We start from the raw sequence: 984,030 nt of genomic DNA on the forward strand, positions 1-984,030 counted from the left end.
AGGCACAGACAGAACAGAATAGACAGGTGATTCAAGCACCATTATTCGCACAACACTCGTGGTAGATGAAGCTGTGATGTGTGTTCTGCAGATGTTTCACTGGCTATGACACAGTAGAAACATTCATAAGTTTATTAACTGAACCTTTAAAGTCAGAAATTCATGTTAATCATACAGGAATTTCAAACATTGATGGTTTTGGTCCAAAAAGCTAGGAAATCATCTTTCAAAACATTACTCAGCTTTGCTGGCCACCTCAGAACCTTTTCCTAAATCTTGCATGAATTAATTTCATTTAGATGTCCATAAACTACAAGACAGATAAAAAAAGAAAAAAATACTAGGTATTTGTAAAGCAGAAACTCCCCATCCTGCATTAGACCATAACTAGGGAAACGAGCCTTTTCAGCTAAATTTAGAATCACAGTGAAAATAGAGAATGCGCCAAAGTCTAATACCGGTTCAGACACTGTAGTCATGCTGAACAATATTTCTGTGTCCTGCTCTTCTTTTCTGAGCAAATAGTCACTTCTCCCTACATTATATCAACATTTATAAAATCTGATGAGCCTTAAAACATGCATAAAAGAGATTAAATGAATTTAGCAAAGATCTGAGGAGTAGTTTGCATTTTGTACGGAATTAATTTTCCCTCTGTGTTTAGTGTCTCTCACTCATTACAAATCCATGGAGTGTCTACCAAAATTAGTAAATCTCTTTCATTTACTTACTGAGAAAAAAAATGTTTAATAGATGCCACATGAATTTTGAAAATTGCTTTCATTCTGATGATGATTAATAGAAAACCATGTAAAATGTATAAATAATTTCTAGTCTTAAATTAGTGTTCTCTCATACTTTAATCTAGGGGATAGATGGAGGCTTAGGATATTTTTTCATACCTGGTTGAGTTATATTTATTTTGTAACTGAGCTTCATATTAGAACTGAAATAGAAATATATTAAAGGATGGAGATGAAAGTATCACTGTCATTATCTGTAAAGGAAAAAAAACCAAGAGTGTAAGTCTGAAAGAGCACTTGGTCAGTCTCAAGTTGCCTTAATTAAAGAAAAGCCTAAGAAATGCTTATCCTGCACAGTTATAGGCTAAACAACTAAAATCAGAAGTGATGGGAGACAATCCAACAAATTTAGTGTTAAGTAGTGTACCTCCTAAGTCTGAGTGAGGGCTGATGTGCTAATTATTTTCTACTGTCAGCTAGAATTTAAGTTAAAGTATTTAAATAGTGTTCCCTTAAGATTTTATTTATCTTTAAAAGTAACTGAAATATTTTTGGGAGCAGTTGCTTTTTCTGTTAATGGTGATTGTGAGTATTTATTTGAGTCATTTACTGCAATCATATTGATGCTGGGGGCAGCATTTACTGAAGCTTAATTGAGAGGTAGGATTTCTCACTAGCGACTATCTGATTCAAATACAGCCTAGACCTGTACATACTCAGGAATTTCATCTCACATTGACTCTTTAACTGAAACAAAACTGGGAACTGCAGGTGAAATATTTTCATGGCATAAAAGCTAAGATTGTAATCGACATCAAATCATCCATTTGCTGGTAGACTTAGCAAATAAGTGAAATCCTAATTCAAACCACGTAATTGTAGTGAATTTTTGTACTATGAAGGGACTAAAATATGTCAATACTTTAGACATCTATCTCACACCACTGAAGTTCCTTGAAACAATCTGGATCCTATTGTATTTAGGAGCCCAGGAGTAACAGTTTCTTGAACTGATTGAATAAGAAAGTTTGATAGGAGAACTGTAGGTTTGCCTAGTCTTCCTCATTACCACCCATTAAACCTCACTCTATTATTCAGCAAACAGTGCTTAATTATCTGCAAAAAAAAGATGTGTAAAGCTTTCACAGGCATATGGAGTTTCAGAAAATAGGTTTCTCAAATTGAAGAGCTGAGCTACAATTTCCATTGTACAGCAATGTCAGTGAGACTCCCTGTGTACTTCCACTGTGTTTAGGCAACATCAACAAATGCACAGCCACCTTTTCTCTTTTACTCCTAGCAGAACTTTATTTAGGGTGACTGTCACATATTTACAATTAAAAATATTTATACAATTAATTTGGCAAAGGCAAAACAAAATGTCTTCATCTTTTAATTTGGTCCCAGAAGTTTGGACATCAGGAAAACCACTCAAAGGTCTATTTGTGAAATCTGAAATCTAATTTATTTTTCTGTCACTTCCAGTTACTTACATGTGTCTTTGTATTCTGCCCTAAATTATAATTAAAAATCAGCCTTTTTGCTACAAAGACTTTCCTGCCAGATAATGAAAAAAAGCCGTTGGAAAGTTATCTTGCTGTCGATTATGGAATTCCTATTTATTTATTTTCATTCTTTATTATTTGCTACAGAGCAAAGGATTATTCTGAGCCAGAAATTAATTCAAGCGTGTTAGTTCCTATTCTCTTCTTGCATTATTCACATGTACTCCCTTATCAGTGATTTATGTTCACAAAGTACCTGAGCTTGCACTGATTTTGATAGCCACTAGCTAGATAAACTGATTGGTCCTTCTTTTTAGATGTTATCAGTCATCCAAGTAGATGGTAGCCCAATTTCTGAATGTGAAAATAATTAGTGCAAATAAAATTATATGGGATGAATTTCATCCTCAAGCTTTATCCTTCTCTCTTTTAAAGTTAGTAGCAATATTTTTTTCATTTAACTGTGTAATATATGTTAGTGGATACGTTTTGTTATGGCAATATTAAATTTATTTTTCGCTATTTTAATTCTTGGAAATCTATGCACTTTGCTGGCTAACATATTACTGACCATAAGGTGCTAATCTGACCTTTGAGTTAGTCCTCTTGCATGGTTTATGCTCTCGGTTTATGCTCAATGCATTATATTTGGTCTCAATAGATCCAAAATTTGGAGTTTGAAAACAAACAGTTAAAAAGATATTAATTACGAGCTTCAGATGATACAACGAACTACAAAGGGTTTTGAAATCTTTATGTCTGTGTATCTTTATAGTTTGTCTAACCTAGTCTTAGGATTCCTTTCGTTTTGCTTCCTTTCCAGTCTGTGGAGGGAGACTTGTGTAATTCCCATGGAGCTATTCACATTCAAGTGTAGATTCTTCTCTTTTGCATGTAGATATAGCACAGATCACATCCCTGCTCACTAGGTGATTCAGTTAGGCACTGAAAGTTAAATGGGGTTAACCTATGCCTGAATAATATTCTGTATGCTAACTGGTTTCCAAGCACAGGTTGTTGAATACTGAGCCACATTACGTAAGTATTCTAAGTATGCATCTCTGACTGCTAGGTCTATGTCTATTTAAAAATATTTTGATAAAGTCTGACACCCAAAGAACTGGTGTCTAATTGCGTAACTTGATTGTACTATGTTGCATCAGTTCTGAGTTGTGCTTGGACTAAGGTAGCAGCTCCATGATTGCACAAATCCAACCTTTCCAAACTGTGCTATGTCTAACATTTAAGACTAGCAATTCCTACAAAAATCTGCATTTCTAAGTTATGCTTTTAACTTCATGCCACCTTGCCAACTGCTATAGTTTAATAGCTACCAATTTACTCTACCTGTGAACTTATAAAAAATTACAACCAAAACCCAATAAATCTCAGCAACCCCTGAGATTCTGATGATTCCAGGTTCATTTGAAAGCCCACCATCAGTTCTAGACCTTGCAAATGTCAGCATAAACACAAGGCAGCCCCCTTTTCTTCAGCCTTTTCAAGTGAAGAGAGAAGCTCAAATCTTTCTTATGTTTCTCTTTTGATTTTTTTTTCTCAATAGTCTTCATTGTGAAGATGTCATATTTTAAACATCGCCATCATATTCTGTGAACCTTCTACCTCTCCTGCCTCTGCTATCTCTGTACCTACCTATAAACTGGCATTCTGTTCATAAAAATCATTCAAGTAGATTAAATCTGTGACCTCTAGATTAGCACCCCTCTGATGTAGTAACACTTCTAGCTCTTTTTACTCTTTGTTTTGGTTCTTAACCTTTAGCACTTACAAGGTAATACTTTACTTCTTTCCTTGTTCTGAAAGCAAAGGGAAAAGGATAAGTGTTATTTTGTACACTGAAGTTTAAAATAGAAATAATTTTATCTCAGGTGAGAAAACACTTCCTTTCTTCTTTTTCTCTCTTAGTTTAAAGCCTGAGGAATGTATTAGCCCTTATCATCTTTCATAAAAGGGTTTGGTGTTGCTGCTGCTTAAAAAGAAACCACTTAAGCATAGTTTCTATTTGGAGACTAAGTGGAACTTATTATTCTTTAATTTATTTGCGGACTTTTTGCTCTTGCTAAATGTTTTTGGTTGAGTGTTCAGGTACTAAATGGTTAACAAAGGTACTCAGTAAGTGCTGCAGGAACAAATGACCTGTTGAGGTAATTTGAATGCTATTTTAAAGTACTCTTTAGTTGTGTGGAGGAGCAGGGACTAAGCTGGGGGATTTAGGAGATTTACCCGCTCCTGAAAGTGTTACTGTATGGTTTTAGGTAATTTATTTGAGATAACATTTTCTAATTTACATATCTAAATCAAGGCATCTAAAAAAGGGCTTTGTTTTTTAAGAGTTCAAAGGCTGCTGCTCTTATTTTAGTTAAAAAATAAGTAATAATGAAGCAAATGTCTGACATTGAATAGAAGAGACCAGTGGTGCAATTCATGTGCCTCTGTGCATGTTTATAGCATATAATGGCTGTGTACTAAATGCAGTAACACTTTCATAAAACCCTAAAACCTAGAAGACATGCTACACTCTGCTTATAAACATGTCCAATGCTGAAAACGTTTCCATCACTTAAAATTCAATGTGGAATTCATCCAAAGTTTTTCTATTTTGAAAACTGAGGTAGAGCTGTTTTCCCCTGTTGTTTTTCCCTCTGAGGTGTAATTGTGTTTATGATTCTTGAAGATGTTCTTAGACATCAAACAGGAGGATTGTTCCCCATGAATTTTTTTTCCCAGTAGTACTGAAAAGATAATTCTGTTGTGGTATCCGTGCCCAAGGGATTTACATTAGAATAAACAAACATTGTAGTTTGAGAAGGTATCCATGCTAAACTTAAAATGTGTTGCAGATTCAGCTGGCAAATTTAAAAGTAACCCAAACTGTTTTCATCCTTGTCTTTCTGGCATGTGCAGCCTGCTCTGCTTGTTTTCCCAGACAACAAAAATTCCATTATGCTATGATTTTCACAACTCTGAACCCTTCAAAGTTATCTAAATAACATCAATCTCAGAAGCAAAACCACTCCTATATGAAGTGTGAAATACATTTTAGGTACAGAAACTTTTTAGATTTAGATTTAGATTTAGGTAGGGAAACTTAATCCTCTAGGTAGGTAAATGGGCCGCTGAGGTTCTTAGAGTTGTAACAGGAATGTGTCAGCACTATTATTATTTCTATTCCAGCCCCTAAAATAGTCTAGGAATTGGTTGGATGAATTGTTAGGCTCATTGAGTGGAAAATAGAGGAACTGAAATAATAAGAGGTGTCTCAGAGTTTCAGGAAATAGCATGAATAGAGGCCCCCAGGGTGCTAGACCAGTGTATTTACTGTACAGCCGTAAGCTCACTCATTAAAAGGCCATTAGGCAAATTACAAAGTGGGCAACCACTCCTCACAGCCTGTTGTTTATTTGCAGGTCAACATAGGCTAATAGAGCTTTTTGTTCTTCACAAACACTTCTCATGACATTAACAGATTCCAGTAAAAATCTAGTTCACTTATTACCATTTCAGGCTCCTTGGAAGAGATAAATAGGACATTAAACATGTACAGAAGTTTAAATTGGCAAAATCCCATCTGTTCTCATTCTTCCTCTAGAAATGCAGGAGCCTCCAATTCATCAGTCTTGCGGCACCAGCCAAGTAATTAACGCCGCTGACATAGTCCTTTCAGAGGGACACGTTTCTGGTGAATGCAAAGTAAATTTCTGTATGCAGTGCACATTTTATGGAAGGGGGACAAAATGACATAGGCTATTTTCAGTCCTTTTCCACCTCAACAGAGCATTGTAACAGCAGTTATGAAGCTAGGACAATAGTTTGCCTTGCCTCAAAATCCAGAGTTGCCTATTTTTAAACCTGACCCTAACTCTATTGCAACAATAAATAGTTTTCAATGTAATTGTGGGGCAAAGTAGTAAATATTCCTGACATTACAAACAAAACACAAAAATTGTCGTGTGACTGAAAACCACGTGGCAAATAATCATGTGTGAAGGAGGATTCAGGACTTAACAGCTACAAGAGTCATTTCAAGATGGGCTATGACCAGTGATTTACTGTAAACCCAGCAGTCCTCTGTGGGATTGTGAAAGATTTGAGCATGCAGTTAAATCTCAAGAAAATCAACCATGTCCACAGTTGGAGATTCTTGCTGGCCTAGTTTTTCTGACAGCTGGGAACTGGGATTAACAATCAGTACTTTACCAGCATATAAGACCACCTCAGGAGCTGAACTTGAACAACTCAAGTGCTAATATATTTAATTCCAGTCAGTGCATGAGTAATGTCACATAGAATTATGATTTCTCAATTTAGGAACCTATATTTAGCTTTCTGTAAAAAAATTGTCTTACTCAATTAAATCATCTTTTTCTAAGAATGGGATTTTGGAATACTACTCCTAATGTATCTTTGCTAAGTAATAAATAATATCGGGATGATCTGTTTTGCATAGATTTGATCTAGACATTTTGGTTGCTTTTTTCTTTTGAGGGAGGACTTAAAAACTAGCAGGTCACCTCCATCAGAGACTTGCCTGTAGTTCTCAGATGATGAATTGTCAAACTTAGTTAAATTATATGTCTTTAGCTAGAAATGTACATAAAACATTGTTATACTCCAGAAGAGGGAGATGAGGGATTGTGGGTTAAGAACTCAGTGTCAGAACAAAAGAAAAGATAGCCTGCAGGCAGGGAACAAGATACAGGGGACAGGACAGAAGAGGATTGATGAAGAGAAAAATTCTGGAGAAGTAAGATGGGCCTGGTGTATCTTGTAGTAAAATGGAATTATAGCAGCATTCCATCAGTGAATGTAGAAAGTAACAGTTCTTTTGGTTCCAGGAAAGAATGATTTTGCTGGGGAGTGAAGTACTTCAAGATTGCTGCAGTATTTGGAATAGCTGAAAAGGATTAAGCTTTTCATAGTCACTTATTTTCTTTGTTAGTATGTTTTTGCTTATGACAACAAATTTTATAGTAGTTCTAATGTAAAAGAATGTCAAGGACAATGGTCAAGTATTCAATAGTCATGGAGCACCTGGAACAGTAGTAGCAGTTCTGTAAAAACAAGTTTCTTTTCTGAATCTGTATTATAAATTCTTCAGTAGTTTAGTACTGATCCTGATTCAGTCTCTCCATTGTTTTCTAGTATAGAATGAATGTGGGGAACAGAAGAACCTCTGACTTTTTCCAGACCTTTTCCCATACTAGCATGTAAAAATGGTAATTCTACTGTTAGGATCTTTTCTCCTTCAGATGACCCCACTATTTTACAGTTTAGCAAAGAGGAAAACAGTTCTTATTTATAACCCACTGAGAGAAATATCAGACTCTCATTGGTCAGGACTACTTTGGGCCATATTTGTTTCACCTTTGAATTTGGTGACCAAAACAGCAAAACAGGAAAGTAATGAGTAAATCAGACTGTCTGCTACTTAATTTCAGCTCACTGTAGAGGGGAAGGAATAAATGGGATAAAATGGTAAGCATGTTACATAAACAATTCAAGAACAACAGTAATTTTGCCAACTTGACCTCATAGCTAATACTAAAATAATAATCGTCCTTATTAGGTGATCCATTTAACATAGAAGTTTCAAGCAATTTTCCTTCTTTCTTAGCTTGAAGTGAAATTGCCATCACTGTGAGAATGGGGAGATATGAATATTTCAGTCACGCCCTGACATTAGATGTCATGATACCTCTGGTGAGTAAGAAGATGGAATACATCTGAAGAGTTATTGAAAGCTGTCTACATCTGAACAAAGCACCATAAGCTGCCATTATTGCCATTGAAAAGCCAGGATTTAAATCAGCTGAGTAAGCCCTAGCATTTAGCAATATCTGAAATGCTTTAATGTACCTGAGACATCAGACTGATAGCACAGCAGACCTTTGGGAGACACAAGCTTTTCTGGACTGCAAATGAGCTCCAAAAGCAGTGTGCTAGCACATCTCCAATAGTACCATGTGCTTTTATTTAGCTACCATAATTATTTTGTAGTTGACAGAATCGATATATTTTAGTATGTAATTCAAGTCCTCCCTATGTAGTTACATGCACACTGAATGAGAGGAATTGTACCCTAAAATCCTGCCATAATGCTGACTCAATGTCCTCCACCTACAACAAAACATCAGTTAGTTTGGTTTTGTGTAGAATCTTACTCTGTAGGCATCTGAATTTTCTGTAGATGGATCCTGTTTACACTGAATTCAGGCAGTTTGAACATGTTGTTCTGAACAACGGTCAAAAGGAAAGCTCATCTCTAACACCATCATCCTGGCTCTGACTTGCTTATATTGGACTCCTTTGGTTTTGCTATTGCTTGTTATCCTTGGGGGCTGTCATATGATTAATATGGAAAAGTGTAACCACTGCTGTGATTGACTTATCCAATTCTAGGGATTTGGCTCAACAGTAGTACCTTTTCTGCCAGACCCACGCAAATATTATAAAAGATGTGCTGGAAATGATACTGTATCCCATAAAATACTGGGCTTCGCACATCTGAATTGAAAATATTGGTCTTCTAAGACAGACAGTGTATTTCTTCTTTCTACCTTGCCACAAGCAGGCTCAGAGAGATAATGACCTTGGCCTTAGAAGGCCACATTATTCACCCTGAACAGTAACAAGTAACGCTGTTTCAGTGTGATAACTATACTGCTTTTGAGGCCTAAATTACCTAGCAAACACAGATGGATGAGCAAATGGGCCTCAGTGTGAACTGATTCTCCCTCTCAGAGCTTTGCATGCTTGTGTCTGTGTGCATCTGTATCTTCCTCCTTCCTACAGATTACTGGAAAGAAAGCCTTTTTTCCTCCTTATAATAGCACAGTTCAGCAATGAACTGAAAAATGAATACCTAATATAAGATAAATTCAATGCTGAAGGGAAAAGCTTTCTGATTATTTTGTCAAAAAAAGAGGGGAATGATTGAGCATGTCAGAGTTCTTCTTTTATTCACTAAAGAGGCATCCACATTCATTGCATCGACACTCATTGCATCATTTGAATACATATTTTGAGTCATTTTATTGTGTTCCCACGTACTCACAAACCCCAGAACAAGCTTTAACATGGAGTTACCTTAAACAGTGTTGAAGAGCAAATCTGGAAAGGAATGCGGACACAAGGAGGTCCACAGATTGTGAACACCCTCCATTCCAATGAGTCAAGCACATAGACTATTCTTTGGAAGAGCTGAAGTCAGGGAAAATGCTGGAGGACCGGTAGTCATGCACAAAGGAAACTGTCAAGGTACTGAATGCTGAGACAACTGAGGAGCTCATTTAGAAAAGGTTGGATGGAATACAGTATAAGTGGCACTCATCTCAGAAGTAGTCTTAGCTCCATTCTTACCTAGTACAGATGAGTGGTCCCTCTGGTCAGGTTCTGGTATATTCTTTCTTCCTGCCAATACATTATCTACTTGCTAATCAGAAATATCCTACTGATGTGTCTCTCATTTCCTTACAATACTGACTAATTCTGACTGAGATTTGAATGCAAGTTTCACATTTTGGATGCTTCCCACAAGTAATGAAATTTCCTCAAGACCTAATTCAGTGTCACATAAAAAGTTAGACTCTTACAATCCTTTCTCAGGTTTTCCATTCATAAGCAGGATACGACAACGTAGTCATAACATCATAGAACTATCATGGAGCAGTTCCAATTGAAAGAAATATCCGGAGGTTTGTAATGTAACCTGCTCAAAGCAGGACTCTCTTGAACACTATATCGGGTTGCTTTTCAAATGAGTTTTCAAAATCTTCAAGGGTGCTGCAGCTGTCACCAAAGTTTGGCTTTCCTTAATCTAGCTCAGTCTTAGCTGGTGCTAATATGTTCCTTTCTCAGAATGGCCTATCTTCCATCTCATACCCATTTCATTTTTGTGTTTCATGTTCTGTCGAGTTACTCACTCAGCTTTCTGCTATTCCAGTCAGTTTTCCCTCACACTGGTTTGGACAACTTCTACATTTTTAAGAGGTTGTCCTAAGAGAACAACCAGCTCAGTTGGACTCTTTAATCCCTCAGGGCAGCCTCCTGTAAGGTAATGCACACAGGCCTTCTGTCTCCCTCCTCATAGAGAACGCGAGAGCTTTCCTGCTGCTCTGTCCCATGCAATCTGCCCATCCCAGTTTCCTACTTAGTCAGGACTAAGTGCCTCTCAACAGATACCTATGCATAATCCTGCTTCTTTAACAGAGTGCACTTCCCTATAAAACTCCCTCTTCCATAGTTCTTGGAATTGGATAAAAAAGCAGACTGGGTACTACCCAAAACAATGCCATAAACGATCTCACATACTGAAGCACAGAGTGTATATGATTCTTCCTTTTCAACACTCCCCTCCCCTCTATAGTTTAATGTGACTTCTTTGTCTTTGATTCTACATTTCAATGTTTCTACTTACAGTGAGGTGGTATATACAATATATTCTCATCTGGTTTTCTCTTCCAAATAAGTAACTTTTTGCGGTCCATAAACAAATAGAGAGGTAAGTGTTTGAAGTTTCTCAAAAGAGAATCTTGAGGTATTTATTTTCTCCCCCATACAGCTCTTCATTGTCTTCAGACAGTGTCACCTGAAAAATGGAGTGTGGAATTGTCCTCATAACTTTGGAATGCATTGTTCTTCTGAGATGGGAGCAGCTAAGTGAACAGTGATACCCAGTGATATCTGTGGCTACTGCAGTATGTTAACCTTTCAGTCCACAAGAGCTCTAGATACTTTAGTAGTAGACTTTGTAACTGTGTTCCCACCATCCTAGAAGATTAATTTCCAAAACGATCATCAGTCTTGTGAGCTCAGCCTTGTAACCCTGCTTCCAGTATGCATGTACATCCAATAGGCACGGTTAGGTTTAAAACAGTAGAGTCAGCTATTTACTTTTCTTCTTCTTAAATGTAAATATATAAAGAAATATCTTCCATGATAACACATTTTTGGCAGCTGGCCAGGAAGCTCTAAGATGGCAAGGCAAGGTCTGCATACTGTGAAAGCAGAATTGTGCATGCCAGCACTGTCAATCCTCTTAAACTACTCATAATTCCTAGCAATTATGCTCAACTTCTCACCCAGTTGTCTCTTGGCAATTATCTGCTGCAGCATTACTTAAATGCCCAGCCTATTCAGAGGTCGGTTTCACTGTTATATCCCAATGGACTTTTCATCACATTTATTGCAATTGTCTCCTTTGGTTTTTCTCTAAAATAATGAGGGTAAAATTGAAAATACAGTGAGAGCTCTAGTTATCAGAACATCCCTCTTATCTAAGCGCTCTGGGATCAGTTATGTGACTACAAAATCTAACATGTGTTGAAAAATCAGTGCATTTATTTATAACTATGGGTTCCCATACAAATCCCTTGGCTCCAATAATGTTCAGATAAACAGCCTCAGGCTGCATTATTTTATTTTTAAAGACATGGCTTGATGTTAAAACACAGCCAGCAAACCAAGTATTTGCTGCTTAATTTTCCTCCTTAAACTGCAGGGAACCTTTTAGCAGGGGTCATATTTTGATTACATTGACTATTAGTTTGCATTAACAGGGGCAGAAAGAAAGGAGAAGGCTAGAGAGCAGTCTGGGTGCATATTTGTTCTGGTTGAGCTAAAGCAGAATCAGTTTTCAAACTTTTCAGCTAAGCCTCAGCTAAGTAACTTCATTTTTGGAAAGTTAACTGCGTTTTTTTTCAGACAATGTTTCTCTCAAGAAGCGATAACACAAGACATTGGTATGCAGAAAGGTCATTGTTTATAATTGTTTCTATAGAAACCAAGGGCATCTTTGAGCTGGTTGAATGCCAGAAGTGAAAGGGGTTAAAAAGGGTCGCATCTGCGGGGACGAGCGGACAGAACAGGTGACCCCAAATTGACCAGCAGAGTATTCCTTCTCATATTATGTCATGCTCAGTACAAAACTGAGGAATCAAGAGGGTCAAGCTTTCTTCTTTGATGGCAGGTGTCCAATATGTACCTCATCTGTCTTTTTACGCCCTAATCCTGGATACATGCATTCCTGAATCCTGTTACTGAGTCCAGTTCTCTCCTACCACTGAGTCCAGCCTTGGGCTTTTCCCCATGCCTGCTCTGCAGCATCAGTGGTGATGCAGTCATCGATGAGGAGTGCGTGTGCTTCCATACATTTATATCTATTTATTATATATTATTATTTTCTTATTAATAGCATTTTCCTTAGCATATTGTTTCCTTAAAGCTGTTCCAGCTTTAGTTTGCCACCCACAAGCCTCTTTCTCTCATTTCCCTTTCCCCTTTCCAAGGAGGAGGATGGGAACTGGATTACAAAATTGTTTGCATTTAGCTGCCAACCAGGCCATACCAGGGCTAAAACATGACAACATTGAAAAGATTTAGGTGAAATGTCTTTACTTTCTTACTTTATGTAGAAAAGCAAAGGAGCCCAGCCTATGTTGCATTAATCTTCTTGTGTTAATGATTGAACCTTCTGCTCCTTGTATGGTAGAGAAACATCTTTTGTGTGCTAGGCCTAAGCTGAAGTCAGCTAAATTAAAGAAAAAACTTTGCTGATTCGCAGGGACTTTAGATGAAGAGAATGTGTGTTCCTGTCTCAGTGCCTGTATCTATATTCCTTGAAAGAACAGCCTCATAGGAAGTTTTAAATACTCTTAATGTGCCACATTTCTTGCCACATCCTGCTAACAAGGCAGCTGCTTGCTCAGGTGTCATGTTGACGATCTGCAGCTTGACACAATCCAAAGAGATGCTCCAATGGTGTCTGTGATTTCAGGCTTTCTACAGGAGAGGTGACTTTCCAAATGAGCACATGTAAGATGTGGCAGAAACACAGTAACAAGAAACATGAATTAATGAAGACTCACAAAGAACAGCCAAATGTTAGCTGGGATTCCTTACACAGTCATTATGTGGAGTCCTGCTTCTGTGCTTAGTATTTTCAATGTGTTGTAGTTCACACTGCTCTAGCACTAACAACAGTCACAAAACAGGACTTTTTCTCCAGAATTTCAGTGTGGCAAAGTTTTATTTCTTAAAAGATGAAAAAAAAATAGCATGCTTTACCCCATGAGATAAAAATTACAGTTTATCTTCATCTGTGTTTTATTAGTGTAAAATGTATTTGATTCAGTAGTTTCTGCACAACAGAAAGAACAACATACAAAGGTAACATTAAGATATACATTTAAAGGGAAATTGTGAGGGATGTTTTTGCTTTACTGAAAAGAAAATATTTTGACTTTCTCAAAACTAAAAGATCAAGTGGTGATGGTTCATTTTATCATATTCACATTAAAAATGCCACTGAAACAGGCTACATTACTTCAAAAAGTATAGATTAACTTGCACTTTCTCCTGAAAAATTGTTGTGTTGATATTATTTGTGGATTCTTGGTTTTTACCTAAATGTGTAAGCTTCCCAAGCCATGCTTTCCACATAAAGCTATCCAGACTTGAGTTATGGATTTCAGTGGAAAACAAGCAGAGTTTCTAGTGCTGTTACTTTCATAATAACACAGGTTCAATGGCATGATGTGAGAAAAGATTTGCACAGTGGTCAGGTCATTCTCATTAAATGGTAACACAGGCCAGCTATACCAGCTAAAATTCCTAATTTCCACTCTCCAGACATGGACCAGGAGCTCTGTCTCAAAGTAATGTGTAAACAACGCTGTTGTTACCAATCTCTTCAACTATATTTGGAGTATGGTCCGGTTTCAGACAAATTTAACAGAGAGGCAGAAGTCAGAAACACTATATTCATCAATACTTTATGAAAATAGGCAGCCTAATGGAAGAAAGAGATGTGTTAATGCCTCTGCTTAGAAAGAAATTTCTGCACAAACTGAAATCTTCATGGATATCAAGGGGTCCCATCAGGTCCGTAAGTCCAGAAAAAACCTTTGGAATTTTATTGATTTATGAACCATTTACCAAAAAGCTAAGTGACTAAAAGTCAAACCAGTTCCGCAGATCTTTCTATTTGTTCAGAAGACCAACTAGCTAATCCTGAGATTTAAGAATAGCATATTTGCCATTCCATAGTCGCATAAGACTATAATTAAAATTGAACTACAATTTTTTTTAAAAAAAATGTACGCCTAAAACTGTCTGCAAATGCTTGATATTGAAAAACAACACTTGTAAGTCCAGTTAGGAAGGCTAAGCAAGCCTCATGGGTGTCAAGTAATCTCCAGGACATTTCCAATATTTACTGCTCTTCCAGACTCAACAAGATGCCAGTTCATCTAATGAAATGTTGCCACGAACAGCACATCTCTGTGTGCATGGTAGGCCAGATGCATCCTCACCATGATGGCCTGAAGGTGGATAAGAAAATCAACAACTTTGTCCAGGCAAACAGGGTGAACTGTGTCGATAAAAAAATCACACTAATGGAAACTTGAGGGGTAGAAAAATATAGTGAATTCTGAGACCATTTATATGCCTAAATAAGACTATGACATTACAAGAATAACAGAAGTACAGAATGTTTTGGGTAGGAATAGACTTTGAAAGGTGATCTAGCCCAACACGTGCACTGAAGGTACATGACATGAACCAGAAAAAAATGAAGACTGATGGGGTAAAGGATGCTGTAAGTGAGAAATATTGGGCTATGAGAACTAATGCATTTTGACCCCAAAAGGTAGGTTATAGAGCTTAACAGAACATTTTTAGATTTCCTGGAGTACTCAGAGAATGATGAGGAATGACACTAAGACACAAGAGAAAGTATGACATAAAAGACTAATTCTAAATGCATTTAATGCACTGTAGCCTTATGGATACTCACTGAAATACCCGTTGCAGAATTTGCAATGGCAAAAAATCAGCAGACTTTCCTGCATGTAGTGGAACACAATTCTCTTTGGATTTTCTGTGCAAGTCTGTACCTAACTTTGGCATAAATTCTTAAGTGATCAGGCAGTAAACTTGAAATAAAAGGATTTTACACAGTTTTACATAAGACAAATAATTTACACAGTGTTATACCAAATGCACAATTCAGTCATGGAATACATCACCAGAGGCTGTTATGGAAGCCAAATGTACACATAGACTCAAAAAGGGTTAGGACAAACTTAAAAAGAACAGGTATCTGTGATTCAGATGCAATCATAGAATCACAGAATCACTAGGTTGGAAAGGACCCACTGGATCATCTAGTCCAACCCTTCCTTTCAATCACTAAACCATGCCCCTCAGCACGTCATCCACCCATCTTTTTAAACACCTCTAGGGAAGGTGAATCCACCACCTCCCTGGGCAGCCTGTTCCAGTGACCAATGACCCTTTCCATGAATTTTTTTCCCGATGTCCAGCCTGAACCTCCCCTGGTGGGACTTGAGGCCATTTCCTCTTGTCCTGTCACCTGTTACTTGGGAGAAGAGGCCAGTTCCCTGCTGTCCACAATCTCCTTTCCGGTAGTTGTAGAGATCAATGAGGTCTCCCCTCAGCCTCCTCTTCTCCAGGCTAAACAACCCCAGCTCTCTCAGCCGCTCCTCGTAAGACCTGCTCTCCAGCCCCTTCACCAGCTTTGTTGCTCTTCTCTGGACTCGTTCCAGAGCCTCAACATCCTTCTTGTGGTGAGGGGCCCAGAACTGAACACAGTATTTGAGGTGCGATCTCACCAGGTCTAAATTGACATTATATATAGGCTAATATTAATCTTTACTTGCCTTGTTTCTGATACTATTTCTGTCAACATCTATTATATTCTCCTTTCAGAGACTGAGTTCTGGACAAAAGGGACCGTTGACTGATCCAACTGAGCAGCTCTCATGCAGTTTTATTTGCAAATGCAGTGCTTGGAAATATGAGGAAGAAAGAATTTTATGAACAGAGGGAGCATGACTGCTCTACATCTAACTGCAAAATGTTTTCCACTAAAAAGCTGAAAATTAAGAGCTCTGTTGTTTGCTTTCTAGTGACTAAATGTTCACATTTCAGTTGGTAGCTAATTAAAACCAAAAAAATTCAATGAAATGAACTGGTAAAACAGTTGTTTTCCCAAAAGCATACATTGTTGCAAAATAAGTATTTTTTCACTGCATAGAAAAACCAAACCAAATCAAAGGAACTACCATATACATTTTTTTCAGGGGAATACCTGAATCAAATAGTAACAAATGCACTTTTCACGATCCACCTTAAATAAATATTGAGAAAATATGCGAAAATTAAATGATCATTATTTCCAGAACAGAGGGAGGTGATTAGAGACAGCCACCGTGGCTGCCTAAAGGACAAATTGTGCTTGTGACTGTGTTGATGAATAACAGAAGTACCACCCATTTCATCTACCTTGACTTCTGTAAGGCATTTGACACAGTCCAACCCAACTATCATCATTAAACTGGAGAGAGATTGATTTGATGGATAGACTATTCGATAGCTAGGGAACTGGCTGGACAGCTACATCCAGCTGCAACAGCTGTCCTACAAAGAACAGTTGAGAGAATTGGTCTTGTAGCTTGATGGAGAGCAGGCTCCAGGAAGAACTTATTGCTGGCTTTCAGTATGGATAGAGGATTTATAAGACAGAGATTTTTTTATCAGGACATCTAGCGACAGGACAAGAGGTAACAGTTCTAAACTAAAAGAGGATGGATTTAGAATAGATATTAGGAGAAATTTTGTGTGATGAGGGTGATGAGGCACTGCAACAGGTTTCCCAGAGAAGTTGTGGATGCTCCAACTCTGGAAGTGTCAATGTCATGTTGCACAGAGCTTTAGATGGCAAGAGGGGTTGGAATGAGAGAATCATTGAGAGTCCGTTCCAACCCAAATCATTCTATGGCTCTAGCACACATTTGGAAGGGCCTTTGTATTTGTGAGGGAGGCAACATGAATGTATTGACTGATAATCGTCATAGATGAAATCCTGTTGGTGGTGATGAAATCCTATTGGTGGTCTGTAGCTACACGTCAGTCATTGTTGATGAAGTCTCCTAAAAGATGACAGAGACATCAGTTAAAATGTCCCAAAGGGAAAGCTCTTCAAACCCATCATTAAGTCCTCTATATTTCTTAATTCCTAGTTAATATTTCTATATTACATAACTCAACAGTAATTGAAAACCTGGCCTTCAGGCCTCACTTGACCCTTGCATTTTAAAAATCAGTGAAGAAATGAAAGAAGCAGTAATAAGAAAAGCTGTAGTGATTATGAAAATTAATAAAAATGTCTATAATAAAAAAAGAAGAGAGATGTGCATAATTTCAGTGATTAAACAAACCAATTTCCACCTTTGGCAGTCAGAGGAGACACTAATAAAGGCAGTCATTGGCTCTACTTGGGAAAAATCCCTTTCATAGAATCATAGAATAACCAGGTTGGAAGAGACCCACCGGATCATTGAGTCCAACCATTCCTATCAAACACTAAACCATGCCCCTCAGCACCTCGTCCATCCGTGCCTTAAACACCTCCAGGGAAGGTGACTCAACCACCTCCCTGGACAGCCTGTTCCAGCGCCCAATGACCCTTTCTGTGAAAAAGGTCCTAATGTCCAGCCTAAACCTCCCCTGGTGGAGCTTGAGGCCATTCCCTCTCGTCCTGTCCCCTGTCACTTGGGAGAAGAGGCCAGCACCCTCCTCTCTACAACGTCCTTTCAGGTAGTTGTAGAGAGCAATGAGGTCTCCCCTCAGCCTCCTCTTCTCCAGGCTAAACAACCCCAGCTCTCTTAGCCGCTCCTCATAAGGCCTGTTCTCCAGCCCCTTCACCAGCTTTGTTGCTCTTCCCTGGACTCGCTCCAGAGCCTCAACATCCTTCTTGTGGTAAGGGGCCCAGAACTGAACACAGGATTCGAGGAGCGGTCTCACCAGTGCCGAGTACAGAGGGAGAATAACCTCCCTGGACCTGCTGGTCACGCCATTTCTGATACAAGCCAAGATGCCATTGGCCTTCTTGGCCACCTGGGCACACTGCTGGCTCATATTCAGTCGGCTGTCAACCAACACCCCCAGGTCCCTCTCCTCCAGGCAGCTTTCTAGACAGACTTCTCCTAGTCTGTAGCACTGCATAGGGTTGTTGTGCCCCAAGTGCAGGACCCGGCATTTGGCCTTGTTAAACCTCATGCCATGGGTCTATGCCCAGCGGTCCAGCCTGTTCAGATCCCTTTGCAGAGCCTCCCTACACTCCAGCAGATCGACACTTCCACCCAGCTTAGTGTCGTCCGCAAACTTGCTAAGGGTGCACTCGATGCCTTCATCCAGGTCATTGATAAAGACATTGAACAGGGCTGGACCCAGCACTGAGCCCTGGGGAACCCCACTGGTCACTGGCCTCCAGCTGGATTTCACACCATTTACCACCACTCTCTGGGCCTGGCCACCCAACCAGTTTTCCACCCAGGAGAGTGTGCGCCTGTCCAGGCCAGAGGCTGACAGTTTCCTAAGCAGAATGCTGTGTCCTGGATCCTCCCTGCGACCCTTCTTGTAGATGGGCCCAACATCAGCCAGCCTTCAGTCCAGTGGGACTTTCCCAGTCTTCCAGGACTGTTGGAAGATGATGGAAAGGGGTTTGGCCAGCACATACTCCAGCTCCTTCAACACCTTTGGATGAATCCCATCCAGCCCCATAGACTTGTGGGGGTCTAGTTGGGCTAGGAAGGCTCTGACCACCTCCAACGTTTATGGGCTCTGGAAGAGGGGACAGGTCTCTTGGGTGGACTACAGGAGGGAAGTGAGATTGTGTAGAGAAAAAATCAGAAGGGCTAAGGCTCAACTAGAAATCAGATTGGCAAAGTCTGTGAAATATTACAAAAAATCCTTCTATAAATATATAAATAATAATAGGAAGACTAGGGAGACCATACAGTCTCTATTGGACGCAGAAGGAACAACAGTGACAGGGGATGAGGAAAAGGCTGAGGTACTTAATGCCTTCTTTGCCTCAGTCTTTAATTGTAAAGAAAGTCTTTCTGTCTGTGTACAAACCCAGGAGCTAGAGGAGCATAATGAGGCTCCTGTGATCCAAGAGGAGGTGGTCAGAGCCTTGCTAGCCCGACTAGACCCCCACAAGTCTATGGGGCCAGATGGGATTCATCCAAGGGTATTGAAGGTGCTGGCGGATGTGCTGGCCAAACCCCTTTCCATCATCTTCCAACAGTCCTGGAAGACTGGGGAAGTCCCACTGGACTGGAGGCTGGCTGATGTTGTGCCCATCTTCAGGAAGGGTTGCAGGGAGGATCCAGGGAACTACAGGCCTGTCAGTCTGACCTCAGTGCCAGGGAAAGTCATGGAGCAGGTGATCTTGAGTGCTATCATGAAGAACATGCAAGAGAATGATTCTATGATTCTATGATTCTTCTTCTTGATACCACTCAAGATCTCTCTGTTCAACCAAGATGTTTTTTTCTCCTGCCGGCTTTTTTTCCAGAACATGGAGATGGCTTTCTCCTGAGCTGCTAGGATTTCCTTCTTGAAGAGCTCCCAGCCCTCATGGGCTCCCTTGCCCTTAAGGACTGTCTCCCATGAGACTTTGCCAACCAGCCTTCTGAAGGTTTCAAAGTCTGCCCTCTGGAAATTTAATGCTAATGTCCTACTAACCACCCTCTTCACTTCACCTAGAACAGAAAACCCTATCATCTCATGATCGCTTTGTCCTATGTGTCCACCTACTGCCACATCCCCCACAAGGCCTTCTCTGTTCACAAACAGCAGGTCCATGAGGGCACCCTCCCTTGGTTCATTCACCAGCTGTGCAAGGAAGTTGTCTTCCACGCGCTTCAGGAACCTCCTGGACTGCTTCCTTTCTGCTCTATTGTACTTCCAGCAGATATCAGGAAGATTGAAGTCTCCCACAAAAATGAGAGGCATTGATCTAGAGATTAACCCCAGCTGTTTATAGAAGAGCTCATCAGCTGCTTCTCCTTGGCTGGGTGGTCTGTAACAGACTCCAACCTACCTTCTGGTGGGCTCCTCTGCTTTTAACCCACAGGCACTCAATCTCCTCATCACCACAATCCATCTCAACAGTGTCCAAGTCCTCCCTTACAAAGAGGGCTAACCCACATCCTCTCCTACCCTTTCTATCCCGCCTGAAGAGTTTGTACTGCAAATACTCTAAGCAGGGAAACTCGATTCTAACAAACAACAAATAATGGGAAAGGGTATTAAGACACAAGACTCAGGCTGATGAGATGATCTATAGCACTACAGTGTGATTTGCAATGGTGTAATTTGTAGAGTTTGTGTGTTGGCTTATGAGACCTCCAAGGGCAGCCTATTGGATTTTCGCACTTTCTCCAGCGTCAGACATCACTCTGTCTCCACAGATTGTGGGGTTGGTCAGGACAGTGGCTGGTTTTGCTCTGCCAGGGGAAGGAGGACATCAGGAACACCTGAAAGTCATCCAGTGAGCTATCATGTATGTGTTCTGTACATTCTCCACATTAAGTGCTGGTTCATTTGGCCTATACTTTATGCTTTATATGCATGATGTTGTTTAGTGGACAACTTGAAGCTGTTGTCCAGTAGTAAAGCTTTTGAAATGTGCCTCTTCCTCCCACTGACAGCACAATATGCTCCTATGACAACATCCAATCGTTCAGTCCTTGTCAGTATGCATCCAGGAGAGGATTCTCCCAGACTTGAGTATTGCATACTTCCATTCCAACACACTCCTTCTCTTAAGGGAGTCTGGCACATTAGCACACCTTTTCTTTACAAGTAAGCTGTGCATCAGATGAATTCTCTAGAGGGCTCCAGGAGATGCTAGAACTTTTTTTTATGTCAATTCTTTATTTTTTGGTGGTCTTTGGGATACCTCAGAACTCTCATTTGGTTCCCAAATAGAGTTAAAGAAATGGACGGAGTTCAGAACAAATTTTATGCTACTGACTCGGCAAATGAGCCACTAATGACCTCAGCTACTGTTTTAGATTTGTGTATTTACTTTAAGTAGTATAGACTTTCTCCAGTTAAAAGGAATTCATATTATTTGGGATGACAGGAAGAGAGTAAGCATTTTAATTGCAAACACTAGAAACCTTAAAAAAAGATTGAGATATTTATTTTTCAGAATATTGGAAGGAAATAGTTGTTAAGAAAGAATAACTTTTTAACCTGTTATTACATTTTTAAGCTCTTTTAAACTTTTCCAAAACTAGTACAAAGAATCCATCCTAGTGACTATTCAGGCTCAAATGTCAAAGGCATCCATTTCAGTATTTAGTGAATGTCATGGTTTGGGACTTTGTCCAGGACTTTGTATTTAATGCTGCATAAGGAAAGAAGAACAAGAAGCATAACCGTGCTGGAGTCTTGCTGGGATGGAGCTTTACAGTGAGTGTGAGAGGGATAAGATTAAGAGTGACAGTGCTGAGTCTGAGAGGTCTCAGAGGCCGTATCAATCAGAAGTATCCAACCACCCCAGCTTGGTAATCAGTATCCTAAGTCTTTCAATGCTCTACACAGTCATGATTAAGTTAATTCTGCAAGAAGGACAGTAGGAAATGGGTTTTTTTATACTCTTATCTTACACTGCCCTCTCTTACTGGTCCTCACTCTGCCATCTTTCCCACGACGATATTCATCTTTAATTTGTCCTTCATGATTTAATGTGCCTCAGTGTCCCAATTCCTTGAAAACATTTTTTGAAGAGAGGCAACTCTTACATCTCAAAGCATTTCAAAACCTGAAACTGTGCCTCTCTGCACAATGCCATCTTCACTCCAATATGAATTAATGTTATTTATATACATGAGCAAATGTGGAAAATGTGCATAAACAGGCTATGCCTAGAGCAGTGAAGCTGTTGAAGCCCATTTTCTACTTGATTTGGGTGCTAGATTCTTGGTTATCTAATAAAGCATAAAGGCTGATTAAATCTTGTTCTGATGCTTGAGATGTTTATGAAGTGCCTTCCCTATATGGATTCTCTATTTAAGAATGACCAGATAGTGCATCTTTCTATGAACGGAAGCATCAATAAGATCTTCTCGCTTGTCACATTTTCCCTTGATTTTTGATGGATTTATCTTTGATATTGGCTCCTCTCTCAAATATGTCTGGTCAATGGTGATGACTGTGGAAGAAAATCACTCAGGAACACTGAAAGATCAGAACTAAGGGTGCTTCACTAGCCTTGTTGGAATTTCCTGATTTGAGGAGAGCTGTCTTTGAAAAACTGTTTCTTTTTTGAGTAGATACATAAGCTGATGCATGACATCCAGCAAGAGTAAGACATGGAAGAAGAAAGCTAAGAGAGCTGGATTCCTTAGGTGATCAACTATCATGGTTCCATTAAAATCAATGGTCTATGAAACCTAACCACTAACTCCCACATGCTTAACCATCTGACAAACCTAGGGAACAATCTTTCTGTAAGATTTGGATGCATTCCCATCACACTTCAGGAAATAAAGTATGATGTCTAAGTTGGTCATGATCCCTGCCAGGCATATCTGGTGTACAATTCAGATCAGCTGGGCTAAAACACCTGCTGGAAATGCTCATCTTTCTCTTCTCAGTATTTTGGAAACCTAGCTAAAAAATTTAGGCTAAGCAAACAAAAATTAGTTGTCCAAAGTTAGGTGAGTTAGGTTTGCACTCAATTCTCCCTCCTGAAGTAGTCTGTGGCCTATTAATAGAACAACCCACCTTGTAATATGCACAGGAATGCAAATCCTTCAGGGCAAGAAGTTCAAAATCGATGCTAAGAACAACAATTTATCAGCCTGTTATCTGTGACTTAGAAGGAGTGCTCATTACTATTTGTGTCAGAGTTCCCTTGAAGAAAAAATGTAAAAGTAATTTATTTCGTACCGGGAGTAGTGTCCTGACACAGCTAGAGGGGATGACACGGATTGCAATATATAAATAATACAATCTATAAAGGTGAAATATTTAGAGGTATTAAAATGCAATAAAGGTCCTGAAATAGCCATTTTATTGGCATAAGAAGGGAATTTTGCATTCACCTTTTTTATATGCATAGATCAAATATGAACCCTGGATTCACCACTCACTTACTGTGTTTTTAGCCTCCTGTTGAGTGAAGTCCTTAAGTATGTGATGAACTTCAAGAACAAGTGTGATGCCACTGATTGAAAGACACTCTTGTGCTTTTTTACTGAATGTAACCTTGCAGTAAGGCAGGCCTGAAGGGAAGTCCAAGAAGTCATATATGCCAGCAATGTTCATCCTATGGGCTGTGGCTTCTGTGAATTTTGTTAATTGGGAGATGATTTGAAAAGCAAACACAAGCCAGTTAAATGCTAGTGCACATGTTACTGTATGCAAAGAAGCAAGCAGAATGACAGCAAAAGGGTTTAAAGGCAACAAATAAACTCTCAGTTATAAACTTACCCTTATTTGATTGGACTGATAGACAACTTTGGCAACACAGCATAAGGAAAAAACTCCTTTTCACTCCCCCCAAAAAAATTCTTCATTAGCATCACTGAACTGTTCCACCACTTGAAATTATGTCATTCATTGCTAAACAATGTGTAGATGACCAGCTTATCAATATCACTATGGTCAAGATTCTACCACCTTACAGGCAGTCTTCCCTGGTACTTAACAATCCTCACCAACTGAAAGTTATTATTTAGATCCAAGTTAATTTTTGTTTTCAAGTCTTTACTCTCAATTCTCCCTATTCTTAGCAAATTTAATTCCAGTTCTTTTAATGTTCCCTTAAAGGCCATGTGTTGCAGACCTGTCATCACTTCTGGTGCTGTCTTCTGGAACCTCTCCAGTTAATTTACATTTTTATTGAAATTCAGTGCCTGGAAATGAATGCAGATGTTCAACTTACAGCTTTCCAGTCCTAAGCAGAATAGAAGGACTAGCACTGACGTCCTCCTTTCCTCGTGACAGCATGACACTCTGATTCCTGTTAAGCCCTTGATCCACTCTAATTCCCAAATCCTTCTCTGACAAACTGCTACCCAGAGTGTCACTTCTTTGCTTACATTCCCTAAGTTACAAACCAAAAAATCTTTACTCTATCTATCATTGTCATCACTAGCGTAGCTTTTAGTCCAATGTAACACACTTATTGGTCTTAGTGGTCACCCCGGAAAGAGCTAACTATCTCAGTGTCCTATTCCTTCCCATGACGGGTGTCTTAAATGGGAAGATGGATTGACTTTCTTGAGGGATCAGTATTCATAAGTTGTAAGGGATCCAGACAACCAAATTGAACTAGAGTCTTAATGCTTTGGTGTTTCAGATAAAGTCTCTTGTGCTTGCTGAATCACCTTCTCGCACTTGTTCATCAGGGTGATTTTGAATTCTAATGTTGGCTTCCAAAGCATTTCTAGTCTGGCATTGCCCATGAGCTTCTTAAGTATGCGTCATTTTTAACTAGCCAATAGAAAAAATACACAATGACAACTGACAGAGCCAGCAGAGGGCTGCAGCATACAGCTTTTCATTTTAACAAAGACTCATTGCTAGCACTTTCCTCCCAGCAGCAGTTTCATCAAGGGTTCTGAAGGGAGGAGGATATTTCTTTGAGCTGATGACACAAGAAACAAAGGTAGACTGCCTAAGGTTTACCCTAGAAATGCCTTTGTTCATTCTTCTCTTTGTCTCATTGCAAGTGACTGTTGTTGTGGAAGGGAGGGCAGATATCATAAGTATAATGTCGTGGATTTAAGCACTTCATAAACAATGATATTCCTTTAATGGGGAAAATAATAACTTTGACACTGTCAAACATATGTATTTTAAAGCAGCTTTACAAAAATAAATCTCATGTTAGTAGTACAGAGGTGTTCTACTGCAATACTTAGTCATGGCTTCCATGGCAGCTCTGCCATCAGAAGGGCTGTAGAATTGGGTCCATCAATGGCAGTCACAGGTTGGTGTTGTTCTATTATTCATTTTTAGATAGCCAGTAAATTACACAGAAGAGACGAATGCTCAATTTTATGAGGCAGTAATAGCCAGGGGGTTAGCAGAGAACAAGTAACCTTGCCTGGATTTCAGACAATGTATCAAACTATGCTCAGCTGTTATTTAAAATATTTTATATTGTTATAATTTATATTTTTATTTCATAATATTTTGTTTGCACTTTATAATTTTTATTTTTATATTTTTATATTTTATGGATATTGACAGATAATTAAAAACTGTGATTAATGTAGTGCATTTCAAAACCTCTCTGTTGTGCCCAAGCAAATTAGTAAGGGTCACTTCAAGTAGGGAAAGTTGTATGAGAGATGTCCATCCACCATTTCTTCTTTCTAAGGGAGTAGAATTATGAAAGATAAACAAATTTGGTTGCATGTTTCTTCTTCAGAGATGCATGAACCAACAACCTTGAAAAAGATGGGAATTATCATGAAGGGACTGGACAGGCACTTACCAGAAGTTGTGGTAAATGAACTTAATTTTATTTGACTTTGCTAAGCTATTTCTGCTCTGAAGGTAAAATTCAATGGAATGCTTTCAGTGGCACATAGAAGTCTTCATCTTTTCTTTAGATTTCCTCAGATCTCTTTGCAATTGGCACTATTCCAGTTATTCTCTTCTAGTTAAACTTTCTATTGAGGAGAGAAATAGAAAATTCATCCCAAAGTCCAAACACACTCACGCACAGAGTGAAAATATACTTGTAGAAAACATGGGCTGTCAATTTTGCTCCAGGTGACAAAAATACCTGGCTGAGAACAACCATGGATGAGGGAAGAACAGCCCCTACTTTACTTCTTGAAACTTGCAGATCTAGAGTAAATTTTAGCAAGCTGGAACCTGGTACTTCTTCTGTCAAAATGTTCAGAGGTTTCTGCTTGGATATATTTTATATTCAGACATTTATCTGACTCAAAATGCAATCATTATAGTCAGCCAGTAATTCCATTCTTTTCCCTCTGTTCTTCATGCATCCTGATTCATAAATCATAATAGGGAATTGTTTGAATTAAAAATTAATGTTTTCCCATGTAAATGCAATATTTCCTTAGCTTACTTTTTTTATGGTCTCTCTATGGTGATAGCAAAGTGGAAAAGAAGTCAAGTAGGACATGAGAATAGATTCAAGTGCACCCTGCTGCATGGGTCTTCCTTATTATGCTCAGTGCAAGTATCAGTTCAAATATATAACTTGAACAATTTGAAAAGTTTCACACTATTTCTATTCCAGTTTTGGAGAATAACTAAACAAGGCAATCTCAATGCACTGTTCTGCAACAGGGAATGTGGTTCCTCCTTGGCCAATGCTGTAAAAAGTCTTAGCTGGATAGCAAATGATGATTTTCCTCTTGTTGTTTGCAATATCCTGGAAAATAAACCCTTGTGATACAGGATGCTCAGGAAAACTCTAGAAAATCCAATCTGGTTTCAAGAGCATTGCAGTCACTTGACCATTTAAGCTGAATAAAGAGATAACACAATCCTGCTTCTAGTACACGAGGCAATTTGTTTAGAACCACTGCCACAATTAATGTGAACTAGACCAAGTGTCTGTCTCATATGATACATCCTCAATACAAGTTCAGAAATATTATAGCAGAGGGTTACAAAATGTAGGATTTTTTTGTAAGATAGATATATATGTATTTGTTTTATATTGTGTATAATTATATATGTGTGTCTTATATGTAAGAATACATTTTTATTTTATATAATTTTAGAGTATGAATTGGTATTTTAAATAATTATATATAATCTATCATATTATATACAAACACTTCATATTTGTGTGTATATCTTATATATATATTAATTTAAAGAATCATGGCATCTATTTATTGGTTTCTTGCCTATTAGATTCTGAACAGTTTTCCTTGGGCCATTTTATTATTTTGTTTGTTTAGGCATATATAAATAATGCTATCATTGATCTTAACTTCCAGCATGCATTTTTCCTCTAAGTAGGCTAAACACAGTCATCAGTGCAGTGAAGCCCATGGCACCAAATTCTGAAAACAGATTCTAAGCCTTTAGCAAGGGTAATTACAGTTAGTTGTTCCACATTTGCTGGCTAATAGCTTAATTGAGTGCTTGGAACATATGATACTTACAGAAAGAATTCATCATTCTTGTCATTGACTTTTCTGGCTGATTCCTCCTGGCATTTTATGTGCTTTCATGGGCATAGAAGTTACTGGTTTGTCTGTTTGGGGTTTTTTTTCTTTTTCTTATAGAAATCTATACCACATTCGGGCAACAATTAAAAATTCTGTTTCTATTGCAATGGTGTACGTGCCAATACTATTGCATCATTCAGAGAATTATTGATATTAAATAAGATCACTAATCTATGCTTACTGAGAGAGTAGAATAAAACTGCTGTGAGAAGGTCTGATTACCTGGCACTTCTTAGAGTCATGGAATGGTTTGGGTTGGGAGGGACCTTAAAGGTCATCCAGTTCCACTCCCCCTGCCATCGACTGGGACACCTTGTGCTGGATCAGGTTGCCCAAAGCCTCATCCAACCTGGCCTTGAACACTTCCAGGAATGGGGATCCCATGTGAGATAAGAAACATTGTCTCTACACTTCAAATGACTTTATGACTATCTCTTTTCAACTATAAAAAGGAATAGAGTGTAACTTGTTTAAAAGGTGATGCCCACACAGAAAACACCCACATTAAGCCCTACCTTCAAGCTCTCTTTGCAGTCTTTGAGAAGAGACAGACACCTTGCCTGAAACTGGAATGAGCTGCCATCTGGAAATAGTCATCTTTATCTGCACTGACTGCATCTTGAGTCTAGAAACTTTCTTAGACTGCATAAACAACTCTAAAGGGAGAGAAATAACGCTTCATCAGCAAAAATACAATTATTTAGTATCGGCTCTTCCTTTCCAAGCCTGTTAGAAGGGTCCATGTCTTTAGGCTAGATCAAATCATAGTAAAAACAGTAAGGCAGTTCATCAGACAAGTGACTATTAACATCTTAGATGTATAGGTAATTTGAGAAGATATCTAATCTTTTTCTTTACTAAATAAATGTTCCTAACATTTATTTGTTTTCTGGCATCATTTAAATTGAGCAATTATTAAGCATCCAAAGACGTTACATAATAAGTGACAATGCATAGTTCTGATTAAGGGGATATCAATTGAGATAGAGGGATTTTCCTAACAATTCACAGAATATTAAACATTTTATGGACAAATGTGAATGTTGTTACATAGTTGTTAGGTCTTTGGGTGATTTTAAAGGTCTTTTTGTGCAGCTGAACTGTCCTGTCCAAAGAGAAGGAAAATCTTTCAAAAAGTAGCAGTATTTAATTTGGAAGATGTTGAATGGTTTAAACTGGGCACATCTGATATCTAGTTGGGATTGGAAGGGAATTAAAGATCGTACAGTTCATACACTCCTGCCATGGGTAGGGACACTTTCCACTGGATCATGTTACTCAAAACCTCATCCAACCTGGCCTTGAACACCTACAGGGATAGGGCATTCACAACATCTCTGGACAACCTCTGCCAGTTCCTCACCACCCTCAGAGGAAAATATTTCTTCCTAATATCTAACCTAAACCTCCTTTCTTTCGGTTTAAAACCATTACACCTCATCCTGTCCCAGCTGTCCCTGATAAAGAACCCCTCTCCAGATTTCCTGTAATTCCTTTAAGTACTGGAAGGCTGCTAGAAGGTGTCTCTTGAGCTGTTGGCTGCATTGCTTTCTTCTACTTGAATGGGAATTATGCAGCACTGGAACAGGCTGCCCAGGGAGGTGGTTGAGTCACCATCCATGGAGGTGTTTAAAAAACAGGTAGATGAGGTGCTTGGGGACATGATTTCGTAGTACACAGATACAGTCAGAGCTGACAATCTCTAAGGTCTTTTCCAACCTATGATTCTATGTCTATCCCCCTCACTTGAATAGAAAGAGGGAAATACCCAGCAATGTCCTGTCTTCTCCTTGATTGTTACTATATCAACAGCTCTTTGCATAGTTTCATTATCTAAACACACTCCTCTCTTTCTCAAGAACTTTTACTTATTTTCTGAACATCCATTGCTGGTCCCAGAGATCTCAGTTCTGTATTATGAGTCAAAGTTTTTTGGCTTGTAGTCATCTGCATTCATCTAGTTCAAGAATACTGCTGACAAAAGATGAAGGGCAAAAATAAGGCATAATCACAATCCATCTTAGCCAACATGATTCAGAGCAGTTAAACTTGTAATCTAAAAGCGGGAGATGTGATGTTGCACCATAAGATGCTTGTAGAGTATTGACATTTATTATGCATTGACAGGAGGGAAGGGCTGAATTATTTGTCAGATCTAAATTTGGGAAACATTTTTCTGTGCAGAACATGATAGAGATCACAGATTAGTTTCTTTGCAATTTCACAGAGATCTGAACACAGATCCTTTCAGAAACAGGTAGATTTAATCCATACCTTCTGTTTTCTATAACCCACTTCATAGGCACTGGATGACTCCTACTACGTACCAACTTCTACTCCTTTCTGGTTTTGTTTTGGGTAGGAGAAAAAAGAAAGCTCTAGTCCGATTCAATTTTCTCAGGATAAAGGGCACTGAAATACTCCCAATCTAAATGAATAGGAGGGGATAAATTACCTGATTTCTTGCAAACATAATATTTTATAGCCTCTAAAATCTAAGCATACACATTTTTTGCTGTTGAAATCTACTGCTTGATTTGTGGTCACAGATGTCCAAACTTTGTGTTTATGAAATAAGGGACTGTGAAAAATAGTGAATATTCTGTTTCTTTCTTTAGCTTGCAGAGCTCCTTTGTTGATTAGGAAACAATACTCTCTGCTCATCAGGCACGGAGGCCAAACATGAGCTTATAGATTCTTAATTTTCTTATTGATAAATAGAAGTTTTATAAGCATTAATTTACTCCTTTTATATCTGTGCTGTTCAGATTGTACAGGGAAAAGAAAGGGAACAATGTATCTGATACAGTGCAGATCTGTAAGGGGCATAGAACCCATTTGTATCTTGCCACACAACATACTCTCAGAAAAAGCCATATGTCCACATGTACTGTACCAGCTCTTGTCTCCAGCTTCACTATTTCACTCTTCTTCTAGAAAATTATTTGAACTATAGCCAAGGTACACACGAGAGACAGCCAAGGAGAGGTGGAATAATTCATACTTGGGCAACTTTCACAATTGGATAGTAAAAAATTTCTTCACTGCTTTTGAAGTCACTTTGATTGATGGTCTCCACCAGCCAATTGTAGTACTCCACCAGCCAATATCTACATCAAAAAGTCCTCAAAGTTATAAATAAATCTGAGAAGAGTGGAACATTAAGTTCTTCCAAGAATTTCTACAACATGCACTACTACTTTGACTTCATAACACAGACTCACCTCTCCAAATCATTGCCCTAAACACAAATTTCAGAGTATATTTTCAGCAGCAGGCACATGATATTCTTCATTTCATATGCTTTTCCATTCTTGATTCAAATTTGTCAGAGGTTTCTTCTGTTCAACAGGATACTAAATCAATGAATCAACATATTTCAGGGAATCATAGAATCATAGAATGGTTTGCATTGGAAGCGACTTTAAAGATCACCCAGTTCCAGCACCCATCACATGGTCTGGGACACCTTCCACTGGATCAGGTTGCTCAAAGCAACATCCAACCTGGCCCCAAACATCTCCAGGGATGGGGTATCCACAGCTCCTCTGGACAGCCTGTTCCTGTCACTCACCACCCCTCAACATTCCTGTAGGCCCCCTTTAAGTACTGGAAAGTTGCTCTAAGGTCTTTCTAGATCCTTCTCTTCTCTAAGTTTGCCTTTGTACGGGAGGAGCTGCATCCCTCTGATCATCAGGCATATTGAATTTGAGATTAATAATTACCACACTGTGAGCCTCCTGTTTTTTATCTCATCAGCTTATGTAAATCACTAGGGATTTTGTAGATTTTCCTAAATATCTAGATATTCGAGTTTCTTTTTCAGGTTCCCCAAGAAAATAAGTTTTTCCTCTCTTTAGTGTGAACTACGTTAGGACTCTTAGTAAAAAAGTTCAATAAAGGTCTACTAAGATGACAATTTCAGCAATGTAATAATATTAATGCATTAAGTTTATGTAATGTTGATCCTCCATGTGCTGCATATTTTATTTTTTTTTTCTCAGTTCAAACCAAAATGGGGTTTATGCACCTTAGAAATTCACCTTCAAAGAGTTAACCAGCTATATTTATTGAAAATATAGTGATATCTGTATACCTCATTGATTTCTAGCAGTTGTCCCAGAGTAACTTATTTATTTTTCTAGTAATTTCCTTCAAATCTAATTATAAGATTTAATTTATAGAAGTTCTGGAGCTCATATGATATTATTTGAAAAAAAAAGTCTGGCTGGCTGACTGCTTCTACTATAATGACAGATGAACTTGTTAGTTATTTCTTACTTATAAGAAGAAAAACCCTGATAATTTTTGGAATATTAACTAAATATTTTTTGATGAGTACAGTCCTTACTCCACATTGAAAGAAAGACACCTGAAAAGAAACTACTGAAGGCTGAATGGGAGATTAATTCTCAGAAATGAAAACCGTTAGACATTTTGTTGCATATCCAAAGGAATTTCCATTGCTTAGAGAATTTCAGGCAATGTGGGAAGTCCTTTGGGAATGCATTCCTCAGCCCTGCTTCAGTAATGGAGCATATGTCTCTGTATCTACTCACCACTGTGATAGCTAAGTAGCTGACAAAATCAGGGAGTGTTGCTCTTCGCAGAGAAGAGGAGACGTATGCTTTCTGCAGCAGTTGCTGAGTTTCATGGCAGTTTTCTGAAAGGGTGCTGTGAGTTTTCCAAGAAAGCTGCTATTCAAGTGATTAAATCTATGACCTGCTGTCCATCATGTAAGGACACAAAAACACATAAGGGTACATCATTACTCAAGTTAAGGTTTAACTTCAATCAAACACCAAATCATCCTTGGGGTCTAAGAACAGGTCCATGTTGTGAGGTGTAGAGCCTTGAGGATGGGTTTGACAATACTGTGCTGCATGCCCTGTGATCTCTGCCTTGCTGTCTTTATTGCTGTTTCTCTTACTGCCTGTACTGCAGGAGAAAAGAATCCACGCTGTGTTTTGGAAGAGATGAACTTGGCATATCTCAGTATAGCTGTGTGGTTATACTGTTCCCTCCTGTTGTTTTTCTTAACCACATGATGGACCTGAGCTAAAAAATCATGTTCATCTTCTACAACCAGTTCTGGAAGCTTGGTAGAAGTAATTACTGGATGTAGAGTTGCAGTGTGGGAGAGGGAGGAAAAACTAAGCTTAAAAGAAAGTCTTCCCTGGTCACTGTAAAAATCCTAAAATATTGAAATAAAATATTGATATACGTTTCTGAATTTTCACACCTATAAAGATACTGAAAGGTGGTATCTGTTCTCTTTGCAGTTTAGGATTAGTTTTATGTGGATTTCTGTGTTTTCTTCTTGCAATTTTTTTCATGATGCTATACAATTAGGAACTGTTATGACAAAGATGGGGGTTTAAAGTCTATTAGTAGAAGCTTCTGTCTTAACATTTAAACAAAGCCCACTCATTAGGACTAGAATATTACTGTGTAGTCTCCAGGCTCTGGAAGGAGGCAAAATCAACACACTGAGCATACAGTTAAATGGCAAAACATGTCCTATAATCCATCTCATAGGAAAGTTTTGTGTATTTTTTTAAAAAAATGTATATATGAAGAAGGAGAAAGAACATTATCAAATGACTTTCTGAACCCAAACTGAGCACAGCTCTTTTAGACAACCACAAAAGTACTTCTTTATTCTAGTGCTCTCTTGTGACAAGCCAGTAAGTAATACATCATCAGAGGTCTGTGTTTTCAGCAGCACATCTATTAGACCAGATCGCTTTGAAGGAGCAGTATAGAAGAATGGGCCACAGTCACCAATTACAACTGCTAGAACTATGTCAACAGGTTCACATCTGAGATTCCTTGCTAGCCTTGGAAAGTAAGAGTTGAAAAGCTCTACCAGCTCCAACTTCGGTGAATTATATGCATCAGGAGAATTTAGATTTTTCCCAAACTTTCTTGATCAAGGCTAGTATTAATTATGCAATGGAATGCACTTATTGCTTTTAATCAGCCTAAATATAAATTTAAGATGTGTTCTTTTAATGATTTCATGAAAAGTGGATCTGGTTTTCCCTAGAAATTTGATGTGTTTTGGCATAATTCTTCACCTCCCTAAGGCTCCATGAAATTAGTATTGTTATTTATGTTGCAGGGCCTCAAGTAAAACAACATTTTAGTAGACATAGCACATAACCTGGGAAGACAGTGGGAAAATGTGGGAATTGTGAAGGGGAATTTGATCCGAAGCCAGCTGAAGGCAGTGGAATGACAACAATCACCTCTAAGGAAAAAATTCTTCACAGAAAGGGTCATTGGGAACTGGAACAGGCTACCCAGGGAGGTGGTTGAGTCACCTTCCCTGGAGGTGTTTAAGGCACGGGTGGACGAGGTGCTAAGGGGCATGGTTTAGTGTTTGATAGGAATGGTTGGACTCGATGATCCGGTGGGTCTCTTCCAACCTGGTTATTCTATGATTCTATGATTCTATAAGTTTAAGGCGATCTCTGTGACCACTTCAGACCTTCACACATTTTTGTGCCTCCCAGCCCAAAGGCTGACAAGAGGAAAGTCTGTGACAGTACCAACAAGATGACATTCAAGTCCTAGATGAATAAAATTTTCTTCTTCTGAAGCTGGATCTTCCTCAGTCTTCTCTAACTGCAATGAAACTTCATCTGTTTGCCTAGTGAAAAAGAAAGAAAAGCTAAAACATCTTTCCTTCACATCTCATCTTCCCAGGCCCAAGGTCCTCCCTCCAGTCCTGACTCCTCTCCCACTGAGGGGTGCAGAGATGGGAATGGGGGTTGGGGTCTGCCCATTGCAGCCTCCCTTGGTTGCTCCTTCTTCCTCACAACTCTTTCTTCTCCAGTGTAGGCCCTTCCCTGGGCTGCAGTCCCTCAGGAACAACCTGCTTCTGCAGGAAATATCTTCTCACTGTGACCTGGGTCCCTTCCCAGGCTCCAGGGTTGTCTCTACTCCAGCAGGGTCTCTCCAGGGATGCAGGGGATCCCTTCTCTGGGTCTGCAGGACCTCCTGCCCTTCCCTTTCCTCAGACTGGATCTTCCACTACTGCTGCTCCCTCCTTGGCTTCCCCCTCCTTTAGCTGAGCTACCTTTGGCCCTTCCAGAAACCTGTTTCCCCCCTGGTGCCCTAAGCTTGGATGAGGGGCTGGGACCAGTTGTGTCTAGCTTGGGGCAGCTCTGACCTCTCCACGCAGAGGCTGCCCAGCAGTCCCCACTGCTGTCACCTAGGCTTGGACACTGAGTACATCAGTCTTTGTATCTGCAGAGATGTGAGTAAAAGCTCATAATAAATCCTTAGCATATACATAATTGGATTTTGTGAGTGATGGAAGAGCCACTCAGAAGTTCTTTGTAACGAGATGCGTGATAGGTAAGATTTTGCAGCCAGACAAAGCTCAAAAAAACTTGCATGTTCTTCTATCGTATATATGAGCCTTTCTTCCAATCTGAGCACCGAGACTGATCACTGCATGAAATAAAAGCCATGTGCTCCAATTGTTTTAAATGGCACCTACTCAGAGGATCAGAAAGTCAGGAATTTCCACTTTTGTTTAACCAGCAGGACTTTCTGAAATGAGCTTTTAAGCTTAGCTGGAGTGCATTTACAGAAAGATTTTCATTTTATTCTGAATAGCCAAGGTATCTGTGCTTCAAATGTTATTCCCTTCCCAGTGCAGTTTTCAGAGTCCTTGACTTATTGAAGGATCACTGCTTCCCTTATGCACTGAAATGCTGATTGAGATGACCTTACATATCTGCAGCCCATCAGCCTTTTCTCCTTTCTCATGGGAAGGAGACTTGTTTATGAAATTATGTTTCAATAACAGTAGCAGGCAGAATCCTGATTAGGCTAGCAGTTTGCCCCTTGGAAAAGGAACAAGAATAACACAGGAGCCAAAGTTTTAATTACATTGGCAGGTTTTCCCATTCATAAAAGTTTGTGGAAAAAGAAAGATTCAGGACAGGGTCATATGCAAGTGTTCCATGCATATGCAGAGCTGTTGTGTACTCCATTGTTTAACAGACTATTGCAGTGTACTGTTTGCTTTTTTGATGTGCATTTGTATTAATACAGAAAGAATCCCTGTGGGCAGGTCACAGACTAACAGCTTCCTTTCCAACATATGGCTCATAATGCTGGCCATCATTGTTCTTCAATGTATTCTGCAAAAGCATGGGTGTCAGCTGCTCTGAAAATCCAACTTGTACGTTGTATTGTATGGCTATGTCCTGTTTCAGGATGTTGTGCCTATCAGAGCAACTATGCTAAAAGCATCATAAAAACTATGGAGAATGTTGAGAAAGGAAGTGATTGTTATCCTATTCTGAAAAGAACTGAAAAACCTAATTCCTTCTGAAAGAAGATCAAATATCAAATATCAGAAGGGATTTGGGCATCCTGAGCTCACGTGTCTGCTAATCTCATTACTACCTGGCAGCCTTGTTGGGTCTCCAGACCAGTGGATTCCATCTCAGACAAGGACAAATAAGTTTATTCTTAAAGCTGGATGGCAGACCTACCTACTCTGTCAATAAGGAGCTGAAATGTATTGCGAGGAGGCTGTGAATCTCTCTGCATAGAGCTGTCTTCTGTGCCTGGACACTGGCAACAGAAAAGAGAGAGTGATCAAAAAGATGAGAATGGGCATATATTTACTGGCAATGTTGGCATCATCCTTGAGGTGAAGGCAGAACTCTCAGATAGACTGCATCAGGTATCTCCCATGAAATCATTATGAACCAGTGAATTACTGCTGCAGCCACTGTTATTAACGAAACATCAACAAGCAAGCATCATTAGATAAGGACTGGAAACATGAAAATGCCAGTTATTTACAATATATTTAAGATTCCAACATGGGACCTAATGCAATTAGTCAAAATAATTTTGAAAATATCTAAGAATCCCTAGGATGTCTCAACAGGCAAAAAGAAATCCAAGTAGACTTAAAAAGTCACTATTAATGACCCTGCTGTGATGGAATAAAATAGAAGCTGCAGCTCCTTGCTAAATGAATAAAACCGAAGAGACATTACTTATCCCTGCTATTACTTCCATGCTCTTAACTCCTAACAGAACTTTCCTTTGCCATAAATAAATTTTCCTCCAATAATTTGATTTACATCTTGAACAAAGCGTCAGTTCTGTGCTACTTATAGTTTTCTCTAAAATTTAGGCAGACATTTAATATATTCCACATGATATGTTTTCTTCTATGCTTTGGAAAACAAGGACTTACTTTTTCTTTTATAAATTTGTGTAATTGAAACTTAAATATGTACTGAGGTGTGTTTATTTGAGAAATCAATGGCTGTATGCTAGGCACATTTGAGAGAAGCTTAATGGATTAGTTTATAGGAAACACGTGCTTAAGGTCATTCAGTACATCACAAGATGTATTCTTGTAAGGTTTCTGTCCTTAGTGTAAGGTTTAGTTTTCGTTTTGGTTTTTCTTTCCCTGGTCTCTGCCTCAAGATGATATATTTTGTCCAGTCAACTTTGTCTGGCTGGTTTTCATGTTTTCATTTAGGACTACAATAACAGTTTCCAACAAGGAGGTTAGGGGAAAACACATTATTTTGCCGTCATTAAAAAATATATATATATGTTTGCTTCAATGTTAATGTTAATGTATTCTTGCAATCTGTGTAGGGGCTTGGAAGCTGGCAGGAGTTTAACTGCTGTTTCAGATGTGACTTTTGCTTGAAAGTCCTGTGAAAATTATGTATGCTCATACAAGTTCTTAGATCACTATGACCAGAGCTGCCAGGTACTCCATTTCCACGAAGTAGTTGGTAAGTCCCAAAATCCCTATATGAACACCAATGAGATTGCAGGTGTCTTTCTTTTCCATATAATTCCTGCAAGCCAGAAAAGCCTGTTCCAGTGCCCAATAACCCTTTCTGTGAAAAATTTTTTTATGATGTCAAGCCTGAACCTCCCCTGGCAGAGCTTGAGGCCATTTTCCCTTGTCCTGTCCCCTGCCACTTGGGAGAAGAGGCCAGCTCCGTCCTCTCCACAACCTCCTTTCAGATAATTGTAGAGAGCAATAAGGTCTCCCCTCAGCCTTCTCTTCTCTAGGCTAAAAAACCCCAGTTCCCTCAGCCCCTCAGCCGCTCCTAGTGAGACTTGTTCTCCAGCCCCTTCACCAGCTTTGTCGCTCTTCTCTGGACATGCTCCAGGGACCCTTAGACAAGTTTGTTCCCTGATTTGTTTCCCTTAGCTTGCCCTTTTGTATTCTCATGCACACGGTTCAACAGCTTTGGAGCCTGTCATCCTAGAGCCTGCACCTGTTGAAGAACTGATGTTTTAAAACCCTGATGGCATGGATCTATTCTGAAGAAATATCTCCTTTTAATCCTCCCATTATTGTACCAAAATCTCCATTCCGAAACCATTAACCTGATAATATGGAAGGGAATATTCAGAGACAAAACCAAACACACACAAACAAAATGTTCCTAAAAGAGCTTTCAAATTTATCATCCCAGGTCTCTGACTGGGAGCCTGTATTGACTGTATATATTCTGACAAGATAACAATGCAACAGAAATAATGCAAGTACAGTCATATGTATTTCTGTGATGATACCCATGATGTATATTGGCTTTTTGCTGCTTTCTGCTCCTTGTAAAATTATTGCATGAGCTACATGCAAGTAGCTATTTCAAAAGATACCCCAAAATAACAGATTAAAGGAAGCTAGAGAGACCAGGCAAAGTATTTTCTAAAGAAATGTGCATAATTCCATCTGTATTAAAACTAGGAAAGGTTCAGAGTAGAGCAACAAGATGATAAAATCTCAGGAACAACTTGGATGTGGGGAGCAATTGAGCAGACTCAGTGTCTTCAGTCTGGAAAAGAAGTAACTGAAAGGAAAAATAATATTAGTATGCAGACATATGAATGGCACAAAAAGGTAAAGGATATGAGTGCAGACTGGAGATTGCTCTGTTTCTTAAAGTCAGAGGAAAAATGAGTCCTCTGGAATATTTGTTACCCTTATTTTTGCCTCATCTAGGTTTGTGATTAAAGAGAGGTCGTAATGCTTGTGAGAGGGTTTTCATAAGATACTGACTACATCTTATTGATTTCAGAACCAGATGGAGGAGTCATTTACTGAAATGTAGATATTTGCAGTGTAGGTGTCTACATCTGAACTATGTCCCCCCCAGGCTTTCTTTATAGTCAATGAAGAGTGAGTCAATCAACTTAGTGAAGTCTAAGACATGATTCAACTCATCCTAAAATAGATGTATAGAACAGATCAGACAGGTTGCACCCTCAGCTGGCCTGCTTTGTTCCGTGGTCTGTACAGGAGAGACCAAGGTTCCAGTGTAGAAATGTACACTGTAATTAAAAGCAGTGAGATTAACCTTTGCATTGTGTCTGACAGCCCTGGGAATGGATTTCAGTGGCTTCACTACCTGCATGGCTTCAGCTGTCCTAGCAATTAGGCACATAGAATAGGAGCTATGAAGACATCTAAAACTTTAAATGTCCCATTCACTTTCAGACAGCCAGCTTCAAGTCAAGACACAGGATAGTAAATGTTGCATGCTGGGTGGTGTGTCTCAGCCAGAAGGTAGACTATGTTTAGTCATATTTTTCTGACTGAGCCTGGTTAAGAGGTTGCATCCCTCCTTCAATACTACTTTCTTCATACCGTCTTTCTTAATATCATGCTCCTCTGCTAGAAAGCATTGCACCTTCAGCTCTCTCTGTGTAATTTTCCACAGTGTCACTCTCTGACCAGTTCTGGCCCAGGTCAGAAAACCTAACAATTGAAATAATTCAGGCACCGTTAGCTGGTGTTAACCACACATATAACTTCAGTTTGAGCATGGTAGCATCTCTGATCTTTGAGTAACTTCTCTGTTTTGTGTGTCTTTTTAATGTATGTGTGAGCGTAGCCGAAAAACTTAGTCAAAAGAATTATCAGCACCAGAGGGAAGTGACCATCTGCTGTCTTTAGAGAAAAATCTGTCTTAACAAATATTATAGAAAGTGTTTTCTTTTTCATATTCGTGCTGTATGACCTAAAAAAACCACAGAAACCCAATGTTCTTGAGTACATATTCCTGGCAGGTAAGAAGTATACTGTATTACTCAGATGATAAATGAATGTTTCAAAAACCTGACATGTATATAATTGCACACACAGACAAAACAATCAGCTGCATATTAGTTCAGGGTGATGCTGTAGACAGTGAAACTTGAAAAGCTGCTGCAGTATATACTCATGGATTTACTTATATACAATGAGATCTTTATAACTTTATTCTTTCAAACACTTGCAAACATGAATTGCAGCAGCCTTCCATTATAAGTCTGTTTAAATTGATATTCCCCTCCAAATCAAGTGCTAACTTCATAGCCTGGACCTTACTTTCCAGGATGGGAAAGATGAAGCTAAGCACAGAATGATCATATCTTGTAAGAAAATAATGCTATAATTTGCACTAAGGAATAATTTCTGAACTCTCTTGGATCTGCAGCCCACTCCAGAGCAGGAATTTTAGGCAGAAAATTAGGTAAATTGTGGTTCACCCTAACCTCCAAAAAACTCATTCTATCTTAACCTACTCACTCCCTTTTTAAAATCAACATCTGTTACATGCAGGTGACATAACATGTAGTTTCCTTTGCCTTCATGGGTGAATTGCAACCCAAGAGCCAAAGTTCAAATGCTGCAGAAGGAAAAAATCATTAACCAAAGTAATAGGAAGGAAATTTGAGATTCTTTTTTTAATCAACATAAGGAATAAAACTTGATCCACACAAGCCTGAATACAAGTATAAGAACTTAGGAAAAGTACAGTGTTAACATTCCAGCCTTATCAATAATGGAAGGCATCTCTGAACCACTCTTCTTTCCAGTAAAACCTTATTGAAGCCCTTCAGTATATAACGGGGGCTTATAAGAAAGTCAGAGAGATACTTTTTACCAAAGTCTGTAGTAGAAGGACAAAGGGAAATGGTTTTAAACTGAAAGAGGGTAGGTTTATACTGGAGGTAAAGAATAATTTTTTTATGAGTCTGGTGAAACACTGGAACAGGTTGCCGAGACAAGTATGGATGCTCCATTATTGGCAGTGGTTAAGATCAGTTAAATGGTTGGTAAGGTCAAGGCTTTGAGGAACTTGATCTGGTGAAAGATATCCCTGCTTGTATCAGGGGGGATGGACTAGATGATCTTTGAAGACCCTTTCTAACTCAAACCGTTCTGTGATGCTATGACTTTCTCAAAGGGATGGCAGATCTGCTGAAGAGAGGATATCCAAGATACTGAGTAATAACTGTGAAGTGTCAGCAGGGTTGCTGCATCTAATATCAGGATAGCTTAACTTTACAATAGGATTCAGTTCTGAGAAATGCTTTCTGGCTCTTTACAGGGTTTTTCAATAGCATTGAGTTCTCAGTTCTTGATCAGATCAGGACCTTAATTAAATAGGAGTTAGTAAAATCTCGACTTTTCTGTTCCAGAGAAGGCATGATCTGTTTTTAGTGAATGTATCTGCTAATGGTTTCTTACCTTTGTATGTTGTCTCTTATGCTGTGACCAGAGAAAAAGAATAGATTGTAAGTATCTAACTTTTCATTCATTTAATAGACATCACTACTTCTTAATTTTAGTGAATGAAGCATTCAAGTTCCACAATACCTGAAAGCATCCCTCATGCTGTGTTAGAATAATTTTGGGATTCAAATATTACAGCACTAGAAATCAATGATGTATTGCACATACTGTTCCCTATAAGAGATTCTAATGATGGATCTCCAATAAATTGTTCATTTAATTAATCCTATTTTGAGGAGGAGGAATCATATACTATAAGGCACTTCTAAAAATAAACTTCCAATATGCTGAAGCTTTAGTGCCTGTCCAAACTTTGTAGCTAGTGAAACCATGAGCAAAATATAGGCATTCATATCTACTCTATAAGTCTCTTCCTGCCTAAAATTAGTCAATAAATGCAGATCGTCAGATAAAATCACTACCTGTTCTTACTGACACAGCTATGAAACAGAACCTTCCAACTTGCCAATTTGTGTTAATGAATCAGAAGTGGAATCACTGGGTCAGAGTTGTAGCTGGTTGAAGTTTCAGTCATGCTTGACTGATTTACACTTACTGAATTTTCTTCTTCATACCAAAGATGGGTTGCAAACTTTTCTGAACATGCCTGATCATTACTATTAACACCTTCTCACATTACGAAGTGTATCTCTGCCCCTCATAGATGGTGGTTGTGCCTGACAGTATCCAGGGAACACATAAAAACAGCATTTCTGGTCTTTTGGCATCTTCATTCTCAGCAAGTGATATCCCAGTGTGTCATAATCACTGAATTGGCTTTTTTCTTCTTCTTCTTCTTTAGGTTTCTTTCCACTGACCCACCTTTCCGCACAGTGGGGACTTTCCCCATCCAGATACAAGAATTTTATCTCTTATCACCTGGTGTGATCTGGATTGTGTTCTGTTTCAGCATACATTTTCATGAATTTTCAGCTGGGTTTGGATTCTGCAAAGGTGATAGCAGTTTATAATAGTTTAAGACCATATGTATCTGTAAAATGGAAGAATAAGATACAACCTAGCATAAAATTGTGCTGCATGGTGTGCAGCCTGAAAATAAAAACTGATATAGCTCCATTTTCTATAGAATTTGCATATGAATGATGAATTAACAACACAAGGAACATGATTCCAAAGAGTCTGATTTATAACCATAATCACCTTCATAGATATCTCAAAGAGTCAAGTTGCCAACTGCTAATTAGCATCCCCAAGTAAATACAGACATTTAATCATTGATTGTTAAATGTAACTGGCCTAATGGTCACAACATGGGGAGCAGTTTTCCTGAGGAAAGAGGAGTAATGGAAAATTAAGCCTTGTGACACCCACATAGAACTTCATCTTCCTGAAGTAGAGAGACACCATTTTTGGCCTGGAATCTGTCAGATGCATTGCTAAAGATAACACTAAGTGAAGTCTGATTTCTGCTCTTTGAAGGTCAGAAGTGGGACTTTTCAGAAGTTAAGATAACGTTTTAATGTCATTCCTCCATATTTCACCTCTGTTCTCACTCAGCTGCAGCACTACGTTCTGATTGTGCAATGTATTTTTAACTAATCATGATTCTGACTGAAAACCCTGAGATATAATTATGAATCACTCTGTAGATTTTAATGGACTTTGGGCCACACCATTTTTATAGTGAATAAATGTGTAGGCAAATTGTTATTAACATTTAAAACAAATCTGGCATCTTTTAATAAGTCTAAAAAATCACTAAAGTGTTTGCAGCTACTCCTGCTGTCCTTCTATTTGATTTAGAGTCTATGATTCAATCAGGCATGAATCTTTTCTCATGTGTCTTGTTCTTGTTCTGCTCTTATAAATTATATGTTCTTCCTCTGCTGCTCTTTCGCCCATTTAACAAGCCTGGAAATAGTTAGGTTGCCTAGAAAATTCAGTATCGTTTCACACATTACCCTCTGTAGAGTCGAATCTATTTTTTTCTGTGGCTGTATCATTAACAGTAAAATATTTCATATTTCTCCCTATATATACAGTATAGATATGCTCACCAGCTCTCTGCAGAGTTATAAAAAGCCTTCACTTACCCCTTGTGACCTTGTCACCACAAATTGCTTTTAGATTCCGTGCCATTTGAACAAACACAGCAATTCACTTTCATGTTCCTGCAAATGCTAAGGGGAAAAGAAAAAGGAAAAAAAAAAAAGTGCTACTTTATGCATTAGATGCCCAGGAACATTCTCACTTTGACACACACTTTTCCTCACATCCCTCAGAGGCTAAAGTTTTGGGAATTCTTGCTACTGACATGCAGCTGTTTCTGTTCAACCATACCCGCTTGGAAACACCAATTCTGCTTGGAGTCAGAGGATCATCTGAGCTGTGCTTGGAGGAGTGGAATGTGGATGGATTTGCTCCTTAGTGAAGTTATCTCAGTGAACTGGTAAATTACAGGACAATGAACTGAGCAGTTACAACATCAAACTGAAAGCAAGCCCATCAGTGTTTTAGCTGTATGTCCAGATATCCCCTTAGACATATTTGTAAATTACAAACAGCAAATTTGATCCATGCCAAGATACCAAATGAGTTCCTTCTTCAGATGATGACTGAGCCTAAACTGAGGCTAAATCAGCCTTTTAGCAAGGTCCTAAGGATTTTCAGGGTTGACTGCAGAAATGGCCCAAAGTTGGCAAGCTTGGGCCAATATTTATGTGACTGACTCAGACTGTTCTCTCTCTATTGGTGTGGACCGGTCTAAGGACTCACAAGCTGCTAAGTAACATGGTAGGTGGAGAGCTGAACATGAGTTACTGGTGTGCTCCTATGGTGATGGGTGGCAAATAACATCTGGGGCATCATTTTCACAAGATTAAACAGTTGATGCAGGAAAGCAGTTAGTCACTTTTACTCATCACTTGTGAGGCCAAATAACAAGTAATAGGATGAGAGCAAATGCACATGATTTGCACCACAGGAGGTTTAGATCAGATATTAGGAAAAAATTCTTTACCTAAATAGTGGTCAGTCATTGGAATGGAGTCTCCATCCCTGGAGGTTTTTAAAAAACGTGCAGACATGGCACTTTGTGACATGATTTAGTCAGCATGGCGGTGTTGGACTGATAGTTTGACTCAACAACCTTAGAGTTCTTTTCCAACCTCAGTGATTCTATAATCCCATGATTGTATGGTTCTATGGAATAGTATGTCTGGTTTGGGGTCCCACAATAAAAAAGAAATACCAGCAAACAACAGTGACTCCAGCAGCAAGTAACCAAAATGGTTAGAAGCTGGGATACATGAAAGGAGCTGAGACAACTACATTAACTACGTTTAGTCCTTCCGGGGACAAGAAGACAGTGGGCTGATCTAATTGCTCTCTTCAGCTGTCTATGTGTTGTTATAGACAGAATGGAGCCAGATTTCTTAGAGGTACTACAAAAAGACAGGAGGTAATGGACAGAAATGATCACAGGAGAAATATCTGTTCAGTGTATAGGAAAAATTCTTTACCAAATACAAAGTTAAACATTGGAACAGGAGCCCAGCAGGCTGTGATCTCTCTTTCCTTGGAGATTTTAAAAACAGAGCTGATGAGGCCCTAGGATATCTGATGTAAGAACTTAAGCTCTTCAGCAGACATCTGGTCCGCTAACTTCCAGAGGTCACTTGCAACTGAAATTATTTTATAATGTTGTATATTGGGAGAAATTAAGACCTTTATTGAAAAGCACTGGCTATTGGGCAAAGTGGAATTCTTGACCTGCAAAAGAGGGAGTAATATCATATATATTTGAAGCTGAAATGACCATTGAAGGAAATATTTCTGTCCCTATTGCATTTCACAGATAGATGCATTCAGTGGATAGAGTTGCCTTAGTTTCACGGGGCTTTTCGTGAGTGACTAGGTAAAGACTGAGAAATGAGCATCACTTTATACACATCTCGGATTCTTCTGTGTTTTCTACCTGTTCTTTGAATTTCCTTTGACACACGATATAATCAGTCTGATCTTTTGTAGCTTACAGGTTTTATGTAGACTTTCCTTTTACTGATCTATTGCAGTCATATTTCAGAATTCATAAAAATCATGTTCCAAACCTCCTTTTTTTCTGCTAAGCAAAATTTGTGGGAACAATACTGTTTAAAACACTGTGTTAAAAAAGTATTAACTAAAAACTCATTTTGAAATGGTGCTTTTGTAGCCCATGATTTCAAAAATTCTTACAGGCACGTAATATCTAAGTTAGGAAGAGAGAAAAATCAACATTTTGAATTTACACAGAAAGGTGTAAAGACCTGCAGCTGCCATATATCCACACTTTTAGATACAGTTGCCAGGTCCCTTATGTATTTGCTTACAATGCTGAAATACATAGTCCATTCAAACATGAGAATTTACTGACGCCAGAAATTTTATTTTATTTTACATTAAAAAAATTAGATGAAAGTGAGGAAAGAAAAGCTTGGTATCACAAACAAAATGTGATTTCCTTTCTCTTACCATTACCAGATCTGGACAGAGTACAAACAAAATCAGCTGTGGGGAAAGTCGACATGGAAATTTACTTCTGGCAGTGGAGTCATGTGTCCGTGGTATGTCTTCCTTTCACAACTCTGCTCTACATTGAATTGGACATATTTTTGGTTTTCCTTCTTTTTTTAGGACTGTCTCTCTACTGGTTGAAGATCTGTAGTGTAGAAGCCCTTACATTAGCAGGGTCTATTTCAGCGCCATGACTGACTGCAATTAGTGCATTAATTAGTCTTCTAGAAAGGAACAATTTAACAGCAAAAATGCGTCTCTGTGCTTGTGCAGCCTGACTGGTATCCATGTGAACTTCCCTGCTGTTTGTGGACTTGGAAGAGTGGAGCTGGCTCAGGGATCAACTGTCTGCCACTGTCTAGTGGAGACAAACTATTACTATCTCATCTAGAAAAAAAACATGATGATGTTTTCATTCCTTTTGCCTGTGTTTCTGGCTAGATCAATTCTTCTTATTTGTGCTCAAAGAGACCCACATCAGCGACTGGTTCTTTCCCATTTTCTATCACAACTTAAAATACCTGTGGTTTCCCCCTGTGATTATACCTTCCTGACTCAGGCTAAATTCCCAGTCTTTTGAGTTTCTTGCCCTGTAGCACTCAAGGAGTGTCTAAAAGGATGAAGTTCAACCCAGATTTTTTGACTGAGAGGCACAGCTACATGTGCTTTACTGATGCAATGCCAATGCAGATGAACCCAGGAGCTGTGAACCAAGGCTCACATCAATAGCCTGTCTAGCCCCATATTCTCTGTGACAGGGGCAATAGGAGATGATGTCTAGGAAAAACACATATCTCTGGCTACTTTTTGTCCTTCATTCCCCTTGTGTTCTCTGAGCATGATGTATTAGAGATGCTAGAAATTCTGTCTCAGCCTAATCTTTTTAGTATCCATTTATAGACCTGCTGTCCATCAAGTTGTTTAATTTAATTTCAAACTTCTGATCCTGTCTTTTTCTATTTTGTTAAAACAAACTACAGTCATTCACTAGCAGTTGTATAAAAAATACTTTCTTTTACCTAGTTTATTTTGCCTTACTAGGTGTTCTCCACTCCAGCATTGCTACATTCAGCTTATTTGCCATCTATGATTTTGTAAAACTGAATAATTTCCCTTCTATGCCTTGTCCATTCAAAACTAAAGGGTCCTAGTCTTTTTAGTCTCTCTTTTTTTTTTTTATTTTTAAGGCATTTGTCCTTGTAAGGCTCCACTCCCTTTATCATTTTATCTACCATTCTTTATAATTTCCTTAAACACACTGAGATATTCAGAAAAGAAACACATACTACTCAAGATGAGAGCACACCAAGTTTTTATAGAGTGGCAAAAGAATATCCTTTGGCTTGCATGATGCCTGAATTTTGGGGATTTTTGATTGTACTGCAGCCGAAGCTTATAATTTGAGAGGTAGTTAACCGTAACTTCACAGTCTTTTTCCTAACAGCTGGTTCTTCAGTTCAGCATTTTATAAAAATGCTTTAGATTATTTTTTTCCTAGATATATTTATCTTCATTGAATTAGGTTGATATTGCATGGTTTTGGTAGCAGAGGAGCTGCAGGGGTGGTCTCTGTGAGAAGAAACCAGGAGTTGTTCTTATGCTGTAGAGAGCAAGTTCCAACAGGCTCTAAAAAGGACCTGCAGCTGGTCAGTGCTGAGCCCATCAGTGACTGCGGTGTCACCTCTGGGAAAACATAGTTAAGAAAAGATAAGAGGGAAGGACCTATGTTGAAGAAGTTCATGAAGGAATATATCCCCTGGGAGGGACCCCATGCAGGAGAAAGGGAAGAGCATGAGGAGAAAATAATTGCAGAGATGAATTGATTGCAGTCCCCCATTCCTCATTACCTGATGCTGCTCAGAGGTAGAAGAGGTGGAAGAGTCTGTCCCACAGAGAAGTGGGAGTGAGAGAGCGGCTTGGTGGTTGCCTGGCAGCCAACCAAGCTTAACACATACCATAAACCAGATCTCATTTGAATCCACCGAAATCAACCTTTCCATAGATGTGTCTGATCTTGAGTGTGTTCATGTAGCAGACTGATTACATTAGGCTTTGCACTAGTGACAGGAGGTCATAGTCATAAGGAGGTGATACATGAACAACACAAAGGCTCAGTATTTTCATAAGTCTATCCCAAGTATCATAGGAAAAGACCAAAATGCTATGAAAATCAGGATTATTTGAAATCTCTACCGTGTTTTTAATTCCACAGCCAAACAAATACAGGATTCTATGTTCTGGGCACTTGAAGATCCTAAAGGTTGATACTTCTAAGTAATAATACTGGGGAAAATCAGACTTTAATGTCAGACAAGCAGTGGGCAATGGAATTCATATACCATGCGTATTGAGAGAGAATCAGCCATTATCCACAGACATTATCTTTCTCCTGAGGCTTACCACTAGCTCTAAGTCCATTTTTTATTGTAGAACACAAATATATTTTATTGCAACTTGAGCTCATTAAATAGGTCAGAGAAAATAATTGACGATAAGAATTCTACCCCCTCCAACCTGTAAAAAGAATGCAGTTCATTTGCCTCTTATAAAAAACTGCTTTACACCAAAGGATTGTTCTAGCTTTAATTCTGATAGTTAAGAGAAAGACTAATCTGGGAGCCTTGATGCGAGAGTTATTCATGTTATTTAACTAAAACCCACTAAACTTAGCATTAACCTTTGACTTTATTAACATAATTAATTGAAATATGAACGCATGGATAAATATCTATGGAATAATACTTTTTAAAAATTAATTTCAAATGAAGATATTTAACCTTCTCTAATACACCAAGGAAACATCTAGATGATGTTGCCTCTAAATGATCTCCGAATTGCTTAGCAGCAAGGAATTAGTTAATGGTTGGTTGTGATGGCAAAGGAAAGAACGGTCAGTCTGTGCTGGACCAGATGCCACACATTACACTGCATTCCTGTGGATATTTTCATAAAACACAGGAAAGCACAGACTATCTGCCCTCTCCAGTCTGAGCTACACTTGTGTATGAAGGAAAAAAATACAACGAAATAAGCAAGAATTTCTTAAAATAAGTTTTTGGATTAAAACAGTTACTCTAAATGATGTTAAAAAATGATTGCATTGGAAAATGGCCTAGGAAAGTTTGCTAGAGAAGGATATGTCTGCAGATGCCCTATGCTTATATTAACTTTCTGAACCTCAGCAGGTAGCTGTACCTGGAGATTAGACTGGGTGCACCATCAGTCTTCCCAGAATTCCTAGTATTACTGTAGCATTAGAATAGTTTGTGCCCTTTGACTGTCCTAGGAGCGTGTCAGACGCAGAGGTGTGAACAGCCTCTCCAGAATACAAAACCCATATGGGAAAGGGACTGCTCCATAGTCTTGTCTCAGATGTCCATATGAAAAATGTTCAAAACTGTTGAGTCGAAGGAGAAGTCTGAGGCAGTGTTTAGAGGTAATTCCCCAGTTGTTAAGATCTGGAGGGGTCTGGCAAGGCACTAGTATGGCTCCTTTTTAGCCTTTGACTTTCCTTCTAATGAGAAGCAAAAATACTATGTGTTGGAGGACGGGAACTAAAAATCTCCCTGGAGTTTATAATCCACCCTTAAGGTAAACACATTCCTCACTCCTCTATGGAGGACAAAAAGGTACTACAAAATCACATTACAAAGTTTCTCTCTGTAGATGCTCTTAGATGCCTGCCCTGCTTCTGGAAATATTTTACAGAGGGTTTATGGAGTGTTGTGACAAATATTTTTATTCTCTCTCTGCCTGTAATATCAGCTCCCCTTCCAGCCTTGAAAGCTGTTCACAATTCCAGGAAAGAAAAAATTTCAACCAATAACTTTTAGAAAATACTAAAAAGTATGTATCCTTGTTCCCCTTGTTGCATCTCTAAACAACCCTCAAACAAACCAAGTAGCTATAGAAATGGGGGCTGCCGAATCTGTTTTTCTGTAATTCCTTTCAAATTCTTTCAATCAGTACTCATCCTGTTTCTTGCTTGGTTTTTTACAGTCTCATTCTTTCCTTTTTAACTTTGACATTATATTCATCAGCCTTGTAAGCAACTTTAGGGTAATATTTGTCCACAAATAATTGCACAGATTACGACATTTTTGTATGCTTTTGGTGTGCACAGAATTTCATTATATACATTACACACACAACTTTACATATAATTTTAAATTCAAGGCCCAACCCAATCTTTTTGTCATTTATGATCTCTTCTGAAATCAAAGTGAAGTCTGATTGAAAACGACAAGAGACACAAAACTTTTATCAAAGTGGTTTCTTTATTATTCTTTTACTCATCAGAGAATAAAGGTTTAAATAATTTACATCTTCCAGCCAAAAGCAGTGGGTTTTTTTCCTCTGTGTGATGGCTACTTTCATGTATTATCCTTGACTCTCTCCTTTCACTGTCCAAGCCCTCAGGCTAGTTCTTGGCAGGAACACAAACCCTGGATGCATCTTGCTTAAAGGTATTCACAAATAATCAGGGATTCAAAGCCAGAGCTTATATCAGAGTAAAGGAAAAGTAAGCTGGAAAAAAAAAAAAAAAATGACAGGAGTTTCTGGTGGTTCTGTGCGCACTTATGAAGCAGGGAAAATTAGGAAAATCAGGAAAGTGGGACATGCTTAACCTCAAACTCTTAGATGGTGGGAAAATAGGCCTGACTATTAAGATATCAGGCAGGTCCTCAAGGGAGGGGTTGTCTCCAGCCAGTTCAAGGAATTTGTGAATATCTTCAGAGAAATGTCTTTGTCTGTTTTATGACTAAATTTCCTGAGTGTGAAGTTGAGTTAATAACAGTAATTTTTTTTTTTTAATTTCATCTGACTATGTTTGTTTGGGTATCTTTAATTACTAAATTGTTGTTAGCATGCAGCACAATAAGATTGTATTTTATCTGCAAAGGAGCAACAGGGTTCTTTTGTGTTGCTACTATGCTGTCTGTAATAATGAGTTATCCTAGGTAAGCGCTGAAGATACAATAAATTGGATCTCCAACTGGAGGACTTTTTACCAAAGCCTGCAGTGTCAGGACAAGAGGCAATTGTTTTAAACTGAAAGAGGGTAGGTTTAGACTAGACGTAAAGAAGTTTTTTACACTGATATTTGACAAGACCAGAACAGGTTGCCCAGAGAAGTTTTAGATGCTCCATCATTAGAAGTGGTCAAAGTCATGTTAGATGGGGCCGTGAGCAACCTGAGCAGAGGGATCGGATTACATGGTCTTTAAAGGTCACTTCCAACCCAAACCATTCTCTGATTCTATGATTCTCTGTTTCTATGACTTCTATGTCATGTTTATTTTCTAGAAAAATGAAACAAAGTCTGCAGCAATGTCGCGACTCCTTCTCTGCCTTAATTTCTGGCACAAATCTCAGACTGTTATTGAGGCAGGATTTCTCTTTCTGTCTTTTCAGTCCTTTCTTTCTTTTATCCTTCAAACCTTATAACCTCACAGAGCAATTTCTGTATTGTTGCAGGGGTGGAAGAGGATTTTGGGGATGTAGGAGCAGCCATGAAGATGTGAAGACACTTTTTCTGTGACCAAATCCTGCCTCTTTTTAAGTCACCTTGGTGCCTGCCTGGGAAATAGGGCAGATTTTTAACATGTGGAGGTAAGTTAGTGGATATTATGGCTTGCCATTCACAGAAACCCAAAATTAGACACATAATAGGGAGGCGAGAGAAATTAATGTATACCCAAATGTACACCCAAGCTGAGATGTCTTTTGTAATGGTGTTGTAGACAGAAGTCTGTGTACTGAGGAAGGTAATCATATTTACTAACCCCAAATCCTAGGGTCCAATGCATGTGAAGCTCTAGGAACAAGTTCTCAATTGCAGTCCTCATGTTGAGCCAGCGTATACATAGAAAAGCCATTTCTAAGGGGATAGTTAAAAAACTAGCTGATTGAAGTATGCATAGTTTCAATGAAATCCAGAGAGTCAGAAAATTTAGAGTGAGAATGCAGCCTTAGCACTCTCTAAGAAAAAAAAATATATATATAGCCATACAATGTTAAAATGAGCTTCTTTTGCTTTTGGCAGTAACTGAAAATGCTTGGATGTGTCTTCATATCATAAGGTACCCATTGGACCCATTCTGGTTTTCAGAGTGAGCATAACCTGCAGGAGCAGAGGAAACAGAATTAGGTGGGGAGTAGAGACAGAGCCCTATATCTAGAAGGCAGTTTGGGGCATCACTTCTTGGGACTGCAGAGGATGAGAGTAAGGGGAAAGCCAGTTTCACACTACATCTGCCTAATAAACAGGCTTTTTGTGAGGGAAAAGGGAATGGAAGTGCTGTCCTCTTCCCCTACAATATTCAAATTATCTGTAGCTGAGCACAGAAAGGACCTCTCTCAGCATCTCTACCGTGTCAGAATTGTGAGGACAAAATTCCACTTTTAAGGATGTCAGTTAAGTTGTTAAAATTTCTTACAGAATGAATTTGCTTTTAATATCTTTCAGGTGTCATTGCAGTTCCTAATTCCTGAATTTCAAGGAATATCTATTATAGTATTAAACATAATGTTCAGATGTCTGGAACATATGATTTTCCATACCAGGTCAAGTCATGATGTCACTCTACTCCATAGCCTGTCTGATGGCACAGCCATTATCTCTTACTTCAGAGGGGACAGCAACCAGGCAATCAGTTTAAATGCTGAATTCCCAAATTCACTTCATGCTTGAAAATAGCATGGACTTAGTTCTGTGACTCCAAAAACTGAAAAATGCCATTGTTATTTTTCCTTGCCACTGCTTTTGAATTTTTGCTGTAATGAATCTTACACTTCAGAGTGCAAAATTAGAAGCTTATTATATTGCATGGTCTATATATAAATCTCAGATAACTCTCATTTTGATGCTTCAATAACCTTCTTTTTTTTTTTACAATAGTTTATATATTGGCCTTTGGGCTCTGAATATTTTAAATTGCCATAAATATATAATAATTCATAGTAAGATATGAATGTGTGCATGCTTATAGGTGCATAGATTCTCACCACAAAATTTCATGTTGTGTTTCCCAGTTTTAAAGCCACTATGGAGTATCCTAGATAAAATATATCTCTTTGTAAAGTAAGACAAGAGCCTTTGCACTTCCAGCCATGGTCTTTGAAGGATGTAAGCATTTGCTTACAAGCTGTGGGGCTTGAACAAAAAGATAAGCAAACATTTAAGTGCTCTGTCAAGTAAGTTGGGAAACTGATTCAATGTCTCAAATATAATTAAGTTTCTAGGCATTTGCCGTAATCCTTTTCTCTATTTCAAAAGACTTGATCAGCAAATGAAGGAAAAAAGCCCCAATACCCCTTTGCCTGTGATAATCATTCACACAGCATGAAGAGCAAGCACTGGGAGCAGACAGTATGAAATAGGTAAAAGTCCCCCTGGGAGCACCGCGACCTGGAGCACGGCGAAGAGGAGCGTGGCAAAGAGGTGCGGGGCAGTTTGAGCGGCAGTTCCAGTGGGCAGGGCGAGAAAGCAGGGCGCAGAGAGGACCTAGAGACTAGACAGAAGACACCAAGGACCATGGTGGCCACCCGGCAGAAGATTAAAGCTGCTCTGTGTGCTGCAGCAGGCAGGGTGGATGCCGCCACCCAGACAGAGCCACAGTGAGTGCAGCAGCTCCCCAGACCCTGGGCTGCAGGCAGTGCCCCCCTCCCACACCGGCTCGTGCCTCTGTTACTGGCTCCACTTGTGAAAGCTCCCCTCGAGTGGGGGAACTCCTTCACATGGTGGAGGAGTTAAGGGAGGAGGTAAAGAGGTTGAGGACCATCAGGGAGTGTGAGAGGGAGATAGAACAGTGGAGTAGTGCCCTCTCACTAACTCAGCAGGCTGCTGGAGCTGGTGTGTCCAAACACCATCCACCTGCAAACTGCAAGGTTGGGGGAACAAGAGATGGGGAATGGCAGCAGGTTCCTGCCAGACGAAAGAAACCTGCTCCCCTCACCCAGACACCAAAACCCCAGATCCCCCTGGTGAACAAGTACCAGGTGCTGCAGGTGGGATCCAACCCTGAGGATGAGGATGATGGTTCCCACAGCCTAGAATCCTTCCCTAGGCCGCACCATCCTCAGAAAAAGATAAAAACATCCTCCATTAAGAAGAAGAGGAGGGTGATTGTTGTAGGGGACTCCCTCCTAAAAGGAATGGAGGGACCCATTTGCAGACCGGACCCACTCCACAGAGAGGTCTGCTGCTTACCGGGGGCATCAGTGGAGGAGGTAGCTAGAAAACTTCCTTCCCTGGTCCACAAGAAAGACTACTACCCTCTGATAGCAGTCCAAACTGGTAATGATGATCTAGTAAACAAAAAGGCCAAAACCATCAAGAATGACTTCAGGGCCATTGGGAAAATGATGGCGGGCTCTGGGGCACAAGTAGTATTCTGCTCCATCCCAAGGCTAAATAGAGAGGAGCGGGAAGCCAGGAAGAAGAATTCGATTAATGCCTGGCTCCGAGCCTGGTGCGAGGAGAGGGGCTTTGTCTTCTTTGATCATGGGGTGGCTCACACACCCCCAGGCTTTCTCGCTAAGGATGGGACACGTGTGTCTCCTAGGGGGACTAAAGCCCTTGCTAGAAACCCAGCTAAGCTCATAAATCGAGCTTTAAACTAGATGTGAAGGGGGAGGGGGTTGAGCCCAGGCTAGACAGGAACGAGCCTGGATGTGGGGCACTGGTGATTCAGAGAGGGTGTGCTGGTGAGGACCAGCAGTACCTCACCACACAGAAAGTGGGGGAGAACACACCACAGGGTGCTAAGGGAGATACGGGCACTCTGGAGCTAGCTACTCCAGTTACCAGGCAATTGGGAACGATCTCTGTTCCCTCTAAGAGGGCTGAAGGCTCAGCAGCTCAGCTGAAGTGCATTTACACCAATGCACGCAGCATGGGGAATAAGAAGGAAGAGCTGGAAGCTGTCGTCAAGGAAACGTGGTGGGACGACTCATGTAACTGGAGTAGAGCTATGGTGGGGTACAAACTCTTCAGGCGGGATAGGAAGGGTAGGAGAGGAGGTGGGGTAGCCCTCTTTGTAAGGGAGGACTTGGACTCCGTTGAGATGGATTGTGGTGATGAGGAGATTGAGTGCCTGTGGGTTAAAATCAGAGGAGCCCACCAGAAGGTAGATTTTGTGATGGGAGTCTGTTACAGACCACCCAGCCAAGGAGAAGCAGCTGATGAGCTCTTCTATAAACAGCTGGGGTTAATCTCTAGATCAATGCCTCTCATTTTTGTGGGAGACTTCAATCTTCCTGATATCTGCTGGAAGTACAATAGAGCAGAAAGGAAGCAGTCCAGGAGGTTCCTGAAGCGCGTGGAAGACAACTTCCTTGCACAGCTGGTGAATGAACCAACAAGGGAAGGTGCCCTCCTAGACCTGCTGTTTGTGAACAGAGAAGGCCTTGTGGGGGATGTGGCAGTAGGTGGACACATAGGACAAAGCGATCATGAGATGATAGGGTTTTCTGTTCTAGGTGAAGTGAAGAGGGTGGTTAGTAGGACAGTAGCATTAAATTTCCAGAGGGCAGACTTTGAAACCTTCAGAAGGCTGGTTGGCAAAGTCTCATGGGAGACAGTCCTTAAGGGCAAGGGAGCCCACGAGGGCTGGGAGTTCTTCAAAAAGGAAATCCTAGCAGCTCAGGAGAAAGCCATCCCCATGTTCCGGAAAAAAAGCCGGCAGGAGAGAAAACCAGCTTGTTTGAACAGAAAAATCTTGAGTGATATCAAGAAGAAGAGAAACGTTTATGGGCTCTGGAAGAGGTGACAGGTCTCTTGGGTGGACTACAGGAGGGAAGTGAGATTGTGTAGAGAAAAAATCAGAAGGGCTAAGGCTCAACTAGAAATCAGATTGGCAAAGTCTGTGAAATATTACAAAAAATCCTTCTATAAATATATAAATAATAATAGGAAGACTAGGGAGACCATACAGTCCCTATTGGATGAAGAAGGAACAACAGTGACAGGGGATGAGGAAAAGGCTGAGGTACTTAATGCCTTCTTTGCCTCAGTCTTTAATTGTAAAGAAAGTTGTTCCGTCTGTGTACAAACCCAGGAGCTAGAGGACCAAAATGAGGCTCTCATGACCCAAGAGGAGGTGGTCAGAGCCTTGCTAGCCCGACTAGACCCCCACAAGTCTATGGGGCCGGATGGGATTCATCCAAGGGTATTGAAGGAGCTGGCGGATGTGCTGGCCAAACCCCTTTCCATCATCTTCCAACAGTCCTGGAAGACTGGGGAAGTCCCACTGGACTGGAGGCTGGCTGATGTTGTGCCCATCTACAGGAAGGGTCGCAGGGAGGATCCAGGGAACTACAGGCCTGTCAGTCTGACCTCAATGCCAGGGAAAGTCATGGAACAGGTGATCTTGAGTGCTATCATGAAGCACATGCAAGAGAACCGGGTGATCAGGCCCAGTCAACATGGGTTCACAAAAGGCAGGTCTTGCCAAACTAACTTGATCGCCTTCTATGACAAAGTGACTTGGCTGCTGGATGAGGGAAAGGCTGTGGATGTATCTTCCAGGACTTCAGTAAAGCCTTTGACACAGTTTCTCACAGCATTCTGCTTGGGAAACTGTCACCTCTGGGCTGGACAGGCGCACACTCTCCTGGGTGGAAAACTGGTTGGATGGCCGGGCCCAGAGAGTGGTGGGAAATGGTGTGAAATCCAGCTGGAGGCCAGTGACAAGTGGGGTTCCCCAGGGCTCAGTGCTGGGTCCAGCCCTGTTCAATGTCTTTATCAATGACCTGGATGAAGGCATCGAGTGCACCCTTAGCAAGTTTGTGGACAACACTAAACTGGGTTGAAGTGTCGATCTGCTGGAGGGTCGGGAGGCTCTGCAAAGGGATCTGAACAGGCTGGACCGCTGGGCTGAGTCCAATGGCATGAGGTTTAACAAGGCTAAATGCCGGGTCCTGCACTTGGGGCACAACAACCCTATGCAGTACTACAGACTAGGAGAAGTCTGTCTAGAAAGCTGCCTGGAGGAGAGGGACCTGGGGGTGTTGGTTGACAGCCGACTGAACATGAGCCAGCAGTGTGCCCAGGTGGCCAAGAAGGCCAATGGCATCTTGGCTTGGATCAGAAACGGCGTGACCAGCAGGTCCAGGGAGGTTATCCTCCCTCTGTCCTCGGCACTGGTGAGACCGCTCCTTGAATCCTGTGTTCAGTTCTGGGCCCCTCACCACGAGAAGGTTGTTGAGGCTCTGGAGCGAGTCCAGAGAAGAGCAACAAAGCTGGTGAAAGGGCTGGAGAGCTGGTCTTACGAGGAGCGGCTGAGAGAGCTGGGCTTGTTTAGCCTGGAGAAGAGGAGGCTGAGGGGAGACCTCATTGCTCTCTATAACTACCTGAAAGGAGGTTGTAGAGAGGAAGGTGCTGGCCTTTTCTCCCAATTGACAAGGGACAGGACGAGAGGGAATGGCCTCAAGCACCACCAGGGGAGCTTTAGGCTGGACATTAGGAAAAAATTCTTCATAGAAAGGGTCATTGGGAACTGGAACAGGCTGCCCAGGGATGTGGTTGATTCACCTTCCCTGGAGGTGTTTAAAACACGGGTGGACGAGGTGCTAAGGGACATGGTTTAGTGTTTGATAGGAATGGTTGTATTCGACGATCCGGTGGGTCTCTTCCAACCTGGTTATTCTATGATTCTATGATTCCAAGTTCTATTGCAAAGACGATTGCAGGAATGTTCCTATCTACCACCAATGTACAAGTCACTCCTGCATAGTGTTGTTTGGCCTAGATATATCACAGTTTTGGTGGATTAAACAGTCAGAAGTTGTCACCTTCACTGTGGTAACTTTCCACATACATGTTCCAGCAAACATGAAATAAAGTACATTCATTTGTGTCCCAGTGAGAGAATCAGCATAAAATGAGTCATCACGCTTTTTACAAGGAACAAGCAGTGTGCTAAATCAATTATCCAGCCTCAACTAACAATCAGAAACCTGTTAAGCTGTGGTTCCTCATTTGAAACATTATTACAATTCAAATGCAAGTGCTGCATGATTAAGGAAAAAAAGGTGAGAATCTAAGAAGAAATCTTTTTTTTTTTATAATGAGGACAATCAAGTAGTGGAACAAAGAGACTGTGCAATTTCTGTTGGATGTTAGTAAGATGAGATTGTTTACAGCCCTTATCAAACTGGTCTGATCTTAAAACTGATCATGGTTTGAGCAGGACATTAGACTGGAGACCCTCAATGGCTCCTTTCAACCATTATCTTGAAGGTTCTATGATGATCCTATGAAACTGAAGAAAGAAGGTCACCTTCAAAATCTCACTCTAACTTTGGGAAATAAACAGACCACAAATCTTATACTGTAGAAAATTCTTCTATTTTATGTTTAAGCAGGTGAGTGAGAAAAGTAGCAGAGAGTGATCTTCTTCCAATGAGGCAATAAAATCGGTTAAAATGTTCTATAAGGGCTTCAAAAGATATTTTCTGACTCTGTTTAGTGTCTAAAAAAAGTAGGGTAGGTTTTCAGGTAGTTAATGGAATAAAAATATAGAATATAGGGCATTTCTCTGAAACAAAGTCCAGCACTGTTATTGTCAGATTTCAAATCTCAGCTTCAATGCATAGAATGAGCAGAGATTCTTGAAGAATCCATCTCTGGTATTGTGGACTGTGAGAAAAACACGTTGCTATGGTCTTACTCTGTGATGATTCTAAACCATTTTATCTCAAATTCTCAGAAACATCCACTGTAAATCAGATGTCTGAGCAGAACATCTTGGTGCCAGGATAGAATTAAGCCCACTCTTACTAGTAGGTAAAACTTCAATAGACAGTCTAAATTATTCCCCTAAAATCCCTGTAGACTTGACAGAGGGGCAAGGGCAGTAATAAGCACTGGAAAGTAAGTCCAGATTGATGTGAAGAGGCACTTATATTTGGACAGGCTACCATCAAAGTCCTTCTCATGTCCTGGTATTTCATGCAGCAGTGAGTTGTCCCATTTTATCTTTAATATTTTTATCAATCACCAATCAAGATTTGAATGTACACTAAGTTTGCAAACAACACAGAATTAGTAAGGGCTGTTGATTCCCTTGAGGACAGAGAAGCTCTACTGGAAAATCTCAGTAGATTAGAACACTGGACAATCGCCAACCTCACAAAATTCAACAAGGACAAATGCTGAATCTGGCACCTGGAATAGTGTAGACCTAGATGTAGATAAAGATTGGGAGTTAAAAGGCTGAAAAACAGCCCTGCAGAAACGGATCTTGAAGATCTGATTCACAGTGATCTCATATTGAGCTAACAGTTTCCCTGGCAGCCAAAATGACCAATGATGTCCTGGGGTGCATCAGGCACAGCACAGACAACTGGTCAAAAGAAGTGATTATCCCACTATACTCAGCATTGGTAGAGTCCTACTGTAAGTCTGAGTGTAGTTTTGGCCTCCACAGTATTAGAAGAATATCAATATATTAGAATATCAGTATATTAGAATGTGTACAAAGAAGGGCAATAAAGATGGTGAAAGGTCTAGAGGGCATGACCAGCTGATAATACTGTGTTTGTTCAGCTTAGTGAAAAGGAGACTAAGGGTGACCTCATTGATGTCTAAAACTTCCTCTTGAGGGGAAAATGAGAGGGAGGTTCTGATCTTTTCACTCTGGTGTCCAATGATAAGATGAGAGAGAATGGCTGAAAGCTGCATCAGGGGAAGTTCAGATTGGATATTAGGAAAAATTTCTGAACAGCAAGGATGATCAAGCAATGGAATAATCCCCCCAGAGTAACGATCATGGTTCCAGGCCTGTTAGAGTTCAAGAACTGTTCGGACAATTTTCTTAAAGATAAAGTTTAACTTTTACATTGCCCTCTACAATGTCAAGAGTTTGACTTGATGACCCTTGCCATTCCTTTTCAACTCAAGTTATTCTATTATTCTACCATCTGTGATTCTATAGTTTTGGCTTAAGAAAAAATTAAATATTTAATCTTTTATTTCAAGCAGCACTGCCTTATCTCTTATTAATGACACACATTAAAAAGCAATGGAGTGATTTCCCTTCACCCCATTTTTTGTTGACTTCCACATGTTCTTTTTTCAGTTGCTCTTCTTGCTGCTATTCAGCTTTTCTTCACATGAAAACTGCTCAGGGCTCTAAACTGCTCTCTAGCTCTTATTTAGCTAGCTCTCCTCTCTTTATGGTAGACCTTATGCTAAACTTGGATTTATAGAGGTGAGCATTGTGTTCTAGATGAGAACGCAGTAGTGCTTAAAAACAGGTATCATCATGTTCTTAGAATATTCCCCCCACCCCTACCGTTCACTTACAGAGGTATTTTTGTTGTTATGATCATTAGGTTCGATCCCTGTGATGCACTGAGAAAGGTACCAATAGAAATGGTAAAAATATATACATATACACTAAAGTCAGTAGAGGTAAAAAAACTGCATGAACTGAAACTCTTCTCCTTTAATGTTATTTTCATATGTAGTTAAGACCTTTTCTGCATGAATATCGTGTTGATATGTTTTTAATTCTCTTTTGAGAAACAAAATTAACCAGATGTTTTTATACATAAATAAAATGTTCAGCTTCTGTCAATATCATTCATTGAAAATCTTATGGATATTTGAAGCTACTATCCTCCTTTTTAAATGATGTAATTTAAAAAGAATTAAATTTTGGAAGTCCTTAGCTCAAGAAGAAAACCTTAATGCACAAGATATTTATTCTATCAAACTTTGCTCTCAACTAAAGCTACAACACAGAAGAAGTGGCTAGATCTATTTTGGAAATTTCTTCCCTGATGTAGCTGACCTTTGTTGCAATTCTGTTTAAATCACATGAAGTAACTCTTGACTGTTTAGAACACCAATAGCCAGAAGTTGGTATTAATGATACATGATGGTGCAGCACTGTAAAGCATCTTGCTGTGCAAAAGTGATAGAATTACTAATTTGCCTGTATTTTGTTAAGTTCTGCTCCTAATCCCCCTGCAGTTGGAGATTGCTCTGTTTCATTTGAAAACAGCCTTCATCTTCACTTCTGATACAGGCTTACACAATTCTTCTTTCCTTAAACACTCTCCTTATTTTGAATTGACAATTAAAAAGCCAGTGCCTCCTGTGCTCAAAAGCTGCACAGCGACTTCCACTGTTCTGCTTGTTGTATTCCCCTATTGACTTTACAATTATATGCCCAGATTCTTCTTGCCAGATGCATAGTGACACACTTGGCTAAGTCCTATCAACTGCCAGCTTCTATGCAAAGGTCTCCGATAGCCTCCTCTCTTTCTCACTCTCTCGCTTATTGTTTTCCTGTCCTTTTCTTTTTGTGAATATTACAATACCCTACACTGTACATCTTCACACCTCTACTACTTCTTTGACTCACAACTCCTTAACATTTTGTGTTTCTACTGTAACATCTCCCAGCTGCTTGGAGAAGTAACATATTTTCCTCAAACTCTGTTTCTCCAAGTAGCTGGGGTATCACTTAATTAATAGGCTTTCACTTTCCAAGAAGAATCTCTTTCTCCCCTTTAGGTGATGTGAAAGTCCTTGACTACTCTGTTTTCCCAAGATGTACAAAAGCAAGAAAGGCTTGTTCTGGTGAGTGGTTATTTCAGAATATCAGACTGGTTGTTTGAGAAATCCAGCAGGTCCTCAAAAAACAATATTAATAGATTAATTTGTTTACACTCTCCCATCTGTGCCAAAAGTGCCAGTATCCAGGAAGGAGATGGGATATATTATTACGTGAAGCTCGTGGGACTCCTTTAGCATGAAAATTGCAATACAAATATATTATTATCTCAAAATACACTGAAATCATCAGTCCCACACTCATCACCATGGTATCTGAACACCTCTGGGATGATATAATTATATAATTGGTTTAAAAGAAGTTGTGTAATTACACCACTGCTGCAATATTTCACACATAGAGGCTATTTATAACGAATACTCTTTTACTTACTTTTTGAAAAAATCTGTTTTCTTCAATGAGAGACAGTGGGGTAATTTATAGACAGGAAAGCTCTTCAGTTGGGGAAAGTATTTGACTTTAAATGAGAAGTTCACTGTTTGCATTTGAGCAATTGATTGACTCCTGGTGCCTCAGGGCTCCTAAATAAGAAAAAATAACAAGCATTTCATTTACTTTTGGTTTTTAGAACAAGAGGAAATGGCCTCAAGTTGCACCAGGGGAAGTTTAAAGTAGATATTAGGAAATATTACTTCATTGAAAGGGTTGTTAATTGTTGAAACAGGCTGCCCAGGGAAGAGGTTGAGTCACAATCCCTTGAGGTATTTAAAGCCCTGTAGGTGTGGTGCTTAGACACATGTTTTAGTGGTGGATGTGGCAGTGTTATGTTTGTGGTTGGACTTGATGATGTTGAAGGTCTTTTCCAAACTAAATAATTCTATTATCATTCTGATGAGTCTTCTCTGCCTGGATGCTCAAGACTCAAAGAAATATACGCTCTGAGGACTCTAATCCAAATCTGTCATCTAAAATGTAAGCTTCTAGTACAAGATAGTCATCCTACCCCCTTCTTTAATCAATGGGGAGCAAATGAAACCACCAGAAAGAATAACCAATCTCATACCAAGAAGGGTGCCTGATGGGTGGGACAACTGACCATTACAAATCTTCCAAAACAGATGAAAACTAAGTAACCAATTTAGACTGATCCCTGAATGAATGGAAGCACTTCATTACCTTTGTGAAGTTGACAGCAGTGCATTAGGGCATGGATTTTCTCTTCTACACTGCATTTTCTCTTGCTGTATGTGAAGCCTCCAAAAGATAAGAATTCCTCAGAGCCTGAAGTCACAGTTTTACACAGTATATTTCTTTATATATGCACACACATATGTACACATACGCATATACAAATATAAATGTTACAGTCTTTAATTATAAACAATAGGGTGATCCTATGGTGCACATACTAGTCTAGCACTGCAGTGCTGAAAGGAAAACAAAAAACTTTGCATCTAAAGCAGCAGAAACAAAAGAGCATGAATTCCTTAACACATAAATATGTGCCTTTTTCTGCTGCTTGGCTGAGAAATGTTTTCCAAAAGGAGGGAAAGAAATCTTCAGTACAAGCATAAATCCTTGTTCAGGGAATTATTTAATAGAGGATTATTTTATGCATGTATTTTAGTCTTATTGCCTTCAGGAGGACTGAGAAACAGGCCAAAGTTAAGTAAATGTCATCATGGTAAAATAATGCATCTGTCTAAATAGGGAAAAAAGAAATGATGACTACAATTGATTGGACTGCTCTCAAAGGTCAAATGCTGCCAAGCTTTGGTATTTGTGTTTTTTTGATTGTTTCTTCAATTCACTTTCCTTTATGTAACACAAATGTTAAATGTCTTTGCAACATTTTGATTCACAAATTTAATTATAGTTCAAACACCTGCATACAGTTATTAAAAATTCCCTTTAAACAGATTGTCTTATATTTTATGATTTTTACCCACACACACGCGTGCACACACACACTCCTAATTGAATTTTGTTTGTCTTTATGCCTAATTTGCAATTTTAAGCTTTCACTTTCCTCATTAATTAGATAAGGAAAAAAAAGCCATAAGGTTTTAATTACTCAAGATATGAGTGAACATAGCTTCATTTTCAATTAAAGGTGAGATAGGATGTTTGAAGAGAAATTAACTAACAGTAATTTTTCTTCTATTATCCTGGCAGAAAACATATATATCATGAGATGCTATCAGCAGGCCTGTTTGCGCTTCTTCGGAATCTCTTGAGTATGTCTTAAATTGAAAGAAATTCAATTATAGGAGGATGAAATAAAGGCCTAAATCTTCCACAAGACCTGTGAATGATTGTAGAATTTCTGACTTTCTTTAGCAACTTCATTCCCAGTTAGATATAGTCGAATTTCACTAGTGGATTTTACTGGCATAATCTGACATGTGGTATACCCTCCAGTGAAGAAAATACTACTTTCAGTGAGCTCAAAGTCAGATTTAACACATATTGGTAGTTCATCATCCTAATTTTATGAGGAAAATATGGATATGAATACATATGAATTGCTCATAAAAGATCTTCCTGAAGGGAAAGAAAAGTCAATGGAATAGTAAATGCCAATGAGTGGAGAATAAATATACTGGGAAAGACCATAGGCGAAATCCGTAATTGCTCGCTGCTCATGCCCAGTATTAAGGAAATGAATGAACTAGGTGGGCATCTAACACACCATTGTTGAGACACAGCTACCTAAACCTCCAAGGCACAAGCTGTACAGTCGTACTTCTCACCTTTGGGTTGTGAAGAACTGGTAAGCACCACATCATGACAGTCTGACGAGTCGTACAATGATTTGTCTGAATTATTTGGGTTTAGGGAACAGCAATGCCTCTGCCTTGTCTTCTTGTCCTCCTTTTTTTACTCTGCACCATACAAAACCCACCAAACTTGTCATTTGTTCTCTCTTCTGAATAACGTAAAAAAGGATATCTACATCAAAGATGTTAGAATCATTCAGAGATAAAACATAGCATAAAGGAAACAATCTATCTGTGCCATGGATTAATAAACCTGGGTTTAGGGAAATGTAGTTATACCCATTACATTATTTATTTTACTTCCTTATTAATTATGTAAAGAAGATAGCATCAATTTTAATGGTACTATCTCTTCTAAATGATGTAAATTCAAATCATCAACACTGATCACATCCCATAGGTCAAATAGGCTGATTTTCCTGGTATGTTTTGGTTTTGTTGTTTGTTTGTTTTTATTTTATTGTTCTGTTGTTGTTAGATCAGAGAGCTTTTAAGATTATGAAATCCATCCTGGCTTTAGATTTGTAAACTCACAAGAGTAAAGAAAAATCATGCATACTGTCATTTCAGCATATTGCAGCATTGGACTGTTAATCTGCTTAAAAATTAAATAGGTTAAAGCAGAAGCAATAGTCATAGTTATGAAACCTGTCATGGCTTTGAGTAATTAAACTACATCTTCTGTATAAAGTAACCATGTACTTAGGACTATGAAAAGTTCCCCAATCCTTCTGAAATGGAGTTGAACCTTAGAATTGATCTTGATTCTGTTTTTTTAGCTAAAGGCAGTATAGTTACATAGGCTGCGCACAAAGATATTCTAAAATGTGGAGCAGTCAAGACATGCAAATTTATGGCCAGTAATATGGTTCTTGGCTTCCTGTTGTCACTCTAGTCTAAAAAGGATTACAGATTTAGGAAGTCTTAGATATAAAACTGATCTGGATGCAAATGCCATGTAAATTTAAGTGTTTGGCACAGACCCAAGAAGTGAAGTATATCATTGACACTATTAAACTATATGAACGGTCCTAGACAACCTTTAGGTCTCATCTATCTTAGAGGCTTCTAAAAATGGCAAGGCAGAACTCAAGAATTATCCAACTCCAGGACTAATGGTTAGATTAGAGATGGCCATCATTTTGAAGACCTGGAGGGTTTAATAGTGCGCTTATAGTAAGGCTATTTGAGTGGATATTAAGGCTGGAGGACAAGCCTTGGAGAGTCCTTAGTTGAGATGCAACTAAGGGGATGATGAAGATCTCATTTTGATCTGCCTTGAACACTTGCCTTGGATGGACAAGTATTCAAGATCCTCTCCTTTAAAGATTTCTTTGAACTGTCAGCTGATAGTAGAGCCTAGAAGGTTTGCTCTGACTTGACACTTATTTTCAAGGCTAAGGATGAAGAACACAAGTAATATCTTGTGTATGATTCCTTGGGTCATCTTCCATAAATCCTTCAGATTTTGCATTGTTCCTTTTCCCCAGTTAAATAAAAGAGATAATACCTTGCAGACTTTGAAAATGTCTGGGATAAAATGGTTTTAAAAGGAAGCTTTGCTATGACTGTCATTGATTCTTTTAATGATTTTTTTTTTAAAGCCCACAATCCTCATAAAGACAATTAAAGCCTTTTCTGACCTTGTTCATTTGTTCTGTTCTTACCAGTCCTAAAGACGACTTTTTCATTGAGGAGAGTATTTTGCCAAAATTTCCTTCACTGCATCCTACATTTGATGCATCCTTCATTTGATTTATCCTGTGCTGCATCAGAAAAAATGTGACAAGCAGATTGTGGGAACTGATACTTGCCCTGTACTCTGCTCGCGTGAGAACTCCCTGGATTCTTGCATTCTGATCTGGAGTGCTTGGCCCAGGAAGGACATGGATCTGTTAGAGCATGTCCATAGGAAAGCTGCATAGATGATCAGATTGTTGGAGCACAGGCTGGGAGAGTTGAGGTTGTTCAGACTAGAGAAGAGAAAGCTGCAAAGACTTTCATTCCTTAACTTTTCATTCCTTAAAAGGTACCTACAAGAAAGCTGGGGAGAGGCTCTTTATCAGGGAGTGCAGGCACAGGATGAGGGGTAATTTTTTTAAGCTGAAAGAAGGGAGATTTGGGTTAGATATTAGGAAGAAATTTTTGACAGTGAGGGTGGTGAGGCATTGACACATGTCGCCCAGAAAACTCATTGATGACCCATCTGTGGAGGTGTCCGAGGCCAGGCTGGATGAGGCTTTAAGAAACCTGATCCATGCGAGACATCCTTGCCCATGGCAGGGGAGTTGGAACTGGCTGATCTTCAAGGTTCCTTCTAACCCAAACCATCTGAGTGGTTTTGAAATCTATATGTAATCACCTAAACCAAGAAGCCTGATTTTCAAAGGGCCATGAGTGCTCTTTAACTGAACTTCTGAATCCTATTTGTCATGGGAAATAAGAGTATTTTTTGAAAGGATTTACATTGACTGTTAAGTAGCAATGAAGCCAGCATTTCTGAAAGCCCATTTCTGAGATGGAGAATTCAGACAAAGTCATGACTAAAGATTTTTATTTTCCCAAGACGTACCATGCAGTAGCCCTATGAAAATAAGATCTTTTTAAGGTGTTTCAAGTTAAACATGCAAATTGTAAAGGCACACTTGAAAATCACTGAAGATACCCACAGGCAATTATAGCATACAGTATTCTTCAGTTTTAATTAGCAGAGAATGAATCATTCCATAGAGAGTGAGTTAAAAAAAAGATAAAGAAATATAGGGTAAGAGCGAGTGAGGGAAATCAAACTAGATTTCAGTAATAGATGAACACTAGTTCAAGTTCATGAAATATAATTATTTGAAATCAGACCCAAAATGAATGACAGGAACATAATGGAACATAGTTTTCTATAATGCTTTTCAAGCTTAAGGTAATCATAAGTCTTTTGGCATTTTTTTCAGCAAAGTAAATACATGAACTGCATACGTAACAATCACTGAATGTTGTAAGAAATACTTATGGATTTATTTGGCAGTTAACAACATGGCCTATAGCAATTAATATTTTTATTTACAGAACTCGGTGTGGATAATGGACAACTAATAGGCATACTTAATTGGCTTTTAACTACTGGTATCTTGTTACAGTATTTTCCTCTTTGCCCAATGGCTGCAACATTTCTGAGATTTCGATGTGAGTTTAATACATTGCTGATTTTTAATTACATTTTTATTGCTTATGCAAATGCATGCTCATTTGTGTGGCAAGCCAGGGGTCAGTAACAAGGACATTTCTGGCATGTTTCTCTATTCAGAGCCTACGCTTAACAGCATTATATCTTCTTCCTGTTCATTTTTCTTCAACATGGAAGAACTGGCCCTTTCTCCAACTCCTTGCAGAAGTGACCCAAACAGCAGAAGAATTCATATCAGGAATGCAGACATCCTGACTGGTGGATGGTGATGCAAACTTTGATTGAATTATGACAGTAAAAATTGTTCTTCTTGCAGGCAGCAGCCATAAAGCAAGGTGGCACCACCTTGAGTTACCAGCTTGTGCTGGTAGCTGACCTCACTGTTGCTGGCAGATGAAAAAATGTTGGCCAGGCAGAGGCAGAAATTGCCATTGAGACTATATATTTCTGTCATCACAGCTGAAGGAACTGGCACTATTGACTTATGGTCTGTTTCCCTCTCTTCTTTACCTGCTTTCTTGCAAATAAATATGTCGCCTGCGAGGACAAAATCAAACTAAACAACTGTATAGAGTACTGGTTTGGCTATAATTGCAAAAGTATTCCCCATTTTAAGTCAGTAGCTAGTGGAGGCTGAAATAAGCCTCTAGAGAACTTTGAAACAAATGAAAAACTTGCACATAGAGTCAGAAGGGAGAAAGAATGAAAGTTTAGCATGAAACAGGATGGATGTTTGAGAAGCTGAGTCAGGAATCTCCATGGCCAAGAAAAAATTCAGGGGGAGCAATCATCTTGTCCCAGTAGAATCCCACTCCTTGAGGAATGTAGTCTGTTCTGGAGAACTAGATGGTCAAAAAGTCCTCGGAGTGGTCCCTCAATGCTTTGTTTGTCCTAATTGAAGGAGAAGATGACTTTTTCTTATGTCAGTAGATGGCACTGTTTCTATGAACTACTGACATGCACATCCAGAAACGCAGCTGTATGTCCTTCTTGTATTCCAGACAGGGAGAAAACAGAACAAAACAAAACTAATGAACCAAAAATAAAGAACAACACCCCCCCATCCAACAACAAAATATACTCCACAATAGTAAAAGAACACTTTTAAATTTATAAAATTAGTACCCCAATGTTTGAAATTGCCTTTATTAATCAAAGATTGCTTATCACACTTTCTTGTGGATGCCCTATCCCTGGAAGTGTCCAAGGCCTGGTTGGATGGTGCTTTGAGCAGCCTGACCTAGTGGGAGGTGTCCCTGCCCATCACAGGGGGGCAGGAATTAGTTGATCTCTAAGGTCCTTTCAAACTCGAACCATTCTATGATTCTATGATCTTACCTGGCACTCTGTAAGCAGTATGATACAGTCTTCATTTATATGTTCACATTTTCCATTCACAAAGGACTGCTGCCTCAGTTGATGCAATGAATAGAGCTGATTTATGGATAAGACAACAAAGATCCCTGCTTGTCCATAAAAACCCTCTGGGCAAAATTTCTGTGCAGGAAAAAAAAAAAAATTAAGGAACACGTCTTGATTGCATGGGTATTCCTAACAGCATCACCCAACAGGTTTCATCTCATTAAGACATCTACGATATGCCTGAAAGGGTTACTTTTTTATAGCCATTTAATGTATTTTTAAGATATGATTTCCTAATTTGTTTTTTTTAGGCAGATTCAGAAATATGATCAAACACATGGAGCTCCTATATGCACCTCCCTGATCCACCATGTACTGATGGCAGGGGCAATGCATCTGACTCTTCCTCTTGTACTAACAGAGGGACAGAGATAATTGTCAGCCATGAGGAAGAAGCACACAAGGGAAGTAAGGTACTTTCACAAAACTGGCCAGAGAGAAAAGCATGACACTGGCCTCTTTGAGGTCCCTTCTTAATCCACAGCTCTTAAGGGTTACAAATTCTAGCTGACCCCTACTCCCTGGCTAGTTTTCTTGTCTCTCTCATACTTCCCTGCTAAATCAAATCAACCGTTTCGATATCAATATCTAATCTGTCCCTCTGTTCATTCTGTTTTCTTCCTTTCCATCCAATTTTTTTATCTTTTTTCCATTCCCCTATTTCCCTAGCATCCCTCACCCTTTTATCTAGCAGTCTTAACCCCTTCTGTCCTACCAGACACTATTTCACCCTCATACTATAGCTCCTATGGACTTTTTATTTGCATAAGCAATTATGTCATAAATACATGAACAGTTATTTAAAAATTTTCTAGGAATATTGGAGGCAAAAGTGTTGCAAGAGGGATGTTTGCCAAATGAGAAAGACAAAGTCACCAACAGCATAAAATAAAACTTAAAATGCAACAAAGCATGATTCATTATTATAGACAGAATTATAATTTCTCATGGGAAATTATAATTTCCTGTACTTTAACAGTCTTCACAATTTCTTATAAGAATTTGATGTGGAAAGGAAAGTATCAAAATGAAGGTGCTGCAAGGACAGATAGAAGGATGCTCTCCTGCCCTTCCCAGAAACAGTTCTCATTCTGCCTCCTGTAAGGAGCAAAGTTACTTCAGTCTAAAGATTTCAACCTCTAAGGTGTCTCATCAGAAACACCTCGTTGCTTTAACCTGCATGATGATAAGAAGCTGGAAAGAAATGAGTCACTTCACCTGGTGGTTTCCAACTCTGACATTCAGTGCTTCTCAGGGACAACATTTTTCTAAAAAATATATCTGCCATCAGCATCCACTTTCTATTTTCTAGACTTGCTTTAAGGTGCTAGCAGCGGCTCCAGGAGGTGTTTCTCTGTAGAACCACTAGCACTAGTCTGGAGTGATCCAAGCAGTTCTTTGCATTTCAGCAGCTGAGAGATCACATTTGTAGCAGCTTAAAAGCTGTCACGCTTCTCTGCTGTTGGCCTTTGTCTGACTAATTCAATGAAATCATTATCAGGAAAAAGAAGGAAAAAGCAAGAACAAAAATACTTATCAACAAAACAGGAGAACAATAGTGACACCACACAGGTTTGCATTATCTGTACTAAGAAAGGATGCCTTCAGGCTCAGCAGACCCCTGGGAGACCCTCAATCCCATCTGGTTAACATGTTTAGAAGACACCACAGAAAACACTTGACTGCAGTTATCATCTTGATGAAGTTTACTGGAAACAGAGCAGTTTTTTTCTGTTGTAGAGATTGAGTACAATATGGAGAAATTATGTTTACCTGCTTTCACATGAGGGTCCAGCTCTGGTTTCCTCCACTAAACTCTAGAGAAATCATTGTTTATACCTAGATAAATGGTATGTGATTAATATGTGCTCCAAGGGTTTACTGAAAGCCAGTGGTGACCTTTATTTATCCGAGGAAAAATACTGCTTGCAAAACTCCTGAATCTCAATATTTTGTACACATGATGCAAAAAATAAGTGGCAAAATTTGCTTCCATAACATCTTACTTCCATTACTGCCAAAAAGTATTCTGGGGTTTAAGTAAGTCCTCCATTTGTAATGTAACCAAAAAAATTTGGGGTAACTGTACTTGAATATTACAGTGGCCTTTTTTATATATTTTAATGACAGACTGAAAGAAGGAAATGCACTGTTCTTTCTTCCTTACAAACCACTTCCTTACAATCCATGAATTTACGGAGCTATTGCAGAGCTGAGTATTACTATTATCACTGTTGATTGCCACCAGGGAAGATATTGTGGAACTGATCTTTTTTTAATGATGTTGTAATCAATTACTACCTATTCTAGTCTTTCTCCTTGCTGTGCTTCTATTTATGTATGTTTTTTAAAAGAAGGTAAGGGTCTAGAAAAGGGAGAGGCATTTTTCCTGGTAAATCAATTAACTTCTCCAATCCAGCAAACTGTGGAAAAATACAATAACTCTCCTTAAATGTTCCATTAGGGCCCAGTAACAGCTCATTAGATTATACAAGGTATGTGTAATTGCCCAGAAAAGATGCACTACCTTCCTGCAATGCTTAATTTAATCTCCACTCTTCACATACAACTATAACCACCCACTAAACAAGATTCATGGCCTCATGCCTAATGGTATGTGTGTATGAGTGTGTTTTAAACACAAGAATGTGTTTAAAAGTCAAAACTGGCATGGTTTTACATCCAGTTGTTTGCAGCAATCTTACACAAAGCTGTGGAGGGCAGGCATTGTCAAAGCAAAACTTTTTCAAGTTGATTGGAAATCTCTCAGTATATTTTGTCTTTATTGCATAAAGGTTTTTTCAGCCAGGTCTCCAGCCCCAGATATGATCATGTGAGGTCTTGAAGACATCAGGCTGAACTTGTGAAGCATATATGGAGGATAAATCTATGAAAATAAGATACCTGTTGTATGCATAAATCTACTGTTATATTTATATGTACTAGAGGTTATTTTTTTCCCTCAGCTGCCACAGAAGAGGATGTGAAGATTTTGACTTTGAATTTTCTTACAAATCCTTGGCTTTTGCCCTTGCTGTGTGCTTCCATTAATATTAAAACATTAAATACTAAATAGCCTTTCCCTCCCCAGCAGCACAGAAATGCTCCCCATGACCAGCTCTGCTTCTGTTCACCACTGCAGCCTTCAGAGCTATGTTTTTGATCACCCTGGAATCTTTAGCACCAGGGCAGTTCACTTCCATGCTTGATAGTTACAATGCTTCCTAAACCCTGATTTAAGCTGAGAAGGATCATTGCAATAAATTCATGGTTCTCCCATATTAAGAAATCTCCGATAATCTTCTGGTGAATCAGGATAACAGTCAGTATTTTCTTTTGTTTCTTTTTTTTTTTTATTGTTTTATTTTCACTTTCATGGAATCAGAGAAACATAGAATGGTTTTGGTTGGAAAGGACATTGAAGATCATCCAGTTCAAATCCCACTGCCATGAGTAGGGACATCTTCCACTAGATCAGGTTGCTCATAACCTCATCCAACATGGTCTTCAGCACCAGCAGAGATGGGCATCCACAACTTTTCTGGAGAACCTCCAAATATTTCTGACAAACATCGTATGGAAAAAAGAAAAAAAGAGGTGAAATACTGAAGATGAGCACTAGATTGATGTTCAAGAATGGACAAAACATTATATACCAGAGAAAATCTCGGATACAGCTTGCTTCTGGAACTGTGTGCATCTACAACATCCAAATGCTGTACGATGTATATGCTCAGGATTATCTGGCCTGGAGTTCAACCTGCACAACTGACACAAGCACTCACTGCATTATTAAAGCCTTCTGTGCTTTTGAAGGAGAATCAATATCTATAATACACAGTCCATCAACACAACAGAGTGTTTTTATGGACAAGCAGGGATCTTTGGCAAATTAACCCAATATCACAAAACCTACCTTGTCTATGGTTAGGTAAGAGTCCTCTTCTTAGAAATCTCACAGGAAAGTGTGTTTTCCTATAACTGATCTGATAAGAAAAGAGGAAACAGCTGAAGATATGGAATCTCTTCCTGCAATAGATAGACATTGAAGTAATTTTATTTATTTTTTAAAGAAGCATACATTTTTTACTAAAAAAGATAATTTCCCTCCATGCCTTTTTTTTTTTCCTGTATTTTCTCATAGCTAGGAAAAAGTAATTTTTCCATAAAATCTCACTGGCAAAATTTTGAATGGCTGGATCTCCAAGCCATTGCAACACATGGTAGGGAGATAACCTTATGATTCCAGTCCCAGTTCTCTGAAAGCGTCTCCTCTGTTGCTGTATTTCCTTCCATGTTTTCCTCTTACTGATACAAGACTATTCGTCTTTTTGTGCCAAACTGCACCGCGTATCAATCCATATTTGTAGCTTTCATGGTTTCCAGACTATTGATGTATAACAAACAAATAGATGTTTCAAGTTCTCCCTGATGCAGAGTCTGTTGGGCAGTCATGGATTTTGCTGGAATTCAGAATGTTAAAAGGGCACTGGGGCAGAAAATACAGTACTTTCTGAAGTGACATGGTGGGCATGAATCAGCCATACAAATGGAGAAGGGAAATTTAAACAGTCCAGGGAGTATTGTTTTACTCTCTACTGAAATGATTCTATAGAAACTTAAAGTCTTCCTACAATCTATCATGTAGTGATGGAGATACCGTGAAGTGTTTCTTCTAGATGGCTGAGATTCACTGAAATAAAGCCAGGTACCTGGACAGTAGTACACACTGCAGTCGTATTAAGGGAAAAAGGAGTCATCTTGCACCTGGAGTAAAAATAAAATTTCCCAGCTGTGAATATTTTCACATATCACTGACATTTTAATTTACTGACTCTATATAGAGAGCTAAGACATAAGAAGACTGACTTACAGACCCTTCTTAGTCTGTTTGAGAACCTCAAATATTTCACTTAGTTCAGTGAGTACAGATGTTTTTTATTCCCCAGTTAAGTTGAAAATACAGGAAAAGGGGGAACTGCATAGAAATAGGCCCATGAATGAAAAGGCTTTGCTGTTATATAGTCCAACAAAATGAGCTTTTTTTTCTGGTTTCAAATAGAAGCATCTGGGTTTAGTGTTGCTTTAGAATTGATAAGTCTTTAAGTAAATTTTGGAATGAAAAATCAATTCAGAAGTAAATTACTGAAGAACTTCATTATGAAAGTTCTTTCCTTCCTGCCTTCCTGTCTTCTTCACTTCCTTCTCCTCCCCCTCCTCCCCCTCCTCCCTTTGATTTTATTCTTCTTGTTAATTTCTCTTTAACTTTCTCTCTCTTTCCTTTGCTTTTTTACTTAATTACTATAGATTTGTAAGATCAGCACAGAGCTTTACATCCAAACTAATACACAACAAAAAATCCTCTGTAGTATTATGTGGAAGATAACATACAAGCTCACATGCAAAAGTGAAAAAAAAAAACCAGGACTTGTTAAAATTTCATAGGATCATAGAATTGTATAATAACCTGATTTGGAAGGGACCCACAAGGGTCATTGAGTCCAAGTCCTGTCCCTGCACAGGGCAACCCCAAAATTTACACCATGTGTCTGATGGCATTTTCCAACTGTTCCTTGAATACTGTCAGGCTTGGTGCTGTGATTACTTCCATCTGGAGCTCGTTCCAGTGCTCCACCACCCTCTGGGTGAAGAACCTTTTCCTAATTTCCAACCTAACCCTCCCCTGGCACAGCTTCCTGCCATTCCCTCAGGTTCTATCACCAGAGAGAAGAGATCAGTGCCTGCTTCTTATGCCCTTGTGAGGAAGCTGTAAATCATGATGAGATCTCCCCTTGGTCTCCTCTTCTCCAGGCTGAGCAGACCTGCACAGGAAAAAGCAGAGAAGCTCAGTTCTTCACTGTTCTAGATGCATATTTCCCTGTTTTTCTTTTCACCTTTTTTATATAAAACAACAACAGCACTGAGACCAGCAAACGTAATTTCAGGGGAGTAATTTTGGACTTCAGTCTCTACATTTCTTTTTAGCTATACTCCGTAAGAGTGCACAAGATGAGATAGATGTTAGTCACGTGGAAAGGTCTTCTCTAATTTTTTACTACAACACTTTTTGAGATTTATTTGTGCCTAGGAATTCATCACACATGTCACCCCACAAAGCCATCAGAGAATTTCTGTTGGATGACCACTGCTCTCCTGTGATGAACCATCCATAAATACGTGTGCTACAAAATGTAGGTTTATATAGAGACTTTGCCCAGTAGCGTTTGAAAATTCTGGTAATATATGTAGTGAGATACATGAGGAGGCATATGTGATGGCTTTACAGGAATTTCTAAAGAAATGTAGCATCCATAAAGGGTGTGGATCATGTTTCCATCCCTTACATTCTTGGCCCTGGAGATAGCAAAGTAGAATCAACTCTGATTTTTTTGAGGGTAGGAGATATAAATTGATTCAGAAAAGCGTCTTTCTATCAGTTTACATTTGAACACGTTCCTTAAAGCAAGCAGAAGAAGACAAATGCCTAATTGGTAATTTCTTGAATGAATGCCATGACAAATTACAATATTGTATTGTTTTTTCTTATAACTGAGTTATTATTAATTAATACAGTAACATAAGTCTCTCTATTAAAGTGTAGATAGGTATGACTCTAGTAGTATAAACAGATCTAATTCCCGCATGACCTCTTTGAAAGGCCAAGGATACTCTGCCAAGGTGAAGTAGCTCTTGGCAGTTTGATACTGGTTCCCCAAATCACTGTTAAGTTAACTCACGATCCTGGACAAATATAAATCTTGCATCCAGCAACAGATGTTAGTGGTGTTGCTTCACTCCATCCCAAGTCTCATCAGAAGTACTCAAGCACAACAAAGGACAGATTATTCTCTGTAAGACAAGTGACAAGCAATCTCTGAACCCAACTTGTATTTCTATGCTTGGTATAAAAACATAATGATGAAAAAAATAATAAATGTTGGGACCATAGTGGTAGAAAATTGAATAGCATTAGGAATTAAATGGTGGTGAGAAATGGGAACTGACACAATTGGAATTAAACTTTAAATTGGTATATATTTACTGCAGGAGGTTTTTGGACCTTAATCACTTCTCTCATCTTTGCTGACATCCCCTTCCCTCTGAAAATGTTTGAGTGTGTTAGTTTCCAACTCTATGGAAATGTAAAAATGCAAAGGTATGGAGAAAGTTTAACATGTTTGTTTTGCTAAAATCTTCTATAATACCTCAGCATCTTTATTATTCTTGGCAGAAAACAAAGCCCCAAACCTGCTGATGACTTGGAACATTATGTGACCTAGGATGAATGGGCAGATGAACAAAGTATCTTAAGGGAGCAGTTTTAACAATTACTAAAACTTGTAACATTTTTTACATAACAAGCCCTATCATCTACTACTAATAATACTAATACAAGCACTTATGGTAATAATAACCCAAATTTAATAACAAGGCAGCAGCAGTAGTTTCTCTGTGTATGTGTTCAAACCACTTTACATACATTATAAAGTCATGGATCATTTGAGAGTGCCTCAGGGAAAATAATGTGGTAAATGTTGTATAAGTATTATCTCCAAGTGTTGAACCCGTTCACTATGAGCTGATGACGCTTTCAGCTTAACTGGTAGAAAATACAAGAACAAGGAATTTTAAGTGGGACTTGCATTACTTTGATCGGGTAAGCATTTGCAATTCACACAGGTAATTAGGGAGCAGAAATGCCACAAGTGACCCTGGTGTAATCAGAAATTCAGATTTCACGATGTTGAATGTGAAACCATTGCAGTATTACTCTTCCATGAGACAAGTACAGTACTACAGATCTTACTGAAGTACATTGTTCCAAATGTAGAATACCTTTGAGACTACTAAATCACCTTTTGTGATGAGAAGGAAGCAAAAAATATCTTAGCATCAAATAAAGCATTTGAACTGGGACTTCTTTACTTGTTTGGTGTACGTAACCCATTACACTGGTGGAGGAACTCAAGTGGGACACAGAAGATAGCAGTGTTTCCAGGGACATGGTTATGTGACAGACCTAAAGGACAGTCTGTTGAGGACCTCCTGAGAAACAGAAAATTCTCTTTTTAGCATCTGTGGAGAGCAGGGAGTTAAGTCTCTAAGTAGTTTCAAGAATGCATCCCAGTCCTCCCAGCCCTGTGCTCAATACATCAATCACAAGAACTAGATACTTAAGTCAGTCTAATTATTTCCATTGATAACCTTGAGCTTGATTAAAATCTGAGTAATGACTTTACATATTGCATAGTTAGTGGGAGAGCATTTACACAATCAAGATTGGGCTAGGAGAGCAAATAGATGTTATGAGAGAGGAGACTAGTTTGCAGAGCCTAAGGAGTGGTCTTGCCACTAGGCTACAACAGTGAGTTTATAGTACCTTGATTACTGAGTACGGTGCAAACTCCTCCGTAGAGACAGGGATTCACAGGGAAGAAAACACAGCATTTCCAACTCTGGCTGTTAACTGCCCTTCTGGAGTGGATGATGTGGGTTTCAAGTCCATGCGGTAACAAGAGAGCTCAGTTACGAGGGTAGCACAAAAGCTAGTCTAGCATCTTTTATTTTTCTTTTGAATGTGTTTTTAAAATAAAACAGTCATCACTAAATTTGGCAAAGGACCTGTTCTTACTGTGTCTTGACTGCACTCTGAGAAATTTCTGAGTTATGTATGTCCCACTTTGCATCTGACTGTTTCCTTGCAACACATCTCCATGGGTAACATTTCCTCTCTCTACTAAACTGAAAAGGGTAACAGTATTCCACTTTTTGTGATGGTTCTACCTTAAGTATGGGCACACTGAAATGAACCTTCTTACCCAAGATGTCAGTCCACAGCCTTATCTGCTGTAAGCTGATGGATCTTTAGAGACTGTTTTAATGACCTCAAAGGCCATCAGGACACAGAGGACCAGCTTGCTCTGTAGTGTAGATGAGACCATGGAAAGCATGGCTGCTACATGATCATGGCCTTTGCTTTTTCATCAAGTAGGAAATTCGCTACTAAGCAATTAAATACTCATGTATTGTGTTAAAATAATGTCCTGCTTTTAGTCCTGATTTCAGATGCGATAGACCTAATTTGCTTTTCAGTAACTGGGACACTGCTGTGTTTTGGATTTAGTATAAGAATAATGTGGATAACAAATTGATGCTTTTAGTTGCTGTTAAGTAGTTCTTATATTAAGTCAAGGACTTTTCATCTTCCCGTGCTTTCTTCGTAAACAGCCACGCAAGAAGCTGAGAGAGAGCACAACAAGGACATTTGACCCAAACTGGACAAAGGGATATTCCATTTCTTATCAAATCTTACTCAGTATGTTAACTGAGGGGAATTGGCTGGTGGCAGGGAGAGGGGCTGGGATCTCTGCACTGTGCATCACTTTTTGTATACTCTATCACTGTTATATATATTATTATTTTCTCTTCCTTTGCTGTCCAATTTAACTGTCTTTATCTCAACCCACAAATTATACCTTTTTTTTCCCTGATTCTTCTCCCCATCCCACCAAGAGGTGAGGAGGAAGGAGAGAGTAGCTGAATAGTGCTTAGTTACTGAGGTTAAAATGTGACAGAAGCTAGCAATGAAAACAGGACTGCAGAGGGTTGTTGTAAAGAAGCGTGTTAATTGGAGAGGGTTCTCCCATAGGATTTATTTGTTCATTTGTTTGTTTGCTGCTGCAGAAACCTTTTGCGAGAAAAAGCAAAAACAGCTAGAAATGAAGAGCAGGACTGGGGTGAGTTGTCTTGGAAATGCCACAACCACTTAGAATGACAAGGTCAGTACTCCTTTTGTTCTGTTTGTGCTCTGATCTAATCAGTTAAATCTAGGCAAGGGGAAGCAAAATATCCCTGCCACAAACACTCAATCTGTAAACTCCTCCTTTTTCTCTCAGCCAGCGGGGAATGCAATATGAACTTATAGGGACAGTTCCAGATGCCAAGATGCATATTGTCATTACAAGGCCTTAGGTTTCTTTGGTCCCATGTGATGAGGGAGGGAGAAGAATGGGGCAGTATGAGTGGAAATATGTTGCAGATAAGGAACACCCTGTGGGAGTCCACAGTACCTAACTACAATTTTGCTTTACTGAGATTCAAAACATTTTGAGGTTTCTTTGGTAGGAACGGTTGGACTCGGTGATCCGGTGGGTCTCTTCCAACCTGGTTATTCTGTGATTCTGTGATTCTGTGATTCTATTCAGGTCATGGTAAAATGGATCTTACTTCTCTGTTCACACCTGTAAAGTAGAGTTCACAGAAGAGTCTCAAGTTTAGCCATTAGAAGTAGCTTAGACTCGTATTGTTTCAAGGCCTGGTTCATGGAAACTTTTATCCCACCAACGGGTAGTGGAATTTTCTTATTTTCCGTTCTATGTCCAGAAGAAGGGAGTTTGCACTGTTTTCCTGAAAAGACCATTATGAACTCCCAAACTGAAACTTACTGTCTTGGCCTAATCATAACTGGTGGACTCGATGATCCGGTGGGTCTCTTCCAACCTGGTTATTCTATGATTCTATGATTCTATGATTCTATGATTCTATGAAAATAAATGTATTCTGGTTTGAACATGTCATCAGAGTTCATTTGAATATGAGTCCATAGGTAAATAGGAGATGAAGTCTCTGATGTATTATTCTTCCTTCAGGCAAACATTAGTTCTATCAACTCACATCCTTTAATACCTCAGCATGCATCTGGCATACCCCACCATTAATACCCCATCGCTGGCACATTCATTTTGTGTATTGGGGGAGGAAATCTTATTTTTTGATTAACAATTTTCATAAAACTGAGGATACACCCATGCATTCATTGTTCCCACAGAGGTCTTGGTCCCTTCACACTGCCTCTATGAAAGTTTGCTCCTGGGTTACTCTTTGCAGTAAAGAAGCTTGTTTCCCCCCAAAGAGCCTACACAACTTGTGGGAATAGACAGCTCTGGAGACAATTTCTTATAGGTAGTGCAGTCAAGGCTGAACCTGTTGTACTGGTTGTACAACTCCTACTGCCTTACACAACCCTCCAAAGTTTCAGCTACCTGTTGGCCATCCAAATGCCCTATTCTAGCACAAGTACTCTTTGTGTCATACTACAGTAATGTCTCTCTGATGGATTGTGTCTTATCTTATGCTTTTTAAGGCACTTCAAACAGGAGAAACATGAACATTGTTTATTTAGCATTAGTGCCAGAGGGATGAAACTGCTTGAGCCTCAGAGGAGATGCAGTCTGCATGTCTCGGACTTACTGCATTAAGTAAAAATCAAAGCCTGGTATGGTATGGTGCATTGTGATTGAAAGCTACATTTTACCAAGCTTCACTATTGAGCTCATATAAAGAGGATAAACTGAGAGAAACTACTACTGCTATCCTTGTGAGCATCTATCTAGGAGAGTCCTCTGGCATACTATGAGTACTGCTTGTGCTGCAGTAACGAATGAGTCCACAGGAACTTTGTGATTACAATGGCAGGCACAGAAACAACCTCATGAATAAGAGAGTTGAATGCCCCAAGAAGATCCAGAAACACTGACTCTGTACACTGGGCTACTATCTAGTGAACAAGGGAGCTCACGTTTATTTTGTGTTGGTGTATAACTCAGCAGAAGAGAAAACAAGGTGCACATCAGCTTATGTATTTTAATTCTGTGCTGGTTGCCATGCTTATGCTAACTTTTTGCAAGATGTAAATATTCAAGAAGAAGAAATTGTTTTCATGATCATTCTTCTGGATATTAGAATACCTTAAAGAAATCCTCTGTACTTGCTCTACAGAAAATATTCAGAAACATTAGCTACACTAATGATAGCTGGTGGCAATGAGGTCCAAAGTTAAACAGAGAGATGTTGGAAGAAAACGGGTACTAATGTATAAAACTTAAAAATAGAGTTTGTTGGAAGAAAAGGTACCTTTCTGCTCATGAAGAATTCCTCTGTAACTCTGTAATTTCCCAAGAAATTCTAATGTATGTTTCGTTTTTTCCTTTTTTGTCCTTACCTTAGAGAAAGAGTTTTGTGGGAAAGGCCCTCTGGAGGTGAACTGGCGTAACATCTTCTCAAAGTATGAGCAACTTTGAAGATACATTACATCGATCTGGATTTATCTAGTCAATCTTTTAAAAATTGAGTTTGTGTCTCAAGAAGAAATACATATAGATAATGACATCCTGATTATGGGTTCTTGTCAGCAGGGCTTTCCACCTAGCACAGGGAAGCCTGCAGTTTATGGTGAGGAGGTCTGCAGAGTTAATCATTGAGAGCAAAGCTGTGAAATAGTGATAGAGAATTGTTTTATAGGGTCTCTTCCTTACAATTAATTTATGAATACCTTGTCCTCTCATAGACAAACACCTTAATGAAAGGTGACACCATTGCACGTAAACCACTGGAGCAAGAGGAGGGCAGATGGTAAGTTTGGAAACAAGTAGAAGTTGAGTAGCAGAAGAATGAGCTTTACAGCATATTTCAAAGCATGAGAATGTGAGAAAGTTTGATGCAGGAAAAGGAGGCTCAGCTGCTGTATGAGGTAAATAATATCAGAAATTATCAAGATGGTGACGAAAGAACTCTAGTACAAGCAGGAATGGGATTCATCTCTTACTTCAGGCGTGAGGTTTATCTGATTTAATGAAGGCTCTGATGGCAGAAACCTGAATAGGTCACCTCAGGTTCCCTTTATAGTCAAAAAGACTGCAATTATTAGAGTAAATGGAGTTTAGGACAAAGTTTGTCACCTTATAGACACATCTACACTTGATCTGTTGCAATGAAGTTTAAATAACACAGGTTCTACCACTGAGATGAGTACTGGACAGCTCAGAGACAGAAACCTACGCTGTGAACAACTAAAATATTTGACTAGATGATTTGTGCTATCAATGAATAGAGTATCAAGAAATTTCTTGATCTGTATATAAGCTGTGAACCCTTTCTGCACATAAAATTTCCAGATCCACATATTGTAAGATAGATTTACTTGTCTCTTGCCAGTCTTCCTTCCTTGTATAAGACCTTTTTGAACAACTGGTGAAAACTTCCACCTTGTTCATTGACCATATTTCACTGAATCTTAAGATGGTTTTTGACATTTTCACTGGTTTCATCTTAACCTCCCAAACTTTTTACAGCTCTGCTTATCTCATCCTTCTCTCAGTTTGTCTTATACCCTCTTCCCATTAGCTATTTTGTATGTTTTGATCAAGTTATGTCAACCTTTCCCCTTTTTCTTGTGCTCCTCCATCATCCTGAATGACTTCTTCTCTTTTTGACATCATGCCAACATTTGTAGTCCTGAGCTCTTTCTCTGTCAAAAGACTCATCTGATGGATTTTCACTATATCAACTTGCTTATAATACCATTGACCAGGGCAACTAAATATGACACAGGATTTTCTATTAGCCATTCTAAGTCATCATAAATATATTAGTTTTATTCATAGTTTTAACATCTTCATGGACTTGTTGTCCAGATGATTAATAGGATAAACAGAATTATATTTTAAGTTCCATGAAACTGTAAAGAAACTGAAATCTAATTAGAAGACGATGAGATATCAGCAATATGGACTGATGCTAGCAACATAAGGCATCATCAAGATGGTTTTGATTGACCTCATAAAGAAGAGAGGATCTGTTTTATATGTATTAAGGAAATGCTTCCAGTAAAGATGAGAAGGACTAACAAGAGTGACTTACCCACTCAACTTGTGAGTTAAGTTTAGTGGAGCAAAGTGGAAAACAATGGCATTTCCCATGTCATTTATGTATTTTATGTATTTTCAACTCTCCTCCACCATACTTAAGTTTTCTGCCTGAATAAATCATTTTTTGGAAGTACCAACAGCAGGAGATTTGTGAATGGATAGGCAGAATTTGAGTGAAAATGAACTAATCTCCCCAACACATTAGAATAATAATTCTTTGTCAGGCCTAACATTCAATGAGAAATTACTCTTGCTAACACATTAGTCTAGAAAGGAAGTTTTGATAATACAGTCGTGTAAAGCTAAGACATTCATCTTTGAATCAAAAGAAAGTGACAGGATTGGAGGATGACTTAGAGTAATTCAGATGCAATTAAATACAGTTCGTGGCAAGATCTAACACAATAGCCCCAATCAAATATGATTTAGGCACAATTACAAGTAGTAGCCTAATTACCGGCAATTGATTTAACTGAAGAGTTTCCTGCAACTCTTTTACAGAGTGAAAAAGAGAATTTTTTTTAAATTTTTTTTTTACAATGACAACCATGCTTTTCCAATGGTTTCTTGGTGCCAAGGAAGTGAGCTAGCAGTTTGATTGGGAAGCTTTCAAGGAAAAAAATCAATTACTTTTTGCCATCAGTAAACCATCGGGCACAGAAATGTGTTTCCTAGAAAATAGCTTAGGACTGCATGTGAACAAGTGTGTCCTCCACTGCCAAATCGGTGTTATGAAGAGGAAGATAAATGGGGTACCCTGATTGTTTTTAGGCACTTCAGAGCTCTTTTTCATGAAACCAGGTTAGGTGTTGTTACAGCTTCTGAGAGGCTAAATGATTTGAGTGGGGAGTTTGTCACCGCTGACACAAAGTGCCCTGAATTGAAGGAATTCCTTCAGGAAATATAAAATATCTGCAGGGGGACCGGCAAGAAGACTAGATGCTTAATTGTCCCATTGTGTATATAGTTTAAACTAACATGTCTTCCTTGATTTATGGGAGCTGGGTTGATACTACTCCATGTCCTCACTGTGAACAAAACAGTGAGTCTTTCAGGAAAGGATCAGTTAGCAAAGAAATGTGAAACTTTCAACTCTATCCCATAGCACCTACATACCCAGCATTGTGGATGCCTACAGACAAATTATGCCCTTTGCAATCTTGAGTTTAGATGCATTCAGTCTTCAGAACACTAAGCAATCTGTTGAAGTAACTTTTATTTTTACCCCTAGACCTGGAAGCAGGTGATCTAAATAATCTCAAAGCACTGTGGCTAGAAGCAAGAGTTTTGAATACTTGTAGCATTAGTTGAAACAACTCAGTACTGAGTTTCCCAGATTAAATGACCTGGGAGATTTGTGCATGTTTACAGTATAAGAAAAAGCACTTATGTATTTTGAGAGACACTGAATACTCCATTCCAACACTGCCTTGGATAGCAAAGCCTGTTAGTCTCTTCTCAAATGATAAGCCATCAGTGAGACTTGAAAGTAATTAAGTGGTTTAATGACAATGTAGTGAAGGAATGATGACACACAGTGCTCATTCTTGTAAAACATTATTGACGAACAGCAGAACAATTAAGAAACCTGTGAAGTAAGCTAAAAGAACACAATGGTTCTCTCACCTAGGTATAAAAAGGTGAGAGGATATGTTATGTGCACATCAGATCATGGTGTTAACAACATAGTCTTCGGGAAGCGTCTCCCTGAACTCAGTTTTCATCATTATTGCAAGCTCTTTGAGTTTTGCTGATTTTGTCCTTGGGAATGCCATTTAGCATCATCATCCTTCACTCAAGATCAGCCAAGTTTTCTGTCATTGGAAGAAGTTACAGCCAATCTGCTTTCAAACAGTCATTTTATCAAAGGTACCCTTCCAAATAATTTGAGTGCCAGAAGCCACATACAAATGGCACCATTTTGAGGTTTAGATTAACCTTAAGTGTTTCCTTTTAAATAAGCAGGAAGGTAGCTAGAAAAGGTGGGCACCTTTACTTTGAACACAAGATGAAGTAAAGATCAAGGTAATTTCTAAATTGTTCTAATCTCATGCCTCAGTGCTTTAAAGGAGCCTTTTAGAGTGAATTTACTCTTTGACCATTGACTAAAATCTAATAACTTTGGCAGTAAATGAGGTGTGAAATGCTGTCAAAAGCATTTCAACAATACCTTGTGTGGTACCAATCATTTTCTTCTCTGTGGTAAGAGTCTGTAGAAAAACCCACAATTTATCTGTTGATGGATTTAGAAATGAGCATGCTGATTTACAGTGAGTTATTTGCATTGTCAGCTATGCTTTAGGTTCAAATAGAAGAAACATTCTACAAAATGACAAACATAATGATGGACTGTTATCAATATTTAATTTTTTTCCTTTCAGAATAATAGATGCAGTCTGTAAGAAACAGTTAACAACACTTTGTAAACATAGTCTCCTGTTTACCTTAGGACTTCCAGAGAAATTTTAAGTTGATATTAATATTTTAAAGATTTTGCTTTATTTTTCATCCCAAATAAATGTTTAAATGCCTTTTTTTTTTTTTTTTCTCCCAAATGAGATACCAAGTAGCAAAATACAAGACAGCTTCCTGGTTTTGGTCCATAGCTAGAATTACCTCTAAGGGATGCAGCAAACAATATATGCGTCAGCTTGCATGTAACACAGATTGAAGATCAATTTTTGTACTCAGGAGTCCCACATTGTTTGTTCAGCTTTTCCCTTATTTTTAATACGTGACTTAGCACATTCTCTGACTCCTTCAGATTTCAAAATATCTGAAACCTGAAGAGTAGCGCTGTCTGTCTGGCAATGCTGCTTTGTGAATAAATTGAGTGATGTGTATAAATACAGATGGTTAAAGGCTTTCAGCCAGGTAGTGACACAAAATTAAAATTTTCATTTAAGTCCTGCAGGTTTAAATATTTTTTCATTAAAAAATGAAATTACAGCTTTTATTTTCTTTTCCTGTGAACTTCTTTGTGAAGAACCAAAATAAAAGAAGGTTGGAAATTTATTTCTTTTTCCTCTCTTCTTTTCATTTTATATTTCCCCTTCTTTTACATAGGTCATTAGTACTTCATACCTCTTTCTGAATTTCTATCAGAACTTTGAATGCAAGACACAATGTAAGCATGAAGTACTAGCTCATGTATATTACAATTATAGTAGCAGACAGAACTCAATAAGGAGAGGGCATATCTGATAATGCCTCATATTTTGTCAGAACAAGGAAAAAGTACACAGTAAAAATGCTTAGAGGTGACCCATAGGGAAAGTAATAACTTCTAACAAATCTGGCATGTATTCCCGCTGAAAAAATAATGATGTAAAGAGAAAAGTGAAGAGAAATTAGACAAAAAGTTGTGTCCTGTAAAATATTTTGAGAGACAGGTTCAATTTATATCGAAGATAGGAGAATTTAATGGGGCCAGAATTTACTCAGTCTTTGTTGTCTACTCAAACAGCAGGAATTACAGAATAAAAAGAAACTGTATTTCTCCCCTTTTGTCAGTAAAGGTAACACAAATTTTGCCACTGAGCTTGATATATAGCTGTTTGGGTTTTTTTCTCCACTTTAGTTCCCCTCTATATTTGAACAAATATATGTGGTTGTTTTTAAACAAGACTGAACAGTGCATTGCTTTTTACACCAAACATGAGCAAATGTGTCTATTCTGTATTCCTACAGCATGAAGAAGATTGAATTCCCCTGTGTAGTTCATGTGTCTTAACTGCATCCAAAGATTACAAGGCGATGGACCATAGGTTCTCATAAAAGCTTACAAAACTGTCAGCAACATTTGCTGGTGGATAAAACCAAAATCTCCTATCAGAATTCTTCCAAGAATACTCTAAACATCAAGTACCCCAAAAGAGAAGCTGGCATACCTGGGTTCAGAAGGTGGTACACATCACAAACTGAGAGGGACCATGAAGTCTTGAAGAAATAACAAAATCAGGTCTCCATCTTCTCTCAGCAATAAAGTTCATGGATTTTTTTTCAGTTACAAAGACCTTTGTGGAGTGTGAACAGATTCATCGCAGTGGTGCAGGAAGAACCAACCTGCTCTGCAACACTTGTGAGACAATGACAAGAAGGTAGTCAAATATCGATATCTCTCTTCCTGAGTCCTTCTGCACTTCCTGCTTATTCTGATTTTACATCTGTGCTGATTTAGTGAGTGATTCAGTGCATATGAACACAGAGAATAAGGACTACAATAACTTCCAAGGGTTCATCCAAACTCCAATGACCATTACACCTTACCATACTTTATGTTCTATCAAAGATCAGTCTAAGTTACAAAGGTATAAAGTGGGGTGAGCAGAACTGACTGAAAGTCTGCAAAAGCTTTTATAGGATGAATAACTAAGTGGACTGATGCTTTTCAGCCAGAAAAAGAGTTTATTGAAGGAACAGATGAAAAAAAAAGTCTACGCAGATACTAGCATCATGTAGGAGGTAATTGGAAAATATGTACTTTCTGTAGAACACAATGGAATCAGATAAAATAAGGAGATAGTAAACAAAACACTTTGTTTTTCATACAGAGTAAACACAAGCTATGGAATTTGTTACTACAGGATGCTGTGCATTTTAAGACTTTTTCTATATATTTTAAAAGGGTGGACAGATCAGTGCAGGAAAATTAATTCTGTCTATAAAATCAGAAGATACAAGTGTCCTAGGACATCCAGTCTGCAACATACTGGAGGGAAGGAAGATGTTCTTGGAATGCTTCTACTGCTTTCTTGTTTTCTCCTCGATACTCACACTAGGCATGTTGGAAATGATATTCAGTGCTGGATGGATCTGTGTCCAAGCTGGTCCAATCATTCTCTTGTTCTTAATTTCTTCCCCTTCTGTCAGGATATCTCTGGTTCTCATGCTATGTATTTATTTCCAGATTTAATAGGAAACAGTCTTCCTGGGTGCAAGAACATGCTGATCTACTGTCTTTCCATAGGCAGTATGTTTCTTTTTTGCTTTAAGTACACCTAAACTTTTGCTAATCAAGGGTGGTCTCTTGTTCTGCCTTCTTTCTTTCCCTCAGTAGGTGATGGACCATTCTTGTGCTTCAAGGAGGCTGTTCTTGAATAACTCCCAGCATTCACAACTTCCATTGCCTTCCATGAATGCTTTGTATGAAATTCCTCATAGCTGGGCTCTGGACTTATTGAAGCTGGTTCTTCTGTCATCCAGGCTCCAGACTGCAGTCTTTACAGCTTTTGACCTGGACAGCAGCTACCCTGATAGCAAGCTCTGAGTGGCTGCCTCTGCTACCCCAGGCAAGCCTCTGTGGTGGCAGTTTTCTGTCTTCTGCAGAGCACAGCCTTTGGCTGGTCTCTTCCATCATGCTTCTGACAACCTCAAAGCACCCAAAACCTGCCCTAGTCACTCCACATTCACGTCACAAATCTCACTTCTGTCAGCATTGCTGCTCTTGGTGTTACTGATGCTGTTGGTGTTACTGCTGCTGCTGGTGTCCTGCAGTTGGAGCTCAATTTCTGAAATAATAAAGTCAAAGTCAAATTTGTCTGTAAAGCAGAAAGATGGTTATGCTCCACTACAAACTGCCTTGTCCAACCAAGACAGTGTTCTGTTCAGTGCAAAGATAGCTCAGGCTGCCTTGAGGAACAGAAGTGGCATAATTGGGTGAAACACCCTGTTAAACTTTACAGTTATTATTATTGTTATTATTATTGTTATTATGGAGAAAGCTATACTGAGCTAAGCAGACTCTCATGCTGATGTTTCTAATATTCCTTTCTGTACCCACAGCAGCACAGAAGATGACTGTAACACTGCTGTGCAGGCCAACTACTCATTTTATTGTCTGTATTTCAGTTCATGAAGCTGGCTCCTGGCATTCATCGTTTTGCCATTCCTACTCGTATCACCTTGAAATGCAGTTTCAGCATTTTTCCATCCCTGTTATAAGAGTATTTTGAGATTGATTCAGCTCATGCTTTGCCTTTGAGAAGCTTGTTAGTCAATTAGATAGAGCCCTGGTTGTACTAGATGGAAAAGACCCTTGAGGTCAGACTGCTTCTTTCCTATCACCTCTTTGTTGCTCCCTGGAGCAGGTCCTCCTCTGTTTAAGTTTCCCAAGCAGTAGCACTACCACTGCTTCTCCAGTGAAAATGCTTTATAGTCTGTCAGATCTTACCAGCTGGGAACAATTTCCAAAATTTAGATGACATTTTCCCTATTATAAATTCATTCAGTTGTTCAAGATTCCCATTTCTAATGTATGATTTTTTTTTCTAATGCAGACAAAATCGTTATATCTGCCCCTGGTATATTTCCCATTCAATGGAGTCCTTTTGAATGATTAATCCATTACACATATTCATATCACGATCCTGCTAAACATTATTTACATATGAGAACATGAATAGTTGCCAAATCTGGAAATGTGGATACAGTTTCTTTAAAGCCAACATTAAAATATTTTTCAAGGTAAGGGCTATTCATTTCATCTTTTGTCAAAAGACAATCTTATTTTTCTTCTTTTCTTGCATCTTTTATTTTTCTTTAAAATTCCTTTCTTGGAGGATTTATTTTTTGTACATAGAGATTCTTACCTAACCAAGAAACTGTTTCTTTTCTCTTGCAATCTGTTAAAAATTTCATAAAGTGTAATTTTCTATGTTAGACTAAAATTAAAGTCTGAACAATAAAATTAAAATATCATGCGATCTCACGCTAATGATGGAATTAGGATTTACTAACATTATCTGACTATTGAATGACTCATTTTTGTTGCTATGCTGGGGGCCAATAAAGTCCCACATGTACTGTTTACTTTCCTTTCTTAACCTTTGGAATTCTTTGATGGTACATCTGTCTTGATGAAAACTCCGTGTTCACCTCCTGTATATTCATTGATCCACAAAACTATACTGTTTGCTCTTCTTTCTCTTCCTCACAAAACAAAACAGAAAACGAATAAAAAAGAAATAACAGAAATTTCTGCACAGTTCAAAAAATGCCTCCTCATAATCTGATACACTGGATACCTGCCAGTGTGAATATATTTTTGAATTTAAGGTGATAGTGAGACACTATTAAGCATGAAATATGACTGCTTATCATACTTCTCTCACGCATGAACATATGCCCAGACAATCTTTGAATAATTCAGGCCTATTTCGAATAGACATTTAGTCATCCAGCCATGCATTACATGCTACCATTCACATTTGTGATGTGACGGTTGGTTTCTTTCTGAAGGTCTCCTCAAGAAAACAACCATTCATCGCAGTCCCTTACTTTATTAAGTTCCTATTCTTGCTTTACCTGCATGCACTACTCTGAGTTTGCTTCAGAAAGATGTGCTGAAAATAAGACGTTCTGTAGCCTACTGGGTGACTGATCCCATTTTTCTACTATTGCTGTACTTTTGTAAACCTGTCCACCTCATCAGAGCGTGTGGTGAGGAGCTGTAATGGACTTTAGTTCCAGGGAAAGGTAATTGCTCTGTCCTAATGATTTCTCCAGACAGAGCTACCTCTTCTCCTCTGAAATTAAGTCTTGAAATAGAGATGTCTACAGTTACAGGGTGAGATTAATTGATTCCAGAGTCATTGACACTGTTCCAGAGGAGCAGTGGAAGGGTTAGCGTGGTGTCAGGAAAAGAGGTGGAAGATAAGAGTGCATGCCTTAACAATTTTGATTATATCCCTGCTAGTTTAATTAACTTAATTTCCTTTTATCACAAGGTCAGCCATCTAGTCAACCCAGGGAAGACAGTAGATATGGCTGGGTTTTAGTTTGGGGTTTTCTTTTCTTAATTATATTTTATTTTATTTTAGGAAATATTTTGGTAATGTCTCTCAGATAATCCTTCTGGACAAAATGTCCAGCACACAGCTAGACAAATTCATAATACACTGGGTGAGCAATTAGCTTATGGTTTGGTCTTAAGGAGTTTTAGTTAACAGGGTTACATCAGGCTGGCAGCCAGTCACCAGTCCTCAGGGCTTGATCTTAGGGACAGCACTCCTTAATTTTATTTTTTTTTAATAAATTATCTGGATAGAGGAATCGAATGTACATTAAGTAAGTTTGCTGATGATACTAAACTAGGAGGGTCTGTAGAGTCCCTCAAGTTCAGAGAGGCCTTAAAGAAAGATCTGGACAGACTAGAGACCTGGATAATCACCAATCATATGAAATTGAACAACAGCAGGTGCAGAATTCTGCATCTGGGATGGAGTAATCATGGTTTCATGTACAAATTGGGAGACTGGAAAGCAGTCCTAAGTGATCTGGGTGTTTGGGTTAATGGCAAGATGAATGTGAGTCAACAGTGTGCCCTGGCAGGCAAAAGCCAAAATATAAGAAGGCCATCAAACTATTCAAGTGTGTCCAGTGGAGGATGACCACGATGATGAAAGGTCTGGAGGGCATAATTTGATAAGAGAGGCTGGGGTCACTTGGTTTAATCAGCTTGGAAAAGAGAAGGCTGAAGGATGACCTTATCATAGTCTGTTCTGACTTCAATGATCTAAATTGCTGTCTTGCCATGGGAATAAAGACAAGAGGAACCATTTCTAAAGAGGCAATGGGAGTAGGACGCAAGCATTTTTGCTTTGCTAGCAATACTCATTTTCAACAAATGCTTTAAGAAAAGAAGTTTATTTGAAATTAAAGAAAAATTAAAAGAAAATGCCACAAAGTTTTATTTAATTTCCAACATTGCAAAGAAAAAAAAGAACAATGAACAGTCAAAATTATGCTAGTTCCATCAAATTCAGTAGTAATAATCAAGCCCTGCATATTTTGCCACCAGAAAGTGGTGCATATACATCTACCCTGAATATGCAATCAGGCACATCTTCATTTCCTGAGCTAAGAACTGGCACTGCCTATACATGTTGAATGACAAACAGCAGTAGGACATAAAATTATTTTGAATAGTTTTGCTTGCAAAGTACCTTGAAACTTCCTTTATCGAATATGTTTTGTAAACATGCCATAATCTTTTCACTCGGAATAAATGGTTAAGTAATAAATGTTTATATTTGCTATATTCATTTTTTAATGTGCAAAATTAATGCTATTTTTTTTCTTCTGTAGATAAAAACATTTGCTTACAATTTTCAGGCTTTATATTCCAGCAGCTTTTGAGTGCATACGCCCAAGTGGCCAGGAAATCTATTTGATACAGTTGTGTTTGCATCAAATGTCAGTCATATTCTCTCCATCCAGCTAAATTGTTGTATGAATAGGGAATGGGAGATTAAGTTGTTGACACAGTGGAGCAAAGAAGGAGAAGGCATTAAATACTTAATGCACTGGCAGAAGGGCTTTGGTAACATTTCCTCATTGAACAAACTTGTTTTCTCAGCTTATATGTAATCTAACATGCAATAATTTCTGAAAAATTAGTTGCAAAATTCTGATTAGCTGCATAGTTCTTGGAAAGAACTACTGGGGAGGCCTTAGGCTAGAAGTGTCCAGCTTCATTCTCATACCCAGCAAAACCCCCTGGGTTCACGAAGATCATGATCAGAGACACTTCTAAAAGGCCATAGTCTAACTTAGATGAAATCACATTTGGCCTTCAGATTTCCGCTGGTCACTCTAGGGGTACTGAAGGACAGAGTTCAATATGAATTCAGTCCTTCTGAGACTCCATACAGCCTGAGGAATGCTGAGTTTGTTCAAGGCTCAAGTAGCTTGCTTAACACAACATTGTTCAAGACCTGTGGCAGCAAGTGTCCATTGAATTTAGAAGCAAAATAGTGAATTGTTAGTTCAATCTAGTACATAGGCCCAAATGGATAACACAGTGGTCTCTCTATGGAAAACGCACAAAAATTCTCTTTAATCATAGAATGGTTTGGGTAGGAAGAGACTTTAAAGATCATCCAGTTCTTATTCTGTGCCTTGGGCAGGAACACCTTCCACTGGATCAGGTTACTCAAAGCCTCAATCCACCTGACTTTAAACACCTCCAGGGACAGCCACAGCTTCTCTGAGCAACCTGTTACAGTGCCTCACCACACTTGCAGGAAAAAAATATTCCTAATATCTAATCTAAATCTCCTCTTTTTCAGCTTAAAACCATTAACACTTGTCCTGTCACTACACCGTCTGTTCAAGATCCCCTCCTCAGCTCTCCTGTAGCCCTCTTTAAGTACCAGAAGGCTGTTATGAGGTCTCCTCTCAACCTTTCTTCTCCAGGCTAAATGAGCCCAACTCCTTCAGTCTGTCTGTAGATGTCAGGTGCTCCAGCCCTTGGATCAACTTCATGGCCCTCTTCTGGACTCATTATAATAGATCCATGTCCAAAATCTTGGCTTTAAAGAAATGATACTTAGCCTCTTGGGAATTGTAAAATATCTGCTTCATGTTATCGCTCTCCTGTGTATTCATTGATCCAGCCAGGCTGCATATTCTGTAATATTCTAAAATTTCTTCATGCAGTATTTTGTAGGATCTAAAAGCTGTTCTGCACACAGCAAGTTTTGTTGGCAAGCTTTAGGTAGCTTCCAGAAAGATGCCAGTTTCCATGGTTGTCTGAGCACCTGTGTTGAGACCTTGTGAGTTTTGCCAGGTTAGATTTTCTTTTCTTTCTTTACTTGTTGTTATTCAGTGAGTATGCACGTGTTCAGACAGCTCACAACCTCTTAGCTTTATAATTTTCCTGTAAGTATACATTACTTCCCACTTCTGGAAAAAAGGAACCCTGGGCTGCATTACTATTTCATCTAGTACATATGCAGTTCCATTTCTGAAGTTTCGTAAAGTTGATATACACATCTCTCTTCAGAGATGATGAGGTCAGATTATTATCATGGCTTAGGTGTTGTATCACCTCCGGAACTATTCCTACACCAATAGGTAATGAAAAGAGAATGTTTTGTTTTGTATAGGCTTTCTTTGCACTGACTTGTGTTCATTTATTTGTAAGAGATAGGGGACAAAGAGATGCTTCTTTTATTTGTAGCAAAATACTGTGATTTTCATGTGTGTTTGCTATAACCACTGTGCAGCCCTAAAGAAACAAACCGTGATTTTTGATTTCCCACAGAGTTGGATCTCAGGGATAGAGTATGAATAAATAGGTCCTCATCTTTAAGAAGAGTTGTACTAGTTCTGAGCATGACAGTCTTTGATGATACCAAAGAAAAAGTAAGTGATGTCATGTAATTAGATCAAAAAAGCTTGAGTTACTATACTTGGGTAAGCATTTCATATGTTGAATTTCAATGAAGGTATTTAATAATGTCCTCACTACTGTTTTAAGTTCTAGTATAGATATCCATCCATGATCAATCTTGGCTAAGTATTTTTGGAAACCAATGAAGGTTATGAATGAGGATGCGTCAAACACTATGGGAATGTGCATGGATGAAAAGATAGCCAAAGATCTATCAGTCTCTTAACCAGTGATGAGAGGGTCAACTCTGGGAGTGAGAGTCCCAAAGTTAAATAATTTAGCTATAAAACAGATATAAGACATTTATACAATTTAAATTAACATTTGAGCTTAGCTAATGTTCTGAGTAAGCCTTCTGGAGGAACTAATCTTTCTCCATTAAATATTTAGGGGCATGAGACTCCTATCCAACACACCTAAGTTGGGCACACAAGACTAGACAGGCTACTCTACTATATGAAAATCAAAATCCCTAATTCCAGATCACAAAATTATGTAAATGCTTTCATTTTGAAGTTGTAGTCATTCTTTATTTTTCATTTCTCTTTGAACTCTCCTAAATGACACAAACCAAGCTGAAAAAAGAAAGAGATTTTCATAGCAGAGTAAAAGTAGTTATCACCATAATTATTCTGCTTTCCTTTAAAAACAAGGACTGAAAGGGAAAATGAAATGTCCAAAACACAGAGAAAAATTATCAGCCATAGAATTGTGAGCACTAATGCTCTTTCTCATTGCAAGTGGGTGAAAGTGCTGCTCTAAACAATAGCAGTGGGTAGGCCTCAGAATAATTTGTATTCAAATGTTTCTCTATTCAAAGATTTCATGTGTAGAGGATTATGCAAAATAGATCTGTGCCTATTCTTCACTGACTAAACAGATTTTATAAAATCTCCAGAAGGAGACAGCACAGAAACATTCTTTTCCTCTCCTGCTAGCTAAACATGGGGAAGAAAGCCCCAGCTATTTGCAATGCTTCACTAGGTCACTAAGAGAATTTGACATTTCCTGCTCTCTACCTTTTACGTTAGAGGTTAGAACTGGAACAAATATTTCTGCACAAAACTTCACAATGCATTGATCTGATGGCTTGGCATATCAATCTTGGATTGAAACAAAATTTCAGAAAGTTTGGAAGCTAATCTGTAATTCTGAAATTGAAAACGGAAACCCGCCTCTGTCGATCATACCCTGTTTAAGACCCCAATCCTGGACAGCAATAACAGTGTCCTGTGATGGACCTTCCTTTGTTTTGTGACATTTTGGTCTTCCGTTAATCACTTCACTGGGCAATGAAATACTTAATATTTTTACACTGAATGTCTCACTATCGGTCATCAATTCAGTGCCACTGAGGAGATACAGAGCATTTTTATTTTCTGGATAGTATTCCAGACACTCCCTAAACACATATTTTTGTACACTGGGTACCCACTGGTCAGGTTTTCAAACCATGCTTTGCAGTCACAATGATAAGAACTGATTTAGTTTTCAAATTACAGCTGAGAAGTTTTCAGGGAAGTATTGGGCTGATCTGTTAAACTGGCTAGCTTGGTAAAAGAGATGAGGAGTGCAGGAAAGCTTTAGATACTCGATTGAAGTGGCCACAGTGCAGTGGGTACAGACTGATGTTCCTCTTCCAGACCAAGTCTGAGACACTCTTGTGCTAGGAACTATGGGCATAGATCAGCACACAAATACAAGTGCAAGGAGGAGCCTAGTATTTGGAGCACAATAAGTAAATGACTTCAGATTAAGTTTCTTCAAGCATCTAGAAGTATAAACCCTGGTGTTTCATCGTATGCTAAGCACTGCTGCAGGAGGACAGGAAAGCTAACAGAAAAGCATTAAACCAGAAATTATCTGACAAAACACTGGATTTCTGGGCTGTGGCTGCAGCTCCTGGCCCTGCCACAGACAATCCAGAGGACCTTGGGCAAGTCACTCTGTACTCTTCACATCTTACTGCTGCAGATTAAAATGAGAGCACTGAAACCTTATTTCCTTGCTGTTTATCTTTCCCTCTACAGAACAGCATGATCTTTTATGATTCTGCTTCACAATGTCTAATAAGGAGATTAAGGTCTTTCATGGAGTTGCCTGTCTGTTGCAAACCATAAATAATAAATACACGATTCCATTATATGAAAGAATAAGCTTTATCTTCCTTAATGTGTTGCTGTTTAAAAATTCTGACAGGTATTTCAACGTGAAAAATCAAGCAACAGTTTTCAACCAGTATTGTGGGAGGTATGTTTTTTGCGTTCTAAAAATGAGTCTCTATGTCTCACATAGTCTCTATGTGAGACCATGGGTCTACCTGGATGTTCTGATTACTAAGCGACATGAGATATGCATAGACACTCTTCAAAACACTTTTCTACCTCCAAGGTTAACTAGGCGCAGGAAGGGTGCAGATGAGAGGCTTAGATGAATCCACTGCATTTCCAGATTAATGGCAGTGTTCATCTCACTTTCATTCCCAGTGCCAACAGTACTTTTATTTCTAATTACTGGAGTGTTTTTGCTGCTGAACAACTGATGTCAAGTGACCGTTAAAATAAGAACATTGCGAATGAGGAAGGTTTAATTGTCTATTTCTCCCCACACACACCCCTTCCACCACCAGGACTATCATAATGAATGGGATATCACAATTAAAGAACTGTGAATTCACTCCCAGAATTTTTCTGTCTGGAAGAGATGACAGCAAGATCCACAGCTTTCACTTTAAGATCATAGCTCTGCAATTGTAGACTTGGATTCCTCTCTATCCTCCACCCTCTACACACATGGCACCAGCTCCTGCTCCCCTCCACACTCCCTCCTCCCCACCTCTGTAATTTAAAGAGTTAGAAGTTTTAACTGAAAGCTGCCACAAACCCTTTAACTGCTCAAACTATCAATTAGAATTTGTTCAGACTTGAGTCTAGACAGTGGTGTTTGGAAGCACAGAGCTGTGCCAGGTTGTAATTCTGTTACACTCAGAATTGAGCACAGCAGGAAAGCAAAGAAGCCATCCACTCTAACTTTGGCCGTATCAAGTTCACTGAAGGATTATGTATTTGGTGTGCCTTACCTAGCAGCTCGCAGGCCTAGTTCCTTTGTACATGCTTTATAACAAATTCCCCAGTAATTTCCATGGTTACATTAGATGAATATCATACTGAATTCAGTAGCTGCCTCTGCTTGACTTTGTTTTAAACAGATGCAGACTTATCCCAATACTTCCCACTGTTGTTACCTGTCCCTAGACATCCATGGATCAGCATAGGATAAGGTGAAGATGGAGTGTTTCCATGATGTATTTAGAAGGAACTGGGTAGTGCTCTTAGCTCTATGACTGATATTTGGGATAATTTTCAGTAAATCTATGTGGGTAGAGTAAAAAATATTTTATATTACATGTGTAATTTCACATTACATTTCATTTATGGATAATTTTTAACTGTGTAATTGTAAAATATTCTAATATTTTTCACATTAGTACCTAAGCACTGGTGTCTTAGTACATCTGAAGTACTCTAGGGTAGAGGCTTCCAGTTCCAGTTTCAGTTCCAAAACCAAGTGTACTTCCTATAGAACCTTTGTCATATCTGCCAAATCTATGTAAATGTTTCAAGTACCTTGGGGCATCTCAAGTCACTCTGGATGCATCCATTTAGGCAACTGAATTGAGCTCTGCATCTCTGTTTTCCCTACTATTTTATCTTGATCAGCATAATGCTGAGAACTGCAAAACACTGTTACAATGCACATAATAAGGAAAGGATGATCTAAATGACTTCAGAAAAATAGAAAAAGCTGTATGCATCAAGCTATCAAATCAGTCTTGTCTCTATACATCTTGGATTAATTATTCTCATTTGTGTACTTGTCAATGTTGTATACAGGATTATTTTCCTTTAAAATGGGAGCACAGTACTGTCTTACCTCATCTCTTCTACTCTCAATAAAAGCCTTCCTATTCCCTAAAACAGCACACAAAATTAATGTCACAACATCTGGATTCTATGGGTAGGATGACAATACGCTCCACACAATCAGTCACTCCCTGACAGTGCAAAAGTTTCAGGGTTTCCACAGAAATCGGGCAGTTACTCTGAATGTGAAGCAAAATGCACTCATGCAAGAGCGAAGTCACCCAAACAACTATCCTTTTCCTGAGAAAGGATGCCGTCGGACCATTGGAAGCATCATTTCTTTCCAAAATGAAATAAAAACAGAAGCAAAGCCAAAGCTGCCAGAAAAAAATGGAATCTTGGACTTGTATTTTGGTATCCACTAATGGAGTCAAACACAGGAGTGTGTATGTTTTTGTCACATTTTGTACATTTTAGAGAGAAGAAAAGTCAACTTTTCCACATGTCTGATATTTCCCATGAAAAGTTCTGCAAAACTACAGAAGTTTGGGGTTTTTTTCCCCACCAATGTCATATCCAACAAAAGCAAAACGAGGATTTTTTTTGTGAACGGATCCATTTCAACGACTTTCTACCAAAAAGAGATCAAATTTTGTAAGAATCTTAGAGAAGACTTACATTTTAGAAAGAGATCTTGGAGGTCCAGTGATTCCCATAAGGGAAGTTTGAAACAAGAAATTCAAGAAATACTGGCTTTAGATGAAGTTCTTGTGTCTTACAGAGGTATTACTTCATCCTAGGGTCTTTTGGGTTTGGACATACCTTGACCTAAACATTTTAGGAGATCTCCTGATTGTCCTTCAAATTTAGCGTATTACCTGTCTCACTTAGTGAAACAAATTTTTATTCCGTTGTTTTTCATGAAACTATTGGGTAGAGTGAGAGAAGATTCTTTATTTATATATTTATCTGCTTATCTGTCTACCTATTTATGTATTTATTTGTGCAAGGTAATGTAAGGTAACTAGAAGAATTTCTTCCAGTTAAGGATTCATATTATTTTTAAAATAGGAAGATGAAGCCTTCTTGGAAAAATGAAATGTGTCTCATAAGACTAACATTTCTCTTGAAAAACACCCACCAGGTGCGAATAAGCTGAAGCGTGTTGGCTGTACAGATCCTAAATGCAGCTGTGGGAGTCATGCAGCATCATAAAGATGATGCAGGAAGGGGTATTTCAAACTATAGGTTCTTCTGTGTCATTTTACAGCTCTGGATGGGAGGAAAACATTTGGGTATGAATGAGTGGGAACACACTAGTGAATCCACCCACTCCTGTACAGCAGACAACATCTCTGGATGACTCACAGCATGCGTCTCGCAGCACCTCAGATCTTTACATCTACTTAAATCATGTAAAATAAAATATATACTGTTATTTCCCTGGGTTTCACATTACCCACATAATTATATGACAGTCTTGAAACTCATTATTTCCTTATTGGGAGTTAAATTCAAGAAGTATCTAAACCTGGTACTAAAACAGGGGTTTGTGTTGCAACAGGGCTTGTGTTTCACAAGGTGTTGGCGAATCTTCCATAGATCTTGATGTAGGAGATCTGGGATTTCACAGTTAAAGTACTGTGAAACCAGATAGTCTACATTGCAATTCCTACTCGTCATTTCTGTTTTCCAGTAAGGAGTCATTAGAAGCAAAATTACTCACCAGAGGAAATAACTTAAGTCATAAATTAGTAAGAACCTTAGGACCACTAAGTGCTTCCTAGTAATTCTTTTATCTGTCTTCCGAGTTTAAGTAGCTTATGATCTTCCAGTTTGTTCTCATGTGGTCAGGATTTCTGCATCTTTTATTGAGAAACTAGGACTTTTGCAATGTACAGTACCTCTACACTGTACAGCACCTCTACACTGTACAGCACCTCTATAATGTACAGCAGGTTGTAGTGGGGTAGGTGTTGGTCTCTTCAATCAAGTAACAAGTGATAGGATGAGACAATGAGTTGTGCTAGGGGAGGTTTAGATTAGATATTAGGAAAAAATTCTTTACCAAAAGAGTGGTGAAGCCTTGGAACAGACTGCCTGGGGAAGTGGTGGAGTCTCCATCCCTGAATGTGTTAAAAAGACATGTAGATGTAGCACTTAGGGACATTGTTTAGTAGGCATGGTGGTGTTGGGCTGACAGTTGGACTGGATGATCTTTGTAGTCTTTTCCAACCTTAACAATTCTATAATTCTGTGATTCTAACTATTGTAAATATTATGAATTGTAGTTGAAAATCACTTTTGAAAAGAGTCTTAATATGTCTTTCTCATAGAAGACAAGATGTTTCAGACAGAAAATTTGGGTTGTTCCTATGTGTCTTATGTTCCTATCTGCTACACGTTTTTTTCCTTTATATCCAGTGGGTTTCTGCAAATGGTTAGTTGCCTGACCTCTACAGAAAAGCAAAAGTTACTTCTGCTTCCAAGAAAGGCTAATATGCAAATTATTGAGAGGAGAGAGGAAATCAGCAAGATTCTGACTTAGAGATAGATCATCCGGATCAATTTCAATTAGCAGGATCAATTTCCTGAGTGTTTCTAGTGATAGTTTGTCTCCTAACCTAATATCACTGTGCTCTTTGTCCATTTGATAAACAAAACATTTGCCATGGTGGAGCTAGCAGGAGTAGCTTATTAATCATAGAATCATTAGGTTGGAAAATATCTTAGAGATCATCAGTATTAACTGTGCCTGTCTGCTGCTAAATCATGTCCCCAAGAACCTCATCTACTCATCTTTTAAACACCCCCGGGAATGGTGACTCAACCACCTCCCTGGGCAGCTTGTTCCAATGCTTGATAACCCTTTCTGTGAAGAAATTTTTCCTAATGTCCAATCTAAACTTCCCCTGACACAGCTTGACACCATTCCCTCTTGTCTTATCACCTATCACTTGGGAGAAGAGACCGACATGCATCTCTCTGCCACCTCCTTTCAGGTAGTTGTAGAGAGCAAGAAGGTCTCAGCCTCCTCTTCTCCAGGCTAAACAACTCCAGTTCCCTCAGCTGGTCTTCATAAGACTTGTTTTCCAGACCCATTAAAGCACTGAATTTCTCTCAGCAGAGCTGGAACCAAACCTTTGATACTGTTTACTTGATGACCATATGTGGCATAGGGACTGGAGCCCAGGTTTCTCTAAGCTGTGAGAATAATTGCCGAAATATTACAAAAAGGCAGAGAAACTATATCACTGCCTTTTTCAGGGTTACATTGCATAATGTCCCTTAAGTTGTTTAATCAGAAGAGTACCTAGATGTTGAGAACTAAAACCCACAGATATAGAGGAATGATTAGCCTTGAAAAAACTAATGAAAATTAAATGCCTACAGCATTCAGGTAGTTCTGCACCTGCACAGACACTGCAGGCCCATAGACTGTCTCTGGAGGAACCTGTAACCTGAGTGAAACCTACTTCTTTTGCCTAATTTCAGACAACTCAGACAAACTTGTATTGAGTCTCTGGGTAACAAAAGGATTATTTTCATTAAGAAATTCTAGACAAGACTCTTCATCATACAAAGTTTGAAATAAATCAAATGAATCACAGTCTAAATATATGTGCCTCTCCATTGATTAGAAAAATAATTTGGGCAAACAACTCAGATGCAAACTTCTTGCTCAATACACCTCTTAAAAAATTATGTCCTGCTCCTCATAGTTTTGAAAGCTTTAAAAGCTTCATGGTTGCTCAGCGGCAAATCACAACTTATGAGACTCTTAATTCCACTTTCAGGTATGTAAAATGGCAGTTTGGAAGCAGGTATCCTCCCAGGTCTTTTTATGTACTTAGCTATTAGTCTTTCAGGTCTCAAGTCTTCACTAATAGAATAAAAATAATTATACTATACATGCCCTTAAAAATCTGTGAAGATAATGACATTAAAAATTGCAAGGTGATACAACACTTCATAAATGGAAAAATGCCTTGCATGCTTTAGGCCATCAGTAAATAATCCGTTAATAAAAAATATGTATACAGTGTCCTAGAAAACCCTTAAAGACATCTAAAATTTGACATTATTTCTTTTACTTTGGTTCTCTATCTTTTTCATAGACCACATATATCCTGGTTTTCCATTACTCAGCCAGCCAGCTCCATCATGGTGCCAGTCCATTTCTCATCCCAACTCCCTTAATTATTTTTTGTAAACTGGGATTAACAACTGGAAATACTGTATTGAATCAGACCATACAGCCGTGTCTTTTGCTTTTAATATGGTATGTCTGATAGGAAGAAAAGAGAGAAATTTTGGGGGAGACCTAGGGGAAAAGAAAGGAGAGGAAAAGAAAAACATTCATATTGCATCTGGTTGGTTTTGTGATACTGCAAATGAAAATAAATTAAAATGGCTTTTACTGATAAAGTAGGGAATGGGAGAGAGAGGTTATGTAGTGTGTCATAAAATTCTGCTCGTCATTAGCACTGTGTTAATTTCTTTTCTCTCTTTTCCCTCTGCTTTAGCTATTTGCTAGTCCCTCAACTCTGCAGATTATCGCAGTGGATGATGGACATGTATCACATTTAATCATGAAATACCTATCCTTATCTCCCATTATATTAATATTTTCAGGCCATCTTAAAGCAAAATAATAGCCATCCACTGCTTTTACACATTTTCACTTATTTTTCTCCCCTGTCAAGACATCAAATTAACGTTGTAAAGGAGAAACTTAATGTCCATGCTATGTTTAGACAGAGAAACACAGAAAGAATGTCTAATCAGTCCTAGTGTGAGTAATTTCATTAATTCTTATTCTGGCATTCCCAGATATTTGATGGCATCAATAATTTCTTTTCCTTTCAGTTAAAAAAATACTTCAACATCACTGGGCATTTTTTTAACCTGTTCCAGGAAATTTGAAGCCTCCTAATTACCATTTTTCTCAAAAAACAACCCCCAAAACCACAAAAAGACCCAGGTGAAATGATTAATTTAATTTCTGGTTGAATGCATCCCTCACGATTTCTAGAACTTCTTCCAGATGGAACGCTCATTAGTGAATGAAAACCAATGCCCGTGGATAGCCAAAGCTAATTGATCACTGCGTAGTTACCTTGGTATTTATAGGTAACTAACACTGATGGAGACTTACAGTCCTGTGGCACAACTTGGTCAAAGCAATTTAGGAAATTCTGGCTGCTCAGAATTGCCTGGGAAGGCATTGGTCCTGTATTTTAATAAGGTTTTGGAAGATGAAACCCAAAGCACAAGACTGTCTTTCCTCATTCATAAACAATATCTGAAATAATCTGCTGAATGGTCCAAAATCTGTTATTTATACTGTCTCAAGGTAATAAATTCTTTGCGGAGCCAGTTGGATTTTTTTTTTTTTACACATGTTGGTTTTTTAGTTGTCCTTTTCTTCCCTTCAGTCATTTCTTCATGTTCCCCATTATTTCCAAGGTCATCTGAAGGTTCTAATATAAGGAACGAGTTCACTTTGCTTTATTTGTTCCCTCAGAATAGGGAGACCAAAACTACTAATTCCAGAAATGAAGTCCCCTCTTCCTTTATTAAGACTGAGAAGCAGACTCACTCAACATATAGCTTCAATTTATGCCTATCATTCTTAGTGTAAGGCAGTTGTCAGTGTAGGAGAATATGATATAATACAGCTCTGTGTGCTCTGTTTCCTGAGCTCCAGGGGCCTTTTTGTGGTGCTATCAACCTTTGCAGAGTGTTGCTGTTGTCTTCACTGAATTTTACATATTTAAACTGACTCAGAAGATGTGTGTGTATTTCAAACAATAAATGACTTCAATCATTCTGATTCTTTCATCCAGTGAGATATATTCTCTCCTGCTCTGAAGGCTACTAGATTTTTTTGCTGAAACAGTTGAAGATCTATCCTGGTTTTACTATCTGGCAGATGTAAGTTGCTATAAGTAATTGGAAATACCTATTATTTCAGTATATTTTTTTAAAATAAAAAGAACACTACCCCGTATAAAGTTACATTGACTCAATGCACAAGTAGTTGGCCAATACTTATAGCTTATATTCTGAAATTTATCTAAGTAGTAGAGGTTCATAAAAATAAATACCTGATCCATAAATATTTTCTTTTTTCTAGGATTAGGTAAAATAAAAAATAAATACAGGAAAAGAAATGCTGATCAAACATCTTGAAAGAAAGAACATCCTTAAAATGACAAACTACTGAATGCCAGAATAAACTTAATCAGTAATGCAGCCAACTCAGAGAAAATTCCTCCAAGATTCAGCCAATAAGCACTATCTAGCATCAGTCTGTACCAATACAGTAACTTTAAGGATCTGAATATAAACACAGATAAACATACATAAAAATAATAAAATAAAGCTAAATTACCTAAGTAAATTCACTAGAACATTAAATGATCTTTAAGGTCGTTTCTAACCCAAACCATTCTAAATAAACAAAAAATAACCACAATGTCTGGTTATCATTTCTGGAAAGAAATTTCCTAGTCTAGGTAAAACATGAGGCAGTTATCCCCAGATCTTGGATGTGTTTCTACAAAGTCTGTTGTGTTCTTTGGTGTCAGATCAGTGCTCAGCCAAATAATGAACGCAACAGATATGTAATGGCTTTGGGAAGGTTTTTATCTGGAGCGGGAATGTGGCTGAATTAACCTTTCGGAATGAAGAAGGGCTTATGTGTCTGATTCCCTTACAGCTATGTGGAAATTATAACATCCCAAACCATTTACAAGGCATGAACTGGACAAATGAAACAACTCAAAAATGCCTAGAGACGAACAGAACATTTTCCCTTGTTTCTTCAATTTTTTTTAACAGTTAAATGTTTGGGTGCTCAGATGTGAACCATTAAATGACCAAACAAGCATAAGCATTTAGAGTATATGTTTTTTTCCAGTGCGAGCAAGACTTCAGGTTTGTCTGTGCCATTAACTATAATAAGCTTATTCAAAATGTACTAACGCAAATGTTTTCATGTTTCATAACAGGTAGCTTTGGTCACAGTAGAACAGTCACCTTCCCAAAAATTTATCAGAATATTCACCTTCAGCTATCATTATTTCTGGAGAAGAAAGGGGGCAAAGATATTGCAAGGAAAAATGACTGTTCTGAACCTTCCTACATCAGGTACGATAGTGGTCTTTTTGTAGCTGTGAATAGAGGTGAGTTAAGGTTGGTAGAAATAGAAAATAACTTTTATGACATCCTTGCGAAAAAACCCACAGGTGCTTTTAAGCTCCTTTCTTCAGATCTCAGATAGCAGCAGCAGCCTTCAAGATAAAATCCAATTTGAAAACGGTAGTTCTGAATTTCACCTGGCCTTTCATTTCTCAGTGTCTCTGAGGCTTTTCTTTATAATTGTATGTACAACATACCTGGGGAAACATATGGTGCTCAGTAGTCTTTCCTCTGTAAAACATTTGGGGTGAAGATATATTAATATTTCTCTTTTAAGACCCAGGGCAAATGTCTTGATGTTTCAGTCCTTGGATCTTTCTCTTTAGTTTTCTCTGTTTACTACAATTCTGAAAACACATCTTTCTTTACTTCCCATTTCCAGTGTGTTTATGTTTCCATCAGAGCAGAATCATCTCACAGACCAAGCAGAAAGAATGGGACTTCAGGGTACAAGTCTTCTTAAGTGTCTGGTTTGGGATGAGTCACGTTTGATGGGTCTTATTTTTCTTCATTTATTGTAGAGGGAGTTCACATACAGGTGTCGAGATGGAAAAAAATATAACTACTATACTACTCTACTTAGGAGATCACCCATCCCTTCACATTTGTTTGTACCATATTTGTTCAGTGATCCCACACTAGAGGATTCAAGGAGTCACTGTGTTCTTGCTTCACTTTCAGGAGATAATAAGACTTCTGTTGTTTTGCCGATTTTATTTGTTGCTGTGGAAAAAAAGTTAGATTTTATTTCACTGTTGACTTAAAATAAGCATCCAGGAAGCTTGCTAATGGGAGGTAGTGGCAGACCCCATTCAAAACATGTCATAATGAATTCTGTGCTACTAGTAATCTTCAGAGCTCTTTTCCTAGAACGTTATGTGGATCATCTTTGCCCTACTGTCAACAACAGTGACATAGCTGAAGGAGTTGTCAAGATGCCATTCAAAAATATTTCCTTTCTCTGTCTTTTTCATATCATAGGTGTTTCTCCATGACTAGATCATTATTTGTCCCTTGTTGCCATGGCATAATTCTGTAGCTGTCAGAGATTAGATGGGCTCCAATGCAGTGCAGATTATTAAATTTGTAATTAGAAAGAGACTATTATGAGTACAACTTTGGTCAACAATCAGGTCAAGTTTCAGAGCCCTCCAGGATGAGCCACAATAGCAGGAACAGCAGGATTGCTGCCGAGTAACTTGTATATCTCTTACCTTCATCCCCAAGCTTTTATTCCATTAAGAGTGTGTGATAATGATACTCCTCAGCTTTGTATCAGCCTGTTTGTGAGCTCTGTAGGAAATGTTTGGCTATTGGGGCAACATTTGCTGATTAAACCTTTCTTTCAGTCTTTCTTGAGGAAAGGGGAGTGGAGCGCATGGGAACATCTACTTGGTTGCATTTAGTCTATATTTTAATTATTGCCCACTCTCCCTTCTCCTCCCCGAACAGTACTGATACAGCATCCTCTAGACAAAGCCCACAAAATTTTGTTCAGCAGTTTTTGTACTAAAATCAGGAGCCTGGAATTCAGCTACTGTTTATCTTTAGAACAAAAAACAAGTAACACCACCAAATCCCTCAGCCCCAAATTTATACAGTTCAAGTGACAAAGAAAAATTCCTTGTTTCATCAGTTCTTCTTGCTAACTTACTTTCACTATTAACTTCCCAAACATACAAAAAAACCCCAGAATTAAAAGAAATAATTTTCAGCTTGAATTTTGCTGGCTCTGGCTCCCTACAGCCCAGTTTTGTAAAATAGTTGTCTGCTTGGTTAAAGGGCCCTGTGGCACCATTTCAGAGAATATCTTTCCTACGTTCAGGATTTGCTGTAAATCTTCTAGAACTGCACACAGCAATGACATGCTTCATCTCAGATTTTAGCAGCCCACAATCTTGATGTTATGCTTTAATTGAACTGAAATTACATTTATTCAGAGCTTGAAATTTCTGATTTGCTCTGATGCCATTGTTTTCACACATAAAGCTCTTTATCTGTGTTTTTTTCCCCTTCACCCTTTCCCCCTTGAATTATTTAGCATTTAGAAAGCTGAGCTTTGCCACTTTTATTTCTATCCCCAGTTTTATTGCTATCTAAGTGATTTACAAACCAAGCCTTGTATCTAATGGCACTATGTATTTCCATTTCCAGTGCTCTTCTTTACTGTCGACTCTTGTTGAATGGGGCAACCTCAGACACAAATAACTGAAATTAATGTCAAATTGCATCATATGCAGCTTGAATTTCAATTATGAGATCTGAGTAAAAATGTAAGATTTCAACAAATGACAATAATACAGTGAATTGCCTGGCCCCAGAGCACACATTACTAGAAAGCATCCTACTTAATGCAAAGATGCAAGATTTCAAAATTAAAGCAAATCTCTTTGGCATTTAGTTAAGTCAAATAAGCTGAGAAAATGAGTAGTCGTTCAAGCCTTCAATTTTTGTATCCCCTGCCCCTGTCTGTAGCTGCTTAAAGTCTGAAATTCAACTGTTTTCTTCCTGAATAACAGAAAATTTGCAGGGATGAATCTGCTGCCCAAAGCCCTAATGCAGTCTAAATCCATGGAAGTTTGCATCCAGGGCTTGTGGCTTATCCTATCTCAGATTCTATATTCACTGAAAAGGCCAGTAGAAGCCTGTATGTGTGGAGACACAATGGGAAGATGCATTTCTCCTATCCTTATTTGTGGTTCGCCTGGTGATACAAAGAAACCAAACTTTATCTAGTCTTCTATTATAGACAGTGGAAAGAGTTAGGTTCTTCGAAGGCATTTTATCTTCATGCAGATGTCTAAATGGGTCAAAGGGACCACATTCTCTCATGCCTTTTCCTCTCCACTGTCTTGAAAGGTTATTGAGCTACAAGGTTATATTTAGAGTCTACAAAGTGCAGTGCCCCATCACTGCTGAAATTTATGTGGTTTCAAAAGCTTCAGCCAACTGAATGACCTACATATCCCCTCCAAACAGAGATATTGCAATGCAGTTAAATATTTTGCCTCTTCAAGTACCTGAAGAAAAAAAGTCCCTTCCATCAGAGATCAATTTCTTGTATATTTTATTCAGGAAAAAAAAACCAAAAAGAAAACAAAAAAAAACAACCAAGCCATCAACTTGCACACCCACTGCTCTGCAAGCACTGCCCTCAAAGATAAAATTGCTTTCTATTAGCATAAAATGAATGCTACACACTCATGTGAAGGTAACAAAAGATGTCTGTCACTTTAAAAAGTCAGCTAGATCATATTTAACTTATGCATACAGCATTTAGAACCTGACGTTGCTGTTAAAATGATGGCCACTTGGAGTACTGGAAAACTGCTTTTTTAAAACGTGCTGCACATCTTGCTCTCACAATCAGCTCTAAACAGATACTGAAGAGCTATCCAGCACGCTGGTATTTAAAAGTGAACTTTAAAGGTGCTATTACTTTAAAACACAAAGAAATTGTAAAAAGACTTTTAATGGGGACTGGGATGGGGGTTTGTGTTAGACTCTCAGTGATTAAGTCTTCCCTTTAGCTGCATATGAGGAAGAAAAAAGTCATATTTCTATAATTTTTCCTCTGAAAATGTATTTCAGGCACAGGGGAGAGGCAGCAAGTCACCTTTCATTGTATTCGTGAGCTCGCAGCTTAAAATATTTTGTTTGTCCAGCCAGACACTCAGATCAGAAGTGAGGCCACTAACTCCATTTGTATGCCCCATACAACTTAATACAACTTACACAACTTAATTGTCACTTGGGGCTGTACAATGAGAAAGGACAAGCCATGCATAGTCTCTCTCTCCCTGTAGGCACTGTATCATATTGTCCCTTCTTTTCACATGCCCTAATACTTCTGTGCACATTATGGTTTCCCAAATGTAAAATGACTGCACCCCCATCTCCTTGCAGAGCACTGAATTTGCTTTGAATGAAGTTGGGTAAGTTGCAGCTGTTACTGTTAGTGCTGTGTCAGGGAAGGGAATTTTCTCATTTATTGTATCTGCCTAAGAGTAATGTGCCTAGTCTAAGTCAGTGAGCTAGCATCCCTTGGCAGCTGCTAGACTGACAGATTCAGTACTAGAAGGTGCTTCATCCCATTCTGAGACAGAGATGAAATGTCTCTAATAAATACACAAAAAGTTTAGACAACTGGCTCAGATTAAGTATTCAGCTTTTAGAGAGTAAAGTTAGGTGAAAGCAAATTCAGCTTCAATATCAGCCTGAGAATTGCTGACAACCAAGATTAGGGACGTTAAAATCAAAACATGCAATGTCAGCAGAAAAGAGTTTATTCTGGAAGTTTTCGTGCAGAATAAAGAGCCCTACAAGATGTAGTCATTTACAGGAGAAGGTAGAAGGGGCAAAGTAATAGGTAAGAGCTCTTTTCCATGGCCAAATAAAAAGCAAGGGCAAAACAAGTCATCTATATTTCTGCCAGGTTCCCTGGTTTATGACAGGGCAAGAGCTTCTGAAAGTCAGTAGAAAGTTCACTAGCAGGATGGGCATTTTATTAAAAATATTTTGACTGAGTTTTATTACCAACTGTAAGTGAAAACCAATTAGATAATAATATTAAATGTAGGCAAAGGAATGGCATTAACACTCCCATAATGTAATGAACATTTCAGAGTATTGTCCAGTTACTTTCCTTTATATAGGGGGAGAAAATCAATTATGTTTCACCTTTTAAATTCCTTTTAAAGCCTTGCAAAATTGATTTCATACAACATCAAATATATAGTAATAAAACAGGAGGGACTGTAAAGCAAAGAGTGGATAATAGACAAAGAATGATGTACAGTATCTATAAATGCTGGTCTGAAAAAAGGAAGCTGCTTTTTTTTTGCTTGGGAAAATGGGAAAAATTAGTAGTGCTCCATTATGACCATACAATATCAAGTTCTTGCAGTAGTGCCTTGTATCTACGGGTTAAGCGGTATGATTTCTACAGCATGGTCTCCCTGTGGAAGGTTTAGCCTTTGATCTTGCTAAATGTGTGTTCAAGGCCAGGTAGGACAAAGCTTTGGGCAACCTGATCCAGTGAAAGTTGTCCCTGCACATGGCAGGGGGTGTTTGAACTAGATGACCTTTAAATTCCCTTCTGATCCAAACAACTCAATGATTCTATGATTCTAAATACAGTTCTCCAACAAAAAGCAGTGAGCATCTTCAATTCACCACCATGTGAAACCATCTCACAGCAGTCAGTATAGATCATGAGGCTGTGATATTCATGCAACCATTGTGTACCTCGGGTCGATCGTCTGGGTACCGACCTTGTCTCCTGTCCTTTGTGAAGCTGTACATATTAAGGACAGCAAAATTCAGTGGGACTCAGGACCCAGGAGATTCCTCCTCTTCTAGCAGGACAGCTGTGAGGCAGTCATGATTCTTTGTCCACAAGTCCAGCCAGCAGAACAGTCAAAAATATATTCTCAATAACTACACATGTACAAGCATACACACACAATATCATAGAATCATAGAATCATAGAATAACCAGGTTGGAAGAGACCCACTGGATCATCGAGTCCAACCATTCCTATCAAACACTAAACCATGCCCCTTAGCACCTCATCCACCCATGCCTTAAACACCTCCAGGGAAGGTGAATCAACCACCTCCCTGGGCAGCCTGTTCCAGTTCCCAATGACCCTTTCTGTGAAAATTTTTTTCCTAAAGTCCAGCCTAAATCTCCCCTGGAGGAGCTTGAGGCTATTCCCTCTTTTCCTGTCCCCTGTCACTTGGGAGAAGAGGCCAGATCATTCCTCTCTACAACGTCCTTTCAGGTAGTTATAGAGAGCAAGGAGGTCTCCTCTCAGCCTCCTCTTCTCCAGGCTAAACAACCCCAGCTCTTTCAGCCATTCCTCATAAGGCCTGTTCTCCAGCCTCTTCACCAGCTTCGTTGCTCATACATATGAGCAGCCACAAAGATGACCACAGATAGAAAACAGTACCTTTACCAGCACCACGCATTGCACACAGAGTGCTCACATAAACATTAGCAACACAGACAACTCCATCATCATCCTCCTCCCCTTGTTGGGCAGGACTGAAGTTGTTACTGAAAGGTATGCTCAAAGTATAGATTTCTCCAGCAGCTGGGCTTACACAGTTTGTCCAACAGCTTGTCCCTAGATTGCGGTCCTTCCCCGAGACTTGTATCAGGACTCTCAAACTCCTGAGGCTGGTGGCCCCCAACTAAGAGCTGGCACCAGACTTCCTAGCCTGCTCACAGCCAGCCGGGCTTTCAGCTCATCATGTTTATATACTGTCTCAGAATAGCAAGTTCAATAACGCGGGACATAGCAATAGGATTCAGGAAGAAGATAAGATAGATTATGGTGACCTAGTGAAGGATTTAGCCAGAAAAATGTTCTGACCTGTGGCCTGTTTACCCATAAACCTTTTCCCTTATTTTCCCACTCATTTTTACCCCCTTGATCCATTTTGATACCTATCTTACTTTGCCTTTGGCCCTTCTGCTAAGCATCCCATCAGTAGTCTCATACATTCCCACAACCTCCTCAAAACCTCCTGTAAAAACTTTTAAACAAATGCCAAATCCTTTCCCTCTCTGCATCCCATAATAAGTCCTAACCTCCTTCAAGCAATAAGCCCTCCAATCTGCAGGGCATTCCTGGGAAGGTGTTTCTTTGGCTGACTCATACACTGTGAGCAGATTCAGTGATTAGGTTACAAGAATTTGTCAGCCTTAAAGGGTCTTTGTGTTCAGAGAGATCAGCCCTTAATCATGTAACCTAGCAAAAAGAACAAGACATTTCTTTCAGGTCTTTTTCTGTACTGTAATTTTTTTCTTTTCTCTTGCCTTTTGTATTGTCCTCCCTTGTCTGCCAAATAAGCAATTTATGCATCAGGAAGAAAGTTTCCATACTGGTTAGCCTACACAAGGAAATTTCCCCATGTGCTGTGGGTCATTGCAACATCCAATTTGGTCTCTTCAGCCCATGAAGTAATGACATTAACCCATTTATATGACAAGTTATTATGTTCTAGTGGGTCAGCTCATAGTTCTCATAAGCAGTATCAGAAATGAGTCTTCAAAAGATTACAGACTCTCTCAAAACATAATATTTAGTAGAGAAAGTCATTTTCCTAGAGTAGTCCTATAGACCTGCAGGGAGGTGGACAACTTGTCCTGTTTTACATTTGCACATCACATGACGGTACCTAAATTTTCCCAAACTGAATATATTCTTATGCAAGTGTAAAACCATACAAATGTGCACCAATACATTCACTCAGGTACATTAATACTCCTTTATAACTATTGCACATAAGTGTCCACATTTCATTACAGAAATATTTATCAAACTGTTTCTACAGTATTGTGATTTTTGGACTAATTATTTAGAAAGGTTTTTTTCAAGTTTGCAGCACTTAGTTTTTTTTCTTTCCCTCCCCTTTAATTCTATATAGTTTTCATATGTACTCAATTATATTAACCCACAGGGCTTTTTACTTTCTGCAGCTGAAATAGGTTGTTTTGTAGTGTAGTTGTTTGGTCAATGTATTAGAAGGGGGATGTTTAGTGAGATTCACTTCAGAGTCTAGTTTAAGGGCTTTGGAGTTTCATGACTCAGAGACAGCAAGAAATAAAAGTTATCTTGAAATAGTATAATCTCATCCCATAATCTTTTAAAACACAGAGTGATTTTTGTTGCACACTGTTAACACCAAAGTACAATTTGCTGTGGCTTGGTAACCAAAGGAAGTATGTTCTGGCTATGGAATTATTTCCAACAACAGTACCTCGTTTAGCTGAGGACACATACTAATGAAACTCTGAAATTGGAGAGAACTTTGTGAAATGCCAGTCTAGATTGTATGGATCAATGAGATTCTTTTGGACCCTAAGCTCTGTCCTTTTGAACCGCTAACATATCAGCAAGGCAGCTTGACTAGTCAAGACCCCAATTGCACTTCCAGCTCTTCCTGAATTACAGGAAGGGTAAGGAAAATGTCAATCTCTACTTTGTTGTGATTTGGAGTCTGGCCTGGTCTCCAGACTAAGATAATCCATACGACTTTATTAAATGAAATGGAACATCCATTCCATCTCCAATAATACACACCATCTCTACTAACAGAAATACAAAACTGGTTAAACAGGAAGATTTTTATCTCTATCTGAAGTCGAATTCTTACACAAGCTTGCTGTTGGGGCCAGAGGAAGCAAACTGAAATGTGGAATCTATTCATTTTCACACTCCTTTTTACCTCTTCCCAGTGCTTATTAATGTGTGTGTAATGTGTGTGCAAATATTTTAACTATAACATCATATTCTTAATGGCAGAGAAAAATGTGTGGCATAGTGCCAGTAGTGCTTTAAATCACAGAAGTTCTGTTTAAACAAATGTCCATCTTTTACCACAAAAGTATCCTTCATTATATGTATGATACAAAGGTCAAAGGCAAATCTTTTAAACTCATCTAGAAAACAGGTTCAAAGTCAGTGCAACCATGTTCCTTTCTCATGATCTGTTACTTACGTTATAGTGGACATGACAGATACAATTATTATTTGGATTATAGGGGACATGAGGGATACGGGCCATCTCCAGTTCAAGAGATTCATATTGCATCAGATTCCCTTTTAAACCATCCATATGTGTAGAGTTATTTAATTTCGCCAAGAAACCCTGTAAAATTGCTGAAAGTCACAATGTCCTTCCACATTTAAAGATTCTCTGTGCCATCCTTTACATCCCATCCTTCTTTCCCACTTTTCCTGTATAGCACTCACCAACATTTCCCATGTGTTTCTCCTGAATGCTCATCCTTAAATGGTAAAAAATCAAATCACTGCTATTGTCTTCAGTGTACAGTAACTTCACTGCTGCTGTTAGACTTCATCTTTTATTATTGTAAAAACTTAGCTTAGAAACATCACTCTTTTTCTTTCTCATACTATTAGATGCTAACTGCATTTAGCATCCTCAGGGGCAATTAAAATATAAATGCTGAATATTTCCATGCATCCACTTTTATTTTCCTGGAGACAGTAAAACATAGCTACAGCCCAAAGCCCAAAAAGAATTCATTACTGTGTATGTTGTTATCTGCAATGTCATAATAAATTAGTTGGAAGTCTTTCCTCCCAAGCTAAAGATCAAAAAGATCTTGTGAGGTTAAAGTTTTGTTACAGCAAGAAGATAACCTCAAAGCATCCTCCTTTCTGAAACTACAGACTTGGAAATATCCATACCTTGAAGGTCCCCGTTTTAAGCCACGCACATTTCCCCTGGCAGTGGTGAAAATCAGTGATATTGAAGTTATACTTTCTCACCTTCTTTCAAAGTCTGTTCTTATTGATCAGAATTTGGAGAATTTACCTTCTTCCTTCCATGTCAATTACTCATCCATTATAATTTTTATAATAATTTAATAACTCTAATCATAAGATATTATAAAGTATATTTTATTACACAATGACCAATAATTGCAGTCACTTTCTGTTTCAGATCCCTTGCATTATCTCATTCACTCAATGTTATTCAGAATTTTTATTGTGTTACAACACAGATCTGCTCAAGAAAGGGAGTTTCATTGCAATACCTACTGTGATCTAACGCACGGTAATAGGAAAACCTTTCTCACAAAGACAAGTAATCTAAAAAGATGGAGGTTGGAAAAGGGCAAGATGAGCAATTCCAAGAGCAAGGGACCATGGAAAACTCACAGCTAACCTGGTGCTATTTGAAGCAACCTAACATATCCCAGCTGACCTGCAGCCACTGCTCCAAAAAGGAGTAGCTCTCATGGACCCATTGTCATATTTACTAGCCCTATGGAGGCATCATGGACAGCTTGCTGTCAAAAATAACACTGGACTCCTACGATTAGGAAGAGGAATTGAGGTCCTATGATGGGTTGCAATTCCATTTTAAGACATCTAAATGTAGGTGTATATGTGAAGACACTTCCATCTATGTGTGGTGTCCAACCTCCCCTTGCAGCAGATGGAGATCTCATCAGTACAGTGAATGTAACCTACAGACTAAGTGAGCCGAAAAAACAGCAAGTATTTATTTAATGGTAAGTGCAATTTTCTTTAGTCTTTATTGACTATTATTATTATTGGCTTAAATCCAGCACATGAGTACCTAGCAATATGTGATACCATGTGATACCCTTTGGGATATCTTGCCTGACCTCCAGCCCTGCTCAAAATGGATATTCATTAATTCTTGTTCCTTTGTCATATCTGCCAGACTCATGATGAATTCTCAGATACTCTGTAATGGTTTTAGACACATACGTGTGAACTATTGCACTGAACCTTAAATCACCATGGACTTCGATAGCACAGGCATGCACAGGCAAACTGAACCTAGCAGAGAAACCAACTCAGTTCCTGTCTTCTGGGCACTGTGCTCTAACTATGAAACTTCTTTTTCAAACTTGAGCAACATCTCTTGTAAGTTCGATTAGAGATTGGTCTATTCACTTTCTCTGTTGTTCAGAGTAGTCAATAATACATACCCATAAAAAAATGTGAGGATAACAGAAATAAATGGTGGTACTATCCAGAACAATCTCTCAATCACCTACAGCTTAACTGCTAGTGATTCAGAACTGGTATTTTTGTATTTAATGACTTTATCAGAAGTAATTTGTTCCACACAGGTTTTTGACATAATGGAATTTTGGTGCTAATTTCCGTAACAATTTTATCTAATTACTTTGTTTTTTTTGTTTTCCAGACCATTGCTGTACTTAAATAAGTCTATGTCTCAAATCTCTCTTGGTAAATGGGCAAGTTTAAACCTATTGTTTCAGTTGTACTGTCTAGTGTATCTTCCGGGTAATTATGACACCCCCAAAAAATGCTGAGTAATTCTGTAGGGGTTTAAAAAACTCTGTAGTCACAGAATACTTCTTTGCCAAAAGTAGTGATCTATCAACTGAGTATGTGAAGGTCATACCAAGGATTTTCGGAGGACTGCTGATTTGTCACACTTCTGATTTTCTTTACCTTTTTTTTTAATGTGTAATGTAAAACAACTTAGAGAGGTCTGATTTTCAGAAAAAGTGTGAAATCCATCCATCTTGTCAATTTGGGTACCAGCATTATTGTTTTTCTGGTGTCTTTGATGGACTGAAAATGTTCCTCATGTTTCCTGTTGACTGAGGAAGTACAGCATTCAGTCATTCTGAAGAGTGTTTCTATTGCAATTTAAGGTCTTTTGCCTAGAACTTCAGATAATATCTCCAACTGAAGATAATTTCTTTTCCAAGAAAATGCCTTCAGGATTACAGTGTCATACCAATAAATAATGATGAGAATAATGTACTGAAAAAACAAAGACGAGTTTTCTGTAGCTATATGCATCATGTAGACAAGTAACTTTGCTAGATTCTGATACTTGGGAATCAGTTAGGTTTGTTTGGTTGCATAAGGCTATGTTACAAACCTTGGGGGTTTTCTGTGCTTCCAGTTGGAGATGAGAAAGTGGGTACTATGCCTTGAACCTGGAAAAAAATTGTTCTTGTGATGGGAAAATGTAAGGTTTGGGGTTTTTTTTTGTTTTTTTTTGGTTTGTTTTTTTTTCTTTCTGTTGTTCCTGTCAGTATTAGTAGGTTTTTTTCCTCCAAAGTTTTGAGAAATACAATATATAGAATCATAGACTAATAAAATGGTTTGGTTTGGAATAGAACCCTGCCATGGGCAGGGACACCTCCCTCTGGATCAGGTTCCACAAAGTCTCATCCAACCTGGCCTGAATCACCTCTATGGGGTGGGGCATCTATGATTACTCTGGGCAACCTGTGCCAATGTCTCAACACCTCGCAGTGAAAAATTTCTTCCTCATATCTAATCTAAATCTCCCTCTTTCAGCTTAAAACCAATACCCCTCATTCTATTACTACACCTCTTGATAAAGAGCCACTCTCATCTTTCATGTAGGCCCCTTTTAAGTACTGGAAGGCTGCTACAAGATCTCCCTGGAGCCTCCTTTTCTTTAGGCTGAACAACCCCAATTCTCTTAGCCTGTCCTCATCTGGGATGTGCTCCAGCTCTCTGATTATCTTTGTGGCCTCCTCTGGACTTGCTGTAACAGACCCATGTGCTTCCTGTGCTGAGGATTCCAGAAGTGAATGCAGGGCTCCACATGAGGTCTTGCAAGAGCAGCATCAACTTCTAAAGCTGTAATTTATATCTTTATTTTCCTTTAGCTGACTGAGATACTGATAAGCTAAGTAGCAAGTACAATTAGCTCACAGGTGCTTCTAGGAATAACTGTTATTGTTCTATGACATCACACATCTTATATATGTGACATATACAAAAAAGTCATAAAGGAGAATATTATTAATTTTTAACTGGAAAAAACAGGCAGATCTTTGTCATGGTTATTCTGCTCTTCACCACACTTGTGATTAAATTAAGTTATTTTCTTATCATGATTAATCTCAGTTTACATTAACTATCTGTTATTATTTTCTGATAACTGAATCCACAAAGGAACTAGTTCCACATTACTTTCAAAATTTTCACCTAAATGAAAGGGGTTAGTCTATTATTTTTATCCTCTAAATCTTTGCTGTTGAGATAAGTGAGTTTTCTTTAATTTGTAGGCATTTTTTATTAACTATTATTATAATGTAAACTCTCATTGCAATTATTTACTTTAGTATCATGTATTTAAATACTTTTTACCACTTTCAATTCCACTTTCAAGCATCAGAAGCATTACTATTAAGGTGTCTAGCTGCTGCTGATCAGTTCAGATGTTTTTGTAATATTAGAAAGAAATTACCAGGAGTATTTCTATCTACTTTTCCTACCTCAGCCCTTTCACCCTGATATTGTATTTGATTAAACACCAAGACCTTTGGGGGAAACAAGGGATTCAATATGGCTCAGAAGCCTCATACGAAAAACTTCATGCTTCTAATTTTTCTAGAATGTTCTGCTCTATAAAGTGTTTCAACTGAGCAGCTGCCGGATGTCTGAAATTATTATTGCCATGTATGTAAAGTAATTCAACAAAGTTCTCCATAAAGAAAACCTATGTGTAAAGTCACTAGGATTGGGGGAGGGGGAGTCTGCTTAAATACAGCTTCGTATTTCTGAGCTACAAGACTAGATTTATTTTTTTTTCCCAGAATTAAAGGAATCAACAGAAAGAAACAGTCATTTCTCGGATGTGATATATCTGACGAAAGTAGACATCTAAAATAGATCAGATGTGCTGTGTCTGTTCCCATCCTCCGGCTCCATAAAAGGAACAGAAGCTGACTGTTCAGATATAGACTTCTGCACTGCAGAATTTATTTCAACTAATTTTAGCAGCTTAATCCATTTTGGAATGAAGACATCTATATATCTGTGAGTCTATTAGGGGTCTACAGTAGCATATCATGGTCAAGTTGAATGTGTGGCATAAGGAAAACTATTTTATTAAAACATCAAATAACGAAAAGACAAGACTTTCTACATGTTTCCTTTTTTTAGGCTTGAAGAAGAGGCAGCAAACTTCAGGCTAAAGAATAAATTGTTGTGACAACTTAATTCTGTAAATCAATTAGACAATTCAAGAGAAAAAGGTGATTACTGAAAGCTGACAATGTGTTGCCTGCAGAGGAGAACATAAAAGCAAACAAACAATCATGCTTGCCAATTTAGCCTGGAGGGAACACTCACATTCTCTTCTGACCCCAAATCTAAATAGTAGTTGAACTTTGAGCACAACAGCAATTCACATCAACCAGCTGTTTTCAATTCCACACAGGATTTCACTGTCCAGCCTAGAGTGTCTACCTTGAAAGATGTGAGGATGTGCTTCCAGCAGCCATTCATCAATTTTTCTGCTCTACCAAAAGGATGCACAAAATGCTGGATGTGTGCTATTTTATTTATCTTTTTAATACCATACCTACCTAAAATGCTGAGAATGAGTAAGCTTTGTTCAGCATCCAGCCTGTCAACGCACTAACATGGTCTTTTTGAGGGTGAGAGAGGGTTATAGAATAACACATTTTGGCTGCTGTTTACCAACTAATAGAAGCCATCACAGAAAGAGGAAATTCCGAGTGGCACTTTCCTGACAGCTAATCTCTGGCAAGCTGTCAGGTGTGAATTGTGTGGAGTGATTCCCCAGCATGTGGGTAGACCCTACCGACAGTTCAATGAGCCATTCAAAGCACATTGCTCTGCAAAAGTCTGACCTGCAGGGCAGTCTCCTATTGACTGTTCTGATGTGTACTAATTGTGTATCAAAAATATTAAATTAGCAAGGCAATTGTCTTCCATTTCCTTTTCTCCTTCTGTCTCTCTGTTTCCTAATTTGGTTGAATCATGCACTCAAAAGGAATTTTTAGACTAGGAAGCTTGTTAACAAAAATATACTTCCCCATCCACTTGATTTCATCTGCCAAAAGCCTCAAGCAAAAGTGCAAGTAAGGACAGATAAAAGGGTAGTAATTAGAGCATATCTTGATTTTATTTTTAAATCATTTATGTGATAACGGATGTGGTTTTATTGCTATTTATCTTTCCTTTTGGAAATCAGAAAGGCATGATTCCATAATTTCTTACCTCAACAGTATGAAGACTGGAGATTCTTCTCCTTGGGGGATGGCTCCATGAGATGTTAATGAAATAATTTTACTGTTGACTATTCGTCAGCTTGTTCTGCTTCCATTAGTGTAACATGAGACTTATGGAGTAGTCAGAGATTTGGAGCCTGTTCCACATTCTCCTGAATATATCAGATCTGCAGTGAAGTCAACAGAGACACACCAGTGTTACATAACAGTATGGAAGCAACACAGTTTGCATATATGATATATCATAAGTTTGCATATATATGTGGTTTCCAATGACTTTCCTCATTTTGTTTTCTTTCTTAGTTTAAATACCATATAGATATAGATTATTCCAAAGGTAAACAAAACACACTGGAACAAGGATGTGTGTGAATAGGGCTTCTCACACCCACTGATTCACAGTGTTTATATCTGTGGGAAAAGAATAATGCATAAATACCATATATTTTTTAGAAAATATAATTTTCTATATATTTTAGTTTAGAAAAGTATAAGAAAGCAAATTAGAAAAGTCAGAAGGAAAGAATCATTTTATTGATATTCTAGATGTTTTGTCTATCAAAGATTTGATGAGACATTTGAAGTAAACAGACATGGGAATACTTTAAGCAAAAAGGCTTTCATTTCTATAGAAAACAGCTGTGAAACACAGGCAGCTGTCTGAATGGGAAGAACCTTGCTTAAAAAACTGGCATGCTGCTCTGCCTTCAAAGAGGGATTTCAAAGAGGGATTTTTCATTCATACAGCCATCTGATAAAAAGGCACCGTAGCACTGTGCGAACAGTGCAGGGAGTTTCTAGATGGTGTTGCTCAGAGTTTATTAATACTAATGCCAGAGAGGCTAACCAGGGTTAATGCTGTCTTCTAGCTGCTGCTTACAAGTGGGTAAGAACTGATGGCAAATGTGGGCACAACAAGTGAAGATGAGATGATTGAGTTGATGTAGTGGAAGGCTGAGAAGGCAAGCAGAAGAGCTACAAATGGATTTAAGAAAGCAGATTACAATTTGCTTAGGGAATTCCTGGACAGAATTCCCTAAAGCCCCTCAATAAGGGAAAAAAACAGTAGAGTTAGCTGATTGCCAAAGCAAACTGAGGAACAAATATGTCATTGCACAGGAAGTTTGGAATTTCAACAGAAGACAACTGTGGCGAAGCAAAACATTTCTTTATTACCCTAAACACAGAGAGACAATACGGAAGTAAAAACAAGAACAGAAGGTAAAGAAGAAATGTCAAAGCAGAGTTTAGAACTTTAAAAACTATGTGGGAAGGTCAAAGGCTAGATGAAGTTTTGGAAGGAGTCACCAGTGTTAAGCAACAGTTTAGAAACTACACTGAGAAACTGGATGCATCCAGGTCCGTGGGGCTGGATGGAATAGACCCAAGAGTGCTAAAAATATTGTTATTGTGATTATGAGGCTATTGTCTGTAATTTATGGGAAACTGCTGTTACTGGAACAAGTTCTTGACCACTGGAGAAAAGCTACAGTGCACCGATCTTTGAGGGAGCAAAGACGGAGGAATCATAGAACCTGGTCTTACCTCCATAACTGGAAATGTGATAAAGCAAATGCTCTCTGAATCCACATCAAGCACATGAAGGAGAAATGCTAACCAGGAGCAGTGAAAAATGGGCTTGCTGTGGAGAGATCATTCTCAAGTACAAACACATGGAGGGACATGACTGGCTGAGTAGCAGCTGTACTGAGAAGGACCTCATAGACATGAGGTGAACTGTAAGTGAACAATCTTGTTTTCATTCTAAGCAAAACAAACTGCATAGATGGCTCCATTAAGAGGATTGAACCAGTAGATTGATGGAGAAACTTACTTCCCCTCTGGTTGGCACTAGGATGTCACAGATCACACACACAGAATCAAACAGAATCACCAAGTTGGAAAAGACCCACTGGATCATTGAGTCCAACCATTCCTAACAATCACTAAACCATGCCCCTCAGTGCCTTGTCCACCCATGCCTTAAACACCTCCAGGGAAGGTGACTCAACCACCTCCCTGGGCAGCCTGGTCCAGTGTCCAATGACCCTTTCTGTGAAGAATTTTTTCCTAATGTCCAGCCTAAACCTCCCCTGGTGGAGCTTGAGGCCATTCCCTCTTGTCCTGTCCCCTGTCATTTGGGAGAAGAGGCCAGCACCCTCCTCTCTACAATGTCCTTTCAGGTAGTTATAGAGAGCAATGAGGTCTCCCCTCAGCCTCCTCTTCTCCAGGCTAAACACCCCCAGCTCTCTCAGCCGCTCCTCATAAGACCTGTTCTCCAGCCCCTTCACCACCTTTGTTGCTCTTCTCTGGACTCTCTCCAGAGCCTCAACATCCTTCTTGTGGTGAGGGGCCCAGAACTGAACACAGGATTCAAGGAGCGGTCTCACCAGTGCTGAGTACAGAGGGAGAATAACCTCCCTGGACCTGCTGGTCACGCCGTTTCTGATACAAGCCAAGATGCCATTGGCCTTCTTGGCCACCTGGGCACACTGCTGGCTCATGTTCAGTCGGTTGTCAACCAACACTCCCAGGTCCCTCTCCTCCAGGCAGCTTTCTAGACAGACTTCTCCTAGTCTGTAGCACTGCATAGGGTTGTTGTGCCCCAAGTGCAGGACCCGGCATTTGGCTTTGTTAAACCTCATGCCATTGGACTCAGCCCAGCGGTCCAGCCTGTTCAGATCCCTTTGCAGAGTCTCCCTACCCTCCAGCAAATCCACACTTCCACCCAGATGCAATATATCCACCCAGATGGAATATATCCCTGAGTTTTTACTCCTCTGTCAAAAATATGTTAAAAGCGTGAGGAGTGACAGAGGGCTGCTGCAATGGTCAAGGGCCTGGGACTTATTTCCTATGAGGAGAAGTGGAAAAGAGATCATAAAGCGGTAATGTAATTACATCCTTCAGCTGGAGGGACAGTTAAAGTGGTAATGTCACTCTTGTTAGTGGCATAAGGTACATTAAGGGACAATAACTCCCAATTACAGATTGTGATGTCCAGAATAGACATTAGAAACAAACTTCTTTGTCCAGAAGGACAGTGATCCTGGAGCAAGGCATATGAAAAGGACATGGAAAATCCATCTCTGAAGGTTTTCAAGGCTTGGCTTGATAAAATCACTTCTGTCTTTACCTAGTGCTAGCAATATTCCCACTTGAAGTGAGCTGTTAGACTAGCAATCTCTACAGGTCCACTGCTAGAAATTTCTAAGGAAAAAGAATCATAGAATAAGTTATGTGTGAAAGGACTCTTAAGATCATTGGATTCAACTGTAAACCTAACACTTGCAAGTCCACCATTAAACCATGTCCCTAAGTACCATATCTACACATCTCTTAAATATCTCCAGGAACAATGACTCAACTACTTCCCTGGGCAGCCTGTTTGAGTGCTTGACCACTCTTTCTGTGATGAATTATTTCTTAATATCCAACCTAAAGCTCCACTGACACAACTCAAGTTTGTTCCCTCTCATCTTGTCAATTGTTACCTGGGAAAAGAGACTGACACTCACCTTGCTGCATCCTCCTTTCAGGTAGTTGTAAAGAGCCTTAAGATCTCCCCTCAGACATCTTTTCTCCAAACAACCCTACTTCACTCAGCCACTCATAACATTTGTGCTCCAGACCCTTCCCCAGGTTCATTGCCTTCCTCTGGACACAGCCCAGCACCTCAATGTCTTTCCTGTAGTGAGAGGCCCAAAACTGAACATGTTGTTCAAGATACAGTCTCACCAGTGCCAAATACAAATAAGAGATGCTTTTAGGGTGCTGCTGGTTTTAATGACAGCACCAATTTCATAAGGAAAAGCAGAAAGGCATCCATTAACTATAGATTTTATTGCTATGCTTCTATAGGAACACTAGACTGATAGCTGTGTGTCTTTATATCTAAGAAAAATATATATGTGAATATTTCAGTTGCATAAAAGTAAATATCTGTCGTTTCCCTGCTTCCTTTTCAGTAAATTGTCCTGTAGCCAAGTATAAGGTAAACCTGAATACCCAGGGCACATGTCAGGTCGTAGTGGGTTCAGTCAAGTTTCTCTTCTATCTGCATAACAAAGATTGTCATTGTACCTGGAATACTGGTTGCTATTTCAGCAGACAATTATTTGGTTCACTGAACGCTTGTTAGCTTAGACATCAGGAAAAAAACCTCTAAACGTGCAAGGGTAGTTACCCACTGCACCATGCATGCTTTTGTAAGCGTGAAATCTCCTTCTGCCCTCACTGCAGGTTTTAAGAATGGGACAGTCAATCATATGTCAAGAATGATTTAGATAAAGTTTGACCCTGCCTTAGGTCAGAAATATGGAAGAGATGGTCTTTCGAGTTGTCTTCCAGAGAGCTGCATCTATGAATCTAAATTCATAGTATTGGATTTCTATGATTTTCTATGAATATTAAACTGCCATCTAGGTCCAAGGCATATTGAGATAAAAAATTACATTCCTGGAGGGGGATTCTGTCCATCCTAAACCAAGGTGAGCATTATACAAAAGGAAGTGGGTGAGAATGAATAGATCTGAAAAAGATGCCCCAGAAAATTGATTTCTCAGTTCATCCTCTAGGCAAGAATCCATGAAGATGGATGGAATCATTGGGATAAGTTATTTGTTTTTCTATCACAACTTTTTGATGTACTTGAGATAACAAAGATGCTTTGTAACGAAGAAACTTTTCCCAAAACAGTGAATTCTCAGAAAGGACAGAGGATAGGAGCACTGCAAAGAGAAACCAGTGTCTGTCATTTTCAAAATTATGCAATAGTAAGTTTATGAAGTTGAAATTACATATTAGCTTGGATTTCTCAGAAAAAAAATGTTCTTTCTTAAGAAAGAACTTATTAAGCCTTAACAATTTTCCCAGTAGATGTCAATAGTAATTCTACATCAAAGATAGCTCTTCACCCAAGAATTCTTCTTTTTAAGCTTTTTTTTAATCTCATAAATAATTCAAGCCATCTAAAAAATATTAATAGGTGAGAAAAGGTCTGTGACACACATATGTCCAGTTGCATGCCACTGTGGATTTTAGTTTTGATTTTATTTTTTTTTACAGTGAAAAGGAAAGTCACATTTTGACACCATAAAAGAAAGGTTATATGACTTTTACAAAGGCATGTAGTGATAGCACTAGGGGCAATGGCGTTAAGTTGGAGTGGGGCAGATTTAGACTAAACATAAGGAGGAATTTCTTCACAAGGAGGGTGGTGAGGCACTGGAACAGGTTGCCCAGGGCAGATGTGGATGCCCCATTGCTGGAAGTGTTCAAGGCCAGGTTGGACAGAATCCTGGGCAGCCTGATCTAGGGGGAGGTGTCACTACCCATGGCAGCAGGTTTGGAACTAGATGATCTTTAAGGTCCCTTCTGACCCAAATCTTTCAATGATTCTATGATTCTGTCTTTCTATGATTCTATGTTAAAGTAGGAAATGTACAATTAGTGTCTTGATTGCATCAAATATTATTAATATTCCTGCAAAAATTTCTACTCTCTTCAGCAATGGAAGTGGAAGATTTGCATTGTTTTAAAAAGCATAATGTTCTCAGAAGACAAGAGGCTTACCAAATCTGCCACAAACAGCCAACCCTGATTTTCTGTTTCTACCTACCTGCTGAAGTGCCACACTGCCTAGTCACTCAGTTGGGCTAGTACACACAACAGACCTTGGTACAAGATGAGTCTTTCTTGGTTTTGTGCTTTGCAACTCTCAGGACAGGTTGTTTGAGGTGCACAGAACTAATCTGAAGAGCAATTTCTCTCACTGGTCATGTAAAAAGAACTGTAACTTGTGACAAGTTTATAAAAATCTGGTAAGAGTCTTTGTCTGCAGATCCAGGTACTGCCAATCCAAGTGCCATAAACATGCATTATGTGGTGCTGAGCCCAAGCAAATAATTCTGTCTGGAAGACAAAGTAATGATAAGTAAATTCCGGTACCACATTAACCATCTGATCATGCAGGCTTGTGTCTAATTGGACCGATGTATTGCCAGCAAATGTGCATGATTTTTGTTTTCTGTGCTATCAAATGCTTTGCCAGCCAGTTAGCTCTAACTGGTCAGAAAAGATGAAGGGTTTTACCTAAGGAAAATATGTAAATTATGCATTGGAGCTGGTAGACTGAAAAGCAGTGATTCTAAGTAATTCTAACTAATTCACCTCACTAAAATACAATACCTCGTACTGTGTAATTACATGAAACCTATCTCCCATGCAATGCTTTGACAGAAAGGACCATGCTTCCTCAATATACGTCTACCCACTTATGACCTCCCACCTCCATTCCCTAAGGTCTCTTGTCACCAGCCAATACCACAGCAATCTGGAACCAGAAAAGGGAAGTTTATGCCATCTGAGCATACAACACAACAGCAGGACTATAAAGTCTAGTTCAGAATCTGAGCTACTGAAGGACATAAGATGATTAAATCATAGACCAGACAAAAAGAAAGTCCCTCAAAAAGAATTAAAGAATAAATACTTAGAAACTGAAAGTGAAAATCTGATAAAATGGAATCCCCCACTGGTAAAAGGGAGGGCATTCAGTCATTGAAATAATGTCGTGCAATAACAAAAGACCTTAACTGCTTAAATGTCTTCAAATGAGGACCAAACTGCATACTTTCTAAACTCATCAACCCTCATATTAACAAAGCTGATTTTCATAGAAACATAGACGCACAGAATGGTTTCTAAAGGACCGTTCAGTTCCTACCCCTGTGCCATGGGCAGGGACACATTTCACCAGATCAGGTTGCTCAAAGCCTCATCCAATCTGGCCTTGAACACCTCTAGGCATCTACAAATTCTCTGGGTAACCGGTTCTAATGCCTCATCATCCTTACAGTAAAGCATTTCTTCCTAACATCTCGTCCGAATCTCCCCTTTTTCAGCTTAAAATTGTTATCCCTTGTCCTATGACTGCATTCCCTGATAAAGACCTCCTCCTCATCTTTCCTGTAGCCCCCTGTAAGTACTGGAAGGCTGCTATAAGGTCTCTCCACAACCTTCTATTCTCTTGGCTGAATAGGCCCAACTCTCTTGTTCTGTCCTCATCTGGAGGTGTTGCAGCCCTGATATTACCCATTTTGAAGGGTAACATTTTTGCTGTCATGGAGGAGGCTAAAATATAGTTGCAATAATTTGTTGCATATCAAAAATCTCTGAATAGTTTTTAATGAATGCTGACTCCAAAAGAGGAGCATTTTTCACCAGGTGCAGCTATCTAAACGTCACTGTTTGGTCTATGATAACAGTGTCAGACTCTTCCTGTAGTCACAAGCAGACACAAAGGTACCTCCAGAACTTGAGTATTTCATTCTCCAGAAAGCTCCTAATAGAAGTATGATGAGGAACTGGATCGTAATACATGGCAAGGTAATTTAGAGGAACTTCAGCTTTATCTTCAGTTCCACCTAGACTGTGCCTACTGAGGACCAGGTGAAACAGGGAGAAGTTGGATGTGAATATGTGCAGATAGAGATGTTCCATCTCGGCATTAACATCAGGCTTCTCGTGCTCTGGGACTTGTAAACATGCTGAAAATAAATTCCTGACTTAGACACTAATCCGTGGCATTATTTTCCTTGTATTTTCTTGTCAGTAGTGTAAAACTCAATCCTTGATTTCTTTCTTCCCACTTTGAGAACATCATTAATGCTAATTGTGAACTTGGCTGTGGTTATGTATTGGTTAGTTTGATGCTAATGGATTTGAATAGTAATTTGTACTTTATTGAATTAGTATCATATCTCAGAGACCATGGAGAATTGAACCCTGAAGCTTTCATTATCTTTTTCTTCTTTTTTTACCAGATAGACCTTGTAGCTTTTCTGCTGTTTGTACTAACAGTCTGCTTACTGCCCAGATAAGATGAGATCATTACCACTGACAAGAACACTGTAATATCTTATCACCAGCTAAATATAGATTCCTTGTTTTAAAATGAAAATGGGTTTAGTGCTGTTCAGAATATGTTCATGTATTAATTATTATGAAATTTTGTTAAACAAAATCCTGTTAAATTACTATATATTCTGGAAAATGCATGCTTACCCACAAAAGTCTGACTGTTGTGCAGTATCAAAGAGGCAAGTTCATTAAGGTCACAGACCAGAAGAATATTAGCCTCTTGTATTTTAGATCATATATAGAAATTAAACACATCCCACGTCCTCTACAAAAACAAAATTAAATTGTATAACATAAGAACAATATCTTGTTATATAATATATATAATATACATATATATACACACACATATACATATATATACAATATATATATACACATATATAATATAATATATATTATTTTTTATATATATATATATAATATATATATACACACAATATCTTGTATAACATAAGAACAATATCATTCCTCCATTCCAGTGGAGGAATGAGAATTTTAGGCACCTATCAGTATTAAATAAAATTATGTTCTTGGACAAGAATCTTTAGAACCAGATGGAAAATAAATAAGTGATTTGAGAAATTAAAGCATTTACTCTTTTTCTTTTAAACTTCACTAGGTTACTGAGAAAAAATGGTCAGTCAGACACCAGTGAACTTCCACACATTTAGATGGAGAATGAATAACTCTCAAAGATGAAAATATACAGAAATTATATTGGAATTCAGAAAGAATTTTTTAAAAAAGCATAAGATTTCAATATATTCTTCAAGTCTTTGGCAACAGAAAACCTAAGCAAGAAAATGCAAGCAACGACAGCTGTCAGACTTCTAAGAAAGTAGAGTTAATTATTTGCAAGTATGTCCATATGATCACCACTGTTTTAATTGTTAGAAGATCTCATGTTTGAGCCATGGTAAAAACTGAATATATACTTAAATTTTGCAAAAGTAAACCAAAATGGGGCTGTAATTAAAAAAAATCTAAAAAAAAAATTGAAAGATTTTGTGGGTTTTTTTACTTTCTTATCTTAATTAACGAAATAATGTATTTGACATTCATTTACAATATGTTAAACAAATCATATAAAAACATTTTATCTTCCTGCATAATATTTTAAAAAATAATGAAGTGAAAATAATATAATTTTAAATGATACTTCACAACTCTTCAAAATAAATTTTATTTTCTTCTTTTCCAAGCAAAATGGGTAGGATAAAGCAGCCTCAAAAAACTGCATTTTTAACTGTGACTGTTTGGAATATTAAGTGCAAACATTTAACTTGCTTCTTTCTTTCTAAATGTTTTCAAAAATTCCCAAGAAATACAACTGTTTCCCTGGATCTGGAAGAAATGTTTTAAGAATAGGGAGAAACCCTTCCTTAAAACTCTGATTTGGGGGATGCTTTTGTCTTTTGGTCATATTGGAGATTGTTCTCATCTTCATTACCTTTGCATTCAGGGGTATGGATACTTTTCAGTCCATCCTTACTGTGGTCTCAGAGCTATGTGACATTTTATGCATGTGTATTCTAAGCTATTCTGATATTTTCTGTGATTAAGAAAAATAAAAAAATATATTTGGACACTTTTTTTGGCTGTAAATAGAATAAATGAATTTAATGAGCGGGTTAATGCTATTGATGTTTCACAAATATGTGTGTGTGTAGAATTGCATATGATTTTCTCTACTGATTAGAAAATAAGGAAATCTGTAGGCATTGGGTAGATCCATGCCCATTCCTTTCTAAAAATGCGATTTATTCCAGAATCAGTTTATTTTAAGCTATGGCAGTGTTAAAAGTTTTCATCTTTTCTCCTTGGATGCAATTTGTCAGCTTAATTTGCCTAACATCATATTCACTTTGATATGCATTCTGCATTCCCCCACAATACCTCCCCTACCTGATTCTTTGTTTTATGACCTTGCACTAGTCTAAATAATCCTCTGAGACACTCATCACTGCTTCATGATTGTTCCAATAGAAGAAGAAACAATAGATAAATGTAAAGATTAAACAAAAAAAGTAATCTATGCAATATTTCTTTCAAGTCTGACTCCTAGCTTCAGGCTCTAAGATGCTCCTCTGATTGGTTTGAGAATATTTTTTTGTTTGAAAAATTTCCAACGAAATTTAGGGCTTTAAACTAGATATGAAGGGGGAGGGGGATAACATCAAGCCCTCCTGTAACATGTGGTAGGAAGATGGGTGTCAGGGGTCAGGTCTTAGGGAGAATACTTCTCTAAAACACCTTGTAGGTAATAAAGGGTCCACTGGGAAGGTGATGCAACCAGCAGCCCAACTGTAGTGACTTTACACTAGCACATGGAGCTCGGGTAACAAACAGGAGGAGCTGGAAACTACCATCCTACTAGAGAGATATGATCTAGTTGTCACCACAGAAACATGGTGGGTTGAATCCCATGACTACAGTGTGGCTATCGATGGCTACAGGCTGTTCAGAAGGGAGAGACTGGAAAGAAGGGGTGGAGGTGTTGCCCTCTATCTCAGGAAAGGGATAGAATGTGAAAAGCTGTCCTTGAAGAGTAGCCAAGAACAGGTTGAGAGCTTGTGGGTCAAAATTAAGGACAGAAGAACCAATAGGAACATTGTGGTTGGTTTATACTACAGGCCACCCGATCAAGGAGAAACAACGCATGCCATCTACAGGAGGCTTCACGCTCACAAGCTCTCATCCTACTCAGGGACTTCAACCACCCCGACATATGCTGGAAGCAGCGTGGCAAGCTGTAGGCAGTTCAGGAGACTCCTGGAGTGCATTGAAGATAACTTCTTAGTGCAGCTGATAGTCTTATTATAAATATTCTAATGTAATATCTGTTACCTAATTAAATGTCTTTCAAGGATTAGGGTCCATTTTTTCCTTTGCTTGTATCTCTGTTCTGTCTTTCTAAAAGTGGATAACAGTATTGCCCTATTTCACTGGATTGTCATGACAATTCCTAACTTAAAGTGTGTGAAGACTTAATTTAACATGTCATAGATGTGTTTAGGACAAGCGCTACTACAGGATTAGGAAAATTAACCTGAGGTACAGAGCACATCTGCTTTGCCCTGATCTTCACTAGGCTATTTACCACAGTTCCTGAAGTCAGACTGCAATACAGTGATAAATATAATCACTGAAGATATCACACAGCAAACAGCTATTAATGACACAAAGATAATGCGTGGCATCAGTGAAAATACTTCTAAAATCCACCCTGCCAAGAACCAAACCAACAAACAAAAAAACCCCCAACAAACAAATTAAGTTCTGGAAGGGCTTAGAAAACAGTAATTCAGCTTCTTTAGAGTGTGAAATTCATTGAACATGTTGAAAAGGAGATTGGCAAATAACTTGATTAAGGCTTATAAGTATGTGTTATGATTTCTGTCCTGGTAGGAAAAAAAGATTACTGACAGATGATGGCTTGGTATCCTACAGAATGCAAGTTCCAGTGAAACAGTCAAATGCAAGAGCTGCAATTCAAAACAAGAAAAATTCAGATTATAAATAGAAAAAACTATTTGATTGTGAAAATAATTAACCACATGCAGAGATGCCATCGAATCACTCGCAGTTACATTAAGAAGAGATCAGTAATGCACACTCTTGGGAACAGAAATGACTGAATGTAACTATTATGGCTTGTGTTATACAAGAAAAAAATCTTAGATCAAAATGATCCTGTATGACTTGAAAACAGATATGTACTACCTATCAATCTATAATTTGAAGGTTTCTCACATATATCTGTCAAGATTGTGAACAAGCTGTGGATAAATTTCAGTAGCATAACCATTTATTAACAGAGAATTTCTCAGAAACCCTATTGAGAATTGAGGTCCTTTTCTGCTAAGCAAGCAGCAAACTCATGGAAATGTTCCTGCCACCAAGTTACATACATTTTGAGTAATATCTTTAATCCTAAATGGCATTTCTTCTGCTGCAGATCTTCTGCATGTGATAGCACAAAGTTCTTCTCTGATACTTTTGAGATTGAAACATGAAATTAATCTTAGCTGAGTTTATGTCTGCAGGCATATTTCAGCAGTTTGACTGTATATGCCTTTTGTCAAATACATTTGTCATAAAATGATATTTTCCACAAACCTTCAAGAATAAACAAAATATTTTGTTTACCAAAATAGCCTTGGGTTTAAAGTGGAAAAAATACCCTGATACTTTCTGTTTTCAATACATTTTTAACAAAGAACATTTTAAAAATACTGGAATTTTCTGTTTCTATAAAAACCAGTATTTTTAAGACCAATAAGTGTCAAAGAGACCCTGTTAACTATGCTTGAAGTTATAACATTTAATAAATATGTAGAAATCCAAGCCATGAAGAACTGTTACTTCTTCATTCACATCTCAGTTACCACTAAAATGTTAAATCTGTCCAAGAACAGATTAAAAACCTTAAGCTCTTCTATATAATGAAATGAATAATAAGCTTTATTAAAAGATATAAAATATATATATTGTTAAATATATTTAAAGAAGTGCAAAATAAGAGAATGGGATACATGTGTGAAAATAGATTTTTCAGAATCAAGGTCAACATTTCAGCAATGTCTAAGTGGCCACTAAACTGTCATTTTCAAAGCCAAGCAAGTGGCATGTTTCAGAATCTGTTTCAGATTCCCAAGGTGACACTTAGAGATGTAAAAACAATGGCTCATGTTAGATGAAAAGCTTGAACTTCTGTTTCTGCATTTCAACTGAGATGTCTTGAGACTTCTTCAGACATATCCTCTACTTTCAACATATTTCAATATGTTAATATCACATAGAAGACTCCAGTCCTTGCATTCCTTTATCACATGCCCATACTCATTGATCCACTTGTCATTGTGCACATAAGGTGCAAGAAAAGTACTAACAGTTTCCAACTAAAATTAAAGGCATTTTTTACACTTTTTACCCCTGGGTTACATGGTCAGGCATGGAAGCACCATGTACTCTCAACTACAAAACTATAGATAACATCATTTTTCCATGAGTGTATAACAATAATTAAATTGTTCCTTAAAACTTATGGTTCGGATACATCAGTATGTGGCTATCATATATAATTACTGAAATGAATGTGGAATGTTGTGCCTGTTCAATAAATGTCCAGGATTTCAGACATTCATTCCTGTTCTGTGGACTTTATTATGATAGTAAATCATTTATCAACAACAATATAGAAATCACTCTCAAGTAGACTCCAAGGCTGGGCATTCACTAGCAAAATACAGCTCATAAATCAGCTTAAAAATATTACTATTTCTTCATGAAATAATTTCTTTTCCAGACGTATCCAGGGAACTTGCTGACTTTCTTATGCAGAGTTGCTAAAGAAATATTGCACACTTCTTTGTCAGAGTGAGAGGTTTAATTGAAATAAGTTTCATGGGAGAGACTTAAAGCCACAATGGTGATTTGTTTCTGATTAAAGATATCTGGACCACAGAAGATATTCCTCCAACTCAGCATCCTATCCAGTAATGATAAAGGCTTCAGGGAGAGTGATAGAATTCATACTGTGGATGATTATGGAATGAAATGTATAAACTTAACAGAAGCGGAAAGAACCCTGAGGGAAAGCGAACTCTGTGACTATGTGAAACTTAAAGGTCAGATGACAAATCAGTGGCAAACTGAAAATAAGACCCAAATTTTCTGGGTCTTGAGACCGTATCTTTTCCATTAGTATTTATTTCTAGTATATTGTCACTACAAATATTCCACCATTAATATCAATCTCCATTGCTTTCTTGAATGCATTTATAGTTTTTTAGCTTCTACATTGAATAGAGATTCCAGGAACTAAAAACGTAGCGAACATCAGGACTCTAGCTAGTGCGTTGGTTTAAATAATCGCTGAACAGAGAAAACCAAATACATTAAAAGCTATAACATAATGTGCTGTTTCATTCTCTAAGGGCAACGGTTACTTATTCTTTTAACCTTCACACATTCTACCAGTGACACATCAACTGGTCCATAAGCCTCTTCTTGAGTGCTCACATCCAAAAGGTATCTGAGCCCTTTTCCACTGGGGAAAAAATATTTCACATTTGACCTAGATTTAGGGTTTGCAGGCAGACAAGCACCACAAGAGTGCTAACAAGTAATGACTAGCATTCTCAGCAAGCATCAGAGTCTAAAATTCTTCGAACATACTAGAAAAGACACAAAAGAAACTCTAGAATACCAAACATTTTGGTTTTCCAAGTGCCTTTGGCAAGGTAATACACAAAGGGCTACTGGAAAAATCTTATAGTCATTATCACAGAAACATTGAGGTTGGCAGGCAACCATGGAGATTGCCTAGTCCAACCCCTCTGCTCAAATCAGGGTCAGCTAGAGCAGGTTGCCCAGAACCACATCCAGTTGGTTTTTGATTGTCTCCCAGGATGAAGACTCCTCTGTGCACTTCAGCACTTCCAGAAGTTGGTTGGCAAAAGTAATATAGGTTTCTGTTGATCACTAGCTCTACCTTGCTTGTAACAGGAGCTATGAGACTTATCTTAGATGAAGGCTACTAATGGTGATCGAAAGGCAATACTCCATTTAGGGAGTAAAGAAGTCAAACAGGACATAATTAGCCACAAGGAGTCGAATACTCAGTGATGCCTTAAAGCAAATCGGTAGTGCCCTGAGACAGGCCTTTTGGGTGGTAAAATTGAGTTGAAGACAGAAACTGTATGAAGAGATGGGGCTATATTAAATCAGTGGGAGTGATTACAGGACTGTAGAAGCACTTGCATACTACAAGTATGGAAAGAATAAAATGTCACAATAAAAAAAAAAAAGGCTGAATGCAGTAGAAATACAGGAAATACAGGCTTCCAGAAGGCAGATGTGAAGTTCTCTTATCTTCATCACAGACTGAAAATATGTAGCAGAGTGAAATAACACTTTTTTTTTCTCAGATGTTCCTAGAAGTTAAGGCCCTTCAGTGTCTGCTTCTACTGTGGGCTTTTTTGCTACAGTAACTTTTCAGGGAAAGAAAGTTACCAGGATTAGACATGCAATTGTAATTTGCAAAACAAATAGGGTGAGCTAATTGATGGTACAAACTCTCAACTGCCGTAGCCCTAAAGCTCAGGCGGTGGTATTTTTCCTGATGGATTTGTATTTTTCCTACACTAGATTCACTCTGCTTGGTGCTGTTATATTGCTGAGGAGACAAGGTTTGGGTTCTTGTTTGTGAAATCCCCTTACCAATAAATTTAATGATAACCAATAAGAAGTATTCCAGCATTCTTTAACCATGATTTTCTTAGTGCTGGTTTCTGCACTGGCATAAGTAACTATCTTATTCTGACCTATTTTCTATGGTTTAGAAAGAGTTTTGGCCACCTTTGTCCAAAAATACACAGTACAAGTCAAAATAACATCATAATGAGTTTCATGGTTTATTAGTTTCTCTTTTCAACAATCCCTGGAACAAGCTGGTGAAACTACTCAATACTGTTTAAAGCTCCTCTTCCTTATCTCCACTTCACCTCGTTGTTTTCTTCTATCTTTAGCTGTCTCTCCTCTTACTGCACTGTACATTGGCCACTGGGTTTTTTAAACTCTGTGTTTGAGTTCCATATGCAATTCAGACAATGTAATAAAAAGTATTTCTTCTTCTCTATTTACACGAAACTGCTTCTTGCTATGAGTCAAATAGAAGACTATCCCAGATGTCCTAGGGGAAAGTTATGAAGGGGGAGGAAAATTGAATTCCTGTCTCTTTTCTCCCTGTGTTCTGTATGTCACAGTGCAAAGAAGTCCCAACTGACAGAACCTGCTGTAGAGAAGATCTACATTCAGCCACTACATTTCCATATCCAAAATCAATGAGGATAATTAGCTGATGAAAGATCTGCTGGACACAGGGTTTTGGTACTGTTTTTTTTTCTGTCAGTTGGTAAGGAATCAACGAAGTATTCTCATTCATCTCATTGCAGCAAATTTCTTTCCGTTAGAGGCTGTAACTCAGCTTGACTAATCAAAAAAATGTTTGGTTTTTTGGGATGTTTGTGTCTATATCCTAGGTTAAACCACATGATATAAAATATCTGGAACAACAGGACAGATTCCTGGGTATAAATGTCCAGTTTTCCATTCATATCAGACCAAGGGTCTGACCCAAGATGCACTACTCCCAAGCACATCCAGATGTCTTGAAACTGGATACAATACAAATTGTACAAACTGAACAGTGCCCTTCTTTATTCAGTCGTACCTCAATCCAGATTGGATCTATAAAAGACTCACTTTGAATTCACTGCAAGTTATTTAAGAGAAGAATCCTTTCATTTATGTTCCAAAAAAATAGATATTCACTAATCCCCTTCCCCAAAAATAGTGAATGGGAATGACTACAGGATGCAGAAAAAAATGGTTTGGCTGGGCTGTGGAGGAAGCTTATCAATAACAGAGAGATACAACTAAAGAAACTTAGGTAGCCAGCTGATAATCTGTATCAGTGACAGGGAGAGGTAAAGGAGCTGGAGATCTCAATATGGGATGAACCGGCATTTGATGTCTTCAAGTGGGGAAACTCAAGGATGTGACAGTTACTGGGTGAACAGGGACACTCTCCTCTTCCCTGCTCAGCCTGGCCTGGTGATCAGCTGCAGGAGAACTACTTCTATTTGTGACTAGTTTGCCCCTTTTCCTCTTCCCTTCCCTTCCCTTGCCTTCCCAGTCCTCTCACTTCCCTGGCACCTGTGTTTAGATAGGCACTTTAACTTCTGTGAATCCAACCACTCTGTGTTTCCAGCCATAAAACTATGTTTGGAAACACACCTACTCAACTGAATTTAAGTAAGTTTTATGCCCTTTTATGCATACAACTCCATTTGAAGAATTGCTCTACTAGCTAACTGTAAGAGAAAAGATCATCTCTTCCTGTACCAGTGCTTTAAATGACCAGGTTCGATTGTATTGACCATGGAAGACTTAACCTTTTAGAGTCGTCATAATTAAAACAATGGAGTTTTATTTTCACAGTTAATCTTGCTCTTTGCAAATTGGTTTCTTGGATGTTTAATCTCTCTTTTCCCTAAGGCAACCATAAACACACTAATAAATATACGTGCTTATTAAAATGTTAACAAAACCAGATTTTTTAAAAGATCAGTTTTCCAGTTCACCCACAAGTTTTAGAGAAGGTGACAGGAAACATGACTTACTATTATTTATTTATTTATTTTCATCCTATCTTATTGTTTTTGCCAAGAAAGCAAGGAGCTTAATTGCAATTGTCATCATTATGAGCAGCAAAATTAAACATGCATATGTAATGTATTTAAATTTACATAAATTAATATTAAAAGAAATGGGAAGTCTAAGTGGGCACATCTTAGTTAAAAGTAAGCCCTGTCCTTCTCTTCTTTAGCAAGGACTTTTCAAATAACCATGAACCACTATTTATAACAAGTTTGGGTGCACAATTCATCTTCATCTCTTTGCTGAGGCTTAAAGGCAGAGGATGCTTCCTGGTCAGCACAATATTTTTCCTTAGTTAAAAGTGGGGGAAGGTGGCCATGGCCCTCTCTCCTTCTGACTCGACTCTTCTCTAGACAGTCAGTGTCTCTCTAGTGACCTTTGTGCAAGAAACGCTCTCTTCTCTTCTCTTCTCTTCTCTTCTCTTCTCTTCTCTTCTCTTCTCTTCTCTTCTCTTCTCTTCTCTTCTCTTCTCTTCTCTTCTCTTCTCTTCTCTTCTCTTCTCTTCTCTTCTCTTCTCTTCTCTTCTCTTCCCTTCCCTTCCCTTCCTTCCCTTCCCTTCCCTTCCTTCCCTTCCCTTCCCTTCCCTTCCCTTCCCTTCCCTTCCCTTCCCTTCCCTTCCCTTCCCTTCCCTTCCCTTCCCTTCCCTTCCCTTCCCTTCCCTTCCCTTCCCTTCCCTTCCCTTCCCTTCCCTTCCCTTCCCTTCCCTTCCCTTCCCTTCCCTTCCCTTCCCTTCCCTTCCCTTCCCTTCCCTTCCCTTCCCTTCCCTTCCCTTCCCTTCCCTTCCCTTCCCTTCCCTTCCCTTCCCTTCCCTTCCCTTCCCTTCCCTTCCCTTCCCTTCCCTTCCCTTCCCTTCCCTTCCCTTCCCTTCCCTTCCCTTCCCTTCCCTTCCCTTCCCTTCCCTTCCCTTCCCTTCCCTTCCCTTCCCTTCCCTTCCCTTCCCTTCCCTTCCCTTCCCTTCCCTTCCCTTCCCTTCCCTTCCCTTCCCTTCCCTTCTCTTCTCGTGTTTTGGTGGGACGAAGAGTATAAACTGGCTAGCTTATTCTTGTCATCCATTGTACCAGACAACTCCAGGTCTCCACTAGAAGCTCTTAAAACTTCTAGCAGGTCATCAACCTCATGTATTTGCACCGCAACACACTCTGTGGATATGAGGATCCTGAGCACCTGTTTACCAAAGAGGAATTCTGGCGTTTTCCATGATTATTTTTACACAATCCAGTTTGGTTGCGTTACTTATCTGGTTTCTCATTCAAGCTTGGACAGATTTGATCATAATAAGCCACTAAGGCAAACAAGTTTCAGTCTGTTTAAATTTTTTCCTTCCCTCATCTCTGAGAAACTGTGTCTTGTATCCCAGAACAGGTAAGAAGGGACAGGTAAAGTTGGATGAAGAGGGACTGCAATGCTGATTATATTAAAGAATCTTCAAATGGGTTCCTTCCATTGAGGCTTTGGCAGTAGATGTACCCCTGAACACTCCTAATTATGTTTCTAGTTATAAAAATAATAATATTTCCTACCTGAAGATCATTGGTACATTAGATCAGGAGAACAACAGAGGTCTCAGGCCTTCAAAACACTCATTATGGCACATAAGAGATATTCCTATGAATTTCCGCACAAAGCTTACTATCATGCAGGAAAACAACTGACCTCAAGGCCGTTTGTTTAATACAGGAACTTCTTTCACCTCTCTAATGCCACGTGGTGTGTTCTGTGGAAGGGGCCATGAAAGAAAAAGCAAAAAGCATGGGAATCTGCAAAACGACCTTTTTTTTGGGGTGATGACAATCACACAGTAGAGCTTGACACAGTTTTGTCATGATGCAGAAGAGGAAACAATCAAGGGCAAATAGATGATACATATTTAGTAAAACTGGAAAAGGTCAAGGAAATGGCAACAGAGCTGGCAAACCCAGGTGATCAGATAATCTAATGCTGCCATCTTAACAGCAGCAGATGTTAGAAAGTGTTATTTATGTACCCGTGGTTGTACTGGAATAAGTTTATTAGTAGACAGAGAAACCCAAGAGAATTACTGTCCCTGTACAGCATTGGTCAAAGCAACAAATTAAATGATAGCATATAAAAAGAACAGAACAGAACAGAACAGAACAGAACAGATAGATTTACCTAACAACATTATGGTGAGATTTGTCCCCCACCTACTCCCCCCAGGACTTGATCTGAAGATTTTATTTTAAATTCTAGTCACCCGCTTTTAAAAAAGAACTTGATAAATAAAATACATCACAAACAATGGAATTGCATGCAGATACTGAAAAAAACAGGGATGCTTTATCATAGTGGGTGGATTAATCAAAACAAAGTCAAAACTTTACTGGTTTATCAGCAGCAAAACTGGCTGAAGCATTAGCAATAAATGTCTCTTCAGGACAATCTTCCGTATAACTAGTAACTGAAGAGTTTCTGTCTCTCCTACTAAGATGTCTTACACAGGGAAGCAGTTGAGGTAGAAGCCAGGCTCAATCTGTTGTGAATCCATTGGGGCAGCTACAAGGCCCTTATGTAAAATAAAAAGTTATTTTACATTACAAAAATGGTGATGATTATTGAAATAAATTTATTGCCTTTTAATCAAGGTGTAATCTGATATGAGTCTTGCATAGTTCTCTAAATCTTCTTTAAAAAAAATGTAATTTAGAATGCAAAAAGTGATTTCTCAACTCTAAATTAAGCACTTATTAAAGATACTTCATTTATTATCGGTTATGGATTTTTTTTCTTTTTCCCTGCTCGATTTTACCATCTGACTGGGAAAATGAGCTCTGCTTTTTCATTAAAAGTTTGACTGAGTGGGAGACAGTATGCACTTCTGCTGAATTTTATGAATCCCAAAGTGGATCTGACAAGGTGCTCTTAATGCAGGGAGCTAAACTGTACTAAACTGAGCCTTTGACATTAACTCCAGTGGAGACTAATAGCTAGAAAAGTGGTTTCTGTAAAATTAAATTTTGATTGGAAAATTCAGCGTATTAGATCAATCTGAGTGTTTTTACTCAAGGCAGATCAAGGAACCTTGATCTTCTCAGCCTTGACAATTCAGTACTGTAGTGTTCAGGTTTGAAGACCAGAAAGTGAAACTGCCCACAAAGCAAAACCAAAATCAACCAAATTGTGTTTTCATTCATACTCCAGTTTGAGAGAAATGCAGTGTGGAAATGAGAAAATCAAATGGGAGAAAAATAATTCAAATTATCAAACTATTTCTTTTCTAAGAGCTCCAGTATTTTTTGAACTGCCTTGTTGGCAACAAAATTGTACAACTTACACATAGATGTAGAGCAGAAAGGAAATCCTGTTCTAATAATTGAATGAAACCTGCTTAGATTTGCTTGTCTGCTTTCAGCTGCTATCACCCTTTACAAATACAGACAAGTTTGTCTCCATTTTCCTACCATCAGTGCAGGTTGCCAAAACTTTCTTTCATGCTGTAGTGCTTGGCAATTTCTTTGCAAATGTACCCATTCAGCTGCTTTCTGTTTCCCTCCCTTTATTCCTTCCCCTTCCACATTTATCTCAAGAACTCAAAAATCTTTCTTTGTGGCTGTCAGTCATTATTCTAAAAAAAAAAACAAAACAGCTTGTTCTCATACTTGTAGTAACTTGCTAAGTAGAGAGGACAAAAAGTTGTCAGAGAAGCCAGCAATGTTTCACCTGAAACAATTCAGGCACCACTCATGATCTGCAAACGTTATCCAAGCTGCACTGAACACTGTCTACCTATAAGGGAAATATCTGGAGACCTAGCAAACGTCTGTATGTGGCTCTGAGAAAACACTGTCCTAAGATAATATTGATGCTACCCAAGAGGTCCAAAAAGATTCAGTGATAGGTCTGTGCAGGTTGTCAGATAGTATTTTTGTGGCTTGCTTGCCTTTTACAAGCAATATACTTATTCTTACAACAGACACTCCCCCAGAATCCTCTTTGAGCCTCTGGGCTTTCTGCTGATAAGTGCAGCACAAAGGAGAAAAGGAAAAAAGAAAGGCGACAGCTTGGTCCCCTAAGAGTGTTCAATGCAAATAAACAGACACAGATGACAGACGAGGCAACAATGAAACTGTGACTCACCCCAGCTCACGCAGGCTGATCAGCAGTAGAGCTGAAAACATACCTGCAGTTTCCAAAGCATCATTTCATTGTCCCACCCTGAGGACACCAGGGCTTTTCCTGCACCTCCACCTAGCCTAGTCCACTGATATCTCAGCCCTCCTACTGCTGATGGACTCAGCTTGACTTCTAACACGGGAGTGTTAGAAGTATAAGTGGTTAGCACTAATTGCATTTTATTTGTGTGAATCAGCGGTGACTATGCTGTCTTGCTACTTCTCAACCACTGATGAGAGCAGACGTCCCATAGCATTAAGGTACAGCTGCTGCCAATGTACTGTGTTTGTTCTGTGGGTAAAAAAAAAAGAGTCCTTTCTCTGGAGCTGACAATGGAGTGCTTCTCAGTAGCTGTGAGTCATTTTTTTATATATATATAAAGAAACTACAAAATACCTGAGAGATCTGCAGCATTTTCAACATCAGATCCTATATTCAGATGAGGTTTGCTTTAGTAGCCCTTGTCTATATCTGCAGGTACAAATCAACATTCCTCTTATGAGAGGAACAATTGCTCCAGTGACTGCCGGAAATTTTCAGCTATTTTGGGTTTAGTAAGCAAGAGAGGAAACTTCTCTGATTTCTAATTCCCTCCTGGCTGCATCAGGGAAAGGGAAGGGAAAGGAACTCGTTGGACTCGATGATCCGGTGGGTCTCTTCCAACCTGGTTATTCTGTGATTCTGTGATTCTGTGAAGGTGAAAGGAAGGTGAAAGGAAGAGAAGGGAATGAGGAGAGGAGAGGAGAGGAGAGGAGAGGAGAGGAGAGGAGAGGAGAGGAGAGGAGAGGAGAGGAGAGGAGAGGAGAAATAGAAGAAAGGCAATCCTTATCCCAGACAGTGGGTTCCATTTATAGTAACATCATCTCAAGCTGTGATTACCATCAAACTTCGGATAGGACTATTTTTGAATTATTCAGGGCAATTTGTACTATAATCATATGCTTGTTAATATGGCTGCTTGGAACTTTAATTCAAAAGAGGTTTGCTTCTCTGCCCTGGAGCTGTTGCCATCAAGGTTAGAGATAGTCTCTGTGAAGCAATCTGTTTCTCAGCATTGTGCAGAAAACAGCAAGATGCTCTGTAACGTGCTGTTCAGAAAAAGATCATGGGACCATGTAACAAGAAATGGCCAAATGTCAGAAGGTTCTTCTCCCTTGTTCAGTAATGTTGGGGCATTTGCCGTATTGGATCATTATGAATTTTAATTTGAAGGAATCAAACAGCCTGCAGTACAGCTTGGCTTAATGTCTACCACATTGGCAAGGATGAAGATTATACTCTTAGCTTTATCATTCGCTGAAACGTAACCCCCTCCATTATGCCCTCTCAAAACACATCATACTTTTCCCCTCTGTAGAGTCAAGTAGAAGTTTCTCAAAAGCAGGAGTCCAAGCTCAATTCTGCCTTCATCCTTATTACTTGTCTATCTTCAGGACAAGAACTGAGGTGAATTTCACCAGGAAAATTATCAGTCTTTTCCTATTGTTTAGAAAGCATTTGCCAATTATGTGAGAAGCCCTTCTGTGTCAGTCCATCCAGATCATCATCCTCACAAAATCCATAGGACTCGTAGAGGAAGCCTCATAAAGATTATAATTTAATGCTGTTCACTAGAAAATTGACAAAATATAGGGCCTTACAGCAACGTTTTAGTCATTTAGTTTACCTCATATTTTCCCGAGATACAACCAAAAGTTGACACAGCCGAGCTTTTAAAGCCCTGCATGATATTTTGCAAGTCTAAATTTTTGAGCTACACAGGAGTAAGCCTCCCATTGAAATGTCAGCACATTGAAATTACAGTTTCAATGGGTAGCTTTCCAGCAGCAGCTTTCACATTTCAGTTGTGTCTCACAGCAATAAGAGACAGCGAGAGCAATAATAATAAAAATTTAAGAAAATTAGTGTCCCTTTGAGAGGAAGCTCACTAGCAGGTGACCCTGAGTGAGGTCTCTTAATCAAGTTTGATTCTCAGGCACTGTAGTTGTTATTATTACTCATACTATTTTACTATTTTTGTCACTGAAGTGGTTAAAGGGAAATTAGGGACATATTTTTTTCTGGGGATAGTACAAATTCTTAACAAATCAGCTCTGATCCCAAGAATTTACAACCTAAAGTAGATTAAGAAAGAAGTAGAAGCAGAGAAGGTGAAGTGATATCTCCCAAGTCACTGTATGACTCCAAGATAAGAACAGTGCAGCTAATGGGTTTTCTGTATTGGTGGCCAAAACGGGAAAAAAAACACCGAATAGCATCAACCCTTCACACTCCTCCCATGCATACAAAGAAAAATAAATTATTTTGGGTTCAATTGTTCATATTTGACTCATGTTTCATGATGGCACAAATCAATACAATGAAAAATAACAGAAGTGTTTATTTTTTTCACTCTATCCAGTGTGACCCCCATAACTTCCACATTACAAAGCACATGTCTTCTGTGTTTCCAAATATTTTTTTAGTCCTTTTTGATCTCTTTGGAACTCTGATGGCCTTTAATGGAAATTGCCATAGAAAACTGTTTCAATAATTGACTTTTATCTAACGCCTCAGAAATCCCTTAAAAAAAAGCAGAAATCCCTTAAAAAAAAGCATAGCCTTTGTAAAACTTCCACAGCAAAAATAACAAATAAAGAAACCTGTCATTGTTTCAGGAGAGCAAAATCAGGCTGTGTGTTTTATAATGACTGTAAATGTACAAATTTATAAAAGAGTTTTGAACCGGCTCAGACGTATAGTCTCTAAATATATTAGAAACTTTGCAAAGCACTGTTCTGCATTTGAAGACACTCTGAGCTATTAAATTAACTGGTTTTTTTTTGTTCTGGCATCAACAGATGATCCTGGTTTATATTAAATATTGAATACTTTCTTATAGGTACTTACACTGTGGCTGATATTAAAGGTGTTTTGCAAGCCTGGGCAGAGCATGAAAACCGCTCACAAAGGAAGTAGTGGAGGAAGGGAAGGTCTACCAGGCTGGGTTTTTTTCTATCTTTTGGCAATCTGATGGTATATATTTTGTTTCTCCCTCCATCTTTATCAAGATGTAGATGACTCTTTTTGTCCATGAGTGCCACAATAAATGAATGAATAAATAAAAACCCAAACTTTCTCCCTTCTTAGTGAAGAATTTATGGATCCTGCACAAAAGGGGGTTAAAACTCAAACTAGTGTAATAATGAATAAAAATACTTTTATTCTCATTGAGAAACTGAGCCTTCTTTTTTTTATTATTGTCTTCCTTGAAAAAAGAAATAGGCAAATAAAAAAACCAAACCCATCCCATCACCTTCTCACTACCTTCCACCAAAAAAACTTTGAAAAATCTGCGGCATTCCAGAAATCAAAGAGGAAGAGGGAACAAGAAATTACTGAATTATACGTGACAAGGTAAAAGGCAGGGGAAGAACCTCTCTCTGAGTGCAGCAGTCATTTACCGGATGAGGCACTGAAAGAAGTTGGTGCTGCTTAATATCTTCATCAATGACATAGATATTGAGATCAAGTGCACCCTCAGCAAGTATGCAGATGACACCAAGCTGAGTGGCGCAGTTGCCACACCAGAAGGACAGGATGTCATCCAGAGGGACCTGGACAAGCTGGAGAAGTAGGCCTGTGCGAACCTCATGAGGTTCAACAAGGCCAAGTGAAAGGTCCTACACCGGAGTCAGGGCAATCAGCGGTTTCAATACAGGATGGGGGATGGAATGATTGAGAGCAGCCTTGCAGAGAAGGACATGTGGGTTATGGTCGATGATTAGCTCGACATGAGCCAGCAATGCACTCTCATCCCAGAAGGACAACCATATCCTGGGCTGCATCAAAAGATCATGGTCAGCAGATCAAGGGAGCTAATTCTGCCCCTCTGTTCCTCTCCTGTGAGAGCTTATTTGGAGCACTGTGTGCAGTTCTGGAATCCTCAGCATAAGAAGGATATGGAACTGTTGCAACAGGTCCAGATGAAGGCTACAAAGGGTGATCCAAGGGCTGGAGCACCTCCCATATGAAGACAGGCAGAGAGAGTTTGGATTGTTCAACATGGAGAAGAGAAGGCTCCAAGGCGACCTTACAATGACGGTCCCTTCTAACTCAAACTATTCTATGATTCTGATTCTATAAGAGTCCCACATACCAAGTACCTTTTGAATTTGTGGGTCTGTTCCCTGAGAAAGGGGTAACCAAGGTTTATGTATGTAGGTAGTAAAACATACAAAAAAGAAGTTGTGAATCACTGAATGCCTGCTGAAAGTTTAGGAGACTTTAGTCATCCCTTCAGTAACTCATCAAATACCCAGAACAATTGCCAATTCAGTCTGGTAAGGATGAACCAGGCCTTAGGATGCTACAGCTTCCTCCACAGCTTTATTTTGATCCATGCATAATTTTCTGGTCCTTAGACTACAAGAGAGGAGCCTGGGTGTTACTTTAAACTGGCTGTTTTGCACCAGTCCCTAAGTAACTGCATGGCAAACAGAGTACAAGATATTTTTTCTCATGATAAAAACAGGACAGGTGGAAAAAATTTACCCCTTCTAAACAAGCAATGATACCTCTAACTAAAGGAATAAATCATATTGAAAGTGAGAGGCTGCATTTTTTAGCACATTGCCCAATCAAAAATATCATTTGGGGGGGAGGAGGGGGGTGGTGGTTCTCAGCCATTTGTCAAAGACTGGTTCTCAATGTTCTACCTCTGACAAAACTCCTCGACTTGAAGATGAGACACCATTTGCTGTGCTTGTTCTTTTAGTCATCATGAGGACATGACTATGCTTTGTCTAAACTTGTAACTCCCTAGCTCATCCCTGTGCTTTATTCTGTCTATTAGCAGTAGAGCTATGCCTGTAATCAATATGAAAAATACTATTTTTTTTCATTATTTCAAGGCCAACCTTCAACATTATTTCCCCAATAGCATAACTCTCAAACAAAGGATCTTTTAAATCAAAATAAATATTTAATTTTCAAGGGCACATTTCTTATTCTTTCTGTTTCTTACTTTTATTATATTCAGCAAACTTTGGGAAGAAAACTCACTAGGAAATAGAAATCTGATTTTTTTTTCTCCTAGCAATAACAAAACAAAATGTTTCAGCTTCTCCAGATTTCCAGTTTTATTCTACTTTTTTCTGTTCCAGTGAAATAATGTGATCAGAAATCAAATGAATAAGCTTTCAAGGGTTGGGAACACTGCAAAAATATTTTCAAAACAAGGTCCAGATCCATAGAAATATTCAGTAACTGTATGTATAAATCTGATTGTTGTTAACTCTCATTAGTTTTAATAGCATATGCATTTTCAGCTTAAATGTGTTTGAAAGTCTCTGCCTTTGAACTTTGGCCCACAGGTCAGATATACTCGTCTTACATGTGATAAGGATTGTCTGCTACTGCTCTCAGCAGAACAAGGTCATCCAGATCCTTTTTTCTGCTTTCTAAGTAGTGATGTGTAACAGGGATCTTTCTCTGAAAGGTAGCTGGGAGAAATGCATGCAGACAGCAAAGCATGTTTTATTCATGGCACTCCCCAACATTATCTTGTATTCTAGCTGCCTTTTAAGCCATTCCTACAGGCAGCAGAGTGAATTGCATTTTCCCGTGCTCAGACCATCAGTTACCTTAAAAGCAAAAGGGAAGAGCAAGTGCCTGAGATTTACCACCAGGACTTTTAGGCTCAGGTATTTCACCTGATGAATCTTGTCAGTGTCAAAAGGACACGAAGTGCCATCTGTGACAAGAGAATCTGGTGCGACTGCAGTGACAGATCTTGGTGTCTATTCTTGTACATTTACATTGGTTTAATATTAATTTTGTAGTTCAAGGCTTTTCCTGTTAGGTAATTTCTTCAACTCTTGTTAACTAAGCATGAGTCATCTTTCCCTATGCTACCACATTATTATTGCCATTCAGATCTCTCTGAAGGCTGAAGAATGTCTCTTGATACTTGAAAGACAGAGTCTGCAATTAGTATGGGACTTAAGTGTGTTTCCTCACCAGGATGGCAGCTAATTCTAAACTCAGGAAGAAGGTTGTGCTGGGTACTGGAGTAAATGATGCTGGAAGGACTGTGCAGCAATGAAAAGCTTTGTTCCCCAGGTCAGTTATGACTTGCCAGGTATCCCAGATCTGATGCTGGGATGTGCTACCATAGTCTGTGACTGAATGTGCATTTTTTCCAAAGTAATAGAAGATATTGATTCCAAGTGAAGTTGTAGCATTGATAGAGTTATATACTTGGGTGTCCTGTCACTTTAGGTCTGTCTCAGATCAAGTAACTGGAGGTCTAGTAGAGGAAGTCCAAAACCTGAAATTCAAGTTCTCACTTGACTTTCTGAGATGGGGTGATTTCTTCTGCAAGAAAAAGACCAGGGACTTGAACCTACTTGTAGAACCAAGCAAGATTTTTTTTCTAGACACAGCTGTGTTCGGGGTTTTTTTTTCAGTTAAAAGAAACAGGATGGTATTTAGCACCTACAAATGATGCTGGATGTAAGACCACTGTCCTCTGACCATCTCTGTGCTCATTCTTTGAAGGCAGTTCAAAACCCATGGTTTGGAGAGGTTGATGCTCAGAACAACCTCCCTGGATTCTCTGCTGTTCTTTGTGTCCTTTGCAACAATTGGATATGAGCTACGACTTTTGTTGGAAACCCTGTCATTAGCGATTAGACATAAACATGTCTGATTGATTAGATATTCACAGTTGACTCTTCTTTCTCTCCCTCAGCCAAAGAGACAGCAGAAGAAATTTTTGAATCCCAAACGATTATTCAGTAACATCCTTAAGTCTTTTATTTTGTTTTGATTGGTAGCAGAATCTCTGTATATATAAAGGCTTCATAGCCATCCTATTTCTGTCATCATCATCATCATTATTTTATTATTATTTTGTTGTTGTTTTTATTTTCCCTTTCCTTTTCTGTCCTATTAAACTTTCTTTATAACAACCGATGAATTTTACATCTTTTTTTCAGTTCTCTTCTCTATCCCACTAAGTGAGGGTAGAATGAACAGTTGTGTGGTATTCAGCTGCCTGCTGGGTTAAACCACTGTAACTCAGTATCAAGGGTGATGTCCACATATCCAAAGAGATTAATTTTTCAGTAAGGCTTACTAATCGATGGTTCTTCTTTTGTTTTGTCACATGCACATATTTATATATATCTGATACTCAAATAGGTAACCTTTCCTTCCAAAAATATTTCTACTTGCTAGAATCACATCTTCAGTAGTCTAGGAAGGGCAAAAATTTTCTTCCTTGGACAATAAACCTACAAGGTTGCATAATGTTATCTGAAGTTAAAAGATATTTCTCTTCATCTTTGCACTAAAATACATCATATTCCTTCTCTTTCCCTCTAGCAAATTTTCTTTTCCCATGTCAGTTTAACCCCAGCGTGTGGCTGAGCACCAGCCAGCTGCTTCTTCACTGCTTCCAGAGGGATGAGGAAGAGAATCAGGACGGTTGAGATAAAGACAGATCAATAAGCAAAACAAAAGCTACACAAAAGTAAAGCAAAATAATTTATTTATTCACTACTTCCTATTGGCAGGCAGGTGTTCAGCCACATTCAGGAAAGCAAGGTTCCATCACACATAATACTTACTTGGGAAGACAAACACCATCACTCTGAATGTTCCCCCTTATTTCTTCTTCCTCCAGCTTTTATTGCTGAGCATGATGTCATATGATCTGGAATATCCCTTTGTTCAGCTGGGGTCAACTGTCATAGCTGTGTTGCATCTCAGCTTCTCCATCCCCAACCAACTTGCTGGTGGAGTGATACGATAAGCAGAAAAGGCCTTGATGTTGTGTATGCACTGCTCAGCAATAACTAAACATTACTGAATTATCAACACTGCATCACAAACCCAAAACATACAAGCATACATAATCCCATACAAGCAACAATGAAGAAGTTTAATAGTATCCTGGCCAAAACCAATACACCCCATCATCATGCTTGATTAATGCCCAGGTTTGTCCAATATTACTTCCTAATATACACTTCAGGAAAGGCTATTTGTCTGTATAGGACAGGAATGGCAAAAGCATGTGAATTTCCCAGGTTGGTGATTTTCCAGCAAAACCAGATTACATTTTAAGAATTGCATGATATTAGTGCAACCAAATATTAATCTGGTTGGAATAGAAAGGGTATTTAGGGACTCCAGTGTCTGACAAATAAGAATTTGGGTACTTTCAGATAGTTTTGTGCATGTCATAAACTTGCTGCACAAAACAAAGCAAAGGGGTTACAGAGACAAAGAGGAAGAAAAGAATGAAACATTGACAATTCCAGCGACAGTAATTAATGTGATCCTTTTCCAATTTGTGGCACTTGAACTCCTGAAGGCTGAAAATAGTTCTTATGGAAACAAGCTACAACAGAAAGCACAGCCTAAAGGCCAATCGCAGTGATAGCAAACTAAAATCAGGAGACCTGAGGGTCACAGAATAGGTTCTCTGTAAATAACTCAAGCCAAGAAGTTGTCAAATACAACTTAGATATATTTCATTGCACTTTTCATCATGCTTCCTATTGCTGAAGTTTGTTTCCAGGAGCTTTGTGTTTCTGGCTTTTCCCTCTGGTTTAGGCGTTAGCTTTCAAAGATCCAGAAAGAACCATTTCCCTTCCCACTCCTCTCTGCATGCTCATACACATTTTTTTAACAGAGGTACAATGACAAGCCACCTTTCTATGCTGAGCAATTAGCTGGTTTTAAGTCAAAGCAGTTTGAGATGATGCTCAGTGGGACAATCTGGCCTTGGAATTTCTCCTGACTCGGCTTCTCTGCTGCTAAAGGACACTGAATGCCTTTGAGAGAGTTGAGCCTGATGTGACTGCACTGTCAGCTCCTGGTAAATTCATATATGTTTAAGCACATTAAACATCTGCTGAATTAGTTCTGGGAGGACTGTTCTGTTAAGCAAACTCTCCTGCCCTTGAGAAGCATATCACAAGACAGCTTACACTGTGCTCTGACATTGCATGCAACCAGAGGCAACGTTGGCCTCCTGAAAAAGGATGGAGGAGACCTGACACTATGATACAAATTGCTGACATTATATGTCCTAGGCAGTACAATGAAGCCCTAACCTTGCAACATTTCTTCCCTAGTCCGTATCCAATTAGACTCAGCCATGCCCTCCATTCTGTAAAGAGTATTCCCAAGCTGAACACTTCTTGTTGCCCCAAACTCTAGGTGGAAGAGAACTACAGAGGATATTTGCAAGGTATTTCACTGCCCTGGAGAACCTAAATGGCACTAGGTATATATTCAATGCTCCAGGCTTTGTAAACCTACAAAGTTTCTATGTGGACTGCCAGGATATCACTCTTAATTGCTGGCTTGAGGCTCCTGGAAAGCTAAAAAGTGATACAGAATGGACTTTTTCAAGTTTTTACATGCTTGTTTCTATGGTTCATAAGAAACCTCATTTGCCTTGGAAATACTGTCCACAAATATGCTAGAGCTACAGCTAGCAGAGAATTGGTACTTAGGAAAGACTGGCCAGGCAGGGTGGAGGTTGGGCAAAGTAGGTTACACTGTAGGTATTTCAGGGAACATGACAATCATAAGCAGTTATGTTGTGTCTGTATCTCACAGCAGCAAAAGTATAAGTTGTGCAAGATGCAAAATTAACAGGTGTTTGAGTTTCCTGTACACACTAGGGTAGTAACTTGCCAGCTGCTTCCAACATCTGCACATTCTTCAACAGCTGGCAATTCAAAAACTTTTTTTTTCCTAAACTGAACATTTAAGTGGAAAAGCTAATCCTCTTTTTTTCATCAAAAGAGCTAATTTTGGGCTCCAAATTATGCCTGCAAGTGCACATGAATATTCATGTTGGTGCTGCTAGGTAGTGAACTTGAAAAGTTCATATATGCTTAGCTTGACTACTGGCTGGACTTGGGGGCCCCTTTCAGGCTACTGAATTTCACAACACCCTAAAACATATTTAGAAGGCTTCCCAGATTTTCTCTAAAAGATTGTGTAGTCACATTATTGGTCTGTCTCAAATTAATCAGTGCATTTTACCTGTCCTATCTTCAGTCTTATGCTATCTGTCCTAAAAGAGAAAGCTCAAACCAACTCAGTAGTTGAGATAAGTTTTAACAGTGTTCAACAAGCCAGGAAGTCATTCTTTTGGAAGTTCTGGTTCTTTTCACATATAACAGTAAAATGATTATCATTTGTTGACAGAGTATGAATTTTTTTTCCTTGTATTTGGCCTTTGATCTTCTATAATCCCTAGATTCTTTGAAAGAAAAAGAAAAGATCTACTTTGCCAAGTGTTCTCAAGTGTTCTCCAGCTTGCATTTTGACAATCAGTTTTATCAAAAATGAAGATTTATACTGATCCAGAATAATAAGTAGCCATATTTTTTCCAGATAATTTCTCACATTTGTCAGGACTTAATACTGTGTCCTGCAACATGTTACTAGCCCTTCCCACATTTGTAGTTAAAACCAGTAATCTCAGTTCCAACATTCAGGACATTAATAGCAGTGCTGAGCTCTACCCAGCACAGATGTCACAAGAACCTTATTTGATACAAACATCCACTTGTCAGTACAACTTTGTCATTTACTCAGCACAGAAGTTTTACTCAGCTTTGCCTTCCCTTAGAGTAATTTTGTTCAGCTCACATTTCTCTGTCTTACTTATGGGATTGTCATGTCATACAGTCACAAAGCTCCACTGAAGAAAAGTACTGAAGGATTTTCCCTCCTTTCACAATGCTCCACAATGTTTCTTATCTTGCCATACAAGGGAAATACACAGGTTTCGTCTTGACAAATCCATCTTCTGTATACTTAGACATTGTTTGCTCAATTTTCTTCCTTTTTTTGATAGGAAATGAATCTTTCTCCTCCTTCCCACCCCACTCACATTTATAAAGAGAAGCTTTGTGCTCTTTTCTTTTCCAGTCTCCCTTTCTTCCACGAAGACTTGAAGAGCTGAGATAATATCAGCCAGGGAAATAAATTACATAGAATAAAGTTCAATACCTCTAGCTGACCTGAAAAAAGTTTAACTTTCTTGACTAGTCGTTGATGCTTTTTTCCCATCATAATCTGAGAGTTTGGTTTATCATGTTGGTATTTATTAAACTAGTCACTGCTCACAGATGACTTTTTTAATGAAGACTGATAACATAAGGAAGGTACACTTTAACTTTTCTGACATTATCTGCTGACAATTTATCCATCCCACAGCATTATTTAAGCACACTGAGCACTTCCCTTATTTTTGCTGTTACTAATGGTGCATTCACAGAAGGTTTCTTTTTTCCCCATGATGTCTTTTGATAAATGAGTTCATTTTATCTATGTGCTTTTCACATTTTACTCACTGTATACTCAAGTTATAAGGAGTTAGATTGCCAGAGTGGTCTCAAAATACTTTTTCTCTATATTATTTGTGTTTCATGAGCCTTTTCACCAAACTAGGTTGTGTCTTTGCTGTTCTTTCTGTTGTGCCTAGTAATGTATCCCTAGACGTGTGGCTGGCTCCCTTAGTGTCATCATGTTACTTATAATTATTGATTTAGTCATCCAGTATTAGAACAGCAGAATTAGCTGTGGAAATCTTTTTTTTTTTTTAACTGACAATTTCTGTTCCTATACTAGAAATTGTATATTGAGATACACAGACTGACAATACTTTTTCAGTTGTACTTAGCTTGAAAAATAGTTAGGGATCCTTGTAAAGACTGACACATTTCAAGAGCATTAAATTGACTCAGTGATGCTATCGTCCACGTGGACCATGTAGGTATGAACCCGTCACCAAATAGGAACACATAAATATTTCTTTTGTCTGTGTTTGTGCTGGAATTGATTAAATTCATGGAGTGGATTGATGGAAAGAAAAGTTTCTTCAGAGTTGAATTGATAGGAAGATGGGGTGTGATTTGTCTAATCACCTCCCTCAAGAATGAATTTCACTTAGGAGTGAATTCATTATCAAGCATTAGCAGCAGAATATAGATGCTTTTATTATCTGAGAGACTTGCTGTTCAAAACTTAGATATTGAATCATGATATGACCCTTCAAAGTACTACCCATCTCTACCTTTGTCTTAAGTTACGGGGAAGAAAAAACAGTACCTGAGAACTTATATTTTGGAAAGATCTTCCCAGGAGAGTACAGTACTTGTGATGCTCTTCCTTTTAGTATTCACAATTTGTACAGCAAATAAAACTGTAAAATCCTAGGCCACGGCCAGAGATTTGAGGTGCTATAATGATAAAATAAAACCAGTGAAGCCAGCTGTCACACAATCTGTAAGCTAGGCTTGATAAGATACTACAAGCAATGAGATTTAAAAGCATACAGAACATAAAACCAGCCAGATCAAGTCAGACCAAATAATAATCTAATTTGGATGCTTAGAGGATGGCAAGTATGCTATATTTTCCTCAAAAACCTCTCCCAAACTCCAGCAATTTGCAGCTCATGGACTTCTTGAGCCAGTGTTTATTAGTCCTTGGTGAATTATGATTATTACAATAATTTGAGACATTTGTATTGTTCTACATTGTTGTGCTATTATTAATAATAAATGTTAAATCTTCCTGACCCAACAAAAGAGGATCTGTAAGACTGTACAAATGACTATGTATTATGAAAAATGATGTCCATATAATCATTGCCACTTTATTTCGTTTCTTAGCAGGACTTGGATTAAATCCATCATTCCACAGAGAAAGGTGTTCAGAGAGAGTGATATGATTCCAACTGATCTTTTTAGCATCTTACTGTGGCACTCAGTACAATAACATCCAATTCAGATTTTGTGATACTATTGTGATAATAAACCATGGCTTACATCCCTTTCACTCTATCAGGGACTCTTGCAAAAACCAATCGCAAAAGTATATCAGAAAGCTGCCTTTATTCCTCCCACCCCTGTAATCATTTGACAAAAGAGAACATTTTGTATTGATTCAAAATTGTTCTTAGAATCTATGTTTGTCTGAGGAGAACCTGATGTATTTTCGCATTAAATTGATTCTCTCCCTAAGAAAAATGAAAAGTCAATCATTTTTCACGTGGAAAACGTTTACTATTTTCAACATTTCCATACATGCCTGAGTTTATATGGGAAGGGAAAGGATTTCCACTTTCTCTCTTGTCATTGCACAGGGCCTGAAGAACCTAGACTTTCATGTCCTTCCCTGAAACACTGCAAGATTGGAAGGGATGAAATATCCCCAAACACACAATGTATCACACAAGCACACTGTAAACATTATGTACAGTAAGCACAGCAAAAGAATTAATTTTATTTCAACAGAACTACCCACTATCAAAAAGGTCTAAGAGCCCAAGGAAAGCTCTCCTGAACCCCACTAGTGATTCTGAATGTAGAAAATCCCATAGCTCATTCATCTCCAATACTGTCACAATACCAGCTCATCTTGTAGTATTCACCCTCCTGGCTTAGGCTTTTTACATTTCATATTCACTAATTTATAGGATTTCAGCCCAATGTTTTGCTCTGGCTTTGACCTCTGGATATTTTCTGTTTTTAAAATGTTTTGAAGACACTGTGCTCCAGTAGCTAATCCCAAAGGAATGTATTCCTGAGGCAGTTTTGATCAGCTGTAATGCTTCAGAAGTCAGGCTTAGAGCATGGTATTCATGCTTTAATATCTCAAAGACTTATGTATCTTCTGCTTAATTTTTTACTCGTTTCCCTCAGTTCATGGAAAAATGATATGTTGTCATTTTCAGCAGTGGGCAGACAAGCAAGAATAAGAGGGGACTGGATTCAGAAACCTAAAGAAGAGCAGAAAAAGAAGGAATTAAATAGGACTCGGTGACAAGCTGTGAGTAAGCATCAGACAGGATTCAACCAAGATGGAGCAGTTGTTACTGAGATTGCAGTCTGTCTTCTTAGACAAGGGGGTGTCACTCCTCATTCAAAGAAAGGGCTGAAGGCGCCCACCACAAACCATGATTTTCAGCCTTATAGTCAGTATGAGAAGAAACTTGAAGATGGAAGGAGGGCGCCTTTACTTCTATTATTGAAACAGCTTAGCACTACTCATTTTTTCAGGGAATGCCCTCTTTCCCATATGGTGCTTCTGCTTCACTCTAACATTGCTAGGCTGGGGAGGGAAGGAATTCTGCCTATTTAGGCAGAGGTGCCTTAGAACTTGAAATAGGCACTTGTGTGCCAGACATTGCTTTATCCATCTCACTAGTCAGAGCATTACCCTGCTCAGCCAGGTGAGCCTGAAGGTACAGTTCATTTGGGTGGGGGAGAGCTCAATGCCTAAGTAAAATCATGTAATGGGTGGCTGAGAGCCTTTCCAGCGTGTCCATGTCCTCTTTCTTGGAAGAAGATGGGGCTGCTCCTTGCTGGACACAGAGGGTTCTAGCTGGTCCCATACAGCTCCAGCGGACACACTGCAAGACACTGCTGAGACCTTCAGCCAAGCTGGTGGTGCCTCGAGTAAAATGTATTTTAAGACATGGGAAAACCAGTGCATGGTAGTATGAGGACTGAGGAAAACAGTTGCGAGAAAGAACCTTGTGAACATCAAGGTCAGAGGAGAAGAAAGATCTGCTGGAGTGCAGGGGGAGGTTTAATCTACCTTCACAACCACCAGCTGTCAGTTGCACACCTAGCTGTTCAGTTACTCTCCCTCCTCAACTGGTCAAGGGTGAAAATAAGATGAGAAACTGCTTGAGTGGAGACAAAGGCAGGGAGATCACTTGCCAGTTACCATTACAGGTAAAGCAGACTAGACTTCTGAAAAATTAATTTATTTCCATTTTGGACAGGTTTGGATAGTAAGAAACAAAACCAAAAACTAAACCACTTTGCCCTTATGCTCCATCTACCCATTCCCAGCTTCACAACTTCTCTCACAATTCCTTTCCCTCTGAGGAGTGTGGGAGTGAAGATGGGGTTTGGGGTCAGTCCACCACAGCCACTCTCAACCACTCTTCTCTCCTCACACCGCTTCCTGTTCCAGCGAGGACCCTTACCCAGGTTGCAGTCCTTCAGGGAGAACCTAATCCCTCCTGGGCTCTCCATGGCTGCAGCTCCTGCAGGAAATATCCCCCTGCTGCAGGCTGGGTCTCCGCTCTAGCGGGGTCTCTCCAGGCTTGCAGCACCTCCTGCCCTCTTCCTCCTCTGGCCTAGGGTTCCCTCTGCTGCTGCTCCCTCGTTGGCTTCCTCCTCCTCTGCCTATTCTGCCTTTAGCTCTTTTAAAAACCTGTTTTTGCCCCAGCACACCCAGCTTGGTTGAAGGGCTCAGCTGTGTCCTGCGGTGGAGCCATTGGAGCCAGCTCGGACCACTGGGACTGGCTGTGTCCAGCACAGGGCAGCCATGGCGTCTCCACGAAGAGGACCTTCTGCACACCCTGCTGCCAATGCCTGGGCAAGGACACTAGTACAAGTTGTCAAAACAGACAATTCACAAGCCTTGCAATAAGAGCAGCCACAGTGGTCTCTCACTGATGTTTCACTGGGAGAGCATTGAGCTAGGAAAAGCTAAAACCCGTATGTTGCTCCCCACATTTGGATTAGAGTCATAGAATCATAGAATCGTTTGAGTTGGAAGGGACCTTCAAGATCACCCAGTTCCTATCCCTCTCCCAAGGGCAGGTACACCTTCCACTGGATCAGGTTGCTCAAAGCCCCATGCAATCTGGTCTTCAACACATTCAAGGAAGAGGTATCCACTGCTTCTCTGGGCAACCCCTTCCAGTGCCTCACTACCCTCATGCGAAAAAAAATTATTCATAATATCTAATCTAAATCCTCCCTTTTTCAGCTTATAGCTGTTACCCCATGTCCCATCACTGCACTCCCTGCTAAGGAACCCCTCCTCAGCTTTTCTCTAGGCTCTCTTTAAGAACTGGAAAGCTGCTATAAGGTCACCCTGCAGCCTTCTCTTCTCTAGGATGAACAACCCCAACTCTCTCAGCCTATTCCCATCTGTAAGATGAGAATAATCCTCTGATAATCTTCACAACTCTCCTCTGCACTTGCTCAAACTGATCTATGTCCTTCCTGTGCTGATGACTCTAGAACCAAATGCAGTATTCCAGGTGAGGTCTCATGAGGGAAGAGTAGAGGAGAAGAATCACCTTCATCGACCTTTAAGTGACACTTATGATGCAGTTCATGATGCATTGACTTTTTGGGCTACAATTGCACACTGCTAGATCACCTTGAGCTTCTCATTCACCAGCACTCCCAAGTCCTCTCCAGTATAGCTCTAGTGTGCAAGCAGAATCTGAGCTATCCACATTCCTACCTCTAAGCTAGAAAATGCAAACTGGAACGTACTGTCAAAACTAGGAAATGTCAAGAAAAAGGACATGAATAAACACTCAATTTCTGTACCATAGCAAGTATGAGAGTGGTAGCTGGTGAAAGAAGAATAACGGAGACTAAACTCTGTCTTGTGGATCACTATTGACTGTGACATGTATTTTAAGAATTAGGCTGGATTTCCATTGTCACACATTTGTCTGGGTGTTAAGGGTTACATTCCTTGAACAACATGGTTATGTGGTGGTACCAACTTCCAAATAAAAGGCTTACCTGTACTGTCGAGTTATGCAATTACCATAACAAGGTACATTTACTCCAGTGGTTCAAAGCACAGTTCATTTGCATAGCTTCCTCTTCTTCTTAGAGCTCTTTGTCAGTGCATCACACTCTTAAGAGTAGTCTCTTAAGTGCTGACATTATCAAAGGTGTGGGCTTTTGAAGCAGGTGGAATTCACTTTCAATTGGAGCTGCAGTTTGAGCTGACCTCATCTCCTCCCTCCTCAGGCAATTCATACACTCTCCACTACCTCCACTTCATGAGAACATCCAATTAATTATACATGGAGAGCTGAGGCCTTTAAACTCCATTGATTTCTTGGGTCTGGCTCTTGATTGCATCTGGTAAACTCATTCCTGTTTAATGGCATTAAGTATTTTTAATAATTAATATGGTAATTTATCCCAGGCTGAGGAGTAAATGTTACCTTCTGCTGGGAGGAGTGTTGGAAGGGGAATACTCTTCAGGGCACTCTTCCCAGTTCCTTTAATGTCAACATGGTACTTAAAGTAAGTGGCTGCCTGACAATTATTTGCTTCTGTGAGCACAATTGGGAGAACGAGCACTACGTGCACAACCATTTATTCTTACAGTATGCTTTTAATGAACTGCAAAACAATCGAACTATCAAAGTGACATCAAATATAAGGGAAAAACAAATCAATTATGATCTTTTTAAATCAATGAAAATTTTTATTGTAAGTTCTTCAGGAGCAGAACTGAACCCAAGGATCCAAACCCTGCTAAGAACACTATTAATATTTTACAGTGTATTCTTGGAAGTTTAATCCATTTTGGATTTAACAGATTTAATAATGACTTCTAGGTCTTCTTGTCCAACACAAAGGAAAGTAATCCCTTCCCTAAAATATATCAACATTGAGACATATTTGATGTTTCTCATTATTTCCATTATAATACATCTTAATGATCAGAACCATTCATCACTTATGGTTGTGCTTTCTCTGTATCCCATTAAATTCTTTTCTAGATTGGTATTTTTACCCATTAGATACTCATGTCAGAATCCCCAGATCCTGAAGTCATCAGTAAACCAAACTGTTACACAAACTAATCAAACACCTTAAACCAAAACTACTCTTCCTTTGATTTGCCCCTGGATGTGAAAAGTATTTTTTGCCTTGTGAAGTTATGCCAATACTAAGCATTCAGACACTGGAATAAAAGTCATAAGGGCAAAGATGAACTATTAAATCACTTTTCATTAGAAAGATGTGTTAAAGAATCAAGTTGCCTCCTAAACAACAGACTCAAATAACCAGTGGTGTTTATATACAAAAAGCAAACTTAACTTCAAAATATTTTCCATTGTTTGTTGACTTCCTTTTGCAGGTTTGGCTTCTGCCAGAGGTTTTTTATTTTGTCAAAATTGATCTCATCTTCTCTTCATTTATTTTTATTGACCCTTGAGTCTATTTCTGACCTATTTTCTTAAGGACTGTGTATGGGGTTTGAGAGCAGAAATAAGAACTGAAGAGACCATTTATTCTTGCAAAACTACAGAGATGGAAGTGATTTAATCTTCCCTTACTATTGGATATGTTCTTCCAGACAAGATTTGAGCCATATTATTCCTGAGTTTTGACAGCAATACCTCATGTTCAGCTACAAGGCTTTGATGTCTTTCAGTGCCTATAGAGTAGTTTCAGCCCCACGGCGTGGCTTCAGTGCAGCTAGATCTGAAGTATAAGATTCAGCTAAATGGTCATCTTGTTGACCTGGAGCTAGTTGTGGATTGCAGATTATATTTATCTTTGCTTGATTGTTAAAATCTTACTGTCTTCCAGCTCATGCAGACCTCTACTCTGTCACTACTTCTATCACCTCCAGGAGCAGAGGGGTATAGTCAGTGACGAAAAGTCATAGCAGGTTTAGGCAGATCTGAAGGCATCTGTGTCTCCACATATCTTCCAGCATTGTTTCTTTTCTACAGGTTGCCCAGTTTCCTAGGATGCCCATTTCAGAGATGGATTCTGTTGCATAAGCAGTTGAACTGTGAGGACATAGTCATTTATTACCTAAAATATCCTGAGGCTCCTATTAGAAGGTAATAATCCTGAAAGACATTTATCAGGCAGTTTGTCCACAATCCAAAGCATTTAATACCTAGTGCTATCTAAAATAATTCATCAGTATTTGATATGCCTAACACCTCTGTTCAGTGTGCCATAAATGAGGTTAAATGAGATTCCTGCTGATTTCTTGTACTTTTGTTGTTTTAAACTCCAAGATATATGTGTTTTACCACCTATGAAAACAGCATCAGGGAACAAATGCCTTTCAGTCAGTGAAATGAGTGAGAGGCATTTTCTTCTCTCTGCAACAGTCAAGATAGTCTTTCCTCTTTAACCTTACACGTTTCTTTGAATTACAGCCCGTGAATTTCTACGAGGAACTGGTCCTTAAGGACCAAGCTGTGAGGGTCAGCTCAATGTCTTCAAAATTCAGCTTAAAAGAGAGCTTTCAGTAGTACATGATTCTATGTATGCATATTGTTCTGCTGCTAAGCAGTTAAATAAAATTGATATCTTAAATTATGAGGAAAAATTAGAAAACTGAAATTCAAATAAAAGTAAATGACTGACTGACTGCCTTCATTTAAACAGCATCTGTCCCACTGGATACCCAGGGTATGTGTAAATGAATATCTAAACATTGACCACATATGTTGCAAATATTTCAGCCTGTAGTCTGTAGCTGTCCAGAAGGAGCATAATAACTTTGCAGAGAGGCTGCGAAACATTTCCTGTCTCTTAACCTATTCCCCTCCTCACTGTCCTTAGAGCTTTCTTAATACAGAACATGATTTCGCACAGGAAATTTTTTAGCCCAGCATCTTGCTTCCGATTTCACATGTTGCTTGCAATTAAATCTGACTACAGAAGGAAAAAGAAGACATCCTTGGCAAGGTTCACTAGGAAGAATGAGAAGCACAGTGTATGAGATAATAATGAATAATACATACTGGAAAGGACCTTTGTAGGTCCTCTTACTGAAAGGTTAAAATATGCAGTCTACCCACTTCCTTCTAAGGATCCATCACTTGGTAACTCAACATCTAAGCTGGGGTGTGTCTCTCACACATGAATCTACCACCACCTCCAACACCAGATTGAGGAATCAGGCACTCACTCCCTGCATTGTGAGACTTCAGCCACTGCATTCTCCATCCAGAGCTCTGGCTAAAGCCAGGGAAGAACTTGCCAGGAGGAAAAGGCTGAACCAGTTGTTCCATCTGGTGCCAGAGACCATATCTGTGTCGACTCCTTCAAACCCACACTACCTTAATAAGCAATTCAAGGCTAACTGCAACACTGTCTGCCAAAATATCTGCTAGCCAATCCTGAGAACTGTGCTTCTGCTTAGCAGTTATGTATATGCTTTCCAGCAGCACCTGGATAAGAACCCTGATACTATCTAATGAGGAATTATCTCAAGCTAAAAGAGTGGGCAATCCTTAATCAGAAAACAGTCAAGGGGAAAACATCTAGTGTAATCTATTAGCAGCATTGAATTCTATATGCAGCTCCGTAAGCCGCAATTAAACTTCATCTACCAGAAGAAAACAACTGCTGTGTTACGTGCTGCAGTCCTTCTTAGCTGGTCTTGTTCACCATACTCTGTCTAATAAGATGCAGAAGACAATCTGTAAGAGCAGCTCCTGTGCCATTGGCTATTGAAAGACAACCTTCAAGTTCCACTGTAAATATCAAGATACATATGCCTTTGGTGTATTTTTACATTATGTAATGTGAGGTTGATACTGTTCCTAGTATTTACAACACCTAAATTACTCTCCTCTCAAAGTGTACTCCATAAAATTTCCCACATACTAGTACCCCATACTGTCTGTGATGCGTTAAGGTATCAGAAACATCAGCACAAGATGACATTCAATAAAACAGGACTTAAAGATACCTGGAAACCTCTGATGCAAGAGTGAGGAACCAGATAGAAAACCTAGATTTAATTGTCTTATCATGGCACTGAATATCATTCCATTTAAAGTTACAGTATTGTTCCTTATTGCTTTCCTTATTGAGAAGTCATAGAATCATAGAATTATAGAACCATAGAATGGTCTGGGTTGGAAGGAACCTTAAAGATCGTCCAGTTCCACCTCCTGTGCCACAGGCAAGGGCATCTTCCACTGGATCAGGTTGCTCAAAGCCCCATCCAACCTGACCTTAAACACTTCCAGGGATGGGGCATCCACAACTTCTCTAGGCAACCTGTTTCAGTGCCTCACCACCATCACAGTAACAGATTTCTTGCTAATATCTTATCTGACTCTCCCCTCTTTCAGCTTAAAATCCGGTAGAGAGACTGTAAGCTACAGAGATCTGACTTTTAGGAACCCTGTTACGTGTTGTTTTGGGAAAGAAAAGTCAACTTACATTGGAAAAGAACTGCTTTTACAGACAAGCTGTCATAGTTTCACTACGTAGTTCCATCATGCTTTGTTTTATAACTGAATTACAAATATTTAGGTATGTGTGTTTGTGGCAATTTAGGGAATCTGTCTATATATCATTAAATGAGTGTAATAAACACAAGAAAGCTCTGTATCATAGAAATATGGGTATCTTCATTACAGTTTTCTGAGTACTATATCTACTTCTCATATATATATATAAGGCATCTATGTTTCTTTTCTATAACATGTGAGTTACACAAGAAAGAGCAGTTGACTTTTTAAGAAAAACAGGTTAGGCAAGTTTCTTATGGGTATATTTAAAGTGAAACAATTGTCGAGAATACAGCCAAAAACCTTGGGTATTAGCATGTGTCACCATGTGAAGAAAACATTCAGCAAACATAAATACGTTTTTTCCTAATGTGATTATAGTCAAAATAGTGAAGTTAAAAAGTGAGACAGGCTGTGACTACACAAAAGCCTCAATAGCATTCTGGAATTAACTGTACAATAAGTTATACCAGTTTTATAGTAAAACAGGAAAATACTTACAGTCTTTGGAGAGCTAAAATAATTCTATGTGCAGGAACCAAGACATAGAGAAGAGACAAACATTCACTTATTTCTGCATTCAAAAATTGAAAAAAAATTACTCTTGATTTTGCTCTAATGGTAACATTTGCTTGGTGCTTCTTCTATGAAAATCCAGTGAGGTGAGTGATTTGGTTTTTACTATTATCAGACAAAATTTTTATTTTAATATTTATTATTATCTGAACAAAAGTTTAATTTGCTGAAGCCTGACTACACTACTTTCAGTAAAAGTTGCCAAGGGCAGGGGTGGAATATAAGAAGTAATTTCATCCACATTTTACAGGTAATAAAACTGAGGATATGAGAGAGTAAGTAATTTATTCATAACAACATAGAAAATCTGAGATGGGACTGAAATAAGACCTCTTGAATTCCCATTCACTGCCACAGTGATTAAAAGACAAATAAATAATAAATTAACTAATAAATTAACAAATAAATAAAGTCTTTTTCAGGAAGTAATTTTGTTGAAGCTAGTTTAGCACTGAGACCAACAAAATAATTTTATTTTTAAATGCTAATAAGAATATGATTGAAATCTCAGTAGTATTCATTTCAGTCTTTTTAAACATGAATTTATAAAAATATTTTTAAAAGACAGAATTTCTTTGACTAGTACCTATCCATGCAGCATTTTCATGTCTTTTAAAAATAATTTTACTCAAAAATATGTTTACCACTAACATTTAAATTAGATGTAAACCAGTATTTATGATCCCTTGTAAATAAAGTGAAATCTTGAGTTCTTTTGCTACTGTGCTGGTATAAACAGGCTAATTTATACTCCTTGAAAAAGCAATTTTTTAGCAAAATGCTGATCCTAACACTGTATTTGCAAAAACTCGACTGTTTATCTGCTTCGCCCACAGACACCATACGGGGCATATGTAGGACACATTGAGTGGCTGGAATTAGCAGAGCTATTTGTGTACTGCATATAAATGTATCATTTGCACATAATTCTCTATGATAATATCTAAATTAGAGAAGGTGATAGCACCATCATTTTTTTTCAACTCGGTGTTTATGGAAATGATTACCTTATCTAGTTCTTGTACTTCTTAGAGCAGAAATGAATTCAGAACCAAGCCATCTTAGGACATAATAGAAATAAATTGTGTCAAGCTATAAAATTCATTGTATGTTAGAGTTATAGGAAGTTTATTTTCTTCGAGAACCTGAAGGAATACTTTGCTTGCAACCACTCCAGTTTACAATCTTGATTAAGCAGTTCCTTAACCTTAGGGATGTTAGTGGATCTAAGCGCTTGCTGATCTGTTACCACATAAGCTCTTCCTTAACCTCAAATGCATTGATGTGGCTTGGTGCATGCTAAAATGTTATCCTATCTTTGCTTTACGTCATTGGAGTCTCAATGCAATGAGAACCTTGCCCAAGGAGGCGAGACAGACTCAGTGCAGGGAAACCAGTAGGATAAAAGCTTGACGTGCCAGCTCAAAGAACATCTGTTACTGCATTTCAAAGAGAACTGAGCAATTTTAAAGGCAGCAAAACACTTTGTCAGCTTCTTGCTTAGTCCATAATTGATCTGTAAAGGTTTTTTCAGAATGCCACCAGAGGAAAGAGACAAATGGGTTCAGAATTTTTATGGTGCTCTGAGTCTTGTTAAAATTCAGCTAAAAGTGTTTTTTCAGAAACAGGAACAACAACACTGAAGGATTGGCATTTTTCAGACCAAGGGGAAAATATAGCAGCAGCACTGCCTCTTCCTCCTCATGCCACATCTTAGGTAATGACCAGAGAGTTCAAAGGGAACATGAAACATCAGATACAGAAGTCAACACATACTCAGTTTATGGAATCATAGAATCATTAAGGTTGGAAAAGACCTGTCAGCTCATCAAGTCCAACCATCAACACAATACAAAGGAGTCTACTAAACTACATTGCAAAGCGCCATATTTACATATTTTATGCATGCCTCCAGGGATGGTGAATCCAGCACTTTCCTGGGCAGCCAGTTCCAATACTTCTCCACTCTTTCAATGAAGAATATTCCTACTATCCAATCTAAACGTCGACTGGCACAATTTGAGGACATTTCCTCTCATTTCTCCAGGAACAAAGTGTAAGAGAGGAGCAAGTATACGCTGTGATTATTGTCTGAAAAATTTTATGCCACTTTTACTTTCTGGCAGCAGCTCAGTTCCTTGTGGGACTGAATGAGTGTCAACACTTGCAGAAAACAATTATAATTGCTTCTCTTCCTGAGTCCTGAAGAAAACGAGCTGCTGCACACAGATGAACCAAAAGAGGTTTGTACTTCCAAACTTTTGAGAAGCACTGTCATAGTGTTAATCACTGTCATCTGCTAGTAGAAACAATCACCTGAGTGCAATCACTTCTTGATAGCTAAAGACATGTTCCTTTGCCTGGGCTCGTACAGTTTGCTTTTTTTCTGCATATATATCTGTTGCAGCTGCCACTGAGAACAACTACTGACAGCAGAAGCAGACAGGTATTTGTGATATTTGGTATTTCTGTTTACAAACTTAAGCCCAGGAAGCCAGCAAAAAAAATGTGTTTAACATTGGATATAGTCTCATATATGCGTATATCCCCAAATGTTTCATGTATGTAGACATTCATATCTATATATTAATATATTTCTCCTCTGCTTGGACCTATGCTACCTTGGGAAGACTAACTACTGCTCACAAAAGAACTGTCTTCATCTTACCCAAAGAATACATCATTATAGTTTCCAGCCTTTCAGCAGATGTCTGTAGCAGAGGTAGGGCTGCAAACGAGGTAAACAGCCTCTGAAATGAGGCTTCTTCTTTCTGCTGTATTTCATTCAGTCGTGACTGCTGAAGCAGTTCTGCACTGTGGGCAAGTAATGTCTTTATGGGATGTTTTATCATGAATCTTCACTGGCATCTCTTAATCTTAAAAGATACTTTTATCAAGTGTGTATTCTTTTATTCCCTTTGGGCTCTGTGATATTAATATCATGCCTGTCATGAGCAATGACAAACCACATCTTCTCGATTGCTGAAAATAAAGATACCTGAGAAGAACCGACTGAGAAGGAATTCAAAGAGATAACACTTGATCTAAGAATAACAGTGAAAATGTCCAGCAAAAAAGCATTTTGTTGTCAAGCCCACGTAGATATCTCTGTGATAAAAAAAGAGTAGTGCAAATATGTTATGCTGCCCTGAGAGACTGTAGATGCCACATCTCTGGAAATATTCAAGGTCAGGTTGGATGGGGCTCTGCACAAATAGATCTAGTTGAAGGTGCCCCTGCTCATTGCAGGAGGGGTTGGACTGGATGACCTTTAGGGGTCCCTTCTAACCCAAACCCTTCTATGATTCTATGAACATGGTCAAACAGCTGAATAAGAATCAACTATTTGTAAAATTACGTCTCCACAGCCAGACAATATTCCTCATTTGTACATGATAACTCATCAAATGTGTACTTCACTGCATGCCAACATGGAACAAAATATTTGCTTCCCTGAACATTCTAATGGTTTATTTTAGACTTTAAAGGACTAAAGAAACACATATGAAATTGTTTCATCTCCGAGACGCTTGCCCCTCAGCTGCAAGAAATCATCACTTGCACCTAACATTCAATAAATAACAACTGAGAAACTGATTGCTTCCAGTGATAAGAAAGGACAAGGAGTTCGACCTGGCTGTCAGTGAGTCCCCAAAATGACCTACAAAATTAGGTGTCCCACTGCCCCCTTTATCTGAGATGCAAAACCAATAACTGGTGCAATAGGCAGAATGAGTTTATTCCTCACATGATATTTCTGTCATATTAGTCAAACAAGAGTGTGACTCAAGAAGGTTTATTTTCCTTTCCAGAAGTTTAATCTGGGGTATGCCCTGGAGAGCATTTATTGAGAAATAAATTATGTTCATCTTTTTCTCTATTGGTTAAAGAAACGAAAAACTATGATGTGCAGTCTCATCTCTCAAATTAGAAAAGGACCATAGCACAAAATCAGAGAATGAATATTATTGAATATCAGTAAACCAATGGTGATGGATATTACCCTTTATGGGAAGATGTAATCATGTAACAACAACTGAAGAAGCAGGATTTGAAGGCAGATGGGTGAAAATGAGACACAAAAATGCTGGCAACATCACTGGCATGAATAAAGGAGTTATGAAGAGAGTATTAAAAGTATCTCTACACTTTTTGCCCTCTTTCCTTTATCTTTTGGAAATAAGCTTGGAATATCATAAGTACATGTTTGCATGTCTCACCCAAAAACTTTTTAACCTTTAGTCAATTAAAAAAAAAAAAAAAGACAAAATTTGGAGGCATTCTGAATAACTAAAATTATAACCTATTAAAAATAGATAGCACAAAGAACTGAGAACTTAGTAGTGCACCACCAAGGGAAAAATAATGTGAGTGCATACCTTCTAAGAGATCAGAGAGCCTGTATAAGGAGAGCTATATGTAGTTTTATTACCATTTGGAATATAAATATTTATTATTCATAGAATCATAGAAAAGTTTGGGTTGGAAGGAACATCCAAAGACCATCTAGTCCAATACCCCTGCAATGGGCAGGGACATTTTCAAGTAGATCAGATTGTTCAGAACACAAGCCAATAGGAAAACAAGCTTCATGAGCTCCAGTGTTTACAGAATAATTTGTGCATCTAATCCATTCTTATGAGCAAGACTTTAAAAAGAAGACTCTCTTCCTGCCTCTTTCTTTAAAAGATCACCTCACACTTCCTTGACCTCTTTACTCTTGTGAGCTTTGTTACTTAATCAAAGACAACTTTCTTACCTAACATTTTCAACCTGCTCTTCTTTTTTTCTCTCAGGGATGAGTCCGAATTCTTGATCTCATAGACTTTTTCAGCACCTTCCATTCCATTTGAATTCTAATGAAGGAAATTGCTTCTGAAAAATTGACTGCAAAAAAAAATAAAAAAATAGATCCCCAGAAACCTTCTGTTTAGATTCACCATGCAACAAATAGAAGATGGATGGTATTCCTGATCACATCCATTATATCTTCATTATGATGACAACACATGAAGCTCTGACAGTTCTGGACTGAAGTTTCTACATTAATCAAATGCTATCTTCCTTGTTTCTCTGGCACTTTTTCATTAAAACAGTTGCAGTTGAGCTTTAGCTAGTTTAGCTAAACTAGCTCCTTTTCAACTACAAATGAACCCTGAAGTAACCTTGTATTTGCAGGCATCTGTAGATTTCAAAGCAGAGAGGGGGGAAGATAAAAGTAATTATACCTATGTTTAAAAGAAAAACTGTTACAGAGGATGATATCTAGTGTATCTGACCATGGTTGGTGTTTCTTACTGTAATTTCTCTAATATATGTATAAGCACTCTTTTACCATTGTCTCACATCCTTTTATAGATTCACCCTCACAAAAGAACAGGTTTTACAGAAGTGCTGAACACTTTTACTAGAGGGGAACCAAGGCACTGAAGGAATGGCTTCTACAAAAGACAAAACAAGAAATACATCTAGGATTGAATCTTAATTCTTCTCATCTATTAAACTGATCTTTCAAAGAATGGGGAGACTCCTTCCCAAAGTGTAACAAGGTAGTCAAGAAATATCCTAGATCAAATAATATTATCATGTTCATTTGCATTACTGAAAAACTCAGATTTTACAGAAACATTTATTAATTCAAGTTTGCTACATCTGAAGACATCTGCACAGGATCAGGTTGGCACTTTATCTCCTTGAATAACCTATAGGTTAGGAAATAAGTGGACAAGTAAAGCAGAGTAAGAACTAGACAAGCATATTGCACAGTACTAGAATAATTCAGTTTGGAGGAGACCTCTGGAAGTCTCTGGTCCAAAATTCTACGCATAGTAGCCCTGACTTCTTAGACAGATCAGGTTTTCCATCCAAGAATGGATGTGCTTTACTCTGGCTTCTTTATCCTTATAACCTATAGGAATCTTTCTGGCCATGCAGTATGTGTGCTGCTTCATGTCACAGAATCACAGAATCACAGAATATCCAGGTTGGAAGAGACCCACCGGATCACCGAGTCCAACCGTTCCTACCAAACACTAAACCATATCCCTCAGCACCTCGTCCACCCGTGCCTTAAACACCTCCAGGGAAGGTGACTCAACCACCTCCCTGGGCAGCCTGTTCCAGTGCCCAATGACCCTTTCTGTAAAGAATTTTTTCCTAACGTCTAGCCTAAAGCTCCCCTGGCGGAGCTTGAGGCCATTCCCTCTTGTCCTGTCCCCTGTCACTTGGGAGAAGAGGCCAGCACCCTCCTCTCTACAATGTCCTTTCAGGTAGTTGTAGAGAGCAATGAGGTCACCCCTCAGCCTCCTCTTCTCCAGGCTAAACAACCCCAGCTCTCTCAGCTGTTCCTCATAAGGCCTGTTCTCCAGCCCTTTCACCAGCTTTGTTGCTCTTCTCTGGACTCTCTCCAGAGCCTCAACATCCTTCTTGTGGTGAGGGGCCCAGAACTGAACACAGTATTCGAGGAGCGGTCTCACCAGTGCCGAGTACAGAGGGAGGATAACCTCCCTGGACCTGCTGGTCACGCCGTTTCTGATACAAGCCAAGATGCCATTGGCCTTCTTGGCCACCTGGGCACACTGCTGGCTCATATTCAGTCGGTTCTCTTGCATGTGCTTCGTGATAGCACTCAAGTTCACCTCTTCCATGACTTTCCCCAGCACTGAGGTCAGACTGACAGGCTTGTAGTTTCCTGTTCAACTGCAACAAAATGTGTAATTGGAGATCAATGTGTCTGCACTAATTCTAGACCTGTTATATGACCTGTTACACAGAAGGAGGAAATCACTGTCTCATTTGCTACAATTTGCTTTGGAAATAATAAAAGCAATATACAGATAAAATGAAAAATTAAAAAAAAATAAGTGTTTTTTGTTAGATTCCCAGGAAATAACAGTTCAAGAAAGGCCACAATGATTATTAGTAAGCATGTCCTGATAGGAAAATGAAAATGAGCTATACAAGGATTAAAATTTGTAGACACGGAAATATACATGTATACAACTGGAAGGAAGAAAGTGTTATAACAATATGATTTAGAAGCTAGAAAATTGAAAAATGGTAAAAGAAACAAAATACAAAAGAAAATACATAATTAGAAGAATTATAGGCTAAGTATGAGCCATTCTTCTTACATATAGTAGAAAACAAAATAAATTTAAGCAGTGTTAATGTACCCCTTAAGAAGGAAAGTGGGAAAATTGACTGTAAAAATCAATAAAGATCTGGAAAATAACTAAATAATGTAGATATCAGTTAAGCATGTGAAAAGACTCCCTGTTTTATTCCAGCAGTGGCTGAAGTGAGTGCTCACTGGCTACTGTGACCCTGACAAGTCCTAAGATTCCCTTAGAAAGTTTTGAGAGATGCGTTTGAGAAGTCTGCTAAAAAGCTACTGTTTGTTTTCAACAAACCCTGAGGAAACAAGCTGACCAGTATTGTTAGTGACAATGGTCTAGGGGATCTAAGAGGCTGTTTAGCCCTTGTGCCACCATATGGTTTAATAAAAGGTTGATGCTGTTGTAGTTTAACCCTGGTAGGCAGCTAAGCACTGCACAGACATTCACACAGCCCTCAGCCCAGTGCCAGAACCAAATTCTTCTCAGAAGTCTACAGTGAAAGGACTGAAAGGACTGAACAGGCTGGACCACTGGGCTGAGTCCAATGGCATGAGGTTCAGCAAGGCCAAATGCCGGGTCCTGCACTTGGGGCACAACAACCCTATGCAGTGGTACAGACTGGGAGAAGTCTGTCTAGAAAGCTGCCTGGAGGAGAGGGACCTGGGGGTGTTGGTTGACAGCGACTGAACATGAGCCAGCAGTGTGCCCAGGTGGCCAAGAAGGCCAATGGCATCTTGGCTTGGATCAGAAACGGTGTGACCAGCAGGTCCAGGGAGGTTATTCTCCCTCTGTACTCGGCACTGGTGAGACCGCTCCTCGAATACTGTGTTCAGTTCTGGGCCCCTCGCTACAAGAAGGATGTTGAAACTCTGAGGTGAGTTCAGAGAAGAGCGACGAAGATGGTGAAGGGGCTGGGGAACAAGTCTTGTGAGGAGTGGCTGAGGGAACTGGAGGGAACTCTACAAAGGTGGTTGTAGAGAAGAGGGCGCTGGCCTCTTCTCCCAGGGGACAGGGGACAGAACGAGGGGCAATGGCCTCAAGCTGCACCAGGGGAGGTTCAGGCTGGACATCTGAAAAAAAAAATTCACCAAAAGTGTCATTTGGCACTGAAACAGGCTGCCCAGGGATGTGGTTGAGTCATCATCCCTGGAGGTATTTAAAAGACAGGTGGATGAGGTGCTGAGGGGCATGGTTTTGTGGTTGATTGATAGAAATGATTGGACTCAATGATCCTGGAGGTCTTTTCCAGCCTAGTGATTCTGTGATTCTATGGTCAAATTATGGCCCAGAAACAAAACCTGGCCATAGATCTAACTTTGGAGGATGCAGGTTGGTCAGTGAGCTGGGCGTATTGCATATGTTGTTTTGTGCTACATGGCATGTAGCAGTGCTTTATTAGGTCAGATGCAGCACCATGCAATGATGGTATCACTGTACTTTGCACAGATTTGTCCACCAAATACCTTTAAAATCAAATCTCTAATAGCAGAAAGAAATGGTCATTTCTGGTGCAGATTACTTAAAACATACACAGGGAGACTAAGTGTTTAACAGGACAAAAACATAGCTAAAACCTTAACAAAGCAACATCACTGAATACAGAAAAGAATTTCAGAACTAGGAGCTCTTCAATTTTATTTTTTTTATATATTTTGTTTTTATTTGAAGAGTAGTATTATCATACAAATGAAATTTACAGTGTGACAGTTCAATTCAGTGAAGAGAAAAAAAGAGATATCATTTAATTTTCCTAACAAAAAATCAGTTATATAAAGGCTGCTGTATCTTCTTTTAAATAGTGAATTTCTCATCTGAGTTCCTCCAGAGACCATAGAGAAATGTATTTGTGAAGGAAAACAAATATACTGGAGAAGCAACAGTATTCCATGAACAACCAATAAACAAAAAAGTAATTATTGATCAAAAAAATGTTCTTCACAGCATTAATTTGAGAGGATCTGTGAGTCTGATTTTGACATAAACATTATATAGGAAAAAATATAATGTTGTTCAGAAACACAGCAAATGAGATATTGAAGCAGAACATCCAGTCCTTTAGCTCCCTAAAGCGGCTTGTAGCTCATATCTAGAGGCTAAAAAAAAACCCATTACAATATTGATTGCACTTTGTTATTCTACTTTAGTGATTAAATACATCAGCCACACCATCAAAGCATTAAGTCCTGATTAATCATTCTCAGAACCTCAGGAGTAATACACAGAGAATTTATTTAAAGTGTAGGTAGAAAGACCAGTTCAGGATTTATTCTTAGGCCAATTGGAAGTTGTCATTTGATTTTCCTTGGGCTTCAATTTTTTTTGCTTCAGTTTCTCCCTGTTCCTTACAATTCTTGCAACTGACAGCAAATAAACTACCTTGGGGCCAGAATCTGCAGTTTCAGAATTGTGAATATCATAGAGTCATAGAATCATTAAGGTTGGAAAAGAACTTTAAGATCACAAGTCCAACTGTCACCCCGACGTCACCATGCCTACTAAACCATATCCCAAAGTTCCACATCTACATGTTTTTTGAACCCTCTCCAGGGATGGTGACCCCACCACTTCCCTGGGCAGCCTGTTTCAATGCTTAAGAACCCTTTTAGTGAGTAATTTTTCTTCCTAATGTCTAATTTGAACCTCCCCTGGTGCAATTTGAGTCCATGTCCTCTCGTCTTGTCACTTATTTCTTGGGAAAAGAGACCAACACCCACCTCACTACAATCTTCTCTCAGGTAGTTCTAGAAACCAATGAGGTCTCCCCTCAGCCTCCTCTCCTCCAGACTGAACAACTGCAGTTGCCTCAGCTGCTCTTCGTAAGACTTGAATGCATTGGAAGCTGAGGTGCGATGCTGGGGTGGTGGATTAACCTTGGCTAGCTGTTCTTCCCACTCCTTCCTACTCCTTCCTAATCCTTCCCACTCTTCAGTGGGTCATTAAAGAAAACAAGGTGAGAAAGCTCATGGGAGAAGATAGAGAGCCCAGTTACCAAATTTTATCACAGGCAAAAATATACTACACATCTATTTATTCCTGGTTCAAATAGTTTTGGATACTGAGAAATGAAAACACAACACCTTTGATAGTCAATTCCCTTTTTATCCCATTCCCACCTTCACCCCTTCTCTCCTGATTCCTCTTCCCCTGAGGGGCACAGGGATGGGGATGGGGGTTGGGGTCAGTCCATCACTGCTCCTCCCTCCTCACACCCCTCCTTCCCTGAGTGGCAATCCTAAAAGGACAATCTGCTCCTGCCTGGGCTCTCCACAACCCCAGCTCCTGCAGGAAATTCCCCACTGCTGTGGCCTGGGTCCCTCCTTTGGCTGCAGGGTGGTCTCTGCTCCAGAGGGGTCTCTCCAGGGCTGCGGGGGATGCCTGCTCTGTGACTGCAGCACCTCCTGCCCTTCTTCTCCAGCCCAGGGCTCCCTCTGCTGCTGCTCCCTCCTTGGCTTCTTCCTCATCTGCCTCTGTCATGTTTTACACCTTTTGCATTTTCCCACTAACTTCAGTACCCTGTTTAGATGGAGAAAACCTGTATGGAAACTGGTGTGCTGAAGCACACATCTCCATACTGCATTTAATTCACAACACAACTGCTCTAGTTCTCATATTTTAAATCTTTGAGAAGAGTTCATCTCTCCCCAGATCTTCTCTTTCCCTGGGCATCAGTCACAGAGACTTTTGGGAACAAAGGGGTCTCCTTTATAGCAGCTTGCTGCTGCTTCTTCTTCCCCTATCCCAGCTTCTATATGTCTATTTACTCCTAAGTTATGCATGCCTCCAATGCCTTAATGAAATCTATTTTGGTTGATTGTTGAGCAAAACTAAAAATCTACTATTACTGTTATTTTTCTTGCAGCGTTTTTAAAAAAATATCCTTGAAATATTTTAGATTGCTAACAGAAAGTCACAAGAGAACATTTGGTTATAATCTAGAATGGCAATATTGAATAAACTGATTCAAATAGAAAAGTAGATGATGCAAGAAAAAATCATACAGGCATTTGCAAAAACATCTGAGCTGTTTTGTTTTATTCTCCAGGCCACTAAGATATAAACAAGCTCCAAGCTGTTGAAATAGATTATCATAATGCAGTGCTCAAACTGGTAAACCCAGCTTCCAATAGAAGTTATAACCTTCAGTCCATTGTTTCATTAATGCAAATATAGGCTCAATATCTGATTAAGGTGAAGTCAGCTATAATCAAAGGAAGCCTGAAGTTCAGGCTTTTCTGAAAGAAACCTTGTAAAGATCCCATAACACACAGGAAAAGATCGTACTGATTTACGTATAAGTTGTACAGAAATAGGATGTTGCATTAGGAATTTTTTGCTGGTCTCACTGTTTTTAAACCTCACTTCTTAACCCCCACTTGAAAAAGAGTTAAGGAATAAAACGGAAATAAGAGAAGCTATTCCTTGCCAGTGTACGATTAAAATACAACAAGGAGAAAGAAATGTTTTTCTCTGTCTAGGAGTGTTACAGAGGAACCAACAGCCAAGGTTTACATTCCTGCCTCTGAGCAAAATCTTTGCCTGGGGGGATAGTCTTTGTTTTGGAGGAAATGAGCACAATCCAAGCTGTAAAAAACAAAGTAAGATGGGAGGAAAATTCAAGCAGATTCTCCAGATGAGTGAGATTGTAACAAATCCAGAGCCACTAAGGACTTTCAGGTTGTCCTTATTCCACAGTGTCTATCATTTTCACAATGATCCTAGCAATGCTCTCTCTGGCAGAGTTCATATTTTCTTCTCCATTGGTCTTTTGTTATGTGTTTTTCAAGAAAAAATAAATAACCTGTGAGTTATTCTAAGCTTGCTACTTTAGAGGTGATCATAGAATGTTTTGGGTCAGAAGGGACCTTAAGGTTCCTTCAGTTACAACCCACCTGCCATGGGCAGGGACACCTTCCACTATTCAGGTTAATCACACTCATCCAGCCTGGCCTTCAACGCCTCCAGGGATGGTGCATCCACAACTTCCCTGGGCAACCTGTGCCAATTCCTCACTATCTTAACAGTAAAAAATTTCTTTCTAATATCTGTTCTTAATCTCCCCTATTTCAGCTTAAAATCATTACTTCTCGCCCAACCACTAAACTCCCCAATAAAGAGTCCCTGCCCAGCTTTCCTTTTGGCTCTTTTTAAGTACTGGAAGGCTGCTATAAGGTTTCCCCAGAGCCTTCTCTAGGCTGAACATGCCCAACTCCTTCAGCCTGTCCTCATATGGAAGATCTTCCAACACTTATCATCTTCATGCCCCTCTTCTGGACTCTCCCCAACAGATCCATGTCCTTCCTGTGCTGAGGACTTTAGAACTGAATGCAGGACTTGCAGTGAGATCTCATGGGAGCTGAGTAGAGGGGCAAAATCACCTACCTCAGCCTGCTGGTGACACTTCTTTGATGCATTCCAGGATACAGCTGGCTTTCTGGGCTGCAAGTGCACAATGCTGGGTCATGTTGAGCCAATAATAATAGTATCCACAAGATAATTGCACATGACTACGTTTTAATTTTTGCACTCAAGATTTCCAAGACTATTTTTGCACAATACAAGGAAGTCTTTCAGATCACAAAACAGCTGTGCCTCTCCAGTTTATACGGAAGAAAGGACTAGTATGCACACACAGAGAAAGATTGATCTGTATAGGCAGATGGGTATGTTGGAGAGTTCACGTGAAGATCTGCACTTGGTTAGCTATACACACTACATCATGCAAAAATTGCTTGCAGTGAAAAGTGCATAAATAAATACAATATTAGAAGTAGTAATGAGGTTCTATATACTGTGTCATTCTCCTCCTGGTACAAGCTAGTTTCTTGTGTCATGTACTCCCTGTTGTTAATATTCACCTTCAATTTGCATTTCTTCAATGCTGAGCCAAGTCTCATGCTGCACAGGCATCCCAAATAGATCCTGTGGTTAGGATTGCTTCCTGTGACACGTTTTATTCTGATGAGCTTTGATATCATCACCACAGAAAATTCTGCATAGTTGTATTATTTACCTGGTATAAGAAAATGATGTGTCATATTCTTGAAACTATGCACAAGAGCTATAGGAGACCAAGTTTTTAAATTCCTATAGCTGTGATGCATTTTTAAAGGTATAGCTTAGGTAGCTTCCAGTTTTGCATGCTGCCTTCTTCTGATATGATTTTTGGAGTTTAAATACACCTCTGTGGCATAGGGGAGCCTCAGCCCCTCCAAAACAATGAACATCTCTATGTAGGAAGGTGTATAGAGTTTTTTCCTACAATTCCAAGTTGCTATTGCAGTTGCATCTGTATTTATCTATATATTAGGTAGGAGAAATGGAAATAGTTAGTTTCTTTGGGTTTTTTAGCACTTAAATCAATCATATTTAGAGATTAAAACAGGTAGAAATTATCAGACCTTGAATAGGTTTCATTTCAAATCAATTAAGAAGAAATAAATCATTCTTAGCATGGAATAACAAATTATTTGATAATTCTACATTTTAATGGAAACATAATAGAAATATAAATAATGTCCCTATGAATAGCAGATGTTTTTTCCATGATGGCTGTCATTAAAACAAATGATGGGAACACTTCTGCAAACAAATAGACATTAATTAAATCTTTATTACAATATAGGTCTGCAGAAAAACATATTACACGTCTGATTTGTTAAAAAATGCTTTTCCTCTCAATTAATACTGTATTAAATGCTAATCTTATTATTTTTGTTAGTGTAGCTAACTTAGAAAAATAATCTCCTGAATGTAGATCATTTCTTCATTAGCCTCTGGAGAAAATTGTTCTCTCCCTGGGGATGAGTAATCTATATTCCTTCCGTTCTTCTGTAACTAGATTGTGTTTGCAAATACAATTGCATTAATAAGACTCCCACTTTCACAGAGTCTTAGATAAGTTTAAATATAGCATTTTGGTAGTGTTCTTATGATGAATGTATCTATTGCTATAGGCACTCCAAGACCAATTTTTCAGAGCTATCTACATACAGTTATCAGGAAAAATGTATTCACTATGTCCTGGGAGAGCTTAATGCATAATGAGTGCCATTCTCTTTTCAAATTAGGTAAATATCTGTGCAAAGCAAGTTAGAACTGCAGCTAGCCATTTCTCTAAGCAATGTTTTCCTGTCTTTACACAGTAATAATCGCATGTGTAACTCAGAGGTGTAATTACACCTGCATGAGTTCTCTGTAATATATGGAATAAAATCTGTTGTCCCAGAGTATTTTGATCCATCAGGATAAGCACAGATGACCGCATTGGTGGTTCTTGCACTTGTAGATCATGTGCTTTACAGTCTTTTGCCCCAAAGGATCATGTGGTATATCAAATGATTGAGAACAGCAGTAAAATATCCTGGGAAATGGAAGTGAATCTGTAAACAGAGTTTCTTCAGGTAGCAATGTTGTCCCAAGGAATGTTTAGCATCACAAAAGCAACCAGAAGGAACAAAATTTAAAATGTGGGAAAAGAAAGGCTTAGAGTCATAGGATTTTGTAGTGAGCTTGTAGCCTTTGTATTAAGGGGTTCAATTTTGTTTTTTCTTTGTAGAGTGGAAAGGAGCTAAGGAGTGACCAAAGCAGAGAAAGGGGAAACAGACTATATAAAACTGAATGTGATTAATTTAAGGACTAACTCCAATAGGGTCAATTTGCATTTCTTACTATGTGTTATTTGTCAAAGGAAAGAAAAGAAAGTCAAGACACATTGAGACTAACTCTCTTACAGTAACTGCCTTTGTACCAGTTCACAGGATAAGGTGGTAAGCAAAGACATGCAATCTCTTTGCATTTTCACAGAATCACAGAATAACCAGGTTGGAAGAGACCCACCGGATCATCGAGTCCAACTGTTCCTATCAAACACTAAACCATATCCCTCAGCACCTCATCCACCCGTGCCTTAAACACCTCCAGGGAAGGTGACTCAACCACCTCCCTGGGCAGCCTGTTCCAGTGACCAATGACCCTTTCTGTAAAGAATTTTTTCCTAATGTCTAGCCTAAACCTCCCCTGGCGGAGCTTGAGGCCATTCCCTCTTGTCCTGTCCCCTGTCACTTGGGAGAAGAGGCCAGCACCCTCCTCTCTACAACGTCTTTCAGGTAGTTGTAGAGAGCAATGAGGTCTCCCCTCAGCCTCCTCTTCTCCAGGCTAAACAACCCCAGCTCTCTCAGCTGCTCCTCATAAGGCCTGTTCTCCATCCCCCTCACCAGCTTTGTTGCTCTTCTCTGGACTCTCTCCAGAGCCTCAACATCCTTCCTGTGGTGAGGGGCCCAGAACTGAACACAGTACTCGAGGAGCGGTCTCACCAGTGCTGAGTACAGAGGGAGAAGAACCTCCCTGGACCTGCTGGTCACACCATTTCTGATACAAGCCAAGATGCCATTGGCCTTCTTGGCCACCTGGGCACACTGCTGGCTCATATTCAGTCGGTTGTCAACCAACGACCCAGGTCCCTCTCCTCCAGGCAGCTTTCTAGACAGACTTCTCCTAGTCTGTAGCACTGCACAGGGTTGTTGTGCCCCAAGTGCAGGACCCGGCATTTGGCCTTGTTAAACCTCATGCCATTGGAGTCTGCCCAGCAATTCAGCCTGTCCAGATCCCTTTGCAGAGCTTCTCTACCCTCTACCCTGTTTTTTTATGGCAAAACAGTACATTCTGAATCTTGAGGGGCTCTTAATTTACACAAATTCTTCTTTAACCTTGAATGAAAGGGGCATATTTATAGGTTCACCATACAATATTAAAATTTCATTCAATAGCTTTCTGTCACTGAGATCTCAATGCACTGCACTGTTAAGCATTTTCAGCACAGAACTATGATCTCCCCTTTCGCCCTGTCATTTTTAGCAAAATATGTCTAACACACTACGTAGGGAGCAGGAATACACCCCTTCATTCCCAGAATCCTAATGAAGTTTTAAAAATGGGGAATAAGTGTTTTCTTTGTAACTACTACAAATGGGTGTGCAGCTGGCTATAATGATGTTGAGGAATTTAGTGGCAAATTTAAGTAGCAACTATTGCTAGATTTTATATATTCAGTATTTTCTCTAGAAATGGTATAGGAAAAGCTCTTCAGGCATTGGAAATAAAAAGGTAATTAAAAGACTTCAAAAGATAGGATTAAACATAAAAATGATCTTGAGAAATGAATGTATGGGGCTGACATTGATCGAGTGATTCTCTTACAGCAAAATGAAAAGCCATTTGTCTATATTTAATACAACCCAACACAGAGCTTTGGCACTGAAGAAACTGGAAAAGCAGTGCAATAGGAGTGAAAGACCTGGCGTATGATGGAGCACAAAGTATTAGTTCCACTTATATTTCTGTCAAAATATAGAAAATATTGGTTGCATTAGTCAAATATCACACATGGAACACAGCAAAGAGATACCTGGTGGTGTGTAGCTGAATGGAAGATGTATCCCTTTTATCAAAATGAGATTATGGAGATTCAGTTTTTCCCTTATTTTTCCATGTATTTCCACCAGTGTTAGAATAAGGGAGTTTATGACTTTTGGAACATTGAACTGTCTTTTTTCTTTTCTTTAAATCCTGCCCCTAGCCCACGCAAAATCCCTTTCCAGCTATTTTTTTCCCTTTTTACCATTTTTTTTCCCAATGACTTGAGGAAAAGAAAGCTGAAAGAATATACCTGAGAAGATGTGTATATTCTACTATATGGTTTGTTCTTCACTACTGACATGGTCCCAAGTACTCTGATAGGGCTTATGACTGATTTGTTATGCTCTCTCCCATCTACAACATCTGAGAGTTTTCATCCAGCACTTAATCAGTATAAGTAGAGATCAGATGGAGAATGTAACCATGCCCATAGTCTTTATCACAAGACCACGGTAGCTATGACAATGCATGTGTTGGCCCACCAGTAGTAGAAGAAAGGCTGGTCTGTGGCCTCTTGCAAGGTCTTGACCCTCATAAATCTATGGATCTGGATGGACTTCATCCCAAGATATTGAGAGCAATGGCTGACATCATTATTGCAAGATCACAGTCTACTGTCTTTAAAAAGTCATGGAGATGCCCCTTACAACTGGAAGAGGGCAAAAGTCATACAGGTCTACAAGAAGAAGCCAAGAGAGAACCCAAGAAACTACAGAACCATTAGTCTTACTTCAATGCTTGGGAAAGTAAAGGTATGACTTCCTAGAAACTACTACAAACCTGATGAATCTGGTGACTGGGAAAAAACAACACAGATTTACTAAAAGTTAATCAGACTTGATTAACCTGATCTTCCTCAACAAAAGAACATCATCCCTTGACATGAGAGAGACTAGTAGAATCATAGAATAGTTAGGATTGGAAGGGACCTTAAAGATCATCTAGTTCCAACCCCCCTGCCATGAGCAGGGACATTCCACTACATCAGGTTACCCAAGGCCCCACCAACCTGGCCTTAAACACCTCCAGGAGTGGGGCATCCGCAACTTCCCTTGGCAACCTGTTCCAGTGTCTTACCACTCTCATGGCGAGTAGTAGTGTTTATCTGAATTTCAGCAAAGTGTTTCCCACAGTGTTCTCCTAGACAATGTTACAAGATACAGACTGAATAGGAGGTCTGTGAGATGGCTAGGAAGTTTGCTGACTGGAGGTTTTCAAGATGCAATTGGATGCAGTATTAGGTGATATTATTTAGTCCTCCTTTCCCATTTAAAGTTGGACCAGATGGTATTTTGAAGTCCCTTCTGACTTAAGCTGTTCTGTGAGTATTTGAACTAATACCTGTCCTATGCTATTTCTTCTTTCACCTACTTCATATCCAGAGTGAGATCTGGGAGCAAGGTGGCCCATATGTTTTTGTGAGATCTTTTTTTCTCCTCAATGTGCTTATCTCTGTATATTTCTGTTAGAAAGGACAGGTTTTGTGTGTGTGTGTGTGTGTGTGTGAGACATGTAAATTAAATTTGCTATGACCCTTTATACATCAAGCTATCTGTCTCGCAACTAAGTTCCTTACCTATTGTTGTCAGTTTTTCTCTTAATATCCATAGCAACAGTATTGTCTTGTCGACTGAATACTTCACAGACTTTGAGGCCTGGAAGGTTTATGAAAACATCTTCTATGACTTTGTGACGAATACAAGCCCAAGAAATTTGCTGTTTCTGCTGTGATGAATCCAAAATGTGTATTTGTGAAACATGCCTTCCAGGAAAAACATCTGTGTATTGGCTGTAAAGCTCAGGAGGATGGAACATTCACCAAGACCATTGGCAGTTTTAGTCTATGTTAATTTTTTTCATATATTTAAGAATTCGTGTCTTGTTTCTAATTTGAATGTATATGTTTTTTGCTTCTGGGCTCTGTTTCTTCTTATGTCTTTCTCCACTAAATTAAAGATCCCTTTACTACCTGCTATTTCTCCCTGTGGAGATATTTAGACTGTAATAGAGTCACCTCTTGATTGTCCTTTTTTAAGATAAACAGCTTGAGTTCTTTATGTCTGATTAAATAAGTCTTTCAGCACACTCACACACACACACACAAAAACCCTAACAACTGAAAACGAAAAAAAATCTCCCTCTGTCTTCTTCAAACATCAAAAAAATTACATGCTACTCGAAAGGGAGTACTTATAAGGAAATGTAATAATCTATACAACAGTAACTAGTTATACTCCAAAGACCTAAGATATCCCAGTATGGGTGATTCTTTATAAGACAGCTGAGAGGACAGATATAATATAAGATGAAAATTTGGGGTATAGATTTCTGATAATTAAGGAGAGGTTGAACAGTCTTTGTTCAGAGATAAGGTTGTAGTCATTGCCTAAAGAGTTGCTATAGAAAGGCCCAAGCATCACTTATAGTCAAGTAGTCACTGTAAGTGGAACAAAGCATGCTGCGCAAAACTGGGGAGATTTAACCAACAAGGGCTTGAATATAACATTAAAAGAAATATCATAAGTAAACAATCATTCTGGGATTAGAAGTTATTGTCAATAAAGGTTGTGGAATTGTCATCAAAGGAGTTATTCTATCCCTATTATGAGCTTTCAGGATAATACAATGTGTTAGAAAACTACAGGGAATGATTGGAAAACATGTAATGTCCCTTTTGAAGCCAGAAATCCATGATTAGCTATTTTAGGGCACATCAAGCAAGCTTCCTATATTTGGTATAAATAGAGTGGTAATGTTGTAACAGCTAATCAGTGTCAGTAGTCACACTAGAAGTCAGTGTTCCAAATGATCTGAAAGAACTTTTTGCAGTTGTCGTTAAATTAAAACCCAGAAAATCAGCATCAGACTTGGACTCATGGTGTATACACTTTTCAGCAGAGAATCCCACCACAATGGTCTCCCACAGTTCAGAATTGAGCATTTAGTTAGATAATGGACATGATAGGTCTCCTCTCATGTTCTTGAATCAAGCCAAGGCACTAGAGGGTTCAGGCCTGTTCTCCTTTAAGTGATAAAAGTTATATTTGGACAACTTAGGGTCATAAATTTATCCAGCTATGAATGTCTTTGTTACCAGGAATGGAGCTATTTCGATGTTGTCAGGGCCAGGGGATTCTGCAACTTAGAGGCAAATATTTTCTTTAAAATATGTAGATGTCAACTCAAAAGTTCAACTAATTTGATTGCGGTACACTTAAAGAAATTGTTGTGGCTTTAATTATAGAGTGCAGAGTGGTACCTAAATATTACTTTTTCCAGGACATGAACCCATTGCAGAGCTGCTAAAAACAACAATTACATGAGATACGAAAAAATAACCAACCAAACAACCAAACCTTTGTTTCCCTACTGTCCGTTATGCGGGAGTCCTTTTTTATCTAAGGAAGAGCAGTAGGACACAGAGTAGTGATTAGGAAGCAATCTCTTCACTGTTGAATGAAATTCACAGTTTTACATGTGGATTTTAAACACCAGTGGAGGAGGGTAGGATGCTACAAGGTGAACTGGAGAAGCTTTCATGGGAACTATGTTTGATCTTATAGATTTTGGTACAGGAGCAGTAAACACCAGCAGAGTGAGACACAAACCACAAAAGGTACAATGTATTTTTAGATGCGCTCATTTATAATGAGTGGGGTCTCACATGGGAACTGCAGGATACCCATAGTAATCCAGAGTGGTATCCATGCAGGTGGGATCTGAACTGCTTTGGGGAGCCTGCTTCAAGGGGGGTGGGGTGGGTGTAAAACTGCAAGTGGGGCTTAGGATCTAAGTCATCCATGGTATTTTTATAGAGAAATACAGGGGATTTTTCTCATCTGTATTTCCCCTTTTAAGAGAAGACACATAATATCATGTACTGCTGGGCAAATCAATGCTTTTAATACTATGACACAGATATATCAACCAATTCAGAAAGAAATGCATGGGACATCCAAGGAGGGACTGATTCTCAAAATGGAATATTTTTAGTATTTGCTGAAACTTAATTATTTGGGGCACTCCTGGACTGTCCTATATATGTGAAGTATTGTAAAAAAAACCAAACAACCAAACAAACAAAAAAAAACCAGAAAACCAAACCAAAAAATCAACAAGAATATAAGAAGGAACAAAGAAGGTGTAGGATATGCTTAAAATACTATGTTCTTGCATAACCGATGAGTAAAACGTTTCCAACACCACATGTCATTTTCAAATACTCGAGGGTGAGCTGAACAGATGAAGGCCTCTATAACTATTTGTTTTATGTATCAGAACTGAATTCCCTATTAATTCACCACCTTTGTCTATATCTTGCCAATCCTCCTCAGCCACACTTCACTCTGAAGGAGAGAGTCACAGCAGGCTTGACTGGATGTTGTCTTAAGTGCTACCTGAGCATGTCTGCTTTCTTTATACTTGAGACTGAAAAGCATTTGCTAGTTCTTTACCTCCTGCTACATCCTTTTCAAATCTTACATCTAAATCAAATTTATAACAGAAAATGAAAGAGAGAATACTACTATTAATAACATTTTTTGCTTTTGTTATTGCAGAACCATATTGGTTAGGAATTTTTTTCAAAAGAACCATATAGAACCCTATCTAAATTCAACATCATCTCTAATCTCACCAGTGCTTTTACTGGAGGTAAATAATTTGCCTGAAAAGAGAAGGAATAAAACAGTTTAAAATCCCAGAAAATGGATGATTTTTAGTGCTCCATAAAGACAGCAGATTCTACCTCTCTGACTTATACACCTCAGCAGTTAAACCCACCATAAGTGACCCTGTGCATGGCTTGTTCTCTCTTTATTATTAACAGGACTCATTCCATATTCTACATGCCTGAAATTTGCCATATTTAGTGAAAAAATCATTTTCCTACCTAGGAAACATCAAGAAAAAATATTGTGGTTGCATGTATGTTGGGGTTGTTAAATAAGGAGAAGCTGTCAAAATGTTATGAAATAAATTAGGACAGTTTTTTGGTTGTTATCTTTTAGGTAGTTAATAGGTCTCAGTTGTCTGCAGCAGTAGTTGCAGCAATTAGTTCAGCTTAGTGCCAGTATCTAATTTCATACATCAATAAATGTTGGATCAAGGCACGGTCACTATCAAGCATAGTCATTGTTTACAGCATATTCCTCTTTATAAGTGCTTGACTATAAACAGTATATCATTCCATTGAGGTTTGCCTAAAAATATCTATCAGTATGCCTTAGAAATGCTGGGAAATACTGGGGAAGAAAAAGCAATGGATCTTCTACAGAAATGAAAAACAAAATGTCAATGTAAGACATTTGTTCTCCTCTGCTGCTTAGGTACCTACACCAAATAGCAACTCTATAGTGCTAAGTCCTGTACATGTAGTGTGAGAAACATTTTCCTCCCAGAGAAGGTGCTGTTTGGAAATGCAAGATACAAAGTAGAGGTGTGTGGAGACTGAGGAGGCACTGTGAGAGACAAGAATTGCACAGGAATTTAGTGGCAAATAACAGAAAGAAAACCAGGTGTTTACCTACAAAGCATTAAGAGGCAGGTAATTTGATCTCATATCTTACAGGAGAGGTGTGAGGGAGGAAGAAATCTAAGGTAACTGTCCCTAGTGGAAGATGTTTTGCTGTCTGTGTCCTCTACTGTGATGAGATACTGACTCCACCAGTCTTTTCTATGAAGAAGCAATGAGGATAAACCTACTTACTAATGAGAGGAGCTCACCCTGCAGGTAATGAAATGCCATGCAAATCCATCAGATTCTGTAATGAGATTTGCTGTTGGCTCCTCAATAGTGGTAGCACAAACAGAGCACACTCAAGGAAGAACATTGTACTGTGAGCATACATCACTCAGTGGGAATGCTGCTACAGATTACACTGATAGTATTTATTTATTTTTTTGTTACACCACATAGATTAAGAATAAGTTTTAAAATGAGCAGGAATCATCCAGATGTTTGTTTTTATTGGACAGGAAGAATAGCCAGTGATTAAGGAAGCAGTTGTGAACAATAAATAAGACTTAGAGTACATTTCTTTTACTGGCTAGTACAGCAGAACTGGGAGAACAGCAGAACAACCACAGTTTGTTTCTAACCCCCCCCCCCCAGGTTGGAGTAGCAAATTGAAGACAGCCAGCTGTTCAGCTTCATTTTGCAATTTTTTAACATGCCTAAAGTGTCCCAACAACTATGTGAGACACATTTGGAGATAAATAGACATCTATCTTCCCCTGAGTTATTATAATTAAGCAACAAAGCACAATGGATATTTTGAGAAGTCCCTACTCCATGTGTCTGTATGAGGAAAGTTACTAATTTCTGAAGAGGCATTAGAAGAGAGGAAACAGAAAACACTTGTGAACACATAGTTTCCTCTCTCTACACCCCAAATTAAGAAAAAACTGTTAAGATGATATTTGTTATAATTTATTATGGCAGGTGAACTAGGCAAAGAGTTAATTAATATCTGAGAGTTAATTAATGAGATCCACTGCACATTAAAGATCATTACTCCATCTGAAAAGAGCAATTAGAGAGCAATTTCTGTGTCTTTTATTCTCCTGTGTATTTTGCTGACATGCCACATAAGTCATTCAACGTTAAGCAAATAGTCCACTGATCTCTGTATTTACAGTGATTATTATGTAAGTACGGCAAGTTAAGCCATAGCAGGGAGATTCCTCTTTCTAATAGATTTCCTACAAATTACCTATTCATCTGTCTCTTAATCATGGAATCATAGAATGGTTTGGTTTAGAAGGGACCTTAAAGAAAAGCTAGTTCCAACCCCCATGCCATGGGCAGGGACACCTCCCACTCGATCATGTTGCTCGATATCCCATCCAACCTGGTCTTGAACACTTCAAGGGAAGGGGCATCCACAGCTTCTCTGGTCAACCTGTTCCAGTGCCTCATCATCCTCATAGTGAAGAATTTCTTCCTAGTGTCTAATCTAAATCTTCTCCTTTCCAAATTAAAACCATTAACCTAGTCCTATCACTGCATGCCCTTGTAAACAGTCCCTCCCCAGCTCTCCTGTAGCCCCCTTCAGGTACTGGAAGGCCACTACAAAGTCTCCCCAGAGTGTTCTCCAGTCTGAACAACCTCAACTCTCTCAGCTTGTCCTCATAGCAGAGGTGCTTCAGTGCTCTGATCATCTTCACGGCTGCCTTCTGGACCTGTTCCAACAGTTCCATATCCTTCCTATGCTGAGGATTCCAGAAAAGGACACATTACTCTAGGTGGGTCTCACATGAGCAGAATAGAGGGGGAGAATCATCTTCCTCGACCTCCTGGCCATGCTTCTTTTGATGCAGCCCAGGATACAGTTCACCTTTATGATTATAGTTTCCAAAAGACTTTTTTTTTTTTTTTAAATCACCTCTTATAACAGAGCTTGACACTCAAGAAATCTGTCTTACTGTGCTAGTGTCACTATTGTGTTGTGTGATCATGGGCAAAGTCAGCTTCCATCAGTTCCCAACTGGCTGTCGTTTGAGACTATAAACTTCTGCGACAAGAGCTGTCTGATGGTCGGGATGTCAATCAGGAGCCACAATAACCCCTGACAGGGATAATGAAAGAAACAGCTAGTACTCCATTCTCTAAGGTAATTTTCAGTCTTGAGTCAGCATTGATTTCAAATTGTACTGCTGACATATGCACAGTGCATTGACATTTTCCTCTCTGGTTGTACTAACTCATCCCAGATTTTGTTAGGAAAGCCTTTGAGAAAGCAGTTTATGTTTGCCTTCACACACTGGCAAATCAAAGGTGCTTGTAGGAACCCGCAGCTCACTTTCAGTTTCATTACATTTTGCCTGATTGTTTATTTGTGGAAGAACACTGTTGCTTCAGTTTAAGCTTGACATTTTATGTCCTGCCATCATTGTCTGAGAGCACTCTTCCTCTTCCTCCATATAGGAACCCTTGAAAAGCTTGAATTCCACAAACACGTTTTTCTACATCTGTACTCAATCTCTTTACCCCATCCAGATTTCCCTCTTCTCTGTCTTGCTAGTGTTGGGGCTTCTGCTATGAATGGGATAGGTGTTTCTTGCAAGTCTTTTTCCTTCATCTAAAGATCTCTCTAGCCATCAAACCAATATCTCTCCAACTTAGTGACAAGGATGTTGCATGGGATTGTGTCAAAGACCTTACAGAAGTCTAGGTAGATTATATCAGTTTTTCTTCTCTTATCTACCAACACAGTTATTCCATTGTAGAAAGTCACCAGGTTAGGCACACCTTGCCTTTTGTGAATCCAGTTTGACTGTCTCTAATCATCTCCCAGCCATTAATATACCTCTTATCATATCTTCCAATACGATCTGTTGTGTGATCTTACCTGGCACAGAGGTGAGCCTGTCAGTTGTTCTCCGGGTCCTCCTTTTTAACCTTTTTAAATATTTATGTGATGTTTCTCTTTTTCCAGTCACTAAGGACTTCACCCTGTTGTCATGACTTTTCAGTTATAATGGAGAGAATCTTAGCAACTACATCTTCCAGTTCCCTAAGGACTCTGGGATGCATCTTACTGAGTCCCATGGGCCTGTGTATGTTCAGGCTCCTCAGATGGAGGCTCCAGTCATTTTGATGGTGTGGGTTGGCACTGGAACAGGCTTCCCAGAGAGACGGTTGAGTCACCTTCCCTGGAGGTGTTTAAAGGACAGGTGGATGAAGTGCTGAGGGACATGGTTTAGTGATTGATAGGAACGGTTGGACTTGATGATCCAGTGAGTATTTTCCAACCTAATGATTCTATGATTCTATGGTCTCAGGCTTCTCAGATGGACTCAGACTCGTGACAATCTTCTCCTTCAACGAATGGTCTTCATTCCTCCATTCCCTACTTTGAAATTCAGGGGCTCAAGACATGTAGGAATAAAAATTGCCAGATAAAACTGAGGTAAATAGTTGAGAACCTTAGCCTTCTCCGTGTCAGTTGCCAGCAGATTCCCTGTCTCATTTATCAGAGAGGTACATTTTTGATAATCTTCCTCTTCTGACTAACATTCCTGTAGAAATATATATCTTCACATACCTTGCTAAGTTTAGCTCCAGCTGAGCCCTAGCTTTCCTGAAGCCATGCGTATACTCCCAGGCAACATCCCCATACCATTCTCAAGATGCGTGTTCTCACCTATGCATTTCCTCGTGTTTCAGTATGATCACAGAATCACAGAATCACAGAACTGTTGGGGTTGGAAGAAACCTCTGGAGATCACCCAGTCCAACCCTCGTGCTAAAGCAGGGTCACCTAGAGCAGGCTGCAGGGGAACACATGCAAACATGTTTTTAATATCTCCAAAGAAGCATATTCTACCTCACTGGGCAGCCTATTACAGTGCAAATAATAGAAATTTTTATTAAGAGTTCTGGCCCAGAACGCCAACTGTATCCTCGGTTGTATCAAAGGTTGTCCCTTTACTCCACTCTCATGAGAACTTACTCAGAGAATTGCCTTCAATTCTGGAGCCCTCAGCACAGGAAGGACATGGATCTATTGGAGTAAGCCCAGAAGAGGGCCACGAAGATGATAAGAGGTCTGGAGTACCTCTGCTATAAGGACAGGCTCAGAGACTTGGGATTGTTCAGCCTGGAGAAAAGAAAGCTCCAGGGAGACCTTTTAGCAGCCTTCAGTACTTTCTATTTTTAACCCTTACACCTCTTAGCATGGAAATTTCTGATTGATACAAAGCACCTTCTAAATCATGAGCTGCTCACAAGTCATCATTTATAAAATATGCCAATGCTTTATTTGCAATGTAATCTATTTGTCTTCCTAATGTACGTGCTTCTTTTCTATTTTCTTCTCTTTTCCTGTCTTACTTCTTTTCTTTATAACTCATGGATCGCTCAAAGCATGAATTAGTTATAATCTTCTCATCTCTCACATCTTTACTTATCAAATGGAGGCACAGCTCTTCCCAAGTGCAATGGTTTGTAAACAGTGCCAATTAGACTTGTGTTCTGCTCCAAGCCTGGGACAGAGAGGGGAGAGAGAGAGAGATGTGCTGCATTACAAATGGGACTTTCTAAATTACGCGCGCCAAGACTCTATAAAAGCCTTATCAAACAAAGTCAGTGAAGGGAAAGAAAGAGAGCTAATTATCAGGCAGCACCAGTAAATCAAAAGTAGCAGCCAAATGTATTTTAAAGTCAGATAATTAAGCTATGGTGTAGTAACAGGAAGATTTCTGCCTGCATGTCCAACAGTATTTTAACTTGAGCTTAAATGCAAAAAACACTTTCATGTGTAAGTTACCTTTATTATTTCATCCTCTGGTGAAGAAAAAAAATCAAAGTGAAAATGCTTGAGCGCTTCATGAGAAAAAGACAAACAGATCACACAGGGCAACTTGGCATCTTGATTGAATGACATAAGTGATCTGTTCTGGCAAGCGTGCTCTGAGAGTTAGACAAAATGTTTTCTTCTTCTTTCATCTGAGACAGAATTTGTAATGCAGGAGAGTTTAAAAAAAACCAAAACCCACAAAAAAATATGTGTATCACACAATCACAGAATCATTGAATGGTTTGGGTTGGAAGGGACATTAAATATTCAATGATTCTGTGATTGTGTGATACACATATTGTTTTGTGGGCAGGGACACCTCCCACTGAATCAGGCTGCTCAAAGCCTCATCCAACCTGGTCTTGAACACCTCCAGAGATGAAGCATTCATGACTTCCCTGGGAAACCTGTTCCAGTGCCACAACACTCCAACAGTAAAAAATTTCTTCCTTCTGTCCAATCTAAACCTCCCCTCTTTCACTTTAAAATCACTGTCTCTCATCCTATCTCTGCACTCCCTGATAGAGTCTCTCCCCAGCTTTCCTGTAGGTCCCCATTAAGTACTGGGAGGCAAAGTAAATCTGCTGTCAAGGTGAATCTGCTCCTAAATCACTTGAACATTTGAAAATATTCCCTACTAAGCATCACTAGCTGTAAAAGGCTATGTGGGAATGCAGATATTTTCAGTCCACCTTTTCACTCTGGATCATAAATCCTGTACATGGTGTGTGTAGCTTTCAACATTGGTTTTAAAATTGTCCAAGAATATTTAGCAAGAAGCTTTTCCATGTGAAAAAATCAATACTGGCAGGAGGCATGCAAGTTACTAGATACTGGTTAGAGGATCTCTAGAGCAGTGTTAAGTAAGCAGTTTAGCATCAAATTTCATTTATTTTTCCCTTCTATAGGGTATACTCATGCATAGCTAGGCATATTTATAAATGTGTTTGCATTGTAATATGTGGAATAAAACAAGCCAGAACTCCCTTAGAGTTGTGACACAGAGTCATACTAATGACTTCCAAAATAGTGCAAAATGCGGAAGACAACCTGTGATATGAATAAGAATGCAAATACTATTTTGTTTTCACAGTAACTGCATCAGATCTCTAGACATGCTGAAAATGAGCAGCAGTCATAAGGGTGATTTTAACATCTGCTTTGTATGAAATCGAATTACAATGATATCCCTTGTAATCTCAAGAAAACAGTGTAAAATGAAAGTGATTAGGGATTTTCTATGGCTGGGATGGGGCATTGCTCATGGTAAGAGAAGTCCTCATACATCATTACACACGGAAAACTGGCTATAATAAAAGTAATTTTATATTTTTAACACTAATAACTAAATTTCATCCTCATCTATGCTAGCTTCAGGATTTCACTATATAAATGAAGCAAAAAGAAATAAACAAAATTTAGGAAAAAAAATATTATAGCTGTATACTCATTAGGACATCCGCTTCTCCCCAAAACCAGCTTTCTGCAGCTAAAGATCTCTGTAATCTGTTAAGCATCTATGTGGACAATTGAACGTAGAATTCCAATGTTACCCACTCTCTTTCACAGATTTATTGTCAGCTTTATAGGAAAGCACTTAACTGAACAAAAGACAAGGAGGAGATACCCAGATAAAGTTGTAGCCTGCCAATGTAAAACCTCTGTCATTTCAAGTTGACGTTAGATGAGAGAGTGAAGAATTGGCTCCAAGCATGACAGATCTGCCCAGTATGCAAAGTGGTGTCTTTTACATTTGGCATTACAATTTTCTGTTGCTTTGAGATCAAAGAGTGACTTTTGTCAACAATGAAAAATGCCAAGATGAAGAATCTACATCTACTTTTCAACCACTCATATAATCTTTTCTTTTTTATTTTTTTAAATGTTTTAATGAAATTTTATGTTTTTCACTTTGTGCCCATGGTCCTAGGTGAGAGGAAGCTACCTCAAGTTCTGCCAGGGGAGGTTTAGGTTAGATATTAGGAAAAGATTCATCACCAGAAGGTTTGTCAAGCATTGGAACAAGCTACCCAATTAATTTGTTGAGTCATCATCTCTGGAAGTATTTAAAAGATAAGTAGACGTGGCACTTAGGGATACGGTTTAGTGGTGGAGTTGGCAGCTAGTGGTGTACTTGATGATTTTAAAGGTCTTTTCCAACTTAAATAATTCTGTGTCTGTATGGTACTATAACTCAGTGATTCTTGTCCTGTCACTTCAAATAACATTTGAAGAATGAATTTTGAGATTTACCTCCTAGAATAGCTCTGATTGCATGTAAAATAAGATAAGTATTCCATATTGAAGATTGCAATGAACTTCTGGCAGTCTGGACTGCCACTTTGATAAAAGATCCCTTTATTGGACTTTCTCTTTATTTTATGAGTTTTTTCTTTTTATTTTTTTTTTCATGTGCAGGTCATACAGGGAACGTATAGACTTTCTCTGATCCCTGTATTTCTTAACTCAAAGCAAAAGCTTGAATATGTCCTGAGTTTAAAGGAACTAAATAGTCTTAAATATAAAAGATATTACTTCAGCCAAGACAATTCTGGCTGTGTATAACCCTACAAGAAAGACTGTAATTGTGTCTATAACTGTGAGATTTGTGCTTACAGGCTTTGTATCCAGATTTTGCATAATGAAACTATTTCCATGGCGCAAGAATTTCCGATATTAATAATCTGTATCTTCCTCCTCTGTTCTCCTCCTCCCTCCCCACTTCTATCTCCACATCAAGCTGTTGAGGAGTCTATGTGACACTCTTCTGAAGGTGTTGCTGATGAACTCTACACCAACAGTGCACAAATTTTCAAGGAGATAAAAAGAAGGGGGTTAGAGGAGACACAAAAAGAGCCCTCTGTTTAGCTGCTATATGTGGGTTCAAAAGTGGTGAAATTACCATTCTAATCATATTTAGTTGTTATCTTTACTGTAAATATAGCTATGGTGGGGAAAGGAGGGAAAAACAAGAGCAATGTGTGTTTTCCCTGTGTAGGCTTTAGTTCTAGAAAGAGAGGTAGAGGGCAAAAGTTTAACCCATTGTCAGGGAAATATAACACTTCCCATTGACCCAATGGCTTCCTAAAATCTCCCAGAAAGAAGATATTCAGCAGAAATTCTAGTGTGAAGCACAGCTTCAGAACACACACTAGGCTTTCATGACATAGTGTTACGTACAAGTAGTTTAATTCACTGATCGCTAGGAAAAAATGACCCATAAAGAAATTAAAAAAATAAAAGAGCTGAGAAACATTTACTACAGAGCAAAGGTTACTTGCCTGATTGATTTTCATATAAATACAGCCAGAAAAAAAAATCCTGCTTAAACCTTAAATCTTGACTGGTTTTAGTACTACTTCAGGTGACACATCTCCGGTCTTAACTGCTGCCCCTGTGTTCCTGGAGGGTGAGATCTCATACATTTGGTTCAGGAGACACAAGTGCTAAGCATTTTTAAAGTTCAAGAATGGGCTGAAGTGCCCATCTTGTCTTCATCTCAGAGAAAAACCTTATGCTGCAAATGATTGCTTTCACAGCTCCAGTTAAAGCAGAAAGGTTTTGTAACAGAACGCAACAAGGTCTGTTATCAGCTTCAGTAGGAATTCAGCTTCTGCTCTATGTGCACGCCCACAGCATCTTCTCAGAGGGATTCACAGTTAAAAGAATTTATCGCTGAGATGGACTATTTTGCTCCATGTGATAACACAATACCTATGAGATGGAGCCATCAGCTATATGAAGGCATAGAAGACTCCAATTCAAAGTGTAAATAACAATTCAGAGCTACAAGAAACAAAGGAGCTACATGCGGGAAAGTAATATTCAAAGTGCTAGCATAAAAATAATGAACCCAGAGAAAATGAAATTAGAAGCTAAAGGAAAGCCAGAGGGAAATACAGCAAGGAGCTATAAAAAGGACAGGAGATCACAGTAAAAATAGAATAGAGAGTAACTTAAACATAATTTAAAGCTCCTAGGAAGTTGTGGGAGAAAAAAGTGATAACATGAAGTGGGAGCTGTGGACATAAAATTAATGTATTAGAAGTAATTATATGTTTACACACTACATAGAAAGAAGGCCCATTTCACAAGTGATAACACACACTTTGAGAATTTTTCCCTGTAGTATCTCTGCCAAGGTCTTGAACCGAAAACTGCGCTCTGCATCTAATTGTAAGTGGGATAATGGAGTTGCAAGGCATTGTTTAAAACTCCCCCACCCACCTCCTATGGAGGTGTCCTAGAGCACAGTGCCTACCTTACTGCATAGTGTTTAGCAGAATTCTTAATGTTTAGTAATGATTGATTTTACTTGGTAGAAATAGTAGGTGAGAGTAAGTTTGAATAACCTAATGGATGCAGCACCCATCTGGGATGAGGGATTTCTAGCAACTGGTCTGAAACATCCAGTTCTACATTTAAAGGTAAATGGTCATTGTGATAATTATTGTGCAATTTACCCCCAGCATATGGTCGCTATCCATACCTCTGATCAGATTTTAGAAGTCAAAAGCTGAGGCAGTTGGGCTTGTTTAGCCTAGAGAACAGAAGGCTCTTGGGAGGCCTTATAGCCGCCTTCCAGTATTTAAAGGGGACCTAGGGGAATGATGGGAAGGGTCGTTGTTATTTTTTATCAGAAAGTTCAAGGATAGCATGAGGGGGAAATGCTGTAAAGCACTGGCGCAGGTTGCCCAGAGAAGTCGTGGGTGCTCACTCCCTGGAAGTGTACAAGACCAGGCTTGATGAGGCTTTGTCATCCAGTGGGAGGTGGCCCTGCTCATGGCAGGTGGTTGGAACTGGATGATCTTTAAGGTCCTTTCCAACCCAAACCATGCTATGATTCTAAAACAGCCCATGCTCCGGTTTGAACAAAGACACTGACAATTCCATAACTGTTCTCCTAATAGCACTAAGTAATACACTTAAAAAGCAGAGAGCTGAAGAACTGAAAACACATATATCTATGTTTTCCTTTCCTGTTTTCAGTTTTCCTTGCTGCAGATGTTCTTTTTTGTCCCACATTTGCAAGTAACGATATGCATGTTTATCCAGGAGAGCTCAGATATCTCCCATGGGATATGCAGGGAAACTAGTTTGGCAAGATCCTGCTTCTCAAAAGAGAAGCAGCACTGTCCATTTAATACTTGTAAAGACTAAATACTAAATACTAAGTATTTAGTCCTCAGAAATGTAAAAGTCCTGATTGAAGCATTGGTCCTATGTCTCTGGAAGGCAGGAGCTCAAGAGATACATTCGAATTTCAAGAGAGCAGAGACTCTCCTGTGTGTTGTGAAGGTACTTTCATGCTCCTTTCTGAGTTCAGGAGCAGGTAACACTTCTGTGGTAACTTCCATAGCAGATGCCTTTACATTTACTGCAATTTAGGAAAGCTCTATTTGAAATAAGATGACAAAGTAACATAAATTGATTCTGTGACATATTTGACAAGCAATGACAAAGCAGTTGCTGTAAAGAGTATGAGGAAATCAGGGAAGATGGCTAGGTCGATTGAACTGTTTTTCCTTAAGAATGCTTCAGGGTCAAAGAATGCTAAGGAATGGAGAATATATAATTTATGCCACAGATTTATGATGGCCTTCCTTGCCATAAACAATAATCTAAATAAACTTCATCATCATAGTCTTCCAAGCTCATAATCTTATTGGACACCATTGACAGTCAACAACCAAAAATGAAATGATTGCTAATTGGCTAGAGATGTGGACAACATGGAAAATATAATTTGTTAAAAAAAATGACTGTTCAGACTGATAAGAAAGAGTCAGAAACCTGTCAAACATAAAAAAACTCAAACTCAACATTCTCAAATTAATCTTTTCCAGTGATCACTGCATGATAGTTTCTACAACCATGACTCTCTACCACAGGAGTCATGTCGCTTTAAATGCTGTCTGCATCTTCCTTGCCTTTGTCACTTTGACAACAATTTAAATTAGATTAAGCATGAATTAATATATAAAAAGTATAGGATATTAGATATGAAATGTTTCTGGCATACAGGATTAATTTCAAGAGCAGCAGTGTATGTGCCAATATAACAAACAAAGTAATGCCATGATGCCAGTTAGTACCTTTCTCAAGTGAGAATTTTATGCCGCTGCATTTTAGTGTGGAAAAACTAATTTACTACGTGTCTGCGACAAGCAACAATAAAGCTCATGCTTGTTTACCAATAAATCTTCCAAGGAAATTAAATGCTTGGAAATTGCAGGTAATGCCCTTCCATTGTTGAGTGCACATTCAGGGTTGTGATTTGGAGATTAACATGGCCTTGCAAAAATAACACTCAGCATGGAGCAAGAGTTAATCAGCTACAACAGTAATTGAGCATCAGGTCTGCAGCAGGACTTGAGATAGCAGAGGACTGTTAGAAGGTACTGAATGGTCATCACTGCATAGTAGTCATAAGTGATGGCCCACAACAGGGTTCAGGAGGCAATGATGGAAATATAGAGCAAAACTTAGTTGCATAAGCTTCTGAGATTCTGTGAATTTCTCATGTAGGCAAACATCCATTTCACTTTGCAAAAAAAGTCCTCCCTAAAATAGGAGGATAGCAAAACCTTCCAAATAAAATGCAGCAGAGAGAATCTGTATTCCCTGAAACCTTAGAGACCTTCTTTTCTCAATATTGGAGCAAAACTGCACCCTGTGGTACATTACAAGCTTCTCCAAAAGCACTCCTGCAGGGAGATCATAGAATCATAGAAAGGTTAGGGTTGGAAGGGACCTTAAAGACCATCTAGTTCCAATCCCCCTGCCATGGGTAAGGACATCCCACTAGACCAGGCTGCCCAAGGCCCCACCCAACCTGGCCTTGGACACCACCAGGGATGAGGCATCCACAACTTCCCTGGGCAACTTGTTCCAATGTTTCACCACTCTCATGGGGAAGAAATTCTTCCTGATGTCTAGTCTAAATCTGCCCTTCTCTAGTTTATATCCATTCCCCTCATAGTATCGCAACAAATCTTTGTGAATAGTCTCTCTCCAGCTTTCTTGTAGACCCCTTTCAGGTACTGGAAGGTGGCCATAGGATCTCCTTGGAGCCTTCTCTTCTCCAGGCTTCTTATGTTGAGGATTCAAGAACTGGACACAGCACTCCAGATGAGGATTCACAAGAGACAATTGGAAGAGCAGAATCACCTCCCTCAACCTGTTGGCTACACTTCTTTTGGTGCAGCCCAGGATACGATTGGCCTTCTGGGCTGTGAGTGGACATTGTCGGCTCATGTCGAGCTTCTCATCGACCAGCACCACCAAGTCCTTCTCTGCAGGGCAGCTCTCAATCATGTCTTCCCCCATTGTGTACTGAAATTTGGGATTGCTACAACCCAGGTGTAGGACCTTGCACTTGGCCTCCTTTAACATCATAAGGTTTGCCCAGGCCCACTTTTCCATCCATCCTTCTGATGTGGCAACTACAGCACTCAGCTTGGTGTCATCAGCAAACTTGTTAAGGGTGCAGTCAATCTCACTGTCAATATCATTGATGAAGACATTTAACAGCACCAATCCCAGCATGGACCCCTGAGGGATACCGCTTATCATGAATCTCCATCTGGGCTTTCAGCCATTGACCACTACTCTCTGAATATGACCCTCTAACCAGTTTCTTATGCACCAAACAGTTCACCCATCAAATCCATATCTCTCCAATGTAGAGAGAAGGATGTTGTGGGGGACCATGTGAAAGGCTTTACAGAATCTATATAGATCACATCCATCGGTTTACCCGTGTCCACTGCTGTGGTTACCCCATCATAGAAAGCCACTATGCTCATTATACAGGATTGCTCCTGGTGAAGCCATGCTGGCTGCCCTTTATGACCTCCATGTCCTCCATGTGCTTTAGCATATCTTTCTATTCTTTTGGAAAACTGAGCTCCTTTTTAGGACAGCCGGTTTTGATGCTACTTCTTATTTCTTTGCTGGGGACCATTTATTTATATCACATTCAGCAACTACTGCTTCTTCGGCAGCATCTAGCAGCAGGACGGTGAGTTCTGTGGTGGGGTGGACTTTTTGAGGCGGTGGGAGCTTCCCGGAGCCGGGAAAATCCCAGAAAAAATAAAAAACCCAGGCGGGGGTCCTGACAGCCCCACACGCCGGTCCCGCGCGGTGCCTGACGGGAGGGGGCGGTCCCGGCAGCTACCGCGGGAGATTTAAACTGCGCCCCTGGGAGCACCGCGACCTGGAGCATGGCGAAGAGGTGCGGGGCAGTTTGAGCGGCAGTTCCAGTGGGCAGGGCGAGAAAGCAGGGCGCAGAGAGGACCTAGAGACTAGAGAGAAGACACCGAAGACCATGGTGGCCACCCGTCAGAAGGCTAAAGCTGCTCCGTGTGCTGCAGCAGGCAGGGTGGATGCTGCCACCCAGACAGAGCCACAGTGGGTGCATGCAGCTACCCAGACCCTGGGCTGCAGGCAGTGCCCCCCTCCCACACCGGCTCGTGCCTCTGGTCCTGGCCCCACTTGTGAAAGCTGCGCTCGAGTGGGGGAACTCCTTCACATGGTGAAGGAGCTAAGAGAGGAGGTGAAGAGACTGAGGACCATCAGGGAGTGTGAGAGGGAGATTGACCAGTGGAGCAGGGCCCTCTCACTAACTCAGCAGCCTGCTGGGGCTGGAGTGTCCGAACATCATCCACCTGCAAGCTGTAAGGTTGGGGTTACAAGAGATGGGGAATGGCAGCAAGTTCCTGCCAGAGGAAGGAAACCTACTCCCCTCACCCATACAGCAAAGCCCCAGATCCCCCTGGTGAACAAGTACCAGGTGCTGCAGGTGGAATCCAGCCCTGAGGATGAGGATGGTGGCTCCCACAGCCTAGAATCCTTCCCTAGGCTGCACCATTCTCAGAAAAAGATAAAAACATCCTCCATCAAGAAGAAGAGGAGGGTGATTGTTGTAGGGGACTCCCTCCTAAAAGGAACGGAGGGACCCATCTGCAGACCGGACCCGCTCCACAGAGAGGTCTGCTGCTTGCCAGGTGCATCAGGGAAGGAGGTAGCTAGAAAACTTCCTTCCCTGGTTCACGAGACGGACTACTATCCTTTGATAGTAGTCCAAACTGGTAATGATGACCTAACAAACAAAAAGGCCAAAGCCATCAAGAATGGCTTCAGGGCAATTGGGAAAGTGATGGAGGGCTCTGGGGCACAAGTAGTATTCTGCTCCATCCCAATGCTAAATAGAGAGGAGGGGGAAGCCAGGAGGAAGAATTCGATTAATACCTGGCTCCGAGCCTGGTGCGAGGAGAGGGGCTTTGGTTTTTTTGATCATGGGGGGGCTCATGCACCCCCAGGCTTTCTTGCTAAGGGCGGGACACATGGGTCTCCTAGGGGGGCTAAAGCCCTTGCCAGAAACCTAGCCAAGCTCATAAATCGAGCTTTAAACTAGATGTGAAGGGGGAGGGGGTTGAGCCCAGGCTAGACAGGAATGAGCCTGGATGTGGGGAATTGGGGAAGGGTGCGTGGGCGAGGACCACCAGTACCTCACCGCACAAAAAGTGGGGGAGAACACACCTCGGGGTGTTAAGGGAGATGCAGGCACTCTGGTGTCAACTGATGCAGTTACCAGGCAGTTGGGAACGAACCTTGTTCCCTCTAGGAGGGCTGAAGGCTCGGCAGCTCAGCTGAAGTGCATTTACACCAATGCACGCAGCATGGGAAATAAGAAGGAAGAGCTGGAAGCTGTCGTAGGGCAAGGGGCCTATGATGTTGTTGCCATCACGGAAACGTGGTGGGACGACTCATATAACTGGAGTACGACTATGGTGGGGTATAAGCTTTTCAGGCGGGACAGGAAGGGTAGGAGAGGAGGTGGGGTAGCCCTCTTTGTAAGGGAGGACTTGGACATCACTGAGATGGATTGTGGAGATGAGGAGGTTGAGTGCCTGTGGGTCAAAATCAGAGGAGCCCACCAGAAGGTAGATTTTGTGATGGGAGTCTGTTACAGACCACCCAACCAAGGAGAAGCAGCTGATGAGCTCTTCTATAAACAGCTGGGGTTAATCTCTAGATCGATGCCTCTCGTTCTGGTGGGAGACTTCAATCTGCCTGATATCTGCTGGGTGTACAACACAGCAGAAAGGAAGCAGTCTAGGAGGTTCCTGGAGTGCGTGGGAGATAACTTCCTTGCACAGTTGGTGAATGAACCAACCAGGGAAGGTGCCCTCCTGGACCTCCTGTTGGTGAACAGAGAAGGCCTTGTAGGGGATGTGGCGGTAGGTGGACGCCTAGGACTAAGCGACCATGAGATTATAAAATTTTCTGTTCTAGGTGAAGTGAAGAGAGTGGTTAGCAAGACGGTAACATTAAATTTCCAGAGGGCAGACTTTGATCTCTTCAGCAGGCTGGTTGGTGAAGTCTCATGGGAGACAGTACTCAAGGGCAAGGGAGCCCAGGAGGGCTGGGAGCTCTTCAAAGGGGTGGTCCTAGCAGCTCAGGAGAAAGCCATCCCCGTGGTCCGGAAAAAAAGCCGGCAGGGGAGAAAGCCAGCTTGGTTGAATAGAGAGATCTTGAGGGATATCAAGAAGAAAAGAAATGTTTATGGCCTCTGGAAGAAGGAACAGGCCTCTTGGGTGGACTACAGGAGGGAAGTGAGATTGTGTAGGGAAAAAATCAGAAGGGCTAAGGCTCAGCTAGAAATTGGATTGGCCAAGTCAGTGAAAGATAACAAAAAATCTTTCTACAAATATATAAATAATAAAAGGCGGACTAGGGAGACCATACAGTCCCTATTGGACACAGAAGGAACAACAGTAACAGGGGATGAGGAAAAGGCTGAGGTACTTAATGCCTTCTTTGCCTCAGTCTTTAGTTGTAAGGAGGGTCGTTCCGCCTGTGTACAAACCCAGGAGCTAGAGGAGCAAAATGAGGCTCCCATGATCCAAGAGGAGGTGGTCAGAGCCTTGCTAGCCCGACTGGACAGTCACAAGTCTATGGGGCCGGATGGGATTCACCCTAGGGTACTGAAGGAGCTGGCGGATGTGCTGGCCAAACCCCTTTCCATCATCTTCCAACAGTCCTGGAAGACTGGGGAAGTCCCACTGGACTGGAGGCTGGCTGATGTTGTGCCCATCTACAAAAAGGGCCGCAGGGAGGACCCAGGAAACTACAGGCCTGTCAGTCTGACCTCAGTGCCAGGGAAAGTCATGGAACAGGTGATCTTGAGTGCTATCATGAAGCACATGCAAGAGAACCGGGTGATCAGGCCCAGTCAACATGGGTTCACAAAAGGCAGGTCTTGCCAGACTAACCTGATCGCCTTCTATGACAAAGTGACCCGGCTACTGGATGAGGGAAAGGCTGTGGATGTGGTCTTCCTGGACTTCAGCAAAGCCTTTGACACAGTTTCTCACAGCGTTCTGCTTGAGAAACTGTCAGCCTCTGGCCTGGACAGGCGCACACTCTCCTGGGTGGAAAACTGGTTGGATGGCCGGGCCCAGAGAGTGGTGGTAAATGGTGTGAAATCCAGCTGGAGGCCAGTGACAAGTGGGGTTCCCCAGGGCTCAGTGCTGGGTCCAGCCCTGTTCAATGTCTTCATCAATGACCTGGATGAAGGCATCGAATGCACCCTTAGCAAGTTTGCGGATGACACTAAGCTGGGTGGAAGTGTCGATCTGCTGGAGGGTCGGGAGGCTCTGCAAAGGGATCTGAACAGGCTGGACCGCTGGGCAGAGTCCAATGGCATGAGGTTTAACAAGGCCAAATGCCGGGTCCTGCACTTGGGGCACAACAACCCTATGCAGTGCTACAGACTGGGAGAAGTCTGTCTAGAAAGCTGCCTGGAGGAGAGGGACCTGGGGGTGTTGGTTGACAGCCGACTGAATATGAGCCAGCAGTGTGCCCAGGTGGCCAAGAAGGCCAATGGCATCTTGGCTTGTATCAGAAACAGCGTGACCAGCAGGTCCAGGGAGGTTATCCTCCCTCTGTACTCGGCACTGGTGAGACCGCTCCTCGAATACTGTGTTCAGTTCTGGGCCCCTCACCACAAGAAGGATGTTGAGGCTCTGGAGAGAGTACAGAGAAGAGCAACAAAGCTGGTGAAAGGGCTGGAGAACAGGCCTTATGAGGAGCGGCTGAGAGAGCTGGGGTTGTTTAGCCTGGAGAAGAGGAGGCTGAGGGGTGACCTCATTGCTCTCTACAACTACCTGAAAGGACGTTGTAGAGAGGAGGGTGCTGGCCTCTTCTCCCAAGTGACAGGGGACAGGACAAGAGGGAATGGCCTCAAGCTCCGACAGGGGAGGTTTAGGCTAGACGTTAGGAAAAAATTCTTTACAGAAAGGGTCATTGGTCACTGGAACAGGCTGCCCAGGGAGGTGGTTGAGTCACCTTCCCTGGAGGTGTTTAAGGCACGGGTGGACGAGGTGCTGAGGGATATGGTTTAGTGTTTGGTAGGAACGGTTGGACTCGGTGATCCGGTGGGTCTCTTCCAACCTGGTTATTCTGTGATTCTGTGATACTGAGAAAAAAAAAAAAAAAAGCAAGGAAGACAACTTAAGTAGGGCCCAGGATGTAGCATTCCCCTCTAGAAGAGTTGTGGCCATTTACAGAGAAAAGTTACAGTTCTGTTTGGAGTTTTTGTCCTTGTCCCTCTCATGCAAACAAATTTTTATTTCTTTACTGCACCAAGAAGAATTTTTTTTCAAGTGCAGATTAGCAAACTCTCTTGGATAAGACTCTTATCTCTCCATTAGTGCATCAACCTTTAGAACACATTATAAGGAGCAGATTTTTCTGTGTGTGTGTATTAAATGGATGAGAACCACAAATGTACTACACAAAATGTCCCATCTTGTCACCTGTCAAACATGATTTCAGAATGCACAAATGAAAACCTTAAATGGAAAAAAACTTCTTCCAAGGATGCAGTTTTGTCCAGGTGTTCAAACTGGTGTATGTACACCTGAAGAAATCTTAGAAAATCAACCAAAATTCCTTCTGTGATGTTACTACAAGTAACATCCTAAAAAATGCAGCCAAAAAAAAATCCCAGGTTCACAGCTATGTTATATTGTCTTGTCTTAATAGAATCTTTCATCTAAAAATAAAATATACAGCCTAATCTTTTTGTCCTTTCATCTTTACTCTGTGATTTTAATCACAGGCTCCCATCTTCAAGAGATTGTAGGAGCTGTTCTCCCCTCCCTTGCTTTTTGCATTTCATGCAACCAATTGCTCCCCAGTTTATACAGAATCTCATAGATTTTGTTGCCAGGATCTGCTGCTTACTCTATTTTCCTGGCAATGCCAATACCTCAGTACTCTAGTGGATTTATGGAACAGGCTGCATATAGCAAGGTTCCCTTCCCGTTGAGTGGGCCGAGTTCACTTCCATGCCCTCAAGTCTGTGCTATTAATCCACAGGATGGTTACAGCTACCTTAAGCTTAAAAAGACAAGCAGGTATTTTAGGACCTTTGAACATATTTGGTTTAACACTTTTCTCATAAGTTTCAAAGGCTATTTCAACCATAGGAAAGCAATGTTTAAGATAAAGCTCTGTTACTTATTTATTTTTCAAATGAAAACCTGAAAGGAAACTTCTGCTTCCAGTTGGTAAAGGTCTACTGAACTGTGATTAAAATCAATAGAGAATTTTTTCTTGTACTTGGATTAGCTTGACCAGAAGATATCTTAGGGACTTATCATCACAGCATCTGATGACTTCAAACTGTTTAATGTCTTTATTCTCACAGCAGCCATCTGAAGTAGAATAGAATTTTTATCCCTGTTTAACACTTACGATTGCACTTTCATGCATATAAAGGCAACACGGAAACATTAATGAGGAGGAGACCTTCATTATTATTCCTTCTAGTACTTAAAGGGGGGGGCTACAGGAAAGCTGGGGAGAAGCTGTTTATCAGGGAGTACAGGGACAGGATGAGGGGGAACAGTTTTAAGCTGAAAGAGGGAGATTCATATTAGGTATTACGAATAATGTTTTTACTGCGAGAGTGGTGAGGCACTGGACCAGGTTGCCCAAAGAAATCATGGAAGCCCCATCCCAGCAGGTGTTGAAGGCCGGGATAGCTGAGGCTTTGAACAGCCTGATCCAGTGGAAGATGCTCCTGCCCATGGCAGGGATGTAGGAACTGGACTGACTTTAAGGTCCTTTCCAACCCAAACAATTCTATAGTCCCATGATGACAAAGATGAACATGGAGCCATTAGGTTGCTATACTTCAGACTGAACTCAAACATTTGTGTTAAAAGCATATGCAAGGAAAGCATAGGAAAAGGTGAGTGTCCCAACCCAGATTCTCAGACCTGACTTTCTGAGACTTGAGCTGCCAGAAGGAAACCCTGAAAACAGGGAGATGTACGATTTAAATCCTGCTCATCTCTGGACCACTTTATTCCAACATATATAAGATGTAGCCCAAATCTCTCTCTTAAAAGACAACCTTACTCTTACTTTAAATAAATACATTTATACACACACTTCTGTCTCCAAAAATCCTATGGTGACATATGATTTGTTCACCTGATTGATGTGATTCACACAATCAATATGTTGGGAAAGGTCTGGAGCACAAGTCGTATAAGGAGCTGTTGAAGGAACTGGATATACTTAGTTTGCTGAATAAGAAGGCTGAGAGGAGAGCTTATGGCTCTCTACAGCTACCTGAAATGAAGAAGAAGAGAAGAGACCTTTGAAGAAAGGACCAACACTTGCCTCACTTTCAGGTAACAAGAAACAAGTGACTGGGTGATAGGAAACAGCCTCATTCTTACCTGAGCCTGTAGTGTTGTATGGGGTTGTTGTGACCCAAGTGCAGGGCCCAACACTGAGCCTTGTTGAACCCCATACCATTTGCCCTCAGCCCATCAGTTCAGCCTGTCCAGATCCCTCTGTAGTGCCTTCCTTCCCTCAAGCAGATCAACACTCCCACACAACTTGGTATTGTCTGCAAACTGGCTGAGAGAGCACTTGGCCCCCTCTTCAATATAATTCATAAAAATATTAAACATTTGTGTTTAATGTCCCAGCTGTGTCCCCTCCCAAGTTCTTGTGCACTTCCAGCCTATATGCTGGTGCAGTGGTGTGAGGAGCAGAAAAGGTCTTGACTGCTTAAACACTGCTCAGCAGTAATAAAAATACCTCTGTATTATGAACACTGTTTCCAACACAAAACATATCCTCATGCAATCTGCTATGGAAAAAATTAACTCTATCCCAGCCAAAACCAGCACAGAGGAAAACATTATACTCTTTTATGGAAAAACCTAGAATCCATTTTGCATTCCCATAACTGTATACCTTCAAGTCCAGACCTCAGAAAACCTAATTTCTGAGCTCACATTAAGCTTATTTTATTTGGAAATGTTTCCAGATGCTATAACTCAACATCCACATGAAAAAAATTAGTACAACAATCATTAAAAGACTTCTGGGGCTGTCCAGATAACACTCCTCCAAGAACCGTATGAATACTACAATACCATTTTGAAGGGTAGTATAATGTAATTGTCCATGCCCAAGTGACTTTGGTTTGAGTGCCAGACAATGATCTCAAAAAAAGTCCATTTACTTTACCAAAATAAATGAATGTGAACTGAAAACAGATCTAAGCTTAAACTTCCAGTGAACTTAGCTGCTTTTTTGTAGCATTAAGGTTCAAATAAAAACTTAAATTTCGTAGGCTCTGTTAATGCCTAAAAATGACATAAAAAATACTGTGGTGACTAAAAGTACAGTGGGATAAATTAGATAAATTAATTACAGATTCCAGCTATAGGAATCATTTCTTGGAGAAGATGTAGATTTTGTATGGGGGAGTCTCTACAAGGAGGAACAAACCCTTTTGTTAGTGTTTGCTACCTATTCGTATCACTGCACTCGTTGAGTGCTTTCAGTTGTGGTCCTTCAAGGTTCTGCTGCCTTCTGCCACTCAGTTACTAACCCAGAGTGGATAAAGTTGCTGCTGTTTCTGCTGCTGGAAGACGGGTTAGAATAGTGTTGAACCAGAGCATCTGGTTTCTATGATTCAGTGATTTCAGTGCAGAAGAGATTATAGCAGGCCCTGAAGCACTTCAGTCTTCATTTGGATGTTTTTTACAGATCCAAAGAGCAAAACCAAATGTTCCACAGAGCTGAAGTTCCTCACTTCATCATTTTCTTCACCTTTATGGTAACATGGACAGAAACATAGTGTGTAATTATGCTAGGAGAAGCTGTTCAGAGGCTGCCAAAAAATTAAAATTGCAGTAAAATTAAAAGTTTTGAGCTTCCTTACTCTTAGGTAGGAGAAGATCTGCCAAGCAGTGATTGACACTGTCTATGACACTAAGGTTTAAACTCCCAGGACAGTTCCTAGGTGCCTATGCCTAGATTTAAACATATCCATGTTGTTAAACACTTTCAAGTTTCAAAACAGATACCATAATAAAATACAGACATAGAGATTTAACAATATCATAATACAGACATAGAAATTCAGTGCTTAAGAACATAACATAGTGTTATTTAATGTAATACTACAGATGTAGCCATTTTTTTCTGCGACCAAGTAAAGTGCCTATTCAACAACCTTTCCTCCTCATGTCATGTTTGGATAGATTTTTGTAACACAGATGAGGCAAATACAACTGCATAGCTCTCAGTAAAGTTGGACTGAAGTTTTTAAATGATTAAAATATGTAAAATAAACCTTTTAGACTATCAAATATGTATATTGACAAACATGAATGCAAAAAGATGATATATTTTTTGCCTAGCATATAAAGATGTCTTCAAGGTCACCCTGTACAGTGATCACTTACTTACGTGATGGTGCAGGCATAAGGTGTTTGATGATAAGAATAATATTTTAATACAAACAACATACCTGTCCAATATGATTCTGGTCTTATACAGACATAACTGTCTTGAATAGCTGAGTTTCTAAAGCAAGTAGCACCTACTATTGCCAGAAAAAATGAATGTAAGGGATTCCTTGCAGTTATATCAATTATTTACAATTCTTAATTACTCTTATTGCAACCATTGTTTCTTGTCACAACACCACAGGTGTACACGGCACACACAAAAAAACAGATTTTAAGCTATTTCTAAGACATTGATGATATAAAACACTACGCTGTCTTCGGAGATGCTGATCAGATTTATTCTTCATATCCTCACCATATTGCTGTGAAAGTTGTCACTGTCTCCCTCCTTAGGAACATTGCCATGAAGCAAGGTCATTAAGGGGTCCTTACAAATAAGGAATAGACTTTAGTATACACATGGAGTCAACAGCATTCTGTTTTGTGTTCTGCATTTATTACTGTTCCAGTAATTGTGCATTGAGGGTTACTTAAGCCCACCTATAATGTTCAGATGATTAAATTAACAATTGTCTAGTCATATTGAATGAGGAGTGATGATCCGTGAAATCAGTGTTCAGATGAGGCACACCTCAAATGTGTGTCATGCTCATGGCACTGTTTCTGCTTGCAATGAATATATTCTTCCTTTGACATCTGTGGTCTCACAGAAGGCTTGCGGAGGAACGTAGGAGTTCGTGCAAAAGGAGTTCACAAAAGTGCTCCTATCTGATATTTTGCAGATAGTTTATCCCATGTCATGAACCCCTTGGAGGCACCTTGCTGCTTGCAAACTCTACTTCTTAATTTATCTTCAATACTTCCTAAATCGATAGTAATGAGCTTAAGAAGTTGTCAGGAAAAGAAACAAGCAAGCTCTGTGTTTCTGTATCAGTGCCAAGACAAAATGGTGATGTGCATGTTAAGATAAGAAAAATTGAGGCAGATATATAGAAGGAATGAAACACATAATTTAAGAGAAAATATTCTTGGAGAAAAAATGCACTGAGTGCTTGTTATTTCTAGTTCATTAAAATGTAATTGTTACATTTTACTCTTCTTATAGTTGACAATTTTAAAGCATTCTGCAAACATTAGCAAATTAACTTTCCCAGCATCCCAGGCAGAAAGTTAAGGCTTATTATCTGAGCTTTGTACACACAGAAAGACACTGTAGACTCTTGGAACTTATTTGTACAAGTAGCCCCATATGTGTCCAAATAAGTCATTATATATAGACTCATGGAATCACAGAATTGTTAAGGTTGAAAAAGACCCTTAAGATCATCAAGTCCAACCCTTAACCTAATACTATTAAATGCACTGATAATCCATATCCCTAAGCACCACATCTACACTTCTCTACATACCTCCAGGGATGATGACTCAACCACTTCCCTGGGAAGCCTGTTCCAATGCTCGACAACCCTTTCAGTGAAGTAATTTTTCCTAATATCCAATCTAAACCTCCCCTGGCACAGCTTGAGGCCACCTCCTCTTTTCCTATCACTTGTTACTTGGGAGAAGAGAACAACACCTTCCTCACTGCAACCTCCTTTCAGGTGGTTGTAAAGAGCAATGAGGTCTCCCCTCAGCCTCGTTTTCTCCAGGCTAAACAGACCTAGTTCCCTAATCCACTCCTCATAAGAATTGTGCTCCAGATCCTTCACCAGAGTTGACTTACTATAGTGAAAACTTGTATTTTATTGAAATTTAAATTTTCTGCCAAATTTCAGGCATATAATAGTTAATTAGCTCTGTTGAGGACAGAGGTCAGTCTTGGCCCAGGTATAGGCTGCACACAACTTCACTGAGCAGCAATGAGACCTTGTGTAGTAATTACTCTGCAGAGGGAAGAGATGACTTTTTTTAAACTTGTCATATTATACTTTTAAATGCAGAATCAATTTTTCACATGTTGAAGTGAAGATAATCTGAAAAAAAAAAAAAAGAAGGAATTCCTGCTTCTACCCTCCAGCTCAGAGCAGCAGGAGGGATGTTTGCTCATCTTCAGCATGCCTTTAAGTACAAGATTAAATAAGAAATAAATAAGATGTTCTGTGAGGCTAACCTGGACACATTTTTTTTACAGTACTTATTATTAACCAAACAGATCTGCAACTGGTGAAGATACTTTCTATGAATAATTAAAGGTACCCTTTTGTATTCAATTTCTAGATGCCTTGTGATTAAATTGAGGTTGTTCATGAAATAATAGTAAAAAACCGCTTACGCTGTAAATCAACCAGAACCAATCTTCTGCTTTCCCAGGCATTACTGTAAAAAAATTAATTCTCTGCATCCAGGAACAAGCCCTCTATCTCAAAATAAATTGATAAACAGTGTTTCAACTCCTGTATAATTAGGAATAATGCTTCCCATTCTTTTGAGCAAGTGTTAGAAGTAGGATTGATGAGTTATCATTGTCTGTTGCCAAAATATGTAACTTGTGTGATGCCTGGCTTCTTTGCCATATCAGCTCTCAAAAAGTAGATCAGCATCTTTTGCCTGGCATATTTTGAGGGCTCTTGACCTTCGTCAATGTCTGCAACTGCCTTGGCTGTGACACAAAGGAAAGTGCTGTGCTTCACTTCACAAAAGAGACCTTCTGTCTTGGATGTCAAGACATGGTTAGAAGGCATGACGCCAGAGAAAAAACAAGGAGTTTCTCCCTGCTGTGAAACCCCTGTGCAAAGATGTTTTGGAGGTGCAAATTAAAGCATTTGTTAACCTGTAATCTTTCCCCTACATTTATAGGACAGGAGAAGGAATATGGGAGGATGCTGCAAATGTATAAATCCTGGCTTATGTGTGATGGAAAAGTGAGTGCTGTGTTCAGTGTTGGTGGTCTGAGAAATTTATGCTACTTTTGATACTGGTACACATGAATATTGAGGCAGGTGCTGAGCGATCAAGTTTACCTGTATCTCCTCTTCAGCATTATCCCCACCACAAAGTTTGCAGCCCATATGATGTGGAACACTGACCAAAGGAACCTGGCTGATTCGTCAGGTGAAGTTTCACCAGCCTCTGTGGCACATGCTTGCTTCATCCTTCTCATCTAAAAATTCAGACAAAGCAGTCAGGTTTTCATAGTATCATAGAATCATTAGGGTTGAAAAAGATCTCTAAGATCACCAAGTACAACTGTCAGCCCAGTGTCACCATGCTGACTAAACCATGTCTTGAAGTGCCATCTCTGCACTTTTTTTTAACACTTTCAGGGATGTTAAACCCCACAACTTCCCCAGGCACTCTGTTCCAATGCTTCATCACTCTTTCTGTAAAGAACTTTTTCCTAATGTCAAACTAAACCTCCTCTGATGCAACAATTTTGCACAATACAATCCTTTCTTTACAAATCCAGGCAGCTTTCTCTCCCTACTTACGCACCAAAGTCTGCAAAAAGTGCTTGCAAACCACTGCTAATTGACTGAGTAATTCTTCATTGAAAACAGTTGGATATTTCTGGTTTTATTCTTGGGTTTATATGTGATTAAGAAAAAGAACATGTCATTACAAGTCTACTACAGACTAATTTTTCTTACAGTTGTATAAACAAATGTTAAAAAAAATATCTTTCAAACCAATTTGTATGTGGACTGAAATAGTATAAGATCTCTGTGTTTTGTGAGACTCACCAAGCTACAGATTGTGCAGAAGAGATTGTGCCATTATACTCAGCATCGGTGCAGCCTCACCTCAAGTATTGAGTGCAGGTTTTGTCAGCACAATATAAGAAACACAGGCAATAAATATGGTGAAAGTACTAGATGGCATGGCTTAGGAGGACAGGCTCAAGATACTAAGTATGTTCATCTTAATGAAGAGGAGACTGAGGGGTGAACTCATTGCTATCTACAGCTTTCTCATGAGAGGCAGCAGAGTGGGAGGTGCTGATCTCTTCAGTGATAGGATGTGAGGGAATGGCTTAAAGCTGCATTAGGGGAAGTACAGATTGAATATTAGGGGAAAGATTTTCACAGAATGCTTAGTCAAGCACTGAAAAAGCTCCCCAGGAAGGTGGCCATGACCTCAAGCCTTTCAGTGTTCAAGAAGCATTTGGGCAACACTTAGATATACGGTTTAACTTTCAGGTTGTCCTGTTTGGTGTCAGGAGTTGGACTCGATGATCCTCATGGGTCTCTTCCAACTCAGGATAGTCTACAAAAAATTGTATGAAAACTTCATCCTAAGTGGCTATACAAGTTTCTGTTGTGAAACCATGGTTCTAGTACGTTCTTTGAAACCTTTGGCATTTTGTCACCCAAGTTATCAGTTGGACTGAGCTCTCCTGTGAGTCAGGCTATTAGTAGGTGTGCACAACAATTTCCTGTCAAACTTTCCTATTCACTCAAGAAAATGTTGTAGAATCTCAGCTGTAATTCTGCCCAATGTTGGCATCAAAATAAGCAAAGCCAGTAGCAGATTGGAGCTGAGAGATAACTGAGAACAGCTTTTTAAATGCATCTGTGCTGTAATTTGTCTCACTTTCCATTTGAAGTTGAATCAGCCCTGTCTCTGACCTTAGCATCTCCATCTGGGGATTTAGATCACGGACAGATGAGATGGTTGCACAGAGCTGGGGCTCTAACAGCTTGAACAGAAAATATGACAGGTATTAGACCTGGGTTTTCTACTCAACATAACCTCAAAACACACTAGCTGAGGCCAATTATCTAATAAGACTGCCAGGTCTCTGGGAGCCAAATGCTTCCAAAAAGGGCACTAAGATCTGGGATTTGACTTTCACTTATGGTCTAAGCAGCAAAGATACTCAGTTGTGGAATGAAACAAAACTCCTGAGAGTTACTGTTTTGAGTTGAAGAAGTTTGCCATCACTATTTCTTAGGCTGTGATAAATACAAGCCCATTAGGTTTCTCCTGGTGTCTAGGAGAGGTTGACTGATGTTGTAAAGCATAATGGAAAGCTGGCTAATCAATACTGTGCTCTTTTTCAATTTAACTATATTAATTGTGCACACTGTTTTCATTTGTGTCTGAAAGAGAAACAAACAGGTGTGAACATCGATTCCTGCTAAATAGCAACATTATGAAAGAAAATTATTTAGGCATGTCTCAGTTCCTTGCTATTGTTCTAGAAAGTCAGCATTATGTAGAAGCCTTCTTTGCTCATTTCCCATGAAAATGAGAGTTTGCTAGCATGATGTCCATCATGTTCTGATGGCAGTATATCTATATATCTAAGATGACTGAGTGATTGGACAGGTGGGAGATTGAAAAATTACGCCATACCTCAGTGGGTCATTGGTTCTTGGATGTAGGCACAGAGAAAGAACCCATCCCTTCCAGCCCATGGAAAATGATCCAGCAACTTAAAAGCAACGCTCTCCGTGCCTCCAGAAGGCAGCATGTTGTAGTGGTTAGAGTAGTAACTGTTGATAGACTCCTACCAGCCCCTTCTTAGTGTCTGTTGAGGAGTGTACAGCAAGTCATTGTTTGCAAACACATTCCCACCCTGCCCCTAAACCATTATTTACAAGTCAGAGACAAAAGAAGGTACCCCAACTCATACTCATGGGCAGAGAAAACTCCTAAAAATAAGCTTTTGGCCAAAGTCGTTTGATGAGACAAACCCCATGCTTCTAGTGAGAAATTTGTGTAGCTGAACTCAACATCAACCACCAATGTAATATGAGCTTTTGCGTCACTATATCCTCTCTGACAGTTGCTCAATCACAAGAGAGTTCCAGTTTGCTGCCACTTTCCTATGTACCAGATGGGTCCCAGTCGTTATCCCCAGCATGGTACTGCCTCACTGTCAGTCAAAGATACACAATAGATCCATTATATTATGGCTTTTAGGATAGGAATTAATGATGTGTCTTGAAAATGTCATTTAAGCTTCATCATATTTCCATTTTGCCTTCTTAAGGGCATAATGTGAATTTCCAAAGCCATTTATGCAAGGAGGATTCATAATGTCTAAGGAAATAAGCCTGATAATAAATAATAGCAATAACAGTAAATTACAAACTAACAGTATAGTGATAATGATAAATAATGTCTAATAAGATGTTAATCTTACGTGCATTGCTGTTGTTCTGTTGACTTCGGTAGAGGTGCACCATTTTACAGAGGATTTTGGCCCACAAATTCTATGAAGGGTGGTAGAAGAGGAAAGTAACATTGTAGTCAGGCAGTACCAAAGGCAAAGATGCAAAGTATATTTTGCAAAACGGAATTCTTCTGCCTTTAAAAGCAGTGGTGAGAATCCTTGACCTAGTGATGCATTAAAGGCTTCCCATGTCAAACACCTACCTGTATGTTTTCTTGCACTAGAAAAATTAAGAAAAAATGAGTTTGTGGATCCATTGACTTCATGTAAATACCACAGAGGAAAGAGGAAACATAGTAGAAACTATCATATGAGATAGGAATAAGAAATTTTCATGGTCTCCACATGCCAACAGCCGGAACAGAGAAAAATATATGACAAGACATACCAGGACATGAAGAGGTTGAGGGATGCATAAGGTGACTAAATTGTCTTCCTTCTGACAGGCAGACCATAATGTTGAACTGCTGGTCAGTGTTTTACAAACAAGATTACTGTAGAAATTTGTAGTCTTACATCCAAGCCTAGACCATAGATATATAATTGAAGGAGGGGACAGAGAAAGCCGCAAACTGCACTGGAAGCATCAATGACCCCAAGCAACTCACTGGGAATAGGTCATCTGACAGGTTTCTCAGGAAGAGTTTTCAGGCTCCTCCAGGTACTGAGCAACTTTTACAGCAAAGAAAATACTGAAATTATTAGCATAATTCACATATATTCTGCCAGCCTTCCTTTCTTTGACATTAACACAAAGAGTCAGACCATATGCAGCTCTCCATCTTTGATCAAGTCATAATTTATGCAACACCTTGCTGTAACATCAAGTGTTGCTGTAGAACCCCAGAATGCTTTGGATGGTTTTGGAAGGTTCAACACATTGCTATCCCGGGCAGGGATTGTATCTCCTACCATTTGAAGCCTCTTGTGACTGGAAATATTCAGATTGACAGAAGAGCTAATTAGTCTGAGACACATTGGGAGCCTTTATGCTGAATTCAGAAAGCCTTGGGATCAATCAGCCGGGCTTTGTGCTGCCAGGAAGGAGAGGTACTTGCCCTGGGCTGCTGCTAATGACCATTTCAGTATTGTGTCTGAGTCACAGCATTAAATTTCCTCTCCTGTTCAATGTCATACAGGTTCATTTGACAGCCATTTCTCATTGTTCTTCTGCATCAAATGCTTTGGCAGGCTCTTCTGAGGAGACAGGTGTCCAAAATACATATTTTAAATCCAAGCTCCATGAAATCCTCAAATATTAATAGTTGGCTCCCACCTAAAAAATTAAGCTCACATTTCCTGAGGCCCCTCAAACTTTATAGCCAAGACCAGCAATCCTCCCACTCCTTCTCAAATGGCAGTTTCAAGTCACATTAATTAATTAATTTCCTTGGTATCCCAGGACAGAAATAAGTCACAGATCATTATTATCCCTAAATGTGTAAACTGAGGCATAGCAACATCACATGCACTGCTTAACAAGGTTAAGATTAATTAGCTAACTGCTAGACCAGCATATCGTCAAGGGAACAAGATAAATGTAATGTCTGCAGGCAAATCTGATCAAATATCTGAACCCTTCAGACCCTTTGTAGGATGTGATATGGATCCACATCACTTATATCGTGGTTAGCATTTGTACAAAGAGAATACGAAAAATAATTTGGAGAAAACTTTTGATTGTTTATTCTTAGAAGGAGAATATGAGGAGTCAATTGTCTCAGGAACTGTACAAAATCAACCTCTAGAGAAACTGATTGAAACTGAAAAGATGAGATCATAGTAACTTGAGAAGAAAATGTGAAGAGCCAAGAGCAGATCCCAGGAATCTTTAATCTTCCCTTGAGCACAAACGACCGCCTGGAGCACAGAACCTCTCATTTTAAAATTAAGGTAATAATAATCTATAGCAGCAATTAAATTGCTATTTCTGCACTGGTGTCATCTTCAGGAGCAGCACTACCTTGGGAGTGCTGGAGTCAAGGATAAGAGTAATTGACTGAAAGTGATGTTTGCCTTAATCACAAAGGTTGAATCTTAATGCTGTGATCTGTGATTTTATACTATGGCATGTCCAGAGAGCCTTTTCACCTGATAATACATGTCAAGATGTAGATCAGCTCATCCCTTATCCTTGTATGGGGGTTTCTAGACCACCTAATTGAAGGTTTAGGTGATTTAGGGCTGGTGTGCCTGTTTATAAACCATACAACATAGGTCTACAGCCAAAAAAACCAGACACAGGAGCTAAGAAGCACTAGCAGTTCTGATGTTTAATAGCGATCTATGCACTGCCTTTGACCAGTAATATTTAAAGGCTGAGGTGCTCTGAGATACTCAGCCAACTTCTTACTAGTCAGCCTTTCTTCCTCCTTTCCTTTTTACTTTTTCTGAAAGATGCAGGCAAGTGAGAGGAATTCTTTTCAAAGGACAGCCATCAATAAGTAAAAGACCAACAGAGCATGAACAAGATAGCAAGACATCAAAATACAGTAAGACCAAAGAATAGAAAGTGTCAGGCATATGACCTTTATTGCGAGCGTGAATCCAGTAAACTCCTTTTCCAATGTTGTTATTGTCTGCTTAAGATGTGTAAGCTTAGGGTGAGTTACATTTCCGTATTTGCTAGTCTTGTCACAAAGTCCATTTTAATGGTTGATGGAGAAAAAGAGATTTTTTCCTCGCTGGACACATTCGGACATTCCAATATTAACTGTTTTGTAGAGCTGTCCTGCAGAGCTGTTTTTCCAGCTGCTTTTAATCTAATGCCACGGTCTCCATTGCTGAAATGTGTGATCCTTCATAATCAAGGATTATTTTATTTTTATGAGTCACATGACATGGTTTAACTTGCATTTTATAGAAAAGGTTTGATTAGCTAGAGATAGATCATAGATAAATCACTGACATGTAAACTGAAACCTGGATCTCTATTGCACATTTTGCAAAGGAAACCTCAATTTCCCCTGAAAGAGAGGAAAAACCCAAAAAGTTAAAGTTACTCCAAGGATGCATTACTGAATACCTAAGTAATTACATTATCTCTGCTATTGCAATGCAAAAATTAAGTGTTCCAGACTGATGAAGACTGCTGACACCATGGCAAAATGGGGGCCTGAAGGTCTTGTTGGATGCAGGGAAAGACAATTATTCCCTTGTGTATGCAATTACGGCTTATTTGCCTAAATATGAAGTTTAGATGCCTTACTGGTGGAACAGCTTAAGACATTCCAAAAAGCAGAAAAATGGTTTACTTCCCAAAGCATCCAGTCTTCAAAAGAAGACAAGATACAAAGTATGGTTATATAGCACTGGACTTATTCAGAATCTGGACTGCAGGAAAAAGGGAAGATTGGAAAACTCTACACCTGAAGAACTCCATCAGATGTGCTAAAAGCACCTGTCCTTTTGCAGCTCTTCTAATCAGCTCTTATCTCAAAACTTGGCCTCTGGGTGGTTGTTAAAATTCAAAGGAAATTATAGTGTTTTGCATGAAGGTGACAGGTTTTAAACTTTCAGACACATAAGTGATAAGGTCGCAGCAAAAGAGAATTTGTGGTAATATCTGAAGGGAAGTAAGATATGTTTCTGGCTCTTTATCAGAAAATCCTCCAAAGAGTTAATGTTAGGTAGAGAAGAAGTACAAACAGTCTGATTTCAAAACTTAGGCATCAAAGGTAAGACATGTTATTACCTTAGTAGCTCAGAAACGGGACAGGAACAAAATCTTTAAGGTATCACAATAAACAAGAACTACACTGTAATTAAGCCCTCACTCAGCATATGGGTAGATATTGTCCCCTGAAACTATCTATTTTCTGGATGGAATTATTGACAGTCCGCAGGGATAAGAGAGAAGAACAGAGTGGGCAAATATTTAAGGATGCTTTCCATGAAGTGCAAGAGTGCTCAGTCCCCAAATGTAGGAAATCAGGCAGGAAAGGGAAGAGACCCGTGTGGCTGAGTCAAGAGCTGCTGACCAAACTCAAGAATAAGAGCGAACTGCACAGGCAGTGCAAGCAGGGATGGGTAACCTGGGAAGTGTATAGGGACACGGCCTGGTTGTGTAGGGATGAGGTCAGGAAGGCCAAGGGGCAGCTGAAGGTAAAATTGGCAAGGGAAGTGAAGACTGACAACAAGGGCTTCTACAGGCACATCAGTCAGAAAAGGAAGGTTAAAGAGAACATACCCCTGCTGATGGTTGGAATTGGTGACCTCATATCAAAAGACGAGTAGAAGGCTGAAGCGCTTAAAATTTTTGCCTCAGTCTTCACTGACAACCATTCCCCTCACCCCTCCTGGGTCATGAGACAACAAGATGGTGACCAGGGAGGTAAATCCCCTCCCACAGCAGAGGAGGATCAGATTCATGACCACCTGAGGAACCTGAACATATGTAAGTCTATGGGACCTGATGAGATGAATCCAAAAGTGCGGAGAGAATTGGCAGATGTGGTTGCCAAGCCACTCTCCATAATATTTGAAAAGTCATGGCAATCAGGAGAAGTCCCTCGTGAATGGAAGAAGGGTAACGTACCCATTTCTAAAAAGGGTAGAAAAGATGACCCTGGGAACTATTGACCTGTCAGCATCACCTCTGTGCCTGAGAAGATCGTGGAATAGATCCTCCTAGAAGCTATGTTAAAGAGCATGGAAGACATAGAGGTGATTAACAGCAGCCAGCATGGCTTCATCAGGGGCAAATCCTGTATAATGAACATAGTGGCTTTCTATGATGGGGTAACCATAGCAGTGGACATGGGTAAACCGACGGATGTGATCTATCTGGACTCCTGTAAAGCCTTTGACACGGTTCCCCACAATATTCTTCTCTTTTAATTGGACAGATATGGATTTGATGGGTAGACTGATGGATAAGAAACTGGTTGGATGGTCGTATTCAGAGAGTAGCGTCAATGATTTCAAGTCCAGATGGAGATCCTTGACAAGTGGTGTCCCTCAGGGGTCTGTACTGGGACTGGTGCTGTTTAATACCTACATCAATGACGTTTACAGTAAGAATGAGAGCACCCTCAGCAAGTCTTCAGTTGACACCAAGCTGAATGGTACAGTTGACACACTAGAAGGATGGAATGTCATCCAGAAGAACAGGCTGGAGAAGTAGGCTTTGAGAAATTCACAAGGTTCAACAAGACCAAAGGCAAGGTCCTACACCTGGGTCAGCACAATCCCCGATTTCACTACACAACGGGGGATGACGTGATTGAGAGCTGCCTTACAGAGAAGGACTTGAGGGTGCTGGTCGATGAGAAGCTTGACATGAGCTGGCAATGTGCACTCATAGTCCAGAAGGCCAACCGTATCCTGGGCTGAATCAAAAGAAGTGTGGCCAGCAGGTCAAGGGAGGTGATTCTGTCCCTCTACTCCTCTCTTGTGAGACCTCATCTGGAGTACTGTGTCCAGTTCTGGAATCCTCAACATAAGAAGGATGTGGAACTGTTGGAATGGGTCCAGAGAAAGGCCAAAATGATTATCAGAGGGCTGGAGCACCTCCTACAAGGACAGGCTGAGAGAGTTGGAGTTGTTCAGCCTGGAGAAGAGAAGGCTCTGAGGAGCTCTTATAGCAACCTTCCAGTACCTGAAGCAGGCCTGCAGGAAAGCTGGGGAGGGACTTTGTAAAAAGGCCTGTACTGATAGGACTAGGGGCAATTGGTATAAACTGGAGAGAGGCAGATTTAGACTAGACAAAAGAAAGAATTTCTTTGCTATGGAGTTGGTGAGGCACTGGAACAAGTTGTCCAGGGAAGTTGTGGATGCCCCATCTCTGGAGGTGCTCAAGGCTGGGTTGGATGGGGCCTTGGGCAGCCTTATCTAGTGGGTTTTTTTATTAGAAAGTTCAAGGATAGCATGAAGGGGGAATGCTGTAAAGCACTGGCACAGGTTTCCCAGAGAAGTCGTGGGTGCTCATTCCCTGGAAGTGTACAAGACCAGGCTTGATGAGGCTTTGAGCATTGTCATCCAGTAGGAGACGTCCCTGCTCACGGCAGGTGGTTGGAATTAGATGATCTTTAGGATCCTTTCGTAAACAAACTATTCTATGATTCTATGATCTGCTCCAGTACAAAGTCACTGTCTAGATTACATCTTCTATAAACAAATGGAATGAGCTTCTGCATAGACTTTTACACCATGCTACTTATCTGGGACAAATACTTTAGGATTGACGAATCACCCTTTCCCCTTTGACATACAGACTATCATGCTTAGTTTCAAATTTGACTTGACTTTTGGATGACTAACTAACTTAAATAAATCAGTTATACCTTTGAGTGGGTTGGGGTTCAATTCTATGCTTTGTCACATATTTTATAGTTTCTCAAGAAACCTGCTTATTCTTTTAGGCCCTCTTCTTTCGGACAGGGATATTTTGTCTTGTCTATTCAGCTTTAAAGCTCTATTTCCTTTTTGGACATTCAGAAAGAACTTTTCTTGATAACATTAGTGTGGTTCCACTCAGAAATCCCGTGTCTTATCATGTGTAATGTGCATGTGTATTAACTGTCAAAAATTAGTAAATGTCCTTAAAACACTGTGGTGGAAGCTATTTTCTTCTCCAGCCTCCCATTTTCCCTTAAAAACATTTTTGGCATCTTTTCCCTTTGTCAATTCCTGGGCCACAGAAAAATCTGAAGGGAGGAAAAGTACAGCATTTGTGGGCCGAAATAAATTAGCTCAGAAAGTATTTGCCTCAGGTTTCTTAATGGTCATTCCCCCAGAGTAAAGATTTATTATTCAAATTTTTTTTTTCAAAAAAAAAAGGCAAAAAGCATGAAGTTGCACTTTCCTAGATTTGCATATTGGTTTTCTTGGAGGAAGATTCACAACAGGCAACCAAGACTGAATAAATCATTAGGTACAGACAGAGGAATGCTTTAAAAGAAGTGATTTGTAACAGATAATACTGTAAAACATTACCCACGGCAAATGTTGGATCAGCATTATATATAGAGCTGCCACTTACGAGTTTTATGGTCTTCTTGGGAGGTTGCTTACGAATAGTTGTACGGTCTCTCCAGCACAGGGCTACGAATCAGGAGATCTGGATTCTATTTTCAGCTAAGTCAATGCCCTTACAATGTCAGCTAAATAAATTACACAATTCTGTTTGCCCTTGTTAAAATAAAGGTGAGCTACTCACTCACATGAATTTTGAATCTTATTTAGGAATATACTTCGAGATCTTCAGTGGAAGTTGTTATACAAATGCAAAATACAGTTTTTACTACAGATTTTGAATTATTTTTGAGGCAGAAGGATTTGGAAAGGTTTTAGGATCGTGGGTATTATATGGCAAGATTCAGTCTAATTTTACTGGGCACAAAATGACAATTTTTTGTGGTGGAACAGTTTATCACAGTATATAAAACCCATGGATTGGTTTGCAAGCAGATTATGTAGATAACAAATATTGCTTAGGTTAATTTTTCTCTTTATTTATAAGGAAACCAGCAGAAAGAAATTTATTCCAGAATGACATTTTTCTTCCCATTTCTACTTTATTTTACTTTCAACATAGTCTTTGGGTTGGTGGGGGGAGAAATCTGAGGGCATTTCAGACCTCAACTGTCTGTAATTTCAAATCCGCCTAAACTGGAACTATGGAAAAAACTGTAACATACATATACTGAAGCTCTGAGGGATTTGTTTTAGGAATAATAGTAAATTGGACATTGGTTTTATGAGATTGGTTTTATTTTGGTAGCAGGTGTCTCCAAGATGTCTGTAGTAGTACTAAAAGTGATTGGAATCTCTTTTCGGCTTGGGAGCATGTTATTACTTGATACATTTTACCACTTAAGTATGTAAGTTAGGTCAGATATTTCTCTTAGCTTGAAAACTGAATTTAGCTCAGAAACATGCTTCTGCCTCTGACCAGGAACCATCATTAAATGATTTTATTAATGATAAGATTTTGAAAGAAGTCATTTTATTTCATGAATATGAGGCTGCTTTGCTCCTTAATTAACCTTTAGCTTTATTGTCCATAACTCTTAATCAAAGTTTATGGGACAAAAGACTGTCCCAGCTAACATTTAATTGCTTTCTACATTTAATAGTTTGTACATTTTTCATATTATGTTTTCCTAAATCAGTGAATCATAGTGTAAGACAGAAACGTGAATGTCTTCTGCTGCACATATCCCCAACGGTTTCTCCCAGAAGGGTTTATTAGCTCTATCTCAATACCTTGTAAACAGTGACCTATATTGAGAGATGGCTTACATTATGTTAGTGTAGAGAGCAGGTAGAGCAAGCCTCTTTGGGTTGCAAAATACCATGTAGACTCACCTTTCAGTGCTGAAAGCTGACATGCTGATTTGTCTTCAAGAGGGAAGATCGTATCCTTAAGGGACGATTGCCGATTGTCTCCATCAATAGTCTGAGGCGGTGTGGCCACAGGGCCAAAAAAAGGGTAGAAAGGGGCGATCTGAATGCACCATCTTACAATCTGAGAAGACTAAAATCAACTCTCACACTGACTGTAAGCAGTCTGCAGGATTGTATGCATGGTCATTAATAGAGTGGGGGACTATCTAATTCCCCAAATGCTGTCAAATTATTAGAAGATCAAAGACAAGCCCAGTGCTCCTGGGCTTTTCTTTATACAAAATGTACAAATGAGGCATATAGGCCTCGAGATGGTTCGAGTACAGCACTACGAAGTCAGGAGAGGTTTCTGTAGGAGAAGTTTGAGTATCTCCTTTATGCCAACTGCACACCTGAATGCTGTCATCACAATGAAAAAGTCTCTTGTACTTCCATATGTCCAAGTACTAAAGCATGCCCTTGCGCCTTATGTTCTTATGTAGGTCAAATCGTTGCCTTGCCTTCAATGACAACACTTCTTTAAATCAAAGATGAATGGTCTCTTTGTGACCAGTGTTATTACAATGAATTTCTGGAGAAATTATAATAATGAAGCACTTAAAAGTAAAGAGCTAGCACTTGAGCTAGCTAGCTATTAATTATAAATGCCAATCTCTATCAGGAATTCTTTTTTATGTTAAAGCTATCTATTCTGAGTACTATTTTGGTCTTAATTAGAGAGAAGCAAAGATGAGGTGTTATCCAATGATGAGCATAAGGTCTGCTGACCCCTTGTGTTTACTCTTGGAGGTGCACTGGTAGAGCATCTGGTATTAGCAAGGGCATTTAAAATACTGACATTTTGGGTTTGTCCCAAGTAACTATAATGATGACACAGAAGCTTCAAGTTCCCATAAGGATGTCTGTAAGTGTTTAGTTGCAGCACATAAAAAATGTGCTTCTGAAAGAATAAGATCTACACTTTAAGTAAATGTAGAGGAAAAAAACCCAAAATGTTTATTGAAGTCTGAGAAGGTAAAAAATTAAAGACACTGTCCAAGGTTTTACAATGTTTTGACAGTACATCCATGAGCCAGGAAACAGGAAAATAGTTTGAACATATTGAACAATCTCTCTTGCCAGAGAAGATGACTGTGGCATAGAATTTCACAGATGCCAGCTTCTATTCTGTCGCCGACTGTCCAGTCTGTGGAGTCTCTCATTACTTTTTCTCATCAAGAGAGCCCTACCAATGCTATAGAGACTGTGGGTCAAGCTATAGCATAAACTCACAGTCCTTCCCAGTGCAGTCCTGGGAAGGCTGTTTTTCAGTCTTACAGGTGTGAAGGGGGATGCACTACAAAACTTTCTGATGGCTTTATAAACTTGTAGAGGATCACACTGGTTTGATCATCTCTTGTACTCATTCCAAACATTGGTCAGATGTATTCAGGTAGAATAAAAAGGATGAATTTTAGAACCAAATTCATCTTTGGAATAGAAATAAAACAGACCGTAACTTTTATTTTGTTGAAAATATACATTAATAAAAAGCATCAGAACCCTAAGACTGAACCAGATGAATTGCTCATTTAGTGCAGGAACCTTTATTGATCTAGTGGCACATAGTTAGCATGAAGGTGTAAAATGATATCTAAAAGTGTCCTAATTACCATAATTACCATATTGCCTACAATAAAGGCTTTTTAAGTTCCCATGACTTGTACATCCAACCTTTTCCAGAATTTTTCTTCTCTTCTTTACAAGTGCAATCAGATAATCTTATTAACTACAGGAAAGTGAGTATTTACTTAAAAAATGTTGTCTACAACTAGAGTCATCAAGATTGGGATATAGCCTTCTCTAGCTCCTGAATTTTCCTGAGTGTCCCTTTAATTTTGTCATGTATAAGAACAAGCCGCATTTCTCTGCTGACTGCTGCCCTTATGCCTCCTTTTCTGCCATTAGTGAACTAAATGTTTGGAGAACGTAATTGTAAAAATCACTCTTTAATGTAAAAGGCTCTAGAGACAAATGCCAGATTTTATTTCCGCTGCAGACAATAATGGTACTTGATGGAACAATTTATAATTTCTTAAGAGGGAGAAATAATACTCTTTAACTGATTTATTCATATAAAGCCATTTACTCTTCCCCTGTATGCAGTAGATCAAACTGAGTTATGTTTCTTAATTGGCTATTGATATGTGGGGGGCAATTCTAACGATGCCCACCAACTTCTTCTTTTATAATCAGCGATCATCAGAACAGGCCTGAGACCTTGGATAAACCAGCTGGAGACCTGCTGATATCTACTGTCATTCCCCAACCTCTTAAAATAAAGTCATTCTGTACAAAAGAGCTATAAAACATACAGGGGATTTTAAGGCATTGCTTCTTTCCATCCTACTGGGATATGTTCTGCTTTGGAGGACTGAGGGTTTTCAAAATCCACTGGGTGCTGACCTCTTGATTGCTGGTTCACCCTCACTAATGAAACTACTGCCTTGATTGTCCTGAGTCAGAAGACCTTTGCCAGGCAAAATAACCCAATGCCTACATGTTTGAAAGGAGTGAAGAGGTATGCTTTGACATCTTTACTTTATAAATAAGCACAAAGCATGGCAGGGAGGCTTTAAAAATAGCTTTCCTCCAAGAGAAGGGAAGATGAGTGCTGAAGATGAAATTTTACCCCTGTTGAAGTCAATGGAAATTTTCCAACTGATTTCAGTTTGACCAAGGTTTCATCTAAAGTACTGATCCATTGTGATGGGCTTACAATAGTTACACAAAGATGGAGAGGGTCTTTGAAAGTGTATTCAGTGCCCCAAGGAGGTTGGGAAATCACAAAGTCTAGATATCAGGGAAAATGTCACAACAGTATCTGTTATTTCAGCACATGCAGAATTGTTAAGGGAAGCATCCAAACCACATATGCTAATTCCTGCTTTATCTTATCACCCTAAACAATAACAGACATTTTGTGTAGACTTGTATATATATTTACGTCCCTATAATTTTATGGTGCTTTTCTTTTTTGGGTGCAGTCCGAGTTTTTCTGCTGTGTTTTACCAATAACTCAACTGATAAACCTAAGAGAGATTTTTCTTCACCCTAAGCTGTTTATAAAACATGCCACCATCCTCAAAATTTGTAATTGTTGTGGATTTCTTGGAATAGCACTCTCAACAGTTAAGACAATGTCATTGCCTGCTGAAAAGGATAATCAGAGTAAATGTGAAAACTAAATATTTTGTTAAGGTAAGGTAGATACTCCTGCTGAGTATAGTTATAAATTTAACTTGAATGAGCATATGCTGATTTATAATACCTGATGATATTACTATTGTAATATAACCTTGTTTTTCAAAATGTTAAAATGCTTTCATTACTTGCTTTACTGTTTCACTTCATGCGTATAACTGCCATGAATGTAAGACACAATTCTTTGCACCTGAGGAGCTATTCCCATATATCCCTGTAGTTCATACATACTCGTTTCTTCAAATGGCTCTATTCTCTGTGTTTTATGGGGAAATATTGCCCTTCTCTGACTTTCTGTATAGCCCACTGATTCTTTCTCCTTAAACTAAGTGATTCGCAGACAGGGTTTGCACTAGTATAATATTTAACTTTAATGGAAATTCAGCAACAAAATCCCAGAAGGATCTTTGAAAATTCATCCTTTGGCATCATAATTGCTTTCTACTGTTCATTCTCCCCCTAGATGTTTTGTTTAAAGTTCTTCCTGAAGTCCAACACTGTACAGTCTCTGTGTATACTGCTCGCTTGTGCTTCGTTTTGCCAGTTATTATTCCTATCTTTCCTCCAAAAGGTTGCAAATCTGGAAAGAAAAAATACTTTTTCATTGGTCACCACCATTTTTGATGCTTTGAAATAAGAAATAAATTTTTTTGAAAATGCAGGAATCAAGTGACAGGGAAGGGGAAAGGAAATTTTATTGGCAGAGAGAATTCAATTAGAAATTAAATTTTTATTAATATAGGAACATCTCTTTGCACACAAATCTATATTCATATATTTATCTTCTTTGCCAAACTCTCCTGATTTAATAACCCACTGTTCATACTACAACTCACATATGCTCTGCCTATATTCCTGAGGAAGAGATTATGCATGTTATTAATGATGTTGTGTCAGACAAGGCTGGATATTTGCACATTTTACATTTCTGGTTTCCACTTGCAAGACTGCAATTATTTTTAGCAACTAATTACATACCCTGTACCCATGACAGGGGAAGATTACAGCTGTAGTTTCCACAATATCACTAAATCTTTCATAAACAAATTTCAGCCTGGTCATTACCATACTTCCGAGCATGTTTGTAGGCTGTGGTTTGGCTGGAGAGGTCCTTCCACCTGAAATCCAGCTAGCCCCCAAATGTGTGATGAGCATCACAAAATCATATTGTTATTTCATCTTTCACTGCATCCTAACTATATTTATTTGAACCTGTAGAAATAGGAGAACTGGTAGTTGTGGAAATTATACATCAGACATGTTCTCAGAAGCACTTGAGATTAATCCCATCTCTGTGTCCCAGCCAATATTTCCTCTATGTGACTTTGTATGTTCACTTGATTCATTTTGTGCCTTGTCTCTGTTTTACAGATAAGGAATTTCCATTTCTCTCATGCAGTGGATTGCTGAGATTCTGGGGATTGTTTTAGCATGAATAAGAAGTCAGGCACTACAGCCTCCACCACGAGAAAAGGTTAAGGGATTTGGGGTTGTTTAGCCTAGAGAAGAGAAAACTCCAGGGAGACATTATAATGCCCTTCCAGCACTTAAAAGGACTCTACAGAAAGGCTGGGTAGGGACTCTTTATCATGAAGTACAGTAACTGAAGAAGGGAGATTTAGATCGGATATTAGGAAGAAATTCTTTACTTTGAGGGTGATGAGGCACTAGAACAGGTTGTCCACAGAAGGCATGGATTCCAAAATGACCTATTGTCATGGTTTAATCCTGGCCCAGCCCATTTTGACAGCTAAAACCAAGCAGTTGGACTCCCAGTTCCCTTCCCCAACAGCTCCATTGGAAGAGGAAAAGGGAATGAAAGGAAAATACTTGTGGGTTGGAAATTACCTAAAACCGTTTTAGTAAAATAGTTTTAATAATAATAACAAAGAAAATAATAAAAAAATAACAAAATATATGCCAAGATACGAAATCGCACCCTCACGTTCCCCCTCGATGGCTACACATTGCCACAAATGCTGTAGAGCAGGTACAGGGAGGCTGAACTCAGGAACTGGATTCAGGAATGCATGGATGCAGGATCCAGTGCTAACAGGCAGAGGTGGTCCTCACTAGACATCAGCCATTGAAGAAGAGAAATTGACCTTCACAATCCTTTATGTGTTGTAAGGGTCGGTCAAAGGATCGATTTCTGCCTCAACATTTTCTCAACAGGTGCTAAGCCTCAGAATGTGACTGTAAACACGGATGCAGACAAGGAACGTTTTGTAAATGACCGAAATTGGTACAAACTAGCAAGGAATGTTTTGTACCTATCTAACTACCTCCTTATCTCAAAAACATTTCATTCCTGTCTCCAAGCTTCCCTGCTCCCTACCATTATGAAAGATCCATGAAGAACCTCCACCAAGGAGAAGAAGACAGGAAAATTGATGACAGGACTTATCACAGACCCAAAACCCAATAGAGCATGCGTGAAGAACAGTTCAACCTGAGTTCAAGGTGATGATAACTCCTGGCCTTCATCAGGAGACCCCAGGTCGACCACCACTACCAGAAGGAGCACATGCACAAGGGGAGGAGGCCTGTAGACACTCCTCTCTTGGCATGCATGGCCTGCTAGGTGGAGATTGGCACATCTCCACTGACAAAGGCGGGTTGCAAGGTGGGTTGCAGGTGTATTGACTAGCTTAAAAGACAGCTCTGAGGCAGCTGCATTTAGCTTCCCCACCATAAGGTCATCTCAATCAAAGACAGAGGCAGTGAAACACCTTCCGGACAGGGACCCCTAGAGACTCTGGACACCTGTGGACCCGTGGTGGTAGCTACACACTCCATTTCTTCCCTCTTCTCCTCACCTTTTTCCTTATTCTCTCTCTTTCTATCACAAGCTGCTTTACAGGCACAATTAATAAAGTTCCAGTTTGAATTGAAATTTAACTCCCTTGATTTGTTTAATTATTGCTTTTTCCTTTGCACTTTGAGATCATAAATGAAATGAAACATTACGCGTCTACTTATGAGGGGACCGTGACAGGTGTATACTGAGCATGACGTATATGGGAGAATACTCTGCTGGTCAGTTCGTTACCTCTCCTGTCTGCCCCTCCCTGCAGGTGAGACCCTTTTTTGTCTTGGACTTAGGGCATTCTATCAACTCAGGGATGCCCTTGGTTTCTATAGGCATAAGTATAAGCAATGGCCTTTCTGTGTACAATCCACTGTTATCACTTTTAGAGAGAAACACTGTCCAAAAATACAGTTAAATGTCAGAAAATGAAGTTACTTAGATAAGACAGCTGAAGTTAGAAAAATTATTCTACTTTAGCTCAAACCAAACACCAATGAAGTGTTGCTTCTCAAGACTGCTTACTATTAGCAACTGGGAGGTCGACACAACTCATAGTGACTTCTATGGCTCAGAATAATCCCTATTTGTTTATTTAAAAGATGAAATGATAAATAATAGGCCTATAGACATTGAAACACTTGAGTTGCTTCTGATAATTTCCCCAGATAAAAAAAATCTATTATGTAAGGGATTAGTGACTTAAAAAAAAAGAAAGATAATTACTTTATAAGTAATTTCTAAAGAAGGAGAAATGTGAAAGAAATACTTAAGACTTTCATCTACTAGACTTCTGCTAAACTCTGTACAGCCAATCATTTCTTAAATTAATTCAGCATAAACTTTTCTGAGTTTCTGATAAGAACATAAATATAAGCAAAAAATAAATACAACACTCTGAAATTCATGAATAGGTTATATCTTGTTGTTCTGAAATGCAAGGTCAAGTCAAGTTTGGAAAAGGGAATTTTTTAAATTCTGAAGGTAAATAGAATAGAAAATAAATTGCATAGCATCTTTTGTTTGAAGAAAGAAATAAAAAACTACCATGGATGCATTTGTAAATTAAATTTGAGAGAAAGCAGTAGAAAAAAAAAAAAACAGAAATAATCATAGTTAGAAATCATAGTTTTCAAATCTTTTGTGTATCATGAATTTCATGACAGGGTAGTTAGGCTGAAAGCTGAAGTAACTGCAAGTTTCTTAGTGGATATTTTTGAGAACATATGAAATGCAAATGAGTTCCTAGACAACCATCAGAAGCAAATCTGAATATTTCTCTTTAAAAGTGAGAAAGAAGAGAAATCCCAAGGAACTCTGGACCAGTCAGCTTCACTTCAGTTCCTGGAATAATACGGGAACAAATAATCAATTAAACTATCTGTAAGCACTTAGAAGACAGCAACAGGATGATGTTCACCCATCTAAAATTATTCCAAGACAGTGTAAAAACCTTGCAGATATGGAAGAGCAATAGGCATCATCTGTATTCAATTTAGGAAGGCATTTGGCATTATTTGTTATGGTAACTTGGGAGAATGTGATCTAAACATAACTACTGTAATGTAGTCGCATAACTGGTTGAAATACCATCTTTGTAATATAATTATTAATAGATCACCGTCATAGGAATCCCCCCATGAACTGTCATGGACTAACTAGTCTTCAGAGTATAATGAGTTAGAACATAAAGTAGAAGAAATGTTTATCTGATTTATAGATGTCACTACGCTGGGAGGACGTGATTTGATTAGCATGAACTTGACAAAATTATCAACACTGGACTGGCAGTCTCAAAAAGATTACGTTGCATTTCAGTAAAGCTAAATGCATATTTTTATCCTTTAGTGTGAATAACCAGGAGGGTTAAGTACAAATAAAAAATGGTAGACTGGGTAGTTATTCTGTAGCAAATGTTCTAGACTATTGATTAAAAATCTCAATATGAGTTTTGAGTCATATAGTAGAAAAAAGGACAAATATTTCAAGGAGCATGATATGCCTTGCTAGATATGTGAAACAGTTCTTCAGTTTTTGGCCACAACTAACAGAAAGAAGTAAGTTTCTTGTATGAGACACTTTGTCTGATAGTAAGACACTTAAATGCTGGCCTTAGGCTTCTTCACATTCAATTAGTTTCTAGGTCGATTCTGTTCAAAAGACAACTAGGCCAAATGTCAGTGAGAACAGTGAGAGCACATCGTGTCATCCTAAGGTAGGTCCTTACTTTCTAATCAGCTGAAGGACATTCTAGGATACCTCAGCCATTTAAGCTGGATCTCTAATGACTATATTGGAAGCCATGGGTATTGTTCGTACAGGTTCGTGTTTCCAGTCCTCAAAACAATCAAGAGCTGCATCCACGTTAGCTGTGGATAGATCAAGGTGGCTCAAACAGTGGCAAGGGAAGCTTCGGTTAGAAATTAGGATTACAGCTCAGTGAAACTTGTAAGGTATTTGAGGCTCATACCATTAGAGATTCCTTGTGGTGTTTTGTCTGGCCTCCACCAATTTCAGAAGGATGTGAGCCTTGTGTGTCTTTTATATCATATGCATCAACCCATGTGGACATCTTAGACACCTCAGGGTATTTCAAATAGTGCTAATTGCCTTTCCTTCAGTAACTGAAGCTCAGTAACTAAGCTGACATCCTCAGAAAGTAAAGTTGTAGTAAGCCCTAAGGAAAAAACGAAATCTCATACAGAAGATAAAGGTGCATGGAAGAAGATTTCACAGACATCACGTAGGGATTTCATTGCTAAGTATTCCTAGCGAAAAGGTTGGGCAGGTATCTGGTTACAAATGAATGTAGCAGGGTTTATGCTGCCTTGTGGCAGAAAGAAGTGCTGGTTGACATTTGAGGTTTCTTCCAGCCTTTCCCTCTGTGCTGCTGTGTATGTTACTGAAGATGAATGTTGTTTACTCTGACGTTTTGAGAGCAGCCCGGCAGAGATGGACTTGTGGTTGCTGACTGATGAGAAGCTCGACATGAGCCAGCAATGTGCACTTACAGCCCAGAAAGCCAACCATATTCTGGGCTGCATCAAAAGAAGCATGGCCAGCAGGTCAAAGGAGTAGATGCTGCCCCTCTATTCCTCTCTTGTGAGACCTCATCTGGAGTTCTGCATCCAGTTCTGGAATCCTCAACATAAGAAGGATATGGGACTGTCGGAGTAGATCCAGAGGAGGGCTACAAAAAGATGATTAGAGGTCTGGAGCACCTCACATATGAAAACAGTCTGAAAGAGTTTGGCTTGTTCGTCCTGGAGAAGAGAAGGCTCTTATAGCGACCTTCCAGTACCTAGAGGAGCCTACAAGAAAGCTGGGAAGGGACTTTTACAAAGACATGTGGTGATAGGACTAGGGTCAATGGGTATAAATTGGAGAGGGGCAGATTTAAACTAGACATAAGGAGGAATTTCTTCACAATGAGGGTGGTGAGGCACTAGAACAGGTTGCACAGGGAAGTTGTGGATGTCACATCCTTGGAGGTGTTCAAGGCCAGGTTGGATGGAGCCTTGGTCAGCCTGATCTAATTCAAACCATTCTATGAATCTGATTCTAAGAAATGAGCTGTAGATCATCTGATTGCTCACTTACCAGATGAAATGTAGTGTAAACTGAATGATTGCAAAATCTGTGCACTGCCATTCATACCCTTTTTTTGATTTTCTTTATTTCTTTTTTCTTTATTTTTGCCTTGGTAGTGTCTCATTGTGCTAGTCTCTGTTTGGGTTGTCTGACTATGTGTGAACTGTTCTTTTAAAATTTTAGAAGGCAATGAATTGTTAAGAGAAACTGCATACGCTTTGTCATCTGCATACTTCCCTGCATACCTGCCTATTGCTTGCCAGCTCTGTGGCTGTTATCCTATCTACATGCCTCCATACAGAGCTTTAATTTATTATAGTGCCATGAAAACCCAAAATGTCTTCTACAGTTGTTTATAGTCTCATCCTTCACGACTCCTGACATGATCTATAATTGACTCCTGTCACAGCAAAACTTCAGTTTCTTCTATAAATGATGGGAAACCTTTGGTTTCTACAATAGTTGCAACTTCCAGATGCCCAATAAGGCAGTTTCTTTGCTGTGATTGAGGAGCTCTGGCCATGGGGAGGATCAAAAAAAATATTTTAACAAGCTTTAGCTAGAGCTGAAATTATAAAGCAAATTGGAAGCATGCAAAAAAATGCAATCTTTGAAAACCTTTCTCATTTGAGTACTTACCTGTCATTTTTAAGATACTGATGCTACATTGGAAAAGGAAAGCTAAATGAATGAAAAAATCCCAACCAACTAGAAAGATGACAAAAATACTTCGCAGATAATGTGTCAATGCTTCAAACAGGTATGTGAAACAGCTGCTGAGTCATCAAAATTCTTCTGACACACCATTAAAAGATTCTATGTAACAAACTAAAAAAATCATTATTATTTTACCTTATTTTATTGTAATTAATTTAGTTTATTTTAATATTGCACACAAACGTTTTGCGAGTACACAGAGTTTCTGTCATTTAATTATTAAAATGAATTCGAGACATGCTGAAAAATTTGCAATTATAAATTTTCTCAATCAAACCTTACACCAAAGTGAAGTGACTTGGCTGGAAAAAATCCCTTTTTCATATAATAAAGCAAAAGAATCAGTAACTTTCATTTACTGGAATTCTTCTTATAAAAAAATTACTTTATATCTAGAACTATTTTTTTCTCAAATTTTTAAATTTACTAGAAAATAAATTTAAAAAAATACTATATACAGTTCACAGCCATGTGGTAGCAATTTTCTCATTATCATTGCATATAGGAAGTAAATACAGAAATATCTTCCTATTTTTACTGAAAGAACAAAAGTGTGACATCACCTTCTAATATTTCCTGTGATCGCAGTACCTTCTCCTTTTTCTGTATCTATTCCAGTGAGTACTGAAAAAAATAAAACCATAATCCCTCTGTATTAAGACCCTGTGACAATAACAATAAAGAGAATAAGAGAACATTTTCTTTTTTCTTTTTTTTTTTTCTGAAGCTTTGTATCAGTGTTGGCTACATTATTGCCATCTCGCTAGAGTGATGTGACAGCTGGATGCTAAATCCACCATGGCCATATGTCTATCTGCTTTCCAACACAATGCTGATGTTAGTTTCTACGAGCCACATCATAGTTTCATTCACACGGTATCTGCTCTTCCAGTACTCTTTTTGATTGACTTTCCTCCTCACACTGAGCTCCTGGGCATAATCAGCTGGACTGAGTAAGAGTTTTTCGTTCATCAGTACCTGAAAGGCGCTACAAGTAAGGTGGGGAGGGACTTTTTACAAAGGCATGAAGTGATAGGACTAGGGGCAATGGGTATAAACTGGAGAGGGGCAGATTTAGACTAGACATAAGAGGAACTTATTCACAGTGAGAGTGGTGAGGCACTGGAACAGGTTGCCCAGGGAAGTTGCAGCTGCCCCATCCCTGGAAGTGTTCAAGGCCAGGTTGGATGGGGCCTTGGTCAGCCTGATCTAGTGGGAGGTGTCTCTGCCCATGGCAGGGGGCTTGGAACTAGGTGATCTTTCCAGCCCAAATTATGCTATGATTCTACGGTTCTATGATGCGGAGCACAAATAGATCAGGGAAAGCCATACACACAACTGAAGGAGCAGAGATTGGGATAGACATGTTTATCTTTTCCTGAGTTCTTCCCTGAGAGATGTAGCAGGATCCTTCACTATCAGGCCCAGCTACCAAGTATCTTCATCAGACATACTGAGCATCATCCCATATATTAAAATTCCTCCTGGTGTGACTACAGAGCTCAGCAGCTCCATCTACAAATACCACTGTTCCTCCCAGGAAGTCTGGATATGTCGATGAAGATTTTGATTTTGCAGTCTGCTTGATGTCTCTGCTCTCAAAGAAACATTCATCGCATTTCTCTAACATGTGCCAAATGAGCAGGTTAATATATTTAATCCTATTTGTACATACATCAAAAAACCCAGGGCAGGTCTGTGAGCAAAATTTAGCTTAGGGCGTGAGCACTGACAGAAGATAAAGGAGCTAAATTTGGAAGACAAAGGTCCTGGGAGTTATAGATGAATTGTTGTTTTCTGTGCTGTTATTTTCCTCTTGACTGTACTCCAGATGATGTACGAGATAAGAAATTATGTGTATGAAACCTTGGCTGAATCTTCAGGTAACTGCATCAGACAAAGTGAGGGCTGTTGGAGACAGGTTACAGTTAAGTCCCTGGATGCCTGGTTTCATAGATCAAAGCATCAGTGTTTACAAAGTTATAGTTGCTTTTCTATCTGATGTGCTAAGAGTGCCGCTGGTGCATTAGCCAATAGTATAGAAAATTTAAAAGTTCATTTCTCAACAATTAGTGATTTCTTAATCCCTTAAATGTAAAAAAAAAAATGTTAATAATAACGATGCGGACTGCAAGCAGTGAAGGACATCTCTCTCCCCAGTTGAGATGCTATACTATTGGCTAAATAAAATTCCCTCATCACACCATCATGTTTCACCAGTAAGGTAAAATAGACAGTTTCAGTTCAAAAAGCCCTCTCTGCTATCTTTTCTTCCTTTATAGTAAATGCATTGTTCATGAAAAATTCATGCCTGTTGAAATCTAAGTTGTTTCTTTTTTTGTCAGGAAACACAGAGGTGGTAGCAGATTAAGTGTCGTTCCTCCTCTCCACAGTGTCCTCCAGTCTCCTAGCCCAACTTACTTTCTTCAGTAAGGAGAGAAGTCATAACTACAGTTATAGGATGAATCCTATCAGAAAAGAAGCCAAGATCCACATCACGCAAGAAATAATAACTAAACAAAACACGAGAGGATCAAACTTCCCCCTTCAAAGATCGAACAGGTTTGGTCCTGACCTCCTTTGTACCCTTCAAGTGGCAATCTAGTTCATTTGGCAGCAGATCAGGTCCCATTGAAACTCTTAAGTCTGGTACGTGTCTGATGAACTGTCAAAAAAAGACAGAAGCACAGAAAATTTTAATCAACTATGAGCCAAATTCTGCGTCTCTTGTGCCTCCCTCAGCACTTGGCCCAAGAAGCTTAACTGTTGGAATCATAAAATTAATTATTACTTAAGAATTTCAGTGTAATACTCCAATTTTAATATTGAACAAAAGTCTTTAGTAGTTTGAATGCATATTTAAAACAGCAAAACATAAATTTTTAAAGTAATATCCACAACAGCTGACAAATACATCTTGTTGTTGTAATAACTTCACATCTCTAAATTAAGGATTGTGGTTTGAAGTAATAATAATATTTCACATACAGAGAGGCCTTTCATCTACAAGGAAATAAAGTCCTCTTTCAAGGCACAGGCTTATACACGCAGGTGTAATTGCAAATACTGAGTTTTGATGCAGTGGTCATTCAAGTAAATTGAGGTTATTGGTTCTTCTGCAATACTGACAATTTAAAGTCCCCAGCCAGCAAGCTGCTCTAGGAGCTCCATGCATGAATGAATACAAGAAATACAGGCTGTTCAGAAGCGACAGGCAAGGAAGAAGGGGTGAAAGTATTACCCTCTGCATCCAGAAATGGATGGAGTGTGAAGAACTGTCTCTGAAGAATAGTTATAAACAGGTTTAAAGCCTATGAGTCAGTATCAGCAACCAAGCCAACAAAGGGAACGTTGTCGCTGCCTCATCAAGGGGATCTTATTGATGAAGGCTTCTTACTCCAGCCACAGGGTGCATTGCACTCGCAGGCTCTCATCCTTCTGGAGGAATTCAAGCACCCTGACATCTGCTGGAAAAGTAGAATGGAGAGCTGTGGGCAAACTAGGACACCCTTGGAATGCTTTAAGGGTAACTTCTTAAGCACTACACAGCTTAAGTAATAGACAGCCCTTTCAGAGGGGACATGGTGCTGGCCCTGATTGTCACCAGCACACGTGAGCTGATGGGTAATGTCAATGTTGGGCTACAGAGAGACCTTACTGTGGCCTTTCAGTACATAAAGAGGGCTTATAAGAAAGATGGACACAAACTTTTAGCAGGGCTTGTGATAGAACAAGGCATATTGGTTTTAATCTAAAACAAGGTCGATTTAGACAGGGTATAAGGAAGATTGCTATTTTAAAATGAGGGTGGTGAAACGTTGGAACAGGTGGCCCAGAGGAGCTGTAGATAGCCATCTCTGTAAATGTTCAAGGTCAGATTGGATGGAGCTTTGATCAACCAGATCTAGTTGAAGATGTCCCTGCTTATTGAAGGAGCCTTTAAAGGTTCCTTAAAACCCAAAGATGGAGAAGGAGAGGAATAGAAGAAAACTGTCCTTGTCTAATGTATTGATAGCAGAGGCTTTGAGGTATTTTATGACAATCTGGAGTCACAGACATAAATAAAGAATTTTTACTGGCATTTCATGTCTACTTACTGATAGGACTTGAGAAATACATATGTATGTTCAAGCCAGAGAATATGAGACGTATGTCATGAACCATTCATGCTGGAATGCTTTGCAGACTAAATATTATTGAAGTCCTGCCTGATGTCTTCTTTCTTGTGCAGTCAATATCAGACTCAGCTATGTTTTGGGACTTCATCGGATTTAGATGTCTTAGTCAGTGGTTCCTAAACAGCAATTCTGCAGCTTAGAGTAAAGGAATTCTCTGACCCGCACAGCAATGGTCCTTTACCATATAATTTACATGGGCGTTGTTCATGTCAATAATTGGCCATTGGCTTCTCATTCCAAACTAAATATTCAGCCGTCAATCAAAAATCCCTTTCTCTTTCTATAGCTTTATTAGAGTAACTGTAAGAAAAATCTGACATTAAATGTCTAACAGACTCTATAGGATATCATTTTTTATTACCAGATATACTTAACTTCTAGTCATCCCTAAACTCAGTTACCTCTCCTGTTCTTCTGCAGTATCAAGCCAGCATTGATGAAGAGGTATTGATTCGCATGTAAAAAATACCATAAACTCTGGAAAGTTTATTGGATGAGCATGATACAAGACCTCTAACATATCGGGGTATATAAAGCTGTTATTTGTAGCCCCTTGATTTGTCAATGTGAGACTTAGATATTTCAAAAAGGAAAATTTGTATAGTGTATTTTCACCAGGGACAATTTCACATCCTAGTCCATGGTATGACAAGCTAAGCGGTAATAGTGCCATAAAGTAATTTTGCTGCCTTTTCAGAGAGACTTTAATGCTGATGCTCTGGTTGTAATATACTGAGGGTAAAATTATTTGGATGTAGAGCATCACACCTACCCAAGCAGATCCTATATTGTGATGGAGTGTGAGAAAAGAAGGCATGGCTGCTCAAGAAATCATGCTAAAAACACCTTAAAAGCATGGCTGCATAAACAAATTTTTCCTCCTAGCTCCATGTAGCCTACAGTAGGGTTTCAGGTAAAGACAGGCACAGAAGTCTTTAAACAACAGCAGCATGCCCCAGATGGTCTGAAAAGAAAAGAAGTAAAAGCTAAAATGCCACAGCTGACATGTTGAACACCATTTATGTTCTGTAATAAAAGGTAGCTATTTTCTCCAGGGCTCTTCGATCACCCCCAAATTTGAGCCAAACATGCACACAGCAGCTGTGTCGGGTTTGTATCCTCAAACAAAAGATTGATAACAATGACGAATTCACTTTGCCTAACTCCAGATATCAACAATGAAGTGTCTGCATCAGAGTTTGTTCTCCAGGCTCTTGTTATAGTCAATGAAGAGCTGGTCAACAGAATTTTTATTCAACCAAATGTAGGCGCCTATTTAAGTAGATGAATTGCATCCTGAAGTCATTGATTACACAAAAGAGCTCTGTATTATCTACGACAGTAAAAGACTGAGATTTTCTTGGATGTACATGCTAGGTACTAACTCCTGAAAATCCTGATTTAGTGTATTTTAGTCATACTGATATTTTTCATTTAAGCTCTTTCTTCCACTCTAAGCAGTTACAGGACATAACCAGGTTTCAGGTGCTAGTTCACAGCCACTCCATGCACAAGTCATTAATGGATAATTACAATTCAGTAGATATAGGTTGGAGAAGCCAATGTACTTGTATCCATTTATGCTGTACCAGGCAAAATATCTTGTGTCCAACATTTTCATCCAGTATACACATTCTGTTGCCAGTGCAGCCATCAGTCCTACAGGATTGCCTTGTAAAGCAGTTATGTTAAAAAAGGCCTGATTCAAATCCCTCATGAAGTCAGTAATAACATGACAGAGTCACAACAGTGTAAAATTTATAGGAGGATGAAAGTTGCAAGAATAAACTTATTTCATGTTTTATAAGTTGAATGTCCTGTTTGTTTTAGTGAAAAGAAAAGGAATATAAATAGACTGATGAGAAAAGGAGTGAATAAAAGGAATCTGATTTTATGCTGTCCTGCAGTTTATCAAGTCTAGTGAAAACTGAAAGCAACTCTAACTGCATAAAATATTTTGAGGTTCTTGCATAACTTGGGCACATGCGGCAAATCAAAACCACATATATTTGCTCTGTAGAACAAATTTATACTAGTTACAACAGAGCTTTGCCAAGCAACATCTCATTGTGATTAAGGTAGCATTTATAAACATAAAATCTATTTTTGTTATCTTCACTTACATTTGAAATTAACTTTGCATTAATTAGCTAACAGAATGCCTATGATCATTAATATGTAGCTTGTACATATGATATTATAATGTACTTCTGAGGAATGTAAGATGTTAAATGGGAGTAGGAAAGACTATTTGTTCCATTTCAGTCCATGAACTGTTCTCCAAAAGTAGTGCCTCCCCACTTACCTCCTCTCCAAAGTGGGAATATTAACATACTTTAACATTTTCTTGGTCCATTTTTATCCAGTGGTCTTCTGACAAATACATTGAACCTTTGGGTGAGACTATGAGCAAGCTGATCTAGTGGAAGGTGTCCCTGCCCATGGCAGAGGGATTGAAACTAGGTGATGTATGAGGAGTGTCATACCTTCTTTACACAGTAGGTGGGATATTAAGTCCTGGAAAAGACAGTGCTGTAATTGAAAAGAAAGATGAAAAAAAGATTAATAAATTGAAGGAACATTAAGTGATATATAAGCTAGAAATTACAGCTGGCTCATATCCCAGAATGTGTGTCATTACATGAGTTTTCAAGTCTACGCCAGACTTTCATTGTTAAAAGTAACAAAAACCAGGTAAAAATTGAAAAAATACCAAAAGAATAAACTCCTGCATGAAACAAGGAAAGTCATGGGTTACTGCGTGTAGCAAGAAAACAACTGAATTTCTGCTGAAACCATGAAACACAAAACATTCAATCTCCACCATTGGTCATTGACTAAGTAAACGATGTCTGCATAACAGAGCAACATAATGTGAAAGTGTAAGAAGAGTCAGAGATGGTGAGAACTAGGCTCCACCTTGCTCACTGTCCTGTTTTCAACATTACCACCTTCCTATAAAAAGGGAATAAACAAGGTATTTATGTAATGAACTTTCTGCCTACAATTTCACAGGAGTGTCTTTAGTAACTTAGCTCATTCCGGGTAGGATATAATTCAAGATTTAGATGCTGAAGTGCACATACCAATACTTGAGCAGGTTCTGCACGATAACCAGAAAGGTTATACTCACTACAATAAAAAAGACTAGAAAGAATTTAGCTGGAACAGCCAGTCACTATCTGGTTTAGGATGAGCTGTTTAGCTTTCTCAGGTCTTTTAAGCACATGGACCAGCTCTTTTTTGAGTATCATAGGAGTTTTGACATCTTATGCACATGTAGACACCTGCAAGCAAATCTCTACATTTAGGTGTCCTCACCTTCAGCCCACTCCCGCATTAGTTGGTGCCTTTGGACTTTGTCTAGCTATATGGTCATTAATGACTTACAGGGTTCAAGTTCTTCTGATAGGATAGTTTACCACTGGTGATGTTTATACCTATTATCCCCAGAGCTTCCTTGAGTTCAGAGGTCTAGGTTCATCCTGGGAAAGCTGTAGTCTGGAAATAACCTTCTGTACGTGTCTTTGGCTAGCAGGTGGTAAGCATAAAGTAGTTACTTATTACTTTTTGTAAGGACTCAGTACTGGGTGGAACATTCCATAGAGTTGGACTTCTGCTTAGGGACATTAGAACATAGTTCCTTATCAGGCATCATTCTTTTTGTATGCTTCTCCCAGAAAACTTCCTGGCCAGGAGAGTTGGTTACTCCTGGAAAGTAGGACAGCTTTCAGTCTGTGATGCACAATTCACGTAACCAAATCTGGGCCATGTGAATATTTGCTGTCTAGTCTAAACCAATTGTTGAGTTTCCCACACAATTGAAAGAGAGAAGTGCCAGCAGCATGAGATTCATCACTGCGTTAGAGACCTATTTTGGGATGAGATACAGGAAATACAAGCTCGCACATACTTTGTTTTTCTCAACTCAGCCTGTCTGTTTATCCTAGGACTATCATTATGGTCTCCGCTTTATTACATTAACTCAGCAAAAGCACACATATGTCAAGTGCTTCAGTGAATAGACTTAAGTACATTATTAACTTTAAGAGTGTGCTTAAGTACTTCGCTAAATCAGGGCTTCTGTGTTTTACCCTCTCAGTACATCTGGTTGATTGGAATATATTTTCCATATAAAGAAGTTCATATTCAAAGCAAAATGAAACTATTTCCATGCTTGCGTATTGAATGGTACTGCTGCTGAAGCTAACTTAAGCAATTTTCTTTCAGTCCCTCTCCCGTGTCCCACATGTCTTCAGCTGCTTGTTCCAACTGCAAGTGTTAGGCTGGGAGGATTTTATGAGCAGCCATTTGGTGAACTGGATTAAGGCAATTTTTAAACTGAAGAATAAGTATAGTTTTGGTGAGTTGTTTTACTCTGGATTAGTTTATGATATGCTATGCAACCTGGTTGCACAAAGTGTTGACGAAAGAGATATAGGAACACATGATCAGATTTAGAATTTGATTAAACTGGCATCACCCGAGAAAAAAAAATGCACATAAAGTCATTGCTTTGCAATGTTTTCTGCTATGATAGATTCAGAAGGCATTGCATTACATGATCTTTGCAGAACAAGATTTTTTGTATTAAAAAAGTTCCATTTTGGTGTTTCAAAAAAAAAAAAAAAAGCAGAAATCCATAAGTTCATTTTCAGCTATGTCTATAAATTAAAAAGCAAATGAAGTATCATGCAGAGCATCTTATTATTGTGATTATAAGCAATTGAGTGAAGCCCTGAGGAGAAGGACTTGGCAGTGCCAGTGGATGAAAAGCTGGACATAAGCCAGAAATGTGCACTCATGACCCAGAAACCAGCCATATTCTGGCTACATCAAAAGAAGTGTGGACAGTAGGTCAAAAGAGGTGGTTCTGCTCTTTCTCTCCACTCTGCTGAGACCCCATCTGGAACTTGTGTCCAGCTTTGGAGTCCTCAGCAAAGAAAAGACATGGAACTGTTTGACTGGGTCCAGAGGAAGGCCAAAAAAAAAATCAGAGGGTTGAAGCACCTCTCCTATGAAAGAAGGCTGAGAGAATTGGGATTCTCCAGCCTGGAGGAGTAAAGGCACCAGGGAAACCATATTGTAGCCTTTCAGCAATTAAAGGGGACCTAAAAGAATGATGGACACAATGTTTCAGCAGGTCTTGTAATGGTAGGACAAGGGGTAATGGCTTTAAGTAAAAAGAGGGGAGATTTGCACACACTGAAGGTGCTGAAACACTGGAACAGGTTGCCCAGAGAGATGCCTCATCTGTGGAAACCTTCAAGGTCAGGTTATATGGGGCTCTGAGCAACCTGATCCAGTTGAACACATTCCTGCATTTTGCAGTGGTGTTGGACTACATAGCCTTTAAAGGTCCCTTACAACCCAAAATGTTCTATGATTATATGCTATATATTTAGCTGACTTTGTGGCTTATTTTTTCACATTTCGAGAAGATATTTGGGTTAAGAGTGTTAAACCCCAAGATTTTATTTTTTATTGCACAAAAATTTCAGGTTTTCAGTTTCAGCCTTCTAAAGGAAGTATGCTGTCTCTCAGAAGTTCTGAGTGACTCTATCTCCCCCACAAACATGACATAACTTTTAGTTACTGTCAAGGATAACAGGGCTTTGTACATGATTAATGGATTACAGTAAGTAAAACCTGGGAATATTCCCGTCTTCTTATAATTGCTCTCAGCTGAATGGGATGCAGATATTTTTAGCTGTCATTTTTATTCTTATTCTTTATCAATCAGTTATGTGTATTATAATATAGTCCAGACAGACTAGTCTGCATTTTTAGTTCTTTTGGACCTAACACCATAGGAAGACTAACACAAAATAACTACATTCACAGCTCAGAGTCTAAGAAGAAATTATGTGTGAAAAAAGGAGGCAGATTGATTATACAATATATTCTTTCTGTGTGGTTTCCAAGCAAGATAATAAGCAGATAATGGACAAAGTAGTTTAAGCGTTAATTACCGTCTACAAACCCATTTTAGACAAAGCTTACCGAAGAAAATCTTGTAAGGTTTTCCTGCTCTTTTCTTCACACAACACTTTTATAGCCCGTGATGCAGAAAAAGTGGAATTGATTTGAACAGAAATAGTTTTGCTTCTTTATCTGATAATGTGGTCCAGTGGAACGGTTGTTGTCACAATATTAACATTTACAAACCACTACCTACAATGACATAGGGTAATCTAGGTGGTTTTCCTACTTTGTAGATATAAACAACTACCTTGGTTTATCAGTTACTGTAGTTTGTTACTTATGGGCAACCATTGCTCACACCTGAAATCTCAGGTAAAATAAATTACAAAGACAGCTGAATAACATCCCTATTATTGTACCTTATGATAAGATTAAGCTCACAGTATTATTGACTGAATCTCCTTGGATTTTTCAGTTTTGTTTGCATAGCACGCAGAATTTATTCCCTTTTGCTGATCTAATTATCTGTTGTTGTATTTACACTGACATTATTATGAGATGACAGAATAATTAAGAGTAGTGTCAATTACTTTCAAAGACAATGTAGTTAATCTACGTGGATAATAGAAAAGGTGACTGAAAGACGTATTGTTCAAGAAAACAATTAGCATGGGCACCTAAACTGCAAAATGGGTTATCTTTTGTAAATCCTTGAGTCACAGTAAACAAACTGAGTTAACACATCATTATTTACTTCACCTCAATTAGGCTCCAAAGCAACTGCTAAGAACAGGCTTTACATGAAACAACATGCAATGCAAGATGATATTAACTTCCAACACTGCATCTCACTGTAAGCACTGAAAGAATTAGAAGGTCACTTATGTACTGTGGAAAGGGAGGCAAAAATGCCTACTGCTGAGTCTGTATGTAACAGTTGAGTAGAGTTGTGTTCAGTCTTGGTGTCCTCAACAGAACAAAGACATAGATCTGTCGGAGTGAGTCCAGAAGAGGGCCATGAAGATGATCGGAGGGCTGGAGCACCTCCCTTATGAGGACAGGCTGAGAGAGTTTAGCCTGAAGAAAGGAAGGCTGTGGGGAGACCTTATAGCAGCCTTCCAGTATTTAAAGGAGGGCTAGAGGAAAGCTGAGGAGCCCCTCTTTATTAGGGAGTGCAGTGATAGGGCAAAGGGTAATGGTTTTAACCTGAAATATTTAGATGAGATATTAGGAAGTTTTACAGTGATGGTGGTGAGACACTGGCACAAGTTGCCTGAAGAATTCATGGATGCCCTATCACTGGAGGTGTCCAAGACAAAGCTGTATGAGGCTTTGAGCAACTTGATCCAGGGAAAGGTCTCCCTGACTATCGCCCCTCCCAACACAAATTGATCTACAATTCTGTGTTTCTATAATTCTATGATTCTATGAATCATTCCTCTTATAGAGCAGTGCTCCTTCGAGTTTCTCTGGAACTTCAGATGGCAGTAAAGTCATACAAAATACTACAGTATGAGCTACTATGTGCAGCAATCGTGCTTTTTCTGTGGTAGTAAAACCTGACTGTAGATTTGCTCATATTTGAGATTCCTCTTTGAAACAGCATTCATTCCAGTCTCGATGTTCTTCTCAAACAATCTAGAATGTCAATACTCATGAATATCTGACCACTGGGTCAGGGAAGATGGGGTTCTGCAGGATGACCCTGAGCTTCCAGGAGAAGTTACAGCGACAGTCAACTTCTCAGCATGCCAACTGCACTAATTAAGCAATATCTTTGGATCTTTCAGAAGATAATCTCTGATTTGCCCAGAGTCAAATTTATCCCTTTGATAAACTGGATCAATTCTTTTTCTTAGGAAGGACCCCAAACATAAGAGACTTAAAATCACAGGGAAGTGAGAAAAAGCATTTGTATATAGAAGGAAAATTCTGCATGCAGAAAGGAAAGAATATACATCCTTTTGCAGCCATTATCGCTGTCATTATTAATTGTTTTGTACTTTATCAGCAAATTTAGAAAGAAAAGTCACCAAAACAAAACTTTGACCTAAAATGTACTTAAACTCTGGTGGCTATTTTTGTCAATTATTTTGTCTTCCTGTGTTGTTAATGATGAGAGAGAGATGCTCCTCTGGAAGACACAATCTCCAGACCTATACCAAGAGTATGAACTAGAGGGTGCATCCTTGCCTTGTGAGGAGCGGCTGAGAGACCTGGGGTTGTTTAACCTGGAGAAGAGAAGGCTGAGGGGAGACCGCATTGCTCTCTACAACTACCTAAAAGGAAGTTGTGGAGAGGAGGGGGCTGGCCTCTTCTCCCAAGTGACAGGGGACAGGACAAGAGGGAATGGCCTCAAGCTCCACCCAGGGAGGTTTCAGCTGAACATAAGGAAAAAAATTTTCACAAAAGAATCATTGGGCACTGGAACAGGCTGTCCAGGGAGGTGGTTGAGTCACCTTCGCTGGAGGTGTTTAAGGGATGGATGGATGAGGCTCTGAGGGGCATGGTTTAGTATTTGATAGGAATGGTTGGACTCATTGGTCTTTTCCAACCTGGTGATTCTATGATTCTATGATTCTATGATGATGGCATTATAAGTATTTGAGCAGCCTTACAGCGAGCTACATCTGGAGTATTATGCCCAGTTCTGGGCTCCCCAGCTCAAGAAAAGACAAGGGAGGGTCCAGCAGAGGACCACAAAGACGATTAAGGTACTGTAATATCTTTCTTACAAGGTTGATACAAGTTGAGATACTTGGGTCTGTTTAGCCTGGAGAAGCCAAGACTGAGAGGAGACTTTATCAACACTTATTAATATCTAAGGGGCATAACTCAAGAGGATGGCACTACGCTATTCTCAACAGTGCCCAGCAACAGGACTGGGGGCAATGAGTGCAAACTAGAACACAGGAAGTCCCCCCTGAACATGAGGAAAATCTTCTTTACTGTGAAGGTGACAGAGAACAGGAACAGGCTGCCCACGGAGGTTGTGGAGGCTTCTTCTCTGGAGATATTCAAAACCCACCTGGATGTGTTCCTGTGCAGCCTCATGTAGGTGACCCTGCTTTAGCAGGGAGCTGGACTGGATGATCTCCAGAGGTCCCTTCCAGTCTTGACCATTCTGTGATTCTGTGATTAATTTTGGAAGCTAACAATTTTGCAAGGCATTATTCAGTTCATTAGGGACTTACACTTTCACTTAAACATCTTTACACCCTATCTCTTAATTACCTTGTAATTTTTGAGACGCTTGCCCTTACTTTTTGGAAGCTTCATCTGTTGAGATCTAGATTCAGTATTTCCTCCAGGAAAGATTGTACTTGATCACCTTATACTATGACTGTTTTGCGACTGTTTCACAACTCTTATATGAAAACAAGTATTATGACGTGTTCACCATCACATATTTAGAAACTTGTGAGTGCATCTGGTTAGTGCAAGAAATATCTCCTTGCAGAAATGTTGCCTTCACTCCTTCTCTTCCACAGAAGCGTGTCTAGAAGATGAGATGCCAAAGGAGATATCATGTAGGTGAATACTGATGCCAAGATTTGAGTCCCACAGAATGTTTTAGAGGTGTTAAATCTCCTGAAGTCCCATAAGGAAAGTAGATTCATAATTACCACTTGCACACTACTGCAGCTGTGTAGTCAGTTAATTCAACATGTGATCCACAGATGCTAAATTTAAAAGGACTAGGTTTGATGAACAAACCTAACACCCAGTATAGTGCAAAATACAGATCTTTACAAGATCTCTTCCAAATTAGAAGCGGAAATACTGACAGAGTTTCAGCAGAAGTGAGGTAAACATCTGTATACACAAACTCAGTCTCTATCGCTTCTGCAGCTTAGCCACAAAATCAAGCCAGGACTTAGTTACATTAAAAGAGATTGCCATAAATTTTATGCCAAGCATTAAGATTATTTTACACTTGAGATTTTAAATAGCATATTAAAAAGTACTGAAATCACTCATATCAGTAGGCTATGGTATAATTGAGCTCTATAAAGATTATTGAAATACTTTTGCAACTATAAGAAATAGTATAAAAAAAAGGTGAAATAAATCTTTCAATTTCACACACTTGAAGAAACAAACTTTTTAGTGTTTGCCTCTGCATTTTTGATGGCCAAAAATATTAGTGTAAAGTGACAAATTGTTGTCTTAATCTGTCTACAGACCATAAGAGATATTTTTGTGAGAAAGGTAACATTTTTTCCACATTTGCACCTTCAAAATTCCCAGCTTCTTACTCATTCCTTGATAGAATTTGTTCCTTTGCATTTTCTCTTCAGAAGGATTTCCATGTATGAATAGTATTGCACTCAATTACTATATAAGAAAGGGATTTCTTTCTTTTTCTGGTGTTTTTACTTGTGTTTGTTTGGGTTCTGTGTGATGCCTTTGGTGTTATCTAAAAAGATGATGATTCATATTTACACCCGAAGAGTGCTTCATGTGTCTAACTATACACCAGCCAATGTCTTTCTTGTGAGGCTGATAAGGCTGTACTAGTGACCATGGGCTTGGGAGGAGACTGCTCACTTTCTGAGAGACAGACTCATCCTTTCACTTCAATGATGGCAAGGGCACTCAGTGACCTGCCATACTGTGGTGCCAATATATTTCCTTAAATGACCCAGGTATCACCCCTGTAAAGCAATTATACTAGACACACACACACACAATAACAGAGATTCTTTACACCCACAAATAAAATGTTGTAGTGGCCCTGAGAATTCAATACACCTCCTAATATGCTCCTGCAATCCAATATATTTCATTTATAAGCCAATATATTACCCAATTTATAACCAATCTGTCAGGCACGTGAATCAATACAAATCATGAAAACACACATACATAACACACTTCACATAATTGAATTTTATGCTCCCTAGCCTCTCATTACCCTGCCACAGACTGCTTGAAATAAATACCTCTTATTCCTTTCAAGGTACAAACACCGTCAGGGACACTAGGCCAATGCTACACAACTTTCAAGCACATATATAATCCAAGATCAACTTTCAGAAACACCATGAAACCTGGGAAAGCTAACTGCAATTGCAAACTATATAAGGTATTTCTCCATGTGTCCTGGTGTATAATTTATTTTCCATGGTGAAAATGAACAAATATAGATCATTTAGACTGAAATAGTCTCCAGCCCTCAAGGTCTAGAAGAACACAGGGACTTGCACAATTGAACTTCATGTCACCACAAGCCACACCTATCAAATTCATGTGAATGTGATCAGTACCTTTTAGTACTTGTTGTATGTAAATTTATAATATTATTCCTATCAGGTTATCTGTGTAGATCTTCATTGGGAAGGAAGTAGATGCATGAGTCTTCTCACAACTGTTGCTGCAATCAAGTTCTGTATTGTCACTTCAACACACTCTAAGGCTTAAGTATGCCAGTGCTTCACTCTCTAAAATCTGATACCACTTCTGCTGCAAGTTGAAGATGGGTATAGATTTTACTTCTCATCTTCTTTCATACATGCAGGACAGGTTTAGGATAATTGAAAGATACTTCTCTCCTCTTTGAGGATATATTGTGCACTCAGACATGCCATCTAAGAAGAACATCTCATCTCTGAAGCATAATGTATATGGTAGTAATTGAGAATTAAGCTGCTGTTATCTTCTGTGGTATTTCTGGAAGAACCTAGCTACTATATACACATGACAGACATTTCCCAGCATCTTGTATATTCATCCTTTCTACCAAGTCTTATTGAAGTTTTTCTCTTAATTACAGTTTCAGCAGTTTGTTCTGTTGTATTTATTTATTGCATTCAAAAAAAATGCAAGGTGTGCTTAAAAATCAGAGATATCAGAGATATCAAAGCTCCTTCTGACAGGTTTCTATGTAACATCTTTCAAAAAATGATTATGCTGCATTTATGTGTATGTGGTTAGAAGCTTGTGAACAACACTGGGTTGACAAGTGTGGAAATTGAATTTCTCTATCTAAAAACAGATACAGAGCACGCAGCAACAGAGTAAGCTTCTTTCACATTGCTTAGCCTATGTGCTATCCATATGATGGTTTTTGGGACTGCAACATGACATTTTTGAGCTCAGCACACATTTTGTCCTCAGTCCTTGCACTTCTTCAGGGTCATCTTTGGGTACCTTCCATTTCTTTGGTTTTGAAGGTTTTTCTGTTCCACAGCAGGAGATAGCAAAATGGATCAGACCTATTCATCTTAATTTAATTTTCTCCCTTTACTTTATCCTTGCAAATGCACTCTTGGTGGGCTTGAGGAATAAAATCTTGCCTCATTCCTGTGAGTGTCATTGCTCCAGCTTATCACTGTGACTATTATTTGTCAAGCCTACTCTGACTCCCTGTTCTCTATATATAAGAGATAGTGGCTTCTTATCTCCTACTTTAAAAGGCCCCCAAATGCTATTCCCAGAATTTTTGATATTGTAGGATACAATTTCAGCCTTTCTTAGCAGACTTGGATATTTCATGTGGTCGGTTGAGTTGTCTCATGTTTTGGGGGAGGGATCCATGAAAGCCTGTCCAAAGCAACTTCCTTATTTATCTTCAGATCTTAGTTTTGTTTAATATACCATGATGACTATTCAGGAAGAAAACAAAATTTAGAAATTATCCCTAACTGCATTTCAGTAATGGTCCAATAATACCAATAGCAACATCAGAATAAAGTGAAGAGATGAAAATTCTGTTTGGTGTAGTCATTTTATTCATTCACATCCTTGCCGTAGCATCCTTCTAAAATATTTTAGCAGATTTACTGGTATTTGAAGGAAAACTTCTCTTTTGCAAATATTGGTATAGCCCCCCCACCTTTAAGCTGCTGAAGAGGGCTGCTGCTTTGCTGAGCCACAAGGTGGAGAGGAGCAAGATGAAAGTCTGGTGTCCACTTCACATCAGCAGTCACATCAAAGCCCACATGTGCAGCAAGTATGAGTAGGGGAGGATGAGCTCGCCATTATGTCTCTGCAACTCATTCGCCTACCAGGATGACCAAACTGGCCCCTGGTCACGCCCTCCCACATATCAACACAGGTATGCAGAGTTACACCATAGACACAGAACAAAGAATCAGAGATGATCATGAAAACAGAAGTATTAATAAGATTTAAGGATACAAACTAATATATTTTGTACTTGGATGACTTATGAATATGGAAACGGTGAGTTTTTTGTCTTGGAAATGGCTTGATGTATGACCCTGGAGTTTTTCAGATCCTTAAATGCTGGTGGAGGTTGCACTGGCAGGTGGGGCAAAGCAACAACTATGTCCCTTGCCAGTGGTGCCACTGGCCAAAGGTAAAGAAGATAAGGAGCTGGGCTGACTGATACCCCAGATGTTATCACTCCAGAAGGGACTATATGAGCATGAGAGGAGTGGGTCATAATTGGAGCTCCCTCTCAGCTGGTCTGAGACACCCAACAACATCGACATAACATCATGGATCCAACCCTTCCAAGCACCGGAACATCTGCAAACTTCACTTGCAGCAACCTCGTGAAAAAATCTAAAAAGGCTTTATCACTGAACCCCAGACATGTTGTATAGTCCCTCACAAACCCTTACAGGATGCTAATATTGGTCTAGACTTTAACAAGGCCAAATGCCGGGTCCTGCACTTGGGCCACAACAACCCTGTGCAGTGCTACAGACTAGGAGAAGTCTGGCTGGAAAGCTGCCTGGAGGAGAAAGCCCTGGAGGTGCTGGTTGACAACGACTGAACATGAGCCAGCAGTGTGTCCAGGTGGCCACAAAGGCCAATGGCATCTTGTCTTGTATCAGAAATGGTGTGGCCTGCATGTCCAGAGAGGTTATTCTCCCTCTATAGTCAGCACTGGTGAGACTGCACCTCAAATACTCTGTTCATTTCTGGGCCCCTCACCACAAGAAGGATGTTGAGGCTCTGGAGTGAGTCCAGAGAAGAGTAACAAAGCTGGTGAAGGAGCTGGAGAACAATCTTATGATGAGCGGTTGAGAGAGCTGGGGCATGGTTTAGTGGTTGATAGGAATGGTTGGACTCGATGATCCAGTGTTTTTTTTCCAAGCTAGTGATTCTGTGATTCAAATATCATGGAGAATGGCTTGGAAATCACATCTGCCAGTTCTCTCAGGACTCTGGGATGCATCTCATCATGTCCCATAGACTTATATATGTTCATGTTCCTCAGGTGATCACAAACCATATCCTCCTCTACATTGGGAGGGAGTTTACCCACTAAATAACCATCTCACTGTCGCATGACCCAGGAGGCGTGAGGAGAGCTGTTGTAAGTGAAGACTGAGGCAAAAAAGTTGTTAAGTACCTCAGCCTTCTCCTTTTCTTTTGATATGAGGTCAACATTTTCATCCATTAGTGTGTTATATTTTCTTTGACCTTCCTCTTTTGATTGATGTACCCATAGAACCCCTTCTTGTTAGTCTTCACTTCCCTTGACAAATTCAGCTCCAGCTGCGCCTTGGCCTTCTTAACCTCATCCCTGCACAACCAGGTAGCGTTCCTATACACATCCCAGGTTACTTGTCCCTGCTTGCACTGCCTATGCAGTTCCCTCCTGTTCTTGAGTTTGACCAGCAGGTCTTGACTCAGCTATGTTGGTTTCTTCCCTCCCCTAACTGATTTCCTATTTCTGGGAACTGAGCACTCTTGTGAGTTATGGAAAGCATCTTGAAATATTTGCCCACTCTGTTCTCCTCCCTTGTCCCTAGGGATCACATCTAAGGGTTCCTACTGACTAACTCCTGGAAGACCTGGTAGTCTGCTTTCCTGAAATGTAGGGTCATGACTATACTCCTTTCTAGCCCCAAATCCCTTGAACTCCACCAGTGTGTGATCACTGCGACCCCGGCTGCCTCCAACCTTGACGTCACTGATGATTTCACTTGTATCAATGATCATCAGGTCCAGCATTTCATCTTCTTGGGTGGCAGTGTCTATTAGTTGGGTTGAGAGCTTATGTTCAGTGCACTCTAGGAGTCTCCTGGATTGCCTACAGGTTGCTGTACTACTTTTCCAGCATATGTCAGGGTGGTTGAAGTCCCCCAGCAAGATGAGAGCTTGTGAGCATGAAGCTTCCTGTAGCTGGAGGAAGAAGGCTTCATCATATGATTCTCCTTGATCAGGTGGTCTGTAGTGTACACCAACCACAAGGTTCCTGTTGGTTCCTCGGTCTTTTATTCTGACCCACAAGCTTTCAACCTGTTCATGGCTACTTTTCAAAGACAGTTCTTCACATTCTATCCATTTCCTGCCATAGGGGGCAACACCTCCACCACTCCTTTCTGGTCTGTCCCTTCTGAACAGCCTGTAACTATTGACATCCACACTCCAGTCATGGGATTCATCCCACAAAGTTTCAATGCTACATCATAGCAGGAGCCTTCTAATCATCTCCATACGAATTCAACTGTGCCACAGCATCCCCAGCATCACCCCGGGCAGCAGGTGGAGGGCCCACACCAGCACCTCATCCCTCCAACCATTGTCTGTCCTCTCACTGCTTGTCATAGGCAAGCCTGATATTATCCCCCTCACCCTTCACATCTAGTTTAAAGACCTATCAATGAACCTTGGAAGCTCCTGAGCAAAGATCCTCCTCCCCTTTGAGAAAGGTGACCCCTATTCAATACCTGTAAAAACCTGGTGCTGTGTAGGCCATCCCTACTTTATGACCATTTCTTCCTTTGTAAAGTACATGAGCCGTTAGTTATATTTATTTTTCATTGCTCCACCTTTTCATATTGTACATAAATGAAAGATGTATGCTTTGGTGCTGTAAAAATCTGAAGCAAGTTTACAACATAAAAACTCATATTAATCCTTTATATGGACAATGTAAAATGGAATAACTTTTTACCACCAGTCTAAAAATTTAACGTCAAAATCTGAGTCGCTGTTTTATTGCAGGAAAATGTAAACATTTGGGAGAAGTTCTTAGCTCTGCTGGTGACCTTAAACAAGTCAATTAGTCTCTGCATTTCAATTACTCACCTATAAAAGAAAGCTAGCACCTCAGCAGAATAATGTTGAACTGAGTCCACTAATACCTGTAAATTGTTGAGATGTAATGAGATTGACAAATATAGACAAAAATGTGAAAGGTTCTTTCCTGACAATATCGTTCAATATTACTTTTTGTTAAAGGTTGATGAGAGAAAACCTATTTAGGAATTCATCTAAGGCTAATGCAAGAAAAATAAATTAAAAAGGCAACAAAAAAATTAAATTTGCTTAGTACTGAGCCCACCTTGACCTCAAGTGTATAAAACCATCTTTCTAACATTCTAAATGGAGTTTTCCGCTCCTGGATAAAGTATACTCTTGTGAAAACCATTTTCAAGATTTTAGCCAAGTTATATGGCTGAGATAGTTATGTGAGATCAGAAACAGGCAAATAAGAAGTAAATTATGAATGTAAAAGTAAATTATTAATTATTAAAAAAAATAGGAGATGTGCTAAAGAGTGTTCTGGTGCCAAAGCTTGAGACAATTTCTGGTTTTTTTATACAAGAGAGAATTGTGTTAACATGCAAATGCTTTCATTGTTTTTACTACCTACACAAGGAGTCAAGGTTCCTGGCAGGAGCCATAGTCAAAGTGAAGAGTTTAATATCTGATGTGATTTACAGCTTAAAAACTGACAATAAAGGAGCTGCAACCCTTCTAAAATTGATTGTATATCTGGGAGAGGAAGTAGCACCTCATTTGTCCTTGTTCATTTCAATAAAATCAGAATTAGGCACACAATTTAGCCTTAAATTTCAATGTGTTCACTCATCATGGTTATGGCAGTAGTGGTTTTAGGGCATATAGAAACATATCTGATCACATTACTCTGAAGTTTTCATTATAACCCTGTGAAATTCATTTTGCTTAGCTTCTTAACCCCTTTGCTTACTGCAGCAAGCAGAGGAGAGCAGAGGGAGTTTTAATGCAGTAACATGGACTGAGTGAATCAGAATAGGATAAAGTGTTTCTTAGGATTCAGGAGGGGTTTTTCATGTGTTTCTGACCTTGATGGACCTAGGAGGACTCACAATGGAACTGTGTTTGGATGAGAATCTTTGTAGGCAGATCCTGAGGTAAGAGGTAGTTTTACAGATTAGGAAGTTAATCAACTCAGGTTTCTGACTGAGGGCAATGCAGAATTGCATGACTAAGATTTTTCGGGTCAGGATACATAAATCATAGAATCATAGAATGTTTTGGATTGGAAGGGAACTTAAATATCATCCACTTCCAACCCCAATGCCATGGGCAGAGACACCTTCCACTGGATCAGGTTGCTCAAAGCCTCATTCAACTTGGCCTTGAACACCTCCAGAGATGGGGCATCCACAACTTCTCAGGGGAACCTTTTCCAGTGCTGCACCATGCTCACAGTAAAAAAACTCCCTCCTAATATCTAATCTAAATCTCCCCTCTTTCAGCTTAAAAACATTACTTCTTGTCCTATTGCTGCACTCACGGAAAAAGAGTCCCTCTCCAGCTTTCCTGTAGGGTCCCCTTTCAGTACTGGAAGGCTGCTATAAGGTCTCGCTGGAGTCTTCTCTTCTCTAGGCTGAACAAGCCCAACTCTCTCAGTCTATATGTAAGGTGCTCCAGCCCTCTGATCCTCTTCATAGTGCTCTTCTAGACTCACTTTAGATTAGAATTATTTCTCTTCCCCCCACTCCTCCCCCCCAAAAAAAAAATCTTCTCATCTCAAAAATAAATCTTATGTTACTTGAAAGGTTTGTAGGAAATGTAATGAATAACTGCGAATTGCTTTAAAAGCCTCAAATCAAAACTCAGCAAATAATACTTATTATTAATATTACTAACAAACCTGAGGAAAGAAGTCCATCTTTCACCTTGTCTAGAACTATAAAAGGTAAAATAGGACAGGACATTTTCAGAAGTGCTATTTAGCTGGATGAGGCTGAGAGCAGCACAAAATATTTTATCCAACAGTAATCTAAGCACAGTCTGAGTGCACTAAAAGAGTAAATAGGAGTGATAACAAGGTGACAGTCTATGAGAGTCACTGTACTGTATTAAGACTGATACCAAACATGGACAAGGTAAGGGGTAATATGAATAGAAATATGATCTAGTGTGCCAAAGCTTCCATGTATTTTAGTTTTTAGTCCTATAAATATTCATCAGCCAGCACTGTGCCTGATCTTAGGAAAAGTAAGAAGCATGGGTTTTTCTGCATTATTCCTGAGGACATTATGTAACTTAATTTTCTTTTCTGAGTCACTTTGATAAAAGTCAGTAGCTAACCAAAGTGACTTTGGTAGTTGTTTTCTTATTTCTACTAACAAATTACCCTTATCACAGATTCTCAAGCAAGAAATTAGAAATAATTTGTAAATTCAGCTTTCTGTGCTTGAAGCAGTGTCTCTATGTGCAAAATCCAGCAGCAATGCACACCTGGCACAACAGTGAAAATAAACCCCAAGAGCCATGCCTTCCTGTGTTCTCAGAACTCTTAACCCATAAAGAGGGGTGTAATGCTTATTAGAGCAAAGAATACAACTCAGAAAGTTAGGATATAAAACCTGTTAGTCGCAATATTAAATTATAAATTGACACAACTGTTATTGAATTCGAAAAGAAAAAAAGAAAAAATCTTGTGGAGACAGTTCTTTCAGGGAATTTGAGATGATTGTCTTTCAGTTAGTATTTTCCCTTGAGTTTTGGTGAAGAGAGGGATAACTCTGGAGGATAATCCCAATTTTAGAGTGTACATCCAGTTGCTGTGTCATCATGTTTCCAAAAACTAGAAGGAAAGAATACGATAATTAGGTTCCCATTTGAGTTTTCTTCATTATGTATCTAAAGATAGACTGACCTTTAAAAATAACAAACAAATTTACTGCACTAATACAAAATAAGACATCTAGTCTTTCAAGCACATATCATTTAAAAATAAGTTTGCTTCTTGGTTTATGTAGACTGAAGAAATGGTTATTAATACCTACCTTTTTTTTTTTCACCTTAACTCTTTCTAATGCTGTCAGTACTGAGAAATCTTTTTCTTAAGTCATGTAAAATTGTGGAATCAAGCCTGATCATATAACAATGAATTTCTCACGTAAAACTATTTCAGTTGTCTTCATCATGTGCCCTTCCTGGCACTCGGCATTAATTAGGAGTACAAGGCTGGAGAAATTTCCAGTGTCATCAAAACCATATCCAAATATTGCAGACAACTACCTCATATGACTCTACTGACAAGTCTTCACATCACGTCTCGAGGCAGTCAGATCTTTTCTGCCATGCCTCTGATCTGAAGCTATCGTAGCATTTAGAAACTTTCCCTGAATTTCCAGCTTATGTTTGTTCTCAGACCGATGTTCCTAGGTCTGCTCTATCCTGTAACTAGAGGACTGTGTTCCTCTCCAATGTGAATTAGAAGGGCTAGTCAGCTGAGGGTCAGAACAGCTGGAGTTGAATTGATATGGGTGGTGTTACACATGAGCTGGGCACAGCAAGGTCCCTCCTGAAATACAGTTCTGATCATTTGTTTATGGTTTTTACTATTCCCTTCCTGTCTGTCATGGCAGAATCATACCCCAATGTTTCAAAAATCCTGAGGAATAAGTGACCAGGTGTTTCCAATGCCCTTTCCACAGTAATTTTCAAGCACTCCACAAAAACCAGCAGACATCAATTTTGATGTGTCACCTGCTGGAAGACATTGAACCAGAAATTTTAAATAAACATGGTCCAGACTTTATTAAGGACAAATACTATTAGTCACTCTTCCATATGGTGAGAGAGGTGGTGTTAAAATAAAAAGTATCTTCCATCAAGTCAAGCTGGGTCCCCTCCAGGAGTACCTGCTACCCTCTCCTACCTCTGTCTGGAGCTCCAGGTAGCAACAGTAAAGAAGAGAAGGGATACTTGAAACCAAGCAGCTAAGAGAATAAAAGAACGAAATATAGCTAGAAAATGAGGTATTTGTACCTCTGACAAGAACAGCAAGGGATTTCCTTTGTGTCCATTCCTTTCTGTGGTATGTAAATGGTTAAATATGTACCATATTCCTTAATTTAGAGGGTTCCCTGAGTCAAGTTTACAGGAACTGGAGCTATCAATTATGTTATTCCTTTGTTTAATAACCTTGTGTAGGCTTGCATATGGTGATTTATTGCAGCAAGAGGAATCTGGGGAATGTGAGATGGGTCTGAATAGCAGGAGCGATGGAAAACGAATAAAACAAGATGTCATATCAAAGCAACAAAATTTTGAATTTTGCTGATTGTTTTTAGAAACAGAAAACAGACATATTTTAAGTCTTGCTTGGTTCAATGCCCATGCGGTGATTGCACTGGAATAGTAGTATTTAGTAATAGGCATGTTGAGGATTTTGTTTCAGTTCTACCTGTTTTTTTGTGGAACGAGAAAATCTAAATAATATTTTTTAGATTTGCAGTGTCAAGCACAGACAGTGTTGTTTCTCAAGCATCATGAGATCACATTTCATTATGTGAAAAATTCTCAGCTTGCTCTGGGGATGTGGCAGGATCATGTTAGGAGGACCCTGTGCCTCTGGGATTCACTGCGGCCTTTGAGGGAGGTAAAGTTTATCAGGAAAGGAACCATAAGAAATCAGAGAATGGTTTTGTCTCCAAGACAAGTTGTGTTTGCTTTTTATTTTTTTTCTGGACAGGTTCTGGTTCACATGTGGTCATGAAAAGTTGCTTATAACAGTTTCTTCTTCTGTGATACCTGTTTCTTATATGTTCTTCATTTTATTCCTTCTGTGTTGTTCATTTGGACATGGCACTTCATGACATGGTTTAGTAGGCACAGTGGTATTGATCTGACAGTTGGACTGGATGATCTTAGAGGTCTTTTCCAACTTTAATGATTCCATGATTCTATGATTCTGCGATTTTATGGGTGCTGAATTTCAAAATCCTGAGTTGTGCATGAAACCCACGGTTAAATGACAACGGCTCAGAACATCATTGAGTTGTGCTTTAGTTCTGATCCATTCTCCTATTCTGAAGGCTGTATGGACAGATGAACCTAAAAAAAATTGAAATAGCAAATTATCTCATAGGTGTGAAACTGGAAATCAGAACAAATCTAGAACTCCTTACCAAATTTCTAAGTGGGTACTAATGGATCAAGACTACCATAATGAAAAATATATTTGTCTGCTTCAGATTACAATTTTCACTCTCCACCTCACCAGAAACAGTATGGAATAGCCACTTATTTAATTCATTTCATTTATCTCTTCATTTTAACCAGAAAACTCTTTCAGAAGAAGGGGAAAAAAAAGACATTTTTATAAAAACTTCAGGATTGGAGAAACTGTACTTGAAAAAACAAATGGATAGATAATTTTGGAGAAGGTTTACATGTGACATTTTTGTAAATAGATTACAAACGTACTATAGAGGATTTGACATTATTAACAGTAAAAATATTATGAGACTCTAATCCTGCAAGACTGAGTCTATGGGAACATGCAGTATTTGGCAGCTCTCAGGAAGCTCTCAATGACTCTTAGATTCAGACCTAAAGTGCTATGATCCTGAGTTGCCTATTAAAGATGCGCTAAATGCTTCCACTAAGGGAAGTCCCAATTATGTGGTTTTATATAGAAAAAGGGAAAGTTAATAAATGGAAATGTAACAGCTCTGACACTGCTGAAGCACTGAGCTGTCATCCTCATAACTTTCCCGGAGAGATAAATATGCTCTTTCCAGCTTCTCAGAAGTTGTTATTGCATCTGATTTACAGGTAGAATAAAAATAGGGGGAAAATCTAGCAACAACTTTTTGAGGTTTTTCATAATGAAAATTTTAAAGCTCTTTTTTAATTTTTTTTTAAATGAGCAGTAGGGAAATACTATATTTTTATTAAAGAAGAAAAAATGTATTATAAATTGTATAAAATAGTCACGTTGGCTACCATGCCAGCATACCATGTTAGAAAAGCCCTGAATTCAAGAGCATTCTTAATTTCAGCTCAGACATTGTAGGTTCACAGATGACCTGTAGACTCTGAATCCACAGAGTTTGCAGCCCTTCCACTTGGAAAAGTGACCAAGACACACTGGAGCAGGATAAGATTACAGGCAGAACTTTAGGTAAATTCCTACTGGAGCATGTGCAGTTTGTACCCTGTTTTAGTTATCTGTATTACAGTGAAAAGTTTCATCTTCAGAAGGTTCCAGTCTGTTTCAGTTGTCTACTGAAGAACACATTCAGGTTAGAAATCCAACATTTATACTATTAGAGTGTATTAGGTTAAGGTTACTTATCCTGTCTGTTGTTTCCTCCATCTGTCTCTCTGCTTGTTTCCCTATATTTTCATATTCCTGGCAGCAGATACTTAAGGTCTCTCCTGTTTCCTTCTGCAGCTTTTTGCTATTACAATGATAGCACCTGGCACTGAAATCAGAGCTCTGTTATTGCTATAGGTTGCAGTTGCACTTTTTAAAAGGTAACTTCAAACCAAAGAACTGTTCTGTGCAAACGCCGCAAGGAAGGATGGATGCAAAAGAAACCATGGGAGGGCAGGTGAATATGATATAATCCTTAGCCCATCTACACTGAGAATCAAACCCAAGTTTCTTGCTGTCAAGCCCTGCATGCAGCCTAGTAAACCTTTACGTGTGCATTCCCTGGTTTTGGTGTTATTATAAAGAGTGTCAGTAGTGATGGGGATGAATGCAAAGCCCCAGTGAGGTACAAGAGGCAATTCATTTGGCCCGAGGCAGATAAATTCTGCACCCATGAAAGCCAGTAAATCCTCAATGTTTTCTTTAAACATAGGTGTCTGCGGTGTAGTTTTATCCCATCCCAAGTGTATATGTCAGACTGGTCTCTCTGACACACATGGAGAGGGAGCCCATGTAGACAGTGGGTGAACTTTGACCAGTGCTGTTTAATATAGTCATCAAAGATACAGACAGAGTGATCAGGTGCACCCTGAGTAAGTTTGCAGATGACACCAAGCTGAGTGGTGCAGTTGCAACACTGGAAGGATGGGAAGTCATCCAGAGAGACCTGGACAAGCTGGAGAAGTGGGCCTGTGTGAATCTCATGAAGTTTAACAAGGCCAAGTACAAAGTCCTACACCTGGGTTTGGGAAATCCATGGTTTCAATACAGCATGGAGGGTGATGTGATTGAGAGCAGCCCTGCAGAGAAGGACTTGGCGGTGCTGGTTGATGAGAAGCTTGACATGAGCATGACATGAGCATGCAATGCAATGCATGCTCAGAAGGCCAACTGTGTCCTTGGTTGCATCAAAAGAAGTGTGGCCAGCAGGTCAAGGGAAGTGATTCTGCCCCTCTGTTCCTCCCTTGTGAGACCTGATCTAGAGTCCTGTGTCCAGTTCTGGAATCCCCAGCATCAGAAGGATATGGAACTGCTGTAATGGGCCCAGAAGAGGGCTACAAAGATGATCCAAGGGCTGCAGCACCTCTTATACGAGAACAGGAGAGAAGAAGGCTCCGAGTAGACTTTATGTTTACCTTCCAGTACCTGAAGGGGGCCTACAAGAAAGCTGGGGAGAGATTTTTTTAAACAGGCATCTAGTGATAGGATGATGGGGAGTGGCTTTAGATTGGAGATGGGAAGATTTAGACTAGACATAAGGAGTAAATTCTTCACAATGAGGGTGGTGAGACACTGGAGAAGGTTGCCCAGGGAAGTGGTGGATACCCTATTCCTGGCAGTATTCAAGTCCTGATGGGGCCTTGAGCAGCCTGATCTAGGGAGAGGTGTCCCTGCTTATGGAAGGGAAGTTAGAATTAGCTGATCTTTAAGGTATCTTTCAATTCAAACCATTTTATGATTCTATGATTCTGTGAACTTCATCTCATCTTAAAAGAAGATGTTCGTTTGTTGAGTTGAGACACATCATTATTTCCATTGACTGTACTGACCTTAGAATCTATTGTGTGTTATCAATAATAAGAACCTAAATACTGAGCTTAAAGAGAATTGTGCACCTCCAAAACAACAGAAGAACTACCTTTTACTTCCTTTATGTGGGACAAAGCTGGAATCTATAGTAGATCCTAGCACTTTCATCCATATGAGCTTCAGTGGCTTCATTGTATGTGTTCAGCTGTTTTGTTGGTTTTATGGAGAAACATAGTGATTTCACCTTCTTCATTTAAAAATTTCCTCCCCACATGAAGTTATCAGGTCACCTGGTAGCTGACAATTTTATGGCCTTTTACTTTCTCTGGAGGAGTAGCAGGCGGAGAGTGGAGATAATAAAAAAAGATACATAAGAAAAGGAGGTTGGTTTGTCTCATACTTTGCAGAGTCCCCAGATAAGAAAATGAAAGTGTTCAGCTTTTACCATCTAGAACTCCTGAAATATTATAACTGCCTTCTGCAGAGTGACTTTTTTGCAACACATTGTTTCTGCAGACCCAGCAGCAGAAACGGAGCAAAAAGTTGGGAAATGAAACTGCACAGCTATTCACTGTCTTTTACATTTCCAATGATCACATTTTAGGCTTCCAGTGTTGTCAAATAAAGGAAGAAACAATTACCAATACCTAAAGAAATCAAGCGTTCAGCATCCTAGTGTTCTGTGAGGAGAAAAGCCAGCATGCTTGGCAGGGAAATATGTTTATAGATCAGATTGTGCTCTTGAAGCACATAATATATCTCTCACACCATCACTGTTTGAAGTCTGTCTGTGACAAAGAGATCAAAAAGAGACCACAAAGGAAATATTGATGAAAGAGGATATATGTGAATGGTTTTCCGTAGGAAAGAAACAACATGTCTGCTTGTTGCTGTACACGGTAGAGACCTTACAGATAAAACAGCACAGATCAAAAGGGGGAAAAGCCCCAGAATGACAACTACACTACACCACGAGGCAATCTGCTTTAGAATTCCTCTGGTTTTGTCCTCCATTCATATCCTCTGTTAAAAGGTAGCTGGTGATGATGTTAATCTGCATTGTGCCTTGAATCCTAACAGGTAGAGTGGGATAAGTGACTGCAATTTCAGGTTTATGTTTTTCCTTCCAAGCTTAAAATTTCCCACATTCCCTGAAATGCCTTGGCTTGCAGCTCGCTCTGGAAAGCACCAGCAATTACAGAAAACCCAGAAACCAAGCAAATAATGTTAGATATATGAAAAGACTTATTGTTTACACTGAGACTTTTTACTAAAAATGCTAATTCAAACAGAAAATGGCTATACACTGGAGAAACTGGTAGTTTTTATAACAGATGGGTTAACGCTTTGACCTTGGACATGCAGTGAAATGAGTGCATAGCAATTTACTTCAGGGAAAGCAACAAGACTCCTGTAAAAGGACTAACAAAAGCATGTAACCTTATACCACATTCTTGTGTTCCTTTGATTATTTTTTATAAGAACGTGAAGATGTTTTCACATCAAATACTTCTGAATGTGAGAAATCAAGATATGCTTTCAGATATTTTCAAACAAGTTTTCACAGTATGATGTCCATGGATAAAAAGTTATTACTGTTTAATGGTAATTGAAGTATCCAGCAAACAAGCATAGTTTAAAAAAAAGTAAATTGTGTAGTTAAAAATCTTATAAATAAAACCACAGACAAAATATAGATATTCGAGATTAAATAGAGAGAAGAAGTTTTTTTCCTGAGGGAAAACACTCTGACATTTGTCCTTGGTCTTTTTTCTACTGTACTTGAAAGTGATTGTGGTTAGAACAGCTAAAGCCTTGTCATCCATAAGGAACTTCAATAGTGCTTATTAATTTTATAACCTACTATTTCTTTTAGTGTATGAAAATAAAATATTTCCTAAAAGAGCTTTAATAGTCTGTGTGACTGTTTAAAAAGTATGGAATTACTTCAGAAGAAAATATTTACCTTCCTTACCTTTATCTCTACCAAACGTTTACCGCTTCATAGTAATTATTTATTTCCCATTATTTGGTTGTTTAATGACCTTTTCACCATCAATACATTCATCATCTACAATCTGTAGCAAGTTAAAGGAATGATCCTAGTCTTAAAGAAAGGGGAACTGAGGTAAAGAAAATTTAAGTGTCTTTCATGACATTTAGGAATTACATCAGCTCTCTATGGTTCTCACCCTCTGTTTAAACTGCAAATCTAACCTTCAAGTTGGAGCTGGATTTGACCGTTTAGGTGAATCTCCTCATCTGCTGTTAATGTACTTTTAATGGGCACAAATCTAATGCATATATTTAAGAAACCATAGAATAGATTATTACCACATTCAACACATCTAAAAAATCAATAAATATCATAGGAAAACTGACTATTTCAGGTTTTACAATGTATTACTTCAGATTTCACAGGGAAATATCCTTACACATTCATCATCCAAACAATGTGCCTTGAGCATATTACTGAATATACAATAAAAAAAGAGCAATGTTTTATATTTCTTTCAAGTGAAATAAATAAATAAATAAAATTGTTTGCTCTGCAAATAAAAAGATCCACCCTTGGGGATACAGTGTGGTTTTCACATAATTATGGCATTAGCTTGAAGGCAAAATGCTCAAACGTGGAAGATTTCGCCTCACATGAGTTGTTTTACAGCACAAACACAGTTTCAAAGAGGTCCAGCCAACCATGTGATCTGAGACTTAATTACTGAAACAGCAATGAAGTCCCAACTACTCAATTAAATATCTGTTTTCTGTGGCCCAAAGAGAGCTTCCATCTAAATTCGAAGGAGTCTGCATAGGCATTTCTGAAACAGCAGTGGATGTATATACCTTTAAGGAAAGAGAAGGTATCGTGGGAATACAGTGTAGTAAGTAATAGCTCTTAACAGGGTGGAACTAAGACATTAACTGTTAATTCCAATTTTGTGTTACACCGCAGAGACCCAGATGCTAAATCATATGGGAAGACATATGTTTTCTCTGAGGAATTTGGTCTGCTCTCTAAAAGAAATAAACTCTGTTTTCTAACACTGTATTAAAGATGCTAATGTATCTTGCACAACAATGTGAAGTCATCTGCTTTGGAAAGAATCTCACCACGTACTTTCTTGTTTCCCAACACTGTTATTCAGTTCTTCATAATTGGCTTGATTTATTGTTTGTTACTAAAGATTTTTCCATCAAAAACCTCCAGACTCCACTGGAGGTAAGTGCTATCTAACTGATTGATTTGAGGATATTAAATTAAAGTAAGGAGAATATACCGAAGCCCAAATTAACTTTTCTATACTTGTCTAGTGGTTGACATGTGGAACTTCAGTTCTTCAGATGGGTCTCCAAGAGTGGAACTGTATTGAAATAGTTCCTTATAGACAAAAGGTGTTATTGAACAACAAAAGTGGAGCTAGGATTAGACAGTTTCTCCTCACAGCCCATTTTGAGATTCACCCGCTCTTAGTTCTGACAAACCCTTTTTTCCTTATTTCCATAGACGTTCAAAATTAGATGATGCTGCTTTGTTTGGTGCATCCAGGGCATTGTACCCTTCAAATCCACATTACGTGCACATACATAATAATAAGCCAAAACATGAGAAATAAAATTAACTGGTTCTTGAGAGAGTGCTGTATATCCCATCTTTCCCAGTCATTGATGACAGCCACAAAGAGCTGTGAAGTCTGTGTTGGTGTATAGCTAAGAGGACTGTACCAACTCAAAAATACTTTTTAGGCTCTATGACTATAGGTTATTTCACCCACTAGAAATTGTGCTGACTTCATACATGAGTAGATGAGAATAGAACTGGGAATCCAGTCTTATTCAGAGAACCATTCATCAAAATTTCCATGACCAACTGAACTTGTCTTAGAGTATGTTTGCAGTGTAAGGCTGTTGTTCAGGATCTTAGCATTGATACGTTTCACACCTGTTTCAGGATGGCTTGTAGGTAAGCAGCAGTTTCCCACTTGCTCTAATTTTCATGCAAGGAAAGCCAAAAAAAGTAAAGCGTAGGAAAGCCTCTGAATATGGTAAAATATTTTGCAAGCAGCATGTCTTACAGCCCAGCATTGGCTGTTACAGTGGCTGGTTGGCAGTGGGAGGAGAAATGCAAGAAACATGGAATAGAGGGCCAGCTTTACCAAAGATTTCTGTGTGAGTTTGAGGAATTTGAATTTTATCAGATAGAGACAACTGCATGAATACAGGTCCCATCTTGTCCTGTACTTTTCTGGCAAATTCTTCAGGCTGGCATTTCTGTTTTACTGTGAGCTTGTGCTGGTCCTGAACTGTGGGCTGGATGCAATGGCCATACATAGTATGTGGCATGGCTCTGAAGTCAGTTCTGTTATTGCATGTATCCCCTTCAGAAGTTTGATGAACTTTTGTTGTAAGGCAGAAGATACTGTTAAAATGTTTATCTTATCTGCTTCAAGTGATGTACAAATTAGTCTGAGCAATTTGTCAAAGTTTCCCATCTATATGATGGAGAGAGATAGATAGCCAAAGAAGTTTTTCAGAAAAGAGGCAGGCAAAGAAGGTTATTAGAGTTTTATTAGTAGTGGTGGGAGCATTTTGGGAAAGAAGGGGAGTATATTTGGAGAAATGATCTTTTTCCCTCTTTTTCCCTGAGCTGTGTATAGTTTTCTCCATCTATGCTCAAATACAGCAGTTGGATCCACACAGAGGTTTATTTAGCTGGTGACTAAATTAAGCAGTTATATTTTAGAGGTGGAAGGGAAATATGTAGTGGATAATTGGGTCCTTTAAGAGTCAAACTTTTTATCCTAATAATCATCTTATATTTTGAATAATCTAGAGATCCAGGGATAGGACTAAGTATATTAACACAGTAACAATGTGGACCTGTTTCTTTCTCTTGCATTTCAGTTTCAGAAGTTTACTGAGGTACAACCATACAGACATCCTCTCAAAGCTTTCAGCAAGAGAGATGTGAGATTGGATAGTGTCATGGGGCATCTCAAACCTTTCAACTGCAAATTGATTATTTCTGCCTGCTGGGTAGAATGACATGGGTTTGAGTACTTATGTGACCTTGGGTACAGATACCTTCAGCAATACCCCACCCCACACCTAATTTTAAATTAATACTGAATTGAAGAGAGACTGTGTTGAAGCAAGAAAGTCTTCATGCATGTGTCTCTTGGACAATGTCATTGGCTTACTGAACTCTCTTTCAGGCTCACAGAAAGAACGCATTGCTCAGGACTATTTATTTAATTGTGAAGTTCCCATCATATGACATTAAACTGCTGAAAGCATCACTGGAAATTCCTATACATATGTGTCTCCATTACAAGCAGTTCTCAGAACTGTTTTCTGCTTCTCCATCTCATGGTTAAAAATCTTTTTGACAAATCTGTCAGTCTCAGTCTTGTCAGAGGGATCAGTCCTGGAGCCATATTTAGTGCAAAGCAGGAGGGAGGGGAAGAAAATATCTTTTCTCACTTACTGTAAGATATTGTGGAATGTGAGGATATATGGGGGACAGGGGGAGTGGGGTGTTGATAGGTGTCAGAGGACTGCAGTGCCATAGAACAAACTTCACAAGGATCCAGAGGATCATTCAGTCAGTCCCTCACAGGGTCAGCCAGAAACACATCTTTCTGACACAGGTTAATCACTGTTTGCTACTCTTGAAATCACCCAAGGATAGGGGCAGTCATTACACTCCTGAGGGTAGACCATGTCTTCCAGAGTCTCACTATCCTTTCTATCGTAAAGTTTCTGGAATGTAAAATCAGGTGCAAAAGTCCCTTCCTGGAAAATGTGTGCATTGTTTTCTACCTAGAGTGGAAAATGAATAGTTTACTCTCTTTCCCTCTATGGTATTTTTTGCAAATTTGAAGACTCTTTAACTATCTTTGACTAATTACAAAGCCCAGATTATTAATGAATTTTTAATTCTAGAAAGACCTTTGATTTTTACTCCGCTAAGCACACACAGAGCTAGTCCGTGATACTCTGTAATCCTACTGTGGGTACATTCATCCTTCCTGAGATAGTCTTTTCTACTTTCTTACAACCATTTTTCACACCTCAATTTGCCATGGCAGAACACAGTGGGGGGTCTGTGAATGCTTTTTCACTTACGACAAAATGCTTGGCTTGTCCCTTTTATGGTTTACTTACAGATCTGAGCTCCAAACACAGTCCTGCCCATCAGTTCTTCTGTACTCAGCAGAAATTACTGATTCTCTTGCATAGTCAGTGTCTGGACCCAGATGTGAACCCTGACTTCATTCAAGTGAGATAGAAGCTTGAAGATAGTGTTTAGGTATTCTCAGTGAGAAACATTGGAAGTAAGTAATGATTTAATCTCTTTTTCATTGAATCACAGAATAGTTTGGGTTGGAACTGACCTTAAAGATCATCTAGTTCCAACTCCCATGCCATGGGCAGGGACACTTCCCCACTGGACTGTGCTGCCCAAGGCCACAGCTTCTCTGGACAAACTGTTCCAGTGCCTCACCACTCCCATGGGGAAGAAATTTTTCCTCATGTCTAGTCTAACTCTGCTCCTCTCCAGTTTGTACCCATTCCACCTCATCGTATCACTACAAGACTTTGTAAAAAGTCCCTCTCCAGCTTCCTTGTAGGCCCCTTTCATGTACTGGAAGGTTGCTATAAGGTCTCCTCAGAGCCTTCTCTTCTCCAGGCTGAACAAATCTAACTCTCTCAACCCACCCTTATACAGGAGGTACTCCAGCCCTCTGATCATCTTTGTAGCCTCCTCTGGACCCATTCTAACAGTTCCATCTCCTTCTTATGTTGAGGATTCCAGAACTAGACACAATAGTTCACATGAGGTCTCACAAGAGCGAAATAGAGGGGCAGAATCACCTTCCTCAATCTGCTGGCCACGCTTCTTTTGATGCAGCCCAAGGTACTGTTGGTTTTCTGGGCTGTGAGTGAACACTGCTGGCTCATGTTGAGCTTCTCATCGACCAGCATCCCCACGTCCTTCTGTGCAGGGCAGCTCTCAATCATGTTATTCCCCATCGCGTACTGAAATCGGTGATTGCTCTGATATGTGCTGCTTTATCACACAGGTTGAAGATACAGAGAGCTTCTACATCTTGATGCAATCTGTGCCACCAGGAAGATATTTGCAGCCAGTCTGCTCTTAGGATTGTTGTGGCTACTATCTTCTTGTCCAAAGAAAGTGGAGAGGATGAAAGGAGATGGTTACTTGGATATAGTCTCCTTGTTATTTTTTAGAATTGATTAAAATATCGTACTGTTCACAGACCTGACAGTTTTTTTTGTCATTGTTTTTAAACAATCTTTGATGGAGGCATCTTTCTGTTTTGTCCTGTTGAAGCTAATTTTTTCACCGTTATGACACTTGAAACTTTCAGTCTGATCAAATGTTCATTCTATTTTTTTTTAAATTATCTGATGATAAATATTATGCATTAATTTTCTCTTTAGACATAGTCATGGAACCTGGGAATACCAGTGCACTTAGTGATCCAATTTTATATACTGATATGCATTATACAAATCTTTTCCTGTAAGAAACTAAACACTCACAATTTTCTTGGTAGAAATAAATGTAAATAAATAATGGAATGGAAGATTTTCAAGTCCTGTAAGGATACAAGTGTTTGGTTTGGTTGGTTGTTGTTTGGATGTGGGTTTTTTTGCATTGAATTGAGTTGCCATTCAGAATTAAACTCAACTAGAGGTTAAGAAAAGGACAGCCAGGTGTCCTTTATGATGAATAAAGTTACAAGAAGTAATAAATAAAACATGGCATCACTAACCACTAGAGACATCTGGGGCTTTTATCTGCACTGTAATGAAAGACTCAACTAGCGAACATATGTGATATTTGAAAAAGTGACCTTTGCTAAGCAACAGGATTTTTGTTCTTCTTCTTCTGGAAAAAAAAAAAAAAGAATGCCGTATGGAATCCTACAATGTTTGTGGTCTTATTAAAGCTTTTTTTCTGGTTTTGTTTTTTTTTTCTTATAATCGATAGTGATGAAATAAATAAGAGTGGCAGCCCCAGGGACTGATGTCTCTGTTTGCCTTCATTGCCATTAAAATACCTCCATTTCACTGGAAACACTGACATGCTTTAGCTGTGTCCTGCAGGACTTTCCTCCAGTGAAAAGAGACTCGCTCAATCTACATTGTTTGTAGTTTTCTGTCTCCCTGAAGAAAGCCCCAGCCCTAACACCAACAGGGTATTTTGATGAATGTCCACTCATACTTGGATTAAATCCACCAAGTGCATTTTATTTAGTGGAGCCAGCAGATATATAATGAAGTTTGAATACCAGCAAACCAAGACAAAAGAGAAGAGATGACTTAGACTTGGAAAGTTATATAACTCATCAATAGCCCCTTAGTACCAGCTAGGGCCACAATCTACCAGTTGTCCTCACTACAAAATGACTTTAGCAGAATAAGAACATTGTGTGTTGAAGATGAGGGACAATAAAGAGTGGCAGCAGCATACTAGAAAGCAGTAACAGTTAATGGAAATACCTTTAACCTATCACTAGGTGCTGAAAGTTATGGGTTACCAATTGTTAAGGCTCTACTCTGTACACTGTCGGCTGTGTCCCAAGAAACCAATGAAGTTGTCCAATACTGCTGCAGAGATTTCCACAGGATTTAAAAAAACCCATAATCTTGAAGTTTATTAAAGATGGGAAATGGTGTTTCAGGATGAGTTCTGAGGACTGACAATTATCTCTTTTGTCCAAAAGGCGTATTTTCAAAGTACCAATGAATGCTGTAACCAAAACTAGTAGACTCTCTATCTTCATATCCATTCAGGTTGCCTTGGTGTGCTTATCTGCACTGCTTGTTTAAGGGAAATCTTGCAGTGAGAAATTATGTGAAGGTCTCTCATTTTGGAGCTTTCTCTGCTGCTTTTGCATCTGTTGTCACATTCTGTAATGATCTTGGTGATTGTTTCTACCTTACCCTATCTTTTCTTTGCCAGGCCTTTGTCCTCCATGAAAAGTGTAGCTCTTGAGGATACACGGTTTCATTTCCCTTCTTTCTTTTCATATCAGCTGTGAAATAGTACAAAATGTCAACAGTACATCAAGGTATTGATGTAAATACATCCATAGTCAATCAACAACTCCTTGAAGTAAATGGGACAGTTTATTTTGTTTAAGTTATCTATGACTCTGCAGACTCTGGGATTCTTTCCTTGGTTTGGGGATCTTGGACTAGATGACGATGAAGATGACAAGTCTAGAGTGACAAGTTCACCCTACAATAACTCTTCTGATTCAATTAATCATCCAGCACCTTAGAAGTCTCGAGGTTTATGTCTCAGTCTTCATCTTTTTTCTCCCTAGAGGGTGCCTTCTTTTCCTCATAAATCTCTAGTTCTCTTAAAGGAGGCGTGATACTGACCTCAGGCAACAATGATTACCTAAATATATATGCCTCTACCCTGCAATAGAAATATGACAAATGAGTATCTGTTGAAATCATAACCCCAGCCTCCCCTGAGATATACCAGCTTTCTTAATGAGAGAAACAATAAGCATTGTAGTCCTGGGAGAGTTGAAGATAAACGACTGTCTGCTGCTAATATTTTGATGTATAGGACAAATATGGTGTTTCTATTGAGAGTTTATATAAAGCCAGCTGAAACCCATAGGCTGTGTTCTTAAAGGATAAATCCACTTGATTTCACTAGTAGAGAAAAGCAGAAATATGTTTTCAAATCACTACTTTCCCCAAGCCCAAGAATGACATTTTTTTCTTCTTTTTCTTTTTTCTTGTCTTTTTTTTTTCCTTTTCCCCCCTATCTATTTTCTTTAAATAAAGGACTACCTAATGAGTGAAACAATACTTGGAAAGTCAGGCTATATTCACAGCTTTCTCTTAAACAGTCTGTTTGACAGTCAAATACAAAGGCTCTGAAGGCTACGGACATTCTTTAAGGTGAAGATAATAATACAGTAGGGAGAAAAAAAAGACATATGAGACATATTCTAATGGATCTCCGGGATAGAATTACAGTAATATTTCCCAGTGTTTCCAGTAATATTGCCATTTTTTCCTTTAGCTTTCAGACTGTATTGTCATACCCTGTGATGTAATATCATTATACCATACAGTGATTGTACATCATACTTACTGTAATTAACCAAGACAACTCATTCTGATAGAAAGTTTCTTTGTGGCTAGGATACTGTCAAAAAAAAGAGGATTCTTATCTTGAACAGATCATCATGACATTAATGATACACTTCTCTCATGATTTAACCCCAGCCAGCAAGTGAAGAGCTGTTTACTCGCTCCCTCCTGGTGGGACGGGGACAGAATTAGGAGGGTAAAAGTGACAGAATTCATGGGCTGAGAGCAAGACATTTTAATTGGTAAAGGGAGAGCTACACACTCAAGCATGGAAAAATAAAGAATCAGTTCACTACTTCCCATAAGCATTGAGGTGTTAAGCCATCTCCAGGAAAGCAAGGTTCCATCACGTCTAATGGTTGCTTGGGAACACCAAAAGCCATAATTCTGAATGTCTCCCCTTTTTCCTTCCCGTAGTTTTTTACTGCTGAGCATAATGTTGTACGGTATAGAATCCCTCTAGTCAGTTGGGGTCAGCTGTCCCACCTGTATCTCCTCCCAGTTTCTTGTGCACCCCCAGCTGACTCACTGCCTGTGAGAAGCAGAAGACACCTTGGCTCTATATAAGCACTGCTGAGCAGTAGCTAAAACGTCCCTGTATTATCCACACTGTTTTCAGCACAAATCCAAAACATTTCCCCATACAAGCTACTATTGAAAAAATTAACTCCATCCCAGTCAAAATTAGCACAACTTCAAAATCTGACCTACTTTTCATTGTAATCCCTCCAAAGATGTATGCTGAGTCACTCCGGTTCACAACATGCAGACTTTATCTGGCACCATCTAAACGTATGCAACCAAGGATAACCAGGAAAATCATTAGGATGCCTGGCAAGGAGGCAGACATTGGAAAAAAATTATGAAGAAAAGTCCATCCAACCCTAAACAAAACTAGACCCTGTAGATCAGTAAGCCAATGGAGGCTGAGATAGTAATCCAGGGTGCTATTTTTTCTGCTTGCCTCTCTCTTACAAATCTTCCATGCACATACACTGGTGGGCACTGTTGGACGCACAATATTAGGTGGAGATTTCTCTGTCTCAATGTAATTGTTCTTATACTCTTGTCTTTACGTTCACATGGGGCTTCCTCTATGTCTTTTACTTTCCCACCTCAAAGATAAGCAGACATTTAAAAAAGTTTCTGAGTACCAAAAATGACAATTTTTCTAAGCAAAGATTTAATTGGGACTTAGTTCATCCCTGGTATCTGAGTTCCTCCTAGGTACCTAATGTGATTGATTAGGAAATAGTGAACATATCTTCTACAAAGGACAATTCCTTATCTCCTGTCTGCCTTTTGAACCTGCTGATTTGGACTAAAAGGAAAGGCTACAAGAAGGCTGGGGAGGGACTACTTACAAAGGCTTGAAGCGACAACACCAGGGGCAATGGCTATAAACTGGAAAGGGGCAGATTTAGACTAGACATAAGGAAAGACTTCTTCACAATGAGTGGTGAGGCACTTGAACAGGTTGCCCAAGGAAGCTTTGGATGGCCCCTCTCTGGAAGAGTTCAAGGCCAGGTTGGATGGGGCCTTGAGCAGCTTGATCTAGTGGGAGGTGTCCCTGCCCATGGCAGGGAGGGCAGAACTAGATGATCTTTAAGGTCCCTTCCAACCCTAACTATTCTATGATTCTATGATTGTGCAACATCAGCTGTCAACTGTAGAAGTAGTGTATTTGCCTTATAAAAATCAGTATGTTTTTTTCTATGAAGTGCTACATCTCATGGTGAACACAGCTGATATGTCTTCTTACCATCAAAAATATACTGAAAGCATGTGGATACTGGGAACAACGTGTCTGGATTACAATATATGAATCTTCAAACATCTTCTTACCAATCCACAGCCTTTTGTGTTTTCTGTTTATTACTCATATCTTTGATATATCTTTTTGACCTAAAAAACAAGTCAAAGGGCTTCGGTGCTAGAAAGCAGTGCTTACGAACAAGGATTGAAGAGATTGTCTCTGCCCAGCTTATGGAAGATTTGACCACTTTTCTGTTGTCTTTAGGGAACAGAAGCATGACAATAAAACTACCATCAGACTAGGCATACTGCTGGCAGCTGAAGCAGTCCAGCTTTCATTAGGATTTTTTTAAGTAAAGGAATATAGCCTCTGTAATAATTTAACATGTTGGATTAGCTATTTTCAGAGACTTTAAAATCCAGGTTAGTATCAGTGAGAGCACACCGGGACACAGCCTGCTGAGAAGCAGCACACCTTTTTTCAAGCCCTGAGAAAACCTACAGGATAAAGAAAGCAAGTTCAGTCTCTTCGTTACACTGCCTGAATTCTCAGAAACAGGAAGCTACAATAAACCAATCACCATGTAGGAGGCATGTCATTTTGGGACCCTGAAACTGGCCTTTCACTGACTGCATTGCATACCCCAGCAAACAGATTTAAAGGGCCAAAGCAAAGGAGAAGAGACATCACATTTTCACAGTAGCGCACAACATTTTTTTCTTGTGAACTGCATATTTAGTGCCTTCCTATCCCATTTCATTTCTCACTCTCCCTCCCCAAATAGTTGATCCTTGGCTCACTTGGGGTCAATTTATCCTGTAGGGTTCTGTCTCCAATGTATGAACTGTATAACATTTTTCTTTCCAGATTTTCTCTCTATGAAGCTCAGAAGTCAAGGTTTGTTAAGCAGCAAAATTGGCAATGACTTTAACAGTTGTGCTCAGTTTTGTGGTAGGTCTCATCTCAGGGATTTTATAAATGTCCATTAAACTCAAAGTAAAAAAATACTAAGAGTAAGAGAAATGTTCTTTACAAAACTTTATTTTATAAAACTACTGCAGCACATTAATTACATATCATGCAAAAAAAAGGTGAGCTTAATCCAGTGATGTTGTTTATAGGGTAAATTAGGTCTTCATTATACACAAGCAATAACTGTGTAGTCAAGGAAGAAAAACTAAAGGACTTTCACCCATACTGCTGAGACTTCTGTGTTTTACTAAATAAATTACCTCTCTTTCTCATAATCTCATGACCCATTCCAGGGGTTTACCTCACCGGCAGACATCCCTACAGACCTGCTGACATACCCCATCTGGTTGCCCTGGTTTATATGTTTTTATGTTATACTTATTGGCTGTGATAGAGACCAAAAAAAGATCATTTTCCCACCCCCAACCTCCTGCCTCCATGTAACATAATTAGGTTTTGGTTGGGGGATATTAACTCTCCAAAGGTGTATGGAAATGTTTTCTCTGACTGGTCATCTGGGAGATTTTATTGCCATGATTACCATCTTGCTTTTCTATTCTTAGCTCCATTTCTGGATTTTAATGCCTGACATATCTCAAGAGGTTTTTCACAGACAGAAGTAATTTTCTGGAGAGCAATGTGAAAGTCTCCATTTGATACAAAGTATGAACAGGGAGCATAGCCAAGCGAATAACAAATCAGGCTATGAATCAAAGATTGTTAAAACAAAAACATTATTATTAACTGAAGGGACTTTGAGTTCTTGAGGGCAGTCTATATCTTGTAATGCCACTGCTTAGTGCAGGGGAAGCAAAAATGTAAAAATAACACTGATTTTTGAGAACTGTTTTTAATAGTGTGTGGGAGGGATCACTGAGAGAATGACAGTAGTGTATTTCTCAGTTCTTCTCTAACATGATTTGGCCATCCAGTTATACAAAGATTTATTGGGAGACTGACCACAGTCACAAAGTCCTTTAGTATCAGCATGGCCTGAGTCTAAACCAAACAATCCACAAATCAGTGGCAAGACTTTATTCCTGATCAAGTCAGGAATTACTGGTATCAGAAGCCGGTATCAGAATTGCTTCTCTTGGCCACATGCAGTGAGAAAGGTTTGCTCCCAAAAAGAGCATCTGTGTTCTCTACTGGTCACATCAAATCAGTAATTATACTACTATAAGCTTGGGAATAAACTGTTGGAGAGTATGAAGAGGAATAACATTTCAGTGCTGTGGACAGAGTAGTTGAAGGGAGAAAAATTGAGTCTTGAATAACTTCTCTAGAGAGATGAATTTTCAAAACTTACAAAATCTCCTCAGCCCAAGTCTCACTGAGTCGTCTTTCAAACTCTTTTCTTTTCCCTTTGTCCCCCCTCTGCATTTTCACCTGTATTTCTTGGAGGCTGGTCACCATCTCCACATTCTCTCTCTGGCACTCCACCAGCTCTTATACACACATGTGGTGCCTTTAAAGCCTGGAATTGAAAACAGGGATCCCGGAAGGTAACTCAGAATCATAGAATCATCACATGGTTTGGGTGGGAAGGGAAATGTATGGGTGGGGGTGGGAAATGTATGATTAAGATCATACATTTCCAACCCCTCTGCCATGGGCAGGGACACCTCCCACTGGATCAGGTTGCTCAAAGCCTCATGCAACCTGACCTTCAACACCTCCAGAGATGGGGCATCCATGACTTCTCTGGGCAACCTATTCCAATCATTCAAGTATTCTGGCTTTTGGGATCAACTCACAGTAATATTTTGCCACAGCTGAGAGAAAAATGTTCCTTCTAATTAAGTTACAAACCTTTCATTTCCCCATACCAGTAAATTTGAGGAAAAAGAGAATGCTCACCAATGAAGCAGGCAATAGCAAACTAGTTTGTAGCCAATGATTCACCAGTTGTGAACAGTAGCAGCATACAGGTACAGTGAGGCATTTCAGAGCTTCAATGCTGTCTTTCAGTCTTTGGAAACTGCCCTTGCCCTTCAGGTTTAGAAGTGCAGCTAGAATAAAGGCAGAAAAGTTTACCTCAGATGAGAAGCCTTTCCCCATGTTTGTACTTCAGCTTCTAACACAAGAGAAATCTTAAAGAAGAATTTTTGCTTGGGGATATTACAAACCTTTTGACGAGTGGTTATTGACAGGCAGGGGAGTATGATACGCTTCACTCATGTTTTAAATCACAGGCAGGCTGATGACAATTGCTGTCATTCTTAGTAAGATCAAGGATGAGGAACTGACCTCTATTCATGTGGTGCCAAACTTGGCCCTGCTTACCCCTGGGACCTAACTCGCCTGGAAGATCCACACCCCCCCCCCAAAGAATTAACAGCAGTTTCCATCCCAACCTCCCTTTTATGCGGCTCCAAATATGGAAAAAAAAACACACAAAAAAACCCCCCACAAACAAAAAAAAACCGAAAAACCCCCTGTGTGTCTTTCCAGATATTGATATCCCAGTTCTCCTGAGCCAATATTCAAATTTGTTCACATAGTCGTAGCTGCCATCTCAGAGTTGTCCCAGTAAGACTTTTCATGTTGTCATTTGCAACTGTATCTCATGAATACTGTTTACTGCAAAGCCCTTTATAACAAAATTTTCTTATTTTGAGTAATACATGAAGCCATTTATAAATCCTTTCATTTCTTCGAGGAATGGAGAGTGACTTTTCTGCAGTCTTTGTGTTGTTCTTGCATTTTCTCCTTTGGAAACTGTAAATATTGTGAGAATCTGGAAGCATTTACAAAGGTTGCCGCCTTCTGCCTTGCCTGGCTACTTCTGTGGAGTATTTTATTTGCTCTTACGTCAAATGCAGGCTCAGAAGTTTAGTAACACTTAAAAGACTAGGAAAGATCAATATGGGATTGGCAAAAGTGGAAGAAACAGCCCTGATGAAACATTATAGCCCACCAGGGAGTGGTTTTCCATTGGAGCATTGTGAAGCGAAACTCAGCCTAGACTCACCCCTTCTAACTGAGGATCTAAATTTTGAACATAGCAACCCCTGGGAAACATAAGCATCTCTAGAGGGTAGTACAGCCTATCCCAAGATTTCATTCCACTAGCTGTAAAAGAAGTTGAAAGTGACTGTACTCCTTTTTAGTCACTTAAAGTAAGATGAGGCAACTCTGGGCTCAGCAGTGAATTAAACTTGCCTGTAAAGAAAACAAGCTCTAAAACCATCTTGTAGATTGAAGAATTGCTGAGTCTGTCATCTGAATGCACAGGACTAGAGGACCCTGACAGGGCTTCCCAGCACTTAGCACTGCATGTCAGTAACACCCCAGTGGAGACATAAGGCAAGGAAAGAAAAGGCAAAGGACAATGGAATCACAGACTTGTCTGATGTTTTTCTACCTGCTGCTGTCAGAAGTGTCGGTCAACACTGCAGGTTTTTGTGTTTTGCTAACTGCCTGTATACCATGCATTACAATAGCTCTTCCAGTATGTCAGTGTGCTCCACGGGGTACTTTTTAATGTTGTTTCTTTATCTAGTGTGACAGTGAGCTGGCTACTAAGCATTTCGAAACTTGAAACATTCAAGGTCAGGTTGGATGTGGCCCTGAGTAATGTGATCTGGTTGAAGATGTCCCTGCTTATTGCAGGGCATTGGACTAGATGGTCTTTAAGGTCCATTCCAACCCAAATAAGTTTATGATCCTATGATAAATCAGTACCACAGACAGACAGACTATTGCAGTAATCACTTGGAATCATAGAATCATAGAATAACCAGGTTGGAAGAGACCAACCGGATCATCGAGTCCAACTATTCCTATCAAACACTAAACCATGCCCCTTAGCACCTCGTCCACCTGTGCCTTAAACACCACCAGGGAAGGTGACTCAACCACATCCCTGGGCAGCCTGTTCCAGTGCCCAATGACCCTTTCTGTGAAATATTTTTTCCTAATGTTCAGCCTAAATCTCCTCTGGCGGAGCTTGAGGCCATTCCATCTTGTCCTGTCCCCTGTCACTTGGGAGAAGAGGCCGGCACCCTCCTCTCTACAACCTCCTTTCAGGTAGTTATAGAGAGCAATGAGGTCTCCCTTCAGCCTCCTCTTCTCCAGGCTAAACAACCCCAGCTCTCTCAGTCGTTCCTCATAAGACTTGTTCTCCAGCCCCTCACCAGCTTTGTTGCTCTTCTCTGGACTCGCTCCAGAGCCTCAACATCCTTCTTGTGGTGAGGGGCCCAGAACTGAACACAGTATTCGAGGAGCGGTCTCACCAGTGCCGAGTACAGAGGGAGAAGAACCTCCCTGGACCTGCTGGTCATGCCATTTCTGATACAAGCCAAGATGCCACTTCTGGGGTCCTTTTCTCAGCAAATGTCTTTCATGATCTCACATACATGAATTACCTCCAACCACCTTCAGCCAGACCAGACAGTCTCCTATGTTTGCCAGCTTGTCCCTATGCGCGCTTCCTTCCTCCTCGAGGGCTGATGTTTTGCAGAGATGTTATTACACACAGCATGAAACCAGCTTATGCAACTATACAACCACATTCAAACTCTGTATAGTGTGTAAGCCATGCCTCAAGCACAGTTCCCACCTATTCCCTCAGAATAGTGCTTAAATAGTTACTTTTTGGGTAAAAATGTGATGACCTTAAGTATGCATCGGCCCAACAGGTTTCTCTTAGGTCCTTTCTTGGGCAAAATTTTTCTTTGCTCTCTCATGCCTGCTTCTTTCTCTTCAAAGAAATTTCTCACGGCTCCTCTGTGACAACTCTGCATATTATCTTGCCCATTTAATTATTCTCAATATAAATCTCTTCTTCGTCTTGTAGCAACGTCTCATATAATGCCCAAGTTTATCCAGTGGATGTCTACTACAAGTTCTTTCATGCATGTCTACAAGCCCTGTAAAAAAGGAGGGGAAAAGAAGGCCTCACCTTTGCGGGTCATAAACTCTTTTTTTTTTTATCCTGGAAAGAAAGAGATCCAGCCCAGGGACCTGTATAGTCTACTGTACTGGTGATATTCCTGAGAGGACAGAGATTATGACAGGCTGTCAAAGGGAGCAAAGCAGCCAGGCAGAAGTTGCAATAAGAGAAAATGGAAGAAATACATTTTCAAAAGTGACTTCAACTGGGGTGTTGAGGAATTTCCTCAGGGATTTCGTGAGGCTCCTTCAATGGACGTGCTTAGAAGAAAAATTCTTCTTAATATGTCGACAAGCTAGATGAGAGGAACTCTACAATTTGTTTGGCATTAAGGTGATGGCAATGATTTCCCACGTCCCTAAGCTCCATTAAATCAATCAAATCCTATAAAAATCTTCAGTGGAAAAAGTTGTTTTTCCAAGATCTGCAATGTCTTAAATGCAAATGGTAATGATCTTATTGGCATAGCCAAAAAGATAGAAATGCATGTTCTCAAGGTGTAGAGCCTGCCATTCAGAATACCCAGTTCTGACTGATTTCAAATAGCAGCTCCTCTGAATTGGAAAGGATGACTCAGTTCCATGTGTTGTGTTTATATTGTGCACGACCATGTAAGTAACTGAAGTCTTAATCCCATCATGCATGTTTCATAGCCTGTCCGAAGAGACCCTCATTGTTGCATAAAGGCTGTTGCAGCTGAAAGGTTGTATACTGGGATAGAGTGAGGTGAAGAGACCTTTGGAAGTCCGGACAGGAGGTGGAGGCAGGACTGGGACCTAGAACACCAGATCATCAATCACATACTCCAACAGTCCTGTGGTTTCACTTTCAGCTTGGAAGCATCATTTTTTCATAAGAAAACAAAGAGAATAGATGGCATTTCTGGGAACATTTACTTTATCAAGGCAAGTTTGCAACATATTTTAAGAAGTCACATTCCCTACACCTCTAAAAGCACCATTCATATTTATATGTGTTTTACTATGTTTTACTTTAGACACCGTGAGAAGTCCAGAGAAAAGAGCAAGGAATGCTTCTTCTCTGATCCTTATAGTGCTATGACATCTAAACGTCAGTGGTGTTACAGCCTAAATAAGGGAAATTAGGGAGGACTTAATTTTAGCCTGGCATCCATCTTCTGTTTGAAAGAGTTAGATCCTGATACCATATAGTAAAAGGTATTTATTTTCAGTAGTGTCTAGTTTTGGTTCTTCAACTATTACCCTTCAGCAGCAAAAGAATGTCACCATTAACTTTTACAAGGGAAGGGAAGGGGAGGGGAGGCAAGAGAAGGGAAGGGGAGAGAAGGGGAGGGAAAGGAAAGGGAGGGGAGGGGACGGGGGAAGGGGGAAAGGGGGAGGGGGGGAGAAAAAGAATCTTTAATGAAATAAGTAGAGTAAGTCTTTTAAATATTCATTTTCCTACACGTTTTCCACATCAGCCTGAAAGGCTAACATGGTGACTTTAGTGACAGGTCTTTATTTAATTTGTACATTTGCCTATAGTTGCTAGCTGAGATTGTTAGGGATTTTGGCATTGGTCATAACTGTTTCACTGGAACAAAGGTTACAAAGCAGCAATAATCTACCTTCTTTCGTAAATGCATCTGATACTCTTAAAATTGACATTCCAGTTATTGGCACTATCCAAGGATCAGGAATCCCTGACTTTTACTGCAAAATTCACCAATTTCTGCCATTGCTATGTGAAAACATCAATTGATTTACCACTCATCATCATACATTCTATTCATCTGCTTTCCATGGCAAGGTGAGGTGGAGTTGGTGCACAGTCCAAAGTAAATGATAAAGTAATACAAAGAAGAAGGCAATTAAACTACCTTATTGCATTCTACTAAGCTGCTCCAGACCAATTATAGCCATATTTCTTTGTGGTCTAATTAGGTTCAACTGAGTTCCACAGTGTGAAAGCCTATAATTAGTGAATACATGAGAAACACACTTCAGATTCCATGTGAGGGATCATTAATATGCTCTGGGCTGCTGCTTTGGAAGAGGCTGCACCTAATTATGTGGGTTAACGCACTTAAACTAAATAGATGAATTGCAACCATTTTCAGTGTTTCAAAGGCTCCTTAGACCGACAGAACTGTAGATTAATAAGTTGTTAGAGAGTGATCTGTTGACCTGCCCCATCATTCTTCACTTTCACTCCACATGCTCTTAGAGGCATGAAATTCTGAAGTGGAGAAATGTGCCAATCATTGGCATTTAAATTTTGCTTTCTCTGGCACTTGCCTAAGAAACTATCAGAACTAGTGAACAGCAAAATACAATGAATCATGGAATCACAGAATGGTTTGTATTGGAGGGGACCTTAAATTTCATCAAGTTCCAACCCCAACTAGGTGGGATACCTCCCACTAGATCAGGCTGCTCAAGCATCCATCCAGTGCTGAATACTTCCAATAACTTCAGCTGATATTGGATCAAAATGTGTCATGCACAGGAGACAACAGGTGCCTTGCTAGCACAAAATAGCTTCGATAAAAGACTAAACTCCTTTCAGCTAGCTGTGACTGTTTAAAAGTCAGGCATATAGTCTAAGGCTATCATTTTGGATACCTCTTTAGCCAACTGAAAGAGTAAGCCATGTAGACTAGGCAAGTTTCCCAAATATAAAAGAAAAAGCCAAGTTATCTGAGGTTACTCATGCCTGAAAAGGGGCAACTTAGGGGATATATAACAGAGGCTGTAAAATCACAGTGGGATGGAAAGGGTCTATTGAAACAGATTGTCAACCATCTTTTTTGATGGAAGGAAAAAGGGGATATCAAATTCCATCAGTAGAAGCCACATTCTGTGCAGAAAAACAGGTTTCAGGTTTTAGTTTTATTTTTCTTTCTCAGTTGATAGTAAACCTTCGAAACTCCTTTGCAAGACACACCATCATTAGGAAATCCCCTAATGGAAAAATTAAGAATGAAGCCTGTGATCTTACTAAGGAGGAAGGACCATCGGTGCATTTTCTGTCCCCTAGCTTCATTTTTATGGTCAGTGCTGGAGACAGAACACCAAGTGATTTCTATCCATTGAGATAAAGAATGCTCCTCAGCATTTCCTTCTGGTTAGTTCAAGCAGACATCTTCCAAGCACAGCAGATTTATATACCCTGTAAAAGTTTTCACATGTATCCTAAAAGGGGCCAAAATTAAAAAAAAACAGTTGAACAGTAGATGGTACATAGAACACTATCAGTTTTTGAACCTCTATATCCTTTTGTATGCCTAACTTTGGGGAACAGACTCCATTTGTAAAGACCTAAGATCTAAAAATTTCACTGGGTCTGAATGGCTTTATAAGTAACAGCAAGAGATATGCCAAATAATAGGTTTATTTTCTCATGTTCACACTTGTACCTAAGGCACTAGATATAAAAACTGCTTCTTATTCCACTCCTGAGTAAAAGGACCTGACAACTTAATAATTGAATTAGGTACTTAGCTCACTATTTTTCTGATGTGCTTCTTTTTATTTTTTTTTTCAGAACCTTTTTAGCTTTTCTTCCACTGTTGCCAGAATGCTATAGTTCCTCATAAAGCCCATGAAAAAAAAGGCTTTATTAGAATTTTCCCCTGTTATATCCTGTTCTCATACTAACCCTCTACCCCAAGGTGTCTTGAAGTATCTGTCCAAACTGAATTGGCTGCTGTTGGAAAGATTTGAGCTCCATGTCTCTGCCTGTGATATTGCAAAGAACAAAAAGCACGCCAGTATTTTCATCCAAAGCGTCAGTAAACTGCTGTTTAATGGCATTGTTAGATATACTTACCATGAGGAAGGAGAAGGAAAATATATCTGTGAAGTGCATAAATCAATCGAAAATATGTCATCAGTTGCAGGCAGTTGCAGGAGTTACTATCAATGTCTGATTGTCCAAATGGAGATTAGTAACAACTGGTGTCCCTCAGGCGTCCATCCTGGGCCTGGAACTGTTCAATATATTTATCAATGACAGACAGTGGGATCGAGTCCACCCTTCAGTAAGTTTGTGGATGACACAAAGCTGAGTGGTGCCAATAACACACTAGAGGGAAAGGATACCATCCAAAAGGACCTTGACAGGCTTGAGGTACGGGTCAATGTCAATCCCATAACGTTCAACAAAGCCAAGGACAAGATCCTGTTTGTGGGTCAGGATATTCACCAGTATCAGTAAAGACTGGGTGACAAATAGATTGAGAACAGACCTGTGGAAGACTTAGAGGTGCTGGTGAACAAATAAAAGTGGACATGAGCTGGCAGTGTGCACTTGCTGCATGGAAAGCCAATTGCATCCTGGCCTTCATCCAAAGAAGCATGGCCAGCAAGTCGAGGGAAGTGATTCTGACTTTCTGCTCTTGTGATACTGTACTTGGAGCACTGCATTCAACTCTGGGGTCCCCGGGGGCGGGGGTGGGGCACAAAAATGATCAGAGGGCTGGAACACGTCTCCAGAGAGGAAAGGCTGAGAGAGTTGGGGTTATTCAGCCTGGAGAAGAGAAGGCTCCGGGGAGATATTATGTTGTCCTTTCAATATATGAAGGGAGCTTGTAAGAAAGACAGGGAGAGACTTCTTACCAGGGCTTGTAGCAACAGGACAAGAGTTTGAAACTTAAAGAAGAGTAGATTGTGATTAAATATAAGGAAGGAATTTTTTACTGTGAGAGTGTGCTCTCTATAACTACCTGAAAGGAGGTTGTAGAGAGGAGGAAGCTGGCCTCTTCTCCCAAGTGACAGGGGACAGGACAAGAGGGAATGGCCTCAAGCTCCGCCAGGGGAGGTTCAGGCTTGATATTAGGAAAAAAAATTTCACAGAAAGGGTCACTGGGCACTGGAACAGGCTGCCCAGGGAGGTGGTTGAGTCACCTTCCCTGGAGGTGTTTAAGGCATGGGTGGACAAGGTGCTAAGGGGCATGGTTTAGTGGTTGATAGGAATGGTTGGACTCGATGATCTGGTTGGTCTCTTCCAACCTGGTTATTCTATGATTCTATGATGAGGCCCCAGAAGAGCTTACCTAAAGAACCTATTCGTGTTCCATCCCTGGAAGTATTCAAGGTCATGTTGGAGGAAGCTTTGAACAACCTGACCTAGAGTGAAAGATACCCTTGCCCATGACTGGGAGGAGCTGGAACTAGATGATCCTTGAAGGTTCCTTCCAACCCAAACCATTCTATGATTCTGTGATATTTGAAGGTCCCTTTCCATAGAAACCATTTTCTGATTCCATGATTTAGTATGAATATACTGTTTCATAGAAACATCATGGAATAGGGTGGGTTTTTTAAATAGCATTTTTCATTATACACAACAGGGAGGAGTACGCCTGTGCTGCCACTTGGAAATTTCATGCTTACTCTAAGCCAGGTAGCCTCTATAGTTTCAGTAGAGAAATACTTCACCAGGGTCAGTGGTGCCAAATGCATCTGCTGTGTAAACTGACTCATTGAAAACTCCATCAGTTTCTCTCTGCTCTCCATCATACTAATGAAGTAATCACTGAGCTTCTGAAGAATGGGATTAGCGAACAGGCAAGGATTGTTTGTTCTGGATATCTTGTTCAGATGCAGCTCAAGGCTCTCAAAATATTTGCTTGCAATCAGCTACAAGCTGGGTTTGTTTCAGCTCTTACTAACCGGATGCAAATCATTTTTATCACTGTAGGATTTGCCAGATTTACTGATAGAGGCAGACAGCATTTTGTAGTGGATGTGAGTAGGCAGGTCTGTTTCAGAAGTAAACTATAGAATCATAGAATCACTAGGTTGGAAAGGACCCACGGGAACATCGAGTCCAACCGTTCCCATCTATCACTAAACCATGCCCCTCAGCACCTCATCCATCCGGCTTTTAAACACCTCCAGGGATGGTGACTCAACCACATCCCTCGGCAGCCTGTTCCAGTGCCCAATGACTCTTTCCATGATTTTTTTTTTCCTAATGTCAAGCCTGAACCTCCCCTGGTGGAGCTCGAGGCCATTCCTTCCTATCCTGTCCCCTGTCACTTGGGAGAAGAGGCCAGCTCCCTGCTCTCCACAACCTCCTTTTACGCAGTTGTAGAGAGCAATAAGGTCTCCCTTCAGCCTCCTCTTCTCAAGGCTAAACAACCCCAGCTCTCTCAGCTGCTCCTCATAAGGCCTGTTCTCCAGCCCCTTCATCAGTTTCATTGCTCTTCTCTGGACTCGCTCCAGAGCCTCAACATCCTTCTTGTGGTGAGGGGCCCAGAACTGAACACAGTATTCAAGGTTTGGTCTCACCAGTGCCGAGTACAGAGGGAGAATAACCTCCCTGGACCTGCTGGTCATGCCGTTTCTGATACAAGCCAAGATGCCATTGGCCTTCTTGGCCCCCTGGGCACACTGCTGGCTCATGTTCAGTCGGCTGTCAACCAACACCCCCAGGTCCCTCTCCTCCAGGCAGCTTTCTAGACAGACTTCTCCTAGTCTGTAGCACTGCACAGGGTTGTGCCCCAAGTGCAGGACCCGGCATTTGGCCTTTTTAAACCTCACACCATTGATCTCAGGAGGAAGGAAGGAAAAGCCGTAGGTATCATAATTTCTAACTTCATGCCAGTGCAAAGATCTATTGGAAAAAAATAAAAGTGTATCTTCTATTAATTAGCTTTTCTTAATAGCAACTTTTCTCTACTTAATATTTTATAAAATAATCCAGTTAGGTAGATTTTGTAGGCTAAATCTAGCAACAGAAAATCTGACTTAGTCTCTTCACCAAAACTAACTGCATTGATTTACGAAGCTTTACAGTTTTGACCCTGAATGAGGGTAAGCATCTGCAGGATTTCTCTGTGCATTTTCTGTGCTCAACCTTTACTGAGGAAAGACTGTGTCAGCTTTTTGTAAAGGAAGCATGTAATAGAAATCAGTGCAGGTGAAAATCGAGTTTAATATTTGTTATTCTTTTTCAAAACTTCATAGTAACCAAAAATACATAACATACATAGCTAGATGAATTTTTTCTCGTGAGAAATATTTTTGTCCAAAGATGTTACTTTTCATGAAGAGCAAAAAACATATATTTTTGTGCAATTCTTTTCAATACTTCCTATGACATTTTAATTAAAACCATTTTTGAAATGCTTTCTTTATTAGAGGAAAACTGCCTTTATATTACAGGACACATTTAAAGAAGAATTTAAATGGTATTTTCAATCATATTTTCAGCAGAAAATACTGTGGGTGAAAATGGAACAAAATCACAAATACTGTTTGTGTTAAGACCTGTGAAATGAAATCTTGTTTGACTTTTTTAACAGATTAAAGGTCTTTTACTTTTTAAAAAAATCATAACAATATGTCTTAATGTTTATTTATCCTGCTCTTTCACTAGTGTTTTTCATAAATAAATGTCATGTTGTGTGCATACAATGGGATCAAATAAGCATTTAATTGATGTGTTTGTAAATGGCACATATAATTGTGAAATTGCTTAGCTCGGATCTGGCAGAGCAAATTCTAAAGCAGCAGTGCACAGCATGAGGATCTGACCCAGGTTATTTTTAAAATGTACAAAAACAACGGCAACAAAAAAAATCAAACAAAACATATCGAGTTTCATGGTTTTAAATGAACAGAACTAGAGATCAGAAACATGTTAAAAACATGAACAATAAAGAAGAATTAACAACTATGTATCTTACAACACCCTGTATACCATACCTACAGACAAAGATATAGGATTCCTCAGGAATACAGGGGACATAATTAAAATTTGTAACATAAGGTAAAACATGTCTGCAATGAAGGGCAAAAAAAACAAGAAACAAAGAAATATTCACAGTTATACTAACATATAATATAAAACTTAGCTCTTCTTTCATACAATTACTCTTTGTTGGTTATAGCAGTTTTAATACTATGTGATCAGTAAAGCAAACATCTTGTAGGGACTGAACATGAAATACTTTGAGAGTCCATTCCTCTTCACAGGGTGATCACAGGCTCTGCAAAAGCAAGAAGAACTGGTAAGTATTCACAGGATTCAACAAGACTTGATGAAGTGAAGTTGTTACTGATGGAAGGGTATCTATTCAAGATGGTCCCAATATACATAGTCAGGAATGAAGTAGACATGTTCTTAGAAAAGTGCATTTTCACTGCTTCCAGTTTAAGGTAATTGTGGAAGGGGAAGGGGTGGGAAGGCTGAGAATACAGACCAAACATATTCATTAAAAAAATACAAAGTGTAGCCTGCTGTAGCAAGGAAAACAGTAGGTACAGTGTTCTCTTTAATGCCAGCAGTTCCCATACCTTTTTTAGTTTTAAAAATAAGTTTTCCTGCAGAGTGGGCTAAGCATAGAAGCCAGACTGTGACACTGGTGCACTTCACAGGATAGCATATATCTTAGAAATACTAGTCAGTTTTCCATTTTTCCATGCAATGAAACCATTAGACATTTACCCTTGATAGGAAGGACTCACTATACCATGTGCACATCTCTAATACAAAAGATGTGGACAGTACATGGAAATAAAAAGGCAATTTTTTGTGAAAGTGAATGTTTTTTCTCCAATAGGAGAAACCTCTCAGGAAAGACATCAGCAAGGTAACACATTCAGCATAGACATCAGCACTACAGACTTCTAAGGTCAGAGAAATTGTATTTTTGCACCCACCAACCCATAAAGCAGCCCAACGTGTTTGTAGTAGACATCACTATGAAAAATATAAGCAGGCTTTTGTAGTGTTTGTGTTTATTCTGCCTCTAATTCCATATTAAATGCTACTTGTATATTCATGCCGGGTAAGAAAATGTAGTAAAACTTGGTATCCAGGGAAAGGAAAGGGATGGAAAAATAGTCTGTTATTTTATTGGATCCATAACTGAGAACAACTTTTTTCTTTTCTTTCTTTATGTTCATACAGATAAAATCCCAAGAAACTCCTTCTTTTAATTATGCTTTTCTGTAAACCAATGTTTCAAAATAGACCAGAGATCAGACACCTCCCTCCCTCACAGCAGCAAAATACAAAGCCATGCACATATTCTTATTTATATCAGTTATTAAAATTGTTCACAATACAATATCGTTTAGATAACCTTTTAAAATCAGATGTCCATGTGTTCTGTGCTGCGTATACAAAACAGAAGACAGTTCCTACCTCACATTCACATACGCACGAAGAGAAATGCTCTTTAATGAGAAAGGGTATCCTTTTGAAGATGACACTCATTTCAGATAATTTAAGGTGTAAGTATCTCCATCTGAGAATAATGGCTCCGAGGCTCCAGGCTCTTATTACAGTAATTACAGATCTAATCAATACAGCCAATGGATTTTTAGGGTGGGGGGTCATTTGAATAAAGGCATCAACTTTAAAATGACCTAAATTTCACTGGCTCTTATTGACCGGTATTAACTACAAAGAGATTTACAGGATGACTTTCTCAGATGCAGAAATGTACACTCCGGACACCTAAATTTAGCTCCGCAAATTCATCAGTAAAAAGGATTTTCTAGAATTACTCAGATAAGTGCAAAGGGCATGCACAGTCCTCATCGTATAACCTTTCCATCCACTTTGTAACCATTCTCACGTTCCTGCTCACTTAATATTTCTCAATCTCTCTTTCAAAGAGAAAAGGCTATAAGCAGAGCAAAAAGAAAACTACTTGAAAAGGAACATTTCTACAGGTGCCAATCAACAATACGTTCACTGCCTCTGCAAGTGACACAGTTTCAGAATGGATGAAATGGGAAGTGACTTTTGGAGATCTAGTCCAACCACCAATTCAGATCATACACAGACGAAGCAGAGTGACAGGCCTGTGTCCAGCTGGATTTTGAATAGCTCCAAGGCTGGAAATTCTACAGCTTCTCTAGGAAACCTGTTTCCCTGTTTAAACACGAAGTAAAAATAAATAAATAAATAAATAAAAAAGTGGTCCCTTGTGTTGAAACAAATTTTCATTTGTTTGCAAGTCCAGAGGAGGCCATGAAGATGATCAGAGGGCTAGAGCACCTTCCATATGAGGACAGGCGGAGAGAGTTGGGATTGTTCAGCCTGGAGAAGAGAAAGCTCCAGGATGACCTTATAGCAACCTTCCAGTACCTGTAGGGGGCCTGCAGGAATGCTGGGGAGGGACTCCGTCAGGGAGTGCAGGGATAGGATGAGGGATAATGGTTTTAAACTGAAAGAGGGAAGATTTAGATTAGGAAATTTTTTGACTGTGAGAGTGGTGAGACATTGGAACAGGTTGCCCAGAGAAGTCACGGATGCCCCATTCCACGGCCAGGCTGGATGAGGCTTTGAGCAACCTGATCCAGTGGAAGGTGTCCCTGCTCATGGCAAGGGGGTGGAACTAGATAATTTTTAAGGTCCCTTCCAAACCAAACAATTCTATGATTCTACGATTCATATATTTCAGGTAGTGTGCATTGCCTTTTGTCCTATCAGTGGAAATGACTGAGAAGAGCCTGATTCCATCTTCTTTATATCCTCCAGCAAGTATTTAATATAGATGGATAAGATCCTCCTGAGCCTTCACTTCTCATGCTGTTGTTCTTGCTCTCTCAGCCTCTCCTCATATGTCACATTCCTCTGTGCCTTAATAATCTTTGTGACACATTTCTGGACTCACTCCAGAATGTCCATGTCTCTGTTATGTCCAGAGCTCAGCACTGGGCGCAGCACTCTAGATTTTTCTCACCAGAGCTGAGAACAGCCTGCATTTCTTAGCATTGTCCTCAGTGCAGTCTCACTCATGCCAAAGCAATCAACGATGCAGTGTCACAAATGCAAACGATCAGTGAACAACAAATTCAAGTCAATCACTAATAAATGACTGCCTTAATTAAGTTGGACATGCTCCTTTACAATTAGCGCATGGACGTGTGCATGTATGCGTGTGCATACACATAATTATCATAGAGTCATAGAGTCATAGAATCATAGAATCATCAGGCTGGAAGAGTGTGTGTGTGAGGCTGAGAGCTTATATGTGGGCACACAAATGCCTGCATACAGGAGAGAAAGAATGGAGTTTGATCAGGTCCTGTGGACCTTGGACGAGCATTTTCTCTGAGGACTAGGATGAAGGGCACAATATGTTTGACATGAAAGCAAATCCTCCTACCAGCATAAGCCATTATTTTTGGCAAGCTCTGCAGCTACTGGGGATTATGAATCTTGATTTGCAGACAGCAAAAATACTCAAAATTACAAAAGCTGTTTAAATTAGAAATAGAGAATATACAGTCTTGTCTCTTGAGTGTAACAAGAGATTCTCCAGACCCAATCTAAATACAAAATATATCAGAACAATGAACCAAAAGACTTAATCTATATTTCTGGTCTATATATCCTCTGAGTTGGGTTACAGAAAAAGTGTTTGAGTTTGTTCATACTCTCAGGTTTTGAATAAAGATCTTTTTACTGTTTGCTGCAGTAAGTTATGCTGAGTTAGCCATTGACAGTCAATGTTAGATAAAATACAAACAGAGAACTAACTTACAATCCCTAGGGGGGAAAAAATTACAATGGGGTAAATATTTGAGGGGTTTTTATATCTGGGGAAATTTACCAGTAGAAACCTGATAATATTCAAGAAGCATTTGGACAACACCCTCAGACACATGGTGTGCGTGTTGGAGTTGCCCTGTGCAGGATCAGGAGTTGGACTTGACAATCTCATGGGTCCCTTTCAACTCAGGACGTTTTACAATTCAATGAAACCTGGGTGACCTGTTAGTTAGTCCATATTTCAGTGAACAGTTTCTATTATCTTCATAGTCAATGAAATTAAATGGGGATATTCATCTTTTTTATTTCATGCACAAACAGAGAAGGCAACAAAGGAAAGAGCAACTGAAAAAAAGACCCTGCTGCCATGATGCTGCTGAGGTTACGTTCCTGTGCACGTTAACAGCCTTCTTTACCGTGAACTGCAAAAGCAGTCTGTAAAGAGTTGCTCCAGGTTTGTGGTAGCTTTAAGCTACAAATGAGATATGAGCTGTGGATCCATCCTACAGCCCTCGTTGTTTGCAGACAAACATCTTTCACCCCTTTGGGGTTTATAGTGCAGACTCTGCTCATTTTTTTTGGTCTAGCCTGTTCTGCTTGTGAATTAAAAAGCTACTCTCGTGGGAAGATACATTTTCCAGAATAATAAACCAATTTGATCCTACCTGCTATTGTTTTGAACCAAGTGAGTTCTCTGTCTTTCCTCTTAAGTAAATGTGATGACACATCACACTGTGTAAGTAAGTTACTTCTGGCTTTTGCAAATTTATATATATTTAAGGCTTTTTCATAGTCATTAACCTCAATGATTCTCTGTTGGAGAAGGCTCGTCCAGATGAATTACAGTCCATTACTAACAGTAGCTGGCCATTATATATGCAGAGATTTTTTTTGCAAGTGTTGAACCTCCAACAACCTCATGAGGTCCAACAAGGCCAAATACAAGGTCCTACACCTGGATTGGGGCAATCCATGGTTTCAAAACAGGATGGGGGAATGACATGATTGAAAGTAGACCTGAAGAGAAGGACATGGGGCAGCTCATTGATGAGAAGCTCGACATGAGTCAACCATATCCTGAGCTGCATCAAAAGAAGCGTGGTGAGACCCCCACCTGGAGTCCTGTGTTCGGTTATGGAATCCCCAACATAAGAAGGATATTGAACTGTTGGAACAGGTCCAGAGGTTGGCTAAAAAGGTGATCAGAGGGCTGAGAGAGTTGGGTCTATTCACCCTGGAGAAGAGAAAGCTCTGAGGAGACCTTGTAGTGGCATTGCTATACCTAAAGGGGGCCTACAAGAAAGCTAATGAGGGACTTTTTACAAAGTCATGTAGTGATAGAACCAGGGGAAATGACTCTAAATTGGAGAGGGGAAGATTTAGACTAGACATTAGGAGGAATTTCTTCATGATGAGGTTGGTGAGGCACAGGAACAGGTTGCTCAGGGAAGCTGTGGATACCCCCTCCCTGGGAGTGTTCAAGGCCAGGTTGGTTGTGGCCTTGGGTAACCTGATCTAGTGGGATGTCCCTGCCCATGGCAGGGGGGTTGAAATAAATGATCTTTAAGGTCCCTTCCAATCCTAACTATTCTATGATTCTATGATTATAAGCTGACTGAGATGACTAAAGGAGGTCTACAAAATTATCAAGTAAGTCCAGACCACTGAAAGTGGAGAGCTGATACAAAGCTCACTAAAATCAGTGCAAATGCCTTCACTGGCTATCCAGCTTTGCATCAGGCCCATATGAAAGTTCTTACAGTTGCTTTGCAAGGTCACAGTCTGTAAACCCTCATTGTTGAAGTAAGTCTGACAGGTTTTCCAAAGGATGGAGGACTAGACGGAATAAACAGCTAGATTTTGGTACTGACTACTAAAAACATGGACATGGAAACAGCTCTTCAGCACTATTCATTGCCACCTTCTAAATATGTCAAACTCATGCAGGGAGTGATTATATGTCAGAGCTGGACCCTCATCTCAAGTTATCCTAAACTGCAGACCATGGGAAGGGAATGCTAGGTTCACATCTTGATATTGCCATATTTGTTTAACTTGGGTTTTGAGGGGGGTTGAGGTTTTAGGTTTGGTTTTCTTTTAATTGTTATTCTAGTTGATGATCTGAAAAACCTGCTTTCAATGGACAAAATGTCTTTGGATGTTTTCAGCCTGAACACTTCACATATGCAAATCTATACTGATTAAGCCCCTGTCCTGTCTCAATATACTGTATTTATCTGCTTTCCTCTGAAATTGTTGTATGATCTTTTCCAGTTTCAGATGCAATTTGTAAAGTAGCTTCCAAATATGACAGACCTGAAATCCTGCAATAGCATTTCATTCATGATAGAGAACCTACACTTATCTGTAAAGGTGATAGTGGAGACAGCATCTTGTAACATGAGGATCTAAGTGTTCTGTTTCTGAAAATCCTCAAGGGAATTTTGAAGATAAATCAGGAAACTTCTGGTTGTTTACATTTTTCTGCCCCTAGTCACTTGCAGCTGATAATATTGCTTTTCTACTGACATACCAGAGAACGAAGTGTTTAGAGCATGGTAGTTATGAGAGGTATAGAAATCCCTCAGATTTTCCAGACATAGTAAATATCCTTCGCTCATATGTTCAGGATTCACCTGATCAACAGCTTTGGGCAGCAACATCAAGTTTACCCCTACATCAGACAACCTTTCTCTGCAGTTGTGGTGTAATTCATGACTTAACTCATTTGTACATAATCTCTTCCACTTGTCATGGTCGGAAATGGTCTCTGTGTTTCCTTTCTAGCCACCTTGACAAAGGCTTCAACTTGGGCTTGATACAATTATTTTATTATACACATAAATTCCTAATGATGCATTTTCAAGACAGGGAGAAAAGAACCAACCCAAGGAAAAAAAAGCCAGAAGTCATAAAACTAAGAAAACCTGTGGTGTTTCCAGCCTCTTTGAAGCTGAAGCTAATCAGACATCAGATTAGTCTGAGGATTGTATTACTGACATTGTGAATCTTCTAGACCTAAGTCTTGATCTGGGCCTTTATTCAGAGGTACTTTATGATGATGAGATTTTTCCCTTCAGAAAAGGCAGGGTTTTTTAACAGTTAAAGTTATTTCTTTTTACATAGTCTTTCCCACTAATTTTCTAGGGAGTAAATGATACTCACTTTTCATTATAGAAATCTTAGACATTTCTCTAGTGCACAACTGCCCACAGCACAAAAGCTGCTGTTCTATTCAGTCACACTGGCCATTTGGGCTTACACTGTAATTTAAAAACAGCTTCTTAAAATAAGACAGACCTAACAACCCAAGAGCCTTCTGTCAGAAAAAATGTGATAGCAGGGTGATGATATACTCCATGCAATATTGCTTCATATTCACTTAGTCGTTTATTTCTCTTGTGTATTCTCTTAACTGCATCATTGAGGCCCAGCAACTACTTTTGATTCAGTTTCACTGAAATATTTTTTTTTTAGCTTAAAAATATGCCTCCTAGAAATCCCAATCCTTTGGAAGTTCAGAGGACTTCTGGCCCTCACACCAATGGCTTCAATTTGGCAATCACAGTTTATTGGTAATACAGGAGTTTGAGAGGCAAATGTTAACTAACTACATGAGGAGCTTTCTGGGACTCCCACAAGTTTAAGACAAGTTTAATGATGGCTCTCATGGTGCTGAAGTTCCTCCTTATGTCTAGTCCAAATCTGCCCCTCTCCAGTTTATAGCCATTGCCCCTAGTCCTATCACTACAAGCCTTTCTAAAAAGTCCCTCCCCAGTTTTCCTGTAGGCCCCTTTCAGGTATTGGAGGTACTTCACCAAAGACTGAGTGACATTTTACTAACTTTCTCTCTGGCCAGTTGTTCTAAGACATCTTATGGACGTCTTAGATGTCTTATGTATCTTAGGGATAGTACAGGTTAATCCTAAAGGAAAACTAAATCAAGCAATGAGATTATATTGGGAATAAAATAGAAACAACTCCCCTCAAAATCCCACTACAGCCACGTTTTCATGATCCTAGAAATATGTTGTCTCTGTAAGCCAGCTCCTTGGAATTCACTACATTAAAAGACATCCCAACACCTCTCCAACCTCAAGTAAAAACTTTGCAGATTCCTGGTAAGAATCTACCCTCATGAACTTCTATGTCTCAGCTGTAAAGGTTTGTCTTAGCAATGCACATTTCTTATCAGTGCTGCAGTATGTGGCAAAGCTTTAGAAAAATTGAACAGATAAGGTCATGTAGACCTATAATAAAGGTCTGTAGCAGTGTCAGAATCTGCACCTAGGAGCCAAAACTGCAGAGTATGACATAATTATAGCAAGAAATATAATAGTTGATATCCCATTTCAGAGCTGAATATTGCTAACTAATTCTTGGGGATCATGAGAAAATATTTCACAAATGTGGAATGTCCAGCACTTGGGAGGTAACACATAATGAATGAGATGGGAAGAGGCACAGGGAAGCAGCAATTTTGCTCAAACACTTAAAAAAGCAAGGACAGCTGTAGGTGTAAGTTATTTGATGTTGAATATGTGCAACAAAAGATAACATCTCAAGCTCTACTCTGATTAAATGACAAGTGAATAGGAAATCTCAGCAGCATTTTCTTACCACAATAAAACAAGGGGAAAATCCTCTATTTATGAATTAACTGACCTAATTTCTTCTCCCTTTATGGCACACTGTGCATGGCAGGGTCCTGTACGATTGCAAAGTCACTACACTGTTCTTTAACATCACAATGCTTAAGTTAAGATACCTTTCCTTTTCAATCTCCAATACTTTCTTATTATTTGAGTTCTATAGTCGTCATAAGTCCTGAATGCATTATTTTCAGTTGTGTGAAGTATGAAAACTGGATCAAGTTTTTCCAGTAAGTTCTTTCAGGAAACCCTAATACAAACCTGAAACACAAACTTATAAGCTAGTGTAATTCACCAAAATTACTAGCTTTCTCTCTGCCCAGTTGTTCTGGCCCCTATAGCTTCAACATCTCCAACTATTTTTCTATTTTTCCTGCTTTTGTCCATTGACAATTAATACTGACCTTCCTGCAGATGCTTCACCACCTTATGTATAGGTTATCCCCATATGTTTTGCTGCAGCCTGGGGTCTACCAAGACACTCACAGAGTGCTATGGATTTTGAACAAAAGGCAAGGTAGGAGAAATGAAGATGTGTCCAAAGTTGACATACAGAAATAGATAAACAAGCAATCCCATTCTCTGAACAAGGTAAGCTTAAAGGAAGAGCTCCTTCATGCCTATACTAAACCAAGTCAGGAGAGAGAAAGAATCAAAACCACATAAAAATAAGACCTTGCTTCTTCTCACAGAAGGTGCTTCCTCCAAAATATGTATACTCATTTTCTCTTCATGCTATTTTTCTTTCAGAAGCATTGTGATCCTACTTCTGAAAAAAAACACCCTTCTCTGTTATTTGAGATTTCGTTCATAACATTCCAATAACAAACTAAACAAACTTATCTGGAACCATCTTCTTCCAAGGAATGAAATGCAGAAGAGTGAGGCTCAAGGTGCAGAAAGTCACAACGTCATTTTGTTGCTTTGGAAGAAAAGTTTAAAATTGCCAGAAATGGATGATCTAAATCTCAGTGTTGTTAAACAGGTGGTGCTGAATGACCAAGAAAATAGCATTAGTCTTTCTCTATCCACAAGCTCATTTTGCACTTTAAGCTGCATTAACTTTGCTCAGCTACAAGATGCAGCCTTTTTCTCACATCTATCTACCTATCTATTTTTAAAAAGCATTTGGAGAGCTTCTGGAGTGGAGACATTGTTATATTAATAGTGAGAAATCCTGGTTCTCATCAGGAGGATGAAAAGGAGAACATAGCACAGCAATGCTAGATTTACCAGTGTTTCAGGACAAGATGTTTCTTCCTGTTAAGGTGAATAATTTTGTTCACCCTTTTTGCAAGTGGCATGGTGGTCAGGCAAAAACTGCTAGCAGAGAACAGCAGGGACAGTGCTCCCACTGCACCTCTTTAATCAGGCTTCTACAGTAATGGGGGCAATTTGAAGATGTTACCTTAAGAGATAGAGGCAGAACCTCTTACATGGCCTATTTTCCTCCCTCTTACCTCACCTTCAGAATACAAACAGTCATGGTTTTTTTTCTGTTTTTCTAAATATGCTTTTAACCCCTTTGTCCTCAGATGCAAGTTATCATTTCAGCCAGGTAGCACCCATGTCCATTCCGCGAAGTTTATGGACAAATAACTAGCGTCTCACTTGTTTCCTCTCCACATCTCTTTTGGTTTGTGCAGTCACCACCTATCCTTCTTTAGAAAGAAAGGGCTCTCAAACTCACATTTGGCAAGTCCTGTTGTGTAGAGGGAGGAAGGAGAGAGTAAATCAACCTTACGAATATGCTGAATTATTCTGGGATGCACTCAGGATAACACCAATATGAAAGACGTAAAACACTGGCCGGATAAGACATCATGTGCTGGAGAATAATAGACATTAGACAGCAGACCTGACGAATCATCAGTTTGCACCAGCTTGGCAAATCTTATGTTCCTTTGGAAACATGCAGAATTACTTGCATTTGACTTTCAGCTTGGATTAACTATCAGGAAAAAAATGCTGACTCAGATTAATATATGTCTGGTCGCAGAAAAAGACAGTTTCAAGGAGATTGATGCTTGAACACTAGAGGATGTAGCCAAGGCTGCCTAGCGTGCAAATCACTCAGTACCTATTCAGCGTATCATTACTAATTTAACCATCCCTGAGAATCTGCTAAGAGCCAGGGGGAAACACCAGACTTTCACCTTGCAGCAGCATTTAACTACAGAGCCAGCAAACCAGAGCTGTAAAAGGTGACAGAAACCCTTAAATTCTCATTCATGTGTTAGTAGAAATAGAGCTGATGAACCCTAAAAAAGCCCACAGAAGACACACAACACGATTAGCATTAAACTCCAGCTATTCTGGCTAGGGGAGCAGCAACTATATGCTCCATGTTTTGCTTGAAGGAACTAGTGGAAGTACAACACGATTTATGCAGAACTAGAGAAAATGAGAGTTGAAAAGCTCACCTATCACAGAAGACAAAACGTAAGGAGACTATGTAGATTGCATAGCAGTGTTGCTGCCTTACACACTAAGGGATATTTCAGTGCAGCAGCTCTGTATATTTCAATGCAACAAATTGCATTTCTTCTATCAGATTTCTTTTTTTTATAAAAAAAGATTTTTTAACTATGGAGGCAACAGAAATTACTTTAGTCAATGAGGACAGAGATGTAATGGACACAACTCCTAGTAACAGAATTAGAAAATTAAAACTGCAGCTTTTAATGTTTTCATTAAGAACAGTATTGGAAATAAATTGCTGCATAGAGAACTAATTAAAACCAGAAATAATAAATTTCATAGCTGTAAATATGATGCATTTTTTTATCCATCTGAGTACTAGCTGTTATTAGCTCGTGGTGATGCTGGTTTCACATTTATATGTTGCTGTTATAAAGATGTTGGGCTGAAGAACACTTCACATGGTTGCTTCTCTTACACATTAGCAATAAGTACTAGATTAATGCAAAACCTAATCCCATCAGAAAGGAGATATTTTAGTAGACACCAAGGAGACTAAGGCAGTTAGTACCCACACCTCCCCTATTAGAAGAGGCTAAGGGAGATAGGGTTGTTCAGCCTACAGAAGAGAAAGCTCAGCAGAGACCTTAGAGCAGAATTCCTGTATTAAAGGGGGCCTACAAGAAAGTTGGAGAGTACTCTCTACCAGGGAATGTGGTGAAAGGATAAGAGGGTTCAGTTTTAAGCTTAAAGAGGGTAGATTTAGATTAGATATTAGGAAGAGATTTTTTTTTTACTGTGAGGGTGGCGAGGCACTGGCACAGGTTGCCCAGAGAAGCCATGGATGCCCTATCCCTCAAGGTGTTAAAGGCCAGGTTGGGTGAGGCTTTGAGCAACCTACTCCAGTGGAAGGTGTCCCTGCCCATGGCATCGGGATTGGAACTGGATGGGCTTTAAGGTCCTTTCCAACAAAAACACTATGATTCTATGATTCTGTGATTCTATGATTCTATGATTCTATGATTCTATGATTGGATCCTCCTCATTTGGTCCAGCTGGCAGCTCATAAATGAAGGTAAGAAGAACTAAGCTGAGTTTCTCTTTGATCTCACCCACCATCCTTCTAGAGTAGGTGAGTGAAATACTCTAGCCCCCTTGCAGGCTTGCCCCCTTTTTCTACTGCTGCAGATGAAGTACGAAGCACTATGAACAAGATTTTTTTCATCCAAAAATAAATGTTCCAAATCAATACAAGTCACCCTCTTTTCCCTTTAGAGCCTGGAAAGATGTAGGACTTCTGAAAAACAGTTCACCTCACCTTTAACTAATCTATTCAACAGGTCAGAAAAATTGCCATTTAACATGTCTCTACATTAGCCTGAAAGAGAGCATCAGGTGACTAGTTGAAGTTTAGCTGTCTAAACTTCAGTTATATTAATCCCACCTTGATTGTTCTATATTTTACTTCTTTAGTAATTATTTTTGTATTATTTTATTCTGTTCACAAGTTTTAATGATTTGCCTTGTATATTTTCTCTATAAATAAATTTTCAGTTATCAGACACCCTAGTGTGGCAACCACCAATGTATGGAAAAAGACTTATCTTTATGGAAATGAGCCTTGGAAATGACAGTGTCTTCTTTCTTTCTTTCTTTCTTTCTTTCTTTCTTTCTTTCTTTCTTTCTTTCTTTCTTTCTTTCTTTCTTATGTACACACAAAGTGTTCTCATTTTCATATGGAGACCAGATTACCTTGATTTTATTGGGCAGTATTACTGGAAAACTCACATAAATATTAGCTCTCATGCTAGATCATACTGACAGCCATCAGACGAAAAACTCATAAACTGTTGAGTTACTACGTGGATATGGCTTCCATCTCATCTTCCCCATGATGTTCTCTATATACAGAATAAAAAATCCCCTCCTCTAATATATATGTTCTCTTGCAATCCCCACCAAAAGTGAAAAAACCAAAATAAAATCCACATATTGAAGGGAAGAATAGAAATGTGTTTCAAAGAGAAATCTGAGTTACTAAGCAAACAATGGTGTCAGGAGTTCCTGAGCAGGAAATAATCAGACTTGGACATTGCCTGATGGAATATCCCATCAGATGTTACTACTTTTCTTGGGTGACTGCTTATGGGTGCTTCTGGGGGCAGAAAATGAGTGAAACATTCCTTTTGTACTGGCAAGAATGGGTGTACTTATATTCTCAAAATCAGCTCTGTCAGGTTTATCAGGGTGCTGCATCTATTTGACTTCTCTCTGTTTATTATTCCTACTGTGAAAAGCATCTCTAAAGGGATTATCTAGAGTTCCAGAAGGATCTTCATTTTCTTTTGAAAGGAAACAGAAGTTTGTTGGGGAGGGAAGATAATCATGAGTAGTCACTGAAGAGCTAGTTATATATTATATATTCTGCATTGTGCCTCTGGTTCCATTTATGTGAACAGATATGATTAAGATTTTACTTACTCTTTAGCATGTAATGCTATAAGGGATTAACAGATAAAAAAGGCGAGATGAAGTATTTAAGGGCTCCAGGAGACACAGAGAGAACTTTTGGGTACCAAAGAAGCCTTTTTACAGCTAAAATCTGTTAAATATAAGGCAGAGGAATAAAATAAGGATATTCATGTAGGCATTTTTAACAGATATTGGATACTACAGTGACTGAGGTCTTTGACACGCTTAAAATAAAAGAGAAAAACTAGTCTAGACAAATTATAAGAGAGTAAACTGCAGGGAATCCCTATGAATCCATGGAATAGAAAGAGGTTTTTATATATTTTTTTGTTTTATCTCTATGTCTCTGGAGTTACCTGAAAAGCAGAATAATTGTGGTAGGTACTGCACATCTTCTCCATTTGGCACAACTGAGAACCCCCAGACAATAAAAATTAGCAATGAGTTATGGCACTGTTCACTGCTTTTTTTAAGAGGGATATTACCGGACAACACATTTAGTGTGACTAAGCAGAAGCCTACACATCCTGACATGTACCAAACTCGAGGACATCCTCTGTCCTCCAGTGCTGAAGTTCACCCTTGACAAGAACGGCAGCAGCATTGAAAAACCCAACAAACAAATAAAGAAGTAACAAATCTGTAATATTTATTGTCAGTTCTCTGATCTGTTCTTGACCTGCAGTTGGGACAAGCAGAATAATCTCAAATAACACTTTGCCAAGGCTCTCTTTAGGGGTCTTTTGTCATCACTGCTCTGGATTTCCAGTTTGGTATTCCTTGTTGTAGATTTCTCCAGCATGACACCCCCAGGCCATCACTTTAAATGACACCTAAAAGAACACAATTCTACTAGCTGTGGGTCATATCTGTGTGTGTCTATGTGTGTATATTGCTGTATTACAGCTGCACCTTGAAATAAACAGCTTCCTCGTCTCTAACAGATGATGCTGTGGAACCCATAGTGTGAGCGTATCTGTAGCAGCAGTAATGAAGTAGGAAAGTCAGGCAGACTGGGGGGAGGGATCACCCACACTCAAGAGACCACTTTGCCTGTTATTCCCGACGGTGGAGGTGAAGGAGATGCAAATCATTATGAGAAAGATGGGAATACTCACTGATATACGTCAGGCTGTATTTTAGACCAGCTTTATCTTCTTTTCTCTTTGGTGAGGAACAGTAAATATTTAAGAGGAAACTGTGGTGCTACTTCAAAAGCACTTACCTAATTAAACATCAAATGTAGAAATCTCTATTCAGTGATGCACTCTGCTCACCACCTAAGGCAATACCTCAGCCATATGGCACTTTAATAGATACTAGAGGAAGGAACCTTTTTTATATTTTAACAGATGGGTGCATGCTAGATACTGCGGTTGGAGCAGAGGGGAGAATGAAAGAAAAAGTAAGGAAAGAGAATCAAGAAAGACAGACAAGGTTCAAAGGTTGGATGAAATCTTACTGAACTCTGTCATTTCTGTTCAACACAGCTGGAGGTTTTGTTTCTTTCTTAGAAAGAACTTCTGTTTTTTCCAAACCCTTTAGGCTCATACTCACTGATAACAAACTTTTTCACAGCAGAGTTGCTCTGTAAGTGGTTGTCCTTACAGCAAAAATAACACTACTGATATTTTAGAGTTTTCTGGCCCAACCAGTAGTTGCATGAGTTTAGGATTCAAGTTTTTATAGTGATTTTTACTGCTGCAACTTCCCCTCTAGGTTCATACTCGTGGTGTGTATTACATTTCAACAAGTTTGAGCTGTGTCAAAAAATGGCTAGAAGACCTCACAAAAGACAGTCAGTCTCACAGCATGTTGGAGAGAAAACAAGGTAAATATAGACTCTAAGCAAAGAGTCAGAAAAGAGAGGCTTATCTGAAAATAAGCCATTCACTGGATTGTCAAGATTTCAGATAGGTTCTGATAAGTAAGATTGCAGTATTATCGGCAAGTATTGCATTCTCAGAATAAAACTAACAGCAAGAGGGACCTCAGGGTGAAATTAATATGGTTCCATTTACATGACATCATTAAAAGTTTGCCAGATCTGGTTGGATAGCTGCTGTTCCTTCTTCTGGGCCAAAGACCAAGGTTCTAAGAGGATTTTGGCTTTCGTGTCTGAGCCAAAATCATCCATGGTACCTATGACCCCTTCCTATCTTTGTCTTACGATGCTTCTATAAATACCATCCCTTTCATTAGGTACTTGTTTCCTGCTTCTCAGTGAAAGTTCCATTTGTCTCAAAAGACCTGTGGGAACTTGGTGGCAAACTTTTGTCCTCTGAGGGTTGACAGGGACCTCTTTCTAAGCCACTGTGAAAGCACAGTGTGCAAAGCCACAGGGTATTGCATTGAATGGAGGACATTTTGGAGTAGTGCCAATGTGGCTGCACCATCCAGTAGTGCTAATTTGCTCTGCCAACATTACTGTACCAATTCAGGGACTGTATCACTCAGTGTTAGGCATCTACAGCAGCTCAGATATCCTTGCTGCAAGAATACACGCCATGTAACATGCTGTATGTGCTCTTGATAAAATACAGCATGTATTAGCTTATTCTATAGAAAACGAAAACATGAGATATATTAAATATTTGCTTAATTAGTGATTTTTCTACTATTCATTATAACATCTGAAGTTCATCTGTGCACCATAAAAAAAAGCAGTGTACTGTGAATGTAATTTCAGAACATTAATTCCCTTATTGAAAAAAATCTTGTTATTTTAATACTTTATCTTAATTCCTTAACAAGAAAATTATAATTAACATAGAGGGTTTTTTTTAACATTGTTCATTGTTCTTTGCAAAAGTTCAGTCTTTTTAAAAGACAAAGCTTTTTCAAACAAAGCAGAAATTTCATATTGGATTCTACTGAATTTTAACTCCAAGAAATAATAAATAGAAATGTATTAGGTTTGTTTCAGATAATCTGTTTATTTTAGATTTCAGTACGCAACCTATTTGTGGTTCTATGTCAGATTTGAATGCCTGTGTTGACAAATCAGGTCTACTCATGGCTGCCACCTTTCAAATCTTTTAAAGGCCATGTAGGTAATGCTATAAAACCTTATTAAATTATATCCTTGAGCACATTCCACTGGATCAGGTTACTGAAAACCTCATCCAACCTGTTCTTTAAGACCACTGAGGATAGGGCATCCACAACTTCTCTAGACAACCTATTCCACTGCCTCACCACCTTCACAGTAAAAAATTTTATAATATCTCACCTAAATCTCCCCTCTTTCAGTTTAAAAACCATTATCTCTCATCCTGTCTATTCTGTAAGCCCCCTTTAAATACCAGAAGGCTGATATAAGGTCTTCCTGGAGTCTTCTCTTCTTCAGGCTGAACAACCTCAACTCTCTCAGTCTGTTTTAATATGGGAGGTGCTCCAGCCATCTGATCATCTCCATGGCCCTCCTCTGGACTTGCTTTAACAGATCCAAGTCCTGCCTGTGCTGAGGATTCCAGAACTGGACACGGGACGCCAGGTGAGGTCTCACGAGGGTCGAGTGGAGTGGCAGAATCACCTCCCTTGACCTGCTGGTCACCCTTCATGTGATGCAGCCCAGAACACAGTTGGCAATATATCACACATGACTATTGTTTTCTGCCTTCCTTCATCTAACCCTGTAACCATTACTGCACCTGAGATAAGATGGCTAACAGCTAGAAAAATCATTGCATTCCCCAGATAAAAGGAAATACTGAAATATAACATGCTATTCACTACTTCCAGAATTTTCTGAATAATTGATAATATAAAGCCAGAGGTTAAGATGTGGATTTGCTGAATGACACAAGGTGCCACAAGGTTGAGTCACCTTCCCTGAAGGTGTTTAAAGGATGAGTGGATGGGGTGCTGAGGGGCATGGTTTAGTGATTGATAGGAATGGTTGGACTCGATGATCCAGTGGGTCTTTTCCAAACTAGTGATTCTGTGATTCTAAGGTGCATTCTCAGCCATTTCCATGCTTTTCTGTTCCCACATATTGAAAGCAATGGCAGAGATGCAAGTTCCTGAATGGCCTACCTGGAGAGTCCTGTTTTGATTAGGTTGCATTCAATAATTAGTAGAATCATAGATTCATACAATGGTTTGAATTGGAAGGGACCTTAAAGATCATCTAGTTCTAAGCCCTCTGCCATGGGCAGGGACACCTCTCCTCCCACTGGACCAGGCTGCCTAAGGCCTCATCCAGCCTGGCCTTGAACATCTCCAGGGATGGGGCATCCACAACTTCCCTGGGCAACCTGTGCCAGTGCCTTTTGCTGGCTTTCACTATTTTTCTTTTACTTCCTCTTAATTTTCCTCCTTTTTTTTCTTTTTTTTTCCCTTTCTTTTCCTCCTCCTTGTTGTTCCTACCAAGGGTTTGCTACACCAACACTTTTCCAATTTACAAGATTTTTGCCTGTGAGAACAGATATCTTTTAAATTAATTGTTGGTGTCATTTTTCACCTTAATGAGTCTGGGGGAGTCCCTAATGGGGACCAAGGACTCACCCTTCACGTCCAAGACTGGGTGCAACATTGATGCAGCAAATAAAACAGTTTCAGCAATACATTTGGGGGTTTGCCTTGGAAAATAATTTTTAGTGTTTTTTGTTGTGTTTGTTTTTTTTTTTTAAGGATGCTTTTAACTTAACAACAAAAGCAAGTATAATTGTGGGAGTGTACCATCTTTGTGAAGTTGACTGTGATACTGCTGTAAATACAGAAGGTTTGGTTCTCATGCTAGAAACATTTTATGCTTAATGTAATTCAATTTATGGCCACAATGTGCTGTAGAAGTGGTGTAAAATGGCCTTAAAGTTAATGAGAATCAGGACAAGGGATTCTAATATTTTCTTTCTACTGTGTTTGAAATCACTTCTGTTGTTTTATAGCAATGTTTAAAAGTCAGTGCAGAGATATTATAAATAAAAAGTCCTGTGTGGTATTCATCCATCCAACAGAGATGCAATGCAGCGGTTGTTACAGAATCTAAGCCTTGACTGAAGTAGGAGTAATTTGGCCTTTTAAATTTATATGTTGATACAGTACTTTCTCTAACACCATGTCTTTCAACTATTTCAAATAAGCAACATTTCATTCAAAGGCAGAAGTTTTCATAAGCCTCATTTTACATTACTTCTGTGAGTAAAATATGAATTGAGGATAACAATGATAAACCTAAATAATGTACTGTGAATTGGTTTCAAAATGCTGACAGGAAATATTTGCCCTTGCATGGAATAAATCCTTGGGAATAAACAGAAGCAGAGATTTCCTTTGCCTTCAACTGTAACAACCTTTTTAATGACTTGTGAGCCATCTGATTGTTTGTGATGAAAACTCCCTGGTTTTGCTTATGTAAGGATTTTATTTATTATTATGGTCATATTTGGATTTCTTTCTCAAAAATTGGTTGGAGCCCAAAGGAAAGTATTAAAAAAGAAATCCCAGACTTCAGATAGTTCATCATTTCAACTGTTAGACTATAACAAATATCCAGATCTCCCAGGTACTCTCTGAACTGTATTTTGCAGAAGCGTTATACTTCTATAAGGCTGGAGAGAAATATAACAGAAATCAAATAATAAAAATTTATTGAGACCATCCTGCTCTTTGGAGCATTGAAAGCCTGTCTGACTACAAAAGACTAGATGTAACATGTACAGATATTATTTGCATTTATCGTTGCATTTTCATATTAAAAATTAAAATTTTTACACAGACCAAAATAAAAAAAAAGAGAAAAAACATCAATTATATTTACTACCACACATGTTTTGAAGGAAAAGGGCAGTAAATAATTTTTCAGTTAATCAGGGTGTTTGGAATCATAGGATCATAGAATGGTTTGGGTTGGAAGGGACCTTAAAGATCATATTGTTCTGACTCCCCTGCAGGGACACCTCCCATTGGATCAGGTTGCTCAAAGCCTCATCCAGTCTGGCCGTGAACACCTCCAGGGATGGGACTTCCACAATTTCTCTGAGCAACTTGTTACTGTGCCTCACCACCCTCACAGTAAAAAAATTTCTTCTTCATCTAAATCTCCCCTCTTTCAGCTTAAAACCATACCCCCTCATACTATCTCTGCACTCTCTGATAAAGAGCACCTCCCCAGCTTTCCTGTAGGCCCTCTTTAAATACCTGAAAGTTGCTCTAATGTCTCTGCTGAGCCTTCTCTTCTCAAGGCTGAACAGGCCCAACTCTCTCAGCCTGTTTATAGAAGGTTCTCAAACCCTGTGAAAATCTTTGTGGCCTCCTCTGGATCTGCTCCAAATATATTTATTGAAATATTTATTGAAAAATGTGTTCAAAGTTTAGTGCTATCTGCCCTGAAAACCATATAAGAAGACAGAGTAAAGTTCAAATGACATGATGAAGGAGATGTAGTAGCCTTTACATATACTTTCTTACTTTTTGTAAATTTAATAGATTTTTATGGTTGGTGACTCCATGGCATAAAACTCCTGTTGAAGCAAATTTTCATAAAATGAAATACTAATTTGGGATTATTGTGAAATGTATAGAATACATATTCCATCAGAGTCTTTGCACAGCTCTGTGACAAAATTATGTGCTTCAGGCTTGACACATCTTCAATATAGTGGAAGAAGCATAAATAGAAATCCAAACAGAGAAGAAAAGACAATATTCAAAATATTGGCTGACTACCAAAATACATTTGAGAAAAAAAAAACAAAAAACCCACATACAACATAAGCCCTTATATAAAACTGGAATACATCTTATGGAAACCCAAGCAATTATGTTTCACTATTAGAATCATAGAATAGTTAGGGTTGGGAGGGACCTTAAAGATCATCTAGTTCTAACCCCCCTGCCCTGGGCAGGGACACTTCCCCACTAGATCGGGTTAGCAAGGCCCCATCCAAGCTGGCCTTGAACACCTCCAGGGATGGGGCATCCACAACTTCCCTTGGCCACCGCCTCACCACTCTCATGGGGAAGAAATTATTCCTAATGTCTAGTCTAAATCCGCCCTTCTCCAGTTTATATCCACTCTCCCTCATCCTATCACCACAAACCTTTATGAATAGTCCCTCTCCAGCTTTCTTGTAGGCCACTTTCAGGTACTGGGAAGTTGGTATAATATCTTCTAGGATCCTTCTCTTCTCCAGGCTAAACAACCCCAACTCTCTCAGCCTGTCCTCATAGGCAGGTCATTCAGCCCTTGGATCATCTTTGTAGCCCTTCTCTTGACCCATTCCAACAGCTCCACATCCTTCTTGAGGATTCCAGAACTACAGATTACTACAGATGAGGTCTCACAAGGGAGGAGTAGAGGGGCAGAATCACCTCCCTTGACCTGCTAGACATGCTTCTTTTGATGCAGCCCAGGACACGGTTGGCCTTCTGGACTATGGGTGCACATTGCCAGCTCATGTCAAGCTTCTCATCGACCAGCACCCTCAAGTCCTTCTCTGTAAGGCAGCTCACAATCATGTCATCCCCCATCATATATTGAAAAGAGGGATTGCCCCAACCCAGGTGTAGGACCTTACACTTCGCCTTGTTGAAACTCATGAGTTCTCACAGGACCACTTCTCCAGCCTGTCCAGGTCTCTCTGGATGACATCCCATGTGGCAAGTACACCACTCAGCTCGGTGTCATTTGCTAACTTGCTAAGGTTGCTCTCAATCTCACTGTCAATATTATTGATGAAGATATTAAACACCACTGGTCTCAGTATGGACTCCTGAGGGACACCACTTGTCACGGATCTCCATCTGGACTTCAAGCCATCGACTACTACTCTTTGAATACGACCATCAAATCCATATCTCTCCAATTTAGAGAGGAGAATGTTGTGGAAGACCGCGTCAAAGGCTTTACAGAAGTCTAGATAGATCACATCAGTTGGTTTACTCAGGTCGACTGCTGCAGTTACCCCATCATAGAAAACTACTAAGTTGGTTATAGAGGATTTGCCCCGGTGAAGCTGTGCTGGCTGCCATTAATCACCTCCATGTCCTCCATGTGCTTTAGCAGAGCTTCTAGGAGGATCTGTCCCATGATCTTCCCAGGCACAGAGATGAGGCTGACAGGTTGGTAGTTCCCAGGGTCGTCTTTTCTACCCTTTTTAAAAATGGGCACAATGTTACCCTTCTTCCAGTCAACAGGGACTTTTCCCAATTGACATTACTTTTCAAATGTCATGGAGAGTGGCTTGGAAACCACATCAGCCAATTCCCTCAGGACTCCAGGATGCATCTCATCAAGTCCCATAGGCTTATATATGTCCAGGTTCCTCAGGTGGTCACAAACCTGATCCTCCTCTACAGTGGGAGGGGGTTTACCCCCCTGGTCACCATCTTGCTGTCCCATTACCCAGGAGGGGTGAGGAGAGCAGGTATCACTGAAGACTGAGGAAAAAAGTTTGTTAAGTACCTCAGCCTTCTCCTCATCTGTTGATATGTGATCACCATTTCCAACCACCAGTGGGGGTACATTCTCTTTGACCTTCCTCTTTTGATTGATATACCTGTAGCAGCCCTTCTTGTTAGTCTTTACTTACCTTGATAAGTTTATCTCAAGCTGTGCCTTGGTCTTCCTGACTTCATCCCTACATAACCGGGCAGTGTCCCTATACATGTCCCAGGTTACCCATCCCTGCTTGAACTGCCCGTGCAGTTCCATCTTGTTGTTTAGTTTAACCAGCAGGTCTGAACTCAGCCATATCGGTCTCTTCCCTTCCCTGCCTGATTTTCTACATACAGGGACTGAGCTATCCTTAGCTTTTTGGAAAGCATCCTTGAATATTTTCCAGCTCTGTTCTGCTCCTTTGTCTCAGAGGGCGATGTCCCAGGGGATCCTACCGAGTAATTCCTTGAAGAGCTGAAAGTCTGCTTTCCTGAAATTTAGTGTCCTGACTATACTCCTCAGCTGTCCTATATCCCTCTGGACCTTGAACTCCATCAGTGCACGATCACTGCAGCCCAGGCTGCCTCCAATTCTAATAGCATTGATGAGTCTGCTTGTATTGGTGGGGGTCTCTATCAGCTGGACTAAGAAGTTATCTTCAATGCACTCCAGGAGTCTCCTGGATATGTTGGGATGGTTGAAGTCCCCGAGTAGGATGAAAGCTTGTGAGCATGAAGCCTCCTATAGAAGGAGGAAGAAGACTTCGTCAGTTGTTTCTCCTTGATTGGGTGGCCCGTAGTATAAACCAACCACAAGGTTCCCATTGGTTCTCCTGTCTTTAATTTTTACCCACAAGCTCTCAGCCTGTTCGTGGCTACTCTTCAACGACAGCTCTTCACGTTCTATCCCTTTCCTGAGATAGAGAGCAATACCTCCAACCCTCCTTCCCAGCCTGTCCCTTCTGAACAGCCTGTAGCCACCGATAGCCACACTCCAGTCATGGGATTCATCCCGCCACGTTTCTGTGATGGCAACCAGATCATAGCTTTCTAGTAGCATGGTAGCTTCCACTCCTCCTGTTTGTTACCCAAGCTCCATGTGTTAGTGTAAAGGCACTTCAGCTGGGTTGCCTGTTGCATCACCATCCCAGTGGACCCTTTATTACCTACAAGGTGTTTTAGAGAAGTATTCTTCCTAACACCTGACTGCTTACACCCGTCTTCCCACCACTTGTTACAGGCTAGCTTGATGTTATCCCTTTCCCCCTTCATATCTAGTTTAAAGCCCTACCTACAAGCCCTGAAAGCTCCTGGGCAAAGACCCTCCTCCCACTCTGGGAAAGGTGGCTCCCATCTGAAGCCTGAAGTCCTGGTGCCGTGTAGGCCATCCCATTATCAAAAAGCCTAAAGTTATTGTGGTGACACCAGTCATGGAGCCATGTATTAATTGTCTGGATCTGTCTGAGCTGTGCTATGTCAACACCTGTAACTGTAAGGAGGGAAGAAAAAATCACCTGGACCCCAGATTCCCTCAGTATCTGTCCCAAGGCCCTAAAAACTCTTTTAAACCCCTTGGTGTTCGAACTGCTGCTTCATCCCCTCCCACACAGAGCAGTAGTAATGGGTAATAGTCTGTAGATCTCACCAGGTTGGGAAGTTTCCTGGCCACATCCCTTATCTGGGAAGTCTTCCTTTTCTTCCACTCTCTGGGTATCAATATAGCTGAAATTCTTCCCTGATGCTAATGAGCTCTTAATGTCTTGAAACACAAAGGTTGACAATTACAACTTCTATTTAGAAGTTAGTATAATTTACTCCCCTACAATATATGCTAATCAGCTCTGGAAATGCATAACAAGCGTGTGTAACTTGATGGCTTGTCATTTTTCAAATGTCACAATCAGGAGGACAGAAATTCCTAGTAATGCTATACTTTTGCCTGATATTTTTCTCTTCTTTTAAAGCACTGACAGTGGAAGAAATACATTTCCTTTGCACAGCCTGTTTGTAAACCAAATAGACTGATTTCCAATCCCTGAAAAAACACATTTCTTAAAAAAGAAAAAAATAAAAAAAAATATGACAGTTTACTGAAGGAAATTATTCCTTGAAGAATTCACAGCTACATGGGCTACCCTCACTGACATTACCAGAATATCATACTTTGACATGCGTATGATACGTTAAATAATATAAAAGCTAAATATTCCTTCACTAGCGCATCCATCTCCTTCTGCCATGTGCCATTTCCCTCCACATATTTGCATTTGAAAACCTTCTACTGTATTGCTCTCATATCAGATTTGAGTAAGAGACTTCAGTAGAGACAATTTGAAAGAGAAACATCTGTCACGCGCTCTGGTGTAACCTGCTAGAAGTGGCTTTGTGTAGCTGAGTTTTTATTTGGAGTTGACAGACACATTTTTACTACTTCCACTTGCATTTTTGCAGTGCTCATGCTGTGCCACAAAGCCTTGACACTCCATGTATTTTATAGCCCATGAACATTAAACATGTTGTGCCATTTATATGAGCCATGTCTGAACGTAAATGAAAACACATTGGTCTAATTGGTTGGAGGGAAGACTGGCTGTTACCTTATCTCTGAAGAATATAACTGCCTATCTGCTTCTCTTGTTTTAGGGATGGTATGGGTTACCAAATGCACTGTCTAGATTCAGAAGGACCGCATGGACCATGGGGTGACAGACTTGAACCTGGAGTGTTCAGGTCTCACCTAAGTGTTTTACAATAGGGAATATTTACAGTGATAAAAAAGCTTTAGTGATGTTCTGCCAAGAGTTACTCCCCAAAAATTGATTTAGGTGAAACAGTGCATAACATTGTAGTCATTTCCAGCTAATAATTTAAGCTAAGTATGAGAAGATACTGAGCTGAAGACAGTAATGCCAAATCAATATCGGGGCAGAAATTTCCAGATGAAAAGTGAGGGTGTACAGCTGGAGTAATTACTTCTTAAACATTTTGAAATAGATCCTCAAGCACCCATCCCTCAATGCCTTATTCCTGGGATGTAATTGCCTGAAAACCTCTCTTATACATCCTTCCAGCACATTTCTCTTGGACGAAGATGGGTCTCCTTGACAGTGTTTATGCTTTTAAAGTAAGTGCAAATTGTGTGAAGCTTTCCTCTTCATAAAATATTTGAAAGAAGGAGAGAATATTGTGTCTACTATATCTTTTCTTTTAGCAGTGTCTTGTTACAAATAAAGTCATTAAGAATGAATAAGTTACAATGTCGAACATTTTAATAATATAATTGGAAACCTGAGAAGCTATAGGGAATGTAAAATCTTTATAATTTAAGTCCCAAATCATAGGGTTCAGCTGCTGTAATTGCCTCGTGTAGCTTCATCACAGCAGAATGCATGGTCTGCATGACCTCTACTTTGGCACAGAGTGGCCAAACATAACCTTGAATTCCACCCCATTTGTGAGAATAAACGAAAACTCATTGGTTTTTAACATTAAATCCCACTGATACTGAGCTGGATTTGGATTTGGTTTGTGTCCAGTTCAGAGAAGGAAGCCCTGTTTTTCAAAATGACAAATAAGAAAAACAAAACAAAAAACACTAATCACAGCTTGAAATGAAACTGGGATAACTCATTCAAATTTCCTTTTGACAACTGAGTCAGTAACTTGTAAAAGTGTGGAAAATGTTGATTTAGAAAATGAATATCTTTTTTTTATTCCTATTTTATTACCTGATGGTATGGTGATCAGCCTTAGGCAACTACAGGACAGGCATCTGTGGTTTGTTTAAAGTCTTTTAAAAGAACCATAGAAATTTGTCTGCAGCATCACTCAGTCCTGGTGCTAAACTCCAACTACTCAAAAAGTGGTTACATCAAGCCCAAGCTGAAACTAGTCAGCAATGGCACTTTTTCTTTTTTACAGAAAAAAAAAAAAAGCCACAAAACCAACCAAACATCGATGGGAATTTAGAGGAGTGAATATTTCATCGCCTAGTTTACTCCTCCACTTTGAACACAAAATGTTGCTTAAGCAGGACTAGAAGGCAGCCAGCCACCTACAGAACTTCATCAGGCAGAAATCATATGTATTTTTTGAAGTTAAACAGAAATAAGACAGTGACATTTTTTCCCATTTTGTTCCCTTAATTGCCAGACAAAGTGCAATTTTCTGTTCTGTTCTATCAAACAGATGCCCTTGTCATCCACCATCTTACTACAGTAATGGAATTTGACGTCCTCTTTGTTGTTTCTCACTGCATTTGTGTGACTCACTGTGCAAAATAAAAATGTACTAAGAATAGCAGAGGTTGTGCTAATGGCAAAGCTATGAAATTCCCTTCATCTAATTGCTTTCAGATTTTTTTTTTCAGTGCTAAAGCTTTTGAAGTTGTCTCAATCAGCTATGAGCATTCAGCCATGAAGCTATGTACCAGCCAAGACATCAATGTCAGTAGAAATCTTGCTAAGGTAAAGTTTTCAAAGGTACTTTAGCACCTAAAGGAGCGAGTACAGACCTATGCAAACTTCCCAGAGGTATGAAGGCTATAGAATTGCTTTTGAATACTTTACACAGTTGAAAAGCTGTCCAGAAATGACAAATGGCCACAAATTACTCTGAGGCAGTACAAATCACCTGAAGTTGTGGTCCTAACCACTTGAGGCACTGGAGCATAGCAAAAGGTGAAAAGGATAGGAAGTAACTCGGCTACTGGTTACCGTAGTTGAAGCTAAGCTACACAGGTAAGTGTAAGTAGGAGAAATGCCTTTCATTTGTTTAGAATTAAGAAAGAAAATCAGCCATTCCATGCCTGCTTTAAAATTCGACATCGGTATAAAGCTCTAAACAACATTTATTTGAGAGGACAGTCCAAGGCTGAGAGAGTGATTTTACTTCTTAAGATATGACATAGGGGAAGGGGAAGGGGAAGGGGAAGGGGAAGGGGAAGGGGGAGGGGGGAGGGGGAGGGGGAGGGGGAGGGGGAGGGGGAGGAGAGGAGAGGAGAGGAGAGGAGAGGAGAGGAGAGGAGAGGAGAGGAGAGGAGAGGAGAGGAGAGGAGAGGAGAGGAGAGGAGAGGAGAGGAGAGGAGAGGAGAGGAGAGGAGAGGAGAGGAGAGGAGAGGAGAGGAGAGGAGAGGAGAGGAGAGGAGAGGAGAGGAGAGGAGAGGAGAGGAGAGGAGAGGAGAGGAGAGGAGAGGAGAGGAGAGGAGAGGAGAGGAGAGGAGAGGAGAGGAGAGGAGAGGAGAGGAGAGGAGAGGAGAGGAGAGGAGAGGAGAGGAGAGGAGAGGAGAGGAGAGGAGAGGAGAGGAGAGGAGAGGAGAGGAGAGGAGAGGAGAGGAGAGGAGAGGAGAGGAGAGGAGACCTGCACTGATACATTTCCTCTTTTAAAGTTCAGATTAATTTTCCTCTTTACACCAAATTAGGAGCACAAATGCCAAAACAAGGATGAAAAATACCGGTGTAAGACTGAGGCATTGACCTGTGAGAAAAAAAACAAAAACGAAAAAAGTGATGTTTTTAATTTTCCCAATGTGGTAAGAATTTTTAGCGTCACAAAAATGTAAAATGAGAGGTAGCAGGTTGATCATTTACAGTAAAAACTAGAATAAGAACAAGATATGTGGGGTGACAGAAAAACTGGTAAGAAGAAAATACACTCCTACGTAAGAGAAGAAGATGGGAAGGTTTGTAATATAAATTAAATAACATGGTAATGCAGTTGAAAACATAAAATAATCACATTTTTCCAAATTTAATTTATAACTCAGAATTAAATCCAAATTGTATAAAAATACAGAGTCAGAATAAATTTGATTATGCTGAAAAGCTATATTTAAAATGACTGATGAATCCCACATCATATACCTATATCTGGACTGTGAAACCCACAGCTTTATAATGCCATTCAGGTCTTAGCAGAGCACTTGGCTAGAGGTATAGATAATATTATCTATATTAACATAGAAAAAGTCAAAATAAATTTGAAAGACTATCACACCTTCAATGTTAATGGTTTTAAAACTAGACTTTGGGAATTAGAGATTGGTATAAAATGATAATTTGGTCAGGCTGGGGGGATGGGGGGAGGAGGGGAAGTATTCATTTTATATTTCGAGTAGCCTGTATAGATGAATATCTGCATCACAGCTAAGTGATGGTCTTCTGTGCTTCCAGTAGAATTTGAGCCAAGAAGCGTATAAGCTGAAGACTAAGAATAGAAGTTGACATGCAAATCAATGATGTTCTAGAAGAGGGGAGAGGTGAATATTCTGCAGCAAGATGCATTCATAACAAAAACTAGACACTGTAACAAAACACTTTAGAAAAGCACCTCAGTCAGACAGGAGCTTCTTTCTACATCATCATGCAGAATGACTGCACTGTGGCAGCGTGATGGCCTTATAGAACATTTTTCACCTTCATGTCTTGTAAAGTTTGTATATATTCACATCTAAAAGGATTTTTTTTCTCAACATTTACCCTTACATGTTCTCATAAGATTTTATATGGGCCTGAGTGAGTCAGACATTGCATAACCTTTTCTACTCTGAAATGGTGCACAACCCAGAATGGGAGTCACAGCGTAAGAAAGAGGTACAAATTCAGTTATTTTCACAGTCAAAGGAGTTTGCACAGAAAAGGCAAATTTCTTATATGCAGAAATGACAGCTTCTGTTTCAACAGAGTTCAGAAGGTCTCCTCTACTCTCCTGTTGCCACAGTCAATGGATGGATGATTCCAAGTACAGTGAGGTTTTCAAAAAAACTTTGCTTGAGCTAAGGAATGTCATATTCAGCCTTTCATCCCATGGGAATTTTGCTGCATTAAGCCATGAGAAGTTCAAACTTCTCATGAAGAGCTGCGCATCAAGTTGATAACAGAATTAGATTTTTATCACAGAAGTGGCTAATATAAAACTCAAAATTCTGTTACAGCAGATGTTGAAGACAGTGACCCATATATTTTAGGACCGTTTGTTTTGCACATGTTTATTTTATAATTAGGCAGTATAATGTTCCCACCTTTTATGCTGAAGTTGTCTACATTTATTTTAAGCTTGAGTTTCTGCTCCCCAAGGATTTATCTCTGTTGTCACACAGTTTATCGCAAAAGTTCGATCACTGGTTATCTCTGAACAGCAGGAGGAATGAATTGGCTTTGTCAAAATCTTGGCATTTTTTGCATTCTTTTTTTCTGTTTTGCTGACATGACTTTTTTTTCTCCTTTCTTCTCACAGGTTTGTCACGCTAGTGTATCTGTTGTTCTAAATAACCTTAGCTTTAATAGCCTCATTGATGATGCCATAAGGGGGCACATAACCATTTGAATGAGTTTACCCAGAATTACTAGCTGCCAGAAAGACTTGAAACATCATGTGTATCATTACTGCCCTTTCAATGAGGGTCATTCTTTGCTTCTTCATTACCATGGATCACCTTATTGAGATGCAAACTCAGTAAAATGATGATTTTTTTTTTCCAGTATTAAAATATTCTTTAAATGCTGAGAAACTGTAATGTAATGATTTTTCAAACAGGGAACACTGATTGTGGCAATGGTATCAAGAATACGGCTTTTGTCTTTGTCATTCATCTGAAGGTTCTGGGGAGACCTTAGAGCATCCTTCCAGAGGGGCCTGCATGAAAGCTGGAGAGGGGTTCTTTACCAAGCAGTGCCATGATAGGACAAGGGCTAATGATTTTAAGCTGAAAAAGAAGAGATTTAGATAATGTTTTAGATGAGATTAGAAGAAATTTTTTACTGTGATGCTGGTGAGGCACTGGTACAGGTTGCCCAGAGAAGTCATAGATTCCCCATCCCTGGAGGCATTCAAGGCCAGGTTCGATGAGGCTTTGATCAACCTAATCCAGTTGAAGGCATCCCTGCCCCTGGCAGGGAATTTAGAACTGGATGATCTTTAAAGTCCCTTCCAATCACCCTACGACTGTATGGTTCTAAGATGCAATGCTATGTTTGCCTGTGCTCACTGGAACCATAATAAGGTGTACGTGTAAATTTTTCAGGAATTCTTTAGAAATGTCACATGATCCATCTAGAAGTTCCTGTCTTCATCCCACAAACTCACAGGAAATTTAGGCAAAGGAATGGTGGTTCCATGCTTCCATTTACTGGGTAAGCAACCATCCAAGCTTCTGGGTTTCTCCAAAGCTTCTGGGCACACACATCTGTTACTCTGTTCTGAACATACAATCATCTAGCTTAGTTCCCAGGAGAAAAAAAAAAAAAAAGAACAGGCCATAAGCCTACATAATTTGGCATCCAAGTGCCAGCAATCACTGTTGAAAATAACAGCTCTACACTTCAAATATTCATTCATAAAATCCAAGCAAAATTTCTTCCAACATAAAAGGGATGTTGCGAGGATAAACTCAGACATACTGTGTTTAAGTGAGACATGGAAGCTCACAATGAAGGAATTAACTTTCCAATCAGAGCGGGATTTGAGTTGTGTGCAGTAAATAAGACCTTTGTCCATACGTTAATGAAGATGAGAAGAAGAAATAATTGTTTACTGATCACACACCATCCTGTGCACACATTCCCATGTATGAGATCATACCAAAATATATGCACAAGAAAAATGAAATAAACCATGTAAGGTATATTAATTTTGGTGTTTTCTTAGCATTGAATAGTTTGGTTTTTTTAACCTTATATTTATTTAAAATTTCTGTATCTTTACATGTACAGATTACACCTACTTCACATAAAACTTATAGAACAATAGAATGGTTTGGGTTGGAAGGGACCTTAAAGATCATCCAGTTCCAACCCCCTGCCATGGATAGGGATACTTTTAACTGGATAAGGTTGATCAAAGTCCTATCTAAACTGGTCTTGAACACTCCCAGGGATGGGGCATCCATGACTTCTCTGGCCAACCTGCTCCAGTGCCTCACCACCCTCACAGGAAAAAATTTCTTCCTAATAGCAAACCTAAATCTTCCCTCTTTCAGCTTAAAACCTTTACCCCTTATCCTACCATCACACTTCCTACACTGTACATCCCTGCGTTGTTACTGAATCACGATTATTTTTTTTTCTCAAGAGATAAAATGAAAGTTATATATACATATATGGAAAAGTGGTAGCTTTCATGTCAGGTATTATTTCCTTTGAAAGTATCACATTAAAAGTCAAACTGTGAACACAAAATCCTTTGTTCAGATGTGACAGCTCATTTTGCCTTGTTTTTTAGGTGCTTTACACCACGCTACTAATTTTGGGAACAGCCTATTTGAAGAAAAATGTCAAAGAGCTCCTCTTTGGTAGATTCCAACTTGGGAAAGGATTAGCTCTAACTACACAGCTGGCTGTTCTTCCACTATGAGGCTCATCTTGTTTTGCAGGCTACTGCTTGCTGAAGGCTCATTGATTCTCGCAGTATGTTAGATATAACACGATAGGATGTGCCTTTAGGGGGTTCTTGTGCTTCGTGTTGGTGGAATTAGTTGCCATTGGAGGTTAGAGATTACAATATATTAGTTTTGTCAAGGCTGCTGTAAAAATAAACCAATCCGTCTCTTTCCATGAAGAAGCTGAGATACCTTTCACATTAGGGGCAACTTTCTTTTGACTTATGCAGAAGGTTTCCTGTGGTTTTAGTATCACTGTTCATATTTCGTTTAAACTAATTGCTTTAAGTAGGACTTGTTGGCCTGATGTGTCCCTGTTGCAATCTTGACCTTTGCTGCCCTAGTGCTGCTAAGCATTGACAACAGGAGTGTCTTAAGGAGTAGACGCTCATAGGGTCAATGATTGAAATCAGTGGGATTTTTTCATCTTATGTGTATATCTCGTATAGTTACACTGATGAGGCTGGTCTCAGCAAACATCCTTTCTCGCTGTATGCTGCAGACTATCTACAGACAGGACAAGTCTCTAGGTGAAGTCAGAGGTAGAGTCATACAAAAGATGGTTATGGTGATTTCCATAGCACAGGAGAAAGAGGAAGAAAGTCTAGAAGAAAGTGGTGTAACGCCCACACAGAAAACAGAAGCATCCACATCACCGGAACGAAGGTAGAAGGTGGGTTGGGAGTATGGCATGGCTCTTGTGTTCTCTTGGGTTGAGTCTTTCTGGTCTAAACTTTCCAGTCAGGCACAATAACTTTCCTCAGGTGACAGTTTGCACTCACACTGAAATGACAGCAGATTCTAAGCTAACTTTAAAAGAGAGCTCCATAGCACTCACCACACGACTCAAACCACTTGACTGTGAAAGGTTCAGGATTGTTACAAACAGGCAGCACGGACAAGGCCACCTTGCTTTAGGGAGAGCGAATAAGTTTAGCTCCAGGAACCCAAGCCATGCAATGCCATTTATCTTGAAGGTCCAAGGATATTTCCTGCCAGGTATATCTCCTCTAATGGCAAGAGCCTAAGAACAAAACCCAGAAAATAATTTATAAGGTGTAAGGGATCTGTAATGTGACTTTTCTATGTCATTTGGTTCTCTGTCTCAGAATGCATTTTCTCTTCACTGTACAAGGTGATAACAGAGCCCACAGAAGTACCAAAGCTTCTGGTGATACCCAAACTGTCACACTGGGGAAGCACTGTGGCGGGGATGCCTCCACCATGAAGGCTGTGATTACAAGACTTAAATTAGGGCCACTCCCATATGAGATGTAAGAGATGCATGCCTTGGTTGACATCAGGGGAAAAAAAATTGTACCTAAAAACCAAACACATCATTTTGTGACCTTCTGAAAACGTATCTTTGTGATGCCAGAGATAGGGAACTCCACAATACCACTTAATAAAGTCCTTTCCCAGGATATGTTCAAACAGCATCTGAGATAGTGTACCATTCCAACAAATATCACAAAGGGTTGCGGGAGAAGGGCTTAGTAGGTGTACTGACCCTTTGGAACAGAATACAAGACTGACATGGTCATTTGCCTCCCTCACTCTCCAGGATGTGGACCTACCAGCATCTTCAAGGGGGGGCCACTAAGTGGAAAGCCAATGGGGATAGGACCACACATACCCTATTGTCAGACCTTATCCATTACAGCTCTAGCTACAAGAACATCTCATGCCAGGAGGAACAGCATGAAAAATACAAGTGAAAGTTAATCCATTTTGGACCACAGCAGCTAGATCCTGCCACAGGCATGAGGGCCCACTAGCTAACAATAGCCTTCAAATGTGTCTTCACAAAGAGAAGTTTCTTTCATCTGCCTCCTGCCAGGTAGTCAAGCGAGCAGAAATTTAGCAGCACTTCTTCTAAAGATGCTCAACAGAAGTCTCACTGCAGAGATTTAGATGAAAGCAATACCACCCCCTCAATGCTGGAAAGTTCAATTTGGTGGCAGTCACTTTGCAGCCTCTTCGAAGCAAGTCAGTGGTCTCATCATTGTCCCGGGGAGGCCTTGACAGTTAAAGCCACCAATGACACTGACCGTGCTGTTAATATTGTCTGGAGAGATGCCAAGCTCTAAATCCTTTCTGTATCTCAAAGATTTTAGTACCTGACTTTGAGAGGCAGCACAGACTCTTGCATGACCTTTGGTGAGATACTTAATCACCTCACAAGTTTCCTGAGCTTTGATAATACTTTCTTCTTCACAGAGGAAATAGGTGCACTTTTACATACATATAGGCATTTTTATCTGCCTTATATAAAATAGCAGTTCAAATTCAGGATGTGAAATGGGGAGGATATGAATGAGGATGTGAAGTAAGTCCTCTTGAAGGACACAGTGTTTGTACTACATCAGTGACTACATGAGTGGACGAGCTATGGATATTTTCTGTCTGGACCGTCCCCCACAACATCCTTATCTCTAAATTGGAGAGATAATTATTTGATGGATGTTTGGTGGGCAAAGAATTAGTTGGATGGTTGTATCAACATCTCCATATCCAGATGGAGTTTGGTAAAAAACGGTTCCCCTCAGGGGTCAATATCAGCATGAGTAGTGTTTACTATCTTCATCAATGACACAGACAGTGGAATGATTGCACCTTCAGCAAATTTGCAGATGACACTAAGCTGAGTGGTGTGGTTGACACAACTGGGAGATTAGTTGCCATGCAGAGGAACCTGGCCAAGCTTTAAAAGTGGGCCCATGTTAAACTTATAAAGTTCAAAAAGGGCAAGATCCTGCAAGTGTTTCAGGGAACGCCTTGGTATCAATAGAGGTTGGGGGATGAAGACATGAGCTAGCAATGTGCACTCACAGCCCAAAAGCCCAACCTTATCCTGAGATGCATCAAAAACAGTCTGGCCAGCAGGTCAAGGGAAGTGATTCCACCCCTCTTTTCCACCCTACTGAGACCTCCCCTTTGGAGTACTGTGTTCAGGAGATTTATAAGAGAGATGGGGACAAATGTTTTAATAGGGCCTGTTGTGATAGGATAAGGGATAAATGTTTTAAACTAAAAGAGGAGAGATTTAAACTGGAAATAAGGAAGATATTTTTTAGAATGGGGTTGGTGAAACATGGAACAGGCTGCCCAGACAGATGCTATATACCCCACCCCTGAAAATATTCAAGATCAAGCTGGATGGGGCTCTGAGCAACCTGATTTATTTGAAGATGTCCCTGTTTATGGCAGGAGGTTCAACTAGATGACCTTTACAAGTCCCTTCCAACTCAAACTCTGTTTGGACTTTACTATATTATCATCAACATAGCCAGGGCTTTTGGGTTTTTTTAGACAGCAATGCTTTTTCTCTGCAGTTCTTCCCAGAAGCTCTCACATTAATCTACACGAAATCCTTAAGTGCTTTGTAGTCATTAAATGTGAAATTTTATTATGTTAAATTTTACAGGTTATATAGTTTTATTTTTCCTTGTGTTTTCCCTTGCGCTACCTAGCTGCAGAAGTATAAAATGTTTCAAGAGAAAATGTTTATGTCCTAGCATTTGAAATAAACAAGAAGGAATACCTAGATGTTATCATTGGGCTTGAGAGGTATAAAACAAATAAATCAAAAATTGTTAATAAGAGCAAAAAATACAAGAGGATTTAGCAAAAATTAAATTAATACTATATTAAAAGAAGCAGAAGGATAAACATCTATGATTAAATGTTTTCAGAAGCAAATAGAAGAAACTGGAAAATTAATTGACTTTATTTCCATTGCAAATTTCAATGTTAAGAAATTGAAGAAATTAAAACTAAACTGAAGAATTTAGCTTGACTTCAATTGTTAAATTATGCTGTTGTTACTTCATAATACTTTTGAAAATCATTGTTTTGGCCTCATATATATGGCTTGATATATTTTTTTCTGTTTGTTTAGATATATTTGACAGTAAAAATGTACATTACTTGCATATATGTTGGAATAATAACTGATATGAATAAGAGTTTTAAAGAATGGGATCAGTAGGATCCCATATCAGGAAAAAAAAACCTTTTCTAGCGAGGTTGAGCAAATGAAGGAAATAAGCTATGAAAAAAACACTCTAGGGTTGTTCAGCCTGGAGAAAAGAACACTCCAAGGAGACCTTATAGTGACCTTCCAGTACCTGAAGGGGGCCTACAAAAAGGCTGGGGAGGGACTGTTCACAAAGGCATGGAGTGATAGGACTAGGGGCAGTGGGTATAAACTGGAAAGGGGCAGATTTAGACTAGACATAAGGAGGAATTACTTCACAGTGAGGATGGTGAGGCCCTGGAACAAGTTGCCAAGGGGAACTGTGGCTGCCCCAGGCCTGGAGGTGTTCAAGGCCAGGTTGGACGGGGCCTTGGGCACCTTGATCTAGTGGGATGTGTCCCTGCCCGTGGCAGGGGTGTTGGAACTAGATGATCTCTAAGGTCTCTTCCAACCCAACTGATTCTATGATTCTATGATTCCATGATTCTTTTTAGCTTTCATCACCACAATTTGTCTGTGGTACAGATCCCTCCAGGTGCTAAAAATCCATCAGAATTTAAGCCATTTAAAACCAGTCAACATATAAACATGGTAACCCTTTACATAGTCTAATGGTGTGATTCCCCCTCCACCCCAACCTGACCTCGTCTCTTAATTCTGATCAAGAGACCGTTGTGATGGATGCATCTGGTCTAGTGGATGCATCTGGCTCAAGGTGGATTTGAGGGTGACAGATAACAATACAGTACCCAAGGCCTAATCTTAGGTAATGTATCCACCTGGACACAGTGCTGGTCAGTGCTCACCTCATGCCAGATTTGGAAGAAAATTTATATGCCAACCTGTGGCATTATGAGTCAAACATCTTACTCCATAAATTGTGAGTAGCCTAAGAGCCCTTTGAGCTCTCCTAAAACAACCGCAGGCTGGGATCTCTCCTTGAGCAGGGACAACTCTCAAGGTTACTCCTTAAACCTGAGAGATTCCTTGCTCCTAAGATACTCAGTAAGTGAGTTAGGAATAACTGCACTGAAACTTTAAATTCTTACCTAAGTGATATAAAGGATTGATTGCACATATATTTTAGACATAAACTGTTGACCAAATCTGGGATTAGGATTGGACCCAGCCATACCTAGACTCCTCTCTGAGAGAGAGGAGTTTAGAATGCAATTGTGTCTTTTCTGAACCTTGTGACTCAACGGGAGGTTCTCCCTGACAGTTTTGTCTGACCCTGTCTTCTCTGTAGCAAATAATCCAGTGCACCTTGCTATTGAATCTTCTCAAACCACAGTTGCACTTACTATCAAACTTTGTTAAAGTGCTATTTTATATCAATAAACATATTACTGCTTCTATCCCATGAATGAAGTGCACCACTATCACTCCATCTGTGACAACAGTGAAGTTCAAAAATGTGATATATTTCTAGTGATAGTAGTGAGTATTTTCTTGGGAATCAACCTGTGAATGATACACAGAATTAAATTCAGCGCAGGACAACATTTGCCTGCATCAGAAGAAGTGTGACCAGCAGCTCAAGGGAGAGGTTTCTCTCCCCCTACTCTGCTCTTGTAAGACCACACCTGGAGTCCTCAGCACAGGAAGGACAAGGACCCACTAGAGTAAGTCTAGAGGAGGGCCATAAAGATGATCCAAGGGCTGGAGCACCTCCTGTACCAGGACAGGCTGAGAGACCTGGGCTTATTCATAGTGGATAGGAGAAGGCTCGGGGGAGAATTTATAGCAGCCTTCCAGTATTTAAAGGGGGCCTACATGAAAGATGGGAAGGGGATCTTTCTCAGGAAGTGTAATGATAGAATAAGGGATATGGTTTTAAGATGAAAGAGGGGAGATTTAGATTAGATATTAGGAAGAAATATTTTACTGTGAGGGTGGTGAGGCACTGGTACAGGTTGCCCAGGGAAGTCATGGATGCCCTATTCTTGGAGTTGTTCAAGGTCAATTTGGATGAGGCTTTGAGCAACCTGACCTAGTGGACTGTGGCACAGTGGTTGGAAATGGGTGATTTTTAAGGTGTCTTCCAATCAAAATCATTCTATGATTCTATGGGTTTTTTTAGCTGTAATCTCTATTACTTATTTCCACACTTACTGGAATTGCTGTAGACAGATGTATTTTTTCCTGTACATGGGTGTGATTCTGTTGTTTGATGTGTCAGCTCCAATGTTACCAAGAAGAACTTAAAGTATTTGCTACAGAAGTCCTGTTGACACCTTCCAAGCTGCTCCAGCTGTCCTACAAACTATCTTCACTACATAATTAAAAAAGCTGACTCCTTTTCTATACAGCATCCTGCTTTCAACATTAGTGCACTATTTTCATAACTTATTTTACCCTTCTCCAGTGAAAATACGATAAATTTTGCCATTTATTTCCATGTTCACAGGACCTGGAGGCCTGACAATGCAGATTTCATTCTGGGTGATACATGATCCATGTTCTAACACAGCAACAAGTTATACTGCCCTAAAATTAAGGTATTTCTGGGAAGTCATCATTTTCAGACTCATTTCCAAAGAGTTTCTCCTCTAAGACTTATATCCTTAAACACAGCCTCTGTCACAACTAGTTCCACTGGACACACAGCATCAAGGATTCCAGGTCAAGGGCTGGGGCTAGAGAGCAACATGATTCCCAAGTGCTTTAAAGCTTCACTGTTCCCTGGGCATTTCTCAGTAAGTTATGCATTGAATGTTTTCCTTCCTGAGATAAGCCCAGAATGTTAGGCATTTTGTTTTTAATCTCTAGATAACAGAGGGTTTGGGGTTTTTTTCCCCTCTTCTTTGCATAGGAGATTATCTAGCATAGGTAAGAGCAATGGAACTGTCTTCTAACTGCTTCATAGCTAGCCCTCAGCTTAGACATGAATGATGTTGGATAAAGGTGAAATGCTTCTCTTGTCCCCATAGATGCTCCAAATCCTAGTTGTTTCCAAGAAGAGAGCAAAACGTTGTTCAGTTGATGGCAACTATGATAGTGGCATTAGATATTTGGAGGAAGACTTTGAAAGGTATGAAACACAACCTCCTTTTTACTGAAAGCCAATAGTATATAGCACTTTGTACCTGCTTTGGACCTACAAAGGGCTCTTCTTTCGCTTTTTAAAAAACTGTCTTCCTGCTGACTTGCTCAGTACAGATCTCTTACTTGATTAAGCCCTAAAGCTCTGTAGAAATCCATACAGATAGTTTTCATGATTATGCATCTGCCAAAATAACTGAGACTCTAGGTGTTATCTTGAGACCACCAGCAGATGTCAAACAGCATCTAGGCAAACATGTCAAATAAGACTTAGAAGGAAAAAGACTTTCCGGCACCTTTTGAACTGGGGGGTTTTGGGCTGCAATACCCTTCCAGATTTCCATTTCCTCCATTCCAGCCTGAGGTATTTTTGAATTTAAGCCAGCTTTGCAGGTAGCACAGCAGTAATAACCAATGATGGAAAGTTACAACATTATGTGAAGAGAGCACTTGCACGAAACATAATCCTGGAGAAATAAGACTTCCTCTATACCACTTAACAAACTTTCAGAATTCATGCTTTTGGGGTGTTTTTTTTTTTCTTCCAATGCATAAAGAAGATGCACATTCTGTATTGGACATTCATTAGTTGGTACTCTTCCCCGAGTTCCTAAAGAGTGTGCTTAAAGTGAGAAAGATACTGCATGAGTGGAGTGCTGGCATTTTTCCCAGCAAGGATCTGAGTACTGACAGTTTTCCAGAGCTAAGAGGGACGTTTCTACTTTGTCCATTTCTGCATCACTTGAAGAAGGATGAAAAAATGTGCAATAATCATCTACAAGAAGGGCCGCAGGGAGGACCCAGGGAACTACAGGCCTGTCAGTCTGACCTCAGTGCCAGGGAAAGTCATGGAACAGGTGATCTTGAGTGCTATCATTAAGCACATGCAAGAGAACCAGGTGATCAGGCCCAGTCAACATGGGTTCACAAAAGGCAGGTCTTGCCAGACTAACCTGATCGCCTTCTATGACAAAGTGACTCGGCTGCTGGATGAGGGAAAGGCTGTGGATGTGGTCTTCCTGGACTTCAGCAAAGCCTTTGACACAGTTTCTCACAGCGTTCTGCTTGAGAAACTGTCAGCCTCTGGCCTGGACAGGCACACACTCTCCTGGGTGGAAAACTGGTTGGATGGCCGGGCCCAGAGAGTGGTGGGAAATGGTGTGAAATCCAGCTGGAGGCCAGTGACAAGTGGGGTTCCCCAGGGCTCAGTGCTGGGTCCAGCCCTGTTCAATGTCTTCATCAATGATCTGGATGAAGGCATCGAGTGCACCCTGAGCAAGTTTGGGGACGACACTAAGCTGAGTGGAAGTGTCGATCTGCTGGAGGGTCGGGAGGCTCTGCAAAGGGATCTGAACAGGCTGGACCGCTGGGCTGAGTCCAATGGCATGAGGTTTAACAAGGCCAAATGCCGGGTCCTGCACTTGGGGCACAACAACCCTATGCAGTGCTACAGACTGGGAGAAGTCTGTCTAGAAAGCTGCCTGGAGGAGAGGGACCTGGGGGTGTTGGTTGACAACCGACTGAATATGAGCCAGCAGTGTGCCCAGGTGGCCAAGAAGGCCAATGGCGTCTTGGCTTGTATCAGAAACGGCGTGACCAGCAGGTCCAGGGAGGTTATCCTCCCTCCGTACTCGGCACTGGTGAGACCGCTCCTCGAATCCTGTGTTCAGTTCTGGGCCCCTCACCACAAGAAGGATGTTGAGGCTCTGGAGCGAGTCCAGAGAAGAGCAACAAAGCTGGTGAAAGGGCTGGAGAACAGGCCTTATGAGGAGCGGCTGAGAGAGCTGGGGTTGTTTAGCCTGGAGAAGAGGAGGCTGAGGGGAGACCTCATTGCTCTCTACAACTACCTGAAAGGACGTTGTAGAGAGGAGGGAGCTGGCCTCTTCTCCCAAGTGACAGGGGACAGGACAAGAGGGAATGGCCTCAAGCTCCGCCAGGGGAGGTTTAGGCTAGACGTTAGGAAAAAATTCTTTACAGAAAGGGTCATTGGGCACTGGAACAGGCTGCCCAGGGAGGTGGTTGAGTCACCTTCCCTGGAGGTGTTTAAGGCACGGGTGGATGAGGTGCTGAGGGATATGGTTTAGTGTTTGATGGGAACGGTTGGACTCGATGATCCAGTGGGTCTCTTCCAACCTGGTTATTCTGTGATTCTGTGATTCTGTGAATCAAGAAAGCAACTAATCCTGCAGTTAATTCTACTCCAGAGTCCTATTGTTTTACTCAAATACATGGTAGAGCATTCAAGCTACTCTCTCATTTCCCTGGCAGTCTCTGGATAAAGCATGTATATATTGTAAGCCAGATAGTAAGCATGAAACGCAGCTGTGCCCAGGCTTGACTCTGAGTAAGACACTTTGTCATCAAAATGTTTTGCATGGGAATCATTCCTTATCTGTGATCAGATTCCTTTCCTTTATTTATACTTTGTTTGATGTTGCTATAACTTTCAGAGGCAGAGCAATTACACAGGCATACAGCTTTCTGTACGAATTCATATTCTGAATTTACAGGCTGGCTTTATAATGTTTTCTGGTTAGCTGTCAAGTAATTTTCTAATAATTCCAATCATCATACTTGACCTTTTGGCTGCCACTGAGCACTGAGATGGCAGTTTTAGGTGGTGACTTTCCTAAGCAGGAATAGCTAATTTGAATTCTCACAATGAGTGCATATGCTTGTAATAGATGTTTCCTATGCACCTGGATTTACTTTTGTCAACAGAGAATTTTATTCTTCATTGAAATCCTTTGGAGACTCCTTAGTTATAAATAACTGGAATAGTTCTCCATCAGCAATAATTTTACCAGATCATTACCTCACGCCCTGCAAGAGTACTATACAGAGCATAGCTAAGGCTCCAGCCCTTAACTTCCTTCATCATGAAAATTAAACTTGTTTCTTATTTATTTTGTTTCTCATCTTTTTACTCATCATTACTTATCATTTTCTCTCTTACAGTGTGGCAATTTCTTTAATGTAGGTGTGAAAGCATTTATTTGATGCAAGGCACTGTAGGAATCAAAATACCCTGTAATGACCATTTGTTCTTGCTTGTGTATTTTGGGCCCTTATTCTCTGTATCTGACCTTCTGCTCCGTTTCTTAAAAGCTACTCTTACTGTACTTCACTTATCTGGTACTGCTGAGGATCCCTTTGAGACATTATCCTGCAGGATCGTCATTTAAGGTTTGTAACACTAAAATTATGCCAGTCAGACTCACAAAAGGAGAACAGAGGCAGACAGAATAAGAGCAATTCAGAGGATATGACAAAACCCCAGATAATGAATAGCATATGGAATTGCAGACTTGTGTTGAAATACAGACAGATAAATAGGTTAGGATGCATTTTCAGGAAAGCTCCAAGGATGTCATCTCCAGTTCTGTAGGCCATTCTGCTTACACATGCCGCCAGTCACAGCTATCTAAAAAATACATTCTTTTGTTCATCCACATCTTGTTTTAAAACATCTGATGTTTTTTATAACATCAAGTTGAGTTTATTTTTTTGCTGGGCATGAGCATCTTCTAGAGTCTAACAAACTGACTTATGGGGACTGACTGGGTCAGGGACATAGTCTCATTTTCTCAATACTATATGAAACAAGAAATTCATTAGAGAAGCATGGTAATCAATGTAGGACTCATCCTTTAAAAGATGAGTCACTGAGAATTAAGATCTGCACTGCTCCATTCCTAACAACATTTAATTTCAGTTCCAAAATATACTAATTTGAATTTTCATGAGTACAGGGTTACTATTTACTGCTGAAGGTTTAGTACTGTAAATAAAGAGTACAAAAAAATTCATAGTGTTATCTCCCCTGTTATTCATAATTTGGGTCTGGTTTGTGTGCCGAGTTAAACAAACATTAATGTGTCTTGATGTTTCCTAGTGTTCGAAATTTAGTCTTACTAAAAATAAAGGTAATAATCATTTTCAGAGGCAGCCATCAACTTCAGAGGTTCAGGTTTTCTGAAGAGGCATTTTTTCCTTGACCTAGCATGAACAAATCTTTATGTGGAAGGCATGCATAAGAATAGCTAAAAACTCGAATAGGATGTCTGAACTCTGTTTGATAACAAACACACAATAATTACCTGCACCTATAGCTCTTTGCTTTTTTAGTATTTTTACTAGACCCATGGGACTTTTGTGGAAATGGAAAAGTACATGATCAATCTTACAAATCTGTCACATTTACTGGTGTGTTCAGTTATTTTGTTCAAAACCATGAAAATTATATGATCGATGATACTCAGAAGAGGCTGCTATGAAAGTAATTGTATATGAAATTATTTGGAAGTCTGAAGTTGAGTAATTATAATGCCTCAAAATTAATATTATTGGTACAAGTCTAAATTAGGAATGAGAAATCACCTCCCACGTGTCACCAGAATCACAAAATCATAGAACAGCCCAAGCTGGAAGGAACCTCAAAATATCACCTGATCCAAACTTTCAGGGGAAACTGAGCTTAGGTGAGATCATCTAGCAGTGGGTCTGATGGTAGTTTGAAAACCTCCAATGATGGGAACTCTACCACATCCTTGGGGAGGTGGTTCTAGTGATGAATTATTCTCACCATAAAAACTTTCCTTCTTATATCAAGATGAAACCTCTACTGGTTCTACTTGTGCCCATTGCCCTTTGTCTTCTCCATGTGGCTCCTTGTGAAGAGAGAGCCTCTGTCCTCTTTGTAGCCACCCCTTATGTACTGGAACACTGTGAAGACATCCTCTCTGAGCCTTCTCCTCTCCAGGAAGAGAAGACATAACTCCTTCAGCCTTTCTTTGTTGTTTTCCTCATTACTATTTTTTCCACTTTTATTACAGCACTAATAAAAGCAAGTCTATATTTGATATTATGCTGCTCCTATTGGCAACACTGTAAATCTTACATCACTATTGTTGAGTTATAATTGCAGTCTATCTTGCTCTTTTTTTATCCAGAGATGACCACAGTATCCATCCTGATACAAAGGCTTGTAGTGATAGGACTAGGGGCAGTGCTATAAACTGGAGAGCGGCAGATTAGGCATAAGGAGGAATTCCTTCACTGTGAGGGTGGTGAGGCACTGGAGCAGGTTGCCCAGGGAAGTTGTTAAAGCCCCATCCCTGGAGGTGTTCAAGACCAGGTTGGATGGGGCCTTGGGCAGCCTGATCTAGTGGGATGTCCCTGCCCATGGCAGAGGGGTTAGAACTAGATGATCTTTGAAGTCCCTTCCAACCCAAACTATTCTGAGATTATGCGATCTTGAAAAGCTGCTGTTAATTGACTAGTTTCTCACACTACGTGTATCCCTTCCTCAATTTACAGGGCTAACTTACAATGAAACTCTCCTTCCAGACACATCCAGCCCCACCTCCTAAGCAAAATGTGAAAATAAGGATGCTTTAGGGAGAGTTTTTTCAGTTTGTATCCTTTGAAACCTCTTTTTTTTTTCAATGGATGTTAAATTTATGCTAATTAAAGCAGAAAAAAAATTCTACTGCTGCAATTGAGTGTTTGCAGGCTGCTTTTTCTACTGTTGTCATTTTTTTTGAGTCAGAAAGTACTAAGGTTTACTAGAGGGAGAAGTGGAAGTCTTGCTGAAAGGGCCCCATCAAGGGTACTATGGGTGTTTCTTGAATTCCTTGCTGAACCAGCCTAGCTGAATGTCATTACATCATCATACTCCAACCCCACTAAATCGGAATCAATATTACTTAGGACAACATTTCATTAGAATTTTATGCTCCTAATTATAATATATACTGCAGCAATTGGACTGCCTGTTCTTTGCTTGTCAATTCAAGCACCCTTGCCAAGGTAACCTGTAAACTGCATTATATAGGATTTATTACATCATTTCCTTAGTGAATATAAGGTGATTATCACCTTCATTACTAGTCATAGATGTATGCACTATTGTATTTTAAATGTATTAGTGCCTTCCATGTGGCACATAGTAATTTACAATTACAATCGCTTCCTCTTAATCGTTATGCTACAGTCTATTAGAAAATCACATTTCCTAAGCCTAGAAACATTTTGGTTTGTTTTTTGATTCTTTAAATTATCCTTGAAACACAGGGGTTTGGATTTTTTAATGTTTTATTGTTGTTTCACTTTACACCAACCCCTATTTTTTTTCTAGCCTGCTATTATTATTGAAATCAGTGTTCTGAAGGTAGTAACCCAGAAATTCCCATGTTATTTTCCTTTGCTAGAAAACACAAAAATACCAGCATCAAGGACCTAGAATCACACTAAAAAAATACCAAAATTAAATCAAATTGCCCCTTATCTTACTCTTTCAAATCTAATATTTTGATTCTGTGCAGACTGCATCTCAACTGCACAGCAACTTCTAAGCTAGACCTAGATGTGGGAGAAGCTGGTACTTCAATGCCCTCAAGTATTTTTCTCACTGTTTAAAACCCCAGTGCTATCAACCAATCATGACAGTTATCTAAGTGACATCCTCTGTACAGAATGTCACTGTGCTCATTGCTACAACACAAGCCCTTTCATAGTGGAATAGAGAGCACATTTAGGAGAATAAAGAAAAGTATTTCATTATCTGCTAGTATATTTATTCTCCTTTAACTTCATCTTCAGTGCTCTTCCCATATAAAAGTTGTCTCAGATATTTTTTATACTTCTCTATGCACATGCACTGCTTACATTTTAATTTAGCAGCCCAGATTTGAATTGTCTGCAGATTTTCTATTACTCAGGGGCTTGGATCATATCACAGCAGTTAAAAGAAATTTTTAAAAAGCTCTGAATGGAAATAAAGAAAATATAAATATGATATAGCTATCTGTCCTCAAATTTGATCCTTGGGAAAATGCACTGGGATCTCCTGATGACTAACAGTTTGGCAACTCAATCTACAACACCCACGTTTCCTGAGAATATTCTGTTAATATTGCTTTGGAAGGTAAAAGACCATAGAATCAAAAACTCTTGCATCCATTCTAGTGGGATGTGTCCCTGCCAACAGCCGTAGGGTTGGAACTAGACAATCTTTAAGGTCACTTCCAACCCAAACGATTCTATGATCCTCTTCAAGGACTTTTGGCCAACAACAGCAAGAAGAAAAAGACCTAACCTGAGGCAGCATTAACTCCACTGTATAAACACAGGTGCATGCTTGAACCTAAGAAACCATCCTCTGAATCTTTCTGCATGACAGTGAGTAGACCTTAGCTCACGAGGATGGCTTGGAAAGTTATGGCGAAGCTGAACAACCTGTGAATTCTGTATTCAGAGCTGTTTCTCCAGCAGAAATGTTCTGACTGAGTGAAGTTGAACAAATGAGCCCTGAACAGAGATTCTGGTTCACTTATCTCCCCGCTGTGTCTCCACTTAGCTCAATAGCAGATTTTCTAATCTCTCTTTCTCTAGCATTAATGGCAAGGAATGATGGAACACTCAGTCAAGATTGCAAGGCAGATTCTTCCTTTCTCTCTCTTTGACATTTAGACATTTAATCCTTCTAAATCTGTGTGTGTCTCACTGTCCATTATAAGGTGGCTTAACCCTTTCCTAGTCTCATTCACCATTTCTGAAACAGGACTGAAAAGAAGCAAAAAACCAAAAAGACAGTTACAGAGTCTGGTGAACACAGAGCCCAATTCATGGACTGTCTAATGGTCTGTAGGAAGCATATGAAATGGAAAGGAGGAGAAATTATTTACAAAGGAGAACTTGCATTTGGGCCAGTGTAATAATTTATTCACAGTTCTAGGAACTGAATCTGCAAATCCTTCTCATCTGGAACCTCCCTTGGAAAGAAATTAATATTCTTGGTGGATTACAGAATCACAGAATCATTAGGTTGGAAAAGACCCACTGGATCATCGAGTCCAACCATTCCTATCAATCACTAAACCATGCCCCTCAGCACCTCATCCACCCGTCCCTTAAACATGTCCAGGGAAGGTTAATCAACCACCGCCCTGGGCAGCCTGTTCCAGTGCCCAATGACCCTTTCCCTGAAAAATTTTTTCCTAATGTTCAGCCTGAACCTCCTCTGGTGAGCTTAAGGCCATTCCTTCTTTTCTTGTCCTCTGTCACTTGGGAGAAGCGGCCAGCCCCCTCCTCTCCACAACCTCCTTTCAGGCAATTGTAGAGAACACAGAGAGAAGTTGTATTCATTTTCAGATTCCCTTTTGGAAAATGAAAGATTCCCATGAACAGCAGTGACCCCGTGGTGCTGTGTCCCATGTCCACAACTGCATCCCAAAGCCCATACCTATGTCCTCTGTCCCCATGCCCGCGTCCTCGTGTCCTCATGCCCCCATCCTCATCCCCATCCCCATCCACAGCTTCCCTGAAGGTGTTTCAGGGACGGGTGAACGAGGCGCTGAGGGACATGGTTTAGTGTTGTATAGGAATGGTTGGACTCGATGATCTGATGGGTCTTTTCCAACATGGCGATTCTAAGTGTTTGGTTGGGTTTTTTGTCACATTTCTTTGCACAAAGGAACATAGAAGTATTGAAATACAGGATGCAGTCATTTGGGAAAACCATTGAGACTGATTTACATTATCTCTAAGTCACATCCAGAGCCCCAGCCCAGGAATGAAATTTATCACTCACCATGTTCAAGCTGAGCTAACTCTAGAGTTCCACCTGCACTCTAGCAAGAACCTCATCAGTCTCCTTCTGTAAGACAAGATGTCCACTATCTTAACCCTCTTAGTAATCTGTTTCTACCTGGGCTTCACCTTCCCATCTTGAGTTTATTCATATTAACCATAAATACATGATGCGTTCCAGAAGAAAATTCTGTCTTTGTCCGGGCAATGTCACTATTGCTTGTGTATCTCAACTGAAAATGGATTAGTGGATAAACCTCTAACGAGTACACCTCACTAGTGCCTCGTATCTGCCCTCCCATCAGCTGAGACACTGGATAATGGAAGAAGGAATGATATCATTGTTCTGTGTGTCTTTTCATTTTACTGGTAAAAATAAGCTTCCTTCCTCTAAGTAACACTATAAAGAAAATAAGATGGATTCTAGTCTGCCTCCTATGTAATGTGCTATATATTTTGTCTGAGTACCTATGACAGGATGTACTATTAGTAATGATATGCGATTCAGAAAGAATAGGTGGATTTTCATATACCAGGCATGATCTGGTCTGTATAGAATAACAAAACTTTCAACTGACAGGCAGAAATGTCAGTTCATTTTGTAGGAGTAATTTTTGTTTCTCTTTCCAGTGAAGATTTGCTGTCTTCAGATTTCACTGAAACGTGAGGTTAAACTTATAGCACTGAAGAAGCAACTGTTCTTGTGAGTAGGAATGGAAAGTGAAAATGCTAAATGACTGTTAATCTTGATGTTCTGATCAATTTTTAATTAAGAGGAATATTTTTATTTTCTCTATCCTAAGTAATCCCCTTTAAAACTTAAATAATAAAGTAGGATTGAGAGAGACAGTAAAACCCTGTTCCAGCAGCATGCCCAGACTTTATGTGAAGAGGGTGAGATTGATAAGTATTTGTAAGGGCAGGGGAGATAAAAGGCACTACAGAATGTGTATGTCGCACAGTTGCAACTATTTTAGACCACTATGGAAGCAAATGATTGCCTGAGAGCTCAAAACTAAGAGGGAAGATCTTAACAAAGTGTAAATCCATTCTTTTACCTTCCAAGAAATAGCATCAAGACCTCGGGAAATTCAAAGCAAGTCAGAAACTGGTGTAATTCTTCACGATAATACTAGAGATATTTATGAAGCTCCTAGTAAAAAGGTACTACTGAGTTTTTCTGGCCAATCATAAAGAAAAAAAATCTGTTGTGAATGTGATCAAAATTGATCTTTCATGTTCCACAAACAAAATCTGTAGCTTCTTCCACAGGGGAAGGCAGCCTTGTGCCGACTACTCTCTTTGACAGAATACAAGGATAAAAAGTTAAGACCAGATAATATATGTGGATAAATGCTAAATACTTAGTGATACAGGACCAAGGAATTATCTCTTAACATAAATAGTGCAACTCTCTTCGTTTTGTTCCTATAAAGCTGGACTAAATAGATAGTAAAAGTAACCTCATATATTAAAGTATAATGGAGCAGATGTTCTTTTTCACCTTGCATGCCTTTTCAACACCAGTTTGTGTAAAGATAGCTTGTAAGTCATGGAACATATAGTACAGTGCAAATATCTTATACAGAAATGCATTTTTACGAAGAGCAACACAGTATATAGTAGGATTATATCAGTATTTAAGTTTACATAGTTATCTGTTTCTTATTAAAAAATACAATGGCACATTTTTGAAACACATAAAAGACTTCACCTTCATCCCTTACCAAACCAAATTTTTATCCCTTTAGAGTTTTATTTCCTACCCCTACATTCCTATTTCTTTGATAACCCTGTTTAAGAGATTCATTTCTTGGCGTACTAAAAATTAATGACTGAATTTAAAAGCATTCCTGATTTACACATATATATAACTGAGAAGTGTATCTTCCCAGCATTTGTGCTGGTGTGACTCCCTCACTCCCAAACTACTGATTCTTCTTTCAAGCTATGCAAAATATCCCAAATCCAAAAGTTCACAAAAAGAAACAAAATCCAAGATAATAAGAATTGGTGGAAGTTGTAGAGTTATCTGAAAGAGATGGCTGACTTCTAAGGAGTTACTGGAGAGGAAAAGGCGATTACAGCAAATCTGAGCTCTTTGAGCCAACAGATGCTGCTGGGCAAGAGGAGTGAGGTAGGATCATTTTTGTGCATTCATGAATTTATTTAGATTATGTGGGCTGAAGGGCATTGAAAATGCTGTCCTGATTTCCTGTTGGCTGGCAGAAACATCCCAACACAATTAACTCCACAATCCATTTAATAAAATCACAAATCATGTTTAAAAGCAGCAGTAGGCCTCCCAGATAACTGTGGCACCAAATACAAAGCACAAAAGCCAAACACAGATGAGGGAGTTTGGTAAGGGAAGTTCATGTCACTTAGTATCTACTTGCTAAAGGAATTTGTGAGAAGCTACAAACTTGATCACACTGTTGTTCAAGGATGTTTGTTTTTTCTAGGCAACGAGTCCAGTTTTCTCCTTCTAATTATCAATATTTAGAATCGCATAATTATGGGATGTTTGCGGTTGAAGGAACCTCTGCAGGTCAGACTGGAGAGGGCTTTGGGCAGCTTGATAAAGTGAAGGATGCCTTTGCCCATGGCAGGGGTGTTGGACTAGATGGCCTTTACAGGTTCCTGACAACCCAAACCATTCTATGATGTCATCTCGTCCACCACCCTGCTCAAACCTATAGCTGGCTGCTCAGGATCACGTTCAGATGTCTTTTGTTTATTTCCAACAACAGAGACTGCACCATCTCCCTGGGCAACCTATGCCAGTGCTTCATCACCCTCACAGTAAAAAAGTGTTTCCTGATGCTCAGAGGGAGCCTCTTGTGTTCCAGTTTGTGCCCATTGCTTCTGGTCCTGTCAACAGGCACCACTGAAAAAATGTCTGGCTCCATCTCCTTTGCTCCCTAACTTCAGGTCTTGATATACATTAATAAGATCCTCCTTCAACCTGAAGGCTGAACTATTCTAGCTGTCTCAGCCCTTCCTCACAGGATAAATTCTTCAGCTTCAGAATCTTAAGCATCTTTGTGGCCCTTTTCTGGACTCTCTCCAGTATGTCTACATCTGTCTTGTACTTAGAAGCCCATAGCTGACAGTTTTTGGAGGGACAACACAGTAGGACACAAGCAATCTAGGGGGTTCCTGGAGTGCATTATGATAACTTCCTTCTCCAAGTGAAAGAAAAGCCAACAAGCAGCGATATTATGCTGGACTTTGTTCTCACCAACAAAGAAGGGCCAGTCAGAAATGTGAAGCCCAAGTGAAGCTTTGGCTGTAGTGACCGTGGAATGATGGAGTTCAAGTTCCAAAGGGCAGCAGGAGGGTGTACAGCAAACTCACTACCTTGAACTTCAGGAGACCAGACTTTGGCCTCTTCAGGGATCTGCTGTGTAGAACGTCATAGGATAAAGCCATGGAGGGAGAGGGTCTCAAGAAAGTTGGTTAATTTTCAAGGATCGGATCATGTCCTCCAAGCTCAGCAGCGATGCATCCCAACAAAGATAAATTCAAGCAAAAATGCCAGGAGGCTTACATGAATGAACAAGGAACTCCAGAGCGTCCAGGTGTGGTTTCACCAGTGTTGAGCAGAGGGGAAGGATCACCTCCCTTGATGTGCTGTCAATGCTTTGCCAAGTGCAGCCCAGGATATCATTCACCGACTTTGTGGCAAGGGCACATTGCTGGCTTGTGTTTAACTTGAAGTCCACCAGGACCCCCAAGCCCTCTTCTGCCAAGCTGCTTTCCAGGTAGCTTTTTCATTCATAAGGAGACGAACCAGGTTTTCATGAAAGGGTCAAGATTTCCCTTAGGGGCATCCAGAGTTTGGTTAAAAAATAGGAATGATATAATAATTGAATTCCAGATAGGAAAAGGGCAGTAAGACAGCCAAAGTGTGCAACCACGTGAAGATGTCAAGCTGTGTGGAATTAATCTTATGGGTCTTAAACCAAGGTGAAACACTCAACAGGATAGTTGCTTTATGGACATGGATCATTACCAACCCATAAATTCAACATATATTCATCACTTGTCTATCTCCAGCAGTGTATGTACAATTTTGATTTACCAATTAAGGAAAACGAATTTGAGTAAGAATACTAAAACTTCTTGCACTCGTAGTGGAAAATAATATTGTCCCTGAGATTATTGTTACAGAGACACCATTAGTATTATATAAACTTTGATTAATTTTAAACTATTACTTTGTAGCCACAAATTCAAGGGCTCATTAGTGTGCATGAGCTCTCCCCACAAACAACATTAAACTGATAAAAATTTCTTTTTAACTCAAGTAGTGAGATCTATACTCAAAATTACATTGGTCCTGGTTTTATGTAGTGGCTGCATTACCACACAGGAGACAGCAAGTCTATCTGGTGGATAAGGTGCTCAGTCATTTGATGAAGATTATTAAACTATTTAACAATTACTGATAATATGATTTACCATGCTATTTTGCTCCTCGATATTATAAATATTATCAGTATTTATGTAGCTCCTAGAAGTTTGAATCATGGGGAATGGATCCGCTAAGCTGAACTTTACCTGAAAACACAATCTTTTCCTCCAATTTGTTTCCCAAGCCTCCTGGGACCACAGGTGCTTCAGCAGAACACAGTAGGCTTTCTCAGTTTGTAGAACTATTCCTAGCACAATTTTATCCTAGGTCAGCTAGCACTGCCTAGAATAACTCATAGCTATGGCTGAATGGTAGCAAGGACCAGAGGCAATGGACAATTCCCCACATGGATATAGGAACTCCATGACAGTTGAGCCTTGACATTGATTGCTAGAATGGATGCCATAGAAAAGTTTTGGCCTTCCCAATCCAGGAGACAAAAGCAGGAGAACATGTGCGAGTTAAGAGATCTATTTATATCATTGACTTCACAGCATAGCTATGTGTCAGATTCTGCTGATGGAAAACAGATATAAGTGATGTGTCTCAGGAAATGCAACCCTGGCTTAAAAAAATATCAGTCCTAATAGTAGTTGTAATGCTGAAAAAAGAAACAAATATGTATGCTTGCATTAGGAGTAGTATCCCTACTATCCATTATTTTACTTTTCCTTCCACGGTCATAAATTCCAGATGATTTTTCAACCTTGGACTACTAAGCAGGACTCAGCTGAATTCACCTGAGTTGGTGCAGGTCACTCGTTTTGCAAGCTGTCTGGTCACAGTGAACCCATTGTGAATGGCCCCTCAAGAGCTCCAGGGACACTTCAAAGGAAACACATTGAGATGAGAGGGAGGATGGGAAGGAATTTGCATTTTAAATATGATACCTCCATGAATGAATAATAAGGGATTTGTAAGGCTGGCTACCAAGAATTAGAATTAAAAAAATAACTTTTCATTGGTTCTACAGCTAATTCTTTGGGACTGTTTTTCAGTGATACTAACACATAGTTTGTTGCTGCAGAGGCTTTGTACAACCAAAATGAATAAAGAGGTCCCTCAGTTAAAAACCAAGCTATTCTAGGGAAGGTGGAACCAAGAACTTAATCTTATGACACTTGAAAGCTGCCAAGGTAGGTAGCATGGGAGGTCTTCAGGTTTTCTTAGGAATGGACTGTACAGGCTAATAGTAGGAAAACTGGGCTCTCAATGAACGTGATGCAATTTTCACAATACCCCTTTAAAACAGAAGTGCTGAGGAGCTTTGGTTTGGGTTTTTTTCCTCTGAAGTTTCAATGCTCAGTGTGCAGCATGTTAGAATACTCATGAGGAGTGACTGAGTAGCATCTCCTCTGCGCTTGAGTCCTACAATGCTGTGAGAGAAATGAGAGGGTAGAGTGGTACACTGTGGAGTTGGGTACCCTTCAGTAGTATCAGCTTCACTATTGTAAGCATTTTAATGAGATGTAGGAGACACGATCACTTTACATAGACCATTTACAACCCCTCAAATCTCCCTTTATCAGAGAGCGCAGTGATAGGATGAGGAGTAATGGTTTTAAGCTGAAAAAGGGGAGAATTAGATGAGATAATAGGAAGAAATTTTTTAATGTAATGGTGGTGAGGCAGTGGAACAGGTTGCCCAGAGAAGCCGTGGATGCCCCTTCCCTGGAGGTGTTCAAGGCCAGGCTGGATGGGGCTTTGAGTAACCTGATCTAGTGGAAGCTGCTTCTGCCCATGGCAGGGGAGTTGGAACTGGATGACCTTTAAGGACCCTTCCAACCCAAACCATTCTATGTTTTTATAAGACAGAATCATATAATTGTAGAAGGATAGAATCACTATGGTTGGAAAACATCTCTAGGATCATCAAGTCCAAATACTCTCTGGCCTTCTAGCAGCAACTCTTCTATGGACACCATGTGCTGAGATATAAAAGAGATGAGCATAGCACAGGAACCTGATCAGAAATGAAATGAAACTTCTTGTTCCATTGAGTCTCATCCCTGAGTCTCAAACAGCTCCTCCCTCAGTGGCATCCTAAAACAATGTTCAGTTTGAAAGAGAAAAGAATCCTTCTCTCCTGTCATCATGGTAACACTCGGAGATGGTTTCATCATTAAATCACACCTAACCAGGTGCAACTGGATGCACAAAATTCAGCTAACATAGGATGGAAATGGTGGAGAGGTTGCAGAAGAGCTAACCACCTTGGAATAAAACAGGTGGCGATGTGGTCCTGTGTGTAGCTCTTATGTGGTGTTTCATTGCAATACTGGGAAAATCATTTGACTACGTGCTCTTGTTGCTTCAGTCACTAAAGCATAGCTAATACCAAGTGCTTTCAAAAGCATTTGGAGATCTCTGGATGATAAATTGTGCTACAGAGGGAGACAGAATGCTCCTTCTGTTGCTTATAATTATTATAGGGAAAAAAAAGGACAGAACAAGGGTTGCTTCCTCCTCTGCAGATTCCAGTACCTTTTAGAAAGGAAAATAGATAGGTATTTCTGGAACCATGCAAGGCATAAAATAAACAGCATAACTCGCATCTCCCATGTTTATCAGAATTATTTTGAAGTTTAGAGAAAAAAGAAAGAATTATCAGAAAACACAAACTCTGCATCCAGCAGCTTAAAATGAGTTATATATGATGTAGTTTGAACTGCATTTTAAAGGTAAAGTTCAAAGAAACAGGACTAAAGGTAAATAAGAATTTACTTTCAGACATCTTATTTTAATATTTGCCTTATTTTTGTATTTCTAGTATAATGGAGGATGTAAAACCCATTTTCTGCAGAGGTACCACTTGCTTCTTGTGAAGGTGGACTCCTGGTCATTATATTGAGCACATTGTTTGTAGCTGTGATTCATATTACAGTGAAAGAGGTAGCAGTCCTAGTTTTGAGTACAAAACTCCCAAGTATAGACCTGGATTCTGCAAAATATTTAAGCATTTAGTTAATACAACTTGAAGCCAGTTTAGTAGGTACTACAGTGTTGTTTCTACTCGATGGTGTTTCAGCAACACGAGAAAGAAATGAACACAAAGTATTGGAAAAGTTGGAACAAAGCATACCACAAATCTGAAATTCCCACTGTTAGTGGTATTTAAGGGCTACTTTAAAGAAATTATTAATTTTTTATTTACCTGCTATCCTGACTAACAGAAGGCAAATGAGGAATAGGAAGGAAAAGACCAACAGTTTGCAAATATCAATAAAATAGATAGTCCTTTTTTTTTTTCTATACCGAACCATTCTCCATGGTTCAACAGCCCTGACCAGTTCGACCTGCTCTCTACTTTGTCCTCAGTTTTATCAGTGGGCTATTCCAAAACACCTGAGAGAAGCTGTGATGTCTTCAAGCCCATCACCATCCTCACTGTCTTGTTAAGTCAGTTAGTGGTAGTAAACACAAAAAGCTGAATTAAGTCCCAGGGTTCAGGAGGATCTTTTTGCAGACCTTCTAGTACTCTAATTTAGAGCTGCTCTAAATGGCTCATACACGTTTTTTTCTCATCTATTTTCTTTAACATCCCTAAATAGATCCTCCCAAGAATCAAGGTGGTAGACTGGATGAGTTTCTGCCTTCCCTTTCTCTTTCCACTTCCCCTCTTTCTCCTCCTCTTTTCTCAGTTTTCTGTGGAACAGTTATCCAGGCTTATGTACAGGCAGTAGAAAGGAGCAAGAAGCTCCTAAACACATTTCATCCTCTAAAACAATATTAAGAAAGGAAGGACTGACTAGAGGGGAGTTGTGAGAGCTCACTTAGGCTGAAAATCTAACTTCTAGATGGATGAGTCAAAGAAGATTAACTTGTCTTTCTTTATATGACTTCAGCCTCCTTCTTCTTTGGGAATTCTTATAGCTGTCTTACACGCAGATTTTTTCACATGAAATAAGGTATAAGGAAGAAAATCTGTTGATATTAAACATCAGCACCTTCCTCACTCACAGGTAAGCCGCAATAAATTTTTGACCCAGACACAATAGTGAAATTACTATCAAAGAATGTTGTTGGGGTGATCTATTTTCACCTGAAATTCCTTAGACAGTGAAAAAATATAATGGAGTGGAAAATAACGGAATGGTACTAAAACCAAAAGAGATTATCAGCATCAAGACAGACAACCTACTGTAATCCAATACAATCAATTACACGGCAGCCCCAATAGTTTTGATCAGTGTTCTTTAAACACACACAGCTGAGTTCCTGGTATCTACCAAGAAATTAGCAGATCAAATTAATCCTTAAAGCACTTCTACTGAAATTGTCAGAAATACGCCACAGATATTTTTCCTTCATTTATCTAAACACATACTTTGAAGAGAGTATGGTGCAAATAAAATCTCTTTGAGCTTGAAAGGTGAGTGCTCAGGAGCAACTGATACAGTTGTGCTCCTTTAATAGTCTCCAGCAAGCTACTTAACATCTTTATATCTCAGATTTTCTGCCTTTAAAACAAGGGTATTGATAACTCTGCACCTCAAAGGGGTGCTCAGAGTGGTGACTTGAGACCTGCTGGATGAAAGGCGTTCAGGGCTTTTATTAACACCTCTATTATAACACTTTCAGTTCAGCGCGCTGTTTTACAGTCCATTATGAAAGGAATGTGAGGCATATAGCAGTGTTTAGCATTAAATGCTTCAATCTCTGTTCATACTAACGAGAACGGTACCTTAGTTCATGTTGAGCTGACAAGCTGGGTTCACTTAACACAACTCTCTGTAATATCCTTTTATATATCCATTCTTTTAATTATTTTTTTTTACACTTGGCTACATGCAATTCTACTGTCTATTGCTTGAGATTCAAGCTCCCGGCCTAAGTCACTGTAAAACCTGATAGCGTATTTCTCATTATGTCCGTAGTAATTTTAATTATTTTCCTCTGTCTAAGACTTCCGTTACGCTTTGATGCCTGTGGACATTTTAAGTAACTACCTTTTTATTAGCTGACTAAACACATGACAGAAGATTATTCTGTCCAGTTCTCCTCCTAAGGTACTTTGTCAGCCAAAGTCCTAATACGACCTTTCTTAATGTTACCATAGTATCTGTGGGCATGGAAGCATTTAGTGTATTTGCTCTCAAAACACACCTTTGGGTGAGAGAAAATTTCCATGCTTTTTTAGCAGAAGAATTGACCCAAGTAATGCATCACTGAAATAGACAATTACTGCAAACACCATTGTCCAAGTCTGGGGAAGGGAACCTAATGCAAAAACAGACTGAGGGTTTTCCCATGTGAAAAGATGTGTCAAAACCAAGAACTAAGCTGAGATGGTCACTGCTCCATCCAGTTCCTTATCAGTCATCAAATTAGTGCTTCAGTACAAAGACTGAAAATAAAATTCATTTTCATGCATTCTAGAACATTCTAGAACCTCAGCTTGGGACATTATTCTTTGAGAAACATGTTCCCTTTTGCCAGTGCCTGTGTCTCACACCGGAATAGCCAGCAATAAATAAAAAATTAAAAAAAAATAGCTGGCTGCCCTCCATCATATCAAAGTGCTTGGATTACCAAATGTGTTACCTGAAGGTTTCCTTGGGATAGAACTGACATCCTCAGGCAGAACCTACCACTTTCCTTCCACTGAATAGTCTTCCTAGACTGATGTTCAATGCCCCAAGCCTGTCAGTATTTAAGAGGCACTTGAGAAATGCCCTTAATAACATGGTTTAACTTTTGGTCAGCCTTGAATTGGTCAGGCAGTTGGACTAAATGCTCATTATAGGCCCCTTCCAACTGAAATATCCTATCCCATCCTATCCCACCATATCCCTGTGCTGAACATCACCACTGCCAGCATGCCTTTGAGAAACTTTACCAGAAATACAGAACTACTTGCTGTCTCTTTGTGGATGACTCAAACACACAGGAGTTCTAGGCAGATTCTGCCACATATATGCCAAAAGGTTTAGTGACTGAAGCCAAAAAAAGCTGTACTTTTTTTAGCAAGTCCTACAACACACATTAGCTCAAGTTCCATTCTTCCTTAGCAGAGTGTAATAATGTGAGTACTCGTGTTTTAGGACCACAAGAGAGACATAAGACCAAGAGGAGTCCCAGAGTCAAGTGACATAACATGATACTCTGCACTACAGGACTGTAAACAATGCTTATGCATCATGGACTTGTAATTTAGCCTTGAAGCTAGAGAAAATCACTTGATATTTTTAAAAGAAGCTATGCACTCGAGGCACCTGGAGGTCATGCAAGAACTAGAGCAAGAGCTGTGGATAGAACATGAGTACTTAGATTCAAGCATACTTTAGTCTGCTTTTCACTTGCGTGGCTAGATGGTTTTCCTTTCTGTGCCACTATCACACTGTGCTTTCATCTTGTTTTTCCTCAAGAAAAGAAATGGCAAACAAAGCTTGTATCTGAAGGAAAATCCTCATCAATATTCTGAAACAAGTGGGGTATAATGTGACATTTCCAGATATTCTTTCTCCTTTTCTCCAGGAATTCAAGTCAAAACATACTGAAAGAAACATAAACTCTGATGAGTGGCTTTTCCTTCAAAACAAAAAGGAGAAAAATGAAAATACACTTAAAATTTGCCCAAAATCCCTTGAAAAATGAAGCTGTTAGTTCCTTCTGAAATAACATCCTCACCTGAAAAATGGGCTCAGTGTTAGGATTGTTTCCACTGTCTCAGGTTCTGGGTACTACGAGTTAAATAAATATATATATACATGCTGAAACTAATATTAAGTTCAGAACAAGACTTAGTAATCTCACTAAATGCTAATAGAGTTTTAATGCTGTTTTCATTAACTTTGTGCCCTTTCATATAAAGCTGGAGGGCTACTCCGTGATAAGAAAACCCAACTGATATAGTCATATGAATGGATGCTAAATGCAAATTCTAGAAGCACTGGGCAATGCTCACAGCAGGGCTTTGACAGGATAAAGATTTTATGGAGTGTCATATCAGAACTTGTTGAGTAGGCTGAATGTCAAGAGTAAAATCAACAGCAGGAAAAAAATGAGAGCAAGAAGATCTCTGAAGTGATGGGGTGGTTTTTTGTTGGAAACTGCAATTAAAAAATAACTTTATAAGTAGCTAAAAACCTAATAGAAAGCTTATCTAAAGGAGATTAAAAAAATAAAAATCTGACAGAGAGCAAAACCCTGCCTTTCTCTGGAAAGTCAGGGACAGCCTGACAAAATATTTCTGTCAGGCCTAAACTTTTCCAACACATTTCAGCAGGGGATTTGGTTAACTGAGTTGCAGCATCAAGCCTGATAACATTTGCTGTTTTTTGGGGGGGCGAGTTGGTTGTGAATTACTTGCCAGCAGGCTAGGGTGAAGAAGAACTCTCTTGAACAAGATAGTCTGACAAAAAACAAAGTATCTCCCCACATGAAAGTGCATATAAGAGAATAAGAGCGTAGGTTTTATTCCCACTTCACTCACATGGTTTTGATTCACCAAAGTCCCTGCAGTGAAATGTGGACCTGAAACTGAGACTATTCACCAGCTTCTTCAAGACAAGAAGGTTACACATGCTAAACATTAAGCATGTGCTCAAAGTTCTGCTTAAGCTGGCCCCCAGATAAATGCCTTTTTCCTTACCTGTGAATACGGGAGGGTCTTTATTATCATTTCTGTATGTATTGTCTAACAACATATAAAAGAGTCTCACCACAAACGTAAAAGCCAGCATTACTCTCACTGATCTCAGATATTGTCTCTCTATAGAGAACACAGGTTATTTGTCTCTCCAGAACACAAGTTACCAAAACTTTATGTGAGTGTTAAAGACAGACAGGGTGAATTAACTTGAGTCTATGATTAATTTTCACTGATGAGAGAGAGAAGATTGCCATGACCTGCTTGACTGAAATAAATTTTTTTTTAAGTATGGCTAAAGTGAAGTAACATCCTATTTTGCCGTGTTTTGTAGTAACTGTACACTAAATTGGGGTTCACTGCTCAGATTCTTTGCAGTGAGGAACTATGAGAAATCACAATGGCTTCTTTGTTCTTTTTGGGACAGGATTTTCCTTGGACACCTGATGTGCCTCGAATAGGAGCCAGACCACTTGCTGAATCAGCATAACTCATGGTAAAGTTCTGAGCAAGTCAATCCAATGAGATAACTCAACAGCAAGGAAACACTGAACACAGGTTCAGCCACATTCATTGTTGCAGCTCAGTAGGTAAATTATACTCATCATAAGCAGTTTATATTTACTACTATCCTATCTATGCAAATAAAAAGTCCTACATTATTACAGGAATTACCTTAGGCTACTCAGTTTGGAGCTGCTCCTCAACCAATTCAGACAGGTTGTATGAACTTATTTGGCTATGCAAATATTTCTTATTTACTAGAAAGTAGGAGAGATTCTTTCCTATCTTTCCTAAGAAAGTCAGGAGGGTTATTGACAGGAAATAGTGGGGCAAATTCAGATGCCTGGAAACTCAAGACTTGTCAAGGATTCTGGAAAAGAATAAATATCCTAGGGTTGGCCATGTGAAGAAGTTGCATGAATTAAAGCCAAGAAAATTATGAGAATTAAGCTAGCAGCACCTCCTTTCCACATTACTGTTGGCTGTTGTTGGCATCAGCATCTTCCTATCTTCCTTCTCACAACTGCCCTGTTAAGGGAAGCAAGGACAAATGAAATTCTGGCTGCACAGAAGCAAGATGCGAGGAAGGCAAAATCCAGCTAGGGATCTGGAGACATATAAGATGTACAAGCAATTTTCAAACAGAACTCTGCTAGCACATGGGCTTTTGCGTAATCTTAATTTCCAACTCTGTAAGGAGGCAAACTAAACTATCAGCTCTTGGATGAACCATTAGTTTGTAGTCCTGAAGGGCTTGTGTGTCACTTGTCTCACAGTTCCTAGGCCCACAGAGAACTCTTGTATATACTAGCAGGTTTCAAATGGCATGAGAAGCTTGTCTGGAGGCAATTGAATTGAGGCCTTGAGGTCTACAGTGGAGAAATTAGCTATGTAGGCTTCAAAGACAATGCACTCTGTATATATGGTATATATGGTGTATGTGTTTTTCTGTTCATATGTGCATCAGCACCTCTGTTGAAAACAACCTCATTTTGCTATGAAATATCTTGGAAATTTGATATTATTGTTTTCAATTGCTTATTAAAAACCAAAGGGCTTTAAGATTACTTTCTATTGTTGTGATTAATCCTTGAATGCATTCCCATTTCATTGGAAACATTTTTATAAGTCAAAGAAACAGCCATTGCTTTTGTTTGTGTTATTTGTAATGAGTGGACATGAGGGCTGCTTTTGTCTAAACACCCAGGAAGTTAATGAGCTTACTTCCAAGGGGAACAGAAAAATCTCTCTGTGAGTCTATATAATCCTTTTTGTGCTGGTAAAATATTAGTGCACACAGACACAGTAGAGAAAAGCTCCTCAGTAGCCAGGAAAGCAGAATTCCATCTTCCAGGTTGCTCTACCACTGTTCTTCTCTCGTTCTCTGTGAAACTGAAATTCAAGAGTAAGACAGGTATTTTGGTGTTGATGCACCTCCATGAAAGTGAATTATACTGAACTCCCTTTAAAGCCAGTGGCAATCTGGACAATGAAGCCTGAAGTGGGCAATTTATCTGCCCACTTTGAAAGGATCAATGCACTTGTCCACACACATATGTCTATTGTCATTTGAGTTTCCTCTAATCCCACAAGAAGGGAGGAAAATAGTTTACCACTCCTCATACTATTCCTACAAGCATTAGTCTTATATGGTTAGATGGGAATTCAAACCCAGATCTTGCCCTAAAACCAGATTAAGGATTTGAACCAAGGATTTCTGCCAGGGTATGAGACATGCAGAGAAGGCTACCATTTAATCTGTTTTGTAGTTGCTTTACTGTTTCAATTGTCTAAATGACTGCCGAGACAGGCATTAAACAAGCACAGTTTCATCACATGATAGCAAAGATAGAGGAATGACAGGCAGTATGCCGGTTTTCTCATTAATAAATAATTAAGTATTCATTGACAGAGGAAAAAAACATAAGGAAAGGAAATTGATAGATTCCTCCCTGTGCCCCATGTCTGAGCTGAAGTGGGTGTTCTCTTAGTTACTGAGTTTATCAGTTTTTCTCTGAGATAATTTGGTTAGATTTAAGGTAAAGTTGCTTTTAAGTTTCTTCTCACATCAAAAGTAAGAATGCATCAGAGACAGAGATTGGTCCCCGCGATCTGCTGGAAACCCTGAGCAATGAAAAATCTGACTATCTGTGGCAATGCAGTCCCTATCAAGACCACATTTGCCATGCATAAGCTAGGTACCCTCTGGCTCAGTGAGATACTGGGAAAAGGCCAGGAGAAAACGCAGCAATATAACAGCTCATTACAAACAGCAACAAAAGGATATATAGCTGAAATCCAGCCTGGAAAACTGGCTCTCCAGCTGGTGAGTTTAACTGTATGTTAAACTACCGTGTTAGGCTTTTGATTACATTAAAAAAATATACTATACGTTAAGAATTCTAGAACTCATTTTGAAGAATTTTACTAATATGATTATGCTGTCAATAAAAATAAAAATAAAATAAAAAGCACAAACTAAAAATTAAACTATCCATTTTCCTTTTTATTCTCAGGGTACAATTTTTTTATGTGTAAATCAAACCTATTCTGAGCTTTAAGACACTCACAGAGTCAAGTTACTGAATAGTTTGATCACATGGACACACTAAGAGAAATTTCTGTCCATAAAGCAAGGTGGACTTCCAGTGTGCTGTAAAAAGAGATCAGAGATCATACTAAGTAGCCCTTTTGACCCAGAAAAGGCCTATGCAACTGAATAGGTGTCTGACTGAAGATTAGCATCTGCAACTACCCAGCAAAACTCTTGATTAAAATCCATCACTAAATAGTCCACAGTAAACACAGCAGCAAATTATCTAGGACCAAAGAGGAAATTCAGAAAATATTGTTAGCAGTAGATGGCAGAGAAACATAAAATACACAGGCAAAAAGGGATATTAAGATATATTTTATATTTATAAAATTAGCCTTAATGAACTATAAAATAAATAAGCCTTAATGAACTATAGCAGCCACTTATAATTATTTCTCTACTAATAAGCTTGGAGAATATATTTGCCATACACTGATCATTAACAAGATATTCTTTAGAACATATAATTTAATAAAAGAGAAGTAGCTACAAATTAAAGGGATTCCAGTAAGTTTTTGTGTCTGTCACCCCACAGCAATATTTGAGTGACAAATGAGAAAATTTCCTAGGCCAATAAATACCCAAATTTGTTCATACAAGCTGAAATGTAGTTTTTATAGCTTCTTTCTTGCATTAAATTTCTCCTCTATAGTCTTTCTAATGCTTTGTTCTGGAAAAAAATGTAAATAAATATTGGTCATTGGGATCTGCCTTGTACAGAATATTTAATAGGAATCCTTAATTGTATGTTGTAAACATAATACAAATGGTAGTTGTAAAACTAAGAACAATTTTGTTAAAATAGTCAACAAGAATGCCTCTTCGTGTAGCAAACTCTTTTACAAGCCACAGTGCTAGATGTAAAAAAAACCCCCACAATTCTTGTTGAAACAGAAATAGAGGAAATCCCTGTTTGCATAAGAAAGAAACTATCTATCACTACTAGAGTGGTCAAATATTGCAGTAGGTTGCTCAGAGAATTTCTGGATGCTCCATCGTCAGTGGTGCTCAAGATGTGACCAGACACAGCCCTGAGCATCTGCTCTAGGTGACTCTGCTTGCATCAGTTGACCGCTGGAGCTGACCACTGCCAACCTCCACAATTCTGTGGCTTTGTAAGGTGCTTGCTTGCATTTTAGAAGTTTGGAGATATGCAACCAACAAGCAAAATGCAATGCAGACAGTTATCATCAGACACTGAATTTGAGTAGGCTTTCTTCTACCTCCTTTCAAAAACCCCTCAGATTCAAAGCTGTGCAAAGCATGCTCAAGATACTGATGTTGCCTGCCTCTACTTCTGTAAACACTCTAGAACTCTTAAACTTTAAGAAGAAAAAGCAGATGCCATCAAAATATTCCACATATGATATGTTTGGTTTTTTTTATCTAGAAACTAGGCAGATAATCAAAAGGGATCAAATCACTGCTTCTTAATGTGTAACTGCTTGTCAGCTGAGAGGCAGCAATGGATGGGATATTTTTCTTAGCTGTTTTGATGACAAGACATCAAAACTAAAGCATTTTACCCTGCACTCTCAGGAGGCTGTACATGGACAGCTTTAACAGTTCAGCTAACAAGAGGCAATTCGATCAACCACAGTAATGTGAAAATTGAAATGATCTACCTCCACTCCACCCTGTTCATCATCTCAGTGGCAAGAAACTTTGCTCGCCTTTGGATAAGATTCATTTGAGATGCACAGTTGTAAATACAGTGTCTCTTTGTACAAGCTTTCAACACAATAATTCCCGATGTCCTACTTGTGAGAGAAATTAAATGGTTTATGCACTATATAGCAAAGTCATTCAGCACTGTAATGTAAAAAGCCCATTTTGGTGTTAAAATACGGCTATTAATTGGAGAATTAATAATCTGTCAAAGCTTAAGCAACTTCTTTACTAAATGCAGAAGCAAAAAAGTGACTTCTCTAGCAGTTTTTAGGAAATAAAGAAAGTTATTTCTTTAATGACTAATAAAGTCAAAAGGCTACGTTTCCAGATACATCTAAAAGCCTATTTTGAGAGCTGAAACATATTCAGTAAATGAAATGCTGTTGTGAAGCAGATTCCAACTCCTATTAAAGCCTAATGAAACTACATGGGATATTTCAGAAAATTCACTGACTACAATGGGATTATAATTCTCTTTTTAAAGATGGTTTGAGAATCTTACATCAGAGAAATAAAGGCAATTAGGAGTTTATTATTTATATATTGAACAGACCATATATTACCAAAATGTGGATATTTCTAAGATCTACCCAAGGAGGTGGGTAGCGGGTAGCTAATAAAGACATCATAGCCACTACATTATAAGTCAGGTCTGAATTTATGTGGAATTTTCAGCTTTTTAAAATGTTCATGCTAATGAAGGCCTGGGAAGCAAAAGAGCCCACAGAAACAGCCTTGAATATGTCATCTATCCTTTGTCTGATGTCACTTTCCGGTTTAAAGAATACTTCCCAGATCATTACAGTTTCTTGGAGAAAGTAACTTGACTGCAAAGGAAAACACAACAAGCTCATCATGGGTTGAGGCTATCTTCCAACTAGGTTGACCATCCCTAGGACATAAGCAGAGGTTGCTGTGTTAAAGCAAAGCACTTCAGTAAGTGCATTTTATTACTTATAATGATTTTCCTATGCTAACCAATACTAACCAATGCTAAGCAACCTGTTGAATATCAGTTTGTTTAGGTTGCAATTCTCCAAGACAGAACTTGAGTTATTGGCACTGAACAGACAGAGCAATCTTCCCTTTTACATCACTGCTCGTGACCCCTCTGAGAGGCACAGCTAGCACGCTGACACCAAACACACTGTCCCCTCGAGTAGAAATGAGGCACTGGAAGGGGTTGCCTAGAGAAGTTGTGGCTGCCCAATCCCTGGAGGTTTTCAAGGCCAGGTTGGATGGGGCTTTGAGCAACCTGATCCAGTGGGAGATACCCTGCCCATGCCAGGGGGCTTGGAACTGGATGATCTTTAAGGTCCCTTCCAACCCAAACAATTTCATGATCCTGTGATTCTCTAAATGCATCTTGCTTCATGAACGGTGATGAACACAAATTTACTATTCAAGATTCTTTCCTGCTAGGATGCTAGTTTCTCTAGCTACACTCCCAAAACATTTCTTCTGTAATACATAATACACTGTACCAAAGAACTGTGCTGGTTTTTAGGTTTTATTCCAGACAACACTGATCCAGAATTACTTTACTTTGACACCACCACTGAGTGTCACATGACACTTCCAAGCAGCTTGTATATCAATGGGAATTACGTCCAGTGACTTAATGAATGGCACTGATAAACTATATGCTGTTTTATTCACAAGAAAACCTATGATACTCTCTGTCTTAATAGATAATTATTTTGCATTTATGTCTCAAGAACATAGATAGGGGAATACCTAAATGTATCAAAATCTGATGTCTTCAGAGGCTTTATAAAATGCCACCATGTCCAGGTTCATAGAAGGGGAAAAGCAGCATATAAATGCTGTCTTTTTTACTAGTTTTGGACATACAACATTGCCATAATTATAGTAGCTGTGTTGTTTCAGCAGAAAAACAAATTTGTTAAGACTGAAAAGGCAAAGAACGATAACAGCATTTTAATATGAGTAGTGAAAGTGATGATCTGTCTGTTGTTTTCCAACATCAGAGACCTCTTTCTCAAACTTTCTCTTTTGCATACAGCTTTAAAGCTTTAAAATCTTCACAGAACAATTTGAGACATACAGATCATTGTTGAATCAACATATTCTAGCATAGAACTGGTCACTGAGGACCTGCTTGTGCCCCACACATTAAGGTCTGCACTCAGCAGTAGCAACCTTGCTCATTTCCTCATCATTCCCAGGTCAAAAGGAATTACTCTTCAGAGAAGAACAGACTATTTTTACTTTGTCAAAAAGCACCATACATCCTCCCTAAACTGACTTCATTGAAAGTCCACTTACTTCAGAGCCAAGGAGCATCAGGATGAACAATCCTCTCCCCTGGATTGTTCTTCTTGTCCTTCTCACAACACCAAGATCTTACTGATTTTAGGGGCTTGATGAGACAGATAATTCAAGCATTGCCAACTGAAAATGTCAGGTGGAGTGACATGAAAGCAGTTTGTAAATCTGTGTCACTCTTAGGAAGAGCCTAATCCTCTCTTTTCCCACCGCCTACTGATTTATGCCTCAAAGAGCCTTTCTGAGCCACTCACTTTAGTCCAAACATCAACTCCTCCCTCCAACAGACAAAACTGCTCCTGAGCAAAAAAGACTGCTGTCCTGAGATTGTCCATAAAGAAGAGGACACTTACCTCTGAGTCATTCAATAAGATTTTAGACATACACTATGATAAACTTTTCCAACTTGGAAGCTAAATTTTAGGCCACTATCATGATTCCAGCTGAAATTTCTTCTTCTTTTCACATGGTCTTTTCTTAAGTACCTGTGAATGACACGGTATAAGAGGCCAGAGAGCCCATTGCTCTGAATCACTATGGCCACTCTTGTCTTGTTTCTAGTAGTTCAAACTGAATGCACTGAAGAATTTCCTCTTCTGTCAGGTCCTTAGAGGTGTGTCATCATGGCTAAATCTTAATGGAATTGCAAAGCATAACTAATTAAAGTTTGCAGACTGCTTTGGGAAGCTCAGATCAAAGCCTTGACCTCCATTTGAAGGGTCAACACTGTGTAGAGCCATTCAGTAGGAGTACTTATCTACCCATTGCAAAGAAACACTGTAGAAACCTGAGAGGGGATGAAGGAAGTTGCTGACTACTCAGAAATCCTACTGACTTTGGATTCCAATCAATGAAATCAAGTTACTATATGTTAATTGAGCTGCAGGAACTGTCTACATGTGGATTTTCAAACTAAGGCAAAGGCAACATAATACATCCTCCCTTAGCTCTCTTTCACAGTAGAATTAATGACCTGGCATTATGTGATACTTGTAAAGACCAAATAACATGCAGATGGACAACAATCAAGGTCGGCCTGAAATGCATTCAACCACAGCAACCTTACTATGTGATGTCCCATCAAGATAGTCATCTGTCTAAGGGTTTTGGAGGACCTGTGTACACTGATGAAAACGCAGAGAGCTTTTTATAATTTATCTACCCATTTAATGGCCCTTCTGCCTTTCTTGCCTTGTTACATTGAAGAATCTTTTCACAGAATGTAGACTTTCATGTCTTAAAATTTCATTTTCTACTGGCAATCATTCCTATCTTCTACTTAACTTGTATCTCAGATTTTATATGGCAGTTGGGAAAATAATTTAGCTAAGAAGACGAGTGCAGACAAGGCCATTGTAATCAGAAAAATCTTCAGGAATATAAATGTCAGCTTAATTTAAGAAATTGGGCCAAATCTGAAAACCAGGTCCATTATATATTAATCAGTAAAAATACAGATCTCATTTTTGACTCGTTTAAATTTGAAATACAAAAGTTACTGCAGAATCACGATATACCTTTGCCTTCTTGCCAGAGCAAAAATTGAGCAAGGATGCCAGGATCAAATTAATTAATTACAGACTAAAAGACAAGAATTTCAATGACAATAATTGACACTTGACTATAAAAGCAGGAAGCTTTTCAAACTACTAGGACACAGGGAAAAAAAAATACATATATAGTAGAGTTATTGATTCCTGATTGTGCTGCAGAACAAACATGGTAGTAATGCCACAGTCAGAGCAGAGTAGTGAAATATTTTAGAATTTGATTGACAGCTGTCAAAAATATTACGACCCTTACAGGGCTTGAGAGACTGAAACAATCTTGAAAATGGAGCCACTCACCCAGTTATTAAGCCGTATATATAAATGCATGGTAAAACCAGAGAAATTAAGTAAAGTCAGCCCCACGATATCAATTTAAAAGGTAAAAGCAATACACTGAAAAAAACCTGTCAGTGTTTTGCCCTTATTTGCAAAGTTCATCAGGTTGGATTATTGTTCTGTTCAACATGAATAGGAGATGCTGTGCTCTTAAAGCCTGAAATTGCCAGGCAATAGATGCACTGGGCAAATGTCAAAATTTCTATTGCAAGTGTCAGAAGAAGGTGCTCAGACTTGTCTACTGGCAAAGAACAACAGAACTGTAAATGCCAAGTATCAGAATGCCACTTGTCAATCTCTCCCCTTCTGCCACCTACGGCCCTTCTGACCCTAACAGACTGGGGCTCTGATTGCATTTGTTGGTGGCTTATTGATGTGCCCTGCCTTGGAAGAACTTCCTCTTGGTTCCATGTGGTACTTTCTGCCCTACCTGGATGTCTGATGCTATGAAGGAAAGGTGAGGCATTAATGACATCAAAAGGGGCTAAGGATTTCCTAGCCATTTTGCAGAAAGATGTTCTGCTGTCCTGGTTTCAAATTCTGCGATTTAAAGCTCTAAGATGAAGATGCTCTTTACTTCTCTAGGCCACATTCCTCTGCTCCTCCAAATATGAACAGTGACTACAAGTGCAGGTTTTGTCATTCCTACTGCATTACAAGGGACCAGAGGTACAGCACAGAGGGATACTGTATTGCATGAGGTACAAAAAAAACCCCAACAAACCAAACCAAACCTAACCCAAAAAAACCTTAAGGTCCAAAAGTAAGGGGAAAAAAACAACACCAAAGATGGACTGTATAAAATCAGCTCTCTGAACCTCATCCTCATTAATCGGGTTACAAAAAACATTTAACCACATAATAAACCCATAAATGAGTTACACAAGGAAAGATATGATTGCAAGGGAGGGGAAAAAACAACATAAATTAAAATAATATTTTCTATTTTTCTATAATAATTAATTCAATTTAAATTCAAAATAAGATAGCTGCATGTTCAGGAAACAGATACCTGGAGCCTGATTATTGCATTTCCACATGGACTATGGCCCTGCTTTGGGGCCAAGACGGATATTTAGCTGTGCTTTCATAGAATCACTGAATCACAGAATGATTTGGGTTAGAAGGATCTGTGGTAATCATCTAGTTCAACTTCCCTGCAAAAGCAAGTTCACCTAGAGCAGGTTACATAGGAACATGTCCAGGCATTAGAGATTACATTTTGATTGTAATTAGAGTACAACTTCTTGCTCAGGATATTTCACATTTAAAAAGTTTATGATGGTACTAAATACAGCTGGTCAAATTAACAAGAAAGGAATGCATTAATTGCTGTTAAAGGTTAAATAACAACTTCCTGGATCATTAGAGCTTTTGAGCTTCAAGTCACTGAAGGTTGGAAGGATATTCTGTTGAATGCTCACTTGTGCACACACTTGTTCTGCTCTTCCATTTCTTAGCATCACTGTCAATCATTGCATCAGCTACCAAGAAGGTAAGACTGGAAAGAACAGTAAGTCCATAGGGTTTAAGGAATCTATATAACAAAGTCCATGTACTCAGTCCAGTAACCTTTTTCTGACTGGTGTGTCTTGCAAGCAGAGGAGGCACCGTCTGCTGCAATGACTTCTCCCAAGAAAAGGGCACAGAGAAGTCAAGTCATCTTTCCATCTCTCTTTTTTGGCTAAATAGATCAAAATTATTAAGTCGTTGTTGGAAAGCGTATTTTCCAACCGCTAAGTACATGTAGCATCTTCCTCAAAGTTCATCAACTTCTTTTCCCTCTAAAGAATTAAGATCCCAAGGGTCTTGATTGTCACTTTGTATAATTGTGCACTCATCCAAATGAGTCAAAAAGAGGATGCAGAAGGTCCATATAGGCTAAGAAACCTTCACATTATACAAAGACATAGTTAACAGAGGGACTTTTTTCAGACTGCTGCTCTGATACTGTACTTTTAAATGGTTTCTAATATTGTACTATAACAGCAAAAAGAGCAGCTGCAGTGTTACTACAATATAAGCAATGTGGCCCAAAAGTTCCTGGGCTATTTTCCTGAGGTGTCAGCAAACAAACACACAGACATAAGTCCCCAGGAGTTTCTCCATGTCCTCTGTAGATGCTCTACTCTTCCTCTGCTAGACAAATCTGCCCCAAGGGAGCAGTGACATACTTACAGCAGGGGCCTCGACAGACAGAAGTCAGGGCTCAGAGCTCTCCTGAACAGCTGGTCTCTTTGCACGCACTGAGCCAGCAGCCGATGATGCCACAACTGCTTGAGAAACTCATGGGAAAAAGTACTTTCATTTTTCAAGATTCATAAATTGATCTTTCCTATGGAAGGAATGGGCTTGTCTGCCAAAGTCATGTCTGATTGGTGCTATTATTTCTTTCCTTTAACTCACTAATTAGTGGCCTTCAGACTTCTTAACATGACTGCACATGCGAAAGTTAAAGGCTACTTTGAATATCATGTAAATAGGACTTGAACTACTTAAGCAGGGTGGCCGGTGCTGTTTCTTTTGGCTGCTCACTGATCCAGGACAGAACAAACTCTTTGATAATGTATTAAATGGAAGTTCTGGCCAGCTATTACTAAACTCAGCATTTTATTCAGTTATGTGACTTGTGCCAAACAGAGTATTTTATAACTAGTTCCAAAATTGCTTTTTTCCCTTTATTTTCTCTGAACAGTCATGTAGAGCTGTTATACGTTAAACCCAGCTGTTCTTCATCTCCCTGAAGTATGTGAGACAGTTTTATATGAAACAGTTTGTTGAGGTAGTTGAAACTTTTAATCCACTGATATTTTAAAATCCATTTGTGCTTCAATTCAGAATAGAAAAAAAAATCACTATGGACATGGAAATTCCGAAAACGTTCTGTTTCAGATATCTTTAAAACATAAATGTGAAATCTGCTTCGCAGAATTTGAGGTCAATGCAGATTAAGAATACTTTATAATGATCAGAAAGCATACTTGTTCTAACACAACTCAATGCAGGCTTTGCCTACATTTGTACTGTTGGAGAGTAACTAATGTTTTAGAACCTTAATAATTAATTTCACAACTGATGATGAAAAGTAGAGCATTATATTTTTCCTAGGGCTTTCATTAGTGTCTCTAGGTTCACTTCCCTCAAGACATAGATCTCTTAACAGAAGATTAACTCTAGTTTTCCAATGGACTTTTATTGTAAGAATATTTAGGTTCTCCGAGTTTCTCCACTTAAGGGATTTAAAATGTGTCTAGATTTAGTCAATTGTTGATAAGATTTGTGATTTCTAGTAGACAGGAATATTTAACTACATATAAAAGAGATTTCATTATATTATAGTTTATCATGATAGATCACAATTTCACATCTGAGTAATACAGAGTAAAACCAGAGTAATGCAACTAAAATTGTTGTAGTTGCTCTAGATTTAAATCAGCAGGACAGATCACTATCTACAACCAGAAGAAGAGTCTGTTATGTAAAAGAGGGATAAAAATTTAGAGAGAAGTAATATCTATCACTCTATACACATATATATGACACAAGAACATCCATATTCAGTCAGCCTAAAGGTCCATGTCACTGATATCCTCACTTCAGTGCTGGCCAAACACCTAATTAAGCATGCAAGTATAATCAACCATTCTATGATTTACATCTCTTTTCCTAGTAATAATATAGAGCTTATGATCATCCTCATCCAAAATCAGTAGGATGGTGCTTGACATCCTTCAAGAGATTTTTTTCTTGCCTGCATTTGTACAATCCTTCTTGTACACAAATTTTGGCATCCACAGTATCATGCCAGAAGGAGTTCCAAAGTACAGCTTGTGTGAAGAACAGTTTTTCTGTGACTGTTTTGAACCAATTCTTGCTAGTTTCAATTCAGAGCATGATGCAGAAAGAAGGCACATTAAAGGGCAATGACTTCAGCCTCAGGTGGGAATACAGCATTTATGAGAAAGACTGAACTCTTGAGGAACAAAACAATAAACAAAATCTACCAAACCTTTGTGCTTTCTCTAGGGTAGTTCCAGAGTATAGTACAGACTAAGAAATCTCTGCTTAAATTATTGTTGAAGGTCCCAGTGAGCTTCAGTATAATGTGCTATCTACAAAGTACAGGAGTTATAGCACATACACTTTATGCAAATCTCGGGGGACACGAGAGGTCTCTAAATCAAAAGTTGTCCCAAAGCTCCATTGCCTTGGCTTCAGGGCTCCTATTTGATGGAAAAGTCCTACTGATGCTCTTGCATTCTGGCTTTACCAGTCCAGAGCCCTGCTGTGGCAGAGGGCACACAGACTTGGAATACCAGAGCCCTTTGGACAGTAGAAATTGTGTAAATCTGATACTCCCTTCTTGAATAACGGCTTATTGACCTTCTAAAGAAACAGACATACAGAAACGCTTTGTATGAGACAGAGATTCTGGAAATAACTTCTAAGTCTTTCCCTCCAAGTAATGAGTTGAAAAAAAACAAAAGAGGAAAAGGAAAATTTTTTTTGGTCCTGTGCTTTACATTTAAGCACATTTCTTACAAATAAAACATACTATAGCTTGAACTTCACAAGTGGCTTTGATGTCTCAACTACCTTGATAAGGTTACAGCCGAGTCTCTCAACTATGAACTCATATTCCTTTTAGAGGTAGATCCAGAGCAAAGATCATCAGAAACCCATTCTTATTTTTGTCCGTAATACATTCTCTAGCTGTTTGTCTTCCTGCTTCTCAGAAGATCTTCTCTCCAAGGTCTTTTTGGAAAAACTCAGAAGGTAGGTGCACTTTGGAAAAACTCAGAAGGTAGGTGCACTTTGGAACATCTCATCACATCTGTGGTTTGATGGATTGACCTCAACTCTGCTTCAGTCTGAGGTCTTTAGCACCACTTCTGCATCTCTAATACATGTGGATTTAGGATTCCTAATTAAAATTATTATGAGATCGATATAAAATGAAATACAACACAAACAGCAGAGAAAAAGATATTTTGTTTGAATACTGCCTTGGCTGACATTTAGGATCCCCTAAGGATGCTATTTCTGAGCTCAGATACCTCTTAAAGGAAATTATTGTCATAGGCAAGACCTGAATATGCAAGACAAGATACATTTTTCTTACCATTACCAGCTTCCTAAACTGTCTCCCAACCGTACTTCAGAGTATGAGAAAAGACTTAGTTAAAGGATTTTACCTGTGGAAACCATAGCCAGATCAGTGCTTGACAGAGACTGCAATGATTATGACAATGAACAGCAGAACAGCTAACGCAACAGAGAGAAGGTAGCACTTCATCTTCCTGGCTCGTAGCTAAAAGAAGAGAAAGACAAAGAAATGAATGCATGGAGATTTAATAGGACTATGGAGGAAAATTTGCTATTTTTTACATTCTATTTGAAACAAGTCAACAAAACATGGAAAATTTGTCTCTTTTTTTTCAGATTGACTCATCCATCTGCATGATCCAGATTCTTCCTTTTCTGTGAACAGCCCCCTTAAATACAATTACCTTCTCTACAGTACTGTCTTCCTGTTTAATCATCGTTTATGTCACAATAAATTTCTAGACTGAGTTTGGAGGGCTGCAATTGGGTGAGGCTACTCAGTTCAGTTTTTGGTCTGTCGGTGTGTGAAATTTGCTTTCTGGCTGCCAGGAGAAAAATGTCTCCTGTAAGATAAGTCTCTCTCCACCCTGATGTGCAATGAAATCCAGCTAAGCAATAAGGCAGGTTGTTTACAGGGTAAGCAAACTTACCTCCAACATCATGCACCTTGATTTCACTCAAATTAACATGTGGTAAAAAAGATTCTACAGGGTTTTAATTTTTATGTCTGTTTCTACTTAAACCCACAAGATTTCCCAGTAACCTCCACAGACATAATGTTTCTTGTTTCCATCTAAAATCTTTTGCAGATAGTTTAATTCCTCTTCCTCCAGTTTGGATGGATGTTTCCATGATCCCACAGTGTCAGTAATCCTCATAGCTGACACGTTAAAAAAGTAACTTCATTGAGATACAGAGTCCACTCAGACATTGTCTTCAAGACCAGATCAGCCAGTCCTCCAGCCACACAGCTAGATAACATTATCCTGATACAATAAACCAATTGCTTTTGTCCAGAGCTCTTTACCTTTCTTACAACTGAAGGAGCACTTTCACAGAAGAAATGGTGTTAATATCACTGCTGTTATCTAGTTTCCCTTCCTTTCTTCCCCTAATTGCTGTAATAAGCGCTCCCAGTCTGCCTCAGATCCTTCCCTAACTGTTTCACACCACTCTGCACCACACTGCGTTTCCCATAGAGCCGTATTTCCTCAGCTATTTTGTTCTACAGATGCTTTGGCCTCTTACACTGAAAATGACAGAAGAACACTTTCTCCATTGGGCTCTAAAGCCCGGTGCTTCATTCCCTCACAACCATCCCAAAGACCATATATTTTGCTGTACAGAACTGGAGATGCGTTATGATGCATGACCTGTCCTTCCCTCCAGAATCAATTACCAGCCAAACTAGTGGGTTTTATCAAAATGTGGATTTCCAGATTATTATTTTTTAATAAATTCAAATGTGTTTTCCTACCTCCATAGCAGATAATCAACAATTCACCTTGATTCTTCCTTTCCTTTTCAATTACTTACACAGAAATGTTTCCTTTGGGTTTGCAAAAGTAGGTTCTTTACATATGTCATTCTATGTGCATGTGTTAAGCAGGGTTTTTGTTTTTGTCATGTATGCTAGGAAGAAATGTGTTTGTGTGTGATACTATTATCCCTCTCCCCTAGAACTCTGTTTGGGGTCACCTATTTGCTAACACTTTTCAATCATTTTACTGTGACTCTTGGAAGAGAATACAGATGGACTAGAGCTATGTCTCTCTTCAATGAATTATTTCACCTGCAGAATGAATCTCCTTCACAGTGGCTTTGCACTTGCAGCCTTCATATCTGGAGGGGTTACCCAAATGCATCATGAAAGCTGACTGCGTAATACAACAGCTATAGCATTCTTGTTTCTTTTAACCTCATTTAACTCCAAGTCAGACCAGGAAACCTCTCCTTAAAACTGCAGACTTAAAGCACCTAGATGTCCTTGTCCACTTCTAAAATGCCGGACCCTTTGTGTGGTCAGCAGAGGATGCTAATGGGTTATTTAGCTTCAAGCAGCATTTGCAAGTATTTTTAAGAGTTTCAAAGGCTGCACAGTTATCACTTCAGATGGCTTTTCCATCAAATGCTTTGCAGAGATTCCCTTGTTTTGCTTTTTCTAGCACTGCAAAGCCCTATCCACTCTTTTGCTCTTTATGTAGTCTTTTTCCAGCCACTCTTCTTTTTTATTTTTAACCAACATAAGACAAGACAATGGGTAGGAGAGGTGCAGGTATCTGGTTTACACTTTATGACCTTGTCTTGAGTGGTAAGTCAGGATAATGATTCCTGCTGTGTTTACAACACCACTGATTCGATTAAGTATTACTGTCCTTCACAGCCATGTAATCTGTTGCAGGACTCTCCTGTTCATTCCTAGTTCTTTCTTTGCTTTATATTTCAATGAGGAAAATGTTCAGTTCTTCAAGTCCCATTAGTCTCCAGTCATAAATTTGCACATGCTGGGGCAGCAGTAGAAACATATATTCTGAGCCCTGCCTGATCACAGCACCTTTTCTAAATAAACTGAGGAAGAGTGTCCATAAATCTTCTTTTTGTCACCTAGGCTGATATATCAGCAGAAGGTAGCAGTTAACCCCAGGCTACACACTCACATGTTGCTTCAGGAAGGGCTATGCTAACATCTCTTCATATATGACTTGACACCCCATGGAGTCCACCAGCCTGCGGACAAGCTTGTGTTTTGGTGAACTCTTGGGACCCATTCCAGAGAAATGTGAGCAGAGAGCAGTTTGGACAGGTTTCCTGTTCACCAGACAGGAACTGCAGACCATGGTATGGGAACCTTCACCTGAATATTACATAAATACACAGTAATAAACAGCATACACAATAACATTACATATCATGAACTCCAGTTATTATCCCTAGTTTAGGTTAACAGAATCTGATCGCCAAACTCAGATTATAAATGGTGCCATCACTGTCATTCATGGTTGGACTCGATGATCCGGTGGGTCTCTTCCAACCTGGTTATTCTGTGATTCTACAATTCTTGAGGGAAGCTGGGAGACAAAACCAAACACATCACAGAATCACAGAATCACAGAATAACCAGGTTGGAAGCGACCCACCGGATCATCGAGTCCAACCATTCCTATCAAACACTAAACCATGTCCATACATCTCTGTAGTGTTAATAACCCTAAGGCACCAACGCACACTGGAAGCACATCAACTTCAGAAAAGTAAACACATAAAAGCTAGTAAACGCTGGAGTTCACGTATCCCATGTGTGTATATATATATAGGTATTATTTTTTCCTGCTCCCTCGCAAGTAGGCTCTCTGCCTTATTCAGTAAATTCTGCTATGTACATCAATTTAGTTTACAAACTTATTTACTAAAGTGGGTTTTGGGACATCCATCTAAAGCCATGTTCACATGAGACCACGCAAATGTTTCACTGAAGATCAAAATCCTAGTTTCTCCATGGAAGTTCCATGACAGCAGAATCACATAATTAATACTTTCCATCCTAAGTGTCAATGCAGTGATGGGTCTATGCCCATTTTAAGGAAGGAAATGTACACCCATGTCATAGGGTGGAAGTATAGCGATGTCAAGCGAATTCCAGTTCTCCAAAAGAAATAAAGGAATAAGGAAAAGATACGACTCACGATGCCTTCCCTTGAATCAGGGTTAGTCTATACTTACATGGAAATGGTAATCCATTTCCAAACCTGTAACAGGAAGGTAAGGTAAGGTAAGTTCCTTACTGCCCTGAGATGGATACGACTAAGTTTCTGCCTCAAAATTAGTAGTCTCAGAACAGCGGGCCCACATCTGCAGAAAGTTTAAGGAGAAAAAAAAAACCCAAAACCACAAAAAAGAAACTACCTGTAAAATGAATCATTTATTTTACAGCATAATTCTTCAGGGAGCTTTGCATTTTTATAACATTTCCCACGCATCCAGCTAATCCACAGTTGATTTCACTCATCTTTTTCCAGCTCTTTCTCCTCTCAGCTGCTGAAGGCCTTTATTTCACAGTGTACATTAATGTTGTTCCTTATTGTCCTTGACTTTCCTGGGCTTCAGTACAGGAAACTGAGGTAACGTGACCTCCTTTCCATTCTTGCAACCTACCCCCATGACTGCTTGCAGGAGTAATTGGAAGACAATTTTGTCCAGCATCTTCCACTTGCTCCTGAACCATAAGCAGCTACTTACAAAAGAAGAGACATACCTAGGACTATTGGCACAGCAGAAGCAGAGAGTTGAAGGTTTCACCAAACACTCCTAGATGTATGACTGCTTTCTCAATTTTTTTTTTCCTGCTAAATTACAAGATTCTGTGCACACATAGGAGGCACTAGAATTTAACAAAACCTTCTAAAACACATGCTTCTCTTAGGGAAAAACTTCTCCTAAAACTCTGTTTTGGAAAACATTGACTGCCTTTAACTCTCACTTTAAATTAGTATCTACAGCTACAGAAATCAAGACAACAAACATAATTCAGGCTGAATTTGGGAACAGTTTAAAGCTACCAGAAAGTATTATTTTCTCCTAGAAACTATATGAGAAATAATTATAAGCAGTATGATCTGATTTTATTTTAATTATATTGGCTTATTGTGAACCCTGAATGGTACACTGCTGCACTGCTCTGGTTTTATAGCTCTGTCCCAACCTGTTGTAAGCCCATTTCCCACAACACCTAGAATTTGTTGATTAAATTTGAGCTAATCTATTTTCATTGTACACATTTTCCTAAGATGAAAAGAATGCAGTGTGCGACAAAAAAAACTCTAATCCATAAGATGTAATGGCTTTTTACAGTTATTTTTGCTAGGCTCTTGGGGTTTTTCAGTAAAAAGGAATAGGTAAGATATATTTTAATCCTGACAGAGGCTCTTTAAACACACATGTGAAATAGGAGTGAAAAGCAGCAAAGGAATGAGCAAGGCTATTTAGGGACACAGCTGAGAAGAAGCACTTTATATTGACAGGCAAACTGGATGTGACTAAGCCTGAAAGAAGCCTTTCCCTCATTGTTTTCTAAAAATAAGCTGCAAGTCATATTTTACAGCCTAGAAGATATTTATTTCTTGGGGGTGAAATGTGAAAGGTTGAAAGACATTTTAATTATGTCACAACAGATAGTTAAGTAATTAGATACCATTAAAGCCCATTACAGCCCCAGGCCCAGTAAAGCAAGTTTCATCCTGGAAATTCCTAACTGCAATTACAAGGAGGAAAGAAATGTTTCCTTGCTAAGGATTCAAAAGCCAGCAGGAACAACGCATACATAACAGGAGAGGTCAGAGGAAACTATTTTTCCTGTATTTATATAGAACAGAAAAAAATGAGTCAAACCAGTAAACATTGATTCATGTATGGAAAACCAGCATCATGCTGCCCTACCCTCTATAGATTGGTTACACCACCCACTGAAAGGCAGGAAGGTTAAGATTTCACAGCCAGCTCTGCTAAGGAGCGGCAAAGCCCTAGAAATGGGCATTTTAGCTCAGACTTGGACCTGTACTGAAACAGCTGCTCTGTTTTGGGAACCTCAGGGCATATGACACTGCTTCAGAGCAGAGACACACTTGACGACTCCACGGTTCTGGCATTTTCTAGGTCTTCCACAAATCCAGCCAGCAAATATACCTACAAAATGACTGAATTTAGAAACCACACAGTAACAGCCTCCAGTTATCAAGTCAGGTCCTTTTCAAGGCCTCTCTTGGGCAATGAAAACCCACCTTGATTAATTTTCAAGTACTGTTTCCCTCATTGTAAGATTAACAAATCTGTTAGACATAAAATGGTACACTTTATATGCAAATCTCTGTAGAGAGAGTTTTGTGACATTAAAGAGGTTCATATAATTTTGTTCACCCTGCCCTTAGAGGTCACTTGGAATTGCACAAAAGCATTTGTCTATGCCCTTAATATGCATTTTGAAAGCTAATTTGAGGTTTGCTGGATTTAGAGCCCAGGTCTTTAATTATGTTTGGACGTGTTTATACAGAGAAGATATTATGAATCTGAAACTACTGTCATTCCAATATACACTGGCAGAAACTCTGCTGAAGGCTCTGGAGTTCTCATGAGGGCGGAAAAGGAAATATTGGAGTAACATAGAAGAAAATCAGACTTTGTAGATACGTGTTTCCCTCCAAGCATTATGTAAACATATAGAGGGAAAAACTCCCTTTCCACTTGCACTAGTGTTTTTATCATTATTGTTTTTGTTTTATATTTCAATTGCATTAATAAGATCCCTCAGCTAAGTCATACACAATCACCTCTGATAAGAGAGTAAATACACTGTGTTATTGCAATAGAAGTGAAGAATATGACCTTTAACGTGTGTACAAATTAAAATGCATTGACCAAATTTGGTGACCTTTATGGTAAAGCTTCCTTATAGAGTACCAATGAATTTGCTATTAAATATCACTGCTTCTGCAGACAGCCTAGAAAAGGCCAGTGAGATTATTAAGCACTTTCAGTGTTTTTAAATGAGAACAAGGCAGACAAGTTACATATGAGTAAAACATACACGATATGAGAGCAACAGGAAAAAGCCAGCCTGTACCAGCAAGGAACTATGACTTTGCTTTGACACATTGTTTTTGTGCCTTTACTTCCACATCATTAGTACCGGTGTCAAATTTTCCTTTATGGTGCTGTGTTTACTTATTTGCCACTTTCCACAATTTCTGAGGTGTCTTCCCATTCGCCATTAGTCGCTTCATGATTCCCTTTCTACTCATTTATCTTCTTTGCATATAATACAGGTGAAGCCAACTGACATCAGCAGGTATGGTTCCCCAGCATACCCTACTGTAAGACTATTTTCTGCCACATATATATTTAGCCAGTGATAACTATTGAAGATTAAATTTTTCATACCTGTAATCTACCTCAAGCTGTTTTGTTTAAATGAAATTATTGCAACCAAATCAAAGAAAACAATTGAAAATTGTCCAAGTATCATACCCTGAAAAAGATAATGCAAATAAGGGGATTGAGTGAACCCTTAGTACACTTGCAGATGACACCAAACTGGGCAAGAAAGTCGATCTGCTGGAGGGCAGGAAGGCTCTGCAGAGAGATCTGGACAGGCTGGATTGATGGGTACAGGTAAACTGTGCACACTTTAACCAGACCAAGTGCCAGGTCCTGTATTTCAGTCACAATGACCCCACAATGCTACAGGCTTGGTGATAAATGGCTGGAAAGCTTTCTGGTGGAAAATGATTGGTGGGGTGCTGGTTAATAGCCAGATGAACATGAGACAGCAGTATGCCCACGCGGTCAAAAAAGCCAACAGCATCCTGGCTTGTATCACAAATAATGTGGCCAGCAGGACTAGGAAAGTTATTGTCTTCCTGAACCCGGCATTGGTGAGGCCACACCTTGAATCCTGAGTTCAGTTTTGGGCCCCTCACTATGAGAAGGACGTTGAGGTGCTGGAGTGTGTCCAGAGAAGGTCAACAAAGCTGGTGAAACATCATCTGGAGCACAAGTCCTACGACCAGCAGCTGAGGGAACTAGGGTAGTTTATCCTGGAGAAAAAGAGGCTGAAAGGAGATCTTACCACTCCCTACAACTTCCTGAAAGGAAGAAGAGACCAACACCTACCGAACTACAACTTAGTGAGGTAGGTGTTGGTCTCTTCTCCAAAGTAACAAACGATAGGATGAGAGGAAATGGCCTCAGGTTGGACCAGGGGAGGTTTAGTTTGGATATTAGGAAAAAATCCTTTACTGAAAGAGTGGTGAAGCATCGGAACAGGCTTCCCAGGGAAGTGGTGGAGTCACCATTCCTAGAGGGGTTCAAAAACATGTAGATGTGGTGCTTCGGGACATGAATTAGTAGGTAAGGTGATGCTGGGGTGACTATTGAACTTGAGGATCTCAGAGGTCTTTTCCAACCTTAAAGATTCTATGATTCTAAATTTTTCTCTAGTGTCTCCATGCTTTGGAGAAAGATGGAGAATGTGAGGAGGAATAGGGAGAGAGTAGCTTGTCTAATCAGTGAGGGTTTAGTGTTTCTAGTATATTTGGCTCAGGTTGAGAAAGGTATGTCTCTCAGTACTCCACCCTGTACTGCTCCTGTACTCGGCACTGGTGAGACTGCACCGCGAATACTGTGTTGAGTTCTGGGCCCCTCACCACAAGAAGGATGTTGAGGCTCTGGAGCGAGTCCAGAGAAGAGCAACAAAGCTGGTGAAGGGGCTGGAGAACAAGTCTTATGAGGAGCAGCTAAGGGAGCTGGGGTTGTTTAGCCTTGAGAAGAGGAGGCTGAGGGGAGACCTCATTGCTCTCTCTAACTACCTGAAAGGAGGTTGTAGAGAGGAGGGTGCTGGCCTCTTCTCCCAAGTGACAGAGGACAGGACAAGAGGGAACGGCCTCAAGCTCTGCCAGGGGAGGTTCAGGCTGGACATCAGAAAAAAAAATTAATGGAAAGGGTCATTGGGTACTGGAACAGGCTGCCCAGGGAGGTGTTTGAGTCACCATCCCTGGAGGTATTTAAAAGATGGTTAGACGAGGTGCTCAGGGACATGATTTAGTGACAGATAGTAACAGTTGGACTCAATGATCCAAGAGGTCCCTTCCAATCTGGTGATTCTATGATTCTAAAAATCTAATTCTTGTACACTTTTGACTAGTTCAATATCTGAGATAATTTTCACAATCTGCAACAGCCTTCTATCTGGATGAGGATAGGAGCACAACATTTCCTTTGTTGGTTTGCCTAAAAGCAAGCAGGAGTTGACGTTAAGCCTGTACACATAGATTTAATTGCTGCATTTTCTAACTTCTGAACGCTTGAATTAGCAGTCTTAATATTCCCTTAATATACTTGTTTTTTTAATGGCTGAGACATCATTTGTAATAACACATGATAATGGCTTACATTTCTATCAAGTCTTTCAAGGCAGCAGGCCTCCAATGTGATTTACAAATTCACTATAAAGAGGATTATTTCTTTCCCAGCACTGGAATGAAGCCACCTACCTCTGGCAGCTGTTTAAATTCTACAGAGCAAACCTAGCCGGCAGTTTAAAGCAGGTAATGACTATTGTGTGTACCCGAAACACCAGAGAGCCTGCCTTTTCCCCAAACAGAATTTGCCCAAGGTAGCAAAGCAAATGCCCTTATACTTTTGAAGAAAACACCCTGAGATGCTTAACAGCTCCACACGGGCAGACTCACAGAGACTTTAAATCCCTCAACAATTTAAACCCAGAAACACAGTTGCAAGTGAGCAGAGAGAGAAGGATTCGGCCACATTAAAACAGTGCTGTACTCAGAGAAAGCGTTCTTACTGAGCTGTGCTTATTAGTTAGCTTAACACTGTCATACGAATAGGACTGCTTGGCTGCATTGGTAACGTCAGTCTTTGGGTCACTGTGTTTCTGACCTCAACCCTTTGAGCCTAGCAGTTCGTCCAGCTTTCAACTCACCTCACTTATCTAGTCTCTATGTCATCATTTTTCCTATGAGGGAGTTATGGTGCAGAAAGCCTTAGTTGTAGAAGCAGCTGAGGAAAGATTTAGCTCATTTTCTGTCCTGAAAAATGTCTAGATTTCCCAAATTGGCTCCTTTTACCAATAACAAATAGATCAAAAGCACAAACTTATAAAGACCATAGCCAAAGAAGGTGTATAGTCTGGTTAAACTCTACTGAAGTTAATGGAATTACTTTGTTAAACCTTATGAAATTCTGATGCAAAGATGATAATAATTTTTCCTCAGTACCATACGTGGAGCTATACGAAAAGTTTTAATTTGAAAATTCTGATAAAAAGATCTTCAGATCCTCAAACAAATGCAAGTTCCAGATAAAGAAAACAAAGGTACTTTTAGGGGTAGAGGAAAAAAAATCATATAACAATATTGTTCACACTGGGACTGAAAGAAACGATTTTCTGTCTTCAAAGCATATTGTTCTTGAACTAAGACTTGCTTTCAAATCTCAGCAGTAATTAAGACAAATTACCTTCAGTGTAAGTCTTCAGGCATTAAAGAACAAACTGAAGGTTTTAGCTGGTCTGATTCTATCACCAGAAGGCAGCTGTATGCGTAAACACCAGTCAGTACATTACAGTAACTGATCCATGAAAAAGCTCCTCCTAGTGCTATGAATCATAAGTAAAACCAAATTTTGGAACAGGTTCCAGGAAATACTGTGCTATCAACACCTCAGAAAGTCAGCAGTAGGAGCTGATGAATCTCCACAGTGAAAATGACAAGGAATCGTAGTAGGTAATTTATGTTTTTATTTTCATTAGACCAATTGATATGACTGGGGGGAAAAAAAACACCCAAAAAGCAGAAAATACTCACGTTACTTGTTTCGAAGCCTGTTTGTGTTTAATTTACTGTTTCACTTATTTAATAAAGATCATTACTTTTTACAAACTTTGCTCACCATCATTCCTAGACCATCATTAGCATGACTCCTATACCAGTAGTATCTCTACTATTGCTAAAACACTACCAGCATTAGGATGTCAAGCAGTGGTTGACAGGCAGAAACTATCACGCATTACTTCATAGCATTGTAGAAAAGGGCTGAATTCTGCTGCACTGAATTTTAAATAGATCTCTAAACACAGTAAATAGGATTTTTCTCAAGTCCAGAGAGTGAAGATTAAAAATTGTTCCAATATTAAGATTAAGAGAATGTTCTCTTAAAAAGAAACCTCAAGAGAACCACTAGGTTTTGCAACCAGATATACTATTGAAGGTCAAGACTGATTTTTCCTCCCAGGCATCCTAATTTTTCACCAGTTTACAAGCATCCACCATGTCACTGCTGCTCCTTTGCAGTATGCGACTACTTGGGAGCAAAGTGCTAAGTAACAGTAAGTAAATTAAATTGAGACCAGGCATGAAAATTTTACTTGTGAAAAGTGACAAATTGTGTGCTAAGAACTCAAGGACTGCACACCTCCACACTTTGCCTAACACAGCAGATATACAGACAGACTAAAAGCTATTTTACAGCTTCTTAACCCCCACATAGACGTGTATGTGGTCTTCACCTACTCAAAGCAGTTCTCATGGAGGCAAGATAAGAGTCTTAAATAATTGCCAAATGAGCATCATTGAGGGACAGAAGGATATTTCATTTCTACTACTTACTAATGTCTGTCACAAGAAGAAGTGGATAAATTGACATTGAGTGTAACACCTGTGCAATTAAGAGGAAATAGCAGTGTCTCCATAACATTTGATTGGGTGGGATAGAATTAAATTTGAGGCAGCATGATTTTCTGTAGAAGCCACGGAATATTGGTCAGGCTATCAAAATTCCTGATCTAAGCCTGTTTTTCAACCCAAACAAGCTCTTCAAGACTTGAATAGTATTTTTACTCTGTTATTTTTTCATTTTCGCATTGGCCTATGAGCTTTCAGTTTTCTGATGGATTAAAAGCACAAATGACAGGAGGTAACCTGTGTTGATACTGTACTTCTACTGCTACGAGAAAGCACAAATATCATAAAATGTTGTGTGAGATAGTATTCGCCTAAGGTTTTCTGCTCAGTTTTGCACACCGAGATCAAGGGAATGTCAGACAAAGAGCAGCGTTCAGGACTTGTAAGAAAGGAATTCAACTATATAGACAAAAATAAATAAATCTCAGAATAGCTAGCAATGTGGAGAACTCTATAGGCAGATTTAGAACCTATGTCTCCTTTTCTCATTAATTTGTTACATGATCCTTCATAAGTCATGTAACTTCTTCATTCCTTAATTTCCCTTTTTATGAGATTAGGGATGTTACTTCAATACATAGAGCAAATGTCTGGGTGTTTGTGATGATGGATCTCATTATTTGCTAAGATCAACACACAGCTCTGTGTTTATTTTAATATTCAGTTTGTATGTGGATGGACTTTTCTTTGTTTTTATTTAAGCTAAACTGATTTATCAGTTTCTAAGATTAGAAGCTTTAGCATCTTCCTGGATGATAGCACTTCTCTTTAATTATGCAGTCAGACAACAGAGTTATGGGTATGGCATTAAAGCTCATATTGCAGTGGAATAAAATGTAGTCCATTCTTTCTTCTTTCAAACATCTATTTGAAGCTTTCTGCAGTGATATCCTTAAATACATGTCATAAACTGTATTTTACTCTGAACTAAGCTAAGATGAACAACGTCTAATATAAAAGCTGAAGACGATCACAGCCCCAAATATTTTACTGCTCATCACTTCCTGGCAAAAAGACAGTATTCAGAAACATGCTGCACTATTCAGTGTCATCAGAAGTGTGTGCTTCCCGCATCCGTGTCAAAATCTTTGTGTCCTTACAAATTGTAATGGATTCTGAATAAGAGAGATATTTGTTAGAAACAATGGCATATCAGCATCGCTTTACAAACAGCCTTGGAGACTGCCCCTGTTGGTCAAAATGGTAACCCCAGGTCTAGGGGCACTCTAGTCAGCACTGCCAACAAGAGGAATTTTTGTGATGTGTGTAGTAATAATTTGACTGTGAGAGACAACATAATAGAGCTCTGCGAATGTCACAAAGCACAGTGCCAACAGTTTCCCCTACACAGCGTATCCTGTACTAGCAGCAGTGAGACAACGATTTGCACGAGAAATAATTCAATGAAATTGTGAATCTTTAAGGGCAAAACTGAAAATAGCTTTCATATTTGAGTTTTATCTCATTGCAAGGATGGAAGGGGCATAAAGCAAAGAAATTTATTCAATCAATTATAGCTTTGTGTATGGGTGTATGATTTCTGTCATGGTGCCAGTTTGTAGCCAGTTTGCAAGATTCACATTAAAAAGCAAGTCTACTGCACCCATTTATGCTGTGTAAGTTAAAAACAATCTGTAAACATTTCTTCCAATGAACAAGTCAGTAGAGAGATGTAATTCTCCAGGGGCATTTAGCCAAAAAACGTCACCTAACTATAACTAACTTTTAGCCAAGAAAAAGAAATTTCAGTTACACAGCATCAAAATAAATTTTTGTAGAGATGCATAGCCAATAAATTAATAAACAGCCAACTAGGCTACGTTTAAAACATTATTATGTAATTCAGTTTGTTGTGACATGCTTTTCTTAAAAATATCCTGGACGGTTCTTTAGGCTGCTGAGAAGATGAGGACAGTGAGGGTCCTGGATAAAGTTTATGTTCAATTTTCCCAGATTTCTGAAGAAGGATCAGAATGAGTGGCTCAAAGCTCAGAGAAAGTTTTAAAAGTAGTTCTCATACTTCAATCTAAACTGAAACCTCCATGGGAGATTATACACTGGTGCTATTTGTAGAACAATTCAGACACAGATATCTCCAGAGAGGTCCCACTTTTGGAATTTTTTTGAGGTTGGTATTCAAGAAACCAGATATTTTTGAAGGCCCTGGAGAAGTGAAGGGAACCTCTGAACTTGTTAAGTGTCCTAGCTCTTTTTTACATGCAGCTGATCAAAGCTTTTAACTCTCCATTCCTTTTCTCTTGGTATCTATGACAAGAGCTTAAATAGTTGAGCTCCACATGGGAAAAAAACCCATACAGATATCTGTATGGGTGCGTGTATGTTTTCCCCTTTCTGCTTGTCAAAGTCTCTGTACTTAACATATTAATTTACTGAGTTTAACTTTTTAATGCTAGCTCCTTTAAGTCATTAGAGCTCCTTTATAATCCTCTTATTTGTTAATCAGTCTGAGTCTGCCTGTATTTTTTAAGAATATTTTAAAGTTTCTCATGGAGATCAAGGGAAGTTTTCTCTTGATCTACTTCACAAACTCCAACTTACTATTATTAGTCAGTCGTTTGGCGTGACACAGGCCTGCAGGCGTTTTGTTGCACTTCTCTGTTTCTTGTATTCCCCTTTATGAGTAGAGGTGTTACTTTTCTTTTAAGTGCATTGTTGCTGTTGAAAGTTGACCAGCAGAGAGATAGAGGAATTAAAATGAATATGGCAAAAATCATAATAGCAACTGCAAAGTGCTTCAACTGCAAGAACCACCAACAGACCATTTTTCTTTAGTGAGTCATGCCTAAAACTGGCCATAATGCATTTCTTAACACTCTAATTATTTCAAATGCAAGACTTTCTTTGCACAAGAGATCTGAGAACATGAACTAATCTCAAGACACCAGGCAGATATTACAACATATGCAACAAATTTCCAGTCACCTCTGACTCAAGCTTCTATTTCTAAAGAAAAATAAATCTACCCTTCACCATTACCAGCCTTCCTGCTGTTCACTATATATACTTTAAAAGGCAGAGAAATCATTAATGCATAGCAACATCATATCTCAGTTTGAACGCACCAAAGAAAAGTCCTCATAATCCTTTTGCATCTCAGCTATGGGGCGCAGTAAAACTCACTGAAGCAATAGGCAACAACAGACTCTTAACAGAAGTTTAACAGCTCTGCTATTCCCTCTGTGATCTTTCAAACCTATTTAAAGTTAGAACTTCATTTATCCACTTAAGCAAAAAGCTGTAGACAGCAAGCTGCTTACTCTTCTTTCTCAAATCTAATGTTCAGTGGCGAAGAGAAAAAAAAAAGGAAAAAAGAGAAAAAGGAAAAAAGGAAAAAAAGGAAAAAAAGGAAAAAAAGGAAAAAAGGAAAAAAAGTCAGCATAACGGGAAGCCCCACATCAACTAATTTCTGCAGCAAATTAATTAAACAATTATATTAGCCAAGCCTTCACTTCTGACATGGCACAGCTGACATTAATTGGGCCACAATCAAGATAGTAATTCAGGTTAATTGGATTTCCACTGTCAGCAGCTATCAGCTTGTTTCAATATGCTGCTGTCATTTAAGAATAATTAATCATGGATGACTTTATTGGATGGCACTGGTTGACAGCTGATGGCATGGTGATGCTTGAAGAAGCTGGTGATTGCTGTAGCCCTCCTGGACAGAAAAGCTGGTTTCCATTGTAGACATTATTGTACTGCTACTGCCTGTTGAGACCCAAAATTTCCTCTGTGAAGTGTTGAAACAGTGATATTTGCTGACTCCTGCATGCACGCAGAGAGAAAAAGAGTGGAGAGTCTGCTGGAGAAAGAAACAGTCATTTCCACTGAAATAGTGCTGCAAAAGGTCAGAGGGATGTGCATGTTCTACCACAGCCTTCAGGCACATAGTTATTGTTTGGCAATTGCTACAGCAACAAAGGATTCAATAATACAATAGTTCACATGTTGCAAGAGCTGAAATGCCAAGCTTGATCTAGTGTTATTTGCTTTTCTCCATTTATAATGGGCCATTACTTTAGTTAACATCTGATAAAATAATTTATTCAATCTCTTGCAGGAATATCTCCAAAAATGTCAAGAATTTATGAAGCCAAGTCTTTACTTATTAATAACTTGGAAAAAAGGTGATGAAACTGTTGTGGGAAAATGGGCAGAAAAAGCTAAAAATTAAAGTATCAAGTAAAAATATTTTAGAGTGTTCCATAAGGGGTAGTAGGAATACATAATGTTTTGAGGGGGAAAAAAAAAGCAATTTAAACTTCAGGAAATAAAAAGCCTTAACACCAAGTTCTATTAGACTATGTAATTATTCACCAAGGGGGAAAATATACATGTGTATATATATAATTAAAGTACAATTTTAGATTTTTCATGACAGAGTGCTAAAACACCATATCAGAAGTGGCAACACTACTTTGATGGCTGGATGGAGAAATTTTTGATTAATTTATTGTGTAGATACCAGAAACCAGTACTACATAGATGGAGTACATGGAATAAAATTTCTAAAGGAAAATCAGATGCCATGGATGATGAATTTTGCTCCCTCTTTTTTAGGAAAATACTGGACAGAAGACTGGTACGTGCACTGCTCAAACATCAGAGCACAAATTCCCACCTTAAAAATATTTTCTTGATGTCAAGTCAGAGAAGCCTTATTAGGCAGAAGCATCCATTCAGCATCAAAAATTGGAGGGACAAAGCTGTTTATTACTTCTCATCAGAGCAGGTCTGATGGTGCTGTAGATACAGATGAACAACACACATTAAATTCATACCTTGTAGGGGTTTCAATTATGTGAAAATCTCCAGCATTTTACCTTCAGTTGCAGCCAACTCCTTTGTCTTTTTTTTCTTGGGGAATTCTTTGAACATACTTCTTTGTTAGAAAGCAAGTATAGCAATCTGTTTGAAACTAGAATGATCCTTGCTGGAATCCAACCTGATCTGAGTGATAGGTGAAAAAATCTAAATGCATGGTTTTTCTATGTTTTATGAGGCTCTGGAGCGTGTCCAGAGAAGAGCAACAAAGCTGGTGAAGAGGCTGGAGAACAAGTCTTATGAGGAGCGGCTGAGGGAACTGGGGAAGAGAATTCTGAGGGGAGACCTTATTGCTCTCTACAACTACCTGAAAGGAGGTTGTAGAGAGGAGGGTGCTGGCCTCTTCTCCCAAGTGACAGGGGACAGGACAAGAGGGAATGGCCTCAAGCTCCACCAGGGGAGGTTCAGGCTGGACATCAGGAAAAAAAAGCATCACGGAAATGGTCACTGGGCACTGGAACAGGCTGCCCAGGGAGGTGGTTGAGTCACCATCCCTGGAGGTATTTAAAAGGCAGGTGGATGAGGTGCTGAGGGGCATGGTTTAGTGGTTGATAGGAATGGTTAGAATCGAGGATCCTGTGGGTCTTTCCCAACCTAGTGATTCTGTGATTCTGTGATGTTTCTTTTTGAATAAACTGAGCACAATCATGCAGTAAGTGGGTGCTATTTAAAAGCGGACTGGTTGGGAAAGTCAGTGAACTGGTTTGTTGTGTTTTGTTTACTGGGTGTATTTTTTAATCCACAATCCCGCTAAATTTTATTATATACTTTATTAAGTTGTGGATGTAAATTAGTTCTGTAACCAGGAAGTCCCCAAATAAATAGCCAAGATGCTGCTCTACAAATGCACTTTACAAAAAGTTTATACTTATCACATTATCTCTGTGATCATCGCTGAATTGAATCTGGAACTACATGTTTTTTAAATTTTGTTTTTCCTTCTAAAACATATATTCTTCAAGTAGGATTGATGTGCCCTGTCATTAGCCCTGTAATTTGCAAGAAAGTGTGTATTCTCTTTGTTAGTCCCTTTTCTTGCTCCAAAGAGCTCATGGCTCCTTTGCCAAATTCAGTCACATCTAAGAGAGGAACAGGAGACTCTAAAGCACTTATTTTCTTACAATACTCAATGTCTCGTAGAGAAGACACCCAATTCTTTGATTAGGCAGCAGTTAAATGGTCAAACAGCAAATAGCGCAGTTTCTGGAAACACTATGTTTTTTTTTTATTTTATGTATGGTTTAAGCAAAGGGGAGAGACATAAGAAAAGAATTTCAGAGCGACAATGGCCACAGCTGACAGCTAATTAGATATTATTAATTCTGCTGCTTGCAGAAAGACTTGGGTATCAGTCCAAGAATTTTAGAAAGTGCTTCTGTGATGCAATGAAATGACATTGCCCATGACAAACTACTGTCTGGTCAAAAGGCTCGATAGATTGCAAAGACAATATTTGAGGAAGAGTCTGCAGAAGGGAGTGGTGATATGATAGAATAGAAACTCCTATTCCATTCCTCTTTTCTCTTTGTAAAGCAAAGGTCCCTTTTGGAGCTGATCTAATCACTTCCTTAACTAGGACATACATGACAAAGCTGAAAACATAAGGCATGCCTCTCAAACAAGCAGATAAAACACTATATCATGCATTGGTTCAACAACGAATACTGCTACCAGCCTTTTAGCAGTAAGGAGGCTGAAGGCTAAACTCATCATGAATATTAGACTATCCTCCCAACTCCAGACAATGCAAAGAAGAAAGACAATACAAACAAAGGTTGGCTTCACAGGTTATTATTTCTGCATTGAATTTTGCTCTTCTTCTCCTGAGTCCCAGTCCCACTATCCATCAGAACCTCTTAAGTTAGTAATGCATTTGAAAAATAGGAAGAAAATATTAACTCCAGTACCAGAAGGGGGACTACAAGAAAGCTGGGGAGGGACTTTTTACTAAAGGTTGTAATGATAGAACTTGGGGCAATGGCTATAAACTGGAGAGGGGCAGATTTAGACTAGACATTAGGAGGAACTTCTTCATGATGAGAGTGGTGAGGCACTGGAACAGGTTGCCCAAGGAAGTTGTGGATGCCCCATCCCTGGAGGTGTTCAAGGCCAGGTTGGATGGGGCCTTGGGCAGCCTGATCTAGTGGGACATGTCCATGGCAGGGGCGTTTGAACTAAATGAGGTGCTGATGAGGTGCTGAGGAGCACAGTTTAGTGATTGTTAGGAGTGGTTGGACTCGATGACCTAGTGGGTTTTTTCCAACCTGGTGATTCTATGATTCTATGATCTTTAAGGTCCCTTCTCATCCAAACTATTCTATGGTTCTATGATTCTATGATTAAGTGAACAGGTGAGTTAAATTGCGCTTAGGTTAGCCACAGGAGTCTGTTCCAGCAATAGCAGAGCAAAGCTAATGGTGAGCGGACATAAAGCATGCTCTATGAAACCGTAAAGTTTTGGACTACCATTGCCTTTCAACTGTCCAGTAACATCTGATCTCTCGTGGTTCAAGGAACTTGTAGGCCATGCCAATATTACAAAGGGTTACCATCTTTAAAAACTGTCAGTGGCACTGGTGCCAAGAGGTGAGAAAAATGAATACCCAGTGAAGCTGAAGCTGTAACTCCAATGCTGTTCTGGGCATTAATCCATATATCTTGATCCTTGTGGAATATTGTTGTATTTTTTCTCATTGTTTTCATGCAAAGATATTGGAATTGTTTTCATTTTTTGTTTAAATAAGGCTCAGAAGACAATCCAGATGGCAGGCAGTGAATGTAGTGTTATTTTTTCATCTTGGAAAGACACACAGATGATATTTCCAAGAAGGAAAAAATATCCATACCTTTTACTCCACCTGTTCAATGTAACAGAAATTATATTAACAGATTGTCAGAAGGGGGAGTGGATTTTCATTATGTGTTTGTTTCACACTGCTAAACACCACAAGAGTGGAATATTTAATTTTTTTATAGTTGTCTTCACTTGTAGCCTAATCCTCCAGAGCACATTAGCATTAATAACAAATCACAAAGACCTCAAAGCTTTGAGGATGACAACAACAGAAAAAAACCAAGGTGCTTCTCGACTGCTTATGTAGAAATACTACCTGATGTAGCTTATTCTTTTTAAAAAATGTTTATATATCTCTCAGATTTATAGGCAACTTGTGCCTGGGTGCTACTGTATACTGAATAGGCAGAGTGACGCTCATCCTTTTAAACCTCCTGGTGGAACAGCAGCTTACAAGAAGGAGAGGTGGGTAGGGATCTAGTACCTAGCATTTTCTGAGTTGAGCAAGAATGTCTGGAGCTTCTCTGAAATTCACAGCCTACATGCTTAGCCTGTAAAATCCCTGCAACTCGAGCCTTTTTGTATACATCAGTCTATGATGTTCAAGCCAATGGAACTGAAATAATTACTGTCTTTCTGTAATTAGTTCTGTTGATCTAATTAGCTGGGCTCAGGTGTTGATCTGTTGATTGTCATCTTGTAACTACCATGAATCAATAAATGAGCGTGTAGTTGTGGTGGTAAAAGAGAAGGGAGAAATTACATATTTTTTAAAGAAAGTTTCTCTTTTTCTCAGACTGCTTTTTTTTTTTTTTTGTTTACTTCTTCTTGCAGACTTGATTCAAGTCTTCAGATATTTTTTTTTCCCCAAAAGAACAGAAATTATAGGTAAGCAGGCTCCAAAAATCCAAGTCTTCCAGAGAGGGAAAAAAAACCCCATAATGCAGGCAACAGCATTTCCACTTGCTTGAGGTGGCATTGTAAGAGAATTACACATCTAAGGAGAGATGCTAGTAGCCTGCTTAATCTCTACCAGGACAGTCAATGAAGACGTTCATACTCTTGTTAACCAGATTTTTCTGATTAAGGAACTGGTTTGACCTCTTGTTTCTGTCTAGCTTTTCCCCAGCAGCTCAGCTAAGATGACTTAAGACGTAATAGCTATAAGGCAGTATTGAATTCTTAAGTGCATGTCAAGAGGTGACACAGAATCCTGCCAATGAAAGGCCAGAGATGTGTCAGAAGTCTAATAGTAGAACAAACACATCCTGTTGTGTGTTTGTTATGAACGTACAGACATTTCTGCTACAGGGACTTATGGTACTGCAGTCTGGCAGATGATGAGCTTTTTCTCTGGAAAGGGAAGGGGAAGCCTACGAGGAGAGAAGGGCAATGGATTTAATCTCTGCCTGGCATTTGGGGATTTGGCATTTGGATCCCCATTTGGGGATTTTTACCCCTCAGCTTTCCCAGAATGTCAGTACTTGGCCTCACAGACGTCCCTTGGTTTCATTACAGAATCACAGAATCACAGAATATCCAGGTTGGAAGAGACCCACCGGATCATCGAGTCCAACCGTTCCCATCAAACACTAAACCATATCCCTCAGCACCTCATCCACCCGTGCCTTAAACACCTCCAGGGAAGGTGACTCAACCACCTCCCTGGGCAGCCTGTTCCAGTGCCCAATGACCCTTTCTGTAAAGAATTCTTTCCTAACGTCTAGCCTAAACCTCCCCTGGCGGAGCTTGAGGCCATTCCCTCTTGTCCTGTCCCCTGTCACTTGGGAGAAGAGGCCAGCACCCTCCTCTCTACAACCTCCTTTCAGGTAGTTGTAGAGAGCAATGAGGTCACCCCTCAGCCTCCTCTTCTCCAGGCTAAACAACCCCAGCTCTCTCAGCTGTTCCTCATAAGGCCTGTTCTCCAGCCCCTTCACCAGCTTTGTTGCTCTTCTCTGGACTCTCTCCAGAGCCTCAACATCCTTCTTGTGGTGAGGGGCCCAGAACTGAACACAGGATTCGAGGAGCGGTCTCACCAGTGCCGAGTACAGAGGGAGGATAACCTCCCTGGACCTGCTGGTCACACCGTTTCTGATCCAAGCCAAGATGCCATTGGCCTTCTTGGCCACCTGGGCACACTGCTGGCTCATATTCAGTCGGCTGTCAACCAACACCCCCAGGTCCCTCTCCTCCAGGCAGCTTTCTAGACAGACTTCTCCTAGTCTGTAGCACTGCATAGGGTTGTTGTGCCCCAAGTGCAGGACCCGGCACTTGGCCTTGTTAAACCTCATGCCATTGGACTCTGCCCAGCAGTCCAGCCTGTTCAGATCCCTTTGCAGAGCCTCCCGACCCTCCAGCAGATCGACACTTCCACCCAGCTTAGTGTCATCCGCAAACTTGCTAAGGGTGTACTCAATGCCTTCATCCAGGTCATTGATGAAGACATTGAACAGGGCTGGACCCAGCACTGAGCCCTGGGGAACCCCACTTGTCACTGGCCTCCAGCTGGATTTCACACCATTTCCCACCACTCTCTGGGCCCGGCCATCCAACCAGTTTTCCACCCAGGAGAGTGTGCGCCTGTCCAGGCCAGAGGCTGACAGTTTCTCAAGCAGAATGCTGTGAGAAACTGTGTCAAAGGCTTTGCTGAAGTCCAGGAAGACCACATCCACAGCCTTTCCCTCATCCAGCAGCCAAGTCACTTTGTCATAGAAGGCGATCAGGTTAGTCTGGCAAGACCTGCCTTTTGTGAACCCATGTTGACTGGGCCTGATCACCCGGTTCTCATTGCAGCATTGTTCTTACTTGTAAGACACATGCAGAGGACAACTAATCTTTTCTGTTTGAAAGCTGTCTGGCCTGCAAGGAGAGAACCCATAAAAGGCAGAAGTGCTGTAAAGCTTAACTCTACAGTACTTAACTGATCAACCCAACAGGACAGAATGCTTTCGACTTGCTTGTGTGCTTCTACTGGAAGTCCAGAAAACAAGCAAAAGAAACTGGAAATACTTACAGATGAAAACGTAGAATCATAGAATAGTTAATGTTGGAAGGGACTTTAAGGATCATCCAGTTCCAACCCCCAAACATGTACCTGAGTGAATTTATGAACAAGTCACTTCTGAGACTAAGTACTTTCTTATTTAAAAATGCCCAAGAAGGTAAGAGATGGAGAGGGGGACAAGAACACTTTGTCAAAGGCACTGTTCCTTATTAAAGAATTATTAATAATTCAGAATTGCAGAATTATTTCTGAGCCATTATTACAGAATAATTCATAATTTTGAATATGCAGTGTTAATAAGTAAAACCCAGGAGCAGACAGAGTGGTATGGATTTGTTATAACTATCAAAAGAAAACAGAGAAAATGAAGTTACTCCTTAAGCACCTGCCTGTTGATGAGTGAAGATAAAAAAATTAAAAACGGAATCTATTCTGTGAAGGGAAATTTCAGTTCTTGATGAATATGATTAAGGTTGCATGGAGCCGCTAATAATGCATAAAAATTGCAGCTGCTGCTTTTTATATCTGCTTAGTGTAGCCAAGACAAAATTACTTGGTAGCACCTGATTGTGAAGGATATAGATGAATTACTTACTGGATTGGGAATCTGTAGTTTCCAAGGGATGAGTGATCATGATTTGATTACATTCAATATGAAAATAAGAATAAGTTCTCAATTAGCAACTCCTCATGTATATAATTGGTGCCTCGAAAGGGCAAATCTCCCCAAACTGAGAAAGTTCTGAGAAAAAATCACAGCAGAGAACAGGTAAATAGAAAAATGAGAAGGAAAATTGAGAGAACTCAACACCCAAATAACCAGCGAGCACACCTTGATCTCACAGTCAAGAAATGGGCAGATATAGTTAAAACTTCATCCCTATTCAGTGATAAATTGTGGGCAGAAATTGAAGGAGTTGTACTGTGAATGGGAGATGAATGCCCTCTGCAATCCTTGAGCTTTAGATCCAGCAGACTTTATATGTTGCTGCATTGGTAACCATAGATCTTACAATAACACCGATGCTGTATCCATAAGACTGAAACCCTCTAAGGGACACCCAAACCCCACATTAGTTTGCACTATCCCTAAACCTCAGTGATGATAGATGCTGACAGATTGATTAAATATATCTCATTTACTCAAGAGATAGTACTTAAAAGTATAAATGTAATATAAATAGATAGAATATAATGGCAGCTACACATTATAGAGCAAAACTAAAGGCTCCAGTAGAAACAATTCCTACCCCGATTTAAGCAACAAATTTGGGGGATTTTAGGAGGGAAGAAAGAAAACAAATCCTAGCAATGTCACAGACCACTTAGAGTGGAGAGACAAAACTGGTTTTAGGGACACAAAAGTACAAACCCGTTCAATAAACACTTCTTTTGCATATTTGGGTAATGAAGGACATTGTGCTTATACACCTTGATGGATTATATTAGATTTACAGAAGAATACTTAACAACTTCTGCAATCCTTCATCAGCAAGTCTGGACAGCCTGTTCCCAAAGGCTCTGAAAGAGACAGCCAAGTAGGTCCATCAAATTGGTGTGTTAATTGTTAATAAATCCTAGGATACAGGGGAAATTTGAAAATGCCTTAAGAATATTTATGTTATATCTCTATTCAAATAAATGCAGCGGGAGCAAGACACGCCTGCAACATGCTTTGCTTGACCTCAAAAGAATACAGTAACACAGTACTCAAGTGAGAATAAATTAAAGTATGAGTCTGGACCCAATATCAGCCAATTTATTTATTTTAAACATAAAGCATTTGAATGAATTGGATTTCATTCTGAGAAGAAATTGCTGAAAGTGACCAGGAAGAGCTAGTAGATGAGTATAAGGTTTTCATAGGCCATGACACTCTGACTGAAATTATAGCGCTGAGAAATTTCCATAAAACACATTTCAAACGAAGAAGCTTCCATATTTCCATTGTAGATACCTCTAAGGAATCAGCCTCAGGAGAGGAAAGGGAAGTCTGAGTCCATTGATAACCCCTCATAATCCATTTCCTGGGACAAGGTCATATTTATAAAGCTTTTCAATTCTGTCTGCTGTCGCTGAGATGCACATTGAATGGAACAAGTTCTAACCTGGTCCTCAGGAAGAGCCACTGGATCTGACATTCTTCATCTTTGCAATAGTGCTCAAAAAAGTGTGACAATGAACACAAGGCAGTAGATATGAGAAAAGAAATCCATCCAAACAAATGATTGCATTTCAATGTAGATAAATGCAAACCCAAACATCTGAGAATGGCAAATATGTACACTGGAAGTGGGAAATAGTATTTTAATAGGTAGAGAATGCAGAGGACTTAAGAATAACAGATAAGCTCAAGATGAGCTATTGGTACAATCATGTTCACAGACCTAAGGCAAACCCTGGACATACACTGGGGCAACCAGGAGTGGGAGGAGATTTCATGACTAAGACATTGAGGAGATTGGTATTAAAATGTTGAGTCCATTGCCAGTACTCACGGTTTAAAATGGATGCTAAGTAACACAATATAGATATAAATGAAGAATGATTTAAGGGCTGGAAAACTGACTTTCAATGAAAGAAAATTATAATTGGTAAATATTTGCAGGGATAGAAAAAAAAAAAAGAAGACATCTATTAAGAGGCTCTTTAACCTGATGGAAAAAGACTTGAAAAGAGTGTGTAGTTGGAAGCAGACATCAGTTACATTCTAATTAGAAAAAAGGTACAGTGCTTCTGAGGTTGGTTAACCACTGGAACAAATGGTATAATTTCTGAGTCTGGCCTGATAGTTAAGCCTGGACACATTAGTGTAATAGATGCTTTTAAAAAAGCATCTATTATACTCAATGGACAATTAATTTAGTTGATATATAAGCAATCAGATATATCATCTAATTATTTATTAAAAAGAACACATTACCAATATGATATATAAAATTCTGTGAAGTTTCAGAGCACAGATATCATCACTTTAACTCAAAGAAGGGGAAAAAAAGACCATTTGAGGCAACAGGTTTGTGCAAAATCAATCTGTACTGTCTGGACATTGCACTTGTCCTGAACTGTAAGCTGCTGTAATTAAAGTTAATTTTCCCCAAGTTGAGTTTGTTTTCCCCATGACAGTAACTGGACAGTGATCTCCCTGTCTTTACCTCAACCTAGAATATTTTTCATCTGATTTTGTTTCCATGTCTTGTTGAGGAGGAGGAGTGAGAGAGCAACTGGATGCACTTCTGGCAGCTGCCCAATGTCAAGCCTTTACAGCCTTCCAGCACTCACAGTTAAAAAAGCATCTGAAGATGATGGAACTGCTGAGCACACAATACTTACAAGTAGTTGAGAGTGCTCTGACAGTGAAGTGCATGTTTTTCATTAGGGGCTGTGAGATCTTCCATGCCCACAAAGATGTTGGAAAGTGATGTTCGTAAAAGGTGGAGAAGAGAATGTACAGACAGGATCCATAAGGAAAGCTCTACCAAAACAAGATTCACTATAAAATGTACAGTCATGTTCCCTGAATTAGAAAAATTTCTGATAAGGTTTTTGTTCTAAGATTGACAATGAGCAGGCAAAAAAGCAAGCAGAACTCAGTTCATTTCACTGAGGAGACATAGGTGTGTAACACTAGCCAAAGAACATTCCACAAAGACTCACCACTACTACACCTAGGGGCCAGGCTGATCCAGCCCAGAAATTGTCAGTAGATACTCTCCTGCTTTTATCACATTGTGAGAGAACTAAAAAAGATGGATGGGGAAATCAGCAATAGCAACTTGCAAACAACTTGATGAACAAACAAGCAATCTGAATTCCTCTTCTTGTGAAGGCATGTCAGGAAATGAAAGGTCATTGTTTGGCCTCCGAAAAGCTGTTGTAATGTCAGCCCATGGGAATGTTTTTCAGTTGCTATTCCATTCCCTGCTCTGAGAAAGAATAGTGTGATTTCTTTTTCACTCATTTTAGTGTCACCTACAGCAAATCAAGTCAGATGTAAGGAGAAAAAAAAAAACCCTGCTTACCTTGTCCCCCCTGCTATTTTTCAGTAATCACTTGGAGCCAAGAAGGCATCTGTTTGCTCCAGAGCTGGCTGCAAACTCTCAACAGTGATCTGCTCTCCAGATTGCTCCTAGCACCAAAGTGGGAACCCTTATTGCCCTGAAAGGCAGCTGGAGTCTGCTTGCAACTGTGTTATCAGAAAATTCCATCTGCTCACATAGACAGCTCTGCATGACGGCAAGACTACTTGTTGTGAAAGCATGGCTTTTTGAAGCACTGCCTGCAACATAAATAATTGAGGAGGGGGCCCATGCAAACCTCATTAACTTCAAAAGGGCTGCAAGTTCAAGGTTCTGCACATGGGTCCAGCTAATCCCTGATATCAATACAGAGTGGGGGATGGATGACTGAGAGCAGCCCTGCAGAGAAGAATTTGGGGGTACTGGTGAACGAAAAGCTGGACACGAGACAGCAATGTGTGCTTGGAGCCCAGAAAGCCAACCGTTCCCTGGGCTGCATCTAAAGAAGCATGGCCAGCAGGTTGAGGGAGGGGATTCTCCCTCTCTACGCTTGTGAGAATGCAACTTTGGGGATTGCATCCAGCTGTGGGGTACAAGAAAGTACAAGAAAGACACAGACAAGTTAGAGTGGGTCCACACGAGGGCCACAAAATTGATCAGAGGGCTGGAACCCCTCTCCTGTGAAGAAAGACTGAGAGAGTGAGGTTGTTCAGTCTGGAGAAGAGAACAATCCAGGGAGGTCTAATTGCAGCCTTTCAGTACCTAAATGGGGCTTGCAAGAAAGATAAGGAAGACTTTTTATCAGGCCCTGTAGTGACACAACAAGGGGCAACAGTTTTCTAGTAAAACAGGTTAGATTCAGATTGGATGTAAAGAAGAAATTTTTTTGCAATGAGGGTGGTGAGACACTGGACCAAGTCTCCTTGAGAAGTTGTTGATGTCTTATGTCAAGTGTTCAAGGTAAGGATTGACGGGGCTTGGAGCAACCTGATCTAGTGAAGGATGCCCCTGCCCATGGCAAGGGGGTTGGGCTAGATAACCTTCAAAGGTCCCTTCCAACCCAAACCATCCATGATAGTCACAGAATCACTTTAATAATTCAATGACTATTTCAGACAGGCTTATGATGCATCTGTTCCATCTCTGGTGGCATTTATTATTCAGTACTAAGCCAGTGCAAAGAAAGTTGACTTCAGCATACCTGGCAATATTGGACCCACAATTCAATAGCCAATTTCAGTCTGCTCTAGAAAGGATGGCTGAACACTTCTAAAGAGAGGAATTACGCAGTTCTACTCCGTTAGCCATTTTCAGTTATTGCCGTCTTACGAAAAAAATAAGACAATAATACTCATCTTGTGGAGTTAATGGACACATTTCATCACTAAATCCACAACTCAGAGACTTAAGCATTCCATGTTGCAAAGCAAAAAACCAAACTGTTGAGAGGAAGAAAAATCCTGAAGTCTCTACTACCTTGGGCAGGGAAGAAGTGCTGACAAGTTCTGTATTTTGTTTGAAAACAACTGAAGTCCATAATAGTGCAAGCGAAAGGAGCTAAAGGGAGGAACAGTTTGGTGTCTGAGAAATCTCATCCTATTCACTTGCCTTCATGCCTCCAGAATTATTAGGTAGGAGAAGGAACAGGTACTGACTGCTCCTTTCCCAAAATGGTAACGTCCCTCTGTTTAGATGGAGCCTGTGCCACTGACGGTATTACTACATCATTTTCCACTCTGCTATTCTGGAGCAGCAAGAGTAATCAATCATTTACTTATCACAGGAGCAAAACAGACTTTTCTTGCAGGGAGTGTAAAAAGTGCTACAATAAAGTAATTTTGCCAATTTGAGTGTTCCACTTGACAACTATTTGCATAATAAGGTTTTGCCAAGATAAGAAGATTGGTAATTTTCAGCAGCATGGAGGGGATTGAAGTTTTAAAGCTTTTTTGCCCACTATCTACACACTCACAGACCTCCACTCTTGATGTATGGTTCTTTTTAAAGTCTTCCATCTGTCTCCATTGTGTAATGAATTCTGTCACTCTCAATTGTTCTCCTGAGCAGTGAGCAGTGGAAGGGAGTTTGCATTTTGATTATAAAAAGGTACCGTCAGCTCTTATTACAATGGAAAACCTATCTTCATGTGAAATTTTAAGGCACTTATAAGCTTAGTCTCCCTTTCAGAAGCCGCCTGTAGATCACGCTGTCACCGTTTGATAGGGTGTGCAGGAGAGCAGAGGGCTGGGCTGCACTGCGAGAGTTCAGAGAAATGGAAGGAAATCCAGTTTCCTCCTTAAGAAGCTCATGGGAGGGATAAAGTACTGCAAAAACTGTCATGTAAAAGTTGTTCCACACACAGCTTATATTGGAACTCTGAAGGGCTGTCTGGAGGAAAAGGATGGCAGGAGAAGATCAAGGCTGTCAGCTTAAGTCTCTTTCCTTCTCCTCACCCTCACGAGCCAGTTTATCTCATCCTGAGACTTGTCAGCAATTTTCTATTTGGGACGGTGGGAGGGCAGGAGGAAGATAAGCAGAGCTTTTACAGGTTAAGTATTAACATACTTTTAGGGGCTTTGGTAGCAAAATGCTCTAGAAGGATTAGAATGTTAGAGAAAATGTAGAACAAGTCTACACTGTGCCATGGAAAGCACTGCAGAGATCCTGGGCTGGTGAGAATAAGCCTGCTCAATGCAGTGCTGTGTCATCTTACTCTGGGAGTTATACTGTCACTCCTGCAGAGTGCGATTCTCCAGCTAGCGGTCCCAGCAAAGACAACTGCAATGAATATGTTTTGCCTAAACATCCTGGAAGAAGACTTTCAGATTTTAAGTGTCCAGTGTCCAGACACCTTGATGGGCAACGTTTAGCACAATCTTAGCTGTAAGTGCAATGCAGGTGGGCTTAGGTGGGTAAAGCAGACAGGTGATAATCAATGGTAATCTTGGTTGTAGTGAACATGAACTAGTGTAATTCACAAGCTGGAGAAGATGAATAGGAAGAGTAGCCTTGTGCAGACCCCAGATTTTGAGAGCAAGCTTTGACCTCTTAAGGGAACCAGTCAGTCTATCCCATGTTGAGGACACTCTGAAGGGCAAAGGAGTTCAGAAAATTAAGGACAGCATCCTCCAAGAAAAAAATTGTGAGAATTCTCAGAAAAACAACTAGATATATCAGAAAACAAGCTTAGCTATGCAGAAGACTCAATGCAAAAAGGCAGTAATCAGGAGGTGGAAGCAGGAGGGTTTGAGCAGGAGGCTGAATCAGAGACCAGCTAAGGTCCATTCCAGCCTGAATTATGATATGAACTTATCTCATTTCCTGGGCAATCATCACTGTGTACGTTAACCACCAAGCACATATTAAGAGCTAAACAATGTTGAAAATGGCGACACTCCTATTTACTGTTCAGATTTTATGTATCCCTGGTCTACAGTCCTGCACCTTGTAAGAAATAACCCCATGCACCTGTATGGGTCAGGGGATGACTGACTGCAACACAGCTTCATAGAAAAGGACATTCTGATAGGAATGGTTGGACTTGATGATCCCATGGGTCTTTTCCAACCTAGTGATTCTCTGACGTTGAGGTCCTGTTTGGGCACCCTATAATTGCACATAGGCCAGCAACTTCACTTGCAGCAAAGAAGACCAATAACACCCTGGGCTAACTTAAATTCAGAAGCACTGGCAGCAAGTCATAAGAGATGATCCTTCCTTCCTCTATATTCAGGTCCAGCGGAACACATCTGGAGTGCTGTGTCCGTACTGGGCTCCCCAGGACAAGATGGACATGGACTTACCAGAAGAGGTCCAGCACAAGGCCACCAACTTCATTAAGGAAGTGGACTATCTCATACAAGCAGAGTCTGAGAGAGCTGGGATTGCTCAGCCAAGAGCAGGGAAGACACAGGGATATCTTACTCATGTATAAATACCTGATGGGAGGAAGTAAAGAAGACAAAGCCAGGCTTTTCTCCGTGGTGCCCAGTGACAGAACAGGAGACAATGAGCACAAATCAAAATACAGGAAATTCCATTTAAACACAAGAATTAGCTTTGTTGTTGTTGTTCTCTTGTGAAGGGGCTCAAATTGGAGAACAGAGAGGTTGTAGAGTCTCCATCCTTGAAGATATTCAAACACCAGCTGAACACAACCCTGGGCAACCTGCTCTAGCTGACCCTACTTTGAGCAGAGGGTTGGATTATGCAATATCCAGAGATACCACAACCAATTAGTCTGTGATTCTGTCAGTAAAATCTGCTGATGTGTATCCCTACCCAGCTCCCAGACAGATATGGACTTCATAGTCTAGACCCAACAAGGGGTTTATCTTTGTCATCCATCTGTCTTATTGCAGTGGCACAGAGAGAACTAATTGCAGAGGAGCAGTGTGTAGAGTGCTGCACAGATAAAGACTAGTTATACCCAACAAGCAGAGGGTGCAAAATCAGAACAGATGTGGCAAAACACCAGCTGGAGGCTGCAAAAGTTGCTGTTCACTATTCTCCAGTCTGGGCTACTAGCTGCCATATCAAGGTAGGAACTGGCACGCTCACAGAGCTAAAACTCTCTGTTGAAACTCTATCTCTGCCTCTTAACCATTCCTCTACTCCTTCCCTTTTAAATCCCTTTGTAAAACCCTCTTTATGGGTGACAGCCTCTTATACACTTAGCAATAAAGAGGTTTAAAAGCAATAATCACAATAACTAACTAATAAACATTCTTCATTATTTCCAAGATGATAATAATCCCTAACACTTGCATTGCACTTTACATATCCAAGCACTTTATAATCATTAACTAATTAGTCCTTGCAAAGCTCATCTAAATATTATTATCCTGTTAATACAGAAAGAGAAGCTTTAAGAGAGAAGGTAGAGAATTTACCTAAGGGCATACATCAAGCCATTTGCAGAGACAAGATTGGAATTCAGCTCTTCAGCACCCTAATCCTTGGCTCATATTCCTCTTGCTGTCTCTGACAATATGGGCTAAATTATATGATAGTAGGATCATTTTCTTTAATATTGATCCCCAAATGCATGACATTGAATATTACATTTCGTCTCTTTGTTGTCCTCAGGATCATTTATTTCTTTCTCCCTCCCCTTCTGCACTGATATTACCTCCTGCCTTTATATCATGAGCAAACATCAGTAGCAATTAGGGTCTAACTGAAACTCACGCACTTACGCAACAGCACAGGGATAATCAGCTGGGCTATCTTATGCAATAAGTACACAGTGCAAACTTCAGACATGCACCTTTAGGCAAAGGGTAGGAAACTGTGTCTTAAGAGGACATCTTTATCAACGGTCCACAGAGAGAAACTCCATCCCACACAACCCTTTATTATTCTTCTTCTGATGCCTCAGCTTCAGAAGGAGGAGTGCAGGCTGATTTACCCCAATACTGTCTATACCTCCAAGTCTGCATGTGGAACAGCTCCCTTCCATGTTCTTTATAGACATGAATGTTGGGTTTGTTTTGTTGGGATTTTGGGTATTTTTTTTCCCATCTGTATCACCAATAAAAGAAAGACAGATCATCACATGAAAGTATCACATGGGGATTCTAAAATAGAAGAAAGAACTATTTTTTTTTTCCCTGTCACATGAATCTGGAGTGTGGAAATCATTACCACAGGAAAAAGTGGGTACTAAATGTCTATATGCATCCAAAATGTGAGTATAAAAATAATGGAATAAAAATGTGTATGCATATATCCTTCAACAGCATTAAGCACACGGGTAATGTCTTTGATTAAGTCTGACCTAGTTAGCACTAAACAATGGGTAAGTGGTGTTAGGGATGAATTATAACATGCCTGTCCTTGTTATGCTCCAATGATAATAAAACTATATGAATAAAATCAAGTCTTCAAATCTATACATAATAAATGCCTATGCAGAAACCCTACACAAATCAACCAAATTTGAGATAGTTCTCAATCTTCTGCTTTACTTTCTTAGTATGTTCTCATTTCTGTTTTATTTCCTGCAGTTGTCATCCTGATTCCCCAGTCATTTTGGTTAATTGAAAAGGAATGATAGTCTTTGAAGGTACTCCTCCTAGTGAGGTAAATAATGTTCTTCTATTTACCTTAATGTGCAGTTGCGTTTTGTTAAAAGCATGTAATTAATTTTAATTATTTACCATTTTACACTAAAAAAAAAAAAAAGAAGAAGCAATGAATGAAGTGATTATTTTCCTTACCTGTAGGGACAATTGTCCCAAAGAAATTTAGGATTTAAGGCTCAGCAGCTGCCAGCAGGATGGTAGAGTTTGATATAATGATGTTGAACTGTGCTTGTGACTGCTCTTCATTCCATGCACACCTGCAGTAATGTTCTCTTCAGCCTTCCAGTGCAGCCAATTTGACGATGAAGGAAAGATCAAACTATGATCCTGCAGTCCTCAAGACTATATCTGAACTAGTGGATCACTACCTAGTGATCAAGTTTGAAAGTGCCATCATGTTTCTCTTGAATTATTCAATGAAACAGACCTCATGCTATCTTCATGTGGCATCCACTTTAGAAGAAACTTAAAATAACAGAGCTTTACAACTCTTTGGACACATATTTTGCTATGGCAAAGTTACTTCAGCCAATTTTTGAACTAATTTTAACAAGATGAATGCTTTTAGACAATCAGTACACTGCACTGCATTGACACAGCTTTTTAATTTAACATTAATTGTTCAAAACACAAATTTAGTTTAGCATTAGTAGTTCAAAGCACAGATTTTTAGAATCACAGCCTGAGCTTTTCTATAAGTTACTGTGAATCTTTGAAGCTCACGTGCATCCATTTTACTTCCAATGACTCATTACAAATAATGACAGTAGTCGCTAATTCCCAGGTAACTTTCCCACAGTACAGTATTTACATGGTGTAGATGCACATCTAGAGTGTACCCAACAGAGCTAGTCCGGTATTCTCCATCAATTTTCTATGAATCAGTGCCTTCAAATGTCTCAGCTACCCTGAGAGTATCCATTTGTGGTTAGATACCTTCTTTTCATAGAAACCAATGACTTTATTGTTCCTTGGGTTATACTTGGTGCCTCCTCAGCTAAAATGCTGTCCTTGTTACTCCACATGCTGGAACGAATTGAGAACACTAACATGTTCATTTATAGGACCTCATCTGAAAAGTGTTAATTGGAAGCGGAGGTATGGTAGCTTTTTCAGCTGCTCTAACCTAACTGCAAAACTATATTAAACTCAAATTCCCTGTAGCGACAGAGAACTTTTGAACTACGCAGTGGATAGGACTCGAAACTCCTGCAATGACTGATAAAACTCAAGGTCATACCAGTCAGTTCCAAGCAGAGTACGGAAAATGGATTTATGTTGAGGAAGAGTAGGTAAATTAGCAAAATAACATTATTTTGGGTTTGGTGCCCATGCTTCCTGTAATAATGAGATTGTAATATTTAAATGCATTATCTCAACTAAAATCCATATCACTTTGGAGAAAGTTTCCATCTCAGTTCTGTCTCATGCACCCTTTATTTGCAGTTGTGCTTCATGGTGATATTCATACCACAACAGAACCTTTACATAACCAACACCAGAGAAATTACTAACACATGCAAGCCAGAAGGGCTTCTGACTGTAAATGGAACAACTTTTTTTCTGAGACATTTACGAGACAGAGAATCATAGAATAGTTTGGGTTGGAAGGGACTTTAAAGATCATCTAGTTCCAACCCCTCTGCCATGGGCAGGGACACCTCCCACTAGATCAGGCTGCCCAAGGCCCCATCCAACCTGGCCTTGAACACCTCCAGGGATGGGGCAGCCATACCTTCCCTTGGAAACCTGTTCCAGTGTCTCACCACTCTCATGGTGAAAAAATTCTTCCTTACATCAAGCCTAAGTCTGCCCCTCTCCAATTTATACCCATTCCTCCTCATCCCATTACCACAAGCCTTTATGAATAGTCCCTCCCCAGCTTTTTTGTAGGCCCCTTTCAGGTACTGGAAGGTCACTATAAGATGTCCTCAGAGCCTTCTTTTCTCCAGGCTGAACAACACGAACTCTCTCAGCCCCCGGATCATCTTTGTAGCCCTCCTCTGGACCCATTCCAATAGCTCCATATCCTTCTTAAGTTGAGGATTCCAGAACTGCACACAGTACTCCAGATGAGGTCTCACAAGAGAGGAATAAAGGGTAAATTCACCTCCTTCGATCTACTGGCCACCCTTCGTTTGATGCAGTCGAGGATACTGTTCGCCTTCTGGGTATGCTGCTGACTCATGTCAAGCTTCTCATCGACCAGCATCCCCAAATCCTTCTCTGCAGGGCAGCTCTCAATCACGTCATCATCATTGGTACTGAAATTGGGGATTGCCCCGACCCAGGTGTAGGGCCTTGCACTTGGCTTTCTTGAACCTCATGAGTTCTCACAGGCCCAATTCTCCAGTCTGTCCAGGTCTCCCTGGATGACATCCCATACTTCCGGTGTGGCAACTTCACCATTCAGCTTGGTGTCATCTGCAAACTTGCTGAGGGTGCACTCAATCTCGCTGTCAATATCATTGATGAAGACATTAAACAGCATTGGTCACAGTATGGACCCCTGAGGAACACCACTTGTCAAGGATCTCCATCTGGACTTTGAGATATTGACCACTACTCTTTGAATATGACAATCCAAGCTGTTTCTTATCCACTGAACCATCCACCCATCAAATCCGTATCTCTCCAATTCAGAGAGGAGGATGTTGTGGAGGACCGTGTCAAAGGCTTTACAGAGGATAGATCACATCCATCGGTTTTCCCATGTCCACTGCTGCGGTTACCCCATCACAGAAAGCCACTAAGTTGGTCACACAGGATTTGCCCCCGGTGAAGCCATGCTGGCTGCCATTAATCACCTCCATCTCCTTCATGTGCTTTAGCATAGCTTCTAGGAGGATTTGTTCCATGATCTTCCCAGGCACAGAGGTGAGGCTGACAGGTCAGTTTTCTAAGCACAGGCTGCTTGAATTTAAACACGGCTATTTTTCCAAGTGGGCTCATTACAGATCAGCTCTTTAATTACACCTACTAAAGAAGTAATGCATAGTGGTATCCTGAATTTGTCCCTAATTAAAAATACTGTACTTAGAGCTTGTGTGATTCCCTTCTGCTGAAATCTTTAATCAGGAGATGAATAAGGCTCTGGAGCCTTGATTAATAATAGGACCAAGTGCTCTGTGACTGAAAATGCCAGGGTATTAAATTTCCTTAAGTCACCTGGTGCCTCCATCTAATAGAGATCCTGGCAATGTTACTTATGCAATAGTGCAGAATAATCGAGGCATGAAGTTACAGGTCTCGAATAAGACAAATGACACTAATTCTCCTGAAGACAAGTCTGAGGTGGATCTGGGAACTAATTTAATAAACAAGATACTTTTGTAATTACGTTATTAAATAAAAAAATGTCTTTCCTGTAAGTATTACCCATGAAATCTAATGTACAGGTAAGATGTACTGAAATCCCAATGACTCAAAGCACATAGGAGCTTGGGAAAGCACATAGAGATAACTATATAAACAAAAACCACGCAGATATGACAGTCTTGAAATCAAGATGAATTTTGAAAGTAAAACATTATGCAAAGAAGAAAAAAGGTGTCAGATTCTTGTACAAAAAGTACTGGCTTTTTATCACAAAGAAACAAACCAAACATGATCCAAAGCTCATGGATATGAGACACATTTTCCTTAAGCTCGGTTAAGAACAGTTGGTGGCAGAACAGATTTACTGTTCTCAGAAGATGTGAACAATTCATACTAGAATGTCAGGAAGAAAGTATCATCCTAAATATTCAGGTACAATCAACTTGAAAAGAACTGTGTTGCGGAATCATATCTTCTTGACTATTTTACTGTGCTTAACATAATGAGACTTTGTTACTTCAATAGTGTAAAGGATGAAAGTGATAAGAAATAATTCCAAAACAGATCCCAAGTACCACTAAAACAACATTGGGATCAGTGTCACAGCAACAGCATAGAGCCCAGCAGAATTAAGAGCTGGAGAGTGGAGGCTGAGATACTTTTGGTTTTTTTTTTTGAACTGAGTTTGTTACTACAATTTATTTAGGAATGCATACTGAAAGGGATATCTTCATTGGTGACCAGCCCCCTGCTATTGCCAGCTTGCCAGCTGATCATGCTCCACCTAAACCCTAGTCAGATGGTCTCCCTTGAACAATCCTAATCCTGTTTTAGTAGAAATTTATTCATGGGCATGTTATAACTGATTGTTCTTACAATATTATTGTCTTAGGGATAAACTGTTCCTCTCAATCTTTATTTTGCTATGCTGTTGTGCAATAAAGAGATGTTATTGGCTATCAGTGACTCTGATAAAGTGCCAGGCACAGCAGCTCTGTTTTGGCATTTTACTCTCAAAAGTAAACAGGTGAATTTCCATGATAGAACTTTACCTGTGCACTGTCAGTATTTCCATTATCTAAGATAGCCCATAAAAAGCTACCTAGCACGTTTCAGTGCTAAGCTGCAGATTGCAGCACATATAAATGCCTGCCTTCTCTCCTCTCCCTATCATGTCAGGGACTCTGTTAAGCTCTGCTCTTACCTGAACTCACTTTCCTGTACAGAAAGATATACAGTGCTCTGAGGTCTACACAGTATCTCATACAAGGACAGCAGCCCTTTGTTAGCACCAGATATATCTTGCCTATCACACGCTGTGGCCACATGCATGTTTTCATTATCTTGTATATTAATAAGTTACACTCGTCCTAGTGTGAACAAGCATTTTTCTTTCTCACTTTTAGTCATTTTACAGTGGAAATTACTAATCCCTAAGTGAATAACCTGGTACGTTATGTTAGGAGATATATTTGCTGCTTCACCAAGGTGGATAAAACTATTCTTCCTCAGTGATGTCCGTTTCTTCCACTAAACTCCCAATACTTCCTGACTATGCACCATGGCAAAAGAATATACTATGAAAGTGCCAAATAAGATTATTCCTAGTTTGTACTGCTAACTCAAATCCAGCAGCTACCAATCCCCTTAAATCAGTTCCGTACTCACTTTTAAATGTCTTCTGTAATCTCTAGCTGTTTCAAGTTAAGTATTCACTTTCCACGCGATAATATATCAAAGAGCTTACTGATTTTTACATGCATCCCGTCAGCTTAATTTCCTTATCTAAAAACTCTTTAATGTTATCATAAAAATAAATATTTTTTGTAGCTGACTTAGCAATTGGATGTCGGTCTCTAAAAGTAGATTACATAGAAAAAGACAGATATACCAGCACATAATTTTGACCTACAGTTTGCAGAGATAATTCCAAGATGGAATGGTATGTGAATTAAAAGCTTCTCATTTCCACACCAGAAATGGCTGCATATAATTGGCAAGGGGTTCAGTCCTTACACATACAATCTGAATATGATCCTTGAGAAGAGAGATGAGTGGAAAATTATAGTGAAAGTAGTTGTAGCCAAATAAAATGATCCTCTGTGACTCCATCTGCAGAAAATAAGTGTTATTGAAAAATAAAATTCTTTTTTTGTTGGTGGTGGTGGTATTGCAGTGTAATAATTCTCATGTTGTTTTGGCTTAGGTGGAATTTTATTTGAGATGCATGTTTTAAAGACCATGGATTTGTAGAAGCCTCATAAAATGCATAATATAATGTGCACTTATAATAAATATTGTTAATCACGCTTATGGTAGTATTTACAGGCCAGGAAAAAGGGGTCTGGGAATAGCAGGTGCTGTGAAAATACTGCCAGTCCTTTACTAAAGAATAGTTGCTGGAGTGTTTGTGATGAAATAAGTGAAATGAGCAGAGTGGGAAAGGTCAGCCTGGTGCATAGAGCAACAAAGTGGACCATCATTTCCTTTCCTAGTATTGCTGGACATCATAACACCACATTAGAGAATAAACCAAGCACTGAGGATCCCTTTGCCACAGTCTGCATAATGCCAGGCAGATCTCAGACCCGAGGTGGGTCGTGTGGACCTACCTCTCATAACATGCCCACACTTTTTCTGCCATCCCTCACTGGTAGGCTGCTAAGGCTCTGGCAGTCACTTATGAGCTGTCCTGTCTACCCAGGCAAGAAAACAAAGAGGAACTTCAAAAATGTTTTTCCCAGACCTTGCTAATAATTTTTAACAAGACGTGATTTTTTTATGTAAGCAAATTCTTTTGTGTTTCTTCACTTATGTTTTCATTGTGAAGCTTAAATCAATGCCAGATTAAAGGCTGAAAATATTCCATTTAAGTTATTACATTTATTCTTTCTCTTTTTTGATGCTGTCAGCTTATATACATAGATCAGTGAGGAATTTGGCTAGATTTTAAGACATTAAAGTGCATGGAAAGTGAGGGAATACTGCAAATGGATATGACAAAAAATTAACAGCAGAAGCACTCTTGGAAAAAAAAACATACTTCAAACCAAAAACTAAAATCCAAAACAGACTAGATTGACTTGTGAGGAAAAGAAATTCTCTCAAAACAATCTCTGATCTTCATCTCAAAAAAAAAGATGCGCCCCCACTTAGAAGCAAGATCTCCTTAATTATGATAGTCTGGGCTAAATTCTTCATTTTAGGCAGGAAAAATAAGCATTGATGGCTTCAGACAGAGCACTGCTTAATTAGGAACTAAATCTAGGTATGAAGATGTGAATCTACAACAGTATGAGCCATAGACAAGCAAGGAATGAGAAGAACTAGAGAGAGGTTTTCTCCACCACCGCCAGTATTTAGGTTGAGATTGGTTAGTTTATCTTATAGATGCTTCTGTTTCTGAGTCTGGTTTTGTCCTTTGATTCAGCCAGACCTTATTGACTGAACTATGTTGGCCCTGAATGGTATTTCTATTCTTAAATCATCAGGGTTATTTCTTCAGAGAAGAGTGGTGTGAGGAAGGAATACAAAGATGAGTGAGCTTTCCTTGCACCAGAGAAAATGCTGTGCTGCTTCTCTTAGCCAAATTTGCTCGAGTACCTCTGCATAGCAGCATATTGTAGGATGCAGATGTTTCCTTAGCAGGATTACTAAAGTTACTTAAACCTCCTTATATTCAAAACTGTAGCTCCCGAATCCCCAAAAAAACTCACGAACATGTATGTCCCTTTAAGACAAGGCTTTGTCATCACTCAGACAATATTTCACATCTTTCTTACTTCCAGTTTACAACATTGCCTTTATCTTTTGTTTTCACAGTATATGCCAGGTCTCAGGACATCAAGGGAGCAAGCACTTAGCTTAGCCATGGATTTCAGTCAAAAGGCAAATAGTCAGTGGACCATCATCCTTCAAAGGAGCTAGGATGAAGTGTGGTTGGCTAAAACTTTTCCCAGTAGCAAAGCAGGATTGCATTTTGTCTAACTTAGATCTGATCATATTTTACTGTAAGATTCCTGAGATCTCATTAGACCAAAACAAACATCAATTAAAATACCATTACTAATGTTATTCTGCTTCCAAAAAAAAAAAAAAACCAAAAGGAGAAATCACTCAGATTTTGTTTGATTTTAGCTTTGTATGTCAACTAAGTCTAAACAGAATTCTCTATATTTTTTTCTATATAATGTGTTGTCTTGTCACACGTCCCCCAAAGAGATCACAGTGTAATCAAAGAACAAACACGATGAACCAGAGAAGATGTATCTTCACCTCGCACAGAAATATTCAGACAGACAGAGGGAAAGAACATTTCCTAAGATCCACTGGACATATGTGGTGTCTTTTAGACACTGAAAATGAATTTCTAGTGTACAAATATCCAACTGTGCCTCCAAAGAAATATTGTATATATTCTGGAAGAACAGAAAAATTCTTCTTTCCTTCAGGAAGAACAGAATTTGAACATTCCAAGATCTGACAGAGATAAGATAGAATATGACATTTGTAATGCAAAATCTGTCTATTTTAATGTAATTTTATATCAATCATTAAAAAAAAAATCTTTCCATAATGGAATTTTCTATAAAGAATACGCACATATTGGAGAAACTAATCAATTTATTTCTAGTCTTAAAATCCCCAATGCATTAATTCCCTCTGATTATTTTTTTCCCTCTCCATTTTGTAATATTGAACTTAGTCCTGTCAGGAATGTTTTAACGCTCTGCTTAGTTGCTTCCCTGACTATTGGATGAGAACTTCACAAAACTCTTCACTTATAAATTCCTTGTCTTCCCTGAAGATACAGTGCAGATAATGTCAACAAAAGACTCTCCATGTGTTCAGTGAACTAGAATGCAAGCTTTCATACCTTGAAAATACTCTTATTGGAGCATAAACTCCTACTAGATGACTACAGAAGGTTGAGTAAATTGAGAGAGACTGTCAGTTCTTCGGGGGAATTTGCTTTCAGTACTTCTGAGTTTTACTGGAAACACAGGGTTGTGATTAGCAGACCACAACAACACCTTTAAAGTTAGAAGATTTCCTTTGAATTTTAGCCACTCTGAAAGAGCAGAAAACAGTTGAAAGCCACACAAATGAGGTTCTTCTGTGCTTTGCATTTTGGCATGAAATCCTGTATCTGGGGTAAAAAATGGCAGCAGCTAAAGTTACACTGCATAATGTCTGTCCTCCCTGCCTTCCTTCCTCCCTTCCTTCCTCCCTTCCTTCCTTCCTGACCTGAGCATAATTTATACTCAAAGGCAAGCTAGTGAACACTGGAATTCAGGTTATGAACCTTCTGATCCAACCACAGATGCTTGTATTTTGTTAGATAACCTCCATCTGAAATGTCAGTGACTTTAATAAGAACTTAAACACCATACAGGTACCAAGTAGGGACACCGTAAACACCTAAAATTAGGTGAGTTATGTCCCATTCACAATGATTTTTCTGAAGACTGATGCAGCATATGGTAGGTGAGAGCTGTCCTGACAAAAGCCATTTTTGTGACCCTTCTAGACTGTGGACATCTTCCTGTGGATGGAAAAGCACTTATGTTATCCTGCCCTGCAATCATTCAACTCCTGCCCCGCGTAACTCCTAAAAAGCAGTGAGGAAGAGTAAATGTGCGTTACGTACCCTGGAGACCATGAAAGCAGCATCCTTCCATGCAAGGCAGAGTAAGATTCTGCCAACTGCCTGATATCAAATGGTTATTGAATAGTGGAAAGAAGTTATGAATATGTGACAAAGAGTGGCTGCTCTCCTCACAGAGTAATCTGAAATGTGCAACTTTGCTTGCAAAATGTTGTGTTTCCATCCCCGCTTGCCAATTACTGAGTTAAGTGGTGCATGGAGCCTTTTAAAGACTAGAATTATTTTCTAAAGAGTAAGAGAATGTGAATCAAAACTGCTCATTACATATTCTCCTAACTTGGATGGTGTCCTCCACAGTAGGCTGCAGCTACTAGTTATTACACTTTGTTAGCAACAAGAATGAAAGGCTTTGAGCCAAAATCTGGAAATATCCAACAAGCAATTATAAAACCCCATTAGGAAATGGCTGCTAGTTGATTCTGCTTATTATAGCAACTTGTAATAACAACAATGTACTTCTAAAGTCAATTTGGGCACCTTGCACTGGATGATGATATTTAAAAACACATTTTGGAATTTTCCAGGATGCTTTTCTTTCTTGGATGTGGACATAGAAAATCATCTTGAATTAAGATCCTTTCGTTCACTTTATCTCTATTATAGATCCATGGAGAGACTTAATTCTACCAAAATAGAATCTATCTATCTATCTGTCTGTCTGTCTGTCTGTCTGTCTGTCTGTCTATCTATTCCAATAATATATATCAAGAAGAAGTAGGGAAAAAAAAATCCTGCATTAGAGAGATAGGATTTTGGGAAAAACGCAGTTTCACTTACACTGAATAGTGGAGTTGGTGATTTATTATTGATCATGACATAGAGAGAAGAAGTATAACACAGTAGTTCTGCTATAGACTGCTTATTGACTTACTGGCTTAAAGCTGCAGTATTAAAACAAGCCTGCTAACATACAGTCCTAAAAAGAATTAAATTATCTGATACAAATTCCAAGCTAGAGGAAACAGGCAATACCTCCCACAGACTTCAAAGGCTGCTTTGCCTTCCTGCATTAGACATACTTTTTTATCTCTGTGATATGTATTTAATCCTGTCTCATCTCCTCTGTAGCTTCAGTCAAGATCCAACAACAGAAAATGAGCATATTAAATGCATGTCAGTTATTCTGAGTATTCCTGAGACACATTTGAGGTAGAGTAGTAGACACGTTCTCCTTGAAGATGAGAAATATGAAAGGATAATGAAGTATTTCTCTGTCCATTAGGCCTCCCTCTCCCTTCTTCTTAATAGCCAGCCAAGGATGAAGCTACTCTATTGAGCTGTTTCTAGTCCTTAAGGGACAAGAATCTATGGCAAAAGACAAACATATGTGTTTGTACATAAATGTTTGATAGGATTTTGAGAAGTTCTTATGGGGAGTAGAAGGAAGAAACAGCACAGCAAAGGTCAGTTTGCAGTGATGGGCCTGATGAAAAGAAATGGAGAAATTAAAATAGACATGGCCACCACTTTCTGTTCTGTTAGTTTGGGGTTTTGTAGTTGTTGTTGTCTTTTCCCCAACAGGTTTAACCAGGATGCCCCTAAGGAGACATGGGACTCACGGCTTCATTATGTACTTTGTCTACAGCACCTGATACATGTTCAACTAAAAATACCAGCATAGCCCGCAGATAAAATCAGCCTATCTCCCCAGAAGCAGAACCTCAACATTTGTGTTGATTTGTGATTTCCCTCAAAGAGTGTTTCCCTTTAAGACTTTTCTTCCCTGTGGGTCTAAAATAGCAGACACTTTCAAGGAACAAACAAGACTAAGTTGAGTACTGTCTGGGGTAAAAATATGACAGCTTGAGTCATGATCCCAGTTCATGTAAAACTCCTAGTAAAATCCTGTGAAGTGTTGCCTCAAATGTCGAGTGCCTTGGCACATTGGCTTCACATTCAGTTGTTAAAGCTGTGGCTTTATAGGCTGCTGGATTTAAATTTGATCCCATGTCTCATTAGCTTCAAGTTAATGAGCATAATTGAAGGTCTTGGAAAACTTATTTACACTGCATTACTTGTAATTGGTCATAAATCCCTTGAAAAGAGACATCTGTTCCATATGCCCAGTGGGAATCAGAAAGAAACATACTTTATATGTAGGTAAATCACAGTATATTAATAGATCTCGAGAAAGAACTAGCTGTTGAGGGATGGAGTTGAAGGAAAGAGTAGGCTGGTGAGATACAATGAGATCTTAACCGAGAAAGCTTAGAAGTCATCGCTAATTACTGCTTCATGTGCTCAGTGCTGCACAGAGATCTCCCTCTCCTGCACCCTTTAAGATCTGTCATATGCATGACTGGGCAGCTCTGGGATGGAAGACATGCTGACTGCAGTCCCCGACAAGTACCTTATAATCCAGGCAGTGCAAATAAAGGGCTGGTTTTGCAGGACAACTGGGTTGAGGTTGGAGTTATGCCTGAGAAGTAGGGAAAGATACATTTGCATTGTCATTTTCCCTCTGGCATGAACTGCAGATCCCATGGGTCTGGTCCTGTCTACAGGATAACTTGTAGAATCATAGGATCATAAAATCGTGGAATGATCTCTGGTTTGGAAAGGTCCTTAAAGATCATCTAGTTCCAAACCCCCTGCCATGGGCAGTAGCACATTCTACTGGATCAGGTTGCTCAAAGCCTCATCCAGCCTGACCTTGAAGACCTCCAGGGATGTGACATCCATGACTTCTTGGAACAACCTTTTCCAGTGCCTCACCATTCTCACAGAGAAAAATATCCTCCTAAATCTCCCCTCCTACAGCTTAAAACCATTACCCCTCATCCTATCATTGTTCTCCCTGATAAAGAGCTACTCCCGAGATTTCCTGTAGGCCCCCTTTAAGTATTGGTTGTACAGATATTCCATGTATTGAAAGCATATAGTTTTTTTGAGAGGAACAGATAAGAGGATTTAAATCCATACCAGCATGATCAAACTAAACGGCTCTCCCCAAGAGGCCCAGACCTTTCCCCTCTCCAATGCCAAAAGTCTTTTGGCACTATCTGACACCTGGGGACTAGAAACGTCCCACATCCCATGTTGCTGTGAAAACCAGAGACTGTTCCACAGTTAAGTATCTACCTTCAAGCTATGGAAACTATTCTTACTACAAATTTTAATATTTTCATACTCTCACTGCTCCAAGACCCATCCAATTAGCCACATGAGTCCACCACCATCACTTCCCATCATTATCCCGCGTCCTCCTTTGCCAGAAAAATCCTCTTTTCCACCGAGGAATGGAGGTCTCCTCTGTTAGACTTAGACAAACAGCTTGTTGAAACACCTCCATTCAAGATTTAGTGCTTAGCGTAGCAAATGCAATTTTGGTTCTTGTTTTATTATGTTGTTTTGATTGGATTTTAAATTTTCTTAAATATGTATTTTCAGGCCCTTCAATCTCTAAATTGTCTATAAGGGCATCCACCACCCAGAATGATAAGAATAAATGATCATTATACCAACATCTTTCTGGAGCCATTTACCATCGTCAGGGAAACATGCTTCAGTATGAGAAAAACCAACAATGAGCTTTTACTGTCTTGCTCTGTGGCAATCAATCCTTTTACACTCTGAAATATATATATATATGAAGGTTTAATATTCTCCATCTGTTAACACTCCAGAGCTGGAGCAGAAGGCCTCTATACTTCATACTGAAACAGTAACAAACCGTCTTCTTGTAAGCCACACAAAAAAAAAAGTACCAAAAAAATGCAAAAAAACCCCCACCCCCCCAAAATACCAAGAAATGAAAAAAACCCAAAAAAACCAAAAAAATCAACCCTCAGCACCTAAAAAAACCCCCACATCACCCAAAGGGTATCCTGTGACTAAATGTGTGTTATACTCATGAAAGCCAAAGGCAAAGGACTATTAGTGTACACTTGAGATCACTTAGAGAAGCCCACAGGGAAATGCTCTAGTATTACTGCCAAAGTAAGAGACAAAGAAACTGTGTCTCTGAATACCTTGAAGGGTTGAAAAAATGTTTAATAAATGAGTTCTTTCCAGGGGTCAAATATTAACGATTTGTGTGTGTGCTTTCTGTTGAAATTTCATTTTCTCTGTTCCAGTGTGGACAGGGAAAAATATCAAGAGGCGAAACTTTGATTAAAATAAATGAATCAACACAGAGCTGCGTGCCCGGGAAAAGCTAACGCATGAGATTATACAGTGAGACAGCTGCAATATTAATAAGGTAAAGAGGAGAAAAATAAGTGATAGAAACTTCACAGGCTGATCTTATTTGGCTTGACTGTTTCTGCATTATCTCTAACAAAGAAGCCAGGAGAACCGGGCAGGGGATGATCTGTATTGTTTTGGATATTCCTATTTGCTGTTTCTCTGGTATGATTCAGCAGAGATAGAGTGGGGGAAAAAAAAAAATCAAAGAAGAACTAAGAGTAAAAGTGAGGTCGTGCAGAAAAAGTTGAAGGCAGGGAGGTGGAGGTATTCTGGATGACAGGAAGGTTGTAGAAAAGGAGAGAGAGAGATATTGCCTTTCATAGAACCAAAGAATCATAGAATGGTTTGGGTTGGAAGGGACAAATTTCCATTCATAGATCCATTTCCAATGCCCCTGCCATATGCAGGGACACATTCCTCTGGATCAGGTTGCTTATAGCCTCATCCAACCTGGCCTTCGACACCTCCAGCAACAGGGCATCCACGACTTCTCTGGGCAAACTCTGCCAGTGCCTCCACCCTCACTGGACAAAAAAAATTGTTCCTAATATATGGTATGAATTTCCCCTCCTTCGGCTTAAAACCATCACCCCTCATCCTATCACTGCATTTGCTGATAAAGAGCCCCTCCTTAGCTTTCTTGTAGGCCCCCTTTAAGTACTGGAAGGCTGCTGGAAGATCTCCCCAGAGTCTTCTCTTCTGTAGGCTGAAAAATCCCAGCTTTCTCAGCCTGTCCTCGTACAGAAGGTACTCAAGACCTCTGCTTATCTTCATGTTCTCCTCTGGAATAATGCTAACAGATCCATGTTGTTCCAGTGCTGAGGACTCCAGAGATGGATGCAGGACTCTGAGCAGACTTTGCACAGCTCTTCTCAAGGAATCCTTGCCCTTTGTGGTGCCAGTTATGTCTATTCTAAGTTGTGATTGCAAGATTTGCGGCCACAGAGAGCTGACTGGCAAGGTCTCCTCATACACTTGACGCTGCTCAGCAGTTTGTAATAATGAAATTCATTAGCACTATATGGTCTGCTGGAAATACTTCCAAAGGTTTAATCGGAGCTGCACAAATGACTATTTACTTAGGTAGCACTTCATTAGCTGCTCCTGCCCTGCTGTGTAATATGTTACAATTTACTAGCTGCTGTGGCCAGCATCCCACTCATACTGGCTGTCTTGTTCATTGTACCACACTGCTACTGATCAGCTAAAGGGGATCCTGTTTCAAAGCTGAAAAAAATACCACACCTGTCTAAAAAAAAAATCCTAAAAGTATGCAACTTTTCATTTTCCAGACACAAAATGGCTGCCTAAATATTAATATATTTAATGTTATAATTATAATATATACAAATATACACATATACATATATATACCTATATACATATATAAATATTAGCACTCTTCTTTTTTTGTCCATTTTCTTCATGGAGTTTCCTCTTGACAGCACCAAGATCTCAGATGATGAGAGCAAAGGGAAACAACAGGTCAAGCAAAATGCTCTTAATAGGAGCCTGAGACCCAGATCTTGGTCTGGTGCTGTTAGGGGGATGTGGGACCCAGATGTGTTCAATGGTTGGGATAATCTGCCTAGGTCACAACATTCCAGTGTTTCTCTATGTTCTTCTAACTCACAGTAGCTCAGCTTTGAACGATGCCAGTTTCAGCCATCACAGCTGCAATCACACTGCAGTCACTCTACAATACACATCAAGCTGCTTTTTACCAACGCGTTATCAATGAATGTCAAACCATACATGTTTTACTTCTCTGTTGAAATGCAGTTGCTGCTGGGGGAGGGTGTGCGTGTGTGAAGCTAACATTGCATGGCCCCAGTCTTAGAAGCACAGCATGTTTCTTGTCATATGAATTTCAAGGCAAAGGGTAGGAACATGAGGCCTCTACATGAAGATTTGGGTCAAGACAAGTAGAAACTCCAAATCTTGCAAATTGTTTTCTGTGGGATTTCTAATACCTAAAAATACTAATACCTAAAACTACTGACATATGAAGAAACAATCATAGCCTTTGTTATGAATTAAACCTATGAACTACATGTGAAAATTTTTAGCTAATGACCGTGTAACATAGTGGTCTTCCTTGCCTTCAGTCCAGAGGCAGATTCATCCTGTAGTGACAGAGTTCTGGTGGATAGAGAGGCACTAGACCTGGATTCCTCATAGGCTGCCTTGTCAGGAGGGCCCATGGGTAAAGTCTACTTGCTCCAGCAATTCATAGAGCCATTAACCTTTACATGAGGGCAGGCTGAAGGAGGGCTGTGAAATCCTGTTGTGTATTGAGTGATTTTCCCCACAGCAGCAGCTAATCACCCCAGCTTCAGACATAACTACTCAAGCATACAACTCAAACATTTCCTGAGGGTCTTCCTTCCCAAAAGCAATTCTGCTTTACGCTCATTAGCTGGATGAGACGAGACCACTGGACAGCCGCAACCCATCACAAAACTCTTCAGGCTGCTTTGCTTAGTTTTCAAGACCTGTCTTTCTTTACTAATTACACAGTACCTTTCACACTGCCTCTGAGTGTAGCATAGACACTGACATTCCACACAGAATCATAGAATGGTTTGGGCTGGAAGGGACCTTAAAGATCACCCATTTCCAACTCCCCTGCCATATGCAGGGACACCTCCCACGAGATCAGGTTGCTCAAAGCCCTGTCCAACCTGGCCTTGAACACCTCCAGGGATGGAGTATCCACAGCTTCCCTGGGCAGACTGTTCCAGCGCGTCTCTACCCTCATAGTGAAAAAATTCTTCCTAATATCTAATATAAATCTTCCTTCTTTCAGCTTAAAACTGTTACCCTTCATCCTATCCCTGCAATCCATGATAAAGAGCTTCTCCACAGCTTTCCAATAGGCTTCTTTTAAGTACTGGAAGGCTGCTCTAAGATCTCCCTGGAGCCTTCTTTTCTCCAGGCAGAATTAGCCTAACTCTGTCAGTCTTTTTTCATAGGAGAGCCTGTCCTTGTATGGGAGGTGTTCCAGCCCTCTAAATATTTTTGTGTCCATCCTCTGTACTCACTTTTAACAGACCCACATCCTTCCTGTGCTGAGGACTGAAGAGCAGGATGCAGGACTCTAAGTAAGGACTCACAAGAGCAGAGTAGAGGGTCAGAATCACTTCTCTCACCCTGCTAATCACACTTATTCTGTTGCAGCCCAGGATATGGTTGGCTTTCTGGGCTGCAAGAGCTCATTGCCAGCTCGTGTTGAGCTTCTCATCCAACAACTCCCACAAGTCCTGCTCTTCAGAGCTACTCTCAAAACTGTCATAGAAACCTAAACCCTACCCTGAAAGACTCAGGGAACTGGGAAGATCCGGAGTGGTACATTCAAAACCCCAAAGTAGGAAAGTGGTCAAGTATTTTTAAAAGCTGTAGGAAGATTGTTTTTATTAGTATCTTTTAAATTCATACTCCATTGTTCTCAAAGTTTAGCACCATGGAAGATGATGCTTTCAAGCAGAAGTAATCAAAACATAAAGCAATATTATTTAAAAAAAAAAAAGATACAGTAGTCAAAAATGATGCAACTATGGCTGAGATGAAGAGAATCAGGGAAGTCTGTCAGCATTATTTTGTACAGCCCTGTTCAATGTCTTTATCAATGACCTGGATGAAGGCATTGAGTGCACCCTTAGCAAGTTTGCGGATGACACTAAGTTGGGTGGAAGTGTTGATCTGCTGGAGGAGAGACAGGCTCTGGAAAGGGATCTGAACAGGCTGGACCGCTGGGCTGAGTCCAATGGCATGAGGTTTAACAAGGCCAAATGCCGGGTCCTGCACTTGGGGCACAACAACCCTATGCAGTGCTACAGACTAGGAGAAGTCTGTCTAGAAAGCTGCCTGGAGGAGAAGGATCTGGGGTGTTGATTGACAGCTGACTGAACATGAGCCAGCAGTGTGCCCAGGTGGCCAAGAAGGCCAATGGCATCTTGGCTTGGATCAGAAACGGCGTGACCAGCAGGTCCAGGGAGGTTATTCTCCCTCTGTACTCAGAACTGGTGAGACCGCTCCTCGAATCCTGTGTTCAGTTCTGGGCCCCTCACCACAAGAAGGATGTTGAGGCTCTGGAGAGAGTCCAGAGAAGAGCGACAAAGCTGCTGAAGGGGCTGGAGAACAAGTCTTAAGAGGAGAGGCTGAGGGAACTGGGATTGTTTAGCCTTGAGAAGAGGAGGCTGAGGGGAGACCTCATTGCTCTCTACAACTACCTGAAAGGAGGTTGTAGAGAGGAGGGAGCTGGCCTCTTCTCCCAAGTGACAGGGGACAGGACAAGAGGGAATGGGCTCAAACTCCACCAGAGGAGGTTCAAGCTGGACATCAGAAAAAAAACCCATTCACAGAAAGGGTCATTGGGCACTGGAACAGGCTGCCCAGGGAGGTGTTTGAGTCACCATCCCTGGAGGTATTTAAAAGATGGGTGGATGAGGTGCTCGGGGACATGGTTTAGTGTTTGATAGGAATGGTTGGACTCGATGATCCCGGAGGTCTTTTCTGACCTAGTGATTCTGTGATTTTCCATGTCTGTGATGTAAAATTCCAGAAAATCCTAAATGGCCACTGCATCATGCCATAAAGTTATGCCACCAACCTAGATTACCCCTGTGCACAATAAAGCAGCATACTCCCAGTTCAGGCTACTGACTTAAGCAATACTGAACCACATCAGAGAGAAATCTGGGATGCAGACACAGAATATATGCAGTGCATGCGAAATGCGTGTAACCAACTACAGAATTTCTCTCCACCTGTTTCCAGACCAGTACAATCCTAGGCAGGAAAAGCAGTGGTTACCAGTTTCAGCCCAGAGAATCACTGAAGCTGTCACAGATCATATACCAACTCTCATTGGATTCACAGGGATCTTTATAGCTCGTGTCTGCCTCAAAACTGCAAAATATCAAAGGGTTAAGCAATATAACAAAACAGGATATCCCACTCCTTGAAAGCATTCCTACGTCTGATAAGTCATGTTCTTGTCCCCCCCTCTTTTATCATCTTACAAATGTATTTCCCAAGATTCCTCACTCAGCACTGCTACATGCACAGTCTTTTATGCAAATTATTTTGTTTATTTTTATGATGTATGCAAATGAAGTCTTTACTTTGAACATTCTTTATGATGCTATAAATATAAGAATAGATCTTGAATTAGCCCTTTTCATTGTCAGAGTGGCACTAAAACCAGCTGAGGGATTCAGAGGCTTAAATGTGTAAGCAGTTGGGTATAAAACAACTTTTATATCTTGTAAAAATTATAAGGGTCTGAGCTGAGGTATTTGTGCATTAAAACAAGATCTCTCCGAAGTTAGAAAAAATGCATGTTTTTCAGAGCTAAATAAAGATTAAGACAAGAAATCAGTGAGTGAAGCAACCTGTGGTTTAACTACCTCTTTCTAGTGTTGCATTTTCTATATTAACTGGGAACTTCCAATGGCAGGTAAAGATGGCAATTACCTATTTCAGCAGGAACTGGATAAGCTGGCTGTTGTTGCACCATTTTTGTTCTGCCTTATGCACTCCATTTGCTGTATTTTCATATGCTTAGCTTGTACCAAATAGCCCACACTGCTCTAAAAATAGTTACTTGGCAAATACATGATCAGATACCCTCCATTTTTATATAATGGGAACAAAAAGAGGTGCTAAGGTAGAGAGGAAACAGAAATAGGGAAGAAGGAGATGAAATAGGAGCATATGAGGTAGGATCAGAGGCCAAGGAGTGCCTGGGAAGGGGAGCTCTGGGGTAAACACATGCTTGACTTTGCCTTTAATAAGTGTAACTCAGGCTGCTACTGAAACGCATTCCCTACCCTCCACTTAATCTGACTGTCCTCTTCATGGAAAGATGGTAATTAAACCCCAGCCTTATCCTGCAGAGAAGGATATAAATTCCTACAACTGGGATAGTGGAGTACAAAGACAGAAATGCTGATGAGAAAACTTCCAAGTCACAGTATCAGATGAATAAGCCACATTTTCTTTTCAGCAGATATAGACTTCACAAGAAATTTTTAGATGAATGGAGTAAAAGGGTGAAGGAGATGCTAGCAGTTTCACAGTGACATTTTCCATGGTTAAAAAGAAAAATCTTTAAATGTATTAGATACAGAGAACTATTTCCTTTAACTATACTGATTTACAGTTGAACGTAGAAATGTAAAGATTATTTCATTCAAAATTTCCTTGTCATTCATGGACTCGTAAAAGCAATGTTGATGTATATTTTCATAATATAAGCATTCTTAAATGCACTAGAAACAAGAAATGTAACTGCTCTGTCTTTGAGTTAGCACAAGTCTACTACATTTTTCTATCATCACTGATGTTTTTCATGAGCACAATATAAAAAAATACCCTAACATATGTAGCAAGGAATATGAAGGATGAAGGGAGCCTTAATATAAACTTTATTCTCAAACTGTTTTAAGTAGCCAGGAAAGTTCTGTGAAGACAAACTTGATTGGCTGTGCTTCGGCTTTAATTGTATATACCAGCTGGGATAAAACTGATACTAGAACTGGAAAGCTTCTTGCTGTGGGAACAGGTTTAACACACAGTAAGAGAGAAAGTGTAGAGCAGGCTTGACAAGAGAAATGACTTTAAGAGCTGTGTGAAAATGTCCGTGTTGACACGATGCCACAGTGTCTCCCTATGTCACTTTCAAGGAATAAATATAAACCAAATCTCCTCTGAGGAGACTCAATTTCCCTGCCAGATGTGCAGTTGGCAGAAATTTGCCTTTACATGTTGATAAAGTCAATCTGAATACAGTGCTGTAGGTCTCAAGTTTCTAAAAAAATCTCCAATATGTCCATATTTTCATCTGTTTCCACTGGACCACAGCATTGCAATTTCCTGGAAAACTTGTTTTTCTTTTAGGCAACCCAAGCCATGCTGCCTACAGCCTCACACAGCAGAACTCAGCATGCTCATGCTGATCTTCCCAAATAACATCCTTTTCCCACTGGCTGTCATTAGAAACTCATTAAGATTAATTTAGACTTGACTGTGTAACCAGTTCCTGCCTCTTAACTTCCCTAAACCAGAAGAGTTTAACATACCTTTGCTCAAACAGCAGTCGCTTCTGAGGCCAGCCCTAGAGAAGGTCCCCTGGGTAATGTCCTGTCCATGTTCACACTGCTGTCCTAAAAGCTGTGCTCACATGCTCATGTCACATCTACACTGTACATCCCAAATCATCCTACCACACAGGAGAGAAATGAAGGGATCAAAGATCTGCTCGGAAGAATCTCATACCATGACATCCTAGGGGGAAGAGGGCCTCAAGAAAGCTGTTTAATACTCAAGGAACACCTCCTCCAAGCTCAAGAGAGCTTTACCCCAGTGAATAAGAAGTTAGGTTATAAAATATTGTTTTATTGATGGAGAATAAAGATATAGTGAAGCAAAGCATCCTATTCAATATCTTTCTGTGCCAGTAAGTGACCTGAACTCAGATCCAGATTATATCTGTACCAATGAGGAATCTTTCTTCCCTAGACCTCCAAACCCTCTCTAATGAAAAACAAACTGAATCAACACAAAAGTATTCAACCTACAATTTCTGTACAGCTAGACAACCATTCTACCAATATTACCACAGAAAATAAGAGTGAAGAATTTGCCTGCTGAACTACATCTCTGAGCCTGCAGTACAGCTGCCTGCAGTAACCCCTTTGATACTCTCCAGTTCTTCTATCCAGAGTTCAAATGTGGACATTTCCATGAATGTATCTTCCATATCCACAATGGCATTTGCAAAAAAAAAAAAAGAAAATCATATTGTATGGAAAGTATGGAACTGAGAGAAATGCCTAAAGTAGCACAGTGTCATTATATCATTTAACAAGATACCCTCACCTTGAATATTCTGTTCAAGTTTGGCTGTATTGCCCCAAAAATGAAATTAAATGTAGTGGAATGAAATAAAATACAGTAGGTAGAAGGGGAGGAGGAAGCATGAACAGGCAAAGAAAATGATCAGAAGCCTGGGAGGACTTGTGAACAAGGTAAAAGGGAAGAACAAGCTATTTCATATTGAGCAAGAGCACAACAGAATTGTGACTGGGCTAAGGAAAGTCATGCAAAAAAGAGAAAAGCGGAAGAAGAGGGGTAAAGGAAGCTGGGAGAGCTAAGACACCACAGCACTGTGAGAGGAGGAAGTGGGAAAGAAAAGGAGATGAGCATTTTGTACCATAGACTAATGAGTAGATTACCTAAATTACAGATTATGCTTTTGTTTTGTGAAGGTTTGATGACTTCTTGTCTCTCTGCATCTTAAGTAAGCAGATGAGACAGATGGAAGGTGTTTTACAAGTGTGAATTCTTATTGCAAGAAAAGCCAAATGAAATTAATGAAATGAAATTAATGGTAAAGAAGAGAAGCATCTGTCTCATGTACATGGCCACATTGATCATATCCATCAACAGCTGAAATAAAGTTTTATTAGAAATAATCATATAGCATCATGAGACACACAATTAACTTCAGGCCACATGGTATCCCAGATTTCCTACTAGGTTTTTGTAAGTACCACAAAAAAAGCTGTCCTTCTAGGCCATCCAGCAAAGTTTTATCTCTTGCTGGTGCAGCCTGTTACAATATTTCAAGAGTTTAAGGAAAGACCTCACACAGTACAGATCACCACATCACAGAACACCCCCTAAAGCCTTTAATGTCTTCAGCCAAGATCTACAGCAAGCTGCTGGCTACAGAGAGATAGGAAAAGTCAATGCATCACAGAGCAGTTTGGGGAGACTGAAATGATTTCTAGCCATTGCAGAAGACCATCTAATCACAGTTTAAAGCTTTGCCTTTAATGCATACAGGATAATAAATCCTTGGGTCTGAGAGCATATATATAATGTTGAAAAACATAACCAAATCTTTGTGACAGGCTCCTTTTTTAATCCGCTATTTCATGTTCCCACTGCTCCAGTCACTTCTGCTAATCACCATGTTCTGCTCTTTAACATGCTGTGGTTGTATGGGCTGAGGGCATGTCTGACACTTCAGCCCAAGGATTTGGGCTTGTTTCTGTTATATGACCCGCACAACACTCATCCATTGATTAATAAACCTGGACCTGTGCAAATGTCATAATCAAAAGTCAATTTTTCAGCTTTAGAAGTAATCAGTTATGCACAAGTTAGAGTCTTCCAAATGTGCTTTGATGCTTTTTACTTCTGTTGTATATTATCAGATGTCATCAGTGTGACTGGCTTTCTCCTAAAGAGCAAATTCTGCCTGTTGGTGGCAGTTTAGGCTTTTCATGTTGTGATCGCCCCCTGGGAAGATGTTAGACTTACATTTTCCCTTTTTTACCCTTTCTGCAAGTTCTGCTTAGTGTCAAGAAAGCTGAAGGTGGGAGAAGAACATTGGAAGTTTAATAAACTTTTCTGCCGCAAGACTTCTATGATTGTATTTTCACTGCTAAAAAAAAATGTCTACTCTGAGATTTTGACTACATGGTACAGAGTATCTGTATCAACCCTTTCCTGGACTAGCTTCTCTGAAATGGGTCAGCAGAGTCCATGGGTCATAGCATGTGGCTTTGGATGTACTAAGGTGCCTCTGTAGCTCTAAAATACAGATTATATCCTCGACATTGGAGGCTGACAGCGCAAGTCTAGTGGAGTGTTGAAGGGCTTTGGACGGTTCAAGGAGATAAACCTGGTGTGGTTTTGTTCAGTCAGAGGTGATTCATTCCACAAATATGCAGGGTTCATTTTAGAGTGGACTAGTTGATTCCCTCAAAAAAGAAATGACTAGTTGATTCACTCAAAGGAAAATTGTGGGGGGGGGAGAGGGGAAGGAGAAGAGAATTAATATTTATGCAATGTGGTTGATCAGGACCAAGATGTGGGAGTTATTTGACAATGTAAATGTAGTTTCTGTGGTTGCCTTTGTTTATTCCTCCATCCTTTATCTCATACAGATATTTACAATGCAAGCTTTCTGAAGCAGGAACAACTTCTCCCCATGGATTTCAGTAATGCCTAGTATGAGAGGTCTGTGATCTCAGCTAAAAGTTACTGTCATATCAATATCAACACTCCATCTTATATATGGAAGAATCTCACAAAGCATTATAATTTTAAGTGATTTACATAGATTTGGATTGTTCTGTCTATTCCTGAAATGCCGCAGTCTCTGAAGGAGAAAGTACTGGCCTATAAAGTGTATACAGACACTGCATGAGGGAATTGGAATTAAGTAGCGATCTCTCTCTCTCTCTCTCTCTCTCTCAGAAACTTGTTCCTCAACTGCCTGCACTTAACGGAATTTAAAATGCAGACCATAAAATAGATGCTAAGTAAGAAAACCAGCAGTCTGCAGAATAGGTTGCACACACTCCACAAAAAGCTATTGAGGGAGAAATATTGTCATAAATTGTGTTAAGTACAGTGTGTTGAGTCAGAAGCACAGTTTTGATGAAAATTACAATAGCAGTTTGAAGGCAAGTCATTTTTTGTCTTGTACAATGTCAAGCAGTTCACACAAGGCCTACTTGATGGACTTGGCAACAGCAATTAGTGGTGATTTTCCTCTCCCACAACCATTCCCATTCGCCTGCTGGAAGAAATTTGGCCCAGATTGAACAAAGTGGATGTTAAAACCATACCCACTTATAACAAAGAATCATTCCCCTGACCTTGCTCAAGTTTTGACCCAAAACTTCTTGCTTCTGACCATGCCCCTCTTTGTTCCATTTATGGGAACCTACTTCTTGGCTGCCTGGTTTTGGGTTACCAGCAACAGAGCATCTGGCAGGAATGCCAGCATCCAGCCCTCCCCATGAGTACAGCAGATGTCATAAACGCTCACCAGCTGGTTGGCCTTGGACCTTTCTGGGCTGGACTGTTCTTCATGGCAATCAAAGCAGGGCTTCCATGGTTTTCAAGAGAGGCAAGGTTTTTGCAAAATATGTAGAAATAAATGAATAAATCAGCTGGCTTAAACTGGCCTGAAAATATACCAGCTCAGCCTCAAACTGGATTTGCTTCCCTATGCTGTATTGATGATAAGGGAAAAAAATATTTAGAGCAATTTGCAGTTAAAAGGTAGGGAGCTTAGCAAGCTCAGAGCTTCTTGAATACAGAGAGAATTGATTTTTCCCAAAAATAGCTGATGGGGAATTTCTCTGCCATTTATACAACTCTCGTGCCAGATGACTGCCTCTAGCTTGACGTAGAAATTCTGCTAAGGAAAGGAACTAATAGAGGTGTGACAAAATACAGTTCTGATGTGCTGTTTCCATGGAGTCAGCATCTCAATATAAGTGAGCAGCAACTACAACTTTAGGGTTCATCCCCATGTTTCCATCCTCCTATTGCCGATACTGCTGGGTTCACTCTCAGACCAAAGGTAACTCGTCCCTTCCTGCAGAGACACTGGTGAGCTTCAAGATGATCACAGAATTATAGAATAGTTTGGGATGGAAGGGCCTTAAAGATCATCCAGTTCAAACCCCCTGGCATGGGCAGGAACAACTTCCACTAGATGAGGCTGCTCAAAGCCTCATCCACCCTTGCCTTGAACACATCTGGGGATGAGTCATTGAGGACTTCTCTGGGCAAACCGTTCCAGTGCCTCACCACCATCACAGTAAAACATTTCTTCCTAATACCTGATCTAAATCTCCTCTCTTTCAGCTGAAAACTGTTCCCCCTCATTCTATCACTGCATTCCCTGATAAAGAGACCCTCGTCTTTCCTGTAGACCCCCTTTAAGTACTGGAGGGCTGCTCTAAGGTCTCCCCAGAGTTTTCTATTCTCCAGGCTGAACAACCCTAAATATCTCAGCTAGTCCTCATATGGGAGGTGTCCTAGCCCTCTGATCATCTTTGTGATCATGGATCATTTCATGGATCATTTGAACTTGTCTGCTTTGTATAGACAGTAAGGATGTGAATCACAACGGGGGATGCTTCCTAAAGCAGGTCAGAAAAAGGGACATCAAAATGTTTTTCGGAGGCTCTGATATCAAAGAAAGGTCATGTTGACTCAGGAGCTCCGAGCAGATTCCTGAATGTGACCTTCCTTCAATACTGAGAACATTATGGATTCAGCATACTATTTTTGAAAGCCAAGAGCAAAACATGCAAGTGGATTTTTCTTTTCATTCTGATTCAACAGTAGTGAGTGACTGATTTTTCTTCATGAGGTAACCACTGGGGATGCTAGCACGTTTTCTAGCTTTTTGGTGGGCAGAAGCTTTTATTCCAAAGTAATGCCCAAACACATTTAGCACTGGGCCACAATCTGCATTCAGGTCTTCTTGTTTTTCCTTAAACTGACAAATCAATATAGAGAATTCAGAAGCGGATAAAAAAAATATATATATAAAAGGGCAAGCAGGTTTCTGAATCATAATGCATAAAACATGTGTTTGCCCCCTGAGCAGCAGACAGTGTGGATATAATTGGCAGATCTTTTTCTTCTTCATGAACTCTAACTTTGCCAACAGCAAGCTGACAGGAAAGCTGAGAGAACAGAGACAATTTCTCAGGCTTCAGAGCAAAGGATGGCCTGCAGTTTAGCCCTAGCTTACACATAGTACATAAATGTAATGTTAGTCTTATTAGGAAGGCCAAACTGGTCCAGAATACCACCTACCTTGGGCTGCTGGAATGAATGAAATGTGTATGCAACCTTCTCTTTGAACCACGGATGCACAAATTTGAGACTGTGGGAGAATGAATTGAATTGAAGGGACGATTTCACTAGCTGCTGAGCAGTCCTTGGGAAATGCAGGGCCAGTATGATCTAGCTGTAGCCCAGATGATTTAGGGATTAGGGATTAGCTGTGTAGTTTTTGTATTGCAATTCCCCAACACAGGAGTCAACACTGTTACAATGGAGGACAGGACAACAGTGGAAGACAACAGTGGAAAACTGCACCATCACATTCTTTTATCAGCTGTGCCAAGTCCTAAATTCTCCTAACATACCCATAAGCTAGAAGGAAGGAGCCAGATCCTGTGTGACATCCTGTTGTAGGTTTAAGCTTGTGAAACCAATCATATAGTTTGCTAAATTTTTTACAGATTAATTGTATTTTCTGCAGAGGAACTGGATCAGTTTGTACTGGCATCAGGAGAAGACATTCAAATGAACTCTTTAAAAGTCACTACTGTTAATGAAGGCCTGAAAGGAACAATATCACTGTCTGAAAGCAGAACTGTGAATTCTTAAAAGTGATATATTGCTTGAGAGCTTTCGACTGTGGTGTTTGTCCCATCAAAAATTCTGCATCTCTAATACTGTGTTAAGTTTTGGGCCCCTCACTACAAGAAAGACATCGAAGGGCTGGAGCATATCCAAAGAAAGGCAAAGAAGCTGGTAAAGGGTTTGAAGCACAAGGTCTATGAGGTGCAACTGAAGGAACTAGGGTTCTTTAATATGGATAAGGAGGCTCAAGGGAGACTTTGTCACTCACTACAACTGTCTGAAAGGGGATTGTAGCAAGGTGGGTATTGGTCTCTTCTTCCAAGTAACAATGATGAGAGAATAGGATGATACAAAATGGCCTCAAGTAGAACTATGGTTGAATTACAGTGGATATTAAGAAAAATTCCTCCATGGAAACAGCTATGAAGCATTGGAACAGGCTGCCTAGGGAATTAGCTGAGTTACTAGCCCTGGACATGTAGAGATGACACTTAGGGTCCAAGTAGTGGACTTGGTAGTGTTAGGTTAATGATTGGAGTTGATGATCTTAAAGGTCTTTTTAGTCCAAAATGGTTCTATGATTCTACATAAAACAAGTTTAAATCCCATGAGATTTTTTTTGAAGATGGCATGTTTCGTTTTTGGTGCATGCATATACGATCAGTGGCTGGCTTAGACTACCAGAATGAAGGCTGAGAAAGGGTATGACAAATTTCTATAAATAAAGAAGGAAAGTAAACAGCAGATAGGGAGACAAGCTAGTTAAACTAACTGAAAAAGTTGTTACAAGGACAAACACTTATAAACTGGTCATAAAGATGTACAGTCTGGAAATGAGAAGAAGGCTGTCAACATAAGAGTTCTGAAGCTCTAGAACAGCCAGAATGGGAAGTGGTGTGGGAAGGAACAAACTGATGGGCGCGAAGATAGAAAATGATGCATTTATGTTCCTAAATAATGAATAAATAATGCTGACTGTACGGACTGAGTACCAATCAGCTCTCCTCTCCTTGCTAGCACGCAAACTTCAGGGACATAAACACAGTTCCATTTTTTAAACTTGCTTATTTTCAATAGTTTTTCTCCTCTGGAGAATCAATAAATAAGTACCTACATAAATAATTAATAACAGGTGGAGAAAAACAATAAAAATTAAAGCATCTAAAAAATCAGAGAATGAACCATCCTCTAACCCCAGAAGAAGCAGGAACTCCAACGAAAGAAAAGCCACCATGCAGAAGGACAGCAAGTCCCTGAAGCCCTGACTGTGAATTTTTCATCTTTCCTTACAACTAGAAACAAACTACATTTAAAAAACAGCATAGTGTGCACACACACATGACAAACATAAGAGAAATATATGGTTCATCTAGGAAAACTGGTAAAACTGGAAAAACAAGTGGTGTCCCTCAGGGGTCCATACTGGGACCAGTGCTGTTTAATATTTTCATCAATGATATTGACAGCAAGATTGAGTGCACCCTCAGCAAGTTTGCAGATGACACCAAGCTGAGTGGTGTAGTTGCCACACTGGAAGGACAGGATGTCATCCAGAGGGATCTGGACAGGCTGCAGAAGTGGGCCTCTGAGAACGTCATGAGGTTCAACAATGCCAGGTGCTTGATCTAGTGGGATGTCCCTACCCATGGCAGGGGGGTTGGAGCTAGATGATCTTTAAGGTCCCTTCCAACCCAAACTATTCTACTATTCTATGATTCTATGTTTCTGTGATTCTATGATTCTATGTGAGATACTTCATTGCTTTAAATAGCAACAACCTGATCCTGCCTGCAGCAGCAACTTGAGGCTGACTGTATATCGACCACATTCATCATCCTTTATAAAGACATTGATGCCAACCATGCTTGCTACCATATTTGCTCTTTGGAGCATAAACAAAGCAAGACTATTGAGTGATCCAATATATGGAGAACTGTCCAACATTACTGTGGCACAAACTGGCTTTTCTCTTCTTCCGGTAATGAAAGTGGAGAGCACTCTATTATTAATTTCAGTGGAGGTTATTACACTTCCCTCCTACGATTTACTTAGAAACATAGAATGCTGTGGGTTGGAAGGGAATTTTACAGATCATCCAGCCCAACCCCCTGCAGGAACAGGGACATTTTTAACCAGATCAGGTTGCTCAGAGCTCCATCCAACCTGACCTTGAATGTGTCTACGGATGGGACCTCCACTACCTCCCCGGGCAACCTGTTCCAGTATTTCACCACCCTCATTGTAAAAAATTTCTTCCTTATATCCAGTCTAAATCTACTGTACCTTAGTTTCAAACTATTCTTCCACTGGTGGCAAGCATAGGGCAAAGTCCCTGTTTCAAGGCAAACTTGGAAGTGTTTCTTTTCACAGTAAGTGCAGCTTTACAGCCACTGATATCCAGAGATAGTGGTGAAGTGGGAAGAAAATGGTTTTAAAGTTCCTACTCAAGGATGGGTCAGTAGAAGTCAGGGCTTCCAGATCCCATCCCTTGCTCCCTACTGATTCTTTCTGTGGCTGAGAAAACATCTGGGGCAAAACTGGTGTCTAAATGCAAAAAAATCTTCCTTCAAAGTTCCTTCCTCCACCAAAAGGGAAGATGAATACTCTTTAGTTTTCACCTTTCACATCTTTGTTTCAGTGCTAAAATTGTTACTGATTTGTAGAGGAAACCCCCTTGTTTCAGTGTCATAAGACATTGTACACAAGACAACAGTGAAAAAAAAATAAAAAAAGCAAGTGGAAGCTATAAGAAACTCTGCCACATTTATTGCCATTTCATGGGATACTAACCAAAGAAGAGACTTCACAAAGCTATTAATTTGCTCAATTATGGCTGATAGATGTTAGCTCTTTCATTCTCGAGAATCTATCTCTTGCCTTAAAACTTGTCAACGAGTCCCTGAGTGACACTACAGCCTTCACCAGCGACAGTTCTCAAGGCTTCATTATGTAAGATTTTTATATTGTTTAGTGATTTGTGTGTGTCAGTAGGTGCAATAGGCTTGCAAATCTACGTGCACAGAGAAGACAAACAAAGACAACGAGACAGGTTGGTTTCTTAGCATTTTCTCTAGTGGAATAAAACAAACGTCTTCTTCAATCTTCATAAAAAGAGAGGATTGGTAACAGTCTGTTTTCAGTGTCTCAGACCAACAAGATTTAAAGTGCTTGCTAGTTACTGTACTGCATCACAAACTGTGTACCTACTAAAATACCTTAGGCAGAACCTTTCATACCAATCAGACCCATGAAATGGTCTAGAGTTAAATAACATGGTTTTAGCTAAATAATAACAGAGCAAAGGCAAAATTAACAGGCAGAAGCTAGGGAGAGATGAGCTGTTTTCAACTCACATTTGAAATGATTCAGAACAAATGGGGCACACGGATAAAGTCAAAGCTGTAGGGAAGACTCACCAACAGCAGAAATAATCTGGGGAAAGACTGCTAATAATGGAAGAGAGAGAAGAAAATTGTGGCAAATGTTGGTCTCCCTTTATGGTGGGTTTTATAACCCAGAAGGGTAATTTTAAACTACATGGTGTAATGAATGAGGGAGTTAAGAGGAAATGTTTAAGGCTGAAGAGAGGGTGGGTTTTGTCTTTTGAATATGTAGAAAGTAGCAATAGCATCTGTACTTATGCCTGATGAACTGGAAAAGCAAAAGATAGCAATAGCAGTAATAAAGACCAGAGGCGAACTAATTAAATTCAATTTATTATTATTACTCTATATTGCCATGTTCCACACTGATTCTTACATATCTATTTCATAACCATACTCTTCCTGCCGTGCTGCTCCTTACCTCACTATGCTGCACTGAAATGAATTTTTGCCTGCGTTTGGAGTTTCCAGGATGAGCCAGGTAAAGCTATTTTGTTTGGGGCAAATTTCAGTTTTGAATTTGAATGATAATTTCTGCAAACAGATTTTTGTGAGTTGACCCACAGGGACCAATTCCTCAATTATCCTGGAAATCAGAAGAAACCAAGGTTTAAGAACTCTATGTGGGGCATGCAACTAAGGATAAAAATGAGTTTGTATTGCAGAGGTGATGGAGGATATTTTACATGTGATCTCACATTGCTAGAGACTGCACAATGCCTGTGGTTCCTTAGAGATCCCAGCAATTCTCCACCAGTCCTGACCAGCAGAAGTTAATGATGTGTTGGAGTATTACACAGCAAACAGCCAGGGTCAGGAGCAGGAGCTGCCTGCTGCTGGGGAAGGGCTCCTAATATAGACAGTAATAGTGAAGTTGGAAGTAAAACATCATGAACCAAAAACTCATGTGGAAAGATAATGGCTAGAATATGCCATAACAATTCACAGGCATACTTAGCTTTTGAATTTGTTTTTTTGGTTTTTTTTAACATACTATTAATCAAAATTCTTATATGAAGGAAAAAGACTCCAATGGAATCAATAAAACTCCTCCAATTTATCCAACCTAAGGTCTGAGCTGACTTTCTGCAGTGACCTACCATTATCTTTCTACTTCACTACCCTTTATTACTTGATTCATTCCCTGTAGGCACTGAGACAGAAACAGTTCTTAAAGAAGGAGGTGAATGTGATCTATGTAGTGAGTTGATGTATTAGCTCACAGGAGCAGTGGGATTAATTTAATCTCACTTTAAGGACCTGATACAGGTGTCTCACCTGAGTTTCTTGTCTAGTCTCCCTTTTCAGACACTGGAGATATAGTAGATGTAGTCAATGGTGTTCAGAGTGTGAGTCATCTGACCAAATGTGGATGCTTATTTTAGGATGTGAAATCATGCCCTGAGCTCCATTGACTCTGCTGACTCATTCTCCATTGACAATGAACAGAGTCTAGGGCAAATTGCCTAGATGCAGACACCCACGTTGCAGATAATCACAGTTAAACAGGTGAGTCCCACTAAATGTGCTCCGAGTGAAGAACACCTGCAAGACATCAGGTGAAAGGGAGAAGAGAGTTGTGGAACAGAGGGACAAGGGTGGTCCTTCTACGGGGAGCAGGATATAGGATAGGGAGAAGCTTTCTGTTGGTTTGAGGGTGGAAAGGAGGGGACAGGAAAGATTTAGCCGTTAAACATTTTCTCAGCACACTGATCATTAAGAGTGTGGTTTTCAGAAATGCTGAGCAGCTATGACGCCCACTGAAGACAATGGGAGCTCAGCACTTCCAAAAATCAGACACCTGCTTCTTAGCACTGAAAGTAAATCTTTAATATTCAAAGGAATAAAATGACCTGGGGGATGGGCATGGAGACAAGTGAATGAACTTCCTCCTCAGATGGTTTGCATAGTCCTTTTTTATCATTATTATTACTGCCTCCAAACAATATGTACGAGGGAATACTATGGCTGGAGCATTATGTGGAAATGGAGATTGCAGAAGGTTAGGCAAACTCTGCTGTATCCCCAGGGCTCATGCTAAGACTAGTAAAGTCTAAAAGAGGACACACGCTGGAGTGACAGTCAGAAGATTGGGTTTATGTGTCTGTAAAGCCACTGTAAGAGGCTTCCAGTGGTCCACATCCGCCAACTGACTGCAGGTCACTGTCCCCTCAGGGTGAAGCTGTGTGACTTGGTTGAATTGTTGTAAAAAGGCATCACTTGAGAGAGGTGTCTTGCTCCTCTGCCCTTGTCTTACCCGCCTTACCCAACCAGTTGTGTGTCAGTTCTAGTGCTGGATTGACTTTTTCTGGAGCTAGTTGAATTCACTTGTGCTGAAAAACTGCAACTCCATTCTTGCTTTTTGAGTTCTTTCTCTGCGAGGATAATTAGCTGCACTGGCTCACTACAGTGCTTGGGAAACACCACAACCGTGCAAAGCAAGATGAAGTATGAGATTTGGGAAAAAGGATAGTGTGTCCTCTACCTTTTCCAGGTGGTAACATAGTTATGTCATCTTGAAGCATCTCACGACACGTAGCTTCAGAAAGAATCTATGAATTTATTCAAGGGCAGTGGATGAAATGTTTTTTTTTAGTGTTTCTTTTCTTTCTTTGTTTAAAGCTACCTGGATTATTTGATATAGTTTGCGGTGTGATTTAAGAGCAGTTACAACAGTAGAACAATAGGGATGATGCTGCTTTGCCACTGCATTGCTTATTGCAATGAATAACAGAGCAGTCCTACAAAAGAGCTTCAGCAAAGCCCACCGTATTCCAAAGAGAAAGAGGAGAGGCAGTGATTCTTACAGCCCAGTTTTACCATCAGGAGGAACGGAATGGTTTTATAAATCAGAAATAAAATACTGAGAAAGGATAATTAAAGATGTAGACAGGGCTAAAATATCCCAGAGGTGTTTTGCTTGCCTTGGCAGAGAAGGCAACCTGTGACTAGATGCTGACAGAGTTTATCTTAACACAGGAGATGAGATTGGGGTTGAGTCACAGGAAGAATGGGTTTGAAGTATTCTGTGGTGGCAGAGATGTTTGAGACAGTTGGATCTTGAAGATTTTGCAGGAAACTAGATAAAGAAAACTGAGTCATTAGTGATTATCTTCAAGAGTTTGTGGAGGATGCAGAAGTACCAGAAGACTGAAGAGGGACAAATATAGAACCCGCCTATGAAAAACAGAGTCAACGGCTGAGAAATTACAGACTGGTAAGCCTAACTTCAACTTGTGGGCAGATGCTAGAAGAAATTATTAAGCAAGCATTTGCAACTTCCCAGAAGATAATGGCCTTATTAAAAAGAAAATTAAATGTAATATAGGAATTCCACATAACTTAATATCTGACATAGTTTGATGCCAGGTGACGAATAAGGTAAAATGAGATGCTATATGATGCTAAAAAATGGGTTTTAACAGAAAGATTAGAAAGATCTAATTGTAGTGAAATAGGACTGTTTCGTAAATCCCTTTTGAAGGGCAATTGTTAGAGGCTTTTTAGCATCAGAGTGCATGGAGATATTAAAAGAGATATTTATTAGGCCTGGTTCAATTCAAAATACAAGCACTGATATGTTTTAATAAAAAATATACCTAAATGCTTGTGAATGACAGCAGGCTTGAGTAAACCTACAAGCACTTGTGAGAACAAAAGTGATATCTAAAGTGATCATGAAGAAAAATGGGGAGATGTGAAATTACAAGTAGGGAATTTAATGTACAGTCATGCAGTACACTATGCCAGGGATGAAGAAGTTAAACCCACAAATACAGAAACTGTCAGGCTAAACACTGAGATATTAGGCAAAAGTCTGGTGCTGAAAGAGGACCTCAAACTCCATACAAACTCATGTTGTAATGTTATGCAAGAAAAATTAATCTCATTTTGGAATGTTTTGATGTATGATCAGTAAGGAAGAGCAGATTTTTCAAGTGAACTCAGTGCTGGCAAGGTAAAGTACTATAGCCAGTTTTGGGTACTGCACCTTACAAATTACACATATAAACAGATAATAGTCCTGGTAGAGCAACAAGAATGAAAGAAGGGTTTGAACATTCGATATGTCAGAAGAGGCTGGATAAATAACATTCCTCTTCTGTCTTTACTAGTGCAACTACTTCCCCATCTCTCAGACAGTTCTCTGATTCCCTGAGGCAAAGCAATGCTCCGATCACAGCCTCGATGTTTTGACCATCCCAGCTTTTTCCTTTCCTCAGACTACCTGAGAAAAAACCCTTCTTGTTTTTTTGGGGGGGTTTGGTTTGTTTTTGTTTGTTGTTTGGTTGGTTTTTTTTTCTAAAAAGGTCTTCCTTCACTGCCTCTCCACACTCACTTGCCAGCGCTTCATCCACTTTGTTTTGCTCCATATGGTTTATACAGGACAAGAGTCCTTTGAGACTATAGTAAGGAGTGAATCGCACCTCTTACCTTAAGGAATCAAACACAAACATAATTAGACCTACATTTACCAAGACTTCCATTCAGTCAAATGAAGAGAATAATTACTGCAGTAGATGACTTGTTACTACAATGGTTTGAACCCTAATTTGAGTATCTTAACTAAAGGCATAAAGTCAAATGCTGCATCTTCACCCTAAAACGCCCTTACTTAGGTCATCCACAATGGCCTTTTGCCTTCAGTAAAACCGTCAGAAAGGTTCATTTTTCGAAAAGATGCTTGCAAGAAGTCTAGAAGACGACATGACACAAATAAGCACATTTCCAACTCCTGTAGCAAGAGTGACTTTCCTGTCCTGGCCTCAACAGCCTTTCCATTTAAATAATAGGGGCATCTCAAGACAGGGAGATCTAGAAAACTGGCATCTCAGAAGCATTGTAGAAATATATAATAAGCAATAAATTTCAGAAATTCCAGTTTCTCCTTTATTTGCAGGATTCTTGTCCACGTTACATAAACTGTATTCTGTTTCCATTTTTCCTCCCTATAAAAGCTTATTTTCCTTCACAAACACAGAACAGAGGTGATCAATATATACTTCTAACACACTTAGAAACACCACTCTGAATTACTGTAAACTCAAAGTATTTACCTAACCCTTGTTTACGTACTTCTCTAATTCAATGACTCCTCAAAAGCAACACATACTTATATTTAAATAAACATGTTTTCTACTGAAACCTTTTGCTAAATACAGTAGAAAGCCATTAACTGTGTCTAAACACCTTTTCACCTGTAATCTTTTCATCCTTAGCAAGAAATGTAGCCTTCTGGACATGGAGAAGTCAGTTTTCCACCCAAACTCTGCAAAGGATTTACTGTACAGTCACTTGGATAATTACGTTATAGTCTACATTTATTTCATTCTGTGTAAATCAGAAGAGATATGAACTTAAAAATCTCATCAAAGTTCTCCATAGGAGTGTAATTATTATTTCCACATTGGCACTACCCCTATCTAGTTTTGCATTTAAACTACAGGTGTCTGGATCTGAATTAGATACCAGTTCGGAGTTCACTAGAATTAATGATAATTCTTCCCTGAGCCTTACATCAGTAAATTCAGGACTGGAATGTAAAAATATGATTCTAAAATCAAATTTTTGCACTATAAGAAATGTAAAAGTTCTGAAAAGAAACAGACAGCACTACCTAAGCATGTATCCTAGATTTTCCTAAACAGTTTTTTTTCTTGAATGTAGGAACACAAATTGTCAATAAATTGTATTTTATACCAAATTGTTATTTGGAATCCTTCTTATAAAAGGTCTTTTTTTCCAGGTCTGTCTTTTCTATAGGGTTTGATCAGTAAAAATCCTCAAGTATTTTGAAAATAGGAATAAAAAGAAGAATGTGAGATAAATCAGAGGATAGGAACTGAAAAATAATCCATCAGGTGAACTACAAGGCACACAGCAAAAAAAACCCAAACAAACTGTGCCTGGAAATAGCAGGAACAATAAAGAAGACTTTTCTAGGTATGATAAAAGAAAAATGCATGCTAAACTGGAATCCATTATTGCAGGCAAAATGAAAGAGTACCAATAATAAAACTGGTGAAAAGAAAAAAAAATAATATATTCCATGAAATTTTTGTCCACTATTTGAGAAGAAGCCAGATGATAGAGTCAGATGATATTTCTTTTACTTTACATGCCTGACACGCTAGCATTGATCTTAGTCAAAATAATGGAGCAACTGATATAGGACTCTCTACTAATAAAGAATTCAAGAAAATTACTATAAATCAGTGTAAAACATTGCTGGCTTCTGGAGACCAGATCTCATGAACTGAATGTCATGTCCCTTTTGCTGAGGATACAGTGTTTGTTTGTGTGATTAAGATAACTATGTAAAATGTGTGATGAAACTAATTATGTCTGGACTGGTGCAACACATCCACATGACAAATGTGATATGAATCAAAGCAAGGCAAAGAACTCTGGTCTCTGGCTATTCCAGTGACTAGGAAGATCATCCACATGAGAGTGTTTTTCTGGTTTTCCTACAAACTGCCATTACTAATATAACAAACCTGTCACACTAGAGTTAATCCTTGTGGGATGCTTATTGTAGAAGGATCAAGAGTCCTCTAAAAGATGAAAGCAATCAACAGGTCCAAATGTAAATCCAAACACAGACAAACACAGAATTCAGGCTGTACTGATAGGATATGTTGTGATGAGGATTGTTGCCTGGGTGACTTTAGGCCTGGAGAATAGGATGAGTGATTAGATTAGCAGCAGCTGCCAGAAAGAATGTGGGACTCCTAAGCAAGAGTGGGAAGAGTTGGTTTTCAGCACTCGTTACTGAAGTGCTGAAAACCATGGCTGAGATCCACAAGCCATGAAAGACTTTGGAAAACAGGAAAAAAAACATTCAAAAAATCAATAACTGAAAGACTGAAGTAAAACAAAGAAACAACATCCCATAAAAAACAAAGCAAAAAACCCCAAAGCCACACACTCAGACTTCCAGGGGAAGAGATTGGGGGTCTGGAAGTTGCATCATCCATCCTTATCAAAGAGAATTTGAAGTCTCTTATGGTCATAGGACATAGAAGCTTAGAGGACATGACTTTGTTAATGGGGCCTTTGATCTAGTATGTAAGAGAACAGCAAAATCCCATGGTTGGACCCTTAACATGAGCAAAATCATTTTGGAAATCCAGTGTATATTTTAAGGTCTGAAGGGAATTGACCTTGGAAAAGCAAGATGAAATTTGTGGCTGGCCGCCTCATTTTTCAAAACAGAAAACTGTGATTCCTCTCTCTACCTCTTCTTTTGTCTCTGATGTAAATTAGTTTGAGCGAAACCTAATTTTGGGAAAATTCACTGGCTAATGGTCAGTTTATGCTACCACAGCAGCTCCTCCTGCTTTCATCACTTATGATACTATGATTGAATCTAGTCAGTGATAAAAGCTTCCCAGCTACTTCAATATGTTTGCTCCCCTTGCAATGTGCTTGCGTAGTATGACATCTCTCGGCTGGGTGCACAATACAGTATTCTGGCTACTAAAAAGTAAAATTAAGGGAGGCAGAAAAGCAGACCTTCCCAGGCTGCATTTGCCTCATACTGATGTGCGTTTTTCATCCCATAAATTTGTTATGGCTCCAGCTCCCAAGCCTGAGAGAACATTCATCTTTCTTCCTTTACATATATACCCAAACAAAGCTGAGCTGTGGGCTGGCAGTAAAGAAATGAGACTCACGTTATTGGCTTTGCATTAGGTTTGTTTATAAAAGACAAGGCATATTAATCATAGATACCTACAGTGGGAGAAGCATGCTGCAATGCTGGAAATGTATTCATTACAAAAAGGATGTCAAGCAGACTAGGAGGTGCTATGGATTGATGCACTGGCTTCTTATAAAGCAAGCTAAACAAGATTTTGCTCTAGTCTAGACAGAAAGCACGAATTAACCCTGTCCATTTCTGGGTCCCCAAGGAGTATTATAAAGCAGTTCTGTTTTTTTTTTCCTTTGAGTTGCCAACTAGTTGAGGCTTTGCAGTGGTGTGACAGCTGGTAGGTGATGTTTGAACAAGGAGTTTCTCCAAAACACGATCCCTATTATGGTCCCAGAGAACACGCCTTACTTGTGTGGATGAGGTAGTAGAGAACTGAAAGGACAGGCTTTTGAGTCCTTTTGCTTCAAGTTTGGTTACTTTAAATTTGAGGGTTAGTTCATAGAATCATAGAATCATAGAATCATAGAATCATAGAATCACAGAATCATAGAATGGTTTGAGTTGGAAAAGACCTTAAAGATCATCCAGTTCCAGGCCCTCGCTACAGGCAGGGGCATCTTCCACTAGATCATGTTGCTCACAGCCTCATCCAGCCTTGTCTTGAACACTGCCAGGGTGTTCTGCCATGGCTTTTTAATTCCATGCAAAGTTTTGGTAATATTTCACAGGGGAGTAAATGCAGAGCAGCAGGAAATTTGTCCTTAAGATGAGGTGGAAATTTTTCATAAAACTACAAGTAAGGAAACATTGTCCTCCTCCGCATACAAATACTCAGAGAAAGTCACTGGGTAAAAATATTTTGATAAAGGTCCACAATTATAAATTCACTGCTATTAAATTATTAAATTAATTGCAGCTGCAAATTGAAGGCAAGAAAAGGACTCTGTCTCAAGGCATTTAGTGTTTAAATAAATCTGCCACTGAGGGCAAGTTCAGTTTGTAAGAGGAGCTTCAGAAGAGTTATGCAATAAATGGGGAGTGGCTGAGATGGTGAAGGGCTCTTTATCAGGGAGTGTAGTAACAAGATGAGAGGTAGCAGTTTTAGGCTGAAAGAAGGGAGATTTAGATTAGATATTAGAAAGAAAGTTTTTACAGTGAGGGTGGTGAGGCACTGGACCAGGTTGCTCAGAGAATTTGTGGAGGTGCTCAAGGCCAGGCTGGATGAGGCTTTGAGCAACCTGATCCAATGGAAGGTGACCCTACCCAGGTCAGGAACTTGATGATCTTTAAGGTCCTTTCCAATCCAAACCATTCTATGATTATATGATTTTACGATTTTGTGAAATCTGGATATATAGTCTCAAACAAAAGAAATTTGATCGAGGGCAGTTTACCACAACTTGATCCCATATTTCTTCCCCTCAAGTTTCTGCCTAGAAATGTGACTGAACACTTTTGGAAGCTATCACCTAGTTGCAAAGATACCTTTTGATGAATGCATATGCTATCAAAGGTTGTTTAAAAGTCATGGAATATTGTCACAGTTGCTATATTAAAATAGGACACTTATTCAAAAGGCCATTGTCCTACCACATAGTAGTGTGGCATGCTGATACACCATAAACTCTGGTTATGTTTAGCATTACATGGCTGAGAAAAATAGAATTGACAAAAACCCAGGGGAAAACTGAGCTCAATTTGATTTTATGTGTTCAGGTATGTTCAGTGACCCTGGAGTTGTTAAGAAACAGCTGTTGATAGAGAAAATACTTAAAACAGAATTTGACTGTCTTGCATAGAGGTGATCTTGCAAAGTCAGCTACAGGGTATCTTTGCAACGTTAAGGAGAATGCCACAGGCAGACAAAATCAATTTGCAGAGGCAGGGGATTCAAAATAGATCAAGACACCTAGGATATTCCAACTAGAAAAGATGAAAAAGCATTTTTAGAAAGGGAAATTAACCACCCTACACAGAGAAAGTAGTAGAGACCACCATATTTTTCTCTCTGCATAATAATAGTTAAAAAGTCCAAGAAGCAGATTTCCAGCTGAGTGTGGCTCTCCAAAGCTGGCAGATGCCAAGAAGAAATGCTTTTGGTGGAGAAGTGAGCTGGTGAGAAATGAATGAACAATGTACTTTCTTCTTCAGACACCAAACTTGTACAGTATAAATGGGAATCAATGACTAGGACCATGTGAATATCAGATTTTATTTATCTATTTATTTATTTCAGATCAGGGTCTTCATCTTATCATGCCTCCAAAGTTTTCTGGAGGATGTTTCTCTTTACAAAACCAGCTATACTCACAGAAGATGGAGACTTCAACTGGTCAGGTAGCCTTGAATGACATAGACAGTCAAAGACTATTTTCTAGGGCAGGACAGAATCAAAAATGTGTGCAGAAGCAAATAAACTTAACCTTCAAAGGTAAGACGTATTGTCCTGTAGAAAACCACAACATGCCCTCCATTTTGCTTATATTAAGCTTTCTTGGGAGAGCACTGTATGACAATTCGACCTAGCAACCACTAACAACCAAATTCGACTAACAACCACTTTTCTGTCAAATAACCAAAGCAGAAGAGACAGTCCATAGGACAAAAAAATACAAAGATCCTCCCCATTGACAGACATACTCAACAACACACAGAAGGGTTGCTGTTGGAAGGGACCATTGGAAGTCATCTCCGCCAATTTCCTTAGCAGGCAGGGCTACCTAAAGCCACTTGCACAACAGGTCCATGGCAATACATCATTTGAGTATCTCCAAGGAAGGAGACTTCACGACCTCTCTGGGAAACCTGTGCCAGTACTCAATCACCCTCACAGTAAAAAAAAAGTGTTTCCTGATGTTCAGAGGAAACATCTTGCATTTCAGTTAGTGCCCATTATCTCTTGTCCTGTCACTGGGCATCACTGAAAGGAGGGGGTCTATGTCCTCTTTTCACCCTCCTTGGCAATTTGACTTCTCATATACAGCAGCAATGCCATAGATGCTTCCTTAAATGCCATAACATTCAACCTCCAACTATACTCATACCCTGTCCCTGTCCAAGTTGAGTAGGAGTGATGCTCCTTCTAAACAACATCCTGGTCTCTGCCTCCAGCAGTCTAGGATTTTCTTACTGAGAACCCAAGTGAAAAGCCATCACACCAAACACGGTCTAAAAGCCACCCCAGCCAAAGAAGAGGGTGGTGGAACAATCAGAAGAATGAGTCACACCCTTTCTCCTTCCAACACCATATAGTCAGCAGCAGCTGCAGCTCAATTCAGCTCAACAGTTCACAGGTGTCTTCAGGAACAACTGTCATAAAAAGCTTTCAGACGTGCACTATTTTTTACTTAGTTATTTTTTTTCTTTTATGCCTTTCTTTAAATTTTGTACAGCAACAGTTACCCAATGAAAGCAGGAATTAATGGAAATGAAAGGAAATGAGAGATACTGAAGGAAAAACAAACATAATCAGCTCCAGCTGCAGCTCAATTAAACAACTGTTCAGAGAAAACAACTCATTCACAATTTACTCACAGAAATCCACTTTCTTACATTCTCTTCAGGATTTTGGAGCCACAGAAGCACAATGCATTTCAAGGCTCCTTACAAAGTAATTTAATGCACTTCAAAGTGAAAAGGCAAATGGCAGCTACTTCACTGGACGCTCTTGAAGAAGATGGTGGGAGGCAAGGACAAGAAGTGATGTCCCACCTGTACCTGAAGGTAGAAGTTCATATTCTGCATACAGGGCAGAAATAAACCTGAGTTTCTTCTATTCACAGGTTCCTGGGTCTGCTTGTATCCTCCTCTTCGTGGTTTGTTTGTTTTTTCCAGGAGTGTGCACCTAACACTTTTTCTTTACCTTCATATCCTACTTGTGTGAGATTGTCATGATGTCTTCAGCTTGCACCAGAATTGTCCTATGAGTCCAGTACAGCCACAATAAATCTAAGTATGCTTATTTGGTATCAAATGACCTAGGAACACAACTTAAGGTTTAAATACTTTTCCTCCAGCCTTCGACGTTCAAGTATTCATACTCTCAATGCTCTTCCCAAGAGATACGGACCTGCTGTTCATGTATTTGTCACATCCCAGGAGAAATCAGCTTTTATTTCAGCATTAGCACAAATGAGCTACGCAAGTGGCAGCCTTGAGATCTGCCAAATCGGAGAAGGGTTCAGGTACAACATTGCTCCTTCTAATTTTAAATCCGCTGTGGGAACATAACTGAACCAGTGTGACAGAAGAAGACCATTGGATTCTTTCCTTGCAGCTTTCAAGGGAGTTTTTTTTAATGCAAAACCATAAATTCAGAACTGCATGGATATAAACGAAGTTCCTCCAAATATTATTCAAGCATAAGTAGGGTTTACCACAATTTTGGATTAAAATATCACAAGATAAATAGGATAGATGTATAATATAGAGAGGGAAAGAGAAAAATTATCTTGTCTAGAATCTGCCTGTGAGTGAAATAACTGTCTAGACTCGCTATACAATCTCTGTGTTTGGAGAAGGAGGAGAAGGTGATTATTCCCTTCTAGTCTGCTCTTGTGAGACTCCACTTGCATCCAGCAAGGTCCCTCAACATAAGGACCTGGTACTGTTGGAGTGAGCCCAGAGGACAGTCACAAAGATGATCAAAGGGATGGAACACATCTCCTCTGAAGACAGGCTGAGAGAGTTGGGATTGTTCAGCCCAGAGAAGAGAAGGTTCCAGGGAAACCTTATAGCAGTCTCCCAGTACTTAAAGAGGGTCTACAAGAAAGATGAGGAAGGACTTTTCACAAGGACATGTAGTGAAAGGATAAGAGGTAAAGGCTTTAAACTGAAGAAAGGTAGATTTAGATTACCTTTAAGGAAGAATTTCTTCACCATGAAGGTGGTGAGGCACTGGAACAGGCTGCCTAGAGAAGTTATAGACACACCATCCCTGGAAGAGATTCAAGGCTAGGCTGGCTGAGGCTTTGAGCAACCTGCTGTAGTGGAAGGTGTCCCTTCCCACGGCACACGAGATGGAACTGGATGATCTTTAATGCCCTTTCCAATCCAGTCTATTCTATGATTTGATTCTATGATGTCACTAGACCACTGACCAGATCATACGATGCAGCCAAGGAAGACCAAGACTGACTGATATTTCCAAGGTGGCACCTATCTATCACGCCTTTATTTCCAATGTATGGACACTTAATACTAATAGTACATTCTTTCAGCGTATGATACCATAATTTCCTCAGCCAAGCACAATGGCACTGACTTGAATTTCCTCCTGTTTCTCATAGACTTCAAATAATGAGATTCTATTCCTATATTCTTAGCAGGCAGAAGCAAAACCTCTAGTCACTTACAATGGTATAGGAATAAAGCATTTATAGAGGGTTAAAACAAGACATTCACTGCATAATGAACATAATTGCCAGTATTTGGAACCTCAGTTATGAAAACATACTTGTGCTGTTTTCAATGTCTGAAAACCAGTGGGGCTTGAACCATGCTCTTTTTCCAGAATCACTCCCTTATTGGAATGGTCTATATGCTGAATCACATACTTTCTTCACGATTGAGTACAATTCTCTCAAAGTAGGATGTGGAAGCAAATATTCTGTGCAGTTTCCTTATTAATTAATCGTGTAGAGGCACAGTCACAGATTGACTCTAGACATGGGCCAATGAAGGGGACCTTTCTCAGGTTGACCTCCCAAAATATACCACCATGCTCTAGACATTTTCTTTTGCAAATATGGCTTCTATCACCCCTCTTCATCCTCATTCAGTAAATACCCACCATTAGATTTAATATCCTCTTGAAGTCTCTAAAACTACCCAGTCTCTGGTGAATTGCTCCATGGCTCAAGAACTTGGTTGATATCCAACATCATGTGCTAACAGAGACTGTTGAAGAATATGCTGTAACTGAGGAATATGCAGTCCAGATCTTGAACTGATGGCTCCCCATAAATTTCTTACCAGCAGCCTTGCAGCTATTCTGGGAGAGCTTTGTCGTCCTCTTTGACACTTTGTAGCAGTGTAGCACTCAGGCTATGGGAGATTCTGTCTATCATCAATGAATGTTTAATTCTGTACCAAAAGCTCTCCCTGATGTAACCAGCGGCTCTGTTGACTAGGCTCTTCCCTTGAGATTTACAGGAATGAGATCTGGTGACTAGCCCCTGGATCACCTGCAAACATCTAATATTGTCCTAGACATGAGCCTTTTGGGCATTTTGAAGTTGAGAAATGTGGGTTTTTTTCAAAATAGATTCATTACAGGAAAACAAAAATCAAATCCATAAATATTTTAGATTTGCTCCAAAGCAATAATAAATTAGATCTTGGAAAGTTTCTGAGGGAAAAAATTCAAACCAAAACAGAACAGAAAAAAATACTACCCAGTTCTAATTCAGAGGTTTCTGTCCTGCATTTACCTCTACATCATTATTTTATTTTATTTTATTTTATTTTATTTTATTTTATTTTATTTTATTTTATTTTATTTTATTTTATTTTATTTTATTTTATTTTATTTTATTTTATTTTTCTAGATTAATATTCTTTTGCTCAGGGTCTGAGATCTAGTATTGTCTTCCCATAACTTCAGGCACATTTCTTCCACTTCCACTTTAAAAGCCCCCAGAGGCTAAACAGGACATCCTTAACAGAAAGATCCATGGGATTGTTTTAAGACATTTCTCTGACTACAGTGTTTCTTTGTCCTGTACCAATTCATAGAATCATAGAATCATAGAATGGTTTGGGTTGGAAGGGACTTAAAGATCATCCAGTTCCAACCTCCTTCCCATGGGCAAGGACAACTTCCACAGAATCAGGCTGCTCAAAGTCTCATCCAATCTGCTCTTGAACACCTCCAGGGATGGGGCACCCACAATTTCTCTGGGCAACCTGCTCCAGGGCCTGCTCACCCTCACAATAAAAACATTTCTTCCTAATATCTAAGCTAAATCTACCCTGTTTCTGCTTAAAACTATCGCCCCTCATCCTAACCCTACATTCCCTGATAAAGTGCCCCTCCCAAGCTTTCCCCTACAAGTATTGGAAGGCTGCTAGAAGGTCTCCATGGAATCTTCTCTTCTCTAGGATGAACGACCCCAACTCTCGCAGCCTGTCATTGTATGGGAGATGCTCCAGCCCTCTGATCATCTCAGTTGCCCTCCTTTGGACTCACTCTAGCAAATTCATGTCCTTCCTAAGTTGAGAAGGACAAAACAACTACAGTCCTTGGGAAAGCCGCTGTGTTGTCTGGTATGCTGACCAACAGGGAAGTGCTGTGCACAGCTTTTGGAGCTCTGCAAATGATAGATAAATATTAATAATAATGCAACTTAACAGGTGTTTTTTATCTTTACCTACCCTGCTTCCATGCAATAAATTGCAAGACCATAAAAATGATTGGAATGAAGAGAAAATTTAAAGAGGTATTGTTGATTAATATTTTGGAATGAAAAGCTGAGTAATTATTGGCAAAACATCTTACTGAATTTATTCAATTTAAATTGCATTCTATGCTACTAAAAGGTGACCAGCTGACAGCACAGGAGATGTGAATTATGAGGGGCCTATCTTCTCTAGAAAAATAGTATGCACCTAAGGTGTCTTATCAACCTGAGGTGAAAGAGAAGGTATGGAAGCTTTCAGATTTTAGACTGTCTAGAAGGCCATAATAAGCCTAAGATTGCCCTTTAATCGCTAACCCAAACTCACAGCTGACAATTCTGATAAGGCACTTTTTTTTGTGGTTGAATGAAGTATTTGCTCCTTTTAATAAGAAAGCAATTAATGGAAGTAGGCACAGAACTAGCAGAGTGGGCAGGGGCAGCACAAGCTCCTCCAAACATACTTTCCATAACACACCTACAGTGTCAAACAGAGGGATGACATCCAAGGGTAAAATGACAGTTTGTTATTTGTTATTGTCGAGGAAAACCATTAAGAGTAATGGGTTTTTATCAACATGGATCTCTGCTTTCAGGCACGTGTTTTCGTCCCCCTGTTTCCAGAAGACATTGGAACTGGTGAGCAATCAAGCTCTAGCTAGCTCAGCTCAGCCCAGGAAGGCACATAAAGGACCCCAATCAGTAGTTTATATTGATAGGGGGTGGCCTCCACACCATCTCTGTATTAAACACAAGTATCCTTCAGGTTTTTTGAGTAAGCTGCACCATGTAATGTGCTTTCATTCCTTGCCGTTCTGCCTCATGCCAGTAATATCAGATGTACATATTGCTCCATTTGTTCCTAAAAGAAGCATAACCCACATCAAGAAACCTCACATTGTCTCTGATTAAGAAGACATCCTCAGGCACTCCACCCTAGAGCCTTCACACAAGCTGAAGCAGAAGTTGGTACAAAAGTTGCTCTTTTCTTGACAGAGCAGGTATTGTAGTAGCCACAAGTGCTTGACACTTTCCAGAAACTCACTAGTGATCTGGCCTTTCTCTATGGACCACACAGTTCAGGGTAGAATGTTTCCATCATGTGCAATTGAAAACTGCAATAATCCCTTCTACAGAAGCGTGGAGTCCTTAAACCAGTTCAGGTATCATGTAAACTCTTATATTTCTGTACACTGTTGTATTGAATCATAGGAGCATTTCCCTTATGACGTACTGATAAATTGGCGAGAATAGTAGATCACAGACCTTAAAAACAACTCCTTTAAAGGCAATCAGGGTTTATGAAGTTGCTTCAAAACTACCTTTTGTAAAGATAACATCCAGAAGTATGAGAGGAAAAAAGGCAGAGACCGCTGTCTGTCTGATCCCATCCAAGTAACAGTTCAGCTGAGCAGTCCCTGCACAAACATTGTCAAATATTGCACATGGAAAAGAAAAACACAGTTTGGGAGCATGAATGAATGGTAATGGAAATTACAGACTGCTTTGCAAAATATGTGGAAAACAATGGAGTGAAGTATAAGTAGAGAAAGACAGAGAGAGCAAGCACAGAGCTAATGATAAAAAAAAACTTTTCCAGATGTGAAAATCAATTTTATTCTAAAACTTCCCAGCCTTTTCATTTAGAAAGCAATAAAATTCTATTTGTCCCCTGTTCATTTTCTACATAAAATGCCACTAAGCTTCTAGCTCTCGGCAACCACACAAAGCATAATAGGTTAGGACTGCAGCCCTAAAATATGTTAGGGTTTTTTAATGAAACCAATTTATATCAGTTTGTGCCAGTGAAAGGGCTGAAGCAACTTAATTTAGTTTCATTTTCCACACATTTGTGGCCAAAGCTAGGATTCACTTCTTCCTAATTCAGCTCTGCTTCCATATGCCTGCCTAAGTCATTTCTAACTGATTTAGCTGGTGACCTCTATTAAATAGCCAGGTGTTTGGTTCTTTTAAATAGATAATCTCTTGGTATCTACACAACACTGCTACACCCACATCCTCATTTGTACAGTTTGGATTTCCATGTGTCCACAATTGGAGAGCTGGGGACTTTTGCAAGTGAAGGGAAAAAAATTATAGCCACAAAACTGACTACTCTCATAGCTAAAACCTGGCTGTCTCTCAATGCTGTGTGCAACATCATCATAAGCTGATATTCAGGGCGTGATTCTGACTTAACTAAATAACTTTTCTTCTTTTTTTCTTTTTTTTTGTTTTGTTTGTTTTGTTCTCCTTTCTGGACACTGGTTCTTCACTTCACCTTTCTCCTAATTTAGATCAGCGTGACATGAGTCAAACAAGCTTTGTGGGAAGAGGATGGAAATAGCTGAGGGAGCAGGGAGAAAGCTTTCAGACACACAAACCATCCTTCAGGCCACTCCAGGGTCTGTGCTCCTAAAAGTCTCTGTTTTGTTTCTAGATAAATAGGTCAGGCTAATAAAAGATATGACCTTCACCACAAATCCTGTTTGGCTTTTATCTCAGAGCATCACAACCACAACAACACATCCAGTGAAGAATCAGGTGTGCATAGTCAGTCCATTTGTTTTATGCTCTCTGCTGTAGTAACACTGGCTCGTTTTGAAGCTTACTTCAAACATTAGTAACTCAGAGAGCACCAACACAATCAAAGCTGGTTTTCACAAGCCTTCTGTTGTGTGGGTTATTTCATGTCTAAAAGGGAATGAACTTGCCTTGCAGCCTTTCCCTTGGGGGAAGCATTAATAGTATTTCTCTTCTACCTGAGTACAGGTTTGTGCAGCAAAAATATAAAACTGAAAATTTCTATTTTGGCCATTTGGATAGAATGACCCAAATGGTTGCAAGTTTTTACAGTGCAGACAGGACATGCAGATGGTAGACCTGTAAATGGCTTGAGTATAAAAGCAACATGTCCGTAAACAAGGTCCAAAGGAGAAGAAGGGGAGTTTAAAAGAAAGAGAACCACCCTTATTTGAGATATTCAAATCCAAAAGGCAAACTAGTTGTAATCAGAGAGAGAACTTTCTGTCTTCACCTATTTGAATCACTATCCTGGCTACAGGCATTAAGAGATCCCTACCCAATGGTTTCTGAGGACCTGTGAAGGGAGTTTCATTTCATATTGAATGGAAAATAGGCAAATGAATTCCTGTGGTCATTTCTTAAAGAATTGATGAAAGGCTGAAGTTCCTTTCACCTCTCTGAGGATGTTTTCCTTGCCCATATTCCTTAGAGAACTACATCGAGACAACATAGTTAACTGTTATACAGGTATAACACCCTGCCTACAGTGTCCAATAAATGAAAAGCCTTGCAAAAATCTTGATTTTGCCAACACTTGAGAGCATTAGATATGTGAACAATCAACACTTCCCTTGTAGATTTGTCCTTTTCTTTCTTTTATCCCCTCACTCAGAAGTTAATATTCTGTAGTCTGGGTCTATGAATTTGAGATCAAACTTGATGTTAGAGTCAAGGATTAATTCATATCTTATTTTTTTACACTGAGACAAATGTGATGATTATTCTCTTTTCTCTTCTACAAAATGGCAATACTCTAGTGGACAACTTAAGGTTCCTGCTACACAGACTAAACCATGGTCACTGTTGAGTGATTCATTCCATATCTGATCAATTCAAGTGCCTGATCAGTGTGTTTGGGAAAACAATATATAGAATATTCATCTCTGCTTAGACTGATTTCCTGCACAGGTTGCTGTGCCATCAGAGAAGTGACTATGAATTTAATGATTTTACTTTCCACATTTCTTTCTTCATGTAGGCCAAATTCTGTCACTGTATATGGCAAAAGATTTTTTTCAAAGAGTCAGTGTTAAAAACTTCACTAAGGATTTCATTATCTAGTTGTCCGTCCTTTCTCCTTTGTGTATCCTCATCAGTCATAGAGATTATAAAAAGTATTAAATGACAGTGTTGTCACAAGGCAGAATACTACAGCATTGACTTTGCTGCAGTGTAGCTTCATCACAGTCTGACAAGCTAAAAGGAGTGAGAAGAAAACTAATGTGTTTCAGTAAAATCAATCTGAGTCAACGTCACAAAGGAGAAGCCCATCAAGCAGTGGAAGCTGATGTAGTGCCATAGGCTGAGTGTCAATTTCTACAGCTGAAAACCCAGTCCAAGGGGAGGAACGTGCAGATATGGAATTAAATACTGCTTTATCTTACAGAGTCTAACGACACTTCATTAAATCTGGAGGGACAGTAGCAAGGATGTCAAATCTGACATGCTTCTTCATTTGCTTAAATCTATTTGAACAGCTGAAAGCCTTAGACTTACTTTTCTTTGAAAATAAAAGTTATCTTGTAAGACTCTCCCATCGTTTCTAGCGTTACAGGTAAAATACACATCTCAGCTCTAGGAACTCTGGTTTGGTTTCCCTTCCTACTCATTTGATCTTGCTTGTTAGCCTTTCTCCTCACAGTACAGTAACTCACTTCAATTAAAGCTTCATTAAAACAACATTGCCATAATCACCATATGTTACCTCTGTATTTTTAAAGCATAACTGTTTTCAAATGATCAAAATACAAGAAGGCATTTTATATGTCTATATTATATAGTGCACATGTACTATTTATGGAATAGTTACATTTTCACATCTCTCAGCATGGACCAGAAGGAATCACTGAAGTCATTTCTACATCCTGTTCACAGTTCTATCCATTTGTGGTTTCTGAGCTTTGCAGTATCTGTGTTGCAGCTACAAGTTTCAGAAGGGTTCAGATAAACAGCAGCTGAGAAGGGGAAAGGCTGGCAAGGAGAAAAAAACTACAACTTTCTAAGTAAAAGAAAAGAAATCCTTTGATCTCAAAATACCAGGAGGCAGAAGACTACTGGCCAGCAGCACTAGCTCCTGTTTACCTATGCCTTTTTCAGAAAGCAATCTGTATAGATTTATTATCCTCAGGGCTCAGTACAGCAGCAAGTTCTGTTCAATATCTTTATCAGTGATCTGGACAAAGAGATTGAGTGTGTGCTCAGCAAGTCTGCATATGACACCAGGTTGGTTGGGAGTGTTGATCTCTGTGAGGGAAGGAAAGTACCTCTGTACAACTCCCTGAAAGGAGATGTAGCTAAGCAGGTATTGGTCACTTGTCCCAAGTAACAAGCAGTAAGATGAGAGAAAATGGCCTCAAGTTATGGTAGGGGAGGTTTACACTGGATATTAGGAAAAAATTCTTCACCAAAAGGGTTGTAAGGAACTGGAACAGGCTGCTCAGGGAACTGGTGAAACAACCAACGCTGGAAATATTTAAAAGACATGTGGAAGTTAGGAACATTGTTTAGTGGTGGGGTTAGTAGAGGTAGGTTTATGGTTGGACTGAATGATCTTAAGGGTCTTTTTCAACCTAAATGACTCTATGACTCATAGTCATTAGTTCTCAAAAGCAGTGTGTGCTAGTGATAATGGCATCCACTATCCATGACCCTGACTTCTCTTACACATCTCAGGTCTTTAACCATCTCTCCTATTTTCCTGCCATCAATATCATGCAATCCAAAGGACAAGACAGGCAGAGGAACTTGTACCCAGGTAGGGTCTGCAGGACGAGCAGGCTATCAGGGAAAGGAGGAGCTCCAGCAGTTGCAACAACCACGTCACAGCTCCACAATCCATTTTTACTGGCAAGCGCAAGCTGGATTTTTTGACACCAGTCCAACAGCTATTTTGATAGCCATACAAAATCATTCTTACAGCTATGGAGTCCAAATGAAGAGGAGTTGGTGGAAATGACTGGGAATTTCTTGGCACAGCTCTCTAAACAGACTGTAGTTGTGTGCAGATGGACCAGCTGATCGAGTCATACATTTTGTATGATGTAAAAGACAATGACATACAATAGAGATGTTTTCAATCCTCAATGTTTGTATCTGCATTTATTTTTTATTTTCCTGGAGTCTGACTGAATTTGAATCAAGAATATGACGCTCATAAATGACAGATTTTTCTCAGATCTGAAGCTCCCCAAGGTGTGATGATTCCTTGGATCAAAGAACTTTTTTTTGATGAGGTTTCATTCCCAAAGCTAAAAGAAGCTCATTGCTGGTTTGGGTATTCAATAAGGACACACAAAAAACCTTATCTTCCTTTTCCTTTTTTCCATAAAGAGTAACATAAATGTTATAGTGCTACGAAAATGTCACTTGTATTTGCCTTTAGAAGCCATCTTTTCCAGTTCAAGTGTACTGACAATCTGGGTTCAGAAACAGTTAATACCAAAGAAATATACTTTTTTTTCTTTCTTGATGAAGGTCATATAATACAGTCCTGACTGTGCCCTGATGGTCTTCCAAAGATTCAGTAAATGACACATATGAATTATTCTGCTGCTAAGAAGAGTAGATAAGGATTGTTTGGTTTTTTTTTAGAACCCGATAACTTGCTCTTCCTCCTGCTGAAAACTGGTATTACGTGCTCTATCTGGATTTCCTGCTGGTATATGGAAAGACACATTTTATTCAAAGCAGTGATTTCCAAATATTTCTGGGGCAGCCAAAGAGAACACACACACGTATATATATGTGAGGAGACAGACAAAGTAAAAACAAAAGCAAAAAAGCCAGGAGAGAATAACAAATACATAAAATCTGGGAAAAGTAGTCTTTGATTTATTAGCTGTAATTGCATTTAGGCACACATTATTAGTACTTACTGTTTGTGTTCCAAAGAAAATACCAACAGATAATTTAACACTTTTTGTACCTTCAAGAAGTGTATGAAATGGACAAACAAGGTACTTTTTAAGGCAGCAAAGCTAATCAAAACTGTTTTCCAGATTATCTTTACAAAGTCTAATGGTATCATTTTTCTTTTGCATCGTGCTTCATACTTTTATTGCTGCAGAGCACCCTGCAATGTTTCACTCATGCAGGAGCCATCCATAAGAGCACAGAATAATTCAGGCTGGAAGAGACCTCAGGCGGTTTCTAGTTTGTAGTCCAACCTCCTGATGAAAGTAAGATCATCCAGGAGGTCAGATTAGGTTATCTGGGGCTTCCTCCATTTAGGTCTTGAAACTCTCTAAGGATGGACACTGCACAAGCTCTCTGGGAAGCCTCTGTCAATATCTGACTGTCTTTACAGGGAAAAGCTTTTCCTTAGATGCAGTCTGAACATGTCTTCTTTCAGTTAATGTCTTTTGCCTCTCATCCTTCCACCATGCACCAATGTGAAGAACCTGGCTTGGTCTTCTTAATAATCTTCCCCATAGGTATAGAGCTGCTATGAGTTCCCTCCAAAGCCGTCCTTCCTCCAGGCTGAACAAGCCTCATATTGCATCAGGTGACAAGGAAGCACTCCAGGCCTGAGCATCTCAATGTCCTCTCCTGAACTTGCTTTGTTTGATCAATGCCTTGTACTAAGAGTCCCAGACCTGCATGGACTATTCCTCCAGCCTGTCCAGCTTCCTTCTGGATAGCAACTCTGTCCTTGAGTGTACCTGGTCCTCCCCCAGTTTTAAGTTATTGGTAGCATGCTCCATCACCTCTATAATGTTATTGACAATGATGGTAAACAGAACAGGCCTTACGACAGCCTTCTGAAGCACTCTGCTTCTTACAGGTCTCCAGATACTCTGACCCATTAACCGGTACCCTGAGAGTCCAATCATCCAGCCAGTTTTTACCCATCAAGTTGTCTACATATCCAGAATTTAACATCCTAACCTGGATACAGAAGTACTGTATCCATGAAAGTCTTGCTAGACTTTAGGGAAAATACATCCACTGCTCTCCTCTCACCTCCAAATCCAGTTATTTTATCATAGCAGGCAACCAAGTTGATCAGGTATGATTTACCCTCTGTAAATCCATGCTAACTGTTACCAATCATGTGCAAAGTGCCCATTGCTGAAGTGGAATATAAAAGTGCTTACTACCCATCCTCCCCTTGAAATAAAACATGACAGTTTTACAACACATACAGGAGCAAATGCTTCTTTATAGCAGCACTAATACATCTAGAATATGAGATCTGCAGATCTTTGCCTTTGCCTACACAATAACCCAAAGCATGTCAAGTAAGGCATGCACAGTTTTTTGCTCATCTCTCTCATCCCACAGCCTCTAAATGCAAACAGTTTGTTAGCAGATGTTAATATGCCTTTAAAAGAAACAAACTGTAGTTAAATATCAGGTGGGAGTTTTTTCTTTATTTGAACAGGAGAAGGATCAGATACCTGTCACAATCAACTGCTTAATCCACAGTTGTAGTCAGTGTGATAGGAATAAAAGCCATTTGCAACCAAAGCACAACACTGAGTTCATCATTCAAAAGGGTTCACAGAATGACAACAAAGGGAATAATCCATGTAAATCTGACCCTACACTTGAAGACGGGCTTTCGTCCGAAGGCTATCAGAAGTCAGATGGAAAACACAGTTAAAGAAGATTTCCACAAAAATCAATGCAGAGTGACTGAGGAAAAGATCTTAAACTGGATTAATCCATCTTCTCTTTCTCCTATTGAGAAACTATGATAGCAATTTAAACCAAGACTTCAAAAGTTATTTAGGTGTCAAGTGAAGAAAATTAAGTATCAAGAAAAGTATGATGGGTACAGGGAACACAACCCAAAACCTCAGGAATGTACACAAGAAAGGAACTGTCTATGCCGTTGAAAAATGTGGCACCACAGCATCAGGACATGGTGTTTTCTTAGCAAGATATCGAAAAAGTGGAGAGGAACAGCATGCATCCAAGCAGTAGCCCCACAGGCAGGAGAAAGAAAATAGAGCAGAGTTTGAATTTTGGGGCTCAGTTCAGATATCTAGATGTCTAGTGCCATTTGAAAGACTTCAGGGCATCCCACCTTGCCTCCAGCTGTTGATCCAAAAGGGCACAAGTCTCTCTTAGGTTCTGAATTTCATCTGACAGAGACAGAAATGAATTGGGGTATCTTGAAACCACTGAAATGTCTCAAATAGCACTAAAATTTTTGTTCGGGAACTGAATTAATCTTCAGCGATCTATGTCTTGGGCTGCTCTAATACTGATAAGACATCATGATTAGCATTAGATGCCACTATCTCCTTTGTCATCCTCAGTTTTCCAAATAAACTAGGAAAAGAAAAGAAAAAGGAAACATATCACTCCCAAAACAAACTAAAAAAAAAAAAAAGCCCATCATAATGAATCACAAATGAATCACAAAAACATCATTCTGTATCAAAATCATAGGAAGCTTTCCATGCATTATCACTCCAGCAATCTTTAGCACTCCAACAGCTAAGCAAATTCATCTTGCAATCCCCAAAAATCTGAGAAACTACCCATACAAAACAAACTTCTATCCACCATTGTGCTCCTCCATTTTGCTCCAACAAAAATCAACATTTCATCTTTGCTTCTTATACCTCAGGAATTGGAATTCTCTTGGAAATCCTATAAAGACTTCAAAGGCCTTGCGGGATCACTTAGAATCATAGAATCATAGTCACAGAATAGTTTGGGTTGGAAGGGGCCTTGAAGATCATCTAGTTCCAACCCCCTTACCAGGGGCAGGGGCACCTCCCACTAGACCAGGCTGCTCAAGGCCCCATCCAACCTGGCTTTGAACACTTCCAGAGATGGGGCATCCACAATTTACCTGGGCAACCTGTGCCAGTGTCCCACCATCCTCATCATGAAGAATTTCTTCTTATTATCTATTCTAAATCTTCCTCTCTCCAATTTCAAGCCACTCCCTCTTGTCCTGTCACTAGATGCCTTTGTTAAAAGTCCCTCCCCAGCTTTCTTATAGGTCCCCTTCAGGTACTGGAAGGCTGCTATAAGGTCTCCCCACAGCTTTCTCTTCTCCAGGCTGAACAGCCCCAACACTCTCAGGCTGTCCTTATAGCAGAAGTGCTCCAACCCTCTGATCATCTTTGTGGCCCTCCTCTGGACCCGTTCCAATAGTTCCATATCCTTCCTGTACTGAAGATTCCAGATCTGGACACAATACTCTAGGTGAGGTCTCACAAGAACAGAGTAGAGGGGCAGATTTCAGCTGATCTCTATATTGCCATGTACGAGCCCAAACTCTACAACAAAACATTTCCAAGAGCAGCCAGAGCTCTCATCTCACCTTGAACTTAACTGGCTAAAAGCCAGCCATGAAGCTTTTTGGGTATGGTAGGATGTATTTATTTTATGTTAAGTAATACATCTAATCGCATTTTAAACCTTGCTGAATATGAGAATCTTTACATTATTGCTGGCAGTATTTACAATGGATCTTTTAATGATCTTCTCCATTGAAAAAAAAAAAAAAAGGAAAAAAAATAACAGTTTTAGCTGAATAAGGCAATTCTTAATGGTTGTACAGGACCTAGAAGCACTATAGCTAATTGATCTTACTCTTCATAGACTGAACACACAAAGGTTAAGTTGTCTTAACAACTTGTATGCTGTCAAGCTGTATTATTCTTAAATACATACATCAGTCCTTTCCATCCCAGGCAGTAATGATTGAAGTCTACCAAGATCCCACAACCCTTCTTAAGAGCCAATATTTTCTTATGCTTTAGTAAAATACTATAGATAAATAAAGGCAGGAAGCAAATGACAAGTCCACCTCAACTACCATGTAAGAGCTATGATTGCGCAAAGAGAATTAGGCACACTGTTTTTTGTTACTAATTTTTTTAAAGGGGTTATTTTTTGGCATTAATTCCCACAGATTGGTGATAAGAAGGGACAATTAGGTCATCTTAATTAATCTAGGCAGACACCTTCACGTCACATGCTTTCTATGCATCAGGTATAAATCACTTCCTTGGAGAAAGCTATCACTGAGTAAGGCAACCACCTTGGACTGAATACAATACAAGATTAAAAACCTACTGTTCTTCTGGCAAATTCCACTAGTTTTTCACTACCCCTGCTCTTAGAAATGATGAAGTAAATGCCTTCCCTCCACCTTGAAAGTGTTTTGCTCCAGCTTCTAGGCATTGATTCTTGCTATGTTTTTTCTCTGCTACATCTGAGAACCCTGAATGCTCAATATTTTCCTGCCAGGGCAGTACAAGTAGAGTGTCATAAATTTTTCTCTGACTCTTCTTTCTGATAATCTATATATGCTTCTGGTTTCTTCATATAGGATATTGTTTCCAACCTGGAATTTATCCATGTCCATTTTAAAATAGAGTGGAAATAGATGCCTATTGTTGGACATTCCAATGCAGAATCAAAGCCTTCTCCTGCATCCAAAGGAGTACTCACCTGTCCTATGTTTCTCCTGGGTGGAACCAGTCAACCTAGGCTTATTTTTTGATCAGTGGCAAGAGTCAGGCACTAGGATAAATGCTGAAAATAGATGGGAACTAATGAATGGGACAAATTGTGTCCTAAGAGTGCCAGTTTCTGTGCATTGACTATAACAAAAGCACTGATGATACAAAGAAGGCATCTAAATTTCATGAGATAAATTGCATCCACTTGACAGTAGTCAAGTGAGTATATCCAGCCATAAGATTCAATAAGAAAGTTAGGCACTGTTGGGAAAACTGCTTCTTCCCTTTTACTACAGCACAGATGTGAAGAGATCTGTCCCTTGAACTAGTTCACTAAACGAGATGCTTTAGCTGAGAAGTGATTAATCCTCATAGATCATAATCAACATTTTAGAGTCATCAAAGAATGGTTTGGGTTGGAAGGGACCTTAAAGATCATCCACTTCCTTGCCCCCTGCCACGGGCAGAGTACTAGACCAAGTTGCTCAAAGATTCATCTCACCTGGCCTTGAACACCTCCAGGGATTGGGCATCCACAATTTCTCTGGACAACCTGTGCCAGTGCCTCTCATCCTCATTGTGAAGTATTTCTTCCCAATGTCTAATCTAAATCTACCTTCTTTCAGCTTAAAACAGTTACCCCTCATTCTATTCCTGTACTCCTGATAGAGAGACCCCTCTCCATCTTTCCTGTAGGCCCCCTTTAAAGAACAGAAGGTAACATTCAGGATCATGACATATCACTGGCAATCAACAGCATTTATTCCACTCATGTTTAAGCCACAGTTTATCCAGAGCTCCCTTCTGAGGCCCAAAGTCCATTCTGAAGCATTTGGAACACTTCAGCCAGAACGACCTGGTACCTCAGTCTCTGCACTTGCAATTGCTAAGTTGATTATCTTCCCTCGCAGGGCTGGAAAGGCATTATTTAGCCTTCTTCAAAATTTAACTCCTTCAAATTGTATGAGAACCTGCCCCTTTCTTGAGCTATTTCTCTTCCAGCCTGACAGGAGCAGTATCTAAAGGGCAGATCTATTGATTAAATATCCTTATTTTTCCCCTGTAACAGCCTAAGGCATTTAATCAATATGGCAATGCCCCATATCATGGACCAAAGGCCCAATATCCAGTGATCATAAACTGCCTTGAAGAAGTGGTGTAAAGTGATTTTATGACCTTGCACCTGCTGAAATGTCCATTTGCAGTGGAATAGATACATATGTTTCCTTTTGCAAGCCAGTTATATAATGGGAACTAAACATCTCGGAGAGCAACTGTATAGTTTCAGCTTGACAGGAAAGTCACCTGTGATATTATGATTTCACATACATCAAAAGGACACAGATTTTGCAAAAGCACATCTATACAACATGTCATATATTTCCTGAAGGTGATGTACAAACACATCCCATGAGAAGAAGAACATAGCAGTCTATCTTACAAACCTATATGGATCCTGCTCCCATAACACCTGAACTGCTCACAAGCTTATTATTTTTTCGATATAATTCTCCTCACAGAATTTTTTGGGGTTTGGGTAGCGTATTTGCCATTAGGAAGGTAGATATGATCTGTGTGGAAATAGTTTTTCATCAAAGTAATGCTACTGATGATTATTTTTCTTGGGACTATGTAGTGGTGAAAGTCTAAGTACATACATATCTGTATCAAAACAAACAAACGAAATAATAACACTAATCACTTCAAAAACTACAAGATACAGAAAGTACATGATCTGTGGCTATGAGTTATATTTCATCAAGGAAATAGAACCGCATATTCCTCCACATATTAATTTCATAGAATCATCATAGAATGGTTTGGGTTTGAAGGGACCTTAAAGATCGTCAGGTTCCAACCACCTCAGCATGGGCAGGGACACGTTCCACTGGATTAGGTTGCTCCAAGCCCCATCCAAGCTGACCTCTAACATTTCCAGGGATGGGGCATCCTTGACTTCTTTGGGCAACCTGTGCCAGTGACTTACCACACTTAGAGGAAAAATATTCTTCCTAATAGCTAATATAAATCTCCCCTCTTTGACCTCAAAACTACATCTTTCCTGTGTTGCGGCCTTCAGAAATGAATGTAGTATATTAAGAGAGGTTTGAAAGATGTAAAAATGGAAATTTCTGTGGGTAAAGTACCAGAGCAAAGATTAGAGGAAAAATTACAGAAAGAGCATACATGGATAAGCAAGGATACAACGGTAAATAGCCAGAGTGATAAAGACCAATGAATGTGAACACCAAAAAAGACTTTCTGAAGATTATTTTGTAGAGTAGTATGAGACATAGAAGGGACTTGAGGTAGTGCTATTTATCCTGTCTAACACAAGTCATCCTGGCCAGAATACTTGACGCACACATCTTGTTGATTATGGTATTATGGTCATATGGATTATGATATGTGGGTGTGGGAGTGTTAGCAAAATCTATGAGATAATGCGTATGAGTGAGAGTGTGTCACTGAGATTAACTTTGTTTAAAATAAATGTCCCTTCCATGTTTTGTTGCACTGGTTTCCTAGAAATTGTGCTGTGAATGTGCCTGTTTCTGCCCCTTGATTACAAAACAAGACTGGTTTCCCATTTCAGATGGAGATACCTACTTAAGTGTGTCTGCTTTGGCCAAGCTAATACCACTCTTCCCTACAGAAAAATAAGCTCAGGAGAACCCCTCCTTTGTATGCCAGTTTTCTGACACTGTGGTAGGAGAAAAAGTATTTTATTTTCTCCCATTCTTAGGCTTAAAGCCACCAATACATTGCCGTGCTCTGATACTTTGTTACATGGCCCACCACAGTGCCTTTAATAAGTGAGTAAACCTATTTCCCTAAAGCTGTTCATGGCTTTAGAAAGCATTACCCATTCTGTATAAAGAGAAGCTATTGATACCTAAGTACAGGATGAATGGGAAACAAAGAGACTATGACTTTCTTGAGATTATTTCATACTTATGCAGTTATAAGGAGTGCTTAAAGAAATATATCTATACCTATATATGTAATTGCCAGTCTGGTGTGATATAAAGTTGAAAGATGTCATATAATACGTCTATGTTTTACTTGAAATGATGTCTTTTTCCTTTTAACATATTGCAATAGCTCAAACACTCCCTTTCAATCCTAGCCTTATAATTACTTTGAAAGAACATATTAGTTTAATTTTTTGTTCAACATAATTTTCCTACTTTGCATTAATGTTAGCATATAATAGAAATATCCATCTACTGTATGGGAGACAGGGGGGACAAAAGCACATAGATTTAAAAAGACCTGACAGAAAACAAGAATTTTGCTTCTAAAAGAGGAAAAAAAAATCAATGATTGAATTTACAATTCTTAGAAGTACAGCAGGGATGGTACGAAAGTACAAATTTATAGAAAACTGATCAACTGAATGACATTTGCAAGCATAGTGCCTTCAGGGGAGTTCTGAGTTGTTAAAGCTCATTGTAGGTTATAATGAAATACAGTTCCCTATAATTTAATCTGGTGCACCTGAAAATTGAAAGTGTAAGCACTTTTGGGGAGTGGTTGTTGCTAAGCTCAGTAGGTGAAGTTCTACTTTCACTGACCTGAAGATACATTAGCAGCAAGCACTGATTTCAACACTAGCTCCAGCTTTACAGTGGACTAACCTGGAGCCAGTTTGGCTTAGTCACCTCTTCAATTAAAGAGAAGGAAAACATTTCATAATGTATCTTTTCTGCACCTCATTGCACCTCTGCTACAAGGACAGGCTGCGAGAGTTGGGGTTGTTCAGCCTGAAGGAGAGAAGGCTCCAAGGAGACCTTATAGTGACTTTCCAGTACCAGAAGGGGGGTTACAAGAAAGCTGGGGAGGGACTTTTTACAAAGGCATGATAGGATAAGGGGGAATGGCTATAAATTGGATAGGGAAAGATTTAGACTAGGTAATAGGAAGAAACTCTTCATGATGAGGGTGTTAAAACACTGGAACAGGTTGCCCAGGGAAGCTGTGGATTCCCCATCCCTGGAAGTGTTAAAGGCCAGGTTGGATGGGGCCTTGAGCAACCTGGTCCAGTGGGAGGTGTCCTGCCCATGGAACTGGTTGATCTTTAAGATCCCTTCCAACCCAAACCATTCTATGATTCTGTGACCGCTCTTTGTCAAGAGGTGAACTCTGCTGGAACTAGTCAGACTTTAAGTTTTAGATAAAATTCTAAATGCAAATAAGTACAAGAAGATATAAATATGGAATTTGTGTGAGGAAAGAAAGGAGCTGCTGCATAAAAAAGAAAGGAGAAATTCTTTTAATCCTATTAGGAGCCTGATTAATGCAATTAAAGGAACTTACATTTCGATTAGGCTCTATTTCAAGTTGCTTTATGCAGAGGCACTTCTCCCTGTGGTACCACCCTTTAGCATACTAGATATGTCATCGAATTTTGCACTGGGAATGCCAAAATGGGCTTGTACTTGGTCTGCCAAAAAACCAGTTTTGTTTTCCTTTTTGTGAAGAGAAGGGTTGTGTGTCCCTCACCCCAGAAAAAGGAAGGAGGATATGCTGAGGTTCAAAAGCCAGCTTTGATAAGCCAAACTCCTGCCAGTGAATCATGGCTGTGACAATGATTGGTGGTGGTGGGCTGAAGGGTCAGTGGGTGCCTGGCTGAAAAAAAGAGGAGGCAGCTGCCTGTTTTGCTCAGTGAAACACTAAGGAAGGTGTCCTGGGAAAATGTAGATTACTACCCTGCATTATTTGCAAAGCTCATTACCAAACAATGAAGAAATAAAGCAAATATACAAGGAGAGGGAATAATTCTACGTAGCTTGATCGTTTGTTCACTAAGACCCAGAAAATGTCCCACATCTACAGGAAGCACCTCTCCTGTTTCTAATCCAAGCTGGCACTGTGGACATTGCTTGGTAAAGGATGTCCTTAATTTTTCATGACTGTATGGAGGAGCGGACACTCCTGAGCTTCACTTCCCTCTCAAATTAAAAATTGGATTTTAAAGGTGAAACATGTTGACTCTCACATTTTTACCCTTGAACTCTCCCTGAATATGGGGTAAACATCTGAAGAACTTCACTAAAGAAAGAACAGGAAATCTTGATTGTGAATGTGAGCAAAAAAGCTTAAGTGCTGAAATGATATCAAGGAACTTGCTTCTTCCTGAGTGCTTCAAAAAGACACATTTTGCTATTGATTCATCATGTTCATTCTTTGGTTTGAGGTAGTTTTGAGATGAAAACCACAGCAGAAAGGCAACTTTTCACCCTGAAAAGCAACTTTCTGTTTTTCTGAGGAAAAGAATGAAGAAGGAAAACAAGGGAGGGAGCCAAGGAGGAAGGGAAGATGGAAGGGAGGAAGAAAGGGAGGAAGGGAGGAAGAAAGGGAGGAAGGGAGGGAGGAGAGAGGGAGGGAGGAGAGAGGGAGGGAGAAAGGAAGAAAGAGAACGAAGGGAGGGAGGGAGGAAGGAAGAAAGAGAACGGAGGGAGGGAGGGAGGAAGGAAGAAAGAGAACGAAGAGAGGGAGGAAGGAAGGAAGGGAGGGAGGGAGGAAGGGAGGAAGGAAGGAAGGAAGGAAGGAAGGAAGGAAGGAAGGAAGGAAGGAAGGAAGGAAGGAAGGAAGGAAGGAAGGAAGGAAGGAAGGAAGGAAGGAAAAGAAAGAGGTGAACAGTGAAGCAAGCAAGGAGGAGAGAATAGAAAAGGGGAAAGAAAGAAGTAAAGGAAGAAAGAAAGGAGGAAAAATGTAAGAAATAAAGCCATGTATGTGTTCAGCCCAAGAGACCTCACAGAACTGGGAATGAAAAAAAACTAAGGAATCAGTCATGTACTGTGTGATGAATAATGCTACGGAAGAGAGAAAAATAAAGGAAAACAAACAAAAAGGAGTGAGCTTCAGTGGAAGACTGGCTTATTGTCAAGAGCAGCATCTGCTGCTGTGCATGCAGAACAAGAATTACAAGGGTTAGCTCATACTCGATTCTTCAGGTTACTCACCAGCTGTGGGCATGAAGGCACCTTCCCCACAGGGAATGCTCTAGTCATGGATGTGTACGTGTGAATCTCACTGGATTTTTAGTCCTTTGTTAAAAAAAAAAAAAAAAAAAAAAAAAAAGAGCATTCCACAAAGGAATTGAATATAGTTATTCATTCTAGGCAACTTAAAACTGTTGATAGCTGAACAGGGGCAAGAGTCTGCTCAAACAAAGGAAGAACTACTAGTATCAGTCATCATCTCTTCCCCTGGCCTGGGGATGACTGGGATGGCTAAACATTTTAGGAAACAGCTCTTGACTTACAAGCAGCACTAGCAATGAAAGAAACACAACATAATTCAACATTTGTGAGGTGCAGTGTTTTAGGATTTGAGGTAGATTATCCACCACGCTGCTTTAATCTGCCCATGTCTGTGCATTGGCATGTAAATCCTGTTTCCTCAACAGTGGTCTTCAAGTAATTTCTGAACAGACCCTCCAAATTTCTACTATGGTGCATGTGTCCCATGGCACCATGCTGTTCTTTCTGCATCTGCTCCCCTCATACAAAGCTGGCATGATGGACTTGCTTCCTTCTTCAGCTTTCTTTTTGAACACCAAAGGGTCACAGAATGACTTGCTTTGTGTGTAAACAAACAAATTTGGAAGGGAACATCCACACTTATAAGAAGGCTTGGTAAACAAGATCTACTACAGATGGAAGACACAGGAAAAGACTAGAAGAAAATATGGCCTAGGGAGACAGGTTAATTGACTATAAATACGAAAAATGTCCATAAAAAACAGACACATTTGCTTTATTATTTAGTGAAGTCAAACCAACTAGTATTAGAATAACACCATGGCAGGCAATATTTAACGCTTCACAAAAAAAAACCAAAAAACCCCCAAACATCCCAAAAAGCCATTCAAGCAATTGATCAGGCTGCCAGAGAAGAATGAAGAATAACTTTCATGGGGAGCATATAAAATTCTCATCTGTTTCTCTGAAGCACAGAGAATATCATATTAAACTAGCTAAAATAGAAAGCAAATGATACCAACAAATATACTTGAGTAATGTTGAACTATCCCAGCTTGAGGTTACCTAGGGCACTCCCAGATGTTGCTGGATTTACAACACAATCCTCCTCAATTGGCTGCAAAAACAAACAAAGCATACATGCATATTTATGAGATGTGGCTAATGTCTTAACCTGTCTTGAATCCTAAGGGCATAAGGTGGTCCTATGCTTCTTCTGAGCTTTAATCCTAAAGTGACATGTGTTAAGAAAACTACATATTTTCTGAATGCCTTTTGAATGCATCTAGAAAACAAATCCAAATCTCCTGTTTTGGTTTTCATCCCAAGAAACAATCTCTCAGGAAATTTTAAATATAATTTTTTCAGTGACTAAAAGGAAACTCAGACAAATGCGACTCAAGTAAGTTTTGGTTTAGGAAGAATGTACTGTGTCTTGGCTGTCAGTCATGCCCAGGATGGACAATTCATAGCAATGCAGGAGCAGTATGAACTTCCCACCATCTGCTGTCTTTGAGGCACAAACATCTATTCCTCCATTTCCTCCTACTGACTCTGGTCTGCCAGCAGCCACTGCCAGAAGGGATATCTGCACCAGGAACAGTCATGTGTTACACTGCCACAGACAGATTAACCACAGTTTATCAATCTTCAGCTTTTACCAAGATGATATCGAATCATAGAATCATAGAATGGTTTGGGTTGGAAGGGACCATCTAGTTCCACCCCCCTGTCATGGGCAGGGACACATCCCACTAGACCAGGCTGCCCAAGACCCCATCCAACCTGGCCTTGAACACCCAGGGATGGGGCATCCACAACTTCCCTCAGCAACCTGTGCTAGGGCCTCACCTAATGTCTAATTTAAATCTTCCCCCTCCTAGTTTCAAGCCATTCCCCCTCATCCTGTTATTACCTAGAAAACGGGCACTACCTGCCCTTGGAAAAATTCCCTCCCCACCTTTCTTGTAGGCCCCCTTCAGATACTGAAAGGCCACTAAAAGATCTCCCTGGAGCATTTTCTTCTCCAGCCCAAACTCTCTCAGCCTGCCTTTGTATGGGATGTGCTCCAGCCCTCTAATCATCTTTGTGGCCCTCACTTCCATTTCCTTCTTATGTTGAGGATTCCAGAACTGGACACAATACTCCATGTGGGGTCTCACAAGAGAAGAGCAGAGGAGCAGAATCACCTCCCTCAGCCTGCTGGCCACACTTCTTTTGATGCAGCCCAGGACACAGTTGGCCTCCTGGGCTATGAGCGTGCATTGCCGGCTCATATCGAGCTTCTCATCAATCAGCACCCCCAAGTCCATAGAGCTCCATAGAGCTGCTCTCAATCACGTCATCCCCCCGTACTCTGTTGAAACTGCAGATTGCCCCGATCCAGGTGTAGGAACTTGCATTTGGCCCTTCAAGTGCTAGTGTACTGGCACATTTTACAAGCAATTGTCGAGACAGAGCCAGTTCAACTGCAGCAGGGTGCAACTTAGTGCATGCAAATTTACTTATTGTATGGGGAAACTTAATGAACCTGCAAAAAGCACTGTTCCACAGAGGTTAGTGTGCTTTGAATATTTGTGCTGAAGCAATTCTACATCGTGTTGTTCTCTCTTATGTATTTGTAGCTTAGGTTACCCAGATTTTGCAGGCTATACAGCTACTCAGGTAATTTCCTGACGCTGCGCTAATGCTGACATATCCTTCCCCCTAGTTCATCTTGCTCCTGGGAGCTTCAACCAAGAGATTGGTCATGACAAGGAATCTATGGGTATCTTGGCATTCAGTAGGATGAATCCAGGCTCAGGCACAAATGATGATTCAAGGATTTTATTGCTCTGCCTCTCCTTCTACGTTGGCGTAAGAGAGGAAGCGACATGATTGTAGCATATATTAGAAAATCTGTGTCTACAATGTCCAGATGCCAATCAATCCATTATGGGGAAATGAGCATTCCAAAGGGAAAGAAGATTGGTTACATTATCAAAACAGTAGAGAAGAGAGAGGATGAGAAGCTTGAGGAAGAGAGAGGACAAGAGCATAGACTCAAAAATATATCTATCCCTCCACCTTCTGGAGATGAGTTCTTATTTTATTTCTCTCCAGAGGTAAATATGAAATGATCTCTTTTAAATTTTGCCTTCTCAATGTATTACGCAGAAAGGCTGCTGATCCCTTAGTAGGTCTTTAGGCATTGGATCTGTACTTAGAAGATGGACCAGAAAAAAACCAGTCATGAGACAAAGCCATCTGTGGACGGCTACATGGTGGTCAGAATTTTATCCACTTCTGCAAACAAAGCATATTCATTGGAATTCTTTGATCTGTTTAAGAACAGTCATTCAACAACCTCTTTCCATTGTTCAATCCTAATCAGTTTTGGATGCTAAAATGCAAGGGAGGACAGAATAAAGCAATAAAACAATAGCCACACCGCCCATCACTGAAAGCAATGCTGCTGAAGAAGGCTGAGGGTCCACGCTGCAGAAGTAATCTAATTCCTGGTAGATACTGGATGTATATGGTAATGGTTATTGATGCTGCAGGCTGCTGTGCCACAGCCAGCCAGCACTGCAGGCATTTCACTACGGCTTTGTTCAGCAAGGTAACAGCTTGGGGGATGAGAGAGGAGAAAGCATCCCTCATCTGGTTCATAGTAGGACTATCAGAGGGAGGGACATATTCTGCTCTTCTTATACTGGATTATTTCTGGCCTAATATAATGATGATACTCCAGATTCATGACAATGACACCAAGAACAGAATCTGACTATGTGGCTCTTTCACTGCATGATAGAAAGTACCCCAAGTAATTAAAGGGAAATGTGAATTAAAACATTTAGGCTCTCTTTCACTAGACTTTGCCTCTCGCCTCCTTCTGCTGCTTCGTATTGCTCTGTAGTCTCATTTCCTACTGCACACATCAATCTGCTGCTTGGTCTAGGGCATGGTGCTCTCATTGCCAAATCCTTGTACCTTCCAGGTCTTACTTTATTGCATGCTGCTGATCCTCTGCTATGTTTAAACCCTCTCTAAGTGCAATTCCCAGGATTTAATGTCCTCCCTGCCAACACAATTTGGCTTTATGCAAGCTGTACCTATATTCAGCATTCTTTTTCTCTCTAAAATCCATTTGCAGGTAGATACACAAATATGTCATCCCTCCCTCCCTCTGTCCTCCAGCATAACTGTTCCAAAAAACCGTGAAATCCAGTTTCCATTTCTAGGGGCTTACAGCCAATTAATGACCATCACCTTTATGATTATGGTGGAGAAGATTTGTTTCCATGTGTTATTTGGGATTAGCCTCTATCAGAGCCTAAGGGTGCGAGTAGTGCCTAAGCCACCTCTTCATGCTGACTCTGTTATCTCTTTTAGCACTGAAAAAAAGCCCCTGTCTTATCAAATCAAGAATTCCTTTAAGCCTATACAAAAGTAACACTAGTAGTAAAACAACTATGCAGTATCCTTACTGACCACACGTCAAGTACTTCAAAATCTATGGGTCAAAAAATGTTCCTTAAGTTTACAAATACATCCCAAAAAAACAAACCAGAAAAAGAAAATGCACTAAATCAAACAAGAATGCAAGAAGCGCACAAAGTTTATCTCTGAATGGGCCATCATAATAAAAAGTAGGTATATTGTGACTCATAGCACAACTGCCAGAGCTGGTGAACTGCAGTGATATATTTGCATCCCTGTGAACACTGGGCCCAGCTTTATTAAAAATCATTCCAAGTGCTAATGAAGTTTACACATTGCTAGGAGATTTCTTTGTTTTATTAGGAACCCTTAAATTGTCAGAGAGCTGCAAAAGCAAGCAAACCAGGAGAGAGAGTTACAGCAAAGTGAATTAAGGCAGCACCCTCACCAGGAGAGTCTAAGCCCCACAGCACCTGAACAAAAGCAGCAGAGAAGGTCTGGAGACAATAATTAAGGTCAGTCAAAGGGCCAGTATCCTCCAGCCACATCTGCAGAAATAAGGCAGGTTCAAGGCCAAGACAAAAAGCCACATCAGTGTTCAGGATTAGCATGGTACATGGCCAAACAGGGCAGAACAGCTCAGGCAGGGAACAAGAACAAGGGACAGAGGCTTATTGCATCACTCAGGCAAAGAAGTGCTGCTCCTGTGCAGGTATCTCAAGGTCTTTCTCATAGTAGTGTGATCTAAGGATACAGAGTAGTATGTATCAGAGATGGTCCAAATCATGGTCAGCCGGACCTCTGGGGAGAGGGAAAGACAGGTAGATACTGTCAGTGCACTCAGGACCCTGCACAAACTTTCTGACAAAGCTGCTACCTCTGTACTCATAACTTGAAGGACAAGACAGGGGCACATAGCTGGGGTTCCTTCAGCTATGCATGATTTTTGATGCAGCTTTGTCCTCTTCTCCAAAAGAATGATCCAGGTCAAGCACAACCCATGCCAATGACCATTCCCAATTGAAAGTTTAGATGCTGTCACCTTCTTTCTGCATGGCAGATAATTTAACCACGAGGAAATGACCAGGGCTTGGATCCACAGGATAGCCACTACTGTTACTTTTTCCAGCTGTATAGATGCATTCCCTCCTGAGTTCTACCAGCACATTAATTTTCCCTCTTTCTGCTTATTGCCATCCCAATGCTAATAAAATATAACCAAGACTTAGAAAAAGAGCAGCTTGTTAAAATGAAATGTAATGATTATCTGTTAGTCTTGAAGGAGAATGTAATGCCAGCCCACCATACCTCATCTTCAACTTTTGTGTGGCTCAACTGCCTCATCCAAAGCATTACCAAGGACACAGACTACAGTTTTATTGACTTCCTTTTTGTGGAAATAAGTTGCAGAATAAATGGTGATTGAAAAACAAGTCCAGGACACCTGAAAGCCAGGTAGAAAATATTTGGATAAAGCAAGGTGATTTATGGGATTTGTATCCAACAGCTGCTCTAAACAAACTTGACAGAAAATGCTGAGTCTCATCACCCCTGTCAAACTAAATCAGTGATTCTGGTCGCTAAATGAGGTGCCTAACAGGTACAGAGTTTTTTTTTGAGGGGATGAGGACATGATGAGAATGAGAATCAAGGAATGATTCATGGTTGCAACAATTTCTGATTAGATAATGATTGTTTGTGATACAATATGAACATGTCCTGTTTACACTGCACCTTGCAGCAGCATCTGACAGGCAAGAGTATATGCAATTATACAAACACCATTCCTGAAATGTGTTTCACTAGATACTGTTAGAGATATCCAGTGCTGGAGACTCTAAAATCTCCCCAGAAAGTGTTTCAATCTCCTTATCATTAGACAGCTTTTCTTAATATCCACCCTGATTCTTTCTTTCTGCAGTTTAAGTTCATTATTTCTTGTTCTTCCCATCTGTAATAAACAAAAAAGCAATGATTATACTTTTCCTCTTTGCAGCAGACTTTTATGTACCAAGAGACTGTTATCTTCACCTCTATCTTCACTTTTTTCAGCTTAACCAAATCTTTTTGTAGTCTCTTCCCTGAAGCCAGGCTTGCATGCTCAGATCATCTACAAGAAGGCCCAGAAAGAGGCCAGGGGACTACAGTCCTCTCAATCTGATCTGATCTGAGTGCCAGGGAAGGTTATGGAGCAGACCATCTAAAGAGCCTTCACATGGCACGTACAGGATAACCAGGTGATCAGGCCTAGTCAGCATGGGTTTAGAAAAGTCAGGTCCTGCCTGACTAACCTGATACCCCTCAATGACAAGGAGACACACTTAGTAGATGAGGGGAAAGCTGTGGATGTTGTGTATATAGACTTTAGTAAAGCCTTTGACACCATTTCCCACAGCATTCTCCTGGAAAAACTGGCTGCTCATGGTTTCGATAGAAATAATCTTCACTGGGCAAATAACTAGCTGGATGGCCAGGCCCAAGGAGTTTGAATGAATGGAGTTAAATTCAGTTGGTGGCTGATCACAAGTGGTGTTCCCTGGGGCTCAGCATCAGGAGCAGTAATATTTAATATCTTTATCAATTCTCTGGAAGGAATTGAAATCATGGTCAGAAAGTAGCACCTGGAAGCCTGTGTTCAGTTTTGGGCCTCGAAGTACAAGAAGAACGTTGAGGTGCTGGAGCATGCCCAGAGAAGGGCAACAGATCTGGTGAAAGGTCTTATGAGGAGCACCCAGGAGAACTGGGGTTGTTTAATCTGGAGAAAAAGAGGCTGAGGGGAGACCTTATCGCTCTCTACAACTACATGAAAGGAGGCTGAAACAAGGTGAGTGTTGGCTTCTTCTCCCATGCATCAGGCAGCAGGACAACAGTAGTGGAGTCTTGGACTGAAACTATCTTCTTCCACAAGGGCCAGGAACCCACTAGCCTCCCTAGTGTCTTTTCAAGGGACTCTGCATTATTTGCTGGCCTTTTCTGTTCCAGTGAGTCCTTAACAATGGGCTTCTGTTGGACCAAGGAGAGCACTCATGTTGGTACCAGGAGAATATGAGAGTGCTGAGCGGGCAGTGGGCATCTAGCACCTTCTTCTCAAATTTGGAGACATCACACTTGAATTGCTGGGTAGTATGGTATGATCATTTCTTAAAGACTGAGTATATGAGGAGGAAGGGAGGAAGAAGATAAAACTCATCTATGGAACCTCTAGCTCTTAACACTTCCATCTCAGCTGGCACAGACATCACAATTGTGTTCAAAGGCATTCATATGCAACAAGGCACTTTCTTCCCCTTGCCCAGCGGGGGATCACAGTACCAGAACACGAATTCTCTATGCTTTAGCAACATAACATGAAGCTCTTGGCAGCAGAGCACTCAAGAAGTGCTTTCTATATCACTCTACTTGCAAACTCAGGAAAAGCAATTGGGAGCTTTGTTTCTCCGTGGGATTTTTGTGGATACAAACATCTCTTAATGTTTTATACTATACACTAGAGGGGTTTCTTTGCCTTTGGAGAACCTACATCAATTGACATGCTCTGGTGATAAAATCCTGGAGCTTAAAAACTTCTTATCTGTATAAGATTATCTTTTTCTTTGTAGAACCAATGCTTTTAAAGTAACTTGGAGAATCCATCCTTGCCTCATAGGACATCCTGAAATAGACCAGGAATTGATTGTGTTGTATGCTATGTATACTAATTATACTATTGCCAGATTGTGAATGGTCAGCCATAAAGCTGTCATTAGCAGTCTAATATTGCATTGGATTGTTGTCCAAATGTTGTCTCCTTTAAAGATGACTTTATTAAGTCAGGACCTCTCCTTCTTTATGGCCTTTGCTTGTCTGCTAATGTGTAGAATGGTTGATTTGGATTGTTATGGGTCTTTACCTGAGCCAGAGACCTAAGAAGCAGCTGGAGCATCATTCTGAGCAATGACATCCACTGTCTTCCATTACTATCAGTAGGACATCAAACTCTTTAGTAGCCTACTCCTGTCCAGCCAAAGGAATTCTCAATCTGCTTCTGCACATTATCATCTACTGATCTCCCTAGCAAGCAAATTTCTCTATCATAGAAACATAGAAACATAGAAACATAGAAACATAGAAACATAGAAACATAGAAACATAGAAACATAGAAACATAGAAACATAGAAACATAGAAACATAGAAACATAGAAACATAGAAACATAGAAACATAGAAACATAGAAACATAGAAACATAGAATAGTTAGGGTCGGAAGGGACCTTAAAGATCATCTAGTTTCAACTCCCCTGCCACAGGCAGGGACATCCCACTAGATCAGGTTACCCAAGGCCCCATCCAACCTGGCCTTAAAAACCTTCAGGGATGGGGCATCCACAATCTTCCTTGGCAACCTGTTCCAGTGTCTCACCACTCTCATGGTGAAGAAATTCTTCCTAATGTCTAATCTAAATTTGCCCCTCTCCAGTTTATACCCATTCCCCCTTGTCCTATCACCACAGAAAACTGCACACATTTATACTACCTGAGCATCAGTTTTAGAGGCTAAAATAAGCCCAGGGTTAGATTTTCTTCTTACAGCAAAACTATTCAAATAGAAACCAAAAGACTCATACTGCTGGAATTCTGAGCAGCACCAAGCAAAGTGTACTTTTCAGGTTGTTTTTCCCATGCTCCTAAGGAACCCAGAACTTACTGGCAGAAGTTTTTCATTTGAGTGAATGTCTAAAAGAAGCTTCTCCTCATTTAACAAGAATGATGATGAGACTTCTAAGTGCAACCTCAATCTCCTACATTTTTAGATTAGTTTAATTGCACTGAGATCACCCATGTAATTTTTCATTACATCAGTGTTAATTGTAATGTAGGAATTAAACCTGCAGAACTTATTGGTCAGTGATTTGTCTATCAAGATATACAAACAACAGTACTGATAAAGAAACTTCTGGAATGCTACTATGACAGAATTGATATCTGGCCTACTTGGCAGGAATGCCTGCATTCATGGCTGCCTAACAGTAAACAAGCAGGTACAACTCTCACAAAAGTACTACGATCTAATGAATATGTAGGACCTGTGTCTCATCTGGCCATGTATGTTTCTGGTTCTTCATAGGTTTCATAGCCGGAATCAGTGGACTTGACATACATTCCTCTCTTAGCCTGAACATAGTGCAAAGAAGGAAGTAACTGCACCAAAATAACTTACTTTCCTACAAAAGTACAAATGTTTTCCAAGTCATCTTGATCTCTTTCTGCAGTTGCCAGACTCTTGTTGATCAGAGGGTCCATAGGGATTCTACAACTCAAACTTTGCTTATCTATTAGATGGCAAAAATCTACAGCAAGGTGCCTCTATGTCAGATATCAGATATCTGTGTCCAAAACACATGTTTTATGATAAAGAAGATTACCAATGCATCTAAGTCACTGATTTTTCGTTTAAGTTATGACCCAACTTTTAAAAGGCCAATTTTAAGATACTTACTTTATCTCACTAGTAGGTAAAATGTGTTGGATTATGATAAATAGCTAAGAGGCAAAAATTAGTTCTCTTAATGCTTTCTAACTATCAAACATAGCAAAAAAATGGCTTGCTTGATATTAGAGTCCAATAAAAATATGATGAATAATACTTAGCACTTTTTTTCAAACTTCTGTACAACTATTAACAGATAAGTATATATTTGATGCCTGTTTCCAGGTGTTGGAAGAAGAGGCCTCTGTGGGAAAAGATGCCTGTGTTCAGTAACTGAATTGTACCACCCAACTCCATCAAATACAAAGGGAATTAGATACTCAAATCAGATGTTGGTCCCTATAGAGCAGATAGATGAAACCTAGTGTCTTTAATTCAAACTAAACTCCAACTAAGCTTACTCCTTCAGCTGCTTAGGGAAGCATTGATATATGCCATGTTATTGTAGACCAGGTATAGATATTGAAAACACATTTTCTGCAGCCCACACCCATTCACATTGTGCTGTCTGATCCTAAAAGCCAGTGAGAGCTGTGCTTAGTCACTGTATTTCGTGTGAGGAAATGTGTGAGGGGGAAGCCTGTGATCCCCAAGCTGTTGCAGGTATGCACACGTGTCAGTCCTGAAGGGAATATAGGAATGATTAAATACTGTCAAAGGCAGGGCTGACCTGCCTAGCCTGAAGTCATAGCAGTCTGTGATGCAGAAGGAGCTGAAGAATCATCAGATCTGACCATACAAGAATGAGTTATGGCCTAGCAGCATCATATATTTTCCTACAAATCTTCTAAATAAGGATAAGCCTTACATGATATAATTGTAGAAAATGTTTCTCTGAAGACCAGGAAATCAAGTCTTCCTCATCGCCTTTGTCTAAGGAAATCCTTTATCCTCACAAAGACATGCAATTACTTTTTCAAAGTAAAATGAAATCCCATATTTTTCTAATTCTCCACTGGACTCCATGCTTTTAATTCTTCACTTGAAAATGTCTTCAAGAGTTTTGTATCATGCTGAATTCAGATTTAGCGAGGCTGTAATTCACTTTCTTTCCTCCTCTAAAACATAAGTTGTACTTAACAATTCCTGTTCTCCAATTCTGACAATTCTGACAGTGCCAGGCCATGACCTAGCTGTAATACAGATAATTCCTACCAGACCTGTGATTTCTTTCAGGAATATGGAAAAGACCTTTGATTAAAATGCTTCTTTTTTTTTTTTTTTTTTTTTCCGAAATGGATATAAAAGCAATTTCATTTTCTGTAACTACTTTCTTCTTACATATCATTTTCCCTTCATGATCAATATAGTTATTAAAACACAACAAGGGAATAAGCATTTACTTTCTCAGCTACTTCTGACCATTTGAGATGCTCTAGGTTCTCTGTAACATTTAAACAGAGCTGGCTGAGGTGATGTGAATCTGGGGGGATAAACAGGCTTCCATGGTGGAAGGCAGAAACACAGCGGTATTCTCTACTCAGCACAAAAGGATACTAAATATTTATTCTTAAGCAAAGAAATCAAACTCTAGCTGCCTAGTAGTTAAGTGCTTTTTTGACAGTACTTGCTTATCAGCATGAAGGTAAGGTATTCACCTCTATGACACTATTCATAACAGACTAAGGTACGATATCCAAGAGAAGCAGGATGAACTGCCTTCAAGAGATTTGTGCAAAGGAAGCTTGGCTAATCTTTTACTAGCTGCCTAAATTTTAAGTACCAAGTCAGATGAGAGAACATTATACTGCCTATAGGTCCCTATGCCGACCCTATGAAAAAAATGATCTGTTAAAGTCATGCTTATGAGAAACAAGTTACACATCAAGGCACAGGAATCAAAATGCAAATCCCCATACTGGAATTCATCTATTAATTTTGCTATGGTTTTGAAAACCTATGTGGCATCTTTACTGACACTATCAAAACTTGATTAAATAACTCAGGAAAGGTGGCACTGTTTGGATGGTATCCCTGTGCCATAATGGAATCACTCAGAAAGTGAATACAAAAACACTGCTGCCGGCATGTGAAGATTTTCAGCAGAAGTTCCAGTATGAGCACTGACCAAGTTTGACCATTTTGCTGTTTGATGAGATCTGACAAGCTCACAGCCCAGTGTAATACTGCTCCAGGCTATACAGCTGGGACTCCAACCGGCATACTTACTTTCTGCTCCTGGTTTTCACTGGATCCAGGTTAGGCATACATCTCCAGTGTTAATATTCCTAATTTCCTGATATCCATAGCCCATTTAGACTCAAGTTTAATACCATTTCTCAATGTTTTGACCTTTGGGCAATGCAATTGATTATATGTGCTGCCACTGGGCACAAGGATGACTCTAAGTGTGGTTTTCCAAGGATTCCCATTCACTCTGCTGTTAAATGAGGCCATTATGAGAAATGTAACTCGTTAGTTTATGCTGCTGTCAGTGAGGGAAAATGGCTTTTTAATCTCTGACCCCTCAAAATGAAATTGTGCCCTGGAAAGAGATTTTGTTAAACAAATGAATTAGAAAACAAAAGACAGTATGTGATTTCCTCTGTCTTCTCTGAATTGTCACAAATCAGACTTGCTCAAATTTCATAAACAAAACCCTTACCTTTGTAAGACTGAATCCAGACTACTGTGCATAACATAATGGGTATTCTTAAATCATGACTTGATACAGTCCCAGTGCTTTGTACCACCAAAGTGAATGATCAGTAAAGACTAGAGCTACCCACTCATCCTCTCACCAGCCAAAGCAGCTGCAGCAGCAATGACTCACCGCTAAACTTGCTCTCAACCTTTCTGTCATATCCTTCCTTTCTCCACTCTTACCCTTTCCATTTCCTCCTTGAGAAAGGAGTGATTTTGGCTTAAACAAAAAGTGAGCTCACGATAGATAATTTTTAACTTTTTTCTTTCTTCCAAAAATCCTGCTAGCCATGGTTTATAATAAAAGAAAGATTAAGCTATCACCTTGCTGAGTCAACTTTCTCTTTTTTGATGTTACAAATGAAGGGATATTCAGCTATGGTTACAAATGGCCTGAAAGATTTTTACCTTCACTTGCAACAGCACCCAACTGCATGACATCCAGAAGCTCTAAACAACCCTTTCCCAATAAATATTTGATCACACAGATCCATTATTTACAGAAAAAAAAAATAGGTTTAAATAAATGTTATGGCTCAGACTTCAATGAAGTTGCTGCATTCACGCAGCTCATTTATCACTTGGACTGCCGCTGACTTTAACACCATTTCCTATGGTAAGCAGCTGTTTTGTAAATGGGCTGAATTAAAGTACAGTTAAAAACACATACAGATAGAGGTTGGTTCAAAATAAAACACTCTTAAAACAGTCTGTCTTTCATAGTGAGCTAGTGGAGCAAGGAAAAAAAGAAAGCACAAGTTTTATCCCAACGACCTTCTTCTATTTGTGGAGGAAAATAAAGTGCAAAAGAATTTAATTCTTCAAAAACCTGCCCTGGCAGGGCCATAGCCCACTGCCAAGACAACAGCACCCTGAAAACGGAGTGAAGCATGGAGCAATGTGTTGCTTTAAGGCTCTGTAGCAATACAGACCATCTAGTGGCACATCTGATGATACAGGCAAACATGGCAGGTTATAAGCAATCTCAGAAAGTAAATTAGCAACATCATTATAAAAGAACAGAGTGTTGGAGGTAGCAGTCTTGCTGGCAACCATGTCCACAGGGGTGGACTGAGAGACTGGAACTGAGAGTGGAAATTAAAAGGCACAGCTTAATAGGAGAGGGAAGAAGAAGGAAAACAAGTGCAATGGAGGAGAAATTGCTTTGAATGTTGAAGTTCTGAAGGGGAGGCCCAGGCAGAGGATTCTGAACTGAGCTCGCGTGAGTCTGTTGCTGTGGACTGAGAAACAGAAAGTAGAAAGAGACAGCAAGCTGGTTGGTTTTTGACAGACTCATCCAATTTGGGGAGAGCTTCTTTTACTAACTGATGATCACAGCATGGAATTGTGAGGACTCGGATGGCAGCAAAATTTCCTTCTGCTGCTGAAGAGAGGGATTAAAGCTCAGTCATGTAATTACACACTCATATCAGTAATGGCTTTTGCTTGGAGTCCTTACAGAGCTCTGAGTTCCTATTGCAGCTTTAATTCAGTTCCCACCACTTTCACAGGCAGAAACTACCAGAAGAAAGTATAGTTTCTTAATCCTCTGAATAAAACTTCCAAGTGCTAATTACCCAAAGAGGAAGCAAACTCAGCCACGCTTACACTGATGATAGACCCAGCTAAGCAACAGCAACATGAGGTTGATTTTATATGCTGTATCTTATAGTCAGCGGTAGATTGTCATTACATGTCAGTTCCAAATCTGCCTTAGAAGCATCTAGCTTCTTCTTGTCCCAAGACATTAAGTAGCTATGAAGCTACATTTGCATTGAGATACCAATTGGATGCCAGTCCACTGTGGCTTCACAGTGCAATCCCATCATATTGTGGTGCTAACTGTCTACACACGAGTTTCAAAACTATTAGCTTTAAAGCAATTTATGGAGAGTGTAAGTCTCGATATCAGGGCACACCCATAGGGAAAAGGAGAAGACAATCTTTACTATCACAGTAATTCTAAGTAGCAAGTGTTTTAAGAGGCTAGTGTGCCAGAAAACAACAAAGAATATGAGAAGGCGCTTTCTGAAACTCAGATTTTATGTTTTTAACATATTAATGAGTTATTTGTGCAAAAGTTGAAGCCAGCCCTTCATTGGTGGTCACCAGGCAATAAGATCTCTCTGCAAACGTCACAGATTTATGAGGCATTTTTCCTTAAAACTCCAGCCTTCAAAATGCCCCTCTGTGTATCCATGAAAGCCAGACCCAGGAACTGTTTCTTTACGGTAAAAAACCTCATTGTTCTTAGACTACACAAGTGGGTCACTGAACTGTTGCTTGCGTTTGCGATGGCAGTGAATCCAAATTAGCTTGACTTCCACAGAGGATATAGGGAAAGAAAGTAACCAGCATTAATTAGAGTAACAGAAGCAGCTCTTCCAAAACAAATTAGCTTCAACTGCTGGCACACAGAGTCGTTCAGTCAGTGTGGTCACGCTGTACTTCTTAGGCAAAACTTTGCATCAAAAAGAGTAACTGGTTTAATATGTATGCACGGAGTCTGCATTTGTTTCTTTTTCTTCCCCTCAATCCATCTGCAGGAAGCTGTGAACAAACTGAGCAAAGTAAAACTGCTGATGTAATCAATGCCAGCCCCTCCATTTGATGTTAATTCCACCTAAGCTAGTATCAAACACAGGTACTGAGACCATCGGATGTCTAGATACTCCCTTTTTTTTTTGAAAAAGAAATAGGTGATGCACATGGGAATTGTTTTCCTTTGAAATGTCAGTAATGTAATTACTATCATCTACTCTTTTGAGACAAAGGAGGAAATAGGCTTCTCCAGAGAGGCAGTTATCAGATCTATGTTAGACACTCCTGCAGGATGAGGCAAGCCATGTGCTGGAAGCAATTCCTCCTCCCTGCCAGTGTAGAAGGAATCCAAACACCTTATTTAGGCATACATGTCTCCACCATCCGTGTTTGCTCCAATAAATCCCTACCTTCCAGAAAGCAATCTGATCCATGTTAAAATTGGTGTTTTAAGATACGTAGGAGGAATCATTTTCTTTAGGGGGATGAACAGTGACATTTCAGGAGACTAATCTGGGCCATTGGTATTAAATGCCAGGGGTTGTAATTTCTGCTTTAAGTCCAAGAGATCACCTTAACAGAAAAGAAAGGCATTGAACCAAGTCTGCAGGAGATTACTTCTGGCTTCTCCCCATGAGTCTTGTTTGCCTCTCAGTTGTTTTTTTAAACTTCAATTTTTTAGTGAAAAGTATGACAACAAAGTAAAGTCAAGTTTCTGTGACCAAGAAGGTTTCCACATGGAAACAGGCCTCTGTTCCACTACCCTGGTATCAATATCCAACTTCTATGTTTTTATCTGCATTTTGACCCTGCGCGATAATGCAGTGGCCCAGCTTAGCTGTTATGTGTAAAAATAAGTTTCAACACAAACAATTATTCTGTAAAGATAATAATTTAAAATGGAGGAAAAAAAACCTGCTAATAATTAAAAAGTAATGCATTTCCTCCAAAGCTCTGACAGCTCCTGCTAAGCCTTTTATACATGTGGGATGTAATATCTTTTTCGCTCATGATTAATTACAAGTTCATCTACCACATACTCTATTGCAGCACAGATATAGCAAGACTCTTTCACTCAATATAAACCAAGCACTGCTGAAATCAGAACTTGTATAGTGATTTACATTGGCAGGGGAAAAATAGGGAAAATAAAATAAGATAAACTTTTCCTACATCATGGACAGGCATTATAAATATTGCTATTTTTCTGTAGGTTCTATAGAGTGTCTGTGGTTTCTCGACCATCAAGACTCCTCAGTGAATTACTCGGCAAAGCAAGGAAGTGTAACTATCAGCGAGAGAAGCATTTAGCTGAGAAGAGGAACTATAGGTCATGATGTGGCTGCCAATTACAGTACACAGCATGGACTCAGGGACCTCCTGTGGCATCTAAAATCAAAAGTGCAATGATAAATGGAGACCATCTAGGTTCCTGTGCTGTATGATCCTGCCTCTTATAATACCAGTGCCCAATCCTTTTGCTGAGACCAGCTGCCATATGTCCCACGTCAACACACAGGGTAGCGACCATACCTCACTGGTGACCAGTGAAGAGTTACATCTAACTCATGATGCAGACTGTATGTGCGTGTCCATTGAAAAAGGAAAAGTTGTGCAGTCCCATGGGATAGGAGGTGGTAGGGAACGGAGAAGAGGAAAACAGAAGCATTAGCACAAGCCACTTAATGCTTCCTTCCCTAGGCTGCACTGAGCCACCCCACTGCCTTGTCCAGCTAGAAAGTTGGCCAGCACTACCTTACTTACCATGTATTTAACTCATATATTCTCTACTATTGTCTTATCTTTTTGTGGGATCTTATTTGTTTGTGGTTTTTGCAGGTAGGCAGAGAGTTTAGATGGAGGATATAAGACTTCATAGAAAGTAATAAACCACTACCATTAGCATACGCCATCTCAAGATGAAGGAGCACCTTTCAGAACTGAAAATGCAGACAAAGGAGCTCAGTAGGTAGGTAGTTATATTTGTTTAAAAATTTCTTTTATTGCAGGGAACCCAAATTCCTTGTTTGTAGGAGCTAAAGGAAAGTTGTTTACTGATCTTTTGTTATGTTAATGTACAGGTTGGGATTGGTGCTCCAAGTTCTATTGTTGAAGTAAGTGCACTGCATTATCTGTAAACATTATGCTAAATAACCAGTCACTTAGTCTTTATTCCTGACAGAAATCCATTCATTAAGGTCTGCAGTAGGTCTTAAGCTATTTCTGATTTCTCAGTTTACATTTGTCGATATAAGAATACTATAGACACTTTGCATTCATATGCAAATGTACATATAAACAGGGATAAGTAACAAATGTATGTAAGCCAGTCTGCGTTTACAGGAAAATCACACTATACATGAGGCTGTAGGTAATGGCCAAATACATAAATAAATGGCAGTTTAATAAAAGAAGGAAAACTATTCAGTAAGATTTAAAAGCCAGTATGCTTTTGATCTCTGAGCAGCACAGAAGAGTGTACAGAGAATTTGAAGTGTGTAAAACTATGGTAGCTGCCTTGAAAGCAGTTCACCCCCAAAGCCATCTGGCTGATCTCCTCCCCAAATCCATCCAAGATATTTCTAAAGCAGCCCCAATCACACACACAATCTGGAGGATGGCCTATATCACACTGCATTATCCATACACTTGCAACTGTCACCAACCCAGCTTCTTACGAAAGCCCTTGAGGGCTGTGTGCCCAGGACACTTCTTGTCACATTATAGGGACAATGTTCTTTTGGATGTCAGATGAGCAGATATCACAGCACACAACAGAGAAGGCATCATATGCCATTTGACAAACTCCAGACAGCAGGGCAGCAATCGATGTCACAAAAACTTCATCTCATTTTTTGTCCATATCTCAGGGAACTTCAGGAAAAAGGTGACAGCAAACTAGGGTTGCACACATCTGTCTAATGGTCCTCATCCAGCAAGGTACAGTATAGCTACCTGTCCTCTACTGGGTTGCACATTTCCGTTGGCAGCAGTATTTATCTAAGCAATATTTGTCTTGCTTCAGGGCTTGTACAGGATTGTTTCAAGGACAAGGGAGAATTAGAAGTGTTTTCCAGTCATTACACATTTATGTCCATAGCAGCAGTTGACTTGCTAAAAGTGGCAAAATCTTCATTTTGATCAACATATTTCAGGAATAAAGGACCTCCTAGCTGGCCAGGCTATGTCAGCAGCTCCTGCTGGCTAGAAAAAGCAGATCCTTTACACTACGCTGTGTTCATTTTCTGCCTGACTACTCTTTGACCTTCTTAGCCAAAATTGTTATTAACTCATTTGCAGCTTTGCGATCGGCTCTACTGTCAAGTATTAAATTTATTCTTGTCTCATTTTAGTCTTCATGCAGTAAAAACTCAACAGGCTATTTTCAAGGCAAATGTAGGATTAAACGCAGGGTGACACGCATTATCTTGAATATATATGCCTGTAAAACCAAAACCTATCTGAAGACCACACTTAGTTTCTGCAGTATCAAAGTTCTACAGAAGTTGTTCTTATTACCCAAAATTGTCAAAGTATGCTTCACTAGAAAATGAGCTGTAGATAGTTTTAAAATCATATTGCTACTTTCTGTGGAGTAAAATACCCGTGTCTCCTTCTGTCTAGAGGTTTGCCCCAGACCTTCAGAACTCATTGTGTCCAAGGATCAACAAGGAGGGACTATGTACTCACACAGACCCAAGCTAAATTTTGTACAAGACTTCAGACACATAAAACTCACTTTGGACTACAATAATCCAATTTATGACTGAGGGAAAAAAGAAACTAACAGCTTTTGTTTGTCAATTCAATACAAGCAGGAGCAATTTTTTATTTGCTTGCTTCCCCCCTCCCTTGCCTTCATCCCAAGAAAGCACTAACTATAAACACTGAATAGTTCTTTCTGGTCAAGCTGTTTTCAAAAGGATTAATGGGTATTTCTGTATATATGTGTGTCTTATTCTTTCTCTAATGAAGATACATAAAAGAAACACCAACACACTACCCTCAAACTGCCTTTAAAAAGTGCTGAACATCATTCCCATAGCTATTATTCACCAATCACATCATGCCTTTTACCGACTCAGTTGTTTTGAAAAGCAGTGTTGCCTGATTATACGGAAACACTCCAATAAGAATCACATGTACACTTAAACGATGCACTTTTTATGACATCTTTCCAAGAACAACAGTAGCTAATTATTGAGTTTCCTGCTGGGAAATGTCTCTTTAATATACGGATCTCTTAATGACTACTCTAATGTAAATTGTCAATGCTACAGTGATTTAATCATATATACAACAAAAAAGTTTAGCTCTTACTTAGAGTATTCTTTATCATCTTTCCAGGTAGCATAAATCCAATGCAGCCCACGTGCCATGTGGTTCACAGATGCCAAGTTTTCTCTTTACTTTAAATGCTATTACTGAATGTATCCATAGGTTTTTTTAGTCCCACTTACTTGGTGTTGACTGGCTTTTGCCAACTGCTCATTGGCTGATTCTACATTAGAAGATGCAGTCTCAATGTTGGCTTCAATACTATCTGCAAGTAAAGATAACAGAAGATAATTACAGGGTACAAACCTAACCCAAGGAATTTATAGCAACAGCAATTCAGCAATTTACTCATAAAAATAAAGAGATGAGCAGCTTCTTGTCTGCAAGCTGTAGTGCTACAGATAAATAGGAATGCCACCCATTTTGATGAATACAATGCATCAGTCAGAGGCAGTGTAACTGATGTGTTCCTAGAAGGAGGTTAACAGCTCATCCCATTCCCATTGAAATCAATGGAAAGACTGACAGGGAATTCAAAGTACATGAGCTCAAGGCTGGTAAATTTACCAGATTAGAGTTAAATTACAGGAAGGACATGGCAGATTGTATCTGAAATTATCTCATTATTAGAGCTGAGGGATGAAAATCATCTGAGTACATATGGGTTAATGACCATCCCCAGGTGTCTGTACTGCAAGTCACCCTGGGCACTATCAAAGTCAACAGAGACCAAGTCCGTACTGAGCAATTTATCGCATTCTATATCTGCTGTGTGTCACTGATAGATCAGACTAATCACAACCTAAACTCCTGGGTCACATTTCCAAGCTGCAAGGGAGGTCTTTGCAGATGTCTCAGACTGAGACACATTGCTGGTACCTAAACTTAAGGGAGAAGCATCTCACCCTAGATTGTTAGGTCTGATATTGGGGAAAGCAGAAGGAACAATAAGGAATCAAAACAAGACTAGAAAAAAAGATTATCAGCTACACATTACAGCTCGCAGCTTCCCACTTTCATGAAAGACAAATATTAACTTTGACTCCAGAGCTGCACTTGGAAAGTAAGACATCTATGGTATAAAACCTGCAAACAACGCTTTGTTTTTTAAGCAGAACTCTTAGAAATCTTGACCAGCTTGTCCCCTAATCAGTGTGCAGCCAACAACTTTTGGCAACAATGGGAAAATAAGTACACTTGAGCTGGGTTTGTGGGTTTAGAGCAAATATTACACCATGGAGTATACGAAAAAGGTCAGGAAGAATTCAACCACAGGTGGAAAGTTGAGAACCAGGTTCCAGGGATTTATCTTACAGTACCTGAAGGGGATGTACAAGAAAGCTGGGCATGTACTGATAGGACGAAGAGGAATGGTTTTAAATTGGAGTGGGGAGGGGGGGAAGATTTAGGCTAGACATTAGGTAGAAATTCTTCAGGATGAGGATGATGAGGCACTGGCACAGGTTGCCCAGTGAAAGAAGGAATAAATCATTAAGAATAATAAGAATAATAAGAATAGTAAGAATAATAAGAATAATAAGAATAATAAGAATAAAATCTGGCCAGATTGTAGTAAGCAAGAATTTGTTTGTAACAGGAGTTTAGCTTGTTTACTAGTTTAAAAAAAGTCCCCCAGCAGGAACAAAGGACAGCCCTGAGCTTACCAAGAGGACACAGTGAGGAAGGAGGTAAGATAAAAAGCATCAGAGGATTCTGAAAACACAAACAAACTGTGATGTACATTCGAGAGTGGGCGATAAGATATGATAATGAGTTCTATGTATGTTTAACCAATATTTCCAGAATACATAACCAGTGTTTCTCGGAATGAATATGAATATGTATGTTTAACCAGTATAAAAGTCCTGTAGCCAGCCTCAATGGACACACATTAGGCAATATGATTCTCTGTGTGTCTGGCGTCGTTATTTATTAAAGCAATACCTGCTTAATAATCAAATTGGCATTGACTATTGAGTTTGGCCCTTTTTCACAGCATCACCAGATAAGTCATAGATAGCCCCTCCCTGGAAGTGTTCAAGGTCAGGTTGGATGGGATCTTCAGCAGCCTGGTCGAGTGGAGGTGTCCCTGCCCATGGCAGGGGGGCTGGAACTGGGTGATCTTTAAGGTACCTTCCAAACCATTCTGTGATTCTGTGATCTAACTCTTAATAAAATGAATAACAATTCTTCAAATGGTGGTCTTAGAAATTGGATTAACATGTGCCTATTAACATGTAACTTCTTCTTTTATATTTGAAGGAAAGTGCATTAATCAGACTGGCAACATTTGTGAGGGGTAAGGAAATGCGGGTTTGCAAATAAACTATGGACAACAGTTGTGCTCATATTTTGACATTTTAAAATGAAACAGTGTTGCAAGTCTGCTAATGTAATTATTCTTTTCTGATAACTCATAGACAAAACAAGAGAAAAAGAAAACAAACAAACAAACAAACAAAGTAAAGAGCAAAGAAACCACAACCAACAGAACCATGGAAAAAATAAACTTCAGCTTAACGCTTGGAAACCTGTTAAAAGACTTGTATTACACCAGGGAGAAAAAGTTTCCATTCCTTTGATTTTAGGTTATGCAAGCTGGACTACACATGAAAAAGCTACATTGCTGCCACTTTACAGATCAATATACCATAATTTCACTGGCCATATCCAATGCTTCTCAAACCATTTTTAATGAGACTTTAGTGCTCTGGATCTTGGTGGCATTTGCCCAAACATTTTCCTTGCATTCAGGACTCAGCAGGAAGAGATCAAAAGGCTTTTAGGGAACTCAGCCTCTGTCTGTGAAGAAATATCAAATCTGCTTCTACAGAAAATTTACTTCCACGCACATACACACATCAGTGGGACAGCACTGAAGAGTTTACTTCCATTTTTTTCTTTTCAGTAGCAGTAGAAGACAATGGTGCAGAATTATCACAAATGATGAACCAAAACATGAATGGCACACAGTAGTGGGGAGTGGTTTTGCCACGGGAGTGGATCTACCCAGGGTCTACTTTAAAGGAGGTGTCTGAGAAACAACATGGAAATTAGACAAGTTTACAAGGAAAACCCTGCTATCACATCTCCACTGGTACTTTCACCATCAATTGGTATCACATTCCTGTTTAAAAGTAGAGATGTCGCAACTCCGGGGCTGGCCCTGACGGCTTTCCAGTTAAACATTGAGGCTAACTCATAAATCAGTGGCTGGTTATTCTACATATTTTAGAGGAGTAGTAGTAGAGGGATATTTCATGTTTTCTGGTTAGAATCGAGAAATAGCTCAAAAGTGGTAGATCTGTGGTCTAGACCAGCTGTGTAGAAAAGGGTTTCTTGTTTTGCATATTAGGACAGTGCTGCTTAGTTGGCAGTTACAAGCCCCAATCCAATTTCCAGCACTGTGCATATAAGTCTCTTTGGATATGGGAACAACAGGGCAAAAGGCAGAGAAACCAAAAGTTAATGTGTCATTAACACAGATAAGATGCATCAGTCAGAATAACTTGTTCCTCACCCAAGGTGACGAATTCTTAGTTATCTAGTTGGTGACAAGTATTCTATTGTTAAGCATGACTATATGATGCAAAGTTAACCGAAACTAAGACTATATCCTGTTGCAATCACTGTTAATTTTAGAAGCCTGACCATGTTTATAGGTTACAAAATACAACTTCACATAGGAAAGCAGCTCCATATATTAAGCTACTTTGTGATGGGACTTGAAGTGACGGGGAGAAGGTGTGGAGGGAGTGTGCTGAACACCTTGACAGTTGCCTAAGCAAAGTAACACTACTTGCTTATACATCTGACATTTACAAGGATTTTAATACAGACACACTTCATTACTCAATGCCTCTTTAAGGCTGATTGTCTTCAAAAAAGAAATTATTTAGGCATGGAAGAGCTACAGAGGAGAAATTGATGAAAGACGTCCTACTAAAACAAGAGTAATCTCTCCATGCTCCTCTTGGGGCAGAAAGAAATCGTAGCAGGAGTTTAATTTAGCTTCTTTAAATGGCCCTTCAGAGGAAGCTAGCACTTTCCGCTGCCTGCAGGGGAGACTAAGGAGATTTGCCTTCGCTAGATAAAATTAAACACTGTGAACACCCCCCTTAGCACTGCATGGAATGGGCTAATCATATGTTATGCAGAGTGTTTTGCAAACATCATCTATGTTTTTCCCTGCACAGGCTTTCACAAGAAGAATGTCTCACTCACAACTATTTCAGTGTATCTTTGCTGAATGCCAGGGATGGTTCAAAGCTTTACCTTGCTCACTTTCAAGCTCCTTGCCAGGTGCCTTGTTTGAAGAGGGAGAAGCACTTATTTCCAGATGAGTGTTAGGATCCTAGGTAGACTGAAAAAAACTGACAGAGAATCCTGCCTTTCCTTTCTCCTTTGGTTTTAGTACAGAGCAGTGACTTTGCTCCCAAATAGGTGAGATAATACAGCTCCAGCTCTGGGATTTTCCAAAGAGCTTGAATCCCACAACAATTTTCTGTCCTCAGTCCATGATGACGAATTTACGTTACAGTTTGAAAACAAACATAAAACTTAAGGTGATTTGATAGCAATTTTATTAAACAGGGCTGCACTGAAGCAGATGACGGTTGCAAGCAATTGCAACAAGGAACTAGTAATGAAGATTTCTAATTTTCCCACTAAAAAATCACCTTTCAGTAGGAGTAGTGAGGGCGAGAGAGCTAACCAGCTTTTAGATGTAATTTGATATGATTTTGTAACACATCTGTCACAGACAAAGAAACCACAGTCACCCCAAGGGGTATCTTTCAACCCTATCTATTTACCCGTCTTCTGAGATCAAGCCCTGCTAATGACCAGCAGGACTCTTATATGTGAAACTACTGAAGTGACAGTGGCTGGAGTGGAGTTTTTATCCTAATGTATCAAGGAATCACCTGTACGATCTGCGTCTTTATAGCAGCAACAATGGACTGGTTTCACAAGGTAGCATTTTCAGTAAAATCACTTGAAAGACAAGAAAGTGAGCTTGTGAATGAGAATTCAAAACGATCCCACTTGGCAGTAACCAAAATGGGCCCCCTTAGGTTTCACAGTAAGCTTTTATTTTTAGCACTTTAATAAGCTTAACTCTCTTTTATAACTATAAGTTCTGACTAAAAATAATCAATACAACATACTGAGGAGCATTAAAAAAAGAGTTTTTTGGCAATGGATAAAGATTTATTTCCTAATTAAGAGCCAAATTTTGTGAAATTGCTTTCAGCATAGAAAATAATTTTTCCCATTCTGGTTGCTGTGTACTGGAAGAGTTTTAAGTCACTCTCATTCCATGAACAGAAGACCCTCAGGATCTCTATAGGCACAACTGTGGGTGTTAAGAGGAAGGAAAACTATGCCAGTTCTTTCTGAGTGGAGTTTAAAATGGCTTAGGGTTGGTCAATTTTCAAACTTCAATGTAAATGTCAAGTTATGAATTCCACACACGTGAGGATCTGTAAAATTATCTTGCCCACATGCTAAACTAAGGCTAAATGGGCCATGCTGGGTTAGACTGGTGCAATGAAACAGAATTTGCAGTTCCACGAGTCATCAAGAGCTGTGGTTATTGGTTCCAACAAAAGGTAGATAGCACCAAGCTTTCTATTTGATTTTAGCAGAGCTCTAATTCTTCCAGATGGTAACACATCGTGACCCTCAGAGGTAAGGATGGAGGCACTGAACAACCACTCACTATAATTTTTTAGGCAGGCCTGGAAAGTTTATTTAAACTACCCCAAAATGTCATAACCAGCTCTTCCTACTGATCTTCTTCAGCCAACAGCCCTAAGTTCTAGTCAGAATGAATAAAAGTGGCTACAAGGCAATGGTGAACACCAGCATAAATTTACAACACTTTAGCTCTGGAATGATTTATACTGTCCTTGAAATGCATCTTGGAAATGTCAAATATCTGCTACATATGTATGTGCTGCAAAATGGCATCACCCTGCCAGGGGTTTACCATGCCTGCCAGGGTACATCTTTCCAGCGATTTAAAATTCAAGTATTGGCCTACGTATATCTATTGGAAAATAGCATATTCTACCAGAAAATAAGGTACCTCATATCATCTGCTCTGTGCTAAATGGCAGAGTGTAGATATACTGGCACTTTAGCAGATGAATAGCAATTTACATTCTTTCTTACAGAGGAAAGTGGTCTCAAAAAGTTGTGGTCCTCAGGGCTTCATATAGGGACTGGTGGTGTTTAACGTCTTCACTGAAGACATGGACAGGTGGACTGAAGGCATCCTCAGCATGTTTGCTGATGACCCCAAGCTGTGTGGTGCAGTCAACACACTGGAGGGAAGAAATGGCATCCAGAGGGACCTAGACATACTTGAGAAGCAGGCCTCTGCAAACCTCATCAAGTTCAACACGTTTAAGTGCAAGATCCTACACCTAGGTCAGTGCAATTCCAAGCAAAAATACAGGCTGGGTGGGGAATGAATTAAGAGTATCCGTGAAGAGAAGGACTTAGGTGTACTAGTTGATGGGAAGTTCAACATGAGCTGGCAATGTGCCCTTGCAGCTGAGAAAGCCAACCTTATCCTAGGCTGCTTCAAAAGTGTAACCAGCAGGTCAAGGGAGGGGATTTTGCCCCTCTGCTCTCATGAGACCTCACCTGAAGTCCTGCATTCAGTTCTGGAGTCATCAACACATAAAGGATATGGACCCATTACAGTGAGACCAGAGGAGGGCCACAGAGATGATCAAGGGGGATGGAGCACCTCTGCTATGACGACAGGCTGAGAGAGGTGGGGTTGTTCAGCCTGGAGAAGAGAAGGCTCTGGGGAGACCTTCTAGTAGCCTTCCAGTACTTTAACAGGGCCTACGGGAAGGCTACTGAGAAGGGCTTTTTATTAGAGAGTGTAGCGACAAGATATGTTGTAACAGTTTTAAGCTGAAGGAGAGTAGATTTAGGTTAGATATTAGAAGAAACTTTTTTTCCTGTGAGGGTGGTAGATGCCCTGTCCCTGGAGGTGTTCAACACCAGGCTGGATGAGGCTTTGAGCAACCTAATCCAGTGGAAGGTGGTCCTAGCCATCACAGGCAAATGGAACCTGATGATCTTTAAGGTCCCTTCCAACCCAACCCATTATATGATTATTATATTAATCTTATGATTCATATGATATATGAAATCACTGATATTTACCAGAGGAGAGTCGGCATATGAAGAGTTTCCTGATGCATGGTATGGCCACTGCCCTCTTTGGCACGTGTAGACTTTCAGCTGCCTGAGGTGTCCACAGTTCCCATATGATCACAGAATCACTAGGTTGGAAAAGACCCACAGGCTTATTGAGTCCAACCATTCCTATCGTGGCCCTATGATGGTCTCATATGGCTTTGGGTAATCCAAGGTTCTAGTTTTAATCCCAAAAAATTTGCATATGAGAGGATATTATATCATGGCAATATACCAAATTTACTTTGGGGGTTTTTGTGTTTTTTGTTTTGGGTTTGGTTTTTTTCTTTTTTGCATTTCCTTCTTTTTTTCTGATGAAAAAGGAATTTCAACAAGACTTTTTTAGGCAAGTCAGATTTTCTTTTTTCTCCAAAATAAACTATAAATGTAACATAAAAAGCAAAACAAGCTTTGAATGGGGAATTCCAGCTACTCATCTGTAGCACACTTTTACTTTTTCCATGTGATGTAAACTCAACAGTTTTTTTCTTTAATTCCATGTTTAACATCCAAGTCAAAGAAAAAAATACTTTGAATTGAAATTAAGTAAGTTTCTTTAAAATGAAGAAAAAGAAAGAAAATATCAAAATAATTGCATTTGTTTTTCCAAATACATCTAATGCATTGCCACACTTTGGAAAAATACCTTCGTGTTCCTTCCATGGTGCATTTTTTGGAAGTCCACTTTTATCTACAATTAACACAACACTTGCCTTCTATCACAGCAGATAACAAAAGCTATTGAGTTCTATAGCTTGGTCAACTGATGAAAAAATTGTCAGTCTGAGTTTCTGACAGGAATATATAAGGACAATCGGGATGCTGATTCATAGAAATAAAAACACTTTATTTCTGCTTGTACAAAGATCATATATTTTACCTAGTAAATAAAGTCACTGATATTTACAGCTTGCTTGACCTCTTTTGCTTTACATGGCTCATTTGATTTACTTAACCTATTCAAGCTATGGCCTCTCAAACACAGTTTGTGGCAGCTTATAACACCTCCCAGCAGAAATAAGCAACCACCTGGGCAGCTCCAGCTTTTATGACATTTACTGCTCAATTGCAGCATCACTAGAAATTGAGAGCACAGCAGTTCCACCTTCCCACAAATGACTTCAGATAAATTGGTGTGAGAAGAATCCTACTGGTGACAATAAAACTCACGAAAAGAAGAGCCTTGTTTCTTATACAAAATTAGTTGGCTCATTAACTGCTAGTATACCAGCCCAATCACAGTATGAGGGTCAAACACAGAACAGCAGACAAATCGTCAGGCATTAGTAAATTTGCAAGTGTTAAGAGTCACCCATTATTCTTTTTCTTACAAACAAGCATCTGCTGTCTTACTAGCACTTTGAGCACTAGAGTTAAATGCAAAAGTCCACATACAACAAAGGAAGACACAATACCTCACTGTCACAGAGAGCAGAAACAGAAAAGAAGAACTAAAGTTTATACATTTTATTGTGTTGCCTATTATCTCCAGTAACATGAGTTGGCCAGAGATCATGGTAGCCTATACCCAAATCCAACAATACATACAAGTCAGAGGATGAGAGGGGATTGGTTTTAAATTGGAGCGGGGGAGATTCAGATTAGACATTACAAAGAAATTCTTCACACTGAGGATGGTGAAGCACTGGAAGAGGTGGCACAAGGATGTTGTGGATGCCTCCTCTGTGATATGAGACATCATCTGGAGTACTGTGTCCGGTTCTGGAGTTCTCAACATAAGAAGGATATGGAGCTGTTGGAACGGGTCCAGAGGAGGGCTACAAAGATGATCTGAGGGCTGGAGCATCTCCCATATGAGGACAGGCTGAAAGAGTTGGGCTTGCTCAGTCTGCAGAAGAGAAGGCTCTGAGGAAATCTTCTAGTGACTTTCCAGTACCTGAAAGGGGCCTACAAGAAAGCTGGAGAGGGACCATTCATAAAGGCTTGTGGTGATAGGATGAGGGGGAATGCATATAAACTCATTAGGGGCAGATTTAGATTAGACATTAGGAAGAATTTCTTCACCATGACAGTGGTGAGACGCTTGAACAGGTTACCAAGGGAGGTTGTGGTTGCCCCATCCCTGGAGGTGTTTAAGGCCAAGTTGGATGGGGCCTTGGGTAACCTAATGTAGTGAGATGTCCCTGCCCATGTCAGGGGGATTGGAACTAGATGGTGATGCATTACCAAAGACTGGGTAATTCATCACCTAAACCTGGGTTGGGGTAATTCATGGTTTCAATAAAGGATAGGGGATGATATGATTGAGAGCACCCAGCCCTGCAGAGAAGGACTTCAGGGTGCTGATTGATGAGAAGCTTGACATGAGCCGGCAATGTGTGCTCGCAGCCCAGCAGACCAACTGTATCCTGGGCTGCATCAAAAGAAGCGTGGCCAGCAGGCTGAGGGAGGTGATTCTGCCCCTCTATTCCTCTCTTGTGAGACCTCACCTGGAGTATTGTGTCCAGTCCTGGAATCCTCAATATAAGAAGGATATCGAGCTGTTGGAACGGGAGGAGGGCTACAAAGGGCTACAAAGATGATCAGAGGGCTGGAGCACCTCCCATATTAGGACAGCCTGAGAGAGCTGGGTTTGTTCAGTCTGGAGAAGAGAAGGCTCTGAGAAGACCCTATAGCATCCTTCCAGTACCTGAAGGGGGCCTACAAGAAAGCTGGAGAGGGACTTTTTCCAAGGGCATGTAGTGATAAGACAAGGGTCAATGGCTATAAACTGCAAAAGGGCAGATTTGTACTAGACATAAAGTGGAATTTCTTCACCACGAGGATGGTGAGGCCCTGTCACAGGTTGCTGAGGGAAGTTGCGGATGCCCCATCCCTGGAAACGTTCAAGACCAGGTCTCAGGCAGCCTGATCTATTGAAAGGTGTCCCTGCCTACCACAGGGGGTTGGAACTGGATGATCTTTAAGGTCCTTTCCAACCCTAACTATTCTATGATTTAATGATTCAATGATTCTATGAAAGTGTTCAAGGTCAGACTGGATGGGGCCTTGAGCAGCCTAGTGTAGTGGGAGGTGTCCCTGCCCATGGCAGGGAGGTTGGAACTGAATGAGTTTCAGGGTCGCTTCCAAACCAAACCATTCTTTTATTCTATGAATCGTATCAGCAGTCTTCAACCTTTGCCTAACCAAGCATCTTACAGGCTCTTCAATGTCATCCCAAGCCAAGAAAATGTGAAAAGTGGCAGTGGAAGGCCACCACTGCTTCAGTCCAGTGAGAATGAGGCTAGTAGTTTAGAAAACAATGTGGTCTTAAAATTGTTGCCTACAAGGCAATTAAGGGAATTAATACCATGCAATTTCAGCAGTCGGGGTGGTTTACAATAGAGTTTAATTAGACTTAGAACAACAAACTGCTGACAGGATATAGACCTAAGATGCATTAAAAAAATTGGGAAGTTTCTTGGCAAGTGGAATAGATTGTCACCAATTCAGAAATATCCTGGCATAGCCTTCCTGCATGGGCTGTGCTCTGTACTGACATATAACTCCATGTCTCAACAAGTAGCTCAAAGCAAGAGAGCTGACAGAAGATTTCCCAATTCATCAGGAACCAATAAGAACATAAATGTACCCATTCACATAATAGCCTCCTCTGAGATCACTTAGGAAACTTAACCGAATGAGCAAGTTTCTAAACCACATTCAACTGAATGTAGATATTAAAGCTGTTACATTCAGGTATTCGGGGACTATTTTCAAGATGTGTTCATTTTCTGCAGATGTCCCAACTGAGACACGTAACTCTGGAGAGTTTAGTTAAGGATCCAGTTGAATGATTTCCCAGCTCGGTTTGCATTAGCACATTTGACAACAGACTCTTGGCTACGCCATTCAGGCAGTCAGACTGGAGGAGGACATGTGTGGAAGAGTGCTGATGGGTCCTCATGACTCTTGACAGTGTCTACATGTTAAAACAGCCTTCGGGTCATAAAGACAACAATGACAAAACAGTCAACAAAGCTGAGCTGATATCACAACAAAAAAAAACCAACAAAAAATATCCAGACCTAAAGCAAAACCTCTGCACGTTCAAAAGCTTGTAAAATAAGTGACACATTTGCATTGATGCAAGTATATTTTACTTTGAAGGAAGGTTATTATTATTAACATCAGGGAATAGGTGACTATGTGGTATGTCAGCAAATACCAGACTTACTTGGGGACTGAATATATTGACCCCATCAGGAAGTTCTTCTGAGAATGAAGGAAAGCACCAGCTGGCACGTCTATATTTATATGTGGGCTCTAGCTTGACAGATAACATGCAGTTATGTCTTTAAAGGGATGCAACATCCATTTTAAAACACATTATGAAGTATCTCTTCCCTTTTATTTTCATGTATAAAATGCCTAGACTTCAAGAGTGAAGTGAAGGGTTAGTGGCACCCAGATCTAAGCCTGGATGTGTAATGGAAGGAAAAGGAAGTCTGGGTTAGTCTTTTATTCGACACGGTAGGGTCTTCTTTCAGATAGTGGGATTTGCTGTGTAAAGATAGATTTGTATATATTTAATCTGGACAAAGAGGTAGAGGGCTGTGTCTCTGCTCCTGTATTCTTAAAATAGATGACAGGTGTGTGATCTTGGGATCTCTTCCCATTTTACGAACCTGGAGAGGTTGCAGATACATTGACAAAAGTTCAGTTACAAAACTGTCCAACAGAGGACAAAATATGACTTTTTAAAAAGTATAATGTTTTCAGGATAAAGTGGGTGTTCCCTCGTGGTTATCAGAAGTGTACTGGAGTTGCAAACAGTGATATGAGTGGTCCAAGTTGCATTAGAGCAGTTTATTAAGGTATGTAGACATTGCAAGTTATTTTGGCATAAGTGGTAAGGCTACATACACAGGTAAGATGGAAAAACAGCTCTCCTAAAACAGAAATAGAACATCATTTTCTTTTGCCATGGGAGGGGGAAGTAGTAACTGTACTATTCAAGTCATCTTTATTCTCTTCTACAAGACAAAAAGAAGCCTACAGACAAATATGCATTTGCCTTCATCAAGTACTGATACAAATACTGGCAGGTGTGTTGTTGACACATACTTCAGAGGAACTGGGGATTTAAGGATTCTCTTTTCCCTAACACAAGTTATAAAACTGATTTCATGGAGCTGTAACTATTTATCCCAGTACAGTCAACAAAAGAACTAGCTTGCACATGTGAAAAGGCGATGTTCAGTATGCCCCATCCCTGGTAGTGTTCAAGCCCAGGTTGGATGGTGGGCAGTCTGATCTAGTGAGGGGTGTTCCTGCCCATCACAGGGGGTTCAGAATTAGATGATCTTTAAGGTCCCCTCCAACTCAAACCATTTTATGTTTCTGCGATTCAATGAAACACTGGGAAAGTTTCAAACTGTTTAGGCACTTTTAATTCAGTTGAATGGCTATCTGTGAGCATGGAAAAGAGTGACTGTTGCTCTAGCAATTGCCTCCAATGTAATTTACCTCTCACAGTGCCAAGTCCTTAATCCTTGCCCTGGATGCTTTGGCTTAGGAACACTTCTGCTACAACAGGAATAAAGTTCAGCAGTGGAGATAGCTGTCTTCAAGCCATCTTGAGAACTTGCCATTTGTACATTAGATCCCCAAAGTTATCATCAAAGCACTCCAGAACCTCCTGGATTTTTTATATCCTGCTGTGTTGTCCCTACAGCATATATTGGGGTGGTTTCCATCCCTGATGAGGACCAGAGCATGCGACGTGAGGTTGTTCCTGTCTATTTGTAGAGGGCCTCATCCACTTTGTGGGTGTTCTTTTTAACTCTAACCCATAAACTCCCCATCAGCTCCTCATCCATCCCTACACAGAGTTCCGTGTGCTCTAGCTGTTCTCTTATGCAAAAGGCAACTCCGCCTCATCATCTTCTTCTCCTGTCCTTCCTAAAGAGCTTGTATCCTTCCAGTGCAACACTACAGTTATAGGAGCCATCCCACCATGTCTCCATGATCTCAATAAAATCAAAGACCTGCAACTTCACACAGACCTCTAACTCTTCATGTTTCTCCCCCGCAGAGTGTACATTAGGATTTGGGATATTTGACGACAATGGTGCCCTTCAGGCATCTCACTGCCTACATGTACGTGTTGAAGTTGACCTGACCCAAGCTCCATTGTGATGACTTTGTGAATCCTTCCACGCCCTGTATGCAGTAGTCCTGTCCATTTCTTCCTCACAGGGCTGCAGATCTCCCTGTGACTCCCGCATCATTCCTAGTTTAAAGCCTTCCATATGACATCAGCCATCTCATTGTCAAAAACAGTTCTGCCCTTCCTAGTAAGTTGGATCCCATCTCTTCCCAAGCAGATGCTGATCTGCAAACAGGGTCTCATGGTTATCAAAACCAAAGCCATATTGCCAACACCAATTCCACAGACAGTTATTGATTTCTCCTACTAGTGTTCTCCTCCTCCCACACTTTCCCCCCAGCAGCACCTTCTGATGAAGCTGCATAAGGATGCTTTTGCCAAGAACTCTTGTAAGTCTGCATTAAAAAGACTATTTTTGTTAATTCAAAGGCAATCTAGTCTACTGGCTTGTTTTGGCTTCAAGGGCTTGGACTCACTGACATGTAATGCTCAGTTAATGCTTAAGAGATGCCACGACTAGGAACAAAGTTATGGGACTTATTTGCAGCAGACAAAAAATAGCAGAAATATGTTGCCCCGAGTCTACATTTCCCCTCATCTATTTCCTCCTTGCATGACAGAAATTTCTCTCTACCCTAGGGAGCGTTGTGGATGTGTTCATTAAGAAACTGGACCATGAGCTAGTAAAACTACTTTTGGGGTTTTGTAAGAAGTATGGCTTACTCTGCCTTCACCATGCATAGACCAGACGTGTTCTTCCTATTAATGATCTCCAACTCAGAAGCACAGACAAAGCTTTTTTTTTTTAATGCATGTAAGAGAAATGCATTAAAAAAAAAAAATGAAACAAGTGCCAAGAGAACTGTCTCTTATTATCATTGCTTTTGATTTTTCACTGTGGAGATTTCAACACCCTTTGCCTCCTGATTCTTAATCTCACTTATTTCTGTGTAGCGCAAATGTCAAAAGATAAACAATGGGACCTTTCAGCAATTGATTGGTAAGATACTTTTACTGTGTGCTAGGCTGAAAAGAAACTCTTAGAAATCATCTGCAGTGAAACAGGAAGAAGAAAGAATGTGTCAGATATAAAAGCAACAAAAAAATTACATTGGCTCAAAGGTAAAACATCCTACTTAGTCTGTTTCTCACAGGAAAGTTATACTGGGGTCACTTCTACACATGGGCAACATCTTAAAATAATAAATATTGCCTTAAGAAAAAGAGTTACAAGGATCTTGAAGCTAGCTGATGTATGTTGTCATGTTCCTCAAGGCATTAACATCTGATGTGCTTTTAGGACATGAATCAGGCTCCCAAGTTATCCATGTCCAAAAATAAGCTTCCAAACAAGTACAGAAAATAAAAAAGAAATAATAAAAAGTTGAGTTTAGTTATCATATTGATTTTTTTTTCTGTACTTGTGAACCTGAATGGTGTTTCTCAGCAGTGTGCAACTAGCTCACTTCAGTGTGAAAGGAGATATCTTATGCTAATGGAAACCTGAAAGGGATGAGCTTGGCAAAGAAATCCAGAGTGATTAATAAACAACAGAGAAGACTTCCTTATTTTATGACCTACATATGGCTGTCGTAGGACTTGATCCAACTCTCAGGAGCTCCAGTGAGAACTCTGGCTGAGTGCTGCAGGTTAGAAATATCTCTACAAATCTTGCTTCTCTGGAGTTTACGTCTTTTAACATGGCTTTAGGATGGTTAGCTCTCAAATTTGGAAATAGACAGTTGCTACTGAAGCACTGCACAGTATCATTATGTGTACACAAAGTGAGATACAGAAAAAAGAACTCTGATGGTTCTTAACTCCATCAGAAAGCAGCCATGACAAAGACAAGGGTCAGAGGAAGTTTAAAAGAAGCAGATCTACTGTGTCTTATCCCTCTGTTCACAGAGAGTGATGACTGCTCTTAAAAATGATACTAGGGGTTACTCAAACCTTTTCTCAGGTATTCTCCTCCACACTCCTAACCACTGTTAGCTGGAAAGCAAGAGGGGGACAACTAATGGACAGAAGCTTCAAACTATGCATGTGAGCACATCATTATGTTAAAACACACCCTGCAATGTGGAAAGAAAATTCTACTTAGAAGAAGCAAGCTGCCTAATGTTCTTCACCATCATCAGTAATCATAATAATTGTTACTACTATTTTTGTTTTTATTTACAGTTCCAGGTAGAAATGAAGAACTCTATTCCTTTCCAGCTTCCTTTTTACAGTCAAAGGGAATGGATTAATCTCACTGTAAATTCTAATTTCTGCCAAATGCACCAGCTAACTATCATTAATATAAGAACCCTATTACATAGGTCAGTTTGTCCTATCAAAACATTATTGGATGAACAAAAAGGCCAGAACAGAGGAAAAATGGTCACAGCATCCACAAACATTTGTTCATAAGGGAACACACAGCATCATATTGGATTTGTACAGGAGAGTAGCAAAGCCCATACTATAAATGCGATACCTACCTATTGTGTCTCCTTGCTCATGCACCATGGAGGCCAAGTCTTTAATGATCTGGTTCACATCCAACATGTCACTCTGAAAAGACAGAAAGCCTAACATTAATGATGAATGGGTAATATTCAGCCATAAAAGGCATGTTCCACAGCCAAGCTTTACAAAGAAAAAACAAAAACAGAAAAACTCATCTATGTAGAATTAAAAGAAAAAGTTATAATGATCCCATAGCCAAAAAAAACCAAAACACCTTAAATGAAGCCATGACTCAGTGGATCCAAGTCAGCCAGCTGACTTGGAGCTTTCTATAAGAAACAAGTAGGATGAACGGATTTCATTATTGCTTTAGAGTTGTGGAGAATGAAGAAAACAAAAACAACAGCAGAAAACTCATCTCTTTCTATAGCAGTTCTTTTTTATCTTGGCTATTCAATCCATAGTGTGGATTCATAGGCAGAAAAGGTCCATCTTTCAGCATAGCATCCATCTTATAAAATACTACTCATAAACTGATGGAGATACAATCAAAAACTCACTGAATTTGAAATCTCCTTATTGGTAAAGGCAATAAGAAAAGATGTGTTTGATGAATGGACTCATTCTTTTCTATCCTATTTATATGTTTTCTAGTGTAAAACAAAAACAAAAAAAAAAAAACAAAAAACCAAAACTAATTCAGCAGTGAAATTTTCTCAGTTAAAAACCAGCAAACTGCAAGTTAGTTTCGTTTGTTCATTTCTGAAGACTTACCATGTACAAGAGCAAATGTGAGCATATGTTGACTTTGTATGACCAGTGGCTCTTAGAAATATAATTAATCTAGCAATAATAAATATAATAGTAGAAATAGTACTATAATGCATTACTAGTAAGGCAATATAAGCAGAGAAGCAGCTCACCATGAGCTGGCAATGTGTGCTTGCAGTCCAGAAAGCCAGAAGTACTCTGGAGTGCTTTAAAAGAATAGTGACCAGCAGGTCAAGGGAGGGGATTCTTCCCCTCTTCTCTGCTGTCATGAGAAATGACCTCAAGTTCTACATTCAGTTCTGGGGCCCCCAAGATAAGAAGGACATGGATATGTTGGAGTGAGTCCAGACCAGGCCACAAAACAATCAGAGGGCTAGGGCACCTCCCATATGATGACAGGTTGACAGAGTTGGGGTTGTTCAGTCTGGAGAAGAGAAGTCTCCAGGGAGACATCGTAGCAGCTTTCCAGTACTTAAAGGGGATCTGCAGGAGAGAGTAGGAGGGACTCTTTATCAGGGAGTGCAGGGATACAATGAGGCATAACAGTTTTAAGCTGAAAGAGGAGAGATTTAGGTTAGATATTAGGAAGAAACTTTTTCCTGTGAGGGTGATGAGGCAGTGGAAAAGGTTGCCCAGAGAAGCTGTGGATATCCCATCCCTGGAGGTGTTCAAGGCCAGGCTAGATGAGGCTTTGAGCAACCTGATCCAGTGGAAGGTGTCCCTGCCCATGGCAGGGAGGTTTGGAACTTGATGGGCTTTGAGGTCTCTTCCAACCCAAACCATTCAACGATTCTAAGAAAAAAAAAAAGACACATATACAGGATGCATTTTGTTAAGTTGTGCATAACTCAGAATCACAGAAACATTGAGGGTGGCAGGAACCTCTGGAAATCATTTAGTTTGACACCCCTGAACAACTCAGTCAGTTAAAGTAGGTTGCTTGGGGCCATGTCCACTTGGTTTTGTGTATCTTCACAGACAGACTCCACGGGCTGTCAGGTCAACAGCATGTCCATGTAACCTTTGTGCTGGGAATCCCAGCACTGGATGCTTTCTGAAGCATAGAAAATATTTCCCAAGAATCTGATTCTCCTGAGGCTAATTGCACAATAATTAATTTAATTAATTCTTGGGTCTTGTTGCGACTTTAGTCAATCATTCCAAAAGGTCCAATTGCTTCCACCCCACTTCAAAAGAAACCAGCTTTCCTATTGGCAAATTTAGAAAATGTTGAAAAACGAATCCACGCCCCTCATATGAGAATATAATTAGCACAATATTATATCATAGAACGTAAAGGAAGCACATTAATTTGCAATGAAGCCTGGGCGTCACACTGTGAATTCTAAAATATCATAGAATCATAGAATCACTAGGTTGGAAAAGACCTTAGAGACCATCAACTCCAACCGTACTTATCTACTACTAAATCATGTCCCAAGCACTTCATCCACCTGCCTTTTAAACACCTCCAGGGATGGAGACTCAACAACCTCCCTGGGCAGCCTGTTCCAATGTTTGATAAAATATACCAGGTTGCTGAATGACTGAAGAAGTAGGAGAAAAAAGTTTAAAACTCTGTGAGAAAACATATTGAAACAAATAAACAAACAGCACAAAAAAAAAAAACAAAAACCCCAACTAAAGACTGAGTACTGCATCACCTAAACCTGGGTTGGGGTAATTTGTGGTTTCAATAAAGGATGGGGGATGATATGATTGAGAGCAGCCCTGCAGAGAAGGACTTGGAGGTGTTGATTCACGATTAGCTCGACATGAGCCAGCAATGTGCGCTCGCAGCCCAGCAGACCAACTGTATCCTGGGCTGCATCAAAAGAAGCGTGGCCAGCATGTTGAGGGAGGTGATTCTGCCCCTCTATTCCTCTCTTGTGAGACCTCACCTGGAGTACTATGTCCCGTTCTGGAATCCTCAACATAAGATGGATATGAAGCTGTTGGAATGTGTCCAGAGGAGGGCTACGGAGATGATCAGAGGGCTGGAGCACCTCCCATATGAGGACAGGCTGAGAGGGCCGGGTTTGTTCAGTCCGGAGAAGAGAACACTCTGAGAAGACCCTATAGCGTCCTTCCAGTACCTGAAGGGGGCCTACAAGAAAGCCGGGGGGGGGGGACTTTTTTCAAGGGCATGGAGTGGTAGAACAAGGGGTGATGGCTATAAACTGGAAAAGGGCAGATTTGTACTAGACATAAAGAGGAATTACTTTACCATGAGGATGGTGAGGCACTGGCACAGGTTGCTGAGGGAAGTTGTGGATGCCTCATCCCTGGAAGTGTTCAAGACCAGGTTGGATGAGGTCTTGGGCAGCCTGATCTAGGGGAACGTGTCCCTGCCTACCACAAGGGGGTTGGAACTGGATGATCTTTAAGGTTCCTTCCAACCTAAACTATTCTATGATTCTATGATCACAAAATGCACTTCATTCATTTACTTGTCAAATACAATGAAGCTTTAATTATGTATGATATTATTCATAACTTGTAAATACTGCAGAATATTTTATAAAAGCAATGAAGTTTAAGTAATTTGAGATTACACTTGAGCACTGCAGTAGCAAATCATTACCAGGAAATAAGGAGAAATGAGTTGTGATTTTGGGGGGTGAGGGAGTTGTTTGAATTTTTTCATAAAAAATTATTGAAAAGAGAAAGCTAAAATTTAGCAAAATGTAAAGAATTGAGAATTAACTTTAATGTGTTATTGTTCTCTCATTCAACTGCTTAGTAAAAGATGATTACAGCAAAATTAAACAAACAAATAATAATACTGAAAAAAAGCCCAGCATGCCCACTTGTCTCTATTGTCTAAATTGCTACTGACATCACTCTTTGGTTTCTGTTACTTTCAACATAAAAAAAAAATAAATTCTTTCTACCCTTCAGTCAGTCTACTTTGTTCTGTTCTTCTTTTACAGCAGTTAAGTGAACGTAGCTTAAAACCCATGAATAAATTTTTGCATGTATATTTGGTTAGATAGAGGTTATCGCAATATATTTAATTACAAATGCCTCTCATGGGAAGGGACAACTCTGTAGGACAAAATGAAATTTAGGAGAGCACTGCAGGTGGAGATGCCTTTTCTGTCCTGCCTCTTCATCCCTGGGCTAGGAGGGCAGGAGACTGTGGGGCTGTTTAAATCGCTGTATTGCAGGAGAAGGCCATTTATTTATTTATTTTTTTAAGCAGGGATAATTGCACACTAACCTCTGTTCCTTCCTTCCCATCCCAACCTCCCAGACCCAGCAGCCTTTGGCACTCTGTGACCTGTTCACTCCATCCCTTCTCCTTGCACATCCTTTCCCCCCCGGTGTTTGTTTGATGGGATAGGATGTGATTTATGTTCACTGCCAGCATCTCCAGCTTCTCCAGGCAGCGCATCCTTCTAGGATTAGGTGAAGTCTGGCTGGAAAGCTGCCCAGAGGAGAGGGACCTGGGGGTGTTGGTTGAATATGAGCCAGGAGTGGCCCAGGTGGCCAAGAAGGCCAATGGCATCTTGGCTTGTATCAGAAACGGTGTGGCCAGCAGGGCCAGGGAGGTTCTTCTCCCTCTGGACTCGGCACTGGTGAGACCGCTCCTCGAATCCTGTGTTCAGTTCTGGGCCCTCATCACAAGAAGGATGTTGAGGCTCTGGAGCGAGTCCAGAGAAGAGCAACGGAGCTGGTGAGGGGGCTGGAGAACAAGGATTCCAAGGAGCGACTGAGAGAGCTGCGGGTATTTAGCCTGGAGTAGAGGAGGCTGAGGGGAGACCTCATTGCTCTCTACAGCTACCTGAAAGGAGGTTGTAGAGAGGAGGGAGCTGGGCTCTTCTCCCAAGGGCCAGGGGATAGCACGAGAGGGAATGGCCTCAAGCTTCACCGGGGGAGGTTCAGGCTGAACATTAGGAAAAAAATTTTCAGGGAAAGGGTCATTGGGCACTGGCAGAGGCTGCCCAGGGAGGGGGTTGAGTCACCTTCCCTGGAGGGGTTTAAGGGACGGGTGTATGAGGTGCTGAGGGACATGGTTTAGTGATGGATGTGAATGGTTGGACTCAATGATCCGATGGGTCTCTTCCAACCTGGTTATTCTATGATTTTATGATTCTATGATTCTAAGACAACTCACCATGAGGAGCCATTAGAGTTATGGTTATATCTAGGATTAAGCTTAGATTTATGCTTAGGGTTAGGGTCAATTTTAGGGTTAGAGTTGTCTCTGTGGAGAGTTGTTGCTGCAGAGAGCCGGGTATGCAGAGTTGTCCTAGATCCTGCCTCCGACTCCCCCCTCTAAATATTTCCATTTGAATAAAACAAGCAGCTATTCAGTCTAAGAAAGATCAGATGATATATTGAGTTTTCATGATGTCCTCCTGAGCTAATTTAACTGGAAGGAATTAGGCTGTCTGTCTACTGATCCCCAGATATTATGATGAAAAGAGAAAAACGAGAAAGGATATTCAATGCTGTGTATGAAGAGCACTGCTTCATATTTGCCATTTATATCTTAGTACATGGAACGAAATAGCCACCTCCTGCTTCAGCGTAGAGATCCTTTTCATATCATTGTAACAACACTTAAAATTATTGTTCAGCAAATATGCAATATTTACAGGCAGCCATTGAGTTGTTTGGAAGGAAAAAAAAATGTGACTACAGTATTTAAGGAAAAACAAACAGGGTAAGATGTAAAGCACAGAACACAGAGCAATCTGACCTGAAGCAAGCAATCTGTTGAATAATTTAACCTGGCAATGTGAAGTTTCAAAGCTCCTGATATATGTAGGCAAAACAAAGGAAAAAATAGAAAGGAGGAAAATAGCGAGAAATAAAGAATATACCTAGGAGCTATGTTCCTATTCCTTCTTGCCAGGTTTGTTCTGTCATGAAGTACCTCTGAACTTGCCAGGCATCAGAGTTTGTTAGCAAAATCAGATTGCCTTTGGTTGCCCACATTTGCACACACTACGCAGAATTCACAGTGAAACACAGCTTCTTAGAAATCCCTTTGGCTCCACAGAAATGACAAATACAACTGCTAGACATTGTTCCAAAGATGCTGTTTCCCTGTCAGCAAAATAGGCTGGGGTTTCTTGGGTTTTATCAATGGCAGCCTTTCTTGTCTGGTGACAATTCACTCCCTACATTCACAAGCAAGAGGCAGACAGATTTAAATAATTTCATCTAAATTCAGCCTGACAAAAAGAAGAGAGACCTTATAGCAGCCTCCCAGTACTTAAAGAGGGGCTATAGGAAAGCTGGTAAGGGTCTTTGGGACCCTAAAGATCTGAAGGATTCTGTAGAAAAAGTTAGTTTGGAAGCTTCTGAAAAGAAAGTACTATGCTAAAATGCCTTGATCATTTGGGTAATATAACTTGACTTGGTAAGTGAATAATGACACTCTAAAGTAGTGAGAATCTGGAAAAAAAATCCAAAATTTCAACTCGGTCACGGAAACTGTTGGAAATATGACTTTGCAAATAAACTAGAAATATAAATTTTCCCTTTTTTACCAAGATGACCACAATTTCAACATTTATAAAATTAACCAGGAAGCATGTCAAGTTGTAAATCCTAGACATTGTTACCAAGATGGGAACAACCTAACCATAAGCCCCAGCAGATCACTCCTCCATGGGGTCAATATTACTAAGGCAATTCCTCTCTGGTGATCAGTGATAGAGCCTAAGGTAATGACAGAAAGGTATGCCAGGGGAGGTTTAGATTGGATGTCAGGAAAAGGTTCTTCACTCAGAGGGTGGTGGAGCACTGGAACAGGCTCCCCAGAGAAGCAGTAACAGCTAGAAGCCTGACAATATTCAAGAAGCATTTGGACAATGCCCGCAGTCACATGGTGTGAAAGTTGGGGTTGCCATATGCAGGGGAAGAAGTTAAACTCAGTGTTTCTTGTGGGTCCCTTCTAACTCAGGACGTTCAGTGATTCCATGATTTGTCAAGGCAGCAAATAGTAAAATCCCTCTTATTTCCACTCACACTTAGTGGTGTGAAGATTAGTCCATATTGAAAACTTCTAACATACACGTGACCTTAGTGATATTCTAAGGACCTTTTCTGTATTCCAGCCATGGGAACAGTGTCAAATAAACCAGAGACAGGAAACATGTTCTCTTCAAAAGGACCCCACAACGTCCTCATTGCTCTCTACAACTACCTGAAAGGACGTTGTAGAGAGGAGGGTGCTGGCCTCTTCTCCCAAGTGACAGGGGACAGGACAAGAGGGAATGGCCTCAAGCTCCGTCAGGGGAGGTTTAGGCTAGACGTTAGGAAAAAATTCTTTACAGAAAGGGTCATTGGGCACTGGAACAGGCTGCCCAGGGGGGTGGTTGAGTCACCTTCCCTGAAGGTGTTTAAGGCACGGGTGGACGAGGTGCTGAGGGATATGGTTTAGTGTTTGGTAGGAACGGTTGGACTCGGTGATCCGGTGGGTCTCTTCCAACCTGGTTATTCTGTGATTCTGTGATTCTGTGACCCAGAACAAGCATGTGCCATCAATAATCTCTGTGTCACATTTAGCCAGATTCTAGCATCCTTTAGCAAGGTCAACTCAGGTCCTCAGTGGAAGAATCACATTTATTTCTAAGAATATTTGCCTTAGATTTGTATAAAAAATGGAATCACAAAGATCAGTGGTCTGTCTTATTTAGCACATGTGCTTTTGTCTGTACTCACAAACCATTAATCCACTTTTTAAAGGACTATAAGTTAGCATCTAAATTAAGCACTGACTCAGTGTTCAGGAGATGGTAAATTCTACAAATAGTTAAATTCTACATTTCTGCCCCACGATCCACTCTGCAACAAGCAGTCAGGGAAGTTATAAAATAAACCTGAAGGAGATTCTGAAAGAAATAACAACTATGTGTGTATTTCTTTATACAGAAGCAATCGAAAACAAAATAAAGCAAACAAAAAAAATGAGTGCTTGTTATCTTTCGGGGGAGGGGTGGGAAAGCCCCAAACATAACCAAAAAAACCCCAATGAAAAAGTGTCTTGAATGTTTTACCAAAGAGATGCTGGTATGGTTCTCAGGCATTGTCTCACCTGCAACACCCTTGGGGCATCTCCTACTCTGTGGTCCAGCATGTGTGAACAACAGATCCAGAGCACACAGAAAGACTAATAAAAGCATGGTATCACCTCTCCCCATTCTCTTCTGTGAAATGGGGAAGAAAAGGAAACTGAAAAAATCATATCAATTGTGCGCAAGCGCCTCTGATGGTAGATGGGCAAAACCTAAATCTTGCTGCAACAGCCTTTCAACAAATATTTTTCTCTTGTCTGTGGCTGGGGAGAAAAAAAATGACAGTCTATAAATCAAACTGATTCAGCCTAAGCAACAACAGACCAGTAGAAAATTGTTTTGAGGGCAGAAGCTATCCAGAACAGCAATTACAAACTGAGTTAGATCTCCTTTGGGACTGCACAACAGGCAGTGTGGGGAGTTTCTCTCTCCCTCTTGCTCACTTGTGCGTGCTTCCTCTCTATTTTGCTGTCTTAGTGGTTGATATCATCTTAGGAAGTGTAGCACTGCACTGCATAATTTAAATAGTTGTGACGAGCTTCAGCATGTTAATCCAGCATCTACCTGGGGACAGTGGGCTGAAGAAACATAGTATTCCTGTCCATCAAAAGCCAAACAGAGAGGCTATGGAAAGTGAGATGCTTTGAGCTCATCAGGCAGAGGAGAGTCCATTGCAGAGGGCACCTCAACAGGGATGAATAATGAGAGATCCTGTAACCAGCCAGCTCGCAATACTACTCATTGTGCCCTAAGTGAGAAATAACCCAATGACATGTTCAACCTACCACGCTATCTTCGGTGCAAATTTCCGTATAATGAAAAGGGCAATGCTGGTGGGTGGAAAGACCTAATTGCTCTACATATCTGAGGAAGAGGCAGAAACAACTTCTGCGGCAGGACTGTCAAGAGTGGAAAAGGTAGTCACATATTTACTGCACCTCACTTGCCCTCATCCACTCTAACAGAGATCTCAAAGATCAAATGCACTTGGTTACTGTTTATTCTAATTATCTGCTTGAATGAATTGGATGCAAGACCTCTACCTCACCTTCTCTACCATCCTCAATATGTGTCTTCCCACCAGCAGCAATATGAGCATGAGTGGGTACGACAGGTGGTTCCCTTGGAAAAATCCTCTCTTCTTAGCCATCAAACCACGTCTGAAGACACATCTTGACAGATTACGTTTATGGTATACATCATTATCTCTGATACTATTTAAAATGTGTGAGAGGCATGCAGGGGGTCAACAGCACATTACTGTAAGTTGCGTTATTATCTTCACAACCATACATCTGGATCAGATAACCTGAAAACGTGCATTGCTATCATTGTCTCCTATGTACTCTACATTCCTCAGTGTCTGCTTTTTCAGACACTGCAAACAGTTTAAGGCAGATATTTTCATTCACGGGAACTCTATCAGTTCCAGATCTATGCTGAAGGCTGTAATGGGACTGTAGTGTCAGAGAAATAGAATAATATAAATAACAGGAAGAGATAATTTACTCTTTTAAAACCCTTCTGGTCTAGAAATAGGAGATGTGGTAATGGAGAAGGTCATCAATAGTTCTGTTTTTAAGCAATTACCCTCACTTTATATTGGGGAAAATGTGTTGTTCAATAAAGGATCAAAGTATCATGGCCTTTGGATCAAGTAGAATGTTCTGCTATGAAACATTATTTTGAATTTCAAATTAATTCACATCCAAAATTTCTTTAAATTAAACAGTTTGTAAAGGTATATGACTTGACATATGCACATATCTGTGCTTATTTATACAGGCACATATAACATATGTATTCTTGTGTACCATAAACACACCTACCTGTATAAATAGTAACTGTATATATAGACAGACTAATAATTTTAGGATCTAACTTGCTCCCAACATACACCAGGTGTTAAATGAGCATTTGAGGCTTAGCAGATTGCAGAGATGCAAACACAGCCTATTTCTGTCTGCAGAAAACAGCCCTTGAAACTCAGACAGGTTTGGTTTGTTTTTTTTCATAGCTGGTGAAGGGGCTGGAGAACAGGCCTTATGAGGAACGGCTGAGAGAGCTGGGGTTGTTTAGCTTGGAGAAGAGGAGGCTGAGGGGAGACCTCATTGCTCTCTACAACTACCTGAAAGGAGGTTGTAGAGAGGAGGGTGATGGCCTCTTCTCCCAAGTGACAGGGGACAGGACAAGAGGGAATGGCCTCAAGCTCCGCCAGGGGAGGTTTCGGCTGGACATTAGGAAAAAAAGTTTCACAGAAAGGGTCATTGGGCACTGGAACAGGCTGCCCAGGGAGGTGGTTGAGTCACCTTCCCTGGAGGTGTTTAAGGCACGGGTGGACGAGGTGCTGAGGGATATGGTTTAGTGTTTGATAGGAATGGTTGGACTCGATGATCCAGTGGGTCTCTTCCAACCTGGTTATTCTATGATTCTATGATTCTAGTGTAAGATAAGCATAAACATGGATATGCTCTGATAACAGGCAAGCAAACAAAAAAATAAAATAAAAATTGGTTTGCCTTGCTTCATTTTGACAAAACAAACAAACAAAAAAAAAAGGGTTGATTCACTTTTGTTCTCAACCTAATGCTGCTATAGTTTGGTATTGGGCAGAGCAAGGGCAAGAATGGCTCTCAGCAGACAATCAAGAGGCAATATTCGTAAGGGGAACAAAGGAATTATGCAACAAAGTCAAAGTGCAGAGCAAACAGAGAAATGTTTCAAAAGTCATCCATGATGGAGCAGGGCACGTTCTGCCATGGACCACCCTTCCTTCATCCCCAACACTCTCCTACATGTTTATAGAGACCCTGATAGCAAGATGAACGCAAAGAGGGAAAGGTGAAGGGAGATCCATAAACCAAGTAAATGAAGAGGGAAGAGGTGTCATTACTTTCCCTAGTGCGAAGGAGAACATCGGCTCTGCTTTCCAAAAGTGGGCATGCCACAGTTTTATTTCTTTTTACTTGGTGTCTCACTTTACTGCAGCTCATTAACATAGTTGGTGCAAGTCTGTTGGATGCTATAATGTACATGTACAAGCAATAACACCAATAGTGCATTAGACAGGTCACACCTAATATTTGTTCTTTACACTTCTTAGGTTATGCATTCATTTGTTCCATGTTACAGAAGAACGTATCTGCACCCACAGTACAAATCCAAACTTTTCCTCTTCTACAACCAAGTTTCCAGCTACTTTACTACTGAAAAAAGATCAATATCCTTGTGCTTCCTACAAACCCTTGGGCCACATATGAAAGAGGCTTGCAGGCTAGAAATATTGCTCCTGTTTTCTCCTAAGCTAGAAAGGTTTTTGTGTAGATTTTGGCCAATTCATTTGTCACAGCTTCCTGGAGTTGAATTAAGGAATCCTTTCCAAAGTGAATTCACTTACGTCCATAGGGTAACCAGACGGTACCACAATAAATGTACAACAGACTCAAGAATAATAAATACACAAATAATAAATAATAAATAATAAATAATAAATAATAAATAATAAATAAATAATTCTCTGTTATCCCAACAGAAAATATCCATTAGTATTTAGAATACAGGATACAGCTTAGGGTTTCGTGAAATATGCTGGCCTGACACCAGAGAATGAAAAAGAAATATAACACAAAATGTAAAAATAAAAGCCATGCAAAGCAGAGAAGAAATGTCCACCCACAATTATCCATAGCCTTGCCTAAGAAAAGGCTTTTATGAGCCACAGGTTACTTGGTTCTTTCTGCAAGATCTGGACAATAAACACACCCATTAGATGCAATTGCCATGGCCCGGTTCATCATGTGGATACCTGTCCACCAGGAACTATTAGTCTATATTACACATTTATTTTGTATCACCTTCCAAACCACACGGTGAGCCATGGGTCTCTTCAGCAACAGACTGCAATAAGCAAGATATATGGATTCCTGCAGCAACCTATGAAAAACTTCCTGGTTTCTTTGGGTTTGTTTTTTTTTTTTTTTTTTAACATACAACAGGGATAGTTGTTTGAGACATTGCATCTTAAAAAATAAAAAATAAAACAAAATGCATTTAGTATTTACAGTTACACTCTTTTTTTTCTAGCTGTTCAGAGGGCAGTCTCCTGAGTATTACATCACCAAAGATATGGAAATCCACAAGCAAGCTCCAAACTCAGTACCTTACACATTGACTTTTCCTTTAGCATCTCCCGCTTTCTGCCTTAGGCTGCAATGCATAAACCAATACGAGTAGTGAGGGAAGAAGTTGTAATCTATCACACTGACTGATACCAGCCCCAGGAAAGGTAGTTTATTGCAGGTGGTATGTTATCTTCAAAAATAGAAGCTGTGCAGTGATTATGACAAAAACTTCAACACTTTCTACACTTTGTTTGCAGAACTACTAATTCTTCACTTTGGATTTATTTCCATGAGAGTCATGTAGCCTGAAAAATAGAATGGAGGAATTAATTTTCTTTTAGGAGTGTTCTGGGAAACTGAGCAATTAGAGCGATCTTAAGCTGTCATGTATTATCAATTGCCACTCAATTATTTTACTTAAATAAAACACTGATTGCAGGGTCTGATCTGTAGCAATCAACTCAGTGATTCACCTAGCTGCACTGTTTATTCTTGAGAAATTAGCAAAGAATAATTAATTTTAAATGAAAGGGAAAAGACAAAGAGACAAGGTAGAAGGGAAAATTGGAAATATGTAGCATCTTTCTACGATTCTTTGCTATGCTGCCAATCCACAGATAAGAAATACCTGAAACCACTGCATTCTGTAGAGTCTGGTGGTAAGTCAGTCCTCATTACAAGTGGAGTCCATGGTGAAGAGAGAAAGTTTAATCTCTTTAAGAGGTCATTGCAGTTTTGAAGGACTTGTCCTCTGTCTTCAGGAGACTGATGGGTTGCAGCCAAAAGATGCGATACGGCTGTCCAGGTCTCCGAGAGCTGCAGATAGCACCAGCTCCTTGAGTAACTACATACCAGGACGGTGAGTTCTGTGGTGGGGGGGGGAACTTTTTGAGGCGGTGGGAGCTTCCCGGAGCCAGGAAAATCCCAGGAAAACCCAGGCGGGGGTCCTGACAGCCCCACACGCCGGTCCCGCGCGGGGCCTGACGGGAGGGGGCGGTCCCAGCAGCCACCGCGGGAGATTTAAACAGTGCCCTGGGAGCACCGCGACCTGGAGCACGGGGAAGAGGAGTGGGGCAGTTCGAGAAGGCAGGGCGAGAAGGCCTAGAGACTAGGCAGAAGACACCGAGGACCATGGTGGCCACCCGGCAGAAGGTTAAAACTGCTCCGTGTGCTGCAGCAGGCAGGGCGGATGCTGCCACCCAGCCAGAGCCACAGTGGGTGCAGCAGCTCCCCAGACCCTGGGCTGCAGGCAGGGCCCCCTCCCACACCGGCTCGTGCCTCTGGTCCTGGCTCCACTTGTGAAAGCTCTGCTCCAGTGGGGGAACTCCTTCACATGGTGGAGGAGTTAAGGGAGGAGGCAATGGTTTAGTGGAATGGTTTAGTGTTTGATAGGAATGGTTGGACTCGCTGATCCGGTGGGTCTCTTCCAACCTGGTTATTCTATGATTCTATGATATCCTACACCTACTCAATGTTCATGCGCTCCTCAGCGGTACAGACTATACAAAATGCTACATGTGTCTTCCAACTGAAGACATAAGCTCCATGCAAGAAAAAAAAAAACAACAAAAAAACAAAAAAAAAACCAAAAAAAACCAAACAAAACCCCAAACATGGCTCTGTTCTGCATTTCCTTGTGTGTTTCAAAACCAAATACTATGGTCTTTGTAGACAATTCCAGATTTTGGATCTGTGGATTGCAGACTATGCTGTTGACACTTACCTTATGTATTTTCAGTCATTAAAGCACAGTGTCTAAAAGGCACAAATGCTGAGTAAAGGTATCAGTGGGACAATTAATTAAAACAACAGCTAAAAGACTTATAGAAGTGTGATGGCTACCACCTCCAGTAAAAAATCAGACTTGCTGGTGCTGACTATAACAACCCTCACATGGGTTTTGTCTCCATTCTTTGCATGAGACACCATGTTTTGTAGAAGTATCCATTACATTCAAAATGATTAATCTCATTGTTCAAGGATTTTTCCATAATGTTTAATTTATACCTTTCTGTCCTTTGTAACTACTTGATAATTTGTTACTGCCTTCACGCTTAATATTTTAAATTATTCTACCCTTTTTTTTAATGCTATTACACATCAAATATTTCTACATAGTCACCATGGCTCAACTAATCACTGCTGCACTTTCCAAGTCTGCAGTTGGTAAATTCCTGTAATCTCTCTTCATAAATTATACTTAATACTTCTTCATCATTTCTTTCCTTCTGGATCACCTCCAAATTTCTAACAGAAAAAGCAGGCCAAAACCCTCTCATTTCTTAAACACCTTCCTATCAGATGGAAGGCTCCAACGCCTAAGGCAGACACTAAAGACTGTATGACAATTCCTTTTACTTGCCAGATGCCTGCATTTACTTTCTTGATGAAAATTTTCAGTTTCTGGTTAAAACTACAGTAGTGTTCACACTGAGTCTTGGTCTTTCTATGTCTCAGAGGTAACAGCAATTCCTTAGTGGGTCTGAATGGTCTACAAAAGTTGTTCTGCATTGACTTTTGCAATAGACTTTGAAATTCTCACGGCAAGATTTTGATGCGTGTCTCTGTAAGGAGATTAGAAAGCTGTAACCCCTTAGATCCCAGTCTCTGAGTCACCCAGAAGAAAATTCTCTAGGTTTTCTCAATAAGCGTAAGAGGGAGGCAGGCATATTCAGGAAGAAGTTCACATCTTTGTTATTTAAACAGAAGTGGGATGAGTCAGAGACATTGTAGGTGGCACTTCAGAGGGAGAAGGAGTACTCTGAGGCCTTTCTCTCAGAGTGAAAAATGTGGTTATGAAAATGCAGTTTGTTCATACAACCCTATAGATAACATAGCTGCATTTCCACACATGAGCATAACTGTATTGGGCTGGATATCATGAGCTGGATTATGATCCTGTGTAAGTATAAAATGACATTAAACTGATTCCAGTTTTTGATTAAGAAATGCCTTAATAATTGTAATATCCTGCCCTGCCCAAGATGTCATTTACTTTCTTTATCTCAACCAGTTCCTGAACATCATTATCAATCTTCCTTAAATCAGTCTTTCAGAAGAGCTTGCACAGTCTGGAGAAGAGGGCAATCTCACAAAGTTCAAAAAAGAAAAATGGTAAGTCCTGCACAAGGCAAGGAATAGCCCCATGTACAGGGTGAGGAATGATCAGCTAGAACGAAGTTCAGCAGAGAAGAACATCGATACCCTGGTGGTGAAGCAGTTGCATATAAAGTCACAGAATCACTAGGTTGGAAAAGATCTCCAGGATCATTGAGTCCAACCATTCCTATCAAACACTAAACTATGCCCTTCAGCACCTCATCCACCCATCTTTCAAATACCTCCAGGGATGGTGACTCGAACACCTCCCTGGGCAGCCTGGTCCAGTGCCAAATGACCCATTCCATGAACAATTTTTTATTGATGTCCAGCCTGAACCTCCCCTGGCACAGCTTGAGACCATTCCCTCTTGTCCTGTCCCCTGTCACTTGGGAGAAGAGGCCAGTTCCCTGCTGTCCACAACCTCCTTTCAGGTAGTTGTAGAGAGCAATGAGGTCTCCCCTCAGCCTCCTCTTCTCCAGGCTAAACAACCCTAGTTCTCTCAGCCGCTCCTCGTAAGACTTGTTCTCCAGACCCCTCACCAGCTTCGTTGCTCTTCTCCAGACACGCTCCAGAGCCTCAACATCCTTCTTGTGGTGAGGGGCCCAGAACTGAACACAGGATTCAAGAAGCGGTCTCACCAGTGCCGAGTACAGAGGGAGAAGAACCTCTCTGGATCTGCTGGTCACGCCGTTTCTGATACAAGCCAAGATGCCATTGGCCTTCTTCGTCACCTGGGCACACTGCTGGCTCATGTTCAGTCGGTTGTCAACCAACACCCGTGGGTCCTTCTCCTCCAGGCAGTTTTCTAGACACTCTTTCCCTATTCTGTAGCACTGCATAGGGTTGTTGTGCCCCAAGTGCAGGACCCGGCATTTGGCCTTGTTAAACCTCATCCCATTGGACTCAGCCCAGCAGTTCAGCCTGTTCAGATCCCTTTGCAGAGCCTCCTGACCCTCCAGCAGATCGACACTTCCACCCAGCTTAGTGTCATCTGCAAACTTACTTAGGGTGCATTCAATCCCCTCGTCCAGGTCATTGATAAAGACATTGAATAGGGCTTGACCCAGCACTGAGTCCTGGTGAACCCCATTTGTAACTGGCCTCCAGCTGGAGTTATCTCTATTTACCACCAGTCTTTGGGCCCGGCCATCCAACCAGTTTTCCACCCAGGAGAGTGTTCACTTGTCCAGGCCAGAGGCTGACAGTTTCCTAAGCAGAATGCTGTGAGAAACTGTGTCAGTCTTTACTGAAGTCCAAATGAGCTAGCAGTATGGCAAAGAAGGTCAAAAGCCTCCTAGATTCATTAGAGTGTAGCCAACAAGAATAGTAGGTGGTCCCTCTCCTCTCTTTGGCATTTGCGAGACCACATCCAGAGTACTGTCCAGTTTGGGGCTTCCAAGGACAAGACAGACATTGTCTAGAATGGATTAATTCAGCCAGAGCACCACCATCATATTCAGGGATCTGGAGTACATGACATATTTCAGGAGGAGGAGAAAATCTGGGGTTCTTCAGCCTGGAGAAAAGAAGGCTTGGAGGGACCTTGCTTCTGTGTATAACACCAACAGAAGGGCAAGGCTGGAGCCAGTTTCTTCTCAGTGGTGTACAGTAAAACGATAGGCAGCCATGGGCACAAGTTGGAACACAAGTAATTCCAGCTAAATACAAGGAAAAAGATATTGCCATGAGGGTGTCCAAACACAGGAATAAAGACCCAATGCATTTCCCCTCCAAAACAGCTTGAGTTATTATTTAATAAATACAAGGAAAAAGATATTGCCATGAGGGTGTCCAAACACAGGAATAAAGACCCAATGCATTTCCCCTCCAAAACAGCTTGAGTTATTATTTAATACTAACTTGGGTCTTTTTTTGTTTGAAGATTTCATGACATCGACTCCTTCTACAAGTGCAGAGGAAAATATTCACTCCATTCTTACTGTTACATATCCATATCTTGCCCAATTATCTCTTGTAACTTAGATCACAAAGATCTCAAGAACCATATTGTAATAGCCTGCCCCATTTTCCAGAATTGTGACCTGGAAACTATCAACAGTTGTAGATAAAAGCAAGTATCTGACCTACAAAAGCAAGGAGAGCCTCCAAGGGTTAAAGTGATGTTGATGGTCCATGCAGTGATAGTGCTGGCCTTGGAGAAACAAAACATCTGATCTCAATTATGTGTAAATTCTGCATCATCAGTCTTAGCTGGGGCACAGTCAGGAGCTGTTCAAAGTTCCACAGACCAGGCTCTGGAACTTTACAGCATGGCTACTCCCAAGTGAATCTATAACTCCAAAACATTCCTAGGAAAAGAAACATAATACAGCTACTTTTTGCTTTCTAGGCACTAAGACAGCTCCCAAAGCCATACCACAAAGTTAAGAAAAATAAATATGCATTGTATTTTCTAGAAAAGCAAAGGGAACAATGTTTATAGACTTCTGAGTGCTACTTCTCGTGATATAGACAGAAAAAGTATCTATAATACACACATTGCTTTAGACAATGAGAATCCTCATGTGCTGTACCTGAAGTCTAGGGTAATGACAGAGGTAAGTCAAACAATGATAAGTTGACCACACTGTTTCATCTATAAGTTCCTGGAGTGGGGCTTGTCTCTGGTACTGTGAAGTCTCAGAGACCTTTTCTGTCAGACCATTCAATGCCACACATGACAATGTTTCGATCTATGTTGTAACTATGGGAACTATAAGGGCAGATCACTTTGCACTTTTTAATGCAGGATATCATAGCATTTGACCAGCAGGTAGAGGGAGGTTATTCTCTCCCTCTACTCTACTCCTGCGAGATCTCTCTGGGAGTAATGTATTCAATTCTTCAGCACAGGAAGGACATAGATCTGTTAGAGTCCAGAGGAGAGTGACAAAGATGATCAGAGGGCTGGAGCACCTCCCATACGAGAACAGGCTGAGAAAGTTAGGGTTGTTCAGCCTGGAGAAGAGAAGGCTCTAGGGAGACCTCAGAACAGCCTTCCAGTACTTAATGGGGGCTACAGGAAAGATGGGGCAGTGCTTTTTATCAAGGAGTGCAGTGATAGGACGAGAAGTGACAGTTTCAAGCTGAAGAGGGTAGATTTAGGTTAGATATTAGGAAGAACTCTTTTTTCCTGTGAGGGTGGTGTAGCAGTGGAAGAGGGTACCCAGAAAAGTCATGGATGCCCTATTGTATGATTCTGATTTCAAATATCCCAGAAGAAGGCATGTTTGAAAGCCAATGGCTTTAGCTGCTTTTAAGTTCTTATAGGGGCAATGTTCATTTGCCTGCTGAAGATCTGGGAAAAAATACAAGAAAAAATAAGGATATAGACCAATATGATCATTTGTTCCTGTGTCAGTAGTACAGTCATGCTAGATGCATCTCTTCACGCAAGATAAATCCTAGAGCTAATGCTGTTTCTTCTAGCCCATGCTGACCATGGGAAAAACCTCTAGAGAAAAGAGCAAGCCCTTGCAGTTTATTTATAGTGGGAGGCAAAAAGCCCAAATTTTTCTTAGTTTTCTTCAACAATGACTCCACTTCATTCAGCTCTTCATAGCCACCTTTCTTTCAGTCTCCACAGTTTTTCCCCACTAGTTCTTCTTCATATTACATTAGTTAGGCTGATAACAGACAATAGTATCCAATGTTTTGCCATTCACACTCCAAAGACAGCTCGATCTCTCCATTGCCTTTGTTCAATACCACTATAATTTAAAGATGTTAGAGGAATTTTCTAGTAAAAGCTGAGGAAAAGCAATACAAAGAAGTCAAGCCACATCTATGGGAAGCAAGGGGACGATCACTTTAAGCCCAGGTTTTGCTTTGTTTGGAGCACAATTCAAGAATCACTGTGAAGCAGCATTTTTTTTTCCAAACGACCATATGGAAAATAATTTTTCTGGAGAAGGAGCCCAAAATCTGGGACAACTGGAACACAAACATTTTTCATCCATAGATGCATGATTCTTTCTAAAAAGCAAAACTAGATTGTACACAAACTGATACATAGATAAATTCCCATAACAGCTCTTATGCATATTACCATTACAATATTAGATGGTGTCTGACATCCCAAATCCAGAAAACTTATATTCATCTCAGATCAGTGCAATGAATTACAATACTACCCAGCAATTAAAATGACAGTTATGAACAACAAGCAGCTTGCTCTCTGACCAAAGCAGCTTTCATTCAAACAATTAATCGTTCATTTTACTTTGTCAGTTTTGCTTATGTGTCATTGGCAGATGGGGGAGATGCTCTCACATAAAAAAAAAAAAAAAAGTGTAGCTCATTTAAATCTCTAAAGGAAAGAGCTACTATTTATGGAGCAGGGTTGGTGGAGTAGATGTTTATGTCTGATACACCTATATTTACTGCTTAGCAAATTGCCCTGGACCCCCTTCAGAGCCAATGGAGAGACAACAGTGGGCTTGAGGAGTTTAGATTAAGGGTTAGATATTGTCAGACTGTCAGGAACTCAAAAATACCAACCCAATTTTTTTAGAGAAACAGGTGAAACAACCTCAGAGCTATTACCTCTGAAAATTTGTTTGGAATAAGTTGAATATTTGAAAGACCAGAAAAGAGTATACAGTCTGAACAGAGCAAAATCCTGGGAATCAGAGGTTAATCAGTTTAATGTCAGCCCCACACAACTCCCAGTAGCAGAGACAATGGGACAAATAACTAAATGATTTACAATTGCACAAAATTCAGTGAGAGAATGAGCATCAACAATTACGCAATTTTCAAAAATATCTAGTATCTTTCTAGGGCAGGGCAACACACCTGAGAAAGAGAAGAAGCAGAAGATGACAAATAAGCAAGTAGAGCAAACACAGCCTAAATGAAAGAACTGTAAAATTGGCTGGGATATCTTATTTAAAACCCAATTCTCCCTTGGCGAATCTCAGGTACTAGACTGGAAGGATGCACTGAGAGGAGTTGTGTCATAAAGTTCAACAAGGCCAAGAACAAGGTCCTGCACCTGGACTGTGGCAATCGCCAGCATCAGTACAGACAGGGGAATGGATTGAGAGAAAGACTTGGGAAAACTGGTAGATGAAAAAATGGACATAAGCCAGCAAGGTGCACTTACAGCCCAGAAGCCAACTTTATCCTGGGCTACATAAAAAGAAGCGCACTCTGAAAGTCAAGAGAGGCAACTCTCCCTCTCTACTCTGCTCTCATGAAACTCCACCTGGAGTCCTGCATCCAGCTCTGTGGTCCCAGCATAAGAAAGATGTGGACCTGTTGGAGAAGGTCCAGAGTAGTACAACAAAAATGATCAGAGGATTGAAACACCTCTCCTGTGAGGAAAGGGTGAGAGCTGGGGTTGTTTGGCCTGGAGAAGACTCATAGGAAAACTTATTGAAGCCTGGGAGTTTTTAGAAAAGATGGAGGTGGACTTTATTGAGGTCTGTAGTGACAGGACAAAGGATGAGTCTTCATATAAAAGAGAACATATTTAAGCTGGACACAAGCAAGACAATTTTTTTTTTTTTTACTGTGAGAGTGGTGAGACACTGGAACAGGGCACCCAGAGAAGTTGTGAATATCCCATCATTAGAAGTGCTCCGGGTCAGTTTGGATGGGTCTTTGAGCAACCTGACCCAGAGGACGGTGTCTCTGACCATAGCAGGAGGATGGGATGGGGGTGAAAAAGTTGATCTTTGAAGGCCCCCTTTGTACCCAAACCATTCTATGAATCCATGAGTACTTCATGGATTTGTCCTGTATCAAGTACTAACCAATATTTTTCAGTTATTGTTTGCATGATGGAGTAGAAAGGATGTTTACAAAATATGAAGGTTCAGTGAATCACAGAAATATTTTGAGGCTGTCAGATGATAACAATCATATTTCAAAGTGCTATTGGGGAAACACTACAAGAAAAAAGGCTATAGTCAAATAATGAAAATGCAAAATTCTGCAGTTAGACATAAAGAACAGGAAGTAACTTTCCAGAAATCCTTAAAAAAACACAAACAACAAACAAACCAATCGAAAACCAGTGAGGTTTGCTAGGAGCAAAGCGGGCACTTATGACATTAGGTATTGTCTCAAATTTTGGGCAATGGTCAGGAAGACAACTCAGGGAAAGTTCATAGAAAAGCATGAGAATGATCAAAGGTTTCAGAAACACATCCTGAAACACAGTAGTGTGTTTCCCAGTGTAGAAGAGGGTGGACGTGGGGGTAACACAGATGATAATGGCGTTTAAATGAGAGAAACTTTCAAACAGGAAGGGAATAAGCTGTTCTCCATATCCATCATCCATAGAACAGAAATCCCAGGGCTTTAATTGTAACAGAAGACATTCATACAAGAAGTTAATGATTTGGGTAGTTGATCTTGTCTTAGGACTAAAAGATGAGTTTGATGATGCTTAAAGATTGGTCTTAACTCTGCTTGTCTAACATTCAATACAATCGATACAAACCCTGCAAATCAGAGAGACGTGAGCATTCCAGACAGCAGCCACAAACTTTCTATCAACTCAAGCCACTAAACTGATTAAAGCATGTACCTCTCCCTCAGCTCTTATGCGTTAAGACAAATTCAGTAAATCTCTGCTCTGCTAAACATTCCCGTCCACAAAAATAAAAGGCCAAACTCAATAAGTTTTAACAAACTTATCAATAGCAATGAAAACATTTTATGTCATTAATCACAGAATCACTAGGTTGGAAAACACCTCCAGGATCATTGAGTCTAAAAACGGCAACAGATAACAATCAGACAGCTGCATCTCACCTCCTTAGCGTGGAACAACTGCATCTGCAGGAAGAGAATCCTTACAACAGCGTTCCATCTATCATCTGTGTGGAAAAACAAACTACAACCATCCCCTGTGTTTAGAAAACACCAAGCACATTTGCAGTGACAGAGCCCTTACTCCTGTGCTTATAAAGCCACTATTTATTCAGCAGAGAAGTTATCCTGCCTTTGTTCCCATCTATGTTGGCCCCCAAAGGAAATGTTAATTTAGAGAATCTGGATTAATCTCTCCTGTTTATAGTGAAGTTTGAAGCATTTATATTCAATCATGCTCAGCTTGTGCTTTCTGAATTTAGATCAGCTTTCAATGACTGTTTTAAATTTATTTTCATTTGCAAATGAGGCAGGTGAGGGTCTACAGGTGAATGGGGAATGGTTCAGTTCATTCCCAGGAACACACAGGTGCCTCTTGCTCAAAGAGTGAAGCACTGGGAAAGCTGGATGGATCTAGGGGTATGGGATAGGAAGTGGAGGGACTGGGGAGCTGCTGTCAGACTGAAGGCATCTTGAAAAGGCTACTGTTAAAACTGCAGCTATTCTTATTTTTCTTCACCATTCAAGGTAAATTGGAAAAATTAATTATTTTCCAGCACAGAGGACTTCAAGCTCTATACCTATCAGAGCATATATTAAGGTGTATCACAGACTGTGCTATATATACATATATATTTGACTTTTTATTAATACTAAGTAATACTGACGTCGTTCATCAGGCCTCGGCGGACAAAGTTGAAGAGCCACAGAAGTAGTTCAAACACTTCTGAAGAGGAGGTGAAACAAAGTAATTGGATATAGACTAGACATTAGGAAGGTTTTCTTCACCAGGAGAGTGGTGAGACACTGGAACAGCTTGCCAAGGCAAGTTGTGGATGCTCCATCCCTGGAGGTGTTTAAGGCCAGGTTGGATGGGGCCTTGGGTAACCTGATCCAGTGGGATGTCCCTGCCCATGGGATCTTTATGATCTAGATGATCTTTAAGGTCCCTTCCAATCCTAATTATTCTATGATTCTATGATTCTATGATGGGGTTTCACCTGGTAAGACCCACTAATCTCTCTGTTTGATGACTGTTTGGCATAACAGATGGATTGAGGTCTCTATCCAGTCCTTACCAATCAACGGTCATTTGTCAGCAGGACGAGTGGGGTATACGAACAGTCCAACACAACCGCAGCATTTCCTGACTTGACAAGAGACAATTTAGAACAAAACGAGAGCAAAGCCTTCATTTCTTTAAGTAAGACAAAGATCTATAGAGTGCATTTGTTTGTTGTTACCTGGATAGTTATAGATACTGACAGCAGACTCATTTATCTGATGAAATCTCTTAGAGATCCTTGTCCTGCAAGACCCAAACCATGATTTTCTCAGGGCATAGTTGCCCATTCATTGCTTTCCACCAGCAGGCTGGATAAGCCCTCAGCTGTTGCTGAACGCTGATCAACACATCTGGGATGTCCCCCACATATCAGGGATACATTTCTCTATGTTTCTGTAGCTGACCTGACCTCTGAAAACACCAGTGATGTACTCTGCTTCACTTCTTTTGCCCTTCAGCCCTGAAGCATTCCTCATCTGAATCTGGCTGAGCTTTGCTCACTTACACCTGTACCAGGTTTATCCATTTACATGGGGATGAGAAGGTTTTGGAGAAATCTTGCCCATTGCAGCTCATCCTCTCCATGTTCCAGAGGCCATGAAAGCACTCAGAAACCATTATTAGTGGATGCATGTTGCCAATGGCACATAGAGTCCTTCAGCTCCTCACCAGAGCCCAAAGAACACTTTAAATTTGAGTTGCCTCCATGAGCAGCTACTGTTCAGCCAGCCTCAGCTCACAGAAGATCAAACTAACATCCCTTTGCATATTTTGCCTCTGAAAGACCCCCAACTTATGCCTGTAGAGTGGCTCCTGCCTTGGCAAAGTGTACACCATCAAGAGGCAGCCCCCCTTTCTCAGCATCATTACGCACTGCCACATTTTGATTTATAAGACTCTCAGAATGTTTTATTACAAGAGAGTCTTTCTGTCCTGATTCTCACCCTTTTGTGTGCACTGAACCCTCACGTCTGTCTGAAGCCTCCTTGGGTTTAGTTTTGTAGATTTTAGCTGCATTATTTTTTTTAAACTGAAAATAGATTGCCATAAATTTTGCCCTTTCAAGTGTTTAGTGACAGAATGGAGTTGCCCTCAGTCACATCTGTTTATCCTGGTAAGCACATTTATAAAGTGATTTCCCATCCTCATTATTCTGTCAATGGCATTTCACACTGTAGCTACTTTAATGTAGCATTTTATCACTTGTCCTGAGGGCTACTGACAGCTGCCAATTCCAAGGCTTCCTTCTAATCCTAATTTTCTCCTTTTTATTTTACTTTTTTGCCCACCTCCCCTTTTCCTTTATTTCTAAGGGCTGTTGGGCTTTGGGAAGAAAGGGGAGTTAGACAAGTGCAACAAAAAATGACGATTTCCTCTTACATTTAACACAGAGACATTATAATCCCATAAGGTGAAGCTGAGTTCCCAAGGAAAAGTTAAACTTCAGGAAAATGTAGCTGCATTTCAGTTGCCTATTAGATTTCTCACTGTCTCCTGATAAATTCTCCATTAATGCTACTGGGTTTAAATTTCCCTGCTCCCTCGCCGTGTAGAAATTGGATTGTTCATCTCCCAGGGAAGGTACTTTGCATTCTTGCTTGCTGTGATCCTCCCACCATCCAGAATTACCTAAATCAAACCAGAATAGGCTACAATCTGGCTCAGGCCATAGGAGAGCAGAAACATTACCCGAGGAATTATACATAAGTGGTAGCCCATCTTGAGCCTGTTCCCTTCTTGCGACAAAAAATTATATTTCCATCCAAGAAAAACACAGCCAACACGGGCAAAGAAGAATTGAACAATTTGTTTTCACTAGAAGAACAGGAACATAAACCTAGTCCTATTGAAGCTGATAGTCACATTTTGGTTACTTCCAGAAAGTTTTGCCCCACGACTTCTCTCCCCCAAAACAGACATGTCCAGACACAAGCTTGTTTTCCAGTGGCCAGAAAGACTTCACTCACTGTTACAGCAGTAATGTTTTGTAGTCTTCAAAGCAGCAAAAAAAAGCTATAGCATGAAAGAAGTCATATGGTTAAAATTTTCATTGGGTCTAAATAGATTTTGGGTTTGACAGACACTGAGCTTTACTCATTCCTAAATGATAACTTCTCGTTGCTTAATGGCCTAGCAAAGAGACTTCTAAGTAGAAAGATACCATCACCACTGGGAGCATTTGTAAGCCTTAGAAGACTATAAAAACTTCATCCCCCGGGAAGATTTGACTAGAGCATGCATCCGAGACTGGGGTTAATGTGCAGCGCACTATGATTCTCAGAAGCTGCACTTCAAACAATGTAGTGGGCATTATTAGAATCAGAATCATCATGGTTGAAAAAGGCCTCTAAGACCATCAAGTCCAACCATTGACACAACACCACTGTGCTTACTAAACAATGTCCCAAAGTGCCACAACTACACATTTTTTAATACTTCCAGGGATGGTGACTCAACCACTTCCCTGGGAAGCCTCTTCCAATACTTGACCATTCTTTCAGTGAAGAATTTTTTCTTAATATCCAATCTAAACCTCCCCTGAAGCAACTTGAGGCCACTTTCCTCTTATCCTATCACTTGTTACTTGGAAGAAGAGACCAACACCCACCTTGCTACAACCTCCTTTTAGGTAGTTGTAAAGAGGAATAAGGTCGCCACTCACCCTCCTCTTCTCCAGGCTAAAAAATCATAGTTCCTTCTCAGTCCTCATAAGATTCGTGCTCCAGACCTTTCTCCTGCCTCATTGACTTCCTCTGGACAGACTCCAGCAGCTCAGTGTCTTTCTTGCACTGAGAGGCCCAAACCAGAACACAGTATTCAAGGTGCAGCCTCGCCAACACTGAATACAGGGGTGTGATCACTTCCCTGCTTCTGCTGGCCACACCATTCATACAAACTGGCTTGCAGGCACTGGCCCACAACAGTTCTGCCAAAGCTAAGTGCAAAGGCAGACCTGCAATTGCCACTTTTATATATGTTTCCCTCCGTGACACCCCACTTGGAAATTATATACAGCTCTCTCCTGTGTATCTCCCAAATTTTTGATACACATAACTCTTCAGATGTGTAAGTAGACAGATTGTTTTATTTGCAGAACTATGAAGTCTTTAGTTTGCAAGACTTTTCTAGATATCAAAGACACACCGGGAATATATATTTTGTTAGCTCTAGAAATCTTAGCCTGATTCGAGATGCTGTCACTAGTTCACAAAGCCATACCAAAGGATGTGTTGCATCATTCTCCAACAGAGAACAAGTTTTGAATTTCAACCTGAGATGGGCCAACCATTCTGTTACTCACATTTTCACTTTACTCTCCTAATTTGTAAAACTAAATTTCTTCTTCTGATCTGCAGTTAGCAGTAAATTCAATTATTGAGTTTTTTTGTTTGTTGGTTTGTTTTTTTTTTTCTGTAGAATTGATTTTTTCTCCCATTTTATTGCTGGAACATACTGTCATGCTGGTGAAAGGGCAACTTGCCAGAATATTACTTAGATACCTCTGACATGCCTAAATGAAAAGCTTTTCACTTGTTCAATTAAAAGTAAGCATCAAAATCAGGACATCATTTTTCTTTAATTTCATTATCACAGACTGACAGCTTATAAAGGTATTTACTCACACAGTAATCAGTCTGTGATTGTCAAGACAATACTTTGCCTCTTCTCTCTACTTGCAGAAGATCTACGACAAGCAAACCAAGGGGGTAAATCAAACAATGCTGTTATTAAAATATTATGCCTCACTCTGAAGAGTAAGCAGAAAACCATAGAATAATAGAATGGTTTGGGTTGGAAGGGACCTTAAAGATCATCCAGTTCCAATCCCCCTGCTACAGGCAGGGAAGCCTCCCACTGGACCAGGCTGCTCAAGGCCCCATCCGACCTGGCCTTGAACATCTTCAGGGAGAGGGCATCCACAACTTCCCTGGGCAACCTATTCCAGTGTCTCACCACCCTCATCACAAAGAATTTCTTCCTAATGTCTAATCTAGATCTTTGCCCTTCTAATTTAAAGTCATTCCCCCTCGTCCTCTCACTACAGTGAAAATAAAAAGGTTAAGATTGATCTCTGAAAAACAAATGCCTAAAGATGCAAGACCAGATTACAAAAGACTCCAGTGACAAAAGCTTCTTAAGCTACACTCAGAGAAGGTGGCGTAGGAGATGTGGATGACAGAAGCAGGGATGCAGCACTGCTATTCAAAAAGAAAAGAAAATGTCCTCTAAACTAGTGTTTTGTTCAGTTTTATCAGTATTTATCTAAAAAAACCCATAGATAATGGGTGATTGTGGATGTATGTCTGAGCTTGTGAATTAAATAACGCTCCTAGTAAATGAAGAGAAACAGGCTGATGGTAGAACAGATGTTTATAATCACATTGGATGAACTGTGTTCTAAAAGTGTCTTGTCATTGATTACTCTGTGATCATAAAGTCAGTTGGGGATGTCTATATCCTGGAAACCTGTGGCTAGGGAAGACATACCTTGCTCTAGATGACAAGATGTCCTAATGACCTGCAGTATCCAACAGGCGACTTGCTAACAGGAACATCTAATCTCTATTTAAGAACAACTGCTGTTACAGATTGCTGGTTACAAATAACTGAGCTTTACAAAAAGTCTTGGCTGTTTGAATGATGAATAGAGTAATAAAACCTTACACATCATGGTAAAATGGCTAGAATAGAACAAAACAACAAAACACATTCAGGGCTGTGATAGCCTTGCCCTGTAAGGAAAATCACAACTCACTTATTCCTTGCAATTCTTTAAATGAGTCAATAACTCAGTGGAAATGAAAAAGAAACTGTAAAACAGTTGTTTTAATTCTTTTTCAGATTGTAAAGGTCTGTGATGTTGTCACTCCTGAGGTGACTACAGATGGTAACTACTACGGAGTGAAGTACAAAACAATGTCAAGTGCAAAAGCAGTTCAGGAAAAAAGACGTTAAAAAACCGAAAACAACTCAAACCAAAAAGTAGGTCAGTTTTCATCATGACAAAAGGTTAACAGTCAGGCTTTTTTCTGGATGCTATGTTATTAACTATATTTATTATTGCTCCAGGAAGGGGAATCAGAGGTGGAGGTGGGGAGACAAAATCCTAAAAAACAAGACCAAAAAAAATCTCCATCTGTCATCACAAAAATCCTGCAACTTCTTTGTTAATATGAAAGTTCTGTTCAGGTGCAGAATCTTTGGTTATCCCCCTTGGGGCAGAAATCTGATATGGAACTATCAACAAACCCAGGACCCCTTAAAAAGGCTCATCTGGAGGGTACATAGGTGGAGTAGGAAAAGTTATCCAAGCAGACATGGGCACATGCACAGAAGTCAAGCCACTGACCATCCTGAACCCTCTGTCAAAATCTTCAGGCAAGTATTGTGACTGGAGGATGGAAAAATCTGTTGAGAAATGTAAACATGGATCTGAGTCATGGAGCTGTCTAGTGAGAAGCAAGATGTCTCCAGACCCTGGGAAAAACCTGTTAAATCATAACCAGGTTTTGAAATACCCTAAGAATTGGCCAGGTCCAGTAAGATTGAATTTGACTAGCTCACTATGAGCCTTGTGGGACAGGCCAGATGGAGACTGCACCCAAAGTACAGGACAGAGAAGGGACAGTTGTCTTAAAAAGATGGAATAATGAATAGACCTGGCATGCAAAATATATAAAGTCAACCACTGGGGACAATGTGCAGGGCAGAAACAGGCTGTACTTCTGTAGTGAGGCCTGCCAAGACTGGAAAGGGTTGTTACTAATATCAGAGACATGTAAGCACTTTCAATAATACGACAGTGAATGATGTTCAACACCAACGAATGCAGGTGTAAGAGGGAAAATTAAAATGGCTTATCCAGCTCACGTGATTCTACATTTGGCATGGGAGTTCAGCAGAAAGACTCAACAATCCTGAGGAAAGCCACTGTTTAATGCATTGATGCTTTCCAAAATAGCAAACAAGATATTTAGGAAGCACAATGAACCACGCAATAAATAACACAAGGTTGCCAGTCTGGCATCTCTTACAAGCTCCAGACCTACTTAGAAGGAAAGGACTAATTTATCTCTGTGCTAATGCAATATGGTCAGCAAGTGCAAGTGCCTTTGTTGTAGACAGGAACAACGTGGCAGAGGCAGGTGGCACTTCAGTGGCTCTCCTGCCCCCAGATCTCAGAGGATGGGGTCCTGCCTCACCTTGCTTGAAGGTCACCAAGCATCAGAAAGCCTGCAGTACAAAGCCATCTGCTCAGCCACCCCCACAGCTCAACCTGCCACAATGTGGTGCCGTCCTGACACCCACAGAGAAAACCCACCTGTGAAACAAAGTACTGGCTTCTCACAGCTCTTCCAAGTTATTGTGGCAGTCCTTTTCATAGCACACAACAATAGATGCTCTAACTCCACAGTCATCAGGAAGACAAGATTAGCAAGGGGTATTAACATATTAGTATTTAACCCAAACCTCACTGTGCCAACCCAGAGTTATGCAAAATTAATTAATACCACTGGTTTTGGGAAATGGTAGGATGAAGAAAAAAAGAGAAAGCTCAGACAGAGCTATATTTGAAGACTGTTTCCCATCCCCACTGTAGGGATGTGCTGGTGCTCTGCGGATATCATAACGGTTAAAATCCATGATATGGCACTGCCCTCAGCTAGGAGATGGCAATGTTACTGTGACACTGGAGATATCCATCTTGTCCCTCAGCCTGGCTGAGACATCCTCTGCCTTGCACAGCTTCCATCTCCCAAATCCTTCTGGATTGCTTTCTGCTTGCAGCAAGGACTGTGATCCCATGAGGTCTTCCCAGACTCAGCACACAGCAGGAAGGAACCAGGAAGATGCTCCATGTGACTGCTACCCAGCAGAGGTCCAAGGGTAAAGCCACAGACACAGGACAGGGACAAGAATGAAAGACCTCTGCATCCTGATATTGGGGAATAACATTGCACCTTGTGGGAGGGACAAGAGACAAATGTTGAAAGATGCTCTAGCATAGCAGGATCTGTTTGAGTGTGGCTGTAAAACACCTTATGCTTCAAAAACACCCAGGGGAGAGGAAAGCTGTGCATGAAAGAAACACCGTTCATGCTTTTCTTTGGAGGTGTTTTAAAGTCATTCAAAATGAGAGACTAGTTCATTTACAGCTCATAGAAATCAGCATTGAAGTCACTTGATTGACAGCACTTTCCAATAGCTGGGTATCTATCCTATAAGCAAACTGGCTTACTCATCAAATTCCTGTAGTGTGTTTGAGGGAAGATATATTTAAAAGCCACTGATTTATAACAGACCTTCCTTGGGTCTCTTCCCTATGAGGTGACATCTCAGAAGAAGTGGTAACCTTTCTACTGTGATCCACATAAAAGGGAGGAAGTTCCTCTAAATCTTAACAGGTGAGTTGTAAAAAGTTGTGACATTCAGCAGTACCTGAAGTCAAATGAGAAGTCTCAAGACTAAAAGATGCAGAGTCCTTTAATCCTTAGATACGGAGACAGGTGACTTGTAGAGAAATGCACAGCTAGTTCCCTGTTTGCATTTGAAGCTCTTTATTCACTGGCTCAGCAATTCTGCTCTGGCATTTATTTTTAATGGTTTATTTTTGCAGTTTGACTTTCTAATGGCAACACCTGAAGTCACCTTCTTTAACCCTTCAGAGTGATATAAAGAAAGAACAATAGAGGAAACTGAAGAAACATAGTTTATCCCTGACAGACCTCAGAGGAGATGATTAAACAATCAGCATTCACGTGCAAAGGTGCGGCATTTCTTTTTATTTCCTCCAGGCATATCCAGGGTGGGAGGAACTAATCCCAAAAGTCCGTGCATCCCAATGCTCTGACTCATGTTTGTAAGTGGGAGCCAACATCAGTAAGGCACATAAGTCATGGGATTTGCTCCTAGCTTCTACTCCCCTTTTATATTGCTCACCTGCAGGAATGAAGAGGAAGGAGAGAAACATCTCCTGTATCAACAAGAATGCTCCAACGGATTAATGTTTAGGACTATTTTAGAGGTTAAAGCCAGAAAAAAGGAATGATGTTAATGGAGTGACTTTTGTGTCCTGGCTTGTGGCAGCACGTGCTAATCAAGTCACACTGAAGAGCTGAAATTTGCATGGCAGTATGTCCACAGAGACTGTCAGAATGAGACTAAATATGACGTTCTGCTGAATCATTGCAGATCCAGACATTCTTCACTTTGCCTCCTTACTAGTGGCCCACTCTCCCTTCAACTTCAATCCCCACTGCCCCCATCCCAGGCAAAAAATACCGAGAATAAAGGGGTATTTCTGCTCTCATCTGAGTTTTGCCAAGAAAGACCTGGATTCCTGAAAATGACTGGGGTGGACATTCTCCAGGCACAGTTCTTATGTATACTTTGGTCAATAGGGTGAGCACACAGGTTACTTCATACAATCTCCTTCTGCTGCAATGATTTGGTCCAGCCAATTTCTTGGAGATCAAGTCACCAAACTAATTTCATGCCTGAGAAGTTGAAGCTTTCCAAAGACACTTAGGTTCACCAGAGACCTGGTCAGCCCAGAGGACAGAGAGGCTGAAAACATTAGTAATTCCTCTAAACCTCTGAAGTTATGGCCAACCTCTAAAATCAGCCAGGCAAACAGACAGTATCTGCTGGCAGGAGGATGTGCCAGGGGAGGTTTAGGTTGGATGCAAGGAAAAGATTCTTCACCCAGAGGATGGTGGAGCACTGGAACAGGCTTCCCAGGGAAGCAGTCATGGCACCAAGCCTAACAATATTCGAGAAGCATTTGGTCAACACCCTCAGGCACATGGTGTGAATGTTGGGGTTGTCCTGTGCAGAGACAGAAGTTGGACTCGATGATCCTTGTGGGTCCCTTCCAATTCAGGTCATTCAGTGATTCTGTGATTCTGCTTTCCTCAAAAACTCACCTTGCACACTAAGATGAGCTTTTCTCTAACATGAGAAAAAGCAGTTTTCTTCCTAAAGAGAGTGCAAGAGCTCTCAGTGCTGTGTGAGAATTTGAGCTTTTCCTCATTGCCAGATATTTAGCATGGCCAGCATGTCGAGCAAAGTGATTCTGACCTTCTAATCTCTCTTGTGAGACCTCATCTGGGGTACTGTGTCCAGTTCTGGAGTTCTCAACATAAGAAGGATATGGAGCTGTTGGAACGGGTCCAGAGGAGGGCTACAAGGATGATCTGAAGGCTGGAGCACATTCCATATGAGGACAGGCTGAGAGAGATGGGCTTGTTCAGCCTGAAGAAGAGAAGGCTACGAGGTGATCTTATTGTGACCTTCCCGTACCTGAAAGGAGCCCAGAAGAAAGCTGAGGAGGGACTATTCATAAAGGCTTGTGGTGATAGGATGAGGGGTAATGGGTATAAACTGAAGAGGGGCAGATTTAGATGAGACATTAGGAAGAATTTCTTCACCATGAGAGTGGTGAGACACTGGAACAGGTTACCAAGGGAAGTTGTGGATGTTCCATCCCTGGAGGCTTTTGAGGCCAGGTTGGATGGGGCGTTGGGTAATCTGATCTAGTGGGATGTCCCTGCCCATGGCAGGGGGCTGGAACTAGATGATCTTTAAGGGTCCTTCCAACCCTAACTATTCTATGATTCTATGATATCTGGGCCCTCCTCCTTTCCAGGGGACGTAGGTGGGTGCCGAGAAGCCTGACACAAGCAAATGACCCTGTACATAGGAGTGCTTTCAACACAGACCCCCTTTGTGAATGCAACCAGCAGCAAACCATCATTCACAAAATGAGCATATGCTGATTGAAGTCTCCAGCACTCAGCTCTGAGCCCCGTGCTTGTATTCCCCGTGGAAATCTGTCTGTCAGTCCCACAGCACCCAGGAGATTACTCATCTTTTAAAAGCTTAACAGCACATTGTCTGACATAGCCGACAGTCCTGTGAGTTTTCCCCAGGTTTGTTTTATGCGTGTAAGTATTGGAGCAGCTCTTTTCATCCCTGCTCTCCCTTGTATAGCCTCATCTTCATATCTCAAGATTTTTCAGAGGGCAAGAAGTTATCTCTCCCTCTGACAGTGCAATCTGCTATGAACCCTCAGAAAGATGGGCTGCTTTTTAGCTTCCCTTGATAAAATCATGATATCATGGGTGAAACATCAGAGCAAAGCAAGCTCCCTCTGTAGGGGAGATCTGCCTTCAGTTACAAATGATGATTAACATTTTTCTTGAGCTTCATCCAAGCTGGATAGATGACAGTGTATTTTGTGAACAGGAGCACATTCCATCTGCCTACAAATTCAAATAAGGGGAGAAAAATTAAAAGCTAAATACGCCAGATCTTGTATCTGGAACTCTCATTGCAGCATGCTCTGAAGGGAATTCTGTGCGGAAGTACAGAACAAGCAGCATTTTAATCCTGGCAATGATCTTAGGCAAGGCATTTACATTTCTATGGAGCTCCACTGGCAGAGAAACAATCCATAATGTCTCAGTTTCCCCAGCTGTGAAATGGGGAGAGGAGCACAGTTAAGAAATCCACAGCAGCTTTCATGCCTCGTGTGCTGCGTGGGCAGGAATTGACAAGGAAAGATAGGTCTTGGGGCCTTTTGCTCCAAAAATCACCAGCAGGTGCTTGTATGGCTAATATATTTTCAGGAAGGGAAGGAATATTTAAAAGTTATTGCATTTTGGTGTCTGACATTTAACAGTCCAGGCTAAGACATGGGCTTCTACAAGTTTTATGAAACTAGCAACACCCTACTGAGCACTAGAAATGTTTTTGTGGGATGTTGACTTACTCAGGTTTCTCAGTCAACTTTTATTCTAGCCATTCTTTGCTTCTTTTCTCTGCTTGACTAATGAATTAATAAACACAGTAAGAAAGCAGTGATTCCAACACGTTCTGTTGGCATCTATTTCTCAAAAGGAACAGTGCTCAGAAAAGAAAAAAACAAAAAATATCGAAGTGCTCAAAAAGGATACATCTATTTGGGCTAATCCAGCAAGTCAGTCGTAGCACCATATTAGCACACTGTTATAGTTAATGTATTTTTTCAGTTAGTAAGGGTTCATGCTGCTAATAGTGACTTTTGGAGAGTTTCTTGTATGAAAGCATGATTTTGTGTCAGCTGCGAGTATAAACAGAGCAAGTTCATGCTGGTCTGTGAAGGACTCACTAGAGATGCTTGCAGGACCCCGGGGAAGAAGGCTGCACAAGAGGGACAGAGTCAATTACCACTGAGAGTGGGTAAAAGAGGCAAAAATGTTAATATACTTAACACTTGAGGAATGAAGGACTGTGGCAGAGTGTTTCAGTGTACAAGTACACAGAGATCCACAACCAACAAACATCACCTTAGAAATAAAACATCTTCTGGTCTTGTTTTCAGGACATTCACAGAGCCTAATCTAACCCTATTTCTATTCACTTCTAATCCCTGTTTCCCTTCCATGATTATAAACAGACTCTAAGCAATACTTTATGCAGAGATGCCTACTCTTAAGATATCTGCATCTGGTCAGGTGGATGCCACCATAGGGTGCCCACTGTTTTCTCTCCAGAGCCACTTTCAGATATTTCTTTAATTAAATATAGATCAGACAGCTCTGTTTCCATGACTAAAAAAAGGCACCTGTGACAGCTACTCAGACAATCACTGTTGCTATCCACACTCATAGAAAACACATCAGTGCAAACTCAGGACCAGACAGAGCGTATGGACATGTGGTCCATGCGATGCCTACAGAGTAATCCCCGTCAGTGAGACACAGATTCGTTGGGTGCAGGGCCACCTCAGGACTTGGACACCTCAAAGATGCAGATGCAGATGCAGGCATGGACACTGTCTCTTAAGCCAGCCTTTGCTGACATCTACCCATCCACATGACGGAGAAAAGCATGCTGACATCCTAATATTCTGACTGTTTTCCAAAATAAATTACAAATGTGGTGCGAAAACTGAAGAAAAGCATGAACCCCTGCATGCAGTGGCAATAAATGGAAGAGGATGGAGAATAAGAATGATTTAGGCCGTCACACAGGCAGGGAAATAGAGATGTCTTGGGTTTACATTGAAGCAAGATTAACACACGAACTTTTGGTAGCCCTCAGTGGGGCAGTCAGAGGAGATGGAGGCATAATGGGATCACAGGATCACAGGATAATTCAGGTTTGAAGGGGCCACAGGAGAGCCCTAGTCCAGACTCTCACTCATGGCAGGATCGGCTATAACGCCAGACCAGGCTGCTCAGAGGTCTAGCTAAAATAAAAAAAAAAAACAAAAACATTAAAATATTTACATTGTAATTTACATTTCTCTATAACAACTAGGTGAGTCTTAACAGTCTTTCTGCCTCAAGGGTGCTGTCTGGTAGTCTCAATACAAAGAGGAATAGGAAAATTCAATGCAGAGAAAGCAATGACAACCAGAGGAGACAGACTGGACAGATAGATAGATGGTGAGCAGAGTGGTGGGGAAATACAGTTCTATAACATCCTCTTTTATAATCTTTTGTGAAGCAGTAATTAAAAGTATTAAAGAATACCCAAGGAAGATGAGCCTGCATAGTGCAGAGAGCATAATCTAATACTGTCTTTGGCATTAGACTGTAAAATTTGACATCCACTGTTAATACTGTTAACATCGTGATTTTCAGTCTAATTTCTGTGAGGATAGGTGAGAATATTACTGTCAAGGCTAATTTATAAAGAACTAGGCACCTTTTGGTGGATAACAGTGAACATGAACTGGTCTTGCTGTGAAACATAGATTTCAATCACCTTCTCGGTGATCTCTTCACTTAATATCTCTTTTAGGTCTCTTCTTTACAATTGGTTCGTCCTCCTCTCTTGTGAGACATTTTATGTAATAAGGCTGGTGAAACACTGGCACAGGTTCCCCAGAGAGGTGGTAGAAGCCCCATCCCTGGAAACATTCAAGGTCAGGTTGCTCTGTGTAATCAGATCTTGGTGAAGATGTTGTTCCTACTCCTTGCAGGGGACTAGATGACCTTTACAGGACCCTTCCAACTTAAACTATTCTATAATTCTAAGACATCTCCCTGAAATGAGGCCAAAGCCCTCTTACTATAGCATTAGGTGACCTGAAGCAATTTGCTGCTGCAAAAAGCAGATTTCCCTATTTAAAAAAAACAAACAAACAAAAAAAAAAAACCAGAAAAAGAAAGCATAGCACTCCATCCAAGAAGGCAGGAAGTCAAACCTGCAATAACAGCTCTTGAGAGCACTGCTAGGGATCTTGGCTAGTTGATGAACTATTGATCTACATTGTTATTAATTAGCAGCAGAGAACTAGAGAGTGAACTGCTCTAACGTAAGTAATAGTGAGACCAGTAATTCCCCTTTGGGGCAGAAAATACCATCTACGAAATAGCTGTATCGATGAGGCATATGATGTTTGTACTGTTTGTGCTAACAGAAATAGAAGCAAGATATTACCTTTATTGAGACAGCCATCCCCTGGCAACAAAAAAAGGAGGCAAAGTGCAGTAAATGGAGGAGTAAAGTAACACATCCTTTTAACATAGGAAATATATACACATAAGAGAGAGGATTTTCAGAAACTAAGCACTATTTCATTGCAAGCACAAGAGATCTCTTGCCAGGTCTCCACCTTATCAATGTACATTGACAGTCAATATACAAGTCTTTAACTCAGCTCCGTTTCTGTGGATATATGTGCAGATGCTCCTGCCTAAAATTCAGATTATTAGCAAATAATGCACATGTCAGCTCAATTTTCTCCTTCTGCAGAGCAAATTCTTCACTTTTAGTAGGTGTTAAAGTCCATTCCTATTCAGCAAAGCCCTTAAGACACGAGCAAGTGATTTGCTGATTCAAGGCTTTCATTACTACCTTCTTCATGCAAACTCACTGAAAGCAAGAATGTATGAAGAAAAAGGTTTAGGGCAAGGCTCCCTGATACTCAGAGTCTTTAGATAAGGCACTGGTAAAATTATCTCTAGCACACAGTGGAAACCTCTCCAATGTAGTTAAAAGCACTTCACTACACACAGTACTGTCATAAGGTTACATGTAAGACATAAGAAATATCTAGGGCTAAAAATAAATGTTATATATCCCTGAATCCTCTCTATCTTGCAAAGTAAGATCCTAGGTCAAACACATATCCCCACTGAAATACTGATTCCAAAAATATACAAGCTCTAACCATTTCTGTGAAGAAAGGAAAAACAAGAGTTTTAGCCAGCCAATAAGAATAAGTTTGGACTTTTGCAAGTAATCCTAGTAAAATTGATTTGCAAGCAGAAAGGAGATGATGAGAGAATAGGTTTTGGCCTTATTCTAGATAAAATGTTAGATGTAGAGATGGCCTAGATATCCTTACAGTAAAATGTGGAATTCCTACTTGGGTTTTGTTGGATGATATGAGTCATGACTTATTACAGTATCTGTGGTTTTCTTAGCACTGTGAGGTTTTGGTATGAATGAGGAAAGCAATATGGGGATTTCAGTTAACTGTTAAACAAAATTAGTGTGGAAAAAACACATGGTACTCTAAAGATTAACAGCAGTATTAGCTTTTCAAACAGATTTTCTGTTCCTCATCAATGAAATGCTGCACTGTGGGGCAGGCAGCTAGATAGTTCAATACTACAAGTGTGAACTTTGGTTTTAAAGGGCCTAAAGGAATGAGTATGTTCCAAAAATCATGTCCTTAAGGTGACTGTATCTACACAGAGGTGCGTACAGAGGTGATCCTGGAGGATTCTGAGTGTCACATCTGTTTCTCTAGTACAGATCTACGTGGGAGTTTACAGTTGCTCCTCAGCATTTACTATCAAGCAAAATAGTGTTTGATGGGAACGGTTGGTTTAGTGTTTGATGGGAACGGTTGGACTCGATGATCCGGTGGGTCTCTTCCAACCTGGTTGTTCTGTGATTCTGTGAATTTTCACAATGTGTTACCTGGTGGTATTTCATCTCTTGCTTCTGGATGTACTGGATTTATGGGCCAGAAGGATATATACCAATATACTTATAACAGAATATAATAAAAAGGGGAAATGGAAAGAGAAGGAAATAGAGCAAGATCTCTCTGCGGGCACATGTGATTTTTGTGTTTTATTTTTTAACATGCAACTGCCATCCTATACCATTCTCCAGGTTGTTACTGAGTTGTCATACCTCATGGGGCTGCAGCAGAGAAAGGATCCTTACTCCTCAGCCACTTCGTATGGACAGTTTGAGTACCATACTACAAGAGACCAGAAGAGCTAACTAGCTAGTGCAGAGCACTTCACTTGGTTTTCCTCTGGGTCCATATGATGCCACTTTAGCACTGAAATGTAATCTTATATTTGTTTTCTCTGTGCAAAGTGGTAGGTATCATGACAGACAGAATCATTGAAAGGATTCATAGAATCCCTTGGGTTGGAAAAGACATCTAAGAACATGTCCAAATGCCAGCCCAACACCACCATGCCTGCTAAACCATGTCCTGAAGTGGCATGTCTACATGTTTTTTGAACACCTCCAGGGATGGTGACTTCACAACTTCCCTGGGAAGCCTGTTTCAATGCTTCACCACTCATTCAGTGAAGATTTTTTTCCTAATATCCAATCTAAACCTCCCCGGCACAACTTGAGGCCATTTCCCCTCATCCTATTGCTAGTCACATTGCTAGAAGAAGTGCATCACATCTTGTTGGAGCATTTTTCTTCCAGCATGACAGTGAAACTCCTCTAGCATGATGATGTTCTGGGCTCAAGGACATGATAAAATAATACATGGTACTTTCAAGCAGCACTGGGAACTTTTTGGATGGAGAAAGCATAACTCAAGGTAATATTTAATCACACTGGCTTGCTAGAGAAGCTCAAGAAGCAGATTATCTCTCAGTAATTTGCTCTGTCCTTTCCTTAACTAAGGTTGTACCTGCACTGGCAAATATGCAGAGCAGCAGGCCCAGATGAGCAGCTGATGCTGGAGACCCAATATCCAAAATATCCACAAAATTTTATTTCAGACTAGCTCCAGACTGTTACTATGGACTGAATGGATCCTCTTGCTATGACCCCATAAGGTGGATGTTTGCAAAACATCTTTTAATGGAATTTCTTCCCATATTAATTTAGTTTGCGAGATCTGAGAATTCCCTGAGAACCGAACTAAAACACAAGATGTAAGCACAACTGCATGCTTCCTACCAAAATATGAGCCAGCAGTGTGCCCAGGTGGCCAAGAAGGCCAACAACATCCTGGCTTATATGAGGACTAGGAAAGTGATTGTCCCCCTGCACTTGGCACGGATAAGGTGGCATCTCAAATACTTTATTCAGTTTTGTGCACCTCAGGACAAAAAAAGACAATAAGGATCCAGAGCATGTGCGAAAAACAGCAATGAAGCTGGTGAAGGGTCTGGAGCACAAGACTTACAACAAACATTTGAGGGAATTGAGTTTGTTTAGTTGGGAGAAAAGGAGGCTGAGAGGAGACCTTATTGCTCTCTACAACTCCCAGAAAGGAGGCTGTAGCCAGGTAGCTGTCTGTCCCTTTGCTTAGGTAACAAGCAACAGGACAAGAAGAAATGGCCTCAAGTTGTACCAGCAAAGGCTGGGATTGGATATTAGGAAATACTACTTCACCAAGCACTGGAACAGGCTGCCCAGGGAAGTGGTTGAGTTACCACTCCTGAAGGTATTTAAAAGACACTTAGAGACATGGCTTAGTGGTGGACTTCATAGTGCTAGGCTAACGGTTGGACCCAATAATGTTAAAGGTTTTTCCCAACCTAAATGATTCTATGATTCTATCCTATAATTCTAAAACTGCCTTTCTTATAGAAGCCAAAACAGTTGAATAGACACACCTGAAGCAGACTTGCTCCATAAAGAAGCTTGGAAGTTAATTAGCATAAGTTCATGCTTGAGAAAGCATCATCTGGAGCGAAACGGTGTGAGTCAAAATTACACTGAAACCGCCAAAACAGCACTAGCTCTTTCAGGGCAAAGCCTCTGAAACAGCATTTAATAAAACTTGTCAGTGCTGACTGGCACAACACTGGCAGCTTGGAGGCAACATGCTAGGGATGTGGAGATAGTCTACAAGGTGTTTTGATGTAATGGCAAATAATTTTGGTGTTCAGTTCTGGGCCTCTTGCTACAAGAAGGATGTTGAGGCTCTGGAGAGAGTCCAGAGAAGAACAACAAAGCTGGTGAAGGGCCTGGAGAACAGGACTTATGAGGAACGGCTGAGAGAGCTGGGGTTGTTTAGCCTGGAGAAGAGGAGGCTGAGGGGAGACTTTATTGCTCTCTATAACCACCTGAAAGGAGGTTGTAGAGAGGAGGGTGCTGGCCTCTTCTCCCAAGTGACAGGGGACAGGACAAGAGGGAATGGCCTCAAACTCTGCCAGGGGCGGTTTAGGCTGGACATTAGGAAAAATTCTTCACAGAAAGGGTCATTGGGCACTGGAACAGGCTGCCCAGGGAGGTGGTTGAGTCACCTTCCCTGAAGGTGTTTAAGGCACGGGTGGACGAGGTGCTAAGGGGGATGGTTTAGTGATTGATAGGAATGGTTGGACTCGATGACCCAGTGGGTCTCTTCCAACCTGGTTATTCTATGATGCTATGATAAGTGCACAAGGGGGCAGAGAGGGGAGACATAGGGATATCAGTATGCAATGAAAATGGTCACTGCATGAGTCTGCTGGGATAAACTGCTTTTTGTTCTCAATATATGCTAAGGCTTCTCCACATTTTCAAAGAGGCCAGCTGTTATTTTCACATATTCCTTATTTTGCCCTCAGGCTTGCACAGTTTCACACAGAATTTACCCTTAATTCACCTTACTCCTTCTCTTTCCTAAGTGTCAATAAAGTCTTAAAAAAATTTTGGTGATCAAATCATCACATCAATAAGGCTGCAGCTGTAGAAGGACACAGAAGATGCCTGTTCTTAGGCACTGAAGCTGCAAGTATGCACTTTATTGCATCCACATCATTAAGTCCTCTTACCCCCTTAACAGGGTGGCTGCATCAGAACTGCTTATGAAGGATACGTGAACCCTCCAACTGTGTCAATATTTGGTCAAGTACTGGTTAATCTTGTTCAAAATTGTGTCAGGATATCCTCTAACAGTTTAGGAGTGCAATGAGTCAGCTCTAGTGTCCTTGGTATTGTCTAATTTACTAACGTAGAAATTATCTAGATTTTTTTCCATTGGTGCTTGTATCCTCTGAACAGGATCCATGGGTGTTTTTACACATTTCTTCTGTTCAGCTTTGTTACAACACCAAGATTCTATGTATGGTCTGCTGCTGTAGGAGAAAGGAAATAACAAATGGGAAATAATTGAGAACAGAGCACTGAAGTGATTGAAAAGCAAGAGAGAATGACTTGTGAAGAGGAGGACAACTGTTAGCATTAGAGGAGTTTAAAAGCCAAAGGGGAAAAAGAATAATTTGCAGGGTCCAGCACAGTTTTACTAGGTGTGAAGAGCTGAGAATAAGAAAGGCATCTTTAGCAAGAACAGAGGGAAGCATTTTTCAACACTGAAGTCTGCTGGACCGTGAAATAGTCTCCCAAAATAAATGGTAGCAGTCCTACAGGTCGGGTCATTTTAAATTAGACTAGCCAAAATACTTAAGTGAATCCTTTAGGGAACAGCTCAATCCTGAGGCCCAGGGATGGCCACGTCAACCTCACAGGCTGGTCTGCTGCTTCTGATAATTGGGCTTCACCATTCTGCCATGGAAAGGGTGCATTTGAGTGCTGCTTGGCATTCATGTGTCGTCAGATCTTTCACTTATAGTGTTTGTCATGGCATCATGTTATTTATACATTATTCTCAGTCTAAAAGTCTCTGTGAAGAGGCAGGCAGGGCCCTCATAAGTCAAAGCCCTGGACTGTTGAAGCTGATGGAAGATATAAAATAGCTTGCATTAAACCTTCTGAACTGCTAGCATCAGTGAGAGATTTTACTGAAAATACCCCTCAGCAAGCAATGACACGTAGTAATGAGTGAGCAAGGAACATGTTTGAACTAACAAACACACTCTGACAGACTCTGTGGGACTTTTTTTAATTTTTATTGTATTTCATCTTCTTTCTGCTTACGAATGCTTGACTGACAGGTGTGGAGGCTGGCATCTATCATTTCTCTTCAAAATAGATAGGGAATGAACATCAACATTTTGCAAGACCAACCCAGAGGGAACAACCTTTCCTAAAAATAAAAGCATTTCCTTCACACCTCTTGCCACAGTCTATCCAATTCTCTCTTTTGCCAAGAGAAGTATCAATTAAAATGAAGCTCTGCTGATGTGTTTTGCTTCCTTCAGGATATCCTCAACTGATAATTAGAAACTAGATGGAGGTATTCTCACCATATACTTGCCAAAATTTAGCAAAGCATCACCAGACAGCATTGGCTTTTATGCACTTATGACCATGTATTACTGCAGAAAATTGTCCACCTCCAAAAATCAGCCAAGTTAATGCCTGAGTTCTCTGTGTCTTCAGACTGAAATGAGGAAGGATCATGCTAAACAACTTATGGTCCCAATTCCCTCTGAGATTATGCTTAGTATGATCACTGATCAAGTGACCTAAAGGGTCGATGGCAGAGTTGACACTTGTAATAATTTCTCCAAATGCTTTCTTACCACTTTTCCACTGGCATACTCTCCATGGTTGCGTAGACATCTGCAACTGATGGTCTCCAGTTTGCAGTGTCTGTCCAGTCAGTAGTGATTCATTATTAAACTGTTTTACATCTAGTCATAACTTGCATTCATTCATTCTGAATGACTAACTTTCTTGACTGCTAAGAAATTTGGTAGCTGCAGTTATCCGTACAAACTGACTGGCAGCTGACAATTTTCAGGGCTGAGCGGTGATGTGGTTAGTCCTGGTAATGTCAGATTTGGTAGCTAACAAAACGTACATCTGCCTACCTCCATGGACTGAGTTCTTATTGCTGCTGCACCTCCTGGGGGGAAAAAAAGGCGTAGAGAAACCAGGATAAATGAATTTAAGGGACAATTATTTCCAATACCAGAAGTCAGCTCTGCTCTCCAAATCTGCCATTTCTCTGGTATACTTCTGTCTCAGCTGTTCCCCACTCTTCATGGGGGAAGAATGCCCACTGCTGTGTTAGCATCCTGGGAAGCACAGAAGTGGGATAGGAGATGGCTTTAAAAAAAGGAAAGAGGAATGTGAAGGAGGTGGGATGACCTAGTGGTGACTCCAAAGAAATAGTGGTAGGGTCCATGAGAGGTTCAATTCATCTTCCTTCCTCACCACCTCTCGGGAAGCTGTCTGCATAGGGAGGACCACTGGACATTTTTGGAATCAGTATGGTATTCAGCATCTTTTTTATAGTCACCAGCTGAAATTATGAAGTTCCCTATTCAATGGTTACCCATTTTTTCTCCAAGTTTTATCTCCTCCCATTTTTCACATGACCAAAGGTGCCAATAAAAGGCATGGGATGCTAAATTATATATATTTGCCATGACAGAGCTTATGCCAGCACTGACAATGCACATTACAGTTCAGCTCATGTATTTCTGATGGCACATTTTACAGTGCTATATATAAAGTTGTTATGGCATCTATTATTCACTGCCAATACAGTTCAAGTTAAAATAGTTTTTATATAACAGTTCAAAGTAATATTTTAAGAAATAACACTTGTGTCAAGACTGCTGTGTCCTACCAGATTTTGACATTTCCAAGCAATAAAGATCTTTATCCAAAATGTATGGTTTTGGTGAGACATCTCCCTTGCAGACTTCTCTATTTTTAATCTGCAAGCAATAGCAAAGAAGGACATTTAAATAAAATGAACAGCCAGGTGAACTTTTGACACAGCTGTTATCTTTCTAGGTGGAAACTGTGAACACTGTAAAGTGCCTCAAGGGATGTTCATGATAGAGAACACTGTCCCATTAACCCGAACCTCTGAAGAGATTCTGGAGATGTAGAAAACGCACAAGTGGAAAAGAGTCATTGAAACATTAAGATGATGTCTATTATGGGCACAATTTTATATCTGTTTTTCAGGACAAAAAATAGGAAGAGAATTTATTTCCTCATTTATTTAGCGATGAAAAAGGTTTTATAATTCTTCTTGGAAAAAGGGCAAATTCAATGTCTCTTAAAAAAAGACAGGGTCCAGGACTGGTACCAGCACCATTAACTTCTCTAAAGTTTCATGCTAATGGGTGTGACCTAGAAGATATGATGTTCTAGCAATCAGATTCACACAATCATTTGAATTGGAAAAGACCTTTAAGATCGTAAAGTCCAAATGTAAAGAGTGCTCTTTGACCTCTTTTGTGTTGTTTAAGATCTATGGGTTTCTGATGCTAAATATGAAGAAACACAAAAATCCTAGCAAGACCAATCTACTTGCATAAGATGTTTTGCACAGCTCTGCTTTTTGTTCCAGTCCCCAAAGAGCAAAGGAGAACAAATGCTATACATCAATTTGGCAAGGAATTTAGTTTATTAGCTGTGTTTGACAGTTAGCAATAATATTCTCTTTTAACCTTCTTGGTTACTTACTGGTTTTGATAAAAGGTAGGAAAGAAATTGTAAGGGTGACTATAAGCTCAGTCTCTTTGTATAACCACAACTTCTGATGAAATCAGGGAAGTTTGAACCTGCAAGATGAGTCCTTTCACAAGAAACACATTCATGCAGGTCAACAAACAGAAAAACAAAACCCAGTGGCAATGATTTAAAAACACCATCTGCTTATTGAAATAGAGCTGGGGAGCGGTATGACACAGTTCAAAAATCCATTCCATTTTTATAGATACAAGTTTTAAACAGCAAACCTAAGGATCACTCTAAGGAGACATGACTTCACCTCTTGATTTTCCAAAGTTGCTGAACTTGAGACTAGCTCAGGGTTTGTCATCCTCCACTGCTTAAGGAGAAAATACTAATTCTGTGTTTGTTTGTTTGTTTGTTTTTCTGTGGAGGACAGGGGGGTAACATGAAGAGCACAGATCGTAAAATCAGAGTCATTTGGTTGGAAAAGATCTTTGAGATCACTGAGTCAAATTGTACCTGTCCACTAATAAACCATATCCCTGAGCACCTTGTCTACCTTTTAAATACCTCCAGGGATGGTGACTCGATTTCTTCCCTGGGAAGCTTGTTCCAGTGCCTGAGAACCCTTTCAGTGAAGAAATTTTTCCTGATATCTAATCTGAATCTCCCCTGGTATAACTTGTGGCCATCTCCTCTCATCCTATCACTAGTTACTTGGGAGAAGAGACCAACACTGACCTCACTACAACCTCCTTCCAGGTAGCTGTAGACAGTCTCCCTAAACTATTCCAGTTCCCTCAATCACTCTAGAACGCTTATACTCCAGCCCCTTTACCAGCTTCATTGACCTTCTCTGGACACATTCCAGCACCTCAATGTGCTTCTTGTAGTGAGGGACCCAAAACTGAACACCAGACTCAAGGTGTGGCCTCACCAATGCTGAGTACAAGGGCACAATCACTCCCATGCTCCTGCTGGCCGCATCGTTTCTGGTAAAGTCCAGAATGCCAGTGGTCTCCTTGTCTACCTGGGAACACTGCCATGTATTCAGCCATCTGTCAACCAACACCCCCAGGTCCTTCTCTGTCAGACAGCTTTCCAGCCACTGTTCCCCAAGCCTGTAGCATTGCATGGGGTTGTTGTGTCCCAAGTGCAGGACCCAGCACTTGGCCTTGTTGAACCTCATACTGTTGGTCACAGCCCAACAATCCAGTCTGTTAAGATCCCTCCGTAGAGCCTCCTTACCCTCAAGCAGATTGATACCTCTTCCCACTTTAGTGTCATCTGCAAATTTACTGAGAGTACACCAAATCTTTTCATCCAGAACACAGGACAAAAAAAGGCAATGGTTATACTCAAAAAGGAAAGGATCACAACAATATCCTTTGTTTCCACAACACCATTTCAGAAATGCCTTTGTATTCATCCTTCTTGAGCATCAAAGTTCAGGAATATCCCAAAACTAACATTTTCTTGTAACAAAGTTCCCCAGAGTTTTCCCTGGTGTATGCAAGGAAATTCCGCAAGTATGAAAGGACAATTCATATGAAAGGATTCCTGGTGAGAATATTCTTTAACAATTTCATCCCTAGTAATGTAAAGAAGCCTATTCTGTTCAGCTAACTGTAAAAGAAATTGGACATACACTAACCCCGATGCACTCCTATAAAACTATCAAAATCTCTTACTTAGTGTTGAATCACACATAGCTATCGCTGCACCAGCTGAGGTCAATGCCTCAAACATCAGCCTACAGTAGGAACACTTGCCCCTTTTTTGCGCTGTTAACTTGATCACAACCAAAATCTATTCTGATAAAATTAGCTCAATCCAATTAAAGGACACAGTATAGTCTTTAATTAAATGTTCTCATTATTCTGAAGCAGTCTTTTTTTTGGTTCATCTTGAGTTTAGACCTGTAAAAGCATACAAATTAGAAAGATGTTCTGGTTTTACTAATTTATTGCTTAAATATGAGTAAAAAGATTTTCCTGAAAGCATAAAAAGAGGAGTATAAAAAGAAAAATGTGGGATGTTTAACTTATTCAGACCTCTTTTTGTTCATTTTTCATTTCTTATTTATAGCAGTTCTAAAAAAATATTAAAAATAGTGTGTCTTTTAACTACATTAAGAATATCCAAATGCTTTGATAAGGCAAAAATACCAAATTATTTGAAAAACTTAACAAGTTCTTTCCTCTCATCTACTTATTATTCTTGCTAATAGTAAAGCTGAATATTTTCTGTCTGTGGCAAGTTCCAGTTTTGAGTTTCCATGAAACAGGTAGGTTGTTTTGCTGCAGAACCACATGCAATTAAACTACCTGGCTAGAGACTGTTCAAGAAATCCACTGGAAAAAAAAAATAGTAGCCCATGAATACTTGCTGTTTTCATTACAGTTCTTATGGATTTCTAATTCTTCCTTCTGCCACCACTTTCCACTTATAGAAACACTTGATAATCTCTCCCATATTTAGTGATGCTGTACAGACAGGCACATAAATCAGCATTTTGTTCATCACATTGAGCAATGTGTAACACAAAGAATCTGCACTTCCAGCTCACAAGCCTGTGATGGGCGAAGGTTACTGACCTCAATCTGCTGAATGGCCTCTTCCCGCTGACGGATGGCCTCCAGATCCTCTTCTGTGATTTCCGAGAGCAACGCTTGATCCTGGTTCTGGTTCTGCCATGCACCATCTCCTCCATTGAAGATCTTCTCATCATCAGGTAGGTCAGAGAAGGGGGTCTTAGGGCTCTGCTGATATTAGAGAATGGGAAGAAAGCAAAGGAAGTGCAAATGTTGTTCAGTTTTACATAGTCTTCTTATGGGAAAAGAAAGCAGTAATTTAATAGATTGTTTAAAACATAAACCATAAAAGTAAGTTACATAAGAAAACATATCAAGTCTTGAAGGAAGCCTTATGGCATTGAGGCACATCTCTTGAGCTATGTGTGATCCCCAGAAACTAGCTTCTCTTTTCCAATAGTTCTAATATAACAAAACATTCATGTGCATCTGAAAAATCACATTTACCTCGCTGATTTTCCCGCAAATTCTTCTGGAATTAGATACTTTCTCAGACAGACATAAGACTGGACTAAGAGAATGAACTTACACATGGTTGGTATGGGCAATCAGGAGGCTGGGCTCAAGATCTAAGCTAATAGGCACTGCTGAAGACTCCAGTCCTACAATTGCATGAGTATTTCACATGAAAAAATGTATCTAGTCTTTTAAACCGGCCTTAAGCTGAGTTTTAATGCCTAATCAAATCACAATAAAGACATAATCCAAGAGCTTCTGATGCTCTCAAGTTGATAGAAGAAATATCAGTTGCTAGAGCACATTCTTGAACTGAACATGCCTAAAGTCCAAAAGCTACAGGAGAAAACAAGCACAAGTATTCAGAGGGATGTTCAGTTCTCTGAATCTGGTCTTATTTGAAGCACGGAGACTGGGACTTTTCAACAAGTTGTGCCTGAAGAGCAAAGGCCTTTTCTGCCTCGCTGCAGCAAAGTTTTCAAAGCAAGCCCACTGGATGGATTACCAGAAGGGCAAAGAAGGACTGGAGAACTGGAAGAAGTGGAGGACTGGACTGGATGTTGCACCAGAAACAATGCCAAATCACCACAGCAAGAATGAGAAGCCTAACAAAGCATTCATGAGGGAGGTAAGGAAATGAGAAATACAGTGTGACTTATATAGTGTTCTTGCTTGTTTGCCTAGAGCTCTGCCTTGAAGGAACTATGAAGGACGCGTGGAACTGGGAATATTTAACTCACAGTCACATTTAGGCATATTGCCTGGCTAGATTTTGAATAATATCAGGCATCTGGAAGCTCATATTTAATTCTTTAATTTGAATTCTTTAAAAGTGTATAATTTCTGCAGTTAGAAACTAAAGAACTTTTGAAGTTGCCTAAATCTAGACTTTGCCTAATGAAAGGAATTAATTTATTACTATTGTTATCATTTAGTTGCAGACAAAGAAAATTATACAATGTGATGAAGGAAGTAGGGTGGTGGAAGAAGTAAACAGTCAAGTACCCTTCAAAAACGTAAACAGAAGATAAAATCTTTGACATTAATGACTTTGTTTCACTTCATGCATCCCTGGGATCTGTTATCTACAGAGAAAGGGTGTGTTACAGGAAGGAAATCATCATTTAAAATTAAGTTAGAATGTCATTTACACTTTAAAAGACACATTTTAATAGGATTAAGATACTCTAGGGGGGTTTTATTCACTAATTAACATGTGCCTTGGACACTAACTTACCTTATAGAATGTTTTACTGCCAATAGAATATATTAATGGACTCAAGAAAAGAGAAAAACCAAACCCATGGGATATTCCAATGGTTCATTTATTGTGACAGAGGTGTCTTTTCATCTTCACCAGTGGGCTAACAAGCACATGCAGAGGCAGTTACACTGCACAACGCCAAGTAGGCTGGAAGAGACCAAGAATTTGCCCTCTGAAGACACAGGAAGCAGTAATATAATGGAACTCTTGTACTATGGTCACAGCGAGGATGCTGTGCCATGGACTTAAATTCACATGGATAGGCACTTAAAGCCGTATGTTCCCACGCAGATACACATTTCATTGGAAGATAATAAACAGGCTGCCCAGGGAGGTGGTTGAGTCCCCTTCCCTGGAGGTGTTTAAGGCACGGGTGGATGAGGTGCTGAGGGGCATGGTTTAGTGTCTGATAGGAATGGTTGGACTCAATGATCCGGTGGGTCTCTTCCAACCTGGTTATTCTATGATTCTATGATTGTATGAAATTCACAAGTCATTAAATGGTTCCTGATCTGTTCTGATGTGGGAGCATAGGATTAACAGGAGAGCAAGCAATACAGCAATCAGCTCTTCATACTACATTAGCCCATGTAATAGCAGAGTTGTATAACGAACATGCTTGATCTTGGCCTGTGTCAACTCTATTAGTCATCCCTACTTGTTGGTCCTGGAATCTGTAAATAACACGCCCCTTACAAATAATCCAGATAATGCAATGCAAGTGATGCTTCTCAGTCATCTCTTACAAAAGCTGGCTATTCATGTGTTTAAATAGATAATGGTCTAGACACAGATGTTTTTCCTCTAAACAAAGTAGTGGCTTAAGTTAATTTCAGAGCTGCTGAAGGCAATTATGTGAGTTTGTATCTTTAATATCTTTTGAGAAAACCCAACTGCAGCTGCTGAATGAGTGAGTAAATCAGGAAATAACAGGATGTAGAGGGGGGCTGAAATTTCTTCCTAGACATAGAAATGACTCCATAGTTACTTTAAAGATTGGGGTATGTATGATGGCTGGATATGCTAAAAAATTAAAAGTGAGTTTGCGTCTGTTGATTGTACAGTGCCCCTCATCTCTGTGACAAAGTGAAGAAATGCTGAATTCTGAAGTGTGAAGAAATCTAATGACTTTTGAAAATACTAATAGAAAACTGCATATAGCTTGGCTTATCAGTGGTTTTCGTTCCCTTTTGAGTCATGCTCATTGCCGTATCTAACACAATATTCTATTTATAGCAAGGAAAGATATAATGGGAGCAGTCATGGAGTCTCCACAGATAAAGTTTCACTTGACAATGCATTGGAAGGGACCATAACTCACTATACAGGCATTTCTGCGCTAAACTTGATTTAGTGCAAAATTTTATGCCCTGTGAATGTCTGTGTAATTTTCTGTTAGATTTCCTTTCATAAATTGTTAATTGAATGTGTTTGAAGTTGTTCTTTTGTTGAAATTTGCCTGTGGCAGATTTTTGTCAAGATGTATCTATAAACCAAACTCTGCCTGTGGGAAAAAATGATAGGAGATAAAAAGTTGAGTATATCTGATATGCTCAGTAGTTCTTTTAAAACTAAATTCTTTGGACTGCGGGTCATACAGTGCTGTTCTCCATCATATCTGAAAAATTATCCCAGGCATAACATTTTTTCTGTTGGATAAAATCTTTTCACTAGGATAAAATTGTTCCTGCTTACAACTACATTTTTTTATCAGATTTATTCTACTGATGAGGAGATGCTATATGCAGCTGCTGATAAAGAAAAGAGAAAAATGAAACATGATAAAAAGGTTTTATCTGAATAGTGACAACTTCTACCAGTATCTGTACTTTACCAACAGTAAAATCTTTGCATCAGAATTTGGATGTCTGAGACCCCTCAAAGGATAACCCTTCCTAGCCCTGTGCCTGCCTCATTCCCCATTTGCATATCAGAAGGGACAGAAGAGGACTGTTAACACACACAATCTCTTCTCCTTGTAAACAGCAATACCACAAGTTTTACAACCCATGTCACAAAATCACCAAGTGAGGGACTGAAATGACCTCTGTTCCACTTCCCATGTGGTCTTTACTCCATCCAGAAGCAGAAATCTAACAGAAACTCCACCTAATATAACATCAACCAGCATTCACAGTTCATCTTCAGAGAGTTGGGGAAACTTCTTTAGGAGTAAGATGTGTGCTGGTATTGCCAAGTCCTGTAGCTCCTTTTTATATTTCTGATTGTTCATTACAAATTGTTCCCTTATCAGAAATTTAGGATGCAAAATGTTGATTGGACATGAATGAGAAATGGGTCTTACTGCCAGTGAAATGTTTAGTGATTTCAAAGCAAAATTTCTTTGCCCCTCCCTCATCAAAACCTGCAGATACAGAAAAAAATTATAAGATAGAAGGACAGACAGACACACATACACTCCCTCCAGCTCAGGTTAACTTCAAGTCAGATAATTACAGTGCCCAATGTCAGCTGCAAAGAGATGGTTCTCTCATAGTTACTCCAAAACCAAGCTGATATATAATTAAGAATTATTTGAGCTGGATTTACACACTCTGTCCTTCAGATGAGCGGCACACTAGAGGGACAGGAGGATGAAGGGCTGAAGAAGACATTCATATACTTCTACCTTCAACTTTGGCATGAAGATGGTTGAAAAGAAGACTTAACTGAGCTCAGTGGCTGAAATTAGACAAAGCGAACCCATTTCTACATCACCTCCATCCACTCCGACTTCAGCCAGTTGTTTCCTGGAAAGCAGGGTTTTATTTCTGACTGTGTGCAAACATGGAATGGGGATGGTAATGGAGTATCTTAGGACAGAGGTGACAGTTCTGTCGGTACCATCAAAGTGAGGAAGGTGGGTCTCCAAACTAGATGGAAAACACAGGGAATGAGAAGGAACACAAGCAAATTTTTCTGATCTGGTTGCAAGACACTCGAGACTGAAAGCTGCCTCCTTTATTCTAGATCAGCCTGCAAGATCTGCTAACTGGCTGTGTTACATAGCATCATTTTTCTTTGCTCAAAATCAGCCCAAACCAGAAAATAACCTGCCTTTGATATGCACAGCACAGATAACAAATCCACTAATTTCCTCCAAGTTTATATGAGCACAGGTAAAAGAAGCCTCGCTCACATAAGCTAATTTTGTACCACATACTGCAGGTTGTTCCAAGGAAATCTTTTGCAACCATGAAAATAGAGTATTTTAGGGGTCTTACATGACTCAGATAGTAACCAAGGAAAGGTGTTCTGCCTTCTCCAATTTCAAGAAGCCTCCTGCACCTCTAGCAGGGATATGGCCAGCTCAAGGAGTAATCAACGCACCTCCCATACCTCTTGCAAACTATCACATCTCCTTGGGTAACATTTCAGCTCTGGCTTTCACACAAAATGCAAATGCAGAGATGTTTATCCCCTGCTTTATAGTATGTGTAGAGATATAAACAGCCAGGCTACACTTTACGAGGATCCTATTCTTACTAGCATCCAGGCTTAGAGATTCTCGTTTTATTGCATGTAGAATAATGAGGCCAGAGTGCCTGCATTAAAGATCAATAAAATACTTTACATGGAGGGCCACTGTGCATAATACTGCCATAGTTTCGCTGCCTGCCAGTGCCCAACACAATCTTAATAACACATGGGCACTGCAAGCTGTCTGAGACAAAACCAGCATGGAGCACTCCTTTTGGCCTGCCTATTTACAATGTACAGCTAGGTTAAGAAGACAGATAAATCGGATTAGATGATCTTTCTCAAACCATCCTTCCAAAACAACTAACCTTGCAGACTCAATGAGATTTAGAGCTGTATCTTGCCAAGCAAAAGCCCAAAGCAATTACAGGTAGAAAGGCCTCAGGCAGGCACAGAACAAGCAGCCTGGGACTTCTAAATCTTTTAGAGGAGTGAAATAGTGATATTACAACTTTGCATTACCTTTCACACAGAAGATCGCGGCAGTGATTGGTAATCTGAGCTCTGTTACCTTACAAGAGGAGCTTCCCACATAGACAGTGGAAGAAATGCAATCACAAATTAACCATTGCTTACTCTTTCCTTTCACAGAAACATGGGCACATTAAAAACTACCATAACCAGTACAACTTTGAAGTGGGATATTTTCAATCCTTCCTGCATGCATCACTAACACAGGCAAATACAGAAATACATTCAGCATTTTCTTCAAGTTATGTAAATTTGATTACTCTGCACCAATGTAGCATGAGAGAAAACAGCATGGGGAAATTAGCATAAAGGGAAGAGCTGAAGTGCATTTTTATTTAAATTAACTGGAACCTCTCATGTGTTTCTGTCTTCACTCTTGACCAAGTTGTTTACTTTTGAACGATGTCAAGCTGAAATTGAGCAAGAAAATCACCATTTCTACTGGCTTCCTGCTATGGAATCTGCAAGAAATTACTAGTTTTAGGGAAAATGTAATAGCAGAAAGTATTTTGCTAGTTCACTCTTGAGCACTTACAAATTTAATTGTTCAAGTCTCTGTGATCATGGAGACTAAGAAAATCCATTTAGTTTCCTGGAACTAGAGGAGACTTAGTAACAGTGTACCTGGTTCATACCTCCTACTGTTTTCTTCTTCTTTATTTTTCCTTCAAGACTTTATTACTTGACCAAATTCATTCCAAGCAATCCTGACCTCATCACCTAGGGCTGCTCTACTTCACAGTCGATCTTACTGTACTCAGGGTGAGAGAATTAAATGACGTCTCTGTGGTAGATGAAGAAACAGAAAATAACCCGGGGGCCTCAGATTTAGCTCTCTGACAACCATTGAGCTTTTAAGAAGCACAGCATAATTTCACCCCAAGGTGAAGACCAAATCTAGGAGGAATGCCCTTCCCACCGGGCTTAGATTGCGGAACTGACACTAGTATTTTTCTCATGGAGACCATCAGGTTCAAGGGCAAACTTCACTTGAACATGAGGGCTGCATTTTTTCATGTATTTTCACCCTGAATAATTCTTACAGACTATCCATAAGGGAAGGAAGAGGCAGTTTTCCTGCTTTTATTTCCAGTCCTTCTTTTCTTTTGATTCGGCAACTTTATTTACCATGCAAATAGATGGTCCCATGGTGATGTGAGTGAAACAAATCAGCAACAGTGAAGAGAGGTGTGAATTTCCCCTCTGTAATCTAACATCCTTTTCTTTTCAAACTCATTTAATTGAATGACTTATGTCTGATCACAGATGTCTAAACCCATCCTTCTCAAAACCAATTGACTGTGCTATCACCAGCTTCAGGTGCCATCTCTACGCATGCAAAGCAAGTGGATAAACGCTCCTTAAGATTGTCACAAAGGAGAGCATTTGCTGGTATTTTTACAGCATTGAATCACATTCTAAAAGCTGTTCCTGCCCTTTCCTGGCTGTCTGAATTATATTCTATAATTCTCTGTCTCTCCACAACTCTGCGGCTGGCACTGTGCTCTGGCTGGCACTGCTGGCTGAGATCTGTACTGTACATCGTCCCTGGATCTCGATGCTAGGCAGAAAGCTCTCCTGCTTGCAGCTCACTCGCTGAACATCTGAAGCTTTCAGCATTTGTGTAAATGGACCACACTTGCAAGAGCTCACAGACACATCAAGACTGTCTAGAGAGAACTGCATTTTCTCTGCTTCCTGATATATGTGCTGCACGGCTGGTGAGCAGGTCCTTGCTAGAAAGGCAAACAAGAAGAATGCATCACTGGCTCACTTGTTAACACCCATCTACTGCAAAAAAAAAGTGAGAAGTCTTCTTCCTGGGTTCACATGGAAGCAAGAGACAAATTCAGCCTGATTTCCTACAGCAGGGGCAACCCCTAGCACGGGCACAGTGCCACTCTGTAGTGTGGAGCAATAGAAAAGTAGGAAGATGCTGGAAATAAAAAGTATGTGGTTTTTTCTTTCAAGAAATCGACTTTTGTATAACTAACCTGGAAGGTATGAAAATAGACAGATTTACTGAATCTTAGTAGCTGCTTTGCAGAATAGAGCATTTGAATTTGCACGTTAGTGGCAAAACCAGAGCATATATTTATGCCATGCACTTTGGAGGTGATTCATTCCTGTTAATTCTCATGTTCTCCTCAGTGTTTTTTGAGTGCTCAGACACTTACTTGTTTTCAGAAACAAGTTTGACTACCACAAAACCTCTTTGGCAGCAATCTTTTAATCTCATGTTGTTATCAGCCTTTGTCAGGTTTTAAGTGAACTGCTCAATGTCCAAACAACTGTTCACAGCCTGTTATTGAGGAACACTCTCACTTAGTGACTCCTAGACAAAGCATCTGCCTGTTTCAGAGCCTCTGCACTGTCTGTGTTCACAATACTTCAGCTTATGCTCAAAAGCTTGATCCCAAATGTGGACAAAAATCAGGGAGATTTTCACCATGCATCTGGAAGACCATCATTGAGCATTTGTCAGGGTACAGGGTCAGCTGATGGGGATGAGCCTGCCTTATTGTGAGACTGGGGTCAACTTTTGTGGGAGAGGATGAAGAAAGTCAGGGGTAACTTCAGAGTGGCAAGATGGGAACATGCCTGTTCATCCCACCATGGCTTCTAGCACCACCCATGGAGCCCCAGCTCAAATAATGCCAGCAGTGTGCTGAGAAAGCAGCAAGATGCTGCAGCACAGAAATGACTGTTGTTGTACTGGGACAACAGCAATGCTTCTGCAGGCAAACATAACCTATTTTCACTTGCAGGCTTTTCTCAGCAGCTTTTTACCATCCAGTGGATTTCACCATAGGGGATGAAGACAGAAATGATCTGTCTTCTATTGCAAAGGATGCTCCTTTGGTCCAGTTCGCAGCAAATGTTTTTCAGCACTAACACATAAGAAAATAGTGGGCTATCACAAGCTGGTAACCTTAAAACTTAAAATCAAAGCAATTTACTCAACATGGTCTAGCAAAAGAGTCAGAGCCAGGCAGAGTCCATCTGAGTAATTGATGATTCCCATGTGACATCTCCACCTGAGAAAAAAACCCCGGGATAGACAGAAAATCAAGCTATGGAGTCTAGAGCAAGATTTGTCCTGTCTGAAACAGCCACTCCAAGCAAATGTGAAGTCAGCAACACACACTGCACGCCATGGTATCAGCAGAAAAACAAATAGATCAAACCTAGAATTTGGAAAGTTCAGAAGGAAACTGTCTTTAACAGGCTCTTCTTACATGCACAGCAGTGATGGGAGAAAAGGGAACAAAAGTTCATACTTCCTCAATGCCATGTAAACCCTCTTTTTTTTTTTTAATTTACCTGTAAATTTGCTACAATAAAGCCTATTGATCCAAATCTGATTGCAAGCAGCTGCTTGTTAGGTATTACGCTAATACTACACGAAAAGCCTTAATTGTTTTTCTTCAGGACATTTTTTTGTTTTAATTAAAAAACAAACAAAGGTAATAGAAATGTTAAGAAGATACAAAATGACAGACACCTGCAGTGAAACAAGAGACTCCAACTGAATCAAAATGAAAATATTACAAACCTAATTTAGGAGTATCCAGCAGCACTGCTATACGACAGGCTGTCAAGAATCAATGACATTATCTGTGGTCACCCTCTGGTGACTCCATTCACAACAGCCAGATGGCATGGAAAGGGTTTGCCCTGGTTTCACTTTCAACAGGTTTGATGAAAACTTTCTGTCTCTAGGGAGATCTAATTAGATGGAGCTTTTTGACCAAAACAGACCAGAACTGAAGCCGTCACGAGCATCTCAAATGAAATGAGATTTCAGAAACCAAAACCACCATGAAGATGACGGAGGAAATAATTGTTAACAAAGACTTGATAATTATGTGGGGTTACTTCCCAACACAGTGCTGAAGATTTGCCTGCTTTTTTTCTAGGGTCCTTTTTTTTCAGTATATACAACAAAGGATAAATCCAGGAGAGTGATCTTGGCACACAGTTTGCCCCTTATCCCTCATCAGGTACACATAGATGACCTTAAAAATAGGTGGATAGTTCTCCACTGGTTTTACTAGAGAAGGGCTTGGGAGAAAACACAAACTTCATCCTGTTAGGAAATCCATGAAGATAATCCCAACACAGCTTGAATGGGTTGTTTTCAGCCAGCTCAGCAGGATCAGGAAGAGCACATCTACCTATGCTTATTATATACTTTCTACTGTTCCTCTCCAGGCAAGAAAATAACTAAGACCAGGAAAGCATGGTCTTTATGGCCTTTTCCTTAAACTTAGAAAACAAAATAGGGTTTAGCAAGAGTAATCAGCTTTTCTCCCCACAATGTTACTTGATGTTTCTGTGTGCTGCAATCAAGAATTCCTTAGGGAGCAAGTTGCTTGGTCTCTTTTAAGTGACATATCTGCTCAAGCTAACAAGGGCTTGTGCTGAAAGTGTATAACTTAACAAACAGAAATTCCTTTTGTTGTCTCTTCATGTGACAATTTGCTAACAGCAAACTTTTTGGTTTTGCTTTCCATCTAAACATGATATATTCCACACTATGGGACACAATCATCCAATTGGTAATGCTGGGAGGTAGGGTAAGTACTTGGAAACTATTATTTGATTCTAGTAGTTATATTCTTAAGTGTTTAACTGCATAGCTCTGCACATCAGAGCATATGTAGGCAGGGACTTTTGCATTTAAAACATCTGTGGCATTTGTTCCTAAAGAAACACAATGAGTGAAATAGAGATCACGTTTTCAACTAAATTGGTGAAATGGTTGCTATCTTTCTGTGAATGCTCCCTTTACCTACCCAGAAACATGTGGACATTTCCAGTGGCCATTTCTCCTACCTGTCCTAGATGCATCATGCAGGAAGAGATGACCGGCTGACTTATTTAACCACTGACAGTACTTGTCTAACATAGTCTAACCTCCCAAACTGTAAATAACCTTAAAGAAAAAACATAAGTTCAACTGAAGGGAATTAAATACTTGCCCTGATTTTTGTGTGATGTGACAGCAAGAAGCAATGGGGATCTGAGGACACTGTTTTATTGCAAATATTCAAAACCTGGTTGAATTTATTTGGAGGATGTGAGCTTCAATATCAAGAAAAAATGAAGAGCGACAACTTAAATTTCAAGTCAAATGAAGTCAGGTTATTTACTAGTTTAAAGAAAAACACAAGAACAGCAGCAGGAAAATTATATTCTTTCTCAAGAATAGTGATATAGTTATTACAGATCTAGACAATTTCTCAAGAAGGAGGAAGTAAAGATATCCAGTAAATTTAGTCACAGATAAATATTTGTCATCCAAATGCCTGCAAAGTGAAATAATGAAAATGGGAAGCATAAACATTGTTAAAGGGAACAAAGCCTTATTTCTGAAATATGTGGTCCTGAGAGAATGAAATAGGAAGAATTCTGCAGTTTGTTAATTTATCCTGTATGAGTTCTTTTTAGGGCAAGAAGTGAATTTAACCTTCCAAAGAGTGACAAGCATAGGAAGTGCCAGCAAAGGAAAGCAACGCAGACCAGCTTTATTATCCTCATGTGCTCCATGCTGCCTCTATGATATACGTTTGCAGAGATGCTAACCTTTCTTTAGCTCAAGTGTTTGGTCCCATGCCTCATGATTAGCATACCAGCTTGGTGAAGGCTTTCATGAGGATTGAAAAGCTACCTAAAATTTTTGCAAAATAAAACATTCAGGGAAAGGGTTAAGATAAAACATGCTGAAAGCTTTTCAGCTCAGCACCTCCAAAATGTCACATGTAATAAAATTGTCCAAAATCAGTGCATTTTTCCAGTGAACATCAGGACAATGTCTTAATTGTGACAGAGGCAGGAGAGGCTGCAGATAAATATCCAGATAATGTCTGCCACACATTTTTATTGGACCGTTATTATTATTTATTTTACTTATGTTTTAACTGTGCCATTGACTTTCCAAACTGATGGGACATTAACCATCCACACAACTGTTCTTTATTAGCTTTAGCACTTAACCTACATGCTTCTTTCTTAACATCAGGCCATTCTGACTTCTATCATTTAACTTGGTGAATAATTCACCTGATCTTCATTTATATTTTCACCTTGAAAGTATTTATAGACTGTAATCATGTCTCTATTGATACATTTTTCTAGACTTCTTAATTTAGCTCCCTCATTTTCTCATCTGATGTTTATAGACTGTACCTCATTATTTCACTTGCCCTGTTTGTAGCCTTTTTTTATTCTCTCTTTACATACCAATACCCTTCCCAAGCCATTAACTCCAAGACTTCATTGCTTATGCCATAAAAATACATTTCTGTTGGAAACTTTCACCCAAGCACAGGAGAAAATTTGTCACATGTTAAAGTCTATTCTGAAAACTGCTGTATGCGGCTGTGGTAGGTTGATTGATTGGTTACCACTTGGTAATTTTCCTAACTCTTCAGCCTAGTCTCAAAGGGCTCAAATCTAGATACTTTCCCTTCCAACAGTAATAAAGGAGAATTGAACAGATTCTGTGAGGCTAGGATACACTCACTGAATTAAAATCATATTTCACTGCCCCAAATAGACCTCTGGCTCCAAATCAACACTGGAATAGGATCCTCTCAGTGGAAACACAACCGCTTTCTGCTACTTCTTTGAATGCTAGATTTCACCTCAAGCTTCATAATGCCTTATGAGATAATTACTTATTCCTCAAAATAGCTCTTTTTTTTTTTTTTCTTACTCCTTTTATAAATCAGGACCTATGGCCTCAGGAATGAGCTGCTCCAGGTCAGACAGCACATGTGCATGCAGCAGTGCCCAGTATTTCCTAGTATATAACATATTGTTCCCTAGTGCTCCTGTGAGTGTGTGAAGATGAGCTTTTTATTGCCCAACCTAAGACTCTGCACTGCACAAGGCGCTCTTCAGTTACACATGTGAGCGTGTGCATGGGTGCAGGAACACACCAATTAGCACTGTCCCCTCTCTCTGTCCAAGGAACCATGAGTGTTTAGGGGAGAAAACGATCACAGTGAATAACAGGAAGGGTGTTCGGACTGTTCAGCCTGAAGAAGAGAAGACTAAGGGAAGAACTTGTGGCAGTCTACTGCTTCCTAACAAGGAGGGGAGGAGGAGGAGCAGGCACTGATCTCTCTGGTGACCCATTATAGGACCTGAGAGAATGGTAGGAAGATGTGCCAGAGGAGATTTATGTTGAATATAAGGAAAATGTTCTTCACTCAGAGGGCAGTGGAGCACTGGAACAAGCTCCCCAGGGAAGTAGTCATGGTGCTAAGCCTGAAAATATTCAAGAAATATTTAGACAATGCCTCCAGACACATGGTGTTAATGCTGTGGTTGTCCTATGCAGGGACAGGAATTGGACTTGATCTTCATGAGTCCTTTCCAAGTCAGGACAGTCTATGATTCCATTCTATGATTCTAAGGAACTTATTTCCTTCTGTTCTCTGTCTATTCAAAATAAATAAGAGAAGAGTTTCTCCAGTGGGTCATCCAATCCAACAAAGTTCCTTCATGTTTTTTTGCCTTTTCTCTACTGACTTTCTAAGGAGCTATACATTGCTAATAGAGACCCAGGGAGCTGGGAACAGAGTTACCTAAATTTAGATGCCAGTTTGTCCTATCGGATATCAGATATCAAGTGTCCCATTCAGTGCACTGTGAGAAAGAGGGATGGATTTGGCAGATACTGGTTCAGGACTGGAGGTACAGACATATATATGAGATACCTCTCACATCCTTTGAGATGTTTGCACAGTAGATATCTTCGTTTGAATTCATCAGACAAATTAAACTGCCAGAAATCCACCTTGCCAAGCTTTACATATCCACACTGAAAGTAGTGACCTCCAAGCCACTTATTAAGACTGCCATTATATTCAGTGGAGACACAGTCAATAATGTCAATGGAGATAAGAGCCATATTTTCCAGACTATAAAGATTGACAGCTATTTAACATAAGATAGTGTCATGAACTAAAAAGGGAGCCTTGAATGTCAGGTTCCGAAGTAGAGAACTACAATTCAGATGCCAAGGTGTGGCCAAGGGAGATTATTGAAAAAAAAAGAACAAGCAAAACAATGCAAAAAAGCCTCCACTCCAGCCCCATCTAGACTATGTATATATGAGTATATACATGTTTCTTTTTTCACAGAAAAAGAAATCATCCTACTTAGCTCACATGACTACACTAACATGTATCTCTCTCAACTGACTGCAGAAAAAGTCATGTTGCCTTCAGAGGTTGAAATCTGCACTGTGTAATAGAAATTCCTTTAGCATGCATGGCTTGAGATCCCACTAGATTTATCCAGTACCAGATGCAGACAGTGAAGCAAGACAGATATGGGGTGGTACCCTAGAACTTGTCTAGATTCTCTCTTCATGGAGAAATACTGTCTTCCTATATGGTACATTTAAGAGTAGAAAACATACTTGCAATTATCCAGTAAGCATAACCAAGAAGTGGAAAAAAAAACAAAAAACAAAACCAAAAACCGAAACACTGCTTTACTGACATGTGGTTTGTTTATTCATGATTCACGTAGAATGACCTTCTATCTCACCACACAGAGGATGAACAATATGCAATGCTGAATTTCTTTTGACAAGTTTCCTCCAGCTGGAGGATGTGGAGGCAACAAGCATCTACCCCACAGACCAGATCCTTAATAAATTTAATAATACTGTGAAGACATGAAGTGATCTAAGCTTTATATTCATACTGTATGAGATCACACTGCATCAAAACTTTGATAGATGCCTCTGCTATTTGCTCATCCTTAAGGGGCAATGACCTGAACATTAGCATGTCTAGTAAATTGTTCTAATGTGTGGTGAAAGGGGACTAATGGATACAGTAATTGATTGTTTGATGGATAGCTGGGAAGCCCTTTGATTATGAGTTTTTGCTACGGTCCAAGACATTTTCATTCTCCAGTTAACCCAGAGCTGATTGCTCGCATGAATTATCTACTTCTCTGCTTTCAAATATCATTCTCTTAATAAATATTTCATTAGAAACAAACCAGTGGTGGGAGAGAGGAGAAAGCAGATGCTCAACACTGACTTTGGAAGACATTATGGAGTTCACAGAACAGACTCAGAGATTATCCATAAAATATACTCAGGTCAGACAACAGATCTTTGTTTCTCCAGGATTTAGTACTCAGAACAACAATGCTAGAGGCAGGAGGAAACCTGAAGGTGACTTTAAATCCATCAAGGGAGGCCAGATATAGACCAGGAAGGATGTATTGCAGTAGGAAAACAGAAATCATACAATCATAGAATAGTTAAGGTTGGAAGGAACCTTAAAGATCATCTAGTTCCAACTCCCCTGCCATGGGCAGGGACATCCCACTAGATCAGGCTGCCCAAGGCCCAATCCAACGTAGCCTTGAACACCTCCAGGGATGGGGCAGCCACAACTTCCCTTGGCAACCTGTTCCAGTGTCTCACCACTCTCATGATAAAGAAATTCTTCCTAATGTCTAGTCTAAATCTGCCCTTCTCCAGTTTATATCTGTTTTCCCTTGTCCTATCACCATAAGCCTTTATGAATAGTCCCTCTCCAGCTTTCTCGTAGGCCTTTCTTTCACCTTTCAGGTACTGGAAATATCTCCTCAGAGCCTTCTCTTCTCCAGGCAATACTAAGGTTGTCTTCCTCTCACAGTCCACCTTTGTCTTTCCTAAGCTCCAGGCTGAGCTTTCATATAACAACGAGGAGGCCCTGATCAAGAAAAATAATATCAGCAACAAAATAGAGTTATAATTCTTGGGATTCAGATGCTGAGGGCTGGATTTTGTTGCTAATGAAGGTCATGGTAAAATTGTCATGAATATTAATAGTGTCATTTTTGATTCTGTATCTTCCCATGATGACTCCTCAGAAACTATTTACCACCTCTATTTAGCTCTATGACATTTAACTATTTATTCAAAACACCTAGATTGAACCTGTATGTTTCAGTTCAGCTGCTGCTTTTCAGCATGACATAATTTTGAGTTACAAAGGTGGCACTCTTCTCTCCAAAAATTTTACCCCGTTCTTCTAAAGGACAGTGTAGAAACCAGGCAGAAGAAGAATCAAAGGAGAATAGTCTATCTGGTCATTCAGACTTCCAGTCCTTGATCAAACCTGTTCACATCCCACAAAATTTTCAAATATGAGGAGAGCAATATTTGCAGAAAGCATTTTGGACCTCCACAGGCTCCATTGAGGACAGGAACTTTATAAACTAAGTTTGAATCAGAAGTAGTTTACTACAACACAGAAAGGGGTACTACACAAGCTAAATCCAATTCATTTCAGCACCACGCACTTAATATGCTGAGAACCGCTGCCGTTTTTACATCCTCTTTTATTAAAAAATTGTTGATGAGCAAAATACATAACATCCCCTACTACTCTCCACCCTATATATGTCTCCTGGGCATTAAGACACTCTTATCTTGTTTTCCTAGCTGTTCCTCAAGCATATTTATATTGTTAGTCTCACAATAGCTATCATTATGTCAATAAGTCCAATTTAAACATTAATAATGTGGTTATAGGCAGAAATGCAACTGATAATATCACAAGCTATAAAAGGCATATGCATGTCAAGGAAAGGGCTTCAGTGCTCTTTGCTCTCAATTCTTTGTCAAAACTTCTATAGGGGGGAAAGGCGTGAGCAGAAGATAAAGGAGAAGGAGAGATACAGAGGACAGGAGACTACTAATCAAAAAGAGAGCATGAACTATTAAGAATGAATGAAGGACAAGGAAGATGCTTGGAAAGGGGAACAGTGGGACAAAGAGGAAAGAAAGCATGAAAGCAAATTGAAAGGAAGCCAATGGCAGGTCCACGATGCTTCCAAAACACACAGATTTTCCAGTCAGGCAAGATAAGGTCTGAGATATGATCACTTGCAGACGTTCTTCACGGGGAATGAAACCCTCAGTAATTCTAACATATTTCAGAAGCAAGAATGGGACAAGGAAGGCAGCAAATCTTTCCAAAACCAGTATAGACGATGGGGAAGCCTATGCATTACTGGGTTTGCTCCTTTGTTACCACGTGTAAGCCAACTATTTGGGACTAATATCCACAGTGGTTAAGCTGCAAATCCCATTTATGGACAGAAATCTCTGCCATCTCCTGGAGAAGTATTTGCCACTAATTTCAGAAGATAAACCAACATCCTGCCCACCTTCTGGAAAGGAAACTTGCTTGCCACAGGCTACTTCTAGGAATAGGGATAAAATATGACTCCCTTTCCAGAGAAATACTAAACTCTCTACTGATCTGAGATTAGACTGAGTGAAGAAATTTTTGGCACAGTTATTGTTGGACATATATTTTCCACACGAAATTGTGGAAGCTGACTGAGTCCATAATAACACGGCATATTTTATCATAATCATCAGGCTGCACACTGACTTTCTCCATGGAAAGCATTCCACGTACCACTGATACTGCCTGCCAAGGGAGGTGACACATTCCATCAGTAAAGGAGAATCGATCTGGCTCAGCATTTTAAAGTCCTTGATGGGTTTATATTACCTTTCTGCTGAAGTCTTTCTATTTGCTTCCACCATCCATGATTTTACCCCTGCTGCTGCTTAGCTCAAACACAGCTGGTAGAATATGTCAAAGTCGTGTATCTAATCCATACCTTTTTCATCTGTTTTAGGATCTCATTTGGCAAACAGATGGCAGTGAGACCAGTCTGACCATAACTAAGAGATAAGCTCATGAGGTATGTCCTGGGTCAGTCTCCCAAGGTTATAGACATACTCTTAAATTTTTTAGGAAACTACATTTGGTTTAGTTTTACAAAAGGCTTTGAGCATTGTGTGCCACCTGACAACCCAAGAATGTTAGTGCAGTTGTCCAGCATGCGTGTTGTCCTTGGTAACTCCATCCAGCTATCCCAAACATGTCTATTGGGTTGTAGAGACAATGGTGGCATTCTTCTCCTCCAGTCTCACCCTGTCATGCAGTGGCAGGGCCCTGTCCAATCTCCTCAGAAATCACTTTCTGAGAAACAAATCTGAGCCCTTCCATGCTTACTTATTCTAAGTATGCCTGGTAGTTCTCATGAGTAATGTACCTACACAAAGAGATCTCAGAAGATGTACAGATTTGTGCAGGAACATAAATTTTGACTGAACAAGTGATGAGTAAAATGCAGAGCAACATCCTCAGATATTGGGCGAAGAATATATAATCATTCAGTGGTGTTTGCGCAACATGTCAGGCTCTGTCAGGAAGAAGGGTTATAAATAAATGTGAGGTAGATACCTTAATAATGCTATTTCATATACATGCAATAATGAACTTTAATTATTTCTTTGGGTTTCTTTTTTCTTTTGCTGTAGCAGATGAGTCAAGCCCAGATATGTAATGAAACTGATACAGGCATCACAGTATTTTCTTTAGAGGTAGCTGAAAGAGCTCTACAGATCAGCTGCCAATAATTCCTTCTCCTGTGGGGTTTCCTTCATGCTTCTCACCCAGAATTTATTTCCCCTACATATGGCATGAGTGAATCACAGCGCAAGGAACTTTCCTGATAGAAAATATTTTGCAGACAAGTGGTCTTCTCGTGTTGCTTGTCCTGAAAAAGAAGTTGAAGTCATCTTCATCAAACTCAGTAGTACAATACTGCCTAGAGGAACCAGTTGCCATGGTATGTAGAAAGTTCATGTATTACTTTGCATTCGGAAACTATGAAACTTAATTTAGAGCTTATCGGTAACCTTATCACCAAATATTTGCTTCAGGGAACAAGGAGATTGATTTGTTTCCTGCTGTGATGTTGGGAATTAACAGAGGATATCAAAAGGAAAGCTCAGAGATGCTAAAAGTAATGATGTTGGATAAATATGAAATACCTCACTCACTCCTTGGCTCTTTACTAGAAACTCAGGGAAATGAACAAGAGCAATGTGGCAACATCACGCCTTCTGAAAAATGCCTTCTTGTCAATGTCTACAATGACTACATGATTTTCATGAAGAATAAATCACATGGTATGAATTTCACAAAAATACTTCTGTTCTCCCTTCCATCTTTCTTGCTTTGTAAGCAAGACCAATGGCAACACAACCATACTGAAACCAACGGGATATGTTCCTCAAACCACCACACCATGAAGATACCATGACCCAGTTCCTTTTCTCTCGTAGACAGGAGCTTTCACTCACTGAAGGGCTATCCAAAAGTATCTGACAACTTCTCATGTCTACTCCCAGTCCCATACCTAATACTCCAATGTTAAACAGCAGATAAACAAGCCCAAGAGTAAATGCTACAGTCTCTTTGCATGTCAGAAGTCTTTGCATTTGAACCTACTTAACCTATTTCTCTTTGTACGCATCTCTAGACCTACCAAACTCCATTTCCTCCTACACATCAGGAAAAACAAAACAAAATCAACAATCCCCCACAACATAACAAAGCAGATAACTCATTGCATGGGTTACTCTGGGAAAAAAATGCTTTATATTTACAACAATGACAAATGCAAATATGCTGAGTTCAGCATAACTCAGCACAAGCTACAGTCTCCACCCTGCCTCTGTCTTTTCTATAAAATCAGGATGGGCTCCTCTCCCTATGGGTTCTTTTCCCTGCTGAGTTGAAATATCTTAATTTGCAAAGTTTTTAAGATCTGTAGGGACATCTACTAAAATTCAGCATTGAAGAGGTTCCCAATGAATCTCTATTTCATATCAAGTCTTATATGCAACCATCTGTTCATAAACAAAGAAGTTTAATAAAGCATTTCAAAAAAAACGCCAAAAACCAAACAACAAACTTCCTAACTAACTTGTCCTTTTCTTTAGATGGCCAATTTACATTCTGTAATGTTTTCCATGCTCTAACAGCTGAAAAGAAGAAGCACCACTGGTCAGACATAAGATTAAAAGGGCAGAAGGGGAGAGTCAAGAAGGCAAAATGGTGATTAAAGGGATTTTGTGTGAACTCAGATCTCTACGGAGGGACAATGTCCGTAGGCTTGGAAGTAACAAGTAGCACTAGGAGGAGAAAAAGGTTTTAAAATGTTGGATATAATCAAGTTTTCATCTCAAAATAAGCAGGATTGGTGTCAGACAAGAACATTATTAACATCCCATACCCACAGGATGCACCTTTGTATGAGGGACAAAACATACAAAATCAAAAGACAAAAAATTGAGATGCCAAACTCAGCATTTTTAAACAAAAAAATATAGTTGTCTATAACAAAAAAGTCCTTTTGTTCTTCTACTTTTCCTCCCTTATATCCTACTTTTTCCCAACACGAGGCTGCCTGGTGGCTCAGATCAGGTAGGCAGGTTTCCAACATGTGAACATAACTTGGTATTACCATTACATATACTTACATAGGTGAGCTGAGGTTTCTTATTAATATCAATAATTTTGAACCCATTAAACTCACAGATAGCAGATCAACACTACTTCATGCTCTACCTAGTGATATGTCACCACACCTCCTTTTCCTATGTACTAGATACATACTCATGGCCACACCAGACCCTACTGGGACCTAAACAAGGTGCACTTTTGGGCAAGGTCTACTCCCACCTTTGGGGTACCCAAATGATGTGAACTGGGTAGAAGGAGGACTAGCATAGCCCTCTAGACTCCACTACAAATGAGCAACAAACTAAAACCTGGCTAACTCCCTGATGCTTCCCAGCAGATGTGACCTAAAGCTTAAATTTCTCCTCCTTAGGAGTCTAAAAAAATACAAGTGTATACATACAAAGGCATTGATATTCTATTTATTTCAACTCTGTTGAGTAGGTACATTCTACTTGGTACAGAGGACATGTAGCAAGTGTTTTCTTATAGCCTTCTTTCTCCGTTTAGTAAGCAGGGAAGCATAAAACCTCTTATTCCACCTGAACTCTGTACAGATCTTATCCATGTTTCACTGATTCCATTTACAACAAGCATCGACAGCTCATCAAACCTTCTCTGCCGCTGTTCTCATCTGATCACTATAAAACAAGACTCCAGTATCTGATTAAGTGAGTCCTATGCCAGCAGATGGCACTCCAAAGTGTGCAGCATCCACCGCTTCCCTCACCCCATTGCCAGCAACTGCTGGAAAACGTTTTTTTTTCCTCTGCCTGGCTCTTTAGTGGTGCTTTTAATCATGTTTGAAAACAGGGGTCAATGAAGTAGCTCCACAATAGGGCCAATAAACTTCTCACTCCTCAGCTCCCAGAAGAGGTCAGTGTGTCCTGCTGCACACAAAAGCCATACTCCCACTCTCTTTACTTAAATCACCTAACCAGTTAAAAACTGCTGGGCACAAAAAGGGAGAAAACACCTTTCCCACTCACCAGAAATTAGTTGTGCTTGCAAACAGATGTTTTGATTGCCTATTTTTGTTTGCTGAGTGTTTTGGGTTGTTTTTTTTTGAAGCAATCATCTGTGTTTATCAGCATGCCACGAGTAAGCTCTTCATGCAAACAGAATCCCACATGGGAAAAAAAATGGAGGAGAGGAGAGGAGAGGAGAGGAGAGGAGAGGAGAGGAGAGGAGAGGAGAGGAGAGGAGAGGAGAGGAGAGGAGAGGAGAGGAGAGGAGAGGAGAGGAGAGGAGAGGAGAGGAGAGGAGAGGAGAGGAGAGGAGAGGAGAGGAGAGGAGAGGAGAGGAGAGGAGAGGAGAGGAGAGGAGAGGAGAGGAGAGGAGAGGAGAGGAGAGGAGAGGAGAGGAGAGGAGAGGAGAGGAGAGGAGAGGAGAGGAGAGGAGAGGAGAGGAGAGGAGAGGAGAGGAGAGGAGAGGAGAGGAGAGGAGAGGAGAGGAGAGGAGAGGAGAGGAGAGGAGCAGTGGAAAGTGCTGCATGAGATACACTGGGAAGGGAACCACAGAATAACTAGGTTGGAAAAGACCCACTGGATCATCGAGTCCAACCATTCCTATCAACCACTAAACCATGTCCCTCAATACCTCATCCACCCATCTTTTACATACCTCCATACATCCAATCACCTCCCTGGACAACTTGTTCCAGTGACCAATGACCCTTTCCATGAAAATATTTTTTTCTGATGTCCAGCCTGAACCTCCCCTGGCGCAGCTTGAGGCCATCTCCCCGTGTCCTGTCCCCTGTTACTTGCGAGAAGAGGCCAACTCCCTCCTCTCTACAACCTACTTTCAGGTAGTTGTAGAGAGCAATAAAGTCTCCCCTCAGCCTCCTCTTCTCCAGGCTAAACAACCCCAGTTCCCTCAGCCGATCCTTGTAAGACTCGTTCTCCAGCCCCTTCACCAGCTTCGTTGCTCTTCTCTGTACTCTCTCCAGAGCCTCAACATCCTTCTTGTGGTGAGGGGCCCAGAACTGAACACAGGATTCTAGAAGCGGTCTCACCAGTGCCGAGTACAGAGGGAGAAGAACCTCCCTGGACCTTTCTGATACAAGCCAAGATGCCATTGGCCTTCTTGGCCACCTGGGCACATTGCTGGCTCATGTTCAGTCACTGTCAACCAACACCCCCAGGTCCCTCTCCTCCAGGCAGCTTTCTAGACAAACTTCTCCTAGTCTGTAGCACTGCACAGGGTTGTTGTGCCCCAAGTGCAGGACCCGGCACCTGGCCTTGTTAAACTTCAGACCATTGGTCTCAGCCCAGCGGTCCAGCCTGTTCAGATCCCTTTGCAGAGCCTCCCTACCCTCCAGCAGATCAACACTTCCACCCAGCTTAGTGTCATCTGCAAACTTACTTAGGGTGCATTCAATCCTCTCATCCAGGTCATTGATAAAGACATTGAACAGGGCTGGACCCAGCACTGAGCCCTGGGGAACCCCACTTGTCACTGGCCTCCAGCTGGATTTCACACCATTTCCCACCACTCTCTGGGCCCGGCCATCCAACCAGTTTTCCACCCAGGAGAGTGTGCGCCTGTCCAGTCCAGAGGCTGACAGTTTTCTAAGCAGAATGCTTTGAGAAAGGGCATGGGTAAGGTCCGTCTCAAAGCAAGGAAATCTGTAGATCTGCATATTCTGCCATATCAAGTGTAATATTGAGTTAGGAACTGTCTTGCCAAATTTATTTCATGGAGGAGCTTCCAGGCTGCGTGAAGGCAGAAAACAATACTGAAGCTTTTAATTTTAACCGGGATCCAGGGCTCGCACAAATTGGAAGCAGGATCTCCAGCTTTGCCCCATGCAAAACCGGCTTTAGGGAAATAAGCCTCTTCTGTCCTGTATATCCATCCAGTTTCTCCATGTCTTTGTCTCCATGACAAGGAGGACCTTGGTGGTGGGAATTTTGCTCTACGAATTTTTACAAAACCAGGGTCACAAGATCAGCTTTCCTTGGCTCAATGGCCCTTGGCAACGCTGACTGACCACTGTCTGTTTTCACAAGGCTCTGACCCATCACATGAAAATAAATAAATAAATACATCAATCAATTAATCAATCAATGTTATAATAATGTATTTGTCTTTTATCATGGGAACTACTGCATGTGGGAAAATTATCCATGAGGGAAAAACCTTTGCTCTACCATTCTCAGCTCCTTTCCAGCATCTGGAGAAGTCAAGTACTCAGGCTGAGCATAGAGAAACAAGAGATGAGATTGAGACTTTACCTGATGCAGGGAGCAGTGTGAAAGTCCTTTTGCACAAATCCTATTTCATGCTAGGCTCAATGGAATGACTAACTGCCTAATGCTCATCCCAGTGTACTGCTTGGTAAAGCAACTTTAATTAAGCTGGGATTTATGAAGAGGATTCTGCAAAGTGTTACTCTCTTTTATTGCAGGGGAAGGCACATTCTCCTGAATGAGAAATTGATTGTTTGGGCACCTGTAAGAGGGAAATACCCATGATAGCCCGGCTGCATCACTGCCTCCCTTCCCCATAGGATTCATCCAGAGTTTACAGGCATGGGTGATGAAAATCATGTACCAGCCATGCAACATTGATTTTCTCCTGACATTTGCAGTGATGACCAACACTCATGGCTCAGTCTTTTCATTCATAGAAATCATAAAATTGAAGGGACCTTTAAGGATCATTGAGTCCAACTCCCATGATTTCCATCTATGCACCTGGGAACATGTCCTGGCAATTTCTGACAGGGTTTGCCCATGGCACATGTTGTGAATTGCCACTTCCTTTCAGCTGGACGTAACTGAATAAGTCTCAAACTTAAGGGAATTACTTGCTACACAGGTGCCTTCTCAAACTGATAAGTTTGTGAGAGTTATAAGGGAGAGACATCATCTCTGCTTCACTGAACAAACATTAATTTTATTTATCACATAGACTATTGCTATCATCTTAAAAATAACTACTTGAAACATCATCTACAGCATATAACTTATCTTACAGATACTGGTGTAGTTTATAAAGAAACCGTATATACATTACCACTCTGATACACGTACAGCTTTACAATTTAACTCCAAAGCTATTTGAGCATCCTGGGTTAACATTAAAAGTGAAGATTAAACTCCATAACAAGCCAAAATATGAGTGGAAGATTAATTTGGCAAAATAAATTGGATTACAGTTTTCAGCTGAGCACCAGAACTAAGTAACAGAACAAAGAATCCAAATTATAAGCCTGGTCCTGTGTCTCCTTTCATTTGTAGTAAATCAGGAACAGTGGTGAACAACTGAAAGAGGCTGAGACATCAAGTCTGTTTCACTATGCCAGACTGATGTGGGGGATGGAATGTGCAACTGCTGGAGGATCACACCGCGTTTCACAGATGAAATAGAGCATAGGGATGATGACAACATTGCCCTCTAGATGGACGTGAAAGGGGTCAAATATCTTTGAATTATGATGGATATAACACTGATTATTGAGACCCTGAAAATAAATCAGATGGAGGCCTAGAAATATCACTAAATATTATTTTTGTCTTCACCATTGCGAAGCAAGGGTTAACCTATTTCCAGATACTTTTTTTTTTTTTTTCTTGTGGGAAAATACCCTTGCAGTTCAAATTTAATCATGTGATAAATACAGCCATCAAAGTAGGTTTTGAAGAATACAGTTTCCTTCCTTTCAATAATCCACCTCCGCAGGGGGGTTTAAATGTATTAAATAACACTGCATTCACTTTGGAGCAAGGTGACACACTCAATCAGGTTTCACATTTGTTTCTCCAGTTACTGTGTGATCTTTGCCAGGGCAAAAGTCAACTTAGACTCTTGCAATGCACCTTCTGAAGGGTGGGGTTGAAGGACGGGAGGTGGATGAGGTCGTACAAGCATCCACATCATACTAGCAGGAACTGAAGATATAGAGAAGAGAAGCCACTGACCTAGAGTGAACAAAATCCAAGTTTGCAGACTGATGAAGAGGTTTATTTTTTATAATTATACTACTGCCATCACAGCCACATGTCCTACAGACCCAGCCTATGTTTCATCAGCTCTGGGATCGTGGCCTGCGTTGGCTCTCCTCTTACACAGCTGTCAGCATAGATCTGACAGTGCTGCCAAAGGTAACCCTCATTGCCCAGAAAAGCCACGTGTAAGGACAAAGCTCTCTGACCAAGGTGAGTAACCATCTAACTGGCCACACCTATCACTATATTTATTTACATTTAGATTAAGACCTAGAATTAGACTTAGATTTATGACTAGATTTAAATTTATATCTAGATTTATATTTATATATATTTAAATATAGACATGCAAATCTACATCTCTATCTACAGATACACATATCCATGTCAGAAATGCTGACCAGGACAGTGCAGCAATGTGCTTCCCACACTCACTGTGCAAAACCCAGTATTAATGAGAAAGCAGGAGCCAGCACTCATTGAAACTGTGGTCACATCTGATGCATCAGAGGTTTTTTCCATCTTTACAGGCACAGAGATTCCCTCCATGAATGATCCTGGTTTGGCATGAAAACATGGGTATTTGCAATATTCTTTAAATTTAGCAGCAGGGAGGAGAAAAGAGCCCTCCAACTATCCAGGCAGGCACTATAAACACTGGTAAAAAATATCTCCAGAGCTGTCGGCTGGCTATGGAAGAATAATAATGTGGGTACCAGTTGAGTTATGTTATCTGTCCAAGCCTCTGGGCACAAATATAGACCCGGTCTCTCCAAAAGAGCTCTCTCCTATTAAGAATGCACATTCATGCCAGCGTTTCATCCCATGACCTCAAACGCCTCCACACAACCCCGGTGTCACCATTTCCCATGCACAGCTGTCCTGATGGGGTCCTCACCAGCGCAGGGTGAGGGAAAATGGCCCCAGGATTTGTCAATATAAAAGCAAGTGGTTGCAGAGCTGGGCAGTGAGGCTGGCTCATTGCAGACAAAACAGCCCTTTGGTTTGCAAGACGGCTCCGGCAATGACTCAGAGCTGGGGTAGAGGAGAGCAGCATCAGCAGGGTGTGCGAAGCTGGTGAGCTGCTGTGGAGGAGGCTTCATACAAAAGAAATCCTTCTCCTGCCATCTTCCTCTGCCCACATAAAAACCTCTGTTCTTTCTCACTCAAACAAAAGAAAAAATAATATATTAAAAAAAACCAAACAACCAAACAAAAACAAACAGAAAAAACCACAAACAAACAAAAAAATCCAACCGACCAGAAAAGCCAGTTAATGAATATAAAATCCTTTGCTCGGGTGCTGATACAGGCAGCTGCAGTTTTGAGCTACATCAGCAAACATGGGCAAGCAAAGCAGGCTTATCCCATGACAAACGCTTGATGGGGGATTGCTAAGGAAAACCCGTGATGCTAAGTTGTTTGGACAACTTAGGAAATAACAAGTTCCCTTTAAACCTGGTTATACAGAATTGGTCTTTACATAGATTTAGTCTTTCCTTATTTTTCTCCTTTTGTAGAATAAGAGGCTATATGTTATTGAAGCTCACTTCTCCAGTCCTTGCAAATTACTTATATATGTCTAAAAAGCCCACTGGGATTTTTTTGCAAGATCATGGGCATGAGCAGAAAAGACCTTCCCCTCCTAACCCCACTGGAAGCACCACAACAACAGTACTTTGGGCCATTCAGAATAAATTTCACCTCCTTAGGGAACAGAAGGAGCAAATAAAGAAAATCAAGGTTGAATTTACTTCCATCCACTTATGAAATCCCTGTATCACAATTTATTTTCTTACCCCCAAACAGGCAGGAAAAAAAAAAAATGTCTTAGAAAGATTGCTTTAATGACTGACTTAGAAAAAAAAGAAAAAACACAAAACAAACAAAAGCCCACACTTAAATAAAATCAAGAAAAAATAGCCGCATGATTTAAATGCTCCATATTGACAGCCCTAACAACAGAAGAGTGGGTTGATTAGAATATGGCTTTTAATGGATGCACAGTCATTTAAAACAAAGTTGACATTATTGAAATAACACCTTTTATAGAAGTAGCTGCATACCAAATGACCTTGAAAAGACATAGCAATTACTACTGCACATGCAGGATACATTATCGCCAAAGCTAAGGCTTGATTTCCTAAGATATACCATCCAGACTGGAACATTAGGAACCAGAATGACTTCTAAGATAAGATGTTAGTGTCAATAAGATAAGTGTATAAATAAAAAAGCTCCATTTGGTGGGGAAAAAGCTATATTTTCATTGTGAGAAATTCAAATATTCATTACAGAAAACTAAACTCCACAACCTTTTGCAAATGTTGATGCCAGTTTGAAACTGAGCTTTGGAATTCCAGCATGAAGAGTACCTACTGCATTAAAACTCATCGTTAATTATAGTTCAAAATAGCCTGTTGGCATTTGCTTAGCCTGCTAGATCCTCAGGGTGGCACAATCTAATAGCTGTGCTTATACAGCATCTACCATGATAAGGACCCTGTAAAAACAGAATCCCAAGTAACTACAGTCATTACACACACATATATATGCAGTTTATGCAGATATTATTGCCAAAAAATTATTCTCCCATAAAGACAAGGATTGGATCTTGCTGCCCCAAAATGAGAATTTTACTCTAATCATATAAAAAGAACAACTTCATAAACACAGGAAGAAAGAGAGAAATGATGCTTCCTGTAAGAAGGAAGTCCATTTAAAGCACAAATATATTGATGTAGTCAGGAGAAAAAAGGTTGTATATGCAAATAGAGGTTTATTACCCTTTTTTTGCTCCTTAGAAACATAATTTACTGGCCTTTGAAAGAAGGGTCAAGTAGGCTTACAGAATAAGTAACAAAGGCATCTCTTTTGGCAACTGCCATGTTCCAGAGCAGTAATTATGCTTCCCTCTCCCCGTGAGCAGCAGGAAATGAAGAGGAGTGGCATTACTCTATGACAATTACTGTAATTTTAATTTCTAAAAATTCCCAGAAAAGTTTCCTCTTGTTAAAAAAAAAAAAAAAGACTGTTGAAATTTTTGGTGTACTTTTAGTTTAAACTCCTTCCTCAGCTAAAAGAAAGCTGTGCTTCCCCTTCCCACACTCCTTCTGGGGAACCACCCACAAAGTCTACATGCTGAGAAAGCCCACTTTCCTTCTCATTAGTTGAGTAGGTAAATGGCTAAGTGTTGTCAGTGAGGACCCAGGAAAGACAGAGGTAGCCTGAAGGCATCTCACAAATGTAATAAGGATGCACAAACTGTGCTGTCCCTGCTAGTCACTGCCAGGGACAGATCCTCAGGAGCTCTCAGTTTATCGGCCCAGTCTGTTGTTGGGTTTATCACTCAAACTTGTTCAGTCCTGGGACCAATTCTTCTTTCCATGGGAATCAGGTGATGTGCTTCTCCCAAGTAAAAAGCAATTTTAAGGTTCTCAACCACTCTCTACCACTACCTGAAAGAAGGTTGTAACAAGATGAGTGTCAGTCTCTTCTCCCAATTAGCAAGTGATAGGACAAGAAGAAATGGCCTCTAACTGAGCTAGGAGAGGTTTAGATTGAATACTAGGAAAGATTTCCTTACTGAAAGGGTGGTCAAGAATTGGAACAGGCTGCCTGGGGCAGTTGTGGAGTCACCATCCCTGGAGGTTTTTAAAAAAATGTGTAGATGTGGCATTTTGGGACATGGTTTAATAGGCATATTGGTGTTGTGTTGATGGTTGGATCTGATGATCTTAGAGGTCTTTTCCAACTTTAACAATTCTGTGACTCTATGAATAGATGAACAATAATTAAAAAGAATTTAGAAGAAGGATTCTTTTAATCTCCTCTGCTCAGAGGGATCATTGGCTATTTTGTGGATGTTCTGCAGACTATCATTTATTACTTTAAAATTATGGTTAATCTATTCGGTGCATTTAGAATATCACCATTTTATTATACCCAACTGTTGCAATATGGGATGAACTTAGCCCAAGAGGACAGGTCTACTCAGCTGTCCAATCCCCCCGACCACCAACCACACTGTCCCAGGCTCTAGGTCACTGCTATGATGCACACCTGAGATGCTCTCTCTTCTACAGTGGACACTACCTGGAAGTAGGAACATCTGCTTTGCACCCAGATGTGTCTGTGCTGGGGCAGAAGGTGGAATCTGGAGGATTTTTGCCCCATACATAAGCAGGAAACTGAGGAAACCATGTCACCAACTACATTACTGTCTCTGCTGTATGCTGCAACAGCATTTCTCATAAATGGAAATCTGCTTTCCAGGATTCCCCTGCGAACTCCCTTAATGATACTTCTGAGGTCTCATTTTGGCCACTGGCTGAATACTTCAAATTGCTTTCACAAATCCAAGGGAAAGGGCTTTATCAAATAGTTGCCACAACTCATGTTCAGCAATGATAATTTAACATAGTAAAAATTTGTGTCTTTCAATATATGCAGTAACACACCTATAGAACTACATCGATTTGTCTATACACAAATACATTCCTACAAACACATATTTCATTAAGAATTTATATAACTTCAGGCTCCAAGGAATTTTGGATCAATGCCTTCATTTTGCTTTTATAAATAAATAAACTCAATTAAACAGTACTTACAGCAAACCACGACGGGCAGAATAATTTTCCTGAAGCTTTACTTTCCAATTTTTATCTGTTACGTGGGTCTAGGGAATCAATTACTCCCTAAAGGAACTGAGAGTTTGTGTTACCAAACATCTTACCTTTCCTACCCATCAATGGAGGACACGAACTATAGGGACAAGTACATAGAAAAACTAGCATTCTTCAAAGCTCTTGCAATTTGCTGTTATAAATTAAAGCATAAATAAAATAAAACAAAGCCCTGTAGGCAAGCAGCATTTGACTTGGGACTGGAACTGCACCAAGTGAAGAAGTTCACTATGCAGTCTCACAGGGCCCATAAATCAGCTCCTCTGAACATATCTTGTATTTTGCATTACTGTGTTAACTTTAATGCCTTAGTATATGCACATAGTGGTCAGGTTACGGTTACTGTGGGAACTATAATATTGCATGTCCTGATGAATCCGAAGCTGGAAAAATAATAATGAGTAAAAAACAATCACATCTCAGCACTGCCTTCAGTAGATTTTATACATTTCATTTCTCCTTTTGTATTTGAATGAAGGAGAAGAAATGTGAAGCTGCAAACATACAGGAAAGCTGAGAGAGAAATGAATTAACTTTTATCCTTTTAAAACAGTTTGAACGAAACCTCATGTGTTCCCAGCTCAAGTAAGTGTCATGGCACAAAACGTATCTGGTCTTGGGTGTGATCAAGCCTATTTCTGAGTCAGATGCATCTCACCAAGGACGTAATACAACCCCCTTCTTTTCATAATGCACCAAAGCCAGCCACCAGCTTTCACTTGCAAGTGACAGCTACAAGGAGAAACAATCTGCAGCTGATTCAGCTTAACACAATTTCTGCTGATGCTGGCTGACCCACACCGAATTGTTGCTGCTACAGCCTCATAATGGTTGGATTCTTACTTGTTTTAAAGCAGAGGGGTTTATTTCTGTCCTGCTCTTCCTCCAGCCTGCCTTTACCTTCAATGCCATTATCACTCGCCTCCAAGATCCGAGTACTTTTATCTGACAGCTTGGGGTTCTCCCCTATTAAAATTCTGCTCCCTTCCAGAGAAGATAGTTTTTGGAGTCATCAACCATTTTCAATATACCAAAAAAGTTGATTGCATCCAGGTTCACTTCAGGTACAGGGATGCACAGCAGCTATGCAATAATTAGCCCTCTTCATACTGTTAACATTGGTTAATGACCAGCAATGTCCCTCATCATGTGGAACAGCCATGGCCCTGCAGCCATGTAGTAGTTCATCAAAACCAGAGACGTTCCCACCTCTGCAATGAACTCCACTGACAGTAATCTAACAAAGTTGGTTAAAAGCATGACTGATATAACACAGGTGACATGAAAACAAACCACAGATAATTGGAACAAAATAAATTCCCTGTCTATGAGCTCAATCATCAAAATCAATAAATGTCAGACATTCAGTGTATTCTATCACCATTCAAGAACATGTTATTTGTGACAATGCACAATAGCCATGTTCAAAACAGATCATCAGTTGGTGCACAAAAATAAGCCATGTCTTTTCTCTAAATGCATAACTGAAAAGCAACATCTGTGGACAATCACTCCAAAAGTGGCAGTGGAATTTTGAATAAGGGTAAAGGACTACATTAGTCCTTTGGCATACAAAGCTTTAGTTTCACTGGCACTACCACTTAAATCCAACTAAAGGACAAGAAGGTCTAATACAGAATCTAATTTTTTGAAAACTACCTAATGTTAGAGCTCTGGTCCGCTGATTTGCTGTAATGGTAGGATCTTTGGTGTCACCATTCCACCCTGCTTTATCAAGAAGAATTAATGTTACAAAGAACAAGTATTTCTTACATATACGCTATGGAGGATCTAGAAAAATGAGTGTCACAACAAGACAGAGAATGAAGATTCATTAGGAAAGTAGAAAATATGCTAATTTTCCCTTAAAAGAAAAGATAGGAGTATCAAAAATATCAGAAATAATCACTGAATTGAGGCCTAGGGTTCTGCTTCTTGGCAGCATGATATCAGTTGCAGATTCCTAAAAACAGTACTTGAAAGGCCAGCCTAATATCTGCTGGACTCATACTGCAGTTAAGTGGTCTCCTGGCATCAAAGCTGACATTGAGATCTGTGGAGGTTTCCTACACACACACACATATCACATATATAGCATTTTGCATTACTATTTACATATACAGTTTTTTGCATTACTGTTGCTGAAAGACTACACATATATATACACGCATTTATACATGTTTACCTACCTTTACACTCTTAATCAAATTACATATGTGCACAGGCACACATACATTTAATTATATTTTATAGGTACACCCACATGTATCTTCATATGAAACTAAATATATGCACGAAACTCTTAATGTATATATTCCAATTACATATAGTATTTATTCATTGACAAAGTTCCTAATATGGGCAAAAAGAGAAAAAAAAGCTCTATTTGTGTATGTATATAATAGTTAACTGCAGTGCAATGTAGCTGTAGAACAAAGAATACATAATCCCTCTAAAAACTGAGGATAGAGGTTTGATTAAAACTCCTCTCACTCCCTTCTATAAAATAGCACTTGGGAGTGTGATTTCCCTTACCCTGCCCAGCTCCCATGGAAAGGAGTACAGGACTGCTCTTTGATATAACAAAAACTCTAATAAAAAATGGAAAAAACAGCCCTGTGAGAACAGAAAAGCAGAGAATAATTAAACAAGTTTCACATATGTCTTTTTTTCCTAGGTCCTGTATCTTCCACCTCCCAAGATGTTGTGCATCTCTAATTAGAATCCACCTCACTGGCTTCAGTGTAGGCAGTAGGGGAGCGCCAGGCTTTTCAGCATCATTAGTGGGGTTAGAAAACAGCCCTTTTTTAGGAATGTACTTACTGTCAAACACAGATACACACATTAACTTACCTGTTTGATACTTCTCTGCCCAGTAGGAAGCAAAGCTTTGGATTTCTCTGCTATTTTCTGTAAAAAAGGGAGAAAAAAGAAGGAAAATGTCTGAGAAAACAAAGTCCAAATATTTCGGGAAGGAATTGTATGAAGCCATTTCTTCTGCTCTTTAAAGAAAAGGACATAGGTAGTACTCTTATTGCTTGGAAAAAGAAAGGGAGTATAACTGCATTGAAAAGTTTGGTCTTGCAGGAATTAAAAGTCTTCAAAGCTTCCAGAATGACAAGGTTATCAAAACTGAAACATACATTTAAGGAATGACAGCTAGGACGTGGATAAGTAGCAATTTACCACTCAGATTGGTTTCCTGACGCAACCGGGCATTCACAAACTGCAGTGGCTAATTTTGGCACTTCTGAATTGATGACAGGTTGTTTTTTTTTTTTAAACAAAACCCTCCATGTATAGTTCAGAAGGAATGCACTGTTGAACATTTAAAAAAAAAAAAAGCAAAAAAAGATGTATATATATGGGGGTGGACCCCTCTACCTGAAGCCTTCCAACTTCTCTTTTAATGGGATAAAGTAATTTCATAAAACCCCCACACTGAGGGTTTTGAATAGGACAGAGCAATAATTAAAAATACGAGATGGTGCTAGCGATAATGCGAAGCTGTTACATAAAATACATGCTGCTGAAGTGCAATTTTATGTCCTTTTATTTATTCCTTTCTTTTTAAACCACAGACAGCAACTGTTGTGAAATCAATCAGTGCACAGTGTTTCTAATAGAGATACATTATTAAGTGCATGCTGCCTGCCAAATTGCATTACACCTGTATAATTACAATATATTCTTCCCATGCGTTGCAGACATGGGTCAAACTCACTGAAGTAGTATAAGAAAGCAACCTCAGTTTGTCCAGGTTGTATTTGTGTAGGATTCAATTAATCCAGGTATATATTCAGAATTGTTACTGCAGGCAAGAGAACAGTTCCAGGATGGTAAATTCAAAACATCACCACAGTGTTTAAAAGCAAAGCAAATCGTCTCATCAGTAGAGTCTCCCCAGGGTAAAGTGGGAGAGCAAGAAGCAAATGAAAGAGCTGCAGTTCAGGTTTTGTTTGTTTTATTAAACAGCTTGATCTTGATGACAGGTCCAAACCACAACACATATTTGAAAACCTTCTGTCAAAGCCAAGTAACACAGCAGAGCCATAAGGTGGGTTAACATTTAAATTAGCAATATTACCCACACATTTTCTTTAAGCAGAAAAGGTGAAAGGGGCACTGTGTAATCACTTCTCTTTGTCCCCTGAAAGGGGAGGCACACCAAAAATAATGTCATGGGTAAGCCAGGAAAATCACTGAAGATCCTATCAGATACACAACTGGCAAAGTGCACTTTTTGTTCTTTTCCACTGCTGCTGAATTGTTTTGCAGTCGCATGCATGTGTATATTCCAGTGTAATGATAACACAGCTTGACTAATGTAAGTAAGAAAGAGAGAGGAAACAATATGCAAGCAGCTCCGTGGCAATGTTCCACGCTCCTGGGAGAGACGCTTGTTGCCACGTAACATGTTCCCAAATTCACACAGGGAAGAATGAGAGCAGGAGAGATCCTCACCTTCTGCACAGCTCCATATCGCTGGATGGCATCAGACAGCTGGTTCTTCAGCCTGTCCAGCTGAAGTCGTTCTTGCTGTTTTGGAAAAACAGAGGCATGGTTAGCAGATCTGCAAAGAGAAATCAAATGGCAGACTCTGTCTGTGACCACAGGAACAGTCCTGGTGGTGGGAGACACCAAGTAAACAACGCGGGCACAGATAGTATTCTAAAAATTCAATTCCACTGGGGCTGCCAGGATGCCACCAGGTTTTATTTTAGGGAGGGAGCACAAGATGCCTTGATCTTTCAGGCCAAAGCAATTAGAAAAATGTCACCTTGCATATTGAAGATAGTACTCAGGTCACAATTAATGCATGGTCTGCTATCTGAGCCAGACACATTCTGTGGCAGGGATGTATTGTCGGGTATTTTACTGTCCTGCTGACTGCATGAAGGGGGTCTCACTCCAATACCAGTTCTTAAAGGTTGTGAAACATAATCAAATCCATACCTTACTGCCATCAAAAGAACAGAATGGTTGTAGCATGATATCCTGCTTCTACTTACTAAAATGCAGCTTCAGATTATCTACTGGAAATGATAATTTCCAAGGGATTCCCCTATAAAAAGTTCTTTATTTGGGTGATACTCCATGATGGAGTTTATCAACTCACTTCATGGCAATGGGTGATTTACTGGATTTGAGAGGTTCATTAGCCACAATAGCATTCCTTTTGCCTGGCCTAGGGCCTCATTTTCAGAAACCAGTTTTTCTCCGTGCTTTACAAACCATGTACTCAAACGTCACTGCCTTTCTTTCTGGAACTTGCCCCAGCAAGATACTGATCTATATTTTAAACAAAAGCGTTCTCAGAAGGGAGACCCTAGTTCAGCCTAATATGACTATCCAACATGCCGCAGAATGGCTGTGCTCAGAGTGACCAAACCCAAACAGCAAAGTGTGTCAGGCTAATCCCTAACTCTTCTGGAACTTTCCACACCCTGGACCTCAGACTTCAAGTATGCAGGAGCTTACATGTCCAGGCTTTACAGAGTGAAGAGAGCTGCAAGGATGTGGGACATCACCTTAAAAAACATACAGTAAACAACACCAAATCTACACTTAAGCTTCTAAGTAGAAATGTTCGTTTTACAGTAATTTCACCTTTTTCAGACAAGTGGTTAAGAACACAAAAGTAATTTTTATCAAGGACACAAATAAGAATATCCTAGTCTCACTGTTCTTCATCCAAAGATTTAACATCAATTTTAGAACAGAGTTAAGAACACAGAAGTGGTTAAGAACACAGAAGTAATTTTTATCAAGGACACAAATAAGAATATCCTAGTCTTACTGTTCTTCATCCAAAGATTTAACACCAATTTTAGAACAGAGCAAGTATCGTTATTCCCACTGCAGAGTTAAAGGTCTATAAACCTTATGTTTGTTACATATGCAAAGTAAGATAACATTGCCACCCCGGAGAGTTGATCTAATGGTCCAGCACTCATCCTACAAAAACCTGGAATTCGAGGTAGGCATCTCACTTTAAGTCCTTTGAGGTTAGTTTGAAAGGAAGCCCTAAAATAACCATATGCTATTTTACATCAGGCTCCTGCCCTGTATCACGCTGATCCACTTACATTAGTATCTTTGCTCCTGCAATAATATGTTTGCTCAGTTGGGCATCCTAATTCCAATAGCTCCAGCAGCATCTGGAGATTCAAGGGAAGTCAGAAAAACTCCCCCAGTGCACCTTCTTGGCGGTGCATTACTGCTGGAAAATAAGGAAGAAAGAAAAAAACCCAACAACTGTGTCCGTATGTGCATGCAAAGCAATACACAGAATAATGGATTGGAAAGGACTGACTATAAAGGTCTAAATTAATGGAAGGCTTTTCATGCTGTGGGAAATTTTATGGGAGGAAGGTTTGCAATGCTCCTCAGTCTCCCAAAAGGGACTTACCAACCAGCAAACAATACCCACCAGAACTATTTATTCTATATAAAGGAGGAGGGCTACAGGCTTTATATAAAAATATGTAGCTTTAATTACTTAAACTGCACACTGTTAGAAAAGAAGAGTTAAAAAAATAAAATCTGTTAAATTAATTGACCAGGGAACATAAAAACCTATTATGTGATGCCAATAGAGAGTGGCAAGTTTCTTCCTCATATTACCATAATTGTTTGTGTGTCTATTTTCTACAGCCCTTAAATATTCTCCCTTTAACTCAGCAATTTTTCTCCCCATGATAGTAAAAGCTGTTCTGCTGAGAGTTCCCAGTTGACAGTACATGGGCTTCAAGAGCAAATAATGACATTCTTATGTGGCACTATAATTGGGTTTAATGTGACTTTGCCTGATTTCCCTTTGGACCCAATGTATATCACAAAAGGGAGCAAGGAGATCAGCACAAAATAAACCAGATCCCCATATCTCCATTTAAGTAACTTTGGTTTCATCAAACATTGATGTAAATATTTTCAGAGCATGGAACAAAAAAGGAAAAATGAAAATAGTCATTGTAGTTCACCACTGATCAAAGCAACGTTATCACAGATCAAATTATTAAGGTTTATGCCTGCATAAAGTTGATGTCTGCATATGCAGAACAGTCATTCCAGGCTTCCCTCCACATCCTCAGCAGTAGATCATCACCCATTCATATTTTCAGGTAGTTTGAATTGCACACAGTTCTCCACCAATTACAAAGGTGATTCAGCTCTTATACCCTTATCTCAGATGCCTGTTCACAAGTGACATAAATCCAGGCTGTAAAAAACATTTGGATAGAGATGGTTTGTGTGTTTGGAGCACTTTCTAGGTGGAAAAAAAACAAACCCAAAACTAACACAACTTTCCAGGTGGAAGGACAGTGAGAATAGAGTTGAAGTAACACAGGACTTTGGAAAATTACAGGAAGTGAGTGAAGGTAAAACATCAGTCCAGGTAAGTTCCTGACCCAGAAACTATATGGATGCTGGAAGTAAGAACATAACAGAAAACTGCTAGGAAGAATCAATTAGAAAAGAGATGTCCTTATTCTCATTTCTGTGCTGATTCATCTGTTACATGGGTGAAAATTCTTCTGGACTCTCACACCAGCTGGAGTTTGCTCCTCACAGTAAGTTTTTGTTCTTCCCCAAGATGTATACCAAAAGCCAAAGTCAGCATGAATACATGGGATATAAAGCTTTTTAGGGGAAAAGTCATAAACTTTCTGTCTGTCTAATCGTGACACTGGGAACCAATGGGGAAGGGTATCATTCATACCCCTGTGACAATGCTGTTCATGTGAGTCAAACCTATTGATGACAGAAGACCAGTCTGTCCATACACAGATGGGGTTGCTGTGGGACAAATTGTAATTCAAAGTCCTGCTCTGATCTAGCCATAGTCTGGAGTTATCTATCCTCACTGCTGCCTTCGTACTAGCATTCAGCACTGAATGAATGTCATATCCAGACATATTCCACTGCTTTGCCCTTTGCAGACATTTCAATACACTTCCAAATTTACCTGCCCCAAGTGCTCCAACTGCACAACCGAGGCTTTAACAAATGACAAACTCATGTGGAGCCAGGTGATTCTTGTAGTACTGTCACACAAACTGAGTGAGAACCTGAGACAAGTGTGAGCTAGTGCAGTCTTTGTTGCAGAGTTCCAGATTTCTAATTCCACATGATCCAGTTTTATGGGAAGAAGTGGCTTCTGCAGCTCTTTTCCGATTGGAAATTCATAAGTACAAGCTATGCTTGTAACGGGAAAGGAAGTTATAGCAAGACGTGGAGCTCAATAGCTTTGAAGCACCCACTACCACTTTTTTTTTCATTATTCCTCCCTCCATAAACCCCAGTACTTTTCCCCAACAGCATCCTCAATGACACGTACCCTGGATGAGCCTCTGACAACCTCAGACAGCTGCTTGATGGCTTTGGTGCTAGTCGTGATGGTTTTATTAGTCTCCTGCTGGGTTGCATGCCTGCAGAATAGAAGAGATGATGGGAATTGCTATTGAAATTAACGGCATAATGAGATGCTTACAGAACTTTTTCAAGCTGCAGAGTAATTGAGACAACACAACACACAGCACATGGAGCCACAGTAGGACTGCGCAAGTCCAGGGCCTTCACCAGCAACGACAGCTAGAAGGCTGTAAGAAATAGTAGTAAAGAGCTGCCTCAAATGTTCCGCCTGTCATCAGCACAAATATAACAGCTGTAGACCTGCAAAGTCAATGGGGGAAGATAAGGTGAAAATAAGGGGTAAGCAAGTAATGAGGTCAACACAGATGGTTGATATTGCAACTAAAATTGTTGAAAGAAGGGCTGCATAGAAAAAAAGAGATGTGACTTGGGAGCTACCTGATGGTTGGCCAGCATAAGTTCGTACTAGAAAAGGAATTTGAAGAGACAGAAATTGTGCAGGACAAATTTACTTACTGTGATCATCTACCTGCTAATGACATAGTATCTCCAGAAAAGCACTGTGAACGTGAAGGTGCAGTGATGCTTCATGAGCACTTACTTATAAAAGAAGTCAGGGAGTCAAAACAGTCCACTCTGCAGTCATGGTTGTCCCTCTCCTTTACACCCTAAATTCCAGTGCCATTACTTCTTGTGAGCTCTGGTTGCTTGCTTCAGTGTTCAGGACCAAACAAAGTAGGGGGAAGAGACATAAATGCTACACAAAGATATTTATTAGCTCAATCCAGTAGTTCTCAAACTTTAAAATGTCAAGAGGGCATTTTCAGCCTCTAAGCTTCCCCAGAGAGCACTTAATATCTTTTTAGTCAGAAAGGGGTGGGTTTCCATAATGCTTCAGTAAAAAACTCTGGGAAGACTCAAGGAGGGTCTAGAGAAAATTGTCTTTTTTTCTCCCTTAGAAGATGCATTTGAGCTATGATTGTATTGAAAAAACTCACATTTTCAGGGTGGTGTCTTGTGGAGGGAATGGAAATTCTTTGACTAAAATATGTTGAGATGAGTATGATTCCTCTGTCCTGAAGACCCATGGCCTGTCCTGGCTCTTCATCTCCTTCATACATTTCTGTTAGTACTGATGGAGTTCAACCCTTTCAAGACATAGGTCAACTCTTTCCACCCCTCCTTTGAGGAACAAGGCCACCCCACCCACCCACCCCCCAATCTTTACGAAACAGAACCTTAAAACCAATAAATTGAGACCCCTCAGCAAGCACTCCCCTGACTGTCATTTCCATCTAGTCAGGGAAGATGGCCAGATGCACCACAACCTGCAATATTCACCCCCATAGAAAAATTTGGCAATTTTTTCCCACATAAGTAAGAGAAAAGAGAAAAAAGAGAAAGAGAGAGAAAGCTGTCTAGGATAAAAGTATACTTAATTTTCTGCATCATACCTGCCAGGTATAAAAGTAAATCTTAGTGTACCACAAAGATAATATCTCTTAGCTGCAAAGCAGAAATTCAGATGTACTTGAAAGACTGAGCAAGCTCACAGAAGGCATAGACTCCTTTGGCACCACATATGAAATAGAAATAATCTCACACGAAGACAAGACTGGATCCAATAACTAGTTATTCTCAGCTACCCTTAGTTAAATTAAGATACCATTTCCATATTCATTCATCAAAATGCATTTCATTTATTTATGATCCCAGGACCCACTGCACCAGCTGACTAATTTTTTCACTTTTAATTTGAGATGAAGGAGGTCATCTCTACCACAGACAAGTATTCCACACTGTCATCACAAGAGAGGGATCAGGGAATTGAATCATGTCACATCGCCTACCTTGAGGAGTACGCAGTAAGCCTGAGACCCAGTCTTCAATCAAGAAAATCTTTCCACCAAATGCATGAAATCCATAAGCAGCAGTTTCAAAACCGAGACTTCCACAACTAATTCCTCTTAATGCCATATAAGGCACTGGACTTCACGTCCAGTCATTTTGCAAATTTCATTAAATAATCTGTCCACAGAATGAGCCAGGGATTTACATACCAGCAATTCCCCATCCCCAGTATAAAACAGTGTTCTGGCTTGAGTTAAAGCAGGATTAGTTTTCTAACTTTTCACCTAAGCTTCATCTACGTAACTTCATTTTCTTTCAGACAGTGTTTGTGTCTAGAAGTGATAATGCTTAGAATTTATGATTATCACGGAAGTAACAGGGCATCGGCATGCAGAAAGGCCATTGATTATACTCATTCCTATAGAGACCAAGGTTACCCTCAAGCTGGTGGAATGCTGTAAGTCAAAGAGGTGGAAAAGGGTCACACCTGCAGGGAGAAGCAGACAGGACAGTTGATCCTAAACTGACCAACAGAGCATTCCATCCCATATGCATTATACTCGGTATAAATTGAGGGATCATGGGCGTCAGGCCCTCTTCTTCTATGGCTGGTGTCTAATAAAGCCCTTGTCTGTCCTTTTGCCCTCTGATCCCAACTCCATATGTTGATGAATCCAGTTCCCATATGGCACTGAGTTCAGTTTAGAACCTTTCGCCATGCCTGTTCTGCAGCTTCAGTGGTGAAGTACAAACATCAGCCAAGGGATTGATTTTTGTGTATATGTATATATTTCATTATTTTCTCATTATTTTCTTTTTTATTATTATTATTTCATTAAAACTGTTCTAGTTTTAGTTTCTAACTCACAAGCCTCTCTCTCACTTCCCTTTTCCCTTTCCCTGTTTATTTATAGGGGGGGATTGGGATCACAATAGCTCATATTTAGGTTCTGACCAAACTGGAAGGAGGACTAAGCCATGAAAAATGGCTTATTAGGCTCATGAATCTGATCCTTCCCAATCTCTAAAGTTAAACAAAGTCTCCTTCATTTGCATTCTAATGCAAATTTTATGTTAGATATCTTATGTAATAAATCTACATTTCGCACAAGCTTTGCATTGAATTGCTGCAAAATAACTGGGAGCAAGAGCACAAAAAACCAGAAGTTCTGCTTTCTACCTCTTAATTCAAAAAGCACTTTAACCAAGGTGCTGGTACTTGATGTTGGCATCTCCCACTATGTCGTCAGCACAACTAACTTCATATTCTTCAGCCTCAGAGATATGCTCAGGAATCAGACAGTGATTATATTTAATTTACATTAAATCCTATTAAGATCTTCATTAAAAAAGAGGCCTTGAAACTCCACTCCCCACAGCATTTTATTTTCATATGTAATGGTAAAAAGATATGTCACTATTATTATTATTTATTATTATTATTATCATCATCATCATCATCGTAATCTTTCTTTATACTTCTCTCCCCATGGAAGTGTGGAATTTAATTAAATGTGTGTCTCTGATGAATAAAATTTGCTTCTGAAAAAGTGTTCCACACAATAGTAAATGAAATAATACTCTCTCTGTGGAGATACTGAGTACCTAAAATAGACTTACCTGTCTGTCTACAGCGCTACTCTGAAAATAAGCTCTCTAAGAGTAAAAACAAAAAGGGCATCTCTTAGGGAGAATAACAACTCTTGCTGTGCATTTCTGTATGCACAAAGATTGCAAAGACAATGCACTGAATTATACACGAGATGCTACACTGCTGCCCGAGAGCTTCCTATGGCCGCTGTTTTCTTTACCAGAGAAGTACGGTCCACTGAATCCACAATCCCCAGTGCACAGCTCCTCACAGTTTGTTCTTTGAACGATCATATCTTTAATTTATTTATCCAGTTTTAAAATTAGCACAGAAACGTTGTGGATACAATGATGTCCCTTCTCTGCAGGGACAGAAGGAAGGACCTTAAGTACTGTTTGTGCTGCTTCTCTGAGACATCAGATGAATGATCAAGTCGACAAAAAGTAATCAGACCCAAAATGCAGCAGTGAAGACTGACAAAGGAAAGACCTGTCTGTCTCGCCATGCCTGATGCCACTCAATAATCCCAAAGAGCTTTGTTTTCTAGTTCCAGCAGGAGAAAGACATTTATGTTTATAATACAAGATATGACTTATTTTCCTTTCATATGATCCCTAATATAAGAGCAATAATAAGTTTTTCAGGTACAGGTCAAGAATATCTGATACTGGCTTAAACTTCATCAGATGCAACTGCCTAGCAATGAAGCAGCTTTATGCATTTAGAAGCTTGGGTGGTCAAGTAAGTTTGGCTACAGTTAAGCCAGGTAGAGCAGCATAACTCAAACCATGTACTTGCATTTTGCACAACAGCTGAAGTGCTTACCACTTATTGCAGTTTTCTTGTACACAAACAGGTGAAAGTTATAGTACACAGAGCAGAGCACTGAGCTGTATGATCTGTAGCTTAAGCAGAAATAGCTTGAGTTTCTGCATTTACACATATTCCATTGTTGTTGGAGACATAAATATGTAAGGATGCATCAAGCATGCATAAAAAAATCATTCACACCATAAGGCTTTAACCAATCTCTTCCCTGTCTGAGAGCTGGATTTTGTGAAGGAGTGATGTCTATGGAAGTTGATGATAGGCCTCAGCAAACTACAAATACATGTGTATAAAACTTTATGCACAGGCATAGCCACGGAATAGCAAGGGTTACTTAATCCCTGAGGTTCCTGTTCCCTTTCTCCACCTAATCAAGGTTCTTAACTTCAGAGAAAAGCAAATGGAGATCCTTCATGCTCTGTGGAGAAGGGCACCTCCAAAGGGGCTGTAGAGAAGTCAATTCTTGAGCAGTAACCCATCACTTTTAGTTGTCTCCTACACAGCCAGGATGATCCTACAACAGGGTTAAGGATGTTTCCAGAAATGGATGATTCAGGGTGATTCATTTAGCAGTTATGTTAGTAAACACTTATCTACAGGACGGAAACTTGTGCTGCAATATGCCGCTATCATTTACTGCCCCCAAACCACCCCTGTGCCTACTCCTATAGGGCTGATTCCACATTCAGGGAGCAATGAATGCAGCGGGCACCTCTCACCTAGAAGTATTTTCTTGCAGATGTAAACAAAGCAGCAAGATGAGCTAGGAGGAATGGTTGTTTCACCAAGCCCTAAAGTATCTTTACTGCATTGTTACAGTCAGTGAAGAAATAAAGGCAAAATCTACTCATTCTGGCTCCAAATTAACATTCACGACTCCTTTTTTTTTTTTTTTCCCCCTCCCTTCTACTTTAGGACCTGATTGTGCATGTTGAAAAAATCATTTACCACACGGCTAAATAAGAGCTCTAATTCAAGGCTCACAGCAAACCCCATTGCATAGGTGTAAATCACCAAACAGAGTAAGAGTCAGGAGAAAAACGAACTGTTACTTCCAAGTATCAAGCCGCACAATATTCTATAATAAAAGCATCATAGATTTCCAATTTGCCTGTCACTTGAAAGTATCAGGAGATGTGGCACTATTTTTCTTTAGGGAGCTTAGGGGATGGTCAGCAGTTGTGTGGGAAGAGAAGGGGAGGTATTTCAAATCCACCTGGCACAGATGCTGTGTCATCTCTAGAGATGAATATGACTATACGCTAGCAGCTACAATATTCAGCAGTTCTGGATTAAAATGTATGAATTATAGTGAGATAGCAGTCCCCACATATTTCCTCACAAAAATGCAACCAGGGCAATATACAACAATGCAAACCCTAGGAAAATTTTCCACCTCTTTTTTTGCATTGCTTCTTGAAAATAAGCAATTGAAAAATAAAGAAGCAGTTATTACTAAATTAAAGAGAATGTTTCCTCCCCTGCAGAATTTGACCAGTCTTTGCAAGCAGCTAGTTGCTCACTGACCTACCACCAGAAATTCAGGTTTGTGTTTTTTCAACTGAATTATCTCCAGGACAGTATATAAGACCCCCTCTTAACCTCACATCATCTACAGATTAGTTCAGCACTGCCTCAGACTCCATCTGTCAAGTCATTACTGACAGCTCGGAGAGCACTCAAAACAGGACCCCATGGGAAGCAGCTTAACAATGTCACTGTCATTAGTCACCTCTCAAGTTATTTTTCCTTCTCCCTCCCATACTATTCCCAAATTTTAATTTTACAAGTTTCACTTTATTTCCTAATAAAAAGAGCCCCTTGGATCCTACACAAACTAGCTAGCACTGAGCTATATTACACCTCCCTCTCTCTCATTACCCAGTAAGCTTCTTAGCTTATCAGAGACAGAAATTAATTTAATTCACTATAATTTCATTTTTATGAACCCTGGTGCCTATTGATCATGATAGTAATTTTTTTCCCTCCAGGTGCTGATAAACTACTTACTTCTTTTTAACTATTCTTGCAACTTAAGTTGCACTGAAGTAGACCAACTTCCTGCACCACATTCCTGCAAAAAAGCAAGCAGTCCCCTCTCTTTCCAGCCTGAGGACCTCAGTTGCCCTCCATGAGCTGTTCACATTCACCAGCATTGCCCTGATAAGCCTTTTAATGCTCTAAGATAAATGGCAACAAACCGTGACTATTCTAATTGCTTTGCCTGTGCTTCCTAATTCTGTTGTGCCTTTTGCATTTCTGCATTAACGAGTGGACCACAGCTTAACATCTGTCACGGAAAGGTTACTGGGATGTATCCTGTAGCAGTCTCAGCAGCATAGCCAGAGGTGCCAGTAACAACACCAGAAAGCAACTAAGCAACATATAACCTACATATAGCGTTATCAATGTCTTTCTTCCAATAATTTACTGTAGTTTTTTTTCTGAAGCGTGGATCAGAGCCGTCTTTCCAGAGGTTTCAAAAGCATTATGCCCATCTAAGGCTCAGGGCTGATGCATTTAGGACCCTGCAGTCAGAGTTAATGGAGCCAGTAAACTTGCAAGGAGTGACAGGGAATACAATATGCTTTCTGTGTCTTACATGTAGTCCACACAAAACATTTTATATATCATGAATAGAGTGTTAGAAACTGGTCCCTGCCCTGAAATTTGCAGAGACATGGACATTGTATTATGTTTCTAAATTCTAAATCCTTTTCTGGAAAATATGTATGTGAACTCCAGCATAGGTTGACAGGGAATGGCCTCAAACTGTGCCAGGGGAGGTTCAGATTGGCAATCAGGAAAAATTTCTTCACCAAAAGGGTTATTGGGCACTGAAAAAGGCTTCCCAGGGAGGTGGTTGAGTCTCCATCCCTAGAGGTATTTAAAAGACAGGTAGATGAAGTGCTTAGGGATATGACTTAGTAGTGGACAGGTATAGTTGGGCTTGATCTCAAAGGTCTTTTCTAACCCAGTGATTCTATGAAAAATTCCTCTTGTAATTTGCTTGTTGCAGAATACAGGATGGAAGGTACAGACATAAAATGTAATAAACAATATACTGAATCCCAAGAACTTCGTGCAGACGAAAAAGCCAACCGATGTATCTGCTTAAATATTTTTTTCATTATATATATTCCTGTACACATTAGCTCCTGTATTTAAGAGTAGCATCAGAAACAAAAGAAGTCTGTTATCTCCTTATTTAGGAATTTCCCAGCCATAAACCCCTCTATGTCAAATGCTTACTGAATGTGGGTCTGAGCAAGGGGCACACACACAGGCTCTGCACGTCACTGTAAAAGATCACAGCCCTATCTATTTTATTTTAACATTAATCACAGCGGCTGCATTCCCACATCTAGCTACCAGACCTGTATAGTTTTAGGGTCATAAGTGTGTTAAAAGCTCAACTTAACAGGTTTCCTGTCATTGTTGGATGTTTTTTTTGCATAATATTACATGCTGCCATGTTATCAGTTATAGGACAATACATCACCCTCCTTTTGTGCCCCATTCCTAATCAATTGAGCAATCTGGACAGACTTGATGAGTGAGGGTGGGTGCATAAGCGTGCATGAAAGTGTCCTATACACATACACATATATAGAAAAGACAGGGACAAATGAACAGGAGACAAATTGCACCGCAGATTAATTTAGCCTATTAACCTCCCCACACTTGCTCTCTTGGTTTTAGCATTTAACGTGGGTTAATACTCAGTATCACACTGTGAAAAGTAAAGATGAAGGGCACTTTACTGATGTGAATGAGTGATTGATTGCTTTAGCTCTCATTGAGAAACTACACTGAAAGCAACATTAATAAAAGAGCTAGTACTTCATACCTTGGAGTAGGAAAAGTTTTGGTGAACAGAGATGTAGATCTTCTGAGGCTTTATTCTGATTTTAAAAGTTGCTTTTGCTGTTTCATGTATTTTTCTTCCACCAGATTTTTCGGTGGTGAGAAAAACCAGAGCAAACATGCAAAAAGGAATAAATCACACAAATTTCTCAGACATAGGCATTTTCACCCCAGAAGATGCATGTTTCATTAAAAAAACAAAAAGCCAACTTTGCTTAAAACCAGGCAATTTTAATTGAAAAATGAATCCATTTCACTCAAACGACTGCAAGGCGTTTTGTTATTTTGTGAAGTGAGTAAGAAATCAAAGGCAAACAAGAAGCTTGAGACACCTTTCAGCTTGCTGTTATTATTTATGTAGTTTTAGTTAGGGGTATTAAAGCAAAAAGGCTCCTATGTGTATACTTAAATTAAGCGACGTGCCTAAACCCAGTTCCTCAATCAGGATTTAAGTGAGAAAGAAAAGGCATTAGCAGTGATTGTACCACTGAAATTGTCAATGTGAGCAAACAAGCTGTCTTATAAACCTATGAAAAATGTCCACCTTTTGACTAGCAAGTAATCTAAAAAGAAATGCAATGACCAAGCAATTCTTCCGCAGTCTAAGGTACAAAAAGTTGGGGTTTATAATGTCCAAGAAGCTCAGCTTTAAGAACTAACAGACAAACATCTGGGAAGCATTTCATGTTCAACCATGGCAGGAATCAAGTGCTATGGATTTCAGAAGGAAGCAGGTCAATAAAGGCAACACATCTGATAAAGTCACAGTGACCTTTTGACTCTGTCCCAGATAGCAAATAAAGGAAACATAACCATAACGCTCATAGACTAGCTTGGAGGAAGGTTTGATATACACTGATTTTCTTAAAGAATAATGTGAAGACACTATTTCAAAAGAAATGCTTCAAAAGCTGGTGAGACAACAGGTTTGTTAGAAATCCACCTTCTGGGCATTGAAGAAAGCCTACATAAACCTTCATACTCTAGTTAATAAAAGTTGCGCTGTAAATACCAATTAGTTAAGCTGTCTGGACAATGCAAATGGACTGGCATTTACAACAGATGTTGAAGACAGATGAAAAAAACACTAACTGTAAAATACCACACAAGGGCACTGAGCATTTAGCAAACTCCTGATCTATTTAGTTTGTTCCAGAACCATCATTGGCAGAGGAAGCAGTAGAGGCAGTGTCATAGGCTTTGACTGCCAAGACAGACATGTATGGATCCCAATAACCCGTGTTCCTCTTAACATCTCTTTCTTTTCCACCCGGAAACTCCATTCAGATGGGACATAACAATACTGGGTTTACTCACCTGGGATTTAAGCACCTCTTTCCAGGTAAGTCTACTTCTAACATAGCTGATCTGTGGAGTCCGTGTGTAGTGAGATTATATACCTCTAAACAGAAAAACCTCTTCTGGACCTCTCATATGTCACACAGTACACACACCCACCCCTTTCTGTCCACAAAACCCATGACCTTATTATAGTTCTTTTGTGTGCTCGGACATGCTCTTTTTCCCAAAAGAGACTCTATAGCACCTATCCCACTGTCCCACATCTCACCTCTCTGATCTCAACCATTACTTCCACATGTCCTACAGAGAAGGAACTATATTTCCTCTCCCTATCATTTACACACTTCCAATAATACTGACTTCACAAAAAACAAACACTATCCCCACATTCTCTAATTCCTAAAACAAACAAAAAAAAACTTCATACCAACTTTTTACTATTTTACTTCTACTCTAGATCCATGTCACTAAACATGACCCCAGTCACATCCGTCTGCTTCCCGTACCATGCTTTGGGAATCTCTGCTCTAACCAGTGACATTTCTGTTGATACTGGACATGTTGTAACTTTGTGACCAGCTCCATTAACTCACCAGCAAGAACAAACACAGAGGCATTTAGTGCTGTACAATTTGATCTGGTTTTCTCTCTCACCTCCTTCTCTTCCCCTGCTAGAAGGGATTTTGGAGTGCAGTGGTATGCAGATAAGGAAGCCAGCTGGAGGAAAGAGGCATTTTAAAGTACAAAGTGAAGTGTAGAAGCTGAAGTTGGTAACAGTGCTCACACTTTCTGAACACACTCCCCTGGGACACTCATGCCAAGATCTATTTCTCTTGATATTTTTTTTTTCTGAGTGAGAGACAGGAGAAAAGAGAAAAACTGAAAATAATATGGAGTAGAAAACAGCTTTAAAATATGTTTGCTTGAGAGTAAGTCTCTTTGTTGCAGTTTTATTTGTTTTCATATTGCACTTTGTTCTGAAAAAGCATGGAGATGACTAAAAGGAATTGTGCTGGGAAGAGAAATGTATCTCAGCAGCGTACTTACCACCTATTGCTCCATCCCATATACTTCATGTGCCTCTTTAAATCTGACATCTCTGCAACTTTCTGAACATAAGGGCAAGCTGTGAAGTGCAAGGGAAATTAATATATTTACCCTGCACAGAGTGCAATACACTCAAAATACAGAGTTCTTGCTTTCTAAATACTTTTCTTCCTATCTCCTCGCTTGTCCTTTCCATTCAACTCTGCCTTGCATCACCTTTCCAGCAACACTTTAATTTAGCAGGCAGAAAAATGTCTCTCTATTTTTTTATGAATGATTAAGTTTCCAAAAAAGAGACAAAAATCTTAAAAGAAATGCTACTGATGAGGATCCTCTGCTCCTCAGATCCACATTTCATCAATTTAAAGATCCTTCAAATTCTCAGGTGACAATAATGCTTAATTTCCAATGTATCACAAGTCGCTCTTCCCCACCACCCTCCAACTGACATCAGATCATAAAGCAGCCTAGCAGTTAGATTACAAAAACACAAGGCACTTTATTGTCCAATAAAACACCTGCAAGAGCGGCCATGTGAATGAAGACCCCATTTTGTGGGGCAATAAATTTTGCACTAGCACCCAAAAGGCATTGCTATTACAGGAATTGTGCAAATCACCATCTATGGTCCATGACAAAACATCTTAGGCTGTGGCCAGAAGGATGAGTACCTCCAGAGGGAGAGCAACACTTAAAATGCACTGCTGGTGGTCCAAAAAATTTAACTTCAAAGAGATATTTCCCTAATAAGAGTAGGGCACAAATATAAAATGGAAGGATAAACAAACAAAATAAAAGAACTGAGGAAGTTCATTATAAATCAACAGGCTCTGAGATTTGTTTCATGTAAGGAAAGACTACTTTTTTTCTGCTGGCAGAAGGCAATGGACCAAGCATATAATGAACCCAGATATAGCAACTTTCTGTTTACAGTTAGGGACTGGAAATATCCAATTGTTCCAAACCATTTACATGTGAAACTGTTAGTCCCGTTATCAGAAACCTCTGCTGCTGATAGCAAATTTGTTCTCTAGGGGGAAAATAGATTCAGCTTAAGAACTGTTGTTGAGTCCAATGCAGGTACTTGAAAGAAGAAAATTACCTGATGAAAGATCAATAATATTTCTCCTCTCCCTGAACTGAGGCTTATGTGCAGAATAAAATATTCCAGGGACTGTTTCTCTGTTGCCTTGCTTCAATGCAAGCTATTGTAAATGTAACTAACATAGGAAATAATATATTTACAATCCTGTCATGAAACTTATATTGTGTTTGTGCAGGTAGGGACACAGGAAGAAATGAAAAAAGAGAAAGTCACACTCATTGCACCTCAAAAGCAGATAAATCAGCCCAAACATTTTCATAAAAGATGGTTAAGTGAGCTAGATTTATGCAACAGCTGCCAAAAGGTTGTGCACGTGGATCCAGCTGACAAGTTACTTAAATACAGTGGAATATCCATTAAAGCCCCAAGGCACCACAGGAGAGGTGTTACTCAAGCATGCGACTGACTTTTTCTTTTAAAATAAATGGATCGTGCATCAAAACAGGGTCAGATTGAAATGCAAGAAGCTAAGGGGAAGAGATTCTACATATAATTTTTTTTCCTTTCCTTTCCTAAGTGGACAGAAGAGTTTGTTCAGCTGAACACTGACTTTTGGAGTACAATGAAAATCTGGAGAACTTCAGTGACACATGGTCTTGGGTAAATTGTGATTGCTTGGCTCATAAGGAGCAGAAAGAGATTTTTCCCTCCTACTTGTTTGCCAGCTAACTCAAATCTGTCAAGTGGTTTGCACTGTGGTAGTACCAGGAGGCACACTGCCAACTCCAACTTCTGGACTGCTTTTGAATGATCTGAATTAATAATCCCATGGCTGTATAAATAAGACCATTAAAATTAAAAGGTGAGGTTAACACATTAGATTAGGAAGCAGACTCACTCATGCTGCCAAAACATGTCTCCCATCCTTGTACTTTTAATCCTGGATTAGCTATCAGATGGCACTACCACATTCAACTCCCTTGGCTTTTGGGGACTGACCACCTGTGACACACTGACTTTGAGGTCATTTTGATGTTATGCCAAATAGGACCCCTTACCACCCAGTGTTAATTCTTTTACTGACATCAGATCAGCTGAATATCCCAAAATAGCTCTTGAGTCTATTTTCAGGGCTTTCTCTAACTGACCAATATACAAATGCAAAATGAGATTCCAGCTATCAATGTATGTGACATCCATGCCAGTTGTCTAATCACCTATCATCCAGAACTGCATCAGCTTTTAGGTGCCAAAATACAATCTGTGGTTCTCTCTTTACATAAGGGCCTGTAGGAACTTACTGTCTGTTCCATTCACAGGTTTTGAAATACCTGCTCAATGGAGACAGGCAGATCTCCTGCTCTTAAATCTCTCCTGAAACCCAGGATTGTAGAATCATAGAATGGTTTGGGACAGAAGGGGCCTTAAGGGGCATCTTGTTCAAACTCCCCTGCCATGGGCAAGGACACATTCCACCGGATCTGTTTATTCAAAGCTTCATCCAACCTGGTTTTGAATACCTCCAGGGATGGGGCATCCATGACATCCCTGGGCAGCTTGTTCCACTGCCTTTCTACTTTAACGGTAAAAATTTCTTCTTAATATTTAATCTAAATCTCCCCTCTTTCAGCTTAAAACTGTTAAACCTCATCCTATCCCTACACTACCTGAGCCCCTCTTCATTTTTTCTGTAGGCATTCTTTAAGTAGTGGAAGGCTGCTCTAAGGTGTCCCTGGAGCCTTCTGTTCTCTAGGCTGAACAACCTCAACTTTCCTAGCCTGTCCTCAAAGCAGAGGCACTCCAGGCCTCTGATTGTCTTTGTAGCCTCCTCTGGAATTGCTCTGACAGGTCCACATCCTTCCTGTGCTGAGGACTCCAGAACTGAATAGGGCTCCAGCTGAGGTTTCATGAGAGCAGAGTAGAGAGGCAGAATCACCTTCCTTACCCTGTTGGTCACGCCTCTTGTGATGCAGCCCAGGATATGGTTTGCTTTCAATATGAACACACACTGCCAGCTGCAAAACATTACCAGACCCAAATCTTTATTCCCACCTCACAGACCTACAGTGACTGTAGCCCATGGTGGTCTGAACGCAGCTGCAGCCTTTACAATCCAGCATATTACTGTGACTTCACTATCACATGAAATCTCAGTTTCGTCTCAGTAAGATTTTGGCACCTTGGTAAGATATAGTTTTCTGTTGTAAAAGTGCCTTATAGTCCATGCTTCTACTTGTTACCCAGATGGGTCCTTATCACCTGCTTCTCATCCAAGCAGATGACACAGTGCAGCACGATGCTGTACCTCCTCTTCCTCTTTTCTCCAGCAATGAGGACACCTTTTCTGTTGAAGACGGCACTTAGCCAACAGCTCAAAGGAGCTTCATGTAACCAGTGTGATCTCACGCACAGTATGATGGCTAGATGCACCTCTCTGACACATCTCTGTCACACTGTCAGGATCACATTTTTGGTTCTAAATACATTCCCTACCAAGCAGACTTAAAGAAAGACATACATTTACTGTCTCTTAAAGATGACAGATTTTTTATCTGTCAGTGAAGAATCTCATCTACGCTTAAAACTTATATAAAAGAAACTTGCTGAATCAGATGGATTTGTTTCATTACTCCATATCAAATTCTTAAATGAATGTATTAAATTAATGTCACTTTGGAAGTTTGCTTTATTATTTTGGAGGCAGAAAGATGTCAGAGACAACTACAAAGAAAGGTCTTTGGGACTGTATCCCAGAAAAAAAACACAAAATAAGACCAGCATTCACAACAGCATCTTTTGAGCAATGATACACAATCAACTTCTTAAATTTCTGGATGCATAGCAGGGAACCTGATGGGGAAGGAGATTCCATCTCAACTTCTCAAACGGTCATTATGTCATTTTAGGGATTTTTTTTCTTAATGAAGAGAAAAATATTGCAGAAATATTCCTCTTCCCTTTTGCCTCCCCTCCCTGGAAAGCTGCCTATTTAACACTTTCAGTGTCAGTGTTGTAGCTCTCCAAATGTGAAGTGGTTGAAAAATAGCAAATGAAATTACTTGTAAAGAAAAAAGATCAATTAATCTATCAGTCAAATTGCCTACTCTCTCTCTTTTTAGACCAAGTAAAATCAATCTTTAAACCAGACCATCCAGTGTTTTATTAATTCCCCTATTAATATCAAAGGCAGCATGTCCTCAGCTACCTTTGGCTCACAAGTCCAGCTCCATTACCTGGCAAAGCAAGATGAGACCTGCCCACATTTTCATCTGTTCAGTTACACCTATTATTCCCCACCATAAGGCTTTAGTCCAAGCTGTAAGAGTTGCTACCTTTATGTAGCTGGGAATTAGCCATCAAGACACAGTCACACAGTGCTAAGGGAAGTGCATAGTTTTATTATTAAATCAGACTGAAATGTCACATTATGTTTCCTGTGTCCCATTTTAAGTCCTAACAGCCTTTTAAGTCAAACCAACTCCTTTACTACTCCCCAACCAGCCCGGTACTGTTCAGGACAGTAAATTAGAGATTATAAAAAGCTGACTGGAGTTTAGGCAACAGTCAGTCTCTGTTAAGGAGAGCCCAGCAGCTCAGTAGCAGCTGTTGTGGACTCTTGAGAAAATCCATTTACAGATGGGATGGTTGGGGGAAATTCAAGGTATTTCAGCTCATTGTTGAAAGCCCATAGCATTTTAGTGTCCCTATGAAACCACACAGATGTTAAGAAATAATAATAATAAAAAAGGGACAAAACTGTGGGTTCAGGAGAAAGGACTGACCATAACAAAACTCTTTCATAGATGTTAGCTTTTTCCATGTTGCCTATTCAGCAAAATCAGTTTCTTACATTAAAGAAAATACCTATTCCTTTCCTGCAGGACAAGATGAAAATTAACACTGTGATTGTACTAGCTAATATAAGTATTCCTTCAGATGTTGATTGGAGGAACATTTTGAAAAAGCGTGAGGAAATAACCTTAAAAAAGAGATGTGGCCTGCATTTTCTGCTGGTCTCTTCTTTATATAACAATAAAAAGATTCAGGTCACCAAAACCTGCTACTTTCCAGCCACATATCCAACTGTTTTGTATCAGATGCGCCTTTATACACTCCTTTTTCTGTTTTGTATTTCATAATTGACTCCAAGGACAAGCTTCCCTCCACACTGATATTAGTGCCCAGGTGCACACTGCTCCCACAGACAGTAAGATATTTGCGTTTCCTTTAAAAATACTATTTAAAAAAATACATAAATCAGCCAGGTTGCTTCTGTATTATCATTCTGGCTTCTCTTCCTCAGTTCCTCCTTCTGTTACACACAGAAAAATATCCTCCTTCTTTTTTCTTATTTTATGTACCATGTCTATTGAGATTAGAGGTTCCCGGGAGCATCACCCACTGCAGCAAAACGATGCTCTCATTTGGGCTTTCACTAAAATACAAATACCAGCAAACAATATTGAAATCTTATTTCAGGACCAAGACATAATTGGGTCTGAATTTACCTCCTGTCTTACAGTGACGTAATTCCATTAGCTTTAATGAAATTACTCTCAATTTGCACTGGTGTCTTGAACTAAGATTTTGCTTTTCAGGATTTATATATTTTGTTTTCCTACCATTAAAAGAAGAAGCCAGCCAAAGCCATTTCCAAGTCATTTTTTTCTCCAATAAATCCAAGCATTATTTTAGTTTATCTGTGTGACCTCCACTTGCTCTTGTACATCAGCCATCTAATTATTCACGGTTCCTGCAGGACGCCACATTCCATTATCTTCTATTTATAATCCAAGATGTCTGAGAACAAAAGGGACAGGGTTCTCCAGTATATGCCTTTCTGGCTTTGTTACAATTTTTCTTACTCGTTTCCAGGTGCTTTCTGCATATATTCTCTCCTTTCACCTTCTGAAATTTGTGTTCTAGCTTTTAATTATAGCTTCCCCTGACCCACCTTGTGGCTATTAAAAGGAAGATTCAAAGAGGCACCACAGAAAATTTGTAGCTTAGCAGCAACACACAATCTTTTTTACATCATCCAGTTTAGTTCAGTCTAGGTGGGAAACCATGACTGGTGATCTGATGGGTGATCAGAGAGCAAGAGGTGGGAGATGGGATTCTAACTGCGTACACTACCGCAAACCATTATCTAATCCACACTCTGTAAATGGTACTAAATTATGTACTTCTTGGCAATATTGTGCTAGATTAATTTTTTAAATTAAAAAGGAAAGGGCAGAGATAAAATATAGGACTGAACATGTCTGGATACAGTCACCAAATGGGAATAATCCAATCAAACACAGGCAACTATATGACATAGAAGTGTCTGTTTCTCTTGGTTGACTAAAGAGCATTTATGTGTGACCAGCTCAGTGAAAACACTTCTGCTGAAACGTATAAATCTCTCACGGTCGGAAGGGAGACCTGCTCACCTCCAGCATCTGCACATATTCGCAGGCTTGGAACATTTCCTTCTGTTCTGCAAAGATCTCCTTGGAAAAAAAGTAGTTCATAAGACTTTCAGATACCTGCTCAATCTCTCTTCCATTTCATAAGTGGAGTCAAATCTAGCATTCCAAAGCCTTGGTATATAGTTTCCCTTCTTCAACAAACTTGAACCTATTTTTTTTAATTGCCTTTTTTTCCTTTTATTTTTTTCTAGCGTTGGCTAGTTATCATCTAATCATTCATTTATCTACTAGATTTAAGAACTCTCTCTGTGCCACTACTTTCCCCTCTTGAAGGTGCTTCTACTCTGTAGCCAAGTCACTTCTCAGCCTCATTCTGGATAAACAAAACAGTGTGGTTCACTGAGAAACTCCTTTTCTTTTTTCTAGATCTCAATTATTTCTTCTGTTTCCTTCAGATCCTTTTCTTCAGTTTTGCCACAATCCCTTAAAATTACAAGCACTGAAATATCCCACTGTGTCCCAGTGCAGAATTCCTTAGTCGTACAGAAAGATAAAAAGAAAACTCATCTTCCTGCTCCAATCTCAGTATTTAGATGTTCGCACACCCGTGAATGCCATCCCTGGGAATTCCTGTAGAGTTTCTTGACCCACTTTAGGTCACTGCTTTGCAACATGTTCTGTAAGCATGGTTCATATTGCTCCTCCAGTTTCCTCAGTAGCTTCACTGATCTTTGTGTCAGCTCTGGATTTTAGTAGAAATATTTTTGCAGGCACTTAGTGCTGACTAGTGAAATCATAGAAATCATAGAATAACCAGGTTGGAAGAGACCCACCGGATCATCGAGTCCAACCATTCCTATCAAACACTAAACCATGCCCCTTAGCACCTCGTCCACCCGTGTCTTAAACACCTCCAGGGAAGGTGACTCAACCACCTCCCTGGGTAGCCTGTTCCAGTGCCCAATGACCCTTTCTGTGAAAAATGTTTTCCTAATGTCCAGCCTAAACCTCCCCTGGTGCAGCCTGAGGCCGTTCCCTCTTGTCCTGTCCCCTGTCACTTGGGAGAAGAGGCCAGCACCCTCCTCTCTACAAACTCCTTTCAGGTAGTTGGAGAGAGCAATGAGGTCTCCCCTCAGCCTTCTCTTCTCCAGGCTAAACACCCTCAGCTCTCTCAACTGTTCCTCATAAGGCCTGTTCTCCAGCCCCTTCACCAGCTTTGTTGCTCTTCTCTGGACTCACTCCAGAGCTTCAACATCCTTCTTGTGGTGAGGGGCCCAGAACTGAACACAGGATTCTAGAAGCGGTCTCACCAGTGCCGAGTACAGAGGGAGGATAACCTCCCTGGACCTGCTGGTCACACCGTTTCTGATACAAGCCAAGATGCCATTGGCCTTCTTGGCCACCTGGGCACACTGCTGGCTCATATTCAGTCGGTTGTCAACCAACACCCCCAGGTCCCTCTCCTCCAGGCAGCTTTCTAGACAGACTTCTCCTAGTCTGTACCACTGCACAGGGTTGTTGTGCCCCAAGTGCAGGACCCGGCATTTGGCCTTGTTAAACCTCATCCCATTGGACTCAGCCCAGCGGTCCAGCCTGTTCAGATCCCTTTGCAGAGCCTCCTGACCCTCCAGCAGATCAACACTTCCACCCAGCTTAGTGTCGTCCGCAAACTTGCTAAGGGTGCACTCGATGCCTTCATCCAGATCATTGATGAAGACATTGAACAGGGCTAGACCCAGCACTGAGCCCTGGGAACCCCACTTGTCACTGGCCTCCAGCTGGATTTCACCCCATTTCCCACCACTCTCTGGGCCCGGCCATCCAACCAGTTTTCCACCCAGGAGAGTGTGCGCCTGTCCAGGCCAGAGGCTGACAGTTTCTCAAGCAGAACGCTGTGAGAAACTGTGTCAAAGGTTTTACTGAAGTCCAAGAAGATACATCCACAGCCTTTCCCTCATCCAGCAGCCGAGTCACTTTGTCATAGAAGGCGAATATGTAACCAGACGGACCTCCAGTCAGCCTCACAGTGTTGTCTGTCAATGAGGGTCATCTGGGCTTCCCAGCAGGGCATAATGAGGGAAAGTTGTGAAGTTAGGATAGAGGAAGAGAAATGCAGAAGTAGCTCTTTTGCTGGCAGGTTTCAGTACACAGTCACGTACCTGCCAGTACTCAAAGGAATGGTCAGTGCAAACCTTTCCTAGCTGCTCTCTGAAAGGGGAAACCCTTGATTCATCTTGATTAAAATAAAAATCGTAACAAAATAAAAACAAAACAAAAACAACCCAACAAAAAACAACACAGCAACTTTCCTAAATTTCAGCTGTGAACAACATACTCACTTACAAATTACTTACTTCTAATTACGAACAAGTACCATGAAATTCACTTAATACATAAATCTCTCTGAATGTGAGAGGAATACATCAGCACACTACACTTGCTGTACAAGCCATGTTGGACTGCTGATGCATGTTCACAATAAGTTTGCACCATGAGAGCCAAATGCCGTCACAGCCCCTAAATGATTCTTGCTGTGTGTGTGATTGACTGAGTATCCTCCACCAGGGCTCAGCTTCATAGAAATCATCTTCTGCCGCCAACAGTGTTAGGGACTCAACACTTTGGTAGTACGTCTTTACCTGAAGCAGGCAGAGAGGAACATATGGCACTTTGTCCCCTCCATACACAATTATCATTCCAGGTACTAATGAGATAAGTGGAAGTGTCTGCTGTTGGCAGCATTGGAAAATCAGAAAACAACTCATCCCATTGTGCACAACATTGTTAAAAATAACTGTTATTATGGACCACCAGCCTGATCCACAAATACAGCTTAATTAGAGGAATTTAAGAGTCTTAATTAACATCACTCAAAACCTGAGGCATTAAATCCATTTGCAGAACAACAAGGGGTGAAAATTCTTTATTTATTCCATGTTTCTTGTTAAGTGTTTCTGAGCTCAGCTTCCTTGTTAGCTGACAGCATCGATCCTTGCCAACTTTGCTATGTTTCTTCACCATCTTCACAGAATCACAGAATCACAGAATAACCAGGTTGGAAGAGACCCACCGGATCACCGAGTCCAACCGTTCCTACCAAACACTAAACCATATCCCTCAGCACCTCGTCCACCCGTGCCTTAAACACCTCCAGGGAAGGTGACTCAACCACCTCCCTGGGCAGCCTGTTCCAGTGCCCAATGACCCTTTCTGTAAAGAATTTTTTCCTAATGTCTAGCCTAAACCTCCCCTGGCGGAGCTTGAGGCCATTCCCTCTTGTCCTGTCCCCTGTCACTTGGGAGAAGAGGCCAGCACCCTCCTCTCTACAACGTCCTTTCAGGTAGTTGTAGAGAGCAATGAGGTCACCCCTCAGCCTCCTCTTCTCCAGGCTAAACAACCCCAGCTCTCTCAGCCGCTCCTCATAAGGCCTGTTCTCCAGCCCGTTCACCAGCTTTGTTGCTCTTCTCTGGACTCTCTCCAGAGCCTCAACATCCTTCTTGTGGTGAGGGGCCCAGAACTGAACACAGTATTCGAGGAGCGGTCTCACCAGTGCCTAAGCTGGAGTGAGTTGCCAAAACAAAAGATCCTTCAATGTGTTTTGTGTGAGGTTTTCCTCATTCTTGTTTTAAGAGGTGGTATGCTGCTGATTCAATCTTAGTTTTTTTTAGAAAGAACATGCACAAAGACCTGTTCCTTTAGTGCATTAAAATGAGAAAATAACCATTAAACCAGTCATCATTTCTTTTCAAGCTGCCTCTCTGGCAAGCTCTTTGGCCCAAAGCCTCCTGTCCATCTGAGTGCTTCCACAGCCACCCCTCCAGTTGCTTTTCTATTGCATTCTGCAGGGTGAGAGCTTTTATCATTTACATAATGGAGCTTAACCATTCCTTCTGGTTAGCCTGAAGAAGTTAGCCTGCATACCCGTCAGCTTTGGGAAAGGGGAGTTATCTCTAAGCACTTGCACTTATGGGAGCCAGCCAGCAGCTTTCTAAATATGTTAGAAAATAAAGAGTATTACCCCTGAAACCTTTGCTGGTTCTTTGTTGCTGCAATTGCTGACTGCAGAAACAAAGATGCTGCTAACACTGAGGTAAAGTGTGACTCCACTTCTCATTGACTTCACATTTCTGCGTTGTCTTGTATTTTTATATTCTCCCTTATGCAAGACCTTGAGTATTTATTTTGACAGCTTACGCTATTCAGCAAGCAATTAAACTTTCAAATGTATTGTGTTCTCACAGCTTAAAATAGCTTTGGCAACATCAGAAGGGTTTCTCAATCCCCCACAGAATGAAGATAAAGAACATCTATGCTGGATATTTTATTTTTTTTTGCAGGTTGCTTTCTTTAAGCAAATACAGTATTTTAGAGAGTCTTCATGTTTTGATGTCCTTACACAAACCAAGCAAATACTACCCGTGGAATCTCTCAAAAAGTTAAAACAGCAGCAGGTGAACAGAATATGAAACAGGATAATGGAAGGAAACAGGAGGAGCCTGATGAACAAATTAGATTGACCAACTCCTTATGCTCATCTTGCTTATGGGCCTACCTGTCCCCTGCACAATCCTATGGAAGGTGACTGGTAGTGGGAGACAGAAAAAATATCTCCAGGATTCAGTTAAAAGACAGAACTAAAAGAATTGTGTCCAAGCTAAAAAGCTGTGTGGTGAACTGCAACAATGGTAAAAACATTTTCCTGTGCCAGGTTTGGTCCCAGTATGAGACAAAGGAGGGACAGGACAGTGATGTCTCCAGGCACCATGGCTGGTTGGAAGTGAATACAGAATAGGGCCCTGAACATCTTCTGAGTTGTCCGTAATCAACCCCATGAAACTTCTGTTTGAAGAAGTTCTTTCAAGAACACAAAGAAATGCAAGCTACCAAAAAAAAAAAATCCTTCCAGTTCCCGCACATTTCCAAAGGCAATTTCAATGCTGTTTTTCCTTCAGGCACTGCCTCCCTAAACCTCCAAGTTTTGCTAACTGTGAAACAAGCTCTTGTGTCATCCACTCTTCTTTTATGGTGGCAATGAGGAGAGGAGAGGAGAGGAGAGGAGGGGAGGGGAGGGGAGGGGAGGGGAGGGGAGGGGAGGGGAGGGGAGGGGAGGGGAGAGGAGGGGAGGGGAGGGGAGGGGAGGGGAGAGGAGAGGAGAGGAGAGGAGAGGAGAGGAGAGGAGAGGAGAGGAGAGGAGAGGAGAGGAGAGGAGAGGAGAGGAGAGGAGAGGAGAGGAGAGGAGAGGAGAGGAGAGGAGAGGAGAGGAGAGGAGAGGAGAGGAGAGGAGAGGAGAGGAGAGGAGAGGAGAGGAGAGGAGAGGAGAGGAGAGGAGAGGAGAGGAGAGGAGAGGAGAGGAGAGGAGAGGAGAGGAGAGGAGAGGAGAGGAGAGGAGAGGAGAGGAGAGGAGAGGAGAGGAGAGGAGAGGAGAGGAGAGGAGAGGAGAGGAGAGGAGAGGAGAGGAGAGGAGAGGAGAGGAGAGGAGAGGAGAGGAGGCTGAATGAGATTCACTGATGACATCCTATGGTTACCTACTATTTCTTTCACTGTTTAATATCCTGGTGACGTTAGACTGAGGGACTCATACCTGGGAGTGTGCTAAAACTGGTTATTATACTTGTCACCACTTCCTATAAACATGCCTTAGCTACCTCTACTCAGTAGAGCAAGGATTAGCTGTTATTTTTTCCCTCTGCCATTTAATATGAGACAATCACCTGTCCTCCCTCAGATAATCTGTGTCCCCCAGGAACTTACTGTCCTACTCCTCCTCCCAGCTTCAACCACCTAGTTGCAGAGAAGAGAGGCACAAAATACTTCAGCTGACATGCTCATAGCTTTAAAATCTGAAACACACCTTAGATTTTCTATCCCGTAAGTTACGTTTCATGTGAAGGATGTACTTAGAATCACAGAATGGCTTGTGTTGGAAAGAATCTTAAGTACCATCCAGTTCCAGCCATCCTGCCATGGACAGGTACACCTTCCACTATACCGGGTTGCTCAAATCCCCACCCAGCCTGGTCTAGAACACTTCTAGGGATGGGTCATCCACAACTTCAGCCTTTGGATCATCTTATGGACTCACTCAAACAGATCCTTGACCTTCCTATTTTGAGGATTCCAGAACCGAATGCAGTACTCCAGGTGAGATCTCACAAAAGCAGAGTATAATCACCTCTCTTGACCTGCTGGCCACAATTCCTTTGATGTAGCCCAAGATACCGTTGGCTTTCTGGACTGCAAGTGCACATTGTTGGCTCATGTTAAGCTTTTCATCCACTTGAGGTTCTCACAATGCCACCTCTCCAGACTCTCAGGGTTCCTCTGGATGGCATCCCTTCCATCCAGTGGATCAACTGTGCCACACAAATTGGTGCCATTGGCAGACTTGGTGAGAGTGCATTCAACCTGACCATCCATGTCACAGACAAAAATGTTAATGGTGCCAGTCCCAGTATCACGCCCTGAGGAACGCCACTTATCACCAGTCTCCTCTTGGACACTGAGCACTTGATGATAACTCCTTGAGTGTGATCATCCAGCCAATTCCTTATCCACTAAGTGGTCCATCTGTAAAATCCACTTTTTTCCGATTTAAAGATAAGGATGCTGTGTGCGACAGCGTTGAATGCTTTGCACAAGTCCAGGTAGATGATGTTGGTTGTTCTTCCTTTATCTACCAATGCTGTAGCCCTTTCATGGAGTGAGGTTTTTTGCAGAGCACTTAGAAAGCAGAAGTTTCTCAAAGTGATCTTCTGCAGCCCCAGTGGCACTGCAGTACAGTCCCACCCAGGAAATACAACAGCCTCAACCATTTGCAGAAAAAAAGAGGATTTTTTCCTAGAACAACCTGAAAAATCTCCCTCCTTTATCAAGGTAACCAGTAATAATTTGCTGTAGTTGTGATGGTCTGAGTACATATGTAAGACAACATTTTTAAGCAGAGGTAGTATCTTTTATCAAAACAAGTTGTAGAGTTGGAATAAGCTTTAGGCCTACAAGACAAGCCTTGCACATCTGAAGAAAGCTCATCTATTTTCTCAACTCTAATATCTGGGCTAAGAAAAGATATTAAGTCTACCTACAAGCCCAATAAGAACAACACAAGCTTTTTAATATCCAGTTTGAGCTAGACTAGGTCCTTCTGAACAGCACAGTACTGAAATAATACTTGCCTTTACAAGGTGAAGCATAAGCTTGATCTGCTGCCGCGGTCTTTCTCCTCCTTACTTTATACCCCCATGTGCTCAGGACCAAGCACTACTTTTCTGAGTCACTTTGTAAATCCAGCATTAAGGCTGCTAACACACGCAGCATCACAGCTACTATTTCCCTTCTTGTTAATATAATAAAATGAACATAACAAGAAAAGCTACCTCTAATTTGAGGCTCTCTAGAGGAAATAATTTTGAACCAATTAAACTCACAGATAGCAGATTAACACTACTTCACACTCTACCTAGTGATATGTCACCACACCTCCTTTTCCTATGTACTAGATACATACTCATGGCCACACCAGACCCTACTGGGTCCACAGGGACTAGTTGGGTTGCAAAAGTGTCCCTCTTCCCTCTCTCCAGAGATCAATGCCACCCTATTTTTTATTCTTCTCTGAATGCACATCAGGGCTCTCACTCCAGCATTGCATTAGCTCACACTTTACCCCTGGAGAGAAAAGGGCCTTGTTCTCCCATATGCCTCAAAGACTTGATCATGGAGGTCAGTCATCACAGATGTGTTTGCATCCCAAAGTCTTTGAATGCCACCAGACCATCCTCAGATGAGTAATGAGCTGCAAGCATTAGTCTAATGTATGTGATAGAGAAAGCCTAATGAACAAATTATAGTTTTATATGAAATTTAAGATTCTGTGTGTGTATATGATTATATGGAATTTAAATACCACCCTGCCAGGCAGATAAAGACAAAATGGTTTAACTCCCATTAGTTTAATAACTTCCTAATACTTTAGTTCAGTGTCAGGGCAGTCAGAAGTCCCAGGGAGGGACACTGAAGGATCTTTAGAGAATTGAAAGAAGCATCAAAACATGAAGATAACTCCCAAAGAGTCCCAGAAGGTAAGAACAAAAACCAAGCCCTCCTTAAAGAAGCATTGGCCGATACCTCACCAGTGACTCCAGTGCTTCATCTCCCCAGTAACCTGCACCCTCAGAGAGCACTTAGCAGTTGCAAGGCTCAATACTCCACAAACCACTGCATGAGCATAGCTGGGAAAACTGTCCATTCTGATCGCACATACCACGGTGGAAAGGCCACTTCTAATACAAAAAGCTGTGGAATTTTTTCCAGCAGCCTGAGAGGATGGGAAAACCACTCTCCAGGCCACGAGCATCAGCTGGTGGTGACAGCAAAGAGGCCAGGGACAGTCTCTTCTTTTTCTTCTGGGGGAAGTTGTAACAGTTTGGCCCCACCTGGCTAAATTTCAGCAGCTAAAATCATGCAGTTAAACTCCCAAATCCCTTCTGCCCCCACTGCCCGGGTAAAGGGGAGAGGGAAATGAGAGGAAAAAGTCTTCCAGGCTGGAAACTAAAAGTACAGCTTTAATAGAGTGATAATGATGATGATGATGATAATGAAAATAATTAGAAATTGATAAAATATTTACAAATATATGAGATTGTGCCAATCGTGCCTCGACACCAGCCCTCGAGGACTATTTGTCACCACAAATGCTGCAGAGAAGACATGAAGAATGGGTCCACAGCTAGGAGGGAGCTGGACTCAGGAACTGGATTCAGGAACACACGGATCTGGGGCAACCAGACAGGCAAGGTAGAAGAGAGACACCTTTGTGACCTCTCAGTTTTATACTGAGTATGACATATAGAGAATGGAATACTCTCTTAGTCGTTTTAGGGTCACCTACCCTATTTGCCCCTCCTCTCAGTTGTGGCCTCTTTTCCACCAGCTTGAGGACGGCTTTGATTAATTGATTAAGTATAAGCATTGGCCTTTTTGCATACCAATGCCCTGTGTTGTCACTTTTAGAGAGGAACACTATATCAAAACCATGCAGTTAACTTTCAGAGAATGAAATTACTTAGAACAACTGAGTTCCTTAGGAGTCAGAACTAACTCTAATCTAACTCAAACCACATCAGAAGTAAAGGAGTCAGATGCTGAATTAAAACAAGGATGAATGATTGGCTGTGTGTGAAACAAAGATGCAGTCCGTTGCCCAGATGCCAAACATCCCAAGAATCTTCTGTCCACTTACCATTTGCAAAAGAAAAGGCAAAACAGACTGCTCAGGGAAGTGATTGAGTCATCATTCCTGGAGGTACTTAAAAGACAAGTAGATTTGGTGCTTAGGAACCTGGTTTAGTAGTGGACTTGGCACTGTTAGGTTTACTTGATAATCTTAGGCTTTTCTAACCTAAAAGATTCTGTGATTCTATGATTCTGTGATAGTTGTACATGTGTACGGGCAACAGAGACCTTATAGAAAAATACCAGTATTTGATACTTGCTCCTAGAATCATGAAATAATTTATGATGGATGTGACCACTGGTAGTCATTTGGTCAAACTTGATTTAACATCAGCTTCAAATACACACAAGGTTCTTCATGGCTTTGGAACTCGCTATGCATCATGCACAAGAGCAGATGCGGCTGGCTGCAACTGCAAGCAACAATGAATTATGCTGGTCTAACACATTCATGAAGACCTGGCTGTCCTGCAGGAAAATCAGCACACAGCATCCAGCTGTTGCCCTCCCTTTTCCCTCCCCACCTCCTTCCCCCTTTTTGCCTTCAAACCACCTTCTAAACATACTGTTTAAAGGATCTAACTATAAACAGAACACAGAGAAGTAAAGCTCAAGCTAGGCTTTGTAACCACAAGAATACGCTGAGGTTTATATCCCATCATTCCTACTTCCTTCCTGGATCCAGCTAATTTAGAGAAAAAAGGAGAACAGATAGTATGAGGGGAATCCTGGGATGGAAAAACTAAAGAGCTAAAATTTTCTGTTTCCTTTTGATATATTTCTTTTTCATGGGAATAGTTTGAAATTTAACAGTCATACAAAAATAGTGGGCATTGCCTTCACCCCAAAGAAAAAACAAATCCAGCCTTAATTAAAAAATTCAAGTCCTCCACATTTTTTCTCTAGTGCACCTCCTTCTTTGTGTTCAGGGATACATACATGTGCCAATATTCCCCCAAGTTGAAGAAGAAGAGATTTTGACAATAAAGACAGCTATAAAAGATTTCTTGGTTGCTTGTGCCGCGTATTGAATACAAAGTACCATCTATTTCTTGCCCTTAGATTTAATGAATAACCCTGGAAAAAGAGGCTACACTCCTGGTGTGTCAACAGGGTTACATCTTGAATAACTATAATGCCTGATTCTCAGAAGGCGTATCCCTAAGAAGATGTATCCCTAATTAAGGATACATCAGTCAGAGTTGTTCATTCCCTATTTGAAAAACAGCTCCCAGATCTAGAAGGACTGCACGTAACAGTGTAATTTATTATACTGACCTTAACTCTTAACACAGTCTCAAAGTTAGCCTCAATCCTGTTTTCTGGGATAATCTTGGTTATTGCAATTTGCCTGCAAGCTGTGAACAAATAGGTCACTTTTTTTTTTGTTTTGCTTTTGTTTTTTTCTTAGTTACAACAACATTTGCTGTTTCTTCTTACTGGTCTGACTAGAAAGTTAGTCAGGGAACATGATTTTGTCATTATTTTGTAAAAAGCCACAGGCTTTGACCTGACCTGACAGTGCAAGGTCTCAAGGACTTGTCTGAGTTTGTCTTCACCTGAGCTCATCTAAGCTTGCTTTAGCTTCAATAACAATTCTCTAGACAACTGCATACATCCAAATTTGTTCTAGTTTAGCATCAGTTTATAGTAGTCATACAATCATAAAATGTTTTGGGATGGAAGCAACCTTAAAGACCACCAAATTCCAAACCCCTGCCATCAGTAGAGACACCTTCCACTAGATCAGGTTGCTCAAAGCTTCAGCCAACCTGGCCTTTAACACCTCCAGGGATGGGGCATCCATGATTTCTCTGGGCAACCTGTTCAACCTCATCACCCTCACCACAAAGAATTTCTTCTAATATCTAATCTAAGTCTCCGCTTTTTCAGATTAAAACTGTTACCACTTGTCCTATCACTGCACTCCCTGATAAAGAGCCCCTGCCCAGCTTTTCTACTGTCCCCCTTTTAAGTACTGGAAGGCTGCTATAAAGTCTCCCCGGAGCCTTCTCTTCTCTAGGATAAACATCCCCGACTCTCTCAGCCTGTCCTCACATAGGAGGTGCTCCAGCTCCTGTTCACTGTTGTGACCCTCCTCTGGGCTCACTTGAACTGATCCATGTCCTTTCTGTGCTGTAATAAAAAGTAGCTATTCTGTCTATGACTCTAAGTAAAATGAGATATGGAGGAGTGCAAACATAAGCTGGTACCAGATATCCTACTCTCTAAATACAACTCATCATGGTTATCAGCAGTCATGACAGCAGTGCTACCTTATGAACCAGGTAAAACCAACTTCAGAGAGACAAAAGAGATCAGTAAAACCAACTTCAGAGAGACAAAAGAGATCAGAAAAACTGAAGAACTGGGAACAAACAAGATAAAAATACCAGCAGCAGCCATTGTAACTGTAATGTTAATTAAACTTCCTGAGGTATTTAGGCAGCTTGGACAATCAGCCTTTTAAGTGAGTTGGGGTTGTTCAGCCTGGAGAAGGCTCCAGGGTGACCTCATGGCCTCCTTCCAGTATCTGAAGACGACTACAGGAAAGATGGGGAGGGACTTTTTCCAAGGGCATGCCGTGACATGATGAGGGGAGTGACTTTAAATTGGAAGGGGGATGATTTAGATTAGACATTAGGAAGAGATTCTTGCCTATGAGGGTGGTGAAGCACCAGAACAGGTTACCCAGGGAAGTTGTGGATGCCCCATCCCTGGAAGTGTCCTGATCCGAGAGACACCGCCCTGTTTTGAGACTGAAATTCTGAGAGCAACTAAAATACCTCCCTGCAATCTTTCTCATTCTTTTCACTATTGCAACTGCCTCTAGCAGAGCCACTGCCCCAATGAAGTTAACACTGTGGCGATTTTACATGCCTTATTTTGATAGTCAAAGGACTGCTGACTAAAACTGTAATAAATACCAGGAGCCTGGACACCACCACAATGAATGCTGGACAGAGATAAATTCAGGTATGTGCCAAACCCAAGTGCTTAGGCCACAATGAGTTATTTTAGGCTTGGAACTTCACTTGCAGTATTTCACCCAGAAACACTGGTTTTAGCCAAGGACTGAAGTCAAAGACAAAATTTAAGCCTAGCTCCTTCACCAGGCTGAAGGGTAGTCCCAATCCACTTTTTATAGACCATTTGCTGCCATGTTATTATAAATTTTACCTCAATTAAAGTGTTCTTTGTTGGCTTTCTTTCCTTTTTTTTAATACATATTTATACAACAAACTATTTGTCAATAACAGATTTTTTTTACCTGACAACTGCCAGAGAACCGTGATGGGGCAGGGACACCCTAGGGAGACTGCAGCCATGCAGGCTTTTTTGCTGTGCACATTTTTAAACTAGTCAGGTTATTTATCACAGCAAACAAATACATGAAGTCCTAGATAAAAACAAGTGAATAATTGACAGCAGGACTTTTGTAGTGTGTTTAAATCAGGCATCCCCTAATTACCCCATTAAGGAGTGCTGCACACCCACCATGCACATCACTGCTGGAGTGTATAGCAACACAAACCAAACTCCCTCCTGTGGCATCTCCACCCATGCAAAGTCTGGCAGAGCAGGACAAAAGGCTCTTCTTAGCTAATTTGCAATAACATTACTGAAAGCACAATAGCACTTTCAGGTCAAAAGATGAAGAGCTCCAATCTGGTGGCTGGGAATGAGCAGAAGGAGGGACATTGGGTTTTACGTGTCCTTCTTTACCCATACATTCTTGTTTCCCCCTTTATAACGATCCTCGGAGAGTTAATGGCTAAAATAATGTGGACTGCTTTACCTGCATCTTTAAAAAGAGATTTCAGCATCATCTAGAAGCTTAAAGCATGAATTGGTGTCAGTGTCATGGGCTTTGTAAGGGGCATGGGGTAGTCAAGGTCTTGTGCTTCTCTACTTGAAAACTCAAGAGCAAGAGGGAAGGTGGTGACACACCAAATTACTCATTTTGCACTGCAGCATTTTTAAGACATTCCTACAAATTGTTTAATAATACAATAATTTTGGAAATTACACAAAAATGCCATAAAACAGAAGGTTAAAAGATTATAGAGAAGGATTGCTTTAGTACATTCCAGTACCATAGAGGTACAGAACATTTCTTTTTTGTTCTTCCTAATACCTCTGCCCTGAATAAAATGGAGGTTGAGGTGGCCTTGAGGCTGGTCTGTGGGCTTCATAGGTAAACAGAAAATATTACATATTTGTTTGTTCTTATTCTCACCCATCTAGATTTCAAAAGTCAGAGTGAAATGTTCTACAACACACATAGCCCAGGCTCTGCTCATGCATTAACAGAACAAAACTAAAGAAAGGAAAATGATTTTAAAAGGATTAAAAATAATGTTTGTGATAAATAAATTATGTTAAAAAATTACCCTAGTCCTAAAAAAAAAAAGCTCACTATAAATACTGTACATGTTTCCCAAGTCCTCTGGCATTTGTAGACTGAGCAGCATCCCCTTAAATACAGAACAACCTTACTAATGGCCACATAGAAACCCCAGATGAACTCCAGGTGAGTAGGTACCAACCTGCATGCAAGATGAGGCTATGAGCAATCTGACCTAGTGGAAAGTGTGGGGGGATGGAACTTAGTGATCTTTAAGGTGCCTTCCAACCCAAACCATTCTATGATTCTATACACTTTGATCAGATCTTAAAGCTTTAGTTAAGTGAACCATTTATTAAACTAGTCATACTGGTGACAGGGAACTAACGTACCTATGAAATAGACATTTAATTAAGAGATCTGCAAGATGCGACTACATTGAATCAGAAAACAATCAAAAAGGGTGCACAAGAAAATAAAGCAAATTCACAACTTTAATAAATAACAAAGCACAGGATATGAATTATAAGGCAGGTAGATCAGAGCACAGATGTGCTACTGCATCTACCAAGGTGGAACGGCTTGGGCTGCAAAAGCTATGCAGTTGTATTTGCACAAAGCAAGAAAGTTCATGAAGAAAGGGAGCAATTTTTGTGAAGCTAATTGATGAGGGAGAGAAGAAGGACAAGAAAAAGGCAAACATGACTGCTTGGGTACATATGAAAGAATGGAGGCAGCTCTCTGTATTTTATTCAACTCTGTATGTGTAGCATTCTTTTGAAGTCAGTCCTGTTCTTTGTTTCACCCAGGAATTATTCAGAGTTTGTGTTTTCTAGGCATCTTTGCAAGTTTACAATCATCTTACACTGTGCCAAGGGTTGTTTAAAATGTAATATGAGATTCTTTATTTACGTTATTTATTTTTCCTGGTTGCTGTGAACAGTCTTTTGTTCTTGCTTAGGCAAACTTTGATTTCAGCTAGAAACTCTATTCCTCCACAAAAACAGGAGGCAATGGGGAAAACAGCGAGCCGTTCACACGCTCGTCATAAATCTCTCCTCTCTCACAATAAACAGTCCATCATGTTCCAGCTCCCCCTCATGCTGATGATTTTCCCACTCTACAAATGCCAGATTTAATGCCTCTTTCAGCTCCTACTCCCTTCTTTGTGCCTCCATCTGCACCATCATTTATGAATAAAATGCTGCCTGTATCATCATTTATTAAGCTACCACGTTTTCTTGATAGGTCCAACAGCTCATACTAATGTTAATAAGACACTGTCTGTACAGAGAAACCTCAGAGAGGAATGCCACATCTATGGAATTTCTCAGGAGAGACTCAAATGAAGTCTCCTTTCTAGGGCAATATTCACTTATAAGGCCCCATGAAGCTGGTAAGCTTGCCTGCTTATACTCCTTCTCTTCCCATTTTCGTTTTTTCAGGAGGTGAGCTGAGCAAGTTGCTGTATCCTACCGCAATAAGGGCATATTCTGGCTCCCACTGAGATCCAACTGACTCGATCAGTACTCCGACTTAGGTGTTAATCGACATGCAAAAAGAAGCAGATCAGACCATGACCCTGTAAGGATCACTTCTGGTGAACTGCTCAGAGCAACCTATATTATACAAGAGGAACCAGCTCTTTGGGCCACATCTTTATTTTCATTGTCTTTTTTTCTTTAACTCTAATTGTCACTGAAGAATTTCTTAATGTTTTAGAAAAAAAGTAAGTTAGGGATGAGCCAACAAAGTTTTACATCTTAATCTCAACCATTCCCCCAAAATATAGGAAAAAGATCAATTTGAACACAGTCTAAGACAAAATTCCCCATGAGCCGCAAAGCTCTAAACAATAGAAACACACTCACTACTCCATGCAATTACACAGAAATAAATTACTTTGCTTGGGGTACTTGTCATTCGCCTAGAGTCCTGCAAAATACCAAGGGAAGAGATTAGAGAGGCAGGCCACCAAGGTGCACTTTTCAGTAACACTACCCATCTGCACAGGAATAATCTCCTTTTGCTGAGCAGGCACAGCAGCTCATGCATAAACATCTTCACAGCACTCTCTGTCTCACAGCCCCTGCTGAATGTAGTGAGAGAAGCAGGTGCATATATGGGTTTATGTATATTATTTGAATGTGTAAATTGGGAAAATTACTCAGACCAGTCTGGGGAAAATTTACTTTCTCTAAAAATGAAATCTGGACAACAGCAGTAGGAGATGCTCTGGATTTCTAGATGCTGTGCAATCAGCCTGTGATCTAGCAGCTGAATCAAGGATTATCTTCACAAGCAAATATAATGTGTTTTGCTTTTAGCAGAATATAAGCATCACTGACAAGGATGAGCATCTCTTTTCTCCTTTTTGTCTATCGTCTTGCCAGTTGACAAGTGTGACACGAGTGCTGTACATACTCATTTCATTTCTAAATATCAAAGGAAAAGAAAAGAGGGTCTACAGACTTGAACGAGAGAACATCCCAGTACTAAAATATTAATTGTTCAATGAATTTTACACATTTGAAAGGGAGGTGTATAACTCTATGACTGTATATCCTGGTTATCCACATAAAGTGATCTCTGCTCTTATTCTTATGTATGTTACCATTATCTTGCTAGAAGGAGCAGGAGCAAACCTCAGTGGCAGCAGAAACTACCGCAGCAGGATCAGGCACAGTAACTGCTCCATTGGCCACAAAACTGTGTTCCTTAAATGACAGCTGCTGAATGGGCGTTTAGATAAATGAAAATCCTGAATCTCTGGGTTTTTTTTCATTTCATCTCCTTCCATGCCTCAATTCATATGTCTGTCTGGCAGGCAGACACTGCTCATGCCGACACACAAGCCATTTGGAAACACAACAAAAATCATTATATATATCTAATAAAATGTTTTACATATTTATGTAAGAGTTTCTACAGAGTGTACATAGACATACATATATATACACGCTTATATACTCTAAATGCTAAAATAATGCTTATTGGTTTCACTGCTTGAACAGAAAGAAAATGAGCCCCCGTGGCTTCATAAAAATTAAGGTGAAATACAGCTGACATTTCATTTGTTGTGACTCATAAGCACTAAGAAGCATATATGACATGTGCTTGCAGCACTTGTCTCTAAGGCAATGGCCATGGCTTTATGAGTATGGCTGGCATCACTTGGTGGCAACGTCATACCCCATCTCCCAGATTCTCCTGGCTCAGTGTGCAAGTAAGATTAGATTTCAGAAGATACAAGATCCAGAAGCCCACAGCTGCCTATATAGAAGAAACCCTCGTGGGAAGAGCTGTACCATAGGAAAAAAGCGGGTTTGGCCATGACTCTTTCTTAGAGTCAGTTGTCAAAGCTCAGATCGGTTCCTGGCACTAAGCTGTCTCATGTGCCAGACATCCAACCAAAGCAAGTTGAATACATGAAAATATGTGATAAATACTGCCCTGCACCTTTTGTTTTCTCTGTCCTCCTGTAGCAATGAAACATGTGACATTTCCTACAAGGTAGGATAGGGAGAAGCCTCAGTCCTGAAGTCCATCCCCTCCACCCAGAGGATCCATCCAGAGGCAGAATGGGCAGAAGCCTCCATACTCTCTTCACAGGCTGTAAGCCTGTTGCGGGAACCTTGTTGGGTGACACATACCCAGTCTACCTCCCAGAAGTGTTTCCAGTGCTGCAACCCAACCGCTCACCCCAAGAGCATCAGCAGTAAGCTGCAGAGACCACTTTCCCATCAGCCCTGTTGTCAAACCATTTCTGAACAATTTGGCTATTTAAGTAAAGCCAGGCAGACACATAGGTGACAGCTTTTAGAAGAACTTCTAAGTTTTCTTCTTATTTTTTGTTTCCTTATGACCCCATTTTCCCTCCCACATCTTCCTCCCCTGTGTAGAAAAACACTACGGCAAGTGAAATGCCAGAGGCAGCAGTGCTCTTGCTCCAAAAACAGATGCTTTTTTAATTGTCCATCTCTCAGGCATAATTGGTTGAACGAAGACACACATAAAATAGATCACAGCACATGTGTCAAGGGAGGGAGCAAGAGGAAAAAAAAACCTCTCCCTCTACCAGCCTGAGAAATGCAATAATTTATCCAGATCCACTTAAATTCACTTTTTAGTGCCATAATCAGTGTGTTCTGGTCATCTGGTGTAGTAACCTTTACCCTGTGAACCAGCTTTCTCTTTTTATGGCTTGTTAGCAACACGGTCATTCAGGCATATCCAAGAAAATGAAGAGATATTTAGGGAGCTAGGGGATAGCTACCATCCATGGTAAGGCTGCAGCTTCGTAAAATGCACAGACATCTAGTCACCTACTTAAAACTAACATTTTTTTTCCCATTGCAGCCATATCTATACAGGTGAAAAAGGTTGTTCCTTTTTCTGATCATTCCCTCATTGCCAGAAATCTTTTCTTTTGTCATCCCAGTCAATTCTAGATTTAACCAGGGTACAAAGGCCCTGTGCTCCCCACTCGATGTGAAATCAGATTCAATAAAGAAGATTAACAACCAGAATGTTGGTAAAAAGAGCTAAGGGGAAAAAAAAAAAAAAAGAGAGAGAGAGAAAGAAAAAAAATGTGACTGCTTTTTAATTAAACTTGGTTTGTTATTTGACTGAACCTTTCATACAAGATTGCTTCCCGACTTTGTGATTAATTCACTGGAAAACCTTAAAAATTCACAGGGCTTGTTCTGTCCATCTGCAAAATGGAGAAATAAAACTAGATTTTCAGCATTTCAACCAAGGCTTTTAAAATGTCTGTTGCTATAGTACTGTGAAATCTTTTTACAAATGAGCTTGAAATACTATCAGCATTGCAAGAGGTAATTACAAAAGAAAAAAAATAATGAAATCACTATTTTCTCCTGTGTCCCTTACAACCTTTAAACCTAGATTTGTAATTGAAGTGAAAACTGACCTTTCTAAGCTGTACAGCATCACTAAAATACATTATTCTACAGGGCTTGGGGGAATTTGCCATGCTCAGCAATTCAATAATCTCACTTTCTTTCATTTATGATCTTCAGACAATGTGACATAGCTGGATTTTCCCTCTACTCCAGAGACAAATCAAGCAGGAGAGGTTGAGGGGCTTTATCAACACTATAATCTAAATCTCCTGTCAACTTGCTGCTGTAACTTGCTTTTTCGCAAATAACTCAGCTGTTTTGCCCACCTCAAACATCTCAGCAGCTAATACTAACCCATATTAAATCCCATTTGCAATCTGCTAGCTCAGACGTTTAAATGGTCCACGTACAGAAATTATCTACCATCACCAGTTGAATCATCTGAGACAATTTTATCTCTAACCTTGCCATATAATAACATAACTGCAATCATGTGCAGAACCATAAACACACAACAAAAATATCATGCATCAGATTTTGTTACTGGGTAATTACACAGAAAGGAAACAAGTGCACTTAGAGCTTCACATGGAAAAAGCACTGCAATCCTGCACGTAAGCCGGAAGCCTTCAAAGTATCAATTTCATGAACCTCTTTCAGTTCTTGGGAAACTATCCACAGACAATAGTTTTTAACGGTGTCCAAGGAGTGCACCGCTCGGCCAACACAACCCCAACTTTTCCTAGTTCAGCAGAGCTTGCAGTGTCGTAGAAGCAATCATAGAATCATTTAGGTTGGAGAAGAGCCTTCAGATTATCAAGTCTAACTGCCAAACTGATATTATGATGTCCGCCACTAAGCCATGTTCCTGAGCAACACATCAGCAAGTCTTTTAAATACTTCTGGGGATGATGACTGAATCACTTCCCTGGGAAGCCTGTTCCAGTGCTTGATAAACTTTTTGAGGAATATTTTTTTCCTAATATCCAAATTAAATATCCCCTGGCACAACTGGGGGACATTTCTTCCTGCCCTATCACTTGTTATTTGGGAAACTGACAACAACAACCTCCCCACAACCTCCTTTCAGGTAATTGTAGAGAGTGATAAGGTGTCCCTTCAGCTTTCTTTACTCCAGGCTAATCAACCAGTTCCCTCAGTCATTCCTCATAAAGCTTGTGCTCTAGACCCTTCACCAGTTTTGCTGGTCTTCTTTCAATGCATTCCAGCACCTCAATGTCTTTCTTGTAGTGAAGGGCCTAAAACTGAACACAGTATTGAAGACAGGAATCTACATCTGCACCTGTATCTGCAATGCAAGGCTGCTTTTTTGGCGTCAATCCCTTCCTTCCAGCTGGGACAGGTTCACCTGAATGATTGACATTAATTTACCTCTATGCATCTCACAGGCAGCAATGTTTGTGTTGATCAAACTTACATCAATCTGTACTATCCTGTTCCTTTTACATCTTTGGTTATTCATCTCAATTAACTTCTTATTACGTCCTGCTTAAAGTCATGCTCAAAAAGGCATCTAGAAGTCACATTTTGGCTCAAGGGTGGTACAAGCTTACTAGACAGCATTGATTAGCTGCATGCTATTTTTGGCAAAACCTAAGAGTTTTCAGGTTGCATCTCTTGGGAGTCAGCACCAGCAACAAAAGCTGCTGCTCCTTCTTCTCCTGCTATGTTTGCACATCTCCTACACTCCAGGTTTAGACTCCAAGAAGTAAGACTGGACTCCAGCCACAATCACCTCCTCTCAAGAGATTTCCTGACTTTTCACACAAAAGGGAAGAGGTTGTAATTTTAACACTGCCTAAAAGGGTGTTAGACAATATGTTTTCATGCAGGGTTGCAATTTCCTGCAGCTTAAAAGAATGAAAAGGAGGAATACAATTGAAACAAAACATTCATTCACTGCTGTACCCTTTTGAATCCTTTAACAAGTTTGCTTGCTTTGTCTGCACCTTTCACAATGTGGTTGTTTCCATGGGACCAAGTGCACAGTATTCCTGGTACTCAAACACTCAAACTGTATTGAACTGTTTACTGTCAAAAAGTGCAGGGGATCATGTATATAACCTTAACTAACTGGTGTTATTTTCTCTATTAATATTAAAAAAGTAACTTTTAAAGGAGGGTGAAACTTCATTCTCAGCAGTTTAACCCCTAAGGATTGGAAAATAGGATATTTTTCCTCATTATCTAAAAATCTAGAAAGAAAATTCCCGTTCTTTGACATTGCAATCTAGGAAAGAGGCATGATGTTACTTGTTCATTATTCTGCAAGACTGAATGTATGAAGATCATGGGATGAGAACAGGCAAGCACTCCATGTACAAATTGCATCTGTATTTTGTGAAAACTCGGAGAGAGAATATAAGGAGACAGCAATATAAAATGTTCTGGTAAACACATCTAATCCCCTTGAGGCTTGACTTTCTTCAAAATAAAACACACGTGTTTCTCGAACACTTGACCTTCAGCTTGGTTATTCAAGAGGAGGTCACGGACCTATGGCTGATCACAAACATTTCCTGGAATAAATCTGCTAAGTCACACACTAAATTCCAAAAGCTGTGACATTACTAACGAATAGCCCCTTCTGTATTAAAATTGCCATTCCCTTAAAGCCGCCTTGGTTAATCTTTTGTTTTCTTTGTAGTTTTTTATCTGGTATTATTCACTTTTCTTCCTCCATGATATTTTCCCAAAGAGCATTCTCACCTGGCTTATCTAGTTCCATTTCAAGCAACTTAAGGAAAGGGGTTTACACCCTACGGGATTTCCTCTGGATCTCCCATTACTGCTCTGTGGAAGTGTTACTTCCTGAAAAATATCTCTTTACTCATTTAAAACTTCCGATACCTATACACATTGCCTAAAGATCTGATTAATTCATCTCCTGTGGTGGGAAAATGAATGCCTTTGCACAGAGGGTTTACTGTGGCCCTAATTGAGCACAGTGCAAAAGGACTCATCCATTAGGGCACTGCAGTGAAAAAACACAGTGATATTAGCAAGCCAGAGTAACTTCTCCAGCAAGCAATGGCTCAGCAGATTCTCCTACTCTTCTCTGAGATAGGATTCTATCTTTTTCTTTCTTTTCTCCCCCTCAAACCCAGCAGATTTGCCAGAGGATGCTAATTGCTTCCACAAATAGCCTGCAAAACATGACTGAATGGATCAGCTGAAGCCACAACAAACATGATTCTCTTTGATGGGACTGCTGCTCCTGGTTTTATGGCTAGCATAAGACTCGGGGAATAAACGAGACCTTCCACAAAGCCAATAGAAGCATTCCAATAAACATTAGCATGTTTGCATTAGTGTGAAGGACTTTACGACAGAACGGATGCTCAGTCCTGACAACCGCGCACTCCATGCCTGCATACATGAATTGCTAAACAATCTCTATCCCACAGGTCTCTCCAGCCAATCAATAGGAACAGCATCACTGAACGTATAATTATAGACATAAAAACTTACTGGAAACACACAGTTGTCCTGTACCCCCTTCAGGAATTTTCTTTGGTTTCTGAAAGTTTACAAAACTTGTGCTTATAAATTTAGAGGCAAGTCACTCCAATCAGGATCTAAAATCATTAGGATAAAATTCCTGCCTGTAGATATTTCAACATAAATAAAAAATTATTTGCCCTCTGCAGGCTATGCTAACAGAATGTGAACTCATCTCTTACCATCTCTAACTTTGCTGGAGGCAAGAGGAAAAATATTTGAAGTTGGTTTGTTTCTTGAGGTGAGGGAGAGCATGAGTTTTGCTCTGTTGACTCAAAATGCCAATCTTTAACCTAGTCAAATACCATGTTTCAGTTCCAATATATTAAAATGGCAAAAGCAGCTCAAATTTTAAAAGCTAGTATTTTGACTAATAAGACGATGGGAGATCTGTATATGTTTCATTGATTAAGCTCAGAAAGGCTTCTGAAAAATTGATAGTACTGCCATTATTACGGTGGTCCAAGAGTTGGAAAGGAAGACAACAGTTTATTCTATTCATTTATTCCTCCTGCTGTCACCCACAAACTAATAAATAAAATAACGTCAGTGTGAGTGTAGCATTTCCCAGACAAACAACTTAGAATAAGCTTATGAAAAGACTAAGCACGACTGTATTTTCACACATGGAAGTATCCCGCTACAGTTCTGCTAGTGAAAAACTTTCTTCCTACAGATAGAGCACTTGCTTGAGGATACAGTTGGCTTCCAAAATGGGAGTGTACAGTTTTCACCTGAGGCACCAAATCAAAAGGGATGTAGTAGGCATGGAGGTCTTGTGTTGATGGTTGGACTTGATATTAGACGTCTTTTCCAACTTTTACAATTCTACGATATCATGATTCTAACAGTCATCTCTGTTTACACAGATCTGTGCTCTGAATGTCGTAAAGACATTACTGCAGACCTTGTTCCTTGGAGTAGGTGTGCAAGGACCTGTGGTAATCAAGTTTTCATGTTCTTCAACTCCTCCCAAAAGATGTTACAGTCAAAGTGGTTTACCAGCTGGACTTAAAGCTGAAGACCAAACCTGCAAACCAGAGATGGGAACAAAGATGTGTGGGAAGGCTTGGGCTCCCATGCAACCCAGCTTTCACCTGCAGAGACACCAGCAGGGAGTGGATTCCAATGTCTTGTTTCCATGACTCACGATGACAGCGAGGAGAGAAGCCATGAACTGAGATATGAAAGCATGATAAAATGACATAAGAAGTACCGGCAGTAAGAGACCTTCTAGAAAATATAGATAATTATCCCCCAGATGCCATCTTTCCTTGTCCTCATGCTTTCATCTCCTGGATCATCCATCACTTGCCACGAATAACTAACCGTTGCTCCATCACTTCATAGCTTAAAATTCACAGACTAATTCAAAAGGCTATCTTGATGCTATTGCTTTGGCCAAGGTTTCCGGCCACCTCAGACCTCTGGCAAGGGCAATTTGAGAGGAAAACACTGAAAAGAAAAACTTCTCTGACAGATTGATTTGTAGTGACCATTAGAAATTGTTCAGGCATGTGAAGGGATACTCCAAGGACCTCTCTAAGCAGGGAAGGTGCTCAAAAGCAGATGAATTTATCATCATTGGAGAGTTCTGCAGTTCATCACCAGCTTTTGTAATTTATCACAGATGTCATATATATGGAGCTCTGGGATTCTTAAGGGCAAGATCTGTCACATAAATACAGTTATTAAGGCAGCAAGTGTATTATACAGTTAAATGCAAATGTTGCAATCTGGCAACCCATTTTTACAGTCAAACCTAGAAAGTTTTTCATGTCAGAAATTGATGTCAGAAGCGATAAATGGAGGATAGATAAAGTTAATCCGACTGCTTTGAGTTGAACAAGGAAGGTATTACTTTGAAGGGTTTAACATATTAACGGAGTCAAAATGACATTTCAAAATATTTATGGAAATCTTTTTTTTTAAGCCGATACAAGCAGTATAACAAAACCATATAAAATACTATTAAATCCTACCCTTAATTAAACATGCTGACACTTAAAAGCTTCTGTCTGATTTACTCTAAAAAATCTTCTTTCAGTAAATTATGACTTTAAAATACCTTTCTGCTCTATGTTGAATCTGCATTCCAGAAGAATTAAAACCTTTTTATCAGAAGCTTTAAAAAAAATAAAAGAATACTTTTTTTCCCCTAAGGCACTACCTCCAACTTATCAAACGTAAGGGTAATATAGGAAAGGAAAATGGAAATAATATGCATAAATGATAAAATGAACTGTGAAAAAAAAACCAAAACTTTATTGTTTTACAGCAATTCAGAGAAGCTGAGGGGTGTGGATTCATCCACCTCCTCAGCAAGTTGGTGAGGCTCCTAGCCATCCGGACAAATATTCAGAATCCATAGAGCACATGCAGAGGAAGCCGGCCATGTCCAAAGGCCATTTCAGTCCAGCTAAGATACAAAGACCCCATAACTAGCAAAAAAAGGGTTACTCTGCCTCTTTGGTAGTAAGAAACTGAGTTGTCTTAACCATTCAGCCTGTCAGTGAACTACCAATGATATTTTTCCCATATTATTCAGGTGGACACCTAGTGAACCTAGGACCTGAGATGTCCTAGGGTGCCACCAGCCCTACAGCTGTTGTTTCACAAGTGGAGGAACAGCAAGTCCTGTGCCAATACTTCCAGGCCCATGTTTGTCTCAGACACTTTGAGGCATCCCAATAGCCTCAAGAGTGATCAATCTTATCAGAATGATCTGAAGGTTGACAAACACCATTGACTGAGCTGAAGTAGACACCTACCTGTAGGTATTTTATCCATGACAAAAGTGATCTGAACAACCTGTGTCAAGCAAGCACCATGGCTGGGTCCAATCAGTCATGGACATGATGATGATGATGATGATGATGTCCTTAATGCCAACGTGTTTCAAAAGTCCTTCTGCCATTCCAGTAAACAACCTTATGGACTAAAGTACTCATTCTTAAGTTTTCATCCTTAAGTTGACTTTTGCTGTTCAGAGAGATTTCAAGCTTGGACAAGGGATGCTTCTTTTCCAAAAAGCACACCAAATGGAGCACCCTGTATAAGTTGCATTGGTGGTGGTTCACCATAGGTATCACTTGATTTCAGTGTTGTGTGATGACAAAATAAATGGATGATGTGATTTTATTCACCCTTCAGAAAGACTTCTGGTGATGTGGTAAATTGCTTGGGGGAGGGCAAGGAAGACAGATTTCCTTCTAATCCCAGCAAAGAGTATGGGAAACCATATATGTATTTTGGTACAATTCACATGCTCAGGGAAGACAGGCGCCCTGTGAGGTTAATGTTTGGCCAAAAGGCAAGTCTGAGCAGCAACTTAAAAGCCTCATTTTTGGCCTCTACCAGTACCGTTGTCTCACCTCCAAGCAGTTCAGAACTCAAACTGAGCTTTCTGTTCAGAAAACACTTTGAAACTCCTTTGCACCATTATCAGTTCTGCAACATAGCCCATAGAAAATTATACATCAAAAAGCATGCACTTTGTCAGTGTTCTACAGATAGTCAGCATTTCATGGGTACAAATTCACTAATACTGCTCAGATGGGGCACACATGCTGTGGCCATAGGACATCGCTGCTGTGCACTGTCTTAACCAGGGCTGCCATACCAATTCAATCAGAAAATTAAGTTTATTTTCACACACTGTGCAGATGTAGAGCTGAGTTCTCTCTCAGCTGCAGAAAAAAAAAAACAAACCAAAAAACCCAAAACAAAACAAAAAAAACCCCACCACAACTATGTATTTTAATAATGTTCACATTTAAAAAAAATGAATGCCAATGGAAGAAGCGAGGTGGAGGCTAAATTTTGGCTTTTCTTCAAATCTGGAGAAATCAAAACATTCTGCAATATGGATGCACTAAAAAAAATCTCATCGGTGCTAAAAGCCCTGAAAATATTCTTCTTACAACTCCTTCCTAAACAAGCAAATTTTCCTGCTAGTGACTACTAAGGATCAAAAAATGCCACAGAGTCAAGACTCATGGACTACATCCCATACACATTTAGAAAGTGTAGTAAGCTATGGCTATAACTCAAGGCAATATTGTTCTTGTCCTTATGCATGCAATGGGCTAGGGCCAGATGTCCAGTAAGGAGGTATAATCCCTGAGGCAAATAATGCAGGAAGCCTGGTTTAGAGAGCATGGATCATCGCTCTGGTCAATAAGCCTCCACCAAGAGGGCATCAAGCATCCTTCATGCCGCTAAAAGCTCAGGCTCATGGCTACCAGGTAGCTACCAAATGCTGCTTGCCAGGGGAAAAAAAAAAAAAAATCTGCTGGTACACAAGAAAGCTTTATCCTCAGTGTAACATCAAAAGGGGATGGCCCTGAACTCATGCCTGTGTTCAGCTGGACAAATGCATTTGTCACTCTTGATGTGCTGGGTCAGTAATGAACAGACGTGGGCAAGAATGATACAGTGGAGTGTGTCATACTTCTCGGAGAGCATTGCACAGGTGACAAGGGTCATTTCTAGTCTCTTTTTGAGGGCATTGGAGACAAACCAGACATACAAACACACAAGTATAGAGACTGGTTTTCGCCATCTCTTGGAAACAGTGATTTATCTGGGCATTTAATTTTATTTGCCTAAATTAAAAGATAGTTACCTTCAATGCCTAAAGTTGGAGAGACCACTCATTCCAAATCCTCTGGCTAAGGAGTCAGATAAATTCCTTGGGAGCTTGGACTATTAAACTAAAGGTCAGGGAAAAAATCAGTCAATTTTTCTTGCAACATATCAGTACTTTAACAAGCTGTTCTTAGCCAAGCTTCACTGGAGAAAGCTGTCAGCATTGCTTACTGGTCCTAGCTCCTTATCCCAGTTCCATGCATCATTTTTTTTTCCTTTTAGTCCCATTCCCTTCCCAATCAATCCAGGGTCAACTGCATTCAGCCAACTCCATCTAGAGCTTTCTACGGGCATTCACATTTTGCTTGCCAGGCCTTCCAGCTCCGAGCATGTAACACACAAGTGTTTGTGCTGGCTCTGGGAAGAGTTTTGATCAAGATTATTCACTGTGGGGCCTCAAACATACCCTACTTACACATATGCAGCCAAGTCTACCTTGCTGACTAGACCTTTCACTTTCTTTCAGATGAACTCTCCCAAATTCACTTGCCACTGATACAGTTCTTATTCTGAATGACTCAGCTATCAAAAGGAGGGAAATCATTTCAGAAAAGGGAATAGCCCAGTTTGACAGTAAGAATCTGCCCTCATTCAATGCTCTTATAAATCCTGTGCATAAGAGGCAGAGAATCTGCATAAATTTTGAAAGAAGTGCAGCAAATTTGTTTGCTTGGGGTTTTTGTCCGTTTTAGCAGAACCTTGCATCTATGTAAGCAAATACTTCTTTCACTACACAGACTATGCTGGCTAAATGTCCTACATGGCAGGACTGCTATTCACCATGAATCCCTATACTCAAAGGAGCCACCAACCCCCTTGCCTACCTAACAGTGTCATTTTAGGCAGAGTGGCATTCACCTAGCTAGTGTGGAGGTAAAATTGTGGCAATTCTACTATTCATATATCCACAAGCAGTATCATTTCTCTAATAGCCAAGGCTATAACCTACCAAATGTTCACTTGCTGTCCCCTAGTCATCTCCCTAGTTAGAGGATTTTCAAGGAGAAACGTGCATCAACCTTTGAAGGAAAGAGGTGAAGGGGCAAAAAAGGAAGATTAAGCGATGATTTGCAGTTGGGAAAGCAGAAAACACTGCTGCAGAGGTCTCACCTGAAGAGCTGACCCTCTGCTTGTTCCTGAATATAGAGATATATGCAGTGCTGCCAGCTCTTGTGATTCATGGCATACTGCTGTTTGCTGGTGCAGCTCCAATGAGACACAGGCAGAGGTGCTTGTAGAGCATTCAAGGTTGCTCGCATGCATCTAGCGATGAAATAGGGGGCAAGGTGAAGGATACACCAATGATGTTCAGTGTTAGGACAGGATGACAAAATGGGAGGACTGAGGGGACATCAGCTGCTGGTCCTCTGCTGGACACCCTGGAACTGTTTGGTCTGGAGACAGAATGAGCCAAAAATCAGGATGGGACCTCCTGATAGAGAGGATGAACAGGAGCGTGGAAGGAGACAGCTAGAGGAATTCTAGAGCTGACGACAGGGGCAGGGGAGCACAAATAAAATAAAAATAAGCTGCATTTAGCTATATGGACAATTAAAGATAATTCCGAGATCAAAAATAATTATTGCAATTAGTGCAATATGCATCTATTTATGTAACTGCTCAGGAAAGAAGAAAATTATCTAGCCATGTTTTTTTAAGTGCTCTGAAGAATCAAGGAATTTATTCTTAAATTAAAAAAGAAAAAAACCAAAAAAAGCAGTTTAGGAATGCAAGCACAATTAGTTGCTCTGCATGATCGAAAGGCTTTCCTGGGTTAAGGATCTTCAGAAGTTACTAAGGTGGTTTAAACTAGAAATAATTCAGTATATGCAAACATCTTTCCAGATCACATCAGTCTCCACAGACTTTTTATTCTTATATCCTCTCCAGTCTCCTAAACTGAGTTCCAGATTTTCTGACTATTATTATTATTACTACTAATTCTAATCCTCAGGTTTGCAAAACAGAATATATGTGACCCAGGGCAGATCCGATGCACTGATGAAAGCAATGGGTTGGAGAGAGAAGGAGAGAAACTGCAAACCAGTCTGAGAGTTTATAGTGCGTTGTCAAGGTCAGTCAAGTCCATCAGGTAAATTACAACGTATAAAGCCAATATAACGGAAGAGAAACCCAATTTTCCTCTTTGTTCACAGCCAAATCTCAGTAGAAACAGCATTCACATACACAAAATCAGAGCTATATCCTAAGTACTTGATTTTTGTATGCAAACTGCATTAAGGGAAGTAGCTTTAATAAATTATGCTACATTTGGAAAAGCCATTTTAATTATCTAATTAGCATGCGTACAATGAAAACTAACTGTGCGTGTTTGTGTATACACGTATCTAGAAGAGAGTTTAATGAACTGGATCTATTGCAACTGAAACTGAAGTTTCATTTTCTTAGTTTTGTGCCATGTGATGCAGGTTTTGACATTACAACACACTTTTCATCCTATAAAATACCTTTTTGCTACTTTCCACTTTTTATTTTTTCTTAGATTCATGGTCTTTGGCAAATACAGGAGGCAGGAAAAAAATAAGGAAAGGAAAAAGCTTCACAAGCATCCTAGTCTGACATTAAATATAAATTAAAAAATGAAGAATAAAAACCAAGCAACACCAAAAACTAACGTGTATACAACCACAGAAAACCATCTTTCACTGTGGGCCATCATTTTCTGCTATCTACCTACCATTCTCTGCCACCTGAAACCAGCACAGGCCAAGCTTCATATGGTCAATACGTGTCCTAACACCATTAATCACCAACACAAGAGAACAAAATGAAGCAAGACTGACAAAAAAGTGTCCAGCTCTAAAAAAAGGACAGAGGAAAGGGTGAAGATAGATACAGAACAAAATTAAAAATCTGGGATAAAGGGAGACCTGCAGATATTCAAACCCAACTCACAGTCCATCCTGCAGCTCTTGAGTATCATTTGAGGTCCCCAGAGATCGAAGGCTTCTTTCCAGAGAGGTCACTGTCAACAGCAGAGAAAAAAAAATAAAGAAAGAGTATACTTTTCCAGAGGAGAAAAAAATAAGATTTTTTTTCTCATTTGCTTGTCTTGTAGTTTATTTTCTTTCAAAATAACACAATGAAATAGTGTTTGGGTAGGTATCTCATTAGACAAAGGAGGCAACATCCAGCAATGCCTGTTATCCCAAAATTGATAAATTGAGCCCCTTGGATGCACCATTTATGCATCCACATGTCATGGTCCATGACATGATGGGACATGACCATTTTTAACAGCAAGAAAATATCCATCCCATGGACCTTGCCCAGATCTCTGACTCTGCCAGCCTCAAACTTTCTAACTCTTCATGTTACAGCAACTGCATGAAATTTCCAGGGCTGGAGGCAGTTATGCTTTCTGCCAGGAAATCAGGCCAGCACTTTTGGGAGTGGGAAACCACTGCTTATCCTTCTCAAGAGTTTTATACATTGAAGCCCCACAGAACTGTATATGGAGCATCTCCAGCTGGACGTGTGCCATCAATGCAGAGGCAAGAAATTGCATAATATTTATTAATTGTTCTGAATATTTATTAAGAGGTAGAACATTGTTGTCCATCATGATATCTCCTACCTCAGTGCTCCAGATTTTAGTGATTTTAATACTCAAATTACTTTCTATGTTTTGGCTCACATAAAATGGGGTATTTCACTGTGATCATAGAATCATAGAATCATAGAATCATAGAACCATAGAATCATAGAATCATAGAATGGCTTGGGTTGGAAGGGATCTTAAAGATCATTCAGTTCCAAGCCCTCTGCCATGGGCAGGGACACCTCCCACTGGATCAGATTGCTCAAAGCCTCATCTAGTCTGGCCCTGAACACTTCCAGCAATGGGACATCCATGATTTCTCTGGGCACCAACATTTCTTTTCTTTGAGCAAGAGAGCTTCTTGGGTGCTTCTATCAAGGGAGGAGGATATTCTAAAGGCAGCTGAAAGCTGGAAACACAGTTTGTTTTGTAAATAGTAACTTCAGATTTAAGAAATATACCTGTGTTTGTATGTGTGTATAAAAAAATTGACAGAAATCAAGTAGTACTGTTGCCTTTTTACACTCTTGAATGTTCACTGTCTCAAATTCACTCTTAAATTAACAGCAGGTCACTACTTTTGGACTTAGCATATCAAGTATGCAAAGTACTTCAAGCTCTTGCACAACGGATGATGCTGATTAAATGGCATACTTAATATTTATATGTGGGATTTTCTCAGGACACTTCCAGTTGTTAAAACTCATAACCCATTATTAGTCACACTTTGATTAAGGAGGGGAAAAAGGAACAGACTACAAAGACGGCTCAATTATTTCCATAGAAATTTAAGAAATCCTCTGTTTTAATGACTCTGCAGATTGGACTCGGCCTGTAATTTTGAATAAGTAACTTTAATACTTTTCCACTAACAGACAAAATCCCCTCCTCTGTTCTGAGCTTCACTGTTGACATTAAAAGTCACTAAACAGCATAAAAAGTAACTAATATGCCTGGACAACATGGATATTCAAAACAAGCTCAAATACCCCTACATATTTTCTCCCTGCTTGCTAGATCTCAATAACAGATTTTAGTATGGTGTTTGGCAAGTCAGTAAGATAAAGCCTCAAAACATTGTCTATTACTGAGCTAATAATTATTGTCCTTTGCTGGAAGCACAATGTTTTACAGAATAAATTGACAGTTTTCACTAATAAACATTTGTTCCTCTTGGGGAACATCATTGATGCTGCAGAGATCTTGTAGACGTTGTAATTCCCTCTCTTCCCAGCTCCATAATCCTAACAAATCACTCTCCCATGCAATCTATACACCGTAGATTTCACTGACAAAATTTTGCATCATCTAAAAATACTTCTGGGCCCATCAAACCTTCAGGACAAAGCACACTGTGATCCTTGGAGAACAGACAGCAAATCAAGGTAGAGAAAGCATTTATGCAGGCATTGAATTTCTAAGAATGTGTTAATGTCATGTGGGCAACACCAGAAGGGAAAACAGCAGCTACAGCATCCAGGCACCTTTCTCACCTTAGCCGCGAATTCAGGACAATTTAAAGTGAAAGTGCCATCATCTTCCTACAAATGAAGATGAACTTGATGTAAGACAGGTCTGATACACAGGCAATTCTCTGCAAAAGCAGTGCAGACCTTTGCTACTGCCTGCTTTGGAGAAAAACGGAGTAGGACGTAGTTTTCCTATTGCACAAAAATCTTTCAAGACTTCACATAAACACCATTTCACATCAATGCAAATTCAGGAGCTTTCACATTTGCTAAATATTTTTTAAAAAAGAAATATACACAAAAGAACCTTAGATGGGAATGCAAGAAAAGAGCAAAACACTTCTCAGTCAGGTGAGAGAATGACTCAGATTTAAGTTTTTATCCTGAAATTTTATCAAATATTTTAATTGGAGAATAATATTTACACACTTACATAAAGATCAGTTATCCAAAAAGGACAATATGCACTCTGAACGAGCCAAAGGCCGGCATTTGATATGGCTTTTAACTGGAAAATAGAACTAAGACTCAAACTTGGGTCTCTGAGGTCTTTAGATAACTGAGCTATTTTGGGATAGATCTAATCTGATTTGGCCAAGAAATGCTCTATCAAAATCTATGTACTTCCTGTGCTGGGTATGGAAAAAAAAACTCAATCTACCTGTTCTGACCATGTGAGCAGTAGCTCTACCAAAGATGCAAAACATCAAGCTGTGCTGGAGAGAGGCCGTGAAGCCAGTGTTAAAACAGATATCTTACTTTAAAAGACTTGTACAACTAATTTTTGAAAGGCAGATGCGGTATCTTTTGAATAGATCACTGCTGTTGGAGCTGCAGTGGTTTACATTAACTGAGAGTTTGGCACCAGTTTTCTATGCTGTTGCAATCCTTAAAATCAATGAGGAATAAGAAAGCATCCTGAGATGACAATGGAGACTTTATCACACATGGGGGATGCTGAAAAACCCTTTGCTCAGCCTCTCAGATCAAGGTAATGACATCCTGCATGGCACCAACCTGTCACCGTGAATCATTAATGACCAAATAAAAGGAATTAGAAATGGAAGAGGCCCATTAGAGTGCTCAGCTTCTCCATCTAGCCAGATTTGTCCAGTATGTTCTCCACCAATCAGCCCTCCAGACATGATGCACCAAACCAACTCATTTTATGAGAGTGTTATTTATTTTAGTTATTTATAAGGTATTTACTGAGAGGAGGCTAAAAGCTGTACAGTAAAAGAAATGCAAGAACCTTCATAAAAATGAGTAGAAAAAAAAAAGCCATCAATAAGACAAACTCAGCCAGTACTTGAGCTTCAATTTGTGGGGTTCTTTTGTCCTTTGAAAGGAAAAACTAACTAAACAAAAACGCCATAAAAATTGCATAAGTCAAATCACTATCAGACAAACTTCCTTATGTTCAACAGTGACAGCCCTTAAAGGCAGAAAGAAAGCAGATGCTAGGGATGGGGAAAAGCTCTCTCTACCCCTTGACCATTCTAGGGATGGGTGGGATTCAAAAAAGAGTTTGTAAACTCATCACCTGGCTAGAAAGTGATCCAGTAGTGCATAAACAGAACCAGCTGTCCAGGCTATGATTTTTTATTCAACACATGAGGAAGATTTCCATTTTCATAGTAGGAAAAGGGAACAGGAGGCATTTACATGTGAGATCAGCCAAGATCAGCTCAGAGCTGCAAAGATCTCTCTTACTCAGGAGGCAAGTCCTGAACTGCCCAAGAAGAATTTTAATCACCACAAAGGCTCAGAATTCTGAAAAGAAAAAAAAGTGTAAGGATAGCAAAAAGATTCAAAGTATGCAGTGTTTATTACTTCTGTAGTGTTAATAAAAGTCAACGGTGGCTTAAAATCCCAATACAAACTTGACTTCTTGTTTCATTGAAAACAGAAGTTTCTCAAAGACAGAAAAAATATAGCCAAGACTCCTCACAACTTGGCACTGTGGGAACCTAAACTACAGAGACATAAGATGTGTAGCTTGTGACATCTTTAGCATCCCAAGAGGGGAAAGAGCATTTCAGCTGTATGGTTTGGTCTCTGAACACAATGGGGAACTTGGGAAATCTGCAAGACGCTGAAGTAAGACAGGGAAAGAAGAAAAAAAAAGGAGCTGGATTTATACATACACTGGGTATATTCATACATGGGATTTATGTAACCCTGAAGGATGTTCAACACACCATGCCCAGTGCAAGAGGGGTGCAAACCATCATCTGGTGAACATCTGCAATGCAGCTACTCATTTCATGTTCAGCTGCTTTCATGGTGGTACACAAACAACAGCACTGACTTCCGCTACATGATCTGAGATGGACCTTGCTGTGTTTCCTGAAGAGACCAGATGGCACAGTTGTACAGGGTAGAAGGGATCATCAACATCCTTTCCCATTTCATAACCCTGTTAAAGTTCTCTACCCTACATGGATTAGCTCTGCCAAATCTTAGCAGTACACTCAGCATCCCTTTACCGAAAAGCTGTACTTACTTCTGGGGAAAAGGCTATGAAGAGGCCACACTCAAACTGAATGAAACTGACTGTAGCAGACAAAAAATAATATGGGTAATAATATAAGCATCAACAGTAAAGTAACTTATGGGCATTTCCTCAACCTAAAATCACCTTAAAAAGCATTATAAATTCATAGATTAATAGATTTTTAAAGACCACAGAGAGCAATTCTGATTATACAATCTGATTTCCTACCATAAAATTGTGTCCCATCACTCCTACATCAAGACAGCAGACTGTAGCTGGACTAAGGCATATCTTATAAAAAGACATTTGAATCTTGATTTAAAGGTTTGAAGTAATGCTAAATCTATCACGTCTCCTCAATAACCAGTTCTAATGGCTAGTTATCCTCATAGAGAAAGATTGAATTTGTCTAGCTTTGACTCCTATCTTCTGATCTCATTATGTGCAAGAAAGTTAGATTAATGAGCCCTATGCTATCTATTTGATGTCTTTTGTCCCAGGGAGGTACTTACACACCATGATCAAGTCCTCTTAGATGTCTCAAACAGAAGTTCAGGTAGCAAGCATTTTAAAGTCTGATTTGCAGACTTCAAACAGTTGTCATAGTTCTTCTTTGTACCCTCTCCAATTTTGCAAAATAGTCTTAAGTACAGGCACTGTCATTACCTGCTTCACAGAGCACTCAATACAGACAACTCTTAACAAAAAGCACATCATCACTCACTCTATACCATCTAAAGAGGAGAAACAAAGACCACCAAAAATTGCTAAAAACCTAATTGAATGGATCAATATAGTTCAACAAACAATAAAAGTAGAAATTGGATTGTGGCATTTCAAAAAAGGATAAGCCACTCATCTTAAGGATTCCTCAGGGTATCACGTCAGCCCTAACCTGGCTTGTTTGGATATTAATAGCACGCAGATTTATGAGCAGGTCGCAAAACTTCAAACTGAGCTCTTGGTTTGATAGCAGAAGTGCTACTTCCATTGGCAAGGTAAAACTGTGCTGGAGCAACCAGGAGGGATGCTATAATGTGGTTATACACATTACGCAATAAAGTACCAGTGATCACAGCTGAGAGGTTCAAGTTGCCACTTCAAGCCCAGATCATAGCAATGGAGTTTTCTGAAGGAAAAGCTCAAAATAAAGAGCCTGACGGTTCTGGTGGACAGCAAGGTAATCATGAATCAGCAGTGTGCCCTTACTATAAAGAAGGTGAATGGTATCGCGAGCTGCATTAGGCAAAACATCACCAGCAGGTTAAGAGAGGTGATACCTCCCATCTCCTCAGCACTGGTGAGGCGGCACCTGGAGTTCTGTATCCAGTTCTGGGGTTCTCAGTACAAGAGAGACAAGGAACTACTGGAGAAAGTCCAGCAAAGGGTCACAAAGATAATGAAGGGTTTGGAGCATCTCTCCAATGAGGAAAGGCTGAGAGAGCAGGGACTGTTCAGTCTGCAGAAGAGAAGGCTGAGGGTGGTTCTTGTTAATGCCCATAAATACCTGAAAAGAGAAAGCAAAAAAGGTGCAGTCAGGTTCTTTTCAGTGGTGCCCAGTGACAGCACCAGAGGAAATGGGCATAAACTGAAATGCAAGGGGTTCCCTCTGAACATCAGGAAACACTTTTTTTACCAGCAGAGTGACTAAGCACTGGCACAAGTCACCAGGGAAGGTTGTAGTGTCTTCATCCTTGCACACGTTCAAACGCTGTATGGACATGGTCTTGGGCAACCAGCTCGAAGAGGCTGGAAAAAGGGGATGGACAAGACGACTTCCAGAGATCCCTTCCAACTTCAACTATTCTCTGATTCTATGAATTTCTCCACCTTCTGCAGTGCATGACTGTTCTTCACCTCAAGCACCATCAGTCCCACCACTGCTCTTCCAGTATCCCAGTGGAGAAGTATGACTGGCAACCCAAAGGTGACTTTCAATGGCTGAATTTCCAGGATTCTGTTCTGTGAATAAAAGCTGTCAAACTTGTGCTATCCAAACAGATTATCAAAAAACTATGAAAAACAAGTGTTTTAAATTACAGTTTGTGTAATGCATTTATCAGTCACTCCTCTGAAAAATAACAAAGAAATAAACAAACATGAAGTGTGCATTTCCCATTTGCTTTTGACTCATTCAGAATCATCTTCTATGTACAGTAACTGAGGTTCTGACAAACTACTAAAGAATCATAGACTCAAGCAGTTTAGAAGGGATCTCTGGAGGTCTCTAGTCCAACCTTCTGCTCAGAGAAGGTCCACTTAAAAGTGAGCTGGTCAGGGTCTTGTCCAGCTATGAAGATCTTGAAGGATGGAGATCTCACAGATTCTCTGGGCTCTTGTTAAACTGGTTGACCACCCTGATGGTCAGAACTTTTTCCTTCATATTGAGTTGGAACATCCTATGCTTCAGATTTGTGTCGCCTTTTATTCTTCCACCGTGTACATGAGAGATTATGGGTCCATCTACTCTACAGTCTCCCATTAAGTGATTACAGACAACAATATGATTTCTATTAACTCATGTTCGACTTGTGGTTGTCTAGTACCCACAGGTTTTTTTCTTCAGAGTAGCTCTACAGCCAGCCAGCAGCCATCCCGTCCTGTTTCATAGGGTTATTCAATCCCAAGGCACAACGGAAAGTGTGAATTAGTTTCTTTCTGATTTTACAGCAAGCTAGGCACTTGAATAACATCATGGAGCCTATCCAAAACCAACACTGGTTTCAGGCCTTCACCTTCTGCACTACTGGAGAGCAGCAACAATGCTCACAGTTCTTGGGATGAGCTGCATCCATGTTGCAGGAGGTCCTGAAGTAAACTCAAATCTACCAGTCCCTTGTAGTCAAAGAAAAATCGTTGCTTGAGTTTTCCTGGCCGATGGAGCATACACGATTTCTCTAAAGAAGAGATGACTACGCTTTAGAAGTTTTATTTCCCATTCTTCTTCCATCAAGGATTCCTTTCTACAAGAATTGTGGGCTTAACTTTGGGATATGTGGGGAATGATTACAGAAATAAGGAGGCACTGAGATCCTTTCTTTAAATCTAGGCCAGCCCACTGTGTCTACGAGGACTGGCCAACAGAGAACATCCCAGACAGAGAAGATATCCAGGTGATTCAGAAGCAATTTCAAGGTCCACCTTAAAATCAGCACCCCACAATTTTAGATCCTTGTCTGACGCTAGTGTACTTTAGAACTGGCATACCATGACATTAACAAGCATTCAGCAATATTAGGGCCTATCTATATGCAAAATACATCCCTCCAGCCCAACCCAACAAAACTAATGAGCCAGAGCACGTCTCCAAAGTAGACAAGCACTCTGTATCTCCAGGGTCCAGAGAGAAATGGGGAGGAATAGCATCCATGCTAAACATAGAGAGTGAAGAAGAATAGAAGAGTTTTGGTGTTGGTGTTTTTTATAGGGGAGATAGTGTTTTGCAAGTCCATATGACAGGCTGTGAACACAGTAGTGCTGCAGCACATTCAAAAAAAGAGTCTGGCTTGTTCACCTTTCTTCGCTCTAACTCCCTATTGTAACAGATGACACAAAAATAGAAAAGGATGTGGTCTCAGCAAGGATTGGAATGTATCTGTGCCTGTTTAATGGAACATATGGTGGAATATTTTTACATCTTTAAAGAACTGTGTATTGGACATGTGCTGGTGTTCGTGAGATACAGCAGCAGAAAAACTGCATTAATATTTGCTCCTTGACAATAGGAGATGTCATACACTGCGTACGTGCATACAAGTCATCAGCAGGACAGCACAAATGACTAGGAAACCTTTCATTATACGCACCATTGGAGTTAATTCGGAAGACATTGGCTGAAGTCTCCTGAAAAAGTTCCTGTAGTTCGCTGGGATCAATCTGGGTTGCTGTGAAGACAAAAAGTGAGATGATATATTAACAATGGACAACATTGAAAGGGGCTCATCTCCCTACTGAAGGGGGTGGAAGGTTCCTCCTCACTCTGAAAATTTAGCCCAAGTAGGTAGTCCAGCACTGTCAGGGCAATAAAAAATGCCACAGCAATTTGACGGATACAGCCCACACGGACAGTGACAGTGTTTGTAGGATTTACTAACAATTAGAATACAAATTATTTCTACTCATTCGTTCAGTGGGAATATCAGAACTATAAATGAATGAGAAACCACAAGCACAACAGCATGGTTAAGTGCTACTTTCCAGAGCAGGAGGTGATGTGAGCAGTCTTGCCTTTAGAAAAGGGGAGGAAGGAGTGAGCAGAACACAACTGCTCCATGGGCTCAAAGCTTTTGGGGAAGGAGGGAGATTGAAGCCCAGATGGGTCCTCCACACATGCATCTTTCAGCCCTCAGGACAGACTCCTCTTCTCCCTTTTTCTTCCTGATACCTCCAACTGCAAGGGTCAATGAGTCAGTGCCAGGAACTGCTATTGCCACTGCCAAGATGACTTCTATCAGCTTCGTTCCCAAGGTCCCATTTTGGCCAAGGTACCCACATCTGCCCTATAAGGAGGAAAATGAAGTAAGGTTTTGACTTCTTGGGTTTTGGTTTAGGTTTAGTTGTTGTTGTACCTTCATTTTCCAACATTGAACCATACAAACCTATCCTGAGCTGCTTCACAACTTCATCATCCCCAGAGAAGGAGAGATATGAGGCTGGACTTGGCTATATTACCAAGAAAGGATACAACATTTAAATAGGTTTTAAACAGGTGTTGGGTTCTGATTGGTAATAGTCACTGGAGAAAGACTCATTTATACCTGTCTTTGGCACCAGCTTTCTGGAGGCAGCTTTGCAACAGATATTTTCATGATTTAGCTCCATTCTGCCTCCCACCTTGGACAGCTTTTGCAGGTTTCTCAGAAACTGCTCTACCTGAAACTCTGGCCAAGTCCCAAAGCACCACATGGCTTCTACACTCAACACGCGATTCAATTTCTACTTTCAAGCAACTATGACAATTCTGCATCCCTGAACCAGATTTCCCTAAGCTGCTGAAGTACCATGTGCCTAAGCACCATTTGAAAAAGCAGAAAGTCATTGATGGAGCAAGGTGAAAACAAAGATTATTGAACAAAACAAGAAGCCCACTTGATGCACTGCACAGGTTGGTCCTGAGGATGCATGCCCTGAAGCGTAAGGTCAAGCTCCACATGCAAACAGTCCAGCTGGGGGATTTGCCACTGTTTTTCATGTATCTCAACCACAGCAACACTCATGTGAGATGATTCAGCCCTGTACCAGCCATAAATAAAGTCCTGGATCAGTCTGTCAGGTTGACACAAACCCACAGCATTAAATGATTTTTAATCCAAATGCACAGGAGCTCATTGCTAGAGATTTTCCCACTCTTCTGTTCTAGACACTCCTTTCCTTTTCTTATATATGAAGCTATATAACACAATAAATTAGTTTGGGCTTACCCATCCCCAGTGAATTTCGCTTGTTACTGACGAGATCTTGCTTTCATTAAAATGACAAAAGAGCAGCACAGAATAAGATTTTTAGTTCTTTACAGACTTAGTCCAGTTTCAGAAAGTTTTTCATGGATTTTCAGTCTGCCAACACGCTCTAGGTTAATAATACAGGAGGATAGATGGCCAGGACATGGCTTCAGCTTGGCTAAATTTCTAATTACAAATGCCAAGAGGACTGGTCCACACATTGTGTGAAAAACTGAATTTGCATCAACAGATGTTTAGCTTGGCCCAGTGATGCATTTATGAATGAAGCCTCAGATGAACCACGATGCAACCAAACCAGGGTTGGATATTCCTTGAAGTCCTCAATTATAAATACCCAGCTAGGAAGAGCATTGCATTAAACCCTTTATATAATATGGGCTCTAGATTTCAATGTATTCTCATGTGGGAATGCTCCTGCAGATTCAGGATTTAAAATACCAAAACCACCCCAAAAGCAAAAGTGAAATATGCCAAATGCTAGAAAAGGCTGAAGAAGCACCAAGTTCATTGTATGAACACACATGCCTGTGTTTCAGAGTCTCCACAAAATCATGACAAATAAACAATAAACACTATGCATCCAGAGTTGGACTATAAGGTTCTTTTTACACAGAAACTCAAGTGCTAATTTGGGAGAGTGGAATTTATCCAGACTCTCCTGGGTGGACATGGGGAGACCTATGCGCTCACCCTGTATCACATTTCCCTTATGGAAAAGAAGCAAAACACAGCAGGACAAAGTGTGAGAATCACATTATGAAGACATAGAAATATTTAACTTTTTAAGCCTTGGCATACTTATTTAGACAAATGCAATAGAAGTGTGTGAAGATTAACTCCCTCTTGAAGACTTTTGAAGGCTTCAGATCTCAATTCATAAATATCTAACACAGAGTGCCACAACCTCACACCTCAAAAAAGTGCAAATTAAACAAAAAAACAAAGGCAGATGCAACCTTTGGCCAGAATTTTCAAATAATTACTTAGAAAATGCAATGCTTGGATAGCACTTTACCTGGAAAACTGTACTGAACCTGCCTTGCAATTTCATAGAATCATAGAATAGTTTTCTTTGGAAGGGACCATGAAGGTCACCTAGTCCCACATCACTGCAGTCAGCAGTGACAACTTCAACTAGATCAGATTGCTCAGAGCCCCATCCAGCCTGATCTTGAATGTTGCCAAGAACAGGGCATCTACCAGATCTCGGGGCAACCTGTTCCAGTGTTGCATTACTCTAATTTCTTCCTAGTATCTTGTCTAAAATTCTGCTTTTTTTCATTTAAAACCATTACCCCTTGTCCTGTTGCTACAGGCCCTGCTAAAAAGTTTTTCACCATCTTTCTTATAAGCCCCCTTTAAGTACTGAAAGTGCACGACAAGGTCTCTTCAGTGTCTTCTCTTCTCCAAGCAGAACCCCAACTCTCCAGCCTCTCTTCATAGGGGAGATGTTCCAGGATGCTGATCATTTTTGTGGCCCTCTCTGGACCTGCTCCAACAGGTCCACGTCCCTCCTGAGCTGAGGACTCCAGAACTGGATGCGATATTCCAAGTGCAATCTCACCAGAACAGAGTAGAGGGATAGAACCACCTCCCTCAACCGTCTACTTTTGATGCAGCTCAGGATAGAGTTGGCCTTCCAGGCTGCAAGTGCTCTTTTCCTGCCCCTGGACTTTTATTTCACCTTACATTATGCTGTCATTTCTCATTTTATTTTGGTTTTCTTATAGAAAAGAAAATAGTTACAAGGAGGTTGCTTTAACTGCTCCAACTTCATGCTTGCACACATCAAGTAGAGTTGTTGTAACTATTCATGGAGGATTCAGCAGTTCAAGTAGACAAGCAAAATGACATAAAAACAGCAGCAGAAAGGAAAGCAAAAATGCATCTGTATTGCCAAGCTAAGTGGAGACCTACCAGGACTGCGAAAGAATGTGAATGCATAGTACATTTGTGTCTAATAAAAAATTAAATGTCTTTGACTACATAAAGTGAGTGCTAAAATCCCCGAGAAGGAGTTGCTGATTTCCAGTAAATACTTTGCATGCCCTAATGCTAAGTGTTCAGGGCCACCACTGGGAAAAGGTGACTTTTACTTACATTGCGGGTCCTGAAAGCTGTCTTTTAAATACCTCATGTGATGGTGACTCAACCACCTCTCTAGGCAGCCTGTTCCAGTGCCCAATGACCCTTTCCATGAAAAACTTTTTCTTAATGTCAAGTCTGAACCTCCCCTCATGGAGCTTGAGGCCATTCCCTCTTGTCCTGTCCCCTGTCACTTGGGAGAAGAGGCCAGCTCCCTCCTCTCTACAACCTCCCTTCAGATAGTTGTAGAGAGCAATAAGGTCCCCCCTTAGCCTCCTCTTCTCCATGCTAAACAATCCCAGCTCTCTCAGCTGCTCCTCGTAAGATTTGTTCTCCAGCCCCTTCACCAGCTTTGTTGCTCTTCTCTGGACTCTCTCCAGAGCCTCAACATCCTTCTTGTGGTGAGGGGCCCAGAACTGAACACAGGATTCGAGGTGCAGATTGTCCTATCAAATGCTAATTGGGAGAAAAGAGTAACACTTGCCTTGTTACAACCTCTTTTCAGGTAATTGTAGAAAGTTGTTGAGGATCTTAATAATTCATATAGGTTTGCATATGATGTTAGAAGCTGTTATTTCAGTGGAAACTCAGAGTACGTTGTTTTCCACTGCAATTATGATTCAGCACACCTCTGATTCATCACACCTCTGTCTATGGGAAACATTCGGGATGAAGACTGGCCGGTGGAGGGTTGCAGTGTCAGTGTTTGAAGCAAATCATAACCTAGGAACCCGTGGTTTGCTTCCCCTGATCCTGCTCATGGGGGAGAAAATACTGCTGATGCACGTTGGCATCTGAGGTTCTCAAGCACCGTGACAATCAGTCATTAGCTCCAACCATGACCAACAGCACTTGTGGCCAGGGAAGAAGAGACCTGAGCAAGCTGGCAATCAGAAATGTCTTTTCATTCCTCTTCAAGATAAGTCAAATGTGAAGTCTGAGCAAGCTTATAGGGTCTTGTCTCTAGTGATCTGTATTTAATTAGCGTCCAAAGGGAATAGCTAAAGGTCCAGGACAACACACATGGTAAAGGTATCTACAGGAACATCCTTTCACTTAATGTTAATGAAAACTGCCAGTGTTCCCCACGTTAATCTTCTTTGCCTATTAATCATTTCACACTAATTTGAAGCTCCTAATGGCTTTTCTGCAGCCAGGTGAAGTCAATTGCCTCTCTGAACTCAATTTTGTAGCAAATCCAACATAACTCAAAAGTTGCAGAAAGAAGAGGCAATAATTACAGTAACTCCAATAAAAAGGGAAAAGAGACAAAACAGAAAAAAGCATTCAACCTTTCTGATTACAATACTTAACACGGCTGTAGGAAAACAGCTCAGCACTTCAAAATTCTAATGCGTTTATCCCCAACGCACAACAAAGAGCTATGTCCGTGTTCTTTAAAAGACAGTCATAGATTTCCTGCATCTGTGTCTTTGCTCCTTTGAAAGCTTTAATTGAAGTTATAACATCATCTTTTGCTGAAGAAACATGAAATAGAAAGTTACTTGGTACCCAAACTCCTCTTTTGTACTACGAAACTCCTGCAAAGAGAAAAATGCTGGTGGGGAACAAACCTGCTTACTTGATTTCAAACCATCCACCCCAAATTCTTAGTTTACCTCTGCCAATAAAGATTAAGCATAACTGCAGCTAGCCCTGTGACTTCACCCTTTCACTATGGAGATGAATTGACAAGTCTCACCCATTAAGCACCTTGTTCCTTCTCCAGGACCAGTGGAAACATTGCAAGGCTTCTTTCCCCCCTTGAAGACTTTCCATAGCAATGACCCACGTTATCCAAGAGAGTGATACTTTATTGAAGATTATGATCCACAACGACAGCCATGTGCCTCTGGAACTGGGAAACGAACTCAAGGGAGAGAAGAAGATTGATTTCTGGCTGCTGGCCCAAGAGTAAGGGATTATTGCTGGATCAAAAATGCTAAATTCATGTCTTTGTTTTAGCTTTTCCACAGCAAATGACATAAAATTGAAAAGGTAGAAGAAGATGAAGGAGGCAAAGGAAGGCAAAGAAAGTGTGAAGAAAAAGAAACAGTTTTCATGGGAAAAAGAAAATGCTAGAGAAAACAGACAAGGAAGAACTGGTGGATACACAGCCACCTACGCTCACTCCAGACAAGTTCTCTAGCCAATAGTCAAGATCTTCTCAGGGTGCTCCTCTCTGTGGACTCTCTGGTGTCTGATCCCATGCTTCATACCAGCCCTTGGTCTCTTCCACAGCAAGAACACTGTATTGGACTTAAGTTGCATTTCCATTTCATGTATATCAGAGGAACCTCATTTACCCTCAAGCCCTCTGCTCTTCCATTGAAACAGGTCAAAAAATGTTCAAGAAATACTAGCATAGAAAGGATTGGCCAAGATCATGTTTGGTCAAGGCTCCTTTCCACAAGGAAAAGAGCTTGAAATAGAAAAAGAAATTGAAGAGAATGAAAGAAGCAGCATCATGTCTAATGTTGCAAAGTTGTTTCTGGCATGCAAGCTTAGAAGATTTTTATTTCCTTCTGTTGAAGTTGGAGTGAAATAAGTGATAAAGGGAAATGTAAGCAAAAATTGCACTCATCAGGCAACACGCTTTCATTAGCATTAGAAAACGTGATGCTGTTTCACGTGCCAATGCTTTGAAGCTCTTTGCTATGGATTTGTACAGTGCCTTGCAAAAGGCCTGGGTCTCCTCGGCATGGCCAGAGCACAGAGAAGGGGCACTGAGAGGATTACAAATTCAGCTCATGGGACAAAGCTGGCATTGGCATCAATCCTCTTCCAAGCTCCATTCTCACATAGTGAGGTTGGTGTATTCAAGAACTCAATTACCTATGGATTTACTTTGGATCTTTATTGCATTAAAACTCATAAACTCCTGGTCATTTTTCTGAAATTGCCTTCCTGGGTTGGTCAAGTTCTCCTGAACATAAAAAATGAAATGTTTCAGGTTTTAGAGATGAAAACTTAGGTGAAGGTATATCAGCTGGAAGAATCCATTTCATCCAACCCCTCTGAAAGGGAGATGCATTTAGGCAGAGGAGTATCTGCCACTTTCTCTTCTCCCAAAAGGAAAACTGAGAAGCCAGGAGATATCTCACCCTGCAGCTTTTCCCTGAAGAGGTACCTTATTCCCACCTTACTTCCCCACCAGCTACACTACCAGAAAAAAATACAGAGAAAATGAAAGAAAAAAACCCACACCCAATTTAACAGAATAGATTGTTTTACCTTTGAAAGACTTACTGCAGCTCTATCAAGTTGACCATAGGAGACAGAGATTTTATAATTTCTAAACCAAGCTGAGTGCAGGGCCCAAAATCAACGAGTGTAGAATCCCAAGGAGGTAAAGCAGGAAGAGAGAATTATTTCAGGTTGGAAAAGATCCCACCTAGGCATGCATTTTTTCTTGTACTCTCTGGAGCACAGTTTCAATACGTTAACCTCTGTAATGATTCTGAGATTTGTGCTTTAGTTAACATGCCCTCAGACAAGTAACTGCAACATAGGGTGTCTCCAGCACAAGTGTTTCTGGTATAGCTAGTAAGTTTTGGCTGGAGCTCAGCACAACTCTTTCTTGGAAGATGGTAGGGAAACAAAAAGATAAAGCTATAAATATGTACACAATACATATGTCTGAAAGGAATGAAACACATAGCCGATACCAAGGAAAGCCTAATGAGCCAAGGACAGAGGCTATTCAGACAAAAGGTTCCCATGTAGGTGAGGTTAGGGTAGTGGGACCAAACTTTGTAGCTTGACAACTGTCTGCGCTCTGGTGGCTCAGGAGGCATTGCAGGGAACAGCCCAGGCATGAAGAATCATCCCTTCCAAAAAGCAAGGAATGGTAAAGGGTGACCACTAACTTGCAGTGAAACTCAGCCTCAGAAATTAAAGAAGATACAGAATGAAGACCTTATCTGCTCCACTACTTAAACAAGGAACGGGGCTGTATGCAATCTGTGTGCTCCCATTGTAAATCAGCCAAGAGAGTTTTTTTCCTAAGCCAACGGATGGAGAATTATACCCTGGGAAGCTCTGCCGTATGCCCATCCTCCTTGCCCCTGTCATGAGGGAAACCGCCCCCTGCAACTCCAAAGACAACTCCAAGTCCTCAGCCACCAAAATGCATACCTGCATACCCCCGAGATGCAGAGAAAATGAAACACTAGTGCAGTTAAAATTCAATCAAATTTGCTTTACATTATTTCTAGCCAAGATGTTTTTACTCTCTTTTGTTTCCTTCTTTTGGTATATATGCTAATAAGCAACTGTTGAAGAAAAAAGCAGTGAGACACCCTAGGTGCACAGATAGTGCTGGTATCTTCTCAGCCTTGCAGTTTGTCCTAGGTGTCCAGGAGAGCAAACAATGTCAGTGTTATCAAGCCATGTACAGGGAGCCTAACCAAGGAGATTTGCAGCAATGCCAACACAAAATTGTTCAGCTTTGCTGAACCATTTCATATCCATGTCCCAGAGAGTACATCTCCACCAACTGCATTACAGTTGTCAAGTAAAAAAAAAAATCCCAAACCCACCCACCCAATGATAAGGCCAACAAGAGAGATATCCACGAAGTCCATCAAGAGAAGAAGTTGTATCTAGGAACAATCCCAAGATACACACATTCATTCTATCCCCACCAGGCACAGACTCTTGGCCAAGTGGAGAAGTGTCCTTCTTCACAACCACCACAACATTCCTTGCAGCCAGACGCGAGCAATAAGCAGACCTGCCCAAATTTGCTCCAGCTCTGAAGGTCTAGTTCATGACTGAATGGTAAAGCTACAGCCAAAAGCCTGGCAAGATTGCACACAAAACCTCAACAAGGAGCAAAGACATCCCAAACAACATCAGAAACAGTTTTAGGGAAAGTTGCTGCATTAAATATCACCCAGAAGATTGGGTGCACCACGTAGTAAAACAAAAGGGGTGACATGAAGCAGAGATGATGGATAGAATCTGCGTTTCCAGATGGAAGTTCCCAACAAAATCCAACAATAAAGTCCGAACCAACATGTTTTATTACATTGTAACCCTAACAATTTATTTTAATTTATTATTAACAGGTTCCCTGCTTCTGCAAGGACAAGAGAAATATATCAGGTCTTTCCAGTAGCACATTAGCTTGTGGCATTCAGTGTTTTATGTTCAAGCTTGTTAAAGATGCTAGAAAGTGAACAGTGATTTGCAGTATCAAACCTGGTATTCTGTATATCTGCATTAAACCATATTGCTGCTAGAAAAATCTGTTCTCATCCAATACTCATTTTTAGGCAGCAGCGAAAAAAAAAAACAACAGCTAAGCAAAAAACTCACCCCACACTGCCTTCTAATTTCTACAACAAGCAAACAGCAGCTCTTGTTGATTTAGTAGAAGGAAATGTCAGACTCACAAGATTGTTACTAGAATAAAAAGCCCATCACTTTGTGGCAGCAACATGATGGCTAAGAGTGATTTGAAGGTCACGCAAGCTTGGCAGCCCATGGGAAATGAGTTGGTGGGATTCTCAGTCCTGTTTCACCTGCTCAAATTAAAGGAATTCAGGGAACAGTGGAGACTCTCACCACAGAAATACTAGTTTGCAGAGGTGCTTTTGTCAAGACAGGAGAATTAGGGAGAAAGTTTATTTTCCATGATGGTTAACTTGGAAGTAGACTTGAAATTTTAAGTAAAATTTTATGAATAATAAGTGCAGAGTGGCACTGCAATGGATTAAGAAGCTGTTAATTCTGTCAGAGTGTGGAACTTTGGCTTTGGTTGGACAGTTTTACAGTTAAGAGTTTTTCTCCATTTTCAAGCAAAGGAGAGGAAAAATTTAAAAGGTTTTGCATAATTCTGATGTGTTTTCAAGATGCAGTTAAGAAGCTTTTAAATAAAACAAAGTACTTTGATTTACTTTCTTTTTTTTCTGGCAGTGGATTAGGAGAGAGTTAAAAAACCAATTCCTTTTTGATTGAAATAAATCAATGCACTGGAAAATACCAATTCATTTGCAAAATTTCCCTATCAAATGCCATTGCTTCCTGCTTTCCAAGATGGAAAGTCTAATCATGCCCCCTTCTTCATGCTCCAAAGGAGCAGAAGCAAGCACCAAGGCAGTGCATGCCTGCATTTTTAAAAGGATACCCAAGTTGTTTTATTTAAAAAAGGCAGTTTAAGGTGTTTGACAGTTTTGTTTTGCTTGTTCTTTTTAATGATGATGTGATATGAGTATATAAATAAAACCTGAGTGAAAGCAGGTTTTTGTTTGCACTGCTATATGCCCAGAATGGTCCACAGTGCTGTGCTAATACAAACACAGGCAGCAGCACCAACAGTATGTGAAAATGCAAAGGAATTGACTGAAAAACAAAGTGGGAAGGATTAATCTTGTACTCACTGCCCGAGCTGTTAGAAATCTAATGTGAAAACAGCCAACAAAATAGATGAAGAATCCAAATATTTTTGAAGCGTGGTTATTTAAGGATTCATTGGTTTTATAAATTACAAAATAGTGTTTTTATTTTTAAACTAGCTCTTAATCAGTCTCTCTTCTGGCCTTATTAATACACTCAGCACTAATTGCCTTAGAAAATATCTTTTAAAATATCCAGGCTATTAATGACAAAATGGAGATGATTTTTTTTTTTCCCTCTGATTAAGTCCATGAGATGCAAGGAAATGTTATCAGAAAAATAAGCCATATGAATGAAAGATAGAAATCTTTACAAATATTACCTTACCACAGTTTTCCAGATGAAAACATCCAGGTAAGTAGGTATTTCTTCCAGGCCTTGCAAATTATGGATTCTATAAACAGAATCCTGAAATGTAAACTCTATTACCAAAAAGACCCTCAAAACATACTGGATAAAAGGTTAGTAATAAAAATGTTCATGAATGTGTTATACAAGAAGTTAATATGTATAATTAATGAGATCCTTACTACCACTGTACCAGAGGTGTCCCAGGGTTGGGCTGAGTCACTAATCTAACAGGAACAAAGACAGAGATGAGACTTAGTGCATTAATAGTGGTGACACTCAGATGGAGATGAAGAGTAGGGTTGGAGAAGGCAGTGCTCTGCCCCCTGCTCTGGCCACTGGCAGACAATTAAGTCAATTGGTCTCTCCCCAGCCCCTTTGCATTTGCACAGAGAAGAGTTGGAGGAGGACAAAAAAAAAAAAAAAAAAAAAAATTCCTAAATATAGATGAAAAAGTGTGTTACACTTGTTACAGTCCTTGCCATTTATTGACAGACTTTATCTATATGTTTAAATAAGAAAACCATACTGATAATTAACACATGAAAATTTATGCGCTTTCCCAACATCTACTGAATGGGAGAAAAATTACTTTTGTTTGTCTAAGATTAACCATAATAGAAACCATCTGGCCCAACAACTATATTTTTTTTGAACAAATCATACAAGGTTTTATAATCCATCCATGCAAAGCTCATACACCATTCAGGAAAGAAGATGAAATACTATCTAACATAATTTGTGGAAGTCTCCTGGATTTGGTTCTGTGGGACGTTGTATGCGCTAGTGGGTAAATATTACAAAACTGGTCATTCATTTTTCATATCCAGAGGTGCCCACACACTCAGCAACAGCCCTCCCTCGTCTACTAAGACAGAAGTAGAAGGGGAAATCATCTTACTTTTATTTGTTGATTGGAAAAAAAATACTTCCTTTTTCAAAGACAATTTCAGGCATAATCTCATTGACCCGTTAACCTATAAGGCAACCTCCAACTCACGTAGAAAAACACAGCCCATGGCAGCACTAAAAAGTAAAATAAAAATGAAAGAGAAGTTCTTTAGAATCTGTAGATGTAAAGCTAGAAAGAAGCGTAGTTACTCTAGTGGTAATTTGATTAGGACAATGAACTTCTTTATACCAATTCTTGCACAAAAAAAAAGAAGAAAAAAGAGAAAAAAAAGGATTGCATGGGTGTTAACATGTATTAGGGATTATTATATTGCCCTCAGCACCTTTGTAAAAGCAAGAATATCCCTTCCCAATGGGTAAAACAGCAGCATGTGTAACGCACTGGGGCTCAACCCTAATGTGCAGGACGACTGATCCATCCTTGGGCCCGTCAGTGGATTCAGTTGTGAGACAAAAACTGGCCCTTTGCTGTTTAATTGAGCAGAAGTTGACTCTTATTCCCAGCATGACTCATTAAATATCTGCAGACCAGATTTTGCTCTTTATCTTAATCGAAAAGACTCTATTATGTACTTGAACACAGACTTTTTCCCTTTCTTCCAAAATAAAACTCAGACGTGGGTTGAAGTATTTGCCTAAAAAATAAATCCACAGCACTGTGCTTCTGATGAGTATGAGAAAGTGGAAGTGGCAGGAAACTGATGCAGAAAGGGCTGAATTGCATTTTTTAAGACAACTGGTTTATTAGCTAAAACATTTTCGTTTAAGTCAACAAATACAGATGACAAACTCAGTAAACTGGTTTCAGCTGAAAGTTTGGTTTCTTCCTCCCTTTACCATAGTTGAAGCAGATCATTGCAAGCTTTCAGGAGGAAACGTTTTGACAGCTTGAACAAAAATACTGTTTTGCCTTTAAATCTGCCCACATTTAAACACCAAAAAGAATAAGAAAACTAGGGAAAAGAGGTTTTTTCCCCAAACATTCCAGTCAGTGCAACTCTTCTTTCTTTTTTCCACTTTAAAAAAAACAAACTAAACATATTTATCAGCCACAAGGCAGAAAAACTTAAAATATTTACATGATCCCACTGAGTAGAAGCACCACGGCTCATGCAGAGGGAAATGCATATCCAGAACATGGTGAAGTGGTGAAAAATGAAATACACCTGAAAATACATCTTAATACATCATAAAATGTGTAGATGTGGCAATTTGGGACATGGTTTAGTTGGTACAGTGGTGTTGGACTTGATGATCTTAGAGGTCTTTTCCAACCTTAATGATTCTATGATTCTGTGATTAAAGATTTCGGTTCCAATGGTAAAAGTGCTTGAGATGCACACCCTCCACAGGAACTGATTCTTTTTCTCTTTGGAAATAGGGAATCCAAAAGCAGACATTCATTTTAGGGATGTAGCAGTCATTCTGTTAGTAAATCCAAGAAATACCAATTTATAGAATCATGCTTTGAAGACTGGCTTCTCCGCTGATGGTTATCATTGCATGAATGAAGTCCAGAAAAGCATGGAAAAGACCACATTGGGCATGCAAAAACCCACACTGGGCATGCAAAAATCACAGTAGCCAATTCTTCCTGAAAACATAAAATATTTCCAGTTGTATAGAAAGAAAAGAAGTCTTGAAGATCTTGAAGGCATGTCTAGAAGGTAGAGATCAGCCCCTAGGTACCTATTTAGTTCCAATGAGTTCACGGTCTGTTTGGAAAGTTCATCATCGGTAACATCCCTCAAAGCAGGCAGAAATCAGAATCTGGCAGTCTCACTCCTGCCCCATTCCCTGCACTGTGCTAATTCTGCACTTGAGATGGTTTAACATCCCCCAGAGATCTGAGGAGGAGGTCAATTGGCACTTCTCTTGCAGTTCATTGTAACAAGCAGCCCAAGCAGTTAACATCAGTTCGTTTAAGTGAATTGATTTTATCTGTAATTCCTGCTGCCACCTTCATGCATGTGCACACATCGTTGCAGCTTCTATAATTAGAGCACACCAAGAGAGAAGCAATTTGTAAGGAGAATGACATCTCTAAAATGCATCTTTCTCAGAAAGGTGTTGTGTGCATGTCTAGGGGGAAAAGCTCACATATTCAGGAGGAAAGCCTCTATAATGATGCCAGTAGGCATTAATAACAAACCTAATTGGTTTTGTCTTATGTCTAACATTCACAAATTGTAAAAAGAAAAGAAAAAACACAAATGCATACGCAGGTGCACACATGCACACACCCCTTCACCACCTGTGCTTAATTAAAGACAAGATTGGTGTAAAATAACAAAAATATTAGCAAGTGTGCTAAACATAATCTCTTTAGACATTGTGGATCTGTTTACAGTGCAAAAGCATGAGAACTGTGGAAACAAGCCTGGGGTAAACTTATAAAGGCTGAGATTTCCTAACAGCATTCCTTTATGCCCGTAGTGATGTTGTTCCAGAAAGAGAGCATTTTTGTCTATCAAATCCCAAATCTCTTCTATTCCCAAATATTTAAAAGCGGTAAGATGTGCTTGCTAGGGAGTTGCATCCTCCAAAATTCTTCCACCTACACCCCTCCCAAGCCTGCTTGATTGTTGAGTTTGATGCAGATAAAACACATGTGCAAGGACCCAGCTGGGGCCTCACTTTTGCGTCCCCTTCCCTCCTCCCAGACATGCCAGATACCCATGGTAACATGAAGAAGAACTAGTCTGGTCTCTGTGCCACCATACACAGGATTTGGGATTATTTTTGTAAGCAGGAAGAGCACAAGACCTCACAAGACTGTGGGCCATACTCTGCACAAGCTGCAGGCAAGAACAAGGTGATGGTCCCAGTCCTGGTCTTGGCCCTGCATGACCTGCAAAAACAGGAGCTCTTCTCCCCACTTCAGTGAGTCACATTTTCTGTTTGCATTGAGGTGGAGGGGTAAAAGTACTTCTTATCTTAACAGAGTGTGGGGAATAATAGATTTGGGTCCTAGCTGCCCCAGCTAAAAATGGGACGAGGCACTTCCCATCCATTTTGTAGATAAATCCAGACGACCTCCTGATGCGAGAATCTGAATGTACATCAAATAATACTGCAGTAAGTTCTTAGCATACAGGTGATCTGAAAAACTGACAAAATAATCTCATGATCCCTTCTAGTTCTAAAATCCATGCCTGTGAGAGCTGGAAAACATGCCAGAAAAAAATATAATGCTACTTACTGTTAATGCTAAGACTAGACATAGTCAAGATCATGGCTAAGTAGCAGAATTTGAAAACTCCCAGTAAACTTTTGTGCCTACAAACTGGCTGACTAGATAGAAAACAAAACTTTCAAAGGTGCATCTTCCAGCAGGAAGCATAGAATGATGGAATCTTATAACTGTTTTGATTAGAAGGGAGATTAAAGATCATCCCGTTCCATTCCCCCTGCCATGGGCAGGGACACCTTCCACTAAATCAGGTTGCTCAAAGCCTCATTCAACCTGGTCTTGAACACCTCCAGGGATGGGGCATCCATGACTTCTCTGGGCAACATGGGCCACTGCCTCACCAGCTTCACTGTAAAAATTTCTTCCTAATAGCCCATCTAAATCTCCCCTCATAAAACCTTTCCACTCATCCAGTCACTGCACTCCCTTCCCAGCTTTCCTGTAGCCACTTATAAAGACTGGAAGGCTGTTAGCAGGGCTCTCCAGAGCCTTTTCTTCTTCAGGCTGAACAACCCCAAATCTCTCAAACTCTCCTCAAGCAGGAGGTGATCCAGCCCTCTGATTACCTCCGCTGCTTCCTCTGAACTCTCTTTAACAGATCCATGTCCTTCCTGTGCTGAGGTCTCCAGAATTTAACACAGGACTCCAGGTGAGGTCTCAGGAGAGCAGATAAGAGGAGAACCACCTCCCTCACCCTGATTACACTGCTTTTGATGCAGCCCAGGATAAAGATGACTTTCTGGAAGGAAAGCACACATTGACAGCTCATTGAAATCAGGCTCTGTCTAAACAAGCTGGGATTATGTCTGGGGAATTCCATGCCATTGTCTTAAAACATAATAAATGAATGAATGAATAAATAAATAAACAAATAAATAAATAAGGCTTTGCTGAGAAGGTAGGTTAACAGCCCTGTGCATCTATTAAAAAGGTTTAGGCTTACATTTCTCAAATATGTTTTGAATTGTTTTAAAAATGAAATCTATCCATGCACCGGCATCTGAATACCTTGCCCCCATGCACTTTTTTAAGCTCGTTAATTCAATCAGAGCTCTATTAAAGTTGTTCTGTCCTCACACAGGAATTGACTGCTTAATGATCAAGCTCAATGGCCATAAGCAAGATTCATCTGACTGCTATAGGGTAATATTTTGCACACAATACTTAAAGCGTGGATATTTAGTGTTGCACTATAAGCCATGGCTTGAGGAAAGGCGAAATCTTATTTCTTTCTGAATGCTGAGCTCCTGTCATGCCATTTCTAATGATACTTTGCAGAGCAATGATTATTCTCAAAAGGTTTTATGTGTTTCCCCACTATACAGCAATGAGTGGAACCATCAAAAATCTCTCTTTTCAAAGGAAAGAAGTTCACAGACCCAGAGGACCCCAGCAGCCCATAGCATCACACTAGCAGAGGACCAGATTACACTGGTAGCCTTAAAATCGAGCCCTTTGGATATGGCATCTGTATTGAAGATGCTCCAGAAAACCCCAAAGGATGCTCTTGCCCTGGAACCTGATTACCCAGCATCAATTTTTACAGCTAGAGCACAACTCCCTTTTTCTTGCATTCATGCTAAATCTTAGGACATGGACTAAGAATATCGTGGAACAGATTCTCTCAGAATCTCTGCTAAAGCACATGGAGGACAGGGAGGTGATTAATAGCATCCAGCAGGGCTTCACCAGGGGCAAGTCCTGTGTGACCAACTTAGTGGCTTTCTGTGATGGGCTAACCACTGCAGTGGACACAGGAAAACCAATGGATGTGATCTATCTGGAATTCTGTAAAGCCTTTGACACAGTCCCCCATATCCTTCAATCTAAATTGGAGAGATATGGATTTGATGGGTGCACGATATGGTGGATAAACTGGTTGGATGGATGTGTTCAGAGAGTAGTGGTCAATGTCTCAAAGACCAGATGGAGATCCATGACAAGTGGTGTCCTTCAGGTGTCCGTACTGTGACCAGTGCTGTTTAATATCTTCATCAATTATATTGACCGCGAGATTGAGTGCACCCTCAGCAAGTTTGCAGATGACACCAAGCTGAGTGGTGCAGTTGACACACTGGAAGGACAGGATGTCATCCAGAGGGATCTGGACAGGCTGGAGAAGTGGGGCTGTGAGAACCTCATGAGGTTCAACACGGCCAAGTGCAAGGTCCTATACTTGGGCCGAGACAATCCCCGATTTCAATACACGATGGAGGATGATGTGATTGAGAGCTGCCCTGTGGAGAATGACTTGGGGATGCTAGTTGATGAGAAGTTCAACATGAGCCAGCAATGTGTGCTCGTAGTCCAGAAGGACAACTGTATCCTGGGCTGCATCAGCAGAAGGTTGAGGGAAGTGATTCTGCCCCTCTATTTCTGTCTTGTGAGACCTCATCTGGAGTACTGTGTCTAGTTCTGGAATCCTCAACATAAGAAGGATATGGAACTGTTAGAATGGGTCCAGAGGAGGCTACAAATATGATCACAAGGCTGAAGCACCTTCCATACAAGGACAGGCTGAGAGAGTTGGGCTTTTTCAGCCTGGAGATGAGAAGGCTGAGGAGACCTTATGGCAACCCTCCAATACTTGAAGGGGGCCTGCAAGAAAGATGGGGAGGGACTATTTACAAAGGCTTGCCTACCTACAAAGGTAGGACTAGGGGCAATTTGTATAAACTGAAGAGGGGCAGATTTAGTCTAGACATTAGGAGGAACTTCTTCAATATGAGAGTGGTGAGACACTAGAACAGGTTGCCCAGGGAAGTTGTGGATGCTCCATTCCTGGAGGTGTTCAAGGCCAGATTAGATGGGGCCTTAGGTAGCCTGATCTAGTGGAAGGTGTCCCTGCCCATGGCAGGGGTTGGGAGCTAGGCAATCTTTAAAGTCCCTTGCAAACCAAATGATTCTATGATTCTATGATTCTATGATTCTATGACTAGGGGTGGGATGTGGACATCATACTATTCCCAAAACTGTCTGCACCTGTATTCTAAACAGTGAAAAGTACAAACAGCAGCTACAGCAAAGATCATTTGTAGTCATAATGAGTATATGCCGCTGAGGCACCTCCTGGAAAATAGCTTATTAAAATGAAGCAATACCAAACAACAACTATGTTTGCTGCATGTGTGAAGAAGCCACAGTCTCACCTTTCTTGGGTGCATTATGGTATTGCTGGGAAACAACTCCTGGCAGCTAATGAGCTCCAAGATACATGGTGAGACAGAAGAGCTCTCTAACCCCTGTCTGGCATCTGAGCCCAAGTAGAATGATATTAATGTCAAGGCTGAGCTACCGAATGTGCAGTGATGTGGTACAACCCAGGTTCCATCTCTATCAAATGTTGGTCTGTTTAGAGAAAATCCATAAGGATCACCAAAAAAATCTTGCAAAGATTTCCTGTCCTTTGCTAGCTATCATCCCATTGCACTTCCTCTTCACCCACCTCATGGAGAGCAATTTTCTTGAAGAAACCATCCCACTTCAGATTCTATCTGAGGATGAAAGACACAGCTGAGCTGCAGAGAGCAGCATCACACATACATGAGGCAAATCTCCCCGAGTTGGGATGCCCACATCATGGCGATGGGCAGAAATATGGTAAAGGGTCTGGAAGTCCTCCAAGTGAACAGAGCTTCAGCTTGGTACGGACACCCTTTTCCCTAGCACTGAGGGTCAAGATCTACCCCATTTCTCCACCCAGCCAGAGCTGGCAGCACCACAGTGAGCAGCATTCAATTAGGAAAACAGCCTGCAAGTTGAAAGAGAACTGAAACACAAAGGGAGGAAGGAGATGGCTCAAATAAATGGATAATTGCCATTTAATTCCCATGTATTAGATTTGGCAATACTTGCATTACAGTTAAGTCAATAAAGCAACTTTGACTCAAGCTTGATTTGACTATGGGACAGACTAATCAGTTTGTCTGATATGCAGCTTCCCAGTCCTGTCAGGGAGACCTTGGGGTGGGAGTAGAGGAAAGGCCACTGCCTGTCTGCCCTGTGTTGAGGGAAATGGTCCTTTATGTGCCAAAAGGAGTAATAAGTAAAGATTCTATACATGCTTGTCCTAGATTAAGCATCCTCGTTTGTGGATAAATGCAGCCCCTTATTGCAATGGCTCAGTTATGTTCTGTAGCAACAAGAAGCCGTCTTGTTGGAAAGATCTTGGTGTGCCAAGCACATCTGCTCATCATGTTCATACGAACACAACCTAGGAGGCAAGCCCATGTAGGAGATTCACTGTCAGGCAATCAGTTCAAGAGAGCAAGCTAATAAAAGCTGCAGCAGAGAGATGAAAACTTCCCCGTGCTGACTGTCTCACAGCTTGTCACTCCAACCTGGATGCACATTGGTAAGGAGAAGCCATGCTGGAGAGGATGTCCATGCAGCCTGCCACTGACAGCAGGCAACGGCAAAAAGCAGTGAAGGAACAACCTTTGTAGATGTTTGTAGTCCAAATCAATACTAATAATCATGTTTCCTGGGGCACCCAACATGAAAAGACATAAAAGAATTCACCTGGTTTTAGGTGTATCTCCCTTTCCTTGACAGATGTAAAGCCCTTGGGTTTTTGGCAAGTTGCATTCTCCTTGGGATGGAAAAACTCTGACACAACACAGAGCAGCTCATAAGAGCAGGGGGGAAACAAGGTGAAACCACAGGAGTTTGAGTTCAGCAGAATACACACCAAGACAGCAATGCAACCAAAACAGAGATCGGCATTATTTTGTATTTCACTGCATTGTATATGATAGAATTATGCATTATATACAGTTGCTGTAGTGACTTGTAAGACATCTTGCCCCATCCAATAGTCACAAGAAGCTATGAAAAGCAGAAGATAAAACAGCGACAAGATGGTTTGGGGGAGAGAATAACCAGGCACTGTGCAGCTTCTCAGGACTATGTTCTGATAAACCAGGAAATGCCTGGAGATACAGCCAGTGGCTTTAACATACATGGGGCACAGGCTCTTGTATTCAACAGCAGGATCCATTGCAACAGGATTTGCCCATGTAGACTAAAACTATGCCACTATGAAGAAAGGACTTGCTCATTACCCACTGTTTTAAAACCAAACAGATAAAGAACACCCCCCCCCGAAAACCAACCCAGCACTTTATTTTATAAATTTTAATGCGATGCAGTAAATTAAAGAAAATATCTAAATTCATCTGTTCAATTGTTAATGTTAGAATATTAGTGATAATGCTTCATCTTACAGTAGTTATATGCGTCATGTGGCTATGTATACATCCAGATAGGCGTAAAACATGTTTTACAGCATATTACTTTTTTATTGCAAACATTTTTCCTGAGATGTCCTAGAATGAGAGCACATTAAAAGCATCTGCTATTAAATCTTTGCTAAAACCTCCAAATTTCTCATGAAAATCCAAAGTATGCTGTTAATGAAATTGTTGAGTTTTTAAATGTATGTGTCATTTTGATGAATGTAGAACATAATTTCCATAATGTCTTACAAGTTTCATACATTTCAAGGTATTATGCCATCTTCTTTATATCCCAGGAAAACAGATTATTAGCACAAGTAGAAAGGAAAACAGAATCAAGGAGTTACAGAATTTACACAGGATTTCTTTCAAGGTAAGAATCACTGTGCAAAACTTCCCAAGCACTTGCTCAGTTCTCAAACCACTAGATAAATCCTTTTCAATCCTTGCAATAATTTAATTAAAATGATCAGTAGATGAGAAGTAATACTGCACTACTGAATCTAATTAAACTTCAAGTTTATCCTCTAGAAATCAAGAAAAATATCTATCTTTCAAGAAAAGACATTTATTTTATTCTGACAGAGGAAAGAATAAAAGAAAAAAAACAAAACAATCTGTTTTGTTGATAACATCTCTCTCTTCTCTCTCTGCCCCTGTCTTTGAAATGACAGTGCTTGCCTGGCCAAATAATAAAATAATAAGCATTCTGAAAAGTTGATCTTCCTATTCTGAGCAGTCTAAACCACTTTGCCCCTTCCCACACATGACATTGTAGAGCAGAACAATAGTGCTTTTGTAAATGTTAAGGGAAAAATAAAAATAAAAATGGACAAGAAACAGAAATTTAGACCTTCTTACCTATATTTGGCAACTATACATCTTACAAAAGGCTCCACCCCATCCCTGTCTCACGCAGGTATTAACTCTCTAAGCTTGATTGGAGCTGTGGGTGAAATTAAAGAAGGGATGCCGAAAGGGAAGGTAATCTACCCTAAGCAGGCAGCAACAAAATGATCTAAGCAGAGCATTCCCACTTTCTGCTGCCCAAACATCTACTGCTGAAACCATTACCATGACTTAAATACAGGTGTGGTCCAGCAATTCCTCACTATGGAGGCATGCATGCATGATAACAAGTTGTGCCTGCAAGAGAAGACTATCATCTCTACACTTGGCTTTCTAGAAGAATCATGCTAAAAGGTTTTATTACCATCAGCACAACACTGAACATTGTTAACTAGCACAAAAATGCAGAGTGCTAAACATTTAACTAAATATCTACAATTCTGGAAGGTTTGTTCAATTAACATTTTACTGTAGTGACCTCCAGGGCATACTCTCTTGCTAATTAAGTATTTTCCTTTCCATTCCCTTACCGAGAAAAGCTGGTTTTACTCTGTCTTTTTTAATGGTCAGAGAGCAAGTGGATGGGCAGTAAAAGCAAAACAGCTGTATAAAAAGGTTTGTTTGGCTGACTCAGACCTTCCGTAGCAGCACCTTTTCCCCCTGATGCTACATCTCCTTGTAGACAGTGCTGTGCCCAAGCTACTGCATCATGTGAGCATGGGTTGTGTATTTACATCTGCAAAGCTCTCAATGCAACTAATTGCCTCTGAAGACTCGTGGCCAGGAACTGACTCAACTGACCTATAAAATAAGAAGAGGCATATTGGGATGATCAAAGGTCTACAACAGTGATGAAGAGTAGAAACCTAGAAAGAGCAAGGAGGTGGAAAGTACATGTGCTACTGCACAAGCACCTTCCCAGCTACTGACCTCTTGCACCTTGGGAACTTGGTGAGCAAAAAGTGTTTTCTGTGGAATTCTCCATCATGTTTAGTCTCCCATCAAAGACATACACTTTCAGGACCTGTAGCAAACTACAAGGGGTTCAATGACAAAACTGGAGCTGATTGAGGCAACCCTCCTTCTGGATGTTCTGAATGTGATGTGACGCATGCTACCTTCATATGGTGTATGGAGACCAGACACAACTTTCTGTCTTCATAGGCAGGAGATGGGCTGGATATCAGAATAAAGATGAAGTTGCTACCCAAAAATTGTGTAGAGAACCATTTTGTTAGTGAAATATCATTGTTACAAACCTTAAAGCTCTAAATCTTTAGCAGTTCTTGAGGGAAGAAAAAAAAAAAAAGGAACGAAGGAAAAAAAATGAAAGAAAAAGGTTTGCAACATTAAGAGCTCTTTGTGGCATTTGTGAGACTCTGCTACTTCTACCACACCACTGCTGCTCTCCACATGCCTGTAAGGTGAGACATATAGTCACCTGAAGGAAGATGATCCAACATCTTTCTGAGACAAAAGGTCAACAGAGTAAATCCCAACTGAGCAACCTACTCAATGAATCACAAAAGAAAAAGAATCAGATTCTCCAAGTCAGCTAGTCCCTTCCCAAGGAGGGAAGCAGCACAGAAACACCTCTTCATAAACCTCCTTTCATTGCCTATTCAAGCAGCAAGTCTTGTTCTTCATTTCTTAAAAGACTATTCCAGTGTAACACATCCCAGCGGTGATTTATTATCACTGCAGAATGGAGAGTGACACTGATGTCTCCACAGAAGTATAAGTTTGCTTGAGGGCCTTTCTTATTAATCAGCCTTTACATTTTTATTGTGGTGCTACTCCTAAAAAAAAAAACCCAGATTGTGCCTCATGCACTAAGCACTACAATTGACTTTAACTCCTTACAAGCTATTACTTACAGGTCTGCCATGGCCTTTTTGGTAGTTCAGATTTCAGAGTCACCCCTTTCTTTCCCAGCCAAGACCTGAAAACAGATGTTTCCTTATCTGAAACCCGGTAAATTCCCTTCCAATCTCTTACAAAGCAAGAAGGAAAATGTATTAGTCTACAGACCTATAAGCCAAAAACTCCCATAAATTATTCCTGTGTGATAGCACCTCAGGAAAATTGATACACTTCTCTGTGAGTTGGCTCCATAAAACAGAGATGATAAATACTGACTATTGCTCTGGGGTGGCATGAAGGTTATATCATTAATGTTTGTAGAGTGGCCGAGATGTTTGGATGAAGGCACTAACCATGTGAAAATTATTATTATTTATTCTCTGATCACAGCTTAATTAACTCTACTTGAAGACATACATTCTACAGTAAGTGTAGGGAAGCCTAACTCCTGCAATGCCCAGGTCCCGTATGGGCTCCACAGAGACTCTGAAACACTTGCTGAAACAGAAACCAGGCAGAAAATACATGCTGCTCTCAGTTAGGACCATCCTGCTGTCCCAGCGGAAGAAGCATGGTCTAATGCGGAATGGCAAGCTTATACTTGATCTACAGATGCATTTCAGCTCTTTAGGGAGAGGTATGCAAGAAATATAACCTGGTGGAAAGAGAAAGCTGTCTTCATGACAATGAAGAGAATATATGAAGCATGAAAGAGTGGAGACTGCTCTATTATGATGAACATGCAGAGCTGGGCACTCCCACATCAGCTCCTGCCCATCCACTGATTTGTTGCATGGCATTGTGAAACTCATCTTTATACTTGTTTTCAGTTTGCTTTTGTGTGGTTTCATGGACAACAGGTGACCCCCATGAAGTGTAAGTGTGAGCAGATAAAAAACTGGTAACAGAAATGGAATTCTCAGTCTGGCCATCATTCACTAGCAAAACATCTCTTCACAGAGCACACAGCCAGATTTTTGTACTTTTTGCCAAGACGACACAATGATGTCAAAAGAGCAGAATCAGAGATGCACAGGACAGTTGAGGTTAAAAGGACTTCTGGAGGTTATCTAGTCACACGTCCACGCTCAAGCAGGACAACCTACAGCAGGCTTCCCAGGACCACGTACAGACATCTCCTGAATAACTCCAAAGATGGAGACTCTACAACGTCTTTGGGCAGCCTGTGCTAGTGCCCAGTCACCATCATAGTACAAAAGTCTTTCCAGACTAGATGGATCCCTGGCCTTGCACAGGATGGCAGTTTTTTCCCTCACCATGCAGTCTTTCTACCATTACCTGCCACACAAGCCCATTGTGAAGCCCATCTTCATCTCTTCTACTACACAGAGCATTGGGGTGTAACCCCACCTTGGGCAAAACATCAGCCTGCACAGCAGGACTCCACTCTGCTGCTACCTATTTATTAAAGCCAATATGTGAACATGAGATGAAGCAAATGAGAAGATCTTTGAGAAAGGCTGAGCCTACTCAGGTCTACAATGAAAATTTAACTTCCAGATTCAATTAACTGAAGCTGCTTTTCATTAAGCCATATCGAAGGATAAACACCACTGCATTAGTCAGCTCCTGGCAGTCGGCTTTTGAAGGACGTTGAATGGGTGGCAGAGATAAAAACCAACTAAAAGTAATGGAAAAAGAATCAGTGTGTGCAGCATGGCACTATTTGGAGCTGATCTTCTGGCATGCAGCACCATTCCTGCTGTTGCATGAGGATCTCCTCCCGACAGATCATATAATTGTGCCACACTGGCACTCCTCAGGCTCACCAAACGCAGACCAGCAATGTCCAGCTTTGTTTCTCTCTGATGAATATCTCCCAGATTTTCCTTATTCTACTAAGAGTAAAGCACAAAATAATAAAACCGGATTATCAATATATCAGGTTGCAGAGGTAAACATGAGACATATCACCTTCTCCGCTAAAAGGGACATCAAACCTCTGTTGATGCTACTTCTTGAACTTTTTCAGGGGATTGAAAGAGGTCTGAAGGCAAGGAGGTAACAGATGTTTTAGGAGTGGGTGTGCTTTCTTGACTGAAAATAGGTGATTAACTATGAAATAACTATCTATCTACAATCTAGGTATAAAGCCATATTTTATTTCTTTTTACAGGATTTCATGTTACTTAAAACTTGAAAGAAAAAAAAAGGCTTTTTTTTCCCCCCCTTGTATTTCTTTTTCTGCTGTAGAGTTCTTCCATTGTTTCTATCTCCTTGAACCTGCTTGTACAAATATACTGACTTCTGTGATGCTGGTCATAAACACAGAATGGGAAGATGACTCAGCCCACAGGCCAGCCAAATGATCAGTTACAAGTCCCATCAGGGACTAGTAACAGGAGATTTAATACAGTGTTCTAGGTAATTACACCCTAAACAAATTTACACACACACACACACACAAAAAAAAGCGTATGACAAACAAAGAAAATAAAGATGTACATATTATATAGTTATAAACACAGAAATGCTCTATAATATCAGGTTTGGCAACTGATTCTCAACACCTCACATATATTAAATGAGATAATAGCCAAAGACAGCTGCATGTTACCGATTAAAAAACTGTAAGGCAGAGGTGAACAGCTAACACCATACCTAGACAGACATACAACAGCACAGATGGCAGTTCTAAATGACAATCACATTGACTCTTGCACCATGCGATGGTTTTTGGCACCTACTCCCACCTTTGAGACAGACCTGCGAAAGGCACCTCCCCTGCTGAGAACACTTTCTGCCAGCAAAAGCAAGGCTGAGGTATGCTGTGCCTTTACAGATAACTTACTTTCTCATAAATGGGTCAAATTAACCTGGATTTATGGAACTGAGGTTCTAACTCAAACTCTTTCAGAAGTGCAGGAACACAAATTCGTTCTTAATAAACAATCTTAAACCACTCACCAGAAATTTCACTGGCACATCAAACAATGCAATATTTAAACTACAGGAAACAGTCGGACGTTTTCAGAACTTAGGGTTCTCGGGCACTGGCAGATGCTGCCCAGGGAGGTGGTTGAGAGACCATCCCTGGAGGTGTTTAAAAGATGGGTAGACACAGTGCTCAGGGATCTGATGTAGTAGTGGACAGGTATGGTTGGATTCAATGTTCTCAAAGGTCTTTTCCAACCAAACAATGCTATGATTCTATGAACTTGCTGAAGTGATGAGTAACAAAGATCTGAGAAAAAGAATCTAGGGCTCCTCAGCTCCTCAAAATAAATCTGTGGCTTCAGAGCAGCAGCAATGATACCACTGGCTTATTATAATATAAAATATAAAATACATCTTCTCCCTTATCAGTACTGACAATAGACATCTTTTGCAGAGGTTTGGCTAGACTAAAATATCCATCCAGAGTTGGTCTGAGTATCTTCAATACCATACAGAGAACTTCAATGCATGCTGAAGAGCCTTGTATCCACATTTGTCTCATATCAGGACACATGCAGAGTTCCACCGTTAATGATGTTGCAGTTATTCCTTGTATTTCGCCCTCATCCAGAGATCATTGATCTTGCAAGAAACTATAGAGGTGGCAAAACTGTTATTCAAAGAGTATAAATTTACTATTAATGCTTGTTTAAAAGTCTTTCATTTATCTGGACAGCTTTCTTAAAATTCAGGCAGACTTTGTCCTTAATCAGTAAAAGAAGCTATTGTCTGTTCTTCTTAATAAGACACTTATCTTCCCAAGTCTAGGAAGGTACTTTTTAAACAGCGACCAAGCTCCTCACTTCATCTTAATATTTTTATACTTAAGCTGTACCCCAAAATAGCAACCAATTATTTCTTCAAACACTCTTATAATACCGGTGAATAAAGTGCTTGTTTATCCAATAATGCCACAAGGATGTTACTAAATTCAGCCTTGCGTTCAGAAGAGATTTCCAAATATTTTGCATCTCCAAAGTAGTTTACATCAAAGTAAACTTCTGGAGGCTGATGGCATCACCTGGCTTTTGCAGAAGGCTGTGACGCAGACACCATCCACACCTTGCACAAAGCTATGTCCAACCATAAAGGCACATCTGAAATTTAATAATCATACTTACAAAATCACATTCAGCGGGGATATTTGCAGAGCAGCTTGTGGAGTTATAAACGGAGTTCTTTGTGAGAAATGAATGCAATCGTTGACAGTATTTAAGACCATAACTTCAATGCAAGCCAATATAAATTAGACCGGCCCATGAGAAAGATTTAGGCAAGTGTGTTTTATCTCATATTTGCATTGGGTTCAGCAGACAAACCACAGTCCTGATAATAAACAGCAACTAGTTAACCTGATGTGGCTTTCCTGTGCTTCAAAGCCTTTGAAGCATGTGAAGAAAAAAACAACAAAATATTTGATCTCAGCAAAGAGTATATAAGTTCCTTTTATTCACTCAGGCCTTTATTCTAGATCAGAAGTTCATTTTCTTGAGCTAGAGATCGCATGCGCATGAGGATTCACTTTGCTGAGAAGTTAACTAACCATCTACCTGAAAGGACGTTGTAGAGAGGAGGGTGCTGGCCTCTTCTCCCAAGTGACAGGGGACAGGACAAGAGGGAATGGCCTCAAGCTCCGCCAGGGGAGGTTTAGGCTAGACGTTAGGAAAAAATTCTTTACAGAAAGGGTCATTGGGCACTGGAACAGGCTGCCCAGGGAGGTGGTTGAGTCACCTTCCTTGGAGGTGTTTAAGGCACGGGTGGACGAGGTGCTGAGGGATATGGTTTAGTGTTTGGTAGGAACGGTTGGACTCGGTGATCCGGTGGGTCTCTTCCAACCTGGTTATTCTGTGATTCTGTGATTCTGTGATCTAGTGAATGCCTTTTCCACACGCAGTCCCAAATCCTTTGTTTACCATTGAAACTCACTGGCAATAAAAAGGCATCTGAGAGACACAACATGAGCAACACAGAGATGTTTTATTCTCCTTTCAAAATATCATTTGTAGAATGGTTTAGGTGAGAAGGGACCTCAAAGATCATCCAGTTCCAATCACCCTGCCATGGGCAGGGACACCTTCCACTGGATCAGGTTGCTTAAAGCCTTATCCAACCTAGTCTTAAGCATCTCCAGGGATGGGGCATCCAATATTTTCTATAACATAAAATCATATTTATTGTTTCTATTTTGCTATAATATTCCAGATGCCTCACATACCACACAGACATTGTGCATATGTTGCTTTCTGGTCTTATTTTTTTTAATAGCAAGGTACCAGTTGGATTATTTCTTGTTGACAATGGTAAGGGTTTCCCCAAGTATTTTCTTAAGCTAGCTTGACATTTCATATCATTAAATCAGCAATTAGAGAGTAAGCATTTGAGCTATCATATTATCCAAGCTTCACATATATGAAAATAATTGTATTAACTCCTGAACCAGGGGAAGAAAAAACCAGAGTTGTTAAAGCCTAGTATTAGAAATATAAATGGTTATAATTCTATTAATCACCATGTTTGCACCAGTGCTGGGAATGAATTGCTCCCTGACAGTTCATCATACCGAGCGCTGCACAAAACATGCATGATTAAATGCTTCCTCCCCAGAAGAGCTTACATTGGATGTTTCTTTGTTCAGGCAAGTACATGAACTTGCCATGCGTATAATTAAATCTGCTTTTTTCGGGGGGCTGATCCTGCAGACATATGTCTATTAACTGTTCCTCCAAGACTAACAAACTACTCGTGTGTGAAGCAAGACTGGAGCCCCAACACAAATAGATGGGATTAAAGGCAGACATTCAATAATACGGTACATATTCCTTTTAGGCAGCCAGGCCTATCTTTCTCTATCCAGTCATTTCTCAAAACAGAAATTACACTCACACCATGCTGGTGTCCTTGAAAGGGGGATATAGAGCACTTGGAAAATACAGTTTTGGAGAAATGAGTGACCTTCTATAGTTTGAGCTCATTTAAATCCTTCCAGTCCCTCTAAGCAAAGAACAAAGCCGAACATCTGACATATCAAAATATGTGCATTAAGTATGTTTCTTTGAATGTGCACAAAGTGCAAGCAATAGCAATTTTTTTTTTTTCTCTCTCCTTATGCTGGAAACAAAACAAGCACCAAAAAATTAGCTGTTGTTTTGACCTCTTGGATTTTTTTGCAAGTTGCCATGATTAGTCTCTAGTTCTAGGGATTTGAACTAGATGATCCTTAAGGTCCTTTCCAATCCAAACCATTCAATGATTCTATGATAAATGCAGCCCTCCTAACACAGGCAGCTGAGCTGGTGTTTCGCAGGGTCTCATGCCCTGTTAGGAGAACATATAAAATTATCCTCTCCAATGACTAAAGACATGTGAAAATGAGAGCCCAGAGCTGTTCACTCTGCAGTTTCTTAGAGCAATCCTCCAGCACAGTGCACAAAGTGACTTGATATTGATTCTTGTAAAGCCACTTACACCTTTGTTTCCTTCTCCCTAGGGGAAGAGATGCATTTTCAACATAGTGCTTTGCTTTGGTTGAGTGCTTAACACTCATGGTTTTCGTAAGAGTTAACAAGTGCTGCTGAGCACATTTATAACCAAAATAAACACTATTTAAAACATAAGCCCCCTTCTTCCCTTTCCTCCCGCTACGGAGAAGCACTGCAGGTGATGGAAAGGGAAATTCCCTTCAGAGTTCCCTTTAGTGAAGCTATCCTTGAAAAGAATGAACTTATTTTCAACACACTACTATCAGTTACACTGGGGAAAAAAACAGTAATTCCCTCTACAGGAATTCAGCTAAATCCACTCTATGGTTCAAAAAATACCTGATGGAACTGATCACACATATTACATTCTCAGACTTTGCTTTAACAAACCTTAGTATCGCAAGAATACACCATAAGCATCAGCAAGAGCTTTTTTATATTTGCCATTCCAAAAGACAGCACTACTCGTCTTCCTCTGTTTTCACTGCCTGTCCCTCAGTGGTGGAATCAACAAATTATAAATATAAGTCTTCACTGAGAATATAAAGCAATGAATAAATGCACCAGAAGCTCAGCAGAAAAGGGATGATAGAGGCAGCTATAATCTGTGTTTTCCAGGGAATGAATACTGATCCCTCCCTGTTAGCTTCGGTCACTGCTGTTCACATAAATATCAACAGTTTTCATTTTCTTATTTCCCACTTTATGGCAGTTGGCCCTTTTGAGGAAATTATTTTTCTCCCTTTAAAACTACACCCAAATTTCCCAGCTGGAGCTGTAAAACAAAAGCAAAAACGTTCCCAGAAAGCAAATAGCTCTGGTTGGGGTTTTTATTTGTTTGTTTTAATCCTCTAAAATATGGGCACACAAGGTTTCATGCCTAAGGAATTATGGTTTTGCCATTGATCTCACTTTATATAAGACAAAAGATGATAGAGGGAAAAGATGATGCACTGTCATGGTATATCTCACACCATGTTAAAAGTCCAACAGCAGGAGTTCTTGCTGTCTTTGTGCCTTTCTCAAAAATTTGAAGATTTCTCTGTGTTCCATTAAGATTCCCAGGAACAGTCATACCTGTATCATGCCATAAAACTACCACATTTATTCATCTTGCCATGGGACATTTACTTTCACTTTCTGCAGCACACAAGGCTAATTTAAGTCAATGTCGTGGGAGAAAAAAGGTGAGTTCAATGACTGTTCTGCAGCCGTGCTTTGTTAGGCCAGCATCATGGACAAGTAACCTAGGGAGGATCAGAGCAAGACAAAGTAAATCTAAAGGAATAAAACTTAAAGGAAAGGTTGGATTATGCCCCACAGAGTATTTCTCAATGATGAGACCCGACTTAATCTCCCTGGAGAAGTAATTGAAAGCTGATGATGATCAAAATGCAGAATGGACAACTTTGGAGAGGATGGGACGCAGGGTTGCTCCTGGCCATAAGGATGCCTTAGCTTGAACGTCAGACCGCGCACTCATTCCATCTCCTGCTGTTACATCAACACTGTCAGGACTGATTTCAGATCTTCATGAAGTCTAGAAGAACATGGGAAAGGGAAGAGCTTCTTTTTCCCATAAACATCTGGTATCCTTTTGACAATAGCACACAACGCTCACTACCTTGCCAGGACCCTAGAGGCTGCATCATGTTTTATAAAGGACTCAGTCTTTAATTACCTTTAACATGTGGAATGCCTCAATTCCACCACCGACAGATTTAGTGACTAATAAATATAAATTTATTATAAATAATATAAATATTAAACCACTATCAATGACTGTGATCCCCCCACCATGGCTCCAGGGCGGCTTTGGGAGCCACCTGCCCTCTTGAAAGGCTCTCAAACAGTCCAAGGTAGAGTTGGAGATAAACACCCTGGCTGCTTATATCAAAACAAACAAACAAACAAACAAACAAACAAACAAACAAACAGGTATATTAGCTGTGAAAACCTCGAGTGCCTCCAGAGAGTAGCTCATGTACTAATCTTGTTCAGAGAGGTGTGGAGGGCTCCCAGGTGGGAGCTGGCTCTATGGCTCGGATAACAGCCAAAGGATACTCAGAGAAAAATTAGGGGAATAAACAGGGGAACAAATTAAAAAACAAAGAATTGGAACAGAGTTTTGCAACTATTTAATCTTTTATTTATAAAGAGAAGCAAAGGAAAAGGCAAATAATGCAATGTTTGCAAGGAACACTTGTAGCTGCTACTCACACCTGAAAAGATACACGTGGATAAAAACTTTCTCAACATACATACAATCAAGTTTTTGGTCATTAGAGACTGAAAGACAGAAAATCAGCAATTGCTGCAAACTGATAGGAAGCTCAGGTTGCACAGCTGAATGGTCCACCAGCCACATTCAAGAAAAATAAAGAAAGAGGAATAAGTGCATTATCAACCCTGGAGACCAGATCTTTTCTATGGCACGAGTAAAGCAGCGGATGGTCAATCGTGCCCTCCCTGAAACACTTCTGGAGAAACAGAAGGTGTATGAAGTCCTCAGTACTGTAAATTCAGCCCAGACATTAAAAAGTCATTAGAAATGGATAATGAAATTAAGAAGGGGAAAGATAATAGTACCTGCTGCATGGCAGGAGCCCTGCTGGTGCTCAGCAATGCGGCCAGCTGAGCACCAAAAAAGAACAAATTGAATGTTAGAAGGAGGGAAATAAAGCAAGCGCCACAGCTCTGCTTGGCAGGAAAAGTGTAATAGATTCTGTCTCAGAGATGTATCAGCATCTGTGGCTTTTAAATCACAGAGGAAGGCAGAGGGGAGCAAAGCTTTTAGCACTCAAAGCAAAATCTGTGACAAGACCTTTATGATGATGAAATGCACTCGGGAGCAAAGGAATTAACAAGAGGCAAAACGTCCAGCAGGAAACCGGACACCCTAGTTCTTCCACTGCCCTCTGTCCCCCCTTCTAGTTCTTCCACTGTCCTCTACCAGCCCTGAGATCCCAAAGAAGAGTAAGGTATAATTTTATCCCCCTGTTGCCCAGTCTGACAGCTTGGAAACGCATAAATATTCCTTTGCAGTTTTTATAATCACAGCAAGATCCTCAATACACTTAAAAAATTACAAATGAGAGAAATGTGTAACATGAATTATCAACACCATCAGGCAAAGAAGAGCTGCTTCTGTTTTTCACCCAGAAATAGTGAGGGAGGTAGTGTCATAACTAAGGCAAGGCATCAGGATATCCAACTCTTCAGCCTTGTCCTGAACACTAGGACAAGTCAAATTTCTACATTTCCCATCCCCATCTTCCCTCTCCCTGTGGAGGAAAAGATGGAGACATTCATATTGATTAATGTGGAGACTTCTTCCAGGCCCTAAATATTTTCAGATAAGCATCAGATCTAAACACTTTGGAGTTACCTAAAATAAGCTGGTTAAGGAATCACCTATACAGCATAGTTTATCTTCAACGGTATTTCACTACACCTTTTAAAATAAATTTAATCTTCATGTCAGACCGCAGCTTAACCATCTCATCCTCTCCTTGTCCAGACAAACAAAAGATCAGTCAGAGTAATTTTGCATCTTTTTCTGCACCCACATCTCCCTAAGAAAATCAGTGCTTGCACTCTCACCTGCAGATAACTAGGATGGTTATGTCAGAGAACACCACAACTCTTGTAAAAATAGTCCACAATTATATTATCCAAAAAAAATAAATAAAAAAAAAAATAAGCACAAGAAACAACAAAAAAAACCTGAAAAACCAAAACCAAACCTAATTTACCCTTTAAAATACCCTTGCAACAGTAAGAAAGGAGGGTTTGAGCTTTTCTGTTTACACGGGTACCACTACACACAGTGGCAAAGTGCAGCTGTCCCTAGCATAAAGTGAGAGCGCTGCTTAAACACAGAGCTAGAAGCCCACGTGGAACTCTCTGTTGTAGGCTGATCAGGACCTTGAGAGTGAAATAATTAATACAGAAAAATGGCATGCATTTCTGCCTCTGTAAGGCCAGGAAATGTGAAGCAGCATCATTTTCCAGTCTTACACAAGGTAGCTTGTGTGTAGGGAAAGATTTTAAGATCCCACAGTATTTGGGATTTAAGATATGACATCAAACATGCCTTCTATATTACAATCTACTTGTGTGTGCCTGCTCCAAAATGACAGAGTAAAATTATGTCACTGCCGATGCAAGGACATGGGTTATGCTTTGCAGATTTCAATCAAGCAAAATTTCCCATTCAGCTGGGTCCGTTCTGCACACAACAAGTTGACCTTGAAGGACTACGACAACTTCAGAAGATGGTCAGTATTTTTTCCTGCATAAAATGTAATCAAGGAGAAAATCAGGAGATCTTACCTAAATGAGCACTCAACCCTATCCCACAATGGTCTTGTTTCTCTATTAACAAAGTAAGTGATTTCTCCTCGCTCTGGGGCAACTCACCGTGCACAAAATAGTTCTCCCCTGATCTTCCAGGTATCAGGCAATGGTTTCACAGCCTCCCCAGGAAAGTTACTTTTACCCAAATGGGACTGCAATTTTACCTTGTTCTGTCCCTAATTTGCTGTGAAGCAAATAAAATATGCAGACAAGCCAGCCTATTCTCTACTCTTCTGCTTTGACAATGACAGTCCCATTTCCCGACACTTTTATGGCTGCCCTGCACTATGGGGTTGCCATACCCATTCTCTCCATCTTTCTCCTCCGTCATCATTTCTTTCCTTTCGCGTACACAGCATAAACAAGAAATCCTCTTTAAACCTCCTCATGAACACATCAATGGGTCTCATAAACCACCACAAGATGAATCTCCAATGAAGCAACACAGGAGTCCTCAGCAGGCTGCTTCATTATTCATTGATAAGCTCCCAACCAGATACTGTAACCACTTCTGTAAAAGATTATTTTTTTGCCTCATTCCTAACCTCCCTAAATTTATACGATGCTGTTCTGCAGACATCCACTGATTGTTTATCCTCTTTGTCCTCTTTGCCGTTCCAAAGCACCTTCAGGCAGAGAATTTAGAAAACTTTTCCCCAAACAAAACTTTTCTCAAGGAGAGTACAGATATTATACAAGATCTGAGCCAATGGGCCAGATCAGAAATTCATACGTTTCAAAACCTGCCTCTGGGACCTACAGAGAAGCTACAGAAATGGAGACATAACCTACACAGCAGTGGTCCTTCAAAGCTTTCATTTTTAGGAGTTTTTTTTTCTTATACCTTGAAACAGAAGGGTCTAATCTGAGGGTTAATTTAGATTAGATAGAAGGAAGGAATTTTTTACTGTGGGGATGATGAGGTACTGTAACAGGTTGCCCAGAGAAGTCATGGATGCCCCATCCCTGGAGGTGTTGAAGGCCAGGTTGGATGACGTTTTGATCAACCTGAAGTCAGGGGAGTTAGAACTGGATGATCTCTAAGGTCCCTTCACAAACCATTCTATGATTCTATGATAATTCTCCTTATATTTAAATGCTTACCACAACAGTTGTGAATATTCTTTGAGGCCACAGAAACAGTTTGCACCTCTTGGTGCTCCAATGAATTTTTGGCCATGATGATGTCTTCCCATAGTGTGTTTCACACATTCATGAGTTTCTAATGAGCAACTCTGGACCGGTCAACCAAAACAACTCCCTAAAGTTATGTCACAAAGCATAAAAAATACGCTATCCACATGGTTTTCACATTAGACAATGCTATTATAGTCTTTTGTTTTAAGGAGCCTCATGTTGCAAGCTAGAGGGAAAATCAAGGTATCTACAAACATACTCAAGCACTTCCATCTATTTCTCAAGCCTCCTCGCCCCACCTCAGATGTTCTTCTTTCTCTACACCTGAAACAGCAAGTTTTACAAATCATTTGTGAGCAGAGCAATCACAAGTTTGATATCTATTTTAGCAGGGAATGGCAGCTGCCAGGAAAAAGAGGCACAATATCTAGTGAATAATTCCTATCTTCTCCCACTCGGCACAGCAAAAGTTGAAGTGATGCAAGAAGCTCTTCCGCCTACAGTGGGCAAGCACCATCTCCCATCACAGGGTAGTGAAATAAATGGAAAAGACAGTAAGCTGGTATGTTTGCCACCAGACCCACCTCTGCAAGGAGCTCTGGGGCAAGGCAGAAACCAGGGTGTTCCAGGAGAGCTGCTTTAATTTGCTTCCTTGTGCTCCCCATCCCCATATCACCACCTTCCTGATCACAGCCACCCTCGACACACCCAAGGTAGTTTCTTGGCAATGCACGAGGTGGTTTCACAATGAAAGTCACCAACACACTGGCTACCATCCTGCCAGCTGTGCTGACCCTCACCTTGAGCTCACAAAAACTGCAGTTTCACAGAAAATGTGCAAATATTGCAAACTAATGATGTCTGCAGGCATCAGTAGGTGTTTCATCTTTCCCTCCTGGGTTTGGAAAAATTCTCTCTTTAAAAAAAAATAAACAAGCATTGTGCCTGCCAGAACACCCAAATGCAGAAGTAGTTCCAGGCTTCCTCTGAAGCACTGAAGTTTGAAGATTAGTTATCATACGTATTAAAAAAGGGAAAATAAAAAGAAAAAAAAGGCTGCAGAACAGCTCCTGCATTAGCTTACACCAACCTTCCTTCCTTTATTTTTAAATGATTGCGTCTTCAAACCCAGTGATGCTCCTCCCAGAAGACACAGCCAATATCCCAATCTATTTTTTGATCTTCTAAATCTGGGCACAGGCAGAGGAAGCCGAGCTCCAGCCGACAGGGAAGCATTTGCATGTTGCAGCCCAGTAACCAGCACTGCAACAACGAAACTCCAGTTGGGTCCCAAGCTTGTGCTAATTGACACATTATTTCTTGGTGCTTGGCTCCTAAACAGCCAACTTCTGTATGTGACTTTTGCTGCAAAGCCTTTAAGCCAGCGTTATGTGTTTCTGAAAAGCTGCAGATGAGATAAAACTGATCTTGGCCACTGGGGGTCATTAAAAGGCCTGATAGAGTCTCCTCCCAGGTATTGAGACATTTCTCATGCTAGAATCTGACATCTTTGCTTCTTTAAGCATTTGTCAGGACTTCTGCGTTGTAACTCATTAGGACCAGCTGCCAATAAATCACCCTCATTTTTTGGCTCTCTCTAGAGGTTTGGAATGGTTGGACTTGATGATCCTGCGGGTCTTTTCCAACCTAGTGACTCTGTTTCCCCTAGTTTCCTGCTTAACTTGGGAGATCTGACACAGTCACTGCAGAAAGGCAGATCAGCCCCCAAAACCATCTCAGGCAAATAAATGCACCTTTAAAAAGAGCAACAGAAGAAATGTAATGGCATACAAAGTCTCTCAACCTTCAGTTGGTCTCTTGGCCACTTTCCTGTCGGCAGGGTCGGCAGGGAGGGAAACCTTCCAGGGAAGTGGTGGTAACCTTCCTCCCTCCCCTATTCCATGTCCAGGAAGCAAGAAAGCAAGAAACACATGAAGATACTTGACTTATTGACTGGTTTTAAATGGGAAGAGGGGAGATTTTGATTAGATTTTAGGAAGAAATGTTCTACTGTGACTGTGGTGAGGCATTAGAACAGGTTGCCCAGAAAAGTAGTAGATGTCCTATCCTTGGAGGTGTTCAAGGCCGGGTTGAGTGAGACTTTGAGCAACCTGATCCAGTGAAAGATATCCCTGCCCATCATAGTGGGGTTGGAACTGGATGACCTTAAAGGTCCCTTCCAACTCAAACTATTCTATGATTCTGTGATGAGCGACAAAGCTGGTGAGGGGGCTGGAGAACAGGCCTTATGAGGAACAGCTGATAGAGCTGGGGTTGTTTAGCCTGTTTAGACAGGACAAGGGAGAATGGCCTCAAACTCCACCAGGGGAGGTTCAGGCTGAACATTAGGAAAAAAATTTTCACAGAAAGGGTCATTGGGCACTGGAACAGGCTGCCCAGAGAGGTGGTTGAGTCACCTTCCCTGGAGGTTTTTTTCGGGACGTGTGGACGAGGTGCTGAGGGGCATGGTTTAGTGATTGATAGGAATGGTTGGACTCGATGATCCGATTGGTCTTTTCTAACCTAGTGATTCTGTGATTCCATGATTCTATGATTATTGAAGGCAATCCAGTGAATCATGGTCATATACCTAAAAACACAAGTCATTGAACAAGGCAGCAAACATCATATTCAGTGTAGAGTTTCATGAGAAATAACCATGATAAGCTTGACCAAGAACAATATCTCTGAAGGACAACAATACCCATATCCTTCAGCAGGTAGAAAAAGGGAAAAAAATGCATTTCCTAGGCTAGATATTACAGTTCATTTGCAAGAATACCAACGAGACACATCTCCATTTGACAAGGGCTACAAGTGATGACAATAACATATTCCCATACACAGCTTAATATGGGACAATATATCTACGCGTATAAGAAATGGTCCCTATCTTGGAAGTGAAGATGGAATGGACTTCCTAAAATCATCTAACACAACTGCCTGATTCAGCACAGGGAAGGTTTGTGTTGGTGGTTGAGGACTGCACCACCCACTATTCCCATGGAGATGCAGCTCAGAGCTGGAGCCTGCTCCAGGCGATCTCAGATTAATGGCTGGGTTTGAGCATGAAACAGTTCTGCAGTCTGCACCGATGGGGACACGGACATAAATATGCTTGTGTCGAAGTAGAAAAAGTATTTATACAGCACTGTAAAACAATGTCATTGCCTTCGCTTCCGGAAACCTGGCCAAGAAAAGCAGCAGGAGCAAGGCAGGAGAAAGGGACTGAGAGAAGGAGGAAAAAAACAAATGAGAAAAAAAAATAAAGAAAAACTGATTTTTTTTTTTTTTTGAGGGAAAAAAATGCTGAGTCCCTGTTGTGGCTAACCTAGTGGATATGGGGCAGGGGGAGATTTTTAAAAATAGGAAAGAGAGAGACAGCAAATCAAGCAGAATACCCAGCATTTCTTCATGAAAACAGGCTGGCTTTTGTTTTTAACCCAGAAGAGGAATTTACAGTGTGCTATGGCAGCGAAAGCCCCCTGGTGCTGTCAGGGAATCCCTTCTGCCTGACTCACAGCCACCCTGAAGCAAATGCCAAGGAGGAGAGAAGCTAAAAGGAGCACTTGTAAGGCTTTCTGTTACAAAGAGGCACTGCCACCAACTCGTGTGATGCTGAAATTCTGGCCTGCTCCTTGTCTCCTCTTGGCTCAGCTTTGAAGAGGTCTCAGACATGCCTGGAAGAAGTAAAATACAGCAATAAAAAAAGAGTTGGACAAAAAAAGTGTAAGTAGATCACTCAGAAACTGGAAATAAAGTATTGGAGAGCACTACCAAGACAGGCAGCCCTCATTCCATCAACCAGATGTAGTGACAGGATGAGCAGGAATGATTTTTATCTGAAAGAGAGGAGCTCTAGAAATAAAGTTTTTAATATGAAGGGGGCATAGGTTGCCCAGAGAAGTCGTGGATGCCCCATCCCTGGAGGTGTTCAAGGCGAGGCTGGATCTGGCTTTGAGAACTTAATCCAGTGAGAGGCGTCCCTGACTATGGCAGCGCGGTTGGTACCGAATGATGTTTAACGTCACTTCCAATCCAAACCACTCTATGATTCTATGAAAACAAAACAAAACAAAACAGAACAAAACAAAACAGAAAAAAAACAAAACAGAATAATGCAATGCAATGCAATGCAATGCAATAAAATAAAATAAAATAAAATAAAATAAAATAAGTTGTAGTCTTACAAGTTCAAATTTGGAAGTATGGAGGAAAAAAAGAAGCATTGAAATATGACCCATTAACAACTCAATTAAGATCCCTCAGGTGGTTGTGAGGGGGATGCCAGGCGTCCTTCAAACCCAAAGCAGTCCAACTCAGATCTCCAGGGAGTTTAGTCTCCTGAAAGGGAACTCGTCTGCAACAGTGGCTGTTTTCTTATTAATCCTGTATATAAGCATGTTTTTTTTCTCCCTATCAGGATATCATCAAGGCTTGGTTTCTTCTTCTCCAACACTGATGAGCAGTAAGTGTGAAAACCTCATGAAGAAGGAAATAAAAAGGAAAAAAACCAGCCTCCGTGAAAATACTGAAATCCTGTTACCAAATACAAAATTAAAAAACATGAATAGACAATGCTTCATTTTTTAACAGCAAGACTATACAAGAAGAAGTATGAAATGGAAGCACAACTAAAACCTTAAATTATATCACAAAAACGTATGTAACGTATATATAAATATACTACACAGGTATACATCCTAGGAATGTATGCAAAATCATTCTATACAATTTTAGCTGGTTCATTGATATTAGATCCCGGCTTGGTATTATCCATGTATCGTTCAAAGGCACAGCCATCTGGCTACTAGCTGGCTGGTAAAGCACTTCAGGAAAAGCAGCAGACAACTCCTGTTTCCCAACCTGCTTAACTCTTGCAGTACTTGAAATAAATCTAATACACTACTATATGATTGCAATAAAAGGGGAGGGAGGGGTGGCGTCCTGCATTTTGTCATAAACCCAAGTTCTTCACAAACTGTGCTTTACAGCAAAACCTCTTCATAAATGTGTGCTTTATAATATCTTACATAAGTGAAAATAATAATAAAAAAAAAAGTAGTTTGGGAGAAATTCTACAGAAGTCTTATTTTCCTCAGCACATCATGACAGTTGTTTCCACATCTGCTGTCTGCATATCTGCTATCTGTTTCCATATATGGTAAATCTGAAATTTTCAGGGACCTGGGACTTACTTTCCCCCTTAAAAATCTCTTTGCTGTTGTGCATTGGGGCTCCTAGTGGTCTTGCCTCAATACAGCTTCATGCACAGCAGACTCACTTCACACAGAAGTTCATGGCATGTTCCCAGCTCCCCAGAAATGGATTTATGCCTTTTAAAAAACTTCTTTACATAACTTTGCCTGTCTATTTTGTCAGGTGTATCTCTATTTCCATTTCTGCATCTATTAGGAGAAGGCATAGAAGATATATAGTATTTTATGTACTGTGGCTGTGGTCAGCTCTTCAGACTTCTGCTCTCTACTATGTGGAAAAAAAAAATAAAGCATTTTGGAAAAAAAAAAAAATCCCTACCTAACCAAAGGCCTTGCATGTGTCTGCACAATGAGCACATTTATTCACCTGAAAATCTTTGTCTCTCTGAAAACCCACTCCCAAATCTCTGTGGGTGAAGCTTTCAAAGCAAGGAATGGCCAAACAGAAATATTTCTGTGAAATATCCTGTTTCAGAATATTCCTGGGCACCAAAGGATTTGGGAGCTCTCACGTTTGACTGCCTATAAAAAAGAGCATTTGGTTGAAAGACAGTATTTCAAAAGATCCTTAAAAGTCTTCCAGAGCAGAAAAAGGCCTTGGACAATCAGCCCCCATGCCCCCACACGCATCATCAAGTGGAGACCTGTGAGATCAGACCTTAAATGTGTTACTGAAAATGGGATATAGGCTGTAAAAAAAGCCTGTATTTTAATCCTGGTACCATACCTCCCAAGAATTATCACCTACCTACCACTTCAGTGTGCTGCACGCTTAATTCTTATTAAAAATACAGAGTTTAGGAGGAATTAAAGCATTTTTAATATACTTAGGATATGTCCATATAGAAAAAAATATCGTCATCCCACTGCAGCCTTCAACAGCCAGAGAAAGTTAAGAAACACAGACATCCTTAGAACATGTTTCAACTTAGTTCATCTAAAGATATTGTGCAAAACCAGCCTAGAGTCTTGATAAGAAGACACCCCAAAGCCAACCTCCTGCTTACCCAGCATATTTCAAAGACAAGGACCTTCTCAGTGAGTCCCACATGCTTATGGAGAAGTTGTGGGCATTATTTCCATGACATTCAACCAAGTTACTGCTACATGGAGCTGGATTAAAGCCAGCACATTGGTTTGTCAAGTCCCTAGGTGTGTTTGGAGTTGAAAGCGGATGGTAACTGTCACCTGGAAACGTGTGCTGCCAAGCAGAGGAGATGTGACACCATTGTGCTGGTCGCTGCCCTGCTGGCCATCTGGTAAGATGGCAACATGCCCGGCTGCTAGACATGTGGGTCTTTGCCAGAGACAAACAGATTGAATTTTTCAGATAGACTAAACCCAATTAAAACTAAAAATAGCATGTTAGCCCAAGGAAGCCACTCTGTATTTTGGAAGAACTGGGGACATTCCCCAGCATCACCAGACAAGAGCCATTTAGTCCATCCACCATCACATTGTGGACTGGGAGATGGATGACAACGGCAAATAGTGTTGAAACGGGAAGAACTGTCAGTCTCAGATCCTGATCTTCTCTAAAAATGAGTTTTCTGGGGGCAAGAAAACCTGTGTATTGCAGAAAGGCATGGGAACCAGAAAATAAAATGCACATACCGCTTGAGATGTCACAACTAAAACCTGTTAAAGACAGGTTCTGCTCCTCGGGTCCTCATTAGTAACAGCATGATCCATAGTTATTCAAGACTGCCTTCAGGTCTTCAAGACTAGTTTCTTCAGCTGTGACATCTATGTGTGCAAAGTAGTAACCCAAACGGTAAAACCTGCTCCACTCTCTATCTGCTTCATTAAACTGGTGAAAGGTCTGGAGAACATGTCTTATGTACAAGGAGTGTCTGAGGGAACTGGGATTATTTAGCCTGGAGAAGAGGAGGCTGAAGGGACACCTTATAACTGTATACAAGTCCCCGAAAGGAGGTTGTAGCAAGGTGGGTGCTAGTCTCTTCTCCGAAGTGACAGAAAATAGGAAAAGAGGGAATGGCCTCAAGTTGTGCCAGAGGAGGTTTAGATTGCATATTAGAATAATATTCTTTACTACTAGAGTGGTCAAACACTGGCACAGGCTGCCTAGGGAAGTGATGGAGTCTGTTTCACTGGAAGCATTTAAAAAACGTGTAGACATCACACTTTATGACATGGTTTAGTAGGCATGGTGGTGTTGGGCTGATGGTTGGACTGCATGATTTTAGAGCTCTTTTCCAACCGTAATGATTCTATGATTCATTTCCATTGCAGTCATGGGAAGAAATTGCAGGCAAATCACAGTTCCATCAGTTCCATGATGGCAACCTGTACCAAAATCCCACAGGTACATGACTTAGATTTTCTTCAAGTGCTTCTCCAGACTAAGAAACCATTCAGGGAAAAGAGAGAGATACAGAAGTTAGCTGTCCATTGGCCAGTTTTGATACCTTTTTAAAAATTTAACAGCAAGTCAATAGGTTGTTAGGTTTCTACTGTGCAGATGTTCAAAAGTCCCAGTAGCAAAGCTCACGAGCAGTTCTGATGAAGGATGAGCTCAGGACAGAAATGGCTCAGCTCAAAGGATGATCAGTATTAGATGACAGCAAGACCTGTGAATTGCAAGCCAAGAAAATGCAATGGCTCCAGCAGTCCTTGTTCTAACAGAATAATCAAGAATTAGCAGCAGGAATCCTTCCATGATGCAAATCCCCCAAATCAGGACAAAATTCATTTTCTGCAGGAGATGACATGCTGCTGGGATGGGAAAGGGCAGAGCCATCTTCCAGCTGCCACAGGAACAAGAGACCATGATCTTTCCACTCATTTTTCCCACTGCCACGCCATGGTTCAGCTGCGCAAGGGGTGAGCAGGAGGAGACCTGTCAAGTGTAACAAACTTTGCACTGTTTTCCTAGTTAAGCTCATTGCATTTGGCTGTATTAATCAGAAAGACTTTGTTTTATACCTCCTCCTTCACCCTGTCTTCTCCAGCTTGGGACAAGCAAGGGGTGAGAAACTGGTTTCAGAAACACCTATAGAATACTTGCAAACCTCAAAACCTGTGCAACGCAATTCTTCCACCCTACTACAACCAGTTGCAGTACTTTTATTAGCTTTGCCACAGCAAGAGCCACTAAATGTGCTCACGAATCCCAACCATTAATATCTAAGTCAAATTCAGGGAAAGATCTGCAACACATAAAACCTAACCTCCAATTTTAAATCCCTCCTTGCTCCTAAATGCTTTCCAGCCACACTAATTCACCTTAATCCCCAATCTACCTGTTTACATCTGTCGATGTTCCTCACTCTTGATCTTTAATCCCTGCCCACTTCTAGCTGCCAGTGTCTATCTCTAAGCAAACGTCAACCTGGAAGAAGAGAGTTAGAGATTATATTTCTGGAGTGAGAGCACAGAGAAAAGCTTTATCAACTCAAATTCTGTTTGTGTAACATATTTTTGGGGGCTGGCTGTGTCTACTGTTCATATGAAGTTTTGTATACTTTCTGCATATCAATACGTCCTTACAGTTAGGTTTCAGAATTGGATTGTGCAGTGCAGTATTTCAGTATCTATGTAGATCTCCATTCCCATTTTGTTGGCTGGAACAAAAACTATAAAATTCCATTTGTGTTTTCAAAGACAAAAAGGAAAAAACACACATGCATGAAGGATGCTAAATTCTGTTTTTCTAATTGATTAAGAAAGATGTATTCCACATCCTAAGTATTTAATTAATTAGATAATACAAGGCAGCACGAGGGCAAGGAAACAAGAAAATGGGAAATTAAAAGACTTGCACAAGGCCACACTACGGAGCAGTGGCAGAAGGGATCAAGACCTGGAAGTTCAACACTTTCAAGTCTAGAGTCTTAAAAGTTAAAAGGATTTTCCTCACATGTCAAAAAACCTATTCCTCATTCAGTAATGAAAGTCAGCGTTCTGCAGCTTCCAGACTCAATATTTCAGACACACTTTCCAGAAAGAAACAGCAATGTACTTATCAAACAGGAATTAATCCCAGCATGAGAAATTTTACAATAGTTTGGTTATTAGGTACCACTTAGGTTTAAAACAAATTTGTGGTTATCCATTATAAAATGTACACCCTACCCCTGTCTTACAGAGAGGTAAACAAGCATGTCACTATTTTTTTAGGGGAGCAGGTGGCTCAGCCAAATATTCCCAAGCACTGCTGCGGGCTTCTCCAGGGCTGGGCCAGCAAATGAGGAGAAACCCCCCCCTTCTTGGAGGCTCTAAGATCTGCAGGCAGGAGCAGGAGTGATGAAGCATGGCCAGGACATATATGTACTCTCTAAAAGGTCAATGACTTGCTGTGCCATGAGCTGCATTCATGCACAGAGGTTTAGCTGGTTTATATATATATCTATTTTTTTGCCCATAACACTGGGGGTAAATATATCCCAGCCTGGCAAATACACCAAGCTCCATCACACCCAGTGATATCCATATTACAACAGCACAGGCAGCAGAGGTTAATTTTTTCCTTCCTAAACTTTATCCCAAGTTTCAGATTCTTGGGATTTGTTCACTTCTACATCAACACTTCTCTGCAACAACTACAACAAAGAACAATCCGTGAAGCAATAAAGTTATAAAGTTTGTTTTGCAGCCAAAGATCAGATGTTGCGGCACAGCCTCAGCTGTGCTAACTTGAGCCCTGCCCATGTCTAAATCACAGAAACACAGAATCGCTAGGTTGGAAAAGACCTTTGAGATTACCAAATCTAACCATATTTGTCCACTACTAAATCATATCCCTGAGCACATCGTCTCCCCATCTTTTAAATATCTCAAAGGATGGTGACTCAACCACCTCCATGGGCAGCTTCTGCCACTGCCTGATAACCCTTTCAGTGAAGAAATTTTTCCTGATAGCTAATCTGAACCTTCCCTGGTGCAACTTGAGGCCATTCCCTCTTGTCCTATCATCTGTCTCTTGGGAGTAGAGACCAACACCCTCCTTGCCACAACCTCCTTTCAGGGAGTTGTAGACAGTGATAAGCTGTCCCCTCGGCCTCCTTTTCTCCAGGCTGAACAACCCCAGTTCTCTCAGCAGCTTCTCATAACCCTTGTTCTCCAACCTCTTCATGAGATTCATTGCCCTTCTCTGGATGCGCTCCAATACCTCAATGCCCTTCTTGTAGTGAGGGGCTCAAAACTGAAGACAGGATTCGAGGTCTGGCCTCAGCAATGCCGCGTACGCATGTATGCTTGGGCACATGAATGCTTGGGACAAAGCAGAATCGTGCCAGATACTGTTCTATCTCTCTTTGCAATGCCCAGTAATGTCCATTCCCAAGTTTACTGGGTTTACTACAGCAATGGCAGAGACGTAGCATTCACATGGTCACTCATGGCACACCAACATCTTTGCAGTCCAGTCTAGGACTGGATTTAGTTTTGACCTTACTGGCTTTCCTGGTGTGTATTTATATATAAAAAAACGAGCAAGACATAAGGGCAGTAGAAACTGCCAGCACTTTCCAAAGAAGGGAATACAATATGAAGGGGATAAACCTGCGCCAACAATGACAGCCTGCTCTGGAACATCACCCTTTTCCAGTGAAATCTGGGGGCTCTCCCCATCATATCATAGGAAAAAGACTTGCAGGACCCCGAGAAACCTGCTAGATGGAACATTCAGCCTGTTTGGGTCTGACTCTGCTATTTTCCTGGTATGACAACTTAATGAAGTGAACTGTGGTGGAGATGTCACCTCAGAGATCTTAGCAGCCCCAGACATGGCATGTTGAAAGCGAATCTGGGAAGAAGCTCTGACCCGATCTACCACTGATTTCAGATTGTAACCTCCCTGCTAGCACATCTGCACAGCATGGCAAGACATTGGTGAGCACTGGCATACCCCATGTGAGACAGTTCTGGCAGAAAAGCAAACTGCTGCAGTAAAAAAGCTCCAATCTCAGCCTATTTCCTACGGATCTTCATCCAGCAAGCGTGGGCAGATGTAAAAGCTTATTGGAATAAACCTACTGTTGCCTGAAATTCAATTCCAACTGCATGTCCTGCTTCAGGTAGAGTTATTTGTACCCATAGGTGTGAGAAAAAAAGGCTCCTGGTCCAAGCATCTGATATTGAAAAGTGGCAAAGCACAGAATGGAGGAGCAAGGGTAAAGAAAATGACAAATGCGGCTCACAGCACTTGCAGGAATTTCATGATACAGCTGGCTTGCTGGGCAAGGACTCTAAAGCAAACACCTCTCGGATCTCCTAACCGGAGAAGTGCTCTTGAGCAACTGAGAAAGCTGGCAAAGAACTGGATTGAACCAACAGTACTGAAGAGCTCTCGGAAATATTGATATCTTGCCCAGGTCTGAGTAGCTCAAATAAGAACTGACACAAACTGTGTGAGGTGATAGCTGTGTTGTTGGTTTTTTTTAATAAAACTTTGTTCTGCGTCTAAGACAAGGAAAAGCCTTTGCTTACTGACTCCACCAGAGATCAGCCAGCTGCAAGAGCAGCCAGAAGCAAAAAGTTTTGTGCTGTACTGATTTCAGGTGCTCAAATTAAAGAATGGAACAGTCTCCTTTCTTTTAGGGAAATATATCCACCTGGGAAGACATCCCAGCAGGACAACTTCAGCTCTGGGGTGCATGGCTAGGCACCCATGAGGAAACCAAAGGAACCAGAAGCACCTTCATTCTGCTGTGCTTCTCCTACCAAGGTACTTCTACCCATATGCTCAGCAGAGAGAGGGGAGGGGATCTTCTTAAACTACTTCCAATTTGACCGTAATCAACTGGAAAATAGGGCAAACTATTCTGAGAGGAAGAGATGCTTAAAAGCATTTCCAGCTGAATGATGCCTAAAGAGAGGCCAGCATCTTGGCTTTCTGATTTTCTCTTAAAGATTGGGACCGCCAATATAATATTACATGTTGACAATAAAATTGTTCTGGATGACCAATATTAGCAAATAAAATGGGCAAAGAAAAGAAATGTTTATCTTTATCCAAGAGGTTTGGGCTTTTTTTTCTTTTTTTGCATTTTATATTTTTTTTTCAAGCTCTAAGATGTCAGCTCACCCTCACATATTTCATTAAAACATTTATTTATTGCAATGGTGTGTTCCAGTTTTGCTAGTTATATAAATGAATGCATATCTGTTTCACTTTCATCAAATACTGAGATTATAGCAAAACATTTATTATAATGTTAAAATTGCCAGAAGGGATAGGGCAGAGGTTTTCAAAACAAACAGTTTCAAAGTTAATTCGTGTATGAAAGTTAATTCCCCTGGCAATTCCATTTGCTATAAAACATGTTGTTCATTATTCTTTAATATGTTTTCTTATGTTTAGGTTTATTAATTCATTAAATCATTGCTAAGATCTCCAAGAACTGGATGTAAACCAGAGAATATCCTTTAAATTTAGTGAAACTGGACTAAGGAAATAAATTTATAGTATTTGGAAGTTGTGCATAATAGCAAAGACACAATATGAAACAGTTCCTCTCTAGATGCAACAAAAAGCTTTTTGAGGTTGTCTAGTGGAAGAAATCATATTATTATAATTTTTTTGGTACTATTTCCATTTAGGCTTTGACCAGCACTTTATTTCAGGCTAACTAATAAATTACATAATACAACACCTGACTTCTCTACTTTTGTATCTCCATAAATTCAAGAAAATAAATCAGGACCCAAGACTCTCCCAAAAAGATCCAAAGATTTTGCTCTTGCTTTGCTTCACTGCTTGTAACTCTTTCTAACACTCTATACTAAGGACACTTAAGTGCATGGTTGGCTCCCTTATTGCTCTGGTGAGGAACAATTGCTGGACCACCTTCCAAACCCTCTGGACAATGCTGCCACGACCAAAGGTTTCAGTGTCCCTTTAAGAGCATTGCAATATTGGAAGTAATTTGAGAAATTAATGCAAAAACAAAGCAGTATTCAGATCCCAATACAGCAAAAGGATTAACCACCTGCTTAATGTTAATTAACCTCAGGAGGACTCCTTGGGTACTTAAGACTTTGTTAGGTGCTTCAGCACTTTGCAGTACCAAGATGCAAAGCTTCCCTTGGTTTGACATCAAGCCTGGAACTGCAATGAGACCACATGATGATCAGGCCACAGTTGTGGTTCACATGCAAGCTTTTCAGTGAGTTTTGTCTACAGAATATCCACTTGCCAGACCAGATCTGAGCTCCTGTTATCCCCATCCCACCAAAGAGGTCACGACCATTGTGCACATCTCCCTCCCGCGCAGCTCACAAGTCCTACAACTTCGCAAGCCTGGAGGCAACAATGAACACCACAATTTTTTGCCAGCTTGGAGGTAACAGTGAACCTCAAAGGAGGTGACTCTGCCCCTCTACTTAGCTCTCAAGAGACCTTACCTCAAGTACTGGGTTCAGCTCTGGAGTCCTCAGATGGCCATGAATCTAGTAGAGTGAGTCAAGAGAAGGCCACGAAGATGGTCTGATGTCTGGAGCACCTCCCATGCAAGGACAGGCTGACAGAGTTGGGGTTGTTTAGCCTGAAGAAGAGAAGGCTCAAGGGAGACCTTAGAGCAGCTTTATAGTACTTAAAGATGGCCTACAGAAAAATTGAGGAGGGGCTCTTTTTCAGGGAGTGCAGAGATAGGACAAAGGTTGAAGGTTTTAAGTGGAAAGAGGGGAGATTTAAATTAGATTTTGGGAAGAAATGTTTTCCTGTGAGGGTGGTGAGGCACTGGAACAGGTTACCCAGAGAAGACATAGATGACCCACCCCTGGAGGTGTTCAAGGCCAGGTTGGATGAGGACTTGAGCAACCTAATCCAGTGAAAGGTGTCCCTACCCATGGCAGGGGTGTTGAAACTGGAAGGACTTTAAGGTCTCACCTGATCCAAATAATTCTACAATTCTATGATATTATTTTTTTTAAGAACAAACTACTTTCCAAAACTGCTAAGAAAGAGCAAAATAGATATGAAGAGGGCAGAAGAGTGGCCCAGCTGCTAAGAAAAGACAGAGACAGCGCTGCCAGTACTTAGAAAGGAGTTTCCAACAAGAGCTGGTTGGTTTAGCACAGTGGCAGCTAGGTGGTAAAGAGGGGAAAGCAGAGAAAATTATAGACCCGATTCCTGGAAAAACCTAAGAACAAATCATATAACAAGTGTTAAGTATCAAAATGATAATTAGGTGATATATACCTAGTGAACACTGCCAAGAACAACTTGCATGGACCACTCTAATTTTATTCTGTGACAAGTTAACCAGCCTAGTGGACAAGAAGAAAGGTGCACATGCAATATATCTTGAGTACAACTCTGGCCAATGTCCCACATGATACCTTCCTGAGCAGCTGAAGGAAAAATGGTCTAGATGAAGTCACAGTAAAATTAAACACTGACTCAACAGTCTCGTGAGCACACCTAGAAATCTTACACCTCTGGAATATGAAATAACCCCCACCCTTTCAAATCTGGCATTTAATGTCTAGGGCACAGTAAGGTTAATAAAAGCAATGTTAAAAATTTGTGGCATCTTGATTCAAGCAGTTTCAATTCCCTGACCAATATGCCTCCCTGTGTAGAGCAGGTTTTGCTCATTTTCCCCATAAAAAGATGCTCTTTAGTAGATAGTCTGAACATGGAAGTGAGTGTATGCATTAAAATCATAAGAATCCAAGGTTTAATTTCTACTGCTGTACAGTGTTTGGTCTCTGTTTATTTCAGACATGTCACATTACTTAAAAAGAAACTCTTTTGAAGTAATTTCAATCTTTTTGATTTCTCAGGTTAAAAAGTAAAAACAAAAAGAAAAAAAATCCCAACAGCTTTCTACTACCTACTTCCCACATAGTCCATGCAACATCAATGCAGAGCTGAAGCCCAGAGAAGGTTCCACAAGGAAACAGCGGGACACTTGGTTTTACATGGACTTCTGGGAGCAGAACAAGGAGTAGATACAGCAGCTGCTGGAGGAGGTCAGAACTCAAAACTGCAGATCAAGGGCATGGCTTAGAACTCCACCTGACACTCCTTGCCGTTCTTCAGCAGCTCTGGGACAATACCACCAACCCCCAAACCCACCACATTCCAAGTAATCCTGTTGCTCTTCCTTGTGACACACTGTGTGGTGCTCACTAGTTCAGGATATAGAATATTTGAGTTTTCCTGACCATGATCTCTCTTTCCTCTCAACAATTTCAGAGAGAAGAATATTGATAAGAATAAAAATTATACTTGCTGTATACCCAGCAACACCACCAAAAGCAGAGTCTGAACCACAGCTGTCTGACATCCATGAGTCAGAAACTGAATTCCCCAAAATATTGCCTCCAGAATTCTTCCCAAAACTGCTGCAAATGGAGTCTGTGGATCTTTCTAATTAAGCCAGTCAGCAAGGACCACCACAGCATGGTGTGATGATGGACTATAAGTCCATCCATTGCTACATCAGTCCAGGGCAAAGGGAAGCACCTTCAAATTCTTTATTTTTCCCAGCCTGGGAACTGTGTTCCTATCAATCATGGAGGAAAACCAGCCAACAGACAGGCATGTATTAGGACAGAGGACAAAGTCTTCTTAGCATCACCTTTATTAAAAAAACCAAAGCAAAACACAAACCTGAGCCCCTTTTTGTTTGCTCTCCTTCATGAAATTAAAGATTTAAAAAATGAAGTCCCCATTGGTTTCTTTTTTCCCCCATCCCACTGTGTGATGACTTGCAGTGACAAGCTTCCAGTTCCTTAGGCAAGCTAGGGCTGCCAAAATGTGCTTCTTCTTTGTATGTGACTTCCACGCAATTTATTACTAAAAGGCTATTAAACAGTGCCAGCCCCACCACTTTTATTGTTGCAGGATCTCAGAGTTTTCCTTTTAATGCCTGAATATTACTGCTGGACCACACACTAACGTTGGACAGTACCTGAAGGGGGTTTACAAGAAAGCTGGGGAGAGACGTTCTACAAAGGCATGTAGTGATAGGATTAAAGGAAATGGCTACAAATTGAAGAGGGGCAGATTTAGACAAGACGTAAGGAGGAATTTCTTTATTATGAGTGGTGAGGCAATGGAACAGGTTGTCTAGGGTAGTTGTGGCTACCCCATCCCTGGAGGTGTTCAAGGCCAGGTTGAATGGGGCCTTGGGCAGCCTGGTCTAGAGGGAGGTGTCCCTGCCCATCGCAGGGGGTTGGAACCAGATGATCTTGAAGGTCTTTTCCAACCCAAACTAGTCTATGGTTCTGTGATTCTGTGATTCCACGATTCTATGATTCTATGACAGCAGCTAACTGCAGGGATGGTGGTACCTGTTTTTATTTATTTATTAGATATAAAAAGAAGAGGGATTTTGGAGTACACACAGAACATGGCCATCAAGGTCCGGACCTGCTGCGAGCAGACGTATATACACTAGCAGGAAGACCACGCTCTTTTGTTCTAGCCACACCATGACCTAACACAGCGAAGTTTTTCTTAGCAAAGCAGTCATCCATCTCTCAGAAGCAGGGAGCAGACAATTAGTGTTGCATTACTCTCTCTTGACACTTTATTAATGACAATATTTGGGGATACTACAACAAAAGACACTCAGTGGGTGTTTCTCAGTCTCCCATGGCAAAGCGGCATGGGAAGTTATGCAGGTTCAGATGCAACATCTCTGATCAAGACACACAGAAAGGAGAAACATTTCTCCAAGCTGCCCTTGGCCAAACCAATCAGGTTACTTCCTTTGCAATCCTTTCCACAGAGATGCTTAGCCAAGGGACCTGGCTACTCATGTCTTGGACAGTTGCCCCCTTCACTAGGTAAAAAATTGGCTGAATGTCTGAGCCTAAAGAGTTGCAATTAAAAGGTTGCAAATGGAATTAAATCCAGTTGGCAGCTGGTCACAAGTGGTGTTTCCCAGGGCTCAGTGTTGCAGCCACTTCTATTTAATATCTTTATCCATGATCTGGAGGAGGGGATCAAGTGAACCATGAGTCAGAGGGTGCAGATGAGACCAAATAGAGTAGGAGTGTTGATCTGCTTGGGAGTAGGAAGGCTCTGCAGAGGGATCTGGACAGGCTGGACCGATGGACCAATGGGATGGGGTTCAACAAGGCTCAGTGTCAGGTCCTGCACTTTGGTCACAGCAACCCCATGCAACACTATGGGCTTGGCGAAGTGTGGCTGGGAAGTTGCACAGTACAGAACTCCCCAGGGGTGTTGATAGCTAGCTGAATATAAGCCAGCAGTGTGCCCAGGTGGCCAAGAAGGCCACTAGCATCCTGGCTTGTATCAGAAATAGTGTGGCTAGCAGGACCAGGGAAAGGATCAACCCCCTGGACTCAGCACTGGTGAGGCCACACTTTGAACCCTGTGTTCAGTTTTGGGCCCCTCGCTACAAGAAATACATTGAGGTGCTGGAGCATGTACAAAAAAGGGCAACAAAGCTCGTGAAGGATCTGGAGCACAAGTATTGTGGGGAGCAGCTGAGGGAACTGGAGGTGTTTAGTCTGGAGAAAAAAAAAGGCTGAGGGGAGACCTTATCGCTCTCTAGAACTACCTGAAAGGAGGATTCTGGTCTCTTCTCCCAAGTAATAAGTGATAGGATGAGAAGAAATGGCCTCAAATTGCACTAGGAGAGGTTTAGACTGGAGTTGCAGAAATGTTACTTCACTGAAAGGATTGTCAGTCACCGGAAAGTGCTGGCCAGGGAAGTGGTAGAGTCACCATCCCTGGAGATATTTAAAATATGTGTAGATGTGGTGCTTAGGCACATGGTTTAATGGTGGGCTTGACAGTGTTTGGTTAAGGTTTTGACTTGATGATCTTGAAGATCTCTTCCAACTTTAATAATGTGGTAATTCTGTGATAACTGAGTACTTAGCATGTCCACAACCAATTTTGTCTTGCTGGGAAAAAAAAACAGGAGAACCTTGGAGATGTGTCTGTCACAATGCCGATGGAGATGATGTGTGCATGCATGGAGGGGAAGCCAGCAGTCAATTCCAAGACATAAGCCAACATGCTGACAGGCTCTGGACAGGCACCTGACAGACCGTGTCTGCCTGAAGAAAGTTGATGTTTCTAGATCAGCTGCTTTTTGCAATCTGCTGAGGGTGGCTTCAGCATCACATCAGTAACTGAAAAACAATGGCCAAGCCGGGCACAATGAAGTATTTCTTTAAATATTTAGAGATTGCAAGTGTCTTGAATTATTCTGTGCATTTGCATTAAAAATACTTGTCCTTTTATACAGCACAATAACTCTTCATGGCTTTTTAACCTAAACTACAATGCACTGAGATCCTCCATTTGTCTAGTCCCCTGTTTCAATTCTCTTTTCTTATTGTTCTTTCATTGTGCCCAAGTATCCTATTGTTCTTTGCTTTTAAGCCTTTAATTTTGCCTCGTAGAATAGCCTAAAAAATAACTATTTACAACTGAAAAGACAACTCACACTTCAATATCATCCCCCTGTTCAAACAAAATTTCATAGTTTTATCCAAACTCTTAAGAAAACAGAAAACCAAGAGAAACCTCTCTGCTTCTTTTATATTTCCAACTAGGAGGAAGAGCTATTTGCAAAACAAAGAAATGCTTCCTGAAGACCATTATCACACTCAAAACTTGAAAACCAAGGAAGGCTGCCTTAATGAACAGCCCAGTCAAATGAAAGGCAACTGAGGAGAGAGGTGGTGTTCTTCCTCAGTGCAAAGTGATAAAGCAACCCTTTGCCACTTACAAAATCTCCTTTCCTGATGCTTCTGCAGGGGTTTGAACTCCCAATTATGTCTACACCGTAGCCACTCCAGCCTCATCCTGCAGCACAAGCTAGACCAAAGGCCAAAACTGAATGCAAGAACATGCTCCAATTGACAAACCATGCTGAAAGCCAGACTAGATTAATCCAGTTCCAGTCGTACAGCAGTTACCCATCTGGATCAGGATCTGGTGCACATCTGGGTAGCTGGAGATGTAGTCTTATCTGCCCATTGGCACGTGAGCTCATCTCTTGAACAGTAACTCAGAAGTGGGCAGGATGAGACCTACCTTCCACCTCCAGGCACAGGCTAGCCCCATGCCAACAAGGACAACTGCTGTGCTACCCAGAGTTCTTCTGGCAAAGGATGCCTGCAACAACTTTCTTGTGTCAAGAAGGGGACACAGTACAATCAATGCCTTTAACACACAAAAGCAGGAGGTTATTAGCCACACTCCATGACAGTTATGACAGGTCTTTTATGAAATGCAGCTTTGACTTGCACATTTGGGACCATTTCAGATACACAGGTTGACACCTGGATGCTTTTCTCTTTCTACTTTAGCATTTCTAGAATCCTTTGAGGAAAGGGGGGAACAGGTAAGGAAAGCACATCTGATCTTTGCTTAAAAACATGCCACAAAAATAGAATCCACAGTCATTTGCAAGACATTGTTTATGGTTTCAGCATTTCTTGAGCAAGCTTCACATCTGAGCACATTTCCAAGATTCAAACAGCCTCCACAGCACCTAAGTTATCCTCTGTGGAAGAAGAGTTTGCTGTCCTCTGCACATCTTCCTATCTAATCCCATCATCAGTGCAACCACAACCAGCAACAATTTAGACCAACTTCTTTAAAAGATGCTATGAGGATGAGGAAATACGCAAGCAGGTCTAAAGAATATTCCACAATGCTTCTTCTAGTATCCCAAAATATCTCCAAAATCCTCATCAGTGCTGGTCTTCCACATTGCAGCCTGAAGTCCTGAGCACGTTAAGACGTGGTGATTCACACAAATGAAACCGAACAAATTTTGGCTTTCACCTTTGAAAATCACCATCAGAAATGATCTCTGGAGAGAGCGTGATATTTATCAACCATGCTGAACACGAGCAAGTAAAACTTCAGTCCCCAGGGATTCAAGTAGAATAAATTACAGCAAGGGATCAATACTTTACCGAGAGGCTGATAGCCTTGTCTTGAAGGGCCTCCAAATGGATTCCTGCTCCCAAATCCACTCCCATCAATGGATCCATAAGACATTTTCTAGATAGCAATTGATGCAGGATTATATTTCAAACCTAAGAAAGGAGAAGAAGACAGATACAACACTGTTAAAAGTCAGCTAAACCCCAGTATTCTTAGAAAAAGTGAGGAAAAAAAGGAAAATAAAAAAGTACAGGACTAACTCCAAATTTCAGGATGCTCGCCTGTGAAGAATAAAAGCACTAAAATCCTCCTCTCCTGGACTGCAGCTGATCTTGGGGGTAAACAACTCATTTGACCTCTCTGTGCCTGATTTGGTCCAGTGATACAGGGCAACCATTTATCTGTTTCAGCCATGGCAAGACTTTTAATTCCTCGCTGTTCACAAAGTGCTTTGAGATCCTGAGCTGGTAGGCAAAGACCAGGCACTCAATCAAAAAAAGGTAATGCTGTCTTCCGGAACATTACCATTACATAGCTGGCTAGGAGTCTATCCATCATACTGCAGTCTTGATGAGCTCTCAAAAGAAACAGTTTACTGCTATATTATAAGCTCCTGGGCCTCTAGTATAAATATTGGAGCCAGAGTTATTTTTCCTTGCTGTTTCTTAAAAAAAAAAAAGAAGAAGAAAGAAAAGAAAGCTGCAAGGCCTAAGGTAGTTGCAGCAGAATGAAATCAATGCAGCACTGTTAGAGAAAGACTACTGCCCCCTTTCCACCTCTTCATCCATAGGTGTTGTTTGACTATGGGCCTCAGATACCCTCCAGAATTTCCACAAGGCCCCAGGACTTTGATATTCAAAATAGTTACCTGTAAGGCATGGAGATGATGATGACAAAGAAAGAGATAAGGTGCTGCATCAGTTGGGGCATGATACAGGACCAAACCCAGCTGCTGCTGTCTTACACCAAGGCTATAAAAAAAATAAAAAAGCCCTAAATGGGGAAAGTCTAGAGGTTGAGGACAGTGATTTACTTCCCAGAAAAGGTAGAAGACAACGTTGCCTACTAGGTAGCCTTCACCAAGGAGCGATGCAGGGATGTTGCAGTACCACAGCATGGGAAATTCCAGGGAAGAGAACCCATTGGTGTGAGATGACTGGGAATATCACCTGACCTCCATGTAGGGAGTTGCTCTGTTTCATAGAATTCTCTTGTTAACTGAAGGACAACCAAAAAATCTGGGACAACAAACTACCTCCAACAAGCATGTGCAATCAGTATGAAAACAGAATCACAAGTTGGGAGAGACCTTGGAAGCCCATCCAGTCCAACCCCCCTGCAGTTAGCAAGGACATCTTCAACCAAATCAGGTTGCTCAGAGCCCCATCCAACCTGACCTTGAATGTTTCCAGGGATGAGGCATCTATCACCTCCCTGGGCAACCTGTGCCACTGTTTCACCTGCCCTCATGGTAAGAAGTCTCTTCCTTATATTTAGCCTGAATCTCCCCTCTTTTAGTTTAAAACCATTACCCCTTGTCCTCTTGCTATAGGGCCTGCTAAAAAAGTCTGTCTTCTTCCTCGTAAGCCCCCTTTAAGTATCAAAGGACCAAAATAAGGTGTTCTCACAGCCTTCTCTTCTGCAAGCTTTCCTAATTGGAGAGGTGATCTAGCCCTCTGGTCACATCTCTGGCCTCCCCTAGACTGCTCCAACAGGTCCATGTCCTTCCTGTGCTGAGAAAGGTGTCTCAGTGTAACGCTCAATGACATGAGATGCAATACTCTGTTCTGAGTTTGGATACTCAAACTGCCCATGTCCTGGTCCAGTGTCTTTCCCTCTAATGTACAAAAAAGTTGGGAATGGCCTCAAGTTTGTAAGTGCTTCTTGATTCATGGTGACGTGTAGCATGTGTAGCATGCAGCCTGGTCTAGTGGGGGGGTGTTCCTGTCCATGGCAGTAGGATTGGAATTGGATGATCTTCAACGTCACTTCCAACCTGAACTATTCCATGATTCTATGATATCCTGATATATGCCCTGATAGATGCCTCAGCAGAGGGCTGAAATCACTTTTGAAGTGACAGTTGTGTACTTGCAACTGTTCCTTTGTTTTGTCATCCATGAAGAGCAAATCACCAGAAATTCCCATTTCTGGACTGTACTGGAACAGTTTAATGATCTCAGACACATTTTCTACTTCATTCTTCTTTTTTTCTTTCAAAGTTTCAAAACAAAGCAAAACAACTACTCCTGAGGTTTTCCAGACAGGGAAATTCTAGGACTAAAGGAAATCACTCACCATCCTCCTTTAATTGGGCCAGACACATAAAAGAGGATGAAAGTACAACTGTCTTGAGGGAGCAAGGGATGGGAGGTAAATCCATTAAAAGTGGAGAAAGTCCAGAGCACAGTTTCTTCACCCAGCCTCAGTGTACCACATACACACATAATTGGCATCTGAGGCTACAGGTGCCCCTAGGCCCTAAATCCTTTGTTTTAGCAAAACAACTTTCAGTCCAAACCTATGGTAGCACATCTGCAATAGCCCGAGTAGCCAGAGTGAGGATGAGCATGTGTATTTGTGTTTGCATTGACGAGACAGAAAATGAAATAACCAAGAGAGAAAGTTAAGTTAAGTCACCTGCAACCCAAGGACTTCCAAGGCACTCAATGACACCACCATTGATCATGTTGAACTTTAAGTTGAAAGACAGTACATTTAGCTTAGATATTAGGAAGAAATTTTTTACTGTGAGGGTTGTGAAGCACTGGAACAGGTTTCCCAGAGGAGTTGTGGAAGTCCCATCCCTTGTGGTGTTTCAGACCCGGTTGGATGAGGCTCTGAGCAACATGAACCAGTGGGAGGTGTCCCTGCCCATGGCAGGAGTGTCAAAGTGCATGATCTTTAAGGTGCCCTCCAACCCAAAGGATTCCATGGTTCTATGATTTTACGAGTATAAACTGGAGAAGGGCAGATTTAGACTAGACATTAGGAGAAATTTCTTCACCATGAGAGTGGTGAGACACTGGAACATGTTGCTAAGGGAGATTGTGGATGCCCCATCCCTGGAGGTGTTAAAGGCCAGGTTGGATGGGGCCTTGGGTAACCTGATCCAGTGGGAATTCCCTGCCCATGGCAGGGGGACTGGAACTAGATGATCTTTAAGGTCCCTTCCAACCCTAACCATTCTATGATCCTATGATTCTATGATTCTATGACTATACAATATGTCTAGGATGTAAAGCTATAAGCATCATGGAAGTACAGTCTACAGTGTCTGAATCGAAGTTCTTCATCACAGTCACTAAACACTACAAGAAACAGATGAAGATTTACTTGGGAACTCTGTGGTGGAACAGACCTTCCCTCCCTCTCAGTTTAGCCCAAAACTACCACAATAACACTATCTCCATTGCAAAACGCAACTCAAGATCCAGCAAAACTTCTACCTGGGAAAATAAAGGCACACAGAAAACAGTTGAAAGAAAATTTCTGGGCAGGGATAAGGAGATATTTTATTTACTTTACCTCCCAGCTTGGCTATAGATTAAGACAGATGTAAGCAGGGAAGTGGGACAATCAAACAGCTTGAAAACTGCTTGTGTACAGAGATTGATGCTGACCCATCTTTCCTTTTTAGAGATAAGCAAGTGGAAGCATTTGCTACCACGACTTCCCCAAGGCCACATACAACAAATGTGGAGCGAAAGTCTACATCTTGTTGTAAGATGACTTGATTACAACTGGGCAAGTGCTCCTTTGGCAAACACTGAATGCATCTATTTTTTCTCCAACAGAGTGCAGTGAAAGGGGGAGAGAAGGGAGGCTTTTAGAGCATTCCAAATGTTTCATGTTGATTTGTCATTTTCAAAGCATGCTTCCATTTTGAAACTTTTTTTTTTTTTCCCCTGTGCAGGAGAAAAAAAAGAAAGAACTGAAAACAAAATATTTTGGTTTAGTTTAAACAACGTTTTTAGAAACAACCACTTCCCACCCCATCCTACCAAGCCATTGAAAAATCCCTTAATCACACAGCTCCGGAACCACACTCCTACCCCACAGTAATATATTTACAGGAAAATTTAAGAGCAGATCTAAATGCCTTTAATTTGATTGGCAATAAAAACATTTCCGTCCCCATGGCACCTCCCAAGTCTTTTGTCTACTGCTCCTCAGGGAAACTTGTCCAATTTGCTGTGAAGGCAGTTTGTACAAATTGGAACAAGCATTGCCTAACACACTAGATACAGAAAAAAATAAAATAAAAAAGATGAAGAAGAAAAAAAATAGATTTTTATCGCAGCTTTATCCTCATCTCCTAAATACAAATGAAGGAACAACCACACCCAAGCCAGATAAAAAGAACATCCACCCTGCTAGAGGCATCAATTTGTCTTTCAATGACATGCAACTACCGCTTACTTTGTATATTCTGTAGAAGGCAATCATGCAGTGAATATAATAGTAGGATGTTGGTCCATGATTTTTAGATTGGGAAAGATACTGGCAGGCAAAACCAAATAGGTAAAATTATTTAGAGAGTTCCCGTACACATCAGGATCCATTTGGAGGGACATTCAGATGGCCAGCATTATTAACAGCAGGAATGCAAGGTAGAATTTCAGCATGGAAATAGGTTAGAGAGCACTTGTGCTGGTTTTGGCTGCGATAGGTTAATTTTCTTCATGGTAGCTGGTATGGGACTGTAGTTTGGCTTTGTGCTGAAAACAGTGTTACATTACAGGGATGTTTTAGTTACTGCATAGCAGCACTTACCCCGAGTCAAAGCCTTTTGTATTTCTGACAACACCCCACCAGTCAGTAGCTTGGGGGAACACTAGAAGTTGGGAGGGGACACAGCTGTGACAGCTGATCCCAACTGACCAAAGGGATATTTGATACCATATGATGTCATACTCAGCAAGAAAACTACAGGGGAGGTTGGCTGCAGAACTACTGCTTGGGGACTGGCTGGGCATCAGCCCATTGGTGGTAAGCAATTGTTTTCATTTGTTCACTTGTCTTTCTTGGGTTTTATTTCTCTCTCTTTGCTCTTTTCCTTTTCATTATAATTAAACAGTAGTAATAGCAGTAGTGCTGTTGTTCTCATTATTATGTTTTATTTCAATTATTAAACTGTTCTTATCTCAACCAAGGAGTTACACTCACTTTTGCCCTTCCAATTCTCCTTTCCCTATCCTGCTGGAAGTGAAGAGCAAATGAGTGGTTGTGTGGTGCTTAATTGTTGGCTGGGGTTAAACCATGACAGCACTTCAGACAAGTGAGATGTTTTTAAATTTGGGTTTGACTGAGAAAGACAAGACCATACTGGAAAGAAATGGAAAAATAAGACAGACGTGGATATATTGGAGAGAATCTGGTGAATGGCCATGAAGATAGTTAAAGACTGAGAGCATTTGATATATGAGAAGAGGCTGAGGGAGGTAGGACCATGACCAATGAAGCCTGGGCAAGACGAGGCTTGAAGGGGCAGTTATTAACATATATAAATACCTGATAGGAGGAAGTAAACATGATGGCCAGATGTTTAGGTAGTTTTATGATGAGGGTGGTGAAACACTAGCACACGTTGTGCAGAGAAGTTGTTGACTTCCCATCTTTGGAGATATTCAAGCCTTGGCTGAACGGGGGCCTGAGCAGCCTGCTCTAACTGACCCTGCTCTGAGCAGGATCATTGCACACCCATCAGCTCCATTTCCATCACTTGGAAATTAAGAATCTGATGGTAAAAAACAGAGTACGGCCAGCATGCATCTGGTTATATCAAACCAATATTAACTTCTTTATGCAACAAGTTAGCAGGCAGTGGAGTCAGGAGCAAAGCAGCAGTTATCATATCATTATCCTATTAGAAGTTTACTTGCATGACAGAAGAAATGGATTGTAGGTGCAGGTGATTTTTTTTTTTTAATTATTTAGAAAAATGCTCCTGGTGGACTGTTGACATAACCCAAGGAGAAACTGAAGGGTCCACCAAGCTGTGTTCTCTCTATTTGCATTTTGAGCAGTGAGCTGATTGATGGAACAGGGATTAGCCTCATTAAACCCACACATCACAGAATCACAGAATCACAGAATAACCAGGTTGGAAGAGACCCACCGGATCACCGAGTCCAACCGTAACATGATACCAAACAGGGAGGTTAGATGACAGCTTCGGTATTCAGAGCAATCATAACACACCGGAAGTGATGTTTGACAAAGAAAATAAGATGCCACATAATTCAGGTCAATTTCAGAGACCTGAATTTAAAAGCAGCAAAGAAGTGCAGGAATGGAGGAGGATGGGGAACAACTGCCCAGTGCTGCAGAGAAGGATGGAGGGATGCTGTAGGCTGTAAGCTGAACATGAATGCAACTGCGAAAGTGGCAGACATAATCCTGGGATGTAAAGTAGGAACACAATCTCCCAGACAGGTGAAATAAACCTTTTGCTTGACCCCACACTGCAGAGTCCTCAGCTGTAGGCAACCAGATTTTACCAGGGAGTGAAGAGAGTCTAGAGAGTCTTGGAGAATGACAACAGGTCAAGAAAATACGACCTGCTAGGAAAGATTGAGTAAATGGGATTGCTTTGCCTTCTGAAGAGAAGATTGATAGGAAAACTTGAGCCTTCAAATCTGTGCAAAGCTGCTGCAAAAAGACACTTCGTCCGTGTCAGACAAAACAAGGGAATATCTCTAATCCAAAGCAGGAGGGATGAAGTGAGACACTGGGAGAGCCTGTGAGGAAGGACAGAGCACGTCTGGGAACAGGTAATATGGGGAAGGTCACCTGGAGGTGATCAAGACTGGTCAGTGCTGGTCAAAGGCCAATACTGGATCCAATCCTGTTTGACGTCTTCTTTAATGGTGATGGGGCAGACTGTATCCTCAACAAGTTTGCTGATGGCATCAAACTGGGAGAGAAGGCTGGTACACCAAAGGGTTGTGCTGCCATTCAGAGGGACCTGGATAGGCTGGAGAAATGAGGCAAGACCACTGAATAGTTGATGAGACCATCTAGACCAAACCCCTCTGCTCAAAGCAGGATCAGCTATACCAGTTTGCCCAGGATTGTGTCCAGCTGGTTTTTAAATATCTCAAAGGATGGAGACTGCACAACCTCTCTGGGAAGTCTCTGGCATTTGACATCCAGAAACTGGAGTACCTCCTTGGTATCTAACATCATCAAAGTGCAAAGTGTTGAGGGGATGGGAGGAAGAGGTCACACAGGCAATGTGATCTACTGTAAAGTGGTCACAGAGACAGAAGTTCCAGACTCACTAACAGCTTCCAGTCCTGCATCCCAGGCTGAGCCTTCACTCTTTTCAGGACAGATCCACTACATTGTAGGAAGGACCTCCAGATTCCTCAGGGAGGAGCATTGGGAACTTGGCTGTGGATTCTGTGCAACCATCTGGCAGACTAATAGCCAGCTGAAGCCACAACTAGGAATCCATTCCTTGCCCTGAACCTCACACTGAGCTGTTGGAGCTGCTGGGCTCCTCACCAGGATTTCTTCTGCCTGGGGAACAGCACTGCTACCACAAAGCAAATTGTTTCTGATTACTGTTCAGCTCTAGAAAAATAAAATCATAGACATTTTGGACAATAATGACCCACTCGTAATGAATGCAGGGGGTGGTGAGAGCTACGTCTCTCTTGTACTCTATTCCCAGATCTACCACTGCCTCGCTCATGGAGAAGTGCGTTTGTTGGGGCCTTCAGAAGTGATTAGCAATGACAACACCTCCATTCTTGGATGACCAGGTAGAGATATATTTTTCCAAGATTTTTAATCCAGAAAAAATCCTCATACCAACAAGCCCAGCCTTCTTCATAAAGAGAGAGCAGATGATTTCACATAAATCAGCTTCACACATCAACCCCTACAGCCTCCGGTCAGACCAGGTCAGCGCTTTCCACAAGAGCCTCTCCAAGGCTCCAGTTAATGAAGAATCATCTCCAGCCACTCCGTTAGCAGGGCTGTGTCTTTTCACCTCTCAGACTTCACTGTTTGATCTCTGTGTTGCCTCTTAACCTTCTCTCAGATGAACAAAACTCCCTTATATGTCACACTAGGAGACTTGTTTACCAGCACATACAAATCACAAGAAAAAGGGAGAAGACACAATTCACAAGAAGGGAGAATACTCAGCATTTTCCTGCTTTCCATGCACTTGTCTCTGTTTCCCTGCATGTAAAGTGGATAGACAGAGTCCTCCTTTATGCAGGATTAACTTGATTAATATGAAAGCTTTTTTGAAGCCATGAGATGAAAGGGCACATTTGCAAAGGATGGTGCTTTCCCAAATCGCCTCTAACAGTTTAGTCCTCAGAGTCAACTCTGACCCTCGTGTCACAGACATGAAACTTTTTAGCTTCTCTTCTCAGGGATTTTCTCAATTATTAAAGTGCTGGGTTTGGCTGGGATAGAGTTAATTTTCTTCATAGTAGCTAGTATGGGGCTATGTCTTGGATTTGTGCTGAAAACAGAGCAGATAATGCAAGGGATGTTTTAGTTATTGCCGAGTAGTGTGTATGAACCATCAAGGCCATTTCTGCTCCTCACACTAGCCCGCTACATGAGAAGTTGTGAAGGGGCACAGCCAGGACAGCTGACCCCAGGTGACCAAAGGGATATTCCAGACTCTATGACATCATGCTCCGTATATAAAGCTGGGGGAAGAAGAAGGTAGGGTACATTCTGAGTGATGGTCTTTGTCTTCCCAAGTAATCATTATGTGTGATGGAGCCGTGCTTTCCAGGAGATGGCTGAATACTTCCCTGTTGATGGGAAGTAGTGAATGAATTCCTTGTTTTGCTTTGATTGTATGCACGGCTTTGCTTTACTAGCTACTAAACTTAGCTTCTTTTATGTGTTTTCTCACTTTTTACCCTTCCAATTCACTACCCCACCCCAGTTAGGAGTGTGTGAGCAGTGGTGTGGTGTTTAGCTTCCAGACAGGGTTAAACCACAACACTTAAACCCAAATCTGAATAAATCTTTCTGCTGTTCACCTGGAAAAACGTAGCTTTCCATTCTCTCAGAGAGGATGAATTTATGAATAAGCTCTGCTGTTAAGGCAATTTTTTTTTTCATTTAATCAGTGGTTTTAACACTGAGATGGTGTAATTGCACAAATCCCTGAGTGCTCGCTGAACCTCACAATATGATTGTCAGAGGTCAATCAGAATAGCTGTAGGGGATTATTTTCTTCTTTTTTAGACTATGCCTTTGAGGTAATTTATGCTCCTTTGGATTTTTTGCAATGTTTGTAATATTAATGTCGTGTTCTTGGATGGCTTTGGGCAGGCAAGGCAAGGAAAGCAGTGCTCAGGAGCTGAAGAAGTGACTGTCAGGAGAGGTCCAGGAGTGATGCCCTGCATGCAGTGGGTCCAGGGATGTAGGAAAACACAAGCTTCCTCCCATTTTGCTTCCCAATTAAGTTTTAACAATGACGGAAGGTCCTTGGAGAGTGAAATCATCTATGTCCTTATGGCCTAAGAAGCACATTGTCTAGCCTAGGCTGACACAGCACAAAATATGGCAACAACAACAACAATAACCACCATCACCCAGGGCATGATATCTATAATCAGACCTTGTACAAAAAGAATTGGCTTCCAGAAACTTCTAGAGACACACATATAGTACTTGACAGGCACAACGTCACTCATGACTGTAAACAACCTGATTCAACACACTGAAGCTCTTGTCTACCCTCCTCCAGCTGAAGTGTACTACAGAGCAAAGCGAACGCCCACAGCCTTAAGGCATTTTGGAGTAGGTGCAGAGTAAAACCAGCATGAATTATCTCAGAAACGAGCTGCTTCTGCTATTCTGGAGATTTGCAAAGGAACAATGAGAAAAATTCTCTTTTCGCATTCTTCCTCGTCAAAGCCTTATTTCAGGAAAGCATCTGATCACTTTTTAATAGATTTAGTTTTTCTTCCCTGTGGTATAGCTGCCATTGGAGACATCTCCAGAAGCAGAGCAGTTTGTCTCAGGAACAGCTACTATCAGCACAGGCTGCAAAGTCAGAGATAGCAGTATAAGACATCCATGACATTTTATGAAGATATATACTGAGCCACAAATAGAGTCTGTTGGTTCTCTGTGCTTCTAATTTGGATGACATTAAGGGCTCAGACTGGTCTCAGCACACTTGATCACAACCTTCTGACTCTTCTACCAGCTGGGCAAGTCTATGTAAATCCAACAAGAACAGTTTCTACCTAATCCCTTCTTTCAAGAGTCAGTCATTCCCAAGATTTGCAGCTAACAGCCCCCATCAGGTACACCAGAACACTTTTTGTCAATCGCAAGGCATCTCCAGCCCCACCAAGCATATGAAGGCCCCATCTAAGACCTCCTCTTGTAATAAGACTTCAGGTCTGATGGACTGACACACAACATAAGGGAAAAGGAAACTATAAGCAACAGAGATGGGAAGGGATGAATGCCTGCAAGTCATCTGTATACATTTCACATTGCACAAATGTCTGCATATCAGACACAATGAATAGAGGTAGGGCAAGCACTCTGGAAGCCTGTTGTGCTCCTTTCATGTCAGTCCCAGTTGCCACTTCAATACACAGACTTTTCTTCCACATCGACCTCACTGCCTGCCTTCTCATGAAAGAGCTGAAGACAGTCTTCAAATCCTGCCAAGTGGCAGCAGAGACAGGTTGGCCTCAGGCAAATGCCAAGGATAAGGACTAGATACTTTCATTCAGATTGGGATTCTTAGATTCAGAGACCTCTTGTTTAAGCTGTATAAAGTTATTGAGAGGAAAAGTAGCTATTTAGGGCTGCTAGAAAAAAGTCCTCCATCAAAAGGCTCACATATGCCATGGAAAGATGGATGCCTTCCATCTTCAAAGCACAAGGCAGCACACACTGAAACAGTTTGGTTCCCCAAAGCTGCAGCCAAGTGTGATAAATGACAAAGTGGCTGCAATAGCAAGGTCAACCCTCAGGACCTAAATATCTTTTCACCTGGAGAAGCAATCAGTCTTCCTTGATACTGAGGTATTTAGATCAAGAGAAAACAAGGAAGGCTGTCTTTGGGAGACCAAAGATGTTTCGGAGTGTACCGTCACTGAGTCATATGTAACATTTTCTACTGTTCATCTCCAGGCTATTTGGATGGCACTGCTTAGATGACTTAGGGCCAGGTCACTGTTAGCTCATTTTGTTTGGTATGTGATGTCATTCTTCCTGTTTTTTAAACTGACATCAAAATAAGTTTTAGTAAGCATGTTGTCACTGTGTTGATGGTTAGACTTGATGATCTTAAAGGTCTTTTCTAATCTTAACACTTCTATGATTCTATAAACAACAGTTCTTGCTCCTGCAGAAGGAAATCTAGACAGCTTCCATTCTTGAATTCCCCTAGTACAAATGCTCTAAAAACATACCTGTTCCAATCCACCAAAGGTTTTCTTTCTTTTTCCCATATTGCCACCTTCTATCTGCTGTTTTGGGTCATGTTTACTTTTTGTGAACCTTGCATGTAAAATAGTCTTAATCTATCCATATGCTAGACAAACACAGAAATATTACATATTTCAGTGAACAGAAAAATTAAATTTCCAGTCAGTTCAGAATCTTGGTTTCATCTGCCTTTTCACTGGCTACAAAAGATGAATATTAATCTATTCGCTGTAAAAAAAAAAAAAAAAAACAGGGAGGAGGAACACAGAGAACAGGGAACTGGTGTCTAGCTTGCTACTGTGACGTTAGAGTAAAGTTATTAATTATAGAATAGTACATGAACAAATTGACAAAGACCAACTGCAACATACTAAGTCAGCTTAACAAAATTAGAAATAGAATTTATAAATCTATATTGGTGTTCAACAGAATCAGGAAAAATATATTTGAAGGTAGTTTTGAGTCGACATCTTGACAGACCTGCAATGCTTTAGGGGAAGCAGAAGCAGGGTGAAATGAGATGTAAAAATTAATCAAGTAATAGATCCCTAAAACCCACGATCCTGCTCCCTCATAACCCAGCATCACTCATTCCCTATGTACCACTTCCCAAAGGAGAAATACTGTTATTCCATGCACATGATCAGAATATACCTCAGCCTAACTTCGCATAGTCTAGTGAAAAGATATAGTACACAGAAAATCAGGAATCTACTTCTAAATATGGTATCAATTCATCAAGGGACAGTAAACAACTTGATACCTTCATATCAGGTATCCTACCAGGACCATGAAATATGACAGAAGTCAGTTAAGAATGGTGTAAATCAGGTCAACAGATGGATGTGGAGAGGACTATCAAGTTTAGCCATATGATGGAGAGCAGTCTCTGAAGCCTAGTGTCTGGGGGAGAAAAAGACTGAGCCCAGGGATGGCGAGAGGGTGTCCTATTTGGGTTTTTTGGAGGCAGTCACAAATTCACACAGCCAAGGTGAGAAATAGAGATATCTAAAACATTTCAGGGATATTAAAGGGGAGAAAATAGTTTAACACAATCCAAAGCAGTGACTAGCTGGAACACGGGCATAAAGCCAACTACTATGCAACCATCATCTCACAATGAAATCATTAGTCCTTGCCTTCCACCAAGAATAACCTCAAAGAAAGGTCAAAAAAACCTACTTATCCACCTAAGCAAAACACCTTAAGAATACACCTTAGGCATTCAAACAAGTATTAGTCACCTTCACCTCTTTACATAAATTATCTTGCTCATGAAGTGGAAAAGAGGGCCAGCTCGTACACACCACTGGTCTCTGCTGGCAACTATCCTTTTGACATTTCTATTCCTTGCTCTGCCTGTGCTTCTACAGTTACTCCAAGTACATATCTGCACATAACATTACTGAGGAATTCCAAACAATGGCCATGCCACAAGATAAAATCAAACCAGGTAGAAAAAATCACATGCTCCAACAATGGGAAAAGGCAGAAAGATCCTTGGGATTGCATTAGGTCCTGCAGCCACCCATTGCAAATCACAGCCTGGAGTCAGAAATGGCTGTGAGCCAACTGTCCTGCCAAATTAAAATTAAAGTGAATTTGCTGAAAAACCTCCAGTGAACCTACACTGGGCCACTGTACACCTTGGGGTAAAAAAAGAAGCATTTCCAACTCATCACCTTCGCCAAGACCCTTCACTGCTGGAGAAAATGCTTGAGCCATTAATTATTTCAAGCAGTCCTTAACATCACACCAATCTGCTACTCATAGAACAACTTTCTGTATTTTTAAAGCACAACATGATCTCCATAAGTCAGAAGGCAGTGTGAACACTTTGGTCAGTTTTATTTCAACTTACCCCTTCCTCAGCTAAAAGGCATCAAAAAAATAGACATTTTTAAAGCAAGGGATGCTCCTTGGTATGTGGAAAATCAGAGGCAGGCAAGGAATTTCTGAGGCTGCTAGTAACAAGGCAACAGAATCATAGAATCATAGAATTACCAATCGGATCATCGAGTCCAACCATTCCAATCAAATACTAAATCATGCCCTTCAGCACCCCTACCTTAAGTATTATGGACTGAAGAAGAACAAGCAATAGAGACATTTTTGACCACAGATGTTCACCAGGGGGATGCAGAAGAAAGACACAGCAACAAATTTGCCTAAATCCTATGAAAACACAGTAACAATCCCCCTTCATCAGCAGGGGAGGGTCTACATGATGGAGCAGAGCCTTCTGCCACATCTCCTACCTGTAGCAAAGCACAGTAGACAAGTGGCAGGATTAGCATATCAGGAGAAAAGAGATTTCACTGTGTTTGAAGGCTTACAAGCAAGGATGACAAGAAAGTACACACAAAGCTGGATGTTTAAATACATGCTGTCAAAGAAGCTTGTCTTCTCCAGACCAGCTCTGCTCAGAAAGCATTTGCTGAGGAGACAGCAGAGTTAGCTAATAGCATGAGGCAGGCTGCAGAGAGGAAAACTCATAACCATCCCAGTTTTCTTTCACCCTAATGACAGATACATTTTGGGGTACATAGAATCATAGAATGGTTTGAGTTTGAAGGGACCTTAAAGATCATCTATTTCCAAGCCCCTTGCCATGGGCAGTGACGCCTCCCAATGGATAAGGCTGCCAAAGGCCTCATCCATTCTGGCCTTGAAAACTTCTTGTGGGACGGGGCATTCACGACCTCCCTGCGTACCCTGTTCCAGTTCCTCACCACCCTCATTGTGAAGAATTTCCCCTCTCCAATTTATAGCCATTGCCTCTCTTCTCTTCTCTTCTCTTCTCTTCTCTTCTCTTCTCTTCTCTTCTCTTCTCTTCTCTTCTCTTCTCTTCTCTTCTCTTCTCTTCTCTTCTCTTCTCTTCTCTTCTCTTCTCTTCTCTTCTCTTCTCTTCTCTTCTCTTCTCTTCTCTTCTCTTCTCTTCTCTTCTCTTCTCTTCTCTTCTCTTCTCTTCTCTTCTCTTCTCTTCTCTTCTCTTCTCCAACTCTCTCAGCCTATCCTCATAGCAGAGGTGCTTCAGCCTTCAGATCATCTTTGTAGCCGTCCTCTGGACCTGTTCACACAGCTCTATATCCTTCTTATGTTGAGGAATCCAGAACAGGACATAATACTCCAGGTGGGGACTCACAAGAGGGGAACAGAGGGGCAGAATCACCTCCCTTCACCTACTGGACACGCTGCTTTTGATGCAGCCCAGGATACTGTTGGCTTTTGGGCTGCAAGCATGCATTGCTGGCTTATGTTGAGCTTCTCATCAATCAACACTCCTAAGTCCTTCTCTGCAGGGCTGTTCTCACTGCTACATCCACCATCATGCTAAGAAAATCATATTGGTCAGGTCTGCTTTGGCAAAGCCTCAATCAGTTATGAACCAAGGGCCATAAAAAGCTTAGCTTCCACTAATCATCCAGCTTTGCTATCATTTGATGCACTCTTTGGGACTCCTTCTTCCTGCTGATAATCCCGTGTAGCACATGATGGCACTAAAGGGAGCTAAGTGCAAATATCAAGGAGAAAAAGCAGCTTCACTTCAGTGAGTGACTCATGCAAGAATGCCAAGCCCTGAACAAGCCAAAGCAAAACAGCTGACTGTCAAAGTCTGCACGTAAGTACAGTTGCTCTTAAAAATACAGACTGCTATTATTTCCACTGGAAAAGCAATTTGTTTTTCTATACGATTTGCCACATACAGGACCCTGATGATGAAAGGATAAACAATATGGGGTACAATCCTATACAGCAGATGCCAAGAACCATCTGAGATGCCCAGTGAGGCATGTGTGGGAGTGGAGCTGGTAAATCTGTCTGGTGATGCACATCCTTCTGGGCTGGTGGAAGGCTGGGAAGTAGCTCCAAATTACGGCACCAAAATCACAGTGTGTGCAAAAGGCATTTGAGCACTCATGGCTACTGGTAAAGACAAGTCAGTACAGTCAGAGGAGCCTGAAGAGCAAGTCAAAATATGCAGGAGATGCCTACTTTTCAGTAAAGAGGAGTGGAGGAAGATGGCAGCTCCAGGGAACGATAAACACTTAACAGATTAAAAAAAGAAATAAAAATCACCTTTCATCTTGCATAGACACACCTCTGTCCCGACACAGCCTTTTCTTTTCATATGGCAATACCACAAGGAACTCCTTCAGGTAATCACAAACAATCCAATAGCTGCCAGGACATGTGAAATTCACCTTTTTGTCAACTGCTCTGTGTTGCCTCTTTCCGTGACCACAGTGAGTGTGCCCTCCAGTCAATCCCAGAGTCCTGGTATTATAAACTAGGTCAGATCCAACTTGAAGAGCCATATGTCAAGATAACCATATTATCAAGAAACACCAGAACTCTAGAACTCAAGAATAAAGAGGAATAATTAGTAGAAAGGGGAGAGCAACAGCATCACCAAGGTCCCAGGAGCCACCGAAGGCTGGTGGCTGAGAATCCTTCTATGTTCAGGCAGGCTCAAATCTAAATCCATCTGTGCATTTATGAAGGTAAACCACCTTTGTAGGCTAAAGTTGGGAATAGGTGTGAGGAATTAACAGATGCAAAGTTCACACCTGATAAAAAGCATGCAGAAGATGCATCTGTGTTGTTCTTTGTTTTACTGCTTTTAACAGTAATAGTACAATTGCAATGCACAATTGCACATCTGCAAAGGATGAATGTGAATCAGTGCAGATATAAGGTATAAAAATAATTTAGGTCCCAAATAAGGTGAGGTGAGAGACAGACCTTGTTCTGCTGTATCTGCTCTCAGCTCGTGACAGCAGCGCCCACAGCACTTTCATCACCCAGGCATTCCCATTACAACATCATTGGACAGGACTGCAATATTGAGTAGAAATACATACTCCCACACATGGTATTTTTTTATCCTGTATCCAAGCTTGTTTAATCTCACTGGTCCCATTTTTTATTGGTTTTTATTATTAGTGGCTTGATTCTAAATAAAGGATAGGATTCGCATCTGAGAAGAATTGTTTCCTCTCACTCTTTGTCTGCATGCAGTCAGTTTGTAGCTTATATTTTTTTATCTCACAAACTTTTTCAGCCTGAAGAAAGCATGGTTCTGAAAATGAAATAAATAAAACATAAAATGAAGGAGACTCTGTAATGGAGTTGGGACATGAACGAAAAGAAATTGTATTTCAAATGTTCTATTGCACCTTTTGCTTGTATTAACATTCAAAGCTTTGGGAAGGCATCCAAACCTATACAGACACAAAATAAACTACAGGAATTACAGCTGCAAGGTGCCAGTGCTAGAGAAATGCATTTTGATTGAAAAATGAAACAGAAAACTCAAGGATGATGTGAAAAGCATGGAATAGCTTGTGTAGGAAGAGGAATGTCCAAACAAGAAAACAAGAATGAAGGAGACCTGACACCACTCTCTCACTACAATAGAAAAGAGACAAAGGGAATGAAAGAAGCCTTGTGCAAAAATGAACTGGACGAATGTTGGAGGAGTTTCCATCCCTTCTAGAAATTTTTGGTTTTCTTTCTCTTCTTATGTCAGTGGAGGATCTAGGAGATACCTAATGAGTTTGGCCACTTTCCCCCCTTTGAGAAACAACCACAGGAAAGTCCCGATTCCGGAAGCAAAGGAGAAAAAGAGGGAATTGGAGACTGTGTGGGCCTTATGTGGCCTCAGAACAGACAAAAATCCTTGGCTGAACTGATCACAGCCATAGGGCATAGCTCCCCAACATGGATCTCCTCAAGGATCATGAGGTCCACATCCCTTCTCACTTCCTCTGAAGAGCTGTACCACTTTGGAGAGCTCTTAGGAGAGCCCAAGGGGAAGGATCACAATGGCTGGTGAGTCCCAAAGCACATAAAGCTCTTCTGAAGACCCATTACAGAAAAGTCCAAGGACATCTCTTAGTTTCCAGAACCACTCATGAGTTCCCGGCTCCTCTTCTCCAGCATTTATATTCCCCTAGGTAAGTAACATGATTAAACCACATTTAACTTGGAAAAAAAAAAAGACAATCAGCTATGCAAAGAGACAGAAAACCTTATCCCTTGTACCTTTCAAATCAAAACACAATCTCACTATATTATAAGGAAGGAAATGAAAACACTGCAACTGGAATATAACTGAAATAGTTTAAGGTCAAATGAAAAAACAAACAATTCAGGCAATTAAGTTCATGGAAGCTTGGGGAGGGTGCACAGAGTTGTGTCTAATGGGTTCGTTCCAGGATGAGACCAGAAATATTTATTCAAATTGAGCAGTGCCTCCCTGTCTGTGCTGCCTTAACCCAAGTATTAAATCTGTTATCCACAAAAGGTACAGGAGTCTGGCTCCTAATGTTTACATGCTCCTAAAAATCAGAAGATATTGTTGCTCCTTCAACTAAGCATCATAAACAACTGCATCAATTAAATTTTTTCAGGCACTACATATTGCAGATGCTTCAGCATAAATTCTTTCACTGCAAAATGAAGTATGTGTGAGCTCCAGCAGGGATGGGTAGTCCCACTTTAAATTGCTCTAAGAAAATACATGCCTCTACCAGGCCATTATTTTGCAGGGAATGCTCTGAAATCCATTTTCAAATACTCAATTCAAAAAGTTGAAAGAGCTGCTCCCTGCAGATAAAATTAAGAGAAACTATAAAAGAATGGAAGGCTAAAAAAAGAAATCTGGTCCAGATGGATTCCCGGCTGAATTCTATAAAATATTTACAGATCTTCTGTCACCAAAACTTAGGTTTCTTTTTGATGAGGTGGAAACCAAAGGCCCTCCACCTGTCTTTTTTTCTTCTTCTTCTTTTCTTTATACCCTCTCATAGAAGATATAATGTTATTTTGAAAAAAAAAAAAGATAAACACAGAAAAAAGCCCAACGAAAACCCGCAACAGACTTGAATCTCAGCTATAGTTACTTCAAGAGACTGATTAATTAATGTCAATTCTTAAATTCTGTGAAAAGAGATACTATCCCTTTGCTTAATTTAGCCCAAAGTTGTTCCCTAAATGCCAAGTTCAAGAGTTTGTTCATTAAAACAGACTTAGGTCAGATAAGCACAGGCTGATACCACCATCATTCACGCAATAAATTAACAGCCTAGTCCCATGACAGCGCAGTCTCTAAATACCAAAAGATACTTCATCATGTGTCATAAGGGTTAAGTATCCACTTTTTCATTTAAGATGAGCCAAACCGCTCCTAAAAATGTATGTCCCATTTGCCAACACACAGACTGCAGCCCCCCAACAAGGAGGGATTAGTTTACATACTCCACATACAGATTGACTTTACATTTGTTGTGGCCCTGTACATGACAAAGCAGATGAACTTGGAGCATCCCTTTAAACTGCAAATAAGGCATGGTGATGTGGCTGATCGATGATCTTGGAGTTCTTTTCCAACCTTAACGATTCTATGATAATCCCAGGATTTTTGCAGAAGGATGTGATGGAGCATCAGCAACAATTACAGTAATTCAATTCTTTTGTCTCGTGGCATGCATCCAGGCAGTGCTTGTTACTTGTGGATTTGATGTAAAAGGTAACAAGGTGAAGGTAGTGGGCTGAAATCAGAGGATGAAGGTCCAGGTCACGGCTCTCAGATTTCTTGCTCAAGGCCATGCATCTTTGTTCTTTTTCCCATCCCCAGTAAGGGATCCAAAGATCTTAAAACATGAATTCCTTCCATCACAATACATGCATTAAACCTGAATTTTGACCTCTGTTGAGTCTTCTCAGCTCTGTGCCACACAGATAACCAGCTCCACTCACATATTTGCAAATTAAAAGGGGAAAACAAATGAACAACAAAAAAATCCCCACATTGTGGGCTGCTTCCAAATCTACTTCACATATTAGTGCAGGAGATAAGAATTTACTACATATCAGATATGAGGGATGTATTCCATTCTTTTTTAAGCTGACCTTGGATTCATTGTTCAATGCAGCATTACACTTTTTAGAAGCAAAAGAAGAGACTACATAATGAATTGGTCTTCACTGGATGTTGACTTGATGAACACTACAATTAATTCAAATTAGCAGGCTGCCCTTCCTTTCCCTTCACACTTTCAGAAATGTCTCTCTAAACCAATCTATGATTACCAGTCATACATAAAAGCTTCAGAAAAATACTCCTCCACAAGCATATGGCAGAGCAAATTCGTCCAGCATTGCAGGCTTTTCATGGCATTTATATTGAAAAAGGTATTACACAGAGATATAGATGTCTCTGTGTGTTGGCTACACTCAGAAAGGCACAGAGCTATTCCTTATCACATTGTGGTGGGTACCACCTCCTTAGAGGAGCATCCTGATCCCCATAGACACTTCAGACAGCAATCAGCTATCCAAGATCTCAGCTGTCACATCCATCCTTAAAGTCAAGGCTGTGCTTTCTAGGAGCTGTGCTAGCCCTTAGTCACATGCCATGGCAACCAAATTCAAGTACAGTTCTTCAAAAATCAATAAGGAGCAAGTCTCTCTAAGCACTTCATGAAGGTGAATCTCCCATATGCAATGGCCACTATCAAAAATATGACAATGATCAGCACGTTCCCACTGCAGCTGCACTTTTTGTGATGTTCCCTTGTCTAGGAGCAGGAACAGTACAGTGAATGGCATGTTAGCTGTCAAAACATAACAGCAGCTGCTGGTATGGGTTAACCTTAACCATTAATGTATCCTTCCCATGTCAAGATGTTGTCTCATAGCCTCCCTGTCTCAATTCAGCCTCCCTAATTTAACAGCATGACACTGGCACTCAGGCACGGCAAAACGGAATAGCTCTTAAAATAACAACTTCAAACAATGTAATTTCATTAAGCAGGTTGACCCTTGCTGCTTCTGCTTTTGTTCCTCCATGGAATTGTTTTTCGATCATTTAGTTCACTCTCTTGCAAACCTCCTTATTCTTTCTCTCTTCCTAGCTCTGTGTGTGTGTGTATATATATATATATATGAAAATATAAATATAGAATAAAGAGAACACATATAAACCCTCAAAGTGTTTTTCTACATGCTGGTTCAAGTGAAAACACAAGAAGAAAAAGATATTCTAAGTGTTACACTCAGCAGTTTGCAAGAGGGTGCAGCACAGCCTTCCTTTAGTGGCTATTTAATTCAAAAAACAAGGCACAAGAGCTAACAGATCCTGATGTATACACAGAAAACTCTTCAAGCTTAACTAATGGTTCTGAGAATTCAAAGGATCCAAAGTTATTAAAAACTACAAAACCCACATAAGCATCATCACAAAATCTCCTTTTCAGTTTTCAGGGTTACAAATCTTCTCTGTGCAGACATCTTGCACTGTCCTGAGGTCCAAACAGACAACAGACCCTTAAGAAGATGCTGTTTTTTATTTCCCCCCTGCCCCTACTCAACATTTTAAAAAGCCTCACATTCTCTTTCAACACTGCTGAAGTATCCGGATGCTGCTCTGAAGCATCAAAACCAAAACACTCACATAGACCTAGTCTTTCTGTCACTGAAGCTGAAACAGACAAATTAAACTTGAAGGACTCAGGATATGGATACTTGAAACTGGCTTTATTTGCAAAACCTGAACAGTCTCAAAGCCGCATTTCCTGAAAGGAGAAGTCTTCTTTAGCTTTCAGGCATTTCATTCTGTAGCTCTCCTCCAGCAGTTCTGCATGCAAGACTATTTCCTTCAGAGAAAAATATTTTTGTTTTGCAAGTATGTGAATCTCCATTTTGAAAATTACTACATACAAACTAATATTAATTTTAACTTATAAACTAAATAAATGTTAACATCACCCCCAAAGAGACCCCTTTCAGCATCTCTTTAAAACATTTGGATCAGGGCTCAGTGTTGAGGCTGGTTCTGTTTAATAGCTTTATCCTTCACCTGGAAGAAGGGATCGAGTGTGCTTTCAGTAAATTTGAAGATAACACCAAGTTGTGCGGGAGTATTGACCTGCTCGAGGGAAGAAAGGCTCTGCAGAGCGATCTGGACAGGCTGGATCAACGGGCCAATGCTAAATGTATGGAGTTCAGCAAGGCCAAATTCATTAAAGTGTGTTGAAGCATTGGAGAACCGCCCAGGGAAGTGGACAGGTCACCATCCATTGAGACATTTAAAAGACATGTAGATGTGGTGCTTAGGGACAGGGTTTAGTGGTGAACTTGGCAGTGTTGTGATTTTAAAGGTCTTTTCCAGTCTAAACAATTCTGTGATTCCGTGATTTCTCACATGAGTTTCAATATGGTATTCTAACACAATATGGATTTGTTCATTGCGAAGACAACCCTATAATGAACTAAACAGAGGGAGAAGAACCCCAGATAAAGATAAGCCCATCTCCAAAACCCTCTGGAGAGGGTAAAGACCACCCTGTGATTTCAACCTGTGGTCTCCAAAGAGCTTATTTCTTTATAGTCTGCCAGGAATCTCTACTATTATCGTCCAGACCAACTTCTCATGATATTTTACTCATGGGGAAAAGAAGGAAACACATCCACTGTCCTTTGCAGAAATCTGTCAATTTTTTTCACTTAATGAAGTAAAATTCTAAAGCATTTGGATAAGTTTTTGATGTATAACATGATGAAGTCGTCCAAGACCTTTTCGGCCCACAGTGTAGACAGAGATGCAAGCTTCATTATGGTTCAGTACAACAAAGAAATAGGAAAAAGAATAATAAAAAGGGTTGATGCAGTAGGTCCGCGTCAACCTTTCAAATGGGATTGACTTACTTCACCTCTCAGCTCCCCAAAACAGCAATCAGATGGTCACAATTCTTGTTCACAGTCTAGAGCAAAGGTCAGCTCTCCCATTAGGGAAGCTTTGAATGCCCCATATGGACAGATTCCACTAAAATAAGGTGAGACTTTTACATGCTTAGGACATGACTTTTCCAGGCTATAAGCTTTTCAAGAGGGACCAACAAAGCAAGAGTGTTCAAATAGTCACATGTGACTATTTCCACATCACATAAACCAAGCAGCATGCAGAATATGAAGACACATCAGAGAAGACCAACACTTCCCTATGAAGTGTAAGGAAAAATGTTCCCTAAAGGGACTTATGTCTGACTGGCATATGCTTGAAGTCTCCGGCAGCCAGGACTAAAACGTCCCTAGAATTATTTAATATTACAGCTGACACATTTCCTACCTCAGAAAGCATTGTGTGCTGCTCAAGGGAATTTTGTGTTAGACCTCATCTTGATATAGAGCTATTGATCAAAGAACTGAAAATTAGTGGCTGGCTGGGTAATCATGACTCATTCACCTAAAAACCAAATATGAAATTATTAAAAAAAAAAAATCAGCTTAGAACAGTAATATAAAATCTTGCTGTTTTTAAGAGGCCTCCTCTACAAAGGAGTAGAAAAAGAGAGGGAATACTAGAGTCATAGAACGGTTTGCATTGGAAGGGACATTAAAGATCATCCAGTTCAACCCTCACTGCCATGGGAAGTAACACCTTCCACTATATCAGGTTGCTCAAAGCCTGATTCATCCTGGCCTTGAACACCTCTAGGAATGGGATTCTGCAGCTTCTCTGGGCAACCTGTGCCAGTGCCTCACCATTCTCACAGCAAAAGATTTCTTCCTAGTATCTAATCTAAATGTCCCCTCCTTCAGCTTAAAACAATATAACCTTGTCCTATCCCTGCACTCCCTAATAAAGAGCCCCTCCCCTTCTTTCCTGTAGCCCCCTTTAAGTACTGGATGGCTACTCTAAAGTCTCTGCGGAGCCTTCTTTTCTCTAGGCTAAACGAGACCAAGTCTTTCAGTCTGTCCTCATCTGGGAGGTGCTCCAGCCCTCTGATCCTCTCCATGTCCTCCTCTGGACTCACTCCAACAGATCCATGTCCTTCCTGTGCTGAGGACTCCTGAACTGAACGCAGCACTCCAGGTGAGTTCTCTCAAGAGCGGAGTAGAGGAGGAGAATAAGCTCCCTTGACCCGCTGCTCATACTTCTTTTGTTGCAGCTCTGGATGTGTTTGGCTTTCTGGGCTGCAAGCACACATTGCCAGAAAACCACGTGTATAGTAGGTATTAAAAACGTCATAAAACAACATGTAGGAATTTCACAGGTACACTTCTTTGGCTGTCCACGATTCTCATCTAGGGAAGATGGAAACACTTTTTACATGGAGTAAAGAGCTGTCCAAAATATTCCAATAGAACAATGATCATGTGTAAACTTGGGGAAAAAAAAGAAGGGAAAATAAACAATCGAAATAAATTAAAAAAAAAAAAACAAACTCACAAAATACCCTACAAAAATCACCAACAAAAAAAACTACACAAGAAACTTACAGTCCACCCTGAAAGGCAAATACATAGAGAAAAAGAAATAGGCAAAGTTAAATTTCACAGTACAGGAGAGACTGAACTAAGAAATACTTAAGAAAAATCAGGAATGTATAATTTTTTTCTACCTTTGGAAAATATCTGGAAAACACTCTAATAAAAAATTTCACTGGAAGCCAGTGGAAATTATTGTCCACCCCATCAGTTACTCAGGAAAGTTCAAAAATAGCAGCTCAGATGTACTTAAATCCAGCAAGCCTTGGTAACATAAGCACCAACTCTATGAAAGAGCAGGGCAAGCAGCGAATTGGCTCATTAGTGCTGATTTGTGACACCATTTGGTAAAAATCAAGGAAATTCCAGAAGAAAAGCTAGCATCGAATCAAAGCTAAAGCGTAAAACAGAAAATACAGTTCTCATTAATGGTCTGCCAGCCTAACAACAAATCCGGGAAAAGAAATAAAAGAGGAAAAAGAAGAAGAAAAATGAAAAAGAAGAAGAAAAAGCTGATGCTGGACTCAATTATTAAGGGAGAATATTATAATTACCCAATGCAGTGGACAATTTAACCCTTGCTTTCTCTCTAGCTCAATGTATTGGTTCTCCAACTACTAGTAACCTAATGGTCAGCCATGAGAAACTATTAAATACTTATAGAATCATACAATGGTTTGGGTTGGAAGGGACCTTAGAGACCATCCAGTTTCAAGCCCCCTGCTATGGACAGGGACACCTCCCACTAGACTAGGCTGTGCAAGGCCCCATAACACCTGGCTTTGAACACCTCCAGGGATGGGGCAGCCACAGCTTCTCTGGGCAACCTGTGCCAGTGCCTCACTACTCTCATCATAAAGAATTTCTTCCCAATGTTTACTCTAAATCTTCCCCCCCTGCACAGATCCCTATGGATTTGTAGAAGCTATGGCTTATTTAACTCATTGACACATTTTCATCCATGAGATCACAAGTTGCACTGATAAGGGTGACAACATTGAAGCCTGTAAGCAGAGCACCATCTTGAGTGACCAAGGAAAACCAGCGCCTACCTGAGTAAAACCTCACCAGTTGCGAAATACCAGGCTATAGTTGCATGCACGCAACTACCAGAGATGGGACATGTTTCCAGAACAGTCTGATGGGGGCAGATTCTCGGCTGACCCTAGGTCATTTCTATCAATGCATGTGTAGAAACTATTTAAAGCAGAGCAAGGATTAGTAGAATTGGTTAAAAGTGTTGTGTCATCATGTCACTGACATGAGAAGGCCACTTCTGCACTTCTCAGTGCTTCACCCAGTCAAGATCACATTGGGTTCAACTCAATTCTGCTGCCAAGTTCTATAAAACATTGTCAAAGCATCAAAAGAAAATTCAGAGAACTATTGAAATATTGGAAATCAAGAATTTTTCCAGGACTGTGATACATTTAGCTTAACCCAAAGGTAGATTTTGGTTCAACTTCATCTAAATGTTGATATAACCATCATCATTGTTTGGAAATAACCTTTAACTGTCTCTTTAATTGGCCAAATAAGCTCACTTACCATAGGCTGGACTTTAAACTTGGTGACAAAATAAAAAGCAGATGGTAATTTCTATCAGGATCGATCATTACAATTGGAAAAAATGTACTGTGGAGGTTAAAATAAAAACAACAACAACAAAAACACAATGAGGGATAATGTAAGTTTTGATTTCCCTCCCCTGCTTAAAAGATGCTGTAGTTCAGAGGGAAAATAACTGAAGGAAAAAAGGTATTTGCTATATAAATGGTCAGACTAGACAATGAGAGTGATCTATTCTGGCTTTATGATCTGTTTCTCAGCAGCCGCTGAAGTCGCTGGAGCTACACGTGGTGCAAAGCTCAGCCCATACATGGATGCAAGGACCATAACTGCCTTGGATTTTTTTGGAAAAGAGATAGGAAAGATGATTTCAAGCAGTGTCTGCCAGTCTCTCCATGGCTGCAAAGTGCATAGCATCACCTTCATTATCATCTGGGTGTGATTACAACAACATTGTCTCAAGGATGACGAGTCTGCCACTGATGCTCCTGATCAGAGCTGAGCTAGCTTGATTATTCTCTAGTAGCTCAACATTATTTTGAATGAAACAAATAGAGGACAGCTCTGCAGAGGGACCAGGATAGGTTGGATTGATGAGTTGAGGCCAATTGTATGAGATTCAACAAGGCTAAGCAACTAGGTTCTGTGTTTTTGTCACAACCACCCTGTGCAATGCTACAGGCTGGAGGAAGAGTGGGTAGGAATCTGTACAGCAGAAAAGAACCTGGGAGTGTTGGTTGAATGTGAGCCAGCAGTGTGCCCAGGAGGCCAAAAAGACCAACAGCATCCTGGCTTGTATCAGAAACAGTGTGGACAGTAGGAGCAGGGAAATGATTGTTTTCCTGTACTCAGCACAGGTGAGGCCAGACCTTGAATCCTGTGCTCAGTTTTGGACCCTCCAGTACAAGAAAGATATTGAGCTGCTGGAGTGTGTCCAGAAGAGGGCAGTGAGGCTGCTGAGGGGTTTGGAGCACAAATGTTATGAGGAGTGGTTGAGGGAACTGTGATTGTTTTTACCTGGAGAACAGGAAGCTGAGGAAAGACATTATTACTCTCTACAACTACCTAAAAGGAAGCTGAAGTGAGGTGAGTCCTGGTCTCTTCTCCCAAGGAACAAGTGATAAGACAAGAGGAAATGGCCTCAAGTTGTGCCAGGGGAGGTTTAAATTGGATATCAAGAAAAAATTCTTTACTGAAAGAGTGGTCAAGCATTGGAACAGGCTACCCAGGGAAGTGGTGGAGTCACCATCTCTGGAGGTGTTAAAAAAAATATGTATCTGTGGCACTTCAGGACATGGTTTAGTAGGCATGGTGGTCTTTTATTGATGATTGAACTACGACCTTAGAGGTCTTTTCCAACCTTAACAATTCTATGATTCTATAATTCTCTAAGTTGAGGCATAAAATAATTTTCTTTCAGATCAGCATTCTTTTAATTCTCTTTTAAAGAGCGTTAGGCTGACTGCAACTGTGACAAGCAACTTTCCCCATCTCTGCCTACTCATTTCACTTCTCTGCTTTTGCTTCCCCTCCTCCTGCCTTTCCTTCATCATCGATACCAAATTACTGCTTAATTCGAGTGTCTCCCTTGAGGCAACTTGTGGGGGCAAAGCACGCTAACCCTGAGCTTGCATTGACAGACCTTCTTTTGGTGCAAAGAAACTACATGTGAACACACCTGAAGTATTTTAGCAAGTAATAAAAATAGAAAAATATTAATAGAAAACCTCCCTGAAGCAAACAGCTGTCTCAGGAAGCACACTACCCCTTGTATTTTGATAAATCACCTCCCATTAATTCCAGCATCTTGAAGCTTGCCCAATTCCTATTTTCAACTAAATCATAAATGTCTACAAAAACAAAAGCAAAAGTATTTGAGAGGAAACTGCTTTTTCCCCTGTTCTTCTCCCCCCCTTCTCTTTTATAGCATTATCTTCAAACTCTATTCTTGATGGTCTTTAAATTCACTGTCAGAGTTCAGTCATCCAAGTCAGGAAAGGCACAAGCCTTGGGTCCTGAGCACATCCCAGCATGGAAATGCTGCCAAGTAAACCTCTTTTCAAAACAAATTATTTTGGAGGCAATTGCTAGCACTTTGCTCTTTCAAAATCATTGCTTCTCATAGTTACAAGGGTGATGGAACCAATCCATATAAAACATATTTCTATTCCTCCCATCAATGCAAAATACAAACAACAGGTTCCACTGACTCCATAAAGGCTCCTCTCAAGGAGGACTAAGAGGTTAATTTAATCTAGGTTAGTATAATCAATTTGGGAACCTGTGCCCCTGCATGCAAAAACTGTAGTTCCTAAAACAAAGCATCACCTTCCTGCAGGTCCTCCCCAAAATCTGACATCACACAACATGCACTCTCTCCTAGAACAGCCTTCCCACTTCACTTCCATCCAGAATATTGGCCTTTGGCCCCTGCAGCAGCAAGTGTGACAAGTAGGTAAAAGGAGGTGATTCTCCCTCTCATGGATCTGATAGAGTCCAGAGGAGGACACAAAGATGATCAGAGGGTTGGAGAACCTCCCATAGGAGGACAGGCTGAGAGACATCCTAGAGATGAGAAGGCTCCAGGAAGATCTTACAGAAGCCTTTCAGTATTTAAAAGGAGGGATAGCATGAAGGGGTATTGGTTTTACACCAAAAGGGGGAAGATTTAGACTAGACATTAGGAAGAACTTTTTTTATTGTGAGGGTGGTGAGGCATGGGAACAGGCTGTCCAGAGAAGTCGTGGATGCCACATCCCTGAAAGTGTTCAAGGCCAAGTTGGATGAGGCTTTGAGCAACCTGATCCATTGGAAGGTGTCCCTACCCAAGGCAGGGTGATTAGAAGTGTATTATCTTTAATGTCCCTTCCAACCCAAATTATATGAAATACTATTTAAGTGAAAAACTGATATTCAGGAGAAAACTATTGGAATATGCCACATGAGTCCAGGAAAAAACCCAAAACATTGTTTGCCACTAAGCACATGAGGGTTTCCAAGTCATAGTCTCTCTATCAGTAAACTTTCTTCTGGAGGCTTGTCTTGAACCAGTGGTTGGAGTCTCTTTCCCTATAGCTATTTACAGTGCACCCTTGCTTCTGTCTTTGTGGAAATGTTTACATTATACAAGTAAATCACATCCTTACTCTTCTCCATTAAATATTAAAGGGATTCAGATTTGTTTGTTTGGTTTTTTTTGCTGTTTGATCTTTTATTTTACTTTTAGAAACAGAATGCAAAGAAACAATTGTGTTCAACTTCATTTTAGTGCTGCCCTACCTAAATTATTGTATTATAAACATAGATCTTTCTTGTCTTTGCCAAAATTTGTTTGATGATGGGTGTTTTACAATATTCTTAGTATCTCACCTCGCACAATGTTTCTTCCAAGAAAGCACAACTACAAACAGATATCTTTTAGGTAAGAATACACAAGACCCTTAACATCCTCTAGGGCAGTGAACACAGCACTAAGAAGGGGGTGGAAAAAGAAACTTAAAGAAAAAATAAATAATAAGAAAAAGACACATTAGACCATTTGCACATACAGAGAAGACAAGGTCACAGCTTGAAAGAACTGCTGGTTTTCTTCATTATAGCAGCACACATAAGGGCACATCATTCCATCACAGAATGGTTTGGGTTAAAGATCATCCAGTTCCAACACTCCTGTAATGGGCAGAGACATCTTCCACTGGGTCAGAGTGCTCAAAGCTTCATCCAGTCTGGCCTTGAAAACCTTCAGGGATGGGGCATCCATGACTTCTCTGGGCAACCTGTGTCAGTGCCTCACCACCCACATAGGAAAAAAAATCCTTCCTAATATCTCATCTAAATCTCTCCTCTTTCTGCTTAAAACCATTACCCCTCATCCTGTCACTGCACTCCCTGATAAAGAGCACCCCCCTTCAGCCCTCCTGTAGGCCTGGAAGGCTGCTAGAAGGTCTCATCAGAGCCTTCTCTTCTCCAGGTTGAACAAGTCCAACTCTCTCAGCCTGTCCTCATATGGGAAGTGCTCCGACCCTCAGATCATCTTTGTCAGTATTATAAGTCAGTATTTCCAACTTACAAAGGGCTTTGCAGCCTACTCCTTCCTCTATCTCAACATCAAGCTATTCAACATACCATCAGCCCATAAAACATCTCTCCACTATCTGAAATTAATACTTTCACATGAAGGCTGTATTTTTTTTCCTCCTGTGTTTATGCAGGCAACCCAAGTGGCCTTTTTAATGAAATGGCAAAAAGGGGTTACAAAGAATTGTATACAAAAATTATACTGAAAGGTCAAAATAGCAGAGAACAGCAGAAAGACAATTAAAAAAAATGCAGCAATCTACATTCACTTCAGCTTTGATTTCAGCTATTAATGTGCAAATGATGGCTACTCAGACCTGCTCTGCAGCAAATTTCCCAAGCTCAGATTCATCCACCGAAAATGCAAAATAATAAGAAAAGAATTTCTTATTCATCTATGTTATGTTTACCCGTAATTGATAATGTGGACCATAATATAAGAGCATGTAAAATCACCGCTTTTGAATCTTAAAGCATGCATATTTAATGCATTATTTAACTGTTATTCTAGCTACATTCAGTACAACTTCCCTTGGTCCAATGAAACCATAGTGTGATTATAAACTTAAAATTTAAAATACATAGTTTAGTTTGCTCTCTTCTACAACACTAAAAGTTTGTCTGATTCCCATTTAGTGCTCTTCAACTCATTTGCTTGAACACAAGTTATTTCCAAAGAAAATTCCAGCCTCATGCATGAGGATCAAAAATTATGCAATCTATTAATTCCTTCTGGTGTTTGTCCTACTGGTTATGATGTCATAGACTCATTATGGACCTCTAAGATCATCATGTCCAAATGTCAGCCCAATATTACCATGCCTACTAAACCATGTCTCAAAGTGCCACATCTACAAATTTTCTGAACATATCCAGGGAAGTAGACTCCACCGCATCCCTGGGCAGCCTCTTCCAGTGCTTCACAACTTCTTAGGTGAAAAATTTTTGTCTAAGATTCCATCTAAACCATGTCCATTGCTGGTGCTGCACAAGTATCTTTTCTCTCCTGTGAAACTACTGTCTTCCTGCTCCAACATGGTGCTGTTGTCTTCTTTTCCTGGATTTGCATTTTCTGGATAACTTTATACTAAACGATGCATTTAGCATGAGGAGGCACACAATTGCCTTGTGTGGGTTTTAACACATTTTTCCCATGAAATGTGGTAGTCTATGGACTGCACAAAACAGTGAGAATTATTATTGACTGCAAGATAGGGGGCTTGGTTTGGTTTCTGGTTTGGTTTTGGGGTTTTTTTTTAATTTTTTTTTTTCTTACAGACTACAAACAACTCGCATAACCTGCTCTAATTTCTCTGTCGCCAGCCATCTCCAGATAGGATAATCAGGAATTGTTCCAGAAGAGCAGTAGGTGAAAAAGCACGCTGCATAGCTTCATCCTACCTGCCTTAGACCAACACCCTCTACATGCACATGACTCTCCATCGATATTTGGTTTCCCATAGGGCAAAAGAAGAAAGGAACATCATCCCAGTCTCCATCACACACAGCCTCATCTATGCAACAGCACTGGCTACCCCAGAGCCACTAATGCAGTTACAGAGCAGGGGAAGGAAAAGGGGATTTAATGAAAAACCTTGTGAAGATGCTGCCAATCAATGCCCTGTGTGCAACTATGTTTCATGCAAAACTAAATTCATTTCTAATTCAAATAATTAAGCAAATGCATAAAAATTGGTAGCTTTATCATCCAAAAAAAACCCCAAAACCCAAGAGACCATTGTGAAAGCTAAGCGTTCAGCTAAACTGAGTATTTTACATCTGTAGAAAGACTCTGACTCAAAACACAATGCCCTAAACAAGACTCGTCAAGGTCTCAGTTTGCTGCTATATTTAAGGCATGCTGAGCAGTTGCGCTCCCGCATCGCTCTCACGAAAGGTGCTCAGAGATGCCGGTAATTTCCCAAGCAGCAAAATGAACCCAAAGACTGCACACAAAGTACATCCTTGACAAAGCAGAGACAAGGATGGGTGAAAAAAACAAATCTAACCTCCCAGTCTCCACAGGTTGTCACCTTTATTTTCTCTCTGTCCCTGCAAAAATCACAAGTTTTGGACAGATTCAACAAGTTCCTGATTTATAAAACTATCAGCCTTTCTAACTGTCGTTCCATAGTTGCTCAGAAAAATGCTACATATTGGTGAGAAGATGCAGTAGTGGGTATATAGAGTAATCAGAAAAGCCCCAGTCTCCCTATTTCACTTCCATAAGAACCTCTCCAGAATTTCAGAGTAGAAGACCACTCTTAATACTACATTTTATTACTGAATAGCTCCATTTCACAGCCCCTCTGGAGGATTTATGTCTTGAATTCCCATGTAGTCATCCAGAAGCAACAAAATGTCACATCTGTTATTAAAAATACCATCCAAATGCATTTTTCTTAGTTTGTTCATGGCAAGAGGTGCTTCGTTCTGGGTGAACTTTCAGCCTGCTTCAATGAGCAGAACTGGCTCACTTCTCCCACAAGCTACTGCATGCCTTTTACATTATTCATACCCCAAATTGCTATTTCTCTGCATTAGTAAACATGAACAAAATGTCCAGGGTTTCATTTTTAAGTCTTTCAATGAGGTGAAAATGCTGTCAATGAATTCCTCCTGAAGCAAAAAGTTTGCTGGACCAACAGTCTGCTGTAATTAAGGTTAGAAACCTCAATTAAAAGGAAATCCAGCTTTTGGTGTGTTGTTTCTTCCCCTGACAGAAGCCCTGTTTCTATATATCATGGATGAATTACAGAATGCCGCCAGATGAAAAATGTCATATAAATATAAAATTACAGGGATTATTAAAGATTATTCTGAGGTAAAAAAGTCAACACACTGCAGCAGCAGTTTCTTAAAGGTGCTGGACCAACAGGCAAAGAATTGGACATGGAAAAGACGTAATTAGAGAGGCACCTCCTGTCCTTGGCCTGGCTGCCACCCCAGTCTTCAGGGCATTTTTTCATGGCCTGAAGCTTTCACCAGTTCTATTTTGACAGACTGAGAGCAGGGAAAAAAAATATTAAGAAAGAAGCTTTCTCTAGGACTTCTTCCATGTTAATTAGAAACCTGCTGATGAGACAGAAGCAACAAAGCAAGTCACGTTGTTGCCTATAAAGCATCCTAAAATGATGGCAGGTGCTGGCAAATGTCGATATTTCTTGCTTCCGGGAAATTTCTTGGGATTTGCTAACGTTCAGAGGAGCTGCACCACTCTCTGCGTATTTTGCTCTGCATTTAAGAAAAATGAAACAAACCAAACAAAAAAAAAATACAAAGAAGAACTAATGACAACAAATGAGCCACTGAAAATAAGGAAAGGTTGTATTTCCTAGCCAGTCAGGCTGCAGCAAGCAATCACCTGTGATTTCTTTTGGCACTGGTTCCCCTCCCAGCAATTCTTCCAAGCTCAATGTGCATCTCTGTGTGCAGAGCTGCCCAGAAGAACACACTGCAAAGAGGGAGCAAGCAGCACCAACATGCAAGTAGATTCAAATCAACATGGAAGGGAATAAAATGAATAAATAAAAATGAGTTTGCAAATACAATATATAAAATACATTCCCTATATATAATAAATATAATATATAAAGTATATATCCTATATATTATATATGCCCATATATAATATATATATCTTTAAAGAATGGATATAAGGAAGAATTTTTTTTACACTGAGGGTAGTGAAACCCTGGAACAGACTGCCCAGGGGAGTAGTGGAAGCCCCATCCCTGGGAACATTCAAGGTCAGGTTCATGGGGCTCTGAGAATCCTGATCTGGTTAAAGACATCCGTGCTTCTGCAGGAGGTTGTACTGGATGACCTGTAAAGTTCCCTTCCAACCCAAAACTTTCAGTGATTCTATAACATACATTAAATGTGTGCAAAAATACACATGTCTGAGTAACTTCGTATTGAACATGTCTGGCTTAACGGCTTAAGCACTGTTCCTACCCCATTTGTTGGCTGCATTTATGAAGTCCTATTTCACAGCTGAAGACATGTCATCTGCAAGGGAATTTTCCATCCTTCCCCGAACAATGGGTGGGAATGATGCAAAGTGCAATGAGATTCCCCTCCTGTCTCTATCACTTTGGGTTTGTTTTTGTTTGTTTGTTTGTTTGTTTTATTCTGGGTTTCCTTTGCAGCAGAACTTAAACATTGAAGATGGGCAGAAGGAGCAGGGAGAAAAACAGAAGGGGGAGGGAGGCCTAATGCAATTATAACACCTAAGCCAATCTATTACAGAGCTGCAGGTGACAAGGACAGAAAAATCAGGTACTCAGCAGCACATGTCTGCCTTGAATAAATCTTGCTACTCCGGCATGATTTGCCAGCACAGCTCCAGCCTGCAACACCTTCAACATCAGGGGCAGGAGCACCACGGCTTACATCAACTGGACAATGGAGAGAGGCTGTTTTGGTCACCCTGGCCAAGTGTGATGCAGGTGAAACACAGCAGAGCTGTCATTGGAGAAGAATTGATGACTACAGTAAGATTTGCTGATTTTGGTGGGGTTTTTTTTCTGTAAAAGTAAGCTTGGTAGGACACAGGGCTGTTTGGATGCTGGTATTGCATCTGCCTCCACAGCTGGACATCTGCAGCCACCACTGCAGGTGGGTAGCAAATGCATCCACTTCATCTGAGTCAGAGCAATAGACTTTTTCTATGAAAAACAGTGCTTACTTCTGTTGATGGAGAAAAAGTGCGTGCCAGGAAGCCTTGAAATTCATCAGAAGAATCAAAGAATCATACAATCATAGAATAGTCGGGATGGAAGGGTCATTAAACACCATCCAGTTCCAACTCCCCTGCCATGGGAAGGGACACCTTCCACTGGATGAGGTTGCTCAAAGCCTCATCCAACATGGCCTTGAACATCTTGAGGGATGGGGCATCCACGACTTCTCTGGACAGCCTGTACCCATTCCTCACCACTCTAACAGTAAAAAAAGTTCTTCCTAATATCTAATCTAAATGTTCTCCCTTCCAATTTCAAGCTATTACCCCTCGTCCTATCCTTGACAAAGAGACCCTCCCCAGCTTTCCTGTAGGCCCCCTTTAAGTACTGGAAGGCTGCTCTAAGTTATCCCTTGAGCCTTCTCTTCTCTAGGCTGAACAAGCCCAACTTTCTCAGCCTGTCTTCAGAGGGGAGGTGCTCCAGTGTTCCAGCCCTCTGACCATCTTCATGGCGTTCCTCTGGACTCACACTAACAGATCCATGTCCTCCCTCTATTGAGGAGTCCAGAACTGAACACAGTACTCCAGGTGAGGTCTCTCAAGAGCAGAATAGGTGGTGAGAGTCACCTTCCTTGACCTGCTGACCATGCTTCTTTTGACGCAACTCAGGATATGGTTGGCTTTCTGGGCTGCAAACACACCAGTTTTATTGAGCCAGTTCATATTGAGCTTCACATCCACCAACACCCCCAAGAATTGCCACGATCTCAAGGTGGAGCACTGACATTTTAGAAAGGAGGGAGAAATACAAATTAAATTTAGATTTTCATTGCACAAAGAAGGCACACTTGGAGAATGGATGAAATCCTCAATTGTGTGCCACTTTGTCACTTCCAGAGAGTCGCTTTTCTGACTACTATGGTACTTTAGATGGCAGATGTAAAGGTTATGGCTGAGGGGGCTCTTCCAGCAAAGCCTTCAAAGAACATGAACAAAACAAAAATTCATGCACAAAAAAGCCAACGACAAGAGCAACGCAAGGACAAAACTTCCAAGCAATCACCGCAAATACCCACGGGGCTATTGCCTTGCCCAGGAAGCCTTCCTGCTGCCCTGCCTTCTGCAACACTCTCCCAACTCATTTGCTAACAGGATCATTCATAACAGCATCCAGATTCAGTAAACAGTGAGGCACATCCTATGACAAGGTCAAGAGCAATCTAGAACTGTAATTCATATCTGTCCAGCCAGGCAACACAAGTGTACAGCATCTCTTGCATTTTCAGGTAAAATGTTTCCATTTTCAGATATCTGCTACCGGCAGTGAGCTGCTTACGAATAATCTATCATGATACGAGCTCGGAGAAATTTTTAAAGGAAGCAACTGAGGATAAACAAGTTCAAGTAGGGATTAAAGAAAAATGCTGTTAATTCAGACTCAGGAAAACGGCAAACAAGCCATAAATTATGAATTGATCAACCCCACCCAGCTAACCCCTCTCACTACCTCTCAATATTTTGACTTGAGCAATAACATCCTATGATTTTCCATAGTTCTCCAGCAATCACCATCATCTTGCTGGTGTATAAATTGCAGTTGCAAGTAGGTCCTGCAAGATGGACTCAGGTCCCTTTGTGCTAGGTGCCTTGCAGTCATCAAGATGATGTGTCATCTCCCAAAAGGGTCAGAAGTTGTCACAGATAGATAACCTATTGGTTGCCTCCGGGGAAATCAAAGAATCATAGAATCACTAGGTTGGAAAGGACCCAATGGATCATCAAAATGGCACTGTACATGGGAACAACCAGACACATTGACATCAAAAAGGCACCTCAACAAAAGTACAAGGTCTGCCAGGGCATGTTTCTCCACATTGTCCTTCTTAGCTTCAAGTTTCATCTCTATCTCAAGATATTCCTCCCTGGATGTGATTTACCCCAAGGACTGTTCCGCAGCTCTACCAATGGTTATAAATTTGGACACAGCTAGTGCAAACCAAGCTCCCCCAGAGAAAAGCTGATATCCAGGAGCACCACCCAGCTGAAAAGCCATGGCACACAGGCAAGGCATGCTCTGTCTCAGTGACATTTCTCAGCTTTTCTGGGCCAGTGGTGTTACGGGAAAGGTGCGGCTGGGAGCTAAAGTAAATGATTTCCCATGGGTCAACGCTGAACCCTCTCCAGCTGGTTAATCACAACAACTTAGCTGCAAAGTATGAGTCTCATCTGGTGCTCTTTTAGGCAAAGAACAGGTTGCACAGGAATGTGTCCAGGCAGATTTTGAACATCTCCAGAGAAGGAGGTCCCACAATCTCAAGGTAGCCTGTTCCAGTGGGTGAGGAAAAAAACCCTAAAAAAATATTCCACAATAAACAGGGAACTACAGAGGGAAGAAAAAGATAAATCAAACTTTTGATGCAGTAGGATTTGAGAAGTTTTAATGTGAGTATTTTGCTTTTAAAAGACTGTTCTGCAGCCAGAGGAACTGCATTGCATCCCTTAAACCCAGAAGCAATTTAGCTTTTTGTCAGGCTGGCCTAATGAAGAAAGTTTCCACCAACATAGACTCATAGAATCATTAAAGTTGGAAAAGATCTCTAAGAAAGTCCAACCATCAACAGAATACCAACATGCCTACTAAACCACGTCCTAAAGTGCAACATCCCCAAGCTTTTTGAACACCTTCAGGGACGGAGACTCCACCACTTCCCTGGGCAGCCTGTTCCAATACTTCACCACTCCTTCAGTAAAGAAATTTTTTGTAATATCCACTCTTAACCTCCCCTGGCACAACTTGAGTGAAGCAAAAGCCTTTTATGACTATAGTACAGCTGTCACCCTGATTCCCATGCTTGAAAACATTCCTCTGAATGACAGAATGCCTGAGGTCCCCATCCCACCAGGCTTCTCCCAGGGACTGCCTGGGTCACAGAATCATAGAATCATAGAATCACCAGGTTGGAAGAGACCCACTGGATCATCAAGTCCAACCATTCCTATCAAACACTAAACCGTGCCCCTCAGCACCTCGTCCACCCGTGCCTTAAACACCTCCAGGGAAGGTGGCTCAACCACCTCCCTGGGCAGCCTGGTCCAGTGCCCAATGACCCTTTCTGTGAAAAATTTTTTCCTAATGTCCAGCCTAAACCTCCCCTGGCGGAGCTTGAGGCCATTCCCTCTCGTCCTGTCCCCTGTCACTTGGGAGAAGAGGCCAGCACCCTCCTCTCTACAACCTCCTTTTAGGTAGTTGTAGAGAGCAATGAGGTCTCCCCTCAGCCTCCTCTTCTCCAGGCTAAACACCCCCAGCTCTCTCAGCCGTTCCTCATAAGGCCTGTTCTCCAGCCCCTTCACCAGCTTTGTTGCTCTTGTCTGGACTCGCTCCAGAGCCTCAACATCCTTCTTGTGGTGAGAGGCCCAGAACTGAACACAGGATTCGAGGAGCGGTCTCACCAGTGCCGAGTACAGAGGGAGAATAACCTCCCTGGATCTGCTGGTCACGCCGTTTCTGATACAAGCCAAGATGCCATTGGCCTTCTTGGCCACCTGGGCCACTGCTGGCTCATATTCAGTCGGCTGTCAACCAACACCCCCAAACAGCCCTCACTGCACACACAGATTCCACCCCACCATTTTAACAGCATGATGGGACCCCACAGTCATCTGCTGTGCCATGCTGAACATCCCCGTTCCCTCATCAGGATAAACATAGAATCATCAGGTTGGAAGAGACCCACCAGATCATCGAGTCCAACCATTCCTATCAAACACTAAACCATGCCCCTCAGCGCCTTGTCCACCTGTGCCTTAAACACCTCCAGGGAAGGTGAATCAACCACCGCCCTGGGCAGCCTGTTCCAGTGTCCAATGACCCTTTCTGTGAAATTTTTTTTCCTAATGTCCAGCCTAAATAGAGTCATCCCTGGTGCTCAGCCATTGCTGCCCATTTCAGTGGATCTCACATGACAGCAAAGTATCCCTAACGTGTGCAGCCCCATGCAAAGGATGAAATGTCCACAAGGGATGGGCCCATGGATCCCAGTCCACAGAACTATGGCAGTGGCATGAGACCTCCACCCAGGTCCCTAGGTCCCAGCATGCCTGGAATTAATGTGGGGCCATGAGCCAGCAGACCATGGTCGAATCCTAGCAGTGATAACTCAATTCCATACTCTTCTTCACTGCCTGGTACTGGGTCCACCTGGTGGCAGTGGGCCTCCAGGGACACTCACCATGCCCTGTCATTGAATCCAACAAATTCAAGTGGCAACACATAGCTGGTGGGATAAAGAAGCAACACTGCAGCACAGCCAGCTGAGAGCCCTCTTTGCAGGAGAGGAATTGTGGAGCACAGCATACAGAACCCACCACACTCACTCTACAAACATCTCCCCAGACACCAGTTGGGGATACAGAGATGTGAAGCATCAGTGGTGAAACCACCACATCACCAAATTTCTGCCATGCCCCTTTTGTAAAAGTCTTGTGGCAAAGTCCATTTATAGCAAGAGCTACATATATTCACATTGTAAGGAATGGGCATCAACAGGCATTAAGAAAGATTTTGACTTGCTATTGGTGCTCTGGAGTTGTGGTAACCTCCCCGCCAAGACATCAGTTCCAGTACTTAGAAATGCAAACTGAAAATTCTTTTTCTCTTTATTTTTTCTTAAGCTGAATCCCTCTTGGATTTTATCTCTGAGGTAACAAGAATGCTGATGCAATAGAAACATCCAAAATCAGAAAGGCAAATTCCTTATCCTGTAAAAAGTGGATAACCTTATCCTGTAAAGTGTGGATAAACCCTGCTTTGACCTTTAAGATGGAAAACAAGTGGTTTTATTGTTTGGCTGGGTCTCTGGATGTGTACCCGTGTCCTGGTGGGTGTGGGATAACCATAAAAACATCCTTCATCAAAACAGCATTAGCATGTTCCCTTCATTTACATTTTTCTCCTTCTAACAAGGAAGTATTTCACAGTTACTCTCACTCAACACACAACATAAAATACATAAATACATTAGCCTATGACTACGATAGCAAAAGGTGAATAATATCAGCTAGTTTATATGTTGGCTTTGTTTTTTGCTTTCTTCCACTGGTTACAACTTTTGATAGAGTCAAGCACCTTATTTGAGGTATCTGCTTTGGAATGAAACAAATCACTTTCCAGACCAGAGAGGGACTAAAAGCCAGATGCACTTTAATCCCGCCTGCTGTGGGTAACAGCTGGCAAGCTCCCAGCAAACGGTTTTACTTATTTCCAAGATGTTTATACTTATCTACTTTTAGACATTAAAAAAAAAAAAAAAAGCAGAAAACAGACTAGAGCAAAAAGATGGTTGGGTAGGAGGTGAAAGGTTCATGGACTGCATCTCCAACGTGCACCAGTGGCAAGAGCGCCTATCCTTAACCAGTTTAACTTCCTCAGCAGAAATCATCTATTTTTCAAGTACCAAGTAAAATCCTTCACACAACAACATGAACACTTGCAGTCCCACAACCACATTTTCAGTGCAAATGAAGTTTAAGCATTCAAGCACATAGCTACAGGAATCTGCGGATACAAACTCACACATGCAGCTTCCCACAGCAGCAATACTTCCCTGCAAACACAGCACTTGGGATTGCAAGGAAGAGTACTCAAAAAAAGCCCCAAACCACACTAGAACAATAAACACCCCAAACAACTATTTACGTGAACAGAGAAACTGGCCTCCACCTTGGTGTACCCAGAGAAACATTGCTTACCTCTCACTGCTGCCACACTTGAACACCCAAACTTCAGTCTCTGTCTTGACTGGGAACAGCCACATGAATCCATGTTACCACAGGCTTCCAGCAGCTATACAATCACCAGATCTTCTTTCTATGTTCTCTAGATAAGTATTCCTCCCCCATTCATCTCTTCCAGCAATAACCCACTCCCAATATCAAGTTTGCAATTGCAGGCAGACTAATCCTCACTGATCACTGCCAGCACCATCGTTTTCCTTTCCAAATCCACTAGGTAGGTGCTAGCACACACCATGTCTGTCCAGGTTTGCTTCCTAAGGCAACAACTGTCAAGACAAACCAAGGAACCACCACTCTAAGGACAGGTGAGTAAGATTTTACATGCAACACAGATCTCTGACTCCATGCAAAGCGTTTTGCAATATTATGAAAATATTCATAAGGGTCAAGGAAAAGCTGGGGTTTATGTTTCATGGTCAGTGAGAGAAGAACTCGTGGATTATTTGCAGGATGCAAATATTCAGGGGGGCTGAGAGCAGTACGTGCTTGCAGTAAAACTTCACTACCTGCCCTCGAGCTTATCTGCACACTGGCACATGAAGGCTGTGCTGCCCAAAAGCCACGTGTTTAACAGGAGCAACCAGCCTTTTGCAATAGGGATTAACACACAAAGATATTATAACAAAAGCATTATATGCTCAGCGACCAAACCCATTTCCCTCTTGACAGACATCCCTAGGCTGAGCATTCATGCTCTGAAAAACACCACAAATCCAAGGGAACTCAAATGGCAATCTCTCAACCTCCCTCTTTCCCCAAGCACAAAGAGGATGCTATTTAAATTTCTAGAAAATGTATAGCACACAAAGGACAGAGGAACTGAATTTTGGGGAACAATGATGTAATATGGCAAAAAATAATAATCAAATATTGAATTTGGCTATTTCCAACAGGCAGCTCAGCATCCATCCACCTCCTTCAGCGGCTCCATCCTTAGCTGTGTTCTCTTAGAAGAACATCCTGTTGGAAACTAACATTGAGTTTCTATAAACTATATATAGCAGTGACATTTTTACTCAGCTAATTGATTTAAAAAAAAAGCAAAAAAATCAACTTTTGAACTACCTAAGAGCAATAGGTTTTTTGACATGGAATTATGTTATTTAAAATGAGCGCAGCAAGTCTGCCACGGACAGAGCTCTCTGCAGGCACCTTCTCTTGCCTGCAAGGACGATAATTATTTTCAAATCTGACTTGTACTTTGCAACCTATCTTGCAGCCCTTTGAAACAGCAAGAATACTCTTTCCAGTGCAGCACTGTTGACCTTCACACATACATTACTGCATTCATTAAATATCCTTTTTAGACTTGCTGCTGAGATGTATCCCTGTGGACAACTATTCATGTCCAAGACAGTAACTCCACACAAAGAAGGGACACTGGGGGTAAAACCTGTCTCAAGAGTCTGATGATTCTACTTTTTGTTTTCATGCATTAACTTCCCAAACAGGTTAGATATAACCAGCAAACTCATTAATTTACATGGCTGTTGGGTCCCGCCCCAAAAGCAACTATAACTCTATAACGGGAAAAGCAAACTTCTCTAGTTTTAGTTATTTATCATTCAATTTATGAAAGCAGTTGTAGTTGTTTACAAGTTTGTAATTCTCTGAAGCTTTTTTTATCTTGAAGGAAAAAGAGAATAGACTAATTTTAACATGCACATCCAAGCAAAGCACATTTCAATGCTTAACAAGGACATTTTGATGCATCGGTAGATGTCACGTCTTTGCAACACGCAGTGAGTGCATGTTCTGGGAATCAACACATCATCACTGCTTCTAGAAGCAGCAGAAATGGACCAAAATTGGAAAAGACGTTGATATCTTTTGGCCAGAAAATAAAGCAGATTGCTTCTCAGGAACGGATTTGAAGTCCAACTTTCTAACCTAGCTGCAAGCAGTGGCACACAGTTATTTACAGGCAACAGGAGCCTATTCCAAAATTTACTGTGAGCACTAGATGCTTTCCACTTTATTTTGAATTACTTCAGCTCAGTGCTTCTCAGCCTGTGCCTTTGTCTTTCACTGAAGATACTGTGACACCAAGTCTTTTGCCCAGTAATCTAAACCATGAAATTTTAAAGGCATCTAGAAGTCCAAAAGACTTTCATGTAGCTCTTCTAGATCACAAACAAAGTCCAATCAGAAAAGAGTGTTCTTATTGAATCATAGAATCATAGAATAACCAGGTTGGAAGAGATCCACCAGATCATCGAGTCCAACCATTCCTGTCAATCACTATTGAATCTTGTAAATCCTCTCTGTTTTCCAGATTTGGAGCTAGGCATTTCAGAGACAGAATGAAACATCTGGACATTTTCATATAACAAAATCTCTGTTACTACACAGCCATAGGACCTTTACAACATTTTCCATTCCTTTTGAGGATAACTGGGTAGTTAGTAGTATACATTAGGTGGAAAAAGGGTAGAAACAGAGTAGAGCCATAGAAGTATAATAAATGCTCTTGTGAATGGCTCTTGTAGACACCCAACACAGTGTATGAAAATGTAGCAGTAGTTTCAGGTGGGATACAGTGACCACAATCAACTCTACCATTGTCTAAACTGCTACAGATTTCACAGAAGTCTTTCCACACGCCTACTCAAGGACCATTCAAAACCACTCCTCAAAACACCATGTATCTAGTTGCTAAATGCACCAAAATGTTGCTTTCCAGTTCTTTTTCCAAAAATGCAACGGTGCACAGTGCACCACAGTTCTCATTTTTCAATAAACCCAAGTCTCCGTATACACATCCATCAGCATTATACAACACCCAGTACTGCGTAACGGTATCTGTACAGTTTCAAAGAAATTCAAGAACATTGATCCTTCTGGAATGACACCTGCCATAAGCAGGTGGTTTTCTAACACGCTACTTGTGATCTCCAAGGAAAGGCAACCGCTACTTTACTTCTGCTGAAGAACCTCGTAATATGCAAGGGAAGAAAGGAGGGAAAATGGACAGCGGGGGTTTACAGAGACATGGGGATCAGCTGAATTTAATGGTAGACCACCCATAAAGATAAAGGTACTTCAAAATGTAAATGTGATAGAAGCAGACAGCTTCTGGATAAACCATTCAAAATGATTTTTTGAACACTTTGGTAAGGCAATTAAATTGACAAGAGCATGAGTTATAACTGGGACCAATACAAGCCTTTCTGCAGCACAGCTCCACTGCCTCCCACCAATGGATTGGATCCTCCTGCGCAACTCTAAGAACTTAAAATGCAAAATAAAACTAATACAAAGAAAGGTCCAGTTTAATTGCTGCATTTGAGATAATTTTTCACATTCTGCTTCCCAGTCTGCACAGTGGTGAGCATTCCTGGAGACACAGATGAAGGGATTTTATAGAGAACAATGACAAAATCCCAATGTGCATTTTAGGTACCAGCTGATATGACAGCAGGCCTCTCCTCAAACGTCTCAGAAGTGGTTTGCAACTGCACAGGGGAAAGGAGGGGGAGGTTCCTAACTGCAAATTGAAGCTGAGAAATCAGCAACTTGTCCACAGCCAGAGCCACTTGCAAGCAACAAAAAAATTGGTTACAGAGAAACCTGAAGACTCAGCCTCCATATTATAAAAGAGAATAACACTGACCTACTTTCGAGCACACTTGCAAAGCTGCTGGAGATGCTACAATGAAAGGCACTACAGAAACCTAAAGCAATACTGCTTCAGATATACACGAACAAGGTTATCGCTGAAATGCAGCAATGCACTTTCTACAGTGAAGGTAAATGATAAGAGATCAAATAATAGAGAGAGCTAGACAACTTTTTTTGGAAGATATGGTTTAAGAAGCATTCAGGGCATACTCTTGCAAATGGTGCTCCAGATCTTTAATAATCGCAAAAAGCAAAATTAACCTTTTTACATGGTAAGGATTGTCTCTAGAAGGACCCCATGAGATAACCTGCATGGAGCTCTTTTTATTAGCTTAAAATATGGTGATGAGTTTATCCAGCTAGGATTCACATCTATATGGGAATAAGGGATTAATCAGGTCTTGTGTGATTCAAAGAAGTCCTCTGAGGTAAAGAGGAGGAATGTATAAAGAAGAGAAAATTCTCTGGCACAGAGAAATAGAGGTCTTGGGCACCGTACAGTATATTTAGCTTTGCTAGGGAAAAGCAAAGCTGGGCTGTTGAATTCTTTAGAAATGACATGGCTTCTTGCGTGTATCCGTACAACCACACAAATGAAACTCAAGTCTCCACCAAGATGTACATTAAAATTGTTCTTTTAAAAAAATATGCTGAATTTGCCCTTACCATTTATAGAGACAAGCTTTCAAATCTTCTGCTGCATCATTTATTCCCCACATTCCTATCATCTATGAAAAGACATTATTTGCTTGAAATGGAAAGAGAAAGTCAATCTTTGCAGGAAGGGGGCTTTGTTAGGCAGAACCTGAGTGTGCCCACATAGATTGCATAAAACTGGAGCTAAAGGTAGTGTGTCCATCAGGAAAGCATTAAAATGTGAAAAATAACCATCAGCTCTTGCTTGAAAGAGCTATATTGTACCAATCAGCACTTGGTCTTTCCATTTTAATTGAATCATATATTCACAACATCATAGAATGTCCTGCGGTGGAAGTGACCCACTAGGATCATCAAGTCCAACCCCTCTTCCTGCAGAGGACAAACCCAACATTCACACCATGTGTCTGAGGGCATCGTCCAAAAGTTTCTTGAATATTGTTAGGCTTGGTGCCATGATTGCTTCCCTGGGGAGACCGTTTCAGTGCTCCACTACCCTCTGGGTGAAGAAACTTGTCCTAACATCCAACCTAAACCTCCCCTGGTATATCTTCCTGCTATTCCCTCAGGTCCATGAGACCACTACCTGCATATATCCTTAAAACCCTGCAGAATTCTTATTCAGATACAAAACCAGGTACATAGCAATACCCTTAGGAGCCCATGTAGCCTTAAAGTGGACTGTCTTCCAACATAAAGAAAATCACACTTAAAAACAGTTGAGTGATTGGGAAACCTTTAGCAACAGGTTATCAGAGCACCTATGATGCTCATCCAGGCTGTGCAAAGAGAATAAAAGCTGTCTCAGCTGCCTACCTGACAAACAGGTGAAGGCCACACATAAGCAATAGCGAATATGGTAAAATCATAGAATCATAGAAGGTTTTGGGTTGGAAGGAACCTTTAAAGGTCATCAAGTTGAACACCCCTGCAATGAGCAGGGATATCTTCAACCCAATCAGGTTGCTTGGAGCCCCATCCAACCTGACCCTGAATGTTTCCAGGGATGAGGTATTTCTCATCTCTCTGGGCAACCTGCTCAGTGTTTCACCACCCTCATGGTAAGAAGTCTCTTCCTTATAACTAGTCTGAATCTGCCCTATTTTAGTTTAAAACCATTACCCCTTCTCTTGTTGCAACAGGCCCGACAAAAAAGTCTATCCCCATCTTTCTTATAAGCCCCCTTTAAATTTTGAAAGACTGCAGTAAGGTCTCCCTGAAGAGATGGGAATTCAGCCCTTTAAACAAGCAAGGGAATATCAATAAATAACCACTTAGAAGCCATCAATAAATTGGAACACTTCCTGCAGGCTACTAGCACACAGAGGCTTAAGCTGTTTTATAGGAAACACACCTCAAAGATGTGAATCCAACAGACCTGTTGGCAATAGCCAATTCTCCTCCCAGCAGGACCCATTCATCCATTGAGCACCTGCATCTGGAGATGATCTCCAGCATGAGCTAATCCATCTCAGTCAGGTAACCCAGACATCAATGCCTCCAGGAGGTATTCTGCCATCCTCTGGACAGCTCACCTCACAATAACTCAAGCCGCGGTGCTTCCAGTGCCTCTCCTCAGAGCCCGTTTCACATCTTCACAGATCTCATTCTGAAGGCATTTTTTCTCCCAGTCTGCTCTTTGGAAAAAACTGACAGCTACAAAAATGTAATAAACCAACCAGTTGGATTTTTTATATATATATACACACATATATATATTACATTTTGAAAAAGATGAAAGGCTATATTGTTAAGAGATATAATTCCAGCGGCTTCCACAATGTAGCCTGTGCATATACAGAGGAAGAAAGGGAACTGAAGCAGCTTACATTTTGTCTTATAAGTCTCCTAAAATAACCCAGCTTCTGATCCTCGGCTCGCATCAGGAGAATGACACTGAAAAGGCTAATAAAGACCTGCCAAGTATCTCATCAGGACAAAATAGCTGTGTGTTCATACCAGCTCTTACCAATGCTTCAAGTGAAGCAATATGAAGAAGGGAAATGAGGACTGTCTGCTTAAAAACCAAATATTCAAGAGCAAAAGGAAGCATACACAGATCTATCATGTTTTGAGTCATTTCAAATAGAAACCAATCAGTTTGCAATGAGCAGTAACTGTATGGCTGCAGTACTACCCCAGCATTCTTAATTTCATTTATATTGGTAAACATAAAAAAAAAAAGACTATCATGTCTCAATGAAAATAAAATAAAAATAAAAATTTGGCTACAAGGCTTGATCACAAGAAACATGAATTGTAGCTTCTATTATAGCAATAATAATTTATTCCACCAAGGCACTGGACAGCAGATGATTAAAGATGAATAAAGGTCTCCAAGTGTTTGGATTTACACCAGGCCATTCAATCCATTTGGTTACAGCAGCAGTAATTAATCATTGTTGGAGAAGGGAGGATTCTTAAGAAAATCTTTTGGTTTCCAATTTCAGAAGTGAGTTGTAACACCTTCAGGAGAGCAGCTCAACTCCACAAGAGCTGAGACATCTTGAAAAGCTCATAAGATTTTTAGCTTGGCATTTTACAGAAGCTGGTATCACCCTTCATGTTAAGAAAACAAAAACACACCACAAGGAGAGTTTTAGACGTACAAATTCAAATGCAACCAGCACTCACTGAAAAGATCAATGGGACACATCTGAAGACAGTGTTAAATACAATTTGGTTGCAAAAGTCTTGGAGCAAGAGAACAAACACTATTGCGTATCATCAGTGCCCAGATCACTCTACAGAAGACTCCTTTTTGTGCTCATAACCCATTTTTTGACTGCTGTCCCATTACCCCAACAGACGCATTTTCACCCAGCTTCCAATCCTACTTAGAGAACTGAAACTCCCAGTCTGGGAATACCTGTTAAGAAATAAACCTCTTCAATAGCTTAAGGGCAGACTGAAAGAAGGATAATTTCACAGTTACTATCAGAGGCATTCTATGACCAGCATTTTCCTACTGGACATTGGATAAACCTCTGCACATTCACCCCATGGGATAGGAAACCCTGAAATAAGATGAACTTAGAGTTACAGAATAATTTAGGTTGGAAGCAAACTCGGGAATTCTCTAGATCTAACCTCCTCCAATAAGCTCTAGTTAGAGCTGCTTATGCCTTGTCCAGTTAAGTACTGAGTACCTCCAAAGGTGGGTATTTCACAGCCTTTCCAGGTCTCTGCTCCAATCTTCAAAACCTGTCAAGGTGAGCTGCAGGCAAAAAGAAAGTTTCCCCTCTGCCATCTCCTCTTCAGGCTGAACAAACTCCATTCTTCCCATCCTTTCTCACACGTCCTGGGCTCCAACTCCCAGAAATCTTGGTGGCCTCTTCGGGAGGTGCTTCAACATACTAATGTCTTTAGTTTACTGGGAAACCCCAAACTGGACACTATGTCTGAATGCAGTCTCACAAGCATCAAACAGAGGGAAAAGATTATTTCCTCAGATCTACTGGCTATGCTTTTATTAACACAGGATGTAGCTGACCTTCTCTAGCACAATGACTCTCTGCTGACACACATTCAGATTCATATTTAAGTCCTTCAATGAGTTTGGGCTTAAAATTCACTGATTCAGACTTTTACAAGAAGGATGACCTTCTAGTAAATCATGCAGGGTTAAATCTAAGGCCTCTGTCTCTTCTTGCTGGTGGGGCTCATTTTGCCTCTCAGTCCTCCTGTTCATCATTGTGTGTCATCAGTCAGTTCTCCAATACTCCCTCAGCAAAAATCTCTTTCCCCAGTCTTTACAGATCAATACCTCAAACCACGGAGTTAACATTTAGTGCTTATTGTGTAGGGGGAAATGAGAAAGTCCTGCAAAGTCTTGACTACAAAATATATTAAGAGACTTTTTCATTCAATTCAGCTTAGAATCTCAGCGATAGCCACACTTATTCTTCTTTCCCTGAACCAGAAACTTTACAAATATAAAGGCTCTCAAAAAGTCTATTAAAATTAAAAATGGTAGTATGGAAGAACTTATATTGAACTAAAGCATTCTGGAAAAAATGAATTACATCAGTGGAACAGTAGTTTTAAGAATTCATGTTTCGGTTCACTTCACTTACAACCATGCATTTGCTTTCAGAGTCCATCACAAAGACGACAGAGAATCTGAAAAGGCAAAAGAACATTGGAATGGGAAAGAAAAGTTAACAGAATTGGAGCACAAACTAAAGGATATTTGGAAGGAGCTTTTAAAAATTTATTGCTTGAAAAAGAACATAAAAGCCACCTCCCATTCTGCAATATAATATCCTTGTTCTTCATTCTTGACTGTCACTCAACTCCTTCCCCTGGTAATCCTGCCTAAAAAATGCAGTACAGCATGATCACGAAAGGTCAGAAAAAGGCCATATAAATTCACGTCTGCACTCGGACCTTCAAATGGAAAGAGGACCTCCTCCTTCACAAGTATTGTTATTTGATGATGCATTTGGAAACACATTAGAGAATAAAATGCAACCAAACAAAAAATAACGATCATCGAGCAAGAGCTGCCTCAAGCAGAAAGGCGAAGCTAACCAGGAGATTGATTTTGTGCCATCTTTTACATAGAAAAGAATATTACAAAGAGGAAGCTTGACAGAGAAAATAAATTTGCTTTGGTTTGACTCTTCCACCTTCAATCCAATACTCATGATCTGTGCAGCGAAAGCCAGATAGCAAGAGAAGAAAAAAAGAAGAAAAACAACACAGCACTAGTCCTAAAAATGAAATTCTGTCCTAATAAAAACCTGACTAATAAAGACTCCTTATATAAATAAAATGTGAAGCATGTCTTTATACTAGATAGAAAGACAGCAAGTAATGAAATAAATTCCTTCCTACATGAACTAGGAAACTTCTTCCTCAAGCAATTGGAGGACACCGCAGCTGAGAAGCGAAGCTTAGTCCTTGATGTCACTTCACAGCAAAAGCCCTTCAGGAGTTGGTTTCATTGTCTATGAACTGGAACATGAGTACCTGACAATCAAACAGGACCTCTGAGAGTAAAAAACAAAAAAAAAAGTTCATTTTGGCTGCATCATTCAGCAATGCACCAGAAGACTAGAAGTCCACGTGGACGCCCTAGTGAAAAAGATTTTTTTTTTAGTACACTTAAATACCAGCTGCAACAGAGATAAGGAACTAGAAGATCCTCATGGAGGTTTTAGATATGACTATCAGTCATTCTCTCTCCAAAACTACCAAGTGCTAAAAAAATCCACCCCAAGAAGACACAAGTAAAGACATGAGTTGGCTAATTAATTAATCTTATAATCACAGAACATCCTGAGCTGGAAGGGACCTGTCATCAAGTCCAACTCCTGTCCTTACAGAGGACAACTCCAACATTCACACCATGTGTCTGACAACATTGTCCAAACGTTTCTTAAATATTGTCAAGCTTGGTGCCATGACTGCTTCCCTGGGGATCTTTTCCAGTGCTCCACCACCCTCTGGGTGAAGAATCTTTTCCGTATATCCAACCTAACCCTCCCCTGGTACATCTTCTTCCCAGACCCTTGCCTATCATTGATTGTCAGAGAGAAGAGATGAGCACCTGCTCGTCCTCCTGCCCTTGTGAAGAAGCTGTAGAGCACAATGAGGTCTCCCGTCAGCCCTTCTCAGTCCTACCTGGGTTGGCACAGGATGAGCGAGCTTCTGAGGTAAAGAAAAGCTCTGTGACATAGAAGGAAAACAGGTACTCTATGAAAAGGTGACCAAAATTTTGCTCCCACACTTGAAACCTATGGATTATGTATGCATGTAATTTAGACTTCACCTGCAGGCCTTTACAATGTTAGTTGATTTTTTTCCCCCTCTATCTTCAAGGAATCTGCATTAGATCCTATGTTTTGAGGCTGAAAAACTTCAGTGTAGAATTTACTTCACAGCTATTACAAGGTACATTACACTAATTACAATGCACATTATAGCCTCCTATGTAGTGCATCGTGATAAATCATTTAGTGCTATGGTCTATTGTAAACACTGCCATACATCTCTGGACACTATTGCATGTCTGACCACCCTCGTAAATATGAGCATTTCTGTAGTACAAGTATGATTGGCTACAAGGAGTAATTTATTATCATTTTCTTTCAGCACATTAACAGCGTAGTAAATTCTGCAGCTTCTGGTGGAGCGGGGGGAGGCAACAGTGGGATTTCCTTCAGTAATGCAGCATCAGTAGTGTTTTCCCTTCAGTAACATAACAATTGTTCTTCATTTTCCAAAAATACATTCACCGTGCCATGTCTACCGTGCAGTCAGAGAAAGGTTTGCAGCTTTCCAGCTTGTCACGCTTGAGAAATTGGGGTGAAGGGAGGATAGCAGGTTCATCATTTTAAACAATTTGGTGGTATTATGAGCTTTCCTTACAACTATCCCAGCTGAGGTTTGTTCATACACAAAAGGTTTAAATTTTATCATTCAGTCAAGCGCTCCTGAAGTTTGTACTTGTTCATCAAATATGAGGGGAGGGGGGCAGGGAGAAGGAATCGTGAAAAGATATTTCTGCAGAAGAGCAGTAGAGGTCAGATGCTTAACGGCATATGCACAAACCGAGTGTGTCACCATGAACCTGACACACTTTCCCTGGTGTGAAAGCATCTCTCTTATGAGGAAAGGCTAAGAGACCTGTATCTGTTTAGCCTGGAGATGAGACGATTGAGAGGGGATCTTATTAATGCTTATAAGTATCTCAAAAGTGGGTGCCAAGAGGATAGGGCCTGACTCTTCTCAACAGTGCCCAGTGACAGGACAAAGGGCAATGGACACAAACTGGAGTACAAGAAGTTCCACCTCAACATAAATAAAAACCCCTTTACTGTCAGGGTGACAGAGCACTGGAACAGGCTGCCCAGGGAGGCTGCAGTCTCCTCTGGAGATATTCAGACCCCGCTTGGATACAGAATCACTAGGTTGGAAAAGACCCACAGGATCATCGAGTCCAACCATTCCTATCAACCACTACGACATGTCCCTGAGCACCTCATCCAACTGTCTTTTAAATACCTCCAGGGATGGTGACTCAACCACCTCCCTGGACAGCCTGTTCCAGTGACCCATTCCTGTGTAACCTGCTGTAGGTGACCCTGCCTCACCAGGGGGGTTGAACTGGGTGACCTCCAGAGGTCCTCCCAACCCCTACCATTCTCTGATTCTGTGATTCAGGCTCCATCTAGAGCAACTAGAACAGTTCATAGGCTGTTTCCTTCTCTGTGATGAAAGAACCAGAGATGAAGCATCATCCAAGAGTCGGAGCATCACCCAACTGGAGCGACATGTGCAGGTCGTGGGGTAGGAAAAATTTAATTCCAGAAGTTGATACTCAAACTTAGTGTACAGTTCCAAGTTCTCTGCTGCCTTGGGAGAACACGGTATCCATCCATGCATTTGTCCCTCAGCCCAGGCATCCAAGAAGCAGTAAAAAAGATGTGTGGGACAGAAAAATATTCCACACCAGATGTTAGACTTCACAGTAGATATTTCAAGTTTGTTCTCCTTCCTATGGCAGATATCATCAAAATGGACCACTACTTAAATAACTAAAAGCATTTTCTTCAGCCACACCAGAGGCACTAACAGAAAAACTGCCCTGGAGACCTTCAAGACACTGGTTGGGTTTTTTTTCCTTCCTTGACACCCCATATTCACCACTGGCACAGGTATCTCTGCCATTTGTGTCTGCATTGAGACTTTTCTCCTCCAGCAAAGTACTGTCCTATAGACCACACAGCCATTCCCCAGCTGCTTTTAACAGGTAGATGGCAGCAGCACAGGTATAGCAAGATGTTGCTGAGTTTGCATGGACAATCCAGTAGGCAGGACAGCTCTGCTGCTTGTCATATAGCATGGAGCCAGCAAAATGTTACTATTTACGAATATGTCCTGGACACAAAGGACAAACTTCTGAAAGTGACAGCAGCTTTGCCTCCAGCTCTGCTTTACTCAGAGTGAATTGGTCTTGAAAGAAGGACAAAGGAGAGTCCAAGCTCTTAGAAAAGCCATCAGAAAAAAAAAAAAAAGAAAAATCTTTAAGGTTATGCAACTAGAAGGTAAAGAAGGAGAGGAGAAGGTGCTTTGAAAGGGGACCAGAAAATCTTGTAGCAAAATGGAGCTTCAATTCAGCAGGGAAGACCCTGACAGGCAGATATGACAGCACATACAGGAGATAAAGCAGAATGAGATAGCTGCTTAAAACTTCAAGGAGTTCTGATCTTACACAATTTTGGCCTGGAAATAAAGGACAACTCCATGTTCCAATCTGTTGAGGTGTATCTGAGAGAAGTCTGTGGCATTTAGCAAGTCCAAAAAAGAGGATGCTGATTAGCCCATACTGGAGATGTAGTAGGAAATCAGTTCCCACACAGCACATATGACCACTAAGTCCCCTTCATATGACCCCCTCAGTCACAATGGGAGCCATGTTCCATGAACTAAGAAAGACAAGTATCTTCTGAAGTTGTCTTGTGCATGTTCTGTAAATGAAGGAGACAAAATGAACCAGCTTCAACCACGTGGTGGGATGGGACTTCATGAGAAAACACGAACAGCATCATGTACAGATTTGACCTAAATGGATTCATAAGATGCCTTCTCTATATGCTCTTATGAAAAGATCTTTCTTTGAATTGTGACTGTAGTCAGGATTAACATTTCCACAGCACTGAATTTGACAGTCAAGATAGAAGCAGACCAGTCAATATACAAAAGTCAGATAGCTCAATAGGAACAAAAGACATGAAGTTTTAGCTGTGCTGTCACTCCATTTCCACCGTTTAGGTTCTCCATCATATTTCCAAGTTCAGTCATGCCTTGAATTGCTATTAAATGTGAATATTTCAGAAGATGCTCTAGCAACAGCTGTTCCATATAGCTAAGAGTACAGCTACATGGCACAGCTATAGCAGCAAGCCTATAGCTTGCTGAAAGACCCAAAGTCATTCAGAAAGGTCTCATGTAAGACTCCAATACCAGAAAAACATCAAAGCTGTGGGCTGTCACGTCATACAGGTCTGCAGCTGATCCTATTAACAGCCAGAGCAATGCCTAACCACAAACAGTTATTCAGTATTCCAAAACAGTCTCCAGACCGCTACAGGCGGTCCAACATGTAAAGGGTCAGCAAACCACCATACACCAATTCAACAGGAAGAGCAAAATGCAGATTAAACCAATGTACGATGATGGATGGGGATGGGCACCCTCACCAGCACACCCTGGTGATGAGACTGGACCACACAGAAAATAGCTGCAGCAGTATTATAGATGCACCAAAGCGTGCTTGCACATAATAAAAGCAGTCCCAAACCAGCAGCATTTCTCCAACTTTTGGGCACTGAAACTTAGGATCGCAGTTTTCAGCTTCTCTTTCCCAGACACCCTGGAGGCCCATGAATTACTTTGGGCAAAGAGCCCAGAAAAACAAGGCTATTGCCTAGACATCTCTACTGAACACAGAGAGAAGACTGGACAATGGTTAGAGACGAGCAAACCAAAAAACTTATTCAGAGGGAGACAAATTCAGACCCATAGACCTCCCACAGGAGTTGGGCTCTTTCCTCCTCTATATAAATTTATGTTGTGCCCAATGTGAGGCAGCAGTGGCCAATGTGTGATACGTAGTTGGAAAGTTAGGGACACAACTAGTGTCTGAAGGGAAGCATAAAGGGTGGACAGTCTTTTCTGGCTCACACAGCAGATGCCTGGGTGTCCAGCTGTGGGTGGTGGCTTTGGCTTCATGTCCCACTTAGAGCATCTCCCGCAGCTGGAGATGATAAAACAACGCCAACACAGACCTAAGTGACACCAGGTTCAACACTTTGTGGACACTGAGCAAAATTAAACACGCAGCACGTGTTGCTGTTGGCCAAACGCAAAGTAGTTCATAAAATAGCACTTGCCACAGACATTGAGGCAGACTAGCTGCCCTAATCCACCACTGTCAAGACCTGCTTCCCTCACATCAAGTACAGGGCTGGCAAGGAACTATAGTATTTAAAAACTGATTAAGTTCGGTGTAGTTATTAATATGCCTGGTGAATGACTCATGGAAGGCCTGCATTGCCAGATCAAGAAAGAAGCTTCTTAGCAGGGAAAGAACCAGTATGGTTCCCTGCAAACAATAAGCAAAGGACCTATGTCCATCCCAAACATGGAAGAGATGAAGCTGATCAGGAAATCCTTTCAACAACAGATTTTTTTCTATGCTGCACCAGTGATGCTTTCAGTTTGGCAGTGATGAGGAAATATTTAAGCACCAGTGGATTAATATGCACCTGGAGAATTAACATACTGTTAAACAGCACAGTTATTTCCCCTGAGCTGGGCTAATACAACAAAAAGAGCATGATGATCTGGACCTGTCAATGCAAATAAAAAGCTATAACCTGAAATAGCTCTGCCTTGATCATAATCCTAATTACAAGATATCAAAGATGCTGGCTGAAGACATGCAGGAAATCATAGAATCACAAAATCATTAAGGTTGGAAAAGACCTCTAAGATCATCAAGTCCAACTGTCAACCCAACACCACTATGCCTACTAAATGATCTCCCAAAATGCCTCATATACATGTTTCTTTAACACCTCCAAGGCTGGTGACTCAACCACTTCCCTGGCCTTGAACACTTCCAAGGAGGGGGCATCCACAACTTCCCTGGGCAACCTATTGCAGTACCTCACCACCCTCATTGTGAAGAATTTCCTCGTTATGTCTAGTCTAAATCTTTCCCTCTACAATTTATACCCATTGCCCCCAGTCCTATCACTACAAGCCCTTCTAAACAGTCCCTCCCCAGCTTTCTTGCAGGGCCCCTGGAAGGTCACCATAAGGTCTCATTGGAGCCTTCTCTTGTCCAGGCTGCACAACTCCAACTCTCTCAGCTTTACCCCAAACCTCAGTGTTTCCTCAAAATATCTGCAGCAAGAAACGGGACAGAAAAGTAATAGAAGACTTTAATCACAAAAGACAGAGAAGTCAAGGTTAGTTTTAGCCAGGACGTGACTTTTCAAAAGTTAGGATTTTGTTTGCTTTATGCTCATTAGAGGGAGATGCTACTGCAGAAAATTAGGTTGGTTCATAGCATAGGTCTCTGCTAGCACGCATCTCCTTGGCTAACATTAGATACTTACAAATCCTATCGCAGGCTTGCCAAATCTGATTTAACGAGGTGTGACAGAGTCAGAAAGCTCTTTGCCATCAAGATTAGTTATGACACAAGAGGAAAGTCCATCAGTTTTCAGTCCTGTAAATATTAAGTTTCAAAAGCAATTTCAAAACACACTCTTTTTCTTTTGAGGTAGAAAATTATTTATCCTTTCAATACCATGAGTCAGCTCCTCTGATTGCTACCCAACTTTTTTCCACCCCTTGTTCTCTTATAACTAGATTAGAAAATAAATTTATTAGAGTTTATTGCAAATAACCTATCAGCCTATGGATTCTCCTCCCCTCACTCCATTGCTCTTTCACTGTAATTACCGGGTAATTTGAACAGTAAACTTCCGTGGATTGCTTTTAATTATGGCAACCCTATAGCAGCACCAAAGATTACATAGTTTATTGTAAATACAGTACTTAGAAGACAATTTGAGTACTTAGAAGACAATCAGAGATGTCATGCATGAGAGTGGTTCTGAGAGAAAAGAGAAATTATGCCTACTAGACAATTTAGCTCAGCAAAGGCCACCAGCCTCTACAGAGTAGGTCTGGGCAAACTGCACATCACCCAAGGAATAGCATTTCAACAGTTGTCTTCTAAAAATCAAAGAATCATAGAATAATATGGGTTGGAAGGGACCTTAAAGATCATCATATTCTAACCCTCCACTTTCCACTAGAGCAGGTTGTCAAGGCCTCACCCAACCTGGCCTTTAACACCTCCATGGATGGGGAATCCATGACTTTAACGGGCAACCTGTTCCGCTGCTTCACCATCCTCACAGGAAAAAAAAAAAATCTTCAGTTTTAAGATGAAATAAGGCAGATGTAAATTACATATTAGGAAGAATCTTTTCCCTGTGAGAGTGGTGAGTTACTGGAACAGGTTTTCCAGAGAAATTTGGGATATGTCATCCCTGGAAGTCACAGAATCACAGAATCACAGAATAACCAGGTTGGAAGAGACCCACCGGATCATCGAGTCCAACCGTTATAAGCATTTGGAGATGCCGGGGAAGTGTTCAAGGGCAGGCTGGATGAGACTGAGCAACATGATCCAGTGGGAGGTGTCCCTGCCCATGACACTCTTCCCCTCTTTCCTTAACTGGCCACCCAAATGGAGTTATTTAAAAACACACTGATATGCCAAATCTACTAATCCCTAGAGAAATCGGTATCCACAGCTGCAGGTTGTTATTTGCCAAGGGAGGTCCTTCCACTTGCTTTAGTCAACTGAGTTTTGGTTTAGACATGATGTTATTTTTTTATCATAGAAATGCCTGCCGAGTGACAATAGGCTTGTTACATGCACAGGGGAAGAAACTGACTGTTTAATGCCACCAGCAAAAGCTTACTGGGAAAGCACAGATATCTGAAATTACTTTTTAATCACTTCTGTAAATTTTCCCCCCAGATTGTAACTACTTGCTGAAGAACTGCACCTTCCTGAGAAGCAGAAAGGTTGGCAAGCACGGACAATATTTTGCATTTGGCAAAGATGGTTTGAGCCCAATGAGAGCTTCAGAATACTATTTACATGCAATGGTGGTGAAGTTGAGCCTTTTCAGTTCCATTTGCAAGTTTTCTTAATTTCCTTCTGTATTTATTCCTTCTTTGCTCCTTTCCCAACAAAAATAAAGGTTTTCTTTATTCTGGTTCCTGGCAGCTCTCTCAAAAAAGATAGAGCACATTTCTTTCTAACTCAAAATACACTTTGAACATAAAAGTTTTCAAGAAGAGATCCTTCCCAGCTGGCCACCTTGAGCCAGAGTAGATCATTAATGGCCTCAAGCTCCACCAGGGGAGGTTTAGGCTGAACATTAGGAAAAAAATTTTCACAGAAAGGGTCATTGGACACTGGAACAGGCCCAGGGAGGTGGTTGAGTCACCTTCCCTGGAGGTGTTTAAGGCACGGGTGGATGAGGTGCTGAGGGGCATGGTTTAGTGTTTGATAGGAATGGTTGGACTCGATGATCTGGTGGGTCTCTTCCAACCTGGTTATTCTATGATTCTATATCAGGCAATTACACTGTTCACAAGACAATGACTGATGGCGTGTGCCAACCTGCAGCTCCTCCTTAAGACAGCAAACACAGATTCAAACCATCTTCAAATGAAGAAATTCTTTCCATTAATGACAGCACCAAGTCACTGCCTCTCCTCTTCATTACCTTATGCTTCTTGAATTTAAGAATGCTCATTCCTAGCACATGGCTGGAAGATGAAGGTGGGAAGAGGAGTGGAGTTAAGAAGTCCCCCAAAACTTCCAAGTTTCACCAGCATTGCAAATTTCATTGAAAAATTGTAATTTTAGAAAAGTGATGTCCCCTCCCTTGGAGTTAGTATAAAAACAGATCTGGATAGTGCCACATAGCTTCCTTGTCTCACTGTTTGATGCTGGATCAGGTTTTTTTGGTTCTGGAGACCATTCTTGTGCAATACCTGTCACAACTCCCTCCCCTCTGCTTTGTAGCTGCCAATAAAATGCTCTTCCAAATCTACATAGTTTTTCACCTTCGCAATCCACATACCTTAGAGCACCTGCTCTAACACCATTCTGTGCACAGCATCTCCATCCTTGCATAAAGTGAGAGGAGAGAATCACAGAATCACAGAATCATCTACATTGGAAAAGACTTTTAAGATCATGAACTCTTAACCTAACACTGCCAGGACAGCACTAAGCCATATCCCCAGCTGCCACATATACACAAATTTTAAATACCTTCAGGGATGGTGACTCAACCACTTCCCCACAATATCCAACCTAAACCTCCTCTGGTACAACTGGAGGCCAATTTCTCTCATTCTATCGCTTCTTGTTACCTGGGAGAAGAGACCAACATTCACCTCACTCCAACCTCCGTTCAGGTAGTTGTGGAGAGTGCTAAGGTCTGGATCAGTCCGGAGCAGTTCCAGTTTCCTCAACTGCTTCTTGTAACACTTGTGCTCCAGACCCTTCATCAGCTTCATTGCCCTTCTCTGGACATACTACAGGATCTCAGTGTCTTTCTTGTAGTGAAAGTCCCAAAACTGAACACAGGATTTGAGGTGCAGCCTCACCAGTGTTGAGTACAGGGCGATGATCCCTTCCCCACTCCTGCTGGCCACGCTGTTTCTAATACAAGCCAGAATGCTGCTGGCCTTGGCCACCTGGGCACACTGCTGGCCCATATTCAGCTGCTGTCAACCAACACACCCAGGTCCTTTCCTGCCAGGCTGCATTCCAGCCATTCTTCCCCGAACGCCTAGCATTGCATGGAGTTCTTGTGATCCAAGTGCAGGACCTGGCACTTGGCCTTGTTGAACCTCATACAACTGGCCTTGACCCATTGATCCAGTCTGTCCAGTTCCCTCTCTAAAGCCTTCCTTCCCTCAAGCAGATCAACACTCCCACCCAACTTGCTGTCATCTGCAAACTTAGCAAGGGTGCACTTGATCACCTTATCCAGCTCATTGATAAAGATATTAAGCAGACCCAGCCCCAACAGAGCCCTGGGGAACATCACTTGTGGCCAGGCACCAACTGGATTTAACTCCATTCACCACAACTCTTTGAGCCTCACTATCTAGCCAGTTTTAACCCAGCAAAGAGTACACCCATCCTAGCCATGAGCAGCCAGAAAAAAAGAGGAAAAATCCCCACCATGGCTCCATAAAATAGCCTTGAATTTGCAGCAAGCAGGCTGGAGAACTGCAACCCCACTCAGCTAAGAGATAAATACACTCAGCCTTTTGGATCACTAAATGCAGAAGTAACTCACATCAGCTCCTTCCTTACTGATTAAAAAAGGGGACATCTGGATTTGCCTCTTCTGCAGAAACCTCTCTTGGCTCTCGATACACCAGCTGTAGCAACACTGGCTGCCATCCCAAACCAGCACAGAAACCCACCCGTCTGTGGAGGAGGTGCTTTTAAAACACACAAAAAAAATCCAAAGCTGGCAATAGGGAGCAAAGAGAAACGTTGTAAGGCCCAGGGATGTAGATTATTCAAAATACACTGATGTGCCGTGAAAAACAGAGGCTGCAGCCAAAATGTCTGGCCTGACAGAGGAAGATTCCTTGGTAGCTCACTGCAGAAATTAAGATGGTTGCACAGATGTCTTTGCTTTTAAGGCACGAAGCACCCACTCTTGATTGAGGATCCTGAGTTTCTGGAAATTCCAGGTCAAAAGATCAAAAAAAAAAATCATTTTTTTTTAAAGTACATATATAAATAAAGGTGAATTAATAAATAAAAAACTTACAGGGACAGACTGAGAGAGATGGGGTTGTTCAGCCTGGAGAAGACAAAGCCGCAGGGCGAACTTGTAGTGTTCTTCCAGAACAGAAAGGGATTCTATAGGAAAGATGGGAACAGGCTTTTCAGCAAGGCCTGTTGTGACAGGACAAGGAGTAATGGTTTTAAATTAAGAGAGGGTATATTTAGACTGGATATAAGGAAGAAATTCTTTACAATGAGGGTGCTAAAACACTGGAACAGATTGCACAGGGAGGTAGTAAAGGCCCCATCCCTAGAAACATTCAAGGTTAAGCTGGATGGGACTCTGTAACTTGATCTGGTTGAAGATGTCTCTGCTCATTAGTGGAGGAGGTGAACTAGATGACCTCTAAAGGTCCCTTGCAACTCAAAGCATTCTATCATTCTAGGATAAATCATCACGCCCATCACAGCATCCCAACCTGAAGTTGATTACCATTTGATGGAGGGAGGGCAAGGAAAGTCTCCTCTTTCCCCCACCCTACTTGAGCTGCAAAAGAGGATGTTGATAGGGTGGAAAAGAGATGATGGTGGCAGCCACTAGCAGGCTCATGATGCTACAGGCGGGGAGAGAATTAGAAACATTGAATATCCATTGTTCACACATTTTCAAGTGCTGGTGCTTGCTACAAACACCTGCACAGCACAGGAGTGCTCTCATCAATCCCTCAATATGCAGCGGAGATTAAACTCATTTTTGAAGCTGACAAACATCCAGGAGCTGTCCTTAGCAATAGCTACTGCACTAACTATAATTTCACATCCCTGTATTGCCCTGCATCTCAAAAAGAACAAATATATCCTTCATTTTCATTCAGGTTTTCCCCATCTGAGGAGCAATCCCAAAACACAAGAGATTCTCTTCCCATGCAGTGCACAACAGACAACCCCCGCGGCCGGACAGCAGCATTCGCGTCCAAGCAGGGAAATCTTTCCCTCTAGTTCCACATTTTGCTCTGCCAAGCCCAAACCACATTGCTGAAGCGGGAGAACACCTTCCTACTGCTCTGGGGAAGACTGGGGCATTTGTGCAGATCCTAGGTTACTCGGAGGTGGTGTTCCTCAAGAAAGACAATCAAGGAAGCTTGGAGCAGCAACTCTTCCAGTGCTAGGGAGATTAGGACAATGGCCCAGCGAATCAGCAATTCCAATGCACCACATCAACACACTTTTGCCCATGGTTTTCAGTCTGAGGAGGGTTTGCTACAAAAACAATGTGGCAGTTATCTTGTTCGCCTGCAGGAATGCGAGCATTGATCTGGGGAAAAAGCAGCAAGACGGGAGCCACAGGCTTTGCGGAGGCGAAGCCAGCTATGCTCACTGAGCAGGGACCACCGCACGGGTGAAATCTGGCAAGAAACGACCTCTGTGCTGAAATGCTGGCCAAGAAACTGGTTTGAGAAAACACAAAATATGCTAAAAGCCTGGTGACACTGCCCATTGCTCTAAGGTGGGTAGTGTACAGAATGCTAAGCATCAGGACATCCAGACATAGGCAGGCATGGGTAGGTACCAGATTAACCCACCCCCCAGGGAGAAGCTTTTTTTGGGTGACCACACTGTTCACATCACATGCTGACAGTTGGGACAGCCACACAAGAATGTTGTACAATAGCTCCTTTTCTATTCCATACACGCTTGACAGCATCCCGCAGAGCCACAGCCAGAAACCCCAAGTGGCATCAAGATATTGAGCAGCTCACTGGGAGAGGAGCAACCGTAATCCAAGTCCACAGCAAGTCCACATCACTAGCACTGAGCCCTTGTATAAGCCATTGGACAAACAACTTCCCCAATTCCTTAGCAACCTTAAAGATAAAATCAGTATCCACATGGAAAACAGCATTTGTGAAGTTCAACCGCAATGCATACGAAGATTAGGAGCACAGGGATAACGAGAAAATGAAACAAGACCTAGTAAAGACCTCGGCACAATAAGGTTGTGGAGAGGAGGGTGCTGGCCTCTTCTCCCAAGCGACAGGGGACAGGATAAGAGGGAATGGCCTCAAGCTCCACCAGGGGAGGTTTAGGCTGAACATTAGGAAAAAATTTTTCACAGAAAGGGTCATTGGGCACTGGAACAGGCTGCCCAGGGAGGTGGTTGAGTCACCTTCCCTGGAGGTGTTTAAGGGACGGGTGGACGAGGTGCTAAGGGTCATGGTTTAGTGTTTGATAGGAATGGTTGGACTCGATGATCCAGTGGGTCTCTTCCAACCTGGTTATTCTATGATTCTATGATCAACACATCAATGTAATCTCCATTTACTTTAGGAAACAAAGGTATCTTTTGTATATATTTGTGTGCATGAAAATGTACTTTTGCACACTGATATCCAATTCACCTGAAAGCACAAATGACCACTCAGGAGATAAAAAGAAAGAAAATTACTTGGTCACACAAGAAAAGTTTGAGCTCTGAAGCTGATGCTCACTGGTCCCACATGGACACAAATCCAGGCAGAGGCTTAGCCCCAGCCAACCTTTTGCTTACATCACCTGGATGGCTGAAGCTTGGGTCAGGTCAGCTGGACAATGTCCCCAGGGAGGATCTTCTGGCCTATTTAGCATGGAGTGGCCTCTTTGAACCTCAGCAGCCTCTGGCAAATGTTCAGCCACGTGGATGAAGGAGGCCACTGCCAGGGCACATGTTGTGCTTGCACCGTGTACACCCCTTCCAGCAAAAGTGCCCTCACTAGTGCTCACTCAGCACAGATTCCAAAGGGGGAGAATCAAGGAGCTAAAACCAACTCTACTGTCTGGTCTTTAAGAGCACCAGGAGGTGAAAAATAGCAAACCTGAACAGACAATGCCCTTCTGTAGCCTTCCTCCCAGAAGACCTAAATGTGGCTACCAAACAGCAAGACTCTCTAGAGCATACCATGTCCAACCTGCAGCTAGGTTGGCCCTCTTTAAACAGTTACCACCCACTTTGCTCATCATGCAGCATGTATGTGGGCAGAGCACCAGATCAATGGTACACACAGCACACCCTCTGTGTACCCTCTGGTTACATACAGAGTGGGGAAAGAGTGATCACCAAGTGTCCAAGAGCACAGACACCACAGAAACAGTTATGAGGTTGGATATGTCAACAAATCAACAGGTGCAACATGCTGTCAACACAGCAATGGGCCATCACAGCAGTTGGTGGGAGACAAATATCTTGACCCTGGCTTGGCTGACACCATCAACACACCTCTCAAAGTGTGAAGGGACTTTCACATTCATCGTGTTTGGTGTTCTTCGTTATTCACACAACCAAACAATGCCCTGCACCAGGCTCATGACTCCAGGTCCAGCAAGGGCAAGATGGGTGAGAGACACAGAGACACCACAACAGTTATTACCCTGCTCACTGCTAAAACAATCCGTCCTGCCACCTGATCGACTATAGCTTTATAACCCATCGGTCTAGTCAGCTTCTAGAGGCCTTATTACCATCCAGTTGGTCCTTTTTACCATGCAATAAAAAATGCATGTCAAAGGAAGGAATGGAAGGGGAAAGCTATAAAGCAGAGGAGAGATGCCTTCAGCAAAAATTGTTTTAAGGCATGACTAGCTCATACTGAAACCCAAATCCTCTATTTTTCAGTCTGAATCTTTGTAGGAGGACAATTTATGTTATCTCTCTCCAGCCAAATGTGGAGCTGTGGGCCTATTCAGGACACAAGTAACAACACTAATGCTCTCTACTCAGTACTGCTGCTAGGAGATCCAATGGCAATGAGTATTGTTATTTATGGAAACATCATCCTTATCAAAAGGGGCACCTGTCCCAGTGATTCAGCACCAGGGTTGCTGCAAGTAATGTGAAAATTACACAATGCTCTGCTCTCTCCCCACACATGAGCCTTGCAGGTGATGAATCAGAGTTGTTGTTTCAAGGGACACCATGGAGGAATCATGTAAATCCACACCAGCTTCCTATGCCTCCACGTGTAGGTAAACCAGATGGGAGAGAAAACAAAAGGGTAGATCCAGGAAAAGCCAGTGGAGCTTTGATTCAGCTCTCCTGCCCAATCACGGAGCTACTCCTTGTGAATCTGCTGCTAAAGCACAAGCAAGTCCACTGGATCAGTGAGCATCCAAGGGATGAACTCACATCCCACCAGTGTGGCATGGTACCAGCACTCCCCTACTTACTTTGCACAGGAGGCCAACAAGGCTTTCCTTACACTAGCAAGAAATATGAAGTTAAACCTGAAGACCTACAAAACAATATGGTTCTTGGTGATTTCAGGGAATTTGGGGATTTGTAGACAGAATCTTTAGTAGGGCCTGTAGTGACAGAAAAAGGGTATTGGGTTAAAACTAAAAGAGGGGAGATGCAGACTAGATAAAAGGAAGAAACTTCTTGCCATGAGGTGGTGAAACAAGTTGCCTGGAGAAGTGGTAGATGTCCCATCCCTGGGAACACTCAAGGTCAGGTTGGATGCTTGAAGATGTCCCTGCTCAATGCAGGGGGATTGGTATGGATGGCCTTTAAATGTGCCTTCCAACCCAAACCATTCTATGATTTTATTATTCTATTTCCGCATGGCATCTTTAAGCACATGTGTTTCAAAACACTGCCATTCCCTGTATTTCATTTTTAATGTACGTAGTTAGTTCTGGACATCAAAGACCCCCAAACCATCAAAAGACACAACAACATGGGGAGAACACAAAAATATGGTCACAGCTCTGAGACGGTTCTTACATATGGTTGCTCTCTATTTAAGTGAAGCTAAGACATGACGCACAGGGACTCCCTCTCAAGCCTTGCCTTCATATCAGCATGCAGAAAATCAGCACATTACCAAATCCTGCTTGCTAGCTTTCCACAGGACAGTTGTGTACAGCCTAGTTTGGCACAAAAATTAAGGACGTAGGAGGGAGAAAAAAGACAACTAGCCAGACCACCAGCTATGCCTGAGTAGGTAAACAGGTGGCTTTTTAATTGAGTTAGATAAGTGGTATTTCTAATCACATTAGCACAGGCACTTAAAATTACACTACTGGCAACGCTGTAGCTCGAGGAGAACTTTGAAGGAATAAAAGGCCTGTTCAGGAAGGCTTTGTTTTGGATAAGAAGGAGCTCAAAACTTCTGATAAACAGCCCTCCCTTTTCACAACTCAGTCCACAAGGGGGTTAAGCTTCTATAAATGAAAACCAGGAAAAAAAAATATTTCTCAAGGGCAAAATTTTATTTGTGTCTGCCCAGGCCCCATCCTTCCATGTGTAGGTGACCCATTCCTGAAGAGATGCTCTTACCAACCGCTCCGTAAGTCCTGTTCTCCCAGCCACACAAGACTCTCTTCTAATCTGGAAGGAAAAGCAAGACAACTGATAAGTACTGGGAAGAAAACTACTCACCATCATGGTTAAGAACATGGACACCATCAGCATCATGTGCTCTGGCATCCAGAAACAATCTGAAGGCCCTGCACTGGGCTGCATGAAAAGGTACAAAAAGGAAGAGTTGATTCCTTAAAACTTCACTGTTGAGTATGGGAACAGCATCTTCTTTTAAAAAGAAAGGAGACATAAACCTCTAAAACTGCTAAAGGTATTTAAGACTTCCAGATTAACAGAGGTGGAAAAATGGAGGGTTATAATTGCTTACAAGATACCTGCAAAAAGTAACAAATTCAAACCTGCAATGGGAACAAGGAATCACTTATTTAACTGTCTTGTCTTCTTCAAGATCCTGAACCTACTGTGTTGAGGAACATTCTAGCCACAATCCAGTTAAGCATTTCAGTTTACGTCAAATTTGAGAGAACATGGAGAGACCCACTGAATCATGACCTTCACATTTCTCACTGGCAGGTTGTTTATCTCTTATGCTTGAGTACAGTACACAGGTAAAGCTTCCCCCTTCCCCCCCGCCCCCCCGCCCCTTTACCTTACAAGAACTTCCATTTTCAGCTTTTATTCTAAGGACTATCCTTCAATAAATACAACCCCTCTCGGCTGTAAAAGGACTCAGTTCCCTTGGGAGTTAAAAATGCTAGTGCAACCTCAAGAGGTAGGTCCTACATCCACATAGCCTCTTTCGATGTACAACCCAGAGCTGCATCTACAAGATGTATGGTTTTACTTGCACACACTCAGATGATGTAAAATATGCACTAGCCAGATAAATTGTTGAGTCCTTAACATATCCATCTACCTTGCAAAAGCTATTAAGTATGTAGTATTTCCCTATTTACTCCATTACATGGAAAATGTAGTGTCCATTCATCAGTCTGTTATCACAAAAGCGCCTTTTAATTAATGCACTTACTCTTTTTATTCAATTAACAACCACAAGGAAGCCCCTCTTCACTCACTGTGTTTTGCTCCTATACTGCTTTGGTCACTACATGCAGAATAAAATAGCATTTTTAAGGTATTAATAAACACTTCCTATATAAATCATAGATTTATAGAATGGTTTGCGTTGGAAGGAACCTTAAGGATCATCCAGTTCCACCCCTCTGCCATGGACACTTTTTGCTGGACCAGTTTGCTTAAAGCCTCATGCAACTTGGCCTTGAACACCTCGAGGGATGGGACATCCATGACTTCTCTGGACAACCTGTGCCAGTGCCTCTCTACTCTCACAGGAAATAATTTCTTCCTAAAAACTAAACTAATTCTACACTTTTTTTTAGCTTAAAACCATTCCCCCTCATCCTATCCTCACATTCCCCAATAAAGACACCCTTCCCAGCTTTCCTGTAGCCCTGTTAAGTACTGGAAGGCTGCTATAAGTATATAAATGCTCTATACTTCCTATACGCATGCTCTATATACAAAGCTTAATAAATAAAGGGGAAAAAAAAAAAAGATGCAATTTCCCCAGCCTGAAAAATTCTGATATAAAATTGCAGCAATGATTTGTATCTGCCCATAGCAGCAATCCCAGCCTTCGGTGACCTCTGTGCAAACATACCAAGCCAATTACACACTGTGACAGCAGACTTTCCCCTCCTGTATCAGCAGCTTCCCGTTGCTGCTTGCGAGAAACATCAAAAGGTTGTGCAACAAATATATGTGTTACTAAGCACTTCAGGCTAGGGACAACCAGCCTAGAGGTTTAATCAAGACTGGGACCAAATTGTGTGAGGTGTTTTGTAAACATTGATCTTATTGAGTTGTTACAGCGAGAAGATGTAATTCTCAACCACCTGCCCATTTCACCTATGAAAATCACCATCAGGCAACACAACTTAATCTTCTCCCCCCATCCCTTCTTGTTGACCATTGTCTTCATCAGCAGACACCTCATCCTTCAGCATGCTACACTTGGGATGTCCCCAGCAGCTCTCTTCTATTCTCTCAGCAAGGTAAAACTAGCCCATGGGGCAGCTGGGAACTCTGAAAAAGCCTCCAACCACAGCTAGCAGCTGACAGAAAAATGTTATAGAATCATATCATACAATCACCAGGTTGGAAAAGACCCACCGGATCATCGAGTCTAACCATTCCTATCAAACACTAAACCATGCCCCTCAGCACCTTGTCCACCCGTGCCTTAAACACCTCCAGAGAAAGTGACTCAACCACCTCCCTGGGCAGCCTGTTCCAGTGCCCAATGACCCTTTCTGTGAAGAATTTTTTCCTAATATCCAGCCTGAACCTCCCCTGGCAGAGCTTGAGGCCATTCCCTCTTGTCCTGTCCCCTGTCACTTTGGAGAAGAGGCCAGCACCCTCCTCTCTACAACCTCCTTTCAGGTAGTTATAGAGAGCAATGAGGTCTCCCCTCAGCCTCCTCTTCTCCAGGCTAAACAACCCTAGCTCTCTCTCACCTTCTTAGACATTAAAGGGCAGGCAAGTCAAAGGGCAGCCAAGTCAATGGGCAGCCAAGCATTGCCTCTGTATTGCCTAGGACATCCTAGGCCCAACTTCTCGCTGAGCAACACCATCGCTGCTTTGGTTATAAGGATGCTTTTTCTGCTGGTTGTCCCAAAGCACCTTTACTTCACTTCCTTTCTTTAGAGAGGAAAACAAGCAGCAGGGGTTGAGAGCTGGGAATTCGTGACTTGAGCTTCCAGCCTCTTCCACTCCAGGAACAGAAGGTTAGGAGTATGAGGAAGAGCATGTAAGAGACTTCTGGGTTTCTGAATATTAACATCAGAGGGAGATGCATTCAGGTCTGAATTTCAACCCCCACATGTTCCCCATCCTCAATTACAGCAGAACACTGCTAAAAGCAGCTAAAATTGAGGTCATTCTCCATCAGAAGAAATAAATACAGAAGCATGCACATAAGATAGACTGAATCATAGAATCATTAAAGTTGGAAAAGCTCTCTAAGATCATTAAGTCCAACCATCAACACAACACCACCATGCCTACGAATCTATGTCCTGAAGTGCCACATCTTCATGTTTTTTGAACACTTCCAGGGATGGTGACTCCACCACTTTCCTGAGCAGCCTGTTCCAATGCTTCACACTCTTTCAGTAAAGACTTTTTTCCTAAAAAACCCCAAAATATTCAAACCTCCCCTGGCACAACCTGAGGCCATTTCCTCTTGCCTTATTACTTGTTACTTGGGAGAGTAATGGGCTCTCCCAAGCAACAAAATCAGCTCATCCCACCTGTGCCCACAAGGCACAATAACTCCGGATCCCATCTGCTACCCAAAAGGGGAAGCTATTCCCTCCTCCTGAGATGTTTACAGGAGGGAAAACCACCTCAGTCACCCATCTCACCAGTCACCCAGGTTCTTTGAGTCTTCTCCAATCTGCTCCACCTACACTTTTGCATGCAAAACAAACCCCAGGGCAGCCGTGTTTTCCCCAGCAGAGCAAAACAGCCAAGTCAGAGAGGAGAGATCCATCTGGAAAGCAAACGTGAAAAATATCCCACCATTCAGCCGGGATGAGTGTGCGAAAGGGCAATGTCAGCTATTCATGTTGATGGCCAAGGACTGGGAAACCTGGTGCAGGAGATAACAGACAGAAACACACTAAGATGCAGTGAGAAAGGCAGGTGGGCTGAAAGAACTGCACACCTGAGCTTTAGCTGACAGGAGGAAGAGCAGCTCTAATGAGGTCCACAAAGTCGCAACGGATTCAGTCCCTATATGTTGATACACACTATGAAGACAAAATCATGGCAAGTCATCCAGGGCTTCTAGAGAATGCAGTCCACCAAGTGATTGGAACTGGGTTGGAGACATCTTTTTCTAAAACCCAGAGTGAATGCATCCATTTAAATACTACTCTTTGGCCTTACGTTTTTTGGTTTTGGTTTTGTTTTTGTTTTTTCTTTTATTCTTCTTTGCTGAAGCGTTCAGCCACGAAACAAAATGATTTCTGCCTGCATTGATAGAGGAAATGCTACTGGCTGTTTAGGTGAGATTAATTTCAGGATTGTGACCAGACTGAAGAAATTGGTGGAAGAAATCTTTCATAGTTGGATAATGAGGTTGCAGTTTTATGAGTAATTCTCCTGAGTTATGTGCCCAGCACCTTGGGTGTGGGTAACACATTCATTCCTTCCCTCCCTTTTTGAAAGAAAAATGCCATCCAAGCACACAAACACAATATTTATTAAAAAAAAAAAAAAATCTGTGGAGATACAGATTTTGTCTCCTTTGTACAATGTCCAATACGGCTGCTATCCAGAGTTTATCTGGTGGGTTGTCCAGGAACACCCCCAAGCTGCAACACAACCCATACCTCTCAGATGTACATCAACACCTGTACTGCAGGGACCAACTGTCCAAACCGATGCCGTGTTCCTCCCAGCTTTAAGCGGATTGCAACCAGCTCCCCCTTTTGAGCAAGCAAAGGCTTCCACAATGAGCTTACCTGAAGTTTTAATGCTATCAAAGCTCCGTTGCATCAAAACTGGAGGGGAGAAAGAAGGGCCCTCTTCTTAAGATCTCTGCGCTCCATCTGGACCCATCACCTTCCATTACTCAATTGCCTTTCTAGGCTATCTCCATGCCTTCCCCTACGTCATACCCAGGCACTAGACATGAAAATAGCTTACGACAGTTCCTGCTGGCATGACTTCGACTCTCTTTCTCCTGGAGGATGAATTAGCAGATGGGACCAGCAGAAGATGGCTGGACAACTGGAGTCTTTCCAATCCAGTAACTACAGTCCAAAAGACTGAGGATGCAAAGATCCTCCAGGGTCAGAACCTCTTTTCTACGGGTAGGAGCAGGGTCAAGGAAGATATGCAGGTGGCTACTGACAGGCTGTGCAGGCTAACATGTCTGCATGGTTGTTTTCAATGTTCCCCAAATTCCTGCTTTGTTTTCTTACACCCCATGCAACTCACTGTATTATTCCAGCAAAATAAACACAATACCCAAGAACTTTTGAAATTAATATGATGGGCTCGCATTCATCTTTCATCATGCAGAACTAAAATTAAAATGTACACCCGGCCTCGCCTCACTCCCTGAAATTCCTCATGTGGAAACTTCCCTGTGTCATGTCAAGAGACTCCCAACAGCCGAAAGAGCTAATGGGAAGCTGCATTTGAAGCAGCAGCAGCAAAAACATTGTTCTGCTGCTATCAGACTTCAAGGCAGGGTTCCAGCTCCACCACCACGACTGTCCCAGCAAGCCAACTGCTGCTTAAGACACAACAAGGCTGCCTTTAGACCACTATTTCCTCCATGCATATGGACAATAGTCACCCTCCAATACAAATCAACACAGGACAACCAGGAGAAAAGAGGTTTCCTGATATTTTGGAGCAGCAAAAGGCAACCATGCGTATTTTCTCAGAAACCACTGGTGAATTTCTCATGCATGTTCTGGCTTTGCCACAACATTCACACAAGAGAAGTAAAATTAGAAGTCAGGAGAAAAACAAAATTACCTTAGCAAAAACCCCAAGGAGCAGGTGGAGCAAACACAAAGTTCAGGGACTACAGCCTGTTGTGTCACAGGCTTGGGCCTCCCTAAGTAGAAATTGCTTCTGGAAAATAACTGTGAACACATCTCCACTCACCTAAAACATCAACTGCTTACCCTACAGAGAAGTTTGGGGCAAAGATGTAACACTGCACTACTAGACCAGAACAAAAATCTGATTTACATGCTACATCAGACTCCGCAACTCCAGCTGAGAAGAGCAGCTCTATAAGATCATGACAGCTGCTGACTCACAAACCTCAAGGCAGTCAGTGTTCCATTATGAAAACCCTGTTCTACAGTAAGGCACCAATATAGCAAGGTCTCCTGGCAAACCCCAACAGATTTTTTTTTCAGACTACCTCCCTAATACACGTGATTGACAATTCCTTCATAGCTCCTCATGTTATTACGACCACAGAAGAAAATTACCACCATCTCAGACACCTTCTGGCTCAGCAAACACAGCTGCCTGCACTTGATGCATATTTTGGGGTTGAAATGGAGATGCAAACTGCTGCTAAAATAACTGCCACGGAGGAGTGGTTGCTTTTTCTTGTGAAATACGAAAACACTTTCCATTTCTTCCCTCCTTCTCTTCTGACTGATTTCACCAGCCTATAGAAAGAAACAGGAATTGCACCCCGCAGAGGGAGAGTTGTCTTCTACTCATCACAGAAATGCACACATGAACTCAAGCAGCTGAACAAGGCACAATCTTCTGTCCCTGGCCACCAGTATCACACTGACCACCGCTGGCAGAGGTCTGTAATGGGCCCATAAGAAAACACAGACAAGACAAGGAGAAGTAAGAGTACCAAGAAATAGAAGCTAAAATCACAGGACTGTCCCAGCTGTGATGAAGAGAAGGTTTCCTCTCCTCCATCAGAGCACCCAAAGAAGCATCTAAGAAGCCATCAAGCCAAACAGGAAGGTCCTTGTGTTGTGTGCCAAGGAGGTCACTGGAGGAGAAATATGCAATTTGCTGCATGGAAAAGACTGGGTGGGATCAGGTCAGAATGATCTATGTGATCAAGGGTTAAAAACTATGACTACGAATGAAGTGATGACAACATCTCCTAGTGATGCCTGCAATATCTCATATACTGTTCTGGCTTGCCGGCTTCATGAGATTTAATCTTCTGTGAGGCATCTCCAGAAAAAGTCATAATTTACTGGCATATATTTTCCATCACCTCCATTTTACTATATCTTTATTGCTGTGTCCACATACCCAATCACAGAAAAAGCAGAGTGGGGAACGGTGAGGCACATGGACAGAGGTACCAGGAGAAGATATTTACTCTGATGCAGGAGGATGGATCTGAAAAACAGCTTCTTGCTCTGTAACAACACAGCAGCAACACCAGGTGTCAGAATGTGACCCATGCAAAACTCCAAACTTCACTTAATGGTGCAGAAATATTACAGGGCCCATGGCACATTTCCAGCACTCTTTGTTTTCTCAATTATGATTCCTCCTTACCCCTAATGGCTTTAAATTGGAAGGGGGGAAATTTAGGTTAGACATTAGGAAGAAATTCTTCACGATGTAGGTGGTGAGGCACCGGCATAGGTTGCCCAAGGAAGCTGTGAATGCCCCATCCCTGGAGGTGTTCAAGCTCAGGTTCTATGGGGTTTGAGCAGCCTGGTCCAGTGAAAAGTGTCCCTGTCCATGGGAAGGGGGTTGGAACTGGATGATTTTTGAGGTCCCTTCTAGCCCAAACCATTCAATGATTCTAATACAGCTGACAGCACCATATATAGGATCTGGAGATACAGCACTGGGGAAGAAGACTCTTGTAAACGTGAAGACATCAGTGCACTTCAGCAAGGCCCTTACAGTCAGTTATCTAATGCTTTTGATTCCATTGATGTCATTTACAAATTTAAAAATGCTTCAACATCCTCTCACAGTCATTCACTTTAGGATGCAAATGCAATTTATCACAATGAGGCAGGACAGAAAGCCCAGACCTCTTAACAGGATCAATTGCATTCCAGTTGTCTGGTAAGATAAAGAGCTCAACAAGAAGGCTGGATGAAAGCAGGTTACCACTTCCAGATGGTTTTCAGATCAGCATGGGACTTTGCAAGCAAGAACAGCACTTTTCCAAAAGGCATCAAGCCATGCTACAGCTCCACATGCAATAAATAAAAATAATAATAATAAAACAAGTCAAGTCATCCTAGATTTTTTAGCAGGAAAACAAAAGGTTTCATTTAGAATACAAATGATCTCATCACTAAGACTGAGATAATCCAAAGCTCCAAGAAAGGTGTCAGGGCACACTGCTCCATTTGCAGATGAGATGAAAAACTCAGTGTTAGGGCAAAAGAGAGAGAGAGAGAAGAGAGCTTTCAGTGTGAAGCTTCAGGATGCTGACACATTTAGTTCCATTGCTTAAGTTTCAGATTTGAACTGAGAAGCTGACAAAGTGTCTGGAGGTACCTTGAAACATTTCCCATCACGACTGCTCTTTGCAAAAGAGAAACAGTTTCAAACCAGCACTCAGTAGATATTTCTGTATAATTTGCCATCTTCTACAGAGAAATCAGTCATCCTTAATTCTAGGCATTTTTGTTTCTATTAAAAGACCCAAAAAACCACATTTTTGTTACAGCAGACTGCTATTTAAAAACTAAAATTAAATGAAAGTAACAGATTTATTAGTCAAATACTCTACCCCATAACACCGCAGTTACTTCAGAGGGTCTTTAGATGATAACAAAGACCTTGATATTATTTTTCCTGGAGGAATTTCAGAGCTATTAACTTGCGCCTCTCTAGTTTTTAAAGGACGTGGACCAGGAGTATCCCAGAAGTAATCAGTTTATCAGCTCTACCCCTGCAAGAAGGAAAGAGAAGGAGAACCACATAAGCACAGGATGCTGTCGCTGCATGACCAAGGTGCTTAAGGTGTTTGGGCCAGTCCTACATCCTTGTGCTTTCACCTCCTGAATCTGGCACATCAGTACTGACCTTTGTAAAGTGCTTTGAGATCTCTGGGTCTGTTACAACAAGTACAGATGCTATTACCTTGACTCCAGGTAATCCAAAGCAAATCACTGCAGAGAGCTAATGGTGTGGTCTATCTGAAAATAGACAGAAATCCCCACCAAAAACATCTAAGTCGTCATGATAGAAAAATAAATCCCAGTAGATTGTTGCTAGCATTATATGAATCATCATGTTGTTATAGCAACTTCATATCTGCATTGAATCTGAAAAGCAAGCACAGCTGAAATAATATAACAGCATTAAGTAAAAATGATATATAACAAGATAAAAATGGATCGGCTCGATCTTAGAGAGGCACCCACACTTCTTTCTCACCCTCTTCCCTCCCTCTGAAAACATTGCTTTCCTGTATTTAAACAGAGAGAAGAGACTTGGAGCTTATGGAGAAGAAGTAGAGCACTAACGAGCTTTTGGATTCCTAGAGAAATTTCAAAATGAAGATCCACTTGTAAATAAAACCAAGTGTAATTCCCACTTACGACACCACCAGCCCCAGCTGTTCCTATGTACAGCAAATACATGGATTATATAAGTCTATATGCATGCTATAATCCCTCTCTGTCCAGAAGCCCCAAGCAGAGAACTCAACCACTATCCAAAGAAGCAGCAGCAAAAGAAGAAAGCTAAACAAACATATTTAATTCAGGGACTTGGCAGAAAAGCATAGCTCCCCTCAAAGGCAAGAGGCTCCCATCAACCCCAGAGACATCGCTGGTGCCTCAGAAGACACTGCTTTGCTTTGATTAGTGCTAAGGATGCACAGAGAGCACCACAGGGCCCTGAACTGCTCCTCCTCCCCGTGGGATGGTGCCAGCATCAAGGAGGTTTGAAAGTGGGAGAAAGGAAATAGCTGGGAGATTCGCAAATATTGCTGTTTCAAACAAATTAAAACCAAACATACAAACAAAAAAAAAACGCCCAAACCCGTAGTTCTAGCCCCAACAAAGTCCTACTAATCTTAACAACAGCACAAAAGTAACTCAATTAATTAAAAGCAGAATAAAAAAAAAAAAAGTAGATTAACTTATTCTTTCAGAGTTCAAGACAGCATCACTCTGCCCCAGACAGGAGAACTCTGTTTTCTCTTTGCTTTTCTTCTTTTTCTTAAATGCATTTATTCATTACAGTTTCCTTGTAGGCTGTGTAATGAGTCACTTCTCCTAGCTTCTCTATAAAGTGCAAAGGGATGGAGAGAAACAGGATTTAGAGAGAGGACGGAGACACTCACAAAGCCTGTTAGAAAAGCTTGACAAGCTTTTCAGGGAGCCACAGATAAAGCGAGGCAGTTCCTCACATGGCCTCCAAAACCTTTTCTTTATCACCAGAGCTTTCCCAGGGTCTGAGTCTGGCTATCTCCTTGCTTACAAACAGCACAGAAAGCAACCCCCTCTCCTCCAGCCAAAAATAAGTCACTGAGTTTTCTTCCCAGAAACGCTTGGGAAAAGAAATCTGGAGCTCCAGTAACAAGCAGGAGAGATGCTTCGCCTCCCGTGGACTTGGTGGTTCACATATACGGACAGGACCACCTCTCCACCAGTGAAATACAGTCAAGGCAGATCATATAAATTGGTATCATGAATGGTATGGGGCAATTTGTATCTCTTACCTTTGCAGCCAGAGAAGCCTCAGTAATCACCAGCTCAGAGTGAGACACCTAAGTCCATGGAGGTGGGTGAAGACTGCAAGAAGCTATTTTGCAACTGGTTTTCTCGTGGAAAGAGTCACCTAAGTCCATGGAGGTGGGTGAAGACTGCAAGCAGCTATTTTGCAACTGGTTTTCTCGTGGAGAGTGAGAGTCCATCAGATTAGTAATGTCAAGGTCAACAAACATCCCAGGAGACAAACTCTCCCATCACCAGCATTCTCTCCAACTGCATCTGGTATGTCCTGGTTTGGTCTCACAACTGGTCTCAGGAGCCCCTCCAGGACCTTCTTCCACCTCTCAATGCCCTGCTTCACCAACAGAAGCTTCGAGTATGGAGCTGTGGCACAAATCTGCAGAGAGGCAGGACAACAAGGACGGCACGCTTGTCAGCATGGTCTTGATATTGAGTGCTGATGGATCGGAACTAGAATATTATCCACTGTGAAAGCAAAGGGAGAGGCCACCACCACCCTAGAAAAACTTAGGAGCATACTCCAGATCCATCTGGGGCCAAGCTCATCAGCCTCATGAAGCTCAGACTAATGAAATTATAACTTCCTAACACAAGAACCACTCGAGTTCACCAATTCAAATCTCCTTAGGTATGTTGAGAGCAGAACAGCTACGGCACAGTCTCATGGACGACTGACTTACATAGACTTCAAGCTATGGAGCCAGAACTGTCAACTGACCACCTGCAAAGCCCCAGCTGCCCACAGATGGCAGGTGGAAGTCCAAGACAGAGCATGTTGCTCCATCCATCTTCATGTCTTTAAAAGCTACCTGCTAACTACTGGATGGATGCTGCTGTCCTGCTGGCAAATACGTCCCCTTCAAGCTCATGTCACCCATTTGCTAGGTGATGAGAAGGACCCTAACTCTCCGGAGTTCCCCAGCACTACTGCAATAAACACAAAGTCCAAAAAAGCATAACTTGAGCCCAGCTCCACTGCTGCCACAGTTTTTCAGCAAAAGGCTTCAGCTTGGGGCCTACAAGAAAGCTAGAGAGGGACTTTTTCCAAGGGCATGTAGTCATAGGATGAGGGGAAATGGCTTTAAATTGTAGGGTGGAAGATTTAGATTAGATATTAGGAAGAAATTCTTCACAACGAAGGTGGTGAGACACTGGCACAGGTTGCCCAGGGAAGTTGTGGATGCATTCTCCCTGCAAGTGTTCCAAGGCCAGGTTGGAACTGGATGATCTTTAAGGTCCCTTCCAACCCAAACCATTCTATGATTCTATAATCTTGCTCACGAGTAGCAGCAAAGGACTTAAAATTGCTGCAGGAACAGCCACAACCATGTGTCACACCTCATGGTACAGATCTTCTACCTTACCTAGAATGCTGTCTCTCACTTTTCTAACATTTATTGTATGTGAGAAAGAAAATGAAAAAAAGAAAAAAAAAAGGAAAAAGAAAAAAAGAAACCCAAAACTCAAAGTGATAAAAAACACCAGAAAATATAAAATAAAAAAAAAAAAGCAAACCAAACTAAGCACAGAATCTAGAGGAACTTTTTCGCTGCCACCTAGACTGCTTCCAAAGGGTTCACATGCCAATCTAATAATAAAGCTGTCATATGGGGTGATGTGATTTTAGCTTTCAAGCTGAAGGTTGCTATGGGAAGGTTGTTCCCAGCAGCAGCGCTGCAGAGCGTTTGTAAAAGGCCTTCCCAGCACCAGACACCGCTCTGGCTTTTAAGTAGGAAGAAATACACTATTTTTTGAAAAGTCCCAGAAAAAAAGCAATATTCCTGGAAAAAGATGGGGAGAAAAACATAATAAATAGGGTTGTAATTCAGACAACCCTGTAAAAGTGTGGATGAAGTAACATTCTCAAAGCGAAAGCAGCAGGTAAATCTTAGTCTTGCAAATGATCTGCTTGAGGGCAGGGAGGTTCTACAAAGGGATCTGGACAGGTTGGATCAATAAGATGAGACCAATGGGATGATGTTTGACAAGGCCAAGTGCCAAGTCCTGCACTTGGGACACACAAACTCTGTGCAGCCCTACAGGCTTGGGGAAGAGTGGACGAAAGCTGCCTGGCAGAGAAGCCAGGTTAGCACCTGGCTGAACATGAGTCAGCAGTGGCCCAGGTGGCCAAGAAGGCCAGTGGCACCTTGGCCTGTATCCGAAATAGCACGGCTGGAAGGACCAGGGAAGTGAATGTGTCCCCGTACTCAGCACTGGTGAGACTGCAGCTTGAATCTCATGTTCAGTTTTGGATCCCTCGCTACAATAAAGACATTGAGATGCTATGGCACATCCAGACAAGGGCAACAAAGCTAGTGAAAGGGTGGGAACTGGGGTTGTTTAGCCTGGAGAAAAGGAGGCTAAGGGGAGACCTCCTACCTGAAAGGAGGTTGTAGCAAGGTGGGTGCTGGTCTCTTCTTCCAAGTGGCAGGTGATAAGCCAAGAGGAAACGGCCTCAATTTGCAGCAGAGGAGCTTTAGATTGGACATGCGGAAAAATTTCTTCACTGAATGGGTTATCAAGCACTGGCAGAGGCTGCCCAGGGAGGTGATTGAGTCACCACAACCTGGAGGTATTTAAAAGACAGGTAGATGAATTGCTTAGGGATATGATTTAGTAGTGGACAGGTATGGTTGAGCTTGATGATCTAAAAAGTCTTTTCCAACTTAGTGATTCTATGATTCTATATAAGCAAGGAGCGGAAACGGGAACCGTTATTGCAATGCCTCTGCAGCAGTGCATTAAACTGCAGGGTATGTTGACTGTAAATTGAGATCCCGACTCTCCGATAAAAATGAGGCATCACTTCACAACAGGTTGAGGAATTTTACCTAGCATGGGACAAGCTTTTTTTTGGAATAAATACAGGAAAAGAAGAGACATATATAGAGAGAGCTGTGCAAAGAATAATGAAAAGATATATTTACATGGAGCTGTGCAAAGCTGGTCAAATACAAATGAGTCTCTTAAAAGCAACAAACAAGTAAACATTGAAGATATTTTCTACACAAAATTGCAAGACTGTTAGGAGCCTGTTATGATCTGCAGAATTTACTGACGAAACGCAATAAGAAGGAGGTTTACTGAGGACTTAACACAAGGACATAGCCATGAAGCAGCAGGAGAGGGAGATGAAGTAGCTATTTACCTTTACACAGTGCGCTGAAGACGACTGAATACTGATTTATAAAGGCTTTTAATTCATGTTGCCAAAGATTTCAGCCATTAGGAGCTTTAATTCTTTGCAGGTGAAGGAAAGCAGTTGGCAGATGAGTTATATGAATTGGGATGAACGCTTACAGAGCAAACACACTGTGATTCTATAGATGCATGCGTATATGAGCGTAACACCAAGCCAGGTATACAACTGTGTTATTTAATGGACAAACTGAGAATGCAATAATATTAATGATGACAAAAATAAAAGCAGGAAATTACATGTTTTGAGCCCTTGCCCAGATGAGAGCAGGCAGCTAAAAGCTGGCATACCCCATATTCCAGTCCAGAACAAGACTGTATTTTCCTTTGTGAATCAACAACAGGAGATGCTATTTTTACAAAATCACTGCCAGATACAGCAGAACAAATAAACCAGAAACCCAAATCCTTTGGGGCTTTCTGTTTGTAAGGTTTTCAGGGTATGTTTGCCTCTATCTCCAAAGCCTCTCACACTAAGTGAGCTGCGATAATTAACTCTCACCTAGAACTTGCTCATCGGGGGTCCAGAACGCAGGTGGTCAGTTGAGAGCAAAGGCTGGAACTGAGGTAGTTAAATTGGGCTTATAATTGGTAGGAAAAGGCAAAAATCAATTTGATTTAGTGCTGCTTATTTCAGGCAATCTTCCCTTGTAGCTACTTTCACTTGTAATTGCAAAAAAGCCCCAATATTATGTATTGTTCAAATATATTTATATATGGATTTATACACACACATATAATATATCTTTTTATATACGCACCATAAAACATATGTTTTCATATTCTACACTGCTGTAGTTATGAAAAAATAAACCCTCTCACTTGCAACGTCTCACAGACACAGACCTAAAGGTCTCATCAAACCAGGGAGATGCCTTTCAAAGTGCTGTGGTGCTGGACTGTGCCCAGAGAAGGACAACTAAGCTAGTGAAGGAATTGGAGCACAAGTGTTCTGAGAGGTTGCTGAGGGAACTGAGGTTGTTTAGCTTAGAGAAGAAGAGGCTGAAGGGAGATGTTATCACTGTCTACAAGCTCCTGAAAGGAGGTTGTAGCGAGGTGGGCGTTGGTCTCTTCTCACAAGAAACAAGTGACAGGATGAGAGGAAATGGACTCAAGTTGCACCAGGAGAGGTTTAAACTGGATATCAGGAAAAAAATTGTTCACCAAAAGGGCTATCAGGCACTGGAGGAGGCTGCCCAGGGAGATGGTTGAGTCACCATCCCTGGAGGTATTTAAAAGACAGGTGGATGAGGTGCTCAGGGGTATGGTTTAGTAGTGGACAGGTATGGTTGTACTAGATGACCTCACAGATCTTTTCCAACCAAATGATTCTATGACTATGAAAGGCTGTCAGAACACCAGTGGCATCAGCATCAATGCCAGCCAGGAAAAAATGTCATGAACTTGTGCATATCATGGGAAAACTCTTCTCCCCCTCTAGCTGTGATGAGACATCTTTCCCCTTCTAGCTGTGATGATAAATCTTGTTTTCAAAGGATCACTAGGGATGTGCTGCCTGTACAGCTGAAGGAAACCTGGCTAATGACGTAGGAGTCTTCAGTTCAGTGGATCAGCAGACCATCTGCTTTATATGGAAAATAGGGTAACCAAGATGGGCTGAAAACAGAACTGGCTCTGGAGTCAAAAGCAATGGAAGAGTGTACAACCATGCAAAGGAGACATTTACCTCTAGGAATATGAGGCAGCATCCTCTATCCTATCAGCACACCTATCCCTGCTGAAATGGTCCTTCTTCAGCAACAGAGTCACAGAATCACCAGGTTGGAAAAGACCCTCTGGATTATCGAGTCCAACCATTCCTAACAATCACTAAACCATGCTCTCAGCACCTCGTCCACCTGTCCCTCAAACACCTCCAGGGAAGGTGCTGAGGGCATGGTTTAGTGATTGTTAGGAATGGTTGGACTTGATGATCTGGAGGGTCTTTTCCAACCTGGAGATTCTGTGATTCTATGATTCATTCCCCCTTGTCCTGTCACCGGCCACATGGGAGAAGAGCCCAGCTTCCTCCTCTCTACAACCTCCTTTCAGGTAGTTGCAGAGAGCAATAAGGTTCCCACTCAGCCTCCTCTTCTCCAGGATAAACAATCCCAATTTCCTCAGCTGCTCCTCAAAAGACTTGTTCCCCAGCCCCGTCACCAGCTTCATCGCTCTTCTCTGGACACACTCCAGAGCCTCAACATCCTTCTTGTGGTGAGAGGCCCAGAACTGAACACAGTGTTCAAGGAGCAGTCTCACCATTGCCGAGTACAGAGGGAGAATAACCTCCCTGGACCTGCTGGTCATGCTGTTTCTGATACAAGCCAAGATACCATTGGCCTTCTTGGCCACCTGGGCACACTGCTGGCTCATGTTCAGTCGGCTGTCAACCAACACCCCCAGGTCCCTCTCCTCCAGGCAGCTTTCTAGACAGACTTCCCCTAGTCTGTAGCACTGCATAGGGTTGTTGTGCCCCAAGTGCAGGACTCGGCATTTGGCCTTGTTAAACCTCATGCCACTGGTCTCTGCCCAGCGGTCCAGCCTGTTCAGATCCCTTTGCAGAGCCTCCCTAACCTCCAGCAGATCCATGCTTCCTCCCAGCTTAGTGTCACCCGCAAACTTTTTAAGGGTGCACCCAATGCCTTCATCCAGGTCATTGATAAAGACATTGAACAGGTCTGGACCCAGCACTGAACCCTGGGGAACCCCACTTGTAACTCCAGCTGGATTTAACTCCATTTACCACCACTCTCTGGGCCCAGCCAGCCAATCAGTTTTCCACCCAGGAGAGAGTTTTCCACCCAGGACAGAAGAGCCAGCAGGCAAGATCTCCAGGCAGGTTCACACCCTTGAACTTCTGTGACGTCAAATCTTTCAGACTTGATTTAAATGGAAGTTAAGTGTAGGCGCAATCTGAAGACAAGTGAAGGAAACTTGATTTGAGTCCAATGTTCAGGTACGTAACTTATATGCTAGAGAAGAGAGATTTCCAAAGCATGGATCCAGTTCAGGTTCTGCAAATCATAGTTTAGTATTTCACAGTGTCTGGGTTAGAGACGAAGTCCTGCCATGATATAGTGGGAGGTGTCCCTGCCATGGCAGGGAGGGTGGAATCTTTAAGGTCCCTTCCAACTCAAACCATTCTATGGTTCTAAGGACTGGAGAATCCTTTGCCAGTAGAAATTTTGCCACCACATACAAAAAAAACCAAACAGAAGTCTTTATCAATAAATCAGTATTTGTCTAAGTGCCCACAGTTCAATTTTTTCCCTCATCAGCAACACTCCTGAGCCTGCAGTACCATGCAAAAAAGAAACAGATATTGAGATGCACGAGTTACAGCAGAAGTACCAGGGATGCATCATCCAAGAAAAGTTGTTATATTAATTCAACTATTTTGCTAAAAGCTGGCCTCACTATTATACCAAGGCTTCAGAACTCAGTGAGCCCATCACCATCTACCCACCCTCCACATCCAGTTCTGATGCTCCTACTTCTCTGACGTTCTCTTAATAAGCTCAGGTATGTCCTTCCCAGCGGTTTCAATGCCTCATCAGCAGAAATTCAAATCAATCCAGCTCTAAAAGCAGCCACAGCAAATAATTCAATCATGTTCATCATTTTAACTTATCCTATTTATGAATCAGGTCAAGCTTGAAATCTCCATTTTCATTATTAGCCTTTGTGATATTAAGATAATCACGTAAATGACTGATCAAAGGTTCCTCGTAACTTCAGAGTGCAAGAATTTCCATATTTCCATACTATCTATTCCAGCATCCCTTTTTGACTATGGAGAGTACTTTCTTCATCAGAAATTAGGACAAGGAACACCACACTGAAGAAGAAAGCACTGCCAATGCTAAATCTGAGGTCCTCTGTTCAGTAACAGGGCAGCAGGCACTGTATGTCCATCTCCAAATAACAAGGAAGATCACTGGTTCTTAAAACAGAACATCTGCTCAAAATGACTGAGAAAAAGAGAGATTCAAACTGCCTTGAATTACCTTTATTTTACTACAGCTGGATGGAAGGGCATTCTGATTTTTCCAGACTGATTTTCAAAACCATCAAAAATGGTCCTTTTAACAGCATCCATTTCTCTCAGCCCTGCTTTGATGGGGAAAATGAACTCCGTAGCCTCTTGAAATGCAGAAATACTCTTCTTATGCTCTTAAAGCCCTTTCTCTGTTGTCCCTTCACTGTCCCAGTAATAGCTGCAGCACCTGTACACCATCACCAGGTCACAGTCACAGTCGGTACAGATCTGGCAATCAAAAATATAAGGCAGGAAAGAAAGCAATTCCTATCTTCTTGAAGAACTTTCACTCCGCTGTTCACCTCCAACTCGCTATTTCTCTTCCTATAACAAATAAAACGTAACATCATTCTGCTATTTTTGGAAATAGATGTTTTACCCAGAGTGTGGGCAGAAGGAAACAATTTGTATTCAGATTTTAGGATTATTTAAAGAGAGGAAAAAAATGTAAGGCCGTAAGCTGATAAAACAGTCTTATTTATGGGGAAAGAAAAAAAGAAAAAGAAATATTTTAATTGAAGTGCTTCACTTCTGATACCAGCTATTAAGAACGCAGATATAATCACTTATTTATCTCATACGCAGCAAGAAAACTTTGCAAAAAAAAAATCACATGGGACATAATCCAACGACGATCTTTCCCATTAACTTGAGAATGATGTTGGAGTGAATATTTCAAGCACGATTACACTGTAACAAAATGGCACCATGCCACAAAATCCTATAAATTATTCTCTCTCAATACCTCCCTTCCTCACAAAGATGCCTAGAGACTGGATAAATAAAGTGATCTCTGATCAAAGAGTGGAAGGTACCAAAGAAATGTGGAGCATCCTTCAAATGACCACATTTGGGACAAAGTGGAAAGATTACCTTAATGGCTGACGTCACAATTTCTAGCCAGCATCTGGCTGGAGAATTACTTTGCCAATGAGATGCCTTCTGCAAAGGAATTAAATACATAGGGTTTAGAGAATCACAGAATATCTTCAATTGGAAAAGATCTTCAAGATCATCAAGTCTAACCATCAATACAGCCCTGCTAAGTCTGCCACTAGACCATGTCCCCAGGTATGACATCTACCGATCTTTTAAACACCTTCAGGTATGATGACTCAGCCACCTCCCTGGGCAGCCTCTTCCAGTGCCTGATAACACTTCGGGTAAATTCCTCCTAACATCCAACCTAAATCTCCCTTGGTGCATCCTGAGGCCATTTCCCCTTGTCCTGTTACTGGCTACCTAGGAGAAGAGACCAACACCCTTCTCGCTACAACCTCCTTTCAGGTAGTTGTAGAGAGCAATGAGGTCTCCCCACAATCTCCTTTTCTCCAGATTAAACAGCCCCAGCTCCCTCAGCTGCTCCTCATAAGGCTTATGCTCTAAATCCTTCACCAGCTTCACTGCTTTTCTCTGGACATGCACCAGCATCTCAATGTCCTTCTTGTAGTGAAGGGCAGCCTGTTACAAGTCATAATTTTGAATGCAGTTCATGCTGCTGGTTCTATTTTAGAGCTACCAGTGGCAGAAAACTTTCCTCTGAGTTTCTCTGATATGGAGAAATCATCACAAGTAGCAGAGATGAAAGTTCAAACTAGCTCTATGGCTGATGCACAAGCTCACGGGAACTTGGGTCCCATGCTTGCGATCATCTTTTCTCCAGCCATGACTCCAGTTTAGGAAGAAGCAAGCATAAGCACAATCACGAATTTTGCCATGTCCAGGCAGCAAACTGTAACACAGTTAATTAACACTTTGTGAAAGATTTTCCAGTCATTCAAAGGACTGGGACATGCAAGGAAGAGGCTTGAAGAGGTATGAACAGCAGCCAGACTGCCGAGTAAGGACATCCCAAAGTGGTAAACACTAACAGGAATTCAATGGTAACTCCCTCAATACATTAGGGAAAAGAGAAGGGAGAAAAAGCCATTCTGTGGCCAAGCTTACCCATGTAACCAACTGGTTGTGTCTAAGAATCGAGTTTGACTTCTTTGCCTCCCCAGAACAGCTCTGCTGACTGTGGAAGAAGTCATGGGTCTCCAGTAACTTCTACAAGATCCCTGAGACCAGTGTTAACTGTGCTTGACTGCAGAAGTGAACACAACCTACTCAGGATCATGGGGGATATCAACCATCAACTGACAACTACATGGGACAACATATCAAGAAGGAGACAATACTAGCAACAGGTTGCCCAGAGAAGTTCTGTATGCCCCATCCCTGGAAGTGTTCAAGGCCAGGCTGGATGAGGCTATGAGCAACCTGATCCAGTAGAAAGTGTCCCAGCCCAGGGTAGCATGGCTGGAAGTGGATGGGCTTTAAGGCCCTTCCAATCCAAAGCATTCTATGATTCTATGGACATATCAAGACCCTCACAGCAGCTCACAGACCCAAATGCGAATTTGTTACCTCCTTGAACATGCAAGTTGATTTTCCCTCTTAAACAAAGCATTTAGGAAATTTATTTTTATTTTTCTTAGAATTGGCTACACCAAACTCAAATGCAAAACGATGATGCAGAGGAAATGCTACAATATGCACAGTCCTAACACAAACTGAAGCCAATGAAAAGGAACTGGATGTCACCACTGGCACCTCAAGAAGTAACTTTTCTCAAGGCTACTCCTTTCATGTAAGCAACAGGATGCATAAGAATGAAGGCAGAATAATATAGATATTATATTGTAAAATAAAATTAGAATAGACTAACATAATGTAAAATCACACAGTAAAATATGTGATGAAATGTCACTTGGATCTTGCTGTTTTCCACAGAGAAGGGGCTCACAAAAGTAAAGAGAAGAGATGAGCAGGAAAAATGCTCCTTGCCCCATGGCAACAAGACAGAATGAAGGAGGCACCCTAAAGGAATGAGTATGATTTAGAAAGGAGACTGATACCAAACACAAAATAAACAAATTCAATAAGGAACAGTTTAGAGAGGACATCTGCAATCTCTGTGCTTCCTATCAAGTACAACAGAAAGAAAGGAAATCTCCAACAAAAAATGAAAAGTCAGGAATTTCTCAAGAGATAAGTGGACATCTGAAAACCTCAGGAGGTCCAATGAGGCAAAGTGCAAGGTCCTGCATCTGGGTCAGGGCAACTCTCAGTATCAGTACAGGCTGAGGTATAAAGAGGTTGAGAGCAGCCCTGAGGAGGAGGACCTGGGGGTCCTGATAGATGAGAAGGACATGAGCTGGCAACGTGCAGCCCTGACAGCTCAGAAGGCCAACCATAACATGGGCTACATCAAAAGAAGCGTAGCCAGCAGGTCGAGGGAGATGACTCTGCTCCTCTACTCTACTCTGGTGAGATCACACCTGAAATACTGTGTTCAGCTCTGGAGTCCTCAGCAAAGGACTTAACAGGCTACCCAGGGAGGCAGCTGAGTCACCATCCTTGGAGGCATTTAAAAGATGGGTAGATGAGGTGCTCAGGTACGTAGTTTAGTGGTAGATAGGAATGGTTGGACTCAATGATCTAAGAGGTCTTTCCCAACCTGGTGATTCTATGATTCTAAAGGAAAAACCTGGACCTATAGGAGTGGGTCCAAAGGAGGGCCACCAAAATGATCAAAGGCCTGGAATATCTCTCCTATGAGGGCTGAGAACTTGGAGGAGACAAGACTTGAAGGAGACCTTCTTGTGGCCTTTCAATACTTAAAGGGGGCTTTTAAGAAAGACAGGGAAAAACTTTTTAGCAGGGCTTGCAGCAATAGGACAAGGGATAATGTTTTTAAGCAACATCAGGAGAGGTTTAGACTAGATATTAGGAAGCAATTTTATACACTGAGGATAATGAAACACTGGCACAGGTTGCCCAGAATGTTGGTAGATGTCCCATCCCTGGACACATTTGAGATCAGGTTGGATGGGACTCTGAGCAACCTGATCTGGTTGATGATGCCCTGGCTCACTGCAGGGGTGTTGGACTAGATGACATTCATGGTCCCTTCCAACTCAAACCATTCTATGATTCTTTGACTGTAAGTGAAAATTTTTTGAGTAATTGAACTGTAGCACAGGTTGTGGAGGCCACAAACTCAAGTATCCAAAGGCAAAGGGAAATGCATAACAAGACCAGCCAAAGTTGTCATAACTAAGTCGTAACAGAAATGCTTAAGCTAGCCTTAATGATTAACCATCACGAGAAATCCAGGGAGAAATTATCAACACATTTGGATATCAAGGCATTACTTTCTCTGCTTTTAAGCATGCTACTACTGGTCATCATCCAAAAGAGAGATTCTTGAACTAAATGAACCCTGTGTCTCACTAGGCAATTCCTAAACTACTTATAATTAAAGGCACCATTAAGCCTTCAGAAAGCCAGACGCCAGCCCAGGTCAAAAGTTACGCAGCTGAACGTGGTCCAACAACACTGTATACAAGAGAGAACATCTCAAACAGATATAATTTTATTGGAAGCTTTTTCCATTTCTTATGGTCTTAAGATCATTCAAGATGCTTTTCTCTGCATTAACCCTTCAGTTTTGTTTAGAAAAGACCATCCCTAGCTATCTGCCAGCAAGATTATAATGGGAAAAGTGGCAAATAGAAGAAATCACTGATACTACAGGGAAGTCAATTAAAAAATAAAGAAGAAAAAATACACAGAGAAATATGTGTATTTTTCCCAATGTCACAGTTTTTTTAGGGATGGGGGAGGGTGATATTTTGAGTTCCCCTATTACATGCCTATTTTTTCAAGGTCTGTATAGCCCTGCAACTGTATATTCTGCTGGACTGATAAATGCCACAAGTTCAGTTCATCCATTCTTAAAAAAGTCATAGAATCATAGAATTGTTTGGGTTAAAAAGGACCGTAAACACCATCCAGTTCCAACACCCCTGCCATGGCTAGGGACACCTTCCGCTAGATCAGGCTGCTCAATGCCTCATCTAATCTGGCCTTGAAAACCTCCAGGGATGGTGCAGCACCACGTCTCCAGGCCACCTGTGCCAGGGCCTCACCACCCTCATGGGAAAAAAAAAAAGTCTTGCTAATATCTAATCTAAGTCTCCACTCTTTCAGTTTTAAACTGTTACCCCTTGTCCTATCCCTGCACTCTTTAATAAAAAGCCCCTCCCTAGCTGTCCTGTAGTTTCCCATTAAGTACTGGAAGGCTACCATAAGGTCTCCCTGGAGCCTTCTCTTCTCTAGGCTGAACAATCCTAACTCTCTCAGCCTGTCCTTGTATGGGACCTGCTTCAGCTCTCTGATCATCTTCATGCCCTCCTCTAGACCTGCTCTAACAGCTCCATGTCCTTCCCCTGCTGAGGAAACCAGAACTGAACACAGGGCTCCAAGTGACATCTCATGAGAGCAGAGTAGACGGGGAGAATCACCTCAACCTGCTGGTCACACTTCTTTTGATGTGGCCCAGGATAAGGATGACCAAGTCTTTTATAAACAATGTGAAAGAGTAATTAAGCACCACAAAAAGGGCTTTTGTGCAATGTGGTCTGTGTGACAGAACAACTCAAAATATCTTTGGATCAAGAAGTTGATCGAGTTTTCCCCTCTGCATTTTAATGGGAAGAAAGAAAAAACCTACAAATCCACTCAGAAACAACCATCATGGTAGGTACTAAAAATATTATCATCTAAACACAAGAAAGGTCAAAAAATAAATTTTCAACTGCCTTCTCAACATAATGCAGAAAGCAAGTCTGTTCTTAAGCATACACCAAGGCCAGTGAATTTGGGGAAAAGACAGATGGCAGAATATGTAGGAGAATATGTTCTCTGAGTACTTTCACAAATAGGCTGCCGCAAGTCAAGAGAGATGCTGTGTCACAAGAGATGCATAAGTCACAGGCAAAGCATTTCTTGACATTCTTCACCAGGACTTCTTCTGGAGAAGACAGAAAAGTCTTTACTACTTGTTACCATGGCACTGCCCCCATCCAATAATTTGGAAGAAAGAAAACAGCCAGCCTCCCATGGTCAAGGAGTGACACATGCCACTTTCTCAGACTTTCCCAGCATTGTGGTGATTAACACCACTAAGAACTGATGAGTGCCTGGACAGGCTTCAGAAGTGGTCCTGTTAAAACTCCATGAAGTTCAACAAGGCCAAGTGCAAGGTCTTACTGGAAAAGGTTGCCTAGAGAAGTCATGGATGCCCTATCCCTGGAGGTGTTCAAGACCCAGTCGGATGAGGTTTTGAATTACCTGATCTAGTTGAAGGTTGCCTGTTTATGGCAGGGGGATGGAACTGGGTGATCATTAAGGTTCCTTTCAACTCAAACCATTTTATGGTTCTATGATTCACAAGTGATACAAGAATCATCAACAGTCTACAATGACTATCCCACTTACTAAGTCCCTTTCTTCTGCCCTTTCAGCTGCTCTTGTTACTTGAAGATCCAGCTGCAAACAAACTGGAGGGGGAAAAGAAAGAAAAAAAAAAGAATCCTAGAAGATAATTAACACCTCAAAAGTTGGGTGAAATATTAAGGGCTGAATCAAGGAAAGAATCACAGAATCATAGAATGGTTGGGGTTCGAAGGGACCTTAAAGCTCATCCACTTTCAACCATGCTACCATGGGCAGAGCCACATTCCACTGGACCTGGTTGCTCAAAGCCCCATCCAGTCAGGCCTTGAACACCTCCAGGAATGGGGCATTCATGACTTCTCCTGACAACCTCTTCCAGTGCCTCACCACCCTCAGAGGAAAAAAATTCTTCCTAATTTCTCATCTAAATCTCCCTTCTTTCAGCTTAAAATCATTCCCCTTCTTCCTATCCCTGCACTCCCTGATATAGAGCTCCTCTCCAGCTTTCCTGTAGGCCTCCTTTAAGAAAGAAAGGTAAGTGAACATCATTTGGAGATTAGACCAAAATATTTGCAGCAGCTACACAGGAAGTGGATTACCTACAAGCAGACAAATGGGCAACAAGCCAGAGATATGATTTCTCTTCTAGTGGAGGTAGCAACTGGAGCTGGCAAGTGGTAGAAGATGTGTCAGGAGGTGAGAAGCACATCTATAGAAAACCAAGCCCTTCTACTTCCTCTTTCGTAGATGGAAAGTGGAGAGCAGATGGAGATCCTCCTTCTAAGATTTGTACCTGAGACATTTCTATTGTGACATCCTTGTTGGTGCCCCCACCAACAGCAAAGTCAATCTTGGTGGTGTAGCTATCAGTAGTGCAGCTAGTCACTGTTGCTCCAGCCCTATAATGTCTTCACCCACTTGGGTTTTCTCACACATGCACAGTCTGAAAAGCACCAGAGCATCAGTATATTGCTAACCAAAAACCTCCTGTGAGGAGCAGATGTCCCACAACCAGAGTCCTAAAGACTACATTCTTGCTCCTCGAGTATACAGTGCTCAACTAGGAAATTACATATTACGTTTCCAATATAAACCTGCCATGCTCCAACAAACACATCCACTTACATTACTCTCCCATTTGATCAAGATATTGAGACACAATTAAGTAGACCAGGGGACTAACAGCAAGATATACTTCAGTTAAAACAATGACCTCATTTTTGTCACTTTACTCCAGACACCAGATCTACATCACTCACTGCATGAACTGTTTTTTCTATTTTTGCCATCTAACACACAGTCTTGTTTGCAGTCAAGTCAGAGCAAAATTGATGAATGCCAACACAGCTGGATCTCAACAGCCCTTCCACTGAACTGCAGTGTGAAAATTCAGGGAGTGCCAGAGATTATGAAGAAAAATACAGCAACACACCTGTAGGTTTCCAATCAAAAGCCATCTCATGGAGACAGAAACAATTCCAGGTGCAGGGGAAGCACAGAAAGGCAAGCACACATGGCAGAGTTTGCATTAGTCCAGCTTCTAACCAAGTCACAGCTGTCTTTGTTGCTGTATTTGGTGTGGTTGAGATGGAGTTAGTTCTCCCCATAGCAGTCCTCATAGTGCTGTGCTTTGTATTGGCAGCTAGAAAGGTGTTAATAACACACCAGTGTTTTGGCTACTGCTGAGCGGTGCTTGCACAGCATCAGTGCTGCCTCTCCAACATTCTCCCTCACTCGTAGGCCGGGGATGGGCAAGATCTTGGAAGGGGGCATAGCCAGGACAGCTGGACAAAACTAACCAAAGGGATTTTCCATACCACGCGGAACCTGCTCAGCAATAAAAGATAACAGAAAGGAGGAGCAGAGACATTTGTTATTACTACATTTGCCTTCCTAACCAACCACTATGCACACTGAAGCCCCACCTCCCTGAAAGTGGCTGGATACCACTTGCTGATGGGAAGCAGAGAATACATCCTTTGTTTTCTTCTGCTTCCATGCATGGCCTTTGCTTTTGCTTTATTAATTTGCCTTTATCTTGACACACTAGGGGTTTTTTTGCATCTTGTTTTCTCTTTGCCATGTCCTGCTGAGGAGGGGAGTGATAGAGCAGCTTGGTGGGCATCAGGCATCCAGCCGAGGTCAATCCACTACAGTTTCAATGACCCTAACTGGTATTTCCAGTTGTGAGGTAGGAAAATCAGACGACATTAGCATCTTTACCTGCAAACCCAGAAAACATTGGTTGAAGAAGACACAGAGGTCTATCCAAGACACACGTGAATAAATCAAATTAAAAACCCAATCTTCTTTCTTTTTCACACATTGAGCTACCTAAAGCACTCCACATTCTCCAGTTTCGGGCATGAGCATTTATCACCATACTCAATTCTGAAAGCAAACTGCAAGTGATAATGCACAATCCTCTTGCAAAACCAAACTGAAATGGATGGACGGTGAGAGGTATAATTTAAGGCAGTTTATATTGCTCAGAATACCAAGAACACTGCATTCAAGCTGCAAGAAAGGTCACTGGTAAATTGAAGTCAGCAGAAGGTAAAAGAACAGTTTACAACAAACATCTCAGCAAAGGAGCTAATTTGGGCATTGAGGGAAAAGAGCAATCAGAGAGCAACTCTGCCTGTGCAAGAGCTTTCCTCATCCCAGATATGTGAGCATACTCATCCTCAGAGGTCCAGAATATCTTGTGATGAAGCATACAACATTTGCATTAGTGCCATCAATAGTAGTAACCAGTGCAACAGCAACCTCCTCCTTGGCAAAGTCATACATACAGTCACAAAAGAGCAGTTTGGAGTCATCTCTTATCTCCCAGTTAGCTCAATCCTTAAAGTACTGAAACCTCAGTAGCCAGGATCTCCCTCCAGCAAAGTGCAAGAGGATTGCTACCCTGAGCTGGCAAGACTTAAGCTGCCAGGCAAATAATACAGGAGACAGGCAATGTAAAGAGTTAAATTATTCCCTTCTGAACACATTCATCCAATGAAAACCGTTTCCTAAGTAAAGGAGAAACCCCTCATGTGGTTTTGTTGGAAGAAAATGATGGAGGTCTGCCTTGAATGTCATCAGCAGACAACTGAAACACAACACTATCACTGAGTTCATTGGGTACTTCATGGTCCAAAGTCCAATTGGGAGTTTAGTGCTCAGGCCAAAGGAGAAACCAAGAAAATATGAAGAAGCTCAGCCAACAGGCCAGGCTGAACCAAGGTTGGATGGGGTCTGGAGCAGCCTGGTCTAGTGGGAGCTGACCTTGCCCATGGCAGGGGGATTGGAACTAGGTGACCTTTAAAAGTCCCTTCCAACCCAAACTATTCTATGATTCTGACTATAGACCATCCAGACAGACACACTTACCACAAAACAACTCAGAATCTCTAAACCAAAGACAGTCACCCCAACCTCACAAAGGCACTACTTTGCATAGTTGAGTTGTTTGAGTGCCTTTGGTTCAACTTCCAAGAAAGGAGAAGGAATGCACCAAGTATCTTGAATGTCAGACTACTCAGCTATTTAGGATCAGGAAGACTAAGGCCAATGCCTTAAATGTCTACCTTCCAGAACAGCATCTTGAAAAAAGACACATATCCCTTCAACTGAAGATACTCCATCTGTTTTGTTTGCTCAACACATGCCTTAGAAGTGATAGAACCACACATTCCTACAGTGCAACACAATCACAAAGCCAACAGTGGAGCTGAGCATCCCTGCCCATGTCCCCTACAAAATGCTTCCTGCCACGATAATCCCGCTTCCCTACTCTACATCCCTGTGGCACTTCTGTCACAATCTCTCCACATCCTCACTGTAACCATGGATACTTCTCCTCTGCGGCTTCAAAACCCATTCATATCTCAATTACCTCTCCAAAGCACCCTTCAAAGTACCACAGAGGCAACAAGCAGCATATATCAATAATCTAGACCTGGACAACTACTAACTGGTTGACTGGATGACACCAAAACATAGATAATTGCTGAATTTTCCTGCATTTCCCTTGAGGACACTGAAATATCAAGTGCTTATGTACTTCATGAACACATTCATTGATGGCTGGGTGGAGGAGAAAAGCTCAAATCAGCAAACTACTCTGATGTGATTAATTCTGCCAACATACTAAAATGGAAGAGGTAGAAAGACAGCAACAAGAGAAAGCCTTAAAGGAAGCGAGAGACTTCAGACTATCAAAACAAAAAGCTCCAACACTTTTGAAAACAACCTAATAGTGCTCATCTGTTCCCACTTCCATACCCGTGCTCCAGACATTGGTTTTGTATTTAATTTTCTGGTTCACCAATAACCCATCCTCAGGCTTCCAGCTTTATTTATGCAGTTGGTTAGGACTGAGCTGAACACTCAAACCTGTCACTGAAGTTTTTGGGTGCTCCCAGTTCTGGTTTGCACTCATCATGAAGCAAAGCATCAGCAATGGAGACTTCACAGTCCACATCACAGGCAAGAAACCACCCTATTGCACCAACCAAGGTGTCACTGCGTCCCGATGGCCGGCACTTAGCTTTTTCAGCTGGAGGTGCAAACAAGATTTATTCAACCCAAGAAAGAGCAGCAAGCAACCTCACAGAGTTAAGACAACTTCTTATCTACCCAATACATAAGTAATTTTTTATTATTATTTTTGGTAGGGTTTTGTTTTGAATTAATCGGGCTCTCGAACAGGCACACCACGCAGTCACCAGCACACCAATACCACAATGAGGGATAGGGCTTAAGTCCATGGATCCATTTAAAAGAGAGTGGAGCCTTGACTTTTATTGTCTTAAAACGATCCAAAAAGGCATCTTTGTGCTTCAGCTCCATGATGCATTAGCTCTGACATAGGAGATAACTCAAGACCTCCCCACACTGCTCCTTCCCCACCCCACACCACGGCTGGCTCTCTGCTTTCTTGTTAATACAGCAGCAGCAGCTCTTGCTGTAAATCAGATCAATGAAACATTCAGTTAAAAATAACAGCCAAAACCTCCTCCATTGCAGGAGAGCCTGTAGTATTATAAATGATGAAAGCATGTTTCTATAAAAAGCAAGCTGAATCGAGAGCCATTCTGAGAAGGTGGCAAAAAACTCACACCAAGCCCAGCCAGCAGAACAAGGGCTGGGCTGCTCCAGGCTTTGCTGGGTCACTAGAATAACCCTAATAATGGGAAAATGGGTCTCAGTACTCCAAGCTAGTCCCTAACAAGATCAAAGATGTTGCCTGGGAGCAACATTCAGAGGACACCACCATTCTCTCCTTGTGAGATAGTCCTTGGGCATTCCTGCCCTGTGGCTGGGAGCCAAGGGAAAGATACTAGGATGCAGCTTTTAGGGTCAAGAAACAGCATCCCTGTGGTGAGGACAATCATTTGGCCTGCGGTCTTCCTGAAACTGAGAGAAAAGGGAATAAATGTCCCTGAGGTCTTCTATAACTAGTTTTATGATTAATGGTCAGAAACATCATTTGGTGTTGGCTTCTTTTTCCCCTCGTTTTCATCTGACCTAAGCACCTTTCATTTAAGCACACATAAACCAAATAACAAGCTGTCTTCACCTGCGACCCAGATGGATGTCCTCATGCTTGGACCAGACCACTGTGTCACCCACAGCAGCTAGGTCCACCAAAAGGAGTATCTGCAACAGAGTGATGGACCGCAGCATCTTGCTCCTCATTTACAACACAGGGATTGAATCCCGCTATAGCAATTGCAGCTTTTAATACCTTTTAGAAACAGCTAATTCACTCCATATTAATCCCTCAGAGCAGCTACTCCTTCCTTTTGCCTCTGGAGACACCAAGCTAAAATACTCACTCGGTTAAACACAAAACCCCTACTGGTCTAAGCAGTCATTCAGGTCAGAGGAGTTGCTGTTATGGAGTTCTCTGATACAGTACAGCACTATAACACCATCCTTCTACAAAAGCAGAGAACAAGCTTCTAAAGGCATCTTTCTAAACTAGATGATTCTAAGTGAATTTAATTTTCATGACGAACTCTTTTTCCTTACATTTTCTCATCTTTTTTTGTAGGGGAGCAGGCAGGGGCTGCTTCTTCTCAAGCTCAATATTAAATAAGAACAACTCAACAATGTATCAAAAATGCACATAGCATATTTCAAACAAATGCAGCTGAAAGCTTCCAAACTATCAAAAGTCTTTTCAACAAGGGCGGGGGGGGTCACTTACTTTACACATTCACACAACTTCTGAGAAGCTGAATCGCTTGCGAGTATTTTAACTCCATTACATTAACAAAACTCAATGATACAGGAAGGTTCCAATAGCCCCATGATATACATCTCTGTGGTCTTCCCAGCCTCTAGAGGACTTCCCAAAGCTGCCTATGTAGGACATCAGGCTTCCACAGGACCTACCACCCCAAAATGCCCTTTCTGTTGACTGGGGTTTGTTTGCAGTTCTGATGCTGTTCACCATCATCTCACTTCTAGTCTCCAATAAATTTGAAGTTATCCAAGTCAGGTACCATCCTTCTCGTCTTGCGCTCACACATCATCCAGCTCACAATACCGACACCCTACTCGATCATTACCAGGCAAACCTCCAAGAACAGAACATACATTTGTGCAGCTCTACACTGATTACATGCTAGGAAGAGGTTTCTGATGGGGTGTTCGAGTTCAGTCCCACTATTGCCATGTTATCCTGCCATAAACCAGAACCAAGCTCTGGTGTCAGCTCACCATGACAGGATATGGCTCTCTGTTTTAGGAAGAGTTTCAGCTGGCCATTGCAGACCATGTCCAGGTATCCACAGAAATCTTTAGTATTCAAAAATCAAACCATGGCAATGTGCATTAATGCATGAACGTCATCCACATCTCAGACACAACAGATCACAAACACTGAAGAAGACATATTTCATTTGACTTTTGACTGCAACGGAGGCAAAGCAAGGTGATTCCAACCCATAAATATTTCTTATTCAGCCAGCATCTGCAGACTAGAGAAGCTCAGACCTCAAACCTTGAAGGTAAGTGTGCAGTGGCATCGAATCTCCCTAGTTATTTCACCACAAACAGGCAGGAGGGAGGTGCTGATACCAAGTGATGCTTTGTAATTCTGACAATCTGTGTTTAATTGCCAGGCTTGCATAAGCTCTCTAATGCAGTATTGTCTATCTAGGAGAATTGTATACAAGGCACAGTCATCTCACCTGCCTCTGAAGCATCCTAGCGCTGCAAAATGCACAGGAAGGACTCTTCATTTAAAAGGGTGTTATTCTGCTTCAATACAGCACAGCAAGAAATGGACTTGCATCACATTAAATTAAATTGAATTAAATGTACATTAAATTAAAAAAGTCATAAATGTAAAAAGATACAGTAATTAGAATCAAGGTGACAAGATAGTGGCACCGTTTTTATCACTGGAACAGTTTGGGAATTATCCTGAACCAGTTCATACCATTGATCAAGGCATTTCTTTGCATCAGCCTGCTGCAGTAAGCAGATAAAATGTCGCTGCATCATGTGCATAAACTGTGTTTAGATACATAAATCTCAGCAAAGTGACTTCTTATTTTGAGGCAAAACCAGAAAGAATTATACATTGCATCAAAGATTTTCTTCTCTGTCCTCTTCTCAACCATCTGAAAGATCAATTAAAGCGCTTTCACATAAAACAGGCAAAGAGGAGTGCTTTCCCAAAATAAATAAATAAATAATGAAGCCACTCTTTGCTTTTAATACGATTCCTAAAGAAAACAAGCATAACGACTTAAAGATTCCCACAGTGAAAAAGAAGCAAATGCGAAAGATTTAATCACCCACTTGCGAAGTAACAGAATAGATTTCTCAAGTCTTAACATCTCCCGTTTTAAGCCTTCATACACAAGTATTAGTAACACACTGCAGCAAGCTGAATAGCTTCCCCTACCCTCGCACAGCAATATGTGCAAGTCCCTCCCTTGCACTCATGCATACATTTACTGTTTACATCACTTTTCTATTTGCAAAGAGATCAAAATGAAACTATAAGCAATCCTGCTGTTGGTTTTAATGCCTTCCTCCCCTTATGAAGTTCTTTCTGTCCTGAATATCAGCAATATCCGTTCAACTACGCTGCAACGTGTGAAAGCACCAGTGCGAGCTCTCTGCCTACTGACCAGTAGCGTGACTAAAAAATCAAAAACCTCAGCACTGAGAGAGCATAACCGAGTTCAGCTGGTCTCCCAGTTAGCAACCATAGCAGGCACTGGGGAGAAGGGGAAAGAGATCATCCTACAAAGGAAGCTCAAGATCTGCTTTCTTCTTCCTCAGAGTGCCCCATATTGTGTCTTCACAAGGCAAGGGAGGAACTGGTGTCATCAAAAATGCATCATCTTAGCTTTCTGAAGAGCAGGAAACCATCACACCATCACATCAAGACAAACCAAGAGGGAACAGATTGCCTAGAGAAGCCGTGGATGCCCCATCCCTGGACATGTTCAAGGCCAGGCTGGATGAGGCGTTGAGCAGCCTGGTCCAGTGGAAAGCGTTCTTGCCCATGGCAGGGGAGCTGGAACTGGATGATCTTTAAGGTCCCCTCCAACCCAAACCATTCTATGGTTCTATGACTTCTCCAAGGCTGTATGGTTGGACACCAATTTGATGGAATTACATCTCTTCCCTCTCACAGCATCAGTGAATTGAAATGGGAGGAAAATAACTTTCAATACTAACACCAAACAAACAAATAAACCACCCCAAACCAAGAAAAGTAGTAGCCCAAAACCACAACACATAAACCCAAAAGGTAGGAGGCAAATAATTCATTTAGGCAATGTGCAGCGCCCATACCATACCTGATTTGTTTGTGTTGAAGGTTCATGGTTTAATAAGAACTACAGTAAAAAGGTAGGGTCAGAAGTACAAGATTTATCTTGACTAAACGAAATAGGTTTCTTGGTAAGGCATTTTAATTTAAAATAGTAAAAAACCCCCAAAAAGCCAAGAAAACAGGCTGCAGTTTGACAACTGACCAGTAAGGGGAGTCGGTGCCTAGAGTTGCTCTCAGTCAATCACGGATAGGCAGTTCTGGGTGAAAAAACTGAAATAAACAATTCTGAGGTATTGGCACTAAGAGGACACTGATGACTGCCAGAAGAGGCTAGAGGAAGATGGACAGAGAGCATCGTGTCTAGAAAACTCACTAACCTGGAAAAAGGAGAGGGCTTGAGAGATACTACAGCAGAAAAAATGTCATGTTCCTGCTTGGAAATGGGTTTTTCTCTCCCTGCAAGATTTAACGGACAGCATGTGATGGAGAACACTTGGAAGGAGGAAGGCAACAAACAGATGAAATAAAGACAAGTGGAGCTTGGGATGAAAAAAAATAAGAGCTAAATCTCAACGCGCTTCTGGGTACAATATTCTGGTAGCATGTTTCCCACAAAAGACTTGGGTCAAATCCTCTGGTAGTCTTGAGGAGGTACCTAGGAGGGCACCAGATGCCTGGTAGGAGACTTTAGAAGACAAGGGCTGATGAGATGCTTTAGCGCTGAGCCCTAGCACTAGAAACAAACGGGGGAAAAAATAAAGATTTATATATAAAAAAGCTCAAAACCCCTTGCAAGGAGTAGGATTCAATAATATTATGCAGTATCTAAAGAAAAAATACCAGCAGTAGGAACTCATTAAGCATTGTATGGGGAACAGCAGCAAAATCACTGCTGCGTCTACAGCCATGCTGGGCTCACCAAAAGAAACAGGGCTGCCACTGGCTTCGGGGCCACAGGGAGGAGCACTCAAACACTTATGTTCCTCTTTCCTCTTAATCTCATTAACCTTGTATTTACACTGTTGTTGGTGATTACTCAGGTTGTTAATAAGCATACTTTTTGCATACTATTTACTGAATGTTACAAATCAGTTAAGCTCTGTACACGAAACAGGGTTGGAATATGCCAATTCTCCCCATGCTATGGAAAACAGAGGAAATAAACCCTTTTTAGATAGAGAAATAACATATCCTAAATAGAGAAATAAAAACCTTTTAAGCACTTGTTTCAAAGATGGAGATTTCTTGAATAAGAATTAAGTGCAAGACAAACAACTGATTCAGATAAATATATAAACCCCTTCTTTTTTTCTAATTCTAGTATATATCTTGAATAATAATATATAGATATTTAGCTCAACGTGACCCGGCAATGTGTGCCTGCAGCCCAGAAAGTCAGTCATATCCTTGGCTGCATCAGAAGTGCAACCAGCAGGTCAAGAGAGGTGATTCTGCCCCTCTGCTATGCTCTCATGAGACCTCACCTGGAGCCCTGTGTTCAGTTCTGGAGTCCTCAACACAGGAAAGGCATAGATCTGTTGGAGCAAGTCCAGAAGAGGCCACCAAGATGATCAGAGGGCTGGAGTACTTCCAATACGAGGGCAGCCTGAAAGAGTTGGGCTTGTTCAGCCTGTAGAAGAGAAGGCTCCAGGGAGAACTTATAGCAACCTTCCAGTATTTAAAGGGAAACTACAGGAAAGCTGGGGGTGGGGGGTGGGGGACAGGGCTCTTTATCAGGGAGTGCAGGGACAGGATGAGGTGGAATGGTTTTAAGCTAAAAGATGGGAGACTGAGATGAGATATTAGGAAGAAATTTTCTCCTGTGAGCTTTCTGGAGAGCAGGAAACTATCACATCAAGACAAACTGAGATGGAATAGATTGCCTAGACAAGTTGTGGATGCCCCATCCCTGGATGTGTTCAAGGTCAAGTTGGATGTGGCCTTGAGTAACCAGGTCTAGTTGAAGGTGGTTGGAACTGGATGATCTTTAAGGTCCCTTACAGCCCAGATCATTCTATGATTTTCTAAAGTATTCTATGAAGTTGGAACAGAAAACAAACCAAAAATACCCAAGAAAAGAATTATATCCTACTTTTAAGCTGGAGTACATGAAACAACTATTCTAACCACAATTCAAATAAGTGCTGATGGTATCCCAGGTGGGAATAACAGATATAGTTCAAGAAAACTACTTCTACTGCTGTTAAAAAGCTCTATAGGTTTTACAAAGACAGCCTGTTAACATCTTGAAAAATTAAACCTTTGTTGACCATCTGTTCCTATCAGAGAGCACCCATTAACACTCTTCTTTGGCCAGAAAACCCAACTGAAAAGTTAACGCACCGTGACTGTGGGCCATCCCTGAGCTTAATGAAGCAGGCAAGTCCTGGGGAAAACTCTGGATGGAGATAGCCCAATATTAACCAGTTAAAACAAGAAATCCACTGTAAGAGTAGAAGATGCCACCCAGAGCTAAATCTCTGCATGCGTTGAGCCCACAATGTTCCTGCACACAAAGTCCAGAGGCTGGGTCCATACAACATAGCATCACCTCCAATGAGTTGAAGGGATATGGAGAAAAACAATCAAAACAAAAGAAATATCCTGAAACAGGAAGGATTATCAAAGAAAGAAAACAGCAAAAAATATCTTGCCCACAATTTTATTCCGTTGTGTTGTGGAGCCATTTGACTGCCACTAGGTGCCAATAGCCCAGTGGACCCAAGGGCCCAGCTCAGCAGTATCGTTGCTGTTTCGGGGAAAGGAAAAAAAATGAAAATCATAAGTGAATAGTTCATACAGGGTTCTATCTCCTCCACTTCCCCTGGTCTGAAGTGCACACATTCCCCAGACTGAGAGTGTAGCTGTATCTTTACATTCAACACCCTTTGGGAGCATTCACACACTGTGAATTTGTGGAAAAAAAATGTATCGTAGAATCATAGAATGGTTTGGGTCAGAAAGGACCTCAAAGCCTAGCCAGTTCCAACCCCACCTGCAATGGGCAGGGACACCTTCCACTGGATCAGGTTGCTCTAAGCATCATCTAACCTGGCCTTGAACACCTCCAGGGATGGGGCAATCACGACTTCTCTGGGCAAACTGTGGCAATGCCTCATAACCCCTCACTGTAAAAAATTTCTTCCTAATATCTCATTGAAATCTCACCTCCTTCATCTAAAAAGAATCACCCTTTGTCCTATCCCTGTACTGCCTGACAAAGAGCCCCTCCCCAGCTTTCTTGTAGCCCCCTTTAAGTACTGGATGGCTGCTATAAGGTCTTACTGCATCCTTCTCTTCTCCAGGCTAAACAAGCCCAATTCTCTCAGCTTGTCTTCATATGGGAGGTACTCCAGCCCTTGGATCATCTTTGTGGCCTCCTCAGGTCTCACTCTAATAGGTCCAGTAAAAATGCATAGAAAAATGAAAAAAAAAAATATTACTTTGAGGAAAATTATTCATACAAGAGTGCACGTGCATGAGCTTTGTATGGATAAACAGGCAGAGATAACATACCTGTACTGATACACAACTGCATGTTTTAGAATAGCATCTGTAAAGATCTGATAGCTCAGATAACTCTGGACACTCTAGTTAATGATATAACAAATACACTCACATTTAAGAACTGAACTTTTTTGCCCCAAACTGGAAACTAATGCTTCAGAAAGTATTTAACATGCTTTTAATGCATTTTATTATATTTTAATAACACATAAAATTGAAAAAAATAAGAAAAAGAATGACCTAGGCAACTCAGGTAAAGTCACTTCTACACTGTGCAAAGGTAAGGATGTAGAAGCATTACTCAAAAGAAGTAATTATTCCTCAAATGGAGTGTTCCAATTGAACTGTTGAAAATCTTGGCTGGTTGGTTTTAAGCGGGATCATCATCATGCAGGAGTCAACCCTCCAGAGTTATCATCGAAGCTTTCTTATCCCTCCATGTGATGAGATAATGGAGAAAGTGAAATCATATGGGATGTCATTGGGGCTGGAGAGAGCAGCAAAGGATGCTGAAGGAGCTCCTGCCCTGAGTTTTCACACTCTTAGAAAAAGCACTCAGTTACCCTTTCCTCTTCTTTGATGAACACAATCTATTTTAATGCCCTCAAAAGCCAACCTCTAACAGAACCCCTAACACATGAAAAAAATCAAGAGCCTTGAAGGTGAGGTACATAAACTGGTGTTGGTTTCTGAAGACAGGGTAAACAAGTCAGACCTTTAATTTATAAGATGTTGCTCGGCAACAACTTGACATGCTACATCACACAACACTTCTTCCTAGTGACTTCTCTGGCCTAAGCTCAGAATTCATCTTTCCAAGAGACAAGCCTCCCTATAGAAAGTAATGGAACTCCCACATCCAACTACCTCAGGAACAATCTACGATTCCATCCTAGAATATCAGGACATGCTGCAATTTTTAAAGGAGGCAACCTTCACTCTTCATAATCCCTGTATGGTGACACACGAATTATGTGCGTTGCCACCACAGAGATGTAGGATTCCTTGCACAAAACCCATTCCTCCTGTAGCACAGCTAAGGAAGCATCAACACGAAGTGCCACCACCTACTGGTTCACATCTGCACATCGACAAGTGAACAGAAAGTCTATGTATCAACATTCAACAGTCTTGGGAGGTTTGGGTTTTGTGGGTTTGTTTTCTTAAAATCTGTTTGGAAAATATTAAAGTAGAGGTGACTGCTTAGAGGCCTTCTAGTCCCTGAGGGGAACCTTCAAGAAAGCTGGGCAGGGACATTTTACAAGGGCATGGAGTGACAGGATGAGGGGAATGGCTTTAAACTGGAAGGGGAAAGATTTAGAGTAGACATTAGGAAGAAATTCAATAAGGGCAGTGAGACACTGGCACAGGTTGCCCAGGGCAGTTGTGGATGCTGCTCCCTGGAGGTGTTCCAGACCAGATTGGATGGGGCCTTGAGCAACCTGGTCTAGTGGGACGTGTCCCTGCCCATTATAGGGGGATTGGAACTAGATAGGCTTTGAGGTCCCTTCCAACCCAAACAATACTATGATTCTATGCTTGGTGTACATCTAGAATACATGCTAGTCTGTTCTGGTGCTAAGACTGCACTTTTCCCTTCTCTAATGCACATCACATCTCAGTGCATTTAGAGCTCCTTGCAAATTGCAATAAACAGAGGATCGCTCCAGCCCTGCCATCAGTACTCTGGAAAGTCACTCCTTGACCATCTATTTTGCTTTCCATGTCCTACCAACTTCTCATAATCCATAAAATTATGAACTGGGAACTTATGGAGTTGGAATTGGATGATCCTTAAGGTCTCTTCCAATCCAAACCATCCTATGATTCTATGATAAAATAAGCAAAAGTGAACAAGTTAGAGAGAGCAGCGCTGGCAGCTGCAGTTAACTATGTTCTTCAGATCAATTATTCCTTCCACTTGTGAAAATAAAAACCCTAATATTAGGATGATTGAGTGCAACTTCAGGTGGTGGTGGTAAGTCAGAAATCCTGTCTCAAGCAATGCCACCCTACTCCAAAAGAAAAGAGTATTATCTGTCCAGCACACAGAGTCCAACACTGAAATCTCTGGATGTTCACGGCTCCTAACACGAGTTTCCATCTCCTTTATGTAGCCTTCGGTCAAGTGGACTCGATGATCCGGTGGGTCTCCTCCCACCTGGTTATTCTATGATTCTAAGTGTTTTTAAACTGCCTCTAAAAGCAAAAACCAGTGATGATTTTAATTTTTCAGAACAAACTACACCATGACAAATATCATCCTGCCAAGAAGGGGTTCACGTCCTTAAATGTAGAAACCTATTGGCCCAGTTTTACACAAGTATTAATACTATGCCCATCTCCAGGACACCCAATGGTGCCAGCAGCCTTAGAAGGATGAAAAAACAACATTGAGATTACCAACACACACTATGTCAGGCGTGCAATTCCTTGCTGAACGATCTTCTCCTTAATTCATCCTCCCACCCCTTCCCATCCCACAGAATCTATCTGTTTTCTTCTCTGACTCTATCTTGTCAGACAACTTCTCCACAGCAGGGTCTCTCCTTCAGCTGGACACTGTTCAGTAATGCCAAAGGGCCATGATCTTTGGTTAGCACCCATAGGAACGACCCCATTATACCGAAGAATTAATGACAACTCTGCCTACCTGCAGGCTTTGGGGTTTTTTTTAAGCCATGGTGTATATAATTCACATGATGTCAGTACAGGAATATCACACTAAAAATCCGGAATGCAAGGGGATGGGTTTTCCTCGTTTCTATGGTTATAAGCAATTTTAATGACCAACCTAAATAAAAAAGCTGGAAGAGAGAGAAAGTAGGAAGGAATGAGGTAGGAGTTTAATTTTGATTGACAAGACATAGCATAACGAGTTAAGATCTGTCAAATGCCTGCTGAGGATCACAAATTCTTGGCACATTGTATGGCAGACAGAATTAGTCTGAACACACAGTTTTACAAAACTGTTTCTTACTTCGTGAGATCACAGTTCACCATCTCTGTTTCCCCACACAAAGCAGCCAATATCATAACTACCAAAGGAGCCAAGGTATGGACCAAAAAAAAAAAAAATTATGTTATTTGTGCAATTTTCATTGAATCAAAGAATGGTTTGGGTTGGAAGGGACCATGAAGGCCATCTAGTACAACCCCCATGCAGTGAGCATCTTCAACCAGGTCAAGTTGCTCAGAGCTCCATCCAACCTGACCTGGAACATCTCCAGGGATGGGACACCTACCTCTCCCTCAGCATAAAAAATCTCTTCCTAATACCTTTTTTAAACTTCTCCCTTTTTAGTTTAAAACCATTATCCCTTGTCCTATTGCTAAAAGCCCTGCTAAAATGTTCTTCCCCAGCTTTCTTAAAAGCCCCTTTTAAGTATTGAAAGGCCACAATAAGGTCTCCTTAGAGTTTTCTCTTCTCCAAGCTGGACAAACCCAACTCTCCCAGCATCTCTTCATAGGAGAGGCGTTCCAGGCCTTTCATCATTCTGGTGGCCCTCCTCTGGACCTGCTCAAACAGGTCCATGTCTTTCCTGTTCTGAGGACTCCAGAGCTGGATGCAGTATTTCAGGTGTGGTGCCCCTGGTCAATATATGTGTTTACATATATAAAGGACCTTATTCCCAAGATTGTTAATTACAACAAACAATTTGAAAGGTATTATCAACTGCATCACTTTGGAATCACATCTACCTCACATTAAATGGTGTATAAATACAAAAAGAAGACAATTCCCGAGTAAAAGACCTTAAAATAGGAGACTGAACGCAGAGAGTTCAACATAAATTGAACGAGAAACATCAGGGAATGCAGAAACAGTCTGAAGAGACAGGAACACTGGCCTGATGGTTAGCTATGAGGTTCCCTGAAGATACCTCATCAAAAAAACAAAGTTAGGGGAAATGAAGAGCACATTGACATTCATAGGTGATGTCCCCAAGGGGGAAGAACAGAGTGACAGAGACTTGGAGCAATTCAAAGTCAGGAACAGTCATTTATGACCTTGAAAGGAAGAATCAACATCCTAACAAGGCATAAGGCATCACAAGAAGTGCTATTGGAAGATGTAACCAGCAGCTTCTGTTTAATATTGCAGAGATGCAAGGCGCAGCATAGGACAAACACAAAGAATCATAGAACAGTTTGGGTTCAAGTGGACTTCAAAGACCATCAAGTTCCATGCCACAGGCAAGGACAGCTCCCACTGGATCAGGTTTCTCAAAGCCTTGTCCAGCCTGGCCTTGAACTCCTCTAGGGACGGGGCAACCACCACTTACATGAGCAACCTGTGCTAGTACCTCAACACCCTCACAGTAAAGAAGATTCAAGACAACCCTGCACCAAACTAGGGAGGTGTTTTTATTTGACTCATCCAGTGTTGTTGAGATGGAAGCAGACATTGTGATCTTAACAGAACAATACACTTATAAGAGCACTTTACAGGCCACCACTTTCTGAATTCTTATGTATTTTCTTCTAATGTTTTAGAGAGCTCTGCTTTTTTTATCAAATCTGTTTGACTTTTAAGGAAGGAAAAACTAGGAAAGAGAGGATGAGGTTATGAAGGAGGGAAGTCAACAGCTCCTGAGATGCCTGCCAAGAGGATCTGCACTTAAACCATGCAGTTCTGGCAGAGAACACCCTCAAAATTTGGTATTTAGAAGTCTTACAGTGTTGGAACATATAATTAAAGGACACAAGTGAACTAAGCTGATCAACACAAACTTGTATCAAAGTCAGGAGAACATGTTCCCATAGCGTCTCAGCTGAATTAAACCCATCACCAGCACAAAGGAACTATTCAATAACTACGGTTTCACCTTAAAATATAGTTATAGGGACGTGTGTGAGAGGAGGGAAAGGATCTAAGCTCTTGCTAGTGTTCAAGTCATCTAGGACATCTTAAATATATCATTTAGTAATGAGACAAAGGGACACTAGAAGTCAAATAAGGTTGGAAAGTAGAATCATAGAATGGTTTGGGTTGGAAGGGGCCTTAAAGATCATCCAGTTCCACCCCCCTGCCATACGCTGGGACACCTTCCACTGGATCAAGTTGCTCAAAGCCTCATCCAACCTGGCTTTGAATAAGGATCAAGGACAAAACAGAAACATAAGACAAGAGTGGGTAAGAAGGTATAACCATGCAGAAGTTACTGCCAAGAGGTTAAAATTGCCGTCTGCTTTCATTGCTCAAATATTAACGAGGGCACCTTTTGGCCAGCGATCCCATGGCAGCTAATAGCTTCTCTTGATCTCCCTCAGTGCTCCTTGGCCTTACTTAGGCAGGATAACTATGTAACTTACCTCAAAAACCACATAGTTGCTGTAGCAGTAGCTGTTGAATACAACTGAGCTTGGGGGAGAGAGAAGGAGAAATGGTACCTCTGACTTCTACTGATGACTTTAAATTACTTCAAAAGCTTTAAATTGGAAGGGGGAAAATTTAGATTAGACATTAGGAAGAAATTCTTCACAATGAGCGTGGTGAGGCTCTGGAACAGGTCGCCCAGGGAAACTGTGGATGCCCCCTCCCTGGAAGTGTTCAAGAGGGGAGATTGAGATGAGATATTAGGAAGAAATTTTCTCCTGTGAGCTTTCTGGAGAGCAGGAAACCATCACATCAAAACAAACTGAGATGGAACAGATTGCCTAGAGAAAGTTGTGGACCTCCGTCCCTGGAAGTGTTCAAGGCCAGGTTGGATGAGGTCTTGAGCAGCCTGGTCTAGTGGGAGGTGTCCCTGCCCATGGCACGGAGGTTGGAACTGGATGATCTTTAAGATCCCTTCCAACCCAAGCCATTCTATGATTCTTTCATTTTATGATGGACACAGGAATATCTTGGACAGCCACTGATCAAGAACCATAAACTCACTGCTTTGGTTCTCCTCAGTTATTGTTGTTTCCTTCTCAGCAGTGCCACGATGAACTCAGTAACCAGTAAAATGAAACAACAACAACAACAACAAAAAAGCAATTCCTATTTTATCCAATTTCTTATTGAAAGCTTCCAAGCACCAAGCTGCCTATCGCCAACTTGAAAATAAAAGTCAAAGCAGCACTGAGTTAGCTGGCATAAGCTCATTTATTATCAGACAATGCCTTCACACCTCCCAAACCAACTCTGCAGCCATCAGAGCCACCTCTTGCCTGAACAGTGCCCAGAATTCACTTGCAACTGGATTTACTGCTTCTGGAAATTCAAGTTACAGAGGTGATGTTACATTTTGTTTTGCCAATGTTAATCTAATACCTTTTTAAAGGTGCACACATTTCACCCTTTTGGCTTCCAACACTGAATTACCAGCTTTGCTAAGCTTCAGAATAAATGAGACTAGCGTGCCCTCTGGGCGAAATCCCTTTGCTGTAATCTTTATTCAAAACACACTGCTCCAGAGCCTTGCGTGCATTGCCAAAAATCGCCTTGAGGTTTGCTCTTAAGATGGCAATTTGCATATCAACATTTTGCTGCAAAGCTTACCCAATGTCCCCGCTATTATTTTAATACTCAACTGTGGGCGGCCCCCTGAGCGGCGCACAGAAGTGCACGCTAAAAATACTCTTGCTTTCCCCACCGGCTCTGCACATGACCACAGTTACCACCAGCTCAGATGAAAAACCAGGAGCAACGGCATCCATCCGCCTCTCAAGGAGGATGTACAAGCTCCAAAGTGCTTGAAAAACACGCTAAGAAGCAGAAAAGTATCTCTGCGTGTACAAAGGAAGGATACACAGGATATACACAGGCACCAGAGGAGGAAAATTGCGGAGAGAGACACCTTTGCAGCCAAGGAAAGGCTGCAAACCTCTTTGCAGAAGAGGTTTATCCAAGCTCAAGATTTACTTGGGAAGGCACATTAAGAGGTAATAAAGAAAAGCAGGCAAGGGAGGCATCGCCCGGGACATGAATTTAAGATGATGCTGAACAGAAGAAACCTCATGCACAGAATAGGAGTGATCCCAGGTGAACAGGAGTGCAGACTGATTCATGCCCCAGAAGGGAGATCCCAGTCCCGTTGGCCACACCATGTTGATGAAAAGACATAAAAAACATGGATTGCAGGTTCTTGTGTGCCCTCCTCCCCCTCACCCAGCAAACCCCAGTCTCAGAGGTTGTAATTATTTTTGGCAAGGCATAAAGAGATCCAGGAAATTAAACCAAAAACCAGAGTTATTTACAAGATGCAATGCAGAGAGTCAGCATCGGAGGCCAACAACCAAATCAGCAAGTGCAAGGTCACCCGCCTCTGCTTAGGAGAGCAGCTTTGCAAAGCAGTGTGTGGCCAGCTAGGCAAAATAACCAGCTTCGGTCTGCCCAGGAAGGCAAGTAATGGAAATGGAGCACTTTGAACCCCCCAAAAACACTGTCTCATTCAACTGCAAGAGCTTTATCAAGCTGGTAGGCTTGGAGATTATGTCCATTGAGATGGCGTTCGTCAAGATGAAGTTCAGCCCTTAACTGACCATGACAACTACCTGTCTCTATGGGAGAGAAACAAGAAGGACATCATGTCCATAAGTCTTCCTCCAATAAAGCTGTTGTAAAGGGAGGCAGCCAAGGGACTCTAACTTGCTCATAAAAGACTGGTGAAAACCACTCATCACCTCACCCCAAAGACCACTGTCTGCTCCCAAGTAATTATATTGTTGTCCCAGTCCAGGGAACACCTCAGATTTTGAAAAGCAATTGGCTTGCAGAGTAAAACTTCTCGCTCTCCTTCCTGAGAGCAGAGAGAAACGGCAAAAGCTGAACTTTCCATACAAGAGGAACCCCCAACAGGGCTGAAGAAGCCAGCAGCATCTCAGGGCCATGAAGCAACCACTGCAGAAAAAGTGAAACTTGCTTCTGGTTTTACCTTGGGCCAAAGGAAGATGGATGGTCAAAGCCAGGAGGTGCGGGGAGGGAACTGGAGGACCTTCAGGTTGCTTTCTGCCCACGCTCTTGATATTCAGTGTTCAAATGCTTTGTAAACAGAACCGAGGCCCACAGCCCTGTCTCCAAGTATGGGATTATACTAAATTCTAATTAATTAGAAAAAGGATTTCAAACACAATGCACTAGGAAAGGAATCAGACAAAGAGAGAATAGCAAGCCTGTGGACCCAAGAGCCCATAAGATATCTCTATATACAAAAGAAAACAAAACTATGTCTGAATAATGTGCATAGGGAAAAAAAAAGCGGGGAGGGGCAAAGCCCAAAGAAAAGGATATTTACAATTAAACTGTACATATTTCCATGACAGGGGGCGTGGGGAGGGGGAAAAATTCAAATATTTTCAACTGTCCCACGACTGGGGCAAAGGAGAAGAAACTCATCTGCTTGAAGAACTGAAGGTGATAATGAGGAAAATACCTGCAGTAAGACCATCAACCTGTTTTTTTCAAACACAAATATGAGCCAGTCATAGTGTCCCATTTTACTGTAACATCGTGGCACTGTTTACACCACTTGCCAAGATGCATCTCCAAGGGACCAGTTTTGGCACTTGGCTAGGATCTCAAGACATTTTTGTAGAACAATCCATACTTATGAAACTTGTCCATGGCATATGATGCATACTTAAGAAGTCTTTTAAAAGCACATGGTTGTTCTTGAAAGTAGGAGAGACAAAAAGCTTAGGACAGTATTTCTGAGGCTTTGACACCTACATTTTGCCACCTACTTCCACCTTCAGGCACTTGCAGTTAATGGAAGCTGAAGGTCCTTGGCACTGAGAAATCAACTCACTGACAAGCTGTGGCCCCAGCACACTATTCTGATTTTTTTTTTTTTTGGCTTCATTTATCAGTAGTAAAAGTAGTCCTAGTGAAATGACTTGATTTTTCACCGTCACTACAAATCTGGATAGCTCTCCCACCTGCATGAGAGGGTATGCAAGAAGATGGTGAGCATAGGCAGGCTGGACATGCTTTCCTGATCACAGCCATGCTTACTCACCATGGCCTGATCCTGCCTATACTGATTCCACAGCTCTGTCCACAGTGATCTCAGCAGAGAAAAGACTGAAAATTTCAATTCTTTAAAACAAAAGCATAAAAACCAAATCATAAAAGCAAAGAAAACCACATTCACTATTATAATATGTATATGTGAATTTTATATGTATGTGATCTTAAGCACTAAATTATAGAAATTATTTGTTATTTAATAGTATATATGTGTATGTTAGTTTAATTTCTCATATCTTTTTCACTGAGCATCTGCTCTTGGTCACTACTTGCAGCACAATATTCAATGGGATTGACATTAGGGTCTCTTTGGCAGAAATGGGCGCTCAGGTAAGAGAGTGGCTGGGTTACATCAGGCAGACAACAGAAACACCAAAATATTTAGGAAAGATAAATCACATCTCAAGCTATTTAGCAATACATTTAAACCTGTATGAATTGGTTATCTTAGAAACAAGAAGGTTCTCATGAGAGTCTAGGAAGGTAATAGTGTCAGAAAGGATCATAAATCACAGAATCATATAGAGTCATAGAATGGTTTGGGTTGGAAATAACCTCAAAGATCATCCAGTTCCAACACACCTGCCATGGGCAAGGACACCTCCTATTAGACCAGATTGCTCAAGGCCCCATCCAACCTGACCTTGAACACTTCCAGGGATGGGGCACACACAACTTCCCTGGACAACCTGTTCCAGAGCCTCACCACCCTCACTGTGAAGAATTTCTTCCTAATGTCCAATCCAAGTTTTCCCCCTTTCAATTTAAAGCCATTCCCCCTCAATCCATCACTCCACACCCTTGGAAAAAGTCCCTCCCCAGGCTTCCTGCAGGCCCACTTCAGGTACTAGAAGGTCGCCATAAGGTCTTCTCAGAGCTTTCTCTAATCCAGGATAACAACCCCAACTCTCTCAGCCTGTCTTCATAGCAGAGATACTCCAGCCCTCTGATCATCTTCGTAAGTAAATTGATAAGTCAGATGTTTATTGGGGGGAAAAAAAGTCAGAAGCTGCATTAAGGTTTAGTTCTTGCCTCACTTTGCAAGAAGGAAAATCTCAAGGTCTGCAGATCCCGACAGACAGATGCAGGTACATGGAAGATGGTAAAAAACAATATAGATTGATTTATGTCCTAATCCACAGCACCTACTCATACAGGCACAAGGGGTTTTTTATTTTGTTTTATTATCTGAGAAGAAACAATGTAATTCACTGGAGTCAACTTCAAGTTGTTGTAGCAATTACTATTAAAGGAAAAAAAAGTTTGCTTCCACGGCAAATAGAAGCAACAAAGAGGGCATTTCAATCATCAGCGGATGCTGAACAGTGCCTGTACACAACCAGCATTGTAAGCAAATAATTTCCATTATCCCCCTTCAAAAAAATCAAGCCCACGTGTTGGAAAGGGGATGCTTCGACAGAAGCAACAGCAACATGACACAAACTCAAGGGATCCCCGTCTGCAGCTCCTGTTTCCAGGCAGATGAAATTACAATAAACGGCAAATGAAGAAAATATGTCATGTATATCAAACACGGCGTTACCCTGCAAGTCAGCACAGTTCCTGCCGCCTCATCAACCTTCCCCATCACCAAACAGGTGCACGACAGCATTTTTAATCCTCTCTCCAAAATCAGAAGAATTCAGAGCATAACAAACATCTCCAGGCTGAGACATAGGATGCTGCAAAGCATTTGCTAGCAGTTCAGCTCAAACATAATTGCAATTACCTGCAGTTTGTTGCAACCACTGCTCCCTCTGATAAAAGAAAAAAAAAAAAAGTCATTTCTTTTAGCTGCTAATGTTTTCCAAACTAACTATTCAGATTGAAAATTTCAATACCAGTTGTCTACCAAGGATTAAGTTAGATGAGGAAATTCTGACGGAAAGCATGAGTTTTTTGAATTAAAACCTCTACCTTTGTAGAGCTCAGACTGGACTTTTCCTGCAGGTTTTTTTTTTTTGTGTAAACCCTAAGCCACCATTGCAGAGCTCACAAATCTAGTGAGACATCATCCAAGTCTTCCCCAAACAGCCAGGCGGGGGGGACTTTTATTCCTTAAGACACCCTAAAATTGGAGTGCATGAGCTGCACAGTGAGCGCTGCTGTGTGCAGACTGTGATCATAGTGAAGAGACATCCCATGCTGTTAGATAAATAAGGTAATTTCAGGGGAAAATAAAAGAAAAATTAAGAAAAACAGTGTTCATGGCTTGTATATGCCTTCAGCACAGAGCTCCAGAGCAATCTGCTTATATGAGATTTTTCAATAAGCAGCCATGAATAGCAAGTTTGGGGTTTCCCTTATACCATATTCGAGTCCCTGGCATCTCACACAGCAAAGAAATGGGTTAATTCAAAAATTTGGGTCACAACACCTCTAAATCTGCCTCTTTTTCACATGCAGAGAAATGAAGGAGGTAACTCCCTCCTCCACGCAGAAGCATCACAAGAAGATTCGTTATAAACTGGAAAAAAAGAAAAAAAAAAGCAACAGGCTTCAGCAATGAGCATGATCCAAGTCTCTTATAAAAGTTTTGTTTTACAGAAATAAGGACTGCGGCCGCCTACAACACAGCAGGGTTGGAATAAAATTCTACAGCATGGTTGTCTCCTGCAGTCCTTTACTCCATGCAGCAGATGATGGAGGAGTCTTATGGGGCGAGGGGAAATAATACATGGCCACGTTCTTCAAGACTACAATCAAAATAAACATATGCAGGAGGGAAAGAAGGACAAATAAAGTCCCCAACAATGTCAAAAAAAAATCACATTTTTGCAATGTGTGGTTTTGCAGCAAGAGTGACAGCAGAACAAGAGCAGAACGAACGCTACACAATGAAAAGCATAAACCATTTTTGCAGTTATTTTCTGCTTTTATTTAGGGAAGAGATTACAGAGATAGCAAAGAAATCACAGCCTTACCCAATACAAGCCTTTACTTTAAAAAAAAAAAGTGAATTTACTTTAAAAAAAGGTAAGTATACGTATCACGTCCATGTTCAACTTCATTCAAGGAGAAACTGGAAAATGTTTTGCAGATTTTGCTTGCAGCATCCCTGCAGATGAGTAGCCAACGTGCCTAAGCTGCCCTTGGGAGAGCTTCTCCCTACAGCTCTGCATCCCAGCAGAGTAAGATAAATTCCTTCTGATAGATCATTTCATAGAATCATAGAATCACCGAATCACTTGGTTGGAAAAGACCTTTGATATCATCAAGTCATAGAATCGTAGAAACGTTTGGTTAGAAAAGACATCTGAGATAATTGAATCCAACTGTACCTATCCACTAGTAAACCATAACCCTGAGCACTTCATCTATCTGTCTTTTAAATACTTCCAGGGATGCAGACTCAAACAATTCCCTGGGCAGCCCCTTCCAATGCTTGACAACCCTTTCAGTGAAGACATAGTTCCTCAGGTCCCATCTGAACCTCTCCTGGTGCAACTTGAGGCCACGTCCTCTTGGCTTATCACCTGTCACTTGGGAGAAGAGACAAACACCCACTTCACTACAAGCTCCTTTCAGATAGGAGGTCTCCCCCTAGCCTCCTTTTCTGCAGGCTAAACAACCCCAATTCCCTCAGCCTCTCTTCATAAGATTTGTTCTCCTACGCCTCCACCAGCTTCAGTGCCCTTCTCTGGACATGCTCCAACACCTCAATGTCCTACTTGTAGCAAGGGGCCCAAAACTGAATGCAGTATTCATGGTTTCTTCTGTATTTTGTACCCATTTTCAGAATAAATTTTATAAAGCATCTGATCACCCAACGCAACCATTGCTTTCTAATGGTGCTACAAGTTAAATAGATATAGAAAAACAAAATAATCCATCCGCCCCCTTTTTTTTAGCTAAATGTAATTTTTTCCATCATCTGAAACATTGAAAAGCAGGGACATGCCCATGCACTGCAACAAAAGAGATGGCACCTGCCTACTGAATTTCCTGACTAGTGACACTACGAAGAAAAAGAAGAGTTTTAAATAGAAACCTCCCTGCAAGTGTTAAATCAGATTAATTTAACTCTTTTACATTATTTTCATCTTCCATACCATCATCTGCAAGGCAAGCAGGAACAAAAAACCAGAGTTTAAGATTCTTATCTCAACCACATTCCTTTGGAAACACAGGGTATTATTAAAAACCACAAATAACCTTCCTGACAGCAAAAGGACACGTGCTGCCTTGCAGCAGGGTGACAGTATGAATTCTATACGTAGTTTTTCGGGCACGCAAGTGATGGGTATGAGCTTCCCTTCGTCCTTGCAACACTTAATGCTGCTGCTGGCAACGCCAGCACAAGTTTGTGGCCAGGTTTTGAATTTGCACATGTCAAAAAGAATGCTGCAAAAGAATAAAACTCAATCTGAAGTGTTGGTGATGCTGCTGGAGGACAAGGTTTGCAATATTTCCCCAGCGTATGCCGGCATGCAGGGACTTGATGCTTCATTTTGTGAGTTAAGCTTATGCTTAAATATCTAGATGAAATTTAGACCAAATGGATCACGCTGTAGGCAAACGCAGCTGCTCTTATGGTCCGGGGAGACACCACCAACCACATCCCAGTGCAAGGACCTGGTCCTCCATCCATCCATCTGGTCTCATGGGGATCAGACCTGGATGCACAAGTCCTTTCCAGTCCAAGCAGCCTTCACCCTGATGATGATGGCTCTAACCCCACATGAAACGTGCAGAGGCTTCTCCTGCCCACACAAAGCCCTCAGGTGTTTCCACAGTCCCCTGCACCACCAGCCACCCTCAGAAGTTCCATAAAAAGCCAAGCAACAGGCACCTACCCACCCCACTGCCCAAACTAACTCAACTGTAGGAAGGCAGATAACAAAGGCAGGAAAAGTAAATTAGATTTCCTAAAAGTCCTTTCCATTTTCATCTAGCAGAATGTGTTTATGGTACAGGCAGGGAATCGAAAGTATTATTTTTATCTTGATATTATTTACCCTTTCACACTTGCTATTTAAACATCCCTGAATTCCCAGAAGAACCAGCAATTCAAAATACCATTTGATACATATTTATAAGCATGGGGAAGCACAGACTCATTCATTTTCAGCTTGCCTACTTTTTCTATTTTTTTGCATTAGATTTTAAGTGCTATAATATCGACATGTGAATTTATCAAAACACAAAAGTATTATTTCTCCTCCACCCTCAGAGCAGGCATCATGTTGGCTGGGAGACCTGGTCATATAGAAGAGCTGTGTGGTGAAAGGCAAATGACAAGAAGTTTAAAATAAATTTAGAGAACCTCAAACTCAAAAATCAAGAAGTTGTGAGAAAAGGAACAAGGTTTCTTCCACAAAAGAGGATGGGAGTAAGACTTTCTTACCTAAATCTCTGTTCTACCAATCTCTGCAGCCAACCTATGATAAATAACTTGCAGTCATCACACAAGAAGCAAGCTTGGATACCAGCAAAACCACAGCAGCACAGCATTATACTGCAAAACGCCTTTGAATCAAGCAACTACCCCTCATCATACTCATCAAGTTCCAACTCCCAGGCCATGGGCAGGGATCCCACTGGATCAGGTTGCTCAAAGCCTCATCCAACCTGACCCTGAACACCTCCAGGGATGGGGCATCCATGACTTCTCTGGGTGACCTGGGCCAGTGCTTCACCACCCTTACAGTAAAAAAATCCTTCTGGATATCTCATCTAAATTTCCTCTAAATATCTTCTCCATCACAGCTGGAGAAGACAGCAGAGCAGGACGGTGCAAAGGGGCCAGATAGCATCTGGCCTGAGTCATTGGTGATTTAAAGATCTGAACCATCTGCATTGATTCCTGGATCAAGGCAATACAAAAACCAACAAGGACGGATAGAGCATTGCATATTCACAGCCCCACTGCAAAGGGAAATACAAGCCTGTAAAAAGGGGTAAATGCTGGATAAAACTTGAACCTCACTGCTGTTGGATGAAGTAAAAAGGAGGAAAACAGAAAAAAAACTCTTAGATTAGTCCAGCCTAATGCATGACAAATCCAGGAAAAATGTAAGATTGAGCAGGATGAAGCATGAAGAACAAAACTTCAGGCCACCACCCCACGCATGTCTTACCCTGGGTTTGCAAACAAACGACCGCTTGTTTACGTGGCGCTCTCAGACAGGAGGAACGCTTGAGCTGCAAATGTCACAGAATATTTCATATGCAAACAATCAGAGGTTTTGCAGAGCATATTTGGTGTGATGGAAGAAGAATGACAGCTTTCAGGTCTCCAAGCCTTCTGCTTTTTGATATGAACACAAAGACACTGAACAGTTCAGTGGAAACACAAGAGTTCCCCAGTGAAGTCCACGCCAGCGCCAGATGCTGCAGGTTAATTGTACCATGCAGACAGGGTGAGCTTTTATTAAAAGCTTCAAACCATGAACATTTGGAAGTACAAACGCAACAAAAAAAGTTTCCACAAAGTCAGCCAAGGACTCTTGCAGGTGCTTTATAGATTTAAAAGTAGTTTCATTTGCTCTCCTGTATTTTCCCAAAAGCACTTGCAAGTCCATCTCTCTGACTCATTTAAGGCTAACGATTCCAGAATTAGCCTGGAAGAAAAAAGATCATAAATAAACACCATTATAACATGTGTGAGGTTAAAACTGAGCCAAAACCTGTTATTTAACTACAAGACAGGTCACACAGCAGTTCCCAATGTTGCCATCACACTGGAGGTTGGCACATCAAGTTTTCACTGTCAAACAATCATGTGTTGAAGTGACTGCAGGTAGTGGAGTGGGGACCTCATACACGTGCACGCTCAACAGCCACACGGGACACAAGCACAGTCTTTGGAAGTGTAGAAAAACAATTGGAACGAGTCTCTCTCCTTGCTCACAGCTTGCCAGGTAAGCCCTGTCCCCATGGGTACACACCCCTACCTTGTGTCAGGCCAGCCCTGTCCCCATGGGCACACTCACACTGTGGCAGGACAGTGCTGTCCCCATGGGCACAATCACCCTGTGCCAGGTCAATCCTGTCCCCAAGGGCACACATACAGCCTGTGCCAGGTCAACCCTGTCCCCACAGGCACAATCACACTGTGCCAGGACAGCCCTGTCCCTGTAGCCACACACACACCGTGTGCCAGGACAGCCCTGTCCCCACAGGCACAGTCACACTGTGCCAGGTCAACCCTGTCCCTGTCGCCACACACACACCCTGTGCCAGGTCAATCCTGTCCCCACAGGCACAAACACACCCTGTACCATGTCAATCTTGTCCCTATAGCCACACAAACCCTGTGCCAGGTCACCCCTCTGTTACATCCCTGTCACCCCCATCACACCGTGTTACCCCGTCACTCCCCTATCACAGCCTTGTTGACCCACCATTGCCCCATCTCACCCCTGTCACACTGTGTCACACCACTGTCACACCTGCTGTCACCCTCTGTCACACCCCTGTCAAATCCTGTCACTCCTACTGTCACATTGTGTTACCTAAAGACCTCCCTGTCACACCCCAGTCACACCTCCTATTATCCCGTCACACCCTGCCACACCCATCACACCCTGTCACCCTATCACACCTATTTCTGTCACATCCATGTCACACCCAGCACACCCTCTGCCACTCTCCCTTCACATCCATCACACTCATGTCACACTGTGTCAAACCATGTTTCCCCTGCCTCACCCCTGTCGCACCTGCTGTCATAACCCCCATCACCACCCTACCACCCTTGTCATGCCCCCATTACACTTCTGTGGACCCCATCACCCCTTGTTACACATGGTCACACCCCTGTCACCCCATCACACCCCTGTCACGCTGTGTTACCCCCCTGCCACACCTGGTCACACCCTCGTCACACCCCTGTCACACCCCTCTACCCCCATCAAACCACATCACCCCTTGTCATCCTATTACCTCGTCATCGCTGTCACATTGTGTCACCCCCTTACCTCTGTCACCCCCTTTACCTCTAGTCACACCCCTGTCCCCACTTGCTACCCCGTCCCAACTCATCACACCCTTGTCACACCACATCACACCCCTGTCCCCACCATGTCACACCCCATCTCACACCGCTGTCACACCATGTCACTCCCTGTTGTCTCCCTATTACATCCCTGTCATATTGCCTGTCCCCTCATGTCACAACCCATCATCACACTGTGCCGCTCCCTGTCCCCTGTCACAACTCTTCTACACCCTTTCTCCCCCATGTCATGCCCCTGTCACACCATGCCACTCCCTGTCCCATGTCGCACTCTTGTCACACCCTAGGCCACTCCCTTTCCAACACCCCTCCCTCATCCCAGTCACATCTCATGTTCCCCCATGCCACACCCTGTCACACCATGTCAATCCCTTACCCCCAGTCACATCCCTGCCACACCCTTGTCCCCCCACGTCACACCCCTTTCACACCCCCTGGTACTCCCTCTGCCCCATCCCTACCACACCTCTGTCCCCTTGATGTCACATCCCCTGTCACCCATGTCACATTCCTGTCACATCCCTGCCCCATCCCTGCCACACCCCTGTCCCCCCATGTCACACTGTGTCACATCCCTGTCCCCCATGTCACACTGTGTCACATCCCTGTCCCCCCATTCCCACACGTCACACCCCTGTTGCACCTCTTGCCCCCATGTTACACATCCCATCCTCCCTTGTCACACCTTGTCACACCTCTGTCCCTCATGCCACACCCCATGCCATACCCTCTCTTCACCCATGTCACACCTCTGTCCCCTCCCCATGTCACACACCTGTCACCCTCATGTCACACCATGTCACGTCCCTCTCACGCCCAGTCACCCCATGTCACACCCCCATCCCCCATATCACGCTCCTGTCCCCCATGTTCCCCACGTCACCACCAGTCCCCCATGCCACATTGCATGTGACCCCCGGTGACCCCATGTCACCCCTATACTACCCTGCCACCCTCTCTGTCACACTCCTGTCCCCTCATGTCACACCCCTCTCACACCCCCTGTTACCCCATGTCATACTGTGTCACATCCCCATCCCTCATGCCACTCCTCTTACACTCCATCCCCATGTCACATCCCTGTCCCCCTCATGTCACATACCTGTCCCCTCCATGTCACACACTCTTGCCCCCCATCACCCCCTGGTCCCTATGTCCATGTCACACCGTGTCCCATGTCACACTCTTGTCCCCTATGTCACACCTCTCTCCCCTCCCCATGTCAAACCCCTCTCACATCCCCTGTTCCCCCATATCACACCATGTCACACCCCCTGTCCCCTCATGTCACACCCCATGTTATGCACCCTGTCCCCAAAGCACGCTCCATGTCACACCCTTGTCCCTCATGTCACTCCTTTTATACCCCTTCCCCATGTCACACACCCTGACCCCCCATGTCACATCCTTGTCCCCTCCGTGACACAAACCCTTGTCCCCCCATGCCCATGTCACATCCCATATCACACCGTGTCCCATTCCACACACCTGTCCCCCATGTCACACCCCTCTTATACCCCATCTCCATGTCACACACCCTGTCCCCGCCATGTCACATCCCTGTCCCCTCCATGGCACACATCCTTGTTCCCCCGTGAGCTCCCGGTCCCCATGTCCATGTCACACCATGTCCCATGTCACAATCTTGTCCCTTACATCAAACCTCTCTCCCCTGCCCTTGTACACTTCATGTCACCCCTATACTCCCCTGCCACCCCCTCTGCCACGCTCATGTCCCCCCATGTCACACCCCTCTCACGCCCCCTGTTCCCCCATATCACACCGTGTCACACCTCCTGCCCCTTCATGTCACACCCCACGTCAAGCCCCCTGTCCCCAAGGCACACCCCATGTCACACCCCCATCCCTCATGTCACCCCTCTTATACCCCATCTCCATGTCACACACCCTGTCCCCCCATGTCACATCCCTGTCCCCTCCATGTCACACACCCTTGTTCCCTCATGAGCCTCCAGTCCCCACGTCCATGTCACACTGTGTCCCATGTCACACCATGTCCCATGTCACACTCTTGTCCCCTATATCACATCTCTCTCCCCTTCCCTTGTACACCCCATGTCACCCCTATACTCCCCTGCCACCCCCTCTGCCACGCTCCTGTCCCCTTATGTCACACCCCTCTCACGCCCCCCGTTCCCCATATCACACCGTGTCACACCCCCTGCCCCTTCATGTCACACCCCACGTCAAGCCCCCTGTCCCCAAGGCACACCCCATGTCACACCCCCATCCCTCATGTCACTCCTCTTATATCCTATCCCCATGCCACACACCCTGTCCCCCCATGTCACATCCCTGTCCCCCCCATGTCACACACCTTTGTCCCCCCATGGCCCCCCAGTCCCCATGTCCATGTCACACCGTGTCCCATGTCACACTCCTGCCCCATATATCACACCTCTCTCCTCTCCCCATGTCACACCCCTCTCACATCCCCTGTTCCCCAATATCACACCATGTCACACCCCCTGTCCCTTCATGTCACACCCCACGTTATGCACCCTGTCCCCAAAGCACACTCCATGTCACACCCTTGTCCCTCATGTCACTCCTCTTATACCCCTTCCCCATGTCACACGCCCTGTCCCCCCCATGTCACATCTCCGTCCCCTCCATGTCACAAACCCTTGTCCCCTCATATCACACCATGTCCCATTCCACACACCTGTCCCCCATGTCACACCCCTCTTATACCCCATCTCCATGTCACACACCCTGTCCCCCCATGTCACATCCCTGTCCCGTCCATGTCACACACCTTTGTCCCCTCATGGCCCCCCAATCCCCATGTCCATGTCACACCGTGTCCCATGTCACACTCTTGTCCCCTATATCACACCTTTCTCCCATCCCCATGTCACATCCCATGTCATCCCCATACTCCCCTGCCACCCCCTCTGCCACACTCCTGTCCCCCCATGTCACACCCCTCTCACACTCCCTGTTCCCCCATATCACACCATGTCACACCCCCTGTCCCCTCATGTCACTCCCCATGTCAAGCCCCCTGTCCCCAAGGCACACCCCATGTCACACCCCCATCCCTCATGTCACCCCTCTTATACCCCATCTCCATGTCACACACCCTGTCCCCCCACATGTCACATCCCTGTCCCCTCCATGTCACACACTCTTGCCCCCCATCACCCCCTGGTCCCTATGTCCATGTCACACCGTGTCCCATGTCACACTCTTGTCCCCTATGTCACACCTCTCTCCCCTCCCCATGTCACATCCCTCTCATATCCCCTGTTCCTCCATATCACACCATGTCACATCCCCTGTCCCCTCATGTCACACACCCTTGTTCCCCCGTGAGCCCCCAGTCCCCATGTCCATGTCACACCGTGTCCCATGTCACACTCTTGTCCCCTATGTCACACCTCTCTCCCCTCCCCATGTCACATCCCTCTCATATCCCCTGTTCCTCCATATCACACCATGTCACATCCCCTGTCCCCTCATGTCACACACCCTTGTTCCCCCGTGAGCCCCCAGTCCCCATGTCCATGTCACACCGTGTCCCATGTCACACTCTTGTCCCCTATATCACATCTCTCTCCCCTCCCCTTGTACACCCCATGTCACCCCTATACTCCCCTGCCACCCCCTCTGCCACACTCCTGTCCCGCCATGTCTCACCCTCTCACACCCCCCGTTCCCCCATATCACACCGTGTCACACCCCGGTCCCCCTTGTCACACCCCGTGCCACCCCCAAACTCTGCCTGCCACACACCTGTCCCGCCATGTCACACCCCGTTACGCCCCGTCCCCGCATGTCACACCCCCCTCGCCCCCGCGTTCCCACGTGTCACACCCCCTGCTCTCCCGTCACAGCCCTGTCCCCTCCCCCTGTCCCCCGTGTCCCCCCCGGCCTCGCGCCCCTCACCTGCCGCCGCGCCCCCCACTCGCCGCGAGGCTGCGCCGTGCCGCCGGCACCCAAACATCACGTGACCGCGCCGGCCCCGCCCTGGACACGTGTGCTCCTTCCCGAGCCCCGCCCGCCGGAGTCCCGAGCCCGCGGGGGCCGCCGCGCGAAGGTGTCAATTTGAACTACAACTCCCAGCAGGCATCGCGATAAGGTTCCACGCCCCTTCAACCAGTGACCAATCACCGGTGGGCTCTTCCCGTGGCCACGCCTCCATTTCCGCCCACCCCCCTCCTTAGTGTCAGCTCCGCCCCCGGGCGCTGCCGGGTCCTCAGTGAGACCGTTCCTGTTACTCTCCGTTCCGCCCTCCCATCCTCGCCCTCCTCCTCTTTTCCGGCCCCCTCAGGGGGTCCCTGCTGCTCTTAAAATTACAGAACGGTTTGGGTTGGGAGGGATCTTAAAGCCCATCCAGATCTAGCTCTCCTGCTATGGGTAGAGACACTTCCCACTGGATCAGGTTGCTCAAGCAACCTGGGACATCTGCAACCCCTGCAGATGCCACCACTGAACAATGCCTGAGGCAGCTTTTAGCTCACACTGTTGTCCATTCAGCTCGCAGCTGCTGAGGGAGGAGGAATGAGCAAGACCACATCACTGTCTTACCGTGGAGATGAACATAGAATTAGTTTTGGTTGGAAAGCACCTTAAAGATAAAGATTGTCCAGCTCTAACCTCCCTGCATAGGCAGGAGAGATATCAGGGAGTTTGCATGGGGTAAGAGATGAGCTATAGACAAAAGACATGAGAAGTATGGCTTTACATTTCATAGAATCATAGAATGACTTGAGTTGGAAGGGACCTTAAAGATAATCCAGTTCCAACCCTCCTGCCATGAGCAGGGACACATCACGCTGGATCAGGTTGCTCAAAGCCCCATCCAACCTGGCCTTGAATGCCTCCAGGGAGGGGGCAGCCATGACTTCTCTGGGTAACCTGGGCTAAGGCCTCACCACCCTCACAGAAAAAAAACCCCTCTTTCCTACTATCTAATCTAAATCTTCCATCTTTCAGCTTAAAATAATTACCCCTCATCCTATCCTCGCATTCCCTAATAAAGCGCCCCTCCCCACCTTTCCTGTAGCCCCTTTTAAGTACTGGAAGGCTGCTATAACGTCTCTCTGGAGATTTCTGTTCTATAGGCTGAAAAAGTCCTTGATCCCCCCTGTCCAGCTTCCTCTAGCCAGTGAGGCACTTACTCCCAGCTCCTTCCCTTCTCCTCTCTCTCTCAAGCCCTACCATGCCCTACCAGTCTTGGTACCCAACTCCTATACATACTTATGGAAAAAGGTGGCCTGAATATCTCAGCTGTTTCCCCTCAGGCATCCAGACACAGGGTCCTGCCCAGTCCACATTGGGACAAGGGGTGATGTGGGAGTGATGTGGTTAACTTTTGAGGGGAAAGGGGAATACACACGTGACTGTATGTGGTGGAGTTAATCTTTGCTTTCATCAGCTGAGGACCCCCTCAGGTTCCAGCACTGAATGAGCCAATTCTCTTTTAGGCATTAACCACTAATTCTGTGTTCCATTTTCAGCCCCTCACTACAAGAAGGACATTTCACTCCTGGACCATGTCCAGAGTAGAGCAATGAAGCTGGTGAAGCGTCTGGAGCACAAGTCAGATGAGGAACGGCTGAGGGAACTAGGGTGTTTTTGCCTGGAGAAAAGGAGGCTGCAGGGAGTCTACAGCTACCTGAAAGGAGTTTGTAAAGAGGTGGGTGTTGGTCTCTACTCCAAAGTAACAAGGGATAGGACAAGAGGAAATGACCTCAGATTGTGCCAAGGGAGGTTTACACTGGATATTAGGAAAAATTTCTGCACCAAAAGGTTTGTAAAGATTGGAACAGGCTGCCCAGGGAAGTGGTTGAGTCACCATCCCTGGAATTATTTATAAGACCTGTAGATGTGGGGCTTTGGAACATGGTTTAGCAATGGAGTTGGCACTGTTAGGTTTACAGTTGGATTCAATGATTTTAAAGGTCTTTTCCAACCGACAGGATTCTGTGATTAACAGATACTCTTCGTTACTCGTGAGAGCAGCATAACCACAGATTTGTACCCTCATTTTTAGTCATACACTGCACACAGGAACAGAAATAAATAATTAAAAATCACCAAATCACTGCTAATGCTTATCAAAGCAGCATAAATTGCATATTAGTACTTGAGGATCACTAATAGAGTGCTTTGATCGAGATCGAGCAGTGTGGTGCACAGGGCGTTTGGTCTAACCCACACTGTGTCTGGGCGGGGTTTGCTTTTTATTTGCGAAGTGGCAGCAGCTTTACATGGTGGTTGGCTTCACAAAAGGAGTTATAAAGCAAGGATTTTTTTGATAGGGCCTTTAAATGACAATTCATTTTAACAAGGGGCTGACAAACCAGCTGCCTTTTCAGAAATGTAGTTCTGCACCAGTAGCCCTGCCAAAAAAAGTTTTAAAAGGGCTTAGGGGCCACCTGAGCACCCATAAACTTCAGGGTTTTACAGCACCAAACCTCTATCGGAGCAGTTTCCTCGATCTTTTGCTGCATTGCTAAATCATTTATTTGTGAGGACTCTAAAGAAAATCCCTTAGGAATAGGACTGTAAAAATGCATTGATAATGAAATACAGCTGTCTGCTTGCTGTCTGCAAAATCCTCCAACTACAGTTACATGTGCAACAGACTCAGTCTTGCTGGGTGGTTTCTGGGGGGCAGTTGGAGGGGGAAGGAAGGGCCGATTCATCCTGCAAGAAATACAGATTACAGTTCAAAACGCCTGTGCAAAATTTTCAGTGATTTTCCATACAAATTATATTTACTTTCAGTGTGAGCCTCATGAAAGTAAATAACAAAAGAAATATATTAACGTGCCAATACAAGACACAGACAAAGTATTCTAAGGGATGGCAATCATAAAAATTGCAGTGAGATAAAACTCATACGATTGCTTTGGTTTGCAGTCTGAATCTTGCTGGGTTTGTATTTTGAAGTTGAAGAAATACTGCTTAATCAGTAAGTGTTATTCATAAAATAATAATACTTTGTTGTCCCTTGGGACATTTTTCTTTTGCAGACATTCATATTGTGTACATCGGGACTGGTCCTTGTTATTACCAGCTGCTTATTGATCTGTTATAGCTTTCAAAAAGAAGCAAAGGTAGGGTTTTGGCATGATGTGGAAATCAGGCCTTTTACATAAGCAGGCAAGGCATCTTTCATCATCTAAGACGACACTTTCTCTGAATTAAGATCAAAAAAACAACAATTAACTTTTCCCATTCCATAGCAATAGCATCTCTAAATGTGGAAAATATACAATCAGTTGTATGGGGACAAAAAGACACAAGAACCAAAGCTTTATTTAAACAGTTTAATCTTATAGAATGATAGAATGGCTTGGGTTGGAAGGGACCTTAAAGATCATTCAGTTCCAACCCCTCCTGCCATGGGCAGGGACACCTCCCAGTGGATCAGGTTGCTCAAAGCCTCATCCAACCTGGCCTTGAACACATCCAGAGATGGGGCACTCATAGCTTCTCTGGGCAACCTGTTCCAGTGCCTCACCACCTTCACAGTAAAAAATTTCTTCCTACTATCTAATCTAAATCTCTCATCTTTCAGCATGAAATTATTGTACCTCATCTTACCCCTGCACTCCCTGATAAAGAGCCCCTCCCCAGCTTTTCTGTAGACCCCTTTAAGTACTGTGAGGTCTCACCAAAGTTTTCTCTTCCCTAGGCTGAATAACCCCGACTCTCAGCCTGACTTCATATGGGAGGTGCTACAGCCCTCACATGATACTTGCGGCCTCCTTTAGACATCTTCATGTCTGTCGTCTTTTACTGGGAGGAGGTTACTCATTTGCCAGCTGGTGCATGGCATTTCCCAAGATGGAAGCACTAATATTGTTCCCCAGCAAGCAAAAATCAGGCAAGTCAGGACTGATACCTGAAGGAGCTTGGTGAAGGCGTCCAAGGTGTGTTATTGTCAACATCCTTCTGCTTTGGAAAACTGCCTTGATTCCTCTACAAAGATGAAATGGGATGCATCAGAGGATCTACTTGAATTTAAATAAACTCAGCAGTGATGCTTTCACCCTTTCCTGCTGCGATGTTTATCCAGTGTAGGTTGAATGTGTCTTAAGGGTATTTATTCCAGTGTTGGGAAGGAGTTTCCTTTTGACTCCGTGGTTTGTTTTGTGAATCATCTTAAATCATAACCTTTTACTAGCTATGCCATTTAAGTATTTATAGAAAGGTTATCCTGTTGTCTTCTTGGTTACTTTTTCGTAAGCTCTGTTGATTTGACTGATTTTATTGTCACTGCAGTTTCTTTATGTCATCTAATGCATTTCTTTGACGTATGATGAAGCAAGTCATGTTCTTTTGAAAATGTTGTCAAGGATTTTATAGAAAATGATAAACTATGATAGTAAAATATATTAGAGAATATTAAAAGCACAATCTCTCTCCTATTGATTTTCCGTTTAAGAAAAAACATAACTTCGTGTTACATCCTATTACATTCTTACATATAACCTGGTAGGGTTCCTATTAAATACTGCAGGACTTTTCCACAGAGCAGGAGAACACAAAGAATAACTTGCATGAAAAGGAAAGGATCGTCATGTGGATTTCTCAGGTTAAAATATCGTTATCTTAACATTACTTCTTATGAAACTGAAGTTACTACTAATTTCTCTCCTCTTTTTGATTGACTGGAAGTGTTGATGGGTTCAAGAAAAGAGAGGTAATTAAATAACATATCACAAGAAAGCACCAATGACTGCTTAATTTAAACCATTAGTATTCAGTTCTTATGTCCCTCCCGATATCCATGTAAAAGTGGCATCAGAGCTTTTCTAGTACAACAGTAAAGGAAGAATAAAGAGCAACTTACCATTGCAATAATATGAAGAAGAAAGCCTGGATACTTATCTGGAGTATGTACAAATACATTTCTCCAGATTTTATAACAATCTAGGAATTGTTTATTTCAAGTAAGCTTTTTATCTACTCCTGCACTTAAGGAGTTTCCACTTTTGCCCCTCCCACCCCCCCAAAAAAAAAGTATTTTCAGAAGTTTCTTTCTCCATTTGCTCTAATTTCTTTTGACATCTCAATGAGGAATTATTTCCTTTCCCCACCTCTCCAAATTACTACATTCTTTTCCTATTTTATCCATGCAATTCTCAGTACTTGGGATTATAGCTTTTGTGAAGACTGGTAGCCAAAATATAGTTGGTTTTTTAACAGTACTTAACTTTTCAATCCTGGATTAATTGTACAATTACACAGTTGAAAGAGTGCTTTTTTCTTTGATAAAAATGCTGTTTTCCAGTCAAATGCCTTATAAACCAAACCAGTCAACTGCAAGGAGCATTGGAACAAAGAGAAGTCGGTCTGAATGATTCACAAAAAATAAGCCCAATTCTTATTTCCCATTTCCAAAGATCCATGGTGGTGACCTAAGATTCCCTGGAAAAAATACAGCTTAGAGAGCTTATCGCAGCGTATCTGTCTGTTGCTACCTGTGAACAATTTAATAAAAAGATATTACAGGAACAATAAAAGGAGGCTGGAGAATGCTAGCTAATCCCTTATCAACTTTATTTCAGTCTATTTAAAGTCCAAGGGAGACTTGAATTTCGGGAACCAGCAGATTCTGACATAAAACAGATGTTTTCATCACATCTCAAGCTGGTGACTATCTAGCAGGTCTGGCATGTCACAAGGAAGAATCACAAGCTGTGAAGAGCCTGTTTTCAGTACTTTGCACTGCATTCCTGAATCAGTTACACACAGGTAGATCTGCAATTGTTGTGAATTTTAGTGGCATTATGCCAGGATTTATCTTAGCATCTCTAGTTTTGACACTTCCTTTTCTAGAAACATATTAATGTGTCTGAATTAGGAAAACAAAAGCTCCAAGCCACTATAAAAATCTTTGTATCTGAGGCAGTGATAAGTCGATCACCTCATCAATATAATGTGTCCAATACTCTCAGCAATTGTAGTGATCAGCTTTGTTTATGAAAGCTGGAGACACACTAAATTGAGCTCCTCACTGCTCTGAGCAGGGATGACAAGTGGCAGTTGAAACTAATGTTGGCAGAGCTAAAGGAGAACATGCTGAATGCATCCAACAACATAACAGAGAAAGAACAAAGCTGAACCAAGCTGGTGGGGGGGGAAACTTGGAGGTTGGAACAAATCCCTCATTTCTCTTAATTCAGCGAGAAAACAACACTGATCATTTGCTCGGTTCAGTAACACAGATGCTGCTGCACCCATATAGTCAAGAGGAAAGTTTTCCAATGCAGAGGAACCATGGTATAGGTGTTACAAGTATGAAGAATGCAAGGAGAATGTTGCAGAGGGTGAATTAAGGGAGATTTTAGCTGTCATAGTCTCAGTACCTAATTCTTTCCTATGACATCTAAAGACATACAATCATGTAATCATAGAATGGTTTGAGTTGGAAGGGACCTTAAATATCATCCAGTTCCAACCCTTCTGCCATGGGGAGGGGCACCTTCCACTTGACCAAGTTGCTCAAAACCTCATCCAAACTGGCCTTGAACACCTCCAGGAAGAGAAAAAAAAATCAAGGAAAAGGAAAGAAGACAATGACAAGGGGGAAAAAAATAGTGTTGTATTTGCAGTATGAGCATGCTTTTTTGAACAGTGGAAGCTATCTGAATCACAAACAAACAAACAAGAAAAAAACAGACAAGACTTGTAAAGATTACAGAGCTCAAATTAAAGCTAAAATAATTCAAACATTATGATTTATAAGCACATGGATATGATCATTAGAGCGCCTAAACTAACAGGGTTAGGGATTTACCTTAACCAGGGTTTACACAGTTCAAGTACCCTAATGACGTTAACCATGCTCTGTAGCGAAAGAGTAAAATTCTGATTACAATTGAGTTCAAAGTACTGTATTCAAGAACAGCTAAAAGTTTTTTCTCGAGTATCACTGGAAAGCCAAACATTAAAAGCAGAACTGAAAAACTCCTTTCTGTGATGCACTTCTGATACAAATGAGCATGCCATGCAAAGGAAGGAACCCTAAAATACAATTAGGCACGTAGGTACCTAGAAAAGAAGAAAACAGTCTGGGTTTAAAGTGTGTATTTCATGTGTAATTCTACAAATATCGTTTCATTGCCTGGTTTTAATGCTAAATTCCCGCTACTGGAATCAAATCAGTTTGGTTACTGTTAGGACTATAGTTAATACCAATGAGTGGTCAAGAATTGTCCCTGCTGCCTGTGGTCTCATCCAAGTTATAGAGTGGTTTGGGTTGGAAGGGACCATGAAGGTCATCCCGTACAACAAACGTGCAGTGATCAGGGACGTCTTCAACCAGATCAGGTTGCTCAGAGCCCAGTCCAACCTGACCTTGAATGTGTCCAGAGATGGAGCATCAACCACTGTCTGGGCAAGCTGTACCAGTGTTTCACCACCCTCAGCGAAAAAAAATGTCTTCCTAATATCTAGTCTAAACTTCATCTGTTTTAGTTTAAAGTCATTATCCCTTGTCCTGTTGCTACAGGCCCTGCTAAAAAGTTTTTTCCCATCTTTCTTACCAGCCCTCTTTAAGACTGCAGTAAGGTCCCCTCAGAGTCTTCTCTTCTCCAAGCTGAACAACCTCAACTCTCTCATCCTCCCTTCATACGGGAGGTGTTCTAGGCCTTTGATCATTTTAGTGGCCTCCTCTGGACCTGCTCCAACAGGTCCATGTCCCTCAGCTGAGGGCTCCGGAGCTGGATTCGGTATTCCAGGTGTGGGCTCATCAGAACAGAGTAGAGGGCCAGAATCACCTCCATTGAGCTGCCTGCCACACTTTTGATGCAGCCCAAGGTATGGTTCATAGGTTTTACCCTGAACTGCATGTTTCGGAGGAAAAAAATATTGTTTTCTATACATTTGTTCTACATCTTTCACAACAGGTTCTCACTTTCAGTCTGAAAGTACTACTGCACCGTCATTTTAGAACAATAACACTGTGTTAAGAAATGTAGTAAAATCTTATATTTCAGAAAGAAAGATTTAAAAAAAAAGATCAAAGATGAATACTAGATTTTGGGAGTTCACTGATAAAGATGAATATATTTTTTCATGTGTCTGTGAGGACTTGGACTTCTGTCCAAGTTTCTGTCTACACTGTAAGACAGTGCGAGAAAGCCCACAAAACCGCAGCAAGAAAGGTCAAAAATCTAGACAATGTAGATATGAACAAAGATGGAAAGATGAAGCCTGTTAAATCAAGAAAGTAGAATATCTGGGGAAATGGGAGTTGTTGCTCAGATATATGAGGGCTTGCTGCAAAAAGCAGCAGAAAAAATCCTGTTCTTCATACCTACTGAGTATAGGTCAAGAAGCCCTTAGCTTAGATTGGCTTGGATTTCTGGGAGAAGATTTAATTTAGATATGAAACAGTACTATCCAGTATTAAGCACAGTAAAGCACTTGTATTAACTACTAGGGAAGGCTGGACTTACTGCTACTGAAAGTTTTCAAGACCGCAAATCATCCATGGAAGTTTACATGATGATTCACATGATCTAGGGAGTGAAACCTCTTTCAGCCCTATATATATATTCCCTGGAGTATGTCCAGAGAAGGGCAAGAAAGCCGGTGAAGCGTCTGGAGATAAAGTCTTATCACAGAATCACAGAATAACCAGGTTGGAAGAGACCCACCGGATCATCGAGTCCAACCATTCCTACCAAACACTAAACCATATCCCTCAGCACCTCGTCCACCCGTGCCTCAAACACCTCCAGGGAAGGTGACTCAACCACCTCCCTGCGCAGCCTGTTCCAGTACCCAATGACCCTTTCTGTAAAGAATTTTTTCCTAACGTCTAGCCTAAACCTCCCCTGGCGGAGCTTGAGGCCATTCCCTCTTGTCCTGTCCCCTGTCACTTGGGAGAAGAGGCCAGCACCCTCCTCTCTACAACGTCCTTTCAGGTAGTTGTAGAGAGCAATGAGGTCACCCCTCAGCCTCCTCTTCTCCAGGCTAAACAACCCCAGCTCTCTCAGCCACTCCTCATAAGGCCTGTTCTCCAGCCCTTTCACCAGCTTTGTTGCTCTTCTCTGGACTCTCTCCAGAGCCTCAACATCCTTCTTATGGTGAGGGGCCCAGAACTGAACACAGTATGAGGAATAGCTGAGGGAGCTGGGTTTGTTTAGCCTTCAGACCACCTTCTTTGTTTCATTTTGAGTCCCGTTAGTTTCATTTGAAGATATTGATCCTTGTGCTAGAAGAAACTGAACTGTTAGTCCTACCCTCTGCTTTCTGTCTTTGAACAATTATTTATGTTGGTCAGGACCAGATAAGAGGATAATCTTATCCAATCCCTGCTTATTTCCTTTAAACCCCATTTGTTAAAACTGTTTTGGAAATCCAAGAACATTTTATTTACTAGATTATTGATACCCACAAACTGTTAACCCATTGAAAAAAAAAACCAGAGATCATTAAGGCACAATTTACCAGAAGTGAAATCTTTCTACCTTCCTTCATCAAAGTTTCAGCTAATTTGTCAGGTCCAGATGTCAGGTTTATAAGCTTGTAGTTCCCTAGATCTCTCCTGGATCCTCTCCAGTCTTCACATACCAGGGTAGCTTTAAGAGAAACATTGCACATTTGTGTTAATAATTCAGATATTAAATTTTTTATTTTCTGTAAAACTCTTGGGTAAATATATCCAGCCCTGATGTTTTGTCTGTGTTTAGTCTCTCTTTTTAATCTCTACCTTTATTTCAATTTCAGGCAGGCTCTTTGCTGAATCCTCCACTCACAGAAGGTCTGGGATGTTGGTCACCCCTGTTTCCTTGGGAGTAAACACCAGTGGAAAGAATTCGCTTGGGTAGTCTGCAGTGACCTTTTTCTCTGCAGGTGATTCTTGCATAGTTTCCATGAATTGGTCTTGCAGGCAGGCTTTTCACTCCTGATGTGTTGAAAGAAAAAAATTAATATCAGTGTTGTTTCCTTTCGTTGGATGCTCCTCAGTCTCCTTTGGCCTGCCTCATTATATTTTTACTTTTAATCTGCTAGAGGTTGTGATTCTGTTTGCTTTTTTTGGATACAGCTTTAGCTTTTTGAAGGATGCCTTCTTATTTCTAATAGCAGCCTTCACCCTTCTGTTCAATGTGCTGGCTTCCTTTTTTCTCTAAGCATTTCTAAGAGGCAAACAGCGCTACACCAGTGGCATGTTTCCTGTTCAACACCCTTCAGTGCTGTCAACACCTGTAAGGATTTAATTCCTCTAGCTTCCCCTTTTAACTTTTTTTAAGAGCTTATTTTTAGACAATCCTGCTGCTGAATTCAGGCAAAGCTTTGGTGGACTGCTCAGCCCCTGTTGCTCCCACGGGGATGTTGGTGCAAAGTACATTGCAGAATCTGCTGCAAGTTGTTGATTTCATGATGAAGTTCTGAACTAGATTTTTTTCTGGGATCAGCAAGCAGCTGCTGCTTCAGTCTGAGACATGACCTTTGCTCATGCTCCATGGAGGTAACTGAAGTCATAGAATCACATAATTGTTGAGCTTAGAATGGGCGTTTGAGATCATCCAGTGCAATGCGTAACCTAACACCATCAAGTTCAGCACTAAACCTTGTCCCTAAGCACAATGTCTAAAGATCTTTTAAATCGTAACTCAACCACTTCCCTGGGTTGCCTATTCCAGTTCTTCACAACCCTTTTGGTAAAGAAATTTCTCTTAATATTTAATCTAAACCTCCCCTGGCACAATTTCAGGCCATTTCCTCTCATCCTATCTCTTGTTACTTGGGAGAATAGACAGACTCCCTATCACTTGCTTCTTCAAATCTTCCAGCTACCTTTGCATGTTATGGCAATGAATGTCACCATGTTATGGTTTTTTTTATACTTCTACTAGATGATAAATTATTTCCTGATTGATCCTCCAAGCATTTTATTTTTGCCTTTTCTCCCCTTGAAAATAGTATTAATAACTTTAGATGGGGGATTCTGTATGATTTCCCTGCAGGAAGTGAGAGGGGGAAACCCCCAAATTTTAGAAAAAAATTTGTACAAGAACATTTCAATGTGGTTTAGACTTTCTGATGACCTGGAAAGGAGGCAAAGTGAGGGAGATTTAAGGATATTCAACTGCAAAGCCCAAGAGTGTATGCTTTAATTAAATTTAGCAGCTTGAATCTGGTCCTCTGTTCCCATCTGAATGGCTGGCAGATAGTCTGTGATCATGGAAATATGCTTTCCTTTGCCTTTATTTTTGTTACTAAATCTCTCCCAAACTTTCTCAGTGTCGTGACTGCATATAGCAATAGTGGGAGCAAGAAATAAGACACAAGTTATCACATAGACCCACACGAAGCACTTTGGATAACAGGGTGCTCATAGTAGAGGTTGCAAATACTGACTGGATCTCTCGTTGCGTCTAGTACTGGAGATGAGATCCACATTAAGACATTTTAGCAATTAGAACCTGTTTCATGAGGAAGGTTGGGATGGTTACTCTACAACTCCATCTCCAAAAAGATTTCTTAGGGTTTTTAGGTACCTGTGTCTATAAATGCCAATGCTTTTGTTGTTAAATGTTAATATCTAAAGTTTTCATCTGTGTGTATCCAGAGGTGGTGCTGTCAAAGCAGAGCTGAGCAGTTCTTTCCCAGCACTTCATGAGATTCATGACATTGACATTCATTTCTCCAACAACCCAGTTAAGCTCATCTCAAAAGCATATTCTGAGTGCATGTAATTATCACTGTCCTGACTGTCTAGTAACGCAAAATCTGTCCTTTTTGTAATATGATAGGGATTAGCTTGCTTGCTTAGGAAGTGGATGGCTTGGGCTCAAGTCTCTCAGGCTGGGAGGTTTCCAATCTACCATTGCTATGTTCTAGAAAAATGTGCTAATCATGCAGCTGGGTTAAAGATGTTTTCTATCCTGCTAGGCAGAAAAAAAATAAATATTTTTTCTGCTTTGTGCAGAAAAAAAGGCCTTCAAGCTTCATAAAGACAATGAAGGAACAGCAAAGAAACCCAAACCCCATGATATCATAACTTATTAAAAAGGGGATCCTAGGCAACCTCTTGGAAGAGAGGGTAGAAAGGGTGTATGGATGTATTGCAGAGGACCTGTAAAGTTAAAACAAAATACTCATGTTTGACATGATAAATAAGAGGGAACCCATAGGTGGAATTTGCTTGAATTTCGCTAATCATCATTTGGAAGAGCTTTTTTCCTAGACGATGTGTCCCACCAAATAAAGAAGGTTACTTCCCTCAGTGGATGCCCTTTGTGATGTTGTTTGCCTCATCCTTACTCTAGAATAGGTTGCTTAGGGATTGTAAAATTACTTTCCGTTCCTCTTAAAAATGAGATTTTACCAACTATGGGAGTGAGGTACAGCTGTATGTTTTATAGGAGAGGTTTTATCACTGATTCTTTTGAGACTGAACATCCTTTTTAATAAATTAAATAAATGCTAGATGCAAAGAGACTGTGCCTTTAATCATGACAGCTTTGTACTTTTTATTGTATAGATGGGAGAGATAAGTGCAGGTATGTGCAGTGTGTCTCACTGGAGAGGGCACACAGTAGCACTCAGACTTGGCCTTGTGACCCTAGGACATTAGACCTGGATTTGTGCTGCAATGTCTGGGCATCTTTTGTACCTCATACCCACATTTACTAAGTGTACTTCGTAGAACTGTAGAGTCATAGAATCATTAAGGTTGGAAAAGACCTCAAAAATTATCCAGTTCAACAATCAGCCCAACACCACCCACCTACTAAACCATAACCCATAGTGCCATGCCTACATATTTTCTGAATACCTCCAGGAAAGGAGACTCCACCACTTCTCTGGGCAGCCTGTTCCAATGCTTCACCACTCTTTCTGTAAAGATTTTTTTTTTTTTTCTAATATCCAATCTAAACTTTCCCTGGCACAAATTGAGGCCATTTCCTTTCATCCTATCACAACTTCCTTAAAATGTACTAGTTACTCAGCAATTTCAAAGTTATCATCGATGGCAGACTGCCAAGGAAGAGGCTGGATGCTACAATAAGGCACACATAAGGTTAACTTTGCTCTGCTTCAGGACTGAATAGATGTACCAGTTTGTGGCGAGAAGGATACTACATGATGGAGAATCCCTCTATCCTGAATTAGTTAAAACTCCTTATCACTTGCAGTCAAGAAAGAGAGGTGAGCATGGTTAGGAAAGAAATGTTAATCTTAGGCTTAGGCCAAATAACAAGAGAACGGGCTTATATTCTACCTGCTCAAATTTCACCAAGAATTAAAATCAACAATGTGCCTTATTAAGATAACAAATCCTAAAGTGTTAGATGATGACTGGTTTTGATCTACTGTAGCGTAGCCCCTACACCATCGCTCAGAGGTGGCTGTTCTTCAGCAGTGAGTTAGCTGCATTTCAGTCCTGGTCCAAGGTTAAAGTGAAGTCAATGGAAGGACTTCTGCCGAGTCAATAGGCTCTGGATCAATTTCCTATGACAGTTCACAAAGTGCTTTTGAATAATTTATGCAGAAGCTCTATATAGATTGAAATTAGTGTTTTCATTCACTTGCATATCACAGGAATAATACTTTTTTTGGAAATTGTTTTGCTTAGTTATCTGTTTGGAGATTGGAGCTGAAGTCTATTGATCAGCCTGATTAAAGACTGTGAAATCAGAGTGAGGCTGGCTCCCTCATTTTAATGAGTTAGTGTATACGTTTTAGTTTTCTCAGACAAATTTGATGAAGTGAAATACAAATCCACACACCTGCAGGCCATGAAGATAATACAGTACTTAGGCTAGGAACGGGAAGAGAAATGATAGTAAGGATACGTGTGTTCATCAGAATGATATTTATACAACAAGGGGGAATGATTAACTTAGTAAAATGTTTTCCATAGCCCAGCAGCTTAAGATATTAATGAACTGCTGCTTGAATAAGCCAGATCTCTTGACATTAAAGTGATGTGTTTTCAAAAACAACAGAAGCAAACATGGGTCAACCGATTAATTTGTTTTAAGTATTTTAAATGTCCCTAATTTAGTGTGCTCATCAGCATTATAATCTGATCTCAGCATGAGCTGCCACTAGAAGAGCTGGTCATGTGCCTTCCACTTCTCCGCTGACCCTGGCTGCATATTCCTGTGCCTTCCCTACATTTGACCAAGCAGTTCTGTAGGTCGGGGTAGTAGAAGAAATTGGGATCACCTCTTCAGCAGCAGCCTGAAGCTGGACTGAGTTGGTCACAATGTGGAACTGTACCCAAAACATCAGCAATTTTCTCTAAATGGCATGTGATTATGGAAGCGTCAGTAATTAGAAAATCTTACATAGTGCAGTGGCAGCTTATTTCAGAAGCAATAAAAAGTGATACATTCATAAGTATGAACAGTGGTTACTTTGTTTTTACCTTCAAGCTGATACCTGTTACTGAAATAATTCATTTATTTTAAACATTTGTATTAGACTTCAGTAAAATATAATAGTATTACAGGAGGGAGTGTTGGGGATGTGTCCCACTTTAGACAAACAATTACAAGTTCCAGTATGTCTCTGTCCCCTGGCAGGTTTAAAAAAAAAACAACCGTAGGTGACCAACCTGTGTTTTGCAAAGATGAAGTTCATTAGGCTCCTCAGAAAGGCAACTGCTCCAACTGAAATCACCTTAATAGAAAAGTGGGAGGAAGCAGAGACCTTACAAAGAGCAAAAGAATCAGTAGAGGAAACTGCATTTTAGAGCTCAAAAAATGCAGCGATATCATGGTCATCACTAAAAGTAAATTCAAATTAATCCTGGCAAAGAAAATTAAAATAGGGAGCAAGGTTCCTTCAGCATTTAATCATGAAAACAGAAAGAAAGTATGGAATAAGAAATACAGGGTAGACATTAAAGATAATGGAAATATGACCCTGTAGTTAAAGGTCTACTTCAGCTCAGTTTTCTGTAATAGCTCTGATGTAGAACCTGCTAAGGAAAGACAAGATGATTAATGGGAAGAGAACTGTAGACATGGAAATTTCTATTACTGAAGTGGAAACAAAACTCTCTAAACTAGTTTCGTTTTGCTAGGGAGAAGGGAGGAGATATGGAGCTGGGTGATCAGCATTCGTGATATTCGAAAGAGCTGGCTCAGGAAATCAGCGCTCCATCTCAAAGCTCTTTAATAAATGTATGAAGTTGGGGGTGGTTCCATCTGTATGTCAAATAATAAATACAGTGTCCATATCTGAGTGCAGAAAAGCAACCACCCAACCCTAGAAATGTGCAAGCTTTAGAATAAATCTTCAAGAAAACAAAAATGAATGAATAATTAAAGAAACAACCACAAGGAGGTGAAAATAAATCAAGATGGGAGGAAACACAGATTTATCAAAGACTGTTTGTGTCTGATACCTTTCCTTAAAAAGGATAACTAATTCTTATGTATGGGAAAAATACTTTAGACATAATCCACTTAGACTTCAATGAAGCAATATCAATATTGTGCCACGTGGGATATTACTAACTTGGGAAAACGTGGATCATATCCAAAATACTTATGTGGTAAGTAGCTACTAAAGAGAAATGACCCGAGGTTCTGTAGAGAAGAAAACTTCTAGTTTGCAGGGCAGTTTCCAGAGGAGTTTCACAAAACTCTATCTTCAGATTAATCTTGTTTAATTCTTCCATTGGTGACCCTGGTTTAAAAAGCTAGAGATTTACTAATGTATTTTGTAAACAGCACAAAGATGGGACATATAGGCCATTCAAAAGAGGATTAGTGTATTAGGTGAATTGGTTGGAGAATAGAGAAGTATACTGGTACAAAGAGTAAGGTCATGCATGTGAGTATATTAATAGAGAATGGGCTATAAAGCTGGAGCTTGTCAGTGGAAAATGAAGGAGTAAAAAGATGTGTTTGCTGATCACAGAATGATACAGCCCAGAAAAAGCAAACAACCTAGGGAAGCTTTAGCTGAGGTGTTCTTAGAACAGATCTTTGATGAGACTGAGGTGTGGCCTCTTATCCTTAGATATCCTTATCCTTAGGCCTCTAAATCCTTAGATCCTATATAAAAGAAATATGATTTCAGATTGGTGCTGTGAAGTTTATCCAGGACCATCAGTAGCATGGAGAGGTTACCCGACAGGAAAACTCTAGAAGTGCTTGTTTTACACAGCTTAGGAAAATGAAAGTTGAGAGAGAATATGATTATTCTTTAAATATAAGTGAACTCAGGGAACAGAAGAGGACTTTTTAAACAGTGAGACAACATTAATGCAAGAATAAATTGTCATACATTGGACATGGATGAATTTAGGCTGGAATGTCTTAAGAAATAAGGTGGAAGGGTCTAGGACAATGTCCTGGTCACAGTAATAGGAACAAAAGACCTTACTTTCAGGTAGATTTAGTAAGAAACTGAAAGATACCACCAGATATGGCACCAGCTGTAGTACAGAATAGGGTTTAGTTGCCCAGAAAGATTCTGGATACACTGAGCTCAGATGCTTCACCTTCAAGCCTAAACTAGGATGTCTATATGGTGCTGAATTTACTACAATAAGGCACCCACGAGGTTAGATTTTTGCTGTTTCAGAACTGAATTTACTGGCCTGTGTCTCTGATAGTTTGGCACTTTTGCATTCTTCTCTGTTACATGGTACAAACCTGTCTTAGGTGAGTCATGAGTGAGACTTTAAGGTCTGCTATAGGTTCCAGGCAGGAAGGGTTCTACTGACCTTTATATAGAGGAGATGTCTGTGAGGTTAAATCATAGAATCATAGAATCATTAAGGTTGAAATAGACCTCAAAGGTCATCATGATAGTCAACCCAACACCACCCTGCATACTAAACCATGTCCCGAAGTGCCACATCTACACGTCTTCTGAACACCTCCAGGGATAGTGACTACACCACTTCCCTGGGTAGTCTCTTCCGGTGCTTCACCACTCTTGCAGTAAAGATTTTTTTTTTTTACTAATATCTAATCTAAACCTCCCCTCACACAACCTGAGGACATTTCCTCTCATCCTATCACTTGCCACTTGGGAGAAGAGACCAAAACCCGCCTTGCTGCAAACTCTTTTCAGGTAGTTGTAGAGGGCAATAATGTCCTCTCTGAAGGCAACTCATTTTCTACATGGAGGCTCATGCAGGAGCCCAGGATAATTCCAATTTTATTTGAACCACTGCCATAAGATCAAAAATGAGCAAAGATGAACCTAAGCAACACTATTAATGCCCAGGCTAGGACTAGCTCTACAGAAGTAAGGAGAAAAATCTCTCATTTTTATTTTGTATTTCTACCTGCTGGACTGAAACTAAGCATGACAAGCAGCCACAGTTGCAATCAAAGGGTGTTTGTCAAACAAGAGGGAGGACGTCATGTCCTTGTTGAGCTGTCCTTCCCTTTTCCAGTTCCTCTGACTAAACATTTCAGCAGAACATGGAGTTTTTCAGTACCAAACTAACCTGCTGTACTTGCACAAAGCTATTTACATACTCACTCCCACGATGTATCCAAAGAAAATGTTGAGAACCAGTCAGGAGACCTTACTCAGCACTGACATTGCACTCTTGTTGTTGTGAAGGATAATTTACTCAACCCCTTTCTCATTTTACTGGTGATTGAAATGCAATATAAGTTTAAACATCTCACCTAAAAAATGTATAACCTTCTCATCACCCTCCTGAAATTACCAAAAACTCCTAGACTGATTAGGGGGAAAAGCATTTCTTTAAAGCACTGATTAGGAAGAAATTTTTTACTGTGAGAGTGGTGAGGCACTGGAACAGGTTGTCCAGAGAAGTCGTGGATGCCCCATCCCTGGAGGTGTTTAAGACCAGATTGGATGAGGCTTTGAGCAACCTGATCTTGTGGAAGGTGTCCCCGCTCATGACAGGGGGCTTAGAACTGGATGGGCTTTGAGGTCTCTTCTGACCCAAACCATTCTATGATGCCATGATTCTATGGTTTTATGATTCTATCATTACTCAACCATCAAATAATTATCAATAATAGACAAGTTTATGAGAGAAACATATTTGATTCCGCTATACAATCTAAAATTTGATCTCCTTATATTGCACTGTCTAATGCTCATCAAAGATGTATTCTGGAAGTTAGCTGAGAGGAAAGTGTTTGTCTTTGCTCTTGGCAGTTCATCTCACACAAGGAGTGCTTCTCTTTTGGGATTGACTGTGAAATAGCAAGGAGAAAAGCTTTTTTCCATGACAGAGATCCAAATGTTATATTTTGAACCATTTTGACAAACACTCCAGTGTTTCCTGAGGCAGCCTGATAGAAATTCTTTCTTTTGTGATTGATGAAAGCTGGGTACCACCAGGTAACTAAGATCCATGGTGAACAGTCATGGTGAATGGGGGATTCCAGTGGGAGAATGACAACATAGTCATCCTGGGAAGATTTGAGAAGGATTCACAGAGCGTTCAATAAAGCTGATAGATTTTTAACATTTATTGTGAAAAGGAAAATACTAGAAGTTAATGTATTTGTAACTTAATATGTCTATATGATTAATGTTTTTCAGAAACCCACCTTCAAGTGACAGTCAGTGGTACTAAATTCTGCCAGTACTTGTGCCATGTTATGTTTAAAGAAATGATCCACTGAACAGTCAGAACAAAAAAGCACAGAACATCAGTCCTTGTTTTGGAGAAAAAGGGATGGGAAGGAGGAAGCTGTCACAACTGCCTTGTATTCCCATAGTGACGAGAGAGGATAGTCCTTGTGGTATCCATGGCATGTGTAAGCAAGGAATATTCTTGATATGCAAAAGGCTGAGAGTGGCTATCAGAGTATTTTAGTACTTTAAAGGGAAAGCTAGCAATTAAAAAAGAATTTAAAAATGCACACATCTCTATTTATTCACATTTTGGTGAGTCAAGCAGAAGGATGCTCTTTGGTGGGAGGACTTGAAGAGCACAACTGTGTTCTCCTCTGGTTCAGCTCCAAGGTGGCACCTGGTTACAAACCAAGAATTCCATGTGGCAGAAAGGAAAGAAGAGCACAGGGGGGATGCAGAAGACCAACAGAGTGCTGAGATTTAATGAAGGAACCAAAGGGATGTTATGAAGAAAGGAAGGAAACTGCCTTTCATGGAATCGCGTGGAGTTCAAACATGATGCCGCAGCAGAATTGAGACTAACACAAAACATGCCTTTGACCTTGCTAAGTCTGAGCCGACCTTTGGAAGGCAATGATGGATTCTTTAATTTAAATCGTTAAAGTAAAGCCGAATCAAAACAGCATCTGAGCATACATTCAGAGAAAGCTCTCTTATTGTGCCAGGAGTAGCCTGCATGCCAGAGCTCTAAATAAACATTCTAAATATACAGGTTCATAAATCTTGTGTGTGAAATTAAAACAAGGGAGAGGACATTGATTTATTATATGTTTGTTGGAAAGCTTAAGACTTAGTCTTTAGTTATAATAACACTGTCTTCCATGCTCTGTAAGGGGGCAGAAGTGCTTGACTTCAATTGTGCTTTTCTTGTTTGCAGTAATTATAAGGTCAGTAGAAAGTGTTCCCAAAACAGCAATCTTTTTGGCTCCACATTTACGTTGTTTCTAGATTCCCATTAAAATTTCACCACTCAGTCTAAGTTCCCCCCAAAAAAGAAACTGACCTCCTGAACTTGAAATATAGCTCTTGTTTTAGGGAAAGAGTTTTGTGGGAAGTGCCATAAAAATAAAAAGAAGCATTTGAGAACTCTGCAGTCAGATTGCAACTGATGTACAACACTTAAGCTTTGCTCCTTAATAAGAATTAATGCAGCAACAGCAGTTTTACACCAGATAAAGATATGCTGTTGTCTATTAGAAAAACACCTTTTCAGTTATTTCTAAAAGTATGTGTGTGGGAGGTTTCTCTTCCCCCCAGCTTGTAGTAGCTTCATAACCTCTAGACTTGCGTAGCTCCCTTGTTTCTTGCATGTAATGTGTAGAGAGAATGGGATGTATGGGCAGGAAGGCTTTTCGTTTTAGTACTGCTCAAAGTCCTGACATGCTGGATTGAGGAAGGCTTGAAGATACCAGTGGAGGAGCTCCTGCCCTGGGGGCAGGATAAGGAGAGGGCTTTGAAATCTCCTCTGTGCACAAGAGTATGGGTGGTGAGTCTTCTGTAAAGAAGGCAGCAACTCCTGCTATCTTTCTCTAGGCATCCATCACCAAGGCGCAGAAGATGTGTTGAATGACACAGCTGTATTTCTTCTGAGGAGAGTGCAAGCTCTGCAGTTTTAGCCATGCATCTTGGCTTAATTTCTTAACTGTCTCTTAGTGGCTGATTAAACAAAATTTCCCCTTGCATCCATGGCTTCCTTCTTGCCATCCCTCAGCAACTCACTCAAGGGTGGTGTCAGGGAACAGCAAGAGCCAGCTGCTCCCTAAAGCACGGGGAGCTGGCAGCAAGTCTTCATAACATGGCTGGCCAGGCAAGATCTTCACCCACCCCATCCCTGAGCAAAGTGAGCAGGACAGATCATGTGTCCACCAAGTGTCCAGATCAGCAGGCAAGTTTATGGGGATGAAGCAGGTCCCAGAATCTGGGAATTCAGTCCCCAAGGACAAGGTGGGTATCAGATTTCATGATCCCTGGTAGGTTGTTGGGTTTTTTTATGTTCATGTATATACCTTTTCTCTACACTTTGTTCTTGGATCTCTGCATGCTTTCCTTTTGGGAGCTCCCCTTCTATGAGCTCCCTCCACCAAAAAGCGTGCATCATTTCTCACAGTCTCTGCTTGCTGTAGCAGTCCTTTAGCATAGAATTATAGAATGGTTTGGGTTGGAAGGCACCTTCAAGATCATCTAGTTCCAACCCTCCTGCCATGGGCAGGGACACCTCCTGCTGGTCAGGTTGCTCAAAGCCCCATCCAACCTGGCCTTGCACACTTCCAGGGAGGGGGCATCCACAACTTCCCTGGGCAACCTCTGCCAATGCCTCATGAGCCATGGTGAAGAATTTCTTCCTAATGTCTCATCTAAGTCTTCAGTCCCCTCCAATTTAAAACCTTTCCCCCTTGTCCTGTCACTACATGCCCTTGTAAAAAGTCCCTCCCCAGCTTTCTTGTATTCCCCCCCCTAAGCATGATAATGATGATTAGATTTTATAGTTACATAGCCCCAAAGGCTGTCCAGTCTTTAGAAAAGTAGGAGGAAGGACTGGTTAATTCACAGTTCTACCTTATTCACAGTATTTAAAAGGCTAAATCAACTCCCCACATCTTTATGAATCACAGCGTTGCTGTGCTCTGCAGTGAACTAGGAGTTATCTCTGAATTCGAGATGTAGACTTGTCTTCTAATTCCATCACTTTTCATGATTTTTATCTCCCTAGAACACTCACAATCCAGATGATCCCTATTAACTTAGAAGCTGTGCTGGTAACCATCTCCACTTTGTATTTCCTAATGCCTTTGACAGAAGACTGTGTACAGTAATCAGAGAAAGTAAATCATATCTGCAGACCATACATGAATTCAATTAAAAGAATACTATCACAGGCTTTGGCACAGTACATCACCATTGTGGTTTGCTGCCCATACAGAGTGGTGGTTTGGCCCTGGCTAGATGCCAGGTGCCCACCAAAGCCACTCTACCACTCCCCTTCCTAAGATGGACAGGGGAGAGGAAATCTTGGAAATCCTCGTGGGTCAAGATAAGGGCAGGAAGGTCAATCATTGATTACAGTCATGGGCAAAATGGACTCAGCTTGGGGAAATTCATTTATTACTAATCAAATCAGAGTAGGGTAATGAAAAATAAAATCCAATCTTAAAGCCACCTTCCTGACCCCTCCTTATTCTCAGGCTTAACTTCACTCCTAATTTTCTCTACCTCCTCTCCCCCACTGGTGCAGTGGGATGGGGAATGGAGGTTGTGGTTAGATTACCACACATTGTTTCTTCCCCTCCTGCCTCCTCAGGGGAAGACTTCTCACACTATTCCCCTTCTCCAGCATGGGATTTCTCCCATGGGAAACAGTTCTCCATGAACTTCACCAACATGGAGTCCTTCCCACAAGTTACAGTTCTTCACAAACTGATCCAGCATAGATCCCTTCCACATGCTGCAGCCCTTCAGAAACAGAGTGCTCCAGCCTGGGTCACAGAATCACAGAATCACAGAATAACCAGGTTGGAAGAGACCCACCGGATCACCGAGTCCAACCGTTCCTACCAAACACTAAACCATATCCCTCAGCACCTCGTCCACCCGTGCCTTAAACACCTCCAGGGAAGGTGACTCAACCACCTCCCTGGGCAGCCTGTTCCAGTGCCCAATGACCCTTTCTGTAAAGAATTTTTTCCTAACGTCTAGCCTAAACCTCCCCTGTCGGAGCTTGAGGCCATTCCCTCTTGTCCTGTCCCCTGTCACTTGGGAGAAGAGGCCAGCACCCTCCTCTCTACAACGTCCCTTCAGGTAGTTGTAGAGAGCAATGAGGTCACCCCTCAGCCTCCTCTTCTCCAGGCTAAACAACCCCAGCTCTCTCAGCCGCTCCTCATAAGGCCTGTTCTCCAGCCCTTTCACCAGCTTTGTTGCTCTTCTCTGGACTCTCTCCAGAGCCTCAACATCCTTCTTGTGGTGAGGGGCCCAGAACTGAACACAGTATTCGAGGAGCGGTCTCACCAGTGCCGAGTACAGAGGGAGGATAACCTCCCTGGACCTGCTGGTCACACCGTTTCTGATACAAGCCAAGATGCCATTGGCCTTCTTGGCCACCTGGGCACACTGCTGGCTCATATTCAGTCGGCTGTCAACCAACACCCCCAGGTCCCTCTCCTCCAGGCAGCTTTCTAGACAGACTTCTCCCAGTCTGTAGCACTGCATAGGGTTGTTGTGCCCCAAGTGTAGGACCCGGCATTTGGCCTTGTTAAACCTCATGCCATTGGACTCTGCCCAGCGGTCCAGCCTGTTCAGATCCCTTTGCAGAGCCTCCCAACCCTCCAGCAGATCGACACTTCCACCCAGCTTAGTGTCGTCCGCAAACTTGCTAAGGGTGCATTCGATGCCTTCATCCAGGTCATTGATGAAGACATTGAACAGGGCTGGACCCAGCACTGAGCCCTGGGGAACCCCACTTGTCACTGGCCTCCAGCTGGATTTCACACCATTTACCACCACTCTCTGGGTCCGGCCATCCAACCAGTTTTCCACCCAGGAGAGTGTGCGCCTGTCCAGCCCAGAGGCTGACAGTTTCTCAAGCAGAATGCTGTGAGAAACTGTGTCAAAGGCTTTGCTGAAGTCCAGGAAGACCACATCCACAGCCTTTCCCTCATCCAGTAGCCGGGTCACTTTGTCATAGAAGGCGATCAGGTTAGTCTGGGTCCCCACAGAGTCACAAGTCCTGCCAGCAAACCTGCTCCAGAATGGGCTTCTCTCTCCATGGGTCCACAAGCTCCTGCCAGGAGCCTGCTCCAGCATGGGCTTTCCTCAGGATCACAGTTTCCTTTGGGTCCATTCTTCTTCTCTGGTGTGGGGGCCTCCATGGGCTGCAGGTGGATATCTGCTCCATTGTTGAGCTCGGTGGACTGCAGGGGAACAGCCTGGATCACCATGGTCTTCAGAATGGGCTGCAGAGGAATCTTTGCTCCATTGCCTGGATGACCTCCTCCCCCTCCTTCTTCACTGACCTTGATGTTAGAGGTGTTTCTCTCACATATTCTCACTCCTCTCTCTACCTGCAATTGGTGTTGCACAGTAGGTTTTGTTTCTGCTTCTTAAATGTTATCCTAGAGGTTCTACCACCATTGCTGATGGGCTGAGCCTTGGTCAGCGGCAGCTCCATCTTGGAGCCAGTGGCATTGGCTCTATCAAATATGAGGGAAGTTTCTAGAAGCTTCTCATAAAAGCCACCCATGTAGCCCCCCACCACCCGACCCCACCAAAATCTGGCCATGCAAACCCAATGCATACAGGCAGCTTCACAGAACAGCTGTTCCTACTCTGCAATCCTGTAGGTTGTCTGGCTTTACCTGGTTTATGGTACAAACCTCTGAGGAACTTAATAATAAATATTCTGTCAGGTTGGAAGAAATCAGAGAAAAAAAATCTGGGGAAGGAATTTCCTTAATGTTTCTTGGTGTCAGCATCTGAGAATAATTTTTGGACACCATCTTCATTGCATCATCATAGACCGATACCTGAAAACTCCTGTGACACCTGATTTTGTTTTTTCCTAGATGTCTGAAAAAAGCTTCATTCCATCCATGATCAGATTTTTCTGTCAAATTGTTGGTTCTTGTTTCTTTTGTTTTCCTAAAGGAAGGGACTGTATTTGGAAATCTCTCTTCCCAAACCAACCTCCTCTTACATAAGCTCTTATAGCTCACAAAAGACACTGAGAGTAAGGAGTAGGCTTGAGCCAGCTGCCTGCAAAAGACATTCAGAGCTTTGACCATCCATCTGATGTTATATCCTCCTCTGTTATATCTCAAAGGCTGCACTAAACAGGATGCTCTAGAAAAGATTCCTGCCTTCAAAGAAAATAAAGTCTTCTATTTTTGGCTTTAAAATTTTCTTCTATTCTCCAAAAAATTTATTCTAAATGTAGTTTGCTGAGAAAAACCTTTACATCCCTCGAATAGAGCTTGGCTGAACTCACTGTGACACAATGCTTCTGCTAGCAAAGTGGCAATAAATACAAGCATTTCTGGGTTTGGCAGTGGCGGGACATTGCATTTTGCTTTTCTTTTTTAAAGTCTTTTGAATGGGCATGACAATTTTCTTCCATGGGTTGTAGGCTGCCTCTTCAGTCTAGAAGCAGAAATCAGTTTGGGCCAGAATGCCAAGTAAGTCTACCCTCCACTCAAGGTTTGCTGCTACGAAGCAGGGAGCTTGAAGCTTCGTTCAGGTGCTGTGAAGGCTGATACCCACATCTCAGTGCATCTGTGAAACCTGATCGTGAAAGTGCAGAATAATTCCTTCTGTTAATAGACCTGATGGCCCAGGTGACTGCTCCATTTCATGAGACGCACTTCCATGCAGCCTAAGACCACAGTCACTGACTTTCTAAATCCAATAGCTCCCTTAGCAAAGAAGATGTTTCTCTGGGCCAAAAAGTCTTTACATATATGCCTTAAAGGACATAAACGTAACATGACATATTATGTCACTTTGTGACATCATTTAGTAGGCATGGTAGTATTGGGCTGATGGTTGGTCTGGATGATCTTAGAGGTCTTTTCCAACTTTGATGATTTCATGATAAGCATGGGGGAAGTCAGAACTGCCATTCCACTCACTGAATGCAGAGGGCACTGGAAGAACAAGACCATCATGGTGGGCACTGGGTGTTGCCCATCCCTGGGGTAAGGAAGTCTGTCCATCTCCCAGCTTTGCTCAAGTTCTTCCCTGAAGAGGGGCGAAGAATTTATCCAAGAACATTGAGTTAAGTGGATGGTAGAAGTTGATTTCTAGTTAGTCTGGGGGTTCATTTCTCTGTAGTCTCAGTCAAATGTCCCTGCTGTGAAGCCCTCCTCTGATTATTGTTCAGGCTTTTCAGTAGTCTGAGCAAACAGACAAAGGAGCAGTTAGGCCAATGGGATGAAATTATCTTCTCTTTCTTTAAAGGTGACTTCTAGGTGTTAAGCTTCTGAATTCTCTGGAGGTCAATATCCCCCTTTTCCTTCTTTCATTGGATAATGGAAAACCACAGACTTCAGTAATCTGATGCATTTCAGCAGTGGCAGCTCAGAAAAGGCATGGTAGAAGTACAGGGAAGCCACACGTACTGAAAGAAACCTGGAGAATAATGGTGAAAATGAGAAGACAATGTGAAAACAACATTTGAAGAAACAGTGAAGCAGTTGATTTTGTTTAGCCTAGAAAAGAGAAACCTAACAGAAGCCAGATACATGTTCTTTCAACAAAGGAGAGGGAGAGTATGGAGATCAATATTTTTGTGCCCTTGGTGAATAGAGCAACAAGAAATCTGTTCAACTCCCAGCAAAGAAGAGAAATTAAGCGCCCTAAAAGAAAATGAAGATTGAGTGTTGTCCAGAGAGGCTGTGAAAACTCCTTGGATGTTTATTAGAAGACCTGAGGCAAACATGCTCCGGAGTGGTGCATGTGTCCTTGATTCTGCCTTAGTGCAGAGAAAAAGGCTAGAGCAGAGGTTCACATACTGGGATGAAGAATGTACCTGAGAAGCTGAGAAACTCCAGAAAATTAATTTCAGCATTAGTGTCTCACTCTAACCTTGTTCTTTGCTGCTTCTATCCCCAAAAGCTATCTCTTTGAAACTGTATGAAAAAAACAACACACCAACACTCTTTTCTTTGAATCAATGTGGACAGCAAGATGAGAACAAAATAATTTTCAAGGGAATTTGGATGGAAGATTCAAGCAGAGGGTTTACTCATCTAGTCTAGAAAAGAAAGATACCTCAATATTAAAAACTCCAAAAACTTTGAGAGTCGATGACCTTTAGGTCCATTGCATCTCTTGGAAATCCAGTTCTAAATAAATATTCATTGCTGACGCATGCTCTAATAAAAATGGCATATTGCAGTCATTTGCTGGTTGGTGCACAGAGTCTTGTCAGCTCATTCATAGCACATTTACTGCCAAATCATTCCTTTAATCATAGAACAAGAAATGTTACACACACCGAACAAATCTTCCTCATTAACTTGAGCGGGTTACTCCTGCAGTCTGCTATACTTCAGCTTCTATTTTCAGAGAAGGTCTTGTCACCTATTGTGTGTGGGAATCACAGCTGTCACCACCAGGCTCTGCCAGGATGAAAACTAAAGACTAGGACTCTTAATAGTGCTAAGTGCCTACTTCTGAAGAAGTCTTCAGTACCTCCACCCTGTGACAGAAATACGTGCTCTTCATTTTTATTGTGTACAGCGACCCATTGAGTGGCACTCTTTGTCCCCAGCAGTCTCATCAAAATAATTTAAGTCCCACTCAACCTTGGTATGGGGTCAGGATTTGACTCTTTTATAACTGTCATATACTGGAGAAAGTAAACTAGAAGTGTGACTGCAAGTGCTCCTTGTGCCCATCATCATCAGCCTGCATTCTGAAACCTCGAATTTTTGTTCTCAGTTCTTGTTGGGGGAAAAATAATTCAAGTGGCCATTGATATGTGAAAGAAATTTAGATAAGGCCTAAGGGCTTTTATCTGTATGGGCTGTAGGCTGTAACTTAGCAATACGCATAAAAACAACTTCAACCAGGTTGCTCAGAAACCCCTCCAACCTGAACTTGAATGTTTCCACAGACGGGGCATCCAGAGCTTCTCTGGGTAACCTGGTCCAATATTTCACCCCCATTGTAAAAAAACTTCTTTATATCTTGTCTGGATCTCCCTTCTTTTAGTTTAATAACATTACCCCTTGTCCTATTGCTACAGGCACTGCTAAAAAAAGTCTGTCCTCGTCTTTCTTATAGGCCCCTTTTAAGTATTTAAAGGCCACAATAAGTTCTCCTCAGAGACTTCTCTTCTCCAAGCTGAACAACCACAACTCTTTCAGCCTTCCCTTACAGGGGAGGTGTTCTACCCCTTCACTAGACTAGGTTGCTCAAAGCCTCATCCAACTTGATCTTGAACTCCTCCAGGAATGGGCATCCACGACTTCTCTGGGCAACCTGTGTCAGTGCCTCACCACCCTCACAGTAAGAAATTACTCTACCCCCTAGATTTAGATTTAAATCATCCTCATTTTGGTGGGCTTCTTTTAGCAGTCCTCACATCATCTGAGGTTATCAAAGAAAAGGCCAGTCACTTATTTCGTATTTAAACTGCTTGAGGCAAACTCATGCCAAGAAAAATAAAAGAATATCAAAGTCGCATTGATCAAGCTTGATAAAAAGCAAAGGTCTCCTTAGTATAAGGTTATCCCATTGTGCCACTGGTCTTGGCTCACATTAATAAGTGTTACCACACCATTCAGTCACTTCTGACCCTCTTGTCCAGGCTGTCATTTTCCACATGAGCTGACTGGTTTACTGGAAATCCAAAGGAAACTGAACTTATGCTCTGAATTCCCTTTTCTCATACTTTTTTTTTAAAAAAAAGGTTAATCTCTTACGAGTTTCCTTAGAAAATTTTCATCTGTAGAACACAAATAAGTGGTGATATACATCATGATGTCATATTCAACGGCAACATGATGTCAGTTAGACGAAAACCAACTTGTGCAACACATATTTTCACTTTTATACCTAACAGTGTCACTACGCTTGTGCCGTTTTTGATGATCCTAAATTTTATAATCAGGTCAATTCTGTCCAGTGCCTTTTTCAGCACCTGATAACCTTTTCATTCCCCATCACAATCATTTGTTACAAGGCTATCGGCTTTATCTGGGGCGCGATTACACGTTTGTACCAGACTCAATGCCTTACACATTAGACTTCACAACTTACATTCCCTTGCAATCCTTTTATTAGCTGTGGAAATCTTGACCTAGGAAAGATCTGTCCAAAGCACGTGGATACCACCACAATATCAATCTGTTAGAATAATCTCTTTTTCTCTAAAGTGAGGAATTTTCATGCTAATTTAAGATCTAGATAGACGCAGAATGGGGCATTCAATCCCAAACCACAACAATTCTGACTTTCCTCTTTCACACTTAAGAGAACTGTGACCAATATATTCTGTCTAAGTACTTCTTTTTAAACACTCACTGCTACCTGAATACATTATCTAAGATTTTAAACATTGGCAGCTGTGCTTTTAAGGATAACATAGCTTGTTCTATATCTCCAACACAAAAGTTAAAAAACTGATAAACGCATCCACATTTTTTTTTAATGCACAGGTTAATATGCATACAAGATGAAAAGAGATTTGCATACTGAGATATATTTATGGGCATGCACATATATAGTAAATTTTATTTTATATACCTTTTTATATCAGCATTACAATAGATGTTTGGGTTTTTTTAGGTTTGTTAAGTGATCTTTTTACGTGAGAGATATTAAAAACCCACAAATGAAAGGCTGTATTATGCATGTTCAGAACAAGAGTGGTGTATGATAAGAGTGTATTTGCTTCTATTTTAGTTTGTCAAAGGGAATCATAGTTGGTATGTGAGCTGGTTTGTTGACAGAAGAATAAAAATAGTAAGCCAAGCCAAACCATTCCACCTACAAAATTAATTAGCTCCAATATGAAGAAGCCATTCAGTTTTTCTCCTTTTTGGAGAAATATATTTAAATATTGATAAGAAAAACAAAGACAAAAACACTATTTCTTATCTCATTAAAGACAGTTATACAATTAATATATTAAAATTTTAGATGTCTAGTAATTTAGGTGTTCACATTCCCCATCCCGTTTGTGGATCTGATCCAAAACACTCTAAAGATTTCCTTTGAGTAAATGCGCTTTTTACCAAAATGTTGCCAAGTGTCATGATAATACCCTGCCTCTTGTGAGATTTGAAAAGAAATTATTATATACAGGTCTCAGCTTCTATTGCATAAAATAGGAGCAAAAATTGCAATTTTCATTTTGAGGGAAGGAGGCTTGTAGGTGTCACATGAATTAATCTGAAAGCTAAAAAATGTAGAAGTTGAAGATTAGTTTTCTTTGTTGATTTTTCAATCCTGTTGGATTAAAGTCATAAATGTTCCAATTTACCCTAGTCTTCTTTGTCGCATTCCTTTAAGGGAGTTAAGTTATAGGAGGAACTTAGCAGATTCTGTAGGTGATCTGCAAGGCACTACAGCATATGGCAATGTATATGCAGATGAAGCAATGCCACTGCCAGCAGTGCCAGGGCCTCCTAAATGTAACTGGTGGGTTAGACACAACCAGGACTGCATCTGTGATTTAGTTTCTCTTTGAGAAGTTCCTGGACCCTATCTTCCTGCTACTGCAAGGAATGTGTTATAAGGTACTGCTGAAGAGGAATCTCTAAGCAGGTCCTGCAGAGGACAGCATCCTCAGTATTCTCCCATATGAGCAGCAAACTGCGTTTTTATCAACTCGAGTGAGTACACATGGAGGTGGAACTCTGATGAGGAACATGTGGGTAAAAAGCATTACACAGACTATTAACTTTCTGTAAGTTCTCCGAGACAGATTATATTTGAGAATATAGACATTAACGCACCTTGAATACTGTGTTCAGTTCTGGGCCCCTCACCACAAGAAGGATGTTGAGGCTCTGGAGAGAGTCCAGAGAAGAGCAACAAAGCCGGTGAAGGGGCTGGAGAACAGGCCTTATGAGGAGCGGCTGAGAGAGCTGGGGGTGTTTAGCCTGGAGAAGAGGAGGCTGAGGGGAGACCTCATTGCTCTCTATAACTACCTGAAAGGAGGTTGTAGAGAGGAGGGTGCTGGCCTCTTCTCCCAAGTGACAGGGGACAGGACAAGAGGGAATGGCCTCAAGCTCTGCCAGGGGAGATTTAGGCTGGAAAAATTCTTCACAGAAAGGGTCATTGGGCATTGGAACAGGCTGCCCAGGGAGGTGGTTGATTCACCTTCCCTGAAGGTGTTTAAGGCACAGGTGGACGAGGTGCTGAGGGGCATGATTTGGTGATTGATAGGAATGGTTGGACTCAATGATTCTGTGGATCTTTTCCAACCTAGTGATTCTGTGATTCTGTTGTTATTATAGGCTTAGAGAATCTTTAGTTAAGGAAAGATTAAGAAAGGCATCAACTTGACTAAACATCCTGCTTTTAAAGGGTTATCCCTTATTTCTGGTAGGTCTCCCTAAAGATGGCAAACTCTCCCTTACTTTAAGAAAAACATAAATAGCTCTATTTATTTAATTCATTTCTTCCAGGTAAGTAAACGATCTGCTTTATCATCAACCAAACTTCTGCAGAACATAACTTAAGCCAAGTGGCTGTTTGTGGCACTTTTCAGTGTAAAATCTGCCTTGAGAAACTTTTTAACAAAAGTGAGCCCAAGCCTCTACAAATTATTTTAGGAAAAGTCCATTCATGTTGTCCTCAGCGGTACGGAACTACACTCTTGAAATAAAAATAATGGACTTTACCTATCAAAATGTGACATTACCCCATAAATCTGCTTTTGCGCTTTTTACTCAAGTAAAGAAATTGCATGCAAGGAATGAGTTCTGTGAAAGGTCCATTAACAGCTTGGTAGGCAGCAGACGCTCACCAGAGATACAGACCAGAATGTCTCATTGCAAAGATGCAGTGAGGTTATTTGTTAGTTAAACCCTCAAGAGATGGTGGCAAGTGAGATCTTTCTGAGGGGTCCTAAACAGCTGTGAGTAGAAGCCTTTTCACAAGTCTCTGGAAACACTCTTCCAAGATGAGTAGCTGCTGGGTCTTCACCCTAGTGTGAGTGCAACACAGAGCATGTCTGAATCCAGCATGGATCAGCAGAAATACATCTGAACTACAAAAAAAGAAGTGATCTTGATTCAAATATCAGAGGAGATGTGGAAAGAAACTCTGAGAGGGACCATTTAAGAAAGGCAGGACTGAGAAAAGTCTGACTCAGACTGCACAATGGAATCAAACAGCTGGAGAAAGAGAAGCCCACAGGGGTTTGATCCATGTTTTCATGCTGACTGTAATCTTCTGCAGGGTTTGAAGGTCAGTGTAATGCTAGAGGTCAATATCCTGCTAGAGATCTCTTGGAGGGTAATACCCTGCAGAGGGCCAGGCTTCGTTATGCTTGGTTTAGAACTCAAGAGGCTCAGAGCTGTCACGGCAGCAGCAAGACTAGGGCTGCTCCACAAGGAAAGGCACTTTGGAGGGTGGGAAGGACAGCAAGGCAGGCAGAGACTTTTTCAACAGGGAGCACAGTCCCAATAGAGCCTGTGGAAAGACCATAGTCATGAGGCAGGTTCAAGGTCAATCACTCAGGAGCAGCAAGGTACCCAGCTGAACATAGACTTACAGTCTCAAGTCAGAATTTAAATGCAGATCTTGGGGCAAGAGTAAGAAGATGTGTGGGTGGATGCCCCAGGCAAAGCTTATCGGGGATGTTAAGATGTATTGGTGTATGCAGGGCCTCGACAGCTGCAGGTCCGAGGCTGGCAGTGTGATCCTTGTCAACAGCTCTGTTTAATTATTACATGCGTGGCTTTGGATGAATTACATGGACCATGACTCAACAGTCCTTGAGATGGTAACAGTCCTCCAACAGTACAAGATTTAGCGTCTATAAATAAGAGATTTTACACTCACCGGAGATACAACTTTGCATGGATCATCAGCAGTAGCAATTATTATGAGTACTCTAGCTGATGCAGAATAGACTTCTTTTGTTCATACTCGACCATCAGATGTAAGGCAGCATGCAAACAAGGTAACATAAACCAATTTTTTACAAGGTCTAAGCACTTGTAATGTTTTCCCTGATGAAGAAGTGAAGAAAATTACACATTCTGGCTTTGACAGAACCAACTTGTGTGTCACAATAGTATCTACAATTGTTCATACGGGTCATTAGATTGAAAGAACAAATTAAATAGAGTTGTTCTGCAAAATTCACTCATTGTTAAATAATATATCTTGCTAGAATAAAAGCATTACATGTTTTTGGTAATACGCAATCTCCATTTTCAGTCAAAAGAATCATTAAAACCTTGGTTGAAAGCGTGTATTTTTCTCTGTGGCCACTGGTCCTTTAAGCAATGGTGATGTTAAAATGTTTCTGGCAGATGTTCATTCTATGCAGTAGAAAGAGAAGTGATCTATTGTCTGCTTAATTATTTCCACTACAAGAGTAAAAATTCATTGGAGATTCTTGAAAATGCAAGAAGTGTATTAAAGTCGATTGACGTCACAAAGTGTCATCATTTGCAGATGTCAAAGCTAGTACTGACTTTCATGGTACAAGTAATGTTGGTCTGCGGTCATCTGAAAATATGAAGTAAGAAATGCTTTTAGTGAGAGATAATGTCTTTTCTTAGATAATCTTGATATAACTTAGAAAAAAAAAAAAAAGAAACACAAACCTCATGAGCATTTAGGTGCACAAAGTCGTCTTCAAGTACATGCAGCTGAAGTACTGTGTCCAGTGCTGGAATTCCCAACATAAGAAGGATGTGGAACTGTTGGAACAGGTCCAGAGTAGACCACAAAGATGATCAGAGGGCTGGAGCACCTCTGCTGTGAGGACAGGCCGAGAGAATTTGGGTTGTTCAGCCTGGAGATGACAAGGCTCTGTGGAGGTCTTATAGAGTCCTTCCAGTGCCTGGAGGGAATGTAGAAGAAAGATGAGGAGGGACATTTTACAAAGACATATTGTGATAAGAAAAGGGGAAATGGCTTTAAATTGGAAGGAGGAAGATTTAGATTAGACATTCGGAAGAAATTTCTCTTCACACTGAGTGTGGTGAGGCACTGGAACAGGTTGCCCAGGGAAGTTGTGGATGCCCCCTCCCTGGAAGCGTTCAGGGCCAGGTTGGATGGGGTCTAGTGGGAGGTGTCCCTGCCTGTGGCAGGGGGCTTGGAACTGGTTGATCTTTAAGGTCCCTTCCGACCCAAACCATCCTATGATTTTATGAATCTGTAGAGTAGAATCAATGGCCTCCCAAATTAAACACAAGTGGAGAGTCATTATTCAAAGTTAAGCTCACTTATGTTAACCAATTGAAGAATCTTAAAGAAAAGCTGGTAATTGTCTGTGGAGCCATTGTGATGTAGGAAGCAGGAGAGGTGGTGAAGAGATTAGCATCTCCTGGACATGGAGAGAGGATATTAATTATTCATGCAAAGTACTGAAGGCTGAGATCTGGAAAATTCCTAAAAAGTGAGACTTTTAAAGATATGGGCAATAAATAGTATAATATGTCTGTGATTATTCAGTATCATTGTCTTCTACATTTATGAAATTTATCCCAAGATTACTTTTTCTTAAGAGAATTTTGGTTTTCAAAGATTTTGCCTCCATTTCAAACTTGGATTGACAAAAAAACTGCATAGAAATGTTGCTTGAAAGACACTCATGGAAGGCATCTAGTGCAGTCTCCTTCCTTAAGGAGGACTGTTGACAACACTAGATCAAGTCAGCAATGACTTCTCCTAGTCGAGTCTTGAGACTTATGTGACCTCACTTGGGAACTGTTCTGGAGTTGCACTACTATTCTAGCGAGGAGACTGTTTTTAGTTTTAGTTTTGGTTTTTTTCAGACGTCCAACACAAACCTCCAAGCTGTAGTCTGGGGTTATTGTCTTCTATTATATTATCTAGCGCTACCAATAACAGTTTTGAGGAAGGCAGGTCACTGCTTGTATCGAGCTGTGGGATGATTTTGTCCTGCATGCTGACCTATACACTCTTCCTTGTTGAAACTCCAACTTGAGTTGGAGTCAACAACTCCAACTTGTTTGAGTTGGAGTCAAGTCTGCAAGTTTATTACATTCCTTTTAGGTCAAAGCTCTGCCATGTCTCAGCATGTCAGTCCTTCCTCTCAGTTGAGTGCCATCCATAGATTTGCTGAGGGTGCACTGTGTCATTATCCAAGTCACCGAGGAGGGTGAAGGACAATATCAACCATGTCTGTTCTTCTTGTTATGAGCTGCCAGACAGACACTCAGTCATTGATTTCTGTCCTTTGAGCAAGGTGGTCCAGCCAATTTTCAACCTCTTTGACAGCCTGTTCATCCACCGCTCTAACTCTCAAATGAGAATGCTGTGGGAAGTGATGTCTAAAACCATATTAAGTAAAAGACATATGACATCTACTGATCTTCTTTCACTCATGCAGCTATACAGGTTGTCACAGAAGGCAGTTAGGGCTCTTGATCACCATTTGACCCTTGATGTTGGACTCCATGATTTTTCCAGAGATGAAGTGACTTCTACTTACTGATGTTCTCCTTATTTCTGGGTTTTCTTTTATTGGGTTTTGATTGTGTTTGGTTTTAATTTTTTTTTAAGATATGCTTATATTTTTTTTAAGTTCAGACTTTTTTCAGTTGTCATAGATCTTCCCTGATCACTGTTATTTTTCAAGGGCGATAAGCAGAAACCTCCCAGTCACATCAACCAGGCCATGAATGCTCTACAGAATTTCTTAATGACCTTTCTTAATGCTTCAAACAGAGTTTAAAATTTATAGATCACAGAATAGTTTAGGTTGGAAAAGACTTTTAAGGTCTTTTAAGGACTTTTAAGTCCAACTGTAAAAAATATTTCTTGTGCTTCTTGAAACCAGGAAAATGCTTATGAACATCCATTAAAAAAGTGTTTTCTTTATGCCCTGCAGTACAATACATTTTACTCATAGAATCATAGAATAACCAGGTTGGAAGAGACCCACCGGATCATCGAGTCCAACCATTCCTATCAATCACCAAATCATGCCCCTTAGCACCTCGTCCACCTGTGCCTTAAACACTTCCAGGGAAGGTGAATCAACCACCTCCCTGGGCAGCCTGTTCCAGTGACCAATGACCCTTTCTGTGATTTTTTTTTTTCCTGTTGTTCAGTCTAAACCTCCCCTGGTGGAGCTTGAGGCCATTCTCTCTCATCCTGTCCCCTGTCACTTGGGAGAAGAGACCAGCACCCTCCTCTCTACAACCTCCTTTCAGGTAGTTGTAGAGAGCAATGAGGTCTCCCCTCAGCCTCCTCTTGTCCAGGCTAAACAACCCCAGCTCTCTCAGCCGCTCCTCGTAAGACCTGCTCTCCAGCCCCTTCACCAGCTTTGTTGCTCTTCTCTGGACTCGCTCCAGAGGCTCAACATCCTTCTTGTGGTGAGGGGCCCAGAACTGAACACAGTAATCGAGGAGCGGTCTCACCAGTGCTGAGTACAGAGGGAGAATAACCTCCCTGGACCTGCTGGTCACACCGTATATATGTTGCTGTCATAAACCCTTTCCTATTTATGTTTAGGGAGAGTAGCTCACTTTAGTTTTCCAAGTTCTTTAAAGAAGACGAAACTGAGGAGGACAAAGTTTCTTATAATTGCTGAGTGTTAATGTGTCTCTGAAATGTGTTAAAATCTGTTTTTACGATTTAACAATAAAACTTAAAATAACCTTATCTTGCACTGAAGTTTAGGCATAACATAGTAACTAAGAGAAAAAAATACAATAAATTATTGTGATAAAGTCATAAATTTATCTCTTACCTAGAAAGAATGTGATAGCAAAGCAGAAACAAAAAAAGAAAAAAAACCAAAACAAACAAAAAAAATGATTATTCAGCAACATAAACTACTTCTGAAATACCTGATATTTGTTTTCATGGAATGCAGTGTTCTTAATCTAATTTAACTGTTTTCTTAAAAAAAAAGTTTACTTTTTCAGGATGTCATATACATTACGAAGTAAATGGGATCAACAAGAGGTAGAATGAAGGGAAAGATTAAATAGGGTATGTTTATATTCAGAAAACTGAAGTTTGTAATAATGCAGTGATGTATTTGAAGGCAATATAAGGTTCAGTTTTGAGAAAAAGACATGATACATTAACAGAACCAGTATTTCCCTAAAATATCTCTTGTCGTAACTGCCTTCATTAATGATACTTCTCTTTATTAGAAGCAGCTGATTTATATATTTATTTATTTTTGCCAAAAATGTATCTGGAAGAAAAAAAAAACTGTAAGAAATAGGCCTTATTATGCTATGCACGCCTGACTTTCAAACTGTTTTTACTGGAAGCTACATTATGGGGACAAAGCTGATGCACTGGCATTCTTCTGAACCTAAAGACACAGTGAATCTTGACAATCCTCCAGGAGAAACTCTTGTGCTAGCAGTGTGTCCACTGAAATTCAAGCAGCTCCTTCCACATCTTTTCTGTCTTCAGGTTTTAAGGTCAAAGAAATGTTAGGCAGGTCTTTTGCTTTGAAATGATCATAACCTCACAAAGGTGGGAGGGTGGGAGTCACCTTGGGTATTCAGTTATTCAGCTTTATTGTATAGCTACAAGACATTTATGTTTCTGGAGTAGAGCTGAACAGACTAAAGATAAGAACAGTGGTCTCATCAGCTGTCCATTTCTACTCATCAGAAACAACAAATTCCATTGGAAAATAACTCTCTTTGTTTAAATAAAATAAAATAAAATAAAAAAGATTGGCTTGTTAAAAATGCAAGAGTGAGATTGTAGAGAGGTGAGATGTTGGTCTCTTCTCCCAAGTGACATGTGGTAGGACGAGAGGGAATGGCCTCAAGTTGTGCCAAGTGAAATTCAGATTGGACATCACGAAAGATTTCTTTGCTGAAAGGGCAGGCATCAGAAACCAAGGATGCCCAAGGATGCAGTGGAGTTACCATCCCTGGAAGTGTTCAAAAAAGTGTAGACTTGGCACTTTGTGATGTTTCAGTAGACACAATGGTATTGGAATGTTGGTTAGACTTGATGATCTTGCAGGTCTTTTCCAACCTTAATTGTTACGTGCTGTCTTTATTAACTCTGATATATTTCAAGGTTATCATTCTAAACTAGAATATAACAAAACTAGTCAGTAAGAAGCTGTACCAGAGCCAGGCCAAAGTGATTCACTTGCTCCGCATTGACTCAAATACCAATAATTTGGAACTTTTTCTTGGATAAATAATTCCCAATAACACTCTTATATGGGAGCATAATTCCTGACTAGCTTTAGTTGTCACAGTGTGTCAGTGATGAAGCAGTGACCGGATTTAGACAGTATTTAAAACCAATTGCAATTTATAAGTTTGATGTTGGCTCTGTTTCCCTTCTCATTAACCAGTCATCATGTAGGCTTTATGTTTCTAGTTGGACCATGTCTATAACCAGCACAAAAGCAAAAGGGAGGCTGTATCTGTATTAGAGAGTTAAACATCCACATGACCAGACATTGAGGACTGATGTGTGTGAGCTGCTGAAAAGACGACTCATTAAAGTTCCATTAATCTTCTAATTTCCTTGTTTATTTTACTTGAAATTAACCTGGAACTTTGACCAAGATTCATACAGCTTCACAGTGTGAGCAAAATTGCAGTTGGTAATGTGCAGGAGGGACAAAGAAAAAGGAAAAAGTCAATCAGTGATTTAAAAACTGAAAATAAAATAAATTAAAAGAAAAATTGGCTACCTTCACTTACAGTGTCTGCAGTGTCCTGCACACCAACACCTCTGTCAAAGTTTGAACCTCCAGAGATATTAATATTGTGCTAATAATAACCAACTCTGTACCTCTACTGCTCCGTGTATTCTACGTACGCGTGATATATTCATTGCTAATTTGTCTGCAGGAAGGTCTGAAATCCTCTCTGAAGATTTAAATGTCTTACAAGTTTTATTTTTACATTGGAGTTGCTGAAGGTGAGCCCAGTTTCACCACCCACGAACACACTGAAAAAAAAAAGCTTCCAATTTGTTAGGAGAAGGTCCTCAAATCTCCACCCACAGGAGGATGGTATTTTAAATTTTCCCAGAAGAGTTTATTATGGCGAGACCCTTAAATTACCACCTACCTCCATACTCCCACATGCATTTGCACTTGGGTTTCTGTACCATGGAGCCCTAAAAAACTGACTTTTCGAGAGATCGGGATGTAACTTTCTATGTGTTTGTTGACAGAGCAGAGGTGAGAAAAAGAAGTCTGTTTGCAAGCTCTGCACTGCAGTTATAGCTACAGGGGAGATTGTACCTCTAGAAAGCTATATATCTTAACAGGAAGGAATTTGTCTTCAAACTCGTGCACCTGTAACTCTTTCTTTCTTCAGATTCAGTCTAGAAATTAAGCTAATTTTCTGTGCTGCTGCCACTGCCTTATATCATGATGATGTTTCAGTCTGGATAGATGTTATGCTTATCCTTTTAAAAACTGGAAAATCACTCCCCACATCAGCTGAAACAAAGTGGTTGCAAATGTGTACATCAGGAATTTGAAGGTAGCAGATCCAGCATGGCATGAGAAGTGTGAGCATTCAGAATATAATCATAGAATTGTAGAATGGTTTTGGTTGGAAGGGACCTTAAAGATCATTCAGTTCCAGTCCCCCTGCCATGGGCAAGGACATGTTCCACTAGGATCAGGTTGCTCAAAGCCTCATCCAACCTGGCCTTCAACACCTCCAGGGATGGGGCTTCCATGACTTCTCCACCTTCACGGTAAAAGATTTCTACCTAATATCTACTCCAAATCACCCCTATTAACAGCTTAAAACCATTCCCCCTCATCCTATTCCTGCATTCCCTGATAAAGAGCCCCTCCCCAGCTTTCCTGTAGGCCCCCTTTAAGCACTGGAAGGCTGCTATAAGGTCTCCCTGTAGCCTTCTTTTCTCTAGGCTGAACAACCCCAACTCCCTCAGGCTGTCCTCAGATGAGAGGTGCTCCAGTCCTCTGATCGTCTTCAGGGCCTCCTCTGGACTCACTCTAACAGATCCATGTCCTACCTGTGCTGAGGACTCCAGAACTGAATGCAAGACTCCTGTTGAAGCCTTATGTGGCGGAGTAGGTGGGCAGAATCACCCTTAACCTCCTGGTCACACTTCTTTCGATGCAGCCCAGGATACAGTTGGCTTTCTGGATGATAATGTTGAACCTATTGGTAGACCATTTCAAAGGAGAGACCGTGCAATCAAAGGTGCCTGTGAAACTGGCGCCATCGTTATCTGCCAGGCAGGAGAGCAGAGGCTCAGGAGGGATGAATGCCCTGACTGATTAATGGTCAGTAACTCTTGCCATGACAGATTTAGGAAGAGATGTTAAATCTCCCGATTAGCAGTTTCCTGTCTCAAGTGCTCAATGATACTTCTGCATATTTTATCCCCTCCTGTCTCTCTGGGACACTACTTCAATCCTGTCTCTACTGAGCTCTGATCTGCTCCCAGAATATAATCCTGCAATATATAATCCTGCAATATCTCCCCTTGCTTTCCCAACCAATCTATAGGTAGTGGGTTTGATTTGACCCCAGGTCACCTTCTGGATTTCTTGCTAGAAATATATGACTTCCTGTTCCTAATTTGTTTCTCTGACAAGCAATACAGATTTTTCCTGACCTCCTCTATGACTCTGCATAGTAGCAAGGATCCTGGCTAGAAAGGCCCACTTTCTAAAAGCAAATGAGGTCATCTACATCCCACCAGACATTCTCAATATGCAAAAAGCCAGAGTACCAAAAGGTGTTCAGAGTTCTTCTAGCTGGAGTTCATTGTGTGTTGGCATTTTGAAACTCATGCCTGGATTGCATGCTTATAAATGGGCATAGCATGCTCAAAAAATGTGGATGCAGTTGAATGAGAGAGATGTTGGCTGTGTCAGGACTCATTGCTTTTCTATATGAATACGTATGTGAGAGACCTTTTTTTCCCCCATCTGTTTTAATTTAGAAGCCAATGGCTAATTGCAAGAGTATAGAAAGGGCTCTGAAAAAGCAATGACATTAGGGCCCCATGTGCTAAGTCTGAGATTTGCCCTTATGGTGGGATTCTCAAAAGCTAAATAAAGGGTGTTGGAAATGTCAGACCATCTCCTGTGTGTTTTCCCGGTGTTGGGTAGGCAAAAGTGCCCAGAATTATAGAAAACATCACTGGATGGAGTTCAGCATCTCTTCCCACTCCAAGGAGGTCCAGAATAGCTATCAGAGATGAATGGACAGAGGAACTGAATGCAACCAGCAGGTCCAGGGAGGTTATCCTCCCTCTGTACTCGGCACTGGTGAGACCGCTCCTCGATTACTGTGTTCAGTTCTGGGCCCCTCACCACAAGAAGGATGTTGAGGCTCTGGAGAGAGTCCAGAGAAGAGCAACAAAGCTGGTGAAAGGGCTGGAGAACAGGCCTTATGAGGAGCGGCTGAGAGAGCTGGGGTTGTTTAGCCTGGAGAAGAGGAGGCTGAGGGGAGACCTCATTGCTCTCTACAACTACCTGAAAGGACGTTGTAGAGAGGAGGGTGCTGGCCTCTTCTCCCAAGTGACAGGGGACAGGACAAGAGGGAATGGCCTCAAGCTCCGCCAGGGGAGGTTTAGGCTAGACGTTAGGAAAAAATTCTTTACAGAAAGGGTCATTGGGCACTGGAACAGGCTGCCCAGGGAGGTGGTTGAGTCACCTTCCCTGGAGGTGTTTAAGGCACGGGTGGATGAGGTGCTGAGGGATATGGTTTAGTGTTTGATGGGAACAGTTGGACTCGATGATCCGGTGGGTCTCTTCCAACCTGGTTATTCTGTGATTCTGTGATTCTGTGATTCTGTGAACTCCTGTCATTGCTGGCTGCAGCTGTGGAGGAAAAGTAATAATGCAGACTGAACTGGCTCTAAGACTGTAAGGTGCAGTATCATGAGACTGTAAAACAAGAACTTGCTTGAGAAGTACCATAGATATGCCAGTTCTGCTGGCTTGTGAAAGAGGCCTCAGCTCATTTAGCAGTCGTGTCACCTTAGTGCATCCAGAACAGACTTGAGTTTTATGGTTCTCTGGGTAGATTGACGTCCTGTATGACCATCTCAGTGTGGCCCTTGCCTGTTCCTTGGTAGCAGTTAACATCATGGCCAGGCCATGCTGGTGGGGCAGATCATGTCTTGGCACTAGTGATAAGGTGCCTGTAAGAATAAACATCACCATGAGTGGGACTAACTGGTCTCCTTGCTGTGAGGCTCATCAATGAACATCCAGGGATGAGTGGTCATTATATTCCAGGAGTTAGGCTTGTGAGCTTAGAGGGAACTCACAGTGAAGTTTCCAATCTCAGAATGACAGAATCATTCAAATTGGAAAAGAACTTTAATATCATTGACTCAAGACGTAAACCTAGCACTACCAAGTCCACCTCTAAACCATATCATTAAATACCACAACTACACATCTTTTCAATACCTCCAGAGATGGCAATTCTACTTCCCTGGGCAGCCTGTCCCAATGCTTGACAGCCCTTTCAGTGAAATGTTATTTCCTAATATCCAATCTAAACCTCCCTTGGCGCTACTTGAGGCTTTTTCCTCTCATCCTATCATTTGTTAGTCTTCTCCAGATTAAACAGCCCCAGTTCCCTCAGCTGCTCTTCCTATGACTTGTGCTTGTCACATGCCGTTTAAGGATAGCTCTTTGGAATCACCGGCATGGTGTCAGAATGACACGAATCACTCAAAAGCGAAGTGTAAACAGTATTTTACTAAAAATGTGCATGCCCTGAAACACTGGATACAATCAATGACCCATACAAAATAGAACACTGACAAGAAACCATAAAGGCTGATGTTACCACAGCAATCCACGACTTAGAAACAATGGTAACACTGAATAACAATCTGCTTAGCGAAACTGAACATGTAAAAAGGCCTGATGTTGCCAGGGTCTAAACCAAAACCAAAAATGCCAGCTACAGCTTGCTGCAACCACACCTGTTACAAGCTAAAAAAGTGAAAGGGGACAGAGAGAGAGAGGGGAAAGAGAGAAATAGTTTATAAGAGAGATAGAACAGATGAAAAAAGTCACCACCTTCAAGGCTCTGAATGTTGTAGCACATTTTCTTTGTCCTTCAGGTCCAAGCAGATGATGAGTGTCCATGACACTGCGGGAGTACGTGTGGTTTTTTTAAACTTTCTGTCCTCACCTATCACCTGGGTGAGATGGTAGATCAAGTAACAGGTTGAGACAGGCCCTTCAGCGCCTGTAATGCTGCTCACTGTCCACTCAGTGGAGGGGCCACAGGGTCACATTTCAGAATCTACTTCTTTGAGACATTTTAACCCACATCATGCTGGGTCCATGTAGTGGTCCAGACGCTTCCCCAGCTCCCATGCCATTCTCTGGACATGTTCCAGCCCCTCATGCCTTTATTGTAGTTAGGGGCCCAAAAATGAACACTGGATTCAAGGTGCAGCCTCACCAGTATCAAGTACAGGAGGACAATTACTTTCCTGATCCCGCTGGCCACATCATTTCTGATGCAAGCCAGGATGCTAGTGGCCTTCTTGGCCAGCTGTACACACTGCTCGCTCATATTCAACCAACGCCCTCAGTCTTTTTCTGCCAATGACAATTCCAAGACAGTTACCCTTTGAATGCTAAGCAAAGAATCATCCATTTCCTTTTAAATTCCTCGGGGGGGTGGAGGGGGTGGGCAGGTAAAACTGGGAGGAAACAAAGGGAACTTATGAAATTGGCTAGGACTTAGTGGTTCTGAGTTGTCAGACTGTGGCTGAGCTGCTGCTGGGTAAATGTGACCTTTCCTTTGCTCCCCTTTCCTCCACTTAGCTCCTAATTTTTCACAGGTGACATAGTATTATCTAACAGCCAGTTTCTCACCTCTGCAGGCTATGACTGACACTGTAACGAACTGAGGGAATACATCTTGAGGTTTTTCCTTCTTTTTGTTTGAAATAGAAACAGCAGATCTCCAGCATGTGCAGGATTCAGAATCACTAAAATCTTATATGTGCTTATTCCTGCTATGTTCCCCAGTCATATGAAAAAAAGCCTTTGGACTAGAAGATGTAGTAGATGGTGGGATTTCTCCCACCTCTTTCATTGCATGGAAAGTGGTATTACAAGTTCCACGTCTCAATGAAATTAGACCAATTGATCAGTTCTCATCTCTGGGTTTTATCTTCAATTAATGGCAGAAAACAGGGTGCACATATGTATCCAAGCATGTGTTTACCTTTTCAACTGAGTGAAAGTCTGAGCCAAAATAATAAACTAGGAAGCTCTAGTTGGAGCCTGAAATCTTTTTGGGCGAGGACCGAGGACATTTGGTGAGTCAGACCATCACATACACACCCTCTGTGCCTAAGCTAACGCCAAGTAACAGCCAGGAGGGAAATGAAAAGCTGATAAATTCATACACAATGATCCTCTGAAAGTTAGCACTGACCCCTCAGGAAAGAGATCTTGGAGACATTGCAGATAGTGCTTTCACATGCCATGTGGGTACTCAGTACAAGAAAAAAATGTGAATATAATCCTAGAACTTACTTTGAAATAGATAGAAAACAAGGCTTTGATTAAAAACTGTGTATATAAATCCCTAGTGCATCTAAATCTGGGACACTGTGTGTGCTTCCATTCATGCTGTATGAAAAAGGGTGTAGTAGAATTAGGAAAGGTTAAAGAAGGGTGATCAGAGTTGTGGAATAGTTTCATTATGAGGAATGGCTAAATAGGACTTCTCATTGCAGCAGAGAGCCATTCTGTGTACCAGTAGACATCTTCAAAGTGGTGACGAGTATGGCAAGTGTGAGTAAGCAATGGTTATTCGTTATTTCTCATACCATGAGAACCCTGAGGCACTAATGAAATGATCAGATAACAGGCTTAAAACAAATACAAAGAAGTTCCTTTACACAAATCATGGAAGTTGTCATGGGAGTTAAAAACACAAGGATTTTTTCATACAGACTTTAGAAAAATGAGTAGAGAAGGGGCTCAGGGCTAGCAACTAAATACCTAATCCAGAATATTCTAGCAAAACCACTGAGCACTGACATGTAGGAGAGCAAACCAAATGAGACTCACTTTATACTCTTTAGTTATCTAAGACCCTCTCTAAATCACCATTATAAATTGATCTGAGACTGGGTAAGGTTGATTCAAGTCTTAGCCTTGATCTCAAATTTATAGCAAGGAATTAAATCATAGAACCCTAGAATGGTTTGGATTGGAAGGGACTTTAAAGATCATCTAGTTCCAACCCCTCTGCCATGAGCAGAGGCACCTTCCACTAGATCAGGTAGTTCATAGCCTCATCCAACCTGGTATTGAACACGTCCGGGGATGGGGCACAGACTCACCCTATAGTCTGGTTTCCTTCCAGCATGCCCTTAACCAGAGTACTTTAAGGAAGTTTACCCTCAGTGATTTCCTAATTAATTTCACTAATGCAGATCCAGGGCTGGGAACAGCTGATCAGAAGAGGCAAAACCCCCACAACTGCAGTTTGTAATGAATCACAGCCTGTCCCCAAATCAACACATCATGCTGTCGTGAAAAAGATGAACGCTAAACTACGCTGTGTAACCTGCCAGCGATGCTCTGCTCACCCCTGGGAAACCCTTACTCAGAGGAGAGTATATTAAGTGGGACACTACATTTCCAAAAAGATTTGTCCTACTTCAGGAATATGTAGTGAGAATGACAAGAACAGCCAACAGGGAAAATCTACCTGTGGGGAAATCCTGAAGTCATCATCTCCTTCAGAGGGAGGATGACTGAGCAGAAAATGTTGAAATCCATGACGGCCTGTTTTGTTATAGGACAAGGAATCTGTTTCTTGGGTTTCACCATGGATAAGAAAAGACACAACGGGTTTAAATTGTGATGGGGAAGATGCCTGCTAGATATTGAGAGAGATTTTAGAATGATCAGGACTATGAAACACTGGAATGAGTTTCTTGCAACATCTCCATCAGGGGAGGCCTTGAAAAACTGTTTAAACGAAGATCCACCAACAGTGACCTAGAAATATTGTATCTTTCTTTGGGACAGGAAAATAAACTGTGCAACCTCTTGAGATCTCTCCAGACCTATGAATTTGTAATGGAGTCTTAAAACCTCTCCCGTAGGCTTAATAATGTGGGTGAAAACACTTTGGGTGTCCTGAATTAATTACATAGACTTTTACTAGACTGTGTGTTGGGACTGGCAATGTCATTTCAGTGAGGTTCATGAAACAAATGGCTATTTCAGTTTTCTATTGTTTCAGAGAGATCTTAATCTCTCTTCCATACAGCAGGATTCCAGAAGTATTTGGGCTTTGGTGGGATTTTTAGGATAGAAATTGGTGGAGCATAATGAATAATTTCATCTTATTTCTTTCTTTCATCACAGCTGGCAGAAGTGGAGTGTATCTTTTCCCTGTCCTGGCTTCTGGTTTCTCAGTGTGAGTTAGCTGACCTGACCTTGGGCAGACAAAGATTTCATCATCACCCACGAAGAGCTGTTGTGGGTGATTAGAGAGAAGAAGGCTCTGCCACAGAGGTGGTGATAGAGGTTGCTCAGGGCAACACAGCATAGGAAGCAGCACGAATGGAGGAGTGAATGAATTCAGCTACCAAAGAGCAGGACTGGGCTCTTCAAATCTGTCCAGCTGAGCAGAAGGGGAATTCAGCCCTGTGTTGTGTGCTTGTTTCACCAGCAAATGAAAGCCAAAAGCTGCTGTTACTTTACTCTGCATCATTGCAAATGCCTTTGGATTCCTCTTTGCTGAGGATGACCTGGGGGCAAAAATATTTATGGTGCAGGGTTCAGGTGAGCTGCTCTCTGTCATGCCCTTATGACTACTGCAAGCCCCATGCAGGTGCCACCACTGAGCAATACCTTGGCAGGTTTTGGCTCAGAATCACAGAATCACAGAATAACCAGGTTGGAAGAGACCCACCGGATCACCGAGTCCTCACACTATTGTCCATTCAAACTCAGCCGCTGCAGGAAGGAGGCATGAGCAATACCTTCAATTCACTGTCTTACCATGGAGACTAACACAGAATCATAGAATGGTTTCAATTGGAAGAGACCTTAAATATAAAGGTCATCCTGTTCCAACCCTCCTGCTGTGGGCACAGAAACCTTCCACTGGATCAGGTTGCTCAAAGCCTCATCCAGCCTGGCCTTGAACACCTCCAGGGATGGGGCATCCACACCTCCTCTGAGGCACTGTTCCAGTGCCTCACCACCTTCACAGGAAAAAAAAATCTTCCTAATATCTAATCGAAATCTCCCCTCTTTCATCTTAAAACCATTCCCCTCATCTTATTCCTGTGCTACCTGATAAAGAGCCCCTCCTCAGCTTTCCTGTAGGTCCCCTTTAAGTACTGGAAGACTGCTGTAAGGTCTCCCGGAGCCTTCTCTTCTCTAGGCTGAACAACCCCAACTCCCTCAGCCTGTCCTCATATGGGAGGTGCTCTAGCCCTCTGATCACATTTGTGGCCTCCTCTGGACTTGCTCTAACAGATCCGTGTCCTTCCTGAGCTGCGGACTCCAGAGCTGAATGCAGTACTCCAATACCTCTTCCAGATGTCAGCTCTGGCTATACAAGATGAAAATGTCAGCCCTGTTCGTGACTGAAATCAGCAAGAAATGACTGGGAGACTGCTGGCGTCAGCCAGGAAATCTGTGTACTTTGTGTAACTAATATCACAGAGCCAGTGCTTATACACTAACACGAAGTGGAAAAAATTGGAAACTAGATGTCATCTTGTTTATCTCTCAGCCCACCAGTGCAGTCAGCAAACATTTGCTACAGCTTGTAAGGAGCAGTCAGTAAAAGTTTTTACAGTCTCTGGAAATTCATTCTTTCTAAGACAGAAATTTCAGGTTGGAGAAAGCTTTTTTCCTGCTGCCTAATTTTTTGTGTGTGTGTGAGTTTGGTTGTTTTCTGAGAATTGTTTGCCATGTGAGCAGAACATTGGCTCTACTCACTTCCTTCAGCTTGTGCTGAAATGCTGCTGCGCTCCCCTTTCTATAATGTGTCTCCGCTGACTCTTCTGCCTTCCATTGGCTTTCTGGCATTACTGTGAGGCAGTGGGGGTTGTACAGCAAAATAGTTGCCTAGGGAGACCTACTCAGAATGAAGTTCAGGTTTCACTTGGGCTTCCTCTCTCTGGGCCTCACCAAAACCCCTTCATGTGCTGCTTGTCTTTGCTTCCCATTTGAGAGGTTGCATGAACGTCTACAGCAGTTCTTCTCTATCACTACCCATCCCTTGACTCCAGATTGAGTGAAAACACTCCAAAGCTGGAACAAGGACCACCCAGACACTATGCATGCAGTGCTCAGTGCTGTGACATCCAATCCATCCCAAGGCTTCTTGGTGCTGCAGCACCAGGCATGGCACTGTGTGTCTGGAGGCACATTTCCACTGCAGTGGGATGGGGAAGGAGATAATTTAGACACAGCTGTTGTTGGCTCTCGGTCCCCAACAGCCTGGGATGGATTCACATCCAAAACATACCCCATACTGTATTTTAATTAAACTGAACAAACAAACCAATCATGAAGCCATCCAGCAGTGCTAACTTTGTGTTGTGGCTGAGCTGGACCATACACCACTATGAAAAGAGAAACTGCATATTTTCACAGTCTCTTCTTTCTAAATATGTGTGGCCAAGAACTGGCGTATATTTTCTTACAAGAAAAAAACCGTTGGAGAAAAAAAAAAGAAGCAACCACAAAGAAAATGGCTTCAGGACTCTTCCCCTCTTGCCCATATTTATTCAAGCTGTCTTCCTCTCTCTGTGAATTTGGCAAACAGATACTGGCATCCCTGCTCAGGGGACACCTGTTAAATAAATAGGCTTAGTCTCTAACTGCTGCATTCATGGCAGAGTTTCCTGGTTCCCTTAGGCAGCTAATTTTTGTTGATTATCATACAATACGGAGGGATTTTTTGTGTTTCTGCATCCCATCCAGGCACTGACACTGGCAACAGGCATGTCCATGTGACTCAAGCCTGCTGCCTGCATGGAATGAAGAGGATTTTATATTCTGAGAGTTATTGTGGATCACAAGATGGGGAATAGCAGCCAGGTGGGGTTCTTGTGGAGGTGAGCTGAGCCCTAGTTGATTTGCTTGGTTTTCCTGTAGCCATAACTCTTCAAAGAAACCTAAGAGCTGAACCAAGGCTTAACTGAAAGCCGCTATTGTCTGAGGTAGAAACAGAAATGAGTTTGCTAAGAGGAAAAAAATGGGCTGGGAGGCCCTCAGGGAAGGTCAAAGCAAGAGAGGGCATTAAGGAACAGTATTTTAGTATTGAAGGCTCCAGGATACACATAGGAATTGAACTGCAGCAGGACATGCCTACACGCAGAAGGAGACCTGTGCAGCCTTTTATCATGCAAGCCAACATAGAGAAGACATGGACCCACATCAGCATGGTGCTTTCCATCACCTTGGATCTATTTCCTCTGAGCTGGGCCTCAAAACTCACATACAGTGCTGGGCTAGGCAGTTTTCAAAGATGAACTTATCCCTCACCACTTTCAGATACCAGCATAGAGAGATGGCGTATTCCCTCAACCATATGGTCTGGCTGTCTGGCATAGCTGGCTCCAACAACCTAGAAATATGTCTATATAGATGTATTATGATTTAAAGTAAATATAGTGGTTCATTAGTGGTACTTTGTAATCATGAAGGCTTAGGGGCATAAGAACATAGGTATGGTTCCTTTAACTTAAAATCTGCCTTAAGGTTATCTCTTCACTGCAGTTTCTTGCCTGGACTTAGACTGAAGCCTCTGGAGAAGAGGAGACTGAGAGGAGACCTCATCACTCTCTAAAACTCCCTGAAAAGATATTATAGTGAGGTGGCTGTTGATCTCTTCTCCTAAGTAACAAGATGAGAAGAAATGGCCTCAAGTTATGCCAGAGGAGGTTTAGATTGAATATTAAGAGAACTTCTGTTACTGAAAGAGTGGTCAAGCATCAGAACAGGCTGCCCAGGGAAGTCAGCTTAATTGGAGGTGTTCAAAAGAAGTGTATGTGTTACACTTTAGGACATGGTTTAGTAGGCATGATGGTGAAGGAATGATAGTTAGACTTGTTTTTCCCAACCTTAATGATTCTATGATTCTAAAACCATTGGCTTCAGAATACAGAAGATTCATATTTGCAATGCTGGTTGACAAAACTGGGGCTTCAGGCTTCAGACTCTCCTTCAGGTCTGAAGATGAAGAAAGAAATTTGAAAACTAAATAACCTGTGGAGGGCACAATGTTTCTTGCCTAAATTAAGGAAGTAGGTGGCACTGTTCAGTTTCATTTCTTTTTTCCTCTATGTCTTGTAGTAATTTGTAATTCAATGTCTTCTGTATCAAAATGATGTGAGGTCTGACACAAAAACCCCCTAAGACTAATCCTATAGCTTGTGAACCAGGAGTAATAAGGAAGAGTTGAAACAATGGCTATAGAACATGTTCTAACCTGTCACAATGAAAGAAGACTCAGCTCAATCACTTCACTCAGCAGAAGTGGACAAGTGTTCAGATATAGATGTTTGCTTACCCACAGCTGGAAAATGTGAATGTGCAAGAATGAACAGTGAGTTTACATCAAGTTTCTTGTGAAACTGAAGAAATCTGCAATGGAAACTTTTCAATTGTTGACTAAGGTTTATGATGAAGGTATCCCACAGATCAAATTGGTGCTCAGTAAAAGATATGAAAGCAAAACTGACAGAGATCCTCAACAGACTTTCAGAAAATGATCTGTGGAATTGCTTTGAACGTTGGCAGCATTGTATGCAGCCATATGCCAGCTCAGAAGGGAACTCTTGTGAAGGTCATCACAGTAAATTTTCTTAATTTGTTAAATAAAGAGTTACAGGCGCAGTCACTTTCTCTGTTTATTTATTTTTTTTTTTTTTTTGTATGTGTGTGTTGGACCTCATACTCATAGCCGTTCTAGGGTATCTAGTAGTACTGGGTATCCTTATTCATGTTTTAGCCAAGACAGGAGTTGCAGGTGGAACAATATCCTTTATTAAACCAAGAAATATACAGAATCACAGAATCACTAGGTTGGAAAAGACCTTTGAGATCATGAAATCCAACCGTGACTGTCCACTACTAAAACATATCGCTAAGCACTTCATCTACCCATCTTTTAAATACCTCCAGGGATGTACTCTTCCCTGGGCATCCTGTTCCAGTGCCCAATAGCCCTTTCAGTGAAGAAATTTTTCCTAATGTCTAATCTGAACCTCCTGTGGCACAACTCGAGGCCATAAAACATACTGAAAACAGTAGAAATGTATGTGTATATACACACCTTTTTTTCAGACTAGACTGTTGTCCTGAGGAGGATGCAGTCTGGAAAAGGGTGAATCCAGTGCAAATACCATTGAATTAGTGGTGGGATATTTGCCAAGAATTTAACTGAGAGGAGCAGCCCATCTATTTCTGTGCATTTTGGACTCCTGTATGAAGCCTTGAGGGATCCTCTGTACTGGCTAGAAAGATTCACAGTTTATTTCTGAGCATGGAATAAACTACATCTATCTATAGATTTGGCTCAAAACTGGAACTCCCTAGGAATTCCACTGAAAAATCCCCTCTGTTTTCTTTTTAGAGATAATTATTCTGAAATGGAATGAAACTCAAATATCCTGTGGAATGGGGACTCTTACTCTCAGTTTAGATGAAGTTGTGAAGGGTTTCCCTTTAAATCTTTTTGAAGCATAACTGAAACTCACTGAGGAGCCTGAAACCCAGTCTGCTGGCTTCGGGAAAGATGGGAGCCTAAGCAGTCCTGAAAATCCTGAACAAAGCCAAATATGGTGTTGCAGAAGAATATAGAACAGCTTTTTTTCCCTGTAGGAAAACTTGTTTTTCTGGGAGAAAATAATTCCAGTAAAAATCTCCCAGTTAGATATTTTTTTCTGTTTCTAATTTAGTGCAAATTAAAGGGAAATTATGCTGTCCTCCCATATATGAATATCTGTGAAATCGCACCTTTTCTTATAACATGATGGAATCTGACTTTCCAAAATAAACTGTAACAAATTCTCAGCCCTGACATCCATGACTGTACCAAACACACAAAGAAGGGGGAAGGAAGCTCACTTTTCATGTCCATACACGAGTTGAACGAGAGACTCTCATCTGACACCTGCCATGTCTCTACCAAACCATCCTCAAAACAGAGATGCATGTCTACACCCCTGGCAATTGGTCTAAATCACAAGTATGACGAGGTAAGAAAAATTGTTTGATGTTGTGCTGCCTAGAGAGAGATGTTTCTTTATCTCATCCTAAAGAGGAGTGCAGGGTACTGCAACATATGAATGTGAAGGATCCAGTTCCACTTTTCTTTCCAACTTTTTGATATTTGCAGCTTTTTATATCCTGCCTCACTCTTCTTGGTCTGCTGTGAACCTGTTCCAGCTCATCAGTCCCTTTTATAGTGGGGGACAGCAGGATTAGAAACAATATTTCAGAGCTGGTTGCATTACTCATAGAATCATAGAATTGTTTAGGTTGGAAAAGACCTTTAAGATCAACTGTAAACCTAAAACTACCAACTCCGCAAATAAACCTAAGGGACCTAAGCACTACGTCTACACAACTGTTAAATACTTCCAGGCATGATGGCTCAACCACTTCCCCAGGCAGCCTCTTCCAATGCTTGACAATGCTTTCAGTGAAGAAATATTTCCTAATATCCAAACTAAACCTCTCCTGGTTAAACCTGAGGCCATTTCCTCTTGTCCTATTTCTTGTTACTTGGAAGAAAAGACTCACGCCTTCCTGGCTACAACCTCCTTTCAGGTAGTTGTAGAGCACTACAAGGTCTGCCCTCAGCCTCCTTTTCTCCACACTAAACACGAGTTCCCTCAGCTGCCCCTCATAACACTTATGCTCCAGACCCTTCACTAGCTTTGTTGCTCTTCTCTGGACACGCTCCAGAACCTCAATATCTTTCTTGTAATGAAGGGCAAAAACAGTATTAGAGGCGCATGCTCATCAGCACAGAGTGCAGCGGGAATAATAACTCTGTCTCCACTCAGTTTCCTTACTTAGGCATCAAAGGCTGTGCTTTTGCTACTTTAGCTTGCTAGTGTTCAACAGGACTCTGCATGCCTGGCTGAATGTGTTTTGCAAGATGCAATCCCCTTCCCTGTCCATAATTTCTATTCTTTGTTAAAGCGCAACCTTGCATTGAGACAAATTGTAACACATTGTACTGGGATAAACCTAGCTTGCCTTGTTATACATCAGCTTCAGCCTCAGCTGCAAGAAGCTGAAGCAAGCCTGTGGTTTTCTTATGCTCATAACTGATCCAAGAAAGATAACTGCTTAGCCTTGCTGTAAGATAGAGTCTTAAAATGCCATTACACTCCGGGCATCTTGTTTGTTTTGCTTGTGGTCGATCAGTTAAGGTGTATCTGAGTAGCAGCTGAATTCCCTGTTGCCATGCAGCTTCAACAGAAACTCAAGTACTAGAAATCCTTTGCCCCTTCCTCACAGAGCTGTAAAATTCTTCTTCACTGTGATTTTACCTCTTTACAATTCATTTTAATGGATTTTTTCTATTCACATTGATTTTAATATGCATATCAACAAGTTAAATATACTTTTGATTCAGGACCTGAAAAAAATAATATATCCTAACCTGCTTCTTTTATTGGTGTCATTTGTCTTAATTCTAACAAAGACAATATCACTTACAGAGATTTTGAAATATGATTACCAATTTTATTTACTGTACACATGGTAAATTTGAAATGTAACAACACTTTTAAAAATCATGTTAGAAAAATGACACATCTGGATAACTATAACTTATTAAGTCATCTCTGTGTTTTAATATCTGCCATTCGTGCTGTGTGGTATGCGCAGAATAATATACATAGCAGTAATTACCTAGTAAATATGTTGGAATAGTATGTAGAATACTTTGACTGCCTTTCCTGAATGAAGAATGATGAATTTAGGGTGGGACATTATCTACATAGGAATAGAAACTTCAGAAGGTTTCTATCCATGTCCATTAATCAGTAGGGTTGTGTCTTGCTTTGCTTCATCTCCTGTGAAACAAATTTTACCCACTGAAAATTGACATTATTTCTTTGCTGGAGTGAAACTGAGATCAGAAATCAGGCTGGATTGTTTATGACAGAAAGCAAAGAAAGAGGTGAGGCATGAAACATAACTCAGGAATATTGACTAAGCTCTGGTTCACATCCACATTTGGGGTCTATTCCTAACTATGCTTAGACACATCACCAGACTGCACAGATGAGGGAGTTTTTGGAAGCCATTCGTTAAAAAGCGTGTTTATTTAAAGCATGCAGCAATCTCACTGAGTTTTCTGGACCTGTTCAGGTGCAATAAATTACTCAAGAGTTTGCTGACTCAGGCCTTGGTGTTGCTGCAGGGGTTTTTGAGCGATGTTGAACAGGAGTAGCCTTCTCCAAAGCTCACAGATGTTTTGGGGGTCTGTCCATCAGACTTTTCTTCCACATCACTGCAGGGGTGGATGAAGGACTCCAAGTATGTGCTCTACATCTTCTTCATACTTTTTGAAGGTGGATGGTGAAAGATGCTTCATGCAGATGAGCTACTGTTAGCACCAGTGTCTTTACACTGCAGTGTATGTATCACTCTGTGTCGCCCAGCAGCTGCTTGCTTCCACATGGGTGACTCAAGAAGTTGTAAAACAACTAGACAACTAGCCTGAGACTCTTCTCCCTTCTACATTTTCAGACTGCAGCCTAGTTGTAGGTGCTGCTTCCACACCAAAGGATATATATTTTAGATGGATGCACTGGCTGCTCTGTATCATTTAAAGGTGCCCCACAAGTAGAGGGCATCTGGGAAAACAGTCCCAAATAAATAGGAGAGGTATCAGGTGTTCTGGGAGCACATATTCTGTTCTGAGCATAGAACAGCTGATATTGAGGGGAGGAGAAGGCATGATGGAAAAATAAATTCATGTTGAGACTACGTGGAGTGAGATAGCAAGAAATCTGAACTATTCTTGTTATTGGTCTAACCATGAAAAGCATGACTGGAAAGCAAAGTGGAAAGAATAAGTCTTTCTTCCATTCTAGGTTCTCCCATTGCTAAAATGAGCAAACAGGGAGGCATGAGCATAGGAGACAGACTAAAATCTAAGTAGTTATTTATGCCCTTCAAGCTCTTTGCCCCTTTCAAATACACTTTCCCTTGTGATATACATTGCCTACAGATTATTGCAGTATTTCCCTGGCCTATGTCTCTTCAGCCATCTTTGGTTAAACAGTTGGCAATTGTGAGTGCTCAGATTCGGACAGTCTTTCCGAAGACAAGGTGGTGGGGAGGATGGTACAGCAATTAAAAACCCCCTTGTGCCTGTCTTGAAAACCTGAAGAGGGTTTATTGCAGGGTAGATTGGGCTTCCCAGAAGCAAGAAACTAGTGCCCAACTTGCTTCTGAAGGGCTGGGGGTGTTGTTGTAAAGAGGCCGATTACAGAAATGTGATGCAGCTCTCACTGTAAACTTGGTCCGCTTCCTCAGCCCATGAAAGGGACATTTAAACTCTGACTATATCTAAGCTCTGAAGCAACAGCCCTGCTCTGTACAGCTTTCAGTCCTGGTCATCTCACTGTCCACAGTGGAGGAGGAGTGAAATGTCCTCCTTCCACACCTGGGTTGGCCTCCAAAAACAGACAAAGATTCTGAAGGTGGTTTGGTCACATAGAGTCACACCTGAGATCCATGCTCCCAGCTCAGAGAGTTTAGATCTTGTTGAGAAAACCCCACAGTTGCTAGTTTCTGGTCTTGTTTATTTTTTTCTATTAACCAAAAGTAGCAGTAACCTTATGGGGGTCAAATCTGACACCTGAAATCCTTCATATATAACAGATAATGATTTGGCCCTGGACAACAGAGGTGGCCAAGACAAGCTTCCTTTAGCCACTCTTTCCTGTGATCATCCCAAGTAGCAGCTCTCATCAGGAATGTTTCCATGGTTTCAGTGTCTTGAACAGACTGTGTGTGGTTCCATCCTGTGCATTACTCATGACAGACACTGATGTTACGGTGATTCAGGTAGGCTTTGGGAATTGGGAGCGATTATCTGAAATGAAATTCTTTTCCTGATCCAGTTTACAATTTGAAGTAGAGAGCCATTTAGATCAGATAAAACATGAAGCGTGGCCAGCAGGTCAAGGGAGGTGATTCTGCCCCTCTATTCCGCTCTTCTGAGACCCCACCTGGAGAATTGTGTCCACTTCTGGAATCCTCAATATAAGAAGGATATTGAACTTTTGGAATGAATCCAGAGGAGGGCTGCAAAGATAATCAGAGAGCTGGAGCACCTCCCATATAAGAACAGGCTGAGAGAGTTGGGTTTGTTCGGCCTGGAGAAAAGAAGGCTCCAAGGAGACTTTATAGCTACCTTCCAGTACCTGAAGAGGTTGTATGAGAAAGCCAGGGTGGGACTTTTTACAGAGACATGTAGTGACAGGACTAGGGGGAATGTCTTTAAATTGGAGAGGGGAAGATTTAGACTAGACATAAGGAGGAAATTCTTCACTATGAGGGTAGTGAGGCAGTGGAACAGGTTGCCCAGGGAATTTGTGGATGCTCCAGGAAGTGTTCAAGGCCAAGTTGGATGAGGTCTCAAGCAGCCTGATCTAGCAGGTGGTGTCCCTGCCCATGGCAGGTGGCTTGGAATTGGATGATCTTTAAGGTCCCTTCTAACTCAAACCATTCTATGATTCTATGAAGAAAACCAAAATGCTCTTTTGAAGAGCAGGACAAAAAATGATGGGAACACGAGGGACTTGCTTTTACAGTGAACCCCAAGGGACTTTACAGTGTGAGGGCTTACTCCACTACTGTGGGAAGAACAGGTTGCCAGCTGGGGTGAAACTCTTGAAGGCTTTCCATATCCAGACAGACAGTGCTGGCTGAAACTGATATCAAATTGACAATGGTGTATCCAGAAGGCACTCCTCATCCTTTGTGCTTTGCTTCATGTTGTGGTGTCTATCTTTTGGACAAGAGCATGCTGTTTAGGTGTGAGGCAGAGCATAAAATGTGTGCCAGTTTTTCCTCCCTACCTCAGAAATACACCATACCCCTCCTCTGATGACAGAAAAATGAGTAAATGAAGGACAGCATACATAGAAAAGGAGGGCATAAATTATTTTTTAAGATCTTCTGGAAATTAAAAGATTATTTTTCCCAATAATTTGCTCAAATATATGCCCCGAAGATGCATTTCATCCCTAAATAAGCAATTTTACAGTTCACCTTCTGTCCTGCTTGATGTTTTCTATTTTTTTCACAGAATCATAGAATGGCTTAGGTTGGAAGGGACATTAAAGATCATCCAGTCCCAACCAATCTAGTTTCAGTCCTCTAGTTATGGTTTGGTTGTGGGTTTTTTTGGAGGGGGGATGTTGTTCTTGCTTTGGTTTCCCCACAACAGTAAGAACATTGTAAGTGAAAGAATTTTACAGGATCTTGTCTCTGGGTGCCAGATCTTGAACTTCTTCCTTTTTTAGAACTTAGCCAAAAAGAGATTTTTGAAGAAACATTTTTTGAGAGAAAATTTTTCTATTTGCAGTGACTGTTTTCCCAGAAAAAAAACCCAACCAAACACCAACCAAACAAAAATGCTTACTTGAAATCCCTCCCCATCTGCTTGAGATTTTTTTAGCAAAGAGCTATAATTTTCTGATCAGTTCAACTTTTAGCTTTTATAAGAGCATCAAATGGACTCTAGTTGACATGGAGAATGACTCCATTCCCACAGTCTTGGATACTGTGACTTAAAAAGGCTCCTAAAACTTCTGCAGGACAGCAACGGATAATTAGAAACTTGCATTCAGGCAGGCTGCAAGGCCAGTAAGTTTTGGTGTCTTCTGTGTTCCCATCTTTGTTAGGTACAGCATAGTATAGGTTTAAACCAAAAGAAACTAATACATGTTCGAAGACAAAGTCCATCCTTCATAACGTTTTGGGCTTAAAACATAAGCTGCCCAAGGCATAAATAAAATTTGCATTTGTTGTCTGACTTAATCCCTTAGTGTGATGACTGATTAGTTGACACCTCTAAGGCTTGCTGCAAGCTCAAATGAAAATATGTGCATAAGATAGGTCTTATTTGCATTTTGAAGCTTCTCCCTCACAACTGTTGGCATTAAAAATGGATGTGGCTTGCCATTGTTGTTGTTGGGAATGGAAGATGGCAGGTTGAGAGACAGCTGCAGGTTGCACACCAGATATGGAGACCAAACCCCTACTTGGTTCTCAACAGCATAAAATTTATCTTCTGTGGCCTGAAAACAGTCCTATCCTTCTTATTCTGGTTAGTAGGGGTAAATACTCCTCTGTGATAGAGACTGAAGCTATATGTGCTGATTTTGGTACCATGCCAATGAATTGGCGTTGTCATGCATTTCCTTCTACTGTGGCTGCAGCTGAATGCATGACTGCATCAAAGAAACATAACCCAAGAGGAAAAGAAAGTTCATTTTCTGCTGCATCTTCTGATCTGAGTGGAACCACATTATTTTTAATGATATGTTGATTATTTTTCTCTTAACGATTGATGAATGTGATTCATGTCCCTCTCAAAACAGAGCTGCTCTCTGACAAAAATGTGAAAGCCTTTGTGAGCATGACGAAAGGAGGTGACTTCCAAAGTAAAGAAGGAAAGAGTGGCAAATAAATCTATATCTTTTGTATTTTCATACATAGGGCCTCTGGGCACTCTTGTCAGGACCACTTGACTCTTACTGGGGTCTTCTTGGAGATTTTCCTATATTGTCTTGATATATTCATCTGAAAAAGAGTTGCGTACAGTTTTTGTAGATGGAGTGGGCAGGGAACTGCAGGACATCTCCAATAAGCTAGAAGAAGGCCAAAAAAGCCAGATTTCCCATAGCAATGCTGGAATCTTCTTGAGCCTGGGATCTCAGGAAGGTGTGGGAAGATTGTTGGAATCTAGTCTGAGCCCATCACTTGGGTCATGCTGAATGCTCTGAGCTGGGAGTCCAGAGAAGCATCTTCTCCTCTGAGCCCTCTCAAAGACTTCCCCTTAGATTTTATGCAAGAAAATGATTTCGTAAATCATTGAGATGTTACAAAGTTAAAATTGCAAAAAAAAAATTGAAAAATAAAAATGAAAAGGTAAAACTGAAAGGTAAAGTTGAATGATAGGCTTTTCTGAAAAAGAGAGAAAAAGCCCCACAAGTTAATTGCTGTTGAAATTAACTTTTTTGTAGGTAAGACTCTGTTTACTCCCAGAATGGGTGGAGGATAAGCAACAGCTTATTTCTGGAAAATAAAGAAAGAAAAATCAACAAGTTCAAATGATGTATTGTAGTCATTAGTAACAGCATTGTAATAACCCAGCTTTCAGCACATTGCCAAATGCCTGTCTCTGTATGCACTTTCTTATAACAAGAATAATTTTCCTACCTGTTTTACCAGATCCCTTTAAACGATGCTGGAGCAATGTTCTTCTGCTTTCCCTGGGGTGAATCTTGGATTATTACTAAAGGGGGAACAATATGAGGATAATGTGGGTTTTTTATAGAAGCAGATCTCACAGGCACATTTTCCCCACGGAAGGTGCTTTGACCATTGCTTTTTCAGTGTGTGCCTCATGCTCTGTTAAACCAAAGCTTTTCACTGACCTGCTATGTGGAGAGCTATTCTGTAATCCCTTCACAAAAGAGAAGCTAAACTGTGTTAACACCTCCACCTAGTAAACCAATCAACACAAAGACTGGAAAAGTGGACTGATAGATTTCTTTAGCAATTTGCCTTCCCATTGGGCAAGCGCAATACATAGAGCACTTTTTGGCTGTCTCTTCCCATTTATGCAGTCATAGCTCTGTTCTGATTTTTTGACATCAAATAAGAACATCTGAGAAGAAGCATTTGTCAGGTCAGGAAGACCAATTGTTCTTCAGCTCAGCTCATGCTGCCTCGTCAGCATCTGCTGACTGTCACCTACAGAGAGGTTCTCATTCATTAAAATGAGTGGCAACACTGGGACAGGACTGAGCTGTGTCCCCAGTGTCATATAGCCTGAGAAGCTTCTCAGTGAATCACTTGAATATCTGTGCCCACAATGACGTGCAAACTGGCTCCCAAATAGTGGCACTTACTCTCTCAGCCTACAGAGACCTCTGTGGATGATGCCCTGGGGATCTGGGGGCTGCTGTCCTAGCTGTGAATCATGACAGAAAACTTTGTTGTACCTTGCTTAGGCATGCACATTTATCTCACCTACCAAACTCGCAGATAGGTCTACCACCACATGAAGCATTTCTCTACACTCTAGTAGTATTCTCTAGTGATTATGGTGACATCATCAACCAGAAGACATGATGCACAATTCTTCCTTCAGGGTTCCAGCCTGAAAAAGCCCTAATATCACCTCTACCAGGGAACTGGGTTTGTAGGGACTAGATTTGTAGGTAAATTAATCTGGCTACATGAAAGGATTTTATTGTTGTCTGGGGCAGTGAGCTGGGAGCATTCACATCTTCTCTGTAACTCCAACTGAGACAGCAGACAGAGCTGCTGATATACTTTACTAGAACTGCACGAGGTGATACGGTACATCAGGCACTTGCCATTGAAATTAATTGCAAAATCACAATACTGCGTTATTGGTGTCAGCTGGCCGGGCTGTAAACTGCTCAATCAGACTGCAAAAATCAAACATTCATGTTTAAATAAGGCTATGCTATCAAAAAATAAAAAAAGGAGCAGTGTGTTTTGAGTGGAAAGGGTCAAACTATGTCTCTCCCTGTAAGGGAGCAGTGAGTGGGCAGTGAATTTTACCCATAAAATCTCATATATAGGGAAATTAATGCACGTTGCTGGTGAGGTCCCTCCCTGTTTCAGCTTACCTTCTCTCTGGATCAGCCCCACACTTGCAGCTTCCTGACACCATCTGTGAAGAGTTTTGACATTATCTTACTGTATGGGATGGCTGGGCAATAAAACATCAGGTGAAATTCATTGGCATTAAATATGAGCACTGCACACAAGGAAAACAAGAGTTCTAACTCTGCATGCACAGTGAAGGGCTCTGAGCTGATTATTGCTACTAAGGAATGACATTTGGGGCTTATAATGGACAGTTGAATGAAATTATGAGCTCATTGCTCTATAGCAATCAAAAAAAGGAAATTGAATGTTAAGGATTATTAAGAAGGGAATAGAAAGCCAAACAGAAATCATCGTAATGCACTGAACAAATGTATTTTGGACCTGCATCTTGAATACTGTGTGCTGTTCTTGTCCTCCCCTCTCAAAAGGCTCTAGCAGCCCTGAAACAAACGATCAGAGAAGATGACAGAAGGATGGCAAGGAATTGCTGCAGTAGAACAGAAAAGGATTAAATAGATGTGCACACTTCAGTCTTGAAAAGAGATATTTTTGAGAGGGGATTTGTCAGGCTAAAATCATGATGGACCTAGAGGCAGTGACAGGAATGGAGTAAGTTGTTCACACAGGCAACGTGTGGTTGACCTGTGGTACTCCTTGCTATAGGATGGTGCTGTTTCTAGGGAAACATTAATGGAAAAAAATCCTTTGAGGGTTATTATTTATGTTATATATTATTTATATTACATGTATTATATATTGACAGTTATTGATGGAGGACAATGTGATTGAGAGCAGGCCTGTGAAGAAGGACTTAGGGTTGCTGACTGATGAGAAACTTGACATGTCAGCAATGTGCACTAACAGCAGAGGACACCTATATCTTGGGATGCATCAAAAGAAGCGTGGCCAGCAGGTCGAGGGAGGTGATTCTCCCCCTCTACTCCATTCTCGTGAGACCCTACCTGTGTCCAGTTCTGAAATCCCCAGCATAAGAAGGATATGGAACTACTGGAATAGGTCCAGAGGAGGCCACCAAGATGATCAGAGGGCAGGAGCATCTAGGCTATGAAGACAGGCTGAAAGGGTTAGGCTTCAATGTCAAGAAGAGGAGGCTTTGGGGAGACCTTATAGCTGCCATTCAGTACTGAAAGTGCCTAAAAGAAAGCTTGGGAGACATGTTTTACAGTGGCAAGCAGTGATAGGATGAAGGGGAATGGTTGAAAATTGGAAGGGGGAAGGTGTAGATGAGACATGAGGAGGAGATTCTTTACAATGAGGGTAGTGAAACACTGTCACAGGTTGCCCAGGGAAATTGTGGATGCACCTTCCCTGGAGATGTTCATGGCCAGGTTGGATGGGGCCTTGAGCAGTCTGATCCAGTGGGAGGTGTCACTGCCCAAGGCAGGGGGATTAGAACCGAATGATCTTTAAGGTCCCTTCCAACCAAAACCATTCTGTGATTCTATGATTCTTTCGAGATACTGGGCAGTATCAATGTCTGTCTACCTTGGTTTTGTACTCTTCTGTAACCACTTTCAGTCAGGACATGGACTGAAACTGGTTCTTGATCAGAACTAATATTTAATTTTAATATACTTTAAGTTTTTCATGTTGAATTCTTATGGATTTCTACAGTAATAGCTGACTTTTCTCTACGAGGTAGGAAAGGAGAGGAGAGGAAAGTGTTATTGAAACCACAAAAATTATTTATTGCTGAACAGCATGAAACAGATATACCATAGAAAAGTCCTAACACTAAGATAGCTTCTAAAAATGCAATTCTTATATGAGAGGACATCATCCGATCTTTGGACAATAAACCGGGGACAGAAGTGTTGATGAGAATGTCAAAGTAAACTTTTCTCATGAAAAGATTTAAGGAATCGGTAATGCCCGTAATATGAATCATTGCCAGGGCTCTGCAGCACAGCCAGCTGCAGGAAGAATAACCTATTTAAATAAAAAGCCCCCTCTCTTTTCTCACTTTGTGCTCTGTTAGTAATAACAATAATCATACAGGTTGGCTTGGACAGGCTTAGAACCAGTGAAGCAAAGATTTAATAGAGTTCAAACAAGTCTAGAGTTTAAAAAAAAATGTACTTTCTGCAGCTTACTCAAGGCTTTACTGCTGCTTCACCCTTTTAATAACATCTTACATATATGGGAAGAAGAATTTCCTGGACCACTGTGTTGACTTCTCACCTTAGTTATCACATCTTAAAAATTACGCATGTTGTGACCCAAAGTTTCTCCTTCTCATTTGTTCCCCCTTTTAGACTTTCACTTCTATTCCCACTTGAATGCCTCTTTCTGGAATATGAGTTGGCCGAACTGTACTCAGGGACTGGACGTTGCCTCGATTCTTTGTGCAATGGCATAAATGTTTCTTTGTCTTCACTGAAATAAAGGTCAGTGAATCACAGGTTGTCTGAGGACGCCGTATGGACTCAGATATGTACCTGGTCAGTGGGCTTAGGTTGTTGTGACATTTTTAGCATGTATGTGCATGGATAACCTGAAAGGAAGATGTATGTGAGTGCCTTCTTGTTAGATTGTCCCTTCTTTGATTAGACGATGCTTTTCAGCTTGATATGTGGTTGCAGATCTGGAGTTTGCAAACAATAAGCATCAAGTGTCAGACCTCAAATTAGTCTTCTGCCAAAATATATTGCTAAGTGGGAAACGCTTATTTTTCCTTTCTTTTACACTGTTTTATGTCTCTTGCAGTTTGCAGATGGCAGTGCTAGTAGCTTTTGTTGCTCACGGCTCTAAACCTAAGAGTCAAAATCATCATCTCCTTTAATTTCATAAATGAATCAATCAGAAGATAAAGGAAAATTTAAAAAAAAGAGAGGAAAACACTATATGCTTCTGGTGACAGGGTTGTGCTGTGGCGGATTTCAGTTAGATGGGAATGTATGCTGGCTTGCTTTGAGCAATGACATTGCAAACCCTCCTCTTGGGGGAAATAATATTTTTTTGCACTTTTATAGAGATTTTCATCCATCAGTTTATGAAGGAATAAGTGCAAGCTATTGTTAATGAGGATGGCTGGGAATAATTTGTAGACTAGACATTTAACAGACAAATTAGAGAGCAAGTTCTGTGCTGTGAAAAATTTACAATGTCAAAAGGCAACAAAGATGAGGGATGGGTGGTGGCAGGAGCCAGCAGTAAGAAACAAACGCTGATAGCATAGATCCTCTGTCCACACAGTAATGATCACAATTAACTTTGTTCATTTATTGACATGCCCACAAGCACTAAGGAGCTTTCCAGTAGGGCCTTACAAATGAAGGAGCTGGAGGAATGACATTTAGAGAGGAGATCTGCAATGAGACACAGAGGGGGCATGAAAATCATTTTGCCATTGCAGCTACTAGCCCCTTCAGTCCAAGGTGATGTACCCCCAGCAGACATACTCCGTGCTCTCCCAGAAGACAAATTCCTACTGTTTTACTTATTTGTCTGGGTTATATCAGGCTTATTGACTTCAGTCTATGCTCATTGAGTCCATATAAGATGGATATCAATACAGATTGCACAAACCAAGCTATCCCAGACAGTATGTGGCTTAAGCTGCCCTGCATCACAACAAGGTTAAAGAGCACAGCCCCAGATTATGAGGACTCTACTAAATACCCTGACAGCAGGAGTAGGAGGTGGATTTTTTCCCCTGTTAATGTTTACCATAACAACCATGTGAAAGCCAAGGTTGAGAGAAGCCAAATGGATGCGTAAGAGCAGATATATTCTGTGTGGGTGTGAAAAGAAGTTGGGTTAAATGAGTTGAGCTTGCTTAGGGCAAGACCTGCATGACTAAGCATAGGTGTCTATACTGGAAGTGCCAATATCAGAGGCCATCACTGCTGGCTCTCTTTGTGGTCAAGGAAGAGTGAGTCACTAGAGCTTGAGGTTCTTAGGACATTAGTCATCTCATCTCTGTCTTTATTTGTTCAGACAAAACCTGTCTGATACATTGGGTGAGATGAATCCCACCTCAGGACAAGTCTGCAGTGCTACCTCTGCAGAGCAGTATACCAAAGAGGACTGCACAGACACAGAAACTGCAACAGATGCAGTGACACTTGCTGGGAAAATTTAATTGATCTTAGGTGATTAAACCCACACTGAGCTCCTTTATACCACAGACACACTCCTGACGGTACCCAAGTGAGTTAATTTAAAGAGATTTTGAAAATGTCTTCCTGGGCTGCGGTAGAAACTGTGTCAGCATCTGTAGCTTGTGTCTAGAAAATCCTCTAATTTTGATTACACAGGTGTTTTAAACCAGAAGTTTTATGTTGGAAAGTAAAAACTGTCACTGTTTTTGTGCAAGGAAGACCTGTAAATTAAACATCCATCTTCTTTGTTCCTGATTTCTTGCTTGTGTACACAAATAATTAACTGAAAATGTTCCCCTGTAGGACAGATGGGCAAAGACAAGGGCTAGTTGGATGACCAGAGAATGACCATAGGACTGTGTTTCTCCCTTCTTGTTGCACTTGTTCTGAATGTGATAATGCCATCTTGGACCTTGAAGCTTCTGTAGCCAACAGTGTTAGAGGGCTTTGGGGCCATTTACAGCAGGGTAGCATGACATTGAGGAAGAGCAAGAGATCTATGAAGGGTAGGAGACCTCACGCAAATCACGATTTATTGTTTATGCCCGTGTCTTGCATTTTTTTTCTTTTGTGTTCAACTCGATTTAGGATCCAAGCCATGTTTATCTTATGTCTTGCCATTAGTTGGCATGATTTCAGTGATGTGTGATAACCAAAGATGTTCAAGAAACCTCTGAGCCAACAGTCAGTTTCAATATTCATCATAGGTTACCTAAAACAGTAGGAACCATAATCATCGTGTTCATAGGTCTGATGGGTTCCACCTCCTCTGGAGCTTCCCATATTTACTTCTGCACTAATCTCACAATCATGAAAATTGACTAGGTTTAGATTATATTTAAGTGTGTGATTGGACTAGCCTAAATATAGATGAATAGTTCATGTTCCATCATCTACCAGGTGTTTAGAGAGTGATTTTGTTTTTGCTGCAGGAGCTACGTGGCCTCCTGGTCTGAAACTCATTTAGTCCAAATGGGTTCTACCACCTCTGTGTAGCAGAAACTCTAACCTTGATGCAGATTAACTTTACCAAGGTCACCGAGATCATTTTAGGTAAGGAGTGGAATACAGAATATCCCCCAGACTCAACAGGCAAAGATGCATTAGCTCAATAACTTTCTATTTTTTAACCGTTAAATACAGTGAGCTTCCAATTTGAAAAGAAAATATCAAAAAAAACCCCAAGTATGTTCAAACTTTGTCAGTAAAACAAAACTGCTGACTCAATTTTTTTCAGCATAAACTCAGTTTAATCATTTTGTTTTGCAGGAATGGGGTATAATTAGAGAACCAGTGAGCATGTAACTCTGTGAATTTATTATGCAAGCAGCTATGAAAATGACTGTCTTCAGCACAAAATGATTGAATGTCATTAAGAAGAGTGAATCCAAGGGTGAGACCCCAGTGGGATGCCCTCTCATGGGAAAGTGTGATTGGATAAAGTAGCATGGGGCCATGAAAATCCAGTTGGTCTCTTTCTGGTGCTTACATGAACTTCCTCCCTATGTCTTCATCAGCTGTGGAACTGGGAAGTCAATGAGCTAGATAAATCATTGGGATGATCTCTACCATATGTAGACAAGCTATTTTGGCGCAAAACAAAGCAATGCTGTTAAAACCAGCATATTGATGCTAATATGCCCTTCTGCAACTACCAACTCATTTCAAATGTTTTGGGATTTGTTGAATTAATTGAGTGCTGGTGAAGATAATGGACCCTGTAAGCTTAGGAATTACCGATTGCTTTATTGAGTCATATTTCAGCATCTCCTGCAACTCTCTCTGAGTTGTATGCAAACAGATAGAAGAGGTCCCTGCTCCTGAGGCCCAGGGGAGCAGCCAGCCTATGGGATCAGCTGTAGTAACTGTTTTTGAGTGTGCTCTTAGCCCAAAACCCCTGGGAGTTACTTCAGTTTAGCTTGAGCCACAGTGAATACAGAAAGCAGGTGGACTGATAGTGTCCACACCCATCTGACGAGTGGGAACACACTGAAAGGGCCACCGGGCTGAGTCTTAGGTTTCTTATTTATTAATTATTTTATTTTAATTATGTGTATTGAAGGGTTTATCTCAGCTGGTTCTACTCATAGATGAGCATCACCTTCTTTCTAGCCCAGCAAGTCTGTAATTTATAGACATCTGAAGGAATGAGTCTGACCAATTATTAGAATGAATGAATAACAACTTTCTTAAAAGAAGCTTCCTCAGAAGAGACCTCAGCACAGGAAGGACGTGGATCTGTTAGAGTGCGTCCAGAAGAGGCCATGAAGATGGTCTGGAGCACTTTCAGTCACAAGCTGAGAGATGTTCACCCTAGAAGAGAAGGCTTCAGGGGGATGTTCTATCAGCCTTCCAGTGCTTAAAAAGAGTCTACAAGTAAGCTTCTATGATAAGCTCTCCTGTGTTTGAATGAATCCCTTATTTTGAGGAAGTCATTGACTTGCTTATTACTATTAGAAAAAGTTTTTTCCTCACAGCCATGCAGCTATTGTCCCAGATTTCTTATTACTGGTTTACATCTTTATCCAAGGGTTTATCCTCACCTGTACATGACCTTGTGAATGCATTTCTTGAGGGCTGCAGGTGTTCTTAGCCAAACATTTCAATATCAGTATGCACACACTCCGAAATATGTGTGCATTGATGCCTGTGAGACAAGGCGTGCGAGTGCTTCTTTGTCCGCAGAGTTTAATTTACTGCTGAAAATAATAAGGTGATTTTCACTAGCACATAAATTCATTGCCTGCTTGTTGCCTCTCCAGCAGAGTGAGGACACTGACACTTGTTAGTTTGAACTACTGCTCTGAACTGTCAAATTTCTCTCTGGCCAAACAACAAAGCATCTCCTGGAAGTGCTGCTTTTTTCTGAATCCAGATAGAATGTTTTGGCTGATTTAGGACATTGATTATGCAGGCCTAGGGCCACCTTGTAGCTTCATTTTATATCAGTGCTCTTACCTTCTCTGCTCTACCTGTCCCCTCTTTCTTCTCCTGAAAGTCTTTGCTTGCCCAGGAAATGTCAAGTAGAGAAAGTTTTCCTAAAGGAGGTAGGGGGAAAGCAAAGATAGTTTCTTCCTGTAGAATAACTTTTGGTGCTATTTCACACTCCTCTTTATGCCACATTATAAAAGTGCAAGGTCAATGCTTCCTCAGACCCATGATAATCTGGAATCAGATCAGTCTTCTAAAGACTTTTAACTTTAGAATTGAGAAGGTTGCAGGAGATCCTGTCTGGAAAGAACATAATTAATACCTTTGTGGAGAGAGCAGCTGGAGCATAATTGATGTTCAGCATTATGATAAAACAAGTACAGCATTAAGCTGTTTGGGGAAGGATTTGTCTTTTAGCAGTATGTTGATATAGTGTCTGGATGCTACCACAGTCTGAATGCAATGAATTACTATAGTAGCAATGTGATGCAATACACTTTTATTCATGCAGAGTATACTGGAAGCATATCTCTAGATTCCAGTTTGCTCCTGGAATTATTAATTATAGTTATTCTGGCATAGAAATATGTACCTTCAGTACCAAGGTGTAGTTTCATAAAGGTATTACATGAGTCTGGGACAGGCTTTCTAGGAAGGTATGTTTGCCATAGAAGGAAAACTGTTTGCATCGGTGCAATAGAGAAAATAAGCGATGCAGAATGTCCTTTGGAGGGGAAAATCATATCTTAATAATCAACAAGAATCCATTGCAAAGCTCTGTGAGATGAAGCCCTGGTGGATTTATTTGGATCTGAAAAAAAAGCCTTAAGATACTGTCATACACAAGGCTATTAAGAAAATGCGTGGCCGTGGGCAAAGTACTGCAATGCTGTCATGGGCTCAGAGATGCTTAAAGGATTGAAGTCAGATGAGTGTGCTCAGCTGTGAGTGCTGTGTTAACAAGGGGTAAGTTTCAAGAACATGGATGTTTAGGGTCTGAAAAAAAAATAAGTAGCAGCAAAATGACAAAATATGCACCTAATGCACAGTTGCTCAAGTTAGTCATGATGATAAATCTGTGAAGAGGAGCAGAGGTTTGAACGCTTTGCTGAATAAATGCCTGTTCAGTAAAACAGGCTTTTCTTTGCAGTTTTTTTGGGAAACAAACAGGAAAATGAGCTTTCACACTTAAAACTACTGAATAGTTCTGCATTCTGATTTATGAAAGACGATTGGAGCTGGCAAATATCAAGAGATAAAAGTTTGCAAGATCTCATATGGGATTGTCTGGAGCAATAATTCTCATTAAGCTTGCAGTTAATTCGAAAATTTAGCAGCAACAAATGATATTTTAAAAGCTATTTTCTCTCACAGACACTTTCACAGGGTGGAAGCAATTTGGAAAACAAATTTTATTGGATATTTTTAGTAAGAAACTATATTAAAAATACTTAAATCATTTTTAGCAGGTAATCATGTTATCAGGATATTCAACTATTGGTATTCAAGGAAACACATAGACTGGAAGAGATATATCTCCTAGGGAACCCACTAAAAATACTTCTAGGATTATTAACATTATAGATAAAGAAAGCTAAGAGAGCAGTGACAAAATGAGAGCAGGTGGTGAAAAGAGAGACCCAGTCCTTGGTGTCTTCTATAAAAGATTTAGAAAAAGCCAGTTTGCTTTGGTACACCAGACTATGTGGGTCTGTCAGGCTCTCAAGCTGTCTTTGATTGCTAACCTGAATATCTGCATTGCTTGGGCTCCCATCCCCAGCCAGAGCACCAATTGTGCAAAGCAGCCAGTGTGACAGTAGCAGCATCTTACAGAATTTTTTTTTTAAGCTCCACTGAAAGTCCTACCTTCCTCTCTCTCACTTCATTTTCCATGCCCCAGAGGAAAAAGATATGGCAAACACAGGGTCACTCTCATTTTATCCAAAAAACATCTGCTCTGTGTCAGAGGAATGTCACTTTTTCCTGGAAAGCTTCTTCCTAATTAGTTGACCTCTTTACTTGAAATTTTGGGTCTTTTGCCCTGGGGGAGAATGCATGCTGGCTAAATATTCAGTTAAATATATTTGAGAAAATAGGACTGCGAGATAATTTATCTTTTTTTAGAAAGTCTTTCTTAGGCTTAATCTTGCCTCTTCTTTTTTTCTGTGCAGAACCAAGCCTGAAGAGCAGTTTCTGAGATTGGACATCTGAGATCCCAGGATCTTCCTCATCTCATTGGTTCTAAAAATATTTCTTTAGAAGTTTCCCTTGCTGTTGTCCTCTGATTCACTGATGGAGAACCACCTTTGAAGGGCTAAAAAGAGGTGTCCAGATTAATTTCTTTTTAACAAAAAAATCCCTTCTTAAAGCAGGGATAAGCTCTTCATTGAAGTTATGGGAAGACTGATGTTTTCGCACCAAAGTTACACTGATAGAAGGCCGAGCATCACATGGGCAAGAAAATTTGAAGCCAGCTTTCTGGCATTTCACTCTTCTCCTTGCTCTCCCCTAACCAGCTTCTGCCAACAGTCTGCATTTTTTTTGAGGGTGATTCTCAGAACCATCTCTGGATGAGAGATCTTGCTAGGGCTCAAAAAACTGGATAGGTAGCCCTGGGCAAAGATGAGTGTGTCTTGTAAGATATGCTTATGCATGTATATCTGAACAGGGTCCTGCAGGTTCTTATTAGATGCATGCATCCAATTTGACAGTATGCCACCCATCATCACTCTGAGTATCCACTTTTTCATGTTCATCTTCACTGTGCTTCCTTATCTTGCTTAGGAAAAAATTGTATGAAACACTGACCAGACCCTTCCTAATGCCAAGATGTAAACTCTGCTGCTTTTCTGCTTCTCACAAGACCTATTACCCTGTCATAGGAAAACAACTGTAATTGTCTGACATAATTGGTTCTGATAAACTGAAGATTTGGCGCTAGCACAGGAATCAAGATAATAACACAAATCTAGGAACTAAGCAGGGATGAGAGAAAACAGCAAGGCTTTTCAAGTAGCAAGCACAGGCTGAAATAGGGGAAATTCTTGGCCAGTTGGAAGGTCACTACACATCTGTCTTAAATAGACATATAGAGACCACCACCAGATTGCATGGGACAATACTTGTTTGTACCTTGTTCTAGCTGGCTTTTGATGGCTTGTTTTCTTGTGCTTGCTAGAAAGCCTCAGCTGGGGAAAACTTGAACAGAAATCAAGATAAAGTAGGATGGATGCCTGTTGAGGGGAAATCCTAAAATGGTTTCTCTGACCAGTCAACCTTACCAGTCCATCCTCCTGCCTCCTCAGCTGTTGCTGGGGTCAACAACATAGTTTGCCTTAAGGCTACAATTTCATATGAGATGCCCCAGAAATATTTCTCTTCAAGCCAAGCCCCGTCTTTATTTAGAGACATGAGTCCTGAGTCAGATAATGCTCCACCTTGCTAAATACTCCATCACTCTCCCAACAGCAACAACCCGACACCCCTCAGCAATCAATCCTATTGCGTCCCTCTATACACCAAATGATCCTCTTGCCAAGAGCAAGAAGATCTTCCCTGTTCCGAACATCCTGCCACTCTAATGTAACAAGTTTCTCACAAAGTCTAGACATTTCCTGAACTGCATGTAAAAAGCTTTTGTTCCCCTTCAGCTCCATTAATCCTGCAACTCCAGGCCCAATGCTGATGCTTCTCCATCAGCTCCCAGAGCTGATGCTCCTCCATCAGCTCTGGGTGAATTACAGTTTAAATGACAACCGTGCAACTCCTTGGCAGTGACTCTGTGCCCTTTGTTCCTGTATTTTTCTGGATGGAAGAAAAGAAATGATAAATTCTTTTCAGGCTGCTGTCTGTCCCATTGCAGTAGAAATTAACTGAGCTGGGAGAGTTCAGTGCAAATTGGATAGCTTGTACTATAGCTAGTTGATAGCATCATCCTGCAAGTAAGTGAAAACCCTTTCTCTCAGACTTTCAGGGTGCCTGTGTTGATTGTATCGTAGATGTAAAAGATGAAAGAAGGCTAATGGGGAAATTATAAAGTCTTTTGGTGCCTCATTGACTTTCTACAGAGCCTTCCTTGGCATTAAGTTCAGTCTTGCTTCCAGAGTCCTAAGTAGAGCTATTTGTAAATTTTCTTCTAAAATTTTCTTTTAGATAAAAAAGACTATTTTTTTCCCTCAGAGAAACAAAACAACTTCATTGTTTATAAAGTTCATGTTTTCCCGATTTTAGTGATATTCGGAGAAGCCTATAGAAAATCCCATCAGCATTCAATTTGCAGCTTCTCTTTCACTCTTTCTGCTTTTCTGTATTTCTCTTTATTGGATGACAAAAAAAAAAAATAGAAGCAAGAGAGAAACAGGGGACATCAATAAAAGTTCTATTCATATTCATCACTCTGTAAAACCAAGGACTGAATTAAGTCTTTCTGCCACAGCATTGCATTGGAAGCTCATGGTTATTGGCTGGTCCAGCGATGAAAGTAGCTCTCCCTAGGGCTGGGCATGCCCTTCTTGATTTACCAGTTCACTGAATCAGGTCACAACATTTTTATTAATTCTTTTGTTGGTGGTGCATATATTGTGTGGATCAGGTGTAGAGATCATCCTTCTGTATCCAGCAAGAAACACCTCTTTTCCCCACTAATAACTAGTAGTTAATAATTTAACGATTTCATGTGTTTACCCTGTGCTTTTCCAAGATCTCCAGCTATGAATTTTGTCATCACTACTAAGTCAAATAATGGAATCACAGAACCATAGTATGTCCTGAGTTGGAAGGGACCTTGAAGGATCATCAAGTCTGACTCCTGTCCCTGCATAGGACAACCCCAAAATTTACACCATGTGTCTGAGGGTGTTGTCCAAATACTTCTTGAATATTATCAGGCTTGCTGCCATGACTGCCTCCCTGGGGAGCCTCTTCCACCCTCTGCATGAAGAAATGCTTTGGGAAGGTTTACAGATCTCTAGCAAAGTCCAAAGAACACACAATGCTGTCCCAGATCAGTTTAATTCCAGTTCAGCAGGCATATGACATCCACACTCCCATGCATTCTGTATTTGTTCTCACATTTGGAGAATTCTCAAAAGCTGACCTAGAAAGGTGATGCAGTCATTTGCCCTATGTTTCAGAATTTTACATTGTAGGTCATTTTGCCTAAATGTTCAATGTATTTCTATCAGTACGTTTGCATTACAATGTTCTTGGTTTCTGAATGACTGCAAAACACTTTGACACCCAAAGTTGATATTAATTTTCCCCAATTATTGTCATTCCAAAGAGATGAAAAGAAATAGTCACTGTACACTTCTCCTTAGACATTGTAAGCAGGCCATCTCTATCTAGCTCTGGGCCCAATATCATTGCTATGTTTTTCTTTCTATCCCAAAGTGCGTAGCCTTTTAATTGATGCCTTCATTTTTTTCTGCATGCCTTCGCAGCACTTCAGATGTCATTATGCAGCTCAGTTGTTATCACTTTCCTTTTTCATCACAAGTTATTACACTGCTTTTGAGTTTCTAATCAGCATTTTCAGGTTCCTCACAATGCGAGATTTATTGTATTTCACCAAACATCTAGCACAATAGTTCTGACTTTTGCATTCCTGTGTCACTGGGGTGGGGAAATCAACTGTTATCTAACTTTTCCTGCATCTAGGATTTATTCTGACTGCGAACACTTCCCTGCAGACTCTTTCCCCAGTGGAGGTTCTGGTGATGCTTTACAGAGCCACTCAAGCTGGATGCTTCACCATGGGTCTTCTTTCATGAACTCAGCAGCTCATCTGTAATTCTTGTGCGGAGCACCAGGGACTGTGTTTTTCCCACATGTCTTCACCATTAACAGGTTTCCTGACAGGACTTCAGTCCCTGACGAATTAAACCCATTTTGTTGTTTCCTCCCTTGTGCGTGATGTCCTTACTGATTTCTGTGCCAGTTTCCCCTCCATACTGGCCATTAGGATTCTCCGACCTCTTTCTTCCATACTGCTAATAAGACTGTTAAGCAGATTGATCTGACACTTCTCTGTGGTGTGATCCAAGTGACACCTCCTTGTGACTCACATGTACCTTATATCCTAAAGTAGGACACAATGCTATTAAGGCACTGGATTTGGATTCCTGAGGTCCATGGTTTGTCCATCTCATTTATCTTCTGGGTGTGTTTGAACAAGAGACTTATTTTCTTTGAACTATTTCTTGGTACAGGAGGGTTAACAACACTGCCCTTCTGGAGGGAAGAGTTTTTAGGACATGTTTGTTGAAGTTCATGTGGGTACTGTATTACATGTGGCCACTTCTGTATACTGAGTGTATGGTTGGCTGACCTGCTGGTCAGTCTGGAGTTCACTCTGGGTGTGGGAAAATAGAGGTTTCTGTACCTTGTGATTTCTTGGGAAACAGCAAATGAGAAATTTTGCTCACTTCAGCCACTCATGAGTGGTATCTCATTCAGTCACTGGAACTAATGGGACTGGAGCTGAAACTTTCTGTCAGTCTTCTGTGGTAACTGTTGCCTCCATCCACAGAGGGTAAATGTCACAAACACCATGTACAGTTAATTACCTTAGATTTGCAAGAGCTTGACTTTTCTGTGTTCTGATTTAAAAAAAAAAAAAAAAGTAAGCAAAACAAAACTCTGTTCTTTAGTACTTAATCAAAGACACTATTAATGTTTTTTTTTCCAAAAATTATAATTCATTGAGAGAGTTCTGCAGGTACACACTAGCCTGGAGAAAGGTTATTCTTTGTTTTCTATGCATCCACCAATTTTAAACCCAGCAGTCCTCTCAGAGACAATATCATTTAATATCATGAGCTGTACTTTGTGAGAGACTGTTTCAAATGCCACATCATTAACTGGAATATTAAATCTGCAAATTTTCTCTCACCCAATAATTTTGTAATTCTACCAAGGAAAGCAATTTTTTCATGCCATAATTTCTTTCACCCCTTTGCTCCATCGCCTGCTGCTTGCAACTCATGATGTGGTTCATTTTATGGTGCCTTTGTTTCCCCACCCCACATTTCCGTGCATGAGGCTCTCAGCAGAAAGGATATATTTGTTCTGGCCACAGAATAATCATAATGTGGCCTATTGATGAATGAAACTTCCCCCTTGTTTACAGTCCCACTTCCCAAGGAGTCCAACTCTGAGCAGAGTCCTGGCAGTTTATGGATTCCCTTTGCTCTTTGGCTCTTCAGTGTGGGACTGTGTTTCATGAGAAAGAGAGATGAGAAGTTGTGACCACTGGAAAACATGCTAAGAGCTTTTGAGTCTTATTTTGGAGATCAAAGCAGCCATGCAGGGTCATCTGAAGTGGGTATTCCCACATGGGACTCTTCACAGAATCACTAGGTTGGAAAAGACCTCCAGGATCATCGAGTCTAACCATTCCTGTCAACCACTCAACCATGCCCTTCAGCACCTCAGCCACCTGTCTTTTAAATACCTCATGGGATGGTGACTCAACCACCTCCCTGGGCAGCCTGTTCCAGTGCCCAATGACTCTTTCCTTGAAAAATTTTTTCCTGATATCCAGTCTGAATCTCCCCTGGTGCAGCTTGAGGCCATTCCCCGTTGACCTGTCCCCTGTCACTTGGGAGAAGAGGTCAGCATCCTCCTCTCTACAACCTCCTTTCAGGTAGTTGCAGAGAACAATAAGGTCTCCCCTCAGCCTTCTCTTCTCCAGGCTAAACAACCCCAGTTCCCTCAGCCGCTCCTCACAAGACTTGTTCTCCAGCCCTTTCATTGCTCTTCTCTGGACTCACTCCAGAGCCTCAACATCCTTCTTGTGGTGAGGGGCCCAGAACTGAACACAATATTTGAGGTGCAGTCTCACCAGTGCTGAGTACAGAGGGAGAATAACCTCCCTGGACCTGCTGGTCACACCGTTTCTGATCCAAGCCAAGATGCCATTGGCCTTCTTGGCAACCTGGGCACACTGCTGGCTCATGTTCAGTCTCTGTCAACCAACACCCCCAGGTCCCTCTCCTCCAGGCAGCCAGACTTCTCCTAGTCTGTAGCACTGTGTAGGGTTGTTGTGCCCCAAGTGGAGGACCCGGCACTTGGCCTTGTTAAACCTCATCCCATTGGACTCAGCCCAGCGGTCCAGCCTGTTCAGATCCCTTTGCAGAGCCTCCCTACCCTCCAGCAGATTGACACTTCCACTCAGCTTAATGTCATCTGCAAGTGGAAGATTCCATGTCCCTGCTATAAACAGCTGGGACCTTTTGACTCAAGATTTTTTGAAGATAGATTCCCAGAGGATTTATCCTTATTACAATAAAGACTTCCAGGGTAGTTGGCCTTGCTACGCTCATGCCTTTGGGAAAAGCAAGTAGAGGTAGTTTAGTTAATGTGTGGGGAAATCTACAGCTATTGTTGGAGACATCTTTAATAGGCTGTTGTAGGTCTGTTTTTTTGTTTTGTTTTGATTTGCATTGATAGAGAGCAGTTGTGGAAATGGAAGCCTGGGTACTTGTTTCTGCTTCTGTGCAAAGTTGGCATTGTCTCTCCTCCAGTTCCACTCCAGTGGCATAATGTCAGATTTCTAGCCTCTGAGTGTAGAGAACTTGTTGAAGGAACATCATTTAAAGAGGCCTTTAAGACCAACTCTAGTGGATAAACCTGTCCATCAGCCCAGCTACCCTGCCTGTGACAGCTGGTACGAATAAGCACTTAGACTAAGAGCATAAAATGGGAGATATAACGAAGTAATTTCTTATATTTCCTGGGTTGGAATACATCTGATTAAACAAACATCTTTGTCAAAACAAATAGGGAATAAATTGACCCAGTAAATGGAGAGCTAGTCTACAGAGACAGTGAAGTTCAGGACATGATTCATCTGATCCTGATCCTTATAAAAAAGGTCAGGTGACTCACTCTTTCAAATTGCCCATATCTCTCCATTAATTGTAAAGACAGCTTGCTTTGACATGTTCAGCCTCCATTCTGTAGACATCTACAGCTACATGGCCTGGGAAAAAAACCCAAGCTGACTGGTTACTTCTTGAGGCTGGAGAAGTGCAGAGGGATTGTTCCTGTCTTAGATATGCAACTGGTAGATGATACATGGGATAGCACAGCTCATGTGTTTGATGATCCCACAGACACCATCTTACCTATTTTCTGTCTTAGGACACAGAAAGGGTCATTGAGCACTGGAACAGGCTGCCCAGGGAGGTGGTTGATTCACCTTCCCTGGAGGTGTTTAAGGGATGGGTGGATGAGGCACTGAGGGGCATGGTTTAGTGTTTGATAGGAATGGTTGGACTCGATGATCCTGTGGGTCTCTTCCAACCTGGTGATTCTATGATTCTATGAAACATTTGCGACGAATATCTCTGATGTTCTCTGGCCACTAGAATATATTATCCCTATTGAATCCCTTCTGGACCTTGAATAATCTTTGAATCTGGTTGTTTTAATTTTACAGTACAGATCCTTGTGCAAAAACTTGCATGTGTGACTGCCACTCTGTCCCAAACATAAGAGCTGGATATTCTCTCTCTTGGTTTTTGTTTCAATATCTGGTGTTTGGGTTTGGTTTTCATTTGCATTTCTCCAAGATGAATTAATTTTGCAACCATGCCATTTTTGGGATGCAGAGGTCTGGGAAACTGAAAATCTCAATGAAATTGTAAGATTTCCACTATTCTGGAACGAAATCGTAGAAGAACATTTTGTATATATACTTGACATCAAGCCTGTCTTTGGAATTTCACTTCTGAGCTTATCCAGTTGAGCTTTGAAATCTCCAAAAACATACATTTCACAATACTGCTGTGAATCCATTCCATTGAATCCAATTCTTATGGTGAGATTTTTTTTCATAATATGTAATGAAAATGTTACTGTTTCAACACATTCTTTTGCCGTGAACTTTGGAGAAAGTCTGATCCCATCTGTGCTATAGTTGGAGACAGCAATATTCCTTTGATCTTCTCTTTTTCACATTGAACAAAACCAACTATTCCATCCTCTCCATGACTGTGATGTGCTCTATCACCCAGATCAGCTCGATGATCTCCACTGGAAAATAATGTACATGTCTTGCACAGGGTAGTCCCACACTTGACATAGTAAAACAGCTGTGATTTACTGAATTATAGAAGAAGAATCCAACTGACCAGCATGTGGATTTCATAGAGCTGACCACTACCTTTTGAGCCCAATGTTATCAGTGAAGGCTGAGGCAAAAAATGTGTTAAGCACCTCAGCCTTCTCCTTGTCTGTTGATACGTGATCACCATTTCCAACCACCAGTGAGGGTACATTCTCTTTGACCTTCCTCTTTTGATTGATGAACATGTAGAAGCCAATATCTCCCATACATCTACAAGAGTATTACGGGAGACTGTTGAAACTGTTGTTAAAGTCAAGGTAAATGATATGTAGTTCTCTCTGCTTCCTTGGAGCTAGTTGTATCTCCATAGAAGGCAATCATGTTGGTCATACATTACAACCTCTTGATAATTTAATTCTGGCTGTTCTGAGACACTTTAATTTTTCCTGTTTCCATAGTTTCCAGAAGGCTTCCTCTGCAGCCTTTCCAGAGACTGAGGGTAAAACAACTGGCCTGTAGCTTTCTGGATCCTCCCTCTTGTCTTTCTTTAAGCTGGTTGTGAAATTTCCCTTTATCCAAATATCAGAAAGTACTTTGATTGCCTTGAACTTATATGTATGCCCAAGAATGGCCTCACACTGACATTGGTGGAGTTCCTTAGCATCTTCAGTTGACAGAATGAGAAGAAATAGCCTCAGGCTGAACCAGGGAAGGTTTAGACTGGATATTAGAAAACATTACGTCACCAAAAGGGTTGTCAAGCACTAGAAATGGCTGCCCAGAGGAATGATTGAGTCACCATGCCTGGAGGTATTTAAAAGACACGTAGATGTGGTGCTTAGTGACATGGTTTAGTGGTGAACTTGGCAGTGTTAGATTTAAGTATGGACTCCATGATCTTAAAGGTTTTTTCCAAGCTCAACAATTCTATAATTCTTTGTATATCCTATTTGCTTAAGTGGCCTCAAATTCTGTCTTCCTCTAGCAAATGTACAAGAATGTGGGAAGTCTAATGGTACACTTTTAAGTAAATTCAGAGCCAAAGAGAGCTCTGATTAGAGCGGCATTATCACTCAGTATATGGGATAGAGATACTGTTGCCCTAGCTGGTACCATCTTCTCTCTTTTACCTAGCAAAGTTCCTCCTGTATTTGCTGCTGTTGCTAAAATGACCCCCCCGCATGAAAAGCAAAACAAAACAAAAGCCAAACAAACAACAAAACCTAAATGAAAACAAGTAAAAAAGTAAACTTCTCCATTCTATGAAATGAATAAATAAATAAGTGAATAAATAAATAAATAAAGGCTATAAAATTAAAGAGATAAGATTGTCATTGTGGAAGATATATTGCCTGTAAGTGAGGAACGAGCTGCTCCATAAGTAAGCTGAAACACTGCAGCTACATTTCACTCCTCCCTGTGAACGCTCCAGAGAACAGAGCCAAAGCAAGACATCAGCATCAGCATGTAAATGAAAAATCTGGCAGCCATGTGAGACCTAAGCAGCAAAACAGCATAAAGAAAACAAACCCAATAAGAAAACCCTAGGCTGGATCTGTTTTGGTAGGTGACAGTTGTAACATCACCTGGTAGAGCCAGCTACTGGGTTCCAGTGTGCCAACTTGAATGGGAGGAGGGATTTCTGAAAGGCAGTAGCTTCCCCTTGCTACATGCGTGTGACTGGATTTCAGCTGCTGACAGAGAGCCAAAATGTCCTTTGGGCTAGTATTTCTTCTAGCGGAAATGGACATGGCTTCACTGAACTCATGGGGAAGATGCTTTCTGGTAAATGCGATTCTGGCATCTCATGTTCTTATTTTTATCAATATATGTGGGAATCCTTTGAATCACAGGTGGGTAAGCAGAGATAAAGGTGTGGAAACAATGACTGTAGCTGTCCCCATAAGTGATATTTATAAGAGTTCAGGTTATTTTGGATATAAGAAATTCCTTCTGTGAACTGAAGAAGAACATTATGAACAAGTTAGAGCTACAGACTAGGAGGAGACTGGCTAGGGAGCTTCCCAGACGAGAAGGACCTGGGGGTGTTGATTGACAGCCAACTGAACATGAGCCAGCAGTGTGCCCAGGTGGCCAAGAAGGCCAATGTCATCTTGGCTTGTATCAGAAAAAGCATGACCAGCAGGTCCAGGGAGGTTATTCTCCCCCTGTACTTGGCACTGGTGAGACCGCTCCTTGAATACTGTGTTCAGTTCTGGGCCCCTCACCACAAGAAGGATGTTGAGGCTCTGTCCAGAGAAGAGCAACAAAGCTGGTGAAGGGGCTGGAGAACAAGTCTTGCGAGGAGCAGCTGAGGGAGCTGGGGCTGTTTAGCCTGGAGAAGAGAAGGCTGAGGGGAGACCTCATTGCTCTCTACAACTACCTGAAAGGAGGTTGTAGAGAAGAGGATGCTGACCTCTTCTCCCAAGTGACGGGGGACAGGTCAAGGGGGAATGGCCTCAAGCTCCGCCAGGGGAGGTTCAGGCTGGACATCAGAAAAAAAAAATCATGGAAAGTGTCATTGGGCACTGGAAGAGGCTTCCTAGGGAGGTGGTTGAGTCACCATCCCATGAGGTATTTAAAAGGCAGGTGGCTGAGGTGCTGAGGGGCATGGTTTAGTGGTTGGACTTGATGATCCTGGGAGTCTTTTCCAACCTATTGATTCTGTGATTCTGTGTACTTACCCTTCAGAGAGACGTTGACAGTCTTGACAGGTGACCCTGTGCTGACCTGATGAAGTTCAACAAGGCCAAATGCAAGTTCCTTCTTGTGGGTCGAGGATATCCCAAACAAAAATACAGGCTGGGTGGAAAATGGACTGAGAGTAGCCTTGAAGAGAAGGACTTAAGGGAGATAGAGAAGGTCAGCATAAACCAGCAATGAGTTCTTGCATCCCAGAAAGCCCAACCTTATCTAAAAGAAGTGTGACCAGAAGGCTGAGGGAGGAGATTCTGCCCCTTTATTCTGCTTTCATGAGACCTCACCTGGAGTCCTGCTTACAACTCTGGAGTCTTCAGCACAGGAAGGACATGGATATATTCAAGTAGGTCCAGAGGAGGGCCACAAAAATGATCAGAGGGCTGGAGCCCCTCCAAAATCAGGACAGCCTGAGAGAGTTGTGGTTGTTCAGCCTAGAGAAGAGAATGTTCCAGGAAGACCTTATAGCAGTCTTCCAGTACTTAAAGGGGGCTACAGGAAAGCTGAGGGAAGGGGGTCTTTATCAGGCAGTGTAGTGGCAGGGCAAGGGGCAATGGTTTTTAAGCTGGAAGAGGGGAGATTTAAATTAGATATTGGAGAATTTTTTTCCTGTGAGTGTGGTGAGGTACAGGTCACTCAGAGAAGTCATGGATGCCCCTTCCCTGGAGGTCTTCTTGATCAGGCTGGATGAGGCTTTAAGGAACTTGATCCAGTGGAATATGTCCTTGTCCATGGCAAGGGGTTCGGAACTGGAAGATCTTTATGGTCCCCTCCAACCTAAACCATTATCTGATTCTGTGATCCTATGATAAATGCTGTGGAGAGATTCAGGATGCTAAGCTAAAGCTTTAAAAAGAGGCTCAAGTTGCTTTTGAGACAGGTTTTATGCAAGACTTGACTCTCAATGTTCTGGATGATCTCTATGAAACTTACTGCTCAGCTGCACCATGAACGTGCATGGATAAAGATCATGAGGAATGCTTGTACTCATGAAGCCACATAATTATGAAGACGAACAGAGATGTCCTGTGGAAAGCACAAAAGGAATAATCCAAGGCATGATGAACTTAACTGATAAAGGAGGTGATTTGGGCACCAGGACACCTGGACCTTCCTCTAACACACATATATAGCCCCAGTGGAATTCAGAGAGAATACTGCATCCAGCAGTTCACTGCAAAATGAAGCCTTTATAGTCCATAGTTGCTCAGAGCCTCTGTGAACTACTCACAAAATAGTGTTTCTGTTGACATAACTTTCTCTGCAAGATGCCCATGCAATTCTAGATTGTGAACACCATTCCCAATGCCTCCATTTATTTCCCATCTAAACATCTAATCCCTGCTCAGTGTTAGCTGTGTGATAAAATCCTACCAACATGATTCTCCGTGATAAAATCCTACCATAGTAGGCATATCCCTGGCGGAATGTTGGTTTTTTTTCTCCTCTGGAGTCCTTAAAACTCTGTGCTTGCTCACCTCTCCCCACTCATTTCTGAAGCTGAGAACTCCTGGTTATCTTCTGTGAGTCTTTCAAAATGAACAGCACAAAAGTGTCATTTAATTAACAACTTGCCACCATCAGCAAGAGTTAGTTTTAGCACAGACCAATTCATTTTGGAATTGGATATTTCTGTTACAAATAAGGCAGCAGTGACTGTGATCTACAGCACTTGTAAATTTTACTGGTAATAATTTTTAGTATACTTTCAAAATCAATTCCAAGTTCTGTTAGTTTACTCCACTCTTCCCCCCCCACCACCATTCAGATTTAGGCTTGTAATAGTTTTAATCCGTTACCTGAATAATTCCAATTATCATTCTACATTTATTTAATGACCTTTAATTTTACAGCTTTTCTTTTTTTTTTTTTTTTAACCCCCACAGTTAAAAGATAGGGCCATTGCCATGGCAAGTTAACTAAGAAAGTGATCACTAAGGAAGATTTCAAGTCTACTCAACTGGACGAAAACCCAGCTCTTCCAGCTGCCTCTGTTTCACTACCTCCATCTATCTTTCTCACTCATCCTTCTGTCTGGTCTTGACAATGCCTCTCTCATCCAGGTGCATGGGGAGTTTGCAGGTGGAGGCGATTGTCGGGAGGAAAGATATTGGACAAACAGTGCTCCACCTGCTCTGCTTTCTCACAACAGGAGACCAGCCGTGCGTGAAGAATGATAATTACCTGTTGTAAATCAAGAAAAGTCAGTTTGATGCACTGAATTTTTATTACCACTCTCTCTGCCTTCTTTTTTTCCCCTCTTCTTTTGGCAGGATTAATATTCATGCATATGTATATGGAGACAGGCAGAAGTAGAAAAAACTTTTTAGTAACACTACAGGAAATTGGTTATGGTTGTTATTTATAACATGGTGCTTCCAAGACCCCAGATGAGATCAGGATTGTACTGCTCTTCATACTGAAGTAACCAAGAGCATTTCTAGTCTAAACAAAGGATGTGTTTGCGCCTGTTTAGAAACTGGAAACTGAGGCAGAGACTTTTTAATATGTTAAGCTGTTACTACAGAGAGAACTTGTGCCACAGCCAGTAAGTGGATTCACATCTATTTACTCCTATCTGGGCCTTCGATTACAGGAACATTACAGAATCACAGAATGTTTTGGGTTGAAAGGGACCATGAAGGTCACCTAATGCAAGCCCCTTACAATAAGCAGGGACATTTTCAACCAGATCAGGTTGCTCACAGTCCCACCCAACCTGGCCTTGAATGTTTCCAGAAATGGGGCATCCACCATGTCTCAGGGCAATCTGTGCCAGTGTTTTGCCACCCTCAGGGTTAAAAACTTCCTTCCTAATATCTAGTCTAAAACTCTCCTCTTTTAGTTTAAGGCCATTACCCCTTGTCCTATTGCTACAGGTCCTGCTAATGTTTTTCCCCACCTTTCTTACAAGCCCCCTTTAAGTACTGGAAGGCTGCAATAAGGTCTCCTCAGAGTCTTCTCTTCTTCAAGTTGAACAACCCCAACTCTCTTAGCCTCTTTTCATAGGGGAGGTGTTCCAGGCCTTTGATTGTTTTTGTGGTTCCCTCTGGACCTGCTCCAACAGGTCCATGTATTCCCTGTGCTGAGGACTCTAGAGCTGGACGCAGTACTCCAGATGTGGTCTCACCACCGCAGAGAAAAGGGGCAATTAATAAATTATTAAAGACTGTTCCCAAACTCATTTGAAATATAACCAATGACATCCACATTACCGATCACTTGAACAAAGGATGCTGACCAAATTTGAAAAATCCATCTTCTCTTTGGGGGGAAATTTCTATCTTGTCCTTTCACAGAATCACAGAATAACCAGGTTGGAAGAGACCCACCGGATCACCGAGTCCAACCGTTCCTACCAAACACTAAACCATATCCCTCAGCACCTCGTCCACCCGTGCCTTAAACACCTCCAGGGAAGGTGACTCAACCACCTCCCTGGGCAGCCTGTTCCAGTGCCCAATGACCCTTTCTGTAAAGAATTTTTTCCTAACGTCTAGCCTAAACCTCCCCTGGCGGAGCTTGAGGCCATTCCCTCTTGTCCTGTCCCCTGTCACTTGGGAGAAGAGGCCAGCACCCTCCTCTCTACAACCTCCTTTCAGGTAGTTGTAGAGAGCAATGAGGTCACCCCTCAGCCTCCTCTTCTCCAGGCTAAACAACCCCAGCTCTCTCAGCCGCTCCTCATAAGGCCTGTTCTCCAGCCCTTTCACCAGCTTTGTTGCTCTTCTCTGGACTCTCTCCAGAGCCTCAACATCCTTCTTGTGGTGAGGGGCCCAGAACTGAACACAGTATTCGAGGAGCGGTCTCACCAGTGCCGAGTACAGAGGGAGGATAACCTCCCTGGACCTGCTGGTCACGCCGTTTCTGATACAAGCCAAGATGCCATTGGCCTTCTTGGCCACCTGGGCACACTGCTGGCTCATATTCAGTCGGCTATATTCAGTCGACTTTGCCCAAGTCCAGTCATTATTCCAGAGTCTGGCACACTTTTGTGGTATCAGTGATTTTTTTTCAAAAGGTGAACTACTGAATACAAAGATGATGCCTGTACCTGACTGCGCTATAATTTTTTTTTTTACTTACTTCATATATGCATTTATGATAACAGTTTGGATGGCTTTGTTTTATTTGCTTCTCCAAAAGTAAAAGGTTCATTTGTTCCCACTCATCTCCAACCTCCCTGAAAATTTGCTTTCGAAGTGTAGAGCTCCTCTCTGCCAATTCCATCCACACTGTAGTCTGGAGCCTACCCCAAGTGCTGAAATGAGGTTTTCAAAAGTCTCCAATGACCTTTCTCAAGCCAAAGCAAAGATGCAACACTGCACCTTACCTTTTCACTTTGCCGTGGGCCTGTATTATCCTCTTCTCATTTGCATGACTCTGTCTTATACTTGTCTCATGGCTTTCGTGAAGGATTCTCGTTATCCTCCAGCTGGCTGGGGATTTCCACCAGCTTGTGGCCTTGCTCCTGGCATCTGCCATTTCAATTGCCATCCCTGTGTAGCTGCTTCAAGAAATTTTCTTTCATCAGATGGTCTCCTAAAGTGGAGCTAATCTTGCCTGAATTTATACAAGAGACACTTGTATGTTTGAGCTATTAATGAAAATACTTTTTGTAGTCAATGGGAATAAACAAGTACTTTTAGGACACAGTTCTTCAGGCGTACTTGAGAGGTCTCTCTGAGAAGGCGGTGGAAAACACTGGAAAATACTTGTGTCTCTACACCAGCTGTGGGGATCATCAATGCCCAACTGAGAGAGGAGCAGCTTGTAGTACAGATATGTTAAGTTAAATGTTAAACCTTATATAAAAACTGGTAAAACACGCTGTCTCCCTCTGACATCTCCTTCTGGCTAACCTCAAATTAGTAAAATATGACCAACACAAAGTTTTTAATCTCCCTTAGCCACAATCCTTCTCACCCACTATTTTTTAATGATGGGCATCAACATCTAGCATATAGTCCAGATCTAAAACATGAGCAGCAGCATCAACTTGGACCTTTCAGGTCCTCATATGACAGTATCTACATTTTCCTATGGAACATCTGTTTTTCTATATTATATTGCACATCCCTACAAGTTCCACCATGTAGCAAAGACCGTAACATGAGATTTGGCTCACTCCTTTTGCTCTTTGCCTATGAGGACATAAAGATGGGATATCCCTGCTTAAAATAATAGGAAGATGCTGAAATGTGGAGAAAAGATGTTAAGGAGACCAGAAAAGCCAAAGAGTCAGGGATTGTTAGATGAGGTATAACACTGACCATTTGCATTAGACCATCTCTGTCTCTAAGCTGGACAACTCTACAATGCCTTCCTATTATTGTTGTTCCATTATATTACTTCTACATACCAGTAGACAGGAAGCGATTTAGTCACAGTGAACACCCATAAATTGGCATGAGTACTGAGTCAGCTACTACTACTGTTCTTCATGGAATATCTCTGTGCCTTCTGTTGCTCATGAAGCAAAGTGAACTTTGTCTGCCTCACATCTGTAAACACAACCGTGTTGTTTCCCTTTCCTTTCTGGACACCCTCTGTAAGTAAGTAAAAACAAACAAATAACTAAAGCAAAGTTTAAAAAGTATATATAAAAAATGTGCCTTTAACCTTTCAGTCAATACTGTGTCAGGTTTTGAAGTTTTTTGAAAATAGGAGGCTGCAATGTGGAGCCATGGTAAGGCCAGAAGGAAACGTTTTCACCCAGTTGCTTTATCACATCACTGTGCAGGATTTTAAGCTTCACCTGTTTTCTTGTGTGCCTTTCAGTTGATAGAGAGAGTGCAGCATGGATGCTCTCTACCTTCTGTTGGCATGAGGGGCAGGCAGGAACCCATCTAAGGCCCCAGGTTTTCATTGCACAAAGCATAATTCCCTCACCATGAAGTATCTGACCCAAAAAGATATCCAAATATCCAAATAATATATATCATCACAAACCAGTTAAAGAGTGGAAAAGCCAGGCCCTAGGCAATACAGACCTGCAGCTGCATTTTTGATTCACCGTTCCTCCCTGTCTCACAGGTCCCTCCATGCCTTGTTCCATTTCCTTGTATAGAAAAGTCAATCTATTTCCCCTTCACTCCTTCCTTCAGCTCTGCTGGTCATGTGGAATTGCTGTTAGAGCTTGCTGTAGGGTGAAAATGCTTTGCAGCTTTGTAAATCAGGCATGCAGCAAAGCACAGAGTTTAAAGGAACAAAGAACGAGAACAAATAAACCCATTTTCATATTTGCTGCTAAATGTCTTCCAGCCTCCAGCCTTGTTATTCTTCCTCTAGAATTAGAAAAACCTGTTAGCAGAAAGCGTGCTTGCTCTTTGACAGTTAATAGCATATTATTTAGATCGATACGGCAATTCTCTTCTCCCCTTAATAATACCACTTTGCATTTACATAGTAGTTATATATATTTATATATATATTTCTGCAGCAGACAACTACACTGATTTTTGCAGGAAGCTCTGAAAGTACATGTGGTGTTCAACGTTAGTGATATTCAGTGATCAAGTAGATCCCTGTTCGTAGACCTACAGTTAACAGCTCTACAAAGAATCCATCTGTTGAAAGAAATAGAAGGAGAACTTACATACTCCTTCATATATAAAACAGCCAGAGGTAATAGAACCTACTTGCCTAGTCACTGATCCACAGGATAAAAATATAAAAAAAACCCAAAACACTTGTATGTGAGTAAGTATAGAAGGACTAAAAATATTTTTTGTAGGACTACTTGCAAAACTAGTATTGTATATTTGGAGAGGTGAGAGAAAATGAAAGGGGAAAACCATGGAGGAAACAAGAATGGCAGAAAGAATATGTCCCAGAACAGTAACAGGCAGACAATGCTAAGCTCAAAGATCCCTGAAATCCCAAATTTGTCTCTCAGGAATGAAGAAATTACCCTTAATCAGATGATCATGGAATGGTTTGGGTTGAAAGGGTCCTTAAAGACCCTCCAGTGGGCAGATTTGAGTTTAGAGTTACCTTCACAGGCAGTAAAGTGCAGCTACTCGTCCCTTCTCTGTGGGGTCCACTGGAGCTCAGCTGACTCACCTGGGCTCCCCCCGTATCCTTCCCCCCTCCCTATTATAGAGACCTGCACCCCACAGTGACTAGGACCTACGTCACAGCAATAAAACTTGTGTACTTCAGAATTCTTCGTGCAACAAGGGTATGTTTTTATGGGAATATGTCAAGCTATGTGTACATGTCTGTTTCCTTGCAATGGCACCCTGGTGTTTTCTTCCTTTTAGAAAACCAAGGGAAACATCTTCAGTATATTCAAGACAACAGCTAGTTTTCTTTGTATTCAGGAACAATTCGAAGTTCTGGGGCCAGATTCTGCAATGTGCTGAGCATTTTGGCCTCAAGTTGTGGCAAGGGAGGTTTAGATTGGATAGTAGGAAAGATTTCTTTACCAAAAGAGTGATCAAGCATTGGAGGAGGCTGGCCAGAGAAATGGTGGAGTTTCCTTCCCTGGAGGGGTTCAAAAAGCATGCAGATGTGGCATTTTAGGGCATGGTTTAGCAGGTGTGGTGGTGTTGGTCTGATGGTTGGACTGGATATTAGAGGTCTTTTCCAAACTTAAAGATTCCCAGCTTTGTCTTCTGCTAGGAAAGGCAAACAAACCCAAATGCCTCATAAAAAGTCAAAGGGTCAAGATTGTTCCTTGGAAAAGCTTCATCCATCATGGAAGTGTTTTCTTGCACAGGTAACAGGGGGTTGTGATCCATGCAGAGAAAGGAGAGCATGGTTTAGTATTTGATAGGAATGGCTGGACTTGATGATCCGGTGGGTCTTTTCCGACATGGTGATTCTATGATTCTGTGATTCAATGTGATCTTCACTTTACTTCTGGGTTTGTTGGGAATTTTACATGTTCTGAAAATGCCAGTCTTTCACAGATCACACTGGTAATAGTCTGGAAACTGTAGGTTTTCATAGCCCATTGGCTTGCTTCCAACCACAGCAAGCACCTTCACTTCTGCTCTTTTCACTTTCTTATGCTTCCATCCTAAGTATTGTCCAAGGGAAGAGCTTTCAGGTCTGATCTAATCCTGTTTCACGCCTGGGAGCTTCATCACACCTGGCAGGTGCTGGGAATCTGGCCAGGCCAGTAGGTACCAGGGCTGGAGAAAGGCTCTCCCAGAAGGGTAGTTCTGCAGTTGAAAGAGCTGTGTGAGGCCCTGAGCATCGTGATATTCAGGTGTTACTATTACCACTTCATCCTGTCCATCTGAGACTCTTTCCCATTGATTACCTCCTTAAATCAATACTAATGGATTTTCTCAGATTTACTTTTTTTCTTTCTTCTTTAACTCCTTCCTCACCACCCCTCCCCAACGCTTTCCATCTCTGGTGACTGGAGTCCTTGCCAACTCCCCTCCCTTGCATCGAAGCAGCATTTCATTGTAGGACTGTAATTTATACAATTTCTCCTACTCGCTTTGCTTAATTGTCTCATTTGTAATATTCTATCCTCTTTCCTTTTCAGTTCATTCAGAATACTCATTCTTGTTAAAATAAATATGTATTTTTAATTTTAAGCAGCCTAATTTAATTTTGTAAATGTGGGATCAGTATTAATCAGGACTACTGCTGAATTCAAGGCACATTCACCTTAACCAGTAAAATAGCATGTGTTGCTCAGTCCTACACCCCTCCTGTAATATTTTTTTACATGTGAAGCTCTGAAATTCTCTTCCTGAGGTTCAGGTACTCAGAGGACTTCTCAAGATCCCTGAGGGTGGTTAATAGTCAAGGAGAAGTGGAGGCGAGTGGAAAATGGGGGACTCTTCACAAGTGTTGTTCTCAAGGTCAACAGCCTGCTTTTGGAGGGGTTGTAGTAATGCCACTTCATAAAAGACTTGCTTCCCAAGTGTCTCCCATGAACCATTTGCTTCTGATACTGCTATCCCCACTAGTCCTTGTGCCTTCTTTCCATCACTGGCTTTATCCCACCTACCTGAATTAAGCCCCCAAGCAACTGTTTTTCTTGCCATACCCATGAATCTCCACCAAAAAGCGTTCTGGCTGTTACTGTGTCAAGACACTCTTTCCATTTACAAGAGGTTCACAGTTTTTACCAGCTTGATATCAAGGCTTTTCTTAGAAATCTCTCCCTGTCTTTCATCCCCCAGATGAAACTTCAGAGTGCCTAATGCATACCCCAAGGCAGGTCATGGGCTGCTGCCTGTTTCACCCCAGGGGCATATGTGAATCTCCAGGGAGGCGATATTTCATGACCCTCTAAAAGCATTTCCAGGAAAGTGCAGAACCTCAGAGAGTTTATAGGTAGACATTGCTGGTGAAGAGAAGTTTTTCTGAGTCAGTTCTTAGAAACCCCTCTGTGCTGGTCTGTGTCTCCTGTTGATCTACCATCTTTAACCCTGCATTCCTGAGGAGACCAGCTCAGTGCTCCGTGACCATTTCTGGATTCAAATAAATTCATGTATTTACTTCTGTGCACTAATTGCAGACAAGGCAAGACATTCATCCCTCTTCTACATTCCTGCCCTTCTTACTTCTCACATGCTTTAATTCCTCTTGTTGTTCTCTTGGTGACTGACACCTCATCACACTGCATAAGGGCCCTGCAGACCTTCAAATCACATCAGTCCCAGGCTATAAACCACCCAAATGCTGCTGTCAAGAGGGTCTTTGGTGGCAAGGTGCATTCCTACCCCATCATCAAAACTCTCTTTGTAAATTATTGTAATGGCAAACCAAGACCATGAGGGCCAGAAAGACTCATTTGGTGAGTGGAGCATTTACTGCCCTTTGCAGAAGGATGGGTGGAAAAGTCAGAATGAGCTTATAAGGGAATTTAAGGGGACTGCAGCTCCCTTCCCAAAATTTCTATTTTTCTCTTCAACAACCCTGAACATTACTTTAGCCCTTACCTCATTTCTGCTGATATAAGAAGGGAAGAAGATGCTAAAGCTGGGACACAGGCTTATGTCTCAGGTACCCAAATGGTGATAATTTGATAGTTCCTTCCTTATCAGGACATACTCCGCTTTCCTCTTTACCTGCTCCCATGTTTCCTTTGTATTTCTAGCAGTAAATTCCAGAACTGAGTTTCCAGATGTAGCATGCTAGAAATATACACTTGAGATGTTTCCAGCCAGTTTCTTGAGGTCTTCCAAAGGTGTCATTCACTGTGGCATTTCACTCTGCCATGTCTGAGAACACAAGGTCTGACACAGGGTGGGAAGTCTAGAAAGCTGCCTGGAGGAGAGGGACCTGGGGGTGTTGCTTGGCAGCCGACTGAACATGAGCCAGCAGTGTGCCCAGGTGACCAAGAAGGCCAATGGCATCTTGGCTTGGATCAGAAACGGCGTGACCAGCAGGTCCAGGGAGGTTATTCTCCCTCTGTACTCGGCACTGGTGAGACCGCTCCTTGAATCCTGTGTTCAGTTCTGGGCCCCTCACCACAAGAAGGATGTTGAGGCTCTGGAACGAGTCCAGAGAAGAGCAACAAAGCTGGTGAAGGGGCTGGAGAACAGGCCTTATGAGGAACGGCTGAGAGAGCTGGGGTTGTTTAGCCTGGAGAAGAGGAGGCTGAGGGGAGACCTCATTGCTCTCTACAACTACCTGAAAGGAGGTTCTAGAGAGGAGGGTGCTGGCCTCTTCTCCCAAGTGATGGGGGACAGGACAAGAGGGAATGGCATGATCTAGTGAATGGTTTCTGTTTAATGGAAAGTACCAGAATGCTCCAGTACATCCCTGTACCTGGAGTACACAGGACAAAACTTTCTTTTCCTTCCATCCTCGGCTCCCCTGGTCTCCCTCCCAATCTTTTTATGGTGACATTGTGGACTGTGCAACATTACCAGGACATAATAGGAGCAGCCACCGCTAAACAAGGTAGAAGTAAAACTGAACTCAGTGAACAACTTATGTTCACAATAGTAGTGACTGCTGGTTTTAAGACTGTATAAACTATACTGCATATTTTTGGACTATCAATTCTTGTCATGTTATCTGTGCATATTTTATTCATACATTTTGCTTTCTTGTCTTATTTAATGTTACTTTACTGTGCTGAACACACCTGAAGCATTTGCATGAGGCAAGCATGAAGATATCGGAGCTCTTTGACTCCCTTCTGTGAAAATGACTCCCAAGGTGTGTAGCAGATTCAGGAGGTATTTCAGTTCCAGACAGATGGCTCCTCTCTGGGCTGCAATGAATCAGATTGAAAAGTCTATTTTAAAAGCAATTTTTTGCCCTTCGGTGGTTTCATGCATCTTGGAAGTACAGATGGAAGCACATTCACTCTTCTCCTGCTGGCTCCATCACACCTGTTTGGAGGGGCAGGGGATTCTTGGTAGAAGACTTGCTCTTGTGTATCATGTTTGAATGTATTTAGGGAGAGGGACTTCACCTAGCTGTCTGCCAGGATACAGAAGTGTTTGAGGTTTGATAAGTTGCCTTCAGATGAACACAGGATGGATGGAGTTCTGTAGTGTTCATTGTAGGGTTTATTGGTGGTTGCAGCTGTGCAATCTCAGAGCACTGTCCTCTAAAGTGATTACTGCTGGTGCTAATCTCAGTAGTGTTTCTATTCTATGCTGTGAGAGTTCTGTTCTATGCACCTTGGCAGAAATGACACTTGGGGCTTTATCTCCCTGTGCCATCATGCACATGAGTTCATCCACTGAGCTTATCCATGCAGCAGGGAAGACCTGCATGCAGGATCACTCTTGTTTTCATTGCCCTCTCTCTGTCCCAGGAGCCTCTTGTTCATGGGAAATACTGAGCCTGACTATATTCATTTTTCCTGATATCTAAAGGTTGTTCGAGCCACATCCATCTTGGCCTTGAACGCCTCCAGTGATGGGGCATCCATGACTTCTCTGGGCAACCCGTGCCAGTGCCTCACCACCCTCATGGTAAAACATTTGTTCCTAATATCTCATCTAAATCTCCCCTCTTTCAGCTTAAACATGTTAGTCCTTGTCCCATCCCTGCACTCCCTGTTATAGAGCCCCTCCCCAGCTTTCCTCTAGGATCATAGTTACTGAAAGAGAACTTGTAACCACCTGCACACATTAAGATGTGCCTTGGCAAGTTTGCAGCCAACATGTGATTGGAGTTAACAACCTTAGAGAGACCTTCAATGAGGCCAAGGTTGGTGATCCCTTCTCAGGTTGAGGGACCTTTTTCCATTAAGGGATGTTGTGCCACTGTTGGACTGACACACTTCAGGAGACATCTGATGGACATCTAGACCTCCTCATCCACTATCTCAGGAAGTGCTACCATGTCATGTTTCCACCCAAAGTTCTTAAGAATGAGATGGGCACAATTTTCTTAGGCCAACAATGAGGGAAAAGTGCTGGTGTAACAGTTTCTAGGTCACCTGTCTCAGTGAGAGCTAGAAGGGCTTTGGATGGTGTCCCTAGCAAGAGAAAAAGAAGAATCAGAGGCATGGGCTACCCAAAAGGTGAGAGATAACAGAAGTGGGCAGCAGGTCAGATTGTGTCTTAGGCTTCGAACTAACATTTCTAGCCCCATTCCTTCTCTCTTTCTCTCCCACTATGTATACAAAGTATTCTTGGTGTAAAGACACCCTAATTTATCTTGAAATGGTCCTTACCATTACTTACTGCTTGGTTTTGGAGATAATGCAAATGCAACAAGGCGTAACAGTGATTTGGCCAGCTTTCTCCGCAAATTCACTACAGACTAAGAGCTAGAGCTGGCATGACCACCATCATCTCCATCCAGACAGAGTGTGCCCATTGCAGGTGTTCTGGCCATGCAGAAACACCTGCAAGATCAACTAAAGAAGCAGGACTGCCATTGTCATTGAGAATGTTTGATGGCACTGGCTTGATAGTAGCCAGGTTTGAAGGATGTTTTGTGGCTCTGAACTGTATCGGTATCCCACTATGAACACAGTGGCCACTGGTTCTCTAGGAGACATCTAGGAGATGCTTCTAAAGTTTTATAAGTTACCTAGATCCCAGACTTGCGGTCCACGGCTCTGGGACACACACAAGGGTCACACCTAGATATGAGCCTATAATAGCCAAAAAAAGCTTTTTCATCAATTCAGGCTGTTTCTGAGTTGCAGTGGTCAGTGTGATAGCTATGGCCAAGGGATGGAGAGTCTAGGCTGGCATGGGTGACATGAAGCAGCATTTAGATTGAAAAAAAAGATCACAAAAAGAAGATATTTTTTCCTCCTCTGAGATTTTCTGTAGGGCACTATGGCCTTAGTGCTCTATTTTACAGACTGTAATAATGGACACATTTTATTGAGTATACGGGCAACCAGCCATCAGTCTGGTCTGGAGGTCTGAAATCAAAGGGCAGAGAGGGCAAGTATCCCTTATTTTGTTTATTTCCAGAGGCACATCTTAGCACTACAGGGTCACTATTTATTTCCTTGTGCTCAGGGGGAGCTGAACTAGAACTTGGCTTTTTTAATGGCTTTCTTTAAATAAACTTTCTAAAGCCCTAGCCCAGAAAAGGCTGTTACATGCATGTATTTTGACTAGACTCTTACTAATTCCAGACAGCCCTAAGAAAAGAAACCTATTTAAAAATGTTCATTAAGAGAGCTATGACTAATCTTAGGTGACCTAATTAACCCAAAATGTCCTGTGTGAAAATTGTTGTGGATGCAGAATAAAAGGCCCAGGCTGAATGCACATAAATTTTCTGTCTGCACTTTCATTCCCAAGGAAGCAGTCAGTTCTTCAAGTGTTGTTTCTGGATTGGCATTCAGAGCTTACACCTTACCAGTGGCTTCTTCCTGCAAGGAAGCTAAATGTTTCCACCTCACCATGAAAAAAAAAAAAAGAGTTGTGCACTTGACAGCAACAAATTCTTTTTACACATGGTAATATAAGCAGGTTTCATCTACGTGTGATATCTTCACAAGAAGCAGTTGCCCTCAGCTCCACTATAACCGGGGGAGGTACAGTCAATATAGTCAGTGGAGTGTTGCAAAGCAGGGTAAAATTCCTCTTGTCATTAAGAATAGATATCTTAAAATAAAGTGGGTCAGTTGGACCCTAGGGTATCAATTCTTGTTTTCCCACTGACTATACGGGGAACCTTTAAGCAATCAGCTGTGGTATAGATGTTTATACGATAGCCTTCACAGGGTGGGTGAAATGAATCCTATTCTACATATCAGAATTCAGTAATGATGGGGCTCTCAAGCTGATGCTCACACCAGAGGTGGGCACAAGGCTACGGGGAAAGGAAAAAGCAAGTCCAATAATAAACCTACTAATGCCAAGTCTACCACTAAACCATGTGTCTAAGTACCACATCCATAATATGCTGAGGGATATGGTTTAGTGTTTGATAGGAACGGTTGGACTCGATGATCCGGTGGGTCTCTTCCAACCTGGTTATTCTGTGTGATTCTGTGTGAATATCTCCAGGGATGGTGAGTCAATCGCTTCCCTGGGCAGCTTGTTACAATGCTTGACCACACTTTTAGCAAAGAAATTTTTCCTTATATCTAATGTAAATCTCCCTTGACACAGCCTGAGGCCATTTCCTCTTGTCCTGTCACTTGTTACTTGGGAGAAGAGACCAAGACCAGCCTCACTATGACCTCATTTCAGGTGGTTTTAAAGAGCAATAGGTCTTCCCTCTGCTTCCTTTTCTTCAGACTAAACAATAATTCTGTGGTTGTCTGATTCTGTGAAATCTTGTTTATGAGGAAACAGGTTTGCACCTTGCCAAAGAGATGGTAGCAGAAGATCAAGGAGGTGACGAACAGGACACTGTTTAATATGCTGCACAGTTTTATGTACAGTGAATGGGAACTGGTGGAGTCAATAGAAGATGTGTAAAATAGCTTGAGAAAGTAACTTTCACAATGTTATACGTGATGAAAGCACAGATAAATGCCCCGGGGATTATGAGAGAGACCTTGGCCCACTGGTTTAGCAGCAGAGGCCAAAAGGTGAGGTTGTACAGTTATTCAAGATGAGTGTGCAAAACCAAGGCACATCTTTGATGGGTGGATCAGAGACAGATCTGGTCAGAAGCTGGTAGACATTCAGAGTTGGTATGACAGTTGAGATTAAGGAAAGAGACAGTAGGAAATACTGTGTAGACTTGCTGAATCAGACAGTAAAGGGAGGAAGTCCTGGCATAAATATTAAAAATTAGCTTAATTTGAGCAGACAATGAGATGTTTATGGGCTGATGTCACAGGGAAAGGATAAGATATACATTTGGGCAAGGTGCTAAGAGGCATGGTTTAGTGTTTGATAGGAATGGTTGGACTCGATGATCCAGTGGGTCTCTTCCAACCTGGTTATTCTATGATTCTATGAATGTAGCTGACAAAGAGGAGTGATTTTATGGTGCCCTTCCATACATATGGTGGTCGATTTGGTGTCTGGAGAAAAGTGGTGAGAAGGGATGTGGGGACCATCTACAAAAAATAAACAAACATAAAATATCTTAATCTTGTGATAGTAAATAATGCAGAGGGGAGGTAGACAATGTAAAGAACAAGAAACAGGCAGTCCCAGATCTATCCATTCGCTACAGATACAGGACATGTCAAGTTTGAAGTATAGACAAAAACTTGGAATAAGATATCTTTTTTTAGAGAGAAATTATTGGTCAGGAAAAATTGACACAACTATTTGGGCTATCTGGCAGAAAATGCAGGCTGAAATTACTTTTTTTGAGAAATAATATCCTTGTTATCATAATCACTGGCTAGAGGCATTTGCGATGCCTAATTGTGTCTCCCTAGTGTAGGACAACATGAGGAATGACACTTGTTTTAGCAGGAAACAGTGGAGGTAACACACTCTACTGGTATTGATGCATCACTGGTGTAGCCCTGTAGTTGCAGTTCCTGAATATTTTTGGACAGATACTCTTGAATTATAGTTACCTTTCTCTTTGAGGGTGATGCCTTTACAGGGATGTCACCCATAGACAAGAAGACTTCATTACATAGCTAACTCAACTCACCCTATTTTAAAGATGAGACTTGGTCTCAATCTGCAGATATTGTTCTACTAACATTTCAGCTCCCATGGAGTCAAAGAGATGAGAAAGAAAATTGTGGGTAAACTCTGCTAATCTGAATTGAGATGAGTTTTTCATTTTTCCTCCTCAAAGTTGATGCAATAAAAGCACCTGTCAAGGAAGGCAGGAGGTTTGGGCGCTGGGTAAGACAGTATCACACACCTCTCAGTACAGCACTAGCAGGTGTCATGGATGAGGATGAGTGAGTTAAGAAATATAGCTAAGCGCAATGTCAGGATGAGAAGTAAAGCAGCACTTCTCTAACAATGCCATCCACCTCATCCTTCAGCTGTTTTGGCATGGAAAAGTTTGGCTGAAGGGATGTCAGGGAGATCGGTGAAGTCTCGTGTTATGGACCAAACAGAGCAGGGGACAAAGACAGGTTTCCTCTTTTTTATGTCTCTATCCTTTTTGTCTGAAAATACCCTAGTAATCTCTGCTTGGGAAATAAGATTAATAATGCTTAATTTAATTATATTAATAATATTAATTAATAGCAATAGTAATAGTAGTAGCGACAGGAACAGCAACAGCAACAGCAGTAGTAACAACTGGCTTCCTCAGAGCTCCTAAGCCATACTTTCCACTTAAAAGTGAATAAACAATTCTTCCCCCACTTTTTTTGCTATCCTTAGACAGATGGTGGTTGGAAAGTGGAGTCTACCTATTTTGAGAAGGTGAAGTGATTCTGATTGTCTCACAGTTGTCCAGTGCTTGTCTCTCTCTCTGGGTGGAATTAGCTTTATGCAAACTGTTTTCTTTGTAAAGACACCATAATGTAATTAATAGCATTTTTGTGGATTGGTGGGCTTGTATATTGAAAACACGTTAGTCTTTCTTTAAGAGAATTAATAAATGTGGAGAAATGGGATTGCACATAGCCTGTGTTTCAGCTCTGTGTCTCTTGTTGGTCAGGGACTTCAACCTGTCAAAAAGCCTAAACACATCCAGGCATGGGTAGCTGAATAATGTAACTGCAACTCCTGACAACAGTGTCAGGAAGCCTGCAAATGCCTCTTTCTGGGTTCTTTCTTTGCAAAAAACATCTCATCATCCAGTTTTTACCAGGTGACATGAGGTGAGGCTGCTGAAAAAAAATAAGTGGTGTTTATCAAAGGCAGGATAAACTGACAAGCTGTCTATGCAATGAGATTATCTTCTCCCCTCCACCCATTGCCATCTAGTCTAGGCTGGTCTAGTCTAATCAGTTTTCTGTGGCTGGTGTGGGTACATATTGATTGATCAGTAAGGGCTGTTATCCACAGGCGAGGACCCAAAGAACAAAAACTTACACTGCAAGCTCTTCAGGGCGGGAACTGTTTATTTAGTGTATCCCAATACAGTATGTCACATCATGAGGCCCTGACCTGGTTGAGACTGTCACGAGTAATAAATAAATCAGTATTAATCATCATGAGCAGCAGCCACCTTGGGATGAGAAAATGATTCATTACTCCAATCTGCTGAATTATTCACTCTTCTGGTGCAAAAATGGCATGAAATATGAGCTCCGAGGATGTGGAGGTTTTTAACATGATAGGGATTTTATTCTGGTATTAGAGGTAAACTACTAAAGTTGGCATAAAAAAAAATCTATCTGAAATTTGTGATGAAAAATGTGGGAGTACTGTTATCGAATAACATATTTTATAAGAAATAGCCTTTCTTTTGTCTACACTTTTTTTTTTTGCATTGCATCATATAAATAGCTTGTTTAAGCCTTCCTCATCCGAAATTATAAACAGCGCCTTGCTACACAGAAAGAATCAAAAGGATGAAAATCTTAAATTTTTATTAAGGTGTTGGGTTTTTTTCTTTTTAAAGCAGAATGAATATTTACTGAAAAGAAGAGTTTCCCTGTAAAATCAAGAACTTTCTGAGTAACTGCAGTGTGAGCTTCTAGAAGTAAGGTTTTCTTTAAAAGTGTTGAGAAATTATGGTAATATGAACATTTGGAAAAAATTCAAAACCACAAGTATCAGGGAACACATAGGTGAAAGTTAACACCTCCTGTGCCAGTTTCCAAAGGAAAATTCTGCGGAAGATTCTCATCTGCCCAGAATATTAAATTACTCTCAGTGTTACGATCTGGCTACTTTCACCTAAGAGGCCAGTGAGAACATGAAGCATGGAAATGTTTTTTAAGGTATTTCTTTTCAAAAATAAATTTTCAACTTAAATTTCCCCTTCATTTTGCCACTGTGGATCTTCATGACTCATGGTAGCACCTTCACTTCTTTAACGATTCCTTGTCTTCATGGTATTATTCCTATTAATAATGTCATGTCATATGATGATTTGTACATTCATGGGTCCTGTAAGAGAGAGGGTTTCACACAGGGTGATATGTAAATTAATGAAAATAAATAAGAGGATCTCATTCAGAGAGATCAAAACAAACAGTATGAAGACCTTCCTTCTGCTGGTCCCTTTTCTGTAGCTGGAGTACTAAATGAGATGAAAACTACCAGTGCTATCACTGCTGCTTATCTCATGCAGATAGGTTACTTGTGCTCTGGTAGAAGCGGTATTTATTCTAAGTGACTTATTGCATTCCCATCATCTGATCCTTGGATAATAATAATAATAATAATAATTCTGGCCAATTTGATATCTATTTTCTAACTCTAATATAATCTGCCTTGAGGGCACTTTTGACTAAATAGCATTGGGTTTACTGCCTGTATAGACAATAGAACCATAGAACACAAAGAGCGATGTAAATTAAATAAACTGAACCAATAAAGTGCTTTAAACCCTTTACCTTCTTGCAAGTATTTAGGGATGTGAATGAATTAGGATATTGGTTTTCCTGTCCACCTCAGTCTTCCCAAAGACTGCCAGCAGGAGATACACCTTCAAGAATGTAAATGAATGCCAACCTAATGAGATCCCATTAATATTATTAAATTACCCAGAAAACACTATTTGTCACTGTAAACTCATTTAGCAGAGAAGAAACTCAGCCGAATTACTGTAGGGTCCTTGGCAGTTACCCAATAACCATGATGAATAAGGCTAGTTCCTGACAGCTTATTGACACTGATGCTGCTCTCAGAAGCTCCCCAGCACCCCATCTTCAAATTGGACTTTAGGAGGATTGTTGTGTCTAGCAGAAAAATTGCATGGAGGAGATGCAGTTCCAAGATGATGGAGAGAAATAGGCATCCCTTTGCCCTTTCTATCTTGCCAAGTAGTCCCCCCTCACCTTTGCCTAGCAGGTCTAGCCCTAACCACCACCCCATTCCTTCAGATTGCTGGAGGCTGTGGGGCAAAGAGCGAGAAGCACAGTCATGCAGCATCATCCATTCACTGGAGCCCAGATGATGAATTAGCACAGACGTAGCAGATGGATTCACGTAACTCATAACATCCAGTGAACTCAGAGTAGGGCAGGGAGAGAAACTCACAAGGGAGAAAGAGAAACCTTAAATTAAAATCAGGCTATGTAAGCATGGAGACAAAATTCACCTTCCAGCCTGGGTGAACACCCCAGCATCAATCAACCTGCTATTCCAGAAGGAAGTATGGCATGAGAGAGAGTGAAGACTGGGGATTTTTTTTTTTTTTAATATATTCTTGTGTCCTGTACAGTTGGATTTGCAGGGATTGAGTTCCCCAGTGCTATGTTCATTGAACCATCAAGGCAATACAGCTGAGACTGGTGGTCCCCCATGCTTGGTGGTAGCATAGTCTTTTCAATGAACATTGTCCATCTCCATCCAGGTAAGGACCAGAAGCATTTGTTGTTGAGATATTGAGTGAAATGGTGGGAGATGATCTTAGTAACCCATTGCTGCTGCTTTGGAGAGCCCTAACAGATCAACATAACTTTCTGGGCTATTGGATGGACAGATCCCTCCTTTTCAGTTTTCTAATTATTTCAAGGCTTCTTATGGCCTCTGTGCTTTTTCAGGAAAATTATTCTAATTGAAGACATCCTCTGTACAGATCTAGCATCCACGTTTTTGCTTAGCCCTCTAAGCTAAATCTTTTCTAACTCTGGTTTTGTTGTGAGACCGCATCCAGTGTAATGCGTTCACTTCCAGAATCCTCAGCACAGGAAGGACATGGAACTGTTACGGTGGCTCCAGAGCAGGCCACAAAGATGATCAGAGGGCTGAAGCTCCTCCTGTGTAGGGGCGGGCTGAGAGAATAGGGTTTGTGCAGTCTAGAAAAGAGAAGTCTCTGGGGGGACCTTAGAGCAGCCTTCCAGTACTTAAAGGGGGCCTACAAGAAAGTTGGGGAATTACTCTTCATCATGGAATACAGTGACAGGATGAGGGATAATGGTTTTAAGCTGAAAGAGGGGAGATTTATATGGTGTATTAGGAAGAAATTTTTTACTGTGAGGGTGGTGAGGCACTGGAACAGGTTGCCCAGAGAAGTTGTGCATGCCCCATCCCTGGAGGTGTTCAAGGCCAGGCTAGATGAGGCTATGAGCAACTCGATCTAGTGTGAAGTGTGCCTGTCCATGGCAGGGGGGTTGGAACTGGGTGATCTTTAAGGTTTCCTCCAACCCAAACCACTCTCAGCCTCTATAAAGATGCTGAGAGGAGCTTACAGCTTGCATGGTGGCTGTCCATCTATAGTCCTGAATTGGAAGGTGATTGAATTTAAGAGTGAAGGGCTAAAATTTAGTCTGAAGTGAACTATAGGGTGTGAAGCTAGAAAACTTATTGTGATGATGTAAAACTGAAATAAAAGATAGGATACTCTCTAAGCATAGCATCAATCTTTTGCTACTCTCTTCCTCATCTGATTTGTCATCAAGATCATTATGGTGGCTGGCAGTTACTGGAGCAATTACAATAGTCATTGTTATGCTTGCTCACAATAATTACTCTTCCCAATGATTCTCTGTGGCAACACTGAGATATATACGTGAAAAATACAGGTGCTCATTATGAGCATTGGTGTTTATTAGACACAGTTTGATATCTAGGCATAATTTGATTTAGCTTGGCAAGGGTTTAAAAAAATTGCTAGCTGAAAATGCCTGTCCAAGATCTCCTCAAATCCAGCTTGCTAAGTAATCATTACAGACTGGTGATTTTACACTGAAACACATCTGGTGAGATATAGAAATGGCATATATAATTCATAACAAACCATTTGGTCCATTTATGTACTTAAAAGAGGCCCACAATGAGATCACAATTTTCTGAAGAGCAACATATTTGCCATACGCTGCCTGCCAATAACTCTTGGTTTGTCGACAGTTCATGAGCAGTTGGCTGTGAGCGTTGAATGTTTTGGCCTATGCCCATTTTGAAACTACTGTGCTGCTTTCATCTGTTCTTGGAAATGAACCCATTCAAGGCCTGGTGTCTATTTAGGTGGGAGACTAGGAATTCTGGATGTTGTACTAACAAGACAAAGAACCTGAGGTAAACACCAGAAACCATATCAGAAAGCTAGCTCCTAAGATGTGTTGATGTATGGGAATAGAATAAATAAGAATCCAGTGGCTCTTAATTAATGCTCCAATCCCCAGAATCATTCTGTTCCTAGCCTGCCAACCATAGCATTATGTATTGTTACAGGGCCATGTTCTAGGTGGAGATTAGCTAGTTAAGGAAAGAAAGAGGCTTAAAATGCTAATTTTGTCATTATTTAATAATGCCATAATAATAATAAAGATGCTATAATTTTAGGGTTTATATAATTTTCTCTGAGATTGCATTAACATAAACAAACTCATGCACAGATATACTATGACAGCCCTAATATTTGTGCTGATATAAAACATACCAAGATATGACTCTCTTCACCCAGTCATCTGAACATGTCCACTACCTTTGGGTGATTATCTGGGGCATCCTCAAAGTGATGTTCCTAAGCGATGTTGACACTCAGACTGAAAAATAAATCAGGCATTGTGTTCAGCTTCTGCAATAACAGCAAGCTGAGGAGATCTTACTTACATTTGAGTGAATATCAATTTTTTAAAAGGTTTTCAAGCAAAATGACAGGTGTGGAAGCTAACACCATCACAGCTCAAAGATGTCCAGGTCAGGACAAACTCCCTGAGACAAAATGTGAGTAAAAAACAATGCCATATAGAAACAGGATCACCTTATCCTCCACCTCTTGACAATTAATACCCTATTTTTCCCTGGAACACTTTCATGCTTGTTTGGAAGTGTCTTATGCAAATGTATCTTGATTCTGATGTAACCAGAAGTGTTCTCATTATCTCTGTAATGACTGAATATAGCTAATTAGGTAAAGATTCATAGACTTACACAAGCCTTAGAAGAAAAGATGAGAGAATAGGGGTTCTTAGGTCACTTTTTTTGAACTCTTTCTTTAATTTTACTTGTTCCTTCTGTAGCAAGGCAAATAGTGTATGTTTACTGAAAACATCCTGCATGAGAAAGCAAATATATTTGCTCTGAAAACATCAGGAGATGAGATTCTGCTTCTTCCCTGCATAGTTTGTTTCGGTGATTAATCACCATTAATAATGTGTGTCTTTCCTCTAATCTGGACTTCTCTGCCTTCAGCTTTCTGCTTTTGGTATTTGTTTTGCCTTTCTCTGCTAGATTAAAGAAACTTAGGCACCCATGCTTTCCTCTGATGCAGGTACATCTATGCCACAATCTAGGCACTGTATTTTTTTTGGTAAATGACATGACCTCTTTATGTCTCATTTAATAAGAAATCTTTCTCTATGTCTTAACTTACAATGCAGTGTTTTCCAGAACCTCCAGTGACCTTTTGAAAAGGTTGGGCAACAAAGTGACGCAAATTCAGCAGTACCAGCTTGACTAACTCTATCTCTAAATGGAGCACTGCTTTTCTCTCCCACTCACTTCTCCCTTGGTCACCCAGCCAAAGACTCCCCTTGCAACAACATTATGTTGGGTGGTCATGGCTGAATGCCATTTGACTCCCAATTGTTTGCAATCCCAGTGAGCTAGAAAACCACATTCTGTTCTATAAGCACAGCCCAAGCTCCTTGTTCTGGGTATTTGGTTGGATGTCATGGGTGGTTGGGGGTTGGAACTAGATGATCTTTAAGGTCTTTTCCAACCCAAACCATTCTATGAATTGATGTAGCTGCATTTTACTGGAATAGGCACAATTGACTGCCTGATCCAGGTTGCCCTATACGACTGTCCCAGCCCCATCACATGTCACTATTTCCCAACTTACTGCTCTCTGCAAATTTTGTCACAATAAATTTTATTCATTTTTTTTCAGACTATTGATGAAAATAGAGGATGAGTGCAGGCCTAAGATGCAAAATCTTGTTAGAAGCAAGTCTATCTAGCTATGATTTCCCACTGCCTGTCAGTCAGTTATGTTATAAGCCATTCAACATGGTAATGACACTATCTGGGTCTGCTTTTTTGCGTCTATGTCATCCATCACTTGATTCTTCATCCATACAGGTATTCAAAACCTGATGGGACATGGTCTAAGGCAACCGGCTCTTTTTGACGCTGCTTGAGTGAGTGGTTGGACTAGATGATCTCAAGAGGTCCTTTCCAGCTTCAATGATTCCAATTCTGTGATCAGTGAGCCAAATTCCTTAAGAATGTCTCTTTCCTCCCAAATCACTTCTAGAGAATGCCCTGAAAGAATGAAGTCAGCCTGAGTTTTTTGCAGTGCTTCCTTCCCACAAAACTGTGTTGACTGACACTAGTTACATGCCTATCGTTCTGTTCCTTACCAGCTAACAACTATATTTCAGTGTTGTGTTTGGGATTGATGTCAGGTTGAGCAGTCTATAATTTCAGGTTTGCCCTTTCAGGGTGTGAGAGCAGCCATAACTCCTACTCAGTCTTCTGAAATGTCTCTGGGTTTCTAAGGTGTATGAAAACTTAATATTACCAAGGCTGAAAAATCTCAGCAAGAGCAGAGATCTCCCAATATAGAACATAAGTGTTTATTGGAAGCTTGCCCTTCTATAATGCCATTAGTTGGAGATGTTTAGATTGTTGGTCTTCGACATTCCTTACTTTGCTCTTATTCTCATATATTGAAAAACATTCCTTCAACAATCCTTAGTTCCCCTCAGTTTGGGATTTCTCCACTTTATTCTTTCTGAAATCTTTAATTTTCCTTTTCTTTTTGCCCTCTGTGATCTAGGTTTTATAAGTAAATAAATAAAGGCCAAGTAAAGTAAATATTTATTTTTTTTAAAAAGACTACATAAAAAGACTAAGTGCAAGGTCCTACACCTGGGTCAGTGTGGTCCCTGATATCAATATAGACTAGGTTATGGATAGATTGAAGGCACCCCTGTGGAAAAGAGCTCAGGGACACTGGTGGATAAAAATTTGCATGTTACCTGGCAATGTGTCCTTGCAGCCCAGAAAGCCATGGGCTGCATAAAAAGAAGTGTGGCCAACAGGTCAAGGGAGGTAATTGGGGATACCCCATCTTTTAAAGTGTTCAAAGTCAGGTTAGATGTGCTTTCAGCAACCTGACTTAGTGAAACATATCCCAGCCATGGGGTTGGATTAGATGATCTTTAAAAGTTCCTTCCAATGTAAACTGTTCTATGATTCTATGAAAAATACATAAATGCATATTTTTTTCATGTGCATGAAAAAAATACATGCATACACAGAAGAAGTAAGGAAGCAATTAGACATAATAAATGCACACAGACACAAAGATAATATGCCTATATATAGATGTTTCTACTTGATGTTTTCACATTGTCAGGAAATTATAATGGCTTTTTAGTCAAAGTTATCCTCTGCCTTGATTGTGGGTGCTTGGCGTTTGGCCATCTAATAAATTATTCCTAAATGTCTCTTGATTTTCATTCACAATTTCCTGTCCACACTTATGTCAATTTCTCTCAAAAATTTTCTCAGCTTTCAGAAATTAGTCCTTTTAATGTACAAAGCACATATTTCATGTTTGAGACCGTCCTTTCTATGCCCATAATAAATGTAATCATTAGAAAGTAATACCAAGAAGGAAAAAGAAAGGTACAAATTTACAGCATGGATTTGTTTTTTCAGCTTTGGATGGAATTTTCAAAAGTTTCCAAATCATTTGGAAAAAAAAAAAAAATCATAGATAAAGGAGAGTTACAGCCCAGATAAAATACCTAAAACTGCAAGCCTTGTTTGGTGTTTTTCCCCGTTACATGTTATTGATTGTTAAAAATTAGGTTCAGATCTTAGTGTGCTTTAAGGAAAGAGCAACTGGAATGTTTTTTCAGGCTCAGATTCCTGAAAATGAGAAACCTGCTTTTTTCTATACACAACATGCAAGAAATCCTCAGAAAAAAGAATGCTGAAGAAAGAATGAAGTCAGACTTTGAACACCAAGTAACATTTTTAGAGTCCCTTTGCCTCTCATTGTGATCTAGCATTCAAAAAAATCTTGATAAGTCGTCAAGCTTATTGCCAATGTTTTCAGGTATCAGATGGGATTTTCCGTGTAAGAGTTAATCGCAGAGGTTATTTTCTTCTCTGTTTGCTGACAAAGAGCACTGGACAAACTTTCTTGTTTGAACTGACAACATACTCAGCAGTGTATGCAAATGATTCATTGTTATATTATTAATATTTTCCTCAAGGTCATTTACATGGAAATTACTCATGCAGCAGTACCTGCAAATTACAATGAAGATGAGTCTCTGAAGTCTTGTGTGTCAAATCTCATTCCCTAAAACTTGATAGCCATGTAGCACATGCCAATGACCACTGGAAAAACAAGCAGCCCATTGGCTCTCACTGTGAAAAAGCTGATGGGATTTTCTTTTCTGCAGCTCTAAGGGATATCTTGGCAATATCAAGAGATCTGAGCTGGAGTTGGATAAATTAGTGCTTTTCCTGTGAGGATGTGGTTCGGCTTGGATTAAAGGCTGTTCCTGCCATGGGGATAGATTTATGATAGGGTAATCATCACCTCTTAAACCCAGAAAACTCATGCCTCAGGTGGAAAGCAGGCACCCAAGTGGTCATCTAGGCTGGATTCATACTTTTAGTCAACTAAGACTTACATGATTTGTTGAAGCAGTCAAATAAATTCCCTCAATATTTACTAGAGACTGAATGATACCTCCATGGGGTGATTCATCCCACCAGAACTTGGGAGAATGATCAGATGTGGGGAGAGTGGAGGATGAATCACCTCTATGGGTGCTGATCTTGTTCTGTTGAGTGAGAAAAGAACCAAGACCAATTAGTTTAGTGGGTGCCCACTTCGTAGGTAGATGTGATGAAGCCAAGCCTAATCACAGCTTGTCTGCAGGTAGCTGACACCTCTGTTATTAAATTGGTCATAGCACACCCATTTCCTGGGCATAATTGGTTGTGGACATAATGAAAGACTCAGTGTTATTGTTAGAGTGGACCACTAGTTACTGCCTTAAAATGGAAAAAGTGCAATTTTAACACCCACAAAAATACCCCTGTCTCTCTTATCCCAGTGACGTATCCCCTTTTGTGCTTTAGTAGGTTGTGGTTGTGTTTTGGGTTGTTTTTTTTTTTAATAGTTGTGCTGCACATCCTGGCAAAGTAGCAAACTATTTCTATCCCAAAAATTAACCTCTACACCCTTGTGATTCCTGGAAATTTGTCATTTTCTTTTTTTCCCTGGGATCTCATTCCAGACATTTGCATGACAGTGAAAGGGAGACGAGGTCCATTGCCCAACATTATGTGAACACAGCACTGAGCTGCCTACCACAGGCTTTACCATTATGAACCAGCTTCTTTACCTTTTTCTCTTTATAAAAATCAATGTAGCCATTTTCCTCTGCACTGACCAACTCCTTTCATCCCTGTTGGAAAGCCTTTTTTCTCACTCTTCCTTTAGTTGCCAACTCTTTTCATAGGAAACTTCTGTCCTCCATAGCCCAGATTTGGTCTATGCTCATCGCCTCCTGTTCTGTTTACTGCAATAGCTTGAACTACCAACTACTCTATTTTCCAAGACTTTCACCACTTTTAGTGGCTGCCAGGGTTTTTAATTCACCAGCCAAACATTCTCTTAAAAATCTATTCTCTAATTTCCTTACAGAACTACAGCTTCACAGAATGCTAGAGGTGGGAATAGTTGTCTGGAGGTCATCTGCTTGCCCAGTTTGACACAAGTCTACGGGGCCAGGTGGGATCCACCCAAGAGTATTGAGGGAGCTGGTGGATATGCTTGCCAAACCCTTTCCATCATCTTCCAACAGTCCTGGCTGACTGAGGAAGTTCCACTTCACTGGAGGCTGGCTGATGTTGTGCCCATCTACAAGAAGGGTCGCAGGGAGGATACAGGGAAGTGCAGACTGTCACTCTGACCTCAGTGCCAGGGAAAATCATGGAACAGGTGATCTTGAGTGCTATCATGAATCACATACAAGAAAACTGGGTGATCAGGCCCAGTCAACACGGGTTCATGAAAGGCAGGTCTTGCCAAACTAACCTGATCGCCTTCTATGACAAAGTGACTCAGCTGCTGGGTGAGGGAAAGACTGTGGACGTAGCCTTCTTGGACAACACTTTTAGTACAGCATTTGACACAGTTTCTCACAGCATTCTGCTAAGAAAACTGTCAGCCTCTGACTAGGTTAGTCTTTTCCAACCTAGTGATTCTGTGATTCTGTGCTCCAACTCCCCTGCTCAAGCAGGGCCACCTGGAGCCTGTTGCCCACAACCATGTCCAGATGGCTTTTGAGTTTTTCTAAGGATGGAGAGTCCACAACCTGTCAGGACAACCTGGGGCAGTGCTGAGTCACCCTCACAGTAAAAAAAAAGTGTTTCCTGATATTCAGAAGGAACCTCCTGTGTTCCAGTTTGTACCCATTGCCTCTGGTCCTCTCACTGAGAAGAGCCTGGCTACATACTCTTGGCATTCACTCCCCTCTTCAGGTATTTATATACATTAATTAGATCCTACTCTGAGCCTTCTCTTCTCCAAGCTGAACAGTCCTGGCTGTCTCAGCCTTTCCTCATAAAAGAGATGGTCCAGTCCCTTCATCATCTTTGTGGCCTTTTGATGCAGTTTAACCTGTATGCCTCTGTCTGTCATACTGGGGGGTCCAGAACTGGACACAGCACTCCAGGTGTGAACTCACCAGTGCTGAGTAGAGGGGAGATGCCATCTTCATCGACCTGCTGGTAATGCTTTTTTCTAGGAGTGCTGAGGATACCATTTGTCACCTTCGCTGCAAGGGCGCATTGCTGGCTGTCATTCAAACTCATCCCCACCAGGACTCCCAGGCCCTTTTACAACAAGCTGCTTCCCAGCTTGGTGATCCCCAGCCTGTATTACTGCATGGGGTTGTTCCTCCCTGGCTGCAGGACTTTGCACTTCCTCTTGTTGCATGACAAGATGTTTTTGTTGGTCCATTTCTTCAGCCTGTCAGGTCCCTCTGGATGGCAGCATGACCCTCTAGCATAAATGCCATTCCTCCCATTCCTCCAAAACTTATCTCCTTTTAAGTGCTTCCTCTGCACCTCAGTGTACTTACACAGATAGCTCCATTTTGATTTTTCTCTAACAAATTGAGCTTTGTCTCAGTGCTTCTTTCTTGTCCTGGCAGCCTTTGCAGCTCCGGGTGTCATAACTCACTGTTGATGGTTTCTGCTCAGCTAGACTTAGCTGAGAATGCACACTGAAACCTGTCAGTTGTTCCCTTCTCATGACTTCTGAGCCCATTTTCCAGTGTATGTAAAATCTGATAGAAGGAAAATATTATATTCCCGCAAGCTTGGGTGAAAATGGATGGACTTCCATGTAGAGAAGAGTGGCATAATAAGTGGTTCTACAGGGAGAATGGTCCTGGCTATTGTATGCTTTTTTCTCCCGTTCATCTTTGGTGTCTAACAGAACACAAATACTCATTCAAGTATTTTACACAAGCCAGGCGTTCAGAAAACTTCTTTCTCTTCTGCTTCACATCCAATAGAGTTGAATTCAAACTACAATTTTAGCACAACCATTGAATACATTGTGAGATGCAGTTTGACAGGAACCTTGGTTTCAACATCTAATATTGAATGCCTTAAAAATAGTGTCTTCCAATCGATATAGAGTGGTCTGATGTCTTGCAGGCCAGGTATAGTTTGTCTGCTATGGGTTCAGCTCCATGCTGATTAGTGAGGTCTCTGAATGTCCAGAAAGGCTTTGCTATCATATTACCAACACAACATCTGCATTTTTCCATCTTCTTCACACAACAGCATCTTTTCTTGCTTGTAGGGGGGACTTCCCAAGGAAAACTCTGTCACTTAGCATTACATAAAGGCTGGAATAATTAGATTTATTCAATATTTGTTTCCTCATAGGTAAGGGCCTCTGTTGAAGGTAAAGCTTCCTATGTTCTAATGGTCCAAACCTTACTGGTGGAACCTTCTGCTGGCAACATCTCTGATCTGAATGCATTAAGATCACTTCTCCCCAGATGCTTACTGGCTTCTGTTTTATTTAGTGTGCCTGGATAGTTTTCTAGGACTACATCCAAGGTAGTCTCTGACCTTGCTGGTCCTTTAGTTAGCTGCGGTGTACAGAGAGCCTGCTAGAAAGATGAGGTTGGTTCCACAAGCCTTCCTGCAGAATGTGTCAGGTACAGTAAATTTCCCCACACTCACTCTTTTTGACAGGATACACATACTGGGATGCAACAGTGACACATTTTTCACAGATGCCTGTGTAAGGCAGAGAAGAGGTTCTCACATACATAAAATCAGCACAGGCTACCCTCAGGGAGGCAAAGAATTCATTTATTTTGCCTTTCCCTATCATTATTTCATCTGATCTCTCCTCTCAGTCCCTGACACAGTAATGTGCATTTCAGACATGTCTCCCATCCTGAAAATATCAAAGTATTATGCCAATGTGAGTGACTTCAGCCGCCTACTGGTTCAACAACAGTTGTTATTTTCAAGTTTCTCTTGTCCATATTACAAGCCTTGTTTGGAGTCTGCTCCACATTGAGGACTAAGCCATATATTTTTAAGGAAAGAGATATGAGCTTGAAAAAGAAAATAACCACAGTAGTAGGATGAGTTACCTCAGCTAAGATGAAAAGTACCAGTTCAGCTACTGACAGCAGTGCAGCAGCACAAACTCTGCCTAAGCTCCTTCTACCTGAGTTGAAAGCCTTAAATTTTGGCATGGGGCAATTTACTCTGCAATTTTGGTGAGTGAGTCATTACACAAGAACCAAGAACATTCTTCGTGAAGGAGAGAGGACCTAAGACTTCTCTGGAAGGTGAATATCTCCCAATAGTCTGGAAAATGTAACAGCTTTGTCACAGATAGGGACAGTGGGATTAAGGGCACCCTCAGAAAGTTTGCTGACAACACCAAGCTGTGTGGCATAGTTGCCACGCTGAAGGGAAGAGGTGTCATCCAGAGAGATCTTGACAGGCTTGAGAGGTGGGCCTTTGCTAGCCTTGTGAAGTTCAGCGAGGCCAAGTACAATGTCCTGCACTTGGATCTGGATATGGATCTGTGAGAATGAGTCCAGAAAAGGGCCATGAAGGTGATCAGAGGGATGGGGCACCTCCCAGTATGAGGACAGGCTGAGAGAGTTGGGTTGGCTCAACCTGGAGAAGAGGAGGCTCAAGGGAGACCTTAAAGCAGCTTCCATTACTGAAAGGAGGGCTATAGAAAAGCTGGGGAGAGGATCTTCATCAGAGAGTGCAGGGATAGGATGAGGGGGAATGGTTTAAAGCTGAAAGAGGGAAGATTTAGATGAGCAATTAGGAAGATATTTTCCCTGTGAGGGCAGCAACGCACTGGCACAGGTTGCCCAGAGAAGTCATGGATGCACCATCCCTGGAGGTGCTGAAGTCCAGGTTGGATGAGGCTTTGTGCAACCTGATCCAATAGAAGGTGTCCCTGCCCATGGCAGGGGAGATGAAACTGGGTGATCTTTGGGTCCCTTCCAACCCAAACCATTCTATGATTCTACAAAACTTTGGAGGGCTTTTTATGTGAAACATGCAAAAAGACTGTTCCTTTGCTACTATATTTCATGATGAGAGTGGCTGAATGACTGCATAGTCTGTACTAGATGGTGATTATCATTGTGGAGTTGTAATACCTGGCATTACAGGATCTACCTTCTTTTCTGGATATTAAATGAAGATTCTACAGAAAAATCCAGGAGAAAATGAGTAATATTATAAATCCTGTAGTGTTTCAACTATCAGTGTACCAGGCTACACATTGCTTGATGGAAATAGAGAGAAATATTTCGAAGTTTCTTTTCTGAAATTGCTAGCTAGATGCTCTTCACCTGAACTGTAAGGGGTCAAGTGGAAAAAAAAAATAAAAGGAGGCAATCGTGATATTACTCTGCACTTGGCCCAGAATTAGGTATACTTCCTTACTGTGAGGCTTAGTAGAGGTTAATAATGTGTTAATGATTTTGTATGTGAAATAAGTGAATATGACATTGAGAAACTCTATCAGGAGTCATCGGCATAAATGGCTCCTCTTCTGAACTATGACACCTCTGATTTTCTTTTGATGATTTTTGCCTGTGGCCTTTCATCATCTTGACTGTAAGGACTGTGGCAAATTACAAGCTATAGATGCTGTTTCTTTCCCTATAGATCAAGGGTCTTTACTGGGGAATGTAGTGATGGGATGAGAGGTAAAAGTTTTAAGCTGAAAGATTAAAGATTTAAGCTGAAAGATTTAGATTAGATACTCAGAAGAAATTTTAACTGGGAGGTTGGTGAGGCACTGGCACAGGTTACCTAGAGATGTCATGGGTGCACCATCCCTGCAGGTGTTCAGGACTAGGTTGGATGGGGCCTTGAGCAACCTTATCCAGTGGGAGGTGTCCCTGCCCATTGCAGAGAGGTTGTAACTGGATGATCTTGAAGGCCCCTTCCAACCCAAACCATTCCATGATTCTAAGTAGAGGTTTTGTGATGAAGCAAGATCCACGAGGACTGAAATGAGATCACTGCAGTGGCTGAAGGGCATTTGCTGTTGGAGATCTGAGAAAATCTTTTTCCACTGCCAGGAGAGGAGGTTCCCTTCATGCAAGGCATTTCTCTGCTTGTGTCACTTGCCTGCCTGTAAGTTACTGTGTAATTACATCATCGTGGGAAGTATTCATTAAAAAGCTGGAACCATTCACAGAGGCATGGCAGCCTCCTTTGTTTTGCGCAAAATTAGATACCAGCGCAAAACTCAGTTCTGGCTGCATTCATGTTCATAAATCAAAGTCAAGTATTTCATTAAAGTGTCTGCAGCGTATGTATATAACTCAGCAGCAGAGTGTCTGCTAAGCCTAATGTGTTGTATTTAATTAACAATTAATTAGAGGGTTTTTGTGGGACATGCGTAAGCATTTGCCAGGCGGTCAATAGCATGAATCCACATGTTGCTCGCTGGACATTAGCGTGCATTTCTTGTAAATAAAGCTTGCAAATTGAAAACATCCTTTCAAGCCAGGCAGATCTAGCCTCAAGATACCTTGAGATTCATATTTGTCTTCATATTTCAGAAAGTTTAATTTTGTAGTGGATCTCTTCCTTTGATTTTATTTTACTGATCTTACATATGTTATATTTTAAGGATTATACTTAATCCTCTCTTACAAATTTGGGTGGTGAATAGTCAGGTCATGCTGGAATGACTAGTAAAAAAAACAAGTGTATGCTATGTTTTAGGAAGAAAACTGCCCTGTCAAATTTGTGACTCAGTTCTGGAGAAAAAAAGACTGAGAGGAGACCTTATTGCCATCTACAACTATCTGAAAGGAGGTTGTACTGAGGTGCCTGTTGGTTTCTTTTCCCAAGTAACAAGTAATAGGACAAGAGTAAATGGCCTCAAGTTGTGCCAGAGAAGGTTTAGATTGGATACTAGGGAAACATTATTTACTGAAAGAGTGGTGAAGCATTGGAAAAGGCCACTCACGGAACTGTTGGAGCCACTGACAGTTCTAAAGTCCCTGAAGTGTTCAAAAAAATTAGTAGACATCATGCTTCAGGACATGGTTTAGTAGGCATGGTGGTGGTGGGCTGGCGGTTGGACTTGATGATCCTAGAGGACTTTCCCAAAATTAATTATTCTGTGATTCTATGAGTCTGGGAGCTTTTAAGGCACTGTGTCAGACACCTAACAGTTCAGATAGTACAGTGATTTCCACATGCAAGGAGGGAGCCACCATGATTTTTCCCCAGTAAACTCATTACTGAATATTATTTGGTGGCCTGTGTTAGATCAGATGGCAGAGGGACAGGCTCCGATTTTAAACTGAATTTTGCATGCACAGTTCTGTGTTCAAAGTAGGAAGTGTCTATGTCTACTGGTCACCAAGGGTCTCCATTGGAGTCATGGGAGTGAACTAAGGCTTCTTCAGAAATATAGAGCACATCCAGTCCAGACACCTTCCCCAAATTACCTTCCATAGGTGAAAACTATCTGACCTAAGATGGATATCTGCAATACAGGGTCTTCACCTGAGCAAGTCAAACCAGCTTCCCTTTATTGAGCCAACTTCAGGGCATGATTCATCTGGAAAAAAGGAAGACATCTACCCTAGCATGAGAAGACCTGTGGAATTACCTCTATTGACTCTGTTGACTAGATCTCCACCTTTATAGGAGGCCAGAAAACTCTTGCAATTGTAGACACCTGAAGGTAGACACCTGAAGACAGATTAGATAAATCTCATGTAAGATTTCTCACCAGCAGCTGCAGAGGGAGACTGAAGAGATCTGTTGACTCGGGTAAACAGAGGGTGATGAGGCACTAGAACAGGTTCCCCAGAGGAGTTGTGGATGCCTCATCCCTGGAAGTATTCAAGGCCAGGTTAGATGTGGTTTTGAGTAACCTGATTGGGTGGAAGATGTTCCTGCCCATGGCAGGGGAGTTGGAACTGGATGATCTTTAAGGTCCCTTTTAACTCAAACATTTCTATGATGTATGATATTTATACCTAAAGTTGGGCAATGTGAATCCCTTTAGTTACCATGACGTGGCTAAAACAATCTCCAAAGTAGTGACCATTGCATGGACATCCTTCTCTCTTTTGACTCACAATTTAGGTGATGTATTTCTGTTCAAACTCCCTGCCACCCTCACAGACGTACTGAACATATGTGAGACTGTATATCTGGACTGTCTTAGGGCATAAATATGACCAGCGTTGCAAGCAGAACAGAAACATGGTGGAGAGTTGTGAACTCACAGGCTCATTACTGTGGTCATGGCTGCAGGCTCCTGGAAAATTACAACTAATCCATTTCATTTCTCCCAAAGCTTCATTTCTGAGCACGGTTTCACCTCATCCATGTCCTATATGGCTTTTACCCCACGCTGTGAATCAGCCACTGCTGTTCTCACCCTGTGGTTGATGGGAGAAGTGACCCATTTGGAGTAGCTGTCCTTTTCTGAGTGCTGCTGTGGTAAGGAGAATCTAACCAACATGACAGATTTCCTCATCCTGGACTAAACACATTTTCTAGCTAAAAATAAAAGGAAAGAAGAAAAAAAGGAGAGTTGGTTGGTTGGTTTTGGTTTGTTTTTTTTCCTCCACCTGACCAGCTGCCCAATGCTTTGTATTATGAAAAGCTGTTAAGGAGGTCTCAGCTCATTACTTCTCATTTCTGTAGACATTTGTTTGAGAAATGATCTCTCTGATCCTCTGCAGATCATCTGGCTTTTCCTCATGTATCCAATTCCCTAAGTGGTTTTGTTTCATGCCTGATTCAGTGGCAGAATGGCAGGCTAGTGTAGGAACTTCAAGGGAAAAGAAATAGGAGAGGAAACAAATCTTGTTTTTCAAATGGAGAGCTGGATTTTTTTTTCTCTGCCACAATAGCATAAGCCCAACAAAACTGTACGGTGGACATGGAGTGGTATAAAAGAATCACAGAATCACAGAATCACAGAATCACAGAATAACCAGGTTGGAAGAGACCCACCGGATCACCGAGTCCAACCGTTCCTACCAAACACTAAACCATATCCCTCAGCACCTCGTCCACCCGTGCCTTAAACACCTCCAGGGAAGGTGAATCAACCACCTCCCTGGGCAGCCTGTTCCAGTACCCAATGACCCTTTCTGTGAAAAATTTTTTCCTAATGTCCAGCCTAAATCTCCCCTGGCAGAGCTTGAGGCCATTCGCTCTTGTCCTGTCCCCTGTCACTTGGGAGAAGAGGCCAGCACCCTCCTCTCTACAACCTCCTTTCAGGTAGTTGTAGAGAGCAATGAGGTCTCCCCTCAGCCTCCTCTTCTCCAGGCTAAACAACCCCAGCTCTCTCAGCCGTTCCTCATAAGGCCTGTTCTCCAGCCCCTTCACCAGCTTTGTTGCTCTTCTCTGGACTCGTTCCAGAGCCTCAACATCCTTCTTGTGGTGAGGGGCCCAGAACTGAACACAGGATTCAAGGAGCGGTCTCACCAGTGCCGAGTACAGAGGGAGAATAACCTCCCTGGACCTGCTGGTCACACCATTTCTGATACAAGCCAAGATGCCATTGGCCTTCTTGGCCACCTGGGCACACTGCTGGCTCATGTTCAGTCGGCTGTCAACCAACACCCCTAGGTCCCTCTCCTCCAGGCAGCTTTCTAGCCAGATGTACAGAGTAGTTTCCTACCTGGGTTAGTGGGTCTAATGGACTTCTGAAGACCAGATCTCACCTGGCATAATTTGTATGTCTCCCCTAAAGTTAATGGAAGTCAATGCTAAATTACACCCCATAGGGACCAAAAGACCACTGAGGTGAAGGGGTTTTAAATGATGCAGTTCAGCGAGGTGAAGCAAGAGATGTGTCTGGCAGGAGTGTAATAATCTCTCTATCTCCTTCATCAAGGCTTCCCCCTCCTCTCAGGGAGTAAATTGCATCAGCTTAGACTGCCTGAGCCTTCCCTTCTGCATTTAGTTTGTGTGACTTAAGCTCATGATGACAATTCAGGTCAGCTTCCCTCTGACCCCCAGAATGAAGCTGAGTTACACCAGCAGCAGATTGGGAGCTCTCTTCTTTGCTACTGGTGGACTTCTCATGGGAACCAGAAAGCGTTGGAGGTAAAAATCAAGAAAACAACAGTTTGATTCAGTTTGGCGATCTCTAAATGGCCACTGATCAAATCCAAGTGCTTTCCTCATATGTTGAAAAAGATTGCTTCCATCAATCTCCAGGAAGGCTTCAGGCTGAACTTCCCTGTAGTAGGTGTCTTCGTCCTTTCAGATGTGGGACACACTTATTTTTCAAAGTTAGTTTATTTTATTCATCTTCTTTCTCCCTTCCACTTCCTCCTTTGCCACAACCTGTAGGAGAAGGTCCAGCTACAGTTAATTAATGAGTTAGCTTCCAAAGGCATCACAGCAGCATTGTCTTTTTTTCCTCTTTTTATTTTTAATTAAGTGTTGAAACTTTTTGTTCTCTACCCTTTGTGGCTGCCAGTTTGTTTTCCAGATCAATAGAAAGTTATCTATTGCTTTATTGTTTCATATTAATACTTGACCTACAGATAAGAAGGGAAACGTGACAGGAATATGAGGGAGGGAAATGTGAATCCATAGGTGGCATTTAAGGAATACTCACTTTCCACAGAAGCTTGTTTCTCTGGGTTTAGATGTCATCCTTTCTACAAGTAAAATAAATCTTTCAATGGAGGGCATTTTATGGTTGTGTGAGATCAAGAAGGGGGAAAAAGACACAGTCACTTCTTGCTTCACAGTCACTTTTCAGAACAGCAGGTCACTGTCATGTACTGACATTGCTCTAGCAATATGACTTGGCTTACCATCAGAATTTACATTCACAACTCTACACACTTCACTGTTTATTATATTTCCACAGATGTACTGCGTACTTCTTACTATGAGTTTGCGTATCATGTGGGATTGAGACCACAGAGTGGGAATCATTATATCAGGATATTTTACACAGGTGTACCCAGAGATAGAGATGCACAGTGGACACCATCAGTGATAAGACTGTGAATGCAGTCACACTGATGCCTATGTTCAGATTTGACTCTTGCATCCCTTATCACTAAATCTAATCTCAGTCAGTCTTGCGGTCATCTCTGTTCACAGGAGGAATCAATCCCTGTAGTCACCAGAATGGGAAAAAACCTTAACTGGAAAAAAAGTTTCTTAGAGGAAAAAAAGGTTTTAACAGTGAAATTTTCATATAACTATTTCTCACATCTCTTTTTGCAGCAATTGCATGATTTGCATGTCAGGAAGAACTGAAGTGATGGTCCTTGCTTGCCAGTCACCTCAACCTTTGTCATTTCTACTTTTGCCTTCAGGAAGGGAGCTGGACACCAGGATCCAACCCAACAGTGGGTGGAGAGGCAGATGAGCAGGTATTCAGCCATGTGGGCAGGCAGCTGATGAGCTAATATAGGCTTTCATAAAATGGAATAACTTTCTGAAGAGAGGAGAGGAGAGGAGAGGAGAGGGGAGGGGAAGGGAGGGGAGGGGAGGGGAGGGTTACTTGTTTATTTGCAAGATGCAGCATCTTTCAGATGAAGGGATTTCCTATTTTTGCTGGTTTCACCTGCACTGCTTGACAAACCCTTCTGCCCTGTGCAACATTCCTCATGTCCTCTCCATCCCACATGAGTGATTCATGACCCTGCTTGCACTTCAACCTGGTACTTAAACCTCTTGATTTATTTTTGGCATCAACCCCAGCCCCACAATGCTCTGATGCTGCTTTGGGGCAGACCAAATTGTTTTTTTCAGACAGTTAGCTGACTCAGAAAAGCATATATTTCAATATATATGAATATTTCACCTTGGGCTATCAGTTGTTTTTGCCTTGTAAGTATGATCATCCATTCAAAGAAACTGATTTTGGTCCAGTTCTTCTGGAAAACATGAAGGAGGAACACTACAGAACAATTCAGATTCACCCCAAGGAAAGGAGCTGTGCATAGGCCTTATTTTTCCCAATTTGGCATGGAATTTGCCTGCAAAAGGCCTAACTTCAGTTTCTTTGCATCATCCTGAGAAACAGCAAGGTGAAATCTACCCCAGGCTTGTGCTTTGCTACAGCCCCTGATCAATCTTAACAGCCATTTATTGCTCCATATTTTACCAAGCAAAAGAGATTATGCCTTAATTATTTCCTTGCGTGCCTTTGAGGGTTGCAGGAATAAGGCAAACGGAGTTCCAGCAAAAATAATCAGTAAAATAAAAATTAAAACATCAATTTTCTCTTCCATGATCTTGCAATTGAAATAATCTGTCCTTTTCAAGCTTCATGATGTTCACACAGCTTAGTTTCCTCTGTGTGATCACTAGAAGGAATAAGGGTCCTTCAGAGATGGGTCACCCCTCTTCTGAGACGTGGTGTCTAGAGGTGACCGCCTGTCTCTGCTGACTGTTGTAGAAGCCTGTCTTATAACAGAGCTGCAGGAAATCTGCCCTTAAAACTGAATTTCACATTTTTTTGCATGTAAACCTTCACTGCCATGGTGCTTTTAATCTCCTACATTTAAGCCGCTTTACAAGACAACTGGGGAGACACAGCCCCAAAACTCTTCTGGAAGCATCTTGAATTATTACTGTGAATTTATCACAGTGTTCAGCTATTCCAGATTTACTGCCATATGTTGGCCTTTAGTGTAACTCCCCCTGTCCTCCACATTGTTAGCAGCCTCAGGTGTGCAGAATGGCTTCATGAATCTGTGAATGTGATAAATGCTACCCATTACTGTCAAGAGCGTTTCGCATCTCTTTACAGTTGGTTTCACTACAGAAATGCTTCCTGTAAATCAGAGTTTTTATTTATTTATTCCAGTGATTCCTTTATCTTTACTGTTGCCCTGGTCAGTGCACCTTTCATTAGTCATTGGTGATTAAAAATTTGTACAATGTTGTTTTCAAATGAAACCTGTTGTCTGTGGTCTTCAGGCATCTGACCACGAAGATGAGTTGTGATGTGTACTTGAACTCCTGTGGCTTGGAGTAGTAGATGCAGAGAAAGCTCCTGACTCTTCAAGCCCTGCTGATGTATGGTCTCCTAGAAGAAGCATCATGTGCAAAGAATGACCTTCAAGGGGTGTTGGTTGTTCCAAAAGCCATGCCAGGGACCTTTTTTAGTGGCCTAGCAACACATACAAATAATTTCCAGTCTCCTTCAGCATTCTCTGCATTGTTTAACATATCTGTCTATAGTCAAGTCTACTGTCCTTGAGCTGTGGAGTTGCAATTTTTGCTGTGGAGTTTTTTCAAAACCCATCAGCCACAATTTTGCTTTGAAAGTCATTGAAATATGAAGGTAAAAGTACCTCTCTGATTCCAAAAGCTGCACTGAAACTCCCAAAGCCCCTTACACCAAAAGTAATCATGTTTTTTAAATCCAGTTAAGTACCAACTCTGGCTGGAATTCCAATGATCTGGAACACTAGGGGACAAGAGGGAGGAGACAAGAGGGAAACCACAATGGTAATTTTGATGCATCCAAAACTTGACTTTGCCACATATCTGGCTGGAGAGAGTCCTCTAATTGGGAAGTAAAGCATCCAGATAAAGCTTTAAATGTTACCTTGAAAAAAACCTGGATAAGGAAGGAAAAAAATATCTGGGGAAAACCAAGTGTACGTTAGCTCCAAGCTACTGTGTAATTACATCATTGATGGAAGTATACTTTCAGGAACTGAAACCATTTTCAGCAGCATGTCAGTTGTCTTTTATTCTGTGCAAAATTAGATGCTAGTGAGAAACCCAGTTTTAAGGGCATTTGTGTTTGCAAATCATACTTGTGTATATCATTAGTGTCTGCAGTGCATCCCTTTGACTAAGCAGCAGAAGGGCTGCTACTTTGCAACTAGTTAACGTTTAATTGGAGGTGACATAGGAGGGGTCTGACTACGCAGAATGTATATGTCATGCATATGTATATATATACACTTAATGCACGTAGATGCCTTTTAACTAGTTTTATTTGTCAGTCATGGGGTAGGATAGTACATTGGAAGGGTACCCATCAAGACCATATCTTATCCACTCTTGGCCTGGCTTTTAAGTGATTTTAGTGATAGGGGGATTCTTCAGAGGACTTCTAATGATCTCCATGTGACTTGTCTTTTCCCTAATTGTGCTTACTCTGGATTTATACGTACCTCAAGTAAAAAGGATGCTGAAAGACCTTGTTGGAGATGTGTGTAAACATTGGTGTCCTATAAAGAAAAAAATTAAGAAATTTTTGTAAGGGAAACCACTGATGAACCCATAAGAATCTCATGGCCTGCTATAGGCTTAGTGATGGTACATGTTGTACTTTCCCTCTGGATTTGCTTGGACTGCACCATGGTCAGATCTTCAAAGCTGAAAGATCCATAAGGTCTGTGCTATAGTTCTGCTTTTACTGCAAACTCCCTGGGAGATACCGTGGTGCTCAGGGTGCTGCTGAGTTCAGCACAGCAGGTGGTGGTCTTTATTGGATTACTGGTATTCCTGCAGGTGCTGTGGTTGCACACTGCTGAGAAATAACATCTTACCTCTTCAGTTTTCCCAGGCATTCCATTTCTACACAGATTTTCTCTTTGTGGCATAGCACTGGATTTTGGTGTGGATAAACAGCTGGTCTGTTCCACCTCTAAGTGGGCCACCCTCCACTCTAGGAAAAAACCTGAATGAGAAGAAGGTACTGTATTCTCCCAGCGTGAAGCATCACTGTCCTCATTTGAGTTTGCAGGGGTCTCTTACAGAGGTCCCTCTGAAAATGTCTGAACATATATTGCTGCTTTTTTCTCTTGTGTTCTTCTAACAGCAAGGATTCACACCCATTCCCGTCACATTTTCTGTCATTCAGTGGGCACTGTGGTTCTGCCTGCATGAGTCCTTCTGCAGAGCGATGGAGAGAAGCAGAGAAAAGCTGCTGTGTTTTCTGTCAGATGGAGTTTAGTAAATAAGTGTAAATAAGGCTTACAGAGCCATCCACAAGTTTAAAAGGATCCAGCCAGAAATAGCAAGCTGGCAGGGCGGGCTCTGATCAACAGCATCACCCTGGCCATCAAGTTTTGTTTGTACATTTTTTCTGTGACTGAAGCAAAAGCTGATGGAGAAAATGTGCGTAAAGGTCCAGGAAGTGACCTGGAAGTAAAAAAGCAAGAAAAAAAGGCACTGTAAAATTGTTGTATCTCAGTCATGGGCTGGGCAGCTTTCTTTACTCCTCCATTTCCTTTTCTATGGTGTAAGATGCTATTATTTCTGTTTTCAGAAGAGCACGGAGACTCATCTTACACTCAAATCCATTATGCCATGTGTTTTTCATAGATGAATGACAGAGGACATTTTCTGTTGCAGAGAGGGTTCCCAGAAATAGCTTGATAGAAAATCCTTACTCTGGCATGTGCCCATGGAGCCTTTTGGAAGGACATGGAAGATCCCTCTGGACATGCAATGAACCAGAGAGACTTTGGTCCATGATCGCAGATGATCCAAACCTTGGATGAGTAACAGCAGTTGAAAGGCATGCTGAGCCCAGCTCTGTGGGGTGGAAAGGGATTGTCTGGGTCTTGGAGCATAATTCCTGTCCTGTGTTAGGGGTCACATCTAATTCAACTTGAGCTGTTGAAAATTAGCTACATAGATATTTGAATGGTTTATCTAGGTTTCCTTTGTAGCAACTGGATATAGATAGGTGCCTTCAAAGGCTCGTTCACCTCATAGGGAGATGAGACACATGAGCCGACAGGCACTCCCAGCAAGGGGTCTGAACTAGATTCAGGTCTTTCAAATTAACACAGATGAGCGAAAGACCAGCTACTCCACAAAGTTCAGAGCACCTATTGCTTCTCCCCAGAGGTGTGATTTTATCCAGCAAGTAGCATACAAAGTCACCTTTACATGGTGTTTGAGGAGCAATGTAGGAGACTTTACACTCCTCTTAGACTTCTCAATAAGAACCAATTTCTTTAGGGAGACCCGATAGTTGCCAGAAAGAGCTTCCACTGAATTACAGTGTGTCTGATACAGCTGGGACTCTAGAGGTTAACAGATACTCTCATTAAAATTCAGTCCTTTAAAATGAAATATCCTGAAATCTGCTGCATTTCACACCACATGAAAGTGGGTGTAACAGCAATGGAATAAGTTGGAGTTCGTCTCTGCTTAAAGCGTCGGGCAATTTGCAATGCAATATGCAATATTTTGGTGTGAAGACATCAACTGGCTTTTCCCAATGCAAACAGGGCACAGATTTTAATTTACACTAGCAAAAGACCTGGGCCCGGTAGTTCAAATATATGACGAGCAATGCCCAAGTAACACAGTGCTCATAAGAGTGACAGAAACTGTCAGTCAGTTTGGGTAAAAACAAGCTTTGAGCATCCCTTTGCAATACATTTTCTTAGATCCTGCCAGCCCCATGTATGTCTATTTATAATTGCAACTTTCCTCAGTTAATCATGTCAAAAGTGACATTTGTACCCCTGGGAATGGTATCTGACGTAACAATTTTTGCGAAGTTGTTAATCCAAGAAGAGAATCCCCAAGTAAACTGATTATAACACTGGCAGCACGAAATAAGCTCAGGCCTTCCATTAATCACTGCACAAACCACAGCAAAATTCTGAGCTGAATTTAGACCTATAGGAACATTCCTGGTGCTTAAGGCAATAATATACAGACAGCTTCAGACATCATGTGTGTGGGTAGTTGCTGAACACAGAAGCTATCCACTAGTTGGTGGTAATGCATGAACCAGAAATTCCTGCTCATTTTCTCATTTGCTTGCATGGAAGTAGTTCACACAGAGGTACTGGGGCTAGAAAATTGGAATATATTAAAAGAAATGACACTCAAAGAATATTTTGCTAATGGTTGTCTTGTCTTTCCAACCAAAAGCTGCCCAGACACATCCTTCTATTACCTCACTGCTGATTGGCACCCATCAGATGCAGGGCCAAGTGTTTCCACTTTGGTTTTCTTCAAGAAATTAAAAATGATTGGAGATGGCAACTGAAATGACAACCTGATTGCAGAAACCCCAGTAATGAAAAGGACCACATGGAGAAGCTGAAATGACTGTTAGATACCTGGAGATTTCAATTTGCTAAGGCTTGGCTTTCTCCAGTCCACCTTGGCAGGGAACAAGAAAGTATTTTGTGAGGAAAAATAATATGAGGAGTTTCATTTTACATCTCACAGAAAATAAAAAGGAACCAAAGATGAGTTTTACAGTGTTCTTTTTTTGTAAGGCAAAACCTTTCTCCTGTGAGACAATGACAGTGAGGGAATCCCTCAGGTTCTTACAACCGATGTCCAGCTACCCGTGGATCCTCTTTCTGAATAGATACTGTGAGTCCTACCCCTTACTCAGTCTGTGTTAATGCTGGCTGAATGGGTAGATTGCTTGGGATCATAGGAAGCCTTCTGCCCTATCAGATAGCTGAGCTTACTTTTTTACTTCCAAGTCCTGATATCCCTAAACCTTGCAGCACTTCTGGACTTTATTTCTGGGAGACAACCCAGCAGCTGCTTCCGAAAACAAGACCTGCTCTGGGCAATAAATCCCTCCCAGGTGGCAGTAGGGTTGAGGCTGCAGTGTGGGTCTTTCCTTGTGATGGGTGAATTTGGAAGTGGAAATGTAAGCAGTGAAGCAGCACAAAAGCATCTGGGTGGAGCCATCAGCAAGATACAGGAGTTTCTTTCCATCAGTTCATTTTGCAGAAAACCATGCTGCTTCCTTAAATATCTGTCCCCGCTGGTCCTCATTACATGCTGCTCAATTGCTTTGGAAATAAAATAGCAGTTTCTTAATGCTCTGTAGTCCCTCCTCCTCTTTTCTGCTGGGTGTGTTTGAAATTAAATTCAGATTTTAAATCACAGGATGATTTATTACCATTTTCTAATGGTTAGCCTCCTCTTGGTTTAATAGATGCTTTACCAGTAGCTCCACCCTTCAGGGAATGAAAGTCTCATACATTGAATGGATGATACAAGGGTCTTTGTTAGATGTTGATGGGCAGTGGACAAGTCATAGGATTTAAAACTCAATCTGAGTTATTAAGTGAATTCTCAGTGTCTTCCAAAGGTGTCATGGTCTGTCCCCATCAGCACCTGTTTGCTCATTGCTGGGTTAGGACCTCAGTGGTCATTGTGATCCAGGGAAGTGGTTGAGTTACTATTCCTGGGGGTGTTCAAAAAATGTGGCATTTAGGGACATAGATTAGTGGTGGGCTCAGCAGTGTTAGGTTTATGGTTGGACCTGATGACCTGAAAGGTTTTTTCCAACCTAAATGATTCTATGATTCTGTGATTCTGTGTTTTTGTCCTGATTACTACTCTGTCTCCACTGGAGAAGACTGCATCCAAATTGCACCTAAAGAACAAAGACTGTAAAGTATGCAGAGATCTCATTTGCTTAACAGTGTGGCTGCATCCTGGGAGACTGCTTGGGTTTCTCCATGATCAAAAGACTCTAAAGATGAGGGAAACCAAGGCAAAGGAGGAGGTAGGAGACAACAAAAGAATACACATATATTCAGTGCAATGGAAACGCTTAGGAGCATCCTCTGCCTACCAAATCCAAATAAATGAGAAATTATCACTGTGGTTCATTTAAAAGCATGCTCAGTATTCCTGTGAAAAATAATTGAGTGTGATTCAGAGCACATGAGACATTTCCACTGTGCTGAGTTGAATACGAATACCTATCTCTACTAGGTGAGGTAAAATGTAAATCAGTGTTAATAGTTCTGGTCTTTCACACTTCAGGGCACCAGCCTGGAACAGCTTGGGACCAAAGTGGGCAGTCCCCACAAATTAGTGCATAGTTGAGTGCCTTTTGTGAATATTCCTCCTGGGCTACTGTGGGCAGGTGACTCCAGCTTGTCCTGGGGAGATGTTGCCAGCGGATCTGATGAAGCGAAGAGCAGCTGGCTTTGAGAAATGGAAGCGGAAACTGTCAAACACATTTGGGAGTTTACTCCATGGGCTGTAAAATGAGATTGAAAGAGGAGACACAAATAACCTTTACATTAATCTGCCCTCACTGCTGCTGGAGGCTCCTGCTGCTTCTGTTAGAGAGTCTTTACTGAGCTTCCAAGCTGTGGCAAGGTGTTTCTGCAGTGGACATGGCTGTACAATATCCCTCCTTCCTTGAGGGTTTGTTTTCATGATTTTTTGCTGTCTCTCTCAATTTCCTTTTTGTCTAATGTAAGAAGATACCTCTTCTTACATTAGACAAAGTGACTCTAAGGAGAAACCTAGCAGAACATGGAGGTTTTTGTAATTGGATTTGCTGTACACCATTCTGCCTCCTTCATAGCCAGATTTGCTTCATAAGCTAAAGCCTTGTGTGGAGGGGTGGGCTTTGCTGGGGAAATGGAAAAGGCATCTCCAGATATAGCATCAGACATACTGCGGGTGCATCAGAGCCTCCTTTCCTCCTTTTTCCCCCTATTTATTTCACATGCCTGTCTCTGAACCAGGTAAATCCATTTGCCCAGGGTGTGGGAACGGTGATGCAGGTGCTTAAGATAAGTCAGGATCAGCTTTGCCTTCTGTGATTTTCCCATGTTGGATGGGAATAATCACGGAATCAAAGACTGGTTTGGATTGGAAGGGACCAAACCCCCTGCCATGAGCAGGAACACCTTCCACTGCACCAGGTTGCTCAAAGCCACATCCAGCCTGGCCTTGAAGACCTCCAGAGATGGGACATCCACAACTTCCCTGGGCAATCTGTGCCAGTGCCTCAACATCCTTGCAGGAAAGAACTGTGCAACTCCAGCTGTGGTAATTGTCCATCTATGTCTGTTTGAGATCCTCATAGTAGTGATGTGGGAACAAATGGATACTATCTCTACTCAGCAGCTGTTGAGAAACTGAGCATTCCAAGGGAGATTTGAAGGAATTAAAGAAAAGAGGATTCATTAGTGCATAAAGAAGGAGTGAAACCAGGAGAGCTCTTGCCTGTCAGCTGGAAGTGGTTTTCCTTGACATCTTTCTGCATTGATTCTTCTCAGCATTCAACTTTACTAGCTTTTCAATATATGCTTAAAGTTTAGTGTTTCATGAAAAAATGTTCCATATCCAGTAAAGGAAAGCAAAAGCAAACTAAATCACACATCAGCATTGACTAAGGTAATGAAATAAGACAGTTTTGTTCTCTCGTCTCACAGATTATTTTGGAAAAATGCTTATATAAATACCACCAAAGTTTCCAAATCTATAGCGGAAGGAAAACTGATATCAATTATGTGGTTAGTAATCCTCTCAAAATACAATAACGACAGGCTTAATGACGTCAGGTCTATCTGCTGTAGTGAAAAGACATTAAAAAGCAATCATAAACAAAAGCAGATCTCTGTTCATTGGGATATAGAAAGGCAGATTACTGTACTTCAAGGGTTTTATCTAAACCAGCAGTGTAAGGAAGGATAAATCGGAGATTTACTACACATATTTTGGTTAAAACACTGGTGATGCACGAATCCTGATTCTCACAAGATGAATTTGTCAATTGAATTCGTGCTGAACAGTTACAGGCAAAGGAAAGAGCTCACACAATTGTTGGTGCATGGTTGTTTTCAGACGTTTATTTCTTCTCCTGAATTCGCAGTGTACGGCTAATTAGCCAAATTTGCATTGTTCTGCTTCTTCTCCCTTACTGAGGAAATCAATGTTTTCAGCCTGAGGATAAGGAGTAGCAAATGCCACATATGCTTATACAGTATCTGTGTGCTCTTCAGTTCTTCTAACAAGGAGTAGGATGTATCTAGAATCAGACTGAAGAGGATTCAAAATCAGTGAGTATAAACATTCAACATCAAATATGCAGGCATAATAATTATATAATTCAAAAGAATCACAGAAAAATGGAGTGTTTATTCACAAAAGAAAAATATTTGTAAATCAATTTTTAATGACATAACTGATGTCAGTACTAGAAAAAAAAGACTTTTCTATTTGGGTGATTAAATAAATATATCAGCATGTATAGCTGAGCTGGCAAAGCTATTGAGTCTCAGCTTCATGGAAAATTCAGTAGTTCTGATATTTTATTTTTTTTTCATTGCAGTCTGAAATATAATGCTACATTTTGATTTTTGCTTCTCAAGTGCATTTAAAAAAGCATCACGTTTTTGGTCAATGAGAATATATCACTAAAACTATTTCAACATTTATTTTCATCTGACTTGTAGTATTTCATTTTTACCAGATAAAACTGTAGAATATAGAATTAAAATAAGGAAGTGAATGTAAAATTAAATATGAGCATAAATGTGGAATAAAAGCGAGCATAATAAATATACTCATTTTATAGCATAACATAAAACAGAATAAACAATGTGTTCCAAAACATATTTGAAATTGAATAAGTCTTACAACTAAATGCTATAATGTATTATGTAAAAGACTTTTAAGCAACATTGAATTGAAATCTGCATTCTTCAAGAAGGTGGAGATTTTGGTGACTTTTAGATTGTGATGGAGAAATATTTTGCCAAAACCCTGTAAATTAAAGCTAATATATTTTGAAAAGCATATGTTAAGAAGCAGTTTCAGATGACATGCTTGGGCCAAAGGGATAACAAGACTTTTTCCAGCGAATTTCAGATGGGAAAGCAGATGGGGCTGTTTCTTGCTGTTAGGCTTCTGTGGCCACAGTCTCTCAAGGGCTGAACTTGAACATCTGAGTTCTTGTTGTTGTTGTTATTATTATTATTATCATCATAACTAAAATTAATGTGATTAGATCTGTAGCCGTAACATATAGTTTACTGTACTTTGCACTGTGTAAAAGTCAAGAAGATTTTATCACTGCCTGAAAAATCTTCTACCCATTAGAATATTAGGTGCCATGTACATCATGCACCTCACCTAGGTTTACAGCTGGGGTTCACTTGCAAATACATGGAAGTCTTGCACTATTCAGGAGCTCCCAGGGTGTGTAAAGCTGCTGCACAGGGCTGACAGTGATTGCACAGGACCTACAGAAAGCTCACACTCTACTGAACTGTCATCAGGTGCCATCAGTATTTGAAGTTGCAATACATGCTTATGTTAAGACAACTAAAACTCATTTTATATGGATGTAGCACTATATGAGCGAGGTATCAAGGCTTCAGATACAGCCAATGGGGAGTGTAGTAGTTTGTGACCTGAGCTATTACAGGCATCTGTTTTAGGAATAGACAATTTGTCCCCAAACTCCACTTTCCGTATGGAGATCATGGGGTGACTTGCTTACATTGAATTATTGAATGGTTTGGATTGGAAGGGACTTGCAAAGATCCCTTTGAAGGATTGTCATCTAGTCCATCCTCTGCTTCACAGACAGGGACATCTTTCAGAAGATCAAGTTGTTCAAAGCTCTGTACAACATGACCTTGGACACTTCCAGTTATGGGGCATCCACAACTTCTCTGAGCAATCTAATCTAGTGTCTTACGACCCTCATCTTAAAAAAATAGGTCTTCCTTATGTCCAGTTTATAATTGTTGCGCTGTCACTATAGTCCTTGGTAAAAGGTGGCTCACCACTTTAAATACTGAAAGGCTGCAATAAAGTGACCACAGACACTTCTCCAGGCTGAACAATCCCAGCTTTCTCGGTTTTTCCTCATATCAGAAGTGTTCCAGCTCTCGGACAAGTTTTATGGCCCGCCTCTGCTCCAAAAGGTTTTTGCTCCAACAGGTCCATGTCCTTGTGCTGGGGACCTTGAACTGGGTGCAGTGCACCAGTGATATCTCACCAGAGTGGAGTAGAGGGGCAGAATTCCCTCCCTTGACCTGCTGGCCCTGGTTCTTTGGATGCAGTCCAGGATATGTTTGGCTTCCTTGGCTGCAAGCACACATTGCCAGCTCATGCTCAACTCTTCATCCACCACTGTTCCCAAGGCCTTGTTATTTGACATGGAGAATTGTCCCAACCCAGCTACAGGACCTTGCATTTGGCCTTGTTGTACTTCATTACGTTGATCATGGAGCTGCCTGTGTTACTGACTCCTGTGTTCAGGATGAGTTTTCACCCTGACGTTTTCTGGAGTGCTGATGAGATGCTGGGACCTCAGAAAGCTCAGCTGTGAGCAGCTTCAAAGCAGACAACAGGTGACCCCTTGGAGAGGACTCTTTCATAAGACATCATGCAAAATACTAACATTTGTGTAACCTGAACTGATAACCACCTGGAAGATATCTAGCTGCTTTTGCTGCTTTTGCTGTCATTCCTGCTTACCCTTGAGGTCTATGGAGATGCATCCTACACTTGGGAGGAGGCTGGAGATGGCTGTGCAAGGCACAGCCTACAGTTTCAGGTATCGCATTGTACAATCCCTCTAGAATTTGCACTGATTCAAATCCATTTAACTGCACTTAAACATGCACTGACAGGTAGCTAAACCTTTGGCTACTTTTCAGCAATGGTGCTTTCCCTCCATTCTTATTTTCAGTGTGATCACACTGTAACTGTCCATCTGTCTTAGCTGTCAGTCCTGCTTCTCCCTCCTAATACTGTTTCCTTCTGCTTGCCATTTTCAATGAAACTGAAAGAATGACTCAATCTCAAGAATTTATTCCTAGAAATGTACAGAAGACTACATTTCTGGGCTGGGGGAAGGGAGGGTGGGGAGGGAGGGAGGAGGAGGCAGGGTTTCAGCATTAAAAAACAGAATGACCTGTTCCTCTTGGCCTGATGGCACATCAGCCAATATGTGCACGTCCCGAGGGCACTGCTGCCTCTTCTGCTTCTTGCTAAACTGCTAATGAGGGAACAGGAGAGGAGCTGGAGACAGTATGGATCAGAGTTCAGCGGTTATCAGGAAAAACTGGAGGGATTTGAGGAGTTTCAGGATTGTGGAGGACCAGACGTGCTGGGATCTGCAGGGCTGATGCATTACCAGCCTTGGGACTTGGGAAGCTCCTTAGTTTACCTCAGTAGCTGGAGATTGTTCTACACATGAGAGGAAAACTGGGACTAATGTTGTAGGATTATTTACAAAATATTGTGCACTGAATTCTGTAGAAAATCTGTCTTCATTTAAGTCTGCTGCTTATGAATGATATTTGGATGGCTTATAGTCAAGAATATTCATGGTTGCCTTTGCAGAAATGAACACTATGGAGGCTGTTAAGTCCTGGTCCACAGCGTTGTCCATTTTGATTTTCCTTTTGTGTTCATTTGTGCAGCTAATGTGAGTATTTTCCTAATCAGTGCTGGTAGAATCCTCTTTAATTAATATTGATGAGTTGGAGAAAGAATAGCATGAATAGTTAGGGTTGTTCAGCCTGGAGAAGGGAAGGCTCCGAGGAGAACTTATAGCGACCTTCTAGTACCTGAAGGAGGCATACATGAAAGTGACATGAAAGTCCTTGTAGTGACAGGACTAGGGGAAATGGCTATAAATTGGAGAGTGGTAGATTTAGACTAGACATGAGCAGGAATTTCTTCACGATGAGGGTGGTGAGACACTGGAACAGGTTGCCCAGGGAAGCTGTGGGTGCCCAGTCCCTGGAGGTGTTCAAGGCCAGGTTCAATGGGACCTGATCCAGTGGGAGGTATCCCTGCCCATACGAGGGGTGTTCAAATCAGATGATCTTTAAGGTCCGTTTCAACTCAAACCATTCTATGATTCTATGATGCTAACAACATTTCCCCATGACTGTATGAGGTGAAAAAGACAGGCTTGTAAACCAGAAACCATGATGGAGGGACATTCTGCAATGAGGACCCTCAGCTGGACCTCTATCTATTCAGAAAAGAGAAGAGCACTCCATAGTCATCATGTGAAGATGGAGAAGATACCTTAAGAAACCAAGGATGCTGAAAAATCCAGAAATTGTAAGTCTAGAGGAGTCTGTGTGGCTCTGATGGTTCTTCAGTTTATCCATGACTGGCTCCCCACACACACTAGCACCAGTAAAACCTCTGCTGGGGATTTGGAGCTGTGATATATCCCTGCTCCTGTGACATCCTGACATGGCCACCCTTGGACATCAAGATGCAAGTGGCTTCGACAAGCTTCAGTGGGCTGCCTGTGTACAAAACTCTTTATATGGACAAATAAATACTGCCCAGAGTGCTCTCTCTGATAGGAAAACTTCATGTCAATACATCGCAATCTCACCATAGCACAAGGCTGGCAAAGCAACACTGATTCTCCCTGTTGGATTCACAAAGAGGAGATCTGGCAATGCGTCATGGACAATATAGAGCTTTTCAAATATAACCACCCTGACAAACAGCATCCATCTTAAAATTTAAATTAACTGTTTTCCCTGCCCTAATAATACCAGCTGCAGAGCCAAATTCTTAGCTGTGCTTTCCCTTGGTTTCTTTTGTTTACTTAATCTAATTTAATTTAATCAACCATTAGTTTTTGGAGCTGTCTTTATGAATCTGTTCAGATATATTGAGTGCTACTTGGGAAACAGAGATTCGTTGTCCTTTATTTGTTTTTTTTCCTCCTGGTTTGCACTCTTGCTAATAAGGTGCAAAATTTGGGAAGTCCCACTGGACTGGAGGCTGGCTGATGTTGTGCTCATCTACAAGAAGGGTCGCAGGGAGGACCCAGGAAACTACAGGCCTGTCAGTCTGACCTCAGTGCCAGGGAAAGTCATGGAATCACAGAATCACAGAATAACCAGGTTGGAAGAGACCCACCGGATCGTCGAGTCCAACCGTTCCTATCAAACACTAAACCATATCCCTCAGCACCTCGTCCACCCGTGCCTTAAACACCTCCAGGGAAGGTGACTCAACCACCTCCCTGGGCAGCCTGTTCCAGTGCCCAATGACCCTTTCTGTAAAGAATTTTTTCCTAATGTCCAGCCTAAACCTCCCCTGGCAGAGCTTGAGGCCATTCCCTCTTGTCCTGTCCCCTGTCACTGGGGAGAAGAGGCCAGCACCCTCCTCTCTACAACCTCCTTTCAGGTAGTTGTAGAGAGCGATGAGGTCTCCCCTCAGCCTCCTCTTCTCCAGGCTAAACAACCCCAGCTCTCTTAGCCGCTCCTCATAAGGCCTGTTCTCCAGCCCCTTCACCAGCTTTGTTGCTCTTCTCTGGACTCGTTCCAGAGCCTCAACATCCTTCAACAGGTGATCTTGAGTGCTATCATGAAGCATATGCAAGAGAACCGGGTGATCAGGCCCAGTCAACACGGGTTCACAAAAGGCAGGTCTTGCCAAACTAACCTGATCGCCTTCTATGACAAAGTGACTCGGTGGATGTATCTTCCTGGACTTCAGTAAAGCCTTTGACAGTTTCTCACAGCATTCTGCTTAGGAAACTGTCAGCCTCTGGCCTGGACAGGCGCACACTCTCCCGGGTGGAAAACTGGTTGGATGGCCGGGCCCAGAGAGTGGTGGGAAATGGTGTGAAATCCAGCTGGAGGCCAGTGACAAGTGGGGTTCCCCAGGGCTCAGTGCTGGGTCCAGCCCTGTTCAATGTCTTTATCAATCACCTGGATGAAGGCATCAAGTACACCCTTAGCAAGTTTGCAGACGACACTAAGCTGGGTGGAAGTGTCAATCTGCTGGAGGCTAGGGAGGCTCTGCAAAGGGATCTGAACAGGCTGGACCTCTGGGCTGAGTCCAATGGCATGAGGTTTAACAAGGCCAAATGCCGGGTCCTGCACCTGGGGCACAACAACCCTATGCAGTGCTACAGACTAGGAGAAGTCTGTCTAGAAAGCTGCCTGGAGGAGAGGGACCTGGGGGTGTTGGTTGACAGCCGACTGAACATGAGCCAGCAGTGTGCCCAGGTGGCCAAGAAGGCCAATGGCATCTTGGCTTGTATCAGAAACGGCGTGACCAGCAGGTCCAGGGAGGTTATTCTCCCTCTGTACTCGGCACTGGTGAGACCGCTCCTCGAATCCTGTGTTCAGTTCTGGGCCCCTCACCACAAGAAGGATGTTGAGGCTCTGGAGTGAGTCCAGAGAAGAGCAACAAAGTTGGTGAGGGGGCTGGAGAACAGGTCTTATGAGGAGCAGCTGAGGGAGCTGGGGTTGTTTAGCCTGGAGAAGAGGAGGCTGAGGGGAGACCCAATTGCTCTCTGCAACTACCTGAAAGGAGGTTGTAGAGTGGAAGGTGCTGGCCTCTTCTCCCAAGTGACAAGGGACAGGACAAGAGGGAATGGCCTCAAGCTCCGCCAGGGGAGATTTAGGCTGGACATTAGGAAAAAATTCTTTACAGAAAGGGTCATTGGGCACTGGAACAGGCTGCCCAGGGAGGTGGTTGAGTCACCTTCCCTGGAGGTGTTTAAGGCAGGGGTGGACGAGGTGCTAAGGGTCATGGTTTAGTGTTTGATAGGAACGGTTGGACTCGATGATCCGGTGCGTCTCTTCCAACCTGGTTATTCTATGATTCTATGATTCTATGAAATCTAGAGTTTAGAAGATTCTTTTTCATGTGTCTTTCAAGCAGGCAGTCTACTTCAATAAAGACTGATAAAAAATTAATAGAGGGCTCTGGGATTTGCCTTGATACAAAGTGGAGCTGTTCCGGTGACTTAAGGCAATACATTCCCTGGGAAAACAAAGCTTGTAGGAAAGAAGGTTCATGTCCCATGGTCAGGAGTTGAGCTATCTTTCCAAATAGTTAGACTTTCTCTCTAGATCATTGTGTCTACAACGTTGTTAGAAATGAATGGTCATGTCCTGAATGGTCATGCTTGTCTCTGCAGTTTAGAGGGGAAGGAGATATGAATATAGTAAATACTTCTGCATAGAGGAATTAAAAGGGAGGATCTTTGGCCAATAGTGATATTAGGGACAGCTCTGTCTCAGCACTGTAGGCAAAATCAAAGATCATTATTTTGAATTATGATGAATGAAGGCTAGGAAGAGCTAAAAAGGGGGCTGCCAGAAGGAGGTGGGTGTTGGTGTCTTCTCCCAAGTAACAATGACAGGACGAGAGGAAATGGCCTCAAGTTGCACCAGGGGAGATTTAGATTGAATATTAGGGAGAATTTCTTTACTGAACGAGTGGTAGAGGCTGCCCAGGGAAGTGGTGGAGTCACCATCCCTTGAGGTGTTGGTGTTCAAAAAGCATGTAGATGTGGCACTTTAGGACATGGTTTAGTAGGTACAGTAGTGTTGGGCTGATGGTTGGACTTGATGATCTTAGAGGTCCTTTCAAACGTCAATGATACTGTGATTTTATGACCATAAGGGAAGAAGGGCTGACGGGACAGCCCTGAATGGTCATGCTTGTCTCTGCAGTTTAGAGGGGAAGGAGATATGAGTATAGTAAATACTTCTACATAGAGGAATTAAAAGGGAGGATCTTTGGCCAACCTATTGAATGCTTGCTCAGAAGTATCACTGTGACTTTTCATAGTTCTGGCACAGGGAGGAAAAATGTGTGCACTGATGACCCTACATTGTCTGATCATTCCCATTGTCGATCCCATTCTCCTCCTTTGGGCAAGATAGAAGGCCGCAGTTGTACACACACAGATGAAATCTTGATCTCAGTGGCAGCAGGGAAGAGGAGACCATTCAGCGTGGCTCTTCAAAGCACCATGTCCTGCCAGATGGTATCACATCAGCTACATCACCCAGAACTCTTCATCACCAGTTGAGGGCTGAGGATGGCTGCAGTGCAGAGACAGGACAGTGTTGGAAGTGAGTTATACACTAGCCAGGCTGTTGGGTAACAGAAGGTGAGAGTCAGCAGTATGACTGTAATTCTATATATGTCTTGACAGGTCTGAGAACCTGGAGTGCTCCCCAGCCACAGACTAAACAGGGCCTGTCAGCTGGTCCAAAGTGAAAAATTAGGTAGGTTTGCCTGGATAGCATTGAAACAAATGGGGCTTATCAGAAACTCAAAGGTCAGAGCTTGTCACTTACCAAAAAGAGTATCAGATGGGAGTAACTTGTGAGTACAACAGAAGCTATGCGATAAGATATGGAAGAAATACATTGCAGTATTGCCTACTGTGTTTTCCTTGCTTATGCTTGGGACAATTACCCTCATCACCCTTCTAAAATTTTGGGGCAGGGGCATATCTAAATAGAATACCCTAAGAGGTTGGTATAAGGGTTAATTTTATTATAACATTTTATTAATATTTTCAGTTCTTTTTTAAGGATTTATTTGTAGAACATAACTGATTCAAACCAGCTGCAGTCTTCCTCTTCTTAGTATTACTTATTACAATTTAATCTTCTCAAGATTTTCAGACCTGTCATTAAGTTTCTGCCAAGTATGCTGAGTGACACAGCAAAATCTCAACAGAAATTCCCTCTGTGTGCATTATTCTTTACCCTACTGCAGAAGTTATCAAGCTACGGAGCTGGACATAGTCCACATGCAGTGACTCTATTACCCTTCCCCATTATGCTTTATACGAAAGGAGTGGAGGACCCTCAAGAAGAAGAGGGAAAAGCTGTAAGGGGCAAAGAGCCTTCATGCCACAGGGCTCTATCTGCTCTCTCATTTCCCCACTCCCTACTTGCCTTCCCTGAGAGGTGACCTCAAAACAGATGAGATATCCCTATTCCATTTTGAAAGCTTTCTGCTTCAAGGTCTCAGGCTGCTCTAAGAAGAGTCAACAGCTCTTGGTAGTGTTCAGGCCTTTTTGTCAGGACAAGGGTGCAGAGAATAGTGTATAACTAGGGATGGAGATTGCAATTGCCATCTGGGGAACTTTGGAGAGGAACAAATGAGATGGGGGATGTGACCTGAAAGGACAGACCAAGCATGCATTTTAAGGTGAAGACAGAAAAGGGACAGATGAATTACTTAGATGGGATAGAGGTCTAAGGGGACTAGAAGGGGTAGGGAAAATGGAGGGGAAAAAATAAGATAAATAAAGTTAAGGGAGAGTGACTTCTCATGAACCTATGTACCCCCAGGACACCTCGTCCTCTATACTCATATACCCAAATTTTAGCCTTGCCAACTCAATGAATAGTTCTGGAAGGTTGTTCCTTGAGGTATGGATCCTGAGAGCAAAAAATATTCCTGCGTTTTACTGTTTTCTCTGAGATTCGTCTACATGGATACTGTCCCTTGAAAAAAAAGTCATGTCTAACAGGAGCACTCTAAGCAAAACATGTTTTGGACCACAAATGACAGAAATGGGAAGGTGGCATCCATATCACCTCTAGGTACCGCAATCCAGTCTGTCCATGTGGCTGGCTGTACAACCTCTAGAGAAATCTCTGGAGGATTCCTGCTTCAGGGTCCTGAATACAGTTCTGGGACCAGCAAAATCAGAAGTTGCACCAGGAAAGAGATCAGATGCTTGGAGTGAACCTAGGACAAGGCTCACTAAAGGTGTGTTTGCTAAGGTGTTGCTGACACCATTGATATTGATAATTGTCTCCTTATCCCTTTTGCTAAAGCAGATAGTACAATTGGTCAAATGGAAGGTTTGGGGTCTATTACTTAGAATCTGTTCTAAATTAGAATAGATCCAGCTTCTAAAGGAAAGCCAAATTCATCTTTAAAGTTATGGGAGTTGCATCAATATTTCAATCTTGCTGTCATTAATTAGAGCACAGATGTGTTTAGGTGGTCACCACTGACCAGTCAAAAAATACTTGGTAAAATTGCATATATACATGGACATATCAGCTAATGAGGCCCAGTTCTGATTAAATGCATAGTTAGAGAGGCAAGCTATATGTTAATAATGAATGCATTCCTTATCACATGAGAAAAGTAAGAATTCATAACACACACTATATTTGGAGGATTTAAAAAAAGTCACAACACTTGAAATTGTCCCGAGTCCTTTTTCAGGAATGTGAATGAAGTATTTCATTTTCCTAAAGCAGGAACATGCAGTACTTAGCATTTCCAATCGGAGTTTATTTTAGTCTAATTTATTTTGAACAGCTTTCCCCTCATCTTGAGTGCTCTGAGAAGAGATAAAGATAATACATTCCCATAAGAGACAAGGGATAAAACAACATCAGCAAAAAAAAAATAAAGATGTGTACACTGAATCAATCCTCTTAGTGGGCTAAGATTCTGAGATTTCAGCCGGAGAAATAGGAGCAGGAGGGTTGGAAACTCCAGGTGTGCAAGATGTATTCTTTTTGGCAGGGGGATGTGGTTGGTATATGGTAGAAAGTAAATTTGTATTTTGTTGTCACTGTGCAGCGTGGCTTTGAGACGAAAGTTGAAGCTCCTTTCACACACTAAGGGTCCAATACCTCCAGACAAATCTTTGATATTTAGGGCAGCATCTTTTTTATTTGTGTTTGATTAAAAATAAAACAGTTTTATAAAGAGAGGAAAAAAGAGAGATTTTCTCCGTTTTTTTTTTTTTTTTTATGATTTCTTTTAATCAGATAGAGAGTATCAAAATGTTAACCTGTAAGGAACAGATTGATCCCACATCCAGATAGACTTTGGCCAAAAACCTTGTTGTTGGATGTTGGTCATAGACACAGTCAAGATGATAATTGGTAGCCTCTCTGTTTTTAGGAGACTCTTTTTTGATAAGAGAGCTGGAGCTGATATTTGGATCCCAACTCAGTGCTTCTGTTTCTCTTCTATCTTTGTTTGGCTAGATGTGTTATTTTTTTTTCTTAGCAGCTGGTTTTCTGGGAAATCTTAAAATATAGAGAGCATCCTGCTTTTGATGTTTTCTGTTCATCTTGAAGGACTGAGTTGATTCTGATAACTGCTCCTGGTGTAACTAATTTAACTGTTATGTCTGCAAATTGCCAGATTCTGTCAGCTTGAAATCTAACAGTTTGGCTTACTTGTTGTAAAGATTTGCTACTCCCATGTTTCACTTTTATAACTATTCTAGGACTGTCTGGAGAGGCTGGCAGATGTTGGCACTTCACCTAATCGTGAGGTTTTGCTCCCAACACAAACCTTTACAAGTACCTTCTTTGCCCACTCACTGATTGCTTTTGTTGTTTGCTATTATTTGTTATTTGTTTCTTCTTTTTTGGAGGTGTTTTTCTATTTGTTCTAACTTCTTTCCTATTTGACTGTGCTCAGCAAAGATGATTGTACCAGTTACAACGCAAAACCTCTCTCCATAAATTACACTTTAAAAGATTCACTCTGAAAATCCTCTGCAAGGACCGAAGGCTGCTTATTCACAGCACTTGTTGGAGATGTTTGAATAGATGCAGCATCTTCTTGTTCTTTAAAGGCTCTGCAAGTGAAGCAAAGAACATGCCGTCCAGGGTTAATGGTGGAATGACAATTTCTGGGTTGCCTCGGTATGAGTAATAGTTACATACAAGGATTTGTCAAGACAGCTGGAATACATCAAGGTTAAGGACTGTGGAGTAGCCTTTAGAATAAGTTATCTGTGCATATTTCTGTTTCTCCTGCCCTGTCCTGGGTGCTTTGTACTGTAATACATGAAGAAGTCAACGGTAAAACACAATGTGATGAGCCTTGACTCAGTTCATTTGAGGTTGACAGTACATGTGCTAAACACAAACAGAGGCAGCTGGACATCCTTGTATGGACAAGCCAAGACCACATGCTTCCCACCTACAAACTTGACACTGCTGCCTAAATAAGGTCAGTTACCTAGAAAACCTTTATGTCTCTCAGAAATGGGTGATATTCTAGGCAGAAATTTATGGCCTTTGCTAGTGCTCTGTTCAAGAGCTTTACCTGAAAAGGTCTTTTTTTTTTTTTTTTTGTTCTCTAGATTATCTACAACAAAAAAAATTGCCTGGAAGAGCCATTCAACAAGAATTAAAACTATTATGGACAGGAACAACCAACCAAACTGATTTTGCTCCTGCAATTATGAACTGCTGTTTGTGGTTGGCATGGAAAATTGTGGTGTGCTGGGCTGTGAGACAGTACTGAAGTTCTGTATCCAACCATGGAAGAGATGTGGATTAGGAGAAAAACTCAGCACAGAGACCCTTCTCCACACTGCTTGGATCACTGGGAAGAAAATGTCTCTGTAAGTCAGATCACATTAACAGGGTAACCTCTTCTAGCACCATTTTGCATGAATTTCCCAACCTGCATCTTTGGGACTTATATCTGGAGATTTCTGGATGTATCAGAAGATAGGGTTGCTGGAAATGTCAAAAGTCAGCTTCAGGTTATATACCACAAATCCAACCGCTCTACTTCAAACCTACTGCTTTTATATCCATCATTTCCATTTAAAGGAAGGGGGTGAGGTGAACCCTCATTGAGTAGATGCTGATTATAGAAGATCTCCTGAATTTAAGCAACCCTTTGCCTCTAAAATATCTGCTAGCTGATGCTGTGAGTTGATCTGTGCTCAGTTTAATGCCAGGAGAGATCCCAGCATTCTCGCCAGGCTGCTTGGTGAATTACTGCCTCACTGAACAACAAACCACAGGTGAGTAGCTGCTCTAAGCCATGCCAAGGATTCTTGTCTGGTTTGTCCATCACAAGGCCCACCCCACTTCTGTGTTAACGAGACCTTAATTTTTCTGCCATGCTGTATCTTCATCCAAGCTATGCATAGAAAATGCATCATTCTTTCCCCAGTCCCCACGTCCCTCACTCCACCACCTTGGTAACCATTTCGACCACCAATCAGTAACTTTATTTTGAGGGAAGAATAAACTGCTCGACAAGGGGCTCAAATGCTCCAAGCCTCTCTACTTAGTACAAGATGTTTGTATGCTCTTAATTATTCCTTCCTCCTTTCTCCCTCTTCCTGGTCCTCCCCCATGGCTGTTCCACCCTGGCAGTTTGGTCCTTTTGTACACGACTTCCTTTCCCTTTCACAGAACACAAAGACCTTGTGGGGAGACAGACAGGGGAAATGCTGCAAGCAAGCAAAGTCCATCCCCTCCCTTGACACTTGAGCTGCTGGGGAAGGGAGGTAATGGAATTTTTTTTGTGGGGGGTATTTTTCTATGTGTTTTGTATTTTTCCCTTTTTTTTTTTTTTAAGCCCTTTTTTCCACACTTCTCTTTCTGTTGATTTGAAAGCAATTGAAAATTAAACCTGCAAGCTGAGCATTGTCCCCCCTCGCCCCCCTTCCCAATCTTTCCTTTGTTTTCATAAGCTTCACTCCTTGCAATGCTTGAAGAGGAAGGGGAAAGATTTCATCCTGCTTGTCTTTTACAAGCACATGATGCCCAACTAGCTCTGTGCAGCAGGGTGCACAAGCAGTCCTGCTGTGACAGAAATCCTCCACCTTATTACACAGGACCTGCATATTCAAACTTCTGCTGGGATTTCACGCACTACCAATGTCCAGTACGACCATGGTCACTGTGTGAACACAAGAGGAGCTAACAGGTACCTTTTTTTTGGAGCCAACGTTGCATCTGGGGTATTTTGCTACATCCCACATCCAGACAGGACCGTTGAATTCTTTAACTTACATTACAATTTCAAGTATAGGCTCAGAATAAAAAAATAATTAAATGGATCAGATAACAGGACATCTCACAGGACTTGAGTTTGCAGGTGGTTTTATTCTTGGCCATGTGGTTTTGTGGGAGCTGGGCTGTTTCATTCTGATTTCAGGACAGAATGCTATTTACATGCATGAGAACATGCCATGACATAGTTCAGATTTTGCCTACAATTGGCATTGAGGCTTCACAGAAGTACTTGTTAGTACTGCAGTCATGCCCAGGTGGCCAAGAAGACAAATATCATCCTGGCTTGTAGCAGAAATAGTGTGGCCAGCAGGGCCAGGGAAGTGTTTGTGCCCCTGTACTCAGCACAGGAGAGGCCACAACTCAAATCCTGTTTTGGGCGCCTCACTACAAGAAAGACACTGAGGGGATGGAACATGTCCAGAGAAGGGCCACAAGCTGGGGAAGAGTCTGGAGCACAAGTCTTATAAGGAGCAGCTGAAGGAACTGGAGCTGTTCAGTCCAGAGAAAAGAAGGCTGAGAGAAGACCTTATTGCTCTTTACAACTGCCTGAAAGGAGGTTGTAGCAAGGTGGGTGTTGATATCTTCTCCCAAGTAACAAGCGATAGGACGAGATGGAATGGCCTCAAGTTGTGCCGGAGGAGGTTTATATTGGCCATTAGGAAACATTTCTTCACTGGAAGGGTTGTCAGGCACTGTGAGAGGCTTCCCAGGGAAGTGGTTGCATCCCTGTCCCTGGAGGTGTTTAAAAGCAGTGTAGATGTGATACTTAGGGACATGGTTTAGTAGTGGAATTGGCAGTGTTAGGTTGGGAGCTAGACCCCATGATCTTAAAGGTCTTTTGCAAACTAAATAGTTCCACTACTCAATTATTCTGTCCCTGGGTGAGTCATGTACTGACACCCAGGCTCATCTTTTCTGACATTAGGCATGGCACCTGCTATTGGACAGAGGAGCTTGCACTAGAAACACGTATCAGTGGACAGTGTGAAGGTTAGAGCCTGGAGCTCCTGGGTTTACTTCCAGATGTTTTTCTGTTTGGGGAAGATTATACTATAAACTCATTGTTGCTTCTTTTCTGTTTGGGGAAGATTATACTATAAACACATTGTTTCTTCCTTTGTGGGCTGGTTAGAGAGACTGTGTCTGGGGTAAAGATCAGAGAGAAAGGAGACATCTCTATGATGGGAGACCACACCCAAAATCCCACTTCAAGGAACATCTGTTTAAGACTTTTCTCCATTTTAGCTGTGTGATGGATGAGCCTTAGTCTGAAATCTTGGCCAGTTGTGGCACTCTGAGGTGTTCAGCCAGCAGCCTGCTCTTCTGCAAAGGTTAGATCACAAACCCACAAGCTGGCAGCATTTCTCAAGCTGGTAAGAAGTCAAAAAGCCAAAGTATTTCTCTTCATCACAGAACTATGTTTAGCATTAAAAAAAAAAAAAAAAAAGGTGTAATATCCAGTCTCCAGTACCAGTGGCTGCCAATATGACAGCATTTCAGAGCAGACTTCTCAATTTGATGTCTTCTGATGGTTTCATTTTCTCCTTCCCCAAGCCCGCATTGTCCTGTATCACTCCCCCCACTCCCTTTCCAGAGACTTGTGATAACCATTGCCTAGGTAACGGCATCTTGCCTAGTGTTTTACTGACTGCAATGCATGTGGGGGTGTGTGCTGTGCCTGCATTCCCAGTGGGGTAAGAAGCGGAGAGTCAAATACTGTATGTGGGAGAAAAACTTCTTACATTGCTTCTGACACCAGTGGAGGCAAGAAGGCCAGCTTCTTGCGTCCCTCTGTAGTATTTGGTAGATGCTGCTGTGGTGGGTAACATATTATTTATTGACTTCTTGGGGCCCCACTGTGAAGGCTAGGAATGGAGTGACTTGGTAGACTATCTACCAGCATCCTTGACCAAGATATCCTTGTCAAATGCAAGTAAGTTGTGTATGACTAAAGTTTTGATTATTGAGAAGCCAGCTGGTGGGGAAACTGATTTTCACTCCATTCATACCTTGGGTTTGATCTGGAGCAAGATTTAAATCCTACAGGGAAGAAAACCCAGCATGAGATCCATCTATCAACAAAGATCAAGAGAAGGAGGACCAGCAATACAGCAAATCAAACTGACAAGCATTTTCCTGCTGTATAGAGGGTTAATCTAGGCCTAGGGTATGTCAAAAAGTCTTTGCATCTCAAGAAACTTCCTCAAAGCATTAATTTAGGGAAGTTTGGATTTATTTTCACTAATATGTGGGCTAGAAACCAGGTAAAAGACAGCAGGCAGAAGGTCAGGCATAGCATAATGGGTAGAATAGAAACAGGACCCATGGAGGCTTTGGTTATCTTAGTTATAAACTGAGATCGTAACATATTCATGATTTGTTTTTTAAAGCTGTCTGAAGCACTAAAGGTTGAACCAACCAGCAAAGGAAGAAAAAGAAGAAAGAGAAGGCTCAGGATTTAGAACTGGTGGCAGAAAAGGCTAAAATGAGATTGTATGTGGGGACATAAAGAGGAAGAAATTCAAATGTGCCTATGTAATGCAAAGAAGAATGTAAATAGCAAGTTGTGCTGAAAGAGACCTATAAGCAAGGATAGACCCCAAAGTAGATGTCAATTTGGTCCAACAACTCATGACTTGCATCAGGCAGAGGGGGAAGGGAAAGGCCGTCTTGTTTCATCGCTACCACCCTATGGACCTGCTGCTTGCAGGTTTCCTTGAAATGTCAGTAGTTGAGGGATTCATATTGCCAGACAACTCAACACATTGTTGAAAAGGGTCCTGAGATCAATGTCCATCACTGATGAAGAGAAGCGTGCAGAACAGATGACCACAATTCCATGCTGACTAGCCCACACCTACAGCGCTTGGAGGTTTTTCTGTTGCAGTAAAGGTGTGAGCTATAAGAAGAGAGTGCACAGAATAGCACTTGATTGGGCAGTGGATGTAAATCCATGAGTTTCAGAAATATACTGCTTTTCACCTCTATCACGCTTGGACCGGCTTAATAACACATCAGGAAAATTCCTGACCTGCAACTTCTTGAAGAAAGTACAACTCCAGGTACAACTGGCTTAAATTTTGGGGTTGTCCTGTGCAGGGATAGGAGGTGGAATTGATGATCCTTCTGGGCCCCTTCCAACTCAGGTCATTCTGTGATTCTGTTTAGTAAATTTGGCTGTTTGAATGAGGAGCAAATCAAAGTGAACTATTCTGCATCCAGACAGGGTCTTCTCTCCACTAAAATCAGCTTTTCATAGCAGAGAAAGGATTTAAAGTGTTGGTATGGGGATACTGGGCTCTTGCAACAACTCCTATACAATTTAAACCATGTAGTTAACACAGGAGAGTATAAGCAGTTTCCATTTCCCTCAACTGGGACTGGAGAATAAAAGGTTCAAGCCATCATCTAGCAATGCAGATACACTAACAGTTGTTGAAAATGTGAGCCAGACAAACAAGAAAACCAGATGACCTCTGGCCACTAAACCACGCTCTCCAGTATTATCTTCTTCTCCTTTTGCCCTAAGGTTGCCCCATCTTCCCCTATTCCCTCATTTTAAAGGGGTGCTCTTTACTTTGATTTTTCTCTAGTGCTTTTAAGTCTGTTTTCTTCCTCTGTGCAGAGCTTCTTAACCAAAACCGGAGTGTCAGAGGTGGAGGGAACAGTACCAGCCACCAGAAAATACTATTGAAATTATTTTCCAGTACAAGTTAAAATGAAATAACTCAGCGTAATGTGCACATCAATCCTGTAGATTTATGCCCAGCACAGTACAGATTAGAAATGAAAGGAGCAACTCTTGGAAATGAACATAAAGCTCCCAATACTTCTCCAAACCTTTGAACTCATTCTGGTGTTCCCCTACTTCCTTCCTTTTTTTTTTCTTTCTTTCCTTTCCCTTTCTTTTCTTTTTACCAGGAGTGAAACAACTGTGAGCTTTCACCAACCACTCTTGTGCCATTCAAGTCAGATTCAGAAGCAAGGCAACAAACAAGTCCTCAGGGTATAAATCAAACACTGAAGTCCCCCATACAGGAAGAAAGAAACCAGCTTTAACGTGTACTCAAAGTATTAGAAAGAGAAATAAAATTCCTTGAAATTAGTGGTTTCTTTCATTTCCCTCTCATTGCAGTTTTGTTTGTGTCGGATGGGTGTCCTGTGGTTTGCAGCTTGTATACTATTAGATTTCTTCTTCTGGGATTTAATGTCCCAGATAATAATATCTTTTGGGATTCTGATGCTTTCTGGATTGTATGAAGACTGGAAGGAAGTTTATTATAGTACATGACAATCATCAATTATCATTAATAACTCTTATTAATCTGGAAGCATTTAGGAGCTGCGAGCACACACAAAAACCCTATTTTGTCCTGGGTGTGGCTATAGTCCAAGGGCTTATTGCAGGGGCAATAGGTGCTTTAACCAGACAGGTAGTAGAATACCAAAAGATGATACTGGTTATTATCATACTTTTCTGCTAATTAGCTCTTACCTATCACCCCTCTGCACCATTGATGTTCCTTTCTCTGATCCCAGCCCTAGGGGTCTTTAACGTTGTTCTTCCTTGCTGATTTCTTAATAATCCTTTATCAAAGCACTACCTTTCCACTCAGTGTTGCATTCACACTCCTTGAGAGAAGAAGCTGAATCCTTTGAGGATGCCGTTAATGGTGAGGGGAACTGGCTGGTCTCTGAGCATTGGAAAAAGTTTTAATGCAGTAGTTACTTACTCATGAAATAAAATGGAGGAAAAAACATAGGAGTAATCATCCTTTTCCCTATTTCTTTTCAGATGGTTGGTGAATACAAAGGGCAGATAAGATACTCAGGTGTCTCTTTCATACAAGGGACTTGCAAAAGCAGGAGGAAGCAGCAAGGATGGAAGGAAGAATGTATGGAAATGAGCTGGAAGAGTGGCCAGAAAATAGATGAAAAATAATAAGGGGAAAAGAAGGAGGAAGAGGATGATAGGAAGAGGGAGCTGCATGCACAGTAGGAAGAGACACTCAGTGTCCTGCCACCTGGTTCCCTTTGGTCCTAAAACACTGGGGAAATTTCCAAAGAGAAAAAGTAGTGGGTAATACAAAGAACACTGATTTTCTCCATTGTATTCTAGAATCACTCATGAATACTGGAAAGGGACTTTGAAACTCCCAGAGGAGCATCCTCAGAGTTTGTCTCCTGTCTCCATATTCAGACGAGGGACTGTGATGATTCACCAGCCACTGACCAGGGAAGATTATAACCTTTCCTTGATGAAGGCAAAGCACTTCTGTCCTGAGGCTGGGTCCATCGCCCAGAAAAGCAGTGTTGTCAGCTTTTGCACAAGTCCTCTCCCCACCCGCAGAAGTAATGCTTTGATGAAGTGAGGCAGCAGGTTAGATAGGGCAATTGTCTTTCTTACTTTGAGCTTCCTTATACTGTATTCACCTGTGACAAATGTACTGAGAGGGAATGAGAAGTAAGTTGAGTTTTTATCCTGCTTCTGAATGAAAGAGGAGAATGAGTGACAACTGAAAGGCACAATGTGCATCTGTGGGGTAGAACTCTGAGGGAAGGGTGCATGTGGGGCAGACTCCCTCCCTCTGCTCCCTCTGTGTGTCTGTGGGGTGTGCATCTTCCTCCCTCCCCTGCCTCTGCCTTTCCCACTCCTCCTGAGGTGCCTTTCAGAGCTGCTGCTGTGGCAGATGAGTCAGTGTGACAGCTCAGACATGGGGCAGCCCCCTCAGCTGCCGAAATGCCAGCCAATCTCCCAGCAGACTCAGAGCCCACTATTATAAACGAATGCAATGCATTATTCCCCCCTCCTTCCCCCTCTCTCCTTCAGCTGGCACGGTGAGTCAGTAATCAAGGCTCCTTTGTCATTTTGTGGGGTGGTGGTGGAACTGGTGGTGGTGCCGGTGGGCACAGGGTACGTGGGACAGATTAGCTATATCCTTGTATGGGTCTTGCATTTCTTCCCTGCCTTGGCTGAGAAAGCCCCACCAGCTGTGGTAAAGGGCAGGAGTGGGGAAAAGAAGGGGAAATAATAGAGCGGGGAGAAACAGCCCCACTATGAATTTTAACACTCTCCTTTCTGGTTCACGGCGCTCTTGAAAAGAGATCAAGATCCTTCCTCGTTAATGACAGTTGTTCAACACCCGGGGGATTAGGAGGGGAATAAAAAAATCACAGTGTCCATAGTACCAAAGTTCTAGGAGCACTCAGAGAAGCTGGCAGGCGACAAGCATAACGTCAGCCCCTTTGTTTGTCATCTCTTTGCTGAGGTGGGCTGCATGCTGTGGAAAACATGACAGCAGCAAGAAAAGGAGCGAGGGAAGAAGGAGTGAATGGGAGGACAAGGCAGTGTAGAATTTCACTGCCAGTTAGGGAAGGAGAGCCCTGGGCACAGAAATGAGAACCAGGAGTACTTCCAGGGGAAAGGGGACAGCCCAAAACATGTTGGGGGATGACAAGGAGCAGAAAATTAGCCAGTTCCTGCTCTGTGATCCCTCAGACATCTGTGATCAAGCCTTCCCCTGGGATGACACACCTGCAGGGATGAATTGGAGCAAAGGATGGTACAACCAACTTACCTGGACAGGCTGGAGAAGTGAGCCTGCAAGAACTTCATGAGGTTCAACAAGGCCAAGTGCAAGGTCCTACACCTGGGTTGGGGCAATCCTCAATTTTAGTACATGATGGGGGATGACATGATTGAGAGCTGCCCTGCAGAGAAGGACTCAGGGTTTCTGGTCGATGAGAAGCTCGACATCAGCTGGCAATGTGCACTCACAGACCAGAAGGATAACCGTGTCCTGGGCTGCATCAAAAGAAGTGCGGCCAGCAGGTTGAGGGAGGTGATTCTGCCCCTTTATTCCTCTCTTGTGAGACCTCATATGTAGTACTGTGTCCAGGTCTGGAATCCTCAACGTAAGAAGGATATGGAGCTGTTGGAAAGGGTCCAGAGGAGGGCTACAAAGATGATCCAAGTGCTGGAGCACCTTCCATATGAGGACAGGCTGAAAGGGTAGGGCTTGTTCAGCTTGGAGAAGAAAAGGTTCCTTGGAGAGCATATAGTGACCTTCCAGTACCTGAAGGGGGCCTTCAAGAAAGCTGGAAAAGGATTATTCATAAAGGCTTGGGGTGATAGGATGAGGAGGAATGGGTATGAACTGGAGAGGGGCTGATTTAGACTGGACATTAGGAAGAATTCCTTCACCATGAGAGTGGTGAGACACTGGAACAGGTTGCCAAGGGAAGTTGTGGATGCCCCATCCCTGCAAGTGTTCAAGGCCAGGTTTGATAGGGCCTTGGGTAGCCTGACCTAGTGAGATGTCCCTGCCTGTGTCAGGGGGCGCTGGAACTAGATGATCCTTAAGGTCCCTTCCAACCCTATCTATTCTACAATTCTATGATTCTATAACCCTGAGCAACCAAAGCAGATATCAAAGGGAGGGAAATGCAGAGTCAATGCACTGGAATATATTCCTGTAATATCCCAGTCCTGCCAGGGCTCAGGGACCTACTGAATCAGTGCTGGTGTGATGGTATGGGACAGACCTATGTGGATTTTTCTCCTGTGAATTTATCTGAACACGTCTTAAACCCAAGCAAGCACCAGCTGTAGCATCCAGCAAAAAGCCCCAACAGCTTCTCACAACTTGTATGAAAAAGTATCTCCTTGTGTTTCTGGTGGTCTTCCTTTCTTCTAGTATCAGAAGGAAGTGTAAATGATTATCCTTTATTCAGCATCTCTTTTCCCCTTATGACTTTGCAGCTTGTTTATGTTTCCCCTCAGTCATCATTTTTCCAAGCCAACAAGTTCTTAGATCACAAAGTTCTCCCTTACATTGCAGGACACCTCATGACACCCAAAGCGGTGTTCACCATGGCCTTGAGGTCTGTGTGGTGCCCATGGGATGGTAAACTGGCAGAGGCTTTCTTTAGTTCCCAAATCCAGCACCAGGGCAATCTCCCTATGGGAATTAGCATGGAGAAAGTGCAGAGAGGGAGTTGTGTAAATAGGATGTAGCCAGAGAAGGTACGGTATGAAATGTCAATTGTCTTGAAATCACATTAATGCTCCTTTTTCTGTGCCATTTCTGCATTCAAGTATTCCTTCCCAGCACTTCCCCTGTGTATGTGCACATAGATTTGTGTAAAAGTCCATGTTTTTAGGAAAAAAGAGAATGATCATCATCCAGATCTTGCAGGGAACTCTTAGTTTATGAATTCACATTTGGCTTAAGTTGCTGTCTGCCATGCAGCTACCAAAGGCATGTTGTTCTTCCCATGGATGTGAGGAGAGATGGGGTCACCCTTTCCTCTGATTCTCCTGTTTGAAGATTATTGCTTTTCCTGTGTCGTTTTTCTGCTGGATCAGTGAATGGAGCAGTCACTGTGTGTAAGCACATCTGCCAGATTTGACACACAGGATGCTGTGTGAACATACCACCAAGGACACTGGAGCAAATGGGACTGTCCCTTCTGGTGGCAGAACAAACCTAGTCTGATTTTCTTAAGCCTGCAGAAAACTGTACCTTTCATTGGTGAGTGATGCTGAAATATGGAAGTAAGTTATTGCAAGACTATACCTCATTAATCAGGGAAATCAATGAAATCCCCTGGATTTGTATCTCTTGCTGGACCCAGAGTATGACCTATGCTTTCCTTTCAGTTGTGAGCATTCATAATACCGTTCTGATAATACCTCTTAGATGTGGACTCCTTGTTATCTATTAAAAGCTGACATTCCACAGCCATTTCTTTGGAGGAGAGCACTGATTCTCCTCCAACTGTATGGCTTTGTTGAGGGTTGTCTGAAATTAGTCAAAGAGTTCAGAAGCTACTGGGGAGATGAATAGGCAGAAACAATCACAGTCTTGCCACTGTGAGCTGGGTTTTCCTGGAAAAATGAGTCTAAAAGTGTTGATTGAGAGAAGGGAATATGAATAGATAAAAGAGTAGTAGACCTGCTGCAAAGGGGAACAAGGACTGCCTGAGACAGTGACCACAGGAGTTGTTCAGAAGAAAGAAGGGGGCAATAAAATGGTACGTGTTTCACTGGCTGGTATGGAATAAAACAAGGGTTTGAAGATTGCAGGGAGAGTAGTGAAAAGGCATAGGAGCAGTAAACATTTGACCCTCCATAAGGAAGCTGGCTGCTGAATGCTAAGAGATGTTGGCATATTTTTTGGTCCTTGACTCTATTCTAAGGGAAAATTTACACTTCAAGTATTTCTAGCACTGAAAAGAGTATTTTTATTACAGTATATTTTTAGTTAATTGTGTATTGATTTGCGTTTTATTCCAGAGTAGAGATTAAGAGACAATTGATAGTTTGCATAATTTACTAACTTCTGTAACTGCTAAATTGTCCAAAGCATGAGGAAGATCCTAATGGAACATTCTCTTTGTGTATATCTGAAGGACAAGTGGGCTTTTTTTCATCAACTCTAAAACCATTCTAACACACAGCTCACCCAATCTCACTTGTTGATGGCAGCAGTCTAATGTACACTTATGCTAAATAATATCATGCTTCAGTGCATATCAGTGACATCATGATAATAGCGGAATCAGTTGTTGAGTGGCTTCTGAGCACAGATCAGGGGTTGACCTACATCAGTTTCTTTTAAGTATGTCCTTCCATTAGCTGTCTCTTTATTGACTCGTTATGTTTTTTTCTTCTACTCTTTCATCTCAGATGCACCCACATGAATTACTTTCTCTGTTACTTTGCTGTAAGTTTCTATATTGTACTAAAATGTAGTGATAAATACGTTACAGAGCTCAATATATTTGTTGAGTGTAGGGTTGGGTGAATGTGCACCTGCAGCAAGATTCCTCATGGTGTTCAAAACTCGTGATTCAACAAAGCCAAGTGCAAGGTCCTACATCTGAGCTGTAGCAAACCCAAGCACAAACAAAGGCTGGGCAGAGAATGGATTGAGAGCAGCCCAGAAGAGAAGGACTTGGGGGTGCTAGTGGATAAGAAGCTCAACATGAGCCGGCAATGTGCACTTGCAGCCCAGAGAGCCAACCATATCCTGGGCTGCATCAAAAGAAGTGTGACCAGCAGGTTGAGGGAGGTGATTCTCCCCCTCTACTCCGCTCTTGTGAGACATCACCTGGAGCCCTGCATTCTGTTCTGGAGTCCTCAGCACAGAAAGGACATAGATCTGTTGGAGTGTGTCCAGAGGAGAACATGGAGATGGTCGGAACATTGAAGCACCTCGCCTAGGGGACAGGCTGAGAGAGTTTGCATTGCTCAGGCTGGAAAAGAGAAGGGTCCAGAAGGACATTATAGCAGCCTTCCAGTACCTCAAGGGGGTCTACAATAAAGCTGAGGAAGGCTCTTTATTAGGAAGCATAGTGACAGGATGAGGTGGAATGGTTTGAAGCTGAAAGAGGGGAGATTTAGTTGAGATATTAGGAAGAAATTTTTTACTTTGAGGATGTTGAGGCATTGGCACAGGTTTCCCAGGGAAGTTGTGGATGCTCCCTCCCTGGAAATGTTCAGGGTCAGGCTGACTGGGGCCTCGGGCAACCTGATCTAGTGGGACATGTCCCTGCCCATGGCAGGGTAGTTGGAACTGAATGAACTTTAAGGTCCCTTCCAACACAAACCGTTCTATGATTCTATGATTCTATAATTCTATGATTCTATGATTCTGTGATTCTTATTCCCTAAGTCCAACAGTCAGGTTTTCAGGGCAACTCTTTCAAGATACAAATCCAACTATTACATTTCCAAGTTGGTTATTGTTGGTTTTCTATTTTATATTATTGAATGAAATGTGTCTGCATTATGATCTGTGCCACTTTAAAGTTCTTAGTCAGAGATAATTCCTTCTGAAGGAACCTGCAATCTGAGGAGACAAGATGAACACATACAGAAGCAAGGATGGGAGGCTTATTATCCTCTTAGTGATGAGGGTTTGAGGTTTTCAGTAGAAAAGGTCAGCATCTTTCAGGGGTGACTCAGCCCAGCTTAGATCTGAGTCACTTCTACTGCCCATCTATATCTGTGGAACACAGAAGAATCCAAAGACAGTGTTGTTCTTCCCATAGATATCTCCAGGTGTATCTTTAAAGATTGGCTACTTAATATTTGTGTGCAGCTGTTATGTAAGGTGAAAACAGGTCTGAAATTTCCTTTAGGCTTCTCCATGAATTTCTGGGCACTTAAATACCTTCAAAGCTCACTCTTGAAACATCAATCATCCCACTTCCAAGAGGAGCTTGGAGACTCCTCAAAAGACAGAGACAAGAGTCTGTGTGTTGGAATAAAATGGGCAGTTCTGATTTCATACATTATTTTTATGCTTTAAACAGTTAAAAATATCCAACAGTCTTTCCCTTATCCTCCTTTAGCTGGAATCATCAGTTGTGTGTGTTCATCCATGTAACACCCTTAACAGAGTTGCAGAGCTTTTTAAAAAGATCGGTAAAATTTGAAAGGTGGAATAACTGTGAGTTTCTCAAATCCTTTATAATAGGTTTACCCAGGGCTGGGGTTATTGACCTGTTTGGAGTGATTGTTAGGAGAATAAAAGCCTAGGCACAGACAAAGGCAAATGGGTATGGGACAGAGAAGGGGATTGCGTAATGTATAGCTTAAGAAAATGCCACAAATGATGAAATTGCTGGAAAGGCCAAAGCTGCATGCTGCATAAACATAGGGGTAAATCAAGCTGATAATGAGCAAGGGCATAAATAGTTGTGTCTTTCTACAGGAAAATGAATTAAAGTGTTGGGCAAGTACCTGGCAAAGCAGCTGATGGGTGGATCCTGTGTTGTGTAATGAAGAGTTTATGTGGAGCATTTAAGCCTTCATTTCTTGATGGGCATGAATCCACTGTCTCTATGTATTGATTTAGTGAGGGAAGGAAAGAAAGTCCTTGGGAGCCTTGATGTATTTAGCAAAACCAGGAGCCAACATGGTTTACATCCATGTGTGCCTGACACCGCCCCAATCTAATGAGTGTGTTGGCTACTGCTTTTCTCACCAGCTTGCCTCTGAACTATTGCAAGCTGCATTTCAGAAGCCTTTGCTCTTTCATACATTTCACTAGATGGCATCTGCAGTGGTCTTGTGCAGTCAGGTAGCTCACTTAAGTACTTCTGTGGAGCAGCCCTGAATTTTCATCTATGCTGGTGGCCAGAAGATGCTTTATGATTATTAGAGAGTCATCATTACCTAAATGGCATTTGATATCATAACGGTAAAGTCAGATTCGAGTTAGCTCTTATAAGCCTGCCCAGTAAATTGCATTGACCCCAGTACAAATGTCACACAAGTATTCATCCATCCATCCTCACTGTACTGCTGTACAGAACAACTGGGTAGTACACGTCTAGAGTTATTGCTGCTCAGGAGAAACAAAGGTCATGTCTCCAGACACCCAGACCATGAGTACTTACACATTGTTAAAGGGATGGTAGTGAATATAATATACTTACAAAAGGGGCAGACGGCAAGAATGTGGCAAGCAGAACAGGCAATTTGATCTTGTGCAGAAAAGCAAGTTTGATTAGATGAACTAAACACATCTAATTCAGCTCCAGATCTTAGCAGTACAGGCACCCTTCCCTGGCAAATTAAAAATTCATATATATATAGAAAGAGAGAGAGGAGGGAAATGAGAGTGAAGTTCAGGACCTCCAGCAAAGTTAAGATTAAATTTCAGGCAGAGGTTCAGATTCTATCTTATTTTGCCTGAAATATTTTGTCCTCCATAGCACAAAACAGAGCCCTTTAGAATGGAGTTCATCCTGCTTGAGGCATAGTTCTGAGCATAAAATTCAGGTCATGCTTTTCTGAAAAACGTAGACCTGGGTCACAATAGCAAATGTGATATCTGGAATTGAATTCTTCTAAAATCTCAGAGTGCTTGAATTTGGAATTCTTGGTTTGATCTCTTTTAGGGAAGACAACTGATGCTGAAGCTTCTGCTTCCTTCTGGATTGTTGTATATTTGGAATTATTTTACTTGTTTGTTTTGCAAAAGAACTGTATTCTACGAAGAGGTTTAGTCACAAATTTGACACACGTACACCTTAATATCTAACCTTTTTAAAGATTCAAGGTTTTTTTTTAATTATTTTTATGCATAGTAATAAACTAGTATTTCCAAATCTGCTTTGAAATAGTCTAATTTGAAACTGATAAATATAACGGACTTCAAAAGGATATAAGGCAAATATATGTTCTCATGATCCCCTATGGAGCATCTCTATATGGAACACTTCTGAGGACACCCTTCATGCATTTCCTGCTTTTTCACTCTTCTTTCCCAACAGCAAGATGAGTAAGGTAGGTTAATGAAAATAAATCCTCCAAATACATGATGACCTCAAGTTGTTCTCATTTTTAAGCTAGAAGGCTTTCTTTCCCTCTCCTCTACCCTTTTTTATTTGGCCTAGATAACACCTTTTCTTCATAGATACCAAATGTCATAGCTACCTAGGCATTCATATGGTGCTTACAGAGAAATATAATTATGTATTCATATGCCAGATGTAGCTTATCCACAGAGATTTGCACCACCATTTGGTCTAATGAAGTAACAGCTGGATTGAACGAGGGTGCACAATGAAACAGAAGACAGACATCAATTATGAAGCATTCTCACCAGCCAAAGTCCTAGTGACGTTACAGCCCACATTCGCATTTTACTTAGAACCTGAAAACTAGTTCTTCTCGGACGCAACATTTTCTCTTCTCCCAGTGCTTAAAGAAAACCACCTTCTGCTCTTTTCAGTTGTTCCCCACCAGTGGGCTACTCTCAGTCCATTCTTACTCAGCTGCAGCCAGTCACCAAAAGGTTTAATCTAAGGTAATATCACTGGTAGCCCTCCAAATCTAGAAGGCAAGAGGAAAAATGAAATGAATCTTTAATTTTACCCTTTGGCTTCTATATACTGACACTGAGTCTTTGGAATTATAATTTAAAATGCTTTCATTGGTTCTGGTTATAATCTTCACAGCCTCAGGACTATCTCAAAGTTCTCCAGATTCTGATTTGTGTTCAGAATTCAATAGTAAGAGCCCTTGGTAGCATTTCTCGTACACTAATGTAGCCAGGCAAGGTTTAGACTGTTGCCCACAGAGCATACATGCTACAGGAAGGAAAACAAAATATTCATTAGCTTTCCTCAGATATTATTGGCAATGTGTCTTCTTGCAGTTTCACTCAAAACAAACTATGGTTGAAAAGCTTTTCCCAAATATTAAGTTATTTTGAAACCTTCTGCTGAACGTTTTGGTGGAAAAATGCCAAACACAACCTAGCTGACTATTATGCAAGCATGAGAGATGCATGTGTTTCTAGGATCAAAGTAAACTTTTTAAATTTGAGTGACCTTGAGTTGTTCTTGTGTGCCGTGCAGATGATCAATGGCAAACAGGCTGAGCTGTCTCTGTCTCTGTAAGTTTTATAGTCCCATCACTATGGGATCTGAGTAACTGTCACATAAATCAATAGAAAAAGTCTAGGTTTTGAGGCCAAGACACATCCTACATGACTGCAGACGCTTACCTGAAACACTTCTCAGATGATCCCAGGATCTTCTGCAGGCAATGGAGCTAAAACGACAGTCTTGTCTCCCCAAGAGCTACTTTTCCTTGGGTATGTTGGGACCTCTATGTTACTCCAGCAGAAGATTAGGTTTCTAATTTCAGTGCTTAATTTAGCTGGGATGGACATCTTGCTCTAATAACTCTTGCTCCAATAACTCTGGAGCCTAGGGAAACATCATGTCTTTCTTAGATTTTTCCCCAGGAGAAAAATTCACGGAGTCTCTTGGAAACTTCTTTTTTCAGAACTTGCACTCTTCTTTGTGTTTACCTTTTCATTCTGAGCATTTGCTGTATTTCTTTTTTTCTAGTGCTTCTATAATGTGCTGGGGAAGAAAAGCTTTGTATATCAACCTTAACCTCACAACAAAGATTCCAAAATTTCTTGGTTTAATTGATCTCTACCACAATTTCTTGTAACCTGTGACATGATGCATCCTTTCTGTTAAATTTGCGGTTGATGGTTCTGTTTTATATGGTCTTGAGGACCAGCTAGGAAGAATTATAACCTAAAGTGCTAATGACTGTCTTGATCATCTGTTTAGGAATGGCTACTCTATCTGAGAGGTGAGTTGATTTTTTTTTTTTAAGAAAGGAGGTGATATAGTGGCACTTTAGGTTATTGGACAAATTGCTTTAGTCTAGGAGATTGTCTGTTTTGCCCTCCTGATTATGAACTCCTCAGTACACCTCTTCCAGTTCAACTGCCTTTGAGATAAATTGCTGAATATTCAAATGAATGAGTTTTACTCACCAATGGCCAGGATAGCAAAGGTAGAAGTTCTCCATTGTCATTTAGCACAGAGGACATGTTTCATAGAATCATAGAAACATGGAAACTTAGAGTGGTTTGGATTGGAAAGGACCAAAAGGTCATTTAGTCCAACCCCCCTGCAGTAAACACAGACATCTTCAACCAGATCAGGCTGCTCAAACCCCCATCCAACTTGACCTCGAATTTTTCTAGGGATGGGTTATCTACCACCTCTCTGGACAACCTGTGCCAGTGTTTCACCACACTCAGTGTGAAAAATGTCTTCCTAATGCATAGTCTAAATTTTTCCTCTTTTAGTTTGAAACCAGTATCCCTTGTCCTATTGCTACAGGCCCTACTAAAAAAAAAAAAAAAAAAAATCTCCATCTTTCTTATAAGCCTCCTTTAAGTTTGAACCTGATGTGTGTCTAGCAGCTGGTTCAAAGGGGAGGGAGGGCAGTCACTCTGCAAGTGCTTTGGAATGCTTACATGAGTCTCTTCTTCAGCTATCCATACAGCGAAAGAAATGTTCATCCTAAGAAAAATCAAAACCCCTAATACCATGCAAATATCAAGCTCCAGCTTTACTAGTCAAAAAAGACTTTTCTAAACTTCAATGCTACTTTAGCTGCCTCTCTTCAGTGAGAAACTCAATAAGCCTTGAAGACTTTACACCTGTTTCATGAATGAGATAAGGTATTTTTAGGTAGGAACATTATCTTTTCTAGTTTCTCCCAGCGACACTTGTCATGTTGGTTTGCTAGAGTATTCTACTGTGCACTGAAGAGCTCAACTTGCTTTAGTGTCCCTAAGTTTTCAGATTACTTTTGCATTTCAATTTTACTGTTCACTTAGTTTTCAGTGAATGCCTTTACACCCTTTGAACTAAAGTAATTAAACTTCTGTTGCTGTTTTGAAAAGAAAAGGAGTGGTTCTCAGTAGTGAAAATTGAGTACAGTGTGTGGCAAACTTAGCAGTGGTTCCTCTCACATAAGCACCTCTGCAAGCTTTTAGGAGGTGTTTCAAATTAATCTTGACACCCTCTGGGGTTTTGCAGCTCTCGTAAAGGTGTTAGGATATGAAAGAAGGAAAAGAATCAGCACAGAAAGCTCTTTTGTGCTTACCCTTCCCAGCACCATCTCTTTGAGGGATGTTCCATATGATGAAGAAAGAGTAAGAAAATTTAAGAAGTGGGTGTTTAGGGAAAACAGGGAAAATAAAAGTATTCCATTATCTCAGTGAAGTAACTGTTGATCACACTGAAAACCTACCTTGATGAAGCATTAATTCATTATTTAACTACATCTCCTATATATCTGGATACCTTATTATTAACCCAGAGATCAGTGCAGAGAGGCAGATCTCCCATGAATGCTTATGAATAGATAGCTCCTGAGGGGTTGATCTTTCTGTCTTATGGACATTAGGTACCTGAAACTGTTAATTTACCTTTCCCATCCCAATCCTCCTGCAAAAGAACTACCAACACTTTCAGTGGAAGCCAGTGCTGTGTTAAAATGGAGAACTACATTCTTTTTTCCCCTAGAGTTGTTGTTGGACTACAATCAAGTGGGACTCCCTTGTGCAAGGAAGGAGTACCTCCTGTAGATCTGTAGTGGTGTGCATGCTTTTACCTGCCTGCTTGATCATCTGGAAGTATAATGAGCTCCAGACAGATACTTCCCTGCTTATAGAGCAATTTCTAGTCATGTTTAATCCAAAGGAAATCCTTGCCATGTTTTTTTTTCCTCCTGAGAGTTCAATATATCTTCCCTTGAACAAGTCAGTGAAATAATTTTTGGGACTTCTGCCAGGCTGTTTCTGGTGGAATGGGTGTCTTTTGGGGTGTGTTCTTCTTTTCTGGGAATAAGAAAATATTCTTATTTCTAGAAATAAAAATAATGAATTTTTGAACCATCTTCCATGTAGACCATGGATAAATAGCTTTTTATTCCTCTCTATTAGTTCCTTCACAAGGCCTTGATAAGAGGTTCTCTCTTTCTTCCTCTGCTTTTTCTGATTGCTTTTGCTAATTTTCTCCTCCGAACAGGCACTGAGGAGTGATTCAAGCCATTCTCTGCTATGGTGTTGTTCCTTAGTTTCCAGAGAAATCTCTGGGCATCCACAGTTAAACTTAAGCTTCGACTTTGCTAGGGTAGCCCAATCATAAGAAAGTACTTTTGATAGTTTCACATGTCAAAGAAGAGGAAAACAGCAAATAGCTTCATCCTTCATTATGAATGAAAAGCAGCTTGCATGCCCACTATCTACCATGAGCTCAGAGGGTGCTCACAGATCAAGAGATAAGACTAGTGGCAGTTGATTACAACCTCAAATAAAATATCTATATTTGGTGGTGGAGGAACTGTATGTTTTATCAGCTTTTTATCTCCTGGTTCCTGGCAATCACTGAAAGACTGACTCTGTTCCTCATCATGTGTCACTCTTCCCCTGGTGCTGATGAACAGGAAGGGTGCCAACCCATGGAGGACTTTCAAGCTGTAATTTTCAGGCGAAGCAGCAGAAACAAACAATAGTTAATGCAGAGATGATTGGCATGGGGCTCACAGAGCATTTGCAGTTGTCCTTTTTTATTCCGTAAAGTGATGTTACAGTGAATTTTACAATTGCAATCACACTATAAAACAAGTAGGGAGGAATTGGTGGTTTCTGATCCAACCCCCACTCTCTTAATAGGCTGCTCAGGATCCTGCTTCTAGGTTGACTACTGTCCTTATGAAAAAGTATTTCATAATGCCTAACCAGGTTTTCTTTATTGCAGCTTGGTTTTCTTTTCTCTTGCACACGTCCTGGGAGGGTCCAGAAGCTAGTAGACATTTGTGGTGGTGTGACTTCCAACTTGCCTTGACAGTACTGAGGCTGGAGGGTAAGGAAGAGAGATTGCAGATAGGTATAGAAAACCATCTCAGTTGAGATATATGTTATGTAGGATGTAGGGGTCTAGTGAGCTCTAGAAAATAAGGAGAAAAAATATCCTCTTTCTCAAGCCCAGCAATTCCCAAGCTGTGGGTGTTACACCTACCTCTGAAAACTTTTCCCAAGCAGCTGTCTACAGAAATTAGTGCCTGCAGAAAACTGCATGAGGGTTATCTTGAGCATCGTCACACCAGATTGTCTCATGACTTCTTTGTGCTACACTGTTGGTTTATATCCATCTGTTGTTTCTTGCCTCATCTTTCATCTAGTGAAAAGGACTTGGCAACATGGCCTAGGGATTAGACCTTCATCTTCAGGCTAGGGAAGAGATGAAAGCTAGATGTAATGAGAGGCACAAGCAGAAGTTAAAGACGTTGTCAGTCTGAGATGTTATCAGAAAAAGAACCGAAATAATTAATCCTCTCTCACACTGCTCTTACAGGGAAACTCATGCTTTGGCTTTTTTCTGGATCATTCTGGTCATTTTCTCGTGGTTTCTCTAACTTTGCTGAAATCTGGTAAAATATATCCGACCTTTAAAGTTTGTGTTTCTTGGTGAAGTGTTTCCAGAGCTGTCTGATTAATAAATATTTCACGCTTTACGCTCTTCTCTGAAATAGGTGAACGAGTGAGTAATAGAATGGGAAATTCATGTACCAGGATTTTTCTAACGTGTGCAGCCACTTGCTTTCATGTACCTAATGCAGCAAAACACTTAAGCACATTCTTGTCTTTAGGAATATGAGTGTGTGTGCATCTCAGCATAGGTGAAGATTGATTGATGGTATTAATAATGTCAAATTATATTCTTTGCTTTAATACTCTTGGGTTATTTTACAGATAATAAGTATGAGACAGACAGTTGTAATGAGTCTTCGGATGTTTTAATTTTGTCTGATTCTTTGCTTCTATTGTATTTTATTGTTTCCAAGAGGAGATACTTGGGAAATTTAGGCTTATGACACTAAATTATCCTCAGTGGCAATTCCACAGAGGGTACCAGAAATTGTTTCGACACATTGAGATGACACATTGCTGAAAGAAGGTGACCTCCACAATTATATCTCTTGAGAAATTAACAAAATAATCTGGTTATCATTTTGAGACAATCAGCCCTCTGTGATGTTGTCCTATATTCTTTTGAGTCCTTGTTCAATCCCCGCCTTTGATCAACAACAACCCCAGATAATTTCTAGCTGAAGGCTGAGAGTAGATGAAGTGGTGTTTGATCACGGAGTGCATAGCCCTCAGCCAGGGTAGTATCCATCCATTTATAGACCATGATTCAACTCCTGCTCTTGGCCCTTCTCTGGCGTAGCCTGACATCTGAATTCCTGTTTGACAGTCCCAGGAATAAAAACAAGTACTGAAAAGGTCTTAGAAACTTGACTTCTCCTGCTCCCCAAAAAATGTCAGACACAGTGATGGGATTGTATAAAGGAAAAACTGACTTTTGTCTTGCCTTACCTACTAGAAACGTGGAAAACAAGAAACTTTGTGGCTTTTGAAGCTGTCCTTGGAAGATACTGCCTGATTAATGGTCCAGTTGTGTAGATTTGTGTATGTATATTGAGCAGGATGCCTCTAACATGCCATGGGTCTATGGGAAAACACTTGTCACCAGCAATGACAAGAAACTGAAGCTTGACCCCTTCAATAGGCTCTACATCTCATGTCAGGTAGATGACAGTGGCTTTGAAATTCATTGAATTTGTAAGGAAAAAAGCACAGAGATTAAGGGTCAGGTTTTCATGAGTATTTAAAAAGGTATCTTGGTGGGTTTATGAATGAGCAAAACCAGTTTATGATCTCCAAATGCGTGAAAGGAAATGGGAGTTAAACAGTAACCTAATTTTCTGTGTTCCTAGCTATATCACGAAGCCCTGTTTTTCAAAGGATTTCAAGCACAGGAATAGCATCATTCAGGGGGAAGTAAGGCAGTGGGACATAGGAGTTAGATTTGAGACCCTTACAGCCTGGGGGGACCAAAGGGGAAGATTCAGATCCCCTGACTTAGGCAGGATTTAGGATACACAGAGCACACCCAAGCTTCCTCTAACCTTGGCTGAGGATATTAAAAGGTGAGCCACAAAGAGAGAAACCTAAGATATGTTTAAAACTTGAATAAATAGTTCTCAAAGTCTGTGTTATGTTCATAGCAAAAATGCCGTTTGTTTTTGTGCCGAAGTCATTCAGGACAAGAAATGAATCAGAGAAGGACACAAGCAATATCCATCTTTGTTTAACTGAATTAGAAAGATGATGAAAAAAAAAATCACAGAATGGATTAAATATTGAAATGTGAATTGCTCCATCCTTCTTACCTCCAAAATTTCTGTATCTGTGGAGGCTTTACTTTTGCTCTCAGTCCAGCTAATTAATACCTGCCAGTTTACTTTTCCCACTCTTACTATTTTTGGACTACTATTCTATTGAAAAAATAAAACAGAAAAAGGAGAGAGAGGATGAGAAAGCTATAAAGAGAAAAGAAGCAGCTGAAGCTCACCTCCTCTGATGAAAAGTATGCACTTCTGAAGTTAATTCAAATATTGAATCTGTTTAAAAATTTCCCACATCTTTTTTTGCCTCACTTAAATCTTTTTATCCTTTTAAGTCATATTATGCATTATGTCATGCTATCCATTTTCTCCATAGATATTTGTTTATATTGCTTCCTTCTTTTCTTCCTAGTTGCTCTTGTTCACTGAAGGAAGTCTGTTCATGACTAGCTTGATGAAGTGGCTCTATAGATGGTGTTAAATCCAAGGGTGAGGCTATGGATTATTGTTTGCAACAAATAGCAAATGCAAGCAAGTCAAGTCCTTTGTACACAGTAAAAAAGAAAGTTTCTAAAAAATTAGTGACAAAGGGAGTTTCTCAAGTTTTATTTTGTTTTGTTTTGCGTTTAAAGCCAGGGCATGTTCAGTCTTACTAGGCTGAGGTTGAGCCAGATGCTTTTCCTTGTAGGCACGCTGAGAGATTACAAGTGAGGCTGGAAGCATCACTGCAAGGCACTGGACCTCATCAACATATTGCTGGCAGCAGTACTTGAGTGCCTCTCCATCCTTACTACTGATTGTCTGTAAATGAACAGCAATAATATAGGGCTGAGTTTACAGTCTCAATTTGTAGGCATGAACCAAGAATTTGTCACTGAGTTATATTTTTCTGCTAAAGAAAAAGTAGCCAAAGCCAGAAAAGAACAATTAATATTGATATATCTGGATGTGCAGACAGAAATAAAAACCAGTATGTAGCCAAGACATATGTGACCCTGGAGTAAATCAGAGCTTAAAAAAAATGAAAAGCTTACATGAGAAGCCCATGCCTTGCTGGTATGCCAATTCATGTCAAGCTGGTGAGATTTGTGGCAGGTCTGACAGGTCCACAGATGCAAGATAATCCGGATAATAAAGATGCTGTGCATAGGAGGAAATCTCTGATATCAAGCTTCTTCCCTCTTCCAGCTGAATGGGTATTCAACTCATGTTCATCTCCCTGTTGTGATGGTAGACACGTAAGAATGACATCTAACGTTTTAAGGACCTGTAACATGTCGGACCTTGTATGTCAAGTCAGACCTTTCAGTTCTTTCCAGAAGACTGTGCGGAATCAAGACAGCTCTGCAGTATGCTCCAATTTAATTTCTACATTTGTAACCTGACTTCCAAAATTCCAAGAAGTCTGAAGCAGATAGACTGTGGTAGAGCTTTCCCAAAATCTTTTCCACAATGGCATTCATCAGTAGTGGCTGCAATTCTCACTACCAGGAGCATTATTTGCTTTATAACAGGAATGCTTTGCCACTACAGCGGGAAGACAAGTGCTTCAGCATATCTGGATACCAGATTGATGACATCTGTATGGCCAGGCAGTGAAGATTGACCTCATCTCTTACACTGAGGATGGTACTCATCTGATTTATCTTTAGGGATGAGATTTGTCCCACTATTTATGGGTTTCCACTTAGAGGACTGTGAGTCAGTGGCATTGATGAAGTTCAGGTCAAGATTTGTTTTATCCTAAAGAAGGTGCTTCTGTCAGGTTCGATGAATCATACTTTTACCCTCACAGAATACATTGACTAATTCTCCATAACTACAATGTGCATCTGATGAGTATACTAAATATGGACAGGTAAAATTAGAAGGGTTAACCCCAAACAAATGGCCTACAAATCAGCTAATGGAATTACGTGCAAACAATTCCTCTCTGTGTTCACCCCAGGGAGTGCTAAATCCCATCCCATGGCAGATACCTAGATAAGATGATCAGCCAATGCTCACCTGTTTTAGGGTAGGCTAGATGGCTTACTCTTAGGTGGAATTGTACCCTGAAACAAGTATCATCACACAATGTTGTTTGAAAAAATATCTCTTCGCATCGATGGTGATAAAGCTTCAATGTCCAGGTCTGGGAATGTTTTTCCACAGATTTTCCAATAAGAAAAGGATCCAGATAGGCCTTTTCAGTATTAAAACTCAACTAGGTGACAGTACGGTACATGTTCTGGGCATCATGGACATTCACAAACACAGAGAATTTGCAAAGATAAAGGATAGCATTCAGGGACCACTGTCCCATGGTGTGAGGCACTGTACAAATATCAAGCCACCAGGATGGAGTTTCTCCTACCTGTATTGGAGTTAAGAGACTTTTTGCAATGGTGCTATCTCCACAGCAGGGGCTTAGAACCAAACTCGTTGGCTTCCTGTAGACCAGAAAACACCTTGTGGTTATTATTACTTTACACGATATTCCTGCCACTGACCTTGATAGGAAAACTCCTTAACCCACTTACCAAATCCCCAAGTCATCTTGAAGCCAGAGAGTAACAGTTAATAAAGCACTTGTCAAATTTCACATCATTTTCAGCTGACCTGTATTTTGACTTGTTACATGATTCTCAGCATAAGAAAGTCCCACGGGTAACACTTCTAATGCTGAGTCCTGTGAGGTGACACCTGAGAATAAGACTGAACAGTAGTCCTGCCCCTGATGTACACTTGTGTAAGTTCAAAAGGGGGGTGGTGGTGAAGAAAGGAGGAAAGACAAATAAAAAGACAGTGAGAGGAGGGAGGGAAGGAAGGAATCACAGAATCATAGAACCATTTAGCTTGGGTTGGAAGGGACCTTAAAGATCATCCAGTTCCACCCCCCCTGCCACAGGAGGGGACACGTCCCACTAGATCAGGCTGCCCAAGGCCCCAGCCAACCTGGCCTTGAATATTTCCAGGGAGGGGGCATTCACAGTTTCCTGGGAAACCTATGCCAGTGCTTCACCACCCTCATCATAAAGGTTTTCTTCCTAATGCCTAATCTAAATCTTCCCCCTTCCAATTCAAACTCATTCCTCCTTGTCTTATCACTATGTGCCTCTGTAAAAAGTCCTCTCCAGCTTTCTTTGTACGTCCCTTGAGGTACTGGAAGGCTGCCATAAGGTCTCCCAGAAGGAAGGAAGGAAGGAAGGAAGGAAGGAAGGAAGGAAGGAAGGAAGGAAGGAAGGAAGGAAGGAAGGAAGGAAGGAAGGAAGGAAGGAAGGAAGGAAGGAAGGGGAATTAAGGAGAAAAGGGAAGCTGGGAGGGAGGATCAGCCTCTTCGACAGTAGGTTTACTGCATTTCTGAGTTGCTCAGAGCAAGACCATGCTAGGGAGTTTGGGGGGGTGGTGCTAGAGTTCTGCACTTAACTTTGTATGTGTAGCACAGGGGACACTCAACTTATTCACTTTAAGGAACAAGTAACACATGGAATCACAGAATCACAGAATGATTGAGGTTGATCTGGTTCAGCCCCTTAACAAGTACAAAAACAAATACAAACTTGCTCTCTGAAGACCCCTGCATGAAAGCTGCTATGGAAATGTGTGTTATCATTGCTGTTACACCAAGGGTTACCAGCTGTGCCTGTCCATAAGAAATGGTTCCTAGTTTGAGTTGTTTTTCCTCATGCTGGAAGGGGAGCATTGAAATAACTTGTGATGAAAAGTCAAATTTGAAGGGGTATCAACTTTGAAGATGCTACATGGAGTGTAAAAAGAGGCATTTTGAGTATTTCAGTTAGAATCATCTGTTTAAGTGCAAGAATGACCAGCCCGTAAATACTGACTCAAAACACATTTTTTAATTTTTTTTCCTTATTTTGCCCAGGCTGAAATTTGCTGTTACTGTCATAACTATGCTCTACTCTTTAATCTTGGTGCAGCAGTGAGAGCACTGATAGTTTTACACTTGCAGTGATACAATTGTTAGTGCTGCTACCTGGCATTTCCATGCTTCCAGGCTCAGATGAACTGACAATGTTGGAAAGATTGTGCAAAAGAGAAAGAAGAAAGTTGACAGCTCCTTAAAAGCCTTGTACAAATAGGACAGCACTTGACATAATGCTGTTCCAAAGTCAGTCACTTGGATTCGATTTGCAAGACTTGCAAGAAGCTGCTTGTTGCGTGAATTTTTCTGTGAAAGGTGGTTGGATTTGGTACCTCTGGGTTTAACTTCTTTAGCAAAGCTGGGCAGATGCCATCAGTAACAAACAGAAATGTTGCAAGGCTTAGCTTCATCTGAGAGAGGAATTAGAGCTGAAGAACAGAAATGTGTCTAGGGAGGATCTGGCAGAAGTATTTGCAATTGAAAATGCACATACACGGTCACACAGGGAGAAACAAAAAAAATCTTCTGTGACTGAACAGCAGAAGACCACTATTGAACCATGCCCCAGTAGATTTCACAGTGTCCTTGGTTTGTATAGCCCCTTAAAAAAATAAGAAAAAAAGTAGTGTAATTGATTTTATTATTTCTCTAGATGGCCTTGTCTGTCTTTCCTTATTCTTTAAATGGCCTCATTTAAACACCCAGGCATCTGAGATCTTCCTTCTGAGCACCACTTTCTGCTCTGTGGCTGGGTATGGGCTGCTTCTCCCACCGTTTAACCTCTGAACCTGTAGACTTATTTCATGATAAGGTAAAAGTCTACAATGTCAAACAAATCATCCTCCATAATCTGCAGCCTTCCTCTGTCCACTAGAAAGTCCACTTGTGATCAGATGTTTATTGAGAAACCACAGGTGAGGTGAACCCTACTCTAGATGACCATTCACAATGCTATAATCTGAATTTAAGACTCCATTTCCCTGCAGTGTCATTGGTGCATATTCTGACCTCTGAAGCTCTTCAAAGACATCCTGTATCTGATAAAGGAGGTGCTTTCGTGTCCCTGCCCTGTGCAGAAGAGCAGCCAGTACTGCATGACACAAGCAATGTCATGAGTTGTTCTTGCTATAAATGTGGATCTATTGGTTGAATATGTTGTTCTTCCTCTGATATAATCCATGGCTTCTCCCGCAGGATCCTTCATTGGAAAAAACTTCCAACTTTGGCTGCCCAGGGAAGTGGTGGAATCATCATTCCTGGAGGTGTTCAAAAGTGTGTAGATGTCGTGTGGTTTTGTAGACATAAAATGGTGTTGTGTCAATGGTTAGACTTGGAGATCTTTTCCAGCCTTAACTATTCTATGATTCTATGATTCTATTATTCTAATTTTCCGTGTGTTTTTTTGTGTTCTGCTGCTCAGCTGGCAGAAATATCTAAAGAGTTTGTAGACAGCCTAGGGAGAGAACTTCTGGCAATGAAGATAAGGAGATACCTAGGGTCGGATGGAGACTGAAATGGAAGTGAGAAACAGGAAAGTCTTCTGTATTGGTTCAGGAAATTCTTTGATTGCTATTTTCCAAAGTGACTTCTGCAATACTACTAAATCCTGGGAAGTTTTGGGTTCAGTCTGGGAGCGAGTGAGAGGCCAAAATGAGCTGAAGCCTAGTGATACTAGAACAATGAAAAATCATAAAACCATTTGTGTAGGAAGCCCTCAGAGCTGGTGCACATTTGCGTGGGAGATAAGACAACAACAGGCAGTTAGAGTAACTACCTACCCTTGCATAAAGGGATGTTATAATGTTGACCCAGATCAATTCCTCTGACCACCTAATGAGAATAGAAATAGATACCCAGGGCACAGCAGAGAAAGCATTAAACCAAGAATGGCTACATGCTAGAGGAAATTTCATAAATAATCAGTGCCAAGCAATGCAGAGCTGTCTACTGGCCCTGCAGGAGGAAAGAGAGATGGCCCTGGGTTTACTCAGGAGGAAGACAGTGGTTTCCCTGGGCGGTAAACAGCTCTGGATGGAAGAACCTTGAATCTATCTGGATCAGCAAGAAGCAAGATACCCTCCACAGGACTCATCTCCCTTTGGGGACTCTGCCAGAGGGTGGATGAGATCACCCCCTCATTTCTCAGAGTAGCAACTGCTGATTCAAAATTCAAATATTTTGCAGTCTCCCACCCTCTCCCTGGCAGCATATGAAGAATACACAGCCCTTAGCAGTGCTAAGCAGCAGTAAATCATCTACGCAGGAGATGGCTGGGAATGAACACCAAACCTTGTGGGAAACAAGTGCATGTGGACAGCGAGGGTTTTGCTTTGCCTCAGCTGGAAATTAAAAATGCTCCCTGTCTTGCTACCACCTTCGCTATCTTGTAGGGACCTCTCTCCCCTCAGGGCTGCAGCGTCCTCGCTTGGGAAATACTGAGGTCAATAATTCACTTGTGTATCTTGCCATGCTAAATAAGCACTTCCAAAAACACACAGCAAATGTCTCTTGCTACATCGATGTCAGGAGCTGGAAGCAAGAGGCACAAAAAAAGCTGGGACCTTCAGGCAACTGTCTCCTTCGTAGTTTGGGAGCGATTAAACTGCAAATTTAATTGCTTTGATATATATTTGTTTTACATGAATGCAAGATCCAGCTAATCTAATTGGCTTATTCGCTCCAAAGTTGCTAACAATGGACCCTAAACTGTACATAAATGACCGTTAAATTATTAGCTATCAGAAAGATCTGCAATTGGATTTTGAATGTGAAATAAAATGAGGGCTCAGGAAGGCAATTATTATTTTTTATTTTTCTATTTTTTTAAGCAGCATTATTATCTCTACAAGAACCTCGCTCAGGAGAAAGCATTCCCATTAGAAAATCAATAACAGAGCTGGTGTGATAGCCGCAGCAACCTATCTAGTTTCAATTAGTGCTTGGAAGGGGTTGATCCTCTTCCCTGAGCCTGTCGCAGCATTTGTTCTCTGGAAAGTCTGAACTCTTGGCAGTAAAAATGAGGAGACTGAGGCTATTTTTCTCTGCTGGTATTGCAGTGGGTCACAGTTAGAACACAGAGAGAGCTGTTTCTCAGTATTGGTCATCTTTTAGTTGGCTGGTTCCTTCTAAACGAACTTTGTGGGCTCAGCTGAAACTGGAAAGGGCTATCAGGAAGCTTGGAGTATGAATCCACATCTATGCACTATTTGGTAAGACTACACAGCAAGCAGCAAAGGAGGAAGGCAGACAACATCCCTCATGGGGTCATGTCTGTCAGATGTGTCACAGGCACCGTTTTGTGGGATGTTAATGTGAGCTGGTTTACTCTTCTCTTCTCTTCTCTTCTCTTCTCTTCTCTTCTCTTCTCTTCTCTTCTCTTCTCTTCTCTTCTCTTCTCTTCTCTTCTCTTCTCTTCTCTTCTCTTCTCTTCTCTTCTCTTCTCTTCTCTTCTCTTCTCTTCTCTTCTCTTCTCTTCTCTTCTCTTCTCTTCTCTTCTCTTCTCTTCTCTTCTCTTCTCTTCTCTTCTCTTCTCTTCTCTTCTCTTCTCTTCTCTTCTCTTCTCTTCTCTTCTCTTCTCTTCTCTTCTCTTCTCTTCTCTTCTCTTCTCTTCTCTTCTCTTCTCTTCTCTTCTCTTCTCTGTGTCCTAGACCCTGCTGTGCTATGGACGATGTCTACTTTTGTGTCTAACCATCTCTGCTGTCTCACTTTGCAGAATTCATGGACAGCCAGAGCACCCCTCAGAAAGATAAGGAAACACTACTCATCTGTCCTTCACTCAGTAGAAAATGAGAAGATTTTGCCCTTGTAACAAGAACAGGCCTTTGTTTTTGTCAGGAAAGTGAATAAACCTAGTTAGAAACAGGTCCATTGGAGATGTTGCCTTTTCAGATATCTTCTTCTTGGCGCTTTAAGGAAGAAGTAAACCCAAAGCAAAACTTTGAAGAAACAAGAAACTATGTATAAGGGGGAGATGGCATCCATCTCACCTGCCTAACGTGGCATGGAGTGCAGGAAAGAAGTTGGTCTAAACTGTTTCAAGAACAACAGAGAGAGATCAGCTCTTCCTGATCGTGTCTTAACCCATACCAACAGGGCAGGTGGGACAGTCACCTTCCAGGAGAGGACAGCTTCTTCCCATAGTCCACAGAGTGTCCCTTGGTGAGTAGATTTTATGAGATGCCTAGACATTCAGATACTTAAAGTTTGGTAAAGAATTCCGTGGTTGGTTACTTGTTCTAAACTTTCTCTCTGCATAAGAAAAATCAAAGCCTTCTGTCACTGTCTTGTGTTACCACTTGGTGGTTGACATGAAAGTTTCCTATCCTCCAGTGCCCCTCACCGAACAGATGTTTGTGAGAAAGGTGCATCCATATCCTTTCACAGAAAGTTTCTGACAAGATTAATTTCTTACTGCAGACAATGACTCCTCTATTAGAGTTTTCTTGAATACTTAATTATTAATCTGCATTATTAATGAACACTGCAGGATTCATGGATTCACATTGCAAAAATGCATATACCTAAAGTCAAATGTGTCTGACTATTAGAGAAACATTCAATATTCATTAAAGTGTGGTAGTTCACAATGAATTTATGACAGGGTGCATTTTGCAACTCACAAGAAGTGATTCTCTGATTTTAGGAAATTACAGAGCAAGTGGATTCTTTATTATATGCCATCTTGCTCTTCTTGTGTCTTAAAACTTAGAATCATGACTAGGACTGCTATTCTGAAGCATAGGTCTGCATTTTCAACTCCCTAGACATAGAGTTGCTTATTTTGAGACTTGGTAAAAGCCAGTCAAAACTTTCCAGCTAAAAGAATTTCATTGGAAAAGGTGGTTTCCAAACTGACAGAAACTCCACATGAATTTTTGACAAGGAGGTTGATTTTTCCTTTTCATTTGCAGAAAAACAAACAAGCAAATGAAAAACATTTCAGTTTGATTTTCTTCTAAAAAAGATGCTTTCTCTTTATTTTTATTTTCTTTTAATTTGACCTGATATTCCATTTAGATTTCTTTTCTACTGTGCTGAGGAAACATATTATAAAGCTTGAAAACAACATGAAGAAATTCATTGTGGGTGGAACACAACATTAATTTAAACTGAGATATGCTGGGCTTGTTAGTTTGTTTGTTTGTTTGTTTTCCATTTTCAGTTAGCTGAATTTCTTTTTTTTTTTTTCTTTTCAGTTTCATTTCAGATCTGCTTCCAATTTATTTATTTATTTGCTTACCTTGCGGAATTGGCAGCAAAATGAAAAACCAGTTATTCCCACATCTCAGTTTAGCAAATAGTATGTCACTATCTGTGCCTGGAGGGGTGTCCAGAGATGGCTCTAGACCTCCAGATAACGTTTTAATGTAATTGAGAATAAGTCACATAGCTAATAGAAATAACAATAAAGCAGTAATAGTAACAGGACAGATTTAAGCAGTTGGGGATTAGTGTCACTTAGTGTATTTTCCACAGTGAGTGTGAACGAATGAAACCCTAATGCCTTTCTCAGTCAGCCTCTTCTTCTAAAATCTCCACCCTGGGTGAATGGCAGGTCTTGCTTAGGGCTCCCACCTTCATGTATATCTACACCTCTGAAACCTAGCAGTGGTTTGCCATGAAGTGTTCAGCAGTGCCTTTTGCTGAAGGCTTGTCTCTGTTGTTGTTGTTGTCCTCAAGTCTGGAGAAGAGACCATGAGATGCTGCTCTTCCAGGGAAGTCAGAGGGAAGATGCTCTGCCAGGCAAGAGAGGAACAGCTGCTGCTGAGGTTGTCTTACTTAAGGGATCAGTCTCCTGTACCTGAACTGATGCACTGCAGATTATTTCCATGGTCAGCTACTCTGGGATTGCAACAAAGAGGTTGTGGTTGGTGTACGTTAGACAGAGATGATCCTTATACTGGAAGAGTTTAATCCACTGAGAAGCAGATAGGAATTATCCAATGAGTCTATAAGTCTTCAGAGATAAGAAGAACTATGTCTTCCTCTTCTACTGCATTGTGACCATCAACAGATAACCTCCTCAATTGATCTGAGCTTTGAAAGTTCAGCTATGCAAAACAAGCTCAACATCAGTGAAGACATCTGAGCAGGAGTTCACGACTTTGCTTTCTACTAGAACTGGGGACAGAGCACAACGTAAAGTACCTTTCAGATGCATCCAGATATGCCTTTTGGACAATACATTTGTATTTTGATTTTGGGGAATAGGAATATTCAGAACTGACTTTGTTGTAACTTTTGCTGCAAATACAGCAAGTCCAGTTAGTGATGATGTCTGGCTTTTGATTTGAAGCAGGATTTGATAGGATTTGAAGCAGGCTGAACGTGCTTCTTCTGGAATGATGCCCACAGGGGCATGGCAGCACCTTCTGCAACTTCATTTGTCTGTGCCACTGCGCCTGACACACAACAGTATCTTTACTTAACTGAAAAACAGGCTCCATGGATGTGTTAGAGTGAGTCCAGAGGAGGACCACAAAGATGATCAGAGGGCTGGATCACCTCCTTTATGAGGATAGGCTAAGAGTTGGGGTTGTTCAGCCTGGAGAAGAGAAGGCTGCAGGGAGACCTTATAGCAGCCTTCCAGTGCTGAAAGGGGTGCTATAGGAAAGCTGGGGAGGGGCTCTTCATCAGAGAGTACAGGGATCGGATGAGGGGGAATGGTTTTCAGCTGAAAGAGGGGAGATTTAGATGAGCAATTAGGAAGAAATTTTTTCTTTGAGGGCGGCGAGGCATTGGCATAGGTTGCCCAAAGAAGTAGTGGCTGCCCCATCCCTGGAGGTGTTGAAGTCCAGGTTGGATGAGGCTTTGCACAACCAGAGCCAGTGGAAGGTGTCCCTTTAAAGTTCCTTCTAACTAAAATCATTCTATGATTCTTTGATCTATGCATATTTTCCCCCCAGTGAGAATAAAAAGAGAGTTTAAGAGAAGTGACAGTCTCTTTTTCCTCCTTCCCTGTGGGCAGGAGATGTAACTGGCTTAGTCCAATTTGGCTTTTTATTTTTACTTTCTATTTTTATATTTCTTTCCTTTGAACAAGCAGCTAGAGATTGTTAGGACCTGAAGACAGACTGTCACCAGAGTCTTAATCCCTTTTACATTAGCTAATTATGCCACTGCCAGCTTTTTTTTAAACTTTTTTGTACAGGGTCATACACTTGCAAAGATTTTTCCCACCATCCCTGTTCTGAGTTCTGGCACTCTCAGCCTGGGAGAGGGAACCAGCTGTGCTCCTACTAGTGTCAGTCTGAAGCAGCCTATCACTAACTAGTTTGGCATTTTGCCTGTGGTTTTCTGTGTTGGAGACCTTTCCACCGGGTGGCCAATACTCTGCATGTGTTTCACAGTTATATTGAGCTTGAAAGCATCTGACTCAACAGGTGAGAAGGAGTCCTCTCTGCAGATATGCACTGTTCTGATGAAGAGAGACACTGAAAATTGTTATAAAATCTATCGTTTCTTGGGGAAACTGTTAAAAAAACAAACCAAAATGAGTTTGTCATATAGTGTTGTACTTGCTTAAAATTTCTTATGAGTCGAGGCTGATGTGCTTTGTCCTCTGGTTTAGTGATCATCCCTTCCTTTTACAAGACAATTTTGCAAGTAAATGCTAGAGCCAGTGGTTTCTCCCTCTGTCTAAGAAGGGTTGTGTGAGATCTCAGCTATCTGAGAAGGCTTCACACTTTCTGTGCTGGAAGTCACATGAAGATACCATTTTTAGTAAGCACTGGTGAATTTGCTCTTCATGGATTTGTCTAAATCTGTGTCAAGGGAGAGACATCACACTGGAAAATGGGGAAGGTGCACCAGTCCAAGGCTAAATCTATCATCACTTTGCAGCTCTGTAGGGTTTATATGCCAATGTGAGTGTATTTTCTCAAAGGTAAGATTACACTCATGTAAAGATATGGGACCATTGCTACTGCAAGACCATCTGAAGTTATTCGCAGATTTTTAGTTGTTTTTTTTTCTAGTTATGTAGCTCAGACAATCAGGTTTATGCTGCAATAGATCCACTCTGAAGGCACAAGCCTTTGCTCTTCTGTCTTCATTAACATCTCCGTTAGTGACCAACAGGTCATGGCCAACATTGAACAGGTTCTGAGCCCTCCTGGGAGAAGGCAGTAAATCCAGAAGACAAGTTATGCGTTATTAAAATCACAAGATATATGAATTTCTTTCATGCTTATGCCCTCCTTCAGAAGAGCATCAAGAAAGGCAGAGCAGAAAGGGGATCTCTGCCCCAAACCATTTACAATGTGAAGAGTTTGACACCATTTATGGTGATCTGCACTTTGTCATGCATGTGAAAAAGTTACAATAGTAACTTCAGACCAAATATATCAGTGACAGCAGGAAAAGCATGGTGACTTCCAAGCATTTTCCATGCAGCATGAACTAAATAAGCTCAGTAAAAGAAAATACATCAGATTCAGGGTAGGAATTGCAGCTGTATTGAGCAGGATGTTCTCAGTCTCTTCCAATTATTTCAAGTCATTCCTACACTCCCGTGAAGTTGCTGATTATGTGAGTTTTAACACCCCTGGAGATTCTTTTTCCTATTTCACCAGTCCTTTTACAAGCTCCTGGGTTTTCTCTGACAGAGTTGTTTTAGAGTCAGTGATAAAGTCTGGAGGAGTTGATGGAAAACTGGGGTGGTACTTGGGTCAAAACATCCAGACACGAGTGCGCCCATGTGCCTACACACCGGTAGTGCAGAAAATTGAGCCTGTGGCTGCCTAGATTATGTCAGAGATTAGTGTTTCTCTTGATACAGGGAATATTTCTCACCCCTTTCTCCAAATAAACAAATTAAAGTGAAATCTACTCTGTTTTCTCATGGCTCCAGCACAAATGAATGCCTCAGCACAGGCTTCAGGCTGTTCTATTGATCCCAGATTTACAGCAGTTCATATGGTCCCCATCTTCAGGCACTCTCTGTCATCCTGCAAGACTTTTGTGTGTTGAGAAATGGGAAGAAAAGTTAGAAAGTTAGGAATGTCTGACTGTAAATTTTGGTTTGATGTAAAAGAAGAAAGCAAAAGAACAAGAAAACAAACATACATAATTATGTATTAAATGACCCTCTCAACAGCACGAATTTCTTCAAAGGAACTGTAGAAGGAAGGGTGTAATAGAAAATTTGTAATGGAACGACAAATGTAGTCAGCATATGAGCTTTTAGGTTGTGTTGCCAACCCTAATTGAGGTGAGGCAGGATTGGGGATACAGCTGGTGCTGGAAATGACCTTGGGGTCATCCGCTCCATCCCCAAGTGTCTGGACCACAATCATTGTCTCTGTTTGAATCTCCTTAGGCTCATGTTTTCCAAAGGAGATAAGCAGTTGTTCCCTGAAAAAGTGACACATCAGCAGTTCTTATGTTCCGCTCAGATTACCTTCCAAAATTTTCAGCCTCCAAGGTCTGCATCTAAACCCCAAACACCCCTTGAAGTAGATATTAAGATGGTTTCAAGAGTCTATATTCTCCCCTTGGTGGAATGGCAAATAGTAGGAAGGGACTGAAGGTCCTTGAGTGAATGTGGTCTTACTTTCCATTAAAGTACATAATGAAAATAATGAGTTAGATTTCACTCAAGCTGTGGCAGTGGCATTCTTTTCTAGAAGTAAAGTAGGCTACAAAACGTGAGGGACATTGAGAATAAGAAGGAAAAGGGAAAGGAACACAAAAGAAACCCTCATAACAATTACTTTGCTTGTATATTTTGAGCTTAATATGACTTGACTATGTCCCTTAAGCTTATTTAAACATTTAATTTTGTTCTCTTGTTCTATCCCCAAGTACATATGGATTTCACATAGGTTTAAGTTTAACAGGACAGTAAGTTTAAGTTTAACAGTTCCTTGTAATTGAAACAGGCTTTATGCACAAGTCATGATGTTACGTTCAACACTCAGAGGGAGAAAACTATGTTCTTCCTGTCTGAAGTGACTTACTTTCTGATTAAAGGAAACAGCTGTGAAGAGGGAGAAAAGTATTCCCTAGAAGAGCAGCACCAACAAAATACTTGCTGAACTCCTTTCAAAGGGAATGCTCTTAAAAATTTAGGATGGTAGTACAGAGAAAGCAGAGGAGGACTCAAGCAGCATCATGGCTTGTTTCTGGGGGAGAATAGTGTAGAAAATTCAGTAATTGTAATAATTCTCACAAATGTTTATTATAGACTCACAGAATCATGGAAAAGTTTCAGTTGGAAGAGACCTCGAAGACCATCCATGTCCAAACCCCTTGCCATGGGCAGGAACACCTTCCACTGGATCAGGTTGCTCAAAGCCCCATCACATTAGCAAATCTGAAGAAAAATGGGCAGGAAGCTTAGGACTTTCTTTACTTAAACTTCAATTAATAAAGACCCTTTACAACGCAGCTTCAACACACCAAATACCCATCAGGAAGAGAAAAATACTTGCAACGAGTTGCATATTTCTTCAGTATAGTTCTTTGCTCCTTTTTTGAGCTAACAGTATCAATTCATTGAAATTAGTCTTCAATTTGTAGAAAAGTGTTTTTCTATTAGAAGGAGGAAAGAAGTGTTGTTATTTTTTTAAAAAAGCCCCAAACATTATTAATCTAAAATTATTTTGAATTTTGAAAGCTAATCTAGATATTAAAGCAACAATAAAGCAGAAATGTAAGTTGAAATAAAAGAAAGTGTTTCCACTAGCTTGTTGTGCTTAACTGATGGCTTGTGAAAATGAGCCTGGTATTTTATTTCAGGTTTTTGTGACAGCCAATTGAGGTATCTTAAACTTTTTACCAGTACAGAAAATTGTTTTCTTGTTCAACTCACTAGATATCATCCCTGTGAAAAAGGATAGACAATCCTATAGAACACAGAGGTATTTTACATTTCAAGCTCTGTTTGCCATACTTGGACAAGGAGGCTTTTCTTGCTGTGCTCTTCCACTTTTGATTTAGGAGTTCTCATTCTGAGTGTGTTGTAACTACAAGGAAATGAAATTCTCTCACTTTCTGCTAAAATAAGGAGATTTACTTCGGGAAAAAACTCCGTAAATACTACCTACTGCCATCTATAGCTCTGCTTGGGAAACACATATGCAAGGCGAGCGCTGCAAATGAGTCTGCTCTTACACCCTCAAAGAAACCTTTTGTGCTAACCAAGGTTTTTTTAAAAAGTGCCTAGCAGTTTCCAGCAGTTATTGTGGGAAAAAGAGGCTGTTCTTATTATTATCCTTGTTATTTTTAGGTGTTCAGCATTTTCTGTCTTGTGAATAGTTTCCAAACAAGGAAAAGGAAGAGCTGAGAACTTGTTAGAGAGATTCCCTTTATGTGACCATTAAGGATGCTCTGGTTTTGACTTTAATAGCATCACTCTGTGCCCCACTAATGCAGGCAGATGCAACAGAGCTGCCCCTAGGACAAATGTCTTCAATATTTTAACAGCTTCCTAGTCATTAAAATAATCTCATTTTTATTTCCCCCTCTTTAATACATTTCTCTTTTATCCTTGGGCTACTGGTTCTCAGACTTTGGCTCCTGGATCTCCACCAGCTTCTGGGTTTGCCATAGGAGTCTGCAGAAGATGACTCTGTCATGTCTTACCAAGCTCTCCATGGACAGCCAGGAACTTCAAAAGTGAAAAGTCTGGAAAGCAAGCCTCAAGATTGGGGCAGAGGTGGGAGGAGAGTGTCAATTCACAGAACCCTTGGATAGATCAGGAAAAGGAAGGTTTAAATTTCTCACTTAAGTGTCCTGTGGTATTTAGGGTGTCTCCTTTATCCCTGTGACTCTGGCTGGAAGGGGGATTTTGCAGAATTAGGGACAAGTTGGGGTGGTGGAGGGGAATCTTAAGCACATAATGTCTTGGCCCTTTCCTCTTCCCCAATGCTTGCAAAGGGAAGGTCTCTCTGAAGCGCAGTCCTTTGCAAGCTGGGTTTTTGTGCCCCTCCATCTCTGAGGGTTGAGTGTGGAGGTAGCCTCCACACTCAATCTTCAGAGCCAAAAGGGGATGCAATCAGGGCCCGGCATCTCTGCTGGGTGGCAGGGTGTGGGGGTTGGCAGGTCTGGGGACTAGGGTAGGAGTCATCGCCTGCAAGCTGTGAAGGCAGCGCTAGAGCGTCTCTCTCCTTTCATAGTCCAGCTGAGAGTGATGTGTAAAGCTCCTTTGATTTCCACAGGAGTATGCATTTTCGGGGACTGGACACATGGAGAAGGTGTGGGGAAGGAGGGGTGAAGCCACAATGAATAATTATAGTCAGAGCAGAGTGAGAAGGCCAGAGGAGGACTTCACCATCATCTCCTCTCCACCTCTTCCCCTCCTAGGCAGGGAAGGGGAATAGGAAAAATCAGGATCTGTGCAAACCCCTAGGGAAGAAGAGAGGAGCTGTGAACATCTAAGCTTGGGGCTTCATCACTCCCTCCTGCTGCCAGATCCTACATCACAAATGCTTTTAGAGGGATATTCTTTATCCTTCCCTGATGATCCAAGAGCTGTGGAACCCTGGTGATGGCTTGGCTTCCTCAACAACAGTGCAGTCACTCATCCACCATCACTGGTCATGACCAAGTACGTTTTGGTGCTTGTTCTGCACACTAGGACCCATCTTCTGGGCTCCATGAAGTTGTCCCCTGGCCCTGATGTGAAAAGCAGGGTAGCAGGAAGGGCTGGAGTTAGGATTTCCCCATGCTGTCACTTGGGAAGCTGGGACTGCTGCCTTGCCTCACTTTATAACTCTAAAAAATGCATTCAAAGCTACATCCCAGGTATGGAAGTTTACTGTGCAAGAATGTCTTTGAGCAAAGGCACTCCTTGAACACAGACAATTCTTTCACTTAATAACTATAGCCCATGTAAGGAGGAATAGGAGTTTTCTCTCTTGTATTTAGGATAGGCTGCATTTTCAGGGTTTGAGATGTGTGATGATGTGAGCATAAACAATCCCAAGAAGCCTTTGCTAGCAGAAACCACAGCTGCTAACAGAACTGAAAATTCATTTAAATAAAAATAAAAATAAAACCCAACAAAAGTGAGGTAGAAACCACAAGCTAGCAGTCATGTGAGACAAAGTATGGGAAAATCCCTTTTAAGCCCTGTGTCCTGCTGAGTTATGCCATGTTGTTCTTCAGCAGAAGGATGTGGCTGGCTGGAAACAGGATATTTTCAAGCAGATCTTTAGCCAGACACAATGCAAGGTGTTATAGATGTAAACACAGTGGTATCTGTTGCTGCAGGGGAAGTAAACTGACTGCATACAAGCTGTCCTGCTTTGCAGTTATCCTCTTCAAACAGATCCCCTGGGAAGCCCAGACATTCCCTATAGTTGTTTTTTTTTCCTTGTCATCCACATTCACACCTCTGATGACTGGGATCCTCAGGACAGGTTTCTTACAACAAACTGGCCTCAGTTTCTCTACATTATAATCTTGCTTTCAGCAGACTTTAGGGATGGATCTTTTAAACCAATGGGACCAGAAGTCTTCCTTCACAGTGTTGGGAAGTGGGAACACAGGCTTAATAAATCTAAACTGACTCTAAACAACCATCTGCCCAAACTGTCTATTTCCATCAGTATTAGGTGCTACAAAAGAAGGTGCAGAAAGAATATATTTTGCTCTCTATTTAATGTCTCTCATATATTTTGTAGTCTGAGACTGGCTTAAGCCCACAAAGGTTGCAGATTATTCTTCCTCCCATAATTTCTTTGTAGATTCCAAGGATGCTGCATTTAATAATAGACATATCCCACTCCTTTTTGATCTTGACCAATTTTACTGTTTCCTTTAGTCAGAGAGAAGCAGAGTTACAGCTGGATCCAACACTTGCCTGGCCATCTGCAAAGCCCAGACAGAAAACAGACCCTGGGCACAGGCAACAAGAGTCTAGTGGAGAGGAGAAAAAACATTGTTTCTTGGTTGTGTTATTGCACAGCAAAACCAGTTTTTGTTATTAAGCTCCTTGTGAAGTGTTATGGGTGGGCATGGTGGTCTGGGGATGCTATATCCCAGAAGCTGTCATGTTGTGTGACTTCTGTTTTTGCTGATCTCAGTTCATTCACTTTTCTTTGGCCTTGACCTGGAAGATCCTGATGACACTCCTGTATCCCCTGAGTAATCTCTGAAGCCTTCATACCACATCATGGTGGGAAAAGTGTTGCCAGTTTGGGGTGAGCTTGGGTTTAGTGGCCTAATTTCAAGCAAAACAGGGCTAGGATCCCTGTTGCAGGGATTTCTGTGTTATAACAAACCCTGTACTGCCTCAGGGCTGAGCAGCGTGGTTCCAACAACATCCATATATAGGGAACGGAGGAGACAACCAAAACCACAAAAGTGTCTTTAGGTCTCAGTATGTTCCAATACTATTGACTCAATGACTCACTTCAGGAGCATCTTTGGGTTAAGAAATTATTTTTGATAATTGGGGGTTGTCATTGATGAGAAGATCAACATGAGCCAGCAATGTGTGCTTGCATCCCAGAAGGCCAACCTGATCCTGGGCTGCATCAAAAGCTGAGGGAGTGGATTCTGCCTTATAAGACCATATCTGGAGCATGGTATCCAATTCTGGAATCCCCAGCATAAGAAGGATATGGAACTATTGGAATGAGTCCAGAGGAGGACCACAAACATGATCAGAGGTCTAGAGAACCTCTGCTATGAGGACAGGCTGAGGGAGTTGGGGGTCTTCAGCCTGGAGAAGAGAAGGAGACCTTATAGCAGCCTTCCCATATCTGAAGGGGGCTACAAGGAAGATGGGGAGAGATTTTTACAAGGGTCTATAGTGGTAGGACAAAGGGGAATGGATTCAAATTGGAGGGTGGAGTATTTGAGTTGGACATTGGGAAAAAATTCTTCATGATGAGTGTGGTGAGGCACTGGCACAGGTTCCCCAGGGCAATTGTCTTTGCCCCCTCCCTGGAGGTGTTCAGGGCCAGGCTGGATGGGGCCTTGAGCAACCTGATCCAGTGGGAGGTGTCCCAGCCCACGGCAGTGGGGTTGGAACTAGATGATCTTTAAAGTACCTTCCAACCCAAACCATTGTATGATTCTATGATTCTATGGAGACAGGATAGGAGAAAAACTCTACTAACGCAACTTCTCTATCCCTTTCCATGACATAGCTCTTCATTCAGCCCTCCTCTCCAGCATGACGGTTCCCTTTTTCTTAAGGACACAAAGGCTTCCCTACTTCACCATGTGAGTGGGCCAGGATGGAAAATGACCTAAAGACTGGTCAAACTGCTTGACCAGGCCATTCTCCCCAGGGTTTACATGTTTCATTATATGGCAGGATGGAAAGAAGGGTATATGCCTTCCCAAACTCAGACTTCAAGAGACCTGATGTCCTGAGAGCATCTTTTACTCTGCAAATGGACTTCTTTGCCTTAAGGAATATCCTGCAGCAGTGAGTTTCATAGTTCCCTGTACATTACGGCAAACCTCTTTCTACTTCATCACTTCACAGATTTGCAAAACCAAAGAAGCCAGGTGAGTTATTGTATTTGGTTACCTCGGCCAACTGCACATCCCAAACCCTTGCATGCTCTGTTCCCCGTTGCAGCTCACTCCCAGTTCTCCCTGGAGGGCATCCAGTGAGAAACAAGCAGATTAGACCTCTATTCTTCAGTTTTATGGTGTGGGTCATGTTTAAGCTCTTGTTCAATGAGGGTCTGGGGACCTCTCTACCTAGGACTGCAGTGAAAGTTTTCATTACATCAAGCCCAGTTTCGCATTCTTACAAAGGTGACACCTCCATCCTGCCCTGTTGCAGCAGGTTTGAAACAAGTTTAATTTTACCTATGGGACTTTCTGATAATTTTCTTTGTGCTGAGCTTCTTTGCCCTGCAACACAGGAAGGATGCTAACTGCTCCTTGCTCCTTCCCAAATCGCAGGACAGGGAAGGCAAGGGACCTCCTGCTTCCCCAGCTCTCCCAAAGACAGAACCACCCCATAGGGCTCACAGGGGCAGGACTCATTGCTTTGCATGGAGTCCTCTTCCAAGTACTCTGTGTATCCCACTGAAGCTTTCTGCTCTCCTGGAGACGAGCTCCCTGGGGGACTCGGAGGAGCAGGAAAACCTTCTTAAAGGAAAACAAACCAGCCAAGCAAACTCCTGAAAGGCTGGAGAGAGAAAGGGAGAGATTTTCATTCGGAGCATGCAGCCTGATAATCCAGCATAGCCGCCTGTCGGCTGAAAACAAGCATTTCAGGCCCCAGCTGCCCCTTTGCTCCAGTCCCTGCTTAACTGGAGATGTCACAGATGCATTTGGCCAGCAGTACTGCAGTGCTGGCTAGGCATAAGGAGAGGTTTCTTCGTTGTGCTCTGACACAGCCAGGGTTTGCTGTTCAGCTCCCCTAAATTAGCAGTTTTCTCCCTTTCCCCCTCCCGGAAGTTTTTCTGGCAGGTGAAAGAGGTTCAGAGGTGTGGAATTGGGAGTAAAAGGGCTGGATGAGGTGAAGGGAAGGGAATAAAGAGGAAAAAGGCCAAGGGAAGGAGATGGAGGTGCCTTGGAGAGCCCCCCGGGGGAGGAATGGGGTGCTCTTCACCCTCCCTGAGGCAGATGGACTGAAGGTGAGGGAGGCTGAGATTCTTACCTCTGCCCCTCGGGGCATGTCTGTGCCCCTCCACTGATGGGGAGGCAGCAGCCCAGAGCAGGGACAGAAATGGTTTTGTCAGCGGAAAGGGTTTCCTCTTTGTGGGGGAGAAAGGGTTAAAGACAAGGGGCAGGTCTTGAAGTCTGGCAGGATGCTGAAATCCCCATGCTCTCCCTCCCTTCTCCAGCCTTATCCCTCTCCCCTCATCCCCTTCCCACACCCCTCTCTCTGCTCAGAAGGCTCCTCAGTACCTGGGGACTTTTCATGGGCTGTAAACCCAGAGGCAGCACCTTTACCCCAAAGCTGCTGGGATGCAGCAAGTACCTTTCACCCCAGTCCATGTCCTCCTCCTTCAACTGCCCAAACTCTCCCTTCCCCCAAATCCTGCTGCCACCCTGGGGAGTTTTGTTGCTGTGATACCTCCTCCCCACCCCCACCCCCACTCCCCCCCCCCCGCCTCCCCCAAACGTGGGTTGATGGAGCAAGGAATTAGGGAAAATGCTAGGAAAGATGTTAATAAATAAATAAATAAATAAATAAATAAATAAATAAATAAATAAATAAATAAAGGTTAACGGCTGTTGCTGCCTCCCGCCTGGACAAACTGGGTGCCCTGTTGCAAAGCCACAGCCAAAATGGGGTGCACAGGGAGCTCCAGTTCCCCCTGTGCCTGCCAGGATTTTGAGGGACAGGGGGAGCTTCTGTCCCAGCTCCCCACCACCCTGTCCCATCTCCTGTCCCCATCCCCCAGGTTGTCAGTTCCAGGGTAGGCAGAGAAGGATCCCCAGATCCCCCTTCTCCCTCACAGCATCCAGGGAGCAGCAAGCGTGTCGCTGCGCATCGTTCTGCGGGCGACAGGCAACTCTCCCGTGCTGAACCCCTGCAGGTTTTGTTGGCAGAGAGGGGGGAGCAGAGCCCTTGCCATCCCGAC

General features: G+C 40.8%; 1 protein-coding gene across 7 annotated transcripts; it reads right to left on the reverse strand.

The window, feature by feature from the left end:
• Positions 1 to 282,656: 282,656 nt before the first annotated feature.
• TSNARE1 (t-SNARE domain containing 1) lies at positions 282,657 to 801,961 on the reverse strand. Of its 7 annotated transcripts, none has more exons than XM_069854776.1 (14): positions 801,880 to 801,948; positions 755,213 to 755,601; positions 744,988 to 745,038; positions 680,217 to 680,339; positions 625,637 to 625,714; positions 617,219 to 617,288; positions 570,707 to 570,797; positions 566,830 to 566,904; positions 565,219 to 565,275; positions 532,698 to 532,862; positions 485,698 to 485,770; positions 470,061 to 470,143; positions 356,585 to 356,700; positions 282,657 to 283,995 (listed from the first exon to the last, which is right to left on the reverse strand). In XM_069854776.1, exons 4-13 carry the CDS (start codon positions 680,299 to 680,301, stop codon positions 356,605 to 356,607), a joined length of 873 nt encoding a protein of 290 aa, XP_069710877.1. In that variant the 5' UTR covers positions 680,302 to 680,339; positions 744,988 to 745,038; positions 755,213 to 755,601; positions 801,880 to 801,948; the 3' UTR covers positions 282,657 to 283,995; positions 356,585 to 356,604. The 7 variants fall into 7 exon arrangements, with proteins under 7 accessions (XP_069710877.1, XP_069710872.1, XP_069710874.1 ...); XM_069854771.1 differs by having other exon boundaries at positions 282,659 to 283,995; positions 532,698 to 532,865; XM_069854773.1 differs by lacking the exon at positions 755,213 to 755,601 and having other exon boundaries at positions 282,659 to 283,995; positions 532,698 to 532,865; positions 801,880 to 801,910.
• Between the last annotated feature and the right edge of the window lie 182,069 nt (positions 801,962 to 984,030).

This window comes from Phaenicophaeus curvirostris, chromosome 3 (assembly GCF_032191515.1).
Source record: "Phaenicophaeus curvirostris isolate KB17595 chromosome 3, BPBGC_Pcur_1.0, whole genome shotgun sequence".
Classification (NCBI taxonomy): Eukaryota; Metazoa; Chordata; class Aves; order Cuculiformes; family Cuculidae; genus Phaenicophaeus; species Phaenicophaeus curvirostris.

Coding starts and splice junctions, on each gene's coding strand:
- TSNARE1 (XM_069854772.1), bottom strand. CDS start 680,301: ATGTCTTATGGATCCATTGATGGGAGTGGATTTGGGAGCAGGAATCCA. Junction 570,798..617,218: donor CAAGAGCTGCAGGATGGACT/GTGAGTTGGGTT, acceptor TCTATTCTGCAG/GCATGCAACCCAGCAGGAGA. Junction 532,866..565,218: donor GGCAGAGAAGTATCAAACAG/GTAAGTTAATGT, acceptor CTCTAATATCAG/CAGAGCCCTAAGACCCCCTT.